Source organism: Heterodontus francisci, chromosome 31 (genome assembly GCF_036365525.1).
Source record: "Heterodontus francisci isolate sHetFra1 chromosome 31, sHetFra1.hap1, whole genome shotgun sequence".
Taxonomy (NCBI): Eukaryota; Metazoa; Chordata; class Chondrichthyes; order Heterodontiformes; family Heterodontidae; genus Heterodontus; species Heterodontus francisci.
The window spans coordinates 22,789,777-23,943,209 of NC_090401.1; the positions used below are offsets into that span (position 1 = coordinate 22,789,777).

The window sequence follows — 1,153,433 nt, forward strand, 5'->3', positions numbered from 1 at the left end:
ATGGGCATCTGAGAAGGTTTCTGATTATATTTTTGGATTGAGAGTCATCATCAACACAGACCATAAACCTTTGATATCTTTGTTGCATGAAAAGGAGATCACAAAAGTGACTCCACGAATCCAAAGATTTCATTTAAGATTGATGAGATATACGTATGAGACTGTATATGTCCAGGGAAAGATGTAAACGTCTGCTGATGCGTGATCAAGAGTGATGGTAGACCATTCGTCACAACAAGATTTGAGTTTTGTGGATGACATAGAGTCATATTTGCAGTATATCGTACTGAACTGGCCAGCAAGCATACAGAAACTGCAAGAAATTCATCACACCCAGAAAAGTGAAGATGAATGTATTCGTATAAGACAGTATTGCACACAAGGGTGGCCACAAGACCGCCCTAGTGGGAAGACGATGAAAACTTTCTACGAATATAGAAAATACATTACAATCATCAATGATTTGCTAGTTTATAATGACAGACACATTCCCAGTTCATTTAGATCAATATCTGGGAACATCTACATCAAGGCCATATGGGAATAACAAAGTGTAGAGCAAGGGCACAATCATCAATGTAGTGGCCAGTGTTAAGACCAGGTGAGGAAGGGGTCTCAGGCTCCCCTTTCACCACTTCTCTGGTTAGATCAGAACAGGGTTTACCTTTGTTAACACAATGATTGAACTGACCACCTCAGTGAGAACTTGCTCCTGTTCCTCTAATATAATTGCAAATGAACCAATCAGACAGGTTTTCTTGAGTTTAAACAAGAAAATGTTAAGTTTATTATCCTTCTCACTCTAAACCAGTTAAAATTACAAACATATGCTACACAACCACACCCACATTCACACAAGAGCCACACACACACACAAATAGATTATAGAGGGAAGAAAAAGAAAGAGTTGGGAGGTTGGAGTAAAGTCTGCAATAAATGGAATTTAAATACTGAGTCTCAATCCCAGAGATCTTATTTGAAATTGTAGTCCTGAAGTCCTCCCTGGGCCACGTGTATGGTTGCAGACTTGCTTGTATCCTAGTTGTTGGATGTAGGAGTTGGTAGACTTGGCTTTACCAACTACCGCTGAGGCTCCTTTGGATCTTTATTGGAGAGAGGGAGAGAGGGAGAGCTGTGCCCTTGATGATTTTCAGTAAATGTCTGCCTTCTGAGTCGCAACTCACAAACTCCCAGAGTTGCACAAGCAGTCAGATGATATGTCTACCTCTTTGCGTTTTTCAAGTTCTTCTAGAATTGTCTTTGAAATACATGGCCCTCCCCTCAGGCTTACATGGTGGTGGAGTTGGCTGTTTCAATGTCAATGGGTGTCGATGGCTTTTGACAACTACATTGAAAAGGCTATCTCAGATAATTGGAATCAGAGAGCACCCCATTGTTCTGGGTAGGCTGGATCAATCATGTCTGTCTCCAGTCTAATCCTTTGTTTTTTTCACATGCAAATGTCCATGGCCATCTTGGCCGCTAGCTGTTCTTTTTAAGAAAAGTTATTTGTAACAATTTCCAGTAAAAGTCTCAGGCAAAGTTCCACTCGATGAAATTAATATTTTCCATTTGGCATTTGGAATTTTCATCACACTCCCATACCACACCGAATGAAATGTGACAATGAGAGCATTTCATTGTAGGAGTCAAATTGAAAACACAGGAAAACATACATGCATTTTTCATTCACTCCCATCCACTCAGAAACCTTAAAATTGTTGCAGCTTATCTTTTTTTTTCTCTGCAGCAGCAATGCTGATTTTAACTGCTCTTTTCCCTTGAGGCTGGTCTGGGATGATGATGTGTTGTCCAATGGGGTTAAAGTTTCTTTAGTATCAGTTAGTAATAAGCTGGGAATGGCCTCTGGGACATCCCTGCTCACAGATATCTGTCCAGATTGCACTGCACTCCCCAGCAGCACTTCGACTAGGTGAGGCATTGCCCTCACTGCTGATTTGCCCTTTTGGAGACTTTCTTAGACTCATAGAATCAGAGCAAGTTTATGGCACAGAAAGAGGCCACTTGGCCTATCATACTGTCCCTGCACGTTTCGGTAAATGCTGTTAGCAGCCTTTGTGAGGTGCTTTCTTGGCCTGCATTTACGTAGTGGGGTCTCATTTTCCCAACATTTCGGGGTTGCTGACTGGACAGTAGGGGGTTCCATTTGGAACCTGTGCTAACTTCCTTAATACTGTGTCGGCTTGTTGAGCCTCAACTAGGGAAAATTTGCTTATCCCATTTCCTTGGTCCTCTAACTCCCCAAAGAAAGTTTCAGACAACCAGACTGCAGGGACATCTGTCTGCAGTGTCAGTTCAGTCACCTGTGAGAGAGCTGATTTGACCATGGCCCAAGTCACGACATGATCAGGGGAAATGCAGGGGACTGTCTCCTGCAATTGCCCTGTCTCTCTGACCTCCTTCAGTCTCTGTACCACTACCGGGGAAGCTACCACCTTCACCCCCGCCAGATCATTACCTAGGAGTAGGTCAAACCCTGTCCACAGGCAAACTAGGGACAATCTCCATGGTCGCCACTCCCAAAACAAGGTCGGACTACAAGTGCACCCGATATCAAGATACGGGCGTACACTGCCCTCCGATACCATTCACCATAATTTTCATATTTACTGCTCTTCTCTGGGGGAAAGGTCATGCCTTTTTCCAGCAAAAGGGATCTGGTAACCCCTTTATCCCTGAGTATGACGATGGGCTTGCTTGCCCCACTCGAGGGGTATGGGGTTAGTCTCCTTTTGGACACAAAATCCTGACAGCCTTCAGGAATTTTAGTACCTTTTCCCACACTCACAGCAGTAGGTCTACTGGACCTTACTGCTGCAGTTAAAGCCAAAGCCTGTTCTGCTGTGCTTTCCATAAGGGTCTCTTTGGGTATGTCCTGATTAATCCTACAGGCTTTCCCTGTAGTTTCTAGCAGTCGGCTCTGAGGTGATCCGTCTTCTTACAATGGGAACACACAGATCTCCGGGTCTCACTCCTGCTCTCAGCGCTATCTTTTTTGGCTTGAGGAGGGTCCCCTGTGTGTCCAGCTTTCCTCACTCTCCCAGGACTGTTTGGGCTCCTATCACCTTCTCACCTTTTACCCGTTTTGGGTTTGTGGGGGTGACTAAGGAAAGGTTTTCCTTCGGTAAAGACTTGTATATGAGAACGAACTCAACAGCTGAAACTGCAGCTTGTCTGGGCCCTTTGAACTTTTTGTTCCTCCGCATGGGTTTTTATAGAAAGGAGGAGAGAATTTTTAAATTCCTCGAGAAGAATCACCTCTCTGAGGTTGTCATGCATGGGCTGTACTTTAAAGGTCCTTAAAAGCCAGCTGTTTACTTGTTTCAAGGTAAGTTTGATCAGCCTTTTCCAGAGGGTTCGGAATTTCAGGCAGTACACTTCGGGTACTAGTTCATATGTCCCAAGGATAGTATTTTTAGTCAATTCATAATTTAATGAACTTTCATCTGGCACCAGTAAATAAACCTCATGGGCTTTTCCTGTTAGATTCCTTTGTAGCAGTAAGGTCAAGCTCTCGGCCAGCCATCTCAGCTGTCATGCAAGCTTTTCAAACGTGACAAAAATGCTTCCACATCTCCCTATTGAATTTTGGAATAAATTGAGAACACTTTAAGAGCTAGCACATGGTCCTGAGTTAAGTGCAGTTTCCATACTGACTGTGCTTTCACTGGGGTTGCCATGTTACCCCCCCCCTCCCCCCCCAGTTAATTGAAGCCACCTTAGCTCCTTTTCCTCCTGCCTCTTCTGGAAAATTCTCTCATTTTCCTGCTTCTGTCTCTCTTTATTTCTGTTCTCTCTCTCTTTCTCGGTCTTGCAATTCAAATTTCCTTTGTTCTAATTGTATTTTTGCTGACATTACCCTGTCTGAGTCTGACTTCAACCCTGTAGCAGCACTCCTCCCATTGCTACAGAACAGTATCTCTCTCCGGCTCCTCACAACTCCCAGCAGTACATCAGGCAATGTAGCATTAAAGTGGGGCACAGGCTTTGAGTATCTTGAGTCCATATTCTGAAATCACAGTCTCAGTGTCAAACTTCTCAAATCCTTCAAATGGCATCCTCAGATTTGACCTTTAAATACTCCATTTGAGTTCATGTCATGCGGGTCTGCATCACACCTGCTGCTATGCATTTGATGCCAAACCTGGAAGTAAAATTATAATGAGCTGCCCATGCTAAAATGTAACGGACAAATGCATTGAAATTACTTTCGCATTTCCAATGCAATTTTCTTATGCTCCCAGTGCACCTTAATTAATACTGCGGCCAATGTTTCAGTGAGCGAATGGACAATCTATGGAACAGCCAGCCTCCTTAGTGAGATGGTGATAGCAGTTAGTATTGATTCATTCAAATGCAAATTAGATTTCTTTCAGAAAATAACATTATGGGACACAGTATATGAGTAATTTGAGACATGACATATGGTCGATGTAGCAAGCATGGGAGGAAGAGGGACTTTAGACCATTGGTTTACAAAGTTCTCCACCACTGGAGTTTTCCTCATGCCATTTCTATGTCTATTATCGACTAATCAATAGATATCAATTGTTATGATTAGTCAACAACTATTTTTACTTCGAGCCTGGGGGGTGGTGTCATGGTCATGGGTAAACTGGTCAATATAGTCTGCTGGAATCTTTTCACCTTTGGGACCTGAAGTTAAATGCAACCCAAAGTGAAGATAGGCAGAGAAAATATTCATAAGTACTTTAAGAGGAATATTTGACTGTTTGCTGTTGATAGTTCTTTAAGATAATGGGTTCCATCAGAGTCTGGGGTGGATTTCCGGTGCAGTTGCAGACATGGGCAGGAAACCTGGCTGGAACCAGATGGAAGAATAGCAGGCGATGGATTTCTAGTCACTTTCCTATAACAAGGGCACATGTCAGCTTGCCAAGAACAAACCCACAACTACTACTGCCATAGGTAGTTGATCCCAGAGGTACTAATAATCCAGATATCTTTTTATTATTATTAACGACAGTGGTGTATTCTAGAAAGATACGGCCACTCAACAACTGGAAACACCTGTCCTGAGAAACCTGTTCAAAAGGAACTTCATGTTCTGTTTAAGTTAAAATCAACACAAACCTGCAGTTTTTATATCTCCAGACAGAGCAGAGTTTATCTTCATGCGCACATTATTCCACACACTGCTAAATTCTTCCAGTTTATTTGTGATTCAGTCATTGCTTGTCGCATAAGTCTTTGAGGCTTCAATGTAAAAAGTGACAACTGCTTTAATTTACAGCAGCTTTCTCTAGATCTGGAATGAATCATTCTTTCTATTTGACCAAGAAACCTCAAGTAAGACAAGAAATCTTTTCCTCACAGAACAATGGTTTTGTGGAATAAACTGGAACAAAGGTGATTAATGCTGGGTCAGTGAACTTCTTTAAAAGGGGTTGTCTAAATATCTGGCTGGGAACTGAGCAGGAGGTTGTAAAGATACAAATAGAATGAGTTCAAAATGGTTCCTGCATTGTTGTCATCATGGATGTTGTTATACTTGTGGGGATTCTTGCATTTTTTTTAACTTCAGATATTTTTGCCTTCTGTGTTTCAGACTACTCTTGCAGATGAGACCGTCTCACCTTTAATCCATACAGTTTTTTCAGTTGCCCTGAGGGACATTTGCACTGTGCCTGGGAAACTGACTGACAGACAACACTTCTTCATATGAATGCTGCTATCCTGTCTCTTCATGGAATCCTCGTTGTTTTTGGAAGCTCGCAGAGCAAGACTACACCGCACTTATTTTAGGCTGTGACAGCCACGCAATTTTAATAAACAGTAAAAGAACAAATGAATAGCAGCAGCAGCATAAATCTTACAGAAGTTGTTTTAAGAGCAAACTGTGTAGTGTGTGTACACCTTTAAGAGATGTGGCTATGTTATCAGGCCAGCTGTGATGTAATACACCATGTGACCTCTGAGTTGGGGGCAGTCTTAAATAGGAACTTGTACAGTTAAAACCTTTCTGTATATACAGATATACAGAACTATCTTTTAATTGAAGAGTCCACATTACAGCGTTTCTGATCCCAGCTCGAGTGGTCAATGCTTTGTGTACAGCAGCTAACACAAAGGTTAAGACAATAGACAACAAACTGCACAGTCCAATTTGCTCTGCAATTAGACTAGTCTTGTCAACTCTGGTTCGACATAGTCCTGGAGGTTTCATCACATGACCTCCTGCCACCAATCATCCTGCCCCCACACTCATGTCAGGCAACCAATGACAGGTCCATCCTCACCGCTCACCACCTTCCCATGTCAATTGGAGAGTGAGCAAACTCTCCATTGCCCGATTGCATGATTGTTGACTGTCAGTCCAGCAGGCTTTTTCCTAGCCATCATTGATAATTTATAACTGGGAAATGAATGTTTTCAAAGAAAATTCTTTTAACACCCCTATGATTTTCCTTCTGGGTTTCTCAAAGCAGTGTCCAGGAAATTAATTGTTAATCTGCAGAGACTCCAAAGCAATTCTGGAGGGTTGGCAGTCCTAATACAAACTTGTAAGTATAATTCTAACAGCTTGCGAAGGAGTGGGTTGGGCAGTGTTATATGAGGCATGAATTCAGCACCAAGTTCATTACTCACAAATGCCAGTCCTTAGTGAAGTGAAACCCATTGATCAGATTGCTGCAGAAATTGCACTCTTAGGTTAACAATTTGTAAAAACCTGGAGCATGATGGACCAGATTTTACAATATATTATTGGTATGCCAAGGAGTTATCAAATATCTGTCTCGGGCACTAGGGCCAGCCAGTTTTGCAAACCGAATAATTATGGCGTGTATCTCAACTCTCTGATTAATAGTCACTTGCCAGGACTTCCGCTCTGTGTTGTGACAAAAGTGAACCATGGAGAAGGAGTGACACCACTTGGGCTCAGTTTAGGGACCGTTTTCTAAAAAATATTTTTTTTTTTATTTCCTTCGTAGTGACGTTGACTAATTTCAGGAAAGGCATTAGGAATTACGATCCCTACTTTCATCAAAAGAAAGCAATTAACAAGAATGCTTCTGGTGTACAAGCAAAATAGGCATTTGACTGGAATAAAGGAAGGATTTCGGTGAGTCAATAAAGACCTAATAGCTTGATTAATTTTAAGTCTACGAAAAGACAGATTAGATTGCTATTCAACAAATTTTAACAAATTCCAGGAGATGGTGAAAGAATACACATAGAATGCAGGGAGAGATACTCCATTCATTGTAAACAGGATGAAAGAGGAAACTTGGCTACACTTCCATCAGGTCTGGCTAAATAAATGATTGTTATTCAAAAGCAGTTCATTGAAATGCTATTGCAAATCATACAAGATCCTTGGCTTTAAAAACAGAGGCAAATACAAAAGCAAAGAATTTAAGCTGAACCTTTATAGATCACTGGTTAAGATTCAGTTGGAATATTGTGTCCAATTCTGGACACCACACTTAGGAAGGAGGTCAAGGCTTTACAGAGGAGATTTACTACAATTATGCCAAGGACGAGGGAATTCGGTTATGTGTAGACTGTGGAGAATCTATCATTGTTCTCCTTAGAACAGGGAAGGTTAAGGGCAGATTGAATAGAGGTGATCAAAATTATGAGAGGTTTCAATAGAGTAGACGGGGCCAAACTGTTCCCACTGGCAGGAGGGTTGGTAACCGAAGGACACAGATTGAAGATAATTGGCAGAAGAACCAGTGGGGAAATGACGAGAATTTATTTTACGCAGCGAATTGTTATGAACTGGAATGCACTGCCTGAAAATATGGTGGAAGCAGATTCCAAAGGGAATTGGATAAATACTTGACAAAGTAAATGTGCAGGGTATGGAAAAAGAACAAGGTTGTGGAACTAATTGAGTAGTTTTCAAAGACTTAGCACATACACAATGGGTCAAATAACCTCCTTTGTGCTGTCTGCTCCCGTGAAATGAGATTAATGATCAGCACAGTCACTGTTGGAATGGGCCTTCTTATAATATATTCCCCAAAACAGCAACAGCTTGCATAGATATAGCGCCTTTAATGTAGGAAAACATCCCAAAGTGCTTTACGAGGGTAAAACTAAACAAAACTTGACACCAAGCCACATATTAGGACAGGTGACCAAACATTTGGTCAAAGAGGTAGATTTTAAGGAATGTCTTAAGGAGGAGAGAGAGGGAGAGAGGAGGAGAGGGTTACAGAGAGAATTCCAGAGCTTAGGGCTTGGGAGTTGAAGGCATGGCCACTATTGGTAGAGTAATTCAAATTGAGAATGTTCAATTGGCCAGAATTGAGGAGCGCAGAGATTGTGGAGGGTTGTTTGGCTGATGGAGGTTACTTGACAATCTTGATCCATATTGGAGCTGATGAGTAATTGTATTTCATGCCATCTTCAATTTTAAACAAAGTATAGCTCATGGATTAAGCTGATTGGGAAACATTGGGCTGGACTTTAGTCGCGCGCTGCGCTCCACGGCGGCGTGCTTTGAACTCAACGGCCTTCCAACATGGAAGTGCCACCACACAGCCCCTGCGATATTATGTACGAGGGCTGATTTAGATAGAGGGGGCGGAGCGGCCGCCCCGACAACGTAGAGGAGGTGGCAGCAGCTTCCCCAGCAATGGCGACTGGCGCCACTGCACAGGCGCCGGCGCCATTTTTAGAGGGCTTTAATTAAAGTAATTTTAATTTTTAAAGGTACAGTCTTCGTTATTTTTTATTAACAAATAATAATGATGTTGAGACCCTTCCCCAACCTCCCCAATGGTCATTTCATTGCCCGATATTAACAACACTTGCCTTTTATCCTACCCGAACTTCCCCCCCAACCTTCTAACTTTTGCCCTTCAACCCCTTCCCACCATCGCCACAGCCAATAAACTGTGATAAACTGTGTTTTCTCCGCTCCCCCACCCCTCCCATCCTGAAATTTTATTCCTCCCTCTCCCCACCGGGTTCTTGCCTTGGAACTCCGTACGGAGTTCTGAAGGCATGTGAAGTGCAAATGGCGGCCGCCTGCAGGTAAGTTCATTTACATATCATGACTGTTCATTTGAATATTAAGATGAAGGGCCCGCCACCAGGCAGTGGGGCGGGCCGCACCGAGGCCCTTCTCGATATCGCGGGTCAAGGCGGGCCTCTTCCCGCAGAATTGTAGCGGCCCCCGCCGCGTCCCATGGCGTCGAGGGGCTGGTAAAATTCAGCCCATTCTGGAGTTTGCTGGTTTACGTTAACTGGAAATGACCAAATTCTCACCTCGGTGAAATGTGTCATCCATATAAAAATCATTGTACCTGTTGTCGTTAATCACTAAATTAACTTTCTTAGCAGAAAGGGAGCTACAAAAGAGATGTTAAAAAGTCCATCTAATGCAATTATATATTTATATCAGGTTAATTTTTACAGAACATGTCATTTTTAGAAAGGCAAGGTTCAGAAATCTTCCTGGGGAAAAGTTGTGGCTAATGTTTCCTCTAATCTGCACAGAAGTTCCCATGCAGACCACACAAGGCAGTCCCTGTAAGGTACCATGTGTGCGCAGCTGTACAACGCACTTAAAAGAATCAACCATGCACTACAAAAACAACTAGAGGATATGTCGGTTGTGGCCTTTGACATTAGTAGTGCATGTATCCAAAAGTGCGACTAATTATTTAATGAACAATGACAGAAACATCAATGTTGCTGAGTAGGATTTTGAACACCTCCAACAAAGTTCCTTCCCTGCTCCAAGGAAAACAATTTCAGCTTCTCCAGTCTCTCTACATAACTAAAGTCAATCATCCCTATTCGTATGCTGCTCGTTTCAACACAGAAATGTGCCTTAGTACTAGCAATCCTCCTGGTGATTCTCCCACCATAGTTTTGCAGAGGTGAGACAGCATAAACACAACTTATTGCAGAGAATGAATCTTGATATAAAAGTTGACCATGCCCTTCAGATTCACTGACCTGTATGATTTAGAAAAAATACTTGCATTTATATAATGCCTTATCACATTGTCATACAACAAATTAGCTATTTTGGGATGGTAGTGACTTTTTATGTAGGCACAAATAGCAGCCATTTTACACAGCGCTGTCCACAAACAGCAAGGAGAGGAGTGAGCTGTGAACCTATGTTTTTTTATTCAGTATGTTTTATTGTTGATTGAGAATGGCATATTATAGAGAAAAATTCACTGATTGTGGAAGATATTCTTCAAGTTATAGAAAGTTAGGACTCATCTATAAGAGAGATTTAATTCATGCAAGTCAGAAAAGCTAGACTGAGAAGAGTAGAAAAGGATTAAAACCATTAACATTCAGCTTTATGATGAAGGTCAGTGCAATTAAAGGGAATCTGGATCCAAAAGCCCACTGACATTCATTTCCATGTAATTTACTTTCTTGCAGTTATGTGCAGACAACAGAAAAGCCTAAAGGGAAGTTTGGTTGCAATACTACTCAAGAGCAGAATTGGAGGAAAGTATTAGCATCTGCTTTTCCTCTGTTTTGTGCCTATTTCTCACTATTTAGGAGCAGGGAGAAAGAAAATCAGCTGTCAAATCTCATTATTCATCCACACTGAAAACAATTAGGCTTAGAAGGGTCACAACACACTCGTATCTTCTCAGCGTTGCCTCTAGACTCACTCATTGTTTTGAATATGACAGCAAATGCCAGTGTTAAAAGCAATGAGACAGTATGTAGACAAATCACCTGGGGTATGTTATAAATGGTGACCTGCTAAGCACGAAAAACTCAGCTCTCGGCACTAGGGGGCTCGATTCAGACTGAATTCTCCCAAACAGATGACCTTAGTCAGAAAAACTTATTAAGGAAAAAGAAAGTCTTGCATTTATTTTGTGCTTTTCATGACCACTGGACATCTCAAAGTACTTTAGAACCAATTAGGTACGGTGTTATGAAAGTGCTTCAATTTTTTTAATATTTTAAATTTTTGAATACTTTTTTTAAAACTGAAAAGATTCCATGGATGTGTTTTTTTTTACCAAGTTCACTGAAAGTATACTTGAGATGTTGTTTGAAAAAAACTTGTGCTGGAAATCGGAATGTCTTTGTCAGTTGTTACAACCTTTCTGGGGAAGGAGAATCTATCCCTGACTGGTTTGAGAAACTTAACCAAGGTTAGACTAAAGGAATTGGCAGAAAAGTTAGTGTTCGAGTTAAAACCAGGAACTAAGAAAGCAGATATAACTGAGCTGATAGCACACCATTTGAAATTGGAAGAATAAAAAGGCAAACCAGATGGTAGTGCAGTTGAATCAGCTAGGATTCAGTTGCAATTGGAACCGAAAAAAAATTTGAGTAGGAAAACTTTTGGAAAAACTTAGGCTTGGACAGGAAAGAAAATTGAGAATGAAAAAAACTTGAAAGGAAAAAAGAGACAGCATTTCAAAGGGTGGCACAGTGGTGCAGTGGTTAGCACCACAGCCTCACAGCTCCAGCTACCCAGGTTCAATTCTGGGTACTGCCTGTGCAGAGTTTGCAAGTTCTCCCTTGTTGAGTGTTCTGGTTTCCTCCCAGAGCCAAAGACTTGCAGGTTGTTAGGTAAATTGGCCATTATAAATTGTTCCTAGTATAGGTAGGTGGTAGGGGAATATAGGTGGGGATGTGGTAGGAATATCTTCTTTGGCCTCCTTATCTCGATAGACAATGGATAAGCGCCTGGAGGTGGTCAGTGGTTTGTGAAGCAGCGCCTGGAGTGGCTATGAAGGCCAATTCTAGAATGACAGGCTCTTTCACAGGTGCTGCAGAGAAATTTGTTTGTCGGGGCTGTTACACAGTTGGCTCTCCCCTTGCGCCTCTGTCTTTTTTCCTGCCAACTACTAAGTCTCTTCGACTCGCCACACTTTAGCCCCGCCTTTATGGCTGCCCGCCAGCTGGTAGGAATATGGGATTAGTATAAATGGGTGGTTGATGGTTGGCACAGACTCGGTGGGCTGAAGGGCCTGTTTCAATGCTGTATCTTTCAATAAAAAAAAAGAGAAGGAAGGGAATTTGAAGTTGAAACACTTGAGCTAAGACAAAAGAGTGGCCTTGGCACCAAGGAAAATTTTGGTGAGGAAGGATCCGACTACAGCCCAGGACCCAGTGGAGAGATGTTTAAATTTGTACAAGCCCTCCTGAAGTTTGAGGAAAGGGACATAGAGGCATTGTTCATTTCATTTGAAAAGATAGCCAGACAGATGAAGTGGCCAAAGGAAAGCTGGACACTGCTTATGTAAAGCAGGTGGATGGGCAGAGCTCATGAAGTTTATACTATGCTTTCTGAGGAGGCTTCTGCAGATTATGAGATGACAAAAAAGGCGATTTTCACTGTTTATGAGTTGGTCCCTGAAGCATACAGGCAGAACTTTCAGAAGCCCGGAGATGGTCTGGGCAGACTTATATAGAATCTGAGAGGGTAAAACAAATTAATTTTGATCATTGGATGTGGGTACTAAAAGTAGAGGCCACATATGAGAACCTCAGAGAAATAATTCTCCTGGAAGAATTTAAAAATTCACTCCCTCAGTTAGTAAGAGCCCATGTATAGAAACAGAAGGTTTTAACAGCCAGACAGGCAGCAGGTATCGCTGACGATTATGAGCTTGTTTACAAGCTGAAACCCTTTGTCCATCACCCCGCAAACCCGAGAAGGATAGAAGGTGGGAGGGTGAAAGAAAGGCACGTAGCCATGGAAAAGAAGGGACAGCTGGGAACGATCCAGGAATTCCTCCTCAGGCCAGAAAGGAAGATGCTGAGAGTGGAAGTGAAGTCCAAAAGCCTAAGTATTACCATTGCCACAAAGTGGGACACCTTTGTGCAGAATGATGGAAGTTGCAGGGTAAAGCTATGGGACTTTATTGGAGTACACAAGACCAGTGCAGAGAAAGGGACCCTGACTTAGAGTGCAACAGATCAGGCTGTAGCTCTGACTGCAGCTGTAAGGCCAAGTACAAAAACCACTGTGAATGTGGGGGTCGTGAACAAGATACATGAGAGTTATCGGGAATTCTTGTCAAAAGGAAAAGTAACTCCAAATCTCTCAAGTGAGCCAGGTAAACCTATAGCTCTAGATAGGGAATCAGGAGCCACCCAAACTCTTTTGCTGGGGCAAGGCATAACCTTTTTACCAGAGAGCGCATTGAATGCCAAGGTTTTAGTGAATGGTATTAGCGGGGAGTATGCACCTGTACCGTTGTATCGGGTGCACCTGGAGTGTGACCTAATGTCTGGAACGGTAACTGTAGGCGTTGTCCATAAATTGCCTGTAGACGGAATTGACCTACTCCTGGGGAATGAATTGGCCGGAACGAGGGTAGTAGCTGTGCCAGTAGTCACGGAAAGACCAAGTGAAGTTAAAGAGACAGAACAGTTGCAGGAAAAGGTTCCAGGAATTTTTCCTTCGTGTCTAATGACCTGAGCAATAGCTAAACAAGTTCCATTGTCAGAGGATAGATTGGCACCACAGACAGATAGCCGGATATCTGAAACTTTCTTTGGGAATTTGGATAATCCGAAGGAAAAGTTCAATAAGTCTTCTCTGACCAAGGCTCAGCATGCTGATCCATAGTTAACTAAAGTGGCACAATCGTCTCTAACTGAAGATCAGGAAAAGGGTGTTCCAGAAGGCTACTATATTAAAAATGGGATTCTGATGAGGAAGTGGTGACCTCCTCACAGACCTGCGGATGAAGAATGGACAGTAGTTCACCAGATAGTGGTACAGCCAGGAAATATTAAGGATATCCCAAGAAATTCGTATGGCGGGACATGTGGGGATCCAGAAGACCCAATCACATATAGGTTCAAATTTTTACTGGTCAGGTCATTCCAAGGATGTGGTGCAGTTTTGCAAAATATGCCATCCGTGCCAGATTGTGGGAAAACCCCAACCTGCCATAAAACCGACATTTCTAATTCCCATACCAGTTTTTGGGGAACCATTTAGGAGGGTTTTTGTAGACTGTGTAGGACCGTTGCTGAAAGTAAAAGCGGGACACCAATATATACTCACTATCATGGATGTAGCTATTCAGTTCCCAGAGGCCATTCCCTTGAGAATAGTTTCTGCTAAGGTAGTGATGGAGAAATTAGCCCAGTTCTTCACTAAATATGGATCAAGGTTCCAATTTTACGTCTAAAATTTTCCAGGAAGTTATGAATAATTTGAGTATAACACAGCTGAAGTCTTCAGTATACCACCCACAGACACAAGGAGATTTAGAAAGGTACCATTAGACCCTCAAAACGATCATCAGGGTATAGTGTAATGAATAGCCCCATGATTGGGATCAAGGGCTAGAATTTCTTTTGTTTGCCACTCGGGATTTACCTAATAAGTCTATCATTTTTAGTCCTTTTGAATTAGTTTATGAACCTGAGATAAGAGGTCCCCTCTAAAACTAATCAAGGAAAAGTTGTTAGAACAGAGGGACGAATCTTCCATGTTAGATTATGTATCCATGTTCCAGGAGCGGCTCACAAGAGCTGCAAAGTGGCTCAGGAACACCTTAAAACTTCCCAAACAGCTATGAAGAAATGAAACCGGATGGACCACCCGGCATTGACCTAGGCACCGGAAACGGCAACGGCAAAGCCAGCCCTGTTGACCCTACAAAGTCCTCCTTACTAACATCTGGGGGCTTGTGCCAAAGTTGGGAGAGCTGTCCCACAGACTAGTCAAGCAACAGCCTGACATAGTCATACTCACGGAATCATACCTTACAGACAATGTCCCAGACACTGCCATCACCATCCCCAGGTATGTCCTGTCCCACCGGCAGGACAGACCCAGCAGAGGTGGCGGGACAGTGGTATACAGTAGGGAGGGAGTTGCCCTGGGAGTCCTCAACATTGACTCCGGACCCCATGAAGTCTCATGGCATCAGGTCAAACATGGGCAAAGTAACCTCCTACTGATTACCACCTACTGCCCTCCCTCAGCTGATGAGTCAGTACTCCTCCATGTTGAACACCACTTGGAGGAAGCACTGAGGGTGGCAAGGGTACAAAATGTACTCTGGATGGGAAACTTCAATGTCCATCACCAAGAGTGGCTTGGCAGCACCACTACTGACCGAGCTGGCCGAGTACTAAAGGACATAGCTGCTAGACTCGGTCTGCGGCAGGTGGTGGGGGAACCAACACGAGGGAAAAACATACTTGACCTTGTCCACACCAATCGGCCTGCCGCAGATGCTTCTGTCCATGACAGTATTGGTAGGAGTGACCACCGCACAGTTCTTGTGGAGACAAAGTCCCGTTTTCACATTGAGGATATTGTCCATCGTGTTGTGTGGCACTATCACCGTGCTAAATGGGATAGATTTCGAACAGATCTAGCAGTGCAAAACTGGGCATCCATGAGGCACTGTGGGCCATCAGCAGCAGCAGAATTGTGTTCAATCACAATCTGTAACCTCATGGCCCGGCATATCCCCCACTCTACCATTACCATCAAGCCAGGAGACCAACCCTGGTTTAATGAAGAGTGCAGGAGGGCATGCCAGGAGCAGCACCAGGCATATCTCAAAATGAGGGGTCAACCTGGTGAAGTTACAACCGAGGACTACTTGCGTGCCAAACTGCATAAGCAGCATGCAATAGACAGAGCTAAGCGCTCCCATAACCAACGGATCAGATCTAAGCTCTGCAGTCCTGCCACATCCAGTCGTGAATAGTGGTGGACAATTAAACAACTAACTGGAGGAGGTGGCTCCACAAATATCCCCATTCTCAATGATGGGGGAGCCCAGCACATCAGTGCAAAAGATAAGGCAGAAGCATTTGCAACAAACTTCAGCCAGAAGTGCCGAGTTGATGATCCATCTCGGCCCCCTCCTGAAGTCCCCAGCACTACAGATGCCAGACTTCGGCCAATTCGATTCAATCCACATGATATCACGAAACGACTGAAGGCACTGGATACTGCAAAGGCTATGGGTCCTGACAATATTCCGGGAATAGTACTGAAGATCTGTGCTCCAGAACTTACTGCGCCCCTAGCCAAGCTGTTCCAGTACAGCTGTAACACTGGCATCTACCCGGCAATGTGGGAAATTGCCCAGGTATGTGCTGTACACAAAAAGCAGGACAAGTCCAACCCGGCCAATTACTGCCCCAACAGTCTACTCTCAATCATCAGCAAAGTGATGTCATCAACAGTGCCATCAAGCAGCACTTGCTTAGCAATAACCTGCTCAGTGATACCCAGTTTGGGTTCCGACAGGGCCACTCAGCACCTGACCTCATTATAACCTTGGTTCAAACATGGACAAAAGAGCTGAACTCAAGAGGTGAGGTGAGAGTGGCTGCCCTTGACATCATGGCAGCACTTGACCGAGTATGGCATCAAGGAGCCCCAGCAAAACTAGAGTTCATGGAAATCAGGGGGAAAACTCTCCAATGGTTGGAGTCATACCTAGCGCAAAGGAAGATGGTTGTGGTTGTTGGAGGTCAATCATCTGAGCTCCAGGACATCACTGCAGGAGTTCCTCAGGGTAGTGTCCTAGGTCCAACCATCTTCAGCTGCTTCATCAATGACCTTTCTTCAATCATAAGGTCAGAAGTGGGGATATTCGCTGATGATTGCACAATGTTCAGCCCCATTCGTGACTCCTCAAATACTGAAGCAGTCTGTGTAGAAATGCAGGAAGACCTGGACAATATCCAGGCTTGCGCTGATAAGTGGCAAGTAACATTTGCGCTACACAAGTGCCAGGCAATGACCATATCCAACAAGAGAGAATCTAACCATCTGCCCTTGACATCCAATGGCATTACCATCGCTGAATCTCCCACTATCAACATCCTCGGTGCTACCATTGACCAGAAACTGAACTGGAGCAGCCATATAAATACCATGGCTACAAGAGCAGGTCAGAGGCTCAGATTTCTGCGGCGAGTAACTCACCTCCTGACTCCCCAAAGCCTGTCCACCATCTACAAGGCACAAGTCAGGAGTGTGATGGAATACTCTTCACTTGCCTAGATGGGTGCAGCTCCAACAACACTCAAGAAATTCGACAACATCCAGAACAAAGCACCCCACTTGATTGGCACCCCATCCACAAACATTCACTCCCTCCACCACCGCCGCACAGTGGCAGCAGTGTGTACCATCCACAAGATGCACTGCAGCAACGCACCAAGGCTCCTTAGACAGCACCTTCCAAACCCGTGACCTCTACCACCTCAAAGGACAAGAGCAGCAGATTCATGGGAATATCACCATCTGTAAGTTCCCGTCCAAGTCACACACCATCCTGAGTTGGAACTATATCGCCATTCCTTCACTGTCGCTGGGTCAAAATCCTGGAACTCCCTTCCTAACAGCACTGTGGGTATACCTACCCCACATGGACTGCAGCGGTTCAAGCAGCTCACCACCACCTTCTCAAGGGCAATTAGGGATGGGCAATAAATGCTGGCATAGCCAGCAACACCCACATCCCATGAACGAAGATTGAAAAAAACAAGCATGCCAAGACCCGGCCATTTCAACCAGGGGATGAGGTATCATTGCTTTTACAGGGTGAACTGCTGAAAGCACGATTCAGTGATCCATATAAAGTGGTCAAAAGAATTGGTAAATTATTTGATTGACACCCCAGATTGCCAGAAAAGAATCGGCTTTATCATATCAATGTGTTGAAAGAATATCATTGCCGGGAGGAGGGTAAGCAAGAACAGGTATGTCAGTACGGACAGTGAAGGATGAAATAGATAGTGAGGATCAGGCAGAAGGAAACCTAGACAATTTTCAAATTGAACCTCTTACTATCTGGTTAGTTAATACTGAATTGTTAGGAAGATTGGACACAATGCCTTCATATTTAGATGCAGAACAACAAGAAGACCGAACAAGACTACTCACAGTATTTAAAGGAGTCTGTAGGAGCAAGCCAGGATGTATAACCTTAGCCACACATGATGTGGATGTAGGGGAATCCTTTCCTATAAAATGGCATCCTTATCACTTAAGTCCAGAGAATCAGGCCCAGGTAAAAGCAGAAATCCACTACATGTTGGGAAACCAATTAACTGAACCCAGACAAAGCAGCTTGAGTTCCCCATGGTGTTTAAGCCTAAACCTGATGGTTCAACTAGATTTTGCATAGACTATAGAAAGGTTAATGCAGTAATAAACGGAGACTCCTACCCAATTCCTCGCTTGGAAGACTGTATTGACAGAGTGGACAGTGCTACATTTCTTACCAAAATAGATTTATTAAAGGGTTACTGGCAGTTTCCTTTAACACTGCCAGCTAAAGAAATATCAGCCTTTGTCACACCAGTCTTTTCCAATGCCGAGTGATGCCATTCAGACTAAAAAATGCCACAGCCACTTTTCAGAGACGAATGAACCAAGTGGTAACCAGTGTTCCAAACTGTGTGGTTTACCTTGATGATGTGCTGGTATACGGTGACACTTGGAAGGACCATTTGGAACAACTAGAAGCTCTATTTAGAAAATTACAGTCGGCTGATTTGGTGATAAACCTAGTCAAAAGTGAATTTGCAAAAGCAAGAGTAACCTACCTCGGGCATATAGTAGGGCAAGGACAAGTGTTTCCAAGAACACTGAAAGTACAAGCATTTGTGGAGTTCCCTACCTCTAAGACTAAGCGAGAAATCATGAGGTTTTTGGCGGTGTGGTTTCTATCGTACGTTTGTACCAAATTTTAGTACAATAGCTGCTCCACTGACGGATTTGCTTCAAAAATAGAAAACCAAGGTAGTGTGGTCAAGGGAGTTCCAAGCATCTTTTGAGAGGCTGAATGCCATTTTAATTAAAGAACCAATGTATGTCTCTCCAAATTTCACTAAGCTCTTCAAGATAGCAATTGATGCTAGTGACCTGGGGGTCGGTGTAGTCCTATTACAAGACGCTGGATCAGGCGTGGAAAGGCCAGTGGGATACTTTTGCAAAATGCTATATCAACACCAAAAAGGATATTCAACAGTGGAAAAAGAAACCCTGGGCTTATGACTAGCTCTTAAGCATTTTGAAGTCAATGTCCACTACAACTACAGAGACACACTGATATATACTGATCATAATCCCCTAGCCTTTGTGGAAAAAACAGAATGACAGACTATTCTGATGGAGTTTACTGTTTTCTTTTATTCATTCATGGGATGTGGGCATCGCTGGCTAGGCCAGTATATATTGCCCATCCCTAATTGACCTGTGAAGGTGGTGGTGAGCTGCCTTCTTGAACCGTTGTAGTTCATGTGGGGTAAGTACACCAACAGTGCTGTTAGAAAGGGAGTTCCAGAATTTTGACCCAGCGACAGTGAAGAACTGGCGATATAGTTCCAAGTCAGGATGGTGTGTGGCTTGGAGGGGAACTTGCAGGTAATGGTGTTCCAATGCATCTGCTGCCATTGTCCTTCTAGGTGGTAGAGGTTGCGGGTTTGGAAGGTGCTGTCTAAGGAGCCTTGGTGCGTTGTTGCAGTGTATCTTGTAGATGGTACACACTGCTGCCACTGTGTGTCGGTGGTGGAGGGAGTGAATGTTTGTGGATGGGGTGTCAATCATGTGGGCTGCTTTGTCCTGAATGGTGTTGAGCTTCTTGAGTGTTGTTGGAGCTGCACCCATCCATGCAAGTGGAGAGTTATCCATCCCACTCCTGACTTGTGCCTTGTAGATGATGGACAGGCTTTGGGGAGTCAGGAGATGAGTTACCCGCCACAGGATTCCTAGCCTCTGACCTGCTCTTGTAACCATGTGGCTACTGCAGCTCAGTTTCTAGTAATCTAACATTGCTTTGAGTTATCTGAACGCAATGATGGTAGAAAGCAGAACGGTATCAGCTGCAGTTAAACAGTGAATAAGAATGAGTGTGTAAATGTGTTGTAATATTTTTCATCTTCTGTTTTTTACATTCTTTGCAATGAATCATATTTTAAAATGGCATCTCATTCCCTCAAGGATGGAGGTTTTACGAAGGTGCTTCCATTTTGTAATATTTTAATTTTGAGAACGTGTTAAAACTGAAAAGATTCCATGGATGTGTTTTTTTTTTACCAAGTTCACTGAAAGGACACTTGAGATGTTATTTGAAAACAACCTGTGTTGGAAATCATGAACTGAATTTTAATAGTTTGCGGCAAGCTTGAAAAAGTGCATGGCATATGCACAAGATGTGCGCCGCGGAGCCGCTGAGTCGGCGTGATATGTCATGTGGCGGCTCATTAGCATGGAGGGGCGGAAGGTCAGCCCCCGATGATGTCGAGGGGGTGAGCACTCCATTCCCAGCAACGATGTCCGGCGCCACCGCACAGGCGCAGGCGCCATTTTTAAAGGGCTTCAGGCCCTTCAGTTTCATTTGCATTTTTAAGGTCCTGTTGTAATAAAGATTGTACTAAAATGTTAATTTAACTTTGAATCCCCTCTCTCACCCCAGCACTAAGTCCTCATTCAATAATTTGATATATCCCCCCCAAAAAACACTTTTTGCTACTCTGAACCTCCCCCCCCCACCCCCGAACTTCAGCACCTTTGAACCTCAACCCCTTCCCATCATCCCCACAACCAATAGGGATAGTTTTTGTCGCTCCCCCACCTCCCGCCCTGAGAATTTCACTTTTGCCCCTCCCCACCAGTGTCTCATCTTGAACCTCTGAATGGAGATCCGAAGGCATGGGAGTTCCAGTCACCGGCCGGAATATTGGTGTGGGACAGCTGTTGCGACCAGGTTAAGTGTTTATTCATTAATTTTAATGTCATTAGCGCATTTAGATTAAGGCTCCGCGGCCAAGTGGCAGTGGGGGGGGCCGCCTGAGGCCTCCCCACTGCCGATTAAATACAGTGAAGCCTTCCCGGCGTCGAGTCCCGTGGTGGGCCTCTCCAGGAAGGATTTTCCGGGCCCCCCCTGCCCCAGAATGTTGGAGGGCTGGTAAAATTCACGTGCTCTAAACTCAATAAACTGCAGCAACTTTGGTGACCTGGGGAAGATATTTACAGAGAAGCCACATGTCAAGGTTTATGGAGGTCCGGAGGTTGACTTTCTGGTTGGGTTGTGAACTGTTTTGAAGACAGTCGGTGTTTTGTCTGCCAAGGAAAAAGAAACCACCCAGCTCACTCCTTTCTCTACCTTTTTGAAGAAACCCTGTAAAGATCCAGAGTGGGAGAACTAAAATCCCTAGTGCTGCATCTCTCTTGAGAAGCTGGGAAAACCTGCCAGATTAATTCGCAACACCGCCTGAAAAGAACTGCTTTAGAAATGCTCCCAGTGACCTATCTCCATATACCCGGACGCCAGACTCAAAGGGACAACTGACTTCCTTCCATATCTTCTCTTTTTCCTTCTAGAATTAGCAAGTCTTTAGCCAAAGTATTCTTTTTTGTCTTTTTTGTAACAGACCTCTGTAGAGAGAATTTCTGTATTTATTTCATTGTGTGAGTTTCTGTGTAAGGAATTTAAAAAAGGAAACTTTCATATTTCAATCTGTAAATGCTTTGCATTGTTACTGGATAAGTCTTGTTTGATAATAAACTAATAATTTTGTTGTTTATTAAAGAAACCTGGTTAGTGTATTTTATTCTGGAATAAAGAGTAGAATATATGATTGACCGAATCGATAACTGGGTAAACATTTAAATATATCTTGTCACCTGCGGAGAAGTGGGACCAGAAAAGACAGCGCACTTCTCCCACCTCGGTCCCAACAACAGTCACTGTTGTAATGTAGGAAATGCAGCAGCCAATTTGTGCCCAGCAAGTTACCACTAAAAGCAATGTGATTATGACTGGATAATCTGTTTTTGTGATGTTGATTGAGGGATAAACTTTGGCCAGAACACTGGGGATAATTCCCCTGCTCTTCTTCAAAATAGTGCTTTGGGATCTTTAAATCCACCTGAGGGGGCAGACAGGGCAGTGGTTTAGCATCTCATTCAAAGACATCGGGCTGGATTTTACCACAGAGCTGACAGATTGGGTAAATTCCATTGTGGTGAGAAAGAAGCCAAATTAATGGCTAAGTATTTGTCTGGGTCCCAAAGATCTTAATCAAGCAGTAAAAAAGAATCACTATCTTATTCCAACACTGGAAGAGATCACACCAGCACTGGCTGGGGCAAAGGTTTTCAGCAAGCTTGATGCCTGAAATGTCTCCTGGAACGTGAAGCATGATGAGGAATTGTAACTGTTCACAACATTCAACACACCCTTTCGACAGTACAAATTCCTGCGTCGATCATTTGGCCTTAAAGTGAGCCAGGATATGTTCCAGTAGAAAGTAGATGAGACATACCGAGGATGGAAAGGAGGAGTCAGCATAGCTGATGATATCAGATATATGGTGCAGGTGGACATGATCATGACTATCATCTACATGAAGCCATGGGGAGAACCAGGAAAACTGGGATCAAGTTAAACACAGGCAAATGCATTGGGAAAGTGCCAGAATACCAGTTCTTCGGAATAGTGTACACACCCGACATAGTCAAGCCGAGTCTTGAAAGAATCTCAGCTGTCTCCAGGATGGAAGCCCCAGGAGACAAGAGAGAGTTGAGAAGTTTCCTTAGCTTGATCCAATACATGAGCTCCTTCATACTGTGCATGTTGGAACACACAGCAAACCTGCGGGAGCTGATGAAAGAACATGTAGAATACCAGTGGTCAGAGTCACACAACAAGATTGCAACAAACTCAAAAAGGTAGTATGCAAGGAGACAAGTCTGTCATACAACGGCAGAACGAAACCTGTCACTCTGTAAGTAGATGCTTCCACAAAAGGACTGGGAGCATCCAAAGCTCTAATATCAGCTGAGACTAGATATACTAACATAGAAAGAGAGCTTTTGGCACGTGTATGAATGTGAGAAGTTCCACACATGCTCTGTGGGCGCAAGTTCATAGTGGAGAGTGATCATCGTCCACTGGAGCAGATCTACAGGAGAAATCTATGCAAAGCACCAGCAAGACTCTACTGGTTACTCTTGAGGTTTCAGACTTACAATTTCACTCTGAAATACAAGCCGGAAGAGAAATGGTGCTAGCATATACTCTATCTCAGTTGTTTCCACAGGAAAAACATGAGATAGAAGATCTAGATATAAAGATTCATCATCTGGTGAACCTAACACCACCAATACTGAGTCAAATTAGAGATGAGACTAGCAAAGATGATAAATTACAGGTACTGTCAGCAAGTGATCCAGGGATGGCCTGCTAAGATACAGCAAATACATCCAGCAATACGGCAGTGCTGATCAATCAGAGATGACATGTCACTAGAAGATAGTGCTCTGCTAGCCAGATCCAGAATGGTTGTCATCCTTCCATCTATGAAAGGTGATGGACATGCAATAAACAATCCATTTAGGTGGTGTGTCTTCTCTTGGTGCACCTCTGTTGAAGGCCAATCCTTGAAAGGCAGGTTCTGCCACACATGAAGCTGCCAAGTGACGCTGTGAGTTGTTCTTTTTGGCATTGGCGCTTGTTGCCAAGCTGCTGTAGCAACTGATAGTCGAGTGCACACCAGTCCACAGGATGTGTCGCCATTTTTGCTCTTTCACCAGCTAGTGATTCCCAGGTGCTATAGTCAACATTTTAGGGCCCTCATGTTACACTTGTAAGCATCCTTGAAGCAGAGCTTTGGGCACCCCACTGGTCATCTGGCCCTGGCTACCTCACCATACAGAAGGTCCTTGGGTATGTGACCGTCTTCCATCCTGCGAACATGTCCGATCCACCAAAACTGCCTCTGTTTGATTGGTGCCAACACATTTGGGAGTTCTGCCTTTGAGAGGACTGCAACATTTGTCATTTTGTCTTGCCAGGATATACCCATAATGTGCCGCAGACAGCAAAGATGGAAATTATTCGGCTTCTTTTCCTGTTAGCTATAAGTTGCCCATGTTTCATAGCTATACAAGCAACGTGCTAAGAACACAGGCCTTATAAACCATCAGCTTGGTCCTAAGGGTCAGCTTGGTGTTATCCCATGCATGTTTCACCTTTCCAGAATAATCATACCCAAAAGAATGCAGGAAAAACCTCTCCAGGAGATACATGAAGGCCGCATGGGAATGGAGAAGTGCAAGCTCAGAGCCAGATCAGCTATGTATTGGATAGGCATGTAAAAAGACATCTAAATATGGTATCTACTTGCAATGTATGCCAGAATTATGGAAACGCAGCAGACTGTAGGAGCCGATTTATTCACACACAATCAAGAAGGTATCTTATAATCACAGACTACTACTTAAAGTTTCCTTTTATCTGGAAGGTGAAAAACTTGAGAACCACAGCAATACTTTGAGCAGTATTAGTTCTGTTTACTGAGCAAGGGATTCCTCAAAGATTAATATGTGACAAAGGAATTTGCTGAAGAGTATGGGTTCAACAAAATCACATCATCAACACACTACCCACGGGGTCATGGGTTTATAGAAAGACAAGTCCAGACAGTCAAAAGAACCCTTACAAAATGCCGAGAGATAAAGGAAGACCCAAATCTGGCCTTATTGTCACTCTGATCCATACCTCTCAAGGGTGACATAAAATCACCTGTAGAGCTGTTGAATGGAAGAAAGTATAAGACTACTCTGCCAAGCAAAATACATCCTTCAAGTGACTAGGAAGTGAGACAACAACTCACTGAAGTACAAGTAAGAGGAGATTAACACTTCAGCAAGCATGCTAAATCCCTACCTGAGCTGTTGAAAGGACAAACTGTATATGTGCAGGATACAATCATGATAACCTGGAGCCCAGCAAAACTTGCTGGTGAAGGTGAGACTCCAAGGTCATACATCATTGAGACAAAAACCAGTAAGCAAATTAGAAGGAACAGGGTCCATATTCAACCTACACTTGAGCTGGGAAAATAGAAAAGATCATCAACAACACTGGAAACATCACTACCCAGTGAGACAACATCAACAGCATCACCAACAAGTGACACAACATTAGAAACAGCAAGCATGACTCCTACAACACCAGGAGCAGCACACTCAACATCGCCAGTGACGCTTGCCAACTCACCACTGAGAGCAATGAATGCCAAATCTACAAGATGGGGGCACAATATCTTACTACCTAAGCGATACTGCAAATAATATTTTTAGAAAATAGTTAATGATTGTTAACAGTTATGTTGATGTAGAGGCATTGTGTTTTTTTAAAGAAAGAGGGATGTTACATATTGTTTTATTATCTGTAAACAGCTAGGTACTAATTAGCTAGGAACTAATGGTTAGGTGTAAGTATGTTCCAATGTGCCAAATTCACTGCTGTACTAGAGTCATATAACATGACACCGGTCCAAAGAAGTCCTTACCAGACAGCATGGAAGCTGAATCAAATAAACAAGGAGCTCCAGTATTTATAAGAAAATGTGATATTTTCTAACTGATGGGAACCAGAAAACAACCAGAAGACATAACATATGGCAAACTGTGAAATTCAACTTTCAGGAGAAGTGTTTTTGACTTTCTTTTGCTGCTGCAAAGTGAGGGGAAGTACTGTCTTGAAATGTTGGAAATGTTGTCTGCTCCCACCTGAAAGAATCTGCTTGGGACGAAATTCAGGGCGTTGATGATCTTGACAGCCACTGACAATGTGGCCCTCAGCCTGCTCTGCAGCTGCAGGTCACAGTTCAGTTATAACCTCCTTGGTGAAATGTAAGCACCTCACACACTGTTGCTGGCTGAGATGGAGGTAGGAGAAGTGCTCCCTGAAGAACCTTGGTGGTTTTGGCCTCCTATTGAGAGCTCTCCTCCTCTACCTTCTCCTCCCTCTCCACACAGCTTCCCTTCTCTACTGCCTGTGCTCCACCTCCAGGTGATGCTGGAGCTAAAGAGGAGTTGCATATATCCCTCATCACTGAAAGCAGGCTTTCTCCTGAAAGACCTTCCAACTCCACTGATTTCCTTGTCGGAGCTCAGCACCACTCCAAAAACTTCTGTCAAATCCTCCAGTAATGCTCAAGACAGTACTTCCCCTCAATCTGCAGCAGCATCAGAAAGTCAAAAACACTTCACCTGAAAGTTGAATGGTGATCCCTTTCACTCGTGCTAATTGAAGGGGAGAGGTCCCTCAGGTAACTCTGCACATATTCAGCTGGAAGTGATCAGCAGAGGATATTAACAGGACCCGCGAAGTCCAAATTGCAGACCATGTACCAAATCAGCATTAGAGGCTGTTTGTGGGAGCTTGCTGTACACAAATTGGTTGCTGTGTTTCCTACATTACAACAGTGCCTACTCTTCAAAAGCGCTCATTGGCTGTAAAGCACTTTGGAACGTCCTGAGGTCATGACAGGTGCTATATAAATGCAAGTCTTTCTTTTTCTTTTCGACATGAAGGAAATATATTTTGGGAGATGAGGGAGCAATGACTGCTGACCATGTACTGTATTTGTCGATACTAGGATCATTGCACATTTATTTTGTGTCACAATATTTTGATAAATTGTTCCTGGAATAATCTTCTACAAATGGCATTGTTTGCTCAGGGAATATATTAGAGTAAATTACGTCATATGTTCCACTTCCAATTTTCTCCCCAACCCGTCAATTCTTACTTCAGGTGTAATGCCCTAGATTTCTTGTTTGGGATTTGTTCTCCTCATGTCATATCATATCTTATCGCATATCATATCATAGCTTTGCTCCATCTTTGCTCTTCTCCAGAGTCTTCATTACTGCCTAGGATTTGGAGCTCTCAACAAATGTTGATTGTTCAAAAAGCTGCTCATGAGATTTCCAGATACATCAGAGTTCCAAATCAAACCCACCCCATTTAATGGATGGAAGAAGTCTAATTATTTCCAAAAGGTACATTATTAATTGATTCATCAAATTCAATATTTTAACATTTTCCAAGTATAAGGCAATTCTACCAGCAATAGATAGGAAAGGTCCCATAGATCAGTTCCATGCATTTAATTCAAATATTCATACTGCGAAACATTATGCCCTGCAGCTTGTTGTTCATTCTGTTTTACCAGTTGTGACTATTTTCTGAAATGCATAAATAAGCAACTCAAAGGCAGCTGCAGATTAGGCGAACCCAACTGATGCCCAAATGGTGTCCTGAACTATGCGCCATGTACCTTTACCTACTTTTAAGAATTTAGAAAGAGGGTCTAGTCTCAAAGGGGACCTGCTTGGCTCATATCACCCTCATCTAATGCACTTCAATTTCATAATGTACTGGAGGAGCACTCAGTAATAACATACAAAAAGTAACAACTAAGTCAGAGGTAATGTATGGGTAAGTATTCTCTACCATTGGTCCTTATCCACTTTCTCCTTTAACATTACCAGCTCTTTTCCTTGTTCCAATTTTGATTTCAAGTTGTGCTGAAAGAGATAAATTTTATTTGTGCAGTGCAAATTGGCACCAACTGTGATGCAATCTACAGGTCTATGCACCGTAGCAGAAAAAAATAGCTTCTATTCGATTTCATGCAGTGCTTACTCATTCCAAATTCAAATTTGTTTTTGCACCAGCTTGCTGAAATGATGTCATGGCCTAAAGGATAAAAAAGTTTGTTTCTCCTTGGGATCTCATGACTTATTGTAAGACAATGAAAACAAAAATGTTCAGTTTTAGAAATGGTGATGTAGCACACTCAAAGCTATCTTGAGGGAAGAGAGACTGTCACCTGAAGCTGCTCTTACAGATATCCCAGAATGACACAGACATAGGCCTGGAGGTAAGTTATCCAAAAACAGTTGTGGCTGTAGCTGGTGCACAGTCTGAGTGGTAAAGAGGAAGAAAAATTACGGAACATTTAGACCTAGACGTTCATGGTTTTGTCATTAAAAATGGCTGGTGGAGCATTGACCGAGACATAGGATCCCGCCAGTACCTAATCAATCTTTCCTAGGCGGGGGAAGGGGCTTGTTGATTAGGAGAAACAGGATTTCAGTGAGAATCCTGCTTCTGACTGGGTCTGTACCACTGGGAGGGTGGGAAATCTGTGTCGGTTTCAGCTGCTGCAGCCGAGGCAGTGACAAGCACAGCAGATCACTCTGTGAGGGTGGGTGAGAGTGAGAATGGATAGGAGGAAAAGAGGGAATGTGAAACACATATGTACACTTGAACATTTAAAGGTGATGGCACAAAGAAAAGCAGTATCTGGGAGGTCTCTACTGACCAATCTTCATATTCTGAGAAGCTGCAGTGCAGATAATGATGACAGAGATAAGGGCCAGAAGCTGAAAGCTCTGGCGCCTAAGAAGTTGATACCAGAACTGCGAAGTTATATGTATCAGGAAAGAATGAACAGGCTGGATCTCTTTTCTCTTGAAAAGAGAAGGCTAAGGGATAACTTAACAGAGGTAACTAGAGGCCCTCAATTTAAGATAGTCACCAAGAAATCAAATAGGGAATTCAGAAGAAACTTCTTTACTCAGAGAGTGATGGAAATATGGGACTCACTACCACAGGGAGTGGTTGAGGCAACGAGTATCGATGCATTAAAGGGGAAGCTAGATAAGCACATTCGGGAGAAAGGAATAGAGGGTTTGCTGGCATAGTTAGATAAGGAAGGAGGCTTGAGTGAAACATAACAGCCGGCATGCACTGGTTAGTATAAATGGCTTGTTTCTGTGCTGTATAGTTTGTGTAATTCTATGTCAGTAATACCCAGAAAAAAAAAGATGTGCAGGTAGACTGAAAGGAGGTTGCCACTGGCAGTCAGCGCCATCTCTATCACCCCTTGGATGGCCTGAAGAGTAACATAGTTCACAGCTTTTAGGATCTATTCTCATGCAGATTATTGCTTCAACTGAACTCTGGTGAAGAGCATCCCACCCTCAGGACTTGACCTCATTATGGAATGAGATCAACTTGTAACCCCACAGGTGTTGCAGTTGTTTGACCATCACTGTGTCAGAACCACTTTATCGTCCCAACCATAAGAAATCATTTTTATTCAAACGGGGATAAATACACAGTTATCTGGTTTTCTGATCTCCTAAGATAAGTACCACTTCATGATACATCTCGGCAGCCATTTCCAGCTCAGTTTCTATTACAAGGGACCGTTGGTAAACCAGCTTGACCACGTATTTATGGGGTCTCCATTTGCAATGAGTGTTAGAAAGATTGAAAGAGAGAAACAGAGGGGTGAATTTTAACTTTCAGGAGCGGGAGGGTTTTGCAGTGAGTGTGGGGGAGGTGTTGTTGTTAAAAGTGCAGAAATTGACAACATGTCTGGAAGCCGCCTCCAACACTCCAACTTCTGCATTCAACTGCAGTGGGTTAGGCTGCATGTGAGAACCCCCTAAGAAGAATTCAACATGTTAATACTCAATTACAGCATTATTCACATGGCTTTTGCAATTTAATAGTGGGTACACAGGTTTTCCAGACTTCCTGGGACTTGCCAGTGAAAGCAAGGCAAGAACACAACAGCAATTGAGGGGCTGAAAACATGAACACAGGGGTAGATGTCAATCAATGCTGACTCCTCACAGCTGATTTTTTGTTGTTTGTGTGTTTGCAGCACTTGTTCTGAGAGGTGTCTTTGGAGGTTTGTACATTTAATCTCCACTTTAGAGCTATGATCTATTAGATTATCATGGGTGCTTTATGCTGTTTTACTTTGGACTTCAGATGAAGACCAAGATGACCAGCAGCATCAACAGCACCAGCAAAAGGAATTGCAGGAAGAGCACAAGTAGGAGCAGTAGCAGCCTGCTACTCATGGACCTGACTTTCCACAGGAGAAGGGTAAAGCAGAGAGCTAAGAGGCCATACCCACAACACAGGGTGTACAGGCAGAAAATAAGCCTTGTCGGAACATCAGTGTCTCAGGTCATGGCAGACATTTGCAGCCTGCTGGAACAAAACCTGATCCCAACTGGACCTGGTGGCCATGCTTGACCAGTGATTGTCAAAGCTGCCACTGCCCTCAAATTCTTCCAGTGCTCTGCCAGAGATATTTGCAGGATCTCACAGTCAGTAGCCCACAAATGCATAAGACAGGTGACTGATGGCCTGTTTGCCAGGGCAGGCAATTATGCCACTTAGCCATCAATGTTTCCAGTTGGAGTGAGCAGGCACTCAGGTTTGTGGCTCTAGCTCGCTTCCCACAGCGCACCATCGACTGCATGCACATGGCAGTTAAGGCACCCCCAGATCACCCAGGAGTGTTCATCAACTGCAAGGCTTTCACTCCATCAATGTGCAGCTGGTGTTCAACCACAAAAATATCTTGATGCAGGTGTGTACAAGATTCCCAGCAGTTGCTATGATACTTTTGTCCTGCAGTAGTCCACACTCCCTAATCTCTTTGCACCTTGAACCAGACTTACTGGCTGGCAGCTTGGAGGAACCAAACCAATGAGGCCCAGGAGTACGATAATGGAGTACAATATGTTAATGAGCAAGCCATCGGCATGCTGAAGATGTGTTTCAAATGCCTAGACAGATCTGGAGGTGACCTTCAATAAGCACCAGCCAGGGTCTCCAGAATGGTTATAGTGTGCTGTACTGTGCACATTATTGCACAACAGCTCCAGACAATTCAGAGGTGGAAAAGGAGACAGAATGTGAAGCAGCAAGGCACCAGCAGTGATGCACATTGCTGCCCAGAATGCCCTCATTGTTACAATGGTCACTTAGCTTCCACCAATCCACCCATTTGACAGCCAAACTCAAAAGCCACTTACCCCCACCCCACCACCACCCCCCCAAATATCATACCTTCCCCCAACACTGACCAGCCCTGCAAACAACCAAGCATCCCCCCCCCCCCACCAGCCCACTACCTTCCCGCCAACATTGCTCTGTGTCAATTCTTGTCTTACCATTCATCACAAATGAAAAGGCCAATTTCCAGGCAACAGCCAAAAATAGGCAACAAAGGAAAGTAGTAGAAAAAAAAAATTATGTGGCTCAAATACTGAACAGCAACTTAACAATCTAACATTGTATAACACATCGATGTGCACGTCCTTGTGCAACTACAAATCTTTACTCTTCCTCTTCCTAGCATGTCTACATGATTCAACCCCTGTGGTCTCAGCAGAAGTAGAGATAGGAGTCTCATTCCCCTGCTCTCACTGCAGGGATATTCTTGGTTGATGTCCTCTGGCTTTTGAAGCCTGTGAGGGCCCCATCAAAAACTGCATTCTTTCCATGGACGAAGCCATCATTGCAAATGCCTGCAACATCATGGCACTCATGCTTGAAACAGATTTCTCCAATCTCTCTACAAGCATGCACAGGGTGACTTGAAAACCTGTCTGTACATCACAGATTCTTTGCTGCTACTCCAGAAGTATCATCTTCCTCAACAGCTCCTGGGTTTCAGCAACCGCATCCAGCTGAGCATAGCTTGGGGATTATGCAGCCTCCAATATGGACTCTCCACTGCTGTCCCTCTCACCATCTGTTCTTACTCACTTGTGATGTGTGAGTCATCAGGTGAAAACCCAACTATCTTCCTTACCAGTCCCACCGAAGTGTGAGCATCTGAGCTGGTGCATGGTCTGCATGAGTCCTGTGATGATGAATCCTCAGAGAGAGTGACCTCCTCTGAGAAGTTGTCATCGTTCTCCTGCAGAATGCTTGAAGACTCTATGGGAGACTGAAGACATGAGTTAGATCTGTCAAGGTAAGAATGTTTTAAGTGAACATTATTCACACGATCATATTTCACGCGCTGCTGACACATGTGTGAGTGTTCTATGCCATGTGGTTTGCTGATATTTACTTTTGCCATCAGGTAGCTGGGAGGCCCCCATCTTCCCATCTCTGAAAGCTAGGCATGCCAAGACTCCACTGATGTCCAGCACTGCCACCTCTACAGCTGTCAGTTGTGAAGTGGCTGGAGGGCCACCTCTGGTTCTCTGCCTGTATCTCGTGTTCTGTATTCTCTTCTCCTGCAAGGAGGGAAAGAAGAGACCTATGAATGAGAGTAATGGTATGTGTTGAATGGATGGATAGAATGCATTTGTTGAGAGTGACTGTGAGGGAAAGGTTTGACATTGCATGAAGATAAGGGTAGTTGTTAGTGATGGATGGATAGATAGGGGTGTGGGGAAGTACATAGACATAGAAGGATGGGTGCACCTACAAGATTAATTGGTGTGAGGAATGATGTGCTGGTGTAGACTTGAGAAGACAGTGTGTGGGGATTGGGTGATACAGACAACATGATGTAGTTGAATGTGCCATTGTACTCACTTTTCCTGGCCTGCTTAGGTCATTAAACCACTTTCAGCACTGGATCTAGGAACATGACACCACAATCCTCTACCTGACCTCCTCTGCTACCTCCAGCTGCACCTTCTTGGTAAGTAACAGGCTACTTACTTCCTCCTTTAAGTAAGGAACAGTATCTCCCTGTGGACCTTTACAGACTCCAGCATTACATCCAGAGAGGGGTCACTAAAGTGAGATGCAGCCTTTGAGTGTGTGCACTCCATTCTGTCACTTCTTTGCTTTCTATTCCCAACTCCAGAGTCCATCAAATGTCATAATTTCAGTGTTCCTCTGAATACTGGATTAGAAATCGACTCATGCAGGTCATCTCCATGCTGGTCGGGAAACCAACAGAGAGTATGTTAATGCTGGGTTAAAAAGCCACTGACAGACGCACTGCACTTACTTGCTTCCCATACGCTACAGGGTGCCTCTGTTCTCAGCATGTCAGCAAATTAAAATCCAAAACAGAAAAAGGAAGAGAAGCAGAGAAACTCTCAACAGAATGTAACTGAATAAGTCTGGATGATGCATTTGCAATCTTTGTACTGTGATATTTAATTGATTAGCCTCATCCACCCCAGGCTGTGATTGATCACTTGGCCATGACATAATATAGTGCAGGTAAAAGAAGTACATCAACTGCAGAACACCTACAGCTACCTCAGCTGGATAAGTTTGCTCTGAAATGGCTGAAACTGTCTTCTTGCAAATAGTGTACACGCATACATGCAAACATACAACCATACATAACAATATACAACCATATATGCACATTTTGTGATTTTTAACTTTCTATCCATGACAAATTCTGTTAGCATTTACATTGAAATGTTATTCTATTTAATTTAGCCAACAAGTGACTAAATCCACAGAACAGTCGCCTGATGGGAATGTTAATTAGAATTCAGACAAAGTATCCAAATTACTTAAGACAATGGAAGTTCATTAGAAATGTTGCATTAAACATTCACGTATGAGATATTGGAATAGCCCTGTCTATTTGTGCCTCACAGGCATTAGTTGCTGGGGGAAATCACACCGAGAAGGGAGGTAGCTGGCTTGATTGGCAGCTCTACTGGTCAATCCCTGGACATGGAGAGCTAAGAAGAGGGTCAGGTGTCAAGCCTTTGACTTCCTGTCCAGCAAAGGAATAATGGTCAAGGGCATAATCTGGCAAGGAAACCAGCCTCGAGAGAAAAGCTTAAGTTCAGGACAACCCAGTTTCAGAGACTGATCAAAACAGTACATCTGCGCTACTTTTAGGAGATATACTTTGCACCTTTCCGCATTATGAAAAATGTTACGGAGGTAAATTGATGAGATTTACTAACAGCAATAACTTGTATTTATATGGCACCTTCCATATAGTAAAACATCCCAAGGTGTTTCAACAAAATTTGTCACCACCTAAGGCAATGTTAGGACAGATAACCAAAAACATGGTCAAAGTGGTAGGTTTAAAGGAGTCTTTGAACCGAGAGAAATAAAGAGATGGAGAGGTGTAATGAGGGAGTTCCAGACTCTACGACCTAGACAGTTTAAGACATGTTTAGCAAAATGTTGGGGTGATGAAAATTAGGGGTGTGCATACGAACATACATATGAACACACGAATTAGGAGCAGGAGTAGGCCACTCGGCCCTTCGAGCCTGCTCTGCCATTCAATAAGTTCATTGCTGAACTGATGACTCCATATTTCCACCTACCCCCGATAACCTTCCACCACCTTGCTTATCAAGAATATATCTACCTCTGTCTTAAAATATTCAAAGACTCTACTTCCACCATCTTTAGAGGAAGAGAATTCCAAAGTCTCACGACCCTCTGAGAGAAAACATTTCTCCTCATCTCTGTCTTAAATGGACGACCCCTTATTTTTAAACAGTGACCCCTAGTTCCAGATTCTCCCACAAGAGGAAACATCCTTTCCACATCCACCCTGTCAAGACCCCTCAGGATCTTCAATGTTTCAATCAAGACACCTCCTACTCTTCTAAATTCCAGTGGATAGAAGCCTAGCTTGTCCAATATTTCCTCATAAGACAGCCCACCCATTCCATGTATTAGTCTAGTTTTCTTTTTGCAGCGGCGACAGGGAGAGCGAGGTGGCAGCTGGGTAAGTAAGTCCTATATATTTGGGCAGCGGCTAAACCCGAGACACTACACCTGTAGTGTCTCCCACCCGCCCTCCTCCTCTAACCAGAAAAAAATGACTCGGTGGTGTGTAGATAAGGTAAGGCTTTTTCTATTTCTTTTTTTTTTCTCGTGTGATTGGTAAAAACTTTTCGTTCCTTTTTCATTTATCTAAGTTAAGACTAAGTTAAGCTTAAGATTAAAAATGGCAGGAGATCTCAGACCCGTGTTATGCTCCTCTTGCTCAATGTGGGAGCTCAGGGACACGGCTGATGTCCCTGACTCCTTCACGTGCTGGAAGTGTGTCCAGCTGCAGCTCTTGTTAGACCGCATGACGGCTCTGGAGCTGCGGATGGACTCACTTTGGAGCATCCGCGATGCTGAGGAGGTTGTGGATAGCACATTTAGCGAATTGGTCACACCGCAGATGAGGATTGCTGAGGGAGAAAGGAAATGGGTGACCAAAAGGCGGAGAAAGAGCAGGAAGGCAGCGCAGGTGTCCCCTGCGGTCATCTCCCTCCAAAACAGGTATACCGTTTTGGATACTGTTGGGGGAGATGGCTCACCAGGGGAAGGCAGCAGTAGCCAGGTTCATGGCACCGTGGCTGGCTCTGCTGTTCAGAAGGGTGGGAAAAAGAGTGGAAGGGCTATAGTCATAGGGGATTCGATTGTAAGGGGAGTAGATAGGCGGTTCTGTGGTCGAAAACGAGACTCCCGAATGGTATGTTGCCTCCCAGGTGCACGGGTCAGGGATGTCTCAGATCGGCTGCAGAACATTCTGAAGGGGGAGGGTGAACAGCCAGTTGTCGTTGTGCACATAGGCACCAATGATATAGGTAAAAAACGGGATGAGGTCCTACAAGCAGAATTTAAGGAGTTAGGAGCCAAGTTAAAAAGTAGGACCTCAGAGGTAGTAATCTCAGGATTGCTACCAGTGCCACGTGCTAGTCAGAGTAGAAATGAAAGAATAGTCAGGATGAATGTGTGGCTTGAGAGATGGTGCAGGAGGGAGGGGTTCAGATTTTTGGGGCATTGGGACCGGTTCTCGGGGAGGTGGGACTATTATAAATTGGACGGTGTACACCTGGGCCGGACTGGAACCAATGTCCTTGGGGGTGCTTTTGCTAACGCTGTTGGGGAGGGTTTAAATAATGTGGCAGGGGGATGGGAACCAAATGAGGAGGTCAGTGGACAGTAAGGAGGTAGTAACTAAAGCCTGTAAGGAACTAGATAATGAAGTCAGCGTGACTAAGGGGAAGAGTAGGCAGGGAGCAGATGATGAACGCAAAGGGACTGGTGGTCTGAGGTGCATTTGTTTTAATGCAAGAAGTGTAGTAGGTAAGGCAGATGAACTTAGGGCCTGGATTAGTACCTGGGAGTATGATGTTATTGCTATTACTGAGACTTGGTTGAGGGAAGGGCACGATTGGCAACTAAATATCCCAGGATATCGATGCTTCAGGCGGGATAGAGAGGGAGGTAAAAGGGGTGGAGGAGTTGCATTACTGGTCAAAGAGGATATCACAGCTGTGCTGAAGGAGGGCACTATGGAGGACTCGAGCAGTGAGGCAATATGGGCAGAACTCAGAAATAGTAACAATGTTGGGGCTGTACTACAGGCCTCCCAACAGTGAGCGTGAGATAGAGGTACAAATATGTAAACAGATTATGGAAAGATGTAGGAGCAACAGGGTGGTGGTGATAGGAGATTTTAATTTTCCCAACATTGACTGGGATTCACTTAGTGTTAGAGGTCTGGATGGAGCAGAATTTGTAAGGAGCATCCAGGAGGGTTTTCTAGAGCAGTATGTAAATAGTCCAACTCGGGAAGGGGCCATACTGGACCTGGTGTTGGGGAATGAGCCCGGCCAGGTGGTTGAAGTTGCAGTAGGGGACTACTTTGGGAATAGTGATCACAATTCCGTAAGTTTTAGAATACTCATGGACAAAGATGAGAGTGGTCCTAAAGGAAGAGTGCTAAATTGGGGGAAGGCCAACTATACCAAAATTCGGCAGGAGCTGGGGAATGTAGATTGGGAGCAGCTGTTTGAAGATAAATCCACATTTGATATGTGGGAGGCTTTTAAAGAGAGGTTGATTAGCGTGCAGGAGAGACATGTTCCTGTGAAAATGAGGGATAGAAATGGCAAGATTAGGGAACCATGGATGACATGTGAAATTGTGAAACTAGCTAAGAGGAAAAAGGAAGCATATATAAGGTCCAGGCGGCTAAAGAAAGACGAAGCTTTGGAAGAATATCGGGAATGTAGGACCAATCTGAAACGAGGAATTAAGAGGGCTAAAAGGGGTCATGAAATATCTTTAGCAAACAGGGTTAAGGAAAATCCCAAAGCCTTTTATTCATATATAAGGAGCAAGCGGGTAACTAGAGAAAGGATTGGCCTACTCAAGGACAAAGGAGGAAAATTATGCGTGGAGTCAGAGAAAATGGGTGAGATTCTAAACGAGTACTTTGCATCGGTATTCACCGAGGAGAGGAACATGACGGATGTTGAGGTTAGGGATAGATGTTTGATTACTCTAGGTCAAGTCGGCATAAGGAGGGAGGAAGTGTTGGGTATTCTAAAAGGCATTAAGGTGGACAAGTCCCCAGGTCCGGATGGGATCTATCCCAGGTTACTGAGGGAAGCGAGAGAGGAAATAGCTGGGGCCTTAACAGATATCTTTGCAGCATCCTTAAACACAGGTGAGGTCCCGGAGGACTGGAGAATTGCTAATGTCGTCCCCTTGTTTAAGAAGGGTAGCAGGGAAAATCCAGGTAATTATAGACCGGTGAGCCTGACGTCAGTGGTAGGGAAGCTGCTGGAGAAGATACTGAGGGATAGGATCTTTTCCCATTTGGAAGAAAATGGGCTTATCAGTGATAGGCAACATGGTTTTGTGCAGGGAAGTTCATGTCTTACCAACTTAATAGAATTCTTTGAGGAAGTGACAAAGTTGATTGATGAGGGAAGGGCTGTAGATGTCATATCCATGGACTTCAGTAAGGCGTTTGATAAGGTTCCCCATGGTAGGTTGATGGAGAAAGTGAAGTCGCATGGGGTCCAGGGTGTACTAACTAGATGGATAAAGAACTGGCTGGGCAACAGGAGACAGAGACTAGCAGTGGAAGGGAGTTTCTCAAAATGGAGATGTGTGACCAGTGGTGTTCCACAGGGATCCGTGCTGGGACCACTGTTGTTTGCGATATGCATAAATGATTTGGAGGAAAGTATAGGTGGTCTGATTAGCAAGTTTGCAGAGGACACTAAGATTGGTGGAGTAGCAGATAGTGAAGGGGACTGTGAGAGAATACAGCAGAATATAGATAGATTGGAGAGTTGGGCAGAGAAATGGCAGATGGAGTTCAATCCGGGCAAATACGAGGTGATGCATTTTGGAAGATCCAATTCAAGAGTGAACTATACAATAAATGGAAAAGTCCTGGGGAAAATTGATGTACAGAGAGATTTGGGTGTTCAGGTGTACATTGTTCCCTGAAGGTGGCAACGCAGGTCAATAGAGTGGTCAAGAAGGCATACAGCATGCTTTCCTTCATCGGATGGGGTATTGAGTACAAGAGTTGGCAGGTCATGTTACAGTTGTATAAGACTTTGGTTCGGCCACATTTGGAATACTGCGTGCAGTTCTGGTCGCCACATTACCAAAAGGATGTAGATGCTTTGAAGAGGGTGCAGAGGAGGTTCACCAGGATGTTGCCTGGTATGGAGGGCGCTAGCTATGAAGAGAGGTTGAGTAGATTAGGATTATTTTCATTAGAAAGACGGAGGTTGAGGGGGGACCTGATTGAGGTGTACAAAATCATGAGAGGTATAGACAGGGTGGATAGCAAGAAGCTTTTTCCCAGAGTGGGGGATTCAATTACTAGGGGTCACGAGTTCAAAGTGAGAGGGGAAAAGTTTAGGGGGGATATGCGTGGAAAGTTCTTTACGCAGAGGGTGGTGGGTGCCTGGAACGCGTTGCCAGCGGAGGTGGTAGACGCGGGCACAATAGCGTCTTTTAAGATGTATCTAGACAGATACATGAATGGGCAGGAAGCAAAGAGATACAGACCCTTAGAAAATAGGCGACAGGTTTAGATGGAGGATCTGGATCGGCGCAGGCTTGGAGGGCCGAAGGGCCTGTTCCTGTGCTGTAATTTTCTTTGTTCTTTGTCTTTTTTCTGCTAAATCTTCTCTGTACTGCCTTCAATGTATTTACATCCTTCCTTAAATAGGAAGACCAGTACTGTACACAGTATGTCAGATGTGGTCTCACCAATGTTCTGTATAGCTGAAGCATAAACTCCCTATTTTTGTATTCAATTCCCCTCGCGATAAACGATAACATTCTATTTTCTTTCCTAATTATGTGCTGTACCTGCATACTATCCTTTTGTGATTCATGCACTAGGACACCCAGATCCCTCTGCATCTCAGAGTTCTGCAATCTCTCACCATTGAGATAATCTGCTTATTTTTTATTCTTCCTACCAAAGTGGACAATTTCACACTTTCCTACATTATACTCCATTTGACAGGTCTTTGTAGCCCCCTTATGTCCTCTTCACAAGTTGCTCTCCTGCCTATTTTTGTGTCATCAGCAAATTTCGCAACCATACCTTTGGTCCTTTCATTTATATGAATTGTAAAAGGTTGAGGCACCAGCACAGATCCTTGTGGCACACCACTCATTGCATCTTTCCAACCAGAAAACGACCCATTTATGCCTACTTTCTGTTCCCTGTTCGCTAACCAATCTTCTATCCATGCCAATACGTTACCCCCTATACCATGAGCTTTTATTTTCCGCAGTGACCTTTGATGTGGCACCTTATCAAATGCCTTCTGGAAATCTAAGAACAATGCATCCACTGGTTCCCCTTTATCCACAGCACATGTAACTTCCCCAAAGAACTCCAATAAATTGGTTAAACATGATTTCCCTTTCACAAAACCATGTTGACTCTGCCTGATTACCTTGAATTTTTCTAATTGCCCTGCTATAATGTCTAATAATAGCTTCGAACATTTTCCCTAAGACAGATGTTAAGCTAAATAGCCTGTAGTTTCCTGCTTTCTGTATCCCTCCCTTTTTGAATCAAGGAGTTACATTCGCTATTTTCCAGTCTAACAGAACCTTCCCCGAATCTAGGGAATTTTGGAAAATTGAAATTAACGCATCAACTATCTTCCTAGCCACTTATTTTAAGACCCTAGGATGAGGTCCATCAGGACCCGGGGACTTGTCAGCTCGCAGCTCCAACAATTTGTTTGGTACCACTTCCCTGGTGATTGTATTTTCTTGCGTTCCTCCCTCCCTTCCATTTCCTGACTTACAGCTAATACTGGGATTTTGTATCCTCAATAGTGAAGACCTCTGCAAAATATCTGTTCAATTAAGAGACCAAAATTTAGGGAGCGCAATGATCTTGAGGGCTGTAGGGCTGAAGGAGGTTACAGGGATAATGTAAATAATTTACTCTGCTTAAGTAAATGGAGCAATTAAACTGTGAATTTGCAACAGGGCTAGGATAAACGAGCTGCTTTTCTTTTGTGACATAATCAGCCGGGTTGACAGTATGCCAAAGTCTAATCAGCTACTGATCAATTACTTGCTTTTAATGAAAGAAAAATAGAGTGTAATTATGATGAGAAATTGTTTGACACAATCAAGATTAATTACAATTAAATTAAGTATGGTTAATCATTTTGCTTCTAAACATGTTAAGAACTTCCAGCTCAGCAGAGTATGAAATAACTGATCAGGTGACATGGTGACCCTGAATACTGACACAAAGTCATCCAAAGCTGCCTTTACAATGATCTTTGTTTCATTCAACAGAAACAGGAGCACCTCCTTGCCTCTGGACACCCTTATCAGCCACCAACCAGCACTGTTCCCATGGGGAGATCAGAGGCACTCTCTGCATTGTGATGTAAAGGAAAATTGCAAACGGCATTACAATTAACTGTCTGATAGCACCAGAGCTCTGCAAACATTGTGCTATTATTTATGCGGGTTCAGTCATTAAAAAGGGACAACATTGTTGGTGTGATTCCAGTAAGGGAGCAACGCTCACAGGGGCCGAATCAGGAGGCTTCATGGGCATGCAGTCCATGATATTCCCTCCAAGAATTATAATTGCCGGAAATTCACAGGTCACGTCCTCGTTCTGAGATCCTCTCCCCATGAGTGTCACCATCATTTGGGAACACAAAGGGCAGAATCACCCCTTATATGTGGTATCATTTTTAAGCTGTTTTTTTTTCTTTTAAAAAAAAGCATAGAATATTAATATGGCAACTTCAATGAAATTATTTTTGCTTCAGTTAGAAATTCACACTTTTTTTTATCCAACATCATTTATTGAGGCCAATTCCCTATCTTTCAGTACCTTGCAAATTTGAATAATTGTTAACTGTTATAAATCATATGTTGTTGCTGAATGGAGAAATCCATCTCATTTTACAAATTCCCCTGCTTAATTTATTCTTTTCTGAAATGCCTACAGAAAACTATGGGTAGGATCGCACCCCGGTATTAACTACTCATATAATTGTCAACTCTCAATTTTTTAAATTGGATATATCTATATAATTAAAAGTCAGAGTGTCACTCCTTACAAAGCTGACACACCTTGGTTGTGGCACCCACAAAGGCATCACACATTCTGAAAGCAATAATTGGCTTGAATTACCACTTTCTGTTAAGTGGCAATCAAAAACTAATTATATTCAACAGTGTCAGAAAAGCTACCAATCGGAAACAAGCAGCCATGAAAAAAATGACAAATTGAGCTCCATTTTTTCAAAACTATCAGTATAACATCAAACAAACTGGTCAAAACATTTTGCTCCAAGTTCTTTCAAAATTACTTAAATAAAGACGAAATAAAGTGCATGGAAAATGAAGGGATATCTGGGGTCCAGATTGATAATAAACTGAAGTTATCACAACAATGCTCTGTGGCCATATGTAAAGCAAATCAGATTTTGGAATGTATTAATAGGCCAATATTGAACCAAAATATTGAGATGATCCTCCTACTTTATAAACCAAAGAATCATAAAATAGTACAGCATTGAAGAAGGCAATTTGGCTCATTGAGTCTGTGTCTGCACTTTTGAAGAGCAATCCAGTTCGTCCCACTCCCCCACACTTTTCCCATATCCCTGCATTTTTTTTCATTCAAGGATTTATCCAATTCTCTTTTAAAAGCCACCCTACTGGGCAGTGAATCCAAATCCTAAGCGCCCATTGCATAAGACAGTTTTTCTCATATCACCTCTGGTTTTTCACCTTAAATCTGTGCCCTCGAGTTATTGACCCTTCAGCCACTGGAAACAGTTTCTCTTTTAAACTCTTCTACCAACTCTCCTCTTAGCCTTCTCAGCTCTAAGGAGAATAATCCCAGCTTCTGCAGTCTACCCACATAACTGTAATCCCTCATCCCTGGAGCCATTCTAGTAAATCATTTCTGTACCCTCTCCAAAGCCTTCATATCTTTCCTAAAGTGTGGTGACCAGAATTGGATATAACATTTCAGCTCAGGCCGAATTAGTATTTTATATAAGTTTAGTATAACTGTCATGCAAACCCCCACCTGCCATGAATGAGGCACATTGATTTTGTCATGAACATTGATTTTTAGCTGTTGCTGGAGCGAGGAAATGACTTGTTAAACAGATCAGCCATGGCTGGAAAAAAAACATTTACATACTAACAGACATTGAAGGTGAGGAAGCACATTCCAGGGCCTGCCAAGGAGGATACAACCCACAAGGGCCAAGACTGGTTAGACCAGCTGTTCACATGACTAACTGGCTGTTCTAGGGTATTTTTTTGAACTGGCCACAGAGAGTTTGAACTCAGAAAGACTGTTTGCTCCTGGACTGAGAAGATCTCTCCTGTCTGCTCTCATCTCTTTCTCACAAGCCTCTGAATCCAGTGAAGACACATGAACCCCAGAGAGAAAAGTGTCCAACAGCGAACAAGTTTTAAGAAGAATATGGGCCCCAATGAAAAGCAAGATCTACCTACAATCAAGGACTCTACAGTGAGCTCGAAGAATTGCAACAAAAACTCTTCAGATATTGCCTCAAATCTTTCCACTTTATTTTCCTTCTGCTCTTTTCTGTCTCTATTTGCATGTGTGTCATGTATGCATGCTAGAATGGGCGCATCGTGTAGCCGTAGGCATCAACCAAATTAGAGTTTAAGTTCAAGTTTAATAAATTTCAACTTTTCTTCTTTAAACCTAAGAAAGCCTGTTTGTGCTGGTTTCTTTGCCTTATAATTGAAAAGCGGTAAACAAGGATTCACCAAGGGGGAGCTCAAAACATGGTGTGTTTAAAATTGCACCTTGTTACAGTCAGACCAGGTAAAGGCTGAGAGGTACCTCTGGACAACTTCCTCACCGGGTCATGACAATTACCTTCTGGTTTTTGTACTCCATGGCTCTGGTGCGACCACATTTAGAATATTCTGTACAATTCTGGTCGCACAAACATTGCAGCTATTGAGAGGAGAACAAGAGAGCAAGCAGAATGAATAAAGAAAATACCTTTCTCCATAATGTGGGCTATCAGCAACTTAGACAAAGTACTATTTCGTTAATTGGGGATTTCTTCTACTTTGGTTGTTATAATAAAAGTCTTAAAACGTGAAATTTTGTGTAATTCATTAAATTGGTCTGGGGGTTCATATCTTATTGTTTTCACATTAACAATCTCTCTGAGGTTATAACAGTTGGTTGAAACTGTTCATCGTTTGACACTCTCAGTGTGAGAACCTATAAGGATTTCATCGTGCAGCATTCCCAATTCCTAAAATCTCCTTTCTTACATGGTACAGAAACTTTTAGATTTCCCCAAAATAGTGCATTCTGACTAGGATAACACTGGGAGCAACCATCCACTCTATATAATTTTGAATATAAGTGATAATATTCATCCTTAGAGTTGCAAACTGTGCCTTCCTTGCACAGTCCAGTACATCACTTTTCTGAACAATAGTTTGGGAATGAAATGAGCATTCAGTATTTAATCACAGGAGAAATATCAGTGATGCATATTTAATGATTCAAAACCTTTGGCACAGCTTCAAGCACAAGTGCATAATTTTTTTACTATTATATACATAATATTAATTACACTGGGAATGTATTATAAATAGTTCTGTTCAAGTGAATTATCTCAAGTTGTCATCAATTTAATTTTCAGACAAGTCTCAGAGAATATTCCCGATATCATTGTTAGATCGACAAAGCACCAACTCTGTTCTCTCTTCCCTGCATAGCACAGAGAGGACAGATTAACTGATGTGCAGGCAGCATCTGACTTGCTCCTAATCTCCCACAGGGACTGTGCACCGCTCAAACATGGGCCTGAATTTTCAGGGGCCCCCAAACTCAGGAACGGAAGTGGGACCCCTGCAAATATCGGCAATGGGCAGCATGTCAATTTCAAGGTGCCAATCCCAGTGCCAGCAATAATCACCAGAGCGGGGGGAGGGTGGGACAGGAAGCTGTTAGTTTCTGAAAAGCTGAGGAGAGGCGGGTACACAGTGGGGAGCCAGTCAAGGCTGCCCCAGGACATCACCCCAGGGTCAGCGGGGCAAAGGGGAATCTCGACACTTGATAAGTAACTGCCCTTGGTACTGCACTGGTGGCAGGCAGAGTGGGCACTCAGCGCTCAGGCATCGAACAGGGATGTCACCCCCCTGACATTATGGGGGCAAAAGAGCAGGGGGCAAGGCTGCCAATCACAATAAGATGGCCACCTATCTAAAAGGAAGGCTGCAGCTGGCATTGGGGGAGTGGCTGTAGGATTTTGGGCCCAGTGGCAATGAGGAGCATCAGGAGGGCGTGGCAGAGGCAAGAGGGGTAGGAAGGCAACGGAGGCCGTACCCTCAGCACACGATCTACTGCCAAAGATGTGGCTACCCGGCAATGACTGAGACTCAGTGTTGCAGGAGACTGCAAGTCTCCAGGCAGATGGTCACTGACATCGGTGACCTCATCACCAAAGACCTCACACCTCATAGCACTGGTCACTATGCCCTGCCAGTAGATGTCAAAATCACTGTGGCCTTGAACTTCTTTGCTTCTAGCTCCTTTCAAGGATCTGCTGCAGACCTTGGTGGCATCTTGCAAAGGGCTGCACACTATTCCATCTCTCTTGTCAATGATGCCCTCTGTGCCAGAGCTGGACAGCACATTCATTTGACTAAGGACATGGCCTTGCAGGGACAGAGGGCATTGGGTTTCGCCACTATCAGTGGATTCCCCCTGGTGCAGGCCATCATTGATTACACCCATGTGGTCAGCCAGTGAGATCCATCAACAGGAAGGGCTTCCACTCCTTCAACAGTCAACTGGTCCATGACCACAACAAGAGCTTCCTCCATGTGTGCGCTCGCATTTCTGTCAGCTGCCATCACTTCTTCATCCTCCACCAGTACAGGCTGCCTCAGCTCTTCACTCCAATCCCCAAAGTCTGTGGGTGGATCCTAGGGGTCAAGGGAAATCCCTTGAAGAGGTGGCTACTGACTCCTCTACAGGAGCCACAGATAGAGAGAGATGATACAACCAATGCCACCTGCTCAGTAGAATAACCATTGAGAAGGCCATTTGGCTTCTAAGGATGTAGTTCTCATGCCTGGACTGGTTGGGTGGTGCCCTCCAATACCTTACTGAAAAGGTCTCGATCATTGTAGTGCTCTCCATAACATGGCCCTCCAGAGAAGTGTGAATCTTGAGGACAGTGAGGCCTTGGAAGGAGGCAGCTCATCAGGGAGGAGTAGGAGCAAGATGTGAGAGAGGAGGAGGAAGATGGAACAGAGGGAGATGACACCAAACAGAGTAGTGCCCCTGCTGCACGATGAGGTGGCCTCCTCCTGTCACCATCTGGGAAGAGGACCCTCCGCCCCCTAACTGCCTCCAGCATTAGAACCAGGTTGACATCAATGAAACAAGGGTCTGACCTGCTCTGGGTGCCAGGCCTCTGCCTCTGCTGTGACATCTCACTTCCCTCTGGTGCAGTGGAACGCTTTGGCACAAACTGCAGATGTCTCCCTCAAGACAACCAGCAGCCTCAGTGATGGCTGCCATAGGGTTTCTACATGAGTCCCACACTTCATTTGATCCATCGCCGTTCCTGCTCCCACTGGCTCTAAGTGGATAGAAAACCCATCTTAATCAATTAAGAGTCCACCCCGTGGAAATCTGGATTTTATTCAGTTTCCCACTGTGGGCAGTTTCCGATCCAAAAACAGACCCGTCTCCTATTTCCTGCCCTGTGATGAAATTTCAGCCCAAATGCCCAACATGCCCATTTCACTGATCATGCACAACCTAAGTTCCCAGTCAAAGAATGACCATCTGTGGATAATAGGTGAAGAAATGATTCAATTTGGCTGTAATTCTTCCTTGGTAATAAGCATGCCAAGAGTCATTGCCACAGCTCACACATCAAGAATGGTCACTTAAAGAGGGTACAAAGCAGGAACTAGCAGTCCTGGAACTAGCCCTCAGAGAGGGGCCAACATCTTTAGCAGTGAAGAAGGGATAAAGTTCTTGGAAAAATGCAGAAAGAAAGACATAGAAAGAAAGAAAATCATTCTGAAAGAAAATCACTCTGAATCGTAAAAACCATAGCGAGTATTTTAAAAAGAAAATGGGGAAGATTTTCCTTCTGTTCTGCATTTATTGTCCATGTTAGGCTAAAATTACGGGTGCTCCTTGAGGGATGTGCAATCCTCCTGTCCAAATTTTCCTCTGTGCTCTGAGCCCAGGGGTTTGATTTTTAGCCCACGATGAGGGCGAGCATGGAGGTGGGCGGACATTTAGTCGCCTGCTGGCATGCCAGTTTGCCGGCACCATCCTGCCCATAGGCCATTTTCCTGGAGGCGGGATTGGAGGCAGCAGGGCTATGTGCCCGCAAATGGCAGGTAGACAATTAAGAATACTTAAAGGCCAATTAACGCCTATTGTCAGAGGCCAACTGGAACTTTCCAGTCGGCCACCTGACACCCCCCCCCAAGGAGTAAGGGACTAGGCCAGCTGCCTGGAGGTAGCCTCCCAGTGGCAGATCGTGGGGAGCCAGGGCTCCAGGCAAGCTTTGAGGCCTCCCCTGTCTGCCGGGCTTCAGTTTCATCCACAGCTGCTAAGTCTATTCTTTATTTAAAACTGAAAAAAATTGGAGAGAGACACCTCCATCTTGGGACACCATCTTCCTCACTTACCTGAAAGCACAGCCTGCTGCTTCTTCAGCCCTCCAACTTCAAGAGGCCACCCGCTATCCTTAATTAGATGGCAGGCCTGTGCTCTGGCCACTAACTGACCAATCGAGGAAAATCTCTTCCAAGTGACTGTTCCCCACACATTGCAGAGTTCTGACCCCCATTTGACCCTGACATTAGGTCCTGACCCAAAGGGCAAAAACCTGCCCTTGGTAATCCAATAAATCCAGACACAATAACAGGAAAATCTGCCCCACCATACAATCCAAATCTCCCCTGCCACATAATCAACCCCAATGTGTGTTCCTGGCCTGATGCGTAATCCTGCCCAATGCGTGATCCTGCCCCCACATGTGATCCCCTCCCGACGTGTGATCCCGCCGGATGTGTAATCCCGCCCCCACATGTGATCCCCTCTCGCCATGTGATCCCGCCCCAATGAGTGATTCCGCCCTGCCGAGTGATCCCCCGATGATTGATTCTTCCTCGACGTGTAATTCTGCCCGCGTGTGTGATCCTGCCCCGACGAGTGATCCTGGCCCTGACAAGTGATCCCACCCCACTGTGTGATCCTGCTCTGCCATATCATCCTGTTCCCATGCATGATCCTGCCCCGATGTGAATTCCTGCCTAAATAAATATTACTGCTTCAGGGTGTTCACCATCAAGTATCAAATTAAGGCAGGAATTTGGTAAAATAGAGAAGTATAAAGTATCAGAGAAATAAAGCACTGTAGTTTTATGAAATCTGAGGATATCTCCTTCCCCTCCCCCAAAGTGGCAAATGTGTTAACTTAGCAACCCATGGTAAAGCACAACCTTACAATGGTAAATGGACAATGGCTTTGATCTCAAGGTATTAATATCATAATTAGAACAAAGATCACTGCAAAATCCCAATAATGCATAATGTTAAAAGCTACTGCTACAAAATATGGCTCAATGGTACTCATTGTTGGGTGCTATGGATACTGTTTTGGTTCCAAAATGGTGTCCATGTCACACACGCCCACCTGTAGTGCAAGTCGCGCTGGATGCCAACATGGATAAGGTATTAGTTGTGTGCAGGGAGCGTGCACCAAAAGTACGCACAGCAGGCAGATTGTGGTGTCTATCACGCTGCCATTTTGGAGTTCAATGCACATGCTCTCTCCTAACCTTGCACAGTTGAACAGGCATACAGCAGCAAGAAGGACACCTCACCAGTGTGATTTAAATGGATCAATCAACTGCTTTCAGATTAGTTTCTTATTGATTTTTACTGTCTGTTGATGAATTTGTATAAATGTTTGGTGGTTTGTGTTGTTGTTTAAGATTAATGAAGGGAGTGGTGTGGAACATGGTGAAGGACTTTGTGCTAGCTTCAAAGATTCTACATCAATCACTTGTTCCCAAACATGGGTGTAATAGTTTGAATCCCTCTTGGACTACAGCATGACAGGAAGAATGAACAGAGGTGACACAAAGTAGGACAAGCTGCTGGAAGAGGGAAGGAGGAGAGGGAGAAGGGCTCTCAGCAGGAAGCTACATTTATCCAGGGTCTTCAGCCTCAGCGGGGAACAATGTGTCAAATCTCTCCGCTTCACTAAGGAGGTGCTCACTAAAATCTGCCACCTGTTGCAGCCTCAGAGCAGGATGAGGACGGCATTGCCAATGGCTGTGAAGGTGATTGTGACCGTGAAGGTGACTGTAGCCAGGAACCTTCATGCATCAGTTTCCTTACAGGCTGGATCAGGAGATATTTGCAACATCTCCCAGTTCACCGTCTACTGTTGCTTATCCTGGCAGTAGTCCTGATGCCTTCATTCTGCAGCTGCCTGCTGTGCCAGCACATTTGAGCCACCATGACAAGCTAGAGGGTGGCTACTGGTGACAAGGGCTATCCGCTGACCACATGATTCATGACCCAAACTGCAACCCACGTACATGTGTGCAGCATGCCGAAAGCAAAAGACATGTGGCCACACAAAATGTAATTGAACAGACCATTGGGATGCTTAAACAATGCCTCTGCTACCTAGACCACACTGGCGGAACCCTGCTGTGCTCAGAGGAGCACATGTCAAGGATCATGGTGGTCTGCTACATGCTGCATAACTTCGCCATCATGAGGTCATGGCCCCTGCCACCAGCTACATGGGGAATCAGCTGAGGAGGAGGAGAAGGAAGGCAGGAGACAGTAAACTCTGCACCTTTCTGGCTGGGCTGTCTGTATCAACTTATCCATCTGCAGTACCAGAGAGTGCAAACCTAATTTCCCATTCACCAAAAGTAACGTACCTTCTCTACGTTACTGATCATTACAGCATCCAAACCAAATGTATAAATCAATCCACCCAATATTCCATACAAGAGTCAACTAGTAACCCTTATGTTTTCCTTTAGTGCCTTTGCCTGATCTAGTGCTCCTGTACAGTGCTACCCCAGTGGCTGCAGCATGGCTGGAAGAAGGCTGGGGGAGACTGCAGATGGCCTTGCAGGACACCCTGGAGCAGCTTTGGCCCTAGAAGGCCTGGTGTTGGGCTGCACAATCTTGGTGTGGGTAGCAGTTGTCTTGTCTGGCTGGCTGACAGGCAAAAGCAGAGCACTCGTGGAATGACAGTGGTGGGAGGAAGAATGCTGTCATCCTGTGTCATTGCCAATCCTCTGGGGTGGTACCTCCGCAATATGTTAGAGGACAGGTTGCTGGACTTATGTGACATCCTGCAAGCCCTTTTGAAACACTGGTGCCCACAGCTACGATGGAAGGAGTCTTAGCTTGTATGACTTCAGTCTGAGCTTCCACTGGAGTACCCAGATGTTGGGTGACTTCTGCTTCTGCTGTAATGAAAGCTGAGACATCAGCCATCAGACGCTACATCATGGTTGACTCCGTAAGTGTTCTTGTGGATTGGCCACCTCTTCCACGATGGAACGGATGGGCTCCAAGGTTAGAACAAAGCCCTGTGCCAAATTGGTGCTGGACTCCTCCATCCTCCATGACATTGACCACTGGATTGCTTGCGTCCTGCAATGCATTTCAGTCTGCATGCCCATTAACCTTCTTCTGTAGTCCTTCCAAACAAAATTCTCATGAGTCCTCTGCAGCAGAACTCGTGTGCAATCCTGCCTTGTGGCGAGCTAGCGCCTATGCTACCTTTTTCCCCTGCTCTGGCTGCAGGCCACTTGTGCCCGGTGTCTCACCATGTGCAGGTCTTGCCTCTAAGTTCTATATTACCTGTAGTGTCAGTATCTGAGCAGGTGGTTGCAAGTGTGACATCAAGAGATGGTGTTTAGTCTTCAGCAGTTCCTTCTTACTCTTCTACTTCTTGCTCCTACTTGGCAGAGTGACAGTGCTTGGGTCTCTGAAAGGAGAAAGGCACAAGGGTAGGGTTGTAGTGAGGGGAGGGGCTGGGGAAAGCAAGTGGCACATGCTTACAGCAGCTGCAGTTTGTAAATCAGAAGTGAAGGATTAGATATGAGCATACCATCACCTTTGATGGTTTCAGTCCCATTGCTGGCCATGACCTCAGTTGTGGCTGCTTCAGTGATGGTGAGCATCGGCTCCTTGGTATTAAGCTAGCAACAATAAGTGAGTGAGGGTGAGGTGAAGCTATAAATGTTAGGTATGAGTCCTGATTGATAGAGATTGTTGCTAGGTGAGTGATGGGGTTGTGGTGAGTTGAGCAGTGTCTGGGGCTAACAGTTCAGTTGGTGCATTATGGCACTTGAAGATGCATTTGCGTACCTTGGCCACTTGTGTGAGGTCATTGAACCTCTTTGCGGCACTGCATCCATGTCATTGCCCACCATGGCTATCTGGTGCCACCATCTTTGCATTGTCTGTCTGGAGGGCCTCCTGGCCCCCTGTAGATAGAGGACATCTCTCATCTCCACCTCCTGCCTCTATTCCAGTGTTTCAGAAACTTGGAACGCCCTCTTTCCCCTGTTGCACCATTAGTCTTTTCTCTTACAGGTCAGCCTCTCTTCCTTAGCCACATCCAGAACCTGTTCCAGCCAGCACGCACCTCCCCTTAAAGAGACTCAGGTGGGCTTACGTAGTGCAGGCTAGTTTTACGTGGTGCTAGCCTTGCATGAACTTGAGCCCCCTGCTGGCACGTGTAGCCATTCAAAGCAAAATTTAGTGCTGGGCTGCATGCGACATTTGAATTAGCAGCCAACACAAAGTTTATGTTCTGGCTGCAGCGGAAGCAAAGGGCGTGGGTTAATCACCCATCGCGATCCCTGTACACATTTTCAAGTGCTCTCAAATTTTGCCCTTAGTGTTCCGGAACATTCAAAATTATATATACAAGATACAAAGGCAGCTGATTACGATGCAATCTGCTGAAGGTTTCAATGGGAAATGTGAAAACTGACCACCAAGGGGATGAGTTAATAAGGAAATTCTCCAGCTGTTAGTTTTGAAATGAAACCACCGTTGTTTTATCAACTACAACAATTAGAGATGACCTGAGAGCTTTCAGCCATGAAGGAGAACTGTTTGGGTTTTTATTTTCCACAAATTTGCATTGTGACTTTGCTGTTATTGAAAAAAGACAGAGAACAGCAGGATCCTTTGTCCAATCTCAGAACACTCCTGTAAAACAGCTGACAAGCCAATATTGGCATCGACCACTATGCCAGGTACCAGTAAAAATCAACAATTGAGACAGGAACATAGGAGCAAGAGTAGGGCAGTCAGCCCCTTGAGCCTATTCCACCATTCAATTAGATCATGGCTGATCTGTATCTTAACTCCATTTATCCATCTTGGTTCTGTAACCTTTAGTACCTTTGTCTAACAAAATTCTATCACAGTTTTGAAATTTTCAATTGACCTAGCCTCTACTGCTTCGTGGAGAGAACATTCCATTTTCTACTACCCTTCATGTGAAGAAGTGCTTCCTGACATCGCCCCTGAATGTCCTAACTGTAATTTTGAAGTTATATGCACTTTTTCTGGATTCCCCCAACAGAGATATCAGCTTCTCTATATCGACCCAATAAACTTTGTCCCTTGTATCTGCCCATCAATACATTGGATGCCTTCTCTGGACTTATGCACTGGACTGCACTCTGCATCATAACCCATTGGCTATCCTTTGTTCAAGTGACCAAGTAAAGCTCATTGGAGCCCCGAGGTAAATCCACCAATGGCATAATATCAATCGGTAAAAAAAAAGCACTACAGTTGTTTGAGAAACACTCAGAACAGACACTCTAGGTTGATTGCATGCAATGCCACCAAATTATTGAATAGGATGGGTGTCAGCATTTTGGAAGAGATAAACTCACCGAGACGCATTTTTCAATTGATTCTACTCGTATTAGAGGCATACAATTTGTTAACCAATGATGAAATTTGGCACTCCGCCCATCCCAAACTTGGAATCGCACTTCTGATGGCTTCAGGAAACAACTACTGGTTTGTGAGTGGATGCAGGTAAATCAGTGCACCATGAAGTGACACATTATGAACTCCATGTGGGCATCAATTTAAAGAGACCATAACAAGATTTTTACATTATCAGACGACCACTGAAGCTTTTCTCATATGTTTTTGTTTTTCCCTGTTGTGTTTGAAGGGCCTTTTTGGAAGTTGCTTTGGCTCTCCCTTTTTTTTTGAAGTTCTTGTGGCCATGGTGCCACAATGGGTTTTCCGCTGGGAATTGTCCTGTGCCTGCTTTTTGGGGGAAGAAGAGGAAGACCAATGGAGGGATATCAGGCAAGTCAAGCAGCACCATCAGTCGGGTTGCCAACTTTGATTGGACTGTATTCTAGGAGGCTCATTACACAACTTCCTGCCTGTAAACGCCTCGTGCCATGTTGCTGTCATTGGGTGCTTGATACAATAATGGAGGCTACTTACACACAATTCTCAGTGCTCCAGAAATCGCTCCATCCATCATACGGTTTTACACTGTGTGTGGGTTTTGACCCTCCTGTTTGTAGTGAGTTCGAATGAAAGAAGACTAGAAAAGTCAGCTATGCTTTTTCTCCTGGATTACTGACAGGAGTGTCTGGCAAACGTATCTTTAATTCTGGAAGACTCCAGGATAATCCATGATAGTTGGCAACCATAAATACCATCCACCCATCCACTGGAACTTCTACTCTCGGGTATGCAGGTGAGGCAAACATACTTCTATTAGCTTGAGGAGCATGTCCATGAAGGCTTTGATATACTACTGAAGCCATGACAGAGTTATGCTGCATACCACAAATAAGGTATTGCCAGTGGTGTTAAAAATCTTTACTGCACCAAGTTGTTATGCACCAGGGTCATTTTGACTTGCCACTGAGGCTATCTTGAATATAAGTCAAATTGCTGTTCACAGATGTGGCAAGCAAATACCAGGTGCGTATCTCTATTCAAGTCATGTAATTTATACCCTTCCAAACAGACAAATGACATCAGCATGAAAGGGCAAAGCAGTCTTATAGATTGACTGGCTTCTGAAGGTCCAGGGAATTGCAGATTTCATCCATATGACATTATGTGCTGTCTTGCTCAAAGCCACTAACTACATGAATGGGGAAGCACTTCACTTTTTGAATATTCAGCCTGTTTTTAACCTTCAGCATCACATTATGCAAGTCAGTATTCTCACAGCCAGCTGTCACAAGATCTTCATTTTAAGGCACTTCACTGCCCTATCAATATTAAACTTCAAAAAACTAAGTCTCAGGGTGGCTCCTGAACAATCAAAGCTATCCTCTGCAGCCATATCACATAGAAACATAGAAAAAATAGGAGCAGGAGGAGGCCATTCGGCCCTTCGAGCCTGCACCACCATTCAATACGATCATGGCTGATCATCCAAACTCAGTACCCTGTTGCCGCTTTCTCCACATATCCCTTGATCCCTTTAGCCCTAAGAACTATATCTCACTCTTTCTTGAATATATTTTCTGATTTGGCCTCAACTACTACCGTCACTGTTGAGTCATCCCAGGATATGAGCTGGAGAGAGATATAATGAGGTATGTGCATCCACCTAAGTAACCATTGAGCACCATGTTGGCATGCTAAAGCAATGCTTTCGGTACTTGGATCAATATAGGGTTGTTCTGAAATACAGCTAAAGCTATAAAGATTGTGATAATGTTTCATGATGCACAACTGCCATTTGCAAAGAGGTATCATCAGGAATGAAAAATATTTAGCATATAGAATGCCCCACTTGGTGCATGTGTCTGTCACTGTACCAGCTAAAATGGAGGCCCCAGAGGAGGAAGGTAGCTAAATGCACCAAGGGCATCACCCAGAGAAGCAGGAGCAGCCTAAGCAAGAGAAGTCATTGCCTGCTGTCAGAAAAAATTGAGAAGCATTCATATAGGAGAACTTCACGTAACTTCAAAATGTGCCCACTGCATTAACAGCCCCGTCTAAAACTTCCCCATTCCCTCTGCCCACATGTCTTTCTATACCGTTGTTTGTACAGAGAATGTTTGGGCCAAGGTTTGAGAACAGGCTTCCTCAGATGATATAACTTGCGAGGTGCATTGCAAAAACAAACAACTCTAGCCCAAGCATATTTTTAATGTTCAAATATATGTGTGCGTGTTCTGTTTATTGCCACAATCGTCTCTTTGGTGACAGTGTGCAGATTAGATACCCAAACCCGAATGTCGTTCTTCTCCTAGATTCTGCCTCAGTGCCAGTAGTGCATGTGGTGGCTGATCGCTGTGTGTAAATAAAAATCTCTTGGGATTGAAGTTGTCCTCGTCACTTGATAACATGAGATGAACTGCTGAGGTTGAACCAATTCCTATATTGTTCAGGAATCTGTCCTGCAATGCTTCCTGTCACCTGTGCAGGCACGACTGGGCACTGTTGAAGAGTCTGGATGTGCTGATGATCTGAGAGACAGCACCATCATATATGCCTACGCGATCTATGAAAGTGCTCCTGAATATTGCCTAGCCACAGCAACTGATTGACATGACAGCAGACAGAATGGTCCTATTGAGATCAATGAAGCCATCTCTGTGACTGACCACCAATCCTGCTGAGATCGCAACCCATTTTAATCTGGCATCCCAGGTTTCTGTGACTGCAGTCCAAGCACTGTGGGAGAAGCCACAGCTTCCATCAGGTGATTGCTGGGAAGGGGGCTCAGTCTCAGATGTCCTTGTTCTATGATGCACTGTGGTCTTGCAAGGTATTGCACCACATCTCCACAAAATTCAGTCCATAGTGTTGCGTTTGATTGCTCAATGATCCATTGCTCTGTGCTGTGTTTGTAAGACTGCTCACTATGCTGTCGGTCAACCCTGAGGGGTCATGGTTCAAAAAGTGAAACTAAGACTGATCCGGGCAGCCATCTGGAACAAAGCCTACACACAAAGAAATCATGAGTCTGGTTTCTTCATGCTTGGGGTATAAAATATAAAACTGGCACAGTTGATGGTGAGAAATCTTTTCAGCACCTTTCCTGCCATTGCTGGGAGATCCTCCCATTCCGTGGGACAGATAGATTTATGGGTTTGAAACCTACTTGCTTGTTACAGATATGGATGGTATGGACGTAGCAGCGACCTGCAAGAAGCATTGCATCGGAGCAGAGAGCAGAGTATATTCGAGCAGCTAGCGGATGCTACGTCTACGTTCAATAGAGCGGTAAGTGCTCTTGAGAAATACTTTGGCCCGAAGAGTAGTGTGATGATTGACCAATACACGTTCCACCAGAGATGTCAGGGAAATGGTGAGCCCATAAAGCAATATGTGTCAATTGGCTTCTACATGCAAATTTGAGACATTAACTAATAAACTAATTCATGACCAACTAATTGGAAAAACTTCAATCCTGTGAATTAGGTAATGCCTACTCATGGAGAATGATGGTTTGACTTTGGAAAAGGCCCTCGATCTTGGCCATCCAAATCAAATCCACCATGTTAGATTCGAAGATGTTACACAAAATACACCCTCAGTCTCAGGGTGGCAGACACAGCTTGCCCAATCAGCTCAAGTGCAAGGGTTATGAACAAAGAGACCTCAGCAGGCTCATCAACACTTGCCCTATCACAGTCAGGCACCCTCAAAAATGTGCCCAAATTGTGAGAGTATCCATAGATACAAAACACCATGTCCGGCACGAGGGCAAAAGTGCAACTCATGCTCAAAGATGAATCACTTTGCAAGGGTGTGCAGGTCGTCGAAGAAGTAGACTTTGTCACTTTGATACGTGGAGGCACCTATTCCTGAGAGTGAAATATATATACTATCGCACAACAGTGGGGGGGAATCCTCGGTTGAGGAAAAAGGAGATCATATCAGAAGCACCATCATGGAAGGTAGCATCATCAGAGCAGATGCGCCTGGCTGAACTTGTTCTCACATTGAACAACTTCTCCTTCAACTCCACGCACTTCCATCAAGTAAAAGGTGTTGCTATGGGTACCCGCATGGGTCCTAGTTATGCCTGTCTTTTTGTGGGATACGTCGAGCATTCCTTGTTCCAGTCCTACTCAGGCCCCAACTCTTTTTCCAGTACATTGAAGACTGTATCGGTGCCGTTTCCTGCTCCCGCCCCGAACTGGAAAACTTTATCAACTTCGCTTCCAATTTCCACCCTTCTCTCACCTTTACATGGTCCATCTCTGACACTTCCTTTCCCTTCCTCGACTTCTCTGTCTCCATCTCTGGGGATAGGTTGTCTACTACTATCCATTATAAGCCCACCAACTCCCACAGCTACCTCGACTACACTTCTTCACACCTTACCTCCTGTAAGGACTCCATTCCATTCTCCCAGTATCTCCTCCTTAAACTTACTCAACGTCGCAGCATCAACTGGGGCAGTGAATTCCACAGACTCATGACCCTTTGAGAAAAGTAATTTCTCCTCATCTCTATTTTAAATCTGCTACCCCTTATCCTAAAACTATGACCTCTCGTTCTAGATTGCCGCACCAGAGGAAACATCCTCTCTACGTCTGCTTTGTCAATCCCCTTAATCATCTTATATACCTCAATTAGATCTCCTCTCATTCTTCTAAACTCTAGAGAGTAAAAACCTAAACTGCTCAATCTCTCTTCATACAACAAACCCCTCATCTCTGGAATCAATCTATTGAACCTCCTCTGAACTGCCTCCAATGCAATTACATCCCTCCTCAATAAGGGGACCAAAACTGTACGCAGTACTCCAGGTGTGGTCTCACTAATGCCTTGCACAGTTGCAGCAACACTTCCCCACTTTTATATTCTATTCCTTTAGCAATAAATGCCAAAATTCAATTTGTCTTCCTTATTACCTGCTGTATCGGCATACTAGCTTTCTGCGATTCATGCACGAGGACACCCAGATACCTCTGCACCGAAGCACTCTGAAGTTTCTCTCCATTTAGATAATAATTTGCCTTTCTATTCTTCCAACCAAAATGGATAACCTCACACTTATCCACGTTAAACTCCATCTGCCAAATTTTGACCCATTCACCTAACCTATCCATATCCATTTGTAAATTTCTTATTTCTTTATTGTAACTTAATATCCCACCTATTTCAGTGTCATCTGCAAATTTGGCTATTGTACTTTCTATCCCTTCATCTAGGTCATTAATATAGATTGTAAATAGTCGGGGCCCGAGGACCGAACCCTGTGGCACCCCATTAGTTACATCTTGCCAACCAGAAAAAGACCCATTTATCCCGACTCTCTGTTTTCTGTTGGTTAGCCGATCCTCTATCCAAGCTAATAAATTGCCCCTAACCTCATGTGAACTTACCTTGTGTATTAACCTTTTATGTGGTACCTTATCAAAAGCCTTCTGGAAGTCCAGATAGACTACATCTACAGGATCCCCATTATCCACTTGGCTTGTCACAGCTTCGAAGAACTCTAGCAAATTAGTCAAACACAATTTACCTTTCATAAAACCATGCTGACTCTGATGGATTGCGTTTTGACTTTCTAAATGTCCTGTTATTACTTCCTTTATATTGGATTCTAACAATTTTCTAATGACAGATGTTAAACTAACTGGTCTATAGTTTCCTACTTTCTGCCTCCCTCCCTTTTTGAATAAGGGCGTTATATTAGCTTTTTTCCAATCCACTGGAACCTTTCCCGCATCCAGAGAATTTTGGAATATTAAAACCAACGGTTCCACTATCTCCGCTGCCACGTCCTTTAAGACCCTAGGATGTAGGCCATCAGGCCCTGGGGACTTGTCTGCCTTCAATCCCAATAGTTTACTCAGTACTTTTTCCCTAGTGATGATGATTTTTCTAAGTTCCTCTCTTTCTATAACCTCTGCATTACCTGTTACTATTGGGATGGTACTAGTGTCCTCCACCGTGAAAACTGAGCCAAAATACTGATTTAGTGTCTCCACCATTTCTGTGTTCCCCACTATTAACTCCCCAGTCACATCCTCCAAGGGACCAACATTCACTGTCGGTACTCTCTTACCTTTTATATACTTACAGAAGAATCAGGACAATGAATGCCTTCTGGTCCACAGACACTCCCTTGTTTAATTACTTCATCAAAAAAGCAATTAGCTTTGTCATTCATGACCTATCCTTTACAAATCCGTAATAATAAAAACAGAAAAGTGCTTGGAATAATCAACAGGTCAGGCAGCATCTGTGGAGAGAGAAACAGTTAACATTTCAGGTCAATGACCTTTCCTTTAGTGTGAAAACTGACACAAAGTAATTCAAAAAATCTGCTATTTCCTTATTTTCATTTGCAATATTACCCACACCCATTTTTAAAGGGCCCACATTGCACTTGATGCCCCTTTTTCTACTGTTACAGTCAAGTGAGGAGGGGTCGAAGGGCTTTCCTCTTTTCCCTCTCCTTGTTATACCAGTAGATTTACTGGCCAGTTCAGTAGGTGTTTGATTCCTTACTTGCTATGATCATAACAAGAACGAATTGGACAGATATTCTTGAATTAACAAAGAAAGAGATTAACTTTATTGTCCCTAAACCGAACAAATAAAATAATAAACAATGCACCAACATTCACTCACACACACACCCTGGAGGTTTACACGCACAAATAGGTTACAGAGTGGGGAAAGGTAGATTGTTTCTGTTAGCATCCATAGATAAAAAGGGGTATACAATAAAGGCTTGCTACCCGACCTGAACCCGACAGGACCTGACGACATGTGTCAGGTTCGGGTTGGGTCGGGTTGCACTTCCAGGTCCTGCATTCGGGCTCGGGTTGGGTCGGGCTGGATCGGACACGCTCTATCACCACCTCAGGTAAGTGACTTTAATGTTAATTTACTATTTGGACTTTAAAGGTGGTTTTGTTACAGTTATTTTCAGCTTGTGCAGGTAAGGAACAAAGTGAAAAACGGAAGGTAAGTTAACTGATGGTCGGGTCGGGTCGGGTCGGGCGCGGGAAAAAATGGAAGGACTCGGACTGGGTCGGGCTCGGGCTCAGATGGGGTTCTGTTGGGCTTGGGTTGGGTCTCATTTGCGGACCTGAGCAGGCCTTTACTATACAGTCTGTGGCATTTGGTGATTCAGCTGACTTCTAGCAGAATTTGGTGGTCCTGAGGGTTATAGTTTGAAAAGGTAAATCACTGGTTCGGTGGGTCTCTTGGAGACAGTGATGCAAATGATTTTGTCCAGTGATGTTTCCAATTGTAGCCTGAGTATGCAGAGGTGGTCAGTCAATAGGCAGGATTTGAAAGCATTCAAGCTGGAATGGTGAGAGGGAGTGAGAGAGAGGGACCCCCATTTGCATCTGCATGTGTCAGTGTCCAGTCACTTCTCTTCTCTCCGTTGCAGAAAAACACAAGTTTAAAACCATAGATAGGGAGGGGCTTCTCACATGACAGTCCCTCGGTCATTCAAGCATAGCATTTAACAATGTTTCTCTCTTGCTAAAAGGAACAGGTAGTTCCTTTAAACTTCCTGGGTTTTGGTTTTTGCTATGGCATGAGCTGACATTTTTTTTCCATCCTCATAAACATTGCAGTGTAGGATACAGTGTTGAAAATTGGGTAGCCAACTTAAGCTGCCAGCAAAGTCATTCCTTTTAGCTGGTCTTTTTAAAAATGTATTTTTAATAAAATATAAATTCAGATCTCCAGTCAGTGGATCAAAGAAAATTGGCGTAACACTTCTCATATAATTGTAAAACCTTTTTGTGTTAATCTTGATATTCCTCACAATTTTGCTTTTAAATACCCTTTTAGCTGCTCTTGCTATCTTTTTAGTCCTCCTTTGCCTGATAACAGTTTTGACCAGTTTGCTGTCATCAATCTCTGTCTCATCCTTTTAACGCTAGCCTTACCAAAATCTAAAATCTTATTAATTGTGTTAAGTTTCTCCTTTTCAAACCCAACATTGAATTTGACCATATTTGATAAATGTTTCCTTAATGTTAGATTATTAACTAAATATAGTTTGGCCTGCCCTCTTATTGATTCTGGAACACATTCCTCCAGAAAACTATTTTGAATGCACTGTAGAAATTCACTAACTTTCTGACTTAAGCTATTCTGTTCTTCTCAATCGAATCAAAAATTAGAGTCACCCATTAAAACAATACTGCTTTTGCTACAAAACTCTCTAATCGCTATACAGTATTCAATAATCAGCTGCCCTAGATAGGAGGATTCCTCTAGGTTGAATATGAGAGAAGGAAAACTTTCAGGTGAAGCATGGTGTTGTAAAAGGCATGAGCATTAACGGTAAGGTTGGGAAGGACTTGCAAGCAGTGTCAGGGGAGATCATTGTAAGTGCCACATATGCTTAGTATTTCTTTTTTTCTTTTTTTCTTTCTTTTGGGCCTCCTTATCTCGAGAGACAATGGATACGCGCCTGGAGGTGGTCAGTGGTATACTACAGTAATATGTGGTCATGATGGGTTTTCCTATCCTGACTCTTTTGGTGATGCCCTTGACCTTTTTGCTGCACTGCTTCCATATTTGCTTTGTTGTAGAGAAAGTATGAACACAGGTTGGCTTCCTCCTACTTTTCCCCTTGCACAGTTCTGTTAGGGGAGCCTTCAGCACTCATGGTTAAAGAGGGGCTCCTCTTCTCTGCCTCATTTTCTGGAGGACAACGTTAATGGTCCCAACAGAGAAATGTGTCACTGTGTTACCTATTACTCTTCTTCAAGACAGTTTTTGGGTAAAAAAAAACTTGCTTGTTTTGCCAAAATTTAAATCCCATTATTTTCATCCCTGCAGTCGCATGTAATCTGCGCCCCACCACCAACCATCACCCGCCCACCCCCCTGCCCCCCCAACCCATCCTGGCCCCAGTGAGTCATCTTCCATTCAGAGGCAATTCCTATGCCTGCATCTCCCTTTTCTCTCTGTTGAATGTGCTGACTCATGCGGGAATGTGGTTTCATGAAAGCCAGGCATTTTTGATACCTCCAACCAAATAATCATTCTTCACGTATAAGTCCAAATTGTTTGTGTAGGTATTTTACCATGTGAGGCATTCAGTCCTCACGCAACATCCTCATTGACTATCAATCAGAATTGTGTGCTTTTATTTATTTTTCCTTGCAAAGCCCAGGGGCACGGCGACCACATTAGCTGAGATCAAGTAACTAAACACAGTTGAGGGTTGAATTTGACCTCTGTTGCTCACTTCCACATGGAGAACTAACATTCGCAACTGAACTACAAAGGGGCCTCTAAAAAGGTTTTCCTTTACTGTGTCTAGCTTGCTCTGTCCCTCTGAATTGCCGGAAGTCAGTGGATTCCCCAAATGCACATTTCATGAGTGACATATTTTTACACTCTGCTAGAGCTGTCTAAGTTAGAGGGGGATACATTGTCGAACCCCCGGAAATAGGGTGGGGATTGTGGTACCCAATTAACCCATATTGATTCATTACGATGCAGGCAGCTTGATAAATTAGTTCTGCCTACTGGTTGAAATGATTGTTGTATACAGCCAGCCCTACCCTCAATGCACACATGGTTCAATGGTTCACTAATGTCCTTTAGGGAAGGAAATCTGCTGTCCTTACCTGTTCTGGCCTACATGTGACTCTAGACCCTCAGCAATGTGGTTGACTCTTAAATGGCCTAACAAGCCACTCAGTTGCATCTAACCGCTACAAAGTCAATAAGCAATGAAACTGGACAGACCACCCGGCATCGACCTAGGCACTGGAAACGACAACGGCAAACCCAGCTCTGTCGCCCTGCAAAGTTCTCCTTACTAACATCTGGGGGCTTGTGCCAAAGTTGAGAGAGCTGTCCCACAGACTAGTCAAGCAACAGCCTGACATAATCATACTCATTGAATCATACCTTACAGACAATGTCCCAGACACTGCCATAAACATCCCTGGGTATGTCCTGTCCCACCAGCAGGACAGACCCAGCAGAGGTGGTGGCACAGTGGTATACAGTCGGGAGGGAGTTGCCCTGGGAGTCCTCAACATCGACTCTGGACCCCATGAAGTCTCATGGCATCAGGTCAAACATGGGGAAGGAAACTTCCTGCTGATTACCACCTACTGCCCCCCTCAGCTGATGAATCAGTACTCCTCCATGTTGAACAGCACTTGGAGGAAGCACTGAGGGTGGTAAAGGCGCAGAATGTACTCTGGATGGGGGACTACAATGTCCATCACCAAGAGTGACTCGGTGACACCACTGCTGACTGAGCTGGCCGAGTCCCAAAGGACATAGCTGCTAGACTGAGTTTGCGACAGGTGGTGAGGGAACCAACACGAGGGAAAAATATGCTTGACCTCATCCTCACCAATCTGCCTGCCCCAGATGCATCTGCCCATGAGATTATTGGTAGGAGTGACCTTGGAGAGACAAGGTCCCATCTTTACATTGAGAATACCCTCCAACGTGTTGTGTGGCACTACCATCGTGCGAAATGGGATAGATTTGGAACATATCTAGCAACGCAAAACTGGGCCTCCGGGAGGCACTGTTGGCCATCAGCAGCAGCAGAATTGTACTCAACCACATTCTGTAACCTCATGGCCCAGCATATCCCCACTCTACCATTACCATCAAGCCAGGAGACCAATCCTGGTTCAATGAAGAGTGAAGGAAGGCATGCCAGGAGCAGATCTAGGCATACCTCAAAATAAGGTGTCAGCCTGGTGAAGCTACAACCCAGGACTACTTGCATGCCAAACAGTGTAAGCAGCATGTAATAGATAGAGCTAAGCAATCCCATAACCAATGGATCAGATCTAAGCTCTGCAGTCCTGCCACATCCAGCCGTGAGTGGTGGTGGACAATGAAACAACTATCTGGAGGAGGTGGCTCCACAAATATTCCCAGCCTCAATGATGGGGGAAGCACAGCAAAAGATAAGGCTGAAGCATTTGCAACAATCTTCAGCCAGAAGTGCCGAGTTGATGATCCATCACGGCTTCCTCCTGAAGTCCCCAGCATCACAGATGCCAGTCTTCAGCCAATTCGATTCACTCCACATGATATCAGGAAGTGACTGAAAGCACTGGATACTGCAAAGACTATGGGCTCTGACAATATTCCAGCAATAGTACTGAAGACCTGTGCTCCAGAACGTGCCGCGCCCCTAGCCAAGCTGTTCCAGTACAACTACAACACTGGCACCTACTTGACAAAGTGGAAAATTGCCCAGATATGTCCTGTACAAAAAAAGCAGGACAAGTCCAACTCAATCAATTACTGCACAATCAGTCTACTGTCAATAATCAGTAAAGTGATGGAAGGTGTCATTGGCAGTGCTATCAAGTGGCACTTGCTTGGCAATAACCTGCTCAGTGACACTCAGTTTGGATTCTGCCAGGGTCACTCAGCTCCTGACCTCATTACAGTCTTGGTTCAAACATGGACAAAAGAGCTGAACTCAGGAGGTGAGGTGAAAGTGACTGCCCTTGACATCAAGGTTGCATTTGACCAAGTATGGCATCAAGGAGCCCTAGCAAAACTGGAGTCAATGGGAATCGGGGGGAAACTCTCCATTGGTTGGAGTCGTACCTAGCACAAAGGCAGATGGTTGTGGTTGTTGGCGGTCAATCGTCCCAGCTCCAGGACATCACTGCAGGAGTTCCTCAGGGTAGTGTCCCAGGTTCAACCATCTTCAGCTGCCTCATCAATGACCTTCCTTCAATCATAAGGTCAGAAGTGGGGATGTTCGCTGATGATTGCACAACGTTCAGCACCATTCGCAACTCTTCAGATACTGATGCAGTCCATGTAGAGATGCAGCAAGACTTGGACAACATTCAGGCTCGGGCTGAGAAGTGGCAAGTAACAATCATGCCACACAAGTGCCAGGCAATGACCATCTCCAACAAGAGAGAATCTAACCATCTCCCCTTGACATTATGATCGTTGAATCCACCACTATCAACATCCTGAGGGTTAGCATGAACCAGAAACTGAACTGGAGTAGCTATATAAATACCATGGCTACAAGAGCAGGTCAGAGGCTAGGAATCCTCTGGCAAGTAACTCACCTCCTTAATCCCCAAAGCCTGTCCACCATCTACAAGGCACAAGTCAGGAGTGTGATGGAATACTTTCCACTTGCCTGGATGGGTGCAACTCCAACAACACTCAAGAAGCTCGCACCATTCTGGTGAAAGCAACCCACTTGATTGTCACACCATCCACAAACATTCACTCCCTCCACCACCACTGCACAGTGGTAGCAGTGTGCACCATCTACAAGATGCACTGCAGCAACGCACCAAGTCTGCTTAGACTGCACCTTCCAAACCTGCAACCTCTAGCACTAAGAAGAACAAGGGCATCAGATGCATGAGACAACCACCACCTGCAAGTTCCCCTCCAAGCCACACACCATCCTGACTTGGAACTATATCACTGTTCCTTCACTGTCGCTGGGTCAAAATCCTGGAACTCCCTTCCTAACAGCATTGTAGATGTACCTACCCAGCATGGACTGCAGCAGTTCAAAAAGGCATCTCAGCACCACTTTCTCAAGGGCAATTAGGGATGGGCAATAAACGCTGGCCTAGCCAGTGATGCCCACATCCCAGGAATGAATAATTTTTTAAAAAGTAGGGGAGCCTATATCATGAGTGGCTTGTGCTACTTGAAGGTAGCCTGCATCTCTTAAAGGTGAGGCACATTGTGACTTCAAGATGTGGGGTTGGGGGGGGGGGCGGTGGTTGTTGCAAAAGTTAATCTAGGCTGTGATACTTTGAACAATGGCTGAACATGTGAGACAATGATCACCAAGGTTTGCAAACACTGCCCTGGAGCTCTTGATGGAGGAGATAGAAAGAAGGAGAGAAATCCTGTATCTGCAAGAGGGCAGGAGGCCCTCCTGTCATATGCTCAGGAAGCAGTGAGAAGTAGCAGCAGCGGAGCTCAGTGTCAGGACTGTTGCTGCAAGAACATGGACGTAATGCAAAAAGATACTTAGCAAACTGACACGAGTCGTCAAGGTGAGTGAGTTCATCTTCAAATGGCATAGCCTCAGCCACTGATTACATCACTACATCCCATCACCCACCTACCAACAATTTCTATCAATCAACAGTCAACCCTTCAATTTGTATGCTTTACCTCACCCTCACACACTTTGCGCTGTTGCAAGCCTCACACCCAATACTCAAAACTCGTACACACACTGGCAGTTATTCAAACAGGACAGCTGCATCCAATGCTGTCCTCACCCTGCTTTGAGGAGCCGTTGTGGCTGTAACAGTTGGCAGATTTCAATCACAATATCTTTTGTGAAACAAATTCATCTCATGTATTGGTCATGGCTGAAACTGAAGTGAGAGAATTGTTTCCTAAATTCTCTTTGCATATATGGTCTCCTGCTGAGAGTCCTTCCTCCTCCTCCTCCCTCTTGTTCTGATCTGCATGATCTCTCTTCATTCTCCCAGTTATGTTCAATTCCCAGAATAATCCTTACTAGATCACCCATATCTGGAAATGACTTGTTTCAGCACAAACTTTTAAATGAACGCAAAAACACTTCAGTACCAGCCAGGCCTGCTGAAACTTTAGCCAAGCACAGGAAAGTGGCAAAAACATATACAACTGGACTAGCAGCCAGAAGTAATAATCTACTAACTAACCCGTAAGTAGTTCATGATCCCTTTAAATAGCACTGGTGGGGTGTCCTTCATTCCATTTAACGTCGTGATCAGCTGTGCAAGTTTAAGACAGGGTGATGGCTGGAGTGCAGCGTTGGAAAATGGCAGCACTGGCTTCAAATCAGGGTTGCACCCTGATTCATATCATAATCTACCTGCTATGCCAGAGGTATTAGGCATGTGCAAACACCTTTACCAAGGTGATACCACGTGCACTTCTCATTGGAAATGTGCGTGTGCATCTTGTCCAGTATTTTTGAGTGTTAGTTGGCTGTGTTGCACTTTAAAAAAAAACACTATGCAGCCTAATTCAGTTGGTCTATAAGTCTAATTAACCCACCATCCACTGTACATGGCAACAAATCATCTTGAATTCCTTTGTGTAGTTTAACTTGCATTGCTCCATGCTGGTTAATTAGGTTTCATTGACTTGTATTCCACCTTGCAGTTAAAACAACTCAATAGCAATAATGGAGCACAGTTTGATGCTTAAATCTTTGCAACAGTATGTCAACAATATGTTGCATGTTGGATTGCTTTATACATCTGTGCATTTTTCCACTTTCTTTTCTCTGCAGCACTAATTATTATTCAGTCTTCAGATATTATGGCGGGAATTTTCCAACCCTATGCCTTTCAGCATGTGATTTTCCATTCATTCACTTTAATGGGAAGCAAATTGCAGGCTGGTGGAGCAGAGTTGGAAAATACTGGCCACGTGAAAGAGAAATGCATACAGTGACAGCTACAATGTCTATCAAAGGAGTGAAAGCAAAATGTTTCAAGGCCCTGTAACAGTACAATATTGGTCATTGCTCCACTGAACTTCCTTCTTTTGTTTATCCTAAACTTCAACTATGCTTTTCTACCTTCTCTTTCTCCTCTCTAATGCACTATTTTCAAATCTAACTCATTTTTATTTCAGATTTTCAACATCTGTAATATTATACTTTTGTCAAACTCATTCTTTCCTGGAACTTCCTGTATCACACTTGTCTTAAAGCTCTCAAACCTAAGGTTGGCGTTATCTAATCACTATTCCCCTCCCCTTCCCTCTACTCTTTTCATTCTCTTCAACTCTGCTTTTGGCTCTTCACCTTGGTTTCCCAAATGAGACAGTTGCAAATCCATTTTAGATATTATTGTTGCACGTCTATAGATGTAATTTTTTTAAAGGATCTTTGTTCCCTACTGAAGAACACAGTTTAGGCACTCTGAAGTAATTTACCCCTCTGTAGGTGCAGTGAAAAATTTCCTGGATAGCCCATTTGACATGCTGCCAAAGTTGTTTTTGCATGTGGGGAGGGCAAATGGATGATTCTTCCTCCTCTGCTGGATTTGAGATACAGGTTGTGCAATGCAGAAGATCAGTAGGTCTGAGCTCCACACAAAATATTATCCCCTTGTTGATGATCCACCCACTTTGCACTCTCCTAACTGACCACTCCCAAAATTTTAACCACCCTGGGCTGGATCTTCAATGCGGGGTTGGGAACTCGACACCCTGATGAATTCCGGGTCCCAATCCAACGCTTCAGCCGCGTTGCTCTTGCGGCGTGATCTTTGAATGCTCATGCTCTAATTGGGCAGGAGGTGAGCTTGTGCCTCTAAGTGCCTCCAGGAGGCAGGAGCTGCCCGCCTGGCACCAGTGGCAAAGGTAGGTGGCAGCCATGTTGGGGGCCACCACTGCCTTACCAAGAAGAGCAGGCAACTCATGAGAGAACCAGGATGGTAAAGACGGTGGAAAGTGGCCATGGATGCCAAGTGGAAGGACAGCGCTCAACCCCGCCACTACTTGGCCCCTCAAATTTTATTTCAACGCACATAGAAACAAATTTTCTTTTGCCCCGAAGTGACCCAGACAGCTGTGCACCAATGTGCAGCAGACTGATCAGGATCACGAAAATCAGAGTTAGAAATTACCTCCCCGAATGGCACCAGCCCCTTGACAAGCTCCTAAAGGAGTTTAATGGGCCATTATTTGGTGCTGTGCGTGTTCCCCATTCCCTCCCCCCCCCCCCGCCTCCCCCCCCCCCCCCTCCCACCCCCGCCAGCACTTTGAAAATTCAGCGCTGTGGTGTCCTGAGACGACCTTGGGACAGCGGTTTTCACATGAGACCTGTACCAGGTACCAACCCCTTTGAAAATACAGCCCCTTGTGTCTGACTGAGCCACAAAAGATTATTTAAGAAACCAAAAGCAGCTAGATTTGATCCCTCAATCCCATTGCACATATCATTCGGTAAAAATGTTGTGTTTTATATATTCCCTTGAACTAAACCCTTAGACTGTTGACAAATCCAGGGAAATGTTTGTCTTGTTAGCTGGACATAAATGTCTAAGTTTTAACTCCTATGCTGGAATACTGTACTCGACACTACGATTGCAGTAATACAACCCAAACATCAAAAAATTCAGACCGGTGTCCTTATTTCCTTCCAATCACTCACTGTCCTTTTCAACTTTAATTCTATCCAATCCAACCTATTTTATATTTTCTTTTGCCCCTTTTGTCGGCACAGATGTTAATGGTAAAAATAACCACGTATTTCACAACAAATGATCATAAATTGTATTATTGAATAAAGTAGAGACACCAAGTACCTTGGAATCATTTAAGAATTAATCAACATAGGTGGGGGATGAGACAGTAGTGTATTTTTTGGGTGGGTGAATTATGAGCTGACTAGCTCCCTTCATCTATATTTGTCTGGTGATCATTGTGGAGGTGGGAGAAAGTTTAATCAGCCTTAAAAAGCAGGGTTTTAGCCAATCAAAATCTGAGACGATTGAAGATTGTGCTGATCATATCAAGAGCATCAATAATCTGCAATTATAGCATCTTTAATGTGGTTAAATGTCCCAAGGTTCTTCACAGGAGCATAACCAATCAATAATTGACGCCAAGCCAAAGGTGAAGACAGTAGGATAGGCCACTAAAAGCATTGTCAAAGAGTTAGGTTTTAAGGGGGGGCCATAAAGGAGGAGAGAGAGGTGGAGAGGTTTAGGGAGGGATTCCAGTGTTTGGGGCCAGGACGGTTGAAGTCACGGCTGTCATTGGTGGAGTGAAAGCAGTGGTGGATGTAGAGTTCTTCGAAGGTTGTAGAGCTGGTGGAGGTAACAGAAGATGGAGGGATGAGACCAAAGAGCGGTTTGAGCATGAGAAAGCAAATTTTAAAGTGGTGGTGTTTGGGGCACAGGAGCCAATGTAATTCAGTGAGAACAGGATTAATGGATGAACAGGACTTGACGTCAAGCGATAGAGTGCCCAGAGTCAAACAACTCCTGAAAGGTTAAATAGGCCCACAATGCTGAAATAAATTGTATTTGCATAATAAATATTACAAAACATGTTGCAGCCCAGAACATTTTTCCATTAAGCGCTTTCTCCTTCCACAATGTGAAATCAGCAAGTTCAATTTAAATCCTATGGTGATGGCAAAAAGAGCAACAGTGCTGGAAAATCAAGACTGAAAACATTAAATGGTAAAGCTTTTAATGGAAACATTTGTATTTGTTTCAGTATGAGCTACATTAAGTAAAGATAGCTCTGATGTACTTAATGGAATATTGTGTTCAGTGTTTGGGTGATACTCAGAAACTAATTAAGCTTTGCTGTTGTTGGGTTCAGATGACTAGTGTACAGTTCTTGTAACACATTCCTATTCTCCTCTAATGATATACACTGTTGGTTGTTAATGATCCAATCTCAATCTGACAGAGAAGGGTTGTATTTTCTCATCAATGTCATCGCACATGGCTCAGGGAATCTGCAATTCTGTTCAAGATGGGAAGAAACAGATGCAAATTCTAATTAACAAGCTAATAGCGTATGACATAAAATAAAAACATAAGGACAGTCGAGAATGAGGAATGGCCACTTGTCCCATCAAAGCTCATCCTTTCAGTAGACTAACCTTCCCCGTTAAGCATCCAACTGCATTTCAAATGCTGCTAATCTCTGCGACTCTACAATATAACCTAACAGATGATCTCAGTCATCACACATTCAGCAAAGGAATGCTTTCTAAAATCACTTTGAAATGTGTGTTAATTTATATCCTCCAGTTCTATTACACTGACTTGTTTTGAATTAATATCCAATTTGTCTATGCAATTGATGTTTTACCGACCTGGACGAGGCTTACCCTCAACCTCTCCTGTCTATAGAGCTTCTCTAACCTTTCCTCATAGCTCATCCCCTTTACATATGGAATTACTCTTCCTGTTCTTCTCTGCACCTTTTTCAATGCATGAACACCCATATTGTAGCACGGTGACCAAAACTAAACTTAGTACTTATGATGAGTTCTGACCAATTTATGCCTCAGCATAACTGTTCTTACTTTATACTCTGTTGTTCTGGTTCTGAATGTAGGATTCCATAATCCTATGCTTCCAGTATACTGAGAGAGTGGGTCAGAGAATTATGGCTACTGAGCACGTACAAAACTGACTCCTTACTGGTGTAGCTTCCCTGTTTGGAACATGGGGTTGTACAATTACACCTTATTTCCCCATTTTCTATTTACTTTTTTAAAAATTTTGCTTCATTAAATTGTAGATCTGTTGAAAATAACAGGCCTAATATTACAGCAGTCCCATTCCAAGTCTGTCTGTGATAATTTTCTCCTATCTATGATTTATGTTATACTGTGCATTTATTTCCAATGTGCTATACTTCACATCTGTCTGCATTAAATATCACTGTCATTTATCTATTCAGTTGCAAAACTAATGTAAACCCTGCTGTAAATCATTAACTATGTCAGGAAAACATAAAACGTTAGAAATACTCAGTGGGTGTGGCAGCTTCTGTGAGGAGAGAAACAGTTAATGTATCAGGTCAATGACCTTTAATCAGTTGATGAAAGGTGTTATGACCAAGGCAGGAGTAATGCATTGCTAATTCAGTCCCACTACTCCACAGGTCATAGCATATCAAATAAAGTTTCCCACCGACCAAAGAATAGCCAAATTAAACACTGTATTTTTCCTCGAGAATAAGGCACGCCAAACCAGGTTTCTTTAAACAACAACAACTACTATTTATTAGAAAAGAAATAATAGGTCTTAACTACTAACAAGATAAATCTTTATATATGAAAAAACTCCTTAATTCCTTAACCCTGATGCACACACACATACATTCAAAAAGAAACCAGTTAACTGGGAAAAAATGATTTTTTGGTTTACAGCTGTTTGTTAGGAAGGAGAAGGAATAAGAAAAATAATTGAGGTTTACGTTCTGGTAGGATGTCTTCGGTGAGGTGTCCCAGAGTCGAATAGTTGGATGCCACTCGAACTCTCTCCAGACTAGGTTGATGAACAGTCTGTTATGGGTAGGTGTTCATGGCAATTTAACTGAAGCAGGTATCACATAGGTCTTCCATCAGGGGTGTAGCAACAGGTCTGCTTGGGTTTTGAAGCAGCACTCTAGCAGTAGAAGAATTCTTCAGATTTCAGGGTCAAAGCTGAAAAAAAACCCTTCCTGAACATGGTCACATGTCCAGACACAGTGTCTCCCCCTGGTTTAAATGCTGCTATGAAGAAAAGTCACGCCCCTGTGCTTTCCTTGAAACTGCTGCCTTTCCTATCCTTGTACAAGTTCAACTTCCTTTCAAAACACCCATAAAGTTCAACTCTTGTTCTGAAATTCCTTTCAAAACATTGCAAGAATTCCAATTATTTTTGCAGGTGTCTTTCACTGAGCAAAAATCCTTTTCTTGTTTTTTTTTAAACATACAGAATTCCAAGTTCTGAGTACATAAAAAAACCTTTGTAACTGTTGAAGGACACTCCCAAGCGCAGAGGCATCTGCAGCAAACATTATAATGTTTAAATGTTATTTGAGTAAGTAGATTCATATAATCCTAGTGAATATATATATATATATATATATATACTCATATACAAGTTGAAAGTATAGCCACATATTGTTACAAAATGGAGTATTTACCCAAGGTACTGTGGGAACAAGATTGGCTAAGTCATATCCCTGAGAATGGTACTGTGAGACATAGACAGTTAGGCTGACCAAGCAGGGCCCCTCATATCAGTGTATAAGACAGCTGCTTTGTGTAACTGCAGACTGCACAAAGCAATCAGGAATGCAAGCTTGATAAAGGTAGAAGGATTCATTGTGAAGACTCAAGGATAGTTGATAAGGGGGTCTGGGAAACATCACAAGATGATCAGGGGGCTTGCTATGAGCTGATCACGTAGCCACATGATGCCTAATGAGTAATCTAATTGGTAATATGTGTAATGTATGTAATCAATAACCGTTATGATTGGATCATGTCCAGCCAGGATGGGCTGAGTAACTGTTTGAAAAATGTATAAGTATGGATGATTTTCCTTTGTTCGGTGGAGAGGCATCTGGATAGCCCAGTGACCTGCTCCCCGCTGGCGTAACTTAAATAAACTGTTTGACATTGGAGCAGACCTGAGTGTCGAGTGATTCTTCTAGATTCATTCCCGCTAACAGTAACAAAGGTCAATGACCTGAAACATTAACTCTGTTTCTCTCTCCACAGATGCTACCAGACCTGCTGAGTATTTCCAGCTTTCTCTTTTTATTTCAGATTTCCAGCATTCACAGTACTTTATGTTTGGATTAACTGTGTCAGCCTTGGTTCAGCGGTAGCCCTCTTGCCTCTATGGCAGAAGAATGCAGGTTCAAGTTCCTCTCCAGAGACATGAACACATAATCTAGACTTATACTTCTGTATAGCACTGATGGAGTGCTGCACTGTCAGTGGTGCTGTCTTTCAGATGAGGTCTTAAATCATGGCCCTATCTGCCCTGTCAGATGGATATAAATGATCCTATGGCACTATTTGTAGACAAGCAAGGGATTTCTTCCCAGAATCCTGGTTACATTCTTTTCCAATGTAGTCCAGAGCAGAAAATTGATCTTGATGTCCAGTGAAGCCGGGTTTGAGAGAAAAACCACATCCAGGTCTTATCCAGATCTTTACCAGAGCTCACAAGGTAACGTCGGGGATGGGGTTTGTACCATCAGACAGAGGCTGTTTAAACTAACAGTTAACTTGAAGCTTGGGCTAAAACATGAACCCACTGTTCGACTCAGGGGAAGACACTGCATAAACAAACATTGGATCAGCTTATGTTAAGAAATCCAAACTGCATGTGACAAAGGAAATCTACGAGCTATGTACGAAAGGATCAAGAGGGCGCTTGGCTCTGCCACCAAAGTTGCTCCCCTGAAGTCTGCAGATGGTGAAATACTCACCAACAGAAGTAAACAGATGTCAAGCTGGGCTGTACACTGCTGCACTCCTGTGAGTCGGACATCTCCCAGTCTGCACTTGGTGCTCTTCCACAACTTCCTGTTATGGATGAGTAAGATGAAGAACCCTCATCACTGGAGCTCGAGAAGGCCATAGACCCCCTAGCAACCAGAAGGGCACCCGGCAAGGATGGAATCGCAGTCAAACCACTCACACACGGTAGGTCCCATGTATTGCCACACCTTTATGACCTTCTCCTTCTCTGCTGGAAAGTAGGCCCTGTTCCACAGGAGATGCATGATGTCAAAATCAGCACACTATACAAAAACAAAGGCGACAGAGGAGATTACAAAAATGACAGAGGCATCTCATTCCTTAGTGTCACAGGGAAGGTCATACTTAAAAGACTCCATTTATTTGCAGACTGAGTGTACCTGGAATCACAGTGTGGTTTCCATGCCAGCAGATCTACTGTTGATATGATCTTCTCCATACACCAGCTACAAGAGAAGTGCGGGGAACAGAGTTTACCCCTTGACCTTACTTTTGTAGATCTCGCTAAGGCATTTGACACCATCAGCAGGGAGAACACTACAAGATTTTGGGTAAAACTGGCTGTCCACCAAAGTTCCTCAGGTCTCATCTGCTCCTTCCATGACAACATGCACTGCTCTATACAGTTTGATGTCTCCACTTCTGACAGTTTCGGAGTGAAGAATGGAGTGAAACAGGGTTGTTTCCTGTTGGGCATCTTCTTCTCAATGCTCCCTGATCTTCCCCTTCCCTGGAGATATGGAAGGAATCTACTTCCACACTAGGTCAGATGGCAAGTTCTACAATCTATCAAGGCTGAAAGCAAAGGCAAAAACACATCACGTTCTGATCAGTGAACTCCTCTGCACTGATGATGCTGTGCTAGTCACTCACACAGAAACTCAGCTACAAAGACTCACAGACTGTCTCTCCCTTGCCTGTAACTTGTTCTCCTCGACAATAAGTATCAAGAAAACCATGGTCATGGGACAAGGTGTGGCATCTCTGCCCCTGATCACACTAAATAACACTTCACTGGAAATATCAAATCTGCTACGCTGAGTCCACGGTGACAGGCAATCTGTCCCTTGATGCAGAGATCGATACAGCATAGGGAAAGCAGCTACCACCTTTGGCCGACTTGCAAAACGCGCATGGGATAACACCAAGCTCACCCTTAGGACCAAGCTGATGGTTTATAAGGCCTGTGTTCTCAGCACCTCGCTGTATGGCTATGAAACAAGGGTGACTTACAGCTGCCAGGAAAAGAAGCTCAATAATTTCCATCTTCACTGTCTGCGGCACATTATGGGTATATCCTGGCAGGATAAACTCACAAATGTTGCAGTCTTCTCAAAGGCAGAGCTCTCAAGTGTGTTGGCACTAATCAAACGGACGTTGCTTCAGTGGATTGGACGCGTCCGCAGGATGGAAGACGGTCGCATACTCAAAGACTTTCTCTAAGGCGAGGTAGCTGGGGCCCGACGACCAGTGGGGCTCCCAAAGCTTTGCTTCAAGGATGCTTGCAAGCGTGACATGAAGGCTGTAAATGTCGAGTATTGCACTTGGGAGTCACTAGCTGGCGAAAGAGGGAAATGGCAACACATCCTGTGGACTGGTGTGCATTACCACTGATTCTGATGAAAGGGCACAGACCTGAAATGTGAACTCTGATTCTCTCTCTATTGATGGTGCCTGACCAGCATTTTCTGTTTTTATTATCTGGTAATGATCTCATTTTTGTTTGTGAGACCATGCTGTGTGCAAACTGATTCATATGTGAAAGAGAAAGAAAGAATATTTTGTCTGTAATTGTCCATCTGACCCATCACAGTCAGGCAGGAGAAGCCCTTATGTATGGTAAAGCAGGGCATGTTCAAGAAAGCAAAGAAAGAGAATGACAGTCATTCACATTGTTGCCCACAACAACAATGAGTGCACTTCAATTGTAATTCAGCACTTTGAGATGTTTCTGAGGGACGTGATATGTTGTTATTTAAATGAAAATCTTTCTTTTAACAACTGCTGTCACAGTGAGTAGCTGATTCATTTTAGAACTTTTAAGGAGGCCTGGTAGGCTTTCTTAACCAGAGACTGGAGGCTGAAAAACTAAAGAGAAAGTGATTAGAAAATGGTGATGTTGCGGCATGTAGTTAAAGTATATATTTAAAACAAGGTGTAATCATGTGTTAGATGGAGTATCCTGGTTATTTAAGGATCAGAAAAGCACAGTGATTGTGAGGTATTGTGCAAGAATTTGCTGTGGTACAGCATGAAGGAACTGGCACCTGACCCACAGCCTCCCCAAATAGAGAGTTCCTGAATTTGGGGACCAATCTAAAAAGTAGAGATGATTCAATTACTATTGAGCAAGGAGGGGAAACTGGAGAGAAAAATATCGCTGCAATAATTTCACTTATTCTCGTGGCTATAAGAGTATAATGTATAACATAGATATTAGAGTTCCATGATCATAAATATTGCCTACCAGTTAAATAGGTTCTCGACTTATAATAATTGAGCATAACCAGTTGGGCACTGAGTACTAAGCTGTCTATGTGTGCTTGCATGAAGCAATTAAAGGAACATTAGCCTTGCTGCAATGTTTAAAAAGACATCAATGCAGTAAAGAACCCTCTTAGTCTGTGCATATTTTTAAAACTCATTACAATTGCTATCTAAAGCAAGAACATTGACAGGAGCCTTTCAGATTGTCACTTGCCCTCTTTTTTTTTTGAAGAACGTGTGGCAACAAGGGAACTACAAAGAGGAAGAAGATAGCTTGCAAGAAAGAAGAGAAAATTAATTAATGAAACAAGAATACATTGTTTATTGAGCCAAGTACAATATAGGCTTGTGCCTACATCTTTGAGCAAACCAGTTTATGGCACCATAAGGACCATTCAATCTGAGCTGATTGCCAGAGTGAAGCTGCAATTTGGTGCAGAGGGGAAAGAGGGCCTCCTTGTCCTATCCTTTTAGCCTCCAACAGCTGGTGAGTCTTCTTCCTTTGACTTCAAGGTAGGTGATTGGTTGGCGAGTGTTTTTTCATTTATCTTTCAAAACTCAGGGAATTTTAGAAATTGTAAGGTTTTTATTTGGTAATACTAGTTAAGCTTAGTAGATTGGGAAACAGTGAGAGAGTTAATTAAGAAAGCAATTAAGTTATTAAAGTGAATTAACTAACATCATAAGTAAGAATGGCAGGACAGGTGTTATGTTACAGCGGTGGCATGTGGGAGCTTTTGGATGCTAAGGCGAGCCAGGGCAAATATGTCTGCAGAAAGTGTAAGCAGCTAGAGGAATTCCAGATCAGGATTATTAATCTGGAGGCCAAACTGAAAACAATGCGCAACATAAGGGAGGGGGAGAAATACCTGGACATTTTGTTCCAGAAGACGGTCACACCTCTCAGAACAGGGTCATCTGTTTTGTTCAGCAGTGAGGGACAGGAGGATGTGACTTTGAGTGAGGCAGGTAAAGGGACTGAGCAGACAGTAGTGGAGGAGCCTCAGATTTTGCAATTGTCAGACAGGTTTGACATGCTGTCAACCTGTGTGGACGAAAGCGAGTTCTGCAAAGTGGATGAGCAGACTGGCCATGGCCCCATGGTACAGGAAGTCATTCAAGTAGGGGAAGCAAAAAGGAATGTAGTGGTTGTAGGGGATAGCATAATGAGGGGGATTGACACTGTTCTGTGCAGCTGAGAACATGAGTCCAGAAGGTTGCATTGCCTACCTGGTGCCAGGGTTCGGGACATCTGCTCAAAGCTGGATAGGAACTTGGAGTGGGAGAGGGAGGATCCAGTTGTCGAGGTCCATGTAGGTACCAACGATGTAGGTAGGACTAGGAAAGAGGTTCTGCTTAGACGGCATGAGAAGAATTGAACAGCAAAACGTCAAGGATAATAATCTCTGGATTATTACCTGAGCCACATGCCAATTGGCAGAGGCTACATAAGATTAGTGAAATTAATATGTGGCTCAAATACTGGTGTGAGAGAAGTGGGTTTCCATTCGTGGGGCACTGGCACCAGGATTGGGGAAAGTGGGGGCTGTACCATTGGGACAGTCTGCACCTGAACTGTGCTGGGACCTGTGTTCTAGCAAACTGTATAACTATGGAAGTAGAGAGGGCTTTAAACAAAACAGTTGGGGGGTGGGGGGATCAAGCCTGGGTAAACATATCAAACCAAGGGGTAGAGTCAAGGTAGGAGAGTAGAATACTAATATGGGAAATGAAGGTCAGAGAATAGCAGGAACAGACAGAGAGAAAAAAACTAAGAACACACCAACAGTCAAGACTAGATGTTACAAAGATAACAAAAAGACAAAACCAAAGGCTCTGTATCTGAATGCACGAAGCATTCATAACAAAGTAGACAAACTGATAGCGCACATTGAAGTAAACAAATATGATCCGATAGCCATTACGGAGACATGGTTGCAGGATGACAAGGATTGGGTCCTGAATATTAAGGTGTGTATGACATTCAAGAAGAATAGGAAGCTAGGTAAAAGTGGAGAGGTAGCACTGTCAATCAAAGATGGCATTGGTGCAATAGTTAGAGATGACCTTGTTGTTGTGAAGAGGACATAAGGTGCTTGCAGACTGATATAGATAGGTTGAGTGAGTGGGCAAAAATCTGGCAGTTGGAGTATAATGTGGGAAAATGTGACGTCGTTCACTTTGACAGGAAGAATAAAAAAGCAGAGTCATACTTAAACAGGGAATGACTGCAGAACTCCAAGGTGCAGAGGGATCTAGGTGCATGAGTCACAATAAGTTAGTATGCAGTATACAGGTACAATAAGTAATTAAAAAAAGACTAATGGAATGCTATTTATTACGAGAGGAATTGAAAATAAAATTAAGAATGTTATGCTTTAGTTATACAGGGCATTGGTGAGACCACATCTCAAATGCTGTGTGCAGTTTTGGTCTCCTTATTTAAGGAAGGATGTGAATACGTTGGAGGCGGTTCAGAGGAGGTTTACTAGATTGATACCTGGAATGAGCGGGTTGTCTAATGAGGAAAGGTTGGACAGACTGGGCTTGTTTTCACTGGAGTTTAGAAGAGTGAGGGGAGACTTGATTGAAGTATATGCAATCCTGAATGGTCTTGACAAGGTGGATGTGGAAAGGATGTTTCCTCTTGTGAGGGAGTCCAGAGTAAGGGGGCACTGTTTTAAAATTAGGGGTTGCCCTTTTAGGACAGAGATGAGGAGAAATTTTTTTCTCTCAGATGGTTGTGCGACTTTGGAACTCTCTACCTCAGAAGTTGGTGGAGGCAGGGTCATTAAATAATTTTAAGGCTGGAGTAGATAGATTTTTGTTAGGCAAGGGAATCAAAGGTTATTGGGGGTAGATGGGAGTGTGGAAGTTGAGACACAGATCAGCCATGATCTTATTGAATGGAGGAGCAGGCTAGAGGGGCCGAATGGCCTACTTCCACTCCAGTTCTTATGTTCATATGTTCTGATGTTCATACTTATTAGATTTACAGTCAGTTGCTTCCCAGACCTACCTCCTCCCTTTTCATTTTAACTGCTCTAATTTTTCTACAGAAGTTATTGCATTTGATGATACTGTATGCCTGAACCTTTTAATTTAACTTAAGGAATCAGAATAAATTATATAATTGCAATTTCCATTTCCATTGAATTTGCATCACACCAGATTTAAGATATTAGCCCAATCAACAGCACGTGTACATTTAGGATGGCAACAAGATTTATATTTCTGATTTTAAGCCTCAGGATCTTGTTTAATTAAAGCCAGGTTAAGCAGTAGCTTAAAGGAAGAATAACTCGAGCCAGGGCAAATATAAAAGCAGACGCAAAATTCGTGAGATTACAATTGCTAAATTTTGCTGCAAATTAGTTATCAGCATCAAAGTTGTGGCTCCAAATTACAGTACATTGGTATTTATTGCACTCACATTATGCAGTGTGCAATGGATTTTCAGTACTGTGACCAAACACCTAAACAGAGAGGCAAGATCCTTCATGGGACTAAAATGTATTAAAGTGCCTAGCTGCAAAATTTGGCTCCATAGCACTAGTGGTTTCGGCGCTATTGGTACAGACATACAAATATATGAACATACAAATTAGGAGCAGGAGTAGGCCACTTGGCCCCTTGAGCCTGCTCCGCCATTCAATAAGATCATGGCTGATCTGATTGTAACATCAACTCCACATTCCCACTTACCCCAATAACCTTTCACCCTCTTGCTTATCAAGAGTCTATCTACCTCTGCCTTAAAAATATTCAAAGACTCTGCTTCCACTGCCTTTTGAGGAAGAGGTTTCCAAAGACTCTCAACTCTCTGAGAGAAATAATTTCTCCTCATCTCTGACTTAAATGGGGGGACCCTTATTTTTAAACAGTGACCCCTAGTTCTCGATTCTCCCACAAGAGGAAACATCCTTTCCATATCCACCCAGTCAAGACCTCTCAGAATCTTTTAAGTTTCAATCAAGTTGCCTCTTACTCTTCTAAACTCCAGCGGATACAAGCCTAGCCTGTCTAACTTTTCCTCATAAGACAACCTGCCCATTCCAGGTATTAGTCTAGTAAACCTTCTCTGAACGGCTTCCAATGCATTTACAGCCTTCCTAAAATAAGGAAACCAATACTGTACCAGGTACTCTAGATGTGGGGCTGAATTTTATGCCCCCCCAGCAGGTCGGATGGTGGCATGGGGGTGGATGGGGACAGCATAAAATTGAGCGGGAAGCTCCAACCAACTTTACAGCAGCCGGCAAGTGGGGGGGAGAGGAAACAGCCTGTCCGCCCGCCCTGGGCCAATCGAGGCCCTTAAGTGGCCACTTAAGGACATCCGCCCGCCTCCACAGGTATTTAACCCGTGGCAAGCGGACGTGACATGCTGGGGACGTGAAAGGGCACCCAGCGATAGCTGCCGGCCTTTCCTGGGGGGTGCCATGGCAGTTGGGCACCAGGTGCCTGATTGAGGACCAACCCCGCCTCCCAACCCACCCCCGGGACCAAAGGCTCTTAAGACCTAAGACCTAAGACCCCTTCCTCCAAGCAACTACTTGCCTCGCTGCCATGACCGACCACTCCTGCAGTGAGGAAAGCCCAACTTACCTGAGGTCCTGGCTCCATGGGGTCGGCAGGGCTGCAGTCCCAGCAGTGGCCACCGCTCCCAGTGGCACTGCTGGGACTAAGAGCTGCCGGCCCATTGATTGGCCAGCAGCTCACTAAAACGGGATCTCCTCCCTCAAGCGGGTGGAAGTCTGGCCTCGGGACAATTAAAGCCCGGGGACCCGTAAAATGTGGGTCGGATCCCCGGGTTAGGCGGAAGCGGCTTCACCGCCAACTTTTATGTCGGTGGCAAAGTCCCGTCCGCCTATGGTAAAATCCAGCCCGTCGTCTCACCAATGCCCCGTATAGCTGAAGCATAACCTCCATACTTTTGTATTTAATTCCCCTTGCAATAAATGTTAACATTCTTTCCCAATTACTTGCTGTATCTGCAGACTAACCTTCTGTGATTCATCCACAAGGACACCCAGATCCCTCTGCATTTCAGAGCTCTGCAATCTATCACCATTTAGATAATATGCTTCTTTTTTTCCTTCCTGCCAAAATGGACAAGTTCACATTGTTCCACATTATACTCCATTTGTCAGATCTTTTCCCACTCACTTAACTTATCAATATCCCTTTGCAGCCTCCTTATGTCCTCTTCACAACTTACGTGCCGACCTATCATTGTACCATCAGCAAATTTAGCAACCATACCTTTGGTCCATCCACGAGTCATTTATATCACAAAAACACAGAATCCTGACAGCGCAGAAGGAGGCCATTCAGCCCTTCGTGTCCGCACCAGCTCTCTGAAAGAGCAATTCCCTCAGTTCCAATCCCCTGCCTTCTCCCCATAACTCTACACATTCTTCCTTTTTATATAACTGTCTAATTCCCTTTCGAATGCTTCAGTTGAATCTGCCTCCACCACACTCTCAGGCAGCGCATTCCAGATTAAAACCACTCGCTGCATGAATAAGTTTTTCCTCATGTCACTTTTGTTTCTATTACCAAATACCTTAAATCTGTGCCCTCTCGTTCTCTGTACTCTCTCCAATGCCCTCACATCTTTCCTAAAGTGCAGTGCCTGAACTGGATGCAATACTCTAGCTGAGCCCAAACTAGTGTCTTATACAAGTTCAACATAGCCCCCTTTCTCTTGTACTTTATGCCCCTATTAATAAAGCCCAGGATTCTTTTGGGCCTCCTTATCTCGAGAGACAATGGATACGCGCCTGGAGGTGACTGTAGGCTTTATTGACCGCTCTTTCAACCTGTCCTGCTAACTTTAATGACTTATGCACATATACACCCAGTTCCCTCTGCTCCTGCACCCCCTTTAGAATTGTACTCTTTATTCTATATTGTCTCTCCATGTTCTTCCTACCAAAATGAATCACTTCACATTTCTCTACATTGAACTTCATCTGCCACCTGTCTGCCCATTCCACCAACTTGTCTATGTCCTTTTAAAGTTCTACACTATCCTCCTCACAGTATATAATGCTTCCAAGTTTCGTATCATCTGCAAACTTTGAAATTGTGCCCTGTACACCAAGGTCTAAATCATTAATATATATCAGGAAAAGCAAGGGTCCCAACACTGATCCCTGGGGAACTCCAATACAAACCTTCCTCCAGCCCAAAAAACATCCATTAACCACTACTCTTTGTTTCCTGTCACTCAGCCAATTTTGTATCCATGCTGCTACCGTCCCGTTTATTCTATGAGCTACAAGTTTGCTCACAAGTCTGTTGTGTGGCATTGTATTAAACGCCTTTTGAAAGTCCATGTACACCACGTCAACAGCATTGCCCTCATCAGCCCTCTCTGTTAAGTCCTCAAAAAACTCCAGCAAGTTAGTTAAACATGATTTTCCCTTAAGAAATCCATGCTGGCTTTCCTTAATTAACTCACATTTGTCCATGTGATTATTGATTTTGTCCTGAATTATTTTTCTAGAAGTTTTCCCATCCGCCGAAGTTAAACTGAGTGGCCTGTAGCTGCTGGGCTTAGCTTTCCATTCTTTTTTGAACAAGGGTGTAACTTTTGCAATTCTCCAGTCCTCTGGTAACATACCCGAGTCTAAGGAAGACTGAAAAATTATGGGCAGTGCCACTGTGATTTCCACCCTCACTTCCCTCAGTATCCTTGGATGCATCCCATCTGGTTCTGGTGTCTTATCCACTTTAAGACAGCCTATCTAATACTTCCTCTTCATCAATTTTAAAGCCCTCTAGTGTCTGACTTACCTCCTCTTTCAACATTGCCCGGGTTGCATCTTCTGCCATTGTAAGGACAGATGCAAAGTATTCACTTATTTCCTCAGCTACGCCCTCTGCCTCCATGTGTCAATCCCCTTTCTGGTCTCTAATCAGCCCTATGCCTCCTTTTATCACCCTTTGACTATTTATATGCCTATAAAAAACTTTTATCCACATGACATTCGCGATGCCAACATCATCACCTTCTATAAGAACAAGGGTTAGATAGGGTGGATAGTGAGAGTCTTTTTCCTCGGATGGTGATGGCAAACACGAGGGGACATAGCTTTAAGTTGAGGGGTGATAGATATAGGACAGATGTCAGAGGTAGTTTCTTTACTCAGAGAGTAGTAGGGGCGTGGAACGCCCTGCCTGCAGCAGTAGTAGACTCGCCAACTTTAAGGGCATTTAAGTGTTCATTGGATAGACATATGGATGAAAATGGAATAGTGTAAGTCAGATGGTTTCACAGGTCGGCGCAACATCGAGGGTCGAAGGGCCTGTACTGCGCTGTAATGTTCTAATCCAAAAAAAAAATCTAAGGGTGACGGCGATGACTGCAACAACTACCGTGGAATCTCCCTGCTCAGCACAGTGGGGGAAGCCTTTGCTAGAGTCATTTTAAACATACTCCAGAAGCTGGCAGAGCCTGTCTACCTTGAGGCAAAGTGCGGCTTTCGAGCAGAGAGATCCACTATTGATATGCTGTTCTCCCTTTGCTAGCTACAGGAGAAATGCTGCGAACGGACGCCCCTCTACGTTGCCTTCATAGATCTCATTGACTTCGTCAGCAGACGTGGTCTCTTCAGACTACTAGCAAAGATCGGATGTCCACCAAAGCTACTAAGCATCATCACCTTGTTCCATCACAATATGAAAGGCACAATTCAGCATAACGGTGCATCATCAGACCCCTTTCTCATCTTGCGTGGTGTGAAACAGGGATGTGTTCTCGCACCCACACTGTTTGGGACCTTCTTCTCACTGCTGTTCTCTCATGTGTTTAAGTCTTCAGAAGAAGGAATTTTCCTCCACACAAGATCAGATGGCAGGTTGTTCAACCTTGTCCGTCTTAGAGCGAAGACCAAAGTACGGAAAGTCCTCATCAGGAAACTCCTCTTTGCTGATGATGCTGCATTAACATCCCACACGGAAGAGTGTCTGCAGAGACTCATCGACAGGATTGCGGCTGCCTGCACCGAATTTGGCCGATCAGTTTCAAGCAAACGAACATCATGGGACAGGACGTCAGAAATGCTCCATTCATCAATATCGGTGACCACACTCTGCAAGTAGTTCAATAGTTTACCCCCCCCCGGGCTCAACCATCACCAGCAACCTGCCTCTCGATGCAGAAATCAATAAGCGCATGGGAAAGGCGTCTACTGCTATGTCCAGACTGGCCAAGAGGGTGTGGGTAAATGGCGCACTGACACGGAACACAAAAGTCCGAGTGTTTCAAGCCTGTGTTCTCAATACATTGCTCTACAGCAGCGAGGCCTGGACAAAGTATGTCAGCCAAGAGCGACGTCTCAACGCATTCCATCCTCACTGTCTCTGGAGAATCCTTGACATCAGGTGGCAGGACCGTATCTCCAACGCAGAAGTCCTCGAGGCAGCCAACATCCCCAGGACGTACGCCTTACTGAACCAGCAGCGCTTGAGATGGCTTGGCCATGTGAGCTGCATGGAAGATGGCAGGATCCCCAAGGACATATTGTAGAGCGAGCTCGTCACTGGTATCAGACACACCGGCTATCTATGTTTCTGCTTTAAAGACGTTTGCAAACACGACATGAAGCCTTGCGACATTGACCACAAGTCGTGGGAGCCAGTTGCCAGCAATCGCCAGAGCTGGCGGACAGGTATAAAGGCTGGGCTGAAGAGAGGTGAGTCAAAGAGACTCAGCAGTTGACAGGAAAAGAGACAGCAGTGTCAGGAGAGAGCCAACTGTATAACAGCCCCGACAACCAACTTTACCTGCAACGCCTGTGGAAGAGTCTGTCACTCTAGAGTTGGCCTTTATAGCCACTCCAGGTGCTGCTCCACAAACCAATGACCACCTCTAGGCGCTTACCCATTGTCTCTCAAGACAAGGAGGCCAAAAAGGAAGGAGGAAAAGGATAAAAAATCTTTGGAATTTCCTTTAATGCTAGCTGCTAGTCTCTTTTTTTGCTCTCTCTTTGCTTCTCTTATTTGCTTTTTCACATCCCCTCTGGACCTTCTATATTCAGACTGGTTCTCAATAGTATTTTCTACCTGGCGTATGTCATAAGTGCACTTTTTCTCCTTTATCTTAATCTCTACCTCTTTTGTCATCCAGGGAGCTCTGGATTTGTTTGCCCTACTTTTCCCCTTCGAGGGAACATATCTTGACTGTGCCCGACCTATCTCTTCTTTGAAGGCAGCCCATTGTTCATCTGTCGGTTTTCCTGCCAGCTTTTTATTCGTTCCAGCTCCATTCTTACCCCATTGAAGTTGGCCTTCCCCCAGTTAATTATTCTTACCCTGGATTGCTCTTTGTCCTTTTCCATAGTCAGCCTAAACCTTATGATACGATGATCACTATCCCCTAAATGTTTTCCTATTGATACTTGATCCACTTGGCCCACCTCATTCCCAAAAATCAGGTCCAGCAGTGCCTCCTTTCTCGTTGGACTAGCTACATACTATTGTAGAAAATTTTCCTGAACACACTCCAGGAATTCTTGCCCCTCATTGCCCTTTACACTACTATTATCCCAGTCTGTGTTTGGATAATTAAAGTCCATTATAAATATCTTATAATTTTTGCACCTCTGTCATTTCCTTGCAAATTTGTTCCTCCGCATCCTTCCCACTAGCTGGTGGCGTATAGATAACACCAAGCAATGTAACCGCATCTTTTTTGTTCCTTAGTTCTAGCCAAATTGATTCTATCCTCGACCGCTCTGGGACATCCTTTTATTCCAGCATTGCAATGCTCTCGTTCATCAATACCACCCCTCCCCCTTTTCTCCCTTTCCTATCTTTCCTGAACACCTTGCATCCAGGAATACTTAACATCCAGTGCTGCCCTTCTTTGAGCCAGCTCTCTGTTATAGCCACAACATCATATTGTCACATGGCAACCTGCACCTGTACCTTACCAGTCTTATTAACCACACTCTGTGCATTATATTATAAGGGTCTGGGAACTCTCTTCAATACGTATCTCTCCACTTATAGATTCACAGAGAAGTGGTTCTTTATAGTTGTATACAGAATGCTACATGAGACGATTTATTAACTTTTATAGATTTATTAAAGAATTTAACATGCAATACACTTCTAATTGGATAAGCATATCACAATATCAAATATTACTAAAAGATGTAACACATGATCTTATTTCTAACAGAGAATCCAAAAATTTAACCTTGCTAATGGTACAGCAAAAATATCTTAGAATATTCAGAATATCCATCAAAATTTAAAGTAAACTTTTTACCTTAAATGCCCCTTAGTTGAGAAGCATTGTTTGAGGATTCAACACTTATAAGCATTGCTTCAAAGCCTTTTATTTTTATACTGTTTCTGAAGTGTCATTTGATGTTTGCATTTAGATGTGACCTTCCTGTCTTCCTTTTAAAATCCATATCTTTAATTACCATTTCCACTTAATGTTTTACTGAACTTCCTTTGCTTTTGAAGTTGTGAGCATTTATCTGGTTAACATGTTTATAATTGTGTTTACTTCACCTCTCTTATTCCTGTTAATACATTCCATTTATTGCTAATTGCCCTTTCCATGGCACCCCAAAACAACCTCCAGAGCCGACCTGTCTGCACAAACCAATTAAGTTTGTTGCTACCTCTTACTGACAGGATATTTCAATGTGTGTGTTTATCTTCCAAACCCCTGACAATAGACACACAAATGGATCTCCCAACTTGTTCATAACAGGGACCTCAAAATGTTCTAACTTCTTAAAGGAGAATGTCAGTAAGTTCTAAAAACTGACCATCCATTCAATCTTTAACTCTAAAAGGCATAATACACTAACTACTTCCAAATTCTACCCAATCAAGCCCATTATACTCACATTCCATCACACCCACACCCCTGAAAAGTTACCAGTTTTGCTTCCCTCCAATCTGAGCTCCCTCTCAGGTTCCCATCCCCCTGACAATTTAGCTTAAACCCTCCCCAACACTACTAGCAAAACCCCCTGCAAGGATATTCATCCCAGCCCTGCTAAGATGCAACCCCTCCATCTTGTACAGGTCCCACCTGCTCAGAACTGGTCCCAATGTCTCAGAAATCTGATACCCTCCCTCCTATACCCGTTCTCCAGCCACATATTCAATCGTTCAATTCTCCTATTCTTATGCTCACTTGCACGTGGGACTGGGAGTAATCCTGAGATTACTGCTTTTGAGTCCTGCTTTTTAATCTCCTTTGTAGCTCCCTAAAATCTGCTTTCAGGACCTCAACCCCTTCTTACCTATGTCATTGGTACCAATGTGGACCACGACCTCTAGCTGTTTACCCTCCCCCAGAAGAATGTCTGCAGTAGCGTTGTGACATCCTTGACCCTGGCACCAGGAAAGCAACACACCATCGTGGAGTTTACTGCCACAGAAACACCTGTCTGTTCCCATAACTAACGATTCCGCTACCACTACTGCTCTTCCACTCTTCTTCCTTCCCTCCTGTGCAGCTGAGCCAGTTGTGGTGCTACAAACCTGGCTCTGACTGCACTTCTCTGAGGAACCATCACCCTCACCAGTATCCAAAAATGGAAAACCAATTAGCGATTGTGATCATATCAGGGGACTCCTGCATTACCTGCTTGGTTCTCTTAGACTGCCTGACAGTCACCCATTCCCTATCTGCTTCCATGCTCCTACACTTGCTCTGTGACAACCTCCCTAAACATGCTATCCGTGTAGTCCTCCAACTTGTGGATGCACAAAAATAACTCCAGCCACCACTCAAGTTCCGAAACCCGGAGCTTAAGCTTCTGTCGCCAGTGACACTTCCTGCAGATGTTTTTGTCGAGGATATATGGTGCGTCCATGACTTCCCATGTGCCACAGGCTGTATATTCCACTTGGCAGAGCTGCCCTGCCATACCTTAACTTTACTGACTATTTATTATAAGTAAAATAGCTTACCAGGTACTCAGCAACCAGCTCCTTCCACCACACCAAAGCAAGAACCAAATACTGGAGGGTTAAAAAAGTAGGAAAAAAAAGAAGAAAAATGGAGTACCACCACCCCACTTCACCAAACTCGCCACTCACAAAACTCGGCACACAGTTATATAAATTGTAAAAGGTTGAGGCCCCAGCACTGATTGATCCCTATGGCACACCACTCGTTACATCTTGCCAACCAGAAAATGACCCATTTATGCCTACTCCCTGTTTCCAGTTAGCTAGCCAATCTTCTATCCATGCCAAAATGTTACCACCACACCATGAGATTTTATTTTCTGCAATAACCTTTGATGTGGCAACTTATCAAATGACTTTGGGAAACCTAAGGACAGTACATCCAACGGTTCCCCTTTATCCACAGCACATGTTACGTCTTCAAAGAACTCCAATAAATTGGTTAAACATGATTTCCCTTTCACAAATCCATGTTGACTCTGCCCGATTACCTTGATTTTTTTCTAAGTACCCTGCTGTAATGTCTTTAATAATAGCTTCTAACATTTTCCCTAAGACAGATGTTAAGCTAACTGGCCTGTAGTTTCCTGGTTTCTGTCTCCCTCCCTTTTTGAATAAAGGAGTTACATTGGCTATTTTCCAATCTAATGGAACATTCCCTGAATCTAAGGAATTTTGGAATACCAACACCAATGCATCAAACACTCTTACGAGCCACTTCTTTTAAGACTGTAAGATGAAGTCCATCAGGACCCGGGGACTTGTCAGCCCGCAGCTCCAACAATTTGTTCAGTATCACTTTGGTGATTGTAATTGTCTTGTGTTCCTCCCTCCCTTCCATTTCCTGATTTACAGTTATACAGCTATGAAAAGTTGATGTAAAAAATGGCATTAGCGCAGCTCCCAACTGCTTCCAGTCCAGCTAGCAGCGACCACCATACCATTGAGGGCCTTTCATGGATGTTCCAGGTATGTGCCGGAAGTTTGCAGAGTGTGAAAATCTCGACATCCGTCAGCATCGAATGCTAATTTGAAGCCTGAACAGCAATTTTGGACCTCGACACTGCAATTAATGTCCTCTCTTAAACATGCATAGCTTTTTAAAAATTCATTCATGGGATGTGGGCATCACTGGCTGGGCAAGCATTTATTGCCCATCCCTAATTGCCCTTGAGAAGCTGGTGCTGAGATGCCTTCTTAAACCACTGCAGTCCATGTGGGATAGGTACACCCACAGTGCTGTTAGGAAGGGAGTCCCAGGTTTTTGACCCAGCGACAGTGAAGGAATGGCGATATAGTTCCAAGTCAGGATGCTAGAGGTCGCGGGTTTGGAAGGTGCTGTCTAAGGAGCCTTGGTGTGTTGCTGCAATGCATCTTGTAGATGGTGCAGACTGCTGCCAAGTGTGTCGGTGGTGGAGGGAGTGAACGTTTGTGGATGGGGTGCCAATCAAGCGTGCTTCTTTTTCCTGGATAATGTCGAGCTTCTTGAGTGTTGTTAGAACTGCACCTATCCAAGCAAGTATTCCATCACACTCCTGACTTGCGACTTGTAGGTGGTGGACAGGCTTTTTGGAGTCAGGAGGTGAGTTACTTGCTGCAGGATTCCTAGCCTCTGACCTGCTCTTGTAGGCACGGTATTTATACGGCTATTCGAGTTCAGTTTCTGGTCAATGGCAACCCCAGGATTTTGATAGTGGGGGATTCAGCAATGGTAATGCCATTAAATGTTAAGGGGAGATGGTTAGATTCTCTCTTGTTGGAGATGGTCATTGCCTGGCACTTGTGCGGCGCGAATGTTACTTGCCACTTATCAGCCCAAGCCTGGATATTGACAGGTCTTGCTGCATTTCTACATGGACTGCCTCAGTATCTGAGAAGTCGCAAATGGTGCCGAACATTGTGCAATCATCAGTGAACATCCCCACTTCTGACCTTATGATTGAAGGAAGGTCATTGATGAAGCAGCTGAAGATGGTTGAGCCTCGGACACTACCCTGAGGAACTCCTGCAGTGATGTCCTGGAGCTCAGATGATTGACCTCCAACAACCACAACTATCTTCCTTTGCATTAGCTGAACGTGCATTCAGCAGCATGTTGGATCTCCCACCCACCCACCCCACTGCCAACCAATACTATTTAAAGGCATTACCATCCAACTTGCAGGTTAATTGCTTTTGACTATCTACTTATTCTTGCTGTGTTAATGGAAGTACTGAATTGTTGGAGGATTTGTGAAAAGTTGGTTAAGTCTGCAGGGAGTCGTGCTGGATGTTGGGAAGCCACCTGAGTACACCACTTGCTCCCAGACATTGGGGCTACAGTTGATGTTCCCCTTGGTCTGCAGTATTAGAAGAAGATGGAGAAGTTCCAGGCAATGACCATCTCCAACAAGAGAATCTGACCATCTCCCCTTGGTATTCAATGGTATTGCTATTGCTGAATCCTGCACTGTCCACAATTTTGTGGTACCATTGACCAGATACTTAACTGGACCAGCCATATAAATACAGTGGCTACCAAAGCAGGCCAGAGGCTGGGGATTCTGTGGAAAATAACTCACCTCCTGACTCCTCAAACCTGTCCACCATCTACAACCAACATGTTATGAGTGTGATGGAATACTCTTCACTTGCCTGGATGGGTGCTGCTCCAACAACACTCAAGAAGCTCGATAACATCCAGGACAAAGCAGCTGACTTGATCAGCACAATATCCACCACTTGAAACATTCACTCCCTCCATCACCAGCGCAGCAGTGTGTACCATCTACAAGGTGCACTGTGGCAACATGCCGAGCTTCCTTAGACAGCACCTTCCCAACCTGCAACCTCCACCATCTAGAAAGACAAAGGCAGCAGATGCATGGGAACACCACCACCTGCAGGTTCCCCTCCAGCCACACACCATCCTGACTTGGAACTTTTTCGCCATTCCTTCTCTGACACTGTGTCAAAAACCTTGTACTCTCTCCCTAACAGCACTGTGCATGTACCTACACCAGATGGACTGCGGCCGTTCAAGAAGGCATCTCACCACCAAGGGCAATTAGGGATGGGCAATAAATTCTGGCCTTGCCAGCGATGCTCACATCCCATGAACGAATGAAAACTAAAAAAAGAGAGGCAGCAAAGAAAACAAGTTGCTTGCAGACAGAGGAGGACAGTTCGCAGCTGAAAGCCTTACCCACCTTTGGGTCTTTGGGGAACACTTCTCCTACCTGCACCTAAGCCAGGATCAGTTTGTTCGGCACCTGCATTTCACAAAGTAGGTGGTCACTGTGCCACCTCTTGGTACCAGACCTGCAGCTGTCAAGCAGGGGTGAGGGCAGTGCTGCTAGTGGCTGTCAAGGTGATCGTGGCCCTGAATTTTTTTGCCAGCAGATCCTTCCAGTCTGGAACAGGTAAGAGGTGACACTGCAAATGTCTCGCAGTTTCCCATCCACTGCTGCATCTGGGAGGTCACAGAGGTTCTTTATGCCAGGAGAGGGGATTCATTATCTTTTCTCTAATCAGAGAGAAGCAGGAGGAATGGGCACATGGTTTTTTTATTATTTTATTTTTTATTTAGAGATACAGCACTGAAGCAGGCCCTTCGGCCCACCGAGTCTGTGCCAACCAACAACCACCCATTTATACTAACCCTACAGTAATCCCATATTCCCTTATCACCTCCCTACACTAGGGGCAATTTACAATGGCCAATTTACCTATCACCTGCAAGTCTTTGGATGTGGGAGGAAACCGGAGCACCCGGCGAAAACCCACGCAGACACAGGGAGAACTTGCAAACTCCGCACAGGCAGTACCCAGAATCGAACCCGGGTCCCTGGAGCTGTGAGGCTGCAGTGCTAACCACTGCACCACTGTGCCTAACATTTTGTTAGGATAGCAGCCTTCTCCATGGTACGTGAAGCCATCGACTGCACGCAAATAGCCTTGCAGGCGCCGCATCTCAATGGGGAGATGTACTGAAACTACTACGAAGGGTACTACTCACTTGATGTATTGTTCATGTGTGAGCATGCCCAGAACAGCATGCTGGTGAATCCCACTATTCTGGCAGCAGTCATGATTCTTCCATCCTGTGCCAGTTTGTTGTTCCAGCAATCTTCCAGTCACGACATCAAACCAGAGGGACAAAGGTTATCTGCTGCACACTGAATGATGACTCTCCTCTGCAACACGTGGCCAGCACTCTTATAATGACAATCATGCTGGAATGAGGAACATCATCAAGCAGACCATCGGGGTCCTGAAGCAATGGTTCTGATCCCTGGACCACTCAGGGGGAGCCCTCCAATACTCACTGGAATGGATGTCCCGAATCCTGGTGGTCTGTTGCTTTCTCCACAGCCTGACCATCATGAGGACATAGCTGTTGCCACCAGAGAGATGGAGTTCAGGAGGAGGAAGAGGAAGAGGAGGAGGCAGCTGATACATCCATGATCTGAACGGGCTGTCCATGAGTACAGTATTATACTGTGGTTCCTCTGAATGAAACCGCATTGCTTAACTTAACATTCCTCTGTGACACCACGTGTCCACTTGGTCAAAATCATTGAATAAAAACGCCACGAAACAATGATTCCATATCACCTTTATCCAACAACACATCTAGTACTCCATAAATACTCAATGAATCACCCTTGTGCAGTTCCTTAGTGCCTCTCCTAGTACTCCAATACGGTGTTACCTCAATGGCTGCAGCATGGCTGTTGGACGGCTGCTGACTTTCATTGGGAGAGACTGCAGATAGCCTTACAGTACACCCTTGAACAGCTCTAGGCCTAGCAGGCTGGGCTTTGGACTACAGTACCTTGTCATGTGGGGCAGGCAATCTAGTTTAGCTGTCTGAGAGCAACAGCAGGGTCATTGGGGGAATGGCTGTGGTGGGAACAAGCATGCTGTTATCCTGAGAGAGGACAGTAGGTTTATGTTCCATGGAGCTACTGCCACTCCCCCAGGGCAGTGCCTCAAAAATCCTAGCAATCTGCTGAAGCACAGATTGCTGGACTGCTGTGAGCCCTAAAAGCCTCTTTGAGCACTGGTATCCACATCCATGATGGCAACAGTCTGAGGCTGCATGGAAGCAAACTGAGATTTTATGACCTAAGTCTGAACTTCCACTGCAGCATTCAGATGTTGGATGACTTCTGCTTGTGCTGCAATGGAAGTTAAGACATTGGCCACCAGGCGCTACATCATGGCTGGGACTGCAAGTGTTCTCATGGAGTTGGGCACCACTTCCATACTGGAAAGCGAGGCAGAGGACTATGTGGATAGCACATTTAGGGAGGTGGTCATACCACAGGTTAGGAGCATGTAGGCAGAATGGGAATGAGTGACCGCCAAGCAGTCTAAGAGAACCAGGCAGGCAATGCAGGAGTCCCCTGAGTTTATCTTGCTTGCTGATCGGTTTTCCATTTTGGATACTGGTGATAGCGATTGTTCCTCGGGGGAGTGCAGCCAGAGCAAAGTCTGTGGCACCACGGGTGGCTCAGCTGCACAGGAGGGCAGGATGAATAGTGGAAGAGCAATAGTAATAGGGGATTCGATAGTCAGGGGATCAGACAGGCATTTCTGCGGCAATAAACGTGACTCTATGGTGTGTTGTCTCCCTGGTGCTGGGGTCAAGGGTGTCACGGAGCAGCTGCAGGACATCCTTTTGGGGAGGATGAACAGCCAGAGGTTGTGGTCCACATTGGTACCAATGACATAGGTAGGAAGAGGGGTGAGGTCCTGAAAACAGATTTTTGGGAGTTAGGAAGTGAATTAAAAAGCAGGACCTCCAAAACAGTAATCTCAGGATTACTCCCAGTGCCATACGCTAGAGAGCATAGCAATAGGAGGATTGATCAATTGAACACGTGGCTGGAGAATTGGTGTAGGAGGGAGGGTATCAGATTTCTGAGGCATTGGGACCAGTTCTGGGGCAGGTAGGACCTGTACAAGATGAACAGGCTATACCTGAACAGGACTGGAACTAACATCCTTGCAGGGAGATTTGCTAGTGCTGTTGGGGAGGGTTTAAACTAGCTTGTCAAGGGGATGGGAACCTGAGGGGTAGCCTAAATTGGAAGGAAGTAAAACTGGTAACAGGAGGTAGAAAAGTAGTAAGTGACATTAGAAGGCAGGCAAAACAAAGGCGAACATCAACTAGGCTTAGAATGCAGAATGTCAAGAAGACAAGGTTAAGGGTACTTTACCTGAATGCACGCAGCATTTGCAACAAGGTAGATGATTTAAGGGCCCAAATAGAGGTAAATGGGTATGATCTAATTGCCATAACGGAAATGTGGCTACAAGGTGACCAAGACTGGGAACTGAATATTCAAAGATATTCAACCTTTAGGAAGGACAGGCAGAAAGGAAAAGAAGGTGGTGTTGTGCTGATAATAAGGGATTGGTTCAGTACATTAGTAAGGGAGGATCTCAGATCAGAAGAACAAAATGTGGAATCCGTTTGGGTGGAGCTATGAAACAGCAAGGGGCAGCAAACATTGGTCGAGTTGTTTCTAGGCCACCAAACAGTAGTGGTAGTGTGGAGCTTGGTATTAATCAGGAGATTAGAGAAGCATGTAGCATGGGTAATACAGTAATCATGGATGACGTCAATCTGCATATAGACTGGGTAAACCTAATGAGTACTAATGCTGTGGAGGACGAGTTTCTGGAGTGTGTTAGGGATGGTTTAATAGAGCAGCATGTTGAGAAACCGATTAGAGAACAGGCTATTTTAGATCTAGTATTATGTAATGAGAAAGGGCTAATTAATAATCTTGTTGTAAAAGAACCTTTAGGGATGTGTGACCATAATATGATAGAATTTTACATTATGTTTGAAAGTGAGGTTGTTCAATTTAAAACCAGGGTGTTAAATTTGAACAAAGGAAATTATGAAGGTATGAGGGCCAATTGGCTGAGGTCGATTGGGAAAATATGTTGAAAAGTAAGACAGTACATTGGCAATGGATAGTCTTTAAAGAAATATTATATAGTTTACAGCAACTGTACATTCCTTCAAGGCACAAAAACCCCAAAAGTAAAGGCAGTCAACCGTGGATAACAAAGGAAGTTAAGGATTGTATAAGATCGAAAGAAATGCCTATAAAGTTGCCAGAAATAGCAGTAAACCTGAGGATTGGGAGGATTTTAGAATACAGCAAAGGAGGATGAAGTACTGATAAAGAAAAGAAGACTAGAATATGAATGTAAGTGAGCAAAAAATGTAAAAACGGACTGTAAAAGCTGCTATAGGTACATAAAAAGGAAAAGTTTGGCGAAGACAAATGTGGATCCATTACAGGCAGAGTCAAGAGAATTTAAAGTGGGGAAGAGAGAAATGGCAGAGAAGCTAAATGATTACTTTGTGTCTGTCTTCACTGAGGAAGATACAAGAAATCTCCCAGAATTAGAGATCCAAGGGATTAGGGGGAAATGAGGAATTGAAGGAAATTAGTAATAGTAAGAAGGTTGTATTAGAGAAATTAATGGGGCTGAAGGTTTATAAGTCCCCAGGACCTGATATTCTACATCCCAGAATGTTGAAAGAGGTAGCTCTGGAGTTAGTGGATGCATTGGTGATTATCTTGCAAAATTCTATGGATTCTGGAGTGATTCCTGGAGATTGGAAGGTAGCAAATGTCACCCATGATTTAAGAAGGTGGGGAGAGAGAAAACAGGGAATTACAGACCTGTTAGCCTTATATCAGTCATTGGGAAAATGCTAGAATCTATTTTAAAGGATGTGATAAATGGACACTAGGATAATAATGATCTAATTGGGCATAACCAACATAGATTTATGAATGGGAAATCATGTTTGACGAACCTGTTAGAGTTTTTTAAGGATGTTACGAACAGAAATGATAAAGGGGAGTTGGTGGACATGGAATACTTGGATTTTTGGAAGGTTTTTGATAAAGTCCCTCACAGGAGGTTGGTGAGCAAAATTAAAGCATATGGGAAAGGAGGTAATATACTGGCATGGATTAAGGATTGGTTAACAGGCAGAAAACAGATAGCAGGAATTAATGGGTCATTCTCGCATTGGCAGGCTGTGACTAGTGGGGTACCGCAGGGATCAGTACTTGGGCCACAGCTGTTCACAATAGATATCAATGATTTGCATGTGGGGACCAAGTGTAGTATTTCCAAATTCGCGGATGACACCAAACTAGCTGGGAATGTGTGTTGTGAGGAAGATGCAAAGCAGTTTCAAGAGGATTTGGACAGACTTAGTGAGTGGGCAAGAACATGGCAGATGGAATATAATGTGGAAAAATGTGAGGTTATCCACTTTGGTAGGAGGAATAGATGTGCAGAGTATTTCTTAAATGGTAAGAGATTAGAATGTGTAGATGTACAAAGGGACCTGGGTGTCCTTGTCGATAAGTCACTGAAAGCTAACATGCAGGTGCAGCAAGCAATTAAGAAGTCTAATGGTATGTTAGCCTTTCTCGCAAGAGGATTTGAGTACAGGAGTAGTGAAGTCTTGCTTCAATTGTATAGAACCTTGGCTAGGCTGCACCTGGAGTACTTTGTTCAGTTTTGGTCCCCTTACCTTAGGAAGGATATTATTGCCATAGAGGGAGTGCAACCAAAGTTCACCAGACTTGTTCCCGGGATGACGGGACTGTCCTATGGAGAGAGATTGGGGAAACTGGGCTCGTATTCTCTAGAGTTTCGAAGAATGAGAGATGATCTCACTGAAACCGACAAAATACTTAAAGGGATAGACAGGGTAGATGCAGCTACGATGTTTCCCCTTGGTTGGGAAGTCTAGAACCAGGGACACAATTTCAAAATAAGGGGGAAGCCACTTGTGACCGAGATGAGAAGAAATTTCTTTACTCAGAGGGTTGTGAATCTTTGGAATTTTCTGCCCCAGAGGGCTGTGGAAGCTCAGTCATTGAGTATGTTTAAAGCAGGAATTAACAGATTTCTAAATACAAATGACATAAGGGGATATGGGGATAGTGTGGGAAAAAGGCATTGAAGTGGGAGATCTGCCATGATCATATTGAATGGTGGGGCAGGCTTGATGGGCTGAATGGGCTACTCCTGCTCCAAGGTTCCTGAAGGTTGGGCTCCAAGCTCTGCCAAGTTGGAGCTAGACTCCTCCTTGACAGTGGCAACAGTTTCTGTGGCAGGCCTGCCAATGCACCAAGCATTTCTGTGCGCATGCCCAACAGCCTTCTCCTATTTGCTGTCCCATCAAAGTACTCATCTGAGTCCTCTGCAGCAGAACTCATCTGCATGCTTTTCGATAGGGAACGAGCACTGGCCGTAAACCAACTGGTGGCCTCAATGCTATGGTACTCGTTAGTCACTTTGGTCCCGTCCTCTGCATTTGCCACCAAGATCCAGCAGAAGCTTGTTGATTTCTTCTGGGGCAGAGGAAACACTGGGTTGCTGTCATAGTCCTGAATCTCTCAATTGAGGAGGGCAGTCAGTCCCTGGTGTACCTCCATAACCAGGCTGCGACTCTCCGCCTTCGGACCCTGCATAGATACTTGTACACCGAGTGTCCTCCCAGATGGTGTGTGCTAGTGACATATTTTTATTCCACCAGGGCACTGCCTTCAAGATGACACGCAGCACCCAGTGGCAACCGTTAGTCACACATCTCTGATGAAGGGTCACTGACCTGAAACGTTAACTCTGCTTCTCTCTCCACAGATGCTGTCAGACCTGCTGAGTATTTCCAGCATTTCTTGTTTTTATCTCTGAGGCAGTTGCCTGTCTTTTACTGGGATTTATTCAGAGTGTGGAAAATGGTCACCTCGAGCAAGAACGCTTCCCCCACCTGACCCGACCTTCGGCAGAGGAGAGGGCTCTGGCTGTCCAGGCGACTGGCTCTGGGGATGGATTGACAGGTGGAGGAGTAGCCAAACCCTCCGGAACACTCCTCACTGTGGGTGTCGAGAGGGCTCAGGCATGTGGAGCGCTCCCGGCTGGGCTAACCCTCACTTGATCGGAACAGTTTACTGGACGCAAGCCCCGAAATCCTCCTCGGGAGCCGGTCCCACACAACCTGAGCTATCGCTTGGAAATGTCCTCCATGTCATTCCACACTACACAGAGGGGTTTCCTGTACGGTCTGCTCCTGCCCACTCTCCACTTCCTTTCCCTCATCTGCTACCCAGACATGCTCTGGTGGTCCATGTTGACATCTGGTGGCGACTCTCTATGCGGGAATCCTCCCCCTTTACATCAGGGACCTGGGGTGGAGAGTGGTGTACAGGGCAGTCCTGTGCAATAGGTTTTTAAGTACGTTTACGGATTCCCAGCCCCCTGTAATTTCTGCAGCCTGGGTGAGTCCATGTATCATGTTTATGTGGACTGTGCGAGGTTGCAGCTCCTCTTTGAATACTTAAGGAGGCTGCTCCTCAGGTTTCGGCTGCACTTCAGCAACACGCTCTTGATCTTTGGGCACCCGATGCAGAGCGGGATGGGCTGGGAGGAGGATCCCGTCATTTGTCTGCTCCTAGGCCTGGCCAACGTGGCGATTCACAGGTTCAGGCAGCGGGCCAATGGGGTTCCATCTGCCCTGATTTTTGCCTCTCTTCCGAGATTAGATTCATGACCGGGGTGTCCCGAGAGAGAGGGCACGTGACAGCCGCTGGTTTGCTTGAGGCCTTTGGTGATCAGTGGGTGTTATATATTATAGCTAGCATTTCAGATGCACGGTTGAGCTTGGTTTATAGAGATCTCAGAGGCATTGTAAATCTAAACAGTGTCATGGTCCTGCAGTTTTTTTTTTCTGTGGGGAATATGCGGTTTGTCTTTAAGGCTTGCAAAGGATCAATACTGCTTTAAGAACCAGCAAGCCTCAGGAGTACCGAGAAAGTGTATTTTTGGTTGTCGTTGGATACAACCATTTGGAGACTGCAATTCAAAGGGTGCATTCTCGATACCATAGATACAGCCACTGGGATTGAGTATCAAGCGATACATTTGTTACAATTCAATTTTGAACTGGCTTCTTAGTTGAAGACAGTTTGTTCTAACAGGACACACACAGACAAACAGCTGTGGTATTTAGCACCTGAAGAAAAAGCTCTCAGCCATTTAAACTGAAGGAATAGGATTTTGGTCAGTTTAGTTATTATTATCTCTCAAAATTCTAAAAAAAAGTCAAGCCAAAACATAGATCTCTGGTAATTTAAACTGAAGGAAGGGAAGTTAGACTGACAATCTTTTATCCCTCTAAAACTCTAAAGTCAGATTGATTCTATTGAAAGTGTTTGCAAGTTATTAATTATTGAAATTCATCATTGAAGAAGGAAGCATCACTTACTGCTGATGTTAGACTACGGACTGTTCTACCGTGGAAGAACCTTTTTTCCCCATTGGACAGCTGTGAGGACTTCAAGCAACATTGGACTGTAAATTTGCAAGGATTCTAATATTTTCTATTTTAAATGTTGTTTATATCTTCATAGTGTTTTAGAATTTAGGTCTGCTAATTAAAAAGTTAATGTGTTGATTTAAAGAAACTTGATTTGGTTAGCCTCATTCGGGGGTTAATAGATGGTACAATTTGGCTGGGTCTTTCTTTAATTTGGGAAATTTTAAATGATATGTTAGACGATCTGTGGAGCAACGGGATTGAATTAACAGTGCGTTTCTCCCACCACAATCAGAATCATATATTTTGATTTGGAGCTTTGAATGGAGCAGTTGGTCATAATATATTAATTGGGGGCTCATCCAGGATTTGAATCACATATTAATTGGGTTTCTGGATTTGAATCATATCTTAATTGGGGGCTCGCTCACAGTTGAATCATGTTTAATTCAATGGCTCGCGCCTGGGATCAGAATCGGACAAATTTGGAAGGCTCACATTTGGAAGCATAGTAATTACTCTTCTCTGGGATCACATATTTAAATTCGGGTCCTGCGTTTGGTATCAGATTAATTACTCTCGAGCCTGGGATCTTATCAATTGGAAACTCGATTGTTTGGATCTAAATCTGTCACCAATTACAAAGAAATTAAATGAACCAGGTCTCTTGTATAATAAGGTACAGTCCATACTATTGTTATGGCATTAGTAGTTGTCACAGAGTTTTTGGGAAAGCAGAATGTTTCCCTGAGTGTCTTGATAACTTTAACTAAGAACAAATTAAAAGAATTAGCTGCAAAATTGGGGTTGGAATTAAAATCTGGTGCCAAAAATGCAGGGATAATTGGCATGATAGCCAAACATCTGGAATTAGTAGAAGAAGATGATGATGATGATGAGACAGATGAAGGGCAATACGGGGAACAAGAAAGGGAATACGAGAGACATGAAGATAGTAGGTCCGAAAGTGATGCAGTGGTATTGGCTAGGATACACAGAGAAACAAAAAAACTTGAGACAGAAAAAGAATTAAGAAAACTTGAACTATAGAGAGAGAGTGAAAGAGAAGAGAGGGAATTTAGGCTAAAAAACATGGAACTAAGACAAAGGGGTAGTCATAAATCCAGGGAAAATTGGGGTCAAGAAGAATCTGAATTTAGATCAGGACCCAGCGAGAAGTTGTTTAAATTTATACAGGCTCTTTCTACGTTCGAGGAAAGGGACGTAGAGGCATTTTCATATCTTTTGAAAAAATAGCTCAACAGATGAAATGGCCAAAAGAAAGCTGGACATTGCTTATTCAGGGCAGGCTGGTAGGCAGAGCTCATGAAGCTTATGCCATGCATTCTGAAGAGGCTTCTGCAGATTATGAGATGGCAAAAAGGCTATTCTTGCTGCGGATCAGTTAATCCCTGAAGCTTACCGTTTAGGAACTTACGAAGATTGACTGGGCAGACATATTTAGAATTTGAGAGGGTGAAGCAAATGAATTTTGACCGTAGGATACGGGCATTAAAGATAGAAACCATGTATGAGAACCTTCGAGAATTGATTCTCTTATAAGGGTTTAAAAACTCCATTCCTTCAGTAGTGAGAACTCACATAGATAACCTGAAAGTTTTGAAAGCTAGGCAAGCAGCAGAGATTGCTGGTGATTTTGAGCTTGTGAATTAGCTAACCTATTTTGTCCATCACCCCCATAAACCCGAGAAGGATAGAAAGTGGGAAAGTGAAAGGAAGGCAAGTAGCTGCTGACAAGAAGGAACAGCTGGGAATGCCCCAGGATCACCTCCTCAGGTCAGAAAATAAGGTGCTGAGGGTAGAAGTGAGGCTTGCAAGCCAAAGTGTTATCATTGCAACAAAATGGGTCATCTTTGTTCAGAGTGCTGGAAATTGCGAGGTAAACCCATAGGACTTGTTGGGATATGCAAAGCTAGTGCAGAGGAAAAGACTCTGAGTGAGAGTATAGCAGACCAGGCTATGGCTTTAACCGAAGCTGTGAATGTGAAACCAGATATTAAAACTAAGAGGAATGTAGAGGTTAAGAATTAAATACCTGGAAGTTATAATGATTTTTTGTTAAAGGGAAGAGTAAATTTGTATCCTGTAAGTGAGGTAGGAAAACCTGTCATTATACTCAGGGACACAGGAGCAACCCAAAAGCTTTTGCTGGGGACAGATATGAGCTTTCCACCAGAGAGCCCCTTGAACACTAAGGTTTTAGTAAATGGAATTGGTGAGGTGTGTATTACCATACCTCTGTATGAGTTACACCTAGAGAGTGACTTAATATCTGGGATAGTAACTGTAGATGTTGTCCACAGTTTACCAGTAAAGGGAATTGATCTACTCCTAGGAAATGATTTGGCTGGATCAAAAATATCAGTTTCTCCTATAGTTACAGAGGAACCAAGTGAAATTAGGGAAATGGAGCAATTACAGGAACAAGTTCCAGGAATATTTCCTGCGTGTCTAGTTACCCGAGCAATGGTTAAACAGGATTCATTTTCAGAGGTAAAAGGGGCACCACAAATAGATAGCCAGGCATCTGAAACCTTAACAAGAACAAAGAACAAAGAACAAAGAACAAAGATAATTACAGCACAGGAACAGGCCCTTCGGCCCTCCAAGCCTGCGCCGATCCAGATCCTCTCTCTAAACATGTCGCCTATTTTCTAAGGTTCTGTATCTCTTTTCTTCCTGCCCATTCATGTATCTGTCTAGATACATCTTAAAAGACTCCATCGTGCCCGCATCTACCACCTCCGCTGGCAATGCGTTCCAGGTGCCCACCACCCTCTGCGTAAAGAACTTTCCACGCATATCCCCCCTAAACTTTTCCCCTTTCACTTTGAACTCGTGTCCTCTAGTAATTGAAACCCCCACTCTGGGAAAAAGCCTCTTGCTATCCACCCTGTCTATACCTCTCATGATTTTGTACACCTCAATCAGGTCCCCCCTCAACCTCCGTCTTTCTAATGAAAATAATCCTAATCTGCTCAACCTCTCTTCATAGCTAGCGCCCTCCATACCAGGCAACATCCTGGTGAACCTCCTCTGCACCCTCTTCAAAGCATCCACATCCTTTTGATAATGTGGCGACCAGAACTGTACGCAGTATTCCAAATGTGGCCGAACCAAAGTCCTATACAACTGTAACATGACCTGCCAACTCTTGTACTCAATGCCCCAAACATTGGGTTCCGAAGAAGGGTCACTGACTCGAAACGTCAACTCTGCTTCTCTTTCCACAGATACTGCCAGACCTGCTGAGTGATTCCAGCATTTCTTGCTTTTGTTTCAGATTTCCAGCATCCGCAGTATTTTGCTTTTATTATCTGAAACCTTATTTGGGTTTGTAGATAATCCAAATGAGATGTTTAACAGATCATCCATCATTGCAGCACAGCAAGCTGATCAGAGATCTACCAAATAGCACAGACGGCTCTGTCAGAAGCTGAGGTGAAAAGAGTTCTGGAAGGCTATTATATGGCAAATTGGGTTTTGAGGAGGAAATGGAGACTGCCTCATTGACCTGTCGATGAAGACTGGACAATTGTTAAACAGATAGGTGGTACCACCTAAATATCGACAAGGATTATTAAGGTTATTTCAAGACATTCCTTTTGCAGGACATAGGGGAATTCGGAAGACCAAATCACACATAAGCAAACATAATTACTGGCTAGGTCTTACAAAGGATGTGAGACAATTTTGTAGGGCATGCCACACCTGTCAAATGGTGGGAATACCACAACCTACCATAAAACCAGGGGATGAGGTATTAGTGTTGTTACCATCATAGGGAGAACCAGTGGAAGCATGGTTCAGTGGCCCATATAGAGTGATCAAAAAGGTGGGTAAGGTAGATTACTTGATTGACACCCCTGATCACTGGAAGAAGAACCGGTTGTGTCACATTAATATGCTCAAACCATATTACATCAGGGAGGAGGACAAGGCAGTACAGGTATGTCAGGTAATCGGGACTGTGGAGAAGGAAAAGGATAGTGAGGATGAGGCCTAGAAAATTCTCAGAGTGAAGCTCCAACTATCCCATTAGTGAATGCAGAATAGCTAGGAAAATTAAACAATAGGCTTTTACACTTAGAGGCAAAATAGCGTGAAGTCCTAACCAGGGTTTTCACAATGTTTCAAAAGATTTGTGGGGATAAGCCAAGATGTACAAACTTAACCTTATATGATGTGGGTATAGGGGGAGCCATTCCTTTAAAACAACATCCTTGTTGCTTAGTTCCAGACAAACAGGCCCGAGTGGAAGCAAAGGTATAATGCATGCGAAAGGGCAACTTAGATGAACCTAGTCAGGACAGCTGGAATTCGCAGATGGTCTTGATATCTAAATCTGGTGGGTCAGCTCAAACTTGCATAGACTCTAGAAAATTTACTGTGGTAAAGAAGGCAGACTCCTACCCAAATTCTTATTTGAAGGACTGTAAGGACAGAGCGGGCGACACAATGTGTCTTAAAAAGACAAATGTGTTGGAAGGATACTGTCAAATTCCTTTGACACCCCAGGGTAAGGAAAAATCAGCTTGTTACACCAGACAGGGTTTTCCAGTGTCAAGTGATGCCACATAGGTTAAGGGGCACTCGAGAAACTTCTCAGAGAATAGTGAACCCAATTGTGGTCACTGCTCCTAGCTGTGCAGTTCACCTGGCTGAGGTGATGGACAATAGGGACACTTGGAAGGAAAACACAAAACAATTGGAAGACTATGCTTGGAAATTTGAAACGGGTTAGTTGAAACAATGTTTTGAAAATTTAAAGCCGAAATGTTCTGGTGGAACTTGTTGCTGTAGTCTAAACATTTTTTTTTTAGAAAAGTGTATATCTGTAAATGCAGGGGGATAAAAAAATGTTAGCATTGTTCAATTTGTATTTTTTTAATCCATTGTAATGAAACGCATTCCAGGAATGGTGTTTCATTTCACTGAGGGCAGAAGTGTCATGGTCCTGTAGTTTTTTTTTTCTCTGGGGAATATGCAGTTTGTCTTTAAGGCCTGCAAAGGATCAGTACTGCTTTAAGAACCAGCAACCCTCAGGAGTTACCGAGAAGGTGCATTTTTGGTTGCTGTTGGATACAAACATTCGGAGACTGCGATTCAAAGGGTGCATTCTCGTTACCATAGATACAGCCACTGGGAGTGAGTATCACTTGATACATTTGTTACAATTCAGTTTTGAACTGCTTTTTGGGTTGAAGACAATTTGTTCTAACAGAACACAGACAGACAGCTATGGTGTTTAGCACCTGAAAAAAGTGCTCTCAGCCATCTAAACTGAAGGAATAGGATTTTAGTCTGTTTAATTATTATTATCTCTCAAAAGTCTAAAAAAAGTCAAGCCAAAACAGAGATCTCTGGTAATTTAAACTGAAGGAAGGGAAGTTAGACTGTGACAATCTTTTATCCCTCAAAAACTCTAAAGTCAGACTGATTCCATTGAAAGTGTTTACAAGTTGTTAATTGTTGAAATCCATCGCGGAAGAAGGAAGCATCACTTACTGCTAGAGTTAGACTATGGACTCTTCTACTGTGGAAGAACCTTTTTTCCCCATTAGATGGCTGTGAAGACTTCAAGCAACATTTGACTGTAAATTTACAAGGACTCTAATTTTTTCTAAATGGTTTTCAATTTTTTCAAATAGTTGAGGCCCCAGCACTGCTCCCTGTGGCACTCCACAAGTTACAGTTTACCACCCTGAAAATGCCCCATTTATCCCTACTCTTTGTTCCCTGTTAGTTAGCCAATCCTTTATCCATGCTAATATATTACCCCCAAGACCATGAGCTTTTATCTTGTATTGTAACCTTTTAAGTGGCATCTTATCAAATGCCGTTTGGAAATGCAAATAAGCTACATCTACTGCTTGTTACATCCTCAAAGAACTCTAATAAACTTGTCAAACACGATTTCCCTCTCATAAAGCCATGTTGACCTTGCCTGGTTGTATTATGATCTTCTAAATGTCCTGCTACGACTTCCTTAATAATTATGATGTTAGGCTAACTGACCTATAATTTCCTGCTTTCTGTCACCCTCATTCTTGAATAGAGGTGTTACATTTGTGGTTTTCCAATCTGCTGGGATGATTCTAGAATCTAGGGAATTTTGGAAGATTACAACCAATGCATCCACTGTATCTGCAGCCACTTCTATTAAGTCCCCAGGATGCAGGCCAACAGGTTCAGGGCACTTGTCAGCCTTCAGTTCCATCAGTTTTCCTAGTTGTTTTCTCCTGTGATTGTGATTGTTTTAAGTTCCTCCCTCCCTTTTTTCCTCTTGCTTTTCTGCTATCCTTGTGATGTTTTTAATGTTTTCTAGCGTGAAGACAGATACAAAATACTTCTTCAAATTCTCTGACATTTCCTTGTTTCCCATTATTAATTCCCCACTCTCATCTAAGGGACTTTAGCTACTCTTTTCCTTTTTAGATACTCGTAGAAGCTTTTACTGTGTATTTATATTTCTTGCTAGTTTACTCTTGTGCTCTAATTTCTCTTTCTTCAATTTTTTTAGCCTTTGCTGGTTTCTAAAATATTCCCAATCTTCTGGCCTAGCACTAATCTTCACAGCATTATATGCCTTTTCTTTCAATCTGATACCATCCTTAACTGCCTTAGTTAGCCATGGATGGCGCATTCCTCTCATAGAGTCTTTCCTTCTCAATGGAATGTATCTTTGTTGAGAGTTATGAAATAGCTCTTTAAATGGCTGCCACTCCTTCTCTACTGTCTTACCTTTTAACCTATTTTCCCAGTCCATTTTAGTCAACTCTGTCTTCATAAGCTTGTAATTTCCTTTATTTAAGTTTAAGACATTCATTTCGGACCAAAATGTCTCACCCTCAATCTGAATGTGAAATTCTATCATGTTATGCTCACTCTTGCCTAGAGGATCCTTTAATAAATCATGTCTCATTACACATTACCAGGTCTAAAATAGCCTGCTCCTGAGTTGGTTCCAGAACATATTGTTCTAAGAAACTGTCCCTGGTACACTCTATGAACTCATCCTCTAGGCTACCTTTGCCAATTTAATTCGTCCAATCAATATGAAGATTAATATTGCCCACGATTATTGCAGTACCTTTCTTACAGGCCCTCATTGTTTCTTGATTTATATTCTGTCCTAAAATGTAATTACAGTTAAGGGGTCTATCAACTACTCCCACCAGTGACTTCTTTCCTTTGCTCTTTCTTATCTCCACCCAAACTGATTCTACATCTTGATCTTCCGAGCAAAGATCATTTCTCACTATTGTACTGACCTTATCCTTTATTAACAGAGCTACCCACCTTTTTCTTTCTTACTATCCTTCTGAAATGTCAAATACCCTTGAATATTCAATTCCCAGCCTTGGTCACCTTATAGCCATGTCTCTCTAGTGGCCATCATATCATACCTTTTATTACAGGGGAAAAATAATTACATTTCACTCCTTTAACATCCTTCACTTCATATACTGAGGGACACTGACATTCTCAATGTCATCACTTTTCCTGTGCACAGGTTATGCCTCCAATCCCTCAACCAACTTCTATTGCCCGGACAGCAGAACAACTCCAGAAATGTCAACAGCACTTTCAATGTCAGAACAGTGAGACAAATCTCCATTGTCAGGGGAACCTCCATTGACAGCACCTCCAACAGCACAGCACTCCCTCAATATTGGAATTTCCACCTAGATTATGTGATCAGTTCTCTGGAGTGGGACATGAAACCACAATCTTCTGACTCTGAGGCAAGTGTACTACCAACTGAACCACAGCTGACAAACACAGGTCTTATAGAGTCACAGAGTGATACAGCACTGAAACAGGCCCTTCGGCCCACCGAGTCCATGCTGACCATCAACCACCCATTTATACTAACCCTATATTAATCCCATTTTTCCCTCTCACATCCCCACCTTCCCTCAATTCTCCTACCACCTACCTATACTAGCGGCAATTTTTTACAAGAGCCAGTTTACCTTTCAACCCGCAAGTCTTTGGCATGCGGGAGGAAACTGGAGCACCCGGAGGAAACCCACGCGGTCACAGGGAGAACTTGCAAACTCCGCACAGGCAGTACCCAGAACTGAACCCGGGTCGCTGGAGCTGTGAGGCTGCAGTGCTAGTCACTGTGCCACTGTGCCACCCAAAAACTAGCACCCGAACAGGGGCTTGAATTCTGGTCTGTCAGATTAAAAGCATGATGTTCTATTGACTGAGCTATCCAGTCTTGAGTCAGGATGCAAAATAATTCCTGGGCCACCCTCAGATTGGTAATCAGATCAGACTTTAAAAGGAGTTTGGCATGTCTGGTTCTTGTTGCAACACCTTGTAGGTGGATGGAGGCAATGTACTGTTGTTCATGGATTCTTAATGATAGCAACTGGCATTTTGTGAACATGTATTGCCATCGATGAAAGCTTTCGCAATAGGAAACATGAATTTTACATTAAAACTCTGTCTCAAGAATCCCTACAGCATATAACTTTTATGTACTAATATAAAATATTGAGTCTTTGTTTAACAGGTACCTAGATGTCTCTAAGGAAGAGAGGGCTGGCTGCATCTTGTTTATGCTTTAAGCCTGCTTATGAAGGCTCTTTTACGGATGGAAGTATAACCACCAGCTTCCCTTTCCAACTTGGGAACAATAGCTACTTTTCACAAACCTTAACATTTAAAAACTCCACTTTCCAAAATAAAATTGCTTTACGTAAAGAGACATCAGCATATTTTTGCCTTTCATTCGGGGTTGTCTGTAAAGTCTATATGCTGACAAAAAAGCTTTGAAAAAATATATATTAAAAAGCACAGGGAAGCAATTTTTAAAATATTTTGGTGGGTTCTGATAGAGATCCCAAATGAAACGTTATTTTTTTTCTTTCAGATACTAACAGACCTACTATGCATTTCCAGCAGTTTTTCTTCTTTTTACTGCCCAGCTGTTTTCTCAGTTCACTCTATTTGCATCACATTAGTACTGTATCTTCCACTGAATTAAACACATTAACAAAAATGCCACTGTGAAGGATTTGTACCATTAACTGGAACAGGCCAGACCAGGAAGAACTAGGCAACAATGCTTCAAAAACAAAACAGAAAGTGCTGGAAATACTCAGCAGGTCTGGCAGCATCTGTGAAGAGAGAAGCAAAGTTAACATTTCAGGTCTGTGACCAGAACTGGCAAAGGTTAGAAAAGAGTTTGGTTTTAAGCAAGTAAAGGAAAGGCGAGTGGGGGAGAGAACAAAGGGGAAGGTGTTTGATAGGGCGGAGGGAAATTAAATAACAAAGCTGTGCTGGGACAAGGGCAAAGCGTGTATTAATGCTTGTGGTGAAAGACAAAGCATTAGTCCAGAGAGAGTGTTAATAATGGAATAATGAGCAGCTCTGACTACATGAAAAGCAGGCACATCCATAAAAATTAAATTTAAAAAGGCCAGTCATGCTCTGAAGTTATTGAACTCAATGTTCAGTCCGCAAGGCAGGAGAGTGCTGAATCGAAAGATCAGGTGCTACTCCTCGAGCTTGCATTGATGTTCACTGGAGCACTGGAGCGATGGAGCTGGCCAAAGACAGAAATATTGGCATGAGAGCAGGGAGGAGTGTTAAAATGGCAAGCAACCAGAAGCTCGGGGTCATGCTTTCGGACTGAGCGGAGGTGTTCAGCAAAGCGATCACCCAGTCTACATTTGGTCTCCCCAATGTAGAAGAGACTGCATTGTGAACAGCGAATACAGGAGACTAAATTGAAAGAAGTACAAGTAAATCGCTATTTCACCTGGAAGGAGTGTTTGGGGCCTTGGATAGTGAGGAGAGAGGAGGTAAAAAGGAAGGTATTACACCTCCTGCAATTGCATGGGAAGGTGCCGTGGGACTTTTTGCTTTGTTTCAGATTTCCCGCATCTGCAGTATTTTGCTTTTATTTTAATGCTCCAAAAACAACTAGCTTCTCAAAAACTCTCCACACATTCCTCATCACACAAGCAATAATATACAAAGAATCAACTTGAATAATCTTCTCTGCATGATTCTGTTACTGTGACGACCAGCTTTTTTTTCAGGTGAGTGATGAGAGTTTGCTGCCTTGGGAAATACCTCAGTGCCCGACAGAATTGGAACTGTCAGTTGTAATCTCTTCTTAAAGTGCTAAGTACATGAATGTTTAAGTGTCAAATGCATTCCTCATTTACATCTTTAAAGTTATTATGAACAACCTGGAATTTTTCATTGTTTACATATATTTCTTTATGTCAATAATTTAATGATACACTGCTCGTATTGTGCCTACATATAATTCTACTCAAAGATATAAAACACAAAATAATTTTAGTATTTGTAACAAAGAGGGTCTTAAATTATGTAATGCTAGATCGAGCCCTTTCTTAGCAAGATTAGACAGAATACAGGGCTCATTTCTCACAACAGTTTGAGCACACAGGAAAAGAGGGACTTGAAGGTGAGATGTAATTTGGCAAAAGTGAGCTGGAAACAGCTACTTGCAGGCAAATCAGTGTCAGAGCAGTGGGAGGCATTCAAAGAGGAGCTAAGGAGGATTCAGAACAAATATGTTCCCACAAAGAAAAAGGGTGGGACTAACAAACCTACAACCCCCTCGATGTCAGTGAGCATATAGAGCAAGATTTAAAAAAAGTTTCTGCCAGGTGCCAAGAGCTCAATACTGCAGAAAGCCTGGAGGAGTATAGAAAGTGCTGGGTTGAAATTAAAAAGAATGTTAGGAAAGCAAGGAGGAGAGGGCACGAAAAAATATTTCTAAGTAAAATCAAGGAAAATCTAAAGATATGTTATTAATGTATAAAGATCAAGAGGATAAATAATGAAACAGTAGGGCCAATGAGAGACCAAAAAGCTACCTTGTATATGGAGGTGCAAGACACGGACATGGTTCTTAATGAATACTTTGTGTCTGTTTTCACAAAAGAGAGGGACAAAGCAGAGTTTGTAGTTAAGGAGGAGGAGCATAAAATATTGGATGGGATAAACATAGTGAGAGAGGAAATATTAAGTTGTCTAGCATTACCAGGCCTGGATGAAATGTATCGCAGGCTGCTAAAGGAAGTGAGGGAAGAAATAACAGAGGCTCTGACCATTATTTTCCAATTCTCACAGGTTACTGGCATGGTGCTGGAAGACTAGAAGCCTTGTGGTGTTGGACAGTTGTTTATAGCATCACAGAATTGTTACAGTGCAGAAGGAGGCCATTCAGCCCATCTCTTACGAAACACTTTAAATCTGTGCTTTCTCATTCTCGATCCTTTCATGAACACTTCCTCTCTATCTAATCAGTCCAGATCCCTCATGATTTTGAATACCTCTATCAAATCACCTCTCAGACTTTTCTTGTCCAAGGAAAACAGTCTTAACTTCTTCAATCTGTTTTCATAACTGAAGTTCCTCATCCCTGGAACCATTCTTGTGAATCTTTTCTGTACTTTCTCCAATGCCCTCACGTTTTTCCGAAAGTGCAGCACTCAAAACTGGACTCAATACACCAGCTGAGGCCGAACTAGTGTCTTGCACAAGTTCAACATAACTTCCTTGTGCTTGTACTCTTTGCCCCTATTTATAAAGCCCAGGATACTGTATGCTTTATCAGACGTGCTCTGAATCTGTCCTGCCACTTTCAATGACTTATGAACATATACACCCAGGTCCCTCTGCTCCTGCACCCCCTTTAGAATTGTACCTTTTATTCTATATTGTCTCTCTATGTTCTTCCTATCAATTGAACTTGATCTGCCACCTATCTGCCCATTACACCAACTTGTCTATATCGTTTTGAAGTTCTACACTATCCTCCTCACAGTTCACAATGCTTCCAAGCTTTGTATCATCTGCAAACTTTGAAATAGTGCCCTGTACACCAAGGCCTAGGTCATTAATATATATCAGGAAAAGCAAGGGTCCCAACACTGATCCCTGGGGAACTCCAATACAAACCTTCCTCCATCCCCAAAAACATCCATTAACCACTACTCTTTGTTTCCTGTCCCTCAGCCAATTCTTATCCATGTTGCTACCATCCCTTTTATTCCATGAGCTATAACTTTGCTCACAAGTCTGTTGTGTGGCATTGTATCAAACACCTTTTGGAAGTCCACAACAGCATTGCCCTCATCAACCCTCTTCGTTATCGCCTCCAAAACTCCAGCAAGTTAGTTAAACATGATTTTCCCTTAATAAATTCATGCTGGCTTTCCTTAATTAACCCATATTTGTCCACGTGGCTATTGATTTTGTCCCGAATTATTTTTCCTAGAGTTTTCCCCACCACCGAAGTTAAACTGAGTGGCCTGTAGTTGCTGAGCTTATCTTTACACCCTTTTTTGAACAAGTGTGTAACGTTTGCAATTCTCCAGTCCTCTGACATCACCCCTGACTCTAAGGAAGACTAAAAAATTATGGTCACTGCCTCTGCAATTTCCACCCTCACTTCCCTCAGTATCCTTGGATGCATCTCATCCGGTCCTGTTGCTTTATCCACTTTAACTACAGACAGCCTATCTAATACGTTCTGTAAATCAATTTTAAACCCTTCTGGTGCCTGAATTACCTCCTCTTTCACCATTGCCTGGATTGCATTAGTAAAGACAGATGGAAAATATTCATTTAATAACTCAGCTATGCCCTCTGCCTCCATGTGTAAATCATCTTTATGGTCCCTAATTGGCCCCACTCCTCCTTTTACCACCCTTTTACTATTTATATGTCTATAGAAAACTTTGGAATTTCCTTTAATGCTAGCTGCCAGTCTCTTCTTATGCTCTTTCTTTGCTTCTCTTATTTTCTTTTTCACTTCCCCTCTGGACCTAATATATTCAGCCTGGTTCTCAATACTATTTTCCACCTGGCATTTGTCATAAGTGCACTTTTTCTTCTTTATCTTAATCTCTACCTGTTTTGTCATCCAGAGAGCTCTGGATTTGTTTGTCCCACCTTTCCCCTTAAAGGGAACATACCTTGACTGTGCCCGAACTATCTCTTCTTTGATGGTAGCCCATTGTTCAGCTACCTGTTTTCCTGCCAACTTTTGACTCCAGTTTATTTGCCCCAGCTCCATTCTTACCCCATTGAAGTTGGCTTACCCCCAGTTAATTATTCTTACTCTGGATTGTTCTTTGTCTTTTTCCATAGTCAGCCTAAACCTTATGCTACAGTGATCACTGTCCCCTAAGTGCTCTCCTACTGATACTTGATCCACTTGGCCCACCTCATTCCCAAGAACTAGGTCTAGCAGTGCCTCCTTACTCGTTGGACTAGCTACATACTACTGTAGAAAATTTTCCTGCACACAGTGTAGAATTCTTGCCCATCACTGCCTTTTACACTACTAATATCCCAGTCTATGTTTGGATAATTAAAGTCCCCCATTATAACCATCCTATAATTTTTGCACCTCTCTGTAATTTGCTTGCAAATTTGTTCCTCCATGTCCTTCCCACTAGCTGGTGGCCTATAGACAACACTGAGCAATGTAACTGCCAAATTGATTCTGCCCTCGATTCCTTTGGGACATTCATTTTCTCCAGCACTGCAATGCTTTCCTTAATCAATACTACCACTCCTCTCCCTTTTTTCCCTTTTCTATTTTTCCTGAACACCTTGTATACAGGAATATTTAACATTCAATCCTGCCCTTCTTTAAGATGGTTCTCTGTCATAGCCACAACATCATTTCCACATGGCAATCTGCGCCTATACCTTGCCAATCTTATTAACCACACCCCCTGCATTCACATACATGCACATTATCCCTGATTTAGACTTCATCACTTTCTGCCTTACACTGATCCCACCTAATAACTTACTATTTCCTACTCTAGTGCTATCTATCTCCCCCAATATTCTAAGCACCTTGGTATTCCTCTATGATATTTGCTCCTGGTTCCCACACCCCTGACAAGTTACCAGTTTTGCTTCCCTCTCAGGATCCCATCCCCCTGCCAATCTAGTTTAAACCCTCCCCAGCACGAGCAAATCTAAATCTAAATTAAAAACAGAGGAAGGGATAGCCCAAGTAATTACAAGCCATTCAATCTAACCTCATTGGTGGGCAAATTATTGGAAAAAGTTCTAAGACTTGTGATTAGTCGTCATTTAGAGAGGCACAGATTAATCAAGAACAGTCAGCATGGATTTGTTAAAGGAAGATATTGTTTGACTAACTTGATTGAATTTTTAGAGGAAGTAACCAGGAGGTTTGATGAGGGTTTGATGCAATCTACATGGATTTTAGCAAGGATTTTAACAAGGTCTCTCACATGGCAGACTGATCTGTAATTTAAAGCTCATGGAATGCAAGGGACAGTGGGAAGTTGGATCCAAAATTGCCTCAGTGGTGGGAAACAAAGAGTTATGGTCGACAGTGTTTTTGTGACTGAAAGACTGTTTCTAGTAGGGTTCTGCAGAGCTCAGTACTGGGTCTCTTGTTGTTCGTGGTATATATCAATGATTTAGACTTAAATGTAGGTGGCACATTTAAGAAGGTTGTAGATGTTATGAAAATTGGCCGTGTGGTTGACAGTGAGGAAGAAAGCTGTAGACTGCAGGAAGCTCCCAATGGACTGGTCAGGTGGGCAGAAAAATGACAAATGGAATTCAATCCAGAGAAGTGTGAGGTAATGCATTTGGGGAGGACAAACAAGACAAAGGAATACACAATAAATGGTAGGACTCTGAAAAGTGTAGAGGAATAGAAAGACCTTGGAGTGTATGTCTACAGATCCCTGTAAACAACAGGACAGATAGATAAGGTGGTCAAGAAAGCATATGGGACACTTTCCTTTATTGGCCATGGCCTATAATATAAGATTGGGGAGGTTATACAAGAATTGTATAAAACACTAGTTAGACTGCAGCTAGAGTACTGCATTCAGTTCTGGTCACCGCATTATGGGAAGGATGCGATCACTCTAGAGAAGGTATAAAACAGATTTCCAAGAATATTGCTAGGAATGGAGAATTTTAGCTATGAAGAAAGATTGGATAGGCTGGGTTTGTTTTCTTTGAAATAGAGGAGGCTGACGGGAGATTTAATTGAGATGTATAAAATTATGAGGGGCCGAGATAGAGTGTATAGGAAGGACCTATTTCCGTCAGCACAGAGGTCAATAACCATAATGCATAGATTTAAGGTCATTGGTGGAAGGATTAGAGGGGAGTCGAGGTGTAATTTTTTCACCCAGAGGGTGGTGGGAGTCTAGAACTCACTACCTAAAAGGGTGATAGGGGCAGAAACCCTCATCACATTTAAAAAAACACTTGGATATGCACTTGAGGTGCTGTAACCTATGGACCAAGAGTAAAAGGTGGGATTAGACCAGTACGGACATGATGGGTCTCCTTCTTTGCCATAAATCTTTCTCTGTTTCTACGTTTCAATGGGTTAGGACAGTTGTCCTTTCTCCTGGGGATATGAATTCAAATTGAGCCCAAAGTGGCAGGATAAAAGCTTTCTCTTCACTGGCCAACTGTAAGAGTCCTGAAATTCATTGCTGATGGGCACCAGTCCACACCACAAATGTGCCCACTATTCAAAAGTAATTAGCACAAAATTAGCAGCATCAATCAGGCGACTGGTGTGGGAAATTAAATCTCATCGTGCAGCACAGGATACTGCTTAACAGATTGTTATTGCTGTTCAGCATGTTCTTATGAGATGAGGGTTAGGGCATATTGTTAGCACAGGATAGTACAGAGTTGATGGTGTTGATCTAGGAAACGTTTGACATCAATACTGGATGCAGAAGAGGAAAAGAGCATCTGTAATTCTCTAGTACACAGAAGTACATGATTTGTTTGGAAGGTTGGGCAGAATGCTGAGACAAAGACAGTTGTTCGAGAAACAAGGAAGACAGATCATCATTCATTTGCAGATTGTGTTGTAGACCAATCAGGCATAGCATGCTGAACAGCATCTTGCCATTACACATAATTGCACTGGTTTCAACAGATTCTGCTGTGTGTATAGTTAAGTAAGGTCATTCGAATCAAGTAAATAGTCCTGTTGCACACAGCACACAACTGACAGGCATGCTACTTGATAAAGAGGCTGCATATCGCTGAGCCAAGTATTAGTATGGTTTGATGTTACATCACCTTAAACACCAAGAGTGAATATTTGATTGGTATTACAATTTAATGGTGATTTGAAAAATCAAAAAGGTATAACAATTAGCAGAAAATAGTGGAATCTCCCTGGTGCTTGAAATGGAGTGATCCAATTACTTCTGAGATTTAACTGGCCTTTGACCTGAAGTGAATTTACAACTACGTGAGTCCCTACTGTTTTTCACAGTTTCCATTTCTGCAAAAAAAAAAGCCATTGTGACTTGCCAAGATGAACAACAAGGTATGGGAGTACAGTCTGGATTTAGAAGGAGGTATCCATTCCTCCACCAGACCACCATTCCACAAAATGTGGTCTCTTTGACAATATTCCCCAACACACTGACCATGGAGCACAGGCACAGCAACCTATGTCTGTGGTTTTCATACAGTGGGCAGACATGTTGCTGATGGATGTGGTCAGTAAGAAACTGTGCAAAGCAAACCACAATACCTCATCACACATAGGAGCCAAGTCAACAAAAGCTTTGGGCTAATAAAAAGTGACAAAATAAACATTAGAACAACTGTTTCAATGCTATTAGATTATGCTTTATGGTCCCTATTTTGGCACTTTATATGTTTGCGTAAATTAATATACTTTATTGAGGAACTGGAAGAGGTGTGCTGATCTACAGAGGAACTGCTAAGTGAGCAATTGTAGTATTTTTGGCAAACAGTAACCTTATCACAAGCTTTGGCTAGCAGACAGTTGGTCTTACAAAGTACCTTGTATTTTTCAGAAACAACTTGGAGAGACAAAGAAAGAACGAACAAATCTGGACACAAAGTTCATATGCGTAGCGCATGTGAGGTGGTGCTGGCCACTTCCCGCGTGGCCTGTGCAGTGTAACTGGACTGGAATGGTGCACACCGGTGTATCCCTTGCAGGTGCCCGAAGATATTGAAAGAGTGAGATCATGACATCATTAACACAAATAGGCTGATGAACTGATATGATACCAAAACTGGTCAACAAATGTGGAGGCACTGTCTTTCTTATTCACTCCTGAAACAACAAGCTTAATAAAGTAAGATGGACCCTGTTCTGGAGCTGTTTAAAGGGTGAATCAATAAGTTGCAGCTGAGGTGCTTTTAACTTACCTGTGCTCAGGCAAAGTTTGTGGAAGCATCGTTGTGAGTTGCTGGAGCAATCTGGAGGCTTTTGCTGAACACAGGAATGCGAAAAATAACATTGCCCTGCATAAGTATGGGGCAGTTGTTGCAGTGCCACTTGCTCTGCAACATGAGCAGGACAATCAGAGGAGGAGGCAGAGAGGGGAACTTCTGTGAGGAGAAAGGAGAAGGAGGGTTCTGCATAGATGGCCTTACTCACATAGGGTCTTCCATGAGCACCACTCCAACTTAACAATGAGCCAGGAACAGTGGCTGAGGAGGCTGAGATTCACAAAGGAGGTAGTGACAGTGTTGTATCACCTGCTTCACGACAAGCTGGAGTCTCAAACCAGGGCTGGACGGCCCTCCCAGTGGCTGTGAAGATCATAGTTGCCCTTACATTCAACACCATGAGATCCTTCCGTGTGGGAGCTGGCGACATTAGCAATGTGTCACAGATCACCATGTATAGTATCATCAGGGAGCTGATGGTGGCACTTACAGAAGAAGAGACGACTTCATCCTCCTCTGCAGAAGGATGGAAGACCAGGATGAAAAGGCACATGGGTTTGCCAGGATAGTGGCAGGATGCCATCCACTGTGCATACTTGGCCCTGAAGGCCTCACACGTCAACGAGGAGCGCTTCTACAACCACAAGGGCTACCACTCGGTCAACGCACAGTTAGTGTGCAACCACAACAAGAAATTCATCTCGGTGAATGCCTGCTATCCTGGCAGCACCCACGATGCTTTTATCGTGCGACAGTCAGGAATACTCACTGTCTTCAGACCTCCAAGGCACACCACAGGCTGGTTGCTCAGGAACAAGGGTTACCCCTTCCATACACAGCTCATGATCCTCTTCCGCCATCCCACCATGCGAGTACAGAGGGTCTTCAACGAGAGCCGTGCAGCCACACACAACACCCTGGAGCAAGCCATCAGTGTCTTCAAGCAAAGATTTTGTTGCTTAGTTCACTCAGGGGTCACTCTGCTTTGCACACCTGAGAGAGTGTCCACGTTTGTGGTGGTGTGCTGCGTCATAGAGTCATAGAGTTATGCAGCACAGAAACAGGCCATTCGGCCCAGCGCGTCTGTGCCGACCATCAAGCACCCATCCAATCTAATCCCATCTTCCCGCACTTGACCCGTAGCCTTGTATGCTATGACGTTTCAAGTGCTCATCTAAATACTTCTTAAATGTTGTGAGTGTTCCTGCCTCTGCCACCCCTTCAAGCAGTGTGTTCCAGATTCCAACCACCCTCCGGATGAAAACATTTTTCCTCAAATCCCCTCTAATCCTCCTGCTCCTTACCTTAAATCTATGCCCCCAGTTTATTGACACCCCCACTAAGGGCAAATGTTTCTTCCTATCTATCTTATCAATGCCCCTCATACTTTTGTATACTTTTGCACAGCGGCGCAGTGGATAGCACCGCAGCCTCACAGCTCCAGGGACCCAGGTTCAATTCTGGGTACTGTCTGTGTGGAGTTTGCAAGTTCTCCCTGTGTCTGCGTGGGTTTCCTCCGGGTGCTCCAGTTTCCTCCCACAGCCAAAAAGACTTGCAGGTTGATAGGTAAATTGGCCATTCTCAATTGCCCCTAGTATAGGTAGGTGGTAGGGGAATATAGGGACAGGTGAGGATGTGGTAGAAATATGGGATTAGTGTAGGATTAGTATAAATGGGTGGTTGATGGTCGGCACAGACTCGGTGGGCCGAAGGGCCTGTTTCAGTGCTGTATCTCTAAATCTAAAAAATCTAAAAACCTCAATCAGGTCCCCCCTCAGCCTTCTCTGCTCTAAGGAAAACAACCCTAGCCTATCCAGTCTCTCCTCATAGCTGAATGCTCCAGCCCAGGCAACACCCTGGTGAATCTCCTCTGCACCCTCTCCAGTGCAATCACATCCTTCATATAATGTGGTAACCAGAACTGTGCACATTACTCCAGCTGTGGCCTAACTAGCATCTTCTACAGCTCCATCATAACCTCCCTGCTGTTATATTCTATGCCTCGGCTAATAAAGGCAAGTATCCAATTTGCTTTCCTAACCACCTTATCTACTTGTGCTGCTGCCTTCAGTGATTAATGGACAAGTACACCAAGGCCCCTCTGACCCTCTGTACTTCCTAGGGTCCTACCATCCATTGTATATTCCCTTGCCTTGTTAGTCCTCCCAAAATGCATTACCTCACACTTCTCAGGATTAAATTCCATCTGTCACTGCTCCGCCATCTTACCAGCCCAACTATATCTTCCTGTAATATAAGGCTTTCCTCCTCACTATTTACATCACCAATTTTCATGTCATCTGCGAACTTACTGATCATATCTCCTATATTCACATCTAAATCGTTAATGTACACTACAAACAGTAAGGATCCCAGCACCAATCCTTGCGGTACACCACTGATCACAAGCCTCCACCATCACCTTCTGCCACTAAGCCAATTTTAGATCCAGTTTGCCAAATTGCCCTGGATCCCATGGGCTCTTACCTTCTTAACCAATCTCTCATGTGGGACCTTACCAAAGGCCTACTGAAGTCCATGTAGACTACATCAACTGCTTTACCCTCATCTACACATCTAGTCACCTCCTTGAAAAATTCAATCAAGTTTGTTAGACACAATCTTCCCCTGATAAAACCCAGTTGACTATTCCTGATTAATTCCTGCCTCTCCAAGTGGAGATTAATCCTGTCTCTCAGATTTTTTTTTCAATAGTTTCCTTACCACTACGTTAGGCTCAATGGCCTGTAATTACCTGGTTTATCCCTGCTACCCTTCTTGAATAATGGTATCACATTCGCTGTCCTCCAGTCCGCTGGTACCTCTCCTGTGACCAGAGAGGATTTGAAAATTTGTGTCAGAGCCCCTGCTATCTCCTCCCTTGCCTCACATAGCAGCCTGGGATGCATCTCATCTGGCCTGGGGATTTATCCATCTTTAAGCCCGCTAATCCAGCTAATACCTTCTCCTTTTCAATGCTGATTTGATCAAATATATCATAATCCCCCTCCCTGATCTCTACACTTACATCGTCCCTTCTCCATAGTGAACACAGATGAAAAGTAATCATTTAAAATCTCACCTGTGTCCTCCGGTTCCACACACAGATTGCCACTTTGGTCCTTAATGGCCCCTACTCTTTCCCTAGTTATCCTCTTGCCTTTAATATACTTATGAAACGCGTCCTTCCCAACCTCGCAATTATGAGGACACAGATCCTGGAATCTGAAGGCCACCTTGGGAGGAGGAGGAGGAGAAAGGGAGGAGACCACATGCACCATGTGCAACAGGATGGAGCAAGAGGGACCACATTGTGAAGCTTCACTTCAGCTGGAAGGAACTTCTCAACCCCTGAATGGACCCACCATTCCCTAAAAGTACATCAATTTCAGACTCCCCATAGCAAAACTCCCTTGATCACATCAATTAATAAAGACCAACAGCAAAAAACTTCACACAACTATTTTATCTAGCAACACATCAATAATACAAAAAACTCTGAACTATTTACCCTTGTGCATCCCCTTAGTGCCTGCCTTGCAGATACCTTTGCCTGACTTAGCGCTCTTATGCAGTGTACCCTGGTGGCTTCAGCATGGCTGGGGGGAAGCTGCTGACTTTCTCTGAGGGAGATTGCAGATGGCCCTGCAGGACACCCTAGAGTAGCTCTGGGCCTTGCATGCCTGGCTTCAGCATGCATTACCTCGGCATGAGTGGCAGTTGTCTGGGCTGGCTGGCTGAGAGGCAACAAAAAGGGCACTGGTGGAGTGGCTGTGGTGGGTGCACAAATACTGTCATCCTGAGAGAGGACAGCAGGTTTGTGCTCCCTGGAGCCAATGCCACTCCCATGGTCCAGCAGCTCAACAATTCTCGTAATCTGCTGGAACTCAGGTTGCTGGGCCCAAGTGAGAGCCTGCATGCCCCATCGAACAGTGAGGTCCACATCCACAATGTAACTGAGACTGGATGCCAGCAGCCAGGAATCTTATAACCTCCGTCTGATGTTCCACTCTCCACTGATAGATCAGGAGGGCCCCACCTGTGCTGCAGTGGAGGCTGCGACAGTATTCAGCAGATGCTCCATCAGGGGTTGGTCAGGCAGTGCTGCCATGGAGGTTCCCATCACTTTCATGATGGAAAGTATGGGCTCTGAGCTCTATATGATATACTGTGCCACGGTGGAGCCTGACTCCTCCATGCTCCTAGCCAGTGACTGGAGGCTGTCTGGCGGGCCTGCCAATGCACCAAGCATCTCTGTGTGCATCATCATCAGTGTTTTTCCTATAGTCGGCCCCGACGAGGTCCTCATCTGAGTCCCCTGTAGCAGAAAGAACTGTGTGTGACCTCGCCATCCAGGAAGTCTGCACACGAGCCGACCTATCCCCTGGCCTAGCTGCAGCCCGCTTGTGCCCAGCGACTCACCACATGTGGTTCCCAACTCTGAACAGCCTCTAAGGTAGGCACAGTGCCAGTAGCTGAATTGGTTGCTGCGAGTGAAAGGTCAAGCGACAGTGATTCTTTCTCAGAAGTTTGCTGGTGGTCTGCCCTTCCATCTGAAGCTGCATTGGCTGAGCAGTGGTCAATTCGTAACTATCTGGAAGCACCAAAGCATAAGGGAGGGGAGGTATGAGGGAAGTGGGTGGAGCGGAAGGCAGGAGGTCCATGGTCACTCCATCTGTAATTTCCATGGCACCTCTCAGGATGAGGATGAGGAGTGAATGGAGAAGGTGTATAAGACAACAACTTACCATCATCCTGGATGACATCAGCAGCACTGGGTGTCACTGGCTCTGTGGCAAGGGTGCCCATAATTCTGTGCCCATCTCCTCCAGGGCTCTGAGGGGATGCATCTGTGCTAGTCCTGTGGAAATCTTTTGGATCTCCTTCTTGTTGTGGGTTACCTTCTCCTGCAAGAGAGAGGGCAAACTTTCAGTGGTTGTGGTCAGATGATGTGCCTGTCGTAGCTAAATAGCTGTGGGTTTGTGGAGGTGTGTGGATGTGTGCATGCACCCAGTGAGCTGATTAAACTTCATTCGGCACTGCTGCCATGTCCTGGGTGCCAGGCTCTGCCATTCCCTTCTGAGCTCAATCTTGATGACTTCCTGCCCTCCACTGGAAACATGGCATCCTTCCTGGCCTCTGCCTCTAATACTAGTGCATCCTGAGTGGTGTTTCTACAGCAGGGAGCCCTTTCCTTTGCCAGATATTCCATCCTCCTTCTCTCTCAGTGCTCCAATGTGATTACCCAGCAGCCTGCAGTGCATTGACACAGCTTCGTTTTTATAGGGACTGTGCCTTTAAAAAGGCAAAGATGTCTCGAGTACATGGTTTTGTTTAGAATATTACTCGGCCCGCTGCAGTGTGCAGAGGCCGCTGGCAATGCTACAAAGATGAGTGGGAGCTGTTCGAGGGCACACCACAATCAGGTAATTAAGGTTGGGACATGAATTTTATATGCTGCCCACCTCATTACCAAATGGCGCTGGCAAGTCACAAATCGGGGCAAATTAATTTCTAGCCTTCTTATATATTTGTTGTCAAAATTTGTTAGATATTTGGAAAAAACTTGTAAAGAAAGACAGATACCAAGATGGTCAGATCACATGTTTAATGATGTCATCATGCACTGGGCACACTTATAACATAGGAATATATGGATCTTGCATTTATATACATATATATATATAGAATATAAGAGCAGGGAGGTTAGAATATAAGAGCAGGGAGGTTATGATGGAGTTGTATAAAATGCTAGTTAGGCCACAGCTGGAGTACTGTGTACAGTTCTGGTCACCACATTATAGTAAGGATGTGATTGCACTGGAGAGGGTGCAGAGGAGATTCACCAGGGTGTTGCCTGGGCTGGAGCATTCAGCTATGAGGAGAGACTGGATAGGCTAGGGTTGTTTTCCTTAGAGCAGAGAAGGCTGAGGGAGGACCTGATTGAGGTATACAAAATTATGAAGAGCATTGATAGGATAGATAGGAAGAAACTTTTCCCCTTAGCAGAGGTGTCAATAACCAGGGGGCATTGATTTAAGGTGAGGGGCAGGAGGTTTAGAGGGGATTTAAGGGAAACAAAATTCACCCAGAGGGTGGTTGGAATCTGGAACACATTACCTGAAGGCATGGTAGAGGCAGGAACCCTCACAAGATTTAAGAAGTATTTAGATGTCAATTTGAAATGCCATAGCATACAAGGCTATGGGCCAAGTGTTAGAAAATGGGATTAGAATAGATAGGTGCTTGATGGCTGGCACAGACACAATGGGCCGAAGGGCCTGTTTCTGTGCTGTATGACTCTATGACGCTATATAGCACGTTTTGTTGTGTATTTCCCTGAACAAGTCTAACATGTGCTCTCGTAGCAAGCAGCCAATATCTAACAAAGCTTTATTTATACCAGCCCAACAGAGAGGGCAGCAGGAGATCAGGAGAACAAATTGCTCAGCTATTACATATACTGCGCCTTTCACAGCCTTAGGACACTCCAAAGTGCTTCACAGCCAACTTCTAAGTCAAAAGCATGAACTACTTCTGAGCCAAGGCTGACACCAATAGGAGTGAATTACTTTATAGTGCAGTGACTGTCGGCATGTAGGACTGATATTAAATGTGACTTTGATTTTGCACATATCAGGAACCCACAAAGTTTCCTAACTGACGTCCACTCAAACAGGCTGGATGTCGTGTTGGTGGCGGGGGTCCTAGCGCTGGGCCGCAAATGTGGGGGAAAGCCCGTCTCTGTCTTTTCGTGCACCCCCTACTGGAGTGATCCTCCAGTCTTTTTAAATCTAAGTTTCAGGAGCCAGGATCCCCATTCCTTTAAGGATAGGGATCGTGCCTTCAAGAGCTGCCAGCCCATCACAGGGCTGGCAGCTCAGCAGTATCGGCAGTGGCCACCATTCCTGGAGAGCCCTTGGACCCAGGCCCAATGGTGGAACATGAGACCTCAGCTAAGTGAGGCGGCAAGGCTGGGGCCAGTCTGGGACGACCTGACGAGGTGGGGTCAGGGCGGTGTGGCACGGTGGGGTGGTAGTGCAGACCAGGGGAGGGGGGTTCCTAGGGGGTTAAATGGTTCCCAGTGTGGTTCCTCTGTCAGCCACAGATTGCCCATGGAGGAGGGACACCCCCCTCCCAAGTCCACAAGGAGTGCACCTCATGCTACAAGGTGGCATCCCCACTTGGCAGAGGCACCCCTGCCGCGAGTAAGATCCCTCAATTGGCCTCTGGGCAGGAAAACAGTCGTTGGCCTATCCCGCCCCTGGGAAGATCACTTGGTGACTGGGAAGCGATGGGCTCGCCATCCCCCTCCACACTTCGTGATACTCCGTGTACCCACCCCCCCCCCCCCCCCCACCTGCAGCCCTGCCTTAGGGGGCCACATAAAATCCAGGCATACATTTCCAATGGAGTAACAGGGGATTTTCCAGATATTTCCACACCCAGAGCCAGTTGTAGCTATTGTGATGATTTATTTTCAAGTTCCACCCTGCACTAACAGCTACCGAGCCACATTAGGCTGACTGCTTGGCTCAAGATACAATGTACCATTAACCTTTATCACCAGCTGTATGCATTGGATGCCCCTGTATTCTTTAATTCCCATTACCACTGTCCAGATTGCATACACAAATACAGAATAAATGGTGCGTATGAACATGCATGGTTGCAGACCATTGATTTTAAAATTCACATCCTTAGTTCCAAATCCCTCCTGGGCCTCGTCCTTCCCTTCCCTATCTCTGCAGCTCCTCTAGCCCTTCAGATCTCTGTGAACAATGTGCCTCCAATTCTCTCCTCTTGTGCATCCCTGATTTTCATTGCCATGCCATTCGTGGCCATGCCATCAGCTGCCTAAGCCCTCAGCGCTGGCATTCCCTCTGTAACCCTCTCTTCCTCTCAAACACTCTCTGCTTATTTAAGACGGTCCTTAAAATTGACCTCTCTGAACAAGCTTTTGGTCATCTGTCCAAATATCTCCTTATGTGGCTTGGTGTTAAATTGTGTTTGATAACGCTCCCGTGGAACACCTTGGGACATTTTATTACAATGACTCACATTTATATAGCATCTTTAATGTGGTATAACATCCCAAGATGCTTCACAGGAGCATTAGCAAACAGAATTTAACACTGAGCAACGCCTCAATTTAAAATTCTCATCCTTGTTTTCAAATCCCTTCATGGCCTTACTCCACCCTTTATCTGTAACCTTCTCCAGCCCTACAAACCTCCAAGAGCTCTGTGATTTTCTAATTCTGCCCTCTTGCGCATCTGATTTAAAGCATACTACTATTGACGGCCATGCCTTCAACAGCCTGGGCCCTAAACTCAGGAAATCCCTCCCTAAGCATCTCCGCCTCTTGCTCCTCTTCAGATGATCATTAAAACTTACTGCTTTGGTCAAGTTTTTGGTCATATGTCCTAATTTCTCCTTCTTTAGCTTTGTGTCAAAGTTTGTTTGATAATGCTCCTGTGAAGCACCTTGGGACAGTTTACTACAACAACTTGCACTTTTAATGAAGTAAAACATCTCAAAGCGCTTCCAGAAGCACTATCAAACAAAATGTAACACCCAGCCACCTAAGGAGATATCAAGAAGGGTTATCAAAGACTTTTCTTTTATTCATTTGTGAGATCTAGTCTTCCCTGGCAAGGCCAGTATTTACTGCCCATCCCCAATTGCCCTTGAAAAGGTGGTGGTGAGCAGCCTTCTTGAACTACTGCAGTCCATGTGGTATAATTAAACCATCGTGCTGTTAGGGAGGGAGTTCCAGGATTTTGACACAGTGACAGTGAAAGAACAATATATGTCCAAGTCAGGATGGTTTGTGACTTTGAGGGCCTGATCCCCTTTTTCTTCTAGGTTATAGAGGTCACTGGTTTGGAAGGGGCTATTGGAGGAGCCTTCGCAAATTGCTTCAGTGCATCTTGTAGGTGGTACAAACTGCTGCCACAGTATGGCAATGGTGGAGGGAGGCAAGTGGTTAGGATTCCATCACACTCATGACTTGTGCCTTCTAGATGGTGGATGGGCTTTAGAAAGTCAGGAGGTGAGTTACTTGCTGTAGAATTCCCAGCCTCTGACCTGCTCTCCTAGCCACAGTATTTTATGTGGTATGTCCAGTTAACTTTATAGTCAATGGTGACCCCCAGGATGTTAATGAAGGGGGATTTAGCAATGGTAATGCTGTTGAATGTCAAAGGGAAGTGGGTAAATTCCTTCTTATTGGAGATGGTCATTGCCTGGCACTTGTGTGGCGTGAAAAATGCTTGGCACTTACTAGTCCATGCCTGAACGTTGTCCAGGTCTTGTTGTATGCAGGCATGGACTGCTTCAGTAGCTGAGGAGTTGCAAATGGAAGTTAACACGGCAATTATCAGCGAACATCCCCATTTCTCATGTTATGATGGAGGGAAGGTCATTGCAGAAGCAGCTGAAGATGCCTGGGTCTAGGACACCACCTGAGGAACTCCTGCAGTGATGTTCTGGAGCTGAGAGAATTGGCCTCCAAAACTCAACCATATTCTTTTGTGCTAGATATCACTCCAGCCAGTGTAGAGTTTTCCCCCTGATTCCCATTGACTTCAAATTTACTCGGACTCCTTAATGCCACACTCAGTCAAATGTGACCTTGATATCAAGGGCAGCCACTTTCATCTCACCACTGGAATTCAGCTTGTTTGTCTGTTTGGACCAAGGCTGTACTGAGGTCTGGAACTGAGTGGTCTTGGCAGAACCAAACTGAGCCGGTTATTGGTGTATAAGTGCCACTTGATAGCACTGTTAACAACACCATCTATCTCTTTGCTGATGCTTGAGAGTAGACTGATTGGGAGATAATTGGCCGGATTGGATTTGTCCTGCTTTTTGTGGACAGGACAAACTTGGACAATTTTCCACTTTGTCCGGTAAATGTCAGTGTTGTAGCTGTATTGGACCAGCTTGGCTCGGGACGTGGCTAGTTCTGGAGCACAAATCTTCAGCACTACAGCAAGGATATTGTCAGGGCCCATAGCCTTTGCTGTATCCAGTGTACTCAGCCTTTTCCTGATATCACGTGGAGTGAATCGAATTGGCTGAAGACTGGGGACATCAGGAGGAGGCTGAGATGAATTATCCAGTCGGCACTTCTGGCTGAAGATGCTTGCAAAAGTTTCAACCTTGATCAAAAATGTTGGCAAAGAGGTAGGTTTTAAGGCGCATGTTAAAGGAGGAGAGAGAAGCAGAGAGTCTTCGGGAGGGATTTTCAGAGCTTAGGGCCAAGGCAGTTGAAGACACGACTGTCAATGGTTGAGTGAATAAAATCAGGGAACGCAAGAGGCCAGATTTGGAGAAGTGCGGAGATCTCAGAAGGCTGTAGGGCTGGAGAATGTTAGAGAGATAGGGAGGGGGCGAGGACATGGAGGAATTTGAAAACAAGGATGAGAATTTTAAAATTGAGGCATTGCTGTATTGGGAGCCAATATAAGTCAGCAGGAGAGGTGGGTAAATAGGACTTGGCGTGAGTTAGGGCAAAGACAACAGACTATTTGGATAAGTTCAAATTTATGAAGTGTGAAAGATGGAAGGCTGGTCAAAAGAGCATTGGAATAATCAAGTCTAGAGGTAACAAGGGTGTGGATAAGAGTTTCAGCAGCATGTGGGCTGAGGCAGGGGCAGAGATGGACAATGTTGTGAAGGTGAAAGTAAGCTGTCTTTGTGATGGAGTGGAAATGTTGTCATAAGCTTATCTAAAGATCAAATAGGATGTGAGGGTTGCAAACAATCTGGTTCTTCCTCGGGCAATGACCAGGGAGAGGGATGGAGTCATTGGCTAGTGCACAGTGTATGTGGTGGGGACTGAAGACAATCACTTCCTTCAGTGATCCCAAAATTTAGCTGGAGGAAATATCTGCTCATCCAGGACTGCGTGTCAGACAAGCAGCGTGATGACTCAGAGAGAGTGGAAGGGTTGAGAGAGGTGATGATGAGGTAGAGCTGGGTTTCATTAGCGTACATGTGGAACCTAATGTTTTGTTTTGGATGATGTTGCCAAGGAACACAATGTAGATGAGAAATAGGAGGAGCCAAGGATAGATCCTTGCTGGACTCCAGAGTAAAGAGTGTTTGAGTGGGAAGAGAAGCTGTTACAAGTCATTTTCTGGCTATGACTAGCGAGATAGGAATGGAACCAGGTAAGTGCAGTCCCACCCAGCTGAATAATATAAATGGGCATTGGAGGAGGATGGTATGGTCTAGAACACAAGAAATAAGAGCATAAGTAGACCATATGGCCCATCGAGCCTGCTCTGCCATTCAATACGATCTTGGCTGATCTTAGGCTTCAACTGCACTTTCCCACCCACTCCCACCAAAAATCTGTCTATCCCAGCCCTAAATGTATTCAACGATGGAGCATTCAGAACCCTCTGTGGTAGAGAATTCCAAAGATTTACAGTCTTTTGAGTGAAGTAATTTTTTCCTCATCTCAATCCTAAATGATCAGTACCTTATCCTGAGACTGTGTCCCTGACAAGCAGAAATAATCTCTCAGTGTCAACCATGTCAAAGACTGCAGACAGATTGAAAATAACAAAGAGGGATGGTCTCCCATGGTTACAATCACACAGGATTTCATTTGTGACTTTGATAAGGGTATTTCAATGTTGTGGGAGAGGTGGAAACCTGATTAAGGCTTTCAAACATGGGGTTACAGGAAAGGTGGGCATGGATTTAGGAGGCGACAATACAGTCAAGCACTTGAGAGGTAAAGGAGCTTAGAGATGAGGTGGTGATTTGCAAGGACAGAGGGGTCAATGGTAGTTTATTTAACAAAGTGGGTGATGACTGCATATTTGCAGGGGAGGGGGATAGTATTTGGGAAGATGGAACTGTTAAGAATACCAGCTATCATTGGGGCCAGGAAAGAAAGTTGGGTGGTCAAAAGTTTCGTGGGAATAGGGTTGAGGGAGGAGGTAGTGGGTCTCATGGACAAGATGAGCTCAGAAGAAGCATGAGGGGAAACAGCAGAGAAAGTAGAAAAGATGTGACTTCAGGGTAAGGACCTTCTGGGAAGTTTGACTTGGTGGGCTAGAGCAGATTCAGCTGAATGGATGATCTCAACATTAGTGACAAAGATGTCCATGAGCTCCTTGCACTTGTTGGAGATGAGGATGAAGCATGTAGGGGAGAGAGGTTTCAGAAGATGGTTTGTAGTGGAGAAGAGAAACTGGAGGTTATCTTTGGGCGGCACAGTGGCGCAGTGATTGGCACCGCAGCCTCACAGCTCCAGCGACCCGGGTTCAATTCTGGGTACTGCCTGTGTGGAGTTTGCAAGTTCTCCCTGTGTCTGCGTGGGTTTCCTCCGGGTGCTCCGGTTTCCTCCCACATGCCAAAGACTTGTGGGTTGATAGGTAAATTGGCCATTATAAATTGTCCCTAGTATAGGTAGGTGATAGGGATAGGTGGGAATGTGGTAGGAGTATGGAATGAGTGTAGGATTAGTATATAAATGGGTGGTTGATGGTCGGCACAGACTCGGTGGGCCGAAGGGCCTGTTTCAGTGCTGTATCTCTAAACTAAACTAAACTTTGCATTCCGCGCTATTCCTGGAATAGTGAGCAGTTTTGGCAGAGGACAGCAGGAAGCAATAATTCTTCATGTGGTCCAGCCAGATCTGGTGATGAATGGCTAAACCAGTTGTCTGGAAAATCCATTCAAGTCTGCATTCCTTGGACATAAGGGAGTGGAGTTGTGGGCTCTACTGAGGGAATGATCAGAGAGAGAGAGAGCGTAATGGGTTTAGTGGGGACAAGGACGTTAAAGGTGGAGGCAAGGGTGTGTTTGAGCAGATTGGTAAATGTCATGGTGAATGGAGGGCCAAAGGCTAGATGGTTAGGGATTTAAAAGTACAGTTCTAAATGGCTTGCAGGGAGGATCTTTCCAGAGGTGGACACAGAAGAAAGTGGCGTTGAGAGGGGGAAGCAAGCTGTGTGAAGTGGGGTGCAAAAAATTGATCAGAGATCAGATTTTCTGCGATTGACCCGACAGAAAGGGAAAGGCCACGATCGATGGTAAGGTCAGGGCATGCCCGTGAATATCAGTAGTGCAGTTCACATGGAGGGAAAGATGAAGACTAAGGGAGGATGCGAGAGCAGTGAACTCAGAGGAGAGAGGGCAAGATGAGTTGAGATAGAAACAGAAAAACAAAATACTGCAGAGGCTGAAAATTTATTTTTATTCTTTCATGGAATGCAGGCATCGCTGGCTAGGCCAGCATTTATTGACCATCCCTAATTGCCCTTGAGAAGGTGATGGAGAGCCGCCTTCTTGAAGCGCTGCAGTCCTTGGGGTGTAGGTACATCCATAGTGCTGTTAGGAGGGAACAGTGATATAGTTACAAGTCAGGATGGTGTGTGGCTTGGAAAGGAACTTGCAGGTGGTGGTGTTCCCATGCATCTGTTGCCCTTGCCCTTCTAGATGGTAGAGGTCACAAGTTTGAGAGGTGCTGTCGAAGGAGCCTTGGTGAGTTGTTGCAGTGCATCTTGTAGATGGTACACACTGCTGCCACTGTGCATCGGTGGTGGAAAGAGTGAATGTTGAAGATGGTGAATTGTGTGCTGATCAAGCAGGCTGCTTTGTCCTGGATGGTGTTGAGTTTCTTGAGTGTTGTTGGAGCTGCACTCATCCAGGCAAGTGGAGAGTATTCCATCACACTCCTGCCTTTTGCCTTGTAGATGGTGGACAGGCTTTGAGGAGTCAGGTGGTAAATAACACGCTGCAGAATTCCGAGTCTCTGACCAGCTCTTGTAGCCACAGAATCGATATGGCTGGTCCAGTTCAGTTTCTGGTCAATGGTAATCTCCAGGATGTTGATAGCGGTGGATTCAGCGATCGTAATGCCATTGAACGTCAAGGGAATATGGTTGGATTCTCTCTTGTTGGAGATGGTCATTGCTTGGCACATGTGTGGCATGAATGTAACTTGCCACTTATCAGCTCAAACCGGAATGTTGTCCAGGTCTTGCTGCATATGGACACAGACTGTTTTAGTATCTGAGGAGTCGCAAATGGTGCTGAACATTGTGTAATCATCAGCAAACATCCCCATTTCTGACCTTATCATGGAGGGAAGGTCATTGATGAAGCAACTAAAGATGGTTGGGCCTAGGACACTGCCCTGCGGAACTCATGCAGTGATGTTTTGTGACTGAGATGATTGCCCTCCAACAATCCCAACCATCTTCCTTTGTACTAAGTAAGACTCCAACCACTGGAGAGATTTCCCTCTGATTCCCATTGACTCCAGGTTTGCTAGGGCTCCTTGATGCCACACTTGATCAAATTCTGCCTAGATGTTAAGGGTAGTCACTCTCACCTCACCTCATGAGTTCAATCTGAAACAAAAACTGAAAGTGTGGGACATACTCAGCAAGTCAGGCAGCATCTTAGGGGAGAAAAAAGAGAGTTAACATTTCAGGGCTATAATCTTTCATCAGAACTGTCAAAAGTTACAAATGTAATAGGTCTTGAGCAATTGAGAATGGGGAGCGGGAAGAAGAACAAAAGTAAGCGTCTGAGTTAGGGCAGAGAGCAGGAGAGATTAAATGACACAAGTTTTCATGGTACAAAGCCAAATGGAGTGGTAATGGGATAAGTGAAAAAACAAAAGATGCGTCTGGATGAGGTGCAAATGTGAGCATAGCAGCAATGTGAACACAAAGTAAAGGGATTGAGAAAAAAAATAAGGGGGGCATGGAATGAACCAGTGAAAAAAAACATGATGGAGTTTGAAATCACCAAGGATGAGAAGTCATTCAGTTCAAAGGCTGACAGAGAAAAGCAGTGAAAATATCTCAGTGAGTAATTTGGTGTGGCACTTGCAGGGGATTGGGGGCTGGGTGGTGTGGTGGAGAGGGAGGATTTGAAAGGAGAGGCGACAAGGATGGAATAAGGCTCAAAGAAGGAGAAAGTGCCAGCTGGGTGCCACAAACCAAAGTGAGATTTGCTGATAAGTGGCATACCATCATCGAGGTGGTCTGGGTGGGGCAGGTGGTGGAACGCACAGCCAGGCAGGGAAGCTTCATTAAGAGGGAAGATGTCACCCCTTGTCAGCCTGGTTTCCGTCAAGGCCATAATATTGATGCAATCATCCACAACAATCTGAAGGATAGCCAGAGCTTTGTTCACAAGCAGACAGCCGTTATGGAGGGAGATGCAGAGAGGGGCAGTGATAGCTGATCTTCCAGCTGAGTCCACAGGGTTAGTGCTGGGAAGGGTGAGTGAGAGAGGAAGGAGGTTGACAAGATTAGTCCCAACAGGCATGCCAGGTGGGGAGGTCATTGATAGAGTAGGATGTAGCAGTTGGGTTTGCTGCTTAAGAGGAGACTGTGATTAGTGCCTCAATGAGCTCTTAAGATGATGCCAAGGGAGACATAGAGGGAAGCTGTAGGCTTATCTAAGAGGAAGTCAAACCTAGGATGTCAGCAAGAGAGTAGGAAGCTCGAAGAGTGCTGTAGGGTTGGGGATAGGAATGTGGAGGGCAGTGTCTCCAGAAAAGAAGCAATGAAAAGAGATGTAGTAACAGGAGAATGGGGCCTCGAAGGGGTAAAGAGAAAATAAAATAAGGGGAAAAGAAGTGAGGGGATCAGGTCTGGAGCTGTGGCCAAAACACACATTCTTGTTAATTGTATATCAATTAGATATTTAATTGTTTTCAAGTGGCAGTTATTAATTGAGGAGCAGCCAGTGCTCAAATACTAAGGAGCAGGTTTAAAGAAGGGCTATTAGTTGGAGGTGCACAATATGCAATGCGTGCCTATCAATAAAAGCTTGTAAGTGTATAAAGACTAAACTCCAGCATCCTATCCTTCACCAAGGTTCCGAAGAAGGGTCACTGACCCGAAACGTTAACTCTGCTTCTCTTTCCACAGATGCTGCCAGACCTGCTGAGTGAATCCAGCATTTCTTGTTTTTGTTCCTATCCTTCACCGTCTGTCTAAGTTCTAACAATGCTAATGGATACAGGGAAATACAACTTACATAGACGTGGTTATGTAATAAGATTAGGATAGATATGGCCTGGTAATAGATGGGGAGTACGAGAAAGTAACCCAAAATTAAAGTCAGAGGTCCCATGGTGAATTAGAATTAGAATTAGAACATTACAGCACAGTACAGGCCCTTCGGCCCTCGATGTTGCGCCGACCTGTGAAACCATCTGACCTACACTATTCCATTTTCATCCATATGTCTATCCAATGACCACTTAAATGTCCTTAAAGTTGGCGAGTCTACTACTGTTGTAGGCAGGGTGTTCCATGCTCCTACTACTCTCTGAGTAAAGAAACTACCTCTGACATCTGTCCTATATCTATCACCCCTCAACTTAAAGCTATGTCCCCTCGTGTTTGCCATCACCATCCGAGGAAAAAGACTCTCACTATCCACCCTATCCAACCCTCTGATTATCTTACATGTCTCTATTAAGTCACCTCTCCTCCTCCTTCTCTCCAATGAAAACAACCTCAAGTCCCTCAGCCTTTCCTCGTAAGACCTTCCCTCCATACCAGGCAACATCCTAGTAAATCTCCTCTGCACCCTTTCCATAGCTTCCACATCCTTCCTATAATGCGGTGACCAGAACTGCACGAATACTCCAGGTGCGGTCTCACCAGATTTTGTACAGCTGCAGCATGACCTCGTGGCTCCGAAACTCGATCCCCCTACTAATAAAAGCTAACACACCATATGCCTTCTTAACAGCCCTATTAACCTGGGTAGCAACCTTCAGGGATTTATGCACCTGGACACCAAGATCTCTCTGTTCATCTACACTACCAAGAATCTTCCCATTAGCCCAGTACTCTGCATTCCTGTTACTCCTTCCAAAGTGAATCACCTCGCACTTTTCCGCATTAAACTCCATTTGCCATCTCTCAGCCCAGCTCTGCAGCCTATCTGTGTCCCTCTGTACCCTACAACATCCTTCGGCACTATCCACAACTCCACCGACCTTAGTGTCATCCGCAAATTTACTAACCCACCCTTCTACACCCTCTTCCAGGTCATTTATAAAAATGACAAACAGCAGTGGCCCCAAAACAGATCCTTGCGGTACACCACTAGTAACTAAACTCCAGGATGAACATTTGTCATGAACCACCACCCTCTGTCTTCTTTCAGCTAGCCAATTTCTGATCCAAAGCTCTAAATCACCTTCAACCCCATACTTCCATATTTTCTGCAATAGCCTACCATGGGGAACCTTATCAAACGCCTTACTGAAATCCATATACACCACATCCACTGCTTTACCCTCATCCACCTGTTTGGTCACCTTCTCGAAAAACTCAATAAGGTTTGTGAGGCACGACCTACCCGTCACAAAACCGTGCTGACTATCGCTAATGAACTTATTCTTTTCAAGATGATTATAAATCCTGTCTCTTATAACCTTTTCCAACATTTTACCCACAACCGAAGTAAGGCTCACAGGTCTATAATTACCAGGGCTGTCTCTACTCCCCTTCTTGAACAAGGGGACAACATTTTTCCAGTCTTCCGGCACTATTCCTGTCGACAATCATGACATAGGATCAAGGACAAAGGCTCTGCAATCTCCTCCCTAGCTTCCCAGAGAATCCTGGGATAAATCCCATCTGGCCCAGGGGACTTATCTATTTTCACACTTTCCAAAATTGATAACACCTCCTCCTTGTGAACCTCAATCCCATCTAGCCTAGTAGCCTGAATCTCAGTATTCTCCTCGACAACATTTTCTTTCTCTACTGTAAATACTGACGCAAAATATTCATTTAACACTTCCCCTACCTCCTCTGATTCCACACACAACTTCCCACTACTATCCTTGATTGGGCCTAATCTAACTCTAGTCATTCTTTTATTCCTGATATGCCTATAGAAAGCCTTAGGGTTTTCCCTGATCCTATCCGCCAATGACTTCTCGTGTCCTCTCCTTGCTCGTCTTAGCTCTCCCTTTAGATCCTTCCTGGCTAGCTTGTAACTCTCAAGCGCCCTAACTGAGCCTTCACGTCTCATCCTAACATCAGCCTTCTTCTTCCTCTTGACAAGCACTTCAACTTCTTTAGTAAACCACGGCTCCCTCGCTCGACAACTTCCTCCCTGCCTCACAGGTACATACTTATCAAGGACACGCAGTAGCTGCTCCTTGAATAAGCTCCACATTTCAATTGTTCCCATCCCCTGCAGTTTCCTTCCCCATCCTACGCATCCTAAATCTTGCCTAATCGCATCATAATTTCCTTTCCCCCAGCTATAATTTTTGCCCTGCGGTATATACCTGTCCCTGCCCATCGCTAACCTAACCGAATTGTGGTCACTATCACCAAAGTGCTCACCTACATCTAAATCTAACACCTGGCCGGGTTCATTACCCAGTACCAAATCCAATGTCGCATCGCCCCTGGTTGGCCTGTCTACATACTGTGTCAGAAAACCCTCCTGCACACACTGGACAAAAACTGACCCATCTAAAGTACTCGAACTATAGTATTTCCAGTCGACAGTTGGAAAGTTAAAGTCCCCCATAACAACTACCCTGTTACTCTCGCCCCTGTCGAGAATCATCTTCGCTATCCTTTCCTCGACATCTCTGGAACTATTTGGAGGTCTATAAAAGACTCCCAACAGGGTGACCTCACCTCTCCTGTTTCTAACCTTGGCCCATACTACCTCAGTAGACGAGTCCTCAAATGTCCTTTCTGTCGCTGTAATACTCTCCTTGATTAACAATGCCACACCCCCCCCCCCCCCTTCTTTTACCATCTTCTCTGTTCTTACTGAAACATCTAAATCCTGGAACCTGCAACATCCATTCCGGCCCCTGGTCTACCCATGTCTCCAAAATGGCCACTACATCGAGATCCCAGGTACCAACCCATGCTGCAAGCTAACCCACCTTATTCCGGATGCTCCTGGCGTTGAAGTAGACACACTTTAAACCAGGTTCTCGCTTGCCAGTGCCCTCTTGCGTCCTTGTAACCTTATCCCTGACCTCACTACTCTCAACATCCTGTACACTGGCACTACAATTTAGGTTCCCATTCCCCTGCTGAATTAGTTTAAACCCCCCCCGAAGAGCACTAGCAAATCTCCCCCCCAGGATATTGGTACCCCTCTGGTTCAGGTGAAGATCATCCTGTTTGTAGAGGTCCCACCTACCCCAGAAAGAGCCCCAATTATCCAGGAAACCAAAACCCTCCCTCCTGCGCCATCCCTGCAGCCACGTGTTCAACTCCTCTCTCACCCTATTCCTTGCTTCGCTATCACGTGGCACGGGCAACAACCCAGAGATAACAACTCTGTTTGTTCTCGCTCTAAGCTTCCACCCTAGCTCCCTGAATTTCTGTCTTAAATCCCCATCTCTCTTCCTACCTATGTTGTTGGTGCCTATGTGGACCACGACTTGGGGCTGCTCCCCCTCCCCCTTAAGGATCCCAAAAACACGATCCGAGACATCACGAACCCTGGCACCTGGGAGGCAACATACCAACCGTGAGTCTCTCTCGTTCCCACAGAACCTCCTATCTGTTCCCCTAATTACCCTCGCAATAAATGATAACATTCTATTAGTTTTCGTAATTACTCACTGTACCTGCATACTAACCTTTTGCGATTCATGCACTAGGACACCCAGATCCCTCTGCAACTCAGAGCTCTGCAATCTCTCACCATTTGGATAATATGCTTCTTTTTTATTCTTCCTGCCAAAATTAAGGGCATCCAAGGTTATCGGGGGTAGATAGGAGTGTGGAATTTGAGAAACAAACAGATCAGCCATGATCTTATTGAATGGCAGCGCAGGCTCAAGGGGCCGAATGGCCTACTTCTGCTCCTAATCCATATGTTCATATGTTCTTGTGGACAATTTCACTTTTTCCCATATTATACTCCATTTTCCAGATCTTTATCCACTCACTTAACCTATCTATATGCCTTGTAGCCTCCTTATGTCCTCTTCACAACTTACTTTCCTACCTATCTTTGTGTCTTCAGCAAATTTAGCAACTGTGCCTTCATCCAAGTCATTTATATCGATTGTAAAAAGTTGAGGCCCCAACACTGATTGATCCCTATGGCACACCAGTCGTTACATTTTGCCAACCAGAAAATGACCCATTTATGCCGACTCTCTGTTTCCCGTTAGCTAGCCGATCTTCTATCCATGCCTATATGTTAACCCCAATACCATGAGTTTTTATTTTCTGCAATAACTTTTTATGTGGCACCTTATCAAATGCCTTCTGGAAATGTAAGTGCAGTACATCCACTGGTTCCCCTTTATCCACAGCACATGTTACCTCTTCAAATAACTCCAATAAATTGGTTAAACACAACTTCCCTTTCACAAAACCATGTTAACGTTGCCTGATTACCTTGAACTTTTTGAAGTGCCCTGCTTGAAGAATTTCTTTACTCATTATAGTAGCTCTTTAATAATAGCTTCTAACATTTTTCTTATGACAGATGTCAAGCTAACTGGTCTGTAGTTCCTGCTTTCTGTGTCCCTCCCTTTTTGAATAATTCTGTGTCCCTCCCTTTTACATTGGCTATTTTCCAATCCAATGGAATCTTCCCTGAATTTAGGGAATTTTGGAAAATTAAAATCAACACATCAACTATCTCACTAGCCATTTCTTTTAAGAGCCTAAAATGAAGTCCATCAGGACCCAGGGACTTGTCAGCCCGCAGCTCCAACAGTTTGTTCAGTACCACTTCCCTGGTGATTATTATTTTCTTGAGTTCCTCCCTCCCTTCCATTTCCTGATTACAGCTATTTCTGAGATGTTACTCTATAGTGAAGACAGATGCAAAATACCTGTTCAATTTATCTGCCATCTCTTTATTTTCCTGTATTAATTCCCCATACTCACTTTCTATAGGACCAACACTCATTTTGTTAACTCTTTTCTTTTTTAAATATCTATAGAAACTCTTACCATCTGTTTTTATATTTCTAGTCAGCTTTTTCTCGTACTCTAATATTTCCCTCCTTATTAATCTTTTAGTCATTCTTTGCTGCTTTTTATATTCTGTCCAATCTTCTGACCTGCCACCCATCTTGGCATAAGATGGTGGGTCCTCCCGTTCCATTATGTTTTATGCAGGTTTGAATATTGTGCAGGGCACACTTGAACCAGTTTATCAGCACACAACCAGCAAGCCTTGCAGGTAATTCATTTTGACATAACACCACACATGGCCAAACCAGATACCGATCCACATTTTGAAAGCTCATCTCTGCCAAGGGGCAGGCCCAGGGCACAAGATGCTTGACCTCCTTACACTCTGTTTATCCTATTCCCTTCCTCGGCAGATGTTTTCAAATGACTGACCCACACTGCATTCAAAGAATCAGCACTTGACAGTCAAAATAATGTGCCATATGGTAATTTATGTTGCTGCTGTTCAGAGTAATGGTCATTTCTTAATCTACCCATTCTTGGGGTTAATATTACCTCCACTCAAACTGAAAAATAAATACATTTTTGCATCTGTACGCATTTAGAATTTAAGCAAGGATGTGAATCAAAACAGAAAATGCTGGAATGGTCTGGAAGCATCTGTGGATAGAGAAACAGAGTTAATGTTTCAGCTTGACTGTTCATAGAGCAGCTGTGACATTGGATTACCATGGAGGGTATCTTCAATATTGTGACTACATTCTGGGCCATGTAGTGCTTAAACACTGATACATCTCTAACTTTTATCAGTTTTGATGAAACGTTGGGCTGGATTTTTTGGATGGCGTCGGGACCCTGACAAAAGGCCCTTAAGGCAGTCTTGAGCCTGTCTAGGTCCTCAGCATGCCCACCGGCGCAACCTTCCTGGAGGCGGCCTCCTAATTAGCCACCCTAGTGAGGACAGTGGGTGGGCTCCTGATGCTGCAGGCCCAATCAGAGAGCCTGCAGTGATGTCAGGCCGGCAGCCCCACAAGGAGAGGCAGGCAGAGAGAGGCAAGGGTACCTCAAGGTGGAGGCACCATCAGCAGCCTGCACCGAAATGGCAAATTAAAGATCCTGAAGCTGGTAGGGCCATTGGGTTAGAGGGGAAACCCCTCTGCTGGACTGTTTACGAACATGACTGTGCCCTTTCATCCTCACAACCCCATATTGGGGCATAGACCCTCAGGGTCCGAAGTCGCTTTGGCCTGCCACTGGGTGGTCACCTCGATCGAGCTGGTGGTCTTTGCACACAGCGAGGGGTCCACTCTGACATCGGTAAAATAGCAGCGCCAGCGCAAAATCGGCCCTAAGTGGTATCTTGCAATTGTATTAATTGACTGCGTCTGCCCGCCTGACAGCCAGGCAGCCTCTCAATCTGGTTGCCTGCTGCTGGGGAACTGAAACAAAAAATGTTAACCAGATCCTGCCATTAAAGTCAGCAGGACTGGTGGGAAACCAGTACTTTTGGCTTTCCCAACCACAAAACTTCCCTGTTCCCTCCCACACTCCTTGTAAGTATCAAGGCCTTTATCAGAAGGAAAGTTTTAAGATTTGAAAACTAACTCTTACAATGGCTAAGGGTTTATCCAGTGACCAGATGGTCCACTGTCAAACTTGCTGTTGCATTTAATTGCCAGGGAGGGTAGATTAGATTAGATTAGAGATACAGCACTGAAACAGGCCCTTCGGCCCACCGAGTCTGTGCCGAACATCGGCCACCCATTTATACTAATCCTACACTAATCCCATATTCCTACCAAACATCCCCACCTGTCCCTATATTTCCCTACCACCTACCTATACTAGGGGCAATTTATAATGGCCAATTTACCTATCAACCTGCAAGTCTTTTGGCTTGTGGGAGGAAACCGGAGCATCCGGTGAAAACCCACGCAGACACAGGGAGAACTTGCAAACTCCACACAGGCAGTACCCGGAATCGAACCCGGGTCCCTGGAGCTGTGAGGCTGCAGTGCTAACCACTGCGCCACTGTGCCACCCTTTTAATGGTGTGACTAAACTGCTGGCCATATAGTTTAAACCAACAAATCTTTCATTCAGGCCATTTGCCAATTTTTACATGAAATGACCAGGAAGATCCCTGAGGTAAACAGAAAATGCTGAAGATACCCAACACATCAAGCAGCAACTGTGGAGAGAGAAACTGAGTTAACATTTCAGGTTGATGATCTTTGATCAGAACTGAAGTTCTGATGAAAGGTCAGAGATATGAAACGTTAACTCTGTTTCTCTCTCCACAGATGCTGCCTGACCTGCTGAGTATTTCCTGCGTTTTCTGTTTTTATTTCAGATTTCCAGCATCTGTTGTATTTTACTTTTGTCCCAGGTAAACCTTAGCTTTTGTTAAGTTATCTGATTTCCACCAGAGATTTCACAACTGTCTTTAGTGCCCCTCGGTTCACAAGGGAAGGACTGGCCAGGGATCACTATCTGGTCACTCCAATTTGAAGTGTGCTTGCTTGAACATTAGAATAATATTAGGATTGAGCTCAACTGTGATGCCCTCATGGTGGAAGGGCACACGAGCACTTACTGTCAAGAATTACACATGAATAATACTCACTTAGGTGAGCTACTGGAGGTTGACCAGTACCTGTGATGTCAAACTACACCAGAGTCCAAGCTTTTAGGAGAGAAAGGAATAAAAAAGGTGAGAAATAAATCTATATAATCTATATCGCCACATGATAAAATTGTTTTTCCCACTGCAACTTAACTTCCCCGTCACTCTTTAACTCACTCCTGTCCACTCATTCTCCCTTCCTCGCTTTGTGGAAACTTCCTTTGATAACTACCTGTCGAAGTTTGACACCCTGATGAATGAAGGGTCACACAGTGGAGGGCATGATCGCACACCCTCCATTCACATGTCCTGACTCTCCCACTTGCTGTGCCACTGGATTATCAGACAGGACACCTTCAATAATGCAACTAAACTTCGGACCATATAATTTAAACAAATATTACTCTCATTCAAACCATTTGGAAAATTTTACTTTAAAGGGCTCTGCCTGCATGAAAAAAATACTTGCCGAACATTTGCTTTGGGGAAGGAGAAAAGCTTTGTGCAATTGTCATCAATAACCTGAAGCAATTTTTACTTTACTATGTGTTTCCAAGAAATTTGCCATTGCCTAATTTTCTGAGATAGGATTCTTTTAAGAAAGAGTTGGAATTGAAACAAATGTAGACTTTCATGCATAATAACGCAAGAAATAATTAATAGTAACTTTATTTTATTCCTTCATCAGATGTGCTAGCCCTTTTACCCCTACTATAATGAGTAAAGAAATTCTTCAAGCACCTTTCATGACCTCAAGATGTCCTAATGCACTTTACAGCCAATAAAGTACTTTTGAAGTGTCATCACTGTAGGAGCAGAACATGACTGAAACCCATTTATTCTGGCCAGCTTTACATCAATTCTGCCTTTTTATCAAGTACTATCAAGTCAGCTTTCAACAGTTGAAACCTGAGAGAGTAAAATGTGACACATATTTAATAAAAAAGAATGAAAATCCCTACAGGTTTCTCAAAACAAGTCCCAAAACAGCATGATGTATAACATCCATCATCACTGCACTGCAGCACATTTCTCAGGACATATGCGATGCCTCCAAAGAGCACCAAAGTGGCTAACGGCCCATTTCTATACTTGCTGTGAAAAAATACATTTATTTTTTATTCAGTTCAGATGCATAATGTGATGACTTTTTCAGACAAAGCATTATAATATTTCACTCCAAAATGTTTTTGCAGTTTGTGTCAGTAGGAGACTTGTCCTTTTGATCACCGTTAAGACCTTATTATGCAGGGCCATTCTTATTTCAATGACTTTCACAAGAATGTTCTGGGGCAAGGGTAATGCTCCATTTATATTTTATAAATGTATGCATAACAGAAAAATTTGCTGTAAACTCGTTAACCTTACAGAATACTTTGACAATTCTAAGAGCTGACAGATACTTTCATTAAAAAAAATTATGATTTTTGTGATGATGGAGGTGAAAGATGTTAGCATAGAGAGTGGATTAGTTCCTTATTTCAGTCACCCAGGGCCAGATTTTATTTTGCTGACGGGAGTTCTGGCGGCAAGCCAGAAGGCAGGGGGAGAACGTGCCTCGGCCCTCCATTGGACCCCCATTGCAATTTAACAGTGAACAGCCAATTAACTGCCTGTCGTTCAGAATGCTGTCCCTTTAAGGCGCAAGCTCCTGCCTCCAGAGCTGCCAACTAATCCAAAGGCTGGCAGTTCTGTGGTACCAGCAGCACTGGGAGCTGTGGCTACTGCCGGTACTACAGGAAGCCTGCAGAGGAAAAGATGTTGGAGACCCTGGCACAGCTGAGTGGGTTCGGGGTTGCCGGGGCCAGTCAGGCAGGTCACAGCGATGGGGTGGGGGGAGGGGTTGGTGAGGGTGTGGTCTTGCCGGGGGGTGGGGTGGGGTGGGGGTGGCCATCACTACGGGGGGGTGGGGGGGGGGGTGCCCTCCTGGGACCTTGGACTGTCTCCAAAGGACAGACCCCACCCGACCCCAGGAGGAAGCCACCAGATGAGACCTGGCGGCCTCGCCACATGGCGGCAGGCCATTAATTGACCACTTACGGGCTGTAATTGACCTGGGGTGGGAAGGCTTCCTTGGCCTTCCCTGCCCCAGCCAAAATAGTAGGGGGCCAGGACAATATTAGGAATGGCACCCATTGCCATTTTGTGTTCCACCACCCCCCCCACCCCACCCCCCTCAGTGTTCACATCAAATACTCACAGCTCAGATGTAGCATTGTTATGTGAAGAATAATGCTCCCTTTACTTTGTCCCACCAATGTTTCCATATTCCAGCCTTTGAACCTTAGCATCAATTCAGTGTCCATCACTACATGTGATATTCTATTACTGAAGTGCACACACACACATAGACATTTTAATGAAAACTTCAATAGGTAACTCCTGATGGTGGCTGAATGCTGTAAGTTCCAACTGAACAGCTGTGAGTTTGATTCCCAGGTTGCCTGCCATTTGAATTGACTCGGCTGTATTGCTTATCTACCTGGATTATACAGTGAAAGTAAAGCATACTGTTTGTATAGAAGGGCAGGGTAGAAGGAAGTAATCATAACCTGATATTCCCCAGTACAATTCATAGCCCTAGCAATCAGTCAAAGAATGGTGCCTCTGAAGACATCTTAATCCCAGATCAGCTGATCAGTTGTGAAGAGTAGCTGTTCAGTACAACTAGCAACAAGTTAGAACGAAATCAGTAAAAAAAAATTATTTTGAACAAGTCAGCAATTTTCATAAACACAATGTCATATTTAGTTACAATAGCTTCAGTGATATCACCAGCTGTATGACATTGTATCAGTTTTATTGCATTGTTTGCTTGGGTGTCAGGCATCATTTACACATTTTTGCGCCTTTTGAAGATGAAGGACTCGTGATCTCCCTTAACTTTTGTTGAGGCCTATAATCCCATTTAATGTCCTGATAGAGAGCCATTCTCAACAGTGCTTCAACATATCACATCACAGAGTGCTGGGAGACATGGACACCCAATGAGTTTGTGGTTTCATCCATGTTGCCAGGTAAAGTTGACACCAGACATGTTTACATAATTTGGCAAAATGAAAAAAATGTTCTACTTAGCTCAGGCAATTCCACCTGTGGGCAACTCTGATCACTCAACCATAAAGTATACCAGTGAGAACAGATCTCTCCTTTCACCCACATGGATGGTACAATTGTCTGGTCTCAGAGGAGTAAGGGAAGGAAAATAATAATTGACTGGGGAAAGGCAGGAGACAAAGCTTTCAATTCTTCTCTGATTCTCTCATAGGGCCTTTTACTTTTTCAGATTTTCTACGTTCTTCCATCTTATTTTCCCGGTTCTCCTTCAATTGGTTTTCCTCTAAGTTCGCCAATGATCTATCGGCCTTGCGGAGGGTGCTGGTTTCTGATTCAGTGCTCTCCATATCCAGTGAGAGTACCTGAAGGAACTTCATTAAGAGACAGGGCATACCCAGCCTCCACAGTATTTATTAAATACTATAGACCCTATGGTTTAGTAGAGAACTATAACTTGCACTGTAGATGCTATTTTCTCTCATTGAAGATTGACAGTAGACGGAACTGTGCTGAAACCCAGTTCTGAAAGCGCTCCACAATGGGGGCAGGCAAAAAAGGGAGGTGCAGAGACTCACATGGAGTACGAGTGCTCCTGAGGGCCATTGAGAACCGTGGGTATGAGGAGCGAATGGGGGAAATGGAGAATGTGGGGGTGAATGGGGAAATCAGAGGGGTGGGGAGCAATCAGGGGAAGTGGAAGTGGGTGCAGGAGAGTCGGGGGAGCAGAGGTAGTGGAGGTGGTGGGTGAACAGGGCTAGCAGAGGGGGTGAACAGGGAAGTGATTAGCCTGTCAATAGCCCATGGTCCATGGGTACCACTGTGACAAATAACACAAATGCTCTGCTTCACAGAGCCATCCCTCCTATCTGAAACTATCTCCACTGCTGAAATCAGCATGAATCTACTCAGGTGTTGAAGTTAGGAATGAAACATACACAAGCCATACAGTACCAGATGTGACTGAACCGTCAGCTTTTAGCAATTGAATACAGTATCTCGAAACTCGGAGAACAAAATAATTGCTAGGAGAGATTTATTTTTAGAAATAAAACTACTTGTATTAAATGTCCAGTGCATTTAGTGTCTCTGGGTGTGAATTTGTGGGTGTACAGTAATTTTTCATGCTGGTCCACTCTGGTCAGGTTGTTCACTGGGGTCTGTTGGCAAACTTGCTTTATGACAGCTACTTCTCTTTGTAATTTTTCACACATGCTTAACACGACCCCTTGAGTGTTTTTTCTTTAAAAGAGGTGTGTTATTTTTGTTTTACTCCCCTCTGTGCATTAATATAGACTGCACATGGGATCAAATACAAGGTTATGGAAGAGAGACAGATTGAAGCTAAGTTAATCAGTGCCCTGATTAGTGCTCTTCTGTGTTTCTACTGGAGGCTGTAACCTGCATTAATTCTCTCTCAGAAACACTTGCCCATTAAATGTTAATATGAGCTTAAGAATTCAAAATAAAACAACAAAAGTAAAGATTGAAGAATAAACTATGAATTCCAGAAATTCAAAATAACAGAAAATGCTGGCAATGCTTAGCCAATCAGTTATCTCTTGAAAAATAACAGGCCATTCAGTTTCAGGTGAGGCGAAAAAAAATATTTTCAATCCATTAATATTAATGCTGTCAAAGTTAGTCGCAGTTGCCTGGCAACTCAGCAAGGTTATTCAGTAAGTAGCTAAGTTGTAAAGGGAGGAAAGTCCTAGGTTTGATCCTTGATTCGAAGGGAAGGGGAGGGAGAGGGAGGAGCATTATGTTGTTTTGTTTGTACAGTTCCCAGTACATTAAGCTCCTGATTTCAACCCTGGCATTTCAGATAAATAACAAGTAAAGCCTAGGGCTTCCCCATGGTGGAAAAGGGACTGTAGACACTTGGGGTTTTACACAGCTTCCACTGACTAGTTGAAAGTAGCATTGGAGGAAACCTGGCATAGATCGTCCACTGATTTCTTGAAGACACTAGGCCCCCTGCCCAAGGGATTAAAAAAGAGGAAAATATTTTGGGGGAAAATGACTAGGCTTGCGGACTCATTAAAAATACCAGTCTTCTGTCTTATATCTTTTTAGAAGCACAGTTATTTGTGTAAACAAGCACTTTAAAACATTATTGTGATTCACACACTGTCAAAAAATGGGCCAAACACAGAGTGCTGTTGTGTGAATATGAACCCCAAGTGCAAGATCTTAGTGACAGCACAGGAGCATCCCTCCCTCTGGCTTGTTCATTAGGGTGATCGCAGAGATAGAGGACTCTATGGGGAGTAGAGTGGAAATGAGAATGCTTTAAAAACAAGGGGAGAAGTGTACTATTCAGCTTCATATCTCCTCTCTGCTCCCTCCTTCATTCGATTTTTTTCTTTCTCTGGATGCTCTTTCACTTTCTCATACATGCAGCACAGGAGATTAACAAAGTCAATAAAAAAGCTGAATGATATTAAGTAAATATTTGTCAAAGCATATTACCCTCCTTCCGATTGTACTTTACTGAGTTAAAGCATGAAAGGGCAGGCAGTTTTGAAAAGCAGGTTGATTTGTCTACCTCCAATCCCAGCCTGCTTTCACCCCCAAGCCCTGTCACCTCCCAGCCTTGCTCCCTCTGCCTCTGACCTCATGCCAATTACCAGCCACTTCATTTTTAGTTTATTATCTCCATCCAGATGCACTATTTCATCTTCAGTCCACATTACCTCCATTTCTTACCAATCTTTCAGTCATTGCTTTTACCTGCTCTTAATATCGCTCTCTCTCTTGCTTTCTCAGATCAGGGACCATTAGAGCAAGTAAGGTTAATCCAACATCCTTCAAAATACAGTTTTGATCTTTTTCACTTGTATTAAATATAGCGTTGCTCCAGACCCAGTCAATAAGAAAAATGAATAGGAACACGAGTAGGCCATATGGCTCATCAGGCCTGCTCTGCCACTCAATAGGATTATAGTTGAACTTTTATATCAACTTCACTTTCCCGCCCTATCCCAATATCCCTTGATTCAATTAGTGCCTAAAAATCTCAGTCTTGAAAAAATCATTGACTGAGCATCTACAGCCCGCTGGGGTAGAGAGTTCTAGACATTTACAACCCTCGGAATTAAGAAATTTCTGCTCACCTCAATGCTAAATCGCCGCACCCTTATACTGAGACTATAACCCTTAGTTCTAGACTCCCCAGTCAGTGGAAACACCCTCTCAGCATCTAACCTGTGAAGTATTCTAAGAATTTTATGTGTTTCAGTGAGATCACCTCTCATTCTTCTGAACTCCAGAGAATATAGGCCCACTCTACTCGATCTCTCCTCATAGGCCAGCCTTCCAATTCCAGGAATAAATTTGGTTAACCTTTGTTGCATTCATTCTAAGGCAGTATACCGCCTTTATCTCATTCTTTATACGGGTTATCCCACCTCCTTTTCTATTTTGCCCATATTTTCTAATTCCCAACCTTGGGCACCCTGCAACCACACCTCACTAATGGCTACTAGGTCAAACCCATTTATCCCTATTTGTGCCACTATTCATCTATCTTGTTACACTATATAATTCAGATATAGCGCTTTTAATTTTGACATTTTATTATTTTCCCTGATGTGGCCTTAGTCACGAATGCTGTATCCTAATCTATCAGAGTATTTTCCATTCGTTTAGATCTTTCACTTGTCCTAGTACTCCCCATTACAGTACTTACAAACATATGAATTAGGAGCAGGTGTAGGCCTCTTGCCCCATTGAGCCTACTCCGCCATTCAATAAGATCATGGCTGATCTGATTGTAACATCAACTCCACATTCCCACCTACCCCCGATAAACTTTCACCCCCTTGCTTATCAAGAATCTATCTACCTCTGCCTTAAAAATATTCAAAGACTCCGCCTCCTTTTGAGGAAGAGAGTTCCAAAGACTCACAACCCTCTGAGAGAAAAGAATTTCTCCTCATCTCTGTCTTAAATGGGCGACCCCTTATTTTGAAACAGTGACCCCTAGTTCTTGATACTCCCACAAGGGGAAACATCCTTTCCACATCCACCCTGTATCTATTCTGTCTATTCCAAAATATCCCCTTAAATGTCTGCCACTGCATTTTTATTGATCTATCCCTTTACCTAATTTTCCAGTTCACTTTAGCTAGCTCTCCTTTCATGCCCTCGTAATTGCCCTTGTTTAAGTTTAAAATACTAGTCTCAGACCCACTCTTCTCTCCCTCAAACTGAATGTAAAATTCAATCCTATTATGATTGCTGCTGCCTAGGGGTGCCTTCACTATGAGGTCATTAATTAATCCTGTCTTGTTGCACAATACCAGGTCTTGTATAGCCTTCTTTCTGGTTGGCTCTAGAATGTGCTGTTCTAAGAAACTATCCCAAAACATTCTATGAACTCTTCACTTAGGCTATCTATTCCCATTTGATTTCTTAAGTCTATATGTAGTTTAAAATCCCCCATGATTATTGCCATACCCTTCTGAAACGTTTCCATTATTTCTTCCTTTATACCCTGTCCTACCAGGTGGTTATGTTAGGGGGCCTGTACACCACTCCCTTTATCATTTCTCATCTCTACCCAAACTGCTTCTACAGCCTGGTTTCCTGAACTTCGGTCATTCTTCTCGATTGTACGAATACCATCATTAATTAACAGAGCCATCGCTTCACCTTTTCCCAGCTTCCTGTCCTTCCGAAATGTCATGTACCTTCAATATTCAGGTCCTAATCTATGTCATCCTGCAGCCATATCTCTGTAATGGCTATCAATTCATATTTATTTATTTCTATTTGCGCTATCAGTTCATTTGTTTTGTTTTGAATGCTATGTGCATTCAGATACAGAGATTTTAGTTTTGTCCTTTTATTATTTTTATAAACTCTAGCCTTATCTGCTGATTTACTGTTAGATTTGTACCCTCTGTCCCTTCCTGTCATGGTCTGTTTATAATTTCCCTTATTAATACCTTTTTTCTCTTGCCTTGTCTCTCCTCTTTGTTTTACCATTTCTTGCCAAACTTGATCCCTTGCCCCCACTATTTAGTTTAAAACCCTTTCTACTTCCCTAGTTATGCCCCAGCAGGATTCGGATGTAGACTGTCCCAACAGTACAGCCCCACCTTCCCCAGTACTGGTGCCAGTGCCCCACTTCTACCATGCCAATCTTTGAGCCACACATTCATTTCTCTAATCCAATTTGCACGTGGCTCCAGAGATTATTACCTTTGAGGTTCTGCTTTTTAACTTAGACCCTAGTTACTCAAACTCCCTCAGCAGAACCTCTTTCCTAGTTCTACCTATGTCATTGGTACCTACATGGAGCACGACAACTGGATCCTCCCCTTCCGACTGCAATTTCCTTTCCAGCCCAGAACTAATGTCCCGAACCCTGGCACTGGGCAGGCAACACAGCCTTATGGACTCTTGCTCTTGGCTGCAGAGAACTGTGTCTACCCCCCTGACTATGCTATCCCCTAAGACCACTACATTCCTATTTACTCCCCTGGCTTGAATGGATTCCTGTACTATGGTGCCATGCTCAGTTCGCTCATCCACCTTGCAGCCCCTTCTTTCATCCATACAGATTGAGATAACCTCAAACCTGTTGGACAATTGCAAAGGCTGAGGCTCCCCGCTTCTACATTTTCATCCCCATACCTGCCTCACTTGCAGTCCACCCTCCTTTCCCTGACCATGAACCAAATCAGAGGACCCTATCCTAAGGGGTGTAACTGCCTCCTGGTGCAAAGTGTCCAGGTAACTTTCCCCCTTCCTGATGTGTTTCATGTCTGCTGCTCAGTCTCCAGCTCATTAAATCTGGACCAAAGTTTCTCGACTCGCAGTCATTTACAGCAAACATGGTTGCCGTGGATCACACTGGTGTCCACAAACTCCCATATACTGCATTTGCAACACATCACCTGCCCTGTCATCCTTATTGTGTTTTAAATAACTAATTAATTATTTACTTAATTAATGTTTTAGTTAATAGTTCTCCTCACCAGCACTTACTACACCATTTCAAACCTTGGGAATACAATAAACCTTACCACTTAAAAATAAAACAAAACAGTAAATTCACCAGCTTTTCCCTTCTGCTTGTGTGCCTTAATTAATTATAAGGTAGTTATATAAATTTTAATCTTAAGTTTTTGTTTTCTAATTTCTATCTATTAACACACACACCCAAACAGCAATGTACTTACCTAGTTATTTACAGATACTCCCTAACAGCAGTTACTCACCAACCAATCACCTTACAGCTTTCCCATGATGTCAGTGTTTGAATTTTTTTTCAAACTCAGTCAGCTTGCGCCGACTTCTGAAGGGTCTCCCTCGTAGGTCCGACTCCACGCCTCTCCCGAAGGTAAGTGAAGGCCCCGACTTTGGCACTTTATTTCTTCTCTCCTGGTTCCAGGTGCTCCCTTGCAGGTACTTGCTATTCAGTCACAGTACTCAAAGTTTATAGCACTCCCCATTGATGATAATTACCACTCATTTGCACTAAGCATTCATTCAGAGTATTTACTATTTGTAGTGCTCCCCATTTCTGCCAAGTTTACCTTCTCCCTAACATCTAATGGACTTTACATGTGATAGAATTAATTGATACCAGTTAATGAAAACTCAGGTAAAGAACACTCTATAGTCAGAACCACGAATGAAATAAAAGTGCTGTTGATATATAGAATGCATTCTTCTCAAGTGTCTAAATAGCTTCCATAATTTATATTTATTATCAAGAGTGTACAGAATACTCTTCATTTTAAGTTCTGAAACTTTACCTCATTGTTGAGGTTTTAATATAAAGTTTTCTTTTCCCCATTTTCCACTAGCAAAACGAGTAAAAGAAAAATCCATTCAATAATCTATTCAACTAAGAGCAGTTTCAATAAGGAAACAACTCATTGTAACTTAGAGGAGGTGCATGAAGAACAATATTTACACTGGCCATGTTTTAATGTTGGAGAGTATAATGGATATTTTTGAGCAGTGAGGGGATTAGGTGCTGTACACATAGAATATAAAAGATGAATTCCTCCCATATAAGGTGGTTTTGAGTGCTAAAATTGTGATTATTTCAGATGTGACCCCTGCATCTTGGGCATTTCTCATTTATGTCAGCCAAACTATACTTGTCAAGTCCCTTTGTTCTCTGCATTGCAGAACAACAATGCATTTATATAGGGTCTTTAATGTAATATCCTTCCTAGTATCCCACCTCTTCTGAATCTTATAGCAACCTTCAACTTTGCCACCGTTCTTCTGTTCCACGATTGATTCTGCACCCTTCCTATCTCTTCAGTCCCACCGAAATGCGTGTGGACTCACTCATCCTCCACACCTGTTTCTGAGCCTGTACACCAGTTCATCAATGCTCCAATCTACGATATCTAAATTAAGTTTATCCCATGGAGTTTAATGGAGTTTAATGCGGAAAAGTGCGAGGTGATTCACTTTGGAAGGAGTAACAGGAATGCAGAGTACTGGGCTAATGGGAAGATTCTTGGTAGTGTAGATGAACAGAGAGATCTTGGTGTCCAGGTGCATAAATCCCTGAAGGTTGCTACCCAGGTTAATAGGGCTGTTAAGAAGGCATATGGTGTGTTAGCTTTTATTAGTAGGGGGATCGAGTTTCGGAGCCACGAGGTCATGCTGCAGCTGTACAAAACTCTGGTGAGACCGCACCTGGAGTATTGCGTGCAGTTCTGGTCACCGCATTATAGGAAGGATGTGGAAGCTATGGAAAGGGTGCAGAGGAGATTTACTAGGATGTTGCCTGGTATGGAGGGAAGGTCTTACGAGGAAAGGCTGAGGGACTTGAGGTTGTTTTCGTTGGAGAGAAGGAGGAGGAGAGGTGACTTAATAGAGACATATAAGATAATCAGAGGGTTGGATAGGGTGGATAGTGAGAGTCTTTTTCCTTGGATGGTGATGGCAAACACGAGGGGACATAGCTTTAAGTTGAGGGGTGATAGATATAGGACAGATGTCAGAGGTAGTTTCTTTACTCAGAGAGTAGTAGGGGCGTGGAACGCCCTGCCTGCAACAGTAGTAGACTCGCCAACTTTAAGGGCATTTAAGTGGTCATTGGATAGACATATGGATGAAAATGGAATAGTGTAGGTCAGATGGTTTCACAGGTCGGCGCAACATCGAGGGCCGAAGGGCCTGTACTGCGCTGTAATGTTCTAATTCTAATTCTAATTCTCATTCTAAAATACAAAAGTAGAGAGGTTATGTTACAGTTATATAGGACATTGGTGAGACCACATCTGGAGTACTGTGTACAGTATTGGTCTCCGAATTTAAGGAAATATGTAAATGCACTGAAAGCAGTTTAGAGAAGCTTTAATAGACTAATATCTGGAATAGACAGGTTGTCTTATGAGGAAAGGTTGGACAGGCTAGGCTTGTATCTGCTGGAGATTAGAAGAGGGACAGGTGTTTTGATTGAAACATATAATATTCTGAGGGGTCTTGACAGGATAGATGTGAAAAGGATGTTTCCCCTTGTGGGAGAATCTAGACCTGGGGTCATTGTTTAAAAATAAGGTGTTGCCTATTTAGGACAGAGATGAGGAGAAATTCTTTCTCTCAGAGGGTTGTGAGTCTTTGGAACTCATTTCCACAAAAGGTGGTGGAAGCAGAATCTTTAAATATTTTTTAAGGCAGAGGTAGATAGATTCTTGACAAACAATGGGGTGAAAGGTTATTGGGGGTAGGCGGGAATGTGGACTTGAGGTTACAATCAGATCAGCCATGATCTTGTTGAATGGCGGAGCAGGCTCAAGGGGCCTATTCCTGCTCCTAAGTCGTATTGTCAAATGTATGTTTGTAGCTTTTGCCAGTGTTACATTGTTGCTGTTTTAGTTTGGAGTCCATTCCCAGCATTTTCACTATCAAATCTAGTTCCTTCATTCTGGCAACAGACTCCTTGACCTACAGAAAACTGGGTTTATTAACTGGACACTGGGATAAGGCAGCAAAAATTAGCAGCATAAAAAACAAGAGCTATGTGATAGATGTCAATTTGCTAGAATCTGAACTAAAGCACGGGAAATGTTGACGGATGGCTTTTTAGCTTCCTTTATGTATTACTTAACAATAAAACTGAAATTATTGAAAGGCAGAGGAGGCTCAAGGGGCTGTATTGCCTACTCCTGCTGCTTTTTTTTTGTATGCTTATGTTCTTTGTTGACATTCCCTGAATTAAAAATCATCTCTCCATGCCACATAGTAATAGCTTCCTCATTAAAGGCAGTCCCTTTGCTAAAAAGGTGCTCTTTGCTATGGCATACTTTTAGTAATATGGAAAATGGTCTGAAAAAGCTCTACAGTATTGGATACATAGAGGATGAAAGTGTACCCAGACTGATACAAATGACGTTGGCGGGATGTAGATTGCATTTTGGCATCTTTTTGTTTCTTTGAAGATCACTCGTAAGATTCAGAGTTGTCTATAGAATTCTAACAGGACTTGACAGGGTAGATGCAGGAGGATGCTCCCGATGGTGGAGGAGTCCAGAACCAGGGGTCATAGTCTAAGGATACAGGGTAAACCTTTCAGGACTGAGATGAGAAGAAATTACTTCACCCATAGAGTGGTGAGCCTGTGGAATTCATAACCACAGAAAGCAGTTGAGGCCAAAACATTTCATGTTTTCAAGAAGGAGTTAGATATAGCTGTTGGGGCGAAAGGGATCAAAGGATATGGGGGGAAAGGGGGAACAGGTTACTGAGTTGGATGATCAGCCATGATCATAATGAATGGCGGAGCAGGCTTGAAGGGCTAAATGGCCTACTCCTGCTCCTATTTTCTATGTTTCTATCTCATTCTGTGCAACTGTACTTATAATGTTTGGTCTTATTTTAAATTTCACAGGAAAATATAAATGTTCAAAACATTATGTTCACAAGAATATCTGTTGCTTAAATTGTAGTTTTCAAAGAATTGTACATTTTTACTGTTCTAAACAATCTCATTATCCTTCACTGCCACGTGTGGAGCTAATAGCTTTCAATTAGTTTAAATGTAAAAGAACATTGCTATAAACTTTGCCCTTTTAAGAATCAATTTTTTGTACCATTGTCTTGTAAACACTCTTTTTCTCTTGATAGAAAACATACAACAGATAGAAAACTTGCAGTTTATGCAATTTTTGACATTTATCTCGGCTTCTGAGGTTCACTTTGAACGATTTTACAATGCAACTAATGGGCTCCTCCATCTTTGAACAGCTGACTTCCTCTTACAGCAGCTGGACTATGTTATTAATGACCTAATTAGGATGTTGGCCTGAGGCACACTGGCAGAAACCTGGAGAATTTCAGCATGTCTGCCAAACTTTGGTCTTTAAGATAGAGTTACATCCTGAGGCAACCAAAGTTCTGTGAGCAATTATTTTAAATTGTCACTTCCCATCAGGGCAACCCAGATGTTCTTGTCTGGTGAGAGATTATAGCTCTGCTGTGATAAAAAAAAATGTCTTCTTTGTCAGTTGTGCTCACTTGAAATGAAACTGGGGTACTTAAACAAATGTGGCAAGGCTCCAAAAATCTCGTGGTCCTGTAGAATATGCTGTATCTTTTTAGTTCTGTAATGTATTGCATGCCATTCATTTGTTCAATGTCCTTAAAACAAAGGAACAGTAATACTCATGAAATAAGGCAATATATGATAGCAGTTCTGTGTCATAAATGAGGTCCTAAATACAAATGCTCCAGAAGATACCTCTTTATTGGAATTATTCTCGAAACCTGAACCTTGTTTTTGAAAATCCAAGTGTCGCATCACCTTACTTAGTTATTGTCTGTCTTTGGTAAGTTAGTAAATGACAGAATTCAGCAACTTGAAAGTATCAATTGGGGTAATTTTAATTGAAGTCGGCAGATGGGAAAGCCAAGGGATTGGGTAAAACACTGATTTAAACCCTGTCCAGTGACTGTGATGGAGAGTAAAATCATGCTGGGCATAAAACCAACGTTGCACCTGTTCTCACCAGGTTAGCTTAAAATTGCTTCTGTTTCTTCCTTCCTTGCTTTCATTGCTCCCGTTACTGGCTTCCTGCTGCATTCATATCCTGGTGCCTTTCTACAGTTACTTCCTATCATCAATGATTAGCTTCCCTTAAGTATTGAAAGGATATTTTCTTTTTTTTAAGGATTAAACACCTCCAGTGGAAGTTAATTACAGAATATTTAAAAAAAAATTCTAACAAGCTTTTTGGGTGGGTTTGATAGAGTAGATGGAATGAAACTCACTACCTGGGCCGAAATTGATACTTCCACCATCGTAATCGGCGGCGGACATAAACAATGGCGGTCCACCCATGCAGGCAGCACGTTGCGGAGCCGCGGCGGTATTAAATGCGGTGACTCATTTAAATAGCCAGGGCAGACCACCCACCCCAATGTCATGGAGGGGGCGGGTAGTCTGTCCCCAGCAATGGCGTCAACTGCCTTTGCGCAGATGCTGACACCCTAAATTTCAATTTAAATATTTAAAACTGGATTGATTTTTTAAAAATTAAATAACTTGATCTTGACCCTCTCACAACAACCCACCACCCCGCCCCATAACTATAGAATTAATTCCTTGCCCTCTTCCGACCCCAAAAACACTTACCTTGTGCACCTAGCCTTCCTCCCCAAAGTTCATAAACTGTGCATTGTAACCCTTCCCACCATCCCCTACACCAATGAGATGCTTTTGCCCTGTTCCCCTGGCTCCCACACTGAAAAACATACCTGCTCCCCGCTCCCAATCAGTGTTCCGCCTTAAATCCCCAGATGGGGATCTGAAGGCATGGGATGGCCGGCCGCCGGCACCAATATCACTCCGGGATGGACGGCGGGAGTGCGATTTATTTATTTAAATTATTTACATATTTAAATTTGGCTTGTGTTGCCGAGCGGTGGGGTGGCCACCACAAAGCCTCGCTACCACCGACAATATCGGGCTGGGCATTCCCGGCATCAAGGCCCTTGACGGGCCTCTGCTGGAGGCATTTTGTGGCCCCACCCCACCATGACCCCTGATGTCGGTGACGGGGGGGGTGGGGGGTCTATAAAATCTGCCCTCTCATTAGGGTTTTTAACCAATGGACGTATTTTAGGGTAATTGTCAAAATTACCAGGGCTATGGAAAAGAGCATTTTTTTTCACACAACTAGTTGTTATGCTCTAGTATGGCACTGCCTGAAAGAGTAGAGGAAGCAGATTCAACAGTAATATTCAAAAGGGAATTGAGTACAGTTTTCACCACTTATCACAGGCGTGATATGCGGGGACTGGTGCAAAGAAGACATTTTAAAAAGCATGGAGCAAATTTCATGCTAAGTTCATGGTCAGTCCTGTTTATTCACAAGTCTGCTAACACATAGGGCAACTTCAGCCTCCATCTCTCCATTTCCCACTCTGTCTAAATGCCGCAAAGGTCCCAACCAGGAGAATGAGGGAGAGAGATAGCAGTTTAGTCAGTTTCATCTATATTGTGGGGAGCTGAAGGGCCTGAAATACACAGCGATCTGGTCAGTTTCACCCGAAAAATTATTGACAGTGTTACGACCGACCGCTCCTGTCAAAGCCCCCAATCAAAATATACGATTCTGATTGTGGTGGGAGAGACGCACTGAAAATTCAATCCTGTCGCTCCACAGATCACCTAACATATCATTTAAAGCTTTCCAAATTAAAGAAAGACCCAACCAAATTGTTCCATCTATTATCTCCCGAATGAAGCTAACCAAACCAGGTGTCTTTAAATCAATAAATTAACTCTTTTATTAGAAGAACTAAAATCTTAAACACTATGAAGATATAAACAACATTTAAAATAGAAAATATTAGAGTCCTTGCAAAATTACAGTCCAATGTTGCTTGAAGTCCTCACAGGATGTTGCTTGAAGTCCTCACAGGATGTTGCTTTCCTTTTCCAGTGAATTTCAACAATTAATGACTTGCAAACACTTTCAACAGAATCAATCTGACTTTAGAGCTTTTGAGGGATAAAAGATTGTCACAGTCTAACTTTCCTTTCTTCAATTTAAATTACCAGAGATCTCTGTTTTGGATGTTGTTTTAGAATTTTGAGAGATAATAACTAAACAGACTAAAATCCTATTCTGAATTTCAGAATCCAGTTCTGAAGAAGGGTCATTGACCTGAAACGTTAACTCTGCTTCTCTCTCCACAGATGCTGCCAGACCTGCTGAGTATTTCCAGAATTTCTTGTTTTTTTTTAATTTCTAAAATCCTATTCCTTCAGTTTCAATGGTTGAGAGCTCTTTTTCAGGTGTCTGAACACCACAGCTGTGTCTTTTGTCCGTGTGTTAGAACAAACTGTCTTCAAACTTGAATTGTAACAAATGTATCGCATGAAACTCAATCTCAGTGGCTATATCTCTGGTAACGAGAATGCAGCCTTTGAATCACAGTCTCCAAATGGCCATTTCTAAGACAACAAAAATGCACCTTCCTATAACTCCCGAGGCTTGCTGGTTCTTAAAGCAATACTGATCCTTTGCAAGCCTTAAAGGCAAACCGCATATTCTGAAAAAAAAAACAACAGGACTATGACAACAGGGTAATCGCACTCGAATGAAATGCAAACAATGGGGCTGAATTTTACGAGTGCGCCGCCCTGAGCCCCCGCGATATTATGTGTGGGGCTCATTTAAATAGAGGAGGCAGAGTGGCCGCCCTCGTTGACGGTAAGGGGGCGGCCACTGCGTCCCCAGCAACGATGTCTGGTGTCACCACGAGGCACGGGTGCCATTTTTAAAGGGCTTTAAGCCCTTCAGTAGCATTTCAAAATTTAACGGTCCCGATGTAACAATAAAATGTCATTTCAAACATAAGTCACTTCTCCCACCGCCCCCCCCCCCTCCCCCATGGGTAGATTATACATTAATCGCACTCTTCCCTCATAATAAATCTTTAATAGTATTCCGAACCTTCCCCCCAAAATTTGTTCCCTTTGACCCTCAACCCCTTCCAACCATCCCATCAGCCAGTAAAGATTGTTTAGTCTGCTCCTCCACCCATCCCGCCCTGAAAATTCTATTCCTCCCCCCTCCCCGCCAGGTTCTCGCCTCGGAACTCCGTTTGGAGTTCTGAAGGCACACGGAGTGCGAATGGTGGCTGTAAACTTGGTATGGGATGGCTGCCGCCTGCAGGTAAGTTCATTTACATCTCTTTATTGTCAATTTGAATATTAAGATGAAGGGCCCGCTGCCATGTGGCGGGGGGCGGGGGAGCCGCACTGAGGATCCCCCGCCGCCGGTAATATGCGATGGGCCCTTTTTGACATCGCGGGTCCTGGCGAGCCTCTCCCCGCTACATTTTACCGGCCCCCTTGTTGCGACCCGTGGCTTTGCGGGGTCGGGAAAATTCAGCCTAACAGCTTAAATTTCCCCCAGTAGCCGGCATACTTACTATGGTTTAAGTGGTGCCTTTTTAGATTTGTAATTGATGCCTATAGTTATGGCGAATGGTCAGTGCCACTTGCCTGATATATCTTCCTATATCAGGTGATATCAATGGCGATGAGCATTGGTAGTGTAAATGGTGGAGATTTTAATATACTTGAAAAGGAAAAATTGCAGGGCTATCAGGAAAGAGCAGGGAAGTGGGACTAATTGAATAGCTCTTACAAAGATCTGGCCTAGGCACAAGGGAGCGAATGGCCTCCTTCTGTGCTTTATAATTTTGTAAAGCTGCAAGTAACTTTGAAGCTAATTTTCCATTACAACAATACTATTTTCACACAGCTCTGCCGACACAGCAAAAGCTTTTCTTTGATTTTGTCAAAGCTCCATAGTAATGAGGAGAAGTGCAACACTCTCAATGGGAAACATGCAGACGAGTGGACAAACATATTTCCTTCCTGCGGTCAGAATGATGAGATGAAAGTCCCCTCTCTCTGTTAGCTGTAAGTAGCAATATTTGGAAGTAGTGTCAAACCAGTTCCTACTGGGCTCGAGACCACAACATTTTTAATAATTTAACACTAATGAGCATTAAACTGTCTGTTTTAGTTAAGGAGACAAGGGTAACTGGTGCAGGAAACTCAAATTCATTTTCATATCAGAAGCCAAGCACTGATTTAACTCATCCAATGGCAATAAGCAAGACTGTCAGCTACAGCTACAATTTAACTTCTGGGGGCAATTTTAGCTACTGGCAGGTTTCCAGCATGAAACTGTTGGGGCTGGATTTTACGTTGGGTGGACAAGAGTGGGCCAACGAATTAAAAGTCAGTAGTGAACCCACTTCCGCCTAGCCTAGGGACCCGTCTCACATTTTACGGATCCTCGGGCTTTAATTGTTCCGAGGTGGGACTTACACCCGCTTGAGGGAGGAAGTCCCGCCTCATTGAGCTGCCGGTCAATCATCAGTCCAGCAGCTCTTAATCCCAGCAGTAGCACTGGGAGCAGTGGCCACTGCTGGGACTGCAGCCCAGCCGAGGACATGGAGCCAGGATTCCAAGTAAGGGTGGTTTGCCTCGCCAGGGGTAATTGGTCGGGCCTCGGTGAGGCAAAGGTGGTCGTTTGGGGGGAAGTGGGGGGGTGTCTTGGGTCCTGGGGGTGGTTGGGGAAGTGGGGGTGGTTGGGGAAGTGGGGGTGTCCCTCAGTCGGTCACCCCGTACCCAATTGTCAGAGCCCACCCCCGGGGCGTTGAAAGGCCACCAGCTTTTACCGGGATGCTTATCCCGGCTCCAGGACGTCCGCTTGCCATGCGTAATATCTGCGTGGAGGTGGGCGAAGGCCCTTAAGTGGCCGTTAATTGGCAACTTAAGAGCCTTGATTGGCCTGGGGCGGGAGGCCCGTTTCCCCCCCCCCCGCCTTGTGTAAAGTGGGGCGGAGGCAGGAGCGGATCGGGAAGGGCACCCGGAGCCTCCCGCTCCATTTTACCCCACCCTTCAGACGGGTCACTAACCTGACACGTTAACTCTGCTTCTCTCTCCACAGGTGCTGCCAGACCTGCTGAGTATTTCCAGCATTTCTTGTTTTTATTTCATATTTCCAGCATCTGCAGGATTTTGCTTTTATTATTATGTGAAAAAAAAGCTTACCATGAATGGCCACTTCTGCTTCCGATTCTCTTCTTGTTTGACTTTACTTGGGTGGGAAAGCTGCTCAGATCAGAGTTAAGATTGCCAGCGAGGCCCAATGACATTATCAGACCCAATCTGCATATTTAAAGAAGCTCTCTGCCGCTTCAGGTGGATGATTTTGCCACCAGCTTCGGAAATCAGGTTACGACTGAAAATGGCAGGATCTGAGCAGGTATTCGGCAGGAAAGTCACCCAGTCAATTTTAACTGGTAGTATTAAAATCCCCTGCTCGCTCCTTTCACAGTTTTCTTCATTTGAAGAGAGTGAAATATTTGACCTGCCAGCCTCAGGGTTTACATTCATTCATGTTTCCTCATGTTGTGTTCGTGAATGTAACATCAGCAAATACGATCCAGTTTGTTTTTTGTAAGGGTAGAGAATTGACATGATGCAATACATTAATTTTTATTCTTTATTCAAAACAAAAGTTGACTCTCAAGCATCCTGGATTGGCCAGTGAAGTTTAAGAGAACATGCGTATAAAGCAACTCAGAGATGACAGGAGGCTATTTGACCCATTGTAGCTCATCCCTATAGTCCTTTAATTCTCTCAATAAATAGCCTCAATGTATTTGCCTCCATTACCTTATTTTGTAGATTATTCCAAATGTTTATCTCTCTTTGAATGAAGAGACTTTCCCTGGCATCTGTTCTGATCTACTTTTCATTTGTTTCACTTTATGCCTTTTGGTCCTAATTCCTCACAGTACTTTAACAAACTGGATTTACTGTGTCCATATAATTTTATATACTCCCTGAGCTACCTTTTTGCCAGACTGTAAAGATTAAGCTTCTGTAATATTTCTTCATAGCTCATCCCAGTACAGTTAAGATGACCTCTGCTGCTCTCTTTTGCACATATTCTAATGAAAGTAGATATTTTCCGTGACATGAGGAACCAAAACTGAACATAATCAGGGTAATCTTACAAGGTCTGACCTGCTGGTGGGTTCCCTTGACCACTCTCATCGCACATAATAGATTATCAGGCATACACTTCCCCCAATTTTATGACATTACAGTTGGAAAATTATGGGTAACATGCATCAAATATTTTTTTGCTAGCAGCACATATTTCTATTACTTCTTGTATTCTAAATGTGGCCAACCATGACATTGTAAAGTTTTATCATAACTCATTTAGATTTTCCTGTTCTATCATAGCTCACTGTTAAAGCTTTAACCTGCTTTGCCTCATTGTCTAAGTGATAATATATTGCTCCAAGGTCCTTTTCAATGTCTCCCTATGTCAATCCAATCCTATTCATACAATTAACATCCTACATTGTGTGACATTTTAGCTTTAGATTCCCTTAAAGACCTATTGCTGCATATTCTAGGGCACATATTCCGCTGGGGCACCCTGCTTAAAAACTTGACTGGCACAGCATACCTGAGATGCAGTGTACCCTTGAGGAAAGAGGTGCACCCAAATTTCCAGTCCTGGGTCATTTCAATAGCCCTGGAACATTCTCAGCAGGCCCTACCCTGGCACAGCGTTGAGTTGGAAGGCAGACTGGGAAACAACAGCTCTGCTGTGCTCCTGGCCATGGGCTTTTGATGCTGGAAAGCAGAAACCAGAAGGGCCTGAAATCTGAAGATGCCTTTAATGGGAGGGATCATCAATAAAAAGTTTGAGGTTACCTGCCACTGATCTTAATCTTTAGGTTCTCTGCAACTCTACAGAATCTCCAGGCCCTGGGACCCCAGCCCAAGTCCCGAGACCTGTCTTCTTCAGGCCCCTGTGCACTCAATAGTCAAATTAGAAGAAATAGGAAGTGGGAGGCTCGTGATGTCTCTTACATCTCATTTCCATGCTCATGCCCAACGATATCTTTCTTGAGATGCCAAGCAAATTCTAGAATGGAATAATGGGCATATGAACCTGTTGTAATGAGACTTACCTTTCCCTAGGTGCAATGAAGAGGAAAATCCACCTATCACTACTGCACTTTAGAAATTACTGTTGCTTTTAGTTTGCATGTGATTCATTCTAATATTAATAATACTGGTTCAAACTATTATACTTTAAACATTCCTTTCAACATCTGCCTAGATTAACATGACACCTCTCACAAGGACAAATTGTTCCCTATTTACTAACTGTCTTTTTATTCAGCCCCATGTTCTATGGATTTGTGCTGCTTTTAACTTAGTTAGAATCCTTTCATGTGGAGCTTTCTTAAAATCTTTCTGAAGATCTAAAGCAACTAGATCAAGGAAGCGCAAACAGGTTTTATTGTGTAACATTCTCAAAGAAGTTGTGAATTCTTTTTCCAGCACAGTTTAATTGCCTTTTAATTGCATATTATTGCCCCATAGTTCTCTTCCAGCATACCTTCCAGAACCAATTCTATTCTGTCAAACATTATTCATCTAAAGAGCCTTAATTGTGTATAATGTATTGTTAATTTATAATATATTTTTATTCACTCATGGAATAGGGGCATCGCTGACAAGGCGGCATTTATTGCCCAGCCCTCATTACCCTTGAGAAGATGATGGTGAGCCACCTTCTTGAACCTCTACAACCTGTGTGGTGAAGGTACACCCGCGGTGCAGCTCAGTAGATTTATTTCAAAGTCAGGATGGTGTGACTTGGAGGGGATCTTTCAGGTGGTAGTGTTCCCAATCACCTGTTACCCTTGTTCTGCTAGATAGTAGAGGTTGCGGGTTTGAAGGGTGCTGTTGAAGAAGCCTTAGCGAGTTGCTGCAGTATGTCTTGTAGATGGTACATACTGTAGACACGTTAGGCCTGAGGCAGAGGGAATGGATTTTTAAAGTGGTGGATGAGTTGCCCTTCAAGTGGGCTGCTTTATTTTGGATAGTGTGGAGCTTCTTGAGTGCTGTTGGATCTGGACTCGTTCAGGCAAGTGGAGAGTATTCCATCACACTTCTGACTTGTGTCTTGCAGGTGATGGAAAGGTTTTAAGAAGTCAGGAGATGAGTCACTCACTGCAAAATACCAGCCTCTGAGTTGTTCTTGCAGCCACTGTCCAGTTAAGTTTCTGGTCAATGGCAACCCCCAAGATGTTGATGGTAGGGGATTCAATGAAAGTGAAACTGAGCACAGTGCAATAATCAGTGAACATCCACACTTCTGATTTATTTTGAGTTTTTACTGCTTAGGCATTGTTGGAAAGATAACCACACACAAATAATTTTCTTTCCTCCTCAATTTTCTCCATTCCCTTGTCTCCTGCAAATAACGATTTCTTGCTGTACTGCAAATATGCAATTGCTGATTGCCTTCTGGTGCCTTTGGTACCTTGCCATGTGACTATTATTAATATGTGAGCCAGAACTGTAAGTGCTGGCAAACTATTTAAAAGGTGGAAGTCCAATTCTGTACCAAGCCAACATCTACAAATTTCTAGCAGTAGTTGCTCGATAGCAATCAAGAAGTTTACCAATATTTCCTCTGGGACCCAGTTGTAGCACACCTTCCGTCATCTCAGCTAACTCAGCATAGATTACTGATCGAACCTGGGACCTTCCTGATCTATTTGCCTCTACTATTCATTGGACAAACTCTTTGAGTAATTGAGGGAGCCTTCAGGAGGTTGCCTGTTTTGGTAGCCTGCCATTTAGAGTTGTTCTTGTTTAATTTGCCATTACTGACAGTGAACAATGAGTATATTTCATTCATCAATCAACGGTGATACTTGTTCTATGATTGACTAACAAGAGGTGTTTGTCTTCTACACAATATTAATTTGTCAAAAAAATCAGTTACATAGTTTTACCAGATGTTATTTCTAAATATCTGCCTGGATGACTTGTTTTCCAAATAATAAAACAGATCAGTGGCATAAGTTATCCCCATAGGTATAATGACTATGTTGCTGTGTTATGAGACAAGCTGTAATTGAAGCTATACTTCATCCACACAAAACTGTGGAATGGGGCATACCGATAACATGGCTCAGATTTGTTTAAGACAAAAGACACTTCTCACATATTAGCATGTCGGAGTATTAGGTTCCATTGTGGGATGTTATTAGCTTGTATACATTTTTGAACAATCATTTGCTTTTGATACCCAGCAACCTCAGCAAGTATGTCTTTATATATAAGCATACAGTTAATAAGTCCCTCTCATGACACCAACAATGGATATGATTTGAAGGCTATAAATAAATTGTTCCCTTGCATCTTCGGCAAAAAATTATCTTTGTACTGTTTACTCTTAATATAAAAAAGGTGACATTTTCAACACCCATTAGGCGTATGGATCATGTCTCTATGGCAGATGAGTGCTGCCTCTTATTGTACCTCTACATTGGTGGCAAGTCACAACGATTCCTTCCACAGCTTAAACAAAATACATTATGGCTCTGACCTGACTCCAGTGTTACTAACACTCCAGTGGTACTTTTGTGATCTCATTATTGTCAGTACTGACATGAGTGGCACAGTAGTTAGCACCGCAGCCTCACAACTCCAGCGACCCGGGTTCAGTTCTGGGTACTGCCTGTGCAGAGTTTGCAAGTTCTCCCTGTGTCTGCGTGGGTTTCCGCCGCGTGCTCTGGTTCCTCCCACAGCCAAAGACTTGCAGGTTGATAGGTAAATTGGCCACTGTAAATTGCCCCTAGTGTAGGTAGGTGGTGGGAATGTGGTAGAGAATATGGGGTTAATGTAGGATTAGTATAAATGGGTCGTTGTTGGTCGGCACAGACTCGGTGGGCCGAAGGGCCTGTTTCAGTGCTGTATCTCTAAATAAATAATAATCACCTTGCTAGTACTAATTGTGGAACAACACAGCCTCAAGCAAATATCTAGTCCAGAGCAAAGTACCTGCCTGCTCCATTTTGTCACCAAGGAGTCGCTGGAGCGTGAGAAAATGGCTCAGCTCAAGAATGGGAAGAAAGCATACTCTTTAAGTTCCAGATCAGTTGTATGCATTTTTTCAACAGAAAACAGTCTTGAAAATGGTCAAACTAGTTCCTTCAAAGATGACTTCCACAGTAGTTCCTTCTCCAAAATCCATCACCATGGTGATAGAAAGGGGAGGTCAGGGACTGAGCAGATCAACTAATCTTCAGGCATGCTGGCACCCAGAGAATGGGATCTCAAATTGGTTTCTTCCCAATTTTTGGCTGCCAAATTTTCCTACATTCAGGAAATTCCTAACAGGCGTTTAATAACAGAAAGAAAGACTTGCATTTATACACCTTTCATGACCACTGGACATCCCAATGTCTGTTTGAGAAAGGAATTAGTCTGTTTGAGCACTTTAGAATGTTACCATTTAAAAATATTCAATTTTTCAGATATTTTAAAATGGACCTGTTTCCCTAAGCTGCTAAAACACACCATTGTTTTTCCAGTTCCCCCCGCAGTATAGCTGTGGGGCTAATTCCCTACAATACAACAGTAGCTAAACTTCAAAAGTACGTCATTGGCTATAAAGGGCATTGGGATGCCCTGAGGTCACAAAGGCGTTATATATATGCAAGACTTTCTTTTCTTTCTAATCGCGTCTTTATCCACTGCTCACCCTCACTATCTCTCATGCAATTCAGGGCTTATACTTGCTCTACCAAAATAGGTCTAGAGTTGTTTGTCAATACATCACTATTTCAGATACATTCCTATTCCTTTATTTAAATTATGGGAAGGAATGTAATGATATGCCCACCTATCTAAACTCACTGACATGAACAGCTGCTAAAGGTCAAAGAATAGGTAAGAGTTATTCAATTGCTGTGACAATAAAGTTACAAGATGCATATGTACACAGGTTCATTAACATACCTGGATTTGTACGAGATGCCAGGGAGCTTTTAATGTACGCAATTTGAATTTCAGATAAGTCGTGCTTTCAGACTTTGTGAAACTCAGAGCTCAGATGCCTCCCCTTGTACAGATTTCTTAGCCACTCAGATCTGTAAGACGCTCGGCATGAAATCCTGTCACTGCTTCAAAGATTTGAGATTTTACTTCCCTTTGGGGGCTCTGCCTAGTGTCAGAGACCCCAGCTGTCATTTCCTTCTGTGATGGTAATAAATAATTTATATTAAAAACTGTATGTGTAATACTCGGCCCCATGAGGTTTGAGAGAAATGAAGCCAAGTCATTTCCATATACAGTTTACGTGTCATTAGCAATATTGCTTTTCCCCCAGCAACCCAATGTGAACAGATAGTGGCACTGACACTACAAGCACAAGCTGGACCCAAGCCAGCGAGAAAACATTCTTCACACCTTCACAACCTCCATTGCAAGATTTTGATCTATAAGCTCTTAATGATAAGCTGGCATCTGTCATTTTAAACATGTTTCAAGAACTTTCTATCACACCCTTTCAGCTCCTTGTAGAGCTGCCATCACTTAATTAAGCTGTTATTATTTGTAATCACATCTGTCTGCTATCTTACAAGCAGACATAATAGGATCACAAAATGTGAATTCAAGAGAAAAATCAAAATGTTTTGCATACAGGCATTTGTGTACCACAAATTTACAATCACTCATTCATAATGCTACAGTAGAATAGTATCGTTCCTTTTTGATAGCTATTTCACCCTCCTGACAATTCAGCTAAATCTCAGATTCCAAGCTAATGATACCTGACAGTAATTAGAGACACAACTCCAAAATAAATGAAACTGAACGAGCTGTTCTCTCTTCCTCAACACCAAATATGATGATTATTTTGGACATATCAGATTCATTTTAATTTTTATAGTCGTTCTTACCAAATAAAACGCTAATTAAAATAATTGCAAATTAAAACAAACAGCAAGGTTTTCTTTTGAAAAAACATACCTTGCACTCTGTGCACTGGATGGAAGGAGTAATTTGAGTAAAATCAGTCTGAGAGGTAGCTGAAATTTGATCAACCTCTGCCGAAGCTTGCACCGAGATATTCATTCATACTAGTGCAGCAAAATGAATAGTGCTGCAAAACTTGGTTGTGTCGTACCCATAATTTTGGTGCTACTTTGGTTCCAAATGGTATCCATGGTGCACATGCACATTTCTGCTGTGAGCCACCCTGCACGCTGTCTTGGTAGGGCGTTAGGGCAGACGTTGGGAGTTGATTTGATGCCAGTGCTGCCATTTTCGTACTCAATGCTCCAGCTAATGCCCTCTCTTAACCACACACACAGCTGAACATGCATTTTGCAGCTGGAGCTCCCACCAATACAATTTAAACTTCTTTCAGGTTAGTTGCTGATTTGTTTTGACTGGCTGTTGCTGAGTTTGTTTCAATTAGATCAATTCTTCTAAACTCTAGGAAATATGGGCCTAGTCTACTCAATCTCTTCTCATTGGACAATCCCCTTATCCCAGGAACCAGGCTAGTGACCCTTCATTGCACCCCCTCTCGGGCAAGGAAGGGGTTTAGACCAAAACTGTGCAAAGTACTCCAGGTGTGACCTCACCTGTGCCCTATATAATTGTAGGAAGACTTCTTTATTCTTATACTCCAATCCCTTTGAAACATAAGCTAACATACTGTTCCGAAGAAGGGTCACTGACCCGAAACGTTAACTCTGCTTCTCTTTCCATAGATGCTGCTAGACCTGCTGAGTGGTTCCAGCATTTCTTGTTTTTATTTCAGATTTCCAGCATCCGCAGTATTTTGCTTTTATTACTAACATACTGTTTGCCTTCCTGGTTGCTTGCTGTACCTGTACGTTAACTTTCTGTTATTCATATACAATGACAACCAGATCCCTATGAAAGCAAGGCTTTCCCAGTCTCTCACTATTCAAAAAAATTGTTTTTTAATATTTCCTACTGAAGTGAATAACTTCACATTTCATCACATTGTATTCCATCAGCCATGTTCTTGCCCACTAACCTAATCTGTTTATATCCCTCTGCAGCCTCTTTGCATCTTCCTCACTGTTTACTTTCCCACCTAACTTTGTATTGTCAACAAACTTGGATGCATTACTTTCAGTTCCCTCATCTAAGTTATTGATACATATAGAAAACAGCTGAAGCCCAAGTGATGATCCTTGCAGTACCCTGCTCAATGCAGCCTGCCAAACCAAAAATATCCCATTTATTCCTACTTTCTGTTTTCTGTCCATTAACCAATCCTCAATCCATGCAAACATATTACGCTAAATCCCATGAGTCCTAACTTTGTATTTTAACCTCTTGTGTGGCACCTTTTCGAATGCTTTTTGAAAATCCAGAATAGACTACATCCACTGGTCCCCATTTAACCACCTTGCTCTTTACATCCTCAAAACACTTTAACAGATTTGCCAAACACGATTTCTCTTCTGTAAACCCATGTTAATTCTATTTACACATGTTATGATTTTCTAAATGTGGGTGGCGCAGTGATTAGCACCACAGCCTCACAGCTCCAGCGACCCAGGTCCAATTCTGGGTATTGCCAGTGCGGAGTTTGCAAGTTCTCCCTGTGACCGTGTGGGTTTTTGCCGGGTGCTCCGGTTTCCTCCCACAGCCAACGACTTACAGGTTGATAGGTAAATTGGCCATTATAAATTGCCCTAGAATAGGTAGGTGGTAGGGGAATTGAGGGAACGTGGGGATGGGGTAGGAATGTAGGATTAATATAAATGGGTGGCTGATGGTCAGCACAGACTCAGTGGGCTGAAGGGCCTGTTTCAGTGCTGTATCATAAAACAAAAATAAAGTAAATGCCCTGGTACCACATCCCTAGTAATAGATTCTAGCCTTTTGCATAGTACTGCTGTTTGGCTAACTGGCCTATAGTTGCCCGTTTTCTCTCTCCCTTCTTTCTTAAAATCAGGGTTATGTTTACGAGCTTCCAATGCTTGAGAATTGCTTTAGAACTGAAGGAGCTCTGGAAGCTGAAGACAATGCTTTCACTATCTCTGCAGCTATTTCTTTTAAAAAGTTAGGATTCAGGTCAGGTCCAGGGGATTTGTTGCCACTTAGTCCCATTAATTTCTCTAGTACTATTTCTTTACTTATAATGATTTATGTAAGTTCCTCATTCTTCTTAGACCCTTGGTTCCCCATTATTATATCTCCTGGTTGTTTTCTGGTTGCCATAATTACACTTTAGACTTGGAAAGGCTAGAGTTTTTGTTTATTCCATTCAGCTGCCATGCTCCCTGGTATAGGACTGCTCCAGGCTGGTGTTTTGTTACATGTCACATGATTCTCCAGTGCAGCCATGAATGCGGCCCCCCGGGACACTTACACATAACAATTAGTTCCTAGCTAATTAGTTCCTAACACTTTACAGATAGTATAACAATATATAACACCCATTAGTTCCTGAATTTCTTTGTGCCTTCTACTGTGAAGATAGATACGAAGTATTTGTTTGATGTCTCTGCCATTTCCTTATTCTCCACTATAATTTCTACCTGTCTGGATGTCTAATGAGCCCACATTTACTTTCACTAATCTTTTCCTATTTGCATACCTATAGAAATGTTTTCAATCTGTGTTTATATCTCTTGATAGTCTACTCATATTCCCTTTTCTTTTTCCCTATCAATTTGTTAGTCCTTTGCTGAATTGTAAGTTCCTCCCAATTATCAGGCTTACTACTGTTTTTTGGCAACATTATAAGCCCCTTCCTTTTATCTAATACTATCTTTGACTCCTTTTGTTAGCCACGGTTGGACCACCTTTTTTGTGAAGTTTTATGTCTTAGAGGAATATATATTTGTATAATTATGTATAAATTCTTTAAATCCACTGATTCTGTGCTGACCATCAACCACCCATTTATACTAATCCTATATTCCTACCACATCCCCACCTTCCCGATATTCCCCTACCACCTACCTATACTAGGGGCAATTTATAATGGCCAATTTACCTATCGACCTGCAAGTCTTTGGCTGTGGGAGGTAACCGGAGCACCCGGCAAAAACCCACACGGTCACAGGGAGAACTTGCAAACTCCGCACAGGCAATACCCAGAATTAAACCCGGGTCACTGGAGCTGTGAGGCTGCGGTGCTAACCACTGCACCACTATGCTGCCCATTTCGTGACATACTAGAAATACTGTGACATGCAGGCACATTATGATGCGTGATTGAGCAGATCATTAGGGTGCTTAAGCAACACTTCTAATGCCTGGATTTCTAGGGAGGAGCCCTGCAGTACACAGCATGTGTCAAGATTTGTTGTGATCTGCTGCATACTGCACAAACTCGTCCTCTTGAGAGCACAGCACTTGTTAATCGCTACACGACCACCATCTGAGGAAGAGGAGGAATTTATGCAGTGCTTGGAGCCCATTCTCTCCAGAGTGGATGGGCAATAAATGCTGGTCTTGCCAATGATGTTCACATCACAAGAATGATTAGTAGTTGTGATCTGCCCAAGGGCAGGTCCTCTACTCATTTATAACACCTCACAATCCTGCGCTTTTCTGTTTAGTTGCCTCCCATTTTTTTTATCTTCCATGAGAAATAAGCAATATGACTACAAGAACGAATAAAGAAAAAAAGGTGAAAAGGAGGATGAGGAAGAGAAGGGGCAACTAACAAATTCCCTTTCCAGCTGGGCTGTCCACAATTGACTCACCTGACTGCATTACCAGTGAACACAACTCCGATTCCCCATTCAAAAACAGTCCCACATCTTGGGCTGGATTTTGTGTTGGTGGCGGGGCTCCCCACAATGGGCCTAAAAGACAGAGTGAACCCTGCCTCGGCATTTTTGCAGCCCCCTGAAGAGATCCTTCGGTGTTCTTAAATATAAGTTTCATGAGGCGGGATCCCCATCCTTTTAAAGACAGGGATCCCGCCTCCATGAGTTGCCAGCCAATCAGGGGCCAGCAGCTCAGCAGTAATGGCAGCGCCTTTGGGAACGGTGGCCACTGCCGGTACTGCAGAGGCTTCGGATGCAGGCCCAGCAGTGGAACCTGGTGAGGCGGGGTTGTCGGGGCCAGTCTGGAATGCCTCGGCAAGGGAGGGCTGGGGGGTGGGGGTGGTCTTGCAGTCTGGGGTGGGGGGTCCTGGGGGGTGAATTGGTTCCTGGTGGGGGTCATCTGTGGGCCACAAATTGCCCACGGAGGAGGGAACCCCTCCCTCCAAGCCCGCAGAGAGGGCGCCTCGCTTTACAAAGCATCCTCCCCGTGCCGCGGAGACCCCGCCCGCTACTGGTATGATTTAAGTAGCGGCGGGGAGAGGCTCGTAATCAGCCACTTAAGGGCCTCAGTTGGCCTCTGGGTGGGAAGACTGTCATCAGCCTACCCAACCCCAGGAAGATCGCTGGGCGACAGCAAGGCAGCAGTTTGGGCTGGCTGGCTGACCAGGCAACAGCAAGGACACTGTTGGATTGGCCTTGGTGGGAAGGTGAATGCTCTCATTCTGAGGTGGGACAGCAGGTTCATGTTCCATGGAGCCACTGCCATGCGTGTAGGCAGGTGTCTCAGCAATTCTAGCAATGTGTAGGAGGACGGATTGCTGGACTATTCTAACAGTCTCCAAAACCTCTTCCAAAGCTGGTATCCATAGCTATGATGACAGCAGATTGAACTTGCGTGGCAGCAAGCTGAGCTTGCTTGACTTAAGTCTGAAATTCCATTGCACAGTCTTCCTGCTCTTCCAACTCTTGGTCTTCCACCAGTCTTGCCCATGCCGAGATGGTACAGTCCGAAGCTGGACAGTCTCCCCCAGTTCTTCAATAAAAACTAAATACTCCGGATGCTGGAAACCTGAAATAAAAACAGAAAGTGCTGGAAATACTTAGCAGGTCTGGCAAAATCTGTGGAAATAGAAGCAGAGTTAACGTTTCAGGTCAGTGACCTTTCATCAGAACTGGCAAAGGTTAGAAATTTAATAGGTTTTAAGTAAGTGAAGCTGGGGTGGATTGGTGGGAAAGAGAACACAAGGGAATGTGTGTGATAGTTCAGAGGATAGGAGAGATTAATTGACAAGGTCATGGGTCAAAGGCAAAGGGATTGTGCTAATGGTGTGGTGAAAGACAAAGCATTAGTGCAGAGAGAGTGTTAATGACAAAATAATGACAGCATTTTCCGCTTAGGCACTCTACTGCCTTCTGGACTGAACATGGAGTTCAATCATTTCAGAACATGACGGGCTCTTTTTTATTATTGTTTTATTTTGTTTTGTTTTACCATATTTTAACAATGTGCCTGCCTTAAGCTTGGTTTTTTTTTCATGTTTGTGCTTTTGGACAGAACTGTTCATTATTCTGTCATTAACACTCTGCAGTAATGTCTTTCACCACACTATTAGCACACTCCCTTTCCCTTTGCCCTATGACCTTGTCAGTTAATCTTTCCTATCCTCTGACCTATCACACACCTTCTGTTTTGTTCTCTTTTCCCCGCACCTCTGCTTCACTTGCTTAAAACCTATTACATTTCTAATGTTTGCCATTGCTGATGAAAGGTCTCAGACCTGAAATGTTAACTCAACTTCTCTCCCCACAGATGCTGCCAGACCTGCTGTGTATTTCCAGCACATGCTGTTTTTACTCCCCTGGTTCTTGGAAGTTCTTGGGTATCTGAAAAGGGAAAGGCACAAGAGTAGGGTTGCAGTGAGGGACGGGGTGGAAAGCAAGAGGTTCAGTCTTATATCACCTAAATATTGGGAATTAGAAGAGATTATCGGATGAGGGGCAAGTGGGATATGTGCAGGAAGATTCAGTATGAGCATACAGTCATCCTCAATGGTTTTTGTCATGGCTACTCCAATGTTGGAAATCACCATCTCTTCTCTGGGGGTGAGGACATGCAACCTGTGCTGTCTCTGCTGTTTAACTGCTGCTGCCTCCATGTGTGCACCACCTTGTGCTGCTAGAGAGATTTAGTGTGTCAGTGACAGTGGTGCAATGTTTTTGGTTGATGTGGATGTCATGATTGAATAGCTGGCAGTGTGTACAAAGTGTGAAATGTGGTTGTTCTGCTTGTAGCAGTGCTAAGTGTGTAAGGGTGATGTGATATTATGAAAGTTAGGTATGAGACATGATTAGTAGAGGTTGTTGACAGGTGAGTGGTGAGGGCATGGTGCATTGAGCCATAACATCCGTGAAATCACTCGACTTGTCCCTGCTTCAGCTCATCTGCTGCTGAAGCCCTCATCCATGCCTTTGTCACCTCCAGGCTTGACTATTCCAATGCATTCCTGGGCAGCCTTCCACATTCTACCCTCCATAGACCTGAAGTCAGCCAAAACTCTGCTACCCCTCTTCGAGCCCCTCAATCCTCTGAGATATCTGCACTCATCTGATTCTTGAGCATCCCTGATTTTAATTGCTTCGTCATTGGTGGTCGTGCCTTCAGCTGTCACGTCCCTAAGCTCTGTAATTCCTTCCTTGCACCTCTTTACCTCTCTACTTCTCTTTCCTCCTTTAAGACACTCCTTAAAACCCACCTCTTTAACCAAGCTTTTGGTCATCTGCCTTAATATCGCCTTATGTGGCTCGGTGTCAAACTTTACTTGATAACCCTACTGTGAAATGGGACATTTTATTACATTAAAGGTGCTTTATAAATACAGGTTGTTGTTGTTATATGTGAGGCTAGTGATTTAGTTGGGAGGATATGGCATTTGAGGTTGCATTGACTCACCAATCGTGCGAGGTTATTGCATTTCTTGCAGCACTGCATTTAGGTCCTCAGGGTTAGGCTGCTGACATTGACTGCAATGGCCATCTGGTCCCACTGCTTTCTGTCTGGAAAGCCACCTGCCCCCTGTAGATAGAGGACATCTCTCCTCCTCTCCAGCTCCAGCACCATGGCCTCCAGTACAGCATCTGAGAACTTGGAGTACAATCTGCTGCACCATAGTTATTCTTCTTGTTACTCATAAACTCTTCCCTCGTTACATCCAGCACCTGCTCCAGCCAGAATGCACTTTTGCTTCTTCGGAACCCAGTTCCGAAGAAGGGTCACTGACCCGAAACGTTAACTCTGCTTCTCTTTCCACAGATGCTGCCAGACCTGCTGAGTGATTCCAGCATTTCTTGTTTTTGTTGCACTTTTGCTTTAAAAGGTGCAGGCTGACTTTAAGTGGTGTTAGCCTCACACGAACTTGGGCCTTCTGCTAACCTGTGCAGCCACACAACACTGCATTTAGCATTGGGTTGCATGTTACAATCATGTAAATGAGCAGCCAGGATGAAGTTTGTGTACAGCCGGCATCGAAAGTAACAGGCATAGGTTAATCGTGCCTTGAGATCCCCACATCCGGATTCAGGGGTTATCCAGTTGATCCCCCTACATGTGGAACTGGGAAGGAGTACTATTGATTGCCGTGCAATCACATTACCAGATATAAGGATAATCGCAGCACAAAATGATACTCTTCTATCACAGCAGATACTTTTAACTCTTGTGGCTTTTCCAGCCATAATTACAGCCAGATGTTCTCTGCTTTTCAAACAGGACTCTTCATGTGGATGGCAGGAATTGAGTTTTCAGTTCAAAACAGTATTTATAAAATGGAGGGCTTTTATGGGGGTGGGGGGCGGGTTGGGGATCTGGTGAGGGCAGTGGTGAGTGGGGCATGGAAATCAACCAGAGTTTCCATGTCTAAGTGCAATCTATTTACACCTACTGGATAAAGCAAGTGTTTTGCTGTCAAGTGCTTCCACGCCAACACTCATAATCCTGCCTCACATGAGTGGTGAGTTACAGGAGATGACGTGCCACCCATGTAAACCTACCCGATCCTGAGTCAGGAGAAATGAAGAGGTTGTAGGAAGTCATTTTCACTTTCGATGGTGGTGGAATACAAGCGGGAATGGACCGGCTGCTTGTTTGTTAGACAGCCCATCTCACTCCCTTCCCAATAATGTGGATGGAAAGGTAAATCAGGCAGGGTGTATCACGGGTATTCAATCTGCTACCACCAGTCACCACTGCTGAAAGTGAAAACTCCCCCCTACCCCCCCGCCCATTGAATATTCGTGCAGAGCTACACCAGGAAACTCAGTACATTTCTCATTCTATTATCTCCACAGAGGCTTGAACCAAGAGAGATGCTGCAGGGTGAAAGAGGGAGAAGGAACTAATGACAGATCCCATGGCATGAATGCAAGAATTTGCTGCCCCTTAGTTAGCGAGGATTTATTTTACGTCATCCCTCACTTCCACTGTCTTCCCCACAACCCCCCCCCCCACCCGCATTGCATGTATGGCCTGACAAGCCAAAGGATTTTCAAGATCACAATGTCAGGATATGTCCTATTAATTTGCGAACAGCAAGTGATAGTGCCTAGAAGCCCGCTCTTTGGGGAGGCAGTACCTGGATATTTGGCAGTCTTAATGGTTAATTCCCCAGATAGGAAACTGCTGGCTTCTGGTAATGCCAGAAAATAAAAGGATGGCAGTATACAGTTGACGGTCAGTTCAATAATATCTGGAAAGGATACCAGACTTAGCACAAGGAGAGACAGTTTGCTCATCTTTGGGTTAGAGGCAGTCAGGATCAGGAATAACTGACTAGAAAAGTAATGTTTAGCCCACTAACAGAAACAGTGTTGCATGCTTAGTTTTATTTTCTGCATTATGAAGAGGAACTAGATAACACTAAAATAAAAGCAAAGTACTGCGGATGCTGGAACTCTGAAATACAAACAGAAAATGCTGGAAATACTCAGCAGGTCTGACAGCATCTGTGGAGAGAGAAACAGAGTTAACGTTTCAGGTCTGTGACCTTTCATCAGATCTGGCAAAAGTAGAAATGTAGTAGTCTCTGAGCAAATGAAAGGGGGGAGGAGGGAAGAAGAATGAAAGGGAATGGCTATGATAGGGCGGAAAGCAGGACAGATTAAATGACAGAAATGTCATGGGACTTGGTAACAGTTACTGTACCTGGGATACTGCAGCAGGCCTGATTGATTCACTGAAGAGACTTGTTAGTGGAATATTGCTGGGCTGTTTTAATTGTAACTGTGAAATGCTATCCTTTCATTTTAAAAACACAATACTGTAGTTTCAAAGCATAATATTATAGCTTATCAATGTCTGGCACATTTGAACAGATGGTGCTGATTGTAAGGACACCAGTAGCAAAGGGGCACCATCTGCTCAGACAAGTGTAATAATGTTCATGTGAAAGTTAAAAAACAAAAGGGATTTGCAGCAGAGCTGTCACATAGCGGAGACAAGAGAGCATATAAAGGAAGCAGATCTGTATATAAACAGGGAACTACAGTGATTCTTCCCCAATCAACAGGAGTGGAATAGCTTCCAAAAGGAATAGCACAATGTTCTAGTGGTAAGGTTGCCCCAGTGTGGAAATGTAGTGCAGTGTCCTCTTACTGTTGTGGTCCTGTTGCTGCATTGCTGGTACTTGGAAGCTTGGCATAAATAAAGATTAAATTGATAAGAGATAAAGACTAGAAAGAATAGTAGATTGCATTTAAATTTGGGCCACCTTTCACAACGTCAGGATGTCTGAAAGCACTTTCCAGCCTATTAAATACTCTTGAACTTTAGTCACTAAAACAGATTAGTTGGTCATTATCTCATTGTTTTTGGTGAGAGTTTGTTGTGTGTAATATGGCTGTAATGTTTCCTACATTACAACAGTGACTACACTTCAAAATTACTTCATTGTCTGTAAAACGTTTTGGGACATCCTGAAAGGTGCTATGTAAATGCAAGTCTTTCTTTAGTTACTGGAAAATGAAGATAAACTGCTGATTATGAAGGATACTGGATTAATTTACGGGAGAGATCAGTGACACTGAATCAGAGAGGATAACTACAGTAGATGCAAAGTCAGTAACAATGACATTTGATGCTAAAAGTGGAAAGATGTTCAATTTTCAAATCCTGACATCTGCCCATTGATGATTCAAAAATCAAGGAAGTTTCAGCATAAAAGCAGGTCATTCGGCCAAAACTGCCAGTCCCAGTATTGGCTGCATAATGGATCTATCTACTGTAATCCCACTTCTTTACTTTCTGTACATACTCTTTAATATTTTTCCAGAGCAAGCATTTATTCAATTCTCTCTTCTTTCTTGTGATTGCCTTTTCTTCATTGGCACAAATATCATCCGAACAGATGAGCATACAAATTAGGAGCAGGAGTAGGTCACTCGGCCTTTCGAGCCTGCTCCACCATTCAATAAGTTCATGGCTGAACTGATTACTCCACATTTCCACCTACCCCCGATAACCTTCCACCCCACCATTATTGACCTTATAAGAGATAGCCAAAAGTTCTATCCCTTACAATGCTTTACAAGGCCATATGGGAATTTTCATTCATTGCATTCCACCTTGTTATAACCCTTTGCAAAAATAAGATTCTTCCCATTTCCTTCTTTACGTTCCGAGTACTAATCCCAAATTTATATCCTTTTATTATCAATCATCGGATGTTATTGCTAATCACGTTTTTGAACTTCTCTTTGATTCCTCTGGAACATTCTCTGCTCCAGTGTATTCAGCCTTAATTTTTTTTAAGTTTCCTTATGACATTGGCCATGAATATTGGGTGGTCATGCACACGATGGCAACGTTCTCTCTCATTTTTTGTTTGCTGTGCTTGACCTGTTGCACTGCTTGATCCCTTTAAGATTGCTGCACAGCCACGCACCTGAAGGGAAATACTGGTTGTGTGAGGCCTGTTGGTTCCACTGTGCAGTGTGTTCCAGATTGCTGCGCATCCTAGAGGGAACATTACTCAGCAGTAATGAGAGGATGATGCCCCCTGGTGCCCTCCAGTACTGCCCTCATCCCAAGACCCCACCCCAGAATTTGTTGGGTCATTGGGAAGCCAACCTATTTGAATGGAGCCAGTTGGAAGCCATATCACTATGGTGTATTTCTGGCACCTGTCAGCCTATGGAAGACCCCTCCCCCAATGCCCCAAGCCCACATCCACCTCCCCTGGTGTAATAGGGAGGCTAATCCAAATTATTTTCCTGGAACAAAATTGCGAGTCTTTCTTCTGTGGTTCAGACTGCTTTCCTGGCCTGAATTCCTCCACTGTCTATCCCACACCATCACCCACTTGCACTCACTAAAAGAGAGAGCTGCTTCATCTCTCTCAATGTATCATCCTACTGCATTATAATGGGTCATCTTTGAGATGAGGAAGCATGGGCTCTTCGCATAAGCTCCCCCCACCCCACCATTACTGACCATATAAGAGACAGCCAAAGGTTCTGTCCCTTTCAATGCTTTACAAGGCCATATGGGAATTTCGAGAATTGACGAGGACTCATCAGGGTGATGGCAGGAGATTATCAGAATCCTTGAGGAAATTTGGGATCTATAGCCTATTATATTGTCATATAATCCTAATAAATCCACACTCTACCTCTTCTATTGATCCAAAACCTTTTGCATATAGCTCCCAATATTGAACACAATACACACATGTAATCTTGTACAGATTTTCCATCTCATTGCTATTATTATGTTTAGTGCCCCTAACTATAAAACCCAAAATCTAAATGCTTTTTTTTGTGGCTTTTTCCATGTACAAAGGAGCTTTTAAAGACCTTTATTTGACCCCTAGATCCCTCTATTCCTCTGCTGCATTGAGAATTTTTATATTTAGGGTATATTTGCATTCTCCTTTCCTTCCCACTCCCTCCAAGAACTTTATATTATTCTTTATCAAACTGCATTTGTTCCATTTATCCCCTAACTTACCTTTGACCTTCTGCAATCTCCGCATTTCTCCTCAGAATTTGCTGTTAGGTGTCAACTGTGGCTCTATCGGTAGTCATAGAATCATGGAGTTATACAGCACAGAAACAGGCCCTTCAGCCCATCATGTCCATGCTGGCCATCAAGCACCTATCTATTCTAATCCCATTTTCCAGCACTTGGCCCGTAACCTTGTATGCTATGGTATTTCAAGTGCTCATCTAAATACTTCTTAAATGTAGTGATGGTTCCTGCCTCTACCACCCCTTCGGCAGTGTGTTCCAGATTCCAACCACTCTCTGGGTGAAAATGTTTTCCTCAAATCTCCTCTAAACCTCCTGCCCCTTACCTTAAATCTATGCCCCCTGGTTATTGACACCTCTGCTAAGGGAAGAAAGTTTCTTCCTATCTGTCCTATCTATGCCCCTCATAATTTTGTATAACTCAATCAGGTTCCCCCTCAGCCTTCTCTGCTCTAAGGAAAACAACCCTAGCCTATCCAGTCTCTCTTCATAGCTGAAACGCTCCAGCCCAGGCAACATTCTGGTGAATTTCCTCTGCACCCATTCCAGTGCAATCACATCCTTCCTATAGTGTGGTGCCCAGAACTGTACAGAATACTCCAGTTGTGGTCTTGCCTCCATCTCAGAAGCTTGTGGGTTTAAGTCTAAAACCAGGACTTGAGCACAAAACTAAAAGCTGATAATCCAGTATAGCACTGAAGGAGTGCTGCTCTGTTGGAGGTGTTGACTTTCAGATGAGACATTAAACTGAGGCCCCATCTACATTCTCAGGTGAATGAAATCGATCCCACAGCATTATTTTGAAGATGAACAGTGGAGTTATCCCTGGTGTCCTGGCCAATATTTATCCCTCAATCAACATCACAAAAACAGGTTAACTGTTGATTTATCATATTACTGTTTATGGGAGCTGGCTGTGCGCAAATTGGCTGCCACATTTCCTATATTACAACAGTACTTCAAAAAGTACTTCATGAGCTGTAGAGTGCTTTGAGATGTCCCGTGATTAGAGAAGGTGCTTTATAAATGAAAGTCATTGTTTTTTCCCTTTTAATCTGTTATCAATGGCATATTTTGATATTTCCACTGTTCTTATTCAAATTCACTTGGCAGGTGGAAATAAGTGTGAGATAACCCCTTTTTGGGAGCACAAAGAGGAATGAGAGGATCCAATCAATAGAAAGACACTGAATGATGTGCACAAACTGAGACCTTCGGATTCTAATATGTCATTCCCTGAAAATGCAAATGCAGATCAAAGCAGACAAAAAAAAGCCAATAGCATTTTAATCTTTCTAAATAGGGGCATACAGTACAAGAGTAAGGAAGTTACTGGAAATTTGTACAAAACACTGGTTAGGCCACAGTTAGAGTACAGTATTTAGTTTTGGATGCCCCATTACAAAAAAGACAATGGGCTGAATTTTACGCCGCCCCGGCGGGCCGGAAGGTGGTGTGGGGGCATCGTAAATTTGAGCGGGAGGCTCAGGGAGGCCTTCCTGCCCCACTCCTGCCTTCGGCCAACTTTACAGCAGTTGCAGGGGGGATGTGGGAAAGAAATGGCCCGCCCACCCACCCGAGGACAATCGAGGCCCTGAAGTAGTCACTTAACGGCCACTTATGGGCCATTGTCTGCCTCCACAGGTATTTTACCTGTGGCAATCGGGCAATCAGTTGGGAACGTGAAAGGCCGCCCAGCGATAGCTGCCGGCCTTTCCATGCCCCGGGGGGGTGCCATGGCAGATGGGCACAGGGTGCCTGATTGAGGGCTGACCCAGCCTCTCAACCCATCCCCGGGACCCAATACGTCCCCCACTCCCCCAAACAACCACCCCTGCCTCACCGCCATGACCGATCACCCCACCCCACCTCCCCCCCCCATCCCCCACCACCATCAAGGCAACCCCAACTTACCTGCAGTCCCGGCTCCATGGCATCCTCCTCAATCGGCTGGGCTGCAGTCCCAGCAGTGGCCACCACTTCTGGTGGCACTGCTGGGACTAAGAGCTGCCGGCCTAATGATTGGCCAGCAGCTCACTGAGGTGGAACTTCTTCCCTCAAGTGAGTGGAAGTCCCACCTCAGAACAAATAAATCCCAGGGACCAGTAAAATGCGGGTCGGATCCCCAGGCTAGGTAGAAGCGGGTTCGCCGCTGACTTTTACGTTGGTGGTGAAGTCCCATTCGCCTAAGGTAAAATTCAGCCCATTAAAGCCATAGAGAGCCGACAGCGTAGATTCACCAGGATGACACCTAGGGAAACTATAGTTATGACAGGAAGCTTGAGATCCTGGCACTGTTTCCACTGTGCAGAGAATACTCAGAGGATATTTAATAGAGGTTTGTATTTTTTAAATTATGAATAGCTCTAATAGAATGAATGGAGAAAAATTATCTCCTCTATTTGGGGACTGAGGGATGAGAAATATTCCATTTAAAATTATCAATGAGAGTAAGGAGAGAATTTTTTTCATGTGGAGGATTGTTGGAGCAGGGAATGTTTTGCCACTGGGAGCGTTTGAAGCACAGACCATTGCAACTTTCAAAGAAAAATTGGATAAAGATTTAAAACAGATGAATGGGTCTATTGGGAAAGATTAGGGGAGTAGAGTTAGATTTGGATTGTTCCAGCAAAGTTTCAGCCCAAGATAATGGGCCAAATGCCTGCCTTCTGTGTTGCAAAGATCCAAGTTTCTAAGTCATTGATGGCTAACAAAAACAAAAGAACCAACACAGACCCTTGCCGTACGCCATTAGTTCCATCAGGTCAATCTGACGAATTACAACTGCTGCTGTTGTATGCTTTTTACCCTTCAGCCATTTCTTTCTCTATGCCATTACTTTACCTTTAATACTAGGGGCTTTAACTTTTACAAGTCTTTTGTGTGACACTTTAAGAAGCACAATTTTAAAATCCAACTATACCACATTCATTGAAACCCCATTATCAGTACACTCCGCAGAATTCAATCATTTTAGTGAAACAGGATTTGCCTTTTCCAAATAAACAGAACAATGACCAAGCTTGTTTAAAACGCTGCTGAATTGATCAAGCTTTGGTCCCAGGCTACATTCCCATTGATTAAAAACAAGTCAGGAAAAGGAAAAGTGCTGAAAAAACTACACAAGTATATTACAACTATGTTTCTTAATCAGAGACACGTGCTGAACTCTCTAGAGGAATGTTCTCTTTTGCATTTATGAGCAAATGTTTGTGCAGAAACTTCTAATCATGAGTAAAATCTCCCAGTACGTTACTAGCTTGAAGCTGGTAGAATATTAGTAGAGCTACCAAATTTCAGAAGTTTAAAAGCTTACTAATGAGTTCCAAGAGAAGATAAACTGAAAGGGCTCTTTGTGGTCTTCCAGGAATAGGTATAGATATTTTCTTCAAAGAAGGCTGTCAAAATTGTTGAACGGGCAATTCAGCTGATGACCCCTCAAAATCCACCTTTTTGCAGATTGTGATATTAGCAGGTGAAGTTCTTTTTTAAAAAAATGGATGCATATACTGGAAAACACTCAGTGGAGCAGATTGTGACTTTGTACGATAGTGTAAAATGGGTGATAGTAAGTCAGCCAACACTTCCACCCCTCTCTCAATTTCTATTTCTTTTGAAGTAAAATCAGAAGAATTCTAAAATGGGCTCCCAATTCACGATTTTACCCCTTCACACAAAGTCAAAAAGTACCTTACCATCTCCACAATGTGACAGATCACAGATCATCCTCCCATTTAACATTACCACACAAAGCAGTTTCTAAGTGTTGACAAGCGATGACAGCATAACGATTTTAAAATATTTTATCTGTTGCCTCAGTTGCCAGCATGATAGTACAATTAACCAGGTTCGAATGGAGCTGATGTCATTGGTACATGTTAGTGTTGTGGCAGCCTCCCTTAGAATAATAGTATTTTGCATAACACGATTGCTGGATGTTACGCTCAGACCAATTAATCTACAGAGAGGAAAGGTCACTATGCTCAGAGGTCAGGTATACTCATGTCAAAAAGCATTGAAACGCTATTTGAAGCACTATTCCTACAATGTGATCACTACGCTTCCAGAGTTCACTTTCATAATTCGCATTAATAAGACTCACATGCTGTGTTATTACTGTGACCTTAAAATTCTGGTGAGGTTTCTGTTCTTAATATCCACATCCAGACTGAAGCCATTATTTTTTGCAACTGCAGAGTACAGCAATAAATGGTGAGAGGATTTTTTTTACGTATCCATTTTCCAGTCCTACAACTGTCAAAAAATGTAATACACTAACTGAAAATATTATAATGGTTAACATATGTAAGTGACTTTTCGTTATTGTTTCCCCAAAGATCACCTCTTCACACTTCTAAAATATTAATGGTGATTATGTAAAATATATTTTTCTGAAACCTGTGTTACATTATTAATGTTTGATTGAGATGGTGAATAATTATTAAGCAAATTGTTTTCCCTTCTTTGCAATGAATTTGCACTTACTCATCCATTGGAAAGGTAGCCACAACTTTATTATTTACTGCTGTAAGTGTCATGACATGGTTTGAAGAATGCAACACAAGCTGAAATTTCCATTTTCTCCCTCGCCCTTCCCTCCTCTTCTCTGTGACCATGCAACATATTGTATCTCTGTGCTGTTCCATGCACCAGCATATGAAAAAAGTAATGGAACTCACCCAGCTGAGGCAAAGTAGTTTGAGTGGCAGCAAATTCTGACTCAATCTCACAGCCCTACTCAGGCGACTGTGTTTGAGTGACAAGCTGACCTGGAACGTGATGTCAAACCCAACTGTAATGACCACTTGTGATTGACATACCATCCTGGGACCTGATCTCATAAACTCAACTGAGGCAAACAAGTTGAGTGACAGGCAGTTCTGGGACTTGATTTCATTAAGTCTACTATGGAAACTGAATTTGAGTGACAGGCTTTGTTTTCTGACAACCCTCTGCTGGGGACCAGAATAACCATGTACTTAATGTATTACCTCCATGTGAATCTTGTTTTCCATTCAAATTAGGCTTTAAAAATAATCTTCCAATCTTGAAAGGACTAATCAGATGTAGCACTGTGAGAAATAAAGAAGGAGGTGTATTGTCCTTGGATAAGAAAATGCACAGCAGGCCAATCGGCAGCCGAGAGATAGAGGTTAACACTTCAGATGGTCCATTCATCAGAACTAGCATGGCCAGCTGGAAATGTGCTTTTTATGGGACTGATCAGTCAATAAATCATAGAGTCATTAAGACACAGAAGGAGTCCATTTGGCCCATTGAGTCCATGCTGGCTCTCTGTAGAGCAATACAATCAGCCCCATTCCTCACTCTACCCCCACTGGGCGACAAGTTTACTTCCCTCAAGTACCCATCCAATTTCCTTTTGGAAATAATTGATTGTTTCTGCTTCCACCATCTTCTTGCCTAAGGAAATAAAGAAGTAAAAGGAAGAAAGAACAACTGGCAGAGATCAATTGACTAACTGCTTTCGGAAAAAAGTAGCTCATGGGCTTAATAGCCTGCAATAGGTTTTAATCTATCGGAGCATGGTGTAAAATGTTGTAAATGATACATAGGTCATCTTAGACGGAGGACAAGTGTACATCAGAAAATCAAAGATGTGAGCCAGACACATATCCAAAATGGAAGGTAAGAAACAATGACAATGAATAATGCCCACTGGGAGCATCGAGCTGCAAAAAAAAATCTTCATACTGTTGAATATCTCTTTGAAATTTTATATGTGGAGTGTTCAGTAATCATGACATTTCTTACAGCAGGACTGTGCAAGGAATACTAAATGTTTCATGATTGCTGTCAGTGTCTGAAAAATATTTCAATAATTGATTAACATGCACAAGTGGTTCTTCATTACAGTTTTTTCAAAATCACCTCTTCACATGTAGAAATGTATCAAAGCTTCTTTAAAAATTTAAGTTTTGCAACCAAAAAAATCTATTTCCATTTACAGAGATAAGGGGCTGTAATTTAACAGCCCATCACAGTTCGTAGGCAATGAGTTCTGGGTTATTATCACTCGCTGTGTAAAAAGGTTCTTCCTCACAACCCCCCTGCATCTCTTGCCCAAAACTTTAAAACTAGGTCTTCTAGTCCTTGTATGATCAACTAATGACAACAGCTTATATTGGTCTACCTTATCTAAACATGTTGCAATCTTGTACACCTCTATTAAATCATCCCTCAATCTCCAAGGAGAACAACCTCAACTTCTCCAACCTAATCTTGTAGCTAAAATCCCTCATCCATGGAACCATTCTGGTAAATCTCCTCTGCACCCTGTCAAGGACGCTGACATCCTTCCTAAAGTATGGTTACCAGAACTGGATGCAATACTTTAGTTGTAATCTAACCAGAGCTTTATAAAAGTTCAGCATAACTTCCCTGCTTTTGTACTCAATACTTCTGTTTATGAAGTCCAAGATCACATATGCTTGGCTAACTACTCTCTCAATATGTCCTGCCACCTTCGAAGATCTATGCATATGAACCCCCAGGTCCTTCTGTCCTTGCACACTCTTTAGAACTGCGCTACTGAGTCTACATTGCTTCTCCCTCTCCCTTCTGCCAAAATGCATGACCTCACACTTCCTCTTCTAATTTCAGATTTCCAACAGTTGCAGAATTTTGCTCTTGGTTAGATTCTCTCTTGTTGGTGACTGTAGCTGTCTGGCACTTGTGGCGTGGATGCTACTTTCCAATAATCTGCTGGTAGTTTGTCATTATCTTGCCTTTAACATCTTTAAGCTGTTTCCTGACATTCAGCCACCTCTTCTGGGTATTGCTGTCTGCATTTAGGTTCATTACCAACTCCTGCTAAGCTGGTCTGTGCTGCCTTGCCATGTATTTCCGTTCTAGAGTTCCAAGGAGGCCATATTACTTTGTTGCATTTGATGCAGCAAGCTTCCACAAAGGTAGCTGGATAATTTGGTGTGTATCGTGCTTTACTATGTCTCTATTTCCATTTAGTATTTAAAACAATGTTTGAATGATTTTTTGATGTTTGCAAAGAAAAATTGAAGTTACCAGTAAGAAACACAGAAAATCCCATCCCACGACCAAGAAGCTCACAGTGGCAGTCAATGTTTGTGCAGGGAACACATTGGAAAATTCCAGTGAGGCTTACCCCAGAAGTTCAGCACTCAACTAATCTTATGGGGACAAAGCCTGCTGCATCTGTCTCATGCCTGGACCAGAAAATTCTCTCTTATATAACTACTAACTGTTCCACCATGTGTCTGCACAGCTTTCACTGGTGTACCTCAGGACATCATCTTTGCACTCCTTCTCTTTAGCATTTACACACAAGCTCTTAATGAAATTGTCGGCAATCCACATGTGAACTAATGACACTTAGCTATACTCTGCCATTTCTGTCATTGCTACTACCTATCTGACATCAAAAGCTGGAGTTCCTCAGCTCTAGGACCCATATTCAGGCTGTATATTGACAGAAAAATGGAGGGAAATGGAGCAGGGAGTACCAGCATTGCATCCCCAACACTGTCAATGCCATCAGAAATCATCTTCCCCACAACCAACCCAGCAGGGATTTGGAGTATTTGCCTGTTGATCATCTTAATTGGTGTAGGGGATGGGCCAAAGAACCTGGAGAAATTTCCATGCTTCCACCACAATTACTGCCAATCTAAGGGACTGCCTGGGACAGAGGCAGTCAACATACAGCCACAGTGGCAAGTCTGCTCTGGCCAATGTTGGAGGGAGAATGTTAAGTTGTGAGTAACTCTCCTCTCTTCAGGACTCCCTTGCACTTCACTGAGATCCTGGGCTCCTGGAGAACTTGTCTGTAACATTTGGAAAAAATTATTCCGGGCACCATTATCCCTTTAAAATGACTTATCTTCTGTTGTGATCAGGTGAGGAGGGGTCAAAGGGCTCCCTTCTTTTCCCTCTCCTTGTTTGACTACAACAGATTTATTTCTTTTTTAAGTGGATATACTTGCCAATTCAGTGAGTGTTTGCTTGTTTACACACCTAAAATTCACTATTCTTAGCAACATCCTTGTGAACATCTTCTCAACCCGCTGGAATGTGATCACTTCCTTCCAGTAATACGGTGACCAGAACTGTAATACAGTACTCTAAGGTGTGGTCAAGATCGTGCTTTATGCAGCTCTATCATAACCTCCCTACTCTTATGCATTAGGCCTTGACCATTAAAGAAAGTTAGCCTGAATGCCTTTTTGACCACCTTATCTACCAGTCCTGCTACCTTTGGAGATATGTTGACATACACTCCAAGGCTCCTGTGTTCTCCTCCACTTTTCAGAATCCTACTGTTTCCTGTGTATTCCCTTGCCTTGTTTCTTCTCCCCAAATACATTACCTCACAGACTTTCTGGATTGAATTCCATTTGCCACTTTTCTGCCAACCTGACAGTCCATTAATATCTTTTTTTTATTTGTTCTTGTGATGTGAATGTCACTGGCATGGCAGGCATTTATTGCCCATCCCTAATTGCCCTTGAAAAGGTGGTGGTGAGCCACCTCTTGAACTACTGCAATCCATGTCGTGTAGGAACATCCACAGTGCTGTTTGGGAGTGATTCCAGGTTTTTGACCCAGCAGCAGGAAAGGAAAGGCAATATATTTCCAAGTCAGGATGGTGAGTGACTGGGAGGGAACTTGCAGGTGGTGGTGTTCTCATACGCCTGCTGCCCTTGTCCTCTAGATGGTAGAGGTCACAGGTTTGGAAGGTGCTATCAAAGGAACAGTTGTTGCAGTGCATCTTGTAGATGGTACACAATACTGCGACTGAATGCTGGTGGTGAAGGGAGTGAATGGTTGAGGTTGTGAATGGGGTGCCAATGAAGTGTGCTGCTTCGTCTTGGATGGTGTCAAGCTTCTTGAGTGTTGTTGGAGTGGCACTTATCCAGGCAAGTGGGGAGTATTCTATCACACTCCTGACTTGTGCCTTGTAGATGGTGGACAGGTTCTGGGAAGTCAGGAGGTGAGTTATTCGCCACAGAATTCCCAACCTCTGACCTGCTCTTCTAGTTACAGTATTTATATGGCTAGTCCAGTTCAGTTTCAGGACAATAGTAACCGCAGGATATTTATAGTGGGAGATTCAGCGATTGTAATGCTGTTGAATGTCAAGAGAAGGTTATTAGAATCTCTCTCGTTGGAGATGGTCATTGCCTGGCACTTGTGTGGCATAAATGTTACTTGCCACTTATCAGCCCAAAAATGAATGTTGTCCAGCTCTTGCTGCAGGCAAGTATGGACTGCTTCAGTATCTGAGGAGTGGCGAATAGTACTAAACACTGTGCAATCATCAGCGAAGATTCCCACTTCTTCCTTATGTTGGAGGGATGCTCATTGATGAAACAACTGAAGATGGCTGGGCCTCGAACACTGCCCTGAGGAACTCCTGCTGCAAAATCCTGGGGCTGAGATGATTGGCCTCCAACAACCACAGCCACCTTCCTTTGTGCTATGTATGACACCAACCAGTGGAGAGTTTCCCCCCGATTGAGATTGACTTCAATTTTGCTAGAGCGCCTTGATGCCACACTCAGTCAAATGCTGCGTTGATTCAAGGGCAATCACCCTGCTCTTCAGCTTTTTGCTCCATGTTTGGACTAAGGCTGGAATAAGGCCTGGAGCTAAGTGGCCCTGGTGGACCCAAAACTGAGGATCGGTAAGCAGGTTGTTGCTGTGTAAGTGCCACTTTGCAGATGATTGAGAGTAGACTGATGGGGCGGTGATTTCTTTATTCATTTGCAGGATGCGGGCGTCACTGGCTGGGGCAGCATTTATTGCCCATCTCTAACTGGCCTTGAACTGAATGGCTTTCTAGGCCATTTCAGAGGGCCTTTAAAAATCAACCACATTGCTGTGGATATGGAGTCACATGTAGGCCAGACCAGGTAAGGACAGCAGATTTCCTTCCCTGAAGGACATTAGTGAACCAGATGGGTTTTTACAACAATCAACAATGGGTTCATAATTACCATTAGACTAGCTTTTAATTCCAGATTTATTAACTGAATTCAAATTTCACCATCTGCCATGGTGGGATTTGAACCCGTGTCTCCAAAGCATAAGCCTGGGCCTCTGGATTACTAGTCCAGTGACATTACCATTACGCTACCGCCTCCCCTATATCTGGGCAATTTTCCACATTGCCGGGTAAAGGTACCGGAACAGCTTGGCTAGGGGCATGGCTAGTTCTGGAGCACATCTTCAGTACTGCAGCCAGGATGTTGTCAGGATCCATAGCCTTTGCAGTATCTAGTGCCTTCAGCCATTTCTTGATGTCATGTAGAGTGAATCGAATTGACTGAAGATGGGCATCTGTGATGCTGGGGACCTCAGGAGGAGATTGGGATGGATCATCCACTCAGCACTTTTGGCTGAAGATGGTTGCAAATACTTTAGCCTTTTCTTTTGCACTGACATGCTGGACCCCTCATCATTTAGGATGGAGATGTTTGTTAGTTGTTTCAATGTCCACCACCATTCATGATGTGGCAGGACTCCATTGGTTGCTGGATCACTTAGCTCTGTCTATAACAGGCTACTTCCACTATTTAGCATGCATGTAGTCCTGTATTGTAGCTTCATCAGGTTGGCACCTCATTTTTAGATATGTCTGGTGCTGCACCTGGCACACCCTCCTCTTCATTGAACCAAGGTTGATCTCCGGCTGGATGGTAATGGTAGAGTGAGGGATATGACAAGCCATGACGTTACAGATTGTGGTTAAATACAATTCTGTTGCTGCTGATGGCCCACAGTGCCTCATGGATGCCCAATTTTGGGCTGATAGATCTGATCTGAGTCTATCCCATTTATCACAGTGGTAGTGTCACACAACATGACGGAGGGTGTCTTCAGTGTGATGGCCTACTCCTACCAATACTGTCATTTCATATTTGTGACAGTTAAATTTGTGAGGACGAGGTCAAGTATGCTTTTTCTTCTGCAGGCCCAGGCTGGCAGCTATCTCAGCCAGCAATGTTGCTACCGAGCACTCTTGGTGATGGATATTGATATCGTCCACCCAAAGTACATCCTGTACCCTCAGTGCTTCTTCCAAATAGTGTTCAACATGGAGGAGTGCTGATTCATCAGCTGAGGGAGGGCAGTAGGTGGTAATCAGCAGGAGTTGACCTGATGACATGAGAATTCAGGGGTCTGGAAACAATGTTGAGGACTCCCAGGGCCACTCCCTCCCAATGGTATACCACTGTGCTGCCACCTCTGGTGGGTCTGTGCTGTCAGTGGGACAGGACATACCAGGAATGGTGATGCAGGAGTCTGGAATGTTGGGTGTAAGGTGAGTATGACTACGTCAGGTTGTTACTTCGCTAGTCTGTGGACCAGTTCTTCCAAATTTGGCACAAGTCCCCAGATGTTCATGTGGAGGACTTTGTAGGGTTGGGCAGGCTGTGTATTTGTCATTTCCAGTGTCTAGGTCGATGCCAGGTGGTCTATCTGGTTTTATTCTTATCTGACTTTTCTGGAGTGATTTGTTACAACTGAATGGCTTGCTATGCTATTTCAGAGGCCAGTTAAGAGTCGACCATATTGCTGTGGGTCTGGAGTCACATATCAGGTGGGGGAGGGTCAGTTCATTCAGTTGGCCAGGTGGCTTGTTATCTGATATAGAAAGATGGCAACAGTGTGGGTTCAATCCCCATATCGGCTGTGGCAGATCATGGAGGCCTGCCTCCTCGCCTTGCCCCATGCTTAAGGAGTGGTGACCTTCAAGCTATACATCACCAACTGTCTCTCTAATGGGCAGAGATGCCTATGGTCCTTTGGGACTACAATTAGAGAGAAAGAGTCACATATCAGCCAGACTGAGTAAGGACAGCAGATTTTCTCCTCTGAATGACATTAGGGAACCAGATAGGTTTTTACAACAATCTGGCAGTTTCGTGGTCATTATTAATGAGACTAGTATTTTATTCCAGATTTGTTAATTCATTGAATTTAAATTCCCTCAGCTGCCATGGTGGGATTTGAACTCATGTCTCCGCACCATTAGGCCAGGCTTCTGGATTAGTCTAGCAGCCTTACCACTGTGTTACTGTGCACCATCTTCCTGCCGTCTACAGCTACAGCTACAGCAGCAGTCTACAATTTTCTTCCTCGTTATCAACCACGCAACCAATTTTTGTATCATCTGCAAACTTGTTAATCATGCCCCTACATTTAAGTCTAAATCATTAATTTATGCCACAAATAGCAAAGGAGTCACGACTGAACTCTGCAGAGCCCCACTGCAAACAGCCTTCCAGTCACAAAATCACCCATCAGCCATAATCCTTTGCTTTCTGCAATTGAGCCAATTTTGGATCCAACATGCCACTTTCCCTTGGATTCCATGAGCTTTTTAATTTAGCGGCCAGTCTGCCATGTGGGACCTCATCAAAAGCCTTGCTAAAATCCATGCAGACGATATCAAATGTGCTACGCTCATCAACCCTCCCTGTTTCTTCCTTGAAAAATTCAATCAAGTTAGTCAGACATGACTTACACTTAACAAATCCATGATGACTGTCCTTGATTAATCTGTGCCTCTCTAAATGACGATTAATACCGTCTCTCAGAATTTTTTCCAATGGTTTGCTTACCATCGAGGTTAGACTGATTAGCCTGTCACCTCCTGCTTTCGGCCCTGTTGGCAGGACCTCAGCTACAGTGGAAAAATTCAGCACAAAGAGTCTGCAGGGGGTTACAGATAGGTTAAGTGAGTGGGCAAAAATTTGACAGATGGAGTATAATGTGGGAAAGTGTGAGGTTATTCTCTTTAAATGTAGAGAGACTACAAATGCTGCGATACAGAGGGATCTGAGTGACCTCGTAACATGAAACACAAGAAGTTAGCATGCATGTAGAGTAAGTAATTAGGAAGGCAAATGGAATGTTGGCCTTTATTGCAAGGGGGATGGAGTATAAAAGTAGAGAAATCTTGCTACAACCATACAGGGCATTACTGAGCCCACACTTAGAATACTGCAGACAATTTTGGTCTCCTTATTTAAGGAGGGATATACTTGTTCAGAGAATGTTCACCAGATTGATTCCTGGATGAAGGGGTTGTCTTATGAGGAAATGTTGAGCATGTTGGGCCTAAATTCATTTGAGTGTAGAGGAATGAGAGGTGATCTTATTGAAACATATAAGATTCTGAGGGGGCTTGACAGGGTAGATGCTGACAAGATTTTTCTCCACGAGGGTAGAACTAGGGGGCATAGTTAAAAATAAAGGATTTCCCATTTAAGATGAGGAGAAATTTCTTCTGGCAGAGGATCATTAATCTTTGGAATTCTCTACCCCAAAGAGTTGTGGAGGCTGAGTCATTGAATATATTCAAAGCTAAGATAGACACATTTTTAAACCAGGGGGGAGTCTAGAGTTACGGGGGGAACAGGCAGGAAAGTGGAGTTGAGGCCAAGGCCAGGTCAGCCATGATCTTATTGAATGGCAGAGAGCACTCGACAGGTCGTATGGCCTACTCCTGCTCCTATATCTTCTGTCCTTATGTACTTCATATGTGTTCTGACCAAGGTTCTATACAAGTTTAACATAACTCCTCTGCCTTTCGATTCTATCCCTCTCAAAATGAACCCCAATGCTTTGTTTGCTTTTTGTTTACGTCTTATTAACCTACATCCTTACTTTTAATGATTTGTGTCTCAGTATCCACAGATCCCTCTCCTCCTCTACCCCATTTAGACACTTTTTTCCAAGGATTATATGGCCTTAATTTGGTGGTTTTCCACATATTTTGGAATTATATTTCTAATTCCCAAGTCCAAATTATTTATGTAAATTTGTGAACAACAGTGGTCTCAGGACTGATCCTTATGGAAGACTGTTTCCCAACATTTGCCAGTCAGAGTAACTGTCTTCAACACCGACTCTAATGTGTAGCCAGCTTACTGTCCATTCTGATGAAAGGTCACAGACCTGAAACATTAACTCTGCTTTTCTCTCCACAGATGCTGCCAGACCTGCAGAGTATTTCCAGCACTTTCTGTTTATATTTCAGATGTCCAGCATTCATAACATTTTGCTTTAATTGCTTTCCATTCTGCTACTTGTCTCCTGACTTCACATGTTCTGACATTAGTCTTGGGTTTAATATGTGGTACTTTACTGAAGGCCTTTTGAAAATCCAAATATATTGCATCTACTACATTACCTTTGTCTATCACTTTTGTTACGTTTTTAATGAATTCAATACACTTGTTCAAGCATGACCTTCCATTTTGAAATCTGTGCTGACTTATGTTTTTAGTTTCTAGATGTTTTTCTATCACATCTTTGAGTAAGGATTCCATTGTATTTCCTACCACTGACATTAAGCTAACTGGTCTGTAGTTCCCTGGGATTGTTCTATCTCCCTTTTTAAATATAGGCATCATATTAGCTATCCACTAGCCCGCTAGCACTACTCCCTTTTCTAGTGAATTTGTATACATATGTAACAGTGCCACTGCAATCTATTCTCTATCTTCTTTTAATATGCGTGGACGCAATCTGCACAATCCAGGGAATTTATCCTCTCGAATTTTGATTAGTTTATCAATTATCTACCCCTTTCCTATATCAAATGTCTGATATCTTTTTGATTGCTTCTTTTAATGTCATGCCCAACATGTTAGTCCCCTGGTAAATACTGAAGCAAAGTAATTATTTAATGTTTCTGCTATTTCATTGTCATTACCTGTGAGTTTATTGTGTGCATACCCTAGTGGTCCTACCCCTATCCTGATTTTTATTTTGTTGTTCCTATGACAGTAGAATATATAAGAACATAAGAAATAGGAGCAGGAGTAAACCATACGGCCTGTCAAGCCTGCTCTGCCATTCAATATGATTATGACTGATCCTCGACCTCAACTCCAATTTTCCACTCACTCCCCCCAATATGACTTGATTCCCTGAGAAGGTAGCATCATCAGAGCAGATGCGCCTGGCTGAACTTGTTCTCACATTGAACAACTTCTCCTTCAACTCCACGCACTTCCTTCAAGTAAAAGGTGTCGCTATGGGTACCCGCATGGGTCCTAGTTATGCCTGTCTTTTTGTGGGATATGTCGAGCATTCTTTGTTTCAGTTCTACTCAGGCCCCCTCCCCCAACTCTTTTTCCGGTACATTGATGACTGTATCGGTGCCGTTTCCTGCTCCCGCCCCGAACTAGAAAACTTTATCAACTTTGCTTCCAATTTACACCCTTCTCTCACCTTTACATGGTCCATCTCTGACACTTCCCTTCCCTTCCTCGATTTCTCTGTCTCCATCTCTGTGGATAGGTTGTCTACCAATATCCATTATAAGCCCACCGACTCCCACAGCTACCTCGACTACACTTCTTCACACCCTACCTCCTGTAAGGACTCCATTCCATTCTCCCAGTTTCTCCCTCTCCGACGCATCTGCTCTGATGATGCTACTTTCCATGACGGTGCTTCTGATATGACCTCCTTTTTCCTCAACCTAGGATTTCCCCTCACTGTGGTTGACAGGGCCCTCAACCGTGTCCGACCCATTCCCCGCATCTCTACCCTCACCCCTTCCCCTCCCTCCCAGAACCGTGACAGGGTTCCCCTTGTCCTCACTTTTCATCCCACCAGCCTCCATATCCAAAGGATCATCCTCCGCCATTTTTGCCACCTCCAGCGTGATGCCACTACCAGTCGCATCTTCCCCTCCCTTCCCCTGTCAGCATTCCGAAGGGATCGTTCCCTCCGCGACACCCTGGTCCACTCCTCCATTACCCCCACCACCTCGTCCCCGTCCCAGGGCACCTTCCCCTGCAATCGCAGGAGGTGTAATACCTGCCCATTTACTTCCTCTCTCCTCACTATCCCAGGCCCCAAACACTCCTTTCAGGTGAAGCAGCGATTTACTTGTACTTCTTTCAATGTAGTATACTGTATTCGCTGCTCACAGTGTGGTCTCCTCTACATTGGGGAGACCAAGCGCAGACTGGGTGACCGCTTTGCGGAACATCTCCGCTCAGTCCGCAAGCAGGACCCTGAGCTTCCGGTTGCTTGCCATTTCAACACTTCCCCCTGCTCTCATGCTCACATCTCTGTCCTGGGATTGCTGCAGTGTTCCAGTGAACATCAACGCAAGCTCGAGGAACAGCATCTCATCTGCCGATTAGGCACACTACAGCCTGCCGGACTGAACATTGAGTTCAATAATTTCAGAGCATGACAGCCCCCCATTTTACTTTCATTTTTAGTTATTTTTTCTTCCTTTTTTCTACATTCTTTTTTACATTTTTTACAATCTTTTTTTGCATTTATTTCATTTCATCTTAATTTGTTCAGTTTGCTTACTCACTGTTTTTTTCAGGTTTGCACTTGCTGCTGTTCAATATTCAGTGTATTTACACCTAATCTGTACTAATGCTTTGTCTTTCAACACACCATTAACATATTGTTTGCCTTTGCTCCGTGACCTTTTGGTCAGCTATGTGGCCTGGTCCAATCTACACCTTCTCCTTTGTTATCTCTTGCCCCACCCCCACCTCACTTGCTTATAATCTGTGACTTTTCTTATATTTGTCAGTTCCGAAGAAGGGTCACTGACCCGAAACGTTAACTCTGCTTCTCTTTCCACAGATGCTGCCAGACCTGCTGAGTGATTCCAGCATCCCTTCAGAACTTTGTATATTTCAACGAGATCACCTCTCATTCTTCTAAACTACAGGGACTATAGATTCAATTTACTCAGCCTCATAAGATAGGACAAGCCTGTCATCCCAGGAACTAATCTAATGAACCTTTGCTGTGCCGCCTTCAATGTAAGTATGTCCTTCCTTAAATATGGAGCCCAAAACTGCACACAGTACTCCAGGTGTGGTCTCAACAAAGCCCTGTACAATTGTAGCAAGACTTCCTTATTCTTGTACTCCCATCCCCTTGCAAAAAAAGCCAACATTCCATTTGCCTTCCTAATTATTTGATGTATCTGCATGTTAACTTTTTGTGTTCCTTATACAAGTACACCCAAGTCCCTCTGCACTTCTTTCCAGTTTATTTTCCTAAGTTCCATTTTTTTTTATCCCCTTTAAATCCAGATCTCATTTCAGCCTTGGTCCAAACATGGACAAAATCAATGGTGAGGTGAGAGTGGCTGCCATTGACATCAAAGCAGCATTTGACTGATTGTGGCATCAAGGAGCCCTAGCAAAACTGGAGTCAATGGGAATCGGGGAAGACTCTCCACTGGTTGGAGTCATAACTAGCACAAAGGAAGATGGTTGTGGTAGTTGGCGGTCAATCATCTCAGCTCTAGAAAATTACTGTAGGAGTTCCTCAGAGTTATGTCCTGGGTCCAACCATCTTCAACTGCTTCATCAATGACCTTCCCTCCATCATAATGTCAGAGGTGGGGATGTTCACTGATGATTGTACAGTGTTCAGTTCCATTTTCAAAATCCTTAGATAATGAAGAAATCCGTGTCTGTATACAGCAAGACCTGGACAACATGCAGGCACGGGCTGATAAGTGGCAAGTAACATTTGCGCCATACAAGTGCCAGACATTCACCATTTCCAACAAGAGAGAATCTAAATGTTGTGATATCATTTTAACAGTATAAGTATTCCACGCAGCATCACATTATATGATGTCATCCAGCATGTGATCAGTCGGATGGAGTTGTGAAAGACACCTAGTCAGACGTGTATGATAGAGCTCTCTTCTAAATATGTTACGCTACAATAAAGAACCCACAGTTTTATAACCACTTGTTTGGTACCTTATTCCTATATCAAAATGATAACACAATATGGTGGCAGCCTATGGTTTCTGAATACTTTTCAACTTTCAAGTGCACCATCCTCAACATGGTAGCAGCACGTTGTCTCTGGATACTCACACCCTCAATGACATCATGGTAGTGTGTGGTCTCTGAAGCAGCACACCATTCGTAACGTGGTGATAGCAACACACAATTGGAAATCACAGCTTCGAGGTAGCAGTACTGCAGAGAGGCTCAGGGACAGTACTTATGGGGACCAGTGATCTTAGGTGAGACTTCAAGACCCACGATCTCTCCTGTTGTAGTCCATTACAGACAGGGCAACGCATCTCATCATCCGGGTCGGCGGCAATTCAGCATAGGCAAGTTCAACGACCTTCCGTAAAGTTGGTGCTCAAGATAGAGTGAGTACATGAATGGAGTTGTTCAGATCGAAGGTGGCCATAAAGAAAAAGCTGAAATTGGGCGCGATTGTGCTAGGGAACAGCAGTCAGGTTCGGTTCTCGTTGAGGCTGCTGATCGGCACTACCATTACGCACCAGGTATTTTCCCGTCATTAGTGCTTCATGGGCGCAGCCACCCCAATCGCAGGCAGGGAGCCTGCAGTGCAGGCACAGGTTTCTGGGCATGGCTGAAGGTCAATGCTGCAGAAATAGTAGATTTGCAAGTTTTTTTTTCCCTCCAGGGAAAAGCCCAAAAAAAGGAGAGGGTGCAATTTCAAGGGGAAAGCTCCAACTGCAATTTTGTACACTGGGAATTTGGCACTATGGTCACTAAATATTCTTCCATGAATTGGAAAGCCCAAGACCTCCTCCACAAGTTTTAGCTCTTTAATCAACGCATGGTGTTGTGTTTCTTGGATCTGGCCATCACAGAGCCTGAAAAGCAAGCGGTCAAGATAAAAATAGCAATTGGTAATGATGGGCTACACCTCAGGACTTTCTGAAGTGGAAAAGAAGGACCCAGCCATGCTATGGTCTATGTTAGAGGACCAGCTCAAGGTCAGGATTAATTTCAAAATTCACTGCTTAGAGCTGATGACATGCAGCAGACATCAAGAGAGACCAATGACCAATTCATGAGCAGGTGCCTTGAGAAAGTCAAACTCTGTGACTTCTCAGAGGTACAATTATCAGAGCACATTATGGAGTTTGTAAATACGTCTACCTCGATAGGAACCTTTCAGAAAGAGCTACTAGATGAAGAAAAAGGGTACGATGTTGAAAGCCTCCTAAGAGAAGGCAGGAAATTTGAGGTCATTGCTGTAAGTAGGCAGTGCATATGAGCGCTTGATACAACAACAATAGGTAAGGTGACAAGGACACCTCAGCCAGGCAAGATGTATTGCAAACACAGCATGGTATACCAGCCAACGAATTGACCTGCCTACATGGGCAACTGCAAACTGTGTGGCAAGAAAGGGCACATGGACAAGGCTCTGCAGGAGCTCTAATAATGAAAAACTGGCCAAACGTCACAGCAGACCATGACCTGACAAGAAGCAGACATCCCCTTATGGAAGAAACAGGGATAAATCTACCAAAAAGCCAAACCTAACGCAGATATGTCCACAAGATTGACATGAGTGATACAGAGCACTGAAGGTGAGAAAGCCTTCCAGACAGTAACCCTTCCACATCAAATGGATGTGGTTACACAAAGGAAAGCATTCACAACCATTGACATTGTATGCCCATAGAAAAGTGGACAACATATGTTGCAGCTAAAAGTCTATATGGGGCAAGTGCAAACATTTTGCCACTGAGAATAGTGAAGTACATGTACGTATGAGATGGGAAGCCTTGATACAACCAATGAAGACAAGACTCACCATGTTTAATGGTATTCCAATCAGTTGTATAGGTACACTAAGGTTGAAGTGCAGGTATGGAGCCTCTGATTGACCACAACAGTACATCTTCGACACAGCTGATGCAGTAGTTGCAGGCCTGCTGGCATGTAGTGAGCTTCAAATTGTGACAATCTATGAGATTAACAGTGTGCTAAAGACACATGACCAGAACAGATGTGGCCCTATCAACTCCATCCAAGGCTTTCAAAGAATGGTACGTACAGCCAAATCACTGTAGTGGCAAGTTGAACAGGATCTACATATAGCCATGTTACACTTGAGGGTGACATCAATGACAGAAGGCTGACATTCCCTTCATATTTGGAAAACAGGTTAAGACAATGCTTTCAAGTCACCATCTCATGAAATCCTCCTCAGCACAAGACAGGCTACTAGCAAAAAAAGAAAAGGTATGCACTATAAGCACATGGGTGTGGAACTACCACCGTTACAAATAGGACAGAAAGTTATGGGAATCCATTCACAAGAAGAAGTGTGGTTCCCTGTGGAAGTGTCCAAAATTTGCAATGAACCAAGATCTTATGACGTAACTACCCCTAACGGTGCAGTGCTAGGAAGAGCCGAAGTCAGTTAAGAGAACGAGCTAACAACATTGTGCCTGACAACTCTGTTGCATCGAGAACACGGTCACATGCAGATCTGCAGAACGTAGCACAGGAAAATGACAAGCGTAACACTCGAACACACAAAAGTCAAGCAAAGAAAGCTGATAAGTCCAGTTCTCCATCAAGTTTCACTGTGACAAGATCAGGTCCAGTCAGTAGACTGCCTGTATGGTTCAGAGACACTTGAGTAAAGGAAATGCAAGTGTAAATATTTTTCGAAGTCATTTTATTCTATTATGTACATAGTTTATCTTTTGCATATTTCCATTTTAGGAAAGGGGGATGTTGTAATGTCGCATTAATAGCATAAGTATTCTACACAGCATCACAGGAAGTGATATCATCCAACATTTGATCAGTTGGTTGAATTGTGCAAGTCACCTAGTCATATGTGTATGATAGAGCTGTATCATAAATGTGTTACTCTACAATAAAGAACCCACAGTTTTCTCACCACTCAAGTAAGATTGTTTGGTGACCTATTGCTACATCAAAGCAATAACACAAAACTAACCATCTCCAGTTGACATTCCATACCATCACTCAATACCATACCATCAACAATCAGGGGTGTCACCATTGACCAGAAACCTAACTAGTCCAGCCACATAAATACTGTAGCTACAAGAGCAGGTCAGAGAGTGGGAATTCTCCAACGAGTAACTGAACTCCTGAATTCCCAAAAGCCTGTTCCACCAGTGGGCGGCACAGTGGCGCAGTGGTTAGCACCGCAGCCTCACAGCTCCAGGGACCCGGGTTCGATTCTGGGTACTGCCTGTGCGGAGTTTGCAAGTTCTCCCTGTGTCTGCGTGGGTTTCCTCCGGGTGCTCCGGTTTCCTCCCACATGCCAAAGACTTGCAGGTTGATAGGTTAATTGGCCATTATAAATTGCCCCTAGTATAGGTAGGTGGTAGGGAAATATATAGGGACAGGTGGGGATGTGGTAGGAATATGGGATTAGTGCAGGGTTAGTATAAGTGGGTGGTTGATGGTCGGCACAGACTCGGTGGGCCGAAGGGCCTGTTTCAGTGCTGTATCTCTAAACTAAACACCATCTACAAGGCTCAAATCAGGATGTGATGGAATACTCTGCATTTGCCTGGATGATTGCTGCTTCAACAACACTCAAGAAGCTCGATACCATCCAGGGCAAAGCAGGCCACTTGATTGGCACCCCATCCACCACCTTAAGCACTCACTCCCTTCGCCACTGGCACACTGTGACAGCAGTATGTACCATCTACAAGATGCATTGCAGCAACTTGATAAACCTCCTTCAACGGCACCTTCTAAAGCTGCATCCTCTACCACCTGGAAGAACAAGGGGAGCAGGAGCATGCGAACAGCAACACCTGCAAGTTCTACTCTAAGTCACATAACATCCTGACTTCAAAATATATTGCCATTCCTTCACTGTCTCTAGGTCAAACTCCTGAAACTCCTTCCCTAACAGTACAGTGCGTGTACCTATACCGCATATACTGCAATGGTTATCAAGGCAATTCACCACCACCTTCTCAGGCCTCCTCTTCCTACTCTTTTTCCGGTACATTGATGACTGTATTGGTGCCATTTCCTGCTCCCACCCAAACTGGAAAAAGTCATCAACCTTGCTTCCAATTTCCACCTGTCGCTCATCTTCACATGGTCCATCTCCAACACTTCCCTTCCCTTCCCTTCCTCGACTTCTCTGTCTCCATCTCTGGGGATAGGCTGTCCACCAATATTTATTATAAGCCCACCAACTCTATAGCTACCTCAACTACACTTCCCCACATCCTGCCCCCTGTAGGAACTCCATTCCATCCTCCCAGTTTTTCCATATCTGATGCATCTGTTCTGATGATGCTAGGGCTTCTGATATGTCTTCCTTTTTCCTCAACCGAGGATTCCCCCCACTGTGGTTGACAGGGCCCTCAACTGTGAATGACCCATTTCCCACATTTCTGCCCTGACCTCTTCCCCTTCCTCCTAGAACCACAACAGGGTTCCCCTCGTCCTCACTTTCCACCCCACCAGCCTTCACATCCAAAGGATCGTCCTCCACCATTTCCGCCACCTCCAGCGTGATGCCGCCACCAAACACATCTTCCCCTACCTCCCCTCTCAGCATTCCGAAGGGGTTGTTCCCTCCCCTACACCTTGGTCCACTCTTCCATTACCCCCAACACCTCATTCCCTTCCCATAGCACCTTCCCATGCAATCACAGGAGGTGTAATGCCTACCCTTTTACCTCTTCTCTCCTCACCATCCAAGGCCCTAAACACTCCATCCAGGTGAAGCAGCCATTTGCTTATGCTTCTTTCGATTTAGTATACTGTATTCGCTGCTCACAATGTGGTTCCCTCTATACTGGGGAGACCAAACGCAGATTGTGTGACCACTTTGCAGAACACCTCTGCTCAGTCCACAAGCATGTCCCTGAGCTTCCGGTTGCTTGCCATGTTAATTCACCTCCCTGCTCCCATGCCAACATTTCTGGCCTTGGCCTGCTGAAATGTTCCAGTGAACCTCAAAGTAAGCTCAAGGAACAGCAGCTGATCTTCCGATTAGGCACTCTACAGCTTTCTGGACTCAACATTGAGTTCAACGATTTCAGAGCATGACTGTCTTTTTTTTTGTTTTATTTTATTTTATTTTAATTTAATTTTTTATTTTTTAACCATGTGCCTGCCGTAAACTTGTTTTTTTCAGTTTTTTGCTTTTAGACAGTGCTGTTCGTTATTCTGCCATTAACACTCTCTCTGGACTAATGCTTTGTCTTTTAATACAACTATTAGCACTCCCTTTGCCTTTGTCCGTGACATCTTTGTCATTTAATCTCTCCTGTCCTCTGCCCGATCACACACCTACTCTTTTGTTCTTCTTCCCCCTCCCCTTTTTCACTTGCTCAAAGTCTATTCCATTTCTAACATTTGCCAGTCCTCATGAGAGGTCACAGACCTGAAACGTTAACTCTGTTTCTCTCTCCACAGAAGCTGCCAGACCTGTTGAGTGTTCCCTCTCTTTTTGGGCTTTTTACATTCCCATTAAGAAAGGACTCCTGCTGACATTTATGTTATTCCATGTCTTTTACTCATTTCATATATTAGCTTGCATATTTCTCTTTCCACCTCCTTCCCACTGTTAGCTGGTCTGTACTATATCCTTTGCAAAATTGACCCCTTCTTAACATTTATTTCAAGCCATATGGATTCTTTTTCTATCCTTCTTTTAGAATGTCCCCTTTTATAACTACCATTATGTTACCCCACCCACTTCTTCCTTCTCCTTTCTTATTATGTTGTAACCTGCAATCTTAATTCACCAATGATGTTCTTTATGTAACCATGTTTCAGTTATTCTAATGACATTGGGTTCATTTCTATAGATTATTGCTTCCAGTTCTCCTATTTTAGTTTTGATGCTGTGTATATTGCTGTAAATGTCATTTAATTTGTCTTTAATCCATGACTTACATTCTGTCCCATGTTCTACACTGTTGCCTTTGCAAAACTCCACTGGCTCGATCAGAATGATTTGAAGATCTTTGTCCTTGTTTTCAAATCATTCCATGTCTCCCAAGCTGCTTCAGTGATCTCTACATATACATCTCCAACCCTGAATTCCTCCTGGTCTCCCACTCCTTGGGCTGGGTTTTATGCAGCTGGTGGGGCTCCTGACACCAGGCCAGAAAGGCGAGAGGAACCCTGTCTCAGCTGTTTTGGGGAGCCCCCGACTGCATTTTACAGTACACAGGCAATTAACTGCCCATCCTTTAAGGATGTGATCCCACCTTCAAGAGCTGCTATCAATAAAGCAGCTAAGCATACAAACATCAATGGAGAGCAGCACAACTGTATTAGCTAGCAAGCAAAATCCCTCTCTCTCGCCCCCCCTCTCATTCTCTGTGCCCCATCTCCCCCTCTCTCTCTGCCCCCCTCTCTCTATCTCTCTCTGCCCCCTCTCTCCCTCTCTGCCCCTTTCTCTCTCTGTCCCCCTCTCTTTCTCTATCTCTCTCTGCCCCCTCTCTCCCTCTCTGCCCCTGTCTCTCTGTCCCCCTCTCTATCTGCCCCCATCTCTCTCTCTCCCCCACCCCCCTCTCTCTGTGTCCACTCTCTCTGTCCTTCCCTCCTCTCTCTCTCTCTCTCTGCCCCCCTCTCTCTCTTCCCCCTCTCTCTCTCTGAACTCTCTCCATCCCCCTCTCCCTCTCTGCCTTCCTCTCTCTCTTTCTGCCTCCCTCTCTGCCCCTCCCTTCTCTCTCTCTGCCCCACTCTCTCTCTCTGCCCCACTGTCTCTCTCTCTCTGTCCCCCCTCCTCCTCTCTCTGTCCCCTCTCTCTGTCCCCCTCTCTCTATCTCTTTCTGTCCTCTCTTTCTCTGTTCCCTCTCTCTCACTGCCCCTCTCTCTCTCTGCCCTCTCTCTTTCTCTGCCCTCTCTCGCTCGCTGCCCCCTCTCACTCGCTGCCCCCTCTTGCTCGCTCTCTGTCCCTCTCTCTGTCCCCATCTCTGACTCTCTGTCCCCCCTTGTCCTCTCTCTGTCCCCCCTTGCCCTCTCTCTGTCCCCTCCTCTCTCTACCTCTCTCTGCTCTCTCTCTTTGCCCCTCTCTCTCTGTCCCCCTATCTCCCTCTCTGCCCCCCTCTCCTTCTCTGTCGTCCCTCTCTTTCTCCCTGTCCCCCTTATCTCTCTCTGTCCCCTTCTCTCCCTCTCTGCCCCCTCTCTGCCCCCACCCCTGACTGTTGCTGAGAGAGGGAACAGCGGTTTCCAAAGTTTTGACAGCTTCCTGGTTTTCAGGAATGGGCTTTTTATGAAAAATCGGAACCTGCCAGAAAACCCCAAATCTGTCCATAGTTCGGAAACTGCTGTTCCTGCTCTCAGCACCTGTCAGCTGTGAATTTAGAAAGGAGTGTTAATTAGCATTAGATAAGGATCTGAGCTTAGAAATTCCAATTCATAGCCTCTGGAATCTCCGCTAGACGTTCACACACCTCATGCTGCAGGTTCAGCACCTGCTGCCTTGGTGATGACTCCAGAGGCATCTCATTAGCCTGAAGTTAATCATCGCAGGGCCTTCCCACAGTCCTCTGAGTGTGAGTGGCCTCAGCTGTCACTGTCTCTGTCAGCTGCGCAGGCATGGCTGTGCAATGCTCACAGATTGTGACCCCATAGTTATTTGCTTGTGTGAGAGTATCTGTGCTGATGGAGGGTGTGGGGGCATGATGTAATGGTGTACCATCCGAGCTCCTTTCCTCCTCAGAGGTGGACAGCTGTTTTCCCCGGTTGCTTCAGCTGGCTACTCTTGTCATTGACCTGAAAGAGAGAGAGAAGTGTGATTAGAGAATGATGCGCATTCTATCACATCCTTCTGACTATTCCTAGTTTGGAGCTTCATGTGACCAATGCTGAACACATGAGCACTGTGCTTCGTGCTCGCCAGAGGGTTTCTTGTGCCCATCCATTAAGCTACTCACCCTCTCAGAGCTCCACTCCAGTGTCACCATCAGCCACTGCCTGACTTGTCTCCAGGCTTCCCAAATCCAGCGCTTCTTCCTCCATGAGTGTCAAAATGGTGAAATACGGAACACCGCTACCCATCTTGGCTCTCTCCCTGGAATTCCGAGCATGCTTCTCCTGCAGGCACACACATTTCCGTAGTTAGTAACCTGTCCAAGACATGCATAACGCGGCAACCTGACTGTTCACCCATGCGGCAACGGCTCCTGCTTCCAGTCCCGACGTCGGGACTTTGGGGCTTCTGATCCCGGCCATAGTGTCCAACTTTACAATGAATAAGCACCTTAAGAAGAGCTCTGTGCCTTATTCTATTAACTCAATCACATTCTATAACTGTTACAAATCTGTGAAGCAACCATTACAGGCCTATACTGCATCTGCTCTCCACTGAGAGGCGGCTAGTCAGCCCTGAATAATCTATTTTTTAGCATTAGATCTAGGGGGGAAAAATCTTGTTATTGAAGCAACAATAAAACATTAATGTAATTAATATAAAGTGTGGAATTCATTGGCTAAACAAAAGAAAACTAGTAGTGAAAAACTCTTTTTAGCAGGTTTGACTTCTAACTCGTTCAGTGAGTGGAAGAATTATGAACTGCTTATTTTGCTATACTTAATAGGAAATATCCCGATGTTTTTGAAAAGTTGAGATCTCTACTCAGACTATCTTTTAACCAATTACAGCAATCTCTATATTCTGGAGAGTAACCTAATTTAATGGTAGTGCTGTATTTCATCAGGCAGAGTTGAACTGAAAAAAGCTGAAATCTGGCCAGTAAAGTATTGTATTCAATTGACATTACCATTATGTATTTTGCTTTCTTTGTCTTAAAGTGCAATGACTTAACCTCCCCAGTCCAACAAAATTTAAAAATTATAATCATAGGGGGATGAATTGGATAACATTGAAAATGTGGATCATGCAATTAACCTATGCCCATTCAATGTCATGCAGACTGCACAACAACTTGGTGCCTACTTATTTGATTGCTTTCTATTTGCAGCCATTGCTAACTGCACTGTTCATTGGCTGGACAGATTACCATGGGGCTCAAAATCATAACGTGTTCGCATTACTTAAAGCTAGCCTTCATATCTTAAAGGGGAGGTGCATTGTGGCTGGAGCAGTTGCTGGGAGTCGTGCTGGAAGTGACTCTGACCTGGAAAACAGTGAAGAATGGCACAACATGGGAGAGAGTGGGCTCCGTGATTTTCATATGCTGCACTGGCGGCCTTGGTCGTGGAGGTGAATAGAAGGAGAGGTTCCCTATATCCCTCGAGGGCTAGGAGGCCCTCCAGATCGGCATAAAAGGTAGTGGAAGCAGACAGCTGTGGAGGTCAATGCCAGGAGCTAAGCTCCGAGAACCCGGATGCAGTGCTTCAAGAAAGGCAATGATGTCAACGTGTTGTCAAGGTCAGTGAATGCATCTGCAAATGCCATATCCCACCGCTGCACAACTAACCTTAGACAATGGTCAATTCATCACACCCACTTTGCTCACTTACCAACAATCTCTATCAATCAGGACTCATACCTAATGTTCATATGCTTCACCTCACTTTCACATTCTTAGCACTGCTCCAAGCCTCACTCACACATCTCATTCTTACACACACTATTCAACACTATTCAGCTACTCAACCATTATAGTCATATCACCCAAACAGATTGCACAACAATTGCACACACTTCCCTCTCTCTTGCAGGACAAGGTGGCACACAACCAGAGGCAACAGGAAATAACTGGAGAAGACGGTGCTGAAAATTAGTGGGATGCCCATTGCCAACGGTGGGGCTAAAACCATCGAAGATGATGGTATCCTCATGCCTAATCCCCTTTCGTACATCCCACTTCCCTTGTATCCCACACTCTCTTCTGATTTACAAGCTGCAGATGATGCAAGCATACACCTCTTACTTCCCACCCCCTCCACTCCACACCACAACCTTACCCGTGTGTCTTTTTCCTACCAGATAACCAAGAGGGTCCATTCTGGCCAGGCAGTAGAGGAACTCTAAGAAGACTGTGATGATGAAGACACAGCACTCTCACTTGATATCACACGAACAGCTACCAGCTCAGACACTGACACTGCGTGTATCGGAGAGGACAGATTAGAAGCTTAATGGGCGTGAGAGGCCTGCAGGCAGTGCAGGGGGAAAGAATAACACATGTTCCAGCTCGCCAGAAGCCCAGGGCAAGGTTGCATACAGGTTCTGCTGCAGAGAATTCAGATAAGCACTTCGACAGGGCAGCTCACAGAAGATGGATATACACAATGAAATGCTTGGTGCATTGGGATGCGTGCCAGAAATCTTGCAGTCAATGTCAAGGAGCATGAAAGAGTCCAGCACCAACTTTGAAACAGGGCTTTGCGCAAAGCTTGGAATCCTGCATGGAAAAGGTGGTCAACTCCACCCGCAAACTTGTGGACCCAATCATGATGCAATGTGTCATGGCTGTTGTTGCAGCTTCCATTGCAGCATAAGTAACAGCCACCTGACATCTGAGTGCTGCTATGCAAGCTCAGACTGTTCCCATCATGGCTGTGGATTACAGTGTGCAAAGCGGCTCGCCGGGTATCACAGCAGTCCAGCAATCTGTTCTCTAGTAGATTACGAGGATTGCAGATGCATCGTCCTGGGGAGTGGCAGTGGTTCCATGCAGCATGATGCTGGTGTTCCCTCTCAGGAAGACAGCATTTGTCCTTCCACCACTGCCAGTGCCATTCCACCAGTACTCATGCTGTTGCTTGTCAGCCAGCCAGCCCAGACTGCTGCCCTCCATGCCAAGATGGTGCAGTTCCCCCAATGAAAGACAGCAGCCTTCCACCAGCCATGCTGTGGCCACAGTGTAGGAGCAATAAGACAGCAAAGGCACATGGAAGATAGGCAGTAAGAGGATGCACAAGGGTGATTAGTTGGCTTTTGAATAAAATATGGCATAATTTCATTTATAAATATGATTTGGAATTTTTATTTTGTGGTGGCTTTTATTTTTGCATTGTGGCTATGGTCAGTGACAGAGGGAAGATAAAGTGTGGGACTATTGGTGAATGGGGAATTGGAATTGCAGTTTCTGGTATCACACTCGGATGAGTTCTTCACTGACAGCCTGGGCACAAACGGGCTTTCGAGATTGCCTCCTCTCTTCCTCCTCCTCCTTCTGCTCCTCAGTGTTCCTGGAAGCAAGGACTGTACCCTCACGATGGGGAGATTGGGACCACCACGTACCTCGACGCATGCTCACCCCAATGCATCAGGGCTCCTCCAGCGTAGTCCAGGCAGCTAAAGCATTGTCTCAGCATGCCAGTGCTCTTCTCCATTATATTTTGTGCAACAGCATGGCTTTCATTGTCTGTATTCTGTGCACATGTGTGTGTGTGCGTTGTGCACTGGAGTCATCAGCCATGTGGCCAGTGGATAGCCTTTGTCACCCAGGAGAAAGCCTTTGGTTGGCCAAGAAGGCTCAAAAGCAGCTGGCCCAACAGACTGCCACAAAATGAGGGCATCATGCCTGCTGCCAGGATACTGGGCATTGACCTGCATGATTTGCAGCCTATAGTCACCCATCAGCTAGAGATTGAGCGAGTAGACTCCCTCTCTGTTCCAGTATAGCGCAGAGTTGACAAGCAGTGCCTGCAAAGTGATGTGTACATAGTCAATGACATATGGGGAAGACTACACAGTTTTGCTTTCTATATTTAAGGAAAGATATACTAGCATCGAAGGTGGTACAGCGAAGGTTCACTAGATTGCTTCCTGGGATGAGAGCGTTGTCCTATGATGAGAGGTTAAGTAAATTGGGCGTATACCCTCTGGAGTTTAAAAGAATGGTAGGTGATCACATTGAAACATATAATATTGAGACACTGAGAGATTGTTTTCCCTGTCTGGGGAATCTAGAACACTGGGCACAGTCTCAGGATAAGGAGTCAATCATTTAGGACTGAGATGAGGAGAAATGTCTTCACTCAAAGGGTTGTGAATGTTTGGAATTATCTACCCCAGAGGGTTGTGGATTCTCCATTGTTGAGTATATTTAAGGCTGAGATAGACAGAGTTTTGGACTCTCAGGGAATGGAGGGATATGGGGAGCAGGCAGGAAAGTGAATTTGAGGCAGAAGATCAATCATGGCCGTATTGAATAACAGAGCAGGCTCAAGGGACTGTCTAGGCTACTCCTACTTTTATTTCTTATATTCTTATGTTTTTACACACAGCTTGGCACCACAAACAGCAATGACGGTGAAATGAATGACCAGTTAATCTGTTTTTAGATGATGGTTGAGGAAGGACTGGGAGAACTTCTTGCTTTCCTTTGAATAGAGGCATAGGATCTTAAACAGTTCTACCTGAACTGGAATAGGCAGACATTGCCTTCATTTGATATTTCACTGACTGCAGCATTTCTGCAGTGCCGTATTAGAGGGTTGGACCAGATTGGGTGCTCAAGTCTCTTTGCGTGTGGTGAGAACTGATAATCTTCTGTTATAAAGAGAAATTGACCCACAGTTGCTGGTCTCCTTTGGACACTTATTTTGCATGCTTAGCTTTGGCACTGATTCCTGTCTTTAGGTGTAGGAAACACTGGTCTGTATAAGATAGAAGGCAAAATTCAGCAGTACAATTTCAAACATAAGCCAATCTAATGTGGTAACAGACTAGAGAAGCAAATCCTCTGTTCTGTCATCAAAATCCATATCTGCCAACAATGCAAACATTCTTTACTCTCTGCTTAACAGAGTGAATTTTGTTCATTTTCTTAAAATATTAAATTGTTTACCTATATGTGGGTCTGATTTGCTCTACTGTAACGTGCCGTCCCGTTCACGCTCTGAAAAGCCGGCGGGTCCACACTCTGCATTACGGAAGTGGGGGGGGGGGGGGGATACACAGGGGTCTAACTCTGCATTCTTAAATGGGATGGGGGGGATACACAGGGGTCTAACTCTGCATTCTTAAATGAACGAGGCAGAGGACACACTTGGGTCTAACTCTGCATTCTGGAAGGGGGGGAGGGAGGGAGATATGCAGGGGTCTAACTCTGCATTCTGAATGGAAGGGGGTCTGGGATTACTGGAGGGAAAACTGTGCTGGCATGAAGAGAGGTATCGGGTACCATCCCTCTGTTAACAGTGTAAATGCTGTGTTTATGAGGGGGCAATGGCACACTAGGCAACCTGTGTGTGGGGAGGGTGCCAGAAAGGGCAGGAACATTAAGGTTATATGGATGGTGGGGGCAATCAATTCAGCTGGTAGGATCTTGATACAGTCATGCTGTACCACTCTGAGTGTTGGCCAAGGTGGGCAATGCCATGGCACACCACATAGTTGATCCAGGAAAGCAGCTGATGTACTGTCAACACCAATCCATGCCCTGTTAGGAACCTTCAAATACATGCAAAGTTCAACTTTATTTATCACATGGAAAAGGTATGGCTCATCGTACAGTGCGTGATCCTCTGCACGTGAGTATCCGTATGCGTCAGAGGCAATACCAACAGGCAGGTGCGATCCACGTAGAGGCCCCCGGTCGTGAGCAGCAGCCCCCAAGGGAGCCCGCCATTATGGTTGCCATGCATCTACAGGCCCCACATGAAACGCCATCGGATGTCAGAACACCAGTGTCAGAGGATTTGCGCTTACAGAGAGGGTGGTGACACATCTCTGTGCCCTGCTCAAGGATGACCTGCAGCCCATGGGCTCCGGTGGACATCCAATGCCTTCGTTCCTCACAGTGACAGAGGTTCTCAAGCCTGACACCTCTGCAGACTTTCAGGGGTCCACCAGAGACCTTTGTGGGGTCATAGTCAGCAGTGAACCACTGTATCAGGGAGGTCACCAATGCCCTGCACCAGAGGGCCAGTAAGGATGTCCGCTTTGGGACGGACTCTCACAGCCAGGCCCAGAAGGTCAGAGGTTCTGGCACCATTGCCGGAGAACCATAGGTTATAATGTTCATAGACTGCACTTATGTGGCCATCAAGCCTACTGGCAGGATACCACCTGCAGACATCACCATTAAAGGAACCCTCTCAATCTAGGTGAAGCTGGTATGTGAACACTGCAGCTGCTTGCAGAGAATGTGTGACCACTTCTCAGGCAGCTGCCATGACACCTGGGTCTAGTGCCAGTCCCAGTTGCCACCGTTGATCACTGAACTGGCTCAGATGGAGGGGTGACTTCTTGGAGATAAGGGCTATCCTTTGCAGACATGGCTCCCGACACCAGTGAGAGACACCACCACTGCTGCAGAGGAGAGATACAACATCAGCCACTGGGCTACATGAGCCACCATTGAACAGGAGATCGGAATGCTGAAAGAGCGCCTCCAATGCCTGGATGGATAGGGTGATGCCCTGCAATATGGGCCGAAAAGGCCAGCTCCTTTCTTTGCTGATCTGCACAACTATGCACCTAATAGGGGCCAGCGGTGCAAACGGATGTGACATTGGCGTTACATGCTGGCACACATCATTCGCACAGAGGAAAGGACACACATGTTGGTGAGGAACATTTAGTGAAAGACATATTTACATTGCTGTGACACCTGTGCATTCCCATTTGTGTCAGTGTACTCTCTGTAAACCTCTGCAATACCTTTTATGGCCTATTTAAGTCTCACACCCTGGAATTTGCAACATTAAGATTATTCACCCAGGTGCGGCATGCTTACAAGAAGGAATGTTACACTTGAGTGGGAGAAGAGGATCACAACTTCACAGGACACTGGGACACAACAGGGTAAGTATATGGCAGCAAAGTGGAAAGTGCTTGGGTAACTCAACAGGTCAGGCAGCATCTGTGGAGAGAGAAGCAGAGTTAACTTTCAGGTCTGTGAACTTGGTCAAGTTAACTCTGCTTCTCTCTCCACAGATGCTGCCTGAACTGCTGGATTTCTTCAGGACTTTCTGTTTTGCTGCCAGATTGACAGCAGCCCCACTTTTCAGCAGTCAGGTAAGTAGTTCTTTGACAGTTATCAGGAAGCAGGTGCTGGAGCGCTTAAAATAGGGACCCAGCACCTGCTGCACAGCTGTCAAAGACTCTCTCACTGCACTGAATGTCCCACTTCACCCCGTGTAATTTGGGGAGGGCAGCTCGGTGCCGTGATTCTAATGAGCCTCGGCAATTATAATTGCGGGGGCTCTGTGGTGGCCAGTGACTGCGGGCGCCCCGCCGAGTTCAAAGGGCGCCACAGCAGACGGTGGCGCCCCGATAAAATTCAGCCCAACTAGCCAAAGAATTCCAGAGAGCAGACCTGGAGTCACATGAAAAGAGCATGCAGGAAAAATTAGGCTGGAAGAGCAAATTAGGCTGGAAGAGCTTGCAGAGCTATGGTGGGATAAGACAGTAATAATTTAAAAATTAATGTCTTGGTGGTGGGAAACCAGTGGACGCCTGGGAAGATTTTTGTGATGGATCAACTAACAATAGGGTGTTGGACATGAGCAGCCAAGCTTTAGAGAAGTTGGGAACCTAAAGAGGTTAGAAGATGGGAGCAAAGACTGCATTGGAATAGTTGAGTCTGGAAGTGAAAAAAGCACAGTTAAGTGCCTCAGTGGCAGGGAAGCACTGGGTAGAAAAGCTAAGTCGGAGAATGTTCACGTTGCAAGTACAGTCAGCCAGAATATTAGGGAGCTATAAATGGGAATATGTTATTGCGAGAGTTGAGACACTGCATTTTAATTATGCTTTTGATGAATAACCTATCACACAGATGTTGGGACACTTAACATTGTAAGCCTGTTGGGAAATATCACATCTTGTGCCCTACTGTCTGGAAATGTACTTTTCCCAGTTATAAAGACCAGATAAAGAGCATGTTTATTTGAAGCAGAAATATTCGCTGATGACTGACCAATTATTTCTTCAACTGCACTAACAAAGCAGAATAACATGACCCTCTTTAATGCTATCACAGTTAAAAGCATGGCTCGCAACAGCATTGCGAATTTTCAAGGCATGACAAACTATAGCTTCTAGTCATGGTGGGTACAAGAAAAAAGATCAAAGAGAAAATAAATCAAAAATCAATTAAGGAAAATTTTGCAAAAAGGTTAAGAGAAAAAGCTGACTGAAAAATGAAAAGAAGAAAAAGAGTCAAGCAAGACAGGCCAATGACTCATAGAGTACCCAAATTTATAATCGGTAACAAGGCAGAACCAGCGAACTGTAGGCCTATTATGACTTCAGTTATAGATGTGTTGCTCAAAAATGTTCTATATGATCACTGAGACAGAATGGTATCATAAGAGGCACTCAGCACAACTTCTAGAAAAGAAGGTAGAGTCTTACTAATACGATTTTAATTTTTTGAAGAATTCATTAGATTAGCAAATGGGGGTAGCCTGGTAGACATTGTCTACCTCAATTTTCAGAAAGCGTTTTATAAGGTACCTCACAATCGGTTTCTCTTCAAGATAGATACAAGTGGAATTACAAGTGGGAAGCTGCTGCAGTGGATTAGGTGCAAGCCCGTAGGCAGAACATTGTTCTCAATGGCTGTAGACCTGCCTGCAGATAGGATAACAGTGGTGTCCCATAGGGATCCATATTGGAGTCTTTGCTCTTCATTATCTTTACTAATGGCCCAGCTGTAGGTGTTGGGGGAATGATCTGCACATTTGTGGACGAAATAAAGATTTGTGCAAGTGTTAGGATGGGGGAGATACTAAATAACTGTAAGCAGATCTTGATGTGTTGGGAGAATGGGCCTGTCTTTGGCAAATGATGCTTAACTTAGAGAAGTGAATGTTATGCATGTTCGCAGGATCAATACTAAATATACAAATACCTCACAGGAAACAGGACAGAACTTTGTGGTGAAAGAAAAAGATCTTGGTATCATAGTTCAATACTCTATAAAGGATCACAAACAATTAAGCTAAAGCCAATAGGTTACTGCAGTACACTCAGTACGTTCATTATAAAATAAAATATATTACTTTTTCCTGTACAAGGCCTTGGTTAGGATTAATTTTTAATACTGTGGTCCTGTCGCATGATAGGTGATGCTGAGGCTTTGGAAAAGGTGTAGAGGAGGGCTACAAGAATAATTCCCATTTTAAAATAACTTAGCTATCAGGATAGGTTGAAAAAGTTGGGCTTATATACCTTAGAAACCCTTTGACTCAGGAGCAACTTGATTGAGGTCCTTAAAATAATTAAGGAACTAGATTGTGTGCACACTGACTAATTATTTCAATTAAATATGTTGGGGAGGGTGAGAGGGGTCACAGATAGAAATTACGCAAGGGAAGTCATAGGTTAGATGTTAGATAGTTTTTCTTCTCCCAGAGAATGATAGACCCATGGAACAAATTGCCAACTTGTATGGTTCACTGAAGACTTTTAGGGGAGAGCAGGACTTCCTTCTGGCTGGGGCAGAGATCACGACATTCAAGGAGTATGTATCAGCAATTATGAGTTACAGTCAATGTGAACTCCTGAACTAGTTACAATTGCCTAGAGGGACCAGAGAGGAATTTTCCAGATCTTTTCCCTGTTCCTGTTCCTATGTTCTCAAGTTACCGCTCATGCTGATATCAGAGCTGAGGCATTGTTTCTTCTACTTTGCTCAGCAAGCTGGTTGTGTTTTGCAATCACACCCCGCCCCCCCCCCCCAACGCCCCCCCACTGATCCCTTAAGAGTGGGACTGTAGTCAAAGGAACAACAAAGTGTATCCTCCTCCTTTTAACTTTGAACTTGTCAATCTTAGCGAGTGAATCAGTGAATTCTGGAGGCTGCTTCCCCTTCTGCTTCCAGCAGGGACCTGCAGTCAAATGGAGCATGAGACAGGGGTAGATCTACAACACTGCAAGACAGATTATCTGGCCTCCTCCCCCCACCCTCATGCCATGGCTCCACATTAGGAGTTTATATCAGTGAATTAATCCCTGAGAAATGTAAGGTGCCAGTGAGGCTTTGCACAGCCAGAAACAACCTGAGGAAATTAGCCCTCGGGCATACACAATACTGTCAAGAAACCGGCTGCCAGTTCCACACCAAATTGTGGTCTATAGTTGGCCATTGACTGGCTTGTGATTGTTGGAAATATTTTGATTCTTTGTGCTTACAGTTTGACAGATTTATGAGAGTTCTTTGAGGTTGTAACAAGCAGGATGGATAAGGGGGAACCAGTAAATGTAGTGTATTTGGATTTCCAACAGGCATTCGATAAGATGCCACATATTAGGTTCCTTCACAAGATAAGAGCTGATGGTATTGGGGGTAATATATTAGCATGGATAGAGGATTGGCTAATTAATAGGAAACAGAGAGTCAGGATAAATGGGGCATTTTCAGGTTGGCAAACTGTAACTAGTGGAGTGCGACAGGGATCAGTGCTGGGGTCACAACTATTTACAATTTATATCCATGACTTGGTTGATATAGATAGGTTAAATGAGTGGGCAACAACTTAGCAGATGGAGTATAATGTTGGAAAATGTGAGATTGTCCACTTTGACAGGAAGAATAGAAAATCAGAATATTATTTAAATGGCAAGAGACTGCAGAATGCTGCAGTGCAGAAGGAGCTGGGTGTCCTTGTCTGTGAATCACAAAGGTTAGCATGTAGGCACAGCAAGTAATTTAGAAGACAAATGCAATATTGGCCTTCATTGAAAGGGGAATGGAGTATAAAGGTAGGGAAGTCTTGCTACAACTGTAAAAGGTATTGGTGAGACCACAGCTAAAGTACTGTGTACACTTTTGGTCACTTTATTTACGGAGAGATATACTTACATTGCAGGCAGTTCAGAGAAGATTCACTAGGTTGATTCCTGGGATGAAGGGGTTGCCTTATGAGGTAAGGTTGAGCAGGTTGGCCCTATATTCATTGGAGTTTAGAAGAATGAGAGGTGATCTTATTGAAACATATATGATTCCGAGGGGGCTTGACAGGGTAGATGTGGAGAAGATGTTTCTCCTCCTGGGGAAATCTAGAACTAGAGGCATAGTTTCAAAATAAGGGATCTCCCTTTTAAAACGGAGATGAGGAGGAATTTCTTCCCTTGTTCATCTTTGAAATTCTCTACCACAGACAGCAGTGGAGGCTGGGTCATTGAATATATTCAAGGCTGATTAAACAGATTTTTGACCTACAGGGGAGTAAAGGGTAACGGGGACAGGCAGGAAAGCGGAATTGCAGCCATGATCTTATTGAATGGTGGAGCAGGCTCGGGGGACTGAATGACCTACTCCTGCTCCTATTTCTTAAGTCCTTATGTTCTTATGTTCTGCCAGAGATAATTTTAAATAATTAGTATCTGTTTTACCCATATCTAACAAATTTATTTGATTGCATATTTCATATCATCCAACAATTTAGCTTTTTTTTTTAAAAAAAAGCAAATTGATTTATTTAAAAGCACACCTCAGAAGAATTCAATAATTCCCATATAGCCTTCAACCTCAAGAAGAGGAGCTTGGATGAAAATGCATTTGTAAATGTGGTCTTCAATTATAGTGTAAAATTATTCTGTGAGATACGAGACATTGCAGGAAGGCAATTATTTCCCCAGCTGATAGGCAAACTGAAAGTAGAGCTATCAGAATAGAGAGTTGCTCTATCAAAACAAGCCAGGTGAAAAAAAACATATTATTTTCTAAATCAATATGAATATTTCACAAAATTATTTGCATCTTGAAAATATCTGAGCTTACATGAATTTTAATATTGATAAACAAATCTGAGCTAGGTTATAGTGAATACTTCACTGTAAATTAATCTTGAAACATGATCTCATTCTACTTAATTGTAGAAGGATTAGCATTTCAAGTCTCTCCTGATTCAACCTTTGAATCAACCATTTTTTTCCTCATGTGGAGTGTCGCACTGTCCTTGATATTGTCTCAAGCTCTTGAGTAACAAAACTTCTTTCATTGTAAAGGGTTTTCAGCTTAACATGCCCACCCACTATGTGGCACAACTCAAGCATAGTGCTGCCTCAATCAAATTTAGGTAATCAGTATGACTGCATCTTGAGGTAGGATTGCCAACTCTGCTTAGCCTATTTCCTAAAGGTTTAATTGTGTGACGTTTGCTGCAATTTGAAAATGTAATTGCATTTGCCTTATAAAGGTTGGGCCCCCTGCAAATTTTCATGCTCCTTTTTCTAACTTAGCAAACCTGCTTTAACAATTGGCATATGTAGCTCATCATTCGACTGGTTCTGCTCCATTCCAGTATCTACTGTGAAGAGAAGGGGGAGGAAGGGAGGAGACAACCAACACATCCCCTTTCCAGCCTGGCTGTCCATAAATGATATGAACACAACCCCAATTCCCCATTCAGCAACAGTCCCACACCTTAACTTCCCTACGTTACTGACCATCAGAGCAACCTCTTGGCCACAATGCTGAAATAAAAGCCACCACAAAACAAACATTCCAAACCAACTTGATCAAACTAACCATCCATATTCCATACAAAAGTCAGTTAATCCCCTTGAGCCTTCCCTTTGTGCCAGTCTTCCATGTGCTTTTTATTGTGTCATTGCCTCCTAACACAAACAGAGCAAACACTGTAACAATGATTGGTAAACTAAACAATGGGTTCTTTATTGAAGAATAACAGGATTCCAGGAGAGCTCTTCAATACACATGCAACCTGCTGACTCACACTACTCCAACTACTGTATCACGTGTTAACTTGTATAACTTCATGTGATCATGTATACTAAACTACTTACATATTCAGCAGTGTTACAAACAGGTGGGAAATGGTGTGGTGACTCCCACTTTTCACCTCTTAACTGACCACAGATAGTTTTTTTTAAAGAAAGTTTTTTAGTCCCTGAATGTTTTAAGGGTCAAATGAACAAACAACATGTTTCTGGTAGGTTTAAAAAGAAAGATAACTACTTAGTAAACAATCCCTAAAAATGTTCACAACCTCACCCACCACACAGGCACGCACAGGCACACACATGCACACGCACACGCACAAGAAAAAGATATAGATTAGAGAATAGCATGCATTTATGTCCGACTGTTGTAAAAGAGTTCACTTTTAAACCTCCTTGGTTTTCTGAGAGGAATTTTTAACAGCGTTGCAGGCCTGATGTTCCTTGTCTTGGTTCACTGAAGTATTGCAGATTCCTTTGTTTAAGGCTCAGTCAAAGTCAGTGGACAATCTTGTTAAAACTTCTCAGACAGGGAGTTTCCAAGGTCACCTTTGGTCTCTCTGCCTCTGTTGTTTTTAAAGATTCTTAGTCTTGGCTGGAAAGGATGTCTCAGCTTCCTTGCTGGCTGGCTTTCTCTCGCTGTCAGAAAAATCTCTTTTTTTAAGAAAAACCCTTATCAGGCTGGGTTTCGGTCAGGTGACCATAGATGCTCTCCCCTGGTATGTCCATTCAATGTCTTTGAATATGGAGTCATTGTTACACAATGGGCTGGAATGTGGTTTGTCTTGATAAATTGGTGTTATTTCCCACCTATTATCTTGGCTTTGCATCTGGAATTACTCTGTCTGGGAAGATACTTGTCAGCACAATTATTGAAGATAGGAGCCATTTAGCATTGAATGGCCTGTTTAACATTTTAATGTGTTTTCCCCAGAACTAGTCCAGACATAATGATGAGTTTAGTCTCTAACAATCATGATATATATTTGCAGTACAGGAGGGGTCACCTGACCTCTTATTCCACCTTGTCTACAGCAAAATGTGCCCATTTTTGGGGTTAAATTTATCAGTTCATTTTTATGGTTAATAATGCTCCTGTTCACTTTAGTTCATAACTGTTCATTTTGTGATGGTGACAGTAGTATGTTAATTAATATAAAAGCAATTAAAGCAATATCACAACATCCCCCTTTCCTTCAATAGAAAAATTACATAAGTTATGTGCTATGTACATAATGAAATAGGATAATGGAATATCACATTAATTATTCAAGTGTCTCTGAAATGTACAGGTGGTCTGGTGACTTGACCTGATCTGGTAACAGTGAAACTTTGATGAGATCTGGAATTGTCAATTATTTTCTCTTCACTCATAAGTCTAAACTGACAATTATCTTGCACTTGAGTGTTGTACATGTCATCTTCCGTAACTAAACTCTCAGATTTGGAATGTGAATGTGTTCTTGACGCTACAGGAGTGTTAGGTGTGATGCTGTTGGATGTTGGATTCTGAAATTGACCTTGACTACTTGCTCATCTTCCAGCATTGTCCAGAGTTTAAATGGGCATTTCTGGTCTGTTTCTGACAGTCCAGAAGTGTTGATGCGATGGAGACCTTCACTGCCAATCGCTATCTTTATTTTTATTGCTTGCTTTTCAGGTTCTGTGACTACAAGGTCTAAAAAGCATAACTCCATATGCTGTTGGAATAGTTAGAATTCGTGAAGGACGTCCAGAACCTTTCAATTCATAGCTGCACATTTCTGGCATCAAAACTTCTTGCTTCCAAGAATTCTTTTGCCAGGGCTTTCCCCTCAAACTACTTTCCCTTCATGACTTTTCTTCGAGAAAAAAACAATGCAGGTCTACTGCACCTGCAGCACTGGACCTCCGCCATGCCCTGAGCTCTGTGGCTGCAGCGCGGGCTTTCAGCCTCTGAACAGGGACACTCCGCCTACGGAGCTCTTTTCAGCAGGAAATCTCATGACGTTTAATGGCGGTGCAGTCTCACAGCTGCAATTCGGATCAATTTTTTTTAAGACTCCGATTCCATCAGAACACTGCCTTTCTACTCAACTGCCATTCCAATAAAATTCCGCTTTCTCTTACTCACTCTCTCAGAGTACCAATTCTCAAAGATAATTTTTGAATCTGGTCCTGAATCTCACTGTTGCTGCTTATTCCAGCTGTTTTCAGTGTTGTCCCAGGCTTTTATGGCTTCTCCCAATGTCCACGGTGTCATGGTTGTAATCACTATCACTATGTCAAACACTGCTGCCAACATGATGTGCACCTCTACATTATTGCGTTATTGGCTTAGTATTCAGTAGTATGTTAATCAGTGTTAAAGCAATTAAAGCAATATCACAACATCTTTGTCTGGCCTAGTGCTGCTATGCAGTATTAACCCAGTGGCTGGCAGAAGCCTGCTGGCTTTCAGTGGGAGAGACTGGAGATGGCCTTGCTGGCTGACATTGATTATCTCTGACCCTGGAAGGTCTGGCTTTGGCACAGAAGGCTGCAATCTGGACTGGTTGGCTGACAGGCAAAGGCACTGGCAAAGTGGCAGTGGTGCAGTGGTGGGAGGACGAATGCTGTCATTCTGAGAAAGGACAGTAGGTTCATGCTCCACAGCGCCTCAGCAATCCTAGCATCATGTTGGAGGACAGACCGTTGAACTTCTGTGAAATGCTGCAAGTCCTGTTGAACACTGGTATCCACAGCTATAAAGACAGCAGGCAGAGCTTGATGGCAACAAGCTAAGCTTGCATGACTACAAGTCTGAGCTTCCATTGCAACTCTCAGACATTTGGTGGCTTCTGCTTGTGCTGCACCGATAGCTGAGACATAGACCACCAGAGGCTGCATCATGGTTGAATCCACCAGCGTGGTAATGCATTTTGTCATCACTTCCATGCTGGAAAGGATGGGCTCCAAGCTCTGCTCAAAGCCACGTGAAAGGTTGATGCTGGACTCCGCCATGCTTCTTGACAGTGGCATCAGGCTTTCTCGCAAGCCTGCCAATGCACCAAGTATTTCTGTGTGCACACCTTTTTCTGTACGCCACACCACCAAAGTCCATCTAAGTCCTCTGCAGCAGAACTCATGTGCCAGCTCTCCCTTGTGCAAGCTGGCACCTGTGTTACCCTTGCCCCTGGCTGCAGGCCACTCATGCTTAGTATCGATACATGCAGATTCCATCATTAAGCTACCTTCAAGAATATGTGCAGTGGCAGTTGGTGACTGCAAGTGTGCCATCGCCAGTCTCTCCCACTGAAAATTAACAGCCTTCTGCCAGTTAATGGTGTTTCTTTATCATCAATCTCTTCTTCCTCTTCCACTTCTTGGTTGTGCACCACTGCCTGACCAGGTTGCAGCTCTTGGATCTCAGAAAGAAGAAAGGTGCAAGAGTAGGGTTGTGGTGAGGGGATGAGGGGGAAAGCAAGAATGCACCTCCAGTTTGTAAGCCAGAAGAATTTGTGGGATGAGGGGGATATAGGATGGTGTGAAGGAGGATTTGGTATGAGCATACTGTCATATTCGATAGTTTCAAGCCTATCTGGAGGGCCTCCTGGTCCCCTATTGATAGAGGACATCTTCTCTCCTGTCCACTTTCTGCACCAAGGCCTCCAGTGTATGTTGCAGTACCTTGGAGCCTGCTGTCTGCCATGTTGTCCATTCTTGTGTCTTTTGCAGTTGCAACTCACTTTTACAATGACTTCCAGCACATGCTCCGGCCAAGATAAAACACCCTTTTAAGAGGTGTGGGCTGGCTTTAAATAGTACAGGCTTGCTTCAACTTGGGCTAACCTTTTACCATTTTGCACACATTGCTGAGGCGTGCAGCCACTCAACAGTGTGCATAGCACTGGTTGCACACTACAATCAGGGAAGTGCGCTGGCAGCACAACATTTGCATACTCTCTGAATTGGAAGGAAAGGTTAATTGCACATCATTATCCTCACGCCTGTTTTCGGGTGCTATCCAATTTTGTCCCCACTTTTGTCCCTGCTTATCTTGAACACCATACAATTTTCCTGGTATCCTGTGAGCATTGCTAGAAAGCTTCATTTAACATTAAAATTCCATTTAACTGAGGATGTAAGGATACAGACCTCAGATTTTCAAGTTTCTCACCAAGCGTGGTGGACTGGGAAGCTACAGTAAAAGGTATGATGATAGACAGGCAATGGCTAACATTTAAAGAACTACTACATAGTTTACAACAAAAATACATTCCTTTAATGTACAAAAACCTAGCAAGGAAAGTGGCTCACGAAAGAAATTGAGGATTGTATTAGATCAAAGGAAGAGGTGTATAAAGTTGCCAAAAAATGGTAAGCCTGAGGATTGGGAGTATTTTAGAATTCTACAAAGGAGGTCCAGGAAAAAGATTAAGAAAGCGAAAATAGAATATGAGAGTAAACTAGTGAGAAACTTAAAAACAAACTGTAAAAGCTTCTATTGGTATGTAAAAAGGAAAAGATTAGCAAAAACAAATGTGCATTACAAGCAGAGTCTGGAGAATTTATATTGGGGAATTAGGAAATGCCAACGAAACTAAACAAATATTTTGTGTCTGGTTTCACAGAAGAAAATACTAAAACCCTCCCAGAAATAATGGAGAATCAAGAGACTAGAGTAAATGAGGAATTGCAAGATATTAATATTAGTAAAAAGAAAGTATTAAAGAAATTAATGGGACTTAAAGTAGATAAATCCTCTGGACCTGATGATCTACATCCCAGAATGTAGCAAGGGCTGTCTGTAGAGATAGTAGATGGTAATCATCTATCAAAATTTTATAGAATCTGAAATGGTTCCTGCAGATTGGAAGGTGGCAATTGTAACCCCACTATTTAGGAAAGGAGAGAAAGAGAAAACAGGGAACTACAGACCTGTTAGTCTAACATCAATCACAGGAAATTGCTAGTATCTATAATAAAGGATGTGATAACAGGACACTTCGAAAATAATGGTAGGATTGGGCAGAGTCAGCATGGATTTATAAAAAGGAAGTCATGTTTAACAAACCTGTTGGAGGTTTTTGAGGATGTAACGAGCAGAATAAATAAGGGGGAACTGGTGGATGTGGTATATTTAGATTTTCAGAAAGCTTTTGATAAGGTCCCACACAAGAGATTACTAAACAAAAATTAGAGCACATGGGATTGGGGGAATTTACTATCATGGATTGAGAACTGGTTAATGGAGAGTAGAGATAAATGGGATTTTTTCAGGTTGTCAGGCTGTGACTCATAGGGTACCACAAGGACCAGTGCTTGGGTCCCAGCTATTCACAATCTATATCAATGATTTAGGTGCAGGGATTAAATGTAATATTTCCAAGTTTGCAGATGACACAAAACCAGAGGAAGTTTGAGTTGTGAGGAGGATACAAATGCCCTTCAAGGGGATTTGGAGAGGCTAAGCGAGCAAGGAAAAATTTGGTAGATGGAATACAATGTGAAGAAATGTAAGGTTATCCACTTTGGTAAGAAAAACAGAAATCCAGAGTATTTCTTAAATGGTGAGAGGCTGCGAAGTATGAACTTCAAAGGGACTTGGGTGTCCTTGTTCATGAATCACTGAAAGTTAACATGCAGGAACAGCAAGCAATTAAGTAGGCAAATGGTATGTTGGCCTTTATTACATGAGGATTTGAGTCTAGGAGTAAAGATGTCTTACTGCAATTATATAGAGCCTTGGTGAGATCACATCTGGAGTATTGTGTGCCGTTTTGTTTTCTTACCTCAGGAAAGATATACTTGCCATAGAGGGAGTGCAACAAAGGTTCACCAAAATAATTCCTGGGATGGAGGGATTATCCTACGAGGAAAGACTGGGTCTTTATTTTCCGGTATTAGAAGAATGAGAGGTGATATCATTCAAACATACAACATTTTTCCAGGGCTCGACAGGGTAGTTGCAGGAAGGGCGTTTCCCCTGGCTGGTGAGTCTTGAACCAGGGGAGACAGTCTCAGAACAAGGGGTAGGCCATTTAGGACTGAGATGAGGAGGAATTTCTTCACTCAGAGGGTGGTGAATCTTTGGAATTCTCTGCCCCAGAGGGTTGTGGAGGCACAGTCATTAAAAACATCAAGGGATGCGGGGATAGTGCAGGAAAATGGTGTTGAAGTAGAAGATCAGCCATGATCTCATTGAATGGCAGAGGGGCTCAAAGGGCTAAATGGCCTACCACTGCTCCGAGTTCTTATGTTCTTACGTTCTTAAGTTACAACGCATTGTTAAGTACATTTAAAATTGCCTTGAAGTCAAACAAGGTTATTGGCTGTCAGAAAAAAGTTCTCACAGTAATGGTCTAGATTTTGCAGTAAGAATAACAGTGAAGCTATCAGCATTCACCATTATTAAGGAGTAAATAGGACAGCAACTTCCAGCATCTGCACATGTGCAGTTAAATGTGGAAATCAGCAAGTCGCCGTCCAAGTTGCCCTGCTCTGCCAGAAACTTTATGAAACCACTACCTCATGGAGAAACTTGGCATTCAAACACATGAAGGGCATGGAGTTATATTACTTACCCCCTAAACACAGCAGTTAGGGCTTGTCCATTCAAGGGTAAGTGATTTTCTACTGACGTGGTAAGCCTTAATTACTGCCAAAAAACCTCTCTGGGACTGAAAATTTACTTTCACGAATGTAGAGTCACATTCTTCCACATTTTAATAATTTTTGAAGATTTTAAAACATTAATGAATTTACTTTTTCTTTCTGTCTCTTCTGTCTCTCTATTCATCCCAAATGGTTTTCCCTCTTGTTATTTCACATTCTGTATATAATTTGACATTGAATTAAGTATCCTCACGTACACTTCCTAGTTTAAACTCTATGTGTGTCTCAGTAAGGAAACTTCAGTCTGATTAGTTAAGGGAACTCACAGGTCCCAGATCCCCTGTAGAGGATGTCACACTGTTTTAACTCTCGAATTACAGCAAGTTGTAGTGCAAAAGCCCACAGAAAGTCTGTGAACAAGTCTAGGTGTATTGATTGCCATTTATTTGCAGCTGACTGCAGAATCCAGGCAATGACTTTTACCAGACATGCTATTGCAAAATATGGGTATTGTTTTAAAATCATCTCTATGACAGGATTTCATACAAGAAGAGGGTATACCATGGAGATCAGTTAGTACTAGAGACTGACTCCTCATAGCCATCAATATGCCAGCAATCTGTAGGGCCACGCAAAGCTACTGGCACTAACAAAGGGATCCTCTGCTGCAAGGAGATCTGCTGCCAATCTGCACCAGAAACGCATGGGATGGTTGGCAGTGAGCTGTCATTTCCACGAGGCTGACAGTAATTTGTGTCAATTGTCAAGAAAACCTGCTCTGCCAAATGAGGATGTTTTAATTCATTTGTTGCAAACCTACATTAAACTTTTAAACTTACAAAAGAGCTGGAATCCTACAGTTAACTTTTAAAAAGCTGGCAGCCAAGATGGCCACCGCAATTTGCATCTGAAACACCTTTCACATTCCAAGACATCAATGTGTCTGGCCTTTACCTAACACAATAGCTTGCCCTGTTGATTGAACTACCTGAGATTGCTTTCATAGCAAGACATTCAATGCCACCTTGAGGCATTTATGAGTGGAGATGTCCATCCAGGAGGCAAACAATGACAATACCCACTGAGAGAGCTTTTTGGTTTGTTACCACCGAGACAGGAGGAGGGCACTGTCTTCTAATTCCACTTCTTCACAGGTCAAAACATCCACTTAAATATTTACCCAGTAACTGATATATATCCCAGATATTTTTATCCCAGAATAAAATACACCAACCAGATTTCTTTAATAAACAACACTATTATCACTTTATTATAAAACAAGACTTAACACATCGATTTAAAAATATCAAAGTTCCCTTTTTTAAAAATTCCCCAATTACACTCACGCACACGCTGGAAAACATACAGAAATTCACTCTGCTGAGGTCTGTTACAAAAAAAGACAAACAAAACTACTTTGGCTAAATACTTGTTAATTCTTGACGAAAAAAGAAAGAAGATATGGAAGGAAGTCAGTTGTCCATTTTTTTTGGTCTGGCATCCAGATATACAGAGATGGGTCACTGGGATTGTTTCAGAAGTAGGGAGGTTATGCTTCAGCTATACAAGGCATTGGTGAGACCACGTCTGGAGTATTGTGTACAGTACTGGTCTCCTTATTTAAGGAAGAATGTAAATGTGTTGGAGGCAGTACAGAGAAGGTTTACTAGACTAATACCTGGAATGGATGGCCTGTCTTACGAGGAAAGATTGGACAGGCTAGGCTTGTATCCGCTGGAATTTTGAAGAATAAGAGGCGATTTGATTGAAATATATAAGATCCTGAGAGGTCTTGACAGGGTGGAGGTGGAAAGGATGTTTCCTCTTGTGGGAGAATCTCAAACTAGGGATCACTGTTTAAAAATAAGAGGTCACCCATTTAAGTCAGAGACGAGGAAAACATTTTTCTCTCAGAGGGTCGTGAGTCTTTAGAATTCTCTTCCTCAAAAGGCAGTGGAAGCAGAGCCTTTGAATATTTTTAAGGCAGAGGTTGATAGATTCTTGATAAGCAAGGGGCTGGAAGGTTATCGGGGGTAGGTGGAAATGTGGTGTAATCAGGTCATCCATGATCTTATTGAATGGCGGAGCAGGCTTGAGGGGTCGGGTGGCCGACTCGTGCTCCTAATTCATATGTTCGTATGTTCATATGATGTTGAGAATTATTCTAGTAAGCTTTCTAGGAGAAATGTGACATCAAGGTTTTTCTGTCAGCACACACTTGAATCGCAGGGTTTTTTCCAGCTCCTCAGGAGCTATGCAGCACCAGGGATTTTTTCTCCCACACTGGATCTTGGCAGGACTTCTTCAAAAAGGTAGAGAAGCAAGTGAGCTGGGTGATTTCTTTTTTCCTTAGCAGGGAAACACCAACTGTCTTCAAGCAGTTCACACTCCAACTTTTTTGAACTAATGTCCAAACCCCAAACAGAGAGTCGACCTCCTGACCTCCATAAACCTTGACATGTATCTTCTCTGTAACCATTTTCCCCCAAGTCGCCAAAGGTTCTGCTATTTTCTGAGCCCAAATCACAGGTGGCCTCCAGCATAGGTGGCTTTCAAACAACATCTTGTCCTGTGAGTGAACTTGGTTAAAAAAAAAGCACATCCATGGAATGTTTAGTTTAGTTTAGAGATACAGCACTGAAACAGGCCATTCGGCCCACCGAGTCTGTGCCAACCATCAACCACCCATTTATACTAATCCTACCTACCTATACTAGGGGAAATTTATAATGGCCAATTTACCTATCAATCTGCAAGTCTTTGGCGTGTGGGAGGAAACCAGAGCACCCGGAAGAAACCCACGCAGACACAGGGAGAACTTGCAAACTCCACACAGGCAGTACCCAGAATTGAACCCGGGGCGCTGGAGCTGTGAGGTTGCGGTGCTAACCACTGCACCACTGTGTCACCCTGTTTCTCTCTGTTGAATGTGCTGACTCATGCAGGAATGTGGTTTCATGAATGCCAGGCATTTTTGATACCTCCAACCAAATAATTATTCTTCACGTATAAGTCCAAATTGTTTGTGCAGGTATTTTCCAGTTTTAACGCAAGTCCTCAAAAAATTAAAGTATTTTAAAAATGGAAGCACTTTCGTAATAGGTTTTAGTCTTTGGACCTCATTATAAAAAAAGGGATTGAGAGAACCATGTGACCACCTCTCCAGGCTATGTAAAATTGGGAGTTCTGTTACGCACAGGAGACAAGCCAGAGACTCAATCTGTGCAGAAGCCAGAAGGGGTGTGTCTCTCTCTTTCTCTCTCCAGAAGACCTCGTTCAAGGCATGCGAAGCCTAGCTGCCAGATGCTAGATCCAAGACAAAGACCCTGGGAAGGACACCCTTTACTCAACTGTCTCCAAGAACAACCACCAACCCAGAACATCAGGATCATAATTTCAGCCGGAAGACAACTGAATCATCCAACCCCACAGACTGTGTATTAATTTTATTTGTTCTGGACTCTAATCCAAACCAAACGATTTCTTATCACTTTGTCCTCTATTTGTGTGTATGATTCTCGTATGTGTGTGTGAGTGAAAGTGTAGCATAATTTTATTATTTTATCTAGATCAGGTTTAGTTTTTTTTAAGTACAATAAACTCACCTCTTTCTTGTTTAAACTTGAGGAAACCTGTCTAATTGGTTCTTTACGATCACAACAAAGGTAAAAAGTAAAACACTCACTGAAGTGGTAGCACAACCACTGTTTTAAAAGAGAATAAACCCTGTTGTGGTCAAACTAGGAGGAGGACAAGAGAGGAGCCCTGTGATCCCTCTGCACCAGATTGTAACGCAAACACATAGGGTATCTCTTCCTCACCATAAACTGGTGGGTTATTTACACATGAATAACTGCACGCTCATTAGACTCTATTATTTTGCCAGCAGTTTCTGGCCCATTGTTTAAAAGTACAGCTGATCATCATTGCTTTTCCATCATTGTTAACTGGACGGGAAGGAAATTGATCATAATTCCCGGAGAAAACAAAAATTATTAACAGATCAGTGATTAAAAAATGGTTTGTCTCAATATTCTGATGGATCAAAGGATTGGGGAAGCTGTAACTGAATCATACACTAATCAAATGCAGTGGTCATAGCAGATGACTGGTGAAGAGCTTATGCTCCAGTTTTTTTAATAAAGGTCATAAGCCTGGTTCTGACTCTGACTGGCATGTTAGCTTGACACCTACAATAGGAAGTACATTGAAGAGTGGTATGAAGAAAGCAATTTCATCGATTTAACATGGATGAAAGCAAAAAATGCAAGCAAGTATGCATTGATAAAAAGCAGGCCTTGAATGACAAAATGAATAAAAAATTTTAAGGGTGGCATTTAGGCCTAGAATCATACAATCATAAAATGGTTACAGCACAGAAGGAGGCCATTTAGCCTGTCATGCCTATGCTGGCTCTCTGGCAAGAGAGTCCCTAGTCCCAAACCCTGCCTTTTCTCCGTAGCCCTGCAAGTTTTTTCTCCTCAGATCCTTGACCCCTCTCGGACATCCTCTCTGTCCAGCACACTAATGTTCGCCTTAATCAATACTACTACTTTTCCTCCTTTCTTTCCTTCCCGATCCTTCCTGGACACCTTGGCTGGATTTTAAGGAGCCCTTGATGTTGGGATCCATGGCGGAAGGGGCCTGAAGATGGCCTCAACGAGACCTGCCATGGACCTCAACGCCGGCAGGGCCTGGCCCGAGCACCGTGGCGGCCTTCTCGCCGCTGGTCGACGGGACCACAAATATTCAAAGCAACTAAATTAATTAATTAAATATACTTACGTCACCTCCTGACGGCCTGCTGTGATCTTCGACCCAGCAGCCGGCACTCCTGCACGTTCGGATCCCCGTCCGGGGAAACGGGGCGCAAAACTGGTGGGGAGTGGGTAAGTTTCCCAGTGTGGAAGTGGGGAGGGAACAAGGTCAAATTAATGTCATGGGTGTAGTGGATAGTGGGAAGGGTTGTAGGTTAAAGTTTGTGCAATTTAGGGGGGAATGTCGAATGGTAAAGGTAAGGGTTTAGGGGGGGAAATGGCAAATAATTAATTTAATTGGTATTGGGGGTGGGAGAGGAGCAACAGAGATGTCTTTTATATTCAATCTCATTGAATCATTCTTTAATTATTAAAATATGCGTGTGGGGTTAACATCCTTTAAAAATGGCATCAGTGCCTGTGCACAGGCAGCTGATGCCATTGCCAGGGACGGACACAGGGGGGGGGGTGAAGCCCGTGCCAGCTATTCCAGCTATTTAAATGAGCTGCTGCACTTGGAATTGCAACAGCTCTTTGGCATGTGGGCCGCCATTGTTTTTGCCGATGGTCTGGTAAAATTCAGCCTCACGCAAATAAGGCAGACTTGGAGGGCGGAGTTCCAGAGCGGTAAGTATAAAAAACTTACCTCGGGGATGCTCGGAGAAGACTCGGAGGGCAGAGTTCCAGACCGGTAAGTTACCTCGGATGGGGAAAAAAAAACTGAAAAAGTGACGTCACAGAAAAGCTGTGACCTGATTGGCTGGGAGGGAATTTGCACTGAATTTGAAAATAAAAGATAGGTAAAAATTGATTAAAACCCTTAATTAACTAATTAATAAGTAGAGTAACTAAACCAGAGGGAGGAGATTACTGTATTTAGTTAGTATTTAATATTTATAGTCGGAATCTAGCACCAGGGACCATATAGTTAATTATAACAATTTAGGAAGGATTTAATAAGTATTTATTTATTTTATATCAACTAACTAATTAGTGCTAGAAATGACAGTCAGAGGGGTGAAGTGCTTCACCTGTGAGATGTGGGAAGTCCGTGACACTTCCAGCGTTCCGGACGAATACATCTGCAGGAAGTTTACCCAGTTGCAGCTCCTCACAGACCGCATGGATCAGTTGGAGCGGCAACTGGATGCACTTAGGAGCATGCAAGTGGCAGAAAATGTCATAGACAGGAGTTTTAGAGAAGTGGTTACACCCAAAGTGCAGGCAGATAGCTGGGTGACTGCTAGAAGGGGCAGGCAGTCAGTGCAGGAATCCCCTGTGGCTATTCCCCTCCCTAACACGTATACCGTTTTGGATACTGTTGGGGGGGATGGCCTATCAGGGGAAAACAGCAGCAGCCAGAGCAGTGGCAACACGGCTGGCACTGTTGTTCAGCAAGGAGGGACAAAGCACAGAAGAGCAATAGTTACAGGGGACTCGAGAGTCAGGGGCACAGATAGGCGCATCTGTGAAAGAGACTCCAGGAAGGTATGTTGCCTCCCTGGTGCCAGGGTCAAGGATGGCTCTGAACGGACAGGGGGCATTCTGAAGGGGGAGGGTGAACAGCCAGAGGTTGTGAGACATATCGGTACCAACGACATAGGCAGGAAGAGTGACGAGGTCCTGCAGGGGGAGTTTAGGGAGTTAGGCAGAAAGTTAAAAAACAGGACCTCCAGGATTGTAACTTCGGGATTACTCCCTGTGCCACGTGCCAGTGAGGATAGAAATAGAAAGATAGTGCAGCTAAACACGTGGCTCAACAGCTGGTGCAGAAGGGAGGGTTTCAGATATCTGGACCATTGGGATCTCTTCAGGGACAGATGGGACCTGTACAAGAAGGACGGGTTTCATCTAAACTGGAGGGGAACAAATATCCTGGCTGCGAGGTTTGCTAGCGTCACTCGGGAGGGTTTAAACTAGTGTGGCAGGGGGGTGGGAACCAGATCAGTAGGACAGCAGGTGAAATAAATGAAGGGGAACTAGTAAATGCCAGTAAGACTAAGAGGAAGAGCAGGCAGGGAGATGTTGCGGAGAACAGCGGGACTGGTGGTCTGAAGTGCATTTGTTTCAATGCAAGAAGTATAACAGGGAAGGCAGATGAACTTAGAGCTTGGATTAGTACTTGGAACTATTATGTCGTTGCTATTACAGAGACTTGGTTGAGGGAAGGACAGGATTGGCAGCCAAATGTTCCAGGAGTTAGATGCTTCAGGCGGGATAGAGGGGGATGTAAAAGGGGTGGGGGAGTTGCATTACTGGTTAAGGAGAATATCACAGCTGTACTGCAGGAGGACACCTCAGAGGGGTCATGCAGCGAGGCAATATGGGTGGAGCTCAAGAATAGGAAGAGTGCAGTCACGATGTTGGGGGTTTACGACAGGCCTCCCAACAGCCAGCGGGAGGTAGAGGAGCAGATATGTAGACAGATTTTGGAAAGATGTAAAGGTAACAGGGTTGTAGTGGTGGGTGATTTTAACTTCCCCTATATTGACTGGGACTCACTTAGTGCTCGGGACTTGGATGGGGCAGAATTTGTAAGGAGCATCCAGGAGGGCTTCTTGAAACAATACGTAGATAGTCCAACTAGGGTTGGGGCCGTACTGGACCTGGTATTGGGGAATGAGCCCGGCCAGGTGGTCGAAGTTTCAGTAGGGGAGCATTTCGGGAACAGTGACCATAATTCCATAAGTTTTAAGGTACTTGTGGATAAGGATAAGAGTAGTCCTCGGGTGAAGGTGCCAAATTGGGGGAAGGCTAATTATAACAATTTTAGGCAGGAACTGAAGAATTTAGATTGGGGGCGGCTGTTTGAGGGTCAATCAACATCTGACATGTGGGAGCCTTTCAAACATCAGTTGATTAGAATCCAGGACCAGCATATTCCTGTGAAGAAGAAGGATAAGTTTGGCAAGTTTCGGGAACCTTGGATAACACAGGATATTGTGAGCCTCGTCAAAAAGAAAAAGGAAGCATTCATAAGGGCTGGAAGGCTAGGAACAGATGAATCCCTTGAGGAATATAAAGACAGTAGGAAGGAACTTAAGCAAGGAGTCAGGAGGGCTAAAAGGGGTTATGAGAAGTCATTGGCAAACAGGATTAAGGAAAATCCCAAGGCTTTTTATACGTATATAAAGAGCAAGAGGGTAACCAGGGAAAGGGTTGGCCCACTCAAGGACAGAGAAGGGAATCTAAGTGTGGAGCCAGAGAAAATGGGTGAGGTACTAAATGAGTACTTTGCATCAGTATTCACCAAGGAGAAGGACTTGGTGGATGATGAGCCTAGGGAAGGGAGTGTAGATTGTCTCAGTCATCTCATTATCAAAAAGGAGGAGGTGTTGGGTGTCTAGCAAAGCATTATGGTAGATATGTCCCCGGGGCCCGATGGGATCTACCCCAGAAAACTGAGGGAGGCAAGGGAAGAAATTGCTGGGGACTTGACAGAAATCTTTGCATCCTCACTGGCTACAGGTGAGCTCCCAGAGGACTGGAGAATAGCCAATGTTGTTCCTTTGTTTAAGAAAGGTAGCCAGGATAATCCAGGAAATTATAGGCCGGTGAGCCTTACGTCAGTGGTAGGGAAATTATTAGAGAGGATTCTTCGGGTCAGGATTTATTCCCATTTGGAAACAAATGGACTTATTAGCGAGAGGCAGCATGGTTTTGTGAAGGGGAGGTCGTGTCTCACTAATTTGATTGAGTTTTTTGAGGAAGTGACAAAGATGATTGATGAAGGAAGGGCAGTGGATGTTATCTATATGGACTTCAGTAAAGCCTTTGACAAGGTCCCTCATGGCAGACTGATACAAAAGGTGAAGTCACATGGGATCAGAGGGGAGCTGGCAAGATGGATACAGAACTGGCTCGGTCATAGAAGACAGAGGGTAGCAATGGAAGGGTGCTTTTCTGAATGGAGGGATGTGACTAGTGGTGTTCCACAGGGATCAGTGCTGGGACCTTTGCTGTTTGTAGTACATATAAATGATTTGGAGGAAAATGTAGCTGGTCTGATTAGTAAGTTTGCGGACGACACAAAGGTTGGTAGAGTTGCGGACAGTGATGAGGATTGTCAGAGGATACAACAGGATATAGATCGGTTGGAGACTTGGGCGGAGAAATGGCAGATGGAGTTTAATTCGGATTAATGTGAGGTAATGCATTTTGGAAGGTCTAATGCAGGTGGGAAGTATACAGTAAATGGCAGAACCCTTAGGAGTATTGACAGGCAGAGAGATCTGGGCGTACAGGTCCACAGGTCACTGAAAGTGGCAACGCAGGTGGATAAGGTAGTCAAGAAGGCATACGGCATGCTTGCCTTCATCTGTCGGGGCAAAGAGTATAAAAATAGGCAAGTCATGCTGCAGCTGTACAGAACTTTAGTTAGGCCACACTGAGAATATTGCGTGCAATTCTGGCTGCCACAGTACCAGAAGGACGTGGAGGCTTTGGAGAGGGTACAGAAGAGGTTTACCAGGATTTTGCCTGGTCTGGAGGGCATTATCTATGAGGAGAGGTTGGATAAACTCGGATTGTTTTCACTGGAATGATGGAGGTGGAGGGGCGACATGATAGAGGTTTACAAAGTTATAAGCGGCATGGACAGGGTGGATAGTCAGAAGCTTTTTCCCAGGGTGGAAGAGTCAGTTACTAGGGGACATAGGTTTAAGGTGCGAGGGGCAAAGTTTAGAGGGGATGTGTGAGGCAAGTTCTTTACACAGAGGGTGGTGAGTGCCTGGAACTTGTTGCCGGGGGAGGTGGTGGAAGCAGGTACCATAGAGACGTTTAAGAGGCATCTTGGCAAATACATGAATAGGATGGGAATAGAGGGATACGGACCCCAGAAGTGCAGAAGGTTTTAGTTTAGGCAGGCATCAAGATCGGCACAGGCTTGGAGGGCCGAATGGCCTGTTCCTGTGATGTACTGTTCTTTGTGATCGTGGTGGGGGGGTGCGGGGTGGGTGGGAATGGTGGGGGATGCGGCGGCCCACCCTGACTATTTAAATAAGCTGCCGCACTTGAGATCACGACGGCTCTTTGCCATGCGGCCCATGCTCACCGCCCATCCAGCTCCTTGTATCCAGGAATATTTATTCCCCAATCCTACCTTTTTTTGAGCCAGATCTCCATTATTGCCATAACATCATATTTCCGCATCGCTATCTACGCTTGCAGCCTACCAACCTTATTTACCACACTCTATGCATTCATGTACATGCGCAGTAAATCTAATTTAGACCTTAGTACATTTCCTCTTTCCCTGACCCACCTAATAACTTACTATTTCCTACTCTCATGCTATCTGTCTCTCCCAATTCGTTGTACTTTCTAATGTTACCTTCTGGTTCCCACCAGCCCTGCCAAGTTAGTTTAAACCCTCCCGAATAACGGCAGCAAATCTTCCCGAAAAGACATTGGTCCAAGTTCTGTTCTGGTGTAACCTGTCCAACCTGTACAGGTCCCATCTTCCCCCAGACCTAGTCCCAATGTCCCAGGAATCTAAAGCCCTCCCTCCTGCACTCATTCATCTGCTCTATCCTCCTATTTTTATACTCGCTAGCGCATGGTACCAGGATTATTCTAGAGATTACTACCTTTGAGGTCCTGCTTGCTAGACTCTTTCCTAGCTCCCTAAAATCTGCCTGCAGGACGTCATCCCTCTTTCTATCAATGTCATTGGTATTGATATGGACCAGGACCATTGGTCGTTCACTCTCTCCCCTCAAAGTGCTTTGTAGCCACTCAGTGATGTCCTTGGCCCCAGCATCACAGAAGCAACATCGCATCCTTCTCTTTGTTCGATAGCTTGAGGATGAAATCCGTCCTACGCTGTTGCCTATTTTTTACCACCAACCTGATGAATGTCACCTAGTGCCAAAGAAATGGTTGCATCAAATAATCTTACAGCTGAAAGTTAGGGCTGGTACTTAACAACATAAGGATCCTTTTAATGATAAAATTTAAGTCCCTGCAATGCCACTCAACCTCTCTGGCCCAGAAAAGGGAACAAGTGAAACTGGGATCTCATTCATGCAGGTAGGAAATTGTTCAAGAGATTTTTTAAAATTTATGATTTATTTTTTTTTCTTTTCTTTTTTCTCTCTCTTAATCTTCTTTTCTCCCTATTTCACTTTCTGTACCTAATTTGACTCTAACTTACTCTATTCCCTTCTTCATCGTTGCTCTGTTTCTTTCTTTCTCTATTCTTAAATCTCATTGGTTCAGGAGATAGACTGTTGGTCTGTCATTCACCAAGGTTCTGGATGCCCCGTTACCCTCACACTGAAATGGATGAAAGGTCATTAACCTGATACATTGGGTTGTTTTTTAAATTCCTGACCCACATGCAACAGGGTGCCCAGCAGCATATGGGGAGCTTGTAAGCTTCAGCAGCAGGTTTGTAATTGGCTTTGTAACACCCACTGCATTTGCATCTGACTTCTGGGTTTCCTGACCAATTCACGTGAGCAGGCACAATGACAACCTGCATCAGTGTATTTCAGTTCAACCATTTAAAGAGACCTTGTGAGGATGAGACTGGAAGCAATGGAGAGGTGTTCAAGCAATGGAAACACAACATAGCAAAGGAATACCATGCTTCAATGATGCCTCTCGAGACATGATGCTGCATGCTGTAAGGGCCTGCAGAGAGATTCTGTTCTCTGCCAATGGAAGAAGGAAACCTGCCTCAGAAAACAAGAAAGAGTGGTCACTGAGGAGGTCAGCAGCAGGAGTGTTGTGTAATGCTCCTGGAAACAGTCCCAGAAGCAGTTTAGTGACCCAATCTGGACAGGAAAAGTGAACACAATGGCACATTCAACTACATTCTTATGTGCATCTAACACTAACCCCCTCGCTCTGCCTTCTCAAGCCTTCTTTGCACATCACTCCTCAAACCAACACACCTTGCAGCTGCACCTATCCATCTCTGTCTAGGCACATCCTCATAACCCCTTGTGACTATCCACCACTGACATCCTCATCTTAATGCTACATCACACCTATCTCTCAAGGTGGTCCTCCATAAATGTTGTCCATTCATCCTCTGAACACATTCTATTTCTCACACTCATAGGTCTCTTCTTTCCCTCCTTGCTGGACAGGAGAGCCAAGAACACCTGCAAGTGGCAGAGAACCAGAAGAGGTGGGGGCAATCGATTTAGTTGGTAGGATCTTGATGTGGTCATGTTGTGCATCTCTGAGTGTTGGCCAAGATGGGCAATGTCATGGCAGCCCAAAAGGGGAGCCGGACATTACGGTCGCCGTGTATCTCCAGGCCCCACCTGATATGCCATCGGATGTCAGAGCACCAGTGTCAGAGGCGATTGCAAATGTAAAGAGGGTGGTGACACGTCTCTGTGCACTGCTCAAGGATGACCTGCAGCCCATGGGCTCCGGTGGACATTCCATGCCTTTGTTCCTCATAGTGGCAGCAGTTCTCAAGCCTGACACCTCTGCAGCCTTTTAGAGGCCCACCAGAGACCTTTATGGGATCACACCGTCAGCAGTGCACTGCTGCATCAGGGAGGTCACCAGTGTCCTGCATCGGATGGCCAGTGAGGATGTCCGCTTCAGGATGGACTGTCACAGCCAGGCCCAGAGGGCCATTGGTTCTGGCACCATTGCTGGAGAACCATACGTTGTAATGTTCATAGACTGCACTCATGTGGCCATCAGGCCTCCTGCCAGGCTACCACCTACAGACATCACCATTAAAGGAGCCCTCTCAATCTAGGTGAAGCTGTACGTGATCACTGCAGATGCTTGCTGCGAATGTGTGACTGCTTCTCAGGCAGCTGCCATGACACCTGGGTCTTGCACCAGTCCCGGCTGCCACCGCTGTTCACTGAACTGGCTCATATTGAGCACCATGTAGGAGCAATCAAAAGAAGGAAGATTAAGGAATTGTAGTTGCACAAGGCCATGCATGTGTGTTTAACAGTGTTAAAATTTAAACGGAAATATAAAATGTATGTACCATAAAATTTATTTGTTTGCTCAATTTTCCCTTTGTGACCTTTTTTGCCTGTTGCCTGGAAAGTCCCCTTCTGCCTTGTGAGACAGGAGATAAGGATGAGCAATGGATGTCTGTGAAAGGGATGAAGTACTGTATGTGGGACTGGGACTGCTTTGTGCTTGAGGTTGTGGGGGTCATGTGGATTCAGAATTGTCGTATTAGGCAGCTGCACTGCCTCAGTCTAAGTGAACCATGCCCGAATCAGTCCTTCCCGCGCACCCTAGGCAGCAATGTGTGCAGCTGCTGGTACCCTCATCGCATCACATACCTCCTCCTGCTCCTCATGTTGGTCCTCCTCCTCTGAATAGGCAGAGCATGCAGCACCTTCCTCCTCCTGGAGCTCAGTCCTCACTGCGACACTATGTTGTGCAAGGCACTGCAGACCTCTATCATTCTGGATTTCCTGGATGTTGCATACTGACGGGCGCCCGCAGATCTGTCGAGGCACCGAAAGCACACTTCAGCATCGCGATTGCTTGCTCTATCACCACTCTGGTGGTCAGCTGGCTACTAATCCAGAGGCCCAGGCTAATGCCCTAAGGACATGGGCTCAAATGACAGCTGGTGGAATTTGGATTCAATTAAAGTGTAATCATGGCAGCCAATTTGCACACAGCAAGTTCCCACAAACAGCAATATGATAATGATCAGGTAAGCTGTCTCAGTGATATAAGTGAGCGATAAATATTTTCAGGATACGGAAGAGAATTCCCTTGATTTTCTTTAAATAGTAACATGATTGTTTTGCATCCACTGAAGAAGGCAGAAAGGACCTTGACTTAACATCTCACCCGAAACAGCATCTCCAACAGTCCAACACTCCTCAGTGCAGCACTGAACTGCCATCCTAGATTATGTGCTCAAGATATTGGAGTAGATTTTGAATTTATTGGCTCAGAGGTAAGAGTGCTACTACCAAGCCAAAACAGACACCAGCCTCATAGGAGAACACCAACAAGCCGTTACCTATTTGATACATGTCAACTGCATCACATTTGTCAACCTCTTCAGTCCTGAGGAACACAGCTAGGCATCTCTTGAAATGACTGCCCCCATTTCTGCAACTAATGACAAGTTCGAACCCATCCTTCTCCCAGTGCTTCTCTTGCCAATGATTTTTCAACATTGTCAATCTCTCTGTTGCTATTTTAATATGTATTTTGTTATTGAAATCCTGTGCCAATGTCCTTCTGCCAAAGAGCGAGTGATATTCTACAGAAAACGTAACGTAGAAAACAGATTTTTTTTTTTGGTTTAGACATGTCTTGAATTAATGCTCATTTTAATTGTAATTGAAAATTTCTCCACACCATGCCACATCTTGAAATTGTACGTTACACAACACTTGATCCAGTTTTGCTACTTTCTAAATCAAGCTCTCTTCAGCAGCTGTCCACTCATGGAGCAGACATCAACATTAATTATGCTAATCTGGATTAATTTGCATATGTAAATTATATCAATTCAACATTATCTGTCCTACGTAGCAATAAAAATAAACTTTTCATAATATTCCTCTGCATTATTCCCCTCAAGATGGATCAATGTCAGCTTTTCAAATCATCCAATATTAATCAATGCAGGACAATGTTTTCAGAGGGAGAAAGGATATGTATTTTGCTATTAGAGAAACACATTGAAGAAATTATGTCTTATTATCATAATTAATTCAGGGTTATGTGTAATAGTATAACAGTTGCATTGGCTGTGTATTGTAAGGTTTGGATTTAGAGAAAGCATGTGTTAATAAACACAAATTTTAATTAAAAAATTAAATCTGCTTAACATGTTTTCTCAAAAGATTAACTCCAGTAGCATAATTATACTCTGAAAGTTTTACACAGTTAAAGTTTCCCAATATAATTAACCTAATTTGCATACAGATACATTTATTCAGAATTCATTAATGTGCTGTCTGTAACAGCATGCAAATTGCACCCTCCAAATTGTAATACATTAGTCTTTACATATATTGAGATATGACAGAAAGATGACACCGATCAGATTTACATATGTTAATTAGACCTATTAGTATGATTTCTTAATCTTACTTCAATTACTATATAATAACAACAATAATTATTACTCTTCAAGCTTGGCAGAAGGAATACTCCTGGTTTATAAATTACTGCAGGGCCTTCAGCGATTGGAACAAACAGACAATGAGGAAGTAGAAGTAAGTGACAATGTGCTTTTATACAAGTTTAGTCAAAATATTTAAATAAAACTTCAGAGCAAAATTTTGTCTTGAAAAGTGTTCGACACTAGGTAAATTATCTGTATTTTGCTAGATATTAATACAAATGAATAAGGAAATGAATTGAATAGAAAAGTTAATTTACTTTGTGTTTCTCATTGACAGGCTATGCTGGCTGTGTTATGGTTTTGTCAATTGTAGTCAGTGGGGAGTTGTTGTTGAATCATAAAATCAAAATCTGAAAAGACCTGAAATGAGATTGGTTATGAAGTTGATTTAGTGGCACATGAGCCAATTCTTCACTATTTTTTTCCCTTGGGCTAGTACAGAATTTATATTGAATCTGCTTCCACCAGCCTTTCCACTAATGCATTCCAGGTTATAACAACTCTGCATAAAAAATAAAGGGTCCTATCATATATATAGTTTAGATCATCATTGTAAGTCTCCCATCGCCTAATCCTTTTTTTAAATCAAAATATCTGTGTAGCTTTGAGCATTTCCCTGTGTACAATTCTCCATATACTATCATAAACTAAACCCAATCTAATAATACAGTGCCATAAATATCGTGAGGGATCTTATCAAATGCCATCTAAAGGACATGATATTTCAAATAATTCCATTAAATTTGATAGGCGTGACTTGTCTTTCTTAAACTCATGTCAGCTCTAATGGATCTCTCTTGCTGGGATGAGTTCTAACTGAATGAGTTGGGACCATATCTCCATCTCTGAGAACGATGTTCAAGACTAACCTGGATTGATGAGAAAAAATAATTTCATGTATATAGTGCTTTTTACAACCTTAGATAATCCCAAAGCACTTCAAAGTGAATTAATTACTTTTGAAGTTAAGTCACTGTTTAACATTGGGAATTATGACAGACAATTTGCACACAGCAAGATCCCACAAATAGCAACGAGAGAAATGACCAGATAATCTGTTTTTACTGGTGTTGGTTGAGCGACAAATATTGGCCAGGATACCTGAGAATGCCCCATAACTTCTTTGAATAGTGCCATGGGATCTTTTACATCCAGCTGATAGTGCCAGTGTATAACATCCCACCTGAAAGATGGCACCACCGACAGTGCAGCAATCCCTCAGTCCTGCACAGAAGTATCAGTTTGAATTATGTGTTCAAGTCGTGGACTGGATTTTGCAATATGTCTCTCTCTCACACATGCAGATACAAACACACAGGATGGTATTTTGTTTTGGCGAGGGGGTCTTGACCACTGGCAAAAGTGCCAGCGAGAGCCCCACGTTGCCTCCTCTTGGGAAGGCCTGCCAAATCAAGTGCCGATTAGGCACTTAAGTGGACAGCGGTGGGCCTTCCCCAGGACCAAGGAGCCCAGCGACAGAAGTCCCGCCTTCTGAGAGCTGTCAGCCAATCAGAGGCCGGTAGCTCTTTAACTGAACAGTGCCACCACAATGGCAGTAGCTGCTGCTGATAGAGCATTTACCCGAGGCCCTGGGACGAGGCCACAGGTAAGTCAGGGCAGGAGGGGTTTCACGGGATGGGAGTCATGGGGGAGGGGTGTGTAGGGGAGTCAGCAGCAAGGGCAGAGAGGTGGATCTCAGCGCCCCCCCCCCCTCCACTTCCTGATGCTGGGACCCTTGTTCAGGCACTAAATGCCTTTTAATGAGGGATTCCCTCCCAAAGCTGGCAAGCAACCCACACAAGTTTGTTTGGCGTGAGCCCCATGTGGCAACAGGCTTGCCTGCCATTGGGTTAATTCCAGTTGAGGCAGGATAAGGCCCTTAATTGGGAATTAATTGCCCACTTAAGGGCCTCAATTGGTGGCAGGGAGAGAGGGCCATTCATAGGACTTAATTTGGTTGGAGGCGGGAAGGTGCCGGGTCCCTCCCTGCTACCTGATTATATGCTCTCCCTGTCTCCAAACCCAACGTGGCGGAGAGCATAAAATTCCCCCCACAGTGTGTGATGTCGGTTAAACATTTGAAGTGAGCTAGTACAGTATTCACCCATTTCCAAATAAGCACAAATCCATAGCACCAAACAAGTATTATAGCAATATTCAGGACTGAAGTGTGGGTTTTGCCCATAGTAGCCAGTAGCGTGGTCAGTATGGAAAATGGAAGTGGTTTATTGATAAGGAAGTGTGGAAGGAAATGTACTCTGCATTTAAAACATTCCCTTGGTGTTCCACAATGTTCCAATCAATGAAGTTCAATGCAAGGCCAATGAATCACACTTCATCTTTCTACTGGCCACTTTGCAGCTCTCTGGCCTTAATATTGACTTCAGCAACTTCATCCTTAACGATACTTCCCATTTTCTCTTAAGCAGTAACTACCAGAGAAGTTAGCACTTCTCATCCCTTCAGTGTCTTGTATATCATAGAATCATAGAATGGTTACTGCATAGGAGGCCATTTGGCCCATTGTGTCCATGCTAGTTCTCTGCAAGAACAAATCAGTTCGTCCAACTTCTCCTCCCTTTCCCCATAATGCTGCAAGTTTTTTCTCGGCAAGTGCTTATCAAATCCCCTTTTGAATGTCATGATTGAATCTGCCTCCACCACGTTCTGAGGCAGTGCATTCAAGATCCTAACCGTTTACTGCAAAATTAGTTTTTCTTCATGTCGCCATTCATTCTTTTGCTCTTCACCTTAAATAGGTATCCTCTGGTTCTTGTCCCTTCAGCCAATGGGTACAGTTTCTCTCTATCTATTCTGTCGAAACCTCTCATGATTTTGAACACCTCTATCAAATCTCCTCTCAACCTTCTCTTTCCGAAGCAGAACAACTCCAGCTTCTCCAATTTATCCACATAACTGAAGCCCTTCATCCCTGGAACTATTCCCATAAATCTTTTCTGTACCCTCTCTAAAGCCTTTGTATCCTTCCTAAAGTGTGGTGTCCAGATGTGGACACAATACTCTAGTTGAGGCCAAACCAGTGTTCTATAAAGGATCATCTTTTATTTATTGTCTATTTATAAAGCCCAGGATCCTGTATGCCTTTTTAACCACTTTTTCAACCTGCCCTGCCACCTTCAACAATTTGTGCACATATACCCCCAGGTATCTCTGTTCCTGCACCCCCTTTAGAATTGTACCCTTTAGTTTATATTGCCTCTCCTTATTCTTCTGATTAAAATGTAAGACTTCTCACTTCTCTGCATTAAATTTCATTTGCCACATGTTTGTCGATAATATATGCTTTAAAGATGATGATAGAGAAGGACATAAGGTTAATAGATTGGAGAAAAGCTGATTTTGAAGGGCTAAGAATAGAACTTAAGAAAAAAAGTAAGCAACAATATTGGCAAACAACGATGTAGAATAATAATGGGAAACATTTAAAACAGTGTTCAACAGAGTGCAGGAAAAATATATTCTGCTAAAAGGAAAAAACAAACTAAACACTAGTGATATAAAAGCAAAATACTGCAGACGCTGGAAATCTGAAATAAAAACAAGAAATGCTGGAAATACTCAGCAGGTCTGGCAGCATTTGTGGAGAGAGAAGCAGAGTCAACGTTTCAGGTCAGTGACCCTTCTTCAGAACTAGCAAATATTAGAAACGTAAAAGGTTATAATCAAGTAAAGCAGGGTTGGGGCAAGAGATAAAGGAGAAGGTGTAAATAGGACAAGGTCACAGAATAGCTGACCAGAAGGTCGTGGAGCAAAGGCAAACAATATGTTAATGGCGCATTGAAAGACAAAGCATTAGTACAGATAGGGTGTTAATGGACTGAAAATTGAACAGCCGCAAGTACAAACATGAAAAAAACAATGGGTAAGCAAGCTGAACAGTAGTGAGACTGGATGGATGGTTAAAAACATAAGGGAACGTATGAAGGTTGGGAGAGAAGCATACATGAAGTACATAGACAGCAGAGGAGTGCATAATAAGACAGAATATGAGGAGAATAGGAGAGAAGTCAAAAAAACAATTAGGAAGGCAAAGAGGAACTATGAAATTAAATTATCAAGGAATGAAACAAAATAGTAAAATATTTTACAGGCACATCAATAAAAAAGGAAAGCTGGGATGGGAATAGGACCATTAAGGGAATGACAGGATAATACCACAGGTAACGACAGAGAGATGACAGAAATATTAAATAATTATTTTGCTTTGGTGTTTACCAGGGAGATAGAACAGGTAGACATGACATTGAATGACAAGATGAGCAATGAGATAAGTGCATTTAAAATAAATAAGATGACATATTGAATAAATTAATCACACTCAAAGAGGATGAAGCCCTTGGTCTGGAAGGATTGCTTCCACGTATTTTAAAAAAATCTAGGGAAGAGATAGCAGCGGTATTACTACACATTGTTAATAATTTGTTCGATGAAGTATAGTGCCAGAAGACTAGTGGATAGCTAAAGTAATTCCTAAATTTAAGAAAGGGGATAAAACATGCCCAGGGCATAATAGACAAATCAGCATAACATTGATGCTAGAAAATTAATGGAATCCCTACTAAATGAGAAAACAGAAGAACATCTCGAAAGAAAAACATATTATAAAGAATAGTCAGCATGAATTTCAAAAGGGAATATCTTATTTGACCAACCTTATTGAATTTTTTGAGGCGGTAACAGAAAGAGTAGACAATGGTAATGCAGTAAATGTAACTTATCTGTATTTTCAAAAGGCCTTTATCATGCTAGGCTCTCACCTGCCAAGATGGAGCCACATTAGTTTTGTCATGAACGTTTATTTTAAACTGTTACTGGAGTGAAGGAACGACTTGTTAAACAGATCAGCCGTGGCTGGAAAAGACATTTGCGTATTAACCGATGGTGATTCCCTGACATATTCAACCCACAATGGACTTTGGTCACCAGGTATTGTATGTAAGAGGAGCATGCCAGAGACTGCTAGGGTGATACAATCCAAGATGTGGTTAGACCAGTTAGTCACATGACTAACCTACTTGGCAAATTGGGTTTTTCTGAATTGTACAAACAGTTTGAACTGGGAGCATGTCTGTTTGCTCTTGGACTAAGAAGATTGCTCCTGTCTGCTCCCATCTCTTTCTCACAAGCCTCTGAATCCACTCAAGACACATGAACCCCAAGAGGCAAAAGTCTCCTACATGAACAAGGTTTAAAAAGAATACTGGGCCCAACAAAAAGCAAAATCTACCTAGAATCAAGGACTCTACAGTGAGCTTGAAGAACCGTAAGAAAAACGCTTCAGATATTGCCTCAAACTTTTCCACTTTATTTTTCTTCTGCTTTTTTCTGTCTCTATTTGCTAGTGTGTATGTATGCTCGTGTATGTATGCTAGTGTGGGCGCGTCGTGTATCCGTAGGCATTAACCGAATTAGAGTTTAAGTTTAAAACATTTCAACTTTTCTTCTTTAAACCTAAGAAAGCCTGTTTGTGCTGGTTTCTCTGCCTTATAATTGGAAAGCGGTGAACAAGAGTTCACCAAGGAGGAGCTAAAAAACATGGTATACTTAAAATTAAATCCTGTTATGCTAAGACCAGGTGAAGGCTGAGAAAGGCCCCCAGGCATCTTTCTCACCTGGTCGTAACACCTTCTATAAAATGCCCCATGATATACTAATCACTAAGGTCAGAGAATGTGGATTCTGGGGACAAGTGACAGAATGGATCGCTAGCTTGCTTCAAGACAGAAAGCAAAGAGTGGGAGTAAAGGGTAGTTATTCAGAGTGCCAGAATGTGGAAAGCGGTGTTCTATAAGGATCGGTGCTGAGACCACTGCTGTTCACAATTTACATTAACAATTTGGACTTTGGAATCAAAAACAATTTCTAAATTTGCGGATGACACCAAATTGTGGGTGCGGGTGCGGGGAATAGTCTATACTGAGGAGGACTGCAACAAATTATAGGAGATAAAAATAATAAACTTTCAGAATCGGGAAAATAATTGGCAAATGAAGTTCAACGCAAATAAATATGAGGTAATACATTTTGATAGGAAGAATAAGGAGGTCACTTATTACTTGGAAGATGCAAGTTTAAGTAGAGTAGAGGAACAGAGGGATCTTGGAGTACAAATACACCAATCACTAAAAGTTGTGCCACAGGTTAGCAAGGCCAAAAAAAATCAAACCAAGCACGAGGCTTTATTTCTAGAGGGATAGAATTGAAAAGTCGGGAAGTTATGCTAAATCTGTATCAAACCTTGGTTAGACCACACTTAAAGTACTGCGCAAAGCTCTAGTCACCATATTATAAAAAGGATATAGGGGTACTGGAGAGGGTGCAGAGAAATTTACAAAGGTGATACCAGAAATGCGTGGGTATACATATCAGGATAGGATTGACAGGTTGGGTCTCTTTTCTATTTAAAAAAGCAGGTTGAGGGGTGACTAAGGAAAGATTTTGATAGAGTAGGTAGAGAGAGAATGTTTCCTCTTGTGTGAAAAAGCATAACTAGAGCCTATCAATATAAAATAGTCACCAAGAAATTCAATAGGGAATTCAGAAGAAACTTCTTTACCTAAAGAACATGCTGGCATGGACTGGTTGGGCCCAATGGCTTATTTCTGTTACATTATCCTATGTAATATGAATTCAGGAAATGCATATGGTGTAGTAGTATTGCATTTCATTGCAGTGTCCACATCACCATCACCAGATCACTGGATGAACCAAATTAAGCTCTTCAGCCATAACTGCTCACTACTTTGGGCTGGTGAAAAGAACCTGCCCATCAGCGGGAACAGAAAACAATATTCAACCACTGTACCACTGGCTGCCTTCTGCGGGCTACATGAAATTATCACTAAGCCTGAGTTGGCAGAAGTGGTGAACTTAGAAAGGCACAGGTTAATCAAGGATAGTCAGCATGAACTTGTTAAGGGAAGATCTTGTTTGACCAACTTGATTGAATTTTTTGAAGAGGTAACAAGGAAGATAGATGAGGGTAGTGCAGTTGATGTGGTCTACATAGATTTTAGCAAGGTATTTGACAAGGTCCCACATGGCAAACTAGTTACAAAAATAAAATCCCATAGGATCCAGGGAAATGCAGCAAGGTGGATACAAAATTGGCTCAGTGGCAAGAAACAAAGGGTAATTGTTGACGGCTATTTTAGTGACAGGAGGGCTGTTTCCACTGGCATTCCACAGGGGTCAGTACTGGGTCCCCTGCTTTTTGTGGTATATATTAGTATTTGAACATAAATGTAGGGGGCACGATCAAGAAGTTTGCAGACGATACAAAGATTGGCCGTCTGGTTGACAGCGAGGAGAATAGCTGTAGGCTGCAGGAAGATATTGATGGTCTGGTCAGATGGGCCGAAAAGTGGCAAATGGAATTCAACTTGGAGAAGTGTGAGGTGATGCATTTGGGGAGGTCAAACAAGGCAAAGAAATACATGATTAATGGGAAAATACTGAGAAGTGTAGAGGAAGTGAGGGACATTAGAGTGAATGTCCACAGATCCCTGAAGGTAGCAGGACAGGTCAATAAGTTAGTTAAGAAGGCATATGGAATCCTTTCCTTTATTAGCTGAGGTATAGAGAACAAGAGCAGGGAGATTATGCTGGAACTGTATAACTCATTGGTTAGGCCACAACTGGAGTACTGTGTGCAGTTCTGGTCACCTCATTACAGAAAGATGTAATTGCACTAGAGAGGGTACAGAGGAGATTTACGAGGATGTTGCCAGGACTGGAAAAATGCAGTGATAAGGAAACATTGGATAGGCTGGGGTTATTTTCCCTGGAACAGAGAAGGCTGAGGGGAGATCTGATTGAAAGGTACAAAATTTTGAGAGGTCTGGATAGAATGGAGGTGAAGGGTCTATTCACCTTAGTAGAGAGGTCAGTGACGGGGGCAGGGTGGTGGGGGGGGGGGGGGGTGCATAGATTTAAAGTAATTGGTAGAAAAATTACAGGGGAGATGAGGAAAAGCTTTTTCACCCAGAGGGTGGTGGGGGTCTGGAACTCACTGCCTGAAAGGGTAGTTGAGGCAGAAACCCTCAACTCATTCAAAAAGAGTCTGGCTATGTACCCCAAGTGCCGTAATCTGCAGGGCTATGGACCAAATGCTGGAAGGTGGGATTAGAATAGATGAATCGTTTTTCGGACAGCACAGACACGATGGGACAAGTGGCCTCTTTCTGTGTCTTAAACTTTCTATGATTCTATGATGTCACCAGATGCTGAAGCTGAGCCACTTCGACAAAGGGGTTGCTCTGCTGGCTAGAGCAATGGCAGAACATGTTGGCTTACAGCCTGCCTCATATCGTGAACCAACTGGCTTCTCAGATCATCAGGGTCTAAGACTGTCAGGCAGTCACGGTAATCATCATCTTTGGAGAGCTGCTAAAAGCTCCACTGGTTTCAGTGCCACAGCTCACAGACTCTGTGGTAAACAGCTTGATAAGGTATTTGCGGTACGCTTCTCCTGTTACCCAGTTGCTGTGGGTCAGGTCCCTGAGAAATATTAACTTTGGAGCTAAAAGACAGTTTTTGAGTGTGATGGACGCAATGATTAGCCTGTTGGGGAATGAGCAGAACTTGGAGGTACTAATGCTTGGCGGTGCTGTCCTGCCTTTGTAAGAACATAATCCAGTCAACGGCAAGCACCATCCAGCCCTTTGTGGATCCAGCTCTTACCAGAATTCAGTCACCTTTCGGGGCAGGTGCGAGTATGTGCGGGTGGAAGCATTCAATGCGTTGAGGAACTTGACCAAGTGCGGTATTGGAGGGGCTCCATCGGTCCTCTCCTAGCAGATCCATTCCAACCTGGTGCGCTTGTTGTTGTACTTGGATGGAAAGAGTGAGGAGACCACTCGATTTTGCAGTTCACCACTGCGGAAGATCTTCCCACTTATTGAATCTGCCAAGTCTTCCTCTCTGATTGAAAGATATCTAGAGTAGCCCAACTGGTGTTATATGGACTTCCTCAAACACATCTTATGCCAGTTGGTTCAAGATTTCCCCGACAGGATGAATTCCTATGCCATGGATTGAGAGTCATTCATCAATAATGAGCAGGAGCAGCTCTGAGATCATGCAGTGGCCTTTTCAACTTCACTCCTGAAGCAGCCAGTATGTTTGCGACTCACCCGATGGGTCACCTGGTGGAAGAGCTGCTTAATCTGATCCTACTTCACCTCCTCCTCTTCATAACATCAAACTGATCCTCGTTTCAACATAATTAGTACATATGTAAATTTAAGTATTGAATAAATAAATGTTCTCTTGTACTGTAAATAAATAAATATTTTGTTGTAATAAATATTCTGTTCTATTGCAATTATTGGCGGATCTTCAAACAGTGCAGTTTCTCCCAATGAACACACGCTCACACACACTCATACAGAGGGATCAGACATTGCAACTCATGCCAACTTATCGAGAGAGACACCCTCACTCACGATCCTGCAAAAGGGCTCTGAAATATCAAGATTTTGACAGCTTGAAAATCCTACCTTTCCGAGTTGGTTGCATTCTGTCCAGCCTCCAATCGATCATGTGACCAGAAGGGCTGCTTTCCCCTTCAGCATGGATGTGAAGTCTCCAGCAGAGACACAGTGAATGGGCCGCAGGCCTGTCAGTACTAAATCCAGGATAAAGATTAGAGTTGATGGTCTGAGCCTGACCATGTGAGTGACTGGGTTCAAGAGAAATCAGTTTGTAGCTTTGTCTCGGGGTACATCTGGGACTCAATGACCAGACGACAATCCAATTAGGTTTGATGTAAAAACTGGAAAGGAAAGGCGACTATCAATGATAAATGCTCATTATTGGGCCAATTTCAACAAGTTTAAAAGAGAAGCAGTCCAGATTGATTGGAAAGAAAAGATGGCAAATAAGACAGTGCACAAATCATGGGAAATGATTAAACTGGAGATGATTGGGGAACAAAGCTTCACAGAACAACATTTACAACTGAGAGAGACGGAGCAATAATAGAGATAAATATATTGATAAACATACAGACAGGTAAAATCAAATACTTGGAAACTTTTATAAACACATAGGGCTGAATTTTACCAGCCGTCTGATGTCAGGGGTTGTGGCGGAGGGGTCCAGGAAATCCTTTCGGGAAAGGCCTCGATGCCGGGAGGGCTCTGCCCCATTTTACCGGCAACGGCGAGGCCTCGGGGCGGCCCTCCCACCGCTCGGCGGCAAAGCCTTAGTCTAAATATGCTAATAACATTACAATTAATGAAGAAACACTTACCTGGTAGCGACAGCCATCCCACGCCAATATTCCGGCTGGTTGCCAAAAGTCCTGCGCTCTCGGATTTCCGTTCGGAGATCCGCGGAGTGACACTGGTGGGGAGGGGGGGGACGGGGGATAAGTGAATTTTTCAGGATGGGGGGAGATGCAAAAAGCAAAGTGATTAGCTGCGGGGATGCTGGGAAGGGATTCAGGGTCAAAGGGAATAAGGTTTGGTGAGAAAGGTTGTGATTGAAAACTCACTTTCTGGGGCAATAGGACAAAAAAAATCAACAGATTATTCATGGTGGGGGTGGTGAGAGAGGTGATTGGAAGTGTTGATGAAATTTTATTTCAATTTTGTAACAACCCTGTCTCTTTAAACATATAAATGGCACCAAAGGGCTTGAAACCCTTTAAAAATGGAGTACAAATGATCTCCCAGTAGCCATGGCGGACAGATACTTCAAAATGTTTAAGATGTTACGACCAAGTGAAGAAGGGGTCTAGGGCTCCCATCTTGGCCTTTTCCTGGTTCGATCTTAACAGGGTTTAACTTTTAAAACACTGTTTTTAGCTTCCCCTCAGTAAGTCCTTGCTCAATGTTCTCTAATTGTAAGTGCAAAGAAATCAACCAGATAGGTTTTCTCAGATTTAAACAGGAAAGGTGTAAGTTTATGAACCTTAAAACTCTAACTCAGTTTAAACTACTAAGAATACACGACACAACCATGCTAGCATGCATACGCGACAAACACACACACAGATACAAAGAAGGAGAAAGAATTAAAAAGGTGAGGAAGGTTTGAAGTAGTAGATGGAAATTCAGTTGCTGGTTTTGAGTTGGATGTAAAGTCTTTGATTGAAGTTAAGTCTTGCAGTTTTTATTGGGGCCCAGTGCACACTTTCAAACTTGTTTCGCTGGTCTTCTGGCTTGAGGCTTAAGTTACTTCCAAGTGTCCCTGCAACTTTGCGTGAGATAGAGAGAGAGAGAGGTGCTCTCTTCTTGAAGTTCAATTGCACTCTCCTCCAAAAACTGTTCTGCGTCAGGCACAAATCAAAAAACCCCAGGTTGGCCAACAGGCTAGTCATGTTTCTAGCTCCTTGTTTGGAGCAGCCTCACCTGTGAGATTGGAGGATTCCTCCAAGCTAACCAGAAACTCTTATGGTCGGGGGAGGGGGGTGGAGGGGATGGTGGTGCTATGGAATGCTGTCTCAATGACTCTCAATGTCTCTTGATCATCACTATTAACAAAACCCATCTGGCTAATTAGATCAGGGAGTGCTCCCATTGTCTCTCAATGCAACTGTCCTTTACAATGCAAATGTGCAGCTATGTTTCAGCCACTGTTCTGTGGCCTTTTTAAACAAGTTATTTCAAAGTCCAGTAAGCGTTCAAACAATATTCCATATGACAAAATTAATATATTTCCATCTGGCAGGTGTGGTTTCCGTCACAAAGAGCTCGCAGTAAGCTTAGGGTTTCTTTTTCCATTGTAGAGTATCTCTATTGGTGTCAATTTAACTTTTTGGAAATGTATCCCACTTGCCTTCTATGCCCGATTCATCTTCTTGTAACAGGACTGAACTGACCCCCAGGTCACCAACATCTATTGCTACCTTAAAGGGCTTAGTGTCATTTGGGGCAGTCAATACTGGTTCATTGATCAAAATTGCTTTCAGCCTCTCAAAAGATGTTTGGCACTCCCCTGACCACTCTACCTTGGCTTTCATTTGTAGTAAATCTGTCAGTTGAGCACCTAGCGTGCTGGAACTTGGTACAACCCTATGGTAGAAACTACACATCCCAAAAAATCTCGATTTCCTGTTTAGTCTTAGGGGCAAGGAACTCCACCAGTGCTTGTACTTTTGCTGTTCTTGGCAACACCTGTCCTTGCCCTACTATATGCCCTAGGTAGGTTACCCACGCTTTTGCAAATTCACTTTTGGCAAGGTTTATCGCCAAATCAGCTGACTGTAATTTTTTTAATAGAGGTTCTGGTTGTTCCAAGTGGTCCTTCCAAGTGTCACTGTATACCAGCACATCATTAAGGTAAACCACACAGTTAGGAACACTGGCTACCACTTGGTTCATTAGTCGCTGGAAAGTAGCTGGGCATTTTTTAGCCCGAATGGCATCATTCGACTTTGGAAAAAACCATCTAGTGTGACATAGGCCAATTTTTCTTTAGCTCAGGATGCTAAAGGAAACTGCCAGTATCGCTTTAACAAATCTATTTTGGTCAGAAATGTGGCACTGCCAACTCTGTCAATATAGTCTTCCAAGCAAAGATTTGGGTAGGAGTCTGCCTTTGTTACTGCATTAACCTTTCTGTAGTCTATGCAAAATGTAGTTGAACCATCAGACTGAGGCTTAACACGTCTGGGGAACTCCAGCTGCTTTGACTGGATTCAATTAGGTGGTTTTCCAACATGTATTGAATTTTTGCTTTCACCTGGGCCTGTTTCTCTGGAGCTAAGCGATAAGGATACTGTTTTATAGGAGATGATTCTCCTATATTTACATCATGTATGGCTAAGGTTGTACATTTAGTTTGTCCCTACAGACTCCTTTAAATGCTATGAGTAGCCTTGTTACATCTTCTCATTGTTCTACATCTTAATATAAAGTTTAGTGTCTAATTTCCCTAACAATTCAGTATTAGTAACTGGATAGTAGGAGGTTGAATTTGAGAATTGCCTGTGCCTCCTTCTGCCTCATCCTAACTATTACTTTCGTCTTTCACTGTCCTTACTGACATATCTGTGCTTGCTTATCCTCTTCCCAGCGGTGATATTCTTTCACTATATTGATGTAACACAGCTGATTCTTTTTTCGGTGATCTGGAGTATCAATCAAGTAAAGTACTTTACCAATCCTTTTGACTACTCTATATGGATCATTGAACCGTGCTTTCAGTAGTTCATTCTGTAAAGGCAGTATTACTAACAGATCATCCCCTGGTTGAAATGCTCAGATCTTGGGGTGCTTGTCTGCCCATGTCTTCATGGCTGTTTGGGAAGTTTTAAGGTGTTCCTGAGTTTGCAGGCTCTTGTGAGCTGCTCCTGGAACACAGATACATAATCTAACATGGAAGATTCATCCCCCTGTTGTAAAAATTTTTCTTTGATTAGCTTTAGAGGACATCTTACCTCCTGGTCATAAACTAATTCAAAAGGACTAAAAGCGGTAGACTCATTAAGTGAATTCCTAAAGGCAAACAAAAGAAATTCTAGCCCTTTGTTACAATCATGGAGATATTCATGACAAAAGGCCCTGATCATTGCTTTGAGGGTCTGATGGTACCGTTCTGAAGACACTGTCCCTTTGTGTCTGCTGGTGGTATGCTGTGGACTTTAACTGTTTTACACCCAGATTACTCAACTTTCTGAAAAGTTTTAGACAAAAAATTGGAACCTTGATCTGACAGGATCTCAATCGGTCATCCATTTTGAGTGAAGTATTAGGTTAACTTCTTTACCACTACCTTAGCAGAAATTGTTCTCAAGGGAATGGCCTCTGGGAACCGAGTAGCCATATCCATAATAGTGAGTATATATTGGTGTTCTGTTTTGTTTTTGACAAAGGTTCCACAAAAGTCTACCAACTTTGTCTACCAACACCCTACAAAATGATTCGTTAAAAACTAGTATGGGAATTAGAGGTGTCAATTTTATTGCAGGTTGCGGCTTTCCCACAATCTGACACGTATGAAATGCTTTACAAAACTGCACTATGTCCTTGTGAAGACCTGGCTAGTAAAAATGTTGACTTTTACGTGCTTGGGTCTTCCAGATCTCTACATATCCCGCTATAGCAATTTCATGGGCTATCCTTAATATTTCCTGGCAATACTTGGGCAGTACCACTATCTGGTGAACAACCATCTATTCTTCATCCGCAGGTCTGTGAGAGGTCTCCACTTCCTCATCAGAATCCCATTTTTAATATGGCAGCATTCCAGAACTCCCTCTACCTTAGCTTCGGTTTGAGCTGATTGTGCCAACTTAACTCTGGATCAGCATGCTGAGTAGTGATCAGAGAAGACTAACTGAACATTTCCTTCACATTATCCAAATCCCCCAAAAAGTTTCAGATAGCCAAATATCTGTCTTTGGTGCCAATTTGACCTCTGACGATGGAACTTGTTTAGCTATTGCTCGGATCACTACATGTGAAGGAAAAATTCCTGAAACCTTTTCCTGCAACTGCTCTGTTTCCTTAACTTCGCCTGGTCTTTCCGTGACTACTGGAGAAACTACTACCTTTGCTCCGGCCAAATCATTCCCCAGCAGTAGGTCAACTCCATCTACAGACCAAACTATGGACAATTCTATGGTTACCATTACAGACATTAGGTCAATTCCAGGTGCATGCGATACAAAGGTACAGGTATATAACTCCCTGCTGATACTGTTCACGAAAACTTTGGTATTTAATGCACTCTCTGGTGGAAAGAGTTTGGGTGGCTCCTGTATCCCTAAGTATAACTATAGGTTTACCTGCCTCACTTGAGGGATATGGAGTTACCTTTCCTTTTGACAAGAATTCCCTGTAGCTCTCAGGTATTTTGATTTTCAATAGGCATAGCAAAATTCATCATAAAATTATTAATCAGCCTTAACCTCAGCAAGTCCCAGCACTCATATTTGTTTGTGAATGTATTTTCTTACTGTTTATTTTCTTACTGTTTTCATTTTCAGAGGGTGGCGCAGTGCTTAGCACCACCGCCTCACAGCTCCAGCAACCCGAGTTCAGTTCTGGGTACTGCTTGTGCGGAGTTTGCAAGTTCTCCCTGTGACCGTGTGTGTTTCCGCCGGATGCTCCAGTTTCCTCCCACAGCCAAAGACTTGCAGGTTGATAGGTAAATTGGCCTGTGTAAATTGCCTTTAATGTAGGTAGGAGAATGGTAGGGAATATGGGATTAATGGAGGAGGGGATGTGGTAGGGAATATGGGATTCATGTAGGATTAGTATAAATGGATGGTTGATGGTCGGCACAGACTCGGTGGGCCGAAGGGCCTGTTTCAGTGCTGTATCTCTCTATAATTTTGAATCCTGCAAGAGCCCCCAATTTTATATTACAACCGAGGATGGAGGAGTGCACTGTATCCCTTTAGTCCCACTACTCTACTGGTCACAACATATATTTAAAAATATTTTTAAATCAGTTATGGATATTGCCAATTATATACTTTTATCTATCTGTTTCAGAATACAAATCCACCAACCAGATTTCTTTAATAAGCAACATAATTATTAATTTATTATAAAACAAGACTTATTCAATAAAGATGCAAAGCTTATTAACACACAGGTTGAAATATGAAAGTATAAATATATTCCCTTCTAAATAACTCAACATACATACGCACACACACCGGTTAAAGGAAAAATAAAGAAGCTTTCTCTGCAGCGATTAACTTTACAAAAAACAAAAATACTTTAGCCAAATACTTGTTAATTCTTGAAGGAAAAGGATAAGATATGGAATGTTCCAGATGGCATTCGGCCTAGCGTCCAGGTACATGTTGATGTGTATCACTAGACACATATGGTTGTCACTGAGCTCTTTCCAGAAGCAATTCATTCAGGAGATGTCGAGAGGAAAGTTTTGCAGAAGTTTCTCAGGAGAATTCTGCATCAGTTTCCCCAGCTCTCACACTGGATTCTCAGGGTTTCTCAAAGAGGTGGAACAGGATGAGTTGGTTCCTTCTCTCTCTGCAGGCTGCAATCCCAACTGAACTCCAAACAATATCCAAAAACGAAACCAACACTCCTGAGCCATAAACCCAGACATGTGATTTCTCTAAGTCCAAACACATCCATATTCTATAAGGCTCCTGCTGTTTACTTAGCTTAAGACATGTGACTTCCAGTAAGTGTTTGTTTTTAAACAAAGTCCCAAGTGCCCTCCCAATGACCCTTTCAAAAAAATACATCCAGCATCTCCTCAGGTATTTATCACAGTCTTTTAAACACAAGTTCTCAAAAAATATTAATAATCAAGTACCTTCATGACACGAGTAAAACTAACAATTGGTCTAATCTCATCAGTATCCTGCTGGCTGGGTTTGATTAAAATTACCTCATTGTAGCTAACAATTATTCTCTATAATGACTTAATTTAAAATTCTGAATCTGTGATTATGGGGCAGGCCTTATTTCTAGCATAAGGCCTTAAAAGTGCAAAGGAAATTTACCAGAATGGCATCAGGGATGATTGACTTTATGTGGAGAGAATTGTAAGATTTAGGTTCCGGAGTCACAGATACCCACAGAAGTGGTGGTTGGGTGGGGGCCGGGGAGGGGGTTGGTGGTTGGGGTGGGGGGGGCATCGGTGACAAAGTCATAAGTGGTTTTTAAAGTCATTTATTAATAATCAGCAGTTTAAATATGATGATACATAAGCTAAATAGCCAGAAAAGATAAACAACCCAAACCAAACTGAATGGGTTACTGATCCCAAATCATACAGTGGGGCAGAATGGTGTTGGCAGTCTCCCTGTTGGATGCGGCCAGCGAGATGTTGGGGTCTCTTCAGTCCTTGACGTCCTCAGTCTTCTTGATCTGACCAAAATCTTAGGCCGAAGCCTAACACTCAGCCGAAGCTCAGCTTCAGGAATTTGTTTTTCTATCCGAAGAAGACTGAAGATTTCCCTCCTGAGCACCTGTGTATATACTTTATTTCTCGGTGCTGGTGAGTGTCCCATGTCATCACTTTTTTGATTCTAATCGCCCAATCACTGAGAGACAGGTGCTAAAAGTAAACCTCTCCCATGCCCAGCACTCTACCCCTGAAGTCATCTTATGGCTTTTCACTTGCTAGGTACCGTTTGTAAACTGCTGCCAGACACTTTTCTAGAGCGGGTACAAAACTCCATCTTATCAGCTTTAGGAATATCTTGTTTCAGAGCCTGTGCTATAGTCATGTTCTTGGCAGAGATAACAAGTCAAAGCTGTCCTGTGTCTGTCAGGGGCTGATCGACTGCTATGGAAGAGAGAGAATGCTAGTTATATAATATTCAATTAATTTTCTAAAGGTTTTATAAGGTTATTTGACAGCCATTTCTTACAGACTGAAGAAGCTGGAATTGTTCTCCTTAGAGCAGAAAATGTTCAGGGGAGATTTGATGGTGATCAAAATTATGCGAGGTTTTGACAGAGTAATTCGGGGGAAACCACTTCCAATGGCAGGAGGTTTGATAATCAGGGGATACAATGAGTTGCTTTGATCTGGAATGCAATGCCTGAAAACTTGGTGGAAGCACATTCAATAGTAACTTTCAAAAGGGAATTAGATAAATGCTTGAAGAGGGAAAATATTTGCAGATCCATGGGGAACGAGTAGGGAATGGGACTAATTGGATAGTTCTTTCAAATAGTCCAAATTGTCATCTTCTGTGCTGTATCATCCTGCAATAAGTAATTGTTCTTTCTCCATTCATGGGATGTGGGCATTGCTGAAAAGTTGGTGGTTAACCATCTTTTTGAAATGCTGTCGTCCATCTGGTATAGGTACACCCACAGTGCTATTCGGGAGTTTCAGGATTTTGACCCAGTGACAGTGAAAGAATAGCGATATAGATCCAAGTAAGGATGGTGTGTGTCTTGGAGGGGAACTTGCAGTTGGTGGTGTTCCCATGCTTCTGCTTCCCTTTTTCTTCTGGGTGGTAGAGGTCACAGGTTTGGAAGGTACTGCCGAAGGAGACTTGACGAGTTGCTGCAGTTCATCTTGTAGATGGTACACACTGCTGCCACAGTGCGCCGGTGGCGGAGGGAGCAAATGTTGAAGGTGGTGGATGGAGTACCAATCAAGTGGGCTGTTTTGTCCTGGATGGTGTCGAGCTTCTTGAGTGTTGTTGGAGCTGCACCCATCCAGGCAAGTGGAGAGTATTCCATCACACTCCTGACTTGTGCCTTGTAAGTGGTGAACAGGCTTTGGGGAGTCAGGAGGTGAGTTACTCGCCGCAGAATTCTCAGCCTCTGACCTGCTCTTGTAGGAGGAGATTTTCCCTGCGGGTTTCTGAACCCCGCCATCAGGGTAAAATGGGGGTCAGAAGCCCACATTGACCAGAATCTTCTTGGCGGCAGGCAAAAAAAGCGGTGCCCGGCCCGCGCCAGCCGCATGTCGGCGACCCATCGCAATCTTCAGTGCGGCAGCTCATTTGAATGGACGGGGAAGCCCACCCCTCAGATCACATGGAGGATGAGGCCCATTTGTCACTCGCAATGGCATCAGCTGCCTGTGCGCAGGTGCAGATATCATTTTTAAAGGACTTGGAGCCGTTCTGTGATTTTTAAAGTAATTAGGAAACATTTCTGAAAAAAATTAAAAGCGGTATTTTTGGGCCTGTTGCACCCCATCACCCCACCCCACCCCCCCCCCACCCCACCCCACTCCACCAAAAACCACAATACTAAATGCTTTCCCTCTCCATCCCAAAACACTTAACGTTTTCCAACTGACCTTTCCCCCCCTCATAAACTAGCAACTTTACCCCTTCCCACCATTCCCTCCACCAATGAGAAGACTTGATCGCTGCTCCCCATCTCCCGCACAGGAAAAATGACCTGCTCCCCCTTCCCAACCGGCTTGGTGCCTCGAGTCCCCGGACGGGGATCGGAAGGCGCAGGAGTCCCGGTCAGCAGCATGACGGAGGTGGTGGCGGGCTTGCAACCTTTATGTATGTAAATTTATTTAAATATGTCAGTGCCTGGCTTGTCGCCGGGCCCTCACACCGTTGGGGTCGGGGATGAGCCTCCTCCGTAGTAATCTTCAGGCCTCCCCCGCTACAGACCCTGACCCCTGTGGGGAGAACGAAATTCAGCCCACTGTGTGGGAAACAGTTACTCAATTTGATTTTGCCCAGAGCAGCCAATAAATGATGAGAGGGTGGGCATGTCGTTCAATTAAGGATGGTGGGCGGGCTCTTGAAGCTAGAGGGCCAATCAGAGGCCTTCCAGCTTTAAAGCAACAGCAGGGTGCCATGGCAGGTAAGTGAGGGAGAGGGCACTTCAAAATGGAGGAGTTCCTCTCACCAGCTTTTCCAAACTTTAAAAATTAAAAATGGCCTATGCAGCTAGGCCACCACTGTGGCGGGTAAGCAGGCGGGTGTGGGGGAGTTAGTGAGCCCCCTCACAGGATGACCTGCAGTTGCTGCTGCACCCAGGCAGGCAGGTGGGGGTCCTCTAAACTACTTGGAGAACTGGCCTCCAGGAAGCCGCCTTCAGGCTGCTAAACTGTCCCCCACTGCTTTCAGGAACCTGGAGGCAAACTGGAAAATCCCAGTTGGCCTCCGTTAACAGGTCCATAATATGCCTTTAATTGAGTTAACTGGCTACCCACCGCAAGCGGTGGGTAGCCTTGGCAACCAAGCCCCCCACCCCCAACCCCACCGCCCCACCACCACCATCCTGTCTCCAGGAAAATGGACCGGGGCAGGATGGAGCTGAGAACCAGCATGCAAGCCGGCAGCACAAAATTCCGAGCCTACCAGCCTCTGTTCCCTGGCCCTGGCAAGAGCTAAACATCCAGCCTGTATTCACAATATTTATATGGCTGGTCCAGTTAAGTTTCTGGTCAATGGTAAGCTCCAGGATGTTGATAGTGGGGGATTCGGCAATGGTAATGCTGTTGAATGCCAAGGGGAGATGGGTAGAATCTCTCTTGTTGGAGATGGTCATTGCTTGGCACTTGTGTGGCGCAAATGTTACTTGCTACTTATCAGCCAAAGCTTGAATGTTGTCCAGGTCTTGCTGCATGTAAAAACGGACTGCTTCATTATCTGAGGAGTTGCAAATGGTACTGAACATTGTACAATCATCAGCAAACATCCCTATTTCTGATCTTATGATGGAAAGAAGCTCATTGATGAAGCAACTAAAGATGGCTGAGCCTAGGATGCTACCCTGAGGAACTCCTGCAGCAATATGCTGGGACTGAGAGATTGGCCTTCAACAACAACAACCATCTTCCTTTGTACTAGGTATGACTTCAGCCAGTGGCGAGGTTTCCCCCTTCTTCCCGTTGACCTCAATTTTGCCTGGACTCCCTGATGCCACACTCAGTCAAATGCTACCTTTATGTCAAGGGCAGTTACTCTCACCTCACCTCTGGAAATCAGCTCTTTTGTCCATGCTTGGACCAAGGCTGTAATTAGGTCTGGAGCTGAGTAGGCCATGCAGAACCCAAACTGAGCATTGGTGAGCAGGTTATTGGTGAGTGAGTGCTGCTTGATAGCACTGTCAGCGACACCATCCATCACATTATTGATGATTGACAGCAAACTGATGGGGCAGTGATGACCATGTTGGATTTGTCCTGCTTTCTGTGGGCATGACCAACCTTGGCCATTGTCCACTTTGTTAGATAGATGCCAATGTTGTGGTTGTATTTGAGCAGCTTGTTTAGGGGCACAGCTAGTTCTGGAGCACAAGTTTTCTGCACTAATACGTGTCATGGTTCAGACTCATAGCCTTTGCTGTATGCAATACATTCAGCTATCTTGATATCACATGGAGTGAATCAAACTAGCTGATGAGTAGTGTTTTATTGTAGCACACTGTCTTGACTTGACAGAGCTAACTTTAAGGGTTAAAACACCTTCTGGTGGTCTTCCTGCCACAAGTAAGGGGTATCTTTACGCAACAGTTCCCTAAGCAGTGCTGCTCACTCAGCGAAATTGGGGATGTATGGGCCCAAAAAACTGAACAGCCCTAGACACCATTGTAGGTCTTCCCGGTCCTGAGAAGTCGGCATGGTTCTGACATCTTCCATCTTATCTGGGTCAGGTCATATTCCTGTGGTGGAATATCGAGCCCAATGTTGACCTGGCGCTTCTTGCTATTAAACACAATACCTTCACGACAAGCAGCCAGCATTAGCAAATGAAAGTTTCAGACATGCTCTGCCTTGGTCTGCCCTATCATCACAATATCATCAGCTATACAGATACAGCCCAGGACATTTTCCGTTATCCTGTCCATGTTTTGTTGGAAAATGTCCTGGCTGACGCACAGACCAAATGGTAACCATCTGAAGCAGTATCTCCCAAATGGCATTCTAAAAGTTGTGAGTAGCTGGGACTTCTTGGCTCAATGGACAGACCAGTAGCCATGTTCTGCATCGTGTTTTGAAAAATACTTAGCAACAGTAAACTTAGGATTCATCTTCTCCAGTGTTGGGATTTTATGCGGGCATCTCTTAAGGGCTAAATTCAGTTGTCGCGGGTCTAAGCCATTTCTGAGATTGCCACCTTTCTTCAGCACGCAGGTAATGGAGTTGCACCAATCGGAATTCTGTGCATTCGGTGGATGACTTTAGCACATTCCATCTCATCCAGCTCCATTTTAAGCTTCTCTTGAATGCAAACTTTGCACTTACTTGGCACGTCAATAGTTGGAACTGCATCCACCCTCACGTGCAATATGGCATCAGCCTTGAAATCACCGATTGCGTCAAACTTGTCTGGGTAAAATGGTTTCAGGTCTCTAACCAACTCAATGCACTCTTTTCAGTGTGGTGATGTATTGTGACAATTCATTAATCTTGGCAGACTGGAAATCCTGCGGCAGCTGGTTCAGTTGTGTCTACAATGTAAAAAAATTGTGATTGCCTTTCGGAGCTCCCATAGCTGCACTGTAAGGTTATCGTTCCAATGCACTTAATTAGAGAACCATTGTAGGCAGTCAGCCTAGCCATGTTGGGTTGCACCATAGATTCCCATTTCTTAAATACTTGTCCTTCATTCCACAGATGGGCAGAATATTTGCACTTGCTCCAGTGTCGATTTTTACTCTGAGGTTATGCTTATCACTCTTCTGCAGACACATAATCCTGATCATGGCGAATGCCTCAGATTACATAATAGCATTGGCATGTTGATCCAAATTAACTATGTGAAATGCTTGCGTGCTATTTGCACGAGTGCACTCTTTGTCCATGTCCTCCTGGCAATCTGTATCTCTGCTGACTTGATGTACCTGCTCGGGCTTTTGTTTTGTGTCGGCATACCTTTTGATGTGTTTGCCATCCATTCTTGCAGACGTTGTCTCTGTATCTCTGTATGTGATCTATCACCATTCCTGTGTGCAGTATCTGAGCGCGGCCTTCTGCACTGCTTTGCCCAATGTTCTCACATGCCACAAGCTTTGCAGAGGTCCTGGGACACTGGACAGCTTCAGATTGGGTGAGTCAGGCCACATTTACCACAATACCTAGCAGCCTTCTGAGCCTTGGTTACCATACTGATTGTTGTAGCCACTCCCAGCACTTGTAACTCTTGGCTCCCAACCTCTGGTTCACTCACTCCTTGTTCCAAGAAACACAGCTCCATTTGCTGTTGAAATAGTTTAAATGCAAATCCTATGTCCGACACCGTCCAGTCTATAACTGGATATCTGAAAGCTATTTTCTTAATCATCCTGATGTTTTTATAAATGTGTGACTATTACAGATTGTATTTCGCACAGGCACACGTCTTTGGTTTCCCTTTTAAGACAGGTTTGCTTTTTGTTTTAGACCTATCCCTTTTAAGAGTGATACACTATAGCTTTTGTTGTTTGAACAGACAGGTTCTTTTGTTGGCACAGCTGTTCAGTTTTTTTTAGAACTGAGAGCTGCCTTTTTAAACTAAATGAGAGTGTTTTTTCAGCTGCAGCTTGCAGTACTAGTAGCTGCCGCAATGTGTATTTTACTTCATGATGGACCTTCCGTGGTGCTAATGTGTCCTTCCTGCTCTTTTTGACTTGGGCCCCGCCCATGAAGCAAATAAATCAGGAAAGCTAAAACAGTAATGGCTTCAGCTGCAGCTTTTAAAATTTGTGACCCACTGCCAGATAGGTGAAACCTCTGATCTCTTGGCAAATTGACTGCTGTCCTCACAGAGTTTCAACACTTCCCAGGGTCCTGTCTTTAGCATGGCTTGCTGCAGTATTGTGAGGTCTCTTGATGGATCTTCAGCCACTCCAGGCAGGCAGCCTGCTGTTCTTTGTTCCCGCACTTGATGTGCTCTTCAGGAAAAATCAAATGTTGCCATGATGTATTATTTGGTAGTATTACAAAATAATACATCCCACTGCTGGCACCGTATAATATTACTTGTCCCTTCTTAAAGTCATCCTACAACAGTCTTAACCTCCAATCACAAAAGAGCATCCCGACACCAAAACAATACTTCCATGTCCATTTTTTTAATCTCCTTTAACCAAAGTAGGATTAAAACATACCTTTTAATATCGGTTTTGTCTCCCTTCCAAGTAAATTAGGCAACATGAGAGCAGAAAGATTCCATATACAGTCGTTGGTCTGTACCAAGTTATGTAATCTCGGCGAAGTTATTAGTGGGCGTGCTACAACTGGCCTCAGTTTTCCTGTGTTAATGAAAGGAATTTGAGGCAGGCTTCTAGTCTTATGTGAAAATAAGTTGAGGATAGATTTGTGTAGCTGTGATGGCCCATGGCCCAATGGATCGCCAATACTTTGTGTCTATCTTCACGAAGGAAGATACAAAAAACCTCCAAGGAATATTAGAAAACCAAGGGACTAGTGAGAATGAGGAACTGAAAGAAATTAGTAATAGTAAGAAAAGTAGTATTGGAGAAATTAATGGATGAACGTTGATAAATCCCCTCGACCTGATGATCTACATCCCAGAGTATTGGAAGAGATGGCTGTAGAGATAGTGGATGTGTTGATGGTCAACTTCTAAAATTCTATAGATTCTGGGATGGTTCCTGAGGATTGGAAAGATTCTGGAATGGTTCCTGCAAATGTAACCCCACTATTTAAGAAAGGATGGAGAGAGAAAACAGGGAATTACAGACCTGTTTGCCTGACACTCGCAGTAGGGAAAATGTTAGAATCTATTATAAAGGATGTGATAACTAAACACTTAGAAAATAATGGTAGGATTGGGCCGAATCAACATGGATTTATGAAAGGGATGTCTTTTTTGACAAACCTGTTAGATTTTTTTTTGAGGATGTAGTTAGCAGAATAGATAAGGGGGAATCAGTGGCAGTGGTGTATTTGGTTTTTCAGAAAGCTTTCGATAAGGTCAAAGGTTAGTAAGAAAACTTAAAGAACATGGGATTAGGGGTAATATACTGGCATGGATTGAGAATTGTTTAAGGACAGAGAAATGAGAATAGGAATAAACAGGTCATCCTCAGGTTGGCAGACCTATTGGGGTATCACAAGGATTAGTGCTTGGGCCCCAGCTATTCACAATCTATATCAATAAATTGGATGTGGGAGCCAAATGTAATATTTCCCATAACAGACTCATGAATAAAGTCAGAGAGTGTGGAATCAGGGGATGAGTGGCAGAATGGATTGCTAGCTGGCTTCAAGACAGAAAGCAGAGAGTGGGCGTAAAGGGCAGTTATTCAGAGTGGCAGAAGGTGAGAAGTGATATTCCACAAGGATCAGTACTGGGACCACTGCTGTTCACAATTTACATTAACAATTTGAACTTTGGAATCAAAAACACAATTGCTAAATTTGTGAATGACACCAAATTGGGGGAATAGTCAATACTGAGGAGGACTGCAGCAAATTACAGGAGGACACTAATAAACTTGCAAAATGGGCAAAAAATTGACAAATGAAGTTCAACACAGATAAATGTGAGGTAGTACATTTTGGTAGGAAGAATTACTAGGAAAGTCCAAGTCTAGATGGGAAGAGGTACAAAGAGATCTCAGAGTATAAATACACCAATCACTAAAATTTGTGCCACAGTTTATCAAGGTCATAAAATAAAGCAAAGCCAGCATTAGACTTTATTTCTGGAGGGATAGAATTGAAAAGTAGAGAGCTTGTGCTAAACCTGTATCAAACCTTGATTAGACCACACTTAGATGTGTTCAGTCTGGTTGCCCTTTTACAGAAGGATATAGAGACATTAGAGAAGAGGCAGAGAAGATTTACAAGGATGATACCATAAATGCGTGGGTATACATATCAGGAAAGGATTGACAGGCTGGGTCTCTTATCTCTTGAAAAAAAGACTGAGCGGTGACCTAATGGAGGTCTTTAAAACTATGAAAGGTTTTGATAGAGTAGCTAGTGAGAGAATGTTTCCTCTTGTGAGAAAGAGCATAACTGGAATCTATCAATATAAAATAGTCACCAAGAAAGTGGAACTCACTCCCACAGGGAATGCTTAAAGCAAATAGGGGAAGCTAGACAAGCATAGGAGGAAGAAGGAAATAGAGAGTTACAATGATAGTTTTAGATGAGGAAAGATGACAAGAGGCTCGAGTGGAGCATAAACACCAGCATGGACAGGTTGGGCCGAATGGCCTCTTTCTGCCCCATATATCCTATGTAACTCTATGTAATTCACTACATCAGCTTGTCTACGTCCTCTTGAAATTTATCACTATCCTTATTACAGTTCACAATACTTCCAAGCTTTGTGTCAGCTGCAAATTTTGAAATTGTGCAGTCCACACCCAAGTCTAGGTCTTAATTTACATCAAAGCAAACAGTAGTCCTACTACCAACTCTAGGGAACATCACTGTATACCTTCCTCCAGACCGAAAACAACCATTCACCACTACTCTTTGTTTCCTGTCACTCAGCCAACTTCATATCCATGCTGCCACTGTCCCTTTTATTCCATGGGCTTCAACTTTGCTGGCAAGCCTATTATGTGGCACTTTATCAAATGCCTTTTGGAATCCATGTACACAAAATCAACCACATTACCCTCATCAACCCTCTCTGTTACTTCATCAGAAAACTCAATCAAATTAGTTAAATACAATTTGCCTATAACAACTTCATGCTGGTTTTCCTTAATTAATCCACACTTGTACAAGTGACTGTTAATTTTGCCCCGATTATCATTTCGAAAAGCATTCCCACCACTGGCATTAACCTGACTGGCCTGTAGTTGATGGGCATATCCTTATACCCTTTTTTGAACAAGGGTGTACAATTTGCAATGCTCCAGTCCTATAGCACCACCCCTTTAGCTAAGAAGGATTGGATAATTATGACCAGTGCCACTACAGTTTCTCTCCTTGCTTTCCTCAGTATCCTTGGATGCATCCCATCCAGTCCTGGTGACTTATCAACTTTAAGTGCAGCCAACCTTTCTAATATCTCCACTTTATCAGTTTTTAGCTCATCCATTGTCCCAACTACCTCCTCTTTCACCATGACTTCAGCAGCATCTTTTTCCTTGGTGAAAAGAAATGCAGAGTACTCATTTAATACCTCAGCAATGCCCTCTGTCTCCATGCATAGATCCCCTTTGTGGTACCTAATTGGCCCCAACCCTCCACTTACTCCCGTTTTACTGTTTAAATGCCTATAGAAGACTTTTGGATTCTCCTTTATGCTAGCTGCCAGCTTCTTCTCATACTCTCTCTTTGCTTCTCTTATTCCATTCCTCTTTGAACTAATTATATTCAGCCTAGTTCCCACTTGTATTAATAACCTGACATCAGTCATGCACACCTTTTTTCTGTTTCATCCTACTCTCCATCTGTTTCACCATCCAGGGAGCTCTGGCTTTAGTTGTCCTAAATTTCCCCCTCATGAGAATGTATCTTGACTGTAATTGAACTATTTCATCTTTAAAGGCAACCCATTGTTCTTTTATAGTTTTGCCTGCCAACCTTTGATTCCAATTTACCTGGGCCATGTCCATTCACACCTCACTGAAATTGGCCCTCCTCCAATTAAGTATTTTTACTCTGGATTGTCCTTTTCCATAGCTAACCTAAACCTTATGACACTAGGATTACTGTCCCCTAAATGTTTCCCTACTTACACTTGATTCACTTGGCTCACCTCATTCCCAAGAATCAGATCCAGCAATGCATCCTGCCTAGTTGGGCCAGAAACATACTGATCGAAAAATTTTTCCTGAACACACTTCAGAAACACTTCCCTCTCTCTGTCCTTTGCACTATTAATATGCCAGTCTATATTTGGATAATCAAAGTCCCCTATTATCACTTCTTCTTCTTCTTCTTCTTTGGCCTCCTTGTCTCGAGAGACAATGGGTAAGTGCCTGGAGGTGGTCAGTGGTTTGTGGAGCAGCGCCTGGAGAGGCTATAAAGGACAATTCTAGAGTGACAGACTCTTCCACAGGTGCTGCAGATAAAATTGGTTGTCAGAGCTGTTATGTAGTTGGCTCTCCCCTTGCGCCTCTGTCTTTTTTCCTGCCAACTGCTAAGTGTCTTCAACTCGCCACACTTTAGCCCTGCCTTTATGGCTGCCCGACAGCTCTGGCGATCACTGGCAACTGACTCACACGACTTGTGATCAATGTCACAGGACTTCATGTCGCATTTGCAGACGTCTTTAAAGCGGAGACATGGACGGCCGGTGGGTCTGATACCAGTGGCGAGCTCGCTGTACAATGTGTCCTTGGGGATCCTGCCATCTTCCATGCGGCTCACATGGCCAAGTCATCTCAAGCGCCGCTGGCTCAGTAGGGTGCATAAGCTGGGGGTGTTGGCTGCCTCGAGGACTTCTGTGTTGGAGATACGGTCCTGCCACCTGATGCCAAGGATTTTCCGGAGGCAGCGAAATTGGAATGAATTGAGACGTCGCTCTTGACTGACACACGTTATCCAGGCCTCGCTGCCGTAGAGCAAGGTACTGAGGACACAGGCTTGATACACTCGGACTTTTGTGTTCCGTGTCAGTGCGCCATTTTCCAACACTCTCTTGGCCAGTCTGGACATAGCAGTGGAAGCCTTTCCCATGCGCTTGCTGATATCTGCATCGAGAGACAGGTTACTGGTGATAGTTGAGCCTACGTAGGTGAACTCTTGAACCACTTCCAGAGCGTGGTCCCCAATATTGATGGCTGGAGAATTTCTGACGCCCTGTCCCATGATGTTCGTCTTCTTGAGGCTGATGGTTAGGCCAAATTCGTTGCAGGCAGCCGCAAACCTGTCGATGAGATTCTGCAGGCACTCTTCAGTGTGAGATGTTAAAGCAGCATCGTCAGCAAAGAGGAGTTCTCTGATGAGGACTTTCCGTACTTTGGACTTCGCTCTTAGACGGGCAAGGTTGAACAACCTGCCCCCTGATCTTGTGTGGAGGAAAATTCCTTCTTCAGAGGATTTGAACGCATGTGAAAGCAGCAGGGAGAAGAAAATCCCAAAAAGTGTGGGTGCGAGAACACAGCCCTGTTTCACACCACTCAGGATAGGAAAGGGCTCTGATGGGGAGCCACCATGTTGAATTGTGCCTTTCATATTGTCATGGAATGAGGTGATGATACTTAGTAGCTTTGGTGGACATCCGATCTTTTCTAGTAGTCTGAAGAGACCACGTCTGCTGACGAGGTCAAAGGCTTTGGTGAGATCAATGAAAGCAATGTAGAGGGGCATCTGTTGTTCGCTGCATTTCTCCTGTAGCTGATGAAGGGAGAACAGCATGTCAATGGTCGATCTCTCTGCTCGAAGGCCACACTGTGCCTCAGGGTAGACACGCACGGCCAGCTTCTGGAGCCTGGTTAAAGTGACTCGAGTGAAGACTTTCCCCACTATGCTGAGCAGGGAGATTCCACAGTGGTTGTTGCAGTCACCACGGTCACCTTTGTTTTTATAGCGGGTGATGATATTGGCATCGCGCATGTCCTGTGGTACTGCTCCCCCGTCCCAGCACAGGCAAAGCAGTTCATAAACTGCTGAGCGTATAGCAGGCTTAGCACTCTTGATTATTTCAGGGATAATGCCGTCCTTCCCAGGGGCTTTTCCGCTGGGTAGAGAATCAATGGCATCACTGAGTTCCGATTTTGTTGGCTGTACGTCCAGCTCATCCATGACTGGCAGAGACTGGGCTGCATTGAGGGCGGTCTCAGTGACAACATTTTCCCTGGAGTACAGTTCTAGGTAGTGCTCCACCCAGCGGTCCATTTGCTTGCGTTGGTCAGTGATTGTGTCCCCTGATTTAGATTTGAGGGGGGCGATCTTCTTGATTATTATCACTATTATCACTAACCTATAGGTTTTGCACCTCTATAATTTCCCTGCAAATTTGCTCCTGTATATCTTTCCCACTAGTTTGTAGCCTATAGAATACACCACGTAGTGTAATGCTACCGCTATTGTTTCTTAACTCCAACCAAATAAATTCTGTAATTGACATTTTGAGTACTGGAGCAAGGATGTCTTACTGCAATTATACAGGGCCTTGGTGAGACCACAGCTGGAGTATTGTGTGCAGTTTCGGCCTCCTTATCTGAGGAAGGATGTTCTCACCATGGAGGGAGTGCAAAGAAGATTTATTAGGCTGATTCCTGGGATGGCAGGATTGGTGTATGGGGAGAGATTGGGTCGACTAGGCTTATATTCACTAGAGTTTAGAGGAATGAGAGGGGTCTTATAGAAACCTATAAAATTCTAACAAGACTAGACAGGCTAGATGCAGGGAGGATGTTCCCAATGGCTGGGGAGTCCAGAACCAGGGGTCACAGTCTCAGGATACGGGGTATGCCATTTAGAACCGAGATGAGGAGAAATCTTTTCACTCAGAGGGTGGTGAACCGGTGGAATTCTGTACCGCAGAAGGCAGTGGAGGCCAAGTCATTAAATACATTCAAGAAGAAGATAGATATATTTCTTAATGCCAAAGGGATCAAGGGATATGGGGCGAAAGCGGGAACAGGGTACTGAATTAGACGATCAGCCATGATCTTTTTTGAATGGCGGAGCAGACCCGAAGGGCCGAATGGCCTACTCCTATTTCTATGTTTCTATGACTCCTCTAGGACATCTCTCCAACATTGTAATGTTCTCCTAATTAGCACTGACACCCCACTTCCTATCTTTCCTTCACTGTCATTTCTGTACAACTTGTATCCAGAAATATTTAGTACCCAGTCTTGCCCTTTTTTGAGCCATGTCTCCAATATCACCACAACAACCTATTTCCATGTAGCTATCTGCACCTGCAGTTCACCGACCTTATTTACCATGCTTTGTACATTTACATACAGACACTGAAAACCTATGTTAGATGTTATTGTATTCCCTCTTTCTTCAACACTATCTAATAGCTTACTATTTCTTACTCTCTATATATTAATGATTTACACTTGGCCATACGAGGTACAATTTCAAAATTTGCAGATGGTACCAAACTTGGAGGTGTGGCAGACAGTGAAAGTGATACCAATCAATTGCAACAGGATATAGGTAGGCTAACAGAATGAGCAGACAGGTGGCAGATAGAATTTAATGAAGAGAAGTGTGTAAGGTGATGGATTTTGGCAGAAGGAATAGGGAGAGGCAATATAGATTAAATGATACAGTTCCAATGAGTGTGCATGGACAGAAGGACCTGGAGTTCATGTGCATAAATCTTTGAAGATTGCAGGTCATATTGAAAGAGTAATTAACAAAGCATATCGGACTTTGGGCTTCATAAATATTTTATAAGTATTGAGTACAAAAGCAGGGACATTATGCTGAACCTTTACAAAGCTCTGTTTAGCCCTTAACTAGAGTATTGTGTCCAGTTCTGGACACTTTAGGAAGGATGTGAGGGTCATTGAGAGGGTGCAGAGGAGATTTTCCAGGGCTGAGGGATTTTAGCTACAAGGTTTAGGTTGGAGAAGCTAGAGTTGTTCTCCTTAGAGCAAAGGAGAAAGAGGAAAGATTGATAGGGATGTACAAGATTGAAGTGGTTGTGTGCTGTTGATGTGGTGTACATGAATTTCCAAAAGGTGTTTGATACAGTGCTGCACAACAGACTTGTGAGCAAAATTGCAGCTCATGGAATAAAAGGGACAGTAGCAGCATGAATACAAAATTGGCTGAGAGACAGGAAACAGAGAGTAGTGGTTAATGGATGTCCTTTGGGCTGGAGGAAGGTTCCTAATGGAGTTTCCCAGAAGTCAGTGTCGGGATCCTTGCTCTTCCTGATATATATTAATGACATAGACCTTATTGTACAGGGCACAATTTCAAAATTTCTGGATGATATGAAACTTGGAACAATTGTGAACTGTGAGAAGCATAGTGTATAACTTCAAAAGGACATAGACAAGTTGGTGGAATGGGGGGAAAAGCGGCAGATGAAATTCAATGCGGAGAAATGTGAAGTCATTCATATTGGTAGGAAGAACATGGAGAGACAATGTAACATAAAGAGTACAACTCTAAAGGGAGTGCAAGAACAGAAGGACCCGGGGTATTTGTGCATAGGTCATTGAAGGTGGTAGGGAAGGTTGAGAGAGTGGTTTATAAAGCATACAGTATATAAATAAAATAATAAAATAATTAATAAAAACATAGAATACAATAATCAAGGAAGTTGTGTTAAACTTGTACTAGTTCGGCCTCAGCTGGAGTATTGCATCCAATTCTGGGCACCACAATTTAGGAAAGATGTGAAGGCATTGGAGAGAGTACAGAAAAGATTCATGAGAATTGTTCCAGGAATGAGGAACTTCAAGTCTGAAGACAGATTGGAGAAATTGGGACTGATTTCCTTGGAGAAGAGAAGAGTGAGAGGAGATTTGATCGAGGTATTCAAAATCATGAGGGGTCTGGATAGAGTGGATAGTGAAAAACTGTTCCAACACATGAAAGGATCGAGAACGAAAGGGCACAGATTTAAAGTGATTGGCAAAAGAAGCAAAAGCGACATTAAAATAAAACATCTTCATGCAGCGAGTGGTTAGGATCTGGAATGCATCGGCTGAGACTGTGGTGGATGCAGGTTCAATTGAAGCATTCATAAGGGAATTAGACTGTTATCTGAAAAAGGAGAATGTGCAGGGTTGCAGGGAAAAGGCGGGGGAATGACATTAGGTGAACTGCTCATTGGGACAGCCAGTACAAACACGATGGGCTAAATCCTTCTGCGCTGCAATAATTCTGTGATTCTGTGATTTTTGACAGGTTTAGACAAGGTTGAAAAAGAAAAGCTGTTCCCATTAGCTGATGGTAAAGGACTAGGGGACACAGATTTAATGTTCTATGCAAGAGATGGAGGGGGATGTGAGGAAGAACATTTTTACTCAGCGAGTGGTAATAACCTGGAACTCACTGCCTTTGAGGGTGGTGGAAGCAGAGATGATGAATGATTTCAAAATGTAATTCGATAGGCACTTGAGCGAAATAAACTTGCAGGGCTATGGAGATAGAGGAGGGGAATGGGATTGACTGGAATGTTCGGCAGAGAGCTGGCAAAGACTCGATGGGCCAAATGGTCTCCTTCTGAACTGTAATGATTCTATGACTCGATGATTTTAGTGGTATCCGATTCGCCTAATCCTTAGTGGACCTTTCTTCTCCTTTCTAATGCTGGCTCCCATCCCCTGCCAAGTTAGCTTTCAACCTCCCCAAAAGCACTAGCGAAATGTCCTGCAAGGAAATTGGTCCCAGTTCTATTGTGCTAATATCTCCGGTACTTACGGCCTGAGAGAAAATGGTAAATATAGTTAAGGTTTGAATTTGTTGAAGTCAATATTAAAGCCGGAGAGCTGCAAGCGTCCAATAGAAAGATGAAGGGCAATTTCTTGGGCTGGTGTTGAACTTCATTGGGACAGTGTAGAACGCCAAGGACGTGTTTAAATGTTGAGTACATTTCCTTCTTGACGCACTTCCGGCCAAGTGGGAGCAGCTCCGAGGGAATTCCCAACCTAGAGAAGGTGGTTAAAGGGGAGTTCTGGAGGTCAGACATCAGGATTTTAGAGATGAGGTGGAGGCTTCTGCTGAGAAACTTTTACTACATATTATACAGTAACTAAAAAAATTGTAGTTATTTATTAAAAATTCAAACCTCCTGGGTACATGTATATTTCAGAGAAGCCATTTCCATCCTGGGCTATGCAGACTCTGAAAATGCATTGTGATGATTTAGCTTCTGAAACTCCACCTAAATGTCTTCAGCTGTTGAATGTTCCTGACCAACTTTGTGTCACGCAATGAGAATTTTTTAAAATATAAAAACAAGGCAATCATACCAGATCAACAGAGAAAATAAGGTGGGGCGGTTTTCTCATTATGACATCAAAACAGCTATTTACAGGAATAATACAATTTTAGAGTACTGTACTGGTACTGTATATATTATCATGTAGGTGAAAAAGTTGGAAGAACATTGTTTGATAAACTGCAGCTTGAATATCTCTTTTTTTTTCTCCTCTGCACAGTAATAATTGCTTAGTAGCAGTTCAATTTAGAATCTTATTACAAGGAATGTCAATTAAAACTATCGGTGTGAACGAGGCATCCTGCAGATTTCATACCTTGCAGTTTTTAAATACATGAAGATGAAAGAGAAAAACAGATCACTGGTAACAAACTATGTTTTAAGAAGTTAATGTCTTAGTGTTAGAATTTTTCTTCAAATTGAATTAACATAACTCCCCCATAGCTGTCATGCAATAATCGCTGCAGTGGAGGCACAGTGTCGACTGTGCCTGCAGCACGTTTTGAGAGACTTCTGCTAATGTCTGTTCCATTTCAGAACACTTCAACACACTATAAAAACTTAGTTTAAAACTTTCCATCTGGTTACCCCATCTGTTTGCAAAAGCCTCAAAATTAACTTAGCAAGGAACAAAAACTAATGCTTAGCGATGTTGATTGTAAGCTGGAATTTAGAAGATTGAGGGGTGCCTTGATTGAAGTTTTCAAGACAGTAAGAGGAATTGATAGAGTAGGTAGAGAAAAATTATTTCCGCTGGTTGGTAAGTCTAGAACTCAGGGACACAGCTTAAAATTAGTATCATATATTTCAGGAGTGCATGAAACACTTCTACATAGAAAGGATGGCAGATGTTTGGGATTCTCTTCCACAAACTGCAGTGAATGCTGGATCAATTCAGAATTTTAAATCTAAAATTGATATATTTTTGTTAAGCAAAAGTCTGAAGGAATATGGGGAAAAGGTCACAGATCAGCCATGCTCTCATTAAATGTCACTGGAGCTGGAGGGGATAAATGGCAAATGGCCTATCTCTGTTCCTGTGTTCCTAAGTAATAACATTTGTAACTGTTCCAGTGAGCTGGCCACCATTTTCACTTGGAGAGGATAGGCTCCAAGCTCTGTGCAAAACCCCATGCCAAGTTTGTGCCAGACTCTTTTGTGCTCCTTGACCCTGACCACAGCTTTTCTGTCAGGCCTGTCAATGCACAAAGCATTTTATTGGGCATATCCACCAGCCTTCTCCTGTAGGCTGCCCCATCGACGTCCTCATCTGAGTCCTCTGGAGCAGTACTCATGTGCGACCTCACCCTCCTGCAAGCTGGCACATGTGCTACTCTTGTCCTCTGCCCTGACTGCAGGCCATTCATGTCCAGTATCTCATCACATGCAGATCCTGCCCCTAAGCTGACCTATAAAGTACATGCAGTGTAAGTACCTAAACTGGTAAATGCGAGTGTGGGAACGTATGAAGTTGTTTATTCTTCATCGCTGTCTTCCTGCTCTTCCACCTGTTTCTCTTCCAACACTGCCTGGACAGGTTGCAGTTCTTGACTATCTGAAAGGACAAAGGCACAACAGTGGGTGAGGAGATTGGAGGAAAGCAAGTGGTGCATGCTTACACCATCTGCAGCTTGTAAATCAGAAGAGATTATGGGATGAGGGTGAAGTGGGATATGAACAGGAAGTTTAGGTATGAGCATACTGTCATCTTTGATGGTTTCAGTCCCTCTGTAGGCCACAGCCTCAGACGTGGCCACTCCAAAAAAGGCGAGCCCCATCTCCTCCATGGGGTTGTAGATATGCGTCCGTGCCTGTCCCCCACTGGTTGGAGCTGCTGCCTCCGGTTGTGCATCACCTTGTCCTACAAGAGAGAGGTAAGTGTGTCAGTGAGTGTGATGCAATGCATCTGAGTGATTTAGCTGCCATAGTTGAGTAGCTGGCAGTGTGTGCAAGGTGTGAGATGTGGATGTGAGGCTTGCAGCAGTGCTAGGTATGAGGGTGAGTTGAAGCTAAGAATGTTAATTATGAGTTGTGATTGATTGAGGCTGTTGGTAGGTGATGATGGCATGTGGTGCATTGAGCAGTGTGTGAGGCTTGTGGTGCAGTTGGTAAAATGTGGTTTTAAAGGTGAATTCACTGATCTTGACCCTTCATGTGAGGTGATTGAACTTCTTGCGACACTGCATCCATGTCCTGGGGGTTAGACTCCTGGCATTGACCTCCACAGCTATCTGCTCCATTGCTTTCTAAGAGTCTGTGCATAAATTTCATTGCCATAGTGCCACTTTGCTGGAGCACAATGCGCCATCAGCCACTTCTTGCACGGCCCATGTAGCGTCCTATCAGAAAAATGGCATACACAGGGACATCCCCAGCATGCACCAGCGGACTGTGAATGCATGCTATCCTGATGTTACACAGCCCAACCGGCTGATGCAAGGCCGGGATATCAAAGTTGGACCACGCAGGTCCCAGCAAAGAATGTATCAATCACTCAGCAAAAAGCAAACATGAAACATGGGCCCGACACTCCTGTTCCTTAAAGGATCAAGCATTCAAATTGCAGGCAAGGTAATTTTTTAAGAACTTCTGCTATTCCAAACTATCTTGAAGTACTCTGGATTATTTTTGAAGATATTGTGGTGAGTTCCTGGATTTGTAAGAGTTTTGCATCCCACAGTAGGGGCCAGAGGAGTAGGTGACCTGTTCACATGATGTCTGCAACAGTTGCAGTGTCCCTGGGTCTGCAGTCAATAGGGGGATGAAACAGAGGCTGTAGACAGGGCAAGCTCTGTGCCAAGTTAGCCACACTCCTCCATGCTCCTTGACAGTGACAGGAACCTGTCTGGCAGGTCAGCCAAAGCAACCGGCATCTTAGTGTACATGCTCATCAGTATTCACCTGTCTGCTGCCCCATTGAGGTCCTCATCTGAGTGCCCTGCAGCAGTACCCCTAGTATAAATGGGTGGTTGATGGTCGGCACAGACTCGGTGGGCCGAAGGGCTGTATCTCTAAACTAAACTATACTAATCCTACACTAATCCCATATTCCTACCACATCCCCACCTGTCCCTATATTTCTCTACCACCTACCTATACTAGGGGCAATTTATAATGGCCAATTTACCTATCAACCTACAAGTCTTTTGGCATGTGGGAGGAAACCGGAGCACCCGGAGGAAACCCACGCAGACACAGGGAGAACTTGCAAACTCCACACAGGCAGTACCCAGAATTGAACCCGGGTCGCTGGAGTTGTGAGGCTGCGGTGCTAACCACTGCGCCACTGTGCCAAAGTGTTCTGCAAGGAAGAGGGTAGAATGCCAGTGGTGTGTTTCATTGTGGTTGTGTGATGCTCTTGCCATAACTGTATAGATAGAGGAATGTGGAAGCAGCAAAGGTAGATATGAGGCTGGCAGCATTACTAGGTATGTGAAGGTGAGGTAGAGCAGCTGGTTCTCCTTTGATATTTGTGTTCTCTCCTGATAACCTGGAAACAGGTATTGTTACAGATTTATGCTGCATTAATCCTCTGGTTTGCAGGACCTGCCAGTATTCAGTGCTAAAAAAAATTAAATCTCCTCGGCACACTTCCCTCCCTTTGATGAGAATAAAAATAGAACACAATCATATTTCAAAGAAATCAGGGTTCTCAACAAAACTTCTCTTATCTTTAACATTGACTCTAGACTAGACTTCACTTGAAGCCTTCCAAACAAAAACATTTTTGTGCTCATTTCTTTTTGAACAGTACATGTACTATCCATGTCCTTGCCTCCAAGCCTTCAGCAGCAGATGGTAAAACTAAACTAAGGGGTTGATGTCAACTGCTTTTAACAGCTGGGCATTGAAAAGGCAAAAGAAGATCTCTAGGCTGACTGCTTTAGCTACTGCAGGATTTATATCAGCTCTAGAGATCTGGTACGATTCTCCTGCTCAAAGAAACTGAGGTTAACTCTGATAGGAGTTCTGATCTCAATTGCTGTAAATGGTTAGCACTGACAATGAATCCTCCACCGTGTTTTCTAATCATTGTGGTAAAACTGGCACATTGAAAAATTTAAGAATCCTTCTGACAGTATGACAACCAATGCTCATGGCCACCAGCAACAATAAATAGAGAAGAGAATGTTTCCCTCAATGATCAAGTGAGCCTGAAATACATCAGTAAGAATGCTCAGTGAGTTGCCCCTTCCGGAATACTATTTGAAGAAGTGCTGGAATTCTGTCCTACTTACTGAACTCCTGTCTCTTTTACTTCATTTGATAGAATGAAACAAATAAATAAAAAAAATTTCAAAAAGACAAAATAATGCAAATATGGGAAAAACCACTGAAGAGGTGCAAAGAAATAACAGCTTTGTCTGTCACTAAATCAAGCAAACCATGCATAACCTTATTTTCGTCGATGGGCACAAACCGACTTTAGAATACCAGAGAAGGGATTAGTACTTCAATAACATAAAGACAACTTTTGTATAATATCCCTCCTGTCATTAACTGTCCTGTTCAGCCTTTTTTTATTCGTTTGTGGGATGTGGGTGTCGCTGGGCTAGACCAGCACTTATTGTCCATCCCTAATTGCCTTGAACTGAGTGGTTTGCTAGGCCATTTCAGAGGGCATTTTAAAAGTCAACCACATTGCTGTGGATCTGGAATCAAATGTAGTCCAGACCAGGCAAGGACAGCAGATTTCCTTCCCTAAAGGACATTAGTGAACCAGATGGGTTTTTACAACAATCAACAATGGTTTCATGGTCACCATTAGACGAGCCTAAAGGTTCCTCTTTATCCTACATTAGTTAATGTGTGCAAGCTAGTTCAATTGAAATTTTAAAACTGAGATTGATAGATGTTTGTTAAGCAAGGATACTAAGGATAAAGGAAACCTGATCGAATTGAATGGCCATCCCTGTTCCCATGTTCCTGTGTGAAAACATGTATTTTTCCAAAAATTAAGCCATTGAAATAAGGCTTTTGATCCAATATAAAAATATTAGTGAGATCAGTTTGGCTGCTAATTTATTAATTCTGAGACCTACAACTGCACCTGAACTGAAAAGTCCAACCCAAACAGAACCCCTCTTCCTACCAAGTGTTAAGTTCCAATGTGAAATGGGTTTGAGCAGTCAGAAACCAATCCAAATTGGACATGTGCCCAATGCAACAACTACCGCTGTGCACATGAAGGAATACTTTATTTTTCTTTTCTCTGCATGGGCAATAATTTGCTGGAGCAGATTGCCGGTTATGGATTTTTTTTTCAGTGGATTGAAAATCAGGCAGGTTCCATAACGGGTAATGTACCCCTCCACCAAATTACTGCCCATGAACATGAAAATTTATCCCCAAGGTTGGCATTCTAATTCAAAGAGACCACAGGATGGCTTCTGTAAGAAACCAGGTGTAATAGGATGTGCTGCTCTGAGATTGGGAAGGAGAGGTGCATTGCCAAGGCTGAGAAGTGGGAACATGCACCTAATTAAACTGCATTATATTAACTAAGCTCCTCTTCAGAGACTTCAACACATAATATACACTGACACTTTAGTGCAGTATTGAGGGAGAGCTGCACTATTGGAGATGTGCTCTTTTGGATAAGACGTTAAGTCAAGCCCCATCTACCCTCTCAGGCGAATGGGAAAGATCCCTGAGCACTATTCAAAGGCGAGAAGGTGAGTTCTCTAGGTGGCCTGACCAATATTTATCCCTCATTCAATATTGCCAAAACATCTCATTATAGGACTCTACTGTCAGCAAATAGTCCACTACATTTGCCTACATTACAACAGTGGCTACACTTCAAAAGTAATTCACTGGCTGTGAAGCACTTTGAGATATCCTGAGGATATGAAAAAGCACTATATAAATGCAAACTCCTTTTTTTCTGTAACTAGCCTACATGCTTGATGCCATCCCTGGGTTGCCCAAAATGGAACAATTTCCTTTTCCCGGAACTATCATCCTCTTGCTGGATGGGCAAGTTTTTTTCTTAAACAACATCTATTAGAGACCATAAATTAGAAGTGTGCATTTCATTGTCATAAATATTTATGTTTATTATCTCTTCATTTCTGGGTATTCCCAGCATCAGTGTTGACATAAATGGAGAAAGTTCTGGGCATGAGGTAAACCATGAATCAAGCATTGGTTTTAAAAATGACTGTCAGCCGACCTGGAGCACTGCTTGTGGCCTATTTTTCAATCAGATAATAGTTAATGCTCTTTCTTTATTTAAATTTGAAAACCTATTGTAAGCCTGTGCTGTCACAACTGTCAAGTAACACAGAAAAACATGAGGCAGTCATCGATTGTAATTGAGCAGCCCCAAACTGAATGTCTGTATCTATCCTGAGGGATCATCTCAGTTAACTTTATCAAAAAAAACACAATTGAAAACAAAAACAAATCCTTTTTCTTTTTGTGCCTCAGTAAATACTAATTCAGAAATAAAAACAAGAAATGCTGGAACCACTCAGCAGGTCTGGCAGCATCTGTGGAAAGAGAAGCAGAGTTAACATTTCAGGTCAGTGACCCCTCTTCGGAACTGACAAATATTAGAAATGTCACAGGTTATAAGCAAGTGAGGTGGGGGTGGGGCAAGAGATAACAAAGGAGAAGGTGTAGATTGGACAAGGCCACATAGCTGACCAAAAGGTCATGGAGCAAAGGCAAACAATATGTTAATGGTGTGTTGAAAGACAAAGCATTAGGACAGATAAGGTGTTAACGGACTGAATATTGAACAGCAGCAAGTGCAAACATGAAAAAAAACAGTGGGTAAGCAAACTGAACAAACTAAGGTGAAATGAAATAAATGCAAAAAAAAGATTGTAAAAAATGTAAAAAAGCGAAAAAGAAAAAATATTAAAAATGAAATTAAAATGGGGGGCTGTCATGCTCTGAAATTATTGAACTCAATGTTCAGTCCGGCAGGCTGTAGTGTGCCTAATCGATAGATGAGATGCTGTTCCTCGAGCTTGCGTTGATGTTCACTGGAACACTGCAGCAATCCCAGGACAGAGATGTGAGCATGAGAGCAGGGGGAAGTGTTGAAATGGCAAGCAACCGGAAGCTCAGGGTCCTGCTTGCGGACTGAGCGGAGGTGTTCCACAAAGCGGTCACCCAGTCTGCGCTTGGTCTCCCCAATGTAGAGGAGACCACACTGTGAGCAGCGAATACAGTATACTACATTGAAAGAAGTACAAGTAAATCGCTGCTTCACCTGAAAGGAGTGTTTGGGGCCTGGGATAGTGAGGAGAGAGGAGGTAAATGGGCAGGTATTACACCTCCTGCGATTGCAGGGGAAGGTGCCATGGGACGGGGGCGAGGTGGTGGGGGTAATGGAGGAGTGGACCAGGGTGTCGCGGAGGGAACGATCCCTTCGGAATGCTAACAGGGGAAGGGAGGGGAAGATGCATTTGGTAGTGACATCACGCTGGAGGTGGTGGAAATGGCGGAGGATGATCCTTTGGATATGGAGGCTGATGGGGTGGAAAGTGAGGACAAGGGGAACCCTGTCACGGTTCTGGGAGGGAGGGAAAGGGTTGAGGGCAGAGGTGCGGGAAATGGGCCCGACACGGTTGTGCGCCCTGTCAACAACAGTGGGGGGGAATCCTCGGTTGAGGAAAAAGGTCATATCAGAAGGTAGCATCATCAAACCAGATGCATTGGAGACGGAGAAACTGGGAGAATGGAATGGAGTCCTTACAGGAGGTAGGGTGTGAAGAAGTGTAGTCCAGGTAGCTGTGGGAGTCGGTGGGCTTATAATGGATAGTAGTAGACAACCTATCCCCAGAGATGGAGACAGAGAAGTCGAGGAAGGGAAGGGAAGTGTCAGAGATGGACCATGTAAAAGTGAGAGAAAGGTGGAAATTGGAAGCGAAGTTGATAAAGTTTTCCAGTTCGGGGCGGGAGCAGGAAACGGCACCGATACAGTCTTCAATGTACTGGAAAAAGAGTTGGGGGGGGGCGGTGCCTGAGTAGGACTGGAACAAAGAATGCTTGACATATCCCACAAAAAGATAGGCATAACTAGGACCCATGCGGGTACCCATAGCGACACTTTTTACTTGAAGGAAGTGCGTGGAGTTGAAGGAGAAGTTGTTCAATGTGGGAACAAGTTCAGCTAGGCGCATTGCTCTGGTGCTACCTTCCATGATGGTGCTTCTGATATGACCTCCTTTTTCCTCAACCGAGGATTCCCCCCCACTGCTGTTGACAGGGCCCCCAACCGTGTCAGGCCCATTTCCCGCACCTCTGCCCTCAAGCCTTTCCCTCCCTCCCAGAACCGTGACAGGGTTCCCCTTGTCCTCACTTTCCACCCCATCAGCTTCCATATCCAAAGGATCATCCTCCGCCATTTCCGCCACCTCCAGCGTGATGCCACTACCAAACGCATCTTCCCCTCCCTTCCCCTGTCAGCATTCCGAAGGGATCGTTCCCTCCGCGACACCCTGGTCCACTCCTCCATAACCCCCACCACCTTGTCCCCGTCCCATGGCACCTTCCCCTGCAATCGCAGGAGGTGTAATACCTGCCCATTTACCTCCTCTTTCCTCACTATCCCATGCCACAAACACTCCTTTCAGGTGAAGCAGCGATTTACTTGTACTTCTTTCAATGTAGTATACTGTATTCGCTGCTCATAATGTGGTCTCCTCTACATTGGGGAGACCAAGCGCAGACTGGGTGACCGCTTTGCGGAACCCCTCCACTCAGTCTGCAAGCAGGACCCTGAGCTCCCGGTTGCTTGCCATTTCAACACTCCCCCCTGCTCTCATGCTCACATCTCTGTCCTGGGATTGCTGCAGTGTTCCAGTGAACATCAACGCAAGCTCGAGGAACAGCACCTCATCTACCGATTAGGCACACTACAGCCTGCCGGACTGAACATTGAGTTCAATAATTTCAGAGCATGACAGCCCCCCATTTTACTTTCATCTTTAGTATTTTTTCTTTTTCGCTTTTTTACATTTTTTACAATCTTTTTTTTGCATTTATTTCATTTCATCTTAGTTTGTTCAGTTTGCTTACCCATTGTTATTTTCACGTTTGCACTTGCTGCTGTTCAATATTCAGTCCATTAACACCTTATCTGTACTAATGCTTTGTCTTTCAACACACCATTAACATATTGTTTGCCTTTGCTCCATGACCTTTTGGTCAGCTATGTGGCCTTGTCCAATCTACACCTTCTCCTTTGTTATCTCTTGCCCCACCCCCACCTCACTTGCTTATAACCTGTGACATTTCTAATATTTGTCAGTTCCGAAGAAGGGTCACTGACCAGAAACGTTAACTCTGCTTCTCTTTCCACAGATGCTGCCAGACCTGCTGACTGGTTCCAGCATTTCTTGTTTTTATTTCAGATTTCCAGCATCTGCAGTATTTTGCTTTTATATTCATACTAATTCAGAACCTTGAAGCAGTCTGAGTGAATTATATATTAACTGTTCATGCAAAATAACCATTTTTTTCCTTTAAATGTTGACAGCCTTTATACTTTCATGATTTCTATTTAATTGTGGGGGATTGGTATGAAAATAATGAGAAGTAAGGGGAATAGAGTTCGTTAAAATTGCAATTCAACATGCCTAAAGAGATTGAAACAGTATATGATTTCCATTAAAATTTGGAAACAGTCTAATATAATCTAACTCCAGTGTAATGACATGCACAGTGTTCTGATATGTAAATCTAATTTTCTGATTATCAGATTTTTGGGGAGATGTTAAAGTTGTGAAACTTGGAATAGGAGCGATTTTCCAACCTATTTCAGAAAAGTCATGTTCCTTCAATTGGCTCTCCTGGGAGATTAGTCTTTTCTAAAAATTCATTTGCGGGAAACACTTGACTAGACTTTGGCGAGAGTCCCTGGATGTTAGTGAGGAGGACTTTGCATGTTTGACTGGCCTTGGTGTGCCTTCATCATCCTAACTCAATGTCTAGATGAGTGGACAATCTGTTTTTATTATTTGTAGCAATTTTCTATAACAGACAAGCTTGCTAGAGCACTTCAAAGGGCAGTTAAGCGACAACCAACTACATGTGGAACTGAAGTCATGTATCGGCCAGACCTGGAAAGGACAGCACGTTTCCTTCCCTAAAGAACGAAAATGAGCCAGTTGGGATTTTACGAGGTGGTCACTTTACTGATATCAGCCTTATATTATTTCCAGATTTATTTATTTCAACTAAATTCAAATAATCAAACTGTTATGTGGGATTTAAACTCACATGCTCTGAATTATTCGTCCAGGCCTCTGGATTACTAGCCCAGGAACATAGTCACTACACTACCATACTCATGTTACCCATAGGAGTGTGGCTGGAAGAACATATCCCTTAATGAAGAGAAGCTACCTTTTTACTAATTATGCATGCAGGCTGTGATTGATAACTGCTAGGTCATGCGTTCAGATACCTGTCATACAGGCCGTGAGCTGACAAAAACAATCATTGTTAGGCATTGACCACAGCTTTCCTGTAACAAATTAAGTCAATGCTCACAAGTTAATTACAAGAACACACTGGTCTGCATTAAAAAAAAAATGGGTTTACACACCTCAATCTTTGTTTCCGTACTGACTTTAATTCAAGGGCTCTTCATTGTATTATGATGTATGAAATGATGGGAGAGGTGAGCATCTTCAAAGACTGTACTAACAAGCACTTCATATTCTCAGATCAACCTTTTGCAACCAGTTTTCTGGAAGGCAGAAAGCTGGAAATAGAGATAGATGCACGGAGAGGCAGCAGAGGGGTATGTTTCACAGAAACCACTTTCATAAACTAATTGGTAAATTCCTGACAGAGTACAGACTGCAAGCAGACCCACCTTACTTGTGCTAGATCCACAATCTGACATTGCTGCTTCAATCTTCTTAAATTAGATATTAATTTGTTGAATCCTTCCTTTATTTCATGATTCTAGTTCAGTGTAATTATGCCTTCTATTGCTTATTATGCCAGGGTTGATAAATTGGCAGAATAGATTATCTCATCTCTTGGATTAACATCAAGCAGTGCATCATTTCACATCTTTCGTACGCCTAGAGAAATTTTGAAAATTGTACTTCAGCTTCTTTTTTTTCCCGTTCACTTTTGATAAGAAATCGGAAATTACCCTTGGGTAAAGAAATATTTATTGAGTCATCTTTGATAATTGCACATCAAAGATACCAAGAGCAATAGTTGAACGCAAAGCGTGTTGTTCATGCAAGGCATGATTATAATTTGAAGAGGGTTGTTAAAGCAGAAATCCTTCAGTACCCATGAGAATCTGACAACTTCCCAGGAAGCCAGGAACATCCATAAAGAACCTGCATGAAAGATGTGGAAATAGGAAAAGAGCACAGAGCTTCTCCTCGGTGTCTTGGCCAATATTGATCCCTCAATCAGCATCATTAAAACAGATCATCTGATCATTATCACATTGCTGTTTATGGGAGCTTGCTGTGCACAAATTGTCTGCAACATTTCCTACATTCAAACAGTGACTAAACAGAAGTGCTTCATTGGCTGTAAAGTGCTTTGGGATGTCCTGAGATGATGTAAGGCACTATATAAATGAAAGTCTGTCTTCGAAGGGAGCAATAGAATTTTTGAGGTCTCCTGGAAACAAAAAGGTCGCAGAACCACATAGTGATAAGTGATAAAGTCATGGCAAGCTGTTCAAGGATCACAAAACTGCTTAAACATCCCAAAAGAAAATCTGACAGTTGAAATTTACTAACATGGATGTTCTCACCATGAGCTCACAGGCTCTCCTGATAAATGAGCTTCAAGATTTAGACCAGTATAGCATTTTTTAGGCACTTAAAATAAAAATATTTTATAATTCCAAAGCAGCAGTCACAAACTAGTCTGTTGTTTATTGTACTAGTAAAAAGCTAAGTAATGCAGTCTATACAATTGTGGCTACAGGTTAAATCAGCATGTGGGTTTGGATTTGTCTTTGAAATATCTGAAGTTCAGCACTGCTGCAGACCAAGTGCCAGTGTTACCCATACAGTCTTCAAAACAATCACCTACTCATACCCATATTCTTTAAAGGAGAAGCTTCTATATGACTTTTAGCTGCGTTAACAGTGGTTCAGTTATAGCACTCTTGCCTCTGAGTCAGATAGTTGAGGTTTTGAAGTCCAACTCCAAAGGCTTGAGCACATAATTGAAGCAGTGCTACACTGTTGAAGGTGCCATCTTTTGGATGAGATGTTAATCCAAGGCCTCAGCTGCATTCCCAGGAAGACATAAAATACCTCATTGCAATATTTTGAAGAAGAGTATGGCTGTAAAACTCTCTAAGGCATTCTGAGGTCAAGCTGTTCCACTACAGCTACAACACTGGCATCCACCTGGCAATGTGGAAAATTGCCTAGATATGTCCTGTACACAAAAAGCAGGACAAATCCAACCCAACCAATTACCACCCCATCAGTCTACTTTCGATTATAAGTAAAGCAACGGAATGAATTGTCGACAGTGCTATCAAGCGGCACTTGCTTAGCAATAACCCATTCAGTGACACTCAGTTTGGGTTCTGCCAGGGCCACTCAGCTCCCGACCTCATTACATTCTTAGTTCAAACATGGACAAAAGAGCTGAACTCAAGAGGTGAGGTGAGAGTGACATCGAAGCAGCATTTGATCGAGTATGGCATCAAGGAGCCCGAGCAAAACTGGAGTCAATGGGAATTAGGGGGAAAACTCTCCGCTGGTTGGGGTATTACCTAGCACAAAGGAAGATGGTTGCAGTTGTTGGAGGTCAAACATCTCAGCACCAGAACATCACTGCAGGAGTTCCTCAGGGTCGTGCCATACACAAACATTCACTCCCTCCACCACTGATGCACAGTGGCAGCAGTGTGGACCATCTACAAGATGCACTGCAGAAACGCACCAAGACTCCTTAGACAGCACCTTCCAAATCCGCAACCTCCACCACCTAGAAGGATTAGGCCCAACCATCTTCAGCTGCTTCATCAATGACCTTCCTTCAATCATAAGGTCAGAAGTGGGGATGTTCACTGAGGATTGCACAATGTTCAGCACCATTCACGACTCCTCAGATACTGAAGCAGTCCGTGGAGCAATGCAGTAAGACCTGGACAATATCAAGGCTTGGGCTGATAATTGCCAAGTAACATTCACGCCACACAAGTGCTAGGCAATGACTATCTCCAACAGAAGAGAATCTAACCATCTTTCTTTGACATTCAATGGTATTACAATTACTGATTCCCCCACTATCAACATCCTGGGGGGTTACCATTGACCAGAAACTGAACTGCAGTAGCCATATAAATACCATGACTACAAGAGCAAATCAGAGGCTAGGAATCCTCTGGCAAGTAACTGATCTCCTGGCTCCCCAAAGCCTGTCCACTATCTAAAAGGCACCTGTCAGGAGTGTAATGGAATACTCTCCACTTGCCTGGATGGGTGCAGCTCCAACAACACTCAAGAAGGTTGACACCATCCAGGAGAAAGCAGCCTGCTTGATTGGTACCCCATACACAAACATTCACTCCCTCCACCACCGATGCACAGTGGCAGCAGTGTGTACCATCTACAAGATGCACTGCAGAAACGCACCAAGACTCCTTAGACAGCACCTTCCAAACCCGCAACCTCTACCGCTTAGAAGGACAAGGGCAGTAGTTGCATGGAAACACCATCAGCTGCAAGTTCCTCTCCAAGCCTCACACTACCCTAACTACACTAAGGGAAATACCGTTCCTTCACTGTCGCTGGGTCAAAGTCCTGGAACTCCCTTCCTAACAGCACTGTGGGTGTACCTATCCCACATGGACTGCAGCGGCTCAAGAGGCAGCTCACCACCACCTTTTCAAGGGCAATTAGAGATGGGCAATAAATGCTGGCCTAGCCAGTGATGCCCACATCCCATGAATGAATTTAAAAAAAGGCTCTAGATAAGTGCAAGTCTTTCTCTTTTTCTTTTTTATACGATCTACGAAATAGTATAATAACTGTCATCATTTTGACTTAAAAATCATGATTCAAATATACATCACCACCGCAATGTTATGTGCCTGTCACCCAAAAACTACTCAGGAATGGAATTCAGAAAGTTCCACAATATGACAAAAAAGATTGTAGATATTCTCCAGAACTCCCATTGAGAATTAGAAGTTGAGTCATCAGCCATACTAATAACTATATCCTGAGCTAAATATCATACTTTTCATCTTGAAATATAGAGTTGATAAAAAACACACTTTCCTACATCTCTGTGGTACCAGCAAAAGATCACAGTATGTCTTCCTCTCCTGGCATGATGGTGATTAAATATGCAATGCATGGTAGTTATGATTCACAGAAGAATATTTTATCTCTGCATACCTGGGCACTTCTACTTTATTCTAAAAGGCAGGACTATTTAGTTTCCCCAGCATCTAAATTATTCTACAGATTGCATAGACACCAGATTATTGCAAACTAATTTAATTCGAATCCCTCTGAGTTTGGGGATTTCACTTGGATTTCATTCCTAGCAGCCAGTGTTCAAGCATCTCGACTGTTTTGAATGGATGAAAAGAAGCACTAATTCCAGCTTCTACTGATGAGCATCAACAGTAATGGCTGTCCAAGAAACATAAGCTGCATTACACACCATGGACGAAAGACACTTTCAGCATAGTTTACTTTTATCCACTACATTTTTCTCTGGCAAGAGTTGAAGACAGCTTGTTTTATTTATTTTTATTTTACAGATACAGCACTGAAACAGGCCCTTCAGCCCACCAAGTCTGTGCCGACCACCCATTTATACTAATCCTACATTAATCCCATATTCCCTACCACATCCCCACCATTCTCCTGCCACCTACCTACACTAGAGGCAATTTACAATGGCCAATTTACCTATCAACCTGCAAGTCTTTGGCTGTGGGAGTAAACAGGAGCACCCGGCGGAAACCCACGCGGTCACAGGGAGAACTTGCAAAACTCAGAACTCAACCCGGGTCACTGGGTGCGGTGCTAACCACTGTGCCGCCCTTGTATATAGTGTCTTTAATGTAGAAAAGCTTACACAGAAGCATAGTCAAATGGAAGTGGATTACAGGACCGAGAAGAGGTATGGTATTTGGATGGATGGCCAAATGTTTGGTCAAACTGGTGGGTTTTAAGCAAATTTTAAAAAGGACGAAAGGGAGATGGAGAGATTTATGAGGGAATTCCAGAACATGGGGCCTAGATGGCCAAAGGTACGGCCATTACAGGTCGGGTAAAAGGAAGGGAAATGCACAAAAGATCAGTCAGAGGAACAGAGAGTTCTCAGGGCAATTGTAGTTCTGGACAAGGTTACAAAGACAGTGAGAATGTAGGTAATTGAAGGGATTTAAATGTGCGGATGAGAATTTTAAATTACAACAAAATGTAGTACTGAAGGGTGGGTGTTTTCCTACTGTTTTGAATGTGAAAATAGCCTTGATAATGCATTTGGCCTGTGGTGCAATCACCACACTAAGTAGGAGCCAAAGCAGAGGAATTAATGAAAAATTGGGAAGATCAGCTCCTTCAAATTGCCTGGTTGCATCTGTTTGTGGGATTTGGAGTTAGCCACAGAAACTGGAATCCACACAGCAAAAACAAATGAAATTGTTGATTGGCAGGAGCATTTCTCACTGAAATGAAACCTTGGGAATTGTAGTGCGATGGTATCTCAACAAAACTACCACCTGAGGGAAGAATATTCCAAGGACAGCAGCTATCAAAGCCAGCTGGTGGGATTTAAAATCCGTGCCTGATATCAGAACCATTTAATCACCCTGACATTCAGTAAAAAATCAGAAAATGCTGATTTTGAGATCTCAAATCAGAAAAATGTGAAGTTTGTTTAAATTAGCATACATATCAATATTCCGTATGAAATTCAGTCAAAGCCCCCAAAAAATTACCCTTAAATCATAACTCTTTCAATTTATTTTAATGGGAAATCATTTTTTCAAAATATGATTGCTTGCTACAAAATTAATTGTAAGGCAACTTCTTCTGGTTTCTGAAAAAAGACAAAATTATTCTATTAAAAATAGTCATTTTAATGAGTAAATGATTCCAGCTGACCAGCCCTACAGAATTAATAATGTTGTGTTATCTACCATGAAATTTTTTAACTAAAATGAAAAACCATGAATGAATATGAATTGCCTTGTGCTGTACTATAAGTAAGTCATTCACACTAGAAGTGGTTTCAACTTTGCTAAACTTATGTACTATAAATCAGGTGTCGCAGCCTAAACTGACTCAAAAATGGACTGAGATTTTCTTATATTGAGAATCCCACTCTGTTTCCCTCCAGTGTCAGTTCAGGCCCTGCATCTGGATTCATGTTGCATTTGCAATAAGACTATTATTAGCAGTGAACATGATAACTATAATGTGAATGCACCCTGAGGGATCAACTTAGTCAAACTTTAGAGCAGACTGCAACTAGATTCCACTCTTTCCACAATCTCTCTGTTATGTTTATACTCCCCCTACAACAGTTCATCTTGGGATATCACCAGTAGTACAGCGATCTCTAAGACATTTTCTAACAGCCAAACTGTTGTCTGTTTGTAAAACTTTGCTGAAATAGTAATTGAAATATTATTTTAGAATATTAATTTCTATTAAGATCAAATACTATCTTTGACAAGTTTCCTAATTTCCTCTCATCCCCTACCCTTTTATGCTGTCAGATAGACTCCAGATTATGTTTCTTGGTGTTGCTACTCAGTTCTGCGAGATGCTGAAGCTCAGCCCAGTACTTGAGAGGTTAAATTGAGTTCTGTAGTGAGATAGGAAACTACGTCACTGAACTTGTCACATTCAGTCATCGCCAGGACCACATGAAACAGTGGTACCATCAAAATCAACATGGATGGGTGGGATGTGATTGGGTGTGGAAATGATGAAATTACTGTAGTCATAACAAAAAGCAGCATGTTATGGAGATGGCAGGAAAGTGATGAGCAGGAGACAGTCACTAAGATAAAAGTGGGAAAGAGAATAAAAATATATAGACTGAGATTCATGTGCAGAGATAAAAGAGCCAATAAACATGGTACTTTGCACTAATGCCAAGACAAAGAATGAATTCCCTTGTAAATTGAGAGAGAATCAAGATCTGGTGTATCACAAAGAGGCAATGGAGCAAAGTTAATCTGGACAGATGCAGAAACAGTAAGAGAAAAGCCTGGTGTATGGCAAGGTCTATTACAGAGGTGAGAGGACTGGTTTATCCAGACTTGCATTTTTGTTTTGCTCAGGATATATTCAGATTCTTCCTGCCATTGAGTAAAACCAGAAGAGTAGAGAACATGAAGGTGGGTAAACTTTTGACAGGTCAAATTCACAGGATATTGTTTCTCTTCTGGTTCTTGCTACCCAGAAAAAGGGAATTGTTTCTTTAATCAGTGCTCGGAAGTCTGTTTCTTAATTTTCCATTATACATCATAGAATTCCTGACATTTCTATTCCCTACCATTACTTCAGTAAACCCGAGTCCCATCTCACTCATTACCTACCTGCCTTCTCAGTATTGTTTTATTTGGGCATATCAAAAGTGCACAGAACAAACAAAAAGAGGACACCTAATGTCTCACCCGCTCAGCACTTGAGAGGTTAAACTGACTGCTGTAGTGACATAGGAAACTACGTCACTGTCATATTCAGTCATATCCAGAACTACATGACACAGTGGTGCCATCGAAGTCAAAATGGATGAGTAAGATGTGATTAGGAATGAAAATTATGTAATTATAGTAGTGTCAGGCAAACCCCCCCACCTGCCAAGATTGAGGCACACATGATTTCGCCACATGAACATTAAAACTTAAAATTTCCAATCCCCTGACTGTAAAGACATTTGCATAATAAAAAACATTGTTGAAAAAATGGGGACCCAGTCATTGAAGTGGTCAGACCAGTTTGGCTGTTGCAGAGAATCTGAGTTTCCAACAAAGGATTTTGAACTCAGAGAGAACGCCGTGTGTTCCTGGAACTGAAGCAAGAATTACCTCCTCTCCAGTCCTGTCTGCCTGCTCATCTCTCAGGTAACTGAATCTTGTGAAGATACATGAACCTCAAAGAGAGAAAAGTATCCTATGTGAACAAGGTTTAAGAATACTGAGCCCCGACGAACAGCAAGACTATCTACAAACAAATGAGTTCGAAGCACCATAAACAAGAAACTTTTCCGAAATTGCCTCAAACCCCTCTCTGCTATATTTTCCTCTTCTCTTTTCTGTCTCTGTCTGCATGTGTATATCGCATTTGCATGCTAACGAGGGCATGTCATATATCCGTGGGCGTGAACCATATTAGAGTTTAAGTTTAAGGTTAATAAATTTCATTTTTTCTTCTTTAAACCTGAGAAAACCTGGTGTGCTCATTTCTTTGCCTTATAATTGGAAACTGTGAACAAGGATTCACAAAAAGAGGAGCTCAAAACACAGCGTGTTTAACATTAAATCCTGTTACACTAAGACCATGTAAAAACAGCAAAAAACCCCTAAAGACGTTCCTCACCAGGTCGTAACAGAGATTTGGGGGCTGGTACGGGATTTTACCCCCAGACAAATGAGTGAAATTGGAAATGGGAAGCCAAATTGTTCCCAATCAAAAAAGAACAATATTTCAATACAGGTTTTCTTGTGTTTGTGTGTGATTCTATACTAACATGTCTGCAACTGAAGTTAGTAGCTCTCCAAGCCAGGGTGAAGTAACTTGAGATAACTTAAGAGCACTGCCTATGGAGGAGTTGAAAAAAATGGCTGAGCTCTGTGGGATCACTGTACGTGGCAAGGCTAGGAAGTCTGAACTCCTAAGTCTAGTGGCCAACCACTTTTCCCTTGAATCTGAAGAAGCAGAAGCAGGGTTAGAAACAGAATCTGACAGGGTATTGTTAGCAAAGATACCGTTGGAACAGAGGAAACTTGAATTTGAGGAAAGGGAAAGAGAGAGAGATAGAGGCAGGAGAAGAAGAAAGAGAGAGCCTTCTGAAAGGAACGTGAAGAGAAAGAAAGACAGGAGAAGGAAAGAGAGAGAGAGGAGAGAGAGAGAGAAAGAAAATTCCAGAAAGAATGCAAAGAGAATTGAAGCAGTTTGAGTTAACTAGGGGGCGACAGCATAACCTTAGTGAAAGCATGGTCAATATGGAGGAGCGTAATTCAGGGCTGGGTACAAGATTGCTAAAACACACTCAATGAATTCCAAAATTCAATGAGGAAGATGTGGAAGAATTTTTTGTGTCTTTTGAGAAACTGGCGAGGCAGCTAAATGGACAGCTGAGACCTGGTCTCTCTTATTGCAAAGCAAACTAACTGGAAAAGCCCATGAGGTTTGATCCTTGTTGGCAGATGAGAGTTCTTCAAATTATGAACTGACCAAAAATGCTATCCTTGGAACATATGAATTAGTACCTGAAGCCTATCGTCAGAAGTTTAGAATCCTCAAAAAGCAAGCCATTCAAAGTTATCTGGAGTTTGAAAGAAGTAAGCAGCTGGCTTTTGACCAGTGGCTGAGGGCTTTAAAAATACAGCTCAGCTATGAGAGTCTCAGAGAAGTAATCCTGTTAGAGGAATTTAAAAACTCTCTCCCATTCTCAATAAAGACCCATGTAGAGGAGCAGCAGGTTCAGGGAGCTCGGCAAGCGGCCATTCCGGCTGATGAGTTTGCTTTAATTTATAAGTCAGTTTCCCAGGGGAGAACCTTTCTTAATCACCCCTATAAATCCGAAAAGGACAAAGTATGGGAAGGTGTTATCCGCCCAGGCAGGCCTGCAAGAGAAAGTAAATCAGGAGACACAGGGGCCCCTCCTCCAGCCAAAAAGGAAGGTGCTGTGAGCAAGAGTGAGACCTGGAGAACCTGTGTGCATTCATTGTAATAAGGAAGGGCATTTAAAAGCTAGCTGCAGGAAACTAAAGGGGAAACTGGTAGGGTTTATCAGGGCACACCCGCTCAGTGACGTCGGGGACCTGATGGAAAACACAAAACAAACTGTGGCTTTAACTGCAGTAAGGGTGCAACCCAGGAAGCTTACGACGGCCAGTGCAGGAAAAGTTAATAGGATTCCTGAAGGTTATCAGGGTTTCGTATTTGAAGGGAAAGTAACCTCCTATCCCTCGAGTGGGGCAAGCAAGCCCTTGGTGATTCTCAGGGACACAGGGACCACTAGATCCCTTTTACTGGGAAAAAGCCTGACCTTTCCCCCAGAGAGTGGTGAATGGTATTGGAGGGCAGTGTATGCCTGTGTCTGTACACCGGGTGCACCTGGAGTACGACCTAGTTTCTGGACCAGTGACCATAGGGATTGTCCCTAGTTTGCCTGTGGACCGGGTTGACCTGCTCCTAGGTAATGATCTGGCAGGGGTGAAGGTGGTAACCCCCCAAGTAGTGAACGAAAGACTGCAGGAGGTCAGAGAGACAGGGTGGTGGCAGGAGATGGTCTCCTGCAGTTTCCCTGAATGTGTGGTGGGTCAGGCCATGATCAAACCAGCTCCCCCAGAGGAGACTGCATTGGTACTACAGGCAAATGACCATGAGGTCTGCCTGTCCGAGACATTCTTTGGGAAGTTAGGGGAATGAATTAAGTAGATTTTCCCTAGCTGAGACTCAGCAAGCTGACCCAATATTGTAAGAGTTAGCACAGGCTGCCCAGTCTGAAAGTGGGAGACCCTGATTGCTACTATTTAAAGAATGAGGTACTGATGAGGAAATGGAGTTCTCCTCACAGACCTGAGGGCAAGGAGTGAACAGTAGTTCACCAGTTAGTGGTGCCGCAGAGGTGAATAGTATTGGAGGGCAGTTTATGCCTGTACCTGTACACCGGGAAGAAATATTAAGAAGGGCCCACGAGACTAGAGTGGCTGTATATGCCGGTATACGAAAGACCAAAGCCCGCATAAGCCAGCAGTTTGGCTGGCCAGAACTCCACAACGATGTGGTGGAATGATACAGGAGTTGCCACATGTGCCAGGTTGAGGGGAAACCCCAACCTATAGTGAAACCTGCACCCCTAAGTTGTGTACTGGTGTTAGGAGGACCCTCCAGCATAGGGCTGATGAACTGTAAGGGCCCCCGCCAAGAGCAAAAAGGGACAGGCAGGCACAAGGCTGGCAAAGCTTAGACAGGGAAGGGGAAAAGTGACCAAGAGGGCAGGTTAAAGGAAGTCCAGGAAGAATCCTGGAATAAAACCCTTACTGTCTGGTCAACCAACCCCGAAAAATGTGAAAAGTTAGTCCCCACATCCTCCTATGTAAATGCAAACTCTAGAAGCGCCCCACCAGAGTTGCTAACAACATTTACAGGAACGTGCAGAGACAAAGAAAGATGTGTATGGGGCAGAGAAACCGTGAGGGTGGTGCCTCACCTAGTCTAAGTGCCACAGGAGCGTGTAGCCAAGTCTGCACAAGTACCGGCAGGTAGGGGTGTCCCAGAGAACAAAGGGGAAAGTAACAGAGACTCCTCCCCCACAGTCAGAGGAAAATGGAACCACCCTTCCCCTGATCAATGGTTTTTCTTTCTGTATCTTATATTTCTCTCAAACTCTGTAATGAAATGTGCCATTTTCCTTCAAAACCCATTTCATTCCCCTGGTTGTGGAAGTGACAGGCAAACCCCCCGCCTGCCAAGATTGCGGCACATATGATTTCGCCACATGAACATTAAAACTTATAATTACAATCCCCTGACTGGAAAGACATTTGCATAGTGTTGGAACAATGTGGACCCAGTTGTTGCTTCCCCAATACACAGAAGTAGTGGTCAGACCAACTTTAGTCACATGACTAACTGGCTGTTGCAGAGAATCTGAACTTGCAACAAAGGATTTTGAACTCAGAGAGAACACCATATGCTCCTGGAACTGAAGCAAGAATTACCTCCTCCCAATCCTGTCTGCCTGCTCATCTCTTAGGGAACTGAATCTTGTGAAGACACGTGAACCTTAAAGAGAGAAAAGTGTCCTATGTGAACAAGGTTTAAGAATACTGGGCTCCAACGAACAGCAAGGCTAACTATAAGCAAGTGAGTTCGAAGCACCGTAAACAAGAAATTCTTCTCAAATTGCCTCAAACCCCTCTCTAGTATATTTTCTTCTCTTTTCTGTCCCTATCTGCATGTGTATATCGGTTGTGCATGCTAGCGAAGGTGCATCCTATATCCGTAGGTGTGGACTGTATTAGAGTTTAAGTTTAAGGTTTAATAAATTTCATTTTTTCTTCTTTAAACCTGAGAAAACCTGATGTGCTCATTTCTTTGCTTATAATTGGAAACTGTGAACAAGGATTCACAAAAAGGGGAGCTCAAAACACAGTGTGTTTAAAATTAAACCCTGTTATACTAAGACCAGGTAAAGGCACCAAAAGATACCTAGACACATTTCCCACCTGGTTGTAACGGCAGGAATAACTAAAAGCAGCATGTTTGGAAATGGCAGGAAAGTGATGAACAGGAGACAGTCATTAAGGTAAAAGTGGGAAACGGAAAGAGGCCCATTCAAATCTGAGTGATGAAAACTAGGCCACAATGGAAAATTCTGGATAAATCCACACCTTCTCAACTTGATTTGATGGGAACTTTTGAAGGTCAATTCGGAGCTCATTATAGACCATCCTCTGTTAAAATATTGAGCTACAAATACTGGAATGAGACTTCTGAAGACTTATGAATTGAAAGCTTGTGTACATTGCAAAATGTTATTGTTGGTATAATAAAAACGAATCATTTTTACTGCAGAGAAACAGTAGGCTGGATAAGGTTAGAATCATTCAAAATCCAATTTATAACACTGATTGTTAACATAAACCTATTTTTAAAATTGGATTACACAAATATTGGAATATATTAGTGATAATGTGCATAAAAGGAGTCAAAACAGCCTCAAAAGAAATGCAAGATGAAATCCCTAAATCAAAAAGAATTAGATTGCATAACGTGAGTTAAGAGGTTTTTTGACTCAATGATTTTGCCATTTCCAAAGTGTTTCACTGCACCTCCACAGATCAGCACAATGGCAGGCAGTGAATGAATTATTGAATGAAGGAATTTTGCTGCCTGTAATTTGACTTTGAGCACAATTTAATAGGATTTTAGGAAATGTCATATAGAGTTTTACATCAACATCTCACACACATTGAATCCTTCTGAAACAGCAAGTTAGTAACTACGCATTTTTTAACGATACTGTACAAGAAAATAAATGCCACTGTGGTACTCAGTGGGATTGCTCTATTGGGTCACATATCTTCATTACCTGTCTTCCAGAAAAAAAGGTATCATATCTTCTCCTTAAAATTTGCATTTTAATTCAAATACATCTTTAAATCTGCTAACAGTCTTGAGTGTGAAATGCTCATTTAGATTGAGCTTGAGGGTTGTTAAATTTTTTTTTGAAACACATAGGCATGGTTCCCATTGCTACGATTAGAGGCCTCACGTCAATTAGTTACCAGGATAGCATCCTGATTACCCAAAGTGATGCTACCCAACAGAGCATTCCGATATTGTCAATGTTTTTAGGCTGATAAGCCAGAAATTTCCTGAGTACAATAACACAAGCAGCAAAATGAAGCTAGGAATAGCAAAGGTTTGTAACAGCACAGAGATTGCCTAGAATCAGAATGGTAACAGATCAGAAGGCCATTCGGCCTGTCAATTCTGTGCTGGTTCTCTGCAGGAGTAATTCAGCTAGTCTCACTCCCGTCCCTTTCCCCGTAACCCTACAAAAGTTTTAATCTTCAGGTGATTATCCAGTTCCCTTTTGAAAGCCATGATTGAAACAGCCTCCACCACACTGTCAGGCAGTACATTCCAAATACTAACAACTTGCTACGTAAAAAAATGTTTTCTTTTGTTGCCATTGGTTCTTTTGACAATCACTTTAAATCTGTGTCCACTGGTTCTCAACCCCTCCCCCCAAAGGGAACAGTTTCTTCCTAACGACTCTGTCTAGATCCCTCATGATTTTGAATACCTCTATCAAATCTCCACTCAACCTTCTCTTTTCCAAGGAAAACAACCCCAACTTCTGCAAACTATCCTCATAACGGAAGTCCCTCATCCCTGGAACGATTCTCGTAAATCTTTTCTGCACCCTCTCTAAAGCTTTCACATCCTTCCTAAGGTATGGTGCCCAGCATTGTGTAGAATACTCCAGTTGCAGCCAAACCAGTGTCTTATAAAGGTTTGTCATAACTTCTTGGCTTTTGTACTCTATGCCTCCATTTATAAAGCCCAGGATCCTGTATGCCTTTTTAATCACTTTCTCAATCTGCTGAGCCACCTTCAACGATTTGTGCACATATATCCCCAGGTGTCTCTGTTCCCACACTCACTTTAGAATAGTACCATTCACTTATTATTGCCTGTCCTAGATCTTCCTACCAAAATGTATCACTTCACATTTCTCTGCAATAAATTTCATCTGGCACGTGTGCGCCTACTCCCCCAGCCTGACTGTGCCATCTCAAAATCTATCACTATCCTCCTTACAATTCACAATACTTCCAAGTTTTGTGTCATGTGCAGATTTCGGAACTGTGCTCTGTATACCTAAGTCTAAGTTATTAACATATATCAAGAAAAGCAGTGGTCTAAGGATTGACCTCTGGGGAACACCACTATGTACCTTCCTCCAGTCCGTAAACAGCCATTTACCACTACTCTCTGTTTCCTGTCACTCAGCCAACTTTGTATCCATGCTGCCATAGTCCCTTTTATCCCATGGGCCTCAATTTTGCAGGCAAGCCTATTATGTGGCAATTTATCAAATGCCTTTTGGAAGTCTGTATACACTACATCAATCGCATGACCCTCACTCACCCTCGTTGTTACTTCATCAAAAAACTTAAACTAGTGAAGTATGATTTGCCCTTAACAAATCCCTGCTGGTTTCCCTTAATTGATCTGTCCTTGTCCAGTGATTGTAATTTTGTCCCAGATTATTGTTTCTAAAAGCTTTCCCACCACCAATGTTAAATTAACTGACCTTTAGTTGCTGAGTTTGCCTCTGTAGCTATTTAACATAGATTTAATTTGGACAGCTTCCAGAGAGGGAGTTTCTTAATGAAGTTATTACTTTTCAGAGTGAATACCTACAACTCAGAGATTTCTATATTTTTCCAATTCTGGCTTTTTGTGCATCCCCCATTTCCTTCGCCCCTCCATTTGTAGCCGTGTCTTCAGCTATCAAGGCCCTAAGTTCTGAAATTCCCTCCCTAAACCTCTCTGCCCCTGATTCCCACACTTCCTTTAAGACGCTCCTTAAAAACTAACTCTTTGACCAAGCTTTTGGTCACCTATCCTATTTCTTAATGTGACTCAGTGTCAAATTTTGTCTGATATCTCTCCTGCGGAGCACCTTAGTATATTTTAATGCGGAGGTTATTGTTGTACACATGGATAACGTTTGTTTTATATTTATTTGTTCATGGGCTGTGGGCATCGCTGGCAAGGCCAGCATTTATTGCCCATCCCTAATTGCCCTTGAGAAGGTGGTGGTGAGCTGCCTTCTTGAATCACTGCAGTCCTTGGGGTGTAGATACGCCCACAGTGCTGTTAGGAAGGGAGTTCCAGGATTTTGACCCAGCAACAGTGAAGGAACGGCAATATAGTTCCATGTCAGAATGGTGTGTGACTTGGAGGGGAACTTGCAGCTGGTGGTGTTCCCATTCATCTGCTACCCTTGTCCTTCTTGAAGGAACCTTGATGAGTTGCTACAGTGCTTCTTGTAGATGGTACACACTGCTGCCACTGTGCATCAGTGGTGAAGGGAGTGAATGTTGAAGGTGGTAGATGGGGTGCCAATCAAGCGAGCTGCTTTGTCCTGGGTGGCGGCGAGCTTCTTGAGTGTTGTTAGAGCTGCACTCATCCAGGCAAATGGAGAGTATTCTATCACACTCCTGACTTGTGCCTTGTAGATGGTGGACTGGCACTGGGGAGTCAGGAGGTGAGTTACTCACCATAGAATTCCCAGCCTCTGACCTGGTCTTGTAGCCACAGTGTTTATGTGGCTGGTCCAGTTCAGTTTCTGGTCAATGGTAACCTCCAGGATGTTGATAGTGGGGGATTCAATGATTGTAATCTCATTGAATGTCAAGGGGAGATGGTTAGATTCTCTTTTGTTTGAGATGGTCATTGCCTGGCACTTGTGTGGCGTGAATGTTACTTTCCACTTATCAGCGCAAGCCTGTCCAGGTCTTGCTGCATCTGGACATGCTGCATCTGCTTCATTATCTGAGGAGTTGCGAATGGTGCTGAACATTGTGCAATCAACAGTGAACATCCCCACTTTCCCACTTTTGATCGAGATGATTGACCTCCAACAACCACAACCATCTTCCTTGGTGCTAGGTATGACTCCAATTAGCAGAGAGTTTTACCCCTGATTCCCATTGACTCCAGTTTTGCTAGGGCTCCTTGATGCCATACTCGGTCAAATTCTGTCTTGATGTCAAGAGCAGTCACTCTCACCTCATCTCTGGAGTTCAACTCTTTTGTCATGTTTGGACCAAGGCTGTAATGAGGTCAGGAGCTGAGTTGCCCTGGCAGAACCCAAACTGAGTATCAGTGAGCAGATTATTGCTGAGCAAGTGCCACTTGATAGCACTGTCGACGACCCACTCCATCACTTTTCTGATGATCGAGAGTAGACTGATAGGGCGGTAATTGGCCGGCTGGATTTGTCCTATTTCTTGTGCACAGGACATACCTGGGCAATTTTCCACATTGCCAGGTAGATGCCAGTGTTGTAGCTGTACCTGAACAGCTTGGCGAGGGGCGCAGCAAGTTCTGGATCACAGGTCTTCAGTGCTATTGCCGGAATATTGTCAGGGCCCATAGCTTTAGCAGCATCCAGTGCCTTCAGCCATTTCTTGATATCATGTGGAGTGAATCGAATTGGCTGAAGACTGGCATCTATGATGCTGGGGACCTCAGGAGGAGGCTGAGATGGATCATCCATTCGGTACTTCTGGCTGAAGATGGATGCAAATGCTTCAGCGTTGTCTTTTGTACTGATGTGTTGGGCTCCCCCATCGTGGAGGATCAGGATATTTGTGGAGCCTCCTCCTCCAGTTAGTTGTTTAATTGCGAGTGGCACGACTGCAGAGTTTATATCTGATCTGTTGGTTGTGGGATTGCTTAGCCCTGGCTATCACATTCTACTTCTGCTGTCTGGCATGCAAGCAGTCCTGTGTTGTAGCTTCACCAGGCTGACACCTCAATTTTAAGTATGCCGGGTGCTGCTCCTGGCATGCCCTCCTGCAGTCTTCATTGATCCTGGGTTGTTCCCCTGGCTTGATGGTAATGGTAGCGTGGGGGATATGCCGAGTCATGACGTTACAGATTGTGGTTGAATGCATTACTTCTGTTGCTGATGACCCACAGCACCACATGGATCCCCAGCTTTGAGTTGCTAGATCTGTTCAAAATCTATCCCATTTAGTACAGTGGTAGTGCCACACAACACAATGGTGGCTATCCTCAATGTAAAGACAGGACTTCATCTCCATTAGGACTGGTCAATGGTCTCTCCGACCAGTACTGTCATGGGCAGATGCATCTGCGACAGTTAGATTGGTGAGGAAGAGGTGAAGTAGGTTTTTCCCTCTTGTTGGTTTCCTGACCACTGGTCACAGACCCAGTCTAGCAGCTACGTCCATTAGGACTTGGCCAGCTTGGTCGGTAGTGATGTTATCGAGCCACTCTTGGTAATGGCCGTTGAAGACCCATACCCAGAGTACATTCTGTGCCTTTGCTACCCTTAGCGCTTCTTCCTGTTGGTATTCAACATGAAAAAGCACTGATTCATCAGCTGAGGGGGAGGCGGTAGGTGGTAATCAGCAGGAGGTTTCCTTGCCCATGTTTGACCTGATGCCATGAGACTTCATGGGGTCTGGAGTCAATGTTGAGGACTCCCAAGGCAACTCCCTCCCGACTATATACCGCTGTGCTGTCACCTCTGGTGGGTCTGTCCTGCCGGTGGGACAGGACATATCCAGGGATGGTGAAGTTGGTGGTGGTGGCTGGGACACTGTTTGTCAGGTATGATTCCGTGAGTATGACTATGTCAGGCTGTTGCTTGATTCGTCTGTGGGACAGCTGTCCCAATTTTGGCACGAGCCCCCAGACGTTAGTAAGGAGGACTTTGCAGGGTCAACAAGGCTGTGTTTGCTGTTGTTGTTTCCAGTGCCTAGGTCAATGCCGGGTGGTCGGTCTGGTTTCATTCCTTTTCTTAGACTTTGTAGCGGGTTGATACAACTGAGTGGCTTGCTAGGCCATTTCAGAGGGCATTTAAGAGTCAACCACATTTTTGTGGGTCTGGAGTCACATGTGGGCCAGACCAGGTAAGGACGACAGATTTCCTTCCCTAAAAGACATTAGTGAACCAGTGAATTAGTAAACATGAATAAAGGTACAATATAGATGACATTTATTAAATATAATGGCTTATAAAGGGAATTTGAAGTAACTAGAGTGCAGATTGGATTTAAGTGCCTGGCAACTGATGCAATACTTCTGTGCTGAGTGCTCAATTTGTAATCCGTATTTCCCTCCAAATGGGACCAAGGTTTGAAAAGGTATTATGATGGAAATATAGTTATGAATAAAAATGAGAAAGAAAAATCTTTGTTGTGTAACTATCTTGTATTCTCAAACTCATGTTCCATGGAAGGTTTGAGTGTGCAGGAAGTTCTAAAGACTATGACAAAGGATCACTGTTATAAATCAATGGTCATCATGTTGAACAGGCTTGTGTGGAGCGTAAGCATCGGTATAGACCTGCTGGGCTGAATGACCAGTTTCTATGCTGTAAATATTATGTAGTACAATGTAAGTTAACAGAGTGCTTTCTTATGAGTCAACAATCATCAATGATTCTAAGGTTTTGGAACAAATGACATTTTATCCAATGGTATCCTGATAGTCTGTTGATATCTGGGAGGCCCCTCCCTCTCAAATTGTCCATGGGAATTTAGCATTGTGTCAGTTTAATTGTAGCTAATGAATGGATGAGCAGGAAGGTCCTGCAGTCAGTTTTAATTATGATCAGCTGCTCTTTGCTGCTTTCTGGAAATGCCCCATACAATAAAAATCTATCCTTCTTAATTGCTGCCAATTGGCCGAGTACATCTTCCAAATCAAGTTAAGCATTAAACATGAAGCAGTCAGATGTAAAAGCACTTTCCCCTTTTCAGTGTTAATTACAAAATCCATCCAGTTAAATTTCAATGACATTCATTCAGAGCTACTTACCGTAGGGAAAATTAGCACAAATGCCTACGTTTGTCTTTGAAGCATGCAGACAAAGCTCATGAAGGTAAAGTTCAAATAACAGACTGAGCAATCAATCAACTGACCATCTCCCTTTTGTCTCTATTGTACACCTCCCCCTCCTCTCCCAAAATTGCTGCATAATATTACTTGAGTGGGGCTGAGGTTGGAATGCAGCCAATGAACGTAAGATAGCTCATTTCCCGGCGGAGCAGCAGGAGAAGGTAGCGACTCTTCGTTGGGTGAGTGAAGGCATCAGGAGCTGTGTTTTAAAAGTAAGTACTTACTGTTTTACTTACTGTTTTCCTTGTCTTTGAGTTTCTTTTGGCGCCGGAGGAACCGGAAGCTGGTCGGCAGCGAGGACTCCTGGGTAGGTATTTTCCTTAAAGGTGCGGAGCTCCGTGGACTCGGCCTCATTTCCCGGCGGAGCAGCAGGAGAAGGTAGCGACTCTTCGTTGGGTGAGTGAAGGCATCAGGAGCTGTGTTTTAAAAGTAAGTACTTACTGTTTTACTTACTGTTTTCCTTGTCTTTGAGTTTCTTTTGGCGCCGGAGGAACCGGAAGCTGGTCGGCAGCGAGGACTCCTGGGTAGGTATTTTCCTTAAAGGTGCGGAGCTCCGTGGACTCGGCCTCATTTCCCGGCGGAGCAGCAGGAGAAGGTAGCGACTCTTCGTTGGGTGAGTGAAGGCATCAGGAGCTGTGTTTTAAAAGTAAGTACTTACTGTTTTACTTACTGTTTTCCTTGTCTTTGAGTTTCTTTTGGCGCCGGAGGAACCGGAAGCTGGTCGGCAGCGAGGACTCCTGGGTAGGTATTTTCCTTAAAGGTGCGGAGCTCCGTGGACTCGGCCTCATTTCCCGGCGGAGCAGCAGGAGAAGGTAGCGACTCTTCGTTGGGTGAGTGAAGGCATCAGGAGCTGTGTTTTAAAAGTAAGTACTTACTGTTTTACTTACTGTTTTCCTTGTCTTTGAGTTTCTTTTGGCGCCGGAGGAACCGGAAGCTGGTCGGCAGCGAGGACTCCTGGGTAGGTATTTTCCTTAAAGGTGCGGAGCTGAGTTAACCCGAGCCACTACACATGTAGTGTCTCCCACCCATCCTCCTCCTCTAACCTAATAATAAGACCCTTTTTACCCTCCTCCTCTAACCAAAAAGGACTGAGCAGGTAAGCTATTTACTGTTTTTGTTAATATCTATAGTTGTACTTAACTAAGGGGTAATTGAATAAAAGAAATGGCAGCCAGTGTAGTGTATTGCTCCTCCTGCAGAATGTTCGAGGTGAGGGGAACCTCCGGTGACCCTGCCGACTTCACCTGCTGGAAGTGCATCCGTCTCCAGCTCCTATCAGACCGTGTTAGGGAATTGGAGCTGGAGCTGGATGAACTGAGGATCATTCGGGAAGCTGAGGGGTTGATAGATAGAAGCTACACGGAGGTCGTTACTCCACAAATCAAAGGCAGCTGGGTAACAGTTAGAGGTGGGAAGAGGTCAGTGCAGGGATCTCCTGTGGTCGTTCCCCTCAACAACAAGTATACAGTTTTAGATACTGTTGGGGGGGACGGCCTATCGGGGGCAGGCTGCAGTGACCGGGCCTCTGGCACGGGGTCCTGCACTGTGGCTCAGAAGGGAAGGAGGGAGAATGGGAGAGCACTAGTCATCGGGGACTCGATGGTGAGGAGTACGGACAGGCGGTTCTGTGGGCGCAGGCGAGACGCACGGATGGTTTGTTGCCTCCCTGGTGCCAGGGTCCGTGATGTTTGTGATCGCGTCTTCAGGATCCTTAAAGGGGAGGGGGAGCAGCCAGAGGTCGTGGTGCACATTGGCACCAACGACGTAGGAAGGAAGGGTGGCACAGATGTTAGAAGTGAGTTTAGGGAGTTAGGCTGGAAGCTGAAAGCTCGGACGGACAGAGTTGTTATCTCTGGTTTGTTGCCGGCGCCACGTGATAGTGAGGCTAGGAATAGGGAGAGAGCACAGCTGAACACGTGGCTGCAGGAATGGTGTAGGAGGGAGGGCTTCCAGTTCTTGGATAATTGGACTGCATTCTGGGGAAGATGGGACCTGTTCAAACAGGACGGGCTGCATCTGAACCAGAGGGGCACCAATATCCTGGGAGGGAGGTTTGCTAGTACTGTTCGGGAGGGTTTAAACTAGTTTGGGAGGGGGATGGGAACCGGACTTGTAATCCAGGGACCAGTGGGTCCACTCAGAAAGACAAAGAGTGTAGTGAGGTATTGGGGAAGGTAGCACTGTCACAGAGGACAGATGGGCACGGAGAAGGGTTAAAGTGCGTATACTTCAACGCAAGAAGCATCAGGAATAAGGTGAGTGAATTGAAGGCGTGGATGGGCACTTGGGACTACGATGTTGTGGCCATCACTGAAACGTGGATAGGTGAGGGGGAGGAATGGTTTTTGGAGGTGCCTGGTTATAGATGTTTTCATAAGATTAGGAATGGTGGTAAAAGAGGTGGGGGGGTGGCATTGTTAGTTAGAAATAGTGTAACAACTGCTGAAAGAATTTTCGAGGAGGATCTGCCGACTGAGGCACTGTGGGTTGAGGTCAGGAACAGGAAAGGAGCAGTCACCTTGATGGGAGTTTTCTATAGGCCCCCCAATAGCAGCAGGGAGGTGGAAGAGCAGATTGGGAAACAGATTTTGGAAAGGAGCAGAAGTCACAGGGTAGTAATTATGGGGGATTTCAACTTCCCAAATATTGATTGGCAACTCTTTAGATCGAATAGTTTGGATGGGGTAGTGTTTGTGCAGTATGTCCAGGAAGCTTTTCTGACTCAGTATGTAGACTGCCCGACCAGAGGGGAGGCAATATTGGATTTGGTACTAGGTAATGAACCAGGGCAAGTGATAGAGCTGTTGGTGGGCGAGCACTTTGGAGATAGTGATCACAATTCTGTAGCATTCACTGTGGTAATGGAGAGGGATAGGTATGTGCAACAGGGCAAGGTTTACAATTGGGGGAAGGGTAGATATGATGCTGTCAGGCAGGAACTGAGGAGCATAAGTTGGGAGCATATGCTGGCAGGGAAGGGCACGGTCGAAATGTGGAACTTTTTCAAGGAGCAGATAGTAGGGGCCATTGATAAGCATGTCCCTGTCAGACAGGGAAGGGATGGTCATGTGAGGGAACCGTGGTTGACAAGAGAGGTTGAGAGTCTTGTTAGGAAGAAGAAGGATGCGTATATAAAGTTGAGGAAAAAGGGCACAGGCATAGCTCTGGAGGGATACAAGATGGCCAGGAAGGATCTGAAGAAAGGGATTAGGAGAGCTAAGAGAGGGCATGAAAAATGCTTGGCGGGTAGGATAAAAGAAAACCCCAAGGCCTTTTACGCGTATGTCAGAAATATGAGGATGACCAGGGGGACCATAGGTCCGGTCAAGGACAATAGCGGGAGACTGTGTGTTGAGCCGGAAGAGATAAGTGAGGTTTTGAATGAGTACTTCTCTTCGGTATTTACGAATGAGAAGGGGTGTATTACTGAAGAGGACGGTGTGAAACAGACTGGTAAGCTCGAGGAAGTGCTCGTTAGGAGGGAAGATGTGTTGGGGTTTTTGAATAACTTGAAGATAGACAAGTCTCCCGGGCCTGACGGGGTATATCCAAGGATGTTATGGGAAGCAAGGGATGAAATTGCAGAGCCGCTGGCAATGATCTTTTCATCTTCTCTGCTGACGGGGGTGGTACCAGGTGATTGGAGGGTGGCAAATGTTGTGCCCCTGTTCAAGAAAGGGAATAGGAACAACCCTGGGAATTACAGGCCAGTTAGTCTTACTTCGGTGGTAGGCAAGTTGATGGAAAAGGTGCTGAGGGATAGGATTTCTGAGCATCTGGAAAGACACTGCTTGATTCGGGACAGTCAGCACGGTTTTGTGAGGGGTAGGTCTTGCCTCACAAGCCTGATTGAATTCTTTGAGCAGGTGACCAAGCAAGTGGATGAGGGTAAACCAGTGGATGTGGTGTACATGGATTTTAGTAAGGCATTTGATAAGGTCCCCCATGGTAGACTTATGGAGAAAGTCAGGAGGCATGGGATAGTGGGGAATGTGGCCAGTTGGATTAAGAATTGGCTAACTGATAGAAGGCAGAGAGTGGTCTTAGATGGTAAATACTCAGCCTGGAGCCCAGTTACCAGTGGCGTGCCGCAGGGATCAGTTCTGGGTCCTCTCCTGTTTGTGATTTTTATTAACGACTTGGATGAGGAAGTCGAAGGGTGGGTCAGTAAATTTGCAGATGATACAAAGGTTGGTGGAGTTGTGGATACCGAGGAGGGCTATTGTCGTCTGCAAAGGGACTTGGATAGGTTGCAGTGCTGGGCTGAAAAGTGGCAGATGGAGTTTAACCCTGAAAAGTGTGAGGTCGTCCATTTTGGAAGGACAAACATGAATGCAAAATACTGGGTTCACGGTAGGGTTCTTGGGCATGTGGAGGAGCAGAGAGACCTTGGGGTCTATGTGCATAGATCATTGAAAGTTGCAACTCAAGTGGATAGGGCTGTGAAGAAGGCATATGGGGTGTTAGCGTTCATTAGCAGAGGGATTGAATTTAAGAGCCGTGAGGTGATGATGCAGCTGTACAGGACCTTGGTAAGGCCTCATTTGGAGTACTGTGTGCAGTTCTGGTCGCCTCATTTTAGGAAGGATGTGGAAGCCTTGGAGAGGGTGCAGAGGAGATTTACCAGGATGTTGCCTGGAATGGAGAATAAGTCTTACGAGGAAAGGCTGAACATTCTAGGCCTCTTCTCATTAGAAAGGAGAAGGATGAGGGGTGACATGATAGAGGTTTATAAGATGATCAGGGGAATAGATAGGGTAGACAGTCAGAAACTTTTTCCCCGGGTGGAGCAAAGCGTTACAAGGGGTCATAAATTTAAGGTGAAGGGTGGGAGATATAAGGGGGATGTCAGGGGAAGGTTCTTTACCCAGAGAGTGGTCGAGGCATGGAATGCCTTGCCCGGGGAAGTTGTTGAGTCAGAAACTTTAGGGACTTTCAAAAGGCTTTTGGATAGGTATATGGATAAAGGAGAATGATGGGGTATAGATTAAATTGTCCTTGACAGAGGACAAAGGATCGGCACAACATTGTGGGCCGAAGGGCCTGTTCTGTGCTGTATGTTCTATGTTCTATGACGCTAGTAATGGGAGACTCAGTGATCAGGTGCAATAAACATGTTACTGTGGTTAAGATAATTTCTGGGCCCCATTTTAACGCTGTGTAAGTGAATGGGTTTTGAATGTGTTAAAATCAGGGATGTTTCTTGCACAAGGAATCGGAGCAATGAGGCCTAGGAATGAATCTAAAAAGTGAAACATCAAAGCTAGTATTCTTGAGAATATTGACTGCGTCAGGTGCATAATTAGACAGGCAGGCGTTAACTAGGCAACTGAATTCATAATTGGAAGAAAGGTGTACAAGGGAAATGTTCAAGTTTGTACAGCATTGGGATCGATTTTTGAACAGCAGCTAGCTGTACAGAAGGAATGAACACCATCTGTAGCAAACTGATGCTAGTGCCCTGACATTATGGTGTGGTATCAGAAGATGGAGTTTAATTGATGGACAGTAGAGCCTAATTGATGGTAGGTGACAAACACCATCAAAAGATGTGTCAACAGCCTAAACGGCCTCTTAGTGCCTGTGAGAAGAATTTAATAAGGACTCATAGTGTCAGACTCTTATTTTTGAAAGTCTGGTTGGAAACCTCAGAAAGTTGGAATGGTGCCAGAAATTGGATTTAAAGGGGCACAGCATCCAACATTCGGGGCTGCAGCTGGGGTGAACTAATCATCCACTGAAGACTATGGAGGAAGGATGTCAACAGAAGTGACTGGCCGGAGAGTCCACCCCCATGCAAGGTTCTCCAGAGACTTGGTGATGTATGCACCAAGGGGGAACGTGATAACATTTTAGGGAGCTGTCTTGAACAGACTAATTTGCGGTTATAGAAACATAGAAAAGTAGGAGCAGGAGTAGGCCATTCGGCCCGTCGGGCCTGCTCCGCCATTCAAAAAAGATCATGGCTGGTCATCCAATTCAGTACCCTGTTTCTGCTTTCTCCCCATATCCTTTTATCCCTTTGGCATTAAGAAATATATATATCTCCTTCTTGAATATATTTAATGACGTGGCCTCCGCTGCCTTTACAGTAGAGAATTCCACAGGTTCACCACCCTCTGAGTGAAGGAATTTCTCCTCATCTCAATTCTAAAGGGCATACCCCGTATCCTGAGACTGTGACCCCTGGTTCTGGACTCCCCAGCCATTGGGAACATCCTCCCTGCATCTAGCCTGACTAGTCCTGTTAGAATTTTATAGGTTTCTATGAGATCCCCTCTCATTCTTCTAAACTCTAGTGAATATAGGTCTAGTCGACCCAATTTCTTCTCATATGTCAATCCTGCCATCCCAGGAATCAGCCTAGTAAATCTTTGCTGCACTCCCTCCATGGCAAGAACATCCTTCCTCAGATAAGAAGACCAAAAGTGCACACAATACTCCAGCTGTGGTCTCACCAAGGCCCTGTATAACTGCAGTAAGACATCCTTGCTCCTGTACTCAAATCCTCTTGCAATGAACAAAGAACAAAGAACAATACAGCACAGGAACAGGCCATTCGGCCCTCCAAGCCTGCGTCGATCTTGATGCCTGCCTAAACTAAAACCTTCTGCACTTCCGGGGACCATATCCCTCTAATCCCATCCTATTCATGAATTTGCCTCTTAAACGTCGCTATCATACCTGCTTCCACCACCTCCCCCGGCAGCAAGTCCCAGGCACTCACCACCCTCTGTGTAAAGAACTTGCCTCGCACATCCCCTCTAAACTTTGCCCCTCGCACCTTAAACCTATGTCCCCTAGTAACTGACTCTTCCACCTGGGAAAAAGCTTCTGACTATCCACTCTGTCCATACCGCTCATAACTTTGTAAACCTCTATCATGTCGCCCCTCTACCTCCGTCATTCCAGTGAAAACAATTTGAGTTTATCCAACGTCTCCTCATAGCTAATGTCCTCCAGACCAGGCAACATCCTGGTAAACCTCTTCTGCACCCTCTCCAAAGCCTCCACGTCCTTCTAGTTATGTGGTGACCAGAATTGCACGCAATATTCTGCAATAGACCTTCCAAAATGCATTACCTCGCATTTGTCCGGATTAAACTCCATCTGCCATTTCTCCACCCAAGTCTCCAACGATCTATATCCTGCTGTATCCTCTGACAATCCTCATCACTATCCGCAACTCCACCAACCTTTGTGTCATCCGCAAACTTACTAATCAGACCAGCTACATTTTCCTCCAAATCATTTATATATACTACAAACAGCAAAGGTCCCAGCACTGATCCCTGCAGAACACCACTAGTCACAGCCCTCCATTCAGAACCCTCTGTCTTCTATGACCGAGCCAGTTCTGTATCCATCTTGCCAGCTCACCTCTGATCCCGTGTGACTTCACCTTTTGTACCAGTCTGCCATGAGTGACCTTGTCAAAGGCTTTACTGAAGTCCATATAGACAACGTCCACTGCCCTGCCTTCATCAATCATCTTCGTCACTTCCTCAAAAAACTCAATCAAGTTAGTGAGACATGACCTCCCCTTCACAAAACCATGCTGCCTCTCGTTAATAAGTTTGTTTGTTTCCAAATGGGAGTAAATCCTGTCCCGAAGAATCCTCTCCAACATACCATTCACCTTCCTAACTGCTTGGTGCACCTGAATGCTTGCTTTCAGTGACTGGTGTACAAGGACACCCATTTTTGTTGCACCTCTCCCTTTCCCAATCTATCACTATTCAGATAATCTGCCCTTCTGTTTTTACAACCAAAGTGGATTATCTCACATTTATCCATGTTATACGGCATCTGCCATGCATTTGCCCATTCAGCTAACTTGTCCAAATCACATTGGAGCCTCTTTGCCACCTCCTCACAGCTCACTTTCCTCCCCAGCTTTGTGTCGTATGCAAACTTGGAAATGTTGCATTTCGTTCCCTCACCCAAGTCATTAATATATATTGTGAATAGCTGTGGCACAAGCACTGATCCCTGCGGTACCCCATTAGTCACTGCCTGCCACCTGGTAAAAGACCCATTTATTCTTACTCTCTGTTTCCTGTCTGTCAACCAATTCTCAATCCAATCCAGTATATTATCCCCAATCCCATGTGCTTTAATTTTGCACACTAACCTCTTATGTGGGACCTTATCCAAAGCCTTCTGAGAATCCAAATACACCACTGGTTCTCCCTTATCTATTCTACTAGTTACATCCTCAAAAAACTCCAATAGATTTGTTAAGCATGATTTTCCTTTTGTAAACCCATGCTGACTTTTCCCAATCCTGGTTCTGGACTCCCCAGCCATCAGGAACATCCTCCCTGCATCTAACCTGTCTAGTCCTGTTAGAATTTTATAGGTTTCTATGAGATGCCCTCTCATTCTTCTAAACTCTAGTGAATATAGGCCTAGTCGACCCAAATCAATCAGAAGAAATTTTAGAGTTACATAAAGGGAAAACAGGTGGTAAGAGCAATGTAGGCCCACTAAAAGCTGAAAATGGAGATATTGTCATTGATAATGGGGAAATGGCAGACATGTTGAACAATTACTTTGCCTCAGTATTTACAGTTGAAAAGGAGGATAACTTGCCGGAAGTCCAAAAGAAATTAATAGCCGATCGGGGACAGGGACTTAATACAATTAACGTAAGTAAATCATCAGTAACAAGGAAATTAATGGAACTAAAGAGTGAGAAATCCCCAGGACCTGACGATTTCCATCCGAGGGTGTTAAAGGAAGTAGGGGAGCACATTGTAGATGCCCTAATTATAGTCTTTCAGAGTTCCCTAGATTCAGGAGTGGTCAGGATTGGAAAGTTGCACATGTCACTCCACTTTTTAAGAAGGGTGAAAGGGGGAACCAAGGAAATTACAGACCAGCTAGCCTGACATCTGTGGTGGGCAAGTTGCTGGAGTCTGTAATCAAGGATAGGGTGACTGAACACCTAGAAAAATTTCAGTTAATCGGGGACAGCCAGCATGGATTCATGACGGAAAGGTCATGCCTGACAAATCTCATTGAGTTTTTTGAAGAAGTGACTAAGGTAGTGGACAGGGGAGTGTTTATGGATGTTATTTATATGGACTTCCAGAAGGCATTTGATAAAGTCCCACATCAGAGACTGTTAACTAAGGTAGAAGCCCATGGAGTTGACGGCAAATTATTGACATTGTTAGAAAGTTGGTTGAGTGGTAGGCGACAGAGAGTGGGGATAATGGTTAAGTACTCCAATTGGCAGGATGTAACTAGTGGTGTCCCGCAGGGATCTGTGTTGGGGCCTCAATTATTCACATTATTCATTAACGACTTGGATGATGGCATAAATTTGCTGATGATACAAAGTTAGGCGGTATTGTAGACAGTCTAGATGATAGCATAACATTGCAAAGAGATATTGACAGACTAGGTGAGTGGGCAAAACTGTGGCAGATGGATTTCAATGCGGGCAAGTGTGAGGTTCTCCATTTTGGACCAAAAAAGGATAGAGCAGGGTTCTTTCTAAATGGGAAGAGGTTAAGTACAGTGGATGTCCAAAGAGACTTGAGGGTTCAAGTGCATAGATCTTTAAAATGCCACAAGCAAGTGCAGAAAATAATCAAAAAGGCTAATGGAATGCTAGCCTTTATATCTAGAGGATTGGAGTATAAAGGCACAGAGGTTATGCTGCAGCTGTACAAAACCCTGGTTAGACCCCACTTGGAGTACTGTGAGCAGTTCTGGGCACCACACCTTAGGAAGGATATATTGGCCTTGGAGGGCATGCGATGTAGTTTTCCAAGAATGATACCTGGACTACAGGGGTTAAGTTACGAGAAGAAATTACACAAATTAGGCCTGTTTTCGCTGGAATTTAGAAGGTTAAGGGGTGATCTGATTGAAGTCTTCAAGATATTAACAGGAAAAGACAGGCTAGATAAAGATAAACTATATCCACTGGTTGGAGATTCTAAAACTAGGGGGCATAGTCTAAAAATTAGGACCAGACCATTCAGGAGAGATGTTAGGAAGCACTTCTTCATGCAAAGGGTGGTACAGGTTTGGAACTCTCTCCCACAAACAGCAGTTGAAGCTAGAACAGTTGTTAATTTTAAATCTGAGATAGATAGATTTTTGTTAAACAAAGATATTAAGGGATATGGGCCAAAGGCAGGTATGTGGAGTTAGGCTGTGGATCAGCCATGATCTCATTGAATGACGCGACAGGCTCGAGGGGCTGAATGGCCTATTCCTGTTCCTATCTTCCTATGTTCTTATGTACCTATAATTGACTCTAGCATTTTCCCCACGACTGATGTAAGGCTAACTGGTCTATAATTCCCTGTTTTTTTCTCTCCCTCCTTTTTTAAATAGTGGGATTGTATTTGCCACTCTGCAAACTGTAGGAAACGCTCCAGAGTCTATAGAATTTTGGAAGATGACCACCAATGCATCCACTATTTCCAGGGCCACTTCCTTTACTACTCTGGGATGTCGATTATCAGGCCCTGGGGATTTGTCAGGCTTTAACCCCATTAATTTCCCGAGCACTATTTTTTTTTACTAATACTGATTTCCTTCAATTTCTCCCTCTCATTAGACCCTTGGTTCCCTAACATTTCTGGGAGGTTATTTGTGTCCTCCTTTGTGAAGACAGAACCAAAGTATGTGTTTAATTGTTCTGCCATTTCTTTGTTCCCCATTATAATTTCCCCGTTTCAGACTGTAAGGGACCTACATTTGTCTTCACTAATCTTTTTCTCTTCACATATTTATAGAAGCTTTTACAGTCAGTTTTTATGTTTCCCACAAGTTTACTCTCGTAGTCTATTTTCCCCCACTTAATCATATCTTTGTCCTCCTTTGCTGAATTCTAACCTGCTCCCAATCCTCAGACTTGCTGCTTTTTCTGGCAATTTTATATGCTTCCTCTTTGGATCTAATACCATCATATTATAGCAGTTGTACTATATGTTTTTTTGTTAAACTTGGTGGTATACGTACCAAGGGGAACACAGTACCATGTTAGGGAGTTGTCTGAACAGACTAATCAGGGGTTTTAGCAGTTGTATTTCAAGTCTTTTTTTGTCTTTCTACACTCTTTTCCTTCCTTTCTTTTCAATAAGATTATCTTTCTTTTTGGTTTTTATAGTTAATAATTGTTTAATAATTACTTAATAAATACTCAAAAGTACTATTTTAACATATTGAATTTTACCAGGCCCTGACATTGGGGGTCATGGCGGGAGAGCCCAGAAAATCCCATGGGCCTTGGCGCAGGGAAGGCTCTGCCCCATTTTACCGCCAGCGGCGAGGCCTCGTGGCAGTTCCCCCGCTGCACAGCAACGGAACCTTAATTTCAATATTTAAATAAATTTAAATCACTCAATAATTACTTACCTTTCCATGCCGGCCGTCCCATGCTGATGTACCGGCCAGTTGCTAGAAGTCCCGTGCCTTTGGATCTCCGTTCGGAGATCCAAGGTGGAACCTTGGTGGGGAGGGGGTGAAGTGAAGTTTTCAGGGTGGCGGTGGCGGGGGGGGGAGGGGGGGAGTGGGGAAACCTGCTACTATTGGCTGAGGGAATGGTGGGAAGGGGTTAAAGTTCAAATATATTAAAGTTTGGTGTTGAAAGTTATGGACTGGCAAAAAAGTTTCTTTAGGGGGAGAGGGAAATAGATAACTTGTTTGGTCATGGGGGGTGGTGAAAGAGGGGCTTCGAACTTTCATTGAATGTTTAAATTTAAATGCAACTTGCAGTTCACTTTAAAAGTTTAAATGACTTGTAAGGGCTTGAAGCCCTTTAAAAATGGTGCCACCGCCTGCGGGGTGGCGCCAGACGCCATTGCCGAGGATGGAGCAGCTGTCCCCTCTATGTCATCAAGGGCGGTCGTTCCACCCCATCCGTGTTAATGAGCCACCGCGCAAAGTATCGTAGCAGCTCCGCGATGCACATCTTGTGCGTGCGCCACGATGGTTTTGAAGCTCATTCCTGTTCCATCTAGAGTCCGGCTCTGAACCTAAGTGAGACTTCACAGGCGATTCCCGCGCCCTACAAGTCTAAACCAGTAAGTGGCGGGGACGTGAAGAGACTTATCCTGCAGAAATTGGAGGAGGAACAAAGAATAAAGTTAGGAATAAAGTTAGCCCAGCAGAAGCACTAATTATTATGGTATATCTGATGTCATGACTTGAAAAAAAACTTAGCTTTAGCTAGTGTATGTCAGGAAACCAGATATGACAATTTCAGAAGAGATTGAGAAAGTGAAAAAGGGAGGAGGGATGGTTTTACTAACCAAGCACACTATTACAGCAATAGAAATCAAGGATAATATCAAATATTGCACTCAGAATAAGTTAGTCTAGATTGAATTGAGAATTAATAAGTGGTCTGCTACCGCATTGAATGTTCATTGTACACTATCAAATACTGAGAATGAAAAGGAGTGAGTAGCAGTGGATGGACATTTATCAGATTGACAAGATGCAGCTAGCAAAGAGTTCAGAGGTTTGTAGAAATATTATGATTCTAATAATGGGTGAATTTATTCAGCTGTAGTCTTAGATAATGCTAATAACAGTGACCAATGTGGAGAGGCATTCATCGAGTACCTTCTGATAATATGGCACTTATCCAAAAAGTAAAGTTTGCAGTGCTAAACCTTGTAATAAAGCAGGGCAAATAAGTGATCTGAAGGTAGGAGAACATTTAGGTCCAAGTGATTAAATATAATTACATTATTAATTAAATGCAAAGGTTGACAGATAAAATACAGAGTACAGATAATAAAACATTCTGAGCCTGAGTGCAGGGGTTGTGGTAAAAGCCAGAGTTCCGTATTCGAGATTTGATCAAAACTAAGAACTTAGAGGCAAGTATACCAACAAGTTAAAGCTAGCAATAGAAAAGAGAACCAAAATATAAAGAGAAGCAGAAAGGAATATTAAGAAAATTAAGAGTATGAAGAAGACTGGCAGTCAACACAAGAGGCAATTGTGAAAGCTTTTATAAGCAAATTAATAACAAAAGGATGACCAAAGAAAAGGATGGGGCCATTAAAAAATCAAGAAAGAAACTCTTGTATTGGAGAATAGATGGTGAAGATACCTCAACAAGTATTTTGCCCTAGTATTTACGAGGGTGGTAAAGGAAGGGTGCAGGAGTACCAGTGGAGATGTAGATGAATCATTAACCAACATAAATATTCAAAGGGAATGTGTGTTAATAGGCCATAAAGTTGTTAAGGCACCAGATCTGGTTGGTTCTGGATCTAGAATAACAGCGGTTCTAATAATTTTCTAAAATTCCTTATAAATAGAAATTGTACTAAAGGACTGGTAGATGGCAGATGTTTCATCCTAGAAACATGATTTATGGAACCATAAACCAGTTATTCTTATGTACTAGTAGGAAAACTGCTTGAGACCATAATAATGGATGATATTAGTGAACATAAAAAGATGCAGGTTAATGAGGGGCAGTCAGCACCAATTTGTATTGGCGAGTGCACACTTGACTTACTTCATTGAATTTAGTAGGGACACTACCAAATGTATTGTCAAAGGAAATGTGGTTGGATCACATTTGGATTTTCAAAAAGCACTTGAGAAAGTAGCATATATTATTACTGTCATGCAGGCCCCCATCTGCCAAGAATGAAGCATATTAATTGTATCATATGAACATTGATTTTAAACTGGCTGAGAAGAGAAGGCCTGTTACAAGGGCTGCCAGACACTTTTATTTATTTAGAGATACAGCACTGAAACAGGCTCTTCAGCCCACAGAGTCTGTGCCGACCAACAACCACCCATTTATACTAATCCTACATTAATCCCATATTCCCTACCACGTCCCCACCATTCTCCTACCTACACTAGGGGCAATTTACAATGGCCAATTTACCTATCAACCTGCAAGTCTTTGTCTGTGGGAGGAAACCGGAGCACACAGCAGAAACCCACACAGTCATAGGGAGAACTTGCAAACTCCGCACAGGCAGTACCCAGAACTGAACCCGGGTCACTGGAGCTGTGAGGCTGCAGTGCTCGCCACTGCGCCACTGTGCCACCCACTTATCTGAAAAACAATTGCATACTAACAGACAGTACTTGTGGAGACTAAAGGACCATTCCCTGACACATTCAACCCGCAATGGATTTTGATCACCAGACATTGAAGGTGTAAGCAAGAGAATTCCGGTGACTGCTAAGGTGCTACAATCCACAAAAGCCAGGATTGGTTCACCCAGCTGGTTGCATGACTAACTGGCTGGTCCAGGGATTTTTGAACTATCCACAGAGTTTTTGAACTCATAAAAGACTGTTTGCTCCAGGAGTGAGAAGACCTCTCCTCTCTGCTCCCATCTCATTCTCACAAGTCTCTGGACCCACTGAGGATACATGAACTTCAAGAGAGAAAAGTCTCCTACATCAAACAAGCTTTAAGAAGAATATTGGGCCCCAAGGAAAAGCAAGACCTACCTACAATCAAGGACTTTATAGCGAGCTCGAAGAACAGTAACCAAAACCATCTTCAGATATTGCCTCAAACTTTTCCACTTTATTTGTTGTGCTCATTTCTGTCTCTATCGGCATGTGTGTATCGCTTATGCATGCTAGCGTGGGCACGACTCGTATCCAGAGGCATTAATCGAATTAAAGTTTAATTTTAATAAAGTTCAACCTTTTTTCTTTTAACCTAAGAAAATCTGTCTGGCTAATTTCTTTGCCTTATAATTGGAAAGCAGTGAACAAGGATTCACCAAGGCGGAGCTAAAAACACAGCATGTTTAAAATTAAATCCTATTACGGTAAGACCAGGTGAAGGCTTAGAGGGAACCCTAGACCCCTTTCTCACTGGGCCATAACAATTACAAAGATTAAAATATTTATTACTCAAGAATTGGCAGCATGGATAAATTGGAAAGTGGAGAGTAGCGCTAGAGAGAAATTTATCAGATTGACCAGATTCAGATAATGGTGTATCCCAGGGATCTGTGCTGGGACCTCTCTTGTTCTCTATTTATATAAATGATGAAGCAATGGACAAAGAGAGGGGAAATTAAAATGTGATGAGGATTGATAAATTATGGGCCATAGGAAATGATGAGGAAAAATATAGGAGGCAGACCAGAGGAGTGGGAAGTATGTGACAAATGCAGTTTAATAAAGATAAATATGACATAAAAATTGGGAAAAGAACAGAGAATAAAAATATAGTTTTAAGCTGTAAAATTCACTGAAGTAAAAGAACAAACAGATCTAGATAAGTAGATGTCTAATAGTAAGATTGCTGATGGAACAAGATGGGAAGGTATGTGAATTTATATATTTAAGAGGATTAGACACAACAACAATGAAGTAATGATGATTATGTACAAGACATTAGTGATTTCAGGTACCTTATAAGGAAGTTATTGGAGCCATAGTGGAGGTATAATATAGTTTTACTGGGACAAGAGCAGAACTGAGAGAATGCAGTCACGCTGAGAGATTTGTAAAACTTAGTACTGTATCCACCAGAAAAGAGAAAGTTGAGGGGATTCAAGGTTTTAAGTAGTGAGATTATTTTCATTGGTGAATTAATAACAAGGGGGTAGAGATTTAAAATGAATACAAAAAAGCATAAAAAAGAGATGTTAAGAGACATTTTTTTCCCACAGAGGTTATTGGAATATGGAATGCTGGTGGCAATTGAAGCCAAGTCAATCAAGGATTTTAAGAAGGAATTGGACAATCATTCAAAGAGAAAAAATAAAGGATGGGGGAAAGAACAAAATAATTTGATACGATGAACACCTCTGATGTGTAGCTACCATTAATACGAGTACAAAAGGGTCTAATGGCCTTCTCATGCTGGAATAATGGATGATCACCAATACCTCACTGAATGCGCATTTTTCATATTTGACCCAAGACAGTAGCCTATTTGACCTTAACCAGATTGTCATAAAAGCTGAAGTAATTCACTAATCTTCAGCAAAGGGAACCTGTTAGCCCTACATAGTCAGACCTCCGTGTGATTACAGCCCCACCTGATATGCCCTGAGGTCAAATAGGAATGGCCAATAAATGCAGTCTTGCTGCTGTTGTCCAAATCCCCAGAACAATTCTTTAAAAACTGGTGAGAGGAACTACAATTAATTTACCATCATCTTTAACACAATCGTTCTTTCTGTCAGCCTATTGGTTTTCATAGTGTTGGAGGTTAGTATACAAAGCTATTTTGAGGAATTACAATGTGTGGGAGCTGAATTAGGGTTTTATATTGGGGCAAAAGTATCTTGGGATAATGACAGATGGTAATTTAAGTCCTTCCATTATCTGCAGAAACTCCTACAAGTTATTTCCTTATTGACGCATCAGCACTCTATTCCAAAAGTATTAACATAAAAATACAAGGCAGTGTCCTAGGCCTGACCATCAATGACTTTCCTTCCATCAAAAGGCAGAAATAAGAATGTTAGCTGATGATTGAACAGTGTTTAGTTCCATTTGCAAGTCCTCAGATAATGAAGCAGTCCGTGCCTACGTGCAGCAGCCTGGACAACATTCAGGCTTGGGCTGCTGAGTGACAAGTAACATTCGTGCCACACAAGTGTCAGGCAGTGGCCATCTCCAGGTTAGAAGGAATCTAACCACCTCCTCTTGACATTACAACAGCATTGCCATCACCAAATCCCTCACCATCAATATCCTGGGGGTCATTTTTGACCAGAAACTTAACTGGACCAGTCACATAAATATTGTGGCTACAAGAGAAAGTTGGAAGCTGTGTATTCTGTAGCCAGTAACTCAGCTCCTGATTCCCCAAAGCCTTTCCACCATCTAAAAGCACAAGTTAAGAGTATGATGGAATACTATCCACTTGCCTCGGATCAGTGCAACTCCAACAGCACTCGAGTTCGACAACATTCAGGACAAAGTAGTCCACTTGATTGGCACCCCATCTACCCCTTAAACATTCACTCCCTCCACCACAGTTGCACTGGGCTGCAGCATGTACCATCTACAAGATGCACTGCAGCAACTCACCAAGGACAAAGACAGCAGGTGCATGGGAACACCATCACCTGAAAGATACCCCCAAGTCACACACCTGATTTGGAAACATTTTTCATTGCCACTGGTTCAAAATCCTGGAACTCCCTCCCTAACTGTACTGTGGAAGTACCTTCACCACACAGACTGAAGCAGCTCTTGAAGACAGTTCACCACCAAGTTTTCAAGATCAATTAGGGATAGGCAATAAAAGCTGACCTTGTCAGCCAGGTCCCATCCCATGAGCAAATAAAATAAAAACTATCTGACAGAGATATGTTTGTTTGTTCATAGGCCAACAATGTAATGACACAAGTTACATTGAAAGTTATCAGTCAATTTCTTCAATCTTCAATCATCGGGGCAAAATCAATGCCTGATTATTCGGTCTCTTCTCCCCTTTCCCTCCCGCAAACAAGTGGGCAGGAACGTGGATCGGTGAATTTGATGACACATAAAAATATTGTGAGCAAAAATATAATAAGAACTTATTTTGAGACATGGACGTCACTCAATGGAATTTGTACTTCAAGCTTTATCAAACATATTTTCATGAGAGTAGTGCCCTTTTAAAGTAAGTGATCATTCTTTGTTATATTTTGACACTTAGAAAACATTACTGATTGCGAGACTCTGTTTTTACACAGTGGAGCAGTAGATCAAGTGATTTGTATTCACCAACTATTAGCTGGAAGAATTCTAACAAACGGCAAAAGAAAAGACAAGAGCACCAAAATCAAATCTGTGTCAATAAGATGATGTACTCAGTGAAATTCAGCAAAAAATTCCAGTTGAGCTGCTCATGTGTCTTTGCCTTCTAGAGAGTAAATGTACCTGAAGCTTAACTGTGCTCAGAAGAGTATCACTGTCTGACCACTGATGCAAGAGCTAAGTTCCTGTAAAACGTGCTTCAGCTTTCATGCAGTTGAGCATCAGGACCTATGCAAAACTACCACGCAACACAATTGCATTCAAATTAACCATTCAGGTGCCGTAGATTAGATAACTTGTGGAAAAGATGGAAGGCCCATCGATGTACTCAAAAGTCATCATGTTTCAACTGATTATTTCAATGATATGACCAAAGTTCACTATCCTGATCCTTCACTGGTTAGGAGTACAGGTCCAGAGGCCCTTTGTTTGCAGCAGTCAGACAACAATATTTCAACTGGCAGCTCCTAGCTCAAAACACATAGAGAGGCTTCAGAGAGATCGGTTGGAATTTTACACCCCATCACAGGAGCGGGCTGGTAGCCCAGGGAGTGGTCGTAAAATTGAGTAGGAGGCAGGGGGTGCTGCCGTTCCTGATGCTTTCCCGCCCCGGCTGCAATTTTACAATCGACGGCGGTGGCAAGAAACAACCCACCCCCAGGCCAAGCAAGACCCTTAAGTGGCCAATTAATTGTTGCTTAAGGGCCTCCTCCTGCCACTGCTGATATTTTACTGGTGATCAGTGGCCTCCAGAGGCCCGACAGAAGGCCACTAGGTCCTTGTGGGTTGAGGAGGTGGTCCTCCTGATCAGGCATCCTGTGCCTCATAGAGGGGCCCCCCTGAAGCCCCAACCACCCCCACTGAACTAAAGTCCCACCCCCCACAACCGACCCCACCCCTCCCCACCCGCCTTGCCAGGATCTGCCTGATTGTCCCCAGCAAGACCCCAAATCTTACCTCTCTTCCAGGGCAGACAGCCACGATCCTGCTGTTGGCTGGATGCAGTTCCAGCAGTGGCCACCACTCCCAGTGGCGCTGCTGGGACTAAGAGCGACCGGCCCAATGATTGGCCGGCAGCTCTTGGAGATGGGAGTTCCTGCCTCTGAGAGGTGGAAATCCCGCCCAAGTCCAATTAAGGGCCTGGGGAGCATAAAATTCTGGCGTGGCTCCCCAGGCCTGGCAGAGGTGGGCTCACCCCTGACTTTTTGGCCAGTGGACGGGACCTCCTGCCAAACATAAAATTCCAGCCATAGAAATAAAAGGCATAATTAGTGTTTTAAAAGTCTGGAAAAAATGAGGTTAAAATATAAACTATTGGATATCAAAGAGGAATTTTCCAGATTTTTTTGTACCCTAATTTTATCTGGTTGTTCACCTCTCCCAGATTACATGGCTCTGGGTAGGATAGGAACTGTATATGTTGTGATGCACAAGGTGTTACAACTGTGTGGGACAGCTTGGATGAACCAGTAGGTTTTTTTCTCTTGATCATAATTTTTCTTATGTTTTTAATTTGGTGAAAAAAATCAATTATTGTTGGAACCTCATAAAAGGCATACTTCAAGATGTTACAGATAATCTTATGCAAAGGAACTTTCACCAGTGTACATGCTCAGATTGTAGCATGCTGGGAAGGCACAAGTGCTAGATGGGAGGAGTTGGCTGACAAACTGATAGCTCTGTGAAGAATATTGATTGAAGCATTTTAAAAAGGCCGACATCTCCATGAACGAAGATATTCAAAGACAATTTACAAGCAATTTTAATCAATGTGGGATTTTTATGTTAGATACATTAAGCATTTATTTCAGTTACTGAGAGAATAAATATCTGAGATGAAAGGATTGCCCGAAAATATTCTGAACAATATGATTGATTCGCCTGTTCCCTTCACTTATTGGTCAGTGATTTCCATTACTCAGTCTTGATTTGTTGGTTTTATACAAACTTGGTAGTTCCTCACTGGGCGATCACTTTGTTCTGTTTTTGTTTATATGTTTTGTACAGACTGAATTCTGATTTATTGCTCTTTCATAAATATGAAATTTGTGTCAATAAAAAAGAAAGTTGCTTAAATGTGCCATGACAGATATTATGCACTCTTGTCTGTACTTAATATATTAATACATACAGGGACAAAGAGCAGAAATAGATTTTGCCAGATGCAGAATTGTCTGGAAGATTAGCGCTAGATATCCATGCTGCATTGGCTTCTCTGGCTGGCCTATTGTTACTACTGTGTATATGCTAGAATTGTTAACTAAAGGTATCATCAGAGCAAACATTGTGGGCTGAATTTTATCAGCCCTTTGAGAATGGGCAAGGAGGTGGGAAGGCCTGAAAAATGGTGGGACTGTCATGTCCATTATCTTTCAGCTGCCATACCATCATGCCTGCAGCAGGGAAGGTGGCAGACGGCATAGCAGCCCAGAGTCCAATTGAGCTGCTTCAGTGGCCAATTAAGGGCCTCTTCCCACTTCCACTGGCTTTTTACTAGTGATGGGAAGACCTCCACCATGTGGGGAGACTGCCAGTAAACCCTGGCGGCCTCCCAGTGGGCTCCGGGGGTGGAGGGATCCTCCTTTTCAGGTACTCTTTGGCCCATGGAGGTGGTCCCCAGGAGCAATAGCTGCCTTCTTGGCAACGGTACCCTCTGCCATCACCAACCATCACTCCGAAACCCTCACCGGGGCCTGCCTGACTGCGCCCAGTGCCCCCGGATCCCACTTTCCTGGTTGTGAGGCCACACATCCATTGATGAGTGCTCGTCCTCCAGGTGCAGCCCCAATAGTGGCCACCGTTCCTGGTAGTACTGCTGAGCTGCCGGCCCTCTGATTGGCTGTCGGCTCTTAGGGGCAGCCACGCCAGCGGCAGCTTGACAAGATGCAACCCTGGGTCCCGCTGACTGCCACAGAGGGGCTGCCCCCAATTTCAGGGCCTGGTGGTGGGACGTCTGCCACCAGTATTAAATTCAGCCCTACGCATGTTATAGTCTAAAGTATTTTCATTATTATCTTCTCGGTATGAAAGTGAATAGCTTTCAGTACATTTTATGCAAAATTGAATGTACAATTCAAGTTTAAGAGTTATAATTTAAATATCTTTAAATGAATTTTTGTTGTGCAACTAGTATTCTGTTCTGAAAAAACATGTGGGCTGGAATTTTACGTTGAGTGGGAGGCCCCGCCAACCAGCCAAAAGATCAGGATGAGCCTGCCTCCGCTGGGCCAGGAGAGCCACACCAGGATTTTACGTTTCCTAGGCCCTAAATTGGACTTGGGTGAGTCTTCCATCTCTCTGAGGCATTGATCTTCTGCCTTATAGAGCTGCCAGCCAATCTGTGGGCCGGCAGCTCTCAGTCCCAGCAGCGCCACCAGGAGCGGTGGCTAGTGCTGGGACTGCACCCAGCCATCAGCAGGATCATGGACATCAGCCCCAGAAGAAAGGTAAGTTTTGGGACCTCATCAAGGACAATTAGTCGGGCCCCCACGAGGCAAGATGGGTCGGTTGGGGAGGGTTGTGGAACGGCCTCAGTGACACACAGGGTGCCCGATCAGGAGGGCCCCACCCCCAGCCCACAAGGAGGCCACCAGGTTGCCTTCTGTTGGGCCTAAGGTGCCCGCCGGCCTCTGGTAAAATACCAGTGGTGGCGGGAGGAGGCCCTTAAGTGGCAGTTAATTGGCCACTTAAAGGCCTTGATTGACCTGGGGCAGGCAGGCCATTTCTCGCTGACGCATTCCCGGTAAATTTGCAGTGGGAGCGGGAAGGCAGTGGAAACGGCACCCCCCACCTCCCACTCAATTTACAAACCTCACCCCCACACCGCCACCAGCCTGCTACTGTGGGGGGATGTAATATTCCGGCCATGATATGATGTTTATTCAGCCTCCCACGTTTAATTACATAAAGTGTTGGTGTTTGACTAGAAAAGATCTGACCTTTTTTGAGATAGACTTGTGAATCTGTTCTTGATTGCACAATGTCCAGCACCATTCATGACTCCTCAGATACTGAAGAAGTCCGTGTAGAAATGTAGCAAGACCTGGACAACATCCAGGCTTGGGCTGATAAGTGGCAAGTTACATTCGCGCCACACAAGTGCCAGGCAATGACTAACTCAAACAAGAGAGAATCTAACCATCTCCCCTTGACATTCAATGGCATTATGATTGCTGAATCCCTCATTATCAATATTCTGGGGGTTACCATTGACCAGAAACTGAACTGGAGTACCCATATAAATACCATGGCTACAAGAACAGGTCAAAGGCTAGGAATTCTGTGGTGAGTAACTCACCTCCTGACTCTCCAAAACCTGGCACAAGTCAGGAGTGCGATGGAATACTCTCCACATGCCTGGATGAGTGCAGCTCAAGAAGCTCGACACTGTCCAGGACAAAGCAGCCTGCTTGATTGGCACCCCATCCACAAACATTCACTCCCTGAACCACCGATGCACAGTGGCAGCAATGTGTACCATCTACAAGATGCACTGCAGCAATGCACCAAGGCTCCTTAGACAGCACCTTCCAAACCCACGACCTCTACCACCTAGAAAGACAAGGGCAGCAGATGCATGGGAACAACACCACCTGCAAGTTACCCTCCAAGCCACACACCATCCTGATCTGGATCTATATTGTTGTTCCTTCACTGTCGCTGGGTCAAAATCTTGAAACTCCCTTCCTAACAGCACTGTGGGTGTACCTACCCCTTATGGACTACAGTGGTTCAAGAAGTCAGCTCCCCACAACTTTCTCAAGGGCAATTAGGGACGAGCAATAAATGCTGTCCTAGCCGGCAATGCCCAGATCCTGTGAATGAATGAGAAAAAAACATGAAAAGGTAGTTATTGGCTTTTAAATGCTTTTTTCCCATTGAACAGGACTTCTGTACTTGGAATGTACTGTTTGCTGTTTGCATTGATGTTCACCAATGACAACATGCGACTTATCTCTTGAAAGCAGTTAATCTGGGTGCTCAATGCTGACTTCCTTTGGTCAACCAGCATCTTCCAGATGAGCAATGGAATGCATTCTGAGGTGAATGTGTTTGTATTATTAGATGTTAGTTTTATAGCTTGCAACCAGAAGGACTCCCTGTGAGACATGGTTTTGCAGTAGCTCACTTAATTCAATAGAAAATATTGGTTTAATCAAGTTCCTGGATCTCATCAATCTCACCATTACAAAACCCAGCAACTCTGATCATTTGAAATAAAATAGCAACCTCTGTTTGCATTATGTAAAAAATCTCAGAATTTGGAAACTGATCAGCAGATATGAGTTGCCAGTTAGTTAGACTTGATGCATGCACCATGTATGATATTGGAAAATTCTAAAATAATCCAATATTTCAGGATCTGTTGACATAAAACTTGCAGGTAAATCCTGCAGCTCCCTACCGAACAGCACTGTGGGACTACAGTCACCACACAGACTGCAATAGTTCAAGAAGATGGTTCACTTGCACCTTATCAAGGGCAATTAGAGATGGGCAATAAATGCTGGCCCTGCCAGTGGCACCCACAGCCTGCAAATAAATTTTAAAAATACCCACTCCATGTTTTCTGTCAAGAGTAATGGGCTGGACTTTACTGTAAAAATGATGGTGAGGCTAACAGTGCTCATTATTATTTGTGCACAAGCAGTGTCTGGGGAGTGTACATGTGCAGTTAAATGGGAAAATCCGGAAGTTGCTGTCCAAGATGTGCTGTCGTCTGGCTCTGCACTCAAATGTATTGAACAGTGTGAAGTTCCTGTCCTGGCATCATAGATATGGACTGAACTCGCCAGAAAAGGTTAGGGCCTGTCCATTCCAGTCTAAGTACCTTTTCAATGGTGTGGTAGGTCTAAGTATTACAGCCAAAAACCTCTGACGTACTGAAAATTCCCTTTAACAAATGTGGAGTCTCATTCCTTCAGCTTTTAGTTATTGTTGGAAATTTAACTTTTTACTTTTTCTTTCTGTCTCTTTTATCTTTCTTTCCCTCTCTCTTTGCTTTCTGATTTGACAATGAATTCACTATTACTCTTTCTGTTTCAAATTCTGCACTGCTCATTAATAATTCCTCAATCTGATTGACTAACGAAATACAGAGTCCTGTTCACACAGATTCCAGATGCCCTTTAGAAGAGTGCTACACCATTACGATTTCCTGCTAATAGCAACTTGCCATGCAAACCTCACTAAAAAGTCTATGGGCAAGTGCAAGTTTTATTAAACGACTGATGCTGTTTGTTCGTTGCTCCAGCAAATCTGGCTCCATGACTTTTGCTCTTTACAAAGTGGATTTATACAGTTGGCCAAGAAACAATCATTATCGACTACATGGAAATAGATCCAGTGCATATCAATTGGAATTCCTATGGCTCTCATCATTCTTATTAAAAAAATATAGATATTTGGATTTAAACCCAGTAAAGTCTAAGGAGATGAACACATTTAAAATCACTGTACTTTATTTGGGACTGAGGTAATTTAATAACAATAGTGGAATTAACTTTAATCTAAAGGGTTCTGGCAGGATGAAAGATTTTATCTTCTGTATGATTCACATGCTGGGAGCTGTCTTGTATGAAGGTCATGTTTTGTATGCAGCCTTTCTCAAATGTAATCAAGCAGAGTTGCATTTAAAAGACTTGGATAATTTGAACATAACACTTTGACTGATTAAGATGAAGTAAAAATGGAAGGCTGCTCTGTATTAAACAACATCTACAGAATTTGATGACATGTACAAGACACTTGCCTAGAATGTGAATACTTACTCATAATGCAAAATTGTGAGTAGAGTTTCTTTCAACAGTAGAAGAATTCATGGTGGAGAACCAATTGGTCAATGTTGTCACAGGGAGTCAGTGGACAGGCTCGGCGTATCATTATGTATCAAATCAAAGATAAGTTCATAAGTCAATTTTACTTGCCACTATTGATAGCCCTAAATTGATAAGATCAGGATGGGAAGTGCCTTGGATATGGTATACAGCGCATCAGAAAAGGAAGACCATCACCATCTATGGCAGTGATGATGCACTGTGGTGAGATCAGCATGTGTGCAGGAAGAAGTGCACAAGGGTGAGCTGCATAGAAAGAGGTGCAAATCCAAGAGGCTGAGGTTGCAGGAGGGATTACCCATGTCACAGTGTTTACAGATGGAGGCTCAGTTTCGTTGACCTCGCAGAAGAGAAGTGCTTCCGCAGGCTGAGGTTGTCACGTCAACCATCAACTGCATCCATGCACCGCCATAGCAACCAGGAGTTTTTATAAATCACAAGGGATATTCTGCCATCAGTGCACAGCTGGGGCTGAATTTTGTGCCCACAGGGGAGGGTTCTCAGCGCCAGGCCAAAAAGGCAGGAGGAATCCCGCCTCAGCCAGCCCAGCATCGGGATCACCGTCCCCTTAAAGATAGGGATCCCGCCTCCAAGAGCTGCCGAACAATCACAGGGCCTGGAGCACGGATCCAAGGTCAGTGAAGCAGGGTCACTGGGGCCATACCGGCAGGCCCCAAAGACGGGGTGGTGGAAGGTGCTCAGGGGGAGGGTGGTTCACGGAGTTGCAGGTTTTCCCGACGGTGACCCCCCCCCACCCCCCAAGTGCATAGGGTGACCTCCGCACATGACTGGGGGGGGTGCGTCAAATTCAGTGGGAGGTGGGGGTTGCCATTCTCATTGCCTTCCCACCCCTGCTGCAACTTTACGAGCGGCGGCAGCAAGAAATGGCCCACCCACCTCAGGCCAATTAAGGCCCTTAAGTAGCCAATTAACTGCCACTTAAAGGCCTCCACCGTCATTACTAGTATTTCAACAGCGACAGGCAGGCAGCTCAAGACCACAGGAGGCCACTTAGTAAAACCCGGCGGCCTCCTTGCAGGCTGGGAGTGGGGGGGCCCTCCTGATCAGGCATGCTGTATCCCACAAAAGGGCACCCCCCCCATGGCACAAACCACCTCCTCTGCTCTACAGTGCCCACTGCTCCCAGTGGCGCTGCTGGGACTGAGAGCTGCTGGCCCCCTGAGTGGCCGGAAACTCTTGGAGACAGGATCTCCTGCCTCAGAGGGGTGGAGCTCCCGCCCGAGGCCAATTAAGGCCCTGGGCCAGGTAAAATCATAGCCTGGCTTCCAGGCCCGGGGGAGGCGGGCTTGCCGATGCCTTTTTGGCCGGTGAACAGGGCCTCCAGCTCAATGGAAAATTCTTGCCCCCATCCCAGAAAGTCCCATTGGCCTCCCCAGCTTCCTGGCGAAATCCCATTCCCCTCACCCCTACCCTATGTCAAACTGCACACCTTCCCACTACCGTCACAAAGTCAACCTTACCTGACATCCAGCCTCTGCTGTTTTCCTCTCAGTCACACAGCCAGCCTATCAATCTGACCCTGGAGTCAGTTCTCATCCCTATGGACGGATGCATGTGTCAAACCTTCTGCATTATGAAGTGTACACTCACTGAAGTTTCCATGCTATTTGTTCTCAAAATAATGAGACCAATTACAGATGGTTTAATTAGAATTGGGGATTAGTGCAGAATGGTTGAAAAAGAAATATTTGCTGCAGAGCTAACAGCAATCTGCTGCTAAATACTGTCTTCATTGACTTGTATAACACTGGGTTAATATGGGTCACCTGCCGTGCAGAGTTTGAAAGCAAAATCTTGATTTAATATTGAATCCAACCAACTTGGTGTACCAAAACCCTGTGCCGAAGAGAAAAATAGCACTATATGTGGTGGAAGAATAGGTTTGAAGGAAAATGGGACTCACATTCATTAAAATAAATAAATTGAAAAGTTAGTGACTCACATTAGTATTTTTCTTGTAATTAAATAGTGCAGTTCTCACAGTTAAAATACTGATACCAGAAAAGTGGGCACAGCAATTTTGGAAGCCAGTCCAGAGAATATATCTGAGTGTCGGTGATAAAAAATTGTGACTCCAGTCTAACCTGAACAATGTGAATGTAGAATGTAACTAGTAAGGATTGTAATTGTGATGTAGTATTGATACTACAGCTGGTTGGTTTGTCTTCAGGTTGTTAAAGAAATTTGCAAACCCTAGCTGCAATGATTCACCTTTCTTGTTCGAGGTCACAACAATCTGTTGGAAAAAAACATGCCTGACAGCTGCAGAACTTCCATCCTTCTAGACTGTATGCTTGGGGAACAGAAGTATCGGATGCTTCTGTTAGTTGTGGTAATGTCATTGTGAACAAAGGACTCATTTTTGAAGATCTTTGCCAAAGGTGAACAATATCAGGCAATATGGACCAATTTCAGACAGAGGCTTTTTTGTTCTAATTGGGTGGTACTTTATATTTACCCGTAGATGTCAAAAATCTGTGCCAGTGCTATTTCTGAATGACACACAGTGTGCAGGACTGAGAAAGTTTCATTAGGATGAGTTTCCCATTCAGCGACAAAACAAAACATTTGGAAGCCACAGATTGTAACATCGAACTGAATTTTACCAGCTCCCCAACATCAGGGGTCGTGGGGGGTGGTGGGGGGAGGCCTGGAAAATCCTTCTTGGAGAGGCCCGCCATGGGCCTCGACGCCAGGAAGGCACCGCCTCGTGGCAGCACCCACCCCACTGTTTGCTGCCAGAACCTTAATTTCAATATGTAAATAAACTGAAATGACTGCCTTTCCACGATGGCTGTCCCATGCCAATATTCCGACCGGTTGCCGGAAGTCCCGTGCCTTCGGATCTCCTGGAACACTGGTGGGGAGGGGGGCGGAGTAAAGTTTTCAGGGCGGGTTGGGGGGGGCGGAGCGGGGAAAACTCTTACTATTGACTGAGGGAATTGTGGGAAGGGGTTGAAGATCAAAGATATTCAAGTTTGGTGGTAGAAGTTCGGGACTGGCAAAAAAGTTCTTTTTTGCGGGGAGAGGGAAATAAATAACTTGTTTGGTCATGGAGTGGGGGAGGGCGGGGGTGGAAAAAGGGGCTTTGATCTTTTATTGAATCTTTAAATTTAAATGCAATTTGCAGTTCACTTTAAAAATTTAAATTTTGAAGCCCTTTAAAAATGGCGTTGGCGCCTGCGCAGTGGCGCCGGACAACGTTGCTGGGAACTGAGCGTCCACTCCCTCTACGTCATCAGGGGCGAGTGTTCGACCCCCTCCATGTAAAAGCCACCGAAATCGGCGGCAAGCTTTAAAAATTCAGCCCATCGTCTTGCTGCAAAACATTTAATCTGCTGAAACGCTGGAGAGAAAAATATAAAAACTGATTATTTTTATTACAAAGGAAATTGATATGATTTAGAAAATAATGGCATAACAGTATGGAATGTGTTGTTTTTTGTTTTTGGTTGCTTTCCATGTCATTTTATTGGTTTTCAAAAAAAAGTGTCATTTTGCAATGATTGGCGTGCAAGAGTGGCAATTTAATCTGATTTTATGAAATGCTAGATTGTCACATAATTTACACACCAAACTCAATGTACAAAATGGCAATAAATTTTTATCTTCAAACATGTAAGTGTCCTTGTAGTTGAGAACAGGGCCTTTCATCTGGTTGGTGCAATAAGTGGTAATAAGCTCAGAGATCATTAAAAGTAAAGTCGAACACCCCTTTTAATTCTGAATTTAATGAGCGGGATAAATGCTGCCGTCCATTATGGTTCTTGATTTAATGCAAGGTCCTGAATTTAGTCTTTCAATTATCAGTCACATGACAATCCTCAATTTGCCCATGTTGCTAGAGGTGGCACTGAACAGAACAAAAGAAAAAAAAGAAAATCTTGCATTTATATAGCCCCTTTCAGGATGTTCCAAAGCATTTTACAGCCAATTAAGTACTTTTGAAGTGCAGTCCCTGTTGTAACGTAGGAAACACAGCAGCCAATCTTCACACAGCAAGCTCCCACAAACAGCAATGTGATAATGACCAGATAATCTTAGAGCATGGATCAGTACTTGGAGCTATGATGTTGTGGCCATTATGGAGACGTGGATATCACAGGGGCAGGAATGGATGTTGGATGTTCCGGGGTTTAGATGTTTCAAAAGGAATAGGGAGGGAGGTAAAAGAGGTGGGGGAGTGGCGTTGCTAATCAGGGATAGTATCACAGCTGCAGAAAGGGAGGTCGTCGAGGAGGGTTTGTCTACTGAGTCATTATGGGTGGAAGTCAGAAACAGGAAAGGAGCAGTCACTTTGTTGGGAGTTTTCTATAGACCCCCCAATAGCAACAGAGACATGGAGGAACAGATTGGGAGGCAGATTTTGGAAAGGTGCAGAAGTAACAGGGTTGTTGTCTGGGTGACTTCAACTTCCCTAATATTGATTGGAACCTCCTTAGTGCAAATAGTTTGGATGGAGCAGTTTTTGTCAGGTGTGTCCAGGAAGGTTTCCTGACTCAATATGTAGATAAGCCGACTAGAGGGGAGACTATGTTGGACTTGGTGCTTGGCAACGAACCAGGCCAGGTGGCAGATCTATCGGTGGGAGAGCATTTCGGTGATAGTGATCACAACTCCCTGACCTTTACTATAGTCATGGAGAGGGACAGGAGCAGACGGGATGGGAAAATATTTAATTGGGGGAGGGGGAATTACAATGCTATTAGGCAGGAACTGGGGAGCATAAATTGGGAACAGATGTTCTCAGGGAAATGCACGACAGAAATGTGGAGGTTGTTTAGGGAGCACTTGCTGCGACTTTTGGATAGGTTTGTCCCGATGAGGCAGGGAAGGGATGGTAGGGTGAAGGAACCTTGGATGACAAGAGATGTGGAACAGCTAGTCAAGAGGAAGAAGGAAGCTTACTTAAGGTTGAGGAAGCAAGGATCAGTCAGGGCTCTAGAGGGTTACAAGGTAGCCAGGAAGGAACTGAAGAATGGACTTAGGAGAGCTAGAAGGGGACATGAAAAAGTCTTGGCGGGTAGGATTAAGGAAAATCCCAAGGCGTTCCACATTTATGTGAGGAACAAGAGGATGGCCAGAGTGAGGGTAGGGCCGATCAGGGATTGTGGAGGGAACTTGTGCCTGGAGTCGGAGGAGGTAGGGGAGGTCCTAAATGAATACTTTGCTTCAGTATTCACTAGTGAGAGGGACCTGGTCGTTTGTGAGGACAGCGTGAAACAGGCTGATATGCTCGAACAGGTTGATATTAAGAGGGAGGATGTTCTGGAAATTTTGAATGATATGAGGACAGATAAGTCCCCGGGGCCAGACGGGATATACCCAAGGATATTACGGGAAGCGAGGGAAGAGATTGCTGCGACTTTGGCGATGATCTTTGCGTCTTCACTGTCCGCTGGAGTAGTACCGGATGATTGGAGGGTGGCAAATGTTGTTCCCTTATTCAAAAAAGGGAATAGGGATAACCCTGGGAATTATAGACCAGTCAGTCTTACGTCAGTAGTGGGCAAATTATTGGAGAGGATTCTGAGAGACAGGATTTATGATTATTTGGAAAAGCATAGTTTGATTAGAGACAGTCAGCATGGCTTTGTAAGGGGCAGGTCATGCCTCACAAGCCTTATTGAATTCTTTGAAGATGTGACAAAACACATTGATGAAGGAAGAACAGTGGATGTGGTGTATATGGATTTTAGCAAGGCGTTTGATAAGGTTCCCCATGGTAGGCTCATTCAGAAAGTAAGGAGGCATGGGATTCAGGGAAAGTTGGCTGTCTGGATACAAAATTGGCTGGCCCATAGAAGTCAGAGGGTGGTAGTAGATGGAAAGTATTCAGCATGGAGCTCGATGACCAGTGGTGTTCCACAAGGATCTGTTCTGGGACCTCTGCTCTTTGTGATTTTTATAAATGACTTGGATGAGGAAGTGGAAGGCTGGGTTAGCAAGTTTGCTGATGACACGATGGTTGCTGGAGTTGTGGATAGTGTGGAAGGCTGTTGTAGGTTGCAACGGGACATTGACAGGATGCAGAGCTGGGCTGAGAAGTGGCAGATGGAGTTCAACCTGGAAAAGTGTGAAGTGATTCATTTTGGAAGGTCGAATTTGAATGCAGAATACAGGCTTAAAGACAGGATTCTTGGTAGTGTGGAGGAACAGAGGGATCTTGGGGTCCATGTCCATAGATCGCTCAAAGTTGCCACCCAAGTTGATAGGGTTGTTAAGAAGGCGTATGGTGTGTTGGCTTTCATTAACAGGGGGATTGAGTTTAAGAGCCACGAGGTTATGCTGCAGCTCTATAAGGCCCTGGTTCGACCACACTTGGAATATTGTGTTCAGTTCTGGTCGCCTCACTATAGGAAGGATGTGGAAGCTTTAGAGAGGGTGCAGAGGAGATTTACCAGGATGCTGTCTGGACTGGAGGGCATGTCCTACCAAGAAAGATTGAGGGAGTTAGGGCTTTTCTCATTGGAGCGAAGAAGGATGAGAGGTGACTTGATAGAGGGGTACAAGATGATGATATAGAGTGGATAGCCAGAGACTTTTTCCCAGGGTGGAAAGGGCTATCACCAGGGGGCATAATTTTAAGGTGATTGGAGGAAGGTTTCGGGGAGATGTCAGAGGTAGGTTCTTCACACAGAGAGTGGTGGGTGCGTGGAATGCGCTGCCAGCGGTGGTAGTAGAAGCAGATACATTAGGGGCATTTAAGCGACTCTTGGATAGGTACATGGATGATAGTAGAATGAAGGGTAGGTAGTTAGTTTGATCTTCGAGTAGGTTAAAGGTTCGGCACAACATCGTTGGCCGAAGGGCCTGTACTGTGCTGTACTGTTCTATGTTCTATGTTAATCTGATTTTTTTTTTAGTGTTGATTGAAGGATGAATATTTGCCAGGGCACTTTTGATAACTCCTCTGTTCTTCATCAAAATAGTGCCATAGGATCTTTTACGTCCACACTGGGAGAGCAGACCGTGCCTCCATTTAACGCCTCATCAGAAAGAAGACACCCCCAACAGAACTGGAATTTTTTAACACATAGAGGGGTTGATTTTGACTTTTGGGTGACTGACCTGTGAGACACACCGGCAAACTGGCCGCACCTATGACAAAGGGCTGGCCGTGATTTTGAGATACCACTTCATTAACATCAAGCAGAGAGCTGTGTTGCACCAAATAGGCATCCCAATGCTACTTGCCAGATTGAGTTCTCCCAATATCGGGTCATGCAACAAGGCAAGTATGGGGGCTTGATCTTGATCGCGAAGGATGGGGATCCTGGGATGACAGTGGCCCAGAATATTTTTGAACATAATTAATTCTAGACTTGGATCTTGGAGATGTCTTCTGATGGAAGGTCACAGACCTGAAACATTAACTTTGGTTCTCTCTCTGTCAGATCTGCTGAGTACTTCCAGCACTTTCTGTTTTTATTAAAGGTAATTCTTCATGTTCGACAGATAAAAGCCATTGTTCCAAATGTTTCCAGTCTTGTAAACTGTCTTTTTAAGTGCTGGAAAATGCCAGATGCATTTATTTCCCACTACGATTGACATAGAGAAGTGTTGAGTACTTTTCCATGAAACGGAAAGAAAATCCCACGGAAAGTCAACACAGCTTCCTCTTGGAGCAGACTGTGAGTGGCACTGATAAACCCACCCTTGGCTGCAGTTAGTACAAGACACCCAGGCTGAAAATGGAGGGATTTAATTACTTTCAAAAAAAAGATACTATTGTTTACAACAAGCACACAACAACATTATTTGCCAGAAAAGTGTTTTTAAAAAAATTTTTAAAATAGACTTTGAAACTAGAGATTCAGATGGCAAACTTACTTACTAAAAGTGTGAACTTGAACACTGCAACCTACACATCTCCTTTTATAGTGGACAGCAGCTAATACTTTGCACCCAAGTTAGCTATAGAGTAAATATTATACAAAACTTATACAACAGCTTGCCTGCACGTCCACAGAATGAAACCTGGCACATAGACTGTCACAGAGAAACGTGTTCAGCAAATGTGCAAAGAAAAAGGATATTTTACAAAAGAAAATACTCATGCTGTGATTGTCAGAAAGAACTTTTGTTAAACAAAACACTTTCTATAGATCCAGGAAGTGAAGCAAAGATCATAAAGGTTAGTATAGAAGAGAAAAACCATACAAATTCACAGTCCTCTCCTTCTTGAATGACTGCATAGTTTTTTTTTCCTTCACGGATGCATTTGGAGATTATTCTGGCTATTGATCACTCTTTAAGAAGTGCTCCCTGACAATTAGCCTTTTACTAGTTTGTTCGTACATATTCTTGTCCTGTAGTTCAACTTTAACTTAAAATAATACTCTAGATTTTCTATTCCACACGTGTACCTTTGTAAGGCTCCCACTCATTCACCTCCTACTCATTTGCCTCCAATAGAATTTCACAACATCAATAATACTTAACTTTTACTATGATCCTTAAATGGATTTTCAAATGAGGCGATTGCTATGTAACAGTAACAGTTTGTAACAGTTCTTATCTCCCCCTATCCCTCACTTCACACCATGCAGTATTCAAGAGAAGGGCTGGAGATTTCTCTCAGGTTTCTACTAATTCTGCTGTTATAATGGGCCACCAGTAAGTGTGGAAGAGTGGTTTTAATTTACTACCTCTGCTACTTGCTCTTCCATGCTACAATTGTTTGACCTCCACTGGGCACCCAACCATAACTGTCAATCAGATTGTTACCTGGTCATGTGAAGAGACATGGGTGTCACACCTCTCTAGTAAAATATGTCCAGTTTTCAGCAGGTTAATAATGGATTTAGAGAGGAAAAAGTCAGTGCACGCAATCACATCCCTTAGTATTCTTTGTGAATGCAGTACTATCATCGTACTTAGTAAATGTGACATCTATGATCAAATACCAGTAAAACACCAGTCTATTATAGAACAAGTATTTCGTTAGACAATTTTGATCTCTGGCTAGGACTACTTAGACAACTGTCTGTGGCACAAATTCTGGTACATTCTCAGTCAGTCTTTCTACCAACCCATAATGGGCCAACTGTTTCATAACAAATGAGTGTGTTGACTCATTATATAGAAAATTCCATATTAAAATCCTAAGAGAGTGTTGCATTGAACTAAAAGGAACATAAAGTGATCCTCCCCTAACCAATCCCTTTCATTTTGGATTTAAGGTGTATTTTTCCTTCAATCAGATTTTCTTTACGAGGAAATAAAAGTTGAATAAGATTTCACCTTAATGGGTTGTTGCTAAAATAGCAAGCAAAGAGAAGAACCTCATTTATATCACTGGTGGATTCTTGTTTGCTTGGTTAATGCTACTCTGTGCAGCAACCTCAAATTGTGATAAAGACATCTAGTGGTGGATGAAGTATATTGTATCACAAAAATAAGGAGACCAATCTGAATAGAGTATATGGATGCTGAGACCACTATCTAAATATTACCAGATAAAACATGTTTTAGCTTTATTCCAAGTATGTTGACTCATTAAATGTGCTAAAGATTCTAGATCTATTGGGTAAGAGAGTCCACAATGTGAGATTATATACATGTTGGCACTAATTGGTTTTAATTTAACCTCACTTCAAAAGTCTACAGGAAAAGCTGGACTGAAAAATGGATATGTTGCACTGATGTAGAAGAATGAACTCCCTGAGCATGGGATTAAGCCAGAGTAAAATGAGCTTTATTCTGCACCCAGTCCATGTTATCTGTGGCTCATGAATGTTGAGGTTTATGCTGATGCTGGGGTGAGGTTGCAGGGAGTACAGCCTTATTCATTTTCCAGAACCCAAACCCTCAACATGGAAAGCACAAAGTGGTCACATCCACTTCTCCCCTCTGAAAACAAGTGATTGCAAAAAGATTGTTAGTTGTTGTAGCATTGGAAGGAGTTTAATTTGAAGTGAATGTGGATTTAGATTTTGGTCTTGAAAGTTGATCTCAATTGGGGTTTGATGTTAGAATTACTATCTCAACATTATACTGCAGTAAATGGAGGTGGTTTTCTGTAGAGAATGTTTATAATCTGTATTATATCTGCAGGTTGTTTATATAATTGTACAAGGTATGATATTCAGATTAAACAGTGATTTTAAAGACATGGCTGTGATGATGTTTCTTATTGTACTGAATGATAAAGCCCCTACACCTGTCTCAGGAAGAGTTTGTTGGATATAGAATGGAATGTATGGAAAAAGGGAAATGGGTGAAAAGAAACAGGATAGGACTTATGGAGTGTCAGAAAAATTATTGGTCCCATTTGGTTTATTCTGACTTGAAGCCATCATCGTACGAGTGAAATTCTTGATTGATACTTCAATCTGCTTTAAAATCAATTATTTTTGAACTGTTGTAGCTGCTTTGGGATATGTTCCAACAAATGCCAATTGCGTTCATTGTTTCACCTTAAAATGCAGTGTACAAGTTGCAGCATCATTTTAATTTTTTTTCAGATTGTACTAAAAAACACTATAAAACAAGCTGAATTTTAAGTGGCATTAAAGGATGGGAAATCATCCATGCAGATGTGATTCATAGTGCAGTTCTAATCCAGATACTGATTTGAACACAGTATTGAGTTATTGTCTGTTCACACTGCTCTAGTCAGGCAAAACCAAGCTCTATGATAGTGTTTAATTACACCTACACAGAGCTATATCCACAAATCTCAAATGGCTGATACAATTTTCAAAGTGAAATAGGGGCTCTTCCTTACTGTTAAAAACTTCAAGTTAAATGTTTAAAGACTTATATTTGAGGAGGTTTAATCTAGTTCCTAATGAGCATAGTTTACGGCACAAAGCTTCCCCTTATTCAGCAATCTCACTTAGAAATGCTGCAGGAACTTCTTGTGGGAAAGGGAGAAATCTCACTCTGATACAATTAAGAATGCTTGACTGAGGTTGGGGCTGAGGCATATTGTGGCAGAGTAGAGGGAGCTCTACTCTGCATCTAACATATCATACCTGACCCCCTGCGTACTATACTTTGACACTGGGTACATGAGATGGAAAGTACTCTATTCCTTCACACAAACATCTCTCACCTTGATGAGAATGAAGTGTAAGTAAAAACTGCTCTGCATTTTGAGAGATGGTTGGAAGGAAGGCCCTTCATGGGGTTCAGTTCCAAAGGCACCAGCTGCTGCCCTCTTCAAGTGTGATCCTTAACTGTGTGTTTGACAGCTTGCAGACTGTTGAGACTCTGGTGGGCCTGATCACATCATCAACCAATAACCCACAAGCACACACTTTCCATGTTAATGGACAGCAAATGGGATTACAGCTTGTTTTATTTTTCCTGTCTCCAGTCTATGGCATTGATGATGACTGCCCTAATAGTCAAGCATAGACCAAAGATTAAGCCTGCTCTGCATGGTTCAGCGTTTCCCCACATGTTGCATTACTGATCTACATGCTAATATTTTTGACTAGTTATAAATGGAAGCTTTGGGCTTGATTTCAATACCCCAAAATGGGTGGGTTAGGGCCAGGTCAGAAGTTAAAACTTAAAAAATCTCAACCCTGACGTCAACCTGTCTCCAACCGCCCACTTCCAGGTTTAATGAAGGTGGGACGGGGGGCAGGGAGCCAACCACTCCCAGAAGGCAGGTTTTCAATGTAACTATTTTAATGAGGTTGCCAGCCTTTGATTTAATCTGCTTTGCAAGCTCTCTCAGGCCTCAGGATACCCAGCAGCTGAGGGGAGATGAAAACAGATTCGGAGACAAGGGGCTGGATTTTCATTCAGGGATCGGGACTGGAAATTGGGACTAGTTCCGGGTCCCAACTCTACAAGGCGTGCTTTAAGAACACCCACTGCAATCTTCAATGCTTCAGCCAGTTAACGGCTTGCTATCCAATCAGGGACAGCGAACAGGCTCCCGATGCTAGAGGGCCAATGGGAGGCCCTCCAGCACTCAGGGATCAGCAGCTCTAGAGGTGGGAGCTGCTGATGTGAATATGGAGACAGTGAGGGACAAGTTGACGTAAGTTATTTTTATTTTTTAAAAAGCCACAGCTGTCTGGCCATGATCCTGGAAGGGCAACTCCTCCAGGGGACGGTCAGCGGCTGCAACTGTGGCCCAGGAGTCATGATGGGTCCAGGGGATGGAGGCCCTCGCATGATCTATCACCCACTTGCCCACCCCGGGCCCACCACGCTGACCTGGACATGGTCCAGGCCGATGTGGGCTGTCCGTTTTGCCAATTAGAATTTCCAGTCAGCGCAGACATGGGACTTTAATAGGCCCTTTAATTAATCAGCCTCAATTGGCTGCCCACTGCCTGTCAGTGGGCAGCCAATCTGTTCTCGAGCTGCCCTCATTCAAAATGGCTTGTGGTCAGGATTGTGGCAGCAAACTGGCATGAAGGCCGGAAGCACTGTGGCCCACCTGCCGCCTCCGATCCGGACCCCTGCCCTTTTAAATATCCAGCCCAAGGTAAGTGCCTTCAAAGCACATTTGTGGGCCAGGTGGAGCAGGAGTCCTTCCCCCGAGCACCCCCCATGCAAAGATCTCTGGGGTTATGGATCAGCACCACCCCCTACCACCCACCCACCCCCGGGGTTGGGGAAACCTACCTGGCCCTGCGGCCTGCTCCGGAGTCTTCCTGACTTGTAGTCAAGCCTGTTAATCAGGCTGACTTCCAGGTGGGGAACCTATTAAGCATAAAAGATGCACGCATGCATAGCAGGTGGGGAATCATGGACTTGTGTCAGAAACTACTCTCCCCCCCACCCACTTGCCATCCTTGTAAACTGCCCCTGTAAATATCCAAGGCCTTCCTTATAATCTAATTACAGCAGCTTCTGTAGGCAAGGTGCAGCTTTAATCTGTATCGATGCCCACTAAACAATGACTGCAGGCAGACACTTGCATACTGAAGTCTGAATCTGATATTATTTCTTGTAAGTTACTGTGGAGATGAAATACAATCTTTTGATGTATTTAGAGTCTTTTCATTCATTTCAGTGAAATTGATATAATTGTAAATTAGACTATAATTCTTAATGGAGTTAATGTACAGAAAACATAAAAGGTCTTTTTTTTTGGATGGCAGGGACATTAAATGATTTGACTTGCAACCAAAAAAGTAAACTTGGACTTTTTAGATGATTATGTCTCCAATTAAAATAATTTGGAAAAGTATCTACCTTCTCCAGTCTGTACTTTAAAAAGGGCCTGTTTTGAATAGAAACAGAGGACACATAGTGAGAGCTCATCACACAGCAGACATCAACATGAATTATCAGCATCAAGGAGTCTCAGTTGGGTAAGGTTCAGATTAAAACTGCCTCAGCCAAGTGTCTTAAAACACCACTGTCAGAAAAGCAGTCTTTATTCCATGAGTGTGATACTCCACTTCTTGCCATCCTTTTAGCTTCTTAGAGGAGAAATGGCAATTTAGCACTGATCTGGGCTTTTTTGTGTAATGTTTTGTACTGGACGCACATACCAATTAGAATTGTGTTGAAACTGCTCAAACGCATTTTGCATGGGATCGTACAGACAGAAACTTTCATGGCACCTGTCTGCAATGGAGCCCTGGGACTATAAAACAAAGGAAGGGGATAGTGTTGTAACCCATTGTCAAATTTGTTTTAAACAGCTGAACAACCTGCAAAGGAAACATAGTTTACCAAATTGGAACCCAGCTGATTCATGGCAGAAATATTAGTATTTGCTTGTTTGAGTAAATAGAAGAATGCTGCAGGTTTACATCTTATTCTCAAGTATTCTTTTTAAAAATATAACTAGTTTTCCTAAGGTTAAGACAACTGCAAAATGTGTACCTATGAATGGCCCTGTTTCGAGGGTGTTTTCTGGGTTGGGTATCAGCAGTGGATTTTGAGCTGAATACCTCAATTTACACTTAATTATATTTGAACAATTAGCTTGTTAAATTTGTGGTTAAAATATAGAACTCCCATCTTAGGGATTTTCCTCAATACCCCCTTCTAGGGATTTTTCAAACATTAAGTTCCAATGACCATTTCTTAATGGTAGTGACTGAGATACACTGTTTGATGGGAAGGGTGAGGAGAGGGCACTGTGACTAGGGATGTCACCTTTTCCGCAGCCCAGAATCCAAAGAGGACATGGCATTTTGAAATGTGCACATAAGTATAATGGGTGTAATTGAGTATCTGAAAGTACAAAATGGACCTGTTGTGTTTGAACTAAGCTTTACCATGCAGTTTTCATTGTTTAAATTGTTGGCTGGCCACACCCCACCCGTACCCCCAACAAAAACACATTTTCAGTTCAAAAGCATTTAGATTGGTGACCCTAGCTGTGAGATAAAGACCAGGCCTCAAGTAACATATTCAAACAACTTTAAAGTGGTAGCTTCTTTTCAGATGCCTATCATAAGCAAGTGTAGATTTGAAATCCATTTTTCTTCAACTTGATCTATTTGCTATTGGCTTCACCATCACTCTGTGTGATGCCAAGGTAACATCTACTGACACAATCTTTCCCTTGCCTCATGATCCTTTAATCCATTACACATAACAAATTTGGATTGTCATTTCATTTCTTGTTCTCCAGTGCCAAGGGCATTTTAATCAGTATTGTCACCTCTTGCCTTGTTTTGTCAAGTAGATCTTCAATTTACTTGAGATAACAACTGCTTGAATCTCTTCACAGTTTTTTTGTTGCAATCTAAACTGCTTACCTTACTATATTGGTTTATGCTTTTGGATATAAATAAATTACAAAATAGTGTGATTTTCAGAAGGAACTCTGGAAGACAATGCGACTTGGGGACAAACCTTGGCATATCCTTCAATGTACTTCTCTCAAAAAAACAAGAAGGAATTTAGAGTCATAGAGTCGTACAGCATAGAAACAGGCCCTTCGGCCCACCGCCTCCATGCCGACCATAATGACTATCTATAGTAATCCCACCTGCCTGCATTAATTCCATATCCCTCGATGCCTTGCTCATTCAAGTACCTGTCCAGATGCCTCTTAAATGTTGCTGTTCCTGCCTCCACCACCTCCTCTGGCAGCTCATTCCAGATACCCACTATTCTTTGTGTGAAAAAATTACCCCTTTAAACATCTTCCCTCTCACCTTAAATCTATGCCCTCTAGTTTTAGTCACCCCTACCATGGCAAACAGACTTTGGCTAACTACCCTATCTATGCCTCTCATAATTTTACATATCTCTATCATGTCCCCTCTCAGCCTCCTTCGCTCCAGGGAAAACAGACCCAGCCTATCCAATCTCTCTTTATAACTCAAGCCCTCCAAACCAGGCAACATCCTTGTGAATCTTTTCTGCACCCTCTCTAGCTTAATCACATCTTTCCCATAGTGTGGCGACCAGAACTGCACACAGTACACCAAATGCGGCCTAACCAATGTTATGTACAACTGTAACATGACGTCCCAACTCTTGTGCTTAAAGCCTCGGCAGATGAAGGCAAGCATGCCATATGCCTTCATCACCACCCTGTCTACCTGTGTTGCCACTTTCAGGGAACTATGTACCTGCACCCCAAGGCCTCTCTGCTCAACAACACTCCCCAGGGCCCTGCATTCACTGTATGTGTCCTGCCCTGGTTTAACTTCCCAAAATGCATCACTTCGCACTTGTCTGCATTAAATTCCATTTGCCAATCCCTTGCCCACTTTCCCAGTTGATCTATATCCTGTTGTAACCTTAGACAACCTTCTTCACCATCCACTATACCACCAATTTTGGTGTCATCTGCAAATTTACTAATCATGCCCCCTACATTCACATCCAAGTCATTAATATATATGACAAACAACAGAGGGCCCAGCACCGATCCCTACGGCACACCACTGGTCACCAGCCTCCAATCTGAAAAACAACCCTCCACTACCACCCTCTGCCTCCTATCACCAAGCCAAGTTTGTATCCAATTGGCTAGCTCACCCTGGATCCCATGTGTTCGAACCTTCTGGACCAGCCTACCATGCGGGACCTTGTCAAAGGCCCTGCTAAAGTCCATGTAGACAACGTCCATTGCCCTGCCCTCGTCAATTCTCTTGGTCACCTCCTGAAAAAACTCAATCAAATTCATGAGACATGATTTCCCACGCACAAAGCCATGCTGACTATCCCTAATCAGACCTTGCCTTTCCAAATGCATATAAATCCTGTCTCTCAGAATCCCTTCCAATAACTTTCCCAACACTGATGTAAGGCTCACCAGCCTGCAGTTCCCTGGCTTATCCCTGCTGCCCTTCTTAAATAAAGGCACAACGTTAGCTATCGTCCAGTCTTCCGGTACCTCACCCGTGGCTAACGATGATACAAAAATCTCTGCCAGGGCCCCAGCAATCTCCTCCCTTGCTTCCCATAGCATCCTAGGATGCACCTGGTCAGGCCCTGGGGATTTATCCACCTTAATGCGCTTCAAAACCTTCAACACCTCCTCCTTTGTAGTGTTGATATGCTCCAGGATATCGCTGTTCCCTCCCTTGAACTCACTCGCTTCCATGACCTTCTCCATGGTAAATACAGACAAGAAGTATTCATTTAAGACCTCACCCATTTCCCGTGGCTCCACACATAGATTACCACACTGATCCTTAAGGGGGCCTACTCTCTCCCTAGCTACCCTTTTACTCTTAACATACTTATAGAATCTTTTAGGATTCTCCTTTATCTTATCTGCCAGGGAAATCTCATGGCCCCTTTTTGCCCTCCTAAGTTCCTTCTTAAGTGTACTCCTACATTCCCTATACTCCTCGAGGGACTCGCTTGATCTAGCTGCCTATACCTGACATATGCCTCCTTCTTTGTCCTGACTAGACCCTCAATATCCCTTGTCAACCAAGGTTCCCTAAACTTGCCAGCCTTGCCCTTCCATCTAACAGGAACATGCCAGCCCTGAACTCGTCCTATCTCACTTTTAAAAGCCTCCCACTTGCCAGACGTCCCTTTACCTGTCAGCAGCCTCTCCCATTCAACTTTTGAGAGTTCCTGGCTGATGCCATCGACATTAGCCTTCCCCCAATTTAGGATTTCAACCTGAGGACCAGTCCTATCCTTTTCCATTAACTATCTTGAAGCTAATAGAGTTCTGGTCACTGGTCCCAAAGTGCTCCCACACTGACACGTCAACCACCTGCCCAGCCTCATTTCCTAAGAGGAGGTCGAGTGTAGCCCCTTTAAGTTGATCATAAGTGTTGTGTACTCTAGGTGCTAATTTATTCAGGAAACCTCAGAGGAAATGGTAGTTGGCCAAAGCGGAGTAACCTTTGACTTTTTGCCATCTCATATAATGACAAAGACTCTGCATAATGGAAACAAAAAAGATTGACCTGGTTAGGAGCATAGCACCAAGTCACAGTATAATGGAATGCCAAAACGCAGGGCTACAGAGCACTGACATCTGGGATCAACGGCACAAGTTGACTGAGTTAACAAGTCACGGATGCTGTGCTAACACTGAGTGGAAGCCAGGCGCTTCCCTTTGGGGCATGGAGAAGCACTGGGGAAGAGTCATCTCCAAGCTACTGTCCAGTAGTCAGCGAAAGAGCAGCAATCGCGAAAAGCCTGAGACCAGAAGGCCAAATGAGCTGTAAGGTGTAGCAGGTGGATGGGCTAAACTAGGAGAATCTCTTACTGTCAAATAGTAAAGTGCAGGAAACATTTACAGGACCCACTAATAGCTTCTGATACACTGTGGAAGTTTACAGATCACACCTATTTGACACAAGCTTTTGAACCTGCATGTTCTCATAATTTTTTACGTCACTGAGACTGACTATCTTTATGTTTGAACCAAATTTATCAAACTTTATTTTCCCTTCACCTGCTATTCTCTGACAACATGAAATTTATCACAGCAGTTCAAATCATAGTTACCATATCACAACTGTATTAGCTTGCTGTCATCACTTTTGGTTGTCACCTGCCTTGCACTTTCTGAAAACATAATACAGCACACTCATGAATATATTATATCCAATGAAGACTGGAGTGTCTTTAATCCCATCGAGGGGTTGTGATGACATTGATAACCACCAAAGCTTCAATCTTATGATTTATATAATCTGAACATCCATGTGTGTTTCTATTTTGTTGCATCCCAAAGCCTGTGTGTTATGAGGGTATCCTGCTCCAGTTAGTCTGGTGTTCTGCATTTAATATTTATCAGTTCTCCAATTTTTGATTTTTACTAATGCAAGTCGGGGGTACACTGTAGGTCTTCTGTATGAATACTGGCAGTGCCAGTCTGTAATCCAAAGATGCAACAGTATCCTGAGGAGAAAAAGGGACACCACACCCCACAGCCCAGCACAGGACTGATAAAGCACAGGTCCAACTTGGATTAATGAGACTGTCAGCCCTCAGCAGGAGTGGAGCTGGACTGTGGGACTACATGGGATAGAGTGTGAAGAGGAGTTAGCAAACACTTCTCATTTAATATATCTAACAAACAAAAGCTCTAGATGGCAGGCAGTAGCCTTTGCAAGTGAAAATTGGTCCCACTGCTTTGTTTTGCCAATTTAACCATCTGAGTAAAATGCCATTGATCAAACTTGTCTGCATTTACTATAATTGCAGCAAATATTTTCCACTTATTATAACCCTCTTTAATTGCATTGTTTGGAAAATCAAATAATTTGCAGCTATAGTTGCCTTACCACAACTTCTAAATAACCTTTACACCTCCCCATAGGCTCCATAGTAGTTCTCTGCTGAGGGTCAGCAACCAATAATGTGCTATAAACACCGAGGCGGGGGGGGGGGGTGCAAAGATCTGAACGATTTGGATTTTGGCCACTCAATAAAACAAGTCTGAAAGTAAAGATGTGCTTGGAATTCTTATTATGAAGTTCAAAACAAGGAGAGTCTAATTCCACAATGTATTAGATGATTTCTAGTGGATCCTTTACGTGTTTCCTGCACTTTACTATATGACAATTAAGTAATTCCCATTCCCTATGCAACCTTTTAAGCCTTGGTCACTCCTCTAGCCAAGTCTGCAGTCTCTGAGTCGAACCAGAGCAGCTCTGGTATAATTGTACAATATTACAAATTTAGTTAACCTCAGTCTCTAATTCTAAAAGCTCATTATTAGCTTCACTGGAACAAAACATTAAGTAGAACATTGAACAGCTTGTACATCCCTCAAAGAACAACCAAAAATAAACAATTGCTTCCTCTGATAATTTCTCAAACATAAGCAGCGCATTTGTTCCTGAACTTAAAATTAATAAACATATCACCATGCAGAACATTGTTGTCACTGTTGATTTATTACATTGATGGGGCACAAAGCTGAATTGTTAAAAAAAAAATACATGAAACGAGACAACTAAACCAAAGTGGATGAATCTTCTTGTTAAGATAAAGTGGTTGGCAAATTATGCAGTCTCCTTACCTAAATCTGAAACTTTAAGAAAAAGAATTGTTCCTAAATGTTTTTATTAGTTTGCCAGTGGGTGTGAAATTTTAATTCAGATTAAACGCCAGTAACTGGGGACATTTATTATTTGACAATTGAATTATATTTATTGCAAGCATTTAAGCAAAGGAGGTGAGATAGTACAAGGACTTTAGACTTGAACCTAGTACCTGACAAACATCTGAGTTGCTTTTAATGTTTGTAAATGTGTTTACAAACAATGTGCCTTCTTAATTAATTAATTGTAACACACCAAGGAAAATATTGTGGTTCATTTCACTAAAGACAAACTTGGTCATTTACAATAGTGGACCACAAAAGCCTCCCCCTGTTGAGGTTGACTGTTGCTTTCCATGGCAACCATACCCAACCAAAAAGGAAGTTCTGGTCCAATTGTCTCTAAGGAAGAAATCAGTGGAGCTGCCCCCTGGATTGTATATACCTGGGTGACTTACTTCTAGCAAAATGGGGCAAATAAAGCAGTTCTTGATGTCTTATCTCCAGCAATCACGAGTGAGTTTTCCCTTAAAGCACTGGAGAAAATTGAAGTTTCAAACTTGGTTGCTTTGTTTGAAACACATGGGATACAGGTTACAGAGAACCTGAGAAACATATGACTTAGGAGTGAATGGCTTGACAGGCAATCTAAACTTTATAGAAACTTAGGAGTCAAACATTTGGACTTGTGTTTTCTTTACATTACTGTTTTAGTTATGTTATCAGAACGCTGCATTTGACCCTACACTCCTCGATAGGATATTGGTCTCACATTTTTATTTCTGTTGATTGCCATCTGGAAAAAAACATTCTATTCTGAGACTAAAGTGCTGTGTAGACCTGTCAATGACTGTATCTGAATGCACCCTTTATATCAGGACGAAAGGACACCGTAATTGGAAGTAAGACCTTAGTATCACTCCAGTGAGTCACACAACTACTGACTGAATAAACATCAAGTATAGTTTGCAGAACAGGGAAAAAAAGAAAGTAAAAATTGGAAAAAATTAGTTTATTTTGCTTTTGTAGTTCACTCATACTCAAATGATTGGTTTCGAGATGATTTATGAAAAGATCCACCAATACCGACAATAATGATGCGGTGACTTCTTATCGGAATTAAACACAAGTTGTGAATATATACGTGAGTATGTTAGTGTGTATGCATGGGAGAGAGAAGGTGTCGGAATGGAGGGGGAACCTGTATGAGCTGCACATCAATCAGTAGAACCATCACAAAATACTTGTAAGAGATGTATTACACTCAGACTTGAAGAACCTTTAAACTGTGATTGAATACTAATAATGGACTACATGTACACTGTCCTGCTGCAGCTTTGGAGAGCGCTCTGAAAGATTAATGGGCTCATCCTTCACCCAGCCTGGTGTGATATGCACACCCACTACTGTTTAATTTAGACATTGTTCCAAAGTTCAGGGAAGTAATGCAACTTCCTGTTCAGCGTATCAATGTCTGATGAAAACAGAACAATATCTGCTCTCTTGTACAGCTTTAAGATCATGAAACATGTCTTCTTTTTGTTTGACTAGAGAAGCCATTGGCATCTGCACTGGAATTATCCTCTCAGCATCCCCTGTGTCAATGTCAGTTTAAATAAGTACCTTTGTTCTTCAAATTAATATTTCAAATGATGCAGTGGTGAAAGGAGATTACTTTTTCTCTTTACCACCTCATATTTCCATCCTCCTCTCTTGAATGTACTGGATCAACAAATCCTGATCACAATGTTGTATCATACCTAAGTGGCTAGGCCTCATGTATGAGCTGAAGCAGTGAATGACAGTGCTCTACTGGTCATTGGCACTGCAGCCAAGCCTGATCCAATATTCCCACAAGTGGGACTTTCCAGCAGGTGAGCAGGTGAGCAGGTGCGGGAATCCGGGTTTAATTTTCTCCTGAAAGGTCAATGAGATATGGTGGGCATCGGGGGTGGGGGGGCAGGGGGGTTGGGGGGGGGGTGGTGGGTAGGCCAGTTGTCGGCCCCTATTGCTACACCGGATTAAAACGGATAGCACAGCACAGACCATGGACCCTACTACATATCACACAGGTCCACAAAGATCAGAGCATTTCACCATTAGGTGGGAGGGATTTTTAAAGAAAATTTTAATTATTGAACTCTTTATAAAATTGTCAATTTATAATATGTTACAGTTCCTGAATCCTGTGCATTTAAAAAGTGCAGTCTGTCAAAGTGGGAAATGTCTGGGTAGCCTCTGCTAATTCTACAGCATGTGAAACAGGGCAGCACCATTTCAAATGGTATTGAACTGTGTCAACAAATATTAACATAAAATATAAGAAAATTATACACAATTTATTCAAGTGTGTGGCATCATTAAGAATGAAAATCATGAATAATGCATTAGGACTGGGGTTAAGGGATTATGCTTTCAATAATAATGTCAATGCTCATAGCAACTAGCTGAACTTGTTCAAATACAAAGAATTAGTAAGGTTTCCTGTCTCGAAATTCTATCTCTTTGTGTCTCCTCCTCCCTCCTTCTTTTTCTCTCTCTCTCATATGACTGAAGAGAAGAATAAAGCTCCTAGCAAGGAATACTCACTTTGAGTTTCTGACTAAGGACATATAATTCAATGTGTGGTATTTTCTGTAAATACCAACATTTACAAAAACCACTATAAGAATGTTACAACACAAGCTGTTTTACATTTACAATAAGAATTGGGAATAAAAGGATGCAGGGAAATATCAAATAGCTCAACTTAAACGCTTGCTAAGTCAATGACACCCATTGTCGCCGAGACTTCTGTGCGAGGTTGCTCAGATCCAGGCAGCAACAGCATGCTAGTACGTAGCCATGCCAGATGTGCTTGCAATGGCTCAATCTGACACCAGCTAGAAGGGTCTGCTGCATGCTGGCATCTCCTGTCCCAAGGATGCAGGGCATTTCTTAGGTCAACCTCCAACCAACATCGAACAGGATGCAGGGAGATATTGTAGGTCGCAATGGACCGAAACTGTCTGTGATTTAGTAGTCAGAAACTTAAAAATGCAGGTTATATATAAACAAACACGAAGGATATTTTAAAAAAAAACAACACATACTCCACAGACTACCTCTAGTTAGCAGATAGTTCTTTGGTAATTTTTACTGAATTAAAATTTTGTTCACATGGTGAATTCCCTTCAAAACCATCATTTGATAAAAAAGACTACCATTTGTTCTTTCTGTTAATCAAGCACAAATTAAACAATTAGATAAAAAACTGGACACAAAATATGAAAACAACTACATTTTGTATACTCTGCTCGTCATTTTGATGTCTGTTTAGTCCCTTCTGTTTTGATTTTTGTTCCCCCCCCCACCCACCCCCCAACGCTCACAGTTCTCTTCCAGCTCTGTCTATTAGTCTCTCTCAATGGCAGAAAGGAAGCACAGCACTGAGGTAACAGGTAAAGGAGTAACAGCTGCCGAAACATGACAGCAACTTTTCATGCTGTGAGTTAAATGGTCAACTGCATCCTTGAATGAACGTACTGTGTGCAGCATTCTTGAAATCAATATCCACAGATGCCTCCTGTTTAAGTCAATACCTGTAGCTGACAGAATGAATTCTGTTATTGCCATGCTGGAGGTTTCCACCAAGGTGTAATTGCATTGTTGCTACTTCATTTCCTCTATTGCCTTGGCCTTGGTGCCCACTGCCTGGTTCCATTTCTTCCAATATATCAGCACTGTAATTCCCACGCATTAAGTGTTTGGAGACCCCATTTGTCCTGGTTCAAGTTTCAGAAACACTACCTGCAGCCTTGTGCTGTTTTTATTTTTTTTTTCCATGCGTTGCATATTGCATTGTCCATGCTCTGGGGTTTTGCTGTTTTTGAAACATCTTTGACGTCCAACAGGCCCTGTCTCTGAAACAAAGCTCCAGCCTTTCTCCTTTTCCAGTGCTAGAGCGCGCCTATTCTGCTCCCAGCACAGGTTGCATATCTCCTAGGGAAACACCGGAGTCAGCCCGGTGTTGCAGGTCATGCTGTCCTTCCCGGGCAGTCGTCGGTCATTGAACGTGTGCATGTTGATCACCGCCTCGGTCTTCACCATGACTGGCGCCTGAGGCTTGTGTTTCACCCGCCGCTGGCACGTGAGAGATAACCGAAGTTCCTGGGCCATGGTGCTGCACAAGGATCTCTGGGAAAATATCAGTCACACATTTGGTGATGCCAGTTTTACAGCCCATCTTATTTTTCACCAGAATAAAGTTATGAATGGAACATATAAAGCAAAAATACCTCTGCAGAGCCTTTGGCCATTCTGAATGATCAAAGTTTGTCAAAGGATGAAAAAAGGTAACAGAAAGAAATATGTTTCTTATAGCTACAAAACCATGATGATCTAACACTGTGCTTCATCACCACTTGCTTAAAATCCTGCATCCCTACCTAACAGTGCTGTGGGAATACCTTCACCACCAGAACTGAGTGGTTCAAAAACACCTTTTCAAGGACAACCAGGCATGGGCAATAAATGCTGACCCTGCTAGTGATGCCATTATCCCAAGAATGGATAAAAAACGTACCAAGAAAAATAAACAATTGGATTACTGGTGTCAGGCTCAGTACACGCAGTGTAAAAGCTAACACTGAACCGGGCATATATCAGGCAAGTGCTGTTACTTTAACATGTCATACTATTCATGTAATGCCTGCATCTTTAGAGATGTTACACAATGAATATTGATTTCCCCATATTAATGTGGCTGGTTTCTCAATTATTAGCTAGTTCCCTGTGCTGGGCAAACATCTTACAGCTTATGTATGAAATCCATACAGGGGCTGACTCCAAGAAGTGGCAGGCATTTTCAGCCTGCTTGTCGGTATTCTTTGTTTCTTCAGGTTTTTTTTTTACATCTGGGATGTGGCACATATTGCTGAGCCTGTATTTGCAGGGTTCCTGACTTCTGGGAGGTTTACAGGTATGGGATGGAGTGTTGACAGTTTCTTGGTCTTCAGTAAATGGAGACAAAGGATTGCTGTTAGGAAGCTAGGGCCAGAATTTTACACCCCTGGGAGTGGGCTAGGAGGCAGAAGGGGGCCATAAAATCCAATGGGATGATGCCATCTACTCGCCCCCACTGTTATTTCACCAGTGGCGGGGAAGGTGGCAGGTGGCCTGCCCGCCTTAAGCCTATTGAGTCCCTTAAGTAGTCATTAATGGCCATTTAAGGGCCTCTTACCGCCACCACTGTTATTTTACTAGTGGCGGATGGGCATCTGGGCACCTAAGGTGGTCGCCTAGTACTACCTGGTAGCCTCCTTGCGGGTTAGGGGATGCCCTCCTAATCAGGCACACTGTGCGCCATGGAGCCCTCTCCCAGCAGCACAGGCCGCCCCCGCTGAAACAACCCCCTGAACTTAACACCGATCGCTCCCCCTCCCCACCTCACCGATGCCTAGCCAATTGTTCCCGGCGATGCCCGACCCCACTTAGCTTTTCAGAGGCCGAAGTCCTTGGTCTTCTTCTGGCTGGGTGCAGTCCCAGCAGTGGCCGCCATTCCCAGTGACGCTGCTGGGACTGAAGAGTGGTCGGCCCTCTGATTGTTTGGCAGCTCTTGGAGGTGGGACATCCTGCCTCAGAGGGGCAGGAGCCCCGACTGTAGCTAATTAAGGACCTAAGCCATGTAAAATAGCACTGTGGCTTGCAGGTTCAGTGGAGGTAGACTCAGCCCCCAGCTTTGCAGCCAGTGAACGAGGTCACTGCTTCATCATTAAATTCCAGCCCAGGTTATCCCAGCTTCCACACAGCAAGTGAAAGAGCGTTATAAAAATAGTTATGTTTAATAGAGCAACAGGCTATTTTTTTCTGCCTCTTCTGCCTGGTTTCCACATAGGAATAGTCCACAACAGCAGGATTGAAATCAAGAGTTTGCTGTGTGGAAAGGGGTAGGCCAGTGTTTCATTGCAGTGTTATGCCGCAGCATTACTCAAGTGGACCTTCGGCAAGACGTTAGCTAGGATGGCAGTCCTTGACAAAATATTAAGTGACACTTGCATCCATCTGGAGGAAACAGGAGCGTTTGTGGTGGAGAATGAGGAAATGGCAGAGAGACTAAACAATTACTTTGGGTCTGTCTTCACAGAAGAAGTCACAGGAAATCTCCCAGACATATTAGGGAACCAAGGCACTTGTAAAAATGAGGAATTGGAAGTAATTGGTATCAATAAAGAGATAGTACTTGAAAAAGTAATTGGATTGAAAGTTGATAAATCTCCTGGACCAGATGAGCTACATCCTTAGTTTGTTTGTTTGATGTCAGTAGTAGGGAAAATGTTAGAATCTATTATAAAGGATGAGATAACTGGACACTTGAAAAATAATGATATGATTGGGCAGAGTCAACATGAATTTGTGAAAGGGAAATCATATTTGACAAACCTGTTGGAGTTTTTTGAGGATGTTACGTGTAGCATTGATAAAGGAGAACCAGTGGATGTGGTATATTTGGATTTTCAGCAAGCTTTTGATAAGGTCCCACACAGGAGGTTAGTAAACAAAATTAAACCACATGGGATTGGGGGTAATATACTGCAATGGATTGGGAATTGATTAACAGACAGAAAGCAGAGAGTAGGAAAAAAATGGGTCATTCTCAGGATGGCAGGCTGTTACTAGTGAGGTACTGCAAGGATCAGTACTTGGGTCACAACTGTTTACAATCTATGGGGCAGATTTTACCAGCCCCCAACATGGAGGGTCATAGTGGGAGAGCCCGGAAAATGCCACTGGGAGAGACCCGCCACGGGCCTCGACGCTGGGAAGGCCCCACACCATATAACCAGTAGCGGCTGGGCCTCGTGGCGGCCCCTCCACCTCTTGGCGACAGGAGCAGGATTTCAATATTTAAATTCGTAAATTAATGACCACCTGCTCCCATCGACTGTCCCGCTGCCATATTCTGCTCGGTTAGCAGGACTCACGCACCTTCGAATCTTCGTTGGGAGGGGGGAGCAGGTAAGTTTCCAGGTTGGGAGTGGGGGGGTGGAGAGCGGGGAAAACTATTGCGATTGGTGAAGGGGATGGTGGGAAGGGGTTGAAGGTGAAAGTTAGTAAGCTTTGTTGGGGAGGTCAGGATCACAAGGTAAGTTTTTCTGGGGGAGAGGGCAAGTAATAAATTGTTTAGTCATTGGAGGGGCGGGAGGGGGGCTTGAATCTTTTATTCAACTTTTTAAAATTAACTTTAACATGTACATAACTTTCATTAAATGTGAGGACTTGAAGCCCTTTAAAAATGGTGCCAGACGTCGTTGCTGGGAATGGAGCACCCGCCCCTGCCACGTCATCGGGCGATTGGGGGGGGGGTGCGGTCCACCCCGGCCATGTAAATGAGCTGCCTCATCTCATATTATGATGGCTCCGCCGAGTAGAAGTCATGCATGTGGGCCGCCATCTTGGAAGCTTGTCGCCGAGATCAGAAGCGAGCTGGTAAAATTCATTCCTATATAAATGATTTGAACATGGCGGCCAATGTAATATTTCCAAATTTGCACATGACGCAAAACTCAGAGGGAATGTAAGTTGTGCGAAGGATACAAGGAGGCTTCAAACGGATTTGGAGAGGCTAAGTGAATGGGCAAGAACATGGCAGATGGAATATGATGTGAAAAAGTGTGAAGTGATCCATTTTGGTAGAAAAAACAGAAAGGCAGAATATTTCTCAAATGGTGAGAAGTTGGGAAGTATTGATGTCCAGAGAGACCTGGGTGTCCTTGTTTATTAGTCACTAAAAGCCAGTATGCAGGTGCAGCAAGCAATTAGGAAGGCAAATGGTATGTTGGCCTTCATTGCAATGGGATTTGAGTGCAGGAGTAAACATGTATTGCTTCAATTGTATAAAGCCTTGGTAAGACTGCACCTGGAGTATTGTGTACAGTTTCGGTCTCCTCATCTAAGGAAGGATATACATGCCATAGAGGGAGTGCAACGGAGGTTCACTAGACTAATCCGTGAGAAGTTGGGATTGTCTTATGAGGAGATAGTGAGGAAATTGGGCCTGTATTCTCTAGAGTTTCGAAGAATGAGAGATGATCTCATTGAAACTTACAAAATTCTTACGGGGCATGACAGGGTGGATGTGGATAGGATGTTTCCTCTGGCTGGTGAGTCCTGAACAAGGGGACACAGTCTCAGAATAGGGGCAGGCTATTTAACACTGAGATGAGGAGAAAGTTCTTTACTCAGAGGGTGGTGAATCTGTGGAATTCTTTACCCCAGAGGGCTGTGGAAGCTCAATCATTGAGCATGTTCAAGACAGAAATTGATAGATTTCTGAAGATTAAAACATCAATAAATATGGGGATAGTGGGAAGAATGGCTTCGAGGTAGACGATCAGTCATGATCAGTTTGAATGGCGGAGCTGGCTCGATGGACCGATTGGCCTACTCCTGCACCTATGAGCCTTTGCATTATACAGTTCTGTCTGAACTTTATCAAATAGATTGGTCTAAAACTTGCTGGGAAAATAACAGCGAGTTCACAATGCTTGCCAATCTCCTTCTCTGTTGTTCACTTAAGGTGGAATTTTATGCTCTCCCCCGCGGCAGGTTTGGAGGCAGGGAGAGCATAAAATCGGTGGGATGGTGGCGGGAGTTGCCACCACCAACCCGCCTCCGCTGAAATTTAGTCTGGGGCGGGAAGGCCTGTAAACGGCCTTCCAGCCCCCATCACCAATTGACGTCCTTAACTGGGAAATTAATCCCAATTGCGGGCCCCTTCCCGCAACAGCCACAATTACTCATGCAGCGGGCGGCGCCGTTGCCACATGGGAAGCACGGTAGGGAAAACCATGGGGGCTGCTTCCCGGAACCGGGAGTGGGGGAAGGGAGATCTTTCATTCAAAGTCACTTAGTGGCTGAATGAGGGACCCGGCATTGGGAAGTTGAGAGGTGGGGGGGGGTGCTGCTGTTGAGGGCCACCCCCCCTGCCCTTGCTCCCAACCCCCCTGCCAACCCTCCCCGCAACCCACACCCTGCGAGACCTCTCCTGCCCTGATCTTCCTGAGGCCTGACTCCAGCGATGCTCCTCGGCCTCCAGTACGGTCACCTCCAGCAGCAGTCACTGTCTCCACGGTGGCGCTGCAGCTACTGGCCTTTGAGGCCGGCAGCTCTCCAAGGGCAGAACCTCTGATGACGGTCACAAATCCTATGGAAGGCCCACACTGTCAAGTTAAGTGCCTGATTGGCACTAAATTCGGCGGGCCTACTGGAAAAGAGGCCACGCAGGCATTGGTTTCTCCCAACAGCAAGACCCCTGCCGCCCACCTATAATTCCCCCCTTGGTTTCTTCCCACAGGAAAAATCCAACTTAGAGGTATGCCATGAGATGCTCCACTCCAGAAAATTCTAGCTCATTTCTGACTTGCACTGTGAAACAACTGCCACTTTTTGTGGAAATATAGAATATAGGCTCTTGGCTTGTGCCGGTGGTAGCTTCTGAATTGGACCTTTACACTCGTCTCATTTTCCTGACATTCTCTGAATCCCTGTGTGTCCTCCCTTTTCAAATATTTATCCAATTCCCCTTTAAAAGGCATTATCTCTGTCTGTATAGGCACTTGTGGTAAATCATTTTCATATTATTTTATATCTTTTCCTCTCTCTTATCCCCTCACCCCAATTTTATTTCATTTCTGCTGATGTACAGATCCAAGGTTTCTCAATGCTTTGGTACTTCATCCAAATCATCAATATACTTGTGTGAGCCTCAATAATGAGTATAGGCAGGCTATTCAATGGAGGAGAGCATCACAGCTGAGCCTGAGTATGTCCTCACCCAATGTCCCACAAATGCAAATTGTCTGCATGGGTCACTGGATAATGATTAGGAATGGGGTCCCTGGCTAGCTTTTTTTTTCTTTTGTTTGCTTTCTCCTTCACTAATAAGAGGGCAATGAAGTCAAGTGCAGCAACCCCACCAACACTATAGCAGAGATCGGTGAGCTCAGCATAGGCCAAAGATTGAACCTGGAGCTTGCCTGGTTCAGACTGACGTCAGCCTCACTTGTATCAGAAACTTGAAGGGGGGACACTACTAGATTGATATATTTGTCTGTCCAAGTATAGTCAGAGCTGAGATATTTTCTGGTCATGTATTTTTTTAAGCTGCAGAACCACAGGTGAAAGTTGTAGGTCCATATAGCTGCCTGTGAATCTGATGAACGAGTCACGTTGCCATGGGCAACCAAGAGGTGAGGTAAGAATGGAAGCTACTACATCAAAACTGTCCTGTTTCCAGGGAAACAGAGAAACCAGCATCAAGAATAAAATTCTGTACTGTTCCCCTTGCTGTATTTAAGCGTAAATTACTAATTTTTGCTCACTTTACCTGTTCACGCTCTGCAGTTTTTCGGAGTTTATAAATAAACTCTCCTATTGCCACAAACACTGAAAGCACGAGGCCTGCTGCCAACACAATGAAGATGCCCCCGATGTTTTGAATTCCAAGGGCACTGGCCTCTTTGTTCTCTTCCTCAGGGCAGCCGTTACCTCGCCACCATTTCTCTTTTATCATGTGCAGTTTGCCATCCTCCTGAAGCTGCAGGACAGCAATGGTTATCTTTTCTTTATATGGTGAGCCTGTGGAGGGGAGGAACAAAAAACAAACAAACACTAACAATGAAGCTAAAAATCTGGAGTGAAGTAACATTGTGCATCTTGAAATATTGCTTTGTAGCTGTCTTGCAATTAGGGGATTTATCTAAAATTTAGCCTATTGTCATACTACTGGTCATGCTTATTTTGAGATTGATGCCATCTTAGGGCTGTCAGGGTCGACTTGTACCACCATCTCTGCATCCCACTCAATTATATTGGTTAAGTATTAATGACAATGACGGGACAGTTGGCCCTTTGCCAAGACTGAAGAGGCTGTATGGGTTGTAGGCAGTTCGTAACTTCAGAACATTTTAAGCTGGCTTTGCATTGGCTGTCGTTAGACTGATGTTTGTGCAGGGAGTCTTTTGCTATTTTGTTATATGCAATTTGGACAATGACTTTGCACAGTGGCACAAAAAGCTAAAACTGCTTTGTATTTGCTCGTAGCATGTTGCGTAGCTCACCTATTACCAATTGTGTTACGTTAAACAATAACTTTTGTCAAAAATAAGAGCACAACTGTTTCTTTATCTACTTGATAATTAATTACAAGAGATTTCAAAGGAATGAAATAGCTTTATAATCGGCAGCTGGCAGACTGATTCTGCCCAACTCTGTGCTCAAAGCCAGTGAGGTGATTTTTCTTAAAGAAGTGAGTGTTTCATACCAAGGGGAGTTCCGATACCATAGCCTTTTGAGTCCATGGGACCTCCGATCTGGGTCAGATTGCAGTTCCTCTGGGTGACGTACTCAATGGTGGTGGATTCCATTAAAAAGGCATAATCGGCACCAAGAACTCGTTGGATTCCTTCCTCGTTAGATTTAACAAGCGCTGTTTGCTGCCTGCTGCTCATAAAAGCCCACATCTTCTCGAAAGTGGAAATTTTTGATTTCTGTTGCGAAATGAACAAAGGATTTTGTCAGCATTTCATGTAAAATTATTTAATCATCTGTTGAATTTCTGCATAATAGTTTGGATGCATGTACAGTGCAGATATGAACACATAGGATATCAAAATGATAGCAAATAAATACAACAGTTGAAAGCCTAGAAATAAGGACCAAAGATTCTGCTCCAGTAATAGCAGGCAGATCCTATCACTGTTCAGGAGCTGAAAGCTGTTGGGTCTGTCACCACAGTAAGCAAAGCTGTCTACATTCTCCTCCCTATTTCAATCTTCTCACTTTATTTCAAAAATGCTTCCTTTCTCATGTTCTGTTTCCTCTATTTCTCTTTTTAGACTGGCTGAGGTACTGCTAGGTGTCCAGCACTTGTGGAACTGTACCCTAGCAAAAGTCAACCTCTTCAGCAGAGGTAAATGGAGGGGGGAACTTCAATATCTTACTGTTCATTAGAGAAATCTCTGTCAATTATAGTCTCACTTATAAAATGCATTGCTTGTTGCTCAATCAATCAGTACTGTTGAAAATCAAAACTCTTTAGCTGCATATTGTTTGATACCTGTATGTACAGCTCTCTTAGTCAGTCTTATAGTGAGGATGTAGTGTAGAAATGTATCTTATTGGATATAGCACAGAAGTGTTCAATTCCCATCCATAACATGGCAAATGCAGCAAGTAACATCACTTACCTGCCAGTGCTTACACACCCCCCAAGGCCAGCAAGCTAATGGATTTACAAATAAAAACTAACAATCTGGTTGCTCTTGTGAACACACATCATAAATAGCCACCAGAGAATCAGTCGAGAACTACAAATTCATTTCAAAAACCTTTAACCACCTGGTGACCTAATGATCTCTGACCGCTGGTCTGATCTGTTATCAGAACTTGTTTCCAAACTGTGAGCAACGTTAGCCACCAGCTACCGAGGTGAGCAGGAACGTGTGATGTCCAAATATGGTCAGCTCATGGAGAATAGAGGAGGCAATAGTTACGTTCTAAGATCAAACGCATGTAATTTAAGCTTTGTATTGTTATAGAGTCATAGAGTCATACAGCACAGAAACAGGCCCTTCGGCCCATCGTGTCTGTTCTGGTCATCCAGCACCCAACTATTCGAATCCCATATTCCTGCACTTGGCCTGTAGCCTTGTATGCTATGGCATTTCAAGTGCTCATCTAAATACTTTTTAAATGTTGTGAGGGTTCCTGCCTCTATCACCACTTCAGGCAGTGTATTCCAGATTCCAACCACTCTCTGGGTGAAAAGTTTCTCCTCAAATCCCCTCTAAACCTCCTGCCTCTTACCCTAAATCTATGCCCCCTGGTTCTTGACCCCTCCGCTAAGAGAAAAAGTTTCTTCCTATCTAACCTATCAATGCCCCTCATAATCTTGTACACCTCAATCATGTCCCCCTCAGCCTTCTCTGCTCCAAGGAAAACAACCCGAGCCTTTTCAGTCTCTCTTCATAGCTGAAATGCTCCAGCCCAGGCAACATCCTGGTGAATTTCCTCTGCACCCTCTCCAGTGCAATCACATCCTTCCTATAGTGTGGTGTCCAGAACTGTACACAGTACTCCAGCTGTGGCCTAACTAGCATTTTATATAGCTCCATCATAACCTCCCTGCTCTTATATTCTATGCCTCGGCTAATAAAGGCAAGTATCCCATATGCCTTCCTAACCACCTTATTTACCTGTGCTGCTGCCTTCAGTGATCTATGGACAAGTACACCAAGGTCCTTCTGACCCTCTGTACTTCCAAGGGTCCTACCATCCATTGTATATTCCCTTGCCTTGTTAGTCCTCCCAAAATGCATTACCTCACACTTTTCAGGATTTAATTCCATTTGCCACTGCTCCGCCCATCTTACCAGCCCGTCTATATCTCCCTATAATCTGAGGATTTCTTCCTCACTATTTACAACTACACCAATTTTCGTGTCATCTGCGAACTTACTGATCGTACCTCCTATATTCACTTCTAAATCATTAATGCACACTACAAACAGCAAGGTCCCAGCACCAATTCCTGCAATACACCACTGGTCACAGGTTTCCAATCGCAAAAACAGCCCTCGATCATTACCCTCTGCCCCCTGCCACTAAGCCAATTTTGGATCCAATTTGCCAAATTGCCCTGGATCCCGTGGGCTCTTACCTTCTTAACCAATCTCCCATGCGGGACCTTATCAAAAGCCTTAGAGAAATTAATTTACTGCTGTGCATTTAGAACTGTTCAGTCAAGAAAATCAACTTGTACAATATAATAAAAACAAAATACTGCAGTTGCTGGAAATCTGAAATAAAAACAAGAAATGCTGGAAATACTCAGCAGGTCTGGCAGCATCTGTGGAGAGAGAAGTAGAGTTAACGTTTCAGGTCAGTGACCCTTCTTCAGAACCAACTTGTACAATAGTCTGGTTTGTACAGACATGATCATTATCTCATGCATGAAACTACATGCACTTGGAAAAAATGGGGCCCTTCATTAGGGGTTAAATTGGATAGCTCCAAAAAACAGGTGTGGGGATTGCAATGAGTAATTACCCTGTGCCCATTCAGTAGAATGGAAGTAGTATGCCAACTTTGTGCTGCCTGATCATTATAACAGCACTGCCCACACTGTTCATTGGCTGCACACATCTGCAGGGGGGTCAACAGGACTACTTCCAGCACTGCTTAAAACTAACCTGCACCTCTTAAAGGGAAGTGGAATTGGGGCTATGGAGGTCCTGAGATCATTGGGAATAGTGTGCTGTCCATAAATCAACAATGGCTGACTGGAGGAGAGAGTGGGCACCAAGGTTTTCTGACACAACTCTTGGTGAAAGAGATGCAATGGAGGACAGACGTCCTGCATCCTCAGTGTGGGGGATGGCTGGGGTGTTGGAGGTCCTCCAGGTACATACTCAGAAGGCAGAGATAATGGAGAAGGTCAATGCCAAGAGTATATTTTCAAGAACATAGTCATAGAGTTTTACAGCACAGAAACAGGCCCTTCGGCCCAACGCGCCTGTGCCGATCATCAAGCACCCATCCAATCTAATCCCATTTTCCCGCACTTGGCCCTTGTATGCTATGGCGTTTCAAGTGCTCATCTAAATACTTCTTAAATGTTGTGAGGGTTCCTGCCTCTACCACCCCTTCAGGCAGTGTGTTCCAAAATCCAACCACCCTCTGGGTGAAAAAATTTTTTCCTCAACTCTCCTCAAAACCTCCTGCCCCTTACCTTAAATCTATGCCCCCTGGTTATTGACGCCTCCGCTAAGGGAAAAAAGTTCCTTCCTATCTATCCTATTAACACGGAGACTGTGCAGGAGAAGGTTTAATGACTTCACATGAGTGGTCCAGGTTAGTGACTGCATCTTCAAATGCCATATCCAATGAACTGCACCACTAGCCTCAGCCATTGCTCAATTCAACACACCCTCATCATTCACCTACCAACAATCTTTATCTATCAGAACTCTAACCTATATGCTTCACCCTATTCTCACACGGTTAGCACTGTTGCAAACCTCAAATACACATTTCACAACTTACACATGCTGCCAGCTATTCAACTATGACAGCCACATCACCAATGAAAATTGTACGACACTCATTGATTCACTTCCCTCTCTCTTGCAGGAGAAGATGGTACACAACTGGAGGTACTAGGAACTAACCAAAGGGGGAGAGGTGCTCTTGTATCTTCTAACCCCCCCCACCACAACCATAGAGGAGACAGCGCCTGCAATTATGGCAAGTGCCATTGCTGAAACTGCGACCACTGGCAGGGCTGAAGCCATTGAAGATGATGGTCTCCCGATACCTAATTTGCCTTCACTCATCCAATTTCTTCCTCATCTCACACTCTCTTGTGGCAAAGAAGCTGCTGATGGTGTAAATATAGACTTCTTGCTTTCTCCTCTCCCCTCATCACAAACCTATCCTTTTCCCTTTTTTGTTTAAGATACCCAAGACCTCCAACCTTCCCAGGCAGTGGAGGAAGAGCAAGAAGGGAGTGAAGATGAAAACAGGCCATCACTAGCTTTCACAGACACGGCCAATAGCTCAGATACAGATGGTGCCTGTGATTTAGATGACAGCTTGGAGGCTGAATCTACACATGGTGAGACGCTGGGCACAAGTGCGCTACAACCAGGTCAGGGGAAAAGGATAATGCAGGCACCAGTTTGCCAGAGGGTGAGACCACGTACTAGTTCTTCTGCAGATGACTTCGATGACTAGGCTACAGGAGAAGGCTCATGGGTATATATGACCAAATGCTTAGTGCATTGGGAATGTCGCCAGACAGCCTGCTCACAATGTCAAGGAATATGCAATGGGTGGCCAACTTCAGCAGCATATCTATGGAGCAATCTTTGATGGAATGTCTAATAACTGATGTCCCAACTTTCACTGCAACACAAACAGCATCCACACAATGCCTGAGTGCTGCAGTGGAAGCTCAGACTGCTGTCATCAGAGCTCTAAGGACAGAATTTAGTGAGCCCATTTGGAATGTGAATGGAGTCGTGGAGGGCTGGAGAATAGCAATGGATGTGTCCACCTGGAAATCTGATGTCCCGACATCGATTCCGGATTTAGTCAGCAGCAGAAAAGCCCCAAGGCAGCGTCACCACCTCGACACGATGGAACCGCCATTTAAATTGTAGAACAGTTAGTCATAATACATTTGCATGCAATTGAAAGCGATTCAATGGAAGGCTTGTGATTAAGTGTACAATGGGTGGTCCTCACATGCCTACGGATTTTCAGCCACTGAAAGGTGGTGGCACTGAAGTGAGGTCTCAGTGCCACAATGGGTAGGCAACCATGATCAGCATTAGATAGGAGAAGAGGGGGAAGTGGAGGCCATTGTTGGCCTGCAGTGCTGTCCACTCTGCATGGGTGGACTTGGCCTCAGGTGGTTGGCATGGGAGGTCCTGGACTTGGGTGATCAGCACAGGTGGCCATAGTGCTCGCTGAGAGGGTCAGGTGGCCATAATACCAGGCGAAAGGGTTGGCTATCAGCGAGGGTGGGCGATGAGGGCCATCAGCATATAAGCTTAGAGGAGTAGCAAAGGCAAAGATTCCAAGGCAACTTTGACTCTGCAAGGACAGTGCTTTGGAGACCTACTGATCACCTGGCATGGGTCTCAAACACTCATCTTTTTGGATCCTCGTGGTGTGATGCAGCACCCCTGACAGATAGAGGGCCACGAGGCAGCTCCGCCTGCCCATGAGGCTCCACCACGAGAGTGACAGCAGCGGCCATGCCAATAAGGGCCCACCTATGCCAGATAGTATACCGGACTCGACTCAGCTACCTCCAGCTGTCCGAGAGGCATTGCCAGCGAAGACTTACACCTCTCGTCATTGACTTATGCTCCACGCTGCAGGACGAGTTGCAACCTATGGGATTCAGTGGTCACCCAATGCCAGTGGTCCCAAAGATCACAGTGGCACTTAAATTTTACGCGTCTGGATTTTTCCAGGGATCTACCAGAGACATGTGTGGGGTCTCACAGGCAGCAGCCCTCCACTGCAGCAAGGATGTGACCAATGCCATGTTCAAGAGGACCAGTGACTATATACATTTCCAGACTGACCCTAACAGTCAGGCAGAGAGGGCCATCACTTAATTCCCCCAGGTGCAAGGAGTGATAGATTTCTTTTCATAGATGGGCATTGCTGGCTCGGCCAACATTTGTTGCCCACCACTTGCCCTTAAAGTGACTGGGTTGTTCGGCCATTTAAGAGTCAACCACATTGCTGTGGGTCAGGAGCCTCATGTAGGCCAGAGGTATGGCAACACTCATGGCAAGGATGGACTCCTCCATCAACCACTCATGGTTGCGCATGGTCTCCGGCATCTCTGCCAGATTTTTCCTCACCTCTTTCTGCATTCTCTAAGCGATTGACATCAGAGGCTCGTCATCAGCCTAGGGCTCAGCATGGGTCTGACCGCCCACAGTCCTCCAAATGTCAGAGGCCTCAGCTATCTCACCTCAGCCAGCTGCTTGGACATGTGCGGGGTGCTCCCACCAGCTTGTGACCATGATTCTAAAGAAATTCACCAAGGTGAAAGTATCTGCACTGGTGGAAGGTGCACAAGAGTCATGTGATGGTGCATCATTTGACTGCTCCTTCTCAGAGGTTGAGGACTGCACCCCCCCCTCCCCCCCCCCCCCCCGCTACCCTTTCTGGTGGAGCCTCCTGTGGCACTGATCTGTATGATAGAACACAAACATCTATGGGTTAGACTGCACAGATCTTGTTATGTTATCCATGCATGATATGACTCTCCAGAGGTGCGTTGAATGTCATTTGATGACCCCAGTACATAGAGATTCCAGTCTCACCATCTGCTGTTGAGCGGCTGCCGTGGGTTCCTGCTAATGCTAGTGCTTCATTATCAGCTGCTGAGAGAGGCCGTATATCTGGAATTCCTCTGCCAGTCCGCAATATCTCCCTGTTGTCATGGACTCACTTGTCCTGCAAGTGGAAAGAGGGAGATAGTAACACTTTGCAGGAAGCGCTACAGGACAGTTGCGTTAGTGGCAGCTCCTCGTCCCCTGCTGGGGTTTTCTATATGGCTCCTCCCCATGCCAGCTCCCTCGGGGAGGTGATGGGGGTGAGCTTCATAAGATAGTGGCCTATGGCCAAGATGCAGCCATGAATCTGGCAGGATATGGTGATGCCTAATCCCCTTTAACCAGTGACTTTGTGGTGGCTCCCTCCCCATGTCCTGCTTTCTCTGGCATAGCCACAGGCAATCCTCGAAAAGGAGAGAGGTGTGGAGTATTTACCTTGGCAGACCGAACGAGATTGTTGACTCTCTTCTTGCACTGCACTTATGTTCAGGAGGGTGACTCCATGGCTGCTTCCCTCCTCTGTCATCTTCATTCAGGCTTGCTTGGTCAGCCAGAGGATTTCTTCTTGCCATCCTGGGAAAGCGATCCTCCCGCCTTTCCCTTGCAGCCTAGAGGAGAATCTCAAGGGACATGTTGTCAAACCGAGGGGCCACCTGGTGTCTTGCCTCTGCCATATTGCAGCTTCCTTATCAGGGGGTGGGGGAGTCCAGGAGTCACTCCAACACCAGTTCAGCAGAAAAGAGTGAATGACTCAAAGGCAGCAATGAAAGCAGGGCTGGCAAGCCTTTAATTATGGTACCGGCACCTGCTCTAGAGTCATCCGACGCCATGTCCAGCACTTCAAATCCCATCACCATCACGTTATTGGCTGGGCCCTGCACCTCCATCATTATAATTGGCCGTCCGCTGCCTGATTGCGGTTGACCCACCACACACGTGACGAGCAGCGACGTACCTACTTCCGGGTCCAGCCCATACTGCAAAATGACTTCCAGGGTATCACAGAACTCCAATAATCTGTTCTCCAACAGATCTGCTTCCTGAAGACCCTCGGTAGATATTGCTGCTAAGAGCTCTACTCCCCCTCATCCTCGTCCCTCTTCTAGCAGCTTGTCCTGCTGTGCATTGCCTTTGCTAATTCTCCCAGTCATGGTCAATGGCAAGAGCAAGGCCTACTTGTACAGACATGTCTGGGAGCAGCTGGTCCATGCAGAAGTCTTTAGTCAGCAACAAACTCTGTTAGCCCAGCTGGCCCACTCCCTGTATACCAGTGAAACAATAAGCTACAGAAAGCAGCCAAAACTTGTAGAATTGCAGCAACAGCCAAAAGAAATAAAGCAGCAACTAACAAATAGGTAGTTAATGAACTGTTTAACTGGCATTGGTGGGGGTGGGGGGCCCTTCCTGTCGTTGAACACATGTTCAACTGGTCGATATTAAGAGAAGGCATAGGCTGGAGTGTGGAGCTCTAAAATGGCAGCTCTGGCATCAACTCAGCATTGTACGCTGATTGTCGTCATGATCTGCTTGTTCTGCATACTTCTGGCAGATGTTAGGTGCATGTGCGCTAACCCCTTTACCAATAAGGCATCAGCAAAATTTGGATCAGAAGGGTCTGTGCATGCCATGGATGCCATTTTGGAACTATAAAGGTGCCTTGTTGTGGCCAAAAAGCAGAGGCTACTGAGTCCAATTTCACCCTTTTTTTTCAGATTCATAAATGACTCAAGTTTACTGTGACTTGGGTTTCATATACATCGATAGAGAAAGTGCAATATAACCTTCATTTGTGGTGGCCAATCCAATAAAACTTTAAATTTTTCCAACTGGTGAAAGACCATCGAGTGGATGCAGTCTTGCCCCATTTGAGCTTCATACCAGCTACAGTATAACTAGAACCTGTATAAAACCATCTTAATCTTAAAGTTGACAAAAGACTATCATGGGCAGTCAATGGGCCTTCTTCCGTTGCTGCTGGGAGAATTTGATGTGAAATGAGCTCTTTTTGCTCAGTAAATATAGTGCAAAACTCTCTTTCATTTTTCAATTTATGATACTAAATTGGCATTATCACTCAGAGAGGCTTCTAAGGACAATGATGGGGGAAGCAGAAATCTTAAACTGGTGTTTTTTATTAGAGATACAGCACTGAAACAGGCCCTTCAGCCCACTGAGTCTGTGCTGACCATTAACCACCCATTTATACTAATCCTACACTAATCCCATATTCCTACCACATCCTCACCTGTCCCTATATTCCCCTACCACCTACCTATACTAGTGGCAATTTATAATGGCCAATTCACCTATCAACCTGCAAGTCTTTTGGCTGTGGGAGGAAACCGGAGCACCCGGAGGAAACCCACGCAGACACAGGGAGAACTTGCAAACTCCACACAGGCAGTACCCGGAATTGAACCCGGGTCGCTGGAGCTGTGAGGCTGCAGTGCTAACCACTGCGCCACTGTACCGCCCTCTGAACATGGGATTAAGGTAAATTATTGGTCCAGAGTAACCTGGGCCTCACCAGTGAATGCTCCATGATGGCACTGGGTACACAAACCACAGCATTGCTCAGCCCTTCAACTTGGTGAGTTATAAAAGAAAACAAATGACAAACCTACTGGTTGGCTGTTAATGCCTAGTATATAGACGGTTGTTTTTTTGCTCCTACATCATGCTGTTTTCTGCAAGGTCAACTACCATTATTTGACACATTTATTTGACTGGCATTCCTGCAAAGAAGATAAAATACTATTTTATGGTGCTTTATGACAAAACTTTGAGAAATATGTTCTTTTCTTCATATGCGGAATAGAATAGTTTCTGGTTTTAAGGTCACAAAAGGAAATTTAAGAAACCTAAGCAACTGGATAAAATAAGAGAATTCAGTGCAAAGAAACTAAACTGAACTGTAGCTGGATCTGAGCTGTGCTGGTTCCATTGTAAAGTCACTCTCTTCTCCCCACCTACCACCACCCTCCTGTCATCACATCACACAACTCAATCCCTATGATTGTAATTAAAAGCAAAATACTGTGGATGCTGGAAATCTGAAATAAAAACAAGAAATGCTGGAAACACTCAGCAGGTCTGACAGCATCTGTGGAGAGAGAAGCAGAGTTAACGTTTCAGCTCAGTGACCCTTTTTCAGAACTGGCAAATATTAGAAATGTAAAAGGTTATAAGCAAGTAAAGTGGGAGTGGGGCAAGAGATAACAAAGGAGAAGGTGTAGCTAAGACAAGGTCACGGAATAGCTGTCCAGAAGTTCATGGAGCAAAGATATGTTAATGGTGTGTTGAAAGACAAAGCATTAGGACAGAAAGGGGGTTAACGGACTGAAAATTGAACAGCCGCAGGTACAAACATGAAAAAAAACAGTGGGTAAGCAAACTGAACAAACTAAGATGAAATACAATAAAATAAACACAAAAAAAATTTAAAAAGAAGAAAAAAGAAAACAAATAACTAAAAATAAAAGTAAAATGGGGGGCCCGTCATGCTCTGAAATTATTGAACTCAATGTTCAGTCCGGCAGGCTGTAGTGTGCCTAATCGGTAAATGGAATGCTGTTCCTTGAGCCTGCGTTGATGTTCACTGGAACACTGCAGCAATCCCGAAACAGAGATGTGAGCATGAGAGCAGGGGGGAGTGTTGAAATGGCAAGCAACCGGAAGCTCGGGGTCCTGCTTGCGGACTGAGCGGAGGTGTTCCGCAAAGCGGTCACCCAGTCTGCGTTTGGTCTCCCCTATGTAGAGGAGACCACATTGTAAGCAGCGAATTCTTTTGGGCCTCCTTATCTCGAGAGACAATGGATACGCGCCTGGAGGTGGTCAGTGGTTTGTGAAACAGCGCCTGGAGTGGCTATAAAGGCCAATTCTGGAGTGACAGGCTCTTCCACAGGTGCTGCAGAGAAATTTGTTTGTCGGGGCTGTTGCACAGTTGGCTCTCCCCTTGCGCCTCTGTCTTTTTTCCTGCCAACTACTAAGTCTCTTCGACTCGCCACAATTTAGCCCTGTCTTTATGGCTGCCCGCCAGCTCTGGCGAATGCTGGCAACTGACTCCCACGACTTGTGATCAATGTCACACGATTTCATGTCGCGTTTGCAGACGTCTTTATAACGGAGACATGGACGGCCGGTGGGTCTGATACCAGTGGCGAGCTCGCTGTACAATGTGTCTTTGGGGATCCTGCCATCTTCCATGCGGCTCACATGGCCAAGCCATCTCAAGCGCCGCTGACTCAGTAGTGTGTATAAGCTGGGGGTGTTGGCCACTTCAAGGACTTCTGTGTTGGAGATATAGTCCTGCCACCTGATGCCAAGTATTCTCCGAAGGCAGCGAAGATGGAATGAATTGAGACGTCGCTCTTGGCTGACATACGTTGTCCAGGCCTCGCTGCCGTAGAGCAAGGTACTGAGGACACAGGCCTGATACACTCGGACTTTTGTGTTCCGTGTCAGTCCGCCATTTTCCCACAGTCTCTTGGCCAGTCTGGACATAGCAGTGGAAGCCTTACCCATGCGCTTGTTGATTTCTGCATCTAGAGACAGGTTACTGGTGATAGTTGAGCCTAGGTAGGTGAACTCTTGAACCACTTCCAGAGCGTGGTCGCCAATATTGATGGATGGAGCATTTCTGACATCCTGCCCCATGATGTTCGTTTTCTTGAGGCTGATGGTTAGGCCAAATTCATTGCAGGCAGACGCAAACCTGTCGATGAGACTCTGCAGGCATTCTTCAGTGTGAGATGTTAAAGCAGCATCGTCAGCAAAGAGGAGTTCTCTGATGAGGACTTTCCGTACTTTGGACTTCGCTCTTAGACGGGCAAGGTTGAACAACCTGCCCCCTGATCTTGTGTGGAGGAAAATTCCTTCTTCAGAGGATTTGAACGCATGTGAAAGCAGCAGGGAGAAGAAAATCCCAAAAAGTGTGGGTGCGAGAACACAGCCCTGTTTCACACCACTCAGGATAGGAAAGGGCTCTGATGGGGAGCCACCATGTTGAATTGTGCCTTTCATATTGTCATGGAATGAGGTGATGATACTTAGTAGCTTTGGTGGACATCCGATCTTTTCTAGTAGTCTGAAGAGACCACGTCTGCTGACGAGGTCAAAGGCTTTGGTGAGATCAATGAAAGCAATGTAGAGGGGCATCTGTTGTTCACGGCATTTCTCCTGTATCTGACGAAGGGAGAACAGCATGTCAATGGTCGATCTCTCTGCACGAAAGCCACACTGTGCCTCAGGGTAGACGCGCTCGGCCAGCTTCTGGAGCCTGTTCAGAGCGACTCGAGCAAAGACTTTCCCCACTATGCTGAGCAGGGAGATTCCACGGTAGTTGTTGCAGTCACCGCGGTTACCTTTGTTTTTATAGAGCGAATACAGTATACTAAATTGAAAGAAGTACAAGTAAATCACTGCTTCACCTGAAAGGAGTGCTTGGGGCCTGGGATAGTGAGGAGAGAGGAGGTAAATGGGCAGGTATTACACCTCCTGCGATTGCAGGGAAGGTGCCGTGGGAAGGGGACGAGGTGGTGGGGGTAATGGAGGAGTGGACCAGGGTGTCACGGAGGGAAGGATCCCTTCAGAACGCCGACAGGGAAAGGGAGGGGAAGATGCGTTTGGTAGTGGCATCACATTGGAGGTGGCGGAAATGGCGGAGGATGATCCTTTGGATATGGAGGCTGATGGGGTGGAAAGTGAGGACAAGGGGAACCCTGTCACGGTTCTGGGAGGGAGAGGAAGCGGTGAGGGTAGAGGTGCAGGAAATGGGCCGGACACGGTTGAGGGCCCTGTCAACCACAGTGGGGGGGAATCCTCTGTTGAGGAAAAAGGAAGACATATCAGAAGCACTGTCATGGAAGGTAGCATCATCAGAGCAGATGCGTCAGAGACGGAGAAACTGGGAGAATGGAATGGAGCCCTTACAGGAAGCATGGTGTGAAGAAGTATAGTCGAGGTAGCTGTGGAAGATATGATTGTAAACTGTTGGAAAAATGAAACTTCCATGTGCCATGACTCTTTATTGATTTTCAATTGTTGATTTTCGATTGTTGATTAAGTCTTGATAAATATTCAGTGATGGAATCCTAGTTTTAATGCTCCAGATATGACCAATTTGGCATTCAAGGCTTAATGTGGCACCCAGTGCTGAATGAAAAATGAAACTTACCCCTACTTAACTCCATAGCACATATTGTTATGAAAAAATGCACAAGTGTTGGTGATTCCTGGGTTGCAATCTAACCTGCCAATTCTGAGTCACGATTAAAAATTGCATCTGAACCCTCAGTGGGATTACAGCCAGTAGTCACTCAGGGGGCAGGCAGTATTAAGAAAAACTTGCATTTATATAGCACCTTTCACAACTACCAGACAGCTCAAAGTGCTTTATAGCCAATGAAGTACTTTTGGAGTGTAGTCACTGTTATAATGTAGGAAACACAGCAGCCAATTTGTACACAGCAAGCTCCCACTAACAGCAATGTGATAATGACCAGATAATCTGCTGCAGTGATGTTGATTGAGAGATAAATATTGGCCAGGACACCAGAAATAACTCCCCTGCTCCTCTTTGAAGTAGTGCCATGGGATGCTTCACATTCACCCAAGAGAGCAAACAGAGCCTCAGTTTAACATCCCATCTGAACAATGACATCTCCAACAGTGCAGCACTCCCTCACTACTGCACTGGAGTGTTAGCCTTGATCTTTATGCTCAAGGCCTGGAGTGGGGCTTGACCTCATAACCTTCCGACTCAGAGATAAGGATGCTATCAACTGAGCTACAGTTGGCACTTTGTTAAGATCTTGATGCATGATTATTAGATCATAGGAAATTCCTTTTGTTTACTGGTTTACCAAAGGCAGTAACCAGTTCATTTTAATTATGCTGGGACCATTTTTTCAACCATCAACTAAGAAATTTCAACATAATATTGTTTTGTGAGATTTTAACTCCTTTATGTTTCTATTTATCTTTGCTTTGAGGAACAGTTGGATTGACAGGCACAGTGACCTCATGAAATAATATTTGAACAATCTACTATTCAGTTGATTGTGAGAACTCAATGCAAACACAAATGACATAATCACATTGCCTGCATATGGCATGTATTTGGTGATGCATCGCTCTTTTGTTTGCTCCCTCGCTCTTGAAGGATAAAAGATTTCTAAGCAAGCTTTTCCTTCTACAAAAGTGGATATCATTTTAAAAACGGAATCATGTTCCACATGTAGCAGATATGTGGTGACATGGAAATAGTCCTCTTATTGAATGGATGAGCAACTATTGATAATTCATGAGTGACAAATCACAGTGGAATTACAGATGTCTCGAAGCAGAATAAATTTGTTATGCTGCTTCCCACTGTGTATACTGTTTATGCCAATCATGATTAACAGTTACCAAAAAAATTAATTTCTTTTTCATGTTAATCCATCATTCCCACAGGAACTATTTAATTGTAAAGGGTGCTTTAATAATTTGTGTGATTAATCTGTTCCAGCAACTAGCATGCTCAGTAGCTGTGATGGAAAGGCAGATTGGAAAAAGATGACAGTCAGAGTAGCATTTTACTAAATCAACTTTATCATTGGATTGAAGCCTGAGCGATAAGATAGAATCTGGCCTGATTCCCCCCGTTAACCCTATAAAATTGCTACTTATCCTTTTATAATGTTAAGGAGAAACACAGTGATTTCTGGTCTGGAACGCGCTTTAATGAAATGGTAGTGGAAGCAGATTCAATAGTAGCTTTCAAAAGGAAATCTTCAAAAGGAACAAAATGTGTCGGGTTATAGGAAAATTGGATAGCTCTTTCAATGAGCTGGCAAAGGCATGATGGGGCTGAATAGCCTCCCCCTGTACTGTATGATTCTATGGTTCTGAATGTGGAAGAGTTAATTTTATGAATTGCAATTCAACCATCTTCAGCTGCTTCATCATTGACCATCCCTCCATCATCAAGGATGTTCGCTGATGATTGCACAGTGTTCAGTACCATTCACCACTCCTCAGATACTGAAGCAGTCCATGCCTGCACGCACAAAGACCTGGACAACATGCAGGATTGGGCTGATAAGTGGCAACTAACATTTGCAGCACACAAGTGATAGACAATGACCATCTCCAACAAGAGAGAATCTAACTATCTCCCCTTGACGTTCAACAGCATTACTATTGCTGAATCCTCCAGCATCAACCTCCTGGGATCACCATTTACCAGAAACTCAACTGAATCAGCTATATAAATACTGTGACTACAAGAGCAGGTCAGAGGCTGGGAATTCTGCGGAGAGTAACTCGTGTCCTGACTCCCCAAAGCCTATCCACCATTTACAAACACAAGTCAGAAGTCAGAAATGTGATGGAATACTCTTTATTTTCCTTTTATGTTCCTATTGCAACACCAACAACACTGAAGAAGCACGAACCATCCAGGACAAAGCAGCCCACTTGATAGGCATCCCATCCACCAAGCATTCACTCCCTCTACCACTGATGCACATTGGCAGCAGTATGTACTCTCTACAAGATGCACTGCAGCACCTTGCCAAGCCTCCTTTGGCAGCACCTTCCAAACTCACAATCTCTACCAACTAGATGAACAAGGGCAAGAGATGCATGGAAACACTACCACCTGCAAGTTTGTGTCCAAGTCACACACCATCCTAATTCGGAACTATATCAACATTCCTTCACTGCCACTGAATCAAAATCCTGGAACTCCCTCCCATACAGCACTGTGGGTGTACCTACACCACATAGACTGCAATGGTTCAAAAAGGCAGCTCATCATCACCTTCTCCTTGCGAGCAATGCTCATAAGCCATGAATGAATTTTTAAAAGTTTCAATTTTCTCTCTCTCCTGCTGAGCCTTTTAGTGTCTCACTTCCAAAAGGATCATACCTCTTAAAATCAGGGTTTTTATAGAAGAAATACATTTTCAGTACTTTTATCTTTCGAAAAGAAAATGAGATTCAGGGCCTAGTCTGAATGTAGAGCCTGGATTTAAAAGAAAATAGGCAGAGCGATTAGTGTCGAGCAACATAGAATTGGAACTGGAGTAGATCAGGGGCAAGTCAGTGGCTTGTTCATAGGCTATTTGCTGCTATAAACAAGTTGTCCAACTAGTGCTGAATTACAGGCAGTCTTACACTGCAAACTGATGCTCACTGGAAATTAAGCAAAGTCTAAATTAGGCAGGAGGTAAGGGTAACATTGAGTTTGTTGTATATTTTATAAGATGAAGGTGGGTTTCTTTTATGAAGACTTTGCAAGGAATCAGTTTTCAAAAATAAAAGTGTGGAATGGTCATTTAAAATGAACTTGAGAGCTGATTTACACCAAGGATGTCAGAACATATGAACATAAGAAATAGGAGCCGGAATCAGCCATAAGGCCTATCGAACATGCTCCACCATTCAATACGATCATGACTGAACTTCAACACTAACTCCACTTTCCCGCCCTGTCCCCATATCTCTTGATACTCTTGGTGCCCAAAAATCTATCAATTTCAGCCTTGGATGTACTCGTCAACTGAGCATCCACAGCCCTCTGGGGTAGAGAATTCCAAAGATTCACAACCCTCAGTGAAGAAATTTCTTCTTATCTCACCCCATTGTGCTGAGACTATGATCCCTAGTTCTAGACTCTCCTGCTAGGGAAAATAGCCTTTCAGCATTTACCCTGTCCACTCCTCCAAGAATTTTACATGTTTCAATTTCAGATTCTTTCAGAATCGAACAGAGTCAGCATGGATTTACAAAAGGGAAATCATGCTTGACAAATCTACTAGAATTCTTCAAGGATGTAACTAATAGAGTTGATGAGGGGGATTCAGTGGATGTGGTTTATTTGGACTTTCAGAAGGCTTTCGACAAAATCCCACATAAGAGATTAGCGTGCAAAATTAAAGTGCATGGGATTGGGGTAGTGTATTGCAATGGATAGAAAATTAGTTGGCAGACAGGAAACAAAGAGTAGGGATAAATGGGTCTTTTTCCAAATGGCAGGCAGTGACTAGTGGGGTACTGCAGGGATCGGTGCTAGGACCCCAGCTATACACAATATATATTAATGATTTAGATGAGGGAACTAAATGTACTATCTCCAAATTTGCAGATGACACAAAACTGGTTGGGAGGGCAAGTTGTGAGGAGGATGCAGAGAGGCTTCAAGGTGATTTGGACAAGTTGAGTGAGTGGGCTAATGCATGGCAGATGCAGTATAATGTGGATAAATGTGAGGTTATCCACTTTGGTAGCAAAAACAGGAAGGCAGATTATTATCTGAACAGCTATGAACTGAGAGAGGGGAATATTCAACATGACCTGGGTGTTCTCATACACCAGTCACTGAAGGTAAGCATGCAGGTGCAATAGGCGGTAAAAAAGGCAAATGGTATGTTGGCCTTCATAGTGAGAGGATTCGAGTACAGGAGCAGGGATGGCTTGCCGCAATTATACAGGGCCTTGGTGAGGCCACACCTGGAATATTGTGTGCAGTTTTGGTCTCCTTAACTGAGGAAGGATGTTCTTGCTATAGAGGGAGTACAGCGAAGGTTAACCAGACTGATTCCTGGGATGGCGAGACTGACGTAAGAGGAGAAATTGAGTCGGTTAGGATTATATTCGCTGAAGTTCAGAAGAGTGAGGGAGGATCTCATAGAAACCTATAAAATTCTAACAGGACTTTGACAGGGTAGATGCAGGAAGGATGTTCCCAATGGTGGGGGAGTCCAGAACCAGGGGTCGTAGTCTAAGGATACAGGGTAAACCTTTCAGGACTGAGATGAGGAGAGATTTCTTTACCCAGAGAGTGGTGAGCCTGTGGAATTTGCTACCACAGAAAGCAGTTGAGGCCAAAACATAGTATGTTTCTAAGAAGGAGTGAAATATAGCTCTTGGGTTTAAAGGGATCAAAGGATATGGGGCGAAAGCAGGAACAGATTACTGAGCTGGATGATCAGCCATGATCATAATGAATGGCGGCGCAGGCTCAAAGGGCCTACTCCTGCTCCTATTTTCTATGTTTCTATGTTAATTAAGTCACCTCTCATTCTTCTAATCTCCAGAGAATATAGGCCCATTCTACTCAATCTCTCCTCATAGACAACCCTCTCATCCCAGGAATCACTCTAATGAGCCTTTGTGACATCCCCTCGAAGGCTAGTATATCTTTCCTTTGGTAAGGAGACAAAAATAGTGCACACTACTTTAGGCATGGTCTCATCGAAGCCCTACATAATTGCAGCAAGACTTCCTTACTCTTCTACTCTGTCCCCTTTGCAATAAAGGCTAACATACCATTTGCCTTCCTAATTGCTTGCTGTACCTTTTTTGATTCGTGTCCAAGGATATCCAAATCCATCTGATGACCAACATTTACTAGTCTCTCACCTTTTCCATTCTTCCTACCAAAGTGGATTGATGTGGAAAATGAAGGGTTAATAAGACTTACACAACTGAAGTTGTTTTTCTCTTGCTGAACCTTTCCATCATGAGGCTTTGTATAATGGAAGCATTGGGGAGGGCAAAAGTGCAAAGAAGAACTGGTATTGTAATGTGTTGAAAAAGTAGTGTATAAGCAATAATAAGATAACCAAATATGGGCAGATGAATAACCAACTGCATTCATTCTGCATAAACTTGTATAAATACCTCTGTTGTAACCAATGATTTTTCAAGAGACTTTGGCATGCTAAAGGTTCTCCCTTGTATGCTCGTAATAAAGATTTTCTGAGTTCAGCTCACTCTTGACTTTGAAGTAGTTTTGTCGCACAACAAGATAATTTCACATTGCCCCACATTCTGCTCTATCTGTCTACTTAACTGGTCTTCATTGCTTTGCAGCCTTCTTTCGATTCCTCAATGTTTACTTTCTTACCCTGACTTTTTATCATCAGAAAACCTGAATATATGACATGGGGGGTGGGGGGGGTGGGTGTGAGTGTAAGTCATTGATATAGATTGTATATAGCTGAAGCCCAAGCACTGATTTTTGTGGCACTCTACCAGCGAAGGCTAAATAGAGGCCGTAACATTGGTGTGGGATGGCAGGTAAGTTATTTTGAATCTATTTAGTGGCAATCCGCATATGGAGATGAAGGGCCCGCTGCCAGGCGGTGGGGGAGCCACACCAAGGTCCCCCCATCACCGGTAATATACGGCGGGCCCTTCTCGACATCTCAGGTCAAGGCGGGTCTCTCCTTGCAGCATTTTACCGGCCCCCATGCCAAGACCCAGGGTGTCCAGGGGTCGGTAAAATTCAGCCCCTAGTTTTGGACTTAACTACATCACTCTTAAACATAATATGAAATACATCATATTAAGATCAATCTTCCTGAGAGGATCCTTGACCATAAGATTACTAATTAACTCTGTCTCATTGCACAATATGACATCTAAAATAGCCTGCTCCCTACCTGCTTCCTTGACATATTGTTCTAGAAAACTGTCTTGCGTGCATTCTATGAACTCATCCTTCAAGCTACTTTTGCCAGTTTGGTTTTCCCAGACTATATGAAGATTAAAGTCTCCCGTAATATTGCATTACCTTTATTGCATGATTTATACTCTGTCCAACACTACAATTACTGTTTGGGGGCCTATAATCTACTCCCACCAGTGTTTTCTGCCCTTTGTTATTTCATAGCTCCACCCATACTGATTTTACATACTGATGTTCTGGGCTGATATCCTTTCTCCCTACTGCCTTTATCTCATCCTTTATTATTAGGGCTACCCCACTCCCTTTTCTATTTTGTCTATCTTTTCTAAATGTCAAGTACCCTGAAAAATGTTGTTCCTAATATTGTCAGCCTGCAACCACATCTTTTATTTGTGCCATTAGTTTGTCTACCTTGTTATGAATGCTTCATGCATTCAGATGAAGTGCCTTTAATTTTAACTTGTACTGTTTTTCCAGATTGGCATTAGTCATGAATGCTCCATCACTGTTATTAATCTCTTTGTCTCTGCCTGACACAATCTGCTTGATTTTACCCAAATCACCACTCTACTTTACAGCCTGACTTTTCTCTTTAGACTTATAAATTTCCCCTAATAGGTACCCTCCCTCTCCCTTATTTGTTTAAAGCCCTATCTACTGCTCTAGTTATTCAATTCACCAGGACACTGATCCCAGCCTGGTTTAAGTAGACTCCGTCCCAAATGGGACAGCTTCCTCTTTTCCCAGTAGTGATGCAGGGTCATGAATTGAAACCCCTTCTGCCCACGCTTCTCTTTCAGTCATGCATTTAAACATTTAATCTTTCTGTCCCTATGCCAATTTACGCGTGACTCAGAGTAGGCAACACAGTCTTCAAGACTCCCAGTCATGGCTGCAGAGAACAGTATCCATCCCCCTAACTATACTAAACCCTACCACTATCACATTCTTTTTCACTCCCCCAACTTGAATAGCATCCTGTACCACATGTCGTGATCAATTTGCCCATCCTCCCTTCAGTCCACACTGGGAACAAATATCTCATACCAGTTGCATAATGGCAAAAGCTGAGGCTCCTACACCACTGCAGACCCTTGCCCGAGTTGCAGTCACATTCGCCTGCCCCTGATTACAAAACCAAATGCAAACCATTACTTAACTTCATGGGAGTGACTGCCTCCTGGGTCAAAATGTCCAGGCAACCTCCCTCACTACACCACACACCATCTCTCACCCCCACCCCCTCTGATGCATCAAAACGTCTGCACTTCAAACATCAGCTCAACAGCTCTGAACTGAAGTTCCTCACATTTACTGCCGATGTGGGATCATGCTGCTTTCCACAAACTGCAGTCTCCACAAACTCCCACATACTGCAGATGTGGCACACCCTCTGCAATGCTTTCTGTATCTAACTTTGTGGCTTGCACCTTTTTAATTTGAAACTAGTAGCTCTGTGTAATTTTAGTTTGATACGAGGATTTTTTGTTGGGGAGGGGGAGATAATCAAGTGTTGCTGCTGAAGAATTAAACATTCTCCCAAATTTTACACAGTATCAGGACCAAACTTTTCCAATGGGATAGATATAGAATAAATCTCACTGCTCTTTAATGTAATATTTCTGGTCTCTACACCAATCATTCTAGTGGCCTTTCTGCATTGGCCTCCTACTAATAACATGAAGCAATAGCCCTCGTATCAACCACACCTTTTAATTTAAGTCTCAAAGCTTTATGGACCTCATGAGTTTCTATCACATGTCCATGTAACGGACAGAAAAAAAAATTGTGGTCCATTTGGTCAGTTCAACATTAGAGAGAAATATGACATGGAAAGCAGAGGGTTTAATTTTTAAATAATAATGTCTCTATGAAGCACTTTGGGACAATTTCTGACATTGAAACCACCACATAAATGCAACTTGTTATTAAGTGTGGAGCTTATGCTGCATTTTTTTTCACAAGAATGAACTTGAATGATATTGCTGGAATATTTTAAAGTAGCTTAAATGGTCCCGTATTCAAGTGTGCTTTGCTCCAGCATTTAGCAAAAGAGTGAATGTAGAGGAAAGTGAGGTGGAAGAACTGCTAGCGGGAAGCATTTCATTTATATATGAGCAAAACAATATTAAGTTCAGTTAAAACCAACTAAACGTAGGGCAGCATAGCAGCAACAGACTGAAGAAGTGACAAAACAAACCTACTCATCCATTTAGAATGAGACTTATCCATGTCAATGGATTTGTGATCTGTTTCTGTTTTAATTATAAGTCTCACTGCTCATGTTTTCTTGCTGTTATCAGCTCTGAATGACAGCTATTTAAATTCATCATTGCCAATTTTACTGCAGTTTGCTAGTTACTACACTGACAAGAACTTTGCACAAGAATACTTGGAATAAAGGAAACCCAAAAAGTGCTTTGAATTTTGAAGTTTCATGTTATAAATTTGCACTGAATCAGCCTATTTCTTGTTTCTTTTCCCACGACCAACTTTTTGTCCACTTCTTTTCTCCTGAAGCCCTGATGTCTTGTTGCAATATTGTTCCACGTCCTCTAGTCATTTTTCAGTACCTAATATCATTTTCTTATATTATTGTTCTTGGGATGTGGGCATTTACTGCTCATTCTCAGTTGCCTTGAGAAGGTAAACAAATGCAGACCGAAGCAGTGAGTGTCAGTGGGCTGACTGACCAGAGGACTATCGCAGTTGAGTTCAGTTCTGTCCCTTGCTCACTGTTCACATCTGCACACTTCCAACAATGGATAATAACCAGAACCCAGGCTGGGATTTTCCTCCCCAATCTAGTTGGCACTGAGGCTAATTTTAACATTGACAGAGAGATCAACAATTCACCACAGGCTGGGAACAAACCTGAGACCTTTCTGGTGTATAACTCAGCTACTTACTTCAGTCATCAAGGCAGCCTGCCTGAAATTGTTTGGTTGATAAAGCTGATTCATCTCAAATAAGATAGGAATGAAATTGTAAATTTGTCACTAATTGTACCCAAACTGTAGCAATTTTGTACTGTGGACTGGCATCCTTTATGAATTTAGCGAAGGAATTTCAAAAGAAATTGCATGCTATTGGAAAGGAGAGGGCTATTTTGAGCTTTGAGACTGCTACAAAACGGGGCACAGCCAGAGGAAAAATGAGTTTTAATCAAATAGTTATTGAATGAAATGATTGTTGTCAGTGTTTGTTTTAAATTCTATGTCTTATATCGTCTATAAAATGCCTATCGGTAGAACTATGCTTTGAATTAAGTTACATAAACAGAAACAGGCATTGCGCCTCAGGTTGAAATTGCTAATTAGAATTAAAATATTCAAACTCCAAATCCTTGAAGAGCAATGTTTGATAATATGAAAGATCATTCTGCCTTGAGATATTTAAGTTTCAAGATTTTTGTTTACATAATGAATCTCTAATTAACCAGCTCTATTTTTATGGCCACCTCCAGTCAGTCTTTGATGCAATGGAAGCCTATTCAATTAATTAAATTATTTAATTAATTTAATCAATTAATTTCCATTGCATATTTATTTTCACAGATCATAGACTGCAACCTTAAGCAACCTGTGTAGTAAGTTGGTCAGTCCTACTCTTGATGACTGGCGGTCTTTGAGCTACAGGAGAGGACTAAAGGACAAGTTAACTTGTCCAAGTTCACGGACCTGAAAGCTCACTCTGCTTCTCTCTCCACAGATGCTGCCTGACCTGCTGAGTTACCCCAGCACTTTTCACTTTGCTGCTACATACTTACCCTGCTGTGGCCCAGTGTCCTGTAAAGTTGTGATCCTCTCCTTCCGCTCAAGTGTAACATTCCTTCTTGTAGGTGTGCCACGCCTGGGTGAATAATCTTAAATTTGCACATTCCAGGACGTAATACTTAAATAGGCCATAACAGGTATTACAGAGGTTTGCAGAGAACACATTGACATAAATGGGAATGGACGGGTGTCACAGCAATGTAAGTACATCTTTCACTAAATGTTCCTCACCAACATGTGTGTCCTTTTCTCTGTGCGAATGATGTGTGCCAGCATGTAGCGCCAAGGTCACATCCTTTTGCACCATTGGCCCTTCAGGAGAGGCAACGTATGCAATAACATTATTGCAATGCCACCATTACTCATGAGTGTCTCCATGGATGCAGTGACATTGGCTCAGTCAGCTGTTGCTTCTAATGGTTTACATAGGGATGCTGCAGATGTGGACTGGTGCACAGCAGGTGAGCGAGGGTGATGTGTGGCTTGCAGAGCTCATGTCAGTGCCTATGATGCAGACAGCCTTTGTCTGATAAGCCACTTCCGTACATCCCTACCTCACTGCTAGCCCTGCGTGCAGAGCCTGGGTGCCATCTGTCCTCCCATGCATCTTTCATGTTGTAGGTCCTCAGCGTCCTCATTGTCCAAGGAGGAATCGTGTTGACATCTCTCCTCATCATGCCAGGTCTGGCCCCTATTAGGTGCATAGTTGTGCAGAGCACTATGGCCCTTTTCGGTCCTTAGTACAGGGCATCACCCTATCCATACAGGCTTTGGAGGCACTCTTTATGCATGCCGATCTCCTGCTCAATGGTGGCTCATGTAGCTCAGTGGCTGGCGTTGTATCTCTCCTCTGCAGCAGTGGTGGGGTCTCTCACCCCTTGTGTTGGGAGCCATGTCTGGAAAGAATTGCCCTTATCTCCAAGAAGCCACCTCTCCATCTGAGCCAGTTCGGTGAACAGCGGTGGCAGCCGGGACTGGTGCAAGACCCAGGTGTCATGGCAGCTGCCTGAGAAGTGGTCACACATTCACAGCCAGCATCTGCAGTGATCACGTACAGCTTCACCTAGATTGAGAGTGTTCCTTTAATGTGATGTCTGCAAGTGGTAGCCTGGCGGTAGGCCTGATAGCCATATGAGTGCAATCTATGAACATTACAACCTATGGTTCTCTGGCATTGGTGCCAGAACCAATGGCCCTCTGGGCTTGGCTGTGAGAGTCCGTCCTGAAGCGGACATACTCACTGGCCCTCCGGTGCAGGGTATTGGTGACCCCCCTGATGAAGCGGTGCACTGCTGACTGAGTGACCCCACAAATGTCTCTGATGGGCCCCTAAAAAGGTGCAGGGATGTCATGCTTGAGAACCACTGCCAGTATGAGGAACAAAGGAATGGGATGTCCACTGGAGCCCATGGGCTGCAGGTCATTCTTGAGCAGGGCACAGAGACATGTCACCATCCTCTCTAAATGTGCAATCGCCTCTAACATTGGTGCTCTGACATCCAGTGGCATTTCATGTGGGGCCTGTAGATGCACAGCAAATGAAATGGCGAGCTCCCCTTGGGGGGCTGCTGCTCATGACCGGGAGCCTCTACGTGGATCGCACCTGCCTGTTGATATTGTCTCTGGCGCATACCGATTCTCACGAGCAGAGGATCACACAATGAAGGATGAGCCATACCTATTTCCATGTGATAAATAAAGTTGAACCCTGCATGTATTCGAAGGTTCCTAACAGGGCATAGATTGGTGTTGACGGGTACATCAGCTGCTTTCCTGGATCAACTATGTGGCCATCTTGGCCAACACTCAGAGTGGCATAGCATGACCGCATCAAAATCCTACCAGCTGAATCAATTTCCCCCACCATACACACAACCTTAATGCTCCTTCCTTTTCTGGTACCCTCCCCACATACAGGGTGCCTAGTGTGCTATTGCTCCCTCACAAACACAAACAAACACAGAATGTACACTGTTAATGGAGGGATGGTACACAGTACCTCCCTTCATGCCAGAAGAACTTTCCCACCAGTAATCCCAGACCCCTTCCCTTTAAGAATGCAGAGTGAGACTCCTGTGTATTCCCCCTCCCTCCTCCCTTTAAGAATGCAGAGGTAGACCCCTGCATATACCCCCCCTCCTTTCCAGAATGCAGAGTTAGATGCCTGAATATCCCCCCTCCCTCCCGTAATGCAGAGTGATATCCCGGAATAACAGAACTTACTTTCGCCGGCGACAACCTCTGCCTCTGAGGACCCGCCGGCTTTTCAAATCGTGAACAGAACGGCACATGACAGCCGCCTGTTCAGCGAAAAATCCGGAAGTTTCAGTGGAGAGGTGGCGGGCTGCAAAATCAAAAAGGTAAGTACTTTTTACCATATGCTAATTGTGGTGCCACCGCCGGGCAGCACCAGTTGTAACCTCTTAATTATGGCAGCTTTAATCATCTAAACTTCGTTGACCAGATAGAAATAATGAACGTTGGATGAAGTCCAAGAAGGTTAAAGTTTCTGCAATTGATGCTTGGAGAGGTAAGTAGAGGAAGCACCCAGGGGACCAGTCCCAGAACACAACAAGAGTGGGTGAAGAACATATTTTTGTCATGTTAATTGGCCATATTCTACAATAAAATGATAGCCACATTAAGAGTTTTTATAAAGGGACAAGATTAAATAGGAGTGCAGAATATCTCAGCTTAATTGGGTGATTTGCTCAAATCACAATCAAATATTAAAGCTAAAATAGTCATTCAGGTTACTGGTTTCAATTTCCACCAAAACGACAAGTCTACATGGAAAACGCTATTAAGCTCAATGATTTAAACTAATTTTCAAGTAAATTTAGAAATGTCACTGGTTGCCCTTCAGTTAGTGGCAGATTGGTTCCTCTTAATCAGCCGATACAGTTGAATTGTTCAAGAAAGTAGCTTAGTTGGAGTGCTAGTGGACAAGCTTTGACAGCGTGAACAGCCTTTACTCATCCTTGGCGTTTTCTGATTCCCTTAGTTAGAAATGTTTTTTTACCTTCTCCAGTTTCTTTTTAACAATTAAGCAACTAAATCTTGCAATTGTTCAAATTTACATGAACATGCCTGCTTTCCCATCATTCACCTTTTCTGTCAGTTGCTTAGTCTTTGTCAATCCCTTCAACTGCTTCCTACAAAGTTCCTGCCATACTTCAGCTTTCGATCTCATCAAGTTAAGTAGAATGCAATTTGAAGTAGATCACAGTGCTTTTATTTTTACTTGTTCCCTTTAATGTGAAGATTTGCAGTACACATGCAAAGCAGAAAGTGGCAAATTTAATTCAATCCTGAGAAGTGTGAGGGAATGCATTTGGGAAGGACAAACAAGGCAAGGGAATACACAATAAATGGTAGAAGTCTAGAGAAGCAGAGAGACCTTGGAGTATATCTTTAAAGATCCCTGAAGGCAGATGGACAGGTAGATAAGGTGGTGACGAAGGCATACGGGATACTTTCCTTTATTGGTCGAGGCCTAGAATATAAAAGCAGGGGTGTTATGCTAGAACTGTATAAAACACTAGTTAGACCGCAGCTAGAGTTATGTGTACATTTTGGGTCACTGCATTACAGGAAGGATGTGATCACATTAGAGAGGGCACTGAAGGGATTTAGGATGTTGCAAGAATGGAGAATTTTAGCTAGGAGGAAAGACTGGATAAGTTGGGGTTGTGTTCCTTGGAACAGAGGAGGTTGAGGGGAAGTTAGTTGAAGCGTATAAAATTATGAGGGCCCTAGATAGAATGGATATGAAGGACCTATTTCCATTAACCCAGTTCTATGAACAACTCCATAACATCATTAGCAGCATCCCCAACACCGAACACCTATTCCTGCTGGGGGACTTTAATGCCAGGGTTGGGGCCGACCATGACTCATGGCCCTCCTGCCTTGGGCGCTATGGCGTTGGAAGGATGAATGAGAACGGGCAGAGACTGCTTGAGTTGTGTACCTATCATAACCTCTGCATCACCAACTCGTTCTTTCACACTAAACCCTGTCACCAGGTTTCATGGAGGCACCCAAGATCACGTCGTTGGCACCAGCTAGACCTCATTGTCACAAGGCGAGCCGCCTTAAACAGTGTTCAAATCACACGCAGCTTCCACAGTGCGGACTGCGACACCGACCACTCCCTGGTGTGCAGCAAGGTTAGACTCAGACCAAAGAAGTTGCATCATTCCAAGCAGAAGGGCCACCCGCGCATCAACACGAGCAGAATTTCTCACCCACAGCTGTTACAAAAATTTCTAAATTCACTTGTAACAGCCCTTCAAAACACTCCCACAGGGGATGCTGAGACCAAGTGGGCCCACATCAGAGACGCCATCTATGAGTCAGCTTTGACCACCTACGGCAAAAGTGCGAAGAGAAATGCAGACTGGTTTCAATCTCATAATGAAGAGCTGGAACCTGTCATAGCCGCTAAGCGCATTGCACTTTTGAACTACAAGAAAGCCCCCAGCGATTTAACATCCGCAGCACTTAAAGCAGCCAGAAGTACTGCACAAAGAACAGCTAGGTGTTGCGCAAACGACTACTGGCAACACCTATGCAGTCATATTCAGCTGGCCTCAGACACCGGAAACATCAGAGGAATGTATGATGGCATGAAGAGAGCTCTTGGGCCAACCATCAAGAAGATCACCCCCCTCAAATCTAAATCGGGGGACATAATCACTGACCAACGCAAACAGATGGACCGCTGGGTTGAGCACTACCTAGAACTGTACTCCAGGGAGAATGCTGTCACTGAGACTGCCCTCAATGCAGCCCAGCCTCTACCAGTCATGGATGAGCTGGACGAACAGCCAACCAAATCGGAACTCAGTGATGCCATTGATTCTCTAGCCAGTGGAAAAGCCCCTGGGAAGGACAGCATTACCCCTGAAATAATCAAGAGTGCCAAGCCTGCTATACTCTCAGCACTACATGAACCGCTATGCCTGTGCTGGGACGAGGGAGCAGTACCCCAGGACATGCGCGATGCCAACATCATCACCCTCTATAAAAACAAAGGTGACCGCGGTGACTGCAACAACTACCGTGGAATCTCCCTGCTCAGCATAGTGGGGAAAGTCTTTGCTCGAGTCGCTCTGAACAGGCTCCAGAAGCTGGCCGAGCGCGTCTACCCTGAGGCACAGTGTGGCTTTCGTGCAGAGAGATCGACTATTGACATGCTGTTCTCCCTTCGTCAGATACAGGAGAAATGCCGTGAACAACAGATGCCCCTCTACATTGCTTTCATTGATCTCACCAAAGCCTTTGACCTCGTCAGCAGACGTGGTCTCTTCAGACTACTAGAAAAGATCGGATGTCCACCAAAGCTACTAAGTATCATCACCTCATTCCATGACAATATGAAAGGCACAATTCAACATGGTGGCTCCTCATCAGAGCCCTTTCCTATCCTGAGTGGTGTGAAACAGGGCTGTGTTCTCGCACCCACACTTTTTGGGATTTTCTTCTCCCTGCTGCTTTCACATGCGTTCAAATCCTCTGAAGAAGGAATTTTCCTCCACACAAGATCAGGGGGCAGGTTGTTCAACCTTGCCCGTCTAAGAGCGAAGTCCAAAGTACGGAAAGTCCTCATCAGAGAACTCCTCTTTGCTGACGATGCTGCTTTAACATCTCACACTGAAGAATGCCTGCAGTCTCATCGACAGGTTTGCGTCTGCCTGCAATGAATTTGGCCTAACCATCAGCCTCAAGAAAACGAACATCATGGGGCAGGATGTCAGAAATGCTCCATCCATCAATATTGGCGACCACGCTCTGGAAGTGGTTCAAGAGTTCACCTACCTAGGCTCAACTATCACCAGTAACCTGTCTCTAGATGCAGAAATCAACAAGCGCATGGGTAAGGCTTCCACTGCTATGTCCAGACTGGCCAAGAGAGTGTGGGAAAATGGCGCACTGACACGGAACACAAAAGTCCGAGTGTATCAGGCCTGTGTCCTCAGTACCTTGCTCTACGGCAGCGAGGCCTGGACAACGTATGCCAGCCAAGAGCGACGTCTCAATTCATTCCATCTTCGCTGCCTTCGGAGAATACTTGGCATCAGGTGGCAGGACTATATCTCCAACACAGAAGTCCTTGAAGCGGCCAACACCCCCAGCTTATACACACTACTGAGTCAGCGGCGCTTGAGATGGCTTGGCCATGTGAGCCGCATGGAAGATGGCAGGATCCCCAAAGACACATTGTACAGCGAGCTCGCCACTGGTATCAGACCCACCGGCCGTCCATGTCTCCGTTATAAAGACGTCTGCAAACGCGACATGAAATCGTGTGACATTGATCACAAGTCGTGGGAGTCAGTTGCCAGCATTCGCCAGAGCTGGCGGGCAGCCATAAAGACAGGGCTAAATTGTGGCGAGTCGAAGAGACTTAGTAGTTGGCAGGAAAAAAGACAGAGGCGCAAGGGGAGAGCCAACTGTGCAACAGCCCCAACAAACAAATTTCTCTGCAGCACCTGTGGAAGAGCCTGTCACTCCAGAATTGGCCTTTATAGCCACTCCAGGCGCTGCTTCACAAACCACTGACCACCTCCAGGCGCGTATCCATTGTCTCTCGAGATAAGGAGGCCCAAAAGAAAGAAAGAAAAAGAAAGAAAGAATTTCCATTAACACAGGTCAATAACCAGGGGCATTAGATTTAAAGTAATTGGTAGAAGGATTAGAGTGGAGTTGAGGAGTAATTTTCTTTCATCCATAGAATGGTGGTGTAGGTCTGGAACTCACTGCCTGAAAGGGTGGTAGAGGTAGAAATCCATATCGCATTTAAAAAACACTCGGATATGCGATAACCTACAGGGCTATGGACCAGGAACTGGAAGGTGGGATTAAACTGAATAGCTCTTTTTTGGCCGGCAGCAAACACAGCCTTTAAAATTACCAGTCATGGAACTCAAAATTTTTTACCACACGTGTAAGAACACGTTGCCGAAGCCCAATCCAAACATAATGCTTTTCAAAATGTAGCTGGGTATGAACAAAGTGTATATATATCTATATATTGTTATGAGTGCTTCCTTTTTTAGTTAAATTTTGAGAATTTGTGTTTTAAAACTGAAAAAGACTCCATGTATTTTTTTTTTAAAACAAGGGTCACTGAGAGGTCTGGATAATAAACAGTTACTGGAAGGAAAATAATTACCCATCAGGGGTTGTTGTTGACTTGGGGAAAAATGCTTACAAAGAAGTGACAGGTCAAGATTTATAGGGGTCAGGAGACTTGACTCTTGTGACATTGTTTTTGGTTTTGCTTTGTACAGTGAGTTGGGATATGGACAATGGTTTGAAAATACAGTTGGAGAAAACTTGCCAAGGGAGCAAACTCCACCTCAGTCTGTTCCAACTCTTTGAAAAAACCTGCCCATTTTCCATCTTTTGAGAAGCTGAGAAGCAAGTCTAAGACACTGCCTGAAACTCCTATTACTGCATTTTCCATGGAAAGCCTGCCCAAATGGATCTGTTCTAGGAAGATCCCAGTGACAGCCATCCATACATATTTGGGATGCTAAACCACCTGACATCTTTTCATATCTTCTCTTTTTTTCTTCAAGAATTAGCAAGTATTTTTGGCCAATGTATTCTTTTTTGTGTTTTTTTTTGTGTGAGAGCTCTAAAGAGTAAATCTCTTTATTTTTTCAGTTAACCGGTATTTGTGTTTGTGAGGGGCTAAGGTAAATATTTTTATATTTCGATCTGTGTGTTTATGCTTTGCAACATTACTGGTTAAGACTGATAATTTTGTTGTTTATTAAAGAAACCTGGTTGGTGTGTTTTATTCTGGGATAAAAATAGAGTCGATAATTGACCATATCAAGTGGGAAAAAATTTTAATATATGGTGTGACTTGAGGAGAAATGGAACTATAATAAACAGTGCACTCCTCCTGCCTCAGTCGTAACTATATAGCAAAGCTGGGAGACCAGTGAAGCAGTTGACATCTTCTATTCTGGAAAAGGAGATGGGGAGGAATCAATATGAAATTGTAATACAATTGAAAGAAAAGCAGCGTCATTGTTGTCAGTTATAATGAAGGTCATTGTGACCCAGCTGTTGTTTGTACAATCTTCCCCTCCCTCATTTTTTGCCCTTTATTTTCTAACTGCAAATACTTCCATGAGTACTGATGGACAAGTAGGCATTCTTCACAAGTGAGCTTTGACAGTGAATGCCCTGGTTAGATTATACCTAGAGTACCGTAAGCAGTTCTGGACACCACACTTTAGAAAGGATATAATGGTGTTGGAGAGAGTGCAACATAGATCTGCCAGAATTAAACCTGAACTCCAAGGGTTACATTACGTGGAGAGATTACAGAAACTAGCTTTGTATTCCTGGAATTTATAAAAGGTTAAGGGGTGATTTGATCAAAGTTTTCAAGATATTAAGGGAAACTGATAGTTTCTCTCTATCTACTCTATTTCCGCTGGTTGGAGAGTCTTGGACGAGGGGTCAAAGAATACAACTTAGAGTTAGACCTTTCAGGATTTAAATGAGGAAACACTTCTCCACGCAAAGGGTGGTAGAAGTTTGGAACTCTCTACTGAAAATGGCAATTGATGCTGGATCAATTGTTAATTTAAAACCTGAGATTAATAGATTTTTGTTTACAAAAGGCATCGAGGGATATGGACAAATTTGGGTATATGAAGTTTGGTCACAGATCAGTTATGATCCCATTGAATGGCAGACAAGGCTTGAGGGGCTAAGTGCTCTACTCTTGTTCCTAGGTTCCTATGCTAGCGGGGTATTTAATTGTAGAGGGTGTCACTACTACAATTCACACTTTCCAAAGAGTGAGCAACCATGAATGGAAACTCGGTCTGATTTTATAAATTTTTCCATTACCTAGGGGCACTGAGATTAATCTTAGTTTTTTTTAAAAATATTTTAATTGCTTGGTAGGTAATTTGAGCCTTAGAAGGGCAGAGGTGAACAACATTTCACTGATTTATACATACCATCTGATTCCAGCTGTGTGAGCAGTTGGAGTGAATCTTATTTAGCTTCCCTAAAGGTGAGAGTCACAAGCTTAAATCAATGTATCTGTTGAATAAATGAGGCAACCTTCTGGTCTGTATGAAGTAAAATTCTTGATGCTTCTTATACAAAAAACGGGTTTGCATCCAATGTCCAGTTATGATCCCAGTTGGTTAATCATACCCATCAAAACCCAATTTTTAGCTTATAACGCAAGACAAGTCAATAAAATCATGCGATATATTGTCAAGAACAAATGCAAAAGTAACATGGTGCAGGATGACAAAAAAACTAACTGGTTAAAAAAAAAACTTATTTCAAACTAAAGTTATGTTTACTTGCAGTTTTGTAGTGGGTTAGGTAGTCCACTGACTGAAGCATGCTGGAGCAGGCTGTAAACCTTTTCATAAACCATGATCAATGCTTGTAATACATACCCAATGTAAAATTGTAAATTATGTTGAATTGATCTTCTTCGTTTGAATTCTTATGGAAGCCACCCCGGTGACCTTGTCATGATAATGTAATTCTACTTAATTAAAGTGACTTTATGTTGCTGCAAGAGCTCACCAGTTCTGAGTTAATGTCCTGCACAGTTCAAAGGATTATAATAATGGCATTGTTGAACTGGTATCTAATGCTGTCTAGAAAGGTTGATAATCAAGTTTACCTGAAGATGACACACACAGCTAGAGATTAGATAGTATCTATATGTTAATTAAGTTCCAAATCTTGTGTACAAATGAACCTGAACAGGGAATTGGAACATCAGTCGTTCCTTATAATTATGATGTTGGACTTTGTTGACATCACTTTCTCATCAGTGATCAATGTTGATACAACTGAAGTTAACATCCATCAAATAGATTCAGTACACGCTTTAATGACTACCTCCACCAGGTGGGGATAGGGAGGGCTTGGCATTCTGTTCATCTTGTTCTCTCCATTATTTTATGTGGTGTTGGTTGGTTCATCAGATGGGTATTTCATCTCTACAGCCTTGGACTACGTGCTGAGGGACGCACTAAAGCTTGGGGCAGCCGCAGCAAAGGCTCAATGGGGAAAGACCACAGTGTAAGGTTCCCCCACCAAGCTGGACTGAGGGGCTGGAACCATGGGAAACCCCTCGAACTGTATCCTTAATATTCTCAATTGCTGTAAATGTAAAACTGCAATTGACATGACAATTGTGAAACGGAAGGGTTGGGAAGAAACTCATGACATTATTGAAAGAAACTGATCTCTTTTGCAATGTTTGTATTTTTTGGTGCTGTTTGGAAACTGTTTGGCAATGTAATTTTTACAGATTTTTATGAATAAAGTATATTTTGGAAATAAAAAAAAATAAAAAAAATTTCATCTCTACAGCAAACAGTTGTGAGTTCCAGCTTCACTTACAGAAAGGTGAGACCATAACTAATATTGATCCCTTGGAAATGTAGTAATGGGTTTCAACACTGTTGGAAGAACCAGCCTTTGAATGAAATGTTAAATCAAGGCTGTTTCTGCCTTTCCTGGCAGAAGAGGTTCCATTTCACTATTCCAAAGCCTACTGGACAACAGAAGTATCCAACACAATAGTCTGTTATGAAATTTGCCCTGATATCCAAGGTAAATGGGTGCACAATCTTAGGATTAATCTATTTGATTCACTGGTTCATTAATGCCCTTTAGGGAAGGAAATCTGCTGTCCTTACCTGGTCTGGTCTTCATGTGACTCCAGACCCACAGCAATGTGGTTGACTCTTAAATGCCCTCTGAATTGTCCTAGCAAATCACTCAGTTATATCAAACTACTAAAACGTTTAAGGAAAGGAATGAAACAGGATGGACCACCCAGCATCAACTGAGGCACTGGAAATGACAATGGCAAACCCAGCCCTATCGACCCTGCAAAGTCTTCCTTTGGGGGCTTGGTAACATTTGGGGACTTGTGCCAAAATTGGGAGAGTTGTCCCACAAACTAGTCAAGCAATAGCCTGACATAGTCATACCCACGGAATCATATCTTGCAGTCCAAAATACCACCATCACCATCCCTGGGTATGTCCTGTCCCACTGGCAGGACTGACCTACCAGAGATGGCAGCACAGTGGTATACAGTTGGGAGGGAGTTGCCCTTGGAGTCCTCAACATTGACTCTGGATCTCATGAAGTCTCATGGCATTAGGTCAAACATGGGCAAGGAAACCTCCTGCTGATTACCACCTACTGCACCCCTTCAGCTGATGAATCAGTGCTTCTCCATGTTGAACAGCAATTGGAAGAAGCACTGAGGGTAGCAAGGGTACAGAATGTACTCTGGGTGGAGGATTTCAATCTCCTTCACCAAGAGTAGCTCGGTAGCAGCACTCCTGACTGTGCTGGCTGAATCCTAAAGGACATGGGTGCTAGAGTGGGTCTGCGGCAGGTGGTGGGGCTACGAACAAGAGGGAAAAACCTATTTGACCTCATCTGCATCAATCTACCTGTCGTAGATGCATCTGTCCATGACAATATTGGTAGGAGTGACCACCACACAGCCCTTGTGGAGACTAAGTTCTGTCTTCACACTGAGGGTACCCACCATTGTGTGCTGTGGCACTACAACTGTGCTAAATGGGATAGATTTCGAACAGATCTAGCAACTCAAAACTGGGCATCCATGAGTTGCTGTGGACCATCAGCAGCAGCAGAATTGTATTCAACCACAATCTGTAACCTCATGGCCCGGCATATCCCCTACTCTACCATTATCATCAAGCCAGGGGACCAATGAAGAGTGCACGAGGCGCAGCACCAGGCATACCTAAAAATGAGGTGTCATCCTCGTGAAGCTACAACACAGGACTACTTGCATGCCAAACAGCGGAAGCAGTATGCAATAGGCAGGGCTAAGCAATCCCACAACCAACGGATCAGATCTAGACTCTGCAGTCCTGCCACATGCAATCATGAATGGTAGTAAATTAAACAACTGACAGGAGGAGGAGGCTCCACAAACATCCCCATCCTCAATGATGGGGGAGCCAGCACATCAGTGCAAAAGGCAAGGCTGAAGCATTTGCATTCATCTTCAGTCAGAAGTGCCGAGTGGATGATTCATCTCGGACTCCTCCTGAGGTCTCCAGCATCACAGATGCCTGTCTTCAGCCAATCCGATTCATTCCACATGATCTCAAGAAATGGCTGAAGGCACTGGATACAGCAAAGACTATGGGCCCTGACAACATTCCAGCAATAGTACTAAAGACCTGTGCTCCAGAACTAGCCAAGCTGTTCCAGTACAGCTACAACACTGGCATCTATCCACCAAATTACCCAGGTATGTCCTGTATTCAAAAAGCAGGACAAAAGCAACCTGGCCAATTACCGCCCTATCACTCTATTCCCGATCATCAGCAAAGCGATGGAAGGGATCGCCGACAGTGCTATCAAATGGCACTTGCTTAGCAATAGCCTGCTCAGTGACACTCAGTTTGGGTTCTGCCAGGGCCACGCAACTCCAGATCTCATTACGGCTTTGGTCCAAACATGGACAAAAGAGCTGAACCCCAGAGGTGAGGTGAGAGCAACTGCCCTTGACATCAAGGCAGCATTTGACCAAGAATGGCATCAAGGAACCCCAGCAAAACTGGTTTGAGTCATACCTAGCACAAAGGAAGATGGTTGTGGTTGTTGGAGGTCTATTATCTCAGTCCCAGGATATTACTGCAGGAGTTCCTCAGGGTAGTGTCCAAGACCCAACCATCTCCAGCTACTTCATCAATGACCTTCCCTCAAACATAAGGTCAGAAGTGGGGATGTTCGCTGATGATTTCACAATGTTAAGCACCATTTGCGACTTCTCAGATACTGAAGCAGTCCGTGTACATATGCAGCAAGACCTGGACAACATCCATGCTTGGGCTGAAAAGTGGCGAGTAACATTTGCACCACACAAGTGCCAGGCAATCATTATCTCAAACAAGAAAGAATCTAACCATCTCCCCTTGACATTCAATGGCATTACCATCGCTGGATCCCCCACTAACAACATCCTGGGGGTCACCATTGGCCATAAACTGAACTGGACCAGCCACATAAATGCTGTATCTACAAGAGTTGGTCAGAGGCTGGTAATTCTGTAGTGAGTAACTCACCTCCTGACTCCCCAATTCCTGCCCACCATCCACAAGGCACAAGTCAGGAGTGTGATGGAATACTCTCCATTTCCCTGGATGGGTGCAACTCTAGCAACACTCAAGAATCTCAACACCATCCATGACAAAGCAGTCCACTTGATTGGCACCCCATCCACCACCTTCAACATTCACTCCCTCCACCACCAACACACAATGGCATCAGTGTGTACCATGTACAAGATGCACTGCAGCAACTCACCAAGACTCCTTCAACAACACCTTCCAAACCTACGACCTCGACCACCCAGAAGGACAAGGACATCAGCTTCATGGGAACACCACCACTTGCAAGTTCCCCTCCAACCCACACACCATCCTGACTTGCAACTATATCTCCATTCCTTCACTGTCACTGGATCAAAATCCTGGAATTCCCTTCCTAACAGCACTTTGGGTGTACCCACTCCTCAAGGATGCAGCAGATCAAGAAGGCAGCTCACTACCACTTTCTTAAGGGCAATTAGGGATGGGCAATAAATGCTGGCATAGCCAGCGATCCCCACATCCCACAAATGAATAATAAAAAAAATTATTGATACAGACATCTTGAATTTCAACTCCATGGAGAATTAGCTGAAGGAGCTTCATGTGCTTGTAACTGACTTGCCATGTCATGCTGCTGCTGTTTATTTTACTTCTTGCAACATGACACTTCATTCATTCCTTTTCACATATCTACAATAGGATAGAAGGGGATAGTATGTTCACCCTCCTCTTTCCACCCCCTGCCTAATCTCCACAAGAGATCGAAAACCACAATAGAGCACCAGACAATAGCATATAGTGCTGAACCTGTGCCATGCACCACACTATCCTTAGGTATTAGTTGGCAGTTGAATTGTAGTCCTGTGTTGTGTCTGTATGCCATGTTTGTAATGTACTAACAGTACTGTACTGTAACCAGCTCTTTTGAGCCGAATCAACAAAAACACCATACAATTAAAAGAAAAAAATGAGCATGCTATACTTTTTACCTCCTTTTGACACTTCAGATGAACAAGTAGAAATTGGATAGATTTCAATGAATCAAGTGGATCATGTATATCAATGACCATGCAATAAGATAGCATTTACATGTTACCATGGCCTCTAATGCTTTTCACGGGCCTGGATTCACACAAACATTTTTGGATTCAGTATTAGCTTTGTGAATAATAGTGTCACGCTCATGGGAATTGTAAATACAAAAATAAACTGCAGCGTTTTAAAGAAAAATGATTTAAAAGACTGGTACACTTGCCTTCAACAAGATGGAGGACAAAGTCACATGACATACCTTCTCCTGCAGTGAAATACACATTCCTGCCTGCTGGAACTAAAACTCACTCACCCCGTCGCATTGAAATTATGGACAGCTCATTGCACATGGATGTGAGCTATCCAGAAAAAATGAGCTAGCACAAAGGCACTTACAGATGCCTCATCTTTAGCAGCAATCACTACAATAAAATGTGAAAATACCTCATCTTCTCAAAATAGACTGATGTCAGAAGCTATTGTATAGCCCTTCAGGAACCAAAACCTAAAGTCATATGGGTGAGACTATCACTTAATGAGTTTACCTTTAAAGATAACTTTTATTTGAAGAACAAAGAGAACATCAGGAAATCAGCCAGAAATATCCAGCCACAGAGAGATCATCGAAAGCCATCTTTAATTCCAGCACAAGGCTGAGAGAGAGAGATTAATTCCAACTAAGACAGTTGAACCATATTGAGATCAGTTTGCAACCAACTGCAGCGGAGAAATAAGAGATTGACTTTTTTAAACAACTCCTCTGCATGTGAAAATTGAACTAAGAAATACCAGCACCATCTTCAAACAGATGTGTTGACTGTCAGAAGACTTCAACAACCCAGCAAATGCAAAACAAACAGTATGCAGGCCTGCAACTTTACAAATTTACTTTCTGAAAGGATCCCCAGTTTTTTCTTGAAAACAGCAGAATTTTACACCTTGAACTCTTAACTCTTTAACTTTTCCTTCAATCTATCTTTTCTTGGGTGTGCATGTGAGAGTGAAAGTGTGCATGGGTGGTGTTGTGATTATTTCAGGTGATTAATGTTCAATAAATATTTAGGCCGGAATTTTATGCCGCCCATGGTAGCGGGCTGGAAATGGGGGCTGCGGGAGGGGGGGGGGGGGCGGTGGGTAAAAGTGGTAGTTGGGGGGTGCCATTCCTGTCACCTTCCCACCTCTGCTGCAATTTATGAGTGGCAGGAGAGGTGACAAACATCCCGCTCACCCCAGGCCAATTGAGGCACGTAAGTGGCCAATTAATTGCCACTTAAGGGCCGACTACCCTCACCTGATCAGGCACCCTGTGCCCCAAGGAGGGCTGCCCAGAAGCTCTTGCCACCCCCATTAGTGCTCCTCCCACCACCCTCCTGATTGACCCCACACCCCGCTCAGTGGGGCACAGCCTATTGTCCCCAGCAAAGCCCCAAAACCCCACTTACTTTTTTCAGGGCCGGCTTCCACGATCCTCCTGAAGCTGGGTGCAGTCCCAGCAGTGGCCACCACTGCCAGTGATGCTGCTGGGACTGAGGAGCAACTGGCCCCCGATTGGCTGGAAGCTCCTGGAGGCAAAACTTCATGCCTCAGAGGGATGGAAGTCCCACCCAAGGCCAATAACAGCCTGGGCCATGTAAAATTTCTGTGTGGCTCCCAGGCCTGGCAGAGGCAGGCTCATCTCTGACTTTTAAGCAGGTGGGCAGGGCCTCCACCCCAATGTAAAATTCGGGCCTTAATCTTTCATTTCAAACCAACAAGAAAACAGGTCACTATATGTTAATTGGCAAACAAAGCACAGGGGCTGAAACACTAGTTTAACAAAAGCACTGTCTGTGGTCATTTGGGAGCTGACAAGTGGAAACCGGCCACCCCATTTCCCACCTATCCAAAACAATAGTTAATGGGAGCTTCTGAATTGTCCATAATGCAGACTGCTAAAGGGAATTATGGGCACAATAGTTCAGGTTACTTTGGGATTTTTGGCTGGATTTAGTTTCAAAAGGTCTGAAATGAAGGTCAATCTGAATTGATATCCAAACATTGAATGGATAATCAACTTTGGGAAGGTGAAAATGCATTGAGGTGGACTTGTTTCATCCTCTCTAGAGTATGGAGCATCACAGTACATTGGTTGTTACCCATACACCTTAGTGCATATCAATCAGCTGTACAGAGTTATGAACCAGTTCCAGTTAATCTAAGAAAGGTAAGTAGTTGTGACCATTTTGTCTTGTATTGGCATTTCACCACCATGAGATAATGTGCCTCACTTTTCATTAGACTGTTGGAAATCAGCAAATATATTACCTTTATGATTTTGCATAGTCCCAGAGATTGGATGCCAGCCACCAGTTCCTTTTTGATCAGTTGAAGGAGAAACTTCAGTTACTCAGAGTAGTGAAAAGAAAGAAAAAACTTGCTTTTATATAGTAGCTTATCTGGATATCAAAGTAACTGATTGTATGTGAAGAATTTTGGGATGTCCTGAGAGACAATAAGATGCTATCGAAGCGCACGTTTGTTCTATCTTCTCACATCTTTCAGAAATGTCTAAAGCACTTCACACAGAATGAATTACTTTGAAGTTTAGTCATTGCTTTACATAGGTGAGCCTGGTGGCCATTTTGCACACAGCAGTATTTCACCGTCAGCTAAAAACTGAATGAGCAGTTAATCTGTTTTTCCTCATGATGGTTGAGGGATGAATGTTGGCCAGGAGAACTTCATGCTCTTCTTTGAATGGCTTGAGTTGCTTGCCCATCATCCACCATAGGGGAGGAGGATACTCAAATGGTGTCACATTTGCACAGGATGACATTTCATTTATTGTTTGAAGGCAAAACATCACTTATCATATGGCTATTGTCCTATTTTTGTTTTGTTTCCACCCTTGCCCTCCTTGAATGAAGCACCTCATCCAGTATTCACAGAATCACAGAATAATACAGCGCAGAAGAGGCCCTTCAGCCCATCGAGTCTGCACCGATGCATTAAAGCCACCTGACCTGTCTACCTAATCCCATTTGCCAGCACTTGGCCCATGGCCTTGAATGTTATGACGTACAGTATTGCACTGACAACTCTTTAGGACTCCACCCAAGTGATCATTCTTCACACATGAACTTGAACGGTCAATGTTATTGAGCCATTTGAATGCGACGTGACAACCAATTCCCCTCACTCCTTCATCCATACACCATTTGCTTCCTGCAAAGCTTACTGAACAGCTCTCCAGAGCAGGATTTTTGACTGATTTCTCCTCTCTTCCCACCCTGGCCCCCACATCCAGCCCAACAGTTGTGACTTCAATTGTAGCAACTAACTCAGCACAAGATATTGATCTGTTCTGTCTGATTATCATTATGTTAAAAATCTTCCAGGTACGTGATCCAGGAAGATATTTTATTTAATAGCTATGCATGACGTACTATGGCCTGAATTTTATGCCTCCCTGCCCAGAAGCGGGTTGGGAGGTGACACCCCCGCTGCCATTGTACCAGTGGCAGGGGAGGTGGAAAGTGGCCTGCCCACCCCAGGCCAATTGAGGCCCTTAAGTGGCCAATTAATTGCCACAATGGCCTCCTCCTGCCGCTGCTGATATATTAGGCCACCCAGCAATATCAGATGGCTTGAGGGGCTCAGGGCAGGGCCATCCTGATCGGGCAGGTTGTGTCTCATGGGGTGCCCCCATAGTGGCACAAGCGACCCCGCTGGACCACCTCCCCCTGCCCACTCAATCAAAACCACCCCTTTCTCCCTCCCGCCACCTCACCAGGGCCCAGCTGATTATCCTCAGCGAGGCCCCACACACCTATGTCCATTCTGGGGCCTGCTCCTTCTTGCTGGTCCTGGCTCAGTGCAGTCCCAGCAGTGGCCACCACTCGGTGGTGCTGCTGGGACTGAGGAGCTGCCGGCCTTCTGATTGGCCGGCAGCTCCTGGAGACATAAAATTGCTGCAAGTCTTCCAGGCCTGGCGGAGGCGGGCTTAATTCTGACTTTTCAGCGGGTGGGCGGGACCTCCGCCACGACGTAAAATTCCAGCCGAAGATTTGCTTATTCTGCTTACTTCTTGCATGCATTAACCTTATTTTTCTGTATTGCTCGATATGTCAATATTTATTCCAGTCAACATTTCACTGTTAAAGCCTGCTTGATTGGCACCCAATCCACCACCTTAAACATTCATTCCTTTCACTAGCTGCACACTGTGGCAGTAGTGTGTACCATCTGCAAGATGCAGGAACTCACCATGGTTCCTTCAACAGCACCTTCCAAACCCATGATCTCTACCACCTAGACGAGCAAGGGCAGCAGATGCATGCACCACCTGCAAGCCACACACCATTCTGGCTTGGAAATATATCACCAATAATTCATCATTGCAGGGGTCAAAATCCTGGAACTCCCTACCTAACAGCACTATGGCGTAACTTCACCACACAGACTGCGGAACCACCACCTCCTCAAGAGCAATATGGGATGGGCAATAAATACTGGCCTTGCCAGCGATGCCCACATCCCATGAACAAATAAGAAGAGCACTTGTCAATGGGTTTGATGTGAATCAACAGCAACTCAGAACTGAAAATAAAAAGCAACTCAAAAGCTAAGTAACAAGCTCGAAAACTGCCCATTAAAACTTCTGAGGATGAGTGAAAAAAACAATCTTGCATGACAACGGAGAGTGAGGAGAACCTATCAATAACATAAAACAAAAATCTAAACGTCCAATTGTAAGTCTAAGTAATGGGGGACACCGCAAGATGGCCCGCTCTGGGAAAATCTGGCTTTATATGTTCTGCCTTGTCACAAGTAACTTCACAGATCATCAGCGAGTAGTGTATAAAACCCTGAGGTTGGTCACTTTGTTTCAAATTTAGCCATTTTGATTTGTTTCATCTGTTAGACGGAGTCCCACACTTAAATCTATTTGCAGCCAAACAGTATCACAAGAGATTATGAGATTAACAGTGAGTAGTTTTTACAAGGTGTCCTTCACATGACATGAAAAGGCGTTGAGATATAAATATATCCTTTTCAGTGCTCTTCATATGACACCAAGAGAAGCTGAGTTGTGTCAACAGGATATTCCGTATACATCACCTAGAGACCGAAGGAACACTGAGCAGTTGACTGTATGTTTCTGAAGAAAATAATCTAATTTGTGCAAATGAGGGAGTAGTTTTGAGGGGATTGTTCAACTAAATCCAAGATTTTATTACTGTTTCATCGAACCATCCAACAGATCTTTCATTTTTTTAAAAATTGAAGTAAATTTATTTTTAAAAATACAATAGCTGTTACTTTTGCTGTGTTCTTACAAGTATGCCTCACAGGTTATGAGGGAGGGGGAGAAGGAATGAGGGGCTAGGATATTTGAACCCCAAAGGACATCCAGAACAGATATAAAAATTCTTACAGTTCATGAAAGGGGGACTATGATATATGAATCCTGTAAGAAATGTGGATTCTGAAATTTTTACTGGCCATTTTTTTTGTACTATGAATTTCATATATATATATATATATATACATATATATACACATATAAGCTTTTGGTAAATGAAGAGTTAACTTTAGCTGTGTATCTTACCACAAATGCTGCCTATACAGCCTGAGTCAACCAGAATTACTTTGTGATACAGATACATAACATGAACAGTTAAAAGGTGTCATGGAGACCCCCACCTGCCAAGAATGAGGCATATTCATTTTGTCATATGAACATTAATTTTAAAACTTTTACGAGAGTGAAGAAATGACTTGTTTAAAGAGATCACCAGACATTTGGCATACTAAGAGACAGTGCTTGGAGAGACAAAAGAATTGCTTACTGATTCCATTAACAGAGATTGAGCTGGGCAATAGTGATCCACATCTTGTCGGGGTAAGGGACACCACTATACCACCACCCCTCCCCCCCCCCCACCCAACCGAGAGCTTTGGAATCCACAAACGCAGGATTGGTTAAGCCAGCTGGTCACATGACTAACTGGCTGGACCAGGCTTTTTGAACTAGACACAGGACAGTTTGAAGTCAGAGGGCAGATTACAACTGAACCTGGAACAAGAGAGCCTCTCTCCTGGTTGGCTCTCTCTCGCTTTCTCCGGACCAACTGAAGTCACTTAAACTTCAAAAGAGAGAAGACTCCTACATCAAAACAAGTTAAAGCGTGCACTGGGCCCCAACAAACAGCAAGACTCACCGGCAACCAAAAACTCCACATCGAACTCAAAGGACCATAAATAATTACCAGATATTGCCTCAAACTTTTTCCCTTTATTCTTTCTACTTTTTCTGCCTTTATCTGCATGTGTGTTAATTGCGTATGCATGCTAGCATGGTTGCGTCGCATATTCGTAGTCGTTAACCAAATTAGAGTTTAAGATTAATAAACTTCCACCTTTCTTATTTAAATCTAAGAAAACCTGTCTAATTTCTTTGCTTTACAATTGGAGCAGTGAACAAGAATTCACTGAGGGGGAGCTAAAAACACGGTGTTTCTAAAATTAAACCCTGTTACGGTTAGACCAGTCAAAGGCTGAGAGGGAACCTTTAGACCCCTAACTCACCTGAACATAACAAGGGAAAGAAAAGAACAGATATTTAAAACTATGTAACAAGTTATGATCAAAATGTAACAGAAAAGCAGGATGAGTCTGGCCAGAAGTGTATAATCTAATGGACCTCAAGGTTATAATGGACTGTTTGCACACTTTGTTTTGCACGTGATAATGATTAATGTACAACTAGAAGTACTGACAAACGAAATGGCAGGACCAATTGAAACAGCGATATGTATGAACCAACCAATCAGTGCACAGGAGGAGCCACTGGCTACGAAGAATAAAGGAACAGACCTGGAGAGGTTCGGCGCACAGATTTGAAGATGGCAAAAGGAGACAAGAGAAGAGGAGTCACGAGCCATCTGTGCCACTAGAGCCAGTGGAGAGTAAAGGCCGTCTGGACTAGGATATCGACTGCCTTGGATTTGTTAAGTATTGCTTTTAGCCTTAATAAATCATCCTGATATCACTACATTAGGTGTCTCCTTGACTGAATTCTTATGCTTGGTCCAAGAACAAATTATAAGTAAGGTTCTAAATCTTACAATCCTACAAACTGCCAGAAAAGGTGGTAGAAACATATTCAATAGCAACTTTCAAAAGGGCATTGGATAAATACTTGAAAGGGCAAAAAGTTGCACGGCTATGGGGAAAGAGCAGGGGGGGAGGTGGGACTAATTGGATAGCTCTTTCAAAGAGCCACAAAGGCATGATGGGCCAAATGGCCTCCTTCTGAGCTGTATCATTCTAAGGCCTCGTGTGGCTGTGGCATATGGCCCACTCAGAGAACATTGAGATTTGTTGCAGGATACCACGGTATGATGATGCACCTTACAGAATAATACTCTGGAGGGGTAAGATCACAGGGCATCAGCTTCTGATTAAAACTTGATGAGCTTAAGAATTATTTTGGACAGCCAAATGAAAAAATTACACCCTAATTATCATCTTACATAAACCATTACCGCTTGCAGTGTGTTAAGTGTTGCAAACTGCTTATTTGTTCTCATGAGGAGATGATTGTGACTTGGCATTACGTTTTTATCTTGGCTGTTACGGCTGCCCATGCCAAACATTTCCATGATAAATAGAAGCTTAGATAGTTAGGATTTATAGCAGCAATAAGTCAATAAGTGGCTGAATAAAAGTTGGCATCAGAAGTGATATTGATACCATGGAAGGTAAAATACTGTGGCAATGTTGCTGCAGTGTTATTTACAATGACTTATGGCTGTTATTGGAATCTGATTCAAAACCTTCCTGATCTCAATGTGCACAAAACATTTATGAGTAAATACAATGAATTATCCTTGGACACAAAAATTTATGCTCCCCAGTTGACCTAAAGCAATTGTTCATTGAATTAGCTCAGGAGACACCATCAATAACTTCTGTTACAAGCCCAAGCACCCCAATAAATTGATGAATGGGCTTACAAGAGCTGAAATCTATGGCATCATGCCAAGTTCTCTATGTTCTTTACATCACTCTGACTTGTAAGAGACTGGATGCTTAGGTCTAATACTTTCAATACCAGCTTCAAAGAGTAAATCTAAATTGATTCTGCCATTCAGGCTGAACTAGTTCCATTTCTGGGTCAATGTATTTTGCACTATGATTATAAAAGGCGTGCTGCATAATGGTCCCTACTTTAAATGAGCTGTGAATTAGCATACATGAACAATATGTTTTGACATTCCAGCCCACTGCAGTGACTGAACTATCAAGGGGAATGGTTAAAATAGGAGCATGATTACTTGTACTTTCCTGTAACATTAGCCACAAAAGATTGTCTTAAGTTTTAAACCTTATTTCAGTTTACAGCAGGATTGAAATAAATAGGGATACAAATGAAAATGAGTACAAAATTGCAAATGTCTGAATTGGTTAATTTGTGAACCAAAAAAAAACTTTTAAACTAATAATCAGTGAAACTTATCTCACTGGGACGTAGAGTCAGGGGAGAGAAAAGGTTCATTTCAAAAGTGGAACGTTTTATTCATATACACGCATAAAATTGCCAGGGAGGTGAGCTGCCACATTGTATTGCTGCTCTAGTTTGAGGTGATATGGATGGGTAGGATAATTACTTACACTCCCACTGATGCGGAAGGTTCATCTTCTCAGTCAATCGATCAACAGGCTAGACGCATCTCCATAATGAGGGAGAGAATATTGCCTGACCCACTCAGTGCCATTCAGAAACATTGGCCCAGAATTTGCTGGGAAAATAGCATTGAGATTAATGCTCATAGCATTCTTTATGTGTAAACAACCCAGCAACTTGTGGTGAGGAAGAGATATGCCATAAGTTGCGAACTGCCACAAACTACTGGATGATTTGTGCCACTCCATCATTATCCTTGCTGTTAACCATTCCAAGAGCTTCAAAAAAATTCTGCATTTGTGTTTTCGAAATAAATTAAACTCAGTGTAGAAAGTTAAAGCTGGTATTTTATGATGGAAAAGGACCATTTTAATGAGGAATCGTGTTAACATCACTGAATTAGTAATCCAGAGGCTCAAGCTAATGTCCTTAGGACACGGGTTCAAATCGCACCACAGCAATTAATTAATAAAAATATGGAAAGCTAGTCTCAGTAATGGTGCCATGAAACTATCATTGATTATCACAAAAACGCATCTGGTTTTCTAATGTCCTTCAGGGAATGAAATCTGCTGTCCTTACTTTGTCTGACCTACATGTGACTCCAGACCCACAGCAATGTGGTTGACTCTTAACTGCCCTCTGAAATGGCCTAGCAAGCCGCTTAGCTGTCAAGGGCAATTAGAGATGGACAACAAATGCTGACTTTGCCTGGGATGCCCACATACCATAAAAGATTAAAAAAATAAGTTCCTGCAATGCCACTCAACCTCTAAAGCCCTGAAAGGGAACACAAACTATGGAGTCTCATTGCTGCAGGCTGTAAATTGTTCTCAGAGATTTTTTTTATTTGTTCATGGGATGTGGGCGTCGCTGGCCAGCCCATCCCTAATTGCCCTTGAGAAGGTGGTGGTACAACTGAGTGGCTTGCTAGGCCATTTCAGAGGGCATGTAAGATTCAACCACATTGCTGTGGGCCTGGAGTCACATGTAGGCCAGACCAGGTAAGGATGGCAGATTTCCTTCCCTAAAGGACATTAGTGAACCAGATGGGTTTTTACAACAATCGACAATGGTTTTATGGCCATCATTAGACTAGCTTTTTAATTCCAGATTTATTAATTGAATTCAAATTCCACCTTCTGCTGTGGTGGGATTTGAACCAATGTCCCCAGAGCAATACCCTGGGTCTCTGGGTTACTAGTCCAGTGACAATACCACTATGCCACCGCCTCCCCCTAATTTTATAAAGTAATATTTCTATTTGTTTCTTACTAAAGTCTCTTTCTGCTCGCTCAATCCAATTTTTCTTTCCTTCTCTTTATTTCCTTATCTAGTTCCAATATGATTTCAATTCACTATTTTTAAAAAATTCTTTCATGGGAAGTGGGTGTCGCTTGAGAAGGTGGTAGCGAGCTGCCTTCTTGAACCACTGCAGTCCATGTTGAGCAGGTACACCAACAGTGCTGTTAGGAAGAGAGTTCCAGGATTTTGACCCAGCGACAGTGAAGGAACGGCGATATAGTTCCAAGTCAGGATGATTTGTGGCTTGGTGTCAAGCTTCTTAAGCGCTGTTGGAGCTGCACTCATCCAGACAAGTGGAGAGTATTCCATCACACTCCTGACTTGTGCCTTGTAGATGGTGGACAGGCATTGGGAGTCAGGAGGTGAGTTACTCGCTGCAGAAGTCCCTCTGATCTTCTTTTGTAACCATAGTACTTAAATGGCTGGTGTAGTTTAGTTTCTGGTTAATGGTAACCCCCAGGATGTTGATAGTGGGGGATTCAGTGATGATAATGCCATTGAACGTCATGGGGAGATGGTTAGATTCTCTCTTGTTGGAGATGGTCATTACCTGGCACTTGTTTGCTTTTCTGTCATTCCTCTGTTTCTTTCTATCCAAAACAGAACCTGCAAAATGTTCCAACATAGACCCTGCAACAATAACTTATATTTATATAGCCTTTAATGGAATAAAATGTCCAAAGCGCTTACAGGAGAATTATAAAACAAAGTATGGCACCAAGTCACAAAAGGAGATATCAGGTCAGATGACAAAAAGCTTGGTCAAAGAGGTAGGTTTTAAGGAGTTTCTTCAAGAAGGAAAGTCAAGTGGAGAGGTGTAGGGAGAATATTCCAGAGTTTTGAGCCTAGGCAACTGAAGGCACAGCCACCAATGGTGGTGGAATTAAATTCAGGGATGGATAATGGGCCAGAATTAGAGCAGTGCAGATATCTTGGAGGGGTGTGAGGCTGGAGGAGATTACGAAGATAGGGAAGGGCAAGACCATGGAGGAACTTGAAAACAAGGATGAGAATTTTAAAATCAAGACTTTGTTTGACTGGGAGCTAATGTAGGTCAGCAAGCATGGGGTGATAAAAGAACAGACTTGGTGCGAGTTAAGACACAGGCAGCAGAGTTTTGTATGACCTCAAGTTTACAGTGAGTAGAATGTGGCATTCCAGCCTGGAGTGTGTTTGAATAGTCAAGTCTAGAGGTAATGAAGACTTGAATGACAGTTTTAGCAGCCGATGGCACTATGAGGTCGGAAGCTCATCTCGGGGTCAAGTATAACACCAAGGGTGAAAACAGATAGGCTTAATCTCAGACTGTTGTTAAGGAGAGGAATGGAGTTGGTAACCAGGGAACAGAGTTTGGAGCAGGGACTGAAAACAAAGACTTCAGTCTTCCCAATATTTGATTTGAGGAAATGTCTGCTCATCCAGTACTGGATGTCAGAAAAGCAGTCTGATAATTTAGCAACAGTAAATGAGTTGAGAGAAGTGGTGGTCAGAGGCTGGGAACTCTGCAGTGAGTAACTCATCTCCTGTGTCACCAATGCCTGCACACCATCTACAAGGCACAAGTTAGGAGTGTGACAGAATACTCTCCACTTGCCTGGATGGGTGCAGCTCCAACAACACTCAAGAAGATCTACACCATGCAGGGCAAAGCAACCTGCTTGATTGGCACCCCATCCACCAGCTTCAACATTCACTCCCTTCATCACCAACGCACAATGGCAGCAGTGTGTACTATCTACATGATGCACTGCAGCAACTCAGCAAGGCTCATTCGACAGCACCTTCCAAACCTGCGACCTCTACCACCTAGAAGGACAAGGGTGGCAGATTCTTGAGAACACCACCACTTGCAAGTTCCACTCCAACCCACACACCATCCTGACTTGGAACTATATCGCCATTTCTTCACTGTCATGATGTCAACATCCTGGAACTCCCTTCCTAACAGCACTTTGGGTGTACCTCCATCCTAAAGACTGCAGCGGTTCAAGAAGGTGGCTCACCACCACCTTCTCAAGGGCAATGAGGGATGGGCAATAAATTCTGACCTAACCAGCGTTGGCCACATCCCAGGAATGAATAAAAAAATAGTCGAGCTGAGTGTTGTTTGCATGCACATGATAACTAATGCAATCCTTTCAGATGATGTCGCCAAGGGGCAGCCTGTGGACAGGAAATAGGAGGGGTTCAAGGATAAATCATTGGGGGACACCAGATGTAATGGTATGGGAGAAGGAAGAGAAACCATTCCAAGTGGTTCGCTGGCTATGATTAGATAGATAAGAATGGAACAAGGAGAGAGAAGTCCCACCAAGCTGGATGACAGTGGAGGGGCATTGGAGGTGCATGGTGCAGTCAAACGTGTAAAAGTCTGCAGACAAGTCGAGAAGGATGAGGAGGAAACATTCACCTTTGTCACAGTTACATAGGATGTCATTTGTGACTGTGACGAGAGCAGGGGTGAAACCCTGATCGGTGGGATTCAAATTTGGAGTTCCGGGAAAACCCTGCAAACACAATCCAACAGAGACCCTGTAAAACACGATCCATTATGGCACCTGTCGAAGACTATCCAACACAGAACCTGTAAAATACCATCCAAAACAGAACCTGTAAAACACAGTCCAACACAGAACCTGTAATACACTATCCGACACAGAACCTGTAATAAACTATCCAACATGGAACCAATAAAAAACTATCCAACACAGAACCAGTAATACACTATCCGACACAGAACCTGTAATACACTATCCGACATGAAACCTGTAATACACTATCCAACACAGAACCTGTAAAACACTATCCAACATGAAACCTGTAATACGCTATCCAACACAGAACCTGTAATACACGATCCAACACAGAACCTGTAATACACTATCCAACATGAAACCTGTAATACACTATCCAACATGAAACCTGTAATACACTATCCAACACAGAACCTGTAATATACTATCCAACACAGAACCTGTAAAACACTATCCAACATGAAACCTATAATACACCATCCAACATGCAACCTGTAAAACACTATCCAACACAGAACCTGCAATACACTATCCAACACAGAACCTGTAATATGCTATCCAACAGACACCCTGTAAAAAACTATCTAACACAGAACCTGTAAAACATTATACAACATGGACCATGCAAAACACTATCCAACACAAAAACTGTAATACACTATCCGACACGGACTGTGTAAAACACTATCCAGCACAGAACCGGTAAACCAATGGCCAATACAGACCCTCTAAAACAATATCCAACACAGACTCTGTAAAATATTATCCAACACAGAACCTGTAAAACACTAACCAACAAGGAATCTGTAAAACATAAACCAACACAGAACCTGTAAAACACAATCCAACACAGAACCTGTAAAACACAATCCAAAACAGAACCTGTAAAACACGATCTAACACGGACCCTGAAAACACTATCCAACACAGAACTTGTAAAACGCGATCGAACAGAGAACCTATAAAACACTATCCAACACGGAACCTGCAAAGCACTACCCAACACAGAACTTGTAAAATAAAGGCCTGCTACCCATTCAGGCTCGGGTCGGATCGGGCCGGATTGGACATGCTCTATCATCACCTCAGGTAAGTGACGCTAACGATAATTTACTTTTTGGACTTTAAAGGTGGTTTTGTTATGGTTAATAAAAGCTTGCACAGGTACAGAACAAAGTGAAAAACGGAAGGCACGTTAACTGATTGTCGGGTCGGGCACAGGAAAAAATGGAAGGACTCGGGCAGGATCTGGATTGGGCTCAGATGTGTTGTGGGTTGGGCTTGGGTCAGGTCTCATTTGCAGACCTGAGCAGGCCTTTACAGTAAAACACTATCCAAAATGGACCCTGTAAAACACTATACAACACAATACCTGTCATAAACTATCCAGCACAGAACCTGTACAACATTTTCCAACACGGATCCTGTAAAACACAATCCAATACGTAACCTGGAAAAAACTTTCCAACCCAGAACCTGTAAAACACTATCCAACAAGGAATCTGTAAAACACGATCCAACATGGACATTGTAAAACACCATCCAACACAGAACCTGTAAAACACCATCCAACACAGAACCTGTAAAACACCATCCAACACAGAACCTGTAAATCATTACCCAACATAGAACCTGTAAATCACTACCCAACACAGAACCTGTAAATCATTACCCAACATAGAATCTGTAAATCACTACCCAACACAGAACCTGTAAAACACTGTCCAACACAGAACCTGTAAAACACTATCCAACAAGGACCCTGTAAAATGCTATCCAACACGGACCCTTTAAAACACTATCCAACGGGGAACTAGTAAACCACTGTACAACATGCAACCTGTAAAACACAATCCAAAACAGAACCAGTAAACCATTGTCCAACACAGACCCTGTAAAGCACTATCCAACACGACTCTGTAAAACACTATCCAACATGGAACTTGTAAAACACTATCCAAAATGGACCTGTATTTCAATGTCCAACACAAAACCTGTAAAAAATTTTCCAACACAGACTCTGCAAAATACTATCCAACAGAGACCCTATAAAATAACATCCAAAACAGAACCTGTAAAACACTATCCAACAAAGATCCTTAAAAACACCATGCAACAGGGACGCTTTAAAATACCATCCAACATGGAACCTATAAAATACTGTCCAACACGGAACCTGTAAAACACTAACCAACATAGACCCTGCAAAACGCTACACAACACGATACCTGTCATACATTATTCAACACCAAACCTGTACAACACTATACAACACAATACCTGTCATACACTATCCAACACGGAACCTGTACAACACTATCCAACATGATACCTATAATACACTATCCAACACGGAACCTGTAAAACAATGTCCAACACAGAACCTGTAAAATACTATCCAACACAGAACCTGTAACACACTATCCAACAAGGAACCTGTACAACATTTTCCAACACAGAGGCTATAAAACACTATCCAACACGGAACCTGGAAAAAAATTTTCAACACAGAATGTGTAAAACACTATCCACCTCCTCCCACCAGCATCCACCTAGCCCTGAGCTGGGGCTCTAACAACCCCACTGCCTTGTGGGCATCTTGGGAGAGACCAAGGCTAAGGGAGTAAACCCTAAAAGAAAATCCGGAGCAGAACCCTGATGGCGGTCATGTGTCACCTTTGGCATGTTTCCGGCAGTTCCTGCAGCCATACCGGTGCCAAATGTCGTGCTCTGCACTCCTTTGGACCCCACCAGGAAGGCCGAGAGGGGGGTTTTGATGCTTGGGCAACTCACAACCTCCATACTTCCGCCCAGGCATGCGCCATGGAGAGGTCACCCCATAGTCGCCTCACAGCGACCAAAACAACACGGAAGGCAGCAGTTATGGGTTATAAGTCCAGCTCAATTGGCGTAGCGATTGGGCGCCATGGGTTGCCTTTGTCGGTGGGAGAAGTCATCGCATCTCACTGGATAGCTACAGCCCGCCTCAAACCGGGCAACCCCCGGTCAGTAAGGTTCTGTCCCGCCACAGTCCACCTGCTTCAATGGGTGCTGGGAGCTCAGGGTCATTGCCCGACAAGTAGAGTGTAACACTGCACCAAACAGCACGACAAAAAAAGGAAAGAAGGTACCAGCCCTTCGTTTTGCAAGCTGGAACATCAGAACTATGTGTCCTGGCCTGTCGGAAGACCTTACACAGATCAATGATTCTCGGAAGACCGCCATCGTTAACAACGAGCTCAGTAGACTCAATGTGGACATTGCAGCACTTCAAGAGACACGCCTCCCTGCGAGCGGATCTCTAAGAGAGCAAGACTACACCTTCTTCTGGCAGGGTAGGGATCGTTAAGAACCAAGACAGCATGGAGTAGGCTTCGCCATCAGAAACTCTTTGCTCAGCAATGATAGAGCCACCCTCAAATGGCTCGGAATGCATACTGTCCATCCGACTGTTCACCGCCTCTGGTCCAGTACACCTACTCAGCATCTATGCTCCAACATTCTGGTCCTCACCTGAACCTAAAGACCAGTTCTACGAGGAACTCCATAATATCATTAGTAGCATCCCCAATACCGAACACCAGTTCCTGCTGGGGGACTTTAATGCCAGGGTTGGGGCCGACCATGACTCATAGCCCTCCTTGGGCACTTTGGCATTGGAAGGATGAATGAGAATGGACAGAGACTGCTTGAGTTGTGTATCTATCATAACTTCTGCATCACCAACTCGTTCTTTCATACTAAACTTTGTCACCAGGTTTCTTGGAGGCACACAAGATCACGTCGTTGGCACCAGCTGGACCTCATCGTCATAAGGCGAGCCTCTTTAAACAGTGTTCAAATCACACGCAGCTTCCACTGCCTGGTGTGCAGCAAGGTTAGACTCAAACCAAAGAAACTGCATCACTCCAAGCAGAAGGACTGCCCGCGCATCAACACGAGCAGAATTTCTCATCCATAGCTGTTACATAAGTTTCTAAATTCACTTGAAAAAGCCCTTCAAAACACTCCTACAAGGGATGCAGAGACCAAGTGGGCCCACATCAGAGACGCCATCTATGGCTCAGCATTGACCACCTATGGCAAACGTGTGAAGCGCAATGCAGACTGGTTTCAATCTCACTTTGAAGAGCTGAAAGCTGTCATAGCCACTAAACGCTGAACTACAAGAAAGCCCCCAGCGAGTTAACATCCATAGCACTTAAAGCAGCCAGAGCGCTGCACAAAGAACAGCCAGGCGCTGCGCAAATGACTACTGGCAACACCTATGCAGTCATTTTCAGCTGGCCTCTGACACCGGAAACATAAGAGGAATGTATGATGGCATTAAGAGAGCTTTTGGGCCAACCATCAAGAAGATTGTCCCCCTCAAATCTAAATCAGGGGACGCAATCACTGACCAACGCAAGCAAATGGACCGCTGGGTGGAGCACTACCTGGAACTATACTCCAGGGAAAATGTTGTCATTGAGACCACCCTCAATGCAGCCCAGTCTCTGCCAGTCATGGATCAGCTGGACGTACAGCCAACAAAATCGGAACTCAGTGATGCCATTGATTCTCTAGCCAGCGGAAAAGCCTGTGCGAAGGACAGCATTACCCGTGAAATAATCAAGAGTGCCAAGCCTGCTATACTTTCAGCACTCTACAAACTGCTTTGCCTGTGCTGGGACGAGGGAGCAGTACCACAGGACATGCGCGATGCCAATATCATCACCCTCTATAAGAACAAGGGTGACTGCGGTGACTGCAACCGCAACTACCGTGGAATCTCCCTGCTCAGCATAATGGGGAAAGTCTTCGCTTGAGTCGCTTTAAACAGGCTCCAGAAGCTGGCTGATCGTGTCTACCCCGAGGCACAGTGTGGCTTTCGAGCAGAGAGATCCACCATTGACATGCTGTTCTCCCTTCGCCAGCTACAGGAGAAATGCTGTGAACAACAGATGCCCCTCAACGTTGCTTTCATTGATCTCACCAAACCCTTTGACCTCGTCAGCAGACGTGGTCTCTTCAGACTACTCGAAAAGATCGGATGTCCACCAAAGCTACAAAGTATCATCACCTCATTCCATGACAATATGAAAGGCACAATTCAGCATCGCGGCGCCTCATCAGACCCCTTTCTTATCTTGAGTGGCGTGAAACAAGGCTGTGTTCTCGCACCTACACTGTTTGGGATTTTCTTCTCTCTGCTGCTCTCACATGCGTTCAAGTCTTCAGAAGAAGGAATTTTCCTCCACACAAGATCAGGTGGCAGGTTGTTCAACCTTGCCCGTCTAAGAGTGAAGACCAAAGTACGGAAAGTCCTTATCAGGGATCTCCTCTTTGCTGATGATGCTGCATTAACATCTCACACTGAAGAGTGTCTGCAGAGACTCATCGACAGGATTGCGGCTGCCTGCAACGAATTTGGCCTAACCATCAGCCTCAAGAAAACGAACATCATGGGACAGGACGTCAGACATGCTCCATCCATCAATATTGGCGACCGCGCTCTGGAAGTGGTTCAAGAGTTCACCTACCTAGGCTCAGCTATCACCAGTAACCTGTCTCTCGATGCAGAAATCAACAAGCGCATGGGAAAGGCGTCCACAGCTATGTTCAGACTGGCCAAGAGGGTGTGGGAAAATGGCGCACTGACACAGAACACAAAAGTCTGAGTGTATCAAGCCTGTGTCCTCAGTACCTTGCTCTACGGCAGCGAGGCCTGGATAATGTATGTCAGCCAAAAGCGACGTCTCAATTCATTCCATCTTCGCTGCCTCCAGAGAATCCTTGGCATCAGATGGCAGGACGGTATCTCCAACGTAGAAGTCCTCGAGGTGGCCAACATCCCCAGCATATACACCCGACTGAGCCAGCGGGGCTTGAGATGTTTTGGCCATGTGAGCCGCATGGAGGATGGCAGGATCCCCAAGGACACATTGTACAGCGAACTCGTCACTGGTATCAGACCCAGCAGCCGTCCATGTCTCCGCTTTAAAGACGTCTGCAAACGCGACATGAAGTCCTGTGACATTGATCACAAGTCGTGGGAGTCAGTTGCCAGTGATCGCCAGAGCTGGTGGGCAGCCATAAAGGAGGGGCTAAATTGTGGCGTGTCGAAGAGACTTAGCAGTTGGCAGGAAAAAAGACAGAAGCACAAGGAGAGAGCCAACTGTGTAACAGCCAGACAACCAATTTTATCTGCAGCACCTGTGGAAAATTCTGTCACTCTATAATTGGCCTTTATAGCCACCCTAGGCGCTGCTTCACAAACCACTGACCACCTTCAGGTGCTTACCCATTGTCTCTCGAGACAAGGATGCCAAAGAAGAAGAAAACACGATCCAACACGGAATCTGTAAAACATTGCCCTGCACAGAACCTGTAAAACACTGCCCAGCACAGAACCTGTAAAACACTGCCCTGCACAGAACCTGTAAAACACTGTCCTGCACAGAACCTATAAAATACTATCCAATACAGAACGTGTAAAACACTATCTAACACAGAACCTGTAATACAGAACCCAACACAGAACCTGTAAAACACCGTCCAAAACAGAACCTGGAAGAAACTTTCGAACAGAGAACCTGTAAAACATTATCCATTAAAGAACCTGCAAAACACTATCCAACATGGACACTGTAAAACACCATCCAACACAGAACCTGTAAAACACTATGCAACACGGAACCTTTAAAACACTATCCAACACAGGACCTGTAAAACACCATCCAAAACAGAACCTGTAAAACAATATCCAACACGGAATCTGTAAAACACTGTCCGACACAGAACCTGTAAAACACTGTCCAACACAGAACCCGTAAAACGCTGTCCGACACAGAACTCGTAAAACGCTGTCCGACACAGAACCTGTAAAACAATCTCCAACAGAGAACCTGTAAAACACTATGCAACACGGAACCTTTAAAACACTATCCAACACAGGACCTGTAAAACATTGCCCAACACAGAACCTGTAATACAGAACCCAACACAGAACCCGTAAAACGCTGTCCGACACAGAACCTGTAAAACAGTCTCCACCAGAGAACCTTTAAAACACTATCCAACATGGAACCTGTAAAACACTATCCAACACGGAACCTGTAACACTATCCAACACAGACTTTACAATCAACACTACGCCAATCTATTTTTGGATAAGTAAAATTGTTATAACTTCATTGTTCAGGCACTTCTCTTTGATTTGTACATAAATTTCTTCATCAATTTTCTTGCACCATGCTAAAACAGAAAACCATCTATCGGAATGTTTTGGTGGTTAAGGTGGATGTTAAAGATCCACTGGCACTATGCTAAGAAGAGAAGGTCGCGAATCCATTAGATTAGTCAATATTTCTCTTTCAACCTGTACCATTAAAAACACATTAAATGAGCTCTTATTGCTCTTTGAGGGATCTTGCTGTATACAAAATGGCTGCCACATTTGCTGTCATATAAATTCACTGCTTTTCAAAACTATTCATTATATATGAAACATTTTGAGACATTTCTGAAGGATGTGATAAAACGCAACATAAATCCAAGTCTTTTTTGCTCTGCAGAGGCCATGCAGAAAGGTGACTATACGCCTGTCAGATGGGTAACAGTACATAAAATTGTAAAGCTGGGAGGAACTCAAAAGTGAATCAGGAAAGTTTTGCAACACAATTTCTTGTCCTTCTAGCACTGCACACAGTGTTGTATAAAAACCCTTGTGTTCTGACTAACTTTCTATAAAAGTTTGATTTCTGAATAAAGCATTTCTTTTTTTAAAATCTCAGTAACAGAGATCTGTGGCTTCAGATTTTTTTTCTTTAATCTTGTAAACCCAACTTGACATGGTAAGAAGTAAATCTATTAAACCATAAAACCTGGTAACTAATATGTCAGTTATTTTCCTTCCATCAGTTAGTGTTGAAATTAAAGGTGACACCTACACATTATTAGATTAAAACCAGTTTAATAAGGAGAGAAAAGCAGTTTATCCTCTAAGGAACACACTTGTAATATCTGTGAATGATTTATAAAGCTTTTCTTAAAGTGGTTTTGCCTTCAACAGTTTGCAACAGACAGATGAACAACATACCCTGGCATCATCCAGAAGCGGGGAGTTAGAATAGACCGATGACACACTGGCTGACTAAAATTTGTGGGCCATTTTATGTAAAAATAAATTTTTATAATTGCAGAAATAAATTACTCTGTCAGATACTACAACTCACACATATTATTCCAAATCCAGTGAGATTAATTTGTGTATTGTTCATATGCATAACTGATACTGTGCAAGCTAATGTCATCCTCACATGCTGAGGCAGCAGTAGGCAGTCCTGCTGGGACACTACTGATATTTTAGTATTTTAAGCATAAGACAAAACATTTTTTACACTCATAAAAAAGATAAAATTTCTCAGTTCTTTCAATATATTGTTATGGAGGGTATTAATGGAAAATGGTCTAAACTTTCTGTTTTTGGCACCAATTGTTAACATCTAATACATTCAAGTCATGTATACTTGGGCTAAATGCCAGGTAAAGCTCCTACTAATCCATTCCAACAACTGTGCCTAAACTCCAATCTCAGAAGAGAACACCTGTCTGCACCAGGGTGACATTTTCCATCTCTTGTACCACTCACTGAGAAAGTTAATCTGATTTACATTTTGGGCAATTCTGTGCTTTGGAATGTCAAATTGACTCAAACTCATTTGACTCATGATTCTTGCAAACAAAAAAGTAGACACTTTCATCCCTTCAGCATTGTGTGTTGTACTTAAGCCTGGATCGCAGAGGTGTAAAGAGATTTCGGACTCTTTTCCCCACCCAACTCCTTGGATTTTCTCATTCATTTTCCATCCTCTTTCATGGGACACGGCAGCATGGACACTGTGTGCCCTCCTGTATCTTGCCTAACTGGCCATTGTTTATATGTAAAGCTTGGCAGTGAATGTCAGTTTGGGGGCATTACTGCTAAGTGTGGACATCGTCTCAGCTGATGGTCACAGTAAAGTTTTCTGGACAGCCCTGTCGCCGCATGCGAAGCATGGCATGATAAACCATGTGGGCTGCTTCCCAGTTCCGGGTGGTGGGGGGTGGTGGGGGTTCCCTCATTAAAAGGCATTTGGTGCCTGAACAAGGGACCCACCTTTGGGAAGGGCGGGTCCTGCTGAGGGCCATCCTTCCTGCCCTTGCTGCCGATCCCCCCTTCCCCACAATCCCCACCCCACGAGACCCTTCCCACCCTAAGGCCTGGTTCCAGCGATGCTCCTCGGCCTCCAGTAGATGCACCTGCAGCAGCAGCCACTGCCTCTGATTGGCCAGCAGCTCTGCAAGGGCAGGACTTCCAGAGACGGAGTCCTTGATCATGTGGAAGGCCCACCACTGTCCAACTGTCCACATAAGTGCCTGATTGACACTAAATTCAGCGGGCCTTCCGGAGAAGATGCGACGTGGGGATCTCGGCGTTGGTTTCTCTGGACGTCGAAACACCCGCCGCAAGGATAAAATGTCCTCCTTGGAGTTTCTTGTGACAGTTGTAACTTGTAACATTACATTCTTCACCTGTCCAGATTCAGGAGGGTAAGGCAGCAGTATGCAGTGAGCTCACAGGATCGCATGCTTTGCAGCTTTTCAAACTCCATCTTCAATCTGTGCTTTAGGGTTGACTGGACAAATGACCCAAAGCTTGTGAGTTCACATCCTACTATGACAAATTTAGCAATCAGCACAATACATTTGTGGGTTGGTACCATGATAAAATGACTATCTGCCCGCCTGAATCTGGACAGGTGAAAAGTGCAACATTACAAGCTACAACTATCACAAGAAACTCCAAGTTGTCTATCTGGCATACTCACAAGGTGATCACTGCATGCCAATCCTTCCTGCCCCCTCTCTATCTTGCAGCTAGCTTCCTAGACACAATTTCACATGCTTGTGTGTGTGTACAGCCTGATAAAAGGCTACATTTTTTTTAAATCTGTGGGCAACTTTGGATTTTGTAAGTGATGCTATATTGTCATAAAACACCTACAGGTTCAGTACTGTCTTTCAAGGAAGAAAACCTGCGACCTACTTTATCTGGCCTACACATGACAATTCCTACAATATATGGTTGATTCTTAATGCATTTTGTTGTAAAACAGAAAAAAGCCCAGCACCACTTTCTGAGGCCAAGACAGCATCTCTTCAACCAATATAGACAAATTAAGCTGTTGATAAGGACAGATCCTATATCTGCATGCATGAGAGTCCATCAATGATGAATGAACTCCCAGCTTTATTTATTTAAGCTGGAGACATGAAGTAGGCAGAGAGATCAGAGTAATTGGCTTTAGATGCATGCATTTGGCAATTGAGAAAAATGATGTGGGACAATCAACGTCAAAAGCCTTTTCCATTTGTTTTCAATGTAATTGTACTCAAGTGGTGGCGCCAGTGTGGGAGGGATTCCAGAGGTGAATTGTAGGGGGCAGCTACATCAAGTTAAAAACTGGCAGTGGTTGATGGGAGAGGGAGAAACAGGGATTGAATGATGGGAATTATAGAAGAAACTAGATAGAAGTATTTTAGGAACTGCAGAAAGAGAGAAAGATGAGGAAATAGGGACAAACAGTCTGAGAAAGAGAAAGAAAATGGAGTAAAGTTTACAATTTGGTTAATTTAATTTTAATGAGTAGAGAGTTTGGAGGGCCATGAATACAGACTTCCACATCCACTAGTCCAATCTGATTTACTGTTGACTAAGCCTCTGAGCCTGAGCACTAACTCAGAAATTTTACCCTGTATTGGAAAAACTGTATAAATAGAGAACAAGGGAATGAAAGAAAGCATAGAAACCACAAATAGAATGCAGAAATCAAAAAGAATGTAGGGAGAGAATGCAGAAATCATTGTTTGACTGGCATTAAGATAAGCTGCCGTAGTCAGAAGTATTGTATGATTGCCTTTAAGAGTAATGTCCCTTTAAGATCTTAGTATGCTAATGAGCTAAGTACCAGGACACAGTCATGTGACTCGAAGCCAGAGTCACTCTGCAACTGTAACACCTAGAGGCAAGTTCCGTAAATAGTTAGCTCTGTACTGAAGAAGAGTATAACTGTAATAAACCTGTTTGAGATCTTCAATGAACTGGACTCCACACATCTCATTTATGTTGCATCAGACAACATAAAGAACTCATTACAAAAAGGTATATGTTTGTGTATTTTGTGTTGATTAATAAAGTAAAAACATTTTGGGTTTAATGACCAGTGTGCAACAAATGTCCAGGAAATCTGCCAAATCTGAATTCAGCAATGATGCAGTCCAGGGAACAGCACAGCAAAGAAGGGAACTAAGACCTGTGGAGTTGTGAGATTATAAATCGTTTTGGGGGAGGGAGAGAGAGAGAAACCTTTCAGGGACCTTGTTGAGCTGGGATAGAGAAAGGACCCTTATCTGAGTGCAAGGGTGAATGAGATATTCAATTTAGGGAAGGAGAAAGACATTCTGTTAAGCAGGGTAGGTCAGAAGAGAGGGGAAGAACTATCCTACTGGCGGAACCTGTTGAGAAATGAACACGTGTTGAAGGAGAGAAAGAGAGACTCTATTGAAATAGGGAGGGGTAGGTGAGAACAACCAATGACAGTGTAATGAGTTTTTTTTGTGTTGTCTGATGCAACATAAATGAGATGCATGGACTCCAGTTGGATGAAGATCTCAAAACAGGTTTATTAACAGCTAACTATTATATACAGCACAGAGCTAACTATTTACAGGACCTGCCTCTAGGTCTTACAGTTACAGTTACAGAGTGCCTCAGGCTTGTAGTCACATGACTGCATTCTGGCACATAGCCAATTATCATACTAAGATCTTAAAGGGACATCACTCTTAAAGGCAATCATACAACAGACAGAGGCACCATGGTACACTCAGAAGAGATGGAAATGCTGTTGCACAGGTTGACATTTGTGGGCGGGGTTCTGTGGGCTCTCATACAGCAATGATTTATGAGCTAGTTGTGAGGAATGCCACAGGAGATGTAGTAATATTGTACAATCTCATCTTGTTAAATAATGCAATCTGTTCTGCAGAGAATTAACATAGTTCCACCTGATGTATATGATAGAGACCATCCAAAATAATGCAAATTTTTCACACTTCATTGAGGGAATCTCTTGTTCTAATCACTTGAACTTTTGTTTCCATCAAAAAGCAATTAACACTTGTTAGAACCAAAGCACAAAAGAACAAAATGAACCATTAAACCTGTCCTTTAACCAGATTACTTTTACCTTGTTATTTTGAGAACAGCAATACAAAGAGAAACATTATGAACACCCGCATTATGTGGGCCTTCCAAATGTTATCTTCAAACTATAGAGCATGTTACAGGGATTTAAAAAATATGTTCTGCAATAACACTATTCCTGAGGTAAAACACATAAAAGCATGCCTGGTTGTTACAGGCTTTTCATTCCTATTGTAAAAATCATATATAGGAATATTATAACCCCGAATACCTTGCATTGCATTATAACATGCTGTATATTAATAGGATATCACATACATTTGATCTGCGAAAAATACTAATTTTCCAAAGGTATACCATTCCAATATACACGATAAAGTGGCAATGGATTTGCTGATAATTTTGTCCACTGCACTTTGCTGAAATATTCATCCTGAAATAGCACAGACTGCACAGGCATTGTAATTACACAGTGCCACTTCACACATTTCACCATTTACCAAATGTGACACCTACAGCTGCAACCTTTCTCTCTCAGGATTGGAGCCTGTGAACTGGCTGCCTATTAATTCTAACCTCTCACATTATGTTCAGAGTTCCTTATATTATCTTTCTATCTTTTGTTTTTCTAACTGCTTTTGCTGTTCTGCTAGCTGGAAATTTGCATAATCAATAAAGTTATTTGAAACAGTTACTGACTTCAATCAATTCTCTGCATCACCAATACAGAAGTGTATCACATCTAGCTCAGATATATCTGAATATTTGAATATAGAGCGAATGGATGTGACTTGATCCTTCGTCAGTGAGACAGAATTTTTATCCTTTTTTGAAAGAAACCTTTAACGCTTACTCCTCTGTGGTATCACACATCATCCCTGGGCAGCACTGACAGGCAGATAACCTGGTCTCTGGCCTTTGAACAGTACTATTGTGCAGTGGACTACTAGGAAGAGAATGGGAGCATCCATAGTTGGTGACCCATCTTGCAACCTTCTCCTCCCCGGCTTTCAATCTTCTCAAAGCATCACAGTTGCAACAAGTTTGTGCTGTGTGCAGAATGTCAAATTTATATTCTATCATTCAAAGCAGAAATCGAATGATAAACAACTATGAGGAAAGACTGAGCAGGCTGGGGTACATTTCTCTTGAGAGTAGAAGGCGGAAGGGTGACCTAATAGAGGCCTTTAAAATTATGAAAAACTTTGATAGGGGAGACGTAGAGAATATATTTCCATTTGTGAAGGAGTTCAAAGCTAGGGGTCATAAATATACAAAGTCATGGCTAGATCACACCTGATGTACTGTGAATAGTTCTGGGGACCACACCTTAGGAAGGATATATTGGCCTTGGAAGGAATCCAGTATAGATTTACCAAAATGATACCTGGACCTGAAAGATTAAATTATGAAGAGAGTTTACACAAACAAGGGCTGTATTCCCTGGTATTTAGAAGATTAAGGAATGATTTAAACAAAGTTTTCAAGATACTGAAGGGAGCAGATAAGGTAGATAGAAACTTTTTCTACTGGTTGGGAACTCTAGGACTAGGGGACATAGGCTAAAGATTAGAGCCAGACTCATCAGGAGTGAAGTTAAGAAACATTTTTGTAGTGTTCAAGTGTTTGATTTATCTCAGTTTGATTGTATTAATCTGCTTACTAATCAGTGTTCACTGTGTTTGATTGCTAAAGCCTATGGGTGGAGCTGAAGAGGTTGAAACTGAAACTAAAAAGAGTTAGGAACAACAAGTGTGTTCTACAGAAAACACAGACTGCTCTGAAGAAGACATTGTACTGAGATGCTGTATGTGTTGAAATAGTTTAAAGTGTTGTAAATAAACCAGTTGATGTTTTAATACAAGTGTGATATCTGCATTGCTCTGAGATAAATCAGATATACATAATTTATCCAACAACCCGGCATAAGCATAACAATTTCTACACATAAAGGGTGGTAGAAATTTGGAATGCCCTTCTGCAAACAGCACTTGATGCTAGTCCAACTGTTAATTTTAAATCTGAGATTGATAAATTTTGTTAATCACAGGTATTAAGGCATATGGGACAAAGGCAGGTCGCAGATCAGCCATGATCTCATTAAATGGCGGAACAGGCTCGAGGGACTAAATGGCCTACTCCTGTTCCTAATGTCCAAAATATGATAGTTATTTATAAATCAAATAAGGAATTCAGGAGAAGTTTTTTTTTAACCCAGAGAATGATTGGAATATGAAACTTGCTACCAGCTGGAATGGTTGAGGTGAATAGCATTTAAGGGGAAGCTAGATGAACACAGTAGGGAGAAAGGAATCAAAGGTTTTGTTGATAGGGTATGATTGAGAGAAGTGAGGAGTCTCATGTGAAGAATAAATGGTGACATAGACCAGTTGGGCCGAATGGCATGTTCCAGTGCTGCAAAATCTATGTAATGCTATGTAATTGAGCATGGCATTCATCATAATAAAAATTCTAACTTGATAATTCTCCCAGAGGCAATCTTACAGAGGCTAGTACTAATGTTATCCAGTTGCATAATAGTCACAGAGCCATAGAGTTTTACAGCACAGAAACAGGCCATTTGGCCCAACGCACCTGTGCCGTCCATCAAGCACCGTCCAAAACTAATCCCACTTCCCCGCACTTGGCCCGTAGTCTTGTATGTTATGGCGTTTCAAGTGCTCATCTAAATACTTCTTAAATGTCGTGAGTGTTCCTGCCTCTACCACCTCTTCAGGCAGTGTGTTCCAGATTCCAACCACCCTCTGGGTGAAAAGGTTTTTCCTCAAATCCCCTCTAAACCTCTTGCCCCTTACCTTAAATCCTGGTTATTGAACCCTCCGCTAAGGGAAAAAGTCTCTTCCTATTTAACCTATCAATGCCCCTCATAATTTTGTACACCTCAATCAGGTCCCCCCTCAGCCTTCTATGATCCAAGGAAAACAACTACAGCCTTTTCAGTCTCTCTTCATAGCTGAAATGCTCCAGCCCAGGCAACATCCTGGTGACTCTCCTCTGCATCCTCTCCAGTGCACTCACATCCTTCCTATAGTGTGGTGACCAGAACTGTACACAGTACTCCAGCTTGGCCTAATTAGCATTTTATGCAGCTCCATCATACTCTCCCTGCTCTTATATTGTATGCCTTGGCTAATAAAGGCAAGTATCCATATGCCTTCCTAACCACCTTATTTATCTGTGCTGCTGCCTTCAGTGATCTATGAACAAGTACACCAAGGTCCCTCTGACCCTCTGTACTTCCAAGGATCCTACCATCCATTGTATATTCCCTTGCCTTGTTGGTCGTCCCAAAGCGCATCACCTCACACTTCTCAGGATTAAACTCCATTGGCCACAGCTCCGCCCATCTTACCAACCCATCTATCATCCTGTAATCTAAGGCCTTCCTCCTCACTATTTATGACATCACCAATTTTCATGTCATCTACGAACTTACTGATCGTACCTCCTTTATTCACTTCTAAATCATTAATGTACACTACAAACAGTAAGGGTCCCAGCACCGATCCCTGCGGTACACCACTGGTCACAGGCCTCCATTTGCAAAAACAACCCTCAACCATCACCCTCTGCCTCCTTCCACTAAGCCAATTTTAAATCCAATTTGCCGAATTACCCTGGATCGCATGGGCTTTTCCTTTCTTAACCAATCTCCCATGTGGGACCTTATCAAAAGCCTTACTGAGGTCCATGTAGATGACATCAACTGCTTTACCCTCAGCTACACCTCTAGTCACCTCCTCAAAAAATTCAATCAAATCTGTTAGACACAATCTCTCCTTGATAAAGCCATGCTGACTATCCCTGATCAATCCCTGCCTCTCCAAGTGGAGATTAATCCTGTCTCTCAGGATTTTTTCCAATTATTTCCCTACTACTGATGTTAGACTCACTGGTCTATAATTACCTAGTTTATCCCTGCTACTCTTCTTGAATAATGGTACCACATTCGCTGCCCTCCAGTCCTCTGGCACCTCTCCTGTGGCCAGAGAGGATCTGGAAATGTGTGTCAGAGCCCCCGCTATCTCCTCCCTTGCCTCACATAGTAGCCTGGGATACATCTCATCTGGGCCTGGGGATTTATCTACCTTTAAGCCCGCTAATACAGCTAATACTTGCTCCGTTTCAATGCTAATTTGATCAAGTATATCACAATCCCCCTCCCTTGTCTCAATACCTACATCGTCCCTCTCCATAGTGAACAGAGATCAAAAGTAATCATTTAAAACCTGACATGTCCTCTGGCTCCACACACAGATTGCCTCTTAGATCCCTAATGGGTCCCACTTTTTCCCTAGTTATCCTGTTGCCCCTAACATACTTATAAAACGCCTTGGGATTTTCCTTTCTCTTGTCTGCCAGTGATTTTTCATGCCCCCTCTTCCCTCTCCTAATTACTTTTTTAAGTACTCCCCTACACTTTCTATACTCCTCTTGGGCCTCCGCTGTTTTCAGTACTCTGAATCTGCTATACACCTTTTTTTTCCTTATCCAATCCTCTATATCGCTTGACATCCAGGGTTCCCTGGACTTATTGGACCTACTCTTCACCTTTACAGGAACATGCTGCACCTGAACCCTTGCAATTTCCTTTCTAAATGACTCCCACTGATCTGATGTAGACTTTCCTGCAAGAAGCTGCTCCCAGTTCACTTTGGCCAGATCCTGTTTTATCATATTGAAATCTGCCTTTCCCCAATTCAGTACTCTTATTTCCGGTCCCTCTATGTCCTTTTCCATAACAACCTTAAATCTTACAGACTTATGGTCACTATCCCTGAATTAATCCCCCACTGCTACTTCTACCATTTGTCTGGGTTCATTCCCTAGGATTAAGTCCAGTACCGCTCCTCCTCTTGTAGGACTCTCTACATGCTGGCTCAAAAAGCTCTCCTGAATGCACTTGAAGAATTCTGCCCCCTTTAAGCTTTTTGCACTAATACTATCCCCTCTAATATAGGGGAAGTTGAAATTCCCTACTATTATTACTCTATTATTTTTGCACGTCTCTGAGATTTGCCTACATATCTGCTCCTCTACCACTGCCTGACTGTTTGAAGGCCTGTAGTACACTCCCAGCCAAGTGATAGTCCCCTTTTTGTTTTTAAGTTCTACCCATTCGGCCTCATTAGAGGAACCTTCTAAGATATCATCCCTCCTTACTGCAGTAAGTGACTCTTTAATCAACAATGCAATGCCACCTCCTTTTTTACCCCCTCCCCTATCATGTCTGAAGATTCTACTCCCTGGGATATTAAGCTGCCAGTCCTGCCCTTCCCTCAACCATGTCTCAGTGATAGCAATAATATCATATTCCCATGTGTTAATCAACGCCCTTAATTCATCTGCCTTACTAGTAAGACTCCTTGCATTAAAATAGATACAATCCAGCCTTGCATTATTTGCTTGAGCCTTAACTCTGCCCTCCAGACTGACTTAGCTTCTCATTTATATTTGATTGTTCTCCTATGTTGCTTCCACTCTGTATCCCATCCCCCTGCCAAATTAGTTTAAACCCCTCCCCCCCCACCCCCGCCCCCAACAGCACGAGCAAACCTCCCAGCAAGGATGTTGGTCCTGTTCTGTTTCAGGTGCAACCTGTCCATCTTATACAGATCCCAACTTCACCAGAAACAGGCCTAGTGATCCAAGAAACTAAAGCCCTCCCTCCTGCACCATCTCCTCAACCATGCATTCATCTGCTCTAACCTCCTATTAATATACTTACTAACCCGTGGCGCCAGAAGAAACCTAGAGATTACAACCCTTGAGGTCCTACTTTTTAATCTGTTACCTAGCTCCCTAAATTCTTTTTGCAGGACCTCATCCCTCTTTCTACCTATGTCATTGTACCAACATGGACCACGACCTCCGGCTGTGCACCCTCACCCTCCAGGATACTTTGTAGCCGTTCGGTGATATCCAAGACCTTTGCACAAGGGAGGCAACATACCATCCTGGAATCACCTCTGAGACCACAGAAACGCCTATCTGTTCCTCGAACCATAGAATCCCCTAGCACTATTGCCCTCTTGTCCCTTTTTTTCCATCCCAGCAGTCTGCAAGTATATCTCAGAAATCAGGACATTCTAAGAAATGGGAATCAAGGCCGAATCATTTCATACAAAGTGCAGCAATAACAAGAACCGGATATCAAGACCATAGAAACAAATAATCTAAACTGGTTTAACTGAATGTGTTTCCTGAGAAAAGATAGCAAAATGGAATTGCAATCAATAGAAAAAAGGACAAATGGCCTCTTCCCCTTCTGTAAAGTGTCCTGTGTTAATTCTCTCTCCAGAATGAGACTGTCTGCTAGATTGTAAAGTATTATCTAAGATTAGGTACATCTGTTGAGTTTTGAGAGTCACTGATAGTTTATTGTCATAATTGTAATTTTGCCAACAGCTAATATGGTCCATTAATGTTTGTTTTTTGTTCAGCACATTTGTGCCTGTCAGCCTCCTGGCTTCAAACTAGACCTTTCAGATTTCAGAAATCTAATAGTAATAATCATGGCCCTTTTGGGTATGCTTTTGCATTAGTGCAATTAGAGGTATTAGAGAGGGAATGGTTTCAAATGGCAAATTCAAAATTGGTCTTCATAATCCTTGACTACAGCGAGAGACCAATGAGGCTGGGCTCCCATTCCTTTTCTCAATCAAGTGACTCCAGCTGAAAAGTGTTTGTCAACGAAGATATGGATAGAACCAAATTCATCTGTAATGTCCTCCATAGTCAAATAGCATGCTTACCTATCTAGGCTGACACATGAAGGAACAACACTGAGGCATTATAAGTTTTCACCAGCACCTGTGGAACTGCACCCCAGCATGAGATAGTACTATCAGAAGAATAAAGGAGAAAACTGCTGTCTCTGTCCTCTCATTAGCCGACAACCAGAAATGAAACAGGTTGCAGCAAATGGGAAAGTCTGAAGAGGATAAGGTTTACATTGTAGAATCAGCATTGGATAATGTATTTGCACAAATGCATATTAAATAATATTTGACATCAGTAAGTAATCTACGAGAGGAGGTATATGAGAGCTGGCTACTGGCCATGTAATTATATACCTTATGACTTTTTAGGACATTAACTGTGACTCGAAGAATGACAGGTTGCCTCACAATCTTGAGGAAACAGAATAATCTTTCCACAGTCATCGTTTCCTTCTATATATTTTGTTCTTCGTTTTTCATTAAGTTATTTCATTTCAAACTCACTGGAAGCCATTTACAAACTGGACTGGAAAATACTTAACTTTTGCTTATTTAGATCCTGCTGTATAAGGTCACTCAACAGCTGCAGTCTTAGCCATGATCTCAATGGGTTATGAATTTAATAAGTCGTTGTGCCAGCAGTAACTTGATTATTGCTGAAATTGCCAGTTTTTATAGGGATTTGTATTGTATAATATGGCACCTGAAATGTTGTTGCTTTCTTTGATTTAACTGAATATAAGCTGGTGTATTTTTGCTGCCATCAGCCGATATCTTTGTAGCATATTCCAAAGTCTAAGTGTACAGATTCTCCCTCAATCCAATCCTGATTTCTAATCGCCAAGGAAATATTGTCTTAATTTATTGCCAATTCTGTCAATATGGCAGCATTTCAAAACCCTGATCTACTGCTTGTTGTGTCCATAATTGTGAAGTTATCTCAGTCAAGCTGGTGTGGGAGTTGTTGAGCAGAGGCTAAGTACTTCCCCATGGAGTGTGAGGGAACAATCTTGAGAGAGAGCCATCCAATGCAGCCAACATCTGACAATTCATTACCTATTTACAGAGCAGCATTGGTAGTGATATGTCAGAACATCACCGTTCTACTTTTAGCCAAGTGAAAGGTATACTGGTGGTGTCTATAGCCATTCCTCCTGACAATGGACAGGAGAAGAGACTGGAGAAGTTGGGATTGCTTTCCTTCAAGCAGAGAAGATTAAGGGGAGATTTAATTGAGGTGTTTAAAATTAGGAAGGGTTTTGATAGAATTAATAAGGAGAACCGTTTCCAACAGACAGGAGGGCCGTTACTCAGAGTACACAAATTTAAGATAATTGACAATAAAACAGGAGAGGTGAAGAGAAATGTTTTTTATGCAGCAGGTTATGATCTGGAATGCACTGCCTGAGAGGGTGGTGAAAGCAGATTCAATAGTAACTTTCAAAAGGTAATTGGACATAGACTTGAAAAGGGAACAAAAATTGTCGGGTTATGGGCAAAAAGCAAGGGAGTGGGACTAATTGGATAGCTCTTTCTAAGAGCTGACACAGGCATGATAAGCTGAATAGCCCCTTTCTGTGCTGTATGATTCTAGGGAACTCTAACTTTGGTAATGATTTGTGCCAAAACTCTAAGATTTACAAACTTTATAGTTGTACATTCAGCACTGATTTCTGTTATCAACATAATTTCACAATCCTTGGAACCAACCCTATTCAGGTGCCCATAATAAGAAATTGAGTCACTTGTGTTATTTGCTGCATACACATGTTGCACTAAAGGAGATTAATCCAAGAATTCTAATGATTCTTTTATTGTTTTGTAATAGATATATAAACCACCTTACTACTTTATTTTTACAAAGCATATTATTCCCTCTGCCATAAACAGAATCTTGGCAATCTCTTTATGGTGCAGTTTGAAGTCATATACTACCACCCCATGAGTGATTGCACAAGCCTCTAAAAGCACTGGAGCAATAAACTACTCTATATTGAACCTATAAACAAAGTTCTAATGAGGATAACTATGACTTTAACTGGGCAGTGAGACAGGTATTTAAATGATCAGGTGATTTAAAAATTCCAGGTTTCTACACTTGCAGAAATTGATTCCCAAATTAGTCCACTGATCTTTCCTAACAGAAATAAGAAGTGAGGGTTGTTTTCTGATTTCACTCATGTATTTGTATATCACAATCACGTCAAATGTTTGTGTGGGTTCACAGTGATGCATGAGGCCTGCTATGGGCAAATTTCAATGCTTTGTGTTATGAGACTGGAAGGCACTGGGTTGTATTACTGCTTTGTGCTGAGTTAACTCATCTCCGAAGGAGTGCCTAAATTGGCTACAACACTCCTGGGAATATCATCCAGGATTCCTGCTCCTGATCGCTGTTCAGTGACTGTGCTGGAACGTGAACATTGAGTGGGTGCAGGTTCAGATTCTGAAATGGATCTTGATATCAATTTGGCTGAATCACAGTCATTTCACTATGGAACCTGTCATATGCCACTGATCAAAATAAAAAAAAGATTTGCTCAAAACGGAGTTAAATCTCCAAGCACTGCTTGTATTCATCATTTTACATAGTGTATAGGTAGAAGTGTGCCTCAGGGTTCAGAGGACACCAATAAAGCACATAAGCTTCATTCCAACCATTTCTGATCTCAGACAAACTCCTCAATGTATCATTGTCTTAAAATATGCTCTGTGTTAAGTGTTATCCATCACTTACTCGAGAATAATTATTTATGTACAAAGAACTCTATCATTAATGTCGTCTTTTCAAACATTAGTTTGATACACTAAAATCAATGAAGGCCTTCATTATTTCCTTATCAAAATATGGATGCAGCTTCTGTTAACAGATTTAATCAATTAGATTAAGCTTGATGACCCTATCACCATGAAGAGTAAGACCCTAATCTTAGACAGCACATGTCAGTCTATCACTTGTCAGCTGCTAACATAAAAGAGTTAAAGTGGATACTCATTATCCAGCTTACCATATTTTTCCCAACAAAATTAGGAGGAACCTAGATAGAGTGGACAGGAAGGACCTGCTTCCCCTAGCGGAGAGGTCAATTACCAGGGGACACAGATTTAAGGTGATTGGTAGAAGGATTAGAGGGGACATGAGGAAAAACTTTTTCACCCAGAGGGTGGCGGGTGTCTGTAATTCACTGCCAGGAATGGTGGTGGAGGCAGAAACCCTCAATTATTTTAAAAGGTACCTGCACATGCACCTAAAAAGTGCTGTACCTGGCAAGACTATGGACCAGGTGCTGGAAGGTAGGATTATATTGGGCGGTTAGTTTTGTTTTGGCCAGCAAGGACATGACAGGCTGAATGGCCTCCTTCTGTGCCGTAATTTTTCTATGGTTCTATACAATGTCTGGTTACTTTTTTCTATAAAGTAACTAGGTGCAAATAAATGCTGGGAAAAGCACAATTAACCTTCAGACTGTCATCTGATTCAGAAAAATCTCTGTTTTCCTGGGCCAAGTATTTTTAATAAAAACAGAAAATGCTGGAAATACTCAGCAGGTGTGGCAGCATCTGTGGAGAGAGTGAGTTAATGTTTCAGGTCGATGGCCTTTCACCAGAACTGGGAAAAGTTAGGAATGTAATACGTTTTAAGCAAATGAAGGGGCAGAGTGGAGTTAAGAACAAAAGGAAAGGTCTGTGAGAGGGTGGAAGACTGGAGAGATTAAATGACAAAAGGGTTCATAGTGCAAGGCCAAAGGCAGTGGTAATGGGGCAGGTAAAGATGTGACTAGAGGAGGTGCGAATGGCAGAATGATGAACATCTGCCGTCCGAAAGAGAAAACCAAAGAGAAAAACGAGAGTAAAATCAAAACCTGTAAAGAAAATGGAAACAAAATGGGAGCAAAAGTTAAGATCTGAAATTATTGAACTCAATGTCGAGTCCGGAAGGCTGTAAAGTGCCCAGTCAAAAGATGAGGTCCTGTTCCTTGAGCTTACTTTGAACTTCACTGGAACACTGCAGGAGGTAGAGGACAGAGAGGTCAGTATAAGAATAAGGTGGAGAATTAAAGTAACAGGTGACCCGAAACTCAGGGTCACACTTGCAGACTGAACAGAAGTGTTCTGAAAAGTGGTCACCTAATCTGGGTTTGGTGAACAGTGAATGCAGAAGACAGAATTGAAAGAAGTACACATAAATCGCTGTTTCACCTAGAAGGTGTGTTTGGGACCTTGGACAGTGAGGTTAGAGGAGGTAAAAGGGCAGGTGCTACATTTGTTGTGCTTACATGAAGGGGAGGGGTGTTGTGAATGACTGAGGAGTGGACTAGAGTTTTGCAGAGGGAACGGGTCGGGAAAGATGTGTTTGGGGGTGGCGTCATGCTGGAGATGAAGGAAATGGCACATGATCTGTTGAATACGGAGACTGGTGAGGTAAATGCTATAATCCACAGCCAAGTTGGCAGCAAGCTGACTTTAAATGACAGCAGTATGTGCTGGCACTGCAGCAATCGGGCGTTCAGTGGCTGATGCTTTTGTTGCAATGGAAGCTGCGACATCAGCCATCAGAGGCTGCATCACAGTTGCGTTCGCAAATGTGGGCAGCACAGTGGCGCAATGGTTAGCACTGCAGCCTCACAGCTCCAGCGACCCGGGTTCAATTCTGGGTACTGCCTGTGTGGAGTTTGCTAGTTCTTCCTGTGTCTGCATGGGTTTCCTCCGGGTGCTCCGGTTTCCTCACACATGCCAAAGACTTGCAGGTTGATAGGTAAATTGGCCATTATAAATTGCCCCTAGTATAGGTAGGTGGTAGGGAAATATAGGGACAGGTGGGGATGTGGTAGGAATATGGGATTAGTGTAGGATTAGTATAAATGGGTGGTTGATGGTCGGCACAGACTCGGTGGGCCGAAGGGCCTGTTTCAGTGCTGTATCTCTAAATAAAATAAATAATAATGGAGTTGGCCACCACTCGCATGTTGGAAAGGATGGGCTCTCACAAAGCCCTGTGCCAAGTTGGTGCTGGACTCTCCCGTGCTCCATGGCACTGACTGAAGGCTATCTGCACCAAGCATTTCAGTTTGTGTACTCATCAGTGTTCTTCTGTAGGCTGCCCCATCGAAGTCCTCATCCAAGTCCTATACAGCAGAGCTCACATGTAACTTCGCTCTCTAGCAAGCTGTTACCTGCACTATCCTTGCCTCCTGCTCTGACTGCAGGCCACTCATGCCCGATGTTTCACCAAGCGCAGATTCCATCTCCACGCTATCCTCTAAATTACACACAGTATCAATATCTTAGTTGGTGGCTGCATGTGTGAATAAACTGAGGGATGTGCGTCTCCATCATCAATGTCTTCTTGCTGTTCCTCCATTGCCTGGCTAGTTTGCACTTCTTGGATATTTGAATGGAAAAAGGATTATGGTGCAGGGAGGGAAGGAATGTAAGAGGTGCATGCTTATACCATTTTCAGCTTGTAAATCAAAAGATAGTATGTGATGAAGGGGAAGTGGGATATGAGGAGGAAGATTAGATCTGATGATACCATCATTTCGATGGTTTCAGTCCCAGTCCTTGCCACAGCTTCAGCAATGGCCATTTCAATAATGGCCAGCACCATCTCCTCCATGGGGGTCAGGACATGCAAGCATGCCTGTCCCCCTCCGATTAGCTCTTGTTGCCTTTGGCTGTGTGCCACTTTGTCCTGCAAGTGAGAGTGATATGTGTCAGTGAGGGCTGTGCAATGTGTTTGGTTGATGTGGCTGTCATGGTTAAATAGCTGGCAGTATGTGCAAGCTGTGAGATGCGTGGGTGAGAGTGCTAAGTGTGTTAGAATGAAGTGAAGCATATGAATGTCACATATAATTATCATGGAGATTGTTGGTGGTTGAATAGTGGGGGTGTGGTGATTTAAGCAGTGTCCGAGGCTAGTAGTGCAGTAAATGGGATTTGGCTTTTGAAAATGCATTCACTGACCTTGACTACTCGCATGAGGTCATTGAAATTCTTGCAGCACTGCGCCTCAGTGTTTGACTCCTGGTATTGATCTCCACGGCTGCCTGCTCCTATTGCCATCTAAGTATGTGGCTGGAGGGCCTCCTGGCCCCCTGCAGATACAGGAAATCTCTACTTTCAATTTTCTCCCCCAAAGCCTTCAGTGCAGAATGTGAAGAACTTGAAACCTGCATTCTCCCATGTTGTTCCATTCTTCAATGTTTCCCAGGTCAGATTCACTTCTGTATGACTGCTAGTACTTGCTCCAACCACAATGCACCTCCCCTTTAACAGGTGCAGGCTAACTTTAAGCAGTGCAGTCTAGCTTTAAGTAGTGCTCGCCACTCACAATATTGCTTTCTGCTCATGTGTCCAGCCAATAAATAGCTCTATGCTGAAACCATTGAAATGAGCAGGCAGCAGAAAGTTGGCATGCTGCCTGCATTGCAATCAATGGGTGCAGGTCAATTGCACATTGCAATCTCTGCACCCATTTTCAAGGACTATCCAATTTAGCCCCCACCACATCAGAATTGCTTCTCATGGGCTCTACAATATGCACTTAATATCCTTTCAGCAACGACAAGAAGATCAGTCTCTAATTTCCAAAGGTGGTTATGCAAAATTTTAAGCCATCAATCTAACATAATTAAGGGCGCTTTTATATGTCAATTCAGATTCCGAGAGTCATGTGTTCCTGTGGAGATTTTCTGATGTTTATGCTGTAAAAACATTTTCAGGAATCCAAAAAATGGAACTAACAAGGCAAATCCTGGGGACTGGCTCCTTAATGCTGGGCTTCTGGAATCTGAATTAAATGAAGATAATATTATATGAACTAATCTCCATTATTCATTCTGTAACCATTTAAATTCCACAGTTGATGTTTCCATGTCTCGGCATCACAAAACCTAAACAGTATTTGATCACAGAATCACATATTTCTCTGTATCCTTCTAACCACTAGTCCTCCTCTGAAACAGTTAGTCATTATTTCTAAGGCACCATTTCAATCCATCCTTTGATGGAAGTCAACTCTGTCTATCTACTACTCTGTGGGGGTGATGGAAAATCTTCTCCTCTCTTGCTGATGGATTATATTTTTCTGCTTATGTCCTGCAGCTCTGCAAACATAATCCAGAGATAAATAACATTTATTGTGAGTGTAGGGGGTGGGGGACTTCCATTCAGAATGTGATCCCTAGTAAATGCTTCTAGATTAATATTTGAAACCATAACAGATAGCTGTGTGACCCTGCAGCTTTAACACAATAGAATTGACACCTACTTACAGAACTCAAAGCAATCGTGCACTTAAACTGCTGGTAAATCATCCATATTAACATGAATCTCAACGGCTCACATAAATTTTTCTTTCAAACAAGGATGATGAATTTAAATAATCCATTATGCATGATTTAACACTTGTCTACATGATATTAAAACACAGCTGAAAGGAAGTCCACACATACTGGTGAGAATAAACTCCAAGAAATGTGACTGTGCTCAAAGGAGCATGTCTCCTTACCTTGAAGAAAGTCATGGTCGCTCCATCTTTAACTGCCCCATATTCTATTTTTGTTTGTTTAGCCAGGTCATCAGCTGACTCTATGGGGGATTCCATGCGTTCAACCGTTAAGAAAGCAGCCAGGTTTGCAGTGTAGGATGAGATGATGATGAGGGTGAAAAACCACCATATACCACCGATTATCCTGGTTGAAAGGGCCTTTGGCATCAGTTCAGAACCTGGACCAAACACAGGATCAGCCAAAAAAAAATTACTTCATAAACAACAGATATACAACAAACTACTACAAGTTTTTCAAAAATAAATGCAGGGTTATTTTTAATATTTTAAAAAAGCTGTGTTAAATGAGGGAAAGCAATGTAAATGTTGCATTTTCTGGATCAATATTGGGAAAGGGGTAAATGTAGCATTATAAAAACTGGGCAAAAAGCCTTGCAGACTTGCTCACTCGATCAGTATCCTTTACTGATAGATTTGTCTCAAATATTCCAGTTATTTTGGGTGAGTGATTCACTGACAGTGCCCCAAGCAGTCACTCTTCACTGACTTTTCCACCCACAATGTGGAGCATCTGAGAAACTGCAGGGAGGAAGCTGAAGGCAAATTTCTCCATCCATGTAGAAGAAGTTTCTTCTTGTATGTACAATACAGCAGAAAAAAATGAAAAGGGAGATTTCTTTTAGTTAGATGTGCCCTGTTGAAAGGTGGATTGATAAAACAGCTGGCATGTTGAGGCTAAATATGAACCACACAGCTGCTTTGTTTCACAGTGGGTGAATGTACAGAGAAACAATCAACCTCACTGGACATTTCCCAGACGTACAACTGGTGATACCAATTGGCGGCTGGTTGTAGAAACACCATTTTCATTAATATCAACTTTTTTCAAAGAGATAGATACGAAGGGATGAATGGCCTCCTTTTCTTTTGTTTCATTCTATGATTCTAAGTTGAAAATCAACCCACTTAATTCAATCAGTACAATTTGTCTTTGCATAAACACACAAAAATAATGAACATTTTGTGTGTGTGTTTATGTGCGAGTGAATGTGATTCATTTCTGTATTTGTTCTGTTCTTTTTTAAATGTTCTTCATTTCAAATATCCACCAATTTTGACAGATGTTTCACCCTAAATGTTAGCTCATCTGTTCTTTCTGCCTGAGCTATTGAATGTTTCCAGCATTTTTAGTTTTTGTTTCAGAATTTCCAGTATTTGCACATTTTTTTACTTTTTCTTTAAAAAACACAATGGCTGGCATTTTACGACCTCCAAACGAGTGGGCTGGTGGCAGGTTTGGGGTGGGGGATGGTGTAAAATTGAGTAGGAGGTGGGGGGGGAGGCCTTCCCGACCCCCTCATGCCCCTGCTACAATTTTACGGTGGAGAGCAGCGACGAGAAACAGCCCGTCCCAGGCCAATCAAGACCCTTAAGTGGCCAATTAACTGGCACTTAAGGGCCTCCTCCCTCCACCCACAGTGGCCGGACATCAAAGGCCTCAAGAACCCCACCTGGTAAAACCAAGGAGCATTCTTGCAGGCTGAGGGGTGGGACCTCCTGATTGGGCACCCTGTGCCCCACGGAGGGCCGCCCCCGAAGCCCAAACCACCCTCACCACACACACTCCCACCCTCCCCCGCAACCGACACACCTTGCCTCGTTAGGGCCCCTCCAATTGTCCCCGTGAGGTCCCAAAAACTAAAAATTTACTGTAGTTTCAGGGCCATCCTTCCTCTTGCTGTGGTAGCTGGGTGTAGTCCCAGCAGTGGCCACTGCTCCCAGTGGCACTGCTGAGACTAAGAGCTGCAGGCCCGCTGATTGGCCAGCAGCTCCATTTGGCAGGACTACCTGCCTCAGGGTAAAAGTCCTGTCAAAGGCCAATTAAGGGCCTGGGGAGCGAAGAATCCTAGCCTTGCTCCCCAGGTCCGGCAGAGGTGGGCTCGCCACCGACTTTTTGGCCAGTGGGCAGGGCCTCCCATCCAATGTAAAATTCCGGCCAATGTTTTTTCACACAAGATGATGCACATTCTCAAGATATAGAATAATACGTGTGTTAAAGATATAGTAATACACAAGCTTGTTTGCATTAAATGCAGAACAATACTCAGTCTTGCATACAGGATAAGGCATGTTGTTAGCACATAGGCTGAACATGTTTCAAGATGGAAACATTTGAAGGTATTGAGATGTCCTTAAGTAATAGCAATGTTGCCAAAATGTGCTGAACCCACTTGTACCAACAGGAGGGCTGATATGTTAAAAAAAACAGCCCTTGGAATAATCGGTACAGATGAGTTTGCTCATTTAATTCACAAAACAGAGCTCAGTGAAAGGATTGTGTTAATGATTTACTGCCGTTTTATCATTTCAATTCACTGAGTAAGATCATATAATTAAATATATGATGTAATCTTCAATCTTTGGTTGATGGTAAAGTACAGCCATAATGCAATGTTTTGATCCAAGTAATTTAGTATTTCTGTATAAGATAAATATTTTTGGAAAGTGAGTTATGTGTGCATTTTATGACATGTGAGTATTCTCTGGCATGTTGTTGTGTCCTACAGGAGATGCCCCTGTGTACGCTACACAATGACAATTGATGAAAGCAGTTGTTGCACTTGGCCTTATCACCCACTCGTGTCAATTTACAAATTCACAAGATAAATAAGTATAGGGAAGAACATTAGGCCCATTTTAGTTCAATCATCTGGAAGCGTCTTTGGTCTGTCTGTCACAGCATTGAAGTCTCTGCGAAATGACTTCAAGGTTGTTGTCATCACTACCCCACCTGGAAGTCATTCAAAGCATGGATCACTCTTTGTAATGAGTACTTTTTGACATTGGAACAAAATGTATTCTCAAATTTGAACTTGTGCTGTCTTGCATGCTTTATTTTGAAGTAATCCACTCAATTTACTTTTCCCATATACTTTAATTAATGTCTCATCTACCTTTTAAAAGGCCTCTTTCAGCTGCATCCTCTCAAGGTTGAATAGCCTGAGTTTCTCCAGTCTGGCATTGTAACTGAATCCTTTGACACGAGGGATCTGCTTTGCCTCTATGCTTTGTGTCACAGTACTGACATCTCTCCTCTAAATGTCCTGACCCCACTTGGTATTGGCTATTGGCGACTAACTTTCTTCCAGATCACCAGCATTCATGTCATCTTGTGTCCAAGACCGTTCACAAACCAAAGGTTACATTTATGGAAGTTGATCATTGCACAACTCTTTGCTTTTAGGTTTGTTGTCCCTTTTCTACAAATAAAGGGATTCCAAAGCATTTTTCACAAAATGCATAATTATGCACAGCTTGAAATCTTTAATCATAATAAAACAAATGATAAATATAGATACTCATAAAAGAAACAAGGTCACCCATTACAACGCATGAGTGTGCTGTGTTCAAGTTGGAGAACATAAGAACATAAGAAATAGGAGCAGGAGTAGGCCATTCACCCTTCAAGCCCCCTCTGCCATTCAATGAGATCATGGCTGATCTTCTACTTCAACACCATTTTCCTGCACTATCCCCGTAACCCTTGATGTATTTAACATGTAGAAATCTATCCATCTCAGTCTTGAACATACTCAACGACTGAGCCTCCACAGCCTTCTGCGGCACAGAATTCCAAAAGTCCACCACCCTCTGAGTGAAGAAATACCTCCTCATCTCAGTCCTAAATGGTCTGCCCTTTATTTTGAGACTGCATCCCCTGGTTCTATACACCCCAGCCAGGGGAAACATACTTCATGCAACTACCCTGTCGAGCCCTGTAAGAATTTTGTATGTTTGAATGAGATCACCTCTCATTTTTCTAAACTCAGAGAATAAAGGTCCAGTCTATTTAATCTTCCCTCATAGGACAATCCCTCCATCCCAGGAATTAGTTTGGTGAACCTTCGTTGCACTGCCTCTATGGTAAGTATATTGTTCCTTAGTAAGGAGACTAAAACTGCACTCCAGCTGCAGTCCCACCAAGGATTTATATATAATTACAGTAAGACACATTTACTGCTATACTCAAATCCTCTTGTAATAAAGACCAACATACCATTTGCCTTCTTAATTGCTTACTGTACCCCCATGTTAACTTTCAGTGACTCATGAACAAGGACACCTAAGTTCCTTTGAAGTTCAACACTTCCTAGCCCCTCACCATTTAAGAAATACTCTGTATTTCTGTTTTCCCTACCAAATTGGATAAACTCACATTTCTCCACATTGTATTCCATCTGCCAATTTTTTGCCCACTCGCTTAGCCTCTCCAAATCCTCTTGAAGCATCTTTACATCCTCTTCACAACTCACACTTCCACCTAGTTTTGTGTCATCTGCAAACTTGGAAATATGACATTTAATCCCTACATCCAAATCATTGATATGGAAGTTATCCACATTGTTTACAGTCCTCAGTAATATTAAGAGTACATTCAGCTTTTTATTGGGTCAAGGTTGCGTACCACGTCACATCCATAAAGTAATTCAAGGACATTCCATTATGTGTAAAGGAGTTACTTTATTTTTTGCTGCAAAGATTTCATCACCCTAACTGCAACTTATTCAACTGAAAATTAGAAATCTACCTTTTGACTAGATTGCAAAGAACTGACGTATGTCATGTTGCGGGAGAACTTTTAAACAGACAGAAGCCATGCAAATCATTAGTGGATGCTTCCGTTGATTCAACAGGTATTCTTACTTGATACCATAGGTCAAAATGGGCAAGTCAGCAAGAGCTGGTGTCCAGGTCTGAACAGGGGACTGAACTCTACCAAATCAATTGAATGATTCATGGATGGAGTCTGTAGCAGTGACTCTCTGCTGGCTTTCCCACCCAAAATGTTGAATGTCTGGGAGGCTGCAAGGAGAAAATTGTCGGCAAATCTCTACAACCAAGTTATCAAAGGTTGTTTTTGTTAAGTATATCACAACAGAATAACTGAAAAGGAAGTTTTTTTGTTAAAAGTATTCTTCATCCCTCCCTTCTTTGCTCTACTTGTTCTTAGAGACTATTTATTTCCTGTAATGGTAATTTCTACCACTTCATTCAAGTATTCAACAATGGTTGATTGCCGTGTGAATTTAAACTGTGGGAATAGTTCCTAATTTAAAAGGGTTCAAAGTGAATCAAAGGAACATGACAGCAATGTTGACTGGATGAATTTTACATTGACAGTGCTTATAGGTAGTTCACGCACAGGGTCACTGAGAAACTCATCAACTCATTTTCTAACTTGTATCATAGAGTTTGCATGTCACCCCTCTCTGGAGAATTCCACAGCTCAGCCTTTAACTGAAAGACCATTCTTCCCTGTTGAGGTTGGTGTATACATAATTTAGATTGGCTCAATCTCTTTTATATTCCTTTACTTAATATTTTTTAAATGAACAAAAGGCTCACTGGTGTATTCAGATTGAAGTTTACCTTTTGAATATGCGATTCAGAGAAACTATTATGTATCCTTTTTAATCATGAGCATCTTTCCTTATGAAAAGAGACAACAGCTTCTGAATTCACTATGCTTGATGGTAAGTTATATCGAAAGTGTATTATTCGAAAGGGTTGAAGGCAGGTAGTGCATATTACCATTGGGCGAATGGAAGCATTGTATGAGATTCCTTTGCCACTTTAACAAAGGTGACGGGTTTCAATACCTTAGTTGAAGAGAGAAATTTCAAACAAATATGTTCTTCAGCTTGATAATATTGTTCAATGTAATATCAATCTATGAGTAAATGCAATGATTTATTTCATGTTTTGTTTTTGTTTTCCTAATTTCATGACTGGTTGTTCCAGATTTCACATAAGCAATGTTATAGATTCCACCTGACCAATTCCTTTCATTTTAAACCGTTAACTTGCATCCTGCAATGCTGGAATTAAAGCATTTTCTAGAAGCACTCTGAGCCTCTTCTCACAGCTCAGTGATTTTAGATCTAGAATTGCCCTTTGTTATATTCCTTTTGGGTGACCCTTTAAACTTCTGTAGGCACAAGCTATTTTGTGTACACCCTAAATGCCACATTCACCATAACAAATTGCAGTCTCAATTTCACCTATTATCACAAACCAGTTTTATTGTCTGGATGATCATATCTTTCATTAAGAACCATATTTACTATCTTATATATATAGTTACGACCAAGCGGGAAAGGTGTCGAGGGGTCTTTCTTAGCCTTCACCTGATCTTATTGTAACAGGGTTTTATTTTTAAACACACTGTGTTTTTAGCTCCCCTTTAGTGAATCCTTGTTCACCACTTTCCAATTATAAGGCAAAGAAACCACCACACTAGGTTTTCTCAGGTCTAAAGAAGAAAAGCTAAATGTTATTAAACTTAAACTTAATTGCTAATTTGGTTAACACCTACAGATACACACCGCACCCCATGCTAGCATGCATATGTAATATGCAGATGCAGATAGAGACACAAAAGAGCAGAAGAAAAAATAAAGTAGAGAGGTTTGAGGCAATATCAGAAGAGTTTCTTGTTACTGTGCTTCAAGCTCACTGTAGTACTTTTATAGGTAGCCTTGATTTTCTTTGGGGCTCAGTATTCTTCTTAAACCTTGTTCACTGTAGGAGACTTTTCTCTCTCTCTTGAACTGAAGCCTTCAATGGGTCTTCAGTTCCGTTGGAAAGAGATGGAAACAGACAGGAGAGAGGTCTTTTCAGTCCAGGAGCAAACAGCTTTCTGAGTTTTAAAACTCTGTGGCAAGTTCAAACTCAAAAAACTCCAACAGCCAGTTAGTCATGTGATTAAACTGGTCTGACCACGTCTGTTTGTATATTCGGCCATCTTAGCAGTTAACATGGAATGCTAGCCTCTCCACCTTCAATGTCTGGTAATCAAAAGTCCATTGTGGATTAAATTGGAGCAAGGATTGGCCCCTTTGTCCTTTCCAAGTACTGTCTGTCACTATGCAAATGTCCTTCCAGTCAAGGGTCTGTTTTTTTTAAAAAACAAATTCTTTACTCCAGTAACAGATTAAAAATCAATGTTCATGTGGCAAAATTAATGTTTCATTCTTGGCAGGTGGGGGCCTGCATGACAATATATATACCCCCTTACAATTATATCTCATTGCTTGTCATATACCATATATCTGTACTAATGGTAAGTCCTTCTAAATGCACAATATGATATCAGCCTCTTAACACTGCTTGCCTTTCTTTGCTATTTAGCATTATCAGCAACTTTAATTATTGTGCTTTCATTCTTCAGAGGGTCTGAGATGCAGTTGCATTGATTGTCACTCTTTTTGCTGATGTTACTATATTCTGAGAGCAGACTCCTTCATTTTCAACTTATTTTCTCTGCAGTTTCTCTGCACGCTGTCATGTTACATACACCGACCAGCCTGCAGGTCTTGTATTATACAGGGCACAGGGGTAACACTTCTTCTCTGGCTTTCCTTCTCTCCCGCTCTAGAAGTGCCTGATCTTGAATCAGGATCTGCCCACAACCAGCCAAGGTGAGTATCTCCCTTCAAATTGTTTCTCTATTTTTGTCTTTATGACCCGAATAATGTTTTAGTAACTGTCTGATTATTAATGGGTACAATTTATACATTAACATGTAAATTATGCAACAACTAATGGCGAGGAAGAGATACACCTTGAATTGCGAAACTCCACAAGGTGCTGGATGATTTGCAAAATTGGCAGCTCACCCTCAATCTCCCTGTCAGTTCCATGAAGTTGCTGCAATTGTGTATTAATTGCTAACTAAACTCACTGTAGAAAGTTAGGGCTGGTGCTTAACAGCGTAAGTACTTTTTGTTATGTTCCTGCTATGCTGAGCAACCTCTCCAGCCAGAATGGGAACAACTGAAACTGGAGTTTCATTTCTCCAGATAGCAAATTGTAGAGAGATATTTTTTGAAATCTTAAACTTTCTAAATCTTTTTCTTACTGTTCCTTTCTGTCTTTTTCTCCCTCTCAATCCAATCTTTCTTTGATTCTATGTTGGTCTTTCTGTACCTGATTTGATTCTAATTCACTTTATCTGTAAAGTCTTTATTTCTTTATTCATCCTTAAATCTCCTTCATTAAGGAGATAGACTGTTGGCCCTATCATCCACCAAGGTCCCAGATGTCCTGTTGCCATCACCATGCCATTATCAACTTGCATTTCTAGTTCTTGCAGGGCAAAAAATATTCTGAGCTGCAGGATGAGGGGAAAAGTCTGATAGGTCACGCCACAAGATGCCCCATTCCAACAAATTCTGGGCTATTATCTGTACTGCATATATCTCTATAATCTTTTATTTCTTCCTTTTTTTTGCATTCCTTTTTACATTTTTTGCATTTATTTCATTTCATCTTAGTTTGTTCAGTTTGCTTACCCACTGTTTTTTTCAGGTTGTTTTTCTTCAGGTTTGCACTTGCTGATGTTCTATATTCAGTATATTCACACCTAATCTGTACTAATGCTTTATCTTTCAAAACACCATTAACATATTGTTTGCCTTTGCTCCGTGACCTTTTGGTCAGCTATGTGGCCTGGTCCAATCTGCACCTTCTCCTTTGTTATCTCTTGCCCAACCCCCACCTCACTTGTTTATAATCTGTGACTTTTCTAATATTTGTCAGTTCCGAAGAAGGGTCACTGACCCGAAACGTTAACTCTGCTTCTCTTTCCACAGATGCTGCCAGACCTGCTGAGTGAATCCAGCATTTCTTGTTTTTGTTTCAGATTTCCAGCATCCGCAGTATTTTGCTTTTATCTCTATAATCTTTGTTATGTATTCTGGTTATATCCACATTCCAGCATTATGTAACAAATTAAAGTTATAAAAAGTAGTAAATATTAACTCTAAATTGTTCAGATTATGGCTGGTTTCATTAATAATTCCACTGTTTACTCTACTAATGATTATATAAATATATTTCATGGTGATGGCATTATCACATTTTTATTTTATTCATTTTCAGGATGTATCTGTCACTGGCAAGTCCAACATTTATTGTCCATCTCGAGTTGCCCTGAGAATGTGGTGGTGGGCCTATTTTCTGAACCACTCATAGCAATTTGATACAACTGAATGGCTTGCTAGGCCCCTTCAAAGGGCAGTTAAGAGTCAACTATGTTGGTGTGGAACTGGAGTCATATCTAGGCCAGACCCAATAAGGATGGCAGATTTCCTTCCCTAAAGAACATTAGTGAACCAGTTGGGTTTTCAATGATAAAATAAAAATGTGATAATGCCATCACCATGAAATATATTTAGAGAATCATTAGTAGAGTGAACAGTGGAATTATTCATGAAACCAGCCATAATCTGAGCAATTTAAAGTTAATATTTTTACTGATACCAGCTTTTTGTTCCCAGATTTTTTTAGACTGAATTGAAATTCACAAACTGCCACATTCTCTGGATTATTAACCCACATCTCTGGATTGCTAGTTCAAGAACATAACCATGACACTACCATATCCAGTATGAATTCCAATCTTCCACAAATTGCTGAAAGTATTCCTGATGCTTCTTTTTGGTTCAAGCTGCACTCACTGAAATTAGTCAGTAATCTTTAATGGGACCCTGAATCCATTCCATTTTCCCAAGAGCTGATTGTCTCTGGTGTCTTTTCTTATTTTTTCTCAGTTTTTTCCTTCAGGCTGTAAAATCTGGTGCACTATGTTCAGTGATTTTTGCTAATTCTGATGACATATAAAAACTTCCAATCTTGTGTTTTTCAATCAGAAGATTTCAGGTTTACTGCTGCATAACAGAGAGGAATAAGTTATGCACTGGTTACAGTTTTTACTGGGTTTGAAGCCAGCCTAGCTGAAAGGGAAGGAGTTTTCCTTTGTACCAGTTATAAAATCGCCCAGTTGGAATGAGTTTGGGATGGTCGCAAACCAATTCCCAGCGGATGTGACTCAATTTTCCATGATTCCATAATAATTGACATCATGCCGGCAGTCTCAGGGAAAATGCAATGTATGAGGAAAGGGTGGGATTAATTTCATTGTTGGGGCAGAATAGTCAAGGATTTGGTTTCCATCTAATTAATAGTGTATCTGAACTGAAAGTGCCCGACACTCACGTTCAAGTGTTCCATTCCCCAAAAGTAGTACTTCTCACCACAATGAGCACAGCAATCCACTCACTTCTCCCAAGGAAATAAAACAAAACACCTAATTCCACTGAATAGTTTTCCTTTTTTGCTCCAGTTGAAAAGTAGTCTTGTATTACTTCCTTGGATTTACCTTCTCCATTAAGGTAGATCTCCCATTTTGTCAGCGTTGTTAGCTTTCATAATTGAAGAAGACCTCCCATATTATTCCAAACAGTTCAGCATCAATGTCATCACTATTGTCAGAAGTAAGTTATTAGTCATTATTAGTTCCAGGCTCATGCTGTTACAGATTTCCAGTTAAATAGATTCTGACAGCCTCCTCTCTGAGGATAGATCTACCCTTTAGTGAACTGTCACATGTTTCCTAACTATCAGTGCCAACAATCCTTGGGGAACATTCTCAATCCTGATTTATGAAATTCAGATGCATCTTTAGGTTATAAATTAACTAATCTAATTATGGTTACCTTTTCTTTCCATTGAAAAATTGCAAGCGCCACCATTATATTCCTCACGTGCCTCATATTTATGCTACGATATTTCAGTTTCATAATATTATATTGACCTCCATTTTTCTCCAAAATCTTCCCCTACCTGTTCCCAAAGTGATGGCTTGTACTGAGTTGTATGGGCAGTGGCTCACCTGAGTGACACATTCTTCATGTGTGGGCCTGGACAATGAGTAATAGCAAGCTACTTGACCTGGGAAAGGGTATCACATTACAAACTGATTTGGTCTTTGCCAAATAGCCTCAAAAATGTTCCACCCTCCCACAAATGGTAGGTAGTTGACACAGCTCATTAAGAGCCTATGGAGGCCAACTGGGATTTTCCAGTCGGCCTCCAAGCTCCTGCAGGTGGTGGGGACCGGTTTAGCCCTCCCTACCTGCCTGCCTGCCCCACCACCCCACCCCACACACAGTGGTGGTCTGGCTGCAAGGTTCATGTTTTAATTTAAGGTTAAAGAAGCTGGAGATAGGACACCACTATCTTGAAGCACCCCCAACCTTACTTACCCTCAATTGCAGCCTGATTCTCCTTTCTAGCTGGAAGGCCTCTGATTGGCTCTCTGGCCCTTAACTGGCTGCCTCTGTGAAAATCACAGTGAGTGTTTCACCCCTGGGTGGGGGTTTCAGGACCTGGAAACAGTCCAGATCTCTCCGAAGAAGGGTCACTGACCCGAAACGTTAACTCTGCTTCTCTTTCCACAGATGCTGCCAGACCTGCTGAGTGAATCCATCATTTCTTGTTTTTGTTTCAGATTTCCAGCATCCGCAACATTTTGCTTTTATTCCAGATCTCTGTTTCTTGCCCCTAGAGGAAAAATTCTGCTGTTGGTCTCTGCACCAACCACAGCAGTGGGTGATCTATTTACCCACTGAGGCACAGGGAGCATGACCTCCACAATGAGCGTGATCTTTTAGTTTTAGTGTAGCTTTCCAATTCTCCCCTGCTTGTGAATTATTTAACCTTGCCACCTTCACTTCTGAAGTCCTCCTTCAGCACCTTGATACTTCTTATAATAGTTGTACCACTTGCCTTTAATACATCATTATTGTACAATAATGTGATTTAATGAAAAAAAGATAGTCCACACAGTGCTGGAGGAGCTCTCAAACAAACATAATGCATCTAACTGTGAGTTTAAGAAAGTGTTGATGTAGTTTATGTTTTTACATCCTTCCATCTGTGAAAGATGATGGACATGCAGCAAACAATCCATTTAGATGGGGTGCCTTCTCTTGGTGCACCTTTGCTGATGGTAGTGAACGGCAATCCTTGAGAGGCAGGTTTTGCCACAAGTGCTAGACGTGAAGCTGCCAAATAATGCTGTGAGTTGCTGCTTTTGATGTGGGTGCCTGTTGCCAAGCTGCTGTAGCAGCAGGTCATCATGGCAGTGCACACCAGTCCACAGGATGTATTACCATTTCCCTCTTTTGCCAGCTAGTGTCTCCCAAGTGTGATATTTGACATTTAGGGCCTTCATGTCATGCTTGCAAGCATCCTTGAAGCAGAGCTTTGGGCACCCCACTGGTGCTGGCTACCTCACTATACAGAAGGTTCTTGGGCATTGACCATCTTCCATCCTGCGGACGTGTCCAATCCACTGAAGCTGCCTTAGTTTAATTAGTTCCAACGCACTTGGGCACTCTGCCTTTGAGAGGACTGCTGCATTTGTGATTTTGTCCTGCCAGGATATCCCCACAATATGCTGCAGACAGCAAAGATGGAAATTATAGAGCTTCTTTTACACCGCCATAACAACAAAAACTGGGACTTTTTCCTCTACTCCCACGTCTGATTCATCTGCCAAATACATTTTAGCATCTTAGTTATTTTGGGTTTGGATTAAATTAACAAAAGCACACCAGGCTAGAACTAAACTGGCCAATTGTTTGATTAATCTATTCCATGCTTTGCTTAATTGACTGATGTTGAAGTCAGGGAATATGAATCTTCAGCTGACTGGAGTGCAGCTACTAGAAGCTGCTCCACTTTCAGTCATTTTAACTTAAATCAAGTGACACCAGTACATCCAACAGCTTGGAGCATCATGCCAGGAGGAATTTACTTTCTGTGCCATCAGAGATATAGGGCTGGATTTTCCCGTGGGTTTTGGGACCCCAATGTTGGGACCAAATGGGGGTCCCAAGCTCACGCTTACTGGCAGCACTCCTGACAGCACAATCTTCCTGGAGGCAGCCTCCTGATTGGCTGCCTCCACACTCAGCATCCTGTAAGATTATTAGGTTACTAAAAAGTTACTAACCAGAATACTAATTGTTAAAATTTAGCTATTGTAAGCTAACAACTAACTTATTATCATAAACTAACATTTAGCTTTATTAGAACCCTTCTTTGTAATGTGGAAAAGTGGGAAAACTTAGGAAATAAGGCACAGTGTTCTTAAAATGTCAAGGTAGAGGGATTCTGGGAGATTATGTCAAGTTTTAAAATGCTTACTTGCAGTAAAATGGTGAGACCTTGAGAGCAGACAGTGAAAACAGGTTCTGTGAGAACAAAATGTAGATTTGTCTCATAATGAGTTAAGGGACCACAAAATATAAAAGCATTGAGATAAGGTAGTCAATACAAAGAGATATTACCTATGTTAATCCAAAATGTTAGCAACAGCCAAAAAATGATCTTTGGTTGGTTATGAAAGACATCCTTCAACACATAGCTAAAGATGATTGGGCGAAGAGAGGGTTAATTGGAAAACAACCAAGAATAAAGAGGTCTTGTCTTTGACATTGTACAGCAGATAATTTTCCAACAACAAAAAAAAGGGAGAAAGACAAACCAAAAAACTTGAAGACAAAAAGTTACAAGAGAAAGAGACATGCACTTTGCCGTCCAGCCTCTAATGCAGGTAGTATCTGTGTTAGACTATTAATTACTACCTGAGTTTGTGACTATGGTTTATCTGAAAAGTTAATAAACTTGTCCTTACTGTTATCTCAATAAAGTCGATTCGCAACAAGCTTTGTGCTGCCAAGCCTGTCCCTGCCTTAGAAGGGGGCATTAAACCCCCACTATCTTGTCTAATCGTAGAGTCCTATTAAGGACGGTGGGCAGGCTCCCGATGCTGCGGGCCCAGAGAGCCAGCAGCTGTAAAGCCTTGGAAGACCCACTGGGAGAGGTGGGTGATGCTGAGGCAGGTCAGGGGCTGCAAGGGCACTTCAACATGGAGGTGGCCATGGAGGTGTGCATTTAATTACAAATTCTGAGGGGCAAAACCATTAGACCCATCGGTGTGGAGGGGAAACCCTTCTAGGTGAATCGTTTGGGCCGGAAGTGCAGTCTGTCCTGCCTGTGACCCCCTGTTTGACGCATGCAGCCTTCATCTCCGATGGGCCCCCCGACCTGCTGCCAGAAGCCCTCCTCAATTGCCAGCAGTAAAATCGGGCATAATTAGGTCTGTATTCAGCTTAATTGGCTGCCCGCCTCCATGGTGTGAGCTTATCCAGGTCTCCTCCCACCCATGGGAAACATCCCTGTTGACAGGAATGCATTGGGACTCTGTTCCGATGTGGCTCACCCCTATTTGCCCACCCCTCCCACCTCCAAGCCTGCCATCACAGGGCCAGGAAAATTCAGCCATAATGTTAATGACATCAAGGGGTAGAAATTTGTCTTGAGCGGTAATACAAAACGAGTAGTGTCTTATCTGCTGCCCGTTAATACTCCTTAAAATGACCAAGTGCAGTAATGGCGTGAATAGGGAAGAAAACATTTCCTCTGGCCAGGGAGCCAGTGACTCGAGGCAGTCAATCTAAAATATATCTTTAGAGGGTGAGGAGAGGGGTTCAGAGAACTTTTATGCACAAGCAGTTGTTGGAGCTTGAAATGCTTTGCTATGTGGAATAGCTGAGGCAAAGATCATTGCACTACTTAATGTAATGGCAAAGTGGATAAGTATTTGAAGCAGAGGTAGTTCCTAGTAATTGGGAGAACACAGGACACTGGGACAAGTTTTGGATTTCTCTTGCAAAGATTTAAAACAGATATGATGGCCCCGATCTTGACTGGTGTGCATTTTCTGAGTGGGGGGAGGAATTATGGAAATTCCTTTCCCCCCCGCAAAATTATTTTCTAGCAGGTTCCCTCACCAGAATCCAGCCTGATTAACCAACATGGTTGCCTGTAGGCAGGGAGTGCTCCAGAGGAGGCCACAGAATCATGATAGCGTGGTGGAGGGGTCTGAAATTTTTGGATGGGGGTGCTGGTGAAGGAGGTGGGGGAGGGTTGGATCATGGGGTGTCCTATCATAGGACAGGTGTCAGTGATCCTGGGGGAAGGTGCTGGTCAGCGATCTTGGGTGGTCTCAGCGTGGGTGAGGTCCAATTGCGTGGTGGGTCTGATCATGTGCAAGTGTGATCATGGGGAGCGACACAGGTCAACTTGGTGGACTGGAAGGGAGCACTCCTGCTCTTCCTGGCCTACAAGCAGTGCTGAAAAGACACTTACCTCTTCCCTGTAACAGCTGGACCTTGAGAAACATGGCATTCTAGTGTTCAACCTGGAAGAGGGATAAAATTTGATGCATACAGCCACCTTGTAATAATTAAATGATCAATCTGCCTGCTGGGAAGGGGTTGGTTGACCCCTTCCCCCTGTCCTGCCTCTGTTAAAACTAGAAGTGGGTGAGTTGGAGGCGGGTTTGAGATTTTTTTAAATTTTTGCATCCCACCTAACCCAAACCCACCTGTATTTGGGAGTTAAAATTTCCCTTGACTCAAATGACCTCTCTCTGTGCTATGAGCATGTATGGTTCTATGTCCATATACAGTTGTTTCTGAGCTTCCTCAGATGCTCTGAAATCTGCCTTGCAATGCAAGTGGGATGGATTCCAGCGATCCATTAGTTAAACACATAAAGAACAGCAAATACTTGAACAGGATTTTTATGATCTATAAATGAGCCGTAAACAGAAATGAATTTGTGATATTCTGTTCAAAAAAATTTACAGCCCAGTAGATGCATTTGAACCTGTGCCTCTGTTTCATTTCTGTGTGTGGCTTCAAACATAAAATGTATTCTATCTAAAAATGTAGAAGCCCTAGAGGCAAAACTGGAAGATCTGCAATTTCTATGCAGAATAAAATACTGCATCACCAGTTTTCACCGATAAATGATTAAAATGGCTGTTGACTGGCTGGTTGCACTAAATTATTCTGTTATATCTCGTCCATTTTCTTTGGTGTAATGGCACTTTACATGTCAAAATGTAAAGTCTGATCATTTTAATTCAAAATGCCTGCCTGAGCTACTTGGTTTTGCTGTTTGATAATTTACATTCTGGCACCTTATGGAAACTCCTCAATTTTACATATGTCATTGGAACATTGGAATTGCTATTTGAAAAATAGACCAAGGTCCACTTGGTTTTCATTCCACCATTCTGGTAGTCACATGATAAAACAATCGTCGAGCTGTTGACTGATAATCATGGTAATTACTCTCTATTAAATGAATCTACAACAGACCCAGACATGAGGCATCCCTGGTGCATCATGAGTCACTTCAAAAGTTCAAAATAAAATTGGCAGCTCACAGGTCCAGGGACCCGGGTTCAATTCTGGGTACTGCCTGTGCGGAGTTTGCAAGTTCTCCCTGTGTCTGCGTGGGTTTCCTCCGGGTGCTCCGGTTTCCTCCCACATGCCAAAGACTTGCAGGTTGATAGGTTAATTGGCCATTATAAATTGCCCCTAGTATAGGTAGGTGGTAGGGAAATATATAGGTGGGGATGTGGTAGGAATATGGGATTAGTGTAGGATTAGTATAAATGGGTGGTTGATGGTTGGCACAGACTCGGTGGGCCGAAGGGCCTGTTTCAGTGCTGTATCTCTAAACAAAAGGTAAGAAAGGTGTCTAGGGGTCCCACTCAGCCTTCACCTGTAACAGGATTTAATTTTAAACACACTGTGTTTTAGCTTCCCCCTTGGTAAATGTTTATTCACCACTTTCCAATTATAAGGCAAGGAAACCAGCACAAACAGGTTTTCTTAGGTTTGAAGAAGAAAAGTTGAAATTTATTAAAGTTGAATTTAAACTCTAATTCGATTGACACCTATGGATACACGATGCATCCATGCTAGCTTGCATACGCGATACACACATGCAAATAGAGACAGAAAAGAGCAGAAGAAAAATAAAGTGGAAAAGTTTGAGGCAATATCTGAAGAGTTTCTGTTATGGTTCTTTGAGCTCACTGTGGCGTCCTTGATTGTGGGTAGATCTTGCTGGGCCCAGTATTCTTCTTAAACCTTGTTCGCTGTTGGAGACTTATCTCTCTTGGGGTTCATGTGTCTTCAATGGATTCAGAGGCTTGTGAGAAAGAAATGGTAGCAGACAGGAGAGATCTTCTCAGTCCAGGAGCAAACAGACACACTCCCAGTTCAAACTGTTTGTACAGTTCAAAAAAACCCAGGTTGTCAACTGGGTTAGTCATGTGACTAACTAGTCTGACCACATCTTGGATTGTATCACCTTAGCAGTCTCTGGAATGCTCCGCTTACACACAATACCTGGTGATCAAGGTCCATTGTGGGTTGAATGTGTCAGGGAATGGCTCCTTTGTCCTTCCAAGCACTGTTCATATGCAAATACCTTTTCCAGCCACAGCTGATCTGTTTAACATGACCTTTCTTCACTCCAGCAACAGTTTAAAATCAATGTTCATGTCAAAATTAATGTGCCTCATTCTTGGCAGGTGGGGGGGCCTAGCATGACAATGTAGTGTATCAGATGTATGCATCACAAGGAAAATACTGAGGCTGTCTTTCCCGCTACCATCTGCCTGAGTGCTGGACAGTTAGTGTGCCTGTCCAGGCTGAGCTCTGTCTGTATTTGGCAGGTCAGTCCCAGTCTTAACCCTGTCGCAGAACACCTGGAAGGGCTTTGTACTAGGAAATGGGTAGGAGCAGAAGCACATCTGCAAGCCTGGTTACTGGCCTTGGGACCATTGACTTACTGTTGGAGACCCAAAGATCCATGAGGTGCTGCATACAAAAAAAAGGGCAATTACCTATTGCCCTTGCTGATGGCCCACCACCATCTTCAGGTGCCCAGCCATGTCTGTTCAACTGGCCAAGCAGTAAAGTCTGTTGCAGGTTGCTCCTGCTTCATTTAAATGGGAACGTTGGGCCTGCAGAAGCCCATAAATCCCACTTGATTCCAAAATGGGCATCTGCATCTCTGTTAGTGGTGACACGCAGGGCACTATCCTGTGTAACTAAGTCAGGGAGCTGGAGCCAACTGAGACCAAGAACCTCACAAGTCTTCCTGATAGCCCCATGTTAATGTTGGATTACTTGGATACTGACACAGAGATATCCTAAGGAGTAAAGGCACTGACTTAGGGGGAACTGTTGCTCACCCAAAGGTAATATTGAGAGTGCAATCCCCAATCTGAGATCTTTGTCTTTGCCTCATCGGGAAAAGGACAAGCTAATTGCCAAAACAGCCAGGAGTTTTTTTTTAATTTCCCAGGGTCCAGAGAACTGCCCTTTCAGGAAACTTGAATCTGATGATAACTCCTCAGCATTACAGCCCACTGTGCTTCATTCCTGTCCCCCACTCCATGTATTGTGCAAGTACATGGTTCATCATTCTATCAAAAAGGATCCTTATTTGATTCATTATTAGTACATAGTCAACTGCGGCTCTCTGGTAACACTCTTGCCTGTGACTTAGAAGCTCGTGGTCTCAAGTTCCGCTCCAGAGGTTTGTGCACATAATTTAGGCTGACACGTTAGTGCAGTACTAAGGGAGTGCTGCACTGCCAAAGGTGTCTTTCAGATGAAGTGTTATCATAGAATTATGGAATGGTTACAGTACAGAAGGAGGCCATTTAGCCTATTGAGTCTCATGCAGGTTCTCTGCTAGAGCAATTTCGCTAGTCCCACACACCTCTCCTTTCCCTGAAAACAGATGTTCTATCTATCCTCACGCAAGAATGTAAAACATTCCGTGGAACTTCCCTTCAAAAAGGGAAGGGGACTCCCCCATTATCCTGACAAACATTTATTCTTCAACCAACACCATTAAAACAGATTATTTGGTTGATTATCTTTAAAACTACTTCATTGCTTGTGAAGCTCTTTGGGTATGAAAGAGACTATATAAATGCATGTCTTTTCTATACAATAATAAAAATGAAGGTTTCACTTGTATGATTCATACAATCACCTCTCACATGAGCCAGGATTTTATCTGGGTGACGGGGCTCTCAACCACTGGCAAAAGTGCCGGTGAGAGCCCTGTGTCGTCTCCTCTGGTGAAGGCCCACCAGATCAAGTGCCAATTAGGCACTTAAGTGGACGGTGGCGGGCCTTCCCCGGGATTAAGGACCCTGGCGACGGAAGTCCTGCCCTCAGAATGCCGGCCAATCAGAGGCTGGCAGGCAGCTCTTTTAATGAGCAGTGCCACCGCGGAGGTGGTGACTGCTGCTGGTGAAGCATCCACCAGTAGCTGTGGATTGCCGTGACCCAGGCCACAGGTAAGTCAGGGCAGGAGGGGTTTCGCGGGGTGGGATCGTGGGGGAGGTGGATGTAGGGAGTTCAGCAGCAAGGGCTGGGGGGAGGGTCTCAGCAGGTAACCCCCCCCCCCCACAACTTCCCGTTGCCGGGTCCCTCATTCAGGCACTAAGTACCATTTAATGAGGGCCCCCCACCACCGCCCTGAGCTGGCAAGCAACCCACACAATGTTTGCTTGGCATGTTCCCCGTTTAGCGACCGCCTGCCACTGAGTTAATACCAGCAGAGGCAGGATGAGGCCCTTAATTGGGTTTAAGGGCCTCAGTTGGTGGCAGGACAAGAAGGCTATTTGCAAGCCCCGGACTTAATTGGTTGGAGGCGGGAAAGTGGCGGGGTTCCCCCTACCACTATCACACCTGATTATATGTTCTCCCTGCCTCCAAAATCGTCGCAGAAGAAAGCATACCATTCCTCCTATGGTTACTGTTGCCTGTCTCCTAGCATAATTACCTACTGAAATGTTAATTTGTCCTTATTCACAGTGTGTACAGATCTGCACTTTACATACGCAGTTGTTTATTTCTTGATATGGTGCTATGGATTCCTCACCAGAACATTAACAGGACAGATTCTACCACCAGTTGAGAATGTTAACTCATCTGTAAACAGCCAGACGTCAGTCTGTATTAATGTAGTTAATGTGACACCTCCGCTTGTTCTCACCTTGGAAATACAGGCGATTATCACATTTAAGTAGGCACTTATTATGTGACTGGAGGTCGCTAATGGATGATTAGTAGGGTCGACTGCCGTGCACAAGGTCACATGGTAACTCCAGGTTGCCAAAGTGTGCCAGATTAGTCAGTGAACATTTTTTATGCTTTTACTGAATAGAAATTTACAACCAGCAAAAGAAATAAGGAAACAAAAATATCAAAACCAGGGCACTGGTTGTCTCAAAGGTTCATATTTGTCATGGAAAATGGCTTGCCTTCATTGTTAATAGTGTCTAGATATCATGAATTCATTTTTCAAACAGCAAATGAAATGTAAAGTTACTGGATCATGCAGTTTTTTTTACTGTTTTTCCATGATTTTGGTGAACTTTAGTACCATCAACTGGGCTCATGTTGAGGATGCATGAGCAGACTGAGTGGAACTGCCTCAGTGATATGTGTGATTATATTGTAGATGCTCAGGGCTGAATTTAGTTTTCTCATCGCGGGTCCCAGCAGTGGACCCCGAAGTGGGTGCCTCTGGGGCCCATGACATGTATGGCCAGACAATTGCGATTATGCGGTGGGCGGCCAATTATCATAATGGAGGCACAGGGCCGGTCCAACTAAATGACAGGGGTGGCTACAAGGGTCTGATTGTGGCATCAGATGACTCCAAAGCAGGTGCTGGTGCCATATTTAAAAGCCTATCAGCCCAGCTTGCATTGCAGCCTCTGACAGACTTACTGATTCCACATTGCTGTTGGACCACCACCAGGAGACGGATAACGCACTATGGCAGAGGCAAGACACCAGGTTGTCCTATGGTTTAGAGATGCCTCTCTGGAGATTCTCCTCCAGACTGCAAAGAAAAGGTGGGAGGTCCTCTTCCCCAGGAATGGCAAGAAAAGAACCTCCCTCTTGACTAAGCAAGCCTGGATGGAGATCGCAAAGGAGGTAAACAGCCGTGGGGACACTCCCTGAACATGGGAGCCGTGCAGGAAGAGAGTCAATGACCTCCTTCATTCGGCCAACGTGAGTGCTTCATACCTCTCTCCTCTTTGGGGCTTGCATGTGGCTACGTGGGAGGCTGCATGACATGGGGAGTGAACACAAAATTGATGGCAAAGCGGATTAGGCATCACCACATCGTGCCAGATGCATGGCTGCACCTCAGCAACAGGCCACCTTGTTTCACAGCTCACTCCCATTACACCCCCAGACAGTGGACATGTGGAAACCCCAGCAGGGGGTGAGAGCTGCCACTAACAGAACTGCTCTCTCGCTCTTCCTGCAAACTTACTATTTCCATTTTTCCACTTGCAAGACAAACAGATGCATGCATAAAAAGACATCTCAAGGGCTGGCAGAGGAATTCTAGATATATGGTGTTATGACCAGGTGAGAAAGGTGTCTAGGGTTCCCTCTCAGACTTCACCTGGTCTTACCGTAACAGAGTTTTATTTTTAAATCCACTGGGTTTTTAGTTCCCCCTTGGTGAATCCTTATTCACCGCTTTCCAATTATAAGGCAAAGAAACCAGCACAAACAGGTTTTCTTAGGTTTAAAGAAGAAAAAGTTAAAATTTAATAAACTTGAACTTAAACTCTAATTCAGTTGATGCCTACGGATATACGACGCATCCACGCTAGCATGCATATGCGATACACACATGCAAATAGAGACAGAAAAGAGCAGAAGGACAAAAAACAAAGTGGAAAGGTTTGAGGCAATATCTGAAGAGTTTTTGTTACAGTTCTTCGAGCTCACAGTAGAGTCCTTGATTTTAGGTAGACCATGCTTTTCATTGGGACAGTATTCTTCTTAAACCTTGTACGCTGTAGGAGAACTTTCTCTCTTGGGGTTCATGTATCTTCAATAGATTCAGAGGCTTGTGAGAAAGAGATGGGAGCAGACAGGAGAGATCTTCTCAGTCCAGGAAACAGACATTCTCCCAATTCAGACTGTTTGTACAATTCAGAAAAACCCAGGTTGCCAAGCAGGTCAGTCATGTGACTAACTGGTCTGACCACGTCTTGGATTGTATCACCTTAGCAGTCTCTAGAATGCTCTTCTTACACACAATACCTGGTGATCAAGGTCCATTGTGGGTTGAATGTGTCAGGGAATAGCTGCTTTGTCCTTCCAATCACCATCTGTTAATATGCAAATGACTTTTCCAGCCACGGCTGATCTGTTTAACAAGTCCTTTCTTCACTCCAGTAACAGTTTAAAATCAATTTTCATGACAAAATTAATGTACCTCATACTTGGCAGGTGGAGGCCTAGCATGAAACCTCCACACCCAGTGGAATGAAATGCGATTTGAGAAAAGCGCATTTCATTAAAGGGGTCAAGAGAAAATATAAGGTACAGAAAAAAAACATGCATTTCTTTCATTCATTCACAAATCCTAAAGCATATCAAAATCGGCCCTTTTTTGGCATCTCAATAAACAATGTGGTTCTTTTTTGGGGAAGTTTCTCTTCCGTTTGCCCATTTCCAAGGCTGCCTAAGGTCATCGCTCCTGCTGAGGTAATTTTTTTTCAGGAGAGTCAGTAGTGGGCGGGTCCATCCTGAACTCTCTTTCAGTGCTTTGCTGAGTCATGCAAAGGCTTTTAACTTTGGGGGATGGGTGGTATTTGTTTTTCTGACTGCAGGGGAGGATTCTTTGTTAATCTCCCCTCTGTCCTCTGGGACACTCCTGTCTGCAGGTATTTGTGCAGACTCTACTGCACTTCCCTGTGGCCCTTGAACTAGGTGTGGCATCATCCTCATGGTTTCTCTGCCCCCGAGAGGTCATTCTTTGTTCCGGCAAGTTCCTGTAAATGCTGTTAGCAACTCTGGTGATGTGCTTCTAGTGTCTGCATTTACGTAGGAGGATGTGGGGTCTAACGTTTCACATTTTTCAGGGTTAGCTGACCAGACAGTAGTGATTTTCATCCGGGATTCCTCACAGACTTCCTTTAACCTGCCCTCTTGGTCACTTTTCCCTCTCCCTATCTCAGCTTTGCCAGCCTTGTGCCAGCCTGTCCCTTTTTGTTTTCGGAGGGGGGGCCCTTACAGTTCACCAGCACTCTGCTGGCGGGTCCTCTTAACACCGGTACAAGACTTAGGGTTGCAGGTTTCACTGTAGGTTGGGGTTTCCCCTCAACCTGACACATGTGGCAACTCCTGCAGTACTCCACCACATCTTTGTGGAGTTTTGGCCAGTCAAACTGCAGTCTTATGCAGGCTTTGGTCTTTTGTATACCAGCATGTACAGCTACTGTAGTCTCGTGGGCCCTTCTTAATATTTCTCTCCGGTACCTTTGCGGCAGCACTAACTGGTGAACTACTGTCCACTCCTTGCTCTCAGGTCTGTGAGGAGAACTCAACTTCCTCATCAGTACCTCATTATTTAAATTGTAGCGATCAGGGACTCCCTCTGCTTCACTTTCAGATTGAGCGGCCTGTGCTAACTCTCGCAATACAGGGTCGGCTCGCTGAGCCTCAGCTGGTATGTAATTCATTCCCTGGGTCTCCTAACTTTCCAAAGAAAGTCTCAGACAGATAGACCTGCTCATCTGCCTGCAGTGCTAATGCAGTCTTCTCTGGGGGAGTTGGTTTGATCATGGCCTGATCCACTACACATTCAGGGAAATTGCAAGAGACCGTCTCCTGCAATGGCCCTGTCTCTCTGACCTCTTGCGGTCTTTCTTTCACTACTGGAGGGGGACTTCCACCTTCACCCCCACCAGATCATTACCTAGGACCAGGTCAACCCCGTCCACAAGCAAACTAGGGAAATTCCCTACGGTCACCAGTCGCAAAACTATGTCGCACTCTAGGTGCACCCGGTGTGTAGGTACAGGCATACACTGCCCTCCAATACCACCATTCACAACCATTCTGGCATTCCACTCTCTGGGGTAAGGTCAGGTCTCTTCCAGTAAAAGGGATCTAGTGGCCCCCTGTGTCCCTGAGAATCATTAGGGGCGTGCTTGCCTCACTTGAGGGGTATGGGGTTACTTTCCCTTCAAACACAAAACCCTGATAACCTTCAGGAATCCTATTAGCTTTTCCTGCACTTGTAGCCGTAAAATTCCTGAGTCTCACTCTTACTGCAGCTAAAGCCACAGCTTGCTCTGCTGTGCTTTCCATCAGGTTCCTGTCTTCACTGAGTGGGTTTGCCCTGATTAACCCTCCAGGTTTTCCCTTTAGTTTCCAGCAGTCAGCCTTTAAATGCCCTGCTTTATTATAATGGAAACTCACAGGTCTCTGGGTCTCACTCCTGCTCACTGCACCTTCCTTTTTGGCTACAGGAGGGCCCCCTGTGTCTCCTGCTTTCCTTTCTCTCCCAGGACTACTTGGGCTCTTATCAACTTCCCACCCTTTGTCCCTTTCAGATTTGCAGGGGTGACTAGGAAAGGTTCTCCCTGGGAAACCGACTTATAAATTAAAGCAAACTCATCAACCAGAATGGCCCCTTGCCGGGCTGTCTGAGCCTGCTGCCCCTCTACATGGGTCTTTATGGAGAGTGGGAGAGAGTGTTTAAATTCCTCTAATTGAATTACTTCTCTGAGATTTTCATAGCTGAGCTGTACTTTGAGAGTCCTCAGCCACTGGTCAAAAGACAGCTGCTTGCTTCTTTCAAACTCCAGAAAAGTTTGATTAACTTGCTTCTTGAGGGCTCTAAACTTTTGGCAATAGGCTTCGGGTACTAATTCATATGCCCAGAGGATAGCATTTTTTGTCAGTTCATAATTTGATGAACTCTCATCTGGCAACAAGGAATAGACCTCATGGGCTTTTCCGGTTAGCTTCCATTTCAGTAAAAGAGGCCAGATCTCAGCTGGCCATTTTAACTGCCTTACCAGTTTCTTAAAGGACACAAAAATACCTCTACACCCTCCTCATTGAATGTGGAATTAGTTGAGCTGGTTTTAACAATTCTGTACCCAGCCCTAAATTACACTCCTCCATATTGGCCATGCTTTCACAGGGGTTACTCTGTCGCCCCCTAGTTAACTCAAGCCACTTCAGCTCTCCTTCTTCGCATTCTTTCTGGAATATTCTTTCTCACTCCCTCCTCTCTCTCTCTTTCTTTCTCCTGCCTTTCTCTCTCTTCACGTTCGTTTTGGAAGGCTCTTTCTTTCTCCCTTTCTTCAAATTCAAGTTTTGTTTGTTCCAATTGTATCTTTGCTAACAAAACCCTGTCGGAGTCTGCTTCTAACCCTGCTTCTGCTTCCTCAGATTCAAGGGAAAAATGGTTGGCCACTAGTCTTAGGAGTTCAGACTTTCTAGCCTTGCCACGTACAGTGATCCCACACTGCTCAGCCATTTTTCTCAACTCTTCCATGGACAGTGCTTTTAACTTATCCCATAGTCGCTGGTCCTCTTGAACAGGGCATTGGTCACCTCCTTGATGCAGTGGTAGGCACTCCTCCATGTTGGCCTGGGAGACCCCACATGTCCCCAGTGGATCACTAGAAAGATCCAGACGCGTAAAGGTTGAGTGTCACAGTGATCTTCAGGGTTATTGGCATAGTGCGACCACCGAATCCCATAGGTTGCAACTTGTCCTGCAACAGGGAGTATGATTCGGTGACAGCCTCCCTGGAGAGCCGCAGTCTTCACTGACAATGCCGCTCAGACATTTGGAGTTGAGTCTGGTACACTTTCTGGCATGGCCAGCTGCTGTTGCTTTTGTCGTGGAGCTTCACGGGCAGATGCAGCTACCTCCTGGCCCTCCTTCCATTAGTGGCACTGCATCACACCATGGGGGTCCATAAAGACAGGGTTTATGACACCCATGCCAGCTGATCAGCAGGGCTCCAATGTGCTGTCCTTGCAATGACGAGGTGGCCTTGGCACCTTTACCTTTGCTACTCCTCTAGGCACTAATGGCCCTCTGTTCCCGCCCTTGCTGAAAGCCAGCCCAGCACCCAGTAGAATGGCCACCTGACCCTCACACCCAAAACCAAGCCCCCTTGTCTTTACACCTGAGTACAAGCCCACCCAGTACTGCCACCCGAGAACAAGCCCACCCATCCAGAGTGCACGGCACTGCTAGCCGACAATGGCCTCCACTCCCTACTGTTCTCCTATCCAGTGCTCATCATGGTTGACTTCCCTTCGCGGCCCTTAGGCCTTGCCTTGGTGTTGCCAATTTTCAACGGCCGGGGATCCAAAGACACACGAGGGCCGCCAGACGTACACTTAATTCCAAGCCCCCCAATGAATCGTGATTAATTGTATGCTAATATATTAGAACAATCTGTTCAGCAATTCAAATGCCAGTCCCATCGTGCCAGGCCTTGGACCTTTCCTGCCACTGACTAAACCCTGACCCAGCGTCATGACCCGGATTTCCGGGCTGACGCGCCTAATGCTATTCTCTGGCTTCCCCATTCTGGCCTCCATTCCTGCTCCAAATGGCCTCACAAAATTTCCGCCCTTAGTGTTGTTATTCACTGACAGTTCAGCTCAGAGGTAGATCTCATCTCACAGTTAAAGGCTCATGGGTTTAAATTCCTCTCTAGAACACGAGCACACAACTTAGGCTGAGATTTCAGTATACTATTGCAGGAGTGCTGCATTATCAGAGGTTCCATCTTTCAGATGAGACGTAGTACCAAGATTCCATCTGCCCTTTATAGTAGATGCAAAATATCCCATGGCTTTCTATAGGTATATCAGGAATAAAAGAATGACTAGAGTTAGATTAGGGCCAATCAAGGATAGTAGTGGGAAGTTGTGTGTGGAATCAGAGGAGATAGGGGAAGTGTTAAATGAATATTTTGCGTCAGTATTTACAGTAGAGAAAGAAAATGTTGTCGAGGAGAATACTGAGATTCAGGCTACTAGGCTAGATGGGATTGAGGTTCACAAGGAGGAGGTGTTAGCAATTTTGGAAAGTGTGAAAATAGATAAGTCCCCTGGGCCAGATGGGATTTATCCTAGGATTCTCTGGGAAGCTAGGGAGGAGATTGCAGAGCCTTTGTCCTTGATCTTTATGTCGTCATTGTCGACAGGAATAGTGCCGGAAGACTGGAGGATAGCAAATGTTGTCCCCTTGTTCAAGAAGGGGAGTAGAGACAGCCCTGGTAATTATAGACCTGTGAGCCTTACTTCGGTTGTGGGTAAAATGTTGGAAAAGGTTATAAGAGACAGGATTTATAATCATCTTGAAAAGAATAAGTTCATTAGCGATAGTCAGCACGGTTTTGTGACGGGTAGGTCGTGCCTCACAAACCTTATTGAGTTTTTCGAGAAGGTGACCAAACAGGTGGATGAGGGTAAAGCAGTGGATGTGGTGTATATGGATTTCAGTAAGGCGTTTGATAAGGTTCCCCATGGTAGGCTATTGCAGAAAATACGGAAGTATGGGGTTGAAGGTGATTTAGAGCTTTGGATCAGAAATTGGCTAGCTGAAAGAAGACAGAGGGTGGTGGTTGATGGCAAATGTTCATCCTGGAGTTTAGTTACTAGTGGTGTACCGCAAGGATCTGTTTTGGGGCCACTGCTGTTTGTCATTTTTATAAATGACCTGGAAGAGGGTGTAGAAGGGTGGGTTAGTAAATTTGCGGATGACACTAAGGTCGGTGGAGTTGTGGATAGTGCCGAAGGATGTTGTAGGGTACAGAGGGACATAGATAGGCTGCAGAGCTGGGCTGAGAGATGGCAAATGGAGTTTAATACGGAAAAGTGCGAGGTGATTCACTTTGGAAGGAGTAACAGGAATGCAGAGTACTGGGCTAATGGGAAGATTCTTGGTAGTGTAGATGAACAGAGAGATCTTGGTGTCCAGGTGCATAAATCACTGAAGGTTGCTACCCAGGTTAATAGGGCTGTTAAGAAGGCATATGGTGTGTTAGCTTTTATTAGTAGGGGGATCGAGTTTCAGAGCCACGAGGTCATGCTGCAGCTGTACAAAACTCTGGTGAGACTGCACCTGGAGTATTGCGTGCAGTTCTGGTCACCGCATTATAGGAAGGATGTGGAAGCTATGGAAAGGGTGCAGAGGAGATTTACTAGGATGTTGCTTGGTATGGAGGAAAGGTCTTACGAGGAAAGGCTGAGGGACTTGAGGTTGTTTTCGTTGGAGAGAAGGAGGAGGAGAGGTGACTTAATAGAGACATATGAGATAATCAGAGGGTTAGATAGGGTGAATAGTGAGAGTCTTTTTCCTCGGATGGTGATGGCAAACACGAGGGGACATAGCTTTAAGTTGAGGGGTGATAGATATAGGACAGATGTTAGAGGTAGTTTCTTTACTCAGAGAGTAGTAGGGGCGTGGAACGCCCTGCCTGCAACAGTAGTAGACTCGCCAACTTTAAGGGCATTTAAGTGGTCATTGGATAGACATATGGATGAAAATGGAATAGTGTAGGTCAGATGGTTTCACAGGTCGGCGCAACATCAAGGGCCGAAGGGCCTGTACTGCGCTGTAATGTTCTAATTCTAATTTGAAGTAAAGCGGCGGGGCTCTCCATAGTATCCTGACTAACATTCCTGTCTCAACTCACATCACTAAGACAGATTAACTGGTCACTTAGCTCATTGCAGAGCACAAATTAGCTGCTGGGTTTATCTGCATAACAACAGTTATTAAACAGTTCACTGGCTGAGACGCTCTTTGGTACACCTGGAGGATGTGATATGCAAGACTTTTATTTTCTTCTTTCTATGCTCGACACATTGGGTGTTTGATTATTCTTTACGTAGTGTGTGTCTACGCTGTTTTGTACATTTTGTGTGGTCTGAGCAGGATTGCCTTGGTTATAGGGTATGTATATTTGTATTTGTGAACATTGTGACAAGTTTCCTTGATTTCTGGTGTTTTTCAGTGCTGGATCTACATTGGCTCCTGGAGCCAAACACATTTAGCTTAAAATCCACGACTCATATTCAAGTCCCTCTATGTCTTTACTATACCCTACCTCCACGATCGCCTCTATACCTTCTCTCTCACATACCTTTTGGTCTTCTGATTCTGGCTTCCTGTGTATATTAGCCTTCCTCCTTTGACCATTGGTGGTCGAACATTCAGCTGCCTAAGCCTCCTGAGACCACTTCCCCCCTCCGTAACTTTCTCCTCCTTAAAACTCTTTTCTCCCAACTCTTTAATCACCCTTACTAAACTCTCCCTCCTGGCTCATGTTTCTGCTTCTCTGGCTACAATTCTGTAAAGTACATCGGATTTTTTTTATGCTGAAGGCTCATTTAAAATTGTTGTTACATGTTGAAATCCCAACTTAGACTCACTTTCTGAGCTTGTGTATCCTGCTGGCGAAGATTGGTACTGCAGGCTCCTGGCTAACTGAATGACTGGACAAAGATGTAAATGTAAAAGTATTTGGTCGTTTATAATCGTCTGTACAAGGACCATGTTGTTGTTTTTTATTATTCTCCAGGCAACCTTCTTTTCACATGGTGTCAGTTTAATTCAACCTGTACGATTCTTTTACATTACATGTGCACAACCGACAGCAAATGCACTGTTCTCATGAGCTTGAAATACTAAACAACCGAATATTTAATTAACATAGTTTTAAAATAAACAGAAACCTGAATGTAGCTTGAGAGGCCCAAAGAAAATCTAGATCCCTGAACTTTGCTGTTAATCCTGGGTGCACAGATTCAGACAGGTGGAGTTGTACCACATATGATACACAGGGCAGAAGGTTACAGAATGCTGCTGCCCTGTGACACATATGCAAAAGCTTTTAAGACTGTGGGAAGGTTCAGGGAAAATACTTCTCTCTCTGAGGTAAGTAGTGCTGTCTGCTGTCAGGTACTGTACCATAATATGATAATAAAGATTCGCAACATTAGGAATATCCTAATACTGTAATATTGACCCCCGTCTGCTAAATTTAACAGGTAATACACATTTATACTCTTTTCCTCTATTTTCTTTGTATCTGAATTTTTATTTTAACTTTAATTCAACTCTTTTCACTCTATTTTACCAATTTCATTCCGTTTTTTTCTTGTCCTGGCTCAATTGCAGCACTCTCACTTCACCAACAGAAGGTTATGGTTCATGCCCCACTTTGGGACTTGAGCACATAATCTGGACTGACACTCCAGTTCAGCACTGAGGAAGTGCTACACTGTTGGAGGTGTCATCTTCTGGATGGGACATAAAACCAAGGCACCATCTGCCCTCTCAGGTGGATGTAAATGATTGGGTGACACTATTTGAAGAAGAGCAGGGGAGTTCTTCTGGTCTCCCGAACAACATTTCTTCCTCAATCAGCACAATTAAATCAGATTATCTGTTCATTTATCTCATTGCTGTTTCTGCATGTAAATTGTCTGCTGTGTTTCCTCACATTAAAACAGTGACTATACTTCAAAAGAACACTACACTTTCTGTAAAATGCTTTAGGATGCCCTGAACTCATGAAGGCACTATATTAATGCAAGTTCTTTCTTATGATTATCAGCTAATTTTCTTCTATATACTATTGCTTGTGACATTAACAAACTTGTTTCAAGGAATAGCAGTGGAAATAAAAATGATATTTCAGCTCTCTTGAGCGTTCAATTTCTCATTGCACCATGAGGTTGTGGTGCTGAGCCAAACAGGCCAGGTAGGTGCGAAGTTTAGACGACTGACTGTGTTGAGTTAGCTGATATTAGATGGAAAGCTGAATGGCTACAAAAGGCCTCAGCATCCCTGATAAAGGAGGATAAATTTCAGTCAAGAGTCATAGTCCTAATAGCCATCTAGTGATCTCTGCTGGGAAGTATTTGTGTGGAGGTTGGAGGAGGGACAAGGTGTTGTCCTACATGGCCAGTCTTTAAAAATGCTACTATGTTGACTTTAGAGGGGAGCTTGTACCCTGTGTCTTGTGTAACCTGTGGCAAACCCAAAGCAAGCTTCCAAGAACTGCTAACTTTGGCAACTGGGAATAGCTAGTGTAAAAAAAAAGGTCTTCCTGACAGTTGGTGATAGTAAATCCAACAAATTTACATCGGGAGTGCATGAGACACTTGTGTTGGGAACTGGGGAGCAAGCACCCCTCCAGGGCTAATATACCTGCAGTTTTAGATGTACACCAGGGACAATAAATACTTGCAATGTATCGTATCCTTGCCAATACTGATGGAGCCACAAATCTGGATAGGTCGATGCCATCAGGATTGGAGGAGGAGAAAAACTGGGAAAAAATTGTGATATCGCACAGCACTTCAGATGATTTTCTAGAGCTATGAAAAGGGCAAAAACAGGATAAAATTATTTTATTGCCCCGAGTTTAAAACTCACTACTTCATCACTCATGGAAATGCATTCATCACATCAGACTGCCGACCATGACACATCCTCTATTTGCGTAGTGCAGAACACTAAATAAGCGATGAGCTTGTGTGTATTTACACCACTTTCAGAGGACTAATGGTAGCTGACGATTATGTAATTAGAACTTGATAGGATCCTGCAGGAAGTCAAATCTTCAAAATAACCCTGTTTTTCCCATATATATATCTATATAAAGCACACAGCAGCAATGATTCACATCCATAAATCATTAAAATAAATTCTGCATCCATCAAGTGTCACTAATTCAGAGACAATGAAACCAAATAATCCAAGTATCTGTTCTCATGGATATAATAGGATCCTGTATTATAGACACTGGCTGACCAGAAAGCTAATGTGCACGTGCTAGAAAATATTTTAATTCATCTCGCTAAGAAAATCAATCAGAATTGACAGCTGCTTTGAAATGCTGTAATGCTTTTTATCACATGAAGATATATCATATGAAATTGCTATTCTAAGAAGGAATCTGAGGCTACATCCCAATATATCTCGGTGGTGCTCTGACATTTTAAGTGCAAGATTTCTATTGAAGTTTTCATCACAGAACGATCTTCCCAATATCTTTCCGAAAACAAAATTGAAGGATTGAAATACTGAATGTTAACAGAAGAATTATCTTTTCAAAGATTAGATTTCTTTCTCCCCTCTTCAGAAATAATATGAATAATTTGAACCCTTTTATGGTTCTATATCATGCACAAAATCAATGTTGCTCATCAAAGAAACAACAAAGCCAACTTTTTTGTGCTGGGGAGAAGGGGGACAATGTGCTGAAGTGGTTCCCCAACTTGACTCTTTTGTATTTGGGTCCAGCTTTGCATTCACCTTGACCAATGGTGGTTTTCTGACAGTGTATCTGTTGTCTGTGGCTCAGTGGTAACAATCGTCCTGAGTCAGGAATTAATGCATTCAAGTCCCACTCCAGCTGACAATCCAGTGCAGTACTGAGGCTGGGATGCACTGACAGGGATGGCAGCTTTTGGATGAGATGTTAAACCGAAGCCTTGTTTGCCGACTTGGCATTATTCGAGAACAGATTGGACAACATTTATCCCTCCACCAACATAACTAAACAGATTACCTGGTTATTGATCTTATTGCTGTTTGTGGGACCTTTCTGTGTGCAATAATGACTAGTGTTGTATCATACACTTTAAACGTATATCATTGGCTGTAAAGTGCTTTGGGACTTCCTGAAGCCATAAAAGGTGCTATAGAAATGCAAGTCTTCTTTTATTTTGAAATGAGTTTGGATGCTAACAATCTGTTTAACAAGGGGCAAATGCATAAACTTGCCTGTAACTTGTTCCTAATTGGTATTAAATTTCGCAATCAATGATGGTACAAGACTGTTTGGGTATGGGAAATGAAGGTGTCATGCAGCTGCAGTCAGGCTATCCGTCAATGGTTGAGGCATGTTAATGGAGCAGAGTAAAGCAAACTTTTCGCTCCCTCTATTGAAGCATGCAGTTATACTGCCGATTTCATATTGGTGTAAGGCCATTTTGGGGTGTGCATTGATGCAAAGGGGGCTGTATAACAAGACTGTCCATTCCTCATCTGTCTACTGATTACACTAAAGGCAAGTGCTGCAAGGCCTCCTCCAGGTTGAAGCTCACATTGGTTGCAGTATAATTTCATCCTTGTACAAATCTACTGTTAGAAAGTACCTAGAATATCTTAGACACTTTGGGTTGAACCTTAACTCCCCAAAACAGTTGGGTTGGGGTTGGATCAGAGGTTAAAATTCATAAAATCTGAAACAGGAACTCAACCCACCTCAATCCCATTCATTTCCAGTGCTAACAGAGGCAGGATGAAGGGCGGGCAACCAATCCACTTGCAGCAGGCGAGTTGGTCATTTAAGTATGATAATGAAGCTTCCCAGCTGCCATTTTAACAGTCATTCTATTTTTTACTCATGTTTGGTGTGTTTCCCAGGCCTAAGAAAAGCTTGCAGCTGAAAGGAGGTGAGAAGGAGTGAATCCATGAGGTAAGTGCCAGAAGGAGCAGGAGGTTTGCTCCAGGCCCAACAAGCAACCTAGTAAACCCTGCACCCCCACCGTGATCTGTCTGCTCGCTCCCACCATCAAACCCCCACCCGCACTATCAGAACCAACCCCCACCCCCACCCTGACCACCATCTAATCCCCACTAACCGCCATCTGCCATGCTCGACTGCCATCAGCTCTGACTTTGTGCTGCAGGATTTCCTGCCTGGAAAGCAACCAGCCTGTCAATCAGTGAAAAACTGCAGGATGTGCGGGAAACGTGTACATACAGGTTTCCTGATCTAAAAACAAACCCCCCCCCCCCCCCACCCCCCGCACAGAATGTTCCTCTGAGCTAAAATCCAGGCCTTTATTTCTAATTCTTCTTCATGGCAATTGGAAACAGATGCTATCGCCCGTGCTCACTTAATGTTAAATACTAGCTGTCCAGGAAATGAAGCTCTGTATGTTGCATGTGCCCAAACAGGCAGGCACGGATCTCCACTTTCACTGAGGTTCGTGCCACATATCATCAACAGTATAATTCACATCTGAGGGCTACATGTTACACTTCACAGATACCTGCCACCCAGAGTTGCATTGTAACTGCAACCTAACCTCTCCTGTACTTGACTTGCAAGTGCCTGATGCCAATGCTGAGTACAGAACACTGAAGTGTTCTATTCTCCAGCACAAACTGTCACCAACGTCGTTTTCAAAATCTGCTATGAAATCATTGCTTCTTTTGAAGACTAGTTATTTTTCCTCTTCAGAAGGCAAGGTCAAGCAGAACCAGATTAAGAATTCCTCTGCCTTAAAACACATATGTCTTTTGCTGGGAGCCCTATATTTGCACAGAATCCCTGAGGATAGGCTCCATAGGCCTGAGTGTTATCAGATCACAAAGATGAGGGGACTTGCAAGTCACTCCTGTATAACTGGTTCGGCCTCAACTGGATGATTGTGTCCAGTTCTGGGCATTGCATTTTAAGAAGGATATGAATACTTTAGAGAGGGTGTAAAAAAGATTTACGAGAATATTTCCAGGGACTTCAGTTATGTGAATTGATTGGAGAAACTGAAGTTATTCTCCTTAAAGCAGAGAAAGTTGAGAGGACATTTTATAGAGGTGTTCAAAATCATGAGGGACCTAGACAGAGTATACAGGGGGGAACTGTTCCCATTGTCAGAAGGGTTGAGACCCAGAGGACACCAATTTAAGGTGATTGACAAAAGAACCAAAGGTGATGTGAGGAAAAGCATTTTTTTTGCAGTGAGTGGTTACGATCTGGAATGTGCTGCCTGAAAGGGTGGTGGTGACGGATTCAATTGTGGCTTTCAAAGGGAATTGGATGAGTACCCAAAGGGAAAGAATTTGCAGGGCTAAGAGGCAAGGGCAGGGAGTGGGACTAGCTAAATTGCTCTTGCAGAGAGCTGCCATGGGCTCAACAGGCCGAATGGCCTTGTTCTGGACTATAACCATTCTTTGCTTCTATGATTCTGTAAAGGAAGAATGTGCAAGGTGCAATCAGCAACTGGAATGATTCTATCAGCCTGTATCTGCTTTGATATTATTCAGCAGCTGGCACTTGTAGCATGGGTCTTCTGCAGCCAATAACCAGTGAAAGTATAACTGCTTGATATTTCTAGACCAGTGGATACTACACTGGGGTATTCCTGGGTCTTGGTGCGGTGACTAGTACATGTGCTGCACCAATGGCACAGGCTTTCTTTTATGATGTCACATCATGATGTAGGCATTGTGCATCCTAGGTCGCTGGTCAGTGATGCTCAGATGCTATTACGCTCCACACAGACTCTAAGAAATTTCAGTCTGTGTGTTTGTTTCCCCAAGGTTCTCAAAAAGGGAGCCCTGGCAAATGACTTAAAAGATAAATTCAGAGAAGTAGCATTTTGTGTAAGTGGCTCTCCCTTGTGATATAAAAGGCTCTCGTCTCTGTCCGAGCTCATTTCTGATCTATGCCAGAGTAAAATCTAAGAATATTTTTTCGTACTTTGAAAATGCTTGTGCTGAAACAACCATGATGAATGCTACTGTGCAAATTTGCCATGGCAACATGGTGTTGTGGCAGTACAGGTTATTTGGCTGGGTGATGTGGAAATTTGAGTTTGGCCATCCCTCTTCTTCATGCTGTGTTAATTCCCTGCCTCTCCTGGCCGTTCCACAATCCACATCCCCTGTATGTCAATTGTTACATTCCACTGCTAGCTTGACTAAGCTGAACAAACACAACACAGACCAGAGTTGGACAATCTGATCAGCATCCAGCACACCTGTCTAGTCGTTTTGGTCATGGCTCTGGTCATCTACTAGTCTGAAATATTCACTACCTAACCTCCAAGGTGAATAATAGCTATTTCTGTAAGATACCCAAATGAATCTAACACCAGTAGAACTATCCCCAAGAAATAAATCAAAGTATTCAGGAAAAGAAGGAGAAAATTTAGTGACACTAAAAAAATTCCCTCATTTTAAAATGTAAAAATTGCTATAGTTCTGAATTTTGAAGCTTCTGAAAAGGATAGATTAGGAACATAACTTTGCCAAATATAACCAGTAAAAATCCATTGTTAGTTACATAATTGTTCTTTTTGTAACACATGGTGCTCGCTTGTCTTTTTTCTTATTGTTAATTCAGGCAGGGAGCAATCATCCCAAACATATACATAGCAAAGAGCAGCTGGATGAAAGTCCTGTGCTTGTCTTGTACTGGGAATGTGCCTACTTAATTTTAAAAGCCTTCAGTGTTACATTGGGGATAGAGCCAGGTACAATGATTGTCTTCCACCCCACATTCACACAGTACATGAAATGTTAGGGGTTTATTCTTCCATCAGTCATTGTCCTTACTGTTAAAATAAATCTGACTTTATTGCAGTTTGATCCTTAAGCACAGACACACAACAGCCACATGTCTCAATATTATTTCAGGGAAATGTCAACAACAATTTTTGATGAAAGAAAATCTGTACGGTAGACAGTTTAAGTGTGCACTTTTCTGTGTGCATGGGGACGTGTTGGCTTTGTTACAAATTTGGCTAGGGTTGAACAAAACCAAAAACAACTACTTGCATATAGTATAGTATATATATAGTGCCTTTAACATAGTAAAACATCCGAAGGCACTTCACAGGAGCGTTATCAAACAAAATTTCAACAGTGGAGATATGGGGATGGCGTTGGATTGAATTACCTCTGAGGATCAGAGAATACGTCATAGAATCATACAGCAGTGAAAGAGGCCATTCAGCCCATCATGCCTGTTCCAGCTCCTTGAAACTATTGATGCAGAGTTTTCCTCTTTGCTATGGTGCAATAAAGTCTATGTATACATAGTCGTGCAAGGATTGAGTTTGATGAGGTGAAGTACCTATTCTTTTTCCATGCTCTCGTAAGTTCTTACATAAAGCAGAGATTTAATGCTCCATGTGCACTGGTACAAGATCCGCTGGTGTGAGTGTTCATCACTGTTCAGTTGTGTGATGTTGTGATACCCTGGTTACCAGTAGCATTTGCTTTGTTGGCCAAGAGCCTGATTCATTAGCTGAAAGTGCCAGACCTTGGGCCCTTCAACATTATGGAACACTTTCTACTTAGCTTTGAGCTGCTTTGCTTTAAATCCTGGCACATAAGAAGCAGATGCAGCTCATGGACCAATGGGAGTCCCTCTCATTCCAGGAGACAGAGAGAAAGGAAGAAGCAATCAGTGAAAAAATAACTCACCTTGCTGCATGAGAGCTCCTACTCCAAACCAAAAGCTATTCAATAGGGTGAAGTTGTTTTCCACAACATCAGATCCAGGGTTACATGGATGAGCATCATACCATTCATAAGGGCTGAATCTGTAAGGGGAGGTAGAAACAGTAAATAAACAATGAAGAGGAAAACTGCAAGCATGAAAATCTGAATAAGAACAGAAAATGCTGTCAATTCAGAGCAGCTCTGTCAGCATCTGAGAGAAAAGACTGGTTACCGTTTTGGGTGGTGACTCTTTTATGCACTACTGTGAAAATGAAACAATTTGTATACCAGTAAATGAATGACAAGTAGCTTACCTATGAGAAGAAACATTCATAGTATTATAGAGAATTTACAGCACAGAAACGGGACATTTGGCCCAACTGGTCTATGCAGGTGTTTATGCTCTGCACGAGCCTCCTCCCACCCGACTTGATCTAACCCTACTCGCATATATTTCTATTCCTTTCTCTCTCATGTACTAACCTAGCTTCCCCTTAAATGCATCTACGCTGTTCGCCCCAACCACTTCATGCGGTAACAAGTTCCACATGCTAACTACTCTCTAGGATGATAGAACGTGTGTCGTAGGAAGTGACACAATGGACAATAATATGTGTGCTTTTATTACATTACTAGTGGATTGCCCCGGGATCTTGCTCCCGGTGAGTGGGAGTTATGTTGTTTTCAAGGGAGGGTTGTGTCACCTAACACACAAAGAAATACCAAAGTTTCAAAGATTTACAGTGAGCTAATAAATGAAATTTCACATTAATTACCTGACATTCTTCTATTTTTACTGGTATTTTCAGAATCAAGTTCCATACCCTTGTCTGCTTTTCAATTAAAAAAATGTAAATCGGTGATTATGATTTTATTATTATTTCTTTTGTCCAGGAACTCAATGTATTCGTATTTTTTTTAGACTCCATGATCCTTACATACATGTGGAAGAGGAACCTGAAGTTTGGCTAAAACTGTGGAATTCCTGGAATCTGTCAGAACTGAGTTGGAAGAAAGGGCACAAGGTCTGTCAGCACTATGAATCAGGATCCTACAGTTGAGAAGCACTGGGAGATAAAGTGAGCGGACAGCCTCTGAAATCTCATCACTGCTGTTCCCTTTGTGTCTTTGGAACACAAAATAAATTGTCACTTGCTAGTACAGAACTTGAGTATTGCTGAAAAAAGAGACACACTGTTGAAGCTTTTTGTCTTGCACTCATCAGGACAGACACAAGAATGCCAAATTTCAAAGGGAGCAACAATTTATACTGTATAGGAAAATGGTGCTGATTGATTGGCAAGTCGACTCTGCTCGAGGTGTTGCCATGGAAAATGCACCAAGGAACTATTGTCCCAATACTTTGTTTAATTCAAAGAAAGAGCAACACCTGGACATGTTCCTTTTGTCTGGAGAGGATAGGGGCATACATATGAATATATGTAGCTTCCAGCAAGCATAAGTGAGCCACATTGAGAGCCCAACAGATCATCTTAAATTGGTTGTTAGTGTAATTCTTAGTACAATCGGGATTGTTTGGTAAGTGCTGTCCAATGCAGAATACAATGTCTAATATTGGTTGTGATTCTCACCCTTTTCTCATGTATTATATATCTTTCTCCCTTTGAAATCTGGCATTCTTGCATCTGCCCTGATGAGTGCAAGATGAAAAGCTTTAACCACTTGACTCTTTTTTTCAGTAAACAAATTGCATAAATTAAAAATCCAGAGTATATATGTATATTTATCTGTTAGAAAAATGTAACATCCAGTACCCAGTTCCGGTCAATCAAGCCTTTGGCATCGCATCCACAATAAATAACTTTATGTGACACACATGCAACTCATTGGCTCACATTCAAATTTGCCCCACATCCATTCATATTAGTTGCACTAGATTTAATTACTGTGATTCAGATTTATTAGCTATAATTTAGTCACTTGTAAATGTCTTGGAAGGGGGACAATAAACAGAGCAAACATAACTATTCAAAATATTTCTTGATATTTTTTAATCTATATTTTTTCCCTCAGCGTACTGACTGTAGTCTTGAAATTAGGGTCTGGATTTTTTGCTGGAGGCGGGACTCCCATAATTGGCTGAGTGACAGGAAACAGAGAGTGGTTGTGAATGATTGTTTTTCGGACTGGAGGAAGGTATATAGTGTGATTCGCCAGGAGTCAGGGGACCCCTGCTTTTCTTGATATATATTAGTAACCTAGACTTGGGAGTACAGCACACAATTTCAAAATTTGTGAATGACACAAAACTTGGAAGTACTGTAAACTGTGAGGAGGATAGCAATCAACTTCAAGAGGACATAGACAGATTGGTGGAATGGGTGGACATGTGGATGATGAAATTTAATCCAGTTCAGTGATTCATTTTTGTAGGAAGAATGAGGAGAGACAATGAAAATTAAAGGGTACAATTCTAAAGGGGATGCAGGAGCAGAGCAGGATATGCACAAATCATTGAAGATTGCAGGGCAGTTTGAGAAAGTAGTTAATAAAACATACCTTGCACTTTATAAATAGGGGCATAGAGTAGAAAAACAAAGAAGTTGTGACAAACCTGTACAAAACACTGGTTCAGCCTTAACTTGAGTAGTGTGTCCAGTTCTAGGCACCACACTTTTGGAAGGAGGTTAAGACAGAAAAGATTCACGAGAATGGTTCCAGGGATAAGGAACTTCAGTTATGTGGATAGGTTGGAGAAGCTGGGTCAGTTCTCCTTAGAGAAGAGAAGGTTAAGAGGAGATTTGATAGAGGAGTTCAAAATAATGAGGGGTCTGGACAGAGTAGATGTGGAGAAACTGTTCCCATTGGCTGAAGGATCCAAAATCAAAGGACACTGATTTAAGGTGATTACGATAGTAGCAACAGCGACAAGAGGAAAATCTTTTTACGTAGCGAATGGTTAGGATCTGGAATGCATTGCCTGAGAGTGTGGTGGAGGCAGATTCAATTGTGGCCTTCAAAAGAGAACTGGATAATTATCTGAAGAGAAAAAAATTGCAGGGTTATGGGGAAAAGGTGGGGGAATGGAACGAAGTGAGTTGCACTTGCAGAGAGCCGGCACAGACACAACGGGCCGAATGAAGGATGATCCTTTGCCATTTTCGCAACCTCCAGCGTGATGCCATCACCAAACGCATCTTCCCTTCCCCTCCACTGTCAGCATTCCGAAGGGATCATTCCCTCCGCAACACCCTGGTCCATTCCTCCAATACTCCCAACACCTCGTCCCCTTCCCATGGCACCTTCCCCTGCAATCGCAGGAAGTGTAATACCTGTCCTTTTACCTCCTCTCTCCTCACTATCCAAGACTCCAAACACTCCTTTCAGTTGAAGCAGTGATTTACTTGTACTTCTTTCAATTTAGTGTACTGTATTCGCTGCTCACAATGCAGTTTCCTCTGCACTCGGGAGACCAATGCAGACTGGGTGACCGCGTTGCGGAACACCTTCGCTCAGTCCAAAGACATGACCCCGAGCTTCCTGTTGCTTGTCATTTTAACACACCCCCCCACTGCTCTCATGCCCACATCTTTGTCCTGGGCTTGCTGCAGTGTTCCAGTGAACATCAACGCAAGCTCGAGGAACAGCATCTCACTTACCGATCAGACACGCTACAGCTTACCAGACTGAATATTGAGTTCAATAATTTCAAAGCATGACGGGCCCTTTTTTATTTTTATTTTATTTTAGTTTGTTTCATCATTTTTTTTTACCATGTGCTTGCCCACTGTTTTTTTCCATGTTTGTGCTTTTGGCTGGGCCTGTTCATTATTCTGTCATTTAACACTTTCTCTGCACTAATGCTTTCTCTTTCACCCACCATTAGCACATTCTCTTTGCCTTTGCCCCATGACCTCCTTGTCAGTTAATCTCTCCGGCCCTCTGTTCTATTTGTTCTCTTTTCCCCCCACCCCTGCTTTATTTGCTTAAAACCTATTACATTTCTAACCTTTGCCAGTTCTAGTGAAATGATAACTTTGTTTCTCTCTCTACAGATGGGGCCAAACCTGCAGTATTTCCAGCACTTCTTCTTGTTTTACTACTTACTTCACTGTCTCCCTGATATGAACAACATTTGCTTAATTGTGTTACTGTATTTATAAAAATGCAGCTCAAAACTGATATTTTTTCATTCACTTGGCCTATCCAGTATGTGGAATTACTCTCATCTCTAAAGAAATCTTTTCTCCTGACCTATGGAAAATTGTTTTGTGCACAACTTGGCAGCTTCCCAAAGCAAACCTATGCATCTTGGGCTCTTAACAAGTGGGAGACATCATTCAAGAAAACAGTAAGGAGTATCACAGATGGAGCACTATGGCGTGGGAAACATGGCTTCATTTGTGACAAATAATGTCACCAAGCCGCTTAGTAGTAGAAAAGGACCTTGCCTACAATGAACTACGTATCCACCACGAGATTGAGAATGGGTATGATCTCACAGGCCATGGCTTGTATGGTTGTTTCTCTTGCTTTTTTCTGATAGAACTTTACTCTGCATCTAATTCTTGCTATTGGAAGTAAACGATGGGTAGCCAATTTATTGCTCTTCCCCAGTGACAAGCACAAAAACTGACCCAAAAAGTTCTAATTGTAAGAGTTGAATTGCTGGCAAGAAACTACTTGAATGATTTGTGGAGGACTGTGTGAGACCTTGTTCTGAGCCAAGAAAGTGTGTGTGGAGGTGAGAAGGGTATAGGGGGGAAAAGAAGAGAATAGAGACTGGACGATGTGCCTGAACCTATTGCTGTAAACAGGAGTACTGCAATTTAATCAGAATCACCAAATTCATTACATTGAATTTACAGCACAGAAACAGGCCAACTGGTCTATGCCATTCTTTATGTTCCACACTAGCCTTCTCCCACTCTACTTCATCTAACCCCATCAGCATATCCTCTGTCCCTTTCTCCCTCATGTACTTATCTAGCTTCTTCTTAAGTGCATCTATGCTATTTTTCTCAACTACTTCATATCACAGTGAGTTTCACATGCTAACCACTCTCTGGCATTTCAGACTCCTAATTCAGTCCAAATGCATCTATCTCTACCTTCTCTGCAAAACTGCTCTCACTATAGCTGTTGCAACTCAAGGTTTATAAATGTCCAACAATAACTCCTCTTACGTGGATTATGTAACAATAAACTGAAATTTTAAAAGATGAATACAGGAAAGAATACTCAAAGCACTTTGTGTCTCAGCTATTTGTATTATAGAATCTGAATGCAGCCACATTTGGAATCGTATACAATTTTTGAATCATTTATCTCCTTTTTGTCTGATTTGCAGCTTTTTTTTACACAAAATGCTAAATTGACTCCCAGAACCTAATTGCTGTAGGAAACATGCAGGGTGTTTCACTCCATTCGCTGGGCACTGTTTGACTGACAGCACTGAGTGGATGTATTGTTAATTCACTGTGACAATAGTGCAACGGAGATGGCAATTTACAACTCCGTCCTTTCTATTTAAATCTAGGCAGGTGTGGGATAGAGTCTATTGGAACTCTTTGTATTCAATTAAAGGTTTTTGATGATGGACAGGGATAAGAAGTAAGGGTTTCTCTTCTTTACTTTCTTCCCTGCACTTACAGAGAATGTGCTCATTCAACACTGTCATAAGTAACAAGACCAAATATTGGAAATTGCTGTCAGTATGATGCTTTACAATTGAGCATCAGGTGATAGCAATGTCAGGAGTGTGGTACAGAATTCACTAAATGTACTTTTTCCAACACTGGGGAAGCAGTTGGGGTTTGAGATGGTGTGCAAGTGCTAACACACTCAAATTTTGTGGTAAGGCAATTAAAGAGTAAGATATGACACTGACTCACATTGTCGCAGTGATGTCTGCGACTAACTTGCCTCGATGGAATAGGTATCAAAACGAATTTTTAAAACTGGCATCTATATGGCGGCTTTCATGATCACAGGATTTCCCAAAGTGCTTTACAGCCAATAAAGTATTTTTTAAGTGTAGTCATTGTTGTAATGTAGGAAACGTAGCAGCCAATTTATGCACAGCAAGCTCTCACAAATATCAATGTGATAATGACCAGATAATCTGTTTTAGTGATGTTGATTGAGGGATAAACATTAGTCAGGACAGTGGGGATAACTCCCATGCTTTTCTTCAAAATAGTGGCATGGCATCTTTTACATCCACCTGAGAGGGCAGACAGGTTCTCAGTTTAACATTGCATCTGAAAGACTGGACATCCGACAGCGCAGCACTTCCTCAGTATTGTACTAGAGTGTCAGCTTATATTTTGTGTTCCAGATCCAGGAGTGGGACTTGTACCTACAACCTTCAGACTTACAGGCAACAGTGCTACCAACTGAGCCACAACTGACATGGCTAAAGCACAGATGAGATTAAGAAATCTGCAGTGTTCATTTAAAAGTAGGTTGATTTATGTTTCCTTTCCATATTCTACATTTTTCCTCACTGCAGTGATTGCATACAGTGCAACAGTAGCACTGGACTGGCAGAAGAGGATCAGAAAAACAGGAAGTTGCTACCTGAGATGTCAGTTGGCAGTTGCAGCATGGCTTAACTCCCACCATTCGGCTGCACACTGTGTCTCCCAGACAAGGCACAGTAGAGACGTGCTGAAAGAGGCTGTGGCCTAGAAGGGAGGCTTTGACAGAACAAGGGCTGCAACAGTTCAAGGAGAAAGCCCATCACCACCACCTACTCAGGACATCTAGGAATGGGCAATAAATTAGGATGGTAAGCATTACTTTCACCACTGACTGGCAGCATAGGGTGGGACAGCAACATCATTCTATAACAACAACAATTTGCATTTATATAGCGTCTTTAACTTAAAACATCCTAAGGTGTTCCACAGGAGCATTAGCAAACAAATATTGACACTGAGGCACATAAGGAGCTATCCAGGCAGATGATAAAAATCTTGATCAAAGAGGTAGGTTTCTAGGAAAATCTTAGAGGAGGACAGTGAGGTAGAGAGGCAGAGAGGTTTAGGGAGGAAATTCCAGTGCTTAGGGCCTCAGCAGCTGAAAGCACAGCCGCCAGTGCTGGAGGGGTTTAACTCAGGGATGCTAAAAAGGCCAGAACTGGAGGAACGCAGAGATGTTGGGTGGGCTGTAGGGCTGGAGGACGTTACAGAGGCAGGAAGAGGTACAACCATGAAGGGGTTTGAAAATGAGGATGATAATTTTAAGAATAAAGCATTGTTCAACCAGGAACTAATGTAGGTCAGTGGATACAGGGATGATGGTGAAGGGCACTTGGTGTGAGTTAGGACACGGGCAGCAGAGTTTTGGATGACCTCAAGTTTCTGAAGGGTGGCATATGGAAGGCTGGCAAGGACTGCACTGGAATAGTCAGAACTAAAGGTAATAATGGCATGGATGAGGCTTTCAGCAGCAGATGTGCTGAGGCAAGGGTGGAGTCAGACAATGTTACGGAGGTGGAAACAGATGTTCTTAGCAATGGCATGAATATGGAAGCTCATCTCTACAGAATTGACAGCTTTTCCAGAGTCCAGAGGATCACTGAATTCATCTGAGTGTCTATTCAACTCCCCCCGTTCAGACAACTGTGCTGTGCTCCATGTGAACTAATAAGGATATGTGAACAGGATATGTGACTATCAGCACAAAATCATGCTGTACAATGCCTGTTTACCTGAAAAGTCTCATCATGCTTTTAAATTTAAATTTTAATCTATACCACTTTCATTTTTGAAAGGGAATAAAGAATGGAAGGATCTCTTTGTATGCTGAGAACGCAATGCTAAACGACAAATCCACTGACTGTTGAGAAGATATTGAAGATGCAAAGTCAGTTATTCAGAGGCTGAGATGGGGGTGGGGGGAGAGGGATATTTATAATCTAACCCGCGGACACAAAATGGGTGGTTTGGGTCAGCTGTCCATTTTACACCCCAGGCAATTTTACCCTCCATTTAAAGTTGGTGGAAATTAAAATCATGTAGGGTGTAAAACAAGTGGCCGACCCAATCCCATCACATACCTACCAGGGGGCTAGGTTGAAAATAATTCCCTGATAATAGTCATCTCACTTCAAACAAAACTGAATCAATTTATTCTGTTCATCCTCACATCCTGCCAAAGAAATCTCCTCAGCAATTGACATATTGGCTTTAACCTTGACAAAAAATTAATTCTGTAAATACTTGGGTGTACAGGCAGACAACATGCCCTTTAATCTTCAGCACACCAAATTGATCATCAAAACTTGTAGCTAAACTGATGATTTTTAAAATTCTTATCAGACTATATCATAGTGCGTTCTCCAAGATGTTTCAGTGTCCTCAGAAACGGGTGATTGCCAGAAACTTTCCATATTCTCTTTCTCACACTCTCCCCATTGACACCCTCTCTCTTCTCATATCCCATTCCTATACATTCAAGGTAGTGATGGTAGCGTTATTGCAGCAGAGTCAGGGGACTGTGCCAAGCTTCTCCAAGCCAAACTAAAGCCATTGCCACCATTTTAAATCTCAATGTTTGTGGAATTGGTGCCCTGCATAGATCTTTCTCTGTCATCAGGGAACATACAGACAGACGAGGAAAATCACCTCTACTGATACTGAATCCATGCCATAATGTCAATGAAGGAATATACATGTTAGAAAGAAAGACGTGTACTTATATAAAACTTTCACAACCTGAGCACTTCAAGTACTTTACAGCCACTGAAGTACTTTTGAAGTGTAGTCACTGTTGCAATTGTTATGAAAATATTAAATATTTTTGAGGACTCGTGTTTAAAAATTGTGGAAATTGTTTCATTTGAAAGACTGAAATGATTCCATAGATGCTGGACTTAGTTTTTTTTTTTAAAAGTCACCGGAAGGACTTGGGGACTATGTTTAAAAACACACTTACTGGAATCACACGTCTCATGCTAAGTAAACAGCAGGAGCCTTCTGACTAGCGGAGTTGTTTACGGAGAAGTGACATGTCAAGATTTATGGTGGTTTCATTTTGGATGTTGTTTTGAGTCAGTTGGGAGTAAGCCTGTTAAGAGAGAGGCCACCAACTCATCATTTTCCAACTCTTTGAGAAACCCTGAGAATCCAGTGTGTGGACTGGAGAAATTGATGCTGCATTTTTCCTGAAAAGCCTGCAGACTAATCCTCGACGTAGCCTAAAGACAACTGCTCTGAAAAGATCCCAGTGACAGCTATCTATGAGTATCTGGACAACAGACTAAAAGGGCCAGTGGAGAACTTCGTATATCTTGTCTGTTTTCCCTTCAAGAATTAATAAGTATTTGGCCAAAGTATTTTTCTGGTCTCTTTTGTAAAGAGATCTCTGAAGAGAAAACTTCTTTATTTTTTTCTTTAACTGGTGTGTGTGCATGTTTGTTAGGGTTAGTTTCGAAGGAAACTTTCATATTTCAACCTGTGTGTTAACAAGCTTTGTATCCTTATTGAACAAGTTTTTTTAATAATAATTTAATGATTTTGTTGTTTATTAAAGAAACCTGGTTGGTGGATTTTATTCTGAAACTAAAATAGAAAAGGTATATAATTGGCTGTATCGGTAACTGGGTAAAACATTTAAATATCTGTTATGACCCATGGAGAGGTGGAACTAGAGAAAGACAGTGCATTCCTACATCCTTGATCAGTGGTGCAGTGGTTAGCACCGCAGCCTCACAGCTCTAGCGTCCTGGGTTCAATTCTGGGTACTGCCTGTGTGGAGTTTGAAAGTTCTCCATGTGTCTGTGTGGGTTTTCTCCGGGTGCTCGGGTTTCCTCCCACAAGCCAAAAGACTTGCAGGTTGGTAGGTAAATTGGCCATTATAAATTGCCCCTAGTATAGGTAGGTGGTAGGGAAATATAGAGACAGGTGGGGATGTGGTAGGAATATGGGGTTCGTGTAGGATTAGTATATTAGGGGGGGTTGATGGTTCAGCACGGACTCGGTGGGCTGAAGGGCCTGTATCTCTAAACTATAACGCATTGTAAGAAATGTGGTAACCAATTTGCACACAGCAAGCTCCCACAAACAGCAATATGACAATGACCAGATAATCTGTTTTAGCAATTTTAATTGAGGGATAAATATTGGCCAGGATTCCTCCCCTGCTATTCTTTGAAATAGCACTATGGGATCTTTTACATCCACCTGAGAGGGAAGACAGGGTGTTGGTTCAGCATTTCATCTGAAAGGCAGCATCTCTGACAATGCAGTATTCCCTCAGTACTGCTCTGGAGTGCCAGCCTAGATTTTTGAGCTCAAGTTTTTGTTTGAAGTGGGTCTTGAGCCTTCAACCTTTTGAGTCAGGTGATTGATGGCTGATACTACCACTGCCATCTTGTCTACCATTGTGATTCTGGACATGAAAAGTAACCTTTCAGTCTCCAGGTGCAGGCCAGTAATTGGCATTTTACCTTCACCAGACGTCAGGGAAGATCCACAATCAGAGACATAAAGTCACAAGTCAACTTTCTACAAGATTTAAAGTAATAGTAAAAAAAAGCCAGTATGAGAGCAGGGGGGGGGGGGGGGGTGGAGGAGGTGTGTGGTTGGGAGTGGGGGGGGGGGGGTGGTTTGTGGGAAGATGAGGAGGAAGTATTTTTTTTAAGACAGTGAGTTGTCTGAAAGGGTGGTGGAAGACATTTCAATATCACTTCATAATTCACTTTCAAACAGGAAGTCAATATACATTTAAAAAGGAAAAATTACAGGGCTGCAGGGGAGGAGCTGAGAATGGAACGATTTGGATAGCTCTTTCAAAGAGCCAGCAAAGGCACAATGGGCCAAATGGCCTCCGAGTTTGCTGTAAAATTCTATGAAGTCTATGAAAAACCTTTGACCATCTTTGTGAGCTAACAGAAATGGAGAACCAGTACTGTATATTTATATAAAATTATGCAAGCTGGTGCCTATTCTAAGGCAGTAGTAGATTTGTGAATTCACCGATCATTGGGAAATCATGAAGATTCACCACCACTGTGCATGAAAGAAAGAACTTACACTCATATAGCATTTTATCATCTCTTCAAGATGTCCCAAATGATTTCATAACTAATTAATTACTTTAGGAAGCATAATCACTGGTGATACTTGGCAAACATGGCAGTCAATTTGTGCTCAGCATGATCCCACAACAGCATTCAAAAAAATATTGTTCTTGGGCTGTGGCTAATACTGGCAAGGCAGTATTTATTGTCCATCCTTAGTTCCCCAAGACAGGTCAATTCTTTTTACAACTGAGTGACTTTCAAAATCACTTCAAGGATCATTAAGAGTAAGCCAAATTCTGTTGGAATGATATGTAGGCAAAGACCAGGTAGGTGTGGCAGGTTCCCTTCCCAGTTGGGTTTCTTGACAATCCAACAGTTTTCATGGTCATGAGATGAATGACTAGTTAATCATGATGTTGACCAGCACCAGGAGAACTCACAGCTACTCTTTGAACAATGCCACAGGGTCTTTTATCTCCACCTGACCTGTGGCCTCCATTCTGAAAAATGGAGCATCCAAACACACACTATTGAAGTGCCAGCTCAGTTCATGTGCTCAGTTGCTGGCTTGGGGCATCGACCCATCACATGCAACATCCTTATAACCCACCATACTGATTCTGTTAACTCTCTCCCTGACATCATCTTGGGATTTGAGTGGTTTAACTTGCTGGTGCAACATTGATGTCTGGTTTAGATAGTTTATCTGAGCCAGCTGATTATGTCACTCACAGCATGATGTAACACTATTGAGGCAAACTGTATTGTCTGTATTATATATCAGGTAAGTAAAGGTACCAGTTTTATATATATTTTTTACACATGATCGAGAGGGGAGAATCTATAACATTACTGTGATCCGATGTGCCTTCATGCCCTGCATCTTCAACTCTGCTCTGTGTAATGCGGTGCTGTCATCTTCAAATAAGATAGAAAAACCTCAACATCAAATAAGCAGACTACAGCAGTGGCAAATGCTATCAACCATGACAAATACTGTAAGTGAATTTCAGACAGTAATCTAATCTCTGAGTTCAGATAACAAACTCAAACAGCTTGTGTTCTTCTCCTGCACTTTATGAGCTCCTCTGAACCTCTTGGTCAGGTTAGCACCTCACAATTTATTTACAGGTATCAGTTGTCCCCAGTACATGCACAGCCTTGAACTATCATCCAAACAGTAAACTTTTCGAGTGGCATAGAGAGATGGGAACATGGAGATAACAATATGAGAAAATATTGTTATTATTAAGGGAGCACTCACCGCACAATACCATCAGAATAAAGCAGTTGACCTGGTGAACAGAATTTCACTACACTTCACTTCGAAGTTATCCTGTGCCTTGAGACCTGATTTACACTCTACAGGCTCAGCCTCAGTGAGCAGAATTTCTCGCTGACACTGAACTTGATGTGTAAATGCACCATGACCCTAGAAGTGCACCCTTCACTTTGCAGATGTTTTGCAAGTAGAAAGACTTCTGGAACATGCTGAAGTGGCTGGTGAAAGTGCCTGTTAAATCCAACCCATTTACAGGGGTGGATATATGGAGGATTGCACAGCAATGATGGTGCATGGGCAGCTGTGTGAACTTCCCAGTGGGGGTGTTTCATTGCTCCATGTCTGCTGTGTCTCTTTGAGGCATAAGGTTCCAAGTTCAAGTCCCACTCAGGTTTGAGCACAAAAATCAAAGCTGATACTCCCAGTTCAGTCCTGAGTGAGTGCTGCAGTGTCAAAGGTGCTGTTTTTTAGATAAGAAGCTTGCTCGAGTGGATGTGAAAGATCCCTTGGCACTATTTCAAAAAAGAGCAGGGGAGTAATCCCTGGTATCCTGGCCAATATTTAGCAACATCACAAAAACAAATTATCACATTGCTGATGGGAGATCTTGCTGTGTGCAAACCAGCTGCTGCATTTCCTACATTACAACAGCGACTAAACGTCAAAAAGTAACTAATTGGCTATGAAGTGCTCTGAGACATCTGGTGGTTGTGAAAGGTGCGATATAAGTGCAAGCCTTTCTTTTCTTTAATTCCAACTAGTCCTTTGTGATGCCAGTAAAAATAGCAGCTTGTTGAACTTGCTAGGTCTGTAGAGCATTTTGTTGATATTGCACCACTATCACCAAAGACAGGGCTTTAATTTAGCAGTCTGAGCTGCAATTTAAAGTGGTATTAGTGCCAAGGTTATGATCAGGTTCGCCCCACCCCCCACCCCACCCTACCCCCAAAAGACTCATTAGGAGACACCCTGCCTCCTCCCCACTACCTCTTCTAACCATAATGGTCCAACTGGTGCCCTGGAAGAGAAGATTGGGGATCGAACGCAGGACTTTACTGACCTATATGAAGTAGTATCATCCTGTTTTTCTTACTCTCTGATGCCGGTGCGTTCATATTTTCTCATATTGTTTGTTGAAAACACTTCTGCTGAATTTCGCAGTGAAGCATTCTGTCACGGTTCCTTCACTGTCGCTGGGTCAAAATCCTGGAACTCCCTTCCTAACAGCACTGTGTTATACCTACCCCAAATGGACTGCAGCGGTTCAAGAAGGCAGCTCACCACCACCTTCTCAAGGGCAATTAGGGATGGGCAATAAATGCTGGCCTGGCCAGTGATGCCCACATCCCATGAATGAATTAAAAAAAAAGATCAGTTAGGTCTTTCCCCTGAGTTGAGTTAGTTGATTTCAGCTGAGGCAGAGGTAAGGCAATAGATTGTTGGGAGCAGCTGGTGTGCTTGGTGGATGGTGTAGTAATATTATTATCCAAATTCTGCATTGGTTTGCTTTTGTTTAAGTTTTAGTTTTTATGTCTTAGAGATACAGCACTGAAACAGGCCCTTCAGCCCACCGAGTCTGTGCCAACCATCAAACACCCATTTATACTAATCCTACACTAATCCCATATTCCTACCACATCCCCACCTGTCCCTATATTTCCCTACCTATACTAGGGGCAATTTATAATGGCCAATTTACCTACCAACCTGCAAGTCTTTTGGCTTGTGGGAGGAAACCGGAGCACCCGGAGAAAACCCACGCAGACACAGGGAGAACTTGCAAACTCCACACAGGCAGTACCCAGAATTGAACCCGGGTCACTGGAGCTGTGAGGCTGCAGTGCTAACCACTAGGCCACTGTGCAGCCCTATTAGTTTCTATTAGTTCTGCTCTCTAAAAGGGGCTACCTTTTGTTAACTTATTTTCTGTTAGATAACACTGGAGCAACCCAGTGTCTCGTTATAGTTAATTAAAGAAAAGACACTAGATTGGCCTTAGTGATCCCAAATTAGGAGTGAGGAAGATCAGCCGAGTCTCAAGATTGCTATCTGGTGCCATCCTGCCCCCACTCACCTAACAATCCATATGTTCCCTGTGTGAGCAACCAAGCAAAGCTCAATATCTGAATGACCATTTGGAGGAAGTACCAGTGTGCAGCTGAAACCAATGGAATTCTGCACTACCAGAGTTTCTGGGACACTGGGCCAGTTCTGAAGAAGGTGGGACCTGTACAGGCTGGACAGGTTGCACCTGAACAGAGCTGGAACAAATTTACTTGTGGCGCAATTTGCTAGCGCTATTTGGGAAGGTTTTAAACTAACTTGACAGGGGTGTGGAAACCAGGAGGAAATATCAGAGAGGAATACCACGGTGCACAGAATACTGGGAGAGACAGATAGCATTAGAGTAGGGAATAGTAAGTTATTAGGTAGGATCAGAGAAAGGGAGAAAGTAATAAAGTTAATGTGCAGAGAGATGTTAATAAGATTGGTGAATTACAGGTGCAGATTGACAAGTGGAAATCTGATGTTGTGCTGATATCAGAGACCTGGCACAAAGGAGGGCAGGATTGGGTGTTAAATATTCCTGGATACAAGGTGTTCAGGAAAGACAGAAAAGGAAGAAATGGGGGAGGAGTTGCGGTATTGATTAAGGAGAGTATTCCAGTGCTGGAGCGAAAGGATATACCTGAGGGGTCAAGGATGGAATCTATTTGGCTAGAGCTAAAGAACAAAAAAGGTGCAATTGCTTGGTGTAGTCGATAGGCTGCCAACTGGTGGAAAGGATGGAGAGGATCAAATTTGCAAGGAAATTACAGAGAGATGCAAGAATTATTGAGTAGTTACAATGGGGGACTTTAATTATCCAAATATAGACTAGGATAGTAGTAATGTAAAGGGCAGAGAGGGGCAAGAATTTCTAGAGTGTGATCAGGAAAATTTTCTACAGCAATATGTTTCCAACGAGAGGGGAGGCACTGCTGGACCTGATTCTTGGGAATGTGCTGGGCCAAATGGATCAAATATCAGTAGGAGAACGTTTAGGGGACAATGATCATTGCATCATAAGATTTAGGTTGTTTATGGAAAAGAACATAGAACAATATAGAGTAAGAATAATTAAATGGGGGAAAGCCAACTTCAATGGGGTTAGAATGGATCTGGGCCGAATAAATTGGAATCAAAGGTTGGCAGGAAAAACAGTAACTGAACAATGGACTACCTTCAAAAAAGAGATAGTTCGGGCACAATCAAGTTGTATTTTCTTGAAGGGGAAAGGCAGGGCAAATAAATCCACAGCTCCCTGGATGACAAAAGAGATAGAGATGAAGGTGAAGCTGAAAAGGTGTGGTTATGACAGATGGCAGGTAGATATTACAATGGAGAACCAGGCTGTATATAGAAGGTTCAGAAGGGAAGCTAAAAGGCAAATAAGAGAAGCAAAGAGAGAGTATGAAAACAGATTGGCAGCTAACATAAAAGGGAATCCCAAAGTCTTCTAAATGGTATATAAAGAGTAAAAGGATAGTAAAAGGTGGAGTAGTGCTGATTCGAGACCAAAAGGGGGATTTACACATGGAGCCAGGGGAATAGCTGAGGTATTAACTGTATACTTTGCACTTGTCTTTACCAAGGAAGAAGATGCTACCCAGGCCACAGTGAAAAAGGAGGTAATTAATTCACTAGAAGGAATTAAAATTCATCAGGAGTAGATATTAGATAGGCTGTCAATATTTAAAGTTGATAAAATACCAGGGCCAGATGAGATGCATCCAAGGATACTGAGGAAATTGAGATTGGAAATTGCGGAAGCATTGGCCATAAATTTCCAGTCTTCCTTAGACTCAGGGTGGTGCCAGAGGTCTGGAGAATTGCAAATGTTACACCCTTTTTCAAAAAAGGATGTAATGATACGCCCAGCAACTACTTCGGTGGTGGGGAAACTTCTAGAAACAATGGGCTGGATTTTAAAAGCCCTCCGCCGAGAGCGGTGGTGGGCTCACAAAATAGCGGCGCGTACACGTGGGCTGCAGGCCACAGAGCTACCGCGATCTGCTGCGCGGCAGCTCATTTAAATAGCTGGGGCAGCCTGAGCACCCCCAATCACATGGAGGGGGCGAGCTGTTCCACACCCCCAATGACATCAGCTGCCTGTATTTTTATATTTGCCATTTTTAAAGGGCAGCCAGCCCTGCTGGAATATTTAAATTTTTAAAGTGGTATTTCCCCCAAAATCTAATGAATAAAATTGCAATGCCCCTTTCCAACACCCCTCAATAAAAATTACAGTATTTGCCCTTTTCCCCAAAACACTTACCTTTGAATTCTGACCTTGCCCCCTAGACAGTACAAAGTTTAAAGCTTACCCCTTTCCACCATCCCCTACATTGATGATGTTTATTTGACCCCGTTCCCTCCCCACCGCAGTAAAAAATCTTAACTACTCCCCCCTCCCCACCAGTGTCACGCCTGCTTTCCCCAGATGGGGAATTGAAGGTGTGGGAGTGCTGGCCGCCGCTCCGAAGATTGCAGCAGGCCCAGAAGATTGTTGGTAAGTCTATTTCAATTTATTCATCTCCTTGATTAAAATAGTTAGATTTAGTTCCCGCAACCTAGTGGTGGGGGGCTGCCACGGAGCTGTACTGCCGTCGGGAGGATTGGGCCAGGTCCTCCCAGCTTTGGCCTTCATGGCAAGCCTCTGCTGGAACCATCTTCCAGTGCACTCACCACAGAGCCTGATCGGGGGCTCGGTAAAATCCAGCCCAATAATTCAGGACCAAATTAAGAGTCACATGGGTAAATGCAGGTTAATTAAGGAAAGCCAGCATGGATTTGTTTAGGGAAAAATCATGTTTAACGAACTTGTAGGAGTTTTTTTAAAGAGGTAACAGAGAGGGTTGATGAGGGCAATGCTACTGATGTGGTGTACATGGACTTTCAAAAGGCATTTGATACAATTCTGCAGAGCAGACCTGTGAGCAAAGTTATAGCTCATGGAATAAAACGGACAGCAGCAACATGGATACAAATTGGCTGAGTGACAGGAAACAGAAAGTAGTCTTTAATGGATGTTCTTCAGGTTGGAGGAAGGTTTGTAGTGGAGTTCTCCAGGGTCAATGTTGGGACCTTTGCTCTTCCTGATATATATTAATGACCTAGACCTTGGTGTACCGGGCACAATTTCAAAATTTGTGGATGATACAAAACTTGGAACAATTGTGAACTGTGAGGAGGATAGTGTCGAATTTCAAAAGGACATAGACAAGTTGGTGGAATGGGTGGATAAGTGGCAGATGAAGTTCAATGCAGAGAAATGTGAAGTGATTCATTTTGATAGGAAGAACATGGAGAGACAATATAAAATAAAGGGTACAATTCTAAAGGGGATGCAAGAGCAGAGGGACCTGGGTGTATATGTGCATAAATCATTGAAGGTGGAAGGACAGGTTGAGAGAGTGGTTAATAAAGCATTCAGTATCCTGGGCCTTATTAATAAGGGCATAAAATACAAGAGCAAAGAAGTTATGTTGAACTTATATTAGACACTAGTTCAGCCTCAGCTGGAGCATTGCATCCAGTTCAGGCACCGCACTTTAGGAAATATGTGAGGGCATTGGAGAGAGTACAGAAAAGATTCATGAGAATGGTTCCAGGGATGAGGAACTTCAGGTAAGAAGATAGATTCGAGAAGTGGGACTGATTTCATTGGAGAAGAGAAAGCTGAGAGGAGATTTGATCAAGGTATTCAAAATCATGATGGGTCTGGACAGAGTGGATAGGGAGAAACTGTTCCCACTCACGAAAGGATTGAGAACGAGAGGGCGCAGACTTAAAGTAATTATTAAAAGAAGCAAAAGCAACATGAGGACAAACTTCTTCACACAGCGAGTGGTTAGGATCTGTAATGCACTGCCTGAGAGTGTGGTGGAGGCAGGTTCAATTGAGGATTCAAAAGGGAATTAGACTGTTATCTGTAAAGGACGAATGTGCAGGGTTACGGAGAGAAGGTGGGGAAATGGCATTAGATGAATTGCTCATTTGGAGAGCCAGTGCAGACACAAAGGGCCAAATGGCCTCCTTCTGCGCTGTAACAATTCTGTGATTCTGTGAGTCCGTGTCTTTGGAAAAGCCAGGAGAATTGTTGGGTGGTGAAGAAGTATTATTGCATAGAAGTACTGGGATTTATCTCATGCCATTTTGCAGGAACTAGCATTACTTGCACACAATGTAAGGGTGTATGTTCTGTCATGCAGGTTTCAATCAGAGTGAACTGGATTGTGGAATTAGTCATGCAATAAGTTTTGCAAGATACCACACAATATCAGCATGGAAACTAACAGTTTTCATTCTACTTATTGCTCTCCACTGGTTGGAGTTATAACTAACACAAAGGAATAATACTGTGATTGTTGGAGGCCAATCATCTCAGCTGCAGGACATGACTGCAGGAGTTCCTCAGGGTAGTGTCCGCAGCGCAACCATCTTCAGCTGCTTCATCAATGACCTTCCCTTCATGATAAGGTCAGAAGTGGGCATGTTTACTGATGATTGTACAGTGCTCCCTTCCATTCGCAACTCCTCACATAATGAAGCAGTCTGTGCCTACTTGCAGCAAGACCTGAACAACATTCAGGCTTGGGCTGATAAGCGGCAAGTTACATTTAAGTCATACAAGTGCCAGGCAATGACTATCTCCAACAAGAGACAGTCTACCCACCTCCCCTTGACATTCAATGGCATTACCATCATTGAATCCCCCACCAACATCCTGAGAGTCACCATTGAACAAAAACTTAACTGGACCAGCTACATAAATACTTTGGCCAAAAGAACAGGCCAGAAGCTGAGTATTCTGTGGTGAATGGACTAGCTTGTAAACCTAATTTAATTTTTTTTTTAAATCACCCTTAATTTGTTTAGCATCTCTTTTCATTTTGTTTACTGATCCAGTTCTTTGAGCTGTAGCCCAAATGAGTTTAAACTATGGGTAAGTAAAGTTACTGACAATTTCAGCAGGATAATTACTTACAGTCAGTTGTTGTTTCTTGTGAAATAAATCCTTCCCTACACAAGGTGCATTTTTAACCAGCCTCTGGAAATGCTTGTAAGAAAGGAAGTATACTGTGTATTAATTTTCCTATAAGTGACTACACTTCAAAAGTATTTCAGTGACTGTGAAGCACTATGAGACTTCCTGAGAAAATGAAAGGCGCTGTATGAATACAAGTTTTCTTCCTAAGAAATATCTGCATTGTTGCTGTTAAGAGTAGCTAGTTTGATTTTTTTTAAATCAAAACACTCTCAGATGCAATTGGGAATAATCTGCAGAAACCAGTCTATTCGTAACAGCTCAACTGGAACATAACTGCTGAGGAAAACACTAAAGTACAATTAAGGTGTTATGAGTACAGATTGAACAGCCATGTCAATAGGAATTGCTGGATGAAAAAAGACCAAGGTCCACCTAGTTCGCCTTCTACCGTCCTGGTAGTTGTATGATGCAATGGTAATGGAGTTGTTGACTAATCATAACAATCACAAGGAAACTTCCATTGGTTGTGAATTTTGCGAACCATAGGTTCAAAGTCATTTGTTCCTCCCAAGCATGCTGCACTTAACATATGTCATGTCTCCAATTACTCAATGTTTACTCCCCTTAAATTTTGACTCTTTAAGACCACCTTAACTTTCTTTACAAGACTATTCTAATGTCAAGATGGATGAATATTATCAATTGAGAACAAGTCAGGTAAGCTGGCAATCCAACCAGTTTTTGAGTGGGCCGTTGTGATTGTCTAAAATGAAAACTGGAGGCCAATGGTTTGATTTTTAATGTTTACAAAATGAGGTCAATGGTTGTGAATCTTTTAAAATCAATTTTCATCAGTTGCAAACTAAACATCATAATTCAAGCATGATCCTTCGCCTTGTCTCTTCCCTCCTGCCCCATCTGGTTTTGGACTTGACAAAAGTTGTCAAATCTAAAGACAGATTTGAAATAGGGGCTGGCATCAGTTGGTGGGCTGTGCTATTGGTGCAAATTGGATGGGGTGGAAAATGAGTGGCTGAACTGATTCAAGGTGGAACACTGGTGGGGAGGGGGGAGCAGGTAAGTTTCTCTGTGCGGGAGGGGGGAGAGTGGCGATAAGAGTAATCTAATTGGTCTAGGGGATGGTGGGAAGGGGTGAATTTGAAGTTGATAAACTTTGGGGGTGGGGGGTGCAAGGTCGGGAGCACAAGGTAAGTGTTTTGGTGGGGGGGGGGCGCGGGAGAGGGCAAGTTTTTATTTCCATGTTTTTTTCGGCGGGGGGCGGGGGTGGTGTAGGAAAGGGTCAGGATAAATTTACTTCATTTTTTAAAAGCACTGTATCTTTAAAATTCATATTGTAATGTAAGGCTCGATGCCCTTTAGAAATGGCATCAGTGCCTGCACAGTGGCATCTGATGCCGTTGCCAGGGTGGGACATGTAAAATTCAGCCCTTTGTCACAATCTCCACTCTGCTCTTGCAGACATCCTCTGGCCTTCAGCAGACAGACTAGGAATCTGACTTGGATCCCACCAAAGTTATTGAAATAGCTGTGGCAATGGGCGATACACCAAGATCAGTTGCAGTTAAGCTAGGTGGAAACTCTCAGTTTACATGTCTGATTTTGGTAATCAGCAGCAACCGTGATTAGCTTCTGGCCTCCATATTTTAATCCAGCATTTAGATTCATAATGAACTTACAATTACTTCCTATTTAATTCCCAATCATAATAATAGCAAAGTTAACCTAAATCTTCTAAATTTAACTTGGAAATAAATGTCAAAACCAGAGGTAGCATCTGAATAAAATCAATAAAAAATGCTAAGCTTTGTATCTAATTATTTACCTCTAAAACAACATTAATGACCTTATTAATTCATGTTTGTACTTGGAGTACTGATTTAAAATGTCTGATGTTTACTTGGTGAATTGAGTTTAAGTTTCATGATATAATAAAACACTTCCTCAGTTTGACTTATATTATAAATGTGCTGAATCATTCTCTTTTATTTTGTTTTCTTTGTTGTTGAAGAATTGTCACTTTTTAAGTTTTAAGATAAACCATCATCATTCCCTCGGGAGCATTTATGAAAATGCTATTATTTGTCGAAGGTTTAGAATAGAATAGAATTGTTATAGCACAGAAGGAGGCCATTCGGCCCATCGTGTCTGCACCGGCTCTCCAAATGAGCAATTCACCTCGTGCTTCTCTGTCTTACCCTGGGATGTCTACACAAATCTCCAAATTTGCATTTCACCCTTGCATTTAAGGTGCTTCTGTTTCCTTGAATAGCATCCTGCTGGTGTCAGTCTCACTTTTACCTCTTGAGTCAGAAGGCTGTAGATTCAAGTCCCGCTCCCTGAAACTTCAGCACATAATCTAGGCTGACATTTGAGTATAGTACTGAGGGAGTGATAGCTGTTGTTTGGATGCGATGTTAAATTGAGGCCCTGTCTGCCATCTCAGGTTGATGTACGAGATACCGCAGCACTATTTCAAAGAAGACAGGGGAGTTCCCCCTGGTGTCCCAGATAACATTTATCCCCAATCAAACCTAACAACAGTTATGTTGGTCATTATCACATTGTGGGATCATGCTGTGTGCAAATTGGCTCCTGTGTTTCTTACCTTAAGACAGTGATTACACTTGAAATGTATTTTATTGGCTGTCAAGTGCTTTGGGATGATCTGAATTCAAGAAAGGTGCGGTATAAATGCAAATTCTTCTTTCCTTAAGTTCATTTACATGAATTTGAGTGAGCATTGGACTGGATTTGCTTAAGATGTTCTCCAAGATCTAATAGCTCAGTGATGAACTCAGTTTACGCTTGAAAAAATAGAGTCATGTCGCCTTTATATTATTGGACTAGTAATCCAGAAAACATAGGTTCATAATCCTATGACGAACGGAATTGTAAGTTACTGAAATCTAAACCTTAGGAATAACATTGTCCTCTAAGAGTGATAAATATTTGGAATAGCCTCCCAGTTGGGGCAGTAAAGGCAGAAACATTAGGATACTAATGATGCAGGTGACTGCTACTGCAGTTCAAGCTGCTTCCCAATGCTCTTTGTTTGTACTCTGGACACTATGAGCCAGTGCCCTGGAGGAGGTGGAAGTTGTATTTCATCACCATTGTCAGGAGAGAGGGGGAATTTCAGAGAGGATATTGAAGGAAAAACATATTTTCCACAGCAACCAAGAAAATGCTGATTACTGGAAGAAATACTGAACGGCAGCAATGCCTCCAATTGTGATTTTTTTTTCCTGTAACACATACATCAGGTAGGTGAGTCAAACATGTCAGACAGAAAGTGCTGAAGCTGAACCCTTCACCACCACGGTCAACAGGCAGAATCTTCTGGACTTAGTCCCTGCCGGAATGGCGGGACCATTTTTGTGTAGGGAACCCGAATTACTAATAAGCGGACTTTGCTGAAACTCTTTCCCTGATCCACGGCATTGACATCCCAGCTTCGGGTTGCCTGCCCAATCAGAGCGTGTGGGCGGGATGACTCGTCCATTCTGTCAAAGGAAGGATTTGTAATTAAAGGGACCATGGCATGGGTTGCGAGGGTTCACCAGCATTTGGATGTTTGAGGTTGCAGCAACCACAGGGATGCAGAGGAGACCCCGGGAGGCTGCTCCCCATGTCTCTCACTTCTACCTCAAGGTTCTGCTGTGGGATCTGAGGGGCTAGAGTGTGGTGAGTTCTCACAAGGACAGGAGGAAGAGAACAACCTCTCCAACCCAGCAGGCACGGATGGAAGTAGCCAATGAAGTCAGCAACAGGAATGTGGTCCCTCCAACCTGGAGACCGTGCACCAAGAGGATGCAGGACCCGGGACGGCAGAAAAGGTGAGTAACATAACATTTTCGGGTTTCAAGCACCAAGCTCTGACTTTCTCAGCATTCTTCTGCACAGCACTCCTCAGGACAACACACCTTGCAGCTCCACTCACTCCTCTCTCTCCAGGAACCTCACATCCCATCTGAGCAGCTGACACTCACCCTCATCCTACTGCCCTCGCACATCCATGCCTCACAGTCACTTGCACAAATGGTGTCCTTCCCTCCTCTCCACACAAGCCAATACAAACACTCACACCTCTCTGCTTTCTCTCCTTGCAGGAGAAAGTAAGCATGCAACCTGTGGTGCTGTTGGTGGTGGTGTGGCTTTATCTCTTGCCCCTCATCAGAGGTGAAAGGTGGAGCTGCATAAGCTGCTCCCATGCTGTGGTAAAGACTGGCAGCAGGGAAGTGCAGCTGAAGGTGAGTGAAGTGATAGACAGGTGAAGTGCCCGTCAACAAGTTGGCAATCACCTGTCAAGCAGTGAAAGCACTCTCTTGAGAGAAGTGCTTTGACAGCAGTCTCAATGGCATGTCTGGAGCTCTTCAGTTTAACTGATCAAAGCCTTCCCAGCTCGCCAGTTGCACTGAGGAAGCTCTTCTGGTTGTGCATTCACCTCGGTGACCCTGACAAGGAGCTGTCAGGTCAGGATACAGGTCCCCTGGCGAGGAAATCCGGAAATGAGGGTTAAAAAAGTTCTTAATTGGCTTTTTAATTACCTTAATAACTTATCCGACAGATCCAAGGGAGTTCCCCACTCACATTCAATACCGTCCCGCAAAAACCCACAAGAGGGCGGGACGATGTTGGGATCCGTACCTAACGTCAAATTTAAAGCATATAACTCTTCACGCATGCAAAACCTCCCCTTGCCTGGAAAATTTCCTCCAATATTTCTGTTCTGCAGGAGGATGCAATGATTTCAGTCATTTGTAAAACTTCGCACAGAGTAGTTTATCATATACCAGGCAGTCGATTTACCATGATCTATTATGGGAGAAATGCTGTGAATACACTGACTATATAAATTAAATTAAATTGTGATTTAAAAAAAAATTACCTTAGTTAATTGGATATTTTTGAACACCGAAGCTGATTAAATTGCTTCATTATAAAGGTATGGTGACATTCTGAAAGTACTGAGGAGAGAAAAGTATATTTTTTATGATACATTTACACCTCTGTGTGAGGTACTCTGGGCTGATTGTTGCAAGCACTGTTCCAGCAAATAAAGAAGTCAAGAAATGGGATGAAACTTTTCCATTGAACTGCGGAATGTGTGGATACTGTTTAGAAAAGAGAAAAAAAATGACACATCACGGTCATTTACGGTGGCATTTCTTGTCTCAGGTTTTCAATGATGTCTGCTTTGAAAAGTATTTTTTACCTTCAAATTTCTGCTCAAACTCATTTGCATATCACCGGCCACACAAACTGCCATGAGGCAGCATAATTGGGCAGCATTTTAAAACAAGATTTCTTCAACAACAAAATTGCTTTAAAAAATATTTCTTGACATATTACAAAGTGATAACTTGGTAACGCTCAAAAATGCTGAAAATGGGTTGATTTAAAATGCTTATTTTTGTGATGAGTATCAATCCACTATCAGTAACTTGACCTTAAATAACTGAAAACGACTTTTAAAAAATGGACCAAACTATTTTCCAGTTAAATTGGGGTGTAGTAGTGAGCTCGTACATAACTTTTTTTTTTAAATGACCTATTAGTGCCCTTGTGTCGAAAAGATCCCAAATTAATTTTCGGGGCTTCCTCAAAGTCCTGTTAGTGCAATTAGTGGAAGCTCCCAGTAGTGACCATTGTCCACGTTGTGGGCGGGACACAGACCAGGGCCAATATTTTAAAAACTAGCACGGAAGATCGCAGAAATGCAGGTTGCGCTGAAAGCAGTTGTGCTTAAAACTCTGCAATCTTTTGTGCAGGTTACGCCATTATTTGAAATTGCGCTGAAGAAACCAGCACAATCGAATGGAAATTGCAGGCCATACTTTGGTTTTGTGGCTTATGATGCACCTGACTTCTTCAGTGAGATTCATTGCTGCCTGATAATCACTGCTAATACTGCAACTTATAATTATATAGTGCCTTTAGCATAATAAAACAGGAGTATTACAAAAAAAAGTATGATATCGAGCCACAAAAGGGAATTTTTTTTATTTGGTCATGGGATGTGGGCATTGCTGGCTAGGCCAGCATTTATTGCCCATCCCTAATTGCCCTTGAGAAGGTGGTGGTGAGCTGCCTTCTTGAACCGCTGCAGTCCATGCAGGGTAAGTACACCCACAGCGCTGTTAGGAAGGGAGTTCCAGGATTTTGACCCAGCAACAGTGAAGGAACGACAATATAGTTCCAAGTCAGGATGGTGAGTGGCTTGGAGGGGAACTTGCAGATGGTGGTGTACCCATGCATCTTCTGCCCTTGTCCTTCTAGTTGGTAGAGGTCGTGGGTATGGAAGGTACTGTTGAAGGAGCCTTGGTGCGTAGCTGCAGTGCATCTTGTAGATGGTATACACTGCAGCCACTGTGTGTCAGTGGTGGAGGGAGTGAATGTTTGTGGATGGGGTGCCAATCAAGGGGGCTGTTTTGTCCTGGATGGTGTCGAGCTTCTTGAGTGTTGTTGGAGCTGCACCCATTCAGGCAAGTGGAGAGTATTCCATCACACTCCTGACTTGTGCCTTGTAGAGGGTGGAGGCTTTGGGGAGTCAGGAGGTGAGTTACTTGCCAGAGGATTCCTAGCCTCTGACCTGCTCTTGTAGCCACGGTATCTAAATGGCTATTCCATTTCAGTTTCTGGTCAACGGTAACCCCCAGGATGTTGATAGTGGGGGATTCGGCGATCGTAATGCCATTGAATGTCAAGAGGAGATGGTTAGATTCTCTCTTGTTGGAGATAGTCATTGCCTGGCACTTGTGTGGCACAAATGTTACTTGCCACTTACCAGTCCAAGCCTGGATGTTGTCCAGGTCTTGCTGCATTTCTACAAGGACTGATTCAGTATTTGAGGATTCGAGAATGATGCTGAACATCATGCAATCATCAATGAACATCCCCATTTCTGATCTTATGATTGAAGGAAGGTCATTGATGAAGCAGCTGAAGATGGTTGGGCCTAGGACACTACCCTGATGAGCTCCTTCAGTGATGTCCTGGAGTTCAGATTCAGCTCTCTTGTCCATGTTTGAACCAAGGCTTTAATGAGGTTAGGAGCTGAGTGGCCCTGGCAGAATCCAAACTGAGCATCACTGAGCAGGTTATTGCTAAGCAAGTGCCGCTTGATAGCACTGTTGACGACACCATCCATCACTGAGAGAGAGGACTGATGGAGTGATAATTGGCTGGGTGGACTTGTCCTGTTTCTTGTGGGCAATTTTCCACATTGCTGGGTGGATGCCAGTGTTGTAACTGTACTGGACCAGCTTAGCTAGGGGTGCGGCAAGTTCTGGAGCACAGGTCTTCAGTACTATTGCCAGAATGTTGTCAGAGCCCATAGACTTTTCAGTATCCAGTGTCTTCAGTCATTTCTTGATATCACATGGAGTGAATCGAATTGGCTGAAGACTGGCATCTGTGACGCTAGGGAGTTCAAGAGGAGGCCGAGATGGATCATCCACTCGGCACTTCTGGCTGGAGATTGTTGCAAATGCTTCAGCCTTATCTTTTGCACTGATGTGCTGAGCTCCCCCATCATTGAGGATGGGAATATTTGTGGAGCCACCTCCTCCAGTTAGTTGTTTAATTGTCCACCACCATTCACGTGTGAATGTGGCAGGACTGCAGATCTTAGATCTGATCCGTTGCTTATAGGATCGCTTAGCTCTATCTATCTCATGCTGCTTACACACTTTGGCATGCAAGTCCTGGGTTGTAGCTTCACCAGGTTGACAACTCATTTTAAGATATGACTGGTGCTGTTCCTGGCATGCCTTCATGCACTCTTCATTGAACCAGGGTTGATCCCCCGGTTTGATGGTAATGGTAGAGTGGGGGATATGCCGGGTCATGAGATCACAGATTGTGGTTGAGTCCAATCCAATTCTCCTGCTGCTGATGGCCCACAGCACCTCATGGAAGCCCAGTTTTGAATTGCTAGATCTGTTCGAAATCTATCCCATTTAGCATGGTGGTAGAGCCCACAACACAAAGGAGGGTATCCTCAATGTGAAGATGGGACTTTGTCTCCACAAGAACTGTGTGGTGGTCACTCCTACCAATACTGTCATGGACAGATGCATTAGCGGCAGGCAGGTGGGTGAGGACGAGGCCAAGTATATTTTTCCCTCTTATTTGTTCCCTCACCACCTGCCGCAGAGCCAGTGTAGCAATTATGTCCTTTAGGACTCTGCCAGCACGGTTAGTAGTGGTGCTACTGAGTTATTCTTGGTGATGGGCATTGAAGTCTCCCACCCAGAGTACATTCTGTGCCCTTGTTACCCTCTGTTCTTCCTCCAAGTGCTGTTTAATATGAAGGAGTACTGATTCATCAGCTGAGGGGGGCGGGGGTTGTGGTAGGTGATAATCAGCAGGAGGTTTCCTTGCCCATGTTTGACCTGATGCCATGAGACTTCATAGAAACATAGAAACATAGAAAATAGGAGCAGGAGTACGCCATTTGGCCCTTCGGGCCTCCTCCGCCATTCAAAAAATATCATGGCTGATGGTCTAATTCAGTACCCTGTTCCTGCTTTCTCCCCATACCCCTTGATTCTTTTGGCATTAAGAAATATATCTATCTCCTTCTTGAATATATTTAATGATTTGCCTCCATTGCCTTCTGCGGTAGAGAATTCCACAGGTTCACCACCTTTTGAGTGAAGAAATGTCTCCTCATCTTGGTTCCAAAAGGCATACCCCATATCCTGAGACTGTGACCCCTGGTTATGGACTCCCCAGCCATTGGAAACATCCTTTCTGCATCTAGCCTGTCTAGTCCTGTTAGAATTTTATAGGTTTCTGTGAAATCCCCTTTCATTCTTCTAAACTCTAGTGAATATAGACCTTGTCGACCCAATCTCTCCTCATACGTCAATCCTGCCATCCCAGGAATCAGCCTAATAAATCTTCTTTGTACTCCCTCCATGGCAAGAACGTCCTTCCTCAGATAAGGAGACCAAAACTGCACACAATACTCCAGATGTGGTCTCACCAAGGCTCTGTATAACTGCAGTAAGACATCCTTGCTCCTGTACTCAAATTCTCTTGCAATGAAGGCCAACATACCATTCACCTTCCTAACTGCTTCCTGCACCTGAATGCTTTCTTTCAGCGACTGGTGTCCAAGGACATCCAGGTCTCGTTGCACCTCCCCCTTTCCCAATCTATTACCATTCAGATAATAATCTGCCTTTCTAGTTTTACAACCAAAGTGGATAACCTCACATTTATCCACATTATACTGCATCTGCCATGCATTTGTCCACTCACCCAACTTGTCCAAATCACATTGGAGACTCTTTGCATCCTCCTCACAGCTCACATTCCCCCCAGCTTTGTGTCGTCTGTAAACTTGGCAATGTTAAATTTATTTCCCTCACCCAAGTCATTGATATATATTGTGAATAGCTGGGGCCCAAGCACTGATCCCTGCGGCACCCCACTAGTCACTGCTTGCCACCCGGAAAAAGACCCATTTATTCCTGCTCTCTGTTTCAAGTCTGTCAACCAATTCTCAATCCATGCCAGTATATTACCCCCAGTCCCATGTGCTTTAATTTTGCACACTAACCTCTTATGTGGGACCTTATCAAAAGCCTACTGAAAATCCAAATACACCATATCCACTGGTTCTTATCTATTCTACTAGTTACATCCTCAAAAAACTCCAATAGATTTGGTAAGCATGATTTCCCTTTTGTAAACCCATACTAACTTTGTCCAATCCCATTTATGCTTTCCAGGTGTTCCGCTATCACATCCTTTATAATAGACTCGAGCATTTTTCCCACTACTGATGTGAGGCTAACTGCTCTGTAATTCCCTGTTTTTTCTTTCCCTCCTTTTTTAAATGGTGGGGTTACATTTGCCACTCTCCAATCTGTAGGAACTGCTCCAGAGTCTATAGAATTTTGGAAGATGACCACCAATGTATCCACTATTTCCAGGGTCACTTCCTTTAGTACTCTGGGATGTAAACTATCAGGCCCTAGGAATTTGTCAGCCTTTAACTGCATTAATTTCCCTAGCACTATTTTTTTACTAATACTGGTTTCGTTCAGTTCCTCCCTTTCATTAGATCCTTGGTTCCTTCACATTTCTGGGAGGTTATTTGTGTCCTCCTTTGTGAAGACAGAACCAAAGTATGTGTTTAATTGTTCTGCCATTTCTTTGATCCCCACTATAAATTCCCCCATTTCTGACTGTAAGGGATCTACATTTGTCTTCACTAATTTTTTTCTCTTCACATATTTATAGAAGCATATACAATCAATTTTTATGTTCTCCGCAAGTTTACTCTCATACTCTATTTTCCCCTGCTTAATCAACCTCTTTATCCTCCTGTGCTGAATTCTAAACTGCTCCCAATCCTCAGACTTGCTGCTTTTTCTGGCAATTTTATATGCCTCCTCTTTGGATCTAATACTATCCTTAATTTCTTTTGTAAGCTACGGTTGAGCCACCTTTCCGGCTTTATTTTTGCGCCAGACAGGAATGAATAATTGTTGTAATTTATGCAAACATTCTTTAAATATTATCCATTGCCTATCCACTGTCAACCGTTTTAGTGAAGTTCCCCAATCTACCATAGTCAACTCGTGCCTCATACCTTCGTAGTTTCCTTTATTTAGATTCAGGACCCTAGTTTTGGATTCAACTACTTCACTCTCCATCTTCATGAAGAATTCTATCATGTTATGGTTGCTCCTCCCCAAGGGACTCTGCACAATAAGATTGTTAATTAATCCTTTCTCATTGCACAATACCCAGTCTAGGATAGACTGTTCTCTAGTTGGTTCTTCAATGCTTATTGGTCAAAAAAACTGTCACGTACACACTCCAGGAAATCCTCCTCCACAGTATTATTTCGAATTTGGTTTGACCAATATATATGTATATTAAAATCACCCATAATTACAGTTGTACCATTATTGCATGTGTCTCTTATTTCCTGTTCAATGCCATCCCTTACATCTACACTACTGTTTTCTCTCCCTTGGAGTTTCTTAGCTTCACCCATACAGAATCCACATCATGACTTTCCGAGCCAATATCCTTCCTCACACGTTGCATTGATTTCCTCCTTTACTAACAATGTTACCCCACCTCCTTTCCCTTTTTGCATGTCCTTCCTAAATATTGAATATGGATGTTCAGTTCCCATCCTTGGTCACCCTGCAGCCATGTCTCCATAATCGCAACTATATCATAACCATTTATATCTATTTGTGCTGTTAATTCATCTACCTTATTGCGAATGCTCCGTGCATTATGACACAATGCCTTTAGACTTGTATTTTTAACATTGTTAGTCATCTTAGCTTTATTTTGCACTATGGCCCCATTTGTTTCTCACCCTTGTTTTCTCTGTCTTCCACTTTTGCTTCTTACCTTTCTGTCTTTCATTTCTATCCTTTTTTTCCCATCCCCCTGCTATTCTAGTTTAAACCCTCCCCGACAGCACTAGCAAACACCCTCCTGAGGAAATTGGTCCCGGTCCAGCCCATATGCAACCCGTTCAGCTTGTACTGGTCCCACCTTCCCCAGAACTACGCCCAATGTCCCAGGAATCTGAATCCCTCGCCCCTACACCATTTCTCCAGCCACATTTTCATCTGATATATCCTGCTATTTCTGCTCTTGCTAGCATGAGGGTCATTATCTTATCTGAGGAAGGATGTTCTTGCCATGGAGGGAATGCGAAGAAGATGTACTACGTTGATTCCTGGGATGGCAGCATTGACGTATGAGGAGAGATTGGGTCGACTAGGCCTATATTCACTAGAGTTTAGAAGAATGGGGTCTGGAGTGGATGTCGAGGACTCCCAGGGCAACTCCCTCCTAACTGTATACCACCTTTGCTGGATCTGTCCTGCCAGTGGGACACAACATACCCAGGGATGGTGATAGCAGTGTCTGGGACATCGTAAGGTATGATTCGGTGAGTATGACAATGTCAGACTGTCATGTCAGATGACCAAAATTGTGGTCAAAGAGATAGGTTTCAAGGAGTATCTTAAAGGAGGAAAACCAGGTGGAAAGGCGGAGAAGTGAAGGGAATGTATTCCAAAGCTTGGGGCCTAGTCAACTGAAGGTGCAACCACCAGTGGTGGAGCGATTAAGATCAGGGATGCACAAGGGGCCAGAATTAGAGGAGTGCAGATATCTTTGAGGATTGTGAGTCTGGAGGAGATTACAGTGATAGGGAGGGGTGAGACCATGGAGGGATTTGAAAACAAGGATGTGAATTTTAAAATCAAGATGTAGACTGGGAGCCAATGTAGGTCAGCGAGCACAGTGGTGATACGGGAACAGGAATTGATGTGAGTTAAGACACCTGCAGCAGACTTTTGGATGATCTCAAGTTTACGAAGAGTAGAATGTGGGAGACCAGCCAGGACTGTGTTGAATAGTCAAGTCTAGAGATAACAAAGGCATGAATGAAGGTTTCAGCAGTAGATGAGCTGAGATGGGACGAAGTCAGGTAATGCTACATAGGTGGACATAGGCGGTCTTAGTGATGTCACGAATATGAGGTCGGAAGCTCATCACAGGGTCAAATGTGACACTAGGGTGAGAACAGACTGGTTTCAGGATATACAACAACTCTTGGACTTTACAGCACTTTGAGAGCTTCATGGTTACTTTTACTGATACCAGCTTTTTATTTTCATGTTTTTTTACTGAATTGAAATTCTCAAAATGACGTGCTGCGAAAGTGAACTCATGTTTCCTTTATTATTAGTCTAGGATTAGTCAATAACACAATAACTTCTATTCACTGTGCTCAGTTTTCTGTCTTCCTACACTCCCGATTATTTTGACAGTTCTAGGGCCGTCAGAGGCTGAAAATAACTTGCTGATTCATTGGAATCAAGAAGATGAGAAAAACATGGACATCTCCATTTGAATTTGCAACACCACTGGGACTGACTAAGAATGCTCAGAATACTCTACAAACACAGCCCAGCACATGCCCCTTCAGTAAAAAGGAGATTATGCTTATATTTAAAAAGAGCCTTGCACTTACATAACACTTTTCATTACCACTGGATGTCTCAAAGCGCTTTACAGCCAATGAAGTACTTTTTTTTAGTGTAGTCGCTATTGTAGGAAGCGTGGCAGCCAATTTGCACACAGCAAGCTCCTACAACCAGCAATATGGTAATGACCAGATAATCTGTTTTTGTGATTTTGATTGATGAATAAATATTAGCCAGGACACCAGGGATAACTCCCCTGGTCTTCTTAGAAATTATGTCATGGGATCTTTTACGTCCATCTGAGAGGGTTGACAGGTTTAACATCTCATCCAAAAGATGGCATCTCCAACAATGCAGCATTCCCTCAGTACCACACTGAAGTGTGATTCTGAATATTTGCACTCAAGTCTTTGGAGTTGGTCTTGAACCTGGAATCTTGTGACTCAGAGACATGAGTGCTACCTGCTGAGCCATGGCTGACACATGGAAAATTATTAAATATTAAAAATATTTTACAAAATATTGGCAGGCAGCACAATGGCCAGCTTTATACCACTGCAACAGTGTCGCCTCACCAGGGAGTGCCACTGTGCACTTCTGTTCCCTGCACCACCCAGGGACAGGTCTGGCTCCCTGGCAGAGCTTGGGGAGCCAGTCTCTGGTATAGTAATATATCTGGGGTGGAAAATTGGCCAGATCAGGGGACATCTAAGGCTAGGCAGAAGTGCCGACCTACTTCATTCCCGCTGGCGCAACTGCTGAGTGGGTAGCCCTGGACACTATAAAAAAACATCAGAACAGGTAGACACCAAGCAGTGTGCGAAGAAAAAAGGAACTTGGAAAAGCATGGTTGAAGAGAATGTTCTTAAGGAGAGCTTTCAAGCAATGAGGAAAGTGACAAGGGGGAGAGGCTGACAATGCGTGTTCAAGAGAGTGGGGCATGGTGACTGTAGGAACAGCAGTCTGACTCCTTAAACTGAGCCTGTCATCATTTCTGAGTATACATTATGCTGTATATGATCTGTCAGACTGCCTTGATTGGATTACCAAAAGTAATGATTCCTGGGCTTACCTGACCTCCATTAGATTATAATGCACCATTACTTCTGGGTATTAATTACTCTACATAGAAGCAGTTTGACCTCTTTGATTACAGTGTGCGATCACTCCTGATTGTTAATTACTCTGTACACAAACAGTCCGGCCCCTTTGATTAGATAATAGCATGTAATTAGCCAGGGTATATATATTTTTCACTAATGAAGGGCCATTGCATCTGGTGCAGTACCCTGTCATTTACAGAACATTCTTTCATGACCTTATCACTTGTGTGTTAAAAATTCAAAGGCACCAGCTATGAATTCATAGCAAATTTTGAATGGATTGCCATCAAGCTGTTTCATTGGTTACAATATTCCAGTCAAACTATCTCAATTAGCAGACCGTACTGTTCTGATTTATAGTATATTCTGTGTAAGATTAAAATTTCACAGGTTCTATTCTTTGCCAATGCCAGTACAAGTAGAGCACAGTCTTTCGAGTTCAAGGTTATAGGGGCAGAATTTTCCAAAACACAAGTATTGTGGAGACTGTTGCTAATGGTGGGAGAGTTCAGGGTCTTGAGCATATATATATTTAGCATAGATCGTTTTTTTTAAATTAAATCTCCCATTTGTACAAGTGGTATTTTGTGGAGTGATATGCAAATATTTCACTTCAAAAACTGATCAACTTAAAACTTTCTTCTTGTCATTCTAGTTTTATTTTAAACTCTTAATCTCCCCTATTAAATTTTAATGAGCTGGTGTTTAGAATCAAACTAGTGCAAATAATTATCATTCGATGATAATGTCCTTTAGTTTCTCTTCATTACCATAAACCTTTACCATAAAGATCCTAATATGATATATCTGTTGTTTAATATGGATTTTGGTGTAAATTTTAGGAAAGATTTTAGGATACTAAATTCATTTTGGTATCTGTGATTAATAGTTAACCCCTATAATGGATGTTTTTGGGGATGAGGCGAGCAAGGAAATGTATTTTATAATCTAAGACTTACAGTATATATTTTAATGTAGTAAATGCTGATAATATAATCAGAAGAATTGGCCAAGAGGAGATAATAAGCAGACAGTGTGAAAGAGCTAAATGAGCATTGGTAGACTCCATGATTACCCTAGGGGTGATCCAGTAAAAATGGTATTTCAAATGAATCACTTAATTCAGGATCTTCTCATTCTTGGGCTTTATTTTTCCTAGGCTAGTTTGGTTGATAATCTCATCAATACTCGATGATTAAAGGGGAGAATGGGCGATGGAGGCGATGGTGATAACTATTTTATTTTAAATAAGAAGCTGTAGCATTTTATTTACCACCAAATTTCTTCCCTTCTGCCCTGAAGCTCACTCCTGCTAAGGTACCATTCAGGAGCACCAGCACCCTCCAGTACATTGTTCTCCTTCATATGTGACCCCAGTAGGGTGGCCAACTCTGTTTGGATGTATTCCAGCAGGTTTCATCACATGACCTACTACCTCCAACCACCCCATCTCTTCACTCCCGCCATTGGTTGACTGACATGTTCATCCTCTTGGCGCATCGCCTTCCCAATCCAATTGGATAGTGAACAGGTTCTTCACTATCTAATTGGCTGATTATTAATTCTCAGTCAGTCTGTTTTCCCCATCTTCAACATTTTTATAACCTTAATGTTGAAAGAAAATGAAGAGACTTTTTTTTTAATGCCCATGATATTTCTTCTGCTTGTTCACTGTGGTGTCCAGAAGATAAATCTTCAATTTCTGTTGACTCCAGGGCAATCCTAGAGGTTGGCAACTCTCGAGTGCAGTTTAGTTAGGACTGAGAGCTGCTGAGTCTGGTAACTCTGGTGAGAAGGAGTTTTAAGGCTTAATTTCTATCTAAGTGATAGTTTTTTTTCTTCAATTTAGCAGGTAACTAAAATTACTCCTTGAGTAAAGAAAAATGACATTTTATTCTAGCCTTAAAACAGGGATATACAAGCTCTGTGGGTGCAGCTGCAGCTAGTTACTTAGGAGCTGGTTTAAACTGGTTTTCAGATGCTTGGATCAGTTGTTTCTCAGAAAGTATAAAGCAGGGCTTCCTCAGTGCAGCTTTGGCTGCACTGCGTGCTGATTCGAGTTCATAGAGTGCAGTGTGGGAGTTTGGTGCGTTGAGGGAGTTCGGTGAGGGAGGGGCTCCTTTCTTTCTTTTTTCAGCCTCCAGCAACTGACTCTTTCTTCAGTGCAGGGGAAGAAGTTGATTGATGAGTAACTGGTAAGTTATTCTATTTATTCTAATTGTAATAAGTAGATTCTAAAGTTACAGTATGGCGGGGCAGCTCGGCCAAGTGGAATGTACATTGTGCGGTATGTGGGACGTCATGGATGCACCATGTGTGCTAGATGAACACATCTGCAGGAAGAGTCACCAGCTGCAAAGGCTTGAGCTCCGAGTTTTGGAACTCAAACGACAGCTGGAGTCACTGTTGTGCATCGCGAGGCAGAGGACTACATGGATAGCACGTTTGGGAGGTGGTCACACCACAGGTTAGGAGCATGCAGGTAGAGAGGGAATGGGTGACTGTCAGGCAATGCAGGAGACCCCTGAGTCTATCTTGCTTGCTAATCCATTTTCCATTTTGGATACCGGTGAGAGTGATGGTTCCCCAGGGGGAGCAAAGTCTGTCGTGCCACGGGTGGCTCAGCTGCACAGGAGGGGAGGAAGAAGAGTGGAAGAGCAATAGTGATAGGGGATTCGATAATCAGGGGATCAGACAGGCATTTCTGCGGCAGTAAATGCAACTTCAGGATGGTGTGTTGCCTCCTTAGTGCCAGGGTCAAGAATGTCGCGCAGCATCTGCAGGACATCCTTCTCAGGAAGAGTGAACAGCCAGATGTCGTGGTCCACATTGATACCAATGACATAGGTAGGAAGAGGGATGAGGTCCTGAAAGCAGATTTTAGGGAGTTAGGAAGGAAATAAAAAAAGCAGGATCTCTAGAGTAGTAATCTCAGGATTACTCCCACTGCCACTTGCTAGTGAGCATTGGATTGACCAATTCAACACATGGCTGGAGAATTGGTGTAGGAGGGAAGGCATCAGATTTCTGAGGCATTGGGACCGCTTCTGGGGCAGGTGGGACCTGCACAAGATGGACGGGTTACACCTTAACAGAAATGGAACTAATATCCTTGCAGGGAGATTTGCTAGTCCTGTTGGGGAGGGTTTAAACTAGATTGTCAGCAGCATGGGAACTTGAGTGGTAGCTCAAATTGGAAGGAAGTAAAGCTGGTAACTGCAGATAGAAAAGTAGCAAGTGACATTAGAAGGCTGGCAAAACAAAGGCGAGCATCAACTAGGCTTAGAATGCTGAATAATGTCAAGAAGAGAAAGGCATTCTAGCAGAATGCATGCAGCATTTGCAACAAGGTAGATCATTTAAATACAGGTAAATGGGTATGGTCTAATTGCCATTACAGAAACATGGCTACAGGGTGACCAAGACTGGGAACTGAATATTCAAGGATATTTGTCATTTAGGAAGGAAAAGGAGGTGGTATTGATCTGAGAATAAAGGACGGGATCAGTACATTAGTACAGGAGGATCTCAGATGAGAAGGACAACATGTGGAATCTGGGTGAAGCTAAGGGCAGCAAACATTGGTAGGGATTGTTTATAGGCCACCAAACAGTAGTGGTAGTGTGGGCCATGGTATTAATCAAGAGATTAGAGAAGCATGTAACATAGGTAATACAGTAATTATGGGTGAATTCAATCTGCATATAGACTGGGTAAACCTAATGAGCACTAATGCTGTGGAGGACGAATTCTGGAGTGTGTAAGGGATTTTTTTTTAGAGCAGTATATTGAGGAACCGATTAGTAAACCGGCTATTTTAGATCTAGCGTTATGTAGTAAGAAAGGGCTAATTATTAATTTTGTTGTAAAAGAACATTTAGGGATGACTGGCCATAATATGATAGAATTTTACATTATGTTTGAAAGTGAGGTAGTTCAATCTGAAGCCAGGGTGTTAAATTTGAACAAAGGAAATTATGAAGGTATGAGGGGCAAATTGGCTGAGGTGGGTTGGAAGATACATTAAAAGGTATGACAGTACATCCACAATGTATAGTCTTTAAAGATTTATTACATAGTTTACAGCAACTATACATTCCTTCAAGGCACAAAAACCCCAAAAGAAAAGACAGTCAACTGTGGCTAATAAAGGAAGTTAAGGATTGTATAAAATTAAAAGAAAAGGATTGGGAGGATTTTAGAATACATCAAAGGAGGACCAAAAAACTGATAAAGGGAGAATAGAATATGCATGTAAACTAGCAAAATACATAAAAACAGACTGTAAAAACTTCTATAGATACGTAAAAAGGAAACGTTTAGCAAAGACAAATGTGGGTCCATTACAGGCAGAGACAGGAGAATTTATATCGGAGAATAGAGAAATGGCATAGAAGCTAAATTATTACTTTTCACTGAAGAAGATACAAGACACATCCCAGAATTAGAGATCTAAGGGACTAGGGAGAATGAGGAATTGAAGGAAATTAGTATTAGGAAGAAGATTGTATTGGAGAAATTAATGGGGCTGAAGGTTGATAAGTCCGCGGGACCTGATATTCAACATCCCAGAGTGTTGAAAGAGGTAGCTGTGGAGATCGTGGATGCATTGGTGATCATCTTCCAAAATTCTATAGATTCTGGAACGGTTCCTGCAGATTGGGAGGTAGCAAATGTCACCCCACAATTTAAGAAGGGAGAGAGAGAGAAAACAGGGAACTACAGACCTGTTTAGCCTTACATCAGTAGTAGAGAAAATGCTAGAATCTATTCTAATGGATGTGATAAATGGACACTTAAATAATAATGATCTGGTTGGGCATGGTCAACATGGATTTATGAATGTGAAATCATGTTTGACGAACCTGTTGGAGTTTTTTGAAGATGTTACTAAAATAATTGATAAAGGGGAGTCAGTGGATGTAGTATACTTGGATTTTCAAAAGGCTTTTGGTAAAGTCCCCCAGAGGAGGTTGGTTAGCAAAATTGAAGCAATGGGATAGGAGATAATATACTGGCATGGATTAAGGATTGGTTAACAGGCAGAAAACAGAGAGTTGGAATAAACAGATCATTCTCATGTTGGCAGGCTATGACTAGTGGGGTACTGCAGGGATCAGTACTTGGACCCAAGCTGTTCACGATATATATCAACGATTTGGTTGTGGGAACCAATTGTAATATTTCCAAGTTTCCGAATGACACAAAACTAGGTGGGAATGTGTGTTGTGAGGAAGATGCAAAGTGGCTTCAAGGGGATTTGGACAGGCTAAGTGAATGGACAAGAAACTGGCAGATGGAATATAATGTGAAAAAATGTGAAGTTATCCACTTTGGTAGGAGGAATAGATGTGCAGTTAGAAAGTGTAGATGTGGGTGGCATAGTGGCGCAGTGGTTAGCACTGCAGCCTCACAGCTCCAGTGACCCAAGTTCAGTTCTGGGTACTGCCGATGCAGTGTTTGCAAGTTCTCCCTGTGACCGTGTGGGTTTCTGCTGGGTGCTCTGGTTTCCTCCCACAGCCAAAGACTTGTCAGTTGATAGGTAAATTGGCCATTGTAAATTGCCCCTAGTGTAGATAGGTGGTAGGAGAATGATGGGGGTGTAGTAGGGAATATGGGATTAATGTAGGATTAGTATAAATGGGTGGTTGTTGGACAGCACAGACTCGGTGGGCCGAAGGGCCTGTTTCAGTGCTTGTATTACTCTATGTACAAAGGGATCTGGGTGTCCTTGTCGATAATTCACTGAAAGCTAACATGCAGGTGCAGCAAGCAATTAGGAAGGCTAATGGTATGTTAGCCTTTATTGCAAGAGGATTTGAGTACAGGAGTTGTGAACATAGAACATAGAACATTACAGCGCAGTACAGGCCCTTCAGCCCTCGATGTTGCGCCGACCTGTGAAACCATCTGACCTACACTATTCCATTTTCATCCATATGTCTATCCAATGACCACTTAAATGCCCTTAAAGTTGGCGAGTCTACTACTGTTGCAGGCAAGGCGTTCCACGCCCCTACTACTCTCTGTGTAAAGAAACTACCTCTGACATCTGTCCTATATCTATCACCCCTCAACTTAAAGCTATGTCCCCTCGTGTTTGCCATCACCATCCGAGGAAAAAGGCTCTCACTATCCACCCTGTCCAACCCTCTGATTATCTTATATGTCTCTATTAAGTCACCTCTTCTCCTCCTTCTCTCTAACGAAAACAACCTCAAGTCCCTCAGCCTTTCCTCGTAAGACCTTCCCTCCATACCAGGCAACATCCTAGTAAATCTCCTCTGCACCTTTTTGAAAGCTTCCACATCCTTCCTATAATGCGGTGACCAGAACTGCACGCAATACTCCAGGTGCGGCCGCACCAGAGTTCTGTACAGCTGCAGCATGACCTCGTGGCTCCTAAACTCGATCCCCCTACTAATAAAAGCTAACACACCATATGCCTTCTGAACAGCTCTATTAACCTGGGTGGCAACTTTCAGGGATTTATGTACCTGGACACCAAGGTCTCTCTGCTCATCTACACGACCAAGAATCTTCCCATTAGCCCAGTATTCTGCAATCCTGTTACTCCTTCCGAAGTGAATCACCTCACACTTTTCCGCATTAAACTCCATTTGCCATCTCTCAGCCCAGCTCTGCAGCCTATCTATGTCTCTGTAACCTACAACATCCTTCGGCACTATCCACAACTCCACCGACCTTCGTGTCATCCGCAAATTTACTAACCCACCCTTCTACACCCTCATCCAGGTCATTTATAAAAATGACAAACAGCAGTGGCCCCAAAACAGATCCTTGCGGTACACCACTAGAAACTATACTCCAGGATGAACATTTACCATCAACCACCACCCTCTGTCTTCTTTCAGCTAGCCAATTTCTGATCCAAAGCACTAATTCACCTTCAATCCCATACTTCTGTATTTTCTGCAATAGCCTACCGTGGGGAACTTTATCAAACGCCTTACTGAAATCCATATAGACCACATCCACGGCTTTACCCTCATCCACCTGTTTGGTCACCTTGTCAAAAAACTCAATGAGGTTTGTGAGGCACGACCTACCCTTCACAAAACCGTGCTGACTATCTCGAATGAACTTATTCTTTTCAAGATGATTATAAATCCTATCTCTTATAACCTTTTCCAACATTTTACCCACAACCGAAGTAAGGCTCACAGGTCTATAATTACCAGGGCTGTCTCTACTCCCCTTCTTGAACAAGGGGACAACATTTGCTATCCTCCAGTCTTCCGGCACTATTCCTGTCTGCAATGACGACATAAAAATCAAGGACAAAGGCTCTGCAATCTCCTCCCTGGCTTCCCAGAGAATCCTAGGATAAATCCCATCTGGCCCAGGGGACTTATCTATTTTCACACTTTCCAAAATTGATAACACCTCCTCCTTGTGAACCTCAATCCCATCTAGCCTAGTAGTCTGTATCTCAGTATTCTCCTCGACAACATTTTCTTTCTCCACTGTAAATACTGACGAAAAATATTCATTTAACACTTCCCCTATCTCCTCCGATTCCACACACAACTTCCCACTACTATCCTTGATTGGCCCTAACCTATCTCTAGTCATTCTTTTATTCCTGATATACCTATAGAAAGCCTTCGGGTTTTCTTTGATCCTATCCGCCAATGACTTCTCGTGTCCTCTCCTTGCTCTTCTTATCTCTCCCTTTAGATCCTTCCTGGCTAGCTTGTAACTCTCAAGCGCCCTAACTGAGCCTTCACGTCTCATCCTAACATAAGCCTTCTTCTTCCTCTTGACAAGCTCTTCAACTTCTTTAGTAAACCATGGCTCCCTCGCTCGACAACTTCCTCCCTGCCTGACAGGTACATACTTATCAAGGACACGCAGTAGCTGCTCCTTGAATAAGCTCCACATTTCGATTGTGCCCATCCCCTGCAGTTTCCTTCCCCATCCTACGCATCCTAAATCTTGCCTAATCGCATCATAATTTCCTTTCCCCCAGCTATAATTCTTGCCCTGCTGTATATGCCTGTCCCTGCCCATCGCTAAGGTAAACCTAACCGAATTGTGATCACTATCACCAAAGTGCTCACCAACTTTTAAATCTAACACCTGGCCGGGTTCATTACCCAGTACCAAATCCAATGTGGCATCGCCCCTGGTTGGCCTGTCTACATACTGTGTCAGAAAACCCTCCTGCACACACTGGACAAAAACAGACCCATCTAAAGTACTCGAACTATAGTATTTCCAGTCAATATTTGGAAAGTTAAAGTCCCCCATAACCACTACCCTGTTACTCTCGCTCCTGTCAAGAATCATCTTTGCTATCCTTTCCTCTACATCTCTGGAACTATTTGGAGGTCTATAGAAAACTCCCAACAGGGTGACCTCTCCTCTCCTGTTTCTAACCTCGGCCCAGACTACCTCAGTAGACTAGTCCTCAAACGTCCTTTCTGCCGCTGTAATACTTTCCTTGATTAACAATGCCACACCCCGCCCTCTTTTACCATCTTCTCTGTTCTTAGTGAAACATCTAAATCCCGGAACCCGCAACATCCATTCCTGTCCCTGCTCTACCCATGTCTCTGAAATGGCGACAACATCGAGATCCCAGGTACCAACCCATGCTGCAAGCTCACCCACCTTATTCCGGATGCTCCTGGCGTTGAAGTAGACACACATTGAAGTCTTGCTTCAATTGTATAAAACCTTGGTTAGACCACACCTGGAGTACAGTGTGCAGTTTTGGTCCCCTTACCTTAGGAAGGATATTAATACCATAAGGTTCATCAGACTTGTTCCCGGGATGGCGGGACTGTCCTATGAAGAGAGATTGGGCAAACTGGGCCTGTATTCTCTAGAGTTTCGAAGAATGAGAGGTGGTTGCATTGAAACCTACAACATACTTAAAGGGATAGACAAGGTGTTTGCAGGTAAGATGTTTCCCCTGGTTGGGGAGTCTAGAACCAGGGGAGACAATTTCAAAATAAGGGGGAAGCCATTTAGGACCAAGATGAGGAGAAATTTCTTTACTCAGCGGGTTGTGAATCTTAGGAATTCTCTACCCCAGAGGGCTGTGTAGGCTCAGTCATTGAGTATGTTTAAAGCAGAGACTGGCAGATATCTAAACACCAATGACATAAAGGGACATGGGGATAGTATGGGAAAAAGCCATTGAAATGGATGATCAGCCATGATCGTATTGAATGGTGGCGCAGGCTCGATGGGCTGAATGGCCTGCTCTTTATCCTATGTTCCAACTACCCTCGAGAGCCAACAGGTTATTTAATCATGGGGAGCATCACAGCTGAACCCAGTCCTGTGCTTACTTAACATCCACTCATGAACTTTTCAGCAGGAATTAGTAGGTAACAATCAGGAGTGGAAAATCTAACTGATCTCTCCAACTGCACACTACCCAAAACCCATCCATCCAGGACACAAGGCCTTCATAATTCAGGGTGGCACAATTATTGCCACCCTGAGACACAATTATTTTGAAGAGAAGTTCTGATAATAATGCTTCCTCTTTACAAAATGTCTGGATGTTTATACTGGAGTTTCTAACCATCTAGCATCGAATGACAAAGGAAAAACTAGATTTATTTAAACAAACCTATATACAGCAGCACGTAAACATTGACAGTTTACTACTTCCATTTTGCAAACTGAATTCTCCAGTCTGGTTCTAACCCAGTTGCTTAACTGTAATATTAAATCAGAGATTACTGGTGTCAAGGGAACGTCTCAGACGCAAACAGCTACATCGTTAGAGGGATTGAGTAGCACAGTGTGAAAACAATGGCATTTCCCTCTGGAGCCTGTTTAATTCCAGCCAAACTAATAGTTTGTAATTTTGCTCCTTCTGATGCCTTTGACAATTCTAAAAAAAGTAGCCTTTATCAATTTATAACTATTGGCCATGTATACAAGCTGGGCATGAATTGGTAGACTTGAAAGTAAGAAAGAAACAAAGATTTGCAATTATATAGTGCCTTTCACAACCACCTGATGTCTCAAAGTGCTTTACAGTCATTGTACTTTTGAAATGTAATTAGTGTTGTAATGTAGGAAACTTGAAAAAATCACAAAGGTAGTTGGTGTGGGGATTGCTGATGCCATATTAGTGCAATGGAGGACATTTATCTGGAGTTGGGGCTAAGTGACATTGTTTGGACAGATTGCAGGAATCTTCAGCCTGAAACGAATTGGTACTGTGTCAGACATGAGGATGCTTTATGTTGACACTAAGAGTGTTGAAATGTTCAGCTCCTCAGCACTGACAAACATAAAAATTCATAATACACCAATCTTTTTTAAAACAAGGTACCTGGATGTCACAGTGCTAAAGTTACGAGTAATAAGACATCTACAAATGCCGAATAAATACTTTCACTGATCAAACTGTAGGACCTATTTGTATTTCCAGTGATCTGAATTTGAGATTTTTTTCTGGTTTCTCAGCACCCAGCATGTTGCCAGATCTACCTCTCTGTTGTGTGATACGGTTTGCTGTTAACTCCTCATCTGTCCTGGTTAGAGGGAGGGTGTCTGATGGCACAAGCCTGTAAGGAATTGAACTGTGATAATTGCACAGTTCTGGAGCTCCTCAGTGCTGTTCTATTCATCACTTTGGCCTTCAGTGCGGGCAACATGGTTGATAAAGAGGAAGAATTAGATAGGCTTAAGGTGGATAAAACACCAGGCCTGGATGAGATGCATCCAAGGATACTGAGGGAAGTGAGGGTGGAAATCACAGAGGCAGTGGCCATAATTTTTCAGTCTTTCGTAATCTCGGGCTTGGTGTCAGAGGACTGGAGAATTGCAAATATTACACCCTTGTTCAAAAAAGGGTGTAAAGATAAGCCCAGTAACTACAGGCCAGTTAATTTAACTTCGGTGGTGGGAAAACTCACAGAAAAAATAATTAGGGACAAAATTAATAGTCACATGGACAAATGCGAGTTAATTAAGGAAAGCCAGCATAGATTTCTTAAGGTAAAATTAAGCTTAACGAACTTGCTGGAGTTTTTTGAGGAGGTAACAGAGAGGGTTGATGAGGGTAATGCTGCTGATGTGGTGTACATGGACTTTCAAAAGGCATTTGATACAGAGCCACAGAACAGACTTGTGAGCAAACTTGTAGCTCTTTAAATAAAAGGCACGGTAGCAACATGGATACGAAATTGGCTGAGTGACAGGAAACAAAGAGTAGTGGTTAATTGATGTTTTTCGGGCTGGAGGAAGGTTTGTAGTGGAGTTCCCCAGGGATCAGTGTTGGGACCATTGCTTTTCCTGATATACACTAATGACCTAGACCTTGGTGTACAGGGCACAATTTCAAAGTTTGCAGATGATACGAAACTTAAAAGCATTGTGAACTGTGAGGAGGATAGTGTAGAACTTCAAAAGGACATAGATAGATTGGTGGAATGGGCAGATGAAGTTCAGTGCAGAGAAATGTGAAGCGATTCATTTTGGTAGGAAGAACATGGAGAGACATTATAGAATAAAGGGTACAATTCTAAAGGGGGTGCAAGAGCAGAGGGCCCTAGGTCTTTATGTGCATAAGTCATTGAAGGTGGCAGGACAGGTTGAGAGCGCAGTTAATAAAGCATACAGTATCGTGGGCTTCATTAATAGGGGCATAGAGTGCAAGAGCAAGAAAGTTAAGTTGAACTTGTATAAGACACTCGTTCGGCCTCAGCTGGAGTGTTGCGTCCAGTTCTGGGTGCTGCACTTTAGGAAAGACGTGAGGGCATTGGAGAGAGTACAGCAAAGATTCACGAGAATGGTTCCAGGGATGAGGAATTTCAGTTATGAAGATAGATTGGAGAAGTTAGGACTGTTTTCTTTGGAGAAGAGAAGACTTGAAGGTGATTTGATAGAGGCCTTCAAAATCATGAGAAGTCAGCTCAGAATAGATAGAGAGAAACTGTCCCCACTCATGAAAGGATCGAGAATGAGAGGGCACAAATTTAAAGTATTTGGTAAGAGAAGCAAAAGTGACATGAGGAAAAACTTTTTCGCGCAGCAAGTGGTTAAGGTCTGGAATTCGCTGCCTGAGAACATGGTGGAGGCAAGTTCAATTGAAGCATTCAAAAGGGAATTAGACAGATATATGAAAAGGAAGAATGTGCAGGGTTATGGGCAGAAGGCGGGGGAATAGAACTGAGGGAATTGTTCTTTCTGAGAGCCAGTGCGGACACAATGGGCCGAATGGCCTCGTTCTGCACTGTAACAATTCTGTGATTCTGTGGTTATAGCAAGGCTGATATTACCAAATGTACCAGCATACCAGTAATTACATTACTATGACTAATCACAACCCAAAAACCCCTGTCACGTGTCATTGATGCCTTTTTCATTGGCACGTAAGATGGCAAACTGCTGAGAAAAAACTTGTTGCCTGATGCTAACAAGTGCTATAAAGGTTCAGTAAGTTCAAGATGTGTCAGTACATTTTGTAACTGCGTATGAGCTGAATGTAGAAACCCTTCACTGTTCTGCCATTCAATTAGATCATGGCTGATCTGTATCTTAACTCCATCTACCTGCCTTGGTTCATTAACTATTTATACCCTTGCCTAACAAAGATTTACCAATCACAGTTTTGAAATTTTCAATTGACTTTACCTCAACAGCTTTTTGGAGGAAGAGAGCTCGAGATTTCCACTAAGCTTTGCATGAAGAAAGACTATGTGATACCATGCTCTGGATGTCAGGAAATTGAGGATTTTGACAGATTTAACCTGCTCAGCAAGTGATCCAATCCATTTAGTTTCATGCGACCAACTACTGTGTGTTGTTCAAAGTGTCATATGACTGATTGCGTCCACTAAACTACCATCATCGTGTCCAGCTGCATTATGATTTGCAAATAGTGGTCCAGGTGTTGTTGGGGAGAAATAAGGGTGATGGAATCAATTATTCAATATGAAACATAAATGGGTTGGCAGGAAACTTGCACTGCTATATTTCACTTGCCTCATTACAGCTTTTAATTTGGTACTTGTGAGCAAGTTTTGCCAGCGCCGTAAATGCCGCTCAAGCCTGCCATTAATGTGAGATCATCGCTGTGCACCTGGTTACAGCGCACACCCAAGAGAAGCCACTTTCTGTGTTTCTCAAAGCTATGCTACTTGATTTATTCAATATCCACTCTCACAATTTGATGGTCCAGAATTTGCTGCCAAAATGACCCATAATTTAATGGTGCACAACGCTACTAATGTGTAAATCGCTCAAGAAATGTGAATCGCCACAAATTGCTGGACAATGTGCTCTGCTCCACCGTTAGCCTCACAAAAATGATAGCCCACTCTGTCCACGAGTTTTAAGAAATTGCTGCATTTGCATATTAGATAACAATTAAACTTGCCACAGAAATTAGGACTGCTACTTACCAGCGTAAGTGTCCTTTTAATGATGAATTTTATGTTCCTGCAATGTCACTCATAGTTGTCCAGCCCAAAATGGAAACCATTGAAACTGTGGAGTCTCATTCCTAGTTATTTATTCTTAGAGAACTTTTAATTCTTTTCTTTCTGTCTCTATTTTTCCCCTCTCTCTCTCAAATCAATCTTTATTTCCATCTTTTTGGGGCAATTTTAACCTGGAAGAGCATGTAAGTTCAAGTGTAGGGTTGGAGGTTCAATCCGACATAAATGTGAGCATATCAGGAAGCCAACTCTAACCTTCCAGCTTCTGCATTTAACCCAAACACAGTAAGCTAGATGTACACAATCCCCTAGGAAAAGGCTTGTTGCCTGTTAGCTTATGTTAATCGCTCAATCAGAGTGATACTTCAACACAATTTTAACTTTAATATCACATCCATGTGCTTCCTGGTTCTCCTGAAGCTCACCATTGAAAGCAAAGCAAGAACAAAACGCCAATTGGTGGGCTGATTAAAACTTATGGAAATATCCCAATAAATATACAGCACTCACCTGCTTTCTTACTCTTGTGAAAGTGATTGTTCACAGTACTTTTGCTGAGAATTTAATTTCTACACTTGAGGTTTTCTGAATCTCATCAGGATGGGTGACACCTTGGTTGCCTTAGAATGAACCTTGAATGGGGATCAATATGACCAGCAGCAGCAGCAGCCTGCTCTTGAGAGACTTGCAGCTGAACATCAGAGAGATAAGCAGCAGAGGGTTGAAGCTTGCACGACTCAATACTTGCGACTCAGAGTGCATAGACAGAGGCTGAGTTCCCTTGATATGTCAGAACAACGGTGCTTCAGAAGGCTTAGGTTGTCATATCAGGTGGTAGCAGACATCTGCAGCCTCCGAGAAGACCTACTCCCTGCTGGACCTGGTGGCCCACGTGTTAGTAGTGGTTCTCAAGGTTACCACCGGCCTCAACTTATTTGTTTCCGTATCTCTCCATGGCTCTAACTGAAGACATATCCAGGATCTCCCAGTTAGCTGCTCACATATGCATAAGACAAGTGACTGATTGAATGTTTCCTAGGGCCAGCAATTCTGTCAATTTCATCTGTGATGATGCCAGTCAGAATGAGCAGGCACTTGGGTTTGGGGCTCCGCTAGCTTTCTACAGGTACAGGTTGTCACCAAGTGCACACACATGACAATCCACAGATCCCCAGATCAACCAGGAGTGGCTGTGAACAAAATGATATTCCTGTAGGTGTGCATAAGGTTCCCAGCGAGCTGCCATGATGCTTTCATCCTGGGGCAGTCCAACCCTCCTGACGTCTTTGGATCTGCAACCACACTTAAGAGGTGGCTGCTGGGAGACAAGGGATACCCATTTCAAACTTGGCTGTTGATACCCATCAGAAACCTGATCAACGAAGCCCAACAGCATGTATGTGAATGCACGAAGTGTGGTGAGGTACAGGCGCAGATTGCCTTGAGGAAATATGATGTTGTGGCGATAACAGAGACCTGGCTCAAAGAAGGGCAGAACTGGGTGTTAAATATTCCTGGATACACGATGTTCAGGAAAGATAGGAAATGGAAAAAAGGGGGAGGAGTGGCAGTCTTGTTTAAGGAGTGCATTGCAGTGCTGGAGAAAAAGGCTGGCCCAGAGGGGTCGAGGACAGAATCAATTTGGCTAGAGCTAAGGAACAAAAGAGGTGTGGTTACATTGCTCGGTGTTGTCTATAGGCCATCAGCTAGTGGGAAGGACATGGAAGAACAAATTTGCAAGGAAATTACAGAAAGTTCCAAATATTATAGGGTAGTTATAATGGGGGATTTTAATTATTCAAACATAGACTGGGATAATAGTAGTGTAAAGGGCAGTGTTCCTAGACTGCGTTCAGGAAAATTTTCTGCACCAGCATGTTGCTAGTCCAGTGAGAAAGGAGACACTGCTAGACCTGTTTTTTGGGAAAGAGGTGAGCCAAGTAGATCAAGTATCAGTAGGAGAGCATTTAGGGGATAGTGATCATTGTAACATTGCATCATAATCTTTAGGCTGACTATGGAAAAAGACAAAGAGCATTCCAAGGTAAGAAAAATTAACTGGGGGAAGACCAACTTCAATAGCCTAAGAATGGAGCTGTGGTGAATAAATTGGAGTCAAAATCTGGCAGGAAAACTGGTAAAGAACAATGGGCTATCTTCAAAGAAGAGATCGTTAGGGAACAGTCAAGGTATGTTCCCTCGAAGGGGAAATCTAAGGCAAACAAATCCAGAGCTCCCTGGATGACAAAAGAGATGGAGATTAAGATAAAGAAGAGAAAGTGTGCTTATGACAGATGCCAGGAGATAATACAATTGAGAACCAGGCTGAACATAGAAGGTCCAGAGGGGAAGTGAAAAAGCAAATAAGAGAAGCAAAGAGAGAGCATGAAAAGAGACTGGCAGCTAGCATTAAAGGAAATCCCAAAGTTTTCTATAGGCATATAAGTAGTAAAACGATCGTAAAAGGATGAGTGGGGCCGATTAGGGACAAGAAAGGGGATTTACACATGGAGGCAGAGGGCATAGCTGAGGTATTAAATGAATACTTTGCATCTGTCTTTACCAAGGAAGAAGATGCAACCCAGTCAATGTTGAAAGAGGGGTTTAAAATCGATAAAGAAGAAGTATTAGATAGGCTATCTATACTTAAAGTGGATAAAACACCAGGCCCGGATGAGAGGCATCCAAGGATATTGAGGGAAGTGAGGGTGGAAATCGCAGAGGCAGTAGCCATAATTTTTCAGTCATCCTTAGACTTGGGGGTGGTGCCAGAAGACTGGAGAATTGCAAACGTTACACCCTTGTTCAAAAAAGGGTGTAAAGATACGCCCAACAACTACAAGCCAGTCAGTTTAACTTTGGTAGTGGGAAAACTTCTAGAAAAAATAATTAGGGACAAAATCAACAGCCACATGGACAAATGTGAGTTAATTAAGGATAGCCAGCATGGATTTCTTAAGGGAAAATCATGTTTAACTAACTTGCTGGAGTTTTTTGAGGAGGTAACAGAGAGGGTTGATGAGGGCAATGCTGTTGATGTGGTGTACATGGACTTTCAAAAGGCATTTGATACAGTGTCAAACAACAGACCTGCAAGCAAACTTGTAGATCATGGAATAAAAAGGACAGTAGCAACATGGATACGAAATTGGCTGAGTGACAGGAAACAAAGAGTAGTGGTTAATGGATATTTTTTGGGCTGGAGGAAGGTTTGTAGTGGAGTTCCCCAGGGATCAGTGTTGGGACCATTGCTTTTCCTGATATATATTAATGACCTAGACCTTGGTGTACAGGGCACAATTTCAAAGCTGGCAGATGATACAAAATTTGGAAGCATTGCGAACAGTGAGGAGGATAGTGTAGAACTTCAAAAGGCCATAGACAAGTTGGTGGAATGGGCAGACAGGTGGCAGATGAAGTTCAATGCAGAGAAATGTGAAGCGATTCATTTTGGTAGGAAGAACATGCAGAGACAATATAGAATAAAGGGTATAATTCTAAAGGTGGTGCAGGGGAGAGGGAATTGGTGTATATTTGCATAAGTCATTGAAGTTGGCAGGACAGGTTAATAAAGCATACAGTATCGTGGGCTTTATTAATAGAGGCATAGAGTACAAGAGCAAGGAAGTTATGTTGAACTTATATAAGACACTAGTTGGGCCTCAGCTGGAGTATTGCATCCAATTCTGGGTGCCGCACTTGAGGAAAGATGTGAGGACATTGGAGAGAGTACAGAAGAGATTCACGAGAATAGTTCCAGGGATGAGGAATTTCAGTTATGAAGATAGATTGGAGAAGTTAGGACTGTTTCCCTTGGAGAAGAGAAGACTGAGAGGTGATTTGATAGAGGTATTCAAAATCATGAGGGATCTGGACAGAGTAGATGGAGAGAAACTGCTCCCACTCATGAAATGATTGAGAACAAGAGGGCACAGATTTAAAGTATTTGGTAAGAGAAGCAAAAGTGACATGAGGAAAAAACCTTTTCACGCAGCGAGTGGTTAAGGTCTGGAATGCACTGCCTGAGAACATGGTGGAGGCACGTTCAACTGAAGAATTTGAAAGGGAATTAGACAGTTATATGAAAAGGAAGAATGTGTAGGGTTATGGGGAGAAGGCAGGGGAATGAAACTGAAGGAATTACACTTTCAGAGCGCCAGTGCGGACACGATGGGCTGAATGGCCACCTTCTGTGGTGTAATGATCCTGTGATTCTGTGACAATGAATACCATATGACCACCAGATGCATAATCCTACAAGCCATTGGAAAGCTAATGTGCTTTAGGTGGCTAGACAGATCTGGAGGCGACCTTCAGTACATACCAGCCGAGGTCTCCAGAATAGTCATGGTGATAAAGGCCTGCTACCCAATCTGAACCCGATGGGACCCGTTGACAGGTGTCGGGTTCAGGTTTCTCTTCCGGGTCTGGCTTTTGGGCTCGGGCCGCTCTGGGTCGGGCCGGGACCGGGTCGGACATACACAGTACGACCTTTTGCTCTGCTGGAAAGAAAAGGGAAGTTGAGTAATTAAATGTCAAAATTTCAAAAGCCTGCCTGAGCTGGGAGTCCGGGACGTCAAGGAGGGATACGTGCATCCGTACACCATAGACTCTGAGGTTGCGCAGTGAGCGTCTCTATGAAATCATTGCGCTCATGCTGCAGCTTCCTTCCATTTCATCCATCCAAAAGTGGTAAGTACAGTGAGTGCACTATGGGTGTAAAACAAATGCTGTCAACTGGAGAATGTGAACATTCCGGTGGTCGGGTTGTGGAAGTGAGCAGAAAGGCATGACACTATGCTTAATGGGAAATATAGCCAAGTTAGGAATAGTAGCTTTGCTGAGCTTTGATTTTAAGTGGCAGAAACCACAATGAGATAGTTAAAAGTAAAAGCTGAGAGTGTGAGATTGTGAAGATTAGCCGACACCGGTAATTGCAAAGACATCTGTTCTTTATGGCCTGATTGTGTGACTCCCTGTGGTTTGGAACAAATGGACTCCTGTGAATCAAATGATGTCCATCCCTGTGTGAGTGATAAGGAGTGCTAGGCCCCTCTTATCTTCGTGAACTGCCACTACTTGACGTAGCTGCATACTGCACGAAACACTCAGGAATGTACACCTAATAGAGATAGCAGGATGCGCCGCAATTACTTGTCACAAGGTAGAAGCAGAAATGTAGGGAGTGAGACCAGAATGTTTATTGATGATTCCTATGCTCTTGCTAATTAGCTTGCTTGTCCACTTTCTTCTATCTTGCTGGTACAAAACAATATTTTATTAGTAACAAGTATGTATTGAGAATGGAGTGTATTGTTAACCTCAGTAACAGATGTACTGCATGTCACCACGTGGGTGAAGTCGAATTGTACCGCACTGATTGGTTAAACAAGGAGGTGTAGCATGAATCTTAATGTATAAACAATAGTACCTGTATCAAAAACTTCACTTACTCTGGTGGATCCGACTGCTCCGGCGGAGTTAGTGTCGTTGTATTAGAGTAAGTCAGCCGGCTAAATGCGCAAATAAAGTAATTGATTTTACCTACACATCCGACTCGGTATATTTACTGAACCAGACTGAAGGCAAAAAGAACTCAGATTTACAGGGTCGGGCTCGAGTTGGACGCGGGTCGGGTCGGGCGCAGGAAAAAATGGAAGGACTCGGGCCGGGTCGGGCTTGGGTCCAATGTGGTCCTGTTGGGGTCAGGTCGGGTTCTTTTTCTAAATGTAAGCAAGCCTTTACATGGTGAGATGCACTCTGCACAACATTGCATGGCAGAGAGGTTTGGATCTGTAGCAGGAGCAAAGCGCAGAGCACAGATCGTCTGTGGATAATTCCGAGGAGCAGGAGGAAGATGATGAGGAAGAGGGACCTGATAAGCAATGCAGTTGCTTACATTTCTGTCCAGGATGACAGGGATCCCCTTATGAATGTAAGGTTAACTTAGATTGCACCAGTGGACCCATATGCAATGGCACTCTGTCTGCCCCCCTACCCCAATGCCCTGACAGAAAGAAGTCCTGTAAACAACCAACCATCCATCGCATATCCCACCTTGGACCAATCTATTTCTTCTGTTTCAGCAACAATCAAGTTAAAAGTCACCTTGCCACCCAACAACCAAGAATGGGCAAGACAGGAAAATGGTACAAAAGAATAACATTTGTGTGATTCTGCTAAAGAACAGAAATGTCACAGCACAACATTTTCTTATACAATCATGTACATGCCCTTGTGAAACTACAAAGCTTTACTCTTCCTTTTCTTACCACATCTACATGCTACAACCCCAGAGGTACAGGCAACCTACTCAGATCCCTGCTCGACTGCTGAGATGCTCTTGGTCAACAATCTCTGGATTCTGGAGCTTGCGAGGGCCCTGTTAAAGATTGCTCCACTTGCACTTGTTGGGGGGGCGTGATGGGTGGATGTGGGGGGGGGACAATGGATGAGAAGTGAAAGTGCTTTGAGTGTTCTTCCCACTTCCACAGCCCCTTTTGTCATCATCCTTCCCATGGGCCAGCCACTCATCACTGCTACCACTCTGCTGAAGTACACTGCAGGCAGATCAGTGTGGCCTTGTAAAGCCAAGGCTAAGGCATCTGCCATTCGATTTAAGGCAGCAGACATGTTGGCATCCAGAGCATCGGCAGCCATAGTCAAAACATCAGGGACTCATCTGATTGCAACAATTCATATTCCATGGAATTAGCCACTCTATCCATGCAAGAAGATATAATTGCAGTGCCCAATCAATCCACTCATGATTGAGGCAGATTCCTCCATTCTCTCTGTAGTTGTGGTCAGTGCACTTGGAGGCCTGTCAATACTTCACATTCTCTACTGCTCCTCAATGAGTTCATTGACACCCCCTGGGTGCAGCATCTGCATCCAGTTGAGCAGAATGTGAAGAGGGCTGCATTCTCCAATGTGGACTCTCCACAGCTGTCCCTGCCATTGCCAACTGCTCTTGCTCACTTGCTAAGTGTGAGTCACCAGATGAAAACACAATCTGTCTAACTGGACAAACTAACGTGTGAGTATCTGAGCTGATGCATGGTTTACATGAGTCCTTTGATGGTGCACCCTCACAATGAATCAGTTCTTCTGAGGATTCATTGTCCACAAGGTTCATGGACTCTTGCACATGCAAAGGCCCCGATAGAGAGAAAAGATATGAATTAGTACTGACAAGGTAAGAATGTTGAAACTCATCATTCTGAAGACGATCATATTTCACTTGCTGTTGAAATCAAGTTAACATGACTGAGTGTTGTATGACACGTAGGTCACTGATATTTAATTCTGTCACCAGGTATCTGGGAGGTCCCCATCACCCATCTCTGACAGCCAGGAACACTGGAACACCACTGACTTCCAACACTTCATCCTCTGCAGATGTTAGCTATGAGATCAGTGGATGACCACCTTTGGTTCTCTCCCTGTTCTGCTATGGGGTGGAAAGAACAGACCAATTCGTGACTGTAATGCCATGTATTCACCTGAAGGATGCAGTGCAATCGGTGTCGGTTGCCATCAGGGAGAGGCAGGAAATTGCATAATTGCATGATGGTGAGTGGCATTGGTGGATGGATAGATTGGGATGTGAAAAAATGCTTAGAAAGAGAAGGATGTTTGCAAGGTAAGTGGGTGTGAGGAGTGATGTGATGGAGGAGGCTTGACAAGGCAGAGGGGGTGATGGTAGGGTGATGCGCACAACAGGATGTAGGTGAATGTGCAACTGTACTCACCCTTCCTGATCTAGTTAGTTAATTGTAGCATTTCCTGCATTGAATCCAGGAACATGGCACAATGTTTCTGCTGCTGACCTCCTGGGCCATCTCCAGCCAAACCTTCTTTGTGGCAGCAGCAAGTTTCTTCCTCCCATTGCTCGGGAAGAATATCTATCTTCAGGTCCTCGCAGCCCACAGCAGTGCATCAAGGAGGTGTCACTGAGCATCCTGAATCCATTGTCAAAGTTCTTCCTTTCTTGCTCCCAACCCCTCCAAAGGCCATTATCAGATTGGCCTTTTAAATATTGGAGTTGAGATTGCATCATGTGGGTCCTCATCACATTCATTGACATGCAATCGACACCAAAACCAGAAGTAAAATGATAATGAGATCCCTGTGTTAAAATTCCTCAGACTGTCCAGCTGAAATTCCTTCTGGATTCTGCAAATGATATCGGATCTCCCCCCCCCCACCCATCCCTGCTCCCCTACCCCCTGTCCCACCACCCCCCCCTCCCCCCCACACAGACCGCTCTTAATACGCCTCCAAATTAATATCAGGGTCTTTATTTCTCTTTCTGTACTTGATTTGACTCTAATTCAACCAATTTCCTTCTCTGTCATTTCTGTTTCTTTCTCAATTTTTAAATCTGATTGTTTCAGGAGCTAGACTTTTGGACCTGTTGTCCACTAAGGTCCCAGATGCCATGTTGCCCTCACTGCACCATTATCAATTTGCGTTGAACAAAAATGTACATACACGTACTTAGTCTACATCATCTGGTGATACCTGAGACTACAGAAAGGGTTTTCCCACAGGCTTCGGGACCCCAATGTCGGGTCCAGATGGGGATCCCGAGTCTGTGCTTGCTGGGAGCCAGAGCGGTGGAACTAATTTTCCAGAGGAGGCCTCCTAACTGAGCACCTCCATGCTCGCCATCCAATTTAGGAGAGTGGACAGGCGAATCTGGAGAGCCAATAGGAGGTCATCCAGCACTGAAAGATTGGCAGCCACATTGCCAGAAGTGGCCGCAGCTGAAGTACATAGGGAAACACAAGGGTTCCTCCATTCCTGGTCACCATCCACAACTGGGGATTCAAGAAGGGCCAGAAGAGTTAGGGCAGTCGGCCAGGAGGGGGAAAGCACCCAACAGTAATCGGTACTGCTGCGGTTGCGGCTGTTTAGTATCGTGGTGTCTTCCCCATTGAATGGAGCCTCTAGCTCTGATGGCCCTTCCCACTTACACTAAACTGGCAGACTCTGCATGTGGGGGGAAGGAGGGAGGGTGGGCTGTTCTGCCACCAGAAAAATGGCTCCGTGGTACAGGCAGCCGATCTGGGTACCTGTCCACCCCTGGGAAAACTCCCTAGCGGCAGGAATCCATCAGGGAGCCATCACGATGCAGATCCCGACGATTTTTCTGGCCTCCAAACCCACCACCACAGGGCTGGGAAAATTCTGCTTCACAAGTGAAGAACAATGATCAGTAATTACCCTTGCCATTTGGTCAACCATAAACAGAGCCTGGTTTACTTAATCAGCTCAACTCACAGCACATACTTAAAAAAATCATGATTTAGCCAATAACAAAATGCCAAGTTCATTGTTCTTGTGTTTACTGATGTCTGAAAACAAAATCCACTCCTAAATAATTTTATTTTGAAGTTTAAAAAATCCTAAAAAGTTATGAATTGCTACAGGGATTGATTGGCTGTGTTTCCTGATAACTCCTTGTGCCGTGTATTTCAAATGTTTCCTATTCAAATGTAATCGCTTTAATAATCCCCTCTGCTTTAGTTATTTTAGTCTAATTTAAGTGTCAAGAGCAGGGGATACTCTAAATGCAAACTTCTGAAGTAACATTTCTTATTTAGAGGATTACTCCTCTGCAAACCATATGTGCTTTTGCAATTACTTTGCACATATTAAAAACTTGTCCTGGCTATTTTTTGGCTATTTATCTACTTAATTAAGTTCATCATTTAAAATCGCATCCATGAAAGGGCAAGCTATCAGCCTTTAGACAATGAGAAAGATTCACAGCTGAACTATTGCTGGCTGCATTGTGTCCAGAATACAGCGCTCACCCTCATCTCATTCAAAGCTGATTTACTTTGAAAGATGGGAATATAAAGTCACTTAACACCAGAGGAGAAACTCAGTGACCTTGAAAACACACTGACTGCTAAACTGCAAGAGGGAAGGATGATTAATTATGACTTCGGAAAATGATAATTAAATCATTTTACTAAAAGCGAAAATGGAATGTTGACAAGATGACTGTGACAGTGCCAGTCTACCAAAGTATTTTAAAAGATAATTTTATATCCCTTGGGTACTGAAAGGGGTCTTGTTCAGCATCAATCATTTCACATCTTTCAAAATATCACAAATACCTTCTCTTATTGAACATAAAGATAATATTAAGTGGCCTATCAAGATACGTTCAGGCAAAAGATAACTTGAGACAAACACTGGTAGTGATCCTTCAGTTGGGTGAAGGAACACTCACACTTTATCTAAGCACCAGTAAATGTCATCGTATGACATCTTTAACAGTAACAGAACCCTCAGTCTTCCAGTTAAGAAATGGTGCTGTACCTCAACAGCATGGATAACATCTGAATCTCCGACCTTTGAGCTCGGGAAACTGATTTCAAAGCTGGCAGAGTTAGGGAGTTCAGCTTGAATTATATCAGTTGATATCCACCATCCATTGTTACAACTAGGTGAGAAATGTGTCTCGGGCTCTTTTGCTGTCTTTACCTGGCCTTATTGTAACAGGGTTTAATTTTAAACACACTGTGTTTTGAACTCCCTCTTTGTGAATCCTTCTTCACAACTTTCCAATTATAAGGCAAAGAAATGAGCACAAACAAGCTTTCTTTGGTTTAAAGAAGAAAGATGAAATTTATTAAACATTAAACTTAAACTCTAATATGGTTTATGTCTACGGATATACAACGCACCCATGCTAGCATGCACACGCACACATGATATAAACATGCAGATATGGACAGCAAAGAGCTGAAGAAAACATAAGTAGAACAGTTTGAGGCAATATCTTGTTACTGTTTCTCGAGTTTGCTGTAGTCCTTGATTGAAGATATGGTCTTGTGTTTTGTTGGGGCCCAGTAGTCTTTTTTAAAACCTTGTTCATGTAGGAAACCTCTCTCTCTTTTAATTTCACATGTTTTCACAAGATTCAGTTCCGTGGGAAGAGATGAAGGCAGGCAGACAGGAGAGGAGATGTTCTCAGTCCATGAGCACATGGTGTTCTCTGCTTCAATTCCTTTTTTGGGAGTTCAAATTCAAAAAAAAGCTCCCAGGTTTCCCAGCAGGTTAGTCATGTAATTAGCTCCTTATATAGAACAGTCTCTTCAAAAATCCTTTGTTGGAAGTTTAAATTCTCTGCAACGGCCAATTAGTCATGTGACTAAAAATAGTCTGACCACTTCTGTGTTTTGGAGAAGCAACTGCTGGGTCCCCATTGTTTCAACATTGTCTGGTTCTATGCAAATGTCCTTCCAGTCAGGGGCTTGCAATTTTAACTTTTTGTTCATGTGGCAAAATAAATGTGCCTCAGTCTTAGCAGGTGGGGGGTTTGCATGACACCCTGGTTAACTAAAGAAGTTAAGGAAAGTATCAAACTTATGGAAAAAGCATATAATTGCGCAAAGATGATTGGTCAGAATATAAAGAACGGCAGGAAATGACTAAAAGGTTAATCAGGAGAAAGCAATTAGAGTATGAAAGGAAGCTAGCTAAATATGTAAAAATGGATAGCAAGAGTTTCAACAGGTATTTAAAAAGGAAAAGAGTAAGTAAAGTGAGTGTTGGTCCTCTAGAGAGTGAGAATGGGGAGTTAATAGTAGATAATAAAGAAATGGCGGATGAAATGAACAAATATTTTGCTTCTGTCTTCGCGGTAGAGGATACAAATAAAATTCCAGTAATAGCTGTAAATCAGGAGGTGGAAGGAAGAGAGGAACTTGGTGAAATTAGAATCACCAGGGAAGTGGTACGGAGTAAACTGATGGAGCTGCGGGCTGACAAGTCCCTGGGTCCTGATGGACTTCATCCTACGGTCTTAAAAGAGGTGGCTAATGAGGTAGTAGATATGTTGGTGTTAATTTTTCAAAATTCGCTAGACACTGGAAAGGTTCCATCAGGCTGGAAAGTAGCAAATATAACCCCTCTATTTAAGAAGTAGGGGAGGAAGAAAACCGGTAACTACAGGCTAGTTAGCTTGATGTCTGTCATGGGGAAGGTGTTAGAATTGATCATTAAGGAGGCTATAGCTGGGCACTTAGAAAAACTCAAGGTAATCAGGAATAGTCAGCATGGTTTTTGTGAAAGGGAGATCATGTTTAACCAATTTATTGGAGTTCTTTGAAGGAGTACCATGTGCTATGGATAAAGGGAAGCCCATTGACGTACTGCACTTAGATTTCCAGAAGGCATTTGACATGGTGCCACATAAAAGATTATTGCGCAAAGTAGCAACTCATGGTATAGGGGGTATCATATTAGCAGGGATAGAAGATTTGCTGGCTGGCAGAAAACAAAGAGTATGCATAAATGGATCCTTTTCTGATTGGCAGGATGTTGCGAGTGGAGTCCCACAGAGATCTGTGCTGGGGCCTCAACTTTTTACAATTTATATCAATGACTGAGATGAGGGGAGTGATGACATGGTAGCTAAATTTGCAGAGGACACAAAGATAGGTAGGAAAGTAAGCTGCGAAGAGGATATAAAGAGATTGCAGACCGATATAGATAGGTTGAGTGAGTGGGCAAAAATCTGGCAGATGGAGTATAATGTAGGAAAATGTGAAGTTGTTGATTTTTGCTGGAAGAATAAAAAAGCAGAGTATTACTTAAATGGAGATTAATTACAGAATTCTGAGGTGCAGAGGGATCTAGGTGTGCTCGTGCATGAGTCACAAAAAGTTAGTGTGCAGGTACAGCAAGTAATAAAGAAGGCAAATGGAATGCTATCCTTTATTATGAGAGGAATTGAAAATAAAAGTAAGGATGTTATGCTTCAGTTATACAGGGCATTGGTGATACCACGGCCGGAATTTTACAGTGGGCGGACGGGAGCCGGACTCCGACGTAAATGCCGGTGCCGGACCCGCTTTCGCCCAGCCTGGGGATCCATCCCGTATTTTACAGATCCCCAGGCTTTAATTGGCCAAAGGCGGGAGTTCCACCCATTTGAGGGAGGAGGTCCTGCCTCAGTGAGATGCCGGCCAATCAGCGAGCCGGCAGCTCTTAGCCTCAGCAGCGCCACCGGGAGCGGTGGCCACTGCTGGGACAGCAATCCAGCCGACCAAGAAGGATACCAAGCAGCCGGGACTGAAGGTAAGTTTGGGTTGCCTCACCAGGGGAATCGGTCGTGACCTGGTGAGGTTAGAGTGGTTGTTTGGGGGGAGGGGGGACGTCTTGGATCCCGGGGTTGGGTTGGGAGGCAGGGGCGGCCCTCAATCAGGCACTCTGATTGCCAGGCCTCCTCCCGGGGTGCGGAAAGGCCGGCAGCTACAGTTGGGTGGCCTTTCAGGTCCCCGGCACACCTGCTTGCCACGGGTAAAATAACCGTGGAGGTGGGCGAGGCCCTTGGGCTTGATTGGCCTTGGGCAGGCGGGTGGGCCGCTTCTCACCCCCTGCCCCCCCCCCGCCGGACCTCCGTAAACTTGGTCGGAGGTGGAATCGGGGCAGTTAGGCCTCCCGAAGCCTGCCGCTCAATAATACGCCGCCCCCACGCCACCATCCGACCCGCTGGGGCGGCGTAGAATTCCGGCCCACATCTCAAATACTGTGTGTAGTTTTGGTCTCCTTATTTAAAGGAAGGATGTAATTGTGTTGGAAGCAGTTCAGAGGAGGTTTACTAGATTGATACCTGGAATGAGTGGGTTGTCTTATGAGGAAAGGTTGGACAGACTGGATTTGTTTTCACTGGTGTTTAGAAGAGTGAGGGGAGACATGATTGAAGTATATAAGATTCTGAATGGTCTTGGCAAGGTGAATGTGGAGAGGATGTTTACCCTTGTGGATGAGTCCAGAACTAGAGGGCACTGTTTTAAAATTAGGGGTTGCCCTTTTAGGATAGAGATGAGGAGAATTTGTTTTTTCTCAGAGGGTTGTGCAACTTTGGAACTCTATGCCTCAGAAGGTGGTGGAGGCGGGGACATTGAATATTTTTAAGGCGGAGGTAGATAAATTCTTGTTAAGCAAGGGAATCAACGGTTATCGTAGTCCATGGAAGTATGGAATTTGAGACACAAACAGATCAGTCATGATTTTATTGAATGGCGGACCAGGCTAGAGGGGCTGAATGTCTACTTCTGTTCCTAATTCGTATGTTCATATGTAAATGTTGGTGAGTCTCCCTTTGTGCTCATTTATATTTTTGGGTTTAAAATATAAAATTGCCCCAATAATTAATAAAAGTTGATTACTCCAGTTCTTCAAGGATTGAACGCGGAGTGGTTAGCACCGCAGCCTCACAGCTCCAGTGACCCAGGTTCAGTTCTGGGTACTGCCTGCACGGAGTTTGCAAGTTCTCCCTGCGGCCGTGTGGGTTTCCACTGGGTGCTCCGGTTTCCTCCCATGGCCAAAGACTTGCAGGTTGATAAGTAAATTGGCCATTGTAAATTGTCCCTAGTGTAGATAGGTGGTAGGAGAATGGTGGGAATATGGGGTTAATGTAGGATTTGTTTAAATGGGTGGTTGTTGGTCAGCACAGACTCGGTGGGCCAAAGGACCTGTTTCAGTGCTGTATCTCTAAATATAAAATAAATAGATTGGTATGAGTAAAGTTAACAGTTAAGGAACTTTATGAGCATTACACAATTGAGGAGGAATTTTTCCTTTAAAAACAATCTTCTGCCGCAGCCCAGTATCTAACATACTTCTCCAGCAATTTTTCAGCATTCCTTTAGGATATTAGAAGCTTCCTACATACCAAAGATCATGAGTTATAACAACCTTTTGCACAAGTCAGACCCAAAGTCAGTAGTCCAGTTATGTGGAAGTAGCCCCCTGTGATGTGATACATTAGAAGGGAGATAAGATGGTCTTGAGCTGGTGTTGCAGCAGAGGCAAAAAGAACTATAGGCCTGGTGACATGAAATTATAAAACTGATTTTTATATCGAGTTCAAGCTGAACTCCACTTCAGGCCTACCGGTGCCTTGATGTTACGTCCAGAATTTTTCCGGCCCATTAGCCATGGGCTCGGAGGCAGGAAGACTGGCAAAATGCAGAGGAAGGCATTGGGAGGGGAGCCTGACGTCTTCTTGCTGCCATATATCACCAGCGGTGGGAAGGTTGGCATCTCAGCCACCCACCAGGCAGCCAATTGAACCATTTAATTGGCTAATTAAGGGCCATTTCCCATCTCTGCGGGCATTTTGCCTGTATCGGGAGGACCCACTGCCACTTGGGGAGACCATCTAGTGAAACCTGGAGGCTTCCCAGCAGTCTTTTGGGGGTGGAGGGGCCTCCTATAGAGGTACTTAATTGTCTATGGAGGAGCCCCCCAGCAGCAAGGACTGCCCTCGCAGTAAAGGCACCACTGGTACTTCACAACCCTGCCCCCACTCCTAATCACCAGGGCCTGGCTGCCAGGCCCCAGCCTCCCTCAACCTACCTAAACTCTCTGAGAGCGACCCGCCAGTCACCCTCACCCTGGAGTTGGAGCATCAGCAATGACCATGGCCAGCAGTGGAGCTGCTGAGGCTGCCGACCCTCTGATTGGGGCTGTGGTCCTTCATTGGACAGCAGCCCCCGTGGCAGCACTGCCACCGGCAATATGCTACCCCGGGTCCAGCTGCCTGTGATGCCCTCGGGACTTGAGTGAAGTTTAGCCTAGTTTAATATAAGGTATAAGGCAAAGACAGAGAGAGACAAAGATTGCAGTAGCTGAGCATAAAGACTTTTTTTTATTCTGTCTGTTTCACTTTCTCTTTGCTGGCATGTGTGTTCTACAGCAGCCTCTAGAGTATACAATGCACAATGCAATTGTAATTTCAAAACACTATAACACTACACTGCCTGCCAAAGCAGGGTCACCTCCTGCTTTCAGCCCCGGCAGCGTGACCCATTAGTAATCAACAAAATTCAGGCCAATGTCTTTTTTTAACAACATGAATGTTTAACATGTTTTGTTGATATTTTAATGAAGGCGCTGGCCCATTTAAAATGGGCCAAGGCTTCTATTGAACTAGCACACAGAAGGTTGTCATATGGTTGCAATAAGCATTCAGAAATGAATATTCAAATTGCATAATTTCAAAACAATGGTTTGTCCAGTTCTGCAATGGGGAGTTTTAAAAGCCCTATGATGACTATGAATGACCAAAGCTTCCCAAAGGGTGATGAGAAAGTTTAATATAATCAGTTGGTGGAATAAAATTGTTGAGCAGAGAATTTTAACATTCCCTTCGAGGTAATCCTTGTTGTCGTAAACTAAACCAGAAGAATTTTTATTCCTCCAGCCAAATCCCAGAGGGGAAAGGCTCTAACCCCTGCATCACCCAATCAAAGCTTCTTTTAGTTAAAAGCCACCTAACCAAGCATACAAAAAATAGACTATTGGAACCCATAATATTAACATCAAGCCATACTTGTAATTAATTTTGATTAACTAATTTGGATTTGGATATTTTTCTGATCTGTCCTTTTATGTGCTTTTGTCTTTGATTGTCGGAGAGGCACTACCACAATCTAATTACAGTCGATGCTGTGAGTCAGTTTTGTCATCTGCCTTATTACCACTATCTGTGTCTAAGTATTAAATTACACACAGATAAGACCCTATCGGACCCTGGCAGAGACAGTTAATAATGTCAGCAGGAAGAGGGAATCCAAATGAAGCTGGGGGTTGTTTTGATTCTTAATACTTTGATCATTGGTATATTAAAATAACATGTTTGTGATAAACTTTTTAAGAGGAATGATTGACTGGTAGCACAGCTCTTCTACATTAGAAGTACGTCAGTATGAAGGGTGAGACTCCAATCATCCAAGATCAGTCAACACAGGCCGTAGTGATGATAACTATTAATCCTGAGACCACCTGGGATGTCTTGAGGATTGGAAGGAATAGTGGTAGATTGAATAAGTTAAAATCACATTGGTGTTTTACATTCTGTACCTCGTCTACAATTAATTAAAGTGATAATTAGGGCTCCCTCAACAACTTGGTTAGTAAATGTCATTGAGCCGGAGACCTGCAAATTATGAAGGTCACATGGCCCGTGCTGAACTAGTTGCTTTCTATCAGCTTGGCACTGTGAGGGAATAATTATTTTTGCCTGCAGAAGGGAAGGGGAAAAAAGATCACTAAGTTTCCAATCCTCGATTACTGATCTACTGAAAAATATCTGTGTTTGTGTGGATGTCAGGTGAGGACTGGATTATGCTTGGACCATAGTTTCCCCCCGCCAACCCCTGCAATCCCTCCACAACTAGGCTCACATAAAAAGAAGGACTACTTGGGTGAGACGCAGTAGGACATTTGATGCTCATTAAACCCCTACCCCAATATGAATCAATGTCTAATCAAGAGGATGGCACAAGGAAAATCCAAAGGGCAATTTTACCCCTGCCTGTTCAGTGAAAGCCTATTAGGCAGGCAGTTAAACGTACCTGTGGGACTTGGTTTTGGTTGTTTACTGCTGTCTCATGCACCCACTGTAGCCCAATCATCTCTTGGTATGTCTTAAATTGGGAGCACAACACTGATCCACTCCCACTGCCATTGCCCCAACCAGTCCAGTCTCCCACATGCTGTGTTATCACTCACCATACCCCTACAGTCATTGTTGCTTTTTCCTTGAATTCTACAATCTAGCAGTGTCCAATCAGAAAGTAAAAAGGAACTCTATGCAAACACAATGTAAACATAAACACTTTTCATTGTACTTTTTATTGTATTGGAGCTATTTTCATTAGAACAGAGAAGATTATGAGGTAATTTATTTGAGTGTTTAAAATTATGAAGGCATGGGGAAAAGTAATAAAACAGAGTTATTGTGTGATCTAGAACAAAGGGACATAAATATAAATGTGAAAAATTTCCGACAGAGGGCAGGAGAAACTTTTGTTAGACAGTTGGCTAAAATGATGTGAACTGCATGACTAGACTCAGTGGCTGCAGCAGAGACCATGTCAATGTTTATGAAAAGGTTAAATAGGTAGAAAGAGTAATAAATAGATACAGGAACAGGATGCGCACATGAGATTTTGCTTGCTGCTTGCATGGAGAGTAAACACCAACATGGATTGGCTAGATTGAATGTGTGTTGCAATTTCGAAGGGAAAGTCACAGACTAAAAAGCTCTGCATTATTGAGGAAAATCAAATCCTCTGACCTAACTTCAGATAAAAAACATACCCCAAAATAGACTCAATCAGTAACTCTTTTCTGAAAGAACTTGATGGGTCCTACAAGTTGTTGATGACCACTTAAACTTACCTACAATCTGAGTTTGCTGAGAGTGTCTAATTCCTGTTTGACAGTTCAGACAGCTGATAATTTCATTGAGACATCCATGGCCTAATATGTGACACTGTAGACTGATAACTAGTTTCACTTAGTGAACAGATGCTGGTATATTAGAAACCACATCTACCATGTGTTCCTAAGTAATCGTGTTCACTGCAAAATTTAACATGGTGAGCATTGCTGTCAAACACAGTGAGGGAAAGGAAAAACTATTCCGGGTATCTTCTCCAATAAAGAATGCCGAAATATATAGATTATAATCTGGCTTTCCTCGGCACGTTGATTTGATTCAATCTTCAGTGATTTTATTATTTGGGCATATATAAAGCCAGTTTATGAGTTTTCTAAGACCATCATGGAATACAGAAATGCCTGTCCCTGAAGGAGACAATAGAAACATAATACCATCTGCACTGTTGAGAATTGGATGTAAACCTTTATTTCACCACCCCATCCCCAATTTACCATTCCCAGCTTTCTTGATCAGTCACCAGCAGGTAAAATCCACATCTGATCATTCTATTAAGACCACAGTAATCCCAGGAATCAACTTATGGGCTGTATTTTATGAGGCTGGGGTTACAAAGCATATTAGATACAAATAATGCTCACACAGCTGAGGCCAATTGGTTACCTTTGAAGCGAGTTGACTAATTATGCTAATTCAAGACGGACTATTTGGGCCCTATCATTACAAACAACTAGTCTATCAAAAACCACTGTCAATGCAATAAAAGTTAATTAGGTTAGGACACGGGTCTGCAACCTGTGGCTTTAGAGCCGCCTGTGGCTCATTAACATCTCATTTGCGACTCCCAATCTTTTCCAGTTGGATCGCATTAACAGGAAAAAAGCCTAAAATAATTAAGTCAAGAAAAGTAAGAGCCGTGTTTTAATTGTGGGGATAAAAGGCTAATCATTATGCTGCACTGTACAATTTCAAATGATTATTTTAATGAAAAACATGGTCGTTCTCTAAATAAACCTGGTCGAGTGGTATAGCTACACCATGGTTATCGATAATGCTTTTGAATCGAGGAACAGGTTTTATGGTTGCAACCATTTCTAATATAGCTGAGATGATAAATTATTCTCAATGTGCTATTAGAAGCTTTTTTAAAATCACAAAAATCAATAGCCGAAAAAAAAATGTCTTAATGCTACGCATATTAAGTTAAAGTTTGTTTTAAAGATCACTTTTCTGACAATTAGAGTAACAAAAAGTCAAAAAGGCGATAATTCAGAGTTAGGTCTATTTTAATTTACATTTTTTTTCTATTGATGCACGAGTTCAACACATGCATTTTATTTTTTTAGGTATACATCATGAGCGACTCGTGGCAATTTACCCAAGTATTAGGTTTAGAAATGCAGAATTTACAGCTTGCGGCTCTCAATAGCTTTTATTTCAGGCAATTTTTCTTAAAAAAAGGTTCTTCAGGTAAAAATAAGGTTGCAGGCCCCTGGGTTAGGAGGAGGCTCGTGTGGAGCATAAGTGCGAGCATAATCCTGATGGGCCAAATGGCCTGTTTCTGTGCTGTAAATTCTATGTTTTCCTATGCAATTACACCACAAGTGATCAAATGCCCCAATGTCTCCCTAAATTGAACGACAGGAACTGTCTGATCCTCCAAGCAATTAAGAAAAACAATGAAACGAGGTACTTAGACCAACCTTTGTTTTCCTATTTTCAAAAGTATGTCCTGTGAGACTTCTAATGCAGCCATAAAATCATACTTCCACTCCATTAATTCTTTATTTTATGATGAAATTGAGGAGCAGCAATTTTCATCCACGAAGTCAATTATGCTTTTGTACAGATTTTATGTTATATATATTATTGATATCTAAAAAAAAAATATGGTAAAGTGAGGATAGAACAGTCACAATGACACGAGTTGCTATCATCCATATCTTACCTGGCTATGACGAACAGCACACAACTGACACCAAGGTATGCCAATAAGATGTACATCCAAATATCCGGAGAGAGAGGATTGAGGAAGGAGAAGACGCCAGCATTTGTTCCATTTGACTTTCGGTACAAAATACTGATTCCCAGTGTCATGAAAGGCTTAGAAAAGTCAATGACCTTCTCACGGGCATAGGTGATGGTCAATGGAGCAACAGCGAGGTCAGCTTTCTGTTGGGAGAAACATTTTTTAAACAAATTTTTAAATTACAGTTCAATAGAAAGTGCATGGATGAATGAAAATGCTGAAGAACATCATTAAATGACCGTAGCCACATGTGTTATGAGTTTGTCAGGATCGCATTTTATTTATTGTAATAAAAAGCTTCTATTGTTTGTCTGTACACTGTTGTTGGGTTTGATGGTAGTAATTTCACAACCTGTCCCTACATAGCACCTTTAATGTAGTAAAACAGGAGAGTTGTAAAACAAAATTTGACAAGAAGTCCCATAAGGAGATATGAGGTAGGTTTTGAGGAGCGTCTTAAAGGAGGAAAGAGAGGAAGAGAGGCAGAGAGTTTTAAGGAGGGAATTCCAGAGCTTAAGGCCTAGGCAGCTGAAGGCATGGCTACCAGTAGTGGAGCAATTAAAATTGGGGATGCTCAAGGGGCCAGAATCAGAGGAGAGCAGATATCTCGGAAGGTTGTAGGGCTGAAATAGATTGGAGAGCAAGGAAAGGACGCCATGGGATTTGAAAACATGGATGACAGTTTTAAAATTGAGGCATTGCTTAACTGGGAGCTAATGTAGTTCAACAAGCACAGGGTAATAGGTGCAAGCTGGGACCCCTCGGCAGAGTTCGGATGATGTCAATTGACAAAGGGTAAACATGGGAGGCTGGCCAGGACAGCATCGGAATAGTCATGTAGAGAGGTAACAAAGGCACAGATGAGGGTTTCAGCAGCACATGGAGCTGAGGCAGGGAAGGAGTTGGGCGATGCTATGGAGGTATTAATAGGCAGTCTTAGTGATGGTGCGCATGTGAGATCAGAAACTCACTTCTGGGTCAAATATGACACCAAGGCTGCAAACAGTCTGGTTCAGCCTCAGACAGTTGCCAGGGAGAGGAATGGAGTTGGTGGCTAGGAAACAGAGTTTTTGGTGGGGACTGCAGACAATGGCTTCAGTCTTCCCAATAATTAGTTAGAAATTTCTGCTCCTCCATATTACTGGATGGTGGACAAGCAATCTGACAATTTAAGAGACAGTGGAGGAGTTGAGGGAAGTGGTAGAGAGGTAGAGATGGGTGTCATCAACATACATGTGCAAATTGACACTGTCTTTTTGGATGATGTCACCAAAGGGCAGCATGCAGATGAGAAATGGGAGGGGGCCAAGGATAGATCCTTGGGGGATACAGAGGTAACAGTGCAGGAGTGGGATGAGAAGCCATTGCAGGTGAGCTATGATTGTATAGTTAAGGATAGAACCAGGTGAGAGCAGTCCCAGCTGGATAATGGTGGAGAGGAGTTAGAGGAAGATTGTATCGTCAATCATGTCATAGGCAGCAGACAGGTCGAGAAGGATGAGGTGGGATAGTTTAATATATGTATGTAATAGAAGTATACCATCAACAAGGTAACAGAGAGATGAACATAAAATATAAATCAGAGCCCCGATGCAGTGAACATTGCAGGGTATAGATGAAGATCTGGATCCACACCTCAGAGGTGGACCCACTGGACACTGCAGATTGATAACGGGACAATCTCTACTCTCTTGAAGGAAAGTCTGCAAGATATGAGCAGACATTATCACCCGCCTTGAATGAAAGAGAATTTTGCATGAAGGATCCAGCATCTCCCTCCTCCATTCACACAATAAGAGCCCTCTATTCCAGATTCAAAATGATTAAAGCACCAGTTATTATTAAATATTAAGTTGATCTCCTGTGGCATTGCTAAACAATTGTGCTCATCTCTTCCTGTTACTGTCTCTCTGCTTTTCTCCCACTCTCTATTTCTTTCTATCCAGTAATCTCTCTTTATCTCTCGTACACTTTCTTTTGTCTCTCTCTCGCTCTCTTCAAATCTTTTCATTACTCTTTTTGTAAGTCTTTCCTAACCGCTGCCGTTTCTTTGCGTACCTTTCACACAGCATTCCTTTCACAGATTTCTTTTCCCTCTCTCTCTCCATGTGACTCACTCTCTCACTCAGCTGTTCAGTACATTTGTCTTATAGTCTTGCTTGTTCATATTTCAGTATGACATTAGCAATTTTTTTTTCAAAACTAATCAGCAGCTCTCACTATTAAAATCCAGATGTCACAAGTCCACAGGCATGCATAAAGTCAAAATACCAATATGCAAAAATTGAGGGAATGGTTTGGACTGCTTCTCGAGATTATTTTCTTTGAGGGGGAAAAAATCAGTTTGAATTATTTTGAAGTTAATATTGTTGAACATGAAATGATATGTAGTAATACTATTATAAGTTCAATCACCATCATAGTGAGTATTATTAGGTGTTACATAGAATCATGGAAAGTTTAAGGCACAGAAAGAGGCCACTTGACCCATCGTGTCTCTGCCAGCTAAAAAACAATCCACCTATTCTAATCCCACTTTACAGCATTTGGTCCGTACACCTGCAGATTACGGCACTTGGGGTGCATATCCAGACTCTTTTTAAATGAGTTGAGGGTTTCTGCCTCAACTACCCTTTCATGCAGTGAGTTCCAGACCCCCACCACCCTCTGGGTGAAAAAGTTTTTCTTCATCTCCCCTCTAATTTTTCTACCAATCACTTTAAATCTATGCCCCCTCATCACTGACCTCTCTGCTAAGGTGAATAGACCTTTCACATCATTCTATCCAGACCCCTCAACATTTTGTACATTTCAATCAGATCTTCAATCAGCCTTCTCTGTTCCAAGGAGAACAGCCCCAGCCTATCCAATCTTTCCTTATATTTACAGTTTTACAGTCCTGGCAACATTCTCATAAATATTCTCTGTACCCTCTCTAGTGCAATTACATCCTTTCTGTAATGAGGTGACCAGAACTGCATATAGGACTCAAGTTGTGGCCTAACCAATGAGTTATACAGTTCCAGCATAACCTCCCTGTTCTTATATGTTATACCTCGGCTAATAATGGAAAGGATTCCATATGTCTTCTTAACTACCTTATCAACCTGTCCTGCTACCTTCAGGGATCTGTGGACATTCATTCTAAGGTCCCTCACTTCCTCTACACTTCTCAGTATTTTCCCATTAACTGTGTATTCCTTTGCCTTGTTTGACCTCCCCAAATGCATCACCTCACACTTCTCCAGGTTGAATTCCATTTACCACTTTTCTGCCCATCTGACCAGACCATCGATATCTTCCTGCAATCTACAGCCATCCTGCTCGCTATCTACCACACGGCCAATCTTTGTGTTATCTGCAAACTTCTTGTTCATGCCCCCTACATTTACGTCCAAATCATAATATATACCACAAAAAGCAGGGGACCCAGTACTGAGCCCTGCAGAACGCCACTGGAAACAGCCCTCCAGTCGCAAAAACACCTGTCAACAATTACCCTTTGCTTCCTGCCACCGAGCCAATTTTGTATCCACCTTACTGCATTTCCCTGGATCCCATGGGATTTAATTTTTTTTTTCATCAGTCTGCTCTGAGGGACTTTGACAAAAGCCTTGCTAAAAGCTATGTAGACGACACCAACTGCATTACCCTCATCTATCTTCCTTGTTACTTCTTCAAAAAATTTGATCAAGTTGGTCAAACAAGATCTTCCCTTAACAAGTCCATGCTGACTATCCTTGATTAACCTGTGCCTTTCTAAGTGATAGTTTATCCTGTCTGTCAGAATAGATTCCAATAATTTGCCCACTACTGCGGTTCGAGTGACTGGCCTGTAATTATTCAGTCTATCCCTTGCTCCCTTTGTAAACAGAGGTACAACGTTGGCAGTTCTCCAGTCCTCCAGCACCACAGCTGTATCCAGTGAGGAATGGAAAATGATGGTCAGACTTTCTGCTATTTCCTCTCTTACTTCTTTTCACAGCCTAGGGTACATTTCATCTGGCCCTGGTGATTTATCAACTTTCCAGCATGCTAATCCCATTAATACTTCCTCCCTCCCTATGTTTATCACATCCAATACTTCACAGTTCTCCTCCTTAACTACAATATCTGCATTGTCCCCCTCTTTTGTGAAGACAGATACAAAGTATTCATTAAGAACAGTACCAATATCTTCTGCCCCTACACATAGGTTACCTTTTTGGTTTTTTATAGGCCCAACGCTCTCCTTCGTTATCCTCTTACTCTTAATGTATTGAAAACATCTTTGGGTTCACCTTGATTTTGCTTGCCAATATTCTTTCATGCCCTCTCTTTACTTTCCTAATTTCCTTTTGATTTCACCCCTTCACTTTCTATTTGTCTCTCGGCTTTCTGTAGTATTGAGTTCTCGGTGTCAGACATAAGCTTTCCTTGTCTGCCTTATCTTACCCTGTAAGCTCCTTGACATCCATGGGACTTTGCCGTCTCACCCTTTTCCTTTGTGGGAACATGTTTACTCTGAACCTCTTGAATCTTCCCTTTGCCTCCCACTGCTCTGACACTGATTTACCTTCAAGCAGCTGTTTCTAGTCCACTTTCATTAAATCACTCCTCAGTTTAGTAAAATTGGCCTTGCCTCAATTGAAAACTCGAACTCCTGTTCTATCTCTGTCCTTTTCCATAATTATGTTAAAACTGACTGAATTATGATCACTACCACCAAAATACTCTCCCACTGCCATTCCTTCCACCTGCCCATCTTCATTTCCTAAATCAAAGTCTAAAACTGTGCCTTCTCTTGTTGGACTGGTCAATAATGTTCTCCTGAATGCATCTCAAGAATTCTGCTCCCTCAATCCTTTCACACTGAAACTATCCCGATTAATATTGAGGTAGTTATAATCTCCTACTATTACTGCTTTATTGTTTTTGCACTTCTCAGAGATTTGCCTACATATCTGCTCTTTTATCTCCCTCTGACTGTTTGGGGGTCTATAGTACACACATATACTCATATGTATTTATTGTATTTTTCGATAGGAAAGATAGTGCCGTCTTCTTAAACCATGATGCTTCCCTTTTAACCAGCCAAATTAACTGAGATTAAGCCTATTTTAATATTGCTTTACAATTATCTAAGTTAATTTTTTGACTTTTTGTTAATACATTTTTCTTTCTCAATTACCCTTTTCTACATAGATTTTTTTTTCAATTTTTTAATGCTGCCTTTCGCACTACTGGCAAACCTAAGAATTTGGGATTATTGTTTCATACGGTTCAGTTCTGAAAATATACTTTGGACCTGATTAATTTATACTCATTTTCCCTCTTCCCCATTAATTATTTCATCTTCTGTAATTGTTATTCTATTCCTTTCCTTGTAGCCTGTGGATCTCTTCTGCGAGTGTTATGACTTTGTAATGCTGCAGTGTCTCCATGGAATGCACCATTAACTCACTCTGAATCAATCAGTTCTGTACGCTGAGACTCCCTCATGTCCCACCGAGTGCAGCTGTCAGTCTCATTTCTCTTTTTCTCACTCCTCCCCTCCTCTCTCCCACATCTCTTTTTCGCACTTCTCTCTCTTTTTATCTTCCCCACTTCCCTCAGCTCAAGGGACACTAACATCTCAATAATATTTCTCATTGTTGAAGGGTGGAAAATTATGACTGATGCATCCACAACTTCCTCACTGTTAATGTGCTCTGATGGGCCGTGTTGGGCTCTGCCTGGGAAAGGGTCAGAAAATGATTGTGACATTTTTTACAGAACACAAACTATTACTGCACAATTATCAGTTCTGCTGCTATCTGCCCTTACACAGTGACAGGATCATGGAATTTGTCAGAATCAGCTTAAGTGACAGGAGTTTCAATATTTGCATTGTGTCCATCAAGCCAGAGGGAATGGCAACTCTTTCACTGGGATGGTCCAGGTTCAGCTTCAATGATCTTCTCTTGACCCAAGTAACTAGGTCACAATTCCCAATGCTAATGAAATAAATACTTACCTTTCACACTGAATGTCTTTGCATTTGTTGCAATAGTTATATATTTCACTGACACAGTGCAGAAAACATTACTGACTGTACTTTCTGAATCTGTCACTGATGAATATAAATCAATATAGTTTTGAAGAAAATGATGACAGTTGCCTGTTTATGAAGTCACCATGTGATCTGGTTGTTGAATATATGCAGTAAATTCATTCTGAAACAATTAATAATGTATCGATGGGCAAACAGATCAGTTTCTTCAGCTGTTATCCACTGTATCAGAAACATGTTTTTTCAAATTATTTGTGTTGTACATATTCTTTTCAAACCTAACGTTTCTCCCTGTCCCCCCCCAGGATATGGTTTTCATTTGGTACCTGATTCCGCATGTAATTGCTGAACAGTGGTCCAAAATAGTGAGGTCATGACAACCAACAGACCCCCTCCACCAATACCTCCACACCAGTAAATAGACAAGTCTGTGCATTTGGGAAAGCCCAAGAGTTTTAGCACCTGTTTGAAAGATTTCTGGAGCCAGGTTTAATCTGCAATGGTTGGATACCATCTAGAAGATCCAACTGTGTCTATGTTGTGGAGTAAGCAGAGCTGAGGTGATTAATGACACTCATGCCAAACACAGACTGAAAATGATGAAAAGGTCTTGCATCTTGCCATAATGTGTCTAGCCAGAAGGCATTTTAGACATTTATGGTGCCAATTTGCTGAAGAGAATGCACAGGACTGGACATTTTGATTGAAGATACAATCAAATAACCAACTTAGAAAAAAATAAAGTGCGCTGCTGCACTGAACTGATTTCTGAAGTAAAAGTCGTGTGTTTTTCCTGAGGTCATAATCTGACAGATAAGAGTATATGGGGCGTATTTCTCCAAGCTAGGAAAAATTGAACTGAAGCTTCAGGGGAATGTTTAACCTTGTAAAATTCTGAATGAGCTCAACAGGGCAAAGGTAGAGAGGCTGTTTTCCTGCCTGGTAAGGCCAGAACCAGGGGTCAGAATAAGAGATTGGCTGTTCAGGACTGAAATGAGGAGAAATGTTTTCACTCAGAGGGTTGTGAATCTATCCCAGAGGACTGTGGCTGTTCAGTTTTTGAGTATATTCAAGACTGGGATCAATGGATCTTTGGTCACTAAGGAAATCAAGGGACATAGTTGTCGGGTGGGAAAGTGGAGTTGATGTAAAAGATTAGCCATGATCTTAATGAATGGTGTTTCAAGCTCAAGGGGTCATATGAGTATTTCTGCTCCTATTACTTATGTTCAATGTGGAACATAGAGTGGGAAGAGATCTCATGGGTTACAGGACCATGACATAACCTCATCTATCAGAGATTTGTGGTCACTGATTTGTTTTTCATCAGAAATATGAGCTGGTGTGGAGTTACCCTAGCACTGTGTGAAGGATGCATACTAAAGAAGAACTGTTTCAAACACATCCCAAAACTTCTTTAAAGCACATGATTGCTTCACTGTTCCAACAGGAGCTCACAAAACTGTTCCAGCTCATTCCTTCCATGGGTCCTGGAAAATGGTAAAACCGTCTTAGTTGGACCTCCTTCAAATAATTGATTTATCACTTTATCACATCTCTGAAAAATGTCTCAAAGCATGCAGTCACTGTTGTTAGGTAAGAGAGCACGAAACCCATTTTATCTATAACTGGATCCGACAAACAGCAAAGAGATGAATGAACCGTTAAACTCTTTCTGGTGGTGTTGGTTGAGTGAGCAATACTGACCGGGACAATGGATAGAATTCCATGCACTTTAAGTTATGTCTTAAGACCTTGAACATCAATCCAAACTGGAAGACAGCTCTTTGGTTTAACATCTCGGCCAGAGGACAGCATCTTTCATAATCCAGCACACCCTCAGTACAGCACCAGAAAGTCAGCCCAGATTATGTTTTCAAATCGGGCTTATAGCAGCAGCATTCTGACTTGGAAGTGGGAGTGAAACCAACTGAGTTAATCTGGTTACTAACACTTGTAGGAAGCTCCTTAAAACCTATCTGTTCGTCCAAACATTTGGTCCCCTGTTCTGATGACTCCTTTTTTGGGTCAGTAGCGATTGTTCTCTGATTACGCTCTGTGAAGTGTGTTGGAATGTTACACTACATTTTTCTTCTTTGGGCCTCCTTATCTCGAGAGACAATAGATATGCGCCTGGAGGTGGTCAGTGGTTTGTGAAGCAGCGCCTGGAGTGGCTATAAAGGCCAATTCTAGAGTGATAGGCTCTTCCACAGGTGCTGCAGAGAAATTTGTTTGTCGGGGCTGTTGCACAGTTGGCTCTCCCCTTGCGCCTCTGTCTTTTTTCCTGCCTAGTACTAAGTCTCTTCGACTCGCCACATTTTAGCCATGTCTTTATGGCTGCCCGCCAGCTCTGGCGAACGCTGGCAACTGACTCCCACGACTTGTGATCAATGTCACAGGATTTCATGTCACGTTTGCAGACGTCTTTAAAGCGGAGACCTGGACGGCCGGTGGGTCTGATACCAGTGGCGAGCTTGCTGTACAATGTGTCTTTGGGGATCCTGCCATCTTCCATGCGGCTCACATGGCCAAGCCATCTCAAGCGCCGCTGACTCAGTAGTGTGTACAAGCTGGGGATGTTGGCCGCCTCGAGGACTTCTGTGTTGGAGATACGGTCCTGCCACCTGATGCCAAGTATTCTCCGGAGGCAGCGAAGATGGAATGAATTGAGACGTCGCTCTTGGCTGACATACGTTGTCCAGGCCTCGCTGCCATAGAGCAAGGTACTGAGGACACAGGCCTGATACACTCGGACTTTTGTGTTCCGTGTCAGTGTGCCATTTTTCCACACTCTCTTGGCCAGTCTAGACATAGCGGTGGAAGCCTTACCCATGTGCTTGTTGATTTCTGCATCAAGAGACAGGTTACTGGTGACAGTTGAGCCTAGGTAGGTGAACTCTTGAACCACTTCCAGAGCGTGGTCGCCAATATGGATGGATGGAGCATTTCTGACGTCCTGCCCCATGATGTTCATTTTCTTGAGGCTGATGGTTACGCCAAATTCATTACAGGCAGCCGCAAACCTGTCGATGAGACTCTGCAGGCACTCTTCAGTGTGAGATGTTAAAGCAGCATTGTCAGCAAAGAGGAGTTCCCTGATGAGGACTTTCCGTACTTTGGACTTCGCTCTTAGACGGGCAAGGTTGAACAACCTGCCCCCTGATCTTGTGTGGAGGAAAATTCCTTCTTCAGAGGACTTGAACGCATGTGAAAGCAACAGGGAGAAGAAAATCCCAAAAAGTGTGGGTGCGAGAACACAGCCCTGTTTCACGCCACTCAGGATAGGAAAGGGCTCTGATGAGGAGCCACCATGTTGAATTGTGCCTTTCATATTGTCATGGAATGAGGTGATGATACTTAGTAGCTTTGGTGGGCATCCGATCTTTTCTAGTAGTCTGAAGAGACCACATTAAAGACTACATTAAAGATACCATATAAATGTAAGTTTCTGTTGCTATTTGTGATTTATTTCATTTACTTTACTGCTATTATCAACATTGTAGATATCACTATTGGCCTAGAACTGGGCTTGGACATCTTTGGAACAATGATACTTCTTGACCCCTGTTCTCTATAACGAGGTTCTTAAAGCTCTACGTTATTTCCCTGCTTCCTCTTTTGGATTCTTTGAGAGAGACTAGCATCAGGGGCTATTGCAAAGTATCAATTGCTCCTAATGCATGCGCTCGACAGCTTTAGTCCGAAGCTTGCTGAAAACTGGAAGAGGAAGAAGCAAGGAGGTGGGGGAATACAAGAAGAGGGGAAAGAGGAGAAAGGATAAAGAGTGGGGGGCGGGAGAGGAGGAAAGAAGAAAGATGAGGAGAAGGAAAAGAGGAGGAGGGGTAAGGTTAGGCCAGTGTGGACCTGAAAAAGCTGAGTGAAACATGTTCCATCTAGCATAAGCCAAATCTGGCAGTGCGGTCCTAAAACAGGCATAAGACCCCAGATTAGCATATTCAAAATGCCTATCACTCATTTCAAGCAGGCATCCTGGACACTTGGAAGTTACTGGCTGCCAATTTGGCAGTTAGTGCACATTCAGGTGAGATGGGTCTTAAATATATCCCCCAACACTAATTTGTCGGCTGATAAACGGGTGCAACACAGCCCAATTTCTTCACCCATGACTTGACCAGCCCTCAAAACTCTGAATCTGCCTCCCATTGGTTTCCTCATCCACTTTAGTCTAAGATAGTTCTTCTTTTGCTAACGTTTATACTTCAATTAAAGTCAGCAGAAATCTTAACTGCTGCTAACTTTCAGCAGCTGCTAAGCGTTGGCTGTCTCATCGCCATTTAATTTATGACCCAACTGCTTCTACTTTTTGGTCTGCAATGAAGCCCAATGTGATTGCACGCACTCTTTACATTCGAAGTTGAACAATGATTGTGTTTCAGACACTACTCCTGTCGTCAGATTTTGCCCTGGGGCATGCACTTGTCTTTGTATATTGCTATCAGATCACATTCTTCACCAACCCCATTGTTTTCTGTTTCGTTTAGAGTGAGTGTAGCTGATCATGTGTGGTTGAAGCCAATCCTTGTTTGAAGGAAGGCAGGATTCAAATTCTCTGATGTCTTCCTGAATGATTAATGAATTTAGCCAATACAAATATGTGGTCTATACAGCATCTCCCTTTTCAAAGGCATTTAGATAATTATTTCACTGATATCCTGCGTATGTTGCTGTTCCACATTGCACTTAAGTCAGTTTAATTGAGATCAATTTGATCGACTTGGTGCTTCTCATTTGAAGATAGCATCACTTCTCCCAGATAATGAGCACTGGGAGTTTTGATGACCTCTTTAAAAACGTTTAATTTCAACATGCTTTACACAACAGGCAATGTGCAGCAGGTTTCAGCTTTGAGTTATGCTGTACATGAATCTAAGGGTTTCTTGGTATCAAATGGTATGGTGAGTAGCAAAACTGGTCTATAGTGTGCTCTGTGCCTGCAGGGCCCAGTAAGCCTAGCTCCCTTTCTTTACATCTCAGAGCAATACGATGGACTGGTTTCATCAGAAATCCTTCCCAATTTCATTTGAAGGGCCAGTGTTCTTAATGAGAAAGGTTTGGCCATTTTTTTTGTTTTGCTATATACTATGAAGAGATACGGGGCGTCACTTTGCGGAGCCTCACCAGTACTCAGCGGTCATTGGACACTCTAAGCTGTAGTATTCTCACCCTATCTTTGTTGCTACGTCTGCTGTTGGCCAGCCTTCATGTCAAGTCCACAGTCTCACCAAAATTACCCAGTGTCTTAATGCACTGCTTATGCTTGAGCTTTTACAATTCTCCATATTTCCTTTTTTTGATACGTAAAATGAATAATTTGACATTCAGCATTTATATAAAAAATGTCAGATTATTTTTGTACTATTCTGTGCTGGTTGGCACAAAGAGCCCGCATTCACATCCACTTAAAAGCTTTCTACGTTGTTTCCCATTTTCCAACCACTTCCATAAAGTGCTCCTTCAAAAGTGCAACAGTGTTCACACAATTGATGACTACAGAGTGGACTCTCTAGCAATGACTGGACTAGTCTCCCATGTTATCTTGGATCTGTTTCTTTGATTGCATGCATGCAGCAGTTAAAGGCAAGCCAGAAATGGAAATTGATTTTTCTGGCTGGACCTGTAACTGCTGCACACACAGAATTGAAGGCTAATTCAGAAAAAAAAACAGTTGCTGCAAGTTCCTGGTAGGGTCTGTCTGCTGATCCTTGCTCATCGATTTGTCCAAATAAGATTTAATAGGGCTTTTATAGAGTAGGACTGCTTTAAAAGCACTTCTGTAAATTTGGAATGTTGCCCTTCACTTGTTCCAATTCTAACATTTTCAGCACAGGGCCAGTTTTACCAGCCGGAAAGAAAGATTGTGTTAAACAAGATGGCAGAAGCCTCTCTAGTACTCACATTCTTACAGACTTTAAGTGGTTTGGTACAAGCTACCATGTGGAATATTCCAAAAATGCAGGTACAGCAAACAATTAGGAAGACAATTGTATGTTAGATTTACTACAAGGAGGTTGCAGTATATGAGTAAGGAGGTCTTGCTGCAATTACACAGGGTTTTGGTGACAGCATTTCTGGAGTATTGCATGCAGTTTTGGTCTCCTACCTAAGCAAGGATATACTTGTCTCAGATGGTGTGCAATGAAGGTTTGCTAGATTGATTCCTGGGATGAGAGGGTTGTTCTATGAGGAGAGATTGAGTAGAATGGGCCTATATTCTCTGGCGATTAGAAGAATGAGAAATGATCTCATAGAAACATGTAAAACTCTTCAAGGATATGACAGTAGATACGGAGACACTATTTCCCCTGTCTCAAGATAAAGGAATGATCATTGTGGACTGAGATGAGGACAAATTTCTTCACTTAGAGAATTGTGAATCTTTGGAATTCTCTACCTCAGATAGCTGTGAATTCTCAGTCATTAAAAATATTAAAGACTGAGATTGATAGATTTTTATACACTAAGGAAATCAAGGAATATGGGGATAGGGTGGGAAAATGAAGCTGAGGTAGAAGATCAGCTGTGAACTTATTAAATGGCAGAGCAGACTCAAGTAGCTGAATGGCCGACTCCTGCTCCTATATCTTATGTTCTTTTGAAACTACTTGGAGCTTTAATAAAGTCTAACATTTAATTCAAAACAATTGTGTACTTTGCTTATCAAAGCTGTGCTCAGAAATCTTCTTGTGACTACCAAAAACGTTTTCAATCGGAGGAAAGTTCCTTACAGGTAAAAGATGGGTAAAACCACTTCAATGAGAACCGCATTATTTTCAAGTAAGGAACATTACAGATATTAGCACCGCTACTGGACTCAGAACCAAAAGAAGAGGGAGGTTTCCAACAAACAGAAGACACCACAATTTAGTTGGCAAACAACAGGAAAATTCATGTGCTAATTTGACTCCTAGTTAATTTAAATGGACTAGTCTCCCAGGAGCATCTTTAGAAAATTAGTTGGGAAACAGCATTAGGAATCACATTAACGAGCAGCGAATGCAGCTTTAATGAGTCTTGATGGACAGCAACCAAGGTGCAACCCTGCCCTGAACATGTGTCAGTGTATCAGTAAATTGTCCGCTCCTCCATCAGGGTGCTTTTAATTCACTAAAATGCCCATCAGTCTTTCCACAGTTATCTCAATTCAGATCATTTCAACATATAGCATTCCTGGCTTCCTATAATCATTCTTTTCTGCCTGTTTCCAATGAAGTTGCCGGGTCCTAATGCAATACTTATTTTCCATTATACACTCTCCTGTATTCAAGAAACACACCAAATTCGAATTCTGGTGATGTCCATATCACTTTTTTCAACTTCAAGAAATTCTGTCTTCAATTGCTTGCGGACGTTTGATTTTTTTTTTAACCAGCCCAATTTATATCCATTTTTCAAAAAGGGTGCAATAAATTTATTTTTCTTTCAAAATTGTAGAAGATGTCTCAGATGGGGCACATTGTAAGGTTTAGTCTATTCTGTCTCTAATGAAGGAATTCATGGTTGATCAAACAGTGCCACAGTAGGTGCTTATAGCATATAGCTTTAATGACAGTGTCGCTTATTCTTTGTTCCCACTTCCTTTATTAAGACATAACAAAAGGAATATCTTTGCAACATGCTGAATCTAGTATGTGAAGTGGAAATCCAACTTTGTCCTGATTCATGGGGGCTGAGTTTTGTGGGAAGATGCCAGGGAGCCACTGTCACTCGGTGAGGTTGGGGGCGGTGGTGAGGGGGCACGCTGAAGAATAGAATCCTGGGGCCGCTGGTCAATTAACTGCCGGGAGGTGGAGGTGACTTCCAGTTGAGCAGCAGAGCTGGAAGTGTTGGCGCCATATTTAAAAGGCAGCACTTTTTGAAATCAATCCTCCCACAAAGAAGCGGAAGTGGAAACTCTGACGAAGAAGGCTTGTGAAGGAATGGCAGAAGGAAGATGGCCCTACAGTTCAGCGACACCTCCTTGCAGATTCTCCTCTCAGCTGCTCGAATAAGGAGGGAGGTCCTCTTTCCCTGGGATGGGAGGAGGAGACCAGCCTGCCTGGCCAATTAAGTCTGGACAGGGATTGCAGAGAAGGTCGGTAACCGTGGGGTCATCCCTTGAACCTGGCTGCAGTGTCACAAGCAGGTTAATGACTCCATGCAATCCGCCAAGGTAAGTGCACCACACTTTGCTTTCCTTAGGGGCTTATACATGGCTACGTGTGAGGGTGAGATTGGTAGAGAGGGAATGCCACCCCAGTCAGTGGCAATGGGGCCAGGCAGCAGCATTGCTTGGCAGCTGTCCGATGAATGCCCCCGGTCTGTCAGAGTTGATTATTGCACTGCCGTTTCTGAGTGGCCGCATGGAGGAGGCAATCCTGTGGCACCCTTGTGTGTATGTGGCTGTGCCTTGCCTGTGATCCCTAGTTTCTTCAGCATGCAGCACCTGGTCATCATCTTGCTTCATATCCTCATCGTTGGAGGAGGCATCACATTCCATGATATCCTCATTGGTCAAAACCTCTGTAGTGTCAGGTAGTGCAGGGTGCCTAGGCAGATCTAGTCATCCGAATTGCATCTTCAGAAGCCCTATGGCCTGTTCAATGGTCAGTCAAGTTGTCCTGTAGGAGGTGCTGTACCTCTCCTCTGCATCAGTTTTTGGGCTTCTCACAGGCGCCAGTAGCCATGATGAAGGCTGCTGCCTGGCCCGTGGGAACCTTGGTGGCCACATGCGTGCAGTCGATGACACCCTTCACCTGGGAGAACCCAGCAAAGGCCCCAAATGCAGTGGCCCTCTCAGCTTGACTTTTGGATCAGTAGGAAAGTGCACGTATTGGTTGGCCCTCTTGAAGAAGGCATTGCTGACCATCTTGATGCCGCGGTGAGCCGCACATTGGGAAATCCTACACGTATCTCCTGTGGATCCTGGAATGATCCTGACGCATAAAAATTCAGTGGTATGGTGACCTTCAGCGCCACTGGCATTGGGTGACCACCACCTCCCATCACGGCACACAGCTCCGTGACGGCCTCCCTGGAGAGGCGCAGTGTTCAGCGACACTGCTGCTGAGACTATTTGGGCGCAGACCTCTGGTGAATAACCTCTCCTGCGCACAGGAGGCTGGGTGCATACCCCTCTGTGGCCCCCGCACCCGTTGAGGTTGGCGTTTCTGTCGGCCCTCAGGTTTCTGCTGTCCCGCTGCCTGTGGCTGCTGCTCCCTCCCTTTCTGATGCTCCTCCAAAGCCTGAGTGAATGACGTCCCTGGCAGGTAGCTGCACTCAGTCTCCAGGGCCTCTTACCCCACCGCCTGCCCCCGCTTTTTCCACGAGTGCCAGTTCCGAGATTGCACTCTGACGGTATGCATAACGCTGGCAACTTTTTCCCTGCTCCTGAATGACACTGCCAATACCTGCGCTGTTCCTCCCTCCCTGCCAAGCCACACTAGCATTCACGATTGCTACTGTCTGGAGCCAGCACTCACCTCCCTAATTCACCGCCTCGTTATACCTGACAAGGTTCTGAAGCTCTGTAGTTTCTGTGCACTCTGAAAAATTTGAAAACCCCAGTAAAATTGCAGTTAATTGTCTGATTAACTGGCTTAATCACCTTTCCGCCATGTTTGAGGGTGAGGTTCTGCCGCCATGCCGATCGCACTTTGGAATACCCGGCTTCTATCCTGACGCCCTTCGTCGCGATGTTCTGACTCCTGATGCCTCCCAGCCTGTACCCAAAGGGCCAAGAAAATATGGTCTATGATCTCTACAGGCAGCAGTGTTCGAAATGAGCCCTGACCTTTTAAATGGAGCTTTGCCTGGGCTGGAATATTTAAGGTAACATTTTTACACAAGAAATGAAAGTGGGACAATCAGGAGGAAAATGGCTGATCTCAGGTAGCAAGGAAAAACCAGGTAATTACAGGCCGGTGAGTCTAACATCAGTGGTTGGGAAAATATTGGAAAACATTCTGAGAGACAGGATTAACCTCCACATGGAGAGGCAGGGATTAATCAGGGATAGTCAGCATGGCTTTGTCAGGGAGAGATTGTGTCGAACAAATTTGATTGAATTTTTCGAGGCGGTAACTAGATGTGTAGATGAGGGTAAAGCAGTTGATGTAGTCTACATGGACTTCAATAAGGCTTTTGAAAAAGTCCCGCATGGCAGATTGGTTAAGAAAGTAAAAGCCGATGGGATCCAGGGTAATTTGGCAAATTGGATCAAAATTGGCTTAGTGGCAGGAGGCAGAGGGTGAGGGTAGAGGGTTGTTTTAGTAAATGGAAGCCTGTGACCAGTGGTGTACCGCAGGGATCGGTGCTGGGACCCTTACTGTTTGTAGTGTACATTAATGATTTAGACATGAATATAGGAGGTATGATCAGTAAGTTTGCAGATGACATGAATTGGTGGTGTCATAAATAGTGAGGAGGAAAGCCTTAGACTACAAGATGATATAGATGGGCTGGTAAGATGGGCGAAGCAGTGGCAAATGGAGTTTAATCCTGTAAAGTGTGAGGTGATGCACTTTGGGAGGTCTAACAAGGCAATGGAATATAAAATGGATGGTAGGACCCGAGGGAGTACTGAGGGTCAGAGGGGCCTTGGGGTGCTTGTCCATAGATCACTGAAGGCAGCAGCACAGGAATATAAGGTAATTAGGAAGGCATATGGGATACTTGCCTTTATTAGCTGAGACATAGAATACAAGAGCAGGGAGGTTATGATGGAGCTGTATAAAATGCTGGTTAGGCCACAGCTGGAGTACTGTGTACAGTTCTGGTCACCACACTATAGGAAGGATGTGATTGCAATGGAGGGGTGCAGAGGAGAGTCACCAGGATGTTGCCTGTGCTGGAACATTTCAGTTATGAAGACAGACTGTATAGGCTGGGGTTGTTTTCCTTGGAGCGTAGAAGGCTGAGGAGGGTCCTGATTGAGGTATACAAAATTATGAGGGACATTGATAGGATCGATAGGAAGAAACTTTTTCCCTTAGCAGAGAGGTCAATAACTAGGGGGCATAGATTTAAGGTAAGGGGCAGAAGGTTTAGAGGGGAGTTGAGGAGAAATGTTTTCACCCAAAGGGTGGTTGGAATCTGGAACACACTGCCTGAAGAGGTGGTAGCGGCAGGAACACTCACGACATTCAAGAAGTATTTAGATGAACATTTGAAACACCATAACATTCAAGGCTACGGGCCAAGTGCGGGGAAATGCGATTATTTAGGACTGGTGCTCAATGATCGGCGCAGGCACATTGGGCTGAAGGGCCTGTTTCTGTGCTGTAAAACTCTATGATTCTATCCCAGCGAGTCATTATGGTACCACCCATTCCACTCCAGCCCTATCTGACACTTCATACTTTGCATAAGTTTAGCTGTTATACTCTTTCTTCCATTTGGCAAAACATCAGCTCTCGCTGTTACAGATACTCTTTAATTACAAAGAATTTATAGGACAGGCACAGACAATCAGCCCAACAGGTTTATGCCAGTGTTTATGCTCTTTCGCAGACTGGGCACATAAGTGACAAAGCCAGAGCTCCAACACTGCCCTTTCCCTCTTACCTCTGAAAATAGATATCATTCAAGTCTGATATGTACATTTCTTTATTTAACTTAGATGGTGACTTCATGAGGGCCAGTCTTTCTTGCTAGAGTACATAAGCGGAGACAAGTGTACAATACTGGAGCTCTGATTGTCTAGTGCGTGCTTGCCACTAACAAGGCTCCAGCAGAGAGCAGCACCTCACAAGGTTACCCTTAATGCCACACTTTTCATTTATTCATATTTAACTCCACCCAGCACACGCACAATGAACTGTTCTTTTAAATTGAGCTTGTATTGTTTCACTGAAGGTTGTGTTGTGTTTAAGGAACTTATTTTTAAAAATCCATTTTGGTTAAATGCACTATATGTATAGCTATTTAACCAGAAAGGCCCAAGATTTGTTACTGCGGCCAGATTTTTACACCCTCCGCAGGGGCAGGCTGGAGGCGGGGAGGGGGGCTGCATAAAATTGCGTGGAAGGCAGGAGGTGCCATTCCTATCGCTTTCCCTCCCCCGCTGCAATTTTACGAGCAATGGGAGAGGTGACAAACAGCCCATTCCCCCACACGCAAACTGAGGCCCTTAAGTGGCCAATTGAAGCCAAGACTTAAGGGCCTTCTCCCACCGTCACTCATATATTACTGTGGTGGAGGGGCCCCTCGGAAGCCCCCTCCCCACCCAGCAGCTCCTACTGCCCCCACAAGTGCACCTCCCACCGCCCTACTGATTGACCCCCAACCCCCTTGCCGGGGCCTAGCCGATTATCTCCGGCAAAGGCCAAAACTCCACTTATCTTTTTCGGGGCTGGCTGTCAGGATTGTATGTGTGGGCTTGAGTATAGGAGACTATACGGTACATGGAAGTGAAACTAAAAGGAACCCAGTGTTTTGGGGAAAACACCTGACCTGGGGTTTGTTGTAAGGTCAGATAAGCATATGCTGCTGTGGTGAGCAGCAGTAAGCAAGAACCCGACAGAAGTCTTTTTTATTAAAGCTTGTTAAATCTTTATTCAAGTTAAATCTGTGACTTCAAGTGCGATTCTTCATCCTGAGCTGTGACACTGGTGTCCATGATCCTTCTGAAGCTGGCCGCAGTCCCAGCAGTGGCCAAGCCCCTGATTGGTTGGCAGCTCCTGGAGGTGGGACATCCTGCCTCCGTGGGGCAGAAGGCCCCCTCTGAGGCCAATTAAGGGTCTGGGCCATGTAAAATCTCTGCGTGTCTCCCGGATCCAGTAGAGATGGGCTTGCCCCTGACTTTTATGCCAATGGACATGGCCTCCGCCCCAACATAAAATTCTGGCCTTTTTCTGTGTAGAGTTAGCTGTGACGGCACTACAGTTAGGTCTTGGGCTAGGTTAGACCAGAATGTGAACAGGTTTGTTTGGTGTCAGGGATTCCTCCTACTTACTGGAGGATGACAAAAGTAATTTGTGTGTGATGCCCTCCAGAGTCAAATAGCCTACCAACATTGACTGTCTAGAGTCAGACATAACGTTTGATCACTTGGATGAAACAATAAAAGTTTTCAGGGTCTGGAGACCGGTACCCCAGGAAGAGTCACTGCTTTTAGTGTCAGAAGTAAATTTTCAAGGAGTATTTCCTCCATTTAAAAATGTTCACAAACCTTATTTTATTATTAAGAACAGGGAAGAATCAGATTACTACTTTCATTACAATCACAGCATAATTGCTTTGTATTTTGAGGTGATTTATTTCCTGTGTGATGTTCAAAAATAAATCAACGAGGTTTGTGAAACCTATTTCATGAATGCTGTACATTCCTTCTAAAATAAAACAAGTACACCCTCAGAATTTCTCTATCAAATGCAAGCACAAGCAATATTTATTGATAAAGTTCCTTTGTTGCATAAATGTTTAGGGTTACTGGGTAGTACAGTGGGCGAAACAATAACCTTTTATCTTTGGGATGAAGAGGAGATTTACATAACAGTGAATATATTTCAATAGTAATAAAGTATTTTGGGACATCCTGGGAATATAAAAGATGCGAGATAAATGCAAATTTTCCCTGTCTCTAACACTTTTTCTCCCCTCCCCTCCTCTACTCTTTCTCTCTCTCTCTCTCGCCTGCAGAATTTACAGGTCCTACATGGAATGGATCTAGGCAGCACAAATCTATGTTCTATTCAGCATTAAACTGGAAGTCTCACCAGAATGATTAAAAGAGGAAAACAGCAAAGATTCAAACTGGAGGTTGGGGCTGAGACAAGGTATTGAAGCAGAGTAGTGGGATGCTGGTTGCTGGTGTTAGGTGCTTAAAACGGACAAAGTTCCATTACATTGCATCAACAGCCGTCATCTTGAGTTCTAAAAATATGACAATTGAATATAACTATCGGACAGACTTTATGTGATTAAACATCCTGGGTTACCCATGTTAAGGAACCTTCTACGTGAGTAAGAGGGAAAAATCTACTATGACATGTTTCATGGAGTGGGATTATTGTCATCAACCACATGATACAGAACTCAGTTGGTCTTGCAGTGTAGATGCTGGCAACTGCAGCCCTGCTTTTGTTCAATCTAATTCACAGTCTGAACTTTATTGAGGACTTGAACTGGTTCAGTGGAAACTTCTCAGTGCTATCTTTAAAGACCAGTGAAGTTTGGTGAAAATGGGGGAAGTTACAAGCACAGCAAGCACTGGAATAGGAGCACTCTATTTTATAATTGGCATCACAGGTGGATCGATGAGTGGCGATGCAGTGCAAAAGCTTGAAGTCTTCTGCACGCACAGGCTGAATGGTCAATGATAAATCTTTCACTTGGATTGTGAAGCCAAGGAAACCTTCAAAACAGGTAAAGAATTAATCATGAGTACCAGGGTTCAGGTGGAATATCTGTCAGGGCAATTCACCAGAAAAAACTCATCAGGGCAAAGGGGAAAAAATTTGATTACTCCCATTTACGAGCACGGGGGTTGTGATCCGTGATTATCCTGCGTCCTGTCCCGTTGAGACAGGCTGCACGCACACTTCATGCTGGGTCAGCATTTCAATGACTACAACATGCAGCCCTGCAACAAATTGCTGGCTGGACATTCAATAAGGGACACAGCGACATGTGTGACTAGCACATGTTTTAGCCAGCCTGCACGTCTTAGTGGCAGCCTGCCCCTCTTAAAGAGGAGTTGCACTCATTGATCATTGCTGTTCACTGTCTGTGGAAAATTTGTTACAAGAAGCAGCACAGAAAATGAAACAGCAAGCAAGAAAGAAGGATTCCAGTTTTTCCAATGCGCATGAAGGGATTCATACAGGAGGTGGAAAGGAGGAGAGAAGCAAGGTTTCTGCAGGGGCTAGAGGCCCTCAAGGCGCACATTGTAAAGGGAATAGAAGCAGGTGGCTAGGGAGGTCAGTTCCCGTAGTCTGGCCCAGCAGATCTGGCAGCAATGATGCAAGAGGTTCAATGACCTTACACAGGTGGTCAAGGTTAGTGAATGCATCTTCAAAGGACATCCAGCTGTCACATTACCAACTGCTCACGCTGCTCAATGCAACAGATCCTCATCACTCACCAATCCACAATCTTTAGCAGTCAAGACAAAAGGCCTAACATCAGAAACCAGAAACAATCAGACACGTCTGCTGACGAGGTCAAAGGCTTTGGTGAGTTCAATGAAAGCAACGTAGAGGGGCATCTGTTGTTCACGGCATTTCTCCTGTAGCTGGTGAAAGGAGAACAGCATGTCAATGGTAGATCTCTCTGCTCAAAAGCCACACTGTACCTCAGGGTAGACATGCTCAGCCAGCTTCCGGAGCCTGTTTAAAGCGACTCGAGTGAAGACTTTCCCCACTATGCTGAGCAGGGAGATTCCACGGTAGTTCTTGCAGTCACCGCGGTCACCCTTCTTCTTATAGAGGGTGATGATATTGACATCCCGCATGTCCTGTGGTACTGCTCCCTCGTCCCAGCACAGGCAAAGCAGTTCGTAGAGTGCTGAAAGTATAGCAGGCTTAGCACTCTTGATTATTTCAGGGGTAATGCCGTCCTTCCCAGGGGCTTTTCCGCTGGCTAGAGAATCAATGGCATCACTGAATTCCGATTTTGTTGGCTGTGCGTCCAGTTCGTCCATGACTGGCAGAGATTGGGCTGCATTGAGGGCAGTCTCAGTGACAACATTTTCCCTGAAATACAGTTCTAGGTAGTGCTCCACCCAGCAGTCCATTTGCTTGCTTTGGTCAGTGATTGTGTCCCCTGATTTAGATTTGAGGGGGGCGATCTTCTTGATGGCTGTCCCAAAAGCTCTCTTAATGCCATAATACATTCCTCTGATGTTTCCGGTGTCAGAGGCCAGCTGAATATGACTGCATAGGTGTTGCCAGTAGTCATTTGCACAGTGCCTGGCTGTTCTTTGTGCAGCGCTTTTGGCTGCTTTAAGTGCTACGGATGTTAACTCGCTGGGGGCTTTCTTGTAGTTCAGCAGTGCAATGCGCTTAGTGGCTATGACAGGTTCCAGCTCTTCAAAGTGAGATTGAAACCAGTCTACATTCCGCTTCACACGTTTGCCATAGGTGGTCAATGTTGAGTCATAGATGGCGTCTCTGATGTGGGCCCACTTGGTCTCTGCATCCCCTGTAGGAGTGTTTTGAAGGGCTTTTTCAAGTGAATTTAGAAACCAATGTAACAGCTGCGGATGAGAGATTCTGCTAGTGTTGATGCGTGGGCGGCCCTTCTGCTTGGAGTGATGCAGCTTCTTTGGTTTGAGTCTAACTTTGCTGCACACCAGGGAGTGGTCGGTGTCGCAGTCCGCACTGTGGAAGCTGCGTGTGATTTGAACGCTGTTTGAAGAGGCTCGCCTTGTGACGATGAGGTCCAGCTGGTGCCAACGCCAAACGTCGTGCTCTGCACTCCTTTGGACCCCGCCAGAAAGGCCGAGAGGGGGGTTTTGACGCTTGGGCAACTCACAACCTCCATACATCTGCCCAGGCATGCGCCATGGAGAGTTCACTCCATTGTCGCCTCACAGCGACCCAAACAACACAGAAGGCAGCAGTTACTGGTTATAAGTCCAGCTCAATTGGCATAGAGATTGGGCGCCATGGGTTGCCTTTGTTGGTGGGAGAGGTCATCGCATCTCACGGGACAGCTACTGCCCGCCTCAAACCGGGCAGCCCCCGGTCAGTAAGGTTCTGTCCCGCCACAGTCCACCTGCTTCAATGGATGCTTGGAGCTCAGGGTCATTGCCCGTCAAATGGACTGTAACACTGCACCAAACAGCATGACCAAAAAAGGAAAGAAGGTACCAGCCCTTCGTTTTGCAAGCTGGAATGTCAGAACTATGTGTCCTGGCCTGTCGGAAGACCTTGCACAAATCAATGATTCTCAGAAGACCACCATCATTAACAATGAGCTCAGCAGACTCAATGTGGACATTGCAGCACTTCAGGAGACAAGCCTCCCTGGGAGCAGATCTCTAAGAGAGCAAGACTACACCTTATTCTGGCAGGGTAGGGATCCTGAAGAACCAAGAAAGCATGGAGTGGGCTTCACCATCAGAAACTCTTTGCTCAGCATGATAGAGCCACCCTCAAATGGCTCGGAATGCATACCGTCCATCCGACTGTTCACCACCTCTGGTCCAGTACACCTACTCAGCATCTATGCTCCAACATTCTGATCCTCACCTGAACCTAAAGACCAGTTCTACGAGGAACTCCATAATATCATTACTAGCATCCCCAATACCAAACACCTGTTCCTGCTGGGGGACTTTAATGCCAGGGTTGGGGCCGACCATGACTCATGGCCCTCCTGCCTTGGGCGCTATGGCATTGGAAGGATGAATGAGAATGGACAGAGACTGCTTGAGTTGTGTACCTATCATAACCTCTGCATCACCAACTCGTTCTTTCATACTTGAAAATAATGCTGAGATAAAGTAAAAAATCCATCCAGAGAAAGATAGGTGGATGGGGGAGGCGGTGTGGTGAGCAATGAATCAGTTTAATTCTTCTCACACCAAAGGGACTACTCAACAGACGCCATACAAACAGATTCATTTAGCAGCACAACATCTGCTTTTACAGCGTGCGAATGCAACAAATCTGGCCTGCCTGCTTTTACAACTGCTTTTTCTAATCTTGCTCCCAACTGCAGGATGTTTAAGAAATTTAGAAACATTGGATAAATCAAATAGATTAAATTAAATTGAAAAGAAGTAAAAATAGAAAATAGAGGCAAAGGTCAAATAGAGCTATCAACAACAATTTACATTTATATTGCACCTTTAATGTAGTAAAACATTCTGAAACGTAATTTGACTCTGAGCCACATGAGGAAATATTAGGACAGGTGACAAAGAGCTCAGTGAAAGAAATAGATTTTAAGAAGTATTTTAAAGGGAGAGAGAGATCGTGAGGCAGAGAGGTGTAAGGAGAGAATTCCACAGCTTAGGCCCAAGGCAGCTGAAGGCATGGCTGCTATTGGTGGAGCGATAAAAAGGGGGATGGGCAAGAGGCCAGAATTGGTGGAAGGCCAGAGATCTTGGAAGGTCATAGGGCTTGAGAGATAAAGTGAATACTTTTTTATTGTTTGTTAAAATTTTGTTTCTTATGTTTAGTTTAGGGTGAATTTGGAATCAAGTTTCAGCTGATCTTTGAGGAAGTTTATTACTGCATTATCCATACTTACAAATACAGAGCGTGAACTTAAAAAAAAGCTGTGACAGCAGGAATTCTCTGGATCATGCCCAATGTTCCCCATAATTTCTCATCGCTGTGTTCGCTCCTTTTCTTTCAATGATTGGTACCTTTAAGATTGCTGCGCATGCTCACATCTTAAAGGGACCGCTGCTTGTGCATGACCTGTTTGTCCCTTTCTTGGTAACAACAATGACAACTTATATCTATATCACGCTTTTAATGTAATAAAACTTCCCAAGGCACTTTACAGGAGAATTATAAAACAAAGAATGACATCAAGCCATAAAAGGAGATAAGCGGTCAGATGACCAAAAGCTTGGTGAAAAAGGTAACATTTAAGAAGTGTCTTAAAAGGATGAATGCCAGATGGAGAGGTGGAGAGGTGAAGGGAGGGTATTCCAGAGCTTGGAACCTTGAAAGCATGACCACCCATGGAACAATTAAATCAGGGATGCACAAGAGGCCAGAATTAGAGGAGCGCAGATATCTTGGAGGGTTGTGGGGTTGGAGGATATTACAGAGATAGGGAGGGGCAAGGCCATGGAGGGATTTGAAAACAAGGATGAGAATTTTAAAATCAAGATGTTGCTTGATCGGGAGCCAATGTTGACCAGCGAGCACAAGGGTGATAGGGGAACAGGACTTGGTGTGAATTAAGACACGGGCAGTCAGTTTTAGATGACCTCAAGTTTACAGAGAGTAGAATGTGGGAGACCAGCCAGGAGTGCATTGGAATAGTCAAGTCTAGTGTTAACAAAGGCATACATAATAAGCTGAGACAGGGGCGAAATTGGACGATGCTCCGGAGATAGAAATATTCGGTTTTAGTGATGGCACACATATGAGGTTAGAAGCTCATCTCAGGTTAAAATGTGACACTAAGGTTGTGAATAGACTGGTTTAATTTTAGACTGTTGCTACGGAGAGGAATGGAGTTGGTTGCTAGGGTAAGTTCTGAAATGCTGTGTGGCCACACACTTGCGCAGTGGGAATGTTGGTCCCATCTACAATCTAGGAGTTAAATTTTTCTTCACACTTTAAGTGAACATCAGATTTATACAGTGTTAATGTATTTCACCCCCTCCTCACCCCTTTTTCCCAAATATAAGGCGTGAAACAAGAATGGGACATTCATCTCGTTAAATCTTCTCCTTTAAAAGGACCAGGCAGAATTTGTAATGGACCCCCTACAATTTAACCTCCTAAAGAAGATTCTAAAACAGAAGCTTCCTTCATGATCCCAAGGGAAATTAAGCATAAAATCTCCTAGGTATTATTCTCCATGTTATTCCACTTTTCCCAGTTGTATCCCATGGTTCCTGCTCCTATGTTTCTGGTAGCATTGCAGTCACTGTTTTCTATCAAGCATGTCACCATCTGTGTTTTTGTTATTTCTGTAACTTTCAATCCCATTCATAACCAGATAATGATGCAATTATGTTTAAAAGAAATTAGTTAACACAACATTTTTACTTGTCTGTGGGGAAAAGACCTTTCTAAGTCTTGGCTTCAATGCAGCATCTGGAAATTTCACTTCATGGGTACAGTCATTGTTAGAAAAAGAATGTAACAGAAGCAAAATATCACCAACAGTGTATCTGTGCATGTATTAAAAGTCATGCATCTAGCTTGTTCATCACATCAAAATATTACATATGAAAAATGGTGCGTCACACTTTCACCTTTTAGTATAAAAATCACAAATGAGCAGTCAAAGAAGAAAAGAGAGTCGGTCATTTCCTGTTTGTCTTGATGAACTGGCCTCTCCGCAACGGGTCTAGCTGAGGATGTAAAACAGTTAGCAATCTGGAGATGAGCTTCTCTCAGCAACAGTAATTAGACCGTAATTCACTTTAGAATGTGCCAGTTTAGGAAATTGCCCCATACCTTTTGGCCTGGAAGGGCCAAGCGGAGCTAAACATAGAATCATGGAATCTTACTTCATAGGAGGCAGCCATTTGGCCCACTGTGCCTATACTAGCTTTTTGAAAAGGGTATCAAATTAGTCCCACTCCCCGGATCTTTCCCCATAACTCTGTGAATCTTTCCATTTTTCAGATATATATCCACTTACCCTTCAGGCAGTACATTCTAAATCATAACTCGCTGCATTAAAGAAATTCTCATCTCCCCCCACCCCAGTTGCTTTGTTAATTATCTTAAATAGCAACACCTTACAGCAGCCAGCTTTGCTCAAGGCAGTTCCTTTGTGCCTATTAGGAAAAGGCTATCTAGAATTAATACTCCCCTTGTAATTATATAATGGTACATTGTTTGTTATATGTTGTAACAGATGCTGCAACTTACATTGAGTAAGATCACAGGAGATCTGCTATGTGCTTAAAAAGTAATGTGTATGCTTATGAACCTCAATCTAAGTTCAGTTTGAAAATGGGAATTTACAAACTCATTTGCTTTATTAGGTTACTACTTTGTAATAATCAGTTATGTGCATTGATTGAATTATTTCTCAGTAATAAAAACAGTTGGTAGAATTTCATTAACCTGCAGCAATTATAAGTATCCTTCGGTGTGGGTCTCATAACATTTCAGCATGAGGCAATGTGTGGCTCCTGGATCTGCTGTAAGACCCATCACTAGATCAAAAAAAAGTAGAACTTAAAGTGGAATTCAAACATTTCCATAGTCACGGTATGTAAAAGTAATAGAGAAATGGAAGTGACACCAAGGCCGTAATCTTCTCTTAAGGGTCGAATGCTTGATTTTGTTGTTTCTCAACTCATCTCAACAGTGAGATCATCTGATCATGCAGCAGTCATAAGCAGCTCATTCAGTTTAACCCTTTTATTGAAAAGAAAGTGTCCTGAATACAGTGCTTCATGAGTTTCAATTTTGTACATGGGGGATATTGCAACTGAGTCTGATCTTGTGCTCACTCAATGTTTGCATGCATGCACTTTCCACTCAATAATCTGGAACAGAAACTTTAGCTGATTTTTGCCTTCAATAGCCATGGGCCATTGACAATAATGTAGCTGACCCAACCCCCACTGCCCCAGCTAATTCAGCAGACCCCAGCAGGGATTAAATTTTGGGATGCAACAGCTAAGACCAGAGACTTACCCATGAGTAACTCATGGGAAAACTGCTGGCGTCTATGTAAGCATCAGCTTTGGCTCAATGGTAGCAATTTCACCTCTGACTCAGAAAGTTGTGGAAGAGGCTTTAGCACACAATCTAGGTTGACACTTCAGTGCAGGAGTGCTGTTTTTTGAATGAGGTGCTACCGATCCCATGACTCTATTTGAAGAACAGCCGGGGAATTCTCCCAGTGTCATGGTTGATATTTATTCCTTAAACAACATCACTAAACAATAGATTATCTGGCCATTTATCTCTGCTGTGTGTGGAACTCAGTGTGCAAACTGATTCTGCACAATCAAACAGTAACTACACTTCAACAAAATACTTCATTGGCTTTGAAGCACTTGGGAAGTCCTGAAATTGTGAAAGGTGCTTTATTTATGCAAGTTCTTTATTTGATAGTCTACGTACAGTGTGTCCTTTACATTCACTTTAAAATCATAGAATGGTTACAGCACAGTAGGAGGCCATTTGCACGTTGTGTCCTTGCCAGCTCTGCAAGAGCATCTCAGCTAGTTCCACTCACCCACCTGTTCCCCGTAGCCCTGCAAATTTTCTCTCTTCAAGTACTTATCCAATTCCCTTTTGAAAGCCACAATTGAATCTGTCTCCACCATACTCTCAGGCTGTGCATTCCAGATCCTAACCACTCGCTGCGTAAAAATGTTTTTCCTCATGTCCCTTTTGGTTCTTTTGCCAATCGCCTTAAATCGGTGTCCTCTGGTTTTCAACCCTTCTGCCAATGGGAACAGTTTCTCTCTATCTACTCTGTCCAGGCGCCTCATGATTTTGAACACCTCAATCAAATCTCCTTCTCTAAGGAGAACAATCCCAGCTTCTCCAATCTATCTGACTCACAAAATTATTAACAAAAACAATCATTGCACAATTACAAGTTCATTTCTGTTGATGGAGGAAGTCTGCAAATGGATCTACAACCAGAAATTTACAAGACCTTGGCAATCTGAAAACTGCCATTGCCAATTGCTATTTGGACCATTTCCACAACAGGAAGCACCTAAGCAATGATGTTAATGGTACAGGCCAGGTTAGTAATACCCAAGGGGCACCTATTACTGCACAGCATTTAAGTGGACAGGTTTCATCAGTTTTCCATCCACATTCTACGAGAAATGGCACATGAAAGATCAACAAAGGAGGAAAGAGAGGTTATTGGTAAAAATGATCTGAATTAATTCTCTGGCTGACTTAACTGTGACACCAACATTTCTCCGCTTTCAACTGTGTCTCAACTCCAGCTGGAGGACGATGGTGCGATTTGGTAAGAATAGAAAAATAAAACAAGATATCCTGGCAACCCCGTCACCGCCCCCCACCCCCATCCCAACAAAGAAAGTTAAAAAAAAACTTCTAAGTAGTTATACAATACTATAGAAGTCTGCAAAGATCTAAGTGTGACCTAATTTTCCATTTTGGATTACATTCCACTGTGAGAATTTGCCGAGAGCCAAAATTCCAAATGATGGACCTTCTCAAGAATGCTCCAATATGTTGCATCATGGAATGCTGAGACATGGATCCATACTCCTGACTCCAGGTACAGTGAGTGCTGGATTTCAAATATGTCATTCCTAGCAGTGCATTCTCATACAAGTAGGGAAATGAAACACTCAGGAACAGGTCCTATGATTTTATTAGAACCCTTTCACTTGCTGTATGAATGTTGGTTATCCCTATTTTCTGGTAGAATTTCCTTATGTTTTTTCATTGAGGAGGGGATTAAACAGCTCCAGTGGCAACTAATTGGGGGCAAATAATGGGAAGGTGAGTTAGAATAGCCCGGGTGGTATTCTGAGTATTTCAAAACAAAATTGTATCAATAATCGCTAAGTTAACTAGTTAACTTTTTATACTAAGACATTCCACAACTAGTTGTTACTTCTCGATTTATAAACAAATGCTTAAATTATACCACAGAACCATCAATGAGACAGAGAACACGACGAGCCAATTTGATGACTGGTTTAAATGAAAGTAGCCATTGAGAAAAAAAAAGTATTATTGACTTAATGAAAATAGGACAAAAATGGAACAAATACGCTGCAAACTTAGTGCAGAAAATTCAACTCCCAGCAAAGGGAAATCCTCAAACATTAGGTTAGAGATAGGTGAAGATCATGGCCACAAAACATTTAACACTATTTCATTCTTTCTAAATCTGGAATCTTTACTGGTGAGGAACTGTGACCTGTTTGCTAATGTTTATGACAGACCTAATAAGTGTGTGTGTTGAAAGAACTGTAGAATACTTGAATTGCATCAATCCATTACTTGATGGGAAAAATGCACTGAGGGCCTTGGAGGGATTGAGGGTGATCTTTTTTGTTTAAAGCTTTTATAGATGTCCAAGCAAGCTAGCAGTTACCTGTTGGAGGCTTGGGATACACATGTGTGATAACAATGCAATGCTTCACATGGATTTTAAATAGTTTCTTAATTTGTTGTATGAATGTACGCCAGGACTTTTCCTGATTTCTGTTGTACACAGTTTGTTTTGGTGACATTTTGATTTTTGAACTTTGGTATTATTATACTAATATCTTCAATTCATCATCATTAAAAAATGCTCCACAGAGTTATCAGCAGATGGAATAAGTACTAACTCCATTAATTTAAAGAGAAATTCAATCAATTTGTGATTCCGTAAGAGGTGGAGGAACAATAAAGTCTCAGAACAAAAGGTGGATGGAAGGAGTCTTATGTTCTGGGGAGTATTGGGCTCAACTCTTGTGAGGAATGTGTGTATATTTGGGAAAGAGACTGTCTGGGGGAGGTATTTCAGTTCTTGCTGTGCTCCATGGGCGAGATTTTTAAATCAGTTCAGGGTCCGGATCGGAGACAGGCAGGCACGCAATTTGGTGGCACCAGTCTCTGTGCCGGTCCACTGCCATGATCCCGATTCCAAGCCATTTTGAATTAGGGTGGCTCAGGGTCGGATTGGCTGCCCGTTGATTATTGGTAAATATGGGGCCTTAACACACGCCGATTGTAATTTCCAATCAGCAAGGTCCAGGCCAACATGGCGGGCTCAGGGCAGAGGTGGGGATGTGTGGGGGCGCTGATGGATCACGTGAGGGATATCCCCGCCCCCACCCTAGACCCATAACAGCCACTGAACCACAGCTGTGGCTGATGGCGTACCCTGGAGTGATTGCCCCTTCAGGATCATGGCCAGATAGCCATGGCTTTTTAAAACATTGGAAAAAAACTTACCTGGCCTTCTCCCTCTCTCCATCTTCAGATTGGCAGCTCTCACCTTGGCCAGTGGGGCTGCCGATCACTCTGTGCTGGAGGGCCTCCCATTGGCCCTCCAGCATCGGGAGCCCACTGCCGCTCCTGATTGGACAGTGAGCCCAATCCCTGTCCTATAATTAGTTGAGGATTTTAAAATCCCAGTGGGAGTGATTAAAGCATACCGTGCGGGGTCAAGAGCCGGAACTTGCCCCCATTTCCGCTTCCCGACTCCTGATTGAAAATCCAGTCCCCCGGTCCTTTCAGCCCTACAACCCAATGAGATCACTACATTCCTCCAACTCTGGTCCCTTGTGCAACCCCACTTCCTTTGCCTCCAGCCATCTAAGCTCTGAGCTCTGGAATTCCCTCCCTAAACCTCTCCTCCTCTCTAATCCTCTCATCTTTTAAGTTTCTCCTTAAAATCTCTTCTTTTCAACAAGCATTTAGTCATCTGTCCTAATATCTCCCCTTTGGTTCAATGCCAATTTTTGTTTGATTACACTCCCATGAAGTGCCTTGGATCACTTTACTATATTAAGGATGCTATATAAATGTAATTTGCTCTTGTTGTTGGGTAGGGGGTAGTATCATCTCACTTGAGGATGGTATATTTCTGCTTGGATCAGATTAACAGATTTGTGCAATGCAGTTGGCCAAAAAGGCTCCCTATTGTAGAGTCCCTGATCCTAATTCAAACCGAACATTAAAATACAAAGTCCTTTACCAGACATAAAATGCCCCGTAATTATCTTCTTTTTTCTGTTTCTACTCAATGCTTCAATTATATTCAATTCACTGCCAAACTCAACTCAGAAAGGAAAGCAATTTTATGTAATCACTTTTATGTAAAATATGTTTTCATTTCAGTTGAGTTGCTGAATTAGCAATTAAACAGACAAGGATGGAAAGATTCTGATTTTTTTTCTCTTGGTTGGAATCACCCTATAAGTAGAATATTTCTAGATAAAAACAATTGTTTCCAAATTTAAACGCAATGGTCAACACAGACAACACTCGGCTGTGTTTTAGAGGTGTCTCGGTTCCAATATGGTGCTATGTGTTTTATGGTGCTTTAAATAAAATTGTTTCTGTAATTTAAAATAAAAACAGACCATGCTGGAAATACTTCATTGTTTTTTCTTATTCATTTCATGGGATGTGGGCATCACTGGCCAGTCCAGCATTTATTGACCATCCCTAATTGCCCATGAGGAGGTGGTGATGAGCTGCCTTCTTGAATTGCTGCAGTCCATGTAGGATGGGTACACCCACAGTACTATTAGGAAGAGAGTTCCATGATTTTGACCCAGTGACAGTGAAGGAACGGCGATATGGTTCCAAGCCAGGATGGTGTGTGACTTGGAGCGGAACTTGCAGCTGGTGGTGCTCCCATTCATCTGCTGCCCTTGTCCTTCTAGCTGGTAGAGGTCACGGGTTTGGAAGGTGCTGCCTGAGTAGCCTTGGTGCGTTGCTGCAGTGCATCTTGTTCATGGTACACACTGCTGCCACTGTGCGTCAGTGGTGGAGGGAGTGAATATTTGTAAATGGCGTGCCAATTAAGCGGACTGCTTTGTCCTGGATGGTGTCAAGCTTCTTGAGTTATTGTAGCTGCACCTATCCAGGCAAGTGGAGAGTATTCCATCACACTCCTGGCTTGTGCATTGTAGATGGTGGACAGGCTTTGGGGCGTCAGGAGGTGAGTTACTCACTGCAGACTCCTAGCCTCTGATCTGCTCTTGTAGTCATGGTATTTATATGGCTAATAATGGTAACACGATGTTGATAGTAGGGGATTCAGCGATTGTAATGCCATTGAATGTCAAGGGGAGATGATTAGAATCTCTCTTGTTGGAGATAGTCATTGCCTGGCACTTGTCTGGTGCATATGTTACTTGCCACTTATCAGCCCAAGCCTGGATATTGTCCAGGCCTTGCTGCATGTCTACACGGACTGCTTCTGTATCTGAGGAGTCGCGAATGGTGCTGAACTTAGTGCAATCATCAGCAAACATCCCCACTTCTAACCTTATGGTTTAAGGAAGGTTATTGATGAAGCAGCTGAAGATGGTTGGGCCTAAGACACTACCCTGAGGAACTCCTGCAGTGATGTCCAGGAGCTGAGATGATTGACCTCCAACAACCACAACTATCTTCTTTGCACTAGGTACGATTCCAATCAGTTTTCCCCCGATTCCCATTGAGCCATTTTTGCTTGGGCTCCTGGAGGCCATGCTCAGTCAAATGCTGCCTTGATGTCAAGGGCAGTCAATCTCACATCACCTCTGAAGTTCAGCTCTTTTGTCCATGCTTGAATCAAGGCTGTAATGAGGTCAGGAGCTGAGTGGCTCTGGCGGAACCCAAAAACTGAGTGTCACTGAGCAGGTTATTGCCAAGCAAGTGCAAATTGATAGCACTGTTGACGACACCTTCCTTCACTTTACTGATGATTGAGAGTAGACTGATGGGGCAGTAATTGGCTGGGTTGGATTTGTCCTGTTTTTTGTATACAGGACATACCTGGGCAATTTTCCACATTGCCAGGTAGATGCCAGTGTTGTAGCTGTACTGTAACAGCTTGGCTAGGGGCGCAGCAAGTTCTGGAGCACAGGTCTTCAGTACTATTGCCGGAATGTTGTCAGGGCCAATAGCATTTGCAGTATCCAGTGCCTTCAGTCGTTTCTTGATGTCACGCGGAGTGAATCGAATTGGTTGAAGACTGGCATTTGTGATGTTGGGGACTTCAGGAGGAGGCTGAGATGGATCAGACACTTGGCACTTCTGGCTGAAAATCGTTGCAAATGTGCTGGGCACTCCATCATTGAGGATGTTTGTGGAGCCACCTCCTCCTGTTAGTCGTTTAATTGTCCACCACCATTCACGACTGGATGTGACTGCAGAACTTAGATCTGATCTGTTGGTTGTGGGATCGCTGAGCTCTCTTTATCGCATGCTGTTTATGTTGTTTGGCACACAAGTAGTCCTGTGTTGTAGCTTCACCAGGTTGACACTGCATTTTGAGGTATGCCTGGTGTTGCTCCTGGGCATGCCCTCCTGCACTCTTCATTGAACCAGGGTTGATCCCCTGGCTTGATGGTAATGGTAGAGTGGGGGATTTGCCGGGCCGTGAGGTTACAGATTGTGGTTGAGTACAATTCTGCTGCTGCTGATGGCCCACAGCACCTCATGGATGCCCAGTTTTGCATTGCTAGATCTGTTCGAAATCTATCCCTTTTAGCACAGTGGTCATACCACACAACACGATGGAGGGTATCCTCAAAGTAAAGATGGGACTTTGTCTCCACAAGGACTGTGCGGTGGTTACTCCTACCAATATTGTCATGGACAGATGCATCTGCGGCAAGCAGATTGATGAGGATGAGGTGAAGTTTTTTATATAGTAAGTAGTGTTTTTTAGGGAATCAAGTCCCTAGTATAAATAATCTCTAGATTTTGAGTAAATTAACGGTAAGTCATGGCAGGGCAGCTCAGCAGTGTGGAATGCTCCTCATCTGCAATGAGGGAAGTCAGGGACACTTCCAGCGTCCAGGGCGAACACTTGTGCAGGAACGGTCTCCAGCTACAGCTCTTCAAAATCCATATTTCAGATCTGGAGTGGTGGCTGGGGACACTGTGGACCATCCATGGAGCGAGGCTGAGATCATCATTGATAGCATGTACAGGGAGGTGGCCACACCGCAGGTAAAGACTGCTCAGGCAGAAAAGGAATTGGTGACCACCAGGCAGAGTAGAAGAACTAGACAGGTAGTGCAGGAGTCCCCCGGGTCCATCTCCCTCACTAACAGACTTTCCACTTTGGATGCTGTTGGGGGAGATAGCTGAGTCACGTTTGTGGCCACAGAAAAGCCCATCTGTACCCCTTCCGATAGAATACCCTATCACAATAATGCTCCCACTCGTTTTCCTCCCCTCCTGTGCAGCTTTGCCAAAGACTTGGCTCTTACTGCATTCCCCTGAGAAGCTATCTCCCCCATCAGCATCCAAGGTGGAAAATCTGAACCGGAATGGGACCAAGATTCTATACCCTGGAATATTGAGTAGCCAGTCCTGCCCTTCCCTCAACCATGTCTCTGTGATAGCAATAATATCCTATTCTGATGTGTTAATCAATGCCCTCAATGCATTTGCCTTAATTGCAAGACTCCTTGCATTAAAATAGATGCAATCCAGCCTTGCATTATTTGCTTGTACCATAACAGGTATTTGCTCTGCCTTCCAGACTGACTTATTTTCACTTCTATACTTGACTGTGCATCACCCCCTACAGTACCTCTACAAAACAAAAAGGGGCAATCACTTTGCTGGAAATGTACTACAGACCTCCAAACAATCAGGGAGAGATAGAGGAGCAGATATGTAGGCGTAAATCACAGAGAGGTGTAAAAATAATAGGGTAATAATAGTAGGGGATTTCAACTTCCCCAATATTAACTGGGATAGTCTTAGTGCAAAAGGCTTCAAGGGAGTAAAATTCTTAAAGTGCATCCAGGAGAGCTTTTTGAGCCAGCACGTAAAAAGTCCGACAAGAGAAGGGGTGGTACTGGACCTAATATTAGAGAATGAAGCCGGACAAGTGGTAGAAGTGTCAATGGGGGAGCATTTCGGGGATAGTGACCATAACTCTGCAAGATTTAAGGTCGTCATGGAAAAGGACATAGATAGACTGGAAATAAAGGTGCTGAATTGGGGGAGGGCCAATTTCAATATGATAAAACAGGATCTGGCCAAAGTGGACTGGGAGCAACTAATTGTAGGAAAGTCTACATCAGACCAGTGGGACTCATTCAAAAAGGAAATAGTGAGAGTTCAGGGCCAACGCATTCCCGTAAAGGTGAAGGAGAGGATCAATATGTCCAGGGAACCTTAATGTCAAGGGATATAGAGGATTAGATAAGGAAAAAAAAGGAGGCTTATGGCAGATTCAGAGGGCTGAAAACAGTAGAGGCCCGAGAGTAGTATAGAAAATGTAGGGGGGGTACTTAAAAAATGTAATTAGGAGAGCGAAGAGGGGACATGAAAAAACACTGGTGGGCAAGATAAAGGAAAATCCCAAGGCGTTTTATAAGTATATTAAGGGCAAGAGGATAACCAGGGAAAGAGTAGGCCCCATTAGGAACCAAAGTGGCAATCTGTGTGTGGAGCTGGAGGATGTAGGTGAAGTTTTAAATGATTACTTTTCATCTCTGTTCACTATAGAGAAGGACAATGTAGGCGTAGAGATCAGGGAGGGGGGGGGGGGGGTTGTGATATACTTGAACAAATTAGGATTGAAAGGGAGCAAGTATTCACTGTTTTAGCAGGCTTAAAAGTGGATAAATCCCCAGACCCAGATGAGATGTATCCCAGGCTGCTATGTGAGGCAAGGGGCTCTGACACAAATTTTCAAATCCTCTCTGGAAGAAGGGTAGTAGGGATATACCAGGTAATTACAAGCCACTGAGTCTAACATCAGTGGTAGGGAAACTACTGGAAAAAATTCTGAGGGACAAGATTAATCTCCGTTTGGAGAGGCAGGCATTAATCAGTGATAGTCAACATGGCTTTGTTAGGGGGATATCATGTCTAACAAATTTGATTGAACTTTTTGAGGAGGCTACGAGATGTGTTGATGAGGGTAATGCAGTTGATGTAGTCTATATGGACTTCAGTAAGGCTTTTGATCAGGTTCCGCATGGGAGCTTGGTCAAGAAAGTAAGAGCCCATGGGATCCAGGGCAATTTGGCAAATTGGATCCAAAATTGGCTTAGTGGCAAGAGGCAGAGGGTGATGGTCGAGGGTTGCTTTCGCGATTGGAAGCCTGTGACCAGTAGTGTACCGCAGCGATCGGTGTTGGGACCCTTGCTGTTTGTAGTGTATATTAATGATTTAGACTTGAATATAGGAGGTATGATCAGTAAGTTCACAGATGGCATGAAAACCAGTGGTGTCATGAGGAGGAAAGCCTTAGATTGCAGGACAATATAGATGGGCTGGTAAGATGGGCAGAGCAGTGGCAAATGGAATTTAATCCTGAGAAGTGTGAGGTGATGCATTTTGGGAGGACTAACAAGGCAAGGGAATATACAATGGATGGTAGGACCATAGGAAGTACAGAGGGTCAGAGGAACCTTGGTGTACTTGTCCATAGATCACTGAAGGCAGCAGCACAGGTACATAAGGTGGTTAGGAAGGCATATAGGATACTTGCCTTTATTAGCCGAGGCATAGAATATAAGAGCAGGGAGATTATGATGGAGCTGTATAAAACGCTAGTCAGGCCACAGCTGGAATACTGTGTACAGTTCTGGTCGCCACACTATAGCAAGGATGTGATTGCACTGGAGAGAGTGCAGGGGAGATTCACCCAGGATGTTGTCTGGGCTGGAGCATTTCAGCTATGAAGAGAGACTGGTGGGCTAAGGTTGTTTTCCTTAGAGCAGAGAAGGCTGAGGGGAGACCTGATTGAGGCATACAAAATTATAAGGGGCATAGATGGGGTAGATAGGAAGAAACTTTTTCCCTTAGCGGAGATGTCAATAACCAGGGGGCAAAAATTTAAGGCAAGGGGCAGGAGTTTAGTTGGGGATTTGAGGAAAAAAATTTTCGCCCAGAGAGTAGTGGGAATCTGGAACGCACTACCTGAGGGGGTGGTTGAGGCAGGAACCCTCACAACATTTAAGAAGTATTTAGATGAGCACTTGAAACGCCATAGCATACAAGGTTATGGGCCAAGTGCTGGAAAATGGGATTAGAATATATAGGTGCTTTATGGCCAGCACTGACACGGTGGGCCAAAGGGCCTATTTCTGTGCTGTATAACTCTCTGACACTGTATGTTTTTCCCTCTTGTTGGTTCCCTCACCACCTGCTGCAGACCCAGTCAAGCAGCTCTGTCTTTAGAACTCGGCCAACTCGGAGTACATTCTGCGCACTGGCCACCCTCAGTGCTTCCTTCAAGTGCTGTTCAACTTGGAGGAGTACTGATTCATCAGCTGAAGGGGGCAGGGGGGTTAGGTGGTAATCAGCAGGAGGTTTCCTTGTCCATGGTTGACCTGATGCCATGAGACTTCATGGGGTCTGGAGTCGATGTTGAGGACTCCCAGGGCATACCCCCTCCCACCTGTATACCACTGTGCCGTCACCTCTGCTGGGTCTGTCCTGCCGGTGGGACAGGACATACCCAGGGATGGTGATGGCCGTGTCTGGGACATTGTGAGGTATGATTCGGTGAGTATGACTATGTCAGGCCGTTGCTTGACTAACCTGTGGGACAGCTCTCCCAACTTTGGCACAAGCCCCCAGATATTAGTGGGGAGGACTTTGCAGGGTCGACAGGGCTGGGTTTGCTGTTGTCGTTTCCGGTGCCTAGGTCGATGCCAAGTGGTCCATCCAGTTTCATTCCTTATTGACTTTTTAGCAGTGAGGTACAAATGAGGGCCTTCCTAGACCATTTCTGAGGGCATTTTTAAGAGTTAACCACATTGCAGTGGGTCTGGAGTCACATGTAGGCCAGACCAGATAAGGACAGCAGAGTTTCCTAAAGGAGATTAGTGAACCAGATGGGTTTTTGGGACAATCGACAATGGCTTCATGACCATCATTAGACTAGCTTTTTAATTCCAGATTTTTTTATTAATTGAATTCAAATTCCACTTTCTGCCATGGTGGGATTTGAACCCCTGTCCCCAGGGGAATACCCTGGGTCTCTGGGTTGCTAGTCCAGTGACAACACCACTACGCTACTGCCTCCCCTAGCAAGTCTGACAGCATCTGTGGAGAAAGAAGCAGAGTTGATGTTTCAGGTCTGTGACCTTCCATCATTCTGATGAAAGATCACAGACCTGAAATGTTGGTCGGAATTCTACATCTCCCCAAAGAGCGGGCTGGTGGTGGGGAATGGCGTAAAATGGAGTGGGAGGCTCAGGGAGCCCTTCCTGACCCGCTCCCACCTCCGCTACCAATGTATGCAGGCTGGCAGCGGCAAGAAATGGTCGCCCACCCCAAGCCGATCAAGGCTCTTAAGTGGCCAATTAACACCCTGTGCCCGATGGAGGGCTGCCCCTAATGCCCCAACTGCCCCCAACACCCAACACACACCCTTCCCCCCCCCCAACCACACCTCTTGCCTCACTGGGGCTCAACTGATCACGCCCAGTGAGGCCCCAAATACTTCCCCATTCACTGTTGTTCCCCCACATCTTCATTCTTCAGCTGGGTTGCAGTCCCAGCAGTGGCCACCACTCCTTGTGGCGCTGCTGGGACTACAAGCTGCCAGCCCGTTGATTGGCTAGCAGCTCCATTAGGCGGGACTTCCTGCCTCAATGAGCTGGAAGTCCCGCCTAAGACCAGTTAAGGTCCTGGGGACTTTAAAATCCGATCTGGATGCCCAGGCCCGGTGGAGGTGGGATTGCCAACAACTTTTCAGTCGGTGGACTGCTCCCCTCCACCCACCATAAAATTCAGGCCATTAATTCTGCTTTTCTCTCCACAGATGCTGCCAGGCCTGCTGAGTATTTCCAGCATTTTCTGTTTTTATTTCAGGTTTTCAGCATCCGTAGTATCTCGCTTTTATTTATTTGCTTCTGTAATTTATGGAATTGAAAGAGAACAGGAGAGAGAACTGCAAGCTGTTGAATTAAAGGAGCTTTGACCTCCCATCAGTTATTTTTATTCCCGTTCCAAAGTGGTTTCCTTTATGTTTCACAATCTAAATGATAACACAAGTTCCAGAATGTAAAATGGTGTTTCATATTAAAGTTATATCAATAAACAGATGGCCTTCAGGATTTATTTTCTACCAGTTTGGTCCCCTCTTCCTGAAGGCATTGTTCCTGATTCGGACACGATTTCCCAAGTACCACATGTCCCCGGTTGGCTAACTGAGTATCATGAGTGAGGTTCGACAATGAGTGCCTGCACGTTATTATTCAACCGCAGAGGAAAATGCACATCTGAACCTGAACCTGTTCTCACCAGGTATCTACATGCACAGTGGCACTGCACAACAACAATTGGGAGTAGGGACACTAGCAGATTTTCCCCCTCACTAACCCTGGCACATTGGGATTACCTCTGCTCTGTTGTGATCAACAGATTCAGCACAGACCAGGAACAAACTCTGAGGACTTTCCTAATCTGTAGTTCCCAGCTTTTTTTTTTTTAATTAATTCACGGGATGTGGGCGTCACTGGCCAGGCCAGCATTTATTGCCCATCCCTAATTGCCCTTGAGAAGGTGGTGGTGGTTAGGTACAACTGAGTGGCTTGCTAGGCCATTTCAGAGGGCATGTAAGAGTTAACCACATTGCTGTGGGTCTGGAGTCACATGTAGGCCAGACCAGGTAAGGACAGCAGATTTCCTTCCCTAAAGGACATTAGTGAACCAGATGGGTTTTTACAACAATCGACAATGGTTTCATGGCCATCATTAAACTAGTTTTTTAATTCCAGATTTTTTATTAAGTTCAAATTCCACCTTCTGCTGTGGTGGGATTCGAACCCATGTCCCCAGAGGAATACCCTGGGTCTCTGGGTTACTAGTCCAGTGATACCACTACACCACCGCCTACCCTCTTCACTCTGAAGACCTATTGGGACATCATGGGAGCCCCCTAAACTGTGCTTCTTTCTAAATAAACATCTTTTTACTAGTCTGTATGTGATACCCTTGATATTGACATTTGTGTGACAGAGTAAAATAGATGATTGAGAATCAGCAGCCTCATCTCTCCTGATTTTTATTAATATTGACATTGGTGGAAATAAAAATTCAGGAGATGTAAAACAGTGTGCCGATTCACTATCACCTGTTTTACACAATAGAACAAAGTAAAAATCTACCCCAGTGACTCATGGCAGGCACAGTTCTTTAAACATTTGTTCTCAGAATATGGCGACACTAGTCACACCACAACTATTGCTCTGAAAAAGTGGTTGTGAGTCACCTTCCTATGCAGAGACTATTTGTACAACCAAATGGCTTGTAAGGCCACTTAAGAGGGAATGAGGACAGGTGTCTATGTAGGGTAGGTAGGAGAGTCAGTCTCACAGTTGGGTTTTTACAGCAAATCACCAGCTTTCATGGCCATTTTTTTTCCTGGCGCTAGCCCATAACTTAAATATCTCAACATCACAATTTGTCAAAGCGGGATTACTTAAAAATTCTAAGTTGCTAGCCGAGTAGCACACATAATTAGTTATTGTACTCACTGATTCAAAAGGCCAATCTTCATAAGTGAACGTAGCATTGAGTGGGCCAAGGAGCCAGAGGTAGCATTACATCTAGTTTTAAGGCTTAATATCCACTAAACTCCTGACTACCATACTTCCCTTCCGGGCCCCTATGTTAGGTTGGCATCCTTCCATCTATGAAAGATGATGGACATGCAGCAAACAATTCATTTAAGTGGGATGTCCCTCCTCTTGGTGCACCTTTGCTGATGTTTGTGAAGGAAAATCCTTGAGAGGCAGGTTCTGCCACAAGTGCTGAACGTGAAACTGCCAAGTGACGCTGTGTGATGTTGTTTTTGACGTTGGTGCCTGTTGCCAAGCTGCTGTATCAACAGGTCATTGTGGTAGTGCACACCAGTCCACAGGATGTGTCGCCATTTCCCTCTTTCACCAGCTGGTAACTCCCAGGTGCAAGAGTAGACAATTAGGGCCTTCATGTCACACTTGCAAGTGGAGCTTTGGGCGCCCCATTAGTCATCTGGCCCCAGCTACCTCACCATACAGAAGGTCCTTGGACACGAGACTGTCTTCCATTCTGCAGATGTGTCCGATCCACCGAAGCTGCCTCTGTTTGATTAGTGCCAACACACTTGGGAGCTCTGCCTTTGAGAGGACTGCCAAATTTGTGAATTTGTCCTGCCAGGGTATACCCATAATGTGCTGCAGACAGTGAAGATGGAAATTAGTGAGCTTCTTTTCCTGGTAGCTGTAAGTCACCCTTGTTTCACAGCCATACAGCTGCTTTCCCCATGCGTGTATCGAGCTCTGCGTCAAGGGACAGATTGTCTGTCACCGTGGACCCAAGGCAACTGAATTTGCTAAACAGAGTTGTGTCCTAGCCCCCACTCTGCCTGGCATCTTCTCCATGCTCCTGACCTTTGCCTTCCCTGCAGATATGGAAAGAGTCTAATTGCTCACAAGGTCAGATGGCAAGCTCTCGAATCTACGAAAGCTGAAAGCGAAGACAAAAAACATTGTGTCCTAATCAGTAAACTCCTCTATGCTGATGATGCTGTGCTAGTTGCTCACACAGAAACTCTGTTACAAAGACATATGGACTATCACTCACTCCCATGCCTGTAACATGTTCTCCTAGACTATAAACCTCAAGAAAACTGTGGTCATGAGTCAAGGTGTTGCATCTTCGCCCCTGATCACATTAAATAACATCCCTTTCTTAGCTGATATTGTAAATTGTACCCTCACCTCATGTTCCCATCCTTGTCAAAACAGCCTTCATCAACCCTCCTCAAAAATCTACCGTCAACCCCTCTGTCCTTGCAAATTACCAGCCCAACTCCAATCTCCCTTTCTCTTCCAAAATTGCTGAACATGTTGTCACCTACTAAATCCGTTGCCATCTTGTTTGCAACTCCATGTTTGAATCTCTCTAATCAGGTTTCTGCCTCTACCCCAGCATTGAAATGGCCCTAATCAAAATCACAAATTACATCTTTGTGACCATGGTAAACCATGTACTTCTCAGCCTTTGACATGATTGACCTTGCCATTCACCTCCATTGTCCAACTCAGTGGAACTACAATTGCTTGGTCCATTGTTACCTATTCATTTGTAGCTAACAACAATAACTTATATTTATATAGTGCCTTGAACATAAGAAAACATCCCAAGGTGCTTTACAGGAGCATTATGAACCAAAGTATGACACCAAGCCACAAAAGGAGATATTAGGTCAGATGACCCAAAGCTTGGTCAAAGAGATAGGTTTTAAGGAGCTAGATAGAGCATCTCCAGCAATGACTTTTCTTCCCACCTTATAATACTTGTTTCTGGAGTTCCTTCAAAGCTCTATCCTTGGCCTCATCTTCGTTTATAAGCTGCCCTTTATAAATGGGTAATATCATGTGAAGATATGGAATCAGAATCCACATGTATGGTGACAACATCGAGTTCTACCTCTTCATTACTTTTTTTGACTTCTCCACTGCCTCTGAGTTGTTAGACTGCTTATCCCATATCCAGCAATGGATGAGTTGCAGATTCCTCCAGTCAAACATTGGGAAAATAGAAGCCATCATTTCCATCCCCTGTCACAAACTTTGCAACCTTGCCACCAATTCCATCCTCCCACTCTGCAATTGTCTCCGTTCAAATTAGGCTATTTGCAACTTCAGCATCCTATTTGACCCTGAGCTAATTTTAAGACCCTGTATTCTCTCCATTACAAAGACCACCTGCTTCCAACTCTATAATGGAAGGGATCGTCGACAGTGCTACCAAGCGGCACTTGATCAGAAATAACCCGCTCAGTGACGCTCAGTTTGGGTTCTGCCAGGGTCACTCAGCTCCTAACCTTATTACAGCCTTTGTCCAAATATGGACAAAAGAGCTGAACTCCAGATGTGAGGTGAGAGTGACTGCCTTTGACATCAAGGCAGCATTTTAACGAGTATGGCACCAAGGAGCCCTAGCAAAACTGGAGTCAACGGGAATTGGAGGAATACTCTCCACTGGTTGGAGTCATACCTAGCACAAAGGAAGATGGGTGTGGTTGTTGAAGGTCAATCATCTCAGTCCTAGGACATCACTGCAGGAGTTCTTCAGGGTTGTGTCCTAGACCCAACCATCATCAACTGCTTCATCAACGACCTTCCCTCCGTTAGAAGGTCAGAGGTGGAGATCTTCGCTGCTGATTGCACAATGTTCAGCACCATTCAAGACTCCTCAGATAATGAAGGAGTCCGTATTGAGATGTAGCAAGACCTGGACAACATTCAGGCTTGGGCTGATAATTGGCAAGTAACATTCATGCCACACAAGTGCCAGCAATGGCCATCTCAAACAAGAGAGACTCTAAACATCTCCCCTTGATATTCATTGGCATTATGATCGCTGAATCCCCTACTATCAATATCCTGGGGGTTATCATTGGCCAGAAGCTGAACTGGACCAGCCAGTACTGCTCTTCTAGCCAGCCTCCCAACTCCACCATCCATAAGCTTCAGCTCATCAGAAGCTCTGCTCTCTATATCCTATTCTGTACCAAGTCCTGCTTGGTAAACCTATCACATCTTTGGCTGCTGACCTACATTGGCTCCTGGTCCCCAACACCTCCGAATTACAATTGTCTTCTTGTGTTTACATTCCTTTGCGACATGAAGTCCTGTCAAGTTGTGGGAGTCAGTTGCCAGTGATCGCCAGAGCTGGCGGACAGCCATAAAGGCGGGGCTATAAAGGCAGCACAGATGCTGCCAGACCTGCTGAGTGATTCCAGCATTTCTTGTTTTTATTTCAGATTTCCAGTATCCACAGTATTTTGCTTTTATCTTGTAAGACACTTGGCCAATTGTAATCGCAGTCTGTTAAAATGTGTCAGGAAGAGATCGTTCGAACCAGTAGTAGCACTGGAACCAGAATAGTGTACTGTGACATTAAATAGTGGAATCTCGACAAAATGACACAGCGTGCTTTATGCCTTTCTAATGGCAATAAACATCAGATTTTGAAAGGACCAGTTGTTACAGTAGCTAAAAACAAACCATCTTTCATCTGACAACTATTGTAATTCACTGAATGATATGTTTAGAAATATCCCTTCTCACAAATCTACAACACAAATAGTCTATGAATCAAAGCATTTACATCTGTCTGACCATTTTAACTGCTGTTGTTGTGCATTTGTGACATGATGGAACCTATCGATCATATCCAGCAAGGCTTTGATTGCACGCTCCCTAGTACCATGATAACAGCACCAAAAATTATATCTCTATTAAGATGGATGACTGCAGAAAATGGGTCTTAACATATGCTACAAATCTTTCTTTAGAAGTACTGACCTCCTGAGACTTTCAAATTAGAGGCATAGCTTCAGAGTGGACAAGAACGGTACTGTGTTCGACAGGGAAATTTTGGAAAGAAATGAAAGCTTAAAAGGTGCAATCAACGATCAGGCCATGCTGATTGACACTTAAATTCTTTAGAGAATTTTTTTTTCTTGTAACTAAGAGGCTTCAGTAATAATTGGAGATTGTATTACATCTTCAGCAGGATTAACACAGTCGCTTTTTTGTGTCTTATTCTGTTGGTGCACAAAGGAGAAAACAGCACTTTGTCATAAAGAGTGATGTTGTTGGAGATGTTGTCACTGTTACTGCTTCATATAAAGAGACAGCACCATTTTGTTGGTCTGTGTAGAATGCAATTACACTGTCAGAAATCAAGCTCAGCATTAGGTTTAGTGAGCAACAAGGACATGATGCAAAGTAAGAGGTCGATTATCATACACAGCTTGAGTATTATGTGCCAGTCATTAAAGCCATGAGATTGTACTAACCCTTAGATATCTGGCAGGTCCAGGGAACATTCTACCTTCTGGGAAGAATGGTTTTTGGGATTGTATGTCAATGCAGGTGCATTTTTCTAATTGAGAAGGTTGGGGCTTATGTCAGGTGAGTAAATGTGTCAGACTGGAACTTTCTTCCTCAAAAGGCTATGTATGCTGGGAGAATTGGAGCCTTTAAAACTGAGATTGAGAGATTTTGTTAGATAAGATTACCAAGGGATATGGAGCAAAGACACGTCTATATAGTTGAGGTACAGTTTAGCCATGATCTAATTGAATACAGGAGCAGTCTTGAGGGTTGAATGACTTCCTCATGTTCCTAATGTCCCAGAAAAGAACATGCCCAGATGTGTAAGCTTCTCAGACTGCCACCAACTTGAAAGGTTAGTTTTTATGCAACTAGTATATTTCACATGGCATTGCTCTGGTAACAAGATCCACACATTATAATGATTAGATGTTAGTGGTGTGTGGAGACTAATATTAAGACCAATAACTTCCAGTGACTCAATGGGTTGGATTTTAGAAGCCTGCCGTCGCTCTCGATGGCGAGCTCAAAGAATGGCGGCCCGCATACACAAGCCACACATCTTAGAGCCGCTGTGATCGCCTATGTGGCGGTTCATTTAAATGGCTGGGGTGGTGCGCTCCCTCCCCAATCACATGGAGGGGGTGAGCTGTCCAACGCCAGCAATGGTGTCAGCTGCCTGTGTGCAGGCGCTGGCGACATTTTTAAAGGGCAGCCATTCATGTCGGCATATTTAAATTTTTAAAGATACCTCCCCCCACCAAAATTTATGAAATAAAATTCTAACAACCCCAATAACAATTATATTAACTATTTTCCCTTCTCCCCCACTAAAGCATTTACCTTTTAAATCTGACTTTCCCTCTGCAGACTGTGCAAAGTTTAAAGTTCACTCCTTCCCACCATCCCCTACACTCATAACCTTTTATTTGACCTCATTCCCCACACCCCACCCCCCCTCTCACCCCACACTGGAGATCTTAACTCCTCTCCCCTCCCCACCAGTGTCACACCAGCTTTCCCCAGACGGGGAATTCAAGGTGCAGGAGTGCCGGCTGCCGCATTGAGGATCGCGGCAGGCACGTAAGGTTCAAGGTAAGTTCATTTAAATGTATTCATCATTAATTTGAATATTGAAATTGTGGTCCCATTGCCTACCTGCGGCGGGGCTACCACAGAGCCTTGCCACCGCCAGGAGGATCGGGCCGGGCCCTCCCAGTGTCTATCTCCGTGACGGGCCTCTACCGCAACCATCTTCCTGCCACTACCACCTCCCTGCCCCACCGCCATGGAGCCCAACGTCATGGGCTTGGTAAAATCCAGCCTATTTATTAAATTTAATTCAATTTTTAATAGATTGTGTTCTAGGATTTTTACTGGGGATTGAATTCCAAGCAGTCCATTATTTTGTGAAAATTGTAAAACTTGTCGCCTTATTTTGTATTTATTCCTTTCCTTAAGCTATGAGTATGCAGAAAAATGATATTCACCAATTGGCATCTGATATTTAGCAGTACTTGGGATGGGTATAACTTCCTAATAGTTTTCCGTAAACATTGAATTTGGTATTTTGCAATTGGTTGCTGGTTCTATATATCTGGGCTGAATTTTAATCGCGTGCCGTGCTCCACGGCGATGCGCTTTCAACTCGGTGGCCTTCTGACATGGAAGTGCCGCTGGGGAGCCCCCGCGATATTATGCACGGAGGTTCATTTAAATAAAGGGGGGCAGAGCGGCCGCCCTCGATGACGGAGAGGGAACGGACACCACGTCCCCGGCAACAGCGTCTGGCGCCACTGTGCAGGCGCTGGCACCATTTTTCCAGAGCTTTAAGCCCTTAGTAGAGATTTTAGTTTTTAAAGGGACCAGAACTTTAATTTCTAATGAAAACATTACATTTACCATAAAAGTGCTACTTCCATGCCCCTCCAATGATCTCACAATAAATTTATAACCCTCTCCCCCCCGAAAAACCATTCTTGACAGTCCCGACTTATAAACCCCAAACTTGGCACTTGTTACCCTTTAACCCTTTCCCACCTATCATATAACAAATAAAAATTGATTTCTCCACTCCTCCACCCTTCCTATCCTGAACATTTTATTCCTCCCCTTTCCCCACCAGGTTCTCGCCCTTGAAACTCCGTATGGAGTTCCAAAGGCGCGCAAAGCACGAATGGCGGCTGTAAAATTGGTGTGGGACAGCCGCTACATGCAGGTAAGTGTATTTCCATCTACTTAACGTTAATCTGCATATTTAGATGAAGGACCCGCCGCCAGGTGGCAGGGGGGTGGTGGCAACACCGAGGTCTCCCCATCGTCGCTAATATGTGGCGGGCCCTCCTCTAAGTCGCGGGTTGAGGAGGGCCTCTCCCCACAGATTTTTACCGGCCCCCTCGTCACAACCGGCGGCATCGAGGGGCTGGTAAAATTCAGCCCTCTGTGTCTGTCTCTCAGTATGTGTGTATTGCTCTCTCCCACTCTGTATCCCTGTCATTGTCTGGGTCTCTTACATACCCAGATGGAATTATAAACATTCAAATTACTAACTATCAACTAAACAAGTGGCAACTACAGCTTTCAAAATTCAACTTATTTGTTTTCTATTGGGAAAAAAAATCAAATTATGATGAGGAAAGGCATTCTATTTTCTAATAATCAACACAACAAAGATGATAATTAGAGTCTACTTTAGCAAAATAGAGATGATGATTGGAAATTATTAGATACTGCTTCAACATTTAATTAATTTTTATTTTGAAAAGGTGAACTGAAATTGTAATGGCATTCTTGGTTGAATACCCATGGTCATTCTGCTTTACTCTCATCTTTTATTCAGTTGGTGTACAGTAGAAAGTCTGTGAAGCAGTTAGGATCTAGATATGTCAGGTTCTAGTCTCCCCCACCAATAGTCATGTACTCTTGGGCATGGACCTTCAACCAAATCCAAAAAGACCAATGACGTAAGAGAGGGCATGATCAAGGGAGGGGACATCGAATGAGAGCTCCCTCTGCTGTGAACTGGGAATGTGCTGCTGGACTCGTCTGTCCAATATTTTTCATACTGGAGGGAGGCATACAGTGGAGTTTCTCATAATTCAGTACTAGAAGCACTTCTGCTTTTGATATACATTAATAACATGGACTTGGGGTACAAGGCACAATTTGGAAATTTGCTGGTGGAGTAGACAGACACATGGCAGATGAAATTCAACACAGAAAATAGTGAGATGATACATTTTGGTAGAAAACGAGGAGATATGATACATGCAAAATGATACAATTTTAAAGTGTGTGCAAGAAGCGAGAAACCTGGGGATGTTTGTGGACAAATCCTTGAAGATGGTAGGACAGGTGAACAATGCAGTTCATAAAGCATCTGGGATCTTTGGATTTACAAAGTGTCTTAACGATTTATGGAGTACAAAAGCCAGGAAATTAATCTAAACCTATATAAAAAACTAGCCCCAGCTTGAGTATTGTGTCCATTCTGGATATCACATTTTAGGAAAGCTTTGGAGAGGGGACAAATGAGATTTACTAGAACGGTTCCAGGGATCAGAGGTCACAGTTATGTGGATAGACTGGAGAAGCTGGGGTTGTTCTCCTTACAGCAGAGAAGGCTATGTCATGAAGACCCCACCTGCCAAGAATGAGGCTTTTAATTTTGTCATGTGAACATTAACTTTAAACTGTTGCTGGAAGAAAGAGATCAGCAGTGGCTGGAAAACGTTTGCATATGAACAGACAGTGCCTGGAGACAATAGAATGGCTGCCTAATCCAATGAACCCAAATGGATTTTGATCACCAGACACTGAATGTGTAAGAAAGCCAGCAGTCCGGGGTGTCTGCTTAGATGGAGAATCCACAAAAACACAGGAGTTTGTTTTAAAAATCTAGTCACATGACTAACCTGCTGGCCCAGTTTATTGGTTTTGAACTGTTCACAGGATGGTTTGGGTCAGATTGCAACTGAACTTGGAAGAAGAGAGCCTATCTTCTGGCTAGCTCTCTCTCTCACGAATCTCCGGATCCACTGAAGTCACTTAAACCTCAAGAGAGAAAAGACTCCTATATCGAAACAAATTTCAAAGCATGCACTGGGCCCCAACGAAATGGTAGAACTTACTGGCAACCAAAGACTCTGCATTGAACTCAAAGGACTGTAAATAAATCCCAGCTATTGCCTGAAACCTTTCCCCTTTATTCTCTCTACTTTTTTGTCTCTATCTGAGTATGTGTTTGTCACGTATGCATGCTAACGTGGTCGTGTCGCGTATTCATAGTCGTTAACCGAATTAGAGTTTACGGTTAATAAACCTTTCTTGTTTAAATGTAAGAAAACCTGTCTGGTTAATTTATTTGCCTTACAATTGGAGAGGAACAAGGATTCACTGAGGGGGAGCTAAAAACAGTGTTTTAAAAATTAAACCCTGTTATGGTCAAACTAGGCAAAGACTGAGAGGGAACCCCTAGACCCCTTTCTCACCTGGTTATAACAACTAAAAGCAAAGTTGATAGAGGTGTTTAAAATCATGAAGGGTTTAGATAGAGTAAATAATGGCTGAAGGGTCGATAACCAAAGGGTGCAGATTTAAGATGAAAAAGAACCAGAGGTGACGAGGAAAAAATATTTCATGCAACCAATTGCTTGAATTTGGAATTCACTGCCTGAAAGGGCGGTGGATACAGAGTCAGTAGTAGCCTTCAAAAGGGAATGGAATAAATATTTGAAGGAGAAAATAATTGAAAGGGTGGGGAAAGAATGGGGAGGGGGACTAACTGGATTGCTCTTTAAAAGAGCTGGCATAGACTTGATGGGCTGAAGGGCCTCCTTCTGTGCTGTACTCTGATTCTATGAAAGCAGGTGTGCCAGCTCACTGGGCAGAAGAAGAGGGGCCTGTTGTGGGACAATCTTAAGAGCGGACCACCTTAAGAAGCTATAAGTGAAGGTCACCGGAGGAAGTGATGTTACGCTACACATGACCAGGGAGTTGTGGGTGTAGTCTGACAGAGTGAGATGTGTTTAGATGTAGCTTGTGCAGTAACTGTTTGTGTGTCTATATTATATATATATATGTTCTAGTTAAGTTATAATAAAATCCACACTTTCTTTGTATATTACTTGTAATCCTGTGAGGCTTACAATAGTTCACATATCAAAGGAACAAGTAATATTACAGGGCCCACCTTGGAGATCCAAGCCTTGGTCATGGCTTGAATGTCTTAAATTGGTAACTTGTTTGAGGACTTACTGACCTATCCAAGGGGAAATAATTGTTAAATTATAGAGATATTAAGAGGAGAACCCATCAACCCCAGATTGGGAACCCTTCATTTGGATTATTGGCCTTCCCACTCTGCTGGTGCCCAATATGCACCCTGAGTTCTGTGGGCATCTGCTTGTAACATCAAAATTAAGTAAAATCCACATGCATGCTTTTGTGGTGACATACACTCACATGCCCTCTCAATTTTTTTTAACTCAATATAAACTAAACAAATATAGATTTTTGCTAATTGTTCTCAAGAAGTTCTTAACAGTTTTTTTTCAAAAGAACTGAGCAGAAATAGAAGATAAAGAAAATATGACATCAGTTCAGCGACTGAGTGGCACAGGTGCAATCTGGGAAATTGGGTACACCGAACATGGTCAGAATTCATAACCTGAATTCAGCTCTGGAAAAAAAATCAAGTCCAAGCCTAAGCTTTTGGGAAGGTTGAGGCTTTAACCTAAAAACTTTAATGAAGGCATTAAAAGATATTTCAATTTAAAAAAGTAATCATTTTGTTGTGAAATATGAATTTTTAAAATGTTTTGTCTAAACCTTATTTTGGACATGAACATTTCACTAGGCTGATTCCTGGGATGAAGGGATTGTCTAAAGAGAAAGTGTTGTGCAGGTTGGGCTTATATTCATTGGAGTTTAGAAGAATGAAAGGTGATCTTATTGAAACATATAAGATTCTGAGGGTGCTTGAGAGGATGTTTACCCTCATGGGGAATCTAGAATTAGGGGGCACAGTTTCAAAATAAGGGGTTTCCTACTTAAGACGGAGATGAGGAAGAACATCTTCTCAGAGGATCGTTAATCTTTGGAATTCTTTTCCCTAGGGAGCAGTGGAGGCTGGGTCATTGAATATATTCAAGGCTGAGTAAGAGAGATTGTTGATCTAAAAGGGGGTCAAGGGTTATTGGGGGGCTGGCAGGAATATGGAATTAAGGCCACAATCAGATCAGTTATGGTCTTATTGTACAGCGGAGCAGGCTCGAGGGACTGAATGGCCTACTCTTGCTGCTATTTCTTATGTTCTTATATTCTTCCCTCCCTGAAAAGGAACCATTCACCACTATTCACTGCTTTCTGTCCCTTAGCCAATTTTGTATCCACGCTGCCACTATCCCTTTAATCGCATGGGATTTAATTTTGTTATCAAGTTTATTATGTCACTCTTACTTTATCTTTATCTGTCTGTCTGACCTCTTCTAAGTTAAAGCAAATCCTGTAACATGAAGCCCCCAAAATTCTCTCTTACAAGATAGATGCTGCCTACAAATTTCCAAAATGGTGAGGTCGCTTTAAACTAGCTATAAATTTGTATGCTGTGGGAAGATTGTATAGATTTGTGACTGCTGAGGGATTGAGAGAACACAGTTCTAAGGTTCCATCAAAGGTGCCTAGCAGTGGCATTGAGGGATTGACAAAAATAAAAATGAAGAGCATTCAGCCTTTTTTTATGTGAAGCTAGTCCAGGTGATGCATGCTAATAGACAGGAATGACATTCACTTTTCATTAAGTTGCTACTCGCCTGCCCGGGAGACACTGACCTCTGGGGATTCATGTTCCAAAGACATCTCTGCAGTAACTTAAACAGTTGTCATCATCATTACATTCAATGGGAAGCATTTTTTCTTAAACTGTAAGATTCCTGCTGCTGATTACATCGTTATTCCCTCCCTCACCATTGCTGAAACCCCTACCATCAACATGCTGGGGAGTCGCTGTTGACCAGAAACTTAACTGGACTAGCCACATGTATACTGTGTCTGGAAGAGCAGGCCAGAGGATGGGAATTCTGCGGTGTGTCACTCATCTCCTGACTCCCCAAAGCCTTTTCACAATCTACAAGGCACAAGTTAAGAGTGTGATGGAATACTCTCCACTTGCCTGGATGGGTGCAGCTCCAACAACACTCAAGCAGCTCGACACCATCCAGGACAAAACAGCCTGCTTGGTTGGCACCCCATCCACCATCTTAAACATTCACTTCTTCCAATGCACAGTGGTTGCAGAGTGTACCATGTACAAGATGCACTGCAACAACTCGCCAAGGCTTCTTCCACAGCATTTTGCAAACCCGTGACCTCTACCACCTGGAACAACAAGGGCAGCAGAGGCATGGGAACACCCCATCTGCAAGCTCCTCTCCAAGTCGCACACCATCCTGACTTGGAAATGTCTCACTGTTCAACCATTGTCACTGGGTCAAAATCCTAACAGCATTGTGGCTTTACCTACAGCACATGGACTGCAGCGGTTCAAGAGGTTGGCTCACCACCACCTTTTCAAGGGAAATCAGGGATGGAAAATAAATGCTGGCCTAGCCAGCGACACCCACATCTCATGGATGTATAAAAAATAGATTTTGAGCATCTTCAGTATTTTGCTTTTGTAGAAGTTTTATATGCTGACAATGAAGAGAGGAGAATTCTGTTTTGGAATATGAATAGGCTATTCAGCTCCTCGAGCAGGTTCCACCATTCAGTTAGATCATGGTTGATCTGCAGCTCAACTCAATTGACTTGATTTTGAAACATATCTCTTACCTAACAAAATGTATCAATCTCAGTCTTGAAAATTTCAATTGACCCTCAGCATTTACAGCATTCTGGGGGAGAGAGTTGCTGATTTCCAGTAACCTTCCTGAATTCAGTTGTGAATGGCCTAGTTTCAATTTTAATATAAAAGCAAAATACTGCAGATGCTGGAAATCTGAAATAAAAACAAGAAATGCTGGAAATACTCAGCAGGTCTGGCAGCATCTGAGGAGAGAGAAGCAGAGTTAAAGTTTCAGGTCAGTGACCCTTCTTCAGAAATGACAAAAATTAGAAATGTCAAAGATTTTAAGCAAGTAAAATGGGGGGGGGGGGGGGGGGGTGGCTGTGGTACAAGAGATAACAAAAGAGAAAGTGTTGATAGGACAAGGTCACAGAGAATAACTGGCCAGAAGGTCACGGAACAAACATTGAATTCAATAATTTCAGAGCCCTATGGGCCTGACCTTTTTATGTTTAGTTATTTTTTCTGTTTTTCTTTTTTTGTTTTTCTTTGGTTATTTTATTTTAGGTTTTTTAGTGCATTTAGTTTATTTCTAGTGCCTACCCACTGTTTCTGTTTTTTAAAAAATTAATGTTAGTGCTTGGAGTGCTTTGTGCTTTACAATCTATTCACACCCTCTCTGTACTAATGCGTTGTCTTTCAGCACACCATTAACATATTGTTTGCCTTGGTTCCATGACCTTCTGGTCAGTTATTCTCTGTGGCCCTGTCCTATCAACACCTTCTCTTTTGTTATCGCTTGCCCCACCCCCCACTTTATTTGCTTAAAATCTTTTACATTTCTAATATTTGTCAGTTCTGAAGAAGGGTCACTGACCCAAAACGTTAACTCTGCTTCTCTCTCCACAGATGCTGCCAGACCTGTTGAGTATTTCCAGCATTTCTTGTTTTTATTTGCAATTTTAATATTGTGCCTTTCCTTCCGGATTTCCTCAACAGAATAAATAGCTTCACTGTATCTGCCCTATTGAATCCTGTTATCATTTTAAACACCTCAGTGAAATCTCGGCAACCATGATTACAGGAGCAAATAGGGTTAAAAGAGCACGGAATTTGGATGTGTAGTGCCTGTATTTTTGGGTACTATGAGCGGCCTTAGAGTTTCAAAACAGTGTCCATGGCACCGTGCACACTTTTGGTGCGAGACACACTGAATGCAGTGAGGGCATTAGTACGTGTGTAGTTAGTGTCCACTGGAAGTGTGCTGAGTAGGCAGATCATGATGTCAATCAGCATGTAACATAGATTTGATGCCAGTGATGCCATTTTGCAACTCATGGATAGCCCCTGAAAATGAGCTCAGGGATCATGACCTGGGACTAACTTACACCCGTTGATTCCGATGCAGGCAGCACGTCAACTTCATGCTGCCTGCAAAATAACATGATTGTGGTATGAGACCAGCACTAACTGCACTGTTGAGTGGGTGCATGCCTTAGAAGGGGGCCTAACATCATGAGAGGCTGGCACCAGTTAAAGCCAGCCTGCACTACTTAAAGGGGAGGTGGCTGGAGCAGGTGCTGGAAGTCATTCTATAACTGATTCTGAACTGGGAAACACTCAATAATGACACCATATGGAAGAGAAAGGGCTCCAAGATATTCTGATGCTGCACTGGAGGCCTTGGTCAAGCACATGCAGAGGAGACATGTGTTCCATTCATCGGGGGTAAGGAGGTCATTCAGATAAACTTTCAGAAGGAAATGAGTCCAGATAGCTGTGGCAGTCAATACCAGGAATCAGGCCCCGAGGACTTAGATGCAGTGCTGCAAAAAGTGGTGGTCAAGGTCAATGAATGCATCTTCAAATGCTATATTCCACCAACTGTACCTCTGACCTCATTCACTGCTCAATGCACTGTGCCCCATCACACAACTACCAACAAGCCCTATCCATCAGGACACATACCTAGCATTCATGGCTTCACCTCACCTCCACCCACTCAGCACTGCTGCAAGCCTCACACTCACATCTCACAGTTTGCACATTGCCAGCTATTCAACCATGACAGGCACATCACCCAAACACATTGCACCACAATAACTGATACAATTGTCTCTCTCTTACAGGACAAGGTGGTGCATAACCAAAGGCAGTAGCACCTAACCGGCAGGGGACAGGTATGTCCTTACTCTCATGAAGGAAATGATGCTCACCATCATTGGAGCAACCATTGCTGAGGCCGTGACCAGTGTTGGGGCTGAAACCATTGAAGATGATGGTATCCTCATACCTAATCCACCTTCTCACATCCCAATTCACCCTCATCCCACAAGCTCTTGTGACTTAAAAGCTTCAGATGGTGTAAGCATGCACCTTTTACTCTCTTACTTTCCCCCCACCCTTCACCATAAAGCTACCCTTTTTCCTTTCTCCTTTCAGATACCCAAGAACTGGAGCCTGGCCAGGGAGTGGTTGAAGAGCAACAGGTGGAAGAGCAAAACACGAATGATGAACAAACTTCGTCACTTGATTTCATTCCCACAACCACCAGCTCTGATACTGACTCTGCGTATCATTTAAGGATAGCTTAGAGGTGGAATCTGCAAATGGGTGAGTCACTGAGCACAAGTGATCTACTGCCATAGCAGGGGGCAAGGGTAGTGAAGGTGCCAGCTCACCAGAGACCAAGGTGACACACGACTTCTGCTCCAGAGACCTCAGATGAGCACTTCGATGGCAGACATTGAAGCAGGGGTGTCAAACCTCTTTGAATGAGGGGCAATTTTCAGAAAGATAAAGGCATTAAAAATTTATCTTACTATTAATCAAAACAAAAAATGTGCATTTTTGTAAAGAAGTTTTGATGAGAAGCCTCATTTATTATCTTACTTTTTCATCACTATATTGAACACTAATTTAGTGACATACTTGGCATTGTTTTTGTTTGCATAAGTAGTCAATCTCTGCCGCACACTTGATATAGCAATGCAGAGTATTCTGGATAGATTTCCATCTGTCAGGAGAGATCTTGATCTCTCTCCTCATTCTCTCTCTCTGTATCTCTCTCCCCACCCTCTCTCTGTGTATCTCGTTATGACCGAGGTGGGAGGAGTGCACTGTTAATTCAGTCCCACTTCTCCACAGGTCACAGCATATCAATAAATTTTCCCACTTACCGAAACAGCCAATTAGATACTCTACTTGTCCCCAGAATAAAGCACACCAACCAGGTTTCTTCAATTAATAACAAAATTAACCAATTATAAAACCACATCATAACCAATAATGAAGTAAATTTATATAAGAATTGAGATATTAAAGCTTCTACTTTTTCCCTAGCCCTCATGCACATGCACATACATCCAAAAACTGGTTATCCGGGAAAAAAAGTGATTTTGGTTTATAGCTGTTTCATAGGAATAAGAGGAATAAAAAACTTAGACTGCCATGATCTAGAAGGAAGTTCTTCAGTTTGGCGAGGTGTCCCAAAGTCGAATAGTTGGATGCCATTCAAAGTCTTTCCAGGCGAGGTTGATGAACAGTCTCTGATGGGTAGGCATTCAAAGAACTTCAACGGTAGAAAGCTTCATCAGGGGTGTAGCAACAGGTGTCAGTTCTCACATTCGATGCAAAAGTTCTTTTTTGTTTAAAGGTGCAAGATTTCTGCAAATTCAGGGTTTCTTCGAAAATGCAGGAGGCAACAATACCACATCATACAAGCTTTTGCTTTTCAAGAGCAAGGATTCTTTACAGAGAGGTAATACTTTTCTGGTTCTTCTTCTGATCTCCAGGTAGGTCAAAATCAAATTTCAATTGCCTGCTTTTGTCCAAATCCACTGGCTTTTAAAGTTCAAAAATAAAACCAAAACCTTCCAGAAACAAGTCACATGCCAAGTCACAAATTCTCTCTTGTCACAACAGAGGGAAGCTTTAAGGTCAACTCCCCTTGCTGGTTTCCTTGAAGTTACCTGCTTTCTAATCCTTGTTTACCAGTTCAACTTTTCAAAACTTCCTTTCAAAAAACATCCATAGAATTCAGCTACCTCCAGATGTCTCATGGTCCACTTGAAATGCTTTTTAGTTTTAAAAAATATAGAATCCCAAGTTTTAATGCAATAAATGTAAATCCTCGTAACAATCTCTCTTCCCACACTCTCTGTATCTCTTTGTCTTTCTGCCCTCCTTTCCCTCTCCCCCCTATCTCCACCGTTCTGCCTTTACCCGTCCTTGTCTCTTCTCTCCCCCTGCCTTCTTCCCCCCACTTCTCCCTCTTCCGCTTCCCTCTCTCTCCCTCTCCCTGTCTTCCTCTCACTCCTACTCCCGGACCCCTCTATCTCTCTCCCCAACCCATCTCTACCTCTTCCCCCTCCCTGTCACTCCCTCTCCCCCATCTCTCTGCCCCCCATCTCTTTCTCTCCCCCTCCCACCTGCTCCCCTCTCCCCCCCATGGCTCCCTCACCCTCCCTCCCCCCCAAACTGTCTCTCTTTCTCCCCCCAACCCTCTCTATGTCTCTCTCTCTCCCCTGTTTCTCTCTCTCTCTCCCCCCATCTCTCTCTCTCCTTTCCCCCCAAACTGTCTCTGTCTCCCCCTCCCACTCTCTGTTTCTCTCTCTCCCCCGTTTCTCTTTCTCTCTCGCCCCGTCCTCCTCTCCCCTCTCCCCCCCCCCAAACTGTCTCTCTCTCTCCCCTCTCCCGGCCCCCCTTCTTTCTCTCTCCCCTCTCCTCTGCCGTCTCTCCCTCTCCTCCCTTTCTGTCTGTCTGTCTCTCCCATCTCTGGCTGGAATTTTATGCCCCCCCAAAGAGTGGGAAGGTGGCAGGGGGGTGTGTAAAATGGAGTGGAAGGCTCAGGGGGCCCTTCCTGCTCCTGCTTTCACTGTCACTTTAGGCAGGTTGGCGGTGGCTAAAAATGGCCCGCATTCCCCAAGCCAATCAAGGCCCTTAAGTGGCCACTTAAAAGAGAAAAGCCGCCTGTTAAAAGCAGGCAGATCTCTGACGTACTGGGTGGAGGGCCCTCATGATTGGGCACCCTGTGCCCGACGGAGGGCCATCCTCGCCCCAACCACTCCCAACACCCAACATGCTCCCCTTCCACCCAATCGACCACCCTTGCCTCGCCAGGGCACAACCGATTGAGGCAACAGAAACCTACCTGTGTTCCGGGGTTCGCCGACATCTTCTGTTGGCTGGACAGCAGTCCCAGCAGTGGCCACCGCTCCCGGTGGCGCTGGCGAGACAGAGAGTTGCCAGCCCGCTGATTGGCTGACAGCTCTATTAGTCGGGACTTCCTACCTCAAGCGGGTGGAAATCCCTCCTCAGAACAATTAAAGCCCGGGGACCCGCTGTCTGTCTCTCCCCCTCTCCCCCTGTCCTCTCTCTCCCGCCCCCCCTTCTCTCTCTCTCCCCAACCCCCCAAATCTCTCTCTCTTTCTCCCCCTCCCCGTCTCCCCCTGCCCCTATCTCCCCCTCCCTCTCTTGCTGTGTGCGACATGTTCCCTGCTCCGCACTCCCCGCAGCAGCCATTCCCGTACCGGATAATTACCATGCCTATTTAATTTATGTTGGGGCGAGTGGAGGAGGGAATCTGCCTGTGCTGGAAACAGGACATTTACTGAATCACACAAAAGCAGCAGGGGTGACTGATCCCAGGACACCTGCACCACATTCCACCAATCAGCACTAACCCCGCCGGGCAGCCCCTGTCAGTCACAGAGAGTGACCAAACACAGAAAGGGGTCCCCCACCATTCAGACGCAGGTCACGCCTACCCCATCCGCCTGATGCACAGGACAGTCATCCATCAGAGCTGAGCCATGGGCAGATTGGTGGGCTGGATGGAAACTTTTGACTGGCCACTTTCTGACCTGAGGGCTGTATGTTGGACAACCCTGCTATGGAAGAAGGCTGATGTGCGTGCACAATGAAATGCTTGGCGTATTGGCAGGCCTTCCAGGAAGCCTACGTGCAATGTCAAAGAGCAAGGAGGAATCCAGCTTGGCACTGGGCTTTGCGCAGAGCTTGGAACCCATCCTTTCCAGCATGGAAGTGTTAACCAACTCCAATAGCACACTTGTGGACCCAACCATGATGCAACGTCTGATGGGCGATGTTTCTGCCTCCATTCCAGCACAAGCAGAAGCCACCCAATGTCTGGGTGCTGCAATGGAAGCTTAGACTTCTTTCATGCAAGCTTAGCTTGCCGCCACGCAAGCTCAGACTGCTGCCATCATGGCTGTGGATACCAGGATTCAAAGGGGGTTACAGAGTGTCACAGCAGTCCAGATTACTAGGATTACTGAAGCCTGACCCCAGGGAACTGGTAGTGGTTCCATGGAGCATGAATCTGTTGTCCTCTCTCCCACCTCTGGCACTCTGCCAGTGTCCTTGTCGTTGCTTGTCAGCCAGTCAGGCCAGACTGCTGTCGCCTGAGCCGAGCTGGGGCAGTCCAAAGCCAGGTCTTCTAAGAATAGAGCTGCACGAGGTCCTCCTGCAAGGCCATCTGCAGTACTCCCCACTGAAATTCAGCAGCCTTCCACCAGTAATGCTGCAGCCAGCGGGGTAACACTGCTTAGGAGCACTAGGCAAGGCAAAGGCACCCACAAGACAGGTACTAAGGAATGCATCAAGCTGATCAGTTGACTTTGGTATTGAATATTGGATGGTTTGTCTGATCAGCCTCCTGTGGCTAAAGCACATCTCTATTCCTTTGCACCTGCTTGACTGAGGCCTCCAATGCAGCATCAGAAAATTTGGAATCAGTTGTAGAATGACTTCCAGCTCTTGCTTCAACCACAATGCACCTCCACCTTAAGAAGTGAAGGCTGGCTTTAAGTTGTGCAAGCTAGCTTTAAACAGAGGCCCCACATGCCCTCTCGGTGGATGTAAAAGATCCCATGGCACAATTCAAAGAAAGATGTGGTGTTCTTTTGGTTTCCTGGCCAATATTTATCCCTCAAATGACATCTCTAAAACAGACTCAGATCATTTATCTCATTGCTGTCTCAGATCTTGCTGTGTGCAAATTAATATATTTCTCCTCCATTCGTACGATGAAAGCTTCAAAACTACTTCATTAGTTATGAACCGCTTTGGGATATCATTACATCATGAAAGGCACAATATTATTCTTTCTTTTATTGAAGAAAACACAGTCCCCGACCACAGAATCCAAATATCTAAATGACTCCAAGGTTTTTGCTTCATTCACTTCGCCTGATCACTAGTGTTGATTACCCTTTGACTGAAGAGACTTTCTTGAAAGGAGTCCTAACTTTGTCTTCCCCCAGTTTGAATCTATGCCCCTTGTCCTACTTCCATGGTTTACATTCAGGAAATACAGATCTGAACTTAGCTTTTCAATGTTATGTCTTATATCTCTTCAAGGTCCCCACTGTCTGATCCTTTCAAGAGCCCAATATTCTCTGATCTTGACTCATAACTCAATTGTCTAACACTGGAGCTCGGTCTTGTGAACCTATCTCTGCACTGCCTTCAGTTTTAAATCTTTTGCTTGCGTCTCTGCTTACATTTATTTGTGGAATCACTGGTATCAAAATGTGGCCTGATCAAACAGGTTAGAGGATGTGCAATTTTAAAACTGCGTGTTAAAGTAAAGTGGTTTTGTTTTTATAACATGCACATCCTCTTCCACCACTGGTTACATTTCCCACACAAAGCCCAAAGGTAATTACTGTACAATTACATTTTACAACACTTTTATCACACTTTTAAGGCCTTTGTTACCTCTAGAATTGACTATTATAACACACTCCTGGCCAGCATCCCACATTCTACCCCCCACCCCCCCCCCCCCCGTAAACTTGAGGTCATTCAAAACTCTGCTGCCCATGTCCTAACTCACACCAAATCACATTTAACCATTACCCCTGGCTCGCTGACATACACTGGCTCCCTATTAAGCAACACCTCCATTTTAAAATTCTCATCCTTGTTTTCAAATCCCTCTATGGCTTTGCCCCTTCCTATCTCTGTAATCTCTTCCAGCTCCACTACCCTCTGAGATAGCTGCGCTCTTCCAATTCTAGCCTCTTGAGTGTAAGGTATTTGTATATTATGCTAATGACACAATGTCCTGATGACATAATGACATATATAAACATTCTCTTGAACTGGCCATGCTTGGTGTCCATTTTCTCTGCTTGTGCAACCCTAATATATTACATTGAACATCCCCAATTTTAATCTCTCCGTCGTTGGCAGTTGTGTCTTCAGCTGCCTGGGCCCTGGAAATCCCTCCCTTAATCTCTCCATCTCTCTTTCCTCCTTTAAGACTCTCTTTAAAACCTACCTCTTTAACCAAGCTTTTGGTCATCTGCCCTAATATCTCCTTATGTGGCTCGGTGTCAAATTTTGTTTTACAACACTTTTGTGAAGTGCCTTGGGACATTTTATTACATTAAAGGTACTATATAGATACAAGCTGTTTTTGTTTACAAGAAGGCACCTGAAGCAAATGGTTGACCAGTTCTTAACTGGAGTGGCCATATAAACACTGTGGCTGCATGAGCAGGTCAGAGACTGGGAATTCTTCGCTGAGTAACTCACCTCCTGACTCCCCAAAGCCTGTCCACCATCTACAAGGCACAAGTCAGGAGTGTGATGGAATACTCTCCACTTGTCTGGATGAGTGCAGCTCCATCAAGAAGCTCAGCTCCATCAAGAAGTTCAACACCATCCAGGACAAAGCAAGCTGCTTGATTAGCACCTCATCCACCACCTTAAAAATTCAGTCCCTCCACCTAAGCACAGTGGCAGCAGTGTGTCCCACCCACAAGATGCACTGCCATGCTCCTTCGGAAACACCTTTCAAACTCACGACCTCTATCACCTAGAAGGACAAGGGTAGCAGATGCCTGGCAACACCACTAGCTGCAAGTTCCCCTCCAAGGCACACACCATCCTGTCTTGGAACTATATCGCCGTTCCTTCACTGTTGCTGGATCAAAAACCTGGAATTCCCTTCCTAACAGCACTGTGGGCGTATCTTTACCAGATAGACTGCAGCGGTTCAAGAAGGTGGCTCATCACTAGCTTCTAAAGGGAAATTAGGGATGGGCAACAAATGCTGGCCTTGCCAGCGATACTCAAATTCCATGAAAAGAATAAAACAAGTACAGACAAATGGTCCAGTTGTGTAGTTCTCCTCCTACAAACTCAGAACTTTTCTTTTTTTTTGTGATTAGTATCAAGACAAGGTGGTCTCATGATGCAGGGGGCCTCTACCACTGTGTTCATTTTGTATGCCATTAGTTAACACCAAACTGCTTTTTATATCTGCTACAACCCAGTAAGCTTGATCTCACAGGTTGAGGCCAATTGATTTGGCCAATTATAATAAATCTGTTAATGTGAAGTATTAGACCTTAAAAGGCAAATTGTGCAAGCTTGTTAAAGTGCATTTATTGAGGTTGTTATGATTTATTTATATTTATTCGATCTTTTGTGGAGAATAAAACCACTTATGGGGTACTTTTTAAAAAATTGTCCTGGCAAATCTTTAATTCATGATGGGAACATATTCATGGCAAATATATGAAATAAATTATGACGATTATAGTGACTGCAAGGTTCATTATAGAGAAAAAATGAAGCTGTTAAAATGAATTCAATCAGTCTACTGTAGCTTACATCTGATAGCAGAAGGAGAATCATCAGACCTACAACAGCTGGCAGACAGATTGAATTAAACAGAGAAACTAAGTAAATATGTTTTAATAGTTTGAGGTAGTTTATAAAACTAATTTTAGTGGCTTTGGTCGAGTTTGTTCCAGTACTTTTATTGTCATGCAGGCCCCCACCTGCCAAGAATGAGGCACATTAATTTTGCCACATGGACATTAAATTTCACATTGGTGCTGGGAAGAAGAGAAGGTCTGTGACAAGAATTGCCAGACCTTGGCTGAAAAAAAAGTTACATATTGCAAACAGTGCTTATCAACAAAGGAGCTATTCCCAGCTCCAATTCAATCCACAAACAGACGTGGTCAGACCAGTTAATCACATGACTAACAGGCTGTTGCAGAATTTGAATTGAGAGTCTGCAGAAAGCAGAATGCTCCTGGACTGAAGTAGACCTCCTCTCCTGTCTACCTGCTCCCACCTCTTTCTCACAGAACTCCAAAAGCCGACTGAAGACACATGAACCCCAAAAGAAAGAAGTCTCCTACAGTGAACAAGGTTTAAGAAGAATATTAGGCCCCAACAAAAAGCACGATCCACCTACAATCAAGGACTTTACAGTGAGCTCGAAGAACCCGAACAACAGCTTTTCAGATATTGCCTCAAACCTTTCCACTTTAATTTTTCTTCTGCTCTTTTCTGTCTCTATTTGCATGTGTGTATCTAATATATATGCTGGCATGGGTGCGTCGTGTATCCGTAGGCATCAACCGAATTAGAGTTTATGTTTAAGTTTATTAAAATTTCACCTTTTTTCTTTAAACCTAAGAAAGCCTGTTTGTGCTCGTTTCTTTACCTTACAGTTAGAAAGCGGTGAACAAGGATTCACCCAGGGGAAGCTAAAAGCACGGTGTGTTTAAAAATAAAATGCCGTTGCAGTAAGACCAGGTGAAGACCGAAAGGGAACCTGGGACCACTTTCTCACCTGGTCGTAACATTATTGAATGGGAAATTTTGTGGAGGTTTAAGCACAATGAATGGAATGTATTTAATACAACATCAGGGTAAGTACAGCAAATGAAGTGCACCAATCTCATCAGTCCTTTATTGAGGGAGTAAGTATTATGAATGAAGTGCATTTACCCTGATCTCACCCTTTTGCCATTATTATCTTCACTGTTTTTATTTATTTAACAGTTATAGTTGAATAGCTCCATAAAGAATCCTGGTGCAAACCATTTTAATGGAGCACATGGACTAGGCTTTTGTGGACAATGGGATTCACATGTCATGTGTCTATTCTACTACATACAAAAGTGTTCTTTGTTTTGCGAATGGTCTGTATGGTTTAGTGTTTAGTCCAACTTCCATAATGTCAATGACCCCTGCAACGGAAGGAACCAGTGCAGACTTGATGGACCAAAAGGCCTCCTTCTGTGCTGTACTATTCTATAATTCTATTCTATGACACGCACAACAAAGGTAAATGGCAGGCCAACTAAATGCCAGGACTGTTTAGTGAGATCAGCGGATTGAAGCTATTACTCCTATGCTCAATGATTATGGAGTGAACTATGGAATTTCGCAGAATGTATATTGCTGCATGCATCAATGTGTCTCTCTTGTGGATCCCGCACTTTACCAATATCCCAATTCTGTCAGGTATAGTCTTTTGAAGCTCAGGTCCTGTGTCTGAACAGTGTTTTAAGAACATGGGATCAAAGGAACAGGAGTAGACAAGTTAGCCTCTCAAGTCAGTTCTGCCAATCAATAGGGTCTTGGCTAATCTGTGACCTAACTCCATATGCCTGCCTTTGCCCGATATCACTTAATACCTTTGGTTAACAAAAATCTATCAATCTCAGATTTTAAATTAACTATTGATCAAGCATATGTTACCATTTGCAGAAGAGAGCTCCAAACTTCTACCACCCTTTGCATGTAGAAGTGTTTCCTAATTTCACTCCTGAAAGGCATGGCTCTGATGTTTAGGCGATAGCGCCTAGTCCTGGACTGCCAACCAACAGAAATAATTTCTCTCTATCCACTCTCTCAGTTTCTCTTAATATCGTGAAAGCTTCAAGAAAATCATCCCTTAAGCATCTAAACTCCAGGGAATATATACAGGATTACATAAAATATATGACACAGAAACAGGCCATTCGGCCCAACCAGTGTTTCCTCCCATCTTTCCTCATCTAAATATATCATAACCCTCCATTCCCTTCTCCCTCATATGCTTGTCTAGCTTCCCCTTAAATGCTTCAATACTATTTTCTCCAACTACTCCCTGTGGTCGTGAATTCTGCACCACATTCTCATCACTCTTTGAGTGAAAAAATTTCTTCTGAACTCCCTATTGGATTTCTTGGTGACTATCTTATAGTGATGGCCTCGAGTCATGCTCTTCCCTTCAAGTGGAAACATTGGATCAGATTTTATTTCAGCAACCGGGGTCCTAGTGGAGGGCCACAAGGCAGGGGGAGACCCTGCATTGGACCCCCATTACTATTTCACGGCAGGCAATTAGTTTCCCACCATCGGAGATGTTGTCCCTTTAAGAGACAAGCTCCCGCTTCCAGAGCTACTGGCCAATTGGAATGCCAGCAGCTCTGCAGTACTGATAGCGCCAATGAGAGTGGTGGCCACTGCCAATACTGCAGGGGGCCCTGCAGTACAAAGACTGGAGAAGGCCCAGGAGAGGTAAATGGGGTCGGCGTCACCTGGGCCATTTAGACTACGGGGGGGAGGGGCAGGTGGTCTTCCCGGGGTAGTAGTCATCGCCCCTGGGGGCCCTCCGGGGGCCATGGATTGCCCCCAAAGGAGTGACCACTCACCTGACCTCGCTAGGAGGCCACCTGGCTTTACCTGGTGGATCTCTCCATGGCAGTGGGCCCATCCGTCTCCAACAAATTTGAGGTGGAGGCAGGAAGAGGCTCTTAAGTGGTCATTAATTGGCCACTTCAGGGCCTCAATTGAGCTGGGGAGGGAAGGCTATCCTTGTCCTTCCCCACCCTGGACAAAATGGCAGGGGGCCTGGGCGACATTGGAAATGGCACACCCTGGCATTTTGTTTTCCACCCCCCCAACACCCCACCTCCAAGGGCAGAACAAAATCCTGCCCCTTGTCTCTCTATCCACTGTATCAAAACCTTTCATAATTTTAAAGACTCCTATTAGGTCACCCGTCAGCCTTCTTTTTTCAAGAGAAAACTGACCCAGCCTGTTCATCCTTTTTTGATATGTATACCCACACATTTCTGGTAACATCCTTGTAAATCTTCTCTGCACCTCCCCAGTACTTCTATATCCTTTTTATGTTGCGGTTACTAGAACTGCACAGACCACTTTAAGTATGATCTAACCAAAGCCCGATACAGGTTTAGCATAACTTCCTTACTTTCCAGTTTTAACCCACTAGAAATAAAACCCAGTGCTCGGTTTTCTTTGTTTATGGCTTTTCTAACCTATGGAGCAACTTTTAGTTATTGGTATATTTGTAGTCTGAGATTCCTTTGTTCCTCTACCTCACCTAGACTTGCACCTTCCAAGTCATAATTTTTTCTACCAAAATGTGCTACTTCACATTTATCTGTGTTGAACTTCATTTGCCAATTAATTTCCCGTTCTGCAAGTTTATTATTATCCTCCTGTAGTTTGTCGCACTTCTCCTCAGTATTGTCTATTCCCCCCTTCCCCCCACCCCTAATTTAGTGTCAACCACAAATTGATAATTGTGTTTTTGATTCCAAGGCCTAAATCATTCATGTAAATTGTGAAGAGTAGTGGTCCCAGTACTGATCCTTGTGGAACACCACTTCCTACCTTCTGTCACTCTGAATAACTACCCTTTATTCCCACTCTCTGCTTTCTGTCTTTAAGCCAGCTAGCAATCTATCCTGCTACTTATCCCCTGACTCCACATTCTCTGATCTTATTCATTAGTCTATTATGGGGCACCTTATCGACAGCCTTTTGAAAGTCCAGATAAATTACATCAACTGCATTACCACTCTCTCTGTTACCTCCTCAAAAAATTCAATAAGTTTGGTCAAGCAAGATTTTCCCTTTTGAAATACATGCTGACTATTCATTATTATATTTTTCTTTTTTAGATGTTCTTCTATTCTCTCATTTAGTAGGGATTCCATTATTTTTCCCAGCCCCAATGTTAAGCTGACTGATTGATAATTCCCTGGGCATGTTCTTAAATATTGGAAATACATTAGCGATCCAGCAGTCCTCTGGCACTACATCTTTTTCTAATAAATTATTAAATATGTGTAGTAATGCCTCTGCTATCTCTTCTCTAGATTCTTTTGAAATGCATGGATGTAATCCATCCGGACCTGGGGCTTTTTCATATTTGAGTTTGATTAATTTATTCAATACATTCCTTTTTATATTTTAAATGTACTTATCTCATTCCTCATCTCATCATTCAATGTCATGCCTACCTGTTCTATCTCCCTGGTAAATACTGAAGTGAAATGATCATTTAATATTTCCGTCATCTCTCTATCATTCCCTGTGGTATTATCCTGTTATCTCTTAATAGTCCTATTCCTATCCCAATCTTCCTTTTTTTAATTGATGTGCCTGTAAAAATTTTACTATTTATTTTGCTCCTCGATAATTTACGATCATAGTTTCTCTTTGCCTTTCTAATTTTTTTGACTTCCCTCCTAATTCCTTTGTATTCTTCTTTTTATAATCATCCTCTGCTGTCTACTTAATGTGTGCCTCTTTCCGAACCCTCAATTGTTCCCTTTGTCTTTATTCATCCATGGAGTCTCACTAATATTTAGTTGGTTCTTTCCTTTTTGCAGAATATATTTTTATGGCACTCTGTTGAACACTGTTTTAAATGATTCCCATTGTTGTTTTACATTGTTATTTGCCAATATTGTTGTCCATTTTATTTTCCTAAGTTCCAGTCTTAACCCCTCAAAATCATCTTTTCTCCAATCTATTAGCCAGCTTTTCATCATACTTATGTCCTTCTCTATCAGCAGCTTAATTATTTATTTAGAGATACAGCACTGAAACAGGCCCTTCAGCCCACCGAGTCTGTGCCGACCAACAACCACCCATTTATACTAATCCTACAGTAATCCCATATTCCCTACCACCTACCTACACTAGGGGCAATTTACAACAGCCAATTTATCTATCACCTGCAAGTCTTTGGCAGTGGGAGGAAACCAGAGCACCCAGCGAAAACCCACACGGTCACAGGGAGAACTTGCAAACTCCACACAGGCAGTACCCAAAACTGAACCCGGGTCCCTGGAGCTGTGAAGTTGCGGTGCTAACCACTGCGCCACTGTGTCGCCCTCGAGGTCACTATTGCCTTGATGTTGCCCTATGTTTACTTCTCTTAACTGCTCTAGTTCATTCCCCATGACTAAATCAAATAGCGAATCTTCCTTTGTTGGGCTTTTTACATCTTGGGTTAGAAAGGACTCCTGTACACATGGCAAAAACTCTATATCCTTATCCCCTTTACTTACCTCTTCTGTCCAATTAATATCATGGTAGTTGAAATCCCCCATGATTATTATTCTATGTTTTTTACTCAATTCCTTAATTTCTCTTCATGTTTTTTCCTTCATCTCCCTTTCGCTACTATGTGATCTGTAGATTACATCTATTAGTATGATTGATCCTTTTTTATCCTTTATTTCTATCCATCTGGATTCTCTTGTTGTCTTGCTGATAGCTGTGTCCCTTTTTTCTACTGCCATTATGCTGTCCCTAATAACTACTGCTACTCCACCTCCCCTTTTTTTCCTCTCTATCTTTCCTAAATATGTTACACCCTGCAATGTTTAATTCCCAGTCCTGATTTTTCTGTAGCCATATCTAAGTAGTCCCTATTATGTCTAGTTCCTCCCAACACATGATTGCTTCCAGCTCCTCTCTTTAATTACAGACATTTTAACTCATTTTTAATAGGATTTCCTCTCACATTATGTTTAATCATCTTTTTAAATTCCTAATCAATAACTATTTATTCCCTTGCCATCAGTGTTCTCCCTTACTTTATTCTTTCCTATGGTTCTCCTTCCCTGTTTTGTTTACATTAAGGCTGGTTACATTTCTTGTAGATCCCTCCTCCCATCTTTCTAGTTTAAAGCCTTTGTCACCTCTTTATTTATCCATGGGTCCCATCCTGGTTCAAGTGCAGTCCTTCCCATCGGTACAGCTCCTTCCCGTCCTGGTACTGGTGCAGTGTCCCATGAAAAGGAACCCCTCTTTCCCACACCCAGTCCATTAGCCATGTGTTAATTCTCCTGATCTGTTTGCACTTAAGCCAATTTGCACATCTAGAGATTATTACCATTGAGGTCCTGCTTTTTGATTTAGAGCCTAACTCCTGATACTCTTTCAGCAGGACCTCCTCCCTGTTCCCACATATGTCGTTTGTTCCAACATGGACCTTGACCACTGGGTTTACCCCCCTCTCTTTCCAAGTTCCTCACCAGCTGCCACGAGATAGCCCTTACCCTGCACTGGGTAGGCAACACATCATTAGGCATTCATGTTCTTGGCTGCAGAGGACGCTATCTATCCCCCTAATTATGGAGTCCTCTATTACAACCACATTTCTATTCTGCTCTTCCCCCTTGGACTGCCCTCTGAGCCACAGTGCCTTGGTATGCATTGTGGCTGTCCTCCCTGCATTTTTTCTCCTTGTCCTCACAGGTAGCGAGTACATCTTACCTGTTGGAGAGGACCAGTGCCTGCAGGATCTCTTTCTCAACCTCTGCTAAAGCCCTGCTACCTGGCTCCCTAACAGTCACATCCAACCTTTACTGAACCTGTGCTTTCCTTTGGAGTGTGATGGTACTCTGGATAAAACTGCTCAGAAATTCCTCCCCCTCCCTTATGTGTCAGAGTCTTTCCAACTCACACTCCAGCTCAATGACTCTGAGCCAGAGAGATTTGAGATGGAGACATCTCCCGTAGACGTGTTTGCTTGGGACAGTCTCACCATCCATAAACTCCCACATTCTACAGTCACTGAATGAACAATGATCTCATAGATCCTACCATGAACTGAAAGTTGCTTACACAGCATCATATACCTGTGTTTGCATTGTGCAGTTTCTCAACAGATGTGAAGCAGGGGGATGCCTTGGCCTCAGAGTACAATCTCACTCTCACTGCACGGTCAAGGAGGAATTTTCTTCCATGCAGTGTTTGCTGGAGAGAGTGATATCTTCAGGAACATCAGCATATATCCCTCTTAACCATGATGGCTCCAGGCCAGGTAATGTGTTACATGTGGAAGCATTCCATGTTGACATTCAGACCTTGGGGGACTGTGTGAAGACTACATAAACTATTGGCTTCTATACAATCCAGAGCAAAATGTTGGAGGGATTCAGTACATAATCAGTACATGCACACCCAAGGTTGGAGGAAAATTGGTACTTTCATCAGGTTTATTCTCCTGGAGATCACTGAGCTCCAGTATCCTGTTCCCAGATCAGGTGAGAGAACTAGAAATCATACTGATGAGGTTGCTTTCACTCAGAATAGCAGCACCTCAGAGATTTGCAACCATCCCAAATACATTCACAAGTGGAAGAAACAGAACAAATCCAGGCTTTGGTGAGACACCTTCAGCCTTCCATGGGTCAATTTCAGGATCTAATAGTGTGAATAAGAGTCACCTCCAACTTAGGAGGCTTGTGATATTCTGATAAGCCTTCACCATTTTATTCCCTGACACTGGTGATTTTCAGCTTCCATTGTGTCACCATCTGGCTTGCCCTTCTCCTTCAGCATATCTGTTACGAATTGCAAAATTGTGGAGAATACGATAGGCCACACAATTCTACACACCATTATAGGAGCCCTGTTTGCCTATCAAATATTGGATCCCCCTCTGCCTATCATACTAACTGAACCTTTTTTTCAGCATTCCCACTGATTGCTCTACATACATTCTTGTTCTTGTATCAGAATCACTATATCTCTGCTAGCTGTAGTGGTTGGCCTGTGCAGCAGTGTCATTAGTCATGGGAGAAGAGGGAATCCATTCTCCCCAAGGAGATTTCTTGGTATTCTGAAACATGACATGAATGCTTGACTGCTGGAGTAGAAGTGCATCATGGCACCTGTCTGGATGCTTGGCAGTGACGTGAAGGAGTTCATGTCTAGAATATCAGCCCAATTGCACATTGATGGAATAGAGAGATTTTTTTTCACTGTTGGAGGAGGACGTAACCTTAAAATCAGAGCCAGGTCATTCAGGAGAGAAGTTAGGAAATGCTTCTTCATGCAAAAGTGTGGAACACTCTCCCACAAAAAGCAATAGCTTCTAGCTCAATTAATAATCTTAAACCTTAGATCAATAGATTTTTGCTAGTCAAGGATATGAAGGACTTATATATGTTCCTATAATGTTCTACCTCACATCCTATGAATTTTAGAGCCAATATCTTTCATACAGGAGTCAGAATTTGGAATTTTTACAAGGTTAACTTTGATGTGAAATGGAACTGAAAATCTAGGAATATGTGCAGCTGATACAAAGCATACAATATAAGGAGCTGGAAGCACAGTGGCACGTTGACGTAGTCGGTCACAGATTCATGAGCACGATTGCCACATCCCAAATTCTTGATCTTAGCCAGACAATCAGCAATCAGGTGGAGGAGATAAGAAAAAGTCAGGCATTTCCTCACAGGGAGGGAGGGAGAATTCGTTGGGCACTTTGCGTCATGGTTTTGGCACGGTTATTGTCAGCCATGACAGTTGGTAGCATTCGCATTCTTGCCTCTGAGTATGAAGGTTATGGGTTCAAGTCCTGGTCTTGAGACTTTTGTGCATAATCCAGGCTGAGGTCATGACACATTGGAGGTAATGTCTTTCGGATGACATGTAAAACCAAAGCCCTGTTTGCCCTCTTGGGTATATGTAAGAGATCCCAAGGTACTATTCAAAGCAAAGCAGGTGAGTTCCCCGTGATCTCCTTGTCAATATTTATCCCTCAACCAAAATCACTGAAAAAAAACAAATTATCAGGTCATTATCCCATTATTTATAGGACCTTGCAGTGCACAACCTGGCTGGTGTGTTTGTCTACATTCAACATTTTAAAAGCACTTAATTGGCTGTAAGCAGTTAAAAACATTTGGGATGTCCTGAGGTCTGAAAGATGCTATATAAATGTAAGTTCTTTCTTTCTTTGCATCAGGAACACATTGGTAGAAGCCTGGAAACATGAGTGGCTATTTGCCCAAGAAATAGATCCTGGCACCTAGTGCTGGGGGTGCAGGTGGGGTAAGAAATAGATACTTTTAAAATGAACATATTGTGAAATGAGAGATGTCTAAATAAGTGTGTGTAAAGCCTGACTGAAACTGACTTAGTGCAAAATAGTACAAAGCAAACTGATGTTTTTCTCAGCGTCCTATAAACAACATTCTTCTATTTTTTTTCAAAGGAGTAATTACCATACTCAACCTTCAAACTGAGACACACTGAGACACACTGAACAGCAAATGGTCTGGTCCAATAATAGATGATTTCTCAGCCACTGTTTCCCCTGGCGACAGGACACAAAGTCTTTGATTACCTTGGAAACCTTAAGGTAGTGTCTCTCCTGCAGTACATTTTATCAATACATATTTAAGCTGCCTTGAGTGGCAGAGTGCTGTCAAATTCCATGGAGATTGAGGGATTTCAATGCACTGCAAGTGCAGATTTTATAGTTTGATTTTGGAAGTAATTTAAAATAAAATGAAATTGGAGGAAGATTATTTCGTGAGGTAAATGTAAGGAAACTTGGCACACACCAAACTGGGCTTCTTTTTAAATGCACCACCTGCTTTACAATTCAAAGTTCAGAACAAAAGAAAGACTTGCATTTATTTGGAACCTTTCATGACCACCAGACATCCCAAAGCACTTTATAGCCAATGAAGTACGTATTGGAGTGTAGTCACTGTTATAATGCAGCAGTAAATTTATGCACAGCAAATTCCAACAAACAGCAGCACGATAATGACCAAATAATCTGTTTTTTGTGATTTTGATTGAGCGATATTGGCCAGGACACTGGAGTAAACTCCCCTGCTCTTCTTCAAAATAGCACCACGAGATCTTTTACATGCACCTGAGAGGGCTAACAGGGTTTAACGTCTCATCAAAAGATAACACTTCTGACTGCAAAACATTCTTTCAGTAGGGCACTAGAGTGACATCCGAGATTGTTGCACTCATGGTCTGGACTAGTACTTGAACCCTCAATCTTCTGATGCAGAGGCAAGAATGCTTCCAACTGAGTCACAGCTAATGCAACAACATTTGCCCATGAGAAGAGAGTTCCTTTGAGCAGTAACATGTCAAAACACTCTGCACTCACTTTCAGAAAAATGTGTTCAGAATCCTCGAGTATGGAGATCAGTTATGTTTGATCCTTTGGGGTTTATTTCCCTCCAGTAGCATAATAGTTAACATATTTGCTCACTGCTTAACACAGTAATCAAGGTGTTTAATTTAAATGGATGAAGTGTTGTGTTAAAATACTGTACAAAGGAGTTCAGTGTGAACACATTAACCAGTACATGTTTAAAACAAAGCATATTGGTGAAAGATCTCTAACTTTTATTCATTTGCATTAATGTCAATTTCAAAGTTACCATAAAAGCAGCTTAAAGGTTTAATTTATTTTGAGTACAAACACTAGTGTGTATCCCGTAAAAATGTGTTGTGTGGAACAAAGATAAACAACTAAATAAGTAAATAACACCTTGTTAATGTTCAATTTTTGAAATATTTTTGTGTACCTAAATTCATTTAATCCCCTTTAAATGGCATGGTGTTACAGTTTATACTAAGCATTGACTGAAGTTTAAATAGATCTGCAGGATAAAGTGGAGCTGCAAAAAACTGGTCAAAAGATCGCTGCATAGAAGAAGCATTTTAATATAGTGTAGTGCTGTAATAGTGCTACCAATGGCAGTCAACATAAAAGGGAACCCAAAAGTCTTCTACCAGTATGGAAATAGTAAGCAGGTAGTAAGAGGTGGAATGGGGCCAATTCGAGAGAAAGAGGGTAATATATGCGTAGAGGTGCATGGCAAGGCTAATATACTCAATGAGTACTTTGAATCAGTGTTCACTACAAAAGTGAAATCTGACAAAATATTGGTAGAAGCGCAGAGAGTAGAGGCAATGGATAAGTTAAGAATTGAGAGGGAGGAGGTACTGGAAAGGTTGGTTATGCCGAGGGTAACTGAATCACCTGGTCCAGGTGGCTTACATAGCAGGTTGCTAAAGGAAGTGGGGGTGCAGATAATGGAAGGACTTGCCATAACCTTCCTATCTTCCCTGGATACGGGGGAGGTGCTGGGGATTGGAGAGTGGGAAATGTGACATCCTTTTTCAAGAAAGGGTGTAAGGACAGTTTTAGCAACTTTCTTTGGCCTCCTTGTCTCGAGAGACAAGGGTAAGTGCCTAGAGGTGGCCAGTGGTTTATGGAGCAGCGCCTGGAGTGGCTATAAAGGCCAATTCTAGAGCGACAGACTCTTCCACGGGCGCTGTAGATAAAATTGGTTGTCTGGCTGTTACACAGTTGGCTCTCTCCTTGCATTTCTGTCTTTTTTCCTGCCAACTGGTAAGTCTCTTCGACTCGCCACTCTTTAGCCCCTCCTTTATGGCTGTCCGCCAGCTCTGGCGATCACTGGCAACTAACTCCCACAACTTGTGGTCAATGTCACAGGACTTCATGTCACCTTTGCAGACGTCTTTAAAACGGAGACATGGACGGCCGGTGGGTCTGATACCAGTGACGAGCTCGCTGTACAATGTGTCCTTGGGGATCCTGCCATCTTCCATGTGACTCACATGGCCAAGCCATCTCAAGTGCCGCTGGCTCAGTAGGGTGTATACGCTGGGGATGTTGGCCACCTCGAGGACTTCTGCATTGGAGATACGGTCCTGCCACCTGATGCCAAGAATTCTCCGGAGGCAGCGAAGATGGAATGAGCTGAGACGTTGCTCTTGGTTGACATACGTTGTCCAGGCCTCGCTGCTGTAGAGCAAGGTACCGAGGACACAGGCTTGAAACACTCAGACTTTTGTGTCTAGCAACTACAGGCCAGTTAATGTAACATCAGTGGTGGGTAAGGTTTTAGAAACAATCAGGGGGAGAAAAATCAACAGGTACTTGGTGAGGCTTGAGCTAATTATGGAGAGCCAGCATGGATTTGCAAAAGGCAGATCATGCTGGACTAATTAAATTGAATTTTTTGATGAAGTAACAGAGAAAGTTGATGAAAGGAATACAGTGGATGTTGTTAATATGAGTTTTAAGATAATGTTTGACAAAGTACCACATAAAAGGCTGGTTAACAAAATTGAGGCTCATGGAATAGGAGGGTCAGCGTCCAATTGGATATAAAATTGGTTAAGGACAGAAAACAGCAGGCTGAATTTTATGAGGCCCCCGGTGTCGGGGGTTGTGGCGGGGTGGTAGGGGGGTCCCGGAAAATTCTTCCAGGAGAGGCCCACAATGATCCCTGATGCTGAGAAGGCCTCATCACATCTTACCAGCAGCGGCGAGGCCTCGGTGTGGCCCCCCCCCCCACCACAGGGGTCTTCATTTCAATGTGTTAATAAAGGTTAATGCATGAAAATAAACTTAACTGGTCCCGACGGCCACCCCAGCCCAAATTCCGGCTGCCGGCTGCCGTTCAGAGTTACAAGGCATGACAGTGGTGGGGAGAGGAGAGGAGTGAAAGTTTCAGGGCAGGGTGGGGGGTAGGGGGAAGTGGTGAAAACCACGTCAATTGGTTGTGTGGATGGTGGGAAGGGGTTTAAGATCAAAGGGAATAAACTTCGGGGAAAAAGGTCATGAGTGAAAGCTCACTTTTTTTGCAGCGGATAGGACAAAAAGTCAACTGATTATTCATTTAGGGGGGTGGTGGAAGAGGGGATTGAAAATGTTGATAAAATTTTAGTTAACTTTTTCACAACTCTGTCTCTTTAAACATTTAAATGGCACCGAAAGGTTTGAAGCCCTTTAAAAATGGCACTGGCCCCTGCGCAGTGGTGCTGGACGCCATTGCTGCAGACAGAACGGTCACTCCCCCCTACCTCATCAGGGGCAGCTGACCCCTCCACTTAAATGAGCCCCTGCAGTTAATAGCGCGGGGGCTCAGCAACGGCGCATTCACGCCTGAGGGTCGCTGACTTCAAGGCGCACTGATGTGCAGCACTCTAATAAAACTCAGCCCAGCGAGTCATAGGAAATGGTTGTTTCTCAGATGGAGGATGGTAGACAGTGATGTTCTCCAAGCTTCAGTGCTGATACCACTGCTTTTTTTGCTATATATGAATTACTTGAATTTTGGAATATGGAGTGGAATTTCAATATTTGCTGACAACACCAAGCTTGGAGGTGTGGCAAACAGTGAGGATGTTATGAAGTTCCTGCAACAGGACATAGATAGGCTAGCAGAATGGGCAGACAGGTGGCAGATGGAATTTAATACTGACAAGTGTGACGTGATGCATTTTGGTAGAAGGAATAGGGAGAGGCAATATATATTTAATGGTACAGTTCTAAAGAGTGTGCAGGAACAGAGGGACCTTGGGGTGCATGTGCATTGACCTTTAAAGGTGGCAGGACATAATGAGAGTGTGGTTAGGGAATCATAAGGGATTTTGGGCTTCATAAATAGAGGCATAGAGTAGAAAAGCAGGGAAGTTATATCAAAACTTATAAAGCTCTGGTTAGGCCCCAACTGGAGTATTGTGTCCTGTTCTGGTCACCACACTTTAAGAAGGATGTGATTGTCCTTGAGAGGGTGCAGAGGAGATTTACCAGAATGGTTCCAGGGATGGGGGATTTTAGATACAAGGTCAGGTTGGAAAAGCTGGTGCTGTTCTCCTTACAGCAAAGGAGACTGAGGGGAGATTTGTACAAGATCATGACAGGTTTAGATAAGTTAGACAAGGAAAAACTGTTCCCATTCATTAATGGTACAAAGACTAGGGGACACAAATTGAAGACTTTGAGCAAGAGATGCAGGAGGGATATGAGGAAGAAATTTTTTACGCAGCAGGTATTCATGACCTGGAACACACTGCCCATTTGGAGAGAAACTTCAGAGTACTTAGGTGCATGAATCGCAGAAAACTAGTTTACAGTTACAGTTACAGGTGCAAATGGAATTTTGGCATTTATTGCTAAAGGAATAGAATATAAAAGTAGGGAAGTGATACTGCAACTGTACAAGGCATTGGTGAGATCGCACCTGGAGTACTGTGTACAGATTTGGTCCCTTTATTTGAGAAAGGATGTAGTTGCATTGGAAGCATTTCAGAGGAGGTTCACTAGATTGATTCCAGAGATGGGGGGCTTGTCTTATGAAGAGAGATTGAGCAGTTTAGGCCTTTACTCTCAGGAGTTTAGAAGAATGAGAGGAGATCTAATTGAGGTATATAAGATGATTGACAAAGTAGACATAGAGAGGATGTTTCCTTTTGTGGGGCAATCTAGAACGAGGGGTAGCAGATTTAAAACAGAGATGAGGAGAAATTACTTCTCTCAAAGGATCATGAGTCTGTGGAATTCACTACCCCAGAGTGCGGCAGATGCCGGGACATTGGGTAAATTTAAGGAGGAGATAGACAGGTTTTTAATTAAAAATTAGTTGAAGGGTTATGGAGAACGGGAGGAAAGTGGAGTTGAGGCCAAGATGAGATCAGACATGCTTGCATTGAATGGCGGAGCAGGCTCGAGGGGCTGAATTGCCTACTCCTGCTGCTAGTTCTTATGTTCTTATATGAGTGGTGGAAGTGGAGACAATCAAGGACTTCAAAAGGAAACCGGATGCGCACTTGAAGGAAATAAACTTGCAGGGTTATGAGGATGGAGTGGGGGAGTGGGACTGACCGGATGGCTCTGTGGAGAGCTGTCAAGGACTCAATGGGCCAAATGGTCTCTTCTGTGCGTAGATAACTATAATATTATACCATCAGTATACAGGGCCAAATCGCATTTGCTATAAGCAGTGGAGACTTTACTACCACGAAGACTTAAAGTCCAGTTCCCTTTCTTTAAAAATATTCAATCTCCCTTTATTGTGCACAACTACTCCTATTCCATTAACGTGGGGTGAATTGCAACCTCCCCTTTGTCCTGCAGCACTGCTTCTGTATGGAAAGGCTATTGCAATTTACTGGGCCTCCTAGTGTTCTACATTCTGGTCCATGAATAATTCAGGGCAGATTTCAGAGCAGTGAAGACAAAACCATGCATGTGTAACCTTGTGTTAAGTGACAACTGTGACTTTCATTTACTAGCTGTAGACTGGCACCCAGTTGATGAATATTGCGAAAACAACATCACAAGTCTGTCTGGGTAGACTAACGATTGGTTCAATCACAGCCAGAATGGCCTGCTTAGGTGTAAATGGCTAATTACTGGGTTTTTCACTCATCTAAATACCTTTGACACATTGTCTGTATTCCATAGAAGAATAGTTTGACACAGTAATAATATTTTTATGAAGCAGTTCCTGGTCAATTTTCGTACTTCTATTGCATTCTGAAAGGCACAATTCAACATGGTGGCTCCTCATCAGAGCCCTTTCCTATCCTGAGTGGTGTGAAACAGGGCTGTGTTCTCGCACCCACACTTTTTGGGATTTTCTTCTCCCTGCTGCTTTCACATGCGTTCAAATCCTCTGAAGAAGGAATTTTCCTCCACACAAGATCAGGGGGCAGGTTGTTCAACCTTGCCCGTCTAAGAGCGAAGTCCAAAGTACGGAAAGTCCTCATCAGAGAACTCCTCTTTGCTGACGATGCTGCTTTAACATCTCACACTGAAGAATGCCTGCAGAGTCTCATCGACAGGTTTGCGTCTGCCTGCAATGAATTTGGCCTAACCATCAGCCTCAAGAAAACGAACATCATGGGGCAGGATGTCAGAAATGCTCCATCCATCAATATTGGCGACCACGCTCTGGAAGTGGTTCAAGAGTTCACCTACCTAGGCTCAACTATCACCAGTAACCTGTCTCTAGATGCAGAAATCAACAAGCGCGTGGGTAAGGCTTCCACTGCTATGTTCAGACTGGCCAAGAGAGTGTGGGAAAATGGCGCACTGACACGGAACACAAAAGTCCGAGTGTATCAGGCCTGTGTCCTCAGTACCTTGCTCTACGGCAGCGAGGCCTGGACAACGTATGCCAGCCAAGAGCGACGTCTCAATTCATTCCATCTTCGCTGCCTTCGGAGAATACTTGGCATCAGGTGGCAGGACTATATCTCCAACACAGAAGTCCTTGAAGCGGCCAACATCCCCAGCTTATACACACTACTGAGTCAGCGGCGCTTGAGATGGCTTGGCCATGTGAGCCGCATGGAAGATGGCAGGATCCCCAAAGACACATTGTACAGCGAGCTCGCCACTGGTATCAGACCCACCGGCCGTCCATGTCTCCGTTATAAAGACGTCTGCAAACGCGACATGAAATCGTGTGACATTGATCACAAGTCGTGGGAGTCAGTTGCCAGCATTCGCCAGAGCTGGCGGGCAGCCATAAAGACAGGGCTAAATTGTGGCGAGTCGAAGAGACTTAGTAGTTGGCAGGAAAAAAGACAGAGGCGCAAGGGGAGAGCCAACTGTGCAACAGCCCCAACAAACAAATTTCTCTGCAGCACCTGTGGAAGAGCCTGTCACTCCAGAATTGGCCTTTATAGCCACTCCAGGCGCTGCTTCACAAACCACTGACCACCTCCAGGCGCGTATCCATTGTCTCTCGAGATAAGGAGGCCCAAAAGAATTGCATTCTGAGTAAATCTTATGGTTTCTTTCCGGCATTTTTGGAGGGAATTATATATTTGTCCATGCTGGGAGTGGAACATTATAAAAACTGTGAACTCTATATTGGGGAATACCATTCTAATGGTAAGTAAAGCTTCATTTAGTGTGTCCCAGTAGTGTACTTTAGTCCCTAAAATAGAAGGCTACCCTTTACTGTTATATTTCTATTTCCCACCTCAACTGCCTCTGAAGGAGAATGCTAACTTGTGCAGAATTAAGGAAGTTTTATGCTGGAGACATGCACTCCTATGGAACTGGGTTGAAATTGTTCCAGACCGATTGGGGTACAAATTCATCTTGGGCACAATGGGCGACTATGAATCAGCAGTCTGTTTTACGCTCTGCCCAATTTTCTTTTCCATTGAAGTCAATGAGCAATAAATGGTGGCTTGGCCAGTGACACCCACATTCTGAGAATGAACTAAAAGGAGCAGCTCCAATGGTGAAGCAGATCGTTGAAGGCCAACAGATCTCTCTGTGACTGGTGTCGGTGTCTCTTCATGATCAACTGGCAACAAATGTATTTCTGTGTCACACGTCCTGTCTTTCCCACACCCATCTACATCACTGCTACACAGTGCTCCATCTACTGGTACAGATATAAAAAGTAACTTGGCAATGATAATTAAGTCTAAATGATTTGAAAGGTATCAACTTCGTCTTTTATATTTATGGTTACACAAGTTCCCGCCATTCCTAAAGTTACACAAATATTGAGTAAAAACGTAATCATAGTTCGAACTTCATTAGGCTTTGTGATTTACCTTTAATTCATTTTAAGTTTTAAAAATTATTTTGGTATTAATTGTTGATTTTAGAAGTAACTTCTGCCCTTTACAAACCTGTGGTGCAGAGGTGCCTGAAAAAATATAGAGTCCTAGGTCAAAACTGACTTCAGATCCATCATTTCACATGGTATCCACACTACTGTAATCTCAAGCGGCAATGAAGTATCATTATTGGCTACTAGAGGAAGAGTGAAGATGCTGAATGGTGCTTCAGATAGTCATCCAAATTAAGTCCCAAGCTTAGTGCCTGAGAGCCCATAAATGAAATGATGTTAAATCTTATTCAAAGTCCCATACTACTCACATGATCAATGAGCTCTTTCACCATGCCATTCCACTGCCCCTTGTCATCTGGAGTTCCATATTTTCCATCTTGTGCCAGTTGAATATCATAAACAAATCCCAGGATACTGGATAATTCCTTCAGCAGATCAATACAGTACCCTTCAAATCGGTCATTACCAGAAAGTGGCTTGTCAGACTTCTTAAACATGACGTATGGTTCCTCCTGTGAACAAGTCAAATTTGCAACAGTTAATTGCCAAGGTCACTTCCGATGCTGAAAGCATTTACTTTGGATACATGTCCTACCTAGGTGAGTGACAATAATAAATTACATTTACGGAGTACTAGAGCTTTATTAAGTTCTAAAATTAGGTTGAAGCCAATTAGATAATAGTTTCCTCTCTTTTAAGTGTCTTCATATACCTTATGTGTGTCAAGCTTCATTTATTCAGATTCATATATCTTGCAGGTATATCACTGCCCAGTATTACCCTACAAATGGCCTTATTTGCTTTTCAGGATAAAACTACAGTATCTTTACTTTTGTTCAATGTCAGGCAGTTGATTGGTTGATTGTCCTTTTGATGTCATTCACACATTATTAAAATAAAATTAGTAGAGAAAGAGGAGCTGCAGTTGCCTCTTTTTACAAGATCCATACAGATAACACTGATTTTCCCCCAACAGCATTAACAGAGAAACAGATTTGCACATACCCCTTTTTGATGTTCAATTGATCAGTTCTATCCATTTTTTGGTGACCATGACCAAATTAGACAACATTATTAACACAAACTGCTGACGCTCTTGCTTAAGTATCATTCAGTAGCCAACACTTATAAGCCAATATGTTAAAATAGACAGTGTTGAAGCAGGTTGTGGTTTTCTGAAATTGCAGGGGTAACAGTAATTAAGGGTGGTTTTAAGGAAACCTGTTAACAAGAACGAAATGAGAGTAATATGAAAAGGTTTCTATAAGACCCGAAGAGGATCTAGAATGAGTAATATTGATGTAGTATATCATAAGAAAGTTTTTAAAAAGTCACGATAAAAGGCCACATGGCCCATCAATGAGCACTTTACAGCAATGTGGACTCAATCCACATTATTTAAACTCCTGAGAGAGATAAATAACATCATGCAAAACTTCCAAGAAGCTAAAACTTTATGGAACATCTCTGAATCCCAAAGCTGCATAAAATTAAGGCATCTGCATCAAACGTTACAATCTACTTGATTCAACCCTGATCAGGTAATACTCATGCACAATAATGCCATGGTCACAGCAGCACAGGTACTAACATATTTCAGAGAGTATTTGAATATAAGTTACTGATTTTAAAATCTTGGAATCCCACTGTTAACTATATATTTACATAGTTCCTTTTGCAGAGACTACTGCCTGATGTAAGGAAACACAAATACTAGGATTTGAAAAACTGTCTTTTTCATTAGAACAATGCAGTTTATGGGGCAGTGTGATAGAAATGTTTCTAGTTATAAAACAACAAGACAGGACAGATAGAAGCAGACTGTTTCCTGTCATGGAGGAGTAACAAGGACTCATAGATACAAGACTGAACTTAAAAGACTGAGAACAGAGGGCAGGAGAAATTCCTTTACACAAAGAGTTGTAAAGCTGAGGAATTGGCTTTCAGGGTTAGGTTGGCTAGGTAGATGAAGTAATTGGGTTGAATGGATGTAGGAACAGAGTGGGTAAAAATGACTGGATTCTGAGGTTTGATACAAATCATTAAACTGCTTTATTCCAGAATAAGGTGAATATACAGCACAGCAATGTTGATCAGATCACTTAATTCGATTGGTGGAACCTATCTCTGTACAATAATACAAAATAAAGAATATACCTACATCAATGAATTGATTTGACTCAAACAAGAGACCAACTAACTGTTTCTCCAACATTTGTAACTTTCTGACCCCACCTCAGCAAAGGCTCACATAAATTTTAATTTACCTAACAACTCTTTCCTGTCCACCAAGGAAATTGGAACTTGTGTCCTGTCTCCATCTCCTGCCTAGGTTTAGCCAAAAGAGCAGCTGATCAAATCAGCTACTGCACTCCTTTTACTTTGAAACTAACTACCTGCAAAACTCAGCAGCAAGGGACATTTTGTTATAAATATTTGTTTGAGATGAGATAACAGCTCCCCAATTGTTTTCAATCCTCCAGGGTAATTGCATCAATGTCAGGCTTTAATATACATCCTACAAATAGTTTTAGTCTGTGATCTTTCTTTCTGAAGCAATTAATGGGACTAAAAGCCGACAAATCCCCTGGACCGAATGGCCTAAATCCTAAAGTTTTATGAAAGGCCAGTTAGCCTGAGATTAATAGTATGGAAAATGTTAGAATCTAGGATTAAGTAACAGGGCACTTCGAAAATCATAATATGAGTAGGCAGAGGGAACATGGATTTATGAGAGGGAAATTATGTTTGACAAATATGAGTTTTTGATGTTGATATTGTATATTTGGACTTTCAGAAGGCATTCGATAAAGTGTCACACACGAGGTCGTTACATAAAATTAGGGCCCATGGAATTGGGGATAATATATTAGCATGGACTGAGGATTGGTTAACAGACAGAAAACTGAGAATAGGGATAAATGGGTAATTTTCAGGATGGCAGAGTGTAACTAGTGGAGTTTTGCAAGAATCAGTGCTTGGGCCTCAGCTATTTACAATCTATATCAATGATTTAGATGAGGGGACTGAATGTAATATATCCAAGTTCATGGATGATACAAAGCTAATTGAGAAAGTAAGTTGTGAGGAGGATGTAAAGAGGCTGCAAAGGGATGGAGACCAGTTATGTGATTGGGCAATAAGTTGGCAGATGGAGTATAATGTGGAGAAGAATGAAATTATCCACTTTGATTGGAAGAATGGAAAAGCAGAATATTTTTTAAAAGGTGAGAGACAAGTAAATGTTAGTATTCAGAGGGATTGCGGTGTCCTTGAGCTCGAATCACAAAGTTAGCATGCAAGTGCAGCAAGCGATTAGAAAGGCTAATTATATGCTAGCCTTTATTGCAAGGGGATTGGAATACAAGAGTAAATAAATCTTGTTGGAATTATATAGGGCTGCAGAGTGGGCACTCAGGAATCATATCACCACCCGCTCTGCAGCCGACAAATGCGAAGTGCAACCTACTTTCACACATGCAGCTCTCCATGCACTCAAAATCCACCAGACAGCAGGACTATTCGTATGTACTGACCTATCACAGGATAGATTAGCTGACCAATCAGGAGCAAGAACAATAGTGTAAATTGACCAATCAGGGGCAAGAACAATAACATGTACTGACACACTAAGCCTGACCAATCAGCAGCAAGATCCCACCACACTCCCATCCTAAACCATATGTAAACCCACCTCTTCCACAGGTCCAGTGTAGAAGACGGGTGAAGTATATTGCCTGCAATGTCAAGTTCTAACAGTTTTTCGAAGAACTCATCTTTCAAGAAAATAACTGCTCTTTTCAGAGCAATTTACATGGTGTAAACCATAAATTGTCCTGTTTCACCATGAAAACTTCAAACAATGTTTAAAGATGAGAATTTTAAAATGAAGCCACTGTTGAACTGGGACAATAAGCACAGCGTTGATGGGTTAAGGGGATTTAGTGCATGTTAGGATAGAGATAGCAGTGTTTTGGATGAAGTTTACGGAAGGTGCAAAGTGGGAGGTCAGCCAGGAGAGCTTTGGAATAGTCAAGTTTGGAAGTACAAAGGGTTGGATGACTGTTTCAGCAGCAGATTAGCTGAGGCAGGGGTTGAGATAGGTGATATTGTGGAGGTTGAAGTAGGTAATATTAGTGGTAATAGAGGCTATAGGATCAAGCCCGACTTAATGTCAAATGGTATGCCCAGGTTGTGCAGGTTCTGATTCAGCCTCAAAAAGTGATGAAAGGGATGGGCAAAAGTGAAATACGCAGATACTTGAAAGCTGAAATAAAAGCAGAAAATGATAGAAACTAGTAGGTCTGGAAGCATCTGTGGAGAGCAAAACAGAGTTAACACTTCAAGTTAGAAATGTAATAGGCTTTAAGCAATTGAAAAGGGGGTGGGTGGAAAGAACAAGAGGGAAGGTCTGCGATGGGGTGGAGGGCAGGTCAGATTAAATGACGAAAGGTTTCATGGTACAAAATCAAAAGGAGGGTAATGGGACAAGGAAAGAAGCAAAAGATGTGTCCAAAGGAGGTGTGAATGGCTGGATAGCAGCCATCCAAATGCAAAGTAAAGGAATTAAGGAAGAAACAAGAGAAATAAAACAAATCAGCAAAAAAAACTACCAAACAAAATGGCGGCAGATGTTATGATCTAAGGGATGGAATTCATGGCGGAATGCAGTTTATGATGGGGACTGAGGACAATGGCTTTGGTCTTCACAATCTCTAGTTGGAGGAAATTTCTTCTACTCATCGGATAAAGTGTGTGACAGATTTTATACACTAGGGGCTAAATCTTAACTTCCAAAAACTGATGGGCTGGGGTTGTGCAAAAAATCTGGAACATTAACTCAACCCCACCTCAAACCTGCCACACCTGTTTTTAATAAGGTGGGATGAGGAGTGGGCAACCAATCCGCTGGTGGGAAGTGGGTTGATCACCTAAATATTATAATGTGGCTCGCTGCCTTCATTTTAACATTCATTCCATTCTGAACATCAAGTGGCTAGGTTTTGCAGGCCTTAGGAAACTCAACAGCTGAAAAAAGGTGAGAAGAGGGGAATCTAAGATAAGTAACTTTACAGGACTACTTGTGTGTCAGGAGGAGAAAGAGTGCTTCTTCCAGGTCCAACAAGCTACTCAGTAAACGCTGTCCGCCCCCCACCCCCGCATGATCTATTTGCTCCCCCACCCTAACCAGCATCAGACTCCATCCCAAGAAATCGGGGCTTCCCCAGTTTACCATGATCCAGATCCCACCAAATGCATTCCAGACAAACACCCCCACTCCACGATCACGACATTCCTACCCTGCCCCCTGTTATCCAGACCCTCCCTCCCCACAATTTCTCTCACTGTCCCAATAAACCTATCTTCAATAGTCGGCTTTGGCTTTGTGAAGCAGGTTTCCCACCCAAAAGGCCTCCAGCCTGTCCATCAGGCTCTATGTGGACAGAAAACGTACAAAAAAGTAAAAGGAGACCTACAGTTAAATTCTGCACCATCACTCTCACCCACCCCACCCACAGAGCATTTACCTCCAGGCTAAAATCCAGGACAAGCTGCCTAGTCATGTAAGTTCCCTACAGACAAAACCTTGTTGCTGTAACTTGCTCACTTGAAATACAACAAACCACCTGTAGTCTTCAGATAAAGAACAATCGTTACTTTATCAAACCAAGTGATTTAGGCTATAATCTATGAACCAGGTTTATTAAAAAGTAAAAATTAAACTGTAGTAAAAGATCAACATTGAAGATGCTGCCAAACTATAACATTTAAATTACAGCTTCTAGCAAAATATAATTTTTAAAAAATCATGACACTTCACTAATTCTCTTTAAAAAAGTGAACTGAAATATGTTTTTTCACAGCGTCATTATGGCACTGAAGGAGGCTATTCAGCCCATCGAGTCTATGCTGGTTCTCTGTAGAGCAATCCAATCAGTCCCATTTCCAACTCTATCCCTGTAAGTTTATTTCCCTCAAGTGCTTATCCAATTTCCTTTTGAAATAATTCATCATCTCTGCTTTCACCACTCTCATAGTCAGCAAGTTCCAGGTCATTGCCACTCACTGCATAAAAAATGTTCTTCCTCACATTTCCTCCTGCATCTCTTGCCCAAAACCTTTAATCTGTGTCCCTGAGTACTTGTACCATCAGCTAATGGAACAGCTTGTCTTTGTTTACCCTATCTAAACCTTTAATAATCTTATACACCTCTAGTAAATCTCCCCTCAATCTCCTTTGCTCCAAAGAGAACAATCCCAGCTTCTCCAACCTAACCTTGTAGCTAAAACCCCTCATCCCTGGAACTTGGTAAATCTCCTCTGCACCCTCTCAAGGACCATCATGTCCTTCCTAAAGTGTGGTGACAAGAATTGGATGCAGTACTCTAGTTGAGGCCTAGCCAGAGCTTTATAAATGTTCAGCATTGCTTCCCCGCTTTTGTACTCAGTACCTCTATTGATGAAGCACAAAATCCCATATGCTTTTGTTACGACCAGGTGAGAAAAAGGTCTCGAGTTCCCTTTCTGCCTTCACCTGGTCTTACTGTAACAGGGTTTTATTTTTTAAACACACTATTGTCATGCTAGGCCCTCATCTGCCAAGAATGAGGCACATTAATTTTGTCATGAACATTGATTTTAAACTGTTACTGGAGTGAAGAAAGGACTTATTAAACTGATCAGCCGTGACTGGAAAAAGACATTTGCATATTAACAGACAGTGTTTGGAAGGACAAAGCAGCCATTCCCTGACACATTCAACATTCAATCCACAATGTACTTTTGATCACCAGACGTTGAAGGTGAGGGAGCTCGCATTCCAGTTGACTGCTAAGATAGCCGAATACACAAACGGACATGGTCAAACCAACTAGTCACATGACCAACCTACTGGGCAACCTGAGTTTTTTGAATTTATACAAACAGTTTGGGCAGAAAATATGTTTGTTCCTGGACTGAGAAGATCTCTCCTGTCTGCTTCCATCTCTTTCTCACAAGCCTCTGAATCCACCGAAGATACATGAACCCCAAGGGAGAAAAGTCTCATAAGGCGAACAAGGTTTAAGAAGAATACTGGGACCCAACGAAAAGCAAGATCAGCCTACAATCCAGGACTATACAGTGAGCTCGAAGGACCATAACAATAACTCTTCAGATACTGCCTCAAACCTTTCCATTTTATTTTTCTTCAGCTCTTTCCTGTCTCTATTTTCATGTGTGCATCTTATATGCATGCTAGCGTGGGGTGCTTCGTGTATCCGTAGGCGTTAACTGATTTCAAGTATAAGTTTAAGTTTAATCAATTTCAACTTCTCTTCTTTAAACCTAAAACAGCCTGTTTGTGCTGGTTTCTTTGCTTTATAATTGGAAAGCGGTGAACAAGGATTCACCAAGGGAAAGCTAAAAACACGATGTGTTTAAAATTAAACCCTGTTACAATAAGACCAGGTGAAGGCTGAGAGGGACCCCTAGACACCTTTCTCACCTGGTCATAGCACTGTTATCAAGGTCCATTGTGGGTTGAATGTGTCAGGGAATGGTCCTTTGTCCTTCCAAGCACCCTCTGTTAATATGCAAATGTCTTTTCCACCCATGGCTGATCTCTTTAACAAGTCCTTTCTTCACTCCAGTAACAGTTTAAAATCAATGTTCCTGACAAAATTAATTTGCCTCATTCTTGGCAGGTCAGGGCCTAGCATGACATATTTCTGACTATTGTCTCAATATGTCCGGCCACCTTCAAAGATCTATGCACAAGAACCCCCAGATCTCTCTGTCCTGTCTACTCTTTAGAACTGTGCCATTTAGTCTATATTCCCTCTCCCTATCCCTTCTGCATTAAATTCCATCTGCTTCTCTCTGCCCATTCTGCTAGCCTATCTTTGGCCTATTGCAGTCAATTGATATCATCCTCACCATCTGCCACACTTCCAATTTTGGCATCATTGGTAAATTATGAAAATTTACTCTGTCCAGAATTTTACAGTGGATGGATGGGAGCCGGACTCCGATGTGAAAGTCGGTGGTGAAGCCGCTTCCGCCTAGCCTGGGGATTGGTCCCGTATTTTATGTGTCCCCAGGCTTTAATTGTCCCGGGGTGGGACTTCCACTCACTTGAAGGAGGAGGTCCCGCCTCAGAGAGCTGCCGGCCAATTAGAGGGCCAGCAGCTCTTAGTCCCAGCAGCGCCACCTGGAGCAGTGGCCACTGCTGGGACTGCAGCTCAGCCAACACCATGGATCGAGGAGGGAAGGTAAGTAGGGACATGCCTCACCAGTGGGATCACTTCCCTGGTGAGGCTGGAGTGGTCGTTTGGGGGGAGGGGGGTGTCTTGGGTCCCATGGGTGGGGTGGGAGGTGGGGACGGCCCTCAATTGGGCACCCTGTGCCCGACTGCCATGCACCCCCGCCCCGCCCCGCCCCCGGGCACAGAAAGGCCGGCAGCTATTGTTGGGCGGCCTTTCACGTCCCCAGCACACCCGCTTGCCATGGGTAAAACACCCGTGGAGGTGGGCGAGGGCAGTTAAGTGGCCACTTAAGGGCCTTGATTGGCATCAGGCGGGTTGGCCGTTTCCCACACCCCGCCCGCGCCGTAAACTTGTCCGGAGGTGGAAGCCAGGCGGGTAGGCCTCCCAGAGCCTGCCGCTCAATTTTACACCACCCCCACGCCACCATCCGGCCCGCTGGGGCGACATAAAATTCAGCCCTCTGTATTCCAATGTTCAAGTCACTATATATTTTATATATATATATATATATAATTATATATTTTGCAAAGATGGGTGGCAAGTAAATCGATTGTACAGAATATAAAAAGCAGCAAAGAATGACTAACAGATTGATAAGGAGGGAAAAAAATTAGAGTACGAGAGAAAGCTAGCTAGAAATATAAAAACAGATAGTAAGAGTTTCTATAGATATTTGAAAAAGAAAAGAGTTAACAAAGTGAGCGTTGGTCCTGTAGAAAGTGTGTCTGGGGAAATAATAAGGGAAAATAAGGAGATGGCAGATGAATTGAACAGGTATTTTGCATCGGTCTTCACTATGTAGGATAAAAGTAACATCCCAGAAATATCTGTAAATCAGGAAATGGAAGGGAGGGAGGAACTCAAGAAAATTACAATCACCAGGGAAGTGGTACTGAGCAAATTGTTGGAGCTACAGACTGACAAGTCCCTGGGTCCTGACGAACTTCGTCCTCGGGTCTTAAAAGAAGTGGCTAGTGAGATAGTTGATGCGTTAGTTTTAATTTTCCAAAATCCCCTAGATTCAGGGAAGGTTTGGTTGGATTGGAAAATAGTGAATGTAACCCCTTTATTCAAAAAGGGAGGGAGACAGAAAGCAGGAAACTACAGGCCAGTTAGATTAACATCTGTCTTAGGGAAAATGTTAGAAGCTATTATTAAAGAAGTTATAGCAGGGCACTTAGAAAAATTCAACGTAATCAGGCAGAGTCAACATGGTTTTGTGAAAAGGAAATCATGTTTAATCGATTTATTGGAGTTCTTTGAAGAAGTAGCATGTGCTGTGGATAAAGGGGAGCTGGTGAATGTACTGTACTTAGATTTCCAGAAGGCATTTGATAAGGTACCGCATCTAAGGTTACTGTGGAAAATAAAAGCACATGGTGTAGGGGGTAACATACTGGTATGGATAAAAAATTGGCTAGCTAACACAAAACAGAGAGTAGGCATATGTGTCATTTTGTAGTTGGCAAGATGTAACGAGTGGTGTGCCACAAGGATCTGTGCTGGGGCCTCAAATTTTACAATTTATATAAATGACTTAGATGAAGGGACAGAAGGTATGGTTGCCAAATTTGCTGATGCCACAAAGATAGGTAGGAAAGTAAGTTGTGAAGAGGGCATAAGGAGGAGACAAAGGGATATAGATAGGTTAAGTGAGTGGACAAAGATCTGACAAGTGGAGTATTTTTTGGGAAAATGTTTAATTGTCCATTTTGGCAGAAAGAATAAAAAAGAAGCATATTATCTAAATGGTGAGAGATTGCAGAGCTCTGAGTTGCAGAGGGATCTGGGTGTCCTAGTGCATGAATCACAAAAGGTTAATTTACAGGTACAGTAAGTAATTAGGAAAGCTAATAGAATGATATTCTTTATCGTGAGGGGAATTCAATACAAAAGTAGGGAGGTTATGCTTCAGTTATACGGGGCATTGGTGAGACCTCATCTGGAGTACTGTGTACTGTATTTGTCTCCTTATTTAAGGAAGAATGCAAATGCATTGGAAGCAGTTCAGAAAAGGTTTACTAGACTAATATAAAATAAAAACAAGAAATGCTGGAAATACTCAGCAGGCCTGACAGCATTTGTGGAGAGAGAAGCAGAGTTAACGTTTCAGGTCAGTGACCCTTCATCAGAACTAGACTAATACCTGGAATGAATGGGGTTGTCTTCGGAGGAAAGGTTGGACAGGTTAGGGCTTGTAACTATATGTTCTCGTGGCATCTTGACTGGGTGGATGTGGAAAGGATGTTTCCTCTTGTGGGAGAATCGAGAACTAGGAGTCACTATTTAAAAATAAGGGGTCGCCCATTTAAGACAGAGATGAGGAAAACATTTTTTCTCTCAGATGGTCATGACTCTTTGGAATCTCTTCTTCAAAAGGCAGTGGAAGCAGAGTATTTAAATTGTTTTAAGGCCGAGGTAGATAGAGTGTTGATAAGCAAGGGGGTGGAAGGTTATCAGAGAAAGACGGGAATGTGGAGTCAAAGTTACAATCGGATCAGCCATGACCTTATTGAATGGCGAAGCAGGCTTGAGGGGCTGAGTGGCCTACTCCTGCTCCTAATTAGTACGTTCATATGTTTTCTATCCAATTGGACAGTGATCCTCCAATTCCCTTAGCCTCATTTTGTTAACCAGCTTTTTCGTGGTACTTTGTCAAAGGCTTTCTTAAAATCCATATCGACACCATACATTGGTTTCCCTTCATCAAATTTCTCTGCTACTTCATCAAAAAAGTCAATTAGATTAGTCAAGCACGGTCTGCCTTTCACAAATCTATGCAGGCTGTCCCTATTTAACTTAAACCTCTCCAAGTGCCTGTTGAGATTTTAGGTTTCTAAAACCTAACCCACCACTGATGTTAAACTGACCAGCCTGTGGTTACTAAGAATGCCCTTACACTCTTTCTTGAATAAGGATATCACATTTGCTACTCTTAAATCCTCTGATGCCTCCCCTGCATCGAGGGAATATTGGAAGATTATAACAAGCCCTTCTGCTATCTCCATTCTCACTTCCTTTAACAACCTGGGATGCAAGCCCTCTGGACCAGGCAACTTATCCACCCTAAGCATAGGCAGCCTTTCCTGCCTATCAATTTTCACCTCATCTATTACCTCTACCATCTCCGCTTCTCCTGACATTTTGTCAAAATCCTCTTCCTTAGTAAATACCGATACAAAGTACTCAGTAAGTATTCCAGCCTTGCCAGGCGCCTCTAAGCATATATCACCCTTTTTGTCCCTAATAGGTTCCACCCAACCTCTTACTACCTGCTTGCTATTTACATGCCAGTAAAAGATTTTTGGATTCCCTTTTATGTTAACTACCATTCAATTCTCATATTCTCTCTTTTCCAGTCTTATTTTCCTCTTCACTTCCCCTCTCCCCTTATTGTATTTGGCCTGGTTCTTGCTTGAAATATTCACCTGAAATGCATCATACACCCTCTTTTTTGTTTCATCATTTTCTCTATCTCTCTTGACTTCCAAGGAGCTGTGGCTTTGGCTCCCTTACCTTTTGCCCTTATTAGAATATACCTTACCTGTACCTGAAACATCTTCTCCTTATAGTTTTTCCTGTCAATCTTTGGTTTCATTTTGCTCTGGCTAGATCCCCTCTTCTCCCATTGAAGTTAGCCTTCTTCCAATTTAGAAGTTCTACTATAGATTGCTCCTTGCTCTTCACCATTAATAATCTAAACCTTATAATGTAATGATCAATCTTACCCAAGTATTTCCCCATAGATACTTGGTCCACTCAGCCGCCTCATTCACCAACACCAGATCCACCAAAGTCTCCTTCCTAGTTGGACTGAGAACATATCGGTCTTGGAAGTTCCCTGAACAGATTTTAGAAATTCCTCCCCTTCCTTACCCTTTACTCTAACGTTATTCCAATTGATATTTGTTAATTAAAGTCGCCCAATATCACCTCTCTATAGTTCATGCACACCTCTGTGATTTCCCTGCAGATTTGCTCCTCCCTCTCTCTCTCACTATTTGAAGGCTTATAGAATAGTCCTTGTAGTCATAGAGTCATAGACTTATACAGCACAGAAACAGGCCCTTCAGCCCATCCTGTCTATGCCAGCCATCAAGCACCTATCTATTCTAATCCCATTTTCCAGCACTTGGCCCATCGCCTTGTATGCTATGGCATTTCAAGTGCTCATCTAAATACTTCTTAAATGTTGTGAGGGTTCCAGATTCCAAACACCCTCTGGGTGAAAAAATGTCTCTTCAAGTCCCCTCTAAACCTCCTGCCCCTGACCTTAAATCTATGACCCCTGGTTATTGACACCTCTGCTAAGGGAAAAAGTTTCTTCCTATCTACCCTATTTGGGCCCCTCATAATTTTGTAGATCTCAATCATGTCCCCCCTCAGACTTCTCTGCTCTAAGAAAAATAACCCTAGCCTATCCAGTCTCTCTTCATAGCTGAAATGCTCCAGCCCAGGCAACATCCTGGTGAATCTCCTCTGCATCCTCTCCAGTGCAATCACATCCTTCCTATAGTGTGGTGACCAGAACTGTACACAGTACTCCAGCTGTGGCCTAACTAGCATTTAATATAGCTCCATCATGACCTCCCTGCTCTTATATTCTATGCCTAGGCAAATAGAGGTAAGTATCCCATATGCCTTCCTAGCCACCTTATCGACCTGTGCTGCTGCCTTCAGTGATCTATAGACAAGTATACCAAGGTCCCTCTGACCCTGTGTACTTCCTAGAGTCCTACCACCCATTGTATATTCCCTGGCCTTATTAGTCCTCCTAAAATGCATCACCTCAAACTTCTCAGGATTAAATTCCTTTTGCCACTGCTGCGCCCATCTTACCAGCCCATCTATATTGTTCTGTAATCTAAGGCTTTCCTCCTCACTATCTATGACACCACCAATTTTCGTGTCACCTGCGAACTTACTCCTATATTCACCTCTAGATAATTAATGTACACTACAGTGTGATCACTATAGAGATAAAATTCCAATAACAAGAGTCATTATGTGTTTTCAGGTTGTTCCAAAGTCCAAAGGGTGACGGATATTATTCAAGATTCAAGAAACTCGTCAAATAGATGTGCTTGTTTCCTGCCCCTGATAGCAAATTCAGTTGCATCCAGTTCCAAGATTTACCTTAATGGAATTATTTCAGGATAAAGCAAACCTACAATGGCTTTGTTACACAATGTGCTCTGTTGAATGATAATTTTCTTTGGTCCACTGACTGGACATCTGAATTTATTTTTTATTTTGAAGAAATTTGAAAAGAACATTTAAAACAAGATGACAACTGGTAGCTTAAGATGATCACTTTTTGCTACACTGTATCCTACATTGCAAAGGACTGTGAGGAGGGAGATGAAATGGCTGCATTTCACAGCAAGAAACAAGATCCAGGAAGTTTAAAATAACTACTTGTTCTTTCAGCAAGCAGAGAAATACTGCTAACTGATATATTTGAATCATTGAGTGACTATCCTGTGACAGAATCCTCCCCATCTGTGGTTTTAAGCTGGTGTTTTCTCTGCAGCAGAGGAGAAGAAACTGGACTCTGACATGAGCAGACCATAAGTTGGAGACTCTCTCTCTCTCCATTCCAGCTTGAAAGCTTTCAAATCCTGCTTGTTGACTGACCACCTTTGCATACTCTGGCTACAATCAGAAACCCTGCTGGAGGAAATCATCCTCATCGCTATCTCCAAGAGATTCAATGAAACAGTCATCAAACTCTTCAAACTAAAAGCCAAAGGACCACTGAATTCAGCTAGAAGCCAGCCGAATCACCAAACTCACAGACTTTTTTCAATGGACTCTAACTCAACCAATCCACTCTGTAACCTGTTTGTGTGTGCATAAACTTCCAGAGTGTGTGTGTTAGTGAAAGTTGGCATGTTGTTTATTATTTAATTTTAGCTCGATTTAGGTACAATAAAAGTTAACTTCTTTCTTTATTAATTCAAGAAAACCTGTCGGATTGGTTCTCGTTATGATCATAGCAAGTAAGTAATCAAACACTTATTGAATTGGCCAGTACAATCACTTTAAGAAAGAATTAAACCTGTTGTGGTCAAACAAGGAGAGGGAAAAGTGTAAACCTGTTCGACCCCTCCTCAATTGACCATAACAGAAATTTGGAGGCTCATGCCTGGGATCAAACACAAAGACAAATGGGGAATTGGAAGTGGGAAACCAAATTGATCCATAACAATTATTTAAAAACTTCATTACAGGTTTTCTTGTAGTTTTCAGTGCTCGAGTACCAAAATGTCCAATTTCAAGGCCAGAACCTTCCTAGAACAGAGTGAAATAACTTGGGCCAGGTTAAAAGTGCGATCTGTTGAAGAGTTGAGGAATGGAGCTGGAAAGTCAAGGATTACTATCTGTCCAAAAGCAAGGAAGCCTGAAATCCTAAAACTTGTGACCGACCATTTTAAAATTGACACTGAAGGACCGGAGCCAGGCATAGAATTTGAAACAGACAAAGTAACATTAGCTTTCGTAACTACCACTAGCATTGGACCGGGTGCTGAGCTCTTAAAGTTCTCCCAGTTGATACCAAAGTTCAATGAGGAGGTTGTGGAAACATTATTATCTCTTTTGAAAAGTTTTCAAAACAGTTTAAGTGTCCAGAAGTGGACACTGCTATTGCAAAACAAACTAACAGGAAAAGCCCCTAAGGTTTATTCACTGTTGCCTGATGAGAGTTCATCAGATTATGAGATGAGTAAAAATGCTATCCTGAGCACAGACAAACTAGTATCGGTGGCGTACCACCAAAAATTCCAAACTCTCCAAAAGCAGCCGGAACAAACTTACATTAAGTTTCAAAGGGTTAAGCAACTTGCTTTCGACCGATGGATACAGGCACTTAAGATAGAATCCACTTATGAAAGCCTGAGAGAGGTGATCCTCCTTGAGGAGTTCAAAAACTCAGTTCCCCTTTCCATAAGAAACCACATGGTGCAAAAAAGGTTCCAAGATTTCGGCAAGCATCAGTCCTGGCTGATGTACACACTTATTCACAAGCCCTTGCCCCAAGGGAAACCTATACATAGTCACCTCCAAAACCTGAAAAGGATAGAAGGTGGGAGGGTGATAGGGGGATGAACAGCCAGCAACAAGAAGGGAGAGCTGGAAACACAGGGGGCCATCCTCAGGCCAAAAAAGGAAAGTGCTGAGAACAGGAGTGATGCCGAAAGCCTGTATGTTGCCATTGTAACAAAGTAGGTCACCTTCGAGCTAACTGCTAGAAGTTACCGGGAAAACTCATAGGTTTAGTCAGGGTACATGAGAAAAGTGCAGGAAAAGGGCCCTGATGGAAAGCACAGCAGACCAAGCTGTTCTTTAACTCGAGCAGTAAAACCCAGTAAACCTACTGCTCAGAATGCGGGAAAACTTAACAAAATCCCTGAGAGTTACCACGATTTTGTGTCCAGAGGAAAAGTGACCCCATACCACTCAAGTGAGGCGAGTAAGCCCATAGTTATACTTAGAGATAAAGGGGCCACCCAATTCCTTCTGCTGGGAAAAAGCATGACCTTTCCTCCAGAGAGTGCATTGAGCTCTAGAGTGCTTGTAAACGGTGTCGGAAGAAAGTATATGCCCATACCTTTATACCAAGTGCACCTGGTGTGAGACCTTGTTTCAGGACCGGTAACTGTGGGAATTGTCCTAGTTTACCTGTGGACAGGGTCAACCTGCTCCTGGGTAATGATCTGGCAGGGGAGAAGGCGGTAGCTAAATGAGTACTTTGCTTCAGTATTCACCAAAGAGAAGGACTTGGTGGATGATGAGCCTAGGGAAGGGAGTGCAGATAGTCTCAGTCATCTCATTATCAAAAAGGAGGAGGTATTGGGTGTCTTGCAAAGCATTAAGGTGGATAAGTCCCCAGAGCGTGATGGGATCTACCCTAGAATACTGAGGGAGGCAAGGGAAGAAATTGCTGGGGCCTTGACAGAAATCTTTGCATCCTCGTTGGCTACAGGTGAGGTCCCAGAGGACTGGAGAATAGCCAATGTTGTTCCTTTGTTTAAGAAGGGTGGCAAGGATAATCCAGGAAATTATAGGCCAGTGAGCCTTACGTCAGTAGTAGGGAAACTATTAGAGAGGATTCTTCGGGACAGGATTTACTCCCGTTTGGAAACAAACGAACTTATTAGCGAGAGACAGCATGGTTTTGTGAAGGGGAGGTCGTGTCTTACTAATTTGATTGAGTTTTTTGAGGAAGTGACGAAGATGATTGATGAGGGAAGGGCAGTGGATGTTGTCTATATGGACTTTAGTAAAGCCTTTGACAAGGTCCCGCATGGCAGACTGGTGCAAAAGATGAAGTCACACGGGATCAGAGGTGAGCTGGCAAGATGGATACAGAACTGGCTCGGTCACAGAAGACAGAGGGTAACAGTGGATGGGTGTTTTTCTGAATGGAGGGATGTGACTAGTGGTGTTCCACAGGGATCAGTGCTGGGCCCTTTGCTGTTTGTAGTAAATATAAATGATTTGGAGGAAAATGTAGCTGGTCTGATTAGTAAGTTTGCGGACAACAAAATGGTTGGTGGAGTTGCGGATAATGATGAGGATTGTCAGAGGATACAGCAGGATATAGATCGGCTGGAGACTTGGGCGGAGAAATGGCAGATGGAGTTTAATCCGGACAAATGTGAGGTAATGAATTTTGAAAGGTCTAATGCAGGTGGGAGGTATACAGTAAATGGCAGAACCCTTAGGAGTATTAACAGGCAGAGAGATCTGGGCGTACAGGTCCACAGGTCACTGAAAGTGGCAACGCAGGTGGATAAGGTAGTCAAGAAGGCATTCAGCATGCTTACCTTCATCGGTCGGGGCATAGAGTATAAAAATTGGCAAGTCATGTTGCAGCTGTACAGATCCTTAGTTAGGACACACTTAGAATATTGCGTGCAATTCTGGTCGCCACACTACCAGAAGGACGTGGAGGCTTTGGAGAGGGTACAGAGGAGGTTTACCAGGATGTTGCCTGGTCTGGAGGGCATTAGCTATGAGGAGAGGTTGGAAAAACTCGAATTGTTTTCACTGGAACGACGGAGGTGGAGGGGCGACATGATAGAGGTTTACAAAGTTATGAGCGGCATGGACAGAGTGGATAGTCAGAAGCTTTTTCCCAGGGTGGAAAAGTCAGTTACTAGGGGACATAGGTTTAAGGTGCGAGGGGCAAAGTTTAGAGGGGATGTGCGAGGCAAGTTTTTTACACAGAGGGTGGTGAGTGCCTGGAACTTACTGCCAGGGGAGGTGGTGGAAGCAGATACGATAGCGACGTTTAAGAGACATCTTGACAAATATATGAATAGGAAGGGAATAGAGGGATATGGGCCCCGGAAGTGCAGAAGGTGTTAGTTTCGGCAGGCATCAAGATCGGCGCAGGCTTGGAGGGCCGAATGGCCTGTTCCTGTGCTGTACTGTTCTTTGTTCTTTGTTCTTCCCCAGTGGTTTTAGAAAGACTGAAAGATATCAGGGAGACAGAGAGTTACAGGAAAAGCTCTCTGCATTTTTCCTCACTGTGTGGTGACCCGGTCCATGGCCAAACACGCTCCATCAGAGTGGGCTGAACTGGAACTGCAGACAGATGACCCTACTGTACGGTTATCTGAAACCTTCTTTGGGAAGTTAGAGTATCCAGAGAATGAGTTAACAGGCCTTCTTTGGTCAAGGCACAGCAAACCAACACAGGGTTAAAAAAGTTAGCACAGACTGCCCAAACTGAAGCTGGAGTAAAGGGAGTTCCAGAGTGCTACTATTTAAGGGATGAGGTGCTGATGAGGAAGTGGAGACCTCCTCACAGACCTGCAGATGAAGAGTGGACAGTGGTTCACTAGGTAATTGTGCTGCCGAGGTACCATAGTGAAATATTGAGAATAGCCCACGAGATTCCAATGACTGGGCAATTCGCTATCAGAAAGTTCCAAGCACGCATAAGACAGCATTTTCACAAGGATGTGGTGGAGTTCTGTAAGACATGCCACATGTGCCAGGTTGTGGAGAAGCCTCAACCTGCAATAAAACCTGCACCCTTAATTCCCATACCAGCCTTTGGGGAACACTTCAGCAGAGTGCTGATAAATTGTGTGGGACCCCAGCCAAAAAAGGGGGCTACCAATATTTTCTCACTATTATGGATGTGGCTACCCGATTTCCAGAGTCTATCCCTCGAAGTATTATCTCTGGTAGTGGTGGAAGGGCTAATCTAATTCTTCACCCAATATGGGCTGCCTGCTGAGATCCAGTCCGATCAAGATAAAAATTTTATGTCCAGTATTTTTCAGAAGGTCCTGGGTAATCTGGGCATAACGCAGATAAAGTCCTCAGCCTATTACCCACAGTCACAAGGGACTTTGGAGCAGTACCACCAGCCCCTAAAGACAATGATCAGAGCATACTGCTATGAGTATCCCCATGACTGGGACATAGGGCTGGGATTTCTTCTGTTTGCCACCATGGACTTACCCAATGAATCTATTGGCTTTAGCCCCTTTGAATAAGTTTATAGACACGAGGAGAGAGGTCCTCGAAAGCTAATCAAGGAGAGGTTTTTGGACACAGGGACGTATCTTCCCTGTTAGACTACATCTCCATGTTCTGAAAATGGCTCAAGAGAGCCTATGCCTCCCAGGCAACAATGAAAAGGCAGGTGCATAAACATGCCAGAACATTTCAGCCTGGAGTCCATGTGTTAGTGCTATTACCAATACAGGGAGAACCATTGAAAGCCTGGTTCAGTGGACTATACAGAGTAGTAAAGAGAATTAGCCAGGTGAATTGTATAATTGACACCCCAGATTATAGGAAAAAGCAAAGGCTGTGTCACATCAATATGTTAAAATGTTATCATAGCCGGGAAGGGGACAAACACGCACAGGTTGTCAGGAGGGCGAAAGGGACAGTGAGGGTGAGTTAGAGAAGACCTGGAGGATTCCCAAATCGAACCATCTACCATCCAGTTAGCTGACACTTAAATGTTACAGAAATTAGATACCGTACTCTCCTATTTAAATGCATAACAGCGAGGAGACTTAACAAGGTTGCTCACAGCATTTAAAGGGATCTGTAGGGACAAACCAGGTTGCACAACTCTAACCATATGCCATGTGGATGTAGAAGAGTCCTGTCCCATAAAATAAAATCCCTATCACCTAGGTCCCAGGAAACTGACCCATGTTGGGACAGAAATTCAGAATGAAGACTTAGAAATTAAATATTTAAATTCTGAAGGGAGACTCAAAAAAGCTCAAAAGCCAAAGGAAAACCCAAAGCCCAAAAAGGTTTTTGTGGTAGTTTTGGAGGGTGGTGATGGCGGTGGTGACTGCAAGTCAAGTATTTTAACTGAGGAGTAATTGTGGGCCAGGCTGGATTGGCGCAGAGAAGAACATGTACCAAAAGCACCGCATGATTTTCACAAAGTTATGAATAACTTTGAATCCAGGGTTGAGTTCACTGATATAGAGAAACTGGAAAAGGAAGATATTTTAGAAATACACAAGGAAATTCAGTGTATGCTGGAGCATAAGCTGATTAAGCCCAGTCAAAGCAGTTGGAGTTCCCGAGTTGTGCTTGTGCATAATTCTGGATTTAAATAAAAACAGAGTATGGCTATGACAGTGAGACTGATGCTTGTGTATACACAGCATTGTTTAAAAATTTGTGGCCTCATAATGAAATGTTCCTGTTGTCACATTTCATTTCACCTGGTGCGGAGGTGTTACGCCATTGTGCTCTGTTGAATGATAATTTTCCTTGATCCACTGACTGGAGATTGGATTTTTTTTTTTGAAGAAATTTCAAAAGAATACTTAAAACAGGATGACAGCTGGCAGCTTAAGATGATCACCTATTTTGCTACACTGTATCCTACTTTGTAAATGACTGTGAGGAGGAGGATGAACTGGCTGTATTTCCCAGCAAGAACCAAGACTCAGGAAGTTTAAAGGAACTACCTGTTCTTTCAGCAAGCAGAGAAATACTGCTAACTGCTATGTTTGAATCACTGAGTGACTGTCATGTGACAGGCCCCTCCCCATCTGTGGTTTTAAGCTGGTGTTTTCTCTGCAGCAGAGGAGAAGCAACTGGACTCTGACATAAACAGAACCTATGGGTGTCCCTCTCTTTCTCTCTCTCCATTCCAGTTTGAAGGCTTTCACATCCTGCTTGTATACTGGCCACCTTTGCATACTCCAGCTACAATCAGAAACCCCATTGGAGAAAATCATGCTCATCACTATCTCCTAGTGACTCACTGGAACAGTCATCAAACTCTTCAAACTAAAAGCCTCAGGACCACTGAATTCAACTAGAAGCCATCTGAATCACCAAACTCCATAGACTGTATACCTTCATTTCTATGGACTCTAACTCAACTAATCTACCTTTTCCCACTCTTTAACCTATTTGTGTGCATCTAAACCTCCAGTGTGTGCATGTTAGTGAAAATTGGCACATTTATTATTTTTATTAGTTCAGTTTAGGTACAGTAAAGTTAACCTTTGTTAATTCAAGAAAACCTTTCCAATTGGTCTTGTGATGATCATAGCAAATAAGTAATCAAACACCCACTGAATTGTCCAGTACATTCACTTCAAGAAAGAATTAAACCTGCTGTGGTCAAACAAGGAGAGAGAAAAGAGGTTGTGAATCTTTGGAATTCTCTACCCCCAGAGAGCTGTGGAAGCTCAGTCATTGAGTATGTTTAAAGCAGAGATTGACAGATTTCTAAATACAAATGACATAAGGGGATATGAGGATAGAGTGGGAAAAAGGCATTGAAGTGTATGATCAGCCATGATCATATTGAATGGTGGGGCAGGCACGATGGGCTGAATGGCCCACTCCTGCTCCTATGTTCCTATGTTTGTTCCTATTCAAGAGGCTTGACACCATCCAGGACAAAGCAGCCCGCTTAATTGGCAACCCATCACTACCTTAAACATTCACTCCCTTCACCACTAAAGCACCATGGCTGTAGTGTTTGCCATGCACACGATGAACTGCAGCAACTCGCCAAGACCTCTATGACAGCACCTTCTAAACCTGCAACCTCAACTGTCTAGAAGTATAATGGCAGCAGATGCATGGGAACATTACCACTGCAAGTTCTCCTCCAAGTTTATGGGCGGCACAGTGGCGCAGTGGTTAGCACCGCAGCCTCACAGCTCCACGGACCCAGGTTCGATTCTGGGTACTGCCTGTGCGGAGTTTGCAAGTTCTCCCTGTGTCTGCGTGGGTTTTCGCCGGGTTCTCCGGCTTCTTCCCACATCCAAAAGACTTGCAGGTGATAGGTAAATTGGCTGTTGTAAATTGCCCCTAGTGTAGGGAGGTGATAGGGAATATGGGATTACTGTAGGGTTAGTATAAATGGGTGGTTGTTGGTCGGCACAGACTCGGCGGGCTGAAGGGCCTGTTTCAGTGCTGTATCTCTAAATAAATAAAAAAATAAATAAAAGTCGCACAAGATCCTGTCTTGGAAAAATATCACCATTCCTTCATCATCATTGGGTCAATCTTGGAACTCCCTACCTAACAGTACTATGAGTGTACCTACACCACATGGACTGCAGCAGTTCAAGAAGGTGACTCACCACCTCCTTCTCTAGGGCACTAAATGCTGGTCTTGCCAGCGATGCTCACATCCCATGAATGAGTAAAAAACAATCTTCAGGCTCTGAATCCAGGCTAGTTAACTGCTTCTTCTAGCTGATGAATGTAAAGGGCTTGAAGGGATGGCAATTTTATGACAATTATTTGGCAAAATACCTTTGAAGAGGGAGCAAAACTGAATGATCCATGTGAAATTTCCTCATCAGGAAGTGGTATAATGATGCATTTTGACACAATGGCTTAGAAATTCAGGGGTGTGGGTGCTGAGGTCAGGGCAATCACATTGTCTCATTTACCGCCCGGGGATGCCCCAGAGGCTGTGGAAATTGCTGATTCAGCACTTCCATCAAAACAGTTGTGAATGGGCTTGTATCCACTGTTGTTTTATTAGTGTAACCCTTCCACTACCTCTACAAGGAGGGATGATAGAGCTTCAACTTCTCAGGCTGACTCTGTGTCATGTTTTCTTGACAATTCTTTCACCCACAATTCTTTCAGTTTGTTCAAACTGCCCAGTACTTTAATAGTCATGGTTTTCATTGCTAAAGAGCAAAAGTTAGAATTCAGAGCATTTTTAAAAAACAATTCTGCACTCAATCAGCCCTGTGAGAATGTATTAAGCTATCCAAAGATCCATTGATAAGGCAATACACCACTGGGAGAACATTCCTCACCCTATTAGCTAGATGAGCGCAAGAATTGTGTTTGTGTCAAAGTCAAAGTCTACAAAGGTTTTCAACCTATTTATTATTACCCACCCTTTCTTTTGCTGCATTACATTTCGCTAAGACAAAGATTAATCATGGCTGTTGGTAGCAGAAATAGGCTTTACTGAATTACGAGAATTGATGTTTTTCTCCCTGATCTCTACCACTTTCACCGTGATGACTATAATCAATACACTTTTCTCTGAAGGTGTTCCTATTTTATTTGATGAATTCTGTTAACCGCTGATTCACATTGTAATAGAAAGTTTGATACTGAAAATAAACAGGGATCCCATTCAGACAACATGTCAAAAAATAATAGATTGCACAGCAGCATTTACAACCAAGGGTGCTCTCAATTTCATAGCCTTATGGTCTGTAGATTACTTCAGGAATATGTGAAAGATTTTTCTCACTTTCCTTTAAAACTATATTTCCATCCTAGTAGAAAGTTTAATAATCTGTGCCATATTTCTTGGAAGCATTATTTTTATGAGAAGAAATTGTATTTTCAATTTTGCCTGAAGTGCAATTTTTTTTTTTGAAGATCTTGAGGTAGAGTTTCCATTTATTTACACCAGTAATATTCGTGCAATCTAAGTGAAATTGGCAAAAAAACAGCACAAAAGATTGGGGAATTTTAAAGATAAGCAAATGGCACCCAAAACCACTTATATTTATGCCTTCTGAGATAGTTTCCATTTGTGTAAAATGCAGTTCACCCAAATCAGGCTCCATCCGCAAAACTGACCACACGCCCAGGTCAAAATTGTGAGATTCTGCCAATTGCCTTGGTTAGGGAAGGCTCTTCAAATTGTAGTCATTTTCTTAGGTGCACAGACACTGTTTTGGAAGATTCTTTCATACCAAAAAGGTAATTTACTAAGAAGCTGACAAGTGCACAACAAGTTAACTATTAAATGGTTCAGTATAGATTTTTAAAGTCATTTTCAGTGAAGTTACATCAGCTTTCTCATCGGTCCAGGAACGTACATTATCATTAACAATGCTTAGTTTTGGTGATGAACCCATTTTCAGCTGTCTTAATAAAACTACACCAAGTTATCATCCTTAAATACAACAAGGAGTTTTTTTTTAATGGAAAGAAAACAATTATCTACCAATATGCTCCCCAATTGTGCTGGTCATTGAAGATTTCACACTTATGATTAGTAAACACAACCAACACAACTTCAACCACAATTTTGGTGCAATTTCCCAATTACACCCAAAGTAGAAACTCTACTCACTTGACTTCTTAGTCTGAAAATACACCAATTTTATGAAGGTTAGTGATACAATCTGATGATTAACTGTGCTATTTGGGAGGCAACATGTTTAGGGACTGACTATTGATGGCATGGAGTGGTCTGACTGCAGAAGTAATGACCAGGCATGTCCCTACAGGGGAAAAGGCAACGCATGTAAAGATGTCTTCAGACTGCTCTTATGTGGCTCTTGATGGCTGGCTCCAAGCATAATTGACAAAGATCTAAGAACCAGTCATTCACTTACCCTCTGTTGTAAAAGGACAAAACAACATTCAGAGGGAATACAGGGATATCACTCTCGAGGAGAAATCAATCAGTATATTATTGTTTGTTGAACGTGATCTTGGTAACACTCTCACCTCTGAGTCAGAAGATTTTGGGTTCAAATTCTATGCAAGAAATTGAACACAACAATCAATGCAAACACTTCAGTGCCATGTTGCGGGAATGCTGCATTGTCAGAAGTGTTGTACTGCAAGTAAGACGTTAAACCAAAAATCTGCCTTCTTGTCTAAAAGAAGGTAGAAAGACTTGCCTTTATGTAGCACCTTTCATGACTTCAGGATGCCCTAAAGCACTTTTGACAACCAATGAAGTACTTTTGAAGTACTGTTGTAATGTAGGATATACAGCAGCCACATTGTACAAGCAAACCCCTATACAGACCAATGTGATAATGACCACATAATCTATTTTTGTGAAATTGACTGAAGGATTAATATTAGCCAGTACACTAAGGAGAACTCTCCTGCTCTTCAAAATAATGTAATAGAATTTTTTTATGTCCCCCTGTGAGAGCAGACAGGGCCTTGGTTTAACATCTCCTCTAAAAGGCAGGATCTCTGTCAGTGCACTAAGTCTTACCTAGATTTTGTGCTTAATGGGATTTGAATCCACAACCTTCTGAATCAGAGATAAAAGTGCTACTAACTGAGCCACAGCTGGTATTAGTAGCAATGCCATGGTGTTATTTGAAAAAGGGAAGCATCCTGGTCAGCATTGCAGCCTTGCTCAACCAACAGCAGATTAACTGGAGGGTTGTTTAAAAGGAGAGAAAAGGATAAACCAAATAATTACAGACCAGTCAGCTGAAGTGGTAGTGGCTAAGCTTCTAGAGGTTGTAATACAGGATTAAATTAATACTCATTTGGAAAGAATTGAGTTAATTCAGACAGACATCATAAACGTGTAAAAGTTAAGTTATGTCTGACAAATTTAGTATAATTTTTGACAAAATAGTAGAGTGTATTAATAAAGGAATTACAGCGTATTTTCTGTAAATGGGCTTTCAAGAAGCATTTGATAAATTACTGCATAGAAGGTTTGTTGATAAAATTAAGACACTTTAGGAAGTATGTGAAGGCATTAAAAAGGGTGCAGAAAAGATTCACAAGAATGGTTGCAGGGATGAGGAACTTCAGTTATGTGGATAGACTGGTGAAGCTGGGGCTGTTCACCAGAGAGAAGAGAAGATTAAGAGGAGATTTGACAGAGGTGTTCAAAATGATGAAGGTTCTGGACAGAGCAGATAGGGAGAAACTGTTCCTGTTGACAGAAGGATCAAGAACCACAGGACACCGATTTAAGGTGATTGGCAAAAGAAGCAACAGTGACATGAGGAAAAACTTTTTTACACAGCGATTGGTTAGGATCTGGAATGCACTGACTGAGACTGTGATGGTGGCAGATTCAATCATGGCTTTCAAAAGAGAATTAGATAATTATCTGAAGAATAAAATTGCAGGGCGACAGGGAAAAAGCAAGAGAGTGGGACTAGGTAAGTTGCTCTTGCAGAGAGCTGGCACAGACACAATGGGCCGAGTGGCCTCTTTCTGCTCTGTCACCATGCTATGATTCCACGTTGTATTTCAGAGAGTGTGATGGCACAGATAGACATTGGCTAAAAGGAAACACAGAAGTGGTAAATTAATTTTTTTTTTAAACAGGTTGAATGCAAATGGTGGTATCCCCCAGGATTCAGTGTTGTGAACATTACTTTTCTCAGCGTGCACAAATGATTTGGAACCAGGCAGAAGGGCACAATATTGGAAGTACTATTAGCAGTGAAGAGGACTGTAAATGAATTCTGCAAGACTTAGTCAGGTTACTAGATTGGCCAGAATGATGTTCATTGAAGTTTAATGTGGAGAAATATGAGGTGATAGACCTTGTGAGGAATGATAAGAGATAACATATACAATAAACAGTAAAAGTGGCACGGAAGAGAGACTTAGGGGTTACAGTTAGAATATTGCACCAGTTTTGGGCATTTCAGGGAGGATGTCAGGGCCATAGACACAATACAAAAGCGATTTACAAAGATTATACCAGGGATGAAAGATGATAGTTATGAAAAGAACTGGAGCTCTTTTCATTACAACAAGGAAAGCTAACAGGATATTTTATTGAGGTGCTCAAAATGATGAATGATTTTGATAAATAAATCAGGGAAAATTATTTCTTCTGGTTGGTGAATTGGCAACTTGAGGACTTAAGATTAATATCATCTTTAAAAGAACAAAGGGAGATCAGGAGAAATTATTTCATGCAGAGGCTGAATGTCCTACCCAGATCGGTAACAGAGGCAGAATCTATAATAGCTTTTCAAAGGAAAACAAATAAATAATTGAAAAAGAAAAGAATATTCAAAGGTGTGGGGCAAGGACAGGGGACTAGAATTAAGTGGTTATTTCAGAGAGCTAGCAGAGGTATGATGAGCTAAATGGCTGCTTTCTGTGGTGCTCAAAAAGCCTGTGGCTCTTCCAGCAAGCATGTGCTGGGTCCCCCCCTTATGTTCAGGATTCTGTGAGGCTGTATAAGGAGTCGAGTTTCCACCCCAAACATGGCAGATGGCACTGAAAGAGAGTGGGGCCTCCATTCACCATAATCCTACAGTGATCTATGTGCTCAATCAGCCCTTCACCTCCACCTTTGAAGCCTTTGTCCTTTCTCCTACCCTGATAGCTCCTCTTGGTATGGCGCCCAGCTTTGTAGCCTTGTTGTAGTACAGGTTAAAAATAAAATATTACAAAATGATCTTGAGGAAATTAGTTGAGACTGTGAAATGAATATTGAAATCCGCAAATCTCATTCAACAATCCATCTCCCTCCCAGATCTACCTATTGAGAACAGGACAGTTTAATAGGTACCACTGTAAGCTTTGGACAGTTATTGACTCATTTTGCAAATGTAGGAGAGCTCTTGCTGTGTAAGAGTATTAAGACTGGTTTGATCATTTCAAATTTGAATACAACTGGCCACATTTCTTAAATGATGGACGTAGATTGATTATGACCTGAATCCGATAGAGGTAAATATAGATTCTGTTATCGCAAATCTAATAGTTTAAAAAGCTTGAAGACAGGTCAGGATTTGTATCCTGAAATTTGGGATTTTAAGATCCCGAACTTAATTTTAATTTTGAGTTTGGATCAGAATGCCTTGTTATGCAGAATTCTGCTTTAGACAACCTATTTGTCAGAAGAAATGAGGAAATCTGTAGCAGAATCACCTACCAGGATTGTTGTCACAATCAGCGACCGATTTGTTAATGAATCTGTTATGTTAGTTCCACTGCCCCTGGAAATCTCAGTGACATTTAAGCCATTGAATGTGTCCCAGGTTCCAACCTGTGTGAGAAAAGACCACAACAGAGTTAATATCACTAAGCATAGACACACAACAGCAAATTCACAGGACATAATACTTGTACAAAATGAAAAGTACATTTTTCTATAGTTGTCTCGGAAGATCAATAGTGGACATGCTAATATGTTTGTTCATGTGGTAAACAAAACTCAGTAGTATTTATTTAAATATATATAGTGGAGATATTTGAAAAAAAAAACACTGATGTGGTCAGGGAAGGTGCAGTTGGGTTAGATACTTGGGTTCTCAGAATTCTTTTACCAAGGTTCTGTATCAACAGATGAAATCACAGAATAAAAGTTAGATTACAGGGCATGGGTTAAGGTCTATGGAAGGCATGCACTATCTCTTCTATGAGTTCAATTTTATCCTTCAGCATCTACATTTACAGAGGTGTTCAAATCATAGCCGACAGTACCAAAAACAGGAACTCCAGTTACAGAGTTGAGCTGTAAGTGTTATGTACGTAGCCCCAACAATCTGGCCAGTTAATTGATTAGCTATTTTTCACAAGCTCACAGCTCCTTGCTAAATAGTCCCACTTGCTACAGCATTATTTTAGATTTGTTATTTATTTAGTGTGAGTTAGATAACTAATCTTGTACATTCACATTTACTACCTTTGTGTGACTCCCTTTTTTAATTGGAAATTTACGTGTTATCTGTGTGACGAATAACAATGGAATTCATGTTGTCATTCATCTGTAGATACCATTGAGAGTGAATTACAGAGCAACAGTTTAACAATCCACAATGCAAACCCAGGGGTGTCTCGGGCTTGACTGTGTCTCAAGAATCCTATATTCCTTTTATTATTTTTCTGTATTCGTTGACTTTCGAGCAAAATTAATTCTCTTGCTGCTACGCCACAGTTAAATTATTGGGCTGAATTTTATTTGCACGTTTGAACTTGGCAGCTTTCCAACACAGAAATGCCACCGAAGAACCCCTGTGATATTACGCATGGGGCCTTATTTAAATAGAGGGAACAGCCGCCATGTCCTCGGCAACGGCGTCTGGCACCACTGTGCAGGTGCTGGCCCGAGTTTTAAAGGGCTTCAAGCCCTTCACTTAAATTACAATGGTTAAAGTGGCAAGATTTGAAAGATTTTTGATAAAAATGTTATGCACACTTCAAATCCCCTCTCCCACCAACGAATAATCAGAGTAATATTTGTACAAACCCTGCAAAAAACATTAAAGTTGCCATAACAACCTTCCCCCACAAACTTTTTTTTCCTCTAGCTTTCAAACTATTCCCACCATCCACTCACCCAATCGCATTTATTTTTGCTGCTCCCCCACCCGCCCTGAAAATTTTATTCCTCCCTCTCCCCACCAGGTTCTCACCCCGGAACTCCAGATGGAGTTCCAAAGGCGCGCAAAGGACGAATGGTGGCTGTAAAATCGGTGTGGGATGGCTGCCACCTGCAGGTAAGTTTATTTGTATATCATTTAGGTTCATTTTAATATGCAAATGAAGGGCCCGCCGCCAGGCGGCAGGGGACCGCACTGAGGTCCCCCCACCGCCAGTAGTATGTGGCGTCCTTTCTCAACATTGCTGACCGCAAGGGGCTGGTAACATTCAGCCCATTGTGTGTGATTCTGGGCACCTCATTATAGAAAGGACATTAAAGCCTAGAAAGCCATCGACACAGACTGTACTTCCACTTGTGGTGAAGAGTAAAACTAGAAGCTATCAATATAAGATAATCACCAAGAAATTATATAGGGAATTCAGAGAAAACTTCTTTACCCGGAGAGTGGTGAGAATGTGGCTTTCGCTTCTACAGCGAGTAGTTGAGGCAAATAACATAGATGAATTTAAGGGGAAGCTAAATAAGCACATGAGGGAGGAGGAAATAGAAGATTACGCTGATAGAGTTAGGTGAGGAAGGATGGGAGGAGGTATGAGAGCAGCATAAATGCCAGCATGGACTGGTTGGGCTGAATGGCCTGTTTCTGTGTTGAATATTTTGTGTAATCTATGCAAAGCATACAGCATAGATTCACCAGAATGATACCAGTTATGAGGGGAAACTTGAGTTACTTGGATTATTTTCATTGGAGCAGAGAAGGCAAAGAGATGTATCAGATGTTGCTAAAATTATGAAGGATTTTGATAGATTGGATGCATATGACTAGTTGCTCTGATTGGAGAGTCAATGATGAGGGGTTATCACTTTAAAATTGCCACTAAGAGTGAAGAGAGAGATTATAGACAGTTGATGAAGAAATTAATGCTTTGCCACATGGATTGGTTGAATGGGTTGAGTGGGTTTAATTTTTGCATTCCTCTAGCAAGGAACTCACACAAGCACAATGGGCCAAATAGCATCCTTCGATGCTATAAAATTCTGTTTTTCTCGTACTGTTTCCTTTCGGTAATTGACATTGTCTTTAAAACGTTGGACTGTTGGGAGTGCATCAATATTTGCAAGAAGTTGGTGGGAGTGTGCCAATATTTCTGGAGAATTGTCTCCACAGGACATTTTAGTAAGAGGACACCTGGATCATTCTTCTGATATTAGTAAAAGCTGGAATTTCCCAGCATAAGAGGCAATAACAGTGAAACACATATCAAATTCTAGCTCCACTCTTGTAGTAAGTAGAATATTGACTTAAAAACATAAGAGAGGGTAGCCTTGAATGGGAACTTTCCAAGATGGAAAAGAGGGTAGAGCAGATTGCTTTACAGGGTGGTATTGGGTTTCTTTCTCATTGAGGTATATAGTAATTACTTGGATTTGGCTATAGTAAGCAATATTTCCAACTTTGCAACTGAAAATAAAATGGAATAGAGCAACTCATGAGAAAGAGTACAAGCACATTCAGAAATGTTTCGGCTGAGCTAAACGTCCTTCCTTCCAGGTTTTCTCACTGTCCATCCCTTCTCGCTCTGTCACTTTTCTTTGTCTCCTTCATTCTGTCCCTCACTCTTACTCTTGTTTACACAGAACTACAAAATTTACAGCAGAGAAACAGGCCATTTGGCCCAACTGATCTATGCTCCACAAAAGTCTTCTCCCACCCTTCTTCATCTAACTCTATCAGCATATCTTTCTATTTCACTCTCCTTTGTGTGCTTGTCTAGTTTCCCTTAAATGCATCTACGCTGTTGAATACAACTACATCAAGTAGCAGTGAGTTCCATGTTCTTATCACTCCTTGGGTAAAGAAGTTTCTTCTGAATTCCCATTGGATTTATTAATGACTATTTTATATTTATGACCCCTATTTCTAGTCTCTCCCACAAGTGGAAACATCTTCTCAACATCTACCCTCTGAAACCAGGTCATAACTTTAAAGACTTTGATTAGTCATCCCCCCCCCACCCCAGCCTTGCCTTTTCTAAAGAAAAGAGCCCCAGCCTGTTCAGCTGTTCCTTATAATAATGGCCTCTTAGTTCTAGTATCATCCATGGAATCATTTTTTACAGCTTTACCAGTGACGTTACATTCTTCTTATAACATGGGAGATCAGAACTCTGCACAGTACTCCAAGTGTGGTGATACCATGGTATAATAGAAGTTTAACACAACATCTCTGTTTTTCAATTCTATCACTCAAGAACTTAACCCCAGTGCTTGGTTTGCTTTTTTATGGCCTTATTAACCTATGTTGCTACTTTTAGTGATTTGTGTATTTGTATCCCTAGATCCCTTTGCTCCTCTACCCCATTTAGACCCTTAAGGCCCCGACCTTGACTGGGATGGATTTTGTTAAGGGGGAGGAGTTTTGTTCAAGAAACACAGAAATCCACAACTTGGATCTCTCTTATCAAACAGGTTCCCAGCCCAAAAGCCAGCCTGATTGATAGGCTTGACTCCCTGTTGGACGAGGGATGCTCTGGAGGTGACCGCAGGCCAGGAGCTGTTAGGGAACCTGCAGCTGGGTTAGTGCAAGCATGAAGAGGTATGGGGCAATGTCTAGATCTTGAGGGAAATGCTCGCTGATTCTGGGGGGATAAGACAGGTCCGATACTGCTAGCGGTGGGTAGGGGTGTAGGTGATCTCCGATCCTAGGAAGTTCGATCAGGTGGGAGGTGTTTGGATCAGGGGTGTAGATTCTGATGGTGGGCAGCAATGAAGGTAAGCTTGGTGCTCCTCTTGGCCCGCAAGCAGTACTCTAAAGGCACTTACCTTTTCCACACAGCAGTCCTCTCCTCCCTTTAGCTGCTGTGTTTCCCAAGAACCAGGAAACCCAGCTTGCTAGGGTTAGATCCTCGAAGACAGGTTCAATATGAACCTCATTATAATATTTAAATGGACAATCTGCCACCTGAGAGCAGACTGGTTGCCCAACCACTCTCCTGCCTCCATTGAAACTGGAATCAGAGGGGTTGAGGTGGGTTTGAAATTTTTAACATTTAACATCCCATCCAAGTCCAGCCCACCTGTTTTTTTATGGTTAAAATTACCCCCTTATTTTCCAAGCAGTATGTGTCCTCCTGGCAGCAAAATATAACATCTCACACTTATCTATATTGAAATTAATTTGTCAATTACATGCACATTCTGCAAGTTTATTAATGCCCTCTCATTTCTCATTGTCCTTTCTTCCTCTTTCTTAACCAAATTTTGAAGTAGCAGCTAAGTGAAACATGGTGCACTATATTGATCAGGAAAGAGATCTTAGGTTTATAGCAGATAAATCTATATAAGATCAGCATACTGCATAGCTACGTTCAAAAGAGATAAAGTACAAATCAAAAAGAGGTTGTATTGTTGTTGTATCCGACATTGATCAAACCCCATCTGGAAGAATTTGTGCAATTCTGTTCACCTAATGACAGGAAGGATATAATTGCCTTTTAGTAGGTAGAGATACAAGCGACAACAAAAAACCTGACGATTAAGAATGTAATTATGAGGAAAGGTTATTATTAGGAAGTTGAGCTCATTATTTTGGAAATCAGAGACGTCAATGTGATTTAGCTGAAGATGTCAAGAATGCATGAAGAGAATTGACAGCATTGATCTCGGCTAATTGTCCACTACAGTGAAGGGTTCACATCCCAGAGGGCATAAATTGAGAGTAAGAAGGGAAATTAGGTGGAACTCTTCCACAAAAAAGAGAATAGGCTTGCGGAATAAATTCCTAAAAAAAAAGTAATTGGACAATGTAAATGGCTTCAAGAGACAAGTTGATGTATTTCTGCAGAAAGGAAGAATTTGATTTATAACGAGAGGCAGATATATAAGTACAGGTACTGGTTGATCTTTGAAAAAAGGGTAGACTATTTGGCACTTTGGCCCTTTTGCTGTTGTTAAAATTACTTGTGCTTTTATTTGAAGAGATACCTAGGGTTTATATACAAAATAACATGTGGCCTCCAGAAGCCTTATAATTAAGTCTTTCATTAAAATGAGAATCCATATTATGCTTCTTACCAGGACAAACTAACAAACAGTGAGTACAGTAGCTACATTCAAATTACTCAACATGGCTAGCTGTTTGATCCCCAATCCCACAGAAATTAACCTAATATTCCTGATTCTGTTTGTTTCTGGCTCAGTGTGAAAATCATGTTAAGCTGATCCTGACTAATGAATGAGCATTTGAGTGAGGTCCCATTAGAGGACCAGCACCTGTGGAACCTTAACTAGCATCAAGTAACTGCCTTCAGGAGGGGATGAACATTGGAAAATAAATATGTAATTTGAGAATAAAGCTCAACCACCCAATCATTCCTGGTGTAACCTTGGGTAATGTTATATAGGGACCCCAGAAATGTTTGTATACTATACAAAGTAATTGTGCAGCATTCTTCACTAGGGCTGGGCTTAGCAAGAAAACAGAGAAGCTGGAGCCATTTTTACGTTGATCTGTGGTCTGTGAGTCCTCTCCAGCATTTACATTCATATATTTGACTCCTTAACTGGTGCAAAATCATAAACCCATGAAAAGACGGGACTGCAATTCTCCCAGGAGGGGAAGGGAGCTAGATTTAGTAATATAATTGCTGGTCTCCTGGATTCTGAACTAAAGAGCTTCAGCCGAGAGGAAATTCCTTTTCGATAACAAAGACTAGTGCTTTATGTATACCATATTCTACTGTAAACCTGTATTAATGTGCAGCATCTATTAATAAACTTGTTCTGCAACTCATTTTTTTTTAGACTTGTTGTTTAGGTTGATGAGTCTTTTTTTAAACTGCAAGACTGTGCAAAATAAACCATAACCAGCAACATTCCCTAGGAAGTTATATGTCACATAAATTGCGAATTGTTAAATAAGCAGCTCAATCTCACAAGCTATTTTTTATTCATTCACAGGATGTGGGCATCACTGGCAAGTCTAGCATTTGTTGCCCATCCCTAATTGCCCTTGAGAAGGTGGTGGTGAGCTACCTTCTTGAACCGCTGCAGTTAATGTAGTGTAGGTACACCAGGAAGTTCCAGGATTTTGACCCAGCACAGTGAAGGAATGGCAATATAGTTCCAAGTCAGGAGGTGTGTGGCTAGGAGGGGAACTTGCAATTGGTGGTGTTACCATGCATCTGCTGTCTTATTTTTCTAGGTGGTAGAGGTTGCGGGTTTGGAAGGTGCTGTTGAATGAGCCTTGGCGAGTTGCTGCAGTGCATCTTGTAGATGGCACACACTGCTGCCATTGTACCCTGGTGGTGGAGGGAGTAAATGTTTAAAGTGGTGGATGGGATGCTGGTTAAGCGGACTGCTTTGTCCTGGATGGTGTCGAGCTTCTTGAGTGTTGTTGGAGCCACACATATCCCAGCAAGTGGAGAGTATCCCTTCACATCTCTGACGTGTGCCTTGTAAATGGCGGACAGGCTTTGGGGAGTCAGGAGGTGAGTTACTCGCCACAGAATTCCTAGCCTCTGACATGCTCTTGTAGCCACAGTATTTATATGGCTGGTCCAATTAATTTCCGGTCAATGGTAATCCCCAGGATGTTGATGCTGGGGGGATTCAGCGATGTTAATGCCATTGAACATCAAGGAGAGATGGTTAGATTCTTAGATTCTCCCTTGTTGGAGATGTTCCTTGCCAGGCACTTACATGGCACTTGTCACTTATCAGTCCAAGCCTAAAATGTTGTCCAGGCCTTGCTGCATGTGCACACGGACTGCTTCAGCATCTGAGGAGTCACAAATGGTACTGAATATTGTGTAATCATCCGTGAATATCCCCATTTCTGATCTTATGATGGAGGGAAGGTCATTGATGAAGCAACTGCAGATGGTTGGGCCTCGGACACTACCCTAAGGAACTACTACAGCCATCTTCCTTTGTGCTATGAATGACTCCAACAGGTGGAGAGTTTTCCCCCATTTCCCATTGACTTCAATTTTGCTGGGGCTCCTTGATGCCACACTTGGTCAAATGTTGCTTTGATGTCAAGGGCACCAGTTCAGCTCTTTTGTCCACATTTGGACCAAGGCTGAAATGAGAGCTGGAGCTGAGTGGCCTGACAAAACCCAAACTGAACATCAGTGAGCAGGTTGTTGCTGAGTAAGTGCCGTTTAATAGCGCTGTCATAGACACATTCCAGCACTTTGCTGATGGTTGAGAGTAGACTAATAGACTGGTAATTGGCCGATTGGATTTGTCCTGCTTTTTGTGAACAGGACATACTTGGACAATTTTCTACATTTTTTGGTAGATTTTTTAAAAATTTATTCTTGGGATTTGAGTGTCAAGTATTTATTGCCCATCTCTAATTGCCCTTGAGATGGTGGTGGTGAGCCACTTTATTGAACCACTGCAGTCCATTTGGTGTAGGTACACTCAGAATGCTTTCTGCAGAAGTTTGATACAGCTGAGTGGCTTGGTGCAACATTTCAGAAGGCAGTTAAGAGTCAACCACATTGTTGTGAATCTGGAGTCACATGTAGGCCAGACTGGGTGAGGATGATAGATTTCCTCCCGAAGGGGTTTTGTACATTAATCGATAGGTTCATTGATCATTATTAATGTGACTAGCATTTTATTCCAGAGCTATTAATTGAATTTAAATTCCCTCAATTGCCATAGTGGGATTTGAACACATGTCTGTGAAGCATGAGCTCAGGCCTCTGGATTACTAGTCCTGTAACATTGTCACTGTTACGATCAGGTGAGGAAGGGGTCTAGGACTCCCCTCTCAGCCTTTTCTTGGTTTGGCCGTAACAGGTGAACTTTTAAACCACAGTGTTTTTAGCGTTCCCTCAGTGAGTCCTTGCTCACTGTTCTCTAATTGTAATCGTAAAGGAATCAACCAGACAGGTTTTCACAGATTTAATCAAGAAAGGTGTAAGTTTATTAACCTTAAAACACTAACTCAGCTAAAACTACTAAGAATACGTGATGCAACCATGCTAGCATGTATACGCGATAAACACACACACAAATAGATACAGAGGAGAAAGAATTGAAAGGGGAAGGTTTGAAGTAGTAGAGGGAATTCAAAAACTGTTTTTGGGTTGGATGTAAAGTTTTTGATTGAAGTTAAGTCTTGCAGTTCTCATTGGGGCCCAGTACACACTTTCAAACTTTTATCACTGGTACCAGAAGGTTGCAAGGGTCTTCTGTCTTGAGTCTTAAGTTACTTCCATGGTGCTCTGGAACTTTGCATGAGAGAGACAGACAGAGAGAGAGAGAGAGACCTCGCTTCTCTTTGGTCTTCAAAAGCAGTCTGCGAAAACTTTTACTGTGAGCACAATTCAATCAATTCCCAGGTTGGCTAGCAGGTTAGTCCTGTCACTAGCTCTTTGTTTGAGAAAGCATCACCTGCGGGAATTGTTGATTCTTCAAAGCTTACCAGACACACTCCATTCGGGGGGGTGGGGGAGGGGTGGAATGCTAGCTCTTACACAGACAATGACTCTCAATGTCTTTTGATCATCACTATTAACAAAACCCATCTGGCTAATTGAATCAGGGGGCACTTCCATTGTCTCTCTGTGCACCTGTCTACCAGAATGCAAATGTGCAGCCATGTTTTCAGCCACTGCTCTGTGGTCTTTTTAAACAAGTTATTTTCAATGTCCAGTAAGCATTCAAATAGTGTTCCATATGATGAAATTAATATGTTTCCAATTGGCAGGTATGGTTTCCATCACACCTCCACATCTGGCCAAATGAAATGTGACATTAGGGGGAGCATTTCATTATTAATTAGAAGGAAGAGAAAGTACAGGAAAACACACATGCATTTCTCTTATTCATTCTCATTCATTCAGAAATCTTAAAATTGTTACAGCCTGTCTTTCCTTGCGGCAGTGCTGCTTTAAACTGCCCCTTTTCTCTTGAGGTGGGTCTAGCCTGTCGGAAGACCTTACACAAATCAACGACTCTCGGAAGACCACCATCATTGACAACAAGCTCAGTAGACTCAATGTGGACATTGCAGCATTTCAGGAGACACGCCTTCCTGCGAGCTGATCTCTAAGACAGCAAGACTACGCCTTCTACTGGCAGGGTAGGGATCCTGAGGAACCAAGACAGCATGGAGTGGGCTTCGCCATCAGAAACTCTTTACTCAGCATGATAGAGCCACCTTCAAATGGCTCGGAACGCATACTGTCCATCCAACTGCTCACCGCCTCTGGTCCAGTACACCTACTCAGCATCTATCCTCCAACACTTTGCTCCCCACCTGAAGTTAAAGACCAGTTCTACGAGGAGCTCCATAATATCATTAGCAGCATTCCTAATACTGAACATCTGTTCCTGCTGGGGGACATTAGTGCCAGGGCTGGGGCCGACCATGACTCATGGTCCTCCTGCCTTGGGCGCTATGGCATTGGAAGGATGAATGAGAATGGACAGAGACTGCTGGAGTTGTGTACCTATCACAACCTCTGCATCATCAACTCGTTCTTTCATAATAAACCCTGTCACCAGGTTTCATGGAGACACCCAAGATCACGTCGTTGGCACCAGCTGGACTTCAGTGTCAACAGGCGAGCCTCTATAAACAGTGTCCAAATCACACGCAGCTTCCACAGTGCGGACTGTGACACCGACCACTCCCTGGTGTGCAGCAAAGTTAGACTCAAACCAATGAAGCTACATCATTCCAAGCAGAAGGTCTACCCGCGCATCAACACTAACAGAATTTCTTATCCACAGCTGCCACATAAGTTTCTAAATTCACTTGAAAAAGCCCTTCATAACACTCCTGCAGGGAATGCAGAGACGACGTGGACCCACTTCAGAGACGCCATCTATGACTCAGCAATGACCACCTTTGGCAAACGTGTGAAGCAGAATGCAGACTGGTTTCAATCTCACTTTGAAGAGCTGAAATCTGTCATAGCCACTAAGCACACTGCACTGTTGAACTACAAGAAAGCCCCCAGTGAGTCAACATCCATATCACTTAAAGTAACCAGAAGTGCTGCACAAAGAACAGCCAGGCGCTGTGCAAATGACTACTGGCAACACCTATACAGTCTTATTCAGCTGGCCTCCGACACCGGAAACATTAGAGGAATGTATGATGGCATTAAGAGAGCTTTTGGGCCAACCATCAAGAAGATCACTCTCTCTCAAGTCTAAATCAGGGGACACAATCACTGACCAACGTAAGCAAACGGAGCGCTGGGTGGAGCATTACCTAGAACTGTACTCCAGGGAAAATGTTGTCACTGATACCACCCTCAATGCAGCCCAGTCTCTGCCAGTCATGGATGAGCTGGACGAACAGCCGACAAAATCGGAACTCAGTGATGCCATTGATTCTCTAGCCAGTGGAAAAGCCCCTGGAAAGGACGGCATTCCCCTGAAATAATCAAAAATGCCAAGCCTGCTATACTTTCAGCACTGTACGAACTGCTTTGCCTGTGCTGGGATGAGAGAGCAGTACCGCAGGACATGCGTGATGCCAATATCATTACCCTCTAGAAGAATAACGTTACTTTCATAGATCTCACCAAAGCCTTTGACCTCGTCAGCAGACGTGGTCTCTTCAGACTACAAGCAAAGATCGATGTCCACCAAAACTAGTAAGTATCATCACCTCATTCCATGACAATATGAAAGGCACAATTCAGCATATCGATGCCTCATCAGACCCCTTTCCTATCCTGAGTGGCGTGAACAGGGCTGTGTTCTCACACCAACACAGTTTGGGATCTTCTTCTCACTGCTGCTCTCACATGCGTTCAAGTCTTCAGAAGAAAGAATTTTCCTCCACACAAGATCAGATGGCAGGTTGTTCAACCTTGCCCATCTTAGAGCGAAGACCAAAGTACGGAAAGTCCTCATTAGGGAACTCCTCTTTGCTGACGATGCTGCATTAACATCCCACACAGAAGAGTGTCTGCAGAGACTCATCTACAGTTTTGAGACTGCCTGCAATGAATTTAGCCTAACCATCAGCCTCAAGAAAACGAATATCATGGGACAGGACGTCAGAAACGCTCCATCCATCAATATCGGCGACCACGCTCTGAAAGTGGTTCAAGAGTTCACCTACCTAGGCTCAACTATCACCAGTAACCTGTCTCTCAATGCAGAAATCAACAAGCGCATGGAAAAGGCGTCTGCTGCTATGTCCAGACCGGCCAAGAGGGTGTGGGAAAATGTCGCATTGACATGGAACAGAAAAGTCCGAGTGTTTCAAGCTTGTGTCCTCAGTACCTTGCTCTATGGCAGCGAGGCCTGGACAACGTATGTCAGCCAAGAGCGACGTCTCAACTCATTCCATATTTGCTGCCTCCAGAGAATCATTGGCATCAGGTGGCAGGACCGTATCTCCAATGCAGAAGTCCTCGAGGTGGCCAACATCCCCAGCATATGCACCCTACTGAGCCAACGGCGCTTGAGATGGCTTGGCCATGTGAGCCACATGGAAGATGGCAGGATCCCCAAGGACGCATTGTACAGCGAGCTCGTCACTGGTATCAGACCCACCAGCTGTCAATGTCTCCGATTTAAAGACGTCTGCAAACGCGACAAAGTCCTGTGACATTAACCACAAGTTGTGGGAGTCAGTTGCCAGTGATCGCCAGAGCTGGTGGACAGCCATGAAGGTGGGGCTAAAGAGTGGTGAGTCGAAGAGACTTAGCAGTTGGCACGAAAAAAGACAGAAGTGCAAGGAGAGAGCCAACTGTGTAACAGTCTCGACAACCAATTTTATCTGCAGCATCAGTGGAAGGGTCTGTCACTCTAGAATTGTCCTTTATAGTCACTCCAGGCGCTGCTTCACAAACCACAGACCACCTCTAGAAGCTTACCCATTGTCTCTGGAGACAAGGAGGCCAAAGAAAGAAGAAAGGGTCTGAGATAGTTATGTGTTGCCCAAGGGGTTTAAAGTTTCTTCACTATCAGCCTGCAATACGTTGGGAATGGGCACCGCAATAAACATGTGATTTTTAGAGTTGGTTTAAAGTTTACACATTTCCATGATTGTCTCGGGTGCCTTTGTTCCTGTTGAGGTCTGCAGGGGGATGGTTAGATTTTATTAGCCCTGGTTTGGAACTCTGATCTTGGGGGTTGGCAGTGGGTGGATCGACTCTGATCTGTCTCAGTGCTCTGATGAGTCATGTAAGTACTTTTCACTTTAGGGAATGGTTGGTTCCCTTTTCTCCTGACTGTGGGGGCAGATCCTTTGCTAATCTTTCCTTTGTCCTCTGGGACATTCCTGCTCACAGGTATTTATCCAGATTCTACTGCACTCCCCTGCAGCATTTCGACTAGGTGAGGAATCACCATCACGGTTTCTCTACCCTCTTGAGGACTTTCTTTGTCCCTGCAGGTTTCTGTAAATGCTGTTAGCAACTCTGGTGGGATGCTTCTGGTGTTTGCATTTACATAGGAAGATGTGGGGTCTAATATGTCCAACATTTCGGGGTTGGCTGACCGGACAGTTGGAGTTTTCATTTAGAAATCCTCCCGAACTTCCTTTAACCTGTCCTCTTTGTATCTTTTTCCCCTTTCCTCTCTAACTTTTTGCCAGCCCTGTGCCTGTCTCAGCAGGGGCCTCTTACGATTCACCAGCTCTCTGCCGGAGGATTTTCCAAAAGCCGAAACAGAAATTAGGGGTGGTTTCCGTCACACCACAATGCCACCATATTGTAGCTGTACCGGAACAGCTTGGCTAGGGGCACGGCTAGTTCTGGAGAACAAGTCTTCATACTACAGCCAGGATGTTGTAAGGGCCCATTGCTTTTGCTGTATCATGGGCCTTCAGCTGTTCCTTGATATCACGTGGAGTAAATCAAATTGGTTGAAAACTGGCATCTGTGATACTAGGGACCTCAGGAGGAGGCCGAGATGGATTATCCCTCAACACTTCTGGCTGAAGATGGTTACAAATGTTTCAGCCTTGTCTTTTGCACTGGTGTGTTGGGCTCCACTATCATTGAGGATGGGGAGTTTGTGGAGCCACCTCCTCCTGTTACGTGTTTAATTGTTTACCTCCATTCATGATTGGATATGGCAGGTTTGCAGAGCTTTGATCTGATCCATTGGTTGTGGGATCGCTTAGCTCTGTCTATCGCATTCTGCTTCTGCTGTTTAGCATGCATATAATCTTCTGTTATAGTTTCACCAGGTTGGCACCTCATTTTTAGATAATCCTGGTCCTGATCCTGGCATTTTCTTCTACATTCCTCAGTGAACCAGGGTTGACACCTGTCTTGATGGTAATGATAGAGTGCGGGATATGCCAGGCCATGAGATTACAGATTGTGGCTGAATACAATTCTGCTGCTGCTGATGGCCCACAGCATCTTATGGATGCCCAGTTTTGAGCTGCTATATCTACCCATTAATCTATCCCATTTAGCATAGTGGTGGTGCCATATAACATGATGGAGGGTATCTTCAGTGTAAAGATGGATCTTTGTCTCCACAAGGACTATGCGGTGGTCACTCCTACCAATGCTGTCATGGACAGATGCATCTGCGGCAGGCAGCTTTGGAAGGACGCGGTCAAGTAGGTTTTTCTTTCTTGTTGGTTCTCTCATCACTTGCCATAGGCCAAGTCTGGCAGAAATGTCCATTAGGGTTCTGCCAGGTTAGTCAATAGTGGTGCTATTGAGTGAAATTGGACATTTAAGTCCACTACTCAGAGTACATTCTGTGTCCTTGCTATCCTCAATGCTCCCTCCAAGTGTTGTTCAACATGAAGGAGTACAGATTGATCAGCTGAGGGGGTGGGGGCGGGGTGGTGGGGCAGTAGGTTTCCTTGCCCATGTTTGACCTGATGCCATAAGACTTTATGAGATCCAGAGTGAATGTTGAGACTCCCAGGGCCACTTCCTCCTGACTGTATAGCACTGTGCCGCCACCTCTGATGGGTCTGCCCTGTCAATGGAACATTACATACCCAGGGATAGCGATGGTGGAGTTTGGGACCTTGGTTGTAATGTATGATTCAGCGAGTATGACTGTGTCATGCTGTCACTTGATGAGTCTGTGGGACAACTCTCCCAAATTTGGCACAAATCCTCACATGTTAGTGAGGAGGACTTTTCAGGCTCGACTGGACAGGGTGTGTCTTTGTCGTTTCCAGTGCCGAAGGCGATACCCTTGGCAAGGTGATGGTGAGCCACGTTCTTGAATTGCTACCTTCTATGTGGTGTAGGTACACCCACAGTGCTGTTAGGGAAGGAATTCCAGGATATTGACACAACACCGATAAAGTAATGCTGATATAGTTTCAAGTCAGAATGATGTGTCACTTGGAATGGAACACGGAGGTGATGATGTTCCCATGTCCCTACTGCCCTTGTCCTTCTAAGTGCTGTGGTTGTTCTTTTGGATGGTGTTGTTGAAGAAGCCTTGGCAAGATGCTGCAGTGTATCTTATAGATGGTACACATTGCATCCATGGTGTTCTGGTGGTGGGAGGGAGTGAATGTTTAAGATGGTGGATGGGGTGCCAATCAAGCAGGCATATTTGTCCAGGATGGTGGCAAGCTTCTTGAGTGCTGTTGGAGCTGCACTTATCCAGGTAAGTGGAGAGCATTTAATCACATTCCTGACTTGTGCTTTGTTGATGGTGGAAAAATTTTGGGGAGTTAGGAGGTGAGCCAGTCACTACAGTTTCTGAACTGCTCTTGCAACCAAAGTATTTATGTGGCTGGTCCAGTTAAGTTTCTGGTCAATGGCAATCCCTAGGATGTTGATAGTGGGGGATTCGATGATGGTAATACTGTTGACTGTCAAGGGAGGTGGTTCGAAGTTCTCTTGTTGGACATGGTCATTGCCTAGTACTTGTATAGCGCGAATGTTATTTGCCACTTATCAGCCAATGCCTGAATGTTTTCCAGCTCTTAGTACATGAGGACATGGACTGTTTCACTATCTGAGAAGTTGTGAATGGTACTGACCACTGTACAATCATCAGCGAAGATCATTACGATGGAGCGAAGGTCATTGATAGCATAGCTGAAGATGCTTCAGCCCAGCCCACAGCCCTGAGGAACTCCTGTAATGATGTCCTTTTGTGATGCTTTTGCATTATAGGAGTGTAGTAAGGCCTCCTTCCATCAACTGTACTCCATAGTATAAATGGGAAGTCAATGGAATTATAGCCCTATAAAAATGTATGTTTACAAATACATGATTGGATTAAGGAAACTTGATTCACAGTCCACGTAGGGAGCTGCATTTTACATTCCCGCCACCAAAATCAGCGGTGGACGTAAACAATGGCAGTCTACCCATGCAGATTGCGCATGGCGGAGCCGCAGCGATATTCAGCGTGGCAGCTCATTTAATGGTCAGGGCAGACCGCCCACCCTGATGACATGGAGGGGGTGGGTGGTCTGTCCACGGCAATGGCATCAGCAGCCTTTCCGCAGGCACTGAATCCACTTTTAAAACCCTTCGAGCCCTAACATTCAATTTAATTATGTAAAGATACATTGTTTTTAAAAAATAAAAGACATTGATCTTCTCCCCCCTCCAAATAACCATGGAATTAATTACCTGCCCTCTCCCCCTCCAAAACACTTACCTTGTGCACCTGACCTTCCCCCCTGAAAAGTTCATAAACTTTAAACTTTTACCCCTTTCTAACATCCCTAGACCAATGAAATGAGTCTATCACTGCTCCCCCAAAACCTGCATTGAGAAACTTACATGATCTCGCTCCCCCTGCCACCCCCTGCACCCCACACACCAGTGTTCCTCCTCAGATCACTGGACGGGGATCTGAAGGCGCAGGAGTGCCAACCATCGGCACCAATATCATTTCGGGACGGATAGCAGGAGTGGAAAGGTAATCAATTCATTTATTTAAATACATTTAAATATTTAAATGGGGCTCCCGTCGCCAAGCAGTGGGGTTGGGGGGGGTGGTTGTGGGTGCGCCGCCATGAGGCCTTGCCACCGCGATATTAGGCTGGGCCTTCTCGGCATTGAGGCCCTTGGCGGACCTCTGCTGGAGGCATTTTCCACCCCCACCCCCTCCACCCCCGTCACGACCCCCAACGTCGGGGCGGGGGTTAAAATTCAGCCAAGGCTGTTGGCCCTTTAGCCTCCACTAATTTTCAAAGCACACTGAACAGTCCTTTACCATCATCACTCATCTGTAACAGTAAAAAGTTGGAAAAATAATGCATGACATGCCACTCCCATTCAAGGATCTGCAAAAGTGGGCAATATAAGACAGCCTAATTAGCTTGGGTCTAAGTAGATGTTATAGCAGAGCATTTAGAAATATTCAAGGTAATCAGGCAGAGTCAACATGGTTTTGTGAAAGGGCAGTCATGTTTAAACAATTTACTGGAGTTCTTTGAGGGAGTAATATGTGCTGTGGATGAAGGGGAACTGGTGGATGTATTGAACTTGGATTTCCAGAAGGCATTTGATAAGGTGCCACATCAAAAGTTATTGCAGAAAATAAAAGCTAATGGTGTAGGGGTAACATATTGGCATGTATAGAAGACTGGTTAGCTAACAGGAAACAGAGAGTAGGCATAAATGGGTCATTTTCTGATTGGCAAGATGTAACGAGTGGTGTGCCACAGGGATCTGTGCTGGGGCCTCAACTTTTTACAATTTATATAAATGACTTAGATGAAGGGATCGAAGATATGGTTGCTAAATTTGCTGATGACACAAAGATAAGTAGGAAAGTAACTTGTGAAAAGGACATAAGGAGGCTACGAAGGGATATAGATAGGATAAGTGAGTGGACAAAGACCTGGCAAATGGAGTATAACGTGGGACAATGTGAACTTGTCCACTTTAGCAGGAAGAATCAAAAAGAAGCATATTATCTAAATGGTGAGAGACTGCGGAGCTCTGAGATGCAAAGGGATCTGGGCGTCCTTGTATGATAATCTCGAACTAGGGGTCACTGTTTAAAAATAAGGGGTCACCCATTTAAGACAGAGATGAGGAGAAATTCTTTCTCTCAGAAGGTCGTGAGTCTTTGAAATTCTCTTCCTCAAAGGGCAGTCAAAGCAGAGTCTTTGAATTTTTTTAAGGCAGAGGTAGATAGTTTCTTGATAAGCAAGGGGGTGGAAGGTTATCGGGGGGTAGGTGGAAATGTGGAGTAATCAGTTCAGCCATGAACGTATTGAATGGCAGAGCAGGCTCGAGGGGTCGAGTGGCCTACTCCTGCTCCTAATTCATATGTTTGTATGTTCATATATAACCTGGTGACACAAATCTATTGTTGGACTAAAGAATCATAACAATCTGGTAGGATATGAGTTCACCCCATTGTGCTGTCTGCCATTGTGTTCCAGTTGTACTCACTGCAAAGTACTTGTATAAACAGGCCTGTGTCTCTTATAGACTCAAACTTAACCTTACATATGTAATGGATGGGATGTATTTTGCCTCAAGACTAACAATGTATCCTTTTTTGCTGGACTTTACCAGATATAGTACAGAATGCCCACTGAACACACCAGGGACCAGATTTCAAATGCTGGCGGGTCGGGACTTGGTGTGGATTCCTCCAGGACAGTCCAGAATTTTCAATGTGAGGGCTGGTGGAAGTACGTGGGGAAGCTGCTCGCCTCCAATTAAGGGCCCATTAAGCTCATGGAGAAGGTTGTTCAGGAGCCAGGGTGGGGGGGGTGGGGGGGGTGTGGGAGTGTCCCCACTGTGATTTTCAATCAGGTTTCTGGTGAGCCCGACCAGTCTGGTGCACGATAGCGCACAGCTCTCAGGCTCACAGTGGGCAGAGGGCAAACTTTATTGTTGGAAGATGAAATGTTTTGGACCCACAGGAATTTTGCACCGGGTCAAGTGCAGGACATTTTTTTTTTTAATTTTGGAATTGCTGCCTCACCTATTTATTCTTCTGGCTCTCCAAGGAGTTGCTTGATCTCTTCGGCAAGGCCCCATCATGGCTGCCGCCTGCCTTTGCCGTTCCCGCCTCCTGCAGGTGCTTGGCGCGACTAGTTGGTAGCCGAGCTTGCCTTCTGCCCAATTAGGAGATTAACATTTAAAGATTGCATTGCGTTAGCAAGGCAGCTGCAGCATGGGGTCAGGACACAGACATCATCCTGGCATTGGGTTCCTGACCCCGTTTTGAAAATTCAGCCACTGATCACTCTCATAGTCAGAAAAACACATGAATAGGCATTTGAGACTAAACCATGAACTTAATTGACAAAAGAATTGTCCATAGAGACAGGTTAAATTCAGCTAATAAAATTAACAATCTGATCCATTCGCCTGTGCATAAGAACATAAGAAATAGAAGCAGGAGTAGGCATTCAGCACCTCGATTCAGTCAGATCATGGCTGATCTGATTTTGGCATCAAATCCACTTGTCTGCTTTTTTAAAATTCATTCATGGGATGTGGGCATCACTGGCCAGGCCAGCATTTATTGCCCATCCCTAATTGTTCTTGAGAAGGTGGTGGTGAGCTGCCTTCTTGAATCGCTGCAGTCCATGTGGGGTAGGTACACCCACAGTGCTGTTAGGAAGGACGTTCCAGGATTTTGACCCAGTGACAGTGAAGGAACGGCGATATAGTTCCAAGTCAGGATGGTGTGTGACTTTGAGGGGAACTTGCAGGTGGTGGTGTTCCCATGCATTTGCTGCCCTTGTCCTTCTAGTTGGTTGAGGTTGCAGGTTTGGAAGGTGCTGTCTAAGGAGACTTGGTGTGTTGCTGCAGTACATCTTGTACATGGTCCACCCTGCTACCACTGTGCGTCAGTGGTGGAGGGTGTTGATATTTGTGGACGGGGTGCCAATCAAGTGGGCTGCTTTGTCTTGGATGGTGTTGAGCTTCTTGAGTGTTGTTTGAGCTGCACCCATCCAGGCAAGTGGGGAGTATTTCATCACACTCCTGACTTGTGCCTTGTGGATGGTGGACAGGTTTTGGGGAGTCAGGAGGTGAGTTACTCGCCGCAGGATTCCTAGCCTCTGACCTGCTCTTCTAGCATGGTATTTATATGGCTACTCCAGTTCAGTTTCTGGTCAATGGTAGCTCCTAGGATGTTGATAGGGGGGGATTCAGCGATTATGATGCTATTGAATGTCAAGGGGAGATGGTTAGATACTCTCTTGTTGGAGATTATCATTGCCTGGCACTTGTGTGGCGTGAATGTTACTTGCCACTTATCAGCCCAAGCCTGGATATTGTCCAAGTCTTGCTGCATTTCTACATGGACTGCTTCAGTATCTGAAGAGTTGCGAATGGTGCTGAACATTGTGCAATCATCAGCGAACATCCCCACTTCTCACCTTATGATTGAAGGAAGGTCATTGATTAAGCAGCTGAAGATGGTTGGGCCAAGGACACTACCCTGAGGAACTCCTGCAGTGATGTCCTGGAGCTCAGATGATTGACCTCCAACAAGCACAACCATCTTCCTTTGTGATAGGCATGACTCCAACCAACGGAGAGTTTCCCCTCGATTCCCATTGACTTCAGTTTTGCTCGAGATCTTTGATGCCATACTCGGTCAAATGCTGCCTTGATGTCAAGGGCAGTCACTTTCATCTCACCTTGTTCCCCATAACCCCTGACTCTCCTATAATTCAAGAATCTGTCTATCCCAGCCTTGAATATATTCAGTGACTCAGTCTGCACAGCACTCTGGGATAGAGAATTCCAAAGAGTCATGACCCGCTAAGAGAAGAAATCCCTTCTCATCTCTGACTTAAATGGAGACCCCTTATTCTGAAACTATGCCACCCTTATTCTAGGTTCCCTCTTGAGGCCACTTAAACTGTTTTCTGACTGGAATGTAACAACTCATTTTGAGATTCTTGGTTCTCTTCTTAGAGCCACTTTGAAATGGAGTTATTTGATATTTTAAGCATAAGCACAGTCCTGTCTAGCCTCAGTGTCCTCAATGTATGGTGGACCCGAGAACTAAAAATGGGCAACGTTTGAGAGATTGCTCTGCCACAAGAAACCCTTAATGCCCTATTTGCTAATTTTGATTCAGTTTTGACTTCATGAAAGGTCACTGACATGAAACGTTAACTCTGCTTCTCTCTCCACAGATGCTGACAGACCTGCTGAGTATTTCCTGCATTTCTTGTTTTTATTTCGTATTTCCAGCATCTGCAGTATTTTGCTTTAAATTCTTTTTTAAAGTGGATGTACTGGCCAATTCAGTTGGTGTTTGATTACTCACTTGCTATGATCATAACAATAACAAATCGGACAGGTTTTCTTGAGTTTAACAAAGAAAGAGGTTAACTTTGCTGTACTTAAACTGAACTAAGTAAAATAATAAACTACGCTCCAACTTTCACACACACAAATAGGTTACAGAGTGGAGAAGGGTAGATTGGTTGAGTTAGAGTCCATAGAAAAAAAAGGGGTCGACAGTCTTTGGAGATTGGCTGAATTCGGTGGTCCTGAGGCTTTTAGTTTGAAGAGATAGATGACTGATTTGGTAGGTCTCTTGGAGACAGTGACATGGATTTCCTCCAAAGGGGTTTCTGATTGTAGCTGGAGTATGCAGAGGTGGTCAGTCAGCAGGTAGGGTTTGAAGTTTGCAAGCTGCAATGGACAGAAAGAAAGGGGAGGGACCCCCACTTTGGTCTGCACATGTCAGAGTCCAAATGCTTTTCATTGCTGTTGCAGAGAAACACCAGCTTAAAATCACAGATGTGGGGGGGAAGAGACAGGGCTTGTCACATGACTGTTACTCAGTGATTTAAGCATGGTAGTTAGCAGTTTATTTCTTCTTGCTAAAAAGAACAGACTGTTCCCTTAAACTTCCTGGGTCTTGGTCCTTGCTGGGATAAGGAGATATTTCATCTCCACATCACAGGCCTTGCAATTTATTTATTTTTTATTTATTTAGAGATACAGCACTGAAACAGGCCCTTTGGCCCACCGAGTCTGTGCCAACCAACAACCACCCATTTATACTAATCCTACATTAACCCCATATTCCCACCATTCTCCTACCACCTACCGACACGAGGGGCAATTTACAATGGCCAATTTACCTATCAACCTGCAAGTCTTTGGCTGCGGGAGGAAACCAGAGCACCCAGTGGAAACCCACACGGTCACAGGGAGAACTTGCAAACCCCGCACAGGCAGTGCCCAGAACTGAACCCAGGTCACTGGAGCTGTGAGGCTGTAGTGCTAACCACTGCACCACTGTGTCGCCCCAATGTAGGATGCAGTGTTGCAAATTAGATGACCATCTTAAGCTGCTAGCAAAGCCATCTTTTATCTGTTCCTTTTAAAATTTCTTCAAAAAATATAACTTCAGATCTCCAATCAGCAGATTAACAAAAATTATGGTTCAACAAAGCACGTTGGCACGACACTGTACTTTCACAACAAAAGTGATTTAACTGAACATAACAGTGAGTTTGGCCTCCCTAATGCTTCATACAGTGTCAGTATTATGTACTTTCATTTCGAGACATACTGCTTGTCCTGACGATTGCTGCTGTATTCAGGACCAACAGATTTTCCTTTGCTACTTTGCTTTTACATATCCTTTGCCATGTGATTATAGTCATTATTTTACTACCATTATGCATTACCTTGCGGGCCTCATTGTGTGAAACTGTGCACTTGTATTAGTGTTAAACATTGGGTAAAGGTCAGCCATGTTACTGAGCATTAAGGTTTAAAGTTTGCTTTGGTAAGAGCCTGTGGCTCTGGAGCCTTTACACCAGACATCCAGATATTTAGGGCTTTAAGGCCCTGAAAATTTTGCAAATGGCCTTATGGGCCAATAAAATTTTTGCACCATATTAACAGTGCACCCTCAGTACCCATATAAAACAGGTGATATACGGTGGGCTTCTTGAACGATGTTGGATCTTCTTGCCTGGTAGTTGAGGCAAGCAGCTATAAGTTCACCTAATAATCTGACAGCTTATTTGCTGTTCATTTTGTTTCATTTTCAGTACTGAAGCTCTTCCAACCTTCTTGTAGCTTTGATCGATTTCCCATTTGGAAGAATATTTCAAGGGATCTATACTTGAACATAGCCTAAATATGACCAATGAGTTTCCTACTGGACATTCTACTGTATCTGAGGCTGCATCTGGAGATGGAAGAGAAGAACCATAAGATGCATGCAAAACAAGTGCAGTTGCAGTTGCACCTTTTGGTGCTCAAGAGTGAGCCATCTAAATGCTGCCATACAGAAAGAGCAAGGCAACCATACTTGAATATATTTAAGAATAGCATGTGGAGACAACAATTCACCAAGAAGATCATGACAGTCTCCTGCAGACAGACTTAGAAATTAACTTCCAGAACATAGACTGTTATGTCATTGGTTGTTAAAGTGACCAATGCTTTAATTTTTATTCTGCAGGGTTCTTCAAAGCAACAGCAAAGGCGATTATCACCAGCAGTGTGCATTTATATCGCACATATTACAATCATTGTTTGCTTGCACCGCTGATTTTGTACATTGAACATTACATTGTGTCCACTCCTCCCATCAATTTTTTTTAATGCGCTGGTTGTCCACAGCCTTCCCAAGTCTACAGTGATTGCTGGTTGAGATCTTTACCCTACTAATTTAACCTAGCCTATACAAAGACTTGTCATACTCCGTGATTTCAATCTTCACATATATTCCTCCCTTTCCCCCTTCTAAGATTTCTCTGTTCCCTGTCCTTATTGAACCTTATCAAATTCTGCAACCACACTCATGGCCGCCCCACCAACCTTGCCATCAAACAAAGTCTTCCATCACCCAGGTTTTGATCATCGACAAAGCTATTTTTGTTCACTTCCTCATCTCCCATATCTCCAATCTACTTCCAACCTCACTACCATCACCTTCCACTATGAAGAAAATGTGTTTCACCAATAGATTCTCCAAATCCTAATTTCCTCTCCTATTACCTTCAGCCAACATGGCAATATTGCTGTTGTTGACTTCTTGAACAACTCCTTTGGTTCTGCCTTTGACACCCTCTCCACAGATTCATAAACTATCAGGTCTGACTTCAAAGGATCGATCACCTCTATTTCCACTCAATACTTACAGACTGAATCCCATCAACAAAAAATTGGTTAATTCCTCAACCAATGTTGACATGTTTGTCACTGATGAGAGACCCCCTAAACTATAACATCAAAGAATAACCTATCTAGTTCCATTCTCCTGCTCACTCCCCGTAGCCTTTAATATTCCTCTTTCACAATATCCATTCCTTTTTAAAAGAATTTATGGACTCTGCCTCAACAACAGTTTGTGACAGAAATTCACGTTCTAACTGCTCTCGCTAATTCTGCGATTATTTTAAATTTGTTCCCCCTCATTACCATGTCACAAGCAGTGGAAGGAATCTATTATTTAGAGTTGTTAACTAGTGGAATAGAAACTGCTTGGCACTAGGACTGTGAGCTTAACTGAAGAAGATTTAAGTGGAATTTGGAAAGTCATTTGCATTGGCTCTGTAGGATATGACTGAGACTGCACAATAGCTTATTGCACTCCTATGAAATTCCTCAGTGAACTTTTCTAACACAGGTACGAGATGGTCTAAATTAAAAGTGTTGGGGGCTCAACTGGATAGTCCTCAAATTCGGGTGCAGGGATCATGATGCTTGATTACCCCGTGCCCGTTCCAAGTGATACGGGTAGTGCATAAACCTCATGCTGCTTGCTCATTTGAATGATTGCAGTCCAGTGCTAAATGCGCTATTGAATGGCTGCATGCCTCAGTAGGGTGCACAAGTTTGTGCGAGGTTAGCACCTGCACTACTTAAAGCCAGAGGCCCTCTTAAAGATGAGGTGCATTCTGGCTGCAGTGGGGGCTGGAACTGCTTGGAAACAATTTGACGACCTGAAGAAAGATGCAGAAATGGTGCATCAGGCCAGGGATCGTTCTACCCTGGTTTTTGGCTGTCATGCTGAAGTAATTAATGCAGAAGGTCGACAGGAGGAGAGAGAAAGCTGTCTTCCCTCAGGGGGCCAGGAGGCCCTCCAGACATGTTCTGAAAAGGCAGCAGGAGAAGGTCAAACCACCAGTCTAACACCGAGGTCCTGTATGCAATGCCACAAGAAATTTAATGACCTAACCTGAGTGGTCAATGTCAGGGAATGCATCCTTACAGACAATGCCCTACCAACTGCAACACTAGCCTCACACACTGCTCCATTCACCATAACCACTTCACTCACTTGCCAGTAGTCAATGATACCCACAACTCAAACCCCACATTCACATGCTTCACCTCACTCTCAGACACTTAGCACTGCTGAAAGCTGCACACATACATTGCACAGCTTGTACACGCTGCCAGTTATGGCAGGTACATCACCCAAACACATGGCACCACAATCACTGACAGCCTTCCCTCTCTTTTGCAGGATAAAGTGGCCCATAATAGACAACAGCAGCAGTTAATGGGCAGGGGGCAGGCACAGCTGCATGCCATCGCCTCCATGGAAGAGACGGTGATGGAAATAATTGGAGTGGCCCTCACTAAGGCTGTGGCCATCAGCATCGCTGAGGACATCGAAGATAATGGTATGTTCCTATATAATGCACTGTCTCAAATCCCACTTTACCCTAATCCCACAATGTACTGTGATGTACAAGCTGCAGATGGTGTAACCATGCATCTCTTGCTTTCCCTCCACTTCCTTCACCCCAACCCTATCCTTATGTATTTATGCTTTCAAATAACCAAGAACTGCCACCTGGCCAGCCAAATATTCCCTGAGGCTGAGTGCCTAGAGGGAGAACAGACTGAAAAGCAAGAAACACTGGTGCATGATCTGACACTCGTAGGCACCAGCTCAGATACTGGAACTGGTACTTTAGAGGGTATCTCTGAGGCCAGATCTGCATGTGGTGAGTCACTGGAATAAGTGAATTGCTGCCAGGCCAGGGGGATAGGATAGTGAGAGTGCCAGCTCCTTCGAGGTCAAATTTGCAGATGCATTTTGCTACAAAGGACTCACATGAGGACATCGATGGGATGGTGTACAGGAGAACACTGTTGAGCCTGCTCACTGGTGCATTGGCAGGTCTGCTGGAGAGCTTTTTGTCACTGTCAAGGAGCATAGAGGAGTCTGGCTCCAACTTGGCACAGGGCTTCGCGTAGAGCTTGGAGCCCATTCTTTTCAGGGTGGAAGTGGTGGCCAACTCCATGAAAACACTTGCCGACCCAACCGTCATGCAGTGTCTGATGTCCAATTTCTCAGCTTCCATTGCACAAGCAGGAGCCAGGCAACATCTGAATGCTGTAGTGGAAGCTCAGACAGAGATCATGAAATCTCTGCTTGGTGCCAAGTCGGCTCAGACTGCTGCCATCATGGCTGCAGATATCAGTGCTCAAAGGAGCTTGCAGGGTCTCACAACAGACCAGTAACCTGTGCTCCAGCAGATTACAAAGATTGCTGAGGTGTGGCCCAAGGAAGTGATAGTACCTCCATGGAATGTGAACTTGCTGTCCTTTTTCAGGATGACAGCATTTATGCTCCTAGAACTGCCTCTCTATCAGTACCCTTATTGTTGCCTGTCATCTAGCCATTCCAGGCTGCTGATGCTCATGCTGAGATGGTGCACTCCAAAACTGGGCCCTCAAGGCCCTGAGATGGTTGAGGTCATCCTGCAAGACCATCAACAGTTTCTCCCAGGGAAAATCAGCAACCTTTCACCAGCCATGCTCCAGCCACTGGGGAAGCACTGCGTAGGAGCACTAGGACAGGCAAAGGCACCTACAAAACAGACACAAAGGGAATGCACAAATGGGATTAGTTGAGTATTGTTTGGAATATTGGATGTGTTGTCGGATAAAATTGGTACAGAATGGTTGTTTTATGGTGGCTTTTATTTCAGGATTGCGGCCAAAGGGGTGTTGTGATGCTTTATCACAGAGGGAAGGTAAGATAGGGAAATGTTGAACAATGGGATCTGGGCTGTCACTCGGGGAACTGGAGTCTGATGATGTGATCATGGATAGCCTGTTGGAACATGGATGTGCTGGCTGCCTGCTCTCTTCCTCCACCTCTACATCTTCCTCCTCTTACTGAGGTGCTTACCAAACCCCTGGTGAGAAGGGCTGCACCCTCACGATGTTCATGTTTTGGAAGATACAACAGGCAACCATGAGTCAGGACACCTACTCTGGTGAGTGCTGGACAGCTCCTCTTGAGCTGTCCAGTGGCACCATTGCTTCAGCACATGATGGTCTACTTGATGGCATTCCTCATGACAGCCTAGCGCTCATTATATGAGTGCTGGTCACATGTGGTGGATGGAAGTCATCAGCTGTATGACAGAGAGCCCTTGTTGCTGATGAGCCATTCTCTGGTTCGATGTGGCGGCTAGCAGATTGCTGGAACAGCGGACTGGCACAGCATGAATGGATGCTACTGCCTGGATAAGGGATATTCACCAGCATGATGTGCTTGGTGTGATCGCACACCATGGTACCCTTTGCAGTTTTGTTACATCTCAGCATTGAGATGCAATGCCCGCAAAGCTACATGCGTGCAGTCGATGGCACCTGCACCATGGGGAAGCCCATTATCCTGGCAAAAACATGTGCCTGCTTCTCTGCTTCTCTCTGTTCAGGGAGAAGACAATGAAGTCCCCTCTCCTGGTGCAACACTGTTGTTAAAGTTAAAACAAAGAAATAGGGTTTACGAACACATATTCTTAAACTCGGGAGGGGTTATCTTCGCAATGCAGGCTCACAAACATAAAAGGAAAAGTAAAGGCATCAAAAGGGTAAGGACATTTACTAAATGGAAAATAGCATAACTGCAAAGTAACGGGATTTCAGTTGAAACTAGAGTCCATTTTTTTCATTAACAAAGTCCAAAAACTGGAGTTAACTGACTAGAAATGCCGAATGGGGATAGGAGTCATTTAAACGCTCTCTTGTACTTTCTTCTGCTTGCACTTTTGAAGATAAATTGAGGTAGCTTAGATTCTGATGTCACCCTTGGTTGACAAAGAGAAAACTGTCAGTGAGCAGATTTCCTTGCTGTTTTCTAGGCTGTGGCTTCTTTTCTTCTTTCTAGCAGGAAGGCCTCAGAGATGTGAGATGCAGCTTCAAGGCAGCTGTGTTTTTGAATGAGCTGTTCCCTCAACTGATGCTATTTCAAATCCAGGCAGACTGAAAAAGGTGGCTTCTGGGTTATGTGACCAGGCCCTTCAAGTAGCTGTCCCACCTCCTCCATTTTAACAAGTGGAGCACAGAAATAAAATAACTTAACACGCTGTGTATAATGGCAGTTGACAATAACACCCAAGCGCACAAAAATATAATTTACAGTTGGTTCTCATCTGTTCATGACAAGGACCATAGACATCTTGATGGCCACTGGCAGCAATGTTCTCACCCTGCTCTGAGGCTGAAGGTCTGGTTCTAGGAAGTGGCACAGTTCTGTGAACACTTCTTTGGTGATGCGCAGCCATCGAATATACAGCTCCTGGTCTACCTGCAACTGAAGATGTTCCCTGAAGTTCCTAGGTGGGTAAGGCCACCTACTGAAAGCTGTCCTCCTCCTCCTCTCTCTGTGAGCAGTTTGTTTTCTCTGCTATGTCTGCTCCATCTCCCTTTGGTTCTGCAGCACAAAGGGAACTGCAACTATAGCCCTCATGATTGGGAGCAAGTCGTATACTCAGGGGCCTTTCAGAGGCAAACATACCTTCCCAAAGTCCAACACTTCTCCCTGTAGATTTAGCCAACTTTTCACAGCTCCTTAGTACTTCCACAAGCTCAACAAGAATAGTTATAAACAACTAACTTGCAAGTTGATTGGTGATAGTTTTAAACGGCACTGGTGAGAGGGTCCTTCATGCTCCTGAATGCGTGTTCAGCTGTGCATATTTATGAGAGGATGTTAATTGGAGCAGCGAAGTTGAAAATGGCAGGTTGGGTGTCAAACTGCCTCCTCTGTTTACTTCCAGAGCACACGTGCAACACCCACACTATCTCCCTCAACAACATGGCATTTGACATGGGCCATGCTGGAAGTACACGGGAGTGACATTGTCACCATTATTCACCTAAACCCAGCACCCATAACACTGAAACTGCCAGCACTATAGAGCTGAATTTTATGGCCTTATTGCCAGTGCTTTGAAAAGCACATGGATAGATTCAGTACTAGTACAGTAACTAATCATATGGGAACAGTACTGGTTGGACAATAGATGTAGGCCTAAGTGGCACAACGCATTTGATGTGCTAAACTGTCATTTGGTATAACTGCCTTCATTTAATGAACGGATGCTATCCTAATTGGTTTTGACACCATTAGTACAATTGGTGAATGGAGAAGTATCATTATACACACAGGCCGTGATTGTCAAAAAGCCTTCCTTTGGCAGAAACATCACTTGCAAAGTTATAACACTTAGACAGGATGGACTATTGTGGTTACAGTAAAAAGTCCAGTTGTAAGTGCAGTAAATGGGAATGTCAATACACCAAAGCAAAATGTAATACAGTTTCTAGATAAAAGACTGTCTTGACAGCAGGAGACTTAATCACCTGGAAAAAGGAACTTCCAAGCTTTGTGACAGTAATAACACAGGGATGAATTTTAGTCAGAACATCAACTTCTCCAGAGGTTTGACAGTAATAAAAACCTGTGACTAACTAACACAACATTAAATTCATATTGTCAGGTACTTTATCTCCTTGAATAGACTTCAATGATTGTACTAATAAGAATGCTTAATCCTTTTGTTTATTTACAACATAAGCCCATGCACCTTGTATTTATATTGATTTAACTGCTTGGGGACAAAATTGATTAGCTCTGAAAATGGGTGTGGGGATTGTAATGCGCGATTAACCCATGCCTGTTCAATGTAAAGCAGACAGGACTCCAACTTCATACTACCTGCTTTCTTGACTGATTACTGTGTGCAGCCGAATCTAACTGCATTGTTCATTGGCTGCATGCAGGGGCCTGAAATCATATCTTGCCTGTACCACTCAAAGCTGACCTGCACCTCTCAAAGGAGAGGGACATTATGGCTGGAGTAGATGCTGACAGTCATACAGGAAGTTACTCTGGCCTGGGAAGCAGTAAATAGCACAACATGGGAGACAGTGAGCTCCAAGGCTTTTGGATGCTACACTGGAGGCCTTGGTGGAGGAAGTGGAAAGTAAGAGAGAAGTCCTGCTTCTGCAGGGAGCCAGGAAACTGTACAGACACATGCTCAAAAGGCAGTGGAAACACATAGATGTGGAGGCCAATGACAGAGTCAAGCCACAAGGACCAGGATGCAGTGTTGCAAGAATCCAATGACATCACATGAATGGAAAAGGACAGTGAAAGCATCTTCAAATGTCATATCCTACCAACTACACCATTTAGCCTCACACACTGCTCAAATCACCACACCTCCATCACTCACCGACCAACAATCTCTGTCAATCATGGCACATACCTGACATTCATATTCTTCACCTGACCCTCACACACTTACCAGTGCTGCAAGCCTCACAACCACACCTCACAGCTTGCACACACTGCCAGCTATTCAACCATGACAGCCACATTAACTAAAAAGATTGGATGACACTTACTGACACACTTCTCTCTCTCTCTCTCTCGAAGGACAATGTGGTGCACAACTGGAGGCAGCAGGAGCTTACTGGAAGGGACAGATGTGCCTGCATGTCCAAATCATCATGAAGGAGATGGTGCTGGCCATTAGTTATCTGCATACCAAATCCTCTTTCTCACATCTCAATTCTCCCTCATCATAGACTGTATTCTGATTTACAAGCTGCAGATTGTGAAAGTGTGCACCTCTTACCTCCTCACTCCCCATCCCTCCTCATGCTACAACCTTACCCTTGAGTTTTTTTGTTTTCCTTTCAGATATCCAAGTGGTGCAAACTGGCCAGGTAGTGGAAGAACACCATGAAGAAAGTGATGATGAAGACATAGCTTAATTTCACACTTGCAACCACCAGCTCAGATACAGACACTGTGCATATCATAGAGGATAATTAGAGGTGGGATCTGCACGTGGTGAGACACTGGGCATGAGTTGGCTGCAGCCAGGGCAGGAGGAAAGGATAGCACAGGTGCCAGCATGCCAGAGGGTGGGGTTGCACATGGGCTCCATTGCAGATAACTCAGATGAAGACTTTGATGAGGAAGTCTACTGAACAATGCTGATGGGTATACATAATGAAATGCTTGGTGCATTGGGAAACCTGACAGAAAGGCGACAGTCAATGTCAAGCAGCATGAAGGAGTCCAGTACCAATTTGGCACAAGGTTTTGCACAGATTTTGGAGCCCATCATTTCCAGCGTGGAAATGGTGGCCAATTCCGTTCGTGCACTTGTGGATCCAACAATGAAGCAATGCCTGATTGCCGATGTCACAGCATCCATTGCAGCACAAGCAGCAACCATGGAATGTCTAAGTGCTGTAGTGGAAACTCAGACAGCTGTCATTGTGGCCGTGGATTACAAAGGATCTTGAAGGGTGTCACAGGAGTCCAGCAACCTGTTCTCCAACAGATTACTAGGATTGCTGAGGCGCCACCGAAGGGGAGTGGCAGGAAGGAGCACAAACTTGCTGTCCCTCTCTCTGGATGACAGCATTCATCCTCCCAGCCCTGTCACCCTGCCAATGCTCTAGCTGTTGCCAGTAAGTCAGCTAGCCCAGAGAACTGCTCCCATGCCAAGATGGTGCAGTTCGCAGCCAAGATTTCTAGGTCCAGAGCTGCTCGAGGGTGTCCAACAAGATGGTCTGCAGTGTCCTCCACTGAAAGTCAGCATCCTTCCATCAGCTACTGCTGGGGAGCACCAGGCCTGGCAAATGCACATGGAAAACAAGCACTAAGGGAATACACAAGGGTGATTAGTTGCCTTATGTATGCAATATGGCATTATTTCATTCATAAATTTGGTTTTGAATCTTTAATTTGTGGTGGCTTTTATTTTTACATTATAGCCAAGCAGACACTCTGATGGTCAGTGATGGGGGGGAAGGTAAGGTGTGGGACTGTTGGAGAATGAGGAATTGGAGTTGCAGTTATTGGTATCACAGTTGGATGAGTTCTTCACAGACAGTCAGGCAGAAAGGGGCTGTGTAGGTTGCCTCTGCACTTCTTTTTCCTCCTTATGCTCCTTCTCCTCTTCCTCATCACATTCATGCTCCTCAGCTGCTCATTGTATAACTTGTGGCAAGGCTGCCCCTCATGATGGCGAGCATGCAGCAGACCACCACGAATCTTGACACCCACTCTTCCAAGTACTGCAGGGCTCCTCCAGAGCAGTCCAGGCAGCAGAAGCATTGCCAATTGTCACATTTGTCACATTTCATTGTATGCATACGACACATGTGTGCGTGGGTTGTACACAGAAGACATCAGCAATATGGTCAGTTAATAGCCCTTGTCACCCAATAGCCACCCTTTGATTTTCTGTGATGGCTCAAATGCAGTTGGCTCAGTGGACTGCAGCAGACTGTAGGCATCATGACCGCTGCCAGCATACCAAGCATTGGTAAAGCATGATTCGCTGCCTATGATCATACACCAGCTGGATTTTGAGGGAGTGGAATCCCTTTCAGTTCCAGTATAAGGAAGAGTTGACATGTGGTGCCTGCAAAGCAATATGCATGCAGTCAATGACACCCTGTATCATGTGGAAGTGTGCAATCCTAGCAAAACCATGTGCTCACTCCTCCATTTCTCTCTAGAAAGACAGAATGAAATGTAACTAGCTCTCATTGAACAGAGAGCCTCAGTGAGCTCCCTTATGCAACATCTCGCAAAATATCTCCAACTCCAGCCTGGAAGGAATCAGATGCATAAAAGTTCATCGCCACGGTCACCTTCCAGCCATTGGCAATGCCATCCTCACGCTGCTTGAGCTTGCAGTTGTACCTGCAGCAGGTGGTAGTTTTCAGTAAGGACATTCTTACTGAAGTGCAGACATCTCAAACATGGTTCCTCGCTGAAGTTCATGTCGGAAAATTACTTCCTGAACACCCTGGGCAGATTATGACCTCTTGCTGAGAGTTCTTCGCATCCTCCTCCCTCTTGCAGCAGCTTGTCTTGCTCTGCGTGACCTCTGTTCATTCTCGAAATCCTGCTGCATTCCAAGAGGAATGCTTAATAACACATCCATATCTGGGAGCAATTACCTCGTGCAGAAGCCTTGAAGTCAGCAAAAAGTCCTTCAGCACCAGCCACACCTGAACCTGTAGATTTTTGCAATTTGAAAAAACTGTTGAAAGTACCAAACAGATGTAGAACCAAAGCAACAGCCAGAGAAAATAAAGCAGCAACTAACTAGTAAGCAGTTGATGATCCCTTTAAATAATGCTTTTGGAGGGATTCTTCCTGCTACTGAAAACATGTTCAGCTGTGTGAGGTTAACAGAGGGCATTAGCAGGAGCGTTGAACTGCAAAATGGCTTTGCTTGTGTCAAAACAGCATTTCATGCTGATCAACATCATGATCTGTCTGCTCTACATACCTTCAGTGGACATTCATTGTGCATGCTGACGGCCCCACCAATATGGTATCTGGTGCGATTCATCCCGCAAGTGTGTGTACACATTGTAGATGTCATTTTGCAGCTCTGAGGTTACTCATTGGGCTGTATTTTCCCATGAGCTTCAGGGTCCTGAAACTGGGACACGATGGGAGTTCTGAGACTTCACTTGCCGGCAGCGTGCTCGACGAACAATCTTCCCAGAGGCAACTCCGAATTGGCCACCTCCATGTTCATAGTGGACTCCCAATACTGCCAGCCCAATCAGAGCTCTGGAGCTTTCGGCAGCCCCACCAGGAGAGGTGGGCACTGCTGAGGCAGGTCAGAGACTGCGAGGCCACCTCAACATGGAGGCGCCCTCAGAAGAGTGGATACAAATCAAAATCATGAGGGCCGAAGTCATTTGGCCCCTTGCAGTGGAGGGGAAACCCCTCCAGATGAATTGTCTGGGCTATAAATGTGGCCTTTTCTGCCTGCAGACCACTTGATGGGGGATGGAGGCTCCAGCTCCCATGGCCCCACAGCCTACCGCAGGCAGGCTACCTTTATTGAGAGAGCGGCCTCCTCACAGGGCGGGGTCTTCTCCAATGCCTGCAAAATGCTGGAGAGGCTGTGAAACTGCCCCCTAACTGGGGCATTCACAATGTTAATTGGCTGCTCCTTTCTTTGGAGAGGATAGCCAAGCCTAATTCCAGCCCACAACTGGGAAGTTCCCCGGTGGTGGGAATGCATTGGGGAGTGTTCCTGATGCAGCTCTCCACTATTTTCCCTGCCCTCACCACCTCCACCTCCACCCCACTGCCTCCAACGCCGTCTCCACGGAGGTGGGAAAATCCAGCCTTGAGCACAAAGAAAAGGTGGTAATGAGCCCAGTTTTTAGTTTTAGTTTTAGTTATACAGCACTGAAACAGGCCCTTTGGCCCACCGAGTCTGTGCCGACCATCAACCACCCATTTATACTAATCCTACACTAATTCCATATTCCTACCACATCCCCACCTGCCCCTATATTTCCCTACCACCTACCTATACTAGGGGCAATTTTTTTATAACGGCCAATTTACCTATCAACCTGCAAGTCTTTTGGCATGTGGGAGGAAACCGGAGCACCCGGAGGAAACCCACGCAGACACAGGGAGAACTTGCAAACTCCACACAGGCAGTACCCAGAATTGAACCCGGGTCGCTGGAGCTGTGAGGCTGCGGTGCTAACCACTGCACCACTGTGCCGCCCCTTGTGTTTATGGCCCATTGGTTCCATGCTGTAGTGAAACAAGTATCCTTCAGTATTTCACAGAATATAAAAGAAAGGGAGGATTGGGGGAGAAAGAATTTTTAAAAACTGAGACATACAGACAATCAGGAGCACACCAGTCCTTTACCAACACTTGGGCAATCATCAACAGCTCTCAGTGGAAAAACTTAAAAACACATGGGGCTGAATTTCATCGAGCTGGCGGGAGACCCAGCGATAGGCTGAAAAGGCGAGCGGAGCCCCACCTCGGCCCGTTTGGAGCCCCCCTCAGCACAATTAACAGCACTCAGGCAATTAACTGCCTGGTGCCAGAGTCCCCTTTAAGAACGGAGAATCCCACCTCCAAGAGCTGCCAGCCACTCAAAGGGCGGGGACCCAAGTCCAGCACTGGAGTCCTGGACCCAAGGGAAATGTGCTGGGATCACCAGGGCCTGTCCGGCAGGAGCCAGCAAGTGGGGGAGAGGGTGATCTTTGAGGACGGGTGTGGTTGTTAGCAGAGGGTAAGCCTTTGTCACCATGGGCCCTCTGTGGGCTCTGTGGGCTACAGAATTCCCACAGAGGAGGTGCCCCACTAGTCCGCAGGGAGGCTACCTTGTTTTACTGGGTGACCTCCCTGCCTGCAGGAGGGCTGTCTTTGGATTTTCCCACCCCAAACTAAATTGCAGGACGGAAGGCGACTCACCCCCCACCACAACCCCCCACACCGCCATCTCCTAGTCCGTTTCCTAAGGGCCCATTAAATTCCTCCCTTGATGTCTAATTATAACCAAACTGAACTGAAAAATGTTATTAATTTTTTTTTTGCTAGGTGCAGTGTCTCTTGTCTTCTCTACATGTAATCTTTTAAAGTGTCAAAATAAAGGTCTCTATCTGAGCTTCATGGCAGTTCCAGTATTCAAGCTATGGAAGTCATAGCGAACCATTTCAGAAAGAAGCAAACAATAAATTTATTTAAATCAGCTCATGTGAATAGCATGGGGTCATAAAATGTAATTTAAAGATGTTAAGCTCATTAAGCTATTAGAGCTGAGCACTCCACCCTGAGTGCCTTAAAACAAGGGAAAATACAGATAATGCTTTTTACAGTGGCTGCTGAAATAAGGAACAGGTCACAACATATTGAGCACACAGCTGTTGATGAGAGAAAGACAACTGTAAATGGGTCCAATCAGCTTGTTACTTGGCTGGGTCTAGGATTGCTCAAAATTAACCATTCACTCAACAGAATTATAATTAATCCTAACTGCATGTTTGATAATGATGAGGTTGTCAATGGAGTCTGGAATAGGTGAATGGGTCGCATCACAATAACTTTGAGGCAGCACCTGAATCAGGAGACATTCATACACAATGTTATTTGCAAACTAATGAGTAGCTTTATTCTCAAGCTCATCAAGGAAGCAATTTCCCAAGTTGGTGAAGAGACATTTTCCACCCCTGGCTGTTCATAGAATCATAGAAAACTTAAGGCACAGAAAGAGGCCACTTGACCCATCGTGTCTGTCCGGCTAAAAAACAATCCATCTATTCTAATCCCACTTTCCAGCATTTGGTCCGTTGCCCTGCAGATTACAGCACTTGAGGTGCATATCCAGACTCCTTTTGAATGAGTTGAGGGTCTCTGCCTCAACTATCCTTTCAGGCAGTGAGTTCCAACCATTACCACCCTCTGGGTGAAAAAGTGTTTCCTCATGTCCCCTCTAATTTTTCTACCAATCACTTTAAATCTATGCCCCCTCATCACTGTCCTCTCCGCTAAGGTGATTAGACCCTTCACCTCGACTCTATCCAGGCCCCTCAACATTTTGTACATTTCAATCAGATCTCCCCTCAGCCTTCTCTGTTCCAAGAAGAACAACCCCAGCCTATCCAATCTTTCCTCAAAGCTGCATTTTTCCAGTCCTGGCAACATCCTCGTAAATCTCCTCTGTACCCTCTCTAGTGCAAGTACATCCTTTCTGTAATGAGGTGACACAGTAGTCAAGTTGTGGCCTAACCAATGAGTTATAAAGTTCCATTATAACCTCCTTGCTCTTATATTTTATGCCTCGGCTAATAAAGGAAAGGATTCTATATACCTTCTTAACCACCTTATTGACCTGATATGCTACCTTCAGGGATCTGTGGACATTTACTCCAAGGTCCCTCACTTCCTCTGCACTTCTCACTTCTGTTGGAAGATAAGTTTTTGTAACTACTGACTGAAGCAGGGCCTAGCTCAAAATTCACCTCATTCGCCAATCTAGCATTCCCCTGTTTGACAGCAAACAGAAGTGACCACAGTTTGCTCACCAGAGCATGAGCACCAGCAGTGAAGACCACAGATTGGGCAAGGCTGAGGATGAACCTTGTAATCACAGCAACATAACCAGCTTTACAGAACCAAAGCAGGATTCACTTTAGTTCAGATTGCTCCTTTTTTTAAATCTTTGTCTATTATTTCTGGATTAACAAGTTTCAGGAACCACATACTGCAGTTACTTTTATACTACAGTCAATAATGTTAATGCCCTTTGAAGTAGACTAAATCACATTTAAAACAACAAGATAAATGTGTACAGTTGCACTATCACAAGCATTACTCCTTAATTAGCAAGACAAGATTTATGTGTTAAATGTTTCTCAGTCCTCGTACTAAATGCATTCATCATGCGTTCAAGTTAATTCTGGTTTTGTGTAACCCTCCCAGTGATTGATTTGTTCTGCTTTGCCTTTCAAAATAATAGTCTAATTTATTTCTCCAGTTTCTATAAATAATTTGTACTACAAAGGTAGAAATAAGAATTGTGGTAAAATGCATTTTTTTTCATTAACTCTTTGTATGCCCTGAGCTTTTTACAGCAGCTCCCATAATTTGGGCTAACACTTTGTTCTGGATTTCCAGAAGGTACCACTGGGTTCTGATATCTATCAATCTTTCATCAATTACATCCATTTTCTTTCCTCCCCTATTTTGCCCCCCTCAGCAACAACAACTTGCATTTGTATAGCACTTTTATTGTAGTAAATGTCCCATGGTGCTTAAAGTCCTCTGCTCTTTCTCAGAAGGCTTCGTTTCCTTGCAGTTCTATGGGTGGTGGTCACTGTCCATTATTTTTCTATTATTCATGTGTAAAACCTGATGTTGAGTTTTGCCAAGCTAGTTGACTGGATAAGATATCTCATCCCCCAAAGATGTGCATACATATGAACTACCTGTAACGGTCATAGGAATGTGATCAGGAATGAGAATCATTGCTGATTTTTTTCCCCCTTCCCAAACCCTCAGGGCACTGAGGCAAAACTGACTGAGATTAGCTAACTGGGTAAAGACTTTGATTCAAACCTGGGACTATCCTGGTCTGTGTGCTTTGGGACATTGTGGCTTTAATTTTATAATCACATACTTTTGGCTTAGTTCCATGTTTTGTTCACTTTATGCATCCAATTGGTGGCTCCTTAAATTGGGTTTCAAGAATGTGGCAATAGATGGCACGTGAGTAGCACAAACACCAGCATGAACCTTTTGGGCTGAATGGCCTTTTTCTGTGCTGTAAATACTATGTAATATCATCGAACTTTACAGTGTACGATGCTGATCTTACACACAATCAGACTGTCCCTTGTAGCTGATCCCTGCACAGTCTCCAGTACTCCCTCCGATAGCTGATCCTTACAGAGACCTGTATGATATTTGAGTTTCATAGAGAAGTCAATACTTCATCTGAAAAGAGTCTCGCAAAGATTCAGATACTCTGATAGTTGCAACTCATACATGGAATCACACTCTCTAATAACTATGATACACACACACACACACACACACACACACACACACACACACACACACACACACACACACACACACACACACACACTCTCTTTCTCATAGCTGCAGCTTAAACACACATTCACATCTATCTTCCAGTTGTGGTCCACACATTCTCAAACTATGCCTCACGCACATACACACACATACTCAGAGCTGTACAGATAATTGAATATATTATAAAGGGGCAATGATGCAATTCACAGTTAGGTATTACTTCTTTGTTATTTGTAATTGCTTGGTTGAGATGAATTTATACAGAAATTTTCATATAGCAAATGTTTTAGAGGAGAGGAGAAGGGATGTGAGTGAAAAAATGGGTAATGGTACAGACATTGAGCTAAGGCAGGAACTGGGTGAAAACTTGGTTGGAAAGATGGATTTTGAAAGTGTTTTAAAGCTGGAGAGACAAGTGGAGAGGGGGTTTAGGTAGCGAATTCCAGGCAGCTGAAGGATCTGCCACCAATGATGGGTAAAGGGAAGAGGGATGCAGAGAAGGCCAGAATCGGAGTCCTATTATATATTGAAATGTTTCAGTTTGATAACAAACTGAACTATAGATCAAGTAAAATATTGTGCAATAGCTGCAGCATAGATATGATTATTATTTGTATTTATTATTTTCAAAAATCACAAGCCATTGCTGGTTGTTTGCACTTGAGACTTCATTATAAAAGTAATTCAGTTACGATAAGAGTTAATTCGATCAGAGCCTTGGAGTTATATAATATTCTGTCGCCATAGCATGCAAGGCTACGGGCCAAGTGCTGGAAAATGGGATTAGAATAGATAGTTGCTTGATGATCAGCATGGCACGATGGGCCGAAGGGCCTGTTTCTGTGCTGTATAGCACTATGACTCTATGACTGTGTGAATCATAGTCACAAGATAGAATGTGCATGTGCTTAAGTCGTAACTGAGAAAATATGCAAGAAATAGTGTGTTTGTGTTTGCTGTTGCAAAACATTACACCTTATTTTAAAAAGATGCAACTGAAATAATTCCAATACTGTTTTCTCTAAGAATGGGAACATACAGACCTTTTCAAGGCCTTCCTCCTTGAGGCTGACAACATCCAAATCGAAATCAGTCCGCAGTCCAGTGCTTTTGTTAAAGACGATTCGGCCTGTTAATCCTTCCCATTGAGCCTCAACAGAAAAATACATGGTGGTAATTACACAGCAATATAAATCATTACTCTCTATAACAGTAAATTTTAATTACACCCTCACAAGGAAATGATCCTAATTCTGTCTCCTTGTGGAATATGATTAATTAATCATTGCTGTTCTTTATCCAGTGCCTACAACTCGCTCCATGAATCCCACTTGGCTCTGTGCACTGATTTATAGACACAGCTATTGTGCCAGTCGTGTATCTTGTTTCAGACTTTAATAAGATTATGTATATCGAGGACCTACACTATTGCTCAGATGTCATTTGGAAAAGAAAAGAATAGATGTTGCTTTCATCTCGCCAGTTCTCATTGCAAGCTCCTTATCTCGCAGGCTTTGTAAGTATATGTGTATCTGTCATGAGTGAAGTGAGGAGAACAGTAGCTGGAAATTATTAGAATTTCTTATTAGCACTCCAATTAACCTTCTTAACCCATAGTGACTGTGAGTTTGCAAACATGTAATGAAATATAAACTTGGGTTCATTCTGGACTCTATCTGTAAATGCACCTGCAGATTTGTGACAGCAGTTATACAAGCATGACAAATGAGTGTGCAGGGACACCTCCCTGGGATTACTGGCAGGGGCTTGGGAGAATCTAATGCTTCATTTATACTGTAGAACTGTGGAAATAATGTTGGCTTTCTGAATGTGCCCCGTTTATAATGCACTGGAGCAGTTTGCAATACTGAAGCAAGGGCATGACTATATAGACCCAAAGCTGCAATTGTGAGCTTGTATTTAAGGTTATGGGCTTTCCCTGATGTCTTTGTAGGACAATAATGTAGAAACCGTATTGGTGACTTGTACGAGCAGGCTGTGAACTGAGCTCACCCACAGATGGAAGAAAGGGAAAGTTTTTGCTGGGTGCTGAAGATACTTTGTTATGACCTGTCCCCTCAGAAGCCCACCTCCTGAGATGGGCTTCTGACTCATGCATATTACACCACAAAAGCAAAGTAAAGAGGGCATGCATGAAGAGCTATAATGATAAAACCACAATAGAGTACTACAGCCTCCTCACCATAAAACATTTAGTGCTGCACTAATGTTACAACCTGCAGATTTCATTGCCCTCTCATTGACACAGAAGCCATATATAAAGCATTCACTCTTTTATGGATTCCAGAATTCAATTTTATAGAGCAGGCCCTTTATAAACAATGTTGATGAAGTTTACACCCATTAAAGTTAGGAATGTTGATGAATGGAACATTTGTCTTTTTATTTTTTTCCCCAAAAGTTACTGCAGACGATCGAGAGGAACTGGATGAAAATTCAAAACCCTGGTGTCTACATCAAGCACCCAAATCGCGGTTATTTGGAATGGGTTTCCATTCTGCATAAAATTTGAAAGGATTTTGGAGCCAAGCTCTGAAAGTGTGAAAAATCCAATTGAGCAGAAGGTTACGATTCTCTGTGCAGCAGTATGTCTAACAGCAGCCCATCATTAGTCTATTAGCAGCAGCAGCCTGTGTACTTTTCTAAGTGTTGTGATGTAATACTGAACATACATGGTGTTACGAGTGCGAACATTTTTTGGGGAAATTTTGAAGATTTGTGTTTCAAATCAGAGAAGATTCCATACTTGCTGGAACTTTGTGTGTGCTTTTTTTAAGGGAGGTCACCAGAAGGTTTTTGGACTGAGCTTGAAAACAAACAATTACTAGAAGGCACCTGTCTGCAGATAATTACCCAGCAGGGGTTGTTTTTGACTTGGGGAAGATGTTTACAGAGAAGTGACAGGTCAAAATTTATCGAAGTCAGGAGGCTTGACTTCCGGAATGTTTTGGGTTTCACTTTGAATTGTTACAAAAGGCAGTTGGAGATGAACAGTGGTGTGAAAAGAAGTTGGAGAAAACTTGCCAAGAAGAACAAACCATTCTAACTCAGTCTGTTCCAGCAGTTTGAAAAGCCTGCCAGTTTTCCATATCTCAAGGAGCTGAAAAGCAAGCACAAGAAGCAGACTGAAACTGTGGCTGCATTCCTCCTGTATCTGAAACCTCTGTTGCTGCATTTCCTGGAAGCCTACCCAAACTGATCTTCAATGTTGCCTGAAAGGAACTGTTCTAAGAAGATCCCAGTGACAGCTGTCTATACATATTTGGGATGCCAACCCAAAGCAAAGGACATATTTTCAAATCTTCTCTTTATTCCACAAGAATTAGCAGGTATTTAACCCAAGTTTTTTTTTGTAATAGAGCTCTAAAATGCAAATCCCTTTATTTTTTTCCAGTTAATCGGTGTATGTGTGTGTGTGTGAGTGTGAGGGGCAAAGGTAAAAAGGGCACTTGAATATATCAACCTGTGTGTTTATGCTTGATTTCAATACTGGTTAAGACTTGTTTTATAATAAACTGATAATTTTGTTGTTTATTAAAGAAACCTGGTTGGTGTGTTTTATTCTGGGATAAAAATAGAGTCTATGGTTGACCATATCAGTAAGTGGGAAAAACATTTAAATATATGTTGTGACCTATGGAGAAGTGGAACTAGAATAAAGAGTGCACTCTTCCCGCTTCAGTTGTAACATATAATTGGTGACTCTTTGCGGGATAAACCCAATGTCGATGGTGTGCAATTGTGAGTGCGGTAAAAGTAATTGGAAAAAATGAAAAGTAAAAAAAACCTCAGGTTTCTTGTGCAGTAGATTAAAGTTTACTCTACCAAAATATCTTTAACAGTTGCTGCTATTTTTCTGGGGAAAGAGGATGTATTCCTGACTGATTAGAAACACTTAGCTGAAGGTTAAACTAAAGGATTTGTCAGAACTGCTGATGTTAGAGTTAAAACCAGGAGCTAAGAAAGCAGACGTAATTGAATTAATAGCACAATGTTTGCAATTGGAAGAAGAAGAAAACAAACCAGAGGGTAATGCAGCTGAAATAGCTAAAATTTGGTTACAGATGAGGCAGTTTGAACTTGACAAAGAAAAATAAAAATAAATAGAAATGAGAAAACATGAGCAAGAAAAAGAATTGAAAAACTTGAGCTTGAAAAAGAATTGACAGTGAAAAAACTTGAACTAGATTTTCAAAGAGAAAGAGAAGGAAGAGAATTTGAAGTTAAAAAGCTGGAACTAAGACAACAGGGTGGCTTTGACTTCAAGGAAAATTCTGGTGGAAAGATCTGATTCCAGCCCAGGACCCAGCGGACAGCTGTTTACATTTGTGAAAACCCTTCCTAAATTTGAGGAAAGGGACATAGAGGCATTTTTGATTTCTTTTGAAAAGATAGCCGAACAGATGAAGTGGCAGAAGAAAAGCTGGACACTGCTTATGCAAAGCAGGTTGATGGGCAGAGCTCATGAGGTTTGTGCCATGCTTTCTGAGGAGGCTTCTGCAGATTATGAGATGGCAAAAAGGCTATTCACACTGCGAATGAGTTAGTGCCTGAAGCTTACCTACAGAAATTTCGGAACCTCCGGAGATTGTCTGGGCAGACTGACATAGAATTTGAGAGGGTAACGCAAATTAATTTTGATCATTGGATATGGGCACTAAAGGTAGAGGCCATGTATGGAACCTTAGGTAACTAATTCTCCTGAAAGAATTTAAAAATTCACTCCCTCCATTAGTAAGAACCCATGTAGAGAATCAGAAGGTGTCGATGGCCAGACAGGCAGTGGAAATTGCGGATGATTATGAGTTTGTTTATAAGCTCAAACCCTTTGTCCATCACCCCCACAAACCCGAGAAGGATAGACGGTGGGAGGGTGAAAGGAAGGCAAGTAGCCGGGGACAAGACAGACAGCTGGGAAAGCTATAGGATCTCCTCCTGGACTGAGAAGATCTCTCCTGTCTGCTCCCATCTCCTTCTCACAAACCTTTGAATACACTGAAGACACATGAACCCCAAGAAAGAAAAGTTTCCTACAGCGAACAAGGTTTAAGAAGAATACTGGGCCCCAAGGAAAAGCAAAGTCTACCTACAATCAAGGACTCTACAGTGAGCTCGAAAAACCGTAACAAAAATTCTTCAGAAATTGCCTCAAACTTTTCTACTTTATTTTTCCTCTGCTCCTTTCTGTCTCTATTTGCATGTGTGTATTGCATATGCATGCTAGCATAGCCGCATCATGTATCTGTAGGCGTCAACTGAATTAGAGTTTAAGTTCAAGTTCAATAAATGTCAACTTTTCTTCTTTAAACCTAAGAAAACCTGTTTGTGCTGGTTTCTTTGCCTTACAATTGGAAAGTGGTGAACAAGGATTCACCAAGGGGGAGCTAAAACATGGTGTGTTTGAAATTAAACCCTGTTGCGGTAAGACCAGGTGAAGGCTGAGAGGGAACCCCTAGATCCCTTTCTCACCTGGTCGTAACAATGTGTTGAAAGAATATTATCACTGGAAGAGGATAGGCAAGCACAGGTATATCAGATAGTAGGAACAGTGAAGGGTGAAAGGGATAGTGAGGATGAGGCAGAAGGAGGCCTAGATAATTCTCAAATTGAACCTCCTACTATCCGGTTAGCTAAGACTGAATTGTTAGGGAGATTGGACACTACGCTCTCATACTTAGATGCAGAACAACAAGAAGACATAACAAGGCTACTCACAGCATTTAAAAGGGTCTGTAGGAATACGCCAGGATGTACAACCTTAGCCACACATGATGTGGATGTAGGGGAATCCTTTCCTACCAAACAGCATCCTTACCACTTAAGACCAGAAAAACAGGCCCAGGTAAAAGCAGAAATCCAATGCACATTGGAAAACCACCTAACTGAACCCTGTCAAAGCAGCTGGATCTCCCCAATGGTATTAGTGCATAAACCTGACGGTTCAACTAGACTCTGTATAGACTACAGAAAAGTGACAAAGACAGACTCCTACCCAATTCATTGCTTGGAAGATTGTACTGACAGTGTGGGCAGTGCCAGGTTTCTTACAAAAATAGATTTGTTAAAGGGACACTGGCAGGTTCCTTTAACACCCCAAGCTAAAGAAATATCAGCCTTTGTCACACCACTCGGTCTTTTCCAACGCTGAGTGATGCCATTCGAGCTAAACCATGTCCCAGCAACCTATCAGAGACTAATGTACCAAGTAGTAGCCAGTGTTCCTAACTGAGTAGTTTACCTTGATGAAAGGATCACTTGAAACAACTGGAAGCTCTGCTTAGAAAATTTCAGTTGGCTGATTTGGTAATGAACCTTGCCAAAAATTGAAAAACCAGAATGCTAGGCTATTCCAATGGGGGTTTACTATTACAGCCCTATTACTTAAAGGTTATCTACATTGCAAGCAAAAATAATGTAATTACAGAGGCTTTATCTAAAATCTAACTTTGATTTAAATTATCTGAATGCAAAGATGGTACAAAGCCTAACTGTATTAGCTACAAGTAAAGAGTGAATGTGTATAAGTGTGAAAATGTGCTTTAAAATTTTCCATCTTCAATTTTTTCCACACTTTGGAATGAAATGCATTAAAAATTGTGTTTCATTCTTTCAAGGGTGGAGATGTTTTGAGTGCTTCCATTTTCTTTTGTAAATTTTGAAGATTTGTGTTTCAAATCTGAAAAGATTCCATATATGCTGGAACTTTGTTTTTTTTAAAGGTGGTCACCAGAAGGTTTTTGTATTGAGCTTGAAAACACAAACAATTACTAGAAGACACCTGACTGCAGATAATTACCCAGCAGGGGTTGTTTTTGACTTGGGAAAGATGTTTACAGAGAAGTGACAGGTCAAGATTTATAGAGGTCAGAAGGCTTGACGTCTAGAATGTTTTTGGTTTCACTTTGAATTGTTAGAAAAGGCAGCTGGAGATGAACAGTGGTTTGAAAAGGAGTTGGAGAAAACTTGCTAAGAAAAACAAACCACCCCAACTCAGTCTGCTCCAGCAGTTTGAAAAGCCTGCTATTTTGCCACCTCTCGAGGAGTTGAAAAGCAAGTGTAAAAAGCAGACTGAAACTGTGCCTACATTCCTCCTGTAAGGCCTGTGTCTGAAACCTCTGTTGCTGCATTTCCTGGAAGCCTACCCAGACTGATCTTCAACATCACCTTTAAAGAACTGTTCTCGGAAGATCCCAGTGACAGCCATCTATACGCATTTAGGATGCCAAACCAAAACAAAGGACATCTTTCCATATCTTCTCTTCATTCTTCAAGAATTAGCAAGTATTTAACCCAAGCTTTTTTTTTGTGTTTGTTGGTTATGTAATAGAGTTCAAAAACACAAATCCCTTTATTTTTCCAGTTAACTGGTGTATGTGTGTGTATTTGTGTCTGTGAGTGTGAGGGGCTAAGGTAAAAAGGGAATGTAATATTTCAATCTGTGTGTTTATGCTTTACTTCATTACTGGTTAAGACTTGTTTTATAATAAACTGATAATTTTTTTGTTTATTAAAGAAACCTGGTTGGTGTGTTTTATTCTGGGATAAAAATAGAGCCTATGATTGACAGTATCAGTCAGTAAGTAGGAAAAAATGTAAATATATGTTGTGACTCGCGGAGAAGTGGAACTAGAATAAACCCATGCACTCCTCCTGCCTCGGTCGTAACAATGGTATAAAATAACTAATGTAAACGGACAGCCTGTTGGAAACAAATTGATAAGGTGAGATGAGGTTTAATCAGTTCCTGGTTTCAGAAAGTCTTCTCATGGCTTCTTTTGCACTGGTCCTGCTCTAGGGGGTCTCCCACATTCAAGGCACATTGGGCTTGAATCTGTGTTAAAATAAAGGGAAGGATTCTGCATGATTGGGCAGTATTATGACCCTTCTTCCCTGAATAAATTGACTTTGTTCTGCGTAAGAGTTGCTGCTGTGAAGCCAAGAGAATGTAAATGTAAAGTTATGAATTCATGAATTTTAATAAAAATTTAACTGGTTTGGGGTGAAAACATTGATTGCAGTGCTAATTTAGGTGTGTTGGAGAGAAGAGCACATTTGCAGCTGGTATCAGCAATGAGCACTCCCACGTCGGTACAGGTTAGTTAGAGCATGATGCCTTCACCGTCAACACCAATCTTCCTCACAGCTTCTCGAAATAAGATTTCTGATTTAGTGTTGCATCATCTATCGCAAAAATGTTCACGTGTAAATAGATGCAAGTTTAAGTAGAATTTAAAAATGTGGCTGGTATAAACTAGTCAGCACACATCAGATTGATCTACCCACAGAAAATCTACCAATCCAAAGAATCTGACTAATAGTGGTACATGGACATTAATGGTGTATGCCTTGGGGTGCGCTGGATTATGGGTCATTATACAATCGTAGAATCATACAGCCCCTAAGGAAGCTATTTGGCTTGTGGTACCTTTTTGAAAGACCTCTCCAATAGCCTCACTCCCCTTCTCTTTCTCCATAGCCCTGCAAATTTTACCCTTTCAAGTATTTATCCAATTCCCTTTTGAAAATTATTATTGAATCATTGTGTAAAGAAAATGTTTCCTCATGTCATATAAGACTAAAATACTATGGATGCTTGAAATCTGAAAGAAAGACAGAAAATTCTGGTAATACTCAGCAGGTCTGGCAGCATCTATGGAGAGAGAAGCAGAGATAATGTTTCAGGTCGATGACCCTGCATCAGAACTGAGAAAAATTCAAAATGTATTACATTATGATGAAGGCTCATCGACCCGAAACATTTACTCCCTTTCTCTTTTCTCATGTCATTTCTGATTCTTTTGCCAATCACCTTCAACCTGTGTCCTTTGGTTACTGACCCTTCTGCTACTGGGAATGGTTTTTCCTTATTTACCCTATCAAAACCAATGATTTTGTGCATCTCTATCAAATGTCCCCTCAACCTTTTCCACTGTAAGGAGAACAATTTCATTTTTTCTTGTCTCTCCAAGTAACTGATACCATTCTTGTGAACCTCCTCTTCACCCTCTTGTATCAACTATTCATTACACACTGGGGCTGATGCATTGCTAAAGCATCATCTTGGTTAGCTCTTAGGGGAGTAGATGCTTCAGGGCTGGGTCAAAATTGAAGGGTTTGCACTGGAACTTTTGCAGAGTTTATCCGACTACAATTGTAAACCAAGAACCAAAACTGTGGAATAACAAGAATATAACTTTTATCCTTATCAGCTTGAGTTTGATTTAATGTCTGAGAAATGAAAAGACAACATACTAAAAATTGTAAGCTACAGGAGCATAGGACTTGGCTAGATGCTAGGAGGTACTTCCCTGCCAGAGAGCCAATGACATCGTGCAGTGAGTGTGGATTTGCTGCAAGTATTCAACAAGGAGCTGAATAAGTTCCAGAGAGTGGCAAACCCCTCTATATATAGAAGGTCAGGGTCACTGGGAGTTGTGTCACCTTGGTCTCCAGGAACCTTCAGGGGTTGGAGCTGAGCTTTTTTCTAAGTTGACAAAGAATTTTCTCTCTTTAACTTTGCTTCTCCGAGGAGATTGCGTGACTGAGTGTGTGTTGGGGGTTGGTGGAGGGGGATGTGGGTGTTAGTGTCTGAAAATTACACTGTACCTGAATGGGACAGTCTCAATGGGCCAGCTGGACTTTTCCTGACCCTTTTTTCATATGCTTATATGAAAATCCACTGGACAGCCCTGTTCATGATCTATTGGCAATCAAGAATTCAAGGGAATGCATTTAGCTCATTGCTTTGCCTTGTTCTCAAATGTATATCGTAGAGGGCAAAAGCTATCATGAATTCATAACTTCTTGTTCATTATCATCCAGTCATTCAGGTAAGATTGTGTCAGTTGAAACCCTCGTTTTAACTAGAATTACACTATTATTGCTGAAATTAAATGGTTATAACCCAGTATTTTGCTGACTTAAAGATTATGATTGATTAATGAATGCAAATTGTTGATTTCACTCAATTCTAATGAGCATGAAGTAAACACAGCACATTACCTACATGCACACACTTTCAAAACTGGTTGTTACCTCTTTTATGAAGTTCATGAAGCGGCTACCAAATCGCCAGGGCTTGTGTCTATGGCACTGCAAAGAGTTAACGGTCATTTGAGGTGCTCGCTGGTAGGACATTGATACAATATGAACTGCATCGTATGTCAGAGCAGCATCTGTCTGAAATAAATGTGAAAACTGCTTAAGTTGATTTTTCAGAATGCCTGTGCTTTCTGCAGCACACATTAGACCTGATCTGACACTTGGCTGTTTGACAGCTGGGCTTTATATGGAAGCATGCTCCAGATATTACAGTACACTGTAACAATACGTCAAAACATAAATTAATCTGTCATCTCTGCTATTTTTACTTCGAGCAGTCCCATTCAAAATATGATAACTTGGAAAGGTTGCTTTTATAATGTTTATCAGAAACTATGGTGACCAACTCTCATCTGCTGCTTTGTATTCAACATTTATATTTATGTGTAGATTATACAGATGAAATTATAAAGCCACTTTGTTGTCCCCCTCGCTTTTGAAATTTCAGAACAAATAAATGCATTCAATTGGAATACTGTAGCTTCTTTAACTTAAGTCTCTGCACTGGTTATAGGATTGTATGGAATTTAGTTCCGAACTTGATGGTATTTAGATCACCTTCCAACTTGTTTCCACCTTGAATTGGGAGAGACTTATGGGGGTAGTGTGGTGGGGGGGTTATTCAGGTTAATCACAGGCAAGGAAACCTGCTACTGATTACCACCTACTTCCCTTTGTCAGCTGGAGAATCTGTACTCCTCCATGTTGAACACCACTTGGAAGAAGCATTGAGGGTAGCAAAGGCACAGAATGTACTCTGAGTAGTGGACTTAAATGTCCATCACCAGGAGTGACTCAGTAGCACCATTACTGACTGACCTGGCGGAATCCTAAAGGACATATCTGCCAGACTTGGCCTGTGACAGGTGATGAGAGAACCAACAAGAGGGAAAAACCTACTTGACCTCATCCTCACCAATTTCCTGCCACAGATACATCTGTATTGGTAGGAGTAACCATCACACAGTCTTTGTGGAGACAAAGTCCTGTCTTCACAGTGAGCATACCCTCCATCGTGTTGTGTGGTACTACTGCCATGCTAAATGGGATAGACTCAGAATAGATCTAAAATTGGGCATCCATGAGGTGCTGTGGGCCATCAACATATCCCTCACTCTACCATTACCATCAAACCAGGGGACTAACCCAGGTTCAATGAGTGTAGGACAGCATGCCAGGCATACCTAACAATGAGGTGCCAACCTGGTGAAGCTACAGCACAGGATTACATGCATGCTAAAGAGCAGAAGCAGCATGCTTTAAATAGAGCTAAGTGATCCCATAACCAACCAATCAGATCAAAGCTTGACAGTCCTGCCACAACCAGTCGTGAATAGTGGTGGACAATTAAATAATTAACCGGTGGAGGAGGCTCCACAAACATCCCCATCCTCAATGATGGGGGAGCCCAGCACATCAGTGCAAAAGTCAAGGCTGACGCATTTGCAACCATCTTCAGCCAGAAGTGCCGAGTGGATGATTCATCTCGGCCTCCTCTGGAGGGCCCCAGCATCATAGATGCCAGTCTTCAGCCAATTCAATTAACTCCACGTGATATCATGAAATGGCTGAAGGCACTGGATACAGAAAAGGCTATGGGCCCTGACAACATCCCATCAATAGTACTGAAGACTTGTGCTCGACAGTTAGTCGGGCCCTTAGCCCGGATGATGCTTATAGGCATCTACCCGACAATATGAAAAATTGCCCTGGTATGTCCTGTCCACCAAAAGCAGCACAAATCCAATCTGGCCAATTACCACCCCTCGATCATCAGCAAAGTGATGGAAGGTATTGTCGACAGTGCTATCAAGCAGCACTTATTCAGCAACAACCTGAGCACCGATTTTCAGTTTGAGTTCTGCCAGGGCTACTCAGTTCCAGATTTTATTACAGTTTTGGTCCTAACATAGAGAAAAGAGCTGAATTCCACAGGTGAGGTGAGTGTGACTGCCCTTGACATCAAGGCAGCATTTGACCGAGTATGGCATCATGGAGCCCTAGCAAAACTGGAGTCAATAGGAATCGGGGGAAAACTCCACTGGTTGGAGTCATACTTAGCACAAAGGAAGATGGCTGTGGTTTTTGGAAGACAATCATCTCATCTCCAGGACATCACTGCAGGAGTTCCTCAGGGTAATGTCCTAGGCCCAATCATCTTCTTCTCTGTCATCAATGATACTCCCTCCAACCGAAGGTCAGAAGTGGGGATGTTCGCTGATGACTGCACAGTGTTCAGTACCATTTGCAACACCCCAAATACTGAAGCAGTTCATGCCCACATGCAACAAGACCTGCACAACATTCAGGCCTGTGCTGATATACGGCACATAACATTCGTGCCACACAAATGCCAGGCAATGAACATCTCCAACAAGAGAGAATCACACCATCTCCCCTTGACGTTGAATGGCATTACCATCACTGAATCCCCCCCAGCAACATCCTGGGGGTTACCACTGATCAGTAACTTAACTGGATCAGCCATATACGTATACTGTGGCTACAAGAGCAGGTTAGAGGCTGGGAATTCTCCAGTGAGCAAATCACCTCCTGATTCCTTAATGCTTGTCCACCATCGACAAGGCACATGTCAGGAGTATGATGAAATACTCTCCACTTACCTGGATGAGTGCAGCTCCAACTGTTGTGTGATTGCCTTTAAGAGTGATATCCCTTTAAGAACTTAGTATGCTAATGAGCTACATGCTAGGATGAAGTCACGTGATTCAGAGCCAGACTCACTCTGTAACTGTAATACCAAGAGGCAAGTCCTGTAAATAGATAGCGCTGTACTCTATATACTTGTTAGCTGTTAATAAACCTCTTTTAGATCTTCAATCAACCGAACTCCATGCATCTCATTTATGTTGCATCAGACAAAATAAAAAGCTTCTCATTACACAGTGGCAGCAGTGTTGAGAAGACAGAATCCAAGTTTGAAGACCACCTGAAAACAGCTTTAAAAACTACTTACCTACAGCTAAAAGAGAGAGAGTTAAAACAAAACACTGGCCCAAACAGTGTAAAGAAGAAAAAAAAACTCACCTCCAGCTGTAGAAGACAGCATTGAACAACAGGCTGCAAATCAATCATTGTGAGTGAGTGAGTCAGTGTGCCGTCGGTACAGGAATCCCAGTTTAAAAAAAAGCTTGAGGTGCTTGCAAAGTTGATTTTTTAAAACAAAAAAACATGTAAAACCCAATCCCTATCTCAGGCTGATCGATTGTTTTCAAAGGCTCCCCCACACTAATCAGATCCACGCTATTACAGGTGGCGCCTGACAGTAAAAAGCACGGGAATCCTCCATTCACGCAGCTCGCAGCAAAAGCTATAAAAAGAAATCCATTAAATCACTCCAGCATGAAGAGCTTTCAATCACTCAGCCGAAGTCTGAAAAAAACTCATAAAACCATTCAAGCTTGAAGAATTGCCTATTGAACGGCTGTATAAACAAGCTCTAGGATGAAAAGCACATGAAATGCCTATTGCAGCTGTATAAATAAACAGACTAGAGTGCTGAAAGTTATACAAACAGACAAGAACTGCTAAACAACTACTGCTGTCAATGAAAGCAGTCAAGAGAGTTTCTTAAAGGGAAGACAGTACTGAATCACAGAACCAGGAATTAAAGCAAGTTTTAAAGCAAAAGAACAGCAGAAAAATGGATACCAATTTTCCCAGCATGAATTAGAAAGCCTTGGATATCCTATCCGAGTTCAAACTGTTCCAACAAAGAATGCAGTTATGCTTTACAGAGCAAGTAACTGTAGAACCAGAAAAACAGGCTGTAAAAATAATGATAGTGATTGGAAATGAGGGATTGCACAAGATTATCTGACAAGGACATGAAAGATCTCACAAATATATGGAAAGTGCTCGAAGATCAACTCCGATTGAGAGTGAATTTTGGAATTCACTGCCTGGAATTGATGTCCTACAGGCAACAGCCAGAGGAATCAATAGACCAGTTCATCAGTAGATGCCGTAGCAAGGGCAATAAATGCCATCTTTCAGAAACTGAGCTGTTAGACCGAATAATGGAGCTGGTGATTGTATCAACACCCATTGAAGCATTTCAGAAGGACCTCTTGAGGAAAAAGAAAGGTCACAGCATTGATGCGCTGCTGGAAGATGGCAGGAAATATGAAGCCATTATAGCTGAACAACAGCACCTGCAAGCATTAAGTGCAGCCAACAGTATGGGCACCATAACCAGGTTGAAAAGAGCAAGAAAGCTGTGTGGTAAGTGTGGTTGATTTCACTCAGGGTGAAATTGTCCTACATTTCATGACCTGTGCAACACATGTGGTGCAAAAGGACACTAGGCCCGCCTATGCAGGAATTCTGGCTCCAAAGATGCAGCCAGAAGTCACGGTAGGATACAAGCCAACAGAAGACAGGCACAGCAGCAAGGAAAGTGCCAGAGATCTGCATAAACACAAGCCTATATACGAGGTCCACAGCAAAACAGACCTGAGACAAACCTCAGAGAGAAGCAATTCTCAGCGAGAAGACGAGCAGGCGTTCCACATTGTGAACCTGACACATCACATTGGTGAAGTCCAATAACTGGAAGCTTTTGCTACTATGAACATCATGTGCCCAAAGAAAACTGGCAAACAAACACTCAGGTCCAGGACTGGCACCGGAGCTAGTGCAAATATCATACCAGTCTGAATTCTCAAAGATATGTACTGGATTCAATGGAAGTCAATGATACAACTGACAACTGCCAAGTTATCTGCATATCACCCATCCTGGGTCACCCATCCTGTGCAGTGCAATACAGCTATGGCAAGTCAGCATGGAAACCACAAACATTCTATCTGGTAGACATGAGTGGACCAGCAGTGGCAGGACTACCAGCGTGTAAGGACCTCAACATCATACTTATCCACAGGAGCATTGCCAAAGTGAAATGTCCAAGCACCGGAACATGGTCACAGACTCAGGCCAGCATCAAACAGTGCAGTCTGGAAATCCAGCAAAAGCACAAATATGCCGTGCCTTCGCGTTTGCTATCTAGAGAACCACCAACACACAATAAGCCAGAACGGACAGGTATCTCCATGAGACCAAGTACTCTTCGCCCAACAAGTCCTTAACCTGGAACCCCAAGCCTTCAGACGCGGAGGATGAAGAGAGGCGATGGACACGCTATGTCCTGAAGAGGCAGAGGAGGAATGAGTTGAAGCATTGTCTATTGGCTTTTCGAAATGAGGTGCCGGAAGTTTCCAAGGATAATAAAGCCCCAAAAGTGGCCATCTTTAGAAAAGAAACAGAGTCTGTTGGCAGGCTGAAGGCAGAGAGGGAGAAACTTCAGGAAAAACAGCAACAAATGAGACACAATCTCCCCAAGCAGGAGTTGTCAAACCATCGAGATGACCTATGGACTGTTAAGTCTCAATATTTGTGAATTTCACAATCTCCATCCAGTGTAAATAATTTTGATGTTATCTAATTTCATATGTTTGTACTTTTAGCATACAAGACTTATCTTTGGAAAGAGGGTGAATGTTGTGTGATTGCCTTTAAGAGTGATATCCCTTTAAGATCTTACTATGCTGATGAGCTATGTGCTAGGATTCAGTCACGTGACTTGGAGCCAGACTCACTCTGTAGCTGTAACACCAAAAGGCAAATCCCGTAAATAGATAGCTCTGCACTGTATATACTTGTTAGCTGCTAATAAACCTGTTTGAGATCTTCAATCAACTGAACTCCATACATCTCATTTATGTTGCATCAGACAACATAAAAAGCTTCTCATTACACCAACAACTCTCAAGAATCTCAATGCAATCCAAGACAAAGCAGCCAGCTTGATCAGCACCCTATTCACCACCTTAATCATTAATTTCCTCCACCACCAGTGCACAGTAGCAGTATTATGGACAATCTACAAGATGCACTGCAACAACTCACCAAGTCTCCTTTGACAGCACATTCCAAACCTGCGAACTCTACAACCTAGAAGGACAAGGGCAGCAGACACCCAGGAACACTCCCACCTGTAAGTTCCCCTCCAAGCCACACACCATCCTGACTTGGAACTATATCACTGTTCCTTCATTGTCGCTGGGCCAAAATCCTGGAACTCCCTTCCTAACAGCACTGTGGGTGTACCTACGCCACATGGACTGCAGTAGTTCAAGAAGGCGTCTCACCATCACCTTCTCAAGGGCAATTAAGGGTGGGCAATAAACACTGGCCTTCCCAACCACACTCACATCTCAGTAATGAAGAAAAAAGGAATTCTAGGAATGAAAACTCCCTTAAGCACTGCTAAAGCTAATGTATGTGTGCCCAGCTTTGAACCTTTGGCAAACTGCAATTCATCATTCCTCTGCTAATTTCTGCAAGAAGCATTCCTCTGAAAGGCAGTGCTCTGTTTAGTAACCTGGCTGAAAACTCAATGAACTTTGAGAAAGAAAGCTCAGTGAGTCAGTCCAGGCTAGGATTTGAGTTCTGTGCTTGGCTGTCCTAGCATTCTATTTGTAAAAGCTGTTCCTGATATCCCAGTGAGTTCAGTCAGAAAGTATTCATACCAGCACATGTTACAACTGATCTCATTAGTGACTCTAATCAGTTCATAGCCAAGATTCCTATTTATATAGCACTCAAACTTATCCTACAAGAAATCAAAACTATCACTTGTGAGTTTATTCCCCTCCAGGTCACACAGCATCCTGACTTGGAAATAGTTCACAGCTCCTTCACTGTTGCTGGGTCAAAATCCTGGAATTCCCTCTCCAACAGCACTGTGTGTGTACCTACACCACATGAGCTGCAGTGGTTCGAGAAAGCAGATCACCACTACCTTCTCAAGGGCAATAAGGGATGGGAAATAAATGCTGGCCTTGCCAGCGATGTTCACATCCCACAAATGAATTTTAAAAAAGACAATGCACTGTATTTATCAGCCCTTCTAGATGAAGAAAAAGGATGTTGATTCCTTGAAACTGGTTATTATCCCTAATCCAACAACAACAACTGGCATTTATATAGTAGCTTTAGTGTAGAAAAGCAACCCAAAAACCTTCAAAAATGGATGCTGAGCCAGAGGAGATGTTAGGATGTGGGTTGTAGCAGGGCTTTAATGACTGCTGGACTTGTGGAAAGTTTTAGGGAGGCAATTCAACATGTAGAGTCTAGATGATTGAAGGCATGGCTGTCAAAGGTGGGCCAAAGTGATACGGCTGCACAAGAGGCCAGAACCAGAGGAACTGAAAGTTTGGGAAGGTAGTAGGACTAGAGGAAGGTGTAGAGATAGGTAGAGGCAAGGCCAAAAAGGGGTTTAAACAAAGGGATGAGAATTTTAAATTGGAGGCACTGGGGTAGCAAGAGCCAATGTAGATTAGCAAGGAAAGGAGTGATGGGTCAGCGGGACAAGGTGCAGGATTGGATGCAGGCTGCAAGTTCTAACTGAACTGAAGTTTATGGAGCATGGAGGACAGGATGCCAAATTAGAGTGCATTGGAATAGTCAAGCCTGGAGGTAACAAAGGCACGGGTGAGAGTTTCAGCAGCCAGTGGGCTAAGGTAGGGATGGCAGTGGTGACAATGTTTTGGAGTTGGAAGTAAGCGAGCTTCGGTGCAAAGAAGATACAGTATCAAAACCTCATCTTGAAGTCAAATGGGATGCCAAGGTTGCAAACAGTCTGGTTCAACCTGAGACAGAGGTTCGGAGGCAATTGGTAGCAAGGCCACAGAGTTTGTGGCAGGGGCCTAAGACAATGGTTTCAGTCTTCCCAATGGACAAAATTGTAGGTTGTCCCAGACTGCACGTCAGTCAATCCACTGCTAAATATTGGTACAGTCCTTTTACTGTTATTTCAGTTGCTGTCTGAGCCACAACCTCACAATCTTGTTTGTTCACCCTATTATGGTTTTCAAATGTCACTGGAGTTGATTTTTGTCATTACCACCTGGGCATCCAACATCACAATTACATGCTAGTAACGGAATTAATGGAATGAAATGTTGGCATATTTGTAACAATCATGCGATCCTCCCTTCCAGAATTTTCTCGAGGCCCAGGCCCGAGTGGTAAAGACATAAAATGACTGTCTCCCTCCCAATACCAAAGAATTCTCTATTGCCACCAACACCCTAAAAACGTGTGACTGGCATTTCTGTGACATTTTGGATCATTTCATGGGATACCTTCCATTAGCCTTGTCATGTCTCAATGCACACCCTGTATTGGATCACAGTCAGGGAAACCAACATCACTAAAAACAGATTATCTGATCATTTTCACATTGCTGTTTGCGGTGTCTTCCTGTGTCACAACAGTGATTACACTTCGGTAAAAAAACACTTCATTGGCAGTAAATTGCTTTGGAATGTCCTGAGTTTGTGAAAGGCGCTATATAAATAGACTTATTTTTTAAAGAACAATAGCGGTTGGAACCATGGATTTATGTTACTTGGTCACAAGAACAAGAACTAAGTCACATTCCGGGTTTTGTTACATGGCATTTCTAAGGTTCTGCGACTGTTTTCTTTTGTCTGTTGTTCTAAAAAAATGGAACACCAGTGTCCTTGCCTACAGTTTACAAGGGAAAGTTCCTCTCCATAGCAGAAACCACGGTTTAGGGTCACTGAGAAGGGGTGTTCTGAGTTGCCGTGGTTGGTTCAGGAATCTTCCCTGCTCAACACGTAAACACTCACAATTTCCAAGCCATCCATTTTAACAAGTGGAGAATGAAGACCAGCAAATCTGCGATTTCCTGAATCACGTGGCTCTGCCCCTAGGGCTTCTACCGACTGCAGCAGCTCTGAAAACTGTTCAATTTGCTGCTACTACTGGAAGGTCGAGGATTTCTCCTGTCATTCTAGGAATCATTTTCAATGATTTTGTTTGCTTGTTCCATGAAATTAGTTGGAAATTATTTTAAAAGGTTCAGTAAAATGCTTTGCAAGTTTCATCTGTACTTTGAGCCTCCAGCATCAATTTGTGGGGTGTGGGGGGGGGGGGCGCGAGAAATACATTATTAATTATTATGAAAGATTTCAGTTTTTGTGCAAACAGAAGCTATGATGGTGTGGCTGATTGTGTTTGCTTCTTGAACTCACAGGCACAACTGAGGGGAGCAGATGAGTAAATGATAGTGTAAGAGCAAGCTCCTGAATAGTTATACAATTAACTATGCTGTTGTGATGCTACAAATAAACCTTGAGTGTGAATAAAAACATTCCTATGGGGTTTGGTGAGACCACACCTGGAGCACTGTGCACAGTTTTTGTCTCCATACTTAAGTTGCATTGGAGACAGTATCGTGAAGGTTGTCCTCTGCTGTGAGGCTAAATAAATAGGGCCTATACTCTCTGGAGTTTAGAAGAATGAGAGGTGATCTCATTGAAACATACAAGATTCTTAAGGGGCTTGACATAGTAGACACTGAGAGGTTGTTTCCCCCAGCTGGGGAAACTAGAACATGGGGGCACTGTCTCAGGATAAGGGGTCAATCATTTTCAACTGAGATGGGGAGAATTTTTTTCACATGTGGGGCTGTGACTCTTTGGAATTCTCCACCCCAGAAGGTTGTAGATGCTCCATTGTTTGAATATATTCAAGGTTGAGTTAGATAGATTTTTGATCTCACAGGTAATCAAGGGATATGGAGAATGGACAGGAAAGTGCTGAGGCAAAAGATCAGCCATGATCGCATGATCATATTGAATGACAGAGCAGGCTCGAGGGGGCGTATCATCTACTCCTGCTCCTATTTCTTATGTTCCCATCTATTCTAGTGGAAGAGTTGAACAAAAGAGAGTGTCATTAAAATTAATGTAAAAAAGACTGTAATTTATTTATCACAATGAAGAAAAACTGGAAGCCCTGTCAATGTGATGGATCATTTGGAAACCTATCGTACCGTCATAATTCCATCAAGTAGGCCAGAATCCGCGCTGGGAGATGCTTGGAGACGCTCCATGGACCACTTTTCAATGATCGAAGCTACATGTAGATTTTCTGTATTTAGAATTCGAAATCCTGTCATGTTTACCCCACAGTAGCGATAGGAATCTAAGTTGAGGGCGAAGAGATCCTGTGAAAGAAAGAGCAAGTTTTCTGTTAAGGCATTTCACACGCTGAATCTTATGAATAGCCGTACTGTCTCTTTTGTTCCCAGTGCAGCCGCCTTCTATCAAAGACGTTCTCGAGTGCTTTTCTGCTCGACATTCTTTCAGCTGCAATGATCAATATTGTGTGCCGTGTAAGACCCTCCAAAGCTAAACCTTAACCACTACAAGAAGCTGCTCGACACTGTGACATCTCAGTTGCAAAAAAAAGGTTATAATTAATAATAAGAACACTGCACCATTAATTGTGACTGTTAACAATACTGGCATGTTAAATGAAAGAGTTGGCATTTGCTGAACTAAAATGGAGCAAATACTATGCCAAGAGTTGAGAACTTGCTTTCATAAGTTGCTTCATTTTCTTTCAATTGGTGCTGCTTTCAATTGAGGCATTCAACAGGGAATTGGATTATAATCTGAAAAGGAAGAAAGTGCAGGGCTACAGGGAGAAGGTGGGGGAGTGGCACTCGATGAATTACTCCTTCAGAGAGTCAGCACAGACATGGCAGGCCAAATGGTCTCCTTCTGTGCTGTAACCATGCTATGATTCTATGAGTTGATGTGTGGTCCATGAAGACAAGATCTATAGGCAAATATTTCTAACAGTAAACTGGTCAATATTTATTTTTACAGACCAGTGGGGACCAGCAAACTTCAGAATTCCTCTGCTGATCAGCAAGTTGTCTTATTGAGGTTTGTCAGGATGGTCAACAAATGTATATGAGAGTAGAAAGTGCGTAATGCCAAAATGTGCAACATTAACAGACTTATAATGTATGAATGCTGAAATTTTGAAATAAAAGTGGAAAATGCTGGAAATGCATAGTGGCAAAATAAACAGACACAAAGAAGTAAAATAGAATGAATGAAGGGTCATATATTTACCTTTATGCCTGTTGTACATTTCTAGTATTCACTGTTTTATTCCCTGTCCTCTTTTCCCACCAATGTTCTGCCCTCCTCTTTCCTTTTCAATGGTGTTCATTCCTTGCTGTTTTATAGTTGTACGGACACTGGCCTCTCTCTAGTACCGTGTCCAAGTTCTTCATGAGCGAGACCAGACACGAAATGTTGATAGGCTATTTGGTGGGTGGTTGGCATGGGGAACAAGACAGCCCAATCCAGATCCTGTCCTTACCCAACATCCACATGTGTGCACTCCCAGCAGGAGTTGCTAGATAATGATCAGGAGCAGAATCCTGATGCTATTGTACCCCAACTCAGGAGTGCTGATGTCAATTTTAGCCCACCAACCAACCTACCGCACTGGCCGAGACCAGCTGACTCAGTAAATAGCAGGGTTCAAGCCGGAAACCATCCTGGTCTGCACAACTATCCTTCGCTACCTTAACCAATTAGCATATTATTGGAGTGTTCATTCTCTGCTCTTATGTTAAATTTCTAGCATTTACAGTAGCAGTTGTCACAGCTAAATTCCTCTGCCTGGGCTTTCAAAACCTTAGAGATAATGTGCTGAGGCAGGCAAACTAGAGAAGCTGGTAAATCGGGGAAACCATAATTTATTGTGTTTATTTTCCTCCTTTCACTCTTTCTTTCCATCTTTATATCTCTCCCCTTCACTTTCTGCCTCTCTCCCCCTTCAAGAGAAGGAAACGGCATTGAAGAGTTGTCATTTATGTGGCACTGTGAGATGGGAAAATTACCTACTAGTAACATGTCATTTAACATGCAAAAAAATGATTGGACTGTGTACTGTGGCTCCTACAAACTGTGTCCTGTTATGCATTTAGACTAGTCTGTGAAGTCAAAGGTAATAACTGAACCACGTGCATCCTTAATATTGAAAATAATTCAGAAATCAACTGACTATATTTTGAATTAGCTGAAAAGTGAGCGATACTGCAAAACATGAATGTTATATTTCAACATATCGCAGGAAGATTCAAACACAGCTACATTCAAAGGCCTTAAAAGTCACTGTATCCCAAAAATTATAATTTCCATTTGTTTTCACCCCCATTCTCATCCCAAACACACTTTTCTGCTCACTCGCACCCTTGTTCTCAGTCTCTGTGTCTCTCTGTGTCTCTCTCTGTCTCTCTCATCAGGAAGGAAACAGAAGCAAAGAATTTAGTAATTCATATGGCATTACAGGATGAGTTAATTGCCTATCAGTAGCATGTCTTCGAACATTCAGGGAAATGACTGGACTGTGTGTTGAAGTCCCTATACTGTGGCCTGTTCTCCATTTAAACAAGAGAGGAGAGTTACATGGAAAACTAATCTAGTTCAATGAGCTTGCTCAAACCCTCAATGATCAAATGAGTGTTTCCCTGTGATTGCCATTTAATGAATATTTTATCTGTTCTAATGCAGTAAAAACACAAATGGCAGGATACCAAAAGCTCAGGAAAAACAGAGATCAATGTTTTCATATTAAACATCCCTCTGAGATCTCTACACTATCAGAAATAGTCTTGTGTGCTTCATTCTAATGTTGTTATCTATTAAGAAATATTAGATAATCTGGTTTTTCTGCTTCATAATGCTCTACATTCAAAATAAACAGAACATTATTTTTACAACTGTTGCATATTAGAACAGATGTGTATCTTTAGCTTCACAATGTAGCAAATCCCTGAACGGGTTATTTTCTGGGATGATTTTACATAAAGTGCCACATGCATTGCAAAATGTATGACATGCCTTTAAGTGACATCAGTATCCCTCTGCAAGGATGATAAGAATCTTTTGGGCTGTTCAATGGTTCATTTAAGTTCAGCACATCTTAAGTAGTCTTTTGAATTGGACAATCATGCATAATTCTCTCAAATGAGATGAAATGAGATTTGAGATCCTTTTAAAAGATATGAAATGTGTTCAGCCCCCAAAACAGACATTTCTAAAGGCTCAAGGAGATAATCATTTTCATTTAATATTTAATTAATTGATCTACCAGTATTTGGAATCTTTAAATATGAGATGCATAGAGCAAAAAATAAATATATCCCTATAAGATGAAAGGATGCACTAGAATGTAGAGTTCTGTGAAAAGATTCCGATTGAACTGAAGAGGGAGGCAAATTTTGAAGTTAGGGCCACTAATGGGAGGAATATAGAAAGCATTATGGAAAGGTGAAAAGGGCATATGAAAAAAGCTAATTAATAATCTAAAATCAAATAGTAAGATGTTTTGTAAACATATAAAACAAGAACAAAGTGGATGGATTCGGTGGGGAGGGGGGAGAGGAGCACTTAATGAGAAAGCAGAAAGTCTAATTGAGGAAGATAAAGGTAGGACAATATATCAAACATTTTGCAATGTTTTCTTACAAATGATGTTGGAAGTAACAGAATAGGTGTAATAGAAAGAGAATTTGGAAAATATCGATAAAGCTAACAGAAGAAAAGGAATAAGCTTAAGTCAATGGGTTCTGAATGTATATACCTTAGGCTGTTGAAAGAAGTTGAAGAGAAGATGGCCGAGATTTGGGATATAATTTTTCAATCCTTCCTAAATATGAGAATTAGCCTCGGATGGAAGAGGAGTTAATGTATTACTATTGGAAGTGGTGTGCAGCAGACAGTGAACACGTGAATGGACTGAAAGAATAATGAGAACCAAGTCTGGCAACAAACTCCCTATTAGGAGAGGTATTCCAAGGTCATGATCCCATCTCAGGATTTAGATGACATTTACAAAGTGATCAAGCTTTATCTATGATGTCTCCCAAACCATCCAATGATGTTAGAATAATTCATCGTGATCACTAATCACTAACAGGCATTTGTTTTGTTTAATTAATAGTCAACTACATTCCTGATCTAGGTTGCAACCGAGATCCATTCTGGATATCCATAATTCTGCATTTCTGTTATCCTGTATGTGCTGGGATTTGAAAAGAGGCTAACTCTACTTTTTATTCTCACTAATTGTTTTTCCCCTTCACATAAACCCAAATAGGATTTTTTTTTAAAATGGTCACGTTTTTCTCTTTTGGAGTTTTATTTTATGTTGCAAAAAAAGTAAATGCATGAAGAAAGAATTTCCATAACTGTGCAGCTAGCAGAACAAACACTCCAAGGGTTAAAGTGCCAAATAAAATCCACCTGCCATGCTGCCTATTCAAAGGAGTGCATTGAGCACTGCCAGCTGGCAGCAGTTTCCTAACCCTGCACCAAGCTCCTGAACACAATGCTTTGACTATCAGCGTGGGACCATTCTGAAACATTCAGTTTAACATAAAAGTCCAATTCATCTGCACCCCATGAGTTTGGTTCTGGAGAAAAACATTAACTAAAGCCGACAAGTAGGGGAAGCTCCACCAGCCTTGCAGCAAAAATGTAAAGTGACAACCTTGGTACCATAGATGTATTGTTGCTAAGCTGTCACAAAATGTGAGGTAATTTGTATTTAAGCCAAACAAATGTTATTCGGACAAACTTAAAATACTCCGCACATTCATCTAAAGAGAGGATCTTACCATCCTGTATAAAACATAATTTACAAAGGATTATTGTCAACAGTTAACAGCTTTTTGTTTAATGGTGCTTTTTAAATACATTATTGAAAATGGAAAGTTGTGATGACATTGTCTAGGGAATTGATTGGATGAAATTATGAACCCATATAACCACACAACATGGGAGAGGCTATAAACACATACACAGACACACACAGACACAGACACAGACACACACAGACACAGACACACAGACACACACACACAGACACAGACACACACACACAGACATACACAGACACAGACACACACAGACACAGACACACACACACACACACACAGACACTCACACACCCATCTATATGTTTCAAACTCTAACCTAGAAATTTATTTGTACAAATTATGGTATGAGCACTTCATGCATTTGCATTTCAAATAAATATTTCTACCTTTCCTACTATTCACACCTCCCCTGGACACTTCTTTCTCTTTACTGTTCTATTACTATTCCCTTTGGCCTTGCACCATGAAAGCTTTTGTCATTTAATCTATCCTGCCTTCCACCCTATCACAGATCTTCCATTTTGTTCTATTTCCTACCTTCCCCGCTTTCTTTTGCTCAAAACCTACTGCATTTGTAACGTTTCCCAGTTCGGAGGAAAGGTCACAGATGTGAAATGCTGGGCTGAATTTTGTGGAGTGGGCAGAAGTCCCGCTGTTGGAGTAAAAAGCGGGTGGCGATCCCGCTACAGCAGATGGCAACACCGGGGGTGGCATTTTGTCAGCATGGCCAATTAAGGCCAATCAGAGAGCTGGCACCTCAGCAGCGGCCAGTGTTGCGGCTGCAGCTAGAAGGAGGAGGGGTCTCAATGGTGAGGTGCCCTCGAAGAGAGGTAAGTACTGTTGGGCGAAGCTGGGGCCACTTAGGGAGGCCCTGGCAATAGGGGAAGGTGGGGGTGCTCGTGGCGGAGACTTAGGCACGAGGGTGGTCATTGGCACCGGGTGGCCCTCTGTGAACCATGGTGTTCCCATAAAGGAAGGCAAACCATCCCCAGAGCCCGCTGGGAAGCTGCCAGGTTTCACTGGGGGTCTTTCAATGAGGTGGTGGACCCTCCCGAAATGGACAAAATGCCTGCAGAGGTGGGAAGTGGCCCTTAATTGGCCATTTAAGCTGAAATGGCCACCCAACGGGTGGAAGGCGTCAGGCTCCCCTCCTGCGCCATTCCCCATCATTTTGGCAGTCCTTCCGCCTCTCAGCCCGTCCCCAAAGGGCCTGGAAAATTTTGGTTGTTACCTCTGTTTTTCGCTCCACAGATGCTGCCAAAGCTGCTGAGTATAGTGCCGCAGTGGTTAGCACTACAGCCTCACAGCTCAAGGGACCCGGGTACTGCCTGTGTGGAGTTTGCAAGTTCTCCCTGTGTCTGCGTGGGTTTTCTCCGGTTTCCTCCCACAAGCCAAAAAGACTTGCAGGTTGGTAGGTAAATTGACCATTATAAATTGTCACTAGTATAGGTAGGTGTTAGGGAAATATAGGGACAGGTGGGGATGTTTGGTAGGAATATGGGATTAGTGTAGGATTAGTATAAATGGGTGGTTGATGGTCGGCACAGACTCGGTGGGCTGAAGGGCCTGTTTCAGTGCTGTATCTCTAATCTAATCTAATCTAATCATTTTCTGTTTTTGTTTCAGATTTCCAGCATCCACAGTATTTTGCTTCTGTATTTGTACCGATAGTCATTCAGTGCATTACTCTTCACAACTTAAGTGAAAATAGTCAATCAGCTCTAACGAATGAGACAGCAAAATGAAATGAAAATGGATATTCAAGCAAATTAGAGTTCTGACTTCTAAAAGAGGGTTATTAGAGAGTGGGGTCACAATCAATGTAATCATCAAGTTAATATGCATTTTCTTTTTAGAGTTGTAGGATTGTGGCCTGTGCTTTACTGAACTGGGGTTTATCGTCGTACAAATAATTTTGTTTTGTGATTGGTTCATTATCGCCCTCTCAAACTTTAATATGTTTCAATATGACTGAGTGCATGAACCTTTACATGACAGCCTGTGTTCAACCAGTACCATTTTCAGATAGGAAAATATTAATAGTCTCCTTGTATTTGGACTTGATTGACATCCTCCTCAAAGATGGTTCACAACTACAGTAGCACATGCATGTATGTGAGACTCGTGACAGGGGAGAGAGGATGGGAGCATCCCATTATTGGACTTTCCCATTAACTGCCTATCCTGGCCTTGATTTGTCAGTACAATTTACTCTCTACCACACATTCCAATTGGTATCAGTTAAAACCAGTTTCAGCAGCTTCAGAAATTTACAGCCGAACTATTTTTACATAATCAATTAAACCACAGGCAAAGTGTGGTAGCTTGGTGAAGTCAATTATAGTTGACAGATATATATTGTGAATATGAAATAGGTTTTTCTCATGATCCTTGTGTATCTCTGTTACATACGGGTTTTAAGTAACTAATGGGATCAGCTATAATGCATATGAATGATCTTGATTATGGGACATATTTTAAGAATTCTTTATATCTGAAGCAACATCCTCATTCTCTTATGTACTTCAAGGCTGAAAACCCCTCAAAGCATTAAAAATGAGCTCAGGGAAGGACAGTCTGGTCTTTACCTCCGAACTGGAAAGTCAAGTGTGGATTCCAGTCTTTGATTTACACTCACGGAACTGTTGTCTGAAGGCAATATTCAAATAACCTTTGGCTTACTGTCTCTGAGACCAAGGGAAGGGTTATCCCTTCCCACACTCCTTAAGTACCTCCTGGTAACCATTGAATGATCCTGATGTTTTCGATAGAGATGGACAATGCTGGAGTTCCATCCCTGAAAGGGAAATACATCTGTAGGATCGGAGCCACAGATATAATTAAAGTTGATTTGAAACAGTTCTTCCAGATGAGTATCTCTCTCCATTAACTTACTTATGCTCACACTCTGCCTGTCCTCCTCCAATTACTAAACCCAGCATATGTTGAACCCATAGTCTGGATTCCTAAATTAATGGGGGAAATCCAGGGCAATTGTCTTGTTACATAGCCCTACATAGAATTTACAGCACAGAAACAGGCCATTCCACCCAACAGTTCTACACCAGTATTTGTGCTATATGCCTCAATCACTCCATGTGGTAGCAAGTTCCATATTATAACTGAACTTGGAGTAAAAATGTTTCTCCTGAATTCCTTATTGGATTTATTAGTGACAATTTTATATTTATGGCCTCTAGTTTTGGATTCCCAATATCTACCCTATCAAAATCATTCATAATTTTAAAGACTTCTATCAGGTCACTTCTCATGATGTCTAATGATATCTTCTTATCCAGCTAAAATGCAGTGATAACCAGAATTGGATAACTTATCATGAGCACTGGAGTCTCATTCCCAAAATTGAATTAATGATTCAAAGTCAGTCATGTTTGCATAGCAGCGAGTTTTCTAGAGTGGTTTCAAAAATGTTTGACTAGTTAGGTATGTGAAAATATTGTGTGTAACTATATATAATATATATATTTGTGTGTGTATAATATATTCCTTGTATTTATGATCAGATAGTATGCAAAAATGTTTAAGAAACAGAATACTCCTGTTGTCTGTCATCTGATTAAACAACAGTTAATGGTTTGTCCTATATAAAACTGAATGGAATTACTCTTTAAAACCAATTTTCTTGTCATTTCCATCTGTTTTAGTCAGGGAGATTTTTCAATGTTTGAATCTCAAAGCTAAACTTAGCTGCATAAGACCCAGGGTTTTGACAATTTTAAAATGTGTGACCAGAAGTTTGTATTGGATCAAGGGCAGGAGCTTGACCTATTCTTACACCCAGTCTGATAGATACACTCAAACACACACAGTGGCCTGAATTTTATTTTGGCGCCACACTGTGAGGCAGCGCCCTTTGAACACAGTGGCGAGCCCGCATTCAGCAGCCTCCGCAGAGCCCCCGCAATATTATGCATGGGGTCTCATTTAAATAGAGGGGGCAGAGCGGCTGCTCCCAATGATGTAGAGGGGGCAGTCGCCACGTCCCTGGCAACGGCGACTGGCGCCGCCGTGCAGGCACCGGCGCCATTTTTAAAGGGCCTTAAGCCCTTACAATTAATTTTAATTTTTAAAGGGAAATAATGAGTGATTTTTATTAAATATAAAATTACGTGATGGAGGCCCTTCCCCAACCCCCCCAATGGTCATTTCATTGCCCAAAATGACCATCAATTGATTTTTCAAATACCCGAACTTTCCCCCCCAACCTTCAATCTTTTGCCCTTCAACCCTTTCCCACCATCCCCACATCCAATAAAAATTGATTTCCCCACTCCTCCACCCTTCCTGCCCTGAATTTTTTATTACTCCTCCCTCCCCACCACGTTTTCGCCTCAGAACTCCACGCTGAGTTTCGAGGGCCGAACAGAGGCCGTAAAATCGGTGTGGGACGGCTGCTAAGTTAATTTGAATGTATTTAATGTCAATCTAGATATGGAAATGAAGGGCTCACCACCAGGCAGCGAGGGGGCTGCACTGAGGTCCCCCTGCCGCCGGTAATATGCGGCAGGCCCTTCTCAAAGTCGCGGGTCGAGGTGGGCCTCTCCCTGCAGAATTTTACCAGCCCCGTGCCGTAACCTGCAGCATCAAGGGGCCGGTAAAATTAAGCCCAGTCATTTAATATTCCTAGTGATATCTTTTTGGAACAAAAATTAATTGTAGGAAATTCCCTCATCTTGACTCTGGGCTCCAGATTCTTGCTGTCTGTGCATTAGAAGAAGACAAACATGTATAAAGACAGGGTGAGGTACTTTGTATTCAGGGCAATGGGATTTACCAGCTCACATCTGACAATAACTAACTGAAATCCTTTGCTGGCTGCTTCACAAAAATGATGCTGCATAGCTGTTTCACCCTTATTTCCTGTCTCGCAAGTATGAAAGGGAGGTCACTATGAACCCTGCTATAGTTTTGCTCCAATCTCGATGCTGAGCAGGTGGTAGACTTTAATAGACTTCAATTTGCTGTATCAACAATAGTACCTGTCTGTATTCAATAGAGAACATTGGTTCATTCAGTTGTCATTGTATTCTCCCCCACTGTGAGAATTATAGTTGGTGTGAGCTTTATCCTGATATCCATTTGCAGTTGAAAGCTCCTCAGTAATTCTAGACAGCTGAGGTGTGTCAATGAATATGTTGTAAGCATTACATTTTTAACATTTACCACCTGATAGAGCCTACTTAATCAGTGTTTGTATTCAAATAAAACAGTAAAATTAATTACCAGAGTTGTAAAAATATAGTGGTAATATTCAGTCATCATCCCCATAGACATAGCCTGAAAAGAAGAGAAAAAGTGGTTATAGTTTTAACAGTGCTGATAATGTGCCAGGTTATTGCTGATTTCAAGTTCCCTCCCTCCCCTCTCCTTAGCCTATTCCTCTCCTGAAGGTGATGAGCAGTGCAGAGGATCAGCTCCACAGGCCAAGTGGCCAATATGTATGAACACAGGCAAGGAGTGTAGGTGAACGATTGAACTGTTGGAGTATCACAGCCAAGTTCAAACCTGCCCTCACCAGGTATCCAGATGTGTGCACAGGTCACTGGGAAATGACCAGGAGTTCGAACCATGGCTAATATTTCTGTTCTATGCACAAACACATTGGAGCCAATTGCAATGTTCTCACTGCCTCAGTTTAGATCAGCTAACTCAGCATGCACCAGAAATCACATGCTGGATCCTCTTCATTCAGCAAAATTACAGCACAGAAAGAGGCAACTTAGCCTATTGAAATCTTATTATGCCAAGTCTTCAATGGAGTTCTGCATGTGCATCCCACTTCCCCATATTCTCTTCCTTTTCAAATGCTGCCTTTCCAATTTCCTTTTAAATAATGTTTGAGTATCTGTCTCAATAACCACTTGTGGTAAAACATTCCAGCCTGAGGTTTCCATTCAGTTGAGATGTTTTTTTTGACACATGTCACCCAAAATTAGTGTTACCAGCACAAAGGATCACAAAATTTTAAACGCTAATTACGTACGGTGCAACTTGAGTTTCTGAGACATTTTGCACTAGTTTAAATAACATTGTGCTAGAAGCTGGCCCCACCTACAAAACTGGCCACACCCCCACTTGAATTAATCACCATTGGGAGTTTTCATTAATTGTGCCTTCGTGGAGGCTCCAAAAATTAAGCTAATTGTTAGGTGCAAAAGGCAATCATAGGCACCATTTAAATGCTTTTGAATAAGACACTGCTCCTGTGTACCAATTTAAATAGTAAATGGTTCTGTATTTTTTTAAAAGTCATTTTCAATTATTTAAAATTGGATTACTCACAGGTAGTGGCCCAGACACTCTGATTAAAATGCTTACTCTTTGTGATAAACCAAATTACAACTGTATTAATGAAACTGCACCAAGTTACTATGCTCAAAATATATTTTTAAAGCAAAAATTTTTGTTACAAAATTTGCATTTTAAAACACTGCCCAATTGTGCTAATTCATGACAGATTTTACATTCGGTGGCATGCAAATGATTTGAGCAGAAATTCAAGAGAAAAAAATGCTTCTCAAAACTAGCACAAATCTGGGTGCAATTTGTGCCTGGATAGAAACTCTATCCCTGTGTTCTGACAAATATTGGCAGGAAAAGCAATTGCAGAACTTTGAATAATAATCCTAATTCTGAACATGGCTCCGCCTTGTCCATAGAAATAATAAACTGCTGACATCTACTCACAGCATCAAACAAATGCAGGGGATGGGTGGCGGGAGTACAACAGTATTGTAATAAAATTATTATTTCAGTGCTGGAGTTTAATTCCATTTTAAATCATCAGAAACTAAAATTATGTAATAAAAAGTTGTTAGATTTTGTAACTTACTGCTGCCATTAAACTGGTGTTGCAGATTGGCTGCCCATGAGAGACTGCCCGAATTTCCTTTCCAATTATTTTACACTCAGACAGCACTATGATAATCCATCCCGTTGTTTCATTCATTGACCTTAATAGCAGTGCATTGCGGTGAATGCTACATTCTGTAGCTTCATCTAGTAAACTAGGTGCCAAGAGTGGAAAACATGCAGTTTTCTCTCAAACACCAGAAAGAATTAGTTTGAAAAGGTTTTGAACACACAGAATCTGACTAAGAACAGAAAAAGTAAACACCATTGTGAAAGACCAACACGATGCAAACAAAGTTTTAAACATATCAAAAATGTGAATCTACTGCTGGCTTTGTTGACATAGGTCTTTAGTATTCAATGTAATGTACCCTGCCAGTCAGCCAAAATGAACAACGGCACAAAGCTGCAGTGACAATGAATGGAACTCACTTGTTTCAGGATCTGAGCAGCCATTGTATAGCTACAATCAAATATAATGCGAAACTCCCTGCCTCGCTTCATCTCCTTTAAGAGAGGCCGAGCATCAGTCGAGTCGATGGGAAGTTGACGAATCTTTAGCCGGATATTGTACCTGGAGGGAGCTGTTATCAGCTCCTGCAGACGTATGAGTCCTTCAATAATAAAGCAGAAAAGCTATGTCTGATGTGCAGTATGTCCTGTCAAACTAAGTATACAATTTGCACTGCCCTCCCCATCTGCCCCTTCAAACTTATCTCATCCTTTTCTGACAATATGGGGGTCAAATGAATCATGTGAATTTCAAACCATAACCCAGTGATAAAAGCAAGATTACAAAATTCACTTATTTCACATTACATTAATTTAACAAGAACCAGTTATTTAATGCTGTTGTATTTTATTTTATTTCCAATTTCCCCAGTATTTACAAAAGCCAAAGGTCTTTTTTTGTGTGGCTTTGAATGAAAACTCTGACAGTTTTGGAAATTGCACATAGATCCAGTGTACAAATCACTTCTTTGCTTGACACTGCTGTACCAGGCTGTGCAATAGTACAATGCACTGGCAGACTCTGCATGATGTTCCATGAAGTTGTGTAACAGATACATTTCATACTTTCACATGGAAATTTCCAACTCTCAGCCTGGCTGCTGTGCATGTGGTGGCCAACACCAACCCACAAGGGCCATGTGTCTGGGCAGCTACCATCAGAATGATTCTTCAAACATTTGAGGAATGCCCATTCCAGACATAAAACCACACTTTTGGTATCTTATAGCTGTTCCAGAGCAGCTCTGTCCTGTATCTGGATGCAGGAACGGGATGTCCCACAATATAGCGAGAAGCAATATAGACTCATTGGCACAGTTCTAAAGAGTGTGCAGGGACAGAGGGATCTGGAGGGATTCATGTGCCTAGATCTTTGAAGGTGGTTAGACATATTGAGTGAGTAATTAGCAAAGCATATGAGATCTTGGGCTTTATAAGTAAAGGTATTGAGTATAAAAGCGGGGAAGTTATGCTGAGCCTTTATAAAGCTCCAGTTAGACCACAACAAGAGTAGTGCATCCAATTCTAGTCACCACACTTCAAGAAGGATATGAGGGTCCTTGAGAGGTCACAGAGGAGATTTACCAGAATATTTCCAGGGATGAGGGATTTTCACAACAAAGTTAGAATGGAGAAACTGGGGTTGTTCTCCTTGGAACAAAGGAGATTGAGGGGAGATTTGATGGAGGTGTAAAAAATTATGACAGGTTTAGATAAGGTAGGCAAGGAAAAGCTGTTCCCGTTTGCTGATCACACAAGAATCAAGGGACACAGATTTAAGGTCATGGGCAAGAGATGCTGTGGAGATGTCAGGAAGAACTTTTTTACATAGCAAGTAGTAATGACCTGGAACTCACTGCCCATAAGGGTGGTGGAAGTGAACATGATCAATGATTTCAAAAGTAAAGGATAGGCTCTTGAGAGAAATAAATTTGCAGGGCTATGGGGATAAAGCGGGGGAATGGGACTGACTGGATTGTTCTGCAGTGAGCTGGAATGGACTTAATGGGCTGAATGGCCTCCTTCTGTGCTGTAAGTCCAAGACAAAGAGAAAGGAAGAGGGGAGTGCATAAAGCCAGTTACATGAGGAATATTTTATTTTTAGTAAAACACTAACTCTTACAGCAAGATCACACAGTCATCTGAACATTTGTTTAGCTTAACAGTTTCTTTAAGGATTAAAGCTTTAGAAAAATTTCATAAATGCACTCTTCAAATTCTCAAGTATGTTTATTTTTGCTCTAATTTAGGGTAAGATTGTATGTTCTGTGCTAATACAAAAATCTCATTAAATATGAAATGCACTCACTGGCATTGAAGTGGGAGGAGGGAGCTCTGCAAAATGAATTCTGACACTCTTCAAACACAATGACCAAGGTCAAGAAATAGGTTGTGTACTTAGTAACTTGCAGGAATTCAATCTTTTCTGTTTTGCCTGTTCTTATAAAGTTTTATGTTCTGTTGCCTTTGCCATGGACATAACCAATGCATCTCCATACTACGTAATGCTGCAGGGTGGGTACGGTGGTTCAATTACCACATCCATGATGTGCCAGAATGCCAGGCAGATCCGGAATGCATGTACTATGTAAACAAATATCTCAGAGTTTCAAAAATTCAAAATTAACTTTGCACCTATACCAGTGGATGAACAATTAGACCAGTTATGGCCTCGGATGTTCCACATTCTGATTATGACACTTATTTACTCAAAATAAGAATTGTCAGAAAGCTTTCCCCAAGATAAAAAAAAACTTTAAATGAGTACAGTAAGGCTCAGTACATTGGGAGTCATATGTGGTATTTGGTGGACTCCCACTTCGATGGTGCACAGTACGATCAGTAGAGGAGCAAAGCTTCCAAGGGTGTTGAAGAGGAATTTTCCAGTTTTTTTTTCCTAATTGGCCTTGGGGCATTATCTGGGTTTTTTTTTGCCACACCAGGAGATTACATGGCTGCTGGTGGGTAAGGGGATAATTCTGATGCTTCACACATCATGACTGTGTGGCGCCGGTTTGATAGGCTGGATGGTTTTCTTCTTGCCCACTTTTTTATGTTCATATGTACCATTGATCAACTTAAGAGTGATGTTGGCTGGGAAATAAGAGGAAGTTCAGCTGCTGTCTCATGCCTGGGAATGATGTATGTTGAGAGAGTGCCTGTGATGGGGACAAAGGTCTTGGCTAAACCGGCTAAGAACAGAGGGAAAAGACAATTTAGAGGAGCCCATTCAAATGGATACATTGCCATTGTCACTTCTCTGGCATTTCTACCTACTCTTACAGAGCTTGCTATAGCCATACAATGATTTGCATTTTTGCAGCTTCTTTAATATAGCAATGGATCTACATTGAAGTCAAACAGATGGCAAGTGATAGTGTAAGAGTTAGGAGGAATGACCAAAAGCATATTAAGAGATAGATTTTTGAGGAGTCTCTGAAGTAAGGTGACAAACTTTACAAATAGGGAGTTCCAGAAAGCAGGGCACAGATAGCTGAAGGTTCTACCACCAATGGTATGGGAAGAGGGGTGGGGAAGTGGAGAGAACATAAGAATGTGAGAAATAGGAGCAGGAGTAGACCATATGATCCCTCGAGCCTCCTCCGCCATTCAATATTATCATGGCTGATCTTCTGTTTCAACTCCACTTTCCTGCCTGCTTCCCATGTTCCCAGATTCCCTGAGAGATCAAAAATCTGTCTATCTTAGCCTTATGTACTGAAAGATGGAGCATTCCCCAACTCTCTGGGGTACTGAATTCCAAAGATTCACAACCATTTTAGTGAAGAGCTATTTCCTCATCCCAGTCCTCAATGATTGGCCCCTTATTCTGAGACTGTGCCCCATGTTCGAGATTCCCCAACCAGGGAAAGCAACCTCTCAGTGTCAACTCTGTCAAGCCCCTTCAGAATCTTGTATGTTTCAATGAGATCACTTCTCATTCTTCTAAACTCCAGAGAGTATAGACCCAATGTACTCAGCCTCTCATTAAAGGACAACACTCTCATCCTATCTTCAATGCAAGTATATCCTTCCTTAAATATGGAGACCAAAATTGCACACAGTTCTCCAGGTGTGGTTTCACCAAAGCCCTGTACAATTGCAGCAAGGCTTCCTTATTCCAAAGGAGGGATACATAGGAGGCCAGATGACAGGACCAAATATCCTGCGCAAGGATTTAAGGATGAAGTAGGTTTTAGAGATAAATTGGTGTTAAGCCCATGGGGGAATTTGTAAATCAGGATGAGAATTTTGAATCCAATGTATCAGGGATGGGAATTGAGTGGCAGTCAATGAGTAGCACTCTGGAACTAGGATGTGGGCAGCAAAGTTTGGGGTGAATTGGACTTGGCATGGTGAGAAGCCTGGGAGGCCAGAAAGGAGAGGATTGGAGAAGTAGACTCTGGAAAATAACAAAATCATGGGGAAGAGTTTAACTGGTCATGGGTGAAGTAAGGCCAGATGTGGCTGATGTTACAGAGATGGAAGCAAATTGTCTCAATGATAAAATGGCATAGGAGTTGGGGCAAAGGACTTTGGTGGAAGTTGAGTAAAGTAGCTTTGGCCATCCAAATGCTTATTGAGGGAAGGCCTGATTTATCCACAGTTCCCATGTCCCTGCACAGTGACTGTCATATATACAAATGCAGCAGCTATTCTGTGCCTGCAATATCGATAAATGGCAACGAGATACCTGATCAGATAAGCTGTTCTGTTTTGTGTTGGCTGAGGTAAGAATGTTGGCCATGATATCAGGAAAATCCCTTGTTGTTCCTTAAATAAGATCATTGGATCTTTAACAGTAAACTGGCAGATGGGACCTTAGGTTAACTTCTCAAATAACAAATAGCACCTGTGATAATCTACAATCTCCCAGCACTGTACTCGAATGGCTGTCTAGATAATGAGCTCTCACCAATGCACATCTGTGCAGTTGTCATAATGGATTTGATAGTCAGGGGATAGAAGGCAGTTCTGAAACCGCTGATGTCAGTCTTGCATGATACGTTGCCTGTCTGGTGCCAGTGTAAAGGACACCACTAAATGGATGCAGAACATTTTGCAGGGGTAGGGGAACAACCAGAAGTTGGGGTCCATGTTAGAATCAGTAGCATTGGTTGGAAAAGGTTTGAAGTCCTACAGTGTTTCAGGAGCTAGAGGGAAAAATAGGACCTCAAAGATGATAATCTCTGGATTACTTCCAGTGCCCTGTGCTACTGAGTATAGGAGCACTAAGATAACAGAATGTATGACTGGAGAAATGGTGCGGTGGGAAGGGCTTCAGATTCCTGGGGTACTGGGACCAGTTTGGGGAAGGAGGGCCCTGTGCAAGATAATTGCACCTCAGTATGGATGGAGCCAATATCTTCATGGGGAAGTTAACTTATGCTGTGAGGGAGGGTTTAAGCTAATTTGGCAGCGGGAGGAGCACCAGGATGAAGCATTAGAGACGAGATATAGGGTGCACAGAGGACTGGGACAGCCGAGCTACATTAAGACAAGAAGCAGTTCAGGGAAAGGAGGGATTAGATGGAGGGTGGGGGGAATGGTGGGTACACTAAGATAAATTTGAAGTAAGAGCAAAATATTGTGGATGCAGGAACTCTGAAGTGCATGTAATTAAATGCATGGAGCATGGTAAATAAGGCTGGAGAGTTACAGTGACAAGTAATCACGTGGGATTATGATATAGTGGCAATAATGGAAACCTGGCACAAATAATGGGAGAAATGGACACTTAATATTCCTGACTACAATGTGTTTAGGAAAGATAGGAAAGGAAAGAAAAGAGGGGGTATGTTAGTCTTGATAAATGATACTGTTATAGCAGTGGAAAGGGATGATGTACTTGAGGATTCAAAGATAGAATCTATTTGACTGGAATTCAGGGACAAAAGAGAAGCGATGATGCTGTTGGGTGTATGCTATAGACCACCAGATAGTGGGAACAAGACAGAGGAGCAAAATTGCAGGCAACTTACAAAAAGATGCAAAATCTTTAGAGTAGTGATGATGGGGGAAGAGAAGGGGAGGAATTCCTGAAATTTGTAGAAGAGAACTTTTCTGATCAGTAATGTTTCCAGCTCAACGAGGAAGGAATGAATGCTGGATCTAGTTCTGGGGAGTGAAGTGGGGCAAGTGAAGCATGTAATAGTGGGGGGAGAAGTTGGGAAACAGTGATCACCATATCAGTAGGTTTATATTAGTTAGGGAAAAGAACAAGGAAAAATCAAATGTGTAAATACTCGGCTGGAGGTTGGATAACTTCAGTGAGGTGGAAAGGGATCTGCACAGATGGATTGGAATCAAAGACTGGCAGGTAAAACAGTAAACAAGCAATAGCAAGCCTTCAAAGTGGAGATAGTTCAGATACAGACTGGAAATATTCCCACAAGGAAGGAAGGGCATTGAAAACTAAAACTCCCTAGATGACTAAACATACAGAGATTAAAATGAAACAAATAAAGAAAGCTTATGGTAAATGTCAGGTTCATAATACAGTAGATAACTAACTGAATACAAAAAGTAGAGGAAAACTGAAAAACAAAATAAGAGGGGCAAGGAGATTGTATGAGAATAGATCACTGGCTAACATAAAAGGGAACCCAAAAGTCTTTTATAAACATATAAATAGTAAACATGTAGTCAAAGTAAGGGACCAATTCAGGAGCAAAAAAGGAAATCATCTTGTGAAGGTAGAGGTCCTGGTTGAAGTATGCAGTGAGTACTTTGCATCTGTCTTCACTAAAAATGTAAAATAAAGGAAGAGTAATTAGAGAAATTGGATAAGATAAAATAAATAAAGAGAAGGTACTTAAAAGGTTGGCAGCACTCAAAGTAGAAAAGTCATCTACGTTGGATGGAATGCATTTTAGATTGATCTGGCAAGTAAGGAAATTGCAGAGTCACTGGCCACAATCTTCCAATCCTCCCTACATTTGAGACTGGTGTCAGAGGACTAAAGGCTTGCAAATGTTACACCACTGTTCGAAAAAGGAGAGACGGATAAAGCCAGCAAATACAGACCAGGCAGCCTAACGTCAGTGGTGGAAAAACTTTTAGAGACAATAATTTGGAACAAAATTAATTGGTACTTAGAAAAATATGGGTTACTAAATGAAAGCCAGCATAGATTTCTTAAAGACAAATTGTATTTGACTAACTTGATTAAGTTCTTTGATGAAGAAATGGAGAGGGTTGATGAGAGTAGTTTTTAAAAATTCATTCATGGGATGTGGGCATCGCTGGCTAGACCAGCATTTATTGTCCATCCCTAATTGCTATTGAGGAGGTGGTGGTGAGCTGCCTTCTTGAACTGCTGCAGTCCATGTGGGGTAGGTACACCCACAGTGCTGTTAAGAAGGGAGTTCCAGAATTTTGACCCAGTGACAGTGAAGGAATGGCGATATAGTTCCAAGTCAGGATGGTGTGTGGCTTGGAGGGGAATTTGCAAGTGGTGGTGTTCCCATGCATTTGCTGCCCTTGTCCTTCTTGGGGATAGAGGTCGCGGGTTTGGAAGGTTCTGTCTAAGGAGCCTTGGTGCGTTGCTGCAGTGCATCTTGTAGGTACAGACTGCTGCCACTGTGCGTCGGTGGTGGAGGGAGTGAATGTTTGTAGATGGGGTGCCAATCAAGTGGGCTTCTTTGTCTTGGATGGTGTTGAGCTTCTTGAGTGTTGTTTGAGCTGCACCCATCCAGGCAAGTGGAGAGTATTTCATCACACTCCTGACTTGTGCCTTGTGGATGATGGACATTGGGGAGTCAGGAGGTGAGTTACTCACTGCGAGACTCCTAGCCTCTGGCCTGCTCTTGTAGCCATGGTATTTATATGGCTATTCCAGTTCAGTTTCTAGTCAGTGGTAATTCCTAGGATGTTTATAGTGGGGGGTTCAACGATTGTAATGTCAAGGGGAAATGGTTAGATTCTCTCTTGTTGGAGATGGTCATTGCCTGGCATTTATGTGGCGCAAATGTTATTTGCCACTTATCAGCCCAAGCCTGGATATTGTCCAGGTCTAGCTGCATGTCTACACCGACTGCTTCCGTATCTGAGGAGTCGCAAATGGTGCTGAACATTGTGCAATCATCAGCGAACATCCCCACTTTTGACCTTAAGGAAGGTCATTGATGAAGCAGCTGAAGATGGTTGGGCCGAGGACACTACCCTGAGGAATACCTGCGGTGATGTCCTGGAGCTGAGATGATTGACCTCCAACAGCACAACCACAATCACCTTCCTTTGTGCTAGATACGACTCCAACTAGCAGAGAGTTTTCCCCTGATTTCCATTGACTCCAGTTTTGCCAGGATTCCTTGATGCCATATTCGGTCAAATGCTGCCTTGTCAAGGGCAGTCACTCTCACTTCACCTCTGAAGTTCACCTCTTTTGTCCATGTTTGAATCAAGGCTGTAATGAGGTCAGGAGCTGAGTGGCCCTGATGGAACCCAAACTGAGCATCACTGAGCAGGTTATTGCTAAGCAAGTGCTGCTTGATAGCACTGTTGACGACACCTTCCATCACTTTACTGACGATTGAGAGTAGACAGATGGGGTGGTAATTGGCTGGGTTGGCTTTTTGTGTACAGGACATACCTAGTGTGGGTGATGTATATAGATTCATTAAGGCACTTGATAAAATACACCATAATAGACCTGTGAGCATAATTGATGCCCATGGAAGTAAATGGGCAGTGGTTGCGTGGATACATAATTGACTAAGAGACAGAAAGCAGGGAGTCATGGCGAGCAGTTCTTTTTCATACTGAAGGGAACTGTACAGTGGCCTCCCCAGGAATCGGTGTTGGGACCACTGCTCTTTTCGATATATATTAATAACCTGGACTTGGGTGTACAGGGTGTAATTTCAATGTTTGCACATGACACGAAACTCAGAAATGTGGGAAGGATAATAACAGAATTCAGGAGAGAATAGACACACTAGCGAAACGGGCAGACACATGGCAGATGCAATTTAATGCAGAGAAGTGTGAAGTGATTCATTTTAGTAGGAAGAATGAGGAGAGCCACATAAACTAAGTGGTACAACTTCAAAGAGAGACTGGGGAGGGGATATAGATACACAAGTCTTTGAAAGTGGCAGGCCAGGTTGAGAAGGCTGTTTAAACAAGGATATTGGATTTTGGCTTTATAAACAGAGATATAGAGTACAGAAGCAAGAACGTTATGATAAAACTTTCTAAAACACTAGTTAGGCCACAAGCTGGAGTATTGTGCACAGTTCTGGGCACCACACTTTAGGAATGATGTCAAGGCCTTAGAGACAGTGAAGAAGAGATTTACTAGAATGGTACCAGGAATGAAAGACTTTACTTACATGCAGAGATTAGAGAAACTGGGTTTTTTCCTCCTAGAGCAGAAAGGTTAGGGGAGATTTGATAGAGATGTTCAAAATCATGACAGATGTTGATAGGATGAATAAGGATAAATTGTTTCCAATAGCAGGTAAGAGCAGGGGAGTGAGACTAATTGGATTGCTCTTTCAATGAGCTGGTACAAGGATGATGGGCCAAATGACTACCTTCTGTGGTGCATTATTTTATGATTGTATTCTACAATTTAACCCCACCCCATCTCATACACACACACACCCCTCCATTTACTCATAATTACAGCTCTTGCCTTACCAGTGCTATCGTCATAAACCACAGTTGCTGTCCTCCATTTCAGAAACTGCACAAGGTCCAGAATAGCATGGCTGAGAGAAGAATAGTCAGGATAAAAGTTGGTATAGAAAGAGTCCCTGTTGTCCATGGGATGGTGTTTCCATCGGATTTGGATGTGAGGGACTTCCAGTGCGTTGCAAATAGATTGAACAGCATTAGACGAGGAGCTGTGAGAAGGCCCAAATATTGCAACCACTCCTAATGAGAGCTGATCACAGGCTGAATGAAAAAGAATCAGAATCATCAACAGTGACAGGTATGTGTTGAGAGAATGACACCCCAATGGATCTTTTACAACATCAGTTACAAGGAATTCTCATTAAGATCTACTTTTGTTGACTTCAGCATCGAGGGAATTAGCTTGGAGGAGGTAATACATATGAGGAAAGATGAGTTAATGTGCAGCTTGCTTATTTATATTAAAATAATTACAATCAATTTTCTTCCACTTTCTCTTGAAGCTGTTGACCCATCCCCCAGACAAATATTCTTCATGAATGCAGCTAGACAGTGCATGTTGGCAAGCTGAGCCTGGTCTTGACTTCAACAGGCTTTGTAAATGGATTGTGATGATCGATTCTGGTTTGGATTTCTAGTGAATTTGTCAACTACTATCACCCTAACATTGTCTCATTCACAGATTAACCTGAGTAGCAAGTAGACCTGGAGCCAGATACTGATCATACCTGAATATCATTCAGGCTGAAGTGAAAACTTGCTAAACTCAGATTTCAAATTGTTTATTAACCCAGCTGCAAAAGTGTTAGTTCAGGGTGGAAAAATTTGATTCCGTGTTGTGGTGCTGTAACTAAACATTTCTTTTGTTGCTTTTTTGGGGGAACTCTATTTAAGTTGCATATGGGAATCCTCAGCCTCATTAGATTTAACATTACAACCAATACAACTAATGGCTAGACTTACCTCGAATTAAATGTTTTCTTCCTCTTAATAAGATTCCTGTGATAACAGTATGGAGCTGGAAGGTGGCAAAGTTTGATACATGCATTCCCACAAAACTTTAACTTTGATCACAAACTCAAACTGAGGTTTGCTTTTTCAGCTGGGTGGTATTAACTTAGTCATAGTTTCGCCATTTTATTCCCCTCTGGTTTCTAAAAGTTACATGTCCCTGTTAATATGGCTCTCAATTGACTACAGTGAGGCACATGAGAGCAGTTCAAGGATGATTTCCCTCTTCCTTTTTTAAAGAGGAGACGTGGGGCAGGATTTTCACTGAGGGCTTCAGATCACTGCCATCAGGCTCAAACGGGAATCAGAAGCCCTCACTGTGTGGGAAACAGTCACTCACCTGTGATTTTACTGGAATTGGCCAATTACTGGCCATTGTGCAGGCTTGCTGTACAAGAAAGGATGGCAGGCAGGCTCTTGAAGCTGGAGGGCCAGTAGGAGGTCCTCCAGCTTTGAAGCTGCAGCAGCATGTCATTGCAGGTAAGTGAGGGAGAGGGTGCCCCAAGATGGAAGTGCCATCTCTCCATCTTTTTCAAATTAAAAAAAATCCAGTAGCTGTGCCACCACTGTGGGGGAGATGCCTGCACAGGGCGTCCTGTGGCTGTAGCTGAACTCAGGCATGTGGGGTGGGGGGGGGGGGGGGTGGGGCCCCATAAGCCTGCATGGAGTGCTGGCTCCACTGGCCTGCTGCTGGGAGGCTACCTCCAGGTGGCAGCACTATCCCCTGCTGCCTGCGGGGACCTGGAGACTGACTGGAAAATCCCAGTTGGCCTCCAACAATTGGCCTTAAGTGGACATTAACAGGGTCAGTTGGCTACTTGCCATCCTTCCATCCCGCCTCTGGGAAAATGGCCCAAGGGTGGGAGGGGGAACCAGCACAGTGGCTGGCAGAGCTAATGTTAGTGCCCACCTGTCTCCGTGCCCGCCCCAGCAAGGCCTAAATGTCCTGCCCCTGGTCTTTTCTTGGCACAGAGATATTGAATTCAAAAGGGCATGGAGTTAAACCTACATCTTGTCACTCTGTGTCACCATGCATTGGGGTTCCCATGTGCTCCAGCTAGTTTTGGATCATTTTCAATGTTGCCTGTGGCTGTGAATGGGAATGGTAACTATTGCATGTCATTGGTGCATAATGACAATCATGTTGAAGGATTAACTGAGCTTTTAACCAGCAGTCATGGGTAGTTGTTGCCAGCACATATTATAAGCTAGGTAACAGTGCAGTTGAAATGAAAAGCTTTCACCAGTGTCATCCAAGTTAAGGAAGCAAAAAAAGTCATCAGGGGCCCTCTTGCTGATCCTGTTCCAAAGGTCACTCTTTGTGAAAACTTCATTTGATGGCAGGATCTACTGTAATTCTCCCCTACATTTCCTGCTGACACGCATGCAAAGGTGAATACAACAGTACACAGCACAGCAAGAAACACCCTTTAGATCAGGGACTTACCTTTTCTGGATGCCTCAAAACTATCATAGATGTTTATTCTTTGAATGTCGTATGTCAGGGTGGTGTTGGGAAGCAGCGTCCTGTTCCTGTTGATGTTATTGACAGCAAATTTGAAGGCCAGCTCTTCTGCTCCCACCGTGCCACCTTCCACTAATTCAAAGATCCCTCCTGTGCCAGAAAAACAAACCATCATTCAACACAGTCTGTGTGCCTCTCATGGAATTGGTTGCAGGTAGGAGAGAGTAGATTTTCTCTGATCATTAAACACTGGAAACATCGTATACGCAGTGGGAGGATTTTCCCTGGCTATTATTTTGAGTGAATTTGTAAACCTGTTCTTTTGCTATTGATAGTGTACAAAGGTAATGCTCCCACCATTTTTATGCTGGCAAATATTGATCACAGGTTCTGCCATGAATCTTCACACTGTCAGTTCACTTCACTGAGAGCTGGGATCAAATGCATCCCTGCCTGAGACAGGAGGGGAATAGAGATCTCTTTTTCTTTCTGACTGATGTAGAGTCCGAAGGCAATTTAGTATGGGGCAGTCCCATTTGGCACTGCAATTTCAGTTACTCGAAATCACAAGGATGGCAGGTATGAGAAACAGTCACACTGCGCAGGATTTTATCTGGGCTACGGGGGTCTCAGCCACCGACTGAAGTGCTGGCGAGAGCCCCCCTGTTGCCTCCTGTGGGGATGGCCCGCCCTATTATGTGCCAATTGGGCACTGAGGTAGACAGTGGAAAGCCTTCCCCAGGATTAAGGACCCCAGCGATGGACATCCCGCCTGCTGAGAGCTGCTGGCCTCTGATTGGCCAGCAGCTCTTTCACTGAGGTGGTGGATGCTGCCGGTAATGGACCCACCAGAGGCAAGGATTCCAGGCCACAGGTGAGTCAGGATGGGAGCGGTTTTGTGCTGTGGGCTCGTGGAGGAGGGGGGTGTAGGGAGGTGGCTCTCAGCGGGCTGCTCCTTCCCGATGCCGGATCCCTCGATCAGGCACGAAGTGCCTTTTAACGAAGGAACCCCTCCCCCCTCCCATTCCAGCCCTGAGCTAGGAAGCAACCCACATGGGTTTTCTTGCCATGCTCCCACTGCGGCAACAGGCCCACCCACAGCTGGGCTGATACCGGCAGGGGTGGGAAGACACCCTTAATTGGGCATTAATTTCCCACTTAAGGGCCTCAATTGGCAGCTGTGCAGAAGGCCAGAGTTGTCGCAGAGGAGAACATAAAATCCCGCCCCCCCCCCCCCCCCCCCCACCCTGTTAAGGGTATTCTCCAGAGGCTGGCATTCAAGCACCTAGGGCGGCATAGTGGTGCAGTGGTTAGCACCGCAGCCTCACAGTTCCAGGGACCCGGGTTCGATTCCGGGTACTGCCTGTGTGGAGTTTGCAAGTTCTCCCTGTGTCTGCATGGGTTTTCTCCGGGTGCTCTGGTTTCCTCCCACAAGCCAAAAGACTTGCAGGTTGATAGGTAAATTGGCCATTATAAATTGTCACTAGTATAGGTAGGTGGTAGGGAAATATAGGGACAGGTGGGGATGTTTGGTAGGAATATGGGATTAGTGTAGGATTAGTATAAATGGGTGGTTGATGTTCGGCACAGACTCGGTGGGCCGAAGGGCCTGTTTCAGTGCTGTATCTCTAATCTAATCTAATCATTTGGGGCTGGGGCAGAGGGAGTTTTATTTTGCATTCACCAGTGCTATACCTAAAGTGGCTGGGCATGCTTGATGCTGAGACTTTGATGCCTATTTTTGTTATGCAAGGGTATTAAGGGTTACAGGACCAATGCAGGTAGATGGAGTTAAGATACAGATCAGCCATGATCTAATTTAATAGCGGAGCAGGTTCAAGAGGCTGAATGGCCTACTGCTGTTCCTAATGTTCCTAAAATGTGTTCCATTCCTAACACTGACATCGCTGACTTCAATGATTACAAATATGAGACCTGAATCAATAGTCTTATCTCTCTACAGATCTTTTCTGGTTTTGTCTTTGAAAGCATAATGTACTTGGTTAGATTAAACCATTAGTTGTTCAAAATTATAGTGGGAGAATGTTAACCCATCAGGGCTGGGGTGGAGGTGATGCTGGAACAGACGGGTGGCAGGGTTAAAAGCTACAAAATGGGAAATCCCCACCATAACCCGCTTACAACCAGCCCACATCCAGATTTAACTGAGGTGAGTCAGAGGGGTGCACCGAATGGCCTAGTCCTGCTCCTTTTCTTTTAATGTTCTTTTGATGTATATTGAACCATGATGTATATGACACCAACACAAAGGAGAAGTGGATGACAATGTGTTGAGACCAAGAACAGTTTTAGCAATTTAAGAAATAAACTTTATGAAAGTTTTCTCCAAAATATTTAGAAAGTAATGTTGGGAATTGGCTTCATTATCAACATGACAGTGAAGGGGTTACATTAAATGTGAATAGCCTTTATACAAACTGACCATACTTTTATTAAAGCCACGAAATTTTCTGCTTATAAGTGGTATTTTTAATTTTGTCTTGTATGGTAATTAATCAAGCTGCTGTCACCAATTAAAAGTATCTTAACTCATCATAACAAGCAATTTCTCATTAAGAGTGGAGCAATAGAAAACAGTACAAAATGCACTGATGAACAGAATGAATAATACAATAGGCAGAAAAGTCTCCCAGGAGAACAAAGCATTTTTTTTAAATTGGATTTGTCCCTGTATTCAGAAATTAAGCCATTTCACTGATCTCAGAAAGAGATAGCTCACATGTGCCAATGCAGCTTAAAGCTAACTGGTAGGTTTATGTCTACTGTTCCTCACTAAGTGAGTTGTTGTACCTGGGTTTGCTGTGTGAGGATGGAACAGTGAAAAAAGGTCAACGCACTCTTTCCAATAGGAGGGAAGAAAAATTGGGGAAAGTTGCGTTGTAGCAGGCTGCTTTTGCAGGGTCAGGCATTTTGGAAGCAATCTAATTCCATACACCTAGGCCCAACCATCTTCTTCTGCTTCATCAATGACCTTCCTTCAATCATAAGGTCAGAAGCGGGGATGTTCGCTGATGATTGCACAATGTTCAGCACCATTCGTGACTCCTCAGATACTGAAACAGTCTGTGTAGAAATGCAGCAAGACCTGGACAATATCCAGGCTTGGTCTGATAAGTGGCAAGTGACATTTGTGCCACACAAGTGCCAGGCAATGACCATCTCCAACAAGAGAGAATCTAACCATTTCCCTTTGACATTCAATGGCATTACGATTACTGAATCCCCCACTATCAAATCCTGGGGATTACCATTGACTAGAAACTGAACTGGAGTAGCCATACAAATACCGTGGCTGCAAGAGCAGGTCAGAGGCTAGGAATCCTGCGGTGAGTAACTCACCTCCTGACTCCCCAAAGCCTGTCCACCATCTACAAAGCACAAGTCAGAAGTGTGATGGAATACATCTTGCCTGGATGGGTGCAGCTCCAACAACACTCAAGAAGCTTGACACTATCCAGGACAAAGCAGCCCGCTTGATTGGCACCTCATCCACCTACATTCACTCCCTCCACCAGCGACGCACAATGCAGCAGTGTGTACCATCTACAAAATGCACTACAGCAATGCACCAAGGCTCCTTAGACAACACCTCCAAACCCATGCCCTCTATCACCGAGAAGGGCAAGGGCAGCAAATGCATGGGAACACCACTACCTGTAAGTTCCCCTCCAAGCCTCACACCATCCTGTCTTGGAACTATATCACCGTTCCTTCACTGTTGCTGGGTCAAAATCCTGGAACTCCCTTCCTAATAGCACTGTGGGTGTACCTACCCCACATGGTCTGCAGCGGTTCAAGAAGGCAGCTCACCACCACCTTCTCAATGGCAATTAGGGATGGGCAATAAATGCTGGCCTAGCCAGCGAAGCCCACATCCCCATGAAAGAATTTTTAAAAACCCTCGCAATCAGCTTGGAATTGGTACATGTGTGGAGGAAGAGGGAGAACCAAAGCCCAATAGGCATAGATAGGCAGATGAAAGAAAGGAAGAGAAAGAAAGGGATGGAGAGCATTTAAATTCTGTTCTTCACATCTCCAGAACATTCCAAAGCGCCTTTTGATGTACAACTACTATTGTAATATAGGCAAACACTGTAAAGTGAATGTCTTGTGTCACGCAGGCCCCCACCTGCCAAGAATGAGGCACACATTATTTCGCAGTATGAGCAATAAAACTTAAAATTGCTGCTGGGAAGAAAAGAGGGCCGATCACAAGGAATTGCCAGGCCCCTCGCCTACTAGCAGACTGTGTTGGAACAAAGGAACCAGTCCCTGATTCTCCAATAAACAGAAGACCTGGTCAGACCAGTTTAGTCACATGATTAGTCACATGAATGGGCGGCACAGTGGCGCAGTGGTTAGCACCGCAGCCTCACAGCTCCAGCAACCCAGGTTCAATTCTGGGTACTGCCTGTGTGGAGTTTGCAAGTTCTCCCTGTGTCTGCGTGGGCTTCCTCCGGGTGCTCCGGTTTCCTCCCACATGCCAAAGACTTGCAGGTTGATAGGTAAATTGGCCATTATAAATTGCCCCTAGTATAGGTAGGTGGTATGGAAATATAGGAACAGGTAGGGATGTGGTATATGGAATTAGTATAGGGTTAGTATAAATGGGTGGTTGATGGGCGGCACAGACTCGGTGGGCTGAAGGGCCTGTTTCAGTGCTGTATCTCTAAAATTAACTGGCGGTTGGTGTTTTTTGACTTTGAACTTGCCACAGAGTTTTAAAACTCAGAAAGCTCTTTGCTCCTGAACTGAGAACATCTCTCTCCTGTCTGCTCATCTCTTTCTCACAAACTGAAGACCCATTGAAGACATATGAACCAAGAAAGGAAAGTCTCCTATAGTGAACAAGGTTTAAGAAGAATACCGGGCCCCAACGAAAAGCAAGACTACCTACAAAAGGACGACAGTGACCTCGAAGCACAGTAACAAGAAACTCTTCTGATATTGCCTCAAACCTCTCTACTTTATTTTTTTCTTCTGCTCTTTTCTGTCTCTATTTGCATGTGCGCATTGCGTACGCATGCTAGCATGGGTGCGTGTGCATAGGCATTAACCGAATTAGAGTTTAAGTTTTTAATAAATTTCACTCTTCTTGTTTAAACCTAAGAATGTCTGTTTGTGCTAATTTCTTTGTCTTATAATTGGAAAGAGGTGAACAAGGATTCACCAAAGGGGAGCTCAAAACACAGTGCGTTTAAAATTAAACCCTGTTACAATAAGACCAGGTGAAGGCTAAAAGGGACCCCTAGACCTGGTCGTAACTCATGATTGTATGTGTGGGCTTGAGTATTAGAGACTATATGGTACTTGGAAGAGAAACTGAAAGTAGCTTTGTGTTTTGTGGAAAACACCTGACCTGGGGGCTGTTGTAAGGTCAGATAGGCATATGCTGCAGCAGTGAACAGAAGTCTTTATTAAAGCTTGTTAAGTCTTTGTTAAAGTTAAAGCTGTGACTTCAAGACTGATTCTTTCGGCCTGAGATGTGACAGTGAAATATCTGATTATTGAGCTTGTAAATTCAAAGAGCTAAGAAGGTAAGAAAAGATGGAACATAAAAGGCCATTCAGCTTACTAAGCTTGTTCCCTTCACAGAGAGCATTTTCTTGAAATCAACCCAACCCATTCCATCATAGGCCAATGTGCCAAATAAGGTCATTTTATGCTCTGCTTGAAATATTTGTTATTGGTTGTTTTGATTTAATAATGGATGTGTTATCTAAGAAGTTACGATGACAAGTTCTGTATGAATTATGTCCAGAAAGAACAGATTTGGTAAAATGCACATCTCTGGTGCTCTATTAATAGCTATTTAAATTCAAGGAAAATACTGGGATCTCGGATAAGAGACATGAGGACAGATATAGTCAAAGACCAATGGAGTTGAAGTGCAGAAATGGTGCAATTCAATATGATTTTTCAGAAATTTGTAGATATGAAAATTATGCTTAATAGATGCAGCAGCATGTAGTAATTATGTATATGAACATTTATTGATCCAAACTGTAATTAAATATAAATAATAAAATTAAACTAAAACAATCAGGTAATGTTCCTGCCTTCTGGGAGAAATTAAGGCAACACTCATGCATTGTAATCGCTTGGAAATTTGAATGCAGGGACTTCTCAGGGTCAGCCATCCTCCGCCCCCAGCAGCCTCTCCTCCCATCCCCAAGATGCATTTAAACACTAATTGCTTGAGTCTGGTGATCAGTGTGTACAAAGCTTCTCACTTTCAAACAGCTTGGAGAGGTCTGGAATGAAGGTGGTCACAATTAGCGCCACTGACTGAGTGAGCACAATCTCTATGAGATTGCAATGAAACCGTAAAGATTAAATATTAAGGAGACCAAACAGAGCAGCCAGGTGAATACAAATCCTCAGCAGTGATTGCTGATGCTTTGCCTAGGGAATGTAAAACTGAAAATAAGTATGATACCACATATACTTGCTATATTTTGTTTTTACTGCATGAACAATTAATTTTCATATTAAATATTTACTTTTCCCATTATTTGCAGCCAAACCTTTTTTTATATTCTAAAGCAATTTGAGGGGGTGGTGGATTAGCTTTCAGTAGGAATGGCTCACTGACTATGGTCCCAAAGCCACTCTGATTTCCAGTTGTTTTAGAACCTTACTTTCAGGCCAGTCCTGTCAGAACAATAAAGCTCATTAATGAGAACCACCACAAAACAAAGATCTTGGGCAGGAAGAGAGGGAATTAATTAGGCTAATGATAATGCAAAGATTTTAAAGCTAGGATCCATGTGGGAATCCTATGTGGCCCTCGAAGGAATTCCAGGGTGCCTGAGGTCATTGGATTTCAATAATTTTCTATGACGTGTTTTCACAAAGCTAACAGTGGGGCAGCACAACTCATGCAGCAACTATTGAACCACACATTTGCCTCTCAGCTCAATTTGCTTTGCCATTTGCCCAGTAAATTCTAACCCATTGTCTTTCAGAAAGTCGGGCAGAGATCACTAGGTGTTTCAACATTTGCAAGAGAACTCCCATGCGGAAAAGTTTGCAAACCCATGGGGTAGAAAGAAATAGATGCAAAGTGTTGCCTTACTGGTTGAGAATCAATGTTTATCTCAGATGCTATGGTGAAATGTTGGGTGGGTGTTGTAACAAACTAATTTTTTATTCTGAAGATGAAGGTAACGCGTGAATGAGCTTTTCATTATCTTAAGCACTTTTTATAGATTGTAATGTTAGGATCTGAGCGAATTTTTGAGCTGACCGTATCTGATTTGGATTACAGTAATTCTGTTAATGAATGCAGCAGAGCTGTGATTGCTGCTTTTCAGCTAAAAAGTTAAAAGCTAATCCTTGTTACAAATTCTGCGAACCTAATGGAGTTTTTTTCGAGCTTCTATAGGATGAAACAGGACCTAAAACTGAATAAAACTACCTCATGAATGATGTTATCAGGGCATGATTTCAAAGTTGTAATCTTATTGGAGGTCAAGAGGGAGGTAGAGTGTATGTGTTTCTTGGTGTCCCTTCAAGTAGGGGAGCAGCAATCCTCTTTTGCTGTGCTCAATTGTTAATAAGGTAATATTTTTGTGTATGTTTGATCTTTCATGAGACTGGATAATGTGCTGGGAGAGAACACAGCCTTTCACCTCCAGGATTTGTGCTGAATTCATCCTTGGTTTGGGAAATAAGCTTCTCTTCTCTCCTGAAGTGTAAGGGACCTAAGCTAAATAAATGTGGCACAGCTCATAGCTGCTGATTGTATGCAATGTCAGGAATGCAGGACTACCAGGGAGTTGTAGGAGTGTTGAGCACAGAACAGGGAGGTGGCAACATGCTTCTGAACTACCTTAGAGAGAAAAGGAATATTAGAGATGTAGTGGTAGTTTCAGAAGTTGGACTAGCCAAAGGTAGACTTTTTGGAGAGGTGGTGATGATTGTGATTTTGAAAAGGAGATAGGAGGAGCCTGCACAAAGCCAGCCATTTACAATATGATCCAGCAAGATAGTTGAATGGTTGGGATTGGATGGGGACGAGATCAAGGATCTTGTGGCAGATTTCATGGAAGTGATAAGTTTGGAGATAATGGGGGTGACATGGAAAAGACACTGTCAAGTGAGTAGACATCAGGGCTTGGCTCAGTGAAGGACTGAGGGGTGGTGACGGGCCGGTGGTGGATATCGGCAACTGCACAGATGCTTTGACTTTGAGGCAAAGAAATCCTCATGCTCCTTGCAGTCAAGGGTCAAAATCATAAGCCTCAATTCCCGGAAGCAAGTCTGGGTCAGAGATATAGCTATAACACTGTAGCCCTGCGTCTGCGTCACACAAGCCAATTTGGGCATGTGGATCAAAAAGCAAGAAACCTTAATTTACATGGACAAGTGGTAGAGATAGGCATAGAAGCAAAGTCCTTAGGGTATGAATTATTGAGGATAGATAACCATGTGAGTGATCATTCTGGGGATAATGACGAAGGACAGGGATACTCTGTCTGGAACAAAGGTCGGACGAGACCAGGATCTTTGAAGAAGTTTGAAATGAATGTGAAACCTTGGAGAGGACTGAAGTCTGCACAGAGTTCAGAGAGTCCAGGATCTGCAAGAAAACTGAGAGAAGGCCAGAGTCTATAAAGAGAGCAGAGAAACTGTGTGATCCAGAGTGACTGATGCAGCAGAGAAACATAGGAAGCAGGAGAAATGGAGAAACCTTGGGCAGCAGGGACAATAGCAGAAATTGAGGCAGTAATAAGCCGCATGGCCAATTGAGAGTCGCTCAATGGCGCAGGCAGTATCTAGCCAATATTATATTTTGCTTTTGTAAGAGTGCCCTTACTGACTGAACATATAACCAGCTAACTTAATCTGTACTAATGCTTTGTCTTTCAACACACCATTAACATATTGTTTGCCTTTGCTCCGTGACCTTTTGGTCAGCTATGTGGCCTGGTCCAATCTAGACCTCCTTTGTTATCTCTTGCCCCACCCCCACCTCACTTGCTTATAACCTGTGACTTTTCTAATATTTGTCAGTTCCGAAGAAGGGTCACTGACCTGAAACGTTAACTCTGCTTCTCTTTTCACAGATGCTGCCAGACCTGCTGAGTGGTTCCAGCATTTCTTGTTTTTATTTCAGATTTCCAGCATCCGCAGTATTTTGCTTTTATTATATAACCAGCTAATGTCATTTTAAACAATATCTGAAAATAAATGGATCTGTACATTAGCTAATAACCATAAAATCAAGAAGCAGTGATATGGAGTACTTCAGTAAATTAATGTAGGATTGTTGACATTACAATATTTCTTATGAGGCTCAGAAGCTCATTGCTTTGTGTTGGTGGTGGTATGACGAGGATTGTTATTTGCTTTCCAGTACTAGTACTGATCCTTATAAATACTGGTGATGACCTGTTATGTAATAATAGTGCATCTGTGTCACGATCGGGAAGAGAGCTTAAATATATATGGATTGAGGGCAAACTCGTTGAAATCTTAAAAGCTTGCATTGATCTGCAAATGCAAAGATATTCTATTAAGAATGCTGTTTTTTTCAGATTTTGACATTGAGGTTAAGCGGGTAGATGGAAGTTGTTAATGCTACAATGGGCCATGCTATACTTGCTAACACTGGTAAGATATTCTATTCTCGGCCCTTATAGCCAACAGTTTGCAGAGCATAAAACTAAATCAAAAACTGCAAATTCAAAAAGGTATTACATAAGTTTATGTTTCAGCCAATAGAGTGAAGTTTTTTTTCCTATCATTAAAAATTGTAGATGCGCCTGTTACATTAATTAATCAAAAATGCTGTTTATAAAAATCGAATATACTTAGCAGATAATACATATGTGACCAGCCTCAACTACATTACAACAATGACTTCATTGTAAGTTTCCATTGTAAAAGTACTTCATTGTCTGTAAAACACTTTGGGGTATCCTGAGGTCATGAAAGGCCTTTCTTTTGCTAAGTACTATTTGGCAGGGCTAGTTTCAAGGTAGGAGGGATTTGCAAATATGTTGGGTCTTTCGGGACAGTCTTGTGGGGGGAGGGGTGTGGGCTGGTGTGAGGTGGGGTGGGAAGAAGGGTAATTCAGTTGAAGATTAATGAAGTAACAAAACAAAGACTACTATATGATGCAAATTATATCAACATTGAGAGGAAACCCAAAATGATACAAATTTACACTTTTTAAAATTTCTCTGCGATACCTTATGGAAAATTGCCTAGATTTCCTGCAATGGCAAGATTGCTGATGTACATCATTAACTTCACCGCCCAGCAAGCAATCTCGCCAGATTGCTCTAAGATTCCTAGTTTTCTAATTAGGATATGCCACCACAAGCATAGCAGTGAATCAGAACTACCTTAACTAATGGCCTTAACAGACTTGGTTTGTTTATCTTTTCCTGTGGATCCCCGTAATGTGTGTCTTTGCAAGAACTTCTTCTGGAAACCAGTCGTGGGGGGGTGGGGGGGTGGGGGTGGGCGGCGGTGGGGGAGAGGGTGCAGTTAAAATGATCCCACTGCCTTCGTGTTGTGTCTTGATCTTAACCTGCAGGTAGGAACCGGGGTCCTTCTTTAAATATGCAGATTGGGTATCAATGATCCGTTCAGGACTCAATTGCAATATTCATCCAAGGCCTGAGTGGGCAGCAGTGATGACTTCCCCATCAGGTCTAACTTGTTGCAGCCAGATCCTGGGCCAGAAAAATGAGTTTTATAATTTTATTTGGTGTTTCCTTGTGAGTCAGGAGGAGAGGAGCACCTTTCTGGGCCTCACAAAGAAGCCTTGGACCTTCCTTATCCTGGGTTCCCCTCCACCCCCCCCCAACAATAATGACCATGAAACATCGGCCCCAACCCATCATCCCCCCCACACCTGGCAACTGTCTGCCAGGGACCATTCCTGTGGATTTTTGGCTGTGGCCTCCTGCCACCGCTTTCCCACTCCTGCCCTCTGACCAAGTGATGGATGTAGCTGGGTTTGAGCAGGAGTCTGGGAAAATTCCATTATGATTGACTGGGCCTCCATATCTCTGGACTCACTGGGTTTACTGCCAGCTTTGGGGCTCATGTGAACTATAGTCAACTCATCCCCTGCCCTTCAAAATCAGGACCAATGAGTTCTTTAACACCAAAATATAGGTCAATGACCCAAGAAATTCATTTTAAAACATGAAAATGTAGAAGTAAATGGACTACAGTTTACTAAATTGTTGTAAGCAGTAACTGTATTGATAATTGGAATGTTAATATCTTGATTTATTTATTCTTGTTGATATTTCAGTCAATAGATACACAAATATTACACACTTTTTAAATTAATTTTCAGTGTAACAAGAAATATATATTATGCATTATCAGCAACATCCTGGTAGTTTATTTGAGACTATAATCAAGATATAGGCCTAAGTGTTTCATCACTTCTCTTTAAAGTTACAAAGTACACTAATTAATCTCTTGGGAACGACATTCAATAGATGAAGACACATTCATTATCATTGCCTCTTGCTCTGATTTTCATATACAGTCTTTACATTTTTTTTCTTTGAAATGTTCAGACAGCAATCATTGCTGCCATTAGCTGTGAAAATCATTTAAAACCTTTCAGCTCAAAACATTTTATCCCTTTCCCCCTTTATCTGCATGTGTGCATTCATCAAGATGTGCCATGACAACAATGGGTAATGCTGCTCAGGGCATTTTATTTTGTCATGGCTGCAGTTAAGATGGAGCAAATTCTTCATTCAGGGAGATTAAGCTACTACCGTAGTCTTAGTATTGACGAGAATTTAAACAATGACACTTACTCAAGGGTCTTGTACATTGAAAAATAAAAAGACAGTCTCTACTTGGACATTTGCTATAAAGTTCAGGAGAAGTGAAAAAATTTAGGAACCATGTCTGAAGTAGAAACATATGGCTGGATTTTACTGGCAGCGTTGTGAACACGACATCGGAACCATTTCTGGGTCCCAACCCCACTCAAGGTCATTGCGAGATACTGGTCAGCATTTGCAGTAAGCGACCAATTAGTGGTTTGCCTGCATGATCGCCATTCTATTAGGGATGGCAGGTGCGTTCAGGAGGCAGAGCTAGACTTGGCAGGCCCCATTTAAACAGCTCCTGTCAGCCATCAATGTAGCTGCAGACAGACTGTATCATTGCAGAGTGTGCAATTGTGGAGAGCAGCAACTTGGGAGGCAGTGGTGTAAGGGCGGCTCCACAATATAGTGATACCTCCCTGGAGCTTCTGATAGAGATGGTGAGAACCTACAGGAATTCTTCATTTCCTGAGAGCCGCAGGAGGAGGCCTACCAGCCAGTCTAAGCAGGCACGGCTGGAGACTGCAAGAGAGGTCAGCAGCCACAGGACATGTGTTAAGTGCAAGATGTGCTTCAATGACCTTCTGAGGTCTGGCAAGTTGAGTAAGATGCAATGCCCAGCTGGCAGCCACAAAGTAAATACATGCTGAGCCCACCTCTGAGCAGCAGGAGCACAAGGCAGGTATCGCCTAGGAAGACATGATATATGCGCCCATGTCAACTCCTCAGCCGAGGCTCACAGCACTTTAGCATTTGGACAAGGTGGAGTTAAACCTATAGACAATAAATTGCCATGATCATTACATGTGAATGTGCCTCATGATGTTGTGATGGGAAGTATCACAGTATTAACACTCTTAACGCACTAAAAACAAGCACAAAATGCCTGTGAGAGGGGTCATTTCAGGATGGAGTGGCCCACCTAGCAGTTTTGACCCTGATGGAGGAAGCCCTTGACATTGGCAGAGTGGCCACTGGGCAGAACATTGCCAAGGGCAAGCTGGGTGTCTAGCAGAGAGTGGGTGAAAGCTTCTTGCTTTGTTCATGCAAGCGCCTTGGAGTAGTTTCCTCATATGTGCATTGTTGCCAGTAGATCCCAGTTAATGATAAGCAGCTACAGAGAGATGGCAGGTAGAATAACTGATTTGCTCTCTCTTCCACAGGGTCAATACTGGAGGAGCAGTGACCCAGAATGAGCCCTACTACAAGACCCATCCTCTCATTCAGCACTCCCAATCCTGGGGCCCTGCTTACACCATGGCAAGTCAGTGGCTATGCATGAGCTCCTGTTTGCTGGTTTCCCCTTTTATACAGAGAATTTAATATTTGTCGCTTTAATCAAGGCCTACCCACTGTGCAGCTGCTTCACCTGCTTAGACGAGGTACTGACAAAGCGTGGGGCGCAAGCGCCAATGACAAAATTGCAAAGCTATATCAAACAACCTCTCAAGTGTCTGCTCAATCACCCTAATTGCCTGCCCGCCTCTACGTTGTGTGGCTGTCCTCCCGAGAAGCCACCTCCAGAAAAGTCGTGCAGTGGCAGCAACATGTCAGACTATCAGCATGACATCTCTCTTGCAGAAAATTTGCATGCCCTGTAGTGTTTGATTGATCTGGGTTTGATTGTATTAGTCTGTTCACTGATCTGTGCTCACTGTGTTTGATTGTTTAAGCCTATGGATGGAGCTGAAGAGTTTGAAACTGAAACTAAAAAGAGAGAGATATTCTGAGAAGACATCGTACTGGGATCTTGTAAGTATTGAGATATTTAAAGTGCTGTAAATAAACCAGTTGGTGATTTAATACTAGTGTGATATCTGCATTGCTCTGAGATAAATCATATATATAATATATCCAACGACCCGGCATAAACATAACATGCCCACCTTTGAACCCGCCTCCGCCTCTGTGGCAAAATTCTCCCCATAGAAACAGGAGGAGATCATTCAGTCCCACGAGCCTGTTCCACCATTCGATTAGATACCGATTTTTACTTCAAATCCATTTACCCACCTCTGTTCCCCTTGATACCCTTACCTAACAGAAACCTATCAATCTCAAGTCTTGAAAATTTCAATTGACTCCCAGCATGCACAACCGATTGAAGGACAGAGTTCCAGATTTCCGTTCCCCAATATGTGAAAAAGTGCTTTGCAATTTAATTCCTGAATAGCCTAGCACTAATTTCAGGATTATGTCCTCTTTTTCTGGATTCCCCCTACCAGTGGAAATAATTTCTATGTATCTACTCCATTAAATCCCTTTATTATTTTAAACACCTCATTCGAAAACCCTTCAACCTTCTCAACTCTGTAATATAAGCCAAGTTTTTAAGTAAAGGTAACAAGGTGGAGAAATAGAGTTGAAGTACATGTAACTCATGACCTAATTGACTAGCTCATTCATCTACAGTTGTACATCCAAACGCTCCTCTGCCGTTGGCTTCCATCTTATTCCCCATTCCCTTCACTTCACACTCTCTGCTGTTCCTTTAGCCACATTCTTTCCTTCCCTCAACATGTCTGTTTTGTAGCCTCGTTTCATGCTTTCAGGATTTCCTTTTAAAAATCCTTCCCTTTGATTGAACATTCATCTCCCCCTCATACTGGAGGATACGCTGATAGAATTAGATAAGGTAGGGTGGGAGGAGGCTTGTGTGAAGCATTAAACCAATTAGGCCTGTTTTGGTGCTGTAGATTCTGTCATTTTATGTAAACTCTCTTGTTCATTTCTCCCTCCTGACCACTTTCAAGTTTTCCACCCATCAATAGGTCCTTCTGTACATGAAGGAAGAGCTGTAGAATTGCAAATTGTAAAAACTTGCTGAAAATCATCAATTACCGCATAGACTCGATATTGAATGCTAAAGACCTTGATGAATATCTGTAAATGAAAGATGACATGACAGTGGCTTAAATACAGTATGTTACAGCCTAAGTTATCAATAATTTGAATAAACCACCACAGATGCAAATACAATATCATCAGCACCCACTTTTCCTGTGTGAATTGTATTCATGTGGCTTCTAAGTATAATAGCTGATTCCAGTCACCTCAGTCTCATCTCTGGAATTCTCTGGTTAATTCCTCTCTAAACCTCCAAGAGCACTCCAGATACATAAGGGAAAAATTATGCCGAGACAAATGAGGTGATATTCCGAAGGGTGACCAAATGTTTGGGCCAACAACAGGGTTTTATAGAGGATCTTAAGGGAGGCCAGGGAGGTGGAGAGGTGGGAAATTTAAGGAATTAAATCCAGAGCCTAGGGGGCAGAAGGTATGACTACCAGTTATTAAAGGGCGGTGAGGATGCACATGAATCAGAGGAAAGCAGAGTTCAGTGGCATGGGAGATGCAGGTCTAGGGCTTGCAAGGTTGCAGAAATAGGGTGATGTGAAGCCATGAAAGGATTTAAAATAAAGATGAGGCTATTAATTTGGAGGCATTGAAAATGGGGAGTCAACATAGATCAGAGAAGATGGGATATCAGGTGAGCAGGACTTAGTATGGGATAGAATATGGGCTTCAAAGTTTTGGATACACTCTGCATACAGAGTGTAGAGGGTAACAGCCAGGCAGGAAAGCATTGGAATAGCCAAATCTGGAGGGGATGAAGGCATGAATGAGAGTTTTGGCATCAGATGGACTGAGCCAGGGTGAAGGTGTACAATGTTACAAAGGTAGAAGTAGGGTGTCTTTTTGATGGGGAGGTCGAATATGACACCCAGGTTGTGGACAGTCTGGTTCAGGCTGAGACACTGGCTGGGGAGGGAGATGGAATAAGTGACAAGAGTATGGAGTTAGGGGGCCAGAGATAATGGCTTTGCTCTTGCAGGAGTTTAGCTGGAGGAATTTGCAAATCATCCAAGACTACATGTTGGATAAGCAGTTTGGTAAGACAGAGACTGTGGCGAGGTGTAGCTGATTGTCATCAACATACATGTGGAAGCTGATCCCATGTCTGTGGTTGCCAAGGGCAGCATGATAGATGAGGATGAGGTCAAGGATTGGTCCTTTGGGGACTTTGAATAAACATCCCTACAGAAAAAGGATTCTGCTTTCCTGAAATATATTCAAAAAGGCTACAAATGTTAATGACCTTTTTAACAGATTTTAACAGATTTGACAAGGTCAACCTCCCAATTGTTTCTCTTTGTTCAGACAAAGTTTGGTAGCGTTGATTAGGGTGGTTTGAAAGGCTGAGTAGAATCACTCCCTTTATACATTTTAAGCATTGCTCCTGAAAATTTGCACTTTCTTGCAAAGTGAGAAACCAATCATGATTCATTTGTTATGGTCATACATATGTGCAGAGCAAGAGTGAAATAATTTCTTTCAGAGCTTGGTTATTTGCAGCTGAGCTGGTTAGTGCAATTCCATGCTCATTATTGGTAAAATATAATGGTGCTCTGAAAACAGATCAGTACTACTGATCTTTGTTAATCATGACAAATAATAGGAAAATTATAGCTTTCAATGTGATGTGGTTTTGATGTTTAGAAATTGGAATATTTGCATGATTATAAGTCGATTCTATGATATAACAAGCTCATCTTCTTGTTCTTCTTCTTCTTTGGCCTCCTTGTCTCGGGAGACAATGGGTAAGTGCCTGGAGGTGATCAGTGGTTTGTGGAGCAGCGCTTGGAGTGGCTATAAAGGCCAATACTAGAGTGACAGCCTCTTCCGCAGGTGCTGCAGATAAAATTGGTTGTCAGGGCTGTTACACAGTTGGCTCTCCCCTTGCGTTTCTGTCTTTTTTCCTGCCAACTGCTAAGTCTCCGGCTCGCCACACTTTAGCCCCGCCTTTATGGCTGCTCGCCAGCTCTGGCGATCGCTGGTAACTGACTCAATGCAATAACAAGCTCAATGCAATAAGCAATTACCACTCATGTGATCAACATCATGTATTTACTTATGTCACAATGCTTTTAACCCAAAAGCACTGTTGCTACCATTCAAGGAACAATTTGATTCGGTGTCTGGGTTCTCTGGATTCTGCCAGAGCCACTCATCACCAGACCTCAATAAAGCCTTGGTTCAAACATGGACAAAAGAGTTGAATTCAAGACATGAGGTGAGAGTGACTGCCCTTGACAAGGCAGCATTTGACCAAGTTTTTTAAAAATTAATTTCATTAATTTGTTGCCCATCACAAATTGCCCTTGAGAAGATGGTGATAAGCTACCTTCCTGAACTGTTGCAGCCCATCTAGTGCAGGTACACCCACAGTGCTGTTAGGGAGGGAGTTCCAGGAACTTGCTCCAACGACAGTGAAGGAACGGTGATATATTTCCAATTTAGGACGGTGTGTGGCTTGGAGGGGAACTTGTAGATGGTGCTGTTCCCATGCGCCTGTTGCCCTTGTCCTTCTAGGTGGTAGAGGTTACATGTTTGGAAGGTGCTGTCGAAAGAGACGTGGCGAGTTGCTGCAGTGTATCTTGAGGATGGTACATACTGCTGCCACTGTGCATCGATGATGGAGGTAGTGATGTTTAAGGTAGTGCATGGGGTGCCGATCAAGTGGGCTGCTTTGTCCTGGATGGTGTTGAGCTTCCTGAGTGTTGTTGGAGCTGCACTCATCCAGGCAAGTGCTGAGAATTCCTTCACACTCCTGACTTATGCCTTGTAGATGTAGACAGGCTTTGAGAAGTCAGGAGGTGGGTTACTGGTCACAGAATTCCCAACCTCTGACCTGCTCTTGCAGTCACAGTATTTATGTGGCTGCTGCAGTTTAGTTTCTCATCAATGGAAACTCCCAGAATGTTGATGGTGGGAGATTCAGCAATGGTAATGCCATTGAATGTCAATGGGCAATAGTTAGATTCTCTCTTATTGGAGATCATCATTACCTAGCACTTGTGTGGCACGAATGTTACTTGCCACATATCAGCCAAAGCCTGAATGTTGTCCATGTCTTTCTGCATATGGAGATGGACTACTTCAGCATCTGAGGAGTTGTGAATGGTACAGAACGTTGTATGATCATTAGTGAACATCCCCACTTCTGACCTTATGATGGGGGGGAAGGTCATTGATGAAGCAGCTAAAGATGGTTGGGCCTAGGACATTATCCTGAGGAACTCCTGCAGCCATGTCCTGGCATCAAGGAACTCTAGAAAAATTGAAGTCAATGGAATCAGAGGAAAACTCTCTACTGGTTGCACCATAAAGGAAGATAGTTGTGGTTGTTGGAGGCCAGTCATTTTGTTCCTCAAGGTAGTGTCTTAGGATCAACCTTTCAACATAAGGTCAGAAGTGGGGATATTCAGTGATGATTGGACAATGTTCAGTATTATTTGCAACGCCTCAGAAACTGAAGCAGTCCGTGCCCGCATGCAGCAAGACCTGCTCAACATTCAGGCCAGGGCTGATAACTGGCAAGTAACATATAAAATATGCACCACACAAGTGCCAGGCAATGACCATCTCCCACAAGAGAGAATCTAACCATCTCCTCTTGAGGTTCAATGGCATGACATCACTGAATACCCCACCATTGACATTCTGCGGGTTACCATTGACCAGAACTTAACTGGACCAGCCATATAAATACTGTGGCTACAAGATCAGGTCAGAGGCTGGGAATTTTCTGGCAAGTAACTCACCTCCTGTCTCCTGAAAGCCTGTCCACCATCAGCAAGGCATAAGTCAAGAGTATGAAGGAAAACTCTCCACTCGCCTGGATGAGAGCAGCTCCAACAATACTCAAGTAGCTTCACACCATCCAGGACAAAACAGTCAGCTTGATCGGCATGCCATCCATCACCTTAAACATTCATTCCCTCCACCACCGGCACACAATGGCATCAGTGTGTACCATATACAAGATGTACTGCAGCAACTCGCCAAGCCTCCTTCAACAGCACCTTCCAAACCCGTGACCTCTACCTCCTAGCAGAACGAGGGCAGCAGAGCCATGGGAATACCATCACCTGCAAGTTCCCCTCCAAGTCACATACCATCCTGCCTTGGAACTATATTGCTATTCCTTCATTTTTGCTTGGTCAAAATCTTTGAAATTCCTCCCTAACAGCACTGTGAGTGTACCTACATCACATTTCGGCAGCAGTCCAAGAAGGCAGCTCACCACCACCTTCTCAAGGGTAATTGGGGCTGGGCAATAAATGCTGCCCTTACCAGCGACACTCAAATCCCAAGAATGAATGAAAAAACATTATTAAGTGATTTACAGAAACATTCAACAGTGGGGGGCATTACAAGGCAGGAGTGCAATCTCAGGATTTTGTTATTTCTAAACCTTTGCGGTATTGCAATTTTAATTTGAAGTTCTTAATTACATAACTGCTGCATGATCTAGACTGGCTATATAAATCTATAACTCACTTCTGAGTCAGAACATTGGGGATTCAAGCTCCACAATGGACTTAAATACATATAACAATACAATACATATAACAAACACTAATGCATTAGGAATGGAGTGCTGCACTGTCAGAGGTGTCAGCTTTTAGGTGAGGCTTTAAACCAAGATTCTTCCTGCCTGGTCAAGTGGATGCAAATAAAAACCCTTTAATCATTCAAATAAGAGTAGAGAAGTTCCCCTGTGTCCAAGTCAACATTGCTTCCCCAACCAATATCAAGAACACATTTATGTGCTCATTCATTCAAGCTGTTTGTGTGACCTTGTATGCAAATTGATTCCTCCAGAACTACAGTGACCACACTTCAAAAATAACCAATTGAGTGTAAAGGACTTTGAGATGTTCTGAGGATATGATAAGTTGTTAAATGAATGTAAGTTCATTCTTTCTTAAGCAAAGGCTTTTTAAAAAAGGGGGCCAAATCCCATTGTGTATGACACCAGCAAGGTTGAAAAGAGTAGGAGCAAAGATGGGATAATTGAAGAAATACTGATATCTGATTTTTAAAAAAGGCATGCTGTCAAAGCTTTTCATCTTACACTCATCAGGACAGCAGCATGAATGCCAAATTTCAAAGAGAACAGCAATTTATACTGCATGATTGGCTGTCAAGTCGACTCTGATTGGTCGAGGCATTGCATGACTAAAAAAACAGATTTTGGGTAAAGTGAGTTACATATGTAATACAATATGTCCAAGTCTTCTCCATCTTTTACGTCCGTCCATCAAAACCTTCATTGAATGAATCTCCATCCGCAAAATTGGCCATGCGCCTGACTCTCAAATGCGAGCATCCTCCAATTGTACTTGTTTGGAAGGGAATCTCTCAATATAGCAAAAAGATGTAGCAACCTCACAGCATTGTTCAAAATAGCTGCCCTTTTATTGAAGACCTTTAGTCACTCTTCTTCCTAGAATCCTGACCTATCTAGAATATTGCTTTTGAAATTTAGGAAAAAAAGCTTCTTTATATTTTGCCATACCTGGCCCCTGTGATGCCCAACCATAATTTTCTTTATTCATTCTTGGGATGTGAGTGTTGCTGGCAAGGCCAGCATTTATTGCCCATCCCTAATTGTCCTTGAGAAGGTGGTGGTGAGCCGCCTTCTTGGACCATAGCAATCCATGTGGTATATGTACATCCACTGTTAGGGAGGGAGTTCCACAATTTTGACCCAGCGATAGTGAAGGAAAAACGATATAGTCCTAAGTTAGGATAGCGTGTGACTTGGACTTGCAGGTGGTGGTGTTCCCATGCCTCTGCTGCCCTTGTTCGTCTAGGTGGTAGAGGTTGCAGGTTTGGAAGGAACCTTGGATAGTTGTTGCAGTGCATCTTGTAGATGATACACACTACTGCCACTGTGCACTGGTGTTTGAGGGAGAGAATGTTTAAGGTGGTGAATGAGGTGCCAATTAAGTGGGCTGTTTTGTCTTGGATGGTGTCGAGCTTCTTGAGTGTTGTTGGAGCCGCACTTGTCCTGACAAGTGGAAAGTATTGCAACACACTCCTGAATTGTGCCTTGTAGATGGTAGACAGGCTTTGAGGAGTCAGGAGGTGAGTTACTCACTGCAGAATTCCCAGGTTCTGATCTGTCCTGCAGTGACATGACTAATTCACAAGTAAGTGTCAAAAGTGTGCAAAAGACGGTTGGTGTCACTGGAAATGTTCATTGACCAACTGAGTAACTTGCCTATTATTACAACTTTATGAGAATTTGCTGCCACAATTTTATTTTATTGACTACATTGACACAAGGGCAGCACAGTTGCGCAGTGGTGAGCACCGCAGCCTCACAGCTCCAGGGACCCGGGTTCGATTCTGGGTACTGCCTGTGCAGAGTTTGCAAGTTCGCCCTGTGACCGCGTGGGTTTTCTCCGGGTGCTCCGGTTTCCTCCCACAGCCAAAGACTTGCAGGTTGATAGGTAAATTGGCCATTGTAAATTGCCCCTAGTGTAGGTAGGTGGTAGGGAATATGGGATTACTGCAGGGTTAGTATAAATGGGTGGTTGTTGGTCATCACAGACTCAGTGGGCCGAAGGGCCTGTTTCAGTGCTGTATCTCTAAATAAAATAAAAGGCACCTCGTTTCCCCTCTCTTATACAAAGCACAGGTACAGGTTTTGCATATATGTTTGTACCCCCTTAAGCCAGCAAGCACAGGAGACAGAGAATTATGGTGTGGCTCATAATTATTGAAATTGCTCAGATTTTTATCTGGTCTGTACCAAAGGAGTTGTGATTTATGAATAGATAAACTCCAATGCACAGCTACAAGAAAGTCCTATCTTTGAACACAGCTTTTGAACTGTGTCAAATGAAAAGTGATTATTCACAGGTTGTAATCTAATTAAAGCTCCTGATAGTTTGTATGCAGAATGAAAATAGGTATTCAGGTTTAAGTTATAGGCTGCAATCTAACTGAGCCCTTCCTATGGTTTAGTTTTGGAATAACATATTCTTTGGAGCAGTAATCCATTTGGGGTGTAATCTCATTATGGGATTCAGCTCACTTTATCAATCTATGCAGATAGAGTCATTTACAACCATTACTTGAGTTATCTGATAACTGGCTTGAAAATTGGAGATTGGGGTGTGTTGAGCAACTGGTTTCATAATGCTGAATCTAACTATATTCAATTTTATTAAACTATCAGCATGCCACTGAACTTCAAAGGTTAAGAGCTTAGTTGGCTGTTTGTACTATGCTGAATATTATCCCTAATAACTTTAACAGCTGTCGTACTATCCATGGGTTAGATGATCAAGTCATACTTTTAACCATTTGGAGCCTGTGTTTGAATTCTGCTATTATAGCAAAGATGATAAGATATCGGCACGAGAGATGAGCAAGGATTCATTTGGACCTTAGCCATCAAAATTTCAAGCAGTCATGATCAGAGCTGATTCATGCTCATTGCTGATAGCCCTCTGGTACCTTGCCTAATTGGCCATTTTTCATCTACAAGCTTAATCAGTAGCAGTGGGCTATTTGATTATGAAGCACATTCTGACAAAGCTCCAATTTTATCCTCATCTAATTTCAACATTTTTCACTAAGGATAATCACTAGATAATGATTAGGAGCAGAGATTCATTCCAAGTTTTTTTTCCCCTTTTCCTAGCCAAAGGACACTGAGTTCAATTGTCATGCTCCTTGCCGCACTCTTTCCTCAATACAAATGTTATCAACTGCAGATACCATCAAGGAGGTAATTAGTCTATTGTCCTCAGTTCACTAATATGCTGTTAATCCTTTTACCCCGTGAGACCACCCTTCAAAAAAATCTGGAAGTGTATGTACAGCCAGATGCAGCCTTGGCTGTGAAATGCAGTACATTCCACTAGATGTCTGTACTACACTTAATAAATACATGAAAATAGTGGCACCTAGTGGTGCACATTAGCTACATGCACCTCCCCATTTAGAGAAAAAAATTCTCATCTCCAACTGCAAACACATTGCTATGGTAATTATTTTGAGTTATTATCATGCAGAAATTCCTGTATGGGATCAGATGTGAAAGTATCTCAGAGGATTAACAATTGTCCAAACTGAATATATACACACCTATTTGGTATCAATAGGAGCCTCCTTGCTAACTTGTTGGAGCATCAGTATTGTTGTAAACATTGTGTCATGCCGCCCATTTAGCAAACCTTCACAAGTTTTGGTTTTTAAGCAGCAACTCTTCTTGTCTACACATACTGTTTCTCTGATGAAAACTTGAATGTGCACTAAACCCATCCTCCTTACACACACAAATCTTTGAAGAAAGCAGGACATGTTGAGAAGGATGTTCAAAAAAACATAGGGGATCTTTGGCTTTCTAAGCAGAGACATGGGCTGGCATTTTATGTCCCCCCCCCCCCCCTCCGCCCCGAGGCGAGGTTGGAGGCGGAGTGGGTACGGAGAATCGGAATGGGTGGAGGGGAGCAGAGGGCCCGTCGCCTCCCCGTCACAAGTGATCATCCCGGGGGCAGGATAGGCCAACGACGGCCTTCCTGCTCAGAGGCCAATTAAGGCCCCTAAGTGGACAATTAAGGGTCTCTTCCCACCGCAACTGGGATCTTACCAGTGGCAGGGGTGCCTCTGACATGGGGAGGATGCCTTGTAACATGTGTAGGTAGAGTAGGTAGGTGGTAGGAGAGTGTAGGTAGGAGAATGGTGGGGATGTGGTAGGGAATATGGGATTAATGTAGAATTAGTATAAATGGGTGGCTGTTGGTCGGCACAGACTCGGTGGGCCGAAGGGCCTGTTTCAGTGCTGTGTCTCTCTATGACTCTATGTGACGCACTCCTTGTGTGCTTGAGGGAGTGGTTCATCCTTTGTTGGTAATCTGTGGCCCACAGAGGACAGCCGCCGGGAACCACTTCACCCACCCCCCCACCGGGACCCCCCTCCCCTGGACTGCACGATCACTCCCTCGCACCCCTCCAAACCCCTGTCGGAGCCTTGCAGATTGGCTCCAACGACCCTACCTCACCTACCTCTGGTCTGGGTTTCCAGCACTGGGCTTATGTCTCAGACTCTGCAGTACCAGCAGTGACCACCACTCCCGATGGCGCTGCTGATAATCTTCTCTTCTGAGGTAGTCCCTCGGAAACGAGGATGACTTTCTTCCACTCCAGGGTTGTGGATCCTTACGTGACTGAATAGTCCAATTCTGGATCCACACACTCTGCCACAGGTGCAGCAGGTGGTTTTTGGTGAGGTGAGTGCCGATAATGCTGAGCTCCTGGCCCCCTCTTTGGCCGGCAGCTCATGGAGGTGGGATCTTCATCTTTAAAGGGACAGGGATCCTGGATCCTGAAACCTTGCTACAAAAACACTGGAGGATCGCTTCTGGGGGAGGGAGGGGTGCAGGAAAAGGCCGAGCCAGGGTCCCCCCACATATGAGGTGGTTGATGGTCGGCGCAGACTCGGTGGGCCGAAGGGCCTGTTTTGGTGCTGTATCTCTAAACTAAATTCGGCCTGGCCCAAGGAATCCTGGCTCCTACACAAAATCTAGCCCATAGGGATAAAAGCATGCTAAACTCTTAGAAATCGTTGTTAGGCCTCAGCTAGAGCATTGTGCCCATTTCTGGGAATCACACGTTAAGAAAGACGTCAAGGCCTTAGAGAGGGTGCAGAAGAGATTTACTAAAATCATACCAGGGATGTGGGAATTCAGTCATGTAGAAAGGTGAGAGAAGCTTGGGTTGCAATCCTTCGAACTGAGAAGGTTAAGGGGAAAGTTATTCATTATCATCATTTAGAGTGTATTTATCCACTGTAGGATGTAGGTCTCCTCATGCCTTTTCCATTTATCTCTATTCCTTGATTTTCTCACTCATGTGGTTCCAAGGTATGATATTACATCATCTCTCCATCTTCTTAGTCTCCCCCTTCTTCCTTTTCCTGCTGTTGGCTGCCACTCCATGAGCCTTTTTGTCCACCTGTTATAATTTCTTCGAGCAACATGCCCATCACCATTTGCCTTCTTTTATTAGAGTGTTCAAAATCTTGAAGGTTTTGTTAGAGTAAATAAGGAGAAATTATTTCCAGTAGCAGAAGTGTTGATAACCAGAGAACACCGAATAAAGGTAATTTGCAAAAGAACCAGAGGAGAGATGAGGAGATTTCTTTTTAAACACAGCGCGTTGTTGTGATCTGGAATGTGCTGCTTGAAAGGGTTGTGGAAGGAGTTTCAATAATATGTTTCCATAGGGAACTAGATCAATATCTGAAGGGGAAACATTTGCAGGGCTGGGGAGTGGAACTAATTGGACAGCTCTTTCAAAGGGATGGGCCAAATTGCCTCCTTCTGTACCATTTCATTCTCTGATTCTTTCCAGATGCGCTTTGTAATGTTGTGCAAACAATCAAAATTACCAAAGGCATCTAATGTGTGGTAATGTTTAGACAGTTGTCGGGCAGGATAGTCAAAAGCCCTGGCAGCTCAGGTTTCAGAATAGACATGGGATACATGATGCATTCGGAGTACAGCACAAAACTTCCGGGAAATGAGTAATCATTAAAGGGAAATGGCCAACCTAATAAAATATCCTGCATGGTAGAGTTTGTACAAAAATAAATATGCTCATATGCGCTGTACACTAATGTTTGCTGTAATTCTGTGTTTACATTAAGGGAAATTGGCCAATTTCTGTAATGGGCATCTAACCCATAAGGGCTGTTTAATAAAAGCAAAATACTGCGGATGCTGGAAATCTGAAATAAAAACATCATCTGAAAAACATCTGAAGAAGGGTCACTGACCTGAAATGTTAACTCTGCTTCTCTCTCCACAGATGCTGCCAGACCTGCTGAGTATTTCCAGCATTTCTTGTTTTTACATTAGGCCTGTTTAATGCCACTGTTTTTCTACCGTGTTAGCTTTTAATCTATTTTCCCAATCCACTATAGCCAACTCCATCTTCATACCTTTGTAATTTCCTTTATTTAAGTTCAAAACAATAATTTCAGACCCAGGTTTCGCACCCTCAAACTGAATGTGAAATTCTGTCATGTTATGATCACTGTTACCTAGAGGATCCTTCACTATGAGATCATTAATTAATCTCACTTTGAAGAGCTGGAACCTGTCATAGCCACAAAGCACATTGCACTGTTGAACTACAAGAAAGCCCCCAGCGAGCTAACATCCGTAGCACGTAAAGCAGCCAGAAGCGCTGCACAAAGAACAGCCAGGCGCTGCGCAAATGATTACTGGCAACACCTATGCAGTCATATTCAGCTGGCCTCCGACACCGGAAACATCAGAGGAAAGTATGATGGCATCAAGAGAGCTTTTGGGCCAACCATCAAGAAGATCGCACCTCTCAAGTCTAAATCAGGGGACACAATCACTGACCAATGCAAGCAAATGGACCGCTGGGTGGAGCACTACCGAGAACTGTATTTCAGGGAAAATTTTGTCACTGAGACGACCCTCAATGCAGCCCAGTCTCTGCCAGCCATAGATGAGCTGGATGAACAGCCAACAAAATCGGAACTCAGTGATGCCATTGATTCTCTAGCCAATGGAAAAGCTCCTGGGAAGGATGACATTACCCCTGAAATAATCAAGAGTGCCAAGCCTGCTATACTTTCAGCACTCCACAAACTGCTTTGCCTGTGCTGGGATGAGGGAGCAGTACCACAGGACATGTGCGATGCCAATATCATCACCCTCTAGAAGAACAAGGGTGACCGCGGTGACTGCAACAACTACCGTGGAATCCCCCTGCTCAGCATAGTGGGGAAAGTCTTCGCTCGAGTCGCTTTAAACAGGCTCCAGAAGCTGGCTGAGCGTGTCTACCCCGAGGCACAGTGTGGCTTTCGAGCAGAGAGATCCACCATTGACATACTGTTCTCCCTTCGCCAGCTACAGGAGAAATGCCGTGAACAACAGATGCCCCTCTACGTTGCTTTCATTGATCTCACCAAAGCCTTTGACTTCATCAGCAGACGTGGTCTCTTCAGACTACTAGCAAAGATCGGATGTCCACCAAAGCTACTAAGTATCATCACCTCATTCCATCACAATATGAAAGGTACAATTCAGCACAGCGGTGCCTCATCAGACCACTTTCCTATCCTGAGTGGTGTGAAATAGGGCTGTGTTCTCGCACCTACACTGTTTGGGATCTTCTTCTCCCTGCTGCTTTCACATGCATTCAAGTCTTGAGAAGAAGGAATTTTCCTCCACACAAGATCAGATGGCAGGTTGTTCAACCTTGCCAGTCCAAGAGCGAAGACCAAAGTACGGTAAGTCCTCATCAGGAAACTCCTCTTTGCTGACGATGCTGCATTAACATCTCACACTGAAGAGTGTCTGCAGAGACTCATCGACAGGATTGTGGCTGCCTGCAAAGAATTTGGCCTAACCATCAACCTCAAGAAAACGAACATCATTGGACAGGACGTCAGAAATGCTCCATCCATCAATATCGGCGACCACGCTCTGGAAGTGGTTCAAGAGTTCACCTACCTAGGCTCAACTATCACCAGTAACCTGTCTTTCGATGCAGAAATCAACAAGCATATGGGAAAGGCTTCCACTGCTATGTCCAGACTGGCCAAGAAAGTGTGGGAAAATTGCGCACTGACATGGTACACAAAAGTCCGAGTACTTTGCTCTATGGCAGCGAGGCCTGGGCAACGTATGTCAGCCAAGAGCGACGTCTCAATTCATTCCATCTTCGCTGCCTCTGGAGAATCCGTATCTCCAACGCAGAAGTTCTCGAGGTGGCCAACATCCCCAGCATATACACCCTACTGAGCCAGGGGCGCTTGGGATGACTTGGCCATGTGAGCCACATGGAAGATGGCAGGATCCCCAAGGACACATTGTACAGCAAACTCGTCACTGGTATCAGACCCATCGGCCGTACATGTCTCCATTTTGAAGACTTCTGCAAATGTGACATAAAGTCCTGTGACATTGATCACAAGTCGTGGAAGTCAGTTGCCAGTGATCGCCAGAACTGGCGGACAGCCATAAAGGCGGGGCTAAAGTGTGGCATGTCAAAGAGACTTAGCAGTTGGCAGGAAAAAAGACAGAAGCGCAAGGGGAGAGCCAACTGTGTAACAGCCCCAACAACCAATTTTATCTGCAGCACCTGTGGAAGAGTCTGTCACTCTAGAATTGGCATTTATAGCCACTCCAGGCGCTGCTTCATAAACCACTGACCACCTCCAGGCACTTACCCATTGTCTCTTGAGATAAGGAGGCCAAAGAAGAGACGTTCAAAACAATAATTTCAGACCCAGGTTTCTCACCCTCAAACTGAATGTGAAATTCTGTCATGTTATGATCACTGTTACCTAGAGGATCCTTCACTATGAGATCGTTAATTAATCCTGTCTAATTATGCATTACCAGGTATATATTACCCATTCCCTGATTGGTTCAAGAACATATTGTTCCAAGAAACTGTTCTGAATACACTCTATGAACTCATCCTCAAGGCTACCTTAGCCAATTTGATTTGTCCAATCAATAGGAAGATTAAAATCACCCACGATTATTGTAGTATCTTTCTTACAAGCTTTCATTATTTCTTGATTTATACTTTGTCCACAATGTGGCTACTGTTAGGTGCACTATAAATTACTCCAACCACCCCACACCCACCCCACCCCCACCCCCCGCATCTACAGTCTGTGATTTCTTTCCTTTGCTCTTTCTTATCTCCACACAAACTGATTCTACATCTTGATCTTCCAAGCCAAGATCATTTCTCGCTACTGTGCTGATCTCATCTTTTATTATCAGAGTGATCCCACCTGCTTTTCTTTCTACCTGTCCTTCTGAAATGTCAAATACCCTTGAATATTCAGTTCCCAGCCTTGGTCACTCTACAATCCTGCCCATTTATTTCTATTTCAACTATCAATTCATCCATCTTATAATGAATGTTGTGTGCATTCATATAAAGAACCTTTAATTCTGTCTTTTTATTATTTTTCCCTACTCTGACCCTATTTGCTGGTGCACTCTTATGTTTCTACACTCTGTCCCTTCCTGTCACACTCTGGTTTTCATTACCCATACCGCTATCCTGCAGTATTGCCTTGTCCTTGTTTGTTAACTTTCTGAATCACCCCTCATGTGAACCCTCCCCCAAACTATTTAGTTTAAAGCTCCCTCTACAGCCCTAGTTACACGATTCACCAGGACACTGGTCCCAGCTTGGTTCATGTGAAGCCTGTCCCAATGTACAGCCCAGTACTGGTGCCAGTGCCCCATGAATCAAAACCTATTTCTTCCACACAAATCTTTAAACCATGCATTCAACCCTCTAATCTTATATACCCTATGCCAATTTGCTTGTGGCTCAGGTAGTAATCCAGAGATAATTACCTTTGAGGTTCTGCACATAATCACTGAGCAGAACTTCTTTCTTAGTCCTATCTATGTACCCATGTGGACCACGACAATTGGATCCTTCCCCTCCCACTCCAAGTTGCTCTCCAGTCCTGAGGAGATATCCTTACCCTGGCACCGGGCAGGCAATACAGCCTTTGTGACTCACACTCTTGGCTGCAGAGAACACTATCTATCCCCCGAACTATACTGTCCCTTACTACTACATTCCTTTTTACTCCTCCCACTTGAAAGGCCCCTGTACCACAGTGCTGTGATCAGTTTGCACATCCTCCCTGCAGCCCTTGCTCTCATCCACACAGGCTACAAGAACCTCAACAAGTGCAAGGGCTGAGGCTCCTCCAGTGCTACCTTCTGAATCCCCATACCTGCCTCACTCATAGTCACACCCTCCTGTCCGTCACCACGGAACAAATCCGAAGTATCTAACCTGAGGAGTGTGACTGCCTCCTGGAAGAAAATGTCCAGGTAACTCCCTGATGCCTGTGACTGAAGCTTAGGCTGAAATTTTACACCACACCAACGAGCGGGATTGGGGCGGGGGTGGCGTAAAATGGAGCGGGAAGGTCCGGGAGGCTTTTCCGACCTGCTCCTGCCTCCGCCGTCCTTTATGTAGGGTGGTGGGAGGCGAAAAACGGCCACTTAAGGGCCTTCACCCGCCTCCACACAGATTTTATGTGTGGCAAGCAAGCATCCTGGAGCTGGGAAAAGCTGCCTGGGAATACCAGGCAGCTGCTGATCATCTGGGGGTGGTGGGGGAGGGGGGCCCTGCACATCGGTGCCCAATGAAGGGCCGCCCCCGCTACCCCAACCACCCCCAGCACCCAACACACCCCCCTTCCCCGCAACCGACCACCTATGCCACGCCGGACCCGACCGATTGCTCCCAGCAAGGCAACCAAAACTTACCAACTCCCGGCTCCATGCCTTCCTTTGCGGTCGGATGGGCTGCAGTCCCAGCAGTGGCCATCCCTCCCAGTGGCTGGGACTAAGAGTTGCTGGCCCGCTGATTGGCCGGCAGCTCAATGAGGCGGGACTTCCTCCCTCAAGCTAGTGGAAGTCCCAACTCGAAACAATTAAAGCCTGGGGACCCATAAAATACGAGTCAGTGGTCAGCTCCTGTCCGCCCAATGTAAAATGCTGATCTTAGACTCCAGCTCATCAACTCTGAGCCAAAATTCCTCGAGTAGTACACGTTGCAGATGTGGTTGTTGTGGATCACGCTGGTATCCACCAGCTCCCACATACTACAGCTACAATGCATCACATGCCCTGCCATCTTTATTGTATTTTGTTTAACTAATTATGTTTCAAGTTTGGAAATATCACTCTGTGATAATTTGTGATTACATTAAGCAGCTATAAATTTGTTATAGTATTTCTATCCCCCCAGTACTAGTTCAAACTACTGCCCCAGTTTACAAAAAATAAAAGCCTGAAAACTCATCAACCAAATCACCTACCAATGACTTATCACCTGCATTCATATATCAAGAACTTTTATGAATGACATGCTGTAAGGATAAGGTTTTCCTGATCCTGGAGAAGTTACTGCCTTTCCCCAGTTGCTAGCTATTTTTGCTCAGTCACATTGGCAACTTCATGCATCAAGTAAATATTTTGACAGAAAAATACTATTCTCTGTTCCAAATGTTCTTTCTTTGCATAATACATTGTTCAGAATTACGAATACTGTGAAGGCTCTACCCCTGTTCAGACAATTTTCAGTAACTCTAAGCCAAAAGTAATTTAAAAAGTCCTTTATTTAAAAGTTCATACTATCAATGATTAAAGTCATTGTCAAGATATTCCACAAATGATGCCATGTGTATCATTGTCATTAATAGTACAGTATTCTCTTTGGCCTCCTTATCTCGAGAGACAATGGATAAGCGCCTGGAGGTGGTCAGTGGTGTGTGGAGCAGCGCCTGGAGTGGCTATAAAGGCCAATTCTAGAGTGACAGGCTCTTCCACAGGTGCTGCAGAAAAATTTGTTTGTCGGGGTTGTTACACAATTGGCTCTCCCCTTGCGCTTCTGTCTTTTTTCCTGCCAACTGCTAAGTCTCTTTGACTCGCCACACTTTAGCCCCGCCTTTATGGCTGCCCGCCAGCTCTGGCGAACGCTGGCAACTGACTCCCACGACTTGTGATCAATGTCACAGGACTTCATGTGGCATTTGCAGACGTCTTTAAAGCGGAGACATGGACGTCTGGTGGGTCTGATACCAGTGATGAGCTCGCTGTACAATGTGTCTTTGGGGATCCTGCCATCTTCCATGCGGCTCACATGGCCAAGCCATCTCAAGCGCCGCTTGAGTACAGTACAGTATATGCAATAGATAAATGAGCCAACGTATTCCTTGTGAGAGCATAGAAAAGGAATTCAATGCCCACAGTGAATTGAAAAGTTTTATTCTGCTGTTCAAAGAGGCCAAACATTAATTTAGCATCCGATGGGCAAGATTTGAGATTTCTGCCCATTTCAGGCATTAATTCTTACAAGTTTGCATTTTTATAATATTACAAATGACTGGTGTTAGAAATTCCCTTGATAAAATCTATTTTTCTATTGTATGTTTTGAAAGTAATGTGTTATAAATCATCAGTATTCCATTTTCTATGAGGTATTACAAAATGAAAGCACTAAGCTGACTTTCTTGCAGTACTTTAAACAATGGTCAAATGCAAGCCACTTGATACCTTTTGACCACAAACTAGCCCCAGAGGAACAGAGGGTTGCAACATGAATATTGTTGACTAGGCAGGAGGAAACCCATGTTATCTCTTATCCTTATGAGTTGTTTCTGATCCCATTGACCATTTCCACAGGCTAGACCTTCATAGCTGGAAACTGTTCTGAATCTCTTTTGTGACTAATTTCCTTTTCTCTGTCTTTTATTATCTGCATGTATATCAGAAGTGTCTGGTGCACAAGACATTTTCAGCCCCTTGACAATGGGTGACTTGTATTATCAGCATAGTCCCCTGGATGATGTGTCTTTGGGGATCCTGCCATCTTCCATCGGGCTGGGCCCTCCTAGCGTCATCCATGGCTGGCCTCATCCAGACCCATCTTCAGGCACCCCCCCCCCACTCCCCAACCACCCCACCACTGAACCCAACACTGGAGGACAACAAGATCCAGCCCAGAGTTCCAGAGTTTCAATAGATATGAAATGGCAATACAATATAATAAGCACATTTTGGATCCTACTGGTGGTGGCGAGGTTCCCTGGCAGCCCCACCCCCGCCGCTGGGCAATTGGACCTCGATTAAAATATTCAAATGAATATAATGAATGAATTGACAATGACTTACCCAGATGATCTCTGATGCGGCAGCTGGCACTCCCGCACCTTCAAATCCCCGTTCAGGAAAAGGCAGCGTGACACTGGTGGGAAGGGGGAGGAGGTACGATTTTCAATGCAGGGGGCGGGTGGTCAAATGCACATAATGGGTGTAGGGGATGGTGGGAAGGATTGAACTTCAAACTTTGTGCAGTTTGCGGGGGGAAGGTCAGATGTAAAAGATAAGTAGTTTTGGGGGGAAGGGCAAATAGTTAATGTAATCATTATTGGGGGGAATGGGAAAGAGGCAGAAGAAATTTATTCATTTAATTTTGGGGGGTATGTGTTTAAAAATATAAATTAGGTGGCAGGGCTGACTGCCCTTTCAAAACGGCGCCAGCGACTGTGCACAGGCAACTGACGCCATTGAGTTTCGGGGGCGGGGGGGGGGGGGGTGTGGGCCGTCCCCGCTATTTAAATGAGCTACTGTGCTTGAGATTGCAACAGCTGTTTGGCGTGCGGGCTGCCACTTTTTGAGCTCGCTGCCGAGATTGGCAGTGGGCTGTTAACATCCAGTCCTCTATGTCTAGCCTGTTGTTTTGGGCCACACATCATTAATGTGGACATATGTCCTTTTTCATGGTATTTCATATATGGTCATTACCCATAATTTACTTCTTAACTCAAATAATGTTTTAAAAAATACAACATGGAGAGTGATTTTCATGTTTGTACTGCAACATGTTGCCCCAGTTGCTGGTTTTGATGGAATAATGTAAATTTGCATTGTAAGTAAAATAGAACATATTTTCATTCATCATTGCTTTCCTTCTCTTTGTTCTTCCATTTTATTTGAAGGGTATGTGTTCCTTAAAGTGAGTACAAGTGTTACAGATTGGTCCATGTCTTTAAGCCCAACCACAGCTTGCAAGTATGTGCAAGTATAATGTACTACAGTCCAGCTTTGGTGTCATGTAAAATTCCCACTACACAACTCTGCAACCATATTCTTATTAAATATAACTTAAGATGGGCAATTCTGAGTGCCATGCATCCATCCAACCTCCCTCCTCAGTAATATTGCTGCAGTGTGGGCACTTTCATGCTGTAGATTTACATTTATGGAGATAAATTGAGACAGTGGCGCAATGGTTAGCACCGCAGCCTCACAGCTACAGCAACCCAGGTTCAATTCTGGGTACTGCCTGTGTGGAGTTCGCAAGTTCTCCCTGTGTCTGCGTGGGTTTCCTTCGGGTGCTCCGGTTTCCTCCCACATGCCAAAGACTTGCAGGTTGATAGGTAAATTGGCCATTATAAATTGCCACTAGTATAGGTAGGTGGTAGGGAAATATAGGGACAGGTGGGGATGTGGTAGGAATATGGAATTAGTGTAGGATTAGTATAAATGGGTGATTGATGGTCGGCACAGACTCGAAGGGCCTGTTTCAGTGCTGTATCTCTAAACTAAACAAGCAATTTCATTTTTGACGCACTCTTAACAGGCATCACAAAGACAATAGTTTCTTTTTCTCCATATGAGCTGCACTTAAATCAGATCCCAAAAGTAAAAGGACAATTTTTGACCCTCTATGATATCCAGTGGGCTGTCTGTGCATACAGGTTTCCAATTTACGACACATGAAGTTTAAGGAACAGAAGAGTGTACTGATGGGCAATAGCTGATGAATCAGTGCTTCATTGAGAATGATGCATGGTACTGTACTAGCCCTATTTTAATTTAGGAACTGCTGTACATTACATGATCGATGCTGTTTTCATACAACAAATGCGGCAATGTATTTTGGGGCTTTAGTTATCAGTTGGCTCGCTATATATAAATTGAAAACCCTGAGCTTTCTTTCGTTCAGTGGAATGTTACTGCAAGAGCCACTCAATGTTCATTTCACCAGTGAGTGACATCATTTTGATGAATTAATGACTTTCATATCAAATGTGTGGGGATTGCCTCAATGATTTAATTTTCCTCTTGGCATATTTTTCAGATATTCACAAGACACCAGTGCCAGCTGTTCGCTCTTATTTATTGCTGATTACTGATAAATTCACACTTGCTGGAGGCAGCACTAAATGGTCTGCTGCTAATGGTAACACATTAAAATATTACCAAAATTCACATCATAAACTGAAGACACGTTTTAAGCATTAATCACCTTTGTCTTTTATATTCCATTTTCTAATAGGTCCAAAACATTCTCTCACTTTCATTCCATCCTCTTCCATTCATATCTGAAATGCTTCTTCTGAGATTCGCCTTCCTGGTTAACCTATTTAGTTTTCTCCTCTCCACATCATTGGATTCACTCTTCCTCATGCTCGGCTTTCCTTTTTGTGCCACCTTTTTCACCTTGCTCCTGTGGCTCTCTTTCTCAGCCATCTCTTTGGTGACACGACTGTCCCTGCTGATTTTATACCTTCAGCACCGTCACCTTATTTCTCCTGGCTGACATCTCGGGCTGGATTTTACCTTAGGCGGACGGGAATTTTCCACCGATGTAAAAGTCGGGGCCGAGACCGCTTCCACCTAGCCGTGGAATTCGTTCCTCATTTTATGGGTCCCCGGGCTTTAATTGTCTCGAGGCGGGACTTCCACCCACTTGAGAGAGGAGATGCCGCCTCAGTGAGCTGCCGGCCAATCAGCGGACCAGCAGCTCTTAGTCCCAGCAGTGTCACCGGGAGCGATGGCCACTGCTGGGGATGCAGCCCAGCCAACACTATGGAGCCTGGGGATGAGGTAAGTTGGGCTTGCCTCACCAGGGGGATTTCCTTTTTCTTCTAAGTGTTCCAATTGAAACATTTTTTTTTTGCAGTCATATCTCAGGTCCATGATGTATAGTACTTGCCATCATTAAATTCGTGATCTAAATTGTGATAGGTCAAAACAATGATTTATTATACAAACAAATGTATTCATGTGTTCTGAGATGAGGATAAGGTGGTAAGAGAAATGTATCTTATTTGACAATGAAATTGCTGCACTCCTGAAAAAGTAAAATAAAATTGATCAAGAAATTAAATCTCAAATATTCACAAAATGAAGGGGATCCTCCCTTGGTGGAGTGGTGAATAATTGAGGTTTCTGTAGTTAAGTCAAATATAATGAAATTATGCTATGTGATAGTTCACCCAGTATCTTAGGAGAGATATTAACGCACAGATTAATACCACCACAAAAATAGCAGTGAGGTATTTTCTGACAATGTTCAGCTTTTGTACATTTTTACATCATTTCAGACCGGCGTGTTCTTAGGTTGGATTTATCCATTCAGATTGCCAGACATGTCCCTTTCCATCTTAAAAAAAAGAGATTCTTAAAAACTTGCTGGCAGCTGACATCTCGTGGACTTCTGTCTGAAGATAAATATCAAAGTGCGTACAAAATAAATTCTACCTGATATTGGACTTGCAGATAACTATTTATTCTGCTGGATCAAGAACTATGAGCCTGTGAAAAATCAATTAAAAACACCCAATTGCATTTCAGCTAATTTATGCAAACTAAAACCCCAATTCCATGAATGAAATGGTCAATAATAGGAATGCAAGCAATTGAGATTCCAATGAATTTGGGAAGAAAATAACCCAACAGATAAAACAATCTGCTGTTTGACCTGTACATAGTGCTGCAAATGACAACAGCAAGAATGAGATATGCTTGGCTGAGTGTATTCCAAAAACAAATATAATACTTGGAATGTGGTTTTACCTGACTGCACTTAACAGGTGAATAGACTCTGTGTACATATGTATTAAAAGGAATAGAGAGCATGTATGTATACAATGGGATACATATATAGTTGACAAATATCAGGAGACTGTATTTTTTATTCATTCATTCATGGGATGTGGGCGTCAGTGGCTAGGTCAGCATTTATTGCCCATCCCTAATTGCCCTTGAGAAGGTGGTGGTGAGCTGCCTTCTTGAACCGCTGCAGTCCATTTGGGGTAGGTACACCCACATGCTGTTCGGAAGGGAGTTCCAGGATTTTGAACCAGCGACAGCGAAGGAGCAGCGATATAGTTCCAAGTCAGGATAGTGTGTGACTTGGACGGGAACTTGCAGGTCGTGGTGTTCCCATGCATTTGCTGCCCTTGTCCTTCTAGTTGGTAGAGGTCGCGGGTTTGGAAGGGGCTGTCTAAGGGGCCTTGGTGCGTTGCAGCAGTGCATCTTGTAGATGGTAAACACTTCTGCCACTGTGCGTCGGTGGTGGAGGGAGTGAATGTTTGTGGATGGGCTGCCAGTCAAGTGGGCTGCTTTGTCTTGGATGGTGTTGAGCTTCTTGAGTGTTGTTGGAGCTGCACCCATCCAGGCAAGTGGACAGTATTCTGTCACACTCCTGACTTGTGCCTTGTAGATGGTGGACAGGCTTTGGGGAGTCAGGAGATAAGTTATTCGCCGCAGGATTCCTAGCCTCTGACCTGCTCTTGTAGCCACGGTATTTATATGGCTACTCCAGTTCAGTTTCTAGTCAATGGTAGACCCCAGGATGTCGATAGTGGGGGATTCAGTGATGTTAATGCCATTGAATGTCAAGGGGAGATGGTTAAATTCTCTCTTGTTGGAAATGGTCATTGCCTGGCACTTGTGTGGTGCGAATGTTACTTGCCACTTATCAGCCCAAGCCTGGATATTGTCCAGGTCTTGCTGCATTTCTACATGGACTGCTTCAGTATCTGAGGAGTTGCGAATGGTGCTGAACATTGTGCAACCATCAGCGAACATCCCCACTTCTGACCTAATGATTGAAGAAAGGTCATTGATGAAGCAGCTATGAAGCAGCTGAAGATGGTTGGGCCTATGACACTACCCTGAGGAACTCCTGCAGTGATGTCCTGGAGCTCAGAAGATTGACCTCCAACAAGCACACCCATCTTCCTTTGTGCTAGGTATGACTCCAACAAGCAGAGAGTTTTCCCCCTGATTCCTATTGACTTCAGTTTTGCTAGGGCTCCTTGATGTCATACTTGGTCAAATGCTGCCCTGATGTCAAGGGCAGTCACTCTCACCTCACCTCTTGAGTTCAGCTCTTTTGTCCATGTTTGAACCAAGGCTGAAATGAGGTCAGGAGTTGAGTGGCCCTGGCGGAACCCAAACTGAGCATCACTGAGCAAGTTATTGCTAAGCAAGTGCTGCTTGATGACACTGTTGATGACACCTTCCATCGCTTTACTAATGATTGAGAGTGGACTGATGGGGCGGTAATTGGCTGGGTTGGACCTGTCCTGCTTTTTGTGCACAGGACATACCTTTGCAGTTTTCCACATTGCCGGGTAGATGCCAGTATTGTAGTTGTACTGGAACAGCTTGGCTTGGAGCGCGACAAGTTCTGGAGCATAAGTCTTCAGTACTATTGCCGGAATATTGTCAGGGCCCATAGCCTTTGCAATATCCAGTGCCTTCAGTCGTTTCTTGATATCAAGTGGAGAATTGCATTGGCTAAAGTCTGGCATCTGTGATGCTGGGGACTTCAGGAGGAGGCCGAGTTAATCATTAACTCGGCACTTCTGGCTGAAGATTGTTGCGATTGCTTCTGCCGTATCTTTCGCACTGATGTGCTAGGCGCCCCCATCATTGAGGATGGGGATATTTGCGGAGCCGCCTCCTCCAGTTAGTTGTTTAATTGTCCACCCACCATTTACGGCTGGATGTGGGAGGACTACAGAGCTTAGATCTGATCCGTTGATTATGGGATCACTTGCTCTTTCTATTGCATGCTGCTTACGCAGTTTGGCATGCAAGTAGTCCTCTGTTGTCGCTTCACCAGGTTGACACTTCATTTTGAGGTATGCCTAATGCTGCTCCTGACATGCCCTCCTGCACACTTCATTGAACCAGGGTTGGTCTCCTGGTTTGATGGTAATGGTAGAGTGGGAGACATGCTGGGCCATGAGATCACAGATTGCGGTTGAGTACAATGCTGCTGTTGCTGATGGCCCACAGCGCCTCATGGTTGCCCAGTTTTGCATTGCTAGATCTGTTCAGAATCTATCCCATTTAGCACGGTGATCGTGCCACACAACACGATGGACGGTATCCTCAATGTGAAGGTGGGACTTCGCCTCCACAACGACTGTGTGGTGGTCACTCCTACCAATACAGTCATGGACAGATGCATCTGCGGCAGGCAAATTGGTGAGGACGAGGACAAGTACGTTTTTCCCTCTTGTTGGTTCCCTCATCACCTGCCGCAGACCCAGTCTAGCAGCTATGTCCTTTAGGACTCGGCCAGCTCGGTCAGTAGTGATGCTACCGAGCCACTCTTGGCGATGGACATTGAAGTCCCCCATCCAGAGTACATTCTGCGCCCTTGCCACGCTCAGTGCTTCCTCCAAGTGGTGTTCAACATGGAGGAGTACTGACTCATCAGCTGAGGGAGGGCGGTCGGTGGTAATCAGCAGCAGGTTTTCTTGCCCATGTTTGAACTGATGCCATGAGACTTCATAGGGCCCGGAGTCGATGTTGAGGACTCCCAGGGCAACTCCCTCCCTACTGTACACCACTGTGCTGCCACCTCTGGTGGGTCTGTCCTGTTGGTGGGGCAGGACATACCCGGGGATAGTGATGGCAGTGTCTGGGACATTCTCTGTAACGTATGATTCCGTGAGTATGACTATGTCAGGCTGTTGCTTGACTAGTCTGTGGGACAGCTCTCCCAACTTTGGCACAAGCCCCCAGATGTTAGTAAGGAGGACTTTGCAGGGTCGACAGGGCTGGGTTTGCCTTAGTCGTTTCCGGTGCCTAGGTCGATGCCGGGTGGTCTGTCCAATTTCATTCCTTTTTATTGACTTTGTAGCAGTTAGATACAACAAACTGGCTTGCTCAGCTATTTCAGAGGGTATGTAAGAGTCAACCACATTGCTGTGGGTCTGGAGGCACATGTAGGCCAGACCAGGTAAGGACAACAGATTTCCTTCCCTGAAGGATATTAGTGAACCTTCACTAAAGGACATATTGTGAGGGAGCAGTAGACCCAATCACTGAGAAATAGCTAACCCTGTATATTCATATTACTGAGGAATGGCAGACATCGTATGTATATCCCAAGGCAATACCAGGCTCTACAAATGTATTACTGGGATACAGTTGACCTTGTATACTATCTGCTATACTCATGTATATGCATAACACCAGATGGTGTATGTGTGTATTACTGGGAATGGCAGATCTGTGTCTGTATATTAGCTGGAAATATGTTCAATCCACACAGATATGTATATTACAAAAGAACAACAGATTGTGTTTTTGTGTACACGTGTGTGCATGCGTGTATTGTGTATACTATATATGTCATTGCTGGGGAGTGGTAAACCCTATGGTTTAGATTTTCCCAGCCCTCTAGGGACAGGCTAGGAGGCGGGAGGGACGTAAAATGGAAAAAGGAAGACAAAGGGCGGGGGTGGAGTGCTTATCTTCTGCCCATCACCATGACAATTTACCAGGAGCAGGAAAGGTCAAGGACAGCCTTCTCACCCAATTAAGGACCATTAAGGGCCTCTTCCTGAGGTTAGGGTCTGAAGTTCTGTTAATGGATGATAAATACCTGGTAGTTCAAGATAATAGGGTGAACTGGTGTTGGGTGTTAATTAGTTAATTGTATTCAAGTGTATATATAAAGAGCCAGCCAGCACTGGTGTTGTTTAGAGAGCAGAAGTAAGCTCTGTGACAAGCAATAAACAATCTACACCAAAGCATCCTAGTCTCAGTGTCTTCTTCACAAACCAGCTTGAAGATTTCTCTAACACCTGATGCCATTGGTATTTTACTAGCAGTGGGGGAGCCCTCTGCCAAGTGGGGAGGCTGCCCAGTAAAAGTTGGCGGCCTCCCTATGAACTCGGGGTGGGGGTTGATCTCCTGATCGGGAATCCTGTGGTCCACATAGGGCCCTCCACCACTGGTGACAAGGGCTGCCCCTGCTGAAAGACCCCCCTCACCCCAGCCCTCACTAATAACTCCCCTTGCTGGGGCCTGTCTGAGTGGCTGCAGTGAGTCCGACACCACTCACCTGTCTTCTGTGGCCTCCTGCATGGCTGCTGCCCTGAGCCTCCTGCAGAACCAGCAGTAGTACTGCTCTTGGTGGTGGTGCTAGCCTTCTGATTGGCTGGCAGCTCTTGGGGCAGGATCTTGTCTCTTAAAGGGGACGGCATCCCTGACAGCAGGCAGTTAATTGCCTGCCTGCTGTTGAATTCAGCCAGGGGTCTGACAAATGGCTGAGGGCTCGCCCCCCCACCACCCTCCCCTCCCCCGTCTTCTGTCCTGTCGCTGGGAGCCGCACCACCAAAATAAATTTCAGCCCTAAGTGTGTTATTGGAAAATAAGAGTTTTCTTAGTAAACTCTATTGTGGTATGAACAATTCTTGAGATGACAGTGATATATTTCAAAAGTCAATGGAAAAAATGTTTGTCTCAGAATCCACAGCAAACACATTCAGTAACAAAAGATTTCAAGTACCTGTGGGGGACAAAAGGAAACATTTAAAAACAGCAATGATTTGAATTCGGTTTTGTTCCACCACTAATATCTTAACTCCTGTTAGAAAGGCTGCACAGATGTTATAAAAGCCTCATTTGGACAAGAGTAAAGCTTGATGTGGTAGGTTACAAATAAGACAGCATTTCAGTTCTTATCAACTCAACCACTGATTCTCACTTCTCGTAGTTTTCTCTTTCGATGAATAGAAACAATTTGAGTGATATAATTGTTCATCTCTGATAAATGTTACAAACCAACCAATTTGTCAATGAAACAAAATGATAAACTTTTATATGGTGACAATTGAATTTTTTATCTGCATTCTCTCACTATTTTTGTCTTATGCTTAGTGCAAAAAAGATACAGAAAGCCTTGTATCCTTATGTCTGCAGTGAATGGGATAGCATGCGATGGGACTAACTGCCACCTCTTAGTATGGCATACTGCTGGCATACCACAATACCTTCCTGTCATCTCCAAAAGACAATAAATACTGCACTATCTGACCGTTATGTTCAGGCTAAAACAAATATACAGATTTATCTCTAAGTAAAATTATGCACAGAAGCAGTACAGTGCAAGACAAAAATAGTAACACAATATTTATAACAATAAAGGTAGCGCCAGTCCACAAGGAGGTAAAGGAGTCTCTTTTGAATATATTTCTTACGGATTCCTGCATTCTACAAAACTTTTCAGTGAAACAGTCTTCTCTAGCCTTTTCAATGCCATGTCCTAAGTGACACTAAGTCCTAGGGCGGCACAGTGGCGCAGTGGTTAGCACCGCAGCCTCACAGCTCCAGCAACCCGGGTTCAAATCTGGGTACTGCCTGTGTGGAGTTTGCAAGTTCTCCCTGTGTCTGCGTGGGTTTTCTCCGGGTGCTCCGGTTTCCTCCCACAAGCCAAAAGACTTGCAGGTTGGTAGGTAAATTGACCATTATAAATTGCCCCTAGTATAGGTAGGTGGTAGGGAAATATAGGGACAGGTGGGATGTGGTAGGAATATGGGATTAGTGTAGGATGAGTATAAATGGGTGGTTGATGGTCGGCACAGACTCGGTGGGCCGAAGGGCCTGTTTCAGTGCTGTATCTCTAAACTAAACATGAACGCTACAATTTCTGAATTGGCCTCATGGAGTTTAAATTTGCAAGTGAATAGAACTGGATATCTATGATAATGCCTTTTCAAGCCAAAGTAAGTTATTTTTATTGTCAAAGTGTTTACATTGAGACACGAATTATATGTATCCAAGGCACATCCCTTCGTGGACCAGACTTTGAGATAATGCAGTTTTATTCTCTCCATCCTGTGGACTTGCATCCATTATCATTTCAAAGAGAATTTCGCCAGTGGGAAGAACACTTTGAAGTAACCAGTTTCTGACCATAAAGAGTAACAACGATGCAAAATGCTAGCTGACCCATTAAATTGTTGGATGTATCTCAGTCACATATATTGGCCAATGCATAGAAATCATGAGACATCTTTAAAGACACAGCTTGCAGAAGCAGATTTTTCAATCATTATTTGCCTTATATATCTAAAATCACATGAAAAAATGAAGAAATCTGTCCTGTTTTATATTTTTGCCAGAGCATACAGTGTGAGCTTACCTTCAAAAATTCAAACAATCTAGAAAATAAAATGATCCCACATTTTAACTAATTATTCTGAGGTACTGTGCTCCACCACCAATGTAAGAATTCATAATTCGTAGTTAAATCTATGGTTATCTAACATTGGTCAGAACTATGCACAGTTCTGGTCTTCACGTTACAAAAAGGATATAGAGGCATTGGAGAAGGTGTAAAAAAGATTTAGAAGGATGATACCAAAGCTGAGAGATTCTAGTTATTAGAAAATACTGAAATGTTTGGGGCTCTTTGCTCAAGCAAAAACAGTCGAGGGGTGAACTGACAGAGGCCTTCAAGACTAGGAGTTTGACAGGGTAGATGAAGAGGAAATATCTCCACTTGTGGAGATTTCAAAAGTAGGGGTCAGAAATATAAGATAGTTAGTTACTAATAAATACAATAAAGAATTCAAGAGAAACTTCTTTATCCTGAGAGTGGTTAGAATATGGAATTTGCTACCACAGGGAAATGTTGATGCAAATACCATACATCAATTTCAGATAAAGCTAGATAAGTACATGAGAGAAAAAGGAATAGAAGGATATGCTGACAGAGTTTCATGAGTAAAGTGGGAAGAGGTTCGTGTTGGAGCATAAATGCCAGAAAAGACTAGTTGGGGTAGATGGCCTGTTTTTGTGCTATAAATGCTACATAATTAGTTTATGGGGTGATACTGATGCTCCGCCAGCTTTAAGAACCTCTCTGGTGAATTTTGTATGAAAAATATGCAAATAAAGTTGAGATTTTTATTGAACAGTGTGGAATGCTGCAGTGCAGGTGTACTTTCTCTTTCCTCCTCCATTCTGGCTATTGCAGACAGGGTAAACAGAAACTGTCGGATCTACTCTGCATTGTCAGTGTGTTCTGCTATTATTTCAGATTTCCTGCATGTAGAGATTTTCTTATCTTTATCTCATGACCAGTATAGATAGAGAATTAAAAGAATTTGGGTCATTTTTACTTTCAATGCTTGGGCAGTAAACTGGAAGAACATATCTCCCGAACAACCATATTTTCCTTTCTAACTCTACCAGTTTTATGCTCAAATGCTGCTAGTGAAAATTACCCCCATTCTCTCTTTGCCCTTCTGTCTTGGAAATGGTATAGATCTGTTTCAAAGTGTGGGGAGGGGGCCGGGTTGGAGAATAGAAGCATTGTCAGGAAGGACAGACTATTCAGAGCCAGGGACATGACTGTTGTGTGATGTTAGTGCTCTGGAGAACTGGTTCAACTGGCAGTAAAACAAAACAGATCCTGGTTTAAATCTGGGTAGATTTTTGCCTTTGAGTTACACCATGCTTTACTCCTAACTTGTAATCTTACTGAAGAGAATTCGCTGCTGGTGACTGCAGTGGCGTGGGCAAATCTAAATGCTATCTAAACACTAAGTCGATTGCTGCTGTGGCAAAATCTCAATATGCACACGACTTTCTCTTTGTGGCCATCAGATCTTATCCCAGGTTCACTGATGTGGAGGAACAGAAATCAATTATTGTTTGAAAATGAAACTATTAAAAATGGCTCCAAACTTTAACTACTGTGTTCAATGATTTCAAATAGCATTTAAATTAACAATGCCAGATAGTCACACTAGATTCAGTCAAAATCTTCATGTCAATGCATACAATTAAAATCCTGAGATGAATATTATGTGCAAGTACACTCAATGCCTTACAGCTCATGATAACTAATGAGAGAAGTCTCAAAATGAAAAATATGGCTTTTTTCAATTTAAAAAAATAGAATTTTATCTAAGTTGATGGCCAACAATTCCTGTTTTACATTGATTTATAATGTCTATCAAATATTACCATATGAGGTTTGATTTTGTTTTGTCCTAAATTAACTATAGATGGAATGAATAATGCAGGACTACGTCAAGATTGAAAAGAGCAGAAGCCAGGATACACTCAGAACTAATGGTTGCATGATATCAAACTTAGGTCTGATCCAGGTGTCTTCTTGAGTTTGGGGCTATTCGCAGACGTTTGTCTCTGCCATCTGATAATTAACCAATGGGAGGTGTGTAAGCGAACCCTTGGGTATGAAAATCTGCCTGCTTTACTATTGTAGAAAACCCTGAAATTCTGCAGATGTGGCATCCTGATATGAATGATTGAATGCACCCTCCTGGAGCCTCCACTCCTGGCCCCAGTGAACTTTCCAGAGTGAGAGTGAGCTTCACTAATTTTAATAATCTAGGAGGGAGCATCTTGTCTGCCTGTCTGTCACAGGAGAGCAAAAATTGCTGCAGAGGATACCCACTGAATGGGGCTGATGATGTAAGATGAGGACAAGGGTTGGTTTGACCATGGTTCCTTGCAGCACAGGCCAATCCCTAAAGGAGAGGAGCAGTGTTTCTCATTAAAGATTACAGTTCTTTTCAAAACAACTTTTCCATTTCCAGGAATTGCTGGAGTCTCATTAACATTGTGACTTTTTATCAATTGATCATTAATTGCTGAATAATAAAACAGCAGAAGCCATTGGCAAATATATTTCTCGAGCTGGTTGAAATCTCAAAGTATTTTCCTTTTCAGCATGGGAGTTCCAGTCATGCAGGAGTGAATAACAAGCAGAATATCGACTTGTCGTCTCCTTCACCATCTCCCCCATGTATAAGTAAAGTACATCATCTACAGTTCTTCTCCAATGAATGTTTACAGCAACTCTGTCTTACATGGCCAGAGAACTTAGCCCTGCTGAAGGCTACTTGTCAGCAAAATAATATGCAAAGGTACTAAATAATACAGATTCCCAAATGCGTAAACTATAACATTTGACCATGGTTTTACTCAGCATTTGCAAGCTCAGCAGCTGCAGGCTTCTTAACTGTTTCTTAGGGTTTGAATTCTCCCCATCCTACTTGCTCTTCCTTCTATTCCCAGGTCATTGATACTGTCCATAGATAAGTAGGGACTTGCTGTCTATTTTCTTTTGGTTCGCTATCAGTCATAATAGTTTCCTTTAGAATTACTGTTGATCTATGAAGTAAGGAGGGATGTGTTTTTTCTGTCTTTCCGTTATCCTTTCTTGATGGTCTCTTAAGTTAACAGCCCAGGAATCTCTTCACTTTGTTAAATGGGGAAACACCATAAGAGCCTGAAATAACAACCAAGTGCTTATAAAAATACATCCCGTGAAGCGCTTTATAGTGTAGGAAGTGGAAATGGCCTTTACTTTTCATGTGAGTACAACAGCTTCCTTATTTACGTTATTTACCCCACATGGAACTTCTCATGTTGTACACTAGCCTCAGCCAAGAGATCAAATGATGAACTCCTCCATTGTTATTCTGAAGTCGCACATCCTACAAGGCACAAGTCAGGATTGTGATGGAATATTCTATAATTGACTGGATGAGTGCAGTTCCAACAACATTCAAGACGTGGGACAAAGCAGTTTGTTTGATTGGCACCTCATCGACTGACTTAAACATCCACTCCCTCCACCACCAGCTTACCATGGCTACAGTATATACTACCTACAGACTGCACGAGAGCAAGTGGCCAAGGCTTCTTCGGCAGCACCTCTCAAACCAGTGAATTCCTCCAGTTGGTGGGACAAGGGGAGCAGGGAGCATCATCACCTTCAAGTTTCCCTCCAAGTCACATACCATCCTGACCTGGACATATTCCTTCATTGTCACTAGGTCAAAATCCTGGAATTGCCTGCTTACAGTGGCAAATTTATTCAGTTGTGAGCACTCTCACCTTTCAGTATGTCGTAGGTTCAAGCACCATTCCAGGGTCCTAAGCACATTATTTAGGTTGACACTTCAGTGCAGTAGTGAGGTACTGCTGCCTTATGGATGGGATAGTAAATAAAAGTACCCTTGGCTGTTTTAGTGGTTCAGGTAAACATGGATGTAAACATAGATTGGCACTATTCAGAAAAGAGCAGGAAAGTTACCCCAATGTATTGATCAATACTATTTCCTCAACCAACACCATATAAAAAATCTGCACTGGCGTTATGATCAGTGAGGAGGGGTTGAAGGGCTCCCCTCTTTTCCCTGTCCTTGTTTGACCATAACAGGTTTATTTCTGTTTGAAGTGGACATACTTGTCAATTCAATGAGTATTTAACTGTTTACGTGCCATGATCATAAAAAGAACCAATCGGACACGTTTTCTTGAGTTTAACAAAGAAAGAGGTTAACTTTATTGTACTTAAACCAATCTAAATAAAAATAATAAAATACACTCCAACTTTCACACACACACACACAAGGTTGAAGATTAGGGAAGGATAGATTGGTTGAATCAGAATCCAAATAAAAGGGGTATAAAGCCTATGGAGGTTGGTGACTCGGCTGGCTTCAGGCTAAATTTGGTGGCCGCACAACTTTCCGTTGGTCATCCTGAAGCTTCTGGTTTGCAGATGTGGCAGCTGATTTGGTGGTTCTCCGGGAAGCAGCAACGTGGCTGAATTCCTTCGAGAGGGTCTCTGTCTGTTCTTTCCAGAAGCTTCTCTACTCTCAATATCTCCCCTCTCAGGCTTAAGTAATTAAGTACAGTGAGCATTGATAGGTAAACAGAATAACACAATCAAACACAGATCAATTAAACCACTGAACACTACAGTCTGCAGCAGGGAATATACCTTGGTGCTCACGGTCAGCAGGCAGAGTTTGAAGATTGCTAGCTTTGAGTGGTTCATCTCCACCAGTTTAATATTCAGGTGGATTAAAAAAAATCATCATTCGACCTAGGCACGGATAGCTGTTTAATACATAGATTGAATGATCAAGATTCATCTGTGAAGCTGGACTGTGAGGATGGCATTTAGCATCTACTGGCTGGATGAAACCAGGGGCAGGATTTTCGGACCCCGCTGAGGTTGAGAACAGAGGTGGATAGGGCCCGAAAATACTGGCACTGGCCGGCCTGCCAGTTTCCCGATCCTGTTCTCAGCGCTGACCGTTTTGGCCGGGGTGGACAGACACTTAGGCTCATTAAGAGCATTGTTAAAGGCAGTTCAAAGAGGCCAATGGGTATTTTCCAGGCGTCCTCCAGTTTCCCAACACGAGTAGGGATATTTTAACTGCCAGGAGCTGGGTACCCAGCTGCAAGCAGGGTGCCATTGCTCCAGGCAGGCCTACAGGCCATCCTTACCTACCTGGGTGCAGGTGCAGCCAAAGGCCACCCTGTAGAGGGACATCCCCCAACAGAGCTGCTTTTTCTGTTTTTTAATTACATTTTTAAAAAAGTTGGTGACAGGGCAACTTCATGTTGAAGCGCCCTCTCAGTTACTCACCCTTTACTGCATCCTGCTGCTCCTCTCAAGCTGGAAGGCCTCTGATAGGTCCTCCAGATTGGCGAGCTCACCTGCCGCCCTTAATTTGACAGGGAACCTGTCTCCAGGCCAATTAAGGGGGTAGCCCGGTCAAAATCACAATGAGTACTGTTTTGTCCCAGGGGCTGGTTCAGGTCCCGGAGACAGTCCTGGCTCCTGTTTCCTGCCCCAAAGCAAAAATTCAGCTCTCGGAGTGGGTGCCGTTAAAATAGTGAGAGACTTACCCATTCCTTTGGTTGAACTCAAGAACCTTCCTTGCCCGTGTGGTTTATGACTACAACATTTACCCACGAAACATCAGGGTAACCTGTTAAATTATCTTTTTACCCAATAATAACTAAGCAGATACCTGAGTATTGCTGAAAATAGAGACATTTTGTCGAAGCTTTTCGTCTTGCGCTCATCAGGACAATCGCAAGAATAACCAATGTAAGGGAAAACAACAACTTGTACTGCATGAGAAGAGAGTGCTGAGTGGTTGGCATGTGAACTCTGATCGGTAGAGGCGTTACCATGGCGAATGTACCAGTTTACAGTGACTGACAGTTAACTGCCAAACTTTGTTTAAAATTTAAACCAGGCAGCGTGACTCTGATTAGTCAAGGCATTGTCCTGAGGAAAGAACCAGCGAATGGCTGTCACTTATTTTGTTCAGCTGAAACAGGCACAATCTTTCCATATATTCTTTCTGACTGCAAAGAACAGGGCCGTTTACTAATTTAAGTATCTTCCAGTACGCGCAAATGTGCTAAACTGCGAGCCCTACTGACAATCTTAATCCCTAATCTCTCCATGTAACTGAAGTCCCACATCCCTGGAATCTAATACATCTACTCACAACTCTCTTTAAGGCCTTGACATCCTTCCTAGATTATGGTATCTGGAATTAGACACAACACTCCAGCTGAGGCTTACTCAGTGTTTTATAATGGTTTAGCATAACTTTCTTGCTTTTGTACTCCATACCTCTGTTCACAAAGCAAAGGATCCTGTATATGTTTTTAACAGCCTTCCCAACTTGTCCTACCACCTTCTAAGATTTGTATGCATACACACCCAGGTCTCTTTGTTCCTGCACTCCCTTTAAAATTGTACCAGTTAGCAACTTGTTTATATTTCCCTTTGCTCACTGATAATTAGAATCATATATAATTAATTAGAAAGTAACTATTGCAATTAACTTCAGTGTTTGTTGATAAATATGTTCCACGATTTGGCTATTCATTGGTGACTGTGCTTAATCTGCTTAGTCTATGAATGTTTTATTTCCCAGTGGATTTAAAAAAGATTCATTACTTAACCTCACTGTGGGCCAACAGAGACACTGGAGGGTTCGTAAGCCTGAAAATGTTGAGCTGAAGCAGCACTATATAAACCTTGGCAAGGTATCATTATTTGTACTTATTGATCAATCTCTACATTAATACAGTAGTTTGCTCTGCTCCAGTGTTTGGACAAACAAATATGGGCTAGATTCTCCAGCTATTCAGAATCATAGGTGAAAAACTCCATATTCCACGTGTTCCTGATATGCATCTGCTATTGGCTTCTCATACATACCTTTCTGCCAGCCTGCTGTTGGTGTCAACTGTGGCTTAGTGGTTACCACTTGTGCTCTTACTTGGTAGGTTTTGGGTTCAAGTCTCATTCTAGAGCCAGGGGAACAAACATTTAGGCTGACACCGCAGTGCAGTACTGAGAGAGTGCTGTACTGTTCCGTGTACTGTTTTTGGATGAGATATTAATCTGAGGCCCCCCTCTGCCCTCTCAGGTGGATGTAAAAGATAGTATGGCACTATTTTGAAGAAGAGCAGGAGAGCTATCCCCAGTATCCTGAGCAATATCTATCCCATAATCAACATCATTAATGGAGATTATCTGGTTATTATCACATTGCTGGTGCGGGATCTTGCTGTGTGCAAACTGGCTGCCGCGTTGCCTACATTCTCAAAGTGACTACACTTCAAAAGTAGTTCATTGGTTGTGAAGTGCTTTGGGACATTGTGAAAGGTTCTACAGAAACGTATGTCTTTCTACACTCATTCTGTATTACAGATTTGTTCCTTTTATACACGGTGTGATAAGATTTGATTTAAGACAGTCCAAAATTGCTTATCAATTGTTAATCCTTTCTCCAGCAAGACCCTGCTTCAGTGCTACTGATAGGTAGTGGAACAGCAGAAGGCATTTTTTAGAGTCAGTGTCATTTGGTCAAGTTAAGCCTTCTCCAAACTTCCTACTTTAAGCTATGTCCCCGAACTTTGAACCCTTCATGACTGAAGACAATTTGCCTGGTTCACCTTTATCAGCCACCTTCATAATTATTGAAACTCCCATTAGCTCACCTCAAATATCAATAAGAACAACTCATTATTCTTGACCCTTCATTAAAATTGGATTATTGAAGCTTATCATCTTTATTATACTGCAGATCCTCAAGACGATAATACTCTTCCTGTGGAATAGTAACAAGTGCTGCATACAGTTCCCCAGATGGGGTTCAATCAGTAACAATATCCCCGCCTTCTCATTTGTATTCTATTCTTCTACTAACGCGGTCTGTACCTGTTTTGCCTTTGCTTTTCAGTAGCCGTGCAATGGCACAATAATTATCAAATCCATTTCCTGATCAGTTCATGACTGTTCCATTCAACACATTCTTCCCATTTTGGTCCCTTGCTTCCGTACTAATTATTTTACATAATCCACCCAGTGACCCAGCTGCAGAACTGGATGTCAGGTTCAAACGCAAGGACGAAAATAATTTAAACACTGAATTGCAAATGCGCTTTAAGATAAGACATCATCTGACACCACAATATAATTATAAGTTTCATTATTATCATGGATTAAGAATGTTTCTATTAAATCAACATTAAAGTCTTTTGGAAGTGACTGAATCTTAGAACTGAGAAATACCACTGGGTGAAACAGCAGTACTCAGTGTATTAGTCCATGTTGGCATTCTGAAGTTGTCTCACGTTGATTTTATCACCCAATCGGGGGGGGGCGGTGGGGGGGCAGTTCTATGTTCTCCCGAGGGACACGGCATTGGGAAGGGGCTGACAGCCACCCAACTGCCTTTGCTGCCAACCCTCCCTACACCCCAGCTCCCTCATGACCCCCACCCTGCAAAACCCCTCCTGCCCTAACTCACCTGTGGCCTGGATCCAGCACTCTGGTGAGTCCAGTACCAGCAGCAGCCACCTCCTCCGTGCTGGCGTCGCTCAGTTAAAGAGCTGCTGGCCTTTGCTTGGCTGGCAGCTCTCAGCGGGCAGAACTTTTTTTGCCTGGGTCCTTAATCCCGGGAAAGGCCCACCGCTGTTCATTTAAATGCCTAACTGGTACCTAATGCGGCAGGCCTTCCCAGACGAGGCAACGTGGGGCTTTCACCAGCACATTTGCCAGTGGCCAAGAGCCCCGTTGCCCAGATAAAATCCCAGTATATCTTGGAATGGTGTGTATGTCTGTGTTCTATGAGATTCTGGCATGTCTGCTTCTGTGAGTCTATCCATGTCTGTCTGTCTGGAGGTGTTTTGACTCCTGATCCACTGGGAGATGTGGGGGAGGAGGGCGTGGGGATCGTCACATGCAGGAAACTTGGAAGTTGCGATTTCCATGCACACTGTGAGTTCTTAGATCAGAGGCCTGGTGGTGGTCAGGGGGTGGGGTGCTGTGTTGGGGGAAGATTGGAGGCCTTGTTAAGGGGGAGGATGGAGGCCTTGGGGAGGAGGTCATGTGGACATTGAAAGGTCATGGGCAGGGGAGGGTCCAATCATGGGGGGGTTGGCGAGGCAGGTAAACTGGATCCAGCAGGTAAGTATAAAGGCACTTACCTTCTAGATTCAACAGTCCTCGCCTCCCTGTAGCTGTTGAGTTTCCCAAGTCTCAGGAAACCCAACAGGCCAGAGTTAAATTTAAAATGGTGTATAAATATACAGCCTCATTATAATATTTGAATTGCCAACTGACCTCCTGGGAACTGGGTGGTTGCCCGTCCCTCGACCTGCATCCTTTCAAATCGGAAGTGGGCAGGTTAGAGGTGGGTTGGAGTCAGGATTCAGATTTTCAATACTTTGACCTCCCACCTGACACAAACTTGCCTGTTTTTTTAGGTTAAAATTCCCCTTTCTTAGTCTATCTGCTTCAATGTGCATCCCCATTTGTGTTTGCTTCCTGTTGAGAACTCCAGTTCAAGAAAAGCTGAGTGTTCCAGTACCAACACCCCAAAATAGGAAACTTTGTCCAAACACACTATGTCCACATTCTTTATCAACAGGGATCCCTCTGATGTGTCCAAATTGGACACAGGAAGCAAACCTCCTAAAATCAATAGACTTTTGGGGCTCCCAGTTTCTATTCCATCCCAAGACCACTTGTCATGTAGTTGTGTGTGTGGTTACCATTGCTTGCTCTTCAATCCTGCCTTTCTTTGTACCCCATACCATTTGTATGGAACAAATGGAGATGAGAGAGCACAATAAAAAGGGAACCAAGTATCAGGCAGCAACCACACACTGATTGGGGCTGATACAGGAGGAGAATATCAGCAATTGGGAGTGAGGAGAAGAGGCAGATCCACCTTCGCACACAGATAATAAGCATTTTCAGCTGTACCTTCAATTGCCTAGGTCCCACATTCTGGAATTCCCTCCCTAACCCCTCCGCCTCTTTACTTTCCTCTCCTTCTTTAAGGCCCTCCTTAAAACCCATCTCTTTGACCAAGCTTTTGGTCACCCTGCCTAACATCTCCATCTTTGGCTCAGCTTCCATTTCTTTATAACAGCTCTGTGAAGTTCTTTGGGATGTTTTTCTACATTGAAGGCATTTTATATATGTAAGTTGTTGTGGTGAAGATCAGGAATGGGAATCAGGGAAGAATTCTGTTGACGGCAGGAATAGAGGTAGGCCAAGGAGATAGATCTGGCTAATATAATAGTAAAGGGAAATGATGGTGGCACCTTTGCTAAGGGAAGTTGGGCTTTGTAGATCAAGGTGAGCCTAGAGACAGCTTGCGGGAAGGACTTGAGAGGTAGGAGAAGTAGATTAGGCTTTCTGTAAAAATGTAGAAAATAAAATGTATTTTTTTTTAAATCACTCATTTAAATTCTCAGTAAAAGTGCATTAAAGCTGAAGTAAAATTACAAAATGGTGGACAAGCTGACCATAAAATCTGTGGAATGCAGTAGAAACCTCAACTTGCAGTGCTCTTTAGATTTAGGTTTCAGAGTGGGTTTAACTGAGTTGTCTGTTTAGAACATGCACTTGATGGTGTTTAATTAGTGTGATTCTTATCGATCCAGTCCTTCAAAACACAACAAATATTACTTCCGGGCAAACTAAATCATTAAATAAGTTTCTCAATTCTAACTTTAGTTTCCTTTGAACCATCAGGTTGTGAGAACCAATATAGCCAAGGGTGAAATTAACTACAACAAAGTTATGCAGCTGAATGCAGGATTTTTTGGGTCTGGGAGCTGTTCAATGTTTTCTCATAACAAACTGTTTCCTTAGCCTCTGCCAACATTGAAAATATGAAAATATGAAAAGTTAAGTTCTTCAGCATAGCTGCAAGAAGATGGCACAGCATCAAAGCTTCTGGTAAAATATTTTGCAGATAATCAGCAAAAGAAAGTGTATTAAATGCTCACATTGTAACACATGATAATTTACATCAATCTCTGTTAGGGTATTGATTTTGTTTTTAAGCTTCATTATCACAATTGCTTTTTCTCTTGTATTAGAGATAGGCTGCAGTCCAATTAACTTCTTGCCCAGATTTATTTTTCGATATCTGGGAAGATGAAGGATGAAGCACAAAAAAAAAAGCTGACATCAACAAAATGTGAATCTGTGCTTGTGGTTTTGCACTTATTTTGTTAAATATCAGTTTTGTCCTGACACTGAAGTCTGGAGCACCGGTTGAATTCCTTTGGCCTCTCTGTGTAGTTAAGGAGTTCAAAGCCTCGATTTTAATGGGATAAGTATTGCTGTGTAACATGAGGGCTGGGCCATTTTAACCCCTGGGCCCTTGTTTATCAGACCAGGCCCGACACCCACCAGAACCTGCAGTCAATGACACGAAGCCAGCATGCGAGTGTTGGGAAAGCACAGTAGGGGACTGCTGCCAATATTTTAATACCCCTCATGCCCCATTCTCATCAGATATAATGGGAGATTTGAAATGGGAACTTAAGTGTCCATGCAGATTTGCTCTGCTGATACCTCTAGGATGCATGTTCCTATAAAGCACATTTACGCCTTGGTAAAAAATACCAGACAAAGGGAATCTTCACAGATTTACAACTTTGATACATGTTAAGAACACCAATTTACAGCAAATTAAAGCGAGAGAATAGGCTCATGTTCATATGATGACATCACAGTAGAAACTGTAATCCTTAATTAGAAAGACACTATGCATGTTATTATAAATTGTCACGGCAGCCCGAGTCCAGCAGAAGCAACATTTTCCAATTTCCGAAGACCTTTAATGGGGCTGACAGATGCCTGGTGTGTACACTGTCAAGTGGAGTGCCTCCTGTTTCTATGGCAACTCTCATTTCTGTTCGTACAACACTGAATTTCAGCACTTGGAAAAAAAATTGAAGAAACTTCTCACGAGTGCATTACCAATGGCAGTATAAAGTAACACGAGCTTCCAGGCTCATCCACATATCATCGATTGCTTTACACATTGGGTACATCTCTACTGGCAGAGCAAAGTCCAGCAGGGCTCAGGAAATCAAGCCAGCAGCAGGCCCAATGCTCCAGCCAACATTTTCTGAAGTAAAAATGAGGCCCTGCTACCAACACAGCAGTGTACCTCATTACCGAAGAATAATTGCATAAATGTGAACCCTCATCAGAATGTCCAACCATAGGTGAGGGACCACCAACGGGGTGTTGAATGTCCGGTTGAAATGTGGGCATTGACAATCTTGGGATCTGACCTGCTGAATCAGGCTTCTTGAAAGTAGGTACATGTCCTGTTGGTTGTTGAAATGTTGGGCTTTCTTTTGAGTTTTAGGGACAATTATACTGCATTTTGTTCTCTTTTGCTATTTGGTGTTTTTTTTTTCTTGCTTCCAGAGTTTTGTATCAGTTTTTTTGCTTGCAGCAGCTATTAAAATCACACAACACTGCTGAGCATGGGCATCCCTTGCCAGATTCCAAACATGCTGACTGCTCAGATGAGGAAAATGAGCCCATGAGCAACTACCAACTGCAGGTGCAACAACAGCTAAGGTTTTTGCACCTGTCAGTGTCCTCGGGCTTGCATGTAGAGACTCCAGAACGTGTACTTGCATATCTCAGAGGACATCAGGCTTCACCAGTTCAACTTTGCGCAGTGCTATGTGAAGCTGCCACGCCATTGTAACACCAAACGTAGGATGACACAGAGTCAACAACTGGAACAAGGGCAGCTTCCCTTGTTGAAGTGAACATTACCATAGAATGAAGCATTCATCCTACTAATCCTTCCAAGCCACCCCAGAAACATATTCCACATCAGGCAATCTGCAGCACACATCTGTATCAGGCCCAGTAACAGACACTGTGTATACAAGGAGCAGCAGCTTCATCATTTCCCTATGGGTAATAAGCATCAGCTGGACAGAATGCAGAGCTCTCCTGAATGCAAGGTGCTTGCAGATTTCATCCTTGGTGACCATGAGTGTTCCACCAATCCATCCTATGAAAAGGACTTGTGCTTAATGATCAAGCAGCATATGCTACATAAACATAATTTTGTATGTCAATGGCCGGGAAGTACCATGTCTCCATCAGTCAGCACCATTCCACCGTGGCCATATTTCTGAAAGGAAAAGAAACTTTGGTGGAAGGGAACGACCCTTTGAAAAGCAGGGGGAACTTCTATGTCCATGATTGCTTACTTCAGTGAGAAGAAAAGCAGCTTGGGTTAGAAGTCTGAGGCCTGCAGTTCCACACCTATCATGTCCACCTACACTAAAAGTGTGGGGTCCAGCTTTGGCACAATGAAAGAATGGTGAAGGTTGTGTGCTATACTTGAAATAGTACCTTCCAGAAGGTGTGTGGCAGTTCCCAACTTAGATCCAAACCCTGTTTAATAAGCCACAGAAGACAAGAGCACACTTCTGATGCGAGCAAATGTATTACTCAGATTCAGCCAGGTGGATGGCCCTGAGTGAGTCTGCAGAGTCAGTCAGCTACCTCCCTCCCATGTTTTAACTGGAGTGGACTTTCTAGCTCCAAATAGAGGTGTCTTCCTTTGATGTACCTCCTGCAGCAGGACTTCCAACACTTCAGCATGTCGTTGTGATCACTTCCTCCACTTTTCTGTCCCTAGCTGAACGTCCCTTTAGTGATTAATTGCAGCCCTTTAGGAGCTGCTGCCTCACCAGATTTCCTGATCCCTTTTTGGGCATTACTATCGCTCAAGTTCTCTGGTTAAGCCTTTTTTTATGTCTGTACCCAAATGAAATAAGGGGGAGCCATTAGAATATGTGGCCCCGGCTGGTTCTTTTTTCTGCCAGGCATGGGTGGACTTGAGGTCAGCTCAATCTAATTTTTCTCATTAATGGAAAATTAGGGCTTCTGCACCATGGTGAAACTTTCAGCCAATCAGAGCAATGTGTATTTAATCAATGATCCACCTTGATACTAACAAATGAAACAGGTCCAAAAATCTATGTATTAAATTCGCTAAGAACATCATACAATCCATATTTTGGCATCACCATTCTGTGACACACAGTCACACCTGCAGCTCCTCACTTCTACCACAAAATGGAACTTAAGAGCTCCAAAAGCTGTAGATCTCTATATCTATACCAGCAGCATCCCCCATGAACTCTGAGGGAAAATTACTTTGTCTTGACAATGCCACAGGAGATTCGCCCGTTTCCTGATTTAAAACATATTTACCTCTGCATTCAGGGTCCCTCACTCACCTTAATTTCATGCACCAGATTTAACGACCCAGGTTTCACAGAAGGTACTGTCCATGCAAAAAAGAACACCCTGCACAAGTAAATATTATAAGAGTGGTTTTTTTGTTTTGCTCAGGTTATTGCTGAAGAAACAGTCAGAATCCTTCTTCACTTTAACTCTAAAGATATGTGCAACCAGTGAAGTTTAAGGACACTTGAATAGTTTTTATGAAGACATGTGTTGCTAACAGAATTGTTTTCCTCTCTTTCATGCCCACTGTGCCCACCCCACCAACTCCCTTGCCACCCCAGTTACATGAGATCTGTATTAAAGAAGCCACACTGCGATACAGGAACTTGAACATATGAGTACTGTCAAGTAACGATAATAGAAATGCCCAGAGTTACAGCAGGCAGCTGTGTAACAGCTGTAACAGTTAATACACAGCTGCAGGCCAAATGCCCGGCTACCTCCTCTCCAGTAATCTGCGCTCCCATCACTTTCTGGAGATCTGAGCATGATAATTAATTTACAAATCTCAGAAGGGAAAGGCTATATGACTGGAAGCTACAGCTAATTTACTCTCTTAGAAACATTTCATAATTTTACATCTTTTTGACATTGATAACACAGCATTGGCTCTGTCCCTGACATATATTGACTTTTTCTTGCAGGTCGTGAGATTAGTAACCAGTCTTGTTTTGCAGGGTCTGTTGTAGCTTTGAGAGGTTTACAGTTAAGTCATACATATCTTCCTTTGTTGTAATATTATTGCCTACAAGTGTTAAGTAATTACTAACTTATTGAGGGGAGAGGAAATAAAAGTTCACCAGGCATAAGATATTGTTTTCAAACTATGCAGAAAGAGCATAAGGGCACATCCCAACACAAAACCTTGCAAGATAGGAATGTGGATAACAGAAGTGGGCCTATAGTGCTAAAGCCATATTTCTGACTTGCACCATCATTTAGGCAGGTCTCTTTCTCCCAATCTCTCCCTCCCTCTCTTTTTCTTCCATAAGAATAAATGTATAAATGAAGACTCTGACTTGTGTTGCGGATTACTTCCATGGGTGACGGAAGTCCTTACCCAAATAACCACTCAATATGAGAGTCTAAACAGTAGATGTTGGTAGGCTATTCAAGTATAGGGATTATCACAGCCAGGTTTGATCCTGCCTTCGCTCAAACTCCACTTTTCAGCAGAGCTTGCTAGATATCAATCAGGAGCAGGTTTTCTGTCTGGTTTGTTCTTCCTTATCCCATGGCCACCAGAAGAAAAAAAATTTAATTTATATAACAACTTCCATGTTTCCAGGGCATCGTAAAGCATTTGAAGTGCAGTCGCTGTTGTTCTGTAAGCAAATGGGTCAGCTAATTTGGACGTGGCGAGGTCCTCAAACTGCAATAAGATAACTAGGCCTATTAAGCTGTTTTATGAAGTGTTAATTGAAGGATAATTATTGGCCAGGACTTTTCAGCCCTTTTTCAAATATAGTCAAGTGATCTTTTGCATCAGTGTCAAAATTTGTCTGTGTTACAGTCAAGTGAGGAGGGGTCGAAGGGCTTCCCTCTTTTCCCTCTCCTTGTTTGGCCACAACAGGTTTAATTCTTTCTTAAAGTGGGTGTACTGGCCAATTCAGTAGATGTTTGATTACTTACTATGGTCATAACAAGAGTCAATTGGACAGGTTTTCCTGAGTTAACAAAGAAAGAGATTAACTTGATTGTACCTGAACTAAACTAATAAAAATAATAAACAACGTGCCAACTTTCACTCTCACACACACTAGAGGTTATAACCAGGTGAGGAAGGGGTCTTAGGGTCTCCTCTGGCCCCTTTCCTGGTTTGGCCGTAACAGGATTTAACTTTTAAAACACAGCGGTTTTAGCTTCACCATAGTGAGTCCTTGCTCACTGCTCTCTAATTGTAATTGTAAATGAACCAATCAGACAGGCTTTCTTAAGTTTAAACAAGAAAGATGTAAGTTTATTAACCTGATCACTCTAACTCAGTTAAAATTACTAAAATACATTATGCAATCACGGTAGCATGCATACAAGATAAACACACACACACAAATAGATACAGAGGGGGAGAAAAAATAAAGGGGGGAGAAGGTTGGAGTAGTAAATGGAATTGAGTTATTGTCTTTAGTTTGGATATGAAGTCCTTGAGTGGAGTTAAGTCTTTCAGTTTTCGTTGGGGTGCAGTGCACACTTTCAAACTTGTTTCACTGGTACCAGAAGGCTGAAGAGGTCCTCTGCCATGAGGCTTAAGCTGCTTCTGTGGATGCCTGGAACTTTGCTGGAGAGAGAGAGACAGGGAGAGAGTGGTGCTTTCTACTTGAAGTTCAATTGCAGTCTGCCGTTTCTGTGTGGCACAATTCAAAAAAGTCCCCAGGTTGGCCAGCAGGTTAATCATGTGACCAACACTTTGTTTGAAACAGCATCGTCTGCGAGGATTGTAGATTTCAAAAGTTCTCCAGTCACACTCAATGGGGAGTGGGGCGGGGTGGGGGGGTGGTGGGGGGGGTTGGTGGTGGATTGCTGGCTCTGACACAGACAATGGCTTTCAACGTCTTTTGATTATCACCAATGACAAAACCCATCTTGTTAACTGAATCAGGGAGCACTCCCATTGTCTCTCTATTAAACTGTCTCTCAGAATGCAAATGTGTGGCCATGTTTTCAGCCATTCAGCTCTGTGGCCTTTTTAAACAAGTTATGTTCAATGTCCAGAAAAAGTTCAAAAAGTATTCCATATGACAAAATTAATATGTTTCCATTTGGCCAGTGTGGTGTCCGTCTCACCTCTATCTCTTGCCGAATGAAATGCGACATGAGGGGGAGTATTTCATTATAAATTAGAAGGAAGAGAAAGTACAGAAAAACACGTGCACTTCTCTCATTCATTCAGAAATCTTAAAATTGCTACAGCCGGTCTTTCCTTGGTAGCAGTGCTGCTTTAAACTGTCCCTTTTTCCGTGAGGCAGGTCTGAGATAATAAGGTGCTGCCCAAGAAGTTTAATGTTCCTTTACTATCATTGGGGAGTTTTGGGGTTTGCACATTTCCATGATTGTCTAGGGTGCCTTTGTTCCTGTTTTGGTCTGCAGGGGGATGGCTAGATTTAATTAGCCCTGGTTTGTTTAGTTTAGAGATACAGCACTGAAACAGGCCCTTCGGCCCACCGAGTCTGTGCCGACCATCAACCACCCATGTTATACTAATCCTACACTAATTCCATATTCCTACCACATCCCCACCTGTCCCTATATTTCCCTACCAACTACCTATACTAGGGGTAATTTATAATGGCCAATTTACCTAACAACCTGCAAGTCTTTGGCATGTGAGAGGAAACTGGAGCACCCGGAGGAAACCCACGCAGACACAGGGAGAACTTGCAAACTCCACACAGGCAGTACCCAGAATTGAACCCAGGTCGCTGGATCTGTGAGGCTGCGGTGCTAACCACTGCGCCACTGTGCCGCCCCTGTCTGTAAGGAGAACTCCATTTCCTCCTCAGTACCTCAGTACCCCGTTTGGAGTTCTGATCATGGGCATTGACAGTAGATGAATCCACTCTGACCTCAATTTCAGTGCTCTGGTGAGTCATGCCAGTGCTGTCCACTTCAAAACATTATTGGTTCCCTTTTTCCTGACTGTGGGGGCGAGTTCTTTGCTAATCTTCCCTTTGTCCTCTGGGACATTCCTGCTTGCAGGTATTTGTCCAGATTCTACTACACGCCCCTGCGGTGCTTCGACTAGGTGAGGCATCAACCTCACTGTTTCTCTGCCCTCTTAAGGACTTTCTTTATCCTTGAAGGTATCTATAAATGCTGTTAGCAACTCTGGTGGAGTGCTTCTGGTGTCTACATTTACATAGGAGGATGTGGGGTCTAATTTTTCCAACATTTCAGGATTGGCTGACCGGACAGAGGGGTTTTCATTTGGGAATTCTCCCATACCTGTTTTAACCTGTCCTCTTTGTCTATTTTTCCCCTTTCCCCTCTTACCTTTTGCCAGCAATGTGCATGTCTGTCCCCTTTTGTTCTCGGCAGGGCTCCCTTGCAATTCACCAGCCCTCGGCTGGAGGATTTCCCAAAAGCCGATACAGGAATTAGGGGTGCAGATTTCACTGCCGGTTGGGGTTTCTCCTCAACCTGGCACAGGTGGCAACTCCTACAGTACTCCACCACATCTTTGTGGAGTTTTGGCCAGTCAAACTGCTTTCTTATGTGGGCTTTGGTTTTTAGTATACCGACATGTACAGCCACTGTAATCTGCTGGGCCATTCTTAATATTTCTCTCCGGTACCTCTGCGGCACCACTACATGGTGAACCTTTGTCCTCAGGTCTGTAAGGAGAACTCCATTTCCTCCTCAGTACCTCATTCTTTAAATAATAGCAATCAGGGACTCCCTCTGCTTCAGTTTCAGTCTTGGCAGTCTGTGCTAATTCTTTCAGTACTGGGTTGGCTCACTGAGCCTCAGCTAGGGAAGATCCAATTAATCCATTCCCTGGGTCCTCTAACTTTCCAAAGAAAGCTTCAGACAGACAGACCTTATGGTCATCTGCCTGCAGTGCCAATTCAGTCTCCTCTGGGGAGCTGGTTTGATCATGGCCCGATTCACTACACATGCAGGGAAACTGCAGGGGATCGTCTCCTGCCGCTGCCCTGTCTCTCTGACCTCCTGCGGTCTTTCTTTCACTGCTGGGGAAGCTACCACCTTTGCCCCCGCCAGTTCATTACCTAGGAACAGGTCAGCCACGTCCACAGGCAAACTAGGGACAATCCCTACGGTTACCAGTCCTGAAACTAGGTCTCACTCCAAGTGCACCTGGTGTAAAGGTACAGGTGTACACTGCCCTCCAGTACCATTCACCACCATTCTGGTGTTTACTGCACTCTCTGGGGAAAAGGTCAGGCCTTTTCCCAGCAAAAGGGATCTCGTGGCCCCTGTATCCCTGAGGATTACTATGGGCTTACTTGCCCTACTCTCAGGGTATGGGGTTACTCTCCCTATGGACACAAAATCCTGATAGCCTTCAGGGATTTATTTTATTTTAGTTAGAGATACAGCACTGAAACAGGCCCTTCGGCCCACCGAGTCTATGCCGACCATCAACCACCCATTAATACTAATCCCATATTCCTACCTGTCCCTATATTCCCCTACCACCTACCTATACTAAGGGCAATTTATAATGGCCAATTTACCTATCAACCTGCAAGTTTTTGCTGGTGGGAGGAAACCGGAGCACCCGACGAAAACCCACGCAGACATAGGGAGAACTTGCAAACTCTGCACAGGCAGTACCCAGAATTGAACCCGGGTCGCTGGAGCTGTGAAACTGCGGTGCTAACCACTGCGCCACTCCGCCCATAATTTTTGTACCTTTTCCCACACACAGCAGTATACTTTCTGGGTCTTAGTGCTGCTGCAGTTAAAGCCAAAGCTTGTTCAGCTGTGCTTTCCATCAGGGTCCCTTCTCCTTCACTGAGCGGGTGTGCCCTAATTAACCCAACAGGCTTTCCCCATAATTTCCAGCAGTCAGCTCTTAGATGATTTGTCTTAATCTAATGGAAAAACCCAGGTCTCCGGGTCTCACTCCTACTTACAGCGCTATCCTTTTTGGCTGGAGGAGACCCCCAATGTGCCCTGCTTTTCTTTCTCTCCCTGGACTGCTTGGGCTCCTATCACCTTCCCACCCTTTGTCCATTTCAGGTTTGTGGGGTTGACGAGGAAAGATTCTCCCCTGGGGAACTGAGTTGTATATTAGAGCAAACACATCAGCCAGAACTGCACCTTGTCTCACTCTGTCTACTTTCTGATCCTCCACATGGGTCTTTATGGAGAGGGGGAGAGAGTTTTTAAATTCCTCGAGGAGAATTACCTCTCTGAGCTGGGCTACACTTTAAAAACCGTTAACCACTAGTCAAAAGCCAGTTACTTACTTCTCTCAAACTCCAAATAAGTTTGATCAGTTTGTTTCCTAAGGGTTCAGAACTCCTGGCAGTAGGCTTCCGCTATTAGCTCATATGTCCATAGGATAGTATTTTTGTCGGTTCATAATTTGATGAACTCTCATCTGGCATTGGGGAATAAACCTCATGGGCTTTTCCTGTGAGCTTACTTTGCAGCAGAAGAGTCCGACTCTCAGCCAGCTATTTTAACTGCCTTGCAAGTTTCTCAAAAGATACAATAATTGCTTCCACGTTTCCCTCATAGAATTTTGGATTCAAGTGGGAAAATTTTAAAAGCACAGCACACAGCCCCGCACTACTTGTATTCTCCATGCTTTCACTGGGGTTACTCTGTCGCCCCCCCCCCCCTCCTCCCTAGATAACTCAAGCAGCCTCAGCTCTCTTTCCTCCAGTTCCTTCTGGAAATTTCTTTCTCTCTCTCTTCTCTCCCTATCTCTCTCTCTTTCCCTGTCTTCTAATTCAAGTTTCCTCAGTTCCAGATGTATCTTTGCTAAAATTACCTTGTCGGAGTCTATTTCTAACCCTGTCTCTGATTCTATGGGTTCAAGGGAAAAATGGTTGGCCACTAGTCTTAAGACTTCCAATTTCCTAGCTTTGGCATGGAAAGTGATCTCACACTGCTCAGCCATATTTCTCAACTCCTCCATCGACAGCGTCTTTAATTTATCCCAAGTTATTTCACCCTGGCTTGGGTAGTTACTGGCTTCGGTCACAGACATGTTAGTAATTTGGCACGTATAACCACAAGAAAACCTGTACTGAAATCTTTTCTCTTTTTGATTGGGATCAATTTGATTTCCTACTTCCAATTTTTCATTTGCCTGTGGGTCCAATTTGGATGCTAGCCCCAAAATTTCTGTTACGACCAGGTGAGGAAGGGGTCTCAGGGTCTCCTCTGCCCTCTTTCCTGGTTTGGCCATAACAGGGTTTTACTTTTAACACAGTGTTTTTAGTTTTGCCTCAGTGAGTCCTTACTCACTTCTCTCTAATTGTAATTGTAAATGGACCAATCAGACAGGCTTTCTTAAGTTTAAACAAGAAAGATGTAGGTTTATTAACCTTATCACTCTAACTCAGTTAAAATTACTAATATAGGTGACACAACCACACTAGCATGCATACAAGATAAGCATACACACACAAATAGATACAGAGGGGGAGAAAGAATAAAGAAAGGGGAAGTTTGGAGTAGTAAATGGAATTCAGTTACTGTCTTTAGTTTGGATGTGAAGTCCTTGATTGGAGTTAATACTTTCAGTTCTCGTTGGGGTCCAGTGTACACTTTCAAACTTGTTTTGCTGGTACCAGAAGGCTGAAGAGGTCCTCTGTCCTGAGGCTTGAGCTGCTTCCATGGGTGCCTGGAACTTTGCTGGAGAGAGAGACAGTGAGAGAGTGGTGCTTTCTTCTTGAAGTTCAATTGCAGTTTGCCATTTCTGTGTGACACCATTCAAAAAAGTCCCCAGGTTGGCAAGCAGGTTAATCATGTGACCAACTCTTTGTTTGAAACAGCATCGTCTGCGAGGATTGTTGATTTCAAAAGTTCTCCAGTCACAAGCAGTGGGGGGGGGGGGCGGGGAGGGGGGGGGCGTTGGTGGAAGTACTGGCGCTCACACAGACAATGGCTCTCAATGTCTTTTCATCATCACTATTGACAAAACCCATCTTGTTAATTGAATCAGGGAGCACTCCCATTGTCTCCATATTCAACTGTCTCTCAGAATGCAAATGTGTGGCCATGTTTTCAGCCATTCAGCTCTGTAGTCTGTTTAAACAAGTTATGTTCAATGTCCAGTAAAAGTTCAAATAGTGTTCCATATGACAAAATTAATATGTTTCCATTGCACACACACAGACACACTCATACACTAGAGGTTTACACACACACAAAAATATGTTAGAGTGGGGAAAGGTAGATTGGTTGAGTTAGAGTCCATAGAAAAAAAGTGGCATACAGTCTGTGTGTGGTGTGTACAGTGGTGTGTGGTGAAAGCGGCAGACAGTCTGTGTGTGGTGTGTACAGTGGTGTGTGGTGATTCGGCTGGCTTCCAGCTGAATTCGGTGGTCCTGAGCTTTTTAGTTTGAAAAGGTAGATGACAGGTTTGGTGGGTTGCTTGGAGACAGCAATGAGGATGTTTCCTCCAATAGGGTTTCTGATTGTAGCAGGAGTATGCAAAGGTGGTAAGTTCACAGGCAGGATTTTAAAGCTTTCAAGCTGGAATAGAGAGAGAAAGAGGGAGAAGGACCCTCACTTGGATCTGCGTGTGTCAGAGTCCAGTTGCTTCTCCTCTCTCTGTTGCAGAAAGACTCAAGAGGCAGATGGGGAGGGGCTTGTCACATGACAGTCATTCAGTCATTCAAACAGATTTCTTGCTTGCTAAAAGAACAGGATGTTCCTTTAAACTTTCTGGGTCCTTGTTTCTTGCTGGAACATTAGCAGACATTTAATCTCCCTCCTCATCATAAGCATGGCAGTGTAGGATATAATGTGGCAAATTATGTAGCCATCTTAAGCTGCCAGCAAAGTCATCCTTTCAGATGTTCTTTTTAAAGAATACAAAAATATAAATACAGATTTATGGCAGAAAATTATCATTCAACAAAGCAGATTGACATAACACCTCCCCACCATGCGAAATGAAATGTAACAACAGGAACATTTCATTCGGAGGCCACAAATCAAAAAGAATCTATACATACATACTCATCAGTCTCACTGTCATAGCCATGCTCTGGTTTAGTTTTCTTTCTCTGGGATTGGGCACGAGCACAACTGGGGAACTCCAACCGCTTTGATTGGGCTCAATCAGCTTGTGATCCAGCATACACTGAATTTTCTCGTGTATTTCTACAATTTCTTCCTTTTCCACTTTCTTTATATCAATGAACTCAACCCTGGATTAAAAGTTATTCATAACTTCATAAAGATCATCCAGTACTTTTTGTACATGTATTTTCCTGTGCTCATCCAGCCTGGCCCACAATTCCTTCTCAGTTAGGATACTTGAATTGCAGTCACCACCATCACTAGCCTCCAAATCTGCCACAAAAAAACCTTTTTGGGCTTAAGGTTTTCCTTTGGTTAATGAGCTTTTCTGTGTCTCCCTTCAGAATTTAAATCTTTAATTTCTAGGTCTTCAGTCTGAATTTTCTCCCAAACCTGAGTCAGTTTCCTGGGACCTAGACAATAGGGATTTTGATTTATGGGAGAGGTATCTGCTACATGCACATGTGTAGGGTGAGGATTGTGCACCCTGGTTATGCCTGCAGATCCCTTTAAACACTGTGAGCAGCCTTGTTAGGTCTCCTCTCTGTTCCGTATTGAAATAGGAGAGTACTGTGTCTAATTTCCTTAACATTTCAGTTTTAGCTACCCAGACGGACGCAGGTTCAATTTGGGAATCCTCCAGGCCTCCCTCTAACTCATCCTCACAGTCCCTTTCACCCTCCTCTGTCCTGACTGCCAAACAGACCTGTGCTTGTTTGTCCCCTTCTTGGCTGCGATACCATTTTAACATATTGATGTGGCACAACCTTTGCATTTTCCTATGATCTTGGGTGTCAATTATATAATTCACCTGGCTAATTCTCTTTACTACTATATACGGACCACTGAACCTGGCTTTCAATGGTTCTCCCTGTATTAGTAATAGCACTAACACACGGTCTCCGGGCTGAATTGTTCTGGCCTTGGCATGTTTATCCGCCTGTCTTTTCATAGTTGTCTGGGAGGTATTTAGGTGTTTCTGAGCCACTGCATAGGCTCTCGTGAGCCGTTCTCAGAACATGAAGATGTAGTCTAACAGGGAAGATTTGTCCCTGTGCAGCAAAATCCTCTCCTTGATTAGCTTTAGAGGACCTCTCACCTCTCGTGTCCATAAACTAATTCAAAGGGACTAAAGCCAGTGGATTCATTGGGTGAGTCCCTGGTAGCAAACAGAAGAAATCCCAGCCCTTTGTCCCAATCATGGGGATACTCATAGCAGCATGCCTGATCATTGTCTTTAGGGTCTGGTGGTACCGCTCCAAAGCCCTTTGTGATTGTGGGTGGTAGGCTGAGGACTTTAGCTGGGTTATGCCCAGATTACCCATGACCCTTTCAAAAATACTGAGCCCTGATTTGACTGGATCTCAGCAGGCTGCCCATATCTGGTGAAGAATTGGGTTAGCCCCTCCACCACTACCTTGGCACAGATAGTTCTTAGAGGGATAGCCTCTGGAAATCGAGTATCAACATCCATAATGGTGAGATGATACTGGTAGCCCATTTTGTTTTCGACAGGAATCCCACACAATCTACCAGCAGTCTGCTGAATGGTTCCCCAAAGGCTGGTGTGGGAATTAGGGGTGCAGGTTTTATTGCAGGTTGAGGCTTCCCCACAACCTGGAACCTGCGGCAAGTCTTACAGAACTCCACCACATCCTTGTGGAGTTGCGGCCAGTGAAAATGCTGTCTTATGCAGGCTTGGATTTTTCTGATATCGACATGTCCAGCCATTGGAATATCGTGGGCTATTGTCAATATTTCCCTCCGGTTTCTCAGCGGAACCATTCCCTGGTGAACCATTGTCCGTTCTTAGTCTGCAGGTCTGTGAGGAGGTCTCCACTTCCTCATCAGCACCTCATCCTTTAAATAGTAGCACTCTGGAACTCCCTCTGCTTCAGCTTCAGTTTGGGCAGTCTGTGCTAACTTTTAACCCTGGGTCAGCTTGCTGAGTCTTGACCAAGGAAGACCTGTTTAATACATCCTCTGGGTCCTCTAACTTCCCAAAGAAAGGTTCAGATAACCAGACAGAAGGGTCTTCTGTCTGGTCTGGTGTCCCCTGACTAAACCTATGAGTTTTCCCTGTACCTACCAGCAGTCAGCTCAAATGTGACCTGTCTTGTTACAATGGGAACATACAGGTTTCCAGGCATCACTGCTGTTCTCAGCACCTTCCTTGTTGGTCTGTGGAGGGCCCCCTGTGTTTCCAGCTCTCCCTTCTCGCTCCTGGCTGTTCATCCCCCTCTCACCCTCCCACCTTCTATCTGTTTCAGGATTTTGGAGGCGACTAGGGAAGGGCTTGTAAATAAGTGTATAATCATCAGCCAGGATTGCTGCCTGCCTGGCTCTTGGAACCTTTTGTTCTTCCATGGGGTTTCTTACGGAATGGGGAAGCGAGTTTTTGAACTCCTCGAGGAGGATCACGTCTCTGAGGGTTTCATAGGTGGACTCTATCTTAAGTGCCCATATCCACTGGTCGAAAGCAAGTTGCTTAACCCTTTGAAACTTGAGGTAAGTTTGTTCTGGCTGCTTTCGGAGTGTTCAGATCTTTTGGTGGTACGCCACCCGTAATCGCTCATATGCACTTAGGATAGCATTTTTACTCATCTCTTAATTAGATGAACTCTCATCAGGCAACAGTGAATAAACCTCATGGGCTTTTCCTGTTAGCTTTCTTTGCAATAACAGTGTCCAGCTGTCTACTGGCCACTTCAACTGTTTTGCAAGCTTTTCAAAAGAGATTAAAACTGCTTCCATATCCCCCTCATTGAACTTTGGCATCAACTGGGAGACCTTTAAGAGCTCAGCACCCAGTCCTGACCTAGGGGTAACTCCCTCACTATTGGTGCTATCATTGGTTGTATTGGATCTTCCCCTAGTTAGTTTGAGCTGCTTTAACTCCCTTTCCTCCTTCTCCTTCCGGAAAGCTCTTTCTTTTTCCCTTTCCTGGAAAACTCACTTTTTCTCTCTTTCCTGAAATTCTAATTCTAGTCTCCTCTGTTCTAGTTGTACCTTAGTTAATGTTAACTTTGTCTGTTTCAGATTCTATGCCTGTCTCCTGTTCTTCAGTGTCAATTTTAAAATGATTGACCACAAGTTTTAGAATATTGGGTTTCCTGGCTTTTGGATGGATAATAATCTCCAACTGCCCAGCTACATTCCGCAACTCTTCAAAAGATAGGGTTTTCAACCTAGTCCAAGTTAGTTCACTCTGTTCCAGGAAGGTATTGGCCTCAAATGTGGACATTTTAGTACTCCAGCACTGAAAACCACAAGAAAAACTGTACTGAAGTTTTTTCAATTAATACTCAGGATCAGTTTGGTTTCTTGCTTCCTATTTTCCATTTGTCTTTGTGTTTGATCCCAGACATGAGCCTCCAAATTTCAGTCAAGTGAAGAGAGGTCGAAGGGCTTCCCTCTTTGCCCTCTCCTTGTTTGACCACAACAGGTTTAATTTTTTCTTAAAGTGGCCAACTCAGTAGGTGTTTGATTACTTACTATGATCATAACAAGAACAAATTGGACATGTTTTCTTGAGTTAACAAAGAAAGAGGTTAACTTTATTGTACCTAAACCGAACTAATAAAAATAATAAACAACGTGCCAACTTTCACTCTCACACACAGTAGAGGTTTACACACACGCAAATAGGGTACAGATTGGGGAAAGGTAGACTGGTTAACTTAAAGTCCATGGAAAAAATGGGTATATCATCTGTGGCATTTGGTGATTCGGCTGGCTTCTAGCTGAATTCGATGGTCCTGAGGTTTTTAGTTTGAAGAGATAGATGACTGGTTCGTTGGGTCTCTTGGAGACAGTGATGAGGATGATTTCCTCCAATGGTGTTTCTGATTGTAGATGGAGTATGCAAAGGTGGTCAGTCATCAGGCAGAATTTGAAAGATTTCAAACTGGAATAGAGAGAGGGACCCTCACTTGGATATGCACGTGTTAGAGTCCAGTTGCTTCTCCTTTCTCTGCTACAGAAAGACACAAGCTTACAGCTACAGATGGGGAGGCACTTGTCACATGACAGTCACTCAGTCACTCAAACATTGTAGTTAGCAGCATTTCTCTCTTGCTAAAAAGAACAGGTAGTTCCTTTAAACGTTTTGGGTCTTGGTTCTTGCTGGGGCATGAGCAGACATTTTGTTTCCCTCCTCACAAATATTGCAGTGTAGGATACAGTGTTACAAATTAGGTAGCTATCTTAAGTTGCCAGCAAAGTTATCCTTTCAGCAGGTCTTTTAAAAATGTCTTTCAAAAAATATATAAATTCAGATCTCCAGTCAATGGATCAAAGAAAATTGTCATTCAATAAAGCACCTTGGCATTAACAGTATGATAACACTCCTGTGGAATCCTTGTGATGTTTTACTACATTAAAGGCACCATCTAAAGAGGCAAGTTGTTATTGTTGTTGCTGTCCACCTGAACTGGCAGACTGGACCTCAGTTTAACATCTTCCTAAAGGCAGTGCTTCTGGTAATGCAGCACTTCCCTGATGGAGTGAGGTTTAAACCCTTGACATTCTGACTTGGAGACAAGAGCACTACCACAAGGCTATTCTGGCCAAACCAATTGTAGCATCCCAAACACCTCCTTAGTTGAGATGAACGAACTCAGCACAGGTCAGGGGTGGAATCGGAGACTAAGGGTGGAATTTTATGCTCACCCCCACCAGGGATGCTGGTGGGTGGGGACCCTGCCACTATCCCACCTCCACCAAAATCTAGTTCCGGGCAGGAAGACCTGTGAATAGCCTTCCTGTCTCGCCGCCAATTGAGGCCCTTTACTGGGTAATTAACCCCTAATTAAGGGCCTCTTCCCGCTGCAGCTACAATTATCCGTGAGGTGGGCAGCCCTGTTGCCGCATGGGAAGAACAGCACAAAAAACTGTGCGGGCTGCTTACCAGCTGTGGGGGTGGGGGGCGGTCGAATCTCTCATTCAGAGGCATTTAGTGCCTAAACGAGGAACCCCGCATCAGGAAGCGGGAGTGCCTACTGAGGGCCACCCCCACCCTTGCTGTCAACCCTCTACCCTCCTTCTCCGCGACCCCCACCTCACGAAACCCCCTCTCACCCTGATCTACCTTGATCCTGGTTCCAGTTCTGCTCCTTGGTGTTTGGCGGCTGCAGTTACAGCAGCAGCCACTGCCTCTGCAGTGATGCTGCAGCTGCCAGCCTCTGATTGGGACTTCTGGTGGCAGGTTTCCAAATCGTATGGAAGGCCCACCACTGTTCAGTTAAGTGCCTGATTGGCACTAAATGCGGTGGGCCTTCCATACAAGAGCCAGCACAGGGATCTCGACATCGGCTTCCCCCAATGTCGAGACCCCCACCGCCAGCACAAATTCTGCCCCATGACTCAACTGTACACTAACCAGTGATCTTACCAAATTGGCTATCAAGTGAAGAGAGATAATATACTACTTCTAGCTCATTTAGCATGTGGGTTAAATGCAAACTAAAGCTCCTTATACAGTGGAACAATATACCTTAACCTTAGTCGTGCACTACCTACAGTGAAGGAATGACGGACATGTGCAATTCCCAATCTTATTCCCTCTGGCCTTTTTGATTGATATTGCCAGTTTGGCCCATTTTAGAAGCAGTTCAGTAATTCCCAGTGTTAGTTTTGCAGTGAGATAGTCCATAAAATAGAATGAAGTAGCTTTGCAAATAAATCAGTGAAAAGCATTGTAGAAATCAAGACTTATATTACAGTTGCAATCTGACAAATCACTCCTCACCTGAGCCACCTTACAATCTTGGAATTCTGAATCTGTAAGTATAATATTGTGCGTTGAGATGACTGTTTGTTTGAATATTCAAATACATGGACAATTGCACACATAGGCTCTCTAATGTGATTTTTGTCTTAACACAATCATGTCCTTTCAGTGAGAAGCACAGTTTCCATCTTTGTATTACCTGCCAAGGGGCTTTGGAATTAAAGTGACATTTCCATTAACCCCCAAACAGTACCATTTACTCAAAGCACAATCTGTTATATTTAGTGTCGAATGTGCATCTGATTTTCTAGATAGGAACTCTCATCCACTATGAACAACATTGCAAACTTCCCAAATTGAACTTAAATATAAAGACCAGTTGTTAAAGGTAAACTTCCATTTGAGGAAAGCATGCGCATTCCTGTAGAGTTTTATCAAAAAAAATGCTTAGGACTATAACTTACAGGAGCTTAGGAGTGGACCAGGTTGGTAGCTGGTTAATTTAAAACTGTATAACTCCATTTAAACGTGGTCCCTTCCCCACCCCTCCCCCTCCACCATGGGGCCATACCAACACAGGCTCAAAGGGTGTTAGGATGGAGACTCCCTTGGAAGACTTTTGTACTTTGTACAAAAATAAATAAGGTGTTCTGGTTATTTTGACAACATTATTTTTACTTCTTGTGACTTTATAACTCAAGGGCTATAAAGTTAGAGTTCATCTCACTTTTACAATGAGAGTTCACTTTTTACCAAGGGAGTTCATCACTTTTGAATTCAATCAATTTCTACAATGATTTTAATGAATAATTTCATAAAATTTTTACTCAAAGATCCTCAATGTTACTGTTCAACATTTGTAACCAGTTGTAGCTGCTCTCACATGTAAAAAACCATTGCATCTAAACCTATCAAATTAAATTGTTATTTCTTCCAGTGTCTGCACAGTTTTGTTTAATATGGTTAAGCATCCAAAATGAAGTAGTGTCATGTTGTGCAAGGCAGCATCATGATAGGTCCATATGCTAGTACCTGGTATCATGCAATATAATAGGTCCCATGGCAGACCCTCCCCCATCAACCCATCTTACTTTGCGGGGGGTGGGGGGGGGGGGGGGGATTTCCCTTCAAAATAAACTCTTCTTCAATAAAATAATGTTTCTACCCCAAATAGTCATCCTATCCTACTCCTAACATTAAACTTTAACCTAGCCCTAAGGCAAAATCTATGCCTAACTCCAACCCGAACATGGGGAGCTGATATTCTCAATCAAACTGACCTCCTCCACAGTATGAACACAAGAACATGAGAAATAGAAGCAGGAGTAGACCATATGGCCCTCAAGCCTGCTCCGCCATTCAATTCCAACCTCAACTACCCCATCTTACTGTGTCACTGACTTCCAGTCCAGTGCGCCTGCTGGGGGCTAATCTTGCCAACCTCCTTCTTGTCCCACTCACCACTCCCAGCACAGTCTCATTGGACTCTGGCAGCAGCTTAGCTATCAACACCCTTCACCGCATCTCCCTCCAAAATGTGCATTCAATTGTGAACAAGGCAGATTTGAACATATATGGCCGATAGCTGGCTGTTCTGGTTGGACCAGAATCAATATTGGGTCCTGCTCTCCTTTGCCAAAACTGTTAAGTATTCCAGGCTCATCCTGGAAAGTAAATATCACCCCCAGCCTCTTTTTCCCTACTACAAATATAGGAACATAGGAGCAGGAGAAGGCCATTCAACCCATCGAGCCTACTCCGCCATTCAATACGATCATGGCTGATCATCCACTTCAATACCTTTTTCCCACACTATCCTCATATTCCCTTATGTCATTTGTATTTAGAAATCTGTCAATCTCTGTTTTAAACATACTCAATGACTGAGCTTCCACAGCCATCTGGGGTAGAGAATTCCAAAGATTTCCAACCCTCTGAGTAAAGAAATTTCTCCTCATCTCTGTCCTAAGTGGCTTCCCCCTTATTTTTAAATTGTGTCCCCTGGTTCGGGACTCCCCAACCAAAGGAAACATCTTAGCTGCATCTATGCTGTCTATCCCATTAATTATTTTGTAGGTTTCAATGAGAACACCTCTCATTCCTCGAAACTGGAGAGAATACAGGCCCAGTTTCCCCAATCTCTCTTCATAGGACAGTCCTGCCACACCAGGAACAATTCTGGTGAGCCTTCGTTGCACTCCCTCTATGGCAATAATATCCTTCCTAAGGTAAGAGGACCAAAACTGCACACAGTACTCCAAGTTCAGTCTAACCAAGGTTCCATACAATTGAAGCAAGACTTTACTACTGCTGTACTCAAATCCTCCTGCGAAACCATCTTCTTAATTCCCTTTTCCCTGTGTCCTCCACTATTAGCTCCAACAAATGTGAGGAGCTCATGTATCTATTCGTCACTAATATTGAGACAGTCTGTTCAGCTGCCTCTGCTGCTTCCCTCCCATCAGGCCAAACTGACTTAAGATCTTCCCCCCCATCTCACACCACCCCACACCATCCCCATCCTAGCTCTCATTTTGCATCTTACACTAGATTCTGTTAAGTCTCCCATCATGCTGTCTCCAAGCTCATCTTGTCCATAAGACACATGACCTGCTCCCTCAATCCTTTTCCCACCAAATTGCAGACCACCCAACTTCCTTTCCTGAAACCCCATGTTAGTTGATGTTATTAACAGTGCTCCCTCCTCGGGAACTGTCCCCCTACACTCAAATCTGCCATCATCGTCCCTCTCCTCAAAAAAAAACCCTTGATTCCTCTGTCCTTGCAAACTACTGCTTCACTTCCAACCTCCCTTTCCTCTCAGGTCCTTGAGCATGTTGTCGCTTCTCAAATCTGTTCCCACTTTCCCGCAATTTCCATGTTTGATTCTCTCCAATCAGGTTTCTACCCCCACAACAGTACTAAAATAGTCCTTATCAAAGTCACAGATGGAATTCTATGTGACTGTGACCAAGGTCAACTATCACTCCTCATCCTTCTTGACCTGGCTGCAGCCTTCGACAAGTTTGACCACATCATTCTTCTCTGATGCCTCTCCACTGTCGTCCAGCTGGATGGATTTGCCCTTGCCTGGTTCTATTCTTATCTATCCAATCGTAGCCAGAGTATCACCAGCAATGGCTTCTCTTCCAGCTCCTGCACCATTACCTCTGGATTCCTTCAAGAATCCAGCGTTAACCCCCTCCTGCTTCTCATCTACATGTTTCCCTTGGCAACATTCTCTGAAAACATGTCAATTTCCATATGTATGCTGATGACACTCAGCTCCACCTCACCACCAATTTTCTTGGCACTTCCACTGTCTTCGATTTGTCACACTGCTTGTCTGACGTCCAGTATTGAATAAGCAGAAATTTCCTTCATCTAAATATTGGGAAGTATGAAGCCATTGTCTTTGGTCCCCACCACAAGCTTCATTCCATATCCACCAACCCCATCCCCCTCCCTCGCTTTGAGGCTGAATCAGACCATGCATAACCTTGGTGTCATATGTGACCCCGAGATGAGATTAAAACCACATATCTGCTCCGTCATGAAGACCAACAATTTCCATCTCTGTAGCATTACCTGACTCCACCCAGCCTCAGCTCAGCTGCAACTGAAACCCAAATCATTCCTTTGTCACCTCTAGACTTGATTATTCCAATGAACTCCTGGCCGGCCTCCCATCCGCCACCCAGATTATCTTGAGCTCATCCAAAACTCTCCTGCCCACGTCTGAACTCCCACCAAGTCCCAATCACCCATCACACCTGAGCTCACTCACCTGCATTTGTTCCTGGCCCTTCAATATCTCAATATTAGAATTTGCATTCTTGTTTTCAAATCCCTCCATGGCCTCACCCCTTCCTATCTCTGTAACCTCCTCCAGCCTTACAATTCTGCAGGATCTCTGTATTCCTTCAATTTTGGCATCTGGTGTAACCACAATTTTAATCATTCCACCATTGGTGGCCATGCTTTCAGCTGTCTGGATCCTAAGCTCTGGAATTCCCTCCCTAAACCTCTCCACCTCCCTACCTCTCTCTCCTCCTTTAAGCTGCTTATTAAAACCTACCTCTTTGACCAAGCTTTTGATCATCTATCCTGATATCTTACTCTGAGTTTCATTGTCAAATTTTGATTAATAACTCTTCTGTGAAGTGCCTTAGGACATTTTACTACATTAAAGGTGCTATATAAATATGTTATGGTTGTTGTTATATGAAATCACAGTGTTAACAACAATAGATGCATTTAGATTCAATACTAATTAATCTCCCGTGGCATCGTTTATGGTTAGTTAGTCTCCTATCTGAAGTGCACTTGTTTTGTGCACCTGCTAACCTGGCCTATCCTTTTAAGGCCATTACTCATTGCGTGAATCCAGATAATTATACCTGCTTGTAAATAAGTAGGGGTCAATTAGAGGTGAGTAAACTTTGTGTAAATCTCAGGCCACAGCTCAGAAACCAGGAACAAAATGCTTTGCTCATTTTTTGCATTTGCAATAAAGTCTGATATACGGAGGTTGCCAAAAACTCTAGATGGAAGACAATTCTTCAGTATTTGCTTCTCCACATTAATTGCTGACTGGAGGTTGGAAGAAATAAGTGATACCCTGAAAATAATAGCATCATCATGGAATCATAGGATGGTTACAGCAAAAAAAGAGGCCATTCAGCCATCATGTCCATGCCAGCTCTCTGCAAGAGCAACTCAGCTAGTCCCACTTCCCTGCTTTTTCTCCAAACCCCTACAATTTTTTCTCTTCATATAATTATCCACTTAATTTTTGAAAGGCATGATTGAATCTGCTTCCACCACATTCTCGGGCAATGCATTGCAGATCCTAACCATTCGCTGTGTAAAAATGTTCTTCCTCCTGTCACCATTGGTTCTTTTGCCATTCACCTTAAATTGGTGCCCTCTGGTTCTTGACTGTTCTGCCAATGGGAACAATTTCCTCTTTCTACTCTGCCAAGACCCCTCATGATTTTGAACACCTATATCAAATCTCCTCTCAACCTCCTTTAAGGAGAACAGCCCCAGCTTCTCCAATCTATCCACCTAACTGAAGTCTCTTATCACTGGAACCATTCTCATAAATCATTTCTGCACCCTCTCGAATGCCTTAACATCCTTCCTGAATTGTAGTGCCCAGAATTGGACACGCTATTCCATTTGAGGCCAAACCAGTGTTTTATAGAGGTTCACCATAACCTCCTTGCTTTTGTACTGTATGCCTCGATGCACTCAGCCAACTTCATATCCATGCTGCCATTGTCCCTTTTATTCCATGGTCTTTAACTTTGGTGACAAGCCTGTTTGGCACTTTATTAAATGCCTTTTGGAAGTTCATATACACCACATCAACTGCATTATCTTCATCAACCCTCTCTGTTAAATCATTAAAAAACTCAATCAAGTTAGTTAAACACAATTTTCCTTTAACAAATCCCTGCTGGCTTTCCTTAATTAATCCGTATTTGTCCAAAGCAACTGTTAATTTATTCTGCTAAGTGATACCCCTGAAAATGTATTACTTAATTCAAGCTAGTGGGGCATTCACTATAATGGGCTTGTTGAAAACATTATTCATGAAATAAAAACAATTTTACGGTGCTACAGTTAGCCATTCAGTCCATTTGTTTACCCAAAGGATTGGATTAAAGTTTTTTTTTCAAGGAAAAACATGTAATGTATTTTTTCTGAAATGTGTTACTGAAATAAAAGTAGATGGAATTACAAAATAAATTATGAAACAGTTGGGAGTGGATTGGGAATGTTTTTTTTTTCATTAATTTATGTGGCAGTGGAGTTTGTTTTACATTATTTATATAGCGGGGAGAGCCGTTAAAAATCATGGGGGAACGCCTGAGGTTGAATTTCTAAATTAAGTGAGGGTTGAAAGATCTGAATAAAACTGTGCATAGTATTGAAACATTTTGTATATATCCCTTGATATATTATGAAAGTATGAAAGGGTTTAACATCACCAATGACAGAATTCTGAAAGAAGTCTGTAACAGATCGCCCTAGACAGTGAAGCAAATATTTTTGATGAATGGTATTTTCCCGACAAACTGTGGTTGATAAATTAACTACCTGTATAACATTTTCTTATACTAATCGTTGCCATTTATGTAAAATTGAACATAGATTGTTATATACTATACCTTTATAATATATGATTGATTAGGTATTAAAATTATATAACAGAACATGACCTAGCAAGAGGGCTCAGGAGCAAGTGGAATAGGACAGTGAGTCAGCACATGGCACGAAGACCTGCAATGTGGGTCACGGTATTGGGAGTGTTGTTCATGGTATCCGAGTAGAAACACGCTATAAGCATTAAAGAATGCAATGAAAGCCAGAGCAGGACAGGATCTAGCAGAAAAGCCACCGTGCTTTCCAAAAGAGCAGGAACCATTCTAGTTGGTTAAACGACTGGACGGGAATGGCAGAGTGAAGTTGGCCAGCACAGCAGGATTGTTAGTACAGGGGGTGAGAGGGCAGAACCTTTCTTCAATCTTGAGATAAGAAATATATCATTAATATATAGAATTATAATCAAAAATATAAAATCTTAAACACAAATGAGAAGAAAAATTACTTGGATAAAAACCAAGATGTCATCACGGTTCGAAAAAACAGTAGAGGTTTCGTCCAAAGAGCCATCGAGAGACAGAGTGTGGAAATAAATTCACAATAGTTGAGACAGCAGTTTCCATTACAAAATTAGAACATAACTATTTAATGAAAAAAATTGACTCCAACGTGTCATCAGTGATTATGAGATTATATAGTTTCAAGGAGGAGTGGCATGTGTGTGGTAGTAGAAAAGGATTTTACATCACCCACAAGAGAACTTGGAAAAAAAATTGCGTGAGCTATACTTCAAATTGATTAACTAACAGCACTTAATTGCAGTCCTATAGTGGACTTGCGATGCTGGTTATGATGGACTTGCAAGGCCGTTTATAACGGATTTGCAAGGCTGTCTTCTGTACATGTATAATGATGCTTCCACTCACCATTAAGGGGAAATTGGAGACCAACAGCAGCTCATAGAAATGTGGCTTTTGTGTCATTAGTTCTCCAGAGGTTGCTAGCTTTATAATAGAGTGTCATCAATGGCAGGGGACTGTGCATCTGCTGTTGGTGGCACTCTTTGAACATAAAAATGCCAATAGATAAGATAGTTATTATGGTCTATGAATTTGTGCTAGCACAAATTCCATTGCACAGCTAAGTGCACTGTGTTGCTCAGCTCAAGCTAATTACCATTATGAATGATTTTATGGAACTACTTTTGTTCCTTAGATAGGCACAATAAAATGTACTGCTAGTACCAGCATGAAAACTGGAATTAGATCTCCTGTTAGTGCACCCGAAAAAACAGCGGTGGTCAGTTACTGCAGGAGATGTAATTGCTTTTGTTAATTACAGAGCTGTTCTAGACAGGGGTGGGGTGAGTCAAATAGTTTTTTAAATGTGAAGAGCAAGCCATTAATTTGAAGACATTGTGAAATTCTTTTAGTTCTTCAAGACTACTGGTAATTCTTTGCTTTGTTTAACTTTAAAAAAATTCTGGTCCCATATCTGACTGTCTCTATCTAACTATCATCACTCTATCCCAGTTGTTACAATTTTGACTATATCCTCACACTCTTATTTTATGGTCAAAGTAGCACGATATACTGATAAATCAAATAATTAAGGGTAAAGCTACAAATAAATGTATTACCAAAGCTGTAAATTTATACAGAAGTTCAGTAAGTCAGAAAATAAACAGCACAATAATTACAAACTTCACTAAACTGCTTTCTGAAGCTGGTATGTATAATTTTGAGCTCTTTTTAGTAGTTCTTCAAAAATGCCAAGACACTAAGTTCTGGAATTTCCTCCCTAAACTTCACCTCTCTACATCTCTTTCATCCTTTAAGATGGTCCTTAAAACCTACCTCTTTGACCAAGCTTTCAGTCATCTGTTGTAAAATATTGCCTTATGTGGCTCAGTGTCAAATTTTATTTGATCATGCTTCTGTGAAGCACCTTGGGATGTTTCATTATGTCAACGATGCTATACAAACACAAGTTGTTGTAATTGAGACAGCAAAATGTGTTAAACTTGAGAAACTATGGAAGGATATTTTCTTATTGATAATCCTTTACTTTTCTCTATTCATTTGAAATTAAGGGAAGTTTCTTTGAAAATGACTCCACATAACCCCACCCCGCAGGCCCCCCACAACTTATTAATGTCAGGCCCTTCATATAGCAGGTTTTAAAACAACAACCAGCTCCTCAGTGGGATACCTCCTGGTGTATCAGGCAACATGAATAGTCTCTGTGTCCAAATTGTAGTGGAAAACCTGTGTATATTGTCTGAGATATTAGTCACACAATTTGCCCTGTATACAGGCCATACCATAAAATAAGTGTGACAGTTTCTTTGAATTTCAATGTCCACATCAGACTATGAGTGGAGATTTTAACACCCAGGCCCTACAGCAAAGCCAAAAGGAATACTTCCAGAGGCAACACACATAGATCCATTTTTAAAAAAACACTTCAGTGTATTTGGCCAGTTATGGTTTCACATGAAAGATATAACAGAGAAATATTTTATGACATGAACTGTAACATATCAGTCAGATGGACTGCCCTGGCCCCATCAACATTAGCACCTTGCTTAAAGATGGAAGGCAGAAGCAAGAGCATAGCCACTGGCCAATTAATTTTACCTCAATGTTTTTGGATGAATGGATGTCTCATATACTACTGTGAGATCACTAGGTATCACATTATAGATCATATTTTATTCTATTTTATTCTAATAAATCTAATCCAATTTATTAAAAAAAACATTGAAAAGTATGTTTCAGTTAACTAATGTCCTTTCTGAGGAGAATCATTTTGTATTGAGCAATTTTCTGGCTGATGTTATTGCCAAAAGGTTATTTATAAAATGACTTCATTCATCAAAATTAGCTGAAATGCTTTTGGAAAGTAATTTTGTTGTATGGCATGGATTTATTGAACTCATTGTTTATTCTATAACATTGACTTCAGTATAATCTGTTCCAATATTAAATATATTTGTTAAAGTTGATGGTGATAAATTTTATATATGGTGGGTCTCTTAAATTCAACGAACTGCTAAAGGCTTGGGTGCCAGAGTGAGCAACAACACTGTCCTTCACACACAATGAGAAGGCAGTGGAAACAGATAGCTGTGCACATGCTAACCCCTTCAACAATAGGCATCCCATTGGAAGTGTGCACGTGCGCCGCGAATGCCACTTTGGAACTGTAAGGACCTCACAGCGTCAAAAATTGGTGCTACTGAGCCCAATTTAACCCCAGTTGTTTGGTCTAGTGAAAAGCTGCTTACTACAGAAGATGGACAAATTGGCAACTTCCACAAACTTCAGCAGTGAGGTTAGGGTAAGGTGGGTCCATTCAGTTAGGAAGTGAGGTTGTTAAAATCTGTACCCTCTCTGAGATGGTGCAACAACTCCATCACAATTTGTTACTTCTCTAAATAGGCAATACAGACCCTTGTTAGTGCCTGAGTTGGGGTCTCAAATGGTTCTGGTGCTATTTAGCTCTTTTTTAAATATTTCTGGAGAAGGAAGAACAACCACATTGATGATGGGCTGTGTGAAGTCCTTTCTCCCCAGCTCTGCTGTGGAAAATAGGATGATATTTGGCAGTTCTAAAATTCACATTGTGTCACCAACCAGAATAGATATTTGATATTTGTGCAAGATTGGTGTTGATTTTCATTGCCTGAAGAATGTTTGTTCCTTTACCCTCCCTTCCTAAAATCACTCATACCATTTTGAATTGAGCATTTCACTTGGAGCTTCAGTAGTTTACACAGAGGGTTATGAGGCTGTGGAATACCGTACCAAAGTCAGTAATTGAGGCAGAGTTTATGTTAACATTTAAGAATAGATTAGATAGATGTTTGAAGGAAAGAGGATGACAGCGATACGGGGACAGAGTAGACAAATGGGATTAGGATAGCTGCTCATGTGGAAGATAATTACCAACTTGGATTGGTTGGGCTGAATGGCCTGTTTCTGCATTGAGCTCTACATAAGTACAACGTCAGAACATGTACAAGCTCTGCAACAGTATCATCTCAATGCAACTATCCTCAGTTGATTTAAGTTTATAAGCCTGATTTAAGTTTACAAGAGGATTAAAAGAAGAAAGCAAAGTGTTTGGAACATCAGCTAGCACCTCTCAACCCATTTAGCTGTCAACATTTATCTCCCATATTGACTGGTGCTATTAACAAAACAATGAGAGGCAACACGACCACAGCACAAGAGAAAGGCATCAATATGAAGGAGCTGGACTGAGTACTGAGGCAAAGTACTGTGATAAGACAACGGACAGGATTTTGCCTAGCCTGGGGATCCGTTCCACATTTTACTGGCCCCCAGGCTTTAATTGTTCCGAGGCGGGACTTCCACCCGCTTGAGGGAGGAGGTCCCGCCCCATTGAGCAGCCGGCCAATCATCGGACCGGCAGTTCTTAGACCCAGCAGCGCCACCGGGAGCGTTGGCCACTACTGGGACTGCAGCCCAGCTGAGGACATGGAACCAGGAGTGCAGGTAAGTTTGGGTTGCCTCGCCAGGGATAATCAGTCAGGCCCTGGTGAGGCAAGGGCGGTTATTTGGGGGGAAGTGAGGTGTCTTGGGTCCTGGGGGCGGTTGGGGAAGTAGGGGCAGCCCTCAGTCGGTGTCCCTGTGCCCGTTTGTCTGGGCCCATCCCTGGGGCGCTGAGAGGCCGCCAGCTTTCACTGAGTGGCCTTTCCCGGCTCCAGGATGTCCACTTGCCATGGGTAAAATCCCCGTGGAGGGGGGTGCGAAGGCCCTTAAGTGGACGTTAATTGGCAACTTAAGAGCCTTGATTGGCCTGGGGCGGGCGGCCTGTTTTTCGCTCCCCACCCTATGTACAGTGGGGCGGAGGCGGCAGCAGGTCGGGAATGCCTCCCGGAGCCTCCCACTTCATTTTAAGCCACCCCGCCACCATCTGGCTTGCTGGGGTGGTGTAAAATTCCAGCCATCATCTAAAGCCAAACAGAAAGGCATAGTGGGAAGTCACAGTGAAGAAGGGTCCATGGGAGCCCTCTGTCTGATTCCCTACGTTTCTTTTCCCAACAGTGTGATTAAGAGTTGATGGGGATGTTTTGGAGGGGAAAGAGTGAAAACAGGTAATAAATGGGGACTGTGCTAATAAGACATGCCTGTTTAATGTCTGATTTTCGCCTTCAGTTTTGGGGCTAATTGCTGATTACATGATTTAAACATGCTTGGAAGCGCTAAACAGGAGACCTGTACATTTAGGATTTAAGCACAGACTAGGAGCAATTTTCGTGGTATGGTATATGTAGCTTCCACACACACACACACACACTTCTACTGAAGGTGTGGAGTGCGCTGGCTGACACACAACAGCAGGTGACAGAATGGTTCAGGGACCAAGGTAGAGGGCTCACAGTTTCTCAGAGGCAGCCCTGGAGGTCCTGGTGGATGACGTGCAGAGGAGGAGGGATGTCTGGTACCCACTTTGAGAAGGAGGCCACAGAGGCAACTAATGTGGCGGATGTAGGAGGAGATCGCTGAGGAGGTCACAGCCAGAAGGACCCCACCCAGAACATGGCCCCAGTGCCACAAAAATGTAATGATTTGACATGAGTGGTCAAGGTAAGATCCCATCTCTAAAACACATTTTTCAGTAACTGCACCACCACCAGCATTACAACCTCAACACACCATCCAACTATACACTGAAATTCACACAACCCACACTATTGCATCCTTCACAGGCAATACTCACAAATCAGACCTATCTCACAGCTCTTCAACCATGTGAGGTATCTCACTCACTGTAACACACCCACCATTGCACTCATTCACAATCGCCACTCTTTCTCTTCCAGGACAAGACAGCACAGAACAGGTGTCAGCAGGACCTGACTGGGGGGAGGGAAAGCATGACTCCATGAGATCAATGTCCTTGAGGAGACAGTGCTGGTGGTGACTGGGAAGGGAGTGACAGGTGCTGTGGCCACAGGGAGAGCTGGGGACATAATCACCTAAAGGTATGTGTCCACTCCAGCTTCCTATATATCCTCGACTATTTCTGATCCCTAATTACCCCAAACCTATCCTCACTCACAAGCTCCATATGGTCCCATCACACACATCCTCCTAGGGTGTCTACATGCACTGTACTCGAACCCTTCTACCCTTATCATTGCAGGCTCCCAGGAACAAGATGCAAAGCATTTCCCCACCGCGCCCCCGCCCCCCCCCCCCCCTTCCCGGCCCCGACCCTTGCCCTGGAAGAGCTACCTCCTCATTGTAGGAAGACGAGGAGGAGGAGTAGAGCAAGGAAGGCATTTTATCAGTCACTACCACTGTTGCAGGAACTAGCTCAGAGACAGGCAACAATTCATAGTGTAGAACACGAATCCTCACTGTGGCACACACTGGGCATTAGTGGGAAGCAGCAACACGAGCTGGAAGGGACACCACAGCTTCAACAATGCAACACTCCTTTGATACTGCATGTGAATTCCAACCTCGCCCATATGCAGCATTCCTCTATGATGATACACTTTTGCCAGCCTAGTTTATATTGCAGCACGCTGCCAGTGCTGCACAAGATTGCTAGCCTAGTGTAGCTGTAGCACTCCCCAAGTAATGCACAAGATTACCAACTCAGTTCATATGCAGAACTCCCCTAGTACCTGTCTGGTTCATTTACAACAGTCCCCTAGTACAATACAGTCTAGTTCAAAGGCTCAAGTTCATCAGCAGAACTTGTATTCATAATTTAGTGATTTGGAGGTGAGAGTGCAACCTACTGAATCAAACTGACACAGCAACGCGAAACTTCATTGTCCAATTAAGGGGGATCGGCCCTTAAAACTTGTAACTATGAGGCCAGATGCGATGAGTATCACGGGTTGAATTTTCCTCTCTGTGAATTGTTCTCTGGAAACTTCTAACTTACGTTTGATACCTCCTCAGACAGGCTGGGCTGGATTTTACGTCGGGCAAACGGGAGCAAGCAACCGGCGTAAAAGTCAGTGGCGAACCCGTTTCCGCCTAGCCTGGAGATCTGTCCCACATTTTAAGGGTCCCCAGGCTTTAATTGCTCCGAGGCGGGACTTCCACCCACTTAGAGTCACAGAGTCACAGAGTTATACAGCACAGAAACAGGCCCTTCGGCCCATTGTGTCTGTGCTGGTCATCCAGCACCCAACTATTCTAATCCCATATTCTTGCACTTGGCCCGTAATCTTGTATGCTATGGCCTTTCAAGTGCTAATCTAAATACTTCTTAAATGTTGTGAGGGTTCCTGCCTCCAGCATCTCTTCAGGCAGTGCGTTCCAGATTCCAACCACCCTCTGTGTGAAAAAATGTTTCCTCAAATCCCCCCTAAACCTCCTGCCCCTTACCCTAAATCTATGCCCCCTGGTTCTTGACCCCTCCGCTAAGGGAAAAAGTTCCTTCCTATCTAACGTTTCAATGCGCCTCATAATCTTGTACACCTCAATCATGTCCCCCCTCAACCTTCTTTGCTCCAAGGAAAACAACCACAGCCTTTTCAGTCTCTCTTCATAGCTGAAATGCTCCAGCCCAGGCAACATCCTGGTGAATTTTCTCTGCACCCTCTCCAGTGCAATCACATCCTTCCTATAGTGTGGTGACCAGAACTGTCCACAGTACTCCAGCTTTGGCCTAACTAGCGTTTTATATAGCTCCATCATAACCTCTCTGCTCTTATATTCTATGCCTCGGCTAAAAAAGGCAAGTATCCCATACGCCTTCCTAACCACCTTATCTACCTGTGCTGCTGCCTTCAGTGATCTATGGACAAGTACACCAAAGTCCTTCTGTACTTCCTAGGGTCCTACCATCCATTGTATATTCCCTTGCCTTGTTCATCCTCCCAAAATGCATTACGTCACACTTTTCAGGATTAAATTCCATTTGCACTGCTCCTCCCATCTTACCAATCCATCCATATCTCCCTGTAATCTAAGGCTTTCCTCCTCACTATTTACAACACCACCAATTTTCGTGTCATCTGCGAACTTACTGATCGTACCTCCTATATTCACCTCTAAGTCATTAATGTACACCACAAACAGCAAGGGTCCCAGCACTGATCCCTGTGGTACACTACTGGTCACAGGCTTCCAATTGCAAAAACAGCCCTCGACCATTACCCTCTGCCCCCTGCCACTAAGCCAATTTTGGATCCAATTTGCCAAATTGCCCTGGATCCCATGGGCTCTTACCTTCTTAACCACTTTCCCATGCGGAACCTTATCAAAAGCCTTACTGAAATCCATGTAGACTACATCAACTGCTTTACCCTCATCGACACATCTAGGCACCTCGAAAAATTCAATCAAGTTAGCTAGACACGATCTCCCCCTGACAAAGCCATGCTGACTATCCCTGATTAATCCCTGCCTCTCCAAGTGGAGATAAATCCTGTCCCTCAGAATTTTTTCCAATATTTTCCCAACCACTGATGTTAGACTCACTGGCCTGTAATTACCTGGTCTATCACTGCTACCCTTCTTAAATAATGGTACCACATTCGCTGTCCTCCTATCCTCTGGTACCTCTCCTGTGGCCAGAGAGGATTTGAAAATTTGTGTCAAAGCCCCTGCGATCTCCTGCCTTGCCTCACATAACAGCCTGGGATACATCTCATCTGGGCCTGAGGATTTATCCACTTTTAAGCCCGCTAAAACAGCTAATATTACCTCCCTTTCAATGCTAATATGTTTAACTATATCACAATCCCCCTCCCTGATCTCTGCACCTACATCGTCCTTCTCACCAGTGAACACAGATGAAAAGTAATCATTTAAAACCTCACCTGTGTCCTCTGGCTCCACACACAGATTGCCACGTTGGTCCCTAATGGGTTCTTACTATACTTATTAAACGCCTTGGGATTTTCCTTTATCTTGTCCGCCGGTGTTTTTTCATGTCCCCTCTTCGCTCTCCTGATAACTTTTTTAAGCACCACCCTACACTTTTTATACTCCTCTAGTGCCTCCGCTGTTTTCAGCGCTTGGGATCTGCCGTAAGCCTCCTTTTTTTTCCTGATCCAATCCTCTATATCCCTTGACATCCAGGGTTCCCTGGGCCTGTTAGTCCGACCCTTCACCTTAACTGGTGCATGTTGGCTCTGAACTCTCACAATTTCGTCTTTGAATGACACCCACTAATGTGATGTAGACTTTCCTACAAGAAGCTGCTTCCAGTCCACTTTGGCCAGATTCTGTTTTATCATATTGAAATCAGCCTTCCCCCAATTCAGTACCTTTATTTCTGGTCCATCTTTGTCCTTTTCCATAACTACCTTAAATCTTACAGAGTTATGGTCACTATCCACGAAATGCTCCCCCACTGACACTTCTACCATTTGACCGGCTTCATTCCCTAGGATTAGGTCTAGTACTGCCCCTTCTCTTGTCGGACTTTCTACATACTGGCTCAAAAAGCGCTCCAGTATGCATTTTAAGAATTCCTCCCCCTTTTAAGCCTTTTGCACGAAGACTATCCCAGTTAATATTGGGGAAGTTGAAATCCCCTACTATTATTACCCTATTATTTTCATACCTCTCAAAGATTTGCCTACAAATCTGCTCCTCTAACTCTTGCTGACTGTTTGGAAGCCTGTAGTACACAACCAGCCAAGTGATTGCCCCCTTTTTGTTTTTAAATTCTACCAAATGGCCTCATTTCAGGAACCTTCTAAGATATCATTCCTCCTTACTGCAGTAATTGACTCCTTGATCAACAGTGCAATGCCACCTCCTCTTTTATCCCCTCCCCTGTCACACCTGAAGATTATATACCCTGGAATATTGCGCTGCCAGTACTGTCCCTCCCTCAACCATGTCTCTGTGATAGCAATAATATCATAATCCCAAGTGCTAATCAACACCTTCAATTCATCTGCCTTACTAGTAAGACTCCTTGCATTGAAATCGATGCAATCCAACCTTGCATTTTTCCCTTGTGCCTTACCAGGTCTATATTTGCTCTGCCTTCTAGGCAGACTTACTTTCTGTTCTATATTCCCCCTACTGTACCTCCACTCTGTATCCCATCCCCCCTGCCAAATTAGTTTAAACCACCCCAACAGCACTAGCAAATCTCCCAGCAAGGATGCTTGTCCTTGAGGGAGGAAGTCCCGCCTCATTGAGCTGTTGGCCAATCATCGGGCCGGCAGCTCTTAGTCCCAGCAGCGCCACCAGGAGCAGTGACCACTGCTGGGAATGCAGCCCAGCCGAGAACATGGAGCCAGGAGCGCAGGTAAGTTTGGTTTGCCTCGCCAGGGGTAATCGGTTGGGCCCCGGTGAGGCAAGGGTGGTCATTTGGGTGGAAAGGGGGGAGTCTTGAATCCTGGGGGTGGTTGGAAAAGCGAAGGTGGCCCTCAATCGGGCACCCTGTGCCCGTTTGTCAGGGTCCACCCCTGGGTGCTGAGAGGCCGCCAGCTTTCACTGGGAAGCCTTTCCCGGCTCCAGGATGCCCGCTTGACATGGGTAAAATCCCCATGGAGGGGGGCGAAGGCCCTTAAGTGGCCGTTAATTGGCAACTTACGGGCATTGATTGGCCTGGGGCGGGTGGCCTGTTTTTCGCTCCCCCCCCTCCCTACATAAAGTGGGGTGGAGGTGGGAGCGGGTTGGGAAGGCCTCCCGGAGCCTCCCGCTCCATTTTATGCCACCCCACCCTCCCGCCCCCCCGCCACCATCCGGCTCGCTGGGGTGGCGTAAAATTCCGGCCGATGTCAGGGATTATTAGCAGACACTCGGAGCAATTGGATAAGAACAAGTGTTCTGCTGCAATGCAACACAGCAGTGCAGTGTCATAATATGCTGTGTTACCAGCTGCAAAGGGATTTATTTAACTCAACAGGTGAGCTGATTACATTGGAACATCGAATAATGATTGAGGAAGGAAATTGTACATACATCACGATGTGCGGATTGACTTGGACTTGTTCCTTTCAAAATCCTGCCTGCTAGCTCCCTTGAAAAACAGATTTGTTGCCTGCCAGCAATTGTACCTATTGTGTTTATTCTCCATGGAGCTGCTGTAATGGCTTAAGAAGAAAAAAAGGTAAATGTGATTGTTTTTTTCAAAAGGAAGTTTCAAAATGCACCGTTTAAAGTACTTTCCAGGCAAAGGGAGCTAATGGCTCTCCCACAGAGAATACTAATGGTTGTAATGTCCCATTTTCAGATGACAAAATGCCAGAAAACGGGTGGCCCAGTCAAATGCGAAACCCTGCAGACTAAAATGGAGGCTAAGAAGTCAATTAGAGATTTATTCGTGAAAGCTCTGAGATGTCTGAGGGATAAAAGCTGCCTTATTTCCGGACCAACCACTTTCCCTCAAAATTAGCATCATGGAGACCTTTGTGAGAGATGGCTACAGAAAAGAAACATCGTTTCAGGTGCTCCACCTTGAATAACTCTAATATGCTACCCTGCAGTGATGCCAAAATAGTTTAATTAAGTCAGACTTTGAAAAAGCTCTCTTTTTTAACCTTAGACTTCAGCTTTTCTCTCCACACAAAAGCAAAATACTGTGCATGTTGGAAATCTGAAATAAAAATGTTGGATTATGCAATAAAATGTCACTACCCAACATGCTTTTAGGCTTTCAAGTAAACTAGGCCTTGGCTCCTCATTACTCAGTCACTACGCTTTTTCCAACTGTTTCACCTCTGCTAGCAAATGCTAAAAGGTCATCAACCCAAAATGTTACCTCTGTTTCTAACTCTACAGATGCTGCCAGATCTGCCGAGTATTTCCAGCAATTTCTGTTTTTGTTATGCATTTCTGTCCACTCTCTTTGTTTCTCTGATTGTGTCAAGGTAGAGTATGTACCTTGATGCCCAATTCAGTGATGTGCATTATCTATAAGTTATAGAATTGCTGCCAGTAATTCAATTGTAAATGGAGGTCCTTCTTTTATTCAAATTGCTTTACTTCACTGCTCTTCTTCATGGTTCAGAACTTCTGAGCATGTCCATGTCTGAGATCTAGGACCAATCTGTCAGGTGGATTTATGGCACAAATGGTTTCAGTGAGGGAGGGTTCCAGCCTACTTCAATCTTCAGTCAGTGGCTACCGAAGAGGGCCCTCAGCCTCTTGTTGAGGATCTCTATTTTTCAAAGTCCCTCGCAAGGACCTAGATTAAGCAGCAGAAGATAAGTCTGATACGTTACATTAACTTGGACATTTAGAACATGCACGTGGCAGGGATGAAGAAAACTGGTAGGTAAATGGCATGTATCCCTCTGAGTAGAGATTGTTCACTCCATATCAGACACATGGAAACTTTACATGTGTACATCCTGGGGATTAGCATTGAAAGAAACTTAACTGGACTAGCCACATAAATGCTGTGGCTACAAGAGCAGGTCAGAGGCTGGGAATTCTGTGGCGAGTTAGCCACCTCCTGACTCCCCAACACCTGCCCACCATCTACAAGGCACAAGGCAGGAGCGTGATTGAACACTTGCCTGGATGGGTGCAGCTCCAACAACATTCAAGAAGCTCCGCACCATCCAGGACAAGCCAGCCCAATTGATTGGTACCCAATCCAGCACCTTAAATGTGTACTTCCTCCACCACCGGCACACCTTGGCTGCAGTGCGTACCATCCTCAAGATGTCCTGCAGCAACTCACCAAGCCTTCTTCAACAGCACCTTCCAAAGTTGAAACCTCTACCACCTAGAAGAACAAGGGCATGGAATCACCACCACCTGCAAGTTAACCTCCAAGACACACACCATCCTGACTTGGAACTATATCGCCTTTACTTCATTGTCACTGGGTCAAAATCCTGGAACTCTGTTCCTAACAGCACTGTGAGTTGACCCATGGACTGCAGTGGTTCAAGAAAGCAGCTCACTACCACTTTCTCAATGGCAATTAGGGATGAGAAATAAATGCTGGCCTTACCAGTGATGCTGAATCCCACAAATGAATAAAAGAAACTCAGTAACTTGGTTGGATATTCTTAATCTTGGTGATGTGGTTTCGAACATATCTCATACCCAACTGATCCAGTTATGTTATTCGATAGCTAGGCTTGCATCTGTTGGTATTTAGAAGAGTAAGAGGCAACCTGATTGAAACATATAAGATACTGAGGGGTCTTGACAGGGTGGATGTGGAAAGGATGTTTCCCCATTGTAGGAGCATCTAGAACTAGGGGTCACTGTTTAAAAATAAGGGATCGCCCATTTAAGACAGAGATGAGGAGAATTTTTTTCTCTCAGGGGGTCGTGAGTCTTTGGAATTCTCTTCGTCAAAAGGCGGTGGAAGCAAAGTCTTTGAATATTTTTAAGGCTGAGGTAAAGAGATTCTTGATAAGCAAGGGGGTGGAAGGTCATCGGGGGCAGGTGGAAATGTGGAGTAATCAGCCATGAACTTATTGAATGGCGGAGTGGGCTCGAAGGGTCAAGTGGCCTACTCCTGCTCCTTATTCGTATGTTCATATGTTCTTATATAGGCAACTGGACTGATTGCGATATAGAGGAAAATTGCTAATGAACTGTTTGTGTCACAAGTGGGGTTAATCACTTAAACATTTCACTGCAAATCTAACTCATTCGAATAGACACTCCACATTATGATTCTGCACTTGTTGCTTTTCCTTCCTTTACCATCTCATCTCTGGAAGTAGACATTGGGGGAGGAGCAGGAGCAGGAGGTAAGAGAGGAGGAGGAGTTGAAGGTGAAGGGAGATGATGCTGAACAGAGAGGTGCTCCTGCTGCACGATGAGGTGGCTTCCTCCTGCCAGCCTTTGGGAAGAGAACCTACCTCCTCTCCTTCATGGCCTCCAGCATTAGATCCAGGTCAGCATTGATGAAGTGAGGGTCTGCCCTGCCCCTGGTGCCAGGCCTCTATTTCCACTGTGATATCTTGCTTTCCTCTGGTGCAGTGGAAGGCTTTGACACAATCAGCAGTCTTCTTGTCTTCAGACAACTGGCAGCCTCCTTGATGGTTGCTGTGGGGAGTCTAAATGAGTCCCACACTTCATCTGATCCGCCTCCATTCTTGCCCCCATTGGCTCTAAGTGGACAGGAAACCCATCTCCAAATTAATTAAGGATTTCCCCATGCGAAAATCTTAACTTTAATCAGTTTTCACCCGGAGGCAGGTTTCTGACACAAAACCAGACCGGCTCCTGCTTCTTGCCGCTGTGGTGAAAATTCAACCCGCTGTCTTTCAACTGAGACATTACACCGAGGTCCCGTCTGTCCTCTCGAGTAGACATAAAAGATCTCATGATACTACTTCAAAGAAGTGCAGGGGAATTCCCCTGCAGTCCTTGATAATATTTATTTGTCAATCAACGTGGTTAAAAAAACATATTATCTGGGAATTATCACATTACCATTTGAGGGAGCTTGCTGTGCACAATTCAGCTGCCAGGTTTTCTACCTTACAACAGTAATTACACATGAAAAGTATTTTACTGGTTGTGATCTCCTGAGATCATGAAAGGTGCTATATAAATTCAAATCTTTCTTTTCTCTTTAATTTTTTAAGATAGAGAATGACGCATTGTGTGTGTGTGAGAGAGAGAATGGAAGAGTGTACAAGAAGAGAAAAGCAAAGCAAAACTCATGACACAAAACAGGTATAACGTTAAAAATTATCAAATAAAATATGCATACCATATTTGGGTTTAAAAGTCTACAGATTGTAACTGTTTTAATATAAATGTGGTTTGGATTTAAATTGCAGGATACAAAATGCGGATTGAACTTTTCTTCCTAACCCTCAGTTTCGTATTCAGATTTAGCTTTTTATTTGAGATCAATCAACAGGAGAAACGGCAAGCTCATGGGAACACCACCACCTGCAAGTTCCCCTCTAAGTCACATGCCATTCTGACTTGGAAATATTCCTCTGTTCCTTTATTGTCTCTAGCGTTTTATTGTTTATAGCTGGCGGGTAGCCATAAAGACAGGGCTAAAATGTGGCGAGTCAAAGAGACTTAGTAGTTGGCAGGAAAAAAGACAGAGGCGCAAGGGGAGAGCCAACTGTGCAACAGCCCCGACAAACAAATTTCTCTGCAGCACCTGTGGAAGAGCCTGTCACTCTAGAATTGGCCTTTATAGCCACTCCAGGCGCTGCTTCACAAACCACTGACCACCTCCAGGCGTGTATCCATTGTGGCTGAGATGAAACATTTAAAAATGTAGTACAGAGATAGAGTTAGGGCTGGTATAATCATTGGCATATTATTTAAAACTTCTATTTGGTGTTCCTTCCAAGAAGTTGCTGCTACAGTTATGTGGATGGTTAGTGGAACCCCATATAATTTATAAAAGCAAAATACTGCGGATGCTGGAAATCTGAAACAAAAACAAGAAATGCTGGATTCACTCAGCAGGTCTGGCAGCATCTGTGGAAAGAGAAGCAGAGTTAACGTTTCGGGTCAGTGACCCTTCTTCGGAACTGACAAATATTAGAAAAGTCACAGATTATAAACAAGTGAGGTGGGGGTTGGGCAAGAGATAACAAAGGAGAAGGTGCAGATTGGACCAGGCCACATAGCTGACCAAAAGGTCACGGAGCAAAGGCAAACAATATGTTAATGGTGTGTTGAAAGACAAAGCATTAGTACAGATTAGGTGTGAATATACTGAATATTGAACATCAGCAAGTGCAAACCTGAAGAAAAACAACCTGAAAAAAACAGTGGGTAAGCAAACTGAACAAACTAAGATGAAATGAAATAAATGCAAAAAAAGATTGTAAAAAATGTAAAAAGGAATGCAAAAAAAAGGAAGAAAAAATAACTAAAAATGACTAAAAATGAAAGTAAAGTGGGGGGCTGTCATGCTCTGAAATTATTGAACTCAATGTTCAGTCCGGCAGGCTGTAGTGTGCCTAATCGGTAGATGAGATGCTGTTCCTCGAGCTTGCGTTGATGTTCACTGGAACACTGCAGCAATCCCAGGACAGAGATGTGAGCATGAGAGCAGGGGGGAGTGTTGAAATGGCAAGCAACCGGAAGCTCAGGGTCCTGCTTGCGGACTGAGCGGAGATGTTCCGCAAAGCGGTCACCCAGTCTGCGCTTGGTCTCCCCAATGTAGAGGAGACCACACTGTGAGCAGCGAATACAGTATACTACATTGAAAGAAGTACAAGTAAATCGCTGCTTCACCTGAAAGGAGTGTTTGGGGCCTGGGATAGTGAGGAGAGAGGAGGTAAATGGGCAGGTATTACACCTCCTGCGATTGCAAGGGAAGGTGCCCTGGGACGGGGGCGAGGTGGTGGGGGTAATGGAGGAGTGGACCAGGGTGTCGCGGAGGGAACGATCCCTTCGGAATGCTGACAGGGGAAGGGAGGGGAAGATGCGACTGGTAGTGGCATCACGCTGGAGGTGGCGAAAATGGCGGAGGATGATCCTTTGGATATGGAGGCTGGTGGGATGAAAAGTGAGGACAAGGGGAACCCTGTCACGGTTCTGGGAGGGAGGGGAAGGGGTGAGGGTAGAGGTGCGGGGAATGGGTCAGACACGGTTGAGGGCCCTGTCAACCACAGTGGGGGGAAATCCTCGGTTGAGGAAAAAGGAGGTCATATCAGAAGCACCGTCATGGAAGGTAGCATCATCAGAGCAGATGCGTCGGAGACGGAGGAACTGGGAGAATGGAATGGAGTCCTTACAGGAGGTAGGGTGTGAAGAAGTGTAGTCGAGGTAGCTGTGGGAGTCAGTGGGCTTATAATGGATATTGGTAGACAACCTATCCCCAGAGATGGAGACAGAGAAGTCGAGGAAGGGAAGGGAAGTGTCAGAGATGGACCATGTAAAGGTGAGAGAAGGGTGGAAATTGGAAGCAAAGTTGATAAAGTTTTCTAGTTCGGGGCGGGAGCACCGATACAGTCATCAATGTACCGGAAAAAGAGTTGGGGGAGGGGGCCTGAGTAGGACTGGAACAAAGAATGCTCGACATATCCCACAAAAAGACAGGCATAACTAGGACCCATGCGGGTACCCATAGCGACACCTTTTACTTGAAGGAAATGCATGGAGTTGAAGGAGAAGTTGTTCAATGTGAGAACAAGTTCAGCCAGGCGGAGGAGGGTGTTGGTGGATGGGGACTGGTTGGGCCTCTGTTCCAGGAAGAAGCGGAGAGCTCTCAAACCATCCTGGTGGGGGATGGAGGTGTAGAGCGATTGGACGTCCATAGTGAAGAGGAGGCGGTTGGGATGACTGATGACCATTTGGACTACTGACAGTTACTATGTTTTGGAAGGATAAGTATACTTGGAGCTCCGCAATTTGCGATAAATATTTGATTTTTTGAGAAATCACAAGCCTCCCTACATCACTGGAAGATCCTGACTAGATTATTTGAATTCAAAATAATTCCTTTTCTCTCAATAGGGAATAGTGATTCACTGTTTTTTTTAAAAAATGGACCAGAATGAAGGCTTATTAACATAAACAAAACTTTTCACCATCGCCAAATATTATGGAACCTTTCTATAAAGATATGGTTTTGAAATTATGGTGAAATTACAACTGAAACTAAATTGAAATGCTTTATGTGTTGAGTCTTCTTTTCCTTGTGCTTACTAAGACTTCGGAAATCAAGGAACAAGCCACACATCAGGGGTCAGTTAACACTTAAATAGTGGGTTCCTTTATTGAGGGTAGCTGTCTCAGTTGCTCTATTGGGTGTACTGAGCTCGTATGACCTTGGCTCTGGCAGATCCGTGTTACTTCAGCTGGCCGCAACATACCTTCCATGGATGCTGAGCTCTTACTTGCTGTTCTATCCTTAGATCTGGCAATTCTTTACCTGCTTTCCTATCATTGCACATCTTTCATCCTCCCGATTTTCCAAAAATGCCTCTTTCACTTCTGGATATGAGGTATATTTGTATGTACTGGACTGTCAAATAATAGTTCTGCTGGTGAGGGTATTGTTGCACTCAGATGAGTCGCTCTGAGGTGAATTATGGCAATGCATAGATCCTGCTTGGTTTTCCTACACTTCTGAATTAGTGATTTCACCGCATGAACCATTCTCTCAGCCAGGCCGTTGGATCTCAGGTAGTGCGGAGATGATGTAGTGTGGTCAATGCCCCACTTTTGGCACATGTCCCTGAATGGCCTCCCCGTGAACTGAGGTCCATTGTCTGACATGATCTTCCTGAGTGCTCCAAATAGGCTGAAAATGGCACTTTGGTGTTTATGCGACTGTTGTGCTCGATGTATTGTGCAATTAACGGATGATAGGATACTTTGAGAAGTAGTCAGTAACAACGAAAAAATCATCGCCATGAACATGGAATAAATTACACGCAATCTTGGCCCATGGGTGAGTAAGCACCGCATGTTGAATGAATGGTTCCTTTTCTTGGCATGCCTCGCACTGCTTCACTGTGACCTCAATGTTGTCATGGATGCCTGGCCAATATACTATTTCTCTGGCTAGTCTTCTGGTCCGACCAACACCCATATGAGATTGGTGTAATTGTTGTAATGTGTTACGTCTCAATGCTTTCAGTATGATGACCTGTTTACCTTTAAAAATAACTTCCCTGGATATACCAAGTACGTCTCGGTATTCCCCAAACGTGCTTGTGGACATCCTGAATTGAGTCTGGGTATCCTTCTAGGATTGTTTTCCAAAGAAGCTGTAGTGTTGGGTCCTTCGCTGTCTTAACCTGCAATTGTTGACATTTCTACTCCGTGAAGTTCTTCAGATCTATATGAAGTACTTCTGTTAGCTGCACGTCTATCAAATCGACTTGTAAATCAACGTTAACTTCTGCAGTCCTCACTGGATTAGATAGCCTGCTTAGCCTGTTGGATGTAACTATCAGATCACCAGGACTGTACTGTACATCACAATTTCGGCTGCATACTAGTCAATAGTTTCTTGCAAATCATCTCGCGTGCTTTGTCATCTCTTTCGACCACAAATTTCTTCCCGAATAGGTATGTGTGAAAGCACTTAACTCCAAACACCAAGGATAATTTTTCTCTCTTGATGTTTGAGTAATTTGACTGTGCTGAAGACAAAGATTTTGATGTGAATACAATGGGCTTGCCTTTCTGCTAGATACATACTCCTAATCCTTTCTGAGATACATCCACTTTGAGAGTGGTCATCTCTCTGGGGTTATGGCTGGTGAATCTAGAACAAGGGGACATAATCTCAGAATAACGGGCAGGCCATTTCAGACTGAGATGAGGAGGAATTTCTTTACTCAGAGGGTAGTGAATCTGTGGAATTCTCTACTCCAGAGGGCTGTGGAAGCTCAATTGTCGAGCATGTTCAAGACAGAAATCAATAGATTTCTGAACACTAACAAGATCAAGGGATATGGGGATAGTCGGGAAAAATGGCACAGAGCTAGATGATCAGCCATGATCTATTTGAATGGCAGAGCAGGCTCAATAGGCCGACTGACCTACTCCTGCTCCTATTTCCTATTATCCTATGATCTAATCCTCTAAGTGATTCAGCTTTCTTGCCTACACTCATGATTGAGCTGCACCGATCCTTGTGTTCTTGTACCTTTCTGACGATCCCATCGGTTTCCATCTTGTCCAGTTCAACTTTCAACTTGTACTGAACGTGGATGCTGCATTTGCATGGTGGCTTGATTAATGGTGTGGCATCCTCTCTTAGATATAGAGTTGCAGCTCCCTTGAAGCTGCCAATTCTCCCCAAGCAACATGGGTACTGTGCTGTTAGATCTCTGACTGAAGTGATGGGTGTATCTTCTGATAATGGTTTGCTTTCCGGCACCTGGTTGTTTCCATGTACCTTCACCAAGGTTAGATCTCGGCATGCCGGTAGACCCACAATCACTGGACCTTTTGTCTCTATGATGTAGAACGTTTTCCATATCCAGGATGACTGATTATATTTACACTGTATCATGATGGATCCTAGGCATGGAATGACTGATCTGTTGTATGCAGATAATTTTACAGTAGTTGGTTTCGCCATGGCCTTCCATTTGTTTGGGTATATTTCTTACAGCATCCTCAAGGGAGTATGTTTGCACTCACTCTTGTACTTATTTTGGCCAATAATGAATGTTGGCCAACTTTTTGTGAACAGATGATCTGGTTCGTGGCAAAGACTTCAGATGGTGCAATGACATCTGTGTGTTCTGTGATACGGATGGTATGGAAAGTGTACTCACCTCACCTTGCATCAACTTGCTCTTCATTACCACTATCCGCTTTGTGCACTACCTTGTGTATGCTTTTCCTGCTGAATCTGCTCTGTTCTTTATTGCCACCTGAAGGTACTATCTGCTTGTGGTCTGTTGAACCTTTTCATAACTCCTCGCAGCTTCTTCAGCCTTTGCTCTTCTGCATTGTTTCTGCCAGTGATCCTTTCTTTTGAATGCTTTGCAGAAATGACAGAACGCTAGTCAGCTCTTTGGCGTATGTAGAAGACCACATCTGTTACACAACTTCCAAGGATTGGATACTGTCATCAGTATGTTCACTGTCTAGATGGTACGTAGACCTTGTAGACTCAGTGGGCCGCAATGATTGCTTCATACTTACATCCGTCCTTAGGCAGTTGCAACCCTTGGGTTTATCTAGCAAGTCTTTCTGAAATGCATCAATCGGTATGGATGCAATCACTAGCTCGGCGATTCTTTCTGCTAGCTCAGTGTCTGAAAGGTCACAGTATGCACCCTATTCCCTGCACCTACTAATAAAGTGTTTACTGGACTCATGGGGTTGCTGACGAAATGCCATTAAACTTTAGTCTATAGATTAAAAAATCAGTTTGGACTCTTAACTGGTCTTCTAGAGTTGTCCAAATTTTCTTTGGATCCCTTTGGTCCTCTTCTGTGAGCCTGCAAGTATTTAATCGATGTAGGTCTTCATTTCCAATCACAATATGGATTTTGATAGCCTGTTACTCTGGCTCAGACTCCCAGATTGACAAACCAAAGCTCTGATTTTGTTTGAACAGCGTGAACTCTGATAATAAATCGGCCGCTTTCCAATGGATGCTCGGAAATTTTGTCGTCATTTTTCCATTTTTTCAGGACTTTCCTGCTGCTCTCTGTGTTTTAAAACGATGTCCTTGTCATTTTTCTGCTCAGGGCCTGAATGCTGCAGTCACTGTAGATGCTGCAGTTCCTCAGCCTGCCACAGCTTGTCCTATTGCTGAAGCATTAGTTAAGATGGGTGGTGCTGTTGTCGCTTTCGCGTGCTTTTTCCTGACTCTGCCCATGAAACACTCTTGTGGCAGGAATGCACCACGATACTTGCACAGCCTGGAATGGTTCACAAACATTTCCAGACTTTTACTTTCATTTTTGCTGTTAACTTTCGCAACACTTCTCGGCCTGATTTTAACAGCAGTTCCGATTTCTCTTGCTCACGATCAATTCAGCTGCCCATGTCCCTTTAACTCGTCTGCCCTAGTTGAGCACTGCCCGGCACTATACCTCTCAATGCAGTGTTCCATTCTTTTAGAACTTATAGAACTTTCTGTGTAGTGGTGTTTGGTTATCACCACACACACTTTGTCGACTGAACAGTTTTGTCTCTGAAGTTCGTTATTGCCTACCAGCCACTTCCAGTTTCTCCACTATCAACAATTCTGTGCTGTGCATGGTGAACTTCGACTTCAAGAATCTCCGAGTCTTCAACTCTTCAAATCTTCACCACCACTGGCTGGTGTTGTATTTGGTGGGCTCTAAAATGAAAAAAAAAAATCCCACCACTGCGGCCATATTGTGTTCTCTTTTCCTTGTACTTATTAAGACTTTGGACATCCAGGCACTAAACACGCATCAGTGGTCAGTTAACATTTAAATAGTGGGTTCCTTCATTGAGGGTAGTAGCATGGCATTGCATGGCAAAAGAACATTTGTACATATCTGGTCTGTCTGGTGATCAGCAGCAGACTGAGAGTGAGATTCAGTCACATGGTATGTTACATCATTTCTTCTACAGCAAGGTGTGCTAAAAATATAACCACACCCACTTAAAGGTGTATTGCAGCATTGTGCTGCAGAAGGTGTGCACTGTTCGTGGAGAGGGAGCTGTGAACCCTCATATCTGATTCCTAATCTAAGATGATATAGACATGAGATTAGAATTGCACAGCCTCCTGGATTAAGTTTGGATTTTCTAAATTTTTATCGAGCCATATTATTCATAAATTGAACATTCCATCGTGGGCGAGATGAACGAGCTTTTCAACATTTACACTGGTTAACTGGCTTATTAGCAACTTAAGAGGGATTATTACAACAGATCCATTGCAAATTGGCTCCTTCTTTGTCTAACTCTTGGTAATTAAATTTGCATTCTCAAGAAACGTATATTTCAAAACTGTGTGCTCGCAGGATTTGATTGCTGAGGGAGAAAAAAAGGATCTAAAATAATAAAGAAAAATGGGCTTTTCTCTTCTTTTTTCAGAGGCAAATGTAATTTTCAGAAAGAAATAATGACAAGATACTGACTACCCTGATCCTTAAAACTCATCATGGACTTTAACAAGTGTTGACAAAAAGCGTAGATCTTGACATTGTGCAATAGGAAAACTAGTGATAGCAAGTCATCAGCTCGTTTTGCATCTCTCCCAATTTTTATTTCATTGACATCAAAAATCAGGAGAGATGTAAAACAGCTGCCGATTCACTATCACCCATTTTATACCATTGCACAAAGTCACAATCTACCCTGATATTTTACGATTAGGGACTGCTGGGAGTGACTTTAAAATCACTGCATAGAAAACCCAGAACTACTAGACTGTTCCCTGCACTGCATTTAGAAAGAACTTGGATTTATACAGCACCTAACAACAGAAGGATTTTACTGGTCCACACTTTCAGTTAGGCACAGGATTCTGCCTCCCCGCTCCAGCCTATTTTCAAATGTTAGGAGAGAATATTAAAGTTGCTATAGCTGCCTAATAATAGCAAAGGGACTCCACAATAAGTTTATCAAGTGTTCAGGAGGTCCAATTGACTCCCTAAGGACTTTCACATCAATGTACTTCTGGAACTGCTTTCCTTTTACACAAAGGTGGCAGTATAACTGTGCCTTTAGTTGCTTTTATTGTCTATATAATAACTTGACCAGTCATGTGACAAAATACAAATCATATTGTTAGTTGTGACTCAGTAATAGCAGTCAGAGGGTCAAGCCCTATTCCAGAGACACGAGCACAAAATCTGTGCTTCAGTGCAGTACTGGTGGAGTGCTCCACTGAGGTGCCATCTTTCAGATCAAACATTTAACACATATGTTCTCTCAGGTGAATGTAGGAGATCCCATGTTATAATTCAAAGAAGAACAGTGGAATTCACCTGATATAGTATGCAACACTTATGCCTCAACCAACTGCATTGAAAGCAGATTATCTAGACATTTATCTCATTGCTGTTTGTGGGACCTTGCAGCATGCAAATTGGCTGCCGGATTTCCCTACATTACAGCACATGTAATGACTACACACAAAAGTAGTCAATTGGCATGAAGTACTTTGGGTTGCCCTGAGGTCTATCTCCAAACATTAGAAAATAGGCTGGAGGCGGGTGGGGAGAGCTCTGTGCCTCTGCGGGAGCACTGACCATCAAAGTCTTTTTCTTGATGGGCAGAGTGTGAGACATAGTTTGGCACAGCCCACAATATAGTTCAGTAATGCTGATTCTGTTTCACACTCTACACAGCTGCCAGTCTGGGGCTGGTAGTGCATTAGAATTACAGACTTAATAGGTAAAGGAAGTAAGAATGTAAGTATATAAAACAAGAGAAAAAGAAATGCTGGAAAGATGAAAACACTGACAAATGAAAAGTGCTCTATATAAAATACAGTAACTTTCAAATTTTAAAGTATATCTGCAAGGTTCTGCAGTGATTGAATTTAAAACATCCATCTGGTTGTACAGGATTTCTCTCCTGGATACAATAATAATAGGAAGTTAGACAAAACTTGTCCCCTGAGCCATCAGCTTTGCACCTTGAATAGACAGCTGCTTTATTTAATTCTGAACAGCCAACAATTCAGGATCACAATCGTACCATTCAATAAAGTGAAACAGTCTGTTTCAGGACAAAATATACATGACGTTACTGTTACAGAGTTTCTTTTGAATACCAATCTACGCTTCCAGGACCTTGCCCGAAGGCAGATTTCTGTTCTCTGAGTCTAGTCTCTGTGGCTGATAATGCCTGGGGGATTTGCTGATTAGTACGTGCTTGATAGCCAGCTGTTACTTCAGTAAAGCTTCATTGACGAGAGGCAGTGAAGACCCGATTTCTAACAGATGTTTGGGTTGAATAAACTGTGGCATCAGATGTAGCAAATGGGACTAAGGGATAACCATTATACTTAGTGTTCGCATAATTTTACTTAAAAGTGTTCTTGGTGTAATGCCAACTTTATAGTGTCACAAGTTTATAGAAGCTTAAGTAATTGTTATTCAAACTAATGGCAGTCTCATTTTTCATCGGGAGGACTACAAATTGTATCTGTAATTCCTTCTAAAAATTTTCATTCAATTATCACATGTGCTCCCTTCCCTATAGTTTGCATACTAAGGTTTCATTGAGATTAATCTTAATTTTTAAATTTATCTTTTGGAGAATGCTAATTATCGTGTTTAATTTTAAATGCTAAAAGCAGTAGGCCTATTTATCTTAAATATAAACAATGCAGGAGGTTAATAATAACAACAGTTTGACTAAATTTATCTATTTGCAGCATTTTGGGATGCCTTGAGGTAGTGAAAGGTGCTATGTAAGTGCAAGTTCTTTATTGTTCAACTATACATACAGCACTTCAGGATGATTCTGAGAGATGTGACAAGGGTTATATTAATCAGTGGTTTTCAAACTGGTGTCCAGGGCCCCTAAGGGTCCATAGAGACTTTCCAGAAGTCCACAAAACAATGTGTAAGTGCTTACCAAACAGAGTCAGCATTACAAGTGGACAATGTGGGTAGCTGAAAGTGGGCTTGGTGCGAGCCAGGAGGTGGTAGTGGAGTGCAGCTGCCATTCATGCAGCACAGTGTCGGCTGGCTGTCTCCCCTAGGAGGGTGCATGTGTGGAGCAGTGCTAAGAGTGACATGAAGATCACTATATCTGTAAGTAAATATCTACAAGTAAATAACTGTTTTCTTAAAAGCATTATAAAAACATTTTACTTGAAGCACTTTGATATTATGAGCATTACATAGCATTATAATTTAGATTGGGATTAGCAATTACTAATTCATTTGAAGAGGGATCCTTCAACCAAAAAAGTTTGAGAGCCACTGGTATAAATGCAAGTCTTTCCTTCACAACCACAGTTCAGCCACTATCAAGGCAAATGAAACAAATCCTTCCAAACGACATCTGCTGTAACATGGGTGGTTCATCCATTAGATCCTGATACACGTACAATCCATCAGATTATTTTTATAAAGAACTTCTTTTGCATGATTAAATATATTTTTGCATGTCTTTATAGGTGAATTCTTGCAGAAGTAGAGAAAGATTATCAACTGGCACACAGTGAAAAACAGTGGAAAAGATCAGGAAAAGGATTTTCTACCATAAATCTATCAAACTAAAAATTGTGCTTTAAAAAATACAGTGCTTCTGTCTCAATTGTTTGAAAATAAAGCAGTCCTGATGACTTGGTGAGGATATAACCCAATTAATTACAGACCTATTGAAACAATGGTTTGTAAAACAATGTATTTCCATGTATAAAGTTGCTAAGTAGGTTTCTAAGCACAGAGGATATAAACTCCCGCCATATAAACTCTCCTACCGTGTTCATTGCCACCCCGTCAACCTTGCCATCTCATGTGGCCTCCCTATTCCCATTCTTTCAATGATAGACGAGGCATTCTCTGATTTCCATGTATCTCTCATCACCCACATCCCCAATCCCATTTCCAACCTCACTTCTTTCTGCATCCACCCCTGACAAAAACTCTCTCCAAGTCACTTATTTATTTTTTTAGAGATACAGCACTGACACCGGCCATTCAGCCCACCGAGTCTGTGCCGACCAACAACCACCCATTTATACTACAGTAATCCCATATTCCCTACCACCTACCTACACTAGGGGCAATTTACAATGGCCAATTTACCTATCACCTGCAAGTCTTTGGCTGTGGGAGGAAACCGGAGCACCCGGCGAAAACCCACGCGATCACAGGGAGAACTTGCAAACTCCACACAGGCAGTACGCAGAATCGAACCCGGGTCCCTAGAGCTGTGATGCTAACCACTGCGCCACTGTGCCGCCACTTAAAATAGCATTTTTGAACTCCCAACTGTTTAGCCATTGGTTCTCCATTTGCCACAATATTTCTGTAGCTATCAATCTGCTCAATCACACATTCATCTCCGTTGCCCTTTTCTCCAGTAAAATCTCTGCTGCAAAATTCAGTTGTGTACTGCCTATATTTTCGGTGCGACAGGTGTCATGTTGGTACTTCTGCCATGCGTGCACACTTCTAGTGTGGGTCGCGCTGGACACCAATTTGGGTAGGTCAGTAGTCCGGTCACTGGGAGCATATGCTCAAGTATGTAGAGTGGGTAGGTTGTCATGTCAGCGTGTAACATTGATTTGACACCAGTGGTGCCATTTTCGACCTCAACACACTAGCTAAAACAGTCTCATAACCTCACACAGCTGAACATGCATTCAGCAGCAAAATCACCTCAACAGTGTTATTGAAAGGGTTTATCAACTACTTTCAGGCTAGTTGCTGATTGATTTCTACTAGCTGCTGCTGAGTTAATAGTGTTTGGTGGTTTGTACTGCTATTTAAAGTTGCTGAAGTCTACAGGTGTTGTGGTACATGGTGAAGACCTTAGTCCTGACTTCCAGAGTTTTGCTCAGACCACTTACTCCCAATCATAGGTGTAGTAGTTTCAATCCCCTTTGGCTTGCAGCAGGGGGAATGAAAAGAGGTGACACAGAAGAGGACAAGCTGCTGAAAGAGGGAAGAGGGGGAAAAGGGCCCTTAGTGATCTTTAGGGAGCAATTCTCCTATCTCAACCTCACAGTGGAAAAGGGTATGTGACAGCTAAGGTTATGCTCACTGACCTCGAGCAGTTCTGGCCCTAGAACAATAGTTCTCAAACTTTTTTGATTGATGGATCCCTTTTCAAATGGATTAGTGATCACAGATCCCCAACCTAAATTATAATACTTTACAATACTCAAAATACAAAAGTGCTGCACGCAAAGAGTGTTTTAATAATGCTTTTAAGAAGACAAGTAATTACTTAGAGTAGCAATTGGAAGACTAGTTCACTGATGTAGACAGTTATGAAGTGGAGCAGACAAATCAGAGATAAAGGCTAAGTGTGACTCCATTAACATTCTAGCACATACCAACTGCATCGCTTTTGATGTGGCTAAAGATTGCCTGTTAATGGCATACATACCCAATCAGATCACAGATCACATCCAATACGAACAACTGTTGACCAAATCAGTATTAACAGCAGTCTTACCATATTTAGATGGTTAACAGTCTCAAAGCAACTTACTCTATTTTTTGAACATAAACATGTGAGTTTCTTTCCCTTCGATTCTATTACAGAGCATGACATTCTCAGGAATATTTTACTGGCCTATGCAAACCCAGCTCAGTTTCTTAGTGGTTATTTAATCATGCAAGGAATGTACATTATTGCAACACGGTGGAAGATTTAAGTCAAATTGACAGCTTTTACACGGTTGCAAGAATGAAACCAACAAGAGATTAATTTAAACAGAAAATGCTGGAAATACTCAGCAGGCTAGGCAGCATTATAATAGCACTTGCTCATTGCATGAGTTCAGTTTGAATGCACCCGAATATCACAGAAGCAGCTGGCCTCCTACCTCCCTTCCCACCGAAAGAAAATGTGAGACTCAGTGCGGAAAAGTATGGCAGTCGTAGCACCCATCATCACGAAGATATTCAGGAGCTTTGGCGGTGAACATCTTGTCAGACCCCTCCATGCTCCTTTACAGTGACAACAGGCTTTCTGGCAGGCCTGCCAATGTACCAAGCATTTCTATGTGTTTATAGTCACTAACCTTTCTCTGTACAGCACCCCATTGAAGTCCTCATATGAGTTCTCGACAGTTCTCATGTGTAACCTCGCCCTCTGATGAGTTGGTCCTGCACTGCTCTTTCCCCCTGCCCTGGCTGCAGCATACTCATGCCCAATAATGTCTCACCATGTACAGATCCTGCCTCTAAACTACCCTCCAAAGTACAGGCAGTGTCATTATCTGAGCTGGTGAGACATTATTGTATGATCAACTGATAATGTTTCTTTATCATCATTCTGCCTGCACTTCTTGCTCCTGCACTACTGGCAAGATTGCAGTTCTTGGATGGCTGAAAGGATAAAGGCCCAAGGCTAGGGCTATGGTGCTGGGAGGGCATGAAAGCAAGTAGTACATTCTTACACCATCTGCAGCTTGTAAATTAGAAGAGATTGTGAGATCCGAGTGACATGGGATGTGAGAAGGAGTGTCATCTTCGATGGTTTCAGCCTTGCTGCTGGTCACGGCCTCAGTCATGGCCACTCCAATGGTGCGAGCACTGTCTCCTCCATTGGAGTAGGGACATGCAGCCATGCCTGTCCCCTGCCGGTTAGGTGCCTGCAGTTCTGCAAGAAGGTGGGAAACTTGTCAGTGAATGTATGCAATGTGTTTGGATGATGTGCCTGCCATGGTTGAATCACTAGAAATGCATGCATGCTGCGGATGTGAGGCTTATAGCTGTGCTAAGTGTTTGAGGGTGAGGTGAAGCTGTGAATGTGAGGTATGAGTCGTGGTTGATAGATTGTTGACAGTTGACTGTAGGCTGAGAGGTGACAAATTGAGAAATGTGTGACCTTACTGGTTCATTTGTAGGGATATGGCATTTGAAGATGCATTCACTGACCCTGACCACTCGCATGAGGTCATTGAACTTCTGGTGGCACTGTCTCCATGTCCTCAGGGCTACACTGCTTGCATTGACCACGATGGCTATTTGCTACCATTACCTTCACAGTGTCTATCTGGAGGGCCTCCTGGTCGTCTGTGGATAGAGGATCTCCCTTCTCCTGTGCACGTCTTGCATTAGGGCCTCCAGTGCAGCATTGGAAAATCTTGGAGCATGATTTCTGCCCTGTTGAGCCATTATTCAGTGTTTTCCCTCCTCAGCCACTTTTCTATAGCCTTTTCCAGCCCATGCTCCAGCCAGAATACACCTCCCCTTTAAGAGATGCAGGCTGGCTTCGCATGCACTTGGGCCCCCTGCTGAGGTATACAGCCACTGTGTGTTTAGTGCTCACTACACACTACAATAATATTAATGAGCAGGCAGCACCAAGTTTGTGTGCTGCCTGGATCGGAAACAATGGGCACAGGTTAATCACACATCGCAATCACTGCCCCCATTTTTGAGGACTACCCAATTTTGCCTCCTATTCACTCATACCCTGGTCATTATTAATCTCAATAAAGCCTTAAAATGCAAATTTCAATCTAAATGGAATTTTACAATAAGAGGCCCTCCCTCACCATGATTTAAGTGGATGACACATTCCATTCAGCATATAATATGTCCCATTGCAAAAAACAAAACTCCCCCTCATTGGTTCAGTTTATCACCCACGATCGCAGTGACCATTCTGCTAGTTTTATATGTTGACGTGCTTGCAATACACAACTAGATCGTCTTCTCGCAAGCTCTCTCTTTAAACACAAGTACCTTTGTGTGTTCCTGACAGAAGATGCATTATTACTTTTTTGAGGAGCTCAAGCTTGGATACGATGAATGCCTGATAGTCTCATCATATCAGTTCCCATAAGTTTGTAATAATGAGGCTTAGTTGCAGTGTATTGGCTGTTGAAATTCCTATTATAACGTAGTGGTGGTCTATAATCTATCAGCAGAGCTAGATGATAGAGAATCACAGGATCGGGTTATAGAATGTTTCCTCAGTAGGCGCCAAAGATCATGGGAAATTTACATGATATTCATTTCAGTATAAGGAATCCTGACAGCTCTTGAAGCCTGGGTTTTGCTGACTGCTAAAATGGACTTAAACTCACGTATCTATGGTATTACTAAGAACGCCGATCTCCACCTCCGTTACATTGCCCAACTCCGCCCTGCCTCGGCTCATCTGCTCCATGCCTTTGTGACCTCTAGAATTGATGATTCCAAGACGTACCTGGCTGGCCTCACACATTTTACCTTCCATAACTCGAGGTCATCCAAAACTCTGTTGCCATGTCCTAAATCGCACCAAAGTCCTGTTCACCGAACACCCCTATGTTTGCTGACCTACATTGGCTCCCAGTTAAACAGTACTTCGATTTTAACATTTTCATCCTTGTTTTTAAATCCCTCCATGGCCTCGCGCTTCCCTATCTCTGTAATCTCCTTTAGACCACATCCTTCTGAGATATCTGCTGCCTTCTGAACATCCCCAATTTTAATTGCTCTGCCACTTCAGCAGCCTGGGTCCTAAGTAATGAAATACCCTCCCTAAACCTCTCTGGCTCTCTACCTCGCCTTCCTTAAAACCAACCTCATTGACCAAGCTTTTTGGTCATCTGCCCTAAAATCTCCTTATATGGCTAGGTGTCATATTTTGTTTTCAAATGTTCTTGTGAATGTCTTGGGTCATTTTATTACATTAAAGGCACTATACAATACAATCTGTTGTTGTTGTTTCAAATCAGCACTCAGAGCTCTGGACCCAGGTCAGGAGTAGGTCTAGGTCCCAGGCCAGTTCAGAGGTACACATAAACTTGCTATTATAAACTACAAACCAGCAGATTTATCTAAATTCACAGGAGATTGAGGATGGAGGGTAGTCTAATGAAGTGTAAGTGGATGATGAAGGGTGGGTACATGGTGAAGGGCGGATGGATGGTGGAAGGCAGGTGGAGTAGGGTGGATGGATGGCAGATGGCTGACGGAGGATGGGTAGAGGGTGGGTTTATGTTTGAGCGTTTGGTTGCAATACAATCTGTCCTTTTATCATTGCTTTGAGCAGAACCATGCTGTAGTTCAAATGATCCATGCTCTACGGTACTTTAAATGACAAACATGTGCTCTGATTCCATAATAAAGTGTTTTTTAAAGAACTGAGCATCATCAAGGTGGATACAAACGTGGAATTGTCAGAAAAATAAAACACAGAAGAATCAGAGAACTGCATCATTAGCAGGCAGCCACAAGCTAAACTTAATATAAGGAATAGTACCTTGATGCCTCATGTCATTGATTTGTGAAAAAGGCTGCCACTAGGTGCAGTCAATACCAATCTAGAAGCCAGTAAAATAAAATTGGATTCATTTATGATTCACCAGTGATTGGAGGATACAGGGCAGGAAAACAATGGGAGCAATGGTCAAATTATTTCCTGCAGTGGAACCCAGAAGGTGGAGTTGACTAACATTTTCTCATTTCTCTTGTTATAGAGGCAGAACAAATTTCCATAGATTCATTTAAGGTGAACTTGGTAGAGTTCTGATTTTTAAAAAAAAATATGCAGTTGAGTAGGTGAATGAAGTAAAGTACACTAGGGTTTTATTACATCAAAATGAGCAGAGAAGGCCATTAATGATTACCAATAAAATAGATACTTCAGTGAAATTATTAACATGATGAGATTGCCCCTTGCCTATGTAGAATAAGCTTTCTGGAAACCAGATTAAGCTACTTCCCATTTCTTTGCCTTCGCAAAGATTTCTCACTAACACACCATCCCTGACCATATGGAGGGGGTAGGAGGATGCTTCACACAGTGTAAGAGAAGTTACTAATTGGCAAGAGCATCAGGCAGTATCAATGCATTTCAATTATCCAGTTAAGGTATTATATTTTACCAGGCTGATCCACAAGTGAACATAATCCCATCACAAAGCAAATACTGAAGGTCACTAATCAGCACAGCATGATTGAGGAATATAAATGACAATTAGCTGACTGATTAAAAGATGTTTTGGTCAAATGAGCTTGGTGTTATTAATGTATGGACAGGAGTCCCAAATGTAGTAATTGGAGCAGGAAAAAAAGTTAGAGAGTAAAATTGCCTGATGTCTGCAGAATGAATAAATGGCAGTGAGACTGATGCACCAGGACTGGTGAAATGAACTTGACTGGTAGTAGTGGCAGAATACGTGAAGTAGTTCTTCCACCTGGCCATTCTTCATCTGTTAGTTCAGACTGTGTATCTTGGTACCACATTCAAACATAGAAGGCAACATGTTTGAGCCAGATCCTGTTCTGATTCTCAAGTCCATGCACATGCAGGGAGCCAATTCCCGCAGAGCTACTCTCAGCCATCCATTGGTGGAAGAGTCAGGGTTTCTGTGCACTTATCACAGGAGTTACGGGAGATAAACAAGAGAACTCCCGTGGCAATTCGACCCCACAATTTCCAGCAGAAATAACTGGATAGCACTCAGGAGTAGCAAGTTGCAAAACCCAGGGGCTCTGAGATTAAATTGTAATTGTAGAGACTCGCCAACTTTAAGGGCATTTAAGTGGTCATTGGATAGACATATGGATGAAAATGGAATAGTGTAGGTCAGATGGTTTCACAGGTCGGCGCAACATCGAGGACCAAAGGGCCTGTACTGCGCTGTAATGTTCTAAAAAAAAAATGTTGCAGCCCAACATCTGCTTCCATAAAGAAAACAATTGTATTCCATCATCAGATGGTTAGAATTGTTTTGCAGTGCTATGACACACTTCATGAGTTTGGATGAGATGTTCATTTAAAGTTTCATAAACATCATCTAGCCCCAATAATGTACGACCTTGAACATCTGTCTGATCACTTATAACATGCATAGATGCTATTATTTTAACATGTTACATTTTTCTACATGTTTCGATTTGGGTTATTCTGCTGTGATTTGTAATTTGCATATGATTAAGCAATTGATCCATGATATGGGCTACCATATCTTGCCAGTTTCATATCTCATGGAAAAGGGGATTCATCACAAAACTGACGATAGATCAGAGTTTTAAATTGTTGACATGCATTGGGGAAGGTTAGTTTTTAATTAAAAATAAAAACTCTTGTTTTACAGAGATCACTTTTTGTATGTGTTTCTGCTTATTTATGTCTAAAATAAGTGCAGAATATTTTAGTATAGGAAATGAAGCCTCAAAATCCTAACTAACATTGGGGTCCTCATTGTACTTGCAATGCCGCTGAATAGCTCGCTATACATGCTAGGTAACCATTAGGATCTTCACACACACACACCCTTATAAATTTTATTAATTCTTCGGATGTGGCTGTCACTGGTATGGCCGGTATTCATTTCCCATCCCTAATTGTCCTGAGAAAGTGGTGGTAGGCCATCTTCTTGGCCCATAGGTAACAGTTTGATATAATTGAGTGCCTTGCTAGGCCAATTCAGAGGGCAGTTAAGTAACTAGCACTCTGGTGTGGAAATGGAATCGCATATCGGCTAGACCAAGTAAGAGAGACAGGTTTCCTTCCCTAAAAAAAGTTGAACCAATAGATTTTTATGACAATCTGAAAGCTTCATGGTACCAGCTTTTTATTTCCAGATTTTTAAAACTGAATTCAAATTCTTAAACTGCCATAACAGGATTTAAGCTCCCTTTCTCTAAATTATTATTCCAGGCCTCTGGGTTACTAGTCAAGTAATATAACCATACACCACCATACTCAGCATAATTGAAGAGGTCTACTCCATCAAAAATAATACATAATTATCCTCTTGTTCATGGTTAATGTGCCATGCAGAAATATTTAAGTTCATCAAAAATGCAACAGTTCCTAATCACTGGCTCATATGGCAGATTGTAGATTCAACAAAAAGGGCACTGCAGCCAAAATTATGCAGCCTAGAAATAACTATTGATAATGCGAGCAGGTGAATTCTTCCTGCATTTAAAGGACAATCTTTTGTCTGCTATTTTCACTGTGTTAAAATAAACAAGTAACTCCGTCCATTTAATTATTGGCTAAATGAATGTCATATAAACACATTGGCATGGATTTTGCAGTCAGTAACAAATGAGCAGCTGCTCCATGTTCATTGAGCTTACAGCTTCCTACAGACTTTTCATTGGCTTTCAGGGAGTAACTTATGGTCATCAGGAGTCCAATACAATAAAGGTGTCTCGACAGGTGTTCTGGGACCTATGTGAACAAAGCAATAAATAGCCTGCTTTTTCAACCAATCAAATTGAAGAATCGTTACTAAAGCACGCAGGGTCTAAACTGGGAAGTGTCATTTAGGATATTCAATTCAAAGTAAAATCATGTGGGTGGCACAGTGGCGCAGTGGTTAGCACCGCAGCCTCACAGCTCCAGCAACCCGGGTTCAATTCTGGGCACTGCCTGTGTGGAGTTTGCAAGTTCTCCCTGTGTCTGCGTGGGTTTTCTCCGGGTGCTCCGGTTTCCTCCCACAAGACAAAAGACTTGCAGGTTGGTAGGTAAATTAGCCATTATAAATTGCTCCTAGTATCGGTAGGTGGTTGGGAAATATAGGGACAGGTGGGGATGTGGTAGGAATATGGGATTAGTGTAGGATTAGTATAAATGGGTGGTTGATGGTCGGCACAGACTCGGTGGGCCAAAGGGCCTGTTTCAGTGCTGTATAACTAAACTAAGCATGTATATAAAGTGAAACAAAGGCTGCAATTTTATGACCCCCCCACACGAGCAGGCCGGTGGCGAGGGGGGGGCCGTAAAATTGAGTGGGAAGCGGAGAGTTCCGATCCTGATGCCTTCCCGACCCCATTGCAATTTCACCCAGGGCAGCGGTGGCAAGAAACGGCCTTCCCGTCCCAGGCCAATCAAGGGCCCCACCACCACTGGCGGCGGCCAGGCAGCAAAGGCCTCCAGAACAGGTAAAACCTGACGGCCTTCTTGCGGACTGGGAATGGGGACCCTCATGATTGGGCATGCTGTGACCAATGGAGGACGTTCCCCCCCTCCCCCACAGCCCAATCGCACCCACTGGTCAACACTCACCCCCCTCTCCCTCCTAAGGGACTTGCCTTGCCGGGGCCCGGCCAATTGTCCCCGTGAGGCTCCAAAAACTTACCTTGGTTCCGGGGCCGTCATCCTTCTTGCTTCTGTTGGCTGGGCAGTCCCAGCAGTGGCCACTGCTCCCGGTGGCGCTGCTGGGACTAAGAGCTGCCAGCCCGCTGATTGGTCAGCAGCTCCATTAGACAGGACTCCCTGCCTCCAGTTCCATTTCCCCGCCTTCTCCCCATTACCCTGTACGTTCTTCCTTTTCAGGTAATTATTTAATTCGCTTTTGAATGCCTCGTTTGAACCTACCTCAAACGCACTCTTTGGCAGTGCATTCCAAATCCTAACCACTTGCTGTCTGTTAAAGTTTTTCTTCATGTCACCATTGCTTCACTTGCCAATTATATTAAATCTGTGCTCTCTCATTCTTGATCCTTTCATGAGTGGGAACAATTTCTCTCTATCTACTCTGTCCAAACCCCTCATTATTTTGAATACATCTATCAAGTCTCCTCTCAAGGAAAACAATCCCAACTCCCCAATCCATCTTCATAAATGAAGTTTCTTATCCCTGGAACCACTCTTGTGAATTTTTTCTTTTTCCTTTTTTATTCATTCATGGGATGTGGGCCAGGCCAGCATTTATTGCCCATCCCTAATTGCCCTTAAGAAGGTGGTGGTGAGCTGCCTTCTTGAACCGCTGCAGTCCATGTGGGGTAGCTACACCCACAGTGCTGTTAGGAAGGGAGTTCCAGGATTTTGACCCAGCGACAGTGAAGGAATGGCGATATAGTTCCACGTCAGGATGGTGTGTGACTTGGAGGGGAACTTGCAGGTGGTGGTGTTCCCATGCATTTGCTGCCCTTGTCCTTCTAGTTGGTAGAGGTCGCGGGTTTGGAAGGTGCTGTCTAAGGAGCCTTGGTGCGTTGCTGCAGTGCATCTTCTAGATGGTACACACTGCTGCCACTGTGCGTCGGTGGTGGAGGGAGTGAATATTTGTAGATGGGGTGCCAATCAAGCGGGCTGCTTTGGCATGGATAGTGTCGAGCTTCTTGAGTGTTGTTGGAGCTGCGCCCATCCAGGCAAGTGGAGAGTATTCTGTCACACTCCTGACTTCTGCCTTGTAGATGGTAGACAGGCTTTGGGGAGTCGGGAGATGAGTTACTCGCCACAGGATTCCTAGCCTCTGACCTGCTCTTGTAGCCACAGTATTTTTATGGCTACTCCAGTTCAGTTTCTGGTCAATAATAGCCCATAGGATGTTGATAGTAGGGGATTCAGCGATAGTAATGCCATTGAATGTCAAGGGGAGATGGTTAGATTCTCTTTTGTTGGAGATGGTCATTGCCTGGCACTTGTGTGGCATGAATGTTACTTGCCACTTATCAGCCCAAGCCTGGATATTGCCCAGGTCTTGATGCATTTTTACATGGACTGCTTCAGTATCTGAGGAGTCACGAATGGTTTCTGCACTCCTTCCAATGACTTCACATCTTTCCTGAAATGTGGTGCCCAGAAATGAACGCAATACTCCAGCTGAGGCCAAACTAGTGTCTTACACAAGTTCAACATAACCTCCTTACTCTTGTCCTCTTTGCCCCTATTAATAAAGCCTCGGATACTGTATGCTTTATTGACCGCTCTCTCAACCTGTCCTGCCACCTTCAATGACTTATGCACATATACACCCAGGTCCCTCTGTTCCTGCCTTTATTTTATATTATCTCTCCACGTTCTTCCTACCAAATGAATCACTTCACGTTTCTCTGCATTGAACTTCATCTGCCACTTGTCCACCCATCCCAGCAGCTTGCCTATGTCCTTTTGAAGTTCTATACTATCCTCTTCACAATACTTTCAAGTTTTGTATCATCGTGCCATTAAAAATTCACTTACACTTGAATGGACAAGCCCTAACTTTTTCTGGCATATTTAGTGGGTACCTAGCATGCTAGTTTAAAAAAAAAAATCTTTTCATGGGATGTCAACATCGCTGACAAGCCTAGCATTTGTTGCCCATTCCTAATTGCCCTTGCAACTTCACACCCTTCATGTGTGCAAATGCCAAGCCTCTCGACAAGGTACCAGTGAAGCGAAGTTTGTGGAGGAGCAGGGCAAATTGAACAGCAACTTCCTGATTTAATGTGCTTGTACTGATGTCAGAAGGTGCTGTCTGATTTACTGTTTAATAATGGTGAATGGTGATATGTTCACTGTTATTCCTACCGCAAAATCTGGACCGATAAAACTTCATTCATTCATATTACCATCAATAGTTGCTTGGCTTATATGGCATCTGGCATTTGACTTTATTTGCATAGTAGCAATATGCAGAAAGTTGGCTGTTATGGATAATTTTTTGAATACAGCATGTTAATTATGCAAAGCCATTTAACAGAAATTATATCAATGACAATTCTAAAATCAAATATTAATTTAAGAAAATGTGTGAATATACTTGTCATAGTTCTGTGGGAAAGCATGAATGAAACAAACAAATTATCTAATTTCAGTAATTGTATTAATTGCTAGACATTGCCCTCAGTTTCATAAACCTTGTTATAAAGCTTGGTCATATCGACTCTAGCAAAAAGGAGAACCAGATAATGAATGATGATAATTTGCCTAATTTAATTTGAACATGCCATAAAAAGTTGGGGCTTGTCCATTCAAGTGTAAATAAATTTTTAACACCATGATGTCTTAATTACTGCCAAAAAAATCCTTTCAGGCAGTGAAAATTTACTTGTAGAAGTGTGAAGTCTCATTCCTTCAGATGTTAATTAGTTTTGGAGATTTTTTAAAAATTAAAATTAAAATAAAAACTTTTGTTACTTTTTTAATCAATTGAAAGATAGAGTGTGCTAAAATTTAAGCTGTCATCTGTATGGAAATTAAAAAGTATATTGTCCAGTAAAATTAATTACTTATGTGATTTCAACCTTATCTATATAAATAAATTAGGTTAGCTATCTATATGTACAAATTATGTTAGTTATGTGCTTTTCCAATCTCAAAGACCACAAAAATGCTTGCTAAACAGGGAACATTTCATAGAGTTGCTGAATTATTAAAAATGTACCTAAGTTGAGAAGACAATTAGAAAAGATGAATAACTCATTGGCCTTCTCTAAACCAAAAACATCAATCCATGTACCGCACAAAATACCTGACATATTTCTTGTGTGATATTGTCTGTACTAAAATGATTGATTATTTAAATTCAACCCCTGTCAGTAAAATGCCAATAATACAATTGACAGCAATTATATGACAGCCATCTTGGATTTCAGATGGAGGCTGGCATCATCCCAGAGCATGCTGGGACATGTAGGAGAAGATTTGCTCCTAAAATGCAGTTTACAATTCTCAGATAAATTCCTTTGTGCATTATTTTCACAACTGTGTGAAAGTTGTGCTCAAAAGAAAAATAATCCATCAGCAGGTGCACTACTGAACAAATTTAGCTATAATAGTTACAAAATCTCCTCAAACCATTTAAAGTTATTAACTGTTTACTCTTTTCATCTGGATGCTGTAATTGGCTTTGATGCTAATGGGCAAGGGTGGTGGGGAGGTGGGGTGAGCAGGAGGGCAAGATAGAGACAAGGTTCTCACTCCTGAGCATTATCCATTGCTTCCTGCTGGAATGTGATTGTATCTGAAAGCTAGGTACAGGCAGAATGTGGGTAAGTTTAACCTCACTCACCCATTGGAAACCCCTCAAAATTGCAATGAACTGTCTTGAACAGAGAGTAAAATCGAATGGGATATAAAACCTGCTTTGCACTCGATCCCGTCAGTTTCCCGATGGGCAGGTTAGGATAAACTGATACTCAATTAGGCTCAATTGTAATGAACTCCATGATAATCTGGTGATGTCATTGCTGAGAATCACCTAGAAAAAGTTTGGAATACGTTTATACACAGGAATCTGTTTCTCACAGGAAAAGTCAGCACTTAAGATTGGGAAGAAGTGGAATATTTTTGCATTTACTACTACCTGACAATGAGAAACATGTTTTAAATTTCAACTAAATCTGTAAACTCTGCAGACATTTGAAAATGTCACAAGGATATCTGCAGGAGTCTAGAACTTGATGGATCTTCCACATACCCGTTAGAAACACTCTAAAATTGGTTTATAAGTATTTCCTGCAATATAATTTTGGTGAAGGACCCTTATGTCGAGACAGCATTTAATTACATTGAAGCTGAGTGCTTTATTCTGCCAACAGGACTGGACACTGAACTCTGAGATTCCATAGGTTACGGGGCTGCTGAATGTATGATGTAGGTGTTGTTGTGACTCTGTTAACCAAACTTCCTTCCTGTGGAGTTTTTCCCTCCTGGCTTCTTGTTGCACATTTAGACAGAGATAAAAGAACTATGAGCTGCTTATTAGAAGCTAATTCTATAACTCCTATAGATACACCAGTATGGCCACAATAGGATAATGTGAATATTATTTTTTTATTTAAGTACTTTTCACTGTTACATTAGAGGACATATAATTTGCTTTCCAGTGAGAAAAGAAATTTGGTCCAATGGTATATTTTGATAACTTCAATTTTTGCTTCACTCAAAATCACACTGCAATACTAGGTGCCCATGATGGAATTCATATTACTCAGATTTGCCCACTGGTACCTACAGAATTGCTAAACAGTTCTTGCTGGCCAGTGATATATCACAGCTGCTGATTACAGAATAGAATGTATTAAAAACAAAGCTGTAATGTTATTAATATCACCTTGCTATGAGGTTCAGTTTATTTTTCTGATGCTGCTTGATGTTGGCCATTGTACTCAACAATTTGATTGGCAGGTCATGAAACTGGCTGGAGGTTATACTGCAGCTAGCACAACACAACATCCCTGATTAAACAACTCCTTATGGTGCTGCCAAAGAATTCAGGGTGACACAGCATTCATGTTTTTTTTGGAATTAGGGTTATGGAGAAATAGCACATCTCTGGTAATAAAAGTGGAATTAACCACGAGTACCTGGACTTGGATGACTTTGAAAGTTTGAGAAATTTAGAAATTCATCTTAATCTATGGAGTATGATGCTCTGCAAGCCACCTTTTATTTCCTCTATTATATATTACTTGTGTTTTGATGATCTGATCAACATAGCTCTATCAGAGAACATTTCCTGTCTAGAACAAAATTCATGAATGGGCTCATAGAGTCATACAGCACTGAAACAGGCCCTTCGGCCCACTGAGTCTGTGCCAACCATCAACCACCCATTTATACTAATCCTACATTAATCCCATATTCCCTACCACATCCCCACAATTCTCCTACCACCTACCTACACTAAGGGCAATTTACAATGGCCAATTTACCTATCAACCTGCAAGTCTTTGGCTGTGAGAGGAAACCAGAGCACCTGGCAGAAACCCACACGGTCACAGGGAGAACTTGCAAACTCTGCACAGGCAGAATTGAACCTGGATCGCTGGAGCTGTGAGGCTGCGGTGCCAACCACTGCGCCACTGTGCCACATAGTCTGTTGTTCATAGGGGTTAACATAGTAGAAATAAAATTATTGCACTTAGACTGATTTATGTGGATTTATCTTTCAAGTCAGACTTAAATACATAGGGAATCAACTGGAGTCCAAGGGCATTTCCTGCATCAATGAATACACCCATTAACCACAATATAATTAATTGTAAGTACTTTGTCCTTTATCATGTGAGGATCAATGTATGAGATCACATCTGGATATTATTATCAAGGGACACAATTGTATTTTCGTTAATTGAGATGAAAGGTAAGAGAATGCATGTTGTGTCACTTGGTTGGATTGGTCATTTCACTTCTCTAGGCCAGAAAGTTATGGGCTCTAGCTCCATCTTTTGAAAAAGAGCATACATACCTTAGATGAACACCTGCAAATATCAGTTTTACAGCATCAGTGATGTGTTAAACTGAAATGCCACCTCTCTGGTGGGTGGTATCGATCCCACGGCAATGAATGGCAAGCAGTTCTGACTAACTCTGGTGTCCCATCAGCATACCCCACCTTTCCTGGAATCATAATCACATAGTAACCTTTGGAACAGGGGTAGGCCATTCAGTCCCTTGGGTCTGTTCTACCATTCTATTAGATCATACTGGATTGTACATCACTCTGTAAACAGGATATGATTATAAACTGGGGCTCCTTGCTTCAACATCTTAAAATTACTCCATTATATTTTTTAAAAACTTTGCATTTTATCTTTGCATAAACTTTTGTGTTCAGATCGAAAACTTTGAAGAGTCAAAATACTGATCACTGCCATTTAAGATTTTCTTTTAAAGATGTACAGGCAAGTTTACTAATAGACAGCAGTATTAAGGGGCATCCAATGTACATCCAATAATATATTTCAGCAAATTTATTTGAATATGAATCCAACAAACAGAAAGAAAAGCAAAGCAACATTTACAGTTCACTTCATTTTAATAAGTGTCATCAATCAGAATGAATACAAATATAAATTTTAACTAATTTGTAATGGAAAAGTGCTATCAAATATTAAAATGGCACAGTAAGGATTGGACAGGAACAGATCCCAGTATAAAGTGTAATGTTTGCATAGTGCATTGTAACACTTTTGGTTTTGATTTGTTGGTAGATTAATTATTTTGTGTTCAAGTTTCAGGGTATTGGTGCTGGACATTAGGACATGGTCTGTCTTTCGTATTCCTCCTGTTGGAAATTTTAGTGAATATGCTGTTGGGAGTATGAAGCAAGAGAAGCTTTATAAGTAATCATAGAACTGGAACTTCTGTATCTGTACTTTTTTGCTGTCTGCATTGGAGAATAGAGTAACTTGCAATTTGTGAGTGGGACTATCTTGTATAATTTTGCAAGGATTTGAGCTTTTTTTAATATAAACAATAATTTTCTATGACAAAGCTCATGGGGTCTGGCGCACACTGTGAAGATGGAACTGTTGTTAACCTGCCTGTTCTTTTAAGGCCATAGTCTCTGTGGGAAACTGGTCTGAGTCGGCACATCCTGAAGTCATATATTAGTTATAGAACCATACAATCCTACAGCACAGAAGGTGGCCATTCGATCTGTCATGCTTGTGACAGCTTTTTGACAGAGCTCTCCAATTAGTTCCACTCCCCAGCTTTCTCCCCATAACTCTGCAAATTAGTCCTCTGTGAATGCACGTCTAATTGCCATTTGAAAGTTAATCTGGAATTTGATTCCTCCAAACTTTTAGGTCATTGTAGACTGTTTACTAATCCTTGGCTTCTGTCCTTGGGGTGAAGCCAGGCTGTCGAGGAAAACCAGTAGGGAATGACTGGCTTTCTTTTCCTTATGCTTTTGACACGTTAAAGTGTGATGGATAAGCCCCATATATATATATAGAAGAGTGCCTGCAGAGTCTCATCGACAGGTTTGCGTCTGCCTGCAATGAATTTGGCCTAACCATCCGCCTCAAGAAAACGAACATCATGGGGCAGGACGTCAGAAATGCTCCATCCATCAATATTGGCGACCACGCTCTGGAAGTGGTTCAAGAGTTCACCTACCTAGGCTCAACTATCACCAGTAACCTGTCTCTAGATGCAGAAATCAACAAGCGCATGGGTAAGGCTTCCACTGCTATGTCCAGACTGGCCAAGAGAGTGTGGGAAAATGGCACACTGACACAGAACACAAAAGTCCGAGTGTATCAGGCCTGTGTCCTCAGTACCTTGCTCTACGGCAGCGAGGCCTGGACAACGTATGCCAGCCAAGAGCGACGTCTCAATTCATTCCATCTTCGCTGCCTTCGGAGAATACTTGGCATCAGGTGGCAGGACTATATCTCCAACACAGAAGTCCTTGAAGCGGCCAACACCCCCAGCTTATACACACTACTGAGTCAGCGGCGCTTGAGATGGCTTGGCCATGTGAGCCGCACGGAAGATGGCAGGATCCCCAAAGACACATTGTACAGCGAGCTCGCCACTGGTATCAGACCCACCGGCCGTCCATGTCTCCGCTATAAAGACGTCTGCAAACGCGACATGAAATCGTGTGACATTGATCACAAGTCATGGGAGTCAGTTGCCAGTATTCGCCAGAGCTGGCGGGCAGCCATAAAGACAGGTCTAAAGTGTGGCGAGTCAAAGAGACTTAGTAGTTGGCAGGAAAAAAGACAGAGGCGCAAGGGGAGAGCCAACTGTGCAACAGCCCCGACAAACAAATTTCTCTGCAGCACCTGTGAAAGAGCCTGTCACTCCAGAATTGGCCTTTATAGCCACTCCAGGCGCTGCTTCACAAACCACTGACCACCTCCAGGCGCGTATCCATTGTCTCTCGAGATAAGGAGGCCCAAAAGAAAGAATATATATATTATATGATGTCTTTGAAAATCTCTTCTCTCTTAAGTGCTTCATGAGGGACATTGCAAAAAGCTAGCCTTGCTTCCATTTGGCCTTCTGCTAGTTAGATTATTCCACCTGAACAACATTGTCTGTTGCACAGCAAATCTATTCACCATACACAGAAGATCCAGAGACTGACTGAAAGTCCACACAATTCAGTTTCACAAAATGATCATCTTACTCAAGAGTCTTTCACTTTCACAGTGAGAAAGAGATACTGCAGATTATTCTGCAGGATTTGGGCACAGTAACCAACTGTTCAATCGCACTCCAGAATCTTTGGTGTCACCTGAACAAGGTCATCCCAAATATCCAGAACTGCTGTTTCTTTAAGACGTTTTCTGTGTCTGAAGCATCCTTGCTGCAAGGTCCATCAAAATCCGACTGGTATTTGCAACACTACATGCCGCAATCATTTAGCAGAGCTTCTCAAGGTTGTGCAGTACTTTATTTCCCCCGTGAAACCATCACAACACAGTACAAGTACATCTTTAATAATCTGAATTTGCAATCTCATATATTATATTTCTATGAGGCTTTGATCTGTACGTTTGCTGCAGCAGTTATGAGTCAGAGCTTTAAACTCTGCCACCAAAAAATAAAATGCTGTAAATAGGCATGACACCATACAGAAATTCAAGTCTCCTTCAAAAGAGGTAATTTAGTTACCAGACAGCCACCAGTCCTTGATCCAGTTTCTAGCAGGGTGGCAAAAGATGATTGCGAGAATCATCCTTGTGTTCAAATTCCTCTATGACCTCACCCCTCCCTACTTCTGTTACCTCCTTCAGCCCAAGTACTCTGCATTCCTCCAATATTGGACTCTTGTGCATCCATCACTTCCTTCATCACACCATTGGCAGCCGTACCTCCAGCTGTCTAGACCCAAAGCTCTGAAATTCCCTCCCTAAACCTATCTACCTCTCTTCCCTCCTTTAAGACCCTACTTAAAACCTACCTCTTTGACCAAGCTTTTCATCGCCTGTCCTAATATCTCCTTATGTAGGTTGGTGTCTGATTTTATCTGATAATGCTCCTGTGAAGTTACTTGGGATATTTTATTACTTTAAAGGTGCTATACAAATGCAGGTAGCTATTGTTGAGTGTGAAGGAGAAATGTCAGCAGCTGGAGAACTCGCCAGATGTCTGTGATGACATTGAAGGCATCTCAATGCCAAGTGAACTGTTAGTGAGTTACACTCATTTCCTGCTTCTGAGTTTGATCGAGTGAAAGGTGTAGCAATCAATGTTTTGGATTAACACAGCATGTGTTCTGAGGAACACTCTGTGATATGGTGAAGGACTGATATCTCCAGTGGAGGCAGTGGTGGTCTGAAATGGATGGAAAGCTTAGCAGGCATAAATTGAGTTGATCTTAATCATCTTTAATAGGGGATAAAATGCCCAAATCATACCACTGAGTTAGCTGGCCTAAATCTAATATATACTGCGAGTGTGAGTCTAGCTTGTGAATCCAATTCCTTGGTCTGTAGATCCTTTGGGAATGTTCTGTACCTTGCAAATATGGAATCACCAGCCATTTTGCAATCAGATTTTGGGTTAATTCCATCATACTCATGTTCTTATTGTGCTAATATTTGTCATTCAGTTCCTCCAATTTAGCATTAACATCTTCATGGTCCAGACTGTCCTGCCCTGCTTCCTCAGCCAAATAGTTATAAGATGCTTTGTGAGGAGAGGAATGCAACATGATTTGTTGAGAACTGTTAATTTTGAAAGAAAAAATATTGTTTGACTTGTTAGAAACCAACGAGGGGCATCAGATAAACAGCAACCAACAACAAACAAGCTAATCGCTTTAAATTCCCAGGTTTATCAAGCAACAAGAGGTGGAAGATCCTCGCATTGGTCTGCAGTTCTGGGAGTTACAGTTGGCACTCAATGCCACTGCCAGCTCCCTCCACATGGCATGCAACACACTTTTCTGAGGCTTCTGCCCTTGAACATAGTTTATTTCTACAAAAGCAAATTACTGCAGATGCTGGAAATCTGAAATAAAAACAGAAAATGTTGGAAATACTCAGCAGATCTGGCAGCATCTGTGGATGGGAAATAATGTTTCAGGTAAATGACCCTTCTTTAGAACTCTTATTAAGAGTGCTAATGCTAGGGGAACACATTAGAGGCCATGTTTCCCTTGTATGCGTCAACTTTGCACATACTTGCCCACCTTTTAGCAGAGGTATTGTGCCTGTTGGACCTGGCATTTAAAAAAGGCAAGAATGCAGCACAGTGCCCCTATTTCCTGCCATAAAGGTACAATGTATCTTATAGCTTCACAGCTATGAGGTTGTACTATGACTCAGGCTGAATTCAAACAAACTATGGCCTTTAAGTGTATTCATTCTCAGTTGCATGTGGCACGGATGCTATACAATAACACCGAAGGTTGCTATGTCCAAAATTGCCAATCCTCTCTTTTCCCAAATAGTTTGCAGTTCAAAGTAATTATGGACAACTCACCACCAAGGTTACCAAAGTCTCCCGCCCTCTGCTGCCAGGCCGCAGATGCCAATGTCTGCAATGAAGCTTAGGAAATTACAGCTGCCGTGCATAAATTATTTTTTAATGTGTGAGGAGGCCTTGAAATGGAGATTGTAATGGAGCTGAGTCTGTGCTCACAGGCAGTGTCAGAACATTAGAATCTGTAACAGCCTACATGTTCTTACATAGAAGTGCTACTTTCACATCTTGCCAAAATTCATTATTTAAGAAGCATGTTGTCATTCAGCTGAAGTCAGATCAGATCAGTACCTTGTTTAATACAATCTCTAACAAGAACACTTGATCTTTCATCATAAATAAAAAATAATAACAGGATTCCTATTTTTGCTTGAATGGTTAATCATTATGATTCTAGTGCTGTTTTAGAAAATAGAGAGCAGACTGCAGCTTAGTCTGATATTTTCCTTCAAGGTTTTGATATAAGGTTGAAAGTTCAAATTTCTTCCCAATTTCTTTGGTTGGTGCAATCCCCTCCCATTCTTCACCCCTCCCATCTTTTCACCTCTTCACCAACAGTTTAGAGGAGGCCTATATATGGAGCTGCATATATAATGGGATAGCGTGGATAATCAATTCCCACCACTCCCCCAAGTTGGAACATAGAATCATCGAATCGTTACAGTGCAAAAGGAGGCCATTCAGCCCATCATGCCCATGCCAACTCACTGCAAGAGCAACTCTGCTAGTACCACTCCCCTTGCCCTGTCCCCGTAGACCGTAGAATTGGATAAGCACCTGAAGCTCCACCCAGCTATCAGATTAAGAAATGACAAAACTCTTTGTTATTGCGCTGTCAAATCTGAACATCAGTGACTATTACTTCAAATAGGCAAGGAAGGCAGGTAAAGGATGCAGTTTATTTTTCATTATGTGATGTGGGTGTCACTGACTAGTCCAGTATTTATTGCCCACCCCTAATTACTATTGAGAAGGTGGTGGTGAGCTGCCTTCTTGAACCGCTGCAGTCCATGTGGTGTAGGTACACCAACAGTGCTGCTAGGAAGGGAGTCACAGGATTTTGACCCAGCAACAGTGAAGGAATGGCGATATAGTTCCAAGTCAGGTTGGTGTGTGACTTGGAGGGGAATTGCAGGTGGTGCTGTTCCAATGCATCTACTGCCCTTGCCCTTGTAGATGGTAGGGGCCACAGGTTTGAAAGGTGTTGTCAAAGGAGCCATGGTGAGTTGCTGCAGTTACCCTACAATGCCATTTACACTTCCTTGCCTCAATTCTTTTTACCAGATTAAACCATGATTAGGTACGATTTGAACATCAGAACATCATTATGTATCACCTGCTGAGTATTTCCTGCATTTATTGTTTTTATTTCAGATTTCCAGCATCTGCAGTATTTTGCTTTTATTATCATTACGTATTGGATGGGATAAACATTGTAAGAGAGGAAGTATCAAAGGATTTTACATCTTTGAAAGTGGATAAATCACCAGGCCCAGATGAAATACATCCCAGTTTGTTAAAAGAAGCCAGGGAGGAAATTACGGAGGCTCTGACCATCATATTTCAATCCTCCCTGGCTATAGGAGTGGTGCCAGAGTATTAGAGGTCTGCCAATATTGTATCATTGTTTAAAAAGGGAAAAAAGGGACATCTGAGTAAACATAGCCCAGTTAGCATAACTTCGGTTCTGGGCAAATTAAACAAGCCGCTGCGCTTGGAATCAGGGCGGCTATTTGAAGTGTCACCCGCACAGGCGGGCAGCCATTTTTTTCACCCACTGGGGTTATAAAATTCAGCCCAATAAATGGGAAAATACAGAGTCATGCAGAGGAACAGAGGGACCTTAGGGTGTATGTCCACAGATCCTTAAAGGCAGCAGAACAGGTCGATAAATGATTAAAATGGCATATGGCATGCTTTCCTTTATTAGCCAAGACATTGAATATAAGAGCGGGGAAGTTACACTTGAACTTACACTTGAACCACTACTGATCGAGCTGGCCGATTCCTAAAGAACATAGCTGCTAGACTGAGTCTGCGGCAGGTGGTGAGGGAACCAACAAGAGGGAAAAACATACTTGGCCTCATCCTCACCAATCTGCCTGCAGCAGATGCTTCTGTCCATGTCAGTATTGGTAGGAGTGACCACCGCACAGTCCTTGTGGAGATGAAGTCCCGCCTTCACATTGAGGATACCCTCCATCGTGTTGTGAGGCACTATCACCGTGCTAAATGGGATAGATTTTGAACAGATCTAGCAATGTAAAACTGGGCATCCATGAGGCGCTGTGGGCCATCAGCAGCAGCAGAATTGTACTCAACCACAATCTGTGACCTCATGGCCCAGCATGTCCCCCACTCTACCATTACCATCAAGCCAGGAGACCAACCCTGGTTCAATGAAGAGTGCAGGAGGGCATGCCAGGAGCAGCACCAGGCATACCTCAAAATGAGGTGTCAACTTGGTGAAGCTACAAAACAGGGCTATCTGCATGCCAAACTGCGTCAGCAGCATGCAATAGACAGAGATAAGCGATCCCATAACCAACGGATCAGATCTAAGCTCTGAAGTCTTGCCACATCCAGCCGTGAATGGTGGTGGACAATTGAACAACTAACTGGAGGAGCTGGCTCCACAAATATCCCCATCCTCAATGATGGGGGAGCCCAGCACATCAGTACAAAAGATACGGCAGAAGCAATTGCAACAATCTTCAGCCAGAAGTACCGAGTTGATGATCCATCTTGGCCTCCTCCTGAAGTCCCCAGCATCACAGATGCCAGTCTTCAGCCAATTCGATTCACTCCGCGTGATATCAAGAAATGACTGAAGGCACTGGATACTGCAAATGCTATGGGCCCTGACAATATTCCGGCAATAGTACTGTGGACCTGTGCTCCAGAACTTGCTGTGCCCCTAGCCAAACTGTTCCAGTACAGCTACAACACTGGCATCTACCCGGCAATGTGGAAAATTGCCCAGGTATGTCCTGTACACAAAAAGCAGGATAAGTCCAACACGATCAATTACCGCCCCGTCAGTCTACTCTCAATCATCAGTAAAGTGATGGAAGGTGTCATCAACAGTGCCATCAAGCAGAACTTGCTTAGCAATAACCTGCTCAGTGACATTCAGTTTGGGTTCCACCAGGGCCAGTCAGCTCCTGACCTCATTACAGCCTTGGTTCAAACATGGACAAAAGAGCTGAACTCAAGAGGTGAGGTGAGAGTGACTGCCCTTGACATCAAGGCAGCATTTGACTGAGTATGACATCAAGGAACCCTAGCAAAACTGAAGTCAATGGGAATTAGGGGTAAAACTCTCTGTTGATTGGAGTCATACCTAACACAAAGGAAGGTGGTTGTGGTTTTTGGAAGTAAATCATCTGAGCTGCAGGACATCACTGCAAGAGTTCCTCAGGGCCAACCATCTTCAGCTGCTTCATCAATTACCTTCCTTCAACCATAAGGTCAGAAGTGGGGATGTTCACTGATGATTGCACAATGTTCAACACAATTCGTGACTCCTCAGATACTGAAGCAGTCCGTCTAGAAATGCAGCAAGACCTGGACAATATCCAGGCTTAGGCTGACAAGTGGCAAGTAACATTCATGCCACACAAGTGTCAGGCAATGACCACCTCCAACAAGAGAGACTCTAACCATCTCCCCTTGACATTCAATGGCATTACTATCGCTGAATCCCCCACTATCAACATCCTATGGTAGCCCATTGACCAAAAACTGAACTGCAGTAGCCATATAAATACCGTGGCTGCAAGAGCAGGCCAGAGGCTAGGAATCCTGCGGCGAGTAACTCATCTCCTGACTCCCCAAAGCCTGTCCACCATCTACAAGGCATAAGTCAGGTGTGTGATGGAATACTCTCCACTTGCCTGGATGGGTGCAGCTCCAACAACACTCAAGAAGCTCGACACCATCCAGGACAAAGCAGCCCGCTTGATTGGCACCCCCCATCCACAAACATTCACTCCCTCCACCACTGACGCACAGTGGCAGCAGTATCTACAACACGCCCTGCAGCAACGCACCAAGGCTCCTTAGACCGCACCTTCTAAACCCACAACCTCTACCAACTAGAAGGACAAGGGCAGCAAATGCATGGGAACACCACCACCTGCATGTTCCCCTCCAAGTCACACACCATCCTGACTTGGATCTATATCACCGTTCCTTCACTGTTGCTGGGTCAAAATCCTGGAACTCCCTTCCTAACAGCACTGTGGGTATACTTACCTCACATAGACTGCAGCAATTCAAGAAGGCAGCTCACCACCACATTCTCAAGGGCAATTAGGGATGGGCAATAAATGCTGGCCAAGCCAGTGATGCCCACATCCCATGAATAAATACTTTTTTAAAAACTGTATACAACATTAGTTAGACCACAGCTTGAGTAGAGCATCCAAAAATCATGTTTGCCACATTACAGGAATGATCTGATCACACTGGAGAAGGTGCAGTGGAGATATACGAGGTTGTTTTGAGAACTGGAAAATTTTAGCTTTGAGGAAAGATTGGATAGGCTGGGGTTGTTTTCCTTGGAACAGAGGATACTGAGGGGTGACCTAATTGAGGTATATAAAATTATGAGGGCCTAGGTAGAGTAAATAGGGATGACCTATTTACCTTAGCAGAGGGGCAAAAATAGGGAGCATAGATTTAAAATAAATGGTAGAGCAATTAGAGGGCAGATGAGGAAACATTTTTTCACCCAGAGGGTGGTAGGTATCTGGAACTCACTGCCTAAAAGGGTAGTAGAGGCAACAACTCTCATCACATTTAGAAAGCACTTGGTTGTCTACTTGAAGAACTGTGACCTGCAGGGCTATAGATCTAGTGCAGAAAGGTGGGATTAGGCTGGGTAGCTCATTGTCGACCGGCATGGACACAATGAACCGAATGGCCTCCTTCTGTGTCATCAATTTTCTATGATGTCTATGAAGACAAATCCAAGAACAGAGCTGGGGAAATTCTCACCATTTTCAGAATTTAGTTTTAATAACAGCAATCTATTAAATAAGAAAAAAAAAAAAATAGAAACAGGAGAGGTGAGGTTACCCTGTTGGGAGTCTTTTATAGACCTCCGAATAGTTCCAGAGATGTAGAGGAAAGGATAGCGAAGATGATTCTCAACAGGGGTGAGAGTAACAGGGTAGTTGTTATGGGGGACTTTAACTTTCCAAATATCGACTGGAAATACTATAGTTCGAGTACTTTAGATGGGTCAGTTTTTGTCCAGTGTGTGCAGGAGGGTTTTCTGACACAGTATGTAGACAGGCCAACCAGGGGCGATGCCACATTGGATTTGGTACTGGGAAATGAACCCGGCCAGGTGTTAGATTTAGATGTAGGTGAGCACTTTGGTGACAGTGATCACAATTCGGTTAGGTTTACCTTAGCGATGGGCAGGGACAGGTATATACCGCAGGGCAAGAATTATAACTGGGGGAAAGGAAATTATGATGCGATTAGGCAAGATTTAGGATGCGTAGGATGGGGAAGGAAACTGCAGGGGATGGGAACAATCGAAATGTGGAGCTTATTCAAGGAGCAGCTACTGCGTGTCCTTGATAAGTATGTACCTGTGAGGCAGGGAGGAAGTTGTCGTGCGAGGGAGCCGTGGTTTACTAAAGAAGTTGAAGCGCTTGTCAAGAGGAAGAAGAAGGCTTATGTTAGGATGAGACGTGAAGGCTCAGTTAGGGCGCTTGAGAGCTACAAGCTAGCCAGGAAGGATCTAAAGGGAGAGCTAAGAAGAGCAAGGAGAGGACACGAGAGGTCATTGGTGGATCGGATCAGGGAAAACCCTAAGGCTTTCTATAGGTATATCAGGAATAAAAGAATGACTAGAGTTAGATTAGGGCCAATCAAGGATAGTAGTGGGAAGTTGTGTGTGGAATCAGAGGAGATAGGGGAAGTGTTAAATGAATATTTTGCGTCAGTATTTACAGTAGAGAAAGAAAATGTTGTTGAGAATACTGAGATTCAGGCTACGAGGCTAGATGGGATTGAGGTTCACAAGGAGGAGGTGTTAGCAATTTTGGAAAGTGTGAAAATAGATAAGTCCCCTGGGCCAGATGGGATTTATCCTAGGATTCTCTGGGAAGCTAGGGAGGAGATTGCAGAGCCTTTGTCCTTGATCTTTATGTCGTCACTGTCGACAGGAATAGTGCCGGAAGACTGGAGGATTGCAAATGTTGTCCCCTTGTTCAAGAAGGGGAGTAGAGACAGCCCTGGTAATTATAGACCTGTGAGCCTTACTTCGGTTGTGGGTAAAATGTTGCAAAAGGTTATAAGAGACAGGATTTATAATCATCTTGAAAAGAATAAGTACATTAGAGATAGTCAGCACGGTTTTGTGACTGGTAGGTCGTGCCTCACAAACCTTATTGAGTTTTTCGAGAAGGTGACCAAACAGGTGGATGAGGGTAAAGCAGTGGATGTGGTGTATATGGATTTCAGTAAGGCGTTTGATAAGGTTCCCCACGGTAGGCTATTGCAGAAAATACGGAAGTATGGGGTTGAAGGTGATTTAGAGCTTTGGATCAGAAATTGGCTAGCTGAAAGAAGACAGAGGGTGGTGGTTGATGGCAAATGTTCATCCTAGAGTTTAGTTACTAGTGGTGTACCGCAAGGATCTGTTTTGGGGCCATTGCTGTTTGTCATTTTTATAAATGACCTGGAAGAGGGTGTAGAAGGGTGGGTTAGTAAATTTGCAGATGACACTAAGGTCGGTGGAGTTGTGGATAGTGCCGAAGGATGTTGTAGGGTACAGAGAGACATAGATAGGCTGCAGAGCTGGGCTGAGAGATGGCAAATGGAGTTTAATGCGGAAAAGTGTGAGGTGATTCACTTTGGAAGGAGTAACAGGAATGCAGAGTACTGGGCTAATGGGAAGATTCTTGTTAGTGTAGATGAGCAGAGAGATCTTGGTGTCCAGGTGCATAAATCCCTGAAGGTTGCTAACCAGGTTAATAGGGCTGTCAAGAAGGCATATGGTGTGTTAGCTTTTATTAGTAGGGGGGTCGAGTTTCGGAGCCACGAGGTCATGCTGCAGCTGTACAAGTCTCTGGTGAGACCGCACCTGGAGTATTGCGTGCAGTTCTGGTCACCGCATTATAGAAAGGATGTGGAAGCTATGGAAAGGGTGCAGAGGAGATTTACTAGGATGTTGCCTGGTATGGAGGGAAGGTCTTACGAGGAAAGGCTGAGGGACTTGAGGTTGTTTTCGTTGGAGAGAAGGAGGAGGAGAGGTGACTTAATAGAGACATATAAGATAATCAGAGGGTTAGATAGGGTGGATAGTGAGCGTCTTTTTCCTCGGATGGTGATGGCAAACACGAGGGGACATAGCTTCAAGTTGAGGGGTGATAGATATAGGACAGGGCATTTAAGTGGACATTGGATAGACACATGGATGAAAATGGAATAGTGTAGGTTAGATGGTTTCACAGCTCGGCGCAACATCGAGGGCCGAAGGGCCTGTACTGCGCTGTAATATTCTAATTCTAATTCTAATTCTAATTCTAATTCTTAAGAGTAAGCACCCAAATCTTTTCCTGTCTCTACTGTTACTTATCCTTTGTCCACCCTCAATATGAAACAAATCATCTCGAGAAAATCTCCGCACACTATCAGAACAATTTGGGATTGCAATGCTGAATGAGCTCAAGTAAAGCAAAAGGGAGTTACAGTGATGCTGTTCATTTTTTCTTTCTATGATTACAGTGACGTGATTAACATCATTGACAAAGCAAGGAAGAATATTTCATACTCCTATCCCCTAAAGTTGCTGCTCAAAGCTTTTCAAAGACAAGTTCCTAGTTCTTCTTGACATGAATTCAAGAATGTACCAAAGTATGATGCACCACAGGGCCATTTAGCCCATTGAGATTGTTGCTCCTAATAAACTATGCATATTTTCTCGGACTCTACCCAACTTTCTTAATGCCCAGGGGAAGGCGAACAAACAGAGGTCGAGTGACCAAAAGAAAAGTCTGAAATTTCTCTTCAATCAAGTAAAATCTCCAGAGGATTGGTGCTTCAATTTGCATCAATCAACCTTGACAAATTACATTCAACAGACCCATTACCATAATCCCAACTGGACTGGAACCAAGATGTTCTACAAATCATGCACTTATCCCAGTAACTTTTATTCCTGGTTCCCAACCTTCTGACCCACACTCACATCACCATCACCACAACAGTAACAACAAATTTCCATTTATATAGTACTTTTAATGTAGTAAAGCAAGATATTTCATAGAGGTGTGAGGCAAGAAGATAGATCCCAAGTCACTGGAGCTATAAGGAGGTACAGCCAAAAAAGGTGAGTTTTAAGGAGAGTCTGAAAGGCATTGAGGGAGGGAATTCTCGAGGGAAGGGATTAGACATTGAATCATGTTCTATGCTCCCCTCTTCCTTCAAATAATCAATACTAAAAAAGTTAACCCATCTTCGCCTTCAATTTTAAATACCAATAAACCAAATGCTACATCATAATTAGTAAATGAAAGAATATTTGAAATAAATGGAATTGATGAATGTAAATAACCAATCAAACAAAGTTAAAATAGTAGAAGCCTTTCAGTGGGATAGTACTGGGACAAAGCAAGTGATTCCGTTTATCTTATCATTCAAAATTGGTGTGTATGTACTCTGCACAGAATACCAAACCAGGTTCAGAAATGCTGAGAGGAAAGAGGTTCCTCTGGACTTCCTGAGAATTTTATAAACCTAAACTAAATTATTTGTAACATCTTAATGCAGATTCTGCTATCCATCCTTTCAAAATATTTCAAAGTTACCTGCTTAGAGCGGAATGTAGCACAAATGCCGAGCTCTGTCCTGTCCTTGGATGTTCAATATGGCGATCAGTAGTGTTACCCAGGTCCTGCCAAGTCTTAGCCTGGTAGCTGCAGTACAAACAAAGCCTAAGAAGGACGTGGAAAGGCACTGTCTTCACGAGACCGCCAGACAGTCCAGAAGAAACAGGCAGCTAGTGCAGGAGACCCCTGACTGTGTCTCATTCTCCAAAAGGTATTCAATTCTGAATACTGAGGAAGGTGATGGTTCATCTCGGGAGTGCACCAGAGCTAAAGCTATGGCACCACGGGTGGCTCAGGTGTACAGTGGGGTACAAGGAAGACTGGAAAGGCAATAGTGATCGGAGATTCAATCGTCAGGGGAATAGACAGGCATTTCAGTAGCTGCAGACTTGAATCCAGGATGGTGTAGTGCTAGGGTCAACAACATAGGTAGAAAGAGAGATGTGGTCCTGTAGAAACAGTTTACTGAGCTAGGTAAGAAATTAGCAAGCAGGACCTCAAAAGTAGCAATTTCCAGATTACTTCCAGTGCCACGCACAAGTGAGTACAGTAATTGAAGGATAAGACCGATGAATGCATGGCTGGAAAGTTGGTGTAGGAGGGAGGGCTTTAGATTCTTGGGACATTGGGACTGGCTCTAGGGGAGATGGGACCTGTACAGGCTGGACAGGTTGCACCTGAACAGAGCCGGGACTGAGTTCCTTGTGGACCATTTTTGCTAGTGCTGTCGGGGAGGGTTTAAAGTAGTTTGGCAGGGGGATGGGAACCTGAGGATTGACTTAGTTGGGACAAAATCAGAGATGAAAATGGAAGGCAGAAAATTAATGGATGAGTCTGGAAGACAGAAGAAACAAAAGTTAGAAAATAAAAAAAAGAGTTTGGCAGTGCTCAAGGGTATCCTTTTCAATGCAAGGCGTATAGCAATTAAAGCAGATGAGCTGAGGGCATAGGTAGACACGTGGCAGTGGGATATCATAGCTATCACAGAAACATGGCTTAAAGAAGGAAGTTCTTTACAGGGCTTTCAGACTTGGTAGGGAGGGGGATAAGAAAGGAGGGGGAGTGGCAATTTTGGTCAAAGAAACAATTACTTCTGTAATGAGGGATGATATGTTGAAAAGTTCATCAAATGAAGCCATTTGGATCAAGCTAAGGAACAAAAAAGGGGCAATCACACTGCTAGGTATGTACTATAGACTCCCAAACAGTCAGAGGGATATAGAAGAGCAGATATGTAGACAAATCTCTGAGAAGTACAAAAACAATAGGGCAGTAATAGTAGGGGATTTTAATTACCCCAATATTAACTGGGATAATTTTAGTGTGAAAGGAATTGAGGGAGCAGAATTCTTGAGGTGCAGATGGGTAGGTGGAAGGAGTGGCAGTGGAAGAGCATTTTGGCAGCAGTGATCATAATTCAGTCAGTTTTAACATAATTATGGAAAGTACATGGATAGAACAGGAGTTAAAGTTCTCAACTGCAGCAAGGCCAATTTTGCTAAGCTGAGGAGTGATTTAGCAAAAGTGGACTGGAAACAGCTACTTGAAGGTAAATCAGTGTCAGAGCAGTGGGAGACATTCGAAGGAGAGATTCAAGGGGTTCAGAGTAAACATGTTCCCACAACGAAAAAGAATGGGACTGTCAAATCGAGAGCCCCATGGATGTCAAGGAGCTTACAGGGTAAGATAAGGCAGGAAAGGAAAGCTTATGTCCTACACCGAGAACTGAATACTACAGAAAGCTGAGAGGAGTATAGAAACTGGAGGGGTGAAATCAAAAAGGAAATTAGGAAAGCAAAGAGAGGGCATGAAAGAATATTGATAAGCAAAATCAAGGTGACCCCAAAGATGTTTTATCAATACATCAAAAGTAAGAGGATATAAGGAAAAAGTAGGGCCCATAAAAGGCCAAAAAAGTACCTATGTGTGATGGCAGAAGATGTTGGTATGGTTCTTAATGAATACTTTGCATCTGTCTTCACAAAAGGGGGGTGATTCAGATATTGTAGTTAAGGAAGAGGGGTGTGAAATATTGGATGTGATAAACATAGGGAGAGAGGAAGTATTGATGGGATTAGCATCCTTGAAAGTTAATAAATCACCAGGGCTGGATAAAATGTACCCCTGGTTGTTAAAAGAAGCAAGAGAAAAAATAACGGAAGGTCCATCATTTTCCTGTCCTCACTGGATACAGGTGCCGAAGGATTGGAGAACTGCTAATGTTGTACTTCTGTTTAAAAAGGGAGCGAGGGATAGACCGAATAATTACAGGCCAATCAGTCTAACCTCAGTAGTGGGCAAATTATTGGAATCAATTTTGAGAGACGGGAGAAACTGTCACTTAGAAGGGCACAGATTAATCAAGGATAGTCAGCATGGATTTGTTAAGGGAAGATCTTGTCTGTCCAACTTGATCGCATTTTTTGAGGAAGTAACCAGGAAAATTGATAAAGGTAGTGCAGTTGATTTGGTCTACATGGATTTTAGCAAGACTTTTGATAAGGTCCCACGTGGCAGACTGGTTCAAAAAATAAAAGCCCATGGGCTCCAGGGAAATGTAGCAAGGTGGATACAAAATTGGCTCAGTGTCAAGAAACAAAGGGTAATTGTTGACGGGTGTTTTTGTGACTGAAGGCTGTTTCCAGTGGTGTTCTGCAGGGCTCAGCACTGGATCCCCTGCTTTTTGTGGGGCATGATCAAGAAGTTTGCAGATGACACAAAGATTGGTGTGTGGTAGATAGCGAGGAGGATAGCTGTAGGCTGCAGGAAGATTCAGATGGACTGGTCAGGTGGGCAGAAAAGTGGCAAATTTAATTCAACCCGGAGAAGTATGAGGTGATGCTTTTGGCGAGGCCAAACAAGGCAAAGGAATACACGATTAATGGGAGAATACTGAAAGGTGTAGAGGTGTAGAGGAAGTGAAGGACTTTGGAGTGAATGTCCACAGATCCCAGAGGTAGCAGGATAGGTCAATAAGGTGGTTCAGAAGGCATATGGAATCCTTTCCTTTATTAGCCGAGGTATAGAATATAAGAGCAGGGAGGTTATGCTGGAACTGTATAAATCATTGGTTAGGCCACAACTTGAGTACTGTGTGCAGTTCTGATCACCTCATTACAGTAAGGATGTAATTGCACTAGCGAGGGTACAGAGGAGATTTACGAGGATGTTGCAGGGACTGGAAAATGCAGCTATGAGGAAAGATTGGATAGGCTGGGGTTGTTCTGCTTGGAACAGAGAAGGCTGAGGGAAGATCTGATTGAAATGTACAAAATTGTGAGGGACCTGTATGGAGTGGATGTGAAGGGCCTATTCACCTTAGCAGAGTGATCAGTGACTTGGGGATATAGATTTAAAGTGATTGGTAGAAAGATTAGAGGAGAGATGAGGGTGGTGGGGGTCTGGAACTCACTGCCTGAAAGGGTAGTAGAGGCAGAAACCCTCCACTCATTTAAAAGATGTCTGGATATGCATCTCAAGTGCCGTAACCTGCTGGGTCACGGACCAAATGCTGGAAGGTGGGATTAGACTGATGGCTCGTTTTTTGGTCAGCGCAGACACGATGGGGCAAGTGGTCTCATTACGTGCCGTAAATTTTCTATGATTCTAAACCAGGTTGATGTGATTCAAGTTGAAATGCATCACTTGGAGATGATGTTGTCCTGACAAAAATGATAGTGGGATTTTCCACCACTTCTTTCTCTCCAAACAGAAAGAGTTCTCCATGAAGACATTGCCCTATTAATATCTTTCCTGCAGCTGTTACTCATATGCCTGATATAATGGGAGGAATCTTCCCGGTCCCACGGAGGTGAGCTTGAAAGCGGGAGCGGAGGAAGGTGGAATGTAAGTATATCGTGTCAGTGGGCCGAAGAGTTCCCGTATCTGGCTGATCTTTCTGGAGGCAGGGTGGAAGAGGCGAGGGCTAACCGCCACTGTTGGGTAGGTAGCCATGCTGAATAATTAAGTGCCCAATTTTGGGCAGATTGGGAGCCCCGCCAGACTGGCCCCCACTGAGGCCAAAGCCCGGCAGGTGCCTGGAGGTGGCTTGCCGGCAGCAGGCTAGGGTGCCCATGAGGCCTCTTTTAGCTCCCACCCCATACCCCCAATTGAAGTGCAAAGACCAGCAGATCATAGCTACAGCCGATGGCCATCCTGTGGAAGATCAGTAGGCAACAGCTGCAGCCAATGGCCATCCTGTGGACGATCAGCAGGTAACAGCTGCAGCCAATGGCCATCCTGTGGTGGGGTTTGTGGCCTGGCAGCTGTGACCACAATTTATTTTAACAAATTAAAAATGGCTTCAGAGGATGGCTAAGAGTGGCCATCTCTGATTGGGCCTGCAGCCTCTGGAACCCATGTGCCATCCTTAATTGGATGGCGAACACAGAGGTAGCCAGTTAGGAGAACGCCTCCCATAAAATTGCATTGGTGGGCGGCTGCCGGCAAGTGCGGGGTCGGGACCGGGAAATGGTCCTGACCGATTATTTTTAAAGGACATAAGATCCTGCCCAATCAGTAAAAACATAAGACATATGAAAGAAAATACTGAGTGAGAAATGTCACTAACACATCAAGCACAATCCTTCCAAAGCACCACACATAATGCACTGTCAGGTGCTCTTCCTAACTTTCTTAATATTCAAAGGAAAAAAAATCTCAAGATAATAATTATTGTTAAACCCTTGTCACACCACTGACTGGAGAACTGAATTAATATTTTTGAATGATAAATGATGACTTTGCTAGCAGCCTAAGATGGCCATCTAATTTGCAACACTGTATGCTACATTGCCATGCCTGTGAAGTGGAGAAAAAAGTGACAGCTCATCCGAGCAAGAACCAAGACCCAGGAAGTTTAAGGGAACTGCCTGTTCTTTTTAACAAGAAGAAATACATTGCTAACTACCATGCTTGAATCACTGGGTGAGTGGCATGTGACAAGCCCTCTATCCCACCCTCCCCCACAACACTCCATCTGTGGTTTTAAGCTTGTGTTTCTCTGCAGCAGCAAGGAGAAGCATCTGGACTCTGACACGTGCAGACCCAAGTGGGGGGGGTCACTCCTTTCTCTCTCTCCATTCCAGCTTGCAAGCTTCAAATCCTGCCTGTTGACTGACCACCTTTGTATACTCTGGCTACAATCAGAAACCCCTTTGGAGGATATCATTCGCATCACCGTCTCAAGGAGACGTACCGAATCAGTCATCTACCTCTTCAAACTAAAAGCCTCAGGACTATCGAATTCAGCTAGAAGCCAGCCGAATCACCAAACTCCACATACTGTATACCGCTTTTGCTATGGACTCTAACTTAACCAATCTACCCTTCCCCACTCTGTAATCTATTTGTGTGTGCGTGAACCTCTGTGTGTGTGCGCATGTGTAAAAGTTGGCATGTTGTTCATTATTTTAATTAGTTCAGTTTAAGTCCAATAAAGTTAACCACCTTCTTTGTTAAAATCAGGAAAACCTATCCAATTGATTCTTGTTATGACCATAGCAAGTAACTAAACAAGCACCTACTAAATTGGCCCGTACATCCACTTTAAAAAAGAATTAAACCTGTTGTGTTCAAACAAGGAAAGGGAAAAGAGGGAGCCCCTAGACCCCTCCTTACTTGATCAGAACACCCTGCTCGGTGTGTCTACATTTTACTTAATCAGGCTGACTATCTATGAAAAAGCCAACTTTCACATTACCAGGATCTAGTCCTCAATTGTTCGCTCAAAAAATATACCCTTACTTAAAGTGCAGTCTACCCCTCTTAATTCAAACTTAATTTAAAATTATTTATTTTGTGCTGTCGGGTCACTCTTTTTTCCTCCAAGCACAAGATTACTTGTGACCATACAGCTGTAGATTGTTTCCTTATTTGCCATGATACCCAAGAACGTCTCCTGTAATAAAATCACACTACTGTTGGAATGCACTAGAATATATTTGAATGTTCTGTAACCATAGATTTTGCTAACAAGGTTTCTATAAACTAAAGTGAATCAGGGTGAGCTGCAACAGAACTTTAATAAACCCTTCTATCCTTCCATTAGCTGTGGGGAGACGTTTGCACTCCTCAAGGGTCTCGCCATCTCTCATCAGCAGAAATCATCTGCGTCTGTTCAGAAAAGTCAGGAAATCCATCCTCTTGCAAATTGCTTGAAATTTCGGTCATTAATGTAAAAAAAAGAATTTTCTCTCCCAACTTGATAAGATTATATTGGGTGTTAGCTGTCGATGATAAAGTCCTCGCGTACTTCCTTAATTATGTAAAACATGTAACTCCGTTCCTGTAATACTTGACAATTTGTTCATTGTATATCTCTTAGCCACTTTCGTGAACCATTAGTATGATTTCTTATTTTTCATAAACCCAGGCACTTTTGAAATGGTTGGCCAAAGGGATACATTTGAGCATAGCTTTTACACTAACATACAGGGCACATATTCTAATTCCGGGTAATCAGGCAATTTATCAGGCCTCGGAGAAGTACAAATATCAGATTTCTTTCCTCTATTTTTTCTTTCTTTTTTTAAGGAAAATTATTTCTATTCCTTGGCAATCTTGCCATATGAAAATAATTCCTTCTTTAATGTACTGTTGAGGTTGTCTGTCCCACCATGCACATTTTATTAATCTGCCCACAGAGGTCATCAATTGAACACAGCCAACCCTGATATTGAATTTCTGACACCCTTGCTTAGACCAGCAACCCACAATAAAATCGTTACTTCAAGGTGTACATTAACTGTGTTGATAAAACCTTAAATAAGATGATAGCCCACTAAAGCATTGAGCAGAGGGCATGATAGTATCTGTTTTCTACAGTATGAGGACTGTGTGAATATGCGAAGTAGTGCAACTGTAGCAGGAGGCTGTGACTTTATATCCTATTTGATATTAGTTTTCAGAGGACAAATCAGACAGAAATCTAACCTACATTCTTAAAATAAAAATCAGCCAAATTAGGTGTTCCCAATCAGTGTCATTTTATGGGACCCATCTCCGGGCTAAGAGTTCACTGTATTGCAAATTAGGATTCATGGTAGTTTAAAGCCCACATAAAATGGTTAATGTCCGCTATTTTTCTTTCTGCATTTATCTGTGTTACACACCGCATCTGTCTTGCTCTACGACCTTCCTCAAGCAAGGATTTCCTCAGAGTCAAGTATCTTCCCTAGATTCTGATTCCAAACTGATACCATTCACCAGTCTCCTGTAAAGGAGTTTCAAGGAGTCAGGGTCAGCATCATACAGTGACGAGGACAACACTGTAAAATGAGAAGTTTATTAATAATTTATGTTACATGTTTATAATGACATGGCATATAGTTTTTTTTAAACGCAAGCCTGAAGCTGTTTTAGTCGGTTGTTGCTGCTTTGAAAAGCTTTCAGCGAGGCTTTGTTCCAGCAGTAACACAGTATGAAAGAGTTTGAGACATCATACCATGAATGGGAACTGTATTGGAACAGTGCCCCTTATTTTAGCCATGCCTTTACAAATAGGTATCAATGTGCAGCCTGGCAGTTTCCCTGTTTTCTTCCAGTTTATCTCAAGTTCAAACAGGACTAAATTTCCAAAGAAACTTACAGGTGTGATCATGACTTCATTACATCACCAATTGCTTCGTTGTGCAGTCGTCCATTTAAACACCTGCTGAAATAGCTTTATCAATGACTTTAAGCCTCAAATGTATGCCACAATATAAGAAGTAAACATATTAATTAAATTGCAATAACAGCTTGCCAAATGTACAGTTTGTTTTTTGACTATTCAGGACATGTTCTACTACTAAACAAACTGACACACTTTTTCAATCAAGCTCTGTGTTCACACTAACCACCTACTGTAATCTTGTGTATCCACCATCAAATACATTTGCATTGTGTTTCTTTCAAGCTGAGGGTTGTCACTTAAGGAAAATAAATCATTTTTAGTACAGTGTCAGCATCAAGAATCTCTTGGGTCAGAAACAGCACAGGCCAGATACGGAATCAAACACCATTTACTGTATCCCAATAATAGATTGTAATGACAGCATTAGGAATCTACCCAAACTGCATCAATGTAATCTCGGGCTGGATGGTATTTTCTGGCGAGAAAAATGGCAGCCCACAGGTGCAGGCCATGTGCCGACATACCGCCACGATCTAGCGCGTGGCGTCTCTGTATAATATGACAGGCAGCCGTGCCCCCACCCCCCCCCCACCAATCACAGGGTGGGGGCGGCCTTGGAAACGCCATCAACAGCATCACCTGTTTCTGTGCAGGCACTTGCGCCATTTTTAAAGGGCTTCCAGGCCTGCACTGACAAATCAAGTTGACTGCGCCCCCCCAACTACACTAAAAATAAAGTTTGCTCCCCCCCCCATGCCAACTACACCAGAAAAGCCCAGACTATCCTTTTCCATCCCAACTGCACTAAGTGCAGAGTTGACTCCTTTCACACCACCCCCCACAACTGACCTAGGTGCAGAACTCAACCCTTCCCCCACCCCATCCTACTACACTGCAAATGCAGAGTTGATCCCTTCCCACCAACCGGCACCCCCCCGACCCCACTTCACTACAATGCAGAGCTCCCCTCCTTCCCCACCTCGGTAGCACCAGCTTTCCCTGGACAGGAAAGTGAAGGCAGGGCAGTGCTGGCCATTGCTCAGAAGATCAGGATTTGCTGGTAAGATAGCTCTGGCTTCCATTTAAATCTATTTCAATAGGTTATTTGAATATTGAAATATGGGTCCTGCCGCAGAGCGGTGGATGTGCTGCCACGGAGCTTCCCCACCGCCGGGAAGATCGGGCCTGGCATTCTGGTATTCCCTGTGTTGGGCTCCCTGGTGCCATGGAGCCTGACGTCAGGAGCTCAACAAAATCCCAGAACTAGCTTCTGGTTCCCAGACCTGCTATTCTTGTGCCCGCTCACAGACTGAGATTGCCAATTCCGTTCTAATTGGTGCTTAATTATGGACCGTTATACGCAGTGAACTCATACGTACCAGGAATTGGATTGAGACTGACCCAACTGAAGTCCCTGTTATACCAAACAAACCAGCCCAAGTTATGTAAGGCAAGGAGAAAATGGAAAAGAATAAATGATATCAATATATGGCTGAAATGCAGATGACTCGAAGAACCCTGAAGAAATGCAAACAAGAGAAAAGGGTAAAGATATGAAGGTTAGCACAGGAAGAGAAGCAAATCAAAGCACAAAATGTGAAAGAACCACCATAATTTCCCAAAAGGGACCTCAGAGAAACATAGTAAATCACAAGCCCAGAAAAGACCAGGGGCTGGATTTTAAAGCACAGGTGCACTTGGAGCCAACGTGGGGGCCATAGGAGGTGGGAAACCCAAAAGTAAGTGCAGCATGTATGTCAGTGGCTTTTTAATTGAGCCACCTCATTACCATTTTACTTCTGGGTTTCCCATCCAATTAGTATCAGCGGGCATGATGACGATGTGCATGATGCAATTTTAGCTCCAGTATTTAAAGGAACAGTTCAAGCATGCAGGTTAAAGAAATTTGGAGCTGTCATGGAAAGCCAGTTGCTATGGAATTGAGATGGGTTAAAACTTCAGCGACTCCTCCCTGCATGTGCTGTTGAGGGCTGTAAGAGCCTGGAGGGAGATACTGTTCCCTAGAGAGGGGTGGAAGATGGCTGAGACAAAGAAGGCATGGTTGAAGGTTGCCGAGGAGGTCAGTAACAAGAGCGTGGTGCCACTTTTCTAGGTCCAATGCCGAAAGTGATTCAATGACCTCAGCAAGGCAGGAAAGATAAGAGCAATAGCACATTCCTCTGCACCTTGATGTGGGTATCACCACAACCCTCTCATTCTGCCTTCTCAAGCCTACTCCAGCACATCACTCCTCACTACAACTTACCTTGCAGGTGCATCCATCTGTCTCTCTCTATGCACTTTCTCACTACCACTTCTATGCCATCCACCACTGGCGCTCACATTCATCCGTATGCAATGTCATGCCTATCGCTCATAGACATCCTCAACCAATGCTCTCCATCCCTCAGGTGAACAGATCCCATGACTTTCATCTTCTCTCACTTATAGTTTCTTCTTTCCCTCCTTGAAAGAGAAGAGAGCAGAGAAAACCAGGAGAGAGGCAGAGATCCAAAGGTGATCTTTCAGCATGCAGAAACATCTTTTTGTGGTTGCACACTAACTGCACATTGATGGAGTGAAGACCCTTGAGGTTAATGAATATTCATGAGAATCTATGAGTGTTTTAATTATCACATTTGTGCAATCAATGACACCCTGGACCCCTGGGAAGCCTGTCGGAGCCACAAACCCGAGCACCCACTCATTCTGATTTGATGTCATCACAGGAAAAGTTGACATTATTGGCGGCCAATGCACACAAACCAGCCTGTCTTATATACTTGTGGGCCGTCGACTGCGAGATCCTGCAAATATCCCCAGCAAATCCCTGGAAGGATCTGGAGGCAAAAAGTGGACAGCTGTGGTGATTTTGACTGTCACTGGCAAATTGTGCCCACTTGTGCCAGCAGGCTAGAAATGTATGCCATCACCTGATATACCAGCCTGAGACACTATTGTTCCGACATGTTGAGGAAGCTTGTCCTGTGTAGCGGGTATGGCCTCCTGCAAGCTGCACCTCTCTGCTGATCCTCTCTCTCGCTGCGACATTTTAACATTTTTTAAAAATTCTTAAAAGGGGGAGGCGGTGGCGTAGTGGTATTGTCACTGGACTAGTAATCCAGACACCCAGGGTATTTCTCTGGGGACATCAGAATCCCACCAGAGCAGAAGAATTCAATTAATAAATCTGAAATTAAAAACTATTTTGATGATGGCCACGAAATCATTGTCGATTGTTGTAAAAACCCATCTGGTTCACTAATGTCTTTTAGGGAAGGAAATCTGCCGTCCTTACCTGGTCTGGCCTACATGTAACTCCAGACCTACAGCAATGTGGTTGACTCTTAAATGCCCTCTGAAATGGCCTAGCAAGCCATTGTATCTAACCGCTACAAAGTCAACAAAACAGAACAAAACTGGACAGAGCACCCGGCATTGACCTAAGCAGCAGAAACGAAAACAGCAAACCCAGCCCTGCAAAATCCTCCTTACTAACATCTGGAGGCTTGTGCAAAAGTTGACAGAACTGTCCCACAGACTAGTCAAGCAACAGTCTGACATAGTCATACTCACAGAATCATATCGAACAATGTCCCAGACACTGCCATCACCATCCCCAGATAGGTCCTGTCCCACTGGCAGGACAGACCCACCAAAGGTGGCGACACAGTGGTATACACTTGGGCAGGAGTTACCCTGGGAGTCCTCAACATAGACTCCAGACCAGATGATGTCTCATGGCATCTGGTCAAATATGGGCAAGGAAACCTACTTCTAATTACCACCTACCGTCCTCCTTCAGCTGATGAATCAGTACTCCTCCATGTTGATCACCACTTGGAGGAAGCACTGAGGGTGGCAAGGGTGCAGAATGTACTCTGGATGGGGACTTCAATGTCCATCACCAAGAGTAGCCTGGTAGCACCACTACCAACTGAGCCGGCTGGGTCCTAAAGAACATAGCTGCTAAACTGGGTCTGTGACAGGTGGTGAAGGGAACCAACAAGAGGGAGAAACATACTTGACCTCGTCCTGACCAATCTGCCTGTCACAGGTGCATCTGCCCATGACAGTATTGGTAGAAGTGACCACCGCACAGTCCTTGTGGAGATGGAGTCCCGTCTTTGCATTGAGGATATCCTCCATCGTGTTGTGTCGCACAACCACCGTACTAAATGGGATAGTTTTCGAACAGATCTAGCAATGCAAAACTGGGCAGGAGCAGAATTGTACTCAACCACAATCTGGCCCGGCATATTCCCTGCTCTACCACTACCATCAAGTCAGGAGACCAACATAGGTTCAATGAAGAGTGCAGGAGGGCATGCCAGGAGCAGCACCAGGCATACCTCAAAATGAGGTGTCAACCTGGTGAAGCTACAACAGAGGACTATCTGCATGCCAAACTGCGAAAGCAGCATGCAATAGGCAGAGCTACGCGATGCCATAACCAACGGATCAGATCTAAACTCTGCAGTCCTGCCACATCCAGCCGAGAATGGTGGTGGACAATTAAATAACTAACTGGAGGAAGTGGCTCCATAAATATCCCCATCTTCAATGATGGGGGAGCCCAGCACATTAGTGCGAAAGATATGGCTGAAGCATTTGCAAAAATCTTCAGCCAGAAGTGTCGAGTGGATGATCCATCTCGGCCTTCTCCTGAGGTCTCCAGCATCACAGATGCCAGTCTTCAGCCAATTCAATTCACTCTGCATGATATCAAGAAACAACTGAAGGCACTGGATACTGCAAAGGCCATGGGCCATGGCAATATTCCTGCAATAAATAGTACTGAAGACCTGTGCTCCAGAGCTTGCCGCGCCCCTAGCCAAGCTGCTCCAGTACAGCTACAACGCTGGCATCCACCCAGCAATATGGAAAATTGCCCAGATATGTGCTGTACACAAAAAGCAGGATAAGTCCAACCTGCCCCATCTGTCTACTCTCAATCATCAGTAAAGTGATGGAATGTGCCATTGACATTGCGATCAAGTTGCACTTGCTTAGCAATAACCTGCTCAGTGATGCTCAGTTTGGGTTCCGCCAGGGCCACTCAGCTCCTGACCTCATTACTGCCTAGGTTCAAACATGGACAAAAGAGCTGAACTCAAGAGGTGAGGTGAGAGTGACTGCCCTTGACATCAAGGCAGCATTTGACCGAGCATGGCATCAAGGAGCCCTAGCAAAACTAATCAAAGGGAATGGAGGGAAAACTCTCCATTGGTTGGAGTCATACCTAGCACTAAGGAAGATGGTTGTGCTTGTTGGAGGTCAATTATCTCAGCTCCTGGACATCACAGCAGGAGTTCCTCATTGTACTATCCTAGGCCCAACCATCTTCAGCTGCTCCATCAATGACCTTTCTCCATTGTAAGGTCAGAAGTGGAGATGTTCGCTGATGATTGCATAATGTTCAGCACCATTCATGACTCCTCAGATACTGAAGCAGTCCGTGTAGAAATGCAGCAAGAGGCTTGGGCTGATAAGTGGCAAGTAACATTCAAGCCACACAAGTGCCAGGCAATGACCATGTCCAACAAGAGAGAATCTAACCATCTCCCCTTGACATTCAATAGCATTACCAACGCTAAATCCCCCACTATCAACATCCTAGCAGTTACCATTGACCAGAAACTGAACTGGAATAGCCATATAAATACCGTGGCTACTAGAGCAGATCAGAGGCTAGGAATCCTGTGGCGAGTAACTCACCTCCTGACTGTCCAAAGCCTGTCCACCATCTGCAAGGCACAAGTCAGGAGTGTGATGGAATACTCTCCACTTGACTGGATGGGTGCAGCTCCAACAACACTCAAGAAGCTCGACACCATCCAGGACAAAGCAGCCCACTTGACTGTCACCCCATTCATAAAGTTTTACTCCCTCCACCACCGCACATAGTAGCAGCAGTGTGTACCATCTACATGATGCACTGCAGTAACGCACCAAGTCTCCTCAGACAGCACCTTCCAAACCCGCGACCTCTACCAACTAGAAGGACAAGGGCAGCAAATGCATGGGAGCACCACCACCCGCAAGTCCCCCTCCAAGTCACACACCGTCCTGACTTGGAACTATACCGCAGTTCCTTCACTGTTGCTGGGTCAAAATGCTGGAACTCCCTTCCTAACAGCACTGTGGGTGTACCTACCTCACATGGACTGCAGCGGTTCAAGAAGGCAGCTCACCACCACCTTCTCAAGGGCAATTAGGGATGGGCAATAAATGCTGGCCGAGCCAGCGACACCCACATTCCATGAATGAATTTTTAAAAATCCCACTCAACCCACCCATTTATTATGGTTACAATTGCTCCCAAAATTTGATACATCACAAATTTGTACCAATGCTCAAATTGTAACAGTAACAGCTTCTGTACTGTGTTATCACTTGTGGCAATCCAACACTAACTGTAGTTACTATTATTTCACATTGTCCAGCCCAGTTTACATAAAAGCATAAAAAATAGGAGCAGTAGAAGGCCTTTTGTTCCTGAGCCATTCAATAAGATCATGGCTGACACAATATTGTCAGTTAATGAGCAGACAATTAAGATAATTATATTTGAGGCGATTTTTGTTTGAATTAACAAACCGGATATTGTCTCATCGGTTTTTGAATGCTGAAATTAGATTTGAAGAAGGAATTAATAACTCCTACAATCTTACATTACTAACCATTTCTTCAAGAAAAAATGAAACTGCTGTCAGCCATACAATAATAACACATCACATTGCTGTTTGTGGGACCTTGCTGTGTGCAAATTGGCTGCTGTGTTTCCTACATTAAAACAGTGACCACAGTTCTATAGTACTTCATTGGCTGTAAAACACATCGGGATGGCCTATAGCTGTTAAAGGTGCTATATTAATGCAAGGTTTTTTTTCTTTAAAGATCTCATGTCTAAAAGCAGAACAGTATCAGAGTAATAGTGTGCTGAATTAGTGAAATGAATCTTTAAAGGATCAGCCACAAAGGTAAGATGCACGTCTGCCTCACTGGTACTTTAGGCTGTCACCTCAATACCACCAGAGTGGAAACCAGGTAACACAAAGCAGCTCTGACAAGCTGTGTCCCTGAACTTTATGGAAGAGGAGTTGGGTTGGAGCAGGGTGCTAGCTTTGCTGGTACTTTGAGATACAAGTAGATAGTGTCACTGCACAGCTTATTTAAAACAGAATGCACATTAATATTGGCCCCTCTAGCAATTGGATTTCTTCTGACATTTATTGATCCTAGATGCTGTGTGAATGGAATGAGTGTCAATCTCCCTGTGCTACACCATTCTTTTCTGCTCCTGGTATATTGGGACCACAGAGTTTTCAGACTCCCCCACTCTCCAGTTTCATTCTCCAACAACAACTTGCATTTATATAGTGCCTTTAATATAGTAAAACATCCCAAAGTATTTCACCACAGTGAAATCAGCCAAAAATTGAAACTGAGTCAAAGGAGACAGTAGGATAGGTGATCAAAAGCTTTGGCAAAAGCTAAGTTTTAAGGAGGATCTTAAAGGAGGAGAGAGAGGTGGAGGGGCAGAGTGGTTAAGGGAGGGAATCCAGAGTTTGGGCCTAAAAAACTGAAGACATAGCTGCCAATGGTGGTGTGAAGGAAGGAGGTGGATGAAGAAGGGGCCAGGGTTGGAGGAACGCAAAGTTCTTGGAGGACTGTAATGCTGGAGGAGGTCACAAAGATAGCCGGTGTTATCCATCACTTGATCAGTACAAGCAATTTCATCCAAAAGTAGAGCAGTACAGAGGATATTTTTGCCCAAACGATAATGATAACAAGAAGAAGGGTCACTGACCCGAAACGTTAACTCTGCTTCTCTTTTCACAGATGCTGCCAGACCTGCTGAGTGGTTCCAGCATTTCTTGTTTTTATTAATATTAGGATATCTTATTGTTGGAATAGAACTTATTGTGGACCACTATATTATAAATGGTTTTCATCTCTATGCATAATCTATTCAGTATGACTCTTTGTATAAGTCCCTATCGACTGACCTGACGTAGATTTGAAAACTGCAGGGAGCAAAATAACAAGATGCAAAAAAAAAAATTGTCACTTGCAGCAAAATCAGAATTTAATCATGATATCAGGGATAAGAGATTGATCGCTTTCATTTTAATAGTGTTGATATCTTAAAAACAACTTAATTTTCAAACTTCATTGCACCATTTTTCCCAGTAGAAGACAATTTAAAAACCTGAATATGAAATGAAAATATTTGCCCAGTTCAAAAGTATAATTTTAGTTTCGCTCACTGCAGGAGGGTGAGGTAAACGGGCATTAAATGAACAAGGGCATCAGTCTCTTTTATTGTGTCATTACAATAAAGAAGCATATTACTCATTAAGTTCAGGTTCTGGTTTCCTGTTGATATGTGGTGAAGATCTTTGTTTCTTTTCTGGTGGAGATGCCCTGAGGGGTAACGTGTAAAATGGGAAAAATTGACTCAGCCACTTGTTAAATGCCTCTCTCCATTTCTATTTCGATTGGCTTCGATCTAAAGAAAGATCAGGCAGACTGTATAACAGATGACCAATTCGATATCACCTGCTTCACATCATCGGCCAACATTAAATTTATCCCATCACCTCAGGCCTCAGGATTACAAACAACGATGGAAAGATAGAGACCTTCTTGTCCATCCACCTGTCCCACACACTTACGATACTTTGTGTATCACAGTATATACACTGTCCACTCCAACCCAAGACCAGATGATCTCCTGGGTGAGGGAAAAAAAACCCAGATAAAACCCCAGGCCAATGTGGGGGAAAAATCCAGAAGTTTTCTTTGCAACCCATCTAGGTGATTGAAACTAGCTCAGGAGATCACTCTAACCCTTAATACCCACCAGTACATACCTTTGGAAGATGTGATATCCACCCCAGTGGACCAAATTAAAGTAAATTTAGATTGTTTAATAATTGTTTTCCTCATTGTATATGCTTTCTTTTTAATTATGTTCCAGCTTCATAAATCATACAGTGGGATGCTACTAGATCATCACTAAAGCACCCTACATTCCTCTTTGTGGTCAATGGTAAAGTTGAGCCATGTCAATAAGACAATATGCTGAATAACTACTTTTACACACAGTAGTTATCATATCTGACCGCTGGATGACCTGCTGCCCTTCTCCCCCATCTCTCTTCATTTTGTTCAGCCCTATAGCTCATTTATCACTGAGACTGGTTCTGACCAAGAGCATGTACTTAAAATGTTAAGCCATCTCTTCTCTCTTCAGTCACCAACAGACCCCTGTGTACTTCCAATATTTCAGATTTACATTTTTTTCATCTCTTTACATATTGCAGCACCATTTCTCCCACAGGTAATAGCTTTGTTGACACATTTTGAGTCCTGTTTAAAAGCCTGATATCAGAAATTGTGAATTCCTCCGAGCTGAGCTTCTAGACTTGTTGCACTGACAGTTTGAGTTAGATTAATCACTTCAGATGGGTTATTAATCACATGGATAATCTCAGTGTTGGTCTTTAGGATCAGAAAGCAAACAACGCTACACAATCAACTAGCAAAGCGGGATTCATTTTAGTGGGAGGAACATTTCCAAAGCATCCTGGAGGGAGGGGGGAGGGGGTGAAGTAATAATGATGTGTGACAGATCCATCATAGTTGGTGTCCAAACAATTTAATCTCATCTAACAAGTGTCTCCTGTTATTTCTTTTGAAATCACAACACATCAAGTCTGCAGCTTTTACTGGAGGTACACCATTGAAATAACTGCCATTAAAGAACAATAGACACAGCAGGTTATATAGTCTGTCACGGCTAGAGACAGGGGTAAAGAATATTTGTTACATGTCCAACATCAGGCAGTTTGAATGATTTTGATGATCAAAGGTGAAGGAATACTAAAATCAGCATGAATGCAGTCAGTTCATTGTTTTCTTTGACATCAGTAATATTCTGTAGCTTTGAACCTTTGCTGAAACTCCAGCATCCTTCTAATATGCTGTCAATCCCTTTTCTATTTTCTTGTACATTGCAGATGCTATGTGTTGTTCCGTCTTACAGTTATAAGATGGAATCACTGCTACTTCAGGTTTGTGCATAACAGACAAACTGGTCATTGTCACATTGCTGTTTGTGGGATCTTGCTGTGCACAAGTTAACTGCTGCATTTCCCACAACACAACAGTGACTAAACTTCAAAAGTACAAACTTGACTGTAAAGCACTTTGGGAAGTCCTGAGACTGTGAAAGGCACTATGTAAATCCAAGTTCTTCTTTCTTTCTTATGTGTCAGCTTTAATTGAACCATTATTCACTGAATTAAAATTTTCAAAACATATCTCCTCCTCAATGATGGATTAGAAATGTTTCTGTTTTAATCATGGTCCAGCTCTATAAATCATGCAGTGGTGCTACAGATAAATTAATGGTCTTTGAGTGAATCTTATTGGGTAATGTCAGCTGCCATTAGTAATCTGAATAGAACAGCCAGTATTTTACTGCAAATAGCTTTTTAAGTAATTGCTCCATAAACAAACCATATCATAAATACCTCCAGTATTTTCACAAGCATTAACAATGGGCTCTCACTCATGTATTATAAAATATGCTCTGAGACCACCTCCCCACCCCTGTTTAAAAAAAAATCAAATGATCCATCCTGAAAAACTGGAGCAAGCTGAAAGCTTGTTATTGAGAAATTCAGGATGAGTGACCCATTGGGCTTTCCAATCAAAATCAGCCTGCCTAGGGAATCAAGTGAATAGGGTGGGACAAAGGGGAAGGGACCGGGAAGGCAGGGGTGCTACAATTAGCCAAAGCTACCCTGGGCTGAAGAAGGAAAGCTGAAACAAAATTTTAGCCCCTTCTGAAAAATAGTGTGTGAGTAGATACTAAGTGAGGACAGGTTTGGTTGTGATACCCTTCATGGTTCACAGCCACTTCCCCAGAGACTGCTCTTATCGCTCAGTGCTCCACTGGGAGCACAGGCTTCACTTCCAGTATATCACAGCTATGAAGTAATATTGTTTCACTGAAAGATTTTATAGCAATATATATCAATCACTTTGTGCAATTGAACCTCTTCTGCTCATAATAATTTAAACACATTTTTTTATCCTCTTACATGCTAGAGTATTTCTTTGGCTTACAAGTCAAGGAGACTGTTAATTGCCTTTAGCTTCTCAGGAGCTTCAGGGCAAGTTAAGTGAACTTACCCGCCTGTTCTGCAAACTGTGTGGTCCTAGGCCAGTGTGTGTGTTGATCAACTCTGTGGCCTTATCTGACAATGGATGATTTTTTGAAAACTCTTTGTGCAATTCCCACTTTTTCCCCCATTTTAACTTCCAGTGCCATTCTTCCTGGATTCCTTCTGAGACAAAGTCCTGCAAAAAGTGAACATTTCCAAAGTCCATCTCCTGCTGAAATTCTCATCAATGCTTTTGTTACCTCCAGATTCGACAATTCCAATGATCATCTTGAGCTCATCCAAAATCCATGTCCTAACTCGTATCAAGCACTGTGCACACGGCACGCTTGTGTTTGCTGACCTATGCTGGCTCCCGATCCAACAATGAGTAGATTTTATAATTCTCATTCCTGTCTTTGAATCCCTTGCCCTTCCCTATGTTTATAATGTCCGACAACACTACAACCCTCCTAGATCTCTGCTTTCCTCCAACTCTGGCCTCTTGTGCAGCCTTCGCCTCACCATTGGCGGCCATGCCTTCAGCTATCTAGTCCCTAACCTCTGGAATTCCCTTCCCAAATCTCTTTGTCTCCCTCCTCCCCACCCCCACCTTTTAAACCACAGTTTAAAATCTACCACTTTGACCAAACCTTTGGTTACCTGTCCTAATATCTCCTTCTTTGGCTCAGTGTCAATTTTTGTCTATATATATTTCTGTGAAGTGCCTTGGAATGTTTTACTATGGTAAAAGTGCTATATAAATCCAAGTTGTTATTGTTTAACATAACAATGCTACGCATCCTGCTGGTAAAGTCTGCTGGGTCATGTCCTGAACTAGATATATCTGGCCCCCACACCCACTCCTCCCCACTGTTAAAAATATTTCAATTCCTTTTTCCCAAACATACTAGTAGTCTTTCTCGTAAAAGGCACGATGTCTTAGCAAAATACACAAAAATGTAGAATCACGCAACAATAAATTCTTACACAAAGGTTCAAGCTTATAAATTCAGTAAGTTTCCCAATCACCACTCGGTTCCTGTTCCAACAAATTAACATGCAGATGCTCATCTTCATCTTCAAATATCACCAGGGCTTCTAAGGCACAATCTTCAGCAGGAGGTGGCTTCAGACACCCTCTTGTCCTCTCACTCTGGGATTACCGTTTGTTTACTATAGCTTCATTCATTCTGATTTTTCAGCCACAGCAACAACAACTTGAATTTATATAGTGTCTTGAATGCAGTAAAACATCTCAAAGCACCTCACAATAACATTGTTATGATGAGGTGAGGAAGGGGTCTAGGGCTCCCCTCTTGGCCTTTTTCTGGTTTGGCCGTAATAGGGTTTACCTTTTGAAACCCAGTGTTTTTAGCTTCCCTCAGTGAGTCCTTGCTCACTGTTCTCTAATTGTAATTGTAAATAAATCAATGAGACAGGTTTTCTCAGATTTAAACAAGAAAGGTGTAAGTTTATTAATCTTAAAACTCTAACTCAGTTAAGCTACTAAAAACATGCGACATGACCATGCTAGCATGCATACGCAATAAACACACACAGAACTAGATGTAGAGGAGGAGAAAGAATTAAAGGGGGAAGGTTTGAAGAAGTAGATGAAATTCAGTTACTGGTTTTGGGTTGGATTTAAAGTCTTTGATTGAAGTTAAGTCTGCAGTTCTCGTTGGGGCCCAGTGCACACTTTCAAACTTGTTTCACTGATATCAGAAGGCTGACAGGTCTTCTGTCTTGAGGCTTAAATTACTTGCATGGGTCCCTGGAACTTTGCATGAGAGAGGGACAGAGAGAGAGAGAGAGGCCTTGCTTCTCCTCAGTCTTCCAAAGTTTCCCCCTTTCTGTGTCAGGCACAATTCAAAAAGCTCCAGTCTTACCAGCAGGTCGGTCATGTGACTATCTCTTTGTTTGCAACAGCAGCTTCTTGAGGGTTGATGGATTTCAAAGCTTTCCAGACACACTCGGTGGGGGGTGGAGTTCTGGTTCTTACACAGTCAAAGGATGTTGATTATCACTATTGAAAAAACTTATCTGGCTAATTGGATCAGGGAGTATTTCCATTGTCTCTCTGGGCAACTGTCTCTCAGAATGCAAATATGCAGCCACTACTTTGTGGCCTTTTTAAACAAGTTATTTCAATGTCCAGTAAACATTCAAATAATAGTGTTTCATATGACGAAATTAATATGTTTCATTTTGGCAGGTGTGGTTTCTGTCACAGCATTATCAAGCAAAATTTGAGACTGAACCACATAAGTAGATAGGTAGATTTTAAGGAGTATCTTAAAGGAAGAGAGAGAGAAGTAGAGAGGTGGTGAGGTTTAGGAAGGGAATTCTACAGCTTAAGGCCTAAGCAGCCAAAAACATAGCTGTCAATGGTAGAGAATAAAATAGGGGATGTGCAAGGAGTCAGAATTATTCATTGTGATCCCAAAATCATTCATGTTATCACATTCTTCCTGCCTTCAAAAGCCTCCTAAAAATCCTGAACTTCGACTGTGCCTTTAATCCCTTCCCCCGAACTATATAGTGCCCATCTTCATCTACATTATTAGGTGCAGTGATATATTTGCTTTTGGTGAAGCGTTCTTTACAAATGTAAGTTGTTGGTGTATTATTCAATGTGCAGTCCTGAAATCTCTACAACACTTACGTGAATGAATATCGTACTCAATGGGTGCCATGTTTACTTGTTAATGCAATCAAGATAAGAGGATATGCTATTGTTACCAATGGAAAATAAGTATTTAATCATTCGATAAATAATGAACATGATATGGGAGACTAATTAGTAAGTACACAGCCCTTTCATCAATGCAGACTGGATTGAATTTAAATGCGGCCCAGACTGAATCTCCTCTTTCTGCTGCCTCAAAAGAACATATGCGAAAAGAATTTGGGCAGTCTCAGCCGAGTTTCTTGTGGACACACCTGCCCACAAGTCCAAAACTGCCCACCATTCACCACTAAATCAGCCACAAGGTAGGTGTTACACTGATCCAATGTAAGACAGTTTCACATGTCTGCTGTTATCGTTCATTGTTGACACAATGCAGTGGGCATTTTACTGTGCTATTGCTGGGCCAAAATATTTGACACCATCACTGGCAGCATCAAGTGAATAAATGTTCCAAACCCCTCTAGCGACATCCCATAGTGTGACAAGTACAAAAAATCATTAAACATGCCCCATGCAAAATTGTTGATTTACTAACAAAGTAATCTCTTTAGACCAATGTTGCATCTTTTAATATCTCAGAATTTGGCACTGTTTGGCATTGGTGTCAGGAAATTGCAGAGTCCTAAGAATACTTATCCTAAGAATGCTTAATTTTGATTATTTATTTATTTTTTATTTAGAGATACAGCACTGAAACAGGCCCTTTGGCCCACCGAGTCTGTGCCGACCATCAACCACCCATTTATACTAATCCTACATTAATCCCATATTCCTACCACATCCCCTCAATTCCCCTACCTACACTAGGGGCAATTTACAATAGCCAATTTATCTATCAACCTGCAAGTCTTTGGCTGTGGGAGGAAACCAGAGCACCCGGCGGAAACCCACGCGGTCACAGGGAGAACTTGCAAACTCCACACAGGCAGTAGCCAGAATCGAACCCAGGTCGCTGGAGCTGTGAGGCTGTGGTGCTAACCACTGCGCCACTGTATCACATTTGTCTGCCTGCTATTTAAATGAAGATGTTTACTCATTGAAAATAGACAGGTTTGCATCTCCATTAAAATACAAAATGAAAGAATTTGATATGAAAGAAGTATGCACTGAATTTCCAGGCTCCTATGTCTGTGTTTATTATAAATTAATTTACTCCATAGTATGTGCTGGTATAACCAGACAATGTAATTAATCCTTTTCCAAATGATTTTGAAACGTCAAAACAAAAGTCAAAGATCTAAAAGAAAAATAATTCTACCAGCTTGTGGAAAGGGTTAAAATTCCAATTTTTCCATACTGGATTAGGATTATTATGTAATTTATTTTGAACAATACCGAAAATATATGTTCTGTGCTTTTTTAAATGGGGATGTTTGAGAAATATATATAGAAACTACATTACAGTCCAGCCGATTCCTTTCCATTGGATAAACCTAATGACATATTTTTAATCCACCTATTGTGCACTCCAGTGATGCTGCCGTTGAGCGCCAGCAGTTCTTAATACTGCCAGACTCAGTCCACTGACCTGGAGAAATGAATTTTAGCCACTCAAGTCGCAAATATACTCTATCAAGGAGGCAATTTGCACTTTATTCCCATAATACTGAGATTTAATAAATGTTCGCTGCCATTAGAGCTTATTTAAGATTCTGCCTTACTGCAAAAGAACCCAAAATAAATGTAATAACTATTTGAATAGAGAAGCAGGGCCATCTTAAGAGCTGCTAATTAAGATTAAAAGGGTGAACAGACATTAAATTAGAGTTTGTAAATTCAAAGTATATTTTAAGTTTATTAATGATGAGATCTATTATAAAATTACACTGTTCCCTCAATATCTTCACAACTCTGCTTTAAAAATGTACAGTAATTCTCTTGTTATATGCCCCCTTTGAACATTATTCTGCAAGATGACAATACAACAGCCTCACTATCCACAGTTAGTGCAAGATAGGCTCTATTTTTAATAATCATTAGCACTATTTTCACTTTATTGAGACAGTAATATATATTTATATATAAATTATTTTAGGTGCTGGAGTGAAAGGTGGGAGGCTGGATGATGCGGTGACTCATTACACTTGCCTTTTGGAATCAAATCTAACAGATTGATGAGAGGAAAGTTTTAACCACATCCCTAGTGGGCACCAGCCTACAGCATGAAATGCCCGCCGTTTAGCACTAATTGGTTCTACATTGGTATTCTCACTCAGAGGCCATAGGAATGGCTGCAATGCTAAATGGGGATGACACACCAACACGGTATGGTGTGATGTGTGACAGGAACAGAGGCACATTTTGTGGGACAAATTAAGAGGGAGTTTTCTCCACATTCCCTGCAGAAACATTAAGCTGCCTTTCAGATTCCAATTTAACTCAAATTTCAATGGATTTCTGGTTTCATTTAAAAATGTTGGCATTTTTTTTAAGTTTCCGAAATAGTTGCCATGCGCCACTGATGGTTAGACCAAATAATACAACAGCTCTGCATCTAGTGTTAGTAAATTCATAGATAATTTTATCTACATTTTCCTGTATTATGTCAAGTTAATGAGTTGGTATCGTACAAGTACAAACAACAGAATGTTATATATCTCCCAATAAGTAATTGGAAGCAATTACAATAATAAGCAGTAACATTAACTTTAAAGATATAGCATAAAGAATAAAAATTGCTGGCAGAGGTACAAGGCAATAATTAAATATTGAGTTTCTGATGGCTTTCAATTCGATTACTGCTTTCTATCACACTGCCAGACACCTTTCATTCTGTATGTATTGTACTTTAACGATACTTGGCACACTGTCTGAATCCCGCACTTCTCCGTCTCCACATTCCTCCCATGTCTGGTGTTCATTAAAAGGATCATGCTGTTTTATTCAGCAAAACCTTTTTGAAGCCCTGCAGTTCGTCGTTGGGAATCAAAAGCAGTTTGTGCGCACTCCTGCTGTAATGCATTATTTATACAACACTCGTGTCACCAACAATTTCTAGGAATCATGTTTAGCGAAAACACAAGCATTCCACTTCTCAGTCATGGGACCTGATTCCTTGCAGGAACTTTGCTTGATGAATAGATTGTTGAAGGACTGGTCCAGTCAGAACCACCCGCGGTTGAACAATGCAGCCCTGCCTTGCACAAAACGCATTATTTTAGATGATTTAGAACTGTAGTTTTACATTTTGTAATATTACAAAATACTCAGGAAATATAACCCATTACAAAGAAACTGGGGGCAGTTTTGACTTTGTAACAGAGAAATGTAAAACAGGCTGTCGGTTCACTATCACTCATTTTACACTATCGCACAATTACCTCATTGATTTCTATCTTTTTGTGTCAATGTTGCTTTTAATTTCTCCTCATCCCTGCTGGACATGTGTCTGGTTGTGCTGTGCTCCAGTGCATAAACCTCTGTCAATGTTGCTGTGCAATCGGCTGCTAGGAGTTTTAAGAGGTGATACACTCGACAGAATTCATTACCCTCCCTGACATGTAGTGTTGGGTTTCCTCACAGTGATCGAGATAAGGAACTCACCATGTGGGGAATCATGGATGTGATCCGACCTATCTGGCACAGCCACGATGGACCAAATGGCCTCCTTCTGTGCTTTATCATTCTATGATTGTGTCTGTGGCATCAGATGCTGGTGTGACATCTAGGACAAGTTCCACATTTTGATTGTCTTCCCTTTTGATATGTGTTATTTTAACCTCTCTTCCGTTGCTTGTTATTGCTTTAAAAATGTCGATTGTATTCTGGCCTGGTAATCATTTAAATTTCACAAATGTATTTTCTTAATTCTGAGCAAGTCAGTCACCAAAATGAAGATTTTTGTCTCAGGAACAATCTCCATAAACATAGTAAACACACACAAATAGATATGGAGAATATATTCTGATGCTCTTATATCAAACAGCCACTTCAAGAGGAAGCACTGAAGTTCAGCTCAGGAATTCACCATATGGAAAGTCATGGGTATGTAAGACTCAGGGATCTGTAGAAGCAGCCTTTTTTTGCAGAGCAATAGATAAGGAGCACATATACAAGCCTGCACATACATTGTTTGAAACTCATGATCTACAACTGTATTTGTGGCCTCTGTATGTCGCCCAATACCTGGAATAGGTCTGTATCACCAGGGGGACGAACACCCATGGGAAAGCATTAGTAAAACTTACCTCTTCCAATGTGTCTTCCAAGAGCCAACAGCGCTACCTCATTTAATTTACAGTGTGCTACTATGGGGCCAAGTACTGTTCACCAGAAAGACCCATAAAGACCAATGTGTAGGTCACACCTCCATGTTTTATATCCACTAGGTATAAGAGTGACTTATAAATCAATCATGAAACCGTAGTAGCTGATACACCAGGTTTTATAGTCAGTAAAATTGTAATGGAATAATATCAGTTACCAGATAGACAATTACAATCTTACACCAGTTTCAACTTATTCTGATTAAAGTGATTATAGAAGGAACACACAAGCTTGTATTTATATAGCATCTTATAAGGTTTTCAGTTGACCATTTGCTACAGCAGCTAGCAACAGGAGGCAGTGTCACTTGGCAGATTCATGTGTAGCACTTGTGGCAGAACCTGCCTCTCAAGGATTGGCCTTCACAGCCATCAACAAAGCTGCATTAAGAGAAGACCTAAATGGATTGTTTGCTGCATGTCCATCATCTTTTGTAGATAGAAGAATACCAACCAAGGTCTTCAGTATATCTTAAAGCACTTCACAACCAATGAATTACTTTCTGAAATGCCTTCACTGTTATGTAAACAAATCCAACAGCCAGCTTGCCCAGAGAAAGTAGGCCAAGATACCTGGCGAACTCTCCCCTCTTATGTCAACATAGGAACTGCTAGACGAAAAAAAAAAGATCAAGGTCCATCTAGTTTGCCTGCTGCCATCCTGGTAATAGCCTTATATAATAATGGAGTTGTTGACTACCGATACCAATAAATCTCTATTAATTAGTCAAGAACAGATCCAGAAATGGCACAAGACAAACCCCAGTGGTGGAAAACTTTGGGAACCTACTTTTTACCACAATGATATGGGATCATTTACATACAACTGAAACGAAAGAGGAAGTTTACCAGCTCTTCCCAAAGAGGTCTTCAGGAGAATCTCATGTTACGACCAGGTGAGCAATGTGTCTAGGGGGTCTCTTGCTGTCTCCACCTGGTCTTATTGTAACAGGGTTTAATTTCTAACACAACTGTGTTTTGAGCTCCCCTTTTTGTGAATCTATGTTCACAGTTTCCAATTATCAGGCAAATAACTAAGCACAAACAGGCTTTCTTTGGTTTAAAGTAGAAAGATGAAATTTATTAAACCTTAAACTTAACTCTAATACAGTTCATGCCTGTGGATATACGACGTGCTCATGCTAGCATGCACACACGATATACACATGTAAGATAGGGACAGAAAAGAGTAGAAGAAGAGATAAGTAGAACAGTTTGAGGCAATATCTTGTTACTGTTTCTCGAGCTCGCTGTAGTCCTCGACTGAAGTTATATTCTTGCCTTTTGTTGGGGCCCAGTAATCTTCTTAAAACTTTGCTCACGTGGCAAACCGTTCTCTCTTTGCATTTCACGTGTCTTCAATGGTTTCAGTTCTCTGAGAGATAGGCAGGCAGAAGACAGGCAAGCAGGAGGTGTTCTTAGTTTCATAAAAACAGACGGCATTCAGCCTTGCAATTCCTTTGTTTGGGAGTTCAAATTCAAAAAACTCCCAAGGTGCTCAGCAGGTTAGTCATGTGACGTTCCTTGTATGGAACAGTCTCTTCACATGCCTTGTTGGAGGCTCAACTTTCTCTGCCCCAGCCAGTTCGCCATGTGACTAAAACTAGTCTGACCACTTCTGTGTATTGGAGAGCAACTGCAGAGTCTCCATTGTTTCAACATCGTCTGTTACCATGGAAATGTCTTTCCAGTCAGAGATTGCAATTTTTAAAGTTTGAATAGTCATGTGGTGAAATAATGTGTGCCTCACTCTTGACAGGTGGGGGGGCTTGCCTGACACTCTTTTAACACTTCTGGAACATACAGTACTTGTGCTGTTAATTAATAACTAATTACTGGAACAACTATGGTTCTATTTATATAGTCCATCATCTCAGAACTACTTCAGCTTCTGATATACATCAGCCAGAATCTTATTTCCTCTAGCCCTAGTGAACTATTTAAATCAGAAACAAATCAAAGTAAACATGTTTATCTTTCTAACAATTATGGAACTCATTGTTAATCACTATCTCATGCTCTCCCTTTTTATATGTTTACTTCAGTCCTTGCATTTAATACCAAAATTAACTCATTAGAATTCCTGGATAACACAGCTTCTTATTTATTCAGTGCTTTCTTCTCAGATTCCATGAAAACGTAATCATTCCTCCAACGTCATGGCCATTTTGTGTATAGTGAACCAATTTAACATTCTTGCATAAGTGTTGGCAGATAAAGAAAACATGCAAGCAAATGACATGCTTAACACAAGAGGTATTCTTCCCTTAGGGAGGGATTAGCTGCAGTCTCCAAGTGAGGTCTCCACTGGCTCAGTCTGCTTCCTACAGTCACAGCAAGATATACGAGTCCCAGGTTGTGTGTAATTACTCAATTAAGATTGCACACCTCAAACAAAGTGAACTATGTAATATCTGCTAATGAACCACCACCCAGCAGTAAGTATTTGCGAGGAGTATAATTGGACACCTTCAGAGATTTTTTAGCGAGCAACAAAGTCAGTTCATCCTCATTGTTTAACACAAAGCTTTAAAATTGTATAAATCATAAAGAAATCTACTGACTGCATGCCTGCAGAACATTTCTACAATGACATGGGATCTTTTATATCTGCCTGAATTGACAGAGGAAGTGTAATGCCACTTCCCAAAAGATACTTAGAGGAATCTCCTTCCAAACATCTGGAGCATAATATACATGATGAGCCAAATAGCCTCTTTTTGTGCCATAAATCCATCGATGTTTCTATGAGTCTAGCTATACTATTTGGGTGTGTGGCCTGATCTTGCAGATGCTATAAACCTAAAGTACAGTAAAGTCCCAAAAATGTCATCTTTTGTGGGATGATCCATGGGGGAGGGATTATGGGGGAGGGATTTCCCTAACTCCTGCTGTGCTTATCTCTTCTGAGAGTGGGCCCTGCTGTGCAGGTGTTGCTCAGGGCTAGGTTATGTTACTGAACGCTCTGGCAGAGGTGGCATGTGGAAAAGCTGATGCTCCAATACATAAACAAATTGGCACTTCTTGGCCCGCTGGATGTAGTCCTGCTCTGACTCTCTAGTCTCATTGTCATTGCAGTTAAGTCCTGAGGTTCCTTTTCATCTGAGGAAACTTGTCGTAGTACTACTGGCATAGTTCTATTGCAACATCATTCTTGCTTCGGACGCAGAAAAGAATGGGTAGATCATTAATCATTTCTGGCAACATTGCATCACACACAAAAGGAAACATTTCGATGTGCAAACCACACAGCTATGCGTTTTAAACAAACATCAATCAGAGATGGCCATCCCCCTTTAACAATATAACTTTTGTACTGAGCACAGATTTACAGCTGGGGTTTCAGCTCATTGAGCACAGGATTACAGCTGAGGATCCAGATCATTAAGCACAACATTACAGCTAAAGGTCCAGCTCACTGAGCACAGCATTACAGCTGGGCATCCCACATAGTGTTACAGTTAGCATCCTTGCACACAGTGCCATGTTTCATGGGAGTATCCCACCTGCTGAGTGGTGATATACAGTATGAAATATATAGTGAATTAAATAATAATGGCGAATAGATATAATGGGCTGAATTTTTGCCATGGAGGCGCGTCAGAAACCCTCCTCCAGTGGGAAATTGATTAAAGTAAAGTTTTCCCTGGGGATGAGCCCTTAATTGATATGGAGATAGCTTCCCTGTCCAATTAGAGCCAGTGGGCCAGGATCGGAGGTGGGTGAGGTGAAGTGTGGGACTGATTTAGACTCCCCACAGCAACCATCACTGAGGCTGCGGGTTGTCTTAAGACAAGAAAACTGCTGATGGTGCCAAAGCCTTCCAATGCACCAGAGGGAATTAAAATGTCACAGGAGATCTAGAGGCCTGGCACCCGGGGCAGGAATGCACCTCGATTCATCGATGCTAACCTGGATCTAATACTGGAGGCCATGAGAGAGAGGAGGGATGTCCTCTTCCTGGAAGGTGACAGGAGGAAACCACCTTGTTGTGCAGCCAGGGAGTCTCTCTGTTCAGCGTCATCTCCTTCTGCCTCCTCTTCTTCCTTCTCTCTCAACTTATGCTCCTTCCTTGATGATTCATCTCCTTCCAAGGCCAGGAATACCCCTATTCACCTAGGATCCATCCACAAACTTTGGGGGTTGGTGTGAAGAATGGAGGCAGCCTGGACTGCTGGAAGATGAAGGAGTCACGGCAGCTGACAGGAAAGCGAGCACATACATAAAGGAAGCTCTTGATGTGGTTGCAGACCAGTTGAATGTTGAGGGAGTGGAAGCCCTTCCTGTTGATGAATCTCACTGGCCAGTAGCTAGGTGCCTTGATGGTCACATGGGTGTAATTAATGATGTCCTGCACCTGGGGGAATCCATAGATGGTGGCGAAACCCAATGCCCTCTGTGCCTGTGAGACTGTTGTGCAATGAACGGACTGTCTAGCTCTGGCAAAGAGGGCATCAGTGACTTGAGAGATCCAGTAGTGTGAATCTGCTTGTGAAATGCCACTGAAGTGCACAGCTGATGCTTGGAGTGAGCCAGAAATGAAGAAGTTCAAGGCCAAAGTGATACTGGCAGGATATGACTACCAGTGCTGCAAGGCATGAGGTCTTTGGCAATGAGGTAACAGATGTCTGTGACCATCTGCCTGGAGAGTCGCAGTCGCCTGCAGCACTGGGTCTTGGTCTACAATGGTACATCCTATGGTGAGGGTATAGCCTCCGTTGCCTTCCTGTCCCCTTCCTCTACCGTGCCCTCCTGCTGCTCAGGGTTCCACCTTTCCTGCGAAAGGTGTTGGCCTCTCATCGCCACTGGGCCCAAAATTGGACCATCGTGCTCCCATTGCTAGCAGTCGCCTTCTTCTTGAACAGGTGGCTGCCTAGTTGCCCTTGGCAGCCTTGCCCCCTACTCCTCTGTCCCCATGATGCCAGAGGGGATGATGTTCCCGTTCAATGCCCAAGCACTGAGTGCCCACTCCCACCACCTGTGCCAGTGCTGAGGGGACTTTCTTACCAAATGCCAAATCTGCCTTTGCCCTGCTGACCCTCTTGTGGGGTGATGCCCTAGGACAGTCATGACTGACTCCTCATGCTGTAGCTGCCTCCCTTCAGCTAGTCAGCAACAGATTCCTCCTGAAATACATGCACCTCCTACAAAATTCCACCCTCGTACCAGTATTTTCAGGACCCCCGCCTCCATTTCCAACTCGGGGGGGGTCTGAAAATTCAGCACTCTGTCTTAATTACAGACATATCAGCTTGTTCAGTTCCCTCTCATTTCAGTTCATTTGAGCTAGCAGGGTATTTTCCATACAGGTTAACACCCTTTAATGTATCAGTTAGAATTCACCAAATAGCTCGATACCGGGGTTATTTAGCTGAGATTCCCTTTTGGTTGAGTTTGTGCCAAAGCCATACTGGCAGAGCCAAGTAATGTTGCTTCTGGAGGTAGAGACTGCTGTCTTTTTAGTCCACTAACAGAGATCACAGTTCACCCATGCAGAGTGATGATGCCGTTTTCCAAACCCTCGCATACGTGAACTTTCCCCAGCCAAGCAGAATTATTTACTTGATGCTGCCGTGCTTTACAATCTGCCCTGAAATTAAAACAGCCTTACTGTTACTCTAGTGCCATGTGCAGTAACCACCCAGTCTGTTGCAACACGACTGCAAATGTAAATGTGCCAGACTCACACAGTCCCAGTTTACTGAGTCAGATTCCTTTGCCAAGTTGCACGTCTGACAGGTTTGCTCCAGTGCTACTGCAGACTGAGTGAGACCCACCCGTACAGAACTGCTGACACCATCATGACACTGAGGCACCATTAAAACTACCCACAACCCTGGAGTGGAAGAAAGTCATCCTCGTTCCCGAGGAACTGCCTAAGAAGAAGGAGAAAAATTATAAACTACCAACGGCAAAGATTTTGCAGCAGCAAAAGTCTTGCGTCAAACGAGATTTTAGCCTAATTCCTGATGGGTTCAAGTCCACAGCACAGAATGTCGGCAGTGTGGCTGTCTCACTAGTCTGTGTTCTATATGGGTTGGGGTTAAATTGAGGGTGTTGTACCCTGCAGACGAGAAATTCATTCTCGGGTGGTGTCAGATGGGTCGCCCATTTTACACAATGCCTGGTATTTAATTCCATTGACTGCAAAGGAACTGAATGTCAGGCACTTCGTCGATCCAAGAATGACCAATTTGCGCCATCACCTGAGAGGAATTTCTACCCCTGGGTCTATACCTGACTAGGTGCCAAATGAATTCCTGATTGCCCTCACAGTCATCCTGTCTGCCAAAAGTCTCAGTCTCTTGTCTATCTGCCTCTCTCTCACTAATCTGTTCACAGGCAAGAGTCAGAGGATTTACCAGCACAGTGGGCATGCGGTATTTTTTGATACTATAGCAAGTCTTTCACCAGCCAACAAGAGAAAAATAAGTGCTCAATATACACGGTTCTTTTGTCATGTTCTTTCTAACTCATAATAAGGCAGAATTGTTCAGTGAGGAAGAAACTATTGATTTAAACTGGGATTTATCAGTTCCTGCTGCAACTTCAGTTTTACTGTTTCCCCCACCTCTTTGTGCTTTCAGACAGCCCCTTAAAGTGGCCCTCTTCAACATGCCAGTTCTTCCAGTTTCATTACCCCAAACCTTAACCTAACCTCTTTTTCATATGCTGATGGACTTGGTCTGCGTCTTCTGCATTATTTGTTCCCCTATGTATCTATGTCACTTCCATTTACTGCTTTGAATTAGGAAAACTCGTAAACACAAGATTGTCAGTAGAAGAATCACTGCCAGTTCCTCTGCTTCTTCTCCCCCACAATGTTCTCACATGGTCGGGCTGATTTCATTCACCTGGCGATGCAGTCGACATCTATCAACATTGACACCATAATGCTAACGGTGGGATTCCTTTCTTATGCTAATAACTCAAGGCCTGAATTCCCCCTCAATAATACAAGAAAATCAAGCCCTTGCACCGCTGCAGTGAAATAGCTTTATCTGTCATTAGCGATTGTGGAGCTCAGGAGGAACTCTTAACAATCTGAAAAACATTCAACTGAAAAGGTATGGGAATTATTATGCTGTAAGGCATTTGGATATCTCTTGTATTTTTGTTACGCTGTGAGGCATTTGTTAATATCACTTGCATTTCTGTTCATAAGTAAATTGTAACCGGTTGTGGTGTGGACCAGCGTATGGGGTTCACTGGGTGGTAAAATCGTGAAGGCGAAGGACATCGGGATGAAGGGGCAATTCTGCCCGAAGACATCATTGCTAGTGTTCATATTGGACTTTTTAAAAGTAAAAGACAGAGTAACTGAACAAGAACCCTGCCCTCCCTCCCCCCCACACACACACACAAAAGTCAGGACATGCCATTGATGTGGTAGCCTAGGAGGTTACAGCATCAGTCACCCTGTCTAAAACCACTCTCATGGACAATGGCCTTTTGAAATATGTGTGAATGCTTTTCCTTCTTGCCTTATCAAGATGCAGATATCACACCAATGGGTGGTATGCATGTAAGACTGCCACCACCCCCCCTACCCCCGCTGAGAGCAGGATATGACCACATGCAGGTGGTCCTGCCTCACCATGACGGGATTAATAAGGCACTGAAACCCAATCAGATGATCCAATTCGAGACAATACCTTATAGGTGGAGGGACCATGGTCAGAAAGGGGTATAAAGCCACAGCTCACAACAAAGTTGTTGCTGCAGCCAGGAAGTGTGACTTGGTCAGTCACAGGAAGTTGTGCGGAAGAATTTGTTCAGTGGATCTGCCCACCCGGGAATGAGCTTCTGTACGCGGGTCTGCTAAGCAACTGGTGTTGTAAGTATATACTATTGCTTGGTGAGTTAATAAAGGTGTTCCACATAAAGTGGAAATTGTGTCCAAACTTCGTTTTGTGCGATTGATACTCAGTGTCGGGTCAGGACCTTAGAGGGAAAGTGAGACCCCCTGTTTATGAATCTTACAGTGCTAATGATTGAAAATAGTATTGCTGTCTAAAACAGTACCTTAAAAGTTTCTAAAAAGAACAGCAGCTGTCAGTATTCACCTCAGTCTGCACAAGGCAACAGTGATATTTGTAACTAAATTGTAAATGTTCCTTAATTTCCCCTTCCAAACAATATGAATTATTTCACACCACTGTGCATGTCTAGACTGTAGAAACTCTTGCCAAAAAATTGTTTACTAACAATCAATATGAACCATCTTGGGTATGCTCACTGTGCAGTTCACACAGTTCCCCCTAATTTTGAGTTAACTTTGAAAACTGCACAGATTTTTTTGGCAAACCAAGCAGCTGAGGGAGGGAGAATAGTGACAATGTTGGGTGTTTTAAAATGAAACGTATGAAAACCATGGCCAGGGGATGAAACAGGACATGGGTGGGGGTGCAAAACGTGTGGCCTGGCTTCGGTCGCCTGTTATACACATCACCCAAAAATTCAGATCTATTAACTTCAAAGAGCTGGGTCTCGAGCGCATCCTGTAATGTGTGGCAAATGTAATCCCGCCAGTTGTGTGTCCCTGACCAATTTCACCCCATTCTCCAGCCTTATTAGTGCAACAGAACTTGAAACCTTAGATTCAATGCGAGCCTGAATATTCAACAAGATAGGTTTACATGGTTTACATGAAGGAGAGAGGAGGGAGCAAGCACCACTCAACATGTAGCTTCAAAAGGGAATTGAATAAGTATTTGAAGGAACAAAATTACAGCAATATCGGGAAAGAGCAGAGGAATGGGCCTAACTGGATTGCTCTTTAAAGAGCTGGTGCAGACTTGATGGGCCGAATGTGCTGTACTATTACATGATTTCTGGATCTTAACTCTGTACAAGTGAATAGGTTTAGAATGAGTTAAAATTGTGGTCATTTATGATTCTACGATTCCCCCTTAGACTCGACAAGTGAGTTTCTGATCTGAGAGTTGGGAGCAGCGAGTATATGTCAATTACAACAAACGGGGTGGAGGGAGCCCATCAGAAAGAGGGCAATCCACAGATTGCTCTGATGTGCTCCTATTGACACTATCATAAGACTGGGAGCAGAGTTCAGTCAGCAAGCATATCCAATGAATAGTTGAGCCATACCTTGGAGGATGGTCTCACATTCGATCCTACTCTGTGCTAAATTAACTGATTCCAGCTGGACAGTGGTTGGGATTGGGATGCTACAATTGAATTCAAATCACATTGGGGGTGGGGGAGTATGGGGTTGGGAATGCAGCCATTGCTGATAACTTCCAGAGAACCAAGCTGGAAAGTGTGCATATGTGAACTTCAGGTGAAGATGTGAGCTAGATGAAGTTGAGATTGTGTTTGAATGTGATACTCGCATACCAAAAATAATTTATTAACACTCAATCAAAGTCTTCTTGGTCTCAAAATGTGCCATTGGGAAACAACAGCTTGTTTTACACTCCACCAGATTTTCAATGGAACTTAATGGAAATGAAAATTGGGCAAAATGCAAAATATGGGCTATTTGTTTACAATGCCCCAAGACAAATTTACACTCGACTGACTGGTTCATGAAAAATAGTCTTTTTGGGCAAAGTACAGGAGGACATTCAGCACACACAAAGTTAATGCCAGCAGGAGATCAATGCTTTCAGAAGAATCAGGAAGATGAATGACAAAGAAAAGGAGACAGTTTCCTCACCATCCTGGCAGAAGATGTAGCACAGTCACCTCCAGAGTGAAAGTAGAAGACATGCAAAACAGAAGCCATCATTATCATTTCAACATTTTAAAACTATGAGCCTTGATCTCTCTCCCTTCCCCTTCCATATCCCCTTCCACATTAAAGGACTGCTCCATTACTATTCCATTTCCTGAAGTGCTTTATTCTTAGTAAGTTGTACAACACACCGAGTTCATCTGAGTGTAGTAAGGAAAAGGGTGGGGCTCTTATGGTAGAGCTCATTAGGGACTCAAAGGAGAACTTCTTGTGGAAGCAGAGGGCTTAGTTGAGGTACTAAAAGAGTATTTTGTATCTGTCATCACCAAAAAGGATTTTGCCAATGTCATAATAAGGGAGGAAGTAGAGAAATTGGATAGGATAAAAATAAACAGGAGGTGCTAAAAAAAAGAATGGCAGTGCTCAAAGTAGAAAAGCCACCTGGTCTGAATGGGATGCATCCTAGGTTGCTGAGGGAAGTAAGGATGGAAATTGTGGAGGAGGTTCTGGCCATTAGTTTCTGATCCACCTTCAATATGGCAGATATGCCAGAGCATTGGAGAATTGCAAATGTTACACGCTTGGTCAAAAAAAGTGGAGAGAAATAAACCAAGCAACTACAAACCAGTCAGCCAAATGTAAGTATTAGGGAATGTTTTAGAGACATTAATCTATGGTAAAATGAATTGCACTTAGAAAAATATGGGTTAATAAATGAAAGCCAGCATGAATTTGTTAAAGGCAAATTGTGTTTGACTAACTTGATTGAGTTCTTTAAGTAACAGAATGAGGGTAGTATGGTTGATGTTGTCTACAAAGCCTTTCAAAAGGAATTTGATAAAGTACCATACGATAAACTTGTAAGTAAAATTAAAGCCCATGGGATTAAAGGGGCAGTAGCTGCATGATTAATTAAGTTGGCTAAGGGACATAAAGCAGAGAGTAGTAATGAAGGGTTGCTTTTCAGACTGCATGGAAGTGTACATTGGTGCTTTCCAGCACTCAATGTTGGGATCACTGCTCTTTTGGACATATATTAATGACCTGGACTTGAGTATACAAGGCATAATTTCAAAGTTTGCAGATGACATGAAACTCGGAAATGTAGTGTCAGGCAAGCCCCCCACCTACCAAGACTGAGGCACACATTATTTCGCCATATGAACATTAGATCTTAAAATTGCAAGTGTGAAGTGATTCATTTCAGCGGAAAGAATAAGGCGAGCCACATAAACCAAATGGTATAATTTTAAATGGGGTGCAGGAATAGAGAGACCTGGGAATGTATGGACACAAGTCTTTGCAGGTGGCAGGACAAATTGAGAAGGCTGTTAAAAAGGCATACAGGATCCTTAGCTTTATCAATAGAGGCATGGAGTACAAAAGCAAGGAAGGTATACTAAACCTTTATAAAAAGTTGATTAGGCCCCAGCTGGAGTATTGTGCCTAATTCTGAGAACCGCACTTTAGGAGGGACATCAAAGCCTTAGAGGAGGAGCAGAAGAAATTTACTAGAATGGTATCAGGGACGAAAAATTTTGGTTATGTGGATAGAGTGGAGAATCTGGGTTGTTCTCCTCAGAGCAGAAAAGGTTAAGATTTGATAGAGGTGTTCAAAATCATGAAAAATTTTCATAGCGTAAATAAGGAAAAAATCTTTCCAGTGGCAGAAGGGTTGGTAACCAGAGGACATAGATTTAAGAACCAGAGGCGACAAGAGGAAAAAAATGCAATGAAGTATTATGATCTGGAATGCACTGCCTGAAAGGATTGTGGTAGCAGATTCAATAATAACTTCCAAAATGGAATAGGATAAATATTTGAAGTGGAAATATGTGTAGGACTGTGGGAAAAGAACAGGGGTGAGGTCTATTGGATAGCTCTTCCAAAGTGCTTGCACAGGCACAATGGGCCTAATCCACTCCTTCTGTGCTGTATGATTCATCATTCTATAATTATCCGCCCATCTGGGTCACACCTGGTACGTGGTTCAGGGAGCTGAGAGGAAGCGGAGAGTGAAATCATAAATGTGTTCATGGAGACAGGTCTTATTTAGAAAATGTATCCACTACATCATCTAATCCAGATAAAGGCCTGGTTTGGTCAAACATAGAATCCAAATTTATTAAATCACGTATATCATATGGAACTCTGGACACAGGCTTACAGTATATTCTGGCAAATGTTGTGTGGCCTGTGGGTGGAAGATTTGTCAGCTGTTTGTCTTTTCTGCAATTCTTAGAAAATTTCATGGCAGTGCTGTGTATCAATCCTTTACAAAGCAGAGTCTGCTTTTAATTTGCCTCTAGCTGAATGTAAAGGGTACATTGTGACTGTGACGTGAAGTGGCAGAATGTGAATACGTCTGCTATTGTCTTATAGCTCCGTTTCCATCTACAAGTACATTTTTGCTTCTAATATGTGAATCTACAATACCCCTCACCAACCTACCTGCACCACTAACCCCTCAATCCCACCACACCTCCCAGTCCAGAAGTAATTTCGTGCAGCCACTATCAGACGGCCTAGCTTGACAGTCTGGCAAGAGCTTGATCTAACTGTTGCCAGGTCATACATTGCAATGCTGCCCATGGTCTCCCCACTCTCAGGTATCAGTATCAACATAACCAAGCACACTTGTTAAAAATGACATTCTTTCCAACAACTCTTGGATAACCCTTTTACTGTGCAATACAACACACATTCTGATCTTATTGTACATTGTAATCTTACATAATCCTGCCAGTGCGTATCATTTATCTTTTCTAAATCTTAGTCTTGGTCATGCATTGTACTCAAAACCTTCATCTTTTATCTTGGTTTCACTTCAAATTAATTGTATCTGTTACAATACAGACTGTCAAAATAAAAAGCAATTTCATTTAAAACCAACACATCCCAAAATTATCAATGGACATCTTAACATTGCAGTACCCACTTTTCCATTGAATACTCTTATAAACTGTGCAGTGCCTGTCCATTACATACTCCTCTTTATAAACTGTGCAGTGTCTGTCCATTACATACTCCTCTTTATAAACTGTGCAGTGTCTGTCCATTACATACTCCTCTTTATAAACTGTGCAGTGTCTGTCCATTACATACTCCTCTTTATAAACTGTGCAGTGTCTGTCCATTACATACTTCTCTTTATAAACTGTGCAGTGTCTGTCCATTACATACTCCTCTTTATAAACTGTGCAGTGTCTGTCCATTACATACTCCTCTTTATAAACTGTGCAGTGTCTGTCCATTAAATACTTTTCTTTATAAACTGTGCAGTGTCTATCCATTACACACTCCTCTTTATAAATTGTGCAGTGTCTGTCCATTACATACCCCTCTTTATAAACTGTGCAGTGTCTGTCCATTATATACTCCTCTTTATAAACTGTGCAGTGTCTGTCCATTGCATACTCCTCTTTATAAACTGTGCAGTGTCTGTCCATTACATACTCCTCTTCATAAACTGTGCAGTGTCTGTCCATGACATGCCCCTCATTATAAACTGCACAGTGTCTGTCCATTACATACTTCTCTTTATAAACTGTGCAGTGTCTGTCCATTACATGCTCCTCTTTATAAACCGTGCAGTGTCTGTCAATTACATACTCCTCTTTATAAACTGTGCAGTGCCTGTCCATTACATACTCCTCTTTATAAACTGTGCAGTGCCTGTCCATTACATACTTCTCTTTATAAACTGTGCAGTGCCTGTCCATTACATACTCCTCTTTATAAACTGTGCAGTGCCTGTCCATTACATACTCCTCTTAATAAACCGTGCAGTGTCTGTCAATTACATACTCCTCTTTATAAACTGTGCAGTGCCTGTCCATTACATACTCCTCTTTATAAACTGTGCAGTGCCTGTCCATTACATGCTCCTCTTTATAAACTGTGCAGTGTCTGTCAAAAACATACTCCTCTTTATAAACTGTGCAGTGCCTGTCCATTACATACTCCTCTTTATAAACTGTGCAGTGTCTGTCCATTACATACTCCTCTTTATAAACTGTGCAGTGTCTGTCCATTCCATACTCCTCTTTATAAACTGTGCAGTGCCTGTCCATTACATACTCCTCTTTATAAACTGTGCAGTGTCTGTCCATTACATACTCCTCTTTATAAACTGTGCAGTGTCTGTCCATTACATACTCCTCTTTATAAACTGTGCAGTGTCTGTCCATTACATACTCCTCTTTATAAACTGTGCAGTGCCTGTCCATTACATACTCCTCTTTATAAACTGTGCAGTGTCTGTCCATTCCATACTCCTCTTTATAAACTGTGCAGTGCCTGTCCATTACATACTCCTCTTTATAAACTGTGCAGTGCCTGTCCATTACATACTCCTCTTTATAAACTGTGCAGTGCCTGTCCATTCGATACTCCTCTTTATAAACTGTGCAGTGTCTGTCCATTACATACTCCTCTTTATAAACTGTGCAGTGCCTGTCCATTACATACTCCTCTTTATAAACTGTGCAGTGTCTGTCCATTCCATACTCCTCTTTATAAACTGTGCAGTGCCTGTCCATTACATACTCCTCTTTATAAACTGTGCAGTGCCTGTCCATTCGATACTCCTCTTTATAAACTGTGCAGTGTCTGTCCATTCCATACTCCTCTTTATAAACTGTGCAGTGCCTGTCCATTACATACTCCTCTTTATAAACTGTGCAGTGCCTGTCCATTCGATACTCCTCTTTATAAACTGTGCAGTGTCTGTCCATTAAATACTTTTCTTTATAAACTGTGCAGTGTCTATCCATTACACACTCCTCTTTATAAATTGTGCAGTGTCTGTCCATTACATACTCCTCTTTATAAACTGTGCAGTGCCTGTCCATTCGATACTCCTCTTTATAAACTGTGCAGTGTCTGTCCATTCCATACTCCTCTTTATAAACTGTGCAGTGCCTGTCCATTACATACTCCTCTTTATAAACTGTGCAGTGTCTGTCCATTATATACTCCTCTTTATAAACTGTGCAGTGTCTGTCCATTGCATACTCCTCTTTATAAACTGTGCAGTGTCTGTCCATTACATACTCCTCTTCATAAACTGTGCAGTGTCTGTCCATGACATGCCCCTCATTATAAACTGCACAGTGTCTGTCCATTACATACTTCTCTTTATAAACTGTGCAGTGTCTGTCCATTACATGCTCCTCTTTATAAACCGTGCAGTGTCTGTCAATTACATACTCCTCTTTATAAACTGTGCAGTGCCTGTCCATTACATACTCCTCTTTATAAACTGTGCAGTGCCTGTCCATTACATACTTCTCTTTATAAACTGTGCAGTGCCTGTCCATTACATACTCCTCTTTATAAACTGTGCAGTGCCTGTCCATTACATACTCCTCTTAATAAACCGTGCAGTGTCTGTCAATTACATACTCCTCTTTATAAACTGTGCAGTGCCTGTCCATTACATACTCCTCTTTATAAACTGTGCAGTGCCTGTCCATTACATGCTCCTCTTTATAAACTGTGCAGTGTCTGTCAAAAACATACTCCTCTTTATAAACTGTGCAGTGCCTGTCCATTACATACTCCTCTTTATAAACTGTGCAGTGTCTGTCCATTACATACTCCTCTTTATAAACTGTGCAGTGTCTGTCCATTCCATACTCCTCTTTATAAACTGTGCAGTGCCTGTCCATTACATACTCCTCTTTATAAACTGTGCAGTGTCTGTCCATTACATACTCCTCTTTATAAACTGTGCAGTGTCTGTCCATTACATACTCCTCTTTATAAACTGTGCAGTGCCTGTCCATTACATACTCCTCTTTATAAACTGTGCAGTGCCTGTCCATTACATACTCCTCTTTATAAACTGTGCAGTGTCTGTCCATTACATACTCCTCTTTATAAACTGTGCAGTGCCTGTCCATTACATACTCCTCTTTATAAACTGTGCAGTGTCTGTCCATTCCATACTCCTCTTTATAAACTGTGCAGTGCCTGTCCATTACATACTCCTCTTTATAAACTGTGCAGTGCCTGTCCATTCGATACTCCTCTTTATAAACTGTGCAGTGTCTGTCCATTACATACTCCTCTTTATAAACTGTGCAGTGCCTGTCCATTACATACTCCTCTTTATAAACTGTGCAGTGTCTGTCCATTCCATACTCCTCTTTATAAACTGTGCAGTGCCTGTCCATTACATACTCCTCTTTATAAACTGTGCAGTGTCTGTCCATTCGATACTCCTCTTTATAAACTGTGCAGTGTCTGTCCATTCCATACTCCTCTTTATAAACTGTGCAGTGCCTGTCCATTACATACTCCTCTTTATAAACTGTGCAGTGCCTGTCCATTCGATACTCCTCTTTATAAACTGTGCAGTGCCTGTCCATTACATACTCCTCTTTATAAACTGTGCAGTGCCTGTCCATTCGATACTCCTCTTTATAAACTGTGCAGTGCCTGTCCATTACATACGCCTCTTTATAAACTGTGCAGTGCCTGTCCATTCGATACTCCTCTTTATAAACTGTGCAGTGCCTGTCCATTCGATACTCCTCTTTATAAACTGTGCAGTGTCTGTCCATTACATACTTCTCTTTATAAACTGTGCAGTGCCTGTCCATTACATACTCCTCTTTATAAACTGTGCAGTGCCTGTCCATTACATACTCCTCTTAATAAACCGTGCAGTGTCTGTCAATTACATACTCCTCTTTATAAACTGTGCAGTGCCTGTCCATTACATACTCCTCTTTATAAACTGTGCAGTGCCTGTCCATTACATGCTCCTCTTTATAAACTGTGCAGTGTCTGTCAAAAACATACTCCTCTTTATAAACTGTGCAGTGCCTGTCCATTACATACTCCTCTTTATAAACTGTGCAGTGTCTGTCCATTACATACTCCTCTTTATAAACTGTGCAGTGTCTGTCCATTCCATACTCCTCTTTATAAACTGTGCAGTGCCTGTCCATTACATACTCCTCTTTATAAACTGTGCAGTGTCTGTCCATTACATACTCCTCTTTATAAACTGTGCAGTGTCTGTCCATTACATACTCCTCTTTATAAACTGTGCAGTGCCTGTCCATTACATACTCCTCTTTATAAACTGTGCAGTGCCTGTCCATTACATACTCCTCTTTATAAACTGTGCAGTGTCTGTCCATTACATACTCCTCTTTATAAACTGTGCAGTGCCTGTCCATTACATACTCCTCTTTATAAACTGTGCAGTGCCTGTCCATTCGATACTCCTCTTTATAAACTGTGCAGTGTCTGTCCATTACATACTCCTCTTTATAAACTGTGCAGTGCCTGTCCATTACATACTCCTCTTTATAAACTGTGCAGTGTCTGTCCATTCCATACTCCTCTTTATAAACTGTGCAGTGCCTGTCCATTACATACTCCTCTTTATAAACTGTGCAGTGCCTGTCCATTCGATACTCCTCTTTATAAACTGTGCAGTGTCTGTCCATTCCATACTCCTCTTTATAAACTGTGCAGTGCCTGTCCATTACATACTCCTCTTTATAAACTGTGCAGTGCCTGTCCATTCGATACTCCTCTTTATAAACTGTGCAGTGCCTGTCCATTACATACTCCTCTTTATAAACTGTGCAGTGCCTGTCCATTCGATACTCCTCTTTATAAACTGTGCAGTGCCTGTCCATTACATACTCCTCTTTATAAACTGTGCAGTGCCTGTCCATTCGATACTCCTCTTTATAAACTGTGCAGTGCCTGTCCATTCGATACTCCTCTTTATAAACTGTGCAGTGTCTGTCCATTACATACTCCTCTTTATAAACTGTGCAGTGTCTGTCCATTACATACTCCTCTTTATAAACTGTGCAGTGCCTGTCCATTACATACTCCTCTTTATAAACTGTGCAGTGCCTGTCCATTCGATACTCCTCTTTATAAACTGTGCAGTGCCTGTCCATTACATACTCCTCTTTATAAACTGTGCAGTGTCTGTCCATTACATACTCCTCTTTATAAACTGTGCAGTGCCTGTCCATTACATACTCCTCTTTATAAACTGTGCAGTGCCTGTCCATTCGATACTCCTCTTTATAAACTGTGCAGTGCCTGTCCATTACATACTCCTCTTTATAAACTGTGCAGTGCCTGTCCATTCGATACTCCTCTTTATAAACTGTGCAGTGCCTGTCCATTCGATACTCCTCTTTATAAACTGTGCAGTGTCTGTCCATTACATACTCCTCTTTATAAACTGTGCAGTGTCTGTCCATTACATACTCCTCTTTATAAACTGTGCAGTGTCTGTCCATTACATACTCCTCTTTATAAACTGTGCAGTGTCTGTCCATTACATACTCCTCTTTATAAACTGTGCAGTGTCTGTCCATTACATACCTCTCTTTATAAACTGTGCAGTGCCTGTCCATTCGATACTCCTCTTTATAAACTGTGCAGTGCCTGTCCATTACATACTCCTCTTTATAAACTGTGCAGTGCCTGTCCATTCGATACTCCTCTTTATAAACTGTGCAGTGCCTGTCCATTCGATACTCCTCTTTATAAACTGTGCAGTGTCTGTCCATTACATACTCCTCTTTATAAACTGTGCAGTGTCTGTCCATTACATACTCCTCTTTATAAACTGTGCAGTGTCTGTCCATTACATACTCCTCTTTATAAACTGTGCAGTGTCTGTCCATTACATACCTCTCTTTATAAACTGTGCAGTCTCTGTCCATTACATACTCCTCTTTATAAACTGTGCAGTGTCTGTCCATTACATACTCCTCTTTATAAACTGTGCAGTGTCTGTCCATTACATACTCCTCTTTATAAACTGTGCAGTGTCTGTCCATTACATACTCCTCTTTATAAACTGTGCAGTGTCTGTCCATTACATACTCCTCTTTATAAACTGTGCAGTGTCTGTCCATTACATACTCCTCTTTATAAACTGTGCAGTGTCTGTCCATTACATACCTCTCTTTATAAACTGTGCAGTCTCTGTCCATTACATACTCCTCTTTATAAACTGTGCAGTGTCTGTCCATTACATACTCCTCTTTATAAACTGTGCAGTCTCTGTCCATTACATACTCCTCTTTATAAACTGTGCAGTCTCTGTCCATTACATACTCCTCTTTATAAACTGTGCAGTCTCTGTCCATTACATACCTCTCTTTATAAACTGTGCAGTCTCTGTCCATTACGTGCCCCTCTTTCTAATCTGTGCAGTCTCTGTCTTTTCCGTGCCCCTCTTTATAAACTGTGCAGTGTCAGTGCAGTGTACATTCCGAATCTTTCACGTTCACAATGAAATGACAGATACACTTCGGAACGAATCGGCCGTCAGGGCATCTCTCCACTTCCCTGATTGAAGTGGTTTAATTGACGTAGCTCTTCATTAGGTGAGGAAGTCCCATTTTGGACTCAGAGCTACAGAAAGAACTAAATGGTCAGTTCTGAATACCCATTGGAAGATATTCATCTCAGTGGCATTTCCCGTAGCCGGACAACACAACCTCCACTTTGGATCGCATTGCAAAAGATAACGGGCACCAACCCTAAAATTAAATCGGTCATTGTAAAGATTTAAACCGTAATTAACAGGTTTCTTCACCTGTTTGATGCTCCAAAATCAGACTTGCGGCGCTATCACGCAAAAAAGGTTATTTTATAGGTTTAGTGGTGTGATCACCTCCCGTTGAGAAGGATCGGTCCAGCAGCCGACCTATCTGTTAAATGCAGGTGCAGACACATAAATACAGACAATGATTCACTGAATGAACAACAATGGAAGAATAAACTATCATGTTATCCGCAAGGACTGTAATGTGAGCGTTCACAACGGTCCATGCGACAGCCAATAATTAAAGTAGCTTGAGCCATAAGATGATATTTTTCATAAGTCAATAACGCGCAGTATTCCTGTTTTACCAAGCTTGTCATGTATGTTTGGTTGTATTTTTGACTTAACTATAATTTTAGAATTATTTTATTTTTGGGTCTTGGACATGGAATTGGTATAATCTAGAGTACATTGCTTGCCTCAGTATTTCTGCGTAGTGATTTCTAGAATTCGGTGTGAATTCCTCTGCGTGTTTAAATCTCCTATTTGGCACAACCGCACTCTTAATTTGATGAAAGATGGGAGCTGCACCGACCTCGGCGGGGTCCAGTTCTCCCCTCACTGTTACCTCCTCTCCTGTCAGCTCGGGTGAGAGTGTTGCCTGTGGCTCAATCCCAACTTCAGATCGGCTGTCGAGTTACCAATTGAGACTGAAAGCACCAGCAAAGCACTATAGGCGAGTTTGCACCGAAAAGAGGTCTGTCAGGAATATTGTGTGGTAAAGACCTTCATCACCAGGTCTCTCAAAGGGGTGAGATCCAAAGATTGGGATAACAGATTATTTTCTTGTCTGCTGGTGCAGGCAGACCTGCTATTCACACAGTATTTTCAGTCTTCATTACAGATTGCCCGTGTTCATTGCATGTTTTTCTGTCTGCTGTTGCACTCTCATCTTCTGACAGAGGAATAAACAGTTTCCCGGCTTGCTTGCTTCCTTCTTACGCCACAGGAATCATGCTGGGAGAACAGTCTTTCCAGTTGGCTTCCATTCAACTCTTGACAATTTCCCTAATCATTTTGCGAGCCTTTTCAGCTTAACTAGAGGGTGCAGAATCTGATTCCGGAGCAGGATCGTTGGGGTGTAGCAGACGCAGGAAGGCCAACGCTATACATGCAGATAACTGGCCTAGTCTTATTACAGGAAAGTGAAAGAGTGGTCCAAAGTGTGTGTGTGTGTTTCAATTGCCATCATAAGCGTGGAGACCTACAGCTAACAGGGAGACGGGAGTCCTGGAACAGCTATAGTAAAAGCTCTTGTTTGAAAGGTTGGATGTCAGAAGGTTCTGTGTTTTAGTAATTGCCTTTCAGTCTTTATGAATGTACACGCTGGGATGGAAGACATAGTCTGCCTTAAAAAAAAATGACTATAAAATATAGCGAAGCCAACTAATTTCTTCATCTGATATACTCGACTACAGCTATATATTTCGATCTGTGGAATATTCCCAGCCTCTTTCCTGTCATGCAGGAAGATACGATTTCGTAAAGAAGGGTGGCACTGTTTTCTGAAACATTAGGAGGGAATAACTTTAGATTAAAAGTGTTCCTGTGTCTATGAATATTCAAAATATAAATTCAATCATTTGGGAGGAAGGATTTCCTGTTAATTTACGTCTTTATACTGAGTGATAAACAGGGAATCAGCATGCGATTTTTCTCACCAATGTTCTCCCCTTAAAGATATTGTCCGCCACCTCCAATACTTGCTGAATTCCATACGGACAACTCACACTCCAGTTCCGAGCCCAACTGGTCCTTATTCGTGTGTGAGTCTTGACACTGAGTGCTGGCAGGCTGCAGAGTAATCACAGCCACTCAGATCCTGCCCGTACTCAACATCCCCACGCACGAAATCACTTCCGTGGAGGCTGGTCCCCGTCCGCCGCCCCCCACTCTTTTTGAGATCAGCCAGTCAGCACAGGAGCTCAGAACTTCTTACTCTATGTTGCTCGACGGGGTAAACGGGATAATCTGCAAAACGACCATTCCTTCCAAATACTGCAGTAAACTTTAAGAAATTAAAAATGGAGAATGGCGGGCAGAAATAAAAGGAATAGTCCGGTATAGAGAATAAGAGAGAGAGATGAAAAGGGAGGGGAGAACAAACATGTAGGGTCAGACCGATGGTAAGATGGGCAGAGCGGGACAGTGGGGGAAAAGAGCGGGATCAGTGGGAGAAATGAATTAACGCAAGAGTTGGAGCTATGACTAAAATTAATGAAAGGGAGATTTGTGTTTATATAAAGTCGATTGTGGATTAAGCAGAGGAAGAAAGTAACCTGTTTGCCTATATAACACCCGGGGTGTCGCATTTTACACTATGATTATTGAATATTACTTTGCAAAAATGCCAAAGATCTGAGAACAGCTGGCTGAAAAGCAATGTTGAGAATTGAAGGGTTTCTTAGGGTTTCAGGAGTGGAAGGCTGGGTGTTAAAACCGAAAGCATTATTCGGAAATATGAATTGAGAGAGAGAAAAAAAAGTGACATCCCAGCACCTACACAACAGTCGGCGCCTTCTGCGCTGCATCCGTTCAGCATCACTGTCTGTAGTCAGATTGGGAAGGGTAGGTACTGGACTGACATTGCACAATGGCCCTGAGTTGATGGAACTGGGTCAACAAGCAAACAGAGGATGGAGGCGGGGAGAGGGAGGGTTAACATGACAGGGGCCTCTCGGGCTCACTATGGCTCCTCCAGTGCCCTGAGCCATCTCCACCACCTAGCTGCCAGGTCAGTCTCCCTCTCTAATGGGCGTTTGTGGTTCATACTGGATGACCCATCGAGGTAATGATGTCACCCTGGGGGCACCGTGTAGAATGAAACTGGGGGTGGGGGATGGGGGCGGTGAGTAGGCAAATAAGTAAGTACAATGGAAACAGCAAGTCTCACTACCCATCAAGCGAACGATCAAGAGAGATCTCCTTCATCTCAGGTTAAAAAAAATCCGACCAGTTCCCTACTTTACAATATTAGTTATCCAGCTATGATCGATTAGACTGAGGTATCAGAGGAAGCAATTGATTGCTCAACAAATAATTGTCCAAGTTCGTTTTCCTCAGTTGGAAAGTTCACTACCGTAAATCTGCACTAAACCTACCTGCTTCAAACCGCTTATGGAATGAAATTGTCTTAAGTGTGTCTTAAATTAAAGCAGGACATATACTGAGACAGGGGCAGCTTTAAAAGGCATTAGCATTTAATCGGGTCAGCAAAACATGAGTGGTCTCGGCTCGAATTTTTTAGGGCAGTTCTGTGCTGTAGATTGCCAACTGAATGAAGCCGAGCGCGACAGGTTAGAATCCGAGAGAAAAAAAATCAAACGCGCGATACAATTTCTCCAAAGGGTTTGCAAGATTCAGCCATAAGAAGTCTGACATCCGAAACGATAGCTTTCGGATATTTGATAACTTCACGGTACTGTACTCAGCTCTGATCCTGAAAGTTAGGTTTAAAACGGGGTACTTCCCTGTCTCCCAGAGCCAGCATTCAAACCATCCTGACTCCCAATTGGAATTATTAGAAAGCCACCCACTCTATCAATTCTAACCTGTCCCTGTGTGCTATATTTATCTTGCACAGTCTGTGCACTCCGTCTATGGTTATCTGAATCGGAAAACCTTTGTGTATAATCCTGAACTCTGGGCACTGACTGTCCTGTTCCCAAGCGCTTTGCGCAGAGTTGCTCCTCTTGATCTCATTCGCTTCTGTTCACAATGCCACTTAATGACGGAAACTCTGTTCAAACGTTGCAGCCTCGGCAGTGACCAGTGCCATTACCTCTTCCAATGGACACACTTCCTAACACCCACTTCCCTTCAACAAGCTCGCTCCCTCTATTTTCAAACGTAATTAAGGACTGGTATGAGACTGGTATGGAGGATGAGATTAAATGGATGGGCAGAGGCAAGTGGAGGAGGGAAGGACCTATGCAAGCGGTTCTATATGGACAGCACCTCTTCTGTTGATTATTTTTTTTTAAATAAATAATTGGAAGGGAGGGTAAAATGCATCTTCAGACTTTTGGCTTGCACTTTTCGAACTGTTTCCTCCCAAGCGCCATTAAGATTGTCGACTCTGACAACATAAGACCTGCTCCAGGCACCCTCACCAAGGCACACTGTAGCCCTTCTGGGTGGGGCGAGGAATTTCACTTTGTGATGAGATGCCAACATTGATTTCGGAATTCGGGACTTGGAGGCTATTTTTTATCCTATACCTTACTATTCCCCCCCCCCCCCCCCATCGCACTGCGTAGGGATGCGTTGTAAGCCAACCATTGTGGAGGTCCTCTTCACACCGGGCTCACAACTGGAGTACTGTGTGCAGTTCTGGTCACCTCATTACGGAAAGGATGTAATTGCACTAGAGAGAGTACAGAGGAGATTTCAGAGGATGTTGCTGGAACTGGAAAAATGCAGCAATGAGGAAAGATTGGAAGACCGGGGTTATTATCCTTGGAACAGAGAAAGCTGAGGGGAGATCTGATTGAAATGTACAACATTTTGCGGGGCCTGGATAGAGTGGAGGTGAAGGGCCTGTTTACCTTATCAGAGAAGCCAGTGACTAGGCAGCATAGATTTAAAGTGATTGGTAAAAAGATTAGAGGGGAGGTGAGGGAAAACATGTTGCACCCAGAGGGTAGTGGGGGTCTGGCACTCACTGCAAAGGATAATAGAGGCAAAATCCTCAACTCATTTAAAAGGTGTCTGGACATGCATCTCAAGTGCCCTAACCTGCAGACGCCATAGACCAAATGCTGGAAGGTGAGATTAGAAAGCGTGGCTCAATTTTCAGCCGGCGCAGACACGATGGGCCCAGAGACCTCTTTCTGCACTGTAAACTTTCCATGATTCTATGGCAACGGAAGGCGCAGGTCTCAATTATTCAGAAGCAGCTCCTCCGTCTTGTGTAGTTTTCCATTTAATAACATACAACTTCAGCAGAAAATCTAACTCTTTTACACACTAGAAAAAATGGAAGGATTTAGTGAGACATAATCACATTTACCAAATATTAAAGCTTAATTATTTTGTTTGGGATTTGCCTTGGATTCCCAATCCCTCCTTAGTCCCCTCTGTAGTGGTGCGGAAGCCATAAACTGGACTTTCTCTGATGAGAAATGTGTGGATTCATCACCGCCCCCCCCCCCCCCCCCTTCATTTTCTAACTCTTGTTACAGATACTCTAGGACGGGGAGGAGTAGAAGATCGATATAACCTCATAGCATTTTTTTTACTGAATCCTGCCTCGGCGCACACTTCTTGCATTCGGAACTGCCTCCACAGTTCTGTTCCCCCAGTGCGTTTCCAGTCTCAGTCGGGTTCTCGCACAACAACCAACACCTCGTTTCTTTGCAGATAACTGCTCACATTGACCATTTAAATTGTGAATCGGATTCATTCCAGGTTCTCAGCGTGCCCACCGTCTCACCAAATACTCGCATTACTAATTATGGGCTATCATTGAGTTAGAAGCTTAAATGAAAGGGAAAGACAATCCCAGTCAATAATCCCCATGTTTAGGGAGCAACCTTAATATGTGTGAACATCTGTACAATTCCACATGTTAATGTCGCGTACTTGAGGGTTTTATTTTGTATCTACTTGACGGTCCCAGGCGATGGTAAGCCACTGGTCTGAAGCTATTTGCCAACAGACACAAACGTATTGATCTTCACTCAGTTGTCTGATACAGGGGAGCAATGTTGCAATCGTCTTGTCAGTCACAAAAAGACCAGTCCACACCTCCGCAGTTTCCCTATCTTTTTTGTTAACGCTGGATCGCGAATCGGCACGAATTTAAGAGACACGAGCAAACAAGGCAGTGTGAGAGATGAAACCACATGGATATGCTCGGAGATGAGGCTGGTGCGGTGCCGGCATGCTCTCAGTGTAAGTGTCTGTCTAAACTAGGCACACAGAACTAAGACAGATAGCATTGCCTATCCCACTCCACTGCTCCCTGTCCATCTATCATCCTATTTGTCTGTCCCCGTGCTTCTATATCTGTGTCTCTCTCTACCCAGTACCTACCTGTCTACTCTGGTATCTAACTGTGTTTGCTATAAATACATTTAATCACTGGAACAATGATACATAAATGCCCCCGGTCCATTTCACCCATCTCTCTTTGTGTTATGCTGTGCTCTCCCCGCTTTTTAAACTGCATATGTACAATTTTACTCTTGAGTGTGCAGACACGGTGTCATTTATTCCCACCTATCACCCTGGTTTTATACATGTGGATGTTTAAATACGAGAGACCCCTACCTCTTTATGTCCCTGTTTCGGGGGGGGGGGGGGGGGGGGCAGGGGGGGAGGGTCATTATTCTTATATATGCACTCGGCAGCAATCTAATTAGTTTAGCAATAAACCAAAACGTACAACTTTAATCATTCTGTCACTGCCCCACTTATAGCAATAATGAACTCCATATAAAACGCGCAATAATATAACCGAGCCACCGTCTGCGATACGGCGGGTGTGACAATAACTAGAACCCGGAGTTTTACTTATAACCCATTAATAGCGAAGTATAGTCTTTCTGAGCTAAGTTACTCTACAGGGGCATTAAACTTACCATTTGTTCCCTCTCCGTTTAAAATTTGTCCATCATTTACTCTTGCTTAATATAACTATATGAACTATGACGGATCCTCAAATATTTGCCTTGAGCTGTCTGTACGTGTGTATTTTTTTTCAATGACCGTGCCTTACAACTAAACAAGCAAGCAGACTGTTTTCTGCTTTTTACCGGGACAGACCGAGATTACCCCTGATAGTTGGCAGGTTTTCTTAAGTTGTCGCATGCATTAACTTGCCAGATTCCATCTCTCTCACTGCCCCCCATTCACCGCTCCCCCGGCTAAATAGTAACAGGAAAAAAACTGAACAGATCTCCTGGTAATCCACCCAGAGCAGTACAACAGAGTACCTTCAAATCAAACAAAAGGTATCAAGTCGAGAAAAGCCCTTACCAATTCGAATGACATGAGGCATCCCATGAGAATATCGTATCCAAAACAAGTAAAAAATAAGTCCCGTCCTGTATTCCAAAGTCATGCTCAAAAGGGGGCAGCCAGCGATTTCTCGTGGTCACAAGTCTGAAGGAGCTGGATTTAATGCAAGATCCCACCGTATTAAAAGCTTCTGCTCGCCGCTGCTCCCAGAGCCGAGTTGCTGGGCACAGGCTGGATTTGGGGGTTCAAACTCTTTAGGTGTCTGGACTGAGCAGATGCTTCCCGGAGCAGTGCAGAAATCTCAACATGATCTTCACGTCCTCACATCGACTTACTCCAATAAAGCGGAGAGTGGAGAGGAGGAGAGGCACAACTCTGCAAGGGATCGTGGGAGATGCACGTTCAGTCAGAAAGTAGCCAGCTCCAAACCAATCCAAACAACAATTCACTTCAAATGAGCAGCAGGCTCACATAGGGAGAGAGGGGGGTGGTGAGGATAGCGATCCCAAGATAGCAAACCGTGCAGGAGATACAACATCAGCAAAAACAGATGTTAGCCAACGTGCCGAGTGACTAATAGCACTGTGAAGAAACAAGTGGGTTAACAGTTCCTGCTGCGACTAGCCGCTGTGCATTTCATATTGTGCTTACAAATGTCCCTGCTAGTCACTCCCCAAAGGTTCTTGTTTCTGATTGTTTCATGCATCTATTAACGTCCCAGCATTTCTTTAACGGGAGCCGGTCCATAATCAGAAAATTTACCGCTTTGTCTCACTTACAAGCCTGTTTATAATTTCATGGCATTTTAGGTGGGTTATATTTCACTCAGAACGATATCTGTGTCCCTAACTTACGCACGTAGAAAACTTTACTTAAATGATGCTTAATTCCTATTTATTGCCATTCCAACAAATAAACGCTTGATTTAAAACGAGCACATTTAAACAGATGCATGCGATAAAGTCAGTGCAGGGCGAAAATGATAAAACGCGACTTTCTGCACCGTTGTATAGTTCTGCGAGGTAACTCATGTTCGGGATCGCAGTCACCCGGAGTCCGCTTAATCTGATTCTAAGCGCAATTGTTTTGGGCATTTCTCCGCGTTTCTGGCGTGGAAAGACAACAGCCAGTCTCAATCCTCACCCTCCGAACTCACTGCCCAAGACTTAACAACCGCGGTGCCCATTAACAGAGGGGTCAAAGCGGACTCACTGCCTGTGCGGGACGGTATTTATCACAAGGGAAAAAGCTAAAAGGAGCATTCTGGACAAAACAAGCCCGGATCCACGAAACTGCGGTATAATCAATGAAAGTTTTCATCTTCCTCCTGAAGCCGCCAGTTTTCTTTCATTTCACGTAGTTTCTGTCTGCCCTGACCTTGAACTCTCATTTCTCCCCCTTTATAATTCGCTTTTCTCTCTTTTCTTCTCGCTTGCTCTACAGACCAGGTCTGTTCTTACTCCATAAATATCGCAGAATTTATCAGGGTTTATGTTACCCCTCTGCTCTCAGGTTAAGTTAAAACAATGGGTCAGTGTACTTGTTAATTTTCTCCTTCCGCCTTTAATCTCTAACTATTGGTGTGGTGAATATAGACAATGTCTACATTTTCTAAACTAAGTGAAGATTTAATTCGTTTCATTTGTATCTGCTGCATATTCATGCCATGTGTTCAGATTTATAGACCCACAGTGCAATATAAAGAGAATCAGTGTGAAATATGAAGCCCCAGAGCTCACATTACAGAGATTCATGGATTACAGTTCACAGCAGCAACCGAGTCTATCTCGCCCTTCTGTCGAGCACGGATTCTTGTTTTACAGCGCCCTCTCTTGAATAAATTGTGGAGCAATCAATAATCAAACCCAAGAAAGTCAGGAAAACTTATCAGTGTTGTTACTCTCGTGCTATATTACATTGTAACATAACATATTGCATTACATTGTAATATGGTCGGGGCCCAGTGGTAACACTCTGGCCTCGGAGTTAGAAAATTGTGGGTTTAAGTCCCATTCCGGAGATCTGAGCACACAATCTAGGCTGACACTCCAGTGCAGTATTGAGAGAGTGCTACACTGGCAGAGGTGCCTTTTTTAGAATAAGATGCTAAACAGACAGCCTACCTGCCCTCTTGGGTAGACCCAAAAGATCCCATGGCACTATATGGAAGAGGGCAAGTGGAGTTGTCCCAGTATCCGGACCGCCATCATTAAAACATGGTCATGATCTAATTGTTGCTTGTGGGAGCTTGCTGTGCACAAATTGGCTGCTGTGTTTCCTACATTATGACAGTGATCATGCTTCAAAAGTAACTCATTGGGTATAAAGTGCTTTGGGATGTCCTGAGGTTGTGAAAGGCCCTATACAAATGCAAGCTCTTTCTCTATAACCTCACCCTGTCTGTTTCTCTTTGGACTCTCTCAATGCCTGAATGTAGTTGCCAACCAGTATCTGGGCATGCACTCGAGAAGTTATTAAAATTATTTGCCGGTGAAGTTGCAGCTCCGACCTGCCAAGCGCCAATCATTAGCAGTGACGATGACTTATTTTGGTTTTAGGAATGTAACTGGTTTTGAGGGTTGCCAGGTCTTGAAGATAAACACAGCTCCATGTGTAATTGCCTCCGCAATCTGTGTCATTCTGGCTGATCATACCTGTCACTCCAACAACTCCTGCCATGTTAACAGTGTAGAATTGTGGACTTGCTTAATATTGAAGTGTATGAGTGTTACTGTCAGGGATAGTTCTCATTGTCAGTACAAGGAAGCAGTTCACTACTGTTCATATCTTCAGTTCAAAAATGTTAACTTGTTAAGCTGTAAATTGTGATATATATATTATATATATGCAGGCATATATGTATATATATGTGTGTGTGTTCCCAAAATATATAGTGCATGTGAATATATATACATGGTATATTTGTAAATACATATTATATGTGAATATATATATATATATTCAATATATATTTTGGGGAAGTATGAATTTCATAACAAAAAGAATGGAAAACTATATATTTCATATCAGATGTAATTGGGGTGTTGTTGGGAGCTCTAGGCAATAAAGCACCACATTACGAGGAGCAAATAGCAACCATTTAAATGGTTGGTTTGTGCCATTATAGGGAGTATTGTGATCCATTAAATGTACACCACACTCCATGGGAATAAGGAAATATAATACAGCGTGTAATTGGGCGAAGTAAATCATACAATCCCTCCCCCCCCCCCCTTCCATCAACAAACAACCAAGCACTCATGGTGTCTATGATAGAATAGTGTAAACTACTGGAGTCATCCACAATTGTATACCTGCAATCTGTTATCCATCACTAGATACACTGGGCTGAATTTTACCCTCGGTGGACAGAAACCTTCCACCGACTGAAATGTCGGTGGTGAACATGTCTCCGTCTGGCCTGGCATTTTGCAGTCCCAGGCCTTTAATTGGTCTGAGGAGGGACTTCCACCTCATTGAGGCAGGAAGTCCCGCCTAATGGAGCTGTCGGCAAATCAGCGGGCCGGCAGTTCTCTGTCCCAGCAGCACCACAGGGAGCAGTGGCCACTGCTGGGACTGCATCCCAGCTGATGACAGAAGATGTCGGAGAGCCGCGGAGAACTGGTATGTTTTTGTGGCCTCGACGGGGGCAATCGGTCAATTGGGGGGACAGGGGGCATTGGGGTGGATGGGGCATGGGGGGCCCTCCATTTGGCACAGATTGCCTGATCATGAGGGCCCCCACCAAGCCATCAGAAAGCCACCTGCTTTTGTCAGGCAGCTTCTCTTGGGCCTGGGCCGCCCGCCCGACCAAGGATAAAATCCCCTTGGTGGTGGGATGAGGCCTTTAAGTGGCCATTACTGGCTACTTAAGGACTTTGATTGGCCTGGGGTGGGCAGGCCATTTTCCGCCACCACTGCCCTGTGTAAAGTGGTGGCGGAGGCAGGAGCAGGTCGGGAAGGGCCCCCGAGCCTCCTGCTCCATTTTACACCCCACCCCCCACCACCTTCCTGCTATTTTGGCGGTGGAGGGGGAGTGTAAAATTCAGCCCACTGTATAAAACCAATGCATTGCAATATATATGCAGCATGTGACATATCCAAAAATACCAGAATCATAATTCGATTAAGGAGCAGTTTTAAGTTAACACTACTTTTGTGAACATACTGTTTGAACTTTTATATGTTTAAAGGATTAATTCCATATTTCTATTTATTCACAATTGAATCAACTGAAAATATAAATCTTAAATATAATGAAAACGGTATGTGTACAAGCACTTCCTGCATCATGTCACACTCCCAGTATTACACTTCACTGCTGCATTTAATTATGGGGAAATCTATTGTAGAAAACTTTTTTGCAGCTAATTATTTCCAACTTATTAATCTTTAAATAAGAGACAGAATGTGCATCGAAACACCTCACTGACACAACATAACTTATCAATAAAACAGGCAGATGTCTTTAGGCCATGACTTAAAAATAACTTTGAATATTGTACTTAAAAAAGCCAGACATTTCATTCTGTACTCTCACCTCTATCCTGAAGAACAATTGAAATCTGATTGACCTTACCCTGTATAGTGCTTTTGTCAAATAATTACATTCTCATTAATTGAATAACTATTTTGCTTTGTGGACTTAAAGAATCACAGCTCTGGATTAGTAGTCAAAATAGTATATTGTGCATTTTTTGGTTTAACCCTTCTGTTAGAATATCATCCAATGTATCATACGTGACACCACAGGAGATATGTGTGTGCTATTGAGTCCCGGCAGTTGTGTGTGTATTCATATATAATATACGATTTATAATACCTGGACAACATATGTCAGCCAAGAGCGACATCTCAATTCATTCCATCTTCGCTGCCTCCGGAGAATCCTTGGCATCAGGTGGCAGGACCGTATCTCCAACACAGAAGTCCTCGAGGCCGCCAACATCCCCAGCTTATACACCCTACTGAGTCAGCGGCACTTGAGATGGCTTGGCCATGTGAGCCACATGAAAGATGGCAGGATCCCCAAGGACACATTGTACAGCGAGCTCGCCATTGGTATCAGACCCACCGGACGTCCATGTCTCCGCTTTAAGTCCTGTGACATTGATCACAAGTCGTGGGAGTCAGTTGCCAGCGATCGCCAGAGCTGGCGGGCAGCCATAAAGGCGGGGCTAAAGTGTGGCGAGTCGAAGAGACTTAGCAGTTGGCAGGAAAAAAGACAGAAGCGCAAGGGGAGAGCCAACTGCGAAACAGCCCTGACAACCAATTTTACCTGCAGCACCTGTGGAAGAGTCTGTCACTCTAGTATTGGCCTTTATAGCCACTCCAGGCGCTGCTCCACAAACCACTGACCACCTCCAGGTGCTTACCCATTGTCTCCCGAGACAAGGAGGCCAAAGGGAAGAGACAATACATAAAATATAATATATAACAGATGCAATATATTATATATATCAGTATATACACACATCTGCTGTACATATTTATATGTAATTTACTCACCATCTGGTGCATGTTTTGCTAATCACTTAATGCTGGTTGCTTCTAGCCTATAGCCTGAAACTTAAAAGTATGTTCTCACCCACAGAGTTCCCTCACCAAACAACAATTACATATTTTTGACAGACTCGTAAGCTTGTCCTGTTACAGATTATAAGAAAGTTTATATGCTAAATATCTTTTGGTAGTTTATAGCTTTCCAATATTTCGACTGTGTTTAAAATGCTCTATTGGGCATGGTTTCTAGGTGCTTGGCTATATTTCTCTGGAAGAAGGAAGGCTTAGAATAAACAAATGGTTTGGAGCTCCCAAAATAAAATGATTCATCCTTGTTTGTGTCCACTCCCTGTAGACAGCCTCCCATCAAGTCAACAAAAGAAAATTACTGGGGATGCTGGAAATCTGAAATTTAAACAGAAATTGCTGGAAACACTCAGTGGATCAGGCAGCATTGTTGGAGAAATATTTCAGATTGATGACCTTTGATCAGAGCTGTAAGATATTAGAGATGTAACAAATTTTAAGCAAGTACAGAAGCAGGGAAAGGAGGGGGTGAGGGGGAAAGAACAAAAGGTAGGGTCTGTGATAGGGTGTAGGGCAGGAGTGAGTAAATAACAAAATGGATGATGGTACAAGGTAAAAAGAAATGACAATGGGACAAGAAACAAAAGATGGGTCCAGACGAGGTGTACAGGCAACAGCAGAACTTAAGAAATAGGAGCAGGAGTAGGCCATTCGGCCCCTCGAGCCTGCTTTGCCATTCAATATGATCATGGGTGATCTGATTGTGGCCTTAACTCCACTTTTTTGTCTGCCTCCATAATCCTTTGCTCCCTTGTAGATTAAAATTCTGTCTAAATCAGCCTTGAATATAATCAATGACCCAGCCTCCACTGCTTACTGTGGTAGAGAATTCCAAAGATTAATGACCCTCTGAGAGAAGAAATTCCTCCTCCTCCATCTTAAATTGGAGGCCCCTTATTTTGAAACTGTGCATTCCTGTTCTAGATTCCCCAACGAGGGGACACACCTTCTCAGCATCTACCTCGTCAAGTCTGCTCAGAACCTTATATGTTTCAACAGATCACCTTTCATTCTTCTAAACTTCATAAGTAGAGGCCTAACCTGCTCAACCTTTCCTCATAAGAGAACCCGTTCATCCCAGGAATCAACCCAGTGAACCTTCTCTGAACTGCCTCCAATGCAAGTATATTCCTCCTTAAATAAGGAGACCAAAACTGTACACAGTACTCTAGGTTATGGTCTCACCAAAACCGGGTACAGTTGTAGCAAGACCTCCCTCCTGTATACTCCATCCCCCTTGTAATAAAGGTTACAGACCATTCGCCTTCCTAATTACTTGCTGTTCCTGCACGCTAACTTTTTGTGATTCATTTATGAGGATACTCAGATCCCTCTGGACTGCAGCATTCTGCAATCTCCAGTTCAGTAATATTCTATTTTTATCTTCCTGACAAAGTGGACAACCTCACATTTTTCCACATGATATTCCATCTGCAAAATTTTTGCCCACTCACTTAACCTATCTATATCCCTTTGTAGAGTCTTTGGGCTGGATTTAGTCACACCAGCAGGACTCCGGACGCTGGGCAATAAAGGCGTCCGGAGTCCTCCAAGCACGATTCTATGGCACTCAGGCACTTAAGTGCCCGGCATGCCTTTAAGAATGGCGATCCCACCTCAGAGCTGCTGGCCAATCAGAGGGTCGTCAGCTCAGTAGTATCAGCAGGGCCACTGGGAGCAGCGGTCACTGCCAGTACTACAGGAGATCTGGGAGCAGGCCTGGCTCAGGAGATCCAGAGAGAAGGTAAGTGAGGTAGGGTCACTGGGATTAGTCCGCAGGCCCTGACGAAGGTGGGGCGGGCAGGGAGGGTGGGCAATGAGTGCAGGTGGGGGGTGTTACTGGAGCGGGGCTGTTTGCCACCGGGGGGCCCGGCATGGACCATAGATTACCCACAGAGGAGGCCTCCCCCTCAAAGCCCACAGGGAGGCCACCTTGTTTTACTGGGTGACCTCCCACATGGGGGAGGCCTCAAATCCCCTGCCGGTGGCTTAATTCCATCTCTAGTGGGAAGATGCCCTTATGTGGCTAGTGATTGGCCACCTAAGGGTCTCAATTGGCCTTTGTGCGGAAAGGATCTCTTAGACCTTTCCTGCCCCCATCTTAATCGCATATTGGCAGGAAGTCGAGGGGCTCTCCGCCTCTTCTCGAAATTCAATGGCGCCCCCACCTCCTAGCCCATCACCAGGGGTGCATTAAGTCCAGCCCTTTGTGTCCTCCTCACAACTTGTTTTCCTACCTATCTTTGTATCATCAGCAAATTTGGCTATGATACACTCATCCAAGCCATTAATATGGAATATAAATAGTTGAGACCCCAGTACTGGTCCCTGTGGAACCCTGTTGTCACAGTTTGTCAACCTGAAAATGATCCTTTTATCTTGACTCTCTGTTTCCTGTTAGTTAGCCAATCCTTTACATATTACCCCCAACACCATGAGCTCTTCCCTTGTGCAGTAATCTTTTATGTGACACCTTATCGAATGCCTTTCATAAATCCAAATACATCTCATGGTTCCCCTTTATCCACCCTGTTAGATTCTCAAAGAACTCTAATAAACTTGTCAAATACTATTTTCCTTTCACAAAACCATGTTGACTTTGCTTGATTGTGTTATGATTTTCTAAATGTTCTGTTACTACTTCCTTAATAATGGATTCTGGCATTTTCCAATGACAGATGTTAGGCTAACAGGCCAACTGCTTTCTGTCTCCCTCCTTTCTTGAATAGAAGTGTTACATTTGTGGTTTTTTAATTCAGTGGGACCTTTCCAGAATCTAGGGAATTCTGGAAGATTACAACCAATGCATCCATTATCTCTGCAGCCACTTCTTTTAAGAACCTACGATGCAGGCCATCAGGTCCAGGGGACTTGTCAGCCCATTTAGTCCCTTTAGTCTTCCTAGTACTTTTTCTCTAGTGGCAGTGATTGTTTTAAGTTCCTCCCTCCTTTTGGCCCCTTGATCTTCTATTGTTGGGATTGTTTTGTGTCTTTTTCCATGAAGACTGATACAAAATACTTTTTCAAAGTCTCTGCCATTTCCTTGTTTCCTATTATTAACTTCCCACTCTCATCCTCTAAGGGACCAGCATTTAATTTAGCTTCTCTCTTCCTTTTTATGTATTTGTAGAAGCTTTTACTGTCTGTTTTTATATTTCTTGCCAGTTAACTCTAATAATCTAATTTCTCCCCTTTTTTTTAGTCATTCTTTGCTAGTTTCTAAAATTTTCCAAATCTTCTGGCTGACCATGAATCTTTGCAGCATTGTACACCTTTTCTTTCAATTTGATACCATCCTTAACTTCCTTGGTTAGCCACAGATGGTGCAACCTTCTAGTAGAGACCATTACCAGCACCCACTGTCCAGAAGAAAATGGAAACAACACTTCAAAGAATTTGAATAAATGCTTTTATTTTTGCTGCCCCTATGATTTTCCTCCTGGGTTGCTCTCAACAGGGTCCAGATTTACCTTCAATTCTTGGAGACTCCAGGCTAATCCTGGAAAGGACCCGATCCTGAAGGTGTGTGAATTTATTGCCAGGTTTCTGCAAGGCTGTCCTGATGCACTTTGAAGTCTTTATCTTCCTTTTATTTTGGCTTGACATCAGAAAGGAAGAGACATTTCTAAACTGGCTGAGGGCTACATGATCTTTAATTCCCTTTTTGCTGTACTGCTACACAGGGCAGAGGTAACTGGAAGGCATGGTGGGTTGTCTACTTTATATAAAAAGCCTTTCTTCATGGACTTGCAGTCCTGGATAATAAAAATTATTGCAGCCTTTTGAGCTTCATTGTTTCGAAATGGCTTTACAGGGCTCTATTACTGCATTAATTCTCTTGATTGATCCATTTTGTTTCGTAATTATGTCCATTGCTTGTTAAAACTAGTTAGCAGTTCACAGCACGAAACATAAACCAATAGAAACTTGATCTATTTTCCTTTGTGTGTTTGGAACATTGATGGCTGATCTAATTGAAGTATTTAAAATGTTAAAGGTAGATACAGAGAAACGATTTCCTTTGGTGAGAAATTCCAAAACAAAGGGGGGACAATCTTAAAATTAGAGCTGTGCCATTCAGGAGTGAAATTTTGACTAAAAGGGAAATGGAAATCAAGGGTTTGCTCCCTTAAGTATTTGTGGATGCTGGGCTAATTGAAGGGCTGAATTTTACCAGGTCCCCGACGTCGGGGGTCATGGCAGGGGGGCCCAGAAAATACCTCCGGGAGAGGCCCACTGCTTGGTGATGGGAACATAATTAAAATATGTTAATGCATGTAAATTAAATAATTAATAATTACCTCATTGCTCCGGCCGTCCTGTTTCCATATTAGGGTTGGTGGCCAGCACTCCCATGCCGTCCAATCCCTGGCCAGTGAATTGCGGCAGAACACTGATGGGGAGGGGGCAGCAAGTACGTTTTCAGGGCGGGGTGGGGGAGTGGGGTTAAACATTTCCGATTCGTCTAGGGGGTGGTGGAAAGGAGTAAAGTTCATAGTTTATAAACTCTGGGAGTGGGTGGGGAAGGTCGGGATCGCAAGGTAATTTTTTTGTGGGGGAGAAGGGAAGTAATACATTTTATAGTCAATGGGGAGGGTGGGAAAGGGGCTTGAAACTTTTATTAAATTTATAACTCCTGTAACCTTAAATTTAACTGAAGGCTGGAAGCCCTTTAAAAATGGCGCTGGCGTCATCAGGGGGGCAGTCCGCCCTGGTCATTTAAATGAGCCGCCGTGATCAATATTGCGGCAGCTCTGCGACGGATGGTCCACGTGGGCGGACCGCTATTTTGGAAGCTCATTGCCGAGATCGGCGGCGAGCTAGTAAAATGCAGCCTGAAGTTTTCAAGACTGAGATCAGTGGATTTATATCAAGTAAGGGTATCAAGTGATATAGAGCAAAGGTGGGTAAATGAATTTGAGGCACATGATTTAACAGAATGTTTAAGTAGGCTCAAGGTGCTCAATGGTCTACTCCTGGTCCTATGTACCTATGTAATTCCATGTCTGTCAGCATGTTGTTTTCTATCTATTGTCCAGACAAATAGGTCAGATTCTGCCATGAGTGGCAAATGCACAGCACTCAGTGTTTATTTGACTTGCACATGGTCATAGAATTTCCATGGAGTTTTACATGGCAAGTTACTATGAGCAGGACATCCAAATGGTGCAGCACCCTCTACAGGGGATCTGAGAGCTGTGTGATCAACCAATTAGAATGAAGAATTGTTAATGAGCAGCACAGAGTCTGAATCAGGAAATGTCCGTTCGAGTACTAAATTCAATGACAAATCAAGTATAGAAATAATGAGATAGAAAGAAAGATTGGATTAACAAAGAGAGATGAGACACACGAATAAAAAGCTAAAAAAGTCTTAAATTTTTTTGAAACCTCCAACAATAATTAAAAGCTGAAAGAATAAGACTGCGCATTTGTAAAAGTTAATTTTCAGTGCCAGAGAGGTTGTTTGGTAATAATTAATACATGCCACACTGTTAGAAGGGTACCTAGATGGAAATGGACAAACTTAACTTTTTGTGGTAAGTTTAGTTGATATCTATGTTGTCAATGCAGGACCTTCACACCATTTGAAAGGGGAGTCAGACAGCAAGCAGTCATTTTCCTGCAGCTCACAGTGGAGCAGTGCATCTCAGGCAGCAACTTCTGGATTTTCATGTTTCACTATGCATGTGTGCATGTTGGAAGTTGCTGTCTGATTTGTGCATAAATAACAATACTGATAGCCTCATCATTACTTTCAGTGCAAAACCCGGCCCATAAAGAATGCACTGGATAACCCACATTGATTTCAGTGTATGTATCAATATTAAATAGGATCATTGTTCACTTGTGCACGCTCTACTCTCGATATCAAGTCATATTTTAACTCATAGGAAGTGCTTGTTTGCCTATGGAAGCTATTTATTAAATGGATCATGAGTAAGAAAGTATCAGGAGAGGCTAAATTGCACTCCTTTGATGGACGTGAGGCTCTGTTGTCCTAACAATATTAGATTTGTGCTATTAAAAGGCCATAAACGCATCTTAAAAGCAGAGTAATCCAGTCTGCATTACATGATACAAAGCACATGCCCATTTAAGATAGAATAACACCATGGGAGATCCACAAATGTCTGTCCATATGCAGGTATGTGGGTGATAAATATACATATATGTAAATATATAGATACATCTTATATCTTGTTTCCAGAAGCTAGGGTTTGTCGATCTCACGCTATTCATTATACTTAGTTATCGATGCAAAAAAAGAAAAACAATTAATGACCTGGAGCTTGAAAATTGTAATAGTATATGTTCCTGAATTTTTCAATTCAGAGCAGTGGCCTTAAAACACAAGCATACTCATACCTGATACTGCCCATGCACAATACCTTGGACAATCAATTCATGTGTATGTGTGTGTGTGTGTGTGTGTATCTATGAAGAATATACATAGAACCTGAAATTTACAAATGCCTTACAAAATTCCCTCATAAAACAATGATTAAACTCTGATTGGCCTGTGGCTGTGTTAGAAACAATTGTATTTTCTGGCCTTAAAGGACCACAGACCCAATTTGGCAACAGAATAAAACATTGTGCTTTACATGGTGCAATATTCCAGTCCTTACAAAATCGCATACAATGACTTTTGAAGAGTGCCATAAGAGATCTGCTTGGTGATACTATATATTTCATGCCATTCAGAAGGTACCACAAACGTGACATAAAGGCCATAACTATTATTTTTATGCTAGGTGACTGAATGATAAAAGACTACACACCTGAGTACATTATTATATCCTCTGGTTTGAAGTCTATATAGAAGTGTAATCTGCACAGTAGATTTCACTGAGGTAAATGTTCAAATATCTACTCAATAAGTATTTCTTTATTATGTAGTACACTCTGTGGTCTTGTCTTTACTCTTGCTGGCTGAATGAAAAAGGAAAGCTTCAAATGTAACTAAGGGATATAAATATTATCCTGAATGATTGTATTTAAACATTGTTCATCAAAAACAAAAAGAGCCCTTGGAAAAATCAATAGTGGCTCACAATTTTTGAAAAAATTACTGAACATAAAGAGTAGTCAGCACACATTTCAAAAGGAAAGTCTATACTTGGCTAACCTTATTGAATTTTTGAAGAATTCTTGAAGGAAGTTAAGCAAGGGCAATGCAGTAGATGTAATATATTTGGATTTTCCAAAGCCTTTTATAGTAGACTCATAACTAAGATCAGAACATGTGGAGTTAGGGGACAAGTAGCAAGATGAATAAAAAGCTGGCTACAAAACAGGAAACAGAGAGTAGGGGTTAAAGGTAGTTACACAGACTGGCAAAAAGTAGGAAGTGGTGTTCTGAAAGGATCTGTGCTGACACCACTGTTGTCCACATTTACATAAACAATTTAGACTCAGGAATTGGAGTAAATTTCAAAATTACAGACTATACCAAATTTGGGGGTATAGTTGATAGTTCCGTGTAACTGCAGCAAAATAAAGGAAAACATTAAGAAACTTGCAGAATGGACATGTAATTGTCAAATGATCTTCAATATAGATAAGTGTGCAATGATACATTTTGGTAGGAAGAAGGAAAATAAGTATCTAAATGGGATAGGGGGCAAAAAGATCTGCAAGTACAGATACACAAATCACTAAAAATAGCAATGCAGGTTCATAAGGCTATAAAGGAAGCAAACAAAGCACTGTGGATTATTTCTGAGGGGCAGAATTGAAAAGCAGAGAAGTTATGTTAAACTTGTATAGAACCTTGGTTAGAGTACACTTGGACTACTGTGAACAGTTCTGGTTCCAATTTGTAGAAAGGATATAAAAACACTGGTGAAACTACAAAAAATGAATTACAAGATCATACCAGATGTGAGAGAATATATCTTTCAGGAAAGATTGAGCAGGCTGGGGTCACTTCTCTAGAAAAAAGAAGAATGAGGTGATGACCTGATAGGGGTCTTCAAGGTTATTAAAGGGTTTGATAGGGTAGATGTAGAGAAGATGTTACCATTTGTAACTCCAATAGGGAATCCAGGCAGAGCTTCTCTACCCAGAGAATGGTTAGAATGTGGAGCTTGCTACCACAAGGACTAGTTGAAGTGACTAGAACAGATGCATTTAAGGGGAAGGTAGAAGGTAGAAAAAGAAATGGTAGAATATAGAAGTAATAGAAAGATTGCAGATGTCCTCTAATTATGTTCCAATTATTGATTTTCCAAACCATTACTTGTGAGATGGGGATGCAATGTAGTTCTTGTCACTTTGTTTAGTATACATTGCATAGAGGGAGCTAGTGAGCTACTTTGAACAAACATGGTGATAGTTTGTACACTCTTGCTAATTAGACTTCCTGTTAGACTATTCAATTAATTTCAAGGAAGCACCCCTATATGCAAGATGGAAAGAATGTTATTTTATTACATCTAAGAAACATAACATTTAATTTAAAAAAACCTAGTGTTTAAAAGAAATATAATTGTTAGCAACAGAAATCTGAAATAAAAACAGTTTTAGCAGTTCATAGAATATCCATCAGCACATTATAAAAGAAAATAGTTACATTTTAGATGTAGACACTTCATCAGAATTGGACTATGTGGGCTCCTTTATAGGACTTGAATTGAAGGAAAAGTCAAGAGTCATGTTTGCTAATTATTATCTCTGAGCAGCACTTGATAGCCCGTGAACAAGATAAAGATAAATGAGATGAGAATGTGCTGAATCATGCATAAGCATAATCTCAGTAAAGCAGTGAAAAAAGGCACTTGAAAGACCACAAGGGATTAGGAATGGCCCTGAAATGAAAAGTGGATTGCAAAAAAAATTCTGGAGGAGACAGTTAAGGCCTGAGTTTGAATTTTAGTAACTTCTGACCTCACCTGCGCTCCCCCTCATTTTTTTGTATTATTTCACCTCTTTTCAGCAATTACCTAATTATCTGCTCCTCAATGATAACAGTAAATATGATTGCTGACATTTGTCTTTTGCACTGTGCCTCTGCCCCCAATTCTCCCCTTTTATTTGGTTCAAAAAGGGCTTGCTCACCTTATAGCTTCCATTTCTGATTGAAACATTAACCTGTCTTCTTTTGTTAAGCACTAAAAGATTTTCTATATATTTGCAGTTATTTTTTTCTTTTATAAAAATGAAGCTCAGTGGGTGAGTGTGAGGATCTGCTTATGATGTTAGGTTTGTCCAGGCATCATTGTTCTCAACTTTCGACGCAGCACAGGGACTGACAGGATCGTCAGCATTTGGAAAATGTTTGGAGTGCCATTTTTGATCAGTAAGACACAGATTTCAAACCTATTTAACTTACTGAGCTGTGAGTGATTTCTTTTTAACAGTGAGAAAACCCAAAATGAGTGATTACTCAGAATGAGTGACACTTGGTAGGTTTGAAATAGGACTTGTACAACTTTGCAAGGACTAACAAGCTTATCAGCCAGATATGCTTATGTTAATTTGGACAGACAACTGAGGGAATTCAAAAGAAAAATGAAATGGCTCCTGGTTTCAATGTTAATTGCAGGAACAGAGACTTTAGCACAAGATCCAGGCTGATACCTCAGGGTAGCAATAGGGAAGTGCTGCACTGTTGGAGGCACCATCTTTTTTTATTGAGGCGTTAAACCAAGGCCCTGTCTGCCTTCACAGGTAGATGTAAAAGATCCTGTGGCACTATTTTGAAGAAGACCAAGTGAGTTCTCTGTGGTGTCTTAGAGAATATTTATCCCTCAACCACCATCACTAAAACAGATGATCAGATCATTATCTCATTGTTGTCTGTGGGGCCTTGCAGCACGCACATTGATTGCCTGTTTTCTGCATTCAACAGTAACTACACTTCAAATAGTATTTCATTGGCTGTAAAGTGCCTTGGTACCTCTTGAGCAATGTTCCCTCGAATTTCTTTTTGCTGTGAGTTGCGCGGTCCCTTTAAAATTGCCACAGGACTGGGCTTGTGCACAATTTAAAGGAAATATTGGTTGTGCGCGACCTGTTTTTACCCTGCCCAGTACATTCTGGATTGCTCTGTGTCCGCAAACCCATGCTGCTTAGATGGAACATTGCTCCTGAGAATGTGAAAGGCACTATATAAATGCAAGGCTTGGTTTCCTTTCTTTTAACATTTTCAATTACACAGCACGAGCTGACCTTATCTTGGATAGACCGTAATATCTGCCTTAACATCTTTATCACTGCTTGCTTTATACCATCTGCGTGGCTATCTTGCTGCCCCTATTTTTTTCCACATACTCTAATTTCATAATTGTGTTCTCTTTCTCTTTCACTCTACACTCTCTTTCTGTCCATATGCTCTGTGAAAAGTGCTAAATTCAGAGCTCACGGGCTGAATTTTACCAGCCCTCTGACATCAGGGGTCGTGGTGGGGTGTTGGTCCCAGAATATTCTAGTGGGAGAGGCCCGCCACGGCCCCTGACGACGTATATGTCCCACCCCATTTTGCCAGCGACAGTGGGACCTCGGTGTGGCCCCCCGCTGCTCGGTGGCGGATCCCCGATTTAAATATGCTAAGCGCTACTTACATTGTCTGATTATGCATCCCACTGCTCATCGTTCATCAGTTCCGCATTTTTTGCTGAATGAGCAACTGTCGCCTGCTATCCGTTCTTTGAATGAGAGAAGCCGGTGCGACAGCAGAAGAGGGAGCAATCGGAGACAGTACAGGTAAGTCTCTGTAAACCGGGGTCTCAACACTGATTACAGGAAGGGAGGTGGGAGGGGGGACAGGATTATTGGGAGCATGACTCTGCATAGTTGAAGGGAGGTGGAGGGAGGATGGTATTACTGGGGGCACAGCTCTGCAGGCATGAAGGGAGGTACTGCATACCCTCCCTCAGTAAACTGTGTCCGCCCTGCGCCATTGTTTGTTTGTGTGTGTGAAGGAGCAATGGCACTCCAGTCAGTCCAGGGAGGGTGCCAGAAACGGTAGGAGTGTGAAGGTTAACTGGCTGGTGGGGGCCATCAATGCGGCTAGTAGAATCTTTATGTGGTCATGTTGTGCCACTCTTTGGGCTGGATTCTATGTTGCTGCTGCCTGTAAAAGATGGCGGCCCACACGCACGGATTTTACTCTGCAGAGCTGCCATGATCTTATACTCATTAACATGGCCGGGGCGGACCCCCGCCCCCCTCAATTACGTGCGCCACTGCACAGGCAACGGTGCCATTTTTAATGGGCTTCCAACCCTTACATTTACTTTAAATTTTTAAATAGACATTACTTTAAAATTTATTACAAACAATGAAATAAATGTTCCCAGCCCCTCTTCCACCTCTCCAATAAACTTACATTTCATCTCTTGTCCTCTGCCCCCCAAAATACTCACCTTCTGTACCTGGCCTTCCCCTTCAAAGGTCAGAAACTTTTAACTTTACCCCTTCCCATCACCCCCTAGACCATTCAAGTAAGTTTGACCCCTCTCCCCCCACCCGCCACACTGAGAAATGTACCACCTCCCCCCTTCCCACAGGTGTCGTGCCTCCTTTCCGCGGATGGGGATCAGAAGGTGCGTCAGTGCCGGACGACAGGATGAAGATCGTGGTGATACATCAGAAGGCGACGAGAACTTCATTAATGCAGGTAAGTTAGTGTATTTAAATATTTAAATTGAGGTCCCATCACCAAGCGGCGGTGTGGCCGCCATAAGGCCCTGCCACCGCCGACAAGATTGGGACAGGCCTTGCTGGTGTTGAGGTCCGGGGCAATCTTCATGCCCCCCTCCGCCACGTATCCCCACATCGAGGCCCCTATAAAATCCAGCCCTTAGTGTCAGCTAAGATGGGCAATGCCGTGCCATGCCACATAGTTGATCCATGAAAGCACCTGATGTACCCATCAACAACAATGCCTGCCCTGTTAGGAACCTCCAAATAAGTGAAGGATACAACTTTATTTGTTATGGATATGGCTCATCCTAGATCTGCTTCACCCGAGGATCCATATGCGGCGCAGGCAAAATGAACGGGCAGGTGCAGCCCACGAACAGGCAGCTTCCAAAGAGAGATTGCCACTCTAGAATGCCACACATCTGCAGGTCCCGCATGACATACCATCAGATGTCAGAGCACCAGTGTCAGAGGCGACTGTGGATATAGAGAGGGTGGTGACACGTCTCTGTGCCCTGATCAACGATAACCTGCAGCCATGGGCTTCGGTGGACAACCTATGCCTGTGGTCCACATGGTGACAGCGGCTCTTAACCTTTATGCCAATGCATCATTTCAGGGGCCCATCGGAGTCCTTTGTGGGGTCACACAGTCAGCAGTGCACCGCTGCATCAGGGAGGTTACCGATGCCTTGCCAGTGAGTATGTCCGCTTCAGGATGGACCCGAACAGCCAGGCCCAGAGGGCCATCGGTTTTGGCATCATCGCCGGATAACCAAAGATGCAAGGGGCCATAGACTGAACCCATGTGGCTATCTGGGCTCCCGCCAGGCTACCAGCTACAGATGTTATTCCTCTCCATCTAGGTACAGCTGGTATGTGATCACCGGAGATGCTTCATGCAAATCTGTGCCCGCTTCTCAGGCAGCTGCCAAGATGCCTGGATCCTGTGCCAGTCCCAACAGTTGCTGTTGTTCACTGAAGTGGCACAGATGGAGGGTGGCTTCTTGGAGACAAGGGATACGCCGTTCAGACGTGTCTCCAGACACCACTGAGACACCCCACCACTGCTGCAGAGGAGAGATACAATGCCAGCCATGGAGTTACAAGAGCCACCATTGAGCAGGAGATCAGCATGCTGAAAATGTGCTCCCACTGCCTAGATAGATCGGGTACTGCCCTGTTCTACAAGGCGCAAAGGGCAGCTCCTTTCTTTGCTGCTCGTTGTGCTCTGCACAACTACATACCCAATAGGGGGCAGGCTTGGCATGATGAGGAAAGACGTCAACAGGAATCCTCCTCGGACTATGAGGACGCCGAGGACCAACAACAGGAAAGGCACATGGGAGGGCAGAGGGTATGCAGGGCAAGCAGCGAGCTAGGGATACACAGCAGAGGCTTATCAGACAAAGGGTTGCTGCACCATAGGAACCACCATGAGCTCTGCAAGCTACACAGCATCCTCGCTCACCTGCAGTGCAGCAGTCCACATTTGCAACATCTTTGTCTGAACCATTACAGGCAGCAGCTGACTGAGACATTGTTCATGTTACTGCATCCGTGGAGGTGCACATGAGTAATACTGGCATTGCAATGATGTTATTCCCGACATTGGCAGTTCTGAAAGGCCAATGACATAATGGGAGGAGACACAATCCGTACATGCTGGCACACTTCATTCACACAGTGAAAGCAACACGTATGTTAGTGAAGAAATTTAGAGATTAGGTCATAAGAACATAAGAACTAGGAGCAGGAGTAGGCAATTCAGCCCCCTCGAGCCTGCTCCGCCATTCAATACAATCATGGCTGATCTCATCTCAGCATCAACTCCATTTTCCTACCCATTCTCCATAACCCTTCAACCCTTTGCTAATTAAAAACCTGTCTATCTCCTCCTTAAATTTACTCAATGTCCTGGCATCCACTGCACTCTGGGGTAGTGAATTCCACAGACTCATGACCCTTTGAGAGAAGTAATATCTCCTCACCTCTGTTTTACATCTGCTACCCCTTATCCTAAAACTATGACCTCTCGTTCTAGATTGCCCGAGAAGAGGAAACATCCTCTCCACTTCTACTTTGTCAATCCCGTTGATCATCTTAAATACCTCAATTAGATCTCCTCTCATTCTTCTAAACTCCGGAGAGTAAAGGCCTAAACTGCTCAATCTTTCTTCATAAGACAAACTCCTCATCCCTGGAATCAGTCTAGTGAACCTCCTCTAAATTGCCTCCAATGCAACTGCATCCCTCCTCAAGTAAGGGGACCAAAACTGTACATAATACTCCAGGTGCTAATGCCTTGTACAGTTGCAGCAACACTTTCCTACTTTTATATTCTATTCCTTTAGCAATAATTGCCAAAATTCCATTTGCCTTCTTTATTACCTGCTGTACCTGCATACTAGCTTTCAGCGATTCATTCACGAGGACACCCAGATACCTCTGCACCGAAGCATTCTGAAGTTTCTCTCCATTTAGATAATAATTTGCCTTTCTATTCTTCTGACCAATATGGATAACCTCACACTTATCCATGTTAAACTCCATCTGCCAAATTTTGGCCCATTCACCTAACCTATCCATATCCATTTGTAAATTTCTTATTTCTTTATTGTAACTTACTATCCTACCTATTTCAGTGTCATCTGCAAATTTGGCTATAGTACCTTGTATCCCTGCATCCAAGTCATTAATATAGATTGTAAATAGTTGGGGCCCAAGGATCGAACCCTGTGGCACCCCACTAGTTACATCTTGCCACCCAGAAAAAGACCCATTTATCCCAACTCTCTGTTTTCTGTTGGTTAGCCAAGCTAATAAATTGCCCCAACCCCATGTGATCTTATCTTGTGTATTAACCTTTTGTGTGGCACCTTATCAAATGCCTTTTGGAAGTCCAGATATATTACATCTACCAGATCCCCATTATTCACTTTGCTTTTTACAGCTTCGAAGAACTCTAGCAAATTAGTCAAACACGATTTACCCTTCATAAAACCATGCTGACACTGATGGATTACGTTTTGACTTTCTAAATGTCCTGTGATTACTTCCTTAATAATGGATTCATTATTGAACTTTTCACAGTGTTGTGTCACCCGTGCTAGCAGCCTGACTGGAGGAGGACTGTTGATCAGATTGCCCTTTGCCTGTGGATGATTTTGGTAGTCGTGCTCCATGCACACAAGGCCTGGAGGGTCCCGGCTGGATAGGGGAATGAGCGTTCATCTTCTTCCAGCATTGGACCCTGTTTTGACCCAGTGAGGAAGCTGTCTAGGGGTCCCTCTCAGCCTTCACCTGATCTTACAGTAACAGGGTTTTAATTTTAAACACACCATGTTTTTAGCTCCCCCTTGGTGAATCCATGTTCACCGCTTTCCAATTATAAGGCAAATAAACCAGCACAAACAGGTTTTCTTAGGTTTAAAGAAGAAAGATTGAAATTTATGAAACTTGAACTTCAACTCTAATTTGGTCGACGCCTATGGATACACGATGTGCCCACGCTAGCATGCATATACGATACACAGATGCAAATAGAGACCTAAAAGAGCAGAAGAAAAATAAAGTGAAAAGTTTGAGGCAATATCTGAAGAGTTTTTTGTAATGGTTATTCAAGCTCACTGTAGACTCTCTGATTGTAGGCAGTTCTTGCTTTTCGTTGGGGCCCAGTATTCTTCTTTGCGATAGTCAGCACGGTTTTGTGAAAGGTAGGTCGTGCCTCACAAACCTTATTGAGTTTTTCGAGAAGGTGACCAAACAGGTGGATGAGGGTAAAGCCGTGGATGTGGTGTATATGGATTTCAGTAAGGCGTTTGATAAGGTTCCCCACGGTAGGCTATTGCAGAAAATACGGAAGTATGGGGTTGAAGGTGATTTAGAGCTTTGGATCAGAAATTGGCTAGCTGAAAGAAGACAGAGGGTGGTGGTTGATGGCAACTGTTCATCCTGGAGTTTAGTTACTAGTGGTGTACCGCAAGGTTCTGTTTTGGGGCCACTGCTGTTTGTCATCTTTATAAATGACCTGGATGAGGGTGTAGAAGGGTGGGTTAGTAAATTTGCGGATGACACGAAGGTCGGTGGAGTTGTGGATAGTGTCGTAGGGTGTTGTAGGGTACAGAGGGACATAGATAGGCTGCAGAGCTGGGCTGAGAGATGGCAAATGGAGTTTAATGCGGAGAAGTGTGAGGTGATTCACTTTGGAAGGAGTAACAGCAATGCAGAGTACTGGGCTAATGGGAAGATTCTTGGTAGTGTAGATGAGCAGAGAGATCTTGGTGTCCAGGTACATAAATCCCTGAAAGTTGCTACCCAGGTTAATAGGGCTGTTAAGAAGGCATATGGTGTGTTAGCTTTTATTGGGCGGCACAGTGGCGCAGTGGTTAGCACTGCAGCCTCACAGCTCCAGGGACCCGGGTGACCACAGGTCACACAGGTGACCAATTAGGAGGTTGCCTGTGGTAAAATTGCCGAACAGGTCCCACTGCTGGGAAGTGTGGGCTTTAGCCTCCCTTTCCGCTCGGATTCAAGGTCCCAACGCCTGCGGCAAAATTCAGGCCATAGAATCTTACAGCACAGTGCCGATTCTTTGAAAGAGGTAGCCAATTAGTCCCACTCCCCTACTCTTTCCCCTAGCCCTGTTAACTTTATTTTTCAGGTATATATCCAATTTCCTTTTGAAAATTCTGAATGTGCTTTAACTGTGCACTCCAGATCATCACAACTTTGCTGGCGCAGTGGTTAGCACCGCAGCCTCACAGCTCCAGGGACCCGGGTTTGATTCCGGGTACTGCCTGTGTGGAGTTTGCAAGTTCTCCCTGTGTCTGCGTGGGTTTTCTCCGGGTGCTCCGGTTTCCTCCCACAAGCCAAAAGACTTGCAGGTTGATAGGTAAATTGGCCATTATAAATTGTCACTAGTATATGTAGGTGGTAGGGAAATATAGGAACAGGTGGGGATGTTTGGTAGGAATATGGGGTTAGTATAAATGGGTGGTTGATGTTCGGCACAGACTCGGTGGGCCGAAGGGCCTGTTTCAGTGCTGTATCTCTAATCTAATCTAATCTAATTAGTAGGGGGATCGAGTTTCGGAGCCACGAGGTCATGATGCAGCTGTACAAAACTCTGGTGAGGCCGCACCTGGAGTATTGCGTGCAGTTCTGGTCACCGCATTATAGGAAGGATGTGGAAGCTTTGGAAAGGGTGCAGAGGAGATTTACTAGGATGTTGCCTGGTATGGAGGGAAGGTCTTACGAGGAAAGGCTGAGGGACTTGGGGTTGTTTTCGTTAGAGAGAAGGAGGAGGAGAGGTGACTTAATAGAGACATTCAAGATAATCAGAGGGTTAGATAGGGTGGATAGTGAGAGTCTTTTTCCTCGGATGATGATGGCAAACACGAGGGGACATAGCTTTAAGTTGAGGGGTGAAAGATATAGGACAGATGTCAGAGGTAGTTTCTTTACGCAGAGAGTAGTAGGGGCATGGACCGCCCTGCCTGCAACAGTAGTAGACTCGCCAACTTTAAGGGCATTTAAGTGGTCATTGGATAGACATATGGATGAAAATGGAACAGTGTAGGTCAGATGGTCGGCGCAACATCGAGGGCCGAAGGGCCTATACTGCGCTGTAATGTTCTAATTCTAATTCTAATTCTTATACCTTGTTCGCTGTAGGAGACTTTTCTCGCTTGGAGTTCATGTGTCTTCCGTGGATTCAGAGGCTTGTGAGAAAGAGATGGGAGCTGACAGGAACGAGATCTTCTCAGTCCACAGTAAACAGACACTCTCAGTTCAAACCGTTTGTACAATTCAGAAAAACCCAGGTTGCCAAGCAGGTTAGTCATGTGACTAACTTGTTTGACAATGTCTTGGATTGTATCAATTTAGCAATCTCTGGAATGCTCCTCTTACACACAATCCCTGGCGATCAAGGTCCATTGTCGGTTGAATTTGTCAGGGAATGGTCCTTTGTCCTTCCAAGCACCGTCTGTTAATATGTAAATCTCTTTTCCAGCCACAGCTGATCTGTTTAACAAGTCATTTCTTCACTCCAGTAACAGTTTAAAATCAATGTTCATGACAAAATGAATGTGCCTCATTCTTGTCAGGTGGGGGTCTAGCATGACCGACCCTTTTACGGCTTATGGCCCCATGGCTACTTGCATCCTCTGCCACCTCCATCCAGGCTGCCTTGGTCAGGCAGGAGGGCCTCTTCTTACCATTGCTGGGGAAAAGGACCTTCCGCCTTGCTGCACAGCCTGGAGGAGAGTGAGCAAGGAGGCATCACTGAACCGTGCGTCGACCCTAGAGCACCCCTTCTGCCATCTTCAGTTTTTGCTGTGGTCCTTTAAACGCAAAGGTGATCCCAAAATGTGACTGCTCTAACTTCTGGCTGCAAGGTTTTTCTTGCACACGTTTGAAAACTAATGCAGGACTAGTGAGGAAATCTATGCCGTTGTCTTGATTTTTCATCTATGACAGATCGACACATGTTCATGTACACTTCGCTTCTGCAGCAGTTGATCATAATTATTGATGTAATATTTCTGGTTTGCAATGCAGCTCGAATATAAACATATTTTCCTGGTACTTTATGAAGTACTTTTAATTCCAGTTACATGTTATTTCATATAACAGTTAGCAGAGAAATGAATACAGATTCCAAATACATATTAGTCTGCGGCATTCCACAGTTGGGTGATTACAAGCCCATAGTATGTAAATATTCTTAAATTATGCTTTCATTTCTGTTGTGTATTTGCCTTTTGTAATACAATTCAGTCTCACGTTCTGGTATGTGCAAAATTAAAATTGTTCACCCAGGTGCATTATGCCTACAACAAGGAATGTTACACTTGAGTGGGAGAAGAGGATCGCAACTTCACAGGACACTGGGACACAGCAGAGTAAATATGCGGCAGCAAAGCAGAAAGTTCCGGAGAAACTCAGCAGGTCAGGCAGCATCTGTGTAGAGAGAAGCAGAGTTAACTTTCAGGTCCGTGTCAGGCCAGATTGACAGCATCCTCACTCTTCAATAATGAGGTAAGTATTGATTGGGCAGCTGTCAGGAAGCAGGTGCTGGGGTGTTTTAAATAGGGCCCCACAACCTGCTACACAGCTGAGACAACGACCATCACGGTGCCAGATTTTCTGCCTCCTCCCAGGTAATATGGGAATGGGGCGGCACGTCGCCGTGATGCTAATGAACCCCCACACGTAATATAGAAGGGGCTGAGCGATGGGTGATCCACAGGTGGACCACTAACTTCAAAGCACGCCACTGCAATTTGCGGCGCACACGTAAAATTCAGGCCCACATTTTCTGTCAGGAACTGTATACCTGAGGCATCGCTTACCGCCAAACACACAAACCTGTTAGAAAGTGGCACCCTGCATCTATCATGCAGCGTACGGGTGATGTTCAAGTGACATTAATGAATTGTTGTCTTTCTTACCTTCCATCATCTTCTCCTTTTCTACTCTGTATGCCTTCTTCTGTATTTCTCTTTCTTTCATCATAGGTCCCTAGCTTGGAGTTTTTGTGTATTTTCACTTGTTGGAGGGAAGGAGACACTATGGGCTGAATTTTACCAGCCCTCTGATATGGGGGAGTCATGACGGGGGGGCCCGGAAAATTCTTCCGGGAGAGGCCTGCCACGACCCCCGGCGCAGGGAAGGCCCCACCGCATTTTACCGGCAGCGGCGAGGCCTTGGTGCGGCACCCCACCACTCGGTGGCATAGCCTTCATCTAAATTAGCTAATCATATTAAAAGTAATGAATAAACGCTTACCTGGTAGCAATGGCTGTCCCACGCCGATATTCTGGCCGCTGGCTGCATCTCCCGCGCCGTCAGATCTCCATTTGGAGATCCGAGGCATGACACTGGTGGAGAGGGGGAAGGAGTGAAATTTGAAGGGCGGGAGGGGGGAGGGAGTGGGGAAAACTGCTGTACTTGGTTGTGGGAATGGTGGGAAGGGGTGGAGGGTCAAAGGTGCTGAAGGTGTGGGGTGAAAGTTCGGCATATTAAAAAGTGGTTTTCTGGGGGGAATTGAGAACTCATTTGGGGGTGGGGTGGGAGAGGGGATTCAAAGTTTAAATAACATTTTAATTCCAATTTTCCTACACCTGTCCCTTTAAAAATTAAAATTTACCTGGAGGGCTTGAAGTCCTTTAAAAATGCGCCGGCGCCTGTGCGGTAGTACCGGACGCCATTGCTGGGGACGGAGCGGCTGCCCCCTCAACATCATCGGGGGAAGCCGTTCCGCCCCCGCAATTTAAATGAGCCCCTGTGCAAAATATCGCTGGGCTCAGCGATGCACAAGTCGCGCATGCGCCACGCCTTCCTACAGAATGGCGGTGAGCTTATAAAATTCAGCCCTATGGAGGCACAGCTGTGACAACATCCTTGGGATAATAGACAGCTTTCACTAGAACTATGAGTGTTGGAATAGCCTCACCTCTGTAGTGCTCATGGCAGGGCTATTCCAGTACTCATAGAAAAATGAAGGGAAGTGCTGGAAACCTCAATTGTGGAAGTGTGACAATACATTCCTGAAGTGGGTAACAACTTTGGACACAACTACCATCTAATCGTTCCCATAAAATACAATGCTTTTTCTTGTTTATGTTCCTATACAAGTCAAAACAACACCTTGGTTACAATTTAGGTTTGTGACAGAAATTAACAATGATAGTAATTACATTTACTTATAACAGTAATTATATATTATAACAGAAATCATATAACTGTAATAAAATAACTTTAATCATAGAATGTAGCAGTGATTGTATATTATAATTAATTGTATATACTATATTATTGTTTGCCATTACAATAATGGCATATCAGAACAGTAATTGTATTTCATATTAATTATATATTATATTAGAACAGTAATTGCATATTAGAAAGGTAAATTAATATTATTTATAACAGTAGCTGTATTATAGACATCAATTTTCTCTCGTTAATCTCTAATTGTCCTAATTTGCAAGTGTGTAAGAACCAGGATGCAATATTTCAAAATGACTATGAAATTAAAATGTATTTCTTGCTTGAAATGACTGCTTTTTAGTTAGGCTTCCATGAGCATACCCGTGTACTGGTAATATAATGTTTAGATTTCCTAAGTTGTGATCAAAGACCCCATATTTTGAAATCTCTGCCACCAGGGTGAAGGGTCATCAAGAAAAATGCAAAAAAGAGATAGTTCTGATGCTTTCTAAAATAGTAAACACACGCAATAGTTGTGTCACTGAAATCAATCTAACTCATTAATCTGCTCCCCATTGAGCCCCATATATTGAAAATGATCAGCCTGATGTAATCTGTGTCCATGGAGAATGCAAGTATTGGCCAGTTTTGTTTCAGAGTTGCTATAATGTGTCAGTTTAAAATCAGTACAATGTGTTAATAGGTTTTTAATAGGACAACATGATATACCTTCCTGGTATCTATCTGTGTACCTGTCATCTTTCTCTGTCAATTCCCTGTGGAAATACCAGCTTTCATTCCTGCATCTGAATACGGATATGTTTGCTTTGAATGACAGGGGTTTCCATACATTTGGGAGCACTGAATAATTTATTAACAACAAGGTAATATAAGAATATTGTATGAATGTAGTATGCAGTTAAGTTTGAATGCAAAATTCTGGACCTAAATAAGGGAAAGAGCAGGTTAAATGCTTGTTCCATGATTTACTGTGACCTGATTTTGATATGATTACAGAAGGAGGAGGGAGTGGGGAAGGCAGTGAATGATGCACCGTGGTGGATGGATGGCAGAAAGTGAAATATGGCAGTGGAAGAGGTGGCAGGGAATAAACCAGCAGGGAGCAGTTGCAGGGAATCGAGCACAGTGGGAGAGCCATGGACCTGAGTATAGAATTTTAAAATTACATCCAGTGGTTTACAAGGGCATACCTGACGAATGGTGGAGATGCATGAACTGTGACAAGAACTATTTTGAGAATTTGTTCTGGATATTATTTCCGGTGAAAAGATTGTGGAAGATTATTTGTTGTTTGTCCAATTGGAGAATAGCAACGTGTCTTTAAAGCACAGTTTTTTTCATGATTGGCTATTCAAATGACAGGCCCTCAATACCAGTTTGAATTCCATCCTTCCCATTGCCCAGCACCACCGCACCGCCCCCCCCTCCCTCACCGCCCCCCCCCCACCCAAAAAGATTAACAGCCTCTATAAAACCCACATCTTTGATCAAGCATCTGGATAGTCCTCACAATATCTGCTTCTTTGGCTTGGCATTCATTTTTTTTAAAGTACACCTCTTTGAAGGGCCTTGTAATGTTTTTCTTTAGTAAAGGCACTCTGTAAATGGATGTTGGTACCTCAATTCCATTACCCAGAGAGATCATAAGTCTGTGTAGGAACCTCTTTAGAAGTGATTTAATTAATAATGGCTGACCTTATAACTAATTGTACCATTTTTTCCAGATGTATATAGTTCTTTATGTATTTATTATGTTCTAAAATTATTTTAAGTTGTCTACAGTGAGATTTGTGGGAAAGCAAGTACTGTTCAATGGTTTGATTGATCTGGGTTTGATTGTATTAGTCTGTTCACTGATCAGAGTTCACTGTGCTTGATTACTTAATCCTAGTGTTTTGATACTGAAACAAAAAAGGCAGGGCTCTAAAGTTTGAGTAAACAAGAATGTTCTGAAAGACATTGTACAGAAATCTTGTAAGTGCTGAGATATTTTAAAGTACTGTAAATAAACCTGTTGTTGATTTAGAACTAGCGTCATATCTGCATTGTTCTGAGATAAGTCAGATATATAAAATATCCAGCAAAACCAGCGAATACATAACAAAAAGCATCTATGAGGATGGTTCAGCACAATTTAATTTTATCAGCTCCAGAATCATTTATTTAATCACTGGGAAATCCTCCCTTGTGCTGGGACTGATGGATTTCAGGTTTCAAGATCTACTTGCTTGTGATGGAATGGACAGTCCAGACATAGCAGCAAACAGCAAGAAAGCGGTACTTGTACATTGTCTTGGAGCAGAAGGCCAGCGTATATTCAAGCAGCTCACAAAAGATACATTAACATTTGATACAGTAGGAAGTGCTCTTGAAAAATACTTCGGGCCAAAGAAAAGTGTAGTGATTGAGCAATACGTATTCCGCCAGAGATCCCAGAGATAATGTGAGCCCATTAAACAGTACATGACAGCATTGCAGCAATTGGCATCTACATATAAATTTGGCACACTGACTAACAAATAATTCATGAACAATTAATTGAAAAGACTTCAATTCCACAAATTAGAGAACATCTCCTCATGGAGGATAATGACTTAATGTTGGGAAAAGCCAAAACCTTGGCAGTCCAGATCAAATCTGCCATGTTCGGTTCGAAGAGGTTACACACACATGCACCCTTAGACTCAGGGTTTCAGACACAGCTTGCCCAACCAGCTTCAGTGCAAGGGTTAAGGGAAAGAAGACCTCAGCAACCTCATCAAAATGTGCCCCATCATGGCCAGTTACCTTCAAAACAGTGTCCAAATTATAGAAATGCTCATCGAGTCACAATGACATGTACAGCTCGAGGGAAAAAGTGCAACTCATGCTTAAAGTGGAACCATTTCACAAAGATGTGCAGTTCGTCGAAGAAAAAGACTTCATCGGTTCTACACATGGGGGGAGTTTCTTCCCGAGAGTGAGGTACAACATGTATTTACCACTACAAAAAGTAAAGCACCAGATCACTTTAAGGAGTGCTCAGTCAAGATTGCAGGCATCTCAGTGTCACTACTTATTGATGTTGGCGCGAAAGTATTTTGAGTGACAAACTCTGCCATCGGTATTTTTCACAATTTTCTCTCACTCCTGCAACAGATACCCTTCAAATTTATGATGACACTCTCATTCCAATTTCAGAGACGAGCACAGTTCCAGTATGCTACAAAAACACCACCTGGACAGGCTCATTTTCTACGTAGCCAAAGGCCGAAGCCTTATGGGGGTAAACATTTTCTATAGGCTTGGATTCAAACTCAAAGACCCCACTGGAGCATTAACGGGATTGATTATGCAGATTATACACATCAGTATCCTTCTATATTTACTGGATTTGGGGAGATCAAGGGTACTGTAATGCTCCTCATATTGACACATCAATTCAATCAGTTTCACAAAATTTGAGATGGTTGCCATTTGCAATCCGTGCTGAAGTGTCACAGGAGCTGAAATGACTAGAAGCAAACGGTATCATTGAGAGAATCGACTTATCACTGTGGATATGCATGATGAAAAAATAACGAATTTAGACTATGCATTGACCTTAAGGCAGTCAACAAAGCTATCATACCAGATAAATATCCACTTCCTGCAATCCAAGAACTGTCAGCATCATTTCATGACTCTACAGTCTTCACGATCTCGATATGCGATGGAGTTATCTTCAGATACCTCTAGAAGAACAAAGCCGATATCTTACAGCTTTCGTTACCCATGAAGGTGTGTTTCAGTATCGCAGAATGCCCTATGGACTAAGTTCAGCACCTAGTGCATTCCAGAAGATCATTTCTTCAGTCTTGTCAGATGTTAAAGGAACACTCAACTTACTTGATGATGTCATTGTCCACAGAAGGGACAAAGCTGAACAAGATCAAAAATTATCAGCAGTGCTTACTCGACTTGCAAAATATAATTTGATGCTCAACAAGAACAAATGCACATTGTGGCACCTGAAATTAACTTTCAAGGTTACAGAGTGACAGCAGCTGGAGTAAAGACTATACATGACAATGTCAAAGCCCTTCATGCACTTCCAAAACCGTCTAATGTGAAAGTGTTGGCATAATTTCTTGGTACTGCCAATTAGATCATAAATTTGTTCCGAAGTATGCAGAGATCGCGGAGCCTCTTCGGAAGCTACTGCGTAATGATGGTCAATGGGAATGGACTGTTATACAGCAAACAGCGTTTGAAACGTTAAAGGCAAAGATAGCATTTCCACTGGTCCTCATGCAATTCAGCCCACATGCAGAATCGTATGTTACAACAGACGTGTTGGGAACTGCAATTGGAGCTGTACTCTCACAGTCCATTGATGGAAGCAAACGAGCAATAGCTTATGTGTCATGCCCATTGTCAGAAACTGAATGTTAATACTTTACTGGAGAGCGGAAAGCACTAGCCTGCAGCTATGCATGTGACCATTGACATATGTATCTTTATGATAGAAAGTTTATTCTCTGCACCGATCGCCAAGCATGGACTACATTATTATCTACATCAGGATCAGGTCATCAACCTCTACACATCTGCAGATGGCCAGATCATCTATATTGTTATGACTCACCGTTCCTGTCAAAGCCCCCCAGTAAAATACACTATTCTGATTGTGATGGGACCAATGCACTGTTAATTCAATCCCGTCACTCCACAGATAGTCTAACATATCATTTAAAACTTGCCAAATTAAAGAAAGACACAGCGAAATTGTGCCATCTATTAACCCCCGAATGAGGCTAACCAAACTAGGTGTCTTTAACTCAACAAATTAACTCTTTAATTAGAATAACTAAATTCTTAAACACTCTGAAGATATAAACAACATTTAAAATAGAAAAATTTAGGGTCCTTGCAAATTTACAGTCCAATGTTGCTTGATCTCCTCACAGAATGTTGCAGCAAATTTACAGTCCAACGTTGCTTGAAGTCCTCACAGAATGTTGCTTTCCTTCTCCAGCGAATTTCAACTAACAGCCAGTTCAAAGCTGAATTGTAACAAATGTATCATATGAGACTCACTCCCAGTGGCTGTTTCTATGGTAACAAGAATGCATCCTTTGAATCGCAGTCTCCAAATGGCTGTTTCTAAGGCAACAAAAATGCACCTTCCTATAACTTCTGAGGCTTGCTGGTTCTTAAAGCAATACTGATCCCTTGCAAGCCTTAAAGGCAAACAGCATATTCCAAAAAAAACTACAGGACCATGACAACATCAGTATAACTTCGAGGTTGAGTATCTTGCAGGTTCATGCAACTGAGTAGCTGATATGCTTAGCTGTACGACTGTCACGGACAGTTTTGGAGATAGAAAAGCATACTTTGACAAACATACATGTGCAAGGGAACCATAATTTAAAGCTGGAGATTGGATTTGAATCAAATGGTCAAATCATGGCCACAAACTTGCTTCATCAGTATCAGGTCCAAAGCAGATTAAGTGGTTGCTCGGTACCAATGCTTATCTGTTGGATGACAACAGCAAGTGGAATGCGAGACATTTGATAGGGAGCAGCCCAGGACATTTTGATGATAGTGTTTATGAGGATACGTTTTCTTTTCCTATGAATAATATCAATAATCCACCTCATCAAGCTGATTACACAGAACTACAACCTCAAATACGTCAATCTAATCACAGACCTTTGAGACCTTCCTATCTCAATAACTATTTAGAGAAAACAGATAAGTTGAATACTAATAAATAACTTGATGTATATATATTTGATGCTTAGAATGCTTTAATTCAAAAGTACTGTCATTAGGGGGAAAATGTAGCGTTAGAACCGTAGAAAAATTTCAGCACAGAAGGAGGCCATTCAGCCCGTCGTGTCCGTGCTGGCCAAACAAACTAGTTTCCCAATATAATCCCACATTCCCGCACCTGGTCCATAGCCTTGTAGATTACTGCACTTTATGTTAAAGGGCTGAATCTTTTGTGCCCACCACCAATATCGGCGCCGAGCGGAAAAAATGGCGACCACCCACGCCAGCCACATGTCGCGGAGCCCCCTCAAACTGCCGTGCGGCGGCTCATTTTAATAGCCGGAGCGGCCCCCCCCTCCCCCGCCCCTCCCCTGCCCCCACAGCCCTGTGCGCAGGCGCTGATGCCATTTTTAAAGGGCTGTCAACCCTACCAGCAGATTTAAATATTTAAAGATAAAGTGCAAAAGAAAAATACATTTATTTTGTTCCTCGCTCACTCCCCCATAACCAAAAAATTATTAATTTTCCCACCACCCCACCAAAACACTTACATGTACAATCTGACCTCACCACCCCAACTGCATAAACTTCAACCTCAAACGCTTCCCACAATCCCCTACACCAATGATGTGACATTGACCCCGCTCCCCCACCCCAACCCAATGCAAAATTTACCTCCTCCCCCTTCCTCACCAGTCTGGCGCCTCGTTTCCCCAGATGGGGATCCGAAGGCACGGAAGTGCAGGCCACCGGGCCGAAGATTGGAGCAGGAACTCAGGCAGCGATGTAAGTATAATTAATGCATTCATTTAAATTTATTTAAATATGTAAATGGATGTCCTGTCACCGAGCGGAAGGCCTCGCTACCGCCGGCAACATTGGGCCGGGCCCTCCCGGTCTCAGGGTGTGTGGCAGCCTTCTCCCAGAGGCATTTTCAGGCTTCTCCCCCCTACCACAGACCTTGACGCCTGGGGGAGAACTAAATCCAGACCCAAGTGTTTGATTGAGGACTGTGAACGTTGTACCTTTGTTTAAAAAGGGAACGAGGGATAGACCAAATAATTACAGGCCAGTCAGTCTAACTGCAGTACTGGGCAAATTATTGGAATCAATTCTGAGAGACAGCATAAACTGTCACCTAAAAGGGAACAGATTAATCAAGGATAGTCAGCATGGATTTGTTAAGGGAAGATCTTGTCTGACTAACGTGATTGAATTTTTTGAGGAAGAAGCAAGGAGGATTGATGTGAGTAGTGTAGTTGATGTGGTCTACATGGATTTTAGCAAGGCTTTTGGCATGGCAGACTGGTTAAAAAAATAAAAGCCCATGGGATCCAGGGAAATGTAGCAAGCTGGATACAAAATTGGCTCAGTGGCAGGAAACAAAGGGTAATTGTTGACGAATGTTCTCGCGACAATGAAAGGCTGTTACAGTGGCATTCCACAGGGCTCAATACGAGGTCCCGTGCTCTTTGTGCTATATATTAACGATTTGGACGTAAATGTAGGGGGCATGATCAAGAAGCTTGCAGACGACTCAAAAATTGGCCGTGTAGCTGAAAGCGAGGACGATAGCTGTAGACTGCGGGACGATATCAATGGACTGTTCGGTTGTGCAGAAATGTGGCAAATGGAATTTGACCCAGAGAAGTGTGAAGTGATGCATTTGAGGAGGGTAAACAAGGCAAAGGAACACATAATTAATGGGAGAATACTGAGCAGTGTAGAGGAAGTGTGCGACCTTGGAGTGAATGTCCACAGATCCATGAAGGTAGCAGGACACTAAGATGGTTAAGATGCCATATGGAATCCTTTACTTTATTAGCCGAGGTATAGAATATAAGAGTAGGGAGGTTATGCTGGAACTGTATAACTCATTAAGCAGGCCACAACTTGAGTACTGTGTGCAGTTCTGGTCACCTCATTACAGAAAGGATGTAATTGAACTGGAGAATGGTACAGAGGAGATTTATGAGGATGTTGCCAGGACTGGAAAAATGCAGCTGTGAGGAAAGATTGGATAGGCTGAGGTTGTTCTCCTTGGAACAGAGAAGGCTGAGGGGAGATTTAATTGAAATATACAAAATTGTGAGGTGCCTGGATAGAGTGGATGTGAAGGGACTATTTACCTTCACAGAGATGTCAATGACTAAGAGCATAGATTTAAAGTGATTGGTAGAAAGATTAGAGGGGAGATGAGGAAAAACATTTTCACCCAGAGCGTGGTAGGGGTCTGGAACTCACTGACAGAAAGTGCAGTAGAGGCAGAAACCCTCAACTCATTTAAAAGGTGTCTGGATATCCACCTCAAGTGCCATAACCTGCAGGGATACATATCAAATGCTGAAAGGTAGGATTAGGCAGAGTGGTTCGTTTACCGGCTGGTGCAGATGTGATGAGCCAAGTGGCCTCTTTCTGTGCCATCTACATTCAATGATTCTATGATCTGGGTTTGATTGCACTAGTCTGTCCACTGTTCTAGAGTTCATTGTGCTTGATTACTTAAGCCTAGTGTTTTGAAACTGAAACTAAAAAGACAGGACTGGAAACAGAGACTAGTTAACACAAGTGTTCTGAAAGACATTGTACTGAAATCTTATAAGTGTTAAGACATTTTAAAGTACTGTAAATAAACCTGTCGTTGATTTAGAATTAGCATCATATCTGCATTGTTCTGAGATAAGTCAGATATATAAAATATCTAGCAAAACCAGCGAATATATAACAAGGTGGTTGCTTGCAAAACCTCGATAGCTATTCATTCCTGATTGGTAGTTTTCAAAGAAAAAAATCACTAGTTGTGATTTGATGAGGATTGCTGGTTGCTGATTTGAAATGGTAACTTTTCCGACTGGTGCAGTGGCAATAGGATCTTTGAAGAAATCAGGATAGTTAACTGAACAGACAGTAATTATTTAACTGATATTGGTTATCTAAAGTGTGATAGATGATGCATGATGCAATGGACACATTTAAGGTGTAATGTGCACTAAAGACAAAGGTTTCAGTTCTATTTATGTAGATAATGTATAAAAAGTCCGAATAAGCAGCCTAAAATCTAGTTCTACAAAAGAGCCACGTGGTGGAATGTTATGTTATACTGCAGAATGACAGGTCACAGGTTCTTTCTCCATATTGTATGTTAGCTTAACTTCAGTAACTGTTGAAAGGGAAAGGTGTAAAATAACGAAGAAAAATTAAAAGAAAATATAATCAAAACATGATCACTCAGATACTGTCAAACAAAAGTCAAAATATAAAGTGGAGTTTTGAGGTTAAGCACATTGACATCTGGATTTTCTTCCACCGCCAGGAGCAGCAGCAGGCGAGAAAAATGGTGGCCTGCACCTACAAAATCATGAGAGGTATAGACAGGGTGGATAGCAAGAAGCTTTTTCCCAGAGTGGGGGATTCAATTACTAGGGGACACGAGTTCAAAGTGAAAGGGGAAAAGTTTAGGGGGGATATGCGTGGAAAGTTCTTTACGCAGAGGGTGGTGGGTGCCTGGAACGCGTTGTCAGCGGAGGTGGTAGATGCAGGCACGATAGAGTCTTTTAAGATGTATCTAGACAGATACATGAATGGGCAGGAAGTAAAGAGATACAGACCCTTAGAAAATAGGCGACATGTTTAGATAGAGGATCTGGATCGGCACAGGCTTGGAGGGCCGAAGGACCTGTTCCTGTGCTGTAATTTTCTTTGTTCTTTGCCACACGCCACCATGCCGCCACGATCTTCCTTGTGGAGACACAGGATAATGAGCCTGTCGGGCTGCACCACACTGCTCCCCCCCCCAATCACGTGGAGGGGGGGGCTCCTCGACGCCAGCAATCGCATCAGCTGCCTGTGCGCAGGCGTGGCGCCATTTTTAAAGGGTAGCCAGCCAGCCGGTTCATTTACATTGTTAAAGGGATACCCTCCACCAATTTATTGCCGATAAATCTATCACCCCTTCTCCCCCAATAGCAATTAAATTCATTGTCCCTCTCTACCTCCCAAATGCTTACCTTCAACATTTAACCTTACCCCCCGCCAGACTGATCAAAGTGCAGAGGTCTCCCCTTCCCACCCTCCCCTACACTAGTAATTTGTATTAGAGCCTATTTCCCCGGCCCCCACTGCACTAAAAATCATAAGTTTCCCCCTTCCCACTTATAGCAGCGCCTGCTTTCTCGGGATGGGAAAGTGAAGGCACGTGAGTGCCGGCTGCCACTCGGAAGATTGCGGCCCAAAGGTAAGATTGCTGTTGATTTTATTTAAATGTATTCATTTCATTAATTTAAATATGTTAACCCGGGTCCCAGCAGCCACAGAGCCTTGCCCCCACCAGGAAGATCAGACCTGGAACTCCTGCGTCAGGCTCCGTGGCGGGCCACTGCCAGAACAATCTTTCGGCCCTATCCCTCCCCCCCCGCCATGGAGCCCGATGGCGGGTGCTCAGTAAAATCCCGGCCTGAGTCTGAGATTTACGATGCAAATGGGCATCAACTGAGAGCTAAAAATATGATTTCTTTGTCTGTTGGTTACAAATATTCTCAGAGTGTGTTGTCACAACCAAGGCAGGAGGAGTGCACTGTCTTTTCTAGTTCCACTTTTTCACAGGTCATAACATATATTTTAAATGTTTACCCAGTTACCAATACGGTCAATCATATATTCTACTCTTTATCCCATAATAAAATACACAAACCAGGTTTCTTTAATAAACAACAAAATTATCAGTTTATTATCAAACAAGACTTATCCAGTAAAGAAGCAAAGCATTAACACACAGATTGAAATATGAAAGTTCCTTTTTTATATGCCCCACACACACTCACACACACTGGGAAAAAAATAAATTCTCTTTGCAGAGTTCTTTAACAAAAAAAACAGAATACTTTTACCAAACACTTGCTCATTCTTGAAGAAAAAAAGCAAAGATTTGGAAGGATGCCAGTTGTCCCTTTTGATCTGGCATCCGGGTATACAGAAACGGGTCACTGGGATCTTTTCAGAAGCAGTTCGTTCTGGAGATGTCGAGAAATAATCTGGTAGGCTTTCCAGGAGATATGTGGCATCAGGGGTTTCAGCTTTCACACTCTGGATTCGCAGGATTTTTTCAAAGACATAGAGAAAGAGGAGCTGACAAATTGGATCTCTCAGGGTCTCTTAGAGAGGTGCAGGAAAGATGAACTGGTGGTTTATTTTAGCAGGCTACAAAACCAATTGCTTTTCAACACTGTCCAGACCCCAACTGAACCAAAACCATATCTCAGAAGTGAAGCCACCTCCTGACCCTCATAAATCTTGACATGCCACTTCTCCATATATATTTTCCCCAAGTCACAAAGGTTTCTGTTGTTTATTGAGCTTAAGGCATGTGATACTCAGTAAAGATTGTTTTCAAACAAGATCTCTCAGTGTCCTTTCAGTGAACTTTCAACAAAAAAACAAAGTCCAGCATCTATGAAATCTTCAGTCTTCAAAATGAATCCATCTCCACACTTTAAATATGAGTCCTCAAAAAATATTTAACAAAAAAAGGAAGCACTTTCATAACAATGTTGCATTGAGTTAACAGGCATCAATGTAAGTCTCAGGGGTCTTATTACGTAATGGATGTAACCTTATATAGCTGCTGCACTTGTAAAATAAATAATGTAATGCTATTCCTATTGCTACTTAGCATGGGAATAAGGATGAGAAGAAATATATAACATGCACATCTTATTCTTGAATTGTTGATGCTCTTAGTTGAAGGTTTTGTCTGGGGATGCATTTGACCAGCTATAGCTGCAAGTTGCAATTGATGGATCACCTAATACTTAACATTGACAGATGTCACAGAGTGTTCATTAAAAAGGATGGCAGTTTGTCCATTGTTGGCAGGACAAAGAGCTAGTCAACAGACTAAGCTAGTGTAATGATTATGCTCTAATTTTGAGGCCTGGACAAATAATCTGGAGAATATGAGTTCAAATTCTGCTAGTTTGAGAATTTGAATTCAGTTTTTTTTTAAATTCTGGAAATAAAATAAAAAGCTGGCATCATGAAGCTGTCAGATTGTTATAAAAAAAAGCCAACTAATGTCCTTTCGGTGAAATAACTCATCATCCTTATTTGGTCAGGCTCATGTGTGACTCCAATCTCACACCAATGTAGTTGATTCTTAACTGTTATCTGAAGTAGCCAAACAAACAATTCATTGTATCAAACTACTATCTTCTGAGGGAAACTAGGGATGGGCAATAAATGCCAGTCTTGCCAGTGACAACTACATCCTGAGAATGAATTTTTATGAAGTCAATCTTGACTTGCTCCTCTGTATGTTCTTTATCAAACTTCACTTGTGCATTACTAAAAGTTGACATTAGCCACAGTATTACAAATAGTCATGCAGGTTGCAAACTTACTGAACTTGTGGTCTTGTCTTCGGCACAACAAGATGCATTTTTCCCTCCAGGAGGTGTCAGCTGACCATACATTTCTCACTCTCTACGACCTCTGTTAAATCAGCAAAGGGAAGAGTACTCAACTGATTGCAGATTCTGCAGCAAAAAAACTCATTGCATTCCTGACAGATCTTAAAAGATTTAAGGCAGCAGCTCTCAAACCAATTGCACAAGATTGGGCTTTCTCAGAGGTCACTGATCTTTTAAATGACATGAATATAGCACCCAGGAGAAAAAGACAGAGCTATCAATAACCTATTCTATAGTATTTTGGACATCTGGAAGGAAAATAGGCCTGTTCCAAAGGAATAATGCACTGACTCAAGTTTGTGTTTTAGCATTCTCCATGACTTTCTCACCTGTAACACAAGGAACTTGTAGCCAATATGAAAGCATAATTTAGCAGTCTTCAGATTAGAATTGCATTGGCTGAGGGCACCAGTGTCATGAAACTAGAATATCTGTATGTAACATAGTGCATTAATTGTAATACCTGTGAAAGTAATAATCTAACTCACTGCTAGGTGAGTCTTGTTATCAGTGATACACACCATTCTTAAACTTGTATTAATTATATTCTCCCTATGCTCATTAATTTTGCCAGTTTGAATCATCATTTACCAACACAAGCCTCATTAAGAATAGTTATTGGGGCAATTTAATGCAACATTTATTTATTTTTAAAGGAAATGTAGTAAATGATTTGGAATTAAATCAGTTCAGCCACTGTATTCCTATGAGTAAAAGCCACAACAACTCTATGGAGTTGATTTTCATCCTTGTTTGCTGAAGGATATTAGAATCCTGAATAGCACAATTTCCATCAGCATTTCATTAAGTTGCTTGTGTTATGCTCGATTGCCATGTTATTGTTCTGTGCAGGGGTGATAACACAATAAAAATGAGGCTAAAAAATCTCACTGTGATTCTGTCCACATCATTTTGACTGGAGCCTAGGCATGGGCAGCCAAATGGCGAGACCCTGATTAAAGTTTGTAAGTCAGACTCTTATAACCGATCATAAGAACATAAGAATTAGGAGCAGGCGTAGGCAATTCAGCCCCTCGAGCCTGCTCTGCTATTTAATACAATTATGGCTGATCTCATCTTGGCCTCAACTCCACTTTCCTGCCCGATCACCATAACCCTTCAACTGTTTACTAATTAAAAATCTGTCTATCTCCTCCTTAAATTTACTCAATGTTCCAGCATCCACCACACTCTGGGGTAGTCAATTCAATATTAATTCAATTTTATGATGTCAATAGGACCCAAATGCAATTTTCATGAACTTTACCGTAGTGAATGTTGCTGCAGGACCCTACCAGTTGTACTGGGGGTTACAGGTTGGAAAGGGACATGACCAGTGATATTTAAAATCGGAACTCACCAGGAAGCAGTCCGATCATTGGCTACTTGCATGGTCAGATCTACCTGGAGAGATTAAGAAGATTTTCTGAGAACATAATTTTTTCTGAAGTCATGCTTTGCTTTTCTGCATTTTTTTTAGCAGAGAGGGATACTTGGTTTACTGAAGCACAGGAATGATACTGGCTGCGGGAAGAGTGGGAGCAGGAGCAGCAACAGATGGGGGAGATTCCCAAAGCAGCACATGGCCCTGCAAAGAATTCTGAAATGATTTATGACTTTAACCCCTTATAGGGACTAAATCAAATCAAGCGTACATCCCTATGAATTTCCTTTAATGAAGTTCAAACCAGACAAATTCTGATAGACACTTATTTTGGGTCCAAAGAATTGAACTAGTCTTCCCTCAAAGAAAGAAAACTAACAGATAATATTACCATCTTTCAGATAGCCTATTTTAAAAATAATTATGGCTAAGTCATAAATATCCCAGATATTATAAGGGTCTGGGAAACTCTCTTCAATAAGTATCTCTCCATTTAAAGAGATACAGAGAGGGGGTTCTTATAATTGTATACAGAATGCTGCATGAGATGATTTATTAACTTTTAGATATTTATTGCAGAATTGAACATGCAATGCACTTTTAAGTGGATAAATATATCACAATATCAAATATTACCAAGAGATGTAACATATAATCTTATTCCTAAAATAGAATCCAAAAGTTTAACGCTGCTAATGTTACAGCAAAATATGTTAGAATATCCATCAAAATTTAAAGTAAACTTTTACCTTAAATTCCCCAAGTAAGCCAATGGGGTGAGAAGTATTGATGAGGAATTCAACACTTTTGATTTTTGTTTCAGAAACTCTCATGTTTATACTGTTTCTAAGGTATCACCTGCCCTTTTAGCATATAGGTGTTACCTTTCTGTGTGCATTTTTCCTGCTCTTGAAATCCATATATGGTAGTATCATTAACTAACATCTCCACTTAATGTTTTGCTGGAATTCTCCTTCTCTTGAAGTTGTGAGCATTTATCTGGTCAAAATGTTTATAATTGTGTTTACTTGACATCTGTTCCAGTAAGTACTATTCCATTTATTATTTTATTATCTAAAATTGTGTTTTTTATGGTACCTTGAAGCAACATTTTGAGTCGATCTGTCTACATTTTGTCAACACTATCAATTAAGTTTATTGCTACCTATTACTGATGTCGCACAAGATATTTCAATGTGTGTTTATCCTCCAAGTCCCTGGTAACAGAAATGCTGAAATGGATTTTCCAACTTAAAAGGTATTTCTGGTTCACATTCTATTGTAACAGAGACCTTGAAAGACCTTGAAATTTCTAGCTCTACCTTCTTAAAGGGGAATGCCAATGAGTCTTGAAAACTGACCATTTATTCAACCTTTAATTCTAAAAGGTCTATATCTAAATTATAGCTAATTAAGCCTATTATACCGATGTTTCATCATAGTTCAGGAACATAGGAATGAGAATAGGTCATTCAGCCCCTCAAGCCTATTCTTTCACGGCTGACTTGTATCTCAATTCCACTTTGTTGGCTAGGGGCTGCAAGAAACACAGAATCAGTTACAAACTGCTGGAATTGTTTGACCTGTAGTAACCTGGAGCTCGGACACTGGCCTGTGCTGGTAAAAACCAGTTTGAACTAATTACTTTATGGGACAAGACAAAGAACAGGACACAGGAAAAGGGACTTATTTGGACATGGTGTGATACCGGGGTCTTTGGGCCTGGGCTAATTAAGAGAAACTGTGAACCAGGTGAGGAAGCTTAAGCCAATCGGAAAGACACAGCTCAGATTTGGAGAGATAAGCAACAGGATAAGAATAGAGCTTTTTGGGCATACAGCCAGCGAAAACGCCGGAGATCAACCATCGTGGAAGCGGAAGACCCTGCGTGAGTGACGTGGCGACAACGGAGAAGAGCGAGAGAGAACGGAACGCCTGGCAAGCGTTAACTCTCCCTTTTTCGGGTAATATCCTTTGTATTCTGTGACTAGGACAGGGAAAGGTCAGAGGAACCTAGTGGGTGTGCTTATGAATTCTAGCTAGTTTTGTTATTAACTGTATAACTCAAGGGAGTTGTATGTTTTTGTCTAACTAAGTGTATAAGCCTTATTCTTACATTGTACAACAAGGTGAATAAAGTAAATGGATAGTTAAAGAAAGGACTGAGTTCCTCCTCTTTGTACTAAGCCAGTAACTGTAGCTGTGGACAAGGGGGAGTTGACTCCGCGCCACGGTTAACAACTTACCCACACATTCCCATTTCTCCATTTCCTTTGCTACCCTAACCAAACTAAAATCTATTGATTTCTGTGTGGAAAATTTAAATTGGCTGTTGCCTCTGGTAGGAAGGAGGAAGGCAGCTAGCAGGCAGCCTTACCCCACCTCAGTGAGGATCAGTGTAGGAGGAGATTATCCTTCTCATGAGATATTGTACCAGAAGTCTGCAGATTTTCCACTGTCACAGCTGGCACCATGATAGCATTGCCTGGGGCAGTTATGGTGACCACATGAGACAGGGGTTATTTTAGGCTGCAACTGGAGATGTATACAATCCAATCAGTCTGCGGTGCCTTCCTGCATAAAGCTGGTCTTATATGCGTGATTTGCCAGTGCTGATGAACTTATCTCCTTTCTCAGCGACCCCAGGAGACAGCAAAAAGAGGCTACAGGATTGGAACCCAATGCTGGAATCCCAAATAACAGAGTGCCACCAAATGCACATACGTGGCCATCAGGACTTCTTGTTTTTTAAATTCTTTCATGGGATGTGGGCGATGCTGGCAAGGCTGTTCCACTGCCAATGAGCAGAACTACTTTATGAGCCACAAGGTGTTTCACGCGCTAACTGTCCAGGTGATTCGCAGAGGTGGCTCAGAGATGTGTGTGGTTGCCTTCCAGGTTGCTCTCTTGCTGCCTACATCCTGCAGCATTCCCCTTTTCTTTGATGAGGAGTAATACATCCCAGGCTGGCTACTCGGAGGTCAGGGATGTCCTCTCCAGACTTAGATGATAATCCTCCACTGAAACCCATGGATATCTGTGGTGATCAGCTATAATGACAGCCATCGCTCAACCAGAGCACTCATCAACCAGTTGATAGAGGTCCTTAAACAATGATTCTGATTCTTGGATGAGTTCTGGGTCTTCCTTTGGTACAGCCCTGAGTGAGTGACGAGGACAGTGTGCTGCTTTCTGTCTAACTTTTTTCTGAAACAGGGAGAACTACAGGTACCAACAAAGGGAGAAGGCAACGGATGAGCCAGAGGATGAAGCTGTTTGTAATTTATTGAACACTGATTGTCCTAAATTGCTCCTTATCCCTATTCATCCCACATTTGCCAACAAGAACAGTGACTAAACCACTCTGTCTATTCTCCAATAAAGAATTTCCATCCTAGTTTCAATCATTCACAGACAAATTACCTGCCTTTAACCAGTCCATAGCTGCTTAAGATTCCTCTTCCTCCCCATGTCAGCAATAGTAGGCCTCCCCACTGCAGAGCTAAGATTTGCAGAAGGCAGCACACTGCCACTTGAATGGGTAGACTAATCAGCAGCAGCTCAATTCGACACGAAGTTGCCACACTGACTATCTGTCATTGCTTAAGGAAAGAGAAAAAGTCATGGAAACTGCAAAACACCTGAGGCACTTGGCCCTCAGCCTGGCCATTCTCTGATGCTTCACACCCTGCTTACCACAGTTATCTCCAAGGTTTCCTCCTCCATCTGGATGAGGCTTGTATGGTGACTCTCTCTTCTCCCTGACCTGCCACATCCCAACCCCACCCCCAAACTTTTCACCCTCGCCCTGGTTCACTTGAGCCAGCTTGTCCTGCAAGAAGAGTTGGTGTGAATTGGTGTGCGATTCTTGTTAGGAGCTGTGCAGATGTGTGAGGCAGATTCATATCATGGGTATGTTGAAAGGGAGAAGCAGCAAGCTGTGAGCAAGATGGGGTGGTTTTAACATGCAGGAATGTGATTCCAGTGTGAAATGTAAGATCACTTAGCAGAAGAGTGAAATGCACTCCAGTAGTTATCAGGTAAAAGCAGGATGCCGTTTGTACCTGTTCCAAGAACGACAGCAACAGATGAGTGTGTGCTTCTCACAAGAAGGAGGGTGGGTGCAGTGTCCTTGTGTGATTGGAGGAGAAACATGTGCAGTGAGTGTGGGGAGTGGGGTGGGGGGGTGAAAGATTTGGTGTATGGTAGGGTGGTGAGTGAACAGTACTGTGGCAATGCATCCCCCTGAAATAAAGAGATAGCAGGATATACATTTGTTGTCTGTGTGGGTAAGTTCATATTTTTCCCGCACTGCATCCATGCCTTGGGAATAATGCTTCTGGCATTTATATTATCAGCCACCTCCTTCCAAGCCTGATACAGTATCTGCCACCATTTAATGGGTAGAGAACCTATCTCTGACCCTCGCCCACTTTACCAGGACCTCCACCGCTGCATCACATGATCTTGGCAGGAGATATCTCTCACCCAAAATTCAAAAGTCAAATGAGAAATAATTGACATTTTAATGTTTGAGGGACGCTAGTTCACTTTAAATAGTCATCTTACCTGCCGGATATCCTGCCCTCAAAAGCAGCGAGCTACCAATCAGCACTAAATATGTGCAGGCAGTTCACGCATTAGACTCAGATGAGGCCTGACCATCAAAATTATTATGGTCTTTCAGCGATCCCATTGGACCAGCATCTCAATCACTCCCATCCACTGCCGACTGATACGACCACACATGAAAATCTATTCCTTTATCTTTTGTGAAATCTAGCTTCTAGATTTTATTGTAGCATTTAACTTAAAAACAAGTAAAATTTCCAGCAGGAAGCATGGCTGGAGATAATGGGTAGCCCACTGTGTTTGATCACTGCTCTTTTGCCCCTGGAACTTGGGTTGAAAATCATCTTCTGGCAACTGTGAGTACACTGTGAGATGTGGGTTTGGGGCAGCCTCCAACTTGTCTTAGCAGAAATGAGTCCAGAATACAAAACAGAGTATCTCAGATTACTAGGTTTGATTTATACCGATGGGTTTTTTGCAAATTCCTTCAATAGCTGGCAGTTTGGTTATTCTTGGGCATTATTACAAATCCATTATACTAGGTTGGGAGGCAGGTGCACAAAGTCCAGAAACTTGCATCATTTGAGATTTATTCTGATGAGGCCCAAGTACAAGTTTATTTGGTCCTCATGCCTCTCCATTCACAGACAACAGTCTTTAAAATTTGTTTCGAAAATATGCTGCAATCAGAAAAAAAAGTTCTGTCTAAATATTATAGAAAATTTGTAGTGATGGTCTGGCTGCAATGAATGTGGCTGTAGCATCTCAGAGCGGTTGTCTGCCTCTTATGACCAGCTGGTTACAACCGATGAGATTTATTCCTCAGTGACTTCAATAGACAATCACTGCCTTCCAAAATTACGCATATTACATGCATTTGAAAGGTTATGAGGGGGAACATTTTGCTGTGTGGCAAAATGATTACCACTCTGTAACAGCTGTGTTTAAAATCAAATTGTTCTATTTTCAAATTGAAATCAATAAAGAAGAAACAAGAATGTATGATGTAGTAACTAACACATCACAACATGTTCAAAGAGATCCTTAACAGTGAAAATTGCTATTGGAACTGTCAGAACCATTTTATTTCCTTTTAAGTAGTACAAAGTAGATCTTCAGAAACATTGTGCTGGTTCATTACTGTTTTTGGTTGCCTTCTTAAGTAAGTATTATTACAATATTCTGTCATTACATGTCAATGCTTTTCTCTAGTTTAGTGTTTTCTGTCTTTGTATCAAATTGGATTTTGCCTGTGTTCCCCCCACTGGATTTTTAACATAATATTATTGTAATGTTAAATTCAGCTTACAAGATGTTCGGTTAGTCCTGTTTAAAGGTGGCTAAGATGCAGAGAATGGCATTTGCGGGTTTGGGTTATGTGTTAATGATAGTATAGATGAGGATCAATGAAATAGTAAGGATATACTTAGAACACGCATTAGAAGCAGTAAGTCAAACACAGAGCATTACTTTAACATATAGGTGGAGGATAATAAAATACAAATACAAATCATGTACCTGAACATGTGAACTTTGGCCCCTTACAACTGGCAAACAATTAATCAGAATGTAATTATATTACAAATATAGTGCAAAGAAATCACAAATACAGTCCATTAAATTAATGAAAAGAGAGATGATCTTATTGAGATATTTTAAATAGCTATTGGTATGGGGAAGGTAAACTCCAAAAAGTAAAACATTGAATTCTGAGAGCAAGATAACAGGGCCACAAGTTAAATTAAGTAAAAGGCAAATTTAATAGTGATAACAGAAATTTCTTCAGGTAGAGAACAATCGACAGTTGTAATTGAATTCCAGGTACAGTAGATGAGATGAAAACTCTGAATTCATTTAAGAACCAATTGGATGCAGCAATGTTGGAACTATAGAATCTTTCTGGATGCATGAATTAAGATGGGCTGAATGGCTTTCTCTATCTGTATTTATCTTGTGACTTTGTGAAATTATAATACAAAGAGTGCATTATTATCTAGTATAAATGGGGCAATAGTAACCTCAAAATGTTGCCAGGTTACTTACTGCCCCATTTATGCTGGTGCTCCAGTCACCATCACCTTTAGACGGGCGACCGTTATGCCTGCGTATTTCAGGTGGGAGGCCTCTTTTAATTTGGAAAATTAACAGTTACGAGTAGGAGGAGTATGCACCGTGCACCGCTCATGCTTAGTCTGGTTGTACCAATGTTGAGCGGCCTAACCAGAAGTCCTTAAAGGGGCCACCGATGGCTGTTCAAAATGGCCCCAAACCATTTTCATCTTTTATGTTGTTGGGGCGAGGGGCGGGGTGGTGGTTAGGAAAAGCAGGAAAGATCCCCAGCTTCAGACTGTCAGCCAGCTCTGAGTGGGACCCAGCTAAATTTCCATCCTCCTTAAACAGTGAACTCCATTGGAGTCCTAGTTTGGGGAACAGTTCACAATATGCATGCAAATGAGGCTTAGCACTCACTCAAAATATCTTGGGCCTCATGGCAGCCATACTGTTTGGGAAATGGACCTTCTCTACCCTCCATTATAATATAACATTATAACACATTACAATATTTTGCGGATGATTGCGGATGATGCAAAACTAGGAGAGAAGGTAAGTTGTGAGGAGGATGCAAGGAGGCTTCAAGGGGATTTAGACAGGCTAAGTGAATGGGTAAGACCATGGCATATGGAATATAATGTGAATAAGTGTGAAGTGATCCACTTTGGTAGAAAAAAACATAAAGGCAGAGTATTTTTTAAATGGTGAGAGGTTGGGAAGTGTTGTCCAAAGAGACCTGGGTGTCCTTGTTCACGCTTCACTAAATGTTAGTATACAGGTGCAGCAAGCAATTCAGAAAGCAAATGGTATGTTGACCTTCATTGCAAGGGGATTTGAGCACAGGAGTAAAGATGTATTGCTTCAATTGTATAAAGTTTTGGTAAGACTGTATCTGGAGTATTGGGTACAGTTTTGGTCTCCTCATCTAAGGAAGGTGTCACGACCAGGTCAGAGTGATCTAGGGGTTCCCTTTCAGCCTTTGCCTGGTTCAACTGTAACAGGGGTTTAATTTTAGAAACACCATGTTTTAAGCTCCCCTTTAGTGAATCCAGGTTCTCTGCTCCAATTGTAAGGCAAAGAAATCAAACAGGTTTCCTTAGATTTAAACACAAAAGGTAGAAGTTTATTAATCTTGAACTCTAATCCAGTTAACGTCTACGAATGTGCAACGTGACCACACTAGTATGCATACGCGATAAATACACATGAAGATAGAGACAGAAAATGTAGAAGGAATAAAGGGGAAAGGTTTGAGGAAATATCTGGTAGTTGCAGTCCTTTAAGTTCAATGTGGAGTCTTTGGTTGCCGGTAAATCTTGCAATTCATTGGGGCACAGTTCACGTTTCAGCTTATTCCGATGTAGGACCCTTTTCTCTCTTTAGGTTTATGTGTCTTCCGTGGGTCCGGTGACTTGAGAGAAAGCGAGAGAGAGAGAGACAGCCAGACGAGAGACTGGCTTGTTTCAGCTTCAGTTTCAAAACTATCTTCTGAATTCAAACGGTCCTGTGGCTAGTTCAAAAAACCTGGACCAGCCAGCTAGTCATGTGACCAGCTGGTTTAACCAGTCTTGGCTCTGTGGATTGTATCATCTTAGCAGGGTCTGGAATGTGTTTCCTTACACCTTCTATGTCTGGTGATCAAAATCCATTTGGGGTTAATTGGATCAGGGAAAAGTCCTTTGTCTCGACAAGCAGCGTCTCTTAGTATGCAAATATCCTTCCAGCCCAGTGTCTCGTGATCTTCAAACAAGTCATTTCTTCACTCCAGCAACAGTTTAAAATCAATGTTCATATGACAAAATTAATATGCCTTATTCTTGGCAGGTGGGGGTCTGCATGACAAAGGATATATTTGCCATAGAGTGCAACAGTGGTTCACCAGACTAATCACTGGGATGGTGGGATTGTCTTATGAGCAGAGATTGCAGAAATTGGGCCTGTGTTCTCTAGAGTTTCGGAGAATGAATGGTGATCTCATTGAAACTTACAACATTTTTACAGGGCGTGACAGGGTAGATGTAGATAGGATGTTTACTCTGGCTGGGAGTCTAGAACAAGGGTTCACAGTCTCAGAAAAAGCGGCAGGCCATTTAAGACTGAGAGGAGGAGGAATTTCTTTACTCAGAGGGTGGTGATACTGTGGAATTCTTTACCCCAGAGGGTATTGGAAGCTCAATCATTGAGCATGTTCAAGACAAAAATTAATAGATTTCTGGATACTAATAAGATCAAGGGATATGGGGATACAGGGGAAAAATGGCATAGAGATAGATTATCAGCCATGATCTATTTGAATGGTGGAGCAGGCTCGACGGGCCAAATGGCCTACTCCTGCTCCTATTTCTTATGATCCTCTGATCAATTTATTTGACCCAAGTAAACCTTTTCCGTATAATTTTAATCAAATTTGTCCAGATTTTTGTCATTTAAGATATTTATCTATTTCGTTCATGTGGGGTTTTAAAATACTTTCTTGGTAGTCAGTATAATTGCATTTTCCAGCATGAGTTCAGTGATAAGCCCCCTATTCAATTTCTTTGTATTGGCATTCTCCCTGGGAGTGTGACTCAATGTGTGCACTTGTTTTAGTAAGTGCTAAAATTATAGAGCACTTGGCTCTGTATTGAAACTAGATGACAAACTCATTTCACATTTTACTTTTTAGAAGCTCATATTGCAGTTCACAAAGCAGGAGGCTTTTTCCTTGAAAGTGTGTGTATTCAGTCTTTCTGTGACTGAACTCATTGGATAGTTGTTTACTCCCTCGAGCCAGAATTATCAGTGGAGCTGAAGATCTCTCTGTTATGGACAAGCTGTCTTTTCTTTTAACTATTTCTTTAAAAATTGTTCTAGTTATTATATAACAAAAGGGAGATAAAGATATGGTGTACTATAGTTAGCATATATTTCGTCATTATCACACTACTGTCTGTGAGAGCTTGCTGTGTGCAAATTGCCTGCCACATTTCCTACATTACAACAGTGACTATACTTCAAAAGTCGTCAATTGCCTGTAAAATTCTTTGGGATGGCCAGAGGTTATGAAAGGCGCTATATAATTTATTTTATTTTATTTTTATTTAGAGATACAGCACTGAAACAGGCCCTTCGGCCCACCGAGTCTGTGCCGACCAACAACCACCCATTTATACTAACCCAAATGGAAGTCTTTTTCAGTTCTATATGTATCACATATTTATCCAATTCACGCAAGATCCATATTTGTCTGAAATGCTACTTGACACTTAAAAAATAACTTATTTTCTCTGATGTTTCTTTTTTAAACTGTGTTTTCATATAATGTTCTGTACAGTTTCTCCCAAAATACATATATTCTATCTTGGCTGTGTTGACGTTTGATTCCCCATCTGTTCGTTGAGTCATCTGTTTTCATTACTGTCTCAGTTACCTCATCCTTTACCTTACCTTTGCAGAAATGAGAGGAACAATTTTCTTACACTTTTCTCACTGCCATTGTAGTTTGCAAGGGCGTGGGGGGTGGGGGTGGTGGTGGTGGTGGGCTTGGGGGAAAGGGGTGGGCTGAGGGGCACTTGTTGGGTAGCCCCATCAGATATGATTGATAAGATTGAGGGACTAGTATTGCAGAATCTCTGTAGCCTTCCCATGGTGATATTCAACCATAATCAGTCAAGCCTGAAATTTCTGCAGGCATCTTTGCTATCTTATGATCCAAATTGGGTGGGTGGCTTGTGGGCAGTGGAACCAGGATCAGTTCCATCATTTGTACTCCATGTACCGACCTTTTTGTGTGTGCCTCAATACACACAACCTTCAATCATGCCACATGATGAAAGCCATTTGAAAAGAACAATATCTGATGTAGACAAATTTAGTAAAATTTTTATTTCAACTCCCACTGCTTGTGCATCTAGACCTTCCTAGCACTGCACTTCCCCTTGGAGTAGCTGTGTAATGTGTGAGTTCTTAAACCTATCTTCGTACTTGTCCTAGGTGCTACTTGAATCACAGAAATATGTGGGGTTTCTGCCTTTTGTATTCCTATAGGAGGCTCACTGGACTAAGGTGTCGTTTCATGGCAGCTAAATTCTCAGATGGACATGTTGCAGGCTGTACTTCTTGAGTGGCCATGTGTTGGCATTATAAGGGGGCAACGAGAGGACCTGCATGTGATATACAGACGGTAACACATGAATTCCCATTCCTGCCATGTCACAAATACCAAATGCTAGCTCTACATGGTCACTGTTTTTACAACAACAATTTATAATTATATTGTGCCTTTCATCATCATCATCATCATTTAGACTGTCTTCATCTATTGTAGGATGTAGCCCTCATAGAATCATAGAAAGTTTAAGGCACAGAAAGAGGCCACTTGGCCCATTGTGTCTGTGCCGGCTGAAAATCGATCCACCCATTCTAATCCCACCTTCTAGCATTTGGTCCATAGTCCTGCAGATTATGGCACTTGAGATGCATATCCAGACTCCTTTGAATGATTTGAGAGTTTCGGCCTCAACTACCCTTTCAGGCAGTGAGTTGCAGACCCCCACCACCCTCTGGGTGAAAAAGTTTTTCCTCATCTCCCCTGTAAGTTTTCTACCAATCACTTTAAATCTATGCCCCCTAGTCACTGACCTCTCTGCTAAGATGAATAGGCCCTTCACCTCCACTCTGTCCAAGCCCCTCAAAATTTTGTACATTTCAATCAGACCTCCCTCAGCCTTCTCTGTTCCAAGGAAAACAACCCCAGTCTATCCAATCTGTCCTCATAGCTGCATTTTTCCAGTCCTGGCAACATCCTCGTAAATCTCCTCTGTACCCTCTCCAGTGCAATTACATCCTTTCTGTAATGAGGTGAACAGAACTGCACACAGTACTCAAGTTGTGGCCTAACCAATGAGTTATGCAGTTCCAGCATAACCCCCCTGCTCTTATATTCTATACCTCGGCTAATAAAGGAAAGGATTCCATATGCCTTCTTAACCACCTTATCAACCTGTCCTGCTACCTTCAGGGGTCTATGGACATTTACTCCAAGGTCCCTCACTTCCTCTACACTTCGCAGTATTCTCCCATTAATTGTGTATTCCTCATGTCTTTTCCATTTATCTCTATTCCTTGCTGTTCTCATCTATGTGGTTCCTAGGTATGATATTATGCCATCTCTCCATCTTCTTTTTGCTCTTCCTCTTGTTCTTGGCTGTACTCCATTAGCCTTTTGGTCCATCTGTTATCATTTCTTCGAGCAACATGCCCAGCCCATCTCCATTTGGCTTCTTTTATCTTCTGAATGATGTCCTTAACTCCGGTTTTCTGGCATATTTCATTACACTTGATTTTAACACGAATGGGAATGTGTAACATTTGGCATTCCATTGCTCTTTGAGCTGTACACAGTTATTGTTCTATATAGTTTGTAGTTGTCCATGATCCTGTCCCATATGTTATGGTCAGTAGCACACACTGATCAGACACTCTCCTCAATGCCAGTGGTATTTTCTTATCACATAGAACATCTCTGTATCTCCTGAAACAACTCCGTCCTGCCTTAATCTTACTCAATATCTCTTCATTTGTACAATCCTCCATCCTTTATATATTGCCTTTATTGTAATAAAATATCCCAAGGCACTTTACAGGAGTGTTATAAAGCGAAATTAGACACAGAGACAAATAAAATGATATTAGGACAGATGCCCAAAAACTTGGTCAAAGAGGTAAATTTGAATGCGTATCTTAAAGGGGGGGAGGTGGTGGTGTAGTGGTAATATCACTGGACTAGTAGCCCAGAGGCCGAGGCTAGTGCTCTGGGGACAGGGGTTCAAATCCCACCACAGCAGATGGTGAAATTTGAATTCAATTAATAAAATCTGGAATTAAAAATCTAGTCTAATGATGACCATGAAATCATTGTCAATTGTTGTAAAAACGCATCTGGTTCACTAATGTCCTTTAGGGAAGGAAATCTGTCATCCTTACCTGGTCTGGCCTACATGCGACTTCAGATCCACAGCAATGTGGTTGACTCTTAAATGCCCTCTGAGATGGTGTATTAAGCAACTCCATTCAAGGGCAATTAGGAATGGGCAATAAATGCTGACCTAATCAGCAATGCCCACATCTCATGAGCAAATAAATAAAAAAAAGAGGAAAGAGAGGTAGAGAGTCAGAGCGATTTAAGGAGAGCGTTGCAGAGAGTCGGGCAGCAGCTCAGTTGGTAGCACTCTTGCCTTTGAATTACCAAGTTCTCGGTTCAGGTGCCCCTCCATGTCTTGAGGGAGTGCTGCATTGTTTGAGGTGCTGTCTTTTGGGTGAGACATTAAACTGAGGCCCAGTCTTCCCTTGCAAAAGATCCCATGACACTATTTCAAAGCACAGCAGTGGAGTTATCCCTGATGTCCAGGCCAATACTTATCTCTCGTTCAACGTCACAAAAAAATAGATTAACTGGCCATTATCACATTACTGTTTGTGGGAGCTTGCTGTGTACAAATTGGCTGCTGCATTTCCTACCTTACTACAGTAACTGCGCTTCAAAAAATGTATTTCATCGGCTGTAAAGTGCTTTAAGATGTCCAGTGGTCATGGAAAGAGCTACATAAATGCAAGTCTTTCTTTTAGGTAGCTGAAGGCATAGCCATTAATGATGGTGCAATAAAAATCAGGGATGCCCAAGGGGCCAGAATTAGATGAGTGCAGATATTTTGGAGGGTTGTGGGTCTGGAGGAGATTATAGAGGTATGGAGGGGCAAGACCATGGAGGGTTTTGAAAACAAGGATTAGAATTTTAAAACAAGGCATTGCTTAACCAGGGCCAATATAGATCAGCAAGCACAGGGGTGATGGGGGAATGAGACTTGGTGCGAGTAAGGACATGGGCAGCAGAGTTTATGGAGGATAGAACATGGAAGGCCAGCCAAGAATTCATTGGAATAGTCAAGTCTAGAGATGATTTTAGATAACATTTCACTCCTTGTTTCTCATGGAAATTCAGGACTAGGTCTATGTAAGACTCTACAGAAAAAGCAGGTACAGTGTTGGCTGAAGAATCTCTAGAAGTGAACATGGATGTAAGAGAAGGATTAACCAAGATAGTGAAGAGTGGAAAAAATATTGGATAGTAATTCTGCTACACATAGATATTCATTCATAAAAATAAAGGGAGAATTTCAACGCCCCAAAACTGGCAGGTTTGGGTCAGGTGGGATGCGACAATATTTACAATCTGAAAAGCAACCTCAAACCAGCCTCCAACACGCCCACTTCAAGTTTTAACGGAGAAGGGACGAAAGGAGCAACCAAGCCACTTGCAGGGGGTGGATTGACAATCTAAATATTGTAATGAGGCTGTGTGCCTCATATTTAACCATAATCTTAAATATAGCCCTGGCTGGCCAGGTTTTCCAGGCCTTGAGAAAAACGGTAGCTAAAGGGAGGTGAGGACAGATGAATGCAGGGGATAATTAAGTTTCCACTGACCTGCTGGATCTAGTATGCTTACTTGGCCAACCCCCATGATCAGACAATCCCTGACCCTTCCAATCTCCTCCACGAGGCCTCTGTTCTCCCCATGCCCCCAGCCTCAGCGATGTTGCTTGACACCGTACCCTGATCGCCCCCTGCTCCGGCCTTCCCAATCTTCTTTGGCTCCAGACTCCTATTTTCCTCCACTCTTCCCTAGAACCTCTCCATTCTCCAGTTGCAACCTGGTGCCGAAGGCTTTCCCATCCGAGCGTCAGCCAGTCTTTTAATCTGGCTTGCTGCAGCCAAGAAACAGTGAAATAATGGTAATCAGGTCCCGCCTTTAAATTCAGCAGGACCTGAGGGAAACCCATTCTTCCAGATTTCCTGCCTTCAGAGCAGCCCCCACCACTCCCTTCCTGCCTTTGAGGTAATCTCCAGCTCAAAATGCCGGCCACAAGTAACATTTTTAACAATTATTTTACAACCCTTGATTTTGCCAATATGACAGTTATAAATAGCCTTTACATCTGATCATCATGAAAATCAAAAGTAATAAAAACTACATTGATATTAGCCCAGATTGCACTGATTATCCCTGTGGACAAAGAGGTAATTACTGCCAGTTTTACTGCTCTATACAATATGCTTTTCTCCTTAAGGGAGAAGAAAAATCAATTGGAATTTCATATGTGATTCATTTTTCAGTTCAATTCTTTTGGTGCAATTTTGCTGACACTTACAGGTGAACGGTCATTTGCAATTTGCATCTCACAACTTCAAATTTAACACAGCCGTTAATTCTCAGGCATTGTCCTCGTCTTCTTTACACTGCAAAGATTCTTCTGAAATAAACTAAAGACAATCAATTGAGATAGCTGAGTGCATTAGCTATTGATACCTGAAGTTTCAAAAATCAGCAAAATACATACTGAAACTTTCTGATTCATTCACCCTGGATATAAAGTCAGGCTTATATTCTGATGTGTCACCTATTCAGCTATCTCTTAGATTGATGAGACAAATTCACAACAGGCACAGGGTCAAAATAGCCAATAATGACCAATTCATGTAGATGTCTTTTTAATTAGCTTTGTTTGAAAGTAAATATCTTAACATTACAAGTAGACATTAATAAAGAAAGAACTTTCATTTATTTTGCAGTTTTCATATCCTCAGAACATCCCAGAGTGTTTTACAGCCAATTAATTACTTTTCAAAATGTAATCACTGTTGTTTCTTAAACACTCTGATAATTGTATTTATATCATCGAAAGTATGTTCAGTGTACCTGTAATACTATTTAACAGGAAAATGTATGCCTGGAATTTTACACACCCACCGCCCCCGACCACAGCAGGGGTGGACTGGAGGCGGGGGAGTCCTAAAATGGAGTGGGAGGTGGGGGGTGCCGTTCCCGACGCCCTCATGCCCCTGCTGCAATTTTACGAGGAGCGGCGGCGCTGAGAAACAGCCCACCCGCCACAGGCCAATTAAGTGGATGATTAACTGCTGCTTAAGGGCCTCCTCCCGCCACCAGTGGCAGGTGGCTCAGGACCCCCAGGAGGCAGCTCAGTAAAACTTGGCAGCCTCCTTGTGGACTGGGCGGGGAGCCCTGCTGATTGGGCACCCTGTGCCCTATGGAGGGCCGCCCCATGGCACAAGCTGCCCCACTGCATTACATTCCACCCTCCCCCCACCACCCCCCTCGACTGACACCCCTTGCCTCGCTGGGGCCCAGCCGATTGTTCCCGGCAAGGCCCCACACACTTACCTTCATTCTGGGACTGGCGTCCCTCTTGCTCGTCTGGCTGGGTGCAGTCCCAGCAGTGGCCATTGCTCCCGGTGGCACTGCTGAGTCTGAGAGCTGCCAGCCCTCTGATTGGCCAGCAGCTCTTGGAGGTGGGGCTTCCTGCCTCCGAAGGGTGAAAGTCCTGCCCGGGGCCAATTAAGAGCCTGGCCATGTAAAATCATTTAAGGGAGCCACAAAACATCTCATCCTAAGCAACCACTACACAGCAGGTTTAATACATGACACAGATGACCAACAGGAAACTGAAGACTCGATTTTAACTCAGTGCTCCTGGCAGGACAGTGAACAGGATTGGGTTGAACACCATTTTACACCCTGCCTGATTTTACCCTCCAATGGTTTCAGTGGAGCGTAACATCGGGTGAAGTGTAAAACAGACAACTAAACTGATCTTTCCAGTCTTATAGATTAGGTTAAAATTAGGGCTAATCACCATAAAGGTGATTATTTTTTATTAGAATTAAGATTATATGATAATTCGAATGACTACTTCACCATTTAAACATCCTGAAACCATTGTGGGATAGAATCCCATTCAATGGGCAGATATGTTCTATTTACACCTGGTACCAGGGCTGCCCACAACTTGAGTAGCACCACCCTTCTATAAAAGAGGCTTTATCTAAACCTGCAAATAACTACCTTGGACTGCGATGTTGTGGGAAGGATCCAATGAAGCCGGGGCCATATGAGTGAACAGTGACAGCTGCCAACAGCACTACCCACCACTCGCTCAATTTTCTAGCTAGTCTGGCAGCACTCCTAGCATTTGCCAAGAGGAAACAAAGTGGAGGTGAAGGTTCTATTCACCTTAGCAGAGAGGTCAGTGACGTGGGGGCTTAGATTTAAAGTGATTGGTTGGAAAATTAGAGGGGAGATGAGGAAAAACGTTTTCACCCAGAGGGTACTGATGGTTGGAACTCAATGCCTGAAAGGGTAGTTGAGGCAGAGACCCTCAACTCATTCAAAAGGAGTCTGGATATGCACCTCAAGTGCCGGGAGCTGCAGGGCTACGGACCAAATGCTGCAAGGTGGGATTAGAATGGGTGGATCGTTTTTCGATCAGCACAGACACAATGGGCCAAGTGGCCGCTTTCTGTGCCTTAAACTTTCTACGATTCCATGATTCTATGAAAGATAACCTCAAACTTTTCCAATGACGAAAAAGCTGTTTAAATTTTAATCAGAAAAAAAAATTTCAGAAAAGAAAATTAATAAAACATGCCATTGGTGTAGCTGAAGCACAACACAAAAGTTGCAGCATATCACATAAAAGACTTAAAGGCAACAGAATAACAATGTGAGATGTACTGTAGAGTTTCAGATGGACAGAGACAGATATAATATGAGTTGCTTTGCTGTTTAGTTTATCAAAGCCACAAAGATACTTGTCATTTCTCCTCCTGTCTTGGGTAAAGTTTGAATTTAGTCTTAATCAACTGAGATTTGAAGGCAGAGACAAATCATGCTCTAAATTTTGCAGTACTGTCACCACTGTTGCTGCAGAAGTAGTTTGTAAGCAACAATCTGCATTCGAGAAGGGCTGACTTTCTGATCCAAGCTGAGCGAAGCAGTTAAAAACAAAATCTCATATAAGCTGATTCTGGCGGGCAGAGCTACTAAACACATATGGTGATAAAGAAAGTCAGTAACTATCAGAAAGTGTTATGGGAGACATTGTCAAAACATATGGAGAATGATGTTCTGCGAAGCAAAGATCATCGATCCAAATAAAAATCACAGACACTGTACCAACATCCAATCTAACAAACCAGGCAGAATGAAATGTAAGCATGGCAACCATATTGAAGGCATGAAATGTATCATTAAGCTACAACAGAAATGATTTGAAAAACTATTGAATCCAGAAACTGTACTAGATAGTGTAATGAGTTGAGGGAGGAACAATAACCTACAAATGTGTTCATAAACTATAGATTTACAAATGATAGAGCTGTGTGCTATGTTTTGGGGATTCACAATAGATACTCTATTTGGGTTTTTGAGTTACTGATCATTCTCATAAGTAAACCTTATGGGAGGAACTTTATATAACAGACCCACTCGCAATGGGGGATGAGGGGTGCAGTAGTGGGTTGTGAACGCTTTTGTGATTGAAGCGAGCTCTGCCATGGCTCTTTAACTTAGCCATGGCATTAGCATCCCACTTCCCTGTTTAAAAACCAATCAGAGAGGGAAGGCAAAGATGACAACCTGCATCTGTCATAGGATGGATTTCTGGTTAAAGGGACCTTGATAGAAACCAGAGTGGCTGAAATGTACATTGTTTCCTGAAGCTTCAGCAATGCCGGAATGGAAAGGACACTTGGGAAGGCTGTTCCCTGGGTTCTCTGACTCTTCCCAGCAGGTCCTGCTGTGGATCTGAGGCACTGAAATGAAGTGCTGTTTCCCAAGGATGGGAGGAAGATGCCAGCCTCTCAAACCAAGCAGGTATGGATAGAAGTGGCCAAGGAATTGAGCAGCAGGAGTGTGGTCCCACCAATTTTGACCCAAGAGGATCAGTGATCTCAAGAGGGCAAGAAAGGTGAGTGGTATAACACTTTTAGGTGCCAATTCCCACACTCTGACATTCCCGAATTCTCCTGCACAGACCAACACACCTTGCAGCTTCATTAGTTCTTGTCTGTCCAGGCACCTCCAATCAACACTTACACTCACCTCATCTTTGTGTCATCACACCCTCAGGCCCCAAAGTCATCCTCCACAATTGGTGTCATTCCCTCCTCTTCACACAATCCATTTCTCATGCTCATAACTCTTTCCTTGGAGGAGAAGAGAGCACAGAATTTCAGAGAGAGGCAGAGACCTGGGGGTGTGGGCCCTCCAGTGATAGGTATCTTATGGTCACTAGCAATGCATGCCCACCTGGTCTATTGGGAAGGAGATCTTATTCCAGGAATCTGCAGATGCTAGCAGGAATCTTCCATGAAAGCCTGAGCTTTCCGAGGCACTGGTGCTCAGACATGTTGAGAGAGCTGATCGACTGCTTGTACCCCCTCCGATGGAGGTCTCGGCTCCTTCAAGCTGCATCCCTGCGTCTATCCACTCTGTCCTGTGGAGGGACATGTGACTGAGGAGAAGGCAGCTGGTGCTACAGTTGGTGTTGTTTCTGCTGCTTCTGATGTTGCTGGTGTTGCTGCTCCACTTATTGTTCATCAGAGGGGCAAGGTAAAGCTGAGTAAGTTGCTCCCATGTTGCAGTGAAGGCTGACAGAAAGGAAGTGCAGATCAAGGTGAATGAAGTCCAAAACAAGTGAAATGAACTCAAAGAAACTGGAAATCAGCTGTCAAAGCAGCAAGAGCACACTCTCAGAACAAGTGCTGTGAACACCAGCTTCTCACCTAGATGGAGCTGCAGCTATTCAGTTTCACTCTTTAAAGGTTTCCCAGCTTGTCAATTTCACGATCAAGCACTTCCTGCTGTGCAATCAGCTGGTTGACTCTGGCGAGTTCCACACTGCTCGGGAAACCTGTGCACTGACTGTTAAAGCCAGAAATCTGGGTAAAATCCTGAGTTAATTGGGGATTTAAATATTTTAATTACTGACCGACAACTCCTTTGGGGGTTTCCCGTTCACCTGCAAAACCAGGCTAAACCTGTAAGCGTTCATGTTGGGTTCCTGACCTGGTGCCACTATTCGGGGCTTTGACCCTTCGACCACACAAAAACCTGCCTCCCCTGGCGGTTAAAATTCTGCCCAGGGTGTCAACTAGTCACTTCTCTGTCATTTATCAAATCTTCTCTCCTACTCTTTTCAACCTTGTTCATGTATATCACTGGCCTGACAGTTGGGTTTCTTAATTGAAAGAAAGTTTTTATAGTCCCACGTTGTTGCAGGTTGGCAGAGGAAACCATGAATTCCACAACAATGTGCACATTGAGGACACGTTGGATGCTAGATGCCAGATTATTATTGATTTTGTGTAATGTGCACTACCAATCCATTCTGCCCTAAAAAATGACATTTTAGTCTTATATATTTTTAAGTATCTTCAATTTTATTTTATATAATGTTGAATTTGTAATGACAGCACATCACGAAAATTACATGATAAATGGATTCTAAATTGAAAATGACGAATTGATATTTGGGTATATATTTCAGCTTTCAATATTCAAATGAAATGTAACACAATACTGTTTCCTGGGTATATTGGCAGTCATTTCTGAGAATAAGAATTCTAATTATACCAAAGGATATAGGTTAACACACCACGACTGGGCCCGGCGCCTTCTGAATAAGGCCTTCCCCGCTCACCATTTCATCCATGATGACTCTATTGACATCCTTATTGAGGTAAGCAGAGGGGCCTTGTTGCACCACAGGCAATTTGAATTAAAAAAAAACAAGGCCTTGCATTTCAATTGTGCTTTTCACGAACTTAGGATTTCCCAAAGCACTTTAGCAAAGACAAAAAGCATAATATGCTTCGAAGCATAGTTACTGTTGTATGAAATTTGGCAGCCAATTTTGCACGCAGCAATGTCACACAAACAGCAATGTGATAACAACCAGATAATCTGCTTGAGTGATACTGTTTGAGGGGTAAATACTGACCACTACACTGTCGAGAATTCCCCTGTTCTTCAAAATAGTGCCAGGGTATCTTTTGCATCCATCTGGGAGGGCAAATAGACCCTTGGTTTAATGTGTCATCCAAAAGGCATCCCCAATAGTGCAGCATTTCCTCAGTACTGCATTGAAGAGTCAGCCTAGATTCTGTGCTCAAATCTCTGTAGTGGGACATGAATCCACAACTTTGTGACTCAGATCTGAGAGTGCAACCAATTGAGTTACAGCTGAATAGAAAACCGTACGTCATTACTGAGAGATTGAGCGACCATTCTGGTGTAAATATTGGTCTTCACAATTTTGGAGAATAACATGCTTTAATTACTTCCAGCACAGTAGGTTTTGTAAACTGAATCTAACTGATGCTGTATTCAAGGCACATGTGTTATCTCTGGATTTCTTTTGTGGGATGACACAAGAGAAACAAGATTAGAATGTGACAGAACATCTTTATTGGAAGACAACAAGCAGAACATAGAATCCGTGATCAGTCTATTACATCCAGAGTGACAGTGTTCGATGTCAGCTGATACAAATGAATGGCACAGTACCCAATTCTTCTCTCTCCTCTCACCAGGTGCAGACAAGTGACAGAGATTTATTCCTTCAGGCAGAAATGAATTCCCAATAACAGACGGCGATATCTTCAAGATGAGGACTTTGCAATGACACTTCAGTTAATGTCTCTGCTGAACTTGCCCAAAATCCAGGGATATTTTATCAACTTTCTCAGGTTCCCCAGAAATAACAAACATTTATAGAGAGAAAAAAAAGAACAACAAAATTCTGCAGGAAAGCTATGGAGGCTTCAGAATGTGGAAAGCTTCCCTGCAGGTGACAATCAATGCTAGATTGACTAAACATGTTTAAAAGGGTTTTTGGTAATTACTTAAAGAAGAATGGAAAAAGAAGGAAAATGGAGAAGTTTGGGGAGAATGCAGGAAAAAGGAGTTGGTAAAACCAAATGCTGAGAGGTGTCTAAATTCAGCACAGACAGGGAGGGTTGAATGCTTTCCTGTGTTTCTGTATGAAGTGTTACGACCAGGTGAGAAAGAGGTCTAGGGTTCCCTTTCAGCCTTCACCTGGTCTTGCTGTAACAAGGTTTAATTTTAAACACAATGTGTTTTTAGCTCTCCCTTGGTGAATCCTTGTTCACCGCTTTCCAATTCTAAGGCAAAGAAACCAGCATAACAGACTTTCTAAGGTCTAAAGAAGAAAAGTGAAATTTATTAAACTTAAACTCTAATTCGGTTAACGCCTATGGATACTCAACGTGTCCACGCTAGCATACATACGCGATACACACATGCAAATAGAGACAGAAAAGAGTAGAAGAAAAAATAAAGTGGAAAGGTTTGAGGCAATATCTGAAGAGTTGTTGTTACGGTTCTTCGAGCTCACTGTAGAGCCCTTGATTGTAGGTAGTTCTTACTTTTCGTTGGGGTCCAGTATTCTTCTTAAACCTTGTTCACTGTAGGAGACTTTTCTCTCTTGGGGTTCATGTGGGATTTTGGAGTTCCATGAGAAAGAGATGGGAGCAGAAGGAGACGCTGTGGTGAGCCAGCCAGAAGAGATCTTTTCAATCCAGGAGCAAACAGCTTTCTGCCAGTTCAAACACTACAATTCAGAAAAAAAAAGACTGCTAAGTAGGTTTGTCATGTGACTAACTGGTTTGACCACGTCTATTTGTGGATTGTATTGGAGCAAGGGATAGCTCCTTTGTTCGATGCACTGTCTGTTAATATACAAAAATGTCTTTCCAGCCAGGGGCCTGGCAACCCCTTGTCACAGGCCTTCTCTTCTCCCTAGCAACAATTTGACATTTAATGTTTATATGGTGAAATTAATGTGCCTCATTCTTGGCAGGTGGTGGCTTGCATGACAGAAGCATGTGAGTGTGTGTATGGATGTGATGTGTGGAGACATGTGGTCAAGAATGGTGTTACGACTAGGTGAGAAAGGTATCTAGGGGTCTTTTGTTGTCTTCACCTGGTCTTATTGTAACAGGGTTTAATTTTTAAACACACTGTGTTTTGAGCTCCCCCTTTGTGAATCCTTGCTCACAGCTTTCCAATTATAGGGCAAATAAATGAGCACAACAGGTTTTCTTAAGTTTAAAGAAGAAAGAATGACATTTATTAAACTTTAAACTTAAATTCGAATATGGTTAACACCTCCAGGTATATGATGAGCCTACGCTAGCATGCACACTTGTACACACATGCAAATATGAACAGAAAAGAGCAGAAGGGAAATAAAATGAAGAGGTTTGAGGCAGTCTCTAAAGGGGGCTTCTTGTTGCTGTTTCTGTGTTTCCAGCTCACCGTAGAGTCCTTGATTGTAAACAGCTCTTACTTTTCGTTGGGGCCCAGTATTCTTCTTAAACCTCATTCACTGAAGGAGACTTATCTCTCTTGGGGTTCATATGTCTTCAATGGTTTCCGAAGCTGGTGAGAGTGAGATGAGAGCAGACAGGAGAGAGGTCTTTTCAGTCCAGGAGAAAAGTGCTTTCTGAGTTCAATTTCCTTGTTGGAAGTTCAAATTCAAAAAACTCCAAAACTCAGTCAGTCATGTGACTAAAACTGGTCTGACCACTTCTTCTGTGTATTGGGGAAGCAAAAGACTGGGTTTCTTTGTTCCAACAGTATCTGTTACTATGCAAATGTATTTCTAGTCAGGGACTTGCAATTTTAAGTTTTAATGTCCATGTGGCGAAATAATGTGTGCCGCAATCTTGGCAGGTGGGGGGCTTGCCTGACAATGAGCTTAACTGTGATGCAGACAATATTGACTAGCCTCCAATACTCACTATCTGAGTTCACCTATGAAGATGAGTGGCTACCTTGGTGAGGTATTAATCATTCCTAGTGGAGATGGGAGGGAGGAAATAAATCTGATTAATGCAGGAAAGACTCAAAGGGGTGTGATATTGATTAATTTACATGCCACTTAGTACCATTTGGGCTCCAACCTGTTTGTTTTGGAAATGTGTGTGTTTTTTACATAACCATACAGCATTCACTGAACTAAGATGCTATTGGACTCCTTTGATGTATGTTGCATCCAATCACGACCAGTAGTCAGTTAATAGAAGCCTCAGAGGTCATTAACAGCAATATTATTCATAAAAGATAAACAAAATTGATTTCCAATTTATTTCTTAGATCACACTGGTATGGCTAGCATGCCATAGCTGAGGGATCTGTCAGATACCAGAAATCATTGGATTTGTTTTCTTTTTTAAATGACTGTAATGTTTTATTAGATTTGAACTCAAGTGGTTTAGAAGTAAATAATTAATCTGTCTAAGCTTTGAGTCAGTTGGTTAGTCGATTCGTGTCAAGCATTTTTGATTGAGTTGGCATTTCTTTTGGAAGTTTCAATTTATTGTCATATTGTTACCTAAAGCACTTCTACTAGCCACTGAAATATATCCTTTGTGCAGAATCACCATGTGCAATCTAATGTATTAGTGCATTTGGCATTTATCAGGAAATTATAACCAATAATATTGATATCTACAGATCTTATAGCGCAAGCCTTAAAAAGTCAGAGCAGGACTGCAGTGGCAAAAGTTGAGCTATCATTTCTTTTCTTTATGGAACATCTCTGATCAATGAAAACTTGGGACTCTGCTCTTTATCTGTAGAAATTCAAATGTAGAATTACTCATTGTTACTGATCCACTGCTCCCTGAATAATACATTGAAAGTATTGTGAAGGCCTTGGAGATGGTGCAGAGGAGCTTTCCAAGAATGGTACCAGTGTTGAAGGACTTTAGTTAGGTGGAGACAATAGAGAAGCTGGGATTGTTCTCCGTAAAAAGAAAAAAAAGAAAGCCTTGCATTTATATAGCGTCTTTCATGAGCTCAGGACATCCCAAAGCACTTTACAGCTAATTAAGTACTTTTGAAGTGTAGTCTTTGTTGCAATGTAGAAAACACAGCAGCCAATTTGCACATGAGGTCCTACAAACAGCAATGTGATAATAATCAGATAATCTGCTTTTGTGATGTTGATATAGGGACAAGTATTGGCAGGGATATCAGGTATAACTAACCTACTTTTCTTTGAAATAGTGACATGAGATCTTTTATGTCCATTTTGGAAAGAAGGCTGAACCTCAGTTTAGCATCTCATCCGACAGTGTGGCACTCCTTCAGTATTGTATTGGAGTGTCAGCCTAGATTTTTGTGCTCAAGCCTCTAGAGTGGGACTTGAGCCCATAACTTTCTGAGCCAGAGGACAGAGTGCTATCAACTGTGTTTTGACTGACACTATGTACTTAGAGCAAAGAATGTTAAGGGAAGATGTAATAAAAGTGTTCAAAATTATGAAGGGTTTGATAGAGTAAATATGGGAAGATGTTTCCAGTGGCTGGAGGGTTAATAATTAGAGGACACAAACTTAGAATAATTGGCAAAAGAACTGGGGGTGGGGTGGGGAGAAAGTTTTGGGAATTTGTTTTACGCTGCAAGTTGTTATGGCCTGAAATGTACTACCTGAAAGCGAATGCTAGCAGATTCAACAATAACTTTCAAAAGGAAATTGGATATATACATGAAAAGGAAATATTTGCAGGGCTATGGGGAAAGAGCAGGGATGTGAGACTAATTACATAGCCCTTTCAAAGAGCTGACACAGGCACGATAGGTCAAACGGCCTCTTTCTGTGCTATAAGACTGCAGCATTCTATGAATATTGAGAATCTAGAATTTTCTTGTTAATACCCCAGTGCAATTTTTCTGTCTTTTGGGCTCTGACCAATGATGACCATTGTTAAATGCATAAAACATGTCTCTTTGTTGCAGTTGTCTCTGGCTATGCCTAATATTTTTTTAAATAAGCAATTTCCATGTTTTATTCCACGTCATCATAATTTTTTACTGGATGATAACTGAAATAACAGCTCAGCCAATCATTAAGGAGCAGATCTGACGAAAACAGACTGATAGTTTGAAAAATCTTCTAGTTGTTGTATATGCAATTGCTGTGGAACTGGGCTCTTCAAATGTTGGCTTCTGAGCAGTTAAAACATCAGCATGAACTTCCTTTGCTATTTAATGTACACATTAACCCAATTTTATTTTTAAAATTATTATTACTTCCATTAAAATAGTGGACAAAGTAGTTTATACATTAATGTTTATTGCTAAATTATAATTAAAGGAGGTTAGATATTGCTGCTACAATGCGTACTTTATCATGTTTGGGAGCTCAACAACGTCTCATGTTAGAGAAATACTCACTTTGTTTGTTACTGCCCTGCAGCCTTATAAGGAAGAGGCCCTTGGGGAGAAGGGGTTATCTTTTCCAGATTTGCAAACAAAGAACAAAATGCTTAATCTCCACAAAACAGTAACTTCTGTATGAGTTCTGCCTCATCAAGGATATTCTTACTGAGATCTATTGCACATTGAATGTTCACTGGGAGTCATCCTCCTTGATAGAAGCAGCAATTATGAGTTTTAATGCCACAAGGTTCTTCCAGGCACTTGGATGGCTATCATAGAATCATAAAATCTTAGGAGGCTATTTGGCCCATCATGTTTGTGTGGTTCTTTGAGGGCGGAATCTTCTGCTCTTGAAATATGAGCATGAGCCGGGGCCATTTCTGGGTCCCGATCACACTCTGACTGTCAGGGTGCCCACCTGTGATATCTTCCTGGAGGCGGCCAATTAAGTGGCTGCCTCCGGGTCCGCCTTTCAATTAAGGACAGTGGGCGGGTTCCTGAAGTGGCAGACCCAATCAGGGGGCCTGCAGCCTTGGAAGTATGGCAGCCTCACTGCCAGAGGTGGGTGCTGCCCCTGTTGGAGACAGACTGCAAGGTCACCTCCATCTTGAGGGGCCCTCTGAAGAGGTTAGAATTCAATTAAATCAACTGTGGCCACATCTGCGCGGCCACCCCTGAGAAGGGGAAACCCCTCCACAGGATGGCATTCGGCAGCAACTATGGCCCGCTGATGGCCACAGCTCTGGCAGGTGGCATTAAAACAGGAGGCCTCACTGACCCTCCAGGCTAGCCGCTGGCACGCTGCCCCAGGCACACACTGGGTTTGGCCCTCAGTGAGGGGCCGGTCTGCTGCTGAGAAGATCCTGGAAGCATGCCCAATCAGCCTACAAGTGGGCATTTAATTATGCTGATTTTTCTTTGCCTTTTCTAGTTTATGTCCAAATCCCATTTGAAAGTTATGATTGAATCTGCTTCCACTGTCCTTTGGGGCACTGCATTTCAGATTGTAACTGTGTTAATACCTTGCAATCAACAATGTCTAATGAAATTCAGGAAGTCATAGATATGTTCTTAATGCGGGCTTCCAGATTTATTTATTTTCCAAACTCTGAAGTGCAAGGGGTAGTGGATTTTCAATGCAGTAGGCTTTCTCAAGGCTCTGGCAATCAAAAACTGAGCCCCACCATATGATAATTGGCAAGACCTTAATAAAGGTCATGGAATATAAGAAAAGAATTATTACCTGAATGTGCAGCTGATATTCAAATGTTCAATATCATCTTGAAGGTTACGAATGTCCCAAGATTAACACATGACTTCATTATTCTGCATCAGTCAAAATTGTGGCATTTTGTTTGAGAGAGATGTGCAAATTACTTCTTCATTTGGCTGACCGTGTCAACAGGATAAAACCCTGGTTCAAACTATCTCTTGCATAATCTACAAACTCCTGACTGTGATTTTTAGCTTTAGCTGAAATAAAGCCAATTTTTTATCCCCCTCCTGAGCAATTCAAAAAAACATGTAAAATTGATAAACACCCTGAAAAATTGCCTGTAAGAATTTTCCATTTGGCGACAGATATATGACATGTTGGCCTGCTTGCTGGGGTGGTGTGGCACTTATAAGGATAGCAATAAAATCAGTTCTAGGGTACAAATCTCAGTATTGAATATATGAGGTGAAAGCGGGAATAGATGCCGATCAAGGTTAAGATTGGTTGCAGAAAATGACATTCCTAATAGATAAATAAGCAAAGCACCAGAGAACTGGGATGGGCGAAGATGTGATTAATAATGCAAGAAGTACTCATGATAGATTGTTTTCTGTTGGACCCAAATAGAGCACTGCAGAGAGTATTAGGGTAGATGCTGACCAATATAGATGTCAGAGGTGACTGGGCAGCAGAAGCTGGCTATGCAGTTCCAGACATGAGTACCAGCAAGCAAAAGAGTGGGAGTGAAAGGAGAGTGAAAGGAAGCTGTGGGTATGTTATACCATACTTACTGTAAGCTAGTCAAAACAGCATTCATATCTGCCTACTGATTGCTCTTTCACTGTTAAAACTGAGGCGTGAGCCATTAGTTTCTGTCAGCACCTTAGTAAAAGAACAAGACAATGAAGCACATTTTTGTTGTCGGATTTAAATGCTGAATATAGCCAAAATTCGAGATTGAATTCACTTCAGCAACTGCGATTCGAAGGTGGATCGGCACGGAGATTCAGTTTCCCTACTCTGATGCAATCGGACAATGGGATGAAAGTGGAAGCTTACAGCTGACTGAATAATTGATTTTTGTTGATTTCGAAGTATCAGGGGAAGACGGCAGTGACTCTTGTATTGTATGCAAGTACTGTTATAACAAATTGAGCATAGGTCAGTGGGCATGAGGCACATTGCAATATAAAGAACAAAGAGGAAGCCGAGTAACTAAAATGGTCAAGCTTAGAACTATGCAGCAAACCCTTTTTAAAAACAGAAGACAAAAGAAGCTCAGTTACTCTGCACAGGGAAGTGAGGCCCTGGCCTTTTATATATATATATATATATATATAATAATGCAGGGCAGGTTTGTGCTGATCTACAAAATGATTTAAAAAGGGAGAAATTGAATTAACAGGTGACAGAGTACAGGCAATAGAAACAATTTGTTAATACCCTGACCAACCAACTTTTCCACCAAATCAGCAGAAACACATGTAGCCTAAGCAAGATGAATCCAGACAAACAATAAGTTTCTATCCATGTTGTCGTGCACAAAACCACTTCAGAGTCGGGGGTGAGCCGAAATCAGTAAATCTTTATTACAAGCATGCAGGGGAGAGCCTTCAGTGGACCAAAGTCCCTTAGAAAACCATTGGTTACAGCAGAATTATTTATATAACAGTTTTGTGTGGAACTGATACAGCTGGTTACACACATGTCCACATGTGTCTATCTTCATTGTACTTATGCACATGCTTTCTCAACCTTCCACAATACCAGTTCTTCTTTGCAGTTTCACCCTCTCCCAACGTTCCCTTGCATGAGCACATTTTATCTCATACATATAGATCAGTGCGCCGAGTGCTCGTGATGGAAAAGTGCAGAAAGGAGACAAACAGCTTCACAGTATGAACTCTTACAACCCCACTAACCCTTTATTTTCCACATCAATGTGTACCAGTAAGATTGGTATGTGATCAATGCTTGTTTAAATGGCGTTTTTAGGAACGTCGTAGAGGATTGACTCTTAGCCTGAATTAGGTCATCCACATCAAGCCCACATGGCTTTTGGCTCGATCTAGTCCACGGTAAGGAAGATGCCTGTAAAATAATGATACAGCATTCTACCAGAAGGTAGCTACAGATTCTTTAGAAGTTAATGTTTGTGTGAAGAAAGGCTTCTTTCCCATGAATCCCTAACCTTTTTGGTGTTTTGAGCTTTCTTCACCGCTTGTCTCTGAGCTCAGAAAAAAAGTACTGAAGGTTTTTGTTTGAAGAGAACTTGATACTGTTTTATAGGTGAGAGGTGGATGAACAATATCACAATCAGTCTTCATCCATAGATTTATTGACTTGGTCTTCATTGTCTTCAAGATAAAAAGACCATTTGCCTGCCCGCTGTCCAGTTCTGTTTGTGCCTGCTTGCAGTGATTTGTTTTCCACTCGTTTGCCAGATGGGGAGTTATCAACTCTGTATGAAGCACTTCCATTAGCAAAGTAAATAATGTCACTTTTGATGACATACGTCAGGTCACTAATGAAGAGAAACAAAGTTAGCCATTGTTTGCAGAGTTGTTCGAACCTCTTCTTTTGGGCCTCCTTATCTCGAGAGACAATGGATACGCGCCTGGAGGTGGTCAGTGGTTTGTGAAGCAGCGCCTGGAGTGGCTATAAAGGCCAATTCTAGAGTGACAGGCTCTTCCACAGGTGCTGCAGAGAAATTTGTTTGTCGGGGCTGTTGCACAGTTGGCTCTCCCCTTGCGCCTCTTTCTTTTTTCCTGCCAACTACTAAGTCTCTTCGACTCGCCACAATTTAGCCCTGTCTTTATGGCTGCCCGCCAGCTCTGACGAACGCTGACAACTGACTCCCACGACTTGTGATCAATGTCACAGGATTTCCTGTCGCGTTTGCAGACGTCTTTATAGCGGAGACATGGACGGCCGGTGGGTCTGATACCAGTGGCGAGCTCGCTGTACAATGTATCTTTGGGGATCCTGCCATCTTCCATGCGGCTCACATGGCCAAGCCATCTCAAGCGCCGCTGACTCAGTAGTGTGTATAAGCTGGGGATGTTGGCCGCTTCGAGGACTTCTGTGTTGGAGATACGGTCCTGCCACCTGATGCCAAGTATTCTCCGGAGGCAGCGAATATGGAATGAATTGAGACGTCGCTCTTGGCTGGCATACGTTGTCCAGGCCTCACTGCCATAGAGCAAGGTACTGAGGACACAGGCCTGATACACTCGGACTTTTGTGTTCCGTGTCAGTGCGCCATTTTCCCACACTCTCTTGGCCAGTCTGGACATAGCAGTGGAAGCCTTACCCATGCGCTTGTTGATTTCTGCATCTAGAGACAGGTTACTGGTGATAGTTGAGCCTAGGTAGGTGAACTCTTGAACCACTTCCAGAGCGTGGTCCCCGATATTGATGGAGCATTTCTGACGTCCTGCCCCATAATGTTCGTTTTCTTGAGGCTGATGGTTAGGCCAAATTCATTGCAGGCAGCCGCAAACCTGTCAATGAGACTCTGCAGGCACTCTTCAGTGTGAGATGTTAAAGCAGCATCGTCAGCAAAGAGGGGTTCCCTGATGAGGACGTTCCGTACTTTGGACTTCGCTCTTAGACGGGCAAGGTTGAACAACCTGCCCCCTGATCTTGTGTGGAGGAAAATTCCTTCTTCAGAGGACTTGAACGCATGTGAAAGCAGCAGGGAGAAGAAAATCCCAAAACGTGTGGGTGCGAGAACACAGCCCTGTTTCACACCACTCAGGATAGGAAAGGGGTCTGATGAGGAGCCACCATGTTGAATTGTGCCTTTCATATTGTCATGGAATGAGGTGATGATACTTAGTAGCTTTGGTGGGCATCCAATCTTTTCTAGTAGTCTGAAGAGACCACGTCTACTGACGAGGTCAAAGGCTTTGGTGAGATCAATGAAAGCAATGTAGAGGGGCATCCGTTGTTCACGGCATTTCTCCTGTATCTGACAAAGGGAGAACAGCATGTCAACGGTCGATCTCTCTGCACGAAAGCCACACTGTGCCTCAGGGTAGACGCGCTCGGCCAGCTTCTGGAGCCTGTTCAGAGCGACTCGAGCAAAGACTTTCCCCACTATGCTGAGCAGGGAGATTCCACGGTAGTAGTTGCAGTCACTGCGGTCACCTTTGTTTTTATAGAGGGTGATGATATTGGCATCACGCATGTCCTGGGGTACTGCTCCCTCGTCCCAGCACAGGCATAGCAGTTCATGTAGTGCTGAGAGTATAGCAGGCTTGGCACTCTTGATTATTTCAGGGATAATGCTGTCCTTCCCAGGGGCTTTTCCGCTGGCTAGAGATTCAATGGCATCACTGAGTTCCGATTTGGTTGTTCGAACCTACAGGACAAGATTAAAGGTACAAAGAACACTTGAATCAGAATATTTTCTGTGCTTTTTCCATTATTTTATGTTGATTTTGATAGTTTCACTGCGGGCAGGATTTTCCTATGGGGGTGGGAAACAGAAGTCGGGACCGTTTCCAAACCCGCCCCTGGGGCACAACGGACACCAGGCTTGATTTTAATAACAGCGTCCCAATGAGCAGCCACAGGGCCGGGACTGTTCAAGCATGCGCCCAATTTAAACAGGCCATGGCAGCCATTACTGTGGCTGCCATTTCATTACTTTACCTTGAGCTTGAAAGATGTCTCAGGAAAGCCACATGGACAGGGCAGCCCCTCAATTCATGGATGCGGACCAGGAGGTCCTTTCCTGGGCTGTGAGGGAGAGGAGGGAGGTCCTCTTCGTGAAGGGTGGCAGGAGAAGGTACAAACACAGACCAAATAGGCTTGGATGGAGATAGCTGACAAAGTCAGCAGACAAACCATGGTGCGCAGAAAGAGGTTCAATGACTTTATTCGCTCTGGCAAGGTGAGTGCAATGCCGAACCCTCAGGCCAGTGTTATGCCAATGTGTTTTGTTGAATGATAATTTTCTTGAATAGACTGGCTAGAGATCTGAATTTATATATTAAGACAACCTGCCAGAAAGGTCATCTTGCTTGCTACACTGCATCCATTGCAAAGGACTGTGAGGAGAGAGACAAAATATCTGCTCAGTCCCCAGTGAGAACCAAGACCCAGGAACTTTAAAGGAACTATATGTTCTCTCAGCAAGCAGAGCGATACTGCTAACTGCATTGTTTGAATGACTGAATGACTGTCATGTGACAAGCGCCCCCCTCCCCACCACCTGTCGTTTTAAGCTGGTGTTTTTTTCTGCAGCAAAGGAGAAGCAACTGGACTCTGACATGAGCAGACCCTAAATGAGGTCTCTCTCTCTCTCTCTCTTTCTCTCTCTCCATTCCAGATTGAAAACATTCAAATCCTGCCTATTGACTGACCACCTTTTCATACTCCAGCTACAATCAGAAACCCCGTTGGAGGAAATCATCTGCATCACTGTCTCCAAACAGACCAACTGAACCAGTCATCTATCTCTTCAAACTAAAAGCCTTAGGATCACAGAGTTCAGTTAGAAGCCAGCCAAATCACCAAACCCCACAGACCATATACCCTTTTGCTTTATGGACTCCAATTCAACCAATCTACCTTTCCCCACTCTATAATGTATTTGCGTATGTGTAAACCTCCAGAGTGTGTGTGAGTGAAAGTTGGCACATTGTTTAATATTTTATTAGTTCAGTTTATGTACAATAAAGTTAACCTCTTTCTTTGTTAACTCAAGAAAACCTGTCTGATTACTTACTTGCTATGATCATGACAAGAATCAATCAAACACCTACCTACTGAATTGGCCAGTACATCCATTTTAAGAAAGAATTAAACCAGTTGTGGTCAAACAAGAAGAGAGAAAAGAGGGAAGCCCTTCGACCCCAACGCACTTGACCATAACACCAGGCCTTTGGGAATTCAACCTCTAGCAGAGACACCAGCTGAGGAACTGCAGGGTGCTTGCTGCTCCTGAACATGGGAGGGGTGTGTGCTCAGGGCACTTAATGACCCTTCAGCAAAGCTCAGAGCCATAGTGCTGCTGAGGACCTTCCAGTAATAAAACATGCAACTTCTAATGAATAGGAGCAGCTGGCATTAGCCAGCAGTGCCTTATCTCCTCTTTTTTGTCCTTGTCTCATAATTCCTGGGAGAGAGCCCAGGTCTGATGAAAGATCAGAAACCTGAAACCTTAACTTTGTTTCTCTCTTCACAGATGCTGCCTGACCTGCTGAGCATTTCCATCATTTTCTGTTTTTATTTCAGATTTCTAGTGTTTGCAGTATTTTGCTTTTGAATTAACTATTGCTTTTTGCAAATAACTTCATATTCAGGCACACTCTGCTTGCAGCTTCCATGTTACAGACAAACCTACTCCTCCAGTATAGTTCTTTTTCTCAGTGCCTCATTAAAACATTGAATGAGTATCTGCAAAGTTGGATATTCACATTGAAATATTTGTAGTGGGTAATAGTCGATAAATTCTCATGTTCAAATTAATACATGCAGAATCTTTCTGCAATTTGTTTTTTAACATGCTCTTTTTGAGAATAGCTTGATCCGCAACATCAGTGAAAGGAAAGACAGAGATACACATTTGGAAATTAAATGCTTCTACCAGGTGAACTGTGAGATGTGGTGGATACAAGAATCTGTGCATCTCTGTGGGAAACGTAATTTACAAAAGCATCCATTTCAGTCAATTCAATTGTACTGTTCCTTCTTTCTAAGGCATGTTTTCCTTTTGGTGCCTGGGCAAGTAATATGGTGCGGCAGATCACTTTGCATTTATAAATCCCACTTGATTTCCTTTTCTCAGAATCAATGGCCTGAACTTGACAGGCCCCCGGGTGGCGGGAATGGAGGCGGAGGGACCAGTAAAATAATGGGGAGCCACGCAGGACGGCTGCCCCAACACGGTTCTCTGCACCCCCCCGGGCAATTTCCCTGTGGTGGGACCAGATGTAGATCAGCTGCCTGCTCCAAGAAGGCGGACAGCCAATTAGCATACTTAAAGGCCCAATTAAGAGCTATTTTATGGGGCCACCAGAATTTTGTCGATGGCGGGGTGACCCACCCGCCGCATGGCGAGGCTGCCAGCTTAATGGAAGAAGTCTCTCTGTGGTGGCCTGGGGAATCTCACAGCTGGCGTCTCCATAGACCAAAGAGGGGTCCGACAGGCAGGGAAGGCAGCCCCTGCAGCCCCAGTGATCTGCCCAGAGTGGTTTCCCCTCTGACTCTCGGCCTCGTGAAGTTTATTTTTTTAACGTAATCTGGCCGATCTCCTGAGATCTCCTGCCTGCCTCAGCCGTGACTAACTTTGCAAGTGGCTCTGCTGAGGCTTCAGAGCTGCTGGCCCTCTGATTGGGCTATCAGCATCAGGAGCCCATCCTTAATTGGACAGCAGACACACAGGTGACCAATTAGGAGGTTGCCTGTGGTAAAATTGCCGAACAGGTCCCACTGCTGGGAAGTGTGGGCTTTAGCCTCCCTTTCCGCTCGGATTCAAGGTCCCAACGCCTGCGGCAAAATTCAGGCCATAGAATCTTACAGCACAGTGCCGATTCTTTGAAAGAGGTAGCCAATTAGTCCCACTCCCCTACTCTTTCCCCTAGCCCTGTTAACTTTATTTTTCAGGTATATATCCAATTTCCTTTTGAAAATTCTGAATGTGCTTTAACTGTGCACTCCAGATCATCACAACTTTGCTGGCGCAGTGGTTAGCACCGCAGCCTCACAGCTCCAGGGACCCGGGTTCGATTCCGGGTACTGCCTGTGTGGAGTTTGCAAGTTCTCCCTGTGTCTGCGTGGGTTTTCTCCGGGTGCTCCGGTTTCCTCCCACAAGCCAAAAGACTTGCAGGTTGATAGGTAAATTGGCCATTATAAATTGTCACTAGTATAGGTAGGTGGTAGGGAAATATAGGGACAGGTGGGGATATTTGGTAGGAATATGGGATTAGTGTAGGATTAGTATAAATGGGTGGTTGATGTTCGGCACAGACTCGGTGGGCCGAAGGGCCTGTTTCAGTGCTGTATCTCTAATCTAATCTCACCCTGATTATTTTGCCAGTTATCTTATATCTATGTTCTCTGGTTATTGAGTACTGAGGGAGTGCTGCACTGTTGGAGGTGCTGTATTTTGGATGAAATATTAAACCTAGGTGTATATGTGGATAAGTCATTGAAAGTGGCAGGAAAGGTTAATAAAAGCATACAATATCCTGGGCTTTATTAAGAGGGGCATAGACTACAGGAGCAAGGAAGTTATGTTGAACTTGTATAAGACACTAGTTCGGCCTGAGCTGGAGTATTGCATCCAATTCTGGGGGAGGTCCACACTTGAGGAAAGACGTGAGGGCATTGGAGAGAGTACAGAAAAGATTCATAAGAATGGTTCCAGGGATGAGGAATTTCATTTATGAAGATAGATTGGAGAAGTTCGGACTCTTTTCCTTGGAGAAGAGAAGTGTGAGAAGTGATTTGATAGAGGTATTCAAAATCATGAGGGGTCTGGACAGAGTAGATAGAGAGAAATTGTTCCCACACGTGAAAGGATCGAGAATGAAAGGGCACAGATTTAAAGTATTTGGTAGCAGAATCAAAAGTGACATGAGGAAAAACTTTTTCACGCAGCGAGTGGTTAAGGTCTGGAATGCGGTGCCTGAGAATATGGTAGAGGCAGGTTCAATTGAAGCATTTGAAAGGGAATTAGAATATGAAAAAGAAAAATATGCAGGGTTATGGGGAGAAGGCAGGGGAATGGAACTGAGGGAATTTCTCTTTCAGAGAGCCAGTGCAGACACGATGGGCCGAATGGCCTCCTGCTGCATTGTGACAATTCAGTGATTCTGTGAGGCCCCATCTGCCCTCTCAGGTGGATGTAAAAGCTCCCATGGCACTATTTTGAAGGAGAACAGGGAGCTTTCCTGGTGTCCTGGCAAAAATGTATCCCTCATTCAACATCACAAAAACAAATTATCTGGTCATTATCACATTGCTGTTTGTGGCAGCTTGCTGTGTGCAAATTGGCTGCTGTTTAAGTTTAGCATAACTTCCTTGCTTTTTTACTCTGTACCTCTATCTATAAAGTCCTGCAACCCTTGTTATTCCTTCTTATCCCTTGTTGTGCTTTGAATTCTTGTTATTTAATGAGACTCAGCCACTCAATGTAAAAACTGAATTTGGTTTAACCCATACATTGTTTTTGTTGTAAATGCAATAATGTAATCACCAAGTGCATATACTTTTTAATTAAAATTGCAATAGATAACATTTTCTTTTCAGTTATAATAATCTGAGCACTGAAAATCCTTATTGTAGTGCAGAGTCTGCAAGCAAATCAAAATCCACTTTGTAATAATGCATGTTAAACTGAAGGGCAGTAATTTTTGTTCATCGTTTTCATTACCCAAGCTTGATTCTATGAGCAAAATCTTATAGAACAGCTCCTGCTTTGCCATGGATCATGTGAAAGATCTATTACCATTTCAACTTCTGCAGTGTGAATCCCTTAATGAGTTGTGGAGTCACTGAAATACACCATTTGAGCACATATTGCAGAGAATGGTTTAACATAGGGAGTTACTGGGTAAATCACTGAGTAAGTACAATGAGGATTTTAGCCTGGTACAGTGAGGACTGCTCATATTTGAATGAAAGCCCAAAACACTCAAATCCGACTGACCAGGAGGCAAGTGTTAACTGTACTGCCCTCGCCTTTCTTAACCAAAGAAGGTACATCTCACTCATACTGCCAAAATATTAAGCTACTTAGCAAAGCAGTTCATAAACAAAGCTATGATTGAGAAATTTACACAGGGAATTTCCTCAAGGGTTCGCCCAATTGACTGCTGTAATTTAACTGGAAGATTAACAAAGCAACTGATTTTTGCCAAAGTTATGATATCCAATTGAGAGAATCTCCAAGGAAATTTCTAGCAGTAATATCAGATTAGTAGAAATTCTGTACTGGTGTCACTGCAGGGCGAGGGAGCAGACAGATGTTCAACCAAGCGAAAGTCCAACGCGAGAATTTTGCAATATAAAAAGTAAATGGCTGTGTTTCAAAAATCAATTTTTAGTAGTTAGTCTGGGAGAAGTGTACTTGTTTTGGCATTACAAAGAGAGTAATAAAATTTGTAGTTTCTGCAAATATGCTGTTTGTACTGAATTCTAATTTTATTTTACATATTTATTGTTCAATAAGTTTATTGATTAATAGGCAGTGCCATTGTCTGATGGACTTTACTGTCTTCAGTCTTCAAAGTCATGAAGGCCATGTGATGATATGTGATGTATTCCTTTACACTGGAATACAGTTTCAAGGAACTTCTCGTCAACCCCTGAGTTCTCGCTCCATTTTATCTAGATATGAGGGAGATAAAGCTACTCTTTGCTTTGAAGGAGTTGCAATCATGTCTCATGCTGTGGTACAGGTCACAGGTATCTCTAATAGCTAGTCCAAGTAGCTATTCTTCATATGTGAGCCATGACAGTCAGCATCAACAGCCAATATTGTTTGATCATGGTGGGTGAGGACATATCATTCTCAGCTGGGGTCAGATTTTCCACTTCAATGCCTGGATCTAAGAAGTTGATAGGACGGGAGTGCTTATTGCAGTTGGGCACAAGTTTTCCATCATTTTCCATGCAGCTTGTTCCCAAGTTTGCAGAAAGTGCTTCTACCCCGCCAAGCTCTTACACTGGGTGCTGAGTAAGTTAATTTGGCCCCTTGATAGCCATGCACAAGGGGGTTTAAATTGGATAATCCCTGAAAATAAGTTAGGTTTTCACGTACGCAATTAACCTGTTTCATTGCATTGTAGGCTGCATGGTAAATTCACACTGCCCGCTGTTTTACTTGCTTGCTGCTTACAGCCAGTACTACCTGCACTGTTCATTGGCTGCACGTGTCAGCAGAGGTTCTGATATTGCGAGTAGCGAGTATTAGTTAACGGCAGCCTGCACCTCTTAAAGGGGAGGTACATTGTGGCTGCAAGAAGTGATGGGATTCCTTTTTGAGCTAAATCTGTTCTGTGATACTCTGAGGAATGGCTGAATAGGTGAGAGACCAAGTTTCAATGTTTTCAGACACTGCACTGGACATCATGGTGCAGAGAACAGGAGACATCCTGTATCCTCAGGGGAGCAGGCATATGCTCAGGGTGAAGTGGGAACAAGTAGTGGCAGAGGTCAATGCCAAGACTGTTGCTCCAAGAGCATGGATGCAGTGCAGAAAGAAGCTTAATGACCTGTCACCAGTTGTCAAGGTGAGTGAGATCAATCATCAAATGACATTTTCATTGATAAATTAATTTCATTAATTAACAAAAAAATCAGGACTTGCAAGCTAGTCTCAGTAATGGTATCATGAAACTATCATCGATTGTCATAAAAACCCATCTGGTTCACTAATGTCCTTTATGGAAGTCCTTACCTGGTCTTGTCTACATGTGACTCCAGACCCATAGCAATGTGGTTGACTCTTAACTGCCCTCTGAAATGGCCTGGCAAGGCACTCAGTTGTAAAGGGCAATCAAAGATTGGCAACAGATGTTGGCCTTGCCAGCGACCATGAAAGAATAAAACAAATCCTGCCAATCGTACCATTAGTCTCAATCTCTTAGCTGCACATCCATCAGCTAAGATACTGGCACTGCACTTATTTGAGAGGATGAGATAGAGACAGTGGTGAGGAACCAGGGCTGGGGGAAAGGGGCACCAATTCTGCTGCAGAGGAGTCAGATGAGGACTTTGATGGGCCAGGCTACAGAAGAAGGCTGATGGGTGTACACAACCAAATGCTTAGTGCACTGCAAGCCTGCCAGGAAACTTGTGCACAATGTCAAGGAGCATGGAGGCGTCCACCTCTAACTTGGCATAGGGCTTTGCACAGAGCTTGCAGCCATCCTCATTGGAACGAGGCAGGGCATTGGCTGGAGTGTGGATTTCCAAAATAGCAACGTTGGCTTCAAATCACACTGATTTGCATCATAACTTGCCTCTGCTGCATGCTGTTACTGGTCACGCGCAACTTGAAGCACATTTTGAAAGCTTAGGTGGCCATGTAGCCTAAATATGGTAGCTAAGCAGTCCAATTTAACTTCCATTGTCTTTTCTGCAGTGGATAGTAATCAGTATAAGAATTCCTGTCTTCCAAACTCTAGGGACACTGAGATCAATTGTAGGGAACATTCCATAATCCTGGAGAGCAACTAACACAGCAGAGACCAGGGAATGAAGATGAGACCCTCCGGGTCTGTGTGGAATGTATCATTGTGCCTAACATTTATCAAATGTGCCAGTGGAGAGCTGTATTGTTTTTATAACAGTTTTTATCTATTCTTAAAATGAACGTAAAAGTTGCACATCTCAGACAATGTCACAACACAGACATTTTACCACAAGTATTCCTTTGTTCAACTAACGGTCTCTATCTCTTTAACACCTAATATAATTTATGCTTAAGCACTCAGACAAAATAGTACTTTGAAAAACTTAATATTACCACAGCTGCTGAATTCAAGCATGGAATTCATAATTGAATGCTTCTGTGGAGCTGATGTGACCAGCACCTGGGACCTCCTCATTCTCAGCAAAATATCCATTCAGCAAAGCAGTTATACTCAAAAGATTTTCCATTTCAAATTAAACTGACTGACTGCCAAGAACAAAACACCCAGGACCTCATCAGAATCGCATAATCAAATGTCAACTCTATTCATTGTTATTATGGAAGGCAAAGGTAATAATACATTCAATAAGATATTAAACATAAAAAAATGTAGTAATAAAGTGTCCCTAGTTTTAACTTGCTACAGTTGCTGAACAGAAACATTATGCAAGGTGACATCTTGATGAGCTATATAACTGCTTATAATCTGACATCCAGTTTATTTGGAATCGAATTGTACAAGCTAACCTAAATCATGTTCTGTGCTGTTCTATGGATTCCTTTTCGGTCTTTACATCTCCTTTACCATTTGAGGTTGTAATACACCTACGCACCAAAATAAAACTGTCAGAATTATTCATATTAAAATTATTTCATATGCTCCAAGTTCATTTTGCAGTTGAATTTTGTAAGTTTCTTTTCGGCATTTAACCCCTGTTGGTGAATTTTTATGTAATAAGCAGAAAATGCAGGTCAGGTAGCATCTGCGGGGAGAGGAATAGGGCTGGATTTTTCAGGCAGTTTGGAGATGGGCTGGGAGGCAGGAGGGCGAGCAAAATGGCAGAGGAAGACGTTGGGAGGGGAGCCCAACGTCATCATGCTGTCATGCCATATTGCCAACAGATGCCTGTCAGGAGCCAATTGAGCCACTTAAGTGGCCATTAAAATCCCCCATGGGCATTTTGCCCACCTTGGTAGGGCCGGCTGATGCATGGGGAGACCACTCAGTGATATCTGGTGACCTTCCAGCCAGTTCCGGGGGGAGGAGGGCGTCCCTCGTTTATGGGCACTCCATGGACCACAGAAAGGCCCCCTCACCCTAGCGGCAATGGCTGCCCTTGCGACAATGGTGCACTGGTGTTCAGCAAACTATCCCCCCATCGATTGCTGGGGCCTGCCTGACTGGCCCTAGAGCCCCCCAACCCAACTTACCTGCTTTTGAGGGTGCCCGGCCATTGAGGCACCCTCTCCCTGGAACTACAACAACAGCACTGCACACTGCCAGGGGTGGCGCTGCTACTGTTGTTGAGCTGCTGGCCCTCTGATGAAACCGGCAGCTCTTGGGGCGGGCTGCCTTTCTTAATTGGACGGCAGCCTCAGCACTGACCTCTTAATTGGCCACTGCCGGCAAAAGTGCCGCCTTGGGACCTGCTGCTGGCTGAAACAAGATCGCCTTCCGCTTTCGGCCCCAATGGCGGGACTTCCCGATTAACAGCAATATTGAGCCAATAGTTAACGTTTCAGGTCAGTGACCTTTCATCAGAACTGGTGAGTTTTTATGTTCATCAAGATGACAATTATCAATGCTGTGGCGATAAATACTTTTCAATTTTTTATACTCAATATTGGGATCAAGTCCTTGTTTGTTGGAGAGAGTATAAATTTGATAGAGAGTAAAGCTTCCTTATGTCTGACTCAATTATGTACAGTAACCCCAATCTCAGCAAAGCACCAGTGTGGATTTTTCTCCTATGGCCCCTCTGAGATAGGTTGCATTGTGGGTTGAAAAGCAGGTGAACATGCAACAGTGGCCAACAAAGAGAGGAGTGCATTGTATGTTCATCTGAAATTACTGTAGTGGTGCTGAATATATATTGCACTAAATCCATGCACTAGGCTTATTGTGCCCATTGTGTCCTGCATAATTGCCCATTATGAGGAGACTGCATCCACTGTTATTATTCATGCATGGCATATGAAACACCCCACCACTGACATGGAATGATTCAGTGTTCTGGTGGAAGAATTGGTAACTGGCGGTGGGTGGGGATAGCAGTAACTGAATCGAGGACAATTGGTGGCTGTTGGGGGTCTATGGTGGGGGAGGAGAAGGGGGAACAGGCCAGGATTCCTGCCCCTTCCAGATCCATATTCAGGTAAATATATCTGGAAAACTTGCAATGTTGATTGTAGCCTGCAGCGATCTCTTTAAGGTTCAGCTATTATGCCACATTTGGGTTTTCCTGAATGTGCCGACTGCCTCGGGCAAACCAACTTGTATATGCAATGAGCCTAATGTTTGTTTCATGCAGGGGCACTGCACACTGATAGTTTTATTAATATGATGGGCAGTGCACTCTGAACTCATAATGAATGTGTGCTTCCTGCCCACCATATGGGAGGCAGAGGAGGTGGTTTAGCCTGAGAAACAGGTATGGCTGAATTTCTAGACCAAAATGTTATTCAGTTGATAAGAGTTAATTAAAAGGTGATAAATTTTGATTTTGTTTTGGGGGGGTGGTGGCTGTTCGAGATTCCTATTGTAGCAACTGCAACAGCTTGATTCACTGCTGGTTATCAGAGACTGGACACTGAATGTAGAGAGATAAACATCACATCTGCAATGAATGTTAGCTTTATTTTTCTGAACATCTTCCCTGTCTTCTTGATATCTCTTTATGAACTATCTCATCTCAGTAGCTCACCTATGGAGAGACAACAAGATCAGAAAATTAAAAATAAATGTCTGACCTGTGGAAACCCTCAGAGAAGGAGAATAAATATGTATATATTATTGAAAGCTATCCCTCAAGTGGCTTTCTTCCTGCTCGTCACTAAAAAAATCCTTCAGTTGTAGTGCATAAGCAATAATGGAATCTGGAGCCAAACCAACAGGAGCCTTTATCAAGACACAACTAAGATAATCAGGACTGACCTTGCAAAAATTACTTGTGATTGAAGATCAGTAAGCGTTCACAGTAGCACCATTTTGTTAATAACGTTTATTATGAACAGTTTATATAGTTTTTGTTGACAAATGAAACAAATTCCAGCCAATTATATTTGACTGTGTTTTTAAGGCAAGCAGCAATTTTTGTGCAGCTATCAGGCAACCTCACCGGAGATGCAGACAGTTTTAATTATCTACAGTGATGTGGTAATCGCTTTAAAACACAAGGCGGCCAAACTTATGATAAGCATATAAGCAGGCTTACAAAGAGACCAAGGGAAGAGGGTGAAAATTGAACTAGATATTTAATTAAAAGGAAATCAAAGAAAAAGGCAGATGCTTTCATGTGAAAGTAAAATCAATTGCAGTGTTGAGCGAGAGTCATAGAGTCATTTGTGGCACAGAAGGAGGCCATTTGGCCCATTAAGTCCATGCCGGCTCTCCAAGGAGTTATGCAGTCAGTCTCACTCGCCAGCTCGACCCCTGTAGCCCTGCAAATCTATTTCTCTCAGGTAGCCATCCAACTTCCTCTTGAAGTCATTGATTGTCTCTGCTTCAACCACCCTTGTGGGCACTGAGTTCCAGGTCATTACCACCTGCTGCATAAAAAAAGTGCTTCCTCATATTCCCCCCGCATCGTTTGCCCAAAACTTTCAATCTGTGTCTTCTAGTCCTAGTTCTTTTCCAATGACTTCAATGGAAAATAAAATCGGACATAAGGTAATTAGGCTTCTTGTTCGCTATAAGGCCCTTTCACTGGTAATGACAAATTTCATGCCCTTTGTGTCTAATTATCCCTGTGCATTGTGCTATGTGGTACTTACATCCACAAATATTTGAAGGAAGAGATTGCGATGCATATAGATAAAACCATCTTTTTTAAAATTAAAGTACATAGCATAAATTGCATGATTTTAGGGAACCTGCACCAGGTTAATGAAGCAAGATGTTCCCTTTGAATGTATGTTGGCTATTTTAAAATGAGCTGTGCTGTCCCAGGCATTCTCCCACTGGATCCCCTGACATTGCTTGAAAGATTTTCCTTGAAACTGAAGTCAATCTAACTTTATCATTTATTTAGTAGTGAAATTATAATGTCTCTTGTGCTTCTAAGGCAAGCAGGAAGCTTTGTGCAGATATTAGATTATGTTTTAATAATGTGGTGATATTAAGCCTCTGTCCAATTCTTTAACTCCAAAATATCATGAATTTTCAAAAATTTTCACTTGCATTTTCACCAGTATCTATCCTCATTTTGTAGAAGACTTGTATAAGTGTCAACTGTAGCTCAATCCTAACACTCTCACAAGGTTGAGGGTTCAACTCCCACTCCAGAGACTTCAGCACAAAATTTAGACTGACACTTCAGTGCAGTACTGAGGGAGTGATGCACTGTTGGAGATGTTGGCTTTCATAATGAAACGTCACACTGAGGTCTTGTCTGCCCTCTCAGATACACTAGAAAGATCTGCTGGCAATATTTTGAAGAAGAGCAACGAAGGTTCTCCCCAGTGTCCTGACCAATATTTATTCTTCAATCAGCATCTCTTAAACAGATTATCTGGTCATTATCACATTGCTCTTTGTGGAGCCTTGTTGTGAACAAATTTGGCTGTTGCGTTTTCTGCATTACAACAGTGACAACATTTCAAAATTGCTTAATTGCTCGCAAAGTCATTTGGGACATCCTGAGGTTGTAAAAGGTGCTATATAAAGGCAAGTCATTCTATAAATTTGCCCCTGGATTTGGCGCTTTGTCCACTTTAAAAGCATCTAACCCTTTTTAATCATTTTCGTTGTTATCTGCAGGCTGCCTTTTACTGCCCTTGGTTGATCTCTAATTGAAGCAAATCTCCAACCTCCTACTCTTTAAGATATTCCTAGAGTGACACCAATCAGCACCTTTAGTCGGTATACAGCAGCACCAATCGTAATAATGATTTGAATATTGCAGTTATACACTACCACTCCATCACCTCATTGGGAAAAACTGCCCAATTTAGAAGGTCCACATTAGCTAATAAAGAATGGATCCGTTTTTTTACCACAAATGTGTTGTTTTATTTTCTTATTGGTGTTTCATCCTTGATCCAGACCACAATCCAGTCAGGATTTAATTCGGCATTACAGCACCACAGTTTGCAGAATTTAAGTTCTCAAACTGTGAACACGAATAACACAAAATCGACTTTCTGCTTTATCTTCAAGTTCCAAATATAATACATGTCTTATTTGACTAACTGCAGAATATATAGTCCCAAACATCTGATACAGAATAATAGATGATTGGCAACAAATTATGAGGCTGTAATACTATTTGCTGGTTCTGATGACCAAAACCTCAGAGTTTATGAACAGCTGTAGGATATGAGATTGAATTGATTACCATCAAATCATTGCTGTCTATTTTTTTCCAATTCAAAAAAGATGCATTTAGTTACTATATTTATCACTGTATTTTACAGGAAAGTTTATGCATTTGTTGGAGGCAGCATGCCATTTGAGAATAAAAAGATAATTTGAGAAATTACAACTGGATTGATGCTAAATATTACTGGCATGTTTAAAGTGCTGTCCGTTGAGAGGGAAGATGAGAGTGGTGACTTTTATTCTTGCTTTTGTTGACTGACAGCATCAAGTTCAGCAAAGTCACTTTCATTCATATGTTACAAGCAAGTAGAAACAGAGCTCTTAGTCTAGAGCAATATTGATTGAAATATGTAGAAAGCACAACACAGGCCATTCAGCCCAACGTCAGTGATGGTGTTCCCATATCCCTTCATTCCCTTTTCATTTATCCACCCATCCAATTTAATCTAGAATATTAACATACTTTCTGTCTAAAAGCACTAGCGTGGGAGGGAATTCCACAACCTCATAACTCTGTGTGAAAAAGTTTTTCCTGCCCTCAGTTCAAAGTCTTTTACATTTAATCTTGTATCATGGACCCTTGTCTTAGATCCCCCAACTACTGGAAACAGTCTGCTTCTACCTACCCTGTCCCATTATTTTATAATTTAAAATAATTCTATCCTATATCTCCATAATCTGCATGGTTTGAATTTAAAAAGTCCCAAGTTTTCAAACCTTTCTTCATATTTGGACTTTGTCATACCAGACAGCAACCCTGTGAAGCTGCAATATAGTTGTCCCTAAAGCCTCAAAACCTTTCCCATGGAATGGAGCTTAACCCTATATACAGGGTGTAGTAGCATTGTGATTATGTTACTGGGCTAGTAGTCTGCACTTGTAATCTAATAAAATCTGCTCAAATCCCACTATGGTCGTTGAGGAATTTAATTTTTGTTAAAATAAATCTGGATTAAAAAAAGCTAGTATCAGTAATGGTAAAGCTACAGGTTTGTTGTAAAAATTAATCTGGTTCAGTAACTTGCTGGGCTGGTCTGTTTGTGACTCTGGACCCACAACAATGTGGTTGACTTTTAAATACCATCTGGAATGGCAAGCTATTCAGTTGTATACAAGGACGCAGCTCACCACCAGCATCTCAAGGGCAATTAGGGATGGGCAATAACTGCAGTCCTTACCAGTGAGGCCCATATCATATGAAAGAGTAATTTAAAGCCTACTTCATGTGATATAACCTAGAATCACACTTTTTTCAATCAACCTGCGACGCTGCTTTGAATGTCCTGTGAACTTATATATCCAAATTGCTCTTGCACAGTGACAAGCCTATTTCATTTCAGAGTATGACACTCTTGATATAGCACCTCAGACTTACCAGAACTGGATTCCATCTGCTGTATTTTAGCCCATTCCCCCATCTTACCAATATCCTTTTGTAGTTTGCTTTGGTCTTCTAAAGAATAAATTGCTTTAAGTGACATTGGCAAATTTCAATACCACACCTACACCCTCAGGGCCTACATCCAAATCATTGATATACACTGTAAAAGAAGCGCCCAAACTAAACTCTGTGAGACACCACTGCCAACTTCCAACTATGCTGTAAAATTGCCCTTAACATCTACTCCCTGTTTCTCCTTTCTAATCAAGAGATAAAGAGTAAAATGGGGCAGAAAAAGAGTGTGAATGACAGATGTTAGGCTAATATAAGTGAGGACCAGGCTGAATATCAAAAGTTCAGAGGGGAAGTGAAAAGAGAAATAAGAGAAGCAAAGAGGCAGTATGAGAAGAGATTGATAGCTAACATAAAAGGGAATCCAAATAAAAAGAAAAAAGGCAGTAAAAGGAGGAGTGGGGCCAATTAGGACCCAAAAAGGGGATTTACACAAGGAGGCAGAAGGTATGGCTGAGGAACTAAATGAGTACTTTGCATCTGTTTTTACCAAGGAAGAAGATGCTGCCAAAGTCATAGTGAAAGAGGAGGTAGCTAAGACACTGGATGGGCTAAAAATTGATATTTAAAATCATTCGGCGCAGATCAGGTGCACTGAGAATACTGAGGGAAGTAAGGATGGATATTGCGCAGACACTTGCCATAATTTTCCAATCTGCCTTGGATACAAGGGTGTTGCCAGAGGACTGCAGAACTGCAAATATTACATCCTTGTTCAAAAAAGGGTGTAAGAATAAGCCCAGCAACTACAGGCCAGTCAGTCTAACCTTGGTGATGGGAAAGCTTTTAGAAACGATAATCTGGGACAAAATTAACAGTCACTTGGAGAAATGTGGATTAATTCAGGAAAGCCAGCACAGATTTGTTAAGGGAAAATTGTGTTCAACTAATTTGATTGAGTTTTATGATGAAGTTGATGAGGGTAATGCGGTTGATGTGGCGTACATGGATTTCCAATAGGTGCCTGATAAAGTGCCACATAATAGGCTTGTCAGCAAGTTGAAGCCCAGGGAATAATAAAAGGGACAGTGGCAGCGTGGGTACAAAGTTGGCTGAGTGATAGGAAACAGAGAGAATTGGTGCACGCTTCTTTCTTGGACTGAAGGAATTTAGACAGTGGGGTTCCCCAGGGGTTGGTGTTAGGTTTAATACTTTTCTTGATATATATTGATGACAGTCATTTGAACAAAGAACAAAGAACAAAGAACAGTACAGCACAGGAACAGGCCATTCGGCCCTACAAGCCTGCGCCGATCTTGATGCTTGCCTAAACTAACACCTTCTGGGGCCCATATCCCTCTATTCCCTTCCTATTCATGTATTTGTCAAGATGTCTCTTAAACGTCGCTATCGTATCTGCTTCCACCACCACCCCTGGCAGCAAGTTCCAGGCACTCACCACCCTCCGTGTAAAAAACTTGCCTCGCACATCCCCTCTAAACTTTGCCCCTCGCACCTTAAACCTATGTCCCCTAGTAACTGACTCTTCCACCCTGGGGAAAAGCTTCTGACTATCCACTCTGTCCATGCCGCTCATAATTTTGTAAACCTCTATCATGTCGCCCCTCCACCTCCGTCGTTCCAGTGAAAACAATCCGGGTTTTTCCAACCTCTCCTCATAGCTAATGCCCTCCAGACCAGGCAACATCCTGGTAAACCTCCTCTGTACCCTCTCCAAAGCCTCCATGTCCTTCTGGTAGTGTGGCAACCAGAATTGCAGGCAATATTCTAAGTGTGTCCTAACTAAGGTTCTGTACAGCTGCAACATGACTTGCCAATTTTTATACTCTATGCCCCGACCGATGAAGGCAAGCATGCCGTATGCCTTCTTGACTACCTTATCCATCTGCCGTTGCCACTTTCAGTGACCTGTGGACATGTACGCCCAGATCTCTCTGCCTGTCAATACTCCTAAGGGTTCTGCCATTTACTGTATACCTCCCACCTGCATTAGACCTTCCAAAATGCATTACCTCACATTTGTCCGGATTAAACTCCATCTGCCATTTCTCCGCCCAAGTCGCCAACCGATCTATATCCTGCTGTATCCTCTGACAATCCTCATCATTATCAGCAACTCCACCAACCTTTGTGTCGTCCGCAAACTTACTAATCAGACCAGCTACATTTTCCTCCAAATCATTTATATATACTACAAACAGCAAAGGTCCCAGCACTGATCCCTGCGGAACACCACTAGTCACATTCCTCCATTCAGAAAAACACCCATCCACTGATACCCTCTGTCTTCTATGACTGAGCCAGTTCTGTATCCATCTTGCCAGCTCACCTCTGATCCCATGTGACTTCACCTTTTGTACCAGTCTGCCATGCGGGACCTTGTCAAAAGCTTTACTAAAGTCCATATAGATAACATCCACTGCCCTTCTGTATTTGGTCATACAGAACTGGAGTATTGCTGAAAATAGAGACATGTTGCTGAAGCTTTTCCATCTTGCACTCATCAGGACAATCCTTACCTTAGTTATTCTTGCGGATTGTCAACAACATGTCTCTATTTTCAGCAATATATTGATGATCTAGACTTGGGTGTGCAGGACACAATTTCAAAATTTGCAGGTGACACAAAGCTTGAAAGTATTGTGAACTGTGAGGAGGATGGTGATAGACTTCAAGAGGGCATAGACAGGCTGATGGAATGGGCAAACAAGTGGCAGATGAAATTTAATGCAGAGAAGTGTGAAGTGATTCATTTTGGTGAGATATGTGAAGAGAGGCAATATAAATTAAAGGGTACAATTCTAAAGGGGTGCAGGAGCAGAGGGACCTGGGGGTATATGTGCGCATAGCGTTGAATGTGGAAGGGTAGGTTGGGAAAGTTGGGAAAGTATATGGGATCCCAGTCTTTATAAATAGAGGCATAGAGTACAAAAGCAAAGAAGTTATGGTGCACCTGCATAAAACATTGGTTTGGCCTCAACTGGAGTACTGTATCCAATTATGGGGACCAATTTTTAGGAAGGATGTGAAGGCATGAAAGAGGATGCAGAAAAGATTTGCGAGAATGGTTCCAGGAATGAGGGACTTCAGTTTCGTGGATATATGGGAGAAGCTGGGGTTGTTCTTCCTAGAAAAGGTTGAGAGGAGATTTGATAGAGGTGTTCAAAACCATGAGGCATCTGGACAGAGTGTCGAGAACCAAAGGACATTGATTTAAGGTGAATGGCAAAAGAACCAAAGGTGATAGGAGGAAAAACTTTCTTACACAGCAAATGGTTAGGATCTGATATGCACTTCCTGAGAGTGGGGTGAAGGTAGATTCAATCATGACTTTCAAAAGGGAATTGGATGTTTATCTGAAGAGAAAAAGTTTGCAGAGCTATGGGGAAAAGGTAGGGGAGTGGGACTAGCTGAGCTGCTCTTGCAGAGAACCAGCACAGACACAATGGGCTGAATAGCCTCCTTCTGTGCTATAACCATTCTATGATTCTATGATTTGTAATTCCTTCTGTGGTTGTCTGTGCACCTGTGTTTGTCTATTTCAGGCACTCTGTTTGAATCTCAGTCAATACTATTTGTTTATTTGTGTCTGCATGTTTATTTATTTGTACCTGATTGGCTCATTCTCTCCCTGTTTCTCTGCCTCTTGTCTCTCTCTCGCTCTGTCTCGCTCTATGCCTCTCTCTCTGTCTTGCTCTCTGTCTCGAACTCTCTGACTCTCCCTGTCCCCCAGTTTATGATCTACAAAATCACTAAAAAAAAAGAATTTCTTTCATTATTTGCAAAAGTTCACTTTTGTCAGAAGTTGGCTTTGCATCTTTTGAGAAATACATGCAGCGGACGATGAGTGACAAGCTATTTTTAAAATCTAAGGCACTTGATGCATATCATTCACTGTATCTGAACAATCTCAAGAAACCCAGCATCGATGTGTCGTTCTGTCAAATTGAGATAATATCTCAGCATCATTGCAGTGTGATTGACAGCCTATTCTCTGCAAGTACCTTGTCTGCTTCATTTTAAAAAGTACTGTAATTACCTCGAGTGGTAGCCTCAAAAGTGGCAGGTTTAAAATAAATTCTTGAGGAGGTACAAGTATTTGATGTAAAGAGTACTTCAACCATGTACAGGATAACAGATCCCCGGTAGTGTGTTACACCGAGAATAAAACATGACTGAGAATATGCTACAACGCAGCAAGATGCTTAAGGTATGTTTTGAACCTTGAGAGTGTGATAGCGCTGTGAAGGAAGTCACAAATGTCCTGTTGTTTTATATTTTGCTTCCCTCACACCCACCTCTCCCACCAAAAAAGGAAATTCTTGCTGAGAAACACATGCTAACCACCTCTGCTGGGCTAGAAATTACACTGCCCCATTTTTTTGGCTGTGGGCGTTGCAAATTGCAACCTTCCCACGCTAGTTCGAAACAAGGTGGGCAGAACGTAAATTTCTGTACCACCTCATCTCATTGATTGTAGCGTTGCCTCGAGCAGCAGCCGCTCAGAACCTATCCCTGCAGCACACTGCAGCGAGCCGAGTGCGTTCGAAACAAACCACTTGCTCCGGGCAGCTCTACCTTTTTAAAGGCACAGTCCCTATAAAGAGAAGGTACATATATACACTGCAGGCTGCTCGATAATCACTTTGGAGCACTGAGGGACAAGGAGGGTGCCACATCACTCCAGGAAGGGACTCCCCACTTCAGTGACAGTGCCCTGGAGGTTCGACAGGTGGGAGCCAGGAAAGAGGCCATGTTTCCATCAGGTGCAGGAATCTTTCACGAATGAGCCTAAGAAGAGAATGGGAGCAGGTGGCAAGGGCAGTTAATATGCAGAGCCTGTCATCCAGAATATGACAGCGCCGCCGAAAGAAGTTTAATGTGGGCCCATTACAGACAGAGACAGGAGAATTTATAATGGGGAATAAGGAAATAGCAGAGAAATTAAACAAAGACAAGATGCAAAGAAACTACCAGAAATAATAGAGAACCAAGGGATCAGTGTGAATGAGGAACTGAGTTTTAGTAAAAAAATAGTACTGGAGATATTAATCAGACTGAAAGTTGGTAAATTACCTCGACCTGATGATCTACATCCCAGAGTGTTGAAGGAGGTGGCTGTAGAGATAATGGATACATTGGTGGTCATCTTCCAAAATTCTATAGATCCTAGAAAGGTTCCTGCAAATTGGAATGTAACAAATGTAACCCCACTATTTAAGAAAGAGGGGGAGAGAAAATGAGGAACTACAGACCTACTAACCTGACATCAGCAGTAGGGAAAATGCGAGAAACTATTATAAAGGATGTAATAATTGGACACTTAGAAAATAATAGTAGGATTGGGCAGCGTCAACATAAATTTATGAAAAGGAAATCATGTTTGACAAACCTGTTGGAGTTTTTTGAGGATGTAACTAGCAGAATAGATAAGGGGGGTGGGGCAGTGGATCTGATGCATTTGGATTTTCGGAAGGTTTTCGATAAGGTCCCACACAAGAGGTTAGTAAATAAAATTAGAGTACATGGGATTGGGGGCAATATACTGGCATGGATTGCAAATTGGTTAACAGACAGAAAACAGAGAGTAGGAATAAATGGGTCATTCTCAGGTTGGCAGACTGTGACTAATGGGGTACTGCAATGATCAGTGCTCGGGCCCCAGCTATTCACAATCTAAATAAATGATTTGGATGTGGGGACCAAATATATTATTTCCAAGTTTGCTGATGACACATAAATAGGTAGAAATGTGATTTGTGAGGAGTATGCAAAGAGGTTTCAAGGGATTTAGACAGGCTAAGTGAGTGAGCAAGAACATGGCAGATGAATTATAATGTGGAAAATATGAATACTCTTTGGTAAGAAAAACAGAAATGCAGAGTATTTCTTAAATGGTGAGAGACTGGGAAGTGTTGATGTCTAAAGGGACCTGGGTGTCATTGTTCATAAGACAGTGAAAGCTAGCATGCAGGTGCAGCAAATAAATTAGGAAGGCAAATGGTATGTTGGCCTTGACTGCAAGAGGATTTGAGTACAGAAGTAAAGATGTCTTGCTGCAATTCTGTAGAGCCTTGGTGAGACTACACCTGGAGCATTGTGTGCAGTTTTGGTCTCCTTACCTAAGGAAAGATATATTTGCCATAGCGGGAGTGCAACAAAGGTTCACCACACTAATTCCTGGGATGCCGGGCTTGTCCTATGAGGAAAGATTGAGGAGGCAGGGCCTGTATTCTCTAGAGTTTAGAAGAATGAGAGGTGATCTCATTGAAACATACAAAATTCTTACAGGGCTCGACAGGATGGAACCAATAAGGATGTTTCCCCTGGCCAGGGTGTCTAGGACCAAGGGACACAGTCACAGAATAAGGGGTAGGCCATTTAGGACTGCGATAAGGAAGAATTTCTTCACTCAGAGGGGGGTGAATGTTTGGAATTCTCTACCCCAGAGAGCAGTGGAGGATCAGTCATTGAGTACGTTCAAGATAGAGATCGCTAGATTTGTCGATATTAAAGGCATCAAAGGATATGGGATAGTGTGGGAAAATGACATCGAGGTAGAAGATCAGCCATGATCTAGTTGAATTGCAAAGCAAGGGGCCGAATGGCCTTCTCCTGCTCCTATTTCCTATGTTGCTATGTTCCTATGACCTCAATCGGGTGGTCAATGTGAGTGAATTCAATTGCACATCACATCTCGCACCTATCACATCACGCAGCACTCACACTGCTCAATGCACCACACCCCCATAACTCACTCAGCAGCACACCCTGACACTTAAGACTCACCCCTAATATCCTTATACTATACCTCACCCAAACACACCTTCCAATTATGCCAGCCGTACACACACCTCTACAAGTATCTGCAAACCTACCATTCAGCTATGGCATGCACATCACCCAACTACTTTGAAACACAGTCACTGACATTTTGACCTCTCTCTTGCAGAAGGTGGCACAGAACAGGTGGGAAATCCACAGAACTAGCGGAGGAACAGGCAGGGCCTCAGCAGGCCTGCATCCACTCAGCACCCTCGAGGAGATGGTCCATAGAATCATCAGGGCCAATGCCACAGAACCAGAGGCACCCGGCCTTGCTGAAGCCATTGAGGATGATGGTGTTTTGCTGCTTTATGCACCTGCTCCACTCACTCCTTACCCTCATTCTGAATGAAATGGAAAGTGCAGATAGAGTGACTGTGGAATTTCTGATTTCCTCCCCACGCCTTTCCCTCACCATTACCCTTCCCTTATACTTTTGTGCTTTCAGATAGTCAAGAACTGCTGCCTGATCAGACAATGCAACGTCATACAAAGGGTGAGAGCAACACCAGACCACAGAGGAAGAAGCACTGTAACTTGTTCTTACAGACGCAGCCACCAGCTCAGATATTGGCACAGTATGTAACTTAGAGGCTAGTTTAGTGTCGGGAACTGTACATGGTGAGTCACAGGGCACAAGTGGGCTTCAGCCAGGCCAGGGGGATAAGACCCTGTAGTTCTGCTGCAGGGGACTCAGATGAGGACCTCACTGGCTAGGAACATGGTGGAGTCAGGTTTCCCCATGGCACAGGGCATGGTGCAAAGCTTGGAGCCATTCCTTTTCATCGTGGAACTGGTGAGCATCTCCATGGCAGCACTACCAGACCAACCCACATTGCAGCATCTGCTGGTCGCTGTCGCTGCAGCACAGGTGGAGGCCTCCCAATGTCTCAGTGCAGAGTGGAAGCTCAGACAAAGCTCATGAGATTCCTGACTGCTGGTATGCAGGCTTAGACGCTGCTATCCAGTCGCAGACTGCTGCCATTCAGGCACAGACTATTGCCATGGTGGGTGTGGATCTCAGTGCTCAATGGGGCCTGCAGGCTCTCACTGCTGTCTTGTAATCTGTATTCCAGTAGATTATGAGGATTGCTGAGGTACCACCCTGTGGGAGCGGTAGTCACTGCATTCGTGCACTAAACACATCTGCCCTGCCAATGCCCTTGCTGTAGACTCTCAACCAATCAGTCCAGTCTTCTACCACCCATTGTGAAGTAGTGCAGTCTGAAGTCGAGCCCTGAAGACCCTGAGCTGCAAGAGAGTGCCCTGAAAGTCCATCTATAGTCTCCCCTTGCAAAAGTCATAGAGTCAATATGGCACAGAAGGAAGTCATTCAGCCCATTGAGTCCATGCTGGCTCTCTGTACAGCAATACATTCAGTTCCATTCCCTGCCACTATCCGCATAGCCCTGCAAGTTTAGTTCCCTCAAGTAGCCATCCAATTTCCTTTTGAAATTATTCATACTCTCCTCTTCCACCACCCTTGTAGGCAGTGAGTTTCAGGTCATTACCACTCACTGGTGTCAAAAAGTTCTTCCTCACATTCCCTCTGCAACTCTTGCCCAATACATTAAATCTATGTCCCTGTCATGCTAGGCCCCCACCTGCCAAGAATGAGGCACATTAATTTTGTCATGAACATTGATTTTAAACTGTAGCTGGAGCGAGAAAATGACTTGTTAAACAGATCAGCTGAAGCAAGAAAAGACATTTGCATATTAACAGACGGGGCTTGGAAGGACAAAGGACCATTCCCCGACACATTCAACTCACAATGGATCTTGATCACCAGGTATTGTGTGTAAGAGAAGCATTCCAGTGACTGTTAAGGTGATGCAATCCAGGACTGGATAGACCAGCTGGTTACATGACTTACTGGCTGTTGCAGGGTTTTCTTTTGAAGAAGAATACCAGGTCCCAACGAAAAGCAAGATCTACCTACAATCAAGGACTCTACAGTGAGCTCAAAGAACCGTAACAAAAACTCTTCAGATATTGCCTCAACTTTTTCCACTTTATTTTTCTTCTGCCTTTTTCTGTCCCTATTTGCATGTGTGTATCGCGCATACATGCTAGCGTGGGCACGTTGTGTATCTGTTGGCATCAACCGAATTACAGTTTAAGTTCAAGTTTAATAAATTTCTTCTTTAAACCTATGAAAACCTGTTTGTGCTGGTTTCTTTGCCTTATAATTGGAAAGCGGTGAACAAGGATTCACCAATGGGGAACTAAAAACACAGTGTGTTTAAAATTAAACCCTGTTATGATAAGACCAGGTGAAGGCTGAAAGGGGCCCCTAGACAGCTTTCTCACCTGGTCATAACAGTCCCCTTGTACCATCAGCTAATGGGAACAGCTTTTATTTGTCTACCTGTTCGAAACCTGCCATAATCTTGCACACCTCTATCAAATCTCACCTCAATCTTCTCCAAAGAGAACAACCCCAGCTTCTCCAATCCACCCTTGTGTCTAAAATCCCTCCTCCCTCGAAACATTTTGGTAAATCTCCTCTGCACCCTCTCAAGGGCCCTCACATCCTTCCTAAAGTGTGGTGACCAAAAAACACAATACTCTAGTTGTGGCCTAACCAGCAGCCTTCCATCAGCCACCGAGATAGCACTGCAAAGAAGCATTCGGCCAGACAAGGCACCTAGAAGATAGGCACTAAGGGCATACGCAAGGGTGAATAGTTCTTTTTTGTATTGTTGAAGTGTCGGAGGATAAAGTTGTTGAGTGAAGATATTTGCTGTTGGCCTTTATTGAGCGATGTTCGCCAAGGAGACTTTGTTAGGGGGAGTCTGATATGGATGTACTGTTGGGAAATGGCGGCTCCATGGTGGGAGGTGCAGAAGTTTCTTTCAATTGAAGCAAAGCCTCACAATGCATGTGGTGCATGTGGTCTCCTCCCTGCCTTCTCCTTCGCCCACTCCTCTTCCTGAAGTGGCTTCTCAATCTTAGGAGGCAGTGGCTGGACCCTCATAATTACGAGGTTGTGGAGGATACAGCACACTACCACAAGCATGGAGGCTGTCTCGGACCTGTGATACAGAGATCCCCCGAGTGATCTAAGCAGTGTAATCTTTGTTGAGAAGATGAATGGCTTGCTCCATGTTATATGTGACTGCATGACTCTCATTGAATGCCCTCTGACCTGGTGTGGTGGGATGGCGGAATGGGGACATGAACCATGTGTGATGGGGTTATCCCTTGTCACTGAGCAGCCATGCTGTTGTTTGTCTTGGAGGCCTGAAGTCAGTCAGTACTGCTTCGTGGGTGCTGCCAGAATAGTGGGCATTCACCAAGATGAATTTTTGGGTGTTGTTGCACACCAACTGCACATTGACTGAGTGGTAGCCCTTGCGGTTTCGATATTACTCCCTGTTGATGTGGAGAGCCTGCAGAGCCATGTGCAAGCATCGATGGTGTTCTCCAATCAGGAAGCCCACTCTCTTGGTGAATCCATGTGCTCTTTTATCTTAGTGTACCCTCCTCAGGGAGACAAAGATGACGTTTCCTCTCCTTCTGTACAGTGCTTCTGTCACCTCTCTCCTGCTTCTGTGCATGGCAAATTGCGATATGTTGCTGATGTTGCCTGCTCTCACCTGGAAGGATCCTGTGGTGTAGAATGTAAAGGCGACAGCGAACCTTTATAGCCACTGGGAGGGCTGAAATGTTGACAGGTTGACCAGTTTGAATCTCCAGGACAGTGTGAAGTAGGTGACACAACTCCATGATGACCTCCTTTAGGAATTGTACCCGCCTAAGCCACTGCTCCTGGCTCATTGCTAAATAGCAGTGGTGCTCCCGGAAAACCCTTTGCGGGTAGAGCCTTCTATGGTGATCTTCCTTCTCCTCCCTCCTTGCAGAGGTTCCCCTCTCTGCCTGTCCTGCTCATGTTGCAGAGCAAGTGGCACTGCAACAACTGCTCCCATACCTATGCAGGGCAATGTTATTTTCTGCCTTCCTGTGATCAGCAAAAACCTTCAAATTGCTGCAGCAACTCACCATAATGCTTCTACAAACTTTGCCTTAGCAAAGTTGCCTTAGCAAGTCAAAAGCACCTAAAGATGTAATTGTTGAGTGGCTCTTTAAATAGCCCCAGAACAAGGCCCATCTTTCTTCATAAGGCTTGTTTCAGAAGTGAGTAACGAAGATGCTGTCAGCACATACGTTGATCGAATTTACTATCCTGGCGTTGCATCAACTTGTTCAGGTCACTGATGTCATGATAGCACACATTCAATGTCTACGGGCACACATGGGGCTTGGAAGGAGAAAATTATCTTGATATTTATTCTTGGTCATTACTTGGTACCTTGTTTTGGAAAGAGAGAGTGTGTGTGAATACACAACCAGCTTTCGCTGTAATACATGCCATCAACACTCCTATCCAGTGTGCTTCCAACCCTCATTGACAAGGCTCAATTCTGTACAAAGACCTTTGGCTAAGTTGCTGGAGGCATGTGAGTATCCATGGCATTGGACACCTCCATGGAACCATTATCTTCAGTAGAGAAGGGGAGAAGATGGGAAAATACTGGGGATGAAACTTTAATTCTACATTAATAATGGTAAAAAAAAATCAGAAAATGTTGGAAATACTCATCTGTAGAGAGAAAGACTGAGTTAAAATTTCAGGTTGATGACTTTTCATCAGAATTGGGAAAAATTAGAGATGTCACAGTTTCAGCATGTACAGAGGCTGGGCAAGGGGAAAAGAACAAAAGGGAAGGTCTGTGATCGGTTGGCAGGCAGTCGAGATTAAATAACAAAAGTGATGATTATTGCATGCTGCATTAAAGAAATACCAATGTTTTGTTGTCAAAGCAGTCTGATGCATGTTTCAAACAGAACATGCTGTATTCCAAGAGTTAATCTGCTTTCTAAGTACTGTTATAGTCTTTGAAAGAAATGTCAGGACAGCGTGTGTCTGTGTTTCTAGCTATTTTGCTTTTCCCTTCAGTACAGAGAGGATTTCACGCCAGATAAGGCTGTGGCTGTTCTTTCATGAATGTTGAAGATATGAATAAGTCATGATTAAAGGTTGCTCTTGAATAAAGGGATATTTGAAATGCATCAACACTGTCCAATCTTCTGTTTAAAGCTCCCACAGAGAACGGGAGATTGAGTAGAATCATCATGGAGCTAATGTTTTGTTTTCTATTTTCTCCCTCTGTGCTATCCCATCAAATATTCCCAAATCAGATTCAGCCCTTTGCTGTTGCAAATTCCCAAGTCAGGTATGGCACAGCATTAAACATTGGAGCTGAACAAAAATTCCACTGATCTTCTGCAGCAGCATTAATCTCAACCTCAGGCCACCAAGCCCACTGCCCCCCCAGCAACCTCCCCCAACCATTTCTACAATCTGCATTCCCTCTTTTGCCAATATTCTCAATTCTGCCTCCTTTCTGTCTTTTTTTTCTTTCCGTCCTAAATATATTATGTTGTGATATGTCCATTTTCTACTCATGTTCAGTTTGCAGCCAGGTTCCTGTTAATGCTATTAAGTCTAGATCTTCCTGTATAGCAGGGGGGTGATGGTTGGTATCCTTCCATCTATGAAAGATGATGGACATGCAGCAAACAATCCATTTAAGTGGGGTGTCTTCTCTTGATGCGCCTTTGCTGATGGCTGTGAAAGGCAGATTTTGCCATAAGTGTTGCACGTGAAGCTGCCAAGTGATGCTGTGAGTTGTTGTTTTTGACGTTGGCACCTGTTGTCAAGCTGCTGTAGCAACTGGTCATTGTGGTAGTGCAAACCAGTCCACAGGTTCTGTTGCCTTTTCCCTTTTTAACCAGCATGTGACTCCCAATTGTGATAGTCAACATTTAGGGCCTACATATCACGCTTGCAAGCATCCTTGAAGCGGAGCTTTGGGTTCCCCACTGATAGCCTGGCCCCGGCTACCTCAGCATACAGAAGGTCCTTGGATGTGTGACCGTCTTCCATCTTGTGGACATATCTGATTCACTGAAGCCACCTCTGTTTGATTAGTGCCAACACACTTGGGAGCTCTGCCTTTGAGAGGACTGCCACATTTGTGATTTTGTCCTGCCGTAATATACCCATAATGCACCGCAGACAGCAAAGATGGAGATTATTGAGCTTCTTTTCCTGGTAGCTGTAAGTCACCCATGTTTCACAGCCATACAGCGAGGTGCTGAGAACACAAGCCTTATAAACCATCAAGTTGGTCCTACGGGCCAGCTTGGTGTTATCCCATGCACGTTTCACAAGTCGGCCAAAGGTGGTAGCTGCTTTCCCTATGCGTGTATCGAGCTCTGCATCAAGGGATAGATTGTCTGTTACCGTGAACCCAAGGTGGCAGAATTTGCTCACCACTTCTAGTGGAGTGTTATTTAGTGTGATCAGGAGCGCAGATGCAACACCTTGTCCCGTGACCATGGTTTTCTTGATGCTTATAGTCAAGGAAAACTAGTTGCAGGCACAGGAGAGACAGTCCATGAGTCTTTGTAGCTGAGTTTCCGTGTGAGCGACTTGCGCAGAATCGTCAGTTTTGATGAGTTCTCTGATCAGGACATGATGTGTTTTTGTCTTCGCTTTCAGCCTTGATAGATTGTAGAGCTTGCCATCTGACCTAGTGTGCAAGTACACTCCTTCCATCTCTGCAGGAAGGCAAAGGTCAGGAGCATGGAGAGGAGGAAGCCAAAGAGAGTGGGGGCAAGGAGACAACCCTGTTTCACTCCATTTGTCACTCTGAAACTGTTGGAAGTGGAGCCATCAAACTGTATAGTGCAATGCATGTTGTCATGGAAGGAGCGGATGATACTGAGGAGCTTTGGTGGACAGCCAATTCTTTTTCAAAATCTTGTAGAGCCCTGCTCTGCTGACAGTGTTGATGCCTTAATGAGATCTACAGAAGTAAGGTAAAGGGGCATACTCTGGGGGAGGTGGTGGCGTAGTGGTAATGTCACTGGACTAATAATCCAGATGTCTAGGCTAATGCTCTGGGGAATAAAAACATAAAGTGCTGGAAATACTCAGCAGGTCTGGCAGCAACAGTGGAGCGAGAAGCAGAGTTAACGTTTTGGGTCAGTGACCTTTCATCAGCACCATTCATGACTTCTCAGATAATGAAATAGCCCGTGTCTAGATGCAGCAAGACCTGGACAACATTCAGGCTCGAGCTGATAAGTGGCAAGTAACATGCGCGCCACACAAGTGCCAGGCAATGACCATCTCAAACAAGAGAGGATTCAACCATCTTGATGTACAATGGCATTACCATCGCTGAATCCCCCACTATCAACATCCTGGGGGTTACCATTGACCACAAACTGAACTGGAGCAGCCACATAAATACTGTGGTTACAAGAGCAGGTCAGAGGTTGGGAATTCTGCAGTGATTAACTCACCTCCTGTCTCCCCCAATGCCTGTCCACCATCTGCAAGCCACAAGTCAGGAGTGTGATCGAATACTCTCCACTTGCCTGGATGGTTGCAGCTCCAACAACACTCAAGCAGCTTGACACAATCCAGGAGAAAGCAGCCTGCTTGATTGCACCCATCCACCAACTTCAACATTCATTCCCTACACCACCGACGCACAGTGGCAGCAGTGTGTACCATCTACAAGATGCACTGCAGCAACTCACCAAGGCTCCTTAGACAGAACCTTCCAAACCCATGACCTCTACTACCTAGAAGGACAAGGGCAGCAGATGCATGGGAACACCACCACCTGAAAGTTCCCCTCCAAGCCATACACCATCCTGACTTGGAACTATATCATAGTTCCTTCACTGTCACTGGATCAAAATCCTGGAACTCCCTTCCTAACAGCACTATGGGGGTGTACCTACCCCATATGGACTGTAGCGGTTCAAGAAGGCAGCTCACCATCACCTTCTGAAGAGCAATTAGGGATGGGCAACAAATGCTGGCCTTACCAGTGACGCCCACATTCCATGAAATGAATAAAAACAAGACATGCGCTGTTGGCACTAGTTGCATCTCCACTGGCCTGAATGAAAATAGTTAAAGTCGAAAGGCCTGCCTTGTCAGAAGTGGCCCTCGGGTAAGTCCAAAATTTGGGGTTTGAAGCAGGCAGGTGGGGGTTGGGGTGGGCTGGGATGGTGACAGATCAATTATCATGACTCCTGTGGAGTTGAAGAATCATTCCTCCTCCTCCTGGCTCCACAGGAACTTTAATTTTTAGAAATGTTTTTTAACATAGCTTTTGTTGGTAGCCATCAGGGCTGTTGATGAATTCTGAGTGGGGCAGGCCTAAAACCTAAAAAAAATGTCATCACCAACTTAGCATTGGAACCAATGCTTATGCAGGTTGGGCGTAAGCCTTCCCACTGCTAATTTGGTCTGCTTTGTGCCTGCTTTATGCCTGAGAAACAGGCCCTGCTCATATCAATTTCTATCGCATTCCTTTGACAAGACTCAAAATTTATCAAATTTCTAAAAAGGAAATGTGACAGAGGAACGTGTTATATATAATAAGCCTTGGCAGGGGTTCGGCAAAAAGCCTGCAAAGCATTTACATAAAGCATGAAATATTTAGCTTCAGAAAGAAAAAGGCTAAGAGGAAGAACTAGGGATTGGAGAGCTATATTTAGTTCATAAAAAGAACTGTTTCACTCCTGAATGATCACTTCAATAAATGCATTCCAACTTTCTAATTACATCCAATAATTATACAGTGCTGCTTAAAAGGCCTATTCCAATTCCATGGTGCAACCATTAAATTTCTAAATCATATAAATAACTATTATTTTCACCCATATCTGAGTGACACACACTTGTCAGATTTGTCTATTCATTCAGGTATGACTATTGTAACTACAACTAATTCTGAAGCTGATCTACTTCGTTGAAAATAATGCTATTCAACATGGACTGTGGGACTTAAGCTGGAAACTAATTCAGAAATTAATGGTTAGTTTTGAGAACACAGCTTATGTTTTTTTTCCAATTTTTGTTTCCAATGAATGAATCCTAATTTTGAAATGGATTCATGACTAAATTGATTCATGAATTATTCAGTGTCTGTAAGTTCATTTATGAAAGACTGAGCTGATTTTTATAGTCACATATTTCACAAAATAAGTTCTAAATTATTTAACCTTCTTCCTAATATATTTTAAAGGGGAAGAGAATCTAAATGGGTGAAGGTGAAGACCTAGGCTGGAATTTTATGGCCCCACAATGAGCGGGCTGGTGGTGGGGTTGGGGGGTGTGCATAAAATTAAGTGGGAGGATGGGTGGGGGGGGCGGAGGTGCGGGTGCTGTTCCTGATGCCCCCACTGCAATTTTACGCAGGGTGGCGGCAGTGAGAAATGTCCCGCCCGCCTCAGGCCAGTCAAGGCCTTGAAGTGGCCAATTAACTGCCACTTAAGGGCCTTCTCCCGCCACCACTGGTATTTTACCCACGGCGACCGGGCGGCAAAGGCCCCAGGTAAAACCTGGCGGACCTTTTGCAGGCTGGGGGGGTCCCCTCATGATCGGGCACCCTGTGCCCCATGGAGGGCACCCCCATAGCCCAACCACCAACCGCCTTCACTGGGCAACAGTCCACCACCTCCCCGCCCAAGCGACCTCACCACCACCCCCCCCACCCCCTCCGCCTTGCCTCGCCGGGGCCCGGCCGATTGTCCCCAGTGAGGCCCCACAAACTTCTCTTAGTTCTGGGGCCGTCTTTCATCTTGCTTCTGTTGGCTGAGTGTAGTTCCAGCAGTGGCCACTGTTGGGACTAAGAGCTGCAGGCCCACTGATTGGCCAGCAGCTCCATTAGGCGGGACTTCCTGCTTCAAGGAGGTGGAAGTCCAGCCCAAGGCCAATTAAGGGTCCGGGGAGGAAAAACCCCAATGTGGCTCCCCAGGCCTGGCAAAGGCAGGCTCACCCCTGACTTTTCGGCTGGGGGGCGGGGCCTCCCACCCAACATAATATTCCAGCCCTAATCCTTGGCATAATGGCATAGTACTTGAATTAGTCCTGATCTTAACCAACCTGATCCAGGTATTGTTGTCTCTCCATCTAAAGAAACTAATTCTTATTGTCAGATGGTCAAGCAGTCATTTCATTGTGGTACTTTTCTCAATTCTTTTCCTATTGTATTTTTGTCTACTGTTGCAGACCATTTTCAGAGCACCCTCTCTGCAGTTATTTATCATTGTGATTATTGTGGCATTGCTAAGGATTATGAGTCAATGTGTCACTGAGAACTGGTATTGCATGTGAAAAGTCTGCTCAAGGAGACTTTCTTACCTAAATAATGAAAGTAAAAACAAATTGTGCTCTAATGAAATCATTTTTCAGTTTCTTTTTGACTACAGAATAATAGTACATTGTCTGACCTCTTCCCCTGTCACCAGTGGATTGGATTTCAGAATCACAGAATTGTTAGCAGAGAACGAGGCCATTTGGCCCATTGTGTCTGCACTGGCTCTCCAAAAGAGCAATTCCCTTGTGCTATTCCCTTGCCTTCTTCCCATAACCATGCACATTCTTCTTTTCATATAACAGCCTAATTTCCTTTTGAATGCTTTAATTGAACCTGCCTCCACCACATTCTCAGGCAGTGCTTTCCAGATCTTAACCACTCGCTGTGTGAAAAAGTTTTTCCTCATGTTGCAAATTACATACAAGTTTCCTAAAGGACCAGGTGGCACAGAGATTTTAAATTCAACCACTTTAAACCTGAGACTTGCATTCTCATTCATCCTAAACTGAAAATATATCTTTTTTCATTCCAGCTGCAAAATTGAGCTTTACCATAGTCCAAACTGAATTCAGGTTTGCAGTGCATACCATTTATAATTCAACACAAATTGCAAATTTCACTCAATGCAAAAAAACTTGACAGATAGGGGTGAGAAATAAGAATGTAAGAGGAATAGCCAAATTATATTTCAGAAGTCATTCATTGGCAAACATTTGTAATCTTGTTTTTAAAAATATTGTTAGCAATATGATTCAGGTTGGTGTGTAAAATCTGTTTACTGCATCAGCATAAAATATGGTAAAATGCCCAGCAATAGCCTCTGCTCTTCCAAACCTGGATTGCCTGGAGAATTCATTCCGCAGTTTGCTGTAACACTAGGGTGAAGTGATGGTTGTGTATATATGTCATGGTGGCTGGTCATGGCGTGAGCAATTTGAGGTGATATATCGAGAAGAATGACACACTGCATTCAAGCCAATAGAAAAGCAAGGAATGAAATGAGGTAGAATGTCTTGATTGGAAGAGGGTTAATTTCAATGCGATGAGAAGCGACCAGGGTTAAATGCAACCAAAGACTGACAGGAAGAGCTGTATTGAAACAATGGGTTATCTTTAAGGAAGATGCTTCAGGTACAGGCTAGATACATTCCAACAAGGGAAAAAGGTAAAGGAACCAAAAGCAGGGGTCTTTGGATGACGGTAAATAATTCTATGACTCTATGAATGCTCCTCTAATGATGAGAGGTGAAGACATGATGTTACGGCATGCGGCAGGGGTTACAAGTCATCCAGATGTGGTTACTGCTGATACGGGGCCCGAAAAATGGAAGAAATAAAGCAAAAGAGAATGAGAGGTGTTGTACTTCCTCTAACTAAGTAAGCCTTTAGCTAGTTGCGTAGAGATAAAGTAGACTAGGGGGATATTTGGGTTTCTGAAGTCTTTGGCCTTGGTTGGTCCATAATTCTGGTCTTCATGAAACTGGAGCATGAACAGGTATGCACACATTGTCAGTTTGAGATTCTGTGTTTTTACCTCACAATCATACCAGACTGAGAACATTTAGGTATTACAAAGAAAGGCTTAAATTTGCATGATAATTCATGATGTCTGATATAAATGTTTAAAAGCACTTCACGTGCAACACTTTAGTTTGAAGAGCAGCGAACGTCATTGTTAGATAAATATGGGACATGAGACTGAGGTCATAAGCCCCATATATGCATGTACATGCAGAAACTGGAGGAAAAGGATTTGTGTAATCACCAAATGTACTAAGAACAATCAGGCATGTATTTAAAATTCATTCTCAGGATGTGGGCATCGCTGGCATGCCTTATTGTCCATCCCTAGTAGCCCTGAAAAAATGATGGCGAGCCTTCATTTTGAAGCACTGTAATCCATGCGGTAAATACTCCCACAATGTTGTTAGGTAGGTAGTTCCAGGATTTTGACCCAGCAATGAAAAAAGAATGTATGTTCAAACCAGGGTAGTGTGAGACTTGGAAGAGAATTTGGAGGTGATAATGTTCCCATGCATCTTCTGCCCTTATCCTTCCAGGTGGTGAAGGTCGAGGGTTTGGGAGGTGCTGCTAAAGAAGCCATGGCACCTTGCTGCAGTGCATTATGGAGATAGTACACATGTAGCAATGGTACCCTTGTCCTGGAAGGACTAGATGTTTTAGCTGGTGAACAAGGTTCTAATTAAGCGGACTGCTTTGTCCTGAATGATGTCAAGCTTCTTGAGTGTTATTGCAGCAGCACCCATCCAAGCAGGTGGAGAGTACTCCATCACACTCCTGACAGATGTCCTGTAGGTGATGGAATGGCTTTGGGGAGTCAAGAGGTGAATCAGTTTCCATAGAATTCACTGCCTTTGACCTGCTCTTGTAGCTGCAGCATTTATGTGGCTGTTCCAATTGAGTTTCTGGTGGAATATGACCTTGAGATGCTGATGGTGGGCAATTCAGCAATGATAATGACATTGAATGTGACGGGAAGGTGTTTGTCTCTCTCTTGTTGGTAATAGTCCCTGCCTGGCCTTATGTGGTTTGATTATTACTTGTCAGCTATCAGCACAAGCCTGGATGTTTTCCAGGTCTTGCTGCTTGCAGTCACAGACTGTTTGTATTCTTCAATCAATTGCCCTTTTCTGCATCAGGGCATATGTAATATTCATATAAATAAAAGCAAAATACTGCAGATGCTGGAAATCTGAAATAAAAACAAAAAGTGCTGGAAAATACTCAGCAGGTTTGGTAGCATTTGTGGAGAGAGAAGCAAAGTTAACATTTCAGGTCAGTGACCTTTCATCAGAACTGGAAAAGGTGAGAAATGTAATAGGTTTTAAGCAACTAAAGTGGGGCAAAAGAGAACAAAGGGGAAGGTGTTGATAGGACATAGGGTCACTTGTGGGCTCTAATCAAACCCTATAATCTCCTTGCCACAACTAAAGTTTTCAAGGACTTAAATCATTCCAAATGACCTGCATGATGCTCCCAAAGAAACATTAATGAGTGATTTTCAGTGAAATTCCAAATAGAGTTCTGCAATAACAGTTCTTTATTTTTAGCTGATACATCTACTGGACCTGTCAGAAGTGGCAACTACCAGACAGGTAACCAGATGTTTGGAAAGCCAGTCTGTTTGCAGGAGAAACTTTTGATAAAGTGCCCACAGGTTATCAGAACTTTTAAGTTTACTTTATTGATGAAGTAACCTGGTGAATAAATACCCTCACGCTTAAGGGCTAGAGTGTTCTCAGAATGATGATAAGCATTAACCCAATTAGCTTCATTAGCAATCTGATAACAGGAAAGTGTTTTATTCGCATGAAAATATCACAGTGTTTCACAAGATGCAGCAGATACAAGTGATGTTTACATAATGGAGCTGGATCCTCTAATGTACCATTGCAAACTGTTAATTTAGCATAAGCATTTTGATGAGTGCTGTTAGGCTATGAATGAACACAAGGGATTAAAGAGGAAATCAAAATAGAATCTGGAAAATCAATTTCCAAGAAATATAATTAATTTGTAGTATCATTTGATTTTTTTTATCCTTAAAATTTTCATTCAAAGAATGAGTGCTGAAGACATCACTGGGGAATGGGCCTGAAGGCGAGGCTAAGCCTGGCAATGTGAGGGAGGGAGTTAGATTAAAGCTCCCATGTTGAGATTTCTAAAGCATCTTAGGTTAATGATTGTATCTGTTGTTATTTAATCAACTCCCTCACATTATCAGCTTCACCGACTTATCCCAGACAGTTTAATCAACGATGCCATCACCATTCTCTATTTAAACAAAAATACTTGTATTTTAAAAAAGAGTAAGAAATAGAACAATAGATTAATGTTGATAAAGTTAATGAGAACTGTGCTCTGTAATGAAATTGCTTTAAAAAAGATATTGCTACTGAGACTGGATAATACAGTGGGTGATACAGTGATTTTTCACCTCTGAAACCTTGGCTTGAATCCTGCTGGAGTGATTGGATGAAATCCACGCATGTCCATATTGAAGACCAACATTATATGAATTTGGAGCAGTCTCCACCCAGTATCTCATGGGTGTGAGTCGACAACAATTGAATTTAATATATTAAAACATCCTAAAGAGCTTCACAGGTGCGTTATCAGACAAAAACTTGGTCAAAGTGATAGTTAAGGAGTGTCTCAAAGGAGGAGAGAGCGTTGGTCAGATGGAGAAGTTTAGGGAGAGACTTCCAGAGCTTAGGGTCTAGGCAGCTGAAGACATGCCAAAGGTAGCCCAAAGGAAATCGGGATGCACAAGATGCCTGAATTGGAGGAGTGCAGGGTTCTTTTGAGGGTGTAGAGCTGGAGGAGTTTACAGAGACAGAGAGGGGCGAGGCCATAATGAATTTGAATATAAGGCTGACAATTTCAAATTTGAGTCTATAGCATGAAGTTGATAATAATTAAACAGTGATCAGAACTAAACTGACAATCTTACTCAGAGAGGCCAGAAAATAACTGATGTGAGAGCTGAAAATGTCACACTTTGAGGAGCATGGAGGGATGTAGATTTATTGAGGCTGGATTTGAGGTACAGTGTCAAAACAATGTAAATGGGATTCTGCATTTAATTGTGCTGCACCTGCAAACGGTTCATAATTACGTTCGATGGATTATCAGTGGAAACATTTCACCCCCTACAATGATATCCATCACATAAAGGAAAATCCCAAGGCGTTCTACACTTATGTGAGGAACAAGAGGATGGCCAGAGTGAGAGTAGGGCCGATCAGGGATAGTGGAGGAAACTTGTGCCTGGAGTCGGAGGAGGTAGGGGAGGTCCTAAATGAATACTTTGCTTCAGTATTCACTAGTGAGAGGGACCTGGTCGTTTGTGAGGACAGCGTGAAACAGGCTGATATGCTCGAACAGGTTGGTGTTAAGAGGGAGAATGTGCTGGAAACTTTGAAAGACATGAGGACAGATAAGTCCCCGGGGCCAGACGGGATATACCCAAGGATATTACGGGAAGTGAGGGAAGAGATTGCCGTGCCTTTGGCGATGATCTTTGCGTCCTCACTGTCCACTCGAGTAGTACCAGATGATTGGAGGGTGGCAAATGTTGTTCCCTTGTTCAAGAAAGGGAATAGGGATAACCCTGGGAATTATAGACCAGTCAGTCTTACGTCGGTAGTGGGCAAATTATTGGAGAGACAGGATTTATGATTATTTGGAAAAGCATAGTTTGATTAGAGACAGTCAGCATGGCTTTGTGAGGGGCAGGTCATGCCTCACAAGCCTTATTGAATTCTTTGAAGATGTGACAAACCACATTGATGAAGGAAGAGCAGTGGATGTAGTGTATATGGGTTTTAGCAAGGCGTTTGATAAGGTTCCCCATGGTAGGCTCATTCAGAAAGTAAGGAGGCATGGGACACAGGGAAAGTTGGCTGTCCGGATACAGAATTGGCTGGCCCATAGAAGACAGAGGGTGGTAGTAGATGGAAAGTATTCAGCCTGGAGCTCGGTGACCAGTGGTGTTCCGCAGGGATCTGTTCTGGGTCCTCTGCTCTTTGTGATTTTTATAAATGACTTGGATGAGGAAGTGGAAGGCTGGGTTAGCAAGTTTGCTGATGACACAAAGGTTGCTTGAGTTGTGGATAGTGTGGAAGGCTGTTGTAGGTTGTAACGGGACATTGAAAGGATGCAGAGGTGGGCTGAGAAGTGGCAGATGGAGTTCAACCTGGAAAGGTGTGAGGTGATTCATTTTGGAAGGTCGAATTTGAATGCAGAATACAGGCTTAAAGACAGAATTCTTGGTAGTGTGGAGGAACAGAGGGATCTTGGGGTCCATGTCCATAGATCGCTCAAAGTTGCCACCCAAGTTGATCGGGTTGTTAAGAAGGCGTATGGTGTGTTGGCTTTCATTAACAGGGGGATTGAGTTTAAGAGCCACGAGGTTATGCTGCAGCTCTGTAAAGCCCTGGTTAGACCACACTTGGAATATTGTGTTCAGTTCTGGTTGCCTCATTCTAGGAAGGATGTGGAAGCTTTAGAGAGGGTGCAGAGGAGATTTACCAGGATGCTGCCTGGACTGGAGGGCATGTCTTACGAGCATGTCTTATGAGGGATATAGAGCTTTTCTCATTGGAGCGAAGAAGGATGAGAGGAGAGGCATAGATAGAGTGGATAGCCAGAGACTTTTTCCCAGGGCGGAAAGGGCTATCACCAGGGGGCATAATTTTCAGGTGATTGGAGGAAGGTTTTGGGGAGATGTCAGAGGTAGGTTCTTTACACAGAGAGTGGTGGGTATGTGGAATGCACTGCCAGCGGTGGTAGTAGAAGTAGATACATTAGGGACATTTAAGCGACTCTTGGATAGGTACATGAATGATAGTAGAATGAAGGGTATGTAGGTAGTTTGATCTTAGAGTAGGTTAAAGGTTCGGCACAACATCGTGGGCCGAAGGGCCTGTACTGTGCTGTACTGTTCTATGTTCTATGTTCTAAACCTCCTCAAGTATGTTAATGAGGAAAGGGACTCCATTAAAATATCACTAGTGATAAAAAAGAAGCATTCTTCTAAATCTCTGCAACATATTTCTCTATAAATGATTCTGAATTCTCCCTGACTCAATATGGGGAAAGAGTCCTAAATGTACTTATTAGGGATTGGGTCTGGGATTTTTATGACAAGTATGTATTTTGGAACATTTGTGAAAACATGTAGAATTGCATAATGGAAAAGTCAAGCTTGTGACTTTCCTTATGACAGTAGTAATGCATGGTTACACAACCATATGGGAATGGTGAACCAATTTCATACCCACCTCCCTATTTCTGGAATCTGATGCATTTGTGCCAAAATAGCATTTGTATTGAATCAATAACTTATTTAACACTCACTCTGACATGCTATGAAGTGTTGCAAAGCCCTCTCTGCAATTTTCTATTGGAAGAGGTGAAAAAAGAATGTTCCAGCACAGGGTGTGTTACAAGAGAGACTTTTTTTTTGCATAGCTCTTTGTCAATAAGGAAGTCAGAATTGTGTTTATAGAAGCAGAGCTGTAATTCAGAGAGTTGTACAGTGAGGAGCTAATGTAATTTTAATGACTTGATCTCTGATTCAAACTGGATATAAATCCATGTCTAGTCCAGTATAACAAAATGTTGTATTATATTGAATGGTTGTGAAATTTCTATTACTCCAAAGAATAGAATCCACTCCACAAGTAGCACACCATAAAACGGGTTAAACATGCAGATATTAATTGGAAGTCATGCATGATGAAAATTAATAGCGTATTAAATTGCATTGATTGCAAAACTCATTTTGGTAACCAATGGGACATTTTATCTGCTTTTATTTTCCACAATTAATATGAGTATGCAAGAAGATGTTCTATTTTCCTACCTGCTATACAGATGACAACTAACAATATCATATGGCTTGGCCCATTACCTTTGACCCTTTTTGATACATGGTACAAATTTCCAATACATTTGGAGTATATGTAATGTGAGCACAAGGCATTAGTTAAAGAAAGTAAAGAATAATTGACCCTCAGCTATTTGTGGAAAAACACGCTTTGATTGATTGGATTTATACATCCAAATAGTCATAATCAAAGATCTAGTTGTCTGAAAGGGAGTTTTTCTGAGCCAAGGTCATTTTTGTTGTGAAAACTTGTATGTCTCTAAAAGTAGAAAAGTTTTTGTGAGATCATTTCTGAAAGGTTTGTGAGTCATCTTTAATTATCAGCAAATTGTTGGGTCCATATCCCCAAATCTGCTGTAGTTACAAATAGATCTCCAAAGATCTATCTTGCCCCCCTCCTATTTCTCATCTTCATGCTGCCCCTCAGGGACATCATCCAAAAACACAGAATTAGTTTTTATATGTATGCTGATGACATCCAGCTCTACCCAACCACCACCTCCACTGTTGCTAAATTGTCAGACTGCTTATCTGACATATAGTACTGTATGAGCAGAAATTTCCTCCAACTAAACAATAGGAAGACAGAAGCCATTTTCTTCAGACTCCACTACAAATTTCATTCCCTAGCTATGGACTTCATCTCTCTTTCTCTCTGGCAACTGTTCAATGCTGAACCAGATTATTCATAACCTCGGTGTCATATTTGACCCCAGGATGAGTTTCTGATGACATATTCATGCTGTCACTAAGACTGCTTATTTCCACCTTTGTAACATCTCCTAACTCCAACCCTGCTGTTGTATATCACTGTCACTATGTTGGATGTTGCTGGTAGCATAGTTATAGTGTTCTCGGAGTCTGGATGGCTGAACGTCAACTCTTTGTTTATATTTACATTCTATTTACACTTTCCATTAGGATCTCTAGCTAACACTTCTCATGGTGCTTCGAGCTCCTTTCAAGCCTACTGGCCATGTGACTAATACCACATTATCACTACAGTGGGAGGGGTTACTCTCACTGTCTCAATTATTAACCCTTTCAGACCCTTATACTACGCTTGCCACAGCTCGACTGCTGCTGAAACCCTCATCCATTTCTTTGCCACCTCTAGACTTGGCAACTCCAATGCCGGCCTCACCAGCCTCCCACATACTACCCTCTGTAAACTTGAGGTCATCCAAAACTCTGCTGCTTGTGTCCTAACACACACCAAGCTCTGTTCACCCTTTGCACCCGTGTTTACTGACCGACATTGGCTCCCGGGCAAGCACTGTTATGCTTTTAAAATTCTCATCCCTGTTTTCAAGTATGGCCTCACTCCCTATTTCTAGAATCTCCTCCAGCCCCACAACCCTCCAAGATATCTGCACACATCTAATTCTGGCCTCCTGAGCATCCACAATTTTAATTGTCACCATTGGTGGTTGAACGGCCTAAGTCCTAAGCTACAGAATTCGTTGCCTAAACCTTTCCACCTCTCCACCTCTCTTACCTTATTTAAGATGCCCTTTAAAACCTACCTATTTGACAAAGTGGCCTCTTTTTGTGCCTTAAAATTCCTACGATTCTATGATTCTAAGCTTTTAGCCACCTTCTCCAATATCTCATTATGTGGCTTACTGTCAAATTTTGCATTATCATGCTTCTGTGAAGCACCTTGGGATATTTTATTGATTACAGATGCTCGATAAGTATGAGTAGCTGTTGTTTTTAATTTGGTTTGTGAAGAGTAGTGTGTATTATTATGCATATTTACCTTCTGTCTCTGTGAGACTGAAACACTTCACAGAAGAACCATTCAGTTTCTATAAAGGTTCATAAACATAAAGGTGCAATGTATTGCATAAAGCTATTTTATTTCACCATTATCAAACCTGAGGGATGTGTTAAAACGAAAATTGAATAACTCTGTTATGTTTCCGTAAAATTTTCCTGGGTTGCATACAGCAAATTGAGACTTCATGTACACTGGAATTAAACTGTCAGAGTTATTACTGCTGGTTTAAGTTCACTTGCCCAGTACTTGTGCATTTAAAACCGCCTCATCAATATCTTTTTGCTATATTTAGTATTATAGAATTTTACAGCACAGGAGGAGGTTATTTTGCTCAGCATGGCTGTGCCAGCACTCTGAAAAAGCTATCCATTTAATTCAGTTCTCTTGACCTATCTCCATTCCCTTTTGAATGTTTTATTTTTCAAATACTTATCCATTCCCTTTTTCATGAAGTTATGGATTCTGTTTCCGACTACTGTTCTACTGTTTCCGATAGGCCATTCCTTGTCCCAACTACCTTCTGCATAGAAAAAAAAATCTCCTCTCTTCCTCCAGTTATTGACTTGTCCTGCTATGGAAATAGGTTTTCCCTATTTATCATACCAAAAGTTTCATAATTCTGTTCACCTCCATCGGGCATCCTCTTAACATTTTCTGTTCCAGTGAAAACAGACAACTTTCACTTGTTTATCCTCATAACTAAAGCCTCTCATCCTTGGTATCATCTCAGTAAATCTCCTCTGTATCCTTTTAATGGGTTTGACATCTTTCTTAAATTAAGAATCCCAAAACTGAATGCAACATTTTAACTATGACCCAGTCTATAGGGTTTAAAATGACTTCTTTGCTTTTGTATGGTGTATCTCAATTTATAAAACCTGGAATTGCAAACATTTTACTGATTTATCAGCCAGTGCTCCCACTTTCAAAGATTTGCGTATCTGAACTCCCAGGTTTTTATGTTCTTCTACTGTTTTTAAAGTTTTACTGTTTAGTTTAGATTTTCTCTCCTTATTTTTGCTCCCAAAATGGATCTGCTACTATGTCTTTGCATTGAATTTCATCTTCAATCGATCTGTCCAATCTACTAGCCTCACCATGTGCTCCTGAAGTCACTTGCAATCCTTTTCACAGTTAATCATGCTTCCTATTTTTGTGTGGTCTGCAAATTTTGATATTGTGCCCTCTCTACAGAATCCAGTTGATCCATATATACTGAGAAGCACGTTGATCTTAAAAGTGAAAAATAGCCATTAACGAATGTTCTCTATTTCCTGTCCTTTAATCACCTTCCTGGCAATGCGGCGACATTCCCTTTAATACCATGCACCCGAATTTTCACAACAAGCCTCCTATGTTGCAACTTATCAAATGCCTTTTAAAAATTCATCGACACAAGCATCCTCCACAATTCATTTATTAATTTACTCTGTTATTTCTTCAAAGAACTCTGTCGTAATTATGGCAGCAGATTGGGAGAACCTGTGAAAATTCTCCCTCATTCTTTGAGGGGATGTGGACCATGGGTGTTGATTAGCTTCCAGAGTCAAAGTAGTTAACTTAATTTGTAAATGCTTATTTTCATCGATTTTAGTGGAGTTCAAGGGTATTATGTGAGGATTTATGAATGCATCCTCATTTAAAGGTCCAATGTGGTGGGACCGATATATCAGACACTATTTCGCATCAATTCACTTGAAATTTCCTTCTTTATCAAGATTACAGTGGAGGTGAAAATGCAACAAAACAAATGAGCTAAATATTAAATATCTGGGACTTTGAGTGGCAACCTTTGGTCTTCGAGAGTTCAATGCTAAGAATCTGGGAACAGGAACAACAAAGTGTCTCTTCAACCAATCAAATTGCCGAATCTTTACTGCGGCACACAGAAGGTTGAAGTTAGTTAAACTGGTGCGGATCCCAGCAGCGGACCTGGACGTGGGCGTTCTCGCTGCTTGTCACGTGTATGGCCGGTCCACAGGGATCAAATGGCGAGTGGCCAAATATCATAATGGCATAATGGAGGTACGAGCCCATCCAATTATGTGATGGGAGCAGCCAGCAAGGTGCCAATGATGTTGCCAGTAGAGATGACAGAGGTGCTAGCACCATCTTTAAAGTGCTGCCAGCTCTACTTAAACTGCTGCTTCACTTAATAACCTTGCTGCTGATTTGCCTTTGATTCGGTATTGCATTTGCTGCTGCTGTGCTGCTGTCCCTCTACCTGGAGCCCCTCTATTGCTGTACTGCTGTCTCTCTACCTGGAGGCCCTCTACTGCTGTGCTGTTGTCCCCCTGCCTGGAGTCCCTCCTCTGCTGAATTGCTGACCAAGACCTCAAAAGGCCAGGAGCTCTCTGGAAGTCAAGAGGGACCATGTCAGGTGGAAGATATCGGGTGGCGCCATGGTTCAGCGATCTCTCCTTAGAGATTCTCCTCCAGGCTGTAAGGGAAAGGCCAGAGGTCCTCTTTCCAAGGGATGGCAAGAAGATGTCCTCCCATCTGACCAAGCAAGCCTGGCTGGAGATCGCAGAGGAGGTCAGCAGCCGTAGGGCCAGTGCGGAAAGAGAGACAATGAATTACCTCGTTCTGCCAAGGTGAGTGCTCCATACCTCTCTCCTTTTTGGGGCTTGCTTGTGACAATGCAGAAGACAGCATAACATGAGGAGGGAATCACCACAAAGGTAATGGGAAGGGGATTAGGCATCACTATATCCTGGAAGATCAGCCACAGGCTGCCTTCTTTCACAGCTTCAGCCCGTTGACATCCCTGAGAGCCGTTGTGGGGAAGAGCCATGTAGGAAACCCCAGCAGGGGATGAGGGGCTGCCACAAGCAGAACTATTCTCTTGCTTATCCTGTGAAGTCTTACTATGTCCCTCCTTCCACTTGCAGGACAAACAGGCCCATAATACCAGGGAGACCTCACTGACTGGTGGAGCAATAGGCGATATCCAGCTTCTTTCTGTGGCTGAGGAGGAGACACTGGAGCTAGCAGGGGCCCAGGGCGGCCACTCAATAGCAGATGGTGAGACTGGAGTCTCTGTGCAAGAGATCGAGGATTGTTTTCATTCGACATCCACCAATCTTCTGGAGATATACATCATGTTGGGTCGGCATGACAAGATCTGCACAGCCTAACCTACAGATCTTTGTGTTCTCTCATGCAGGTCGGCATCCGCAAGAGGATCCAGCTGAAGGGAGGGCAGCTGTCAATCTCTGAGGAGGAGCACCATCACATGACTGTCCTGCAAATTCCACCAGTGCAGGTACTTTCACCTGGGTTTGCACTCAGCCTTAGAATCTGGGTCACAAGCTGGTGAGAGCACCGCACATGCGCCCAAGCAGCTGGATGAGGCTGAGACAGCTGAGGCCTCTGACAGTCAGAAGACTGGGGGCTGGCCAGGCCCATGCTGAGCCCCAGGCTGATGATGAGCCTCCGGTGTCAACAGAACAGGGCATACTGGAGTTGCAGAAAGAGGTAATGCAACATCTGGCAGAGCTGCCAGAGGCCATGCACAAAAATCTTAATACTTTAGAAAGCCTAGAGGAGTATAGAAAGTGCAGGGGTGAAGTAAAAAAGGAAATTAGCAAAGCAAAGAGAGGACATAAAAAATTATTGGGAGGTAAAATCAAGGAAAACCTGAAGATGTTTTATCATTATATTAAGAGAAAGAGGATAACTAAGGAAAGGGTAGGGCCTATCAGAGATGTACAAGGAAACTTATGTGTGGATGCAGAAAATGTGGGCAGGGTTCTTAATGAGTTTTTTGTCTCTGTCTTCACAAAGGAGAGAGTTGATGCAGACATTGTAGTTAAGGAAGAGTACGATAAGCATAATGAGAGAGGAAGTACTAGAGGGTCTGGCATTCTTGAAAGTAGATAAATCGCCAGGGCTGGATGGATTGCATCCAGGTTATTAAAGGAAGCCAGGGAGGAAATAGTGGATGCACTGAAGATCATCTTCAAATCATCACTAGATACAGGCAAGGTACCAGATGATTGGAGGTCTATGAACGTTGTACCATTGTTTAAAAAGGATGCGAGGGATAGGTCAAATAATTATAGGTGGGTAAATTGTTGGAATCTATTCTGAAGGACACGTTAAACTGCCTGGATTAATCAGGGATAGTCAGCATGGATTTGTTAGGGGAAGTTCAAGTTTTACTAACTTAATTGAGTTTTTTGAGGAAATAACAAGGAGGATTGATGAGGGTAGTGCTGTGGATGTGATCTACATGGATTTTAGTAAGGCATTTGACAAGGTCCCGCATGGCAGACTGATCAGTAAAATGAAAGCTCATGGGATACAGGGGAAGGTGGCAGGTTAGATCCAGAATTGGCTTAGAGACAGGAAACAAAGGGTAGCTGTCGATGGATGTTTTTGCGAATGGAAAGCTGTTTCCAGTGGCGTTCCACAGGGCTCAGTGTTGGGTCCCTTGCTGTTTGTGGTATATATTAATGATTTGGACTTAAATGTGGGAAGCATGATTGGGAAATTTGCTGATGACACAAAAATTGGCCATGTAGTAGATAGCGAAGAGGATAGCTGTCGACTCCAGAATTATATCAATGGTTTGGTTGAGTTGACGGAAATGTGGCAGATGGAGTTCAATCCGGAGAAGTGTGAGGTAATGCATTTGGCGAGGGCAAATAAAGCAAGGGAATACACAATAAATGGGAGGATATTGAGAGGGGTAGAAGAAGTGAGAGACCTTGGAGTGCATGTCCACAAGTCCCTGAAGGTGGCAGGGCAGGTAGATAGATTGGTGACGGCAGCATATGGAATTCGTTCCTTTATTGGCCGAAGTATAGAATACAAAAGCAGGGATGTAATGCTGGAACTGTATAAAATGCTGGTTAGGCCACAGCTGGAGTATTGCGTACAGATCTGGTTACCACATTACGGAAAGGACATAATTGCTCTGGAGAGAGTACAGGAGATTTATGTGAATGTTTCCAGGACTTAAAAGGTGCAACTATGAGGAAAGATTGGATAGATTAGGGTTGTTTTTCTTAGAACAGAGGAGGCTGAGGGGGCGACTTAACTGAGGTGTACAAAATTATGAGGGGCTTAGATAGAGTAGACAGGAAGGACCTGTAAGTAAGTAACATTTGCGCCACACAAGTGCCAGGCAATGACCTCTCCAACAAGAGAGAATCTAACCATCTCCCCTTTGACATTCAATATCATTACCATCACTGAATTCCCCACTATCAACATCCTAGGGGCTACCATTGACCAGAAACTGAACTGGAGTAGCCATATAAATACTGTGGCTACAAGAGCAGGTCAGAGGCTAGGAATCCTACGGCAAGTAACTCACCTCCTGACTCCCCAAAGCCTGTCCACCATCTACAAGGCACAAGTCAGGAGTATGATGGAATACTCTCCACTTGCCTGGATGGGTGCAGCTCCAACAACACTCAAGAAGCTCGACACCATCCAGAACAAAGCAGCCCACTTGATTGGCACCCCATCTACAAACATTCACTCCCTCCACCACCAACGCACAGTGGCAGCAGTGTGTACCATCTACAAGATGCAATGCAGCAACTCACCAAGGCTCCTTAGACAGCACCTTCCAAACCCACGACCTCTACCACCTCTAAGGACAAGAGCAGCAGATGCATGGGAATATCACCACCTGCAAGTTACCATCCAAGTCACACGCCATCCTGACTTGGAACTATATCGCCGTTCCTTCACTGTCACTGGCTCAAAATCCTGGAACTTCCTTCCTAACAGCACTGTGGGTGTACCTACCTCACATGGATTGCAGCGGTTCAAGAAGGCAGCTCACCACCACCTTCTCAAGGGCAATTAGGGGATTGGTAGAAGGATTAGAGGGGACATGAGGAAAAAAAATTTCACCCAGAGGGTGGTAGGTGTCTGGAATTCCCTGCCAGGAACAGTAGTGGAGGCAGAAACCCTCAATTCTTTGAAAAGGTACCTGGACATGCACCTGAACTGCTGTAACCTGCAAGGTTATCGACCAGGTACTGGAAGGTGGGATTAGATTGGGCAGCTCATTTTTTTTCTGGCTGATACGGACACGACGGGCTGAATGGCCTCCTTCTGTGCTGTAATTTTTCTATGGCTCTATGCGCAGCCATGAGTAGATGATGGAGGAGTCCATCCATGCCATGGGTGCTGCCATGTCTCAGGCATGTGAACTCATGGCTTCCTCCATCGAGAGGTTGGTGACCCTCATGGAGAGCCCGATCCCTCAATTACGCGCAGACCTGCACACCATCACCTTGGCCATGAGCTCACTGCAGCAATGGCAAGGTGAGAGAAAGATGAGACGCCTGGAGTCTTCTCAGCCCCTCTGCCAGTGACCTCAACTCCAGTAACCACGACGCCTAAGGTGAGCCCTGCATCTTTGCAGGAAACCCTCAGGAACCCGGGGTCCTCCAGGCCTCAGGCAGCCAGAGAATGGTCGCTGAAGTCATCCCAAGACAAGGGGCAGCATGATCAACAGCCTTCCTCTAGTCCAGCTGCTATCGCAGGGATCACACATCATAGAAGCAAATGGAAATGTATAACAAAAAGCACATAGACACCCTTGGGGTTTCATAGGTCTTTGCATTTTCATTTGAGTTGTGTAATAAACATGTAGCATTATTGCAGTTCACATTCAGTGTTGAAAAATGCTTATTGCCTTAATTGTGAGATGCTGCCTTCACCCTTCTCCTTCATTGGGCTGCCAGTGTAGGACAGCTCTCCTCTGGTAAACGTTTCAGGTGTGCCACAGCATGTGGTTAAACTGGGTGCTAGGCATGAATCCAGATAGAAAGGATGCAACAGACTCAATTGAGGTGAGTCTTTATTGAGTTCATTGTGACAAGCCATCATGTTGGCTGAAAACAGGTAAGTATGAGATTGTGTCTTGCCTCCCTGGCCCGTCGCTCAATCTGCCTGGCCTCCGGTGCAAGGGCTTCAACATCCAGTGCTGCATTTTCATTAGCCTCCTCCACGTCCTCCTCATCAGTTGAGAATTGGCGATCAAACATGTCCTCATTATGCAATGCCTCCTCCCTCTGCAGTGCTAGATTATGCAGAGTACAGCAGACTACCAGGATATGCAAGACCCTCGCTGGGGTATACTGCAGGGCTCCGCTGTATCGATTGAGGTACCAGAATCTCATCTTCAGCAGCCCAATGTCCTGCTCAATGGTCACTCAGGTGGAGCCGTGGCAAGTGTTGTACCTCTCCTCTGCTGCAAAGCGACGGTTCCTCAGAGGTGTCCGTAGCCTTGTCATCTGTTGGTAGCCCTTGTCCCCGAGAATCGATTCCTGAAGGTGAGTGGGGGATCCTGAAAATCTGTGGCACCTAGGACTGTCAAAGTATGTAGGTGGCATGGCTCCATCCTGGGAAGCGGAAACATTTTCGGTGGTCACAGACCAGTGTGAAGGTTGATGGAATGGAAGCTCTTCCTGTTGATGAAGGCGGCTGGCTGGTCCATGTGAGCCTTGATGGCCACATGTGTGCAGTCCATCACACCTTGTACTGGGGGAATCCAGCGATGGTCCCGAAGCCGATGGTCTCTCTGCCTGACCGTCAGGATCGGTCCAGTAGCACACATAGTCGCCGGCCCTCTTGATCATTGCATCAGTCACTTCCTTGATGCAGAGGTAGGCTGCTGCCTGGGAGACCCCACACATGTCTCTGGTGGATCCCTGGAAAGATGTAGATGCTCAAAACCTATTACATTCCTAACTTTTCACAGTTCTGATGAAAAGTTACAGACCTGAAATGTTAACTCTGTTTTTCTCTCCACAGTTGCTGCCTAGCCTGCACAGTATTTCCAGCATTGTCTACTATATTTCAGATTTCCAACATCTGCAGAATTTTGCTTTTGTATTGGTGTCTGACCACCACCTTCTCAAGGGCAATTAGGGATTTGCAATAAATGCTGGCCACCAACATCCCATGACCGAATAAATCAAAACTTGCAGTATCATATTTGGGTATCTGTATTCTCACTGGTTTCTACCTGTTTAAACCATGGTTTAATCAGGACATTTTCATGTAGCTTCAGTAAATTTAACAAATAGGAATGCTGTCTTGTTGCTTGTTCAGACTGCAGAGAATCTATATCCACAGCAGTGCCTTTAAAATGTAGCTTTCTGACTATTTTCTTTTGCTTTTTTCAAATTAAAAACGCCAATGAAAATAATTGATTTGCAGCACCAAGGACGTTTGTTGACATTTTGATGTGGTTATGTCTTGCCGTTAATATGTATCTTCCTGTGTGTACCAGCACTGCAGCAAATCTTACAAGTTTTTTTCTACCATGATAGCAGTCCTCTTTAAAGGAATATTTAACAGTTAGATCAGACTGAATGCTGGAAAGCTGCCAGTTAGAACCATCTGGAGAATGACTAACTGTAGAGGTTGTATAAGCTGGGTGGAAAGACATCAGTTCCTTTATAATCTCACTGGAGTTAAAGTATATCGAATCAAATTGCCACATATATAAGGCATTGTGTTTTATACTTCAAAAATGTTGGTAAAATGTAGCCTGGGGTCAGATGGACTATTTGAACATCCTAATGTGACATCATGAATAGAGGTAATGTGGGGAACTCCACAGAAAATATTTTCTCCTGGATTGACACATATCAATAGTTTGAAAGAATAAAATACAGCACCAAAAGGGCAATAGAGAGATTAAAGGATTTAATGAGATCGATAGAGAAAAGCTATTTTCTCTGGTGGGCGAGTCCAGAACAAAGGGGCACAACCTTAAGATTAGAGCTAAGATGTTCAGGAATGATGTCAGGCAACACTTCTTTGCACAAGAATTTAATATTTAAGAAGTATTTAGATGTGCGCTTGAAACGCCATAGCATACAAGGCTATGGGACAAGTGCTGGAAAATGGGATTAGAATAGATAGGTGCTTGATGGCTGGCACAGACACGATGGGCCGAAGGGCCTGTTTCTGTGCTGTATAAAACTATGACAATGACTCTGACTATGACAAAGGATAGTGGAAATCTGATCACAGATCAGCCATGATTTCATTGAACAGGTTCGAGGTACGAAATGGACTACTCCTGTTCCTATGTTCTATGTTTTTATGTTTCAATTTCTGCTCCATCAGTGGTGGCCATGCCTTCACCTGCCAAGGTGCTAAGCTCTGGAATTTCCTCCCTATCTCTGCTTCTTTACCTGTCTTTCCTCCTTCAAGATGCTCCTTAAAAGCTATCTTTTCAACAAAGCTTATGTTGTTCAGTGTCAAACATTGCTTTATAACACTCTTGTGAAGTGCCTTGGAATGTTTTATCATGTTAAAGCTGCTATATAAATATAAGTTGTTGCAGTTATTGATAGATTTTTGTTAGGTAAGGACATTAAGGGATATGGAACCAAGGTAGGTAGATAGAGTTAAAAGTTTAGCAGTCATGATCTAATTAGAAGTCAGAATAGATTTGAGGGGCTGAATGGCTGACTTCTGTTCTTTTCTTTCTTCCTAAGCCACTGAAATCCACACTTTCAAATGCTTAATTGCTTAGCCTTTGGCCCTCCATTCACCATCTGGGCGCAGTGGTTAGCACTGCTGCCTCACAGCTCCAGAGACTCGGGTTCGATTCTGGGTACTGCCTGTGCGGAGTTTGCAAGTTCTCCCTGTGACTGCGTGGGTTTTCGCCGGGTGCTCTGGTTTCCTCCAACAGCCAAAGACTTGCAGGTTGATAGGTAAATTGGCTGTTGTGAATTACTCCTAGTGTAGGTAGGTGGTAGGGAATATGGGATTACTGTAGGGTTAGTATAAATGGGTGGTTGTTGGTTGGCACAGACTCAGTGGGCCGAAGGGCCTGTTTCAGTGCTGTATCTCTAAATCGATAAATCAAAAATCAAATCTGCAACAGTTGAGTTGCTTAACCACTCCCTCACCTCTACTTTCAATGGCATTCATTCTCTCCCATTGCTGTCATTCCCCCAGTACAATCCCATTATCTGTCTAAGGGATGCAAGAATGAGCATATCTAATGTACAACTGGCATAGCCATCCGTCACCAGATCTAGGTTGACATATTGTCATGGAACTGCATTTATTTTCCCCTTGGATTAAAGCAGTGTGCCTTTAAGTCTCTGTTAAAAACAGAAACATATGACTCTGTTTAAGACAGGGAGAGAAGTTTTGGATTTCTGAGGCACAGTGTGCCAGCTGCACCTGCTCCTAGGCAACAGCAGGAGAGAGAGGTCACATGGTGTACTGTAACAATTAAAAAGTGTGTAAAAATTGGCTGAAACTTGTTTTGAGAGACACCAATGAAGCATGCTACTGAAGAAAAGAGCTGTCTATTTCTCTCAGCAAAAATTCGAAAAAGAGCTACAGGCCAGTTCATTGCCCAAGGAGAAAAAAACCCTTTGAAGAGACCATTTGTATTGCTGAAGTAAAATTTCGACTAAGAGACTGTTGGTTTTAAAATTCAAGTAGACTTATTGCTGTGCTCATCAATGAAAGAACTGTTTGATGCCTGCTGCAGCTGAAGTATTTTGAATGCCTATCTACTAAAAAACTACTTCATCAAATCTGCCTGGAGACTTTGAGTGGCATTTGATTATTTTCACATTAGAATACCTCATCAGTAATGTAACCCACAAAGACATATATGCCAGTTGTTTATTTATCCTTAAGAAACAGCTAATTTTTAAAACATAATTTTTAAAAAGGAAACCAGTTAATCATGATTTTTGAGTGTATGTGTGTGAATGAGGAGTTATAAGGTCTTTAGACGTAGGTTTATCTTAATAGTGTTTCAGATTTAGTTTTAATAAATAGTATTTTTCTGTTGTCTAAAGATACCTGGTTTGGTCTGTTTTATTCTGGGGTTACTAGAGGGTTTAATTTGACTGTTTTCCAGTTGGGCGGGAAAACTTTAATAATATGCTGCGACCTATGGAGTAATGGGACTGAATTGATAGTGCGTTGCTCCTGCCTCGGTCGTAAAATATGTTAATTGGGCATCTCATCTGGGATCACATTAATTGGGGGGCTCGCGTTTGGAATCATATTAATTGCTTGTCTCTGGGATAGCATATAAATTGGCGTCTTGCGCCTGGCATCATATTAATTGGAGACTTGATTGTCATGATCCAAATCTAATGCCAATTATTAAAAAAAACAGGTTTCTTGTATAATAAGGTACAGTCTATACAATTGGAATGGCATTAGCAGTTGCTGCAGAGTTTCTGGGAAAGGAGAATGTGTCCCTCAGTGACTAGACAACATTAACTAAGAAACTAAAAGAATTAGTGGCAAAATTGGGGTTAGAGTTGAAATCAGGTACTTAAAAAGAAGAGATATTTCATATAATAGTCCAACATTTAAAGTTGGAAGAAGAAGAAGAAGAGGAAGAAGGAAATAGTAAGTCAGAGAGTGATGCAGTGGAGTTGGCTAGAATTCAGTTGGAAACGAAAACACTTGAGCAGGAACAAGAAATGAAAACACTTGGGTTTCAGCAGGAAACAGAAAAATAAATAACAATAAGAAAACTTGAACTTCAGAGAGAATGTAAAAGAGAAGAGAGGGAATTTAGGTTAAAAAGATGGAACTAAGACAAAGGGTTAGTCTTGAATTCAGGGAAAATTCTGGTCAGGAAGAATCTGAATTCAGCCCAGGACCCAGTGAAAAGCTGTTTAAATTTATACAAGCTCTTACATTTGAGGAAAGGGACGTGGAGGCATGTTTCATATCTTTTGAAAAATAACCAAACAGGTGAAATGGTCAAAGGAAAGCTGGACACTGCTTATGCAAAGCAGGTTGATGGGCAGAGCTCATGAAGTTTATGCCATGCTTCCTAAAGAGGCTCTGCAGATTATGAGATGGCAAAAAAGGCTATTCTCGCTGCGTATGAGTTAGTCCCTGAAGTTTACAATCAGAAGTTTCGGAATTTATGGAGATTGGCTGGGCAAACATATGTAGAATTTAAGAGGGTGAAGCAAATTAATTTTGACTGTTGGATAGTACAGCAGATCAGGCTATAGCTTTAACGACAGCTGTAAAACCAGATACTAAAACTAAAGTGGGTGTAGAGGTTAAGAATAAGATACCCAAAAGTAATAATGATTTTTTGTCAAAGGGGAAAGTAACTCCATATCCTTTTAGTGAGGCAGGAAAACCTATCATTACACTCAGGGATACAGGAGCAACCCAAATACTCTTGCTGGAGAAAGATATAACATTTCCACCAGAGAACGCATTGAATGCTAAAGTTTTAGTTAATGGATTTGGTGGGGAGTATATACCCGTACCTTTATATAACGTACACCGAGAGAGTGACTTAATATCTGGGATGGTAACTGTAGGCGTTGTCTACTCCTAGGAAACGATTTGGCTGGATCCAAAGTATCAGCTTCTCTTATAATTACAGAGGAACCAAGTGAAGTTAGGGAAACTCAGCAATTACAGGAACAAGTTCCACGAATATGTCCTGCATGTGTAGTCACCCGAGCACTGGCTAAACAGGATCCATTGTCGGAGGTAAAAGTGGCACCACAATGAGATAGCCGAGTATCTGAAACCTTATTTGGGGATTTAGATAATTCAAATGAGATGTTTAGCAGATCTTCTATAATTGCAACACAGCAAGCTGATCCAGAGATATACGAAATAGCACAGATGGCTCTGACAGAAGCTAAGGCGAAAGGAGTTCCAGAAGGCTATTATATGGCAAATGGGGTTTTGAGGAGGAAATGGAAACTGCCCCATAGACTTGCAGATGAAGGCTGGACAGTTGTTGAACAGAGAGTGGTACCACCTAAATATCGCCAGGAATTATTAAGGTTAGCACATGACATTCCTTTTGCAGAACATAGGGGAATTCGAAAGACCAAATCACGTATTAGCCAACAATATTACTGGCCAGGTCTTACAAAGGACTTAAAGCAGTTTTGTAGGGCTCAGGAACACTTTAAAGCATCCCAAGCCAATATAAAAAAAGGGGCAGACCAGACTGCAAAAACCTGTAATTTTCAACCAGGGTGTGAAGTATTGATGTTCTTACCATTACAGGGTGAAATATTAAAAGCACAGTTCAGTGGCCCATATAGAGTGATCAAAAGAGTGGGTAAGGTAGATTACTTGATTGACACCCCTGATCGTCAGAAGAAGAACCTGTTGTGTTATATCAATATGTTAAAGCAATATTATCGCAGGGAGGAGGATAAGCCAGTACAGTTATGTCATGTAATCGGGACTGTTGAGAAAGAAAAGGATAGTGAGACTGAGGCAGAAGGAGGCCTAGACAATTCTCAGATTGAACCTCCAACTATCAGATTAGCGAAATCAGAATGGCTAGGACAATTGGACATCATGCTTTTGCACTTAGAGGCAAAACAACATGCTGACCTAACCAGGATTTTCACAACATTTAAAAGAGTCTGTGGGGATAAGCCGGGTTGTACAGCCTTAGACACACATGATGTGGATATAGGAGGAACTGTTCCTTTAAAACAACATCCTTACTGCTTAAGTCCAGACAAGGAGGCCCAAGTAAAAGCAGAAATCAAATACATGCTGGAAAACAATTTGATCAAGCCGAGTCAAAGCAGCTGGAGTTCACCAATAGTTCTAGTACCTAAATCTGATAGGTCAACCCGATTTTGTATGGACTACAGAAAAGTCAATGCGGTAACAAAGGCAGATTCCTACCCAATCCGCGTTTCGAAGACGCTATCGACTGAGTGGGCAGTTAGGTTTCTTACCAAGATCGACTTGTTAAAGGGATACTGGCAAGTTCCATTGATTCTTCGAGCCAAAGAGATATCAGCTTTTGTAACACCTGACAGTCTTTATCAGTGTCGGGCGATGCCAATCAGGATAAAAAATGCCTAGCCACTTTTCAAAGATTAATGAATCAGGTGTAACCAGTATTCCCAACTGTGCAGAGTATTTCGATGATGTACGAATATACAGCAACAGTTTGCAAAAATTCTGTTTAAAAAACTACAGTCAGAGAACTTAGTGATAAATCTGGAAAAAAGTGAATGCGGAAAAGCAAGAGTAACTTACCTTGGACACATAGTGGGGCGAGGACAGGTATTGCCAAAAGCCTTAAGTCGAGTTCCCTATCCCTAAATCTAAATGGGAAATAATTAGGTTTTTAGGGATGTGCTGTTTTTACAGGAAATTTGTACAGAATTTTAGTATTGTGGCTGCTCCATGAACTGATTTGCTACAGAAAAAGAAAATCAATATAGTATGGTCAGATGAATGCCAGGCAACTTTTGAAAAGCTAAAGGCCATCTTAACTAATGAACCAGTGTTGGCTGCTCCAAATTTTGCTAAACCCTTTAAAATAGCATCAATGCTAGTGCCCTGGGGGTTGGGACAGTCCTATTGCAGGATGACCAATCGGGCATAGATAAGCCAGTAGGGTATTTTTCAAGAAAACTAAATTGCCATCAAAAAAAGTATTCCACTCTGGAAAAAGAAACATTAGGACTTTTGCTGGCTCTCAAACATTTTGTCACTGATAGTAATAATTGTCACTAATCTTCAAACCACAATTGATCACAGTAACTGCCAGAATAGCTGGACTGATGGATGTGACGGGGAGTCTTTCAGGTTTGCCAAAGTAGAATGTGCTGCCCAGAAAATGGGATCAAGCGACAGATGGGCAGGTGTCTACTGTGCCTGCCTACATTTTAAATGGTCATTTGAATAGGCAAAAATGGTGCCACTGTTAAAATTAATATGTTAAAATTTGATCAATTAAAAAATCCCTTTGTAGGTACAATCACATATGAAAAATTCTAGCATCAATGCTGATTAAAAAGGGTTCTATTAATTATAGATACTGTTACGGACAGGTGGTAAGGGGTATGGTTCTTTCCACTGTTCGCCTCCCAACTGACTGCAATTGTGTTTTGTTTAAAATGCTGAGTTAAACACTGAGTGTTTTTAGGGTCAAATCAACAGACAATAATAGGTTTTCTCATAAGTTAAACAAAATAAAACTATTATTTTTTAACCCAATTCCTGAAATGGTCACATCCTCACTCACACACGCATTCATTTACACATGCATACCCAAGAATAGATACATACATAGGAAAAGGGTAAGTGGTTTAAAGTCAGATAGGTGTTTGTGGTTAACGTTAAACCTGTTGAATCTTCTCAGAAGGAAAGTCTCTTTTACAGGTGCAGGCCTGGGTTTTTGTAGTCTTGAACTTGTTGAGGTGTTGTAGATTTCTGGTGGTTAAGACTTCAGACTGAAGGTGGTGTTCACTTTAAAAACCTTGCTGCAGCAAGTTGAAGCGTAGAATTAGCAGCAGGCTTCCTTCATTGCCTAGCTGGACTTCTTTCCACAACCACTGGCTGGACTGCTTTTCATGATGTTGTTGTTATCTCACCATTCTCTCCACAGGGCTAGTCAAGTCAAAATCCATCACATTAGCATTTTTGTTAGTTGACACATGGCCTTCTCCCCTGGTGTGATCACACAATGGACCAGGATGTGGAATGCATGGTTATTCATTGATGCCTAGATGGGCACCATTCTGCTATTTTAAAAAAATATTCTTTCATGAGATGCGGGCGACACTGCAAGAACAAAGAACAAAGAAAATTACAGCACAGGAACAGGCCCTTCGGCCCTCCAAGCCTGTGCCGATCCAGATCCTCTATCTAAACATGTCGCCTATTTTCTAAGGGTCTGTATCTCTTTGCTTCCTGCCCATTCATGTATCTGTCTAGATACATCTTTTAAAAGACGCTATCGTGCCCGCATCTACCACCTCCGCTGGCAATGCGTTCCAGGCACCCAAGGTCAGCATTTGTTGCCCATCCCTAATTGCCCTTGAGAAGGTGATGATGAGCTGCCTTCTTGAACCACTGCAGTCCATATTGTGTGTGTTAGGGAGGGAGTTCCAGAAATTTGATCCGGTGACAGTGATGGAATGGCAATATAGTTCCAAGTCAGGATGATGTATGATTTGGAGGGGAATTTGCAGCTGATGGTGTTCCCATGTGTCTTCTGTCCCTGTCCTTCTAGATGGAAGAGGTCAAAAGTTTGGAAGGTGCTATTGAAGAAGGTGTGCTGAATTGCTGCAGTGCATCGTGTACATGTTACACACTGCTACCACTGAGCGTCAGTGGTGGAGAGAGTAAATGTTGAAGGTGGTGGATGGTGTGCCGATCAAGTGGCTGCTTTGTCCTGGATGGTGTCGAGCTTCCTGAGTGATGTTGGAGGTGCATTCATCAAGGCAAGTGAAGAGTATTCCATCACACTCCAGACTTGTGGCTTGTAGATGGTGGACAGGCTTTGGGGAGGCAAGAGACGGGTTACTCACCACAGAATTTCCAGCCTCTGACCTGCTCTTGTGGCCACAGTATTTATATGGCTGGTTCGGTTAAGTTTCTGGTAACTGGTAACCCTCAGGACGTTGAGAGTGGGGGATTCAGTGATAGTAATTCCATTGAATGTCAAGGGGAGATGGTTAGATGAGCTCTTATTGGAGATCGTCATTGCTTGGCACTTGTGTGGCATGAATATTACTTATCACTTATCAGCCCAGTGTTGTCCAGAGTTTGCTGCATATGGACATGGCTTGCTTCAGTATCTGAGGAGTCACAAATGTTGCTGAACATCATATAATCATCAGCTAAATCCCCACTCTGACCTTATGATGGAGGGAAGGTCAGTGATGAAGCAGCTGAAGATGGTTGGGCCTGGGACACTACCCTGAGGAACTCCTGCAGCAATGTTGCGGGGCTGAGATGATTGGCCTCCAACAACCACAAACATGTTCCTTTGTGCTAGGAATGACTTTAACCAGTGGAGAGTTTTTCCCTTAATTCTTATTGACTTCAGTTTAGCTAGGGCTCCTTGACACCACACTCGGTCAAAAGCTGTCTTGATATCCAAGGCAATCACTCTCACCTGACCTCTTGAGTTCAGCTCTTTTGCCCATGTTTGGATCAAGGCTGTAATGAAGTCAGGAGCCGTGTGGTCCTGGCTGAAGCCAAACTGAGCATCGATGAGCAAGTTATTGCTGTTTATGTGGCATTGGATAGCACTATTGACAACATCTTCCATCACTTTGCTGAAGATTGAGAATAGACTGATGAGGCGGTAATTGGCCAGATTGGATTTATCATGCTTTTAAGGAGCGGACATACCTGGGTAATTTTCCACATTGTTGGGTAGATGCTGTGTTGAAACAGCTTGGCTATGGGCGTGACTAGTCCTGCAGCACAAGTCTTTTGTACTACAGCCGGAATGTTGTCAGGACCCTCCGCCTTTGCCATATCCTATGTCTACAACTATTTCTTGATATCACGTGGAGTGAATTGGATTGGCTGAAGACTAGCATCTGGGGGTCCTCTGGAGGTGGCCAAGATGGATCATTCACTTGGCACTTCTGGCTGAATATGGTTGCGAATGCTTCAACCTTTTCTTTTGCACTGATGTGCTGGACTCCCCATCATTGAGGATGGGGATATTTGTAGAACATCCTCCTCCTGTTAGTTGTTTAATTGTCTACTATCATGCACCACTGAATGTGGCAGCACTGGAGAGCTTTGATTTTATCCAATGGTTGAGGGATCGCTTAGCTCTGTCTATTGCATGCTGCTTCCGCTCTTCGGCATACAAGTAGCCCTGTATTGTAGCTTCAGTGGGTTGACATCTCATTTTGAGGTATGTCAGGTGCTGTTCCTGGCATGCTCTGCTGCACTCCTCATTTAACTAGTGTTGGTCCCCTGGTTTGATGGTAATGGTAGAGTGTGGAATATGCTGGGCCATGAGGTTACAAATTATTTTTGAATACAGTTCTGCTGCTGATGGTCCACAACACCTCATGGATGCTCAGTTTTGAGTTGCTAGATCTGATCTGAACCTATCTGATTTAGCAAGGTGGTAGTGCCACAAACACGATGGAGCGTATACTCCGTGTGAAGAAGGGATGTGGCTACTTCACATCTTCTTTCTCTCAGAATAACCCATTCAATTCAGGAATGTCTCTTGATGGTTTCAGGATGGGTGTAGCTAACACTTCTTAGTCTGAAATGTATCTTTTTGAGTCAGTGAAGCAGTTTTGAATACACAGGCCAGGTCATCTGACCTATGTTGGCTATCTTTGCAGCACACTGTCCACTTTTTTAAAGGAAAAGTCAATTTCAAGGAGTCCACTTTGATTAAAGTTCATATCTTAAAAGTTAGGAATATGATATGTCTGTACTGGGCATTACAATAGGCACAGACAAAGGGATAGAGACATGGCCACTGTTTGATGCTCCAACCTACGTAGAAGACATGCGATGTTTTCTCGTTAAGATGTTACTGAAATTAGTGTACGGCAACATTATGTCATCTGTATGAATAGTTTCAGCAAATGTAAGGCTCTTGAATGATTAGTAGACACTCAGTGGAGGATGATTCCTGTTTTAGCTGAAAGAGCATTATTTCAGAGAGAAGAAAATGGTTTCCACACACTAATTCTGACAGCGAGAACCTTGTTTGCAAAATTTCAAAATGCCACTTCTTCATGCTCATTGGTGTCTCAGGGAAGTTGCAGTAGGTATTATTGACATTCTATTGAATTTTCCTTTGTCAGCTAAGATTGTCAGGAATCTGTTGACAATACCCTAGGCTGAATTTTTTGTTGGCCTTGGGGAGGGGAACAGAGGCTATCCTGGGCATAAAATCAGGACAGGAAACGTTAGACCAGAAGTCTGATGTTGTGACGTCCCATCTCAATTTTAGCAATGACGTCAAACATGGAGAGTGGAGAGCAGGTATTGACATGGCGGGCAGGCAATTAAAGTGGTTAAGAGGCTTATTGATAGTGGATCCATCTTCACCCTCAGAGGTTGCAGGCTCTCCCACAGTCTCTGTGGCTCTTTGTTGATTTTATGTGTGAACTGCATGAGAGAACAGAGACATTGAAAGGTCAGGTGCCTCGCCTCCCGACATTGCAAACACCTCTATGTTGGAGACTCCTGTATGCATCGGCTGCCTTACGAGCAGCATAACTCCATTGCTGCAGATGCATCCTTGTGCCCCATGGCGACCTTACTCACTGTCTTGGGGAGGTGCCCCTGTCTCTCCATCTGCAATGCAATGTCCATCCTGTGGCCATGCCAACTCCATGCCCTCCTCCTCCATCAGGATCAGGACATGGAGTATGGACAATCCATTGCCAGTCTTGGGCCCACTCTCTGTGATTGTGTGCTATCTTTTCCTGCAGACACAAAGATTGTTGGTCTCCCGGTGGGAACAGTCCCAAGACATATGCCGGTGGTAGTCCAGCGGTTACTGCTGGGGGCACACAGATGCCTCCTGCACGTGGTCCCTTTTCAGGGACTTCGTTAAGATCTCCAACAACAAACGGCTGCCTTTCAGTACCATTTCACCATGCCTCAGGCAGATTGCCTGTATTCCCTGACCCTTTGCCCATGTCTGGGTGGGCATTCCCTCTCCACCCAATGCAGACTCCTCCCCTGACAAATGCAAGGTCCAAGAGTTTATGAGGTAATTACTTTCTCTGCCTGGATGAGGCCATTGAGCTGCTTGTGGCCTGGGTTCAGATCCTTGGGTTGACCCCCATGGCTGCTGACTTCCTCTGCTATCTGTAGCCAGGCTTGCTTAGTTAGGTGCACAGCTCTCTTCCTCCGATTTCTAGGGAAGAGGACCTCCTGCTTTTCCTTGGTAACCTGTACGAAGACCTGGAGGGAGGCATCACGATATCATGTGGCAGCCACCCGAAGTCTTCCTTCTGCCACTGATGTGCAGCTTTTCCCCCCTGAAAAAATCTTTGCAGTTCCAGATTTTATATTGAATGCAGGACTGGCAGCCCTTTAAATATGGCGCCAGCACCTGCTGTGATGTCAGCTGATGCCGGCATCTCCACCTCAGCCACTATCCACTTCATTGGATGGCTCCCACCCATCATTCACCTTAATTGTCCAGCCGTTGTTTGATCACATGTGGCCGGCTGCTCATGGCCCGACCGGAAGTCGCACCTGCTTCTAATCCCAACATTGGGACCTGCGGCTTTCGATTAAAATCCTGCCTTCCATCTTACCAAAGCTGCTGTAGAAGAGAAATTTAAAAGTGGAGAAGTTAGGAATAGGATAATTTTAACTGCAAGGGAAATGAAACTGGGATATGTTTCTTGGAAGAGATGTTAAAGTAGATAATATAATTAGATTCAAGAGACAATTAGATGTCTTCTGGGAGAAAAGAACAGGGAATTATGATGCGAGTTGCATGGCATAACAAGAGTCCAGGCTTGTTTTTCTACTAGGTTCTCCTGCGCATTAGCCGTAACAACGGTTCCATTGTTTACTTGGGTAAACGCAGCTCGTCTGTCAAAAGCACAGCAGGAGAACATCTGCAGAAATCAAATCCCTCCCCACGTTGAAAAACTAAGAGTCGGCACGTTAGTGACCCATCTTTAAAGCTACTTAGTTATACATAGCATATACAGCACAAAAACAAAGTCCAACGGTTCTATGCCAGTGTTTCTGCTTCACACAAGCCTCCTCCCATTTCCCTAGTCCTATTAGCATATTCTTCAGTTCCTTTCCCCTTCATGTACTTTTACCTCGTCTCTCCTTAAATGCATCTATGCTAGTCACCTCAACCACTCACTGTGGTAACAAGCTTCGTATTCTCACCAGTCTCTGAGTAAAGAAGCTTGCAAATCAGCTTGGTGTAAACTTTGTTATCAGTGCAACTTTTTCTTACACCAGGCCGATTTGCATACAAGGAAGATAAATAGAACATAAACAGGATGCAAACCTGTGAATTTTTGCACTCTCAAAAATCTTTGTTATTTTTCACAAATTACTGCATGATCACAAATATTTTTAGACAGCTCAACATTTCACTAGCATAACACTCTTCAGCAGGAGAATGCTGCAAATATATTATGGTGTGAATATTGTGGGAGATATTACAGTCTGCAAACTATTTAACTTTGCATACCTAATGAGAAGCTGGTCCAGGTAGGATGGCAGTACCTGTATTTACATGCACTGTGACCTTTTCCTCACAGTTTACTTGTCAGACAGATTTCACAGTTAGCTTTATGAGTCAAGTGTGAATAAGTATTAATCTAAATTAATTAAACAGCTGGAGAAATCGGGTGCTCCCATCTCAGTGGGAATCCCTGTATGTTACAGGAAAATTATCTGTGTGAAGATAAGGGCAGGAAAATAACAAAAGAAAGTGATCTGCAGCAAAATGACAGATAAAGGGCATGTGCCCTCATGCCCCCTTGTAGGCTTGAAGCAAGTTACAGTATCTCTTTGGCCTAATGTTCCAGTTTTGATAATTTTGGCCGGAATTTTATACCTCCCCCCCCCCCCCCCCACCCCGCAGGAGCGGGCTGAAAGGGGGAGGTGTTGTAAAATTGAGTGGGAGGCAGCGGGTGTGGTTCCCATCGCCTTCCGCCCCCTGCTGCAATTTTCTGAGCGGCGACAACGCCGAGATATGGCCCGCCTGCCTCGGGCCAATTACAGCCCTTAAGTGGCCAATTAACTTAAGGGCCTCCTTCCGCTGTCACTGGTATATTACCAGCAGTGGGCGGGTAGCTGAGGACCCCCAGGAGGCCACTCAATAAAAACGGGTGCCCTCCTTGTGGGCTGGGGAGGCCCTCATGATCGCGCAGCCTGTGCCCCATGGAGGGCCCCCCATGGCACAAGCCGCCCCCAGTGCACTGCATTCCCCCCACCCTCTCCCCAACCGACACCCCTTGCCTCACCAGGGCCCGGCTGATTGTGCCTGATGAGACCCCACACACTTACTTTCATTCCCAGGCTGGCATCCCTCTTGCTCCTTTCCCTGACTGCAGTCCCGGCAGTGACCACAGCTTCGGGTGACATGGATGGGAATGAGAGCTGCCAGCCTGCTGATTGGCCAGCAGCTCTTGGAAGTGGGACTTGCTGCCTCAGAGGAGCGGAAGTCCTGCCTGAGGACAATTAAGGGCCTGGGCCACGTAGAATCATAGTGTGGCTCCCAGGCACGGTGGAGGGGGCTCGCCCCTGACTTTCTGGCCAGTGGGCAAGGCCTCCAGCCCAATGTAAAATTCCGGCCTTGATCTTAAATTTAGATGTGAGTAATAAGTGATGTAACGTTAGGGGTAAGTACAAAAAAGGCCTCTGATAAGGCAGAAACGGGAAAGAGTGAACCTGTGCAATATTCCACAACCGTACAACCAATTAGGTACCCCTAATTGTAGCATAGTGGTTATGTTACTGGACTAGTAATCCAGCGGTCTGAACTAATGATCCAAACATCATTTTAAATCCTATCATGGCAACTGAGGAATTTAATTCAGTGAATTAAATAAATCGAGAATAAAAAGCCAGTATCAGTAATGGTAACCATGAAACTACTGGATTGTTTGTGAAAACCCATCTGGTTTAGAGAAGGAAATCTGCGGTCCTTACCTAGTCTGGCCTATATGTGACTCTGGACCCACAGCAATGCGGCTGGCTCTTAAATGTCTTCTGAAATGGCTTAGCAAGCCAATTAATTGTACCAAAAGCTAATCAGCGGTTCAAGAAGGTGGATCACTACCACCTTCCCAAAGGCAATTAGGATGGACAATAAATGCTGGCCATGCTAGTGATGCCACATCCTGTGAATGAATAAAAAAAGATCAGAAAGTATCAGTGAGCTCAATGAAGAGGGAACTTACACTTTAATCATTTTTCACAACCGTAGGATGCCCCAAAATGCAACACAGCCAATTAAATACTTTTGAAGTGTAATAATTTCTGTAATTTCGGGTAACATGATAACCAGTTTGTGCACAGCAAGCTCGCACAATCAGCAATGAGCTAAATGAGCAGGTAATCTGTTTTTGGTGGTGTTACTTGAGGGATAAGCTGGTAAAACTCCACTGCTCTTCTTCGAATTGAGCCATGGGATCTCTTACATCTAAAAGAGAAGGCAATTGGAGCTTCTGTTTAATGTTTCAACTGAAAGACGTATAAGGAAGAGAAGTCATTTTTGTAACAATTTTCAAGCTTGTCATTCAACCAGCATGCTTTGGCAAGCTGGGAACAGTGCTGATGAGCGAAAAGCCTGTTTTAAAATAAAAACCTGTTGAACTATTGCAAAGCAGCAAAACTAGATGGTGCTATCAAGAAGAAACAAAGACATTGGGCTGGATTTTACCTGCCCCTCTGGCTGTGGGGATGGTGGGAAGAGGTTTAGGGTCAAAGGGAATGAAGTCTGGGGGGGAAAGGTCATTACAGATAACTAATTTTTTTGGGGGGGATAGGCCAAAAAACTAACTATTTATGCATTTGGGGGGTGGGTGGGAGAGGGGATTGCAGGTGTGGACAAATCTTTAATTGCATTTTTATAGCACCAGCACCTTTAAAAATTTAAATTTCTTCTGAATTGCTGGAAGCCCTTTAAAAATGGCGCCAGTGCCTGCGTGGTGGCACCGGACGCCGTTGCCAGGGATGTGGCGGCTGCCCTCTCTACGCAATCTGGGGCAGCCGCTCCGCCCCCCTCCATTTAAATGAGCCCCCGCATGTTATATCGCGGGGCCTCTGTGGCGGTGCTTCTGTGTCGGAAGGCTGCCGATTTCACAGTACGCCGCTGTGGAGCACGGCGCACTGATAAAATTCAGCCCATTGTTAGCTAACGGAGATGTCTGCGCAAACAAGGCCTTGGTGAGATTACAAAGAACTCAACGGGCCTTTTCAATAAACAATCCTATCGGAAAGTTTACCAGCTAGGTGGTTGAGATTTACATGAGCTATCCAGCCAATCAACTGTTACTGTGATTTTCACATGATGGACTTTATTGAACAGAAGTTTAAGTGAGGTGAACAGTGCCATGTGGGCTTTAATCTTAAGTTTTAAACAAAAACACAAGATATTATTGGTATTCATAATCTAAGGCTATCATTGATGAGTCAATGAGACCTTGGCGATGCAACATCCTGTCCGCCATTGAAAGGAAAAAGATATAAAAGAAGCTGTTAAGGAAATCTTGTTACTGCAGACAAGGAAGGAGAGCTGCAGCCAAGAGAACTGATCGTCGGAAGAAGAACAGTCGTCAAAAAGGGAACTCAACTCATCTTCAGAAGAATATCTGTTCTGTATTCAGAACTAGATATTTAAAGGGAGCCTGACCCTCATTGAATGAATATTTAAGGGAGCTCGACCCATACTCAGAAGGATATCTACAATTCCAACCTGGCCAATTACTGCCCCATCAGTCTACTCTCAATCGTCAGTAAAGTGATGTAAGGTGTAAACAACAGTGCCATCAAGCGGCACTTGCTTAGCAATAACCTGCTCAGTGACGCTCAGTTTTGGTTCCGCCAGGGCCACTCAGCTCCTCCTCAAGGGCAATTAGGGATGGACAACAAATGCTGGCCTTGCCAGTGATGCCCACATCCCATGAAACAAATTTAAAAAAAGGATATGGGGTAAGAACAGATAATTAAAGAGCTTACTTGTGGAGCTCATACTGACATAAGCAGCATGAGCCAAATGGTCTCCTTTTCTGCTAAGAGTTTTGTGACAGTACATTTTTTTTTGCATATACTGTTTCCTTAACTACTTTCCTGCATCTCCAAATATGCCACATTCATGCAGTGATATTCATACCTTACTTCAGTGTTCTTTAAGTCAAACAGCTTCTTCGAAAACTGCCAAGTTTTCTGAGTAGATGTTTCCATTGGCAGAACGGGCGAGAACCAGAGGACACAGATTAAAGGTGAATGGCAAAAGAGCCAATGACGATATGAGGAAAAATCTTTTTACGCAGCGAGTGGTTAGAATCTGGAATGCCTGAGAATGTGGTGAAGGGAGATTCCATCATGGCTTTCAGAAAGAAATTGGAAAAGCACCTGAAGAGAAACATTTGCAGGGCTATGAGTTTATGATTAGATTAGATTTTAGATTAGAGATACAGCACTGAAACAGGCCCTTCGGCCCACCGAGTCTGTGCCGAACATCAACCACCCATTTATCCTAATCCTACACTAATCCCATATTCCTACCAAACATCCCCACCTGTCCCTATATTTCCTGACCACCTACCTATACTAGTGACAATTTATAATGGCCAATTTACTTATCAACCTGCAAGTCTTTTGGCTTGTGGGAGGAAACCGGAGCACCCGGAGAAAACCCACGCAGACACAGGGAGAACTTGCAAACTCCACACAGGCAGTACCCGGAATCGAACCCGGGTCCCTGGAGCTGTGAGGCTGCGGTGCTAACCACTGCGCCACTGTGCCGCCCCACTTTGTGGTAAGAGTCAAATTTAAAGACTTGAATTTATCTTGCATGTTTCACAATGTCCAAAGTGTTTAAAAGCCAATTAAGTAACTTAAACATAACTCTTAATTGTCAGCATTTCTTTAATTGTGAGTTGCAGCCCTTTAAGGGTTGATGAGAGTGTTTATTCCTGCCCTATTCCCTTTCTTTGGAGAGTTCCTATCTGTGGGCCCAAACTGGCTCAGTAGAAAAAAGAAAGGACTTACATTTATATAGTGCCTTTCATGATCTCAGGACATCCCAAAGCACTTTATAGCCAATGAAGTACTTTTGAAGTGTAATGTGGGAAACATGGCAGCCAATTTTACTAAACAGGGTCACACGTCCAGCAATATGTTTTGATGTTGGTCATTCACCAGGGACAGCTCCCCCTGCTTTTGTTCAAGATAGTGCCATGATATTGTTGGCACTCCCCTAAAAGGGGAGATGGGGCCTCAGTTTAATATCACATTTGAAAGACAGTATCTGTGACAGTGTAGTCTGGAGCATTAGCCTTGCTTTATGTGCCCATGTCTCTGGGTAGGGCTTGAGCCTATAACTTGCTGAAATAGAGGTGAGCATGCTACCACTGAGCTAAGATTGAGTTCACTCTCTTACGAAGTATTTTCATGCTTTGTGTCCTCCTAACATATTTTGCCATCTCCTCCAAATACGTGTTAATGTCACTTCAGTAGTGGGCTAACCAGATCTTTCCATGTTGGCACTTCATCATGTTCACCAAACTAGTTCTCTAAAGATGGACTAATAAGTTTTTCAACATTTATGCTGGTTAAGGCTATGGCATTAAATTATTGTCACTAAAAACACACCATGAGTGGTTTGATGTGGCCAATAAAACCACACTTTTCTAAAGGGTTACAATTGTATTAACAGCTGGTTAATTTGCTCCTCTTCATTAAAAACAAAGAATATTTAAACTAGGACATTTCATGATGTAAAATAGAACAGGGCATGAGGATAGACCCAGACATTACCAAAGCAACAACTTTCAATGGATGATACTTGTAGGTTCTTGCGGATTATTAGTCTCGACTGGCTGGTACTTCTTTATCAATAATTGCAATGGGCCATAATTTGCTGCCAAAATAACAGTGAGGCTAATGGTGCTCACCACTATTTATGGAAAATGGTACAGCAACTTCAGGCGAGGGGCAGATGTGCGGTTAAATGCGAATATCCAAAAATTGCTGTCCGATTTGCAGCACTCCACCATGAGCTTTGTGAAATCAGCATCTCACTGTCTGTCTCACCATTGAAATGCATTGAATGTCATGCAGTTGCTGTATTTGTGTGGATATTTGTGTAGATACAAACTAAACCTACCAAACTAAACACAGATAGTTCAGGCTAGTAATTAGTACTGTAACTTTTAACAATGTGATAATGGTTAATTACTGCCAATCCACCTCTCTGATACTGACAATGAGCCATTATAAGGCACGCTGGAGTTTTGGAAAAAAAAAAGTCAACAGTGACATCACAAGAAAGCTGCAATGTGATTGGTTGGTGACTAACAGCTGTTTGGGAATAACTTGAAATAGCTCGGTAAGTAACTAAAGTACAGAAAGGTCTACAGTTCTTTTTTAATATAGTAGGTAGTGGTTTTTTTTAAGGGAGTCAAGGTTCCTAGTGTAAATAATCAAATTTTGGGGTATTTTAAGGGAGTAAAAACAGAGTGATACAAAACAAAGAGTGACATCACAGGAAAACCGTAAGTTCATTGGTTGATAAGTAACTGCTCATTTGAATTACCCATTCTAAATTGATTTCAGATTAAAGGTGAATAGGACAAATATTTTTATAGATTAAAAACTGAAGACCAGTTGGAAATTTAAAAAACAAATTAAAATCAAATTAAATAAAATAGAGATGCAGGGCCAGGTGATGCATTGTACCTGCATGATGTGGGAGCTGGTGGACCCCATTGTGGTTCCCAGTGACCACATCTGTAGTAAGTGTTGGCTGCTCGAGGAACTCTGGCTCAGAGTTGATGAGCTGGAGTCTGAGCTTCGGACACTGTGACACATCAGGGAGGGGGAGCGTTACCTGAACGCTGTGTTTCAGGAGACAGTCACACCCCTTAGATTAAGTACCTTGAATTCGGCCAGTGGTCAGAGACAGGAGGATGTGATTATGAGTGAGGCAGGTAGAGGGATCCAGGAGATAGTGTTGCAGGAGCCTCAGCCCTTGTCCTTGTCCAACAGGTTTGAGATTCTTGCTCTCTGTGTGGATGAGAGCAGGGACTGTAGGGAGGATGAGCAAACTGGCCATAGCACTGTGGTACAGAGAGCCATTCAAGTGGGAGGAGAAAAGAGAAATGTAGTCATAATCGGGGCATCGACACTGTTCTCTGTGGCCAGGATTGAGAGTCCCAAAGGCTGTGTTGCCTACCTGGTGCCAGGGTTCAGGATATCTCATCTGGGCTACAGAGGAACTTGAAGTGGGAGGGGAAAGATCCAGTTGTCGTGGTCCACGTAGGTACCAACGATATAGGTAGAATGAGGATAGAGGTTCTGCTGAGGGAATATGAGCAGCTAGGGGCTAAATTAAAAAGCAGAACTAAAAAGGTAATAAACTCTGAATTACTACCTGAGCTACGAGCTAACTGGCACAGGGTCAATAAGTTTAAAGAGGTAAATGCGTGGCTCAAAGATGGGTGGGAGAAATGGGTTCGAATTCATGGGACATTGGCACCAGTACTGGGGAAGGAGGAATCTGTTCCGATGGGATGGGTTCCACCTGAATCATACTGGGACCAGAGTCCTGGCGAATCACATAACTGGGGCTGTAGATAGGGCTTTAAACTAAATAGTGTGGGGTGGGGGGATGGGTGGTGGCGGTGGTGTTCCGTTGCATGGAAAATTAGGAAGTCAAAGTTAAATGAGAAGGTAGGAGTGCAGGTTAGTGATGAGGCTGATTTTTATCAGAAAATAAAAGGTAGGGAGAGAATGTGTGAACGTCATATTGCTCCAAGGAATCGTACAAGAGAAGGGAAATTTGATATTAGAACAAACTTAAAGGCTTTGTATCTGAATGCAAGAAGCATTGAGAATAAAATTAATGATTTAACAGCACAAATAGAGAAGAATGGGTATGATTTAGTGGCAATTACTGAGACGTAGTTGCAGGGAAACCAGCTTTGGGAATTGAATATTCAATGGTACTCAGTATTTCGGAAGGATAGGCAGGAAGGAAAAGGAGATGGTGTAGCTTTGTTAGTAAAGGAAGAGATCAGTGCTGTAGTGAGAAATGATATAGGCACTGGAGATCAAGACGTAGAATCAGTCTGGGTAGAAATTAGAAATAGCAAGGGAAAGAAGTCCCTGGTGGGAGTAATCTATAGGTCCCCAAACAGTAGTTCCGCAGTGGGGCACAGAATAAACCAGGAAATACTGGGGGCTTGTAAGAAAAGTATGACGATAATCATGGTTGATTTTAATATGCATATAGACTGGATTAATCAAATTGGGTAGCCTTGAGGGAAAGTTCATTGTATGCATTAGAGATTGTTTTTTTGGAGCAATATGTTGTGGAACCAACCAGGGAGCAGGCTATTCTAGATTTGGTATTATGTGATGAGGTGGGATTAATTCATGATCTCATAGTTAAAGATCCTCTAGGGAAGAGTGATCATAGCATGCTAGAATTTCAAATTCAGTTTGAGGGCGAGAAACTGGAGTCCCACACTAGCATTCTGGAGTTAAACAAAAGTAATTAAATAGGCATGGGGATAGATTTGGCCCTAGTGGACTGGGCAGGAAGACTACAAGGTAGGACAGTTGATGAGCAGTGGCAGATGTTTAAGGAGATATTCAATTCCTTCCAACTAAAATATATTCCAGAGAGGAAGAAAGATTGTAAGAGGAGGAAAAAACATCCATGGCTAAGCAAGGAAGTTAAGGATAACATAAAGACAAAAACTAAGGCATACCATATTGCAAAGGCCAGTGGCAGGCTGGAAGATTGGGAAACTTTTAAAGATCAACAAAGGATTACTGAAAAAGTAATAAAAAGCGCAAAGGTAAATTATGAAAGAAAACTAGCGCAAAATATAAAAATGGATAGCAAAAGTTTCTATAAGTATATAAAAGGGAAGAGAGTAGCTAAAGTGAATATTGGTCCCTTGGAGGATGTGACTGGGGAGTTGATAGTGGGGAACACAGAAATGGTGGAGACACTAAATCAGTATTTTGCCTCAGTTTTCATGGTGGATGACACTAGTACCATCCCAATAGTAAGAGGTAATGCAGAGGTTATAGAAAGGGAGGAACTTAGAACAATCATCATCACTAGGGAAAAAGTACTAAGTGAACTATTGGGATTGAAGGCAGACAAGTTCCCAGGGCTTGACGGCCTACATCATAGGGTCTTAAAGGAAGTGGCAGTGGAGATAGTGGATCCATTGGTTATAATATTACAAAATTCCCTGGATGTGGGAAATGTTCCAGTGGATTGGAAAAATGCTAATATAACGTCCTTATTCAAAAAGGGAGGGAGGCAAAAAGTAGGAAACTATGGACCAATTAGTTTAACATTTGTCGTTGGGAAATTGTTAAAATCCATTATTAAGGAAGTAATAACAGAACATTTAGAAAGTCAAAACGCAATCGATCAAAGTCAGCATGGTTTTATGAAAGGTAAATCGTGTTTGACTAATTTGCTAGAGTTCTTCGAAGATGTAACAAGTAAAGTGGATAATGTAGATGTAGTATTTCTGGACTTCCAGAAGGTATTTGATAAGGTGTTGCACAAAAGGTTAATACACAAGGTAAGATCACATGGGGTTAGGAGCAATTTATTAGCTTGGATAGAGGATTGGCTAACCAACAGAAAACAGAGAGTCGGGATAAATGAGTCCTTTTCTGGTTGGCAAGATGTTAACTATGCTTCTCTCTCCACAGGTGCTGTCAGACCTGCTGAGTATTTCCAGCATTTTCTGTTTTTATTTCAGATTTCCATCATCTGCAGTATTTTGTTTTTATTTTAGTGTTTAATTCACTACCACTTCTCTTCTAGGAATGCCTACCTTGAAGAAGTTTCTGCCCTTCTCTCCGATAAGATTTCCGTTTGTCTCTTTTACCTTGTTCACCTTCATTGATTTCTATTTCCCTCCTCGTGTTTGATAAGGTGTCTACCAAAACTTGTTTTCACAGCTACATTTGCTTCCTCAGCAACTGTCTCTGGATCTGACCTATTCCACATGGATTCCAACTGAAGTTCCATCCTTCATGTTTAGAATCCACCCAGGATTACAGGTATCTCTGTGAAATACAGCATTCCTTGGACTGCTGTCTCGCTGCATCCTGAGATCCACACTCAGTACTATGCACTGCCCAATGTACACACTCAACTTCTCTCTCCAGAAGCATCAACTCACCTTATCTCAAAGCTGTCCCGCTCTGAAGTTTCATTTCATCCTTCATCTGATCGACGTATCAACAAAAACTTTTTCTCTTCCTTTTGGGTGTTAAGGAATGAAAGCTCCAGAAGCTGATGGGGACCAACAACCCTCCAGATCCTTCTTCCCCTTCACTTCCCTCTGACCCCATCCCTTCTAATCTCACCCCTTATCGTGTATTCACCATATCGTCTGACCTTCCCATCTCTGACGCTGAACAATCTGTTCTTAACAAAGGACTCAGTTTGATCCCCTTTTGCCCCCAACTGAATAAATTTCGTGTTTGGCATGAAGTTGAGCTGTTTTACCATCAACTTTGCCTCTGGGCTCACTTCTTTGACCAGGAGTCCTCTGCTGACCAATGGACCCTGTCACTCACCTCCAGTATTCTCCCTCCACCTGGACCTCGCCCTCTGGCCTGTTATCCACTCTTGATCTTTTCATTGAGAATTGTCGGTGTGACATCGGCCGTCACAATTTCTCTGCTCCCCTCACTCACTCTAACCCCTCATTCTCCCAGGTCTAATCCTGACATTGTGCTGTTGCGATCTGGCATATTGAGCGCCAACACTCAGACACTTCTTCCTACCTCCCCCTGACCCCCACCACTGAACATCAAACCACTGTCTCTAGGACTGTCACTGACCTCCTCTCCTCCTGACAAATTCCCTCTACAGCTTCCAACCTCATAGTCCCGCAACCTCAGACAGTCCGCTTTTACCTCCTTCGCAAAATCCACCAACAGGACTGTCCTGGTAGACCCATTGTTTCAGCCTGTTGCTCACCCACTGAACTTATTTCTTCCTATCTTGACTCTATCGTTTCTTGCCTGGTCCAGTCTCTTCCCACCTACATCCGTGACTCTTCTGATGCCCAGTGTCATTTCGACAATTTCCAGTTTCCTGGTCCTAACTGCCTTCTCTTCACTATGGACATCCAATCTCTCGACACCTCCATCCTCAACCAGGATGGTCTGAGGGTTCTTTGCTTCTTCCTTGAACAGAGGCCGAACCAGTCCCCATCCACCACCACCCTCCTCTGCTTGGCTGAACATTTTCTCACATTGAACAACTTCTCCTTCAACTCCACTCACTTACTTCAAATAAAAGGTGTTGATGTGGGTACCCGCATGGGTCCTAGCTTTGCCTGTTCTTTTGTGGGATATGTCGAACATTCCTTGTTCCAGTCCTAATCAGGCCCCCTCCCCCAACTCTTTTCTCGGTACATTGATGATTGCACCAGTGCCACTTCCTGCAGTCGCCCTGAACTGGAAGACTTCATCAACTTTGCTTCCAATTTCCACCCTTCTTTCACCTTTACATGGTCTATCTCCAACACTTCCCTTCCCTTCCTCAACTTCTTTGTCTCCATCTCTGGGGATAGACTGTCCACTAATATTATAAGCCCACTGACTCCCACGGCTACCTTGACCACACTTCCCCACGCTTTGTTTCCTGCAAGGACTCCATCCCATCCTCCCAGTTTCTCCATCTCTGACACATCAGATTTGGTGATGCAACCTTCCACAACAGTGCTTCTGACAAATCTTCCTTTTTCCTCAACTGAGGAATGCCCCCCCCACTGTGGTAGACAAGGCCCTCAACCGTGTCCGACCCATTTTCTGCATTTCTGCCCTCACGCCTTCCTCTCCTCCCAGAACCGTAATAGGGTTCCCCTTGTCCTCACTTTCCACCCCACTAGCCTCCACATCCAAAGGATCATCCTCTGCCTTATCTGTCACTCCAGCATGCCCCCCCCAAACATATCTTCCCCTCCCCTGTCAGTATTCCAAAGGGATCATTTCCTCCCCAACATCCTGGTTCACTCCTCCATTACCCCCAACACCTCGTCCTCTTCCCACGTCACCTTCCCATGCAATCGCAGGAGGTGTAGGACCTGCCCTTTTACCTCCTCTCTCCTCACTATCCAAGGCCCTAAACACTCTTTCCAGATGAAGCAGTGATTTACTTGTATTTCCTTCAATTTAGTATACTGTATTCGCTGCTCACAATGCACTTTCCTCTATAGTGGGGAGACCAAATGCAGACTGGGTAACCGCTTTGCGGGATACATCTGCTTATTCCAAAAGCATGTCCCTGAATGTCCAATTGCTTGCCATTTCAACTTACCACCCTGCTCTCATGCCTATATTTCTGTCTTGGCCTGTTGCAGTGCTCCATTGAACATCGACACAAGCTCGAAGAGCAGCACCTCATCTTTCGATAGAGGCACTCTCTAGCCTTCTGGACTCAATATTGAGTTCAACAATTTCAGTGCACAACTGGCCTTTTTTATTTTTTTAACTTTTAAAATTATTTTATTTTATTTTTTACCATGTGCCTGCCTTAAACTTAGTTTTTCATTTTGTGCTTTTGGTCAGAGCTGCTCATTATTCTGCCATTAACACTCTCCTTGGACTACTGCTTTGTCTTTCACACAATCATTTACACTGCCTTTGCCTTTGTCCCCTGGCATCTTTCCTGCTTTCTGACCTATCACAGACCTTCCCTTTTGTTCTCTTCTCCACCTCCTGCCCTTTCACTTCTTAAAACCTAATGCATTTCTAAACTCTGCGAATTCTGATGAAAGGTCATAGACCTGAAACATTTACTCTGCTTCTCTGTCCACAGATGCTGCCTGACCTGCTGAGTATTTTCTGTCTTTACCCCTATTAGATCAGATGTCTGCTGCCTTAAAGAAATTCCTTGGGAAACAGTCATTTCCTGCAGCCCTGGTAGAACAAACAGGCAATTCTACCACGACACAAAGAATGGAGGACTCACAATTTACTGGGTTTCAAAATGGTCCAGATACTGGATGTAGACATAAGTACAATGGAAGAGTTAAAGGCAGGAGGATTGAGGATGAAAGCACCTTCAGCTGGTCAGATTATTACAGCAGAATACAGAATTGGAACAGCAATCATAGGCAAATGAATCCCAGAAATGCCGAAGGAACAGTTAATAGGTGCTTCAGGTGTGACTCAAAGTATCGTTTGCAACGAACTGCCCAAAGCAGAGGGGCACAGCCCTCAAAATAACACACAGCACAGAGAATTCTGAGGCAGAAGAGGAAGATACTAAGGAATCTGAATGAATTGTACTCGTCACAAAAAGTTTTAGTCCTGTAATGAATGTGTTAGTTGAGGATTCATTCAACTGTGCTATATTAGATAGTGTTTGCACATCAACAGTATGTGGAACAGATTGGTTAAAGTGTTATTTGGATTCACTCAGTAGTGAGGATCAACACAAGGTTAAGGAGTTTAAAAGTATTACCAGCTTTAGGTTTGGTGATGACAACACATTGAAGTCACTGAAGAGAGTAGTAATTTCATAGCTCGAGTAAGCCACTTTATCAGTGCTGATGCCTTCTCTAGTGAGATACTTTTAATGTTGAGTAAAGCTTCAATGAAAAGGCACAAATAAAACTTGATCTGAAGCATGATAAGGCAATTGTTTTGGAAAGTCATTGAATTTTCAGTTTACCTAGTCAGGGCATTATTGTATCCCGTTAACAAAACCTGATATTTCTAGTCGGAGTGTTAAAGAAGGATTAATGCCATCAGATGATAAGCATCAGAGAGATAAAAAGCAAATTGTCTTAAGGTTATATAGACAATTTGGTCACCGTTCTTGTCAGAGATTAAAAACCCTCCTAAAGGATGTAGGCGTTATTGATGAAGAGTATACAAGGATAGAAGAGATTAGTGAAAAGTGTGAAATCTGTGAAGAGCATCAGAGGATGTCATCACATCCTATTGTAAGCCTTCCATTGGCATGTGACTTTAACAAGGTAGTTGCCACGGATTTAAAGGTATGGCACAAAGACAAGAACATATTCATTCTACATTTTATAGACCTAGCAACTAAATTTTGTGTTTCTACAATAATAAATAACAAGGACAAAAGGGTGATTATAGATAAAATCGTGGAGAAATGGATAGGGACTGGATGAGGGGCACGGGCTATGTTTCTGACTGGTAATGGAGGGGAGTTTGCCAATGACAAGTTCAGAGACATGTGTGAAAACATGAACATTATGGTTATGAATACTGCAGCTGAAAGTCCTTTCAGCAATGGGCTTTGTGAAAAGAATCACACAGTGATTGATGAAATGCAGCATAAAATCATAGCTGACTGACCAAACTGCAAGTTGACAACTGTTCTGGCAAGGACAGTTATAGAGTCATAGAGTCGTACAGCATAGAAACAGGCTCTTCAGCCCACCGCGTCCATGCCGACCATAATGCCTATCTATCCTAATCCCACCTGCCTGCATTAATTCCATATCCCTCGATGCCTTGCTCATTCAAGTACCTGTCCAGATGCCTCTTAAATGTCGCTACTGTTCCTGCCTCCACCACCTCCTCAGGCAGCTCATTCCAGATACCCACTATTCTTTGTGTGAAAAATCTATCTCTTTGATCCCCTTTAAACCTCCTCCCTCTCACCTTAAATCTATGCCCTCTAGTTTTAGTCACCCCTACCATGGGAAACAGACTCTGGCTATCTACCCTATCTATGCCTCACATAATTTTATATACCTCTATCATGTCCCCTCTCAGCCTCCTTTGCTCCAGGGAAAACAGACCCAGCCTCTCCAGTCTCTCTTTATAACTCAAGCCCTCCAAACCAGGCAACATCCTTGTGAATCTTTTCTGCACCCTCTCTAGCTTAATCACATCTTTCCTGTAGTGCGGCGACCAGAATGCACACAGTACTCCAAATGCGGCCTAACCAACGTTATGTACAACTGTAACATGACGTCCCAACTCTTGTACTCACTGCCTCGGCCGATGAAGGCAAGCATGCCATACGCCTTCTTCACCACCCTGTCCACCTGTTTTCCACTTTCAGGGAACTATGTACTTGCACCCCAAGGTCTCTCTGCTCAACAACACTCCCCAGGACCCTGCCATTCACTGTATATGTCCTGCCCTGGTTTAACTTCCCAAAATGCATCACTTTGCACCTGTCTGCATTAAATTCTATTTGCCAATCCCTTGCCCATTTTCCCAGTTTATCTATATCCTGTTGTAACCTTAGACAATCTTCTTCACTGTCCACTATACCACCAATTTTGGTATCATCTGCAAACTTACTAATCATGCCCCTGACATTCACATCCAAGTCATTAATATATATGACAAACAACAGAGGGCCCAGTACCGATCCCTGTGGCACACGACTGGTCACTGGCCTCCAATCTGAAAAACAACCCTTCATTACCACCCTCTGCCTCCTATCACCAAGCCAATTTTGTATCCAATTTGCTAGCTCACCCTGGATCCCAAGTTTTCAAACCTTCTGGACCAGCCTACCATGCGGGACCTTGTCAAAGGCCTTGCTAAAGTCCATGTAGACAACGTCCATCGCCCTGCCCTCGTCTATCCTCTTGGTCACCTCCTCGAAAAACTCAAATTCCGGTACCTCACCCGTGGCTAACGATGATACAAAAATCTCTGCCAGGGCCCCAGCAATCTCCTCCCTTGCTTCCCATAGCATCCTAGGATACACCTGGTTATGCCCTGGGGATTTATCCACCTTAATGTACTTCAAAGCCTCCAACACCTCATCCTTTGTAATGCTGATATGCTCCAGGATATTGCTGTTCCCTCCCTTGAACTCACTAGCTTCCATGACCTTCTCCACGGTAAATGCAGATGAGAAGTATTCATTTAAGACCTCGCCCATTTCCCATGGCTCCACACATAGATTACCACACTCATCCTTAAAGGGACCTACTCTCTCTCTAGCTCCCCCTTTACTCTTAATATACTTATAGAATCTTTTAGGATTCTCCTTGATCTTATCTGCCAGGGAAATCTCATGGCCCCTTTTCGCTCTCCTAATTTCTTTCTTAAGTGTAGTCCTACATCCCCTATACTCCTCGAGGGACTCGCTTGATCCCAGCTGTCTGTACTTGATATATGCCTCCTTCTTTGTCCTGACCAGACCCTCAATATCCCTCATCAACCAAGGTTCCCTAAACCTGCCAGCCTTGCCCTTCCATCTAACAGGAACATGCCGGCCCTGAACTCTTCCTATCTCACTTTTAAAAGCCTCCCACTTACCAGATGTCCCTTTACCTGTAAACAGCCTCTCCCATTCAACTTTTGAGAGTTCCTGTCTGATGCCATCGAAATTAGCCTTCCCCCAATTTAGGACTTCAACCCGAGGACCAGACCTATCCTTTTCCATAACTATCTTGAAGCTAATAGAGTTATGGTCACTGGTCCCAAAGTGCTCCCCCACTGACACATCAACCACCTGCCCATCCTCATTTCCTGAGAGGAGGTCGAGTGTAACCCCTTCTCTAGTAGGGCCATCCACATACTGCTTCAGAAAACTATCCTGGACACACTTAACAAATTCTTTCCCATCCCTTAGCACTAAGGTAGTCCCAGTCAATATTAGGGAAGTTAAAATCACCTACTATTACAACCCTATAATTCCTACACCTATCTGTGATTTCCCGACATATATGCTCGTCCACTTCCCTCTGACTATTGGGGGGGCCTGTAGTATAATCCCATCAAAGTGATCACCCCTTTCTTATTTCTAAGTTCTACCCATATGGTCTCGCTGGACATTCCACCCGGGATATCCTCTCTAAGTACTGCCGTGTTGTCCTCCCTAATCAATAGTGCAGCTCCCCCTCCTCTCTTACCTTTACCTCTGTCACGCCGGAAGCATCGGTACCCCGGAACATTGAGCTGCCAGTCCTGTCCATCCCTCAACCACGTTTCCGTAATAGCTCTAATATCACAAACCCATGTACCGATCCATGCTCTGAATTCATCTGCCTTACCTGTAAAGCTTCTTGCAGTTTAGCCTACCAGACCTTCCACGCTCCCTGTCCTGTCCCTGCCTGGCCTGCCTACTGGACTTGCTCGCTTTAACCTCTACATTTGCCTCAACTATCTCATCAGAGAAACTACTACTTTGGGTCCCAACCCCCTGCAAGACTAGTTTAGACCCTCCCGAGTAGTCCTAGCAAACCTCCCCGCAAGGATATTGGTCCCCTTCCAGTTTAGATGCAACCCATTCTTCTTGTACAGGTCACCTCTGCACCAGAAGAGATCCCAATGATCCAAGTAGCTGAAGCCCTCCCTTCTACACCAGCTCTTCAGTCACGCATTCATTTGTCTTATCCTTCTATTCTTACCCTCACTAACATGTGGCACAGGAAGTAATCCTGAGATTACAACCCTAGAGGTCCTGCTTTTTAACCTTCTGCCTAACTCCCTATATTCAGTTTGCAGGACCTCATCTCTCTTCCTGCCTATGTCGTTAGTACCATAATGGACCACGACCTCTGGCTGCTCACCCTCTCCTGTCAGAATGTCCTGCAGCCACTCCGAGACATCCTTGACCCTAGCACCAGGGAGGCAACATACCATCCTGGAGTCTCGTTTGTGGCCACAGAAATGCCTATCTGCACCCCTTACGATAGAATCCCCTATCACTATAGCTCTTCCACCACTTTTCCTCCCCTGCTGTGCAGCAGAGCCCTCCGTGGTGTCACGAACTTGGCTGTTGCTGCTTTCCGCTGGGAGGTCATCCCCCGCAACAGTATCCAAAGCAGTATGTCTGTTTGAGAGGGGGATTGCCACAGCGGACTCCTGCACTACCTGCCTGCGCCTACTACTCCGTCTGGTGGTCACCCATCTCTTTTCTGCTTGTGCAGCCATTACCTGTGGTGTGACCACCTCACTAAACGTACTATCCACGACGTGCTCAGCATCGCGGATGCTTCACAGTAAATCCACCCGCAGCTCCAGCTCCATAATGCGGGTAGCCAGTAGCTGCAGCTGGATACACTTCCTGCACACATGGTCATCAGGGACACTGGAAGCGTCTCTGATTTCCCACATAGTGCAGGAGGAGCATATCACGGGGCTGAGCTCTCCTGCCATGACTTACCCTTAGGTTAATTAGTTACTCCCTGAATTAAAAAATACCAATTACACTAGGGACCTTGTTCTACCCACTCCAATCTAAAGTCCTTAAAAAAAACGCTTTAGTAGTATCAGAGGTTTTTTTTCAACAAAAAACAAACTTCCCCCTTTTTTTTTAAAGATATTTAAATATACTAACAGCTGCTACTCACCAACCACTCACCTTGCAGCTCTCCTCTGACGTCTCTGTTGGCTTTTTTTTTTCAAAAACTCCGGTGCGCTGGAAGAGGTTCGATTGCTCTCCGCTCCGCTCTACTCCCAGAAGGTAAGAAACTGGGCCTCAATCCTCGGGCTCGATTTATAGGCTCCGCTCTTGGCGTTCTCCCCACATCTCCGCTCCACTCCTCTCCGCTCCCGGAAGGTAAGAGACTGGGCCTCGATACTCGGGCTCGATTTATAGGCTCCACTCTCGGCGTTCTCCCCACAGGTCTGCTCCGCTCCTCTCCGCTCCGCTCCTGGAAGGTAAGAGAGTTCATGTAAAGAATTTGCTTCAGATGGTTGGGGCATATAATCCCTATCAATTGGTCTATGGACGGAATCCCAAATTGCCTTCTGTACTGTGTGACAGTCCTCCTGCTTTGGAAGGTGCGACAATTAGTTCCATTTTTTCTGCACATTTGAATGTTTTACATGTAGGGCAGAGGTCTCTGAGGAATTTCTGAGAGCTCTGAGGCATTATATAAGGCCGTCTGAGGCAGAATTTAATTCAGGAGATTTGGTGTATTATAACAGAGAGGGTCATAGGGCAAGGAAGGGCCCTGGTAAGACAATAGTTATCAAGCATGGAAATCAAACTGTTAAGATTCATTCCTCAACATTAATCAGGGTTGATTACAAAATCTCAGAATCTGAGCAGCTGATAGAGGGAAATGATACACCTTGTACCTCAAATGATCATGCATTTTATGATGAAGGTCCTGAGGAACAGAATGAGGTAGATCAAGCATTTGATAGTAATGTGAGTGATCATGACACTCAAGAAAGAGATATCACATCCAAAGGATAATTGCCCAGAGCAGGTACTCAGGTAACATATATTCCAGAGGGGTCTAATCAATAGAGGGATGCAACAATTGTGGGCCGTGCAGGAAACTCTACTGGCAAGTTTAAATATTGGTTGAATATTCAAGTTATGGCCAAGCAGAAAGGTCAACAGATTGACAGAATGGGATGAAGGAGTGGCGAATAAGAAAGCGCAGTGCAATTTCTAATAGTGGGTCTGGAGACTCTTGCGTCAGGAGATGATACCACACTGGAGAAAAAGCCGTCAATAGTGCGGGAGGGAGATCTTATAGCAGCAGTCCCGATAGATATCACAATGCTAGTAGAGGCTATAATTTTCATATATTCCAGAATTAAACAAAGGCTAGAGAGCAGTCTCAGAATAGAACTGGAAGCAGAAGTCCTCATGACCAGTGGTTGTCAATAAACTTGAGGATAAACTAGTGATAGAAGCAAAAAATGTAGATCCAGCGACATAATAACTGCATTTCTGCAAGGTGTTATTTTTCAGAGAGAAATGTATCTGAAACCACCTAAAGAGGCAGCGGATGCAGAAGGATAATTATGGAAACTGAACAAATATGTCTATGCCCTTAATGATGCTTCCAGGGTGTGATATTTCTCGATGAGATCTGTTTTGTCAAAAATTGGTTGCATTCTATTAAAAACAGATCCTGTCGATGCAGAAACAACCCTGCCTTGGCAACTGAGGTTTTGACAATTCTCTCGGTGAAGTTGCTGATGGAACTCAGAGCCCAGCCTAGCTGATCGGTCACCCTCTGTTCCAGCAGTATGAGCAACCAAACACATCACACAGCAGTTTGGTAACCCAGAAAAGCCCCCTAAACCTGCAGTAAACCCTTGCAGAGTCTCCAAGACCCTGAACCCCTTACAGAGCCCCTGAGACCCTGAACCCCCTTGTAGAACCTCCGAGACCCCAGAACCCTATACAGAGCAGGTAGCAACACATTCCTACAATGGTTTCTAAAACCCCCTCTTTCCCTATGCAGCAATGCTCAAAGCTGCCTCCCTGTTATGGCAATGTGGCCCCTCATCTCAGTGCCACCAAGTTTTAACGGTTGTGAACCTGAAGGCACGTGAGTGCTGCCCGCTGTTCACAAAACTGAGGGCTAATCATTAAACCATAATTAATTATAGTTAAATACATTTAAAACAGCATTTTAGCAATTTAAAATAGCTTCCCATTGCGTTGGGGTGGCAATGCCACCATGGTGCTTTCCTGCCACTGACAAAATCCAGAACGGACATCACAATGTTGGATTTCCAGGCTGATGGTTCCGATCCGATACCATACCCGCCTTCGACTACCACATTAAATTCAGCCCTCTGACTTCCTTAGCATTCTCCTGAACAGCACTCCTCAGACCAACACACCTTGCAGCTCCACCCATTCCTCTCCCTTCCTCACATTCCCATCTGAACAGGCAGCATTCACAGTCACCTTCATCTTATTGGCATCTCGCACCCATCCCTCACTGTCACCATCCACAAATGTTCTCACTCTATCCTCTCCACACATTCAACTTCTTACACTCATAACTCTCTGCTTTCCCTCACTGCAGAAGAAGAAAGTGTAGTATTTGATTGATCTGTGTTTAATTGTATTAGTCTGTCCATTGATCAGTGTTCACTGTGTTTGATTACTTAACCCTAGTTGAAACTGAAACTAAAAGGGACAGGGCTAGAATGTTCTAGTAGAAAGAGAGACTGTTTTGAAGTACCCTTGTGCAGAAATCTTGCAAGTGCTGTGATATTTTAAAGTACTGTCAATAAACCAGTTGGTGATTTCAGAAAAATGTGATATCTGCATTGCTCCGAGATAAATAAGATATATAAATATCCAGAAAACTGGCAAAAACATAACAGAGAGTGCACAACTCCAGAGAGAGGCAGAGAACCAGGGGTGCGGATCTACAGTTGTTGGCATATTGACAGCTGCAGAGGAACAGTGCTAGAGATCAGCAGAGTGGCACAGTCCATGGGTGAATGTGATGGAGAAATGGGGTTCTCCCACATACCTGGCAATATCACACTGCCACTTGGCACATAACACTCAGTCATACTGAATTGGCGTTACCACTAAACTGAACTGAAATTTCATGCATTATGTAGATTTTGAACACTTTCCTCATGTCAGCAGTAAATTATGTCTTTTGTCTCCTACAGGTCCTTCAAGGGTGACAGAGGTGCAGCAGAGGAAGGAGGCTGAGGAGTCCTCAGAGGTGGGTGAGCACCATCATAGGACTCATGCGCGCCCTCCACCAGTGCAGATTCAAACACCTCAGTGGGTATTGCAGGGAGATAACTAGGTTGTCACATAGTGAGGCGCACATGACATGTGAGCAGGAGTAGTTGATGAAGAAAGCGACAGCAGCGGAGAATCCTGGTTGGAGGGTGCAGGGCACTCCAAGCAATGCTCAGATGGATGGAAATGCTGAGCCTTGGGGATTATCCACAAAAAGGGCACTTCTGGAGCAGCAATGGGGGAAATGTGTGTTCTTCTGTCAGCGTTTCCAGAGGCTGTGCTTTGGATAGAGATTGGAGGAGTCCATCTCGAGATAGAATGCTATGATGTCTCAGGCATTTGTGCTGATCTCCATGAAAAGAGTGACCACTACATGGAGAATCAGACGTGGCAGGCAACCAAGTGTGTGCTGGCCCAGACCAATGGCCTGCACACTTTCCAGCTCTTGAATCATAGGGAAATTCAGGTGGGCCATGAGAGAGAAGATGGAGAAAGGGCAATTGCCATATGTTTTTGTTTATTTCAATGAGTCAAGCACATTATTTGAACTCCTCATTCTCATGGTTTCTACTTTGTTGCATCACAAATTCTGCATGGATAGTAGCCTTCTGGTGAATGGTTGGACGATGAGGAAAGGGTATGAATATAACAAGGGGGTCTTGTTTCAGGAGACTGTGGATGTCAGCAATGGCCCACCGTGAAGGCCTGAACCTCCTGAGTCACTGTTGCTCCATCATGTGAAGGAACCATCCTCTGCTTGTATACCCTGTGCTGGGGTATCGCCTCCTTCGTGCTGAAGCTCTGTGTCCATCCCCTTTGTCTTTTGGAGCAATATGTGGCTGCAGAGAAGGCAGCTGATGTTGCTGTCGTTACTGCTCTTGGTGCTGCTGGTGTTGGTGTGGTGGCTTCTGTTGTTCCTCATCAGAAGTCCATGTTATAACTGGATAATCTGCTTCCACGCTGCAGTGGAGGCCGACAACAGGGAAATTCAGATCAGGGTGAACGAATTCTAAGGTAGGTAAAATGACCTCCATAAAGTTGGAAATCACCTGTAAAACAGTGAAACCAGGCTCTCAGAATGTGCTGTCAGCATAAGCTTTTCAAATAGACTGTGCAGCAGCTATTCAATTTCATTATTTAAAGGCTTTCAAGTCTGTCAGTTTCATGGAACAATGGTTGCCCATTACATTCTCTCCTTGTTGACCCAGGCACGTTGTGCTGGCTGTTAAAGCCAGAATCCTGGGTTAAATCCACAATTAATTACTTACCCAACAGATTCACAGGGGTTTCTGCTGACCTCCAAACATGCATCGGTAAAAATCGAAAGTGAGCGCGATCATACCAGGTTTCAGATCAGCTGGCACTTTTCGGGGCTTTAATGCCCCGTCTGCACGTGAGCCTGCACCCCACCCCCACTTGATTCTGGTTTCTTGAACATTTTTTCCACATTCTGCCTACAGGTAATCTAATAAAATACTCACTCCTGTAGAAAGCCACCATGCAAATAGCTTGTGCAATGCTGAATTTGGGAGTCATTTTTGTCACAGAATGGTACCTGTCAAGTTTCGAGTTAGAACAATTTCTATTCTTTTTATATAAAGTTGCAACTAGTTTCATGATCATAAATAATTTATATTGCTGCTTGCTGTGTGTTTGTTATGAATAAAGAAATATTATATCATTTGAGACTCAAGTGAACAATAATTTGAGGGTACCTTAGAGGAGAAAATACATGAGCATCAGACTGAAAGCTTTTTAAACTAATCTTGTTTAACCAGGCTTTGTTTGTTAAAGTAGTTTATGTTTGTGAATTCCTTTTGACTTTGGATTATCATTGCAGAAAGTAATTCAAAAATGGGTCAGTTTTGATGAATAAAGAAGCCGATTTTTGAAAAATCTTCTATTATGCTAGCTTGAGCATTATCTTAAAATGAGACATAAATCCAGGTTATTGCTTTATGCTTTCTGGTTTACCTATTTTCCACTATATAATGATGGGATCAAAATTCCTTCAACCTGCTCCCCACCCCCCTCCCCCACAACTGGACTTTAAAACTGGACTTGATGAAATATGGGGAAAAACCCTAACCCCTACAGGCACTAGTACTGTGAATAAAAAGCCAAACCTCAACACAAAATATGCAGAGGCAGGCGGCATTCCAAAGGATCAATTTCAAACATTCCAACATCACAACAGAACTGATACTGTTAAAGGACTGGAATTTGGGACATTATCATAACAGTGACACAGGATAACTGCCATCATGTAACCTAATTAAGTAATAAGGGTGGGGGGGCATTGTTACAAATAACCAAACCCAGATCACAGCATTCAGTCCTGTCAAGACAGGAGAGAAACCTTTTCATGTATATCAGCTCTGGAGCCTGTAATACCTCACCTTGGTGGAGTTCATTGTTCTTAGTCATGGAAATAACATCAACACTGAGTGGATCTGTCTGGACCAGGCAGGTAACAAATGAAAGGGATTACGAACATATGAACATATGAATTAGGAGCAGGAGTAGGCCACTCAGCCCTTCGAGTGAAGTGATTTATGAATTTAACCCCTTCTGGGGACTAAATCAAATCAGGAGTATATCTCCATGAATCTCCCTTAATTAAGTTCAAACCATACAAATTCTTATAGACACTTATTTTGGGTCCAAAGAATAGAACTAGCTTTCCCTCAAAGAAAGAAAACTCATAGCGAACATTACCATTTTTTGTATAGCCTATTTTTAAAATAATTATGGCTAAGTCATAAATATTCTAGATATTATAAGGGTCTGGGAACACTCTTCAATATGTATCTCTCCACTTAAAGAGACACAGAGAGGGGGTTCTTGTTGCTGTAGTTGTGTACAGAATGCTACATGAGACGATTATTAACTTTTATATATTTATTAAAGAATTTAACATGCAATATACTTTTAAGTGGATAAGTGTATTTGCAATATCAAAGATTACCAAGAGATGTAAAATATATTCTTATTTCTAAAATAGAATCCAAAAGTTCAACCTCGATAATGTTGCAGCAAAATATCTTAGAATATGCATAAAAATTCAAAGTAAACTATTACCTTAAATTCCCCGAGTAAGCTTCCTGCTCAACAAGACACAACACTCTCAGTCAAGAGCAGAATTCTCTTGTCATGCAGTCAGCTGCTCTTAGCATAGGATGAGTAGTATTGCTGAGGAATTTCAATACCACTGATTTCTTGATTCAAAACTTTCACGTTTATACTGTTTCTAATCTATTAACTCATCTTTTGGAATGTAGGTGTTACCTTTTTGTGTGTGTTTTTCCTGCTTTCGTTATCCATATATAGTGATATCATTACTTACTCCCAATTATGGTAATATCATTAGCTATTTATTCCCAATTAATTATCTGCTGAGAATTCCCTTCTCATGAAACTATGAGCTTTTATTTGATCAAAATGTTTGGAGTGTTTTACAATAATACTAAGGCTTAACTTTATAAATGTGTTTTATACTTAAAAGATTTTTAATTAAATTTGTGCAGTAACTGTTTTTTTTACCTTTTTGGCTTAAATTAGGTTTACGTGGCATCTGTTTTTTGGAGATTACAATTCACTTTATGATTGATCATCTGTGATGATTCTTTGATGGTACCTCGTACCATCTCTAAGTTAGTCTGTCAACATCATTAATATTATCAACGAATTAGGATTATAGTTATCAGTAAGGAACATGTATAGCCTCTCTCATTTACCTTAAAAGGTGTTTCTGCTACTCATTCCATTGTAACAGGGATGTTCATGTTTTTTAACATTGCCCTTAAAGGGAATTTCAATGAGCCTTGAAAACTGATCATTTCTTTAATTCTAAAAAGTATAATGTATTAATTATATCTAAATTCTACCTAATTAAGCCTATTATACCTATATTTCATCACACGAGCCTGCTCCGCCATTCAATAAGTTCATGGCTGAACTGATTACTCCACATTTCCACCTACCTCTGATAACCTTTCAGCCCCCTTGCTTATCAAGAATCTATCTACGTCTGTCTTAAAAATATTCAAAGACTCTGCTTCCACCGCCTTTTGAGGAAGAGAATTCCAAAGACTCACGACCCCCTGAGAGAAAAAAAAATTTCCTTACCTCTGTCTGAAATGGGCGCCCCCTTATTTTTAAACAGAGATCCCAAGTTCTAGATTGTCTCACAAGGGGAAACATCCTTTCCACATCCACCCTGTCAAGACCCCTCAGGATCTTAAAAGGTGTTAAGCGTTGACCATCCAGCAGGATGGCTTCAGGAGATGTGTTTATGATATTTCTATAAGGATCATCATAAAAAAGGACAAGATCGAAGGGTTTGGCACTCAAGAATGGTCACCCTGGCTCGTGGACCTATAAATTCTCACCGGAAGGGCCAGCCACATGGAGAATTGTAAGTTATCAGCCAAATCCAAGGGGTATTTGGGGCTGAGAGTTTAAAGCAATTTTAAGTGTAACAACCTATTCCTGGGAGGGTTTGGGGTTTTGAATTGAGTGAGCTTGGAACAGAAACGTGGGGCTTTGCTTGTGGTTTTTCAAAAAAGGTTTATCTTGTAAGTCGAGGTGACTTGTGTGTTTGGGTGGGAGCTGAGGTTAAATCGTAGAGGGATTTAAATCGGACTAACCAATCGAGGTGTCGTGTGGTGTTAGTTTAGAGGTCTTTGTATCAGGGTGTTGGGGGAGGTTTTAATGAACAAGTTTGTGGTTCTGTCCAACCCTGTGTCTGTGAAATTTGTCCTTTATAAAAATCCTAAAGTCAAGAACCAAGTAAGGGAGGAAATGGGAACATATTTAATCAGCTGTTAAGTTTTTGTTTCTGTATAATCTTACTTCATAAACATGATTTGTCCTTTTTAGATTGAGCTAAATAGTTTTTCAGTGTGGTGTCTTCTCCTAATTTGCAAAAATCAGAAAGATATAATATGCATTTTCATCCAATGAACATCACTGTTCCTCCAATGGTAAAGCGTATCAGTTATTTCCTGAAGAAGGCTAAGCTGGCATCTATAGGAAGTGTAGACTTGTCCGTGGAAGTTAACCTTTATATTGAGTATGAGTAACAAATATTGGGTAGCCAAGATTGTAGTAGTCTACAAAATGTGTGAGAGGTAGGATCATTGCTACATCTAGGATTCTAAACCCAGAAATCTACCATGTTCAATTCTCAGGATTCAAATGGTATTTTGATATTTTGCCCCTAGATGTCTTTCTTGTGCCAGATATCTTATGATGATGGCATGGCAGAACATACCAGTGATGAATGCTGTGAGTACAGTAATAATATATCAAGTTTTATTTTGTTAGATTGGAAAGCTGTGCAATTTGGATGTTTTTTTGGGATGAAATGAAGTCATGCAAAATTGGGTGATAATGGATCTGCAGCCTGTTTTACACTCAACTTGACTTTTGTTTCCACTGGCTTCAAAATGCAATTCCCACAGTGATTTTCACCCTTTCTATGGTGTTGCTATGTGACAGGCATTGGTCACAAACCAGCACCTAAATATGATCATGTCGAGTCTACAGATTCAAATTACACTCATCACTTCTACCCAGGGACACTGGAGCTCTCAGCTCTGCAAACTGGCATCTGAATGCTGGTTTGATTTTAATCTTAATGAGATCAATGAAATTGTCAGCTCTCTACTAATGTTCAAAACATAAGCTGAATAAGGTTCTAGAAGTGGAATATGTAATGTAGTAATGTTTAGTTTAGTTTAGAGATACAGCACTGAAACAGGCCCTTCGGCCCACCGAGTCTGTGCCGACCATCAATCACCCATTTATACTAATCCTACACTAATCCCATATACCTACCACATACCCACCTGTCCCTATATTTCCCTACCACCTACCTATACTAGGAGCAATTTATAATGGCCAATTTACCTACCAACCTGCAAGTCTTTTGGCTTGTGGGAGGAAACCGGAGCACCCGGAGAAAACCCACACAGACACAGGGAAAACTTGCAAACTCCACACAGGCAGTACCCAGAATTGAACCCCGGTCGCTGGAGCTGTGAGGCTGCAGTGCTAACCACTGCGCCACTGTGCCGCCCCAGCCACTGTTAAACACTGATCTTTAACATCTGGGTCCTGAGTTTGAATCCAGCTCCGACTAATGGGTTGAAGGTCTCTCTTCAGGCTGTAAGGGTCTGACATGAAATTAATTTGAATCAATTTCATAGTGGGCATGGGCACAGAATGAAACTTGCCTAATTGGCAAACTCATCCAGAGAGGCTATGAGGGTATGGGAAATGAATTATTGTGTTGCAAGGAATGTTCTTCGAAGGTTGGAACTGAGATGCAACCTTGGACAGATTCATAGAAAACTGACAGTACACCTATGTTATACAAGATTTCAGAAGGCTTGGTGCTGATGCTAGGTGCCTGAATCAAGACGTATTCTATTTCTAGTGCTAACATTTATCAACTTCATGAGCACAATATTCATAAGATAGTTCCTTTGCCAGTCAAACTACCATCCAGAAATTGTTATAACTTGAGTTCACACTGTAGTGCAGTCATACTGCCATGAGTGCTGAGACTAAATGGTGTGAGACAACTGTTGAACATTTTAGGCAAACTTGCACTTGAATTGCACTATTCGGGGTTAATTGCTTCAAATTTGGAGATGCTTTGCATCAGCCCAGTAAAGTTGGTCTATAATTGAAGTGTCACCTCTCCAATGGATTGCTGAATATGTGTTTAGATCTGACATGAGGAAAGGATATGTTATAGCAATGGTCTTTCACGTGGTTGCTTCTTTCATGGAACTAACTATAAACAATTGCACCTTGGTCCAGTGGTTACACTTCCTCAGGGAGTACTTTAGCAAGATTACAGTCCTTGTTAAAATCTACAAAATTCCACAGATTATATTTCCTGGCTCTGCACGTCTGCAGTATATGGATTCATATTATACCACGTACCGTTTAAATATGAACTGAAGACAGCAGAAATGCCGCTTGGATTTACAGTATGTAGTCATTACAGTTTGATCAATAAATGAATAAAGCAAGTTATTGATCATCAAGCAAATAATTGCTTCTTGCTTATTATGTTCTTTGATGGAGTTGCACTTTAACATCATGATTTCGATCACATTGAAAATTAGGATCAGTAAATGATGAATCTCTCACAAAGAGGTCTAACTTCACAAAAGTGTTGTGTTATGACCCAAGTTGGAGAAGTGCACTGTCTTTCTCCAGTTCCACTTCTCCATGGGTCACAATATATATTTAAATGTTTTACCCAGTTACTGATTACGGCCAATTATATACCTTTTTCTATTTTAGTTTCAGATGAAAAATCAGCCAACCAGGTTTCTTTAATAAACAACAACATTATTAATTTATTATAAAACAAGATGTATTCAAAAAAGATGCAAAGCTTATTGAAACACAGATTGAAATATTCAAGTATAAATATATTGTCTTCTGAGTAACCCAACACACACGTGGACGCGCACACACACACACACACACACACACACACACACACACACACACACACACACACACACACACACACCCCCCCCCCCCCCCCCCCCCCCCCCCCCCCCCCCCCCGGTTAAAGGAAAAATAAAGAAGCTTCCTCTGCAGAGATCAAGTTTATAAAAACAAAATTACTTTGGCCAAATACTTGTTAATTCTTGAAGAAAAAGGATAAGATATGGAATGTTCCAGATGGCCCTTTGGTCTGGAGTCCAGGTACACGTAAACAGCTGTCACTGGGATCTTTCTAGAGAAGTTCTCTTCAGGAAATGTCGAGAGGAAGTCTTGCAGAAGTTTTATCACGAGAAATGCTGCATGAGTTTCTCCACTTATCACACTGGATTCTCGTTTTGAGGGTCTTATGGTAGCGTTCTAAAGCCCGTAGTGTCTGTGGGTGGTATGCTATGGACTTTAACTGTGTTACACCCAGATTACGCATAATTTCCTTAAAATATTTTAGACAAAAATTGGATCTCAATCAGTAATCCATATCGAGTGAAGACCTCTGACGATGGAACTTTTTTAGCCATTGCTCGGGTCACTACACATGAAGGAGAAATTCCTGGAACCTTTTACAGCAACTGCTCTGTCTCCCTGACTTCCCTTGATCTTTCCATGACTGCTGGAGAAGTTACTACCTTCGCTCTGGCCAAATTATTCCCCCGGTGTAGGTCAGCTCCGTCTACAGGCAAACTATGGACAACTCCTACGCTTACCATTCGAGACATTAGGTCACACTCCAGGTACACCCGATACAAATGTACGGGTAGTTATTCCCTGCTGATACCGTTCACTAAAACCTTGGCATTCAGTGCACTCTCTGGCGGAAAGGCAAAAGAGTTTGGGTGGCTCCTGTATTCCTAAATATAACTATAGGTTTACCTGCTTCACAAGGGGCATAGGGAGTTACTTTTCCTTTTGACAAGAATTCCTTGTAGCTCTCAGTTATCTTGTTCACCTTCCCCACAGTCACAGCAGCATTTATACTTCCCTTTTGAACTACAACTTGGTCTGTCATACTCTCGGTCAGGGCCCTTTCTCTGCATTGGCCTTGTGTACCCCAATAAGTCCCATGGGATTACCCCGCAACTTCTAGCATTCCACACAAAGGTGTCCCACCTATTGGCAATGAAAACACTTAGGCTTTTGGACCTCACTTCCACCCTCAGCACCTTCCTTTCTTGCCTGAGGAGGAGATCCCAGTACGTTCTCAGCTGGCTATTTGCCTTCCTTTCACCTTCCCAGCTTCTATCCTTCTCAGGTTTGTGAGGGTGATGGAAAAAGGTTTTGTGCTTTTGGACAAGCTCGTAATCATGAGCGATGGCAGCTCCCTGCCTGGCTCTTGAAACCTTCTGGTTCTCGATGTGTGTTCTTACAAATGGAGGGAGTGAATTTTTAAATTCTTCCAGGAGCATTATTTCCCTAAGGGTCTCATACATGGCCTCTATCTTTAGTGCCCACATCCAACGATCAATGTTAATTTGCTTTACCCTCTCAAATTCAATCTAAGTCTGCCCAGGCTATTTCCGGAGGTTCCGGAATTTCTGCCTATCAACCTGCTTTGCATGAGCAGTGTCCAGTTTTCTTTCAGCCACCTCATCGGTTTGGCTATCCTTTCAAAAGAAATGAAAATGCCTCTACATCCCTTTCCTCAAACTTTGAGAGGGCTTGCATAAATTTAAATAGCTCCCTGCTGGGTCCTGGGTTGGAGTCAGATCTTTCCTCACGAGAATTTTCATCAGTGTTGTTACAACCGAGGTGGTAACAAAGCACTGTCAATTCAGTCCCATCATATAGAAACATAGAAAAATAGGAGCAGGAGTATGCCATTCGGCCCTTCAAGCCTGTGCCGCCATTCAGTACAATTATGGCAGACCATCCAAACTCAGTACTCTGTTCCCACTTTCTCCCTATATCCCTTGATCCCTTTAGCCCTAAGAACTATATCTAATCACGATAATGAACTATATCACTCCACAGGTCACAGCATATTATTTAAGTTTTCCCACCTAACCGTAAAATAGCCAAATGAAACATTTTATTAACATCCAGAAAAAATACCAGGTATCTTTAGACAACAACAAATTAACTATTTATGAAAACTAAATCTTAAACTCCATTAAGATAAACCTGTGTCTAAAAACCTTATAACTTCTTACTTTAACCAAACTCCCCCATTCACACAAATACATTCAAATATCAATGATTAACCAGTTCCTTTTAAAAAAATAATGTTTTAAAAGTTAGCTGTTTCTTAAGAATAAATAAATAACCAGATTGTTAGTCTTTGTGGGTTACGTTCCTGATGGGTGAGGTATCCTTGTGTAAAAATAATCAGATGCCACTCAAAAGGCTCCACGCAAATTTGATGAACAGTGCTTACTTGATAGGCACTCAAAGCACTTTGTCTGCAGCAGGCGTCCAACAGTTCTTTCAACATGGGGTATAACAACAGATCTATGTTTGGATTTTAAAATTGGTAGATTTCAGTCAAAGCTTTACTGTGAATTCCAGAAAGCATAATCAGTCAAGAGAGAGTCAATCTTGAAGCAAAGACTCTTAGATTGGAAGCAAAGAAAAAGGAATTTCACAACCTCCAGCAATACGAATGTTCTCTTCAAAATTGATTTTTTCTTCTTAGGCAATTAACACAGCCTGTAGCTCATTGTAGAATTTTTGCTGAGAGAATTCTCTTCTTTCAAGGTAAGCTCGCTTTGCTGGTGTCTCTCCAAAACTGGTTTAAGCTGGTTTTTACACACAGTTAAAAGTTACATTGTACCATGTGACCTCTCTCTCCTGCTGTGGACTAGGAGCAGGTGCAGCTGGCACACTATGCGTCGTAGTTTCTAAAGGCACACTGTTTGTAATCAGAGAAGAAAAAAAAAACAGTTCTGTGACAGGGTCAAGGGCATCCTTTTTTTTCTAGTCTCAGCTTTTTAAATTGGAATATCCTTTCTCACTCCTTTTTTTCTCTTTCTCTTGTTTTTTCTCTTTCTCATTCCTTTTCTCTTTCCTGCCACTCTGCTTGCTCCATTTGAAATGTTGTCTCTTTTTTCTTTTCCTCTTTTACTTTTTCTCTTTCTCTTTCCTGCTGCTGTGCTTGCTCCCTTCGAAATACCCTTCCGTTTTCCTTTTCCCTCACCTGAAAGTTCTAGCTCTAACTTCTTCCTGTCCAACTAAATCTGTGCCAGTGTTAGTCTTCTTCTGATTCTACTCAACCGTCTGGCTCTTTCACATCAATATCCAGCTGTCTGGCCACTAGTCTCTGAATTTCAGCTCACCTAGCTTTCAGTCTAATATCTACCTTCAAGTACTCCACCACACTTAACAGATCATCTGTGGAAAATGCCTTTAAAGAATCATAATCCATTCATAACAAAGTAGACAAACTGATACTGCACATTGAAGTAAATAAATATGATCTGATAGCCATTATGGAAATGTGGCTGCAGAATGACAAGGATTGAATATTGAGGGGTATGTGACATTCAAGAAGAATAGGAAGCTGGTAAAGGTGGAGGGATAGCACTGTTAATCAAGGATGGCATTGGTGCAATAATTAGAGATGACCTTGGTTTGGGAGACCAGGATGCAGAATCGATTTGGGTAGAGATGAGGAAGAGTGGTGGAAAGAAGTCACTAGTGGGAGTCTACAGGCCCCTGAAGAGTAATCACAATGTAGGACAAAGTATACAAGAAGAAATATTGAGTGCATGTGATAAAGGCACGACAATAATCATGGATGATTTTAATCGACATATAAACTGGAAAAATCAGATTGGCAATAATAGCTTGGATGAGGGGTTCATAGACTATTTTCAAGATAGTTTCTTAGAGTAGCATGTTCTGGAACCAACCAGAGAACCAGGTATATTAGATTTGGTATTGTGTAACGTGACAGGATTAATTAATGACCTCAGAGTAAAGGCACCTCTAGGTAGCAGCGACCATGATATGATTGAATTCTACATCCAGTTTGAAAGAGAGAAGAGTAGGTCCAAGACTAATATTTTAAACTTGAATAAGGGCAACTAATGTGGGCATGAAAGCTGAGCTAGCTGAAGTGAACTGGGTTACTATGCTTGGAGATAGATCAATAGAGAAGCAGAACCAGACATTTAATGGGATATTTCAGAATACTCAGAATAAGTATATTCCTACTATAAAGAAAAATTCTAAGGGGAGGACCCACCATCTGTGGTTAACTAAAGAAGTTAAGGCAAGCATCAAATTTAAGGAAAAGGCATATAATTGCACAAAGATGAATGGCAGTTCAGATGATTGATCAGAATATAAAGAACTGCAGAGAATGACTAAAAGGTAACTCAGGAGAAAGAAATTAGAGTATGAGAAGAAGCTAGCTAGAAATGTAAAAACGGATAGCAAGAGTTTCTACAGATATTTAAAAAGGAAAAGAGTAAGTGAAGTGAGTGTTGGTCATCTAGAGAGTGAGAATGGGGAGTTAATAATAAAGAAATGGTAGATGAAATAAACAAATACTTACTTCTGTCTTCACTATAGAGGATACAAAAAACATTCCGGCAATAGCAGTAAATCAGGAGGTGGAAGGAAGAGAGGAACTTGGTAAAATTACAATCACCAGGGAAGCAGTACTGACCAAACTGATGGAGCTCCAGGCTAACAAGTCCCCGGCTCCTGATTAACTTCATCCTAGGGTCTTAAAAGAAGGGCGAATGAGGTAGTAGATGCGTTGGTGTTAATTTTTCAAAATTCGCCAGATTCTGGTGAGGTTCCATCAGACTGGAAAGTAGCAAATATAACCCCTCTATTCAAGAAGTGGGTGGGGGGGTGGGGCGGGGGGCGTTGATGTGGAGGCAGAAAACAGGTAACTATAGGTAGTTAGCTTGACATCTGTCGTGGGGAAGGTGTTAGAATCGATCATTAAGGAGGTCGTAGCTGGGCACTTAGAAAAACTCAAGGTAATCAGGAATAGTCAGCACAGTTTTGTGAAAGAGAAATCATGTTTAATCAATTCGTTGGAGTTCTTTGAAGGAGTGACATGTGCTCAGGCTAAAGTGGAGCCCATTGACGTACTATACTTGGATTTCCAGAAGGCATTTGACAAGGTGCCACATAAAAGGTTATTGCGCAAAGTAGGAACTCACGGTCTAGTGGGTAACATATTAGCATGGATAGAAGATTGGCTGGCTGGCAGAAAACAGAGAGTTTGCGTAAATGGGTCCTTTTCAAATTGGCAGGATGTGACGCTTGGAGTCCCGCAGGGGTTTGTGCTGGGGCCTCAACTTTTTACAATTTATATCAATGTTTTAGATGAGGAGAACAATGGCATGGTAGTTAAATTTGCAGATGACACAAAGATAGGTAGGAAAGTATGTTGTGAAGAGGACATAAGGAGGTTGCAGACTGATATATAGATATGTTGAGTGACTGGGCAAGAATCTGGCAGATGGAGTATAATGTGGGAAAATGTGAAGTTGTTCATTTTGGCAGGAAGAATGAAAAAGCAGAGTTTTACTTAAACAGAGAATGACTGCAGAATTCTGACATGCAAAGGGATCTAGGTTTTCTAGTGCAGGAGTCACAAAATGTTAGTATGCAGGTAAAACATGGAATAAAAAAGTCTAATGGAATGCTATCCATTATTACAAGAGGAATTGAAAATAAAAGTAAGGATGTTAAGCTTCAGTTATAAAGGGTATTGGTGAGACCACATCTCGAATACTGTGTGATGTTTTGATCTCCTTTTTTAAGGAAGGATGTAAATGTGTTGGAGGCGGTTCAGAGGAGATTTACTGGATTGATACCTGGAATGAGCGGGTTGTCTGATGAGGAAAGGTTGGACAGACTGGGCTTGTTTTCACTGGAGTTTAGAAGTGTGGTAGGAGACTTGATTGAAGTTTATAAGATACTGAACGGTCAAGACAAGGTGGATGTGGAGAGGATGTTTCCTCTTTTGGGTGAGTCCAGAACTAGGAGGCACCCTTTTAGGACAGAGATGAGGAGAAATGTTTTCTCTCAGAGGGTTGTGGGACTTTGGAATTCTCTGCCTCAGAAAGTGGTGGAGGCGGAGTCATTGAATATTTTTAAGGCGGAGGTAGATAGATTCCTGTTAAGCAAGGGAATCAATGGTTATCGGGGTAGATGGGAGTTTTTTTTTATTCATTCATGGGAAGTGGGCGTTACAGGCTATGTCAGCATTTATTGCCCATCCCTAATTGTCCTTGAGAAGGTGGTGGTGAGCTACCTTGTTGAACCGCTGCAGTCCATGTGAGGTATGTACACACACAGTGCTGTTAGGACGGGAGTTCGAGGATTTTGACCCAGCGACAGTGAAGGAACGGCGATGTACTTCCAAGTCAGGATGGTGTGTGACTTGGACTGGAACTTGCAGCTGGTGATGTTCCCATGCATCTGCTGCTCTTGTCCTTCGAGGTGGTAGAGGTCGAGGGTCTGGAAGATGCTGCCTAAGGAGCCTTGGTGCGTTGCTGCATTGCATCTTGTAGATGGTACACACTGCTGCCACTGTGCGCTGTGCATCGGTGGTGGAGGGAGTGAATGTTTGTTGATGGTGTGCCAATCAAGCAGGCTGCTTTGTCCTGGATGGTGTCGAGCTTTTTGAGTGTTGTTGGAGCTGTTCCCATCCAGGCAAGTGGAGAGTATTCCATCACACTCCTGACTTGTGCCTTGTAGATGGTAGACAGGCTTTGGGGAGTCAGAAGGTGAGTTACTCGCCACAGGATTCCTAGCCTCTGACCTGCTCTTATAGCCAAGGTATTTATATGGCTACTCCAGTTCAGTTTCTGGTCAATGGTAACCCCTGGGATGTTGATAGTGGGGGATTTCATGATGGTAATGCAGTTGAATGTCAAGGAGAGATGGTTAGATTCTCTCTTGTTGGAGGTGGTCGTTGCCTGGCACTTGTGTGGCGCAAATGTTACTTTCTGAATTCGAGTGTGGAATTTGAAACACAAACAGATCAGCCATGATCTTATTGAATGGTGGAGCAGGCTCGAGGGGCCGAATGGCCTACTTCTGCCCCTGATTCTTATGTTCGTGCGTTGGTATTTCAGACTGCTGCACAAAGGCACTTGCATCAAAAGTAGCCATTCTGGTAGTGTAAGCTTTAATCCAGTGCACAAGAAACCTGCCGTTTTCCTTTTTCCCTTTTCAATTATTATTACCCTGCTTACATTGCACTTCGTCAGCTTTGGGTTATCCTGGACGCACGAGCCCCTAATTATATGTTACGACCGAGGTTGGGGAAATGCACTGTCTTGCTCTAGTTCCGCTTTTCACGGGTCACAACATCCATTTAAATGTTTTACCCAGTTACCGATACGGCCAATTATATTCTTTGTCTATTTTAGTTTCAGAATAAAAATTCGCCAACCAGGTTTCTTTAATAAACAACAAAATTATTAATTTATTATATAACAAGACTTGTTCAATAAGTATGCAAAGCTTATTAACACACAGGTTGAAATATTAAAGTATAAGTATATTGTCTTCTAAATAACCCAACACACAAGCACATACACAACACTGGTTATAGGAAAAATAAAGAAGCTTTCTCTGCAGAGATCAACTCTACAAAAACAAAAATACTTTGGCTAAATACTTGTTAATTCTTGAAGGAAAAGGATAAGATATGAAATGTTCCAGATGACCCTTTAGTCTGGAGTTCAGGTACAAGTGAACAGCTGTCCCTGGGATCTTTCTGGAGCAGTTATTTTCAGAAGAAATTCTGCATCAGTTTCTCCAGCTCTCACACTGGATTCTCAGGGTTTCTCAAAGAGGTGGAACAGGATGAGTTGGTTCCTTCTCTCTCTGCAGGCTGCAATCCCAACTGAACTCCAAACAATATCCAAAAACGAAACCAACACTCCTGAGCCATAAACCCAGACATGTGATTTCTCTAAGTCCAAACAGTTTCATATTCCATAAGGCTCCAACTGTCCTTTAAACACAAGTCCTCAAAAATATTAATATTAGAGGCACCTTCATAACAGTTAGAGTTTTTCCCTGCTGCATGCAAAGAAGTACTTGTTATTGTGCATCAGCTTTCATCTGTACAAGACCTTCTTAAAGTTGAGCTAAAACTGCAAAACCTGCTTACTTTGTATTTCTACTGTATTTAATTATTTTCTATTATTTCCTATTGTTATGCTTAGCTCTAAAAACTCACACTACTTAAATCTTCATTCCTCTGATACAGCCTTGTACTTGCCCCTCTCCTTTTGTCTCACCATTGGTGGCTCTGTTTTCAGCTGCCTAGGGCTTACACTCTGTCATATTCTTCCTAAATTCGTCTACCACCCTCTCCTTCCTTCGAACACATCTCTTTGCCCAAGCTTTTGCTTGCCTACCCTAATTTCTCCTTCTTGGCTAGGTGCACATTTTTCTCCTGTCTTTAGGAAGTGCCTTGTGATGCTGGACAAGTTTAGTAGGATTGTAGAAGGGCTTGCTGGGAGCAGAATTAGGCAGGCCTTAGAATGAAATGGCAATCAAGTAAAGGCACACATAGGACTACCTACCAACACCAAAAGTAGCCGATTAGAGACATGAGATATGTGGTCTCACAACTATTGGATCAGGGCAATGTTCTGTAGTTCTGCCACATCCAGTCAAGAATGGTAATGGACAAACTGGCAACTAATCAGAGGAGAAGACTCCTTGAACATCTCTATCCTTAATCAAAATGGAGTTCATCACTTGAGTGCAAGAGACAAGGCTGAAGTGTTTGCAAGCATTATCAGCCAAACTGCCTAGTGGAGAACCCTACTCAGCCTCCACCTGATACCCTCATTATTATATATGCAAATGTGAAGCCAATATACTAGGCAAATGCAAACTATGAACTTTTTCTGTTGAAATACACCTCTGTTTCATACATTCACATGACGTGGGCATCGCTGGTAAAGCCAGTATTTATTGCGTATCCCAAATTGCCCTTGAGAAGATGGTGGTGGGAGTATTTTTGAATACAACTGAGTGGCTTGCTAGGTCATTTCAGAGGACAGCTAGGAGTCAACCACATTGCTGTGGGTCTGGAGTCAATTATAGTCTAGACTGGGTAAGGATGGCAGATTTTGTCGATTAAAGGATGCTAGTGAACCTGATGGGCTTTTAAAACAATCCTATACTTCCATGGTCACCATGACTGATACTAGCTTTTTATTCCAGATTAATTTAATTTCAATTCCCCAGCACTTCTGGCGGGGATTTGAACTCAGAGGTGGAGAAATTCATTCATGTAACTTCAATAAAGAATGTTGCTTGGGCCACATAGATAATGGCCTGCAGTGCTGCCTGCCCTCAGAAAATTGATATGACTGCTAGAAGCATATTCTGCAGCATAGTGTTACAGAACATTAAGAGTTCAGGGCTTTGCAATGTAGGTTCTGACTCGTGCCTGTAATCCTTCATATAGTGTGTTATGAATGTTCAATTGTTGAGAATCCCAGAGGGAAAGCCAGTGTGATTCCCAAAAGGAGAGAGGGAGATTGGGTACCTCACTTGCTTCATTATGGTGGATTCTGGGGTGTGCTGTTGACAGTGGCTAATTGACATGAACATAGACTCAATATTGTCTCTGGACACTATGAAATCTCATGGGTCAGGTTAAATATAGACACAGAAACCTCCTGTTGATTACCCCCTACTGCCCCCCTTCAACAAATGAATCAGTGCTCCTTCATGTTGAACACCACTTGGAAGAAGTACCGAGGGTGCAAGGGCACAGAATGAACTCTGTGTGGGGGATTTCAATGTTCATCACCAAGAGTGGCTCGGTAGCACCACTACTGACCGAGTTGGCTGAGTCCCGGCCTGGACTGTTCTAGCTACCAAATTGGGCCTGCAGCTGGTAGTAAGAGAATCAATGAGAGGGAATATCTATTTGTCCTGATCCTCACCAATCCACCTGTCACGGTTGCATCTATTTGTGGCAATATTGGTAGGAGTGACCACCGCACAGTCCTTGTGGAAACACAATACAGTCTTCACACTGAGGGTATCCTAAATTGCATCGTGTGGGACTACCAGCATGCTAAATGAGACAAATTCAGAACAGATCTAGTACCTAAAAGCTGGACATCCATAAGGTGCTGTGGGCCATCAACAGCAGCAGAATTGTATTCAACCACAATCAGTAAACTCGTGACCCCCCATATCCCACACTCTAGCATTACCATCAAGCCTGGTTCAATGAGGAGCGTAGACGAGCATGCAAGGAACAGCAACAGGCATATCTAAAAATGAGATGCCAACCTGGGGCAGAATTTTGTGAGGCCATTTGGAACGGGAATGGGGGGATGTGGGAGGCCGGAGAATAGTCACAGTCGCCCAGAAATCCGACGTCGTGATGCCAGTTCCGGATTAGTCAGCAGTAGGAAAACTCCAAGGATGCATTGTCATGCCGACGCCATGGGACTACCATTTGAATTGCTGAATTGTTGTAATATATTAGCATGCAATTGATCGTGATTCAATGGGGGGGTTTGGAATTAAGTTATGGCGAGTGGCCATCATGTGCCTTCAGATCCCCGGCGGTTGAAAGGCGGCAGCAACGAGGTGAGGCCACAGTGCTGTGACAGGAAGGCAGCCATGATGAGCACTGGATAGGGGAAGAGGGGAGAGCAGAGGCATTGTCAGCCTACAGTGCTGGGTACTCTGCACAGGTGGGCTTGGTCTCGCGTGAGATGACCAGGTGGGCTTGGTCTCAGGTGTGAGACTGAGGTCGCCATACTACTGGGTGAGAGGGTTGTTTGGCCATAGTACTGGATGCTGGGCTGGTTTTTTAGTAAGGGTGGGCAATTGAGGGCATTATCATATAAGCCAAGGGGAGTAGCAAAGGCAAAGATGCCAAGGCAATTTCTTTTTGCAAGGACAGCACTCTGGAGGCCCACTAATCAGTTGGCATCGGTCTCATACACCCTGTCTTTGTGGACCCCCATGGCATGATGTTGCACATTCGACAGAGGGAGGGCCACGAGGCAGCTGCCACTGCCTTTGAAGCTCCACGACGTGAGCGACAGCAGCCAGCCGTGCCAAGAAGGGCTCATCAGCACCAGACAGTGTACCGGACTTGACCCAGCTACCTCCAAATGTTCGAGCGGCATTGTCAGTGAAGATTGCGGTTCTCCAGGGAGGCCGTCACCGACTTATGAGACCTGCAGCACAACAAGTTGCGACCTATGGGTCACCCTATGCCAATGGCCCTGAAGATCACAGTGGCAGTCAACTTTTATGCATCTGGCTATTTCCAAGGATCCACCGGGGACATGTGTAGAGTCTCCCAGGAAGGAGCTGACCAATACCCTGTTCAAGAGCGCCAGTGATCATGTGTGCTATCAGACCGAACATCGGATTTGGGGCCATCGCTGGATTTCCCCAGTTGCAAGGTGTAATAGATTGCATGCATGTGGCCATCAAGACTCCAACATACCAGCCAGTTGCCTTCATCAACAGGAAAAGCTTCCATTCCATCAATATTCAACTGGTCTGCGACCACAGAAAGCGTTTTCTGCAAGTGTGCACCCACTTCCTGGGAAGCAGCCATGACACTGACATACTTTAACAGTCAAGGTGCCACAGCTTTTCAGCCCCCCTGCTCGCCTTCAGGGATCAATTCTTGGGGACAAGGGTTACCAATTGAAGACATGGCTACTAACATCTGTGAGGACCTCCCACTGCAGCGGAGGAGAGGTACAAGACTTGCCACTGCTTCACCCGAGCAACTATCGAACAGGGCATTAGGCTGCTGACGATGAGATTCTGGTGCTTGGATCGATCTGGTGAAGCCCTGCAGTATGCTCCAGCAAGGGTCTTGTGTATTGTGGTGGTCTGCTGTGCTCAGCACAACCTAGCCTTGCAGAGCAGGGAGGCCTTATGTGAAGAGCATATGATTAATCACCACTCCTTAAACGACGAGGAGGACACAGAGGAGGGCGATGAGCAGGTGGCACTGGATCTTGAACCCCTTGCACCAGGGGCCAGGCACATTGAGTGATGGGCCAAGGAGGCAAGAGACAATCACATACTTACTCACTTCCAGCCACCATGATGGCCTCTGAGAGTGAACTCAATAAAGACTCACCCCAATGGATTCAGTTTGTCGCCTCCTTTCTATTTGGATTCCGCGCCTAGTAGCCAGAAGAACCAAGCGCTCTGGCACATCTGAGATGCTTACCAAAGGAGGGATGTACCTACACTGGCAGCCCGATGAGAGAAGAAGAGTGAAGGCAGCATCTCACAATTAAGGCATGAAAGAATAAGCATTTTTCAAATATGAATGTGAACTGTAATAACGATAGAACGTTATAACACAATACAAATGGTAAATGTCAAACACCCGTGAAACCCCAAGTGTGTCTAGCTGCTTTTCTTAATAGTGTCATGAAGACCCCACCTGCCAAGAATGAGGCATATTACTCTTGTCATATGAACATTAATTTTAAACTGTTTCTGGAATGAAGAAATGACTTGTTTAAAGAGATCAGCACTGGCTGGAAAATATTTGCATACTAAGAGACATTGCCTGGAGACAATAGAATGGCTCTCTGATCCGATTAACTCAAATGGATTTTGATCACCAGACACTGAATGTGTAAGAAAAACAGCATTCCAGGGTGTCTGCGAAGATGGAGAATCCACAAACGCAGGAGTTAGTTAAAACAGCTAGTCACATGACTAACCTGCTGGCCCAGGTTTTGTTTGAGCTGCTCACAGCACAGTTTGGGTCAGATTGCAACTGAACTTGGAAGAAGAGAGCCTCTCTCCTGGCTAGCTCACTCTTTGTCTCTCTCTCTCTCATGAATTTCCAGATCCACTGAAGTCACTTAAACCTTAAGACAGAAAAGACTCCTACACCAAAATAAGTTTGAAAGCATCCACTGGGTCCCAATGAAGCCACAAGATTTACCTGCAATCAAAGACTCTGCATCAAACCCAAAGGACAGTAAACAAACCTCAGCGATTGCTTCAAACTTTTACCCTTTATTCTTTCTAGTTTTCTGTCTCTATCTGCATGTGCGTTTATCCCATATGCATGCTAACATGGTCGCATTGTGTATTTGTAGTTGTTTTAACAGAATTAGAGTTTTAAGGTTAATAAACTTCCACCTTTCTTGTTTAAATCTAAGATAACCTGTCTGGTTGATTTCTTTGCTTTATAATTGCAGAACAGTGAACAAGGATTCACGAAGGGGAGCTAAAAACACAGTGTTTTAAAAAATTAAACCCTGTTACAGTTGAACCAGGCAAAGGCTGAGAGGGAACCCCTAGACCCCTTTCTCACCTGGTTGTAACAATAGGTTTACGAGTGCATTTATGAGGTGTGACCCCTGCGATAGCAGCTGGGCTGGAGGCAGGCTGCTGGTCAGGCTGCTCCTTGTCCTGTGATGACCTCGGCGGCCATCCTCTGGCTGCCTGAGGCCTGGAGGGCCCCAGCTCCCTGAGGGTTCCCTGCACAGGTGCAGGACTCTCCTCAGGCATTGTGGCTCTTGGAGCTGGGTTCCCTGGTGGAAGGGCTGAGGAGCCGCTGTCCACATTCAGAACAACCTGAGGGGAGCACCCAACTGTGGAGGTGAGCTTCTCCTCCTCCCATTCAAGGCTCACTTTAGCTACCCTGAGACGATTCCAGGCACCTTGTCCTTATCTCATCTTGCCATTGCTGCATGACCAAAGCGATGGTGTGCAGGTCTGCGTGCATTTGTGGATCTGGCTCTCCATCAGAGTCAACAACCACTTGCTGGAGGAAGCCATGCGCTCACACGCCTGAGACGTGGCAACACTCATGATGGACTCCTCCATCATCCATCCATCAGATGTTGCCTTACATCTCTCTGCAACTCCAGCATGCCCTGTGCTGTCACCACCAGAGGCTTTGTCATCAACTTGGGGCTCAGCATGAGTCTGGCCATCCACGGTACTCCGACTGTTAGAGGCCTCAGCTGTCACAGCCTCAGCCAGCTGCTCGGGCATGTGTGTGGTGCTCTCACCAACTGATAGCCCTGATTGTAAGGCTGAGCACAAGCCCACCAAGGTGAAAGTATCGGTGCTGGTGGAAGGCTCAGGAGAGTCATGTGATGGTACATTCTCTGACTGCTGCTGCTCCTCAGAGGTTGGCAGCTGCTCCCCTTCAGCTAGAGTCGCCTGTGGACACTGACCTGCATCAGAGAACACAAAAATCTGTGGGTTAGGCTGTGCAGATCTTGTCATGCCAACCATGCATGATGTGAATCTTTAGAAGTGTGTTGGATGGTGAATGAAGACAATCCTCACTCTCTTGTGCGAGACTCCAGGCTCACCATCCACTATTGAGTGGCCGCTGTGGGTTCCTTCTAACTCCAGTGCTCCTCCTCAGCCATTGACAGAAGCTGTATATCTGGAATTCCTCCAACGGTCCTTGAGGTCTCCCTGATGTTATGGGCCCACAGTGCTGCAAATGGAAAGAGGAAGATAGTTGGAACTCACAGGAAGAATGAGAGAACAGTTCTGCTAGTGACAGCTCCTCATCCTCTGCTAGTGTTGCCTACATGACTTTTCCCGACGTCCGCTCTCTGGGGATGTGATGGGGGTGAGTTGTGAAAGAAGGTGGCCTGTGGCCGAGATGCATACATGCATCTGGCAGGTTGCGGAGATTCCTGACCCCCTTTGTGGTGACTCCCTCCCCATGTCACACTGCGTCCTGCATAGCCACATGCAAGCCCCAAAGAGGACAGAGTGAAGGAGCACTCACCTTGGCAGAATGAAGGAGGTTGATGATTCTTTCTGCACTGCACCCATGTTCAGGCTGTGATCCCACAGCTGCTTAACTCCTCTGTGATCTCCGTCCAGGCTTCCTTGGTCAAGCAGGAGGTTCTCTTCTTGCCATCGTTGGGTAAGAGGAAGCCCTGCCTTCCCTTTGTAGCCGGAGGAGAATTTCCAGGCAGGCATCACTAAACCATCGGGCCACCCGGTGTCTTGCCTCCGCCCTGGTGTGCCGTTCTTCTCCAGGAGGTTGTGGGGGGTTGGGGAGGGGAGGGTGGCTCCAGGAGTTCCAATACTAGTTCGAGCAGCAATCCTGAATCAGTAAATCTCTCAAAGGCTGCAATGCAAGCTGGGCTGGCAGAGCTTTACAGATCCTGCCATCACTTGCTCCGGAGTCATCTGATGCTGCAATCAGCCCCTCGGAGCCCGCCCCCATCATGTAATTGGACGGGCCCCGTGCCTCCATTATGGTAAGTGGCCGTCCACAGTGTTATCGTGGTTAGCCAGCCACAAACATCACAGGCAGCAACAGCACTCACTTCCAAGTCCATTGCTGGGTCCCATGACATTCAGCCCCTGGTGAAGCTACAACACAGGACTACATGCATGCTAGACCCCCAGCAATGTGGCTGACTGTTAACTGCCCTCTGAACTCAATTGTCAAGAGCAATTAGGAATGGGCAACAAATTGCCAACGATGCCCACATCCCATGAAAGAATTTTTTAAAACTCTTCAAATACTGAAGCAGTTCATGCCTGCAGGAAGCAAGACTGGACAACATCCAGGCTTGGGCTGATAAGAGACATGTAAGATTTTCAACACAATAATGCCAGGCAATGACCATCTCTAGCAAGAGAGAATCTAACCATCTCCCCTTGACTTTCAATAGAATTACCATCATTAGCATCAACATTATGGGGGTCACCACTGACCAGAAACTGAAGTGGACTAGCTATGTAAATACTGTGGCTACAAGAGCAGGTCAGAGGCTGGTAATTCTGCAGTGAGTAACTCACCTCCTGACTCCACAAAGCCGATCCACCATCTACAAGGCACAAGTCATGAATGCTATGCTCCTACAACACTCAAGAAACGCAACACCATCCAGGACAAAGAAGCCCGCTTGATTAGCACCCTATCCACCACCTTAAACATTCACTTCCTCCACCACCAGTGCACAGTGGCAGCAGTGTGTACCATCTGCAAGATGCACTGCAGCAACTCACCACAACTCACTTCGACAGCACCTTCCAAACCCGTGACCTCTACCACCTAGAAGAACAAGTGCAGTAGACGCATAGGAACACCACCACCTGCAAGTTCCTCTCCAAGCCACACATCATCCTGACTTGAAACTATATCAACCTGGTCAAAATCCTGGAACTCCTTCCCTAAGAGCACTGTGGGTGTACCTACAACACATGGACTGCAGCAGTTCAAGAAGGCAGCTCATCACCACCTTCTAAAGGGCAATTAGGAATAAGCAACAAATGCTGGCCTTGCCACAGATGCTCACATTCCATGAATTAATCAAAAAAAAGGCAGCACAGAACTACATTATATTGACATTAATTTTGTAACTGTTACAAGAGCTGAAAGGGTAGGGAACACAAACAGAATAGATTATAAACCAAGACAAAAGGAGACATACAGCATTATTAACAGAAAATGCTGGAGATTCTCTGCAGGTCTGTCAGCATCTGTGGAGGGAGAAACAGAGTTAACGTTTCAGGTCTGTAACCTTTCGTCAGATGATCTTTCTGATGAAATGTCACAGACCTTTAATATTAACTCTGTTTCTCTCTCCACTGATGCTGCCAGACCTGTTGAGAACTTACAGCATTTTCTGTTTTTATTTCAGATTTTCAGCATCCGCTGTATTTTGCTTTCGTAGGAGACAGGCACAATCCTTTCCTCAATGCAGCAATGACTCCAAAAGTGGTACCTCAGCGAATGAAGATATTTGAAATAAGCATTTCAGTTTAATTTTGCAGCCAAATAAGAAAAATATTTACTTTTTATTGTTAATTTAAAATTTGCTTTTAAGTTCTGGGAAGTTTAATGTAAATAATGTAATTAATTGAGGAGGCTTATCTATGAAAACAAAAGGTTTTCTGCCAAATTCTTTGTTTGTTAATATGTAATTTCACTCCTCTGCCTTTTTAAATTAAATTTCCTCCTTGCATGGTAAGATGCCTGCAGCCCCCTTCTCGATGGGCAGATCAACAGTTCTGAAGTTTCTACATGTTCTCTGATTGGGGCCATGCAAGAACAACCTAAGGAGACTCGCCTAGCAATATTCCTCATCAGGGCAGAGAATTGTCTGTCAATTTCTAAACAAAGTACTACATTTATGTCGGAGACAAACCCTTTTGAGATTGTGATTTGTGAGGGTACTGAAAGAATAAAGAATGGCTTGGCAGCTGTGTTTCCCTACATTACAGCAATGACTACACTTCACAAGTATTTGATTGGCCATGAAGCACTTTGGGACATCCTGAGGATATGAAAGATGCTATAAAAATGTACACTCTTTCTTTAATCAGGTTTGTGAGTTCTCAGCTTGCTAATTTTATGACAAATTTTAGGCAGTTTTATCCTGTGGTGTCATGGACACTAGAAACCAGAAAGAAACAGTTTTGTGCCTTAATTAAGAGCTGGAATCGAACTCAAGAATTATAAGTGACTGAACACTCTCTCTCAGAAACAGTTACACTGGGAAGCTTGGCATTATTTTTCACTGACTAATAGACTAAAAAGTACAATTAAATATAAAATTTTCTCAAAAAGTAAAGATAACTGTGTGTGTGACTTTTTTTTAACCAGTCTTGTAACCATATTCTCACAACAATAGTAAAACATGCACTATCCCCATCCTCAATGCTGGTAGAACCTGGCACACCCATGCAAAAGACAAGGCTGAAGTGTTTGCTATAATCTTCAGCCAGAAATGCCAAGCAGATGATCTAATTCAGCCTCCTTCTGAGGGCCCCACCATGACAGAAGCCAGTCTTCGACCAATTTGATTCACTTTGTATGATATGAAGAAATGGCAATGCACTGGATACAGCAAACGCTATGGACCCCAACAATGTCCCAATTGTAGTGGAGAAGACTTGGCCTCCAGAGCTAGCCATACCTCTACCCAAGCTGTTCCATTACAGCTACAACACTGGCATTTACTCGACAAAATAGAAAATTACCCTGGCATATCCTGTTCACAAAATGCAGGACAAATCCAATCTGGACAATTAGCACCTCATCAGCCTACTCTCAATCATCAGCAAAGTGATGGAAGGTGTTGCCATTGCTATCAAGTGATGCTTACTCACCAATAACCTGCTCATCAATTCTCAGTTTGGACCACTCGGCTCCAGACTTCATTGCAGCCTGGGTCCAAACATGGACAAAAGAGCTGAATTCCAGAGTCCGAGAGTAACAGTCCTTGACATCAAGGCAGCATTTGAATGAGTGTGGCATCAAGGAGCCCTAGGTAAAATTAAAGTCAATGGGTGTCAGGGAAAAAATTCTCCACTGATTGGACTCATATCATGAAAGAAGATGATTGTGGTTGCTGCCAATCATCTCAGCCTAGGACAGCACTGCAGGAGTTCCTCAGGGCAGTGTTCTAGCCCTAACCACTTTGAACTGCTTCATCATAAGGTCAGAAGTAGGGATGTTCGCTGATGAATGCACAATTTTCAGTTCCATTCGCACCTCCTCAAGTAATGATTTAATTTATACCCGCATGCAGCAAGACCTGGACGACATTAACCTTGGCTGATAAGTGGCAAGTAACATCAACACTGCACAAGTGCAAGGCAATGACCATCAGGAGAGAGCCTAACCACTTCCCTTTGACATAGAATGGAATTACCATCGCCAAATCCCTAAATATCAACCTTGATCAGAAACTTAACTGGACCGGTCACACAAAAACTGTAGCTACAAGATCAGGTCAGAAGTTGGGTATTCTGTGGCAAGTGACTCACTTCCTGACTCTGCAAAGTCTTCCCACTATCCACACGGCACAACTTACAAGTGCGATGGAATACTGTCCACTTGGTTGGATGAGTGCAACTCCAGGCTGGAATGTAGCTCAATATCGTCCAGGACAAAGCAGCCTGCTTGATTGGCATCCCATCCACCACCTTAAACAGTTACTCTCTCCACCACTGGTGCACAGTGACTGCAGTCTGTACCATCTACAAGAAGTACAGCAGTAAATCGTCAAGGCTTCGTCAACAGCACCTCTCAAACCTGTGACCTCTACCACCTAGAAAGACAAGACAGCAGTGCATGGGAACACCACCACCTGCAAGTTCCCTTATAAGTCATGCACCATCTGTCTTGGAAATATATTGCTGTTCCATCACCGTCACTGGGTTAGAATCCTGGAACTCCCTTCCTAACAGCACTGTGGGTGTACCTACCCGAAATGGACTGCAGCAGTTCAAGAAGGCAGCTCACCGCCACCTTCTGAAGGGCAATTAGGGATGGGCAATAAATGCTGGCCTTGCCAGTGACATCCACATCTCATGAATGTGTAAGAAAAACTATGCCATACAGTTGATCACAATACAGATAAATTGTGCCCTGGGTAAAGTTTATCTTGTCTCTATGGTAAATGGGCTTTGTGCTATAAATGAGCCATGGCATAAAATGAAAAGATCTTCAACTACATTTTCAGTTTTTTTCAATTAAACGGAAAAAGAATTATTTGACAATCTCGTTATGAGGAAAATGATAAATGGTTACCCGATTAGCTTGAAACCCCATAGGATTTTGAACAACTACCTTTTGCAGAACTACTGACTGAAACTCTCACAGCTAGGATATCTGCTTATGTGCACTGGAAGCCTGATGGTCTGAAAAAAGGACTGCCTGTCAAGTTAGCATAAAGTCTGAACAGCATGTTATCAAGTATAGATGCAGCACAGTAGTTTGTAGTTATGTCAAATGCTGCATGTTGATTGAATTAGATTTTTTCAGATGCCATTATAAACCCTCCTTTGACAGTCATTGAATTGTACTCTGCAGCATTGATTGTAATGAATTCAATTTAAAACTTTATGTAGCAGCTTGGTGCAGAATGCTGAAGCCTCCTATTAAACCTGCACACAGACAGCATTGTCAGACTTGGGCTTGTAGTCTTCTACTCAATGAGTTACCATTGCAATTCATATCACTGTGGGCAAGATTTGAACAGGAAGCTGGCATTTTCCAAGATGGGGATGGAGAGAAGACTGGAGAGAAAATACTCTTTCTCATGTCCCTCCTGGTTGATATGGAAGTGCAGTTGGTAAAGATCTGGAAGCAGTTTTCCCACAACTGCTTTCAGCTGGATTTGAAACACAGGACAGAGAGAACCAAGAATGAGCAAAAGCGGAAAATAAGATTTTCTTTCAACAAAAATGCATTTCATGCAACTTTAACATTATAGAATCATAGAAATTTACTGCACAGAAGGAGGCCATTCAGTCCATCAGTCCTGTGTGACTCTTTGAAAGAGCAGTCCTGCTTAGTCCCACAATCCCATCTTTTGTCCTTAATCCTGTAAGTTCCTCATCCTGAAGTATCTATCCAACTCTCTTTTAAAATTATTTCTGAAATCAGCTTCCATCACCTTTTCAGGTAGAGCATTCCAGATCTTAACAACTCTCCGAGTGAAAAAAAAATCTTCTCATCTCCCCTCTAGATATTTTTTCAAAGACTTTGAATTTGTGTCCTTTAGTTATTGACCCACTTACCAGAGGGAATATTTTTTCCCTATTTAGTCTATCAAAACCTATAAATATCCTGAAAGCATCTATTTGGTCACCTTTTAACCTTCTCAGTTCCAATGAGAACAGTCTTAACTTCTCCTACATCTCGTAACTGAAATTTCTCATCCCAGGTAACATCTCCTTTGTACTCTTTCTAAGATCTTTACACCTTTCCTGAAGTGTGGTGCCCAGAACTGTCAACAATACTCTAGCTGAGGCTTAGCCAGTGATTTATAAAGTTTAGCAAGATCTCTGCTTTTATCTTCTATGCCTCCATTTATAAACCCAAGCAACCCACATGTTTTTTTAACGACCTTATCAACTTGCCCTGCCATCTTTGAGGATTTGTGTATATCAACACCAAGGTCTCATCTACACTTTTCAAAATCATGCCATTTATGGTATAATATTGTTCCATATTAGTTCTCCCAAAGTGCATCACTTCATATTTCTCTATTGAATTTGATTGAGTTCTTTGATGAAGTAACAGAGAAGGTTGATGCATGAAGAGCATGGTTAATGTTTCATATATGGACTTCCAAAAGGAGTTTTACAAAGAACCAGATAATAGATTTAATAACAACATTAAAACCATTGGGAATAAAGGGTCAGTGGTAGCATGGGTGCAAAATTGGCTAAAAAACAGAAAGCAGACAGTAGTAGGGAATGTTTATTCTCAGACTGCAGGGAAGTATATAGTGGTGTTTGCCAAGGGTTGATATTAACACTACTGCTCTTTTTGATATGAATGAACTGCACTTGGGAAGATGGGGCGTAATTTCAGAAGACACAAAACTCAGAAATATAGTAAACAATAAGGAGGATAGTAACAGATTTTAGGTGTCAACTGTGGCTCAGTTAGTAGTACTTTCACCTCTGAGTCAGAAGGTTCTGGGTTTAAGTTCCACTTCAGGACTTGAGCACAAAAATCACAGCTGATTCACCAGCGCAGTACTGAGGGAGTGCTGCACTGTCAGAACGTTAAACCAAGGCCCTCTCAGGTGAACGTAAAGGATCCCACGGCACTATTTTGAAGAAGAGCAGGGGGGTGATCAACAGTGTCCTGGCCAATATATATCCCTCAATCCCTAGTATGAGAAAAACAGATTATCTGATCATTATCGCATTGCTGCTTCTGTGAGCTTGCAGTGCGCAAAACGGCTGCTCTGCGTTTCTGACATCACAACAGTGACAACACATCAAAGTACTTCATAGACTGTAAAGTGCTTTGGGATGTTCAGTGGTTGTGAAAGGCACTATACAAATGTACGTCTTTTTTTTTCTTTTTGACATAGACACTAGTGAAATGAGCAGATGCATGGCAGATGAATTTAAATGCATAGAAGTGTGAAGTGATACATTTTGTCAGAAGAATTTGGGGAGGCAATATGAGCTAAATGGTACTATTTTAAAGAAGGTGCAGGAACAGAGAGCACGTACACAACAGAGTGTATGTACACAAATTTTTGAAGGACATGTTGAGAAGGCTGTTAAAAAGTCTATGGGATCCTTAGCTTTATTAATAGAGTACAAAAGCAAGGAAGTTATGCTGAACCTTTACACAATAATTGTTAGGCAGATTAGGTTCAGTTCTGGGCACCATACTTTAGGAAGGAGGTCAAGGCCTTAGAGAGGGCGGATAAGAGATTTACTGGAATAGATCCAGGGATGAGAGGCTTTAGTCATGTGGCGAGATTGGAGAACATTGGAATATAGGAACAGGAATAGGTCATTTAGCCTCTCGAGCCTAGATCAACAAGGTCATGGTTTACTTGTGACCTAATTCCATATACAGCTTTGTCCCATATCCTTTAATACCTTTGGTCAACAATAATCAATTAAACAGAGATTTAAAATTGATAAGTGACCTAATAGCAACTACCATTTGCAGAAGAGAGTTCCAGACTTTGACCATGGTTTGTGTGTCGAAGTGTTTCCTAAATTTTACTTCTGAAAGTTCTGGATCTAACTTTTAGACTATATCCCCTAGTCTTAGACTCCCTAACCAGTGGAAATACTTTCTTTCTATCTACCCTATCAATTCCCCTTAATATCTTGAAAATTTCAATCAAATCACCCCTTAATCAGAGAATATAACCCTAGTTTGTGTAATCTCTCCTTATAACTTAACTCTTGGAGTCCAGGTATCATTCCAGTAAATTTACACTGCACTCCATCTAAGGTCAGTACATATTTTCTGAGGTGTGGTATCCAGAACTGAACACAGCATTGCAGGGCTTTGTAAAGCTATAGTATAACTTCTACTCCCTTGATTATTAGTCCTCTAGATATAAAGGCCAGCGTTCCATTAGCTTTTTTATTTTCTGTACCTGACTGTGACGTTTTAATGATCTATGTACATGGATCCTCAAGTTTCCTTGAACCTCCACTGTTTAATGCTTTTCACCATTTAGGAAGTATTCTTATCTATCCTTTTGATGTCCAAAGTGAATGACGTCACATTTTCCTATATTGAAATCCATTTGCCATCTTCGTAATTTATCATTCCATCTGCAGTGCTGCAATGCTGTCTATCTTTGTGTCTTTGGCAAAATTGGACATTTTTCTTCTTTATTCCATCATGTAAGTCAGTAATAAATACAATGAATAATTGAGTCCCCAACACAGATTCCTGTGGGACACACTAGCCAAATCCTGGCAGTTAGAGTACCTGTCCATGATCCTTACTCTCAGTCTCCAATTTCCTAACCAGGTCAATAATTTTCCTTCAATTCCATGGACTTGAACTTTAGCCATCAATTTCTTATGACAGATTTCATCAAATGCCTTCTAAAAGTCCATATAAATATCATCCATAGACATTCCCATGTCCACTACTTTAGGCAACTCTTCAAAAAATTCAATCAGGTTCATCAGGCATGACCTACCCTTAACATTTCCATGTGGGCTCTCTCTGATCAGCTGAAAATTTTCAAGGTGTTCAGTCACTCTATCCTTAATAGTAAGAGAAGCTGGCATTGTTTTCAACAGAGTAGAGAAGATTAAGAGGAGATTTGATAGAGGGTTCAAAATCATGGAAGTTTTGATAGAGTAAATAGGGAGAAGCTTTTTTCCAGTGACAGAAGGGTCGATAACCAGTGGACACAGTTTTACGATGATTGGTAAAAGAACCAGGGGCGACATGAGGAAACATTTTTTGACACAGCGTGTTGCTGTGATCTGGAATGCACTGCCTGAAAGGGTGGTGGAAGCAGATTCAATAGTAACTTTCAAAAGAGAATTGAATAAATTCTTGAAGGAAAAAAAAAATTGCAGGCTGTAGGGAAATAGCAGACGAATAGTTAGACTAATTGAATAGTTTTACCTAACAGCTGGCACAGGTATGACTGGCCAAATAACTTCTATGATTCTATGATATATTTGTGGCAAAAATAAATTGAGGACATCTAGTCGCAATAATCAGTAGATCATTTATACAAAAATCGAAAGTCTTCCATTAAAATGCATTATATTTCGGCATAGTTCTTGTGACGGTCATTGAATGTCCTTAGTGACAGTAACATAGTCATTATGGCTGGTACATTACCTGTACTGAGAAAAGTCATGAACTCAGCATTGTCCATCAGATATAAAGGGCATTGTTACATCCCTTCAATTAACAGGAGAATACCATTGGTGCTGCAAATAAACTTAGGTTGATATTTAATTTTAAACATTAGATTCTGATCTTGCAATACGAAGCCCAGATGGGATGACAGAGGGAGGATAAAAGGAAGAACAAACTGTCAGACAAAATTAAAAGAAATGATGGCTGGATTTTATGTTCCTGCCACCGGGAGCGGTGGCAGGCGATAAAAACATGCAGACCGTGTGATGCTACGCTGCCACGATCTAGCACATAGCGGCTCTTTTTAATGCACCAAAGCACATGGCGGGGGCGACCTTGGCGTTGTCATCGACAGCATCACCTGTTTCTGCGCTGGCGCTGGTGCCATTTTTAAAGGGCTGCCAGGCCTGCATTGACAGATGAAAGTTGAAAGTTGACCCTGTCCTCCCCAAACTGCAACAAAAAGTAAAGTTTGACTCACAGCCCTAACTACACCAGGAAAGCCCAGATTACTCCTTTTCCATCCCAAATGTACGAAGTGCAGGGTTGACCCTTTTCACCGCCACCGGGAAGATTGAGCCCAGCAATCCCAGCATCGGGCTTCGTGGCAGGCTGCTGCCAGTACGATCTTCCGGCCGTCCCCCCCACCGTCAGAGAGCCCGATGTTAGGAGCTCAACAAATTCCAGCCTGATGTTAAAATAACAAACTGAAAATGTAATATATTTTGGCAATAGTAGGGAATGGTGACTATTCAGTACAATTATAAATAAGAATGTCCTTCAAGTTGACATTCTAGAAACAATTGATAAATTCTCCACTTACGTTGATAGTTTGGTACTGTGCAGCTTTAGGGTTTTGTATTAATTCTTGGGTGTTATGAGAGTTTGCCTACAAGCATTAAAATGTTGACATCACTGGGAAGGAAAATTAGATGGGGTGTCATGTTTCACTCTGTAAATAAATATAAGACTGAGTAAAGATTGGCTCCAGTACCATCCTTCACCACCGGATTTTCTAGACTATAGCACTAAATCAATTGTAAGTTTTAATCAGAGATTGATTAAGGGATATGGGAAAAAGGCAGGTGTACAGAGTTAGGTCGCAGATCAGCCATGATCCCATTGAATGGTGGAACAGCCTCGAACAGTTAAATAGCCTACTCCTGTTGCTATGTTCCGGAACTGTGTGTAGACACAATTTTGCTCTGCAGATTGCAAAAATAAGACTGAGTGTGCAATCGTCACCAAAACCTTTGGATTCAGTCATTACAAAACACTCTTTTACTTTTATAAACCCCTGGGCCAATATTTCACCAATATAATATTCAAATAAAATCTAATTGTTTAGAAGAGTTCCCTGTTAAAGTGTTGTGGAAGCAGCGCTGAATGATTTAAATATAAATTTTCAAGTAGAATGCTCCCTTCTATCCATGTTGATTTAGTTTAATTGATATGACTTAACCATCTGCGTCCTCTTGTCTATTTTAGTTGGCATGTATCCACTCATGAAAGACTTGGTACATTGACTCAGTTCATGCTCAGTCTGTTTGATTGTGACAGACAGAATAGATTGCAGAATGATGTGCAGTATAGTCAACTTTTCATCAATAGATTTCACAATCCTTTTGAATGTTTGATGCTCCTGAGAGTACGGAGTGTTCGCCCATAATACAGCGGGATTTAAATTAGATTATGCATTTTAATATTTATTGTATATATATATATATATATATAGTGTTATGACCGACTGCTCCATTCGAAGCCCCCAATCAAAATATATGATTCTGATTGTGGTGGGAGAAACGCACTGTTAATTCAATCCTGTCCCTCCACAGATCACCTCACATATCATCTTAAACTTTCCAAATTAAAGAAAGACCCAGCCAAATTGTACCATCTATTAACCCCCAAATGAGGCTAACCAAACCAGGTGTCTTTAAATCAACAAATTAACTGTTTAATTATAAAAAACTAAATTCTTAAACACTGCGAAGATATAAACAACATTTAAAATAGAAAAAATTAGAGTCCTTGTAAATTTACACTTCCCGATGAACAAGCCTCTGATTAAAGTCCATGCACAATCTTCCAGGGATCGATGAGGAAAGGAAAACAGTCCAGTACCGGAAATTTCAAACTCCGCTTTCTTCCAGCGATGACCACAGTAGATCAACAACTTGCAACCACTTTCAATAGAATCAATCTGGCTTCAGAATTTTTGAGGGATAAAAGATTGTCACAGTCTAACTTCCCTTCCTTCAGTTTAGTTTATCAGAGATCTCTGTTTTGGCTTGACATTTAGAATTTTTAGAGGGAATAATAAATAAACAGACTAAGTTCTCTTCCTTCAGTTTAAATGAGCTGAGAGCTCTTCTTTCAGGTGCTAACATAGAGCTGTCTGTTTGTGTCCTCTCTTTGAACAGTCTGTTTGCACTATATGCCAGTTCAAAATTAAATTGTAACAAATATATCTCTCGATGCTCAGTCCGAATGGCTGTATCCAAGGTAACGAGAATGCATTCTTTGACTCAGTCTTTACAGCTTGCTGCCTTAAAGCAGTACAGCTCTTTTCCCAGCCTCAAAGGCACACCATATTCTTCCTGAAAAAAACTACAGGATCATAACAATATATTCAAATTTGGCCACTGGCATGTAAATCTAATTACTATTATTATATGTCACAGAAAAGTTGTGTGCACATGATACGGAGATGAGGGAGATGGACAGGCGGCAAGGTGACACTGATTGAATTCAGTAAAATCTCATTGATCTGAAAAGGAAGCTCCTTATTGGGCAGAAAATGGCTTCAAAATCTATCATCTCCCAAGAGCAATAAAGTCATTAAACATCCAACAGCAGTATTGAGTGTTCTAACTCTTCAGCTCTTATCATTATATTACTTATCCTAATCTAATTCACATGTTAAAGGATGTGTTAGGAGGCACTGTGCAATGATCTAGTCCAACTGAGGTGAGCCATAATGCTGGTGTTGCAAACAGACCAACATATGAATAGAATAGCAAAAGAAAACCTGGTCCATCCAGCCCACCCTATCTAGATATGGCCACCCTTGTACATCACCAAACTAGATCACCCTATGCCCTGATCCAACATTGCCCCTTTTTAGTCACAGAATCTCCTAAGAGAGGCAAAAATGAAACAGAGAAGAAAACCTGAGGTCAATTTAGGAACAACTCTCCTGAAGGCAATCAAGAAACTTCCATAAGACAACAGTAACTTGAAAGGATTACTAATTCCAGCCACAACACATGTGACCTTTAATAACTTGAGATGTCCTCCTGTCTCAGGTTTATAATATATTTGAGGAAGAGTCTCTTTGAAAAGTACTACTTCTCAGCCATCATGGCCCCAAAATGCCTGGCTCTGTGAGGGTACTGCAATTTGTGTAAATCGGGTTGAGGATTGGGAATTTGGAGCAGGACTTGTTTTTGTTGGATTTTTTGCCCTATTTTTTGTACGTCAAAAGTTTCTGATGTCAGAAGAAGATGAAAAATTGGCTGGATGATATTTTGCACCAAATATCCATCCGATCTACCTCCTCTGTCCACAGTGCATTACTCGGTAACCTGTCACAAGAAGGGCCAGCAACACTGGTTTCCTAACTGGTAGCATAAGACTCATGGACTACAGCATTGCACAGTGCCTCCTAACACATCCTTTAACATGTGAATTAGATTAGGATAAGTAATATAATGATAAGAGCTGGAGAATTGGAATAGTCAATATTGCTGTTGGGCATTTAGTGACTTTATAGTTTTTTTAAAACAAACTTGCATCCTCAGTCAGAATAATCCACTCTCTCCTTGCCATGATACAGCATCCAGTTTATGCACCCGGCCACAACCACAACCATGAATATCATGTGTGGTCCTTCCTCTTTATGCAAATGACCATGTCGCCACACTTTGGAACAGGGTCAAGGTAGGGCAGAGTAGCGGCTAGAGATCCCGCCCCATCATATCTCCCCATCATACCGTCATCTTTCTGCAGGTAAGCCTCTCGAAGCCACAGAGGTTGCTGAAAGCCCTTTTAAATTGCTTTCAGCAACCTCTCCAGCTCTCGCCTCGCTCCCTGCCGACGCTCAGCCTCCTGCCCGCACGCGCCCTTTTTATTCAGAAATACGCCGCAGGGCCGCTCATTGGCTGCCTTGCGTGCAATAGCGGCGGCAGTGAGGCATGGAGTGGGAGTGAGTTCTTCACCCGCTTCCGCCTCCCTGACCTCTGAACCGCCGACAATGGCAAAATTCCAGCCCATATGTGAGAGAGACTTGAAGCTATATGCAGCATGTCTTTGGCGGAGCCACACAGACTAGTGTGAAGATGTACATAGCTCAAATATAATAAACGTCAATGTTCTAACTACTCCCGACTAAAGTATCTCGCTAAGCTAGACTAACAAAGGTGACAGGGTTCGGGAATGTTCGCTGATGATTGCACAACATTCAGCACCATTCTTGACTCCTCAGATACTGAAGCCCATGTCCGGATGCAGCAAGACCTGGACAACATTCAGGCTTGGACTGATAAGTGCAAGTTGTATTTGCACCACACAAATGCCAGGCAATAACCATCTCAAACAAGAGAGGATCTAACCATCTCCCCTTGATGTTCAATGGCATTACGATCGCTGAATGCCCCACTATCAAATCCAGGGGAGTTATCACTGACCAGAAACTTAATTGGACCAACCACATAAATGCTGTGGCTACAAGAGCAGGTCAGAAGCTGGGAATTCTGTGACAAGTAACTACCTCCTGTCTCCCCAATGTCTGTCCACCATCTACAAGGCACAAGTCAGGAGTGTGGTGGAATACTCTCCACTTGCCTGGATGACTGCAGCTCCAACAACACTCAAGAAGCTCGACACCATCCAGGACAAAGCAGCCTGCTTGATTGGCACCCCATCCTGAAACATTCACTCCCTCCACCACAGTGATAGCAGTGTATACCATCTAAAAGATGCACTGCAGCAATTCACCCAGGCTTCTTTGACAGCACTTTCCAAACCTGTGACCTCTATCACCTAGAAGATCAAGGGCAGCAGATGCATGGGAACACCACCACCTGAAGTCCCCCTTCAAGCCACACACCATCCTGAATTTTAAGTATATCACCGTTCCTTCACTGTCGCTGGTCAAAATCCTGGAACTCCCTTCCTAATTGCGCTGTGGGTATACTTACACCCCAAGAACTGCAGCAGTTCAAGAAGGCAGCTCACCACCACCTTCTCAAGAGCATTTAGGGATGGGCAATAATGCTGGCCGAGACAGTGACACCCACATCCCACGAACGAATACAAAAAGTTAGAATCATTGTATGTTCTAAAGAATCAGGAATTCTCTTTCTTAAGTAGAGGAGGTTGTATTGACCTTCATCCTAAAAAGAAAGTAGAAGAATTTAAGCAACAGGAATCTGGGAGTCGCTTTCAAGAAGAATTCCCGAAATTCTTTACAGGTCTAGGCAGACTGAAGACTGAATATATTATTACACTGCGGAATGATGTTAAACCAGTATATCTTTTCATGCCTAGGAAGATTCCACGCCCACTAATGAAGTAAGTCCAACATCAACTGGAAGACATGACCAGGATGGGAGTCATTTCTCCATTTACTAATCCTACAGAGTAATGTTTGGGATTGGTTCCAGTTCCTATACCTAATGGTGATCTTCGCATTTGTGCAGACTTAACTTAATAAGGCTGTGGCACGAGAAGTCCAGCCGATGCCCTCAGCGGATGAAAACTTGGAAAAGTTATCCAAAAGTTCCATAATCATGAAACTTGATGTGAATAGTGGCTTTTGTCAAGTTCCATTGGATAAGAAGTCAAAGTTATTGACAACTTTCATTGCTCTATTTGGAAGATTTTGTTTTAGCTGTATACCATTCGGTGTCACATCAGCACCGGAAGTAATAAAAAGTGAATGTATGTAAATATATATTTAAATAAAGACTTGGGGGAAGATGTCATATAATGGTCTGAAAGTGTTAACCTTGAGAGAGTTTAAAGAATAGTTCCTACCATGATGATGTAAGAGATCATGGCCGGAATTTTACGGTGTAAAATTGGGAGTCCTCCGAGGCAGCCGAGACGTAAAATGGCAGGCAGTGGCATTGGGTCGGGTCCCCAACGTCATGACGCCCAAACGCCATTTTACACTGGTCGGACGGCGGGCGAGATTGAGGCACCGCTCGCCATCCACTTAGAAACAATTAAAGGCCAATTGAGGTTGTTAAAAAAACAACTGACAGCCATTTTACGTCGGCTATCAGATTTTATGGCAGTAAAACAAGTCGAAGGACATGTTGGGAACCCGGCAGCTTTAAAAGAGAAGCAGGTAGTGTCTCAATGAAGGAGTTGGAGGTACATTTTTTGGTTCTTTGTTCATTGATATTTCTTTGTGTGACTTGAAAGTTTGGGGTAGTTTCTGCTTGTTCAGCAGGGGTCATCTGAGTGTTAGTATCTCCTGGTCGGGCTCCAGCATGATTGATTTATTGGGTGAAGGGGAGGGGGTTGTCTGTGCCTGTCCTTACAGCAGGCTGTTAATACCTGAACTAATTGCATCTCTGGAACACTGCATCAATGGGAATTGTGCACTCTGGAGGTGGCTGATCTAATGAGGAGGATTATGCCCCAAGGAGGGACAGGAGGATAACTGGCCAGGGGAATCCGCAACCTGCTGGCCCAGTGCAGCCTCGTAATGGGGGAGGGGAAGGTGACAGAGTGGCCCGAGTGCAACCACCTGTCAGGAGACGAGCCTACCCAGCAGGCAAGGTCTACCGCCCGCGTTTGAGCTTTCTACAACTGTCAGAGCACCAGTGCCAAAGAAGACTGCATCTGTCATGGGAGACTGTCACATCTCTGTGTGAGATACTGGCAGTGGAGGTCGCTTTCAACTGCGTGGGTGGCCATCCAGTGCCGGTCACACTGAAGCTAACAGTAGCACTAAATTTCAATGCATCAGGCTCATTCCAGGCTTCATCGGCAGACATGTGCGGACTCTCCTAAGCATCAGCACATCACTGCATTAAGGTTGTGACTGATGCCGTATTCAGGCGTGCCAACCAATTCATCTAGCTCAAGACAGACACCGCCAGTCAGGCCGCGAGAGCCAGAGGATTCAGCACCATTGCTGGGTTCCCCATGGTCCACAGCATTATAGACTGCACTCATGTGGCCATTAGAGCACCTACAGGTCAGTCAGGGGCCTTCATTAATCACAAGGGGTTCCACTCAATGAATGTTCAAATCGTCTGTGACCACCGTAAGGGTATATTGCAGATGTGTGCTCGTTATACTGGAGCAGTCACGATGCATTCATTCTGCAGAACTCCCAGGTGCCAGCACTATTCAGCCCTCCTGAATTCCTGCATGGATGGATACTTGGCGATAGGGGTTATCTGCTGAAGACATGGCTGAAGACACCGGTGAAGAACCGAAGGAATCAGGCAGTGGAACAATGAGAGCCATGCGACCACCAGAGTGACCACAGAACAGAATAGGTCTTCTCAAAATGAGATTCAGGTGCTTCGATTGCTCAGGTGGAGCCTCCAATACTTGCCAGCAAGGGTTTCTAGAATTATTATAAAAACAAGAAATGCTGGAAATACTCAGTAGGTCTGGCACCATCTGCGGAGAGAGAAGCAGAGTTAACGTTTTAGGTCAGTGACCCTTCTTCAGAACTGGCAAATTTTAGAAATGTAAAAGGTTATAAGCAAGTAAAGCGGGGGTGGGGCAAGAGATAACAAAGGAGAAGGTGTAGATAGGACATGGTCTCAGAATAGCTGATCAGAAGGTCGTGGAGCAAAGGCAAACAATATGTTAATGGTGTGTTGAAAGACAAAGCATTAGTACAGATAGGGTGTTAACGGACTGAAAATTGAACAGCCGCAAGTACAAACATGAAAAAAAACAGTGGGTAAGCAAAATGAACAAACTAAAATGAAATAAAATAAACACAAAAAAATTTTTTAAAAACAAGGAAAAAGAAAAATATAACTAAAAATAAAAGTAAAATGGGGGGGGGGGGGGGGGGGGGGTGGGTCCGTCATGCTCTGAAATGATTGAACTCAATGTTCAGTCCGGCAGGCTGTAGTATGCCTAACCGGTAAGTGAGATGCCATTCCTTGAGCTTGCGTTGATGTTCACTGGAACACTGCAGTTATCCCAGGACAGAGATGTGAGCATGACAGAGTGTTGAAATGGCAAGCAACTGGAGGCTCGGGGTCCTGCATGCGGACTGAGCGGAGGTGTTCTGCAAAGCGGTGACCCAGTCTGCGTTTCGTCTCCCCAGTGTAGAGGAGAGCACGTTGTGAGCAGCAAATACAGTATACTACATTGAAAGAAGTACAAGTAAATTGCTGCTTCATCTGAAAGGAGTGTTTGGGGCCTGGGATAGTGAGGGGAGAGGAGGTAAATGGACAGGTAATACACCTTCTGCGATTGCAGGGGAAGGTGCCGTGGGTAGGAGATGAGGTGGTGGGGGTAATGGAGGAGTGGACCAGGGTGTCATAGAGGGAACGGTCCCTTCGGAATGAGGTGGGCAGTTGGGTGTGAAATGTGATATGCAGATGCATTGACTCATCTTGACCACCCAAGTGAGGTTATTAAGCTTCTTTTGGCACTGCTACCATGTTCTGGGTGCCACGCGCTGGGCATTTACTTCCCTTGCAATGGACTGTCATTCCCATTTGAGGCTCATTCTTGATGGCTTCCTGCATCAACCCCCCACCTCCCCCCACCCAAGCCCGGCAGAAACACGGCCTCCATCTGTTTGAACAGTGCATCCATTGTGGTGCCATTGAAGCAGGGTGCCATTGAAGCAGGGAGCCCTTTCTCTGACATGATGAGACATCCTCCTTGACCTTGACTACTTCAAAGTAATTATTCAGCTGTCTGCCGTGTATTGTTGCAACTTCCCTTTGATAGGGACTGCACGGTGTTTTTTTTTTTGTCTAGCAGTTCCTATGTTCCTATGGGCACACAATAGTTAGAGTACTGGGCTAGTAACATGAACATCAATCAATCCATGGCAAATTGCAGCAAATCCGCTGCAAAAAGAAACTGCCAAAACAAAAAGGTAAGTTTATATAAGTTGTAAACTCACTTACCCAGCTGCCACCTCGCTCTGCCTGTCGCCGCTGCAAAAAGAAACCGCCAAAACAAAAAGGTAAGTTTATTCAAGTTGTAAACTCACTTACCCAGCTGCCACCTCGCTCTCCCTGTCACCGCTGCAAAAAGAAACTTACCTCTAATGTCCTTCAGCAAAGGGAACTTGCCATGCCTCGCAAGTGTGGACTACACATGACCCCATACTGTGGTGGGAATTTTATGGAGGGACAGGGGTCTTGGCTGCTGGCTGGAGAGCCGGCAAGAGATCCATGTTGTCTCCTTTGAGGAAGCCCTGAGTATGACAAGCCAATCAGGCAATGAACAGGCCACCAGCGACCTTTCCCGGGATCAGGATTCCTGGGGGTGGGAGGTCGGCAGCTGTTTTGCTCAGCAGTGCCACCAGGAAGGTGGTGGCTGCTACCAGAGTGACACCCACTGGGGGCCCAGTATTGCGGAGAGACCCAGGCCAGAGGTAAGTGATGGCGAGAGGGGTTTTGCAGGGTGGAGGTTGTGGGGGAGGTGGAAGTCGGGGGGTCGGCAGCAAGGGTGGGTTTGGTGCTCAGCAGGTACCCCCCCTCCCCCCCACTTCCCAATGCTGGATCCCTCAATCAGGCACTGAATGCCTTTGTACGAAGGACCTCCCTGGAAGACCACAAGCAACCCTACATGGGTTTGCATGTTATGCTGTCCTCATGGCAACAGGCCGCCTGCTGCTGGGTTAATACCAGCAGTGGCAGGAAGAGGTCCTTAATTGGTCATTAATTGCCCCTTAATGGCCTCAATTTGTGACAGGGTGGAAAGGCCATCCACGGGCCTTCCTGCCATTGACTTAATTGTGGTGGAGGCACCCATCTGATCCCGCCCAGTTAAATGCCCTCCCCGCCTCCATACTCATCACAGGGGAAAGCAAAACATACCGCCCTAGGTATTTGAATCATAGCAAGTCATTTATCTGTTGAACTGTTGCTATGAATTACAAGGTGGCCCATGACCACATTCTGAGGACGACCAAGGGTGGGCAATAAATATGAGCCAGGCAGCATCATCCATGTCTCAAGAACAAATCAACATATTCTAGGTTTTATTTTGTACACACTACCACAGTCTAGTAGTCGTACCACCAAATAATCCACTACAAAATATGGAAGAATGTTAAATTTTATATAATAGGTCTCAGATAGAACTTGCAGCTTCATTGGTATTGGTGCATTCACAGTGCCTGTTTCAATAGTGGTACTGATTTGTAATGATTCACTGCTGAAATTCATATTGGAATGAATCGAATATTGGCTCAATTCTGAATTTACCAGTGACTGCAGCATAAACATGACAGTGTAACTCTCTCCTCCAGCTACTCAGGAATGCTATAACAGCAGTATAAAGGCAGGCAAGTTTGACAAAGAACTAGTTTTGATTTCCACATATTAATATTTCTAGGTAGCATAGAATATCGGAGTAAGGTTATTATGCCTATGCTTTGCTGATCTTGCTGAGATCTGACATTGTGTCAACTGCAGCAGAAAACCATTTGGGAAAACTGCCTCTTTTTGTTTCAATTTGTCCTGAAAAGAGTATTTAATTTTTAATTGCTGCAGCCGCAACAATCATGTTCAAAAACCTAAGAATGATGAATGATTTAAAATATCTGGAAAAATATTCCTGGTGTGTGAGGAAAATTTGTAAATGTGGCTTTGAGAATATCCATTTCCTAAAAAAAGTGCCCCAAGTGACAGCAGAAGATTTAAATTTACCCAAATTGAACATTCAGCATTAGTCAAGGAAAGGTTTTTAATTTTTTTTTTACATTGGCTGAGAGCAGTGATATGTTTTCTTCAGGTAATGCTTGAAGCCTTTTTGTTACTAACAATAAATGGTACGAGCCAGCTGCAGCACATACAAATGCAGTGGACACAGAATAAGACAACATCTGTCTAAACAGTCATCATTATTTGCTGTTGATCAGTGTTATTTATTCGGCTTTAATTCTGAAGCAGTATTGAAACATTCTATGACCCCCAAAACCCCTTGCAGGCATAATAGAGATGCTCCGACAGTTGCCCATTAAATCAATGGTTGAGAATTTTCAACAACAACAAAAAATTGTGGTGCTAATGCCTTCTACAAAGCAATTGTGGTGATTATACCAGACAGGACTCTGTGAAGGCTGCTTTTGGCAGTGAATTATTGAGAATTGTTCTGCCGTACAGACTGGTCCAGGGAATTAACTGCAATCTATTCCTCAGATCAAACTCGAAGTAACAATGTCTCAGTCATTAATTCTTCAGTGCTTCAACAATGCTGAGTGCAGTGACAGATACTGCAATCACAAATGTGGGCAAGAACTGAACAATCCCTCCTCCCACCCCACCGCAAAATTAATAGCACTCAACGGGAGAAATTAACTGATACTTCAGAGTGATTTCCAGCCAGCAGCAAAATCTGATGGATCAGATTTCAAACTGCTTGAGTTCTGTTGCTGTGGTTTATGATGACATTTGAACCATTCAATTATATTGCGACCTTGGCATTACACCAGCATATCTGTGACTCATTACAGAATTCAGATTAAATTGATGTCTTGTAATCACTCACAGATATCCATTACTCTGAAGCTAGAATTTCTGTCCATTTTATGTATATAAAACATCCAAATCCTTCAATTGGATTAAATCCTTGTGATAACTCCTAGGCATCCATTATTCTAAGTATATAGACTGCTTGAACCCCTTGATGGAATCACTGCTTTGTAATCATTCCTGGGCATTTATTTTTCTCTGAACAATTTTGTGAAAATTCATGCAGTGGTGCATGGCATTTATTCGCATTTCATTGACATGATGTCAAGCAGCTTGGACCTGGCTGAAGAAAACAGTGCAAAAGGGAGCAGTCAAACTCACCATGATCCTCCAATGAGGAGAAAGTCAGGATGAGAGCTGAAAAGGTCTTTCTCATGAGTGAAAAATAATGATTCTCCTGGTCTCCCCACTGGCCAGATTCACTTGAAGTCGATAATGTTAACTTTATTGTTGACTAGATTGAATCTACCCAAAATATGGTGTATAAATCACATTCCTATATTTAAAGAATATTTCAAAAAATCTATAACAAGTTATACTGCAGCTAGCAAAGTATATATGATTGTTTATTCTAGCCAACTTTACAGGTAGCTGATCTGTGTCTACATATTTTATTGTCAATAATTCTTTTAACACCAAATATGAATATGGAAACTTAATAGATTCTAAGGGGTAGATATTGGCTTTAGTCCAGACAATAGTGTAAAACAGGTGATAGTCAATCAGCAGCTTATTTTATCTCTCTCAATGTCTTCAATGTGACTTCAATGGAAATAAAAACGAGAAGAGATGTAGCACTGGCTGCCAATTCACAGGCACCCACTTTGCACTTTTGCATAAAGTCAAGATCTACCCCTACCCTACTCCCAAATGTTTCATATATTCAGTCTATGTGCAAAGCTAATGTTTAGGGCATGTGATCTTTTGCAGTTCCAGACCCACTCACAGGTGAGGAAGGTACTATTGAAATTCGGACTAGAGTGTAAAATTACAGTACGGTCCAGATGCCTGTTATTGAAATCAAATCAAAGCAAAATCATCCGGATATAAAGGGTACCCAAATCCCACCCCCTAATACCCCTCCTCCATGCCATTTTCACACTCCAGTGCTTGGTTGAAAATTACCCCCTCCCCCACCCGGTATTTTCCCTTTTTTATGCAACATTTTGGTCCCTGGATGACAAACCACATTGCCACTCTTGAGCTGAATTTTGTGCCCACGGCAGGAGCCCTGGCACCTGGCCAACTGGAGTCCCCAAGAGCGAATCCATGGCACAGAGCCAATTAACAGCCTGGTGTCGAGCTCCCTCTCCCTTTAAAGACAGGAATCTCGCCTCCAAGAGCTACCAGCCAATCACAGGGCCAGCAGCTCAGTAATATCAGCGGTGCCACTAGGAGCGATGGCCACTGCTGGTACTGCAAGAGGCCGTAGACCCAGGCCCAGCACTGGAGCCCGGACCCTAGGTAAGAGAGGCAGGGTCAACGAGGTCAGACCAGCAGGCCCTGGCTGGGCAGGTAGGGGGAGGGTGGGTGTTTAGTGCAGGGGGAAGGGCTTCAGGAAGTACAGGTTTTCCTGGTGGAGGCCCTCCTAGAGGCACAGATTGCCCACAGAGGATGTCCCCCAAACCAAGCCCACAGGAAGGTTGCTTCATTTTTCTATTTTACTGGATGACCTCCCCACATGGCAGAATGCACCCCCCCTCCCGGGTTAACTCCCAGCGGAGGCAGGAAGATGCCCATAACTGGTCATTAAAAGGCCACTTATGGGCCTCAATTGGCCTCTGAGCGGGAAGGCTGTCTTCGGCCTATCCTGCCCCCAATAAAATTGTGGTGCAATGGAGAGGTGACAGGTCCTCTGCCCCCAGCGTCCCATCACAATTCTATGGGTCTCCCACCTCCAAAACCCTCTCAGGGGGGCCCATAAAATTCAGCTCAATTAAGTGTAGAGATTGGCAGGAATTGTCACCTCAACAAATCATTTTGCTTCACGAATATTTGGCATCTACTACCAACAAAATTTGATTACATCTATGATTTGCTGGGACCTGGTGAATGCAAACCACCATTTTCTGTCAATGGGTAATCAGTTTATTGGTTCAATCTCAGTCATGTGTTATGAGATTGGGTTTCCCTATTGGATAAACCGATCCATCAAGTTCTAACCCATCTTTTTTTTCAGATTTCTCCCATGGTGAAGGGGCTGAATTATGCTGGGATATAGTTCTGAGCATCAGGTGTCCTCTAGTATCTCACTCAAGTGGCCATTCTTCATGTGGGTGACCCTAGCTTCCTCATCTCCCCCATCTTCCAGCCCTACAACCCTTTGAAAACTGCATTCCTCCAACCCTGGCCTCTTGTACAACCCCCACTTCCTTCAGCCCACAGTTGGCAGCCATGTCTTCAGCCATCTATGCCCTAACTAAGCTCAGGAATTTTCTCATTAAACCTCTCCGCCTCTCTCTCTTCTTTTAAGATGCTCCTGAAAACCTACCTGTTTGAACAAACTTTTGGTCATCTGTCCTTATGTCCCCTTCTTTGGTTCGGTGTCAATCTTTGTCTGACTACAGTCCTGTGATGTGCTTTGGAATGTTTTCCTATATTGAAGGCACTATATAAATGTAAGTTGTTACTGTAGACACTGAGCTTCTTTAAATTATTGAACCATTGGAGAAGGCATCAAGGCTGAACCCGAACCTGTCCTCATCCGATAACCACATCATGCGCTTTTCAGTAAGTGGCACAGGAACTCGAGCTGATTGTTTGCCCCTTCTCTAGGCCAGGAATACTCATAGTAATGAGTGCAAGCCCAAGTGAGATCAGTTAACTGAACATGGAATAGCGGTTGAATAGAAGGACATCCTGGTCTCTGTGGCTCAATACCACACTGCGGCTGTGCATTTACCCATTGAACACTTGTTTCCTTTCACTATTTGTTTTTTTTTATTTTTTTTAAATTCTGTAGAAAAAATGTGGTGGACTTAGTCATGTGATATATTTCAGTGTGCTTATCCATCAGAAATGAGGAGTGCTTTGAGTATTGTTTGAATGATTGTTATTTCCCAGACCGAAAATGCTAACTGCTACACAAATACTGCCTAGTGTCATCTCTGTTATATGCAGTTCAAACTTAACATTAGGTATGCGTCAGTGCACTGTTTAATTATATACTTATTGGTAAAATGCATGCTAGAACAATGAAAAACAAAATTCCACTGGGATAATGTTACTCTGCAATTTATATATTTCAGTATGGGGAAGTAAAGTCAGAGAATTGAATGTCTGCACAGGCTAACTTTTCAGTCATGCACTCAGCTCGAGCACAGATCTATGTCTTGTTTTGGCATGCAACTTACAATGTAACCATTAGGGGCTTAAAAAGGATTCTGATGAATGCCCCTTGTTCGGAATTGATGCTGGTAGAATCATTTAATATTGCCATTCTATCACTAACAATCTGACAATGAAAAGTATGTAATTTCAACTTTTTGTTTTCTTAACTTTATCTAAAGTACTTCCGCCACAATGTTAGAACAGACGAGGACAGGGATCGGCAAACTTTTCTACCTGAAGAGACTTTTTTTGAGAAATAAAATGCCTAAAATAAAAACTATTGGGAACCACAAGATGAAAAAAAAATGGAGTATATGCATAAGCGCACCCTAAGAGGGAAAAACTGCTCATTGAGAATCCAAGGAACATAATGCACTGATTTGATGCTGTAAAAAGTCATTTAAATTCTCTCTGACACTTGTAAGAATGACTACAATTACTCATGAATTTCATGTAATTTCAATCTTGTATATAGGTCAGGCAAAAATCCAGTTTCTACATCGCAGGAATAGGTAAAAACTGTTATTTTTGTTTTCAAAATTGAATCTTGATGCTACCAAAATTTAAATTAGTCTTCAGCTTTATCAATTTTTTCCTGGAGAATCAGAGCAGCACATTTTCTTTCATGTAGAAATAAGATAATTTTTTTCTGCTATTAATTCTCATGATAATAGCACATTCAGAATAATTTATTATCTCAGATAGATCAGAAACAATAATGGTCACAACCATAATATCTGTTCCTCGAAACAGAGGCATTATCTATTACAATGGTGCTGCTATACCACTCAAACAGATTTATTAAGAGCATGTTGATATTTTTCATTCAAATAATTATTTGAAACTGTAAAGTGCAGCATAATGATTAATGTTTTATCCCCACAATAAAAATGCGGCTCTTGATCCTTCAGCAAAGTGAGACAAACCCTGTGTGTGATATTTCTGCTAATGTCATTTATATAATTTAGGAAATTCTATCATTAAATAATTGTGAATGCTAAATTCTTTTACTTCTATGAATTGAATCATGAGATAAACTATCAACAGCTAGGAGACTGCACTGCAAAGGGCAGTTTGAACTTTTAATTTATCTTTTCAATTAACGTATATTTTCCAAAATAATCAGTAAAAATGCTGTTTTGAAGCCCGACAGCATAGAAACTATATTTTTGATTAAGCAAATTAATAACTCAATAAGGAAAATTGTATTACCATGTAGTTCTTTGATTGGTCATTTTCTTGACTTAATTGTTTTTGGCATTTGTCATGATAATGCGATCTAACTGAAAAAGGTTGGAAAATGCAAACAAGATATTAAACAGCCGCATGCAGCTCCGGTGCTGCAGGTTGCAACCCCATGGGCTAGGCTATGCAGAATATACATGCATCTCCTTGCCTTCAACTTGCCAAGGGGTGGTGACAGAAGTGACTAGAAGGTCCAGAGCATGTTGGTCACTTCAGCCGATCATAGAATCCTACCACACAGTATGAGGCCATTCAGCCCATCGTGCCTGTGCTGGCTCTTTGAAACAGCTACCCAGTTACACATCTCTGCTTTTTTCTCCATAACTCTGCAATTTTTTCCATTTCAAGTATATGTTCAATTCTCTTTTGAAAGTTAAAATTGAATTTGTTTCCACCACTCTTTCAGGCAGTACATAAAAAAAAATTCTCCTCACCTCTCCTATGATTCTTAAATTGAAATGGGAGGATCCTAACCCTAGCCAGAAACTGCAAACCCCGCAAAGTGCCAGATCCCGATTTGCACTTTTTTCCCCTTTAATCAAGCATGTCCATTTAAAAGTGAATCGCAAAAGCATTTTGCTTCTTTATGTCACGTACTTTTTTCCTACAAAATTTGTTGTTAAAATTTAATTTTTGTGAGAACATAAGAAATAGGAGCTGGATTGAACAATGTTGTATATTACTTGGTTAGAAATTAATTAAATTAAATTAAAAATTAAAAATTTTGGCAATAATTTTCCAAATCAATAGAAAATAAAAACTCGGCTGCTGATTTGCTCGGAGCTCGTGTGGCTGAAATAGTCCAATTTTACCCCCAAATGTTTATAATAATAAATGACACCATAGGATAGTAACAGACAAATGCTAACTGTGTCATCTGAAAATCCTATTGTTATTTTAGAGGAAATATTAAAATTTGTTCAAAATAAATCTGCCATCACGCCCCTCAAATAAGAGGGTGGAATTTCAGTTAAACAATGGTAAGGACTGAATGCATTTTCTGTGAAATAGGAATAGGTTTGTGGACTCTTATGGCTCTTACCACTTTTATATTTGCATGTGTCTAGTGTTTTATCATATAATGAAAATGTCTCAAACCCTTTCACCCAATGAAGAAAATACTATTGAAAACATGGCTGAATATAGAAGGTCCAGGGGAGTAGCGAAAATGCAAATAAGAGAAACAAAGAGAGAGCATGAAAAGAGACTGTCAGCTAACATTAAAGGGACTTCCAAAGTTTTCTAAAGACATATAAATAGTAAAAGGGTGGTAAAAGGAGAAGTGGGGCTGATTAGGGACCATAAAGGAGCTTTATGTATGAAGACAGAGAGGTGAAAGAAGAGGTTATTCAGAAACTAGAAGGGTTTAAAATTGATAAAGGGGACATATTAGATCGGCTGTCTGTACTTAAAGTGGATAAAGCACCAGGACCGGATAAGATGCATCCAAGAATACTGAGGGAAATGAGGGTGGAAATCGCAGAGGCAGTGGCCATAATTTTTCTGTCTTCCTTAGGCACGAGGTGGTGCCAGAGGACTGGAGGATTACAAACATTACACCTTGTTCAAAAAAGGGTGTAAAGATAACCCCACCGACTACAGGTCAGTCAGTTTGACTTGAGTGGGGAAACTTCTAGAAAGAATAATTTGGAACAAAATTAATAGTCACATGGACAAATGCAGGTTAATTAAAGAAAGCCAGCATGGATTTCTTAAGGGAAAATCATGTTTAACTAACTTGCTGGAGATTTTTTGAGCAGGTAACAAAGAGGGTTGATGAGGGCAATGCTGTTGGTGTACATGGACTTTCAAAAGGCGTTTGATACAGTGCCACACAACAGACTTGTGAACAAGCTCATGGAATATGTGGGATGGTAGCAAAATGGATATGGAATTGGCTCAGTGACAGGAAACAAATGTAGTGCTTAATGGATCTTATTTGGGCTGGAGGAAGGTTAGTAGTGGAGTTCCCCAGGGGTCCGTATTGGGACCATTGCTTTTACGAACATACGAATTAGGAGCAGAAGTAGGCCATTCACCCCTCTTGCCTGCTCCGCCATTCAGTAAGATCATGGCTGATCTGTGTGTCTCGAATTCCACACTCCCATCTACCTGATAACCTTTGATTCCCTTGCCCAACAATAATCTATCTACCGCTGCCTTAAAATTATTTAATGATCCTGCCTCCACCACCTTCTGAGGCAGAGAGTTCCAAAGTCGCACAACCCTCAGAGAAAAAAATTCTCCTCACCTCTGTCCTAAAAGGGCGAGCCCTAATTTTAAAACAGGACCCCCTAGTTCTGGACTCACCCACAAGAGGCAACATCCTTTCCACATCCACCTTGTCAAGACCATTCAGGATCTTATATACTTCAATCAAGTCTCCCCTCACTCTTCTAAAGACCAGTGAAAACAAGCCCAGTCTGTCCAACCTTAAACTCACTCATTTCAGGTATCAATCTAGTAAACCTCCTCTGAGCAGCCTCCAATGCATTCACATCCTTCCTGACATAAGGAGACTAAAATTGCACACAGTATTCGAGATGTGGTCTCACCAATTCCCTGTATAAATGAAGCATAACATCCTTACTTTTATTTTCTATTCCTCTGGTAATAAAGGATAGCATTCCATTATCTTTCTTAATTACCTGCTGTAACTGTATACTAACTTTTTGTGACTCCTGCACTAGAACACCTAGAGCCCTCTGCACCTCGGAGTTCTGCAGTCGTTCTCCATTTAAGTAATACTCTGCTTTTTTATTCTTCCTGCCAAAGTGAACACATTATACTCCATCTGCCAGATTTTTGCCCACTCACTCAACCTATGTATATCGGTCTGTAACCTCCTTATGTCCCTCTTCACAACATACTTTCCTACCTATCTTTGTGTCATCTGCAAATTTAGCTACCATGCCATTGCTCCCCTCATCTAAGTCATTGATATAAATTGTAAAAAGTTGAGGCCCCAGCACAGACCCCTGCGGAACTCCACACGGTCACATCCTGCCAATGAGAAAAAGACCCATTTATGTATACTCTCAGTTTTCTGCCAGCCAGCCAATCTTCTGTCCATGCTAATATATTACCCACTGCACCATGAACTCCTACTTTGCGCAATAACCTTTTATGTGGCACCTTGTCAAATGCCTTCTGGAAATCCAAGTACAGTACATCAATGGGCTCCCTTTTAGCCTGAGCACATGTCACTCCTTCAAAGAACTGCAACAAATTGGTTAAACATGACCTCCCTTTCACAAAGCCATGCTGACTATTCCCAATTTCCTTGAGTTTTTCTAAGTGCCCAGCTACAACCTCCTTAATGATCGATTCTAACACCTTCCCCACAAAAAGACATCAAGCTAACTGGCTTATAGTTGTTTTCTGCTTCTCCCCCTTCTTGAATAGGGGGATTAAATTTGCTATTTTCCAGTCTGATTGAACCTTTCCAGAATCTAGCACATTTTGAAAAGTTAACACCAATGCATCTAATACCTCATTGGCCACTTCTTTTAAGACTCTAGGATGAAGCCCATCAGGACCCAGGGACTTGTCATCCTGCAGCTCCATCAGTTTGGACAGTACCGCTTCCCTGGTGATTGTAATTACACCAAGTTCCTCTTTTCCTTCCACCTCCTGATTTACAGCTATTACTGGAATGTTTTTTTGTATCCTCTATAGTGAAGACAGAAGCAAAATATTTGTTCATTTCCTGTTATTTCCTTATTATCTACTATTAACTCCCCATTCTCACTCTCTAGAGGACCAGCACTCACTTCACTTACTCTTTTCCTTTTTAAATACCATAGAAACTTTTGCTATCCATTTTTACATTTCTAGCTAGCTTCCTCTCATACTCTTAATTTCTTTCTCTTGATTGACCTTTTAGTCATTCTCTGCCATTCTTTATATTCTGACCAATCATCTGACCTGCCACTCATCTTTGCACAATTATATGCCTTTTCCTTAAGTTTGATGCTTTCTTTAACTTCTTTAGTTAACCATGAATGAAGGATCCTCCCCTTAGAATTTTTCTTTATAGTAGGAATATACTTTTCCTGATATATATTAATGACCTCGACCTTGGTGTACAGGGCACAATTTCAAAGTTTTCAGATGATATGCAACTTGGAAGCATTGTGAACTGTGAGGAGGATAATGTAGAACTCCAAAAGGACATGGACAAGTTGGTGGAATGGGCAGACAGGTGGCAGAGGAAGTTCAATGCAGAGAAGTGCGAAGTGATTCATTTTGGTAGAAAGAACATGGACAGACAATACAAAATAAAGGGTACAATTCTAAAGGAGGTGTAGAAGCAGAGGGTGCTGAGTGTATATGAGCATAAGTCATTGAAGGTGGCAAGACAGGTTGAGAGAGCGGTTAATAAAGCATACAGTATCCTGGGCTTTATTAATAGTAGCCAAGGCAGCCGTTCAAAGGAGAGGGAGATACTGCGCAAACAAACACTGGATTAGCTTATGTCAAGAAATCCAAACTGTATGTGACAAAGGAAATCTACGAGCTATGCACAAAGGAATGAAGAGGGCCCTTGGCCCTGCCTTACCAAAGTCGGCAGATGGTGAAGAACTCACTGACAGAAGTAAACAGATGTCTCGCTGAGCCTAACACTACTGTGAGCTATCCTGTGAGTCGGACATCTCCCAGTCTGCGCTTGATGCTCTCTTGCAACTTCCTGTCATGGATGAGTTAGATGAAGAACCCTCATCGCTGTAGCTCGAGAAGACCATAAACCACCTAGTGAACAGAAAGGCACCAGGCATGGATGGAGTTCTCACCGAACTGCTCAATCAAGGGAAGTCCCATCTATTGCCACACCATTATGATCTTCTCCTTCCCTGCTGGAAAGTAGGCTCTGTTCCACAGGAGACGCGTGATGCCAAAATCATCACACAACACAAAAACAAAGGCGACAGAGGACTTTGCAACAACAACTGGGGCATTTCACTCCTTAGCATCACAGGGAAGGCCTTTGCTAGGGTCATACTTGAAGGAGTCCATTTACTAGCAGACCGAGTGTACCTGGAAGCGCAGTGCCGTTTCCATGCCAGCAGATCTACTGTGGATATGCCATATGCCAGATACAACAGAATTATAGGGAACAGGGGAAACCCCTTTAAGTTACTTTTGTAGATATCACTAAGGCATTCAACACCATCAGCAGAGCAGGGCTTACAAAAATTGGCTGTCCACCGAAGCTCCTCAGTCTCATCCGCTCCTTCCATGACAACATGCACTGCACTGTACCGTTTCATGGCTCCATTACCGACAGTTTTGGAGTGAAAAATGGAGTGAAACAGGGTTGTGTCCTAGCCCCCACTCTGTCTGGCATCTTCTTCTTCATGCTCCTGAACTTCACCTTCCCTGCAGATAAGGAAAGAGTTTACTTGCACATTAGGTCAGATGGCAAGCTGTACAATATATCAAGGCAGAAAACAGAGACAAGATCACATAGCGTCCTGACCAGAGGATTCCTCTACACTGATGATGCTGTGCTAGTAGCTCACATGGAAACTCAACGACAAAGACTGTCTCTCCCGTCCCTGTAACTTGTTTTCCTTGACTATAAGCTTCAAGAAAATTATGGTCATGGGACATAGTGTTGCATCTCTGCCCCTGATCACACTGAATAACATTCCACTGGAAGTGGTTAGCAAATTCTGTTACCTTGGGGTCACGGTGACAATCTGTTCCTTGATGCAGAGCTCAATACACGCATAGGGAAAGCAGTTACCACCTTTGGCCAACTTGGGATAACACCAAGCTGACCCTTAGAACCAAGCTCATGATTTATAAGTCCTGTGTTCTCAGCACCTCACTGTATGGCTGTGAAACATGGGTGACTTACAGCTACCAGGAAAAGAAGCTCACTAAGTTCCATCTTCGCTGTCTGTGGCGCATAATGGGTATATCCTGGCAGGACAAAGTCACAAATGTGGCAGTCGTCTCAAAGGCAGAGCTCCCAAGTGTGTTGGCACTAATCAAACAGAGGAGGCTTCGGTGGATTGGACTTGTCCGCAGGATGGAAGACAGTCAAATACCCAAGGACCTTCTGTATGGTGAGGTAGCCGGGGAAAGATGACTAGTGGGTGCCCAAAGCTCTGTTTCAAGGATGCTTACAGCCGTGACATGAAGGCCCTAAATATCGACTATCACACTTGGGAGTCTCTAGCTGGTGAAAGAGGAAAATGGCGCCACATCCTGTGAACTGGTGTACACTACCATGATGACCAGTTGCTGCAGCAGCTTGGCAACAGGCGCCAACATCAAAAACAACAAATCACAGCATCACTTGGCAGCTTCACGTGCAGCACCTGCCTCACAAGGATTGGCCTTCACAGCCATCAACAAAGGTGCATCAAGAGAAGACACCCCACTTAAATGGATTGTTTGATGCATGTCCATCATCTTTCGTAGATGGAAGGATGCTGACCATTAATAGGGGCATAGAGTACAAGAGCAAGGAAGTTATGCTGAACTTGTATGAGACACTAGTTCAGCCTCAGCTGGAGTATTACATCCAGTTCTGGGCGCCACACTTTTGGAAAGATGTGAGGCTATTGGAGACAGTACTGAATAGATTCACGAGAATGGTTCCAGGGATGAGGGACTTCACTTATGAAGAAAGATTGGAGAAGTTAGGACTATTTTCCTTGGAGAAGAGAAGACAGAGAGGTGATTTAATAGAGGTATTCAAAATCATGAGGGGTTTGGACAGAGTAGATAGAGAGAAACTTTTCCCACTTGTGAAGGGATCGAGAATGAGAGTACACAGATTTAAAGTATTTGGTAAGAGAAGCAAAAGTGACATGAGGAAAAAACTTTCTCACGCAGCGAGTGGTTAAGGCCTAGAATGTACTGCCTGACAGTGTAGTGGAGGCAGGTTCAACTGAAGCATTCAAAAGGGAATTAGACTGTTATATGAAAAGGAAGAATGTGCAGGGTGATGGGAAGAAGGAGGGGGAATGGAACTGAGCAAATTGCTCTTTCGGAGAGTCGGTGCAGACACGATGGGTCAAATGGCCTCCTTCTGTGCTGTAACAATTCTGTGATTCTGTGAAGTACCTTCATTTTGGAGTGCAGCCTTGGTTTAATTTGATGGTGTGCAGTGTTGTTGGGAGTGTTGCGTGAGTGCTGTGACCTATGCACTAAAGCTGCCAGGTATTAGTATCTTTTAATACAGGAGTAAATCTCAATAAGGTAGATACATCCACACAGCATTATTAGAGTTTCACCAATAATCTCTCAATCATTCTAAATGCTGGGATTACGAGCAGTAAAACAATTGTGCATTCGTTATGCACTTGAAAACATTTAACATTAAAATTAGTGTTGGAATCCAACATTGAATGCTCAGAGTTGCTAGAGCAACTGATCTTTGTTGGTTGAGAGGACTTTGAGTTGTGACATTATGTAGTGAATTGCTCAGGAGTGTTGTGACAAGTTACAATACTATGTCCCATTCGTGTTATAAATAAGTACACATTAGTCCCAGACTTCGGAACACATGCTGTACATTTTATCCATTAATCAGCAATAAAACTGTTCATTTAAGGCCATTGGATGATGCATTGTCTTTTGACCTCTACATTCTGGGTTAAATCATGCTCGGACTGATAGAATGAATGTCTCTGTGATATGTAAGATTTCCAAGTAAAATTGTTTTATGAGTAGTTTCAGCACAGCTTCTGTTGTGTGACCACCTTAAGAGTGGGCCACCTTAAGAGCTGTAAGTGAAGATCACCAGAGGAAGTGATGTTGTATCACACATGATCAGAGAGTTGTGGGTTTAACCCAACTAAGTAAGATGTGTTTAGATGTGGCTCATGCAATAACTGCTTGTATATGTATCTTTTAGTTAAAGGATAAGAACACCCATTTTTTCTTTGAATATTACTTGGAGTCCTGTGAATCTTAGAATAGATCGCAAACCAAAGGAACAAGTAATATTATATGGTGGCAGTGGTGGGATTTTTTTTCTGACAACTACCAAACATTACATTGTGTGTGTCAATGCTTGATTTTATTTCTGAAGAACGCACTAAGACAGAACAAAGAACTGCAGGTTGCTTACCTGGAGTGACTGAAGATCCTGGACAGCAGCTGGCTAGAGACCCCACAATACTGCAGCAAGCCAGAACACAGACAGGACCTCAGGAAGTGTTGAAACTCTATGAATACAGTGGCAATTAGCCAAGAGATCAGAGCTTTCACCTAATTTGGCAGTGGATTGTAAAATTTGAAAAGCAGTAGCTGAAGCCATTATTATTTTAGTTTTTCCTTTGTTTACTTCATGGTGGAGTCTAAGCCAAAAAGAGCAGGAAGAACTTGACAGCACCACTGTAGGTCCAGCACAAAGTAAAAGGCTGGTTGTGGCAGTTGCCAGTACTGCAAGCTCCAGCCCTCTAAAATAACTTGTTTTCTTTTAAAAAGCTTGTAATTAAAACAAAATGAGCTGTGAAAAATAGAAAGCAGCTGTGTCTCACTCTGCAGGCCTGAGGGAAATGAATCTGTCTAAAGAAGAAAAAAAGTGTGCCTGTGAAAAAGAAAGCCTGTATAAAGTCCTATATTTATATATAAAAAAATCATTAAGACAATGGCTGTCAGATATCCAGTTATAGATTGGAAGGTGTCAGACATAGCATCTGCATTTAAATTCTTTCGACAGCAAATGGAACTGTGTTTCCTGGATCAAGAAGTGAATGAACCAGAGAAACAAACAACCAAAATTAAGATTTCACTGGTCAATGAATGCCTGCGATGGATCAATACATCAGGATTGTCAGCTGAGGATCAGAAGGACACTAGCAAGCTATGGACATTCCTGGAGCAGCAGCTCATGTGAAGGTAAATTTCCGAGTGCCTAGCTTAAGTTAATGACCTACTGGCAATGGCAAGATGAGTCCAATTGACCAGTTTGTTGCAAGGTGTGGAGACAAAGTTCAATATTGTGACTTCACAGATATTGAAATGTCAGAACAGGTTGTAGAGCTAGTAATCGCGTCTACCCTGCTAGAGACCTTTCAAAAAGACCAGCTATAAAAGAAGAAAGTGCACACCATAGATGCACTACTCAATGTTGGAAGGAAATTTGAAGCTATCACGGCTCATTTGCAAGACAGGATGGCAAATGCAACAAAAGGTATGCCAACAAGCAACTAAAGCCCAAGCAGGTACATCAGGTCAGCAGATTCACAGATTACCAGGAGGACATGGATGAAGAATGCACTCATGCAAACAGCGAGCAAGCATTTCACACAGTTAATTTGGATTAACATATCAATGCTATTATGCAATCTAAGGCATTCGCCATGATTGGGATTATATGTCCACCGAAGAGTGGCAAGCATAAGCTCATAGTAAAAATCGACACTGGAGCAAATATTATGCCCATCCATATACTGAAGGACATGTACTTAAAGAAATGGAAATCTATGGCGCAACCCACCACAGTTAGGTTGACAGCCTACAGTGGTTTTCAAATCAAATGCATTGGAACAGTAACCTTACAGTGTAGCTATGGGAGTTCCAAACACTACCACAAATGTTTTATATTATAAACACAACTGGACCAACTGTCGTGGAACTTCCAGTATGCTGAGGTCTATGAATTGTCACAATACATGAAGTTAGTAATGCAGCAAAGAGGGTAGAAAAAATCCAGGATGTGTGTATCGGTTCGGTCCATGTAAAGGACGACACAAAAGCTGGGACTCTTGACACGAAGAGGCGATATGACTGGGAGTCTCTCCTCAGACTTCAGTTCATTGCAGCAAGTACTCAGAGGTCAGAGGGATTGCTGGTGATTGGTGAAATTGCCAATCATTAATTTTCTAAACTTACCAAACAAGGGAAGAGGTTGACAATAACAAGATCGAGACGAATTAGGAAACCTCCTTTACGTTTTAGAGTGTTAAATTCACTTACCTGTAAATAACATTTTGTTTTAATCATGTATAGTTAGTCCAAACTGCAACATCATTGTATATTGTACATATAGTTTTAACTTTGGAAAAAAATGGGATGTTGTGGGACCACCTTAAGAGCTGTAGGTGATGATCACCAGAGGAAGTGATGAAGTGTCACACATAATCAGGGAGTTGTGGGTGTAACCCGACTTCGTAAGATGTGTTTAGATGTGGCTCGTGCAATAACTATTTGTATATATAGGTTCTAGTTAAAGTATAATAAAACCCATGTTTTCTTTGAATATTATTTGGAGTCATATGAATATTAAAATAGATCACACACCAAAGGAACAAGTAACATTACAGTTTCCAGTGGGTGAGAGTCCAGAGCACAAGTTCTGGCTTTAACAGTGGGAAATGGATGCTGTGGGAAATGGAACTGATTTAGTCACAGGTAGATTTCTGAAATTTGGGTCAGTGTGTTGTTGAGACAGAATAGCTGGAGCTTGACTTTATAGTCAAACTACATTGTACCTGACCCGCGAATGCTGAATCTGAAACTACATACCAAAAATGGGAAAGAATGTTCTCGTCTTCAAAACCAAAATTAGCCATTTTGATGATCACAAACAATCTTTGTGAAGAATTATGATCATATTATTCTAAGTTATGTCCACGCTCATTCCTTAACCATAAACTCATAACCACAAGTTAAAGATGATCTTTGACTACAGCTGAAAACCTCTGACTGAGATCTTTTGCAGACCTGTGCAGGAGTGAGCCATCAATATAGCATACATCACATACAGCCTGATACAGTATATACAAACTATATTGCACACTGTGGTGGCGGTACACAATTTGCATAGGGAATGTATGATATTTAACCATCAGATTTATGCCACTGGCATAGAGGCTGCACTTGAGATACTAAACAAATTAATGCCGCACAAGTCCATCAGTGTCCCATAACCAACTCTCAAACATCAGGTCCACCACTGTGGTGAGCACACAACTAAGTGGTAACCTAAGCATTCCTTTTGTCATTTAATTCTGCCCACCTGCCCTATCAAAGAACTTCCCCTTTGGACTTTCCTACTCCCAACACTCCCTCCATTCTCTGGTTTCATACTTGCTTAAAAACTGATGGGGGTTAACTGAGATCATCCTGAAAGGCCATCTGCAGTCTCTCTCACTGAATGTCAGCTGTCTTCTACCAGCCATGCTGCAGCTCCTGGGGTACAACTGCATAACAGCACTTGGACAAGCAAAGGCACACAGAAGACAGGCACTAAGGGAAAGCACAAGGGAGATTAGTTGATTTTTATATGCAATATGGTATGATTTAATTTCTAAATTTGGATTGGAATGTATATATCATGTTGGCTTTTATTTCTACATTGTGGCCAAAAGGATCATGTGATGGTTAGTGACAGAGGAAAGTTATGGAGTGTTGGTGATTTTTTTTATTTTTCATGGGATGTGGGCATCACAGGCTAGGCCAGCATTTATTGCACATCCCTAATTGTCCTCGAGAAGGTGGTAGTGAACTGCCTTCTTGAACCGCTGCGGTCCTTGAGGTGTAGGCACACCCACAGTGCTGTTAGGAAGGGAATTCAAGGATTTTGATTCAGCAACAGCAAAGGAGCGGTGATATAGTTCCAAGTCAGGATGGTGTGTGGCTTGGAGGAATACTTGCAGTTGGTGGTGGTGTTCCCATGCATCTGCTGCCCTTGTCCTATTAGGTGGTAGAGGTTGCAGGTTTGGAAGGTGTTCGCTGAGGAACCTTGGTGAGTTGCTGCAGTGCATCTTGTAGATGGTATACACTGCGATCACTGTGCATCAGTGGTGGAGGGAGTGAATGTTGAAGTTGGAGGATGGGATGCCAATCAAGCGGGTTGCTTTGTCCTGGATGGTGTTGAGCTTCTTGAGTGTTGTTGGAGCTGCACCCATCCAGGAAAGTGGAGAGTATTCTATCACACTCCTGACTTATGCCTGTAGATGGTAGACGGACATTGGGGATTCAGGACGCGAGTTACTCGCTGCAGAATTCCCAGCCTCTGACCTGCTCTTGTAGCCACGGTATTTATATGGCTACTCCAGTTCAGTTTCTGGTCAATGGTAAACCCAGGAGGTTGATAGTGGGGGATTCAGTGATGGTAATGCTATTGAACATTAAGAGGAGATGGTAAGATTCTCTCTTGTTTGAGATGGTCATTGCCTGGTACTTGTGTGGCACAATTGTTACTTGCCCCTTATCAGCCCAAGCATGGATGTTGTCCAGGCCTTGCTGCATCTGGACACAGGCTGCTTCAATATCTAAGGAGTCATGAATGGTGCTGGACATTGTGCAATCTTCAGCGAACATCCCCACTTCTGACCTTATGATGGAGGGAATGTCATTGACGAAGCCGCTGAAGATGGTTGGGCCTAGGACACTACCCTGAGGAACTCTTGCAGTGATGTCCTGGGGTTGAGATGATTGACCTCCAACAACCACAACCACCTTCCTTTGTGCTAGGTATGACTCCAATCAGTGGAGAGTTTTCTCCCTGATTCCCATTGACTCCCGTTTTGCTAGGGCTCCTTGTTGCCATACTCAGTTAAATGCTGCCTTGATGTCAAGGGCTTTCACTCTCACCTCACCTCTGGAGTTCAGCTCTTTTGTCCATGTTTGGACAAAGGCTGTATGAGGCCAGGAGCGGAGTGGTCCCAGCAGAACCCAAACTGAGCGTCAGTGAGCAGGTTATTGCTGAGTAAGTGCCACTTGATAGCACTGTCAAGGACCCCTTCTATCACTTTGCTGATGATTGAGAGTAGATTGACAGGGTGGTAATTGATTGGGTTGGATCTGTCCTGCTTTTTTTGTGCACAGGACATACTTGGGCAATTTTTCACATTGCCAGGTAGATGCTATTGTTGTAGCTGTACTAGAACAGCATGACTAGGGGCACAGCCAGTTCCGGAGCACAGGTCTTCAGTACTACTGCCGGAATGTTGTCAGGGCCGATAGCCTTTGCAGTATCAAGTGCCTTCAGCTATTCCTTGATATCACGTGGAGTGAATTGGATTTGCTGAGGACTGGCATCTGTGATGCTGGGTGTTCAGGAGGAGGCAGAGATGGATCATCCGCTCGGCAGTTCCGGCTAAAGGTAGGTGCAAATACTTCAGCCTTGTCTTTTGCACTGATTGAGGATGGGGATATTTGTGAAGTGTCCTCCTCCTGTTAGATATTTAATTGTCCACCATCATTCACGACTGGATGTGGCAGGACTGCAGAGCTTAGATCTGATCCATTGGTTGTGGGATCACTTAGCTCTGTCTATCGCATGCTGCTTCCGCTGTTTGGCATGCAAGTAGTCCTGTGTTGTAGCTTCACCAGGCTGACACCTAATTTTTAGGTATACCTGGTGGTGCTCCTGGCATGCCCTCCTGCACTTTTCATTGAATCAGGGTTGGTTCCCGGTTTGATGGTAATGGTCATTGGCATTAAGGTTACTGGTATCATATTTAAAATAGTTCTTCATGTACAGGCTGGGCAGAAAGGGGCTGTCTAGGTTGCAGCCTTCCTTCCTCTTTCTCCTCTTCCACCTCCCCGTCATCCTACTTCCCCTCTCCACTTACAACAGCTTTTCCTGCTCTGTGTAGCCACGACCTCAGAGCAACTGTCTTGTGCTGCAGCCTTGAAGTCAGCAAAAATTATTTCTGCACTTTTCACACCACTTCCTGTAGACTTTTGAAACAATTATGGAAAGCATTGAAAGTGTGTAGAAATGCAGCAACAGCCAGAAGATGGAAACCATCAAATAACCTCTATGTAGTTGATGATCCCTTTAAATAGCACTGGGGGGCGTGGGGGGTGCGGGGGAGGGGGTCCTTCATGCTCCTTAATACATGTTCAGCTCTGTGAGGTTAAGGGAATGCATTGGCTGGAGTGCAGAGCTCCAAAATAACAGTGCTGGCATCAAATCAGTGTTGCATGTTGATTGTGGTTATCATCTGTTTGTTCTGCATACTTCCAGTGGATGTTAAGTACATGCGTGCCAATCCCTGTACCAATATGACATTTGCCTTGCTTCACATCAGAAGTGGACATGTATGCCATGGATGCCATTTGGAACATTAAAGGGACTCATAGCACTCAAGAAATGGGTGCTAACAAGCCCAATTTTGCCTCCATGATATCTAATACCTTGCAAGTCTGACAAAATGTCCCAAACAGTAAAATTAGCTTTGTTTCTCTCTCCACAGATGCTGCCCTCCTGCTGAGTACTTCCAGCATTTTCTGTATATACCGCAATGAATGGTGTTATCCTTTTTGAAATTATCCACAAAATATTGCTGTCTTATTTTAGCTTACCTGGCCTGCCTGCATTTGCTGCAAGTCTAGTTTGTTATAAGTTATTGCTGCTGGAACCCTGTCTCAGTTCCTTTAATATTCTGGCTTCAGCAATCCAGTTTTCCGGCTCTTTTCTCCTGTGACTCAAGGAAGTTTCAGAAAATGGATTAACTACAGGGAGGGGCCCTGCCATTTATTAATCAGCAAATTTTTCCTGATAATTCTGTTGCCATCTGTCAATTGACTTTGTTCTTTTCAGAACTGGCATCATTTATTGTACTTGTCGTCTCCGGGCTCTTACTGGCCTGCAAATGCATGACATCTTACTTTAGAAACAGCTGGTGGTATATTTAAAATATAAATACTACTGGAGATTACAGCACAAAATAAGGTTTCAGAAATAACTGAGCAGTTAACCTTTACCTATAGTGTGCTTTACATCTTTGCCATTCATAAATTATCACATTTATTCATTCAGGGATATAATGCCATATCCTGCAAATATTCATTATTGGGCTGACTTACCACATGGTAGGGTCATGTTTTAAATGCACTTCCTTTGCGTTTAACATATGGCCTGGGAGCGCTAAGACAACAGGTTAGTGGGAATGAGGAATGCAGGAGGTTTTGTTTAGTTTAGTTTAGAGTTACAGCACTGAAACAGGCCCTTCGGCCCACCGAGTCTGTGCCGACCATCAACCACCCATTTCTACTAATCCTACACTAATTCCATATTCCTACTCACCTCTCGATGGATCCTCTCTCACTGGCACTCATGTCCCCTCTCCAAACTCCGTAATGAACTGTCAGTGCTCCTTCTGTCCAGAGTTACTAGTGGTGAATTTGACATCTGGAGGTGTGTGTCAAGCAATGGAATATTTTGTTGTTGTATCAAGCACTCCCAGGACAGGTCCAGCACAGGATTGGCTGGGCAGTTCGTGGAGCACTTCCTGTGTGCAATCAGGGGGAGCAGCTGCACCTGTGCTGCTGCAACAACAACTGGAGTGGAGAGAGGAGAGTGTAGAGACTGCAGATTGTGAAGACTGGAGTGAATGCAGAGTGGAGAGAGGAGAGTGCGGAGACTGGAGTGACTGCAGAGTGGAGACAGGAGAGTGGAGAGACTGGAGTGACTGCAGAGTGGAGACAGGAGAGTGCAGAGACTGGAGTGACTGCAGAGTGGAGAGACTGGAGTAACTGCAGAGTGGAGAGAGGAGAGTGCAGAGACTGGAGTAACTGCAGAGTGGAGAGAGGAGAGTGCAGAGACTGGAGTAACTGCAGAGTGGAGACTGGAGTAATTGAAGACTGCAGAGTGGAGAGAGGAGAGTGGAGAGACTGGAGTAACTGCAGAGTGGAGAGTCCGGAGACTGGAGTAACTGCAGAGTGGAGAAACTGAAGATTGGAGAGTGAAGACTGCAGAGTGGAGAGAGGAGAGTGGAGAGAGGAGAGTGGAGACTGGGTCTTAAAGGGTGACTGTATTTAAAAGGTAATTTTACTTGGAGTCTAACTTATTTGGGACACTGATCCAACAATGATCTCTTCAACCAATGGGTGAACTACTCCTTTACTGAAGATGGTGGAGAAGTAGCTTTGGTGAAGGTGCAGCAGAGGGAAGGTGGCTGTGGTGAACCCTCCCAGCCAAGACAATGGACAGTGAGAATAGCAAGAGATGGTCAGCCATGTAAGTGAATTGTCCCATGTCTGGAGGTTATAGAGGAATAGGAGGAGGCCATTCAGCCCTTTAAACCTGTTCCACCATTCAATTAGATCATGGCTGATCTTTATCTTAATTCCATCTACTCTTCTTGTTTCCACAATCCTTAATACCTTCATCTAACAAAAATCTATCAGGTTATAGGCAAGGTTTTCTACACTGTAGAAGAGAGGCAAGCTAGGGATGATGAAAAGATGCTCAACTGAAGGAAAAGCCTCTCCTAGGCAAATGCTAATTACTAACCCACAACATGGTCTTAAATGAATACTTCTCGTCTGTATTTACCATGGAGAAGGTCATGGAAGCTAGTGAGTTCAAGGGAGGAAACAGTGATATCCTGGAGCATATCAACATAACAAAGGAGGAGGTGTTGAAGGTTTTGAAGCACATTAAGGTGGATAAATCCCCAGGGCCTGACCAGGTGTATCCTAGGATGCTATGGGAAGCAAGGGAGGAGATTGCTGGGGCCCTGACAGAGATTTTTGTATCATAGTTAGCCACGAGTGAGGTACCGGAAGACTGGAGGATAGCTAATGTTGTGCCTTTATTTAAGAAGGGCAGCAGGGATGAGTCGGGGAACTACAGGCCGGTGAGCCTTACATCAGTGGTTGGAAAGTTATTGGAAAGGATTCTGAGAGACAGGATTTATATGCATTTGGAAAGGCATGGACTGATTAGGGATAGTCAGCATGGCTTTGTGTGTGGGAAATCATGTCTCACGAATTTGATTGAGTTTTTCGAGGAGGAGACCAAGAGGATAGACGAGGGCAAGGCAATGGACGTTGTCCACATGGACTTTTGCAAGGCCTTTGACAAGGTCCCGCATGGTTGTCTGGTCCGGAAGGTTTGAACACATGGGATCCAGGGTGAGCTAGCCAATTGGATACAAAATTGGCTTGGAGATAGGAGGCAGAGGGTAGTAGTGGAGGGCTGTTTTTCAGTTGGAAGGCCGGTGACCAGTGGTGTGCCGCAGGGATCGGTGCTGGGCCCTCTGTTGTCTGTCATATATATTAATGACTTGGATGTGAATGTAGGGGGCATGATTAGTAAATTTGCAGATGACACCAAAATTGGTGGTACAGTGGACAGTGAAGAAGGTTGTCCAAGGTTACAACAGGATATGGATCAACTGGGAAAGTGGGCAAGGGATGGCAAATGGAATTTAACACAGACAATTGCGAAGTGATGCATTTTGGGAAGTTAAACCAGGGCAGGACATATACAGTGAATGGCAGGGTCCTGGGGAGAGTTGTTGAGCAGAGAGACCTTGGGGTGCAAGTACATAGTTCCCTGAAAGTGGCAACACAGGTAGACAGGATGGTGAAGGTGGTGTATGGCATGCTTGCCTTCATCGGCCGAGGCCTTGAGTACAAGAGTTGGGGCATCATGTTACAGTTGTACATAATGTTGGTGAGGCTGCATTTGGAGTACTGTGTGCAGTTCTGGTCGCCACACTACAGGAAAGATGTGATTAAGCTAGAGAGGGTGCAGAAAAGATTCACAAGGATGTTGTCTGGTTTGGAGGGCTTGAGTTATAAAGAGAGATTGGATAGGCTGGGTCTGTTTTCCCTGGAGCGAAGGAGGCTGAGAGGGGACATGATAGAGGTATATAAAATTATGAGATGCATAGATAGGGTAGATGACCAGAGTCTGTTTCCCATTGGAGGGGTGACTAAAACTAGAGGGCATAGATTTAAGGTGAGAGGGAGGAGGTTTAAAGGGGATCAAAGGGGTAAATTTTTCACACAAAGAATAGTGGGTATCTGGAATGAGCTGCCAGAGGAGGTGGTGGAGGCAGGAACTGTAGCAACATTTAAGAGGCATCTGGACAGGTACTTGAATGAGCAAGGCATAGAAGGATATGGAATTAATGCAGGCAGGTGGGATTAGTATAGATAGGCATTATGATCGGCATGGACGTGGTGGGCTGAAGGGCCTGTTTCTATGCTGTACAACTCTATGACTCTATGGTCACCCAAGGATCATTAAGGGACTGACAGTTAAATTGCCTGATAGGACTCGGTAAGGAGGCGGCACACCATTTTGGTGGATTACACTGCATTTAATGACTTCTCCTAACAGTGGCCAGGTGACCAGGAATAAGCAGGTCCTTGCTGAGAATTTTGAGCTCTATTTAAAGCCATGCTCAGCTTTCAATGCTCACTTGCTGACTCAGATTGACTGACCACGCTGTGTTTGAAGAGAACTTTTGAGACACATCGGGAGACTTCTTGGGATACTTTGACAAGTAACCAACATTTTGTCAACATTTGTCATGGATATTCTTTCAGGCCTTCACCTAAAAAAAGTGAGTGCTGTGTTATGTAACTTATTGGACACCTTTTAGAAGTCACCAGGAGAAAGGGTCAGGGGGATCTTGCTGGATGACCCCTTGCTTTGCATAAGGAATGGGAGGAGGAGATAAGGCCAGGCAGAACAGAACCAGCTGCTGCAGGAGAGAGGTACAGGAGAGAGAAAAGAGCTCTCAGCAGGAGGTCCTATCCATTCAGGATCTTCAGAGAGCACTACTCTTATATTCACATGACCATAGACCAGTGCATGAGGAGGTTATGGTTTACCAAGGAAGTAGTCACAGAGATTAGCGGACTTGTGAAACAAAGACTAAGACATTGCAGCACAGCCAGGCCTGCATTCCCCTTGATAGTCAAGGTCACATTATCATTTAATTTTTATGCTACTTGAACCTTCCAGGTTCCCACAGGTGAAATAATTCACATCTCACAATTTTCAGTGTGCTTCTGCATAAGGAAGTTCATTGCTGCTCTAGTCACTCTGAGGAATGACTGTATATCATTTCCTATTGCCAGAGAAGGCCAGAGACAAAGGATTTGGCAGGACTGCAGGATTACCCATGGTTCAGGGAGCCATTGACTGAAAATGGGTCATGCAAGCCCCTTACTTAAACTCAGAGGTGGTTAGGAACAGGAAGGGATTCCACTCCCTCAACTTGCAGCTTGTTTGCAGCCACTAGCAGCGCATGATGCAGGTGAAAGCCTGTTATCCAGGGAGCTGCCATGATGCATTTACAATGAGACAGTCATCTGTTCCATAGATCTTTGAATCCCACAGAATGTGCGCAGCCAGCTACTAGGTGACAAGTGTTACCCTGCTGATGCCATGGGTCATGACTCTCCTGAGAAACACCCAAACACCACCTGAGCACTCTTGAAATGACAGCCACTCAGCCACCAGGAATATAGTTGAGCAGACCAATAGAGTTCTCAAGCAGGGGTTTAGATGCCTTTACCAATCAGTAGACGCCATGCAGTACTCCAGAGAAGGTCTCCAGATTCGTGCTGTTCTGCTGCATGTTGCACAATACTGCAATCATGAGAGACATGCCTTACAACTAGCAATTGTGCCAGAGCATCAAGCTCATGAGCCACAAGAGGAAATGGAGGAGAATGAAGACAAGGAAGGAGGAGGATCGGAGGCAACATCAGAAACTTCAAGGTAGGCGGGCTGCATTTGGAAGGGGCACTCACTGCCATCTAATGGAAGACTATTTTTCAGAGACATGTTCCACCATCAAACTCCAGTGCACTGTTGCTTCATGATGTACCTTCCATAATTTAGGATCTATCAGATAGTCCATGATCTGCACTCGATCCTTTCAACCTCTTTCCCAGGAAGATCACAGTATAAAAGATTACCAATTCCATCACTACTTGATTACCATAATCATTGTTTATAAACATTCAAAACAAACATCACAAAACCAACAGCACCTACAAATATTAAACAAGTCTCCCTTTTGCTTACCCTTCGTAGCTATTTATGTGTTCATGCATAATTTATTGCTTGCACAAAGTGCAATCCAGTAGCAGCAGCAATTTAGGTGGATGCTGCTGAGGATCTGAAGAGGGTAATTCAGATGTCTTCTGGGGGCCCCCCATTGAGAAGCTGTAGACCGTGCTGACTTTGCCTCAGAATGCAGGATCTCAGCATGAATTTTAGCTCTTTCAGCCATTAGGCTGATAAACGTAGGCAGGGGCAATGGCTGAGTGCCGGGGAGGGAGCAGCAGTGCTGACATATGGAGAGGGGCTAGCAGGTTCCTGCCCTGTTATTCCTACACCATTACCTCAAAGCCTCTGTTCAGCCCACCCAGTGATCTGGTAGAGGATAGGTCTGTGAGCATCAGAGACACTCTGCAATTCCTTTCAACTGAGAAGCCTAGAGTCACCTCAGCAGCTGCCTGTGTTTCCATTGCAGCAGTTTGCGATTCCATGCAAACTGCAATGACTGCAAGCAACCTCAGTTATTTGATGCTGCATGATGTCAGGCTCCACATGTCACTGATGAAAGTCACCAGCCTCTCCACACTAAAGAGGATGGGTTCCAGTCTCTGTGTCCAGCCATGGACCAAATTGGAGGCAACTTCACCATCACCTTAGATGTAACCTGTAACCTTTCACTCAGGCCCTTAATTGCACAAGCATTTGGTTTGTCACACTCATTGGCCTTTTTCTGAAACCTGGCCCTATGAAGTCCTCATCTGACACCTCTGCAGCGAAACAAAGTATGTGACTTGGCTGCCTGGAAAGGTTGCACCTCTGGTGTCCGTTCGACCCTGCATCACTGCTGCATGAATGCCTGATGCATCCCACAGTGAGGATCCCTCTTCCAAGCTAGCTGTTAAGTTATGGGTGGTGCCAATCTCTGAGCTGGTGCCTGTGACAGTGGTAGCCATTGATGCTGTGCATTCATCCTTGTTCTCTTCCTCCTCTTTCTCTAGCGAACTAGATGGCTATTACTCATCCTGAATGTGCTCCATGGGGTGAGGCGGATCTTGCTCCCAGAAGCCTGCAATAATGAAGGTGGAAATGTACATGGCCACTATAAAAGGTTGAGACCATATGGAGGTTTTGTGTGAGGATAGATTTTGGGACATTATGAATCAGGAATGGTTGTGCATCTGCAAGGAAGCTGCAGTGGCCACATACCTTGAGGTGAGATGTCCCCTGTTCAGCCTCTGGCCAAAGCATCTTCCCTCCCAATCCCAACCAGCACTGCCTCCTCAAGGAGCACCTGCTGACACCTGTTATGTGCTACTTTTTCCTGTAAGACAGAGTGGTGATTGTGAAAGAGTGTGTTGGCAGGTGTATTTGTGTGATGTCTCATGTGGTTGAATAGCTCTGAGGTGTGAGTAGTGCCTGTGAAGGCTGCAATAGCGTGGCATGTGTGAATATCAGCATATATTTAGATGTTGGATGAAGTGTGTTGAGACTGTGACGATTATGGTGCGGCACTGTGGTGCAGTGGTTAGCACTGCAGCCTCACTGCTCCAGCGACCTGGGTTCAGTTCTGGGTACTGCCTGTGTGGAGTTTGCAAGTTCCCCCTATGACTGTGTGGGTTTCCACCGGGTGCTCCAGTTTCCTCCCACACCCAAAGACTTTCAGGTTGAAAGGTAAATTGGCCATTTTAATTTGCCCCTAGTGTAGGAATGGTGGGGATGTGGTCGGGAATATGGGGTTAATGTAGGATTAGTATAAATGGGTGGTTGTTGGTTGGCACAGACTTGGTGGGCCGAAGGGCCTGTTTCAGTGCTGTATTGCTTAATAAATAAAAAAAATGGTGGTTGTGCAATTATGAGAAATGTGTTTAATAAGATGCGATCTTACCATGAACACTTGTGTAAAGGTTATTAAACTACTAGCAGCACTGGAGCCAAGCCCTGGGGCCAGGGTTCCTATTACCTCCTACGTACAGAGCATCAACTGACTCTGTTGCCTCCTTCCCCACTGCAATTAGAGGACATCTTTCCTCACCTTTACCTCATTCAGCAGGACCTCCAGTACCAGGGTGAAGAACCTGAGTGCCCTCCCTCTTGCTTCTTCAGAACTACTCCCAGCCTTCACATCCCAAACTTTCAATGAAAGTGTATTAGTGCAGGCTAGATATCCAGTTCTGGGAAAATTGCATGTACTTATTGCTTCAGTGCTGAACTCATGTCTGTAGGCACATTCAAATCATGATAATCAATGATTAGCCTCCAAATTGCCTGCTAAATCCAAACTTTCAAACAGACATTTCTTATTAGCACAGCACATCTAGCACCTTTTTTCACCCTTTGGCCAGAATAACCCCCAAGAATTGTGTTGCAACATAACTTTACTTCAATTTAAAGTGAAGTATAGGGCTTATGCTTTTTGATAGAAAACCTAAACACCTCCTGTCATGTAGAGTGTGAGGCATTGCCGTTCGTCGGGCCTACCTGTCCAATTCCACACTGCAATTCTATTTACAGAAAGGGACTGCTCCCTGAAAACTCTATTGGTGAATTGGCCATTTTGTGTCTTTTTCTCTCTAAACCAGCCGAATTCTACGATGTCAAGGTTATTTTAGATCTACTATGAGAGACGGTTAATTAATAGTCCCATGTTAAAGGGTCCTCTGGGGAAAAATGATTATATGATAACATTTCATATTGAGTTTGAGAGTGACATCCTTAATTGCCCTTTGAAAAGATAGTGGTAATCCGCCTTCTTGAACCGTTGCAGTTTGCGTGACTTGCTAAACCATTTCTGAGGGCAGTTAAGAGACAACCACATTGCTCTGCATCTGGAGTCACATTTAGACCAGACTTGAAAAGAAAAGCAGTTTGCCTTCCCTGAAGGAAATTCGTGAACCAGTTGGATTTTTAATGGCAATCTGGTTGTTTCATGGTCACCATTACTGATACGAGCTTCTTATTCCAGATTTATTTTAATTCACTGAATTTAAATTCCCCAACTGCATTGGTGGGATTTGAATTTACATTCTTGGATTATCAGCCCAGGCCTCTTGATGATTAGTCCAGTAGCATAACCACTATGCAATATTGCCAGCAGATAAGTAATGGCGAGCATTTAAAGAAACAGCACATGATTATCAATGAATATACATTTCCTTGAGGAATAAAAACTCTACTGGAATAGTTGTACAACCATGACGAACTGGAGAAGTTAGATTAAAAGAAGTATAGGATTACAATGTTGCCAAAGAGACGAGCAAGTCTCTGAATTGGGAGGGTTTTAAAAATCAGCAAAGGATGAGAAGTAATTGATAACTGGAATGAAAATAGAATCTGAGAGTAAACTAACAAGAAATGTAAAAACAGATTGCAAGAGCTTTTACAAGTGTATAGCAAGGAAGAGATAAGCAAAATTAAGCTTGGGCCCCTTAGAACCAGAGGCGGGAGAAATTATAACGGCAATTAAGGAAATGGTAGACATGTTAAACAAGTATTTTGTATCTGTCTTCGCAATAGAAAACACAAAGAACATACGAGAAATTGTAGTGAACCATGGGTCTGATGAGAGAGAAGAATCTAAAGCAATTGCAATCAGCAAACAAAAAGTACTGGAGAAATTAATGGGACAAATTCACTGGACCTGATGGCCTACATCCTAGGATTTTAAAAGAGGTGGCTGCAAAGATAATGGAAATGTTGGTTTTGATCTTCCAAAATTCCCTAAAATCCAGAACAGTTCACGTATTGGAAGTAGCAAATGTAACTCCATAGTTCAAGAATGAAAGGAGAGAGAAAACAAGGAACAATAGGCCGGTTAAACTGACATCAGTGTTAAAGTGCTAGAATCTATTTAGGATTTGGTAACAGAGCACATGGAAAATAACAATAGAGTTAGGCAGAGTCAACGTTGTTTTATGAAAGAGAGGGATTTTTACCTGCCCTTGGAGACAGGAACAGATGTGGCGGGGGTGAGCGGCAAACAGAATGGCAAGGGGGTGCCAATCCCGATGATGTCCAGGCCCTTGTTATTTTGTCCAGGGTGGGGAAGGCCGAGGATGGTCTTCCCACCCAGGCCAATTGTGGCCCTTAAGTTGCCTTCCTTAGCTCCCTTCTTATCCCCTTAAAAATCCATGACCCCGGAGGGCCACCCACCCCGATAAGACACTCCACACCAACACTCCCCTCACACCATCTCTGGGGCCTGCCTGACTGGCCTCAGCAATCCCAACCCCACTCACCTGTCTCAGGGTCTCCTCCTTCTTCAGTAATGCAGGCCTCATGAGGCCTGCAGTTTTGACCTCCAATTGGCCAGCAGCTCTGGAGGAGGGAGCTCATCCATTAAAGGGACAGCATCCCTAACATGGGCAGTTAATTGGCTGCCTGCTGGGAAATTGCACCGGGGGTCCAACGGAGGGTCGGGCGGATGTGTTTCATTCTCAGGTGTTCATTATTCTCAATCTTAAACCACCCGATCTTCTGATTCAGGTTACATCCTGTTTGCACTTACAGGTGTATGGTGTTTGTCTTAATTGCAAGAGTGTAGTGCATAGCTGAACAAAAGGAGTGTGGGAGCAAGGAGAATTGTAATAATCATCCTAACTAGGGATTAGGAAAGTTGCTCTTTGAAACTCCAAAAAAGATAATATATAAAAAGTTACATGAAGGTTTCAGGAGAAGTAGAATGGTAAAGTCAGGAAAGCTAATAAATGCTCTTTTAATTAAATATTTAATAAGAGGCATGCAGATGGGCTACTGAAGTCGAGGTAAATAGGAAAAATTAATTAAGTCTCTGGAATATTTTTCTTTTGCTATGAAAATATTAATCTGTATTAGTACTGGAGGCATTTGTGAATTTCAGATACGAAAGTACCTCATATCTTGAATTAAAATTAATTACGGCTTCTGGTAATTTAAATGTCAGAACAAAATTGAATTTAATTTCATAAGAAAGGTGGCTTTTTTTTTTACAACTATCTCAAAATGCCAAAACCCGTGCTACTAATTACTCCTGACTACCCACCACTGGGATTAAAAATATACAAGAATCTAACAAAACGTTGCTACATTTCTAGAAACAGGACATGTTGGGCTAAAATAAATTTGTGTTTTGAGGGGGTCCGATATTTGTGCCCACCGAGATGAGGAATATCACTATTCCCGGTTAATGCTTTAATATCACAATCCTGATGCTGATCCATCAACATTGTGCAGTGAACCTGATACATCAACATTATCCAGTCAACCTGATATATCAACATTGTGCAGTGAACCTAATGCATCAACATTATCCAGTCAACCTGATATATTAGCATTATCCAGTGAACCTCTAGGCAATAGCAATCACAATATGATAAGGTTTAAAATAATGATTGAAAAGGAGCAAGTAAGAGCAAAGTTATTGTCACTTAGAAAGACATGGATTAATCAGGGATAGTCAGCATGGATTTGTTAGAGGAATTTCATGTCTTACTAACTTAGTTGAGTTTTTTGAGTAAGTAAAAGGAGGATTGATGAGGGTAGTGCAGTGGATGTGGTTTACATGGATTTTAGTAAGGCATTTGACAAGGTCCCGCATGGCAGACTGGTCAGTAAAATGAAAGCCCATGGGATACAGGGCAACTTGGCTGGTTGAATCCAGAATTGGCTCAGGGACAGGAAAAAAAGGGTAGTGGTCAACGGATATTTTAGCAAATGGAAAGGCTCAGCATTGTTCCCCTTGCTATTTATAGAGTCATAGAGTGATACAGCACTGAAACAGGCCCTTCGGCCCACCGAGTCTGTGCCGACCAACAACCACCTATTTAGACTAATCCTACATTAATCCCATATTCCCTACCACATTCCTACCATTCTCCTACCACCTACCTACACTAGGGGCAATTTACAATGGCCAATTTACCTATCAACCTGCAAGTCTTTGGCTGTGGGAGGAAACCGGAGCACCCGGCAGAAACTAACGCAGTCACAGGGAGAACTTGCAAACTCCACACAGGCAGTACCCAGAACTGAACCCGGGTTGCTGGAGCGATGAAGCTGCAGTGCTAACCACTGTGCCGCCCTAAAGCAATTCATAGTTTCATGGTCAGCATTATTGAAACTAGCTCTCAATTCCAGATTTTTATTCACTGAATTTAAGCTCCACTAGCTGCCTTGATGGGATTTGAACCCATGCCCCCAGGACATTTGCCTAGGTCTTTGAATTACTAGTCCAGTGACATTACCATTATACCACCATTTCCCCCTTGTGCTATATTTTAATGATTTGGACTTAAATTTGGGAGGCATGATTGGGAAATTTGCTGATGACACAAAAATTGGCTGAGTAGTTAACAGTGAGGAGAAAAGCTGTGGACTCCAGAATGATATCAATGTTTTGGTTGAGTGGGCAGAAAAGTGGCAAATGAAATTCAATCCGGAGAAGTGTGAGGTATGGCATTTGGGGAGGGCAAATAAAGCGAGGGTATACACAATAATCGGGAAGATATTGAGGGATAGAAGAAGTCAGAGATCTTGGACTGCATGTTTACAGGTCCCTGAAGGTGGCAGGACAGGTGGATAGAGTGGTGAAGAAGGCATATGAATTGCTTTCCTTTATTGGCCGAGGTATTGAATACAAAAGCAGGGATGTGATGTTGGAACTGTATGAAACACTGGTTAGACCACACTTGGGGTATTGCGTGCATTATAGAAAGGACATAACTGCTCTGGAGAGAGTACAGAGGAGATTTACAAGAATGTTGCCAGGGCTTGAAGGTTGCAGCTATGAAGAAAGATTGGATTGGCTAGGGTTGTTTTCCCTGGAACTGAGGCTGAGGGGTGACTTTATTGAGGTGTACAAAATTATGAGGAGCCTAAATAGAGTGGACAGGAAGGACCTGTTTCCCCTGGTGGAGAGGTCAGTTACCAGGGGATGCAGATTTAAGGTGATTGGTAGCAGGATTAGAGGGGATATGAGGGCACACTTTTTCACCCAGAGGGTGGTGGGTGTCTGAAATTCACTGCCAGAAATGGTGGTGGAGGCAGAAACTCTCAATTCTTTGAAAAGGTACCTGGATATGTACCTGAAGTGCTGTAACCTGCCGGGCTATGGACTAGGTGCTGGAAAGTGGGATTAGTTTGGGAGGCTAGTTTATTAGGCCGCCGCAGACACGATGAGCTGAATGGCCTCCTTCTGTGCTGTACTTTTTCTATGGTTCTAAAGTTAAAGATTGGAAAAATAGCTGATTTTTTTAGGGGCTGAAAAAGGAACTAAGGAAGGCAAACTGGAAAAAAAATTGACAGACCAAGAGATAGAATCAATAGCATTCACGAGAAATATATTCTGCTAAAAATGCAAATAAACTAGCCAATAATGAAATTTTATCCATGGATAAATAAATAAATGTAACATTGAAACTAAAGAAAAAGACACACTCTAGGTACACAGAGAATAAAGGAAAGGATGACAAAATGGAATAATAAGAGGTTAGGAAAGAAGTTTTAAAGAAATGATTGGAAAAACAAGGAGGAGCTGTGAAATTAAATTGTCAGAGACTATGAAAATAAATAGTAAAGTATTCTACAAGTTCATAAATAATAAAAGAAAAATCAGAATAAGGACAGGACCACTAAGGGATGCACACAACAAACTCATAGGTAATGACAGTGAAATGACAGAAATATTGAATAATTACTTCGCCTCGGTGTTTGCCGGAGATATGAACAAAGTGGAAAAGACACTAGAGGAAGAGATCAAAAAGAGCTAAAGAAGAGGGAGATTATTGATAAACTATTCAAACGCAGAGAGGTTAAAACCCCTGATCTGGGTGGATTGCATCCATGTATATTAAAAGAAGTAGGGAAGAGAAAGCAGAGGCATTATCACATATATATAAAAATTCATTAGAAATACTGACAGACAGCTAATGTTACTCCTATATTTAAGTGAAATAGAACAGGTCCAGGGAATTATACACAAGTTAGCTTAGAGTCTGTGGTAGGAAAGATAATGGAATTGTTACTCAAAGATGCCATAACAGAAACATAGAGAGATACAGCACTGAAACAGGCCCTTCAGCCCAACATCCATCTATGCCAATCCTACATTAATCCCATTTTCCCTCTCACATCCCCACCTTCCCTCAATTCTCCTACCACTTACCTTCACTAGGGGCAATTTTTTACAATGGCCAATTTACCTATCAACCCACAAGTCTTTGGCATGTGGGAGGAAACCAGAGCACCCAGAGAAAACCCACACAGTCACAGGGAGAACTTGCAAAGTCAGCACAGTAAGTACCCAGAACCAAACCCAGGTAACTGGAGCTGTGAGGTTGTGGTGCTAACTGCTGCACCACTGTGCCGCCCTAAGCTAGAAACTGAAAATATAAAGAGTAGCCAGCACAGATTTCAAAAGGGAAGGGCTTGCTTGATGATCTTTATTGAATTATTTGAAGTCGTAACAAAAAGAATAGACAAGGGTAATGCAGTAGATGTAATATATTTGTTTTTGAAAAAGCCTTCGATAATGTGCCACATACTAAGATCAGAGCATACGGAGTCAAGGGACAGGTAGCAGAATGAATTGAAAGCTGGCTCTAAAACAGAAAATGGAGTGTATGAGTTAAGATAAAAGCAAAATACTGCAGATGCTGGAAATCTGAAATAAAAACAGGAAGTCTGGAAGCATCTGTGGAGAGAGAAGCAGAGTTAACATTTCAGGTCTGTGATGGAACCACTGATGTTCCCAATTTACATAAGCAATTCAAACTTGAGCATCAAAGTACAATTTGAAAATTTGAGGACAACATCAAATTGAGGGGGGGGGGGGGGGGGCGCAGTAGGGGGTATAGTTAATACTGAGGAAGAGTGCAACAAAATTCAAGAAGACATTAATAAACTTGCAGAATAGATGTATAATTAGCAGATGAATTTCAATATAGGCAAGTATGAAGTGGTGTATTTTTGTAGGAAGAATAGAAGGCCACAGACTCCTTGGATAATAAGTGTCTAAATGGGATAGAGAAGCAAAGGGATCTATGACTACAGATATGCAAATTACTGAAAGCAGCTGATAAGGCCATAGAAAAAGAAAACCAAAGTAGTGGAGTTCTTTTCTAGAGGAATAGAATTGAAAAGCAGAGACATTATGTTAACCTTATTTCGAACATTAGTTAGATCACACAAAGCACTGTGTCCAGTTCTGGTCTCCATATTATATAAAGGATATAGAGACACTGGAAAAGGTGCAAAAAAGATTCACAAAGATGATACCAGAATTGAGAAGATATACTTATCAACAAAGTTTGAACACTCTGGGGCTCTTTTCCCTAGAAAAAGAGAAGGCTGAGTGTGACCTGGTAAAGGTCTTTAAGATACTGAAAGGGCTGAATAGGGTAGATTTGGAGAAAATGCTTCCACTTGTGGGGGAGTTCAAAATTAGACATAATAAATAAATATATTAGTCATGAACTTAAGATGGCTCCTGGGCTGGAAGCTCCCTAGGAAGCTCCCTTGCTGTTCAACTCTATCCATGGCCATCTGCTCCCATCCCTAACGTTTTCTCCCCCAATCTGCCCTCTTAAACTGTTTAAACTCCCCTGGCTCTTTAAATCAGTTCATTTTAGCCCTATCTAAAAGTTAACAGTTAGTTTAGTGTATGTTACCTGGGCCCACTGCCCTCCCCCAGCCACACCTGCTCTTTGTTTTCTCAATGAAATTGATCCGGATGAAACTGACGAGCACAGCTGCCGATACTTCAATCTCCGATCCTGCTGTCTTCACCGCCCAGAGTGTCTGCAGCCACGGCATGCGGTAAGTCCATTGAGGTGAAGAAGGAGCTGCGGGACCCGAGAGAAGTCCTGTGAAAAGGTGCCCCGAACACCCAAAACATCCACGAACGGCCCCCCCGGCCGCAACTTCAAAGCGCCCGCGGGAGATGGCTCGGAGAGCATCTGCAGCGCACTGTCGGCAATGCTGCATGCCTTTATTTAAACCACTGCAAAAAAAAAAACCCTCAACAAATGTAATCACCTCTAAGTCTGCCAAATGATGCTTCACCTCCCGAAGGACGTGGATGAGCTTTCCGGACGTCGATGGTGGGCACTGAGGAAATGGCTTATTACCTGCACCAGATTCCACCCCCCCTCCCCCCCCTTTACCCCCCTTCCACCCCCCCCCACCCCCGTCCCCTTCCCTGCTCCACCCTCTCAGCTCACCCCCTCACAACCCCGTCCCAGCCCGCCCCCCCCTCGCACCATCTTCACCCCGCACCCCCTTCCCCTGCACCCCCCCCCCCACCCCCTCCCTCTACCCCTCCCCCTTGCATCCCCTCCTCCCACCGGCACCATCCTACACCTGTGTAGGGGCCCCAACAACCCCACTGCCTTGTGGGCGTCCCGGGAGAGACCAAGGCTAAGGGAGTAAACCCTAACAGAAAATCCGGAGCGGAACCCCGTAGGCGGTCATGTGTCACCTTTGGCATGTTTCCGGCAGTTCCTGCAGCCATACTGGTGCCAAACGTCGTGTCCTGCACTCCTTTGGACCCCACCAGAAAGGCCGAGAGGGGGGTTTTGACGACTGGGCAACTCTCAACCTCCATAAATTTGCCCAGGCATGCGCCATGGAGAGGTCACTCCATAGTTGCCTCACAGCGACTGAAACAACACGGAAGGCAGCAGTTACGGGTTATAAGTCCAGATAAATTGGCGTAGAAACTGGGCGCCACGGGTTGCCTTTGTCGGTGGGAGAGGTCATTGCACCTCACTGGACAGCTACCGCCCGCCTCAAACCGGGCAGCCCCCGGTCAATAAGGTTCTGTCCCGCCACAGTCTGCCTGCTTCAATGGGTGCTTGGAGCTCAGGGTCATTGCCCGAAAGGTGGACTGATACACCGCACCAAACAACATGAAAAAAGGAAAGAAGGTACCAGCCCTTCGCTTTGCAAGCTGGAACGTCAGAACTATGTGTCCTGGCCTGTCGGAAGACCTTACACAAATCAACGATTCTCGGAAGACCGCCATCATTAACAACGAGCTCAGTAGACTCAATGTGGACATTGCAGCACTTCAGGAGACTCGCCTCCCCGCGAGTGGCTCTCTAGCAGAGCAAGACTACACCTTCTTCTGGCAGGGCAGGGATCCTGAAGAACCAAGACAGCATGGAGTGGGCTTCGCCATCAGAAACTCCTTGCTCAGCATGATAGAGCCTCCCTCAAATGGCTCGGAACGCATACTGTCCATCCGACTGCTCACCACCTCTAGTCCAGTACACCTACTCAGCATCTATGCTCCAACACTCTGTTCCGCACCTGAAGCTAAAGACCAGTTCTATGAACAACTCCATAACATCATTAGCAGCATCCCCAACACCGAACACCTATTCCTGCTGGGGGACTTTAATGCCAGGGTTGGGGCCGACCATGACTCATGGCCCTCCTGCCTTGGGCGCTATGGCGTTGGAAGGATGAATGAGAACGGGCAGAGACTGCTTGAGTTGTGTACCTATCATAACCTCTGCATCACCAACTCGTTCTTTCACACTAAACCCTGTCACCAGGTTTCATGGAGGCACCCAAGATCACGTCGTTGGCACCAGCTAGACCTCATTGTCACAAGGCGAGCTGCCTTAAACAGTGTTCAAATCACACGCAGCTTCCACAGTGCGGACTGCGACACCGACCACTCCCTGGTGTGCAGCAAGGTTAGACTCAGACCAAAGAAGTTGCATCATTCCAAGCAGAAGGGCCACCCGCGCATCAACACGAGCAGAATTTCTCACCCACAGCTGTTACAAAAATTTCTAAATTCACTTGTAACAGCCCTTCAAAACACTCCCACAGGGGATGCTGAGACCAAGTGGGCCCACATCAGAGACGCCATCTATGAGTCAGCTTTGACCACCTACGGCAAAAGTGCGAAGAGAAATGCAGACTGGTTTCAATCTCATAATGAAGAGCTGGAACCTGTCATAGCCGCTAAGCGCATTGCACTTTTGAACTACAAGAAAGCCCCCAGCGATTTAACATCCGCAGCACTTAAAGCAGCCAGAAGTACTGCACAAAGAACAGCTAGGCGTTGCGCAAACGACTACTGGCAACACCTATGCAGTCATATTCAGCTGGCCTCAGACACCGGAAACATCAGAGGAATGTATGATGGCATGAAGAGAGCTCTTGGGCCAACCATCAAGAAGATCACCCCCCTCAAATCTAAATCGGGGGACATAATCACTGACCAACGCAAACAGATGGACCGCTGGGTTGAGCACTACCTAGAACTGTACTCCAGGGAGAATGCTGTCACTGAGACTGCCCTCAATGTAGCCCAGCCTCTACCAGTCATGGATGAGCTGGACATACAGCCAACCAAATCGGAACTCAGTGATGCCATTGATTCCCTAGCCAGCGGAAAAGCCCCTGGGAAGGACAGCATTACCCCTGAAATAATCAAGAGTGCCAAGCCTGCTATACTCTCAGCACTACATGAACTGCTATGCCTGTGCTGGGACGAGGGAGCAGTACCCCAGGACATGCGCGATGCCAACATCATCACCCTCTATAAAAACAAAGGTGACCGCGGTGACTGCAACAACTACCGTGGAATCTCCCTGCTCAGCATAGTGGGGAAAGTCTTTGCTCGAGTCGCTCTGAACAGGCTCCAGAAGCTGGCCGAGCGCGTCTACCCTGAGGCACAGTGTGGCTTTCGTGCAGAGAGATCGACTATTGACATGCTGTTCTCCCTTCGTCAGATATAGGAGAAATGCCATGAACAACAGATGCCCCTCTACATTGCTTTCATTGATCTCACCAAAGCCTTTGACCTCGTCAGCAGACGTGGTCTCTTCAGACTACTAGAAAAGATCGGATGTCCACCAAAGCTACTAAGTATCATCACCTCATTCCATGACAATATGAAAGGCACAATTCAACATGGTGGCTCCTCATCAGAGCCCTTTCCTATCCTGAGTGGTGTGAAACAGGGCTGTGTTCTCGCACCCACACTTTTTGGGATTTTCTTCTCCCTGCTGCTTTCACATGCGTTCAAATCCTCTGAAGAAGGAATTTTCCTCCACACAAGATCAGGGGGCAGGTTGTTCAACCTTGCCCGTCTAAGAGCGAAGTCCAAAGTACGGAAAGTCCTCATCAGAGAACTCCTCTTTGCTGACGATGCTGCTTTAACATCTCACACTGAAGAATGCCTGCAGAGTCTCAGACAGGTTTGCGTCTGCCTGCAATGAATTTGGCCTAACCATCAGCCTCAAGAAAACGAACATCATGGGGCAGGATGTCAGAAATGCTCCATCCATCAATATTGGCGACCACGCTCTGGAAGTGGTTCAAGAGTTCACCTACCTAGGCTCAACTATCACCAGTAACCTGTCTCTAGATGCAGAAATCAACAAGCGCATGGGTAAGGCTTCCACTGCTATGTCCAGACTGGCCAAGAGAGTGTGGGAAAATGGCGCACTGACACGGAACACAAAAGTCCGAGTGTATCAGGCCTGTGTCCTCAGTACCTTGCTCTACGGCAGCGAGGCCTGGACAACGTATGCCAGCCAAGAGCGACGTCTCAATTCATTCCATCTTCGCTGCCTTCGGAGAATACTTGGCATCAGGTGGCAGGACTATCTCTCCAACACAGAAGTCCTTGAAGCGGCCAACACCCCCAGCTTATACACACTACTGAGTCAGCGGCGCTTGAGATGGCTTGGCCATGTGAGCCGCATGGAAGATGGCAGGATCCCCAAAGACGCATCGTACAGCGAGCTCGCCACTGGTATCAGACCCACCGGCCGTCCATGTCTCCGTTATAAAGACGTCTGCGAACGCGACATGAAATCGTGTGACATTGATCACAAGTCGTGGGAGTCAGTTGCCAGCATTCGCCAGAGCTGGCGGGCAGCCATAAAGACAGGGCTAAATTGTGGCGAGTCGAAGAGACTTAGTAGTTGGCAGGAAAAAAGACAGAGGCGCAAGGGGAGAGCCAACTGTGCAACAGCCCCAACAAACAAATTTCTCTGCAGCACCTGTGGAAGAGCCTGTCACTCCAGAATTGGCCTTTATAGCCACTCCAGGCGCTGCTTCACAAACCACTGACCACCTCCAGGCGCGTATCCATTGTCTCTCGAGATAAGGAGGCCCAAAGAAAGAAGTCATGAACAAATCCAATAGGGAATTCAGGAGAAGCTTCCTTATACCCAAGGAGTGATGATGAAGTGAAACATGCTACCATAAGGAGTAGTTGAGGTAAAAAGCATAGCTACGTTTATGGGAAGCCAGATAAGGACGTAGGGAAGAAAAGAGGGCTCTGCTGATAGGATTAGTGAAGAGGAGTCATTTCATCAACACTGTCTGCAGAAGATCCTACATATCAAGTGGGAGGACAGGTGCACTAACATCAGTGTACGCTCACAAGCAGGCACCATAAGCATCGAGGCTATGATTGTCCACCATCAGCTTCATTGGGTTGGTCATATAGTTTGGATGTCAGATACCAGGCTCCCAAAGCCGGTCATCTTCTCCCAGCTCAGTCAGGGCAGACGCACCAAAGGAGGACAAAAGAAGTGCTTCAAGGATGTGCTGAAAGCCAACATGAAGAAATGCAACATTGACATCAACACCTGGGAGACCATCGTCCGTGACTGAATCAGATGGAGGCAGAGGGTGTGGGAAGGATCGTAGCATTTTGAGACCCAATGACGACAAAGTGAAGAGGAAAAGCGAGAGGGGTGGAAAGAACAAACCATAACCCGAACTAATAATACACACCAGACATCCCACATGACAAATGCTCTACATGCCATAACGTCTGCAGATCCTGAACTGGCCTCATTAGCCCTCTTCGGACTCACGGAAGACAATCATCCTCGCCTGTGAGGGATAGCCAATAATAATAGATGAAGAGGGATAGAAGAAGGCTTGTGTCGAGCTGGAAGTTGGGCTGAATGGTCTGCGTCTGTGCTGAAAAATCTATGTAACCTAATTAGATTAGATTAGAGATACAGCACTGAAACAGGCCCTTCGGCCCACCGAGTCTGTGCCAAACATCAGCCACCCATTTATACTAATCCTACATTCCTACCAAACATCCCCACCTGTTCCTATATTTCCCTACCACCTACCTATACTAGTGACAATTTATAATGGCCAATTTACCTATCAACCTGCAAGTCTTTTGGCTTGTGGGAGGAAACCGGAGCACCCGGAGAAAACCCACGCAGACACAGGGAGAACTTGCAAACTCCACACAGGCAGTACCAGGAATCGAACCCGGGTCCCTGGAGCTGTGAGGCTGTGGTGCGCCACTGTGCCGCCCCAATACAATAACATCAACAGTTTCACTAGGGAATGTTCATTTATCAATGCACCTGATCTACCAACATGATCCAGTGAACCTGATTTATCTGTTATTCTAATATTATGTCCAATAGAGAAAATCGTGAATTGCCATAAACTCAATGACTTGAAATAGAGGCCAGTCAATCAGCTGTGGCAGATTTGAAAGGATCTAACAAATGTACAGAATAACCAAACCAAAACACGAGAAAAAAGTCATGCAAAATTCCAAAGCAGACTATTGCCATCTCCAACTCACATTTTCCCTATAAACCTATAGACTATGTATATTATTAACAAAAATTGGGCATACCCCAGTAAAAATGTATTCACCACAACAATGCAAAGTAATATTTTCATAATACTTCTATTTCCCAACCAGCTATCATTGAATGAGTATTTGAGTATAGAACTTCAGTTACTGCACTACAAAAGTAATTCTTTGTGTGAAGTGTTTTGAGTCATTTAACTATAAGATACTATATAAATACAAGTGATATGTTGTGTAATTTACTTTCATATTTTGTGTTATGTTCTGTTTACTCTGACACCCTTCACTCCTCTCGCATCCTGCCTCCACCTCTTCACATTGCCACTTGCTTTTCCCTCAGTTGATGCTGGCACTATTCTTCTCTCCTCTCAGTCCTCTTCTACTCTTCCCAGGTCATGTTTCATCCTTCCTTCTGATCAAAAATGCAAGTAGAATGCATCACTATGTAATTTAATCAGTAGAATACAAGTTGGAGGAAGATATGCTCAAACTATACAGTGCTCTGCTCTGATCCGACCACAGCTTAAATATTGTGTCTAGGGCTGGTCAAGGGAGATATTCAAGTTTTGGAAGCAGTTCAGGGAAAAAAGAAAAAAAAACAAAAAAAAAAACAACTTACATTTATATAGGGTTTTTCATGACCATCGGATGTCTCAAAGCGCTTTACAGCCAATGAAGTTCTTATGAAGTGTATTCAGTTAGTAATGCAAGCAATACTGTTGCCAATTTTGTGAACAGCAAACTCCCACAAACAGCAATGTGATAATGACCAAATAATCTGTTCTTTTGTGATGTTGCTTGAGAGATGAATGTAGGATAAGTATAATGGGAAGAGCCTCAAGACTGCATCAGAGGCCTGAAGTAATATCAAAGCAAAGTATTGTGGGTGCTGGAAATCTGAAATAAAAACAAAGTGCTGGAAATACTCAGCAGTCTAGCAGCATCTGTGAAGAGAGAAACAGAGTTGACATTTTGAGTTGGAAATGACTTTTCAGAACTATCAGGCAAGCCTGGAAAAGCCATGGGCTTTTAATCTTTGAAATTATAATGGAGAATAGAGAAATGGCAGAGAACTTAAATGATTACTTTGTGTCTGTCTTCACTGAGGAAGATACAAGAAAGCTCCCAGAATTGGAGACCCAGGGGATGAGAGAGAATGAGAAATTGAAGGAAATTAATATTAGTAAGAAGGTTGCATTGGAGAAATTAATGGGGCTAAATGTTGATAAGTCCCCAGAACCTGATATTCTACATCCTAGATTGTTGAAAAAGGTAGCTATGGCGATAGTGGATGGATTGGTGATCATCTTCCAAAATTCTATAGATTCTGGAATGGTTCCTGCAGATTGGAAGTTAGCAAATGTCACCCCACTATTTAAGAAGTGAGGGAGATAGAAAACAGGGAATTACAGACCTGTTAGCCTTACATCAGTTGTTGGGAAAATGCTAGAATCTATTCTAAAGGATGTGATAAATGGACGCTTGGATAATAATGATCTGATTGGGCATAGTCAACATGGATTTATGAATGGGAAATCATGTTTGACGAACCTGTTGGAGTTTTTTGAGGATATTACTAACAGAATTGATAATGGGGAGTCGGTGGACGTAGTATACTTAGATTTTCAGAAGGCTTTTGATAAAGTCCCCCACAGGAGGTTGGTTAGCAAAATTAAAGCACATGGGTTAGGAGGTAATATACTGCATGGATTAAGGATTGATTAACAGGTAGAAAATAGAGTCGGAATAAATGGGTCATTCTCGCGTTGGGGTACCACAAGGATCAGCGCTTGGGCCCCAGTTGTTCACAATATATATCAATGATTTGGATGTGGGGACCAAATGTAATATTTCCAAGTTCACGGATAACACAAAACTAGGTGGGAATGTGTGTTGTGAGGAAGATGCAAAGTGGCTTCAAGGGGGTTTGGACAGGCTATTTGAATGGGCAAGAACATGGTAGATGAAATATAATATGGAAAAATGTGAGGTTATCCATTTTGGTAGGAGGAATAGATGTGCAGAGTATTTCTTAAATGGTAAGAGATTAGAAAGTGTAGATGTATAAAAGGACCTGGGTGTCCTTGTCAATAAGTCACTGAAAGCTAACATGCAGGTGCAGCAAGCAATTAGGAAGGCTAATTGTATTTTAGCTTTTATTGCAAGAGGATTTGAGTATAGGAGTAGTGCAGTCTTGCTTCAATTGTATAGAACCTTGATTAGACCGTACATGGAGTACTGTGTGCAGTTTTGGTCCACTTACCTTAGGAAGGGTATTGCCACAGAGGGAGTTCAACGAAGATTCACCAGACTTGAATTATGAAGCGATATTGTGGAAACTGGGCCTATATTCTCTAGTGTTTCGAAGAATGAGAGATGATCTCATTGAAATCTACAAAATACTTAAAGGGATAGACAGGGTCAATGCTTGGCTGGGGAGTCCAGTACCAGGGGATACAATTTCAAAATAAGGGGGAAGCCACTTAGGACTGAGAAAGGGAAACATTTCTATACTCAGCGGGTTGTGAATCTTTGGAATTCTCTACCTCAGAAGGTTGTGGAAGCTCAGCCATTGAGTATGTATAAAGCAGAGATTGACAGATTTCTAAATACCAATGACATAAAGGGATATGGGGATAGTGTGGGAAAAAGGCATTAAGTGGATGATCAGCCATGATCGTAGTGAATGGTGGAGTCGACCCAATGGGCTGTATGGCCTACTCCTGTTCCTATGTTCCCAGGAAAGAAGGTAACTGAGCAATGATCCTACAGAACTATTTACAATAGTCATCAGTATAAAAAATGTATACCTGGAACACTACTTCAAACTAAACTGTCAGGAGGACATTTAGAATTGATGTCAGGGAGTTGTTAAAATAATGAACTTCTGAACAGAGTAACAAATGCAGTAACTTGGAGGCAGTGTAAGGTTTTCTAGATGAATCATCAAGATTTCCCCAATGGCCCTCTTCAACTTATCTATCGTGGTGATTGTGTGAAAAGAGACAGTTGAGAAGTGAGCTTATAGATAATAAGTACTAAAGGAAAGATGAACCCATAGCATTATTTCAAATTAAATCATGGCAGTAGGTCTGGATTCCAATGGGTGAAAGGAAAATTTGGAAGCATGAACTCAGATGTGCTTATCCCATGGCTTTCTTCATCTGTTTCTATTTAGCAAGTTTCAAATGATACATTTCCTTATCACCCCAATGCACCTAATGAGGTGGTTATTTGATTTTCTATTCATGGTACATGCTGAACAGAATACAGTTTAGCACCTTTATGAAAATCTCTAAGCCTCAGAATGAGTCAAGTTAAGTTTGGCTGGTGATCATAAGTGATGAGGGGGGCTCAATAGGGAAACTGATAGTCATTACCATATGGTGAGAATAGATTTGAGGCATCATTCCATCATTACAGTGAGCACTTTATTTGCATGGATCACAGGTCTGAGAATCAGTGTTCTGACTTTGTAGTTCCATGACCCACAGTTCCTGTAACCATGGCTTGCTCATTGGGAGCACGACAACCTCCCATACTTTCAAGTTTATCGAGCATAGTAAAACTCTGTGAATTATTGTTCTCCCCTCCAGTACAAAAGCTTGTCACTGATACAGAAAATTGAAAGCTTATTGTTTAACTGTGATCAATGTTGGGTCTAAAAATACCTCAGTTGGCATTGTATGGTGTACACAAGTTGGCATGTTTGGGGCACAGAACCAACATGTGAATGTCCACTTCCAGAGCTGTAGAAGAATAGATTCTACCAACAGAAAGAAAACGTGAATGAGTTCCAGAGAACCATTCTGATTTACACCAGAACAATGACCCTGCAGATCTCAAACAAAGTAACACTGAGCTCAGAGTGTAACAGATGAGAAATGTTTCAACATACCCAAGTTCAGAACTCTGAAAGATGCTATCTGCCAGGGCAAGAGTTACTTTGGTTTCTTAAGTCAGATTTAAAAGCCTTACAAAAATAAATGTTTGGAGTTCAGTGTGGTAATAAAGTATAAAATTAGCTATTCAGTTGAGGTTTAAAGTGAGTAATGTTGTTGAGCTTATATTTTATTGCACCAGAATCCTTTTGTCCTTATTCAGCTATTCAACAGTTGCTTTAAAGCTGCTGTTATATTGGTTTGTGTCATGTTAATGCTGCTATCTGCTGTCTCAAAGCATCTCCAAAATAAACTTAGCAGGTTTACAAAGATCACCTGCCAGAAAGACCCTGCCACTAACAGGCATGGAACCAATGTAAGAGTAGCTTAAATTAGTTTCAGTGATGCAGCTCTCTATTTCCTAGCTGATGCCCCTTATCTTTTTAAATTTAGTCTCCTTTTGAAGCCTCATTCTTTAACGATGCCAAGACAGTTTATTAACACAGGCGCACGTTCCAGGAGGTAATGCACTTTTCTTTGCATGATATGCCACGTATTACACTGCAGGCAATTTACTTGTTCCACAATGCTACACACGGCTTAACAGGATATCAATAATCATTCCCAGTCTCTGTCATGAAGCTCAGGGAGCCTAGCTTCTCTCCATTCACAATCAACAGTTTGGTACAAATGCATTTCTTCCCAGAAGAGGAGGCAGACACAACCAGGCAGAGATTGAGAGAGGGCTCATACAGGGCTAAAACTTGGTCCATGCCATTTTTTTCAGTGCAGGGGTCACGATTTGTGAGTTGCCTGTGGCCATGGAGGTAGGCAGCATGCAAATTTGGTGCTGCCTCCTCATTTACCTGATTTTAGCATTGGTTTGAGCGGCGTCCGCTCTGCTGGCTGCCTGAGCACTCAACAGGGAGCCGAGCAGTGTTTGCTCATCTTGTGTGGTGCAGCCAGTCTTGTCCTCTTAATGTCTGCCCCTCTTAAAGGGGAACAGAACACAGTGGAAGGGAGCTGTTTCGAGCTGCCTGTACTGCCCTGCACAAATGGAGCAACAGGGAAGAGAGAAGACTGATAGGTTCACAGATGCAATGCTGGTGGCTTTTGTGCTGGAGGTGGACAGGAGGAGAGACACCATTTTTCTACTGCACATCGAGTGCTTTTCTTTACTATTGATTGAGGACTAACTAGAAATGAACCTAACCCAAAGCTGGAGACCCTCCGAGTAGGGCGTGCTGCATGGGAGACCATGAGACTCTCAAAGACTGCCCACAGAAGGAAATGGAAGCAGATAGCCATGGAGGTCAATTCTCATAGGCCAGCCCTGAGGACCTGGCAGGAGTGCCACAGGAAGTGTATTGACCTCATGTAGATGGTCAAGGTCAGTGAATGCATCTTCACATGACATCTGCTACCATTGCTCCACCAGCCTCTCTCACTGCTCAATGCACCACATCCATGTCACTCACCCATCAGCAGTCCCTGGTACAAGACTCAAGCCTAACATCCAGATACTCCTCATCACCCTCGCACACAGTCCAATGACATGAGCCTTACACCCAGCTCCTGCTGATTCCACATGCTTCCAGCTATTCAGCTGTGGCAGTCACATCACCCAACACTGTGTAACACAATCACTGACATTCTGCCCTCTCTCTTGCAGGACAAGGTGGCACACAGTAGAAAGGAGGAACAGAACTTGTGGGGGACAAAGATACCAGCATCTCCTGAGCCCTACAGAGGAGATGGTTCTCTGCATCATGGGGCTGGCTGCTGAAAGCATTGAGGATGAAAGTATGTTCATGTTTTATAGCCCTTCTCATCTCCCAGCTCACACCCATCCTGCAGTTTGCCATGATGAGCAAGTTGAGATGGTGTGACTGAGAGCCTCTTGCTTCCCATCCCAGCCCCCTTTTTCCTCACCCCAACCTTCCCCTTTCTGATTTCCTGCTTTTAGGTACCCAAGAACTGCTACCTACATAACCACTATAGCCCCAAGAGGAAGAGAGAGAGCAACAGCACAGCGCTGATGAAGAGGCCCGTCACTTGATCTGACACTTGTAGCCACCAACTCAGATACTAGCACTGTACGTACCATAGAGGCTAGTAGAGAGTTGGGATCTGCACATGGTGAGTCAGTCACCGTGCATGAGTGGCTGCAGCCAGACCAGGGGGAAAAGGTAGTTTGTGTGCTATCTCACAGGAGGGCGAGCTCACAGACCAGTTCTGCTACAGGGCACTCATATGAAGAGCCTCAATGGGGCGACAAACAGGAGAATGCTGATGAGGATGCAAACCAAGATGCTGGATGCATTGGCTGGCCTGTCACTCAGCATCTAGTTACTAACAATGAGTATGGAGGAGTCTGGCTCCAACTTAGAGGGCATCATGTAGACACAGCTCCATCCCCCTGTCCTGTTGCAACCTTTGTGTGGACAATTTGCCAAATCCTCTGCCCTCCCTGTGAGGATACAGTAACACCCCTGCCAAATCCAGGAACTCACCACACCTCCAAAAACACTCCAAATACTTTCAGAAATGTTGTAATAGCAGAAGTTATTCTAAATTACCTTACCTACAAGTTGGGTGCCTGGCCCTTTATATAACACTGAGCGCTGGGCCTCTCTTGCGGCTGAACGCATGTTCTTCGGTGAGTGACAAGCGAATACGTTGAATGGACCTGCATGGTCTAAGTTCGTAAATACAGCAGTAAACCAGCCAGTAGGGCTAAGTGATATCAGAGCAGCACCAGTTGGAAGATGTCCGGCGCACCGTGTGAGCACCCTTCTCAGCACAGGGCACCACATAATCCGCGCAGGAAGTGGCTGGAGGCTCAGCACACTCCACTCGGAGGGTTACCTGCTTTGGGTTAGGTTCACTTCTAGTTTGTGCAGTAGAAATTGGGTAATTTCACCAACTTCTCACTCCCAGCAGGGAGCTGTGTTCAAATGGCATGTGAGTCAATGCAGAATTTCTTCATATTTTTGTTGTTCCAAAAATGGAAGCCTACTTCTTCCTAGCACTGCATGAGCTTAAAAATCCTTGTATATTTGCTTGTGAAGAATATAATGGTAATTTTGTCATACAGTGTGGTCAATTCTTTCCAAACCACCTGCACCAGAATAACGTCCCTGACCTCAATTTCACTGCTACACGGGACAGTCTGTTTGAATCCAAATAGAATAGGACTCAATGTTCCTCAATCATTTGCAAAACCCTGTGGATGCTGGAAATCTGAAATAGCAACAGAAAATGTTGGAAATATTCAACAGGCCATGCAGCAACTATGGAGAGAAAAACAGAGTTACTGGGCTGAATTTTATAAGCCCGCCGCCAAATAAAATGTGGACCGCACGCCAAAGACTTGCTGCGGTTCCAAGCACGGCAGCTCATTTAAATAGCCAGGGTGGGTTGCCTCCCTCCGCCCTGATCACATGGACGGGGCGGGCTGTCCATCCCCGGCAATGGCGTCAGCTGCCTGTGCATTTTTAAAGGGCTGTCAGCCCTACTGATAAATTTAAATATTTAAAGGGAAATTGAATTTCAATAAATAAAAACATCTCATCGCTCCCCCAATAACAATTAAATTAATTATTTGCTCTTCCCCTCCCCCAAAACATTTAATTTTACAATCTGACCTCCCCCCCCCCCCACCCCCAGCCCACTAAACAAACTTTCAACTTTAACTCTTCTCACCATCCTCTAAGCCAATGATGCCAAGTTGACCTTGTTCCTCCCCACCCCCGCACTGATAAACTTGCCTTCCAGCCCCTCAAGCGTTTTGCCTTATTTCCCCGGCAGGAATCTGAAGGCGTGGCAGTGCCAGCCGCTGGGCTGCAGATCGCGGCGGGACGTCAGGAGGAGACGTGAGATTAATTAATTCAATTATTTTAATTTATTTAAATATTTCAATTGCAGTCCCATCGCCGAGCTGCATGGGGGGCCGCCACAAGGCCTCGCCGCCGCCGGCAATATCGGGCCAGGCCCGATGTCAAGGTCTGTCATGCACCTCATCCGGGGCAATCTTCAGGCACCTCCAGCCACGGATCCCGACATCAAGGGCTCCTTAAAATCCAGCCCACTGTTTCAGATCAATGATTTTTCATCAGAACTGGAAGAAGTTAAAGATTTGACAGTTTTTCAGCAAGTATACAGCCAGGCCAAAAGGGAAAGGTGGTGGGAGGAGGAAAGAACAATAAGGAAGGTCTGTAATAGGGTGGAGGGCAGCTGGGATTAAATGGCAAAAGGCAGGAGATGCACACCTGCCCTTTTGCCTCTTCCATTCCCACTGCCAGTATCTCAAACACTCCTTCCAGGTGAAACAGTGATTTACTTGCACATCCTTCAACTTAGTGTACAGTTTTTGCTGTTTACAAACTGGTCTCCTTGACACTGGGCAGATTG

At 43.2% G+C, this 1,153,433-nt stretch overlaps 1 protein-coding gene across 1 annotated transcript; it reads right to left on the reverse strand.

The window, feature by feature from the left end:
- Positions 1–346,969: 346,969 nt before the first annotated feature.
- Positions 346,970–908,464, reverse strand: grik3 (glutamate ionotropic receptor kainate type subunit 3). Its single transcript, XM_068011169.1, has 16 exons — positions 908,258–908,464; positions 724,178–724,345; positions 721,723–721,980; positions 712,498–712,679; positions 710,437–710,490; positions 700,498–700,671; positions 690,546–690,689; positions 681,533–681,640; positions 642,480–642,593; positions 615,422–615,625; positions 534,811–535,034; positions 467,774–467,892; positions 430,931–431,148; positions 354,907–355,132; positions 353,971–354,221; positions 346,970–347,780 (listed from the first exon to the last, which is right to left on the reverse strand). Exons 1-16 carry the CDS (start codon positions 908,340–908,342, stop codon positions 347,586–347,588), a joined length of 2,724 nt encoding a protein of 907 aa, XP_067867270.1. The 5' UTR covers positions 908,343–908,464; the 3' UTR covers positions 346,970–347,585.
- Between the last annotated feature and the right edge of the window lie 244,969 nt (positions 908,465–1,153,433).

Coding starts and splice junctions, on each gene's coding strand:
- grik3 (XM_068011169.1), bottom strand. CDS start 908,342: ATGACTTTGGAATACAGGACGGGACTTATTTTTTACTTGTTTTGGATA. Junction 724,346..908,257: donor GCCTCATGTCATTCGAATTG/GTAAGGGCTTTT, acceptor TTTCTGGCACAG/GAGGGATCTTTGAATTAGTG. Junction 431,149..467,773: donor AGGAGCTCTCATGCAGCAAG/GTGAGTTATTTT, acceptor TGTTTGGTCCAG/GTTCTGAACTGATGCCAAAG.